Below are 1,153,433 nucleotides of genomic sequence, written 5' to 3' on the forward strand. Positions count from 1 at the left end.
TGCTGCTGCCGCGTCTGTAAAGCAGAGTGAGGGAATGGTCCTAGGCCATGATTTGATTTTGATGGTACCTCACTCTGTAGATATCCTATTGAACAAAACCCAAACGCAACACCTCACCTCTGCACGGTTAACAAGGTATGACTTAATTATGTTTGCCCCGCACATTCAAATTAGGAGGTGTTGTGTTCTTAATCCTGCTGAACTCTTACCTTTCCCGCAAAACACTGTTTGTGGTGACGAAGAATTACATGACTGTCTGTATACCACTGAACAAGAAACGAAGGGAAGGATAGATCTTATAGATACTCCTTTGGACAATGCAGACGGGGAGCTGTTTTGTGATGGCTCCTGCTTCAAACTTTCAGATGGTACATCTACAGCTGCTTACGCAGTTACTACATTGGGTAAAGTTGTTGAAATTAAGAGAATTTCGCATAACTCCGCGCAGGCCGCAGAGATTATAGCATTGACCCGAGCTTGTGAATTCTCGGAAGGGCGTATAGTAAAAATATATACTGATAGCCAGTATGCCTTTGGGGTGGCTCACAACTTTGGGAGGCTCTGGTCGGAAAGAGGGTTCCTGACCTCACATGGGACCAAGATTCAGCATGGCCCCTTGATAGTGCAATTGCTCTCGGCACTCTAGCTCCCTAGGCAGTTAGTGATCATGAAATGTGCAGCACATCGTAAGGTCATAGATGATGTGGGAAAAGGGAACGCCTTTGCGGACCTGATAGCCAGGCAAACGGCCACAGACCTTAGCACAGACATGTACGCGCTAAGAAAAACAAAAGATGCCTATGTAATGGATGAAGGTATTGGGTCTGTGCGGGATATTCAAACTGATGCTACAGTAGAAGAATCTAAAAGGTGGGCCGAAGGAATGGGGAAACTAGATGATGATGGGTGTTAGGTGGATACATCTGAAGGAAAATGGTTGCTCTCTGATTCATATGTACTGGCAATGGTTACGATGGCACACGGTCCTACACATGTGTGTGCTCAGCAGATCACGAAAATGTTAGAACAAGTTTGGGTGAATAACAAGATTCTGGAGACTGCAAAACGTCATGTTCGGAACTGCATGATCTGCTTACAGCACAATGTGGGTAAGGGGACAGTAACTCCAAGGGGAAGCTTTGGGCCCCCTTCTGTTCCCTTCGAGGTCATTCACTTTGATTTTATTGAGATGGAACGGTGTAACAATCTGAAATATGTTCTTGTAATTATTTGTGCCTTTAGTAAATGGGTCGAGGCTTTCCCCGTTAAAGATGCTACCGCCATGACCACTGCAAAGATTATGGTGAAAGAATTCTTTCCTCGATTTGGGCTCCCAAGGGTAATTTGGTCGGACAATGGTCCTCATTTTGTTGCAGCAGTAATTTTGCAGATATGCATAGCATTACATATTGAGAAACGATTTCACTCAGCTAGACATCCTCAAAGTGCTGGGTTGGTGGAAAGACATAATGGTATCTTAAAGCATAAGCTTGCAAAAACATGTGCCGATACCAAGCTGAAATGGCCAGATGCCTTACCTATTGTATTATTGGCTATGCGTACCACACCTCAAACTAAGACTGGGCTTTCTCCATTTGAGGTAGTGATGGGGAGACCTGCTAATATTTGGGGTCTCCCAAAACCTAAAGTCCTGAGAGAGGTGGAAAATGTATTGCTTGTAGACTACTGTAACCAGTTAACTAAAAACCTGTATTTCATTTATCACCAGGTCTATTCAGCTTTACCTGTACGGTTCACGGGCCCAGGACACGATATACAACCTGGAAGTTGGGTCCTAGTAAAGGCCTACGAAAGGGTTCCTGTCTCGCTCCTCGTTGGAAGGGACCCTACCAGGTGCTGTTGGTCACCCAGACAGCAGTGCGGGTGGCTGGGAAGAAACACTGGATCCACGCGACGCATGTCAAGAAACTTCCTCACCTGACGCCACACGTTACAGAAGAAGCAGATCCCCTCGCTGATGCTACAGTCCCTGATCTTGGAGTAGCAAACAGCGCTGTGAGTGCGTCGGAGAATTTCTCTGAGCCCATGGAGCTTGAGGAACAGTCCATTTCGTCTCCGCACTCTTTTGAAAAATCACTTCCGGAAAACACTGTTACAAGTTCTGCGACTTCCGTCGCCTCCGATACGTCGCTTCCCTCAGGAAGTGACGACACCTTATTTTCGGATCAAACAATCTTGGGTACCACCAGGTACAACCTTCGACGAAGAAAATAGAACTACGGCACGGTTTTTTCCGTGCATTTGGGAAAGAGAAGTGATTGAAAGTTTTCTTTTGTATAAGAAAGTTTCTGTTGAACAACAGGAAGAAAAAGGGATTCTGCTGGCTGGGGTTGGGAAGGACTAAGAAATCACGCGACCGTAGCGTCGCCAGCAACGAACATTGGGGTCGTCGATTGAGGAACTACAATGCCTGCCACCTCCACTGCTGCTCCCCGCACTGGACTTGTGAATAAGGGGGTGACCAACTTGGACAATGAACAATGTGCCTGGGCACCGAAAACGTATTACTGTGTTTTGATAATGATAATTGTTATTTTTGCAACTACTGCTGTAGGACTTTGGTACTTTGAAGAAATCTATCCTCTAAAACCTCTACTACCGACCGAGATTGTACCAACTGCTTTGACTCCCTCTGTACTCCTCCACACTCTGTCCCCTAGAGACTCCCAACATAGACAAAAGTATCATAATAACACTCTAATGATAGTAATGAATGCAACGCATGCCATTTTTAATAAGAGTAATTGTTGGATTTGCACTCATTTACAGCAACATGGGAACAAGGGACTAGGATGGTATATTCACCCTTTACCTTTAACGACTGCTTGCTATGCCTCTCTTAGAGCACTATTCTTTGGCCGTTGGAATGACAGCATCTCAGGGAACTTTGATGGAACTCATTTGAATGATTTCGAGAAACGTGAATTAACTCCCCTGGGATGCTCGCTTTTTGCAAACAGAAGTAAACCTAATGTTGCTTCTATTAGGCCGTCTGATAAACTCTCTCTTCCTTTAAAACTTGAATTTCCTTTAAAATGGCTCCGATAGGCAATAAGGATGCCGTGCCTCCTTCTTACTCTATAAATCATAGCCCTGATTCGGTCCCCTTTTGTGTACAAAGAAATGGCACTCGGCCAATGGGAGATTTTGAAGGTTGTATGAACACTGTAAATTTGACTAGAGAAAACAGGCCTCTGTATGTAGGGGGGCCTGTTTATTTTGTTTGTGGTAGTTTAGCATTTCCCTGGTTGCCCAAGGATTGGCAGGGAACCTGTTATTTAGGAATCCTGTTACCCGGGGTATTTGTAGCTAGTACATTGGAGGTTTCTAAGGCTCGCCCACGGCGGGACAAGAACGGAGATACCCCTGGGCAAGTATTGGGAGACATAGCAAAATCAGTTGTGTCCTTTTGGGGACAAATAAAAAACTCTGAGAACATTAGGGGATTAGCAAGGGTACTGGAGAGAACGATCAACCGGACCACGGACATACTCTACAATATGACACTAGAACAAAAAGCAATAAGATTGGTAGCACTCCAAAATCGGATGGCATTAGATGTCATTTTGGCAGAACGAGGTGGAGTATGCAAATTGGTGGGGTCCGCTTGCTGTGTTTTCGTACCAGATTCCTCGCCGACAATTTTTAAAGCAATACAGAACTTGCATATCCTTACTTCTGAAGTACATATCCCTGTAGGAGATTGGAATCTTAGCACCTGGTTCTGGGATTCTTTACGATCTTGGGGTTGGAAGGTGCTTTCTGTTATTCTGGTTATTTCGGGGATCCTGCTATTTCTTTGTTGCTGTTTTCAATGTCTTCCGAGTATATGTGGAATGCTAGGGGGATGTTGTGCCCAAGCAGTGAGCACAATAGGGCATAGAATGTATGCCCCAGATACAGCATCCAAAGAGTTTGTGTTACAAGAGGTTCTGATGAATGACCTAATGTCTATAGATATTACAGACAATGATTTGGGATGTACGGATGACAATACATGGAGTTATTTGCAAAAGTATTAGAAATGATATTAGCACTTGGCATAGGCCAAAAGGAGGGTTTGTTGGAATTGAAATAATATTATGCCTCCTATCGCAGTAATTGAATGTGTATTGGCCTACGCCAAGTTGTCTAAAATATCATGTGAATAGACTCCGCGGCAAGGTCTTGACCTTAACGAAAAGTAATGTAAGTCGCCATCTTGGATTTAGCCGCCATTTTAGGTTCTCTTGTAATGTGGAAGTCACCCTGAACATCAAAATGGAGGCTGAATGACATTCTGAGTGAGATTCTGGCCGTTGTGACCTCCGCACACACGAATAATTAATATGCCTACAGGCCACTTGTCGGGGTCGCGAACTGAGACCTTGTCCTATTACTGACCTATGTGTAAATGAACAACTGTATCAGTGGAACTGATCAAAATGCATACATTATAGGATTGACCTGGCAAGGAACCCTAGGCCTGATCCCAAGAATGGTTAACCCGCGAGGGGGTTGGCCAAGGGCTGGATAAAGGATATAAAAGCCCAAGTATTCCGAATGTACGGTCTCTCTACTAATGCATCGAACCTTCGTTGAAGTTCGTTACGTTACTGTGAGAGCCGAATAGCTATCCGTTTGTCAATTGACTTTGGTAACTGTTGTAGCTTTTTAATAAAGCACTTGTATGTCCTTTGTAACCTGTGTTGGTGTGTTTCTTTTGGGCTTCCCAGCCTCATATCAATTTTTATGTTTTCACATCTAGCCAAGGTTAAACAAAATTATTGGTGGCCAACCTGGCGTAAGGACATTGCTCGATTCGTTCTATCCTATGGGATATGTGCACAGAATAAATCACAAAAACAAAAACCAGCTGGCCTCCTACAACCACTGGATATTCCACCGGCTCCCTGGCATGCTCTTTCTTTTGATTTTATTACGGACTTACCTCCCTGTCAAGGTTTTAATACCATTCTGGTGGTTGTAGACCTGGTCTCTAAAATGGCACATTTCAGGACTTCCTAACGCTACAGGTCTGGCAAAAGCATTTCTTGAACAGATTATAAAACTGCATGGTTTCCCCTCAGTCCTAATCTCAGATCGTGGAAGCCAATTTGTATCCAACTTCTGGAGGAAATGTTGTACCATGGCACAAATCGATGTTCGATTATCCACTAGCCATCATCCCCAAACGGATGGACAAACAGAAATACCAAATCAGACATTAGAACAGTATCTACGTTGCATGCTGCATCAAGTGGAAGATAATTGGAAAGACTTGTTATGGATAGCGGAATATGCATACAATAACTCCATACACACGTGCACGGGACAAAGCCTGTTCTACACAATATACGGAAGACATCCACGTACCTCTGAACTAGATTCCCCCACAACCTTGGAAATGCCAGCAGTAAAGACTCTACACACAAGCATAACTCAAGCCTTCAAAAGGGCAAATGAACATTTACTGCAAGCCAAAGACAGACAAAAAGAATTCTGAGACCGGCATCGAAGGAATGCTCCCGATTACCAAGTTGGAGACGAAGTCTGGTTGGCATCAAAACATGCGCCCATAAAAGGTACCCGGACCTTTTGTCGAAGATATCTAGGACCCTATACCATCAAATCAGTGATAAATCCAGTGGCCATCAAGTTAGCCTTACCACCAAGCATGCAAATTCATCCGGTGATCCATGTGTCACTTGTAAAAACTGTACAACCAGGAACCCGAGTCTTAACACCACCAAAACCTGTGCTAGTTGATGGAGAGCCTGAATTTGAAGTTAAAAACATCCTGGATTCGAAACGTACCAGATCTAAGCTATACTATTTAGTGGACTGGAAAGGGTACGGGCCTCAAGACAGAACTTGGGAACCAAGTGAACATATTCACGCACCACGTCTGATTGAGGTTTCACCTGGATAACCCCACCAAACCCGGGCCGGACAGGAAGGATACCACGAGAGGGGACTTGTGGGGGAGTGCTGTCATGACCACTGTGAGGGGGCACAAGTTGTGCTACAAGAAGGCTCCCACCAGAACCCTGAGGGCCTTAAAACCACTGCAAAAGGGCTCCTGGAGCCAGTCCTGGCACCTTTGGCACCAGGCTCATATGTAGGAAGGAAGGGCTGTTCAAACTAGGTCCCATTTTGTTATGCTCAACTGGACCCCACAGGGGTTTCAATCGGACCCGGACAGCTGCGGTCTCCGTCAACGTGATGCGTAATGCAGAGATGACTGTCTGGACTGGCCCGCCTAGTCTTGTCTCTTGGACCCGAAGAAGTATTTTCCTGCAAGTGGAGACAGGGATTAGCCACCTGTGGGTTTTAGGGATGGCCTCCCAACTGTTCTCGCTCTCCCCCACTAATCACCTCTGATATCCCCTTAGTAACCTCACCTTATGTTTGTAAAAGATGAGCTCTCCATCCTGCGTGTCTTGCAGGGGCGCGTAGATACCAGTTACTTCACTGGTTTGAAGGCGTTGGGAGAGTTCCTGTAGGCATTGACTCTGAAGTCCCAGGCGGGATTAGTAAGTATCAAGTTCAAAGAGTTCAATGTGCCCGATGTTCACTCTTGTCCCCTTCCTTCCTGAAATTGCAACTGAGTTCGTGAGAAGAAGGTCTCGTAGCTGCTGCTGGCGTTCAGGTAAGAGTCTGTGTTACCAAACGCTGTCCGGTAACTATTGCATGCGTTAACATGTTGTTTTTCTCCCTCTTTACAGATGCGGCATATGAAGATATGGAGAATAATACTGCCAGTGGTAAATCAGGTAAGTCTATGGTGGTAAGAGGTATTTGTTGATTCCCTTGGCTCACCTTGTTATTCTTGTGCCCCTAGGTGCCGGAGTACGGCAAAGAAATGATGGAGACAGTGCCGGATCGAAAGATGCTGTGAGAACTGGTGAGTATGGCGCCGTGCTGGAGCTGGCGAAGCGACGCGTGCAGGACTGATGTACTTTCCAGGTCGGGAGATGAAATGGATCCGGAATCAGGTGAGGAATGTGAAATAAGTTTGTTTTCTAACCTTGTCCTTTTCTTCCTCTTTATTCTAGGAGCTCCGGATTCGAGGCGGGCGTGGCAGAAGACTGGATGCTGGCTGCAGGCACGCGGGCATGGCAGAAGACTGGATGCTGGCTGCAGGCACACGGGCGTGGCAGAAGACTGGATGCTGGCTGCAGGCACGGTGAGAGTCACGCTGCTGGATGCAGAATAACACGAAGCATGTGCTGCTGTTCGGGCGTGGTTTAAATAGCCTCCAAAGTAGTCCCAGGAAAGAAATTCCCCAGGACCACACCCGAGTAAAAAATAGTCCCTGTAGTAAAATAGTTGCATCCAGGCCTCACGTTGGCTTGGATTTATTTGCAGCATGGTCTGCATGAGGTAAGTAATGTCTGTGAGCCTGCTTGGTGCCTACGGCGCCAGGACTGAACCCAGACAGCCCCTAGCTGGGGCTGCTGGGGTTTTTGTAAATGTCTGGATGCCTGCTCTCGGGGCTGATGGGCTTGATCCGGATGCCTGGGGGTAGGCATCTTGACAGCACTCCCCCCCAAGGCCCCTCCTAAAGTTGTTCTTCCCCTTGGCCCTGGTTTGTCTGGGAAGTTCCGATGGAATCTCTTCACCAACCGAGGTGCATGAACATGGTCACTAGGCTCCCATGACCTTTCCTGTGGTCCGTAACCTTTCAAGTCGATTAAATAAAAAAAGTCTTGATTTAACCAACTTAGAGTCCAGGATATTCTTTACCTCAAATTCAGGTTCTCCATCTATTAGGATGCGGTCAGGTGGTTTGGCAAGTCTTGTCCCGGGTTGAACTGATTTCAGAAGTGAAACATGAAAGACAGGATGGATCCGCATATTAGATGGTAATTCCAACTTGACGGCCACCGGGTTGATAATGGCCTTAATAGTGTAAGGTCCCAAATACCTAGGATTAAAAGTCTGAGTTCCTTTTAGAGGTATGTGTTTTGTAGCCAGCCAAACTTGATCCCCAATCTGATATCATGGAGCATCGCTTCTATGTTGATCAGCTTTTTTCTTATATTTCTCTTTCGCTTGTTTCAAATGTTCTGTTGCCTCCTTAAAGGCTGTGTAATAGTAGAGTGTAAATGACTAACTGCAGGCATTTCTAAGTGCTGAGGCGAATCGAGTTCTGAGGTTCGAGGGTGATGTCCGTATATGGTATAGAAGGGGCTTTGTCCGGTTCCAGAATGTACTGAGTTATTGTATGCATATTCGGAAATCCATAAAATATCCTTCCAATTGCTTTCGGTCTGGTGCAGCATGCAACGTAGGTACTGTTCAAGGGTCTGGTTGGTCCTCTCGGTCTGACCATCGGTCTGGGGATGGTGACTGGTTGATAACCTCACGTCGATTTGCGCCAATTGACAACATTTCTTCCAAAATTGTGAAATGAATTGACTGCCTCGGTCAGAGACCAATACAGAAGGAAATCCGTGTATTCGAACAATGTTTTCGAGGAACTCCTTGGACAAAATTGAAGCGGAAGGTAATCCTTTCAAAGGAATAAAGTGGGCCATCTTGGAAAAAAGATCCACAATAACTAGGATGGTGTTAAATCCATTACATGGAGGTAGATCTGTAATAAAGTCTAAAGACAAGGTGTGCCATGGTGTAGGTGGAATATCCAAAGGTTGGAAAAGGCCAGCGGTTGTTTCTTCTGGCTTTTGTTTTGGGTTCAAATGCCACAAGACATCACAAATGACTTTACATCTTTTCGCCAAGTGGGCCACCAGAACTGTCTCTTAATTTTCGCTTCAGTTTTTGCGACACCTGGGTGCCCTTCCATCAGGGTGTCATGGTAATTGGAGATGACGAGTTCTTGTATTTCCTTGTGTGGTAGAAATAGTCGTCCTTGATAGTAAGGTAGGTCATTGACGATTGAGTAGTCTGGGCCTTTCTTTACCCAGTCCTGCAGGGTTGCTGGATCGAAGAGTTGTTGGATTTTTGAATGAATATCTTCTAGTGTCTGTTGAGTAGTTATGCCAAGAATTCTTTGCTCGGGAATTATTGGCACCGGTTCTGGGTTTGCATATGCTTCTCCCATCCCTATTCGGGATAAGGCATCTTCTTTACCATTTTTGCGGCCTGGTCGATAAGTGATCATAAAATCGAATTCGGCAAAGAACAATGCCCATCGAAGTTGTCATGATGATTGGGCTTTGGCTGTTTTTAAATACTGCAGGCTCCGGTGATTAGTGATTACGGTAATGGTATGCCTGGCACCAAGAAGGTAGTGCCGCCAAGCTTTAAAGGCGGATTTGATAGCTAATAGCTCTTTATCGGTAATCGCATAGTTTAACTCAGGTGCTGAGAACTTTCTGGACCAAAATGCTACTGGGTGAAGTTGACCAGTTTCAGGATCCTTCTGGGACAGGACAGCTCCCATGGCTAAACTGGATGCATCAGTTTCTACTATGTATGGAAGCTCAGGGCGTGGATGCTTTAAGACTGTTGCTGATGTGAATTTCGCTTTCAGCTCTTGGAAGGCCTTTTCAGCCTTTTCGGTCCACAAGAAGCGTTTGTTTTTTCGCAAAAGTGCTGTGATGGGGTGTACAACATGGGAGAAGTCTGGAAGGAATCTGGGTAGAAATTAGCAAATCCGAGCATGCTTTGTACCGCTTTGACTGAACTGGGTGATGGCCACTTGAGAATTGCATCCACCTTTCCAGAGTCCATTCGGACTCCCTTTGGAGTCAGGATAAATCCAAGAAATTCAACTTCTGTAACATGAAAAACACATTTTTCCAATTTTGCATATAACTTGTGCTGGCATAGTTTCTCAACGACTGCACGCACGTGCTTAACATGGTCTGATTCTGAGGAGGAGTACACTAGAATATCATCTATGTATACAGCGACACAGACGTCAATGAGTTCACGAAGGACATCGTTCATAATATACTGGAAGGCTGCTGGTGCATTGCACAACCCGAAGGGCATCACCTGATATCCGAATAATCCGTACTTGGTGCGAAAGGCAGTCTTCCATTCGTCACCTTTCTTGACACGTACCAGATGATATGCCCCTCGGAGATCTAACTTAGTGTAGATACAAGCATCCTTTACTTGGTCTAGTAATTTGGAGATCAGAGGCAATGGGTATTGGTGTTTTACCGTAATCTGATTTAATGCGCGGTAATCTATGCACGTTCTAAGGTCACCTTCCTTTTTTGGCACGAAGAATAAAGCTGAGGATGCAGGAGACTTGGCAGGACGAACAAAGCCATTAGCAAGGTATTGGTCCAAGTATTGCCGTAGGTGAAGATTTTCAGGTTCCGTGAGGGCATAGATTCTGCTGCATGGGGGTTGTGCACCGGGTAGGAGGTTGATTTGACAATCGTATGATCTGTGAGGAGGTAATGTATTGGCCTGTTCTTTTTGAAAAACATCCTGAAATTCTTGGTATTCCTGAGGTAACTGCACCATTGGGTTAACGACTGTAGCCAGGCCTTTGTTCAAAGTTTTCTCCGGGTAACATGTGTGTGCACAATCCGGGAAGGTTATTCTCTTGCCATTCTATACAAGGATTATGTGTTTCCAACCATTGCATCCCCAGTATTATCTGGAACTGTGGGGCTTTGATTAGATCAAACACAATAGTCTCTCGATGCCCATCTTGACTCAACAGTGTCATCTCTGTAGTGGAATGAGTTACAGGCCCCGAGGCAATCTCAGTTCCATCAACTGTGGTGATGACATCCGAAGTGGTCTTTTTGCAAAGAGGTAGATTCATCCTTGACACCAATTCGTGATCCATATAGTTTCCTACGGCCCCGCTATCTATGTATGCCCTTACTGCGTGCATAAGTGATGGCTGCCTGGGATCAAGTACGACCATTGGGATGATCAGATGCGAGGTCTGAGTGTCCTTCTTTAAGCTCGGCAAGCGGATCTCTACGCTTGTCGGGCGTGGTCGTTTCCCGAATCAGGCTCTATGTGGCTTTTATCAGCAACTCCTACCACCTTCTTGGGTGGTTTTGTAGGGCAATCCCGTAGAAAATGTCCAGAGGTTCCACAGTACAGACACAACTGCATCTGTCGTCTTCTTTCTCTTTCCTTTTGAGTTAAGGGTCCTTTAACCCCCCCGATCTGCATAGGTTCAGATGCATCTGTTCCTTTGGGGGCAACGTTGGGTTTAACCAATACCCGATTCTCGAACTTAGCTCGATCAGTCTTTCGGTTCTGAAGTCGGTGGTCTAGCTGGACCACTAAGTCTATAAATTCGGTGCAATCCTGAGGTGGGTTCACAACTTGAGCCAAGACGTCTTTGAGTTCTCCCCGAAGTCCACGATGAAACAATGTAATTCGTTTTTCCTGCGGCCACCCGGTTTCCACCACCAACCTATTGAAGGTTGCAATATAGGTTAGCAGATCCTGGTTACCCTGTCGTAAGGATAAAAGTTTGTTGTCCAGGGCTTGACCCTGTGAGTGTCTGGCGAATAGTTTTTCCATGCTCCTTTGAAAACCCTGAAAATCCTGGAGAAGAGGATCATCCTGGTTGACTAACAGAATGGACCAATCCGCTGCGCTGCCACTAAGATATGACAATATAAAGGCTACTTTGGCTTGGTCATTTGGAAAGGCTCCCGGTCTGCATAAAAATGCAAGCGGCATTGGTTCATAAACATGGTGAACCTTTTGGGGTCCCCAGCAAAGCGTTCGGGTGGAGCTAACGGAATATTTCCTGGTAAAACCACTTGCACAGGATTGCTTGATAAAACAGGGGTTGGTTTTCCTCCATATCCAGGTAGGGGCGTTTGTCCAGCTTGGTTTTTCAGTAGTTGCCTAGCCAGATCATCAGTGCGCTCCTTTGAGACAATCAGTTCTCTCTTGAGGGCATTAGTCTCTTGGTGAGCGGCATGTACTTCCGCCCTAAATTCCCCCAATAATTGGGCCAGTTGGCCAGTTTCCGAGGTTTCCATAACACCCGGGTGGGTATTTTTAGAAAGGCTTCGTGTTCTGTTACGCTCACCTGGACCCCACAGGGGTGTCGGTCTGGGCCCGGACAGCTGCGGTCTCCGTCAACGTGATGCGTAGTGCAGAGATGACTGTCTGGATTGGCCCGCCTAGTCTTGTCTCTTGGACCCGAAGAAGTATTTTCCTGCAAGTGGAGACAGGGATTAGCCACCTGTGGGTTTTAGGGATGGCCTCCCAACTGTTCTCGCTCTCCTCCACTAATCACCTCCGATATTCCCTTAGTAACCTCACCTTATGTTTGTAAAAGATGAGCTCTCCATCCTGCGTGTCTTGCAGGGACGCGTAGATACCAGTTACTTCACTGGTTTGAAGGCATTGGGAGAGTTCCGGTAAGCATTGACTCGGAAGTCCCAGGCGGGATTGGTAAGTGTCAAGTTCAAAGAGTTCAATGTGCCCGATGTTCACTCTTGTCCCCTTCCTTCCTTAAATTGCAACTGAGTTTGTGAGAAAAAGGTCTCGTAGCTGCTGCTGGCATTCAGGTAAGAGTCTGTGTTACCCAACGCTGTCCGGTAACTATTGCATGCGTTAACGTGTTGTTTTTCTCCCTCTTTACAGATGCGGCATATGAAGATATGGAGAATAATACCGCCGGTGGTAAATCAGGTAAGTCTATGGTGGTAAGAGGTATTTGTTGATTCCCTTAGCTCACCTTGTTATTCTTGTGCCCCTAGGTGCCGGAGTACGGCGAAGAAATGATGGAGACAGTGCCGGATCGAAAGATGCTGTGAGAACTGGTGAGTATGGCGCCGTGCTGGAGCTGGCGAAGCGACGCATGCAGGACTGATGTACTCTCCAGGTCGGGAGATGAAATGGATCCGTAATCAGGTGAGGAATTTGAAATAAGTTTGTTTTCTAACCTTGTCCTTTTCTTCCTTTTTATTCTAGGAGCTCCGGATTCGAGGAGGGCGTGGCAGAAGACTGGATGCTGGCTGCAGGCACGCGGCGTGGCAGAAGACTGGATGCTGGCTGCAGGCACGGTGAGAGTCACGCTGCTGGATGCAGAATAACACGAAGCATGTGCTGCTGTTCGGGCGTGGTTTAAATAGCCTCCAAAGTAGTCCCAGGAAAGAAGTTCCCCAGGACCACACCCGAGTAAAAAATAGTCCCTGTAGTAAAATAGTCCCATCCAGGCCTCATGTTGGCTTGGATTTATTTGCAGCATAGTCTGCATGAGGTAAGTAATGTCTATGAGCCTGGCGCCTATGGCGCCAGGACTGATTTTTATTATGAGCCTGGTGCCTACGGCATAGCTCTCAACCATTTGTGCTGCAAAGGCGGGTGAAATCACCCGATTTTGTTTTTGGCGGGTGAAACGCCCCTTGGAATGAATGGGCGTGCAGGACGCTTGGCGGGTGATACAGCCCTTTACAAGGCGGGTGACACCCGCCAAAAGCATGTGAGTTGAGAGCTATGCTACGGCGCCAGGACTGAACCCAGACAGCCCCTAGCTGGGGCTGCTGGGGTTTTTGTAAATGTCTGGATGCCTGCTCCCGGGGCTGATGGGCTTGATCCGTATGCCCGGGGGTAGGCATCATGGGCCTTTAAATCTAACATGGAAGCACCCACACAGTCTAGTTCTAAGAAACAAGCCATGCGGTCTAGTGTTTTGGGTGTGGCAGGCCTGGAACTACTTTCTCTGGTACTACTTTACCTGGGTTATATAAACCACACCCTGACTGCAGAACATGCTTTGTGTTATTCTGCAACCAGCAGCGTGATGCTCACCATGTCCAGCTACTGGTCTTCAGCATTTTCCTGTAATCCTGCAAGAACAAGAACAAGATTATTCTGTTTTACCTAAGAAAACATCATCCAGCACTCAGCATCTCAACTGGGCTGCAATCTGTGGAAACTAAGAGAAGAAGAAACATCACTCACCTGTGAGTACTAGCTTAAGGACTTCCGGCGAACTGCTACCACAGCTGCTGTTCGAACATTGCGACCTGCAATAATAGAGGAAAATCAATATTAGAATGCGCGCTTCCAAAACATCTAATTCCATCAGTCTTACCTGAATTCCATCGCGCGACACCACGCTTCCATCCGGAGCACCACAGCAACATATGCAAAGGAAAAGAGACATATTCAGGTTTGCTTTCAATATCAAACAACCGCACAGCACTGTACTTATCTTAACGGATTACGGGAGCCTGTTTTTCATCGTGCTCTCATCCACTCGCAGCACCACAGTGGCCTCTGAGAAGAACAGTCCCCTGTTGCCCCGCTTGATACATGCACCCCGGACACTTAATGGTGCTCCAATATTCAAAAGGCACTGCTTGACAAAATTGCCTTGCTCCAAGACAAGATTAACACTAAATAAAGCTACCTCGCTGACTCAACGGGTAACCCCCCACCATACAAAACCCTTTCTCCTAAACACTCCTTCAAACCTTTCAGCTTCTCACCCCTCACCATTAAGGAAGTCGAAAATATCATAACAAAGCTTAAGCCTTCCAATTGCCAAGGTGACGCCTGCCCTGCACCGGTCACCAAGGAAGCTGCACATGATCTTGCCCCTTTCATTACCTCTTTCATTAATGCCTCTTTCAAATCGGGCATTGTACCTGACAACCTTAAGGATGCTTGGGTCATCCCATTAATCAAAAAACCTAATCTTGATCCCAGTAATCCCTCTAACTACAGGGCCATCACCACAGTGCCTTACCTTCTCAAAATTCTGGACCGCGCAGCTGTAACGCTCACCTGATTCCCACGGAGGCGCTGATCTTGGCAGGAAGGTGTCTGTGACTCGAAAGGTGATGTGCAGAACCCGATGGGCTTCTGGGGTCGAACCTCTTCGCACTGTGTGTCGAACTCGTAGGGTGAGGTTTCTGCAGGTGAAAGAATATGGGGGTTAATGGTCTGGGTTGTTCAATGTCCCTCTTCCTCTCTCTCCCTCTCCGTAGAGCCCCCAGGTCAACGTGCTCACCTTAGATAGGTGAATGCCGGGCTCTCCATCTGCGTCTGGTGCAGGGCGCTGTTGCCAGTTCCTTCACTGGTGAAACATAGGCCTCTTGGACTCAGAAGACCGTTACCGTCGTTAACTGCACGAGCGGTGAGTTTCCAGACACCTTTTTAGTCTTTATAGTCTTTAGATGCAAGGCACGTTAACATTGAACAGGACTTCGTATAATGCTTTTCTCCCTTTTGTCTTGCAGGACTCTTGAGGAAGATGGAGTGAAGCGCCTGGAAATGCGTGAGTAAATGCAAGCGCTCTAACTGTCTTTTCCTTGCAGCGTAGTTCGTGCTGAAGAGCAGTCTATTGCGAAGAGCGCGATGGGCGTAAGTAAATACCTGTCTAATGTCTCTTCTTTTGTCTTTCAGAAGTTGGTTTGCAGCGCCGGAGTCCGCGGAATGTCCGTAAGTAGATACAATGCTTTTATCTCCGCAGGCCGCGATGCAGTGTGAAGAAATCCAGAATTCACGGAGTGCCGGTAAGTAGTGACAATGCCTTTGTCTTCGCAGGCGGAGGTGCAGCGTGCCGAAAATGACCGCAGCCGATGGATCAGGTGAGTAGCACTGAGAGATAAGGCTGCCTTGCTAACCTGCTGTTTCTTGTCTCTGCAGGTGCTGCTGTTGACTGGATGCAGGAATGGTGAGTATGCTTCTTGCAGATTCAGGATACAGGAATGGTGAGTATGAATCTTGCAGATTCGGGATCGTAAGAAGAAAGGCTGGAACAGACTCGGTGAGCGTTCTGCTGCAGATGCAGAATAACGCGAAGCACGTTTCGTCTATCGGGTGTGGTTTAAATAGCCTTGGAGTGATGAGGCATCTTCCTCCACGGCCCCGCCTAGGTAAGAAAAGAGTTCCAGTTCCAGAAGCTTTCCAGTGCTGAATCCAGGGAGTGGAGCTTGCCCCACCCAGGTAAGAAAGTAGTTCCTGTTCACAGAGGACTTCTAAGAGGCTGTTAATTAAGCAGCATGGTCTGCTGCAGGTAAGTCCACCCAAGCATCTGCACACATATTATGAGCCCGGCGCTTCCAGTGCCGGGACCGATGATTCTGATGAGCCTGGTGCCACTGGCACCAGGACATGGTCCAAATAGGTCCCCGTGGGGACCGGCTGGTGCCTAGGATTAGGGTTAGGGGCCTGCTTCCAAGGACGTTGGGCTGGTCCTGGCTCCTTGGAAGCAGTGATCATGACAGCAGCCTATCTCCAAATCCAGGACTATCTTGAAACCAACAATCTTCTAGGGCTTAGACAATCTGGCTTCCGTCCCAGACACGGTACTGAGACAGCCTTAATCGACTTGAAAACCCAAATTGAGGAGCTGAAAGACAAGGGCAAACTGGCACTCCTGCTCCTCCTTGATCTTTCAGCTGCCTTTGATTTGGTCGATCACCAAATCCTCTGCCACCACCCCAAAATTGTGGCCCACTTCTCCGACGCAGCCACATCTTGGATTAGCTCTTTTCTGGCAAACAGAACCATGAGGGTCTTCGCTCCCATAGCCGCAGCTGATCCAGCCCACGTCCCGTGCGGAGTTCCACAAGGATCTTGTGTATCTCCCACACTTTACAACGTGTTTACAAAACCGCTCTTTGATATACTTGACTATCTGGGTGTCTCCTACACTTATTATGCGGATGACACCCAGATACTCATCCCTATTACTGGCGATTATATGTAACAGATGCCAAAGCTCTCAATACAGTCTACTCTGTCATTCAAGCCTGGATGGCTCATCATGGGCTTGGCCTTAATGATGGAAAGACGGAATTAATAATTCTTGGATCTCAAACAAACTCACTAAACTTGACCCCAAGTTCAATTCCTTCATTATTGACGGGAACGAAATTAAAGTCTCCAACGTCACTAAAACACTTGGAATATATCTCGACTCGACTCTATCCCTCAATCGACAAACCAATGCAGTTGTCTCAGCATCATCCTATACTTGCAAATTGATTACAGCATGTTGCCCCTTCTTGACAAGGGAGAACTGTCTGATTCTCGCCAGAACCCTCATCATGTCCAAAATCGATTACTGCAATGCCCTCTACCTAGGGACTAGTCAAAGAAACATTGATAAACTCCAGGTCATGCAGAACAACGCCATAAGGGCAGCTCTCAACGTTCCTAGGCGTTCCCACATATCTAACATGAGACGCAACTTGCACTGGCTACCCATCACTCACCGCATATCCCTCAAAGCACTTGTTCTAACACACAAGGCCCAGAACAGCGCAGCCCCAGCTTACCTTTCCACGCGCTTCATACAACACACAGCAACTAGACCACTAAGATCTTCTCAGGCTCATACGCTGACTATTCCCAGTTTCAAGCTACAGACAACCAGAGGCTCGAGCTTCCCTGTCCTCGCGGCTAAGCTCTGGGACACTCTTCCCAATGCTCTCAGAAACGATCCCCACATCTATGCCTTCAAAGCTAAAACTAAACTGTGGTTACATGAACGGGATGCCGTAGCCTCCTCTTTATAAGCCTTACATCTGTCAATCTCATTACTGACTGCTCATTGTACATAGACTGTTTTATACTGTATTCTTAGGTTTGCTCCTCTCCTCTTTGTGATGCTCTGAACTCTATGTAAATATGTGTAAAAATGTATAGTGTATCTATTTGCTGTAAATTGTAATCGCCTCTTTAAACATGCGCCCAGATGCCCCGGGGCAAGGTGCGCACTATCAATAAACAAAATACAAATACAAATACAAGAAGAAGAAAATACAGGTTAGCTTTAAAAGACAATGAAGGCAATGCGCTTTGAGCTTTCTCTTACCTAGAAAGGTGCCTCTTCACCCGGCACGCCAGCATCAAGGCCTTCGTACCTGAAAAGAAGGAGATAAAGACATTAACGAATTCCCACCATAAACAGAACAAAGACTTACAATTAACAAACCTACCTGCCTACCAGCAGATTCGGGTCACAGCAGGCCTGGGCCCAAGGAAGGCGCACTGCACCAGTGAAGCAACTCGGGCAGCTCGCCAACAAATGTCAAGCGCCCCTGCAAAAGAAACGCAGGACGGATAGCTCACCCTACAAATAACTAAAATTCATTATTCATCACTGGGTAACTACGTACCCAGGGTTCCAGATCTCAGAGCCTTCCAGGCGCCCCCGGGGATATCAGGTGAGCGTAACAGCGGGTCCCGCTAAGGGCAGCTGGTCTTACCAGCTCTCCTTAGTGGGAGCCGCTAAAGGACCAGGGAGCTAATAACGGGGACCGTTATTAGCTCCCTCCCCATTCCCATTGAGCCCTATGGGGACTCGAATGCGAATGAGGATGGGTATTTTGAATGGGGACTTACCGGGTCCTCCAATGTTGGAATGATCCGGTAAGTCCCCATTCAAGGAACCTGGACCCGGACACGAGTTTGGAGGCAGCCATGGCGCTAATAGCACCATGGTTACCTCCAAACTTGTAATGACCCCCAAAGTCTTCTTCCACACGGAACACCAAGCAGCACCACATACTCCTTTTTCCACTGTGCTACACGAGAACAGAAGAACATAATTGCACAGACGGCATCAGTCACTGTATTTTATTTGTGAAAAAAAGTGCAGTGAATCCACCAACTGTGTTTACATTCTGTGGCACAATAAAGCACTTCCAACCACTCACTGTATCATTAGTAAAGTATGGAATGATCTGGAACCGTACACTCTGTCTGCGCAAGTCCGCTTTTTCTTTTGTTATGTTGTTCTTTTCCAGAGGTAGGTGCTCACATGACAGAGTGTGCTACGCTTGGCACGCACATAAAAAAATACCTGGAGTGAACGCCGTGAGGAACGACTGTCAACAAGTAAAGTCACTGACGCCAGAGACTGCTGCGATAGTGTATGCGGCACACAGACATAGCTAGCGGAAGCAATGCACACATTACAATTGCACACACTTCAAGCTCCACCATTATCCTTTCGCCATCTGAACAAGTACGCCAAACAAAGGTAACAGTCAGATGGCCTGCCATCCTGTATATAGCTCCACTTAACAGCGTTCATCATGTTGCAGCCTGCAAATGTATGTGTGTTCGAATTTACATTCTCCATAGTGTTCATATGTAATACTTATTAACTTGTCTCATGTTGCACTGCCTTCCTTCTCTCTCAATGTGGTAGGTATTACGAGAGGTGTACCATACTGTACATTAATTGTGGCATCTCGGTATGTGAATGGCAACAAGGCCAATAATGGTGACCATATTCACGTGCTGTCACTGCACACCACCTCTACTGGTATGGCACCTCCAAAATTTCCTCCACAACCATGCTGTGACAGTGAGCACCCACAGTGGACATACATATTTCCAGCCCTATACGCTGGACTTACATATCAGTGTAAGAACTCACCCAAAGAAGGGAACATTATTAAACCTACTACCGAACAATGTCCACATTGTTATGTCAAACGCCCGTAGCCATCCATGCACGGCAGTACGCGCTTACCACTCCCAACACAACATGGTTCACCGATTAGAACAATCCCTATACCATCTGCAATACACTCCCCAACCCCAATAGCCTCTCAAGATTGTCACCTGCGCACCTACCCCACAACTGTTTATGTGTTAGTATCTGCGTACATGCGCCATGTTGCAAACGTTACATACTAAAACAAGCCTTGCATTTCCCACTTTCTTACTGCACTCCCTGAACCGAACCTCTATTCACGTCCACACCCCTCCTAACACAAATGCTGTCTTATCTCGGCAATTCCCCTTTACGACATGCACCATGTCCTCCACATTAATTATGCAAAGGCGCGGATCTTACGGTACTTACATATTTACAAGTGTATTATATAGCACAAGGTAAGCTTATAATTTACTGCCTACAAGTGCGTATAGATACAACAACATACTCAAACAAGGCAACATTCTCACACCATGCACACAAGCCAGTATGGGTTGTACAGGCACAAGACAAATGGCACTCCGACTGCAGATATCCTCATATTGTCTCCAATGCACTCCGCATCCCCAATGGAGTCTGCCTGCACTCACCAAAAAATAATAGTCACATCCACAACTGCCCACCAATTAACTATATGTGAGTACCTCCATACAAATTCCTTTCATCTGCCAATGTCTACCTGCCCTCCCTAAAGCACGTCTGTGGCCAATCCCTAGGCCCTTGGGTACATAGGCGGAGGCCTTTGGCCTCCGCCCATGCACACAATTGCCTAGTCCTACTACACACCCACTAGAAACCAATAAAGTCATGCATGGTAACATTTTCCACAGTGCTTTACTGCCTACAACTACGTATAGATATAACAGATGCAAACAATGCAACATTCTCACACCTACTTCCAACCAGTGCCCACACTGTCAAGGCCAAGGGCCGTACCCATGCACATAAGCCAGTATGGGTGTTACAGGCACAAGACAACATGGCACTCTGACTGCAAACATCCTCATATTGTTTCCAATGAACTCCCCATCCCCCAATAGAGTCTGCCTGCACTCACCAATAAATGATAGTCGCCTCCACAACTGCCCACCAACTATGTGTGAGTACCTCTATACAAATTACTTCCATCTGCCAATGTCAACCTGCCCTCCCTGAAGCAAGGCTGTGGCCAAGCCCTAGGCTCTTAGGTACATAGGTGGAGGCCTATGGCCTCCGCCCATGCACACAATTGCCTAGTCCTACTACACACCCACCGGAAGGCAATACATAGCAACGCATGCTAACAATTCCAACGGTGCTTGCCTGCCTACACGTACGTATACCTACAGTCAAGGAGTGAACCAAAAAAGCATTTGCACACCTACTTCCAACCAGTGGCCACACTGTTAAGGCCAGAGTTGTTTGCCATGCACACAACGCAGTAGGGCCTTTGGAAGAACAACACAACATAGTAAACAGACTGCTAATATCCTCATACTATCTCCAAGACACTCATCATCCCCTTTACAGTCTGCCTACAGTGACCAGCATATCATACTTCCCTGTGCAACTACCCACCAATCCAGTGTATGTTAATAGCTGCGGGATTGGTGCATATCGTGACAGTGTGCTGCAAACAATCCTTCTTTTTGCTCCGTGTCATTATGCACTCCCTTGCAGCAACGGTGTAAGCAAACTCGCCCAACCTACCTGATCGCTAATTGCTCTCCATATATTCAGCCTTTACATTAGGGGGTTGTACCCAAACCGTACGCTCTTTCTACATGGCATGGCCATGCAGTGAAAAGCCTATGCCTTACCCAGACCCACAGCAAGCCAAGTAAAAGAAGCAGGTAAATATTTAGTCGCAAACCCACCGCAACAAAACAACTCAAGCGCACGACCTCAACATAAACACCGGCAGCCGTAGCCTACAGCACAAAACATTGGCAACATCTTCGCTTTCCCCTCTTTCACCCAGCCAATCCTGCAAAGCAATCTTTCCAAGGCCTTTCGGTGCACCACTTTCTGCCGGTACACCATGGCGGTGTCTCCCAAAATCTTTGACGCACAGCACGCTTCCCTCCTGGCAACCACCTGCCACGTCCACTGTTTGCCGACAGCACGGCGTACCGTGACCCAATCAGACATCAGTCCGTGGAGCAAACAGGGAAATGGGTCCGCTGAGCGGACCCAGATATCACAAAATTTTTGGGACATACATTTCATTTTTTTGCAAAAAATGTACCGGTCCGATTTCCACCAAACACACAAAAGCATGCTTTCTGGCCTAAGCCCCCGCTCCTGGCACAAATTTCGTGCGCAGTTTTTCCCCATTCAGTCTATGGGGAAAGAAATTGTTGGGACCCCGCTATATCTTTCCCCCCTCGCACAAAACCTCGCTCAACTTGGTGAAAAAATTCAGAGCCGGCCATATACTTTTTTTGCAAAGTTTGGTGAGGATTCGCCCAGGGGGAGCGAAGTTATGAGCCGCCGAAAAAGTGCTCTTCCTATGAGTTTAGCAACTTAGCCCTAACTACACGGCTGCTGCCGCGGGCCGTGTAATATATATATATAGGGTGTGGGCAGTGAGAACAAAGACCCTGCCATACCTACGGCATGATTTCATGATGAATTCTACCATTGACTTAGCCTGGAGGATGTAGACCTACTGGTTAGTGCTATGCTATTCTGTGGCAACTGCTTTTGCAGCCTGTGGATCTTTTAAGTCGCCTGTGGGATGAACGTCACAGTACTGTCATCTTTTGCTGTAACTATGTTAAGGTTGTTTTATATTTGTGAGTACACTTTTACTGCTGCACCAAAATAAAGTGATGATTGATTGATTGAATGTAACGTATTGCCTTGCAGGGGCTGCAGTAATATGCCAAGTGCAGCTTCAAATGGCCCAATAAAGCCATTTTATGTTTGGTCATCACCATTTGTAAGATAGAGCCCCACAAGTCCAATCTCCAATGACCCAACACCGCCAAGACCCAGAGCGGAAGCCCCATACCTGGCATCCTACAACCCACCACCCAGAGCAAAAGTCCCACACTTGGCATCCTGCCCTCCACCACCCAGAGTGCAAGCCCGATGCCTATCATCCTGCACCCCACCACTCAGAACACAAGTCAAATACCTGGCATCCTGCCCCAGCCACTAGGATTGCAAGTCCCATACCTGGCATACTTCCCCTCCACCACCCAGAGCACAAGCCACATTCCTGGCATTCGCCCTCCCACCCACTAGCCAGAGCACAAGCCCAATACCCAGCATCCTGCCTCCCTACCACCCAGAGCACAATTCCCATACCTGGCATCCTGGCCTCCCACGTCCCAGAGCACAAGTCCTATGAATGCTAACTCCACCACCCAGAGCACAAGCCCCAGACCTTGTATTCTGCCCTATCACCTCTCAGAGCACAAGCCGCACCCAGAACACAACCCCCATACCAGGCATTACAACCACACACCACCCACAGCACAAACCCCATACCAGGCATCCTGCCCCTCACTAACCTGGGCTTGAGCACCAAACCTGGAATTCTGCTCCCAAGCCTCCCAGAGCACTTGCCCGATACCCGATATCCTGCCTTCCTACCACCCTGAACACAAGTCACGTATCTGGAATTCTGCCCCCACCACTCAGAGAACAAGCCCCATGCCTGGCATTTTACCCACATCACAAGTCCCATGCCTGGTATCCTGCCCCCACCACCCAGTGTGCAAGTCCCATACCTGCATCCTGCCCTGGTTTTTCAACCAATACGTGCCAACCCTCGCCCACTGTATTGCCATTTCCTGCTCAAAATTCCAGTGCTATGCTGATGACACTCAACTCATCTTCAGGCTTTCCTCTGACATCTTCTCTCCTTCTCTCATCTCTGATTGCCTAACTGCCATTCAGGTTTGGTGTGCCGCCAACGTCCTCTGCCTGAATGCCAGCAAGACAGAGATTCTCCTCATTGGCACACCTTCACCGTCCTTTCCTCTCACTCTCTGGCCAGCCTCCCTTGGCCCTTCTCCTACCCTCACCTGCAAGGCTAGGAACCTCAGGGTCATCTTTGATTCCACGCTTTCCTTCTCTGTCCACATCTCTGATGTCTCTAAAAAGTCAAACTTCCTACTGCACCTCCTGAGAGGTACTCTGCCTTTCCTCTCCTTCCCCCAGAAGCTCACTGTCTCCCGAACCAAGGCTGGTTCTCTCTAGGTTGGACTATTGTAACATCCTCTTTCTAAGTCTACCTGCCTCTATTCTCCGCCTTTTACAACTCACCAAGAACAGGACTGCGAGACTTGTCCTTGGCCTCAAGCCCTGGGATCGTATCTCTCCAGCCCTGAAATCTCTCCATTGACTTCCAGTGGACGCAAGGATTACATTCAAACCCCTCTGCATTGTCCACAAGGCATACTGGGGCCTGGTTCCAAAATACTTTCAGCTATCCCTCTGTAAATACCTCCCCTCTGGAGCTCTTCGCTCCTCTACCTCTTACTCCCTCAGGGTAAGTTGTTTTTCAAAGAAACGAGCTGGGGGTAGATATCTGTCTTCGGCTGGGGTCTCCCCCTGGAACAGCCTTTCTGGCACTCTGAAACTTGAGTTGAACCATCACCGGTTGCGGAAGCACCTCAAGACCTTCCTCTTTGCTTCTGCCTTCGCCCCTCCTCTCCCCTGCTGATCTTTTCTCTCTCTGCACCGTGCACCTGGCCTACCTCTGTCGCCCGGGCCAAGGTACCTGCTCACCCTGCCAGCCACCCGCACTGCCTCCGGGCAAACCCCTGCACTCGGGTCTGTAACCATACATACCCCCTCTTTTTATTCCTGCACTTATCAGATATACCCTGTCTGCTGCCTCAATATCAGCACTTGCCACTTGCTGGCTGCACGACCACTGTTTTGTTGGCTTTATTATTTATTTATGTTACTATTTATATGTTTTCCTTTGCCCCGCACTTTCCACTTCTCCCCCCTTCCATGCACGTTTCCCCTTTCCTTCTCCCATGCACTTGCACAATCTCAATGTCAATGGGCCTAGTAAGATCATTGTTTTTTGTTCTCCCTTGTTCTCCTCCCTTGCCTTGTCGCGATCTGAAACACTTGTGTAAGAGCGCGATACAAATAAAATATCATATCATACCATCCTGTCCCCCACCGCCCAGAACACAATTCCCATACCTGTCATTCTACACCGCCCCCCCAGCACACAAAGCTCAAGCCTCATACTTGACATCCTGCCCTCTACTATCCAGAGCACAAGCCCCGTACCCTGCATCCAACCTCCCCACCACCCAGAGGACAAGTCTCATGCCTGGCATCCAGGCCCCCCACCACCAAGATTGAAAGCCCCATACCTGGCACCCTGCCCCTCCTCGACCCAGAGCACAAGCCCCATAACTGGCACCCTGCCCCTCCAACACCCACAACATAAGCCCTATACCTGGCATCCTGCCAACTACCACCAAGACTGCCAGAAAAGTAGAACCATACCGCAAGAGCATTCCTCTTCTATTATAGTTGGTTTTCTCTATACAGAGGTCTCAAGCATGGCTAGCCGAGTCCACACCTGCCTGCTGGGAACAATGGTACTATGGGGGCACACCATTTTGTAGGGGACGCAGGTGCCCCTCCTGGACCCACCCTAGAAACGCCACTGGGCTACAGCACTAGTGATTGAATATTTTGCATTGTCAGACTATTGCTCTCCACACTTTATTCGAGTCACCCACCAGGGAAGTTGACTGAAGTTCGAACTTTGTCCATGACCCCAGTGTATACATGTGTGATATTACATGGCATATACAATGGGGAGTTTGCAGAAATGTGGGCGGGGGGTGCATTTGAGGGTGAAAGTACGTGCCTGCAAGAGTGTGAGAGTGATTGTATACATATTTGTAAGAGTGCATTTTTGTATGTGTATTTCTGTATGGGTGAGCGAGTGTGTGCGTGTGAGTTGTGTGTGATAAGTGTGGATGTAGGTCAATACAGGGTGAGAATAAGTGGGCATATCACACCAATCTCAATATTTGAGTGAAGTACCTTGACATTTCATAGGACTACCTGTGAATATTATTATGTATTCATTTGAAAGCACGAATATGTAAATATGTTTGGAAAATGTAAAACTTAAGTTTAACTTCACAGGCAAACAGACACGAGAGAAGGTAAGGTCATGGCATGAGCCATGGACCAGAAACAATGTGGAAATCAGGCCTTCCTCCTCGTTTTAGGGCACATTTCACAGGCTTTATAACACTCATTAGTAGTTGAGTAGATGAATACTCTCAGGCAGAAACTTCATGTTCAAATATCGGGAATGTGGTGGCAGTACTTGGGCATATGATGTCAATACCTGGTCTGTGAGGAGAGTACTAGGCCATATGAGGGCACACAGGCATATAGTGGGAGTAGCTGGGCATAATTTGCCAATTCCTTGCATGTTTGCCATTTCTGACCACATGGTGTCTAATCCGGGCTTAGAGGGAATGTGGGCACATCAATGCAGTACTTGGCCTAAGGTGGAATATATGTGGGCATATGATAGCACTAGCTGATACATGGCGGAAGTGCCCAAGGTACTTTAAATTAGCATACAGCATGTGTAAGAAGCAGTGTGTGTACCTGTAAATATTTGGTAATATGACACCTGAGGGTGTACAAAAGTATATGATGGAAGTACCTGCATTTATGGTGCAAATACATGAGCGTGTGTTGGCAACACCTAACATATGTTGTAAAGTACCTGCCTATTTCATTTGATGTGAATGCCTCGGTATTTTATGACACTGCATGGCCATATTTGTGTTGCGGGAAGGAGAGACAGAGAGAGAGAGACAGAGGGAGAGAGTGTGTGCGGCGAGCATGTGCATTCCAGAATGCACGAGCATGTGCTTGCACGAGATGGTCTATGTATTTGTGAATATATGTCTGTGTATTTGTGTGTATTGGAACTACCTATGCACATCATGGGCATGACATGTGATTAGACTAGCTGGCATGTACAGAGACATCCTTGATAAATGGTGGCAATCCCTGGCATATGTAGTTATACCATGGAATATGATGGCCGTGACAGCAGCTGGCCTGTGTTTGTAGTACTTGACTATGTGCTGGAAATTAATACCCATGCTTTCATTACCTGGAGGATACGGGAATATTAAGCCAGCGTGTGCCATATTACTTAAGCCAACCTTTGACATGATACGGTTCCTACACTTTCCACACTTAAATACCAAGCTACATGCACGCAATGAACTCCAGCCGTATAGACATCCACTCCTATACTGAAAAACACAATCACCATTGCCAAAAACCATATCACAAACCACACATTCACCACTCGCCACCGACAAATGCGTCTAATATACCATGTGTAACCTGACAACAAAGACACATAAGAAAAACTAAATTCTCGGCTTTGCAAATGCCTGTTCAACTTGTGCTCTGAAACGCACACATACCGTGGGCAGTCAGAAGAACTAGGTTCCGAGATGGGTGAGATAACTGATAAACACAGCAGCATCTTTTGAAGGTCACTCCGACAACCACAGCATATCCCTGCCACACCCACAGAGAACACCACGAAAGACACACCCAGGGGATGAGGAAATCACAAAGGGACTCCATAAAAGGGCTCCGCTCTATACTCTAAGTCACAAGTGCTGCAGGCGTGCTGCACCGTGAGGCAGACCGAGCTGACCCATTTTCTTTCCATCGCTTTATCCGCAGCAATGGATTTCAGGACTGAAGCAATAGAAACAAGTAAGTGGGGTTCTCACTCTTTCCTTGCGATGCTGCCAGTGCCAGGGCAGAAAAATGCACGTGCTGTTTTGTATTTGATTTTGCACTCACGGGTTACAGCAACCGTGCGTGCACTGTCGTTAGTGGTTTTTTTTTTTTTTTTTTTAAAGAAAATCGATGTCTGTGTCGAACGATAAGGAAAGTTTGTTGCAGGTTATATTTCACTGGAGATGGGCTAGCGACCGCAGCAGACCGCCGTCTTTTGTGAGCGCGGCTTCATTCATAATACATCAACCTTCTGTTCAGGTGGTTTCCCCCGGGCCAGCACTGCGCAGTGACAGGCCGTGCGCCTTTGTTGCTGTGTTTGCTTGCAGAACAATCAGGTGTGCTGCCTGCTCGGGTTCCGGGTTGTAATGTGCTGGGCTCACATAAATACGCCTATTGTACCGTCAGCAGCAGAACGCGAAAGAGCAGGCAACAGCGTTGGCAAGGTACTGGACACCAAAGCCAGCCACACTACCACGTCACGGAAGCCGCGCTCGCGGAGATTCTGCGTGAAACTCTCACGTCACTGCAGCCACGCTCGCGAAGATTCTGCGTGAAACTCACACGTCACGGCAGCCGCGCTCGCGAAGATTCTGCGTGAAACTCTCACGTCACTGCAGCCACGCTCGCGAATTTACTGGTCGACATGAGGCGCGCGTGCAGCCCGCCAGAGAGGGAGCACGCGATGGCGCAGCAGCAAATCATGCCATTGCTCTATGGCATTACTGCATGTATTTTTAGACGAGCCGGATTAGAATTGCTGCCAGTTCGGGTTTATTCACATGTAATCCACTGGTGACTGTGATTTGCTTTTATTTCTCTAATGTGTTCTCCGGTTAGACAGATGGTTTTCTACTGGCTCCAGTTGCTGGTGTACTAGTTTTGATAATCTGCCGAATTGCCATTGAGATAATTCCAGTTGATTTAAATTGAGTAATGGAACTGTGGTTATCAGCCCATAATGTTAATGGGTCTTGTACTGTGTGCTCATGCTACTTGTGTGGTCTCTTGGTGCGCTGGTGGATCTGCAAGGGAATGAGGGTTGGGGGTATGTTTTTGGGATTGTGAAGGAAAAGAGCAAGAGAGCTATGATGTGCTGTTGGCAGCTTCAGTTCAGAGAAGCCGGTCACTGAGCATTCGGTTGTGTGTATTCGGTTGGTAGCTGTCACGTGGCGTTGAGGTATGTTGTGTATGGGTGTGGTCAAGGTGTAGTTGTGTTTAGTTCAGAGTTTGAGGGTATGCAGAATGGTGATATTTTAGTATGGTTAGTTAGGAGTAACACATTTCCCACCCCAACAATCCATCCAAGTGTGGTACATTTCTCACCCCCAAATTTCCATCCAAGTGCCATACATTTCCCACCCCAACAATCCATCTAAGTGTGATACATTTCCTACCCCTAACACTCCATCTAAGTGTTGTACATTTCCTACCCAAACAATCCATCTAAGTGTGTTACATTTCCTACCCAAACAATCCATCTAAGTGTGGTACATTTCTTACCCCCCACTGCATAGGGAGCAAAACCCTACACAGTACAGATGTTATAAAAAGTCCCTTCCAGGGGGCAGCAGGGAGCATATGGCTAATCTATACAATTGGCCAAATGCAAAATATGGCTAACCTGAACAAATCGGTTAAGTGCAAACAGAATGGCAATAACAGACACTTAATAACTGCAGTTGCACCAGTGCAGTTTTTAGAATTCCCCCTTAGTAGTCCAATGTCGCAAATGGATGTGTTCTATCTGCACCAAGTAGATTAAGCCACTTGTTAACTGACTTTGCCGCCAGGGCTTAAGGGGCAGACAGAGGTGAATAGAATACGATATTTTAAAGCAGAAGTTTCAGCATTCGCTTGAGCACATCTATACTCTTTAGTGGCAGAAGCAGTCCACGGAGCGTGTGTCCTTGCATGTTTTTCTCATCTTCCGAGGCCAATACATTGAGTACCATTCTAGTGAGGTTAATAATAACAAAGCATTTACCACACGTTCCAAGGGCTGGCACGGGTGGTAACAGCCTGCAAGTGGATGAATGGGACACCATGGAAAGAAAATACTTACATAAGATGGCTCCCACAGAGCTGGAAAGTGGGGCTCTCTATGGACCCCCTCTTCCATTTCCATGGAGGCTGTCAAAGGGAGACGGAACAAAGTTGCGGCGATGGGTAGTTGCTGCCGCCGCCAAATTAGGTAAGTGGGGCTGGGGACAGGTTTAAGTTAAAAAGTGAAGGGAAGGGAGGGTGGGGAGAAGATGGTGCTGCGGGGCGTGGGAACCAGCCAAAGGGGTTCCATGGCACGCAGGCTTAAATCAGTAGTTCAAGCCTGCTATCCAAGAAAGCTGCTTGGCTGCTCTAGCTGATAACACATATTAATACATTGCTTAGAAGCTGGATGAGATTCGGTTGAAGCACTAGATAATCCATATTAATATCTTCTGCGAATTGGAAAGGGTAGCTCCTTGTGATCTATGCCCTTTTCAAGAAAGCATTGTTCATGAATTTGAAATTTATTTTAAAGTCCCTCTTCCCCAATGTATTCATATGGTGCCCCTCCCATGCCCCTTTACTCCCACTTCCCAAACTTACAACCTACACTAACCTCAGTTCCCTTTCACTTTTGTTTGGGTGATTTGTTGTTTTTTGTTCGCAAATGGTGTTTCGTATTCCGGGAGATGTTGCTTCTTTTTACTGTGTAGGGCCCGATTTACAACACGATTTTCGATGAGAAAATCCCATTGAAAAGCGCTTTGTAAATGAGGCCCCTAAACTCAGCTCCCAGCACTGATAAATGCACGGCGATGCCCCTCCACGCAGGGTGTGAGCAAAGAGAGGCGTCAGCACCATTGCCTTTCCCGGAAATCACAAATATCGCTGGGGTGGTGTTCCCACGTACTTTGATCCCCGATGGCATCAACGGGCATGAGATTGCATAAACTTCGACCCCAACGGCGTCACACAAAATGACCTCAGAGACTGTGCTTACAATTAAATCACAAGAAGGGTACGCAATACTCTATAGTATGTGTAATGCAAATAAATAAGCAGGTAAAATACATGCATCTGAGTGATAAGGAAGAGCATAAGGATACTTGGCCACAAGTTGTCTGCCCGTTCGTGGGCAGCACAGACCATGCCCGTATCTGTACTTCTCCTCGTGCCCTGGTATCTTCGGACACAGGGAAGTGCATCTCAGTGGCCATGGATGAACACCTTCAAATGGCTCCACCAGTGATGGCATTGGGCGGGACTATCCCAGGTCATGTAACAATGTCTCCCTGGATCTTGCAAAACCATTTGCATTCTTCATTTTTTTTTGGTGCGTTCATCCTACTTCAAAAGATGCCGAAGTGCCTAAATCGGGAATTGAACTGTGTTCAGATAGGACAAGGTGGAGACACATAGACACAAGACCACTTGATGTCTGATGGGTATCCTTCTGATATCTGTTGTTGAGATTGTGCACTACAGGAAATATTGAGGTACGGCTTTTTAGATTTAAAAGTGTGCACCTTTTATGGTTTGCTTACAAGATTATAGGAAACGCCCCTCCCTTGGCTTATTTTCCATTTGTTTATAATTAATTTCCTGAGAGGCAAATGTTTCGGGGAGTGGGGGGGTCCAACCCCTCACCACCCTCCCCCAATCCCTTTCCCTTCCACACCCAACACCTGTGGGATCCTACAGTAAAAACAAACCAATTTCCAGCACTGGGTACCCCTGGGTTTAATAATGACAGTCTAGCAACCCCATTTGCACCTGGCACAACCCGAATAAGAAGTTCTTCAGAAAGTGAAAGATTATGCCTTGTATTTGGGCACATTTTATTTTAATTAGTTCCCTAAACTACATTTCTCCGATTTGTCGAGCCCACTGCTGCAGACAGCTGCACTAGCATTCATAGGTGCGATACAATCAGACCATGAACACATCCTTCAGCGTGGCCAAACTGCGTGAATGGGTCATGATCATTTGGGACACCTCACTCAGCTACACAACATAATCTAAGCATAAGCAACACACAGCCCAATCTTTTTTACCAGGCACATAATAAATCCATTATTCTTAATGCAAAATTGGAATCTACTCACACAGTGGCATCTGCTGTTATATGATTGAGTCTTCTTGATTGTGTAATGCAATGTCGACTTAGACGACCTCAGTTCTTCAAGGACCCACCAAAGGCAGTTAAGCACTTTATAAGGGCTACCCAATGTAACAGAGCATAACATCATAAAGTATCAGACTTTAGCATTTGATTAATAAACAGGCATAGTTTGTTATGAACTCTGCCCACCAACGGAGCCTGTACTCCCCGTTGTACAACCTGCTCCCACATCTGCGAAATCTGGCAGCTGAAGTAAATAATGCGAATGATGAAAACGTGATTTTCTCAGGATCACACAATTTGCTTAAGTGGCAAACTGGGATCAGCTCACATTCCACTTTGTTCTGTAGCCTATGCACGAACCTCGATTATGGATCATCCAGCGTACTGCTATTTTGCATTGACAACACACGTCACAAAATGTGTCACTTCCGAATGTGCTGCAGCATTTCTGAAAAGCTGCTAAATGGGAGGTGCTTTCAGTATTTGACCCGCCTGCCATACAATCAGAAGACACAATAGACCATCAACTTTATATCGATTCTGCACTTGCAGCAAAAAGGCTCAGCATGTGTCTTTTTTAATTATATTGCAACATTTTTGAAATGCTGCTAGAAGCTGCAAAATATAGTATTTTACCCACCTGACACTTACTATAATTAATCTGATTGACAAATTCATGCACATTTCTGATATTCAATGACCACAGCACCAGTGGCCCAAATTCTCACACATCACTTAAAAGAAGAAGCTTCCATTGTGAGAGACTGTTTTCAATTTGGAGGAACAGCATGGACATTAGATGTGCAATTCTGGAAGTTTAGAAGTTACCTATAACTATTGTAATGAAGTATAAATGCTACACAATTTACATATGCATGCCCTCGTATAGTCTTGTTGGAGGTCTAAATATGGACATCAGAGGTGGAATTCTGGATGTTTAGTATCAACCAATTAATGTTTTAATTATGCATACATGGTGCATATTTACAGATCTGTGTTGCAATATTTCCTTCGTTTTGCTGCACATTTTTAAGATGAATTTCACTGGACACTGGCCAAAACCACCACAATAGAATGAACCCCTTAAATGCTGATGGTTATCTCCCCAGTGCTGAGCATTTTCTTTGGACATTTCGGTATTTTGCATTCAATCCCTTGTAGCCTTTTTGTTACAAGTGATATCCCAGCTAAATTTGCACCCTTTTCCTCCCACATGTAGGCGGTCATAAGCCCATCAAGGATTAGTCGTTTGCTGTAGGGCAGTGTGAGAAAGTAACAACAAAGTTACCAGATTTTGTTTTGGTTCAGTAAATGCCTATAGCATCATGTACAAGAAAACAAACACAGAAGCTTGTAGTTTTTTTCTTGTGAGAGATATGAACAAATGATTTGCAGTTCTGAATTCGCCATTTTACAATCTTTCAAGAACATGTTGAGGGGAAACAAAAAAACATTTTTCATAAGGTTACCATCAGTTTTGTGAGAGGTAGGTGATTTTCCCCTTTTTTTTTCAATAAGACATGCTTGGACGGAATGGAAGAGGAGGGTATGAAAGTTCAATGGGGACACAGAAAGGCATACATTTCTGAAAAGTAGATCAATTCCAAGTTCAGGAAGGGGTCATTTGTGCAGGTCAGGCAATAACTATGTACCTAAAATGCCCATAGTTTGGGAAAAAAATGAAAAAGTGACAGACAAAATGTATGTGTTGGACATGTTTGCACTTGTAAGGTAATGGCTTCTGCGAAAAATGAGAAAAGCAATATAAGGGTACATTCCCATTGACTCGTCTATGTAGGAAATCACACATTTTTCATAATGTTTCACAAAACAAGCAATACCACAAGCCAAATGCTGAGCCATGGTACACAGGATTTGTATGCTAATGGCCAAAGCAGACCTACTTAGTGTTTGAAAATAAGGAAAACAAATGTGGCGAATAATGGCAGGCATACATTTTTTGAAAGAGCACAGGCAGAACTTTTGAAGCACAGGTGACTTGCACAGGTTACAAAAGCATACAGTGCCTAAAACAGCGACTAAATGTAGGTCACATTTCGTAAATGAAAGGGTTGTGTAAGAAAGCGCAGTAGGGAATGTATGAAAACATTATAAAAACCAAGAGAAAACAACAAATGTCCTACCTTCCCACTTTTCCACAGGTGTTCTGATAGAATTGGTACCTCACATGTGGGGGCGCAAAGGCATAAGGCTAAACCACTGGTACATCAAACGCCCTTGGGAAGACTGGATTTGGCTTTGTGGTGTGGGATGTTTTTACCCATGCATCCAAGCCCTACCATAAAACTGTGTATTACTGGCATTGAAAACATCATGATGGCCAGAACTCCCCAGAGAGTGCACAGGGAAAACATGAAGAATAGGCTGCCACACATTTTTGCCTATGTTGTGAGCACAGGAGGGCACTGCCTAAACCACCATTGGGCTACACACAGTAGCCTGAAACGATTGGGAATGGCAATGCTGATTACCAAAAGCAACCTAGAACTGTGGGGAATTCATTTTCTTATTGTCAAAAATGGATGCAGTACGGGTGCTCACCACTATCAGAAAGCCGGCGTTTTAAAACTACCAGACTTTTGTGTAAAACTGAACAAATGAACCCAAACCAGGCCAAGGAAAGACTTGCTAAGAGGTGGATACAATGTAAAACTATATTCTGAAATGACTTGAAGGAAGTACTTATTTAATGTATATATAAAAAAATAGCTGGGGTTGTCAGCATCTTAAGTGAATTTGGGTTTAAAGCCACTAAAATCGAAATGTTTAGAATAAATGAGTGACCTACTTGTGAGTGTCACATGGGTTGCAATTGTTTAAATGTCATAGTTTTGAACTTAGAATCAGTGTTCTAGCTGCATGTGTAAAAATTGTCAGTGTGATTTGAATGTAGAAAACTGGGAACCAAAGTGACATTTAGCTGAAGCCTGGCTGGAAGAGAGTGAATTCTGCTGGGCAACTACCCCCGACAGGAGTGAAACCTGCTCAGCCACTCTTCCCAGGCCTGGCTGCATCCTGCTGCCCCCACCAAAAGGAGGTGACACCTCTCTGATTGAATTAGGGGAGAGGTACCTGCAGACTGCAGGAAGTTGAATAAAGCCCTGTCCTGGGCTCAGGCAAATGATATATTAGGGGGGGGTCATAAAATGGCTTCCTCTTGGGAGAAACTGGGAGGGGCAGTGCCTGTGAGAGCCAGCTGAGCTTGGGGGAAGTGGATAAACCAGAAATTTCACCATGTGCTTTGGAAAACCACACCCCTTTGGGGCCAGAGTATGATTTTAAAAAGATGGATAATTCACAGTGCGGACTTGTCAAAATTATATAAATAACACCATAATTCGTGTGATTTTTCTGTGCACATTTTAAGAGGTGTTAGGACCCTGTGGTATGTTCTTGGGGATAGTAGCGGAAAAAAAGGTTGTTACTCCAAATGTATGCATGTTAAAAATCTGATACTTTATCATCTGTAACCCATATCCCTGGTGCACATTTGTGTAAAATCTGGAAAGGTTTAGAGGTTGTTATCTGGATGAAAAGGGGAGAATTCTGTCATCAGTGGACACGACATCGTACAAAGACAGGGATCGGATCTTTTGGTGCTACAGAAAATATGTTAACTGGACCTAGAATATGAGAAAAATGGTACATAGATAAATATGTATTTGGATCAGAAATAGATTTGTGTGCAATTTGACAAGGGGAGGTTCATCTGACCATAAAATCTACAGCCTCACTCTGACACGCCATTTCTTTCCCCCAATCAAGGGAGAGAGGAGGAACTGGCCAATGATAAGTGAGAGGGGCAGGCTTAGTTAGGCCCAGGCACACACCCATTTTCAAAACACATAAAAAGGAACATTGAAACCCAGGTAGAGACATTCACTTTCCACTTTCTTGCGGGACGCTTTGCCGGGAGACTTCAGACTTCACATCCAGAGACTCCAGACTTGAAATCCAGAACTTTACTTCAGGACTTGTAGCAGAGAGGCTAACCCACAAGCTGAGTTCTCTTCAGCAGGCCTCAAAAATAATTTGCAAACTATTCAACCGCCGGGCTGTGGGGTTTGCTGCTTGCTAAGAATCCACTTGATCCAGACCCGCAGAACCAGAGACCGCTGTATCCAGAACCGCTAGCAGAACCGATAACAGATCCAGAGACCCAAAGACCAGATCGCTGTGAAGAACCACTAGCAGAAGTCCAGCGAATCCTGACCCGATCGGTGACGAAGTCGCATTCCTGTCCAAAATCTAGTGTGAGTGCCCAGCTAGCACTGTGCCAAAACCAATCTCTTAGTTTAAAATAATCTAATCCAAACTATTTTAGTCTATTAGAACTGCCTCCTACAATCGTGTCATTCTGTCATTTTTAAAACTGAAAACTGTCATCTGTCATTCTGAGCGTTAAAATTTAAAATCCGAAAAACTACCTTTACTAAATCGGCCGTATCTCCGGAACCGTTTGGGCTATGAACGAGATTTAACTTTCATCTTAAAGCTATGATTCTAGGCTAGGGAATTAAAAGCATTTTTCGCATATTTTTCAGTTAATTGCAACCACATCAAAGTATATTGCCTGTGTTTTAAACTCCTACCTGTTTTCCTCTAAGCTTGCTAGGGGGGAACTGAATTATATTTGATTGCATTCCTGAGAACTGTGTGCTTTCCTCCCACCTCTTTGCCTTGCATAGAGGGGGGGGTGAATTGTCAAAGAAAAGTGATTACATTGGGGGTCATTACGACCCAGGCGCTAATTGCGCCAACTTTACCACCATTCCAAGTTGAGTGGGGCGGTAAATCCCCATTTCCCATTTTGCCTTCCCCATTCCCATTTTTGCCCTAGAGGGCATAATGGTAGTGGGGAAGGCGCTAATTACGCCACCGTAAATTACGGTGGCGTAATTAGCATCATGGCAGGTTAGCGCCATGGATTTTAACGGCTGCTAAGAGCAGCCGTTAAAATCAGAATAGGCGTTAAGGGTTAACGACGGCGTTAACCCTTAACGCCTGGGTCGTAATGAGGCCCATTGTCTTTTGTTGAAGTCATATCAAGTTTATTTTCTGTACTGCATTTTCATTCATCATTGCCTTGTCCTTGAGGCCATAAAAGCATTCTCAGCTACTGTGTCCTCTCTATATCACTTCTAAGCCATCAAAAAGAGTGTACCACTGTAACATTATCCATTGTTGATCACTATCATCTTCACAAGTGTGCTATCAAACATTAATTTATTATAAAAGTGTGATATATATATATATATGTATATATATATATATATACATACATATATATATATATATATATTGTTTAATTTTCAAATAAACCTTTTAATTTGCAAAACAAACCTACTTCTTTGCTCAGTGGGGTCAGGGGGATTCTAAGAGAGGGGTGTTATATAAGGGTTGTCATCCAGAGTAAACGAACTGGACATAAAAATACATCAATAAGGGCTTCCATCAGCATCCCAGACTAGGCATCGACTTAGCTGTAGTGTTGAATTGAATCCGCTTACAGTGGACAACCCATGCCTTTCTGAAAAGAAGACACCCGTGGGTATCCAAAGAGGTCTGACTTGCGTGAATCACGCTAGATTTTATTACCCACGAGGCCTGGCAAATTCCACAATGCAGGGATAAAAGCCATAGTTTGCAGGCATTTGCCACAAGGAAACCATAGAAACACGCCAGCAACACCACACGTCCTACATTCTCACGTTCCCACAGGTGTCCCAATGAAAACGGTATTTCATATGTGTGGGTAAACCTACCTGGGTGCAAAAGGGAAAAGGCTAAACCACTGGTAGATCAAGCGTCCCGGGGAAGACTGAATTTGGCTTTGTGAACAACCCACAGATTTGTGCCTGGTGTATCGCAGCCAGCATGGAAAATAGGGAACCCCATGTATTTCTGAAAAGAAGACACCTGTGGGAATCCAAAGAGGTCTGACTTGCGCCAATTGCCCTAGAATTTATTACACACAAGGCCAGAAAATTTCCAAAAATGTAGGGGAAAAACTCAATTTTGAGACATTTGCAACAAAGAAACCACCGAAACACACTGGCAAATCTCATGTTCTACCTTCCCAAATTCCCACATGTGTTTTGACGAAAATGGGACCTCACATGTGTGGTGCACCTGCTTGGACGCAAAGGGAAAAGGCCAAACCAATGGTATACCAAACGCCCTGGAAAACCACATTTTACTGGATTTGGTCTTGGGGACAACCCACAGATTTGGGACTGGGGTGTCACAGCCACCATGCAAAGCAGGGATCCTGATGCATTTCTGAAAAGAAGACCCCCTTGGGAATCCAAAGAGGTCTGACTTGCACTAATCGCCCTAGATTTTATTACCCACAAGGCCTGGCAAAATTCCAAAATGTAGGGAAAAAAACACAATGTTCAGACATTTGTCACCAGGAAAACACCGAAACATGCAGGCAACAGCACATATCCTTCCCATGTTCCCACTGCTGTCTTAATGAAAACGGTACCTCACATGGCTGGGGGCCCTTAACTGGGTGCACAGATAAAAGGCTGGATCAATGGTACATCAAACACCCTGGGAAGACAATATTGTTAATAGATTTGGTCTTATGGACAACCCACAGATTTGGGCCTGGGGTGTCGCAGCCAGCAAGGAAAACAGGGAACCCCATGTATTTCTGAAAAGAAGACAACCATGGGAATCCAAAGAGGTCTGACTTGTGTAAATCGCCATAGATTTTATTACCCAAAAGGCCAGGAAAAGTAAAACATTTAGGGAAAAAACCTCAATTTTCAGACATTTGCCACCAGGAAACCACCAAAACACACTGGCAAAAACACATGTCCTACCTTCCCATGTTCCCACAGGTGTTGCGATGAAAATGGTACCTCATATGTGTGGGGGCACTTACCTGGGTGCAAAGGGAAAAGGCTAAACCACTGGTATACCACCAGGAAACCACCGAAACATGCAGGCAACAACACATGTCCTACCTTCCCATGTTCCCACAGGTGTCCCGACAAAAACTATACCTCACGTGTGGGTGCACCTACCTGGGCGCAAAGGGAAAAGGCTAAACCACTGGTACATGAAATGCCCTGGGGAAGAATGAATTTGATTTTGTGGACAACCCACATATTTGAGCCTGGCGTATCGCAGCCACCAAGGAAAACAGGGAACCCCATGCATTTCTGAAAAGAAGACATCTGTGGGAATCCAAAGAGGTCTGACTTTCGTGAATAGCCCTAGATTTTATTACCCACAAGGCTTGGCAAATTCCAAAATGTAGAGAAAAAAAATAAATTTTCAGACATTTACCACCAGGAAACCACCCAAACACGCCAGCAACAACACATGTCCTACCTTCCCATGTTCCCACAGTTGTCCCGACAAAAACTGTACCTCACATGTGTGGGTGCACCTACCCGGGCGCAAAGGGAAAAGGCAAAACCACAGGTACATCAAACACCCTGGGGAAGAATGAATTCGGCTTTGTGAACAACCCACAGATTTGGGCATGGACAGTTTAGCGGTTAAACCATATAATAAGTATGTACAATACACCGTCAAATAACAAGACTCACCCAGACACCCCTCAACCCAACCCTAATAGCGTTGTGGACAAAGTATTTAACGGCAGACACGGCAGCAGCTACACAGCTTTTTTCACATATAAAAAGAGCTCTATGTCAACTTTTTCCCACTCCCCTACCCTTTTCAGGCCCTCCTTCGTCGACACCATAACCTCAAATATATTGTCCAGGCTTCTTTCCCTCACTGTGCTGTCCTCAGACAAAGGCCATGATCCGCCTATTCAATATGGTGATCATTTCTAAAATTATGATGCACCTCATGTTTTCAAACATCCAATCAGCATGCTCCTCTCTGCACACTTTGGTAACCATTCGTTAAACGACACAAAAGTTATAAGCTGCCAAAAAGGTATGCTTTCTATAAGTTGAGCAACTTAACCAAAGTTATTATTGCCATTCATTATATAAACATTTCTCATAAACAAATATCACAATTTTGTTGTTTTAATTTTCTTTTTAATGGCAAGCAGTAAAACACATTCACTGAAACAACAAGCAGACGTTAGAGAAGAAGCATCACAATTAAGCTAGATCTTTGCCGTTCTCGTGTTTCGTTAAGCTGACACCAATCGGGTCGTTACAGTAGCCACAGTTCTGAGTTCTTTGCCAGATGAGGTGCCTAGTTGGCTTATAACTAATTTGTCTCATTATCAGGTTTTCCTCGTCTCAAAGGTGCGTTAGTTAGGAAGCTGGCCGACGGATGTGCCTTGTAGCTCTCTCCCTACAGTGCTGACTAGTTCACCTCAATGTGTGGGGCTACCTCACCCTGCAGTTCTTGATTTTCTTCCTCTCCTTGGTTCAGCAGGTAGTGTACACATGGTTTGGTAGGCTGATAGGCCTCTATACCCAGATTCCATATTGTTGCATCTCACCACGTCTTTGTGCCAGACTCCTATTTTGGGATGTGCTGGTCCCTTTCAGTGTAAAGCCACTCTTCTTTTTCCTAACAGCAGGAGTAGCCCTGTGAGTAGTCTTCTGCCCTTGTGGAAGATTCCAGTATATCCCATGAGTGCCGTCACAGGGTTTAGCTCAATGTCTATCGCAATAATATATCCCACAACTTTACATACTGTTTCCCAGAAATGATATACTGTGGGATATCTCCATGCCATATGTATAAAGTCGCCCCTAGGTTCATTGCATCTAATGCACCCAGTGGGTGCCTGTGGGTAGCTGTGGATCTGTATGGGAGTGTAGTAAAATTGGTGTAGGTTTTCCCAATGGATTTGTTTATATCTAGCCTTTATTGCTACCTTCCTGGTTCCTTCACAACAATATATCCACTCCTCATTTGATATCACATGTCCCAGGGCTAGTTCCCATTTTTCCTTTGGGAATGAAAGCTGCGGCTTACAGCCTAGAGTTAAGGTATACATGACCAAAACTACCCTTCTGCATTGTCCTGCTGCAATTATTCTGTCAAGTATTGGAGCCACAGCTGGTTGTTCCGGGAAAGTCAAAAATTTAGTTTGGAGCTCTGTTTTCAGTCTGTAGTACAGAAACACCTCCAAGGGGTTAAGAATTTCCATGGTCTTTAGCATATCTAGTTTTATGAACCTCCCATCTGGGAACAGGTCGCAAAATCTCTTTATTTACAGTTTCCGCAGAAGATTAACAAATCTCCTCTCTGATGTGAGTGGTATACCCATGGTTAACTGTACAGGTAGTGCTGAGGAGTAGAGTACCTCCGACTTTGATCTCTGCTCTATGCGTGTCCATGCCGCGCACGTGAGCTCGACCATGCGCCTTACCATCATTCCTTTCAGGGGTGGTGAGAATACTGGATCGCAGTAAGAATGGGGCTGCCAGTGCCCTCTGTATCTCCACAGTCATCCTTTCCTTTTGGTCTCCAAACCATTAGAGCCCGAACCCAGCTTGCGCAACATTGTAGTATGTTTCAAGGTCCGGTACCGCCCACCCCTACTCTGTATTGGCGTTATTAACTTATCCCACGATACCCTTGGTTGCTTACCAGCCCAGATGAACTGAGTCATCACCGACTTCACCTCCCTAAAATAATCTGCGGGGACTGTTACAGGTACATTGAGGAAAACATAGAGGAATCGGGTAAGCAACACGCTTTTGAGCAGAGAAATCCTACCGTATAAGTTTAGTGGCAAGCATTTCCACCTAATGACCGCTTCGCTTGTCTGCTCCAGTACTTTGTGGTAGTTACTCTCAAATGTTATGTCTGCATCCCGGGCTATGGTTACCCCCAGATATCGTGTTTGTGCAGTGTGCCGTTGGAACCCCCATGTAGCAGCATATTGTGTTGCACTTTCTGTCAGCGGGAAGAGGACTGATTTTGTCACATTGATCATTAGACCCGCAAAGAGCCCAAACTCAACCACATCTTCCATTCTGGGATCAAGGTTCCTCTCTCGGGGTCTGTGACAAACAGCACCATGTCATCCAAATATAGTGAGATAACCACCTTAAAGGATAGTTCCGGGACTTTTTTTTTTATTGTCCCTACGGTTCGGCCATGTGTTTTTAAGCATAAATCGGTAGATCGTAGAAAACTTTCCTATGGACCTTACCCGACTTTTCGTCCATTAACGCACTCGAAATCAGCCGCCATTTTCTGATAATCCTATCATTTCCCCCCATCGCCCTGGCTTACCTGCTTTTGTGGCACTAAATCAAATCCCCCGCCCCTGAAACAGACTTTATCAAAACATTCATATTCCCCGCCTCTATCAGTGACATGACTGTGCTGCGTAGGCAAACGCGCCCAGGCGTCTTCTACGCGACTACACACAGAACCCGGAAACCAACACAGATCAGCTCACAACACAGCGCGCCACAATTGGGAATATGAAACTGTACTTTTAAATCAAACCGCAAGATTTTAAATTTGGTAAAGTACATTTATTTGACATCAAATGTTTAGAGAATATTCAGCGATTTGCATTTTTATTTGCTCACGTTCCAAAAAGTTCATTTTGAGGCACGCGATGTTCCTTTGCTGTACACAGGGTCTTAGATCATCTCACAATACAGCGCCACAATTCGGAATATGAAACTGTGGTTTAAAAGCAAACGGCAAGATTGTCCATTTGGCAAAGTACATTTATTGGACATCAAATGTTTAGAGAATATTCTGCGATTTGCATTTTTCTTTGCTCTCGATCCAAAATAGTTCGTCTTGAGGCAAGCGATGTTCGTGTGCAGTAAACAGGGTGTTGGTTTACGATAAAATAAGCTCTTCGGTCGCACTGATAATCGCATGGCTGTTCCAACAACGAGGCACTAGGCCACCACAACGGTCTGTATGTTGCATCTAGCCGTTAGTACCGCGTAAGGGCATACTTGTACTTGGCGATCGTCCCATAAAATGGTCAGGGTGCTAACGTTGTTCACGCGGAGAAGAAAATGGCGGTTAAAAAAGCCATCCGCCGGTGTCTGGTACTCGTGACACATACAATAATGAAGGATGTACCTGTTTTAAAAACATAAAAAATGAAATTAGTCTCACCATCAGATCTTTATTAAAATTATTCATTTTATATATTAGGTCGGGAAATTATTTCATAGCTAGGACAGTGCAACTGGGTATTATACGTCAAGGGGGGGCTGTAGGATACTGAGACAGTCCCCCAGTGCAGGGGTTGACAGGGAGGCAGTGCAGGTGGAGAGTGGAAGGGCCCTGGACCGAGGTCACAGACAGTGGACCAGTTGTAGCAGGGGAGAGGGAGAGAGAAAGCAGAAGCAAAGAGGAAGGTTTTGAGGTGCTTCCGTAAAAGGAGATGGTTCTCCTCAAGATAGTGCGCGGTACAAAACAATATGCCACATAGAACGAACAAGTACAACTTAACCCGTCTTTAAAGCTACTGTATAGTAATTAAATTGCGGTATAAACTCATCTAAAGAATTACTTACATTATATTTGCATTTTCCATTGTGTCTGTGCGTAGGGCAGCCCCGAAATACCACTCCTTCTATGCCGACGTTATTTCTTCTAATGAACGAACATTAAATGGCTTTCGTTTCTGAAATTATATTCATTATCGTTTACGTTATTGCACCACACCCCCAAAAAGAAGTCTTTCGGGATGGTCCCGGCCTGTCAAGGTCAAATAACAATAGAACCTTATACTGAGTCGTGGGCCATTCCGGCACCCGAGCAAAAAATCAAAGCAGCTGACCTTCACTTTGAACGAGCACACATTCCTAGTTAGCTACATTCAGTGTAAGGCCATCTCACAGGACTTGAAATTTACACTCCATCTTTGCATTTTGTGTGCGTGTATTTGCAGCCCCAGAGAACCATAAATACGGAGACATTCCATATATTTTGAAAAATGATTTATATTACTGTTTGGTTTAATTCAATGTGCAAATGAACAAGGTTGGAGAGACACATTGCATGTACACTGAGCAATCACTTTTATTTACACAATACATAGCTACACATATTCAATGGGCCTGCGACATGAGACTCGAGAGCAAAGTCACAGGTGACACCCGGGTGGTTCGCACTACTGCACGGTGAAGGGAGGGGCAACGGTGGAGAGACACATTGCATGTACACTGAGCAATCACTTTTATTTACACATTACATAGATACACATATTCAATGGGCCTGCAACATGAGGAGACTCGAGAGAACAGACAATCAAATTACAATCATTTAAACCGCGATGTGTATTTCTCAATGAGCTCTGCTTTAGGTGGACATGGAACAGAGGCAATGTTGGGTGGCAATGCAGTTGTCCCCTGCACAGGTTCGTTCACAACTCCATGTATGTGCCTATCTAGGACATCAACAATAAGTCTCTCAATAAAGTCATATTGCATATCCTCAAACACTGGTTTGATAACCCATTGTTTACTTCTTTTTGTGAAGGCCTTATTGTAGCGAAGCGTCCCTAAAGTTCCGGTCGTCCTACTTTGTTGACTGCCAACATTATGGTTATGTGCCAAGACCGCTAGAAGAGTCCGATTTATCATGCTCTCCATGCCAAAATGCAATCGTTTTGGCCTGTACTTTAGGCACATATTGTGGAACACCTCCAAATCTCCTGTGTGGCAGAATTCCGTGAGTCCCCTCAAATCTCTTGTTATAGTTTTATCAACTATAATCTTTTCAATGGCTTTGAGAGTGGGTGATGAAGGAATCAACCACTTCTTCTTCCGTGCCTCCTCTGGGGACAAATGGCCATGTTCACAATTGTGGAAATGTTGGTTTGTGGTCCAGCGGTGAACGTTGCTACAGTGTAACATTACTGACCGCCATTTTTCCAGTAGAATTTCCAACGACCCTCCACATGTTTTTGAGCTCCACCAAAGATGGTTGCTGATTGACTTGGACCACTGTGAAATACCTTGCATATCTTTCTTTTTACCTGCAGCCGACATTTTTTTATTGATTGTTTTTGCAAGATGCCAAACGTCAAATTGGTGATTTATATTTTTGTACTCTTCTCTCATTGTCTTGGCAATTGGAACGTGTCTGTCCGTGGCTTTCAGGTCGATCACCATTCCCCGCGATTGTAGTTCTTGCAATGATGCTACAAAGCCAACTTTCTCCATGGCCACTGATGATGTACTTTGTGACACCTGCACGACCACCGAACTCACAATTTTCTTACTTTCCATGTCCTGAAAGTGGTAGGTGCAGTACTTGGCTGAAAATCCTGGGCTGTCGCACTGTCCATCACCGGCTAGCCTGAACCGTTTGCCCGCGAATGTACTATCAATAGACATTTTTTCCATTCTCCAAGCTTCGCTAATGGCTGGAAATAGAAAATCGGTTTGGTATTTGTAGAACTCAGTTTTCGCAATGAAATGGATTCCCACAAACTGAAAGAAAGACTCTAACTTTTTAAAACTTGAACCACTAAAAAGTGCAGCCGCTGCACAAAGTAGATTGCCTGCTGGCAGTTGCCCCAGCATGGGTTGTGCAGACCATGAGAAAGGATGATATTTTGTACAGGTGGCATGTATTTTAAGGTTAGTGCCTCGAATTGCACGAGTCACATTAATCAATGGCCCCCCACATACTTCCCCACCAACCGAATGCCCACATTTCATCCGAATAATAATATCAATCAAACAACTATCGAATACAATGAATTTGGCCTCTTTCCTTATACTGTCACTCTGCATCCCAGCTGGTTCGGCCTGTAACATTGAGGACATGTCACTCACATGAAAGGTAGAATCTCTGATATCGTCTTCCGCTATGTTCAGTGATATTGATGGTGTTTCATTGTCGTCCACTTCATTCTCTTCCATTGCAACATCTGTTCCTTCTCCGGCGATGGGTGAATAAAACAATTTCTTCAACTTTCTCGCGGTCTTAGTTTTTGCGGGTGTGGATTCTGTGAATTGATCTCCGACTGCATCCGAACTACCAGGAGGACATTCACTATCAATGGCTGGATGTGGTATAGCTCCGTTGTCAATCACTTCATATTCTTCCCATTGGCACAATGCATCTCCAGTCTCAAGTCCCTGCCAAAAGGTTTGACAAGCAACATCTCTCGTTCGCTTCACTGTCTGTGTAGATCTAGTTCGTACACCCACTCGCAACTAGAGGACAGATTGGAAAAGGGATGTTCAGTTTAAACACAACTTACAGTATTGAACTATTAACAGTGAAAAACAACATAATATAGTGACCAGGACACTAACCTTCTTTTGCTTTCTTTTCTTTGAAACTTTCTTGCCTCGAACTTCAACATCGGGACGCTGTTGCTCCGACTCGTGTGTGCATGTCTCCACTTCCTCTTGCGCTGCAACGACTATATTTTCATGATAAGCACATCCATCACGCACTGACGCTCCATCGACTCCCTGAAACATAGAACTTTCATTAGTATGTATAATAATATTGAAAACACAAAATGTACTTGGGGACCAATACCCACGTACATCTCAATAGCAAAACACGAATGAACACTTTGTGTAGAACATTCAAACGACAATTATTCACGCATTGTTGATCTAGTTAGATGGAACTGTCAAGATCCATACCTCGGGCTCCTCATAGACTTCCATTGATGATATTATTGAAGATGATGCTTCAGTAACTCCCTGAAACACAGTAATTGCATTAGTATGGTTTTCTATTTTGTTAAAAAGAACATACACTTTGTGCAGGCGTCAACGGCTCATCTAAATAGACCTGCACAAATGATCAGTTGTCTAAAATAAATAATGGATATCTAAATATGATTCGATTTGCTCGATCGTTGGAAGTGTCACCACCCAGATATCTGCATCAACTACTAGGGGTGATGTTCTTGTAGAAGAAGCTCCGTCATCTCCCTGAAACATAGTACTTGCGTTAATAAAGAAGGAAGTATAGCGGATGTAATCACGTCATATGATTTCGCTTGATCGAACTGTCAGTATCCATACCTCGAAATGCATAAGAACATCAAGGGACGATGTAACTGCGGTGCACATTTCTGCAAGCTGTTGCGCCGACCCGTAACTGCATGCTCCCCCTTCTTCTTGGACTAATGCTCCATCGACTCCCTGAAACATAGGACTTTCATTAGTAATGAACACAATATTGAAAAAAGAAGACACATAGGAGGGCGACGACAGAAGGACATATCAATGGCTAAAAACGAAAGAAACATTGTGTGTAACAATCACGCTACAAGAATGCAAGATCTGATGATCTCCATCGATGGAACTGTCCGGAAACGTACCTCGAGCATCTGAGTGACATCAACGGTTGTCGTCAATACGTTGGACTCCTCAGCATCTCCCTGAAAGACAGTACTTGCATTATTTTGGATAACAATAATTATAACTGAAAACAAAGACTAGAGGACGAGTACAAGGGTGTACCATTAGGTAAAATAATCACACGATAAATTAAAACTATTGATTTACATGCCTAAAACAAGTCAGTGGCAGAATAGCTAAGTAAGATTACCCGATAGGCGCTTGGAGTGGCTGATGACTGCAATAACGACACGGATGGAGAATCTTCCGCCTTCATATTGAGTGGATACATAAATGGGGAAATTATTGTTAGCTAATGCTACACACTACCGCAAGGCCGAGAGATAAATACGTAAACTTGACTCACCAGTGGAGGGATGTGGACGAATAGAGTGGGAATAGCGGTTGAGAGCAATTTTCGCCTCGCTCGCAGTGTGTTCTTCTTTATTAGCAATGATGTGGAGTACATGTCTGAGCTAAAGTGCCTGCTGCAGATGCGGTATCGATCACCCCTCTTGTCCGCAAAGACTTCTAGGACTCTACTTTCAAGCTCAGACGGTGGATATCCGCAATATCGGACCCATTCTCTTATCTGATCTATTGTCTTAGGGAAAACATGCATTATAGTACCTTCAGATTTATTATGGGTCTTCGAAGGGCAACCACCAATGGAACAGGCAGGCATTGTGGAAAGTTCTGAAAAGTAAAGATCAACAATTCTCTATGAATACCAATGTGTTAAAAAATTAAATGACACATAAAAGGTTCAATGCAAGGTTCGTTTTGGTTCTTGGAACTATACACGTTATTCACATGCGGATAAGTATTTGAATAACTTTAAAAAAATAGAAAGATAATTTGACTAAGCTCAGAACATGTGACTAGTTCCTTGCATGTACTGTCTTGAACCAAAAGAAATTGGACGCAAAATGATTATGGTACATGGCCTTACCTTGACGGACAAACAGTTAGATGCAGGGATCAGAGTAGTTTCTTGTCGTAGAACAGGGAGCAGTTCACAGGTTGCAAACTGACGAGTTTCCTCGAAGTGGTCACGGAAGTTCACAGAGACGAAGAGCAGATAACCAGCACCTTCGCGGGTTGACTAGCAAAGCGCAAAGAAGTTCTCATTAGAATATGAAGTGGGTTATAAAGAATTCGAAACAGGGGTGTGTTTGTGAATGAATGACGTGTATATGTCGTGGCATTATGCGGTTTGCAGGGGGCCGTCCAGCGTGAGGGGGGATGCTTGGCAGGAGACACGGGGTCTGGAGGTAGACATGGGAACAACAACCCATGCTCTATAGACCACTTTGAAGTGTACATGGTCTTTGGCACCTCTTGGCCTTTATCGCTCCCTGACAGCTCCACTTGCCAGCACAAGTACCCCGGTGCGAACTGCCTTTGATAGGGCGGGGGGTGGGGGGGGTGGATTGGGGCGGTGGTCGTGCAGACAAGACACAGGAAGACTCGTGAATGGAGACACACTTATGTGGATTGCAGGGGGCCGTCCAGCGTGAGGGGGGATGCTTGGCAGGAGACACGGGGTCTGGATGTAGACATGGGAACAACAACCCATGCTCTATAGACCACTTTGAAGTGTACATGGTCTTTGGCACCTCTTGGCCTTTATCGCTCCCTGACAGCTCCACTTGCCAGCACAAGTACCCCGGTGCGAACTGCCTTTGATAGGGCGGGGGGTGGGGGGGGTGGATTGGGGCGGTGGTCGTGCAAACAAGACTCGTTTGCCGCAGGGCCTCACCAAGGAGAGGCCATCTAACTGCATGTAAGAGGCAGGCTGCAGTATCTAGTACATGGAAGGCAGGGGGGTGAGTTTATAAATACCTCACCCTCCCAGGAGAATATATGGGTGCAGTTCACCCTGGAGACCCTGGATGCCTAGGCAGTTAGTCAGCAGCAGGCTGGCCTGAGGGAGGATGCTGGCCGGAGACATGTGGTGTGACAAGACAAGGCACAGGAAGACTATTCAATGGAGACACTAGATTCATTTAAAAAATCAAAACAACCATTGTTAAAATATATGTTGGGTTTTATTTTAGATCTTAATTTCAATTGAACATAAATAATAAACATTACACATTGTAAAGTTCCGGTTGCAGCACATCCAGGGAAAATCCGCGGTATTGTCCACTGTCGCTGGGGAAATGTTGTCTAATGGCAAGTACCGCACAGGCAGGTATTACTCTCCGAACGCGGTGTCCGAGCCTCCCGTGAAGCCACCAAGTGAAGCAACGATAGGCCACCAGCCTGTACCACCTGTGAAAATGAAAGATGCAAACTGTATTAAAATGACAAAACTTTCTTATCACTGTCGATTCAGGTAAAAAATGTCATTCTGCTTTGAAAAAAATTCTATCTAGAAAATGCACAATATGGAACCAATTTACATGCATTCGAATGATATGTAGATGTAATTTTATATGTGGGAGACGACCATGAAATAGTAGTGGCATCACTGACATCACAACCAGAGTATACTTACTCGTTACTCGGATTACGCGGACGAACAGTGCCGCGAAGTTCGTGCATAAGCACCATCATCATCCTCAACACGGTCCGTATGAGGCAGGCTTCCCTGAACTCTGGCAGCTCGGTGATGCATTGCGGACTTGGCTCGCCTTCCGAAATGTAGGCCAAGCACCGGGAATTTTCACGGCAGCGGCAGTTCTCCTCCTCAGTTGGCATTAGCTCGCACCGATTGCACGTGCACCAGGTGGAGACGCCGTCCATGCGACATGGTCCAGGCTCTTCATCCGTTGACTGGTCCTCCCAACTGCCGTCCGAATCCCCATCGTTTTCGCGTGCTTGCCTTTCCAGTAGTTCTTCCTCGGTGTACTCGGGCTCGTACATATACGGCATTATTGTAGCCATTCTAGCCATAAAGAAAGTAAAATAATTTACAGAGATGGTACAGGTGTTCACAAGGCCTAGAAGCGGCGAAGGTAGCTGACCAGAGCACAGAAACGAGTCACAGAATACTCAAAGTAACACAGAGAGAGTAATGGAATCGAAAATCTGCTGCTGTGTGTTGTGAAACGGTGTGTTTATACTTATAGAGGAAAGAGGCGTCCTGCCATTTCCATGGCGACACTTCATTAGCTGAGGCGCAGCAATTGTTGACACGAAACGTACTTTGGCGTTGGGAAATGGGCGGTACGCGTCTGCTGATGTCAGGCTCAGGGGCGGGGGATTTGATTTAGTGCCGCAAAAGCAGGTGAGCCAGGGAGATGGGGGGAAATGATAGGATTATCAGAAAATGGCGGCTGATTTCGAGTGTGTTAATGGACGAAAAGTCGGGTAAGGTCCATAGGAAAGTTTTCTACGATCTACCGATTTATGCTTAAAAACACATGGCCGAACCGTAGGGACAATAAAAAAAAAAGTCCCGGAACTATCCTTTAAGTTTAAACAGCTGTATACCTCTTTGTATTTGGGTTTTCCTGACCCTCTCAGCCAGTGGCTCAATCGCCAGTGCAAATAGAAGCGAGGATACGGGACATCCCTGTCTCGTATACCTGGCTAGGTTTATCCCCGGAGTGATTTGGCCATTCACACATACTCTAGCTATGGGTGACTCATATAGTTGTTTCACCAGGCCAATGTATTGTTCTCCCAACCCCGTTTTGCATAAGACTGTAAATAAGTAGGGCCATTCCACTGAGTTGAACACCTTGGTGGCGTCCAACAATGCTGCAACTATATGGTCAGTCCGCTCTTCTGCAGAGATCAATCCGAACATTCTCCTTATACCAAAGGATGTGGAGCACCAAGGGATGAATCCCACTTGGTCAGCCCTTACCATCTTGTGCATCAGGGGCACCAGTCTGGAAGCTAGTATCTTTGCTAGTATCTTAGTATCCAAATTAATGAGGGAGATTGGTCTGTATGACACATAATAGTTTAGTGGTTTAACTGGTTTGGGCAGGACCGTGACCAGGGCCTCCCTCCGGGATTCTGGGAGTTTCCCCATCCGAGGCGCTCTGGTGGTGCATTTGCAAGAGGTAGGGGCCTATCTTGGGTGCATAATATTTGTAGAACTGTGCCCTGAACCCATCTGGGCGGGGGGCTTTCCCGGGGGGGCAATGATTTTATAGCTGCAAGTACCTCTTCCAAGGATATTTGGTGATTCAAACCTGCTCTGTCCTCACGAGTGCACCAATACAATGCCACCTTGTCTAAGTATTTCTCCAATCTGCCTGTGAGGCCTGGGTATGGGATGAGTACAGGTCTGTGTATAAACAACCAAACTCCTGTGGTTTCCCTCATCGTCAAACCTCTCCTCTCCTTGTTTTTCTATTATATATGTAGCTCTTCCTTTGCACATTTCAAGCTACGTGGCCTTCACCAGTTGTCTTCCTAGCATCTGCCCTTCTCCGAATTGCCTCACGGCTGCACTCCACCCCAGTATTTTTGCCTCTCTGTGTGCTAATTCTTTAAACTGCTCCATGATTTGTTTAGTTTCCGCCTGTTGTCTGTGGGTCCCTAGTCCTCCCGCCCCTTGTAGCTCGCTCAAACGCGACTCTACAACATACAGCTCCCACCTGGTCTGTTTCAGCATTCCCACCTCCTTGGCTATAGACTCCGATTCTTCTGAGCCCTCATTGGTCTTAAAGAACGTATCTATGGACTTTGATATGCCGTCGCGGACCAGGGTGTCCGCCAGAGACCCGCCTTTAAATTGCCATGGTCTCCTCTCCCTCGCCCTGCCGGATAGTTCCATGCTTAGCAGCACCCGTGCGTGGTCCGAAAGTGTACAGGCCAAGATGGTAACCTCCTTTATAACCACCATTAGTGCCTGAGAGATCAGGAAGAAGTCCAGACGTGAGGCTGTGCCGTGAGCTGAGGAATGTTGAGTGTACTGCCGCTCATCCCGATTCCGAAGTCTCCACACATCTTCTAGTTCCTACGTCTGAGAAATCCCCTTTAGTTCACTGTGCCCCTTAGACAGGGGTTTAGTTGGGCCTGTTACCTCATTAAAATTGCATGCCCAGATTATATTCACTGGTGGGTCCTCCCCTAATCGTCTATTACGTCATTCTAAGGTTGTGACCGAGTCCTGATTGAGCCCATAATAATTTATTATACTATACAGGCTGCCCGGCATTGTGACCACCACTATCAGCCCCCTTCCCTCAGTGTCCCTGATTGTGGTTATTAGGTTAAAACCCTCTGTACCCCAGATAAGAGTGCACACCCCCCTTGCATAGGATGAGTAAGAGGAGAAATATCAGTGGCATCCCCAGGTTTTACCAAAGTTCAATTCATCTTCTGGAGTAAGGCGTGTTTCCTGCAGAAACGCTACCCCAAACCGATGTCACTGTAAGTAGAGAAGAACCCTTCAGCATTTTGACGGGCAGTTTAGCCCCTTTATATTCCATGTGAGACATTTAATCAACCCCATCATTCTCAGGTTATCGCACTCCTGTTTCCAAGCCCATTTGCCAAATCTGTGCAAACCCTGGGGCGTGCTCCTAAATTCTTCCTTTCACAGAACCCATAATTACCAGTGCATTACAATGCTTCCTCTCTACCTGTGTTCCCCATGTCACCCTCCACCAGCCCCACCGATAACCCCAACCCGTCAGTAATGCGTATTCCCTCCCCCCCACCCTATGCCGGAATCCCAATCTGCCAGCTTATGGTACAGTTATCCTTGCTTTCGCTTAGGCAGCAGCCAGTGATCCGACCATGTCTCTACACTTGCTGCGATCAGGTCCGTTATTGGCCCCTTGGTATCTTCCTCTGCAGTCTGTCGGTTCCTGGCTCCTGAAATTCGAGTATCCAGTGCTGATTCAGTCATTATTTACCCTGGGTCTTGGAATCCGTGGTATGCGTTCAAGGAAATGGTTGGCCTCTGTCAGGATGGTGAAGGACAGCATGCACCCTTCATGCTCCTCACAGAGTTTGGCCGGGAACATCATGGCATACCTGATTCTTCTCTCCCACATCCACTTTTTAACATCTATATAGGTCCTGTGTGATGCCTGGACCTTACCAGAGAAATCCGGGAAGATATTTATTGTATCCCCTTTGTATGTGAGGGTTCCTTTCTCTCTTGCCTTCTGCAGTGCTGTGTCTCTGTCCCGATAATTTAGCATTCTAGTGATTATTGGTCACGGGGGAGCTCCAGGGATTGGTTTACTGCCACTGGGTATTCTATGAGCTCTTTCTACAATGAAGATGTTCGAAAAGCCGTCCGGGCCCAGTACTCCTCAGGATTTGTTCTACTAGGGGTTCCATGCTCTGTAGGTCTGCTGCTTCTGACACTCCAATTATGCACAGATTGTTTCTCCTTGACCTTGATTCTAGGTCATCTTGTTTTTCAGTGAGTTCTTTCAGTGTTCTTTTCATTTGTTGCAGGACCCTTGACGTTGATGCTGCCTCGTCCTCAACCGTCAATATCCTTCCTTCCGCTTCATCCAGTCTCTCTCCATGCTTCTCTATGCAGACTTGCATGTGCCTTGCATGTCAACGTGTCCATTTTCCCCCCTCGGATTGCTTAGGTTGTGAAACCACCTCGAATTGGAGTTTGGTTTGCTGCTTCCCGCTGTTATTGGCTTTAGCCCTCTTCCGAGCCGCTGCTGTCCACTGGGGTCACACCTCTCCATGGTCAGTTCTCAAGCGGGTTCTGCCTCCTTAACGGATGATTGTGGGTACAGTCTTCAGAGTATGGTGGTCCTAGGGTGTTAACTGCTCCAGGGCATTCTGCATTTATGGTGGCGCCTTCACCGCCCTCCTGCGCCTGTCCTGCTTCAATCCAAGTGTATTCTCCCGCCTCAATTTGTGGCCTCTCACTGTGGTACTGGAGGGTGGTGCAACAATGTGTCTCGTCCACCTGGTGGATGTGGGGTGATGTGGTCTCCACCCACCTCGGTTGCGGGTACCTAGATGAGGGTGGCGGTCTGCAGGACCAAGGGGTCTATTTGGCATCACCGAGAACTGTAATAGTGCCCCTTTTGTTATCACATGGGCTCTTCTCCCTGCCCAGTGTCCACGCTGAGTTAGATGGTTCCTGCCTCGTGGGGCCTTGACAATCCATGCCCTGAGCCTCCGGATTCAATCCTCGTGGTGAGTGTTCCCCGGAGCTTTGGTTGTTGCCCCTAACAGTCACGCAGTCAGAGCCCCGGGAGTGTGGCCCTCTCGGGGCAGCCTCCTGTTCTATTGTTCTTCCTCAGGTTGCGCAAGATGGGTGATCATTCTGCATTGTCTTGTCCCCCGCTTATAAATGGCACTTTGCTGATAAACTTGAAGTCTTCAGTGGTTTGGAATTAGGTAACTGGTCTTTTGGCCTGATAATGTCCTTAGTTCGAGGCCCCCCATTCAGCAAGGAAGGTGTTTGTTTGTCAGGCACGTCTCGCAATCTCGGCCTCCTGCCCTGTTCTGCAATCAGAGTCCGCATGAAACATTGGCAAAACTCTAGGGACACATTAGACGAGGACAGTTGTACATTCTGCACCACCTTGTAAGTGAAACTTTGAAACATCTTGTTTTACACTGTGTTTTCTTTGCCAATGATAGGCAAAAATACATGGGAATGTATATGAACCTTGCGATTGCCTATAACCTAGAAATACTATGGATACAATGTATGTAGGGAAATAGGCAATCTTTGCTAATTGCGCTGTATCACTTTTTGCCAATCATAGACAGCAATTTGGAAAAAATGAAGATATAGATTGTCTCGAATTGTGGAATAGAACTATATTGTTTAAGATTGTGACATGCTGGAAAATTGACTTGAATGTTAAGCTCTTAAATGGATTTGGATACGAACATATCAGCTGCATGGATTAGATGCTTGTCACTCAATGAGTCTCACGAAGGGGAGTCCAGAGACCTGACAATCAGAGCCCTGAGTAAGCCAGACTTTGCCAGGGAATGTGAAAGTAAACGGGGAACAGCATGCATCAAATAAGATATGGAGATGTAATTAAGTCCAAAAGTACACACAAATCGCAAAAGCACCAGTTACAGGGTGCTGGTTAAGTAGAGATCTGTTGTTTTTGTTTGGTGTTTTAAATGTCTGTATCGATTTTAATTTTGTACTCTCATTTTAAGGACTTGTAAATTTGTAAAGTAAGCCTTGTAAAGATGAATACATCAAAATCAACAATAAAAAATAAAAAAAATCATTGGAAGCAGTGCAAGGCGGGAAAGACAGATTCACTGCTAACCTGTGGTACCTCAGAAAACAAGAGCACACTGCCAAGCAATGCTGGCTCAGAAGACAGAAACACTACACATTCAGTGGAATCTATAGATGAAGAAAATACAAAACACTATAAGCTCAGAATTCATCCATAGCAGGAACAGAAAAGGTCAGTTATTAATTGGATGCAGTCATCAATGACCAACTCTGGAATTAATCAAAACACAGGCTTTCTAAACCCCACTAAACTTTATTCAGTTGCATGCCCTGGTTGTGATCGATTGTGATCATTCAAGACGCCCACATGCCTTTCACAGGTGAAATGGTTCTCTAACAAGCCCCTCCCCTACTCGAGCGAAGACAAAGCAGAGTGTATAGTATTCTGAAAAATGTATGTTTTAGAATAAAAAGGTGTGATGGGTGTCACATTTCCAAATGATCTAGATTATAAGTTGAATCTTAAATGCAATTTTGGGCTTTTACACAATTATATGCCAAAATGTACAAAGGCAAACCCCCTTAGTACCAAGTACGAGGATGTAGATATTGCACTGTGGATAAGTGTGCTTAGCAGACTTGCTTGAAAGATTGAGAGAAGGGTTGATGCCTTCCTTGTGTTTCCTATTCTTTTTTTGGGGGGGTGAGGAGGATTTGGGGGTGCTGGGAAGAACTCCCAGGTATGCCAGAGGGACATTGGAAGTCCTCGGACTTGGAGAGCCCAACTCCCTACTTCCCAAGGTACATGGAGGACCCAATCAACGGCACGTACAAACTGTGGTTTATTCCAGACAAAACCAATAGGGATCAGCACATGAACAAGGAAAATCCATGAACATCACACTCTTCCTCGACTCGCAGGCCAGTTTTACACTACAATTATGTCAGAGTGACATCACAACCTGGGTTCTTCTCCAGAAAACCTATCGGGCTCCACGGTTGGATGTAGAGTAGTTTACCACCTAGCGCGGACACTATACATGTTATTCTACTGGCCCTCGCATTTCAGGTGGCTAGCCTGATCCATCCCCAATTTACTATCAATAACAATGTTACAGTGATCGGGGATTTACCATTGGTTCTTGTCCGTTGCTCCCACCCCATGGGTACTACACTGTGATTGGATAGAGCTGACATCCCCAGGCCTGGGATCTGCAAGAGTTCTCAGCTGTTGTGTACCTTTTCAAGGTACTAAGTATGACTATGTGCCTGCATTGTAACTTGCTTTCACCACCTTAGTCTATAAGAGTACTGTCTGGCCCGTTACAACACTTGTCTCACATTGTGGCATGTTTGTTGCAGTCTTATGTCTGGTAGCCTGAGAACGGCTCTTTTCCCAGCGCTGGTCGCTGTGCATTCTCTGCTTCGACTGCATAACGTGTTCAGAGACAACGAATTTGAGCTGTGCAGCTCTGAATTTTGAGGAATTATTCACATTTACTGCAGCTGATGCTTTTGTCGTCTGTGGATTGAAATGTCATCTGTGTCTTGTGGCCTTGGCTGCGAGCCCTGTCTCACACTTCTTGCTCCTTGTCCAGGCTGAATAAGCTCAGCTCGTCTCTTGCCTGTGGACTGCTGTAATTTCCTTAAACAATTATAATGTGGTTTCTACAATGTCCATGCTATCCTACATTCTCCATAGGTTAGTCACACTTCTGTCAGGTCCCATAGGTGCTCCTGCAGTTCCATAAGGTTACGTGCATGTAAGCATCTGCAAGCTTTGCTCAGATCTCTTGCTTCTTGTGGTTTCTGCGGTACTGCGTTTGGCTAATGGAAAAATGATAAAAGCAATGACTGCATGTATATGTGTCCATCCTCTATTTATAGAACTGTATCCTCGTGTTCTTCATGTATTCAAGTGTGTGTTTGTGCCCCAGAGTGCGAATGGCATATGTGCTTCATGTTTAACGCTGCTATTTTGTGATGTCTCTAACAACGTCAGCAACATGGCTTCTTGGTGCTTAGTCCAGACTGTCAATGGAGGTGTCTTTGATCATGGCTTGTGACTCTTCATCCACACGTGGATAGATCTGTATGTCCCTCGATCGATATGGTTGGCTGAGGGGATACATTTCAACATATTTATCAATCATGGGTCCATTGGGAATTCGTACGAAATAGAATGGGTGATTGCAGTGTTTCCTGGGTTCTTCCTAGTCATGAATTTCATGGGAGGAGGTGGTAGACTTCCCCATCGCTCCACAGGGGCATAACAAGAAATAACAATAAATGTAAAATTAGCAAATGGTTCAATGTCCAAAGGTCGACATTAAAAGCTGGGACACAGTATAATAAAAATGCAAAAGTCCAGCTCTGAAGAGTCGATTTCTTATCTTTTGTATTGTTTGTGCCAAAGGTAAAATTTTCAAAAGTTGGCTGTCTGACTCTTTCAAAAGTTAGCTGTCTTTTGTGTTTTGTTTATGTATTGTTGCTTTTTAACTTAAATATACAGTTGTCACAGCAGAATGCCCTGGCTAATGGGTCCAAAAGACATGTATAGTAGCGACAGCCGAAGTACAAAAGACCCATATTGGTGTAACATGTACAGTGGACATGGCTAGTGGCCTGTAATAAAATTATGGTATAACAAATCCCTTAAAATGCGCAGATTTAATGCAACAAAACCATTGAAATTCAGCTGATGTGTGGTCATGACCAGCTTAACTTGCCTTGTTTCCGTTGCAAAGCCGATGAACACATACATACTATAAGAGAAGGGATTCACAATGACATACACAATGGCATTATGGGGGACATGGCATTATGGGGGACTTAACCGAGCACGCCGAGTTAAACTGGTCATGACTTCGAACATCCGCTGAATTTCAAGGTTTTTTTTGCTTTAAATCTGTGCAACTTAACTGCACCGTAACTAAGGTTTGTTCAGTGAATAAATATATATATGTGCACTGAATATTTTAAAACAGGCTACCAACCATAGATTTTGGCCTTTACCAGTGGATATAGCTTTCAACCATGTCCACTGCATATTATATACACTGATCAGGAATTAGCCATGGAGTTTAGCACAATACTGTCCAGTAGCCAGATTCTTTTGTTGTGCCCACTATATATTCCAACAAATAAATGTGCCACTAGCTATGGCCTTTGACATTGAGCAGTTTGTACATTTTCTGACCAGGTCCACTGTATATTTTAAAATAATAAAATGCAATAAGCAGGTTGGTTGCCGCCCTGTAGTTAAGGTAAGTCGGACTCCCATAGGAACCCCTCAAAATTCTATCGTTAATAACTTTTGATGCGAGTAACAGATGTGACCAACATTTCGAAAGTGATTAACGACTTTCGCCCCGTAGACTGCACATTCTCATAAAGATATGTTAAAAAGTAAAAAAGTTATTATGAAAATCCAAAAAATGTTTTTTCCAAAAGTGCGGCCTACATCCCATTCATTTTCCCATAGACAAACAAGATTTTTGACAAAGCGCACATTCCAAGACACTGGACGGATTTGGACCAGATCTGAAACAACTTGGGCACAAAGCGTTGACTCGCACTCCATGCATGTTTTGGGGTTATTCCATGGAGTCGTTTTTTAAATATTTGAATGAGAAGGGTGTGCCACTGCTCAAAAACAGATAGCTATATCTCAGGGATTTACACAAAACCGGATGTTTTTAGAAATTAAACAGCTGCCATCTTCTTTTTCTCTTGATGCGAGAGATAACCACAGCTATAACCGGGGATATGGAAAAATGAAACACAGGAAAAAAGCTATTTGCAGGTCAAAAACATGCAAATGCTATCAGGCTAGAGGTGGGGGGTGGCTAGATGGCATCAAGTGAAATTTGAGAGTTGCAACACAAAGCTTTTTTCAGCCTCAGCTAAAGCCTCGAATAGCCGACATCTCAAAGCAAACTGCGTCACAGAAACAGCGTGTGTTGTGGGGGTAAAGGGAGAGGGTATGGGAGGTGAGGAGGCCATCTGGAAGTGGAGGGAACTGACAAAGATGAGGGGGGGGCACTTGGTGAGGGCCTGAGGGCATGAAAGTACTTTTTTTGGCAGTTTTTCTGATATTCGCTGATATATTCAAGGCTGCAAAGGACTACCGATAGCCAAGGGTATGTGTAGTTCAGTACCCACGGTTACAGTTTTTGTTTTTTTAAAGATATTTTTACCGCTATAGTGATGTTGGGGTGAAAAATTGCTGGCCAAAGCCAGTGACAAGATTGCCATCCAGGTCTCCCAACCATTCAGGATCCATGACAGACTCTGCTTAGCTTCAAAGTGAGGAAGGAGCCAGCCCCCTCAGGCCATGTTTCCCGATAAATGGGCCAAAGTCCACTTAGATAAATGGGCCATCCCTTTCCTTGCTTTGAAGCTAAGAAGGGTCAGTCCCACTTTGTAGCTAAGCATCGTCCGTCCTGGTTAATGCATGGATGGGCAACCGAATGGGCATCCAAATTATTGTATTTTTTTAAACCATGCTACTGTCAGTCCTTGAAAGTTTTGCACTCAGAGACCATGTTTTGCCTTTTGTGGAATTGCATTCTGGTATTTATAGTCTCTCAGACTATAAATAAAATAGATATTTTTACAGCAACAGTTGGTTTCCCACCCTGGCAGTAAGTGGGATGAACCCTGCTTAGCTTCAAAGTGAGGAAGGGGTCAGCCTCGAAAGTGATGTTGCCTAATAAATGTGCCCACCTTACAAGACAATTTAGAGAAACATGGCCGAAGGGGGCTGGATCCTTCCTCGCTTTGAAACTAAGCTAAGCAGAGTTGGTCCCGGTTACTGCATGGTTCAGAAACAGTCCACTGTCCCAAATGCTGTGTGTTTTCTTTAGTTTTAAATATCTCATAACACATGGCATCCTCATTCTTTTTTTTTTAAACATGCTACTGTCAGTCCTTGAAAGTTTTGCACTTAGAGACCATTTTTTTGCCTTTTCCTGAATTGCATTCTGGTGTTTGTTGTCTCACAGTAAAGATGGGGGGAATAATGCCACAAGGATTTATGTATTTGAGTGACATTATGGTACGTGTACTTTTCAAGTTAGCTTTATATGAAACAGAGTATTGTTGAAAGCCAGACATGGGAGTGAGGAGGGGAAATGATGAAAGGGCAAGTAAGTCATGAGTATTTGCCCACAATGTGTCAGGAGAGTTTGCAATCCTGGACACTGGTGCAGTTAGTTTCCCCTAATTGTGGCTGTTTTTCAGGGTACAAGTAAAGGACACATTTCGGTGGACAGTGTAACTTTTCTTCAGAGTGCGGGCGCAACCACTTGGGTTTTTTTAAGTTGGCAAGCTTGGTCAAGTATTTGGCTACCAGGATTTTACTCAGGTTGTCTTGTTCCCAGTGTAGATGCTTACTCGCAAGACCACAAGCATTTGTTTCCTATTGGGATTTAGTTTTCCTGGGAATATTTCATGACAGATTGCTGGGTTTAAAAGGTGAACACCTTTTATACTTTGCCAGCATATTTATTGGAACATTTCATCTCTAATGTTATTCATTACTTTTTTAAAAACTCCAATGCTATTTTGTCTTGCGCACTTTCTTCTAACGGGAAGGTCAAATTAACTGCATTTGTATATTTCACTTTAAGATATATGTTCACTTCCTTTGCATACATTCATGGGTGCCAGCTTTTGATTTTCGCTATGGGTACAGAAAGTACTTGTGCATATGGTATTCTTGCAGCAAGTCATTTTACTCCTGTTTCCGTACTGTTTAAATGTGGTTAGTTGTTGTTGTGCAATGTATCACAACAGTCACCCAGAGACCAACCATAAACCAAGGGGCTTGGAGCATGCTTCTTAACGAAAGTGTGTGGTCCGTCGCAAATATTGTAATCTCACTGCACATTGTCTAAAAACATTGTGAGGTCTCAAAGCCTGCATTTTTTTATGCATAACAATACCGCTGTCAAAACAGGACAAAATCAGTTTGTGATTGATGAACGTCTTTGACCGATGGGCTACAAGTGTTTAAAAATATAGAGTGACCGTGCCCACTGACGATGGCCAAAGACCATGCTAGTCGTCTGGAAGCATTCTAAAAATCGATGGACTAACAAAACCCTTGAAATTCAAGGAAAAAACTTTAGTTGCAGGGACGTTAAGGTGAGAATTTAACACAACAAATCCCCTGGAATTCAGCTGAAGCCACCTTAACTTCACACCCCCTGTTGCGCAGTCGGTGACCACAGAGATGACATCACAGATCACATCACTGATGAGATCACTAATTACTTGTTGTATGAGAACACTGACGACATTATAAATCACATCACTGGTGACAACACTATTTACATTGTATATAACTGATTGCATCAATAATGGCATTAGGCATAACATAATGTATAAGCTAGCTCATGAAAACTTTGATTACCTTAACAATTTAGGCCGTGGACATGGCCATGACAAAGGCTGTGGTCACTGGCCAGCACCAAAGGCCATAGCTAGTGGTTGGTTAGTGTTAAGAAATAGCAAAATGCATGGTTAAAAGCCATGCCTCGTAGCCCATCACTGTTTTAAAATATACAGTAGGCAATGTTGAAAGCTGTAGTCCGTGGCCATTGCTAAAGCCCATAGCTAGTGCCCATTAATATGTTAGAATATACAGTCGGCACAGCCAAAGGCTGTGGCCACTTGCTAATATTGTGTTGAAGACCATTTCTAGTGGCTGGTTAGTGTATATAATATACATTGGGCATGGCCGAAGACCATCGCTTATTGCATTGCATTTTATTATTTTAAAACATACAGAGGACATGGCCATAAGATGTAAAAACTGCTCAGTGTCAAAGGCCATGGCTAGTGACCCATTTATTTGTTAGAATATATAGTGGGCACAACAAAAGATTGTGGCTACTGGACAGTATTGTGCTAACGTCCATGGCTAGTTCCTGGTTGAAAGCTGTATCCACTAGTAAAGGCCAAAATCTATGGTTGGTAGCCGTTAGTGTTTTAATATATTCAGTGCACATGGGTGAAGGTTGTGAACCCTTTCCATAACTAAAAGCCATGACTAGTACCCATTCATGTGTCAAAAAATATATTTGGCCATGCACACTGACCATGGCTGAAGGCCATGCTTAATGCCAGTTATTGTTGTAATGTAATGAGTGGTCCTCAGTGATGTGATCTGTGATGTCATCATTGTGGTCACAGGTTGCGCAACAGGGGGCACGGAGTTAAGTTCGCACCTTAATGTCCCTGCGACTAAAGTTGGTTCCTTGGATGAATATATAATATATATATTTATATATACAGCAAAAAAACTTCCATTAAGAGATCGTTAAGTTGATGAGATTTAATGCAACAAATCTTTGAAATTGGTAAGTGATGACCATCTTAACTTAGCGTCCCTCCTTTGCAAAACCCATGATATTGGAACCAAAGGGCGGCACAATGACATATAAAATCACATCATGGGGGATATTGACGGGGATGCAGAGTTACGATGGTCATCACTTCCCAATTTTAAGGGTTTGTTGCTATAAATCTGATCAACTCAACTCTCTCTTAACTAAAGTTTTTTCACTGAATTTCAAGGGTTTTGTTATACTACAGTTTCTTCATGGTTCACTAGCCATGGCCACTGTACATGTTTCACCAATAGGTTTCTTTGGGGACCACTAGCCATGGCCTTTGGCCGTGGTCACTGTACATGTTGCGCAAATAGGTTTCTTTGGGGCCCACTATCCATGGTTTTAGGCAATGGCCAGTAGCACAAAGGCCCATTGCACACTGTCTAGTAGATCACTGAAGGTGTAAAACTTAATTTTTGCACTCTCTACTCCAGCAATAATTTCCCCTGAAATGAATTCTGATTATGCAGATTCCCACAGTAATTTAACTGTCTTCCAATTCTGGCGAGATCCCCCTGGCATTCACCCAAAAACGCTAGAAAATTAAAACCTCTTCTCCGTGTCCCCCTCCTTGCCTTGGTCACCAACTGCCCTCAATTGCGTTTTCTCTCCCTGACCCCCTTCACTCTCTCTAGAGCACCTGGCAATGGCCGCACTATTTCTAGAAAGGGTTGGGTTGGATTTCTAAATGTGCTGTGCCAGCTGCCATTACCGAGAAACCTTAACTCTAGATAGTCATAAGTGCTCACTCGCTCAATCTGAGATCCGTTGATTAACACATTTACTCTTAGTTGCTTTTTTATACAGCGTTTGAATAACATAGATTTTGATTCGGAGTAGTTTATAGTAAAGCCATAGTTCTTACAAAAAGTATCAAGCTAGTTAAGTTGTTTGCTAAGGCTCGATGCAATCAATGATACTTATACAGCATCATCTGCAAACATTAGAAATGGTATCTTATCTGATCCTATTGTGGGTACATCTGTTGATACCGATTAATGGTTCCATATTTAAGAGGTCAGTGGGTAGTCTGTTAGGACTGGGTGGTCTATTGCTCTTTTGTGCCTGAAGTGCTTTGCATATTTCTCCCAATGTAAATGATAATGGCGCACCTGGGTCCACAGAATTGGGGCACTTACTTGCCCATTCATGATCTCCAAAGACCCTTACTACATTATATACATTTTCAAAATCTTCAACCCACATGTGCCCTGGGATGCTACAGTTTTGTAATTTAATTGGTTCACTATTGCTTGTTGCTTTGAGTTTCCAGAATTTAACAGAGTCCTTGCAATTAATTGCATTGGCCATGGCCACCAATTTATTGTTTAAGTATTTTCTTATCTTGGCGGTAATAATATCCCTATAATATCTCCAAGATGAACAAACTTTTTAATGTTAAGGATTTTTTTAAGAGACTTGAATAGCTTTTTGTTTGGCCAGCGTACATTCCTGATAATACCACACATTTCTTTTGGTGGATCTCCTAGCTACCCATGATCTTGGCTGCAGCTGCATCATCGAAGGTTGATAACGCATTGTCATCGGATGACTGATTATCCGATAGCGATACTTCCAATAATGACACGGTTTCATTGTATATGCAAGGTATGGTAACCCCTCTTTGGATCCCATTTAATTGAGACTTTAGAATGTATTTGTTATGATATGTGACACAAACATGCAACATAATGATATAAAATTACCTGCTGCTTGATCAGATGGAAACACATCCTGCTATTAAATACTTTCTTTTGATCATTTGAAACTGTCTGGTCACTCTGGACTGGAGGCTGCAACCTGGTACATGCCCTTTTTGTGGCTATGAGATCGATACATGACAGGCCAAGCATTTCGCTTAGAATTTATTTGGGGGTCTTTCTGTATCTTTTTTAGCATGTGGTTTACCGGCTGAATTATCTCAAATTCTGCACAATGAAACAGCTTATTTGATCTACTGCTTTCAGAACATAAGAATGCTCCCACCATTGCTGTGCCACTTGATTTGTGTTTACAGCCATCCTGCCCTGAAGAGGCGCCCTCCTATCTTGATCTTCTTCTGGGCAGAAAGTACAATCCCAAATGTGTGATGTCCACAGACATCACAACAGTGAGCGGTGCAAAACATGGTGTGATGCAGCCAATGGTAATTAGTAATAAAAACAATAGGTATGTTTGGTTTAAGCTACTTACTCCTACGTCCCGTCCCCTTTCCTCCATACTTATGGGGACATTCCTCCGTCCTGTGGGACGGGACCGGAGCACTTTGTAAAAAGCATCACATTATTTAAAAATGTGTCCTTCCTCTCTTTTATTATGCGGGGTACCGCACGCAGCCGTAACCCCGTCCTCATTAGCGCCACCCGGCGCATCACCCATCAGTCCTTTTCTCCGGTCATTCGGGACTGGATGCACTTGCATCTTCGGAAGATTTTTTCCTTCCAGTGTCCTCCTCTCCTGCTCCGGCTTAGCGGTCGGGAGTCCATCTATGCCGTTTCAGTTAGATTTTCCTACTTGTTCTTCTTGTCAGCGATGCTTCGCTAGGGCGGATCCCCATCCTCTTTGTTTGGAGTGCTTGGGTCCGGACCACTGGTGGGACGCGTGCTTTTACTGCGACTCCCTTTCAGTCCGAGCGCTTCAACGTCGTTTGCAGCGGTGGGAGGAGGTGTTCCAGCGCGCTCCCCCATTGCATTTTCTTACTTTCATCGAAGAAAAGAAGTAACGCCCGGTGAGTTGTTTACTTTTTAGAGCACCCCAGCCGGGGGACTCCTTCCCGGGGTCTTCCCGGTCAGGGAGGAGCATCAAAAGCTCTACTACCGGGGCTTGCCCTGAGGTGCCTTCTAGGCCTATAAAGTGTACCAGAGTTTTCTCTGAGTGCCTCCGTAAGGGGCCTATTGACACCGGATTACTATCTGAGGCCCCTCCTGTGGAGGCTATTTGTGAGCCCAGCTCTACTGTGGCGGTGGGTACCGGAGCTGGCTTCGAGGTCTCCTTGGCTGGAGCTTCCCTTAAAAACACTGGGGTACGCCCTGAAGCCTCAGTTGAGGCTGTTAGTACCAAACAAAAGTTTGAGGCCCGTGGTGAAGGGACTTTAGATACCGGGTTCAGGTCCGAGGCCCCTCGTTTGGTGGCTATGGTGACCAACAGTGAGGTGTGTTCCTCATCGCTCCCATTCAAGCGGTGACACCAGGCCTGTTGAGGGGGAACGGAGTGAGGTCTTGGACCGTAATTCCTCTGTTACCGGCGGTGCTGAGGTCCTTCCGTTGAAGGCTTCTCTGGCTAATAGCATGTCTCAAAAACATTCTAGGCCTCGCAGTACCGGCTCGGCCGAGGTTCCTTGTATCAAGGCTAAGATGAAGACCCCTGACCCACCTGTGGAGATCCCTGTCTCACTTCAACACGTGTTGCAGTTCTCCTCAGGTGCTGACAAAATGGTGGCCGCTCCCGCCAAGACTACGGTGGCCATTTTGACTACCTCTCTTACAACTATGCCATCGGCCCTAGGTGTGGGGAGTGGGTTTTCAGGTGAACATCGATTTCCTTGTGCACATCCTTTTTGTCCAGTTTATGACTGGAACACGCGGATGCCCCTACCGCACAATGTCTCGCTTCTTGCAGCATCGGCGCCCCTGATTTTTGTGGACTCCAGTGGAGAAGGGCCCTCTTGGCAACCCTCTCCCTTGCATCCCTGGAATTACTCCGCTCATGAGAGGCCTCCTCCAGTCGCGCCTAGATCATCGGTGGAGGACGTCTTTTTCGACAAGTTTCAAAGACTTATGCATTCCGACCCCATGAAGGAGTATTTTTGAGGCTTGTTTAGGGAGATAAGTCCGCCTGCGCCAACGGTCCTAGCTGCGGCACCTGTGGTTCCACCGGTGCCTCTGGTGTCCCCGGTGGACAAGTCTATAGTGGTGCCTGATGCAACTCAGCCTGAGCCGGATCTGTTGGACGACGCACAAGAGGATCAGGACAGCAATGACCAGCCCCGCTCTGTCAGAGTCTTTCACGACCGGGTGCTGGACATGATGTGCCTGTTGGATGTTCCAGTACCCGAGGCACCGGCTCCGCAGGAGGGCGTACTTTTGGGGGCGTTCACCTTGTCTCCTTCGGAGCGTACCGGCTTGTTTTTGCAGAAGGACGTTTTGGCCGAGGTCCGTAAAGTTTGGGAAAAACCACACTCTGGACTGTTTGTCAACAAGAAGATTGATGTGCGTTATAGGATCCATTCTTCGGAAGAGGTGGCTTTAGCATCGTGTCCGTCCCCCTCCTCCACGGTAGTGGCTGCTGCCACTTTACAATCCAGACCTGCTGCATCGTCTTCCGCAACGGCTACACAGGTTCTGGCTAAAGAGGACAAGCTTCTTGACTCTTTCGGAAGGAGGATTTTAGCTAATTCAGCTTTGCAGTTATGTCAAGCGAACGTAGAAATGGTGTTAGCGGGGGCGAATATGAAAATGTGTAAAGGTCTGTCGGAATTTGAGTAATTTATTCCCGCTGGAAAGCTAGAGGATTTCAGAGCGGGTTTGTCAGATGCTAAGGTCCTGGCGCAGGACATGCTGGAGGCCGCGACGCATCCTGTCGACACCTTGGCATGGACACCACTCATCAGGATTGGTTGCACGCCACCAAGTTCTCTAAGGAGGTGCAGGATAAGGTTTTGGACCTGCCCTTTGATGGCAAGGAGCTTTTTCATTCCACAACGGACATTGAACTGACCAAAACTAAGGATAGCACTTAGACCACCAAGTCTTTGTCGGTCCTGGTGAAACCGACTTTCAGAGCACAGAGAACGTCCTCGCTGCCTCTGCCTTTCTCTGTTTTCAGAGATTTTCCGGACCGAAAGTCCCGCAGGGTTGATACCCCATCAGGAAATTCCCACTGAAGGCCGCAACAGAGCTGGTTTTTCTCCCGTTCCTCAGCCTCCTCTTCAGGTGGCGCCGTCACCGAAAAACTAGTTAAATGAAGTTTCTCTGCACTCGCACGAGACCCCGGTGGGAGGACGCATTGCGTCTCATTGGGAGGGGTGGCAGACCATCACCGAGGACCAGTGGGTCTTGTCAGTCGCTTGGGTGGGCTTCCACTTGCCCCTTCCCCCTACCCCACCCACAATCCTCCCTTCCAGCAGTCGGGGTCGCCCTCCCTCAGAGCCGAGATTCAGAAGTTGCTGGATCTCAGGGCGGTGGAACCCGTTCCCCTAGGGGAGCGAGGGGAGGGCTTCTATTCCCAGCTGTTTATGGTGCCCAAACCCAACCAGGCAGGCCTGCACACCATTCTAGACATTTCCCAGTTCAATCTCTCTCTACCCTAAGAGAAATTAAAGATGATCACGCCCTGTCAAATAAAGCCCTCTTTGCAGAAGGGCGATTGGCTCAGCGTGGTGGACCTCCAAGATGCGTATATGCATATCCTGATCTGGAATCAACATCGGAGATACCTACAGTTTTCTGTGGGGGAGGAGCACTTCCAGTTCCGAGTGCTCCCTTTTGGCCTCAGCTCGGCACAGCGTGTCTTTACGAAGATGGTGTTGGTTATCACAGCTTATCTTCGGCTTCAGGGTATCCACGTGTATCCGTATTTTGACGATTGGCTGCTGCGCAGTCCTTGTCCTTTGAAAGCCTCTAGCAACCTTCAGTTTCTCCTCCAGCTCCTGTTCCACCATGGGCTGTCGGTGAACTGGCAAAATCCTCCATGACGGTCTCTCAGGACCTGAATTTCCTGGGTTTTCGTTGCAACATGTTCGACTGCAGAGTATACCTGACCGGGGACAGAATGGCGGATCTGGTGGCCACGTGTCAGGTCTTTGCGCAGTCGGGGAGCATGTTGGCCTGGTGGTTCCAGAGGCTTCTGGGCCTCATGGCCTCGTGTGTATTGGCTCTTCCTCTTGCTTGGCTCAAGATGAGGTGGACGCAGATGGCTTTTCAGAGTTCTTGGCGTCAAGCCGTGGATCCGGACTCCAAAATGATATTGATTCCAACTTTCATGAGAGCGGAACTTTTGTGGTGGTCGTCTCTCAGCAATCTATCGGTGGGTTTTCAGGACCCCGCTCAGCTGGTGACCATCACGACGGACTCTTCCCTTCTGGGGTGGGGTGCGACGTTGGACCTTCTTCAAGTTTCCGATCTCTGGTCGCCCCAAGACAAGCTCCTTCATATAAATCACCTGGAGCTTCTGGCGCACTTCCTGGTGCTCAAGGCGTTCAGGCCGGTCATTGTCAACCAAGTGGTCCGTGTCCGCACAGACAATGTGGTGTCCATGTTTTACAGCAACAAGCAAGGGAGTACCAAGTCCCCTCCTCTTGTGGATCTTGCCATTCAGATTTGGGAATGTGCGGTGCAGCATGGCATCTGGCTGGTGGCAGTACACATCCCGGGCCAGCTGAATGTTACTGCAGATGCCCTCAGCTGATGAACGATGGTCAGCTATGAGTGGGAGTTGAAAGTGGAGGTCCTCTTACAAATCTGCAAGTGTTGGGGCAGCTGTCATGATGCCCTTCAGAGCACCGGGACAGGCCCAGCACCCCCGGAAGCAGGCATCATGCCCTCAGGAAAAAAACCAGCGGCCCCTAATAGGGGCTCTTTGGACTTTGTCCTGGCGCCTTTGGCGCCAGGCTCATATTGGACATCAGTCCTGGCGCCAAAGGCGCCAGGCTCATAAAAGAAGGTGTTTGGTGCACTTACCTGACGCAGACCATGCTGCATAAAGTCTCAAGCCAAATAAGGCTTAGGAGGGACTACTTTATTAAAGGAACTATTTTACTTGGGTGGGGACCGTGGGAGAATACTTACCTGGGACTTCTTCCAAGGCTATTTAAACCACGCCCGGACTGCCACACGTGCTTCGCGTTGTTCTGCATCTAGCAGCTGGACGCTCACCGTGTCTGCTCCTGCATCCTGACTTCTGCCACGCCTGCCAGCATCCTGAATCACCTGCAAAGGAAGGGAACAAGAGAACAGAAGAAGGAAAAGGCCTTACCTGCTAAATCTGCATCCCAGAGACATTTCGCCGACGATCCTGAAAAGGAAGACATTTATTTTTAAAAGCACATTGCATCGATCGCTGCAGCGCCTCATTCTACTCACCTTACAGGGCGCTTCCATGTTCTGCAGCGACCATCCGGATCCGCAGTCGCGCCCCAGCGCCTAGGAGAAAAAGACAATAACGAAGGTGAGAGAAAGAAGGGAAAAGGGAAGCTAAATCTCCATGTTAAGACTTACCTGCTGGGTCATTCCCTTTTCATTTCGGGTCCGCGCCGCATCCAGGCATTTTCGGACCCCAGCCCCTAAGGGGAAAAAGACATCAGCGTTAATGAGCGAATGAAAAGACATTACCAAGACGCTCATTAAAGACTTACCTGATTTCCACAAGGATTTCATCTCTCATCTCGGGTCGGTGCCTGTTCCCCGGCATTCCGTACCCCGGCCCCTATGGGGAAAAAGACACTAGCATTAGACATTAATGCATGGACACAAGGGGAACCACTTATCAAAAACTTACCTGGAAGCCAAGCAAGTTTGGTTCTCACCAATCAGAAAATCCAGTGAAGTAACTGGATACCAACGCCCCCCGCATCAGAAACCACCAATCCGAAAATCCAGTGAAGTAACTGGATACCAACGCGCCCCTGCATCAGAAGCAGGATGGAGAGCTTGTCCTTCCAGACCCTAAGGTGAGACGCCACGGGGAAGCACAGAAGGGTTTTGAGGAGGGTGAGAGGGGTAAGTGGGAGGCCGACGCATTACCCCGCAGACAGCTAATCCCCTATTTCCACCTACAGAAGGATACTTCTGCGAGCCAGACAAGCAAGATTTGGGGGTCCGGTCCAGTCTGTCTTCCGAGTCCTGGGCATCACTTTAGAAGAGGTCACAGCAGCTCAAACCAGGCCGGCGCCTCCGTGGGAGTCAGGTGAGCGTTACAGAACGCAAAGCCTTCCTACAAATTCCCACCCAGGCGCTATGGAAACTTCTGAGACTGATCAGTTGGCCCAGTTACTGGGGGAATTACGGGCCGAAGTACATGCCGCTCGTCAAAAGACTAATGCCCTCAGGAGGGAATTAATTGTATCAAAGGAAAGAACTGATGACCTGGCCAGACAGCTTTTGCAAGGTCAAGCTGGACAAACTCCTCTACCCGGTTCCGGAGGGAACCCCACTCCTGTGGTTTCCAGTAACCCTGTGCAGATTAATCTACCTGGAAACATGCCGCTGGCCCCACCCGAACGCTTTGCTGGGGACCCCAAATGATTCGCCGTATTCATGAATCAGTGTCGTTTGCACTTCTTATGCAGACCTGGGGCCTTCCCTAATGATCAGGTAGCCTTTGTATTGTCATATCTCAGCAGCTGTGCTGCCGATTGGTCAGTTCCACTGGTTACTCAAGATGACCCAATTCTCTGTGATTTTCAAGGATTTCAAGCAAGCATGGAAAGGTTATTTGCTCGACACTCTCAGGGGCAGGCTCTGGATGACGAACTTCTATCCCTGCGACAGGGCGATCAGGACCTCCTATCCTACATTGCAACCTTTAATAGACTAATTGTGGAAACTGGGTGGCCAGAGGATAAAAGAATCACATTATTTTATCGAGGTCTACGCGTAGAACTTAAAGACGTCTTGGCCCAGTTTGTAAATCCGCCCCAAGAATGCACAGAATATATAGACTTAGTGGTCCAATTGGATCACACACTTCAAAACAGAAAAGCAGATCGGTCCAAGTTTGAGACCCGGGTGTTGGTCAAGACCCACGCTAACCCCAAGGGTGCTGATGTCTCTGAGCCTATGCAAATTGGAGGGGTTAAAGGACCTTTAACTCAAAAGGAACGTGAAAGGAGGCGGCAGTTAAAATTATGTCTTTACTGTGGGAACTCTGGACACTTTCTACGAGATTGCCCAGCAAAACCGCCCAAGAAGGTGGTAGGCGCCGCTGATAAAAACCATGAAGACTCTGTTTCGGGAAACGACTCTGCCCGACAAGTGTAGGGGTCTGCTTGCCGAGCTTGAAAACTAACTCTCAGACCTCGCATTTCATTGTGCCAATGGTTCTCGTAGATCCGGAACAGCCTAAGCGGTTGCATGCAATAAAGGCATACATCGATAGTGGGGCTATAGGAAACTATGTGGATCGTGAATTGGTCTCTAGGATTAACCTCCCTCTGCGTCCTAAAACCAGCAAAGATGTCATCACCACAGTCGATGGAACTGAAATTGCCTCTGGACCGGTAACACATTCCACTACTGAGGTGACTCTTATTGGTCCGGACGGCCATCGGGAGGCAGTTGTGTTTGATGTAATCAAGGCTCCACAATTTCAGGTTATTCTTGGAATTCCTTGGTTAGAGACACATAATCCTCGAATTGATTGGCGAGCTAAGAGAATAACCTTCCCGGATTGTGCACAAACCTGCTACCCAGAAAATCTGAAGATTAGTCTAGCATCTGTAACCTCTGCCTCCATGCAACTACCTCCGGAATACCAAGATTTTCAGGATGTCTTCCAAAAGGAACAGGCCAACACGTTACCTCCCCACAGATCGTACGATTGCCAAATCGATCTGGTGCCCGGTGCACAACCCCCTTGTAGCAGGATTTATGCCCTTACCGAACCTGAGAACCTGCATTTGAGACAATATTTGGATCAATACCTAGCCAATGGTTTTATTTTCCCGTCAAAGTCCCCGGCATCCTCTGCTTTGTTCTTCGTGCCTAAAAAAGAAGGCGACCTTAGAACTTGTATCGACTACCGCGCATTGAACCAGATAACGGTTAAAAACCGTTACCCTCTGCCTCTGATCCCTGAACTCCTTGACCAGGTGAAGGACGCTTGCGTATACACCAAGTTAGATCTCTGAGGGGCTTATCATCTGGTGTGAGTAAAGGAAGGCGACGAATGGAAAACCGCCTTCCGTACAAAATATGGATTATTCGAATACCAAGTGATGCCTTTCGGGTTGTGCAACGCGCCTGCTGCCTTCAAATTCTTCATGAACGATGTCCTTCGGGAACTCATCGATGTTTGTGTTGTCGTATATATCGATGACATTCTTGTGTACTCCTCTTCGGAATCTGATCACAGAAAGCATGTCCGGGCCGTCCTTGAGAAATTGCGTCAGCACAAACTGTTTGCTAAGCTGGAAAAGTGTGTTTTCCATACCACCGAGGTAGAGTTTCTCGGATTCATCCTGACACCTAATGGGGTCCGAATGGACTCACGGAAAGTGGAGGCCATCCTCAAATGGCCATCTCCTAGTTCGGTGAAAGGGGTCCAAAGCATGCTTGGTTTTGCCAATTTTTATCGCAGATTTATTCCGGAATTTTCACGTGTAGTACAACCCATCACTGCACTCTTGCGGAAAAATAAACGTTTCGAATGGACCAAGGAAGCTGAACAGGCCTTTCAGGAATTGAAAGCTAAATTCACGTCTGCACCTATTTTGAAGCACCCGCGTCCCGATCTCCCATACATAGTCGAAACTGACGCATCCAGTTTAGCCATGGGAGCTGTCCTATCTCAGAGAGACCCTGAAACCAACCAACTGCATCCTGTAGCATTCTGGTCCAAAAAGTTCTCACCGCCTGAGGTAAATTATGCAATAACCGATAAGGAATTATTAGCCATCAAGTCCGCCTTTAAGGCTTGGCGGCATTATCTTCTTGGCGCCAGGCACACCATTACCGTGATCACTGATCACCGAAACTTGCAATACTTAAAGACTGCCAAGGCTCAATCGTCACGTCAGCTCCGATGGGCTTTGTTCTTTCCTGAGTTCGATTTTGTAATCACTTACCGTCCCGGCTGTAAGAATGGCAAAGCAGATGCACTATCTCGAATAGGAATGGGAGAAATAGACACTAATTCAGAACCTGTGCCGATCATTCCCGAACAAAGAATTTTGGGATTAACCTCCTTACAAACCTGTAACGCTCACCTGATTCCCGCAGAGGCGCCGGTCTTGACTGGGTGAATGCCGTATCCTCAAAGGTGATGTGTAACACACGGTTGGCTCTTTGGGCTGGACCTCTGTGCACTGTATGTCTGACTCGAAGAGTAAGATGTCTGCAGATAGAAAATATGGGATTAATGAACTGGGTTTATTGGGTGCCTCTCTCCTCTTCCCTTTCTCTTCTCCTATAGAACCCCAAAGGTTAACGCCCTCACCTTAGGTAAGTGAACGCCGAGCTCTCCATCTGCCTCGGGGCAGGGTGCCGTAACCAGTTTCTTCACTGGATAACGATGCAGGCCTCTTGACCTCAGAGGACTGCTGTCCGTCGTTAACTGCACGAACGGTAAGTTCTGGGCACTTCAAATGTCTTAAAAGTCTTTTGTAATGATATCTCTTGTTTTGCAGGGTTCCGGCGATGGCGGATGGCGGGCTGATGAGAGTTGAGGATCGAACCCGCTTGAGGAATAGAAGCGCCTGGAAGCACGTAAGTAAGCGCTTGTAGCCTGCTTCACGATGCGCACTAACTGTCCCTTTTATCTTGCAGGTACAAGTTCGGAGCTTTAGAGAAGCTGAAGGGTGCTGGAATACCCACTGGATTCGGCGTGGGAAGGAGTAATGGCACGTGAGTAATAAAGTTGCCCAATGTCTTCAAACGCACCTTCTTTTGTCTTTCAGATGCGGGATGCAGCGCCGAAGGCCTACGGAGCGTGCGAAGAGCTGGTAAGCTTTTGTCTTTCAGATGCCGGAATGCAGTGCGAAGACCTCCAGAGCATGCAAAGAGTAGGTAAGCCTTTGTCTTTCAGATGCCGGAATGCAGCGCGAGGCGTTGGTGACAGCCGATGGACCAGGTAAGAGATGCGCTGCCACTGAAGACCGTAGTGCTAACCTGTTCTTTCTTTGTCTTTACAGGTGCTGCTGAAGACTGGATTCCAGGATGGTAAGCCTTTGTTCCCTTAGGCCCAGGATCAGAAGCAGAAGACACGATGAGCGTTCTGCTGCAGAGAATGCAGAATAACGCAAAGCAAGATTCATCCATCGGTTGTGGTTTAAATAGCCTCCTGTAGTGCTTAGGTGTCTCCTTCCACAGCCACGCCTAGGTAAGTAAAGAGTTCCTGCTTTCCAGAAGAGTTCCAGTGTTCTGAACCTAGGGAGTGGCTCCTGCCCCACCCAACAGGAAAAGTAGTCCCAAACAGAAGAGGATCAGGGGTTCAACTGGCAGGTAAGTAAGCAGCATGGTCTGCTGCAGGTAAGTCCACCCAAGCATTATGAGCCCGGCGCTTCCAGCACTGGGACTGGGCATCTTTATGAGCCTGGTGCCACTGGCGCCAGGACAGGGTCCAAAAGGTCCCAATTGGGACTGGCTGGCACTCGGAACCGGGGTTATGGGTCTGCTTCCAAGGGAGTCGGGCAAGTCCTGATCTTTTGGAAGCAGAGATCATGACAGCACCCCCCCCTCAAGTCCCCTCCCAAACCGGGCTTCTCCGGGGGTTTGGGCTTGTTAGGAAGTGTTCGATGAAATCTTTTGATTAGACGAGGCGCGTGGACATATTCTGCAGGTTCCCAGGATCTTTCTTGGGGACCGTAGCCTTTCCAGTCAATCAGGTAAAATAGTTTAGATTTGGAGATCTTGGAATCCAGGATGCTTTTGACTTCAAACTCGAGTTCTCCATCAACTAGAATAGGTTTTGGAGATGTAGTTAGTCGGGTTTGAGGTTGCACGGGTTTTAATAGAGAGACGTGGAAGACCGGATGTATCTTCATGTGAGGGGGCAAGTCCAACTTGACCGCTACTGGATTTACTATGGTAGTGATGGAATAGGGACCAAGGTATCTTGGGTTGAATGTGCGTGGTCCTTTTAGAGGTAGATATTTGGTGGATAACCAGACTTGATCTCCTACTTGATATTGGGGGGCTTCCTTCCGATGTTGGTCTGCTCCTTTCTTGTATTGTTCTTTAGCCCTTTGAAGGTGAGAAACGGCTTCCTTAAAGGCTTGGGTGATTGTAGAATGCAGGTGGTCTACTGCTGGTGTTCCAAGATCTTGGAGTGAATCCAACTCCGAGGTTCGAGGGTGACTACCGTATAAAAGAAAAAACGGGGTCTTCCCAGTTCCCGAGTGGACAGAGTTATTGTAGGCATATTCGGCTATCCAAAGGATATCTTTCCAAGTTTTTTCAGTTTGTTGTAGCATGCAGCGCAAATACTGTTCCAGAGTTTTATTGGTCCTCTCGGTTTGTCCGTCGGTTTGAGGGTGGTGGCTGGTCGAAAGTCTCACATCAATTTGAGCCGACCGACAGCAACTTCGCCAAAAATGAGAAATAAATTGACTACCTCGATCCGAAATTAGAACTGAAGGAAAACCGTGCAGTCGGACGATGTTTTCGAGAAATTCTCGGGCCAGAGTTGCTGCTGTTGGTAAGCCTTTGAGTGGAATGAAATGCGCCATCTTGGAGAATAGGTCCACGATTACTAGGATCGTATTGTATCCGGAGCATGGAGGTAGATCGGTGATGAAGTCCATAGAAAGCGTATGCCAAGGGCGAGGCGGGATGTCAATAGGGCGTAAGAGGCCGGCTGGTTTTTCCTTTTGACTCTTGTTTTGGGCGCATACTCCACAGGACATTATAAAGTCTCTGATATCTTTTTTCCAAGACGGCCACCAGAAGTAGCGCTTGATCTTTTCCGAGGTCTTGGTCATACCGGGATGTCCTTCCATTAAAGAATCGTGATAACAAGAGATTACCTTTTTCTGTAAATCTGTGCTGGGCAGGTATAACCGTTCTTGGAAATATAATAGGTTGTCCTTCACCGTAAAGTCCTTTCCCTGCAGATGCCAATTCTGTATGTCTGCTGGAGTTCCCAGTAGCCTGGCTTTATCATTAACTTCCTCTAAGGATTGTGTGGCGATTACACCTAGAATTCTTTGTTCTGGAATGATAGGTACAGGTTTAGGATTGATCAAATGTTCTTCCACTCCCATCCGAGAAAGGGCATCAGCTTTACCGTTTTTTGTACCAGGTCGATAGGTAATTATGAAGTCAAACTCGGCAAAGAATAGTGCCCAACGGAGTTGCCTAGAGGATTGAGCTTTTGCGGTTTTCAAATATTGCAGGTTTCGGTGATCTGTAATCACAGTAACGGTGTGTCGGGCCCCCAGAAGATAATGCCGCCAAGCCTTAAAGGCGGACTTGATAGCTAGAAGTTCCTTATCAGTAATAGTGTAATTGATTTCAGGAGGCGAGAATTTGCAGGACCAAAATGCCACGGGATGCAACTGATTGGTTACTGGGTCCTTTTGTGATAGAACTGCCCCCATGGCAAGGCTCGAAGCATCAGTTTCAACGATGTAGGGGAGTTCTGGGCGAGGATGTTTTAAGATCGGTGAAGAGATAAATCTAGTCTTCAAATTCTGGAAAGCTTGTTCCGCCTCGGTAGACCATTCAAAACGTTTGTTTTTCTTTAACAAGGCGGTGATGAGCTGGACTATTCGAGAGAATTCGGGGATAAACCTGCGGTAAAAGTTAGCGAAGCCTAACATGCTTTGAACACCTTTTACGGAGGATGGCGATGGCCATTTGAGAATTGCATCGACCTTCTTTGAATCCATACGCACTCCGCTAGGTGATAATATGAATCCCAAGAATTCAGCTTCAGTCACGTTGAAAACGCATTTTTCCAACTTAGCGAAAAGTTTGTGTTGATGCAATCTCTCGAGGACCATTTTCACGTGTTTCCGATGTTCAGTTTCCGATGAAGAATAAACGAGGATGTCGTCAATGCAAACAACAACACACACATCTATGAGCTCTCTGAGGACATCGTTCATAAAATATTGAAAGGCGGCCGGGGCATTGCAAAGTCCGAAGGGCATGACCTGATATTCAAATAGCCTATACTTGGTGCGGAAGGCCGTCTCCCATTCATCGCCCTCTTTTACTCGTACCAAGTGGTAGGCTGCTCTAAGATCCAGCTTTGTATATATGCATGCTTTTCTGACTTGGTCCAGGAGTTCAGGGATCAAAGGTAACGGATATCTATTCTTAACGGTGATCTGGTTCAGGGCGCGATAATCTATACAAGTTCTAAGGTCCCCTTCTTTTTTTGGAACGAAGAACAAAGCTGAGGAAGCAGGGGACTTGGAAGGACGAATAAACCCATTCGCTAGGTATTGATCCAGGTATTGTCGGAGGTGAAGATTCTCAGGCTCGGTGAGGGCATAAATTCTACTACAAGGAGGAGTAGATGCAGGTATCAGGTCTATCTGGCAGTCATAAGACCTATGAGGAGGTAGAGAGTTAGCCTGATCCTTCCGGAAAACATCTTGGAATTCTAGGTATTCAGGAGGTAACTGGGGAGCCTCCGAGGAAATTGCTGCCAGTGCAACACCAGGTCGAGGGTGACAAGTAGAGACACATTCTGGAAACTGAACCGTTCTTGCTCGCCAATCGATCTGAGGATTGTGCTTCTCTAACCAAGGAATTCCTAGAATAATCTGGAACTGAGGGGCCTTGATCACATCGAACACGATCTTCTCATGGTGTCCATCTTGACTTACTAGCGTCACTTCTTGGGTGGTATGCGTTACTGGTCCGGAGGCTATCTCCGTACCATCCACCGTAGTAATGACGTCCTTTACAGCCTTTGGACAAAGAGTCAGATTCATCCTCAAAACCATTTCATGATCCACATAATTGACGATGGCACCGCTGTCGACGTAAGCTTCAATCGCATGTAATCGATCCGGATGTTCAGGGCTAATGAAGGCCATAGGTATCACGAAATGCGAGGTCACGGAACTGGTTTTAACGCTCGGCAAGAGGACCTCTATTCTTGTCGGGCGAGGTCGTTTCCCTGCTCAGAGTTTGTGACCCTGGTAACTGCAGCTCCTACTGCCTTCTTGGCTGGTTTCACCGGACAGTCTCAACGAAAGTGCCCCGAGTTTCCGCAATAGAGGCATAATTGCAGCTGTTTTCTCCTTTCCCGCTCCTTTTGTGTTAGTGGTCCTTTCAGGCCCCCTATTTGCATGGGTTCCCCGGATTCTACTCCTTTGGTAGGAGTTGGTGGTTTGGAAAATACTCGAGCATCAAACTTGGAACGATCGGCCTTCCTGTTCTGCAGTCTGTGGTCAATTTGAACGACTAAGTCAATATAGTCCGAACAGTCTTGCGGGGGATTCACTACTTGGGCTAACACATCTTTGAGCTCTCCACGTAGACCTCTATAAAACAGCGTAATCCTTTTGTCGTCAGGCCATCGAGTTTCCACTATCAGTCTGTTGAAAGACGCAATATAAGCCAAAAGGTCTTGATTACCCTGTCGCAATGAAAGGAGCTCATTGTCCAAGGCCTGCCCCTGTGAATGTCTTGCAAACAGTTTTTCCATACTGAGCTGAAAAGCTTGAAAATCATGGAGAACCGGATCATCTTGATTAACTAGAGGGATCGACCAGTCTGCCGCATTGCCACTAAGGTACGAAAGCACGAAAGCTACCTTAGCTTGATCAGTTGGAAAGGCTGCTGGCCGGCATAAGAAGTGCAACTGGCATTGATTAATAAATACTGCAAACCTCTTTGGGTCGCCAGAAAATCGTTTGGGCGGAGCCAGAGGTACATTCCCAGGTAGGTTGATCTGCACTGGGTTCGTAGAGGATGTTGAAGGAAGATTTGCCCCTGATGCGGGTAACGGAGTTTGTCCGGCTTGTGACTGTAGCAATTGTCTAGCGAGATCGTCTGTTCGCTCCTTGGAAATAATCAGTTCCCTTCTTAGAGCATTCGTTTCCTGACGGGCTGCATGCACTTCTGCTCTTAGTTCCCCAAGTAACTGGGCTAGCTGGTCGGTATCCGAGGTTTCCATAGCGCCTGGGTGGGAGTTTTGCGGTAGGCTTTGCGTTCTGTAACGCTCACCTGATTCCCGCAGAGGCGCCGGTCTTGACTGGGTGAATGCCGTATCCTCAAAGGTGATGTGTAACACACGGTTGGCTCTTTGGGCTGGACCTCTGTGCACTGTATGTCTGACTCGAAGAGTAAGATGTCTGCAGATAGAAAATATGGGATTAATGAACTGGGGTTATTGGGTGCCTCTCTCCTCTTCCCTTTCTCTTCTCCTGTAGAACCCCAAAGGTTAACGCCCTCACCTTAGGTAAGTGAACGCCGAGCTCTCCATCTGCCTCGGGGCAGGGTGCCGTAACCAGTTTCTTCACTGGATAAGGGTGCAGGCCTCTTGACCTCAGAGAACTGCTGTCCGTCGTTAACTGCACGAACGGTAAGTTCTGGGCACTTCAAATGTCTTAAAAGTCTTTTGTAATGATATCTCTTGTTTTGCAGGGTTCCGGCGATGGCGGATGGCGGGCTGATGAGAGTTGAGGATCGAACCCGCGTGAGGAATAGAAGCGCCTGGAAGCACGTAAGTAAGCGCTTGTAGCCTGCTTCACGATGCGCACTAACTGTCCCTTTTATCTTGCAGGTACAAGTTCGGAGCTTTAGAGAAGCTGAAGGGTGCTGGAATACCCACTGGATTCGGCGTGGGAAGGAGTAATGGCACGTGAGTAATAAAGTTGCCCAATGTCTTTAAACGCACCTTCTTTTGTCTTTCAGATGAGGGATGCAGCGCCGAAGGCCTCCGGAGCGTGCGAAGAGCTGGTAAGCTTTTGTCTTTCAGATGCCGGAATGCAGTGCGAAGACCTCCGGAGCATGCGAAGAGTGGGTAAGCCTTTGTCTTTCAGATGCCGGAATGCAGCGCGAGGCGTTGGTGACAGCCGATGGACCAGGTAAGAGATGCGCTGCCACTGAAGACCGTAGTGCTAACCTGTTCTTTCTTTGTCTTTACAGGTGCTGCTGTAGACTGGATTCCAGGATGGTAAGCCTTTGTTCCCTTAGGCCCAGGATCAGAAGCAGAAGACACGATGAGCGTTCTGCTGCAGAGAGTGCAGAATAACGCAAAGCAAGATTCATCCATCGGGTGTGGTTTAAATAGCCTCCTGTAGTGCTTAGGTGTCTCCTTCCACAGCCATGCCTAGGTAAGAAAAGAGTTCCTGCTTTCCAGAAGAGTTCCAGTGTTCTGAACCTAGGGAGTGGCTCCTGCCCCACCCAACAGGAAAAGTAGTCCCAAACAGAAGAGGATCAGGGGTTCAACTGGCAGGTAAGTAAGCAGCATGGTCTGCTGCAGGTAAGTCCACCCAAGCATTATGAGCCCGGCGCTTCCAGCGCTGGGACTGGGCATCTTTATGAGCCTGGTGCCACTGGCGCCAGGACAGGGTCTAAAAGGTCCCAATTGGGACTGGCTGGCACTCTGAACCGGGGTTATGGGTCTGCTTCCAAGGGAGTCGGGCAAGTCCTGATCTTTTGGAAGCAGAGATCATGACAAAACCGTCGAAGACATTCAAGCACGAGTAAAACAACTCCTGGACTCTACCGCCTTGCTGGATTGGATCCAAAGAGGATCTTACTTTTCGGTCAACAATGGCCTACCTTACTTCCAAGGACGCTTATTTCTGCCAGAAAAGGAATTACAAGAACTGGTTATTTCCCGTCATCATGATGCCCTGATGGAAGGACATCCTGGCATTGCCAAAACTGAGGAAAAAATTAAACGACAATTCTGGTGGCCTTCCTGGCGAAATGATATTACATCTTTCGTGATGTCCTGTGGAGTTTGCGCCCAAAACAAAGGCCAAAAGACAAGACCCCCCGATCTTCTTCAGCCTTTAGACATTCCACCAGCGCCTTGGCACACCTTATCACTAGATTTTCTCACAGACCTGCCCCCTTGTAATGGATACAATACCATTCTGGTTGTGGTGGATTTATTTTCAAAATGGCTCATTTTATTCCGTTGAGAGGATTACCTTCAGCTTCTGTCCTTGCCAAGGAATTCCTCGAAAATATTATCCGTTTGCATGGATTCCCGTCCATATTAGTCTCCGACCGGGGAAGCCAGTTTATTTCACACTTTTGGAAAAAGTGTTGTCAACTGGCACAAATCGACGTAAGACTCTCAACCAGCCACCACCCACAGACCGATGGTCAGACGGAGAGAATGAACCAGACCCTTGAACAATACCTACGGTATATGTTGAACCAATCGGAGGGTAATTGGAAGGATTTGTGATGGGTGGCCGAATATGCATACAATAACTCGGTGCACTCTGGAACTGGACAAAGCCCCTTTTACACCCTATATGGACATCACCCTCGTACTTCAGACCTGGACTCTCCTCAGAGCCTCGAAATGCCCGCAGTGGACCATTTGCATTCCACTATAACTCAAGCCTTCAAGAATGCAACTGCCCATTTGCAACAAGCGAAAGAGAAATACAAGAAAAATGCAGATCAGCATCGGAGGGAGGCGCCTTCATACCAAGTAGGAGATCAAGTATGGTTGGCTACAAAACATTTATCGCTCAAGGGACCTCAAACTTTTAATCCAAGGTATTTAGGCCCTTTTTCGATCAAAGCTATCATTAATCCAGTGGCAGTCAAGCTCGAGCTGCCAACCAACATGCAGATTCATCCCGTTTTTCATGTGTCACTTTTGAAACCAGTGCAACCAGGAACCAGATTAATAAAGCCTCCAGAACCAATTCAGATAGATGGGGAACCTGAATTTGAGGTAAAAGACATTTTGGATTCTAAAATCTCAAAATCAAAACTTTTCTATCTAATTGATTGGAAAGGGTATGGGCCTCAGGAAAGGTCTTGGGAACCCAGCGACCATGTACATGCACCATCGGAATTTCCCAAACAAACCGAAACCTCCAGAAGGAACGACCTTGGGAGGGGCCTTGGGGGGGAGTGTTGTCATGATGCCTGCCCCCAGAGCACCGGGACAGGCCCAACACCCCCGGAAGCAGGCATCATGCCCTCGGGAAAAAACCCAGCTGCCCCTAATCGGGGCTCTTTGGACTTTGTCCTGGCGCCTTTGGCGCCAGGCTCATATTGGACATCAGTCCTGGAGCCAAAGGCGCCAGGCTCATAAAAGAAGGTGTTTGGTGCACTTACCTGACGCAGACCATGCTGCATAAAGCCTCAAGCCAAATAAGGCTTAGGAGGGACTACTTTATTAAAGGAACTATTTTACTTGGGTGGGGACCGTGGAAGAATACTTACCTGGGACTTCTTCCAAGGCTATTTAAACCACGCCCGGACTGCCAGACGTGCTTCGCGTTGTTCTGCATCTAGCAGCTGGACGCTCACCGTGTCTGCTCCTGCATCCTGACTTCTGCCACGCCTGCCAGCATCCTGAATCACCTGCAAAGGAAGGGAACAAGAGAACAGAAGAAGGAAAAGGCCTTACCTGCTAAATCTGCATCCCAGAGACATTTCGCCGACGATCCTGAAAAGGAAGACATTTATTTTTAAAAGCACATCGCATCGATCGCTGCAGCGCCTCATTCTACTCACCTTACAGGGCGCTTCCATGTACTGCAGCGACCATCCGGATCCGCAGTCGCGCCCCAGCGCCTAGGAGAAAAAGACAATAACGAAGGTGAGAGAAAGAAGGGAAAAGGGAAACTAAATCTCCATGTTAAGACTTACCTGCTGGGTCATTCCCTTTTCATTTCGGGTCCGCGCCGCATCCAGGCATTTTCGGACCCCGGCCCCTAAGGGGAAAAAGACATCAGCGTTAATGAGTGAATGAAAAGACATTACCAAGACGCTCATTAAAGACTTACCTGATTTCCACAAGGATTTCATCTCTTATCTCGGGTCGGTGCCTGTTCCCCAGCATTCCGTACCCGGCCCCTATGGGGAAAAAGACACTAGCATTAAAACATTAATGCATGGACACAAGGGGAACCACTTATCAAAAACTTACCTGGAAGCCAAGCAAGTTTGGTTCTCACCAATCCGAAAATCCAGTGAAGTAACTGGATACCAACGCGCCCCTGCATCAGAAACCACCAATCTGAAAATCCAGTGAAGTAACTGGATACCAACGCGCCCCTGCATCAGAAGCAGGATGGAGAGCTTGTCCTTCCAGACCCTAAGGTGAGACGCCACGGGGAAGCACAGAAGGGTTTTGAGGAGGGTGAGAGGGGTAAGTGGGAGGCCGACGCACTACCCCGCAGACAGCTAATCCCCTATTTCCACCTACAGAAGGATACTTCTGCGAGCCAGACAAGCAAGATTTGGGGGTCTGGTCCAGTCTGTCTTCCGAGTCCTGCGCATCACTTTAGAAGAGGTCACAGCAGCTCAAACCAGGCCGGCGCCTCCGTGGGAGTCAGGTGAGCGTTACAGCACTCCAGAAGTGGACCTCTTCGCAACGTCGGCCAACAGGAAACTTCCTCTCCAGAAACAAACTGGCAGCCTCCTCTCTGGGGGATGCTCTCGAGATTCACTGGCACAATATGAGGGCTTATGATTTTCTGCTTCTGCCTCTGATTCATCTGACAATTTGCAAACTGAGGAACATGGTGAACGGTTCTCTTCTGCTCATAGCTCCCTGGTGGCCGGCCAGGTTCTGGTTTTCAGAGCTTCAACATCTGTCGGTGTGTGCACCGATCAGGCTTCCGTTGGTTCCCCACCTGCTTCACCACAGAGATCGGCAGCTGTGGCACCCCTCCCCACAATCGTTCAGTTTGGCAGCATGGTGACTAAGTTCAGATCTTTAGAACATCTCAACATGTCTGCTGATAACATGTGCATTATTCAGGCAGCCAGGAATCCCTCGACGAGATCTCAATACAGGAGCAAATGGCTTCCGTTCTGCCACTCGTGCTTAGCCAAACAATTGGACCCCAGGGTGGCTATGATCGACACGGTGCTGTCCTTCATCTCTCACCTAGCAGAGTCGGGCGTTCTTGTCCTCTCATGCAGGACTTATCTTTCGGCTGTTGCCGCCTACTTATCCACGGACCAGTGCTCTTTTTCACTATCAAATCCAGTGGTTTAAAGGCACCTTGCGGGTTTAATGCATCTTTACCTTTCTGTTCGCAAACCGCATCCGATGTGGGATCTGAACATGGTCCTTACGGCATTGTGCCATAACCCCTTCGAACAAATGGCTATGGTAGATCTTAAGCACCTTTCATGGAAAGTGTCCTTCTTGGTCGCCTTGACTTTGGCAAGACGTGTGAGTGAGCTCCAGGCTTTGTCGGTGGAGCATCCCTTCTTGGTTTTCCACAAGGATAAGGTTGCCCTGAGGACGAATCCTTCTTTCCTGCCAAAAGTGGTCTCTGATTTTCATCTAAATCAGTCAATCTCCTTGCCCGTCTTCTTCAGAAACCCGGCTTCGGGAGCCGAAAGGGTGTTGCATTGCCTGGTTGTTAGAAGAGCTCCTAAGTTCTATCTGGACAGAACATCTGAATTTAGGAGTTCTTCCAAACTATTGGTGACCTTTGGTAATCCGCAGGGTGAACAGGCCTCGAAAGCGACTATCTACAGATGGGTTGGTGTCTGTATTATGGAGTCTTACACTGTTCAGGGCCTCCAACCTCCTAAAGGGATTCAGGCACACTTTGTACGGGGCAAGGCAGCTGCTGTTGCCTTTCAAAAGTATGTCCCCTGGGAGACCATCACGAAAGCGACTACATGGGCCTCTCCATCGGCTTTTTGTAAACACTACTGTTTGGACCTGAGCTACAGATCTGATGCTTAGTTTGGCTAAGCCGTGCTAAAAAACCTTTTTCAGTAGGGGGTTTTCCATCCACCCATAGTTCCTGTGAGGAGTGCTTGGGAATCTCCCATAAGTATGGAGGAAAGGGGACGGGACGTAGGAGTATAATAAGGTTACTCACCGTAGTGACCACCTTACTCTTAGTCCATAGTCCCCTTTCCTCCGCCCGCCCGCCGTCCCCTCTAATAAGGTTCCTCTATTATTTCTTAAAGGTCTCTGACCTGGCGATAGAAAAGGACTGATGGGCGATGCGCTGGGGAGAGCTAAGGAGGTCGGGTTTACGGCCGCGTGTGGTACCCCACGTAAAAAGAGAGGAAGGACACATTTTTGAAAAATGTGATGCTTTTAACAAAGTGCTGCGGTCCCGTCCCACAGGACGGAGGAATGTCCCCATGAGTATGGAGGATATGGGACTATGGACTAGGAGTAAGGTGGTCACTATGGTGAGTAACCTTATTATTCCTTGATAAAAGGAGGGATGACCATATCCACAGGAACAATCAAACTTACATGAACAGGATTAATGCACCAAACAAAAATGTTTTCATGTTGGGGAAAATACAGCACTTTACCAAAGGTAAGCAGTCTATGCAATATTTAATTGCTATTCCATTAAGCTATAAAGGCAAAGTACTTTGAGATGCAAAAAAAGGGTGCAGCTAGCAATTTTACTCTTTCTTGTCTTCCGAACAACTGCTGCATTCACTATTGGGCTTTCAAACGTTTCTATAAGAACTATGGGGGCGGGGCCTGATTCACAAAGCGTATTTCAATGGGAAGTCCATTAAGTTGCTACAAGTAAAAAAGGTTGAGCAGAGAATCCAAACACACTTTCGTTTTGTTCGAAATATATAAAAAGGCAAGTTGAGGCAATAATCTTTTGTAATAAACGTTGTAGTAACGACATCAGAAGTTTATTAAACAGCGTCAGTAATAGGGAACCACGTGTATTTAAAACGTTGTGTGATGCAGTATCTCACCTGTCGTCCTGATAGTGCATGCCTTGTAATGATATATAATCACCTGGAATTAGGAGTGTTTTGGCAAGGAGCACATGAGAAACCAGTGGGATTCGCCCAATGATACCCTGTTCATTTTTGAAGGTACACTCATTCTATACAATTAGTGTTCAATAATCGATTATTTCTTCACATATAAAGGTTTGTGTAGTTCATAATTATTTTATATTATTATATTCTGCAGCACAGACCCTCAGGAATCATGTGCAGTGAATTAATATATTACACTGTGGTGTGAAATATGTTTAGGCCCGATTGAGAATTACATATTTTAGGTCATAGATGGGCTTTGTTATATCATATACCTTATACAAGAAAATATTGAAAGTTTGTTTTTTGTTGTAACAAAGGTATATTGCACAATAACAAAAATACAATGTTGCCATATCATATGGAATCTGTGTGCATGACAATTACTCAATTAGAACTAATTGGTAGAGGATGTGTGTGTGAGGAACTACTGAAAAGAAACATGTTGCTTTTTCTATTAAGGGTTCGTTCGTTGCTTTTTGTATTAAGGGTTCGCTCTGTACAATAACATTCATTTCTAAGGGCACATTTGCATATCTAAGGGATACTTTACTTTGATTTCGCAAGTGCTTCCGAACAGATGTAATGCTCGTTATGTGTGCCAGTAGATACTGATGCAGAACAGTATACAAAATGTACTAAGCACAGAACAGCCAGGAGCACCTGTTATCAAATAAATATGATTATTAATTAGATAGAACACTTGTATGCTACATGGGGGCGTTTAGGCACTTAAAATAATTGAACAAAAATATTTAGTGATACCATGAGTTACTTAAAGGCAGGCAGAGAAAGCAATAAAACAGACATTCAGGGTGGGAAGATATTAAGATCTGACGTCACAGCCTGACGGGGCACAGAAGCACACGCGGGGAGTAACCATTGTTTATCTTGTGGCCTGTAGTGACAATGTCACAAAATACATGGGCTCCTTCAGAAGACAAGCCCGGATGGGCAAAGAGGATTAGTGAACAGAAGGGAAAGGAGTCCTTGGGGCAATCTTCCCATCAAGGGGTCCTTGAAGTTGGGCTGACTGGCTGGGTATGGGGTGCCCAGTCCTAGGCCGCGCGTATGCGACCACCAAGTGTCAGTTCCAATAATAAGTGACCAAGAATGGAGAACACAATGCCAACAATGAGGTGAAGCAAGAAGTTGGGGCAAGGTGCGATAAAGAAGAAAAGATAGAACATCTTAAGGGTATTGATAAATCACCAACACATTTATCTCATGCTCACCCTTTCCCACAGAACCAATAACAGCTACTGCAGTTGGGGGAATTGTGGAAATGTCATCAGAAGCCCTTGTTAGGGTCAGGCACAGTTTCACTGCCAATGGGCCTCCAACCTCCGATGGGGTCCTAGAAGTCTTATACTGCAGTGCTGCCTTGCCGCTCATTCACAGCACCTTCGCATCAGCTTTCCTGTGACTCTCGGGCAATGCCTCGCAATCACCAACGGCCACATTTTGCTGCTGCTGGCAACCAGACTGTGCTCAGATCTTACTTGCCACAGCATCTCAGAGACGGCCCCGTGCCGCATCAACCAGGATCTGCGTCCTTTGAAAACCTGTTAACAGCAAATCCTCTCTCTTATTTCGGCTTCTGTTTTCTCCGCGACATCCGAACCGTTCCACTTCTGCCACGTGCCCCCACACGGTAGAAGGGGAGAACGCCCACGTATGACACAAATGATATGAAATCGACCCATTGCATATATGTACATGTAAATGTGTATATGTGGAGTAGGGAAATAGGGCTGGAGCTGGGGGGCAATTAGGGAACCCCATTTAATAAAAACATCTGTTTGAATTCATTACAACCAAAAGTGCCTGAAATAAATGCAGACTTTTAAATAGCAGTCTATGAAAACACATAGAACCAAAACCAACTGCCTTCAAAAAGCCAGACAGAAGGTTTAGTGGGGAATGATGAGCTTTCGAACCACAATCGACTAAGACCATTGTGTGATTTCAGAAAACAGACATGAGGACAGGATTACAAAACTTTTTTGGCTGGTGCAAATTGTTTGATTGGCTGTAACTTGCATCATACAACTACATTTGGCTGTTCTTGTTTTTCCCAGGTGTTTTTTTCAGATTTGAAAATATACATGCAACAACCTAGCTGTGCAAAATACAAGGAGGCAAACACAACTCCACTTTTATGGCATTTTGTGAGAATGTGTTTGGCAAGCTCAGTGTAGGCCCTGTAAGACACCGAGGTTCACACCTGGTGATGTTTTGTAGAGCAGAGATCTGCTTCAGTGCCCTGGTAGTACTTAGGGTGTGCCACAATCTGCGGCAGGACGTTCTTTTGGCTGCTTTGGATCGACCCTTCTCTTCCTGGTGTGCGCATCTGAGTTCCAAGATGTGAAACCGGATGGTGTGGCCGATTGGTTACATGTTTTTTTTAAGTCAGTTGCCCAGTGCAAAAACACAACCAATCATTGAGGCTTTTTGTGAGTGGAGAGGGGAAAACATGAGGTCTGTCTTGTGTCTTCAGGGTCCACTATATTTAAGTCAGGAGCCAAATGTGAAATACATAGATGCTAGTTAGACCACATTTTTTTAATTTGCTATACATAATTCAAAGTGCATGGCCTGCCTCTTCAGGATTCTATTTGGATTTCAATGTCTTTCTAGGCTGCAATATGAATACAAAAAAGAGACCTATAAGGCAAGGAATTGAGCACAACCTAACTGAAAGGGGCCGCCTGTGTCTTTGCTGCTACCGCGCTGATCGCTGCCTAACTATCTTTACTGCAAGCACGGGACCCACGTCAACTCAAAAGCTTTCAAAAGCTGATCTTTAAGGTCAGGCTACACATATTTATGTATCTGTCATGGCCACGCAAAATGCACAATGCCGTGCCCAGAAAGGTCAGAAGTAACAGGTTGGGACAGCAAAATAGATTCCTTGTTTTTACCGATTTCACTGCTTTTTATCCTCAAACTGACCTCCGACCTTTGACCATCCCATGATTCACATCGAAATCAGATATGCAGAAGAATGTGCAACCTATGCTCTTTGACCCGGAGTGACCCGGAATTTTGGTATCAATGGGGCATGGACCCGCTGAATTCCAAGTGCTTGTGATGAAAGGGCCTTCTGGGTGTCAAATGTCTTCTTCAAAGGCAGAGGGTGCAATGAGCAAATGAAGTATCATGATTGACAGAATGCAAACAAGAAGCCCGCCAATGAGAAATTAGGAACATTATTACACTGACAGCCATTTGCGTTATGGATACGGCGATATAAGAACCAAAAGACACATCATTGACGTTTGCATTCGAATTTGTGGCAAGGGCACTAGCATCTGGTTACAGCAAGTAACCCGGAAATGAAGCAACTGCAAATTACACAGCATGGGGAGGCAAGCAGGGTGAAGCAAGGTTCGGCCTTGTTCAAAAACACAACTATTTACCCGTTCCCGTCACTAACCCTTTCCCCTTAACTCGCAATTGCTCAAAGAGCTTTACAGTTCAGTTAGTGGTTCCTTCATGGTCATATACAATGAGTGCAAAATATGTTTCTTCATTTTCATACTATTTAACTATAGACATTGAAAAAACACAGCACAACCATGACACACATTGTCTTTGTGTTTGTTTCTTCGCACAGCTTCCGACTGCATAGTGGCATTCAAGCATGTTAGTGTGTAATCCTGAGATACGTTGTGTTGTCACCAGAGGCAGTGTAAGAATGTTAGCCACCCTAGGCAAAAGGCCGCTTTGCCGTCCCCTCAATACAAACACCACAGGCCTTGACTATAGCATCCGATGCTCCTTAATGTGTCCTTCTTACCCCTTCACAAGCATGTCATGCCCACCACACCTTCACATGCTGCCATTTCACCATCATGTTTTAGACATTCTTTTCACAACAAGCTCAAATGTAATCACTTCCTCTGTGTAGGTATGTATTCATTGTAGCATCTTTATGCAAATCCCTATCAATCTTCCTCACGTGTCCTGTTTAGTCAATCGGTGTCTATGTTATGTCTAGTCTTGCTTAGATTTATTGATGCATAGTTAATATTATATTCATTGCATTCTGAATAGTGTTGATGATATTCTAATGGTTATGAGCTACTTTCAAGTAGTTTCTCTCTTCTTTTTTTCTTAATACACCGTTTTGTTCCTGTATGAATTTTAATGTTAATAATCATTGGGGCTATTATTATTCTATGCTAGTTCTTATGCACTGCAAGTAACTGATTTGGTTTTAATTACTGGTAGTATTTTAAACAATGTGCATAGTAACATTATTTAACATAAAAACCAATTGAAGCACTCCCTTAAATATTCAGTCTATGAAACACAGGCGGGAATAGAAACAACAGGCCCATATGGCAGCATTAGAAATAAAAACATCAATCACAATTGGGGAAAATCCATGATATGAGGAAGAATTAGTTATAATGAGCGTCAGGCATTTCCAGCCTATACTCTTCCCCACCCACACATCCCTGTGTGAGCCTCTTGTCTGGGTCAATGTGGACCACTTTAATTGCATACGCTGCATGTCTATATGCTTCCACCAACTCCTCTGGCTCTCTGCCAGCAACCCCTATATTTGGAGGTAGAGGTACCCGCTGACTTTGCTTGCAGTATCTCTCTCTCTACCATGCCCTCAACCGCATCCACCCCGCCTTCAATCATCTGAGCAGCAGCAACTGCTGCTCGAGTCAGTGAAATGGCAAATGGTGTTAGTGGCTGTTAGTAGCTTTCCACCGGTATCTCCATTTCAGGGGCATCAGAGATGGCAAATACATGTGACTTGGTTGTGTATTCATAGACGTGTGGAGGGAATTCCTTTGGCATCTCAGAGATCTGTCAGGAGAGGAGGCATGGGATTGCCTCCCCCAGCCTCTGCCCAAGCATAATCTGAAGGTGCAATCCGCCTACCTGCCAAAAGTTGTTCTGCCAAGGGGGTTACTGCCAATGCAACGCTGTTAGAGCCGGACTTGAAAATGGGCCAGGGGTGCCGCCAGGAGGCCTGGCCTCTACGAGGTGGAGGAGAGAGGTGCCAGAAGCTGTGTTGCGCCTGGTTTCCTGGAAAGAAATGTTACTGAGCCATTGCCCTTTAAAGTGTAAGGTTTCCCAAAAATTGTGCAAAAAAGCACCTCCCTGTTACTTCTAATTTTGTTGTATAACTTCATTAATTATGTTTCATAAATGTGGGCACTCCTCTTTCTTAAATCGCTAAGGAAGTAGAGCCCTTTCTGAAGCAGTGCAAATCTTATTAACACATATGAACCAGCACATGCAGCAGAAGTTCAACATTCCCTCACATACAGGAAAGTATCTACATGGGTAACATCAGAGAAAGTGACACCCACACAAAGAACAAGTGCAGAATGGTTTAGCATGAGCATGTGGAAGTTTCCTCACAATATAGTACAACCTGTGCCAGGTCAATGCAAGCAAGATGCACAGGTACAAAATCGACAAGGCTAATACATGTTTCCCTAATAAATGCATATGTGGACGGCAGCAGCAAGGGCCAAGTCAAATTTCCCTCACCTCAGAAAGGGGATAAGTGAACATGACCGGCAGGACCAGTCCGAGCTTCACTCAAGAACTGTGAGGAATTGCCAACTAGCATGGGTTTTGAAGACTTGGCTTTTTAAATTGTTCTTCTTTAATACATTGATGTCGGTAATTGCATCTCTGAAAGGGTAACCTGCTGATCAGATTCCCCTTTCATAAGCCCATGCCAAAAGCATAGTGTATACCCGTGCCCTGCTGCATCAGTATCTTGATCTGCAGCATCTGCTCTGCCTGCAATACAGAGTAGGTTCAGAAGTCACATGAGCCCATTTGACAGCCGCAGTGACAGCTAAGACTATGCAGCGCACAGGCTGCATTTAAGATATGCACCCCTGTTCTAAAACCCTATCATTATAATTGTACTGTCTGAGTGGCAGCTAGATCTTTAAATATAAGCAATAACTGAGTTATGGTATGGTGGATGGTATTTCACATAGATACAGCAATTTTATATCACACATGTCTCAGACCTGCGAGCCCAAATCAGCTGTGAAAGGTGTATGTTTATTCTCCACAGACAGGGCGGACCTTGCCACTCCTGGCAGGACTGCATCCTTGGGATTTACTTTCTTTGCTCCTTTGTGAGGACAGGTAACACCCTCCCCAGAGAGACATCCACTCTACTGGAAGCTGTCCTGGGAACAGGAATCAAAGAGAACACCCATTCACAATAGGAGTAGCCTCATAACAGCCTGTTGCATATCTAAAGGTCTTTGATGTTATTGATTAGGGAAGGGGGCAGGGTTAGTGTATACAGCGAAAGCTCTTTCCATTGTGTTTCTCTCTGCCTCTAGCTTTACTTCCTGTCCCCTCTACTTCCTGTAGCATAAAGCACTTTGGGTGTGATGTTAGAAGACAAAGTCCACGTTTTCCAATAACAGGGATTGGACCCCTAAAGAAGGCTAGCTTTGGTCAATCACCTGGCCCAATTTGGGACCTAGATAGTGGTTAGGTCGCATTAATTGCTTTTTGTAATTCAAGAACTTATTCATTGACCATTATGGTTTTTATTCTCCTTTTTCCCTGTGTCATTACCTAGATTGCTTCATCTTTTTATCTTGCATATTCTGTGTTCCTTCCACAGCAGTGGGGTTTTGCAGTGTTTTCTATTTAAATATTTCTGTACATGGTGTGTTTAATTATAGTATATATATTTTAATAGAACCTTGATTGGACGTTCCATTTTGGACTGTTAGACTTTGCTGTTTGGGTTGCTAGTGAGTCACATCCAAACCATTCTTGAGAGTATAGCCTTCCCTTGGCCCACGTTATCACAAAATCTCAAGGAGGTATACCTCTTAAATGTGCCTGTTTTACCTTTATGATTGTGTTGGCTCTTGGTTTGTAGAAGTGTGAGGGTGGTGTGGGCTCTTGAGTCTCTACTCATCATTATACGCCTACAGGGCAGCAGTCAATGTGTCACACAAACATATACAGAATGTGTAGCTTCACTGCAGTTTCTCACACAAACAGGAGGTACATTATGGGCAGGGCCAGTATAAGCTTCTTACAAACAGGTACTGGTACAGCATGCTGAGGCCATTGGAAGTGTCCTTACAAACATGAACGAGTCAGCACTGGCAGCGCAAAAGTCTGCAAGTGCCTGGGCACATGTCTCTCATAAATAAATACATGTATAACACAAACAGGCTCTGTGCAAGCTTCCCTTAAATTCGTATAGGCACAGTGCAGCACAGAAGAGTGATGGCCGAAGGGTGCTGAATTAATCAAAACCACTGTAAAAGCTCTTGGATTCCCCCCAGAACCTTGTTCAGCCTGCCATACAATTATAGATGTGGAAAACTCATATGCAAACTAGGCTTGTTCATCCCCCAATAGGGGCAGTCAAGTGCAAACTGCTAAGTCACACCCTTTCTGCACAAGACTGCAAGCAACCCCAGACATGTTTTCTTCATTAGGCGTCGTCAGTGAGGTGTAGCCTGGGTCTCTAGTCATAGCAAGCTTGGAACCCACGTCGGTACATACCAGTCCCACTTCGGTTCACTAAAGCAACACCGAAGAGTGATAGCTGGAGTGTTCTAAATTAATTTAAAAAACACTGTGAAAGCTGTGGGCAACCCTCCAGGCCATTGTTTTTCAGCCTGCTGTAGCATTACAAAAAGGGAAATGCCACACACAAATCAGGTTGGGTCCCAACGGAAAAAGGGCAATCCATCCCAAACTGATACCCCTGCTGCACGAGACCACAAGCAACTCAACACATGTTTTGGATTCATTGGGCTTCGTCAGTGAGTAGTAGTCTCAGTGTCTAGGCATAGCAAGCTTGGGACACACGTCTGTGCACCCCCTCGTTCTATACAAATAACAAATGCAATGCACTGCAATGATGGCAGTAGAGTTCTGCATGAATCGGAAACCACTGGCAAAGCTCTGGGCAACCCTTCAGACCATCTCCTTTAAGCCTGTCATGCCAATGCAGTAAGGGAAAAAACATATGCAAATCAGGCTTGGTCCCATCCCAAAAAGGGCAGTCCAGCCTGAATTAGTAGGTCATATCCCTACTTCACGAGACTACACGCAAACCCAGACATGTTTCGGACTGATCAATGAGGTGTAGCTTTAGTCTCCCTCCATGACAGTCTCATGGTCCACATCTGGGAATACCCTACCCACTCGGTGACAAATGTAGCACAGGAGAGTGATGACTGGAGGGTTTTGAATGAATACAAAAACACAAATAAAGGACTGGCCCCGCCTCCTGACCATTGTTTTTTAAGCCTGTCATGCTGTTACGGAAAGGGAAAGACCGTATGAAAAGGGTTATGAATTAATCAAAAAACACCAATAAATGTCTGAGCTACGATTCAGACCATTGTTTTTCATCCAGAAATGCCAATATAGAAGGAGAAAGACTATATGCAAATTAGGTTTGGTCCTCCCCAAAAGGGGCAGTCCAGCCCAAGCTACAAGGTTACATACCTTACGCACGAGTCAACATGCAACCCTAGACATGTTTTGGCCTCTTTGGGTCATGTCAGGGGGTGTAGTGTGGTTCTCTATGCATGACACGCTCAGGCCCCGCATCTGGGCATCCCTGTTGTTAAGACGGATTTCTGAACTCTGTCCTGGTGGCGCAGAAGTTCAGAAGGCCAACCTAATTACTTGGAACAGGGTAACCTCTGGACGAGCCAGACCAATCAAGGTAGCGATCGCGGCGGTCAAGACGAGTTCTCAAGAGGGGTGAGGGTGACTGAAAGCCCGCAATGAGCACACAAAGCAAGAGCGCTTACAAACTACTCCAAACAGTTGTTATATCAAAAATAGATACACATTTATTTTAAGGCCTTTAAAATAATGACCGTAGCGAGAAAATCACAATATCACAATATTAAACCAACACATACCATATCAACACAATATATATACAAATACGACAGTCGCAAGCGTTATAAGCACGAAATGTGTAATCCACCTGAAAGGGAAGGAAAACAGGCAGTGCGAAAATGCTTTAGACTCAGTTCGCCTTCAGAGGCACCTAACTAGATGGAAGTCTGAGCCCTGCGAAGAGTGGAGCCTTCTGCTCAAAGTACCTGCACACGCCGGTGCCAACGGGCAAAAGGAGAAGCTCTTCGCAGGAAGTCAGGCAGTTCAGTATAGTGCACAAAGAAGAAGAACAGGTTCCGCGACTCAAGCGCAGCCTCCACAGCGAGCAGAAGCAGAGCGCGAGTACGGACAAAAGGGTGCTGTTTTTACACAGCGGGGAAAAGCAATGGGCTACTGCAGGAGGGCGACCAGATCCTAGCTATACTACTCACCGGTCCCCGAAGCAAGCAGACCCAGGCTTCTCCACGTTAGTTTCAGCAGCTGGCAGGTTCAGAAGAGTCGGGAATGCCTTGTCGTCGTGTAGAGCAAAAAGACGTCCCAATCTAAGAAACCTGCACAGTTTGTTGCCGCAGCAGGACAACGGAGCGGCCGTGTGTATCTGAGCCAAATGTACACTCCTCCCTTCAGACCTGGGACCGCCAAGTGCACAAAGCGTGGGAGAGTGACAAGGACTCGAGATACAACACAACCTGGCGGCGGTTACAGAGCAGGACTCCCTTGTAAGCTGGTCAGTCAACTGGATGGCCCAGAGACGCTTCCGAAGGCTTACTTGGCAGGAGATGATGAAGTCGCCGGGAATAGCTGTTCCTGCTATTCCAAAGGTCGAAGCACCAGTACAGGCCTTCTGGTTCGATCAAAGGAGGAAAGGGTTTCACAGGACGACAGCAGTGCCAAGGAGGAGTCCTTCAGCGGGTCACCAGCGATTCCTCGGTCCAGCCTCGTAGTTGCAGGATACTTGGCTCCTGTATTCCTTCGTTCGTGAGAACTCAGGAGATCGACCTGGTAGTGGTGTTTCCAGCCCCCTCTTAACCACGGTTCCCTTCGCGCCAAAACGGAGGGGAGCCAATGGGAGATCCGCTCATCAACACACACACCATACGTGGACCAATCACGGACCACGGTGGTCCCAGGCATTCACACCACCCTAGACTCTCTGGCACCCAGGATGTGTATTGGGACCAGACATCCCAGCCCACACCCTGGAGGCACACAAACGACATGTAGAAGCCCGCGAAAGCAACCAGGTTTCGCGGAAAAGTACATGCCCAAATAAGGAAGGCCCCGGGTCGCCCGACCTGGGGAAGGTGAAGGGAGCAAGACGGTCAGTGGACAGGACAAAGGAGCCTCGTGGTCTGGCCATTTTGGGAGCCAGGCCACCATTTTGGGTTCAGTGCGAAAAACGTGCTCAGAACGCCAAAAGGAGCTTAAAATAAACAAAACGATCGCTGCCACCATTCCAGTCCCTGAATGACTTGCACCGATCAAATACCATCCTAAAAGAGTATCTAGGGCCTGTAGAAGGCTAGAGACCCAAAAGAGCTGTAACTTAGCTTACAGTGCCCTCTTGTGTCATGTTGCACGAAAAGCCGGAACATGATAAAGGAAACTACGGGAAACAGCGTTCCCCGGTACTGACTGTCTTAAGGGCATGTCAGTTTCCCCGTAAGAAAGGAGCGAAAGCCCAGAGGAGTGCGGCAGAAGGCTGCACTTCTCTGGCAAAGTCAAGAACAAGGTGAGAAACAACAGCAAAAAGTTTAGGGGTTGCCACATGGAAGGAAAATTACCTACAATTATGAAATCTTTCCTAACACTCGCCCCTCCCAGACTATGGACAGGGGGAACTAATCCACCCCTGGATGAGTCTCTTGTTCAGGTCGGTTAAACATTCTGGACAACCCATCAGCATTGCTATGTTGGACACCTGGCCTATGCTCAATAGTGAAGTCGAAGCCTTGTAGACTTATGGACCACCTAAGCAACTTTGGATTCCCCCCCTTCATGTTCATTAGCCACTTTAACGGCTTATGGTCAGTCTGCACAGTGAAGTGGGTCCCATAGAGGTAGGGCCTCAGCTTCCTTAGGGCCCACACAACAGAGAAACATTCTTTCTCTACCGTGGACCATCTGAGCTCTCTGTCCTTAAGCTGGCGACTAATAAAACCGATAGGGTGTTCCTTACCCTTCTCATCTACTTGTGATAGTACAGCTCCTATCCCAGTGTCAGAGGCATCCGTCTGCACGATAAAAGGTCTTTGATAATCAGGGGCCCTTAGGACAGGGGCCTGGCACAAGGAGTCTTTTAAGCCATTGAAGGCCTTCTCACACTCGTCGGTCCAAGTTACCTTCTTGGGTTTCTTCGGAGTTGTGAGGGCAGTCAGAGGAGCAGCTATGGTGCCATAGTCTGCCACAAAATTGCGGTAATACCCCGTGAGTCCTAAGAAGGCTCTCACTTGGGTTTGCGTAGTGGGGGTAGGCCAGTCTTGTACTGCTTGTACTTTACTGGGTAGAGGCTGTATCCTCCCTCCACCTACTTCATGTCCAAGGTAAACCACTGAGCCTTGTCCAATCTGGCATTTACTAGCCTTTATGGTCAAGTGGGCTTTCTGAAGAGCCTGGAGCACAATCCCGAGGTGTTTCACATGGTCTTCCCAGGTGGCACTGAAAACTGCTATATCGTCCAGATATGCAAGACAGAATTCGTCCAACCCATTCAACACATGATTCACAAGCCTTTGGAAAGTGGCAGGTGCATTCTTCAACCCGAACGGCATTACCCGGAATTGGTAAAGGCCGTCTGGCATAGAAAATGCTGTCTTCTCCCTGGCATGTTCTGCTAAAGCTATTTGCCAATAGCCAGCAGTGAGGTCAAACGTGCTGAGGTACTTGGAGGCACCCAAAGTATCCACCAGCTCATCTGTTCGAGGCAAGGGGTGTGCATCTGTCTTGGTGACAGCATTCAGAGCCCTGTAATCCACGCAGAACCTCAATTCAGAAGTGCCTGCTTTTGGAACCAACACCACTGGACTGGACCAAGGACTACTGGAGGGTTCATTCACCCCAAGGTCTAACATCTTGTTGACCTCGGTCTTAATATAAGACCGTACTTTATCTGACATCCTGTATTCCCTACTTTTGGTATGTAAACTGTCTCCTGTGTCAATGTTATGTTTGCACCAAGGTGTCAAACCAGGGGACTGTGAAAACAGGGGGGAAAACTGCCTAAGCAAACTTTTCACCTCAGCCTGCTGATCAGAAGTCAGGTGAGGGGCCACTCGGACACCCTCAATGGAGCTATCTGAAGGACCGCTTTGGAACAGGTCGGGGAGAGGTTCTGACTCCTCTTCCTCAACGTCTGACGCCAGTAGCAGTGCTGCGATTTCGACTCTTGGGACGAAAGCCTTCAGCCTATTCACGTGGAACACTTTTGGAGCCTGTCCAGGCCTTCCAAGGTCCACTAAATAGTTAACCTCACCCAGGGGCTCCACCACTGTGTAAGGGCCTGACCATTTGTCCTGTAAAGCTCGAGGCCTTATAGGATTCATGATCAGGACTTGCTGACCAGGTGTAAAGTTGATGAGGGAAGCTTTCTGGTCGTACCAATGTTTCACCAGCGCTTGCCCTGCCTTCAATTTATCACTAGCCAAGCCCATCAGAAGTACCATCCGTTTTCTGAGCCCTAGCACATAATCAACTGCATTGGTAGTAACAGGGGGAGTGGGCATCTCCCATCCCTCTTTGACGATGGCTAAGGGTCCCCGTACGGGATGACCGAACAGAAGTTCGAAGGGGCTGAAGCCAACACCCTCCTGTGGTACCTCTCGGTAGGCAAACAGTAAGCATGGTAAAAGAAGATCCCATTTTCTTCTCTGGGGCTCCTCCAGAGCCCCAATCATGCTCTTTAACGTTCTGTTGAAACGTTCCACCAGACCATTGGTCTGGGGGTGGTATGCAGAAGAGAACTTGTAGGTGACCCCACATTCTTTCCACATAGCCTGCATATACTTCGACATAAAGTTGCTGCCACGATCTGACACAACTTCTTTAGGGAAGCCAACCCTAGTAAATATGCCGAGTAAAGCTTTTGCAACTGACTTGGCAGTTACAGTTTTCAATGGGATGGCCTCAGGATACCTGGTTGCATGGTCGACCAGCACCAGGATAAACCTATTGCCCGAGGATGTTTGCGGGTCAAGGGGACCAACGATGTCGATCCCTACCCTTTCAAATGGTACCCCCACAACTGGGAGCGGTACCAACGGAGCTTGGATTGTCGCGCCAACCTTACCAGACAACTGGCAGGAGGCACAACTCCTGCAGTGACTTTCTACTTGCACCCCCATCTTGGGCCAGTAGAAGTGCATGGATAACCTTTGCTTGGTCCTATTCATACCAAGGTGACCAGCAAGGGGAACTTCATGCGCCAACTGCAGGAGGAAGGGCCTAACAGCAAGGGGAACCACCAACCTCCTATGGTCTCCTTCTGTAGACTCTGTGGGCTCACTATACAGGAGTCCACCTTCCCAATAAATCCTATGCTTCCCAGGAGGTTCACCCTCAAGCTGGGAGCAGGCCTGTCTCCTTAGGCCTTCCAGAGATGGGCACTCACGTTGGCCTTTACTGAATTCGTCCCTATCAGGACCTCCTTCAACTAACAAGTCTTTTAGTTCAGGATGATCGTTGGGGTCGAAAACTTCAGGCATCGCCACCTCCTCGTCAGGTCCGGGCGATCGACCAACTTCCTCCACCGCAGTGGTAGGCGAGCTCGGGGGAATATTCTCTTTCCCTCGTCTTGACTTGTCGACTCCTTTCGCCTTGGGTTTCCCCTTCGGCTGGGGCGGCGTATTGGACTTGGCCAATGCTGCCCGTGCTTGAGACCGTGTGTAGGGTCTTTCGGCAGTGTCTCCTACGAGCCCTAAAGCTCTGAGATCATTACCCAACAAGACCTTTCCCGAGACGTTTTTCTGAATGCTCACTGGAATCCTGACTGCTGTACCATTTAAAGTAAGATTTACAGGTATTACGGGAAACATACGGAGGGGGCCGTCAGCCAACTTAGTGGGCATCAGAGTAGCTCTGGCAACTTCCTCTGAGTCTACCAAGGTAGAATCCACTACAGTGCGACTGCACCCAGTATCCCTAAGAGCTGGAGTATCCACTCCATTGATCAGCAGACTGTCTTTAAAGTAGTGCTTGGTATTATCCGGAATCCTAGCATACGCCTCTGCGACTTTAGGCTCCCAGGAACCCAGGGACACTAAAACTACCTCAGCCTCTATTCCGCTGGGAAATGAGTCTGAGGAGAAGGATGCTCCTGTAATCTCTTCTTCCTCGTAGGAGGAGAAGGCCAGATTACCGGAGTGGACCCCCAAAGGTCTAACCTTACAACGGGGATCCCCCTTCACGTGGTCAGTTGCTCCACAAGCAAAACAAGCCCCAGTGGGTCTGTTTACATAGGGAGGCTTATTGTAACCCGAGTTCTGTTTCGGAGGCTGACCTCCACTACCCTGTGAGTTCTCTTGTGTCTTACCCTTGTTTTTCTTTTTGTGGCCCTTATGGGAAGAAGATTTAGCAGATTCCCCACCCTCCATATCTTTGGACTTTTTCCCTTCCTCCTGCTTACCAGGATGAGTTTTGTCCTTATGGGACACTCGATGTGACACCCATAAGTCTGCTGCAATGGCCAGCTTCTTAGGATCTATCTCCTTCGAATCGGCCAAATGCTGCTTAAGCTCCGGGGAAGAAGAAGCAAAAATGTGTTCCAGCATGACAAGATTTATCATGCCTTCGAAGGTAGAAACCTTATAACCTTCGACCCAGCCAGTTAAGTTTTTCAAGGATTCAGCGACATAAGATACCCAAGTACCACCTTCCTTTTCCTTATACTCTCGAAAACGCTTTAAATATTGGGCCGGAGTCTTCCCAAACTTTAAAATGAGAGTCTGCTTTAACATTGCGAAATCAGCTCGCTCGGCCTTCGACATTTCCATGATGGCACTACAGCCAGAATGGGGCAGTCTACTGAGCAACCACGCAATCTTATCAGCATTGTCAACTTGTTGAACCTCGCATGCATACTCAAACGCATTCAGCCAGTCCATAATGTCATTCCTGTCTTCATACACACTGAGCAGATCTTTCGGAAACCGTGGATGAGAGGAGGCCCCAGACCCATGTCCAGGACCCTTGGACCCATTTGCAACCTGAAGCTTGGCCAGTTCCAACTGGTGATCCCTGTCTTTTTGTTTTTCTGCCTGTTCGATTTTTAGTTTGGCTATGCTGAATTCAAGCTCCTGCTGCCTAAACCGCAGCTCTTGCTTCTTGAATTCAAGCATAGCCTCCCCATCAGCACTGGCAGAGGAAACATTAGACATCTCGTCCTCCCTGTCCTCGTGGTCGCGGTGGATCAGTGCGGCGGCAGAACCGTCGGTTCTACCAGTGAGAGCAGCCCCACCACCTTCCGCACTGTCCTCAGAAGTTATAGCGTCAAGCTGCGCTTCTTGCCACGCCACGATTCTTTGGATCATTTCCAATTTCGTGCCTTGAGAGGAAACACCTCTCTCCGCACACATCTTTTTTAGTGTTTCTGATTTAGAAGCATTTAAAGTTAACAATGTACTTGTTTCCATACTGTTTGATAGGACTATGGCCTTTTTAAAGTTATACTACAACAATTCACTACGTGTACTGGTTGGAATAACCTGAAATGCCTTAGTTCGAGCGCAACACTGGATACCTTCAGTCGTATCCCACCGCTGTACACCAATTTGTTAAGACGGATTTCTGAACTCTGTCCTGGTGGCGCAGAAGTTCAGAAGGCCAACCTAATTACTTGGAACAGGGTAACCTCTGGACGAGCCAGACCAATCAAGGTAGCGATCGCGGCGGTCAAGACTAGGTCTCAAGAGGGGTGAGGGTGACTGAAAGCCCGCAATGAGCACACAAAGCAAGAGCGCTTACAAACTACTCCAAACAGTTGTTATATCAAAAATAGATACACATTTATTTTAAGGCCTTTAAAATAATGACCGTAGCGAGAAAATCACAATATCACAATATTAAACCAACACATACCATATCAACACAATATATATACAAATACGACAGTCGCAAGCGTTATAAGCACGAAACGTGTAATCCACCTGAAAGGGAAGGAAAACAGGCAGTGCGAAAATGCTTTAGACTCAGTTCGCCTTCAGAGGCACCTAACTAGATGGAAGTCCGAGCCCTGCGAAGAGTGGAGCCTTGTGCTCAAAGTACCTACACACGCTGGTGCCAACGGGCAAAAGGAGGAGCTCTTCGGAGGAAGTCAGGCAGTTCAGTATAGTGCACAAAGAAGAAGAACAGGTTCCGCGACTCAAGCGCAGCCTCCACAGCGAGCAGAAGCAGAGCGCGAGTACGGACAAAAGGGTGCTGTTTTTACACAGCAGGGAAAAGCAATGGGCTACTGCAGGAGGGCGACCAGATCCTAGCTATACTACTCACCGGTCCCCGAAGCAAGCAGACCCAGGCTTCTCCACGTTAGTTTCAGCAGCTGGCAGGTTCAGAAGAGTCGGGAATGCCTCGTCGTCGTGTAGAGCAAAAAGACGTCCCAATCGAAGAAACCTGCACAGTTTGTTGCCGCAGCAGGACAACGGAGCGGCCGTGTGTATCTGAGCCAAATGTACACTCCTCCCTTCAGACCTGGGAACGCCAAGTGCACGAAGCGTGGGAGAGTGACAAGGACTCGAGATACAACACAACCTGGCGGCGGTTACAGAGCAGGACTCCCTTGTAAGCTGATCAGTCAACTGAATGGCCCAGAGACGCTTCCGAAGGCTTACTTGGCAGGAGATGATGAAGTCGCCGGGAATAGCTGTTCCTGCTATTCCAAAGGTCGAAGCACCAGTACAGGCCTTCTGGTTCGATCAAAGGAGGAAAGGGTTTCACAGGACGACAGCAGTGCCAAGGAGGAGTCCTTCAGCGGGTCACCAGCGATTCCTCGGTCCAGCCTTGTGGTTGCAGGATACTTGGCTCCTGTATTCCTTCGTTCGTGAGAACTCAGGAGATCGACCTGGTAGTGGTGTTTCCAGCCCCCTCTTATCCACGGTTCCCTTCGCGCCAAAAACGGAGGGGAGCCAATGGGAGATCCGCTCATCAACACACACACCATACGTGGACCAATCACGGACCACGGTGGTCCCAGGCATTCACACCACCCTAGACTCTCTGGCACCCAGAATGTGTATTGGGACCAGACATCCCAGCCCACACCCTGGAGGCACACAAACGACATGTAGAAGCCCGCGAAAGCAACCAGGTTTCGCGGGAAAGTACATGCCCAAATAAGGAAGGCCCCGGGTCGCCCGACCTGGGGAAGGTGAAGGGAGCAAGACGGTCAGTGGACAGGACAAAGGAGCCTCGTGGTCTGGCCATTTTGGGAGCCAGGCCACCATTTTGGGTTCAGTGCGAAAAACGTGCTCAGAACGCCAAAAGGAGCTTAAAATAAACAAAACGATTGCTGCCACCATTCCAGTCCCTGAATGACTTGCACCGATCAAATACCATCCTAAAAGAGTATCTAGGGCCTGTAGAAGGCTAGCGACCCAAGAGAGCTGTAACTTAGCTTACAGTGCCCTCTTGTGTCATGTTGCACGAAAAGCCGCAACATGATAAAGGAAACTACGGGAAACAGCGTTCCCCGGTACTGACTGTCTTAAGGGCATGTCAGTTTCCCCGTAAGAAAGGAGCGAAAGCCCAGAGGAGTGCGGCAGAAGGCTGCACTTCTCTGGCAAAGTCAAGAACAAGGTGAGAAACAACAGCAAAAAGTTTAGGGGTTGCCACATGGAAGGAAAATTACCTACAATTATGAAATCTTTCCTAACACCTGTTTCACTGGGGGTTGACAAATGCAACAGAGAGGAGTGATCCCTGGAGGGTTCTTAATAAATCAAAAACCACTGGAAAAGCTCTGGGAAACCCTTCAGACCATCATTATTCATCCTGGCATGACATTACGGGAAGGGAAAGACCAATGAAAACCCGGTTTGGCCCCATCCCAAAAAGGGCAGGTCTTGCCATTGCAAACAAGATCAACAAGTATTTACAAAGCATATCGTTTTGACTGCTTTATGGTAACAAGGTATTCTGAGTAAATGCACACAAACACACTTTGGCGGATGGGAGAATATGTCAAGGGAAAAGAAGATAGACTGGTGAGAGGATCCTAGGGAGGTGGATGAATTCATAACAATGCAAGTATTGATGAATGAAAGTGAAAGCCTTTCAGTCTTAGTCCTGTCATACTGTTGAGAATTGAAGTGTATGGTATTTTAAAAATTGTAATTGTGCTGCTATATTCGATACTTTGATTTTAGACATTTTAGCTTAGGTCATTTTCAGAAATACTTTGTGGATTCAGAGATAGACAATTTAAAGTTACCCCCTTTTAGAAGCCAGCCGCACATCAACGTGCTTTGAAGGACGTAGATTACTGTGAAGCTCCAACTATCTTGGAACTACATCTCCCGGCAGTATTGTAGTCCTTTAAACTACATATTTGCAAACTAGACGTGAGAGCGCCAGCGCGAGGGAGACGAGCCGGTCTTTGCCGGATTACAAATAGTAGCCTTCTCATCAGTATCACTTTCACTCTTACACCCTGATTCATGGAATTATTTGTGCGTAAAACGCACATTTGTGCGCCATTCGTCCCAAAAATCCCCATACCTCAAACAGGGATTTTCAGGCAGAAAGGTGTGCAAATGTGCGTTTTACGTGCAAATAATTCCATGAATCAGTGTGTTAGTCTTGTCATTCTGTTTGTGTGCGCGTGTGTGTATTGAAGTGTATAGTATTTTAAAAATGGTAATTGTGCTTCTATATTGGACACCAGATCGTTGGTTAAACACTCTGTAGAAATAGCAGAGTATATTCCGGATCGGGATATAGATATTTGTGCCTTGACGGAGACATGGCTCCATGAGGCGGCAGGCCCTTAATTGTTATTAGCTACTCCCAAAGACTACTGTATTTTATGTCAATAGGGAGAATCAAGGGGGTTGGGAGTGGCAATCATCTTAAAAATTAATTTGGATATATGGAAATCAGACATGCAAGGCCCTAGTGGCTGTGAAACACTTTGTTTTGAAGTCAGAACAGATGCTTCTATTACGCTGAACATGCTACTGGTTAATCATCCACCATCTATCATTCCACATTTTATCTCTTATTTGAATAGCCTGGTCCTGGCACAACTGAAGGGTGCGGCTAAATGGCTTATAATGGGCAACCTAAACCTCTGGAAGGATAATCTTAAGGACCCAGCAGCTCGGGAACTTGTTAGGTTGATGAATGCTTTAGGCTTTAATCGACATATTGTAAACCCATGCATAGCAAAGGTCATATGTTAGACTGGGTCTTTTCACACAACATGAATGTAAGTAAGCCGTATATCTCTGTATGCCCATGGTCCGATCACTCTTTCATTGAATTTACTATAAGCCTTGACTCTGCTAGTAAAAAGGGTTAAGTTAAACAACATTGGAACATGTCTAGACATTTGAAGAGGATTAATCCTCAGTCAATGAAGGAGTGGATCCTTCATTTGTCCCAGAAGGACCTCTCGACCCTTGCGAATGTCATAAGCCTGACTGACTCCCTCTGGATGTACTAGATAAAGCCATCAACACTTTAGAACCTTTAAAAAACAGGAAGGTGATCAGTCATCCCAAAAATGTTTGGTTTTCTGAAGATCTAAAAGTGGGTAAGAGAGAAGATTTTCACCATTGGAAAAAGTCTACAAAGGGGGATAAGTTATCTTGTCAGCAGTCTGGGAGGAAATTCAAATTGGCGGTTATCAAAGCCAAATAAAACACTTACAAAACATCTATAGAGAAGGCTAAAGACGACTCCAATGAGATTTTTACCATTTTCAAAGAATTAGAGAAACCTGACATTAAATTTCAGGAGGCTATTTTTAAAGACCAGGAGTGGTGTGTGCCCATTCAAAAGGCGATGGTGAACAAAACGGAAAAGATTAGAATTTATATCGAAGGAAAGGCGAAAACTTGTGAGCTTCTTACGCCTACCAACGGTATGTCAAACAATGACTCTCTGATATCCCGGAGTATACCTAAATTCAATTTAGGAGCATAACTGAAGATGAGCTTCGTATCATCTTGCTAAACTTAAGCCATCTTCATGCAAAGGGCATATATTCACAGCTTCAGGTATCAAGGCCTGCTCAGAGCATTTGATTAGCTCCATCACGAAAATAGTGAATACATACTTTAAAGAGGGACCAGTGCCAACAAGACTGAAGGGGCGCCTGGATCACCCCACTGTTAAAAAAAACAAGGGCAGGATCCTAAAGTCACCAATAATTACCAGCCAATATCTAACTCGCCATTTTCAATAAATCTATTGGATAGAGTGGCCTACGAATAACTACTGCGCCATATAAAAGACCACCCGATTTTGAACGGAGGTCAGTCGGCTTTAGAGCAGAGTTTAGCACAGAATCGTCTCTATTGGAACTGAACTGCAATATGATGTCTAATATCAACGAAGGTAAAACCATGTTTCTCGTGTCACTGGACCTATCATCTGCATTTGATTTAGTTGACCACCCTCTGCTCTTGACCAGATTACAGGAGGTTGCCAACTTTAGCGAGCAGGTGCAGGGGTGGATGCAGTCCTTTGTAAGTAAAAGAACCATGTTTGTATGCAGTAGGAAAGCGAAGGCTGATCCTGCCGCGATGTGCTATGGCGGCCCACAGGGGGCTTCTTTATCCCCTGTTTTGTGTAACATTTTCACTGCTCCACTTTTTCAGCTATTAGAGCAAAAAAGGATATGTTTCTCAAATTATGCTTTTGATTCTCAATCCCTCTGTCAGGCTATTATGAGAAATACTCCATAATGTGACAGAAACCTACGAACTGATGCAAGAGTGGATGGATATGTGTGGGTTGGCCTTGAACCACGAAAAAACTGAACTCATGATCATAGGTTCTTGGCCCAGATTACTTAAGCTTAATGCAGAATATGATACATTCTGCATTGCTAAGCATGATATCCACACTAAAGGAAAAAAAAATACACTGTGTTATATTTGATCAGAAACTAAGCATGACAGCACAGGTTAACAGCCTTGTTTCTGTGTCAGCATATCACATAAGACTACTTTCGCATATTCGAGCATTTCTTTCACAGAAGGGCTGCAAGACAGTTGCCCGGCCAATTATCTCATCTAAAATGGATTATTGAGTTCTCTACTAGTGGGTATCGGTAAAAGAGAACTGGCTAAACTTCAAATAGTGCAAAACAGCACTATTAGAGCGATTTTGGGGATGCGGAAGGGTGAGCATGTATCAGAGGTGCAGAGAAGTCTGCATTGGCTGCCCATTGTAGCTAGGATAGATTTCAGGTTACTGACGATTACCTATAAAGGGCCTGATCACGACCTCGGCGGTAACCCTTAAATCCGGTGGTAGCGCTATTACCGCCAGATTTAAGGGTCCGCCGAATCAGGGCTTCGGCGGATTTTGCCCCAGCTCTTGACTGGGGGGAAATCCGCCGAAAATTTGCGCTATTACCGCCGGCCGGAAATCCGCCGGCGGTAAGAGCGTGAATTTTCCCCATTGAGCCCAATGGGGAATGGGGCATTCCCGAATGGGCTCAATGGGGAATGGGGACTCCCAAGTCCGCCCAACTCGTGATCCTGCGCTATTAGCGCAGGGGGCTATGGCGGTCGCGCTAATAGCCCCCGCGCTAATAGCGTTAGCGTTACCGCCGAGGACGTGATCAGGCCCAATGTCTTGGCAGGGCTTTTTCACCCATACATAGCCTGAAGCCTTAAAAACAAACTAGAACCATGCATGCTTCACTCAAGCAGCCTGAAATTGTTGCAAATACTGAAAGCAACACTTGAATTAGTTTAAAAAAGGGGCTTCCTGGGTGGCTGCTCCCTTTAAGTGTAATGCCCTGCCTGTCAAATTAAGAAGCTGCTTGTCTCTGGAGTGTTTTAAGAAACAGCTCAAAATGCATCTGTTCAGTTCATTCCTGGCCTGGTGTTAGTCTGTGCCGATGTTTAGACAGAGTGCTAATTTCAGCTCGCTCAGCACCTATATGCCTCTGGGGCACTTTGGCAGTGCCTTACAAATAACTTAAAGTATAGTAAACTAAAGGTTTATGTGAATGAATCTGAGGATGGATGGAGAAGGACTGTAATAAAGAAGGACTATGATGAGGGCGAAGGAGTGTGGTGACAAATAAGAAGTACTGTGACAAAGGACTCTGATGAAGAATTGTGGCCAGGGACTGCGATGAAGAACTGTGATGAAGTAGAAGAACTGTGACAAAGTTAAATGACTGTGATGAAAGTGGGGGTTTGTGACAGAAGACTATGAAAGAGTGCAGACCCGTAGTTATTTTACTGGAAACAATGAGGAAATGCATGAGTTGCAAGAAAACACAGTTTTAATACAAGTTAAGGCAAAAGTAAAGACAGCTGGGAGGTCAGTCTCATAAAACAGGAAGACCGAAAGACTCTCAACACGCCCACATTAGATTACAGTATTTAAAGACAAAAACCACAAGCTTAGCATACAATGCAAAATATCAGATGTACTATCATTCTTTCATCAGCATTAGCTATCACCTATGGGAGTACCCACACACAACGTAGGTTCTGGAATTTCATTGTTTAGCACAATCCTAGTGGCATAGTGAGTTCCTCCCTCTGCAGAGGCCCTAATTGCATAATCATCAGAAACAGTGAAACTAACCCCCTGTAATAACAAACTTGAGACAGTGAGCTTCTCTCCCATGCGACCGGTCATCTTTGGCAGCCCCCTCATTCTCTGGCCTTGCAGTCTCTCACGTTGTAACCTGATTTTGCAGCTCTCTTAGTGTAACATGTTTCTGTCTCTGGCACACCGTCTTCTGGCCAAGGTCTCCTATCTCCTGGGAAGCAGGTGGCCTTGTGAGAAGTGTAGCTAAGGCAATGCTCTTGGGGAATACATTCTCACATTTGTGTGTGTTTATAGATCACCCTACCATGTGCCCAGCAGTCCTAGACTCGACAGTGGAACTACAGCCTTAATTAGTGTTCTACCATACTTTCTACAGGAGGTCTTCGCTCCTTCTGGACCGATGCCTTTCAGTAATTATTGTGTGTGTCTGCCTTGCACCAAGAATAGAAACAATTACTTTGTGGGAGACTCAATGTCCTAGGAACATTTTCATGAAAGAAACAGTCAGCGTCTGATTCTTGAAGAAATAGCTATTGCATGTCCTGCACCTCCACCATGGCTCTGGCATCATTGCTCTCTCTGAAAGGAAGCAGGGCTTCAGTTTGATTTTAGTAAATGCCAGGATTTTCAGAAATGGGCGTAGTGTGCTACGAATGCAAAACCTATAACGTTAATGTTAGTAACTACTTCTAAAACAGCAGACAACAGACCCTATTATGTTAGTGTTAAACGTTAGGCTTAATATAACAGAATGGTATTCTTTGTGGTGGTAAGAATGAAACGCCAGCAGGACCTGGTGCAATAAGATGGCCTACCCTTGGTCAAATGGCCAGAGCTCCTCACATTGGTCAAATTGTCGGAGCCTATACTTTCTGTTACATTTGGGGTGTTGGTAGTGCATCTCTATCTCTACAAGAGAAGGACTGTGACAAACATGTACTCTGATGAAGGAAAAATACTGTGACAATGTAGAAGGGCTGTAATGAAAGGGAAGGAATGTGGCAAAAAGTACTGATGAAGAAGGGCTGTGTGGAAGGAGAAGAACTTTGGTAGTAATGTGGCAAAGAATTGTGACGAAGGACAAGCAATATGACAAAGGACTGTGATGAAGGGGAAGGTCTGTAACAAAGCACTATCATGAAGGAAGAGTACTATAACGAAGTAGAAGAACTGTGACAAAGAAAGGAGTGTGTCGAAATAGAAGGAATGTGCCCAAAGAGAAAGACTATTCAGAAGGAGAAGGACTATAAGGAGGACTGTACTAAAACATAGTTGCTGTGATGACAAATGAGAAATACTATCATGAAAGAGGAGGACTGTGACAAAGCTCAAGGACTAGGTCCAAAGACTAGAAGACATAATGGCTGGTATATGTTATTCAAAGATAGGCTGGGAGGAAGAGGAGGGCACAGGGGGTTTGGAATGACAGGAGAAGTCACCTAATCGGGTTGTGGGTGACACTGTCTTCTAAGGGTCTGGCAAAAACCTGATGTAATGAATGCTCTACAGGAAGGAAGCAGCACGTCAAACTGGTTTTTGTTCTTGCATACATCCTAGAAGCCTACACATATAGTAATGCCTTGGAAAAATTGGCCAAAATTAAAAATGTGTGCATCCTCAGCATCGGCTGAGTCAGGGCAATTTCCCCTCACACACATAACAGGCACACCCTGGGCTGCACCAGTGGAAGCATCATTTGCAAAGAAAAGGTAAAGTATGGGAGCTATCTCCATGTAGCCTAATAGCACCCATGCATACACAGAGCTCTGCTTTCACCAGACCCTCTCCCCCAATCAGCAGCTCCTACCAATGTCTGTGTGCTGACTGTGAAGAGGGATGGATAAACAGAGTTCCCCCATAGTAATGTTTGCTTTCTGCACGATTTCCTAGCAAAATACTGGTTCTTCATGTGTGGCAGTGGAAGGCCAGGGAAAGATGATGGGGTGCTCCCCCCTCTGCCTCTTGACTGGCTGCCTGGTTCCTTCAGATTCACAGGGCACCATGCCCTCCATTACCAGACTATCCCTGAACTTTGTCTCCTCTGACCCCCCCACCACCCACCAACCTGCATATGCCCTTCTGGGCTCCCTCTCCCTGCACTAGCCTGGCTGGGCATGCACTACCTTAGCCCACCCAATACGGTTCTTCACACTTAGCATGTGGACCATCTGCCTGTGTACTCTCTTGTTCCTGGGCTCTGTCCACCTGGCCTCCCCGGGCACTCACTTAACCCACCGGCACACATTCCCTTTCCCCCGCAATCTCCTATACTTCCTCCTTCCCTCTTCCCCCGCACTTCTATTACTGCACTTGCACAATCCGAATGTCACAAAGCCTAGTAGGACTGCCCCCACCTCCTTGTCTTGTTGCACCTTGAAACACATTGTGTATAGGTGCATTATAAAAAAAAAACAATAAATAAATAAAACAAAATAAATTAAGTAATGCTGTTGGTCCACATATACACACACACACACACACACACAAACACACACATATGCCTACAAACATGCATGGTCTTGCTAACATGCGCCCTCAGTGAAAGGGTTTTGTGGCCATTCCAAAATACAGAAGGTCTCCACTCCCATGTCTGCCCAATATGCCCACTAGCCAATATCATGCTTTCATGCGAGGTGGTGGGACTGGGAGTCCTAAGACTAGAGGGCAGTGCCGCATAGCCAGGGCGTAGGTGGCCATTTGGAATGTAAGTGCACTGGAGCCAAATGTTATCAGCATCCCCCATATCCAATACCACCCCCTGTGGCCTATTAGTTGCTCCAGCCCTCCTTTTAAATGACCTTAATTTAATCATACACTATCCTTCAGTGGCTTTGAAAAATGTTTAATTCGTTTAATTCTTCGCACTGTAAATGTAATGTTGGACCATCATTTTAACAGCAGGGAACCCGCATACAATGTTGACAGGTTTATCTCAATGCATTTATCCTTTAAAAACATAAAAGTGATATCTAAATGTTCGTCACCGGAGAGGTTGATTGATTGATTTAAACCTGACACGAAGTATCTGGGACATATAATATACTAAAATAATAACTTAAGAGGATAAAGATTTAAGAATGTCAACACATTCCCAGCCAGCCTGTTTATCTTGGTGTTTTGACCTGCAGTGGATAAATATACACCGGCACACACGAGAAGACCCTAACTAGTGACCTTCCGTGTAGCTGGGAAAGATAACACTGAAGATGGGCAGCTTTTCTTTGTTCTTTAACTTTCCAGGAAATACTACATAATGCTGACAGCTATCATTTCACCCAGAAACCACAAAAGTATCATGAGAAGTAGCGTGTGCATTAAAAATAAAGTATATGTGTTCATGCAATGGTTTAAAAGTTGAATCAACAAATATAGTTCAGTTTAAGAGAAAACCCAGCAGTACATCTGTCATTGTGCGGTCAGTAATCAGTGGCAGCCCTTCCTGCATCTCTTAAAGTTAAATCTAAGAGAATCCTTACATTATTGAAAATGTTTAATAGAAAATGTGCTACAAGCACAATGGACATTGACCTATACTGAGGTGAGTTGAATAGACCATCAGCTCCGATTTGCTGAAATTACATGACACCCCTACACCCATCTCAACCCCCTCCTACTCCTTCCTACCAGTGAGGTGTCTGCTTCAGCCAGTCCACGCTGTGTCTACTAAAGTTCCACGAGGAATGTCCCATACTCTCAGCTGCTTGTAGCCTGACCCTCCTGACTGCAGGTGGGTGAACAGCCGAAATTGGCTCTGCGGAGAAAATAGTGAGTTTACTCTCTTCGCCAATTTCACCCATGAAGCATAATTAGCCATTTTGAATGCTTTCCGGCTGAAATTTCACTGTTTTTCAACATTTTCTTTCCGGAAATTTTGTTGGAAACAAATACACATTTCAGGCAAAACAAATAAAATGTGCCTAATAGTGCAAATCAAAAAAGAAACCTTTGTGTCGGCAACGCAAAATTCGAGGTGAATTTCGCCAATTTCGTTTTGCCAGCAGTAATTTCACCCACCCATACTCCTGAGCAGGTTATTTTATCTAGATTTCTTCTTGCTTGGTAATCTGTGTTTTTACATTTAAGCCAGATCATGTGGTGTGCAATCAATGGCCAATACCCTTGCCTCCAATGCCAAGTTAGTGACTGCTGGACATGTGAGCACTGTAGTTTACAGCAGGGCACCCCCCAATTTCAGAAGGGCATCATACCGCCACCTTAGCGCCCAGATTCAGCTGTGTTATGTGCGCTTTATAAATGGCAAAATAAATAAAACATAAACAAATTAACAGTTGGAATCAATTTTATGCCCCCTGCTTGCAGGGCCATGTAACTGTACATCGTCTGCATTCACTGGGATGATTGCTTTGTGATGATAGAAATATATGCCTTTGTCTCTTTGTGCATTCCGCAACCCGCTTGCAAGAGGCTCAATTGCTATTGCAAATAATATGGTAGATAATGGACACCCCCATGGGATAAAGCTATAGGAGAAGAAAGTTGATTATTTATATAAACTCTGGTACCTAAATTATTTAATATCAAGGAATCCATCTTACAAGGAACACATATCAGGAAGGAACATTTCAAAGAATCAAAGGCCTTCTCAGCAAGAAGAACTAATGCTGTCAGAAGGGCCTCTTTCTAAATGATGTCGACTGGTATATAACTTACTCAAGTTTTAAAGGTTGGAGCCAGCCTGCTCTTGGAACAACCCGCGAAAACATCAGGAGTCTGAGACCTTTTTGCCAGATGTTTGGTGAGAATTTTGTAATCAAGATTGAGAAAGCTGTGGGGCCTAAAAGAACAGCAGGAGGTTTTGTCCTTCCCAGACTTGGGACACCCTTCCACATTCACTTCCATATGAGTTTAGGTTATTTGTCTTTGGCCAATACCTTTTGATGAACTGATAACAACCTGGGTGCCACAATGCTGGCATCATGTTTCGGCCCTCAGGAAATCAGGCCCCAGTGGGCTATGGTGTCCTTGATTTCAGAGACTGCAAGAGATCTGCCAGCCATAACCTGTGTTCATCCTTTATCGAAGCCAAAGCAATATCATCTAGGTAATTTTGGAGGTATCCTTGGCCCACTGTTGTATGGAAAAATATAAATGTGTGTAAAATTAAAAAATGTGTGAATGTATTCCATTGTTGTTGGTGTGGACCCACCTTCATCGTCCTTGTATGGGAGTTTGATTTCATTCCTTCTTTCAAAGTAATGCATGGTATTTCGCTGGGCTTTCAGCTTCAACATAGCTCCTTGGCAGTACATTCCAGCTCATGTGTTTGATTTCCCTCTCCACTAAATGTTGGAATTCCTGGCGCTTGTTGCGTTTTGTGTCTAATAATATGTCATCAAGTGTTTGATCATATCTATTTCTATTCATGAAGTGTATCTTCAACAGAAGTCCATTCTTTCCTAATCATGTTATGTTATGTTAAGAAGTTGATTTATATCACACACCACTACCATTTGCATGGTCTCTAGGTCCTCTCAATAAAGCACATTATTTCAAAATACATACACATGTCAAGTACACTTTAAGTTCTCCAATATTACATTTGGGAATTCCACTCAGTTCTCATAAGTTAATCTAAGTTGATATATGATATCTAAATATAATAACGTCCATGGCCTCGGACGTGAACCATCAAAGGTGTCCTTGGGCTCCCGACTTGGACATTGACAATTGAAGGAACACAAGGGGATTATCAGATAAGGTACAAGGGCAAATATCGCAGGTCCCCAGGCGTTATGGCACAACGGGCATGGCCAGCCAATACCCTAAGCGTGTGAAACTATCATGAGGTGCTAAATAAAGAGTGTACTGTTTGATCTTATGTTGAAAATGCCATACATCCCATAAAGAGTCAAACTCCAAATATTTATGAATTGTTTTGGTAGATCTCCACCCGTGTCCTATAATTGCAGTATGACCTGTCCAATTTAATACCTAATGTCAAAGTAAAATTGTCTCTGCTTTGTCTGTGTGTACACATTCATAAACCACATTAAACATGTCAGTAAAGAAGTTAGGCGTGTTGTAGTTTGGAGCATACAGGTTGAGATGAGTAATAGGTTTCCCTGCCAGAATGCCATGCAGCAACATGTATTATCTGTTCTGGTCTGCCACCATTATACGCAGTTTGAAAGTTAACCATTTGGAGAACGAGGCAAACTAACGATGTTCACGCAATCCTTTCATATACCAATATGTTGTTGAGGCTGTAGGTGTGTTTCTTGCAGATACCCAGCTTCTTCACTTTGATATCTAAAAGATGCTACAACATTCCATTGTCTTTGTTCACTGGCTAAACCCTGTAACATTCCTGGTATCTCACCCAATGGAGTGATTTGGTCATTCAAATCAAATCTCTGCAGACTCCCAATATACATACAGTCATTCTACTACTAAAATTGTAAACCATCTTGTGTAAACAGCACTAGCCTGTGTACTTTGGGATGACAATTATACTGGATTTTAAGCTTCTCCATAAATACCTCAGCCACCCACTCAAACGATTCGATCTTGGTTGGGTAATAATTCCTAACTGCATGATCATCGACAAACTACCTGAGAAAAGTGTCTGTACCAGCACTCCAATACAACAACTACTAGAGCAAACAAAACAATAAAGGGACAGATTTACAAAAACACTTTTGAATGGGAAAACCTATTGAAAAAGGCTTTGCAATTCAAGCCCTGAGTGTTTTGTTTAGGGTGGTCAGGCAGTTTATTTTTTATTTATTTATTATTACACTTTCAGTCGAATGGCTTTGTATATACAACATAGGACAAGTTACAATTGAACAATTAAACATAAGTTACATACACAATGGTCACATTACCACAATTGTTCATCTAAAAAGTACAAAAAGTCTTAATTACACCACTGAAAATTTAAAACTGAGAATTAAAACTTTAAAAACATAAAAGTGATATCTAAATGTTCGCCATCGGAGCAGTTGATTGATTGATTTAAAATCTGACACGAAGTATCAGGGACTTATAATATACTAAAATAATAACTTTTCTCACCACCGCTAAGACCTTGATTTAGGTGATTGTAGTGGTACTGGAGAGTGAAGCCCTGGTGGCAGCAATTTGTTTGCTTTTTTTCCTAAACAGGCATTGAAAAGGACACCCAAGAGTCGTGGCCCCCACTATTTGCAGTGATGACTACCCTCACAAAACCTCTGCAGGTAAAATCTTTACCTACCTAGGTTTAAATCTCAACTTTAGAGCCAGAATAATAACAAGAGCAATAACAGCCGACATTATTCATCTTTGGTTTTATATCTGACAGGTCAAGAACATGTGCTATAGAAACTACGCATGAACTGTTATAAACACCTCATCAAATCACATTTCTCATCTACTGATGAATGTTCCACATTTATGTACCTGATGAACTGAAACATGTTGAGTCTATTATCTGTGACTGATGGCACAGTGTAAAAAGATCAAGAGGAGCATTAAGCTCACGTAAGACTTCCAGGTCGGATATATAGCTGTCAACCCTGAAGCTAAAAACCTGTCAAAGAATTGGGTTATCTTTATGTACATCATGCTGCTCAGGGCACATACGTGGAAATTGTAATGAGAGGTACCTTGTGTTTGTTTTGCTTTTCTAAATTGTGCATGCATTTTTGAATTGTTGATTAAAATTGTGTTTTTAAATAATAACCCACACTGAAAAATTATTAATTCAATTTTTTCAGTACCTTGACCTGACAGACCCGTCTCTATCTAATAAGTGCTAACCACTTAACATACCCGGAACCAGATAGAGACAGCACTCAGTCAATTGTTCCATGAGTGCATCCCAGGGTTCCTTCATTATCTTCCAATAAAAACTTTAAAAACATAAAAGTGATATCTAAATGTTCGTCATCGGAGAGGTTGTTTGATTGATTTAAACCTGACACGAAGTATCTGGGACATATAATATACTAAAATAATAACTTAAGAGGATAAAGATTTAAGAATGTCAACACATTTACAGTAAAATCTGACCATGTAATAAATCATGTTATGATCACAACCATCTAAAAATAATGACCATAGAGAAGAGAGATCAGCACAATTGAAGCCACTATTGTAGGATTAAAGATAGCTGATTCTTAGATGTTGGAAGCTCTCACAAAGCGTCAAATGATGCTCAACGGGTTCAATAGCTTGGGTGCCACATAAGCGGCAATATTGTAAATCTCGCTATAAGGCAAGGTGAGCCCCTTGGGAGATCAATGCTTCAATTAAGTTAAACTTTAATAGGTAATGTCTGGCTACGGAACTGTAAGGATAAACCACAATGTAAGAAGGTTTAATCAGGTGGTTGGAAATATGCACACAAAACAAAGCACTATTACATTTGGTATACAAGTTGGTTAAGTTTTGTTCTTTACTGAATGTAGACAGTCTAGTTTTCAGGCGACATTTAACCATATGTACTGCTCCTTCAGCAGACCAATTAATACACCCAGCATACGACTTTGTGTAAAGTGAAAGCAATGAGCCTCGCGTCCCCATTGTTTTACAGTTATCAATCTTAAGGAATGCACTTAAAAAACTCACCATCATTGTATAATTTTGCAACCTTAAGAGGTTGTCATAGAACATTATAGTTTTCACTATGAAGTCAGACATAATACCATTAAGTTCAAGTTCTAAAGACAGGTATTCAACGGACCTTAAAAAAGAATGGAGCTGACTTTTGTGGAGTATAGAAGAATAGTCTCTATAGAGAGACCCTTTGACTGCTGATGAACTGCCAGATAGCTCGGACAGTTGTGTTACATTCAATTTTAGATTCTGTACAATGTTTTTCGTTTTTCCCACTTTAAGGTATCTTGAACAGAAAAGCCTAGATATTTATAGGAGGAAACACACGCAAGACGAATGCCATTTAGTGTGAAAATTATGTTCTTTCGCTGGCGAGAAGTGGGGTAAAATGTCATTATCTTGCTTATCTCAATATTAACTGATAATCCATTACTGACTGCATACACTCTTAATGCTGTGATCAAACTTTGTAGCCCTTTGGAAGAATGGTCAATTAAGAGCAGATCATCAGCATATGTTAACCAACTAGTCAGGTGGCAGCCTATTTTCACAGGGCTGGTGTATATCTTATGAAATCCCACCGTGAGGTCAGCCATGTATAGGTTAAAAAGCGTGGCAATCACAATGCAGCCCTGCTTCACGGCACGATGTGTGTGCATGGAAGTAGACAATTTGCCCTCAGCATCTTATCTGATCTTTAGTGTGGTGTTTGTGTATAATAACATCGGCATCTTGAGCTGACCCGGTCGGATGTCCCATTGCGTCAGCTTCTGCCACAATTTATTTCTTATCACTAATTCAAAAGCTGCAGGGAAATCAATAAAGGTACAGTATACTGGGGTTTCTCTGTGCATCCAAGCGTATTCTACAGATGATACAAGAATCAGCAAATTATGTAAAGTACTGGCTTTCTTGATAAAGCCCATTTGGTTGGGAGGAAGTATGTTATTCATGGTGACCCAATGGTTTAACCCTACAAGAAGCACCTTCGCAAACAACTTAGCAGGGATGTCTAGCATTGCTAGCATCCTATAGTTGGTAGGCGCATTCCACAGCCCTTTGTTATGCACAGCAAGGATGTGGCTTTATTGCCTTGTTTCAGGAATACAACCAGAGGTGCCTATGTGAGTAAAGAGTAGGTTTAGGGCATGAACCCACGTAACCACAGATGATTTAACTAGGGCATTACAAATTCCATTGTTGCCTGCCGCTCAAGAAGAGTTTCATTGCTCAATTATGGTGGTTAAGTCTAGGGTGGTCACTTGGCAGGTCAGGGTGAGGTTGTGAGAGGGAATTGGGTGTTGTCAGACCCAGGGTAGTTGCACTATGAAGAACCCAATCTTTTACAGTGATGCCATTAATGGGTAGGGCATGCATGATTTAAATAGGGATTACAAATTCCATTGTTGCCTGCCGCTGGAAAAGAGTTTAATTGCTCAGTTATGGTGGTTAGGTCTAGGATGGTCGCTTGGCAGGTCCAGGGTGAGGTTGTGAGAGGGAGGAGGTCATCACTGCGTGTTGTCAGACCCAGGGTAGTTGCAATATGATGAACCCAGTCTGGTTCAGTGATGCCATCAATGGGTGGGCATGCTTGTAATTGCCCCTCAACAAACTCCATATTCTTGTGTTCTCTTTTTGAGTGGCAAGATGGGCAATTTCATTTCATTTATCCACATTACATTTTAATCAATGTTCTTTTAACCATTTCCGGTAATTTTGTTTAGCTTCTCTAATGTACCGGCTGGTCTCACAGGGGGTTAGAAGACATATAGTAGTATATAAAACTGAGGCGATATTATCTCGTAGTTGCCGTTTGGCTAGTGCGATCGAAGGGTCACCCATTTTGTGATGGACTTTTTAGTGCATTCATCAGCACTTTTATATTGCCTCTGCGAGGCGATGGATTCTTTAATATGGTTGACTAAGCAAGAGAATGCTGTCACAATCCCTGAATTAGGATCCCTAGTCAGGGCATCAAAATGTGATATGAAGGTTGATATTAAGCTTGCAGAGGTTATTGTTGCCTTTGTTAGTTTTGAATCATTCCATCGGACACGATTACCGTTAGGATTAACATATATATCCCCATTTGAGTCATAGGAGTTCTCTGTCCTAGGTCCATCTAAATGCATAAGCAGGAGGCACATTGCGAGGTGGTCTCTTTCTACTCTTGGAACTATGGCCATGTCTTTGACAATGGACATCCCTCTTGAGTTTACAAATATATAATCAAGAGTAGATGCAGATTTGCCACTTACGCGGGTAAATGCCATAGGTGCATCCCCAGGACAGAGACCATTGAGGCATATAAAGCCAAACTCTTCTAGGAGAGCCATCCAGGCTCTAGCCAGATGTCTAGACAAGATAGGTGATTGGGAGGGCATCGACTCCTGAGCATCAAAGTGTGCAATTCTATACATGAGTTAAAATCAGTGATGATCCAAATGAGGAAATTTCGATGGAAGTTGTACAAGATAGATTTGTCTGCAGCAACATTTTCAAGCCCTAACTGTTTTGTTTAGGGTGGTAAGGCAGTTTATATACAAACATTAACAGCAAACTTTCATCATCACATGCCCATATCTATCAAGATAAGGATACTTGTCTGAACATTCTATAAGAGTAATTTTTATTTTGAATTGCTTCTCTATACCTTAGTGGCTCTAGAAGTGGAGACCTCTCCAAATGTTATATCAGTAATTACAGAGGCCGATACATGAATAAGTGTGATTTATTATTGTTGAGGATGCAGAGTTTTTCTGGAAACAAAATCTGATATTCTATGTTACTGTCTGTAATGTCTTTTTACATTTATGAAGTCTTTTGCACAGCCAGTAAGTGGGAGTTAAAATCTAGAAACATCTGTAGTTTAGTGTTCTCGACTGCACAGCTCCGTTTTCTCTGGCCACTTTCAATAGCAAGTCTCAATCCCCATACTGAAATATGCACTATTACTGGGTGTGTGGGCTACCCGGGGCAGGGCCAGGACTGAGTGCGTAGTGTGCAGGTTTATCCATGAAGTGTAGAGAAAAGACTGGTTTCTCCAGGAAATTTGGCAGGGTTTTTTCCATGAACAGCTCCAGCAATCTTTAGCATTTCTAGTAGGCCTAAACTTCTAAAGTTATTCTTTCTTGATCTTAAGTCTAAATATTAATGGTTTGATTGTTTCTTTACTTGTGTCACGTCCAAGAAGGTAAATCTGAAAAGTTCATATATATATATATATATATATATATATATATATATATTACATGGACGCGATGTTTCCATAGGAAGAGCATTTTTTGGGTGGCTTATAACTTCGCTCCCTCTGGACGAATCCTCACCAAACTTTGCAAAGTGTATGGCCCACTCTGAATTTTTATTTTTTTGCAAAGTTTGGAGAGGTTTGGTCCAGGGGGGGCAAAGTTATAGGGGGGTCCCAAAACTTTTGTTTTTTCCCATAGATATAATGGGAAAAAAAATGAGCGCACGCCTACAGCCCAAACCGCTGGACGGATTTCCACCAAATTTGCGGCAGGAGCGGGGGCTTGCTCCCAAAAGCGTGCTTTTGCAAATTTGGTGTAAATCCGTCCAGTAGTTTTTTTAAAAATGACCAAAATGTAAGGCAAAAAAATTAGTGATATCTCCGTTCGCTTCGCGGACGGACTTCCCGGTTCGCTCCGCGGACAGTGCTCTGATTGGCCGGGCAGCTTGCGTGATTTCCGCGGACATGCGACGTGTTCGCTGATTGGACGGCGTGGGGCATGTCAGATTTTTTTGTGGCGCCCGCCATCTTGCATTCGCAGACGACCGCGGACAGCGCGGTGAAACTTGGATTAAAAATTGTATTTAGTGGAGTGTGTTGGTGTGTAAGAGTGTTTGGGGAGGGTGGGGGAGTATGAGATAGGTTCAATGTTCTGTTTTTTTATGTGCTAGACGCTTTTGTTGTGTTCGATTTTTCTGCGGACAACACGGCTGTTCTGAAATGTTCGTAAATAAACAGAATGGATTCGGTGTCAAGTTGAAAGTGTTCTAAGAAGACTCGTGGGGTCCTGGAATGTTCGCAGGGGGTGTCCTGAAGACGTTGTCTGTATTGTTCGTTGTCAAGCTGAAAGTGTTCTTAGAACACTCGCGGTGTCCTGAAATGTTCTTACATAAAGAAAATGGGGGTGTTCTGAGAACGTTGTCCGTATTGTTCGCTGGCAAGTTGAATGTGTTATAAGAACACTCGCGGTGTCCTGAAATGTTCGAAAATAAACAAAATGGGGGTGTTCTGAGGACGTTCTCCGTATTGTGTGCCTGCTTAGCTGTATCCAATGAGGGAATGGCACAGAGAGTGAAGTGGAAATGGTAGAAGGGCTGTCAGTATGCTCAATGCAGGCATGTTGCAAAGAATTTTGATGTTAACGTTTGTGAAGATATGGGCAGGATGAACAGTCCCCATGTGGTAGTTTTGCACTATGGTGCTTTCCATTTGGGCTATGTCAGTGCCCTTACTTTGTTGGCAGATTTGGAACACTTGGTTCAAGCAGTAATGAACATCCTTCCAAATGCCAAAGTATTTTTTTCTGGATTAGTACCTAGGGCAATATGGGACAATAGTTCAGTTTTTTATCCTCAGCAAAACAATGCTAGGTGTGTAATCCACATGATTAGAGCTGGTATGTTCTTCTGTAATAATGAGAATATTGATTCCAGTAATGCTGTTTATTTTAAAGAAGATGGCATTTCCTTATCTTTTATGGGAAATGCCATTCTGTTTTGGTATGTAAGGGTTGCTTTGGAGAAGGTTATGTGAAGATTTTAGGAGTAAAGTAAGAAAAAAAAATACAAAATAAGAGGTGTCTGTCAAGCATCTGCAAAAAAAAAAAAACGGCTCTTTTCAGAGCCAACCTCAAAGGGGAAATGGGGCACATTTTTTAAATTTACATTCACCACGCTCAGATTTTCGATATGTCCGCGGACATGGCGGTAGTCCGCAGACATCGAAATCACTAGCTAGGGGTTCAGTATGTTCTATGTTACATGTATATAAAGTCAGGGATATTATGGTTAAGTTGTGATACTAAAAACATGAAATTCAGTAAAAAAACTTTGTTAAAGGGACGTTATGGTTCAAAGTAAAACCGAAAAACCCCTGAAATTCGGCAGTTATGGCAAGATAAGCAACCATAACTCGCGCCACCGTGCACTGCTAACACTAACACCCAGGACATCAAAAATGACTTTACAAATGTCATTGATGACCTCACTGATGACATCACATGTGCATTTACTTTTCATGAAAACTCTGTAGGAGGGATTCTTATAATGTTAACCAAAAAGTGTCAAGGATCACTTGAATAAATATCATGAGCTAATTAGTGCATTAAGGAATGCATTGATAAATAGCATTCTATTATGAAGTTCTATCCAGTATACTAAGCAACTCATCCAGAAACCTAGGCAGTGTGTGCAGTATACATGATGAAGGTGCAATATTCATAATCTTGCCATGTAGAATAATGAAATAACTGCTTTCTTATTAGAGTTTTGCTTACTGTGAACATGGGCGTAGGACACAATTTTGAGTGGGGGGGATGCAATGTCATTTATCCCGCAGTCATGGGCGCTACTCCCGAGGGGCCAGGACTGGCCCAGCGCCCTCGGAAGCAGACCCGTCTTCCACTACTCCGGACCCAGCAGACCCCTACAGGGGCCCTTTGGACCGTGTCCTGGCGCCTTTGGTGCCAGGCTCATGAAGGGTTTCAGTCCCGGCGCCATAGGCGCCGGGCTCATATTGATAAACAGTGTAATAATGCTTGGGTGGACTTACCTGAGGCAGACCATGCTGCATATTTACCCAGAACAATCCAGTCTGGTTGAAGTCCCCAGCCATCAGGGCTGGGAGGAACTATTCCCTCCATTCAGGAACTCTTTTCTTACCTGGGTGGAACGGGTGGAAGAACACACACTGGAAGCACTTCTCTGCTATTTAAACCACGCCCGATGGAAAACACGTGCTTCGCGTTATTTTGCAGCAGCAGCAGGACGCTCACCGAGTCGGCTCCTGCATTCCAGGTCCAGAGTCATCTTCAGCTTCCGCGCAGCAACCTGTGGATGAAGAAAGACACAGAACAATACTTACCAGATCCCGGAATCCAGTCACCGGCAAAACCTGCAAAGAATAAACATAAGGTTAGAAAAGTGCAACTCGCTCGCAGCCACGCCCGCTTACCTGATCCATCCGTGATTGCAACGGAGCTAACCGCGGCCTTCTCTTCGGCAGCTTCTCTGCACCTGAAAGGCAAAGGACATAATTAAAAAGGGGTTCGGGTGAAGGCAGTCGCATTCATCTTAACTTACCAGTTTTTGCACACGCAGAAGCGGCCGCATCAACCGCAGCATCACGGCACCTGAAAACTAGAAAAAGGACATTATTAGAGGTGCCATTAAAAGCGGCCAACGATCATTATACTTACGTGCATCGGCACGTGCAGTGGCAACGGATATAAAGCCCGCAGCATCCCGGCACCTGAAAACTAGAAAAAGGACATTATTAGAGGTGCCATTAAAAGCGGCCAACGAACATTATACTTACATGCATCGGCACGTGCAGCGGCAACGGAAAACTACGCCCACAGCATCCCGAGGCCTGAAACAAAGGAAAAGGGACATTATTGAGGTGCCCATCTTTTAAAGCCTAAAGACTACAGTATACTTACAGGCATCCGCTCGTGCAGTAACAGCGGCATCGCTCTTCGGCATCCCAGCACCAGTGCCACAACTAAGGCCGCAAAAGACTTGAGCCTCAACACTGAACTCATCCAGTGACGTAACTGGAATCCACGCACCCCTGCACCAGACGCAGGATGGAGAGCTCAGCATTTATACGCCTAAGGTGAGAGCTCGCCGAGACAAGTAGAAAGCTAGGCTGTGGGCGAAACTGGCGATTGGTGGGAGAAGGAATCCCATCAAACGGTGATTAACCCTTTTTCTTCCACCTGCAGAAAACTTACCCTGCAAGTCAGACATTCGATAAGAGGAAGCCCAGTCCTGAGAGTCGTCCGAGCTCTACGCTTCTCAATTGAAGAAGTGATAGCAGCCCAGCCGGGATCAGCGCCTCCGTGGGAATCAGGTGAGCGTTACACCCCCCCAGAATATGTGTTTGGTGTGTCGTGCAGGGATATGTTTTTGAAGTGGGGGAGGGGCTGCTTACTATGTAAGCTGCCCTCTCCCCCCTGCCCCCCAAAGCATGGGGGCAATACACTGGGGGCAGATGGGTGATCATCTGCCCCCAGGGAATGGGGGCAAACAAAAAAAAGATTAAAAAAAATAATAATTCGTTTTGAGTGGGGTGGGTGCGGGTTGGACCACTAGCCACCAGGGATTTTTGCAAGGGGGGTGGCCCTCTCCCCCCACCCTAAGTGGATGGGGGGCACCTTATATAGCCCTCCCTGGGGGAAGATTTCTGCCCCTAGGAAGGGGTACATGAGATGCCTTCCATCCATTTGGGGTGGGGGGGAGAGGCCACTGCCAATACTGGCAGAGCCACCCCTCCCAAGCCTGGGGCAGTACGTTTTGACCCCCCCCAGCTGGGGGCAGATGGCCACACACATGTGCCCATCTGCCCCTAGGGAAGGGCAAAACAAAAATATATATTATAACTTGTTTTGGGTGGGGGGCCCACTAGACCACCAGGATTTTTTGTGTTTGAAAGGGGGTGGCCCTCTCCCCCCACCCTAAGTGGATGGGGGCACCTTATGTAGCCCTCCCTGGGGGCAGATTTCTGCCCCTAGGAAGGGGTACATGAGATGCCCCCATCCATTTGGGGTGGGGGGGCACTGCAAATATTGGCAGAGCCACCCCCCAAGCCCCTGGGCAGTACATTTTGCTCCCCCGGGGGCAGATGGCCCAACACATGTGCCCATCTGCCCCTAGGAAAGGGGCAAAACAAAAATAAAACAAATTATAACTTGTTTTGGGTGGGTGTGGGGGGCCATTGAACCACCATGGATGTTTTTAGTGGAAAGGGGGTGGCCCTCTCCCCCCACCCCAAATGGATGGGGGCATCTCATGTAGCCCTCCCTGGGGGCAGATTGCTAGCACAAGCTACCCCTAGGAAAGAGGCAAACAAAAATAAAAATTAAAAAATGTATAACATGTTTCGGGTGGGTGTGGGGGTCACTAAACCACAATGGATGCGTTTAGTGGAAAGGGGGGTGCCCACGGGTGTCTTCTTTTCAGAAATGCATGGGGTTCTCTGTTTTCCTTGGTGGCTTTGATACCCTAGGCCCAAATCTGTAGGTTGTCCACATGAGTAAAATCTGCTTTGGGAAATATCTCTGAAATTTGGTGGATATTTATTTTCAGACATTTCACTCTGGCCACCCACTGAAACACGCCGCCAACAACACATGTCCTACCATCCTGTGTTCCCACAGGTGTCCCGATGAAAACGGTACCTCATATGTGTGGGTGCACCTACCTGGGCGCAAAGGGAAAAGGCTAACCCACTGGTAACCTCAAGCCTTTTGGCAGAGGAGATTTTGCTCATGTGGACAACATACAGATTTGGGCGTAGGGTGTCGAAGCCACCAAGGAAAACAAGGAACCCCATGCGTTTCCGAAAAGAGGACACCCGTGGGAATCCACAGAGGTCTGACTTGCGCGAATCGCTTCAGAATGTATTACCCACAATCCCTGGCAAATTCAGAAATCTGGTGAAAAAACTACAATTTTCCTCTTGCCACCCACCGAAACACGCCGCCAACACCACATGTTCTACCTTCCCGCATTCCCACAGGTGTCCCAACGTAAACGGTACCTCACATGTGTGGCTGCACTTACCTGGGTGCAAAGGGAAAAGGCTAAACCACTGGTAAACCCCCAAAGGGTTTGGGGAGACAACCTACAGATTTGGGCCTAGGGTGTCAAAGCCACGAAGGAAAACAGGGTACCCCATGCATTTCCAAAAAGAAGACACCCGTGGGAATCCTTAGAGGTCTGACTTGCATGAATCGCCACTGAATTATTTACCCACAATCCCAGACAAAGTGAAAATTGTGTTTTTTCCACCAAATTTCAGACTTTGTCAGGGATTGTGGCTCATAAATTATGGGGCGATTTACGCAAGTCAGACCTCTGTGGATTCCCATGGGTGTCTTCATTTCGGAAATGCATGGGGTTGCCCGTTTTCCTTCGTGGCTTCGACACCCTAGGCCCAAATCTGTAGGTTGTCCACATGAGCAAAATTCCTGAAAATCTGGTGTGCGAAAAGACATGGGGTTACCAGTGTTTTAGGCTTTTCCCTTTGCACCCAGGTAGGTGCACCCACACATGTGAGATACCAATTTCGTCAGGAAACCTGTGGGAACACGGAAAGGTAGGCCATGTGTTGTTGGCTGGGTGTTTCGGTGGGTGAACAGAGTGAAATGTGCGGAAATTGTGGGGGGTTTTTCTGTCATTTTCCTGTTTTCCCCCCAAACTATGGAATCTTTCCCTACTTAGTTGTTGCCTGACCTGCGCAAATCACCCCTTCCTAAACCTGGAATATTGTCTACTTTTCAGAAATGTATGCCTTGCTGGCTTCCCATTCAGCTTTCCTACCCTTTTCTTCCATTCCGTCCACGCATGTCCTATTGGACAAAAAAAGCAAAAATCGCCTACCTCTCACAAAACGGCTGATTAGCATATCAAAATATGTTATTTTGGTTTCCACTCAATCTGTTCTTGAAAGCCTGGAAAATGGCGAATCCAGCACAGCAAACCTTTTGTTCTTAGCTCTTACAAGGGAAACACCACAGGCTTCTGTGTACAACATTTTATTGGCATTTTCTGAAAAAACCCCAAATGTTCTCCTTTTTGGTAATTTTCTCTCACCCCCCTACAGCAAACTAGGATTCCTGGGTGGTGTTACGACCGCCTACATGTGGGGAAAAAAAGGGCCGAGATATGTCATGTAACAAAGAATTTACAAGGGATTGAATGGCAACATACCGAATTCACCAAAAAAGGCCTTGGCACTGGGGGGAAATACCCATGGCAGGTAAGGGGTTAAGACGGTAAAGCCCCAGAGGAGATATCATTTGTAAGGTAGCTCAGTTAGTTAATGCTCCAAATGCAGATTGTGCACAGGAATATGTAACAACAGTGTTCAGCACCTGGCTTAATCTTCCGATGGGATAATAGGCAGAGTGAGTGCATTCAGCTTCCGATGCAACACAGCATTTTCCTGGTCAATTGGTTCATAGAAAGTGGTGGAAAACACTATTACTGTCGCTTTTTCTAATTGGCCAGGTTTTCGTGCATTTTCTGGGTGGAGTTCGGGAGCTGAGTGGACACACCAGGACCCCCTGTATTTCCCGCTCCACCAGACAAATGCGGCCTTACTGCCAGCATGGATTCTCATGCTGGAAATAAGGAAAGGGATTCCTCTGGGATCTGCTTGGAAATGAAACCTGGTAAAAGTGGGCGAGGAAGCCATTGGGGCTGACTGGCAAATGTTTTTCCCCTGCAGACAGAAAAGCGGAAATAAGAGGCCAATTCAATACACAGAACAAATAGAAGTTAAGACAGACTGCAGCTGCCATTGCTGTGTTAGGGAGAATATGTTGAGTGTTCAAGCAATGAGGTATGTATTAAGCAAGCAAGCAGTGAGACAAGGGAGAGGCAAAGAAAAGCCAGAGGGGCTCTTTGAATAATGTAACAGGGCAGAGGACCCATGCTCTGCCGCCCTAGTAACATATGAGAGAATAAAACAGATCAGGCTTTGCAGAAAATGTTAAACGAGAAAGGAACAGAGTCCAGCTCTACAATCAGAATACCAAAGGCAAAGAAAGGCTAGGCTCTGAAGCCAGCATGAGATGGAATAAGAGGGACCAGACTCATTGTGAGAGGCTGGCCCGGACCTCGCAGGGGCGCAACAGGGGCAGCCCACATAGCGGGCTGCTCCTCTGGCCACCCCCCTGGGTCCACATACACCCCACCTACTAGGCATCCCCCGGGTCCGACACATCCAGACGCGGACCTAGGAAGTGCTTATAAGGGGGTGGGCTTGCGATCGCTCATCCTCCTTGTTTGCTGTACCCCCTCCCCCCAGAGAACAGTCAAAGCAGCAACATCACACACCTGGTCCCTCTACTCCCATAACAGGGCTTACTCAAAGGTATAAACAAGATTTCCTCTTTCTTTGAAACCCCCTTCCTTCAATTCCAAGAGAAACGCACGTCTCCTTGCCCCACACAAAAAAGTAGCAACTTGCAGTTGGTAGAAAAGGTTGCAACTCCTTTCTTTGGCAGGAGTCCACTTACAGGTGATCTGCCTCTTAACGAGCTGGCGTCCTAGCTGTGGCCCACTGGAAGTAATTGTTATTTCCTCTCTCTTACCATGAGCTCATAGTCAGATGAAAAATCCAGAAATGCAACATACAAAGACATGTTCTTTGATGCTGCATCCTTTAATTTTCTTCTGTTTTCTTTTCTTCTTTTCTCTTGTTTTATGCAGCGATATTTGTAATTTAATACGTACTGCTATTTTAATTCTAATTTTGTGAAAAGTCGAGTTCTTTGACTAAAACATAATAAATAAATAAATAAATAAAACAAAGTCCCCGAGATGTCCCCTGTCTCCCACCCAGGTTTTATGTGTCTCTTACGCCCCTGACTGTGAAACATGTAATAAGTAGCTAATAAAACCCACTTAATACATAATTACATTATTACAGACAAAACACAAAGAGACAACAACACATACGAATATGAGTATATACAGGGACAGTGAAGTAAACAAAAAAGCAGAAGTAGTAGCAGAAAGAGTTCATAACCTAACTGTCTTTATGCAGAGAAACTATTGCTCTGTTTCAAAGCTGCTACTTACTGTATGTATGTGTATCAAATGATGTCAGTGAACCCTAAGGAAAGGAGTGTAAGTACAATGTATACAAATATGAGCATATACAGGGAAGGTAGAGTAATAAAAATAAAACTATGAGAAAGTGCTGATAACTCTAATGATTATCTTCATGCACGGAAAGGATTGCTCTCTTTCAAGCCTGTGTCTTCTGCTATATATATGTTTCATATGATATGACTTGACCCTAAGTCTACAAATATAGTACCTTTTCAATTTTTACTTCCTGACTGTTACTGAAGAAAACTATGTGGCTTAGATATGTCAGTAAAGGAAAAAAGGGAGAGCCAGCCATGTGATGTCATCAATGACATTTGTGATGTCATCTTTGATGTCCTGGGTGTTAGTGTTAGCAGTGCACGGTGGCGCGAGTTATGGTTGCTTATTTTACCATAACTGCCGAATTTCAGGGGTTTTTTCGGTTTTACTTTGAACCATAACGTCCCTTTAACAAAGTTTTTTTACTGAATTTGATAGGTTTTTAGTAGCGCAACTTAACCATAACGTCCCTTTTAACAAAGTTTTTCCATTGAATATATATATATATATATATATATATATATATATATATATATATATATATATATATATATGCCAGTTCTAACTTTGGCCCCACCCATTCGGGAGAAAAGTCGTTCTATCTTATGATGCAAGTCTTCTACCTTCCTTCCTAGTTCAACCATCTTTTGGTCCATCGTGCATGCTGATTCCTTCAACTCTCGTAACTAAACTTCCAGAGTGTAATCATGAGCTGGAACAACTGTATTTACTGACTGGATTGCTTTTGCTATCATGTTGGGCATCAATGTATTTGATTCATTTGCAAATGTATCAAGATTTTTTTGTGGATCTCCCTAGCATCTTATGGGGTTCAGACATAGAATACAATTTTATGAACATGGCTGATGGTCCTACCTTCCTGTACAGTTGGTGGTACATTGACCCAAAATGGTGCCCAGTTAACGAGTGGGACATAGTTCCTATAAAAAATTCCACTATAAGTCTGTGAGATTGTATAATCCACCACGACCCTTACAATAAAGTTAAAAGAAGCAATCACATGAAAAGCAGTACTTGCCTGCCCGGTGCCTCCCATATTACACTATGCCATGCGATCAGACAATCACAACACCTTCTCATTCAATACATTGCAATGCCACCCTTACTCTGAAATTGCCTACCAGTCACATGAGGGGGGACAGACAATACCGTCAGGTATAATGTGAGGGACCTTAGGTCTGTTTAATTGACATGCAGTTGTACCTCACACTCTGTGTTTCCTTTCAACACAGAGAGCTATACCCCATAATGGCTGTAGCACTAGTACTTTGCCTTCTCTCAGAGAAGGGGCCACGAGATAGTACCCTCCTCAGGGATGAAGCCTTGTGTTCGCTGATCCACTAATGTGGCGCCATCTGTATTCCGGGCCCCTGAATGGGTCAGCTCCTCCCCGTTCAAACAATGCAACAACCGGCAGCAAAATCACTTCCTTGTTTGCTTTCCAAAGAAGATGCTCACGAACAAGCTCTGTCAGGAACAGACAGATTCCAAGTCTATCCTAGTGGAAAACTCAGCCCCTTGCCACAAAGACTTCCAGTTCCAGATCAGAGGCAGCTGGTGCTCCCAGAAATGTTCCCAGATGTCTGTCTCCACCTACACAGTGCACATTGTTGGGTGTCCTGAGCTATCATGCTGCAACATTTGGTGCTGTGGGCTTAGAAAATCCAAGATGGCCAAAAAGCCCACATGTGCGCCAGAATCCAGGAGAACCACGCAGTTTGTGCGTACACCAAAATGGCTGCCTAACTTGCCACCCACCAGTGCGAGCATGATGGGCCAGGGTGCCCTGAGTCGAATGGGTGCCAAAGGTAAAACAGCAGCGCCTGTTAGCTCAAAAACGCTTTAATAATTACCTTTGGTTTCTCTGAATGCCAGCTCAAAATGCCTATTTTCAAACATTGCAACACATCCCAAAAATCTCACTGAACACCAGCGGACATCTGGCAGAATGAGGTATGTGTGCATACAAAATCTGGGAAGATGAAGAGCCCAAAACAATGTTCATAACACAACTGGCTGAGCTATGCATGTCAGCAGCCTAACTGAAACTGGATTAAAACCACCAAAATTGAAATGTTTAAATTAACTGAGTGACCTACTTTTGAGTGTCTCATAGTTTGTAACTGTTAAGATGTCATAGTTTTGAACTTAGAATCAGCATTCTAGCTGCATATGTAAAAATTGTATTGACTTAAACTGGGGAACAAAAAGTGACATTTTAGCTGAAACCTGGCTTAATGAAACTGAATTCTGCCTGACATCTACCCCCACAGGAGTTAAAACCTGCTCAGCCACTCTTCTCCTTGCCAAAAGGAGTTGTCACCTCTCTGATTAGATTAGGGCTGGAGCAGCTGGGGACTACAGGGAGGTGAACAAAGGCCTGTCCTGGACTCAGACAAATGTTATATTGGGGGTGTCGTAAAAGTGGCTTCCTCTTGGGAGAAGTGGGAGAGGGGAGAATTGGGCCAATGACAAGTAGAGAGGGGCAGGCTTAGCTAGGCCCAGGCACACACCCATTTTCAAAACACATAAAAAGAGACTGCTGGGACAGGTAGAGACATTCAAATCCAGTTGCTGCAGAGAGTTTTGCCGGACCACACAACATCCAGAAGATACCAGTTCCAGACTGACTCCAGCTACATACTCCAGAACCTAGAACTTCTACTTTAGAACCTAAATCAGAGGCCTAAAACCACAAGCTGAGTTCTCTGCAACAGGCCTCAAATCACTGCAAGCTACTCACAGCCGGGTGAGCTGCTTAAATCCCTTGCCAAGAACTTTTGCCAGGACCAGTGCAGAGATCCAGGAGCCGTGCAGAGACCGCTGTATACGGACAGACCAGACCAGTGCCAGAACAGACCGTGCAGAACCGCAGACCCAGAGACCAGATCGCTGTGAAGTGCCCCTAGCCTGATTGATCAGATCTGTGACGAGGTCCAGTCCTTCCAAAATATATTGTGAGTACTTAGGTCAGATTGTGACAGAAATAAGATCTTAGTTTAAAATAATCTAATCCAAACTATTTTAATCTAACCAAAACTGCCTCCTAGAAGTTGTCACTTGTCATTTTGTAAAGCTGCACCACTGTCACTTGTCAATTCTGCAGCTGCAAAGCTGTCACCTGTCATTTTGAGTTTACTTTAAATCCGAAAAACAACCTTTAAAATTTGTTCATATCTCTGGAACCGTTTGGGCTACGAACTTGGTTTAACTTTCCTCTGAAAGCATAGAATCTAGGCTTTCCAACAAGCCTAGAACCGACTTCCTAGTCCTTACACTTTTACTGCAATCACGATTCACGCACTCGCAAATTGTACCGCGATTTGCGATTTGGTTAAAAATCCAGCCATGTGTAACCATCAGCAGTCATTTCTTTCCTTGCTAAAAATTCGTTTGCCTCTTAATCACCATCTCTGAATCATTGCTAAAGTGAGCCTGAACTCATCCCAAGTATCTCTCACTCACCCTGAACCTCCTAAAGGGAATTAAAAGCATTTTCAGCATATTTCTCACTTCATTGCCACCACATTCAAAGCACTTGGGCCTGTGTTTTAAAACTCATACCGGTTTTCTCTAAGCTTGCTGGGGGGGAACTGAATTTCGTATTGTATTTGATTGCATTCCTGAGAACTGTGTGCTCCTCTTTCCATCTACTTCCATGTCTTACATTGCATAGGGAAAGGGGGTGAATTGCCAGAGAAAAAGTGATTATATTATCTTTTGCTAAAATCATCTCAAGTATTTCTGTACTGACTTTAATTCCTCATTGCTTTTCCCTTGAAATCATAAAAGTATTTTTGCTACTTGATCCATCCTATACTAACTCCTCATTGATTATAAAGAAGTGTGCTAGTGTCAGATTACCCATTGTTGATTAACATTATATTTATAAGAGCGATCTCGATTATTAATTTATTATAAAAGCGTGGTATCTATATTTTGTCTTATTTCTCAAATAAACCTTTTAAACTTGCAAAACAGAACTACTTCTTGGCTCAGTGGGGTTAGGGGGATTCTAAGAGAGTGGTGTTATATAGGGGTAGTCATCCAGAACTCATGAACTGGACATAAAGGTATATCAATAAGGGTTTCCATTCAGTATCCCAGACTTGGCATTGACTTAGCTGTAGTGTTGAATTGAATCTTCTTACACAGTGGGGGCTCGAGCCGGGATATTCTGGGTTAGATTTACCATTTGTGCAGATTAATACAGTGTGCCAGCTGACCAGATACACATATCCGGTCGGATCACCACGCTGTGTTACGCTGTAAAGCACTCCTCAAAGGAACGCTCTAGGGAAACGATCTGTTTTGCAAAAATAAAATACAAACTTCTGTAAGTCAGGAAGGAACTCAAATTCCAGAATGACGACACTGGTAGACATCAAAATAGCCAGAGAGCACTTCTTACATAAGCTATTTGTGAGAGGTGAGTGGACTCATCAGGACCAAACGGTCTGGTTGCAGGCAATCGCGCAACAGGTCACTGAAACAGGGTCAGATACATGGGGAGATCAGGGTCCCCTACATGTGGCCCTGAGTGAAATATATATGGCCCCGAAAGCCAAAGATGAACATAATAAGATTGCCAGGATAGCAGCATATTTGTATCTATATATGGGAGCCATGCAGGACAAATGTGCTGAAGGTCAGGATCTGGCAAATAGGCAACAGCTGGCGTTAGAAAAGGCCCAATCTGACCTGGTCTCTTCTGAGCAGAGGCTGCAGAGGAGCCAGGAGTCAGAAAATGATAGTAGGCAGTATATCATTAAAATAAAAGAGGACATGGATAGACTGCAACAGGAGAAGGCTGACCAGGATACCAGATTTATGGCCTTGCAGAAGGAGTACCAAGAAGGTTTGGACTCCCTTCTGCAGAGCCAGAAAAAGCTGGTCAGCAACTGGACTTCAACAGGGCATGCACAGAACAGGTAGCCACCCTGCAAATTCGATTAGACAGAGAGAAAGAGGAAAGCAATAAATTGATTCTGAAAGACCTGGATACCCAGGCAGAGTTTGATCAGGAGCACCAGAAAGCCGGTGCCTTCCAAAGGCAAAGGGACGACCTGGCGGCACAGATGCAGGCTCTTAGTCAGGAAAGGGACACCTTAGGCCAGGAAGTCTGCCACTTAAAAAGGAAAATGGAAGAAAATCACCTGGCCCTCCAGGGACTGGGTGACCTCCAAAAAGAACACCAGAACTTGTTAGAGCACACCAGGAGGGTGGAGGATGCTCTGGCAAGAAAGGAGCAGGCCAATAGGGACACAGCTCAGGAGGTAACCCTCCTCCAGCAGAGACTGGCCCAGTACTCCAGGACCAATCAGGAGGCACAGAGAGAAAATGAGGCTCTCTGTCAGCACAATGATAGGCTCCAGCAACAGATAGCGATGCAGGAGAGACTGATAGAGTCGAGTAAGGCCTTAACTGAGGAACAGAAAGTGCAGGCTCTTGCATTGCAACAGGAAGCAGGGGCAGATAGAGATGAGGTTCGCTGGGAAAGAGAAACTCCTGAGCATAACCTCAGGAGCCCTAGTACCAGAGGCCTTCATCTCTCCCAGTCCCTGGACTCTGCCACCCCCATATCCCCTCGCGCACATGAGCCCAGGGCCAAGGGGATGGCAGATTACTATCCAGCTAGAAGTATGGGGCTCATAGGCCAGTACCTCCCAGGAATGGATGGGCGGGCATCCGGGTATGGGCACCCAAGCACAGTGTAATTTAGTGGGGAACCCCAGGAGAGTAGGCCCATTAAGGGCATCCTGAAAACTTCTGCCCAGTTAGGTCAGTCGGCGGGGGTACCCATCAAATCCTGACAGCAAGGAGGAATCTGAATACTCCTCTGAACGGCGCAGGACACAGGAGACCAGGTCCCCACATTCTGCCAGCCATTCCCAGGCTCGCAGAATCCGGGAAAACCTGGAAGATCAGACAGGAACCTCTGGGAGCAGTGCCTCCGAGTCAGAGGATGAATGGACCAGGGTTACTCGAACCAAAAAGGCCAATAAGGCAAAAAGGGCCTTGCTTAAGGACCCATTGAAGCAAATATAGGCAATAAGGAGTGTCATCACGCCTTATCATAAGAACGCCAAGTATTCCGTTTGGGAACACTTGGAGCTCTATGAGCAAATGATGGAGACTTTCCATTTGAAGGACAGCAGTAGCTGCATCCAGTACGTCAAATGGACATTCTCCCCAGAATACTCCAGTTTTTTTGCGGGGCTGGAGGACCAAAATCATTTAAGATGGTTCACCTATAAGGCGGCCATCTTGAAACATTTTTCTGTTCACAGAAATCCTCAAGAGGCTCGCAAGGCAGCCTACAATTTGCAATGGGGGGAGGTCAGGCCCCACAAGAGTTTGTGCAAGAATTAAAACGTGCTTTTGCGCAGACCACCAGAAGGGTGCGCACAGATAGCGGAGAATTTATCAATACGTTTTTCCATTCCTTAACCAAATTCATAATGACCCAGCTCGTGAGAGATTTTCATGAGAAAAGATCTTTAGACTGGGTCATTGAACAGGCTACCCGGATCTATGAGGTGCAGAAGCCTATCGAAAATAAAAATAACGCGCCGAAAAACCCCAAAACCAACAGCACCCCGGCTGCTGCCAAGGTGGCAAAGGTAAAGGTTGCCCCCATTTTAGATTTGGAGATGGGGGGGCCTAAAAACCTGCCTGCACTAAATAATTCACAGCCCAGACGGCCCTCGGGCCAGTCACAGACAGGGAGTCGAGGAGGTAGTCCCACAAATGGGGTCCCCCGCTCCCCTGACTATGTAAGTCCCCGCTACAAGGGAAACCGACCAATCCTGGGTTATGTGTGGACTCCTCCAGCCCAAGGGGGGGATCCAGCCAAGCTTCTAACCCAGGGAACTTCCCTCCCAACTTCCCACAGGAGGGCAGAAATTCTCCAAATCCTGGGCAGAACTTTTTCCCCAGGTATCCACCCAATTTCCAGCCCCAAAATCATCCATCCTTCTTTCCCCAATTCCCTGAGCCCAGACAACCTAATCCGGGAGAGGGGAGGCCAAGGGTGGAGGGGTACCAAAATCTTCCCAACCAGGGGTACTACCAGAGAAGGGATAGCTACCCTTCCCGGGATCAGCCCAGGGGAGAAAATAGAGCCCCGTATCAGCCTGAGAGGGTTTCACAACTTGAGCGCCAGGTCCAAAATATGGCACGAGATCTGGGTCACATACTGAGGGCTCAACAGAACCCTCAGATGAGCATGCCACTGCAGAATGCCCCAAACTCTGGACCTGGTGCTCCAGAACAATGACGGGGGCAGCACCCCGATAACACACCGGTTCCCAGGGAGGAGGCACAAGGGGAATGGGGGTGTAAAGCCTTGGAGGAAGCTTCCTTCCCAACTTGTAAACAGCCCCTGGAAAACCAGGAACCGGAAACAAAATCTCCTACCCCTGAAAGCCTGCCTCCCAAGGAGCAGAGGCGGGGTAGGAGAAACAAAGGACCCAAACAGACCCACTTTGTGGAGGCGGTACAGGTCTTCCAATTTGAGGGAGAGGGATCCTCAGAGGATCCTGGGGAAAGGATCTTCTCCTTTAGAGATGGGGGAACTCCTCCCAAGGAAAAATGGGTCCCAAGGGATTCCAATCCAGACTGGGGAGATATGGAGACTGAGCTACCGCCGCCCATCATCTCATCCTAGAACCCACAATACCAAAATCCCCTGGTTCAAACCCATCCTGATGACTGCCTCCAAAAAGGGCGGGGCGGCCCAGAACCGGAACCAGGGGAACCCACAATGGCTCTGGTCTCCAGTTGCCAACTTTTTCTTTCAGATTCCCAAGACTCTCCACAGAATTCTGCCCAAATCTCTTCTCTCGCCATGTCCAAAACCAGAAAGTTAGCCCACCAGTTGTCCAAAAATGTGCATTATCTGTGCCCCCTTGAGGAGAAGGAGGGAAGATAATATGCCCCGGTACAAGTACAGGGGCAGGGTACAATTTTGGCACTGGTGGACACTGGATCCCAAGCTACCCTTCTGTCCAAAAGGGCCTTTGAGGAACTAAATGCAGGCAGGGGGAGAATTACCGTATTCCTCTCACCTCTCTTCCTGGACAACTGCAGAACTTTGACGGGAAGGAGATTCCCGTTGAGGGGACTGCCCGCTTGGACATTAAAATTGGGCGACACAAGGTGAAACACCCGGTCATAGTAGTGACTCCAGAGGGCACCCCTTGTTTACTAGGGAATGACCTCCTGAGAAGGTTGTCACCCCTAATAGATTGTGTAAACAAAGTCCTCTGGACCCAGACTAGCCGACCAATAAAATTAAAACAGAGTGTCAACCATGTTAGTTTAAACGGCACCTGCCACATGGTTGAACAAAAATCTGACCAAGTAGAATTTCACTTCCAGAACAACCAAACTCCAGACGTGACAGTAATAGCAGTAGGACAACAGACTGGTGATGGGGGGTCCTCTCTATTTATGAAAATCAACCTTCCTTCCAGTTTAAGGTGGTATTCCACACTGGAAGGAAACGCCCTGAATTCTTTACTAATCCACAATCAGAAACTCCCACTCCTCTAGTCCAGAAAGATGTGAAATCAGCTCAGAGCCTGGCTGATATTCAGCAAATTGGAGAGCAGTTGTTCATCCCTGTTCAGTTAAATGATGGGAAGGACTCTGTTCTCGCTCGAGTGTGCGTGAACAATGGTAAGAGCTTCATCAGCGAAGCCATGTTCCGCCAACTCCCAAAAGATCCAGCCATTCCCACATTCAAACTGAAAGACAAATGGGAAATGGACCTGGAAGCACCTAATTCCAAACAGCTCCTGCCAAGCAGGTGTATGCTCAAAATCTCCATTGGCAACAAGAGCATAGTCCATAATTGTTGGGTCGTGCGAGACGTCACTGCCGCCTTTTACTTAGGCAGTGACATTCTCAATCGCTTTGCCATTAGTTTGGACCTAATAAACTTCAAAGCTTGGTCCCAATTAGCGGATAATCCCATGGGCTTTGATGATCCAGAAAAAGCATTTAGGTCAGCTCAGTTGCTACCTTATGCAGTTGAAATTCAGATTAAAGAGGAAGTCACCATCCCAGAAAGGACCCGACAATTCTCCCTGGAAGTGAAAGTTAAAAGAGGACAACATTTGAAAAACCCTGATGCTTACATACATCTAAACGCTTCTCTCCAACAGCAAGGGTTGGGGGTAAACCCAACTCCATTAGTCAACATAGAACATGACACCATTCTAATAGAGGTGGATAACAGCGACTTAAAGAGTATTACTCTAGCCGCAGGCACCATTATTGGAATGGCGGTTGATGACCGACATTTTTCCATTGATTTAGGAAATGAACTGTTAGGACCAATCCCCAAGGACTGTTTTGACAGTGACAGTGATGACAATACAACACCAGACAGGATTTTTACCCGGCATGGGGGGAACTTCCTGGTGTACACTTCTGGCCCTTATGGTAAGGAAGATGTGACTTGTGACTTCAGGAGGGATGAGGTGATTTTCCAGGTCCAGGAGGGTTGCCTTTCCCACCTGAGGCCTCCAGTCCAAATCAGCACTCTGACCAGGGACTTCTCCACCCAGCTGGAGGAGGCCGCTGAAATAGCCAAACCAGAAGTCTTTCCAGGCTTCAGGCAGATGGTGGAAGAGAGAGTCAACCTAGCTGATGCCTGTGTGACTCTGGAACAGAAACAAAAGTTGAAACAAGTTTTCTTGGATTTCCAAGATCTCTTTGCGGTAGACTCATATGACTGTGGTCGCACCGACATCCACACAACAACAATCCCCACGGACCCTGGCATGACTCCAATGTTTGTGAAGCAATATCGCTTGCCTCTCGCATCAATGGAGTCCCTTACTGAAATAATTAAGAACCTGGAGTCCCGGGTAATAATCCGTCCAGTTCACAGCACCTTCAATAACCCGGTGGTGGGAATATTGAAGCCAAACGGCCAGTGGAGACTCTGCGCCGACCTCAGGGAGCTCAACAAACGGGTCCATACTTCCCGATGGCCTCTGCCCTACATTGACCAAGGGCTGGCCCAGATCCAGGGGTCACAGGTATTCACAGCAATAGACCTGACCAATGGATACTGGACTGTGCCTGTCAGTAGGGAGGACCAATACAAGCTGGCTTTTACCTTTGGGGGCCAGCAGTACACATGGACCCGGACTCCCTTCGGATACCTCAACTCCGGCAATGAATTCAACATTTTCCTACATAAGGCCATGCCCGACCTGGGTGCGAGGGGTAACCTGGCTTATGTAGATGATGTCCTCATCAAAAGTTCATCTGTGGAGGAACACATAGCGGAGATCCGTTATGTTCTGACACAGTTGAGGGCCGCCGGAGCAAAACTTTCCTTCCAGAAAGCACAGTGGTGTAGAACCCGTGTTAATTTCTTGGGGCATGAGATTACTCCTCAGGGTCTCTGTCCCCAAGAAAAGAAAGTGGAAGCACTCCAGAAACTGAAAGACCCCACAACTCTGCGGGAACTAAGGAGCCTCCTTGGACTGACTAATTACAGCAGAAAGTTCATTGAGGGCTACGCAGAGATCACTAGACCCCTGATTCATCTCCTGAAGGGGGGGGTCAAGCGGGAACGGGGTCCAGAACAATCCGAGGCAGTAAGACAACTCAAAAGAAGCCTCTCACAAGCGCCTTGCCTAGCTTACCCTGTCAGAAACAAGGAGTTCTTCCTGGAGACGTGCTTCTATAATACGTGCTTGACGGCAGTATTATACCAAAAGCATGACAAGGTCAATAAAGTAATCTCCAATGCGAGCAAAACTTTATCCTCTGTGGAGGAAAAATTCAACGATTGTGAGAAGGCACTCCTGGCAACGGTGTGGGCATTGAAGAATTACCGCCCGTTTATCCAGGGGGAACACATCATAGTGGAGACTCCACACCAGCCTCTGCAATATCTCCAAAGTGACAGAATCTGGGCCGGGAATGTGAGTAATTCCCGAATTACTTCCTGGATTCTGTCAATGCAAGGCTTTCCTGTGGAGGTCAGATATGGCCAAAACAAGAAGAGTCCCCTCGCACAAGGTCTGGCTGACTTGCATGATTGTGCCAGAGAAAACTGTCTCGAGGACGAAAGTCTAAAAATCAAGGACAACATGGAGGCATACCTTAATTCCCCACACAAAGTCTTTGAAGAAGACAAGTGTGAGGGAATGCCCACTGTCTATGTGGATGGATGTTGACAACGACAGGGAGAAAGAACTGGTGGCTGGCGTAGGGAATGCATGGGTGAAGGAGTTCCCAGAACCCTCTGCTGGATACAAAATTGGTCCCCGAAGTAGTCAGGTGGCAGAATTGATGGCTGTGCATCAGGCCATCCTCACTGCTGTCCAGCATCAACTCCACGAACTGGACATAATCACAGATTCGGATTATGTACGGAACGGGTTCGTGGAGCACCTGGTTAATTGGAAAACCAGAGGCATGTTATGTGCTAATAACAAACCCTTGAAACATGGGAAGTTAATACAAAACATTGATGATCTGGTCACATCGAATGGGATGACCATCTACTGGAAAAAGATCAAGGGTCATTCCAAAGTAGAGGGACCAGACAAAACTGGAAATGACTTAGCTGATCAGCTGGCCAAAACCGGGGCCATCCAAGGGGATCTAATTGAAATAGAGTCCCTGTTGGGGGAAATCCAGGTCACTGCTATCACTAGGTCCCAGACAAATGCTCACAATGGTCTTTCAACTGCCAAATGGAGCAAGGAGACCCCTGATGCTGATTTGATTACAGCTCAGAAGGGTGATCCAATTATTGGTAAGTTTTACCAACACCTTGAGGACCCTGAGAACTTTCCCCTGACGGATACCGATTACATTGGGAAAGAGGACCTAAGAGTATTGATGAAATGTCCAAAAATGTTCCGAATCCAAGACAGTTTGTTGGTAAGGAAATCCCAAGCTGGCCATGATCTGTGGGTGGTTCCTACCTCATTCCGAAGCCTGATGTTAAGTCACGCCCATGATGCGGCCACCGCCGGTCATAGGGGTTTCACACAACACTGGAAATCTTAAGAGAGGTTGCATACTGGCCACACATGGGGCAGGACCTCAACCAATACTTGAAGGGGTGTCTTGTGTGTGCACAATTTCAGACATCATCCCTCACACACCGTGCGCCTCTCCAAAAGAGGGGGATGACACTCCCATGGTCAGATTTGCAAATTGACTTTGTAGGCCCCGTGATTCGCTCTGCTAGGGGAAACAAGTACATGTTGACCGTTACATGCTTGTTTACCAAGTGGGTGGAATGTCTCCCAGCCCCAAACTGCAAGGCAGAAACAGCAGCTGCCCTGATGATTAACCACATCTTTTCCCGTTTTGGTCTACCTCAAAGGATTGAGTCAGACAGAGGTAGCCACTTCACCAGTGAAGTAATGGCAAAGATGTGGGAGATACTGGGGGTTAAAAGGAAGCTACACATTGCTTACAGGCCAGCTTCTTCTGGAGCAGTGGAGAGATACAACCAAACCATTGTGAGCATATTAAAGAAGTTTGTGGCAGATTCTGGGCCAAGTTGGGATATCCGATTACCCCTGGTCCTAATGGCCATCAGATCTACCCCTTCATCTGCAACCAAAATGTCACCATTTGAGTTGATGACTGGACGCAAGATGGTGCTTCCCCAGCATTTGCTCTACAGAACCCAAGAGCAGACACTGATAAATGCCTCCACAACTCAAGAGTATGTGGAGAATTTAAGGAAACACCTTCAACATGCTTTTGCCTATGCTCAGCGGAATCTAGAAAGATCAGCTGAGAGTATGAAGACCCACTATGACCTGGAAACTTCCAGGAAGGAATATCAGGTGGGGGACCGGGTCTATTTATACAACTTCCAAAGAAACCAGGCAAGACAGCGCATATTTTTGCCTACATGGAAGGGACCCTTTGAGATTAGACAAGATCCGCATCCCCAAAGGCGGTTTGGCAGAGGGGGAAGACAAGTGGGTCCACATAAACCAGTTGAAGTGTTGCCATCCCAGGCACACTTTGCAGCAACTGGAGGACTCCTCTGTAATCCCAGAGGGTACCGCTCCAGAGTAATTCAATTCCAACCCTAAAATATCCTACATATAGCCTATCAAATTCTGTGTTTCTCAAGTTTATGTGTTCCTGTCTCTTAATTTAAAAAGATGTGCATGTTCATATCTGTTGAGTTCTAAAATACATATGCCACCCCACTATATCAATGGTGGGGGAGAAATGTCCCTGAATAGGTATTGCTGCTTTTCCTTTGTTGTCCTAGGAGAAAGAAAACCTGGAGACTGGCCAAGGAGGACGATCCGGAGACCGGGAGCAGAGACCCAAGGGGCCCAGGGTACTGCCCAATCCTCCCATCAGGGCCAGCAAGGAGAACTGATTGATCGACTGGAGGGAGGAAAAGATGCTGAACTGTGCCATTTGCAGAATTGGAAGAAGATTATGCGGACAAACCAGTGCGTGGGTCAAAACCTTCTGTGCACTCGACTCCCCATCAACTCAAATTCAAAGTGCAGTCGCGTGGGGGGGCCTTGTTGGGTGTCCTGACCCACGTTTGAGCTATCATGCTGCAACATTTGGTGCTGTGGGCTTAGAAAATCCAAGATGGCCAAAAAGCCCACATGTGCGCCAGAATCCAGGAGAACCACACAGTTTGTGCGTACACCAAAATGGCTGCCTAACTTGCCACCCACCAGTGTGAGCATGATGGGCCAGGGTGCCCTGAGTGGAATGGGTGACAAAGGTAAAACAGCAGCGCCTGTTAGCTCATAAACGCTTTAAAAATTACCTTTGGTTTCTCTGAATGCCAGCTCAAAATGCCTATTTTCAAACATTGCAACACATCCCAAAAATCTCACTGAACACCAGCGGACATCTGGCAGAATGAAGTATGTGTGCATACAAAATCTGGGAAGATGAAGAGACCAAAACAATGTTCATAACAAAACTGGCTGAGCTATGCATGTCAGCAGCCTAACTGAAACTGGATTAAAACCACCAAAATCGAAATGTTTAAATTAACTGAGTGACCTACTTTTGAGTGTCATATAGTTTGTAACTGTTAAGATGTCATCGTTTTGAACTTAGAATCAGCATTCTAGCTGCATATGTAAAAATTGTATTGACTTAAACTGGGGAACAAAAAGTGACATTTTAGCTGAAACCTGGCTTAATGAAACTGAATTCTGCCTGACATCTACCCCCACAGGAGTTAAAACCTGCTCAGCCACTCTTCTCCTTGCCAAAAGGAGTTGTCACCTCTCTGATTAGATTAGGGGTGGAGCAGCTGGGGACTACAGGGAGGTGAACAAAGGCCTGTCCTGGACTCAGACAAATGTTATATTGGGGGCGTCGTAAAAGTGGCTTCCTCTTGAGAGAAGTGGGAGAGGGGAGAATTGGGCCAATGACAAGTAGAGAGGGGCAGGCTTAGCTAGGCCCAGGCACACACCCATTTTCAAAACACATAAAAAGAGACTGCTGGGACAGGTAGAGACATTCAAATCCAGTTGCTGCGGAGCATTTTGCCGGACCACACAACATCCAGAAGATACCAGTTCCAGACTGACTCCAGCTACATACTCCAGAACCTAGAACTTCTACTTTAGAACCTAAATCAGAGGCCTAAAACCACAAGCTGAGTTCTCTGCAGCAGGCCTCAAATCACTGCAAGCTACTCACAGCCGGGTGAGCTGCTTAAATCCCTTGCCAAGAACTTTTGCTAGGACCAGTGCAGAGATCCAGGAGCCGTGCAGAGACCGCTGTATCCAGGCAGACCAGTGCCAGACCAGACCGTGCAGAACCGCAGACCCAGAGACCAGATCGCTGTGAAGTGCCGCTAGCCTGATTGATCAGATCCGTGACGAGTTCCAGTCCTTCCAAAATATATTGTGAGTACTTAGGTCAGATTGTGACAGAAATAAGCTCTTAGTTTAAAATAATCTAATCCAAACTATTTTAATCTAACCAGAACTGCCTCCTAGAAGTTGTCACTTGTCATTTTGTAAAGCTGCACCACTGTCACTTGTCAATTCTGCAGCTGCAAAGCTGTCACCTGTCATTTTGAGTTTACTTTAATTCCGAAAAACGACCTTTACAAATTCGTTCATATCTCTGGAACCGTTTGGGCTACGAACTTGGTTTAACTTTCCTCTGAAAGCTTAGAATCTAAGAACCGACTTCCTACTCCTTATACTTTTTCTGCAATCACGATTCAGGCACTCGCGAATTTTACCGCGATTTGCGATTTGGTTAAAAATCCAGCCACGTGTAACCATCAGCAGTCATTTCTTTCCTTGCTAAAAATTTGTTTGCCTCTTAATCACCATCTCTGAATCATTGCTAAAGTGAGCCTGAACTCATCCCAAGTATCTCCCACTCACCCTGAACCTCCTAAAGGGAATTAAAAGCATTTTCAGCATATTTCTCACTTCATTGCCACCACATTCAAAGCACTTGGGCCTGTGTTTTAAAACTCATACCGGTTTTCTCTAAGCTTGCTGGAGGGGAACTGAATTTCGTATTGTATTTGATTGCATTCCTGAGAATTGTGTGCTCCTATTTCCATCTACTTCCATGTCTTACATTGCATAGGGGAGGGGAGGTGAATTGCCAGAGAAAAAGTGATTATATTATCTTTTCCTAAAATCATCTCAAGTATTTCTGTACTGACTTTTATTCCTCATTGCTTTTCCCTTGAAATCATAAAAGTATTGTTGCTACTTGATCCATCCTATACTAACTCCTCATTGATTATAAAGAAGTGTGCTAGTGTCAGATTACCCATTGTTGATTAACATTATATTTATAAGGGCGATCTCGATTATTAATTTATTATAAAAGCGTGGTATCTATATTTTGTCTTATTTCTCAAATAAACCTTTTAAACTTGCAAAACAGAACTACTTCTTGGCTCAGTGGGGTCAGGGGGATTCTAAGAGAGGGGTGTTATATAGGGGTAGTAATCCAGAACTCATGAACTGGACATAAAGGTATATCAATAAGGGTTTCCATTCAGTATCCCAGACTAGGCATTGACTTAGCTGTAGTGTTGAATTGAATCTTCTTACAACATGCGGTGTCCAAAATGAGACATGAAGGCTGCCTGATATCTCCTTTCACAGGCAAATATGAAAAGCCGCCAAACTCTCTCACTTCACAGGTTATCTAGATGCCTCCTATGTAAGATTTCTCCGTTTATGCAGGGAGCGAGGAGACATCTCCAGGATATTAAAAAAGAATATTGTGTGAAAAGGCCAAACCTGTGATCTAAAGTACGCATTTTCCTTTCTGCCAAAACCACGTCTCAATCGTTATGAAATGGGTGTGTGAGTCAGAGTAATTATATTAGTTTATGTGTGAAATTGTGTGTGTTGGAGTGGGAGTATGTGTTTATGTTTGTGGATTCTGAGTACTCTGCCATTTCTAAGTGGGCATTAGGCTATTTGATATCTCCTCACAGTGGCAACTGATAATGATGGCCTAAATCTGTTTGCTGGAGACCAGCAATGATCTGCTAATGTGAAATTAGGCAAACTGTCCAAATAGTGTGCTAACTGGAGCCAAATATAGATTCATGAAAACAGGCATTAGATGTACTCATTAAAATGTCTGTTGTCTTATAATGGCATTGCCACTTTTTTGTTTGGTCCCCATATTTTTCCAGGGATGGATTTTCTCCTGACACAGATGCACATCCCTTTAAAGGGCGCTTAAAGTGTCATGTTGACATAAGCCTTTTATTCCAATGTAAATCTCTAGACAGTGGAATACAAACGGCAAAGAAGGGGTTAAAAAACAACCAACAGAGATAGCACATGTAATGAACCATCAGGAGGCCGTACCACGTAAACAATTTTCAGTGGCCGTACTTTTTTTGACAGGCAGTAAACTGGAGGGTGTGCGCATACTTTGCGCGTTATTAGATAGCATTTAATTTGCACTGCTCTTATATTGCACCGATTTACTTTTACAGAGGTTATTTCACTTTAGATCCACTGAAGCCTCCAATCACTGCAACATCAGGGAGCACGTGGCCTAGGCGCCTCAGGGGTCTTTCCCCTTCTTTCCATTTTTTCCTCTGTCTCTCATTCAGTCTCAAAGAAAGAAAACATGGCAAAGCAGAGGGTTCCATGTGTTAAAATCTCGGAAAAATGGCTGTTTACACAAAAAGGATGTGGTTTTGCCGCTGCAATCCATGTAATGGATGCAGGGGACACCCCTGCAACCCCCAGACCATTATGCCATTTAAGGAGAGCGGTGGACACACCCACAACCCCCACTCCCCTTAAATGGTATAATGGGGTACACCTTTACCGGGTCAAACCACAGCATTTTGCCACAATTTTTTTTAAAGGTGACATTTTTGCTGCGATTTTATTACTGCATACCTAAGCAGAGAGGAAAAAGGTGAATGAAAGAAACAAAGGTGGGAAAAGAAGGGAGACGATGGTAAAAAGAAAGGGAGGAAACAATTAAGCAACATGACCCGAGCAGCGAGGGCATTACCGACTCAGGTAATGCCCCGGGGCCCATAGTTATAGTTAATGGAAGGACCCGGGTAATGCCCCCGCCGCGAGGGTCATATTGCTATTAGTACCCCGGCCCGCATTATGTGCGTAACCGGGGAACTAAAAGCATTTTTTTCTGTCCCGAAACGCTGCAGCGTTTTGGGACAGAAAAAAAAAACTACCAAGAAAGTGGCGGCCATCGGGAGCGAACGCGCTGGGGACACAAGTGTTCCCAGCGCATCCGCTCCTGAAAAAAAAAAGAAAAAAAAGAAGCAGAAGGTAAGTGGGGTTGGGAGGGTGGGAGGGGAAGAAAAAAAACATACCTGCGTCCCCGCTTGGGGACGATGGAAGCATCCAGCCGTGTGGAGGCGTGGAGCGGGGATGGCCCGCTCTGAGTCTCCACACTGCTGGAGCCTGCTATCGTTCCTCAGCAGGGACGCAGGAGCAAAAGGATAAGTGGGGTAGGGAGTAGGGAGTGAGGGGAAGGGAAAAAAAAAAGAAAAAGCTTACCCGAGTCCCCGGCGGGGGTGAAGGCAGCCTCTCAGCCGTGGGGAGGCTCGGAGCGGGGATGGCCCCGCTTCGAGCCTCCTCATTGGCTTAGGGGCTGCCACGCCCCCGCCCAGGACAAGGCGGCTGGATTCCCGGCCAAGAATCGAAGGATTCTCGGCCGGGTAAGGACCCGGCGAGAGCCAATCAGAATGCTTGTTGCATTCTGCTTGTCTCTCGCCGGGTACTAATAATGAAAATAAAACAAGCGAAACCAAGATGGAACGAAAGTAATTGCATCAGCTCTGGGCATTGGCACCTGGCACCGCATACACAATCAAAAAAACACTCTAGCTGCCTTAAACAAGCTGTGCTGTAAGCAACACAAAATGAAAATACTTGTAGTGCAAAATTGTCACTGCCTAAAAGTCTGGCACAATACCCCCAGAATGACTCTACAAATCGGATGCACTGCTCTGCCGTCCTATCCTGCCTCATCATCCCTGAGGAATGCTTTCCAGCTGAAACACCCGCTAGCTACTGAATGCCATTATTTGTATCATCAAATTTACTTTTTCTCAAGCTTTGTAGGGGGTGCACACTTGTTTCAAAAACAACATATATTGTTCGTTAGTGTTAATGGTTAATCGTTTGCCTTTTATTAATGAAAAACACATTTACGGCCTACCTAATTTCAACATTTTTAAGACATTTTTCCTGCTATGGTTATCCTCCATTTTGTGAGCGGAATGGGACTGCTAAGAAGGAGGATTACTTCCAGGACAAGGAAAGGAATAATGCCGAGATCAATGTCATCCAATGCACAGAAAAATAAAACGATGTGAACGAGACTGGGAATATTGACAAATATCAACAAAAATAAAGTGATATTATATTAAACATCTCTTACCTGCATGCCCTACCTAGTACACTGACCTTAAGAAAAACGTATTTGAGCCATCATCTACAGATTATATATGAGGAGGATAGATGGTGGGAGAGTTTGAAGAATGGAGACCATACGTTCTTGGTCATTGCAGTAGCCAAGATTCTACAGGTCCTGGGCCTGGAGCAGGAATCGAGCAATAAACTAAGCATGAGGCAAATCAAGAACAAAGTGGCCTTGGACGCTGGAATAATTTCAAATTAAACTCTATCTTGGTGTACTGTGCAGTAAAGTAAAGTGTAGTCTTAATTGAGTTGTAACAGAGATAGTAATTACTTTCCTAAAGGGATTAAAGGATCGAATGACCGTTTTCATTTTGTAAAAATTGTTCATAACAATTAAATGCAAATTAAAAAGTGGTACTATAAATTAAGCCTTTTTTTAACAAAAGAGGCAAACTAAATAAAAATGGAATGCAGGATAAAATACATTTCAGAAGTTCACTGTTTGATCACATAATTAGTTGCCAGGGACAAACGCCTTGGAGTAAGTAGAGCACAAACAGTGCTTTTATGGGCACTAGTGGATATTTCCGTAGTTGTATTCAGCTAAGATAGTACTCTGGGACATGCTGTCCAACTGTTAAAAGCAGTGAAGAGGAAGATTATTGGACCAGGAAGAGGGGAGTTTGTTTTTTCCTCACTGACTTGCATTAGGGGAAGTCCATTTTTAGCAAAGAAAGTCATACAAATATCCACGTTTTGGACTATAAAATTGGTTGACTCTTTCAAAAATGAGGGGAGTTGGTGCATGTACTCCGTAGTGTACTCTGTAGCCAAGCCGTAGAGGAACTTGTCAGCCGATCACTGCAATGGAGCCCTGTTTTCATTCCAGAATAATCTTCTAAATGTTAGGCAAACTAGGTCAGAGAGGTGGAACCTATCAATGAAGTCCCATTCCCGATGGACTGCCCCAGACTAGATGGGTAGTCCCCTAATGTGTGAAATCTAGTCCACTCAAGTCCAGAAGCCCTTTTGGCCAATGGGAAATGTTTAGCTTTCAGATCGTTTCAGGTTGAAGAAGCTTCTGGGTTGAATGTTCCATGGCTTCCGCTTGGAAATCTTCAGTCAGGGAAGGGAAGCTGTGGTGATCGATCCAGAGACTTCAGTTTCTGCATCACCTTTTCCCAAAGGACAAGGACTCACATCCTATGATGACATGAGACTTAAGAGCTTCATCGCTCGAGTAATTCGTAAAGCCGTAGTGTTGGATGTCATGCTTTGAGGCTTATGGCAACGCTGTACGTCGGTTTCCTGTTTTCGTGTACCATGAAATGGCGCGTGCAACGTCCATAATCACCCTTTTCTTCAACACGAAGCAATCTGTCAGACTGTTTTTCTGGGCATTGTAGATGTTTTTGCTATCTTTAGTCGTGTACAGTGTATCTGACAGCAGGACACACATAATGCTGAAACAATCCCTGCTTCCTTTATAACCCAGGCTTGGCTGTGATTAGAATTCTGAAATCTCTCGTCCAGAATAGGCTATAAGGCACGTGGTTGCTGGACTGGTGGACATAATAATGTCAAGCTGGGGCACACTTCAAGACTGTTTCCATTGTGATAGGAGGAGATAAAGAGTAGTAGAAAATCTCATCATTATCTGACAAGGTAAAAGAAAGCATTAACAGGCGGATTGCTCTTTACATCACGTGGAACTCATTGTGGCATATAGAAGCAAATTCCATGAGCTATTCGCAAGTGTGGCATGCATATTTTCTGAATCATTCTTACTTGTAATATAAAACACTTTGGTTATTGGAGGAGGTTTGCAGAGAGGTTAGCTAATGTGAACGGTTTGTGCACATGTTGCCCATATAGTCCTTTCTATTCATAAAGTTCCCATGTGTGTTTAGGGGAGCATGTCACGTCCGGTGACAAGCTGCAGTAAACATCAAGCCACGGATGCCTTCCTATTGGGCCGTATATAGTCTTTTGATCAAGTCCAGTGACATTGCCACTATCTCCCATATGCGTCTGATGGTGAACTATTTTGTCATGCATATCCAAAATGGCTGCTGCTCTTACTCATTCCCTCATGAGGTATTGATACTTAGAGTGAGTGAGTTGAGAGTGCTGTGGGAAATGGGTATCTTATCTCAGAGCCTCTGTAGATGATGATAGCCATAGTAGTGCTGTTGTGAAGTCGGTATGAGCTCCATTGCGTCTCAATGAATGCATGCTAGAGATGCGTTTCATAGTAAATACAGCCACATGATACTTGCTGTGTTTTGGAAATGGCTACCAACTTGAATCTTGAGGAATGGTGAAACATTGTATTTCAAGAATCCATCTAAATAAAGAGTATTCTGCAGTGGTCGAAGTGTACGAAAAAATGTAGTGGAACTATGTTCCCTGCTAGCCTGCACCTACTCCCCACAAACCCCATTGCCATGCCGCCTCCCACACACAATACACACCCCCAAACACATGCACTTGCTGTTTAAGGGAACGTTCAGTTTAGTGCACTGAAAGTAAAAGTATCAACTTCTTCCTACATTTTAAAGTAAAACCGTTCCGGAACAGTTTCTTTTTAAAAGAAAAGTATAGGAGCAGTAAAGCTTAATTTAAACAAGTAGAGGAGCACCACTCCCAATCGCTCCCACTCAATTCGACCCCTGGTATTCTGTAAGAGATAAGTTGCCAAGACGAGCCTCGTATGGAGCAAATTGAGGATATCCTGGCACTGGACCGGAAAACTTGGGGCAGGTGATGCTGGATGGGTATCTCCTAGGGGAGTTTCATCTATATACCAAATAAATGATAATTGCACAAGCATCCATGGAAAATAGGGGAGGAGAAGAGAGCTGCCTGACAACATTAGTCCACCCAGGACAAAGCAAAAATAGCAGGTTTCCAAATTGCCACCAGGAGCTCTAGACTCTCAATAATCAGACAGTGTCTAGGCAGATTCAATATATTCCAGTGCAAATGGCTCGGGACGCTATGTGTAAATACCAGCAGTGAGGTAACAAGGAAGGAGGCATGTTGAAGAACAATAAATAATTGCTTAAACCCACAAACCGTAAAAGGCCTTATTATTTCACTCTGTCCAGACTATACCAAACACTGTTGCAAATCCATCTAGATGTTAACCATAGTATGAAGGAATTAATACATTAATTAATTAATACGTCCTTTTATGATATGTTATGGGCATGCACAGAGTTAAAGATCTTTTAGGAGGGCATTGAAAATGATATGTTTAGAATATTGGGCTATCAAAGGGATTTCTCTGTGCTTGATATTACATTATTTATTAAGAATATGAGCGAACCAATCAGGGGAGAGAACTATTCATGTCTACCACAATTTTTGGAAGAATCCAGATTATGACGCTCTGGTTCAGCACATATGAACCGAGTAGAGATGAATGACGAGTCAAACTGAAGCAGAGTGTGACATGGGATAAAGAGGGAAGCAAATCGGAGGCAAGGACACACTGGAGATAAGATCATAAACATTTGACTCTTCCCTTTTTCAAAGATAGCTGAAAATAAGTTGGAGATGAATAAGGGAAGAGCTAAGACTATCAAAGTATACTTAAAACACAGACGTACAACGGCAAACCTTGAAGTGTTCACATTTACAGTAAAAGGCCAATTAGCGGACAGTTAAACAGGTAAAAACGAAAGCTGTAAGCCAAAGGAAAAAGCCTAAATAAAGCTAAATTAATAAGCAAATGGTGATCAAATGGCACCTGTTATGAGTATTGTTACATGTCATGTTATGTTATCTGCAATTTGTATAGCACCTACTGCCATCAAATCGCTGTGAGGATTAACACCCTTTGGAAGACCGTAGTGAGAAGATTGAGAAGTGGTGGAACGAGATAAAACCATAACGAAGGTGGTAGGTGGTGGCTATCCTCTCTTAATGGTTCACAATGGCAATCTTGTGGGATAAACAGGTTCACAATGGCAATCTTAGGGGATAAACCTATTTTGTCGCTGTCTGCAACCCAGCTAGCTATCTAAGAAACCCGAACGAACCAGTTTGCAAAACATTTCTCCCACCCGTCCTACCTCAGTTGCTCCCATGCATGTTGATAAGGAAATCTGTGGGGATATTATTCTGTATACAAAGGCTAAGGCTGGATGCTAAATGAAACACATCTTGAAATGCATTCTTACAATTACTCACTTTATGACCAAAGGGCAGAAACCGAGGCTGCATTTGGGCCGCTCAGGATCCTGGAGAAAATCAAATGGCAGTGACACTTTTTACATCAGCCCAGAGTGTTCCTGAAGGGCGCTACCTTAGTCCAAGTGAGACCAGTTCTCAACTGTCCTATCAATTCTTCATTGAGAAGCAATTTTAGTTTTCGTTGTGAATTCCAAAGTATACGCTTTTTACAACCCTGATATTGGTTGTTATTGATTGGATGGTGCACATGCAATAACTCCAATAACTAAGTTACAGGCACAAGCAAAGCAAGGTACATCGCACTGTTACCAGATGGTAAAAGCCTATATTCAGTGCGAAATAGGTATTAGCACATGTTGTCCGCTGTGACAGTACCATTTTCTGAAAGTTGGTCACGATGGCAGTTTCACAACAAAAAAAAAATACAAAAGAAGATGGCCACCAATTAAATGGAGAAGAACACAATTCCTAGTCCCTTCTCCATGTTTAGTTTCGGCGATTAGGTGTCGCTTGCGACACCTACAGCCCAAAACTATTCAATGAGAGCACAGAAAGACATGGCATATGAGGAGTTACACAAAGCCTGTTGCTGTTGTTTGGTTATGGGCCCACCCTTGGACAGGCATTGCTATTAGATGACCAGGTACTCGCACCATTTTGCACCTGCTACCATCAATGGCCAGTTAATACCACTACGGCTGCGCCTGGCAAGTGCCTTTGCTATGCCTTCACAAAAACCCAAACTGTTGGCATTGCCAATGCTTGTTCCATTTAGTGGTGCCATAAAGAGTGGCAAAGTGGGCTTTGGAGGTAGTGAAAGGTAACAGCACAGGACAGGACATCTGGGCATGGGGCCATGAGGAGATTAAAGTAGGTAAGTGATGGGGGGAAAGGGGACGTGTGGGGGGCCGGAGGTGGGGGGTGCTGTGGATTTGTGGGCTGTTTTGTAGCACGTTCCCAGGAGAGGATATGGTGGTGTCTGGCTCATCAGGGGGCTAGATTTGCTGGCCAGTACCAGGATATAAGCCCACGTCTGAACTTCCTGATTGGCTAGTACACCTGAGGATGTCAACACGTGGAAGCTAATTAATGTCTAATGGTGTGCTTCTTCCATCCCTGGTGTATTATAGTCTTGCTTGTGAGGACTGCCTGCGACTGTTATTACTGCTCTGACTTTGACAATGTGAAACGTGCTTCTGGCGACAGCCTTAGCACTTAGTGGCAGGAATGATTGCGATTGCCTGAGGACGTAGAGATTTTGCAGAAATCTGTCATTAGGTTAGCAAAAGTAGAGACGTCACCTGTGCTGTGGGTTAGAGTTGCGTCTCAGGAATTCTAATGTGGTTATTCTCTGCTGCAATCAGCTAGAATACAAGAGTTCACCAATATAAGCGTGTGTACCACAATGTGTAGGGATGGAAGGGCATGGAATTCCATGCATACCAACATAGTTTCTGGATGAGCTCCAGGAATCAGTACCCTTTCGTTAACTTCTTTGGGTGAATGCCGAATTATGGAACAACAGGAATATGTGTTTTGAATGCTTGGCATGTATGACATGCGTGTCTAAAATGTCTTCTCTTATTTTTCCCTTGCACCAAGGATTTAACCAGCATTGATGTGGTGCAGGAGAAATATTTCCAATTCTGGGTAGTAAAACTCGCAAACCTGATTATTTATAATGTTTGTGTGTATTTGGTGTTTTTAGGGTTCTCACACCCCAATCTGTAGAGCAGCTCTGAATGGGAGGTAAAATGAGGAACATTAGAGGGAGTTTGGTTTGACAAGATGCAGCGATTTAGCAGGACCCATAGAGAGGGAGACGGACACCCTCCATTCATTACAGTTTGCAATCAGAAGATGCTGAAACGGTGGGTGTTAAGTCCTTTTTGAAAGTTTCCTTAAATCGACTCATACAATGCTCTGAATTTTCCAAATTCGGGTGTGAGAAAGTGATCAAGTACTCTTTCTTTATTAATAATGTGGCACTTGTACTTCTGCCTTCATGCCTTTGGCATTTTACAATTTGGAATACAAATCCCAGAATTCCGAGAATTGAGCGGGACTGAATGGCTTTCTCACGACTGGAATGGGGAGACTTGAGAGCTCTGATGATACCCGATTAAGGAAGGACGAGATTACCAAGGGACAGTGGCTTGACCCGTGAAGCATTTACCACAGAACAGTTGTTTGCGAAATCAGAAAAGGGACGGTAGAAGGAAGTCAGAAAAACAAAGTTGTTTTACAAGCGATTCAATATTTGAATCACGACTAAAGTTAGATAGATCCTGTTCAATGAAGGGCTGTGTGAGTGGTGCATGGGGTTTTGACTATGACCCTGGATTCACCTGGTAGTCAACGTAGGTCCTCTAAGTCTGCTAGTAGATTGGTATGACCTTTTACGTTTTTGGGAATTGAATAAAAGGCCTCTATAGCCTACCATCAGAGAAGCTAAGCTGGTTCCACATAGAAAGATGTATACAAAATCCATCACTGCAGCAGTGTTTAAGAGTAATCTTGGTCAGTCAAACCGTTCCATATGAAAGTTTTACAGATATCTGTTATCCGTACACTAAATGAGATTGAAATATAAGAGGGTCTGCGCTAGCAGCCCTGTAGTTATGGTTAAGTTCGGCAGCTTATAAATTTGCCCTCCCCCCCGAAAATCCTCACCAAACCTTTCAAAAAAAGTATATGGCCGCCTTGGAGTGATTCTGCAAAGTTTGGTGTTGTTTTGTCCAGGGAGGCAAAGTTGTAGAGGGGGGGTCCTAAAATGTGTGGAAATTCTCAGACGCAATGGAAAAAAAATGTTACTTGTGCCTACAGCCCAAACCACTGGGCGGATTGTCACCAAATGGGTGCCAGGAGCGAGGACTTGGTCCCAAAAGCGTGATTTTGTAAATTTTGGTGTAAATCCATCCAGTAGTTTTACAAAACATAGCCAAAAAGTAGGTACAAATCATTAGTGACATCTGCGTCTGGACCGCCGACTCACTTTCGGATTTGGGGGCCACGGAGACGTCTCAACCAATCACGGGGCATTGCATCTGCCCACTGATTGGTCGGTTAAAAACGTGAGGTACGTAAAAACTTCTGAAATGGACGCCATGTTGGATTCGTGGACAGTGCCCGTTGTCCGTGGACATCGCTGTAAAAGCATATTAAAAAACACAACACTGCACCTGTCAAACAAATGAAACTATCTGTGTGGATGATGGTGAGGATGGGATGGAATAGGGCCATAAAAAGCCAAAAATCAGGTGTTCTTTCTTCTCTGATGTTCGCAGACATCATGCATATTTATGCATTACAGTGTCTGTGAAAAGCAGTTTTTGGACGGCTGATAACTTTGACGTCACTCAATGAAACTCCATGAGATTTTGCAATATCATTTTACATCCAACCCTGGCTGATTATGCAACGTTCAGTGCTGTTTCGCCAAGAGGGGGCAAAATGAGAGCAGGGGTCCCAAAATATTTGTAAGGCTTATAAATGTAGTGCTGTTTGACAGATCTGGACAAAAGGTTTGCAAAAATACTTTAGACCCGGATTTGAATGTCACTGTTAAGTTTGGTGGGATTTTGTCAAGAGGGGGCAAAAGTAGAGTGTGTCTCAACATTTTTAGATGCCTTATAACTTTGTTGCCATTTGACGAACCTGCACAAAAAGTTGCAGAAAGATTATAGACCCAACCTTGAATGTTTGTGCATACTCTGAATGTATTTTGTCAAGTGTGAGCTAAGTTATATGAGAATTGTTTGTACATACATTTTTCACTTAAAAAAAAAAAGAATTGGATGGATTTTCAGCAAACACATGCAAGGACTATTGACAAGGACCGGAAAATATTGTTTTGCGAATGTGTCTTTGTTTTATTTTTTGAAAAGTTTCATAATGAAGGTACAAAAAATAGTGATATATCTTTGGTGACTGAAGGATAGCCTCTGGCCATGGGCAGTGGCCAGATTGTCCGGGAAAATCTGGCTTGTGGCTATGACCATGAGGGACCGGCAATGGGATTAAAGTGGGCTGGCTGCCATGGACAGGCTATGTGGTAAAGTTTTTTAAAATCGAGAGGTTTGAAAGGAAAGAAAATGATGATCATGGCTACAGCCCGGAGTGCTGGACAGGATTGCAGCAAACATTCGCGAGCAGCATCAGCAAGCACCTGAAAGCATGCTTTTGCAACTCTGTCTTGTGTTTTATTTTTCCAAAGTGTCAAATAGTCAAAATAATAGTGATATAACGTTGGGGCATGGAGAGTGTACCTGGCACTTGGTAAGGACGAATGACTACTCTGATTTACATATTGGGCCATGCGGCATGGCTGAAGCCTTTGGTTTAAATGAGAAAAAAGATTCTGCTTGCCGCTTCAGCCCGAAGTGCTGGACAGGATTGCAGCAAACTTGCGCGAGGAGCATCAGCAAGGATGTGAAAGCATGCTTTGCAAATCTGTCCTGTGTTTTACTTTTTTGAAAGTGTCAAAAAGAAGTACAAAAAATAGTGATATAACTTTGCTACCTCAGCAGTGGGCGTGGCCCTCGCAAGGACAAATGTCTACTCTGATTTTCCTATTAGGGAATGCGGCATGGCCAAAGCCCCTGCCCCATGGATTGTGGAGACTGACCATGGCTGCAAGCCATGAGCACTTGTCATGGGTCACATTATGAGGGTATAGTGGACACTGAACTAGGATGCAGGGTAGGTGCAGTGGATAACAGGGGTGGTTTGGTGGGGCTGGGGTCATGGTCGAGGTTCATGACCTAGGCAATTCAACCATGACTTGTATCCCGAGCATGCGCTGCTGATAATCACACACATCAGTATGCATTGCAAAACATATGTTTGTTAAAGGAGGTTTACAGTTCTTACATATATGTTAAACGAGGAATTGTTAATAACTTATACATAGTGATGTAACATCATGAAACATTTTCATTCATAAAAACGTTTGAAATTAATAGAAAAAACATTGTTAAAAGGACGTTGTAGTTAAGTTGCTCTAATAAAAATCTATGAAATTCAGTGAAAAAACTTTGTTAAAGGGATGTTATGGTTAGAAGTAAAACCAAAACCCCCCAGGAATTCACCAGTTATGGTAAGCTAGCAACCATAAATCGCACCACCACTGTACACTGCTAAGACTAACATCCAAGAAATCAAAGATGACATCACAAATGTCATTGATGACATCATATATGAAATATATTTTGATGAAAAGTCTGTACAAGAGAGTGTTTTTATAAAGTTGGTAACGAGATGTCAGGGGTGTTCGGGAGATCTATCATGAACGACTTAATTCATTAAAGAATGTACTCATCTAAACAAAACATTACATTGGAATGTTGTTGTTAATACAGGAACCTAATCATACATACACATAGGCAATGGATGCAACATGCACTATAGAAGTACACTATTTTTAATCTGGTAATTTTAGATAGTAAAATAATGAATGCTACCTTATCAGAGTTTTGAGTAATGTTAAACATCGAATAAATAGCTAATAATTCAAGACTTACTACATACTTGTGTTAGTAGAAACAATAGATATGAAGACTCACAATGCAAACAAATTAGAAGCACATACAGGAAAACTAAAGTAAGGAACAAAGAAACACCATCACCCCCAGAAGAAATATATTCCTGGAGTACTGCCTCCCCCACCACCTTTTTGGAGTTTGTCGGACCTGCAGCTCCTGCACTGATAAACGCAAACCAGTCCCTGTCACAGAGCATTTTACGAACTTGAGCATGCGCAACTGACCAAAATACTAGAATAAAGGACCTAGTTATGTGAAAAACGTGGCGCCATTTTAATTTTTAAAAATGTCAGGTTGCCGTAGCAATGTGGTGACAATGAAACGGTGCCGGATAGCAAGTGATACTGACAACATTCAAAGCTTTCTGCACAAAGAATCGCAAGTGATACCTACAATGTTTAGAGCGGCCCGTACAAAGCACAGTCGCCGCAAGCACTCACATGAATAAGGAGAGGGCCTACGTGTGAAGAATAATGGGCACAATTATATGGCTGTAGCATAACACAAAAAGAGACAATCAATGGTGCTTACAACGATCTGATAAACTGAAGCTTATCAGCTTCTTTAGTGAACTGTAAAAAAAAAAGCAGTCAAGGAGTTTTAAAGGAACTCACGGTGGAGATGCAAAACGTGATAGCTCCCATTCCATTTTTGGCACAGCCAGGCAATCCAACATGTACAATGGCAAGACAGTTTTCAAGTTTATCTAAGGGCCGTTGGTGAGGAATGATGATTTAAAGGAAGCCACGTTGCTAAATTGTGTGGGTGCAGAAGCATTGCACATTTTCAGGACTTTGCCTGATACAGCAGATGGCGTGGAAGGTTCTAGTGACTCAGCTGCTGCAACGAGTGGGGGCAGAAATTATGAGTCTGCACTAATAAAATTAACAAGACATTTTGGCAACAAAACCAACATTGTCCTGGAACGGTACCGATTTTTCTCCAGATGACAAAATAAAGAAGAGAGTGTAGACACCTTCATGGCAGCATTAAGAGGTCTAATATGGACCTGCAGTTTCATCAGTGTAGCTAACGAGTACCTAAGAGATCAATTGGTTTTACAAGTTGCAGATCCCCGTATACAACAGCGACTGTGGCAGGCAGGCAAAGGATCCAACTTTAGAACAGGCTATGGAAATATCCAGATCAATAGAGTTAGGAGAAAAATGTATGAAAGAATTACAGAGTAGGACGGAGAATGCTGAAGGGAGATGCATTCAAAATGCGCAAGATGGAAACCATGACAAAGATGAAGAGACATTGATCACTTTGGTGAAAAGAATGACCAGGATGGATGTTAACACCAGTGCAAAGAGAGATAGGGAATACATGAACAGGTCACAAAACAGATGTCACAAATGCGGCAGATACAAGCACACAAATGTGGAAAGGGAATGTCCAGCATTTTCAGAAGAATGCTATAAATGGATATGGTGGTCATTTCGGCAAGGTGTGCAGGAGTACCAGAGGAAGAGGCAGTCTTATATCGCATTATATGCTTGGAGTGCAGAGAGAAGGAGGTCGTAATCCCAGAAATAATATGATGAGCATAAGAGCATTGGAAGAGATAAACAATCCGAGTGGCCTGTTGTTTGTCACGGATGGGCTTGATGAGGAAATACAAATTTTGGCTTTCACACTGTCTGAAAAATGTATGGGCTCCTGGGTACCTACGTCAATAAATGGAGTGTCCTTAAAAGGTATAGTAGAAACAGGTTCTCCATATACCATGGTTGACACAGATACATTTGTAAAGGATCTAGGAGGGAAAATTGAAGAGTTACAACCGACAAGAGTAAGGGCGACAGGGTATAGTAAGACGCCCATCAACGTAATTGGTTACACATGGGTACACTTGGTTTTTAGAGGAAGATAAACTTACTGCAAGTTATATGTAGCAGATAATTGGTTCTCCATCATTGGATGGTGGGAGCAGGCATCAATACAAATTAAGATACACCCAGGTGTAAGTATTCCCATATTGAGTATTACCAAAAATAGTTCCGAAATTTTGGCTTTCACACTGTCTGAAAAATGTATGGGCTCCTGGGTACCTACGTCAATAAATGGAGTGTCCTTAAAAGGTATAGTAGAAACAGGTTCTCCATATACCATGGTTGACACAGATACATTTGTAAAGGATCTAGGAGGGAAAATTGAAGAGTTACAACCGACAAGAGTAAGGGCGACAGGGTATGGTAAGACGCCCATCAACGTAATTGGTTACACATGGGTACACTTGGTTTTTAGAGGAAGATAAACTTACTGCAAGTTATATGTAGCAGATAATTGGTTCTCCATCATTGGATGGTGGGAGCAGGCATCAATACAAATCAAGATACACCCAGGTGTAAGTATTCCCATATTGAGTATTACCAAAAATAGTTCCGAAACAAGTGAGAATTTAGCGAAAAGCTTCCCAAGAGTTTTCAACGAAACCATAGGCACTCTGAAAGGTTTTAAACATCGGATTATATTGAAGCGAGGTGCTAAGCCGATAGTTCACCCAGTGAGGAATATTCCAATTGGCACAAAAGAAGCCTTGCATAAAGAACTGGTAAGGCTATGTGAACAAGATATTATCGAGCCAATAGAGAGTTCAGAATGGCTCTCTCCAATCGTTATTGTATGGAAACCTGATGGTTCAATCAGGATGTGCATAGACTTAAGAGATCTGAATGCAAATATTTGGGTAGATCACCATCCATTACCCAATATAAGTGAAATGCTCACCACAATGAAACCAGCGAAGTTCTTCACAACATTAGATCTATCCTCTGCCTATCATCAGGTTGTGTTGGATGAAGAATCGAGACACCTTACATCTTTCATCACTCCTTTGGGGGCATTTAGATATAAACGGATGCCTTTCGGCTTAGCGTCAGCGGCAGCTGTCTTCCAGAGGGTAATGCAACAATTGTTCAGTGGCATACAGGGCGTTTACTTTTTCCAAGATGATATACTTGTCTCTACAATGACGGCAGATGAACATAATGCAAAATTACTAGGGGTACTGCAAGTCATCCAGGAGAAAGGTCTCACGCTTAAAATTGACAAGTGCAAAATCAGAAGGAGTGAGGTAACATACCTAGGACACTGCATAAACGCTGAAGGAATTAAACCAAAGAGAACCTTGGTGGATACTATCTTACACATTCCAGAACCTGTGAATAAAGAACAACTCCAGAGTTTCCTAGGATTAGCAGAATATTATTCGAAATATATTGACCACTATGCGGACAGAACTAAGTACATGAGAGAAGTGATGGGCACAGGCGCAAAATGTATATGCCTTTGTTGATAAATCGTGAAGGGGTGATCCCTCAAAATGAAGGAGGCAATGTAAGACTCAATCGGACATCGCATCCAAATAACAATCCCTGCCGTAATGGCCGCGTAAGTATATGACTCGTGAATCGAGCTGACAATTAACAAGGAGATCCCCGATTGAGTCTTACATTGCCTCCTTCATTTTGAGGGATCACCCCTTCACGATTTATCAACAAAGTCATTCTGCGTACGCCTTGAGAACGACCAGCGTGTCGAAACACGTGTCGGCTGTTTCTGCTATTATTAAATATCAACTATATTATTTGTTGTGCCTTATTGTTGCAATATCTAGCGCATCTCCACCTCACCCTATCCTCTACCAATTTTTAGTTCCAGCCAGGGTGGTCTGGCTGTGTAGGTGGTAATGCTGCTGATATTTTATTAATTCTTTTGATAAAACTTTATTTCAATCAGTGATTACTAGCGCACACACCGTACTTGCGAACCCACAGCCTTTCTTCAAGCAAAATGTATATGGTCGGATAACTGCAAGGAAGAATTTAATAGAATAAAAGGACTAGTGAATAAGGCTCCAACCCTCAAAATGTTCGATTGTAAGTTTAAGACCATGATATCTGTTGATGCTAGCAACATTGGACTGGGTGGTGTTCTTGAACAACTACAGGAAGGAAAAGTGGTCCCTATTGCTTTTGCGTCCAGGGTCTTTAAGGGTGCAGAGAGAAATTACTCCACCTTTGAAAGACAAGCTTTGGGAGTTATGTGGATTCTTGAACATTTTAAAAGTCTTAATTGGGGCGTTCCAGTTGAATTGAAAACTGACCATAAATTTAGAATTCAACACATAAATTCATGTGTTGAATTCTAAAACTCGCATTTATCTTCACCGAGAATAAGAAGGTTTACCTTAGACATCATGCAATATAATATACAAGTCAAGCACATTCCTGGGAAATCCAATTCTATTGCAGACTGTTTTTCTATACTTCCTTGGGACGATGAGAGTGGTGATACCGGAGATGATGAAACAGCAAGAGAACAAGACTCTGAGTGCATAGTGGCCCAAATACATCCAAGTTTCTGGAAGGAAGAATGGGCCCGGGCGAACAAAGACAATGTCGAACAAGAATATCTAAGGATAGCTATCAGAAGTAACTGGAAAGAAGTTGATACAAGTATTAAGTCATGGGAAAAGGTAAAGGATGAGATCTCCAGAGACGATATGTGTGTTTATAGAGGTGACCGGATAATTCTGCACACGTCCTTGAGAGAAAGAATAATGCTTATTGCTCATGAAGGTCATGCGGGAAGAAGTTTGACTAAGAAAAGAGTAAGAGAATCGGATTGGTGGCTGAACATGTGGAATCAAATGGACATTTTTGTCAAGGATTGCACTGCTTGCGCAGTGAGTGATAAAGGGAAGACTACACAAACCACACCTCTTCAACCAGTGGAAATTCCTAAATCTGCGTGGACCAAATTGGCCATTGACATAACAGGACCGTTTGAGACATTGGGTCCTCAGAAGGTATATTTTATTGTGTTAGTAGATTACACTGCTAATTGGGTGGAATGCGGAGTAGCAGAGGGTACAGTCACTTCCAGGAAAGTGGTAAAGTTTCTGGAGGAAATATTCAACAGGGAAGGAAACCCTCGAGAAATGATCTCAGATAATGGTGCCCAATTCATGTCGGTAGAAGTTCAACATTTTCTTAAGGAAAGGGCTATCGAGCACAAGACTACTGCACTGTATCACCCAATTGCAAATGGATGAGTTGAGAGAATGAATGGTTTTGTCAAGGAAACTATTCAATTAGCGATGGCCAATAATTTACCTTGGAAGGAGACTTTGAAAGAAGCACTTAACACATATAGAGTTACTCCACATTCTGTCACTGCTGAAGAACCGTTTACCCTAATGAGAGGTCGGATGGCTACCAATAGACTGAGACCTGCTTGGCTTGCTCCTGGAAAGAACAAGGAAGTCAACAGGGATGAAATTGTCAGGAGTGTAAAAAAAAAGACAAGATGAGTACAAGAAACACTATGATAGTAGGAAGCATGTGACAGAAAGTGAAATTGTGAGAGGTGACTGGATTCGGGTAAAAGAATCAAGGAGAGTGTTAAAAGGTGAATCTAGATTTAGAGCTCCACAAAGAGTGATGGATTGTTCAAGGAAATGGGTGATTCTGGAGGATGGAAAGAAATGATCATGTGATGATGTTATTCTAGCAAAATGACGTGAATTATTGAAAGACAGTGTGGTACAAGAGGCTCCTACGAATGAGAGAGTACGGGAGTTGATTGATTGATATTTTATTTCTATCGCACTCGTACACAAGTGTTTCAGAGCGCAACAAGGCAAGGGAGGGGAACAGGGGAGAACAAAACAGCGATCTTACTAGTCCCAGTGACATTGAGAACGCGCAAGTGCATGGGAGAGGGGGGAGGGGAAAAGTGCATGGAAGGGGGAGAGGTGGAAAGTGCGAAGCAGAGGAGAAACAGATAAATAACAATAAATAATAAAGGCAACAAACAGTGGTAATGCAGCCAGCAATTTACAAGTGCTAGGTTTAAGGCAGCAGACAGGGTAGGTCTGATAAGTGCAGGAAGAAAAAGGGGGGGCTGTATGGGTACATATACAGACCCCAGTGCAAGGGGTTGCCCGGAGGCAGTGCGGGAGGGTGGCAGGATGAGCAGGTACCTGGGCCCAAAAGACAAAGGGTGTCCAGGTGCACGGTGCCAAGAGAGAACAGATTAGCAGGGGAGAGGAGGAGAGGGGGAGCGAAGGCAGAAGAAAAGAGGAAGGTCTTGAGATGCTTTTGGAACCGGAGATGGTTCCCCTCAAGTTTTAGAGTGGCAGGGAGGCTGTTCCAGAGGGAGACGCCAGCCAAAGACAGAGATCTACCCCAAGTTAGAGGAGTTCTCTAAGAACACTGTTGGTGATAATGTCATGTCATCCAGGAACAGGAAAATCATACAAAAATATCAAGAAGGACTATGTGTATTACTGAAACTGGTGGTGCAATTACAGCAGTGGTTGCATACGACAAGGAGTCTTTGGAGTGTACTACGATCCGGCCATATCCTTTTGTAATGTGTCACAAGAGTAGTTTAAATTCACCAGAAAGTTAGTTTATTCATGTAAATTGTACTGTGTCACTGCATCTTTCTGAATATGTTTTACGGAAGTTTTCATAGTACTTAATTTCTTTTCTATCAACCTGCTACCTTTGTTTCATTTTTTCTTTCATCTCTCTATTCTTAGGTTTCTGTAAAGAGGGTGGAGGGGGAGATGTTATAATGTGTTGATTTGCATTGAATTTTTGTGTTATCAGTGTGACGCGCTGTATGATTCTAGAACACAAGTGTTTCAGAATCATACAGAAGCGTCGTTGAGTTGTGGAGGATGCCCCCACACGGGGACCTCCTAATGTAAATAAATTACCAGAAAACACTAGTGCTATCTACGGGTGTTCATCATAAAAACAATATACAACACCGGCCTACATCCCAGGTTAGAGTCTTAACCATAGTCTTTAGCACACCATGCTTTCACAGAAGAGTAATTTCTACTACATATCAGTCTTTCTCCTGCCCAAGGGCAGTCCAGCACCAAAATGCCTGACAATTCTCTTCTGAAGAATAGTACCAACAGCAACCCCAGACACGTGTTTCTGCCTGGTTGGGCCTCATCAGTGAGGTGGAGCTGTGCCTCTCTAAAAACAGTGAGCAAGGATTGGATTACTCTCGTAACTTAGGGTGAAAACCCAAAGCTACTTAATAATGCAAAACCAAGAGTGTTCTGGGAGTTTCTCTACTACCGGCCTATATCCAGGGTTAGAGTCTCAACCAGAGTCTTTAGCTCACCATCCTTTCACAGAAGGGAAATTTCCACTGCATATAAGTCTTTGTCCTGCCCAAGGGCAGTCCAGCACCAAAATGCCTGGCAATTCTCTTCTGAACAAGAGTACCAACAGCAACCCCAGACACGTATTTGTGCTTGGTTGGGCCTCATCAGTGAGGTGGAGCTGTGCCTCCCTAAGAACAGTGAGCAAGGGTTCCACGTATGGATTACCCTTGTAATTTAGGGTGTAAAACCAAAGCTACTTAATATGCAAAAACAAGGGGCTTCTAGGAGTTTCTCTACTACCGCCCTGTATCTCGGGTTAGAGTCTCAACCAGTCTTTAGCTCACCATCCTTTCACAGAAGAGAAATTTCCAATACATATCAGTCTTATTCCTGTGCAAGGGCAGTCCAGCACCGAAATGCTTGGCAAATCTCTTCTGAACAAGAGTACGAACAGCAACCCCAGACACGTGTTTTGGACTGGTTGGGCTTTGTCAGTGAGGTGGAGCTGTGTCTCTCTAAGGACAGTGAGCAAGGGTTCCGCGTCTGGATTGCCCTCGTAACTTAGGGTGAAAACCAAAGTTACTTAATATGCAAAAACAAGGTGGTTCTGGGAGTTTCTCTAGTACCGGCCTATATCCCGGGTTAGAGTCTCAACCAGAGTCTTTAGCTCATGATGCTTTCACAGAAGATAAATTTCCACTACATATCAGTCTTCGTCCTGCCCAAGGGCAGTCCAGTGCCGAAATGCCTAACAATTCTCTTCTGAACAACAGCAACCCCACGTGTTTCAGCCTGGTTGGGCCTTGCCGCAGCAAGAAGATTCACCATTTTGAAAATACAAATAGTTGATAATCGATTCCTATGGAAGTCATGGAACATATAATGTTTGCAACTGAAATGGTTTGTAAAATAGAAATAAGTAGCTTAGCAAACTTAATCTATGTGGTGATTGATTCCATAGAACGCTGTTCGATATAATTATTTTATTTCCCTGGTTTCGTTCAAGTAAACGGGAACCATCTGTGTTTAGGCTATTCATGAGATGTCACAAATTCGTTTGCCATGGTTGTTGGTTGTTGCTAGGGCTACACCTGCACATAGTTAAAGATTTGGCTCCTGTGCGCTAGTCCTGTGCTCTACCCTCTATCCACAAGTGACGACGAGTGACCTCTTTGTGTGGCTTGCGACTTACATCTGAAATTTTGCAAACTCTAGACACTATTCAGAAGCGGGTCCAATGTGCTTCTGGCAGCTGCGACCCTCATTCTTTTAGGCAGGACAGTAACCATGACCATATATGGCACCAAGCGTATTGCCCTCCCTCTCTTGTAGAGAGAATGGGCCTCATTAGGAGTTGACCGGTGCAGTGTTAACGTGCCAGTAATTCCTTTTAACGGCATGTTACTGCAACAGCCAGCTCTGCACAATACCGGCAAATCCCCCATGGAGGCCTATGGTACCAAATGGAATGGGGATTTACCGCCCTTATCGGCACTTGTAATCTGGCAGTTATTCTGCCAGACCAAATGCTGGTAATGGTAATACTGTTTGGTGGTATCCCGACAGATTTACCGGCGGGATACCACCAAACATATACTGTTGGACTCTGTACCGGATTTACGGAGGGGTTCCCTGTAAGGACACACTCATGGAATAGCAACTCGTTCCCCTCTAGAAACAAACCAAGGCAGCCACCAACCAGGGAAGCCCACCCAGCCCGTTTCATGAGGTCACTCGCACAGAGAAACGGGGTGCCTTTGGGGCACACTGAACCTGCGGGACTCACAGTGAAGAAAAGGACTTGAGGGGAACAATTAGCATGTACTGGCAACAAGAAATGCGATAATGGCAATGGAATGCGATTTAGAGATAAATGAAGACATTGCAAGGATCCGAGCCGTGAAACAGCAATAAAAAAAAGATTGGAGCAGCCAACATGAGAAAGCATGTAATTACTTAACTAAGATCCAGATCAAGAATGGATTAAACAAAAGAATTGGACCACTATCTGCATGGACACTGCACAGCAACTTGCGAAAAATGTGGCAAGCTGTGTGTCACATGAATTTTGCAAGTGCGACCTGGTGTATTGAGCAATGCGTGGCATGTGCGCTCGTGTTACAGCCTCTGTTATCTCTGGCTTTAATTGTGCAGGTCAAGAAATGCCACATTCCTCCAGTCATGTCAGTTAAACAAGAAAAGCTGTAAATGTTCTAACCACAAGAGACAAGTGAATACACCGTCGCTGCGAAGTAAAACTGCATCAGTGTCAGGCGGGAGGGAGGCGGCTCTGGAGCCAGAAGGCTGACGCAGAGTAAACAGGGCTGTGGCGGGCAAGGAAGAAACCAGCCCGACGACAAAACACCCCCCCGGCCCCCAGAAAAGCGAACATAGTAAAGCTCCCAAGGTAAGAGAACCTCTGCACTCTATGCCTACCATCATATGCGAAGAACGTGCTATGTTTAAGTCACAGGAGTTTTCTAGAGAATTACACCTCAGTCCTTAGTCTCTATCACGGATATTTCTGCAAGATAGCTAACCGAGTTAAGCATCGCCCTTGACAAACGTCTTCAACCTGCAGGACGCACCTTCCACTCAGTCCTCCACCCAGCTCTGGGCAATGCGTTGAGTACCATTAACATGGGTCATCTCTGGCAGCTGGTATTACATCTCTCAGAAACGGGAGGAATGAATGAATACATTGTAAACATGAGGCTATTCTCATTGACTTACTCTACATAGGAAACACGTGCAAGCAACGTGTGAAACGCAATAGCAACGTTTTACGTGCTGTTCTAAATTGTTAACTGTATGTTCTCGTTAAAGTGTTCTTATGTGTTTTCCAAACGTTTGCTGACATCCGTGCCCCCCCCCCCACCCCCAAAGGATTTATAGTTTGGGCTATTAGGTGTTGCTTGCAACATCTATAAAACCCAAACTATTGCATTCAAATACTGATTTGTGTATACATATGGAGGAATAACATCTGAGTAGTGACACACAGTGGTGTTGTTTGGTTATGGGCCCTGCCTTTCCCTGCCCCTAGCTATGCTAATCCCTACGGCTAATCCCACCCATTTGTGCCTTTCCCCGCCCAAAAGTCCTCCGCATGTGAACTGAGCTTTGAGCGCTTCCATGGTGGCTGCCATGCTGTACGTCCAGCTTGATGACAACCAGAGTGCATGCTGGGTACGTGGCACTATTCAGCTGCATTGGCCTGTCCCTCAGCTGCCAATGGAAAGAGGGGATTTTCATATAGCCTCTCCACACGCTGTGTCATCACAGGGCAGGCTCCTCCCACTCTGATAGCTCTGAGCTGGTGGCTTCCTGCAGGTCGGAGGCTGGATCCTTGCACAGATCGGGGGCACCTTTGGTCCCACCACCGCAGGAGATGTCTAAGCAGCGTGACTGCTGTTTATGTGTGTCATATTTCTCCAGTCACACACGTGCACTGTGTTCAGTTAAGCTTGTAGTAACTCCTGTGGGCGTGTTAGGGTGTGTACACTTTGCACATACGATTGTGAATGCCAAAGAAATGATGCACAGAAGATCTAAAACTCATTTTTATATAGCGAGCTGCTTTTTTAACTGGGCTTTTAACTAGAGCACATCTGTTTGTGAGACTCAATTTATGTGCTTGAAGGTTGCAATTATCAGGGGACCTTAGGGGGGGCAACTAGTTGTGTGACTCCATGCGCGCGTGTGTGCGGGTGGGAGGCAATATGGAAGCTGAACGTTGAAATCATTTGTTAATTTGGACTGAACCAGTGGCACTGTGGTGGTGTAAGACTCAAACAGTGTGCATTGGGGCAATTGAGTCTGGCCAGTTGCTCAACCGGGTTAGTGGGACACACAATCACGTTTGTGAAGTGCTGGGGCACGCTTTTCCACTGTTGGAAATTGTACCTGTGCTGCTGTTTTCCCTGTTCATGATGTTGTTGACTGGGATGGGATGGTGTCTATCTCCAAAGACTTGCAGATTGACCAACCAAGCGGCATAAGAGGCGGGAGGGCGGTTATTCGAGCACGTTCACACGGCCCCTCTCAAATAGAGAAGAGAGGATTGGAGTTCAAATCCCCTGGTTTCACAATATTCAAACTGTCCTTACCTCTGATTTACAGTCACATCCCTCTGTCGGGGACGCTAGGGGAGTGTCTGGAGACGGGAGGGTCATCCGACAACACTGTGTCCCTAGCTGCTGGATCGGTGAACACCTACTTAACACTGCAGCAGGAAGTGGGTGCATGCCTGTCTTTTTTGCCACTTATGAGGATGCTCTTTCGTTCTGAGGGCCAGGAACTGACTGGGGTGTTTTCTGTACGCCATCTGGTAGGCGACCGAGGTGAGTCTGTTTTTGCAGATAGGGTTAATGGAGTGAAGCTCCTATGTCCGCGTGCTCCTGTGTTCGGCATTCAGCTCTGCTGTGCCGGTAGAGCGACCCTTCATTTTAAACTACCTTTCCCCTCTTAAAACACAGGAGTTGAGGCTGTGATGGTGACCTAAGCGGGAAGAGCAGGTAGCAGACACTGCTCGGTTTGAGGGCAGCAAATCGGCCCTGGATGGGATGTCCCAACAATAAGTCATCAACTTTACATCTGATTCTGTCAGCCTTTGCAACAATCTCTCAAAGATGCTCATCAATCAAAGATTGATTTTGTCCTGTTTTGACACCAGGTTTATGATATACAAATGATGGAAGGCTTTGAGAACTCCCAATTTTTGCAAATATGAAATGATCAGCCACTAGGTGTATTAGCAGTCTGCATGTCCTTCACTGAAGCCCTGTTATAAACCAACATTGACAAAGATGTGTGTTTTGTATAGGTATTGAGCATTTTGCCAGGCATTGCTATTAGATGCCCAGGTACTCCCTCAATTTTGCACCTACTACCATCCATGGTCAGTTAATACACCCACAGCTGTGCCTAGCAAGTGCCTTTCCCATGCCTACACAAAAGCCCAAACTGTTGGCATTGCCAATGCTTGTTCAGGATGCTGTGATTTCTAGTATTTCTGTTTTGTACGTGTCCATCTCTAATGACTTGGGCAAGTCGTGCGGCTAAAATGCAGTTTAGCTTTGTGAATCCCATTCATGTCCATGGGCAAATGATGGCGTGTAACCAATTGCAATGTTTCTGCATGGTCTGGGGCTTGTCCCGTGCACTTAACAATGCTACCAATAACCACTTGGCTGTTTGTGCCACACTGGCTGAGCTTTTTGTGCAGTCTCAAATACTACAAAGCTGGCTTGCGGTTAGTGCTCATTTAAGCGTCTTTTAAGTCTAGAAAAAGCCGCAAAACTTTAAAAAAAAAAAAAAGGGACAAGGTTCGCAGATGTGACTCGTGATTGTCTTAATTGGTGGGGTGTAAACATTTCCCATGAATGTGGGGGTGCAACAAATATCATAGTTCATGTGCCCAAACTAAGCAAGGGAAATTTGGGCGGCAGGAGGGGGTCGCACCCCGAGAATTGTTTTTTAAAATAATGCCCTAAAATGGTGCATTTTTCAGTGCTCTTTCTGTGAAAAATTGGGCAGAAAGCCACACAGTTTACAATCATTGCTGTAGGGTTCCAAGTGAAAAAATCCAATAGATGCCAATTCATCAACAGTGCAGAGGAGCAGTTTCCGGAACATTTTCATGATGCCTTTGCCCAGAATATTTGCCAGTATTCGCACATAAAAAGATTCTAATGTTTCCTTTGCCCGTAATGCCAGTTGCGAGACTATAAGCAAGCAGCACCCAAGCAGCGGATTGGTGTCGGTAGCATCGGACACCCAGCACCCAAGCAGGGGATTGGTGTAGGTAGCATCGGAACCCCAACACCCTAGCAGGGGATTGGTGTAGGTAGCATCGGACCCTCAGCACCCTAGCAGCGGATTGGTGTCGGTAGCATCGGATACCCAGCACCCTAGCAGGGGATTGGTGTAGGTAGCATCGGATACCCAGCACCCTAGCAGGGGATTGGTGTAGGTAGCATCGGACCACCAGCACCCTAGCAGCGGATTGGTGTCGGTAGCATCAGATACCTAGCACCCTAGCAGGGGATTGGTGTAGGTAGCATCAGATACCCAGCATCCTAGCAGGGGGTTGGTGTAGGTAGCATCAGATACCCAGCATCCTAGCAGGGGGTTGGTGTAGGTAGCATCGGACCCCAGCACCCTAGCAGGGGATTGGTGTAGGTAGCATCGGATACCCAGCACCCTAGCAGGGGATTGGTGTAGGTAGCATCGGACCACCAGCACCCTAGCAGCGGATTGGTGTCGGTAGCATCAGATACCCAGCACCCTAGCAGGGGATTGGTGTAGGTAGCATCAGATACCCAGCATCCTAGCAGGGGGTTGGTGTAGGTAGCATCAGATACCCAGCATCCTAGCAGGGGGTTGGTGTAGGTAGCATCGGACCCCAGCACCCTAGCAGGGGATTGGTGTCGGTAGCATCAGATACCCAGCACCCTAGCAGGGGATTGGTGTAGGTAGCATCAGATACCCAGCATCCTAGCAGGGGGTTGGTGTAGGTAGCATCAGATACCCAGCATCCTAGCAGGGGGTTGGTGTAGGTAGCATCGGACCCCAGCACCCTAGCAGGGGATTGGTGTCGGTAGCATCGGATACCCAGCACCCTAGCAGGGGATTGGTGTAGGTGGCATCGGATACCCAGCACCCTAGCAGGGGATTGGTGTAGGTAGCATCGGACCACCAGCACCCTAGCAGCGGATTGGTGTCGGTAGCATCAGATACCCAGCACCCTAGCAGGGGATTGGTGTAGGTAGCATCAGATACCCAGCACCCTAGCAGCGGATTGGTGTCGGTAGCATCAGATACCCAGCACCCTAGCAGGGGGTTGGTGTAGGTAGCATCGGACCCCAGCACCCTAGCAGGGGATTGGTGTCGGTGGCATCAGATACCCAGCACCCTAGCAGGGGATTGGTGTAGGTAGCATCAGATACCCAGCACCCTAGCAGGGGATTGGTGTAGGTAGCATCAGATACCCAGCATCCTAGCAGGGGGTTGGTGTAGGTAGCATCGGACCCTAGCACCCTACCAGGGGATTGGTGTTGGTAGCATTGGACACCCAGCACCCTAGCAGGGGATTTGTGTAAGTAGCATCGGACACCCAGCACCCTAGCAGGGGATTGCTGTCGGTAGCATCGGATGCCCAGCACCCTAGCAGGGGAATGGTGTCAGTAGCATCATACACGCAGTGCTCTAGTGGAGGATTGGTGTATTTTGAAGCTTTCTACTAGGAGCCAATCAAAAACGTCTCTTTAATTAATTGACGTCTCTCTTTTGTTGTTCATCCTAAGAGGCATGTGCCTGTCGGAAGTCATGTAAGGCTGAGAAAGTTCTGCAAAGAGTAAATCCAAAATGGCAGGATAGTTCTTTCTGTGCAACTTGTCTTAGCCACGCCGCCTCCTTTCACCTCTAGATACACGAGCATCCTCTGTAATTGTCTTCAGTTGTTCACCTCGGCTAAGAGCTTCCTATGAAGTGTGCACAGCCTCAGCCTTTCACTGAAATCTAGACCGCCTCAAAAGGGAGTGAGATGCCACAATCCTACTTGGACCTATAAGGAATTTCCTGGGTGTAGTTGTGGTATCTGCTTTCATATCTGAACAGGGTGGGCTGCATTCAGCAAATCTCGCTTCTATGTGATAAGCCAATAAGTGGTAAGCAATATAGTATGAAAATATTTAAATCCATTGACTTCAACTCTTTCCAGACAAAGCCACTTATCTTTGGAAGAATATTATTATATTATTGGATTAATCCAGCCTCATGGTTTAGGGGGCTAGTATCATGCCACCACTGATTACAGTCAATGACAACGTTATTGCACGTCAACATGGAAAACGACTTTAATTTGTGTTCAAATTTCAACAAAAGTAAATATGAAATTGGTCCTAACTTTGTTTCAGTGCATACTACAGATGCATATTTTGGAAGCATGCCTCTTCATACTGTCAGGTATGCACTCTCTACTTTCGAGGCTATTAGGATATGCCAGACAACAATGTCATGCTGATGGGAGTTGGCAAGTGATGTATTGATGCCTTCAGAGGAAAACTGAGCTCCAGAAAACGGTGACTTTATCAGATTACATGTATAGAGCAACAGGTGTCAATAGACATCCGTATGATGTGAAGCAGCTTCCCTAGTGCCGAATGAACTTTAAAGAGAAACCTAACATGAGAAGCTGCTACATATAAAGTGACATGATACCTGTGTATATCAAATGTGGGCAATTCACATTTCATCTGTGAATGTATCTGTGGACAGTGCTCAGCAGAATTATACAAGTATCCACAATATGAATGGCAGTGATTGTTACATGCTCATGAAACTTGAGACCAGCTCTGCTGGTGCTGACTTGACTTTTTTTGAAATAGAGCACCCACTGTTAGATGGGATTCTGGTAAGGGGAAGCTCGCTCCATTTAAGCAATGTTGTCACTTTAGAATACTCTCAGAAAAACACCTACATATTTTTACATTCACTCACACTTTCCTCCTACCATCCAATATACCGGTCATTCAACTCTACATTATTCAATGACTCAAAACCTTTGTTATAAAGTTGTACAATCTGAAAATGGAGCTGCCTGGTTTAGTTAAAAACATACACTTCAGCTTTCTGATCAAAGTGAGGCCTGCATGTGTAAATGGAGAATGTGTACTTGCCACAGCATGCAATCTAACACCCCGTGGGAAAGAAGGGCCAGAGGACAGCACATCATGAAGAAAAAGCCTCTTGCGTGATGCAGCACGTCTCATCAAAGGACTCTGGCATTTCGACCACAACACCCCAGTCCTTATTGACCTGCACTGGGTCCCACTGCAAGCCCGTATCATCTTCATACCCTGCTGCTGCATCATCTACAAGGCTGTCATCCTGAAGTCCCCAAGCTACCTACTGAGGAACGCAGCACCTCTGGGGGCCTGTGATGCACCAGAAGTACGGACATGTGCAGACTTCAACACCGCTGGCGCAGGAAGTAAATTACCAAAAGACAGGCCTTCTCTGTCTACACTCCAAGACTCTAGAAACTCCACCCCATCAACAGACTTGCCCCATCACTTCTACAGTCCAGGAAGGATCGCAAGACCTTCCCCTTGAAGGAATGGCTCCTCCCTCACACCTATATCCACACTCAACTCCCCACCCTACCTAAGCCTGGAGGATCGGCTCTCCACTGTTTCCTCCCCTAGGTGCTTGTAGATCCAATGCGACTAAATGACACACCCTCCCCTGTTTTTCAGGCCCTGCTCCCTTATTTATCTGCTCCCCTCAACATGCGCTGTCCCCTATGATTGTATAGCTCTCCATCGGATCCAGAAAATAAGTGCAAAATAAATACCCTAATAATTCCTGTACTCTATGGATCCTGTACACCACCTGGCCCGCTGCCTCCCACAGCAAGGATTAGAAACAGCTGGGCATGGGGAGTACAGTAATTGATGGAAGAGAGTGATTAGGGAATCTGTGCTCCTCTCCAACTGCTTTGTGTCTGTGGCCAGGTAAATTGGGCATCAGTGGATATAAATATGTGTCAATAGGATTTGGCAAATATATACCCTACAACTGACACAAGACACCCAACTGGAATAAGCACAACGGGAAGGAAATTGAAAACCTACTTCTTTATCCTTACACAAATGGACACACAATACCCCCAACATTATGTTGCATCCAAGGTGTTGCATGCCCCGCCTCTCTCGAATAAGAAAGCAAGTGTAGCATCACTTATTGGCACTGCCAAAGCCAGATATGTGGACTTTCTTCATGATGCCTTCATGGAGATGAAACATACCCTACCCATCCTATTGAATGCAGTCTGATGTCAGAATGATCCATACATCCTGAATTTAAATAGAAACTTAAACACAATCTTAATAAATCATATACACACAGAAATGACCCCATACATTGAGCAATGTTGCCCTGTGCTGTGGGTGTAGTGTGTCCTACATGTATAAATGCATCTCATCTTTTAATTAAAGGCAAAGAGGTATTTAAGCCCCGAAAATCGTGGTATAAACACTGATCTTAAGTGGCACTGGAAGGATGTAACCTATCGATCGCAATATTGCTCCAATTCAGGAGCGAGTAGACGACCAAGCCCCTTTTAGGTCTGCCGAGAAAGAGCATTCGCACCCTAGCACAGTTCTTGTTGGAGTATGTAAAGGGACCCTGGTCTCAATCTGCTGCTGTGCAATGCAGCTTTTTTGGCTTGCACTTTACGATCCTTCTCGTCCTGATAAAATAGAAATTCGAACAACACTGTGGGGTCTACAGAATTCATCTTGTAGTGGAAGACATTCCATTCACGAATCGTAAAACAAATTGTTAAATATAATAAAGCTGTGGCCTTTGAAGACACTCGTTTACTAGCAGGCGGTCATTTATTTTAATAACAGCTTGCAAACTTGCGTGAAATCTCAAACAAAGGCATTTGAACTCCTTCAACTGCTGTGCGTGTTCCCGTAAATGTTAATCTCCTTTATTTGGAGAGAACAGACTTGAGTCACGCCAAAGACCTGTCAGACTCACAGGAAGTACACACCTTCCAGAAATGGAAGCTAGCAATCGTGTGAATTGAACAGTTTCATCCTCGCCCGCCTGTGAATGGGCCTGCCATGCTAGAATGCGCACGTTCTTCCGTCAGTCGAGTGGGGTTCCACATGATACCAGGAAGTGTCCTTATGTTTGTACACAATCCAATAGAGGTTTTTTGAAGAAAAGTTAAGCACGTTACATTATATGATGAGGCATTTGTATAGCACCTGCTGCCATTAGTATGGCCTTGGAGTACTGTGGTAAGGAACACCCTTTGGAAGACTGAAGTCTGAGTTTGAGAAGTAGCGAGAGTAGTGGTAAAATGCATGAGTCCCTTTATAGCCTAATCAAAGGTAGGGAGGGAATTGCTAGGTCACTAACATCAGACAATATTAGGTGTCAGGACGGGTGCTGTGTCAAATTGTCAAAAGAGTGAAGCTATGTAAACAGATGGACCGATTTTTCCGTGGGACCCAGCTGTAGTCTATGGGTGGTAGCACACAGGCAGAGGGTAATGTATATTTAGGGCAGGGTATAGTCAAATAGTGTGCATGTCAAATGTGTGCGGCTATGTGAACAGCTGGACCGAACCACCCATGGGACTCAACTGCATTCTGTGGAATGCAGTGCACAAGAGTCAGGTGAAGGAGTGAAGCATATTAGTTTTAGTGATGCAGTGCATAGCATATAGGAGTGGGTAAGAGAGCTATGTCCACCGAATGGACTGCTCTTGTGCACCCGATATCCCTGCCAGGGTGGTGAGCGGCGATTAGCTCACGAGTTGGGCATGAGATCCAGACTAAGCGTGTGACCAAGCAAAGAGGAAGAGCCAGGTTCTGAGAGCCTTCCTGAATACGAGGTGCTCCTCTATGCATTGGATGGTTAAAGGGAGAGAGTTTCAGATGTTGGGTGCTTGGACTGGCAAGGAAAAGCCACCTATACAGGTTGATTTTGTCATTGGAATGATGAGAAGAAGTGCTGAGCCTGATCTGCGGTTTCTGTTAGGCCTCTAGTGTGTACGTTTATGCTGCAGGTATTCCGGTCCGGTATTGTAAAAGGCTCGCTTGGTGATGCACACTGCCTTGAAGGAGGATCATTGCCCAATCGGAAACCAATGAATGGCATGGAGGGTGGAGGAGAGATGTCTGGGGCATAAGTGTTTTGTACTCTGAGTTTTCTTAGCTGCGATGCTGGGGCCTGTAGGTATAGGGGCTTAGCATAGTCTAGATGTGAAAGGATGATAGAAATGATTGCAAAGACTCAGTACGAGAAGGTCAGGTAGGGAAAGAGGCAGCAGAGAATGCAAATGCGTAGGTAACAGCATTTTATCACAGAGTTGATGTGATATGATAGGGTTATGGTAGAATGTAATTGTCAGCCCATCCAGGCCTGGTGCTTTACCCAGTGCCATCACATGTATTGCTTTGTTTATTTCAGCTATTGCAATGGGTCTCCCCAACCACTCCCTATGTCCATCCTCAAGCCAAAGCATGGTCAGCTCCAGATAGGCCTGAATATTTCCGGATTCTGCCTGTCCCGGGGAGGCATATATTTCTGATTAGAATTATGTAAACCACTCATTAAATTTGCTCGGCTACTATCGAGAGAGGGCAGAGAGAGTTGGAGGATGAAGAAAGAAGAAGCAAGAGACAGCAGTAAGAAAAGGGAATGAGGTGAGAGAAAAAGAGAGCGAGAGAGATGAGAGCAAAAGAGAAAGAAAGAGAGAAGGGGGAGAGTGTGAGCGAAAAGAGGAGAAAGTTCAGTGGGTAGAAGGTGAAGGGACTGGCATCAGAGGTGAAACGACAGACCAACCAGGCTATCCTCTTAGGTCCTTAGGAAGTCCATGAGGAGAGAGTTAGAGTACATTCTGGTCTTTGGGCCTCCTAAGTTTGAGAAACAAGAGCATATAGTAAGGGCACCCTGGTGATAGCCAATCTTACAGTAACATTGAGGGCAGAACGGGAGCATGGGCTTGGGAGGGGGAACCATTACAAGTTTGAGGAAATGTGCACTGACCACCCCTTGATGGGGAACCCCAATTACCTCACAGAGATATGTTTCTAATACAAAGTTTAAACTAAATAACTGTTGTCAGTGGGTTATTGGCCACCTTGTCACAGCATGCTAAAACCTTGTGCATGTATAATGTTGTTTGCGTCAAACGTCAAGCATCACATCACAGCAGGGGTCTAGCACTGATGGTAGATTGCTGTTAGCTCTACCAGCGATGGGAAACACAAAATGAATGTGTGGTAGACTGCTGTCCATGAGATGGCGTAGGCCCTTGTATCACAACAAATGTGCTTTAAATCTTGGCTGATATTACACATTTCATGGGGAAGTACGGGTTAAAGGCAAACCTATTACTCCATCCGTTGTGGGATCTGAACCTGTTTCTCAACTTCCTGAATTGACTCAGAATCTGTTGGGTTGAGCATGCAAATTGACAAGTGCATTCCACGTGCTGTAGAAAGTTTCAGCAGGTGGATCCTCTTACATTGCAAAGTGCCTTCTCTGATCTAGACACTGTGTAAAAGCAGAATATAGTTTTCATTTATGTACCGGTCTCCCAATGTGGAAACTCATGTTACTGTCAGATTTCCGTTAATAATGCAGAGGTACCATATATTTAACATACAGGTTTATAAATCCAGCACGACAAATTGCGCATATTGAATGCTGATGATGCAGGGGTTTAAGGCAGGTTGGCCTTTTTTCATTTCTCACTTCTAAACGTCTGCCCAAAACATAACAAATTAGATTTGTGTGGGAAATGTTAATAAGAGTGACTAGCAGCCGAGCATATAACTCCCAGACATTGTTCAGCCCCATAGTCATCTTTGCATTCCAAGTAACTAGACCAATGTAATTTCTGATAGATTTGAGTGATTGCTTATAATATAAATTCTATATTATGAGATATTATATGATTATATATTTTTCTTATTCCTCTTTTATTGTCATATCACACATTTCATATATATATATATATTACATGGCCACGGGAAAAAAAGTATATAGCCCACTCTGAATTTTTTTGCAAAGTTTGGTGAGGATTCGTCCAGGGGGGGCAAAGTTATAAGGGGGGTCCCAAAACTTTTTTTTTCCCATAGACTGAATGGGGAAAAAGGTTTGCTTGCGCCTACAGCCCAAACCGCTGGACGGATTTTCACCAAATTTGGACCAGGAGTAGCGGCTTGGTCCCGAAACCGTGCTTTTGCAGATTTGGTGGAAATCCGTCCAGTAGTTTGTTTTAAAATGACCAAAAAGTAGGTACAAAAATCAGTGATATCTGTGTTCGGTCCGCGGACACACTTCCCTGTTCACTCCAGGGACAGTGTCCTGATTGGCCAATCGGCTTACGTCATGTCCCCGGACATGCGACATGTTCGCTGATTGGACGGCATAGAGCGTGAAGCGCGTCAGATTTTTGGCAGCGCCCGCCATCTTGGATTTGTGGACGTCCGCGGTGAAACTTGGTTGAAAAACTGTATTTAGTAGAGTGTGTTGGTGTGTAAGAGTGTTTGGGGAGGGTGGGAGAGTATGAGATGGGTTAAATGTTGTATTTTTTTATGTGGTAGACTCTCTTGTTGTGTTCGATTTGTCTGCGGACAACACGGCTGTTCTGAAATGTTCTAAATAAATTAAATGGGGGTGTTCTGAGGACGCAATATGTGTCCGTGTTGTTCGCAAGCAAGCTGAAACTGTTCTAAGAACACGCGGTGTCCTGAAATGTCCTTAAGTAAACAAGTTGGGGGTGTCCTGAGGGAGCTGTCCGTATTGTTCACTGGTAATTTGAAATTGTTCTTAGAACACTTGCGGTGCCCTGAAATGTTTGTAAATAAATAAAATGGGGGTGTCCTGAGAACGGTATGCCTGTCCGTTTTGTTCGTAGATAAGTTGATAGTGTTCTAATAATACTCGCGGTGTCCTGAAATGTTCGTAAAGAAACGAAATGGGGGTATCCTGAGGACGCTGTCCGTATTGTTCACTGGCAAGTTGAAAGTGTTCTAAGAACACTCGCGGTGTCCTGAAATGTTCGGAAATAAACAAAAGGGGGTGTCCTGAGGACGCTGCCCGTATTGTTCGCTGGCAAGTTGAAAGTGTTCTAAGAACACTCGCAGTGTCCTGAAATGCTCGTAAATAAACAAAATGGGGTGTCCTGAGGACGCTGTCCATATTGTTCGCTGGTAAGTTGAAATTGTTCTAAGAACACTTGCGGTGTCCTGAAATGTTTGTAAATAAATAAAATGGGGGTGTCCTGAGAACGGTATGCCTGTCCGTTTTGTTTGTAGATAAGTTGAAAGTGTTCTAAGAACACTCGCGGTGTCCTGATATGTTTGTAAATAAACAAAATGGGGGTGTCCTGAGGACGCTGTCCGTATTTTTTGCTGGCAAGTTGAAAGTGTTCTAAGAACACTCGCGGTGTCCTGAAATGTTCGGAAATAAACAAAAGGGGGTGTCCTGAGGACGCTGCCCGTATTGTTCGCTGGCAAGTTGAAAGTGTTCTAAGAACACTCGCAGTGTCCTGAAATGCTCGTAAATAAACAAAATGGGGTGTCCTGAGGACGCTGTCCATATTGTTCGCTGGTAAGTTGAAATTGTTCTAAGAACACTTGCGGTGTCCTGAAATGTTTGTAAATAAATAAAATGGGGGTGTCCTGAGAACGGTATGCCTGTCCGTTTTGTTTGTAGATAAGTTGAAAGTGTTCTAAGAACACTCGCGGTGTCCTGATATGTTCGTAAATAAACAAAATGGGGGTGTCCTGAGGACGCTGTCCGTATTTTTTGCTGGCAAGTTGAAAGTGTTCTAAGAACACTTGCGGTGTCCTAAAATGTTCGTAAATAAACAAAATGGGGCTGTCCTGAGGACGCTGTCCGTATTGTTCGCTGGCAAGTTGAAAGTGTTCTAAGAACATGTGTCCTGGGATGTTCGTAAATAAACAAAATGGGGGTGTCCTGAGGACGCTGTCCATATTGTTCGCTGGCAAGTTGAAAGTGTTCTAAGAACTCGCGCGGTGTCCTGGGATGTTCGTAAATAAACAAAATGGGGTTGTCCTGAGGACGCTGTCCGTATTGTTCACTGGCAAGTTGAAAGTGTTCTAAGAACTCTCGCGGTGTCCTGAAATGTTCGTAAATAAACAAAATGGGGGTGTCCTGAAGACGCTGTCCATATTGTTTGATGGCAAGTTGAAAGTGTTCTAAGAACACTCATTATGTCCGCGGCCATTAAAAGTTCCCATAAGGCATAGTTAAAATGTTTGACTCTATGGGTGTGATATGCTGCGGTGGTTGTGGCCAGGGTATAGAGTCTTGGGTTCATGGTCATATGGCCATGCAGCCAAGACTCTATGCCCTGGCCACAACCACCGCAGCATATCACACTCATAGTGGCTTATAACTTTGGGATCCAAAAAGAAATTTATAAGGAACATAGTTATAAGCAACTATGGGTGTGATATGCTGCGATGGTTGCACTTATTATAATATACTTACTGTTTGGTTAAGTAACTGGAGTACATGTATTTCTTGTTCATTTCTGTGATAAAAGAAAAGATCATGTTAGTATTGGTATTTTGTAATGACTTATAACATTGAATAATCAACATTTTTTTTTACCCTCATATTTAGTAGATTACAAACCAGTGTACTGTGCAATTTGCCCAGTTTCTGTGTTTGTTGCTAAAATCATTGGGTCTGCATATTCCCATGCATATTCTGCACAACTTAATGTAACAAACCAAGTGGGTGGGCCAAGGTTCCTGATCATACAACGTACATCTCCATGACGTCGAAACCAGTACTTTTTAGTACCACGCATATTTGCTTATAGATTTGTAATATTTGCTTGTAAAACCTCATCTTTTTGTTGCACTTTTTGTAATAATTGTGTAGCTGACATATTTTGAAAGTGAGATCCTGATTTTAATGTGTGTACAACTCCATAACATAAAGATGCTACTTCACTTTCAAAGAGTAGGTGGAATATGTATTCCACATTTTGTCTAAATCTGGGATCTTCAGAATACATCCGTAATGAGCGATATTCTGATGCTGATATTTGAATAGGTCTATCATCGTACCTTCCTCCTTTGAGAGTAGGATAGAGTAGAGGAAAAGCACGTGCTTCTATACTTTTTTCCCATATGCTGATTGGTGATCCTTTTGTTTGTCGCATTTGGTACGTTTCTAGTGCATCTTCTATGGTGTCATTAGAGTGCAATGGATGAATTGTATAATGGTCTAAAGTATTTGATATTGTAGCAGGATCTAGGAGCTCAAATTGACCGGCTTCGTGTGTCTCTTGAATTATTTCAGTTGTATCCTTCAAGTTTTCTTCAATATTAATTTCTTTGTAGTATTCATTATTCTCTTTAAGATATTGCAAGGCTTGTCTAACTTTATGTAAATCTACCAGCTGTTGCCATATTTTTTTGTCTTTTGTAGGTACTCCATTTACTAAGATAATTAAAGATTGCTGCATTGGACGTTGCACTCCTAGAGTGTGCACATTTTCTTTTAGATCTAATGGTAAATACACTACTTTTCCACGAATACCTTTCACTAATTCAGAGGGAGGTAATTTTGCTGTTTTTGGGTGAAGGCGTATTATTGCTTGAAATGGGTGCACTGTTTGAATTATGATGCTCTCATATAAATTAAGTTGTTGTAGGGGTTTTGGTAGTGGATATAATTACAAATTATTTGTGATAGCATGTGAAGGAGTTTGGTTGTTGTCAAGTTTTGTAGTGTAGTAACTGCAAAGTATTAAGGGGTCAGTTATTTCGTGTTTGTTTTCTAATATAAGGTAGAGAGCTAATTCAAACCATTTAGAATCTTCATTGTCTTCTATTTTGTATGATATCTTTATAGTCTTTGTGTTACTTTTATAAAAAGTTCTGCGGCAACATACACACACATGGTTTGGTACTTCAGCTTATGTACTTTTAAATTTTAGTATTTCTTTTTTGTATGTGTGTAGTAAAAGGTTGCCATGCGTAGAATTGTTGTTAATTTGGTTTAAAGCTATTTCATTCTGTAAGTGGCTTTCACTTCCAAAATATTTTTTCTGGATATAGTCGATTTCTTCAAGTAGGTCTTTTCCTGTACCATGTAGAAGAATGTTATTTAAATTGGCTAGTGCTAAAGCAGGACTTTTAGCATAGTACAGTTTATACACTAGATTTCTTATAGTTGAGTGATGTGTTGATATCCTTTTGATATGATGGAAGGTGGTTTTGCAAGTAGGTCCTGTAATGCAGGCCAATGAATGTCCTTGTAGTCCTGTGTACTTGCGCACTGGACAGGTATCCATATTTAGCAGTGGTTTAATTTTGATTATGTCTTTGCCTTTCACATATTGATTGAGGAATTGGCGTAAAGACTTTAAATTATTTTTGGGAATGTTACACATTGACGTGCATGGCCATTTGTACACTAGACGTTCTGATTCAGTTGAATGGAGAGGTATTTCTAAGTTTTCAGGGCATATTTCTGTAAGCAGTACTTCTTGTTCCATTATGGTATTATTAACTTTTTCATAACCTCGACCACTGCTATGTGTGGCAATTGTATTTGTTTGCTTTTGTTTGTATGCTTCTTCATTAAAGTATGGTTCTGTGCTCGTAGTGTGATTCCATACACCTCTGCAGATACTTAAGAAGTTCTTTCTGTTGACATTTCGTTTATTGAGAAGTCTTTTTTGTAATTTAGTCATTAGTTTTGTTAGTGGTTTCATTTTGTTTAACACTAAAATAAATAACTTTCTTTTGAGAAGAATTGCACTGTCTATCAACGCTTCTAAGATTAATTTCCTACGATAGGTTTTAAGGGTTGAACCTGGTTTCTCTCCTGTTTTTATAAGATTTTGAAGGACTCTGTGACGGAACATTTTGGCTAAAATACTTTTCTTGGTATGCTTACTTTGCACTATATCAAGATTTATAGAAGCAGCTTTATCTGTAGTGATAGCTGATTTTGGTAATTGTTTTCTGTTTTTTTTTTTTAAACAAATATTTTATTAGATTTTCAATTTATAACACATAGAGCAGTAATGATAAAACAGTTCGATAAATTTCCTCCTAAGTACATTCAAGAAGAATAAGCGCAACAGTAGGTCATCTCCTAAAGCCATTGAACAGTTATAAAACAATAATCGACCTTCCTCCCTGCTACGTTTAGCAACCTTATTACATAGTCCGATTCAGCTTGAGATCGAATATGCAACATATGGGGGTACATTCGGGAAGTATTTTGCCCGCAACAATGGATTCTAACTTAAGGTTCCCGTTGTGAAACTTTACAATACATTGCCTTCCCTGCTTCATCGCCCCGTCAATGTTTTACTGAAGCGTTAATAAACTCGGACTACCTCTGAAGGCATTGTAAATGGCAACTCTGTTCAACTCAATTAATTACCACCAGGTCTTAGTTCGGGATTGGCCACGCTTCACCCTCCATTACATGTTAAATAGCTTTTGTAAATGAGTAAATCCATCATTTGTCCTTAGGCCACGTTCTTTTGGTATTGTTTCGAAAAGAAATTGTGCTTTTAACCAGCTTTATATGTACTAAGTCAATTTCACTTATATACGTTATATAGGATTGAGTTGTGTCTTAGTGACAGTCCGTTCTAAGGCTGTTTTTCAGTCTGACATTACCATTCCGGTCTAGGTTCCATGTCTATTTTTGGTTCAAGGGCATATAAACTATTACAGCATAGCTTTTGAGCACATTGAACTCTTATGCTCTACATTTTACTCATGATCTTGTCTTACAGAACGATATAGTTCGCATTACCTCCTGAGATTCCCCAATTCTCTTCTTCCCGCCCTCATCCCTCCTCTCTTACCCCCCATTTCTTTTTATTAACCCCCCCAGCCCTATACAATCCTCTACCCGCCTACTATAAGTATTATTTTACATTTCAGATTCTAGGCTTTTACGGTTTTCTTCCCCGTCTTAACCACAGCGTCTCTTTATCCTTATTTTTGAGAGAGTTCAGGTTACATGTGTGTTTCGGAGCAGGCGGGGTTTGAAGAAATGGGCTTCTCTGTCCCGTACATGTTCATGAAATTGATTCCATATAGTTAGGAATCATAGGTACTTGCCGGTGCTGATGGCGCATATCTTCTCCATAGCCATCACCCCCCAGATCTTAACCCACCAGCATGCTGAGATTGGACCTTCTTCGTTTTTCCAATTTTGTGCAAGAGTCATTCTAGCTGCTGATAGTAGATGGGTGATGAGTTTAGCTGTCGCTCCTGACATCGCGTATTTCCCTTCTATAGGGACTCCTAAAAGGATTGTCTTCAGAGATCTCGGTAGATCCACCCCTGAGATGTCTTTTATGTAGCTTAGTATTTCCTTCCAGTAGGCAACTACTTTAGGGCACGTCCCCCACATGTGGAACAGGTCTCCCTTCTCACCGCAGTTTCGTCAACAGTTTGGTGAGTAAGACTTTGCAATTTGGTGGATGCGGTTTGGGGACATATACCATCTAAGGCACAGTTTGTACGCAGATTCCTTTATTGTGGTGCAACTGGAAGTGCTGTGTGCACGTGCCCATATTTGGTACCATTCCTCCTCCGTTAGTGACTCTTGCATATCTCTCTCGCAATTCATTTTGTATGCGAGATGGTCGGTTGGCGGGTCATTGGAGAGGAGTTTGTAGAGTCTAGAGACCCCCTTCGTTGTTTTGCCTTCTTGAAGCGACAGTTCTAGGCCTGATGGCGTCCTCGTGCCTGCCTTCTTCACCGTTGGATGGGTAATCCAGTGCCTGATTTGCGCATATCTATAGCGTTCGTTTTCCCCTATATTGAATTTTAACTGGCAATCTGTGACGAGCAATGGAGCGCTGTCTTTGTACATGTCTTTCAGGTGCATCGTTTCTGCCCCTGACCAGCCCACCCAGTATCCCCGCTGGAGACCCGGTGTGAAGTCTGGGTTGCCCATTAGTGGCGTATATGGACTCAGTCCACCAGGAATGCGTTTCTTTTTCCGGGCTTTGTCCCAGCTTAGTAGAGACCATTTTGTCATTTCTAGTAGAGCTTCTCTGTTGTTTCGGTTTTCTTTGCTCAGACTCAAGAGTGCTATTAGGGGGACGGATGAGATAGATTGTTCGATTCTGCACCATCCTTTATGATCCTCTGGTTTCGCCCATCGCAGCATTGGTGCTAGTTGTGCCGCCATAATGTATCTGTCCATTTCTGGAACTCCCAGACCGCCCAGATGAGGGGAGCGCATTAGGATTCGTTTCTGAATTCTAGGTTTCTTATTATGCCAAATGAATTTGAATATTGCATCTTGCAGTTCTCGGATCTTGGCTGGTGGTATTGGCACTGGCAATGAGCTTACTACATAGAGGAGGCGGGGGAGAATAGTCATTTTGACCGCTGTGATGCGGGCGAACCATGACAGCTCCTGGGAGTCCCATCTGCGCAAGTCTTCCTGTAGTTGTTTCCACAGCGGCATTATGTTTGTCTGATATAATTTGTGCGGATTGCTGGCAAGGTGAATTCCTAGATATTCCAGTTTTTTTTCAACCCAGCTCATCGGGAATGATCTCGCCAATGTCTCGATATCTTCTCTCTTTGCCGTTATGTTCATAGCTTTCGATTTGGAGAAAAGTATGGAGAACCCTGAGACTCGTCTGAATTCCTCCAACTGGGCCATAGCTCTGGGCATTGTATTTTTTGGGTCTCCCATGAAGAGCATGATGTCATCCGCGTATAGGGCTATTTTGTGGGTTTCCTGCCCTATGGTAACTCCCTTGATACTGACGTCCTGGCGGATCTGCATAGCACATGGTTCCATTGCCATTGCGAAAATTAGAGGGGAGAGAGGGCAGCCCTGTCGTGTGCCCCTTCCGATCTCCACGAATTCTGTGCCCTGACTATTGATCCTGAAGCTTGTCGATGGGTGCTGGTAGTTGGCGAGCACCATTTTCATAAATTCTGGACCGCAACCAAACTGCTCCAAAATCAAGCTCAGATAGCCCCATTCCATGCTATCGAAGGCTCGGGTGGCATCTAGGGCTGCTACAGCAAATGATTGTTGTGTACGTCGCCCAGCATCAATGACGTCTACTGCCCTTCTGACGTTGTCTTGTGTACGTCTGTCTGCGATGAACCCTGCTTGATCATCATGCATTATGTTTGGAAGGATTTCCATTAGACGAGTTGCTAAAATCTTCGTGTAGATTTTTACAGCCGTGTTCAGCAGTGCTATAGGCCGTTAGCTTGCACAATTTTTGGGATCTTTGCCTGGCTTTAGCGGTAGTATAGTTATGGACTTCCCCATATCTTGCGTGACCTTCCCCTCTTGTCTAATTGTGTTGAATAGTTTTGACAGCGGGCCTAGCAGTTGTGTACGGTATGTCTTGTAATAGCCATTGCCAAAGCCGTCCGGACCTGGCGTCTTATTTGCTGTTAGTGCTGTGATAGCGTCGCTGATTTCTTGGGCAGTAATCGGTTTCCCAAGATTGATTCTGTCTTTCTCTGTAATTTGGGGCAGCTGGAGAGAGTTGATATAGGCGAGTTGATGGTCTGGGTCTAGATTTTCCCCCTTTAATAGTTCCATGTGAAATTGTTTCATTATTTCCTTCTTGTCCAGCTCTGCTGTGTGGGATTTCCCATGAGAGTCATTTAGCTGCACTATGTAGTTCCGGGTTTTTTGTTTTCTCAGTTTTGCTGCCAGGAATCGATTAGCCTTGCCCCCATGTATGTAGTAGGATTGTTTTGTTTTTAGTAGCGACTGAGCCACCGGGTCCGCCGTGTGGTTCTCCAGTTGAGCTCTGATTTTCCATAGTGCTCTTAAGGATTTCCTAGAGCATCGAGTCTTATGTTGGGCTTCTGCAGCTTTCACCTCTTTTTCTAGTTGGTTTGTCACTAATGCTTTTTCGCAGTGGTATGCTGCGGCTTGCGACATGAATTCTCCCCTGATCACTGATTTTCCTGCGTCCCATATTACGATTCCCCATTGCCGTTTTCTTTAAAGTAATTGTTGATGGCGGTCTCCATATGGATTCTTAATGCAATGTCTTTTAGGAGGATTTAATTTAATCTCCAAGGTGGTCTAACACTGTTTCCTTCCACCCCCCAGTCCACACCCACCATCAATGGTGCATGGTCTGAGTGATATTCCACACCAATTTCTACTTCCGTTATTTGCAGAACTAATGTTGTAGATACTAGGATCATATCTATCCTTGAATAACCAAGGTGAACAGCTGAGTAGTAGGTGTATTCTCTCCGGTCTCCATTGAAAAATCGCCAGGTTTCAATCACTCCTAATTCTCTGTAGGACCGACCCAGAGCTTGTCTGTTATTCTGATCAGTGGTTGTTGGGGGAAGAGTCTTATCCAGCATTGGGTCCATAACACAGTTGAAGTCTCCACCCACTATCAGTTGGCCCTCGCACCAGCTGCCAAGACTGCCCAGCAGGTCCGTTAGGGACACATCTTGTCGACTATTTGGAGCATAAATTGCTATGATTGTGTACAATTTCCCTTTTATCAACCTTTTGAGCCCCAAGTATCTGCCCTCTTTGTCTTTGCGAGTTTGTAGTTTTTTAAAGTTGAGTGCTTTCCCAATTAGTATGGCTACTCCTCTTTTTTGCTCACCACTTGAAGCAAAGTATTGTTGTGGAAAACAACAAAAAAACACCTACTGGCCATGCGCTTTTCCTCTTTGGGGAGGAGATGTGTCTCCTGCAGGAGCCCAATCGCCGTCTGCATTGATTTCACCCTGTCTAGTATCGCCCGGCGTTTTATTGGTGAGGTTCAGGCCCCGTACATTCAGAGATATGACTCTTGACTCAGCCATTTTGGTATAGGAGGGATTGCGCTGGTATAGGCTTGGATTGGGCTACATCCGTGTTCTTGATTAGTTTTGCTCTTCTCGCCGCCTAACAGTTCTCCCTCTCAGCTCCCACCTTCTAGGTGTGCAGTTCCCTCTCCTTTGTGTAGATTTCCTATGTTTTGATGTGTTGTAGGCCTCCATCATTGTACAGCTGTTATTCGTTCCCCGTTTAGCCACCTCTGCGGGCTTCCTTCCACAACTTGTCATTCCTGTCTCAGTTGCTGGATTTTGGCCTTCTCTGTTTTTTTTAGATTTACGTTTTTTCTGAATTGACCATTCCCATGGTTTACTCACTGTGTCTTGGGAATTGGGACGTGTTCGGGCAATCGGTTGATCTTGGATATCTTCTAGTTACAGGATTGCAGCACCCCCCTCACAAGTAGTGATCTTCTGCTGTTTGCCCTCCCACGTAAATGCAAGGCCGAAAGGGTGAGTCCATCTGTATCGTATCTGTTTTGCTTGTAGTATTTTTGTAATTGGCTGCATCATTCTTCTTTTGCGAAGCGTGATAAGTGCCAGGTCTTGGTACAGTTGGATGTGGGAGCTATTGATTGTGAGGTCATTGTGGAATCTTGCTGCCCTCAGTATTTCTTCTTTCTGACAGTAAGACGTTACCGCTATTAGTACATCTCTGGGTCTTGCACCAGGTCATTCCGTTTTTGGCCTACCCGGTGGAATACGATCAAAGCCAATTTGGTCCGATTGAGTTTCCGGCAGAAGACTGCTGAAGCACAGTTGCATTGTATCTTTAAGGTCACTGTCTTGGATCATTTCGGGGAGGCCTTTGACCCTAATGTTGGACCTTCTTGAGCGGTTATCAAGGTCTTCTGCTTGTAGTTCTAAGTTGGATGTTGCGCTGGCCAGCTGTTCCAGGAGGACACTATTTTGGTTAGATTCTTCTGCCACGGCTGATAGGCTTTTCTGGTTTGTTTTACATTTTGATAGAGGAGGCAAAGTTTCTGTACTTGAAACTTCTTTTGTTTCACTAAATGACTGTATTAGCTGTTTTGTTTCAACTTTTTTTTACAAATTCTGCTAGAGATGGATGCTTATGTTGGACACTTTTATTTTCATTTGCTCTACTTCTGCGTTGCTTTCTACTGACTTGATTTTTGGTAGGCATTCTTTAGAGTCTGTTGAAAAAAATAAAGAAGGTATGGGTTGGGGTTTTCTGCAATGTATGTGTGCTGTGTGCATGAGTGTTTGAGTAAGATGATAAAGATGTATGTAATGGTGTGTGATTGTGCATTGGGCAACTACAACTAGTAGGGATGGGTATTCTTGAATTAATGTGCTACTAAACTGGGGTTCAGATGACAGAAAAAAGTAAGCTAGTGGTGTGGAGAAGTACAAATAGTAAATCTAATGCTATACAATTAAAACAGTCGGGGGGCGTGGCTTGGAAGCCATGTGAAAAGACGTGCCTGTACGGGGGCTCCCGCTGATCCGTACATTATCCGGCTGATACCGCGCAAGGACCGCTGCGATTTGGCGAAGATTGTGATGACTGCGTACATAAAGTTCGGCTGCTCGCGAGGATACATTTTTACACGGGTTCGCATTGCGTACGTGTACTTAGGAGCCGAGTAAAGCGCTGGTGGCGAGACCTCGGCGGACGACAAAATGGCTGCCGCCGCTTGACGAGGGGATAAAGGAGCGGTGGACCGGGGCCACAGCATACGGGCGCCCGCTCGGCGTTACGAAGGGGGCAGCGCGACCCGGCCCATCTGGGGGGAGCGCCGGACAACAGCGGTGCCTGAGATTGTTGGGCGAGCTGGGACTCTCAAACTGAGTTGTGGTGTATGGGCACAGTGCCTCCCAGCCTTGGACCTGAGCGTGGCCAGAAGGACGCTCCTGACTGGAGATATGTCGAACAAGCTTCTGAGAGCGAAGAATAAACAGCCCACGCTCGACGAATACGCCAAGACGCCGCCCGGCCCGGAAGGAGCCAGGAGCAAGGATAAGGCTCAGACCAAGGAGATGGCCGTCGGTGGTGCGAACCAGGAGGTCCTTGCTGCGATCGCGGACCTGAAGGCGACGTGGGAGACTAGCCTCCAACTTGCTGTGGCCGAATTGAAAACTGCGATGGAACTACAGGTTGGGGCGGTGCAGGAGGACGTGAACCTCCTGAGGCAGGATGTGCGAGCCCTGGCTGAGCGCACGGAAACTTTGGAGAAGGAGATGGGCCCTACTGTGGCGGACTGCACCGCACATAAGCATGATATCCATGCCCTGGTGCAGCGGGTGGGCAACTTGGAAAGTAGGGCTGAAGAGGCGGAAGGACGTGCCCGGAGAAACAACGTCCGCATCGTGGGCCTGCCAGAGGGGGCTGAAGGGCAGAATCCCACGGAGTTTATTGAGAACTTGCTGCTGCAGGAGATCACTGGGGGAGCCCTGTCGCAGGGGTTTGCGGTGGAGAGGGCGCACAGGGCCTTGATCAGGAGACCACCGCCGGGGAACCCGCCTAGGCCTGTGATCACCAAGATCCTCAATTATCGGGATCGGGAAAGGATCCTCGAACACTTTCGTAAGGGGGGCACCATACGGCGAGGAAAGGCGACCATTACTGCTTACCCCGATTACACCTTGCAAGTACAGCGCAGTCGCATGAACTTTGGGGCGGTTAAGAGGCGATTGCGGGCAGCTGGGTACAAGTATATGTTGCTCTACCCGGCCAGACTGAAGGTTTTCTTCAAGACTAAGATGCTGTTCTTTGACACTCCGGAGGAGGCCATGGAGTGGCTCGATGCACAAAACTGTCCTCAGGAGCCAGATGAGCGCACGGCGGATGGAACGGGAAGAGATAAGTGACGATGCGGGCCCGGCTGGGCTATGAACATTGGGACTGGAATATAGTCTTTGTGACTTTGTTATGGAAGTGTATGCGTTAGGAGTTTGGAACATGGCCCGTGTGTGCGGATACGGATGCGAGGGAGAGGAGCCTCCAGGGGCTGTTCTTTGTACCCCAGTTTGAGTTTAGGTTAGTCACAGTGTGTGGGGTGACACCCTGTCGGGTTCTCTACTTGGGTTCCAGAGAGAACCGAACGCGGGGATGCCTGAGATCCATGGATGGAGCTGGGCAGTTGGTTGGGGTAGGGAGGTGGGGTGTGTTAGTTTTCATATGAGCCTGGGAGAGAAACTGGAAATGGGGGTCCTTGAGGTGGGGGGGAGGCGAGCAGACCTGGGAGGGAGGAGGGAGCTACCGGGGAATCATGGGGGACCTTAGGATACTAACGTGGAACGTTAGAGGGCTTAACAGCTACCTTAAGCGTAACAAGGTCATGTTGTACCTAAAAAGGCAAAAGATAGATGTCGCCTTGTTACAGGAGACGCATCTGACACGGGATAAACTGGAACTGGTGGGGAGGAAGTGGAAAGGGACAGTAGTTGGATCTACATATTCTGCCTATGCTAGAGGTGTGCTGGTTTGGGTTGCACCACATGTCCCGTTTAAGCTACTTGGGGAGGTTGTGGAGTCTGATGGGAGGCTGGTCATGGTAAAGGGGCTTGTGGAAAATAAAGTAGTGTGTATTATAAATACTTATGCTCCCAACCGGGACACGGCGACATACTTTAGGACGCTGATCACTAGACTTGGTGAAGGGATGGGGGGTCCGGTGATTTGGGGTGGGGACTTTAATTGTGTACTAAACCCCAGGGAGGACAGGTCGGATGACAGGGTGGTCAGGCCCAGCCCGGCGGCTAGGGTGCTGCGGACGCTGCTGGCAGACCTTGGCCTGGCAGACGTGTGGAGGACGAGACACCCTGGCGTGAGGCAATATTCGCATTATTCGGCCCCGCACCAGCTACACACAAGGCTGGATTACTTTTTCGCCACTCCGGACGTTGTCGCGGAGTGTGACCAGATATACTATAGGGCGAGAGTCCTTTCGGACCACTCGCCCCTGGTCATGCGATGGCAGCTTTGTCCCCCACGTGCGCGAATTCCAACATGGCGCCTTAGGGCGGAAGCGCTCAAGGATCCAGTCTTCAGGGAGGACATGAGGGAGGAGATAGTTGCTTATTTTGAGGCGAATACAGGTAGTGTCAAGTCGGCCGGTACTTTGTGGGAGGCCTTTAAGGTTGTAATGAGGGGGTTGCCATTGCGAAGTCCAAGGGATTAATGGGTGGAGTCCTGGCTGATCTGCGTAAGGCCGAGATAGAGTTGGAGAAAGAGCTGGGGGAGGGTGGGATTGATACGGAGGCGGTCACTAATCTGCAGCAGAGGTGCGCAGAGCACTGGGACAGGCTCTGTAATCTGAATTACAGGAAGTACATTGAGAGGTTGCATGCGGGGGGGGACAAGACGGGCAGGCTTCTTGCTTGGCTGTATAAGAGCGAGACCCCGAGAACCCCGATCCGATCAGTTATCACTCAAAAGGGCGTGGAGGAGGACACCCAGGAAGGGGTGAATGGGGCATTCGCGGAATATTATCAAGCATTATATGAGGATCGAGAAGGGGGAAGCCGGGAGGAGATAGAGGTAGTACTTGAAGACATAGGCCTGCCCAGGATAAGTGACGAAGAGCGAGAGGAGATGGATGCTCCGATCACTCTGGAGGAGCTGCAGGAGATTGTGCGGCAGCTGCCCACTTGCAAGGCCCCAGGAGCGGATGGGTTCCCCAGTGAATTTTATAAAGCGTATGGAGAGGAGGTGCTCCCGCCCATGCTGGAGATGCTTAATGAAGCGTTCGAGGTGGGGTGGCTGCCGGAATCGCTCAGGGAGGCGATTATAGTACCGCTCCCCAAACCCAATAAACCGGGACATGATTGTGGCTCCTACCGGCCCCTGTCGATGCTGAAACAGGACAGCAAGATCCTAACAGCTGTCCTGGCAGCCAGATTGCGGAGGGTGATAGGCAAGCTGATCCATCCTGACCAGACGGGCTATGTCCCGAATCGGAATATTACTCAGAATCATAGACGCCTTCACAGAGCGGTTGAATGGGGGTGCAATGAGGACAGCGAAATGGCGATAGTGGCGTTGGACGCGGTTAAAGCGTTCGACTCTGTTCGATGGCCAGGGCTGCTGGCGGCTTTGGGGCGGTTTGGACTGGGACCAGGCTACATGAGGTGGGCCGAGCTATTATATAGTGCGCCTCTGGCTAGGGTCCGTACGGGCGCAGTGGTGTCAGATAGATGGCAGTTAGGCAGAGGCACCAGGCAGGGGTGTCCTTGGTCCCCAATGTTGTACATACTGGCCCTCGAACCCTTAGCGATTTACCTCCGGCAGCAGTATGATCCGGTGGGCATAGAGGTGGGAGGGGAGTGCCATCTTATATCCCTGTATGCAGATGATATGCTGTTATACCTGAAACACCCGGAAGAGAATTTGCAGTATATCTTGGAGGTATTGGAGAGGTACGCCTGGTTGTCCGGCATAGCGGTCAACCCTCAGAAATCCGCATTATTCCCGCTAGGCAGTTATGTGGGGATACCAGTGGAGAGGTTGCCAGTGCTGCGGATCCCGTGGGCAACGAGCTCCTTCCGGTACCTGGGCATTGACGTGTATCACACGACCGAGGAAGAACACAGGCATAATACCGAACTAGCTGTGGGAAAAATTGAGAAGTGCATGAGGTTCTGGGAAAGATTGCCTTTAGCGATGATGGGTCGGGGAGCTCTGCTTAAAATGGTGGTGCTGCCCAGGCTCCTGCATTACTTTAATAACATCCCGTATATGATACCGAGGAAGTTTTTTGCTAGGTTACATAGTGCATGTAGGAATTTCCTATGGCACGGCACGCGCAACAGGGTCGCATTGTGGAAATTGCAGAACTCTTATGAGAAAGGTGGCGTGAAGCTGCCAAACTTTGAGGCCTATTATATGGCGGCGCAACTGCAATATGTGGCTAGGTGGCTCTCGGATGAAGAGACCTCCGAACACAGGCTGCTCGGGAAAGACTGTTCCCCCTTCTATCTGCGGGAGGTGATCTGGGTGACCGGTTCATGGATGAGGGAGCGTCCTAAGATGCTAGCCCTTGGCAGGGACATATGGCGGCGTGCCTGTCGGATGATGGGTGACCCCTGGCCGTGTATGCCGCAGGTACCTCTGGTCGCCCTGGTGAAGGAAGACGGGCAGCTGAGAGCTATTCTCCGGACATACTGGGAGTCAGTGGGGTTGGTCACTATGGGTGACATCTGGCAGGATGGGACTCTGATGGAGTTTGATGAACTGGAGGCAGGGTCCGGGCTACACAGGGGTCAATTTGTGACATATCATAGGGTGGTCCGGGAGGTCCGGAGCACGTGGCCCGAAACTACTTTGGCCGACGAACCGGATGCCACGCTGGAAATAATGTATGACGCATCAGAGGGTGGGCACGAGGTCTCTAGGCTGTACGAGATGTTGATGACAAAGGTTGGGAAGGATTTGGGGCACCTGAGACTGGAATGGGAAGCGGAGATGGAGGCCCCGATGGCGGATGGGATGTGGGAGCGCGCCCTGGGGTACCACAAAAAGGTATCGAGGAACGCCAGGTTTAAGCAGATACAGCTCTATATTACGCACAGGGCATATATGACCCCCCTTAGAATTTCCAAATTTCTGGGTAATGGGCGCCAGGCGTGCCCCAAGTGTAACGAAGAGAATGCGGACATGATACACATGTTCTGGGCGTGCCCAGTGATTGCCACCTACTGGGGTGAAGTGGCGCGGAGGCTGGCAGGGAGGGGTATCACACTTAGGGTGGATTCGGCTTGGGCCTGTCTGCTGGGAGGGTATCCCAGGGCACGTAAGCTTCGACATGTTGAGAAACTTAAAGATCTGGCCTATGTGCTTGCCAAACGCAGGATAGCCATGGGGTGGAAGGAATGTCATAAGCCGCGAGTTGAGGTCTGGTGGCGAGATCTCCAAAAATGGGCTGATGCCGAAACGGCAGCGTGGCAGGATGGCAGTATGACAGGGGATGAGGAAGAAACAGGCTCTCTCACGGCATGGAAGTCATTGGTGGCTGAGCTGTTTGGTATGGGGTCGGGCTCGGCTGGACTTGAGAGCAATGAGGCCCCACCGCATGGAATGGTCACTGATGGCGGACACTCTGCAGGCTTATAGGGGGGAGGGATGGGGATTGCAGTGCCTTATTTTTTGTTTGTTTGGTTTTTGTTGTTTGAGGTGTTTATTTATGTTTCGTTGTAATGTTGTTTGGTTGAGATAAAATAAAAATAAAAATATATTTTAAAAAAAAAATACAATTAAAACAGTTATTTGTTCTATAACATCATAATTCTAGCGGCTGAGTTGGGTAATTTGTGGGCCATTCTGGCTGTAAATCGCTGTTTAAAAAATGGGGATTTTTGGACAGAATGGTGCACAATCTCTATTTTTAGGCACAGAAATAGCATGAATTAACCTTACAGTGTGTTTGAGTAATGATACAAATATTATGGTGGTATTCAACTTACTTTTTTTTTTCTAAAATGAGCAGGTTACTTCTTAGTTGTTCTTTGTACTTCAAATTCGGCTGCTTCTTTTCAGGAGAATGGTCTTCACTGCAATTGTAAAAGAAACAAATTAGTCATTTTGTTTGTATATAGCACTGTTTTTAATTTAGACATTGATTTCTTTTATTAACATCCTATGCGCCTTCCTCAAAATCATTAAAACTATCTTATTCACATAAGATACGTCGCACCAGTTGAACACATATCATATGTTCTTAATGACTAAACTGTATTGCAATGACTAACTGTAGCAACAAAAAAAATCTTTACTATGCCTTGTGAAATTCATAATGTACCACTGAATACCACTATTCCTGTAACTAAGCTCTTGCAAGCAATAGTGCCTCAATGTCATGGGCTGCTTGCGCTGTATAAATATAAGTAAGTAAATAAATAAATAAATAAATGTTTATGTTATTGAACAAGTATTGTAGTTTGAGATTTTAACATAGTGTGTGCATGCAATTTTGTTTGACTATATGCACTCTATATATTTTATGTAAAAAATGTTAGTTCAACATGATTTGAATATGCGTGTGTAAAAAGAAATTAAATAGTATAAAGGTTTGTAAGTGACAGTTGATTTTAGGAGATGGAAAAAAAAGACAGTAAATTCATTTTACAGATTATACAAGCTAAAAGTCAGTTAATCTGTTTATATGAAACTAGAATAATTGTACATGTACTTTACAGAAAATATGCATATCTGTAGTTTGTGTTCATGCATATGGATATGCATGGAGCTGAAAGTAGAAATCTTGGAGACTTGTATAGTATTTCTTGTAGAAGGTGCTTTCCAATGAAATGACACTTGTACTCAGAAAGATTAACAGTACATTTGCAGTGCTGATCTATGATGATGCAGTTAGATGTAGAGGTGTTCTATGTGATTGGTGGATGGTCATGTGACTTTTTAGCGACATCCAATGAGGGAATGGCACAGAGAGTGAAGTGGAAATGGTAGGAGGGCTGTCCATGTTACGATATGTCCGCGGACATGGCGGTTGTTCGCGGACATCGGGGATTTTTGGGTTGGGAAGCCATGCAAATGAGAATGAGCATACAAAGGGATTGGTCAGGAAAGTTTAGTGGGTGTGTTGTGCCAGGAGAGAGTTTCTCAGATACTCTTTTTGCTGAGAGAAGAACAGATAGCTATGGCTGTGTGTTTCAGAAAACAGATTGTTTGGATTTTGGAAGACTCGTGGATACATTGCGTGAAGGTGCATGCAGAAAGCCGTGGAGTAGCTCTAGATCTTAGATTCCACATGTGGAAGTACACTGGCATGGAGTATGTGGAATGAAGTGGTTGGACCTGCCACCTATTTGTGCTACTTTGGAGACAGAGCAACATCCAGATATAATTATAATTCATTGTGGAGGGAACAGTTTAGGACATGTGTCTGGAATTTCTTTGCAATTTGCAATGAAAGAAGGACTTGGGAAGGTCATGGACATGTTTCCAAATTCTCAAGTAATTTTTTCACGGATTGCGCAGAGACAGATGTGGCTTTGTTCTTCTGCATTTGGTCCACAAATGGAGAAAGCAAGGCGCAATGTCAATAAGGCTGTTTGTGCTTTTCTAAAAGATTTTGGCATGTCCTCTTTTCACAATGAAAATATTATGTTTCGTAGTACATACATTTTTCGCAGAGATGGAGTCCATCTTACTTATGCTGGCAATCAGATTTTTCTGAGAAATGTACAAAATGCATTGCGACCTTTTTTAGAATTACAGCATCCATTTTGTAGTAGGTGTTGATTATTTCTAATTTTTCAAACACAAACACCACCAAAAGGCTCTTTTCAGAGCCACCACTTCCTCCCAGATAAAATTGCAATGGTTGTGATAGGGCAGCTCTCCAAAATTTTAGATGTCCACAGACTTCTAAAAAATACACAGGGCCCTGCTTCATTTATTTTCACTTCGATTTTTTAACTGTGAAAGGCGGCTCTGAAAAGAGCCTTATTTATTATTTTTTTTTGTTGTTTTATATTTTTTTGTTTTTTTATACAAGACACACTAGGATAGGAGGGGAAAGGATGGTAAAGGGGGGGACCCCAACCACAGGGATAAGAAAGGGCGAGCTGAGAGAGGAAGATGTAGAGTGGGTTTTATTTGGGTAGTGAGCAGATCTTCTCGTGCTCTGAGACGATAGTCTCAAAAGCACTTCGAAGTCGCTCCCCCCTGCAGAGTACTGCGTCGCAGTACATACACACAACTGTGACCCTAGAAAGGTCAGGGTCATCAGCATTGTGTATGGGCTGTGAGGCAGCTTGAGGAACACGCTGTCCCACAGGAGTGTTCCTTGTGGTGACAGGATCAGAAACGGAGGATGAAGTAGAGGAAGTCAACCTGCTACGTTCCTCGCAAGGTACAACCTTGCGAACGGCCCCAGTGTGGAATGACTTCAGGTGTCGCTTCATGGTAGTGGTCCCGCGACTGAGTACCATTTTGCACTTGTTGCAGGTGACTTGGTTCGCACGAGCCTTAGGGCCATTCCCACGAATGGTGAATAACCGCCACACCCAAGACTCACGCCGAGTGCGGGTAGTAGGGAGTTCAACTACCTCATCCTCGTCATCCTCTTCTTCCTCCTCTGCATCCTCACTCCTGTTCCCCTCTTCAGGCCCTTGGGGAGGTGGTGATGGTGGAGGGGGTGGGGGTGGTGCTGAGGCAGATGCAGCACCAGCTGGCAGCAGTGCAGCCATGCATGCCATCAGGTTCAAGATGGAAATCTGCAGGTGGCAGTAAAATTTGCTGTGCTCTGTAGAATAGCCGGAAACACAATGAGAATAAGCTCTAGGGCGTGGTCTTTTATAGGGGTGCTTGTACGTGGTTCGCGGACATGCGCGCTGTCCGCGGACAGATCGAACACAAAAAAAAGGTTCAAAAAGTTTCAAAAATATGTAGAAACTCAGGATTAGTATGTGGGACTTGTGCTATGGTGAGTTTTTATTGAAAAATATTGTGGATTACTTGAAAATGTACTTTTAAATTGTTCGGGGACATGAACAGTGTCCGCATTCAGAACACGCGATTAGCGTGGGCACGGTCACATGATCGCTTCGCGATCAAGTCCGCGAAGGGAGCGGCTGTCCGCAGGACACCAAATGCACGGACAGTGTTTTGCGTATGCGCGTTGATGTTCTACGGACTCTGTCCGGGTCCTGAAGTAATTAAAAGTGCATCACACGTCAAACGAACAGTTACAGACAGGTGTTTGTTCTTAGAACAGTTTCAACTTGCTTGCGAACAATACGGACAGACATAGCGTTCTCAGGACACCTCCATTTTGTTTATTTACGCACATTTGAGGACACCACATGTGTTCTTAGAACAGTTTCAACTTGGTTGCGAACAATACGAACAGGCATAGCGTCCTCAGGACACCCATATTTTGTTTATTTACGAACATTTCAGGACACCGCGTGTGTTCTTAGAACAGTTTCAACTTGCATGCAAACATTATAGAGAGGTATAGTGTTCTAAGGACACCCCTATGTTGTTTATTTACGAACATTATAGGGCACATGATGTGTTCTTAGAACAGTTTCAACCTGCCTACGAACAAAATGGACAGCCATACCGTTCTCAGGACACCCCTATTTTGTTTATTTACGAACATTTCAGGACAACGCATGTGTTCTAAGAACAGTTTCAACTTGCTAGCGAACAGTACGGACAGGTCCAGTGTTCTTCAGGACACCTCCATTTTCGTTTCTTTACGGACATTCCGGACACCCGTGCTGTCCGCGGACACCTAAATTGCTTTTTTTTTTAAAAAAACATGAATTGAATTAGAACACAATATAAAAATGTAACTTTATTTAACATGTATGAATCATTTATGACAGAGAAGGTGAGGCAGAAACGGAAACAAAAACAGGAGAATTAGGGGTTTCAACAGGATTTGTATGAGGTGAAGAAGGGATGGAAGACTCATAAAAACGTTTTGGTTCATGGAGAGGGTTTGGGGATAATTGACTGGGATATGGTGAGGGGGGACAGGTACATGCGGGACAATGGTATGAGGTTTTTGTTTAAAATGATCTTCCAAAAAGTTTTTTAAATTATTAAAATTAGCCAACAGTACATCAATTTGTTCTTGTATGCTGTGAAGAGTCTTATCCATAACAGCTTTTTCTGAAGTACTTTCTATTTTGGTATGCTCTGTACAAAAAAAAATATATATGTTAAATGTATATAAAATAATAATAATTAAATGGCTTATATTGTAAAGTGTCTACCATTAGATTCACTATCTTCTGACATTTCCTCATGTGGGACATGCTCCTCTAAGCACTCCAGATTACTAGACATTTCTGTGAGAAAAAAAACATAATATCATTTTTTTTATCTAATACAGAAAGTTTATAAATATATGAGTAAAATGCAGTACACTTACTATTTCAGGTAAGGTATGTTCTGAGTAGTCTGTAGATCTGCTGTTGTTCTTGGTTGTGGAGTGTCTGTGAGGTAATTATGTTGGAAGCCTATCTATCTTCTTTTGGTATATTCCATTTTAGAACATATTGTATTTAAATGAATGGTTAATGTGTTATATATATATATATATATATATATATATATATATATATATATATATATATGGGTTACACTTCTTATGTATTACTACATGTAATGTGTATGTGTGCTGGTTTGTGAATTTGTTAAATGTTCATATGTTATGATATAACAATTAAACATACCCCCCCAGAGTTTTTAGGGAGTGATGCTATTGTCCGAACATGTCCGCGGACATTGAAAGAGTTCGCGGACATCAAACTCAGTAGAGGAGGTTCAGTATTTTCAATTTTACATGTACATAAAATCAGAGTTATTATTATTAAATTGTGCTACTAAAAACCTGTGAAATTCAGTGAAAAAACTATGTTAAAGGGACGTTATGGTTAAGTTGGACTAATAAAAACCTATGAAATTCAGTGAAAAAACTTTGTTAAAAGGACATTATGGTTACAAGTAAAATCGAAAAACCCCTGAAATTCGCCAGTTATGGTAAGCTAAGCAACCCTAACTCGCGCCAGCACCGTGCACTGCTCTTTTATACTTTGCCAGCATATTATTTGGAAGATTTCCGCTCTCAGGGTATTGTTCTGGTGTTCATTACTTTTTTTTAAAGGTCCACTGCTATTTTGTCTTGTGCACTTTCTTCTAAGTAGAGGGTAATTGAACTACATTTGTATATTACACTTTAAAATATATGGACACTTACTGTGCGTATATTCACGGGTGCCAGCTTTTGATTTTCGCAATGGGGCAAAAGTACCTGGGCATATGTTATTCAAGCAGCTGATCATTTTTTACCCTTTTCCGTGCTACTTAAATGGGGTTAGTTGGGGTCGTACAATGTATCACAACAGTCACGAAGAGACCAGCCATAAAACAAGGGGCTTGTAGCATGCTGCATAACCAAAATATTTTATCTTCGGCAAATCATGTAATCTCACTGTGCATTGACTAAAAACATTGTGCGTTCTCAAAGCCTGCAATTGTTCACACAGAATAAACAAAAATAGATATGTTTACAGCTAAAGGGCGTTTCCCATCCAGGTAGTTACTGGGACTGACCCTGCTTAGCTTCAAAGCGAGGAAGGGGCCAGTCCCCTAAGGCCATGTTGCCTAATAAATTAGCCTACCTTTCAAGACCAATTAGGGCAGCATGGCCTGAGGGGGCCAGATCCTTCCTCGCTTGGAAGCTAAGCACGGTCGTTCCTGGTTTCTGTATGGATGAGAGATAGTCCACAGTCCCGAATGCTGTGTTTTTCTAGTTTTAAATATCTCATAACACGCCGCATCCACATTATTTTTTAAATTGTGCTACTGTCACTCCTTGAAAGCTTTGCACTCAGAGTCCATTTTTTTGCCTTTTGCGGAATTGCATTCTGGTATTTGTGGTCTCCCAGTCAACAACGGGGGAATAATGCCACCATTGTACACTTTTTGCCTAATATAGTTCTATAAGGATTTATATATTTGAGTGACACTATGGAATGTGTAATTTTCAAGGTCTCTTTATAAAGCAGAGTATTGTTGAAAGACAGACATGGGGATGAGGAGGGGAAAGGATGAGAGGGCAAGTAAGTCATGAGTATTTGCTGCGATGTGGCAAGAGAGTTTGCAATCCTGGACACTGGTGCAGTTATTTTCCCCTAATTGTGGCTGCTTTTTTTCAGGGCACAAGTAAAGGACACATGTGGCTGTACTGCGTAACTTTTCTTCAGAGGGCGGACACAACCCCTTGTTTTTTTTTTGAGGTTGCCAAACTTGTATTTGGCTACCAGGATTTTACTTAGGTTATCATGTTCCCAGTCCAGGTGCTTACTCACAAGACCGCAAACCCTTGTTTCGTGTTGGAATCTATTTTTCCAGGGAATATTTCACGACAGATTGCTGGGTTTAAAAGGTGAGCACCTTTTATACTTTGCCAGCATATCTATTGGAACATTTCCTCTCTCGGGTTATTTTATGGTGTTCACTACTTTTTTTAAAAGACAGATGCTATTTTGTCTTGCACACTTTCTTCTAAGGGGAAGGACAAATTAACTACTTTTTTGTATATTTCACTTTAAGATATATGTTCACTTACTGTGCGTATATTCATGGGTGCCAGCTTTTGATTTTCGTTATGGGTGCAGAAAGTACCTGGGCATATGTTATTCAAGCAGCCGGTCATTTATTTCCAGTTTCTGTGCTGTTTAAATGTGGTTAGTTGGGGTTGTGCCATGTATCACAACAGTCACCAAGAGACCAGCCATAAAACAAGGGGCTTGGGTCACGCTGCTTAACCAAAGTGTGTGGTCCATGGCAAATAATTTAATGTCACTGCATATTGCCTAAAAACATTGTGAGTTCTCAAAGCCTACAATCTTTTATGCATAACAATACCACTGTCAAAACAGGACAAAATCAGTTTGTGATTGAACATCTTTGAGAGATGGGTTACAAGTATTTTAAAAAAATACAGTGGCCGTGCCCACCAGCCATGGCGAAAGGCCAAGGTTAGTGGTTTGGTAGTGTTCGTCCATGCCCAGCAGCCTTGGCCAAAGGCCAGGGCTAGTGGTCTGGAAGTGTTTTAAAATGGACAGTGGGCACGGCCAAAGGCTGTGCCCATTGTCCATGGCCAAAGACCATGCGAGTGGTCTGAAAGCATTCTAAAAATCTATGGAATAACTAAACCCTTGAAATACAAGGAAAAACTTTAATTTCAGGGATGTCATCAAAGCACAACAAAACGAAACAAAACACCTGGAATTCAGCTAAAGCCACCTTAACTTCGCGCCTCCTTTTGCGCAGCCTATGACCACAAAGATGACATCACAGATCACATCACTAATTACATGTTGTAAAAGAACACTGATGACATTACAAATCACATCGCGGATCCCATCACTGGTGACAACACTAATTACATTGTATATAACTGGGGTTCTATGTTCTTTCATTGTCATACATTACAACAAATGCCTTTTAGACGTGTACAAAATTACGAAAAAAGTTCATAAAATGTGTTTATTTTTTGGGGGAATAGTACCCCCAAATCCTCCTTCCCCCGCCTATTTGTACATATTCCCTACCCACCAAACCCTTATCTGCCCTTTCCCATGTTTAAAAGCCAGTCGTAAAAATGACTGGCGATGAAACGACGTTATACCATACCTGATTACATCAATAATGGAATTAAACATAACATAATTTATAAGTTATCTCATGAAACCCTTGATTACCTAAATAACAATTTAGACTGTGGACTTGGCCATGACAAAGGCTGGAGTCACTGACCAGCACCAAAGGCCATAGCTAGTGGTCAGTTAGTGCTCAAAAATGCCAATGTGCATGGTTAAAAGTCATGCCTAGTAGCCTATCACTGTTTTAAAATAATCTGCGGGCAACGTTGAAAGCTGTAGTCGGTGGCCATGGCTAAAGGCCATAAATAGTGCCCATTAATATATTAGAATATACAGTCGGCACAGACAAAGGCTGTGGCCACTGGCTTGTATTGTGTTAACGACCAGGGCTAGTGGCTGTTTAGTGTTTATAATATATAGTGGGCACGGCCGAAGGCCATAACTAGTGGCTGGTTAGTGAGTTATAATACACAGTGGGCACAGCCGAAGGCCATCGCTTGTTGCATTTTATTATTTTAAAATATACAGTGTACATGGACAAAAGTTGTACAAACTGCTCAAGGTCAAAGGCCATGGCTAGTGGCCCATTTATTTGTTAGAATATATAGTGGGCAGAGTCACAGATTGTGGCCACTTACCAGTATTGTGCCAAAGTCCATGGCTAGTGCCTGATCAGTGTATATAATATATAGTGGACCTGGTTGAAAGCTGTATCCACTGGTAAAAGCCAAAATCTGTGGTTGGTGGCCTGTTAGTGTTTTAAAAAGTTCAGTGCACATGTATGAAGGTTGTGAGCACTGTCCATAACTGAAGGGCATGTTTAGTACCCACTTGTGTGTTAAAATATATTTGGCCATGCACACTGACCATGGCTGAAGGCCATGCTTAATGCCAGTTACTGTTATAATGTAATTAGTGATGTCATCAGTGATGTGATCTGTGATGGCATCATTTACGTTATAGGCTGCGCAACAGGGGGCGCAAAGCTAAGGTGGCTTTATCTGAATTTCATGTTTTATTTTGCGTTAAGCTATCACCTTAACGGCCCTGCAACCAAAGCTTTTTCCTTGAATATATATGTATAGCTCTGTATGTTTTTATTATCAGCTCGTATTGAATTTTCTGCATGACAGCACTCTTTTCTTGTTTTTACCTATTCAATTGTTTAAACAATTTGTCCGCCAATATTTGTCATAATGTATAAGATTACAATGTCAGCATATAGCAATTACTGTGTTAAGGGTGTGTATGCAGTCTCTGTTTATTCTAATATTGGAATACGACCACAAAGCACAATCACATTCACAAGATAAGAGGTGAAAGGGTTTGTGGAATTCCTCTTAAACACAGATTGCAAACAAAGACGTAATCACCACCACATTCTAATATATTTAACCTTTGTTCCAGTTACCGTCGTTCTTTGAGTTTTCGAACCAGCATGGAGCTGCCAGAGCCTGGTCTCCGCGAGCCCTTCCCTGTGTGCTGGGAGGAATAGCATAGAAAGATCTTATCATTGGGGAAAGGCTGGGTGGGGAAACAGGCAAGTGGGCACTAGAAACAAAGGTCTTCACACTTGAGAATTTGTAAATACGGTGATCATAACACCAATTATTACAGTGCTTGGAAGAGGGACAAAGAGCTGTCCACAAATGGGGTATTGCAACTAAATTGATGCGATACAGAACAAGTAAGATATAGAGACTGGAATCTGCTCAGAAGAGGTCATTATAGGTCGTGGGTTCATCTTCTTACAGTAGAAGACAGCGGAATGGAGTGGGGATTGCTTATCATAAGGACTCATCAAGAAACACCTTCAAACACCAACCAACTTCCTCCTCGGCAAGGCTGTCCAAGGTCTTGCTCCTGTGGGCTGGGAAACCGGACAGCATGTAGTCTGAATTAGTCTGCTCGAACCCGACTGCGGGTGAGTTTTTCACCAGCTGGCCTTAGCTCTATGACCCATTTTCTGCCACACAGTATTGTTTTATCTCATGTCATTACTTTTTTGCAACACTGTATTCTTTTAATCTTTGCATATATGATATTTTATTATTATGCAGAAAAGAGGCACATTTCAACAGTCATAGGACCACTGGTTAGTGGCATCTATCCCTGTTATCAAGCACTCTGATTGATATGGTAATCTAACTATATCCTTTAGGAGAACACGTGTTGGCTGTTTGGTGAATTGCAGCCTTAAACATCCTTTTAATCCATGTGTGCTCGTTTTGCCTTCTGTGCAAGAGTTAGCAGATGTAAGACAGGTGCTACCATTTCAAAATGGCAGCCACTAATAATGCCGTGTTAAGAGGATATTTTTGAATGGAAGCCTTGCTATTTTACGGTTCAACCATATTATAATGCAGCAGAAAAGAAAGTGAAATGTTGTATCAAGAAATATTAAAAACAATTCTTATTTTCCCATCTAATCTATGCACATGGGTGGTTTTAGACCTTTATAATGAAAAGGTTCATTTTCAACTGCTTAGTTACTTCCTTCCCCCGTATTGAGTGCAGTAGAGATACACAGGGCCTCATTACGAGTTGGGCAGTGCAGGTTAAATGTGGCAGTACTACCATATACCACTGCATTACCGCACTGGCCAACTATGAGTTAGGGCGGGAAGTTGGAAGATTCACCTGCAGCTATGAGCTGGAGGAAAATCTGCCAACTTTCCACCCTTTTTTGGGGGAATTAACAACAGCAGAATTACTGCTGCAATAATTCCACCGAAATGCCCCATGGAGTCGTATGGACTCCAAATATATGGGCACTAACATTGCCACTGCCACTAGCAATCTAGTGGTAATACTGAGCACTGCTCCAGTTATTTTCTCCTGATTGTGGCTGCTTTTCAGGGCACCAGTAAAGGACACATGTGGGTGGACAGCTTAACTTTTTTTTGGAGGGTGGACGCAACAAATAAAAACTTTAGTTCAGGGATGTCAAGGTGAGTACTTAACGCAACAAAACACCTGAAATTCAGCTAAAGCCACCTTAACTTCGCGCCTCCTGTTGCGCAGTCTATGACCACAATGATGACATCACAGATCACATCACTAATTACATGTTGTAAGAGAACACTGATGACATTACAAATCACATCGCGGATCCCATCACTGTTGACAACACTAATTACATTGTATATAACTGGGGTTCTATGTTCTTTCATCGTCATACATTGCAACAAATGCCTTTTAGACGTGTACAAAATTATGAAAAAGGTCATACAATTTGTTTTCATTGGGGGGGATAGCACCCCCAAATCCTCCCTTCCCTGCCTATTTTTAGTTATTTCCTACCCACCAACCCCTTATCTGCCCTTTCCCATGTTTAAAAGCCAGTCGTAAAAATGACTGGCTATGAAACGATATTATAGCATAACTGATTACATCAATAATGGAATTAAACATAACATAATTTATAAGTTAACTCATGAAACCCTTCATTACCTAAATAACAATTTAGACTGTGGACTTGCCCATGACAAAGGTTGGAGTCACTGACCAGCACCACGGCCATAGCTAATGGTCAGTTAGTGCTAAAAAGTGCCTATGTGCATGGTTAAAAGTCATGCCTAGTAGCCTATCACTGTTTTAAAATAATCTGTGGCCAACGGTGAAAGCTGTAGTCGGTGGCCATGGCTAAAGGCCATAGCTAGTGCCCATTAATATATTAGAATATACAGTCGGCACAGACAAAGGCTGTGGCCACTGGCTTGTATTGTGTTGACGACCAGGGCTAGTGGCTGTTTAGTGTTTATAATATATAGTGGGCACGGCCGAAGGCCATAACTAGTGGCTGGTTAGTGAGTTATAATACACAGTGGGCACAGCCGAAGGCCATCGCTTTTTGCATTTTATTATTTTAAAATATACAGTGGACATGGCCAAACGATGTACAAACTGCTCAAGGTCAAAGGTCATGGCTAGTGGCCCATTTATTTGTTATACTGTATAGTGGGCACTGCCAAAGATTGTGACCACTGGCCAGTATTGTGCAAAGTCCATGGCTAGTGCCTGATCAGTGTATATAATATATAGTGGACATGGTTGAAAGCTGTGTCCACTGGTAAAAGCCAAAATCTATGGTTGGTGGCCTGTTAGTGTTTTAAAATATTCAGTGCACATGGGTGAAGGTTGCGACCACTGTCACTAACTGAAGGCCATGACTAATACCCATTATTGTGTTAAAATAAAGTGGGCCATGCACTATGACCATGGCTGAAGGCCATGCTTAATGCCAGTTACTGTTGTAATGTAATTAGCGATGTCATTAGTGATGTGATCTGTGATGGCACCATTTTGGTTTTAGGCTGCCCAACGGGGCGCGAAGTTAAGGTCGCTTTATCTGAATTTCAGGGATTTTGTTGCGTTAAGTTATCACCTTAACATCCCTGCAACTAAAGTTTTTTCCTTAAATATATTTATAGCTCTGTATGTTTTTATTATCAGCTCGTATTGTATTTTCTGCATGACAGCACTCTTTTCTTGTTTTTACCTATTCAATTGTTTAAACAATTTGTCCGCCAATATTTGTCATAACTTATAAGATCACAATGTCAGCACATAGCAATTACTGTGTTAAGGATGTGTATGCAGTGTCTGTTTATTCTAATATTGGAATAAGACCACAAAGCACAATCACATTCACAAGATAAGAGGTGAAAGGGTTTGTGGAATTCCTCTTAAACACAGTTTGCAAACAAAGATTTGTAATCAGATTCTAATATATTTAACCTTTGTTCCAGTTACCGTCGTTCTTTGAGTTTTCGTACCAGCATGGAACTGCCAGAGCCTGTTCTCCACGAGCCCTTGCCTGTGTGCTGGGAGGAATACTACAGAAAGACCTTATCATTGGGGAAAGGTGGGGTGGGGGAAAGGGGCAAGTGGGCACTAGAAACAAAGGTCTTCTCGCTTGAGAATTTGTAAATACGGTGATCATAACACCAATTATTACAGTGCTTGGAAGAGGGACAAAGACCTGTCCACAAATGGGGTATTGCAATTAAATGAATGGGATATAGAACACGTCTTGGCTGTTTGGTGAATTGCAGCCTTAAACATCCTTTTAAACCATGTGTGCTCGTTTTGCCTTCTGTGCAAGAGTTAGCAGATGTAAGGCAGGTGCAACCATTTCAAAATGGCAGCCACTAATAATGCTGTGTTAATTGGATATTTTGGAATGGAAGCCCAGCTATTTGAGTTGTGCAGTGTGGGTTCAATGTGGCAGTACTACCATATACCACTGCATTACTGCACTGCCCAACTATGAGTTGGAGCGGCAGGTTTCACCTGCAGCTATGAGCTGGAGGTAAATCTGCCAACTTTCCACCCGATCTCGGGGGAATTACCACCGGCAGAATTACTGCTGCAGTAATTCCACCAAAATGCCTGGAGTCATATGGACTCCAAATAAATGGGGACTAACACCGCCACCGCTGTAATCTAGTGGTAATGCCACTGGACCAAGTGGTAGTAGTGGTGATTCCGTTTGGTGATATCTCGATGGATTCACCGCCGAGATACCACCAAACTTATTTAAAGCCCTGTATAGTAATATAAATGTAGCTGTATTCTTTGTGGAGATATGTGTTGAATGTTTGCTGAGCCAGAATGCAGTGACAGAACTGTATGAGCAGCCCATCCCTGAAAGGACAGTTTAAGAGCTCATAGAGTAAATTTGTGATCACATTGTTGTTCTCTGACAGATTACACTTGCTGTATTGTTTAAATGTGAGCAAAAGAAAGCATTATTGTGTTAACCATCATCCCTTGAGGAGTAAAATAAGTCTGGTAATCTGAGACAATTTTAGCTCCAAGATGCCCCGTGAAGGTGAATGTTGCGCTTTACAAATCCTGTTACCATGCCAACCAAGTGCAAAGAAGTGAGTGTCAGAATGTGTGATCAGCACCCTATGCAAATGAATAGCTCACAAATTAACAATTGGTCTCTCACATGGGCAAGTCGGTACTTTTCGGGGCCGACATAGCACCTCATCCTTCCGAGGTTATGTTATGCTATTGTGATTTATATCACGCGCCCACTGCCATTTTCAAGGTCTCCAAGTGCTCTGGCGGAGCTGAAAGGGAAGGAGGGCTCAGGAGGGTTAGTTAGTGGGATGGAGAAGGCGCACACAAGAGAGCTTTGTTTGGTATGGGTTCAGTGGTGTTTTGGAGTCTGTAGGGGGTGGTTTGCTGCCTAAGGTTTGGTTTTCTGAAGTGCGGTGGGTTAAGTTTGGTGTTGCAGAGCGTGCACAGTTGTCGTGGTTTCAAGTTTCTGTTGCGGCAGAGGTATGTGTGTGTTTTGTTTGTTAGTTTGGGGTGGCTATGCAGGATACTGGAAAGGTGTGAGTAGGGTTAATGATGAGAATGGCCTGTGAGCTTCTCTGGCGGGTCATGCTGCCATTTTATGTTTGGTTGCCAGTACACAAAATGGGGATAATAACAACACTCACTAATACAGCACTTAGAAGTCTTAAGAATCTTGCATGAAGCACAAAGTAAAAATACAAATGATTGTTTCTGTTAGTAAGCCACATTTCATATCCATAATTGTCAAGTACCTTTGTGGAAAGTTTCCTATTTCAACATCTGTGTTTACAAAACCTGCCCCGCCCAACACCTCTGCTCATTTGTGCTCGCAAAACATTCTCTGTGGCAGGAAGTTGCCGTTTGACTGGAAGTGCCTCGGGCCTAGTCATTGGGCTAGTAGAAATGTGTTGCTAACACTATAAATGACTATAATTTCTTTAAACTATGCGTTTTCATGTCAGCTGTGCGTGTCGTAAAACTGGGTGCGTTTTGCAACATTCACAACTCCTTCCCCTCTATTGAAAAGGGATAGGTTATTTTGAAACCCTGCCTTTATGTCATGGGGAGAGGTTTCGGCCAATACCAATTACTTTCGCAACATTAATTTTTTAAGAAACGCCACAAGTACTCGGGTCATTTAACTTGTTCTTCTGGTGCATAAGTTTACTGTGTTTCCAGACATTACCTCATAGGTCACCGCTTTCCTCTGTGATTAGAGATTGGCACGTCTAGAACTTGGCACCTAAGACGTGTTTAATGTATTTGCGAAACTGTGTTTATCGAATGACAGAAAAACGCTACTGTATGTTGCAATATACCTGGGACCTCGGAGAATGGACGGACCGAACCGCCTCATCAGTGTCAAGCAAAAACCACGCATTGTTTATCTTATGCATTGTGACGCAGGGGTCAACAGAACACCCTTGAGTCGTCAGTATGGTGTGACATCTTTTGCTATAGACTACAGGAAGGTTTTGGGGATAACACCTACAGGGGTCAAGCAAAAATTAATCTGGGACCCTCATACCAAGAGGTGGCAGGATGCAATAACTCAAAAAGATTAACGTTTGAGGACTTTCCGAACTACTCTCTACAACACGGTTGTCCAACTGCAGGCCTTGAGGGCCGGGATCCTGATGGGTTATCAGGATATCCCTAATAAATATTCATGAGGAAAAATGTGCATACATTTAGAATACACGTATAGAAATGTATCTCATGAATATTAATGAGGGGTATCCTAAAAACCCGACATGGATCCCGACATGGATCCGGCCCTCAAGGCCTAGATTTGGACAACCCTGCTCTACAACCTTCCTTTTATATAGTGCTTGGTTGCAGAATTTTAGAGTCCAGCGCCTAGCAACCTTTGGCTGTACTGGCAGTCTCATGGTTTAATGCCCTGCATGCTTTGTAACTTCCCGGTCCGTGGAATCCAGTTTGATTGTATAGTATTGTGCTTGCTTCACCTACCAGCAAGTACTTCACCCCGTGACCTAGGGTGCACGTTACCTTCCTGGTCTACTGCTGCTGATGATGTTACACCTTTACACTCTACACTCTACTATCAGCACATATTCCTTGCTCTTTTATTGTCTTGATTATTATGTCCTTCTGTTAACCTGCCAATTGGAATCCTTGAACTCTGATTTGGTATGCCCCATTTCTCATTGGGCCTCCTCAGGTGGCTGTGATCTGATCATGATTCGAATTTCTTTCATTCTCTATTCCCTGTTTGGCAAATTGGGTAGTTGAACATTCCATGACTGTGAATGAAGTGCGACAGGAGTTACTTTGATCAGAAAGGAGACCCAGCCAGAATGTACCCTTCTAATTATTTGTATATCTAAATAAAAAGCACATGATGGAATCTGTATAATTGACTGAAAATAAAAATGAATAGAAAGTAACATACAGCCGAAACTTTCGAACACATCTACCACTCGGTACCATTGTAGCAAACAAGGGAAACTGGTGTGTCCCCCGCACACTTGTTCATTATAATGGCTTCAGGGGTTGAGGGGGTGACCCCGCTAAGTAAAAATAAAGTTTAAAACAAAAAAAAGGACCCTGCGGCACCGGTGCCCATGCACGTAAGTGAAGGGAACCAGTGTCACAACGGAAAGAGGAGTTGGCAGCACACAGCGAAGTGTGCCGCCAAAAAGTAAGTAAGTGGGTGAAGGGGGGTGCAGGTTACCAGAAATGTTCGAGGGAGTGAAAACCGAAACTAATTTTCATTCAAATGACTTTCATTTTTTTCTCCCACGAACATTTCTAATTCGGTTAAATCATGGACTTTCACACTGGATGGCAACTCAAAGGCTTTATACAGGTAACTTAGGGACATGGCACATACATTAATTATCAGGATTATTCTTCCCCCCCCCTAACAAAAATAAAAAAGGGTGCTTGTGTCCTGGTTTCCCTTTACCAGTTGCTAATCAAGTTTCTTGCAATGTCAGAATGTTCTAAATGGCCCAATAAGCTTGCAATAACTACCTGCATGATTTCTGGGTCTCTGTACTGAAAAGACTCTCTACCCCTGCCACCGGGAAAGAACAGTCTCTTGGGTGCTTTTCTTTGGTTAACTTCCCTAGGTAATTTTCATTGATTGGTTGCCTGGTTCTCTTGTTCCTGATGGACACCTGATACTCTCGTCTGTTAGTTCTGGTCATCCACAGTTGAGGTACAGTCTTCGGAGGTCAACAGAGGAGCGTGCCCCTGTCCTCCCTTTCTAACCCATTCCCTCACTTTGAGGTCTTAAGGATAGGCTTTACTTCATTATCTCTATACCTATTCTGTCCTCCCTCACCTTCGCTGTAGCTGCCCCATCTGCTACCTCTTTTGGTCCCATGCATCATCCTTCTCTGGTGTCTAAGTTCTCATTGGTGTGTCTTGGTATCACCCACTACATTCTTGGGAGTTCACCCAACTTGTCCACCTCTCTTGATATTCTCCTACCCTCATGTCTAAACTTTTTTCCTCTCCTGACATTCACTTTCCACTCTCCAGTCTCTATATGCCTCCTTCTCCCTCTGCTAAAGTTCTTCTGCCAGCCTTCAATTAATTCCTCTCCTGATGTTCATTTTTCAACATTCCAAAAAGGTAGACCTGTTCTTTCTCTTCTGATGTTCTCAATCTAATGTCAGATCTCTATGCACCCTCTCCTTCACCTCTTGATCATTAAACTCCAACCTCTGATCTCTATGTACCTCCTCCTCTTCTCGAAATAATCTCTTGCCAATTTCTAATCTCTCTATCACCTTCTCCCACTCGTCTCTCCACTCTCCTCCAGTCTCACCTTTCACTGTTCTCTCCTTTCTCCAACTGCTTCCACCCCCCCAATCTGCAGTTGCTTTCTGATGCCCCACATCACTGAACTGAGCTGACTGGATTCTATACTATGGTCCCTTCTCTCCCTATGTGGCACTCACCACCTGATTACCTTCACCATGGTAATAGACAAACAGACGCAAACAAACATGACTATAGCTCCTCCTCAATCTACCAGGAACAAAAAAGATATCGCAATGGACAGACTCTTACCACTTATCCTGCCTTCATTAAGCCGTCTATCTGCATCCACAGACCCTAAAATACTAGTTGACAATTACAATACAACTATGTCCACAGAATTGGACTCTATCACACTTCTTAAACTGTGTAAAAGCAAATCACAAGCACACCTAAATGCATGGTTCACCCCACACTTAAAAGAATTTAGGCAAAAAAAAAGAAAACTGGAAGCCCTATGGCGACACACACCATCAGCAGAAAATAAAACGAACCTGACTAAATTTGCCGACCATTACAAAAAAGAAATAATTAACACCAAGAAAGAACTTTACAACGACAGGAGTGCCAAAGCCAGTTCTAACACAAAAGAGCTCTTTAGCATACTACGAGAAATGGAGGCACCTATCCCTCCAGCTGACAATATAACTAAAGACAAAGCCTGGTGCACCAACATTCAGAATGCTTTAGCCAACAAAATTGCACTCCTTCAGGGAAAGATTGCGAACAAGAAATCCTCCCTCACCAAACATGATGCTCACCATCAAACTACCAACACACCTACCAATATACCAGGTCAATTGAAATTTTCCAAAGTTTACATCCTTGTCGTAGAGAAAATCATCTCCTCCCTAAAGCCAACTAGATGCAGGGGGACAACTGCCCAGCACAACTAATCAAAGATGCATCGAGAGACTTGTCACCATTTATCACCAAACTCATCAATGCATCCTTTTCAACTAATATCGTTACACGTAACTTGAAAGTATCCTGGGTCCTACCCCTGCTGAAAAAAACAACCCTACATCCAGCCATTCCAACTAACTACAGGCCCATCATTACGGTTCCCTTTCTTTTAAAGATACTTGACAGAGTAGCGTACATCCAGATACAACAATACCTGGAAACTAATCATCTCCTCGGCACCCGCCAATCAGGTTTCAGGCCGCAACATGGCACTGAAACTGCATTAATTGATTTAAAAACACAAATTGAGGCACTCGCAGACAAAGGGAAAACTGCCATGCTGCTCCTCCTTGACTTGTCAGCTGCTTTTGACTTGGTGGACCACGAAATCCTCTGCAAACAACTTGCCTCAGCGGCTCACTTTTCTAAGGAAGCAGTAGCAAAGGTTCAATCATTTCTCAACAATAGACCTATCCGCATATTCTCCCCGTAGACTCAGAAGATCCTAACTCAATAACTTGTGGTGTTCCACAAGGTTCATGCGTCTCGCCCACCATGTACAATATCCACCCACGAAGCCACTTTTTGACAAATTGGACAATCTGGGTGTCACCTACACCAACTATGCAGATGACACCCAGATCCTCATACCCCTTTCAGGCAATTACAACACTGACACGGCTCTTGTGAACAAAATCTACCTCCTCATTCAGGCATGGATGGCCACCCACAGCCTCTGCCTGAATGACGACAAGACTAAACTCCTAATACTAGGTAACCCGGCCAACCTTAAAAAACTCAATAATGAATATTCCTCCTTCAACATTGATGGCAACCCCATCAAGGTTGCAAAGGAAGTAAAAACACTTGGATTCTACCTTGACTCCACCCTAACCATGAGCAAACAAGTCAACTCCTTAGCGTCCACATCAGCATACACATGCAAACTAATCAGGGCCTGCAGACCTTACCTATCCCCAACTAGCTGCATCACCCTCGTAAATGCCCTTATACTCTCAAGATCGGACTATTGTAATGCCCTCTACATGGGGACTAACAAATACATCTTAAACAAAATCCAAACGCTACAAAACAAAGCACTGAGAACGGCACTAAATATCCCAAACAGAGATCACATATCTGCGATCAGAATACAAAACCATTGGCTGTCAATTAAAGAAAAAATTATGCTAAAAATGACTTCCCTGACCCATAAATGCCTCAACAATGCTGCACCATGGTACCTCTCCGACCGGATAGCCAAGAAAACTACTAATTGCCTGACTAGGTCCTCCAACTCTTGCTACCTTAATGTACCGCGTTTCAACCTAGCCAAATCTGGCGTCAGAAGCTTCCCAGTTATGGCAGCCCAAACATGGAACTCACTCCCCTATTCACTCCGGTCTGATCAAACCTACCCCAATTTCAGACGAAACATACAGAAATGGATTAGAACCAATGACGCTCACCAAACAGTGTCAAACAACAGACTAAGCTAGTATCTTCCACCATATAAGTTGGCAACTGAAACGTCACCTCATATTGCTTTTCGTAATTTAACTGTATATATTGTAATGTATTGTATAAACTGCTCACCGGTAATTCCTTGACTGTAATTCTATGTAATTCTATGACTGGAATTCTATGTATCATCAAGCCTAAAGTCTCCTTGTACTGGCTGCGCCCAGTTACACCGGGTTTGGTGCACCATATAAAAACAATAAACAAACAAACAAACAAACTCAGGTGAGGGTCTGCACCTCTGTATCCTGGTCGGATTGGTTAATGTATCCTGGTCATGTGACCTGGAAAAGCAATGGACAAAGTCTATCACTGACCCCTCCGCCATCTTGGTTCTCAGGTTGTCCCCCTAACTTCACTGAGCTGGAATCTCCTGTATCTCCAATGAATTAATTGTAAGCCAGAGGGAGCCTTGGCAAGCTGGATAAATTATTTGTTCTTTTGAAAGCTTTTTCTGTGCTGGAAAACTTAAATATTGTATCTCGAAGAGCAAAGCTTCAGAAACTTTGTTTCCCATGGCATTCTTTCTTCAATATGAGAACCGTAGATCAGAAACATTGCAAATCTGTAAGCTTGCCCCTATAGTGGATTCCTCGCTTTATCGCAGGCCTTGCAATTATTTCTTTTACAGGGAATATATACATTTTCCATGTTGGAAGTTTTAGGTCTGTCTAGGGCTGCTCTAGCTCACTTGCTGGATCTATAAACACCCTTTGTATATTGTCCTAAGTGCGGATGGAGCTGAAAATGTCTGCTTACATATGCAGGAACTCTGTGAGGGTGTCCCAGGGTTTTTCCCGCTCTTTACCACAGGCCCAGCCACACCCAGATGCATGTCTTTAATTCGTCGGCATGCACTTCACCTTGCATTCACTTCCCCATACCTTCACTCCTCCTGTCTTTCACTTCTCCTAGCATTCACCATGTGATTACAGGGGAAGAACCCTTGTACCCCTTTCCTTTTTACCCCACATTCTACCCCCTGCCACCACTTGACCGCAACCCTAGCCTTTAGCTACCCTTAACCACATGCAATACCACCTTCACAATGCAATGCTGCAGACAAAGTAAAGGCATGAAGTAGTAAATGTATCACAAAGTAAATGTCTAGTAAAGTGAAGGTAGACTCGGTAAGTGTTGGGGATGTTTTCTAGGCAAAGTAAAGGGGGGATAATAGGGACCACTATACGAGTCCCCAAAACAAATAGGTGTGTCAGATGGAAGAGATCCTTTAGGCTGGCATTTATGTGGAAAGTCCCAGCATCTTTTCCTAGTTCATGGGAAATATTCTCTGTTGGATGAGCAGATGCTGGATAGGTTTACCCCATTTGGAAATGAGATGGCCAGCTGTCTGGGTGTGCAGTCCATCATGTGGAGATAAAAGGTGCCACAGCAGCTGAGTGACAAGCCCGGTCTCCTTTGGCCTCAAGCGTGGGAAAGCTTCCTGATTAAAGGCTGTACATAGGTGTGATTGGGATTTATAAAGTGCAAACCTAGCTGGGAAGCAATGGAGCAGTGCACAAAGGGAACATGCCGAGAGGCTGCAGGAGAAGCAAGGCTAGCAGAGGAGCTGGGATGGGGACAGGGAGCAAGGGGGACTTCCTAGGGGAAGAAATAGGGATGAGTGGAGCAGTCAGCGCTTGGCAAGATGTTCTTTGAATAGCAGGTTCTTCTGGTCCTTCCTGAAGTGTAGCATGGAGGATGCCAGTCTTACCTCTATTGGTAACCTTTTCCTGAGGCAGGATTCACAGAAAGAAAAGGCCTGTCTCCTGTTCCCAGCAGAGGTCAATAGGTATGAACTGAGGACCATGGCCCTAAGAGACGTAAAAGTGCCTAGGGAAGACTCAGAATGCTGATTACATACTCTTTAGCTCCACTCTGTGGGCTCAGCCAAACATAATACCTTTGATTTGTGACAATAATAAAACTAAAAGTGAACATTTACTAGATCATGAGTCATCTGTTGACCCCTCATGCCGCAACTACCACCAAATTGAAAAAGTCAGAAAACCGTGCTTCTGTAAGTTAAGTAAACATGAGTAGACTTAAACATATTAACTCCCTCTGTTCAGGTCTCCCAGCATCGGTTGTCTGTTTATATCAGCAGGTAAAGGTACATGGACGGACTTGCTGTATTGTTGACCACACCTCCTTGCAACCTCTCCTCTTGACACACTTATTATAAGCCTCACTGTCAACTATGTCGTTCCTCCACTCTCAACTTCCAAAGTGTTTTAAAGCATATTCCGCTGCACACAGAGGTGTACAAAGCACTAGCATAAAAACAAATAAATACAATATTTAGTGTCTGCAGCTGTCCATTCGTTCTTTAGAATTTCCCAAATTGATCCTACTTCCCGAGCTCCAGCATCCCTCTCAAGCTTATATGGTTTAACACCAAATGATCTTTGATAGACAAATTAGAGCAGGCATTTTTGTTCAGACTGTGGAATCTGCGCCCAACCTTATTTTGTCCATCCTTAATTTTAAAAGTTCTGTGCATGGCAGAAGGCATTAAAGTGTCTGGTGCCCCAAAAGAGCAACATGCTTCCAAAACATACTCAGATCCCTTGTGCTTTAAAAATAGCCCTTAAAACCTTTCAGTTCTGGATCCAGGTTCTACCTCCAAAAGTTTGGGAAGATATGGGACACGTGGGAGGTTGATAGGTGAGTCTGTAGGAACCTCTGGGGCTGTTTGGTTTACTCTATGGACTCTTTTGGGGGTGATGTTTGTATATAATAAGACTGCCACTGATTGTCGATTGTTTAGTTTTGTTTTAAGCTTTGTACAAATTCTATAGAGTTTTGATCCTGATCATGCTTTGCAGACTTCCCCACCACAGGGAATGCCTTGAGCATCCTGGAATTATTCAGCAACTCTGCTATGAAACTGGTGGACCCTCACGTCCCCCTAAAATCCAGCCGGGCTAAGAACATTCCATCTGCCCCATGGTACACCGACGAGCTAGCCTCCAACAAATGCTCAATCAGAGCCATAGAGAAATGGTGGCGCACAAACCATAACTCAGGAGACCTCACCAACCTCAAATCTCTGTGCGCAAAATGTAGGATTCTGATTACCGAGGCCAAAGCTGCTTACTACTCCACCACCATTGGTTCAGCCTCTAACAGGAGAAAAGCCCTCTTTGAAGTAGTAAAGTATTGTACCAAACCCTCGCCCGAACCCCGAGATACCAGCAACTGTGGAAAAATGTGGCATAGACAAAATCAGAGAGACCATTGAATCAACCTCTGACAGCGTTTGCATCCGCTGCACCCGTCTCGACTGAATTCTCTCCTCTATTTCCCCTAAATATCTTTAAAATGATTGCCTCCCTCAAACATATGACTTGCTCTGACGATATGATTCCATCTCCATCATTAAACAATTGACAGGCACAGCTCTCAATGTGCTCCTCAGCATCATCAATTGCTCCCTCGCAGAAGGATCATTCATGGACACCCACAAGACTGCTCTCTGTGAAGGCATCATGAGTCAGACACAGACAACAGGTTCAGGTTTTCTTAACAAAACCTTTATTTAACTGAAAAGGCAGAGTGGATGAATGCCCAACTTGCCCTATGCTGAGGTGGGATTTCCCTACCTAAAGAAAACTAAGGATAGTCTACGTCAGCAAGTCCAAAGTAAAACATCTGTCTGTGTCCAAAACCCGTACTTGCCCTCACAACTAACTGCATACAATGTGTGGGGATACCAGCATCAAAAAGGAAGTGTTCAAAGCAAAGTTCAGAGCTTCATTTAGCTCTCTGGCTTGTACTCCGCTCCCCTTCCCCAAGTTCACGGTAGTTAATCAAATGCAAGGGTTTCCTTTCCCCAAGAGGTAAATTCTTCCAGCTTTCAAACAAAACGAGTTCAAATCTTCCAGCTTTCAAAACAGAAACAACAAAGGGACTTCTTTCCCCAAAGTTCAAATCTTCCAAAACAACACTTGACTTCAAAATTATAGCGAAGTCTTTGCATAACACAGGCTTCTTTGTAGGTGGCTTCAGAGGCTTTTCATTCATGGGGACCCGGTCTAGGTGCAGTTGTCAGACCACACAGTACACGGTACATGCATTACAGGTCACTCAACCGGTACCCTTTCTATGCCTGCTTGATACCTGTCCACTGCTTCTCCTCTACAGTGTGGTTTGTCTCTGTTACGTGTGTCACACTCTCCGGACACTGTATTGTGGCTTGGTTAACCACTTTGTACTTGTTAGACCTCTTGGTATTTCCCTGGTTCTTTGTATTCTCTTTGCTATAACCAGTGTTGATTTTGACATGCTCTGCATTCAACTCCTGGTGCTCTGTTGGCTTTGTTAGCACTTGTTCCAGTTCACTATAGTCACATGCTTAAAAACATTCCTTTCATTAAAGTTCACAATCCTATCTTTCACTCCTTTTAATGGCTCAAGTATTTCCATCTTGTTTCAATTCGTTCGTTATTCAAAATACACTATAACTTGCTTTCAATTCGTTGGGTATTCATATTGTACTTTAACTGGCTTTCAATTTGTTCGGTTTTCAAATTGCACTTTAACTTGCTTTCAATTTGTTCGATATTCAAAATACACTTTAATTTCATTCACTGTCACCGTCTGGAGCCCAGTGTTCCCTCTCTCTCTGGTTTCACTCACCAGTCGGTCTTACAGCTCCTCGTGATTCCTTCCACCACTTTAGGTTCTTGGTTCTCTGTGCGGTCGCTTGCGTCTTCTTCCGGCAGTCTCCTTGTGGCTCGCGCACACCCAGCAATTCTTCCATGGTGAAGTAGGATACGCAGGACCACTTATTTCGTTCCGGCTGGCATCCTTCTCATGGCTTGCCACCGGCCTCCAGCTACTTCTACTGCTGCTTCCTGTTGCATACACTCTGCACTGCTTCCCGGGCCTACTTGACTGCTCCTGCCATGCCGCCAAACTGAAGACGTCTCCCTGCACGAAGCTGCCCGTGCTTCCACATCTGACCGTGCTATACCCAACTACTCCACTACTGTTGGGCTTGCCAGTTTTAAAGCTCCTGCTTCCATTATTGTTACAGAGAAGACTAGATCTCTCACCAGCAAAGTGGCAGTCCTTTGTTGATCATGTTGTCCTTCTCCATGCCCCAGTACTTGGTTGGAGCTGATGTTTGTTCGTTTTCATGAAATGAGGATGTGTTGGTCAGGTTGTCCTCTTATTCATCCCAGTATCAAACTGATGCAATTTGGGGAATACTTTAGGGGATTCACAGTAAAAGGGCTGACAAAAGTCCATGAAGGCTTGTGGGATTGAGGGTTTATGGTGAAAGGAAAGTGAGGGATTCCATGTCTCACCTAAGAACATCCTCTCCCCACTCCCCAAGTCTCCTCCCCCAGGTCATTCTCCCTCGCATATTCACCCCCAGGGTCAGGATCCAAAAGCTATTGGCCTTTCTCTGGACACCACAGAAGAGGATACCGGAGGAAAAGAAGTAAGGACGCCCTCAGGTTCCTCACATCTCATACAACCTCATTTGAAAAAACCAACCCTACATCCAGACGCCCTGGCCAACTACTGGCCCATTATGAACGCCTGTTAATTGGCAAAAACGACTACTTGTTAAAATAGAACAACTCAACCTCCTAAATGACAACCAGTCAGGGTTCCACCCAAAGTGTAGCATCAAGACAGCCACCATCGATGTGCTGGATGTTGCTCTCCATATCATGAATTAGGACAACTCATTACTTCTCATCCTCCTTGACCTCTCTGCTGCATTCAACACTGTCGACCACTGCATCCTTCTCTCCCTCCTTGCTAACTGGATGGGATTCTCTGGCACCGTCCTGAATTGGTTTACCTCCTATCTCTCAGGAAGAGCCCAGGCTGCCCAGATGAACTTGTTGCATTGTAACTGACTCTCGGTCTCCTGTGTAGTCCCCCAAAGGCTCCATCCAAACACCAATCCTTTTTTACAAGGAGCCACTGGCACTCCCCTCAAAGATACCAGTATAACCATTCACCAATATGCAGACGATACTCAGTTGTACATGAGTGTAAATAGTGCACAGGACATCATTCATTGCCACAATTACCTTGTCATCATCCAGTCCTGGATGTCGACTGCCTACCTCAAACAAAACCCATCCAAGATGGAATTTGTCCTCATCGGTCCGCCGGCTAAAAAGCGATGTGTTCCACAATGGCTCAATGATATGCGCCTAGAAGAATCTAATTCACAAATCTCAGACTCAGCAAAATCCTCAGGCTTCACCATTTACAGCAATCTGTCCTTCCAGAAACACTCCAAGAATGCCCAAATAGCTTGGCTCAAATCTCTATCCTTCGAAAAATCAAACCCTTCATCATGCCGCAGGACTTCAGGACCATACTGCAGGCCCTTGTGGTTTCACACATAGATGGATGAAATGCTCTCCTGACAGGGCTCCTAGCTGCTCACTAGGCTGGCCTAAAAGCAGTCACCAAGGCTGCATCACATCTTATTATCGGAGCAGGGAAATTTGACCGAATTATCCATTAACTTCCACTCCAAGCCAGGATACTGTTCAAGACTGCATGTGTCCTCTACAAACACATAACGAGTAGCACACTTGCGTACCTGGTGGCTTAGCTCCACATATCTGGTGGCACACGCTCCTCGCACAGCAAATCAACCAACCGTCTTGAATCACAACTCGTCCGCAAAGTTCTCCCACTACTCACAAAGCAAACTCTGGACCCAGCCATACCCACAAATTACAGGCCCATTACCACAGTCCCCTTCCTTCTTACAATTTTAGACAAAGTAACGTACAACAATACCTAGAACAAAACCACCTCTTTGGAGTCCGCCAGTCTGGTTTCAGACCCCAACACAGGACTGAGACAGCGTTAATTGACCTTAAGGCACAAATTAACTCACTCAGAGACAATGGCAAAGCTGCACTACTACTACTACTCGACCTTTCAGCAGCGTTCGACCTAGTAGGCCATAAAATACTCTGCAACCACTTAGACTCGGCCGCTAACTTCTGACAAGAGGCAATAGGCTGGATACAATCTTTCCTAAACAACAGGAACATGCGTGTCTTCTCATTCGCAGTGTCCGCTAACCCCATACCCATCATCTGTGGTGTGCCCCAGGGATTATGCATCTCCCCCACCTTGTACAACATATTCACAAAGCCCCTTTTCGATGATCTCGATGATCTCGGTATCACCTACACCAACTATGCCGATGATACCCAGATCCTCTTACCATTGTCGGGAGATTACGACAATGATTTGGCCTTGGTGAACAGAGTGTACCTCATCATGCAGGCATGGATGGCCTCTCATGGTCTATGGCTGAACGATGACAAGACAGAACCTATGATTCTTGGCACCACCCCCACCATCAACAAACTCGACCCTAATTACTCCAACCTCACTATAGATGGCAACTCCATCAAAGTAGTCAAGGAAGTTAAAACCTTAGGCTTCTATCCAGACGCCACCCTCACACTCAACAAGCAGGTTAATTCCATGGCCTCCTCTACAGCCTACGCATGTAAATTAATCAGAGCAGCCAAACCTTTTCTCTCTCCTAACAGCTGCACCACCCTGGCCAGAGCTTTAATTTTGTCAAAACTGGATTATTGCAATGCCCTATATCTAGGGAGTAACAAATACATCACCAACAAAATCGAGATTTTACAAAATAATGCTCCCAGAGCAGCACAGAGTATCCCAAAAAAAGCTCATATCTCTGACCTAAAGAGAACCCACAACTGGCTCACCACAAAACACAAAATTTCACTGAAAGTAGCATCCCTCACTTATAAGTATCTCAACAACATCGCCCCACAATACCTCAGTGACAAATTCCAGAGACAGTCCTCCAACCGACCTACTAGAACCGCCAATTCCAACATCTTGGTAGTACCCAGATTCAAACTTGTCAAAACCGGAGGTGGCAGCTTCCCGGTAAAAGCTGCACAACATTGAAACTCCCTTCCCCCTCCCCTCAGTGTTGATCAGTCATACCCTCACCTTAGGTATACCCTCATCCATAGGCTCAAGGAAAACGATTGTTAATATGCTGACCACCCACCATACCCTCCTCGCCCACCCTTCTCTGCCCCTTTGCTTACACATAACATGTATATTTCTCTGTATATATTTGTATTTTATTTGCATGCACTTGTACTTGTATATGTCTGCACAGCAATGTAACCTAAGCTGAACATTTTCTTGCTGCCTTCTGCGTCCTGATGCACTAGGGTCTGGCGCGCATTATAAGTAACAAAATAAACAAACAAACAGAGGACGCCCAAATAATCCTTCTCCTGTCATGAACCCACCCTCTGGAACTCGACCCTGGTGTCGGCTCAGAATGCCCCCACAATTCTCCAATTTTGAAAGTCTCTCAAAACATGGCTCTTTCAACAACACCTGACCAAGGACTAATTCCAAAGGATGCACATAGCGATGCACATGCCTCACAGTACTGCACTACTGTTAAAAGATGCCCGCCCAAATGCTGGCTAGCCACACTCTGCACAGCGATAAAAAATTAAATACTTGCTGTACTCCTGATGTTTGTTTTTTCCTTCATGGTCAATTAGGCATCTTCTTTTGAAAAGCCAATAAAAAGATTTGTAAAAATAATTTCAGTTCAGTAGTTAATTTCAGGTTCCAGGAGTGTCTTTTAGACGGTACCCAGCCATCTCCTCATGGCTGTTCACAGGATTTGGTGAAGCGGCTGTATTGCTGCATTTTTTGCAGAATTGTTTAGGGGTTAAATAACATTATTTTTACGGGTGATGGGGATTTGGAGGAGTCGGTTGGGATATGTGATGAAGTTATGAGGGCCGTGCCCCTCATATAAAATGCAGCAGGAAATGTGGTAAAAAGACCCCTCGACGAGATGGCCAAATCCTTTCATGCTCCTTAATGATGACGGCAAAAAGGCTCTACTTTGTACTTAACAACTTACCCCACTCACTCTTGTGTGCGGTATTGAGAGGGTTTATGTCTGAGCAGTTCATGGATTTGTGAGTGGGCTGTTTCTTCACTGGTAGGATGTCAACAGATTTGAAGTGTCCCAGTCGGGTGTGTCTCCTCCATGAACGTGCTTCGTGATCTGTTTCTTTCCGATGCACATCTTTTCATTGCATCGCATTTTGGTGAAGCCAGGTCGCTGCCACAAAATGGAGGATGCCTGGTCTTACAGTGAGATCAAACATGATAACTGTGCAACATTCCTTGTAACATCATGGCAAGTGCTTCAGTAATCCATAGTATTTACTGAAAACCAGTTGCATCGGTTGGCTTTTTTGAGCATGCCCATGAAATATTCCACCACGCCATTATCCTCTGTTCAGAAATGCGTGGTCATGCAGTGGTGAAGGCCCAGGTGATCAGCCATCAATTGACTGACCCTACTGTGGAAAGGTGGCTATTATCAGGCTTTACTACTTGGTGGATGGTGTAGGCAGATAAGTGCCAGGATGAAGGAAAGTGTCAGCTGACCCAGACTGGTGAAAGAAGTGCTATGAATAACCTGTGCAACATAAGCATACAGTAATCAGGGCAACCCTGCAACGAGGAGCATTACACGGCCAACACGCATTTAGATGGGAACCCAACTATGGATGGGAGATAAAGTAATATATATACCAGGATTCAAAAATTAGGGCTCCTGGTTGGGAGCCTATTCTAACCAGGAGGGTTAGTAGGGAAGAATAATTACAATTGAATAGGTTCAAGAAAAATAGGTGCTGTCAGAATACTCCTGTTTTTTTGTCACCCTCTGCATAAAGAAAGAATAAATATTTTCAAACTCTATTGTAGAATCAATCTTATTCTTTATCTAAAGTTGTACAGTTCAATATAAAATGGACGCTCCAGAGTTAACATCAAAAAAAGGGAGAGGTCATTGACCTGAAGTACAGAAAATATTTACATCACACGGAGCCAAAAGTTTTTCGGTAAAACAACCATTTTGTGTGTGCAAGACAAAATCAAATTCAAATTTAATTTGTCATGAAGTTCACATGAAAATAGCAAACATATAGACAGTTGGACATTTACAACATCACTTAAACATTTTTGCGAGGATGAAAAGATGTTCCTGAACAAGACCAACCCACGCACACCGGCTTTTTATATTCTGACGAAGATGTATAAAAACTCAGAAAAACCACCGGAAAGACCGATAGTATCGGCGTGTGAATCCCTCCTGGAACCACTATCCCTGTACACTGATCATTTTAATTTTAAGCCCTTTGTAATTCAGATGCCCTCATACCTGAAGGACACCACCAGCACCATAAATCTACTTGATAACATCATTTTTTAACTGACGACAGCCTCCTTGCTACTATGGATGTAGAGGTGTTATATACATCAATACCACAACAAGAAGGGCTAGAGGCCATACGAGACATCCTGAACACCAGAGAAGATGTAAACTCCACTCCGACCGATTTCATCCTGGAATGTGCGAGATTGGCCATGTCTGAGAACTTTTTTCTGTTTCAGAACCAAATCTATAAGCAAACTAAGGGAGTGAGTATGGGGGCCACTTTTGCCCCTGATATTGCTAATTTGTATATGTCCAGTTACGAAAAAAGCAATGTATTCACAACAGAGAACCCTTTTTTGGGGAACATCTCCTTATGGAAACGATTCATTGATGACATCATCATCGTCTGGAAGGGCACATCCCACATACAAAGCTTCCACAACTGGATCAACGCAAGGAATCCACATATCAAATTTCACGATACATTGGGACCACCACCAAATAGATTTCTTGGACCTCCACATCTACAGAATTGGCGATCTGCTAAAAACTGAACTCTTTCAAAAACCCACTGACCGCAACAGTCTATTACATTTTCAAAGTTACCACCCGATGGGTTTAAAGTACAACTTACCATATGGACAATTTCTACGTATACGGAGAAACTGCACAGATCTAGACAAATTCCAACAACACGCAGATGGACTGACTGAACGACTTACAGAAAGAAAGAAAAGGGCCAGACATACGCCAAGAGAAATCTGTCTAGAAAACAAAACCAAAAAGGATCTGAGCAGGATAGTCTGTGTCACCACCTTTGGACCACTAGGCCAATTGATCCAGAGGACCATCAAAAAGAATTGGCACCTGGTCAAACATCCTGGCACACTAAACAATGTGCCTTGTTTTGCCTTCAAAAAGAACTGGAATCTCAAGGACACACTGGTGCACACTTTCATAGAAGCACCTAATACGCTCTGGGATCTACCCCCGTTAGTTGGACACCAAAACCGTGCGGCCTGCCCTCTGACCTTACAAAAAAGATTGTTCGAACATGACAAAGTGAAATGGAAAATGCAAGATTTCACTAACTGCAACACTAAGGGGGTCATATATATCATGCAATGCCCCTGCGGCCTCCTTTATGTAGGGAAAACAATACGCGCCATAAAAATGTGCATTTCTGAACATTGCTCCTGCATTAGAAATAAGGTAGCAGACAAGCCCTTAGTTGAACATTTCATTCAAAAGAACCATAAGGACACTGATTTGAGATGGTTCGTCCTTCAGAAGGTAAAACCAGCAAAACACGGTGGAGACCTGAACAAAACACTAACACAACTAGAACAACGCTGGGTTCACAAACTCAATACTGTACTGTACTGGCCGGGCTGAACATCTCAGTTGAGTGGAAATCTTTCCTATGAAATCCCATTCCTTGGTGATAGAACAGATCTGTGATTCTATATACATGAGCATAATTAATTCTGTCTGTTTCTTCTACAGAAATCAAAAAACCAAGATGAAAGAATGTATATTGTGGCAATTAGAAACAACAGTCACTTGATGTACCATTACTATCATCACAAAACAATGTGTTCTAAGGTCGTTTGATTATGCATCAGTACACAAAGTTATCAATGACAAGGCAAAATGTTTATTTGCACACATGTATAATTGTTGTATTAGAATCTATATGGGATCTTTTTGCACCATTTAATTTGGCTTACTGTGATTCTGCTTCAAGAACTTCACCTGTACTGGTCAAGAATACTCATACAGCATATCCAAGCCTAGGGATTAGGCCCCGCCCCCAGTGTCAAAAGGGAGGGTCAGAGTCATTCTCCTTCAACCTGACCCACTTTTTCTACCTCTTTGCCCGTTCTCCTATAGTTGGACACTCAGTGCCGGTTGCCATGACAACCCGTACGAACATAGGGTCTAAATTACCCATTGGGATCTCAATATACATGAGGACCTATATAAACACTTTCGGTGTATAATTCGAGCGATTGATACAACATTAACGCCTCTTTTTGCTCATTGTCGGTTGCCATAGCAACCTTTACTAACACAGTGGCTAAATCACACATTTGGATCCCAGAGACATGGAGACCTATGTAGGGGACCCATGTAAATTAATTATTTTTACAATTCGAGCAATTGATGGAAAGTTATCACTCGTTTTTACAATCAGTGGCAACCCAACCCCACCTAAGATGGCCGCCATATAAATGATCATGGAGTCCTAGCAACAGCGTTACTAACGCCTCAGCCAGGTCTCCGTGAATCATAGAATGACTCAGCGGTTTGCACGCTGTAGCGGCAGACTGCGAGCAGGTCCTGCACCCTGACAGGTAAGGCCATTTTGCCCGCACTCGGCAGACATTCAGAACCATTGAGGTGCCCTTAGTGCGATAAAATACTAATTGGATATTCTCGTTCCATTTAGGTTTTTGTCCGCGGGGCTACTTTAAAGAAAAGAGAAACTAGGCTCATTTAAAAGTGAAATTTCACTTCCAGCTGAGAGGTAAGAGTCTGTGTTATGAAAATAGTGCCCGCCATAACCGAGTTGTTTTCGATCCCTTCTAAGGTGATCTTCATACCAATAAGAAACCCCTTTCTTTCTGTTTTTTCACAATAGGATCAGACAGAGATCAGCCCTCGTGGCTTATACAACTTTCAAATAACAGAACCTTTGGAATTAATACACCCATAGGTAAGCTGTGTGTGTTTTCAATACTGCACAGCGCATGATTCATTCTTCTTTAAATAATCGGTGTATGAATACTCCCCTGACAACTATCTCCATTCCCCCTGCAGCGCAGACATCATACAGTACAGACCCCCGTCCTGATGAAGGCCGTATACCAGATGTGGCATATTAAGCCCACCTAGAAACGGCTGAAACACCGTGGTGTAGACGCACTATCCCCAACTGCAGTATATTCATGCTGCTTTACACAGAGAAAATTACTTGCTTTTGTTGAAATGTTTAAGTGATGTTGTAAATGTCCAACTGTCTATATGTTTGCTATTTTCATGTGAACTTCATGACAAATGAAATTTGAATTTGATTTTGTCTTGCACACACAAAATGGTTGTTTTACCGAAAAACTTTTTCTGTACTTCAGGTCAATGACCTCCCACTTTTTTTGATGTTAACTCTGGAGCGTCCATTTTATATTGAACTGTACAACTTTAGAGAAAGAATAAGATTGATTCTACAACAGAGTTTGAAAATATTTATTCTTTCTTTATGCAGAGGGTGACAAAAAAACAGGAGTATTCTGACTGCACCTATTTTTCTTGAACCTATTCAATTGTAATTATTGTTCCATACATATACCAGGGGCAGACCTGATATAAGACAAGGGGAAACAATACAGGGAAATGGTGATAGTGCAATTAATAGTAAGCAAAGGAGAGAGACATATTTAGAGGCAAGCAACCTATGTCTGTACTTGTGGGGGATTTTTCATTGAAACCAAAACCAATGGCAAGCTCTTCCCACACATTTTCTGGATGTGGATGACATGTGAATTTGTTTGACATCATTTGTCCTGCATGTCTTTTGGCAAGGTTGCCACGCTTCACTAGCCAGCTAGTCAAAGTACAGGAAGACCACAGTTTTTGTGTGATTATTATGTTTGTGTCAACTATGCCTTCGTGACTCTAATGTACGACATTGCCAAGGGATTGTCTCATAAAACCATGAATATATACAAACCACAAATGAAAAATTGTTCAAATGAGAAACTGAGAGATTGAGAACGAGAGAGAGTGTGTGTGTGACCTCACCAAGAAGTCTTCATCTCTGCAGGGTCTGGGTGGTGCTTATCTCTCTCTTGGGAATATCATTCTCCTAACGACATAATTCTCGTGGTGACACAAATGGGATTGCCTATATGTCCAGACAGCAGCCAGGCTATGTTTCTGTGCTCCAGAGTACCCCTTCCGCCTGGTAATGTTACAGGCTATACATTTTCACAGAGCCTTACTGCCCACAGAGTGCAGAGCAAACATGCTTTCTAGCATCAACCACTCACAGCGCGTTCACTCTGCAGAGACAGGTCACTTTGTAGAGTAAGATGCTGGGAAACTCTGCACATTCCACATGTGATTTAACTTTCAGACTTGCTGCAGATGTGTTGACCTTATCAACTGCACCATCTTCAATTGTGTCTGTGAGTCCCTCCAAATCTGACTTGGTTCTGTTTTCACTCTTACCACACTGTGGTCCCAGTGGGTTGCCGCCCCAATAGCCACCGTCTTGTTGTACATCACTCTGTTTATTCCTAGCTAAATTGGCACTATACCAAAGAAGACCAACACTAAGCCTGGATGAATTACGTCAGGTAAACTCAGATTCACCCAATTTATCACTGATTCCACCAAAAAGAATTTTCCCAAACTGACTTCCAGATTCGGGGGGCATAGTTTCCATTGAGTTTGGTCTTGGAGGTGCTATAATCCATGCCTGCTTGGAGTTTGTGGTCAGTCTTTTAAGCAGGGGCAGAGACAGGAGGTTGGCAGAGTAGTTGAGAGAGAGGTAGAACATGTATAAGGATAGGACATATTGTTTTGACTTAAAGGAAGGAGAGAATCCTGATGACTGCCTTCCATGACATACATACACACAATATCTCTTCTCAGTGACTGGGTGAAATAACCACCCTGAGTGCAAGCACGCATGGACGACCTAAATATACCTGGGTCAGGGGGAAGCACGCGGGTGCAATTATTTTTGACAGCTGCCAAAAATCCTGCTATGAGAACCCAGAAGGTGAGAATTGTTTGTGTTAGATTGAAGGCATGAATCTTGTGTTCATAAGCACCTTCTTTCACATGGTGTGCAAGATAAAGTAGTATGTGCTTAGAAAGTGTAGCTGAAGGTGGAGAATGACTCTAGGGTCATTGTCTCTGGGGCAGAAGGTGGAGATTTGCAGATAGGATTTAGAGTACAGATAAGCTGTACTCATCTGCACAGTGTATGGAAAAATGCTCTACGACTCTAAGAAGTGCCCAGTCTCCACCACCACCAACATCCAGCGAGGCCAGGAATACTGGTAAATGGGAAAATAAAGCTTCTAAAGTCCAGACTGTAATAAAGAATTCTGAAAACCACTGATATTAAGGAAGATAGGGAGGAGTAGAAGAGAAGGAGTGCACAATGTCACATTTACTGAGGTGGAATGGAACGACAACACTACCCCTCCAACGATATACCATGTCTTTCAAGCACAGCATGAAAGATCCAGTAGTGCAAAACATCATTGCGTGGCAACCCTACCACCAACACCATCAGCAATTTCGAGACCAGATCATCAGAATAGTAGACTTCATAGCCCACCACAACAATCCAAAGTGTTACATGTCTTTATATTAGAAAAAGAACAATACATTTTTACCACCTGCACTCTGTGCGAGATAACTGTGTGCCTAGGAAAGGTTGGGGCCAACCTGGGTACACTGTCTTTGTTCTCATATGATGTGTCACCATGCACAGGAGTGGGATGAACACACAATTCCTAAACTGCAGGGATCCCACCACCAGTCAATCACCAAACCAACCTAAACAATTGCTGCTTTGCCATTGTATGGGAAGCCGTGCACCAGCCATGCTTCCATCTCTGATCCGTGACACCATAAAAGTGGAATTTGGTGAATTTTAAAATTTTCATTAAAACACAACACAAGTAATATAACACAACATAATTTTACATAAAAAGTGCATGCATATTCTATAAAATGACATTTTAAAGGTCCAAAAGTAGCCCGTCACTATAACTGGAGTTTGCCTATGCGTAAGGACACTGTAAAAGTGAGATTCTGTGGAGTTCAACATTCTCATTAGAATCTGACTAACGTAACACAACATAAAATAAATGCTGCATACACATCTATAAATTGATATTTTAGAGATCCCAAAGTCACCTCTGAGTATCAGCCGAGTATACAGATGAGGAAGGAAACCGCAAAAGCAAGATTCAGTAGAGCTCATATTTTGCTTCAATGCAAAGTAATGTAACGCAGCATGACTTAAACATCACACAAACAAGGCTATAAGAATATATATCAGAGGTCTAAAAGTAGCACCTCACTATCCCGGAGTATACCAATGCGGAATGATATCTTAAATGTGTGGTTTGATGAAGTGAAAAATGTGCATAATTAATGGGGAGGTGGAATTATTTGAAAAAAATATCAACTTTCTCAGAATGGGTCAGAAAAACTATATCCACATAGGTGATTTGATGCTGAGTGCAAAAATGCAAACCACTTTCATGTCACGTGGGCTTGTAATTTACATGAATACATAAATTCACATATATTTAATTATCACTTACCAATTTCTGAAAATGCATGCTCTCATGCAAACATTTTGGATTTACCACTGCACAGTCTTATAGGTCCTATTTAGGGTTGGCTGAAATGACCACTGGGGAAATTAATTTGGCAAAATTCGCCTCCAATTCCGTTTCACTGAGGAGGTAGGTTTTTCCTGTTTCACCACTTTATTTGTCGAATTTCATTCTCCTATCATTATTTTCCTGAAATATCGGCTTTTTTTTGCTCCCAAAAACTGAAAGCTTGTGAAAATAACATACTTGAAAACATCAAAAATATAGTATTTTCTAAATAAATGTATTTGTTTTAGCCTGAAATGTTTTGCATTCCCATAAAAAATGAAATGTAGTGAAATATTTAAATTCAGGCGGGCAAAGGAATTTTGCTCCACGGGCAAAATTGTTGAAGTTGGTGAATTATGCCTAGAATTCACCATAGAGCAAAATGCTGTCACTGATTAGACAAGAATTTGATATTGAAAATAAAGAAGGAACAGGAGCAAGGGGTAGGGGAATTAGTCCTATAAGCGATAAAAAACAATGACAATACAACATTTTGGAAATTAACGTCCTTCTCCTACCAGGATGAAAGCAGGACAATCCAGGTTATGTACCTGAGAACAGCTGGATTTAAGGATTTATACACCGAAAGTAGAAATTATAATTATCCTGGTGATGCTATATCAAATGAGTAAGAAGAACCATTTGTTCTATTGATCTTTACATTGGATGTGCTAAACCTGGCCATTGCAGTGCAAAGTAGCAACAAAGCACCAGGCCAGATACAGCGCCAGTGGATATATACAAGTCAGAGACCAAGATATGGGCCCCATACTTCTTGTGACTATTCAATGTGATAGTTGCATCCAATACTTTGCCAGAAACGTGAGGTCCACCGACAGAGTACGACTATATAGGAAAGGGGGCTGTCACCCTCCTTATAATTATAGACCAATCTTCTTACTGGATTCCTCCGAAAAGATGTTTGTATGAGTGATCGTGGACCATCTAAAGTCATGGGTGGCAGATACGAATCCAACAAACCAGCTACAAGAGGGCTTCCAATCAGGTTTGGGTACCTACTGGGTTGGTGGGAAAATACTTGCCATTGAAAATTAATCTGTGTGTCACATACACCAACCTTAAGACAGCATTTGATTGCGTCTTGCGGTCAATTCTTTGGGAAAGATTATACAATCTAGAAAGGACACACTCACTGCTCACTGTACTGCGCTTGTTGTACCTAACTAGCAAGACTGTGGTAAGATGGAACCTGGGTGGAGACCAGGGGCGTTGCTAGGGGGGGCTAAGGGGGCTATAGCCCCTGATCTTTTGGTTGTAGCCCCGGATAGATTCTCAGGAGCTACAGCCAAAAGACTAGCTAGCCCCCAATCCCAACAGTACTGACATCAGTTTAGCCCCGGGTCTTTTCCAGACGTAGCAACTCCCCTGGTGGAGACACAACAGCAGCGTTTGAAGTGCAGAAAGGAGCAAGGCATGACTGTGTACTGGTGCTAACGTTGTTTTGCCTTTTTATCAATAAAGTGATTGACAAAATGTGTTCAACCCCTACGGGTGCTCCATCCCTCGGCTCAGTAAGTAACTTGTGGTAATGTTTGCTGACAATGCAAAACTCATATCCCTAACACGAGTTGGCTTGAAAAAGCAGATCTCCATATTTGGGCAATTCTGTAATAAAAAAATGTCTTTTAGCCGTAAATTATAGTAAAACTAAAAGCATGATCTTCACACAAAGAAGAACAAAGCAGCTTAATGATTTCTAGTGATGGAGGACAACTTTATTGAGCAGGTTAACAGGTCCGATTACTTGGGTTTCAGAATTGCAGATTCAGCCAAATGGGACCATCAGCTAGAAAAAGTTAACAAGGCATTGGTAAGGTAATGTGGGACGAAATTCTCAAAACAGTACAGGGATGGGGTGGTAATGCCAGCCATGTATGTATGTATGAATGTATGTATTTATATGTATAAAGCGCTGACTATCGCCTAAGCCCATCTAGGCGCTAACAGACACAACCTGGGAGACAATCACAAAAAAGCCATAAATAATAAAAAACAGATACGTTTTTAGAGCTTTTCGAATTCTAAAGTGATCGTTGATTTCACACAGCTGATAGGGCAGACAAATAGTTCCAAAGGGACGGGGCAAGAACGAAGAAGGAGCGACCTCCAGCTCGCTTATTGCGAAATCTTGGAATTTTCAAAAAGAATTGCGCGGATGAATGCAGAAGTCTCGATGGGGTATAGTGTAGAAATCTCGATGGGGTATAGCGAGTCAGTTTAGCTTGAAGATAGTCTGCGCCAGACTGATGCATGGCGCGATTTGTGATACACAGAATCTTAACATTAACGCGGTTATTCACCGGAAGCCAGTGAAGCCTGTAAGCCTCAAGCTTGACAAGAAGCGATTTATGCGGCAGAGCTCTGCGGCCACAAGGATTGCAGGAGGCTAGATGCTCCTGAAAATGGGTTCCTGGAAAGAGTGTCCGGATTACCGAAAAGTACACCAACCAGATCTCTGCACATGGAAGTAGACCTATGTACCTTTATCCAGGTGGCTGCACTCTAACCACTGCTATATAGGGTTAGGCTGTGGACATTGTGTACTGAGCAAACACAGGGAGGCCTTACTGGATCATATGAGTCAGGAGGGAGGAAACTCAACGCCCTGGTGCTCTTACCACAGGAACTTACTGAAAGGTATTTGGCAAGCTGAATTATGGAACAAGCCGCAAGATATAATTGCCTCATTTAAGTCTGATGCAACAAGTGCTTTCTAAGAAAACAGCAGGACAGCGCTGTTGGAAAAAAAAGCATATATCACCAATGCTCACGAAATAAAGGCAGAACAAGCTCCTAGATGTGCATGCTAGGAGGAATTTCTAGACTGCATGAAGCCAAAGTCCATATGCAAGATTCCGATTGGGAATACTGCCGCTTGTCCATCCTTTAAATAAGCGGGGCAATGAACCACCTGGCAAGTGCCAGCACTACAAACTGCATATTGAAAACGAGGGGCATTTGGTTCTGGCGTGCCCATGGTATATGCACCCAAGAAGGTGATACCTAAAACCAAGGTTCATACACCCCATGGTAGAGCCATCAAAGATCCAATGCTCCTGTGTAGGAGGTTAGATCATGATGCCACAGCGTATGCAGTGATAAAATATCTATCCATGGCCTGGCATAGGCGAGCAAAACTGATAAAAAGGGCTTTGTTAATTGTGAACTATAGAGATGGTTTTAGAGTCAAAAGGCATGCTGGGGCGAGTATGAATTATATTATTCCTAGCACTGTCACATTAAGATTCAATCACTTTTATATGTGTATTTATGATATATGTATTTATGATATATGCAGACCTTTTTGTGTTGTGTGATAGTGTGTGCCTAATGACTTGTTTGTTTGTTTGTTTGTTTTATTATTTATAATGCGCATCAGACCCGGGGGTATCAGGCAGCAGCAGTTACAAGAATATGCGAAGCTTAGTTACAGAGGATCGTGGTATAAGATACCTTACTCACAAAGCATTACTTACAGAAAAGGGTATATGCAGGTATATACAGATAATACAAGATAAGCCTCTGGAGCCCAGAACTCCCATAACAGTACTACCAGAATTCTTTGAGACTAATCAGTAACACCTGCTAATGAAACTCAGCCTTCCTGATGATTATTTGAGATAAGAAAGCACTTGGAGGAGTACAACTACAGACAACAGACTGCAGCTGAAGGGATCTAACTCTGGTAACACGGAGCAACTTGTTCATTTTGGGATTTAACCCAGAGATATATATTTTTTGCAACAGGTTTAATTGACCAGGACCTGGAGTGCGCGCCTCGCCTTCCTTCATTTTTTACCCAAGATGATGAGCTATGATTTATCATCATTCAGGCATAGACCATGCATGGCCATCCATGCCTGGATGATGATGTACACTCTGTTCACCAAGGCCAAATCCATGTCATAATCCCCTGAAAGTGGGAGGAGGATCTGAGTATCATCTGCATAGTTAGTGTAGGTGAATGGAATAAAGGCAACAATGATGATTATTGGAAAAGTCGCAGCCGAGCATTAGATCTGACTTTATTTATTTGAAGGCAGTGGCAGCTGCTGTCTGATCTGTACTGTGGCCTTTTGAGGGGGCCTCTCAGCTAGTTAGCCAGCACAGTGAATTGCTCAGTGAGATACTGCTTCTAGTGTACCTGCTACAACTGAACCTGTCAATCATGAAAAGGGCCCATGATTTGCCTGGAGAACTGGATGCAGCCCAGTCTCTGACGGATCTCCATTCCATCTTGCATGGGAATACACACATAGCTTTAGGAAAATATATAATTGAATATAATTTCTGAACCTGTGTTTTGAGATTAAGGGCCTCATTATAAGCATGGCGGTCCGGGAACTATGGCACCGGGAAGCATGCCGGTACCGTAGTTCCCGGACCACGATACTATGAGCTGTGCTCACGGGCGCCTGTCAGCCTGCCAGGTCTGGCCTGGCGGGCAGAGCGGCAACTGCGAGCGCAGCATGTCGGATGCACCGGCACCTTCATTGATGGTGCCGTGCATCCGACGTCCCCATTCCCATTGAGTCCTATGGAGCTCAAATGGGAATGGGGACTGACAGGTACCGGCACCCGGCAATGCAGAAATTAACGGGTCCTGCAAAGTCGGAATTACCTGGTAATTCCTCATTGACGGGTGCTGGAAAAAATGCAACTTCGGCGGCAGCCGTGCCTGTTTTACAGGCACGGCTACTGCCAGGGTTATAATAGGGCCCTAAATCTAAATCTGCTACATGTTGCAGATGAGAGCTCTAGGAGCTCAGCAGAATGAGGCATTGTTCAAAGGTGCAAAATGATGCACTGATGCTACAGTTGGGAAACAAATTGCATGAAGAATAGAGGCAGGATGAAAATGCCACAACACCTGTGCCCAACTCAGAACAAGTGATGTCAAGTACATTGGGTCTCATTACGAGTTCAATGGTGCAGGAAAATACTATACTGCATACTATAACATTGGTGGTAAAGTGGAGGATTTTCCTTGAACTTACCACCAAAATATTGCAAAATCGTCACAATTACCGCAAGCGGTAATTCTCATGGAATCCTGGACTCCAGAAAATGGGGACTTACACCACCTACCACCACTTGTAATCCTGCAGTAAATCTGCAGGGTCAAGTTGTGGTAATGGTAATTCCATTTGCCGGCATTTCTGTGGATTTATCACCGGAATACCACTAAAGTAGTAATGAGGCCCATTGTCTGCTTTATAAGGAGCACTCCCTAATGTTAATGGTCTCTTTCTCGTTCAAAAAAAGGCAGCATTAATGGTGAGTGGTGCTTGTGGTTTTGAAATGGATTGCTCTACTTTCTGTCTTCTGGTGACTATAATAATTTAAGATGTCTTAATCTTTTGTGCTGCTACTGTTTTATTCTTGAGTCCTGCTCCTATTATTTTAAAACTACATCAATGCACAGAGAGACAACTTCAAACAGGACATATAGCACAGAGAGTCACAAACATGAGAATGTTTTGTGTTCTCCCTGATTTACAATGACCTAAAACATAAAAGAATTTCAGGTTTTCCCTCCTGTATGAGAGCCGCACTTTGCTCTTGGTCTCCCTTCTATGCCATGCTCCAATCTAAAATTATTCTCTTAGCCTACTTGTATGTAAATGCTGAAGCTGAAAATATATATTAGGGTCTCTCTGATATAATATGATATGATATCTTATTTATATTGCGCCTACACACAAGTGTTTCAAGGCGCAACGAGGCAAGGGAGGGGAACAGGAGGGAACAAGTCAACGATCTTACTAGGCCCAGTGACATTGAGAACGCGCAAGTGCATGGGAGCGGGGAGGGGAGAAGTGCCAGGGGAAGGGGAGGGGAGCAAGTGCAACACACAGGATTAACATTGAAACAAGAAGAGCGGCCAGCAGGTGGCAGTGAAGGGTTAAGTGCAGAAAACAGGATAGATCAGTGCCAGTAGGGTGTGGGGGTTTTAGGGTTGGAGATAAAGTCCCAAATGCAGGGTTGCCAGGGGAGGGGGCAGTGGAGGTGAGCAACTGGGAAGGCCGGAACCTGGGCCGGGGTTCAGAGGGTAACCAGGTAACCAGTGCATTAACAGTCAGGAGATCAGCAAGGTAGCAGAAGAGAGAAGGCAGAAGCAAAGAGGAAAGTCGTGAGCTGCTTCCGGAACCGGAGATGGTTCTGCTCAAACTTTAAAGAGGCAGGGAGGCTGTTCCAGAGGGAGGCACCAGCCGAAGAGAGAGATCTGCCCCCACTTGTTGCTTGGAAAAGCGACTGACCCTCAGGGATTTGGAGGTGGAAGAGCAAAGAGCATGAGTAGGATGAAACTTCACGAGACAAAGCTGGAGATATTTTGGTCCCAGGCCCCAGAAGGCCTTGTGGACTATGCAAAGGGTCTTGAACTTTATTCTTGCAGCCACTGAGAACCAATGGAGAGATGTTCAATGCTGGAGAGATACGATGCCTGGGCTTGAGGCCAAGGACAAGTCTTGCAGTCCTGTTCTGGATGAGTTGCAGAGGACAGAGAGTAGAGGCAGGCAGATTTAAAAGGAGGCTATTACAGTAGTCAAGCCTAGAGAGAACCAGAGCTCTGGATACAGTGAGCTTCTGGGGGAAGGAGAGGAAAGGAAGAATGCCTCTGAGGAGGTACAGTTGGTAGTTTGACTTCGGAAGTATGAGGAGAGAAGGAGAGAGAGGAATCAATGATAACTCAGAGGTTCTTACCCTCAAAGGTGGGAGCAGGAGGAGGGCCAAGGGAGGCTGGCCAGAGAGTGGTGGCAAAGAGGGGTACGGGTATGCCGATGAGGAGGATCTCTGTCTTGCTTGCATTCAGGCAGAGATCATTGGCGATGCACCACTCCTGGATTGCAGTCAGACAATCTGGGATAAAAGAGAGAGCATGAAGGTGAGCTGGGTATCATCTGCATAGCACTGGAAATTGGAGCAGAGAGCGGCAATGCGGTGGACGAGAGGTACCATGTATTGTTTGAACAACCAGGGAGAAAGGTTAGACCCTGGGGAACACTGCAGGTGGAGAGGCAGATAGAAGAGAGGAAGTTCAAGTTGGACCTAGGAGGGTCTGTCAGAGAAGAAAGAAGTCAGCCAGACCAGAGCCTGATCAGTGATACCCTGGTTATCATGAAGCCGGTTGAGCAGGATGGAATGGTTGAGCGTATCGAAGGCAGAAGAGAGATCAAGTAGGATGAGGACAGAGGGGAGATTAGAATCAAGGTTAGACAGCAGGTCTTCACAGATGTTCATGAGAGCAGTTTCTGTGCTTCTGGCTGCTCTAAAGCAAGACTGATGGTCATGGAGACAAACAACAGTTTCAGTATGAAGATTAAGCTGGGAGATGGTCAGTTTTTCCAGGTGTTTTCACAAGAAAGGAGTGATAGAGGTCGGGCAAAAATTAGCCTGAAGGGAGGGGTCGACTGAGGGTTTCTCGAGGAGACGGTGCACAAGAGAGTGCTTCAGGGGGGAGGGGAAGGTCCAGAGGCGAGCGAGTGGTTGCAGAAATCAGACAGGGCAAGGGTGAGGGTGTCAATGTGGTCCTTGATGGTTTTGGAAGAACTGGGAAGAACCTATTTGAAGGAGGTTTTCATAGATCGGACTTGTCTAGAAACCTCATCAGGGGAGAAGAGAGGAAAGGCAGAGAAGGGAGGGGGTTTGGCTGCTGGGGGTCCGGAGGAAGAGCAGAGAGTGGAGGGAGAGGCCACAGATGCTGAGAGGGGGGACAGGATGTCCTGGGTTTTAGAGATGAAGTGAGAAGCCAGGGCCGTGCAGAGGGCCTGAGAAGGAAGGGACAGGAGAGGTAGAGACTGCGGAAGGACTGGCCAGCTCCTTGCAGTTTTTAAAGAGTTCAGCAGAGGTGTTAGATGCCGCAGAAATGCGGGCTTGGGTGTGAGCTTTCTTCTTAATGAGGACAGAGAGTCGATATTGCCTTTGGAGCAGGCAGCAGGTCAGTTTGTCAGAGGATGTACGAGATGCCAACCATTTCCTCTCAGCCAACCCACTCTTGCATTTAAGGGTCACGAGGTCTAAGTCGTACCAGGAGTTGCACTTGATTTTAGGCTTCATGTGGCTACTCATGGCAGGGGCAAGTGCATTGAGAGTATCAGAGATAGCAGAGTGTAGCATGGCAAGGGCTGTGTCAGGGTGTGAGTCAGACCGAGGTGGGAGAGAAAGGTGCAGCGAAAGCCTCAACTGAAACACACTTCATGGGTCGAATGACTGAGAAGGTGGGTGGCAGTGTGGGGGAAGACTTGGCCTGCTGAGGGGTAGAGAGAGAGAGATAAGAGGAAAGGAGGAAGTGGTCACTCCATGAGAGAGGAGTGGTGAGAGGGTTAGAGAGAGGGAGGACTGAGGAGATCATAACATCAAAAATGTGCCCTGCTGAGTGAGTCAGGCCAGAGGGAAGAATAGAGAGAGAGGGAGCAAAGCAATAGCTCAAATCCAGGTATTTCTCAAAGTCTCCCTGCACAACAGCCAGAGAAGACATAGGGCCTCATTACGAGGCTGGCTGCTGCCGGTAATGATTTTTTACTGGGCCCATGGAATGGGCAATTACTGGGTCATGCCGACCATGGCGGACTCGGTAATTGCCCATTCCATGGGCCCGGTAAAAATGAATCCCCATTCCCATTTGAGCCCCATAGGGCTCAATGGGAATGGGGAGGGAGCTAACAACAGGCTCATTAATAACAGGCCCGTTGTTAGCTCCCTGGTCCCCTCACTGGACCCGGAAGGGATGTCTAGTTTTCCGGGTCCCGCGAGGGAACCTCGTAATAAGGCGGAGTGGGTTTAACGGCACCGGCATAATTACCGGTGCTGCTAAACCCATTCCGCCCACCTCATAATGAGGCCTATAGTGTCGCTGGGTCCCGCTGCTATGCTACAGCTGTGACTGCATATGTTTCTCTTGTTCTCTCTGCTACGCAATAGCTTTAAACACAAATATTTATCAGCGTCTCCATGCTATGCAATAGCTTCAACTAAAAATATTTGTCATGGTCTCCCGGAATTACAATGTTTGCTTCCTGCCCATGTTCTCCTTAAGCCACCATCCATCTAAGTTAAGTGGAGGGCATTGAATTGAGAATTATGCAGCTGATCCTTCATAGCATCTTACACTGCATTATCCTCCAGCACCCTGAGATGCAGGCAACATGTGGATGTTTGCGAAAACCAGAATTCATATTGATTGCTGACATATGGCACCACAGCCAACCTTTCCACTGCAAGGATGCCCCAGAGCCACCACAGGCCTGTTACCAGCACAAATAGCTGTAGGCGGGCCTTTGTCTTATGCTGCTGTGCTCTACAAAGATGGGGAATTACCACTATCACCAGACATGCTGTCAGATGCTTTCTCCAGACAACTGGAGGAGGGTACAATGAAGGCAAGAGATGCCACATGGGTCTTAAAGTTCACTTCATGACACCACTGAATGTGGATACATATTCTGCCTGCATTCTCCTAATAGGCAAAGGGATGTACTTCCACACCCAGATAACACACATTTTATGGAGCAGTTTTCTGTTTTTTGCCCTGTCCATTGTTCCACTCTTCAGCTATCCTTCATTCTCCAAAGGATAGGAGCCACCAGTGTTAGTTCAGTCTTCCCCCTCCTTATCTTATTTCTTTAGCTGACACTACTCTTTCTCTTCCTTCTCTCCCTTACCAGCATCTGTATCTTCCATTCCAGCTCATGCATCTTTATGGTATTCAATCTCCTGCTGTCCCTACTCTATGCCAACTTCTTGTGTTTCACTACAGCTCCATCTCCTCCCCTGCATCCAGCTCATGTTCCACCACCCCTCATTTTCCGCTAGCTGCCCAACATCCACCTCCTCGTGTTCTACTTGCTCCTCAAGTTCCATCTGATGACTCACTTTCATCTCTTCCTGTTCCACGTCCTCCTCTCCCTTATCTGCCTCTTGATATTTGTCTTCCTGCTGCCCCATTTCTGCTTCCTCTTGCTTCATCTCCTGCCCCTTCATCACCTTCCTTGTTTATCCCATGAGCCTCTGTGCCTAATGTTCTTCCTTCTCATTCTGCTCTCCACTATTAGCTTCCTGCTGCAAAGGGACCTCAATTGTTTCCACTAACCCCTCTTGCCCCACAGCCATCACACCCTCCTGAAGACACACCACCTCCCACATCAGTGTAGGAAGCTCCCCCATAGACTATATGCTATTGTTGTATGCCTTTATCCTTTCCACCTCATCCTCACGCTGCTGCTCTACATTACTCAACTGCTCTCTACCTTAATCACTGGTCAAAGTTATGCCATCTATATCCTCAGAGGATGCATCAGTCTCAGTCATGATGGGCTGTGCAACTCTCCAAACCCATCAGTGTCCAATATATTCCACATCCTGATCATCTGGTCATCCAAGGATGAACTTCTCCCAAAGAGGTTCAATGGGATTTTTTTTTTTATCCTCGGTAACTTGTGTAAGTGAAGAAGACACCCAGAAAAGGGTGTCACAGAGGGGTTTATTTGTTGGAAGTAGGAAGTTTAAGGGGACAGGTTTAAAAACTTACAAAGGATGGCACATTGGCTTCCCATTATTATTAGTTTTGGCTATTAGGTGGCACTAAAAGCTCTACTTTTAAGCCAAAACTATTGTCATAAAAATAAGAGCTTTAACATAGAAACTTCAAATATGGGCTTTGAATGAGGAACGTAATGCTTTTCAATGGAGATGACATTTGAGGAGGGATAAACAGTGTATTTTGTGTTGTTTGGTTATGGATCCCCTCCCATTCACTGCCCCTAACCATGTTAATCCCTATGACTAATCCCACCCATTCCTGCCCATCTCAGAACTCTTTGAGCGCTGGGCTCTTCCATGGAGGCTCTAAGGAAGTTCTCTGGAAACAAGCCAAAACAAGCCAAAACCAACAGCCATCTTTGAATGGGAAAGGTAAAATGCATCTTCCAAATAAAATTATACATTTTCAATGTGATTATCGATTTTTTCCATTTATATTTTCCATTTTTTAAGATTTGTTTGCCTTACATTCTGTTACTTTGTTACTTCCATTAGGAATGGGGAAGAGACATTTACAATCGTTCTCTTTTTGCTCAACATATTTTTATAAGGAAATATTTCGCAGGTTGTTGTTATGTATGTTGACCAATAGAACTGAGAAGATATGTGGTTAGTCAAGGACCCACATTGCAGACTTTATTCAAATATCCGTTTCAGCCCTTCACTTAATGAAAATTGTGTGACCTTTGGCAAATAATTTTCTCTTTATTATTGTTCCAATATCGTCCCACATTTTGAGTCTGTAATAGTAATTCAGTTTGTACTGTACGATTTTTGAAAATGCCTAAATCATTTTAACTGACTAATTTGTTGTTCCATTTATAATAATAATGACCATTCATAAGTACATCTGAAGTTATTTCATCTCCTCCTGTTATATACTTGTACTCCACTCCCATGTATTTACTTGCAGGATGGTAGAATGGAATGAGTGCGCACTTAACCCCTTAATTATGTCACGTGCGCTACTGCTCCACATTTTACAATATTGAAAATTTCAATGACACGATCTTCGAGGGTGCGAGAATTGCATAGTTCAAGAAAATTCTGAAACGGTATGTCCCTCTTGGGATCTGCCAAGCTTGCGTGCGTTTTGATAATGTAAAACGTGCATAAGAAGCTGAATGACTGAATCTGACAGTACAACAAAGTAGACGATGACCGATATCGTTAGTTCATTGCTGGAGGTATTTTAGTCTGCCAATTCACTGCCTTTTCTTTCTACAGTGTACCACTGGTCCATGTTCATGTTTTGTCTCGTGCGTGCTGTCAGTACATAACACACAACAGGTATAAGGCCTGATGGGGAAGTAAATAGGGTCCCCAACTTTACAAAATAGTTTCACATGACATTTTACATACAGAAGCACAAAGGAAGCTTTTTGTGGTGACCATCGCTTCACATCAATCTTTCACTCTCTTTCACCCCCACATTCCCCAACATGTTTTTTTTGTTTACATTAGTGACAAAACTCAGTTTAACACAAATGCAGCACAAAAGAATTACGTACCTATGGGACGGTTTTATATTTAATCAACCTAGCATGTTAGGTTTTATGTAGCCCCTATAAACAAGCATTGGAAATGCCAATAGTTTGGGCTTTTGTGTAGGAATGGGAAAGACTTTAAAAGCTGCTCAGTCCCCAACAATCTTAAAGAGGCATGGGTCATGCCTCTCCTCAAGAAACCCAACCTAGACCCAAACACACTGACCAATTACAGACCCATAACAACTGTCCCATTCCTCCTAATGATACTAGATAGAGCATCCTGTCTTCAAATCTAAAAACATCTTGAGGACAACAACCTTCTCAGCCTGCGAAAGTACGGCTTCAGACTCAGGCACTGTACAGAAACAGCCCTCCTGGATTTAAAAATCCAAATGGGTGAAGTCAGAGTAAGGGTAATCTGCCCATCCTTCTACTGCTGGACCTTTCGGCAGCGTTTGATCTCGTCGACCATCAGATCTTGACCAAACATCTGTCCACTGCCGCAGCATTCTCGCCGGACTCCACTAGTTGGATTCAATCCTTCCTCACAAATATAACAACCAGGGTCTTCACACCCACAGCGTCTGTAGAACCAGTACCTATCCACTGTGGAGTCCCTCAGGGCTCCTGTGTTTCACCCACGCTTTATAATATCTTCACTAAGCTTTGACGTCTTGATAGCCTGGGTGTCACCTACACAAACAATGCAGATGACACTCAGGTCCTCATCACACTCAATGGTGGCTACGAAAAAGACTCCAAAAAAGCTAGATGAAATCTACCTTAAAAGTCAGGCCTGGATGGCTACCCACAGTCTCTGTCTAAATGATGATCGTAGGCTCCGAAGCTCGTTTGAACAAACTTGACCCTCGTTACAAAACCTTCAACATTGATGGAAACAACATCAAAGTCGCCAAAGAGGTGAAAACTCTGGGTGTTTACTTAGACTCCACCCTCTCCTTAAAAAAAAGTCAATTCCACCTCCTACACCACACCATACACCAACAAACTAATCAATGCCTGAAAACCCTTTCCGTCCACAAACAGCTGCATTACACTAGCCAGGGCCCTAATCTTATCCAAGCTGGACTATTGTAACACACTATTCCTAGGCTCCACTGATCACAATCTAAATAGACTACAATTCCCTTAGATCAGCCCTGAACATCCCACGCTCTAGTCATATCTCTGCCATTCGACGGGACACTCATTGGTTACCAGTACGTGACAGAACCTTGCTGCGCACACTTGTCGTCACACATAAATGCCTGTCAAAAACAGCCCCTAAATATCTGACTGACAAATTCTCGAGGAACCATTCAGACCCATTAGATCCACATACCTGCACTGCCTCAATATCCCCAAGTACAAACTGAAAACTGTAGGGGGGCTCCAAGTTCCCGGTGTTAGCGGCCAAGTGCTGGAACACCCTCCCCACGGCTATCAGAGCTGAACCATCCTTCTGGGCTTTCAGATCCAAAGTGAAAGAATGGCTCTTTTCCCAGCAACACTAACTTACTCCTCAGCCTCCACCAAACTGTATCAACACTTCCTGTGCCCGGCTGTTGATCCTAGTCCTATAATCTCTGACCAGTATCCCTGTCCCCTACATTAGTCAACTGTTGTACCACCACATCTGTGCCTATTACCGCTGTCCATCATCCCAGGGAGTATTGTTCCCCAGCTTACTGGATGTGTTGCCTTGTTGTTATCATGTTGATCAATCTGTAACCTGGTCCTCATGCTTTTGTCATTTCCTTACGATTGTACCTGTAACAATTCACCTATGCTCAAGCGCCCAGATACCTCAGGGCTAGGTGCGTTCTACAAATAATAAACTAAACTAAGCTAAGCTAAGGGCACTTGACAGGCACAGCCATAGTGGTATTAACTGGCCATTGATGGTAGAAGTTGCAAAATGATACGAGTATCCAGGCATCTAATAGCAGTGCCTGGCAAATGCCTAACACTTATACACAAACCAAAATTGTTGTCTTTGCCAATGCTTGTTTTTTGGATGTCGGAAGTAAAATTAAGAAAATGGGATATAAAATAAATATTAAAGGTGCCAAAAAGGGTTTCACAAATTATTTCTTGAGGGGGCATGAGAATTTATGGGAATTAAAAAAATAAGCACAAAAAAAAAAAAATTCACAAACAAGCAAACAAATGTCAAAAAGACACATAAAAGAATAATCTAAGAGTTACCAAACCATATGTTTCCATATGAAATTTTCTAGTATGGACCATCCCTGTTCCTCCCACTAACAACCAAGCACAACACACAAAGACCCAAAAAGTGAGCTGTGCGTTTTTTATGGAAACTGAAACTCCCTAGACATTCTAGGGCTCTGATTTGACCACCAAGTCTCTCCAGGAGTTTTCAGGGATTTAAATGGCAAAGAGAACTTGAGCTTGTCCACCGAGCTCGCATGTGAGCTGTAGCGTAATTTTGCTTTCTGCCAAATTGCATGAGGACTCACAAGTCCATTTAGTATGGTTTGGTTTGATTCTTGCTTTCAGGGAGGCGGAAGTTCACCCTGTGTTACTCAGTACATACATACGGGGCAAGGTCATCGGTTTATTGCCAAAGGGTGGAGACTGGGTAATTCTGTGGACCAGGTGGAGTCACCCACTACGGGATACAGTGGCGATACATTGTGAATCTCCAGAGTCACCCAACCGCAAAGGCGAAACTAAATATTACAAAAAACTGGACAACTTACTTGATGTCAAATAAGCAAACGTTGGTGAAAAGATGGCTGGAATGACAGTAACACATGATCCCTAGACAGCATACAGGCCTTGTATCAAGTCAGTCCACAGAACACGGGTACAGGTCCATACCCATCATTTAAAGAATTTGCACACCCGATCCCTGGGGCTCACAAAGCACAAACACATGGGGAGGAGGTAGAACCATTAGGCCATATCCAGTCACAGGAAACCAAGTCAATGAGGGAGCAGATCCACGAATAAGGTTGCTTATGGACATAATGACTTAATAAGCATCTCTACAAAAAGAGGTACATATTTCAGGCTAGGCAATGCTAGTTGTTCGACCATCAGGTCCAGGTGCCACCACCTCTCTGCATTGTAAGGCCAGAGATGGTAAATAGAGGATCCGCCATGCTCCCCACACCACCACCAGCCTAAAGGAGTATCACCCGACAGGGTTGAAAGGAATACCCAACATGCCAGTATGCAAAAAATACCCCAGTGACCCTATCCACATCAGTGTTACTCTTGAACTCTAAATTTGGTGCAGTTAAATATTTTTCCCTTTTATCACAGTACTCATCTTGACCCTTTTCTATGAGGTTCAACAAGTCTCCTTAATTCTGTCCTGTTATCCCACCCTCCAAAGCATCTATTCATGAGTCAGACCTGTGACCTCATCATCCATTAAAGCCACACATGTCACCAGACTTGGCTGGAAACATGACAGTCACTAGTGGAAGGTCTGCATTTACTCAAATGATCTGCCTTTATAATTTGATGCAAGTACCTTCCTTGTCAGACACATCTCAGCACCAGAAATGTATGGTCAGTGGTCGTTAGTTGCAGGACTAACCTAGGAGCATGAGAATACAGGGTCCTGCAGCCCAAGGAAACAGAAGATACAACAACGGTTGGATTCATGAAATGCTCAATGGGCGATTACCAGCTTCACTGTGAAGAAGAAGCTCTTCGGGGGTTATAGTAGAGTCTGTATAAGCAAAACCTCCAATGGGTGGAAGGTTTTAAATTGATTCTCTGGGCAACCTTCAACACTGCACTACCATGAATAGCAGCAGTCCAGACTAAACCTCTAGGCAATGTCCCCTGCGCATGGAAGTGCAAGCAACCCCAGAATTGTTTCAGCCTTCTTTGCCTCATCAGTTCCCTATAGTGCAGCGAGCAAGGGATCAGATCTTGATTTACCCTCTCTCATATAGGGGACAAACCACAAAAAAAGAATCTGAATAGTGGATAGTTTGAAATTAATCTTAATCACTACCAGTGTTCTAGGCAACCTCCCAGAAGACTGTTTATAAGTCTGTCTGTGCTGTTGGAGAGGGAGGCCTGCCATATGGAAAGCAGTCTGTTACTTCCACCAGTGGGAGCACTCTACCCCGATGCTTCAGGTCCTGTCCCCATGGCATGTAGTTGAGTGTGGTTCGGTGCTCTCTGGCCCTGTGGAGAGATCCAAATGTGTCTAAGAAAGGCGCAGCATTCAATGCAGAGTGTGTGTGTTTGCAGAAAGAAGGAAGTCGAAGTTTCGAGCAGTGAAGAGAGAAAAAGAGGAGATGAAAAGCAGAAGTAGGAGGAGGATCGAAATAGTGGGAAGGAGAAGGAGATTCAAAAGACTTGGGGTGAGATACGCAAAGAGGGGAGTAGTAATAAGAAATACAGGTGACATCCAGACTGGAAGAGGGAGGAAAAGGAAAGTCAGCTCCGGATGAGATTGAGAAGGGAGGAACAGTTGAAGAGGAGGAGGGTTAAAGAACAGTAATGAGGTGGGAGTGGGAGAGCAGGAAAATAGAGACCAAACGAGCAGACAAGGGTGAAAGACAGATAGCACAGAGCTAGGAGGAAGGTGAAAGAAAAGTATTGAGATAGAAAAAGGAGAGCGAGAGAATACAGAGTGATGGAGCGGAGGAAGTCGAAATGGGGGGATCATCTCAAGATAAGGATTTTAAAAGAAAATATTGGGGTGGAAGGAAAAAGGAGAAGAAAGTGTGGCAAATAGAAAGAGGTGAGGTTGAGAGGAGCAACCTCTGGATAAGAGGAGGTGAGAAGAAGGATTGGGGACACGGATGGAAGGAGGGTAGCACATAAGTATTGATTAAGAAAAAACTAGAGGAAGACAGATGAAAGAGAGAAAATAGTGGAGGTTGAAATAGAAGGATGGAAGCCAAGTGGGGAGGTGAGGATGGCCCATCATTGCGGGGTGTTCAAGAGGTAGCTAGGGGAAGGAGATAGTGGCAAGGATACCAGGAGACAGAGGGTGCTTCCAGCAATTGAGCCATAAGTCTTATAGACATATACAAATCCAGTGTTCACAGAGTCTGTGGTATAGTCTGCAAACAGTATTCTGTACCCGTGACTACAATATATAAGGCCCAGGGAAGGCTGATGCAACATTATTTAGGTTTGAAACCCTAAATTATGAGCCAATGGCCACACAAGACGTTAGATATGCACCTGCCCACCTGTGAGACAAATATCCTGACAAGGCATGATAGAACAATCACTCACCCAAGACAAGAAAGAAGTGCAGATAACAGTTGAAACCCAACATAAGGTGAATGACTTTTGTTGGACTAGCAGGTGGTGGCTTTGACAGAATTACAGACAACAATCTTCAAATGTTGATTTCTTTCATTATCCCCAATGTTTCTGTTCGGCCCCCCCCCCCCAAACCTTCCATATTTGCTGTTTTTCTGTTGATCCAACTGCAGTGGCAGTGTTAGGACAGGTTCCAGTGGGTAGAAAGAGAGAGAAGGAGTGTACCAGAGCATAACCTGTGTTGGCCAAGACAAGAAATCCACACAGTAGCAAGGTAGCAGCAGGAAGGTGACACGCAAGAGCAAAATCTGTGTTAACTAAGCCAAAAAGCCCAAACAGCAGCAAGGACAGAGAAGAGCGTAGCTCGGCCAGAGCTTGAGGGGTCAAACAAGGCTATGAGGTCAGATGGGAACCTAGGTCCTAGAGTGGCAAGATCAAACCTTTAGATAAGCCTGCTGACAGTTCTGAGGCACACATCCCAAATACCGATGTCTTGTACACGTTGGCAGATCCAGGTGACGGGGGCAAGGAAAACCTATCTGAATGTGCCCGGTATTGGGGAGAAAACCTACATGCTAGTAGGTATTTTCTCAGAAACTCAGCAGAAACCCTAGGGCATGAGAGGTCGTATCCACATATATTCTGGCAGCAGCGCAAGGTGTCGCCTCTTTCTACAGTCCAGGACAAAGATAACAACAAAGCCAAGACCAGTCCGTGGACAAGACATGGCCGACAACAAGTCAATGACCATGCTTGGAGAAAGTCTAAGAGCCACAATCAAGGCACAGACATTGTTAGAGAATGTGCTGGAACTCTTTACATCCCTGTGACTGTAAATTACTTACAGGACACTTTACTAAGTGAATGCAGAAGAGTTTTTGAAATTAGATTAGGGATGGATTCTCTACATTTTCTTTTTTTTGCTCAGCCCCTTGCACTGTACATACTTTATCTATCCTGTTTTGCTTTGACCTGTGCCTTTTTTAGTTGCATCTTATCCTAAAAGCCTTCCTCCAAGCCTGACCATGAAGCTAGAGAAGTTCCAACTCAAAAATACAAGTGCACACAGTCTCAATGGGCGCCTCTCCCTAAGAATTCAAGCTCATGTACTCAGGATTTCCAAAGTATTAGAAAATGTATTAGAAAAAAGAATTAATCCATTGACTTTCAAGACAATTCATCTGATATATACATGATATGTTAGTCAACTCTGCTTCAACAAAATAAATCCAAAGGTAAACCTAGTCTGTCTGATGTGACTGTGGTTCAACAATTATATCCAAAAAACACATGTAATCAGCCAACACATGTTTCGAGCTAAGCTCTTCCTCAGGGCGGTAAATACATATATACATTTACCATTCCAAAAATAAATCATAATACAAGTACATGACAAACAATTAGAGAAGAAATGCACAACAAAGAGAAAAAATAAAACAGAAATATACAGTTACAGATATGCATCTAATATCAATCATTACCTACCGTTTTAACTGAATGACATGTTCTAGTGTCTAATAAAGTGAAGCTATAGTTACTAACTCATTAGAAGTACATTGGGGGTCATTACAAGTATGGCGGTAGGGGGTTAACAGCACCAGTAAGGATGCCGGTGCCGTTAACCCCCGACCGCTGCATTCCGAGGTCCCTTAGCGGGTCCCACTAGGGCCGGCTGGTTTTACCAGCCGCCCTTAGCGGGACCCGTTAAGGGACCATGGAGCTAATAATGGGCCTGCTATTTGCGGGCCCATTATTAGCCCTTTCCCCATTCCCATTGAGCCCTATAGGGGCTCAATGGGAATGGGAAATGATTTTCGAAATGGGGATTTACCGGGTCCGCATAGGTCAGAATGTCCCGGTAAGTCCCCATTCCGACTACCCGGACCCGGACCCGAGTTTGGAGGCAGCCATGGTGCTAATAGCACCATGGCTGCCTCCAAACACGGAATGACCCCCATTGTGTTAGTAGTATCCACTGTCTTGGGACTTGTACAGTGCAGTTAGGAAGGTTCTGGTACAATTGTAAAAAAGAATCAAAATAAATGTCATGAAGTAACTTAGATGTGTGTTCATTTAAGTGTGAGCACCAAGTGTGGTGTGATCCACCATGTCCATGTAACTGAAATTAATGTTAAATATAAATATTGTTAAAATATGACTCCAAAAGAACCACATCATAACTGAAACTGCAATTCTTCTTTAAACCTGTGTACAGGAAATGTGTGCTGTGAGTAGGTTTTGCTGAAGTTAATACAGGTACATTTTCTTCCCGTCAGTACTGATTAAATCTTAAAATGTTATGTACTTACTTAATATTGTGTGTACAGCAAGGTAATCTGTGCCTCTGCTGAACTGCTGCCAGCACTTGTGCAATTCCCTTGAAATGGGAGATAATGGGCCTCATTCCGAGGTTGGTGGTAGTCATGGCGCTATTTCCGCCATGACTGCCACCAATAACGGGTCCGGCACTGGTCTAGTTCAATGGGGACTTACCGGTGCAGTCCGACCTTTGCGGGACCGGTAAGTCCCCATTGAAAATGCGAGTCCCCTTTCCCATTGAGCCCCCATGGGAATGGGGAGGGCGTAAATAACGGGCTGCCGTATGTCAAGCCCATTATTTGCGCCCTGGTCCCTTAACGGGTCCCGTCCACAACGCCAGGTCAGAACAGGCGTTAAAGGAGGAACCCCCTAAGGGACCTCGTAGGTCTCCTTACCGGTGCCCGGTATCCCTTACCGCCCAACTTGGAATGAGGCCCAATGTGTTGAAAGTATAACAGCTTGTTAACTGTGTTAAACCTTAAAGCAAAAACGGTGTTCATTTTATAACAGTGTGATGTAATTGATTGAATACAAACCTGCTGGAGCTCACTATGCAATGCACAGTCTGCATTACTCTCCTGCTAGCGCTCTCACTGAAGTATCTGATAAATACTGCAAAGTAAGAGCATTGTTTTGATTAGTGCACAGTGTGTGTGATCATCCGCTACAAGATACACTATTTCCAACCAAAAGGCAAATTCTGCTAAGCGATTCTAACTGGATCACTTAGCAGAATTATCGATTGCTAGGAAAACATTCTGTGGTTTGGAGAAACTTGCGAACCGCGGTATGATAGTAGCATAGGAAAGTGTTTGGTTGCCATGCAACATAAGATAGATCACAATGAAAACTGTAAAAGGGATATCATAAGTCCTGTTGAAATACTCTTGAACATTGGGCGCCTTGTTAGCCCATATCAATAATGCTGTTAAAGTAATACCCAGTGCGTATTATTTGCAGTCTGATCATATTAAATTATGTGAAACGGGCACATTGGAACCTATGCCTAGGTGTTCTCACAATTCTAGGTAAAATATGATATGCAATGTGGTAAGGAAACCGTGCAAGACGCCTACCCGATACTACTGGGTCTGTTCGCATGCATTGCTCTAATGGGGCACTATATCTGGGCACTGTTATTTCGATGGGCCGAGGATCTTCAAGAAGTATAACGCAGTATATAAGCCGTGATGGAGAATATTCCGCTCCACTGACGAAAATACACTATGGCTATGGACACTGTAGATGGACTAGCTTCACTCCTGAATAGTGTGTTGGAAACAGTGAACGCCATGTTGGACCTGAACATGAAAGGCCTAATATGTTGGCCAAGGACTCTGTTGAAATTAGTTGGCAGGGACACCAAACTTGTGCATGTGATTAGGCAATCTTATTGAATTGCTGTAATTATGTGTAATGATGTGGTTGCTTGACATGGCATGAAATATTTGCTGTGACTAAATGAAATGAACCTGTTATTGCCTTGCTGAAATGCACTGAGAGTTCCTATGGCTTACCTCTACATTGGCACATGTACAGAGAGCATCAACCAATATTACATCTCTTTACAATGTGCAAAGTGGTTCTGTAGGTCATTAGCTATTGTGATGAATCCCACATACACCTCACTAAATCCCTGCCTAAAGTTTCCTCCCTGGTGACCAGAGAAAGGCAGACGCTTCCTGATCCTGACTTTGGGGTTGGTGTTCTGAGGGAGGATCACCTGGGAGGAGAAAAGGCCCAGGGGACTGAGAGGATTATGTTGGATAAGACGCAGTATTTGTCTTCCTCTCGGGAGGATGGCCCCTCAATACTAGATTTTTGAAATAATCATCCTTTCGTTCCACAAGACATACATATAAATACGGGTCCAAACAATCACAAACGCCTATGCCTTGGCAGAAATAAAAAGCCGTCCAAAATCCTAGAGACTTGTTAAGCTAAATATCTTCCTAACACCGAAAGGCATAGTGAAAGGAAATCTGTAAATAATAATGGCCTAAAAGTACTGCCATCCCAATTTCGATCAGTCCTGGTGGCTAATCCTCATTATATTCCTTTTAAGAATATTGTAAAGAACAGACTTGGGCTTAAAAGTAAAAATAAAACTCGAAAAACTGAAGTTGTTAGGCACTTCAAGCCCCATAATTTCCCCAGTACTGGGATGAGGAAGAGGGCTAAAAAGGTATATTGCAGGAGTGGTCAGATCGCTTTTTCAAATGACGCACACCTGAGGGGGGCAGAGAGGTTTCAAAGGCTCCCTCAGGTGCAGGCCATATGATATTATATGATATGATATGGCATTTATAACGCGCCTATACACAAGTGTTTCAAGGCGCGACGAGGCAAGGGGGGATGAGACAAAGGGAGGACAGACAGCGATCCTACTAGGCCAGGTGTCATTCAGATCATCCAAGTGCATGGGAAGGGGGGGAAAGGAAAAGTGTGCAGGGGGAAGGGAGAGGGGAAAGAGCAGTACATGGGAAAGTGGAATAAATAAGATAAATAAGACAAATAAAACAGCCAGCTTGTGGCAAGTGCAAGGAAGTGCAGACATAAGTGCTGGTAGAAGAACTGAAGGGATACAGAATAAAACGGTCCCCAAGTGCAAGGGTTGCCAGGGAGGCAGTGCAGGTGGGCAATTGACAGGGCCGGGGCCATAGATCAGAAAGGGTGGCCAGGTAACCAGTGCAATTTCAGTCAGGAATTCAGCAAGGGAGGGAGGAGAGAAAGCAGAAGCAAAGAGGAAGGTTTTGAGGTGTTTCCGGAACCAGAGATGGTTCTCCTCGAGTTTCAGGGAGGCAGGAAGGCTGTTCCAGAGGGAGGCCCCTGCCAAAGAGAGTGATCTGCCACCAACTCGTTGCTTGGTGAAGCGACTGACCCTGAGGGAGTTGGACGCAGAGGAGCGAAGAGCTCGAGATGGAAGATATTTAGGAAGAGAGAGTTGTAGGTATTGCGGCCCCAGACCCCAGAAGGCCTTGTGTACAATGCAGAGGGTTTTGAACTTAATCCTCGCATCCACTGGGAGCCAGTGCAGAGATTTCAGTCTTGGAGAGATACGATCCCTGGGCTTGAGGCCAAGGACAAGTCTCGCAGTCCTGTTCTGGATAAGTTGCAGAGGGCGGAGAGTGGAGAGGACCAGGGCTCTGGAGACAGTGAGCTTCTGGGGGAAGGAGAGGAAAGGAAGAATACCTCTAAGGAGGTGCAGCTGGTAGTGTGACTTCTTAGAGACGTCAGAGATGTGAGGGGAGAAGGAGAGTCGAAGATGACCCTGAGGTTTTTAGCCTTACAGGTGGGAGTGGGAGGAGGGCCAAGAGAGGCCGGCCAGAGAGCTACAGGGAAGGATGGAGTGGGTGTGCCGATGAGTAGAATTTCAGTCTTACTGGCATTAAGGCAGAGGTCGTTGGTGGCACACAATTCCTGGATGGCAGACAGACAGTCGGAGATGAGGGAAGGAGAGGAGGAGGAGGCCCTGGGTAGCCTGAAAATGAGCTGGGTATCATCAGCATAGCACTGAAAGTTGGGACAGAGAGCGGCGATGCAGTGGGCAAGGAGTGCCAGGTATTGGTTGAATAGCCAGGGAGAGAGGTAAGATCCCTGGGGGCTACCACAGGTAGAGAAAAAGATGTAGGAGAGGAAGGACCCAAGTTAGAGAAGCAGAGTAGCAGATAAAGCAAGTAGCAGAAGCAGCATGGTTCATGCAGGCAGCCCAGACAGAAGCTGCAAGAGAGAGAAGACACCGGGACCACTATGCAGCAGAAAGCAGCTGCCGGTCCTTAGTGTCTCTTGAATCCTGAAGTGCAGAGGCTGTGCAGTGGGAAGGGAAGGCAAGGGAAGCTTTCATTCCCAGGAGGCCATCTCAGCTGGCTGGCATACACTTGAGGGCCTCAAGGCTGTCTCTGGTGGCTGGCGTGCACCAGAGGATCTTAGGTGCAAATGCAAGGCTGTCTTTGGTGGCTGGCGTGCACCAGAAGGCTTCAGGAGTGTCAGGGGCCAGAGACGTCTCTATGGGAGGGCAAACGGGGCACGTGCCCCAGGCCCCCCAGGCTTGAAGGGGCCCCCACGGATCCTGAAGGGGGGGCCGGGCCACATGTTAATTTGTTGGTTGGTTGGGCTGGGCATGATGTGCTGAAAGTGAGTGCGTGTGGACACAACACGTATTACACGTGCCTGCAGCGGGAGGACAAATGCAGCTGAGCTCAACACTCCTCTGCTCCGTTGACTTTAAAGTTTAAGGCTTAAAGGTTAAAGCAACGTGATTGAGCAAGTCGGAATCGATTCTACTGCGCTTGCTCTGCCAGTGTCTCCACCCTAACATTTCAATTACAGATGTGTACAGCGTGCCGCGGACCACGTGGTCACTCTAGTGCCAGTGTGTCTGGCTTCAACGGAACACATTTTTTTTGATGAAAGGAAAAAAACATTTGTGACTGATGGGGCTCCTGTTGTCCTCGGCCAGGACTACAGGTGCCCCATCAATCACAATTGTTTCTGCCTCTGCCCCACAACACATCAACCAATGAGGAATCAAAACCTTTGATTCCTCATTGGTTAAAGTATGTTGCCATGCGGTATTTGGTTGATGTGAATTTGTGGGTGTGTCTACTTCAAGGCTCTTTCCTTCGTGCGTGCACAGTCAAGCTCTGCACGAGCACGAGGCCCCATGTGCTGCTCTTCTGAGGCTTCGCCCTATCAAGTTATTTTCTACCCGGGCCGCTGGGCCCTCACCTAACCGGTCACGCCAATGGCCGACTCTGGACCACCCCCCGCGCAATGTTTGCCTTATTTATGCAGTGTTGTGTTGTGGTGTCCGGAGGCGAGCCCAGAATTACATCCCAAGGCTTTCCGCTAGGCTAGCTTGGCATACTCCTGTCCACTCAAGAGGCAGAGAGAGCTTTGTAATCAATAGTGGGGTCAGAGTATGGGAAGCCGCTGCTTGAGCAGCAGCTGCCTTCTTCCCCACAGCCTCTTTTCTTGCCTCTCACCACTCCACCAACAAAGCCTCCCTCAGGGCCTCAGGGTGTTAGAAGCCGCCATTTCCTGAAGCATTCCCTACAGTGCCTGATGCATTTTGACTGTCACCTGTCCCGCAAAGGTGCAGATAGCCGTTTCCTGAAGCACTTGCTCCTGCCTAACGTCTTTCGTTGTCACCCTGGCCTGGAAAGTGCTAGTTACATCATAATAAAATGAGCCTTTGAGGGATTTGTGGTGGAGCCATTTGTTGTTTTAAGCGGCAGGGCCAGGGCAGCAGAATCAACAAATGCACCTGGAATCTGGGTTCTGGAGGGTGGGATGCCTGCCCCTTTGGGATGGGAAGAGACAACTCTGGGGGTGGCAGTGCCACATGATCCATGCTGACGACACAGAGAAATATCCCCGGCCAATATCACTGGGAGGCCAATCTCGGTCCCTTTAAAAAAGATTAAGATCTAGAGGTAGGACTAGGGGACAAAGCCATACAATTCCATGCCTCAAAATGTGGAAGTCATTCATTTTTGTGGAGGTCAGAAAATACTGCCCTGCTTAATTTTTTGGGAGTACACAACTTACATGGCAAAAAACATAAGAGCCAATATTTGGGTCAAGGGAGTGTGTTAATTGCCTTGGCTTCTCTTTTTACAGTCTGAGGACACCATGTGAGACAAAGGAACCGTTAGATTTGAAAGGTCTCAATTTGACCACATGCATAGAGGGAGGGACCACGAGAGTCGTTCAAGGAAAATTTTAAAAAAATATCGTTTTGGCTTCCTGGCTTATGTTTAATTGTGCATTTTGGGCCTTTTATGTCTTACAAACCTCTGCAAAGGCTCAAACTGGTGAAGATGTTCATCACTAGTTGAAGGCAAAGTTGTTATTAGCAATTTGAAATTGACAGTGCGAGTCACCTTTGGTGCCTGGTGTACTGGAAGACAATGGACCTCAACTTTATTCTTTGGGGAGAAGAACCGCCACAAAGACAGAGTATGAATTCTAATGGTTGGGCATTAACAATAAGATTAATTGACACAAGCATTGTGGCCCTTCTCAGGCACATGAACTTACTCAATGCCCGCTTCCCCTTATGAAAACCCTACTCTGTTCACCTTCTGTGGAATCAGGCTTGCTCACCAGCTTTAAAAGGGGAGAAGACCTATAAACCATGTCATAGCAGGAACGTACAACACGCTCCATGTCACTCCCACGCTCGTGCCATCTAGTCACCATGTAAGCAAACTGAAGAGAGAAATGTAGCGCCAGGCCGGCATGCAGTACCTCTGGTACATATAGCCCATTATGGGCAGGGGAAAACAGATAGGGCACTAGAGGTGGTGATTTTGCAGGTGGGGGTGTAACAGGCAATTCTGCTGTCACGTGTGCTCAGCTCAGGCGGTAGTCAGTGCCACGGCTGATGTTTCAGGTGATGTTACACATGGTGATGTGGCAGGCCCTGCTGCTACGGCAGGTGGTGGTGCTGCAGTTGGTAGTATAGGCGCATTGTTCTGCTGCAAATGTTGCTGTTGGTGGGTTGTTACTGAGGTGCTTCGGCACTGGTGCTGCTGCTGCCAGTAGTGGTGCGACAGGTGCAGCACTCTGGTATAGTTGTCAGTGCTGCAGGTCGTATTTTACAAAGGCAGTGCTCTGCAGCAGTAGCACACGTGCAGTTCTCTGGTAGAGGTAGCAGTGCTGTAGGCATGTGCTATACTATAGTGCACTTGTTAGTGCTGCAGGTGGTGTTTTAGAGATGCACCAGACAGTGCTCTGACCGTAGTAGTGGCACGGGTGCAGACGGGCAGCGCTCTAGTGTAGGTGGAAGAAGTGAGGTGCTTTACTGAAGGTGTAAGGCTGTGGCAGATGCTGAGGTGTGACAATCACAGAGCAGCTGCAGAGACACAGATATGCCTGAGCCCCCTGTCTGCATGTTACGCAGGAATCAGTTATCTTTCGCAACCCCTCACCTTCCTTCTTACCTCGCGTGCATCACACAAACTTCCTGTCATTCTAACCTGGGAAACCTTGGGGTGGGGGCTGGTGGCACATCATAGGGGCTATATATAGCCCACCCCTGTGCTAACGTTGCCCCCCTAGGCCTACACCTCAGACCTTGCATGTAGCTCATGAATTTGAAAACACCCAGTCTGCGGTCTGCACCATAGAAATGCTATATAGTGCACCACTCAATATGAGAACACCCACTGTGCAGTCAGCATCCGAGATGCCATAGACAGTGTCCCACAGACAGTGAAAGCACTCTCTTCATGCGACCTGCACCCTAGACATAATATATGGTGCATCAGTGTGATAGCACCCTGTCCTGTAATAGCACTAGATTCATGCCATGGCATCTGCTCCTTTGGTGCTCTACACAGTGCCCCGATGTGATGATCTCACCCCATGTTGCCCACACTTAGATGCGAGATGCTAGTGATAGCCCTCTTCCATGCGGTCTGCACCCTAAACACTATACAGAGAGCACCACTGTGACATTCAGTCCTCATAAGGGCTGTACCTCACAGCAGCACTTTGATGGCAATCTGACCATGCTGTCTGCCTTACATGCTACCTTCTCCACCACTGTGTCCTCCTGTGATCTGCACCACTGTGATAGCACTTCCACCATGTGGTCTGCGCCCTGGCTGGATGCATGTAGTACGCCACTGCGATAATGCTTCCCCATGCAGTCTGCACCTCACATCAATGTGATCAGATAACACCCACCTTGCACTCAATGCTATAGATAGCAGTCTTTCTGAGCAACCTGTTACTGGGTCTGCCACTTAGATAGGGGCACTGTATACTGAAAGTACTGTGCTCTCTAGTGTAGTTGTTGGAGCGTCTGGTGTTGTTCTTCAAGGAAATAGTAGTGCTTCAATATATGCTGCAGCATGCAGTACTGTTGCAGGTAACGTCACAGTGCTCTGCTTCGGGGGTTGGTGGGCGACATGGGTTTGGAGGAGGTGGGAGTAGGGTTTCGGAGGGGGGCCCCAAGGCTGTCTGTTCCCCAGGCCCCCAAAACTGTTAAGATGGCCCTGTCAGGGGCTCCAGTTCCAGGTGGCATGGGAGAAGGTAGACTAAAAGAAGCAGTTTGAGGGGTCACGAGGAGACACAGAAAAAGTCCTGTGAGCAGCGAGAGGACAGGACGTGCACATCTTAGCAGGTGAATTAACATGCTGGTGGTGAACCTAGAGCGCTCCGTACCTGCTCGCTTGTTCAAGGCAGACGTTCAGCGAGAGGGCGGCACTCGTGTATGAGTGAAAGATACCATGAAATTAATTTTGAATACTGAACTATTGAAAAGCAGCGAACGTAGCACTTGCACGTGAGTGAAAGTCGTTCTCTAAGCAGCTTTGAATACCGAACCATTGAGCATTAGTGAAAGTCTTGTATAACACAGCCAAATCACTGTAACTTTAAATGTGTGAGTTCATGGAAAACCCAGCAACCTGATGGGGCAATATTTTTGAGAAGTAATACCCGCAAGTATTGCCCAAGCCAAAACCTACTAAAATCAAGCCAAATACAATATAACCGATATTGGCAAAAGCAGTAGGGGGCTAATGAAAGTTCCATAAGTGGTGAAACCTATTAAATATATTTTGTACAACATAGGGTACATTCATGTGTAAAATCACATTGCCAAGAGAGAGGCAGACTATGATCCTATTCTTGTCAGTATTTGGTTTCCTGTGCAGTTGGGAAACAAGAGCAACAAAAAGGCTGCCCGTCTGGGAAAAGATATTCAGAAGGAGAGGAGCATTGCCTACAGAAAAGTATTAAAGAGTTTCAAAGTGAATCCTGTTTCACCTAAAAAGTTGTTAAAGGTTTTGAAGCTGCATAATATTGAATACTATGAAGCTGTTGTGAACCTCTGGTCAGTTGATCTTAACCATAACAGCACTTGTTGTTGTGAAATGCTGTTTGGGCGGGGGAGTATACCCAGATGGCAAACCTTTGGAGGAGTAGGCCTGGCATGGGAGTAAACCAGATGTGAAATGAGGTAGTAGGCTTGGCATGGGATTAAACCAGGTGGAAATCGAAGAAGTACTACAAAGTTGTCTTGACAGAGGCAATTTATGGGCTTGTGCTACTGAAGAAATGAGCCGTGTAAAGCTGCCAATAAGTTGTATTTATTTTCAGTTTTGGCAAATCATCCTGACCAAGACAATTATTGTTGCTCTGATGAACTTCAAAGCTGTCCTTTATCTAAGGAGGATAAATTCTATAAGGAAGTGGAAGTGTCTTCCATTGTCTTTGTTAAAGCATCAGAGTATGGGAACTTTCTGTTGACCAATTGGACTTGCAAAGAACTGTATTGGAACAAGGATTTCATATTTTTCTTCTCTTGAACTGTGAAGCCGAATTCAGCCTAAAATCTGTGAAAGGGGAATTCACCCAGGTTCTAAGAAGAGACTGCTGTTGCAATACGAACTCAATTATTATTGTTTTGAACTGCCATGGATTTCCTTATTTATTTGTTGTATGTTTAAGTGTGAGGGCCAGATATCCTTTAGTAGAGTGTTCCTTTAGTTTATTTTCGGCAGCGAAATTCTTGTCATGGTAGGGGTAGTGAGGCGTTTATCCAACCTTCTACGTTAATAAAATGGTATTTGTTGGGGAAACCTTACAAAGTTTTCCACCACACATTTATGAGCCCTCACACTAAGTATTGCTTGTGTCATTACTTGAGATGCTGAATCTGAGATAACAGCAGCAAAGTCTACTCATGATATAGGTGCTTGCAGTGAGAAAACAAAGGAGGTCTGAAGGGGAGAGGGGAGAGAGCCAAATGGGGAGGGAACTTGTAATTATATATACAAATTCCAGTTAACAAAAAGAAAAAACAATTATCACCTGACATATTATGGGTTGATGAATACATGAATTTTGTGATCCGTGTTCAGGTCCTCTTTAGTGGCCTGCAACTCAAAGATCAATCTGGCTTCTTTCTGCCTCATGGCTAGAAGTCTGTTGTCGCATCTGATGTCGCATCTAAACTGTTGATGCCAAAAAATCTAATACTACTTGTGTCACAACCCCTGTGTTCCTGATTGCAATGATCAGCAAGAGGATTCAATGTATTGTTAATTCTGATATAACTGCTCACATATTCGAAACCCCAATTTCTGTTTGGTACTGCCAATATATAATCTCTGGCAGACACAAACAATGCAATATACTACATAATTGGATCTACAATTGATAAATCCCTGTATGCATATTATGCTGCCATTGTATGTGGTGGAACTGATAATTCCATTCAATGCACATATTCAAAAATTACAATTTCAACCTCTGTAAAAGCCCAGAACTGAGGGCAACCACTACTGACAGGTCTATCCTGATGCTTCTTTAGAAAACTAGGACTGATAAGATTGCCCACACTTTGGGCTCTCATGAGTATCATAATGGGTTTATTCGTAGCATAATTCTTGAGGTCTTCATCCAATCTCAGAACTTTCCAGTGTTTCAACTAAATATTATGAACATCTTTGTTCTGTGCCGAAAATCTTGTTACATGTAGTAACAGCCCTTATGAAGAGCTTATCTCGAAACACGTGTTGGCTTTTTGGAAGTGCTTTTTGGATATAATTGGTGAACCACAGTCACATCAGACTGAAAAGATGTACCTTTGGATTTATTTTGTTGAACCACAGTTTATATATTAGGCTGATTATATGTCCCCTTAGGATATAATTGTTGAACCACAGTCACATTAGACTGACTATATGTAGCTTTGCATTTATTTTGTTGAACTACAGTTGACTAACATATCATGGCTATATTAGGAGAAATATCAGATGAATTGTTTTGAAATTCAATGGATGAATTCTTTTTCTAAGAAATGTTCTAATACTTTGAAAATCCTGAGTACATGATCTTGAATTCTTACAGTGAGGCGCCCAGTGAGACCCTGTGCACTTGTATTTTTGTTTTCTACTAGAGGTGTGCCAGGGAAAAACACCAAACTGTCTCAAGTGCGACTCGCAATTACTTCATAAATACCAAGCAGCTGCGCAGCACACTGAGTAATTGCACTGCTTAAAGTTCCAACTCAAACATAGAAATCTTCTGGTCAGGAGGGGATCTCCATCAGCAATGGAACAATTCAAACCTTTCTTTGGCCAAATAAGTCATGGTAGATACTCTAGCAGGCGGCTAAAAGCCAACCTTTTCTTTCGTATGGATAATAAAATTCAGTTGGAAAGCCCTTGCCTGTATGTATTCTAGCAGACCATGCTGTCTAGGCCTATCCCGTTTTTAGTTAACACTCACCATTTCCCTTTCTTTTGGAATTTCCGAATACAACTCTTTTGATCAGTGCCTGGTTTTCATGATGCTCTGTTCTTGTTCCATGTGATTTCATCGCCTGCTGTTTCATCGCCAGGCTTTTAAACGTGCACATTCGATGGAATGTGCTCATCGTTTTCTTTTTTTTTTGGGGGGGGTCCCCCCAAACTCCCTACACACACTTATTTTTTACTATTGCCCACCCGCCCAAACCCTTATTTGCCCTTTCCCACCCCCGCTAAAAAATTTGATGAGCACATACGATGTAATGTGCACGTTTAAAAGCCTGGCGATGAAACAGCAGGCGATGAAACAACGTTATACCGGCAAAACATACCTCCATGCACGTGATATGATATGATAGGTTATTTATAACGTGTTTAATACCTAGAGGTTTCTAAGCGCGGACCCTGGGGATCAAACCTGTGTTGCTCTGTGTCGTGTTGCTTCCAAGGCCAGCACGTTCCCCCTGAGCTATTTGCTATTCGGTGCATTGATGGCTATGATGATGGCGGTGCCGGGCGTGATGACATTAGAAGTTCTGACTCTTCATATTAGTGGCTGGTGCATCCTCTGGTAGCTTGCAAGGGTGGCTTGTGCTTGGGGCTGGAGATGACCAGAGTGGTCTGGCACAGGCTTTCATTTCTATATGTATTATTTTCTGTATGCTATCATTCCAGATTATGGGCTATCTGCTGAATTCACAATACAGTGTAATAGTCTTATAATATTATCGGAGGAAGGGTCTCGAAAGCCTTGTGCTTGTATCTGGAGTATGGTTACATATCTTGCATTAGTTGAATAATAAGGTATGACAGATAGATAGTTCTACCCATACCGCTGATGAGGAGGAGCTGCTCCAGCAGGCTGATTCATTCCTTCCAAGATCACACATTGATCACCACAAGTGTGGGTGATAATTGTAAACCCTGAATATTACCAAGCGCTCTGAAACTGTTAACTCTAGTATGAACCAAATATTATTGTTGGCTCCAAAGATGCTATTTTTCTTTGAAAACCATGACAAGTGTTTCTGACATCATTCCTATTCTGTGGAATAAATGACGTTTTTTTGTGGTTCCGTAGATAATATGATCAAGTCCTGCCCAGACGAGGATCTCCACCAACAGACGAGACTTCAGAAGGACAATTGCATTTCCAGTCTTCAGGCTCAAGGAGAAGCCCAAGATAAGGACCTGGATATCAAACACAGTGTTTCGAATTTTTCCAATATTTACTCATCAGGTATGTGGAATAGAAATTACCATAATTCTAAAGGTGATATGATATGATAAGTCATTTATAACGCGCCTGTTTCTAGACCCGACAAGACAAGGAAGGGGAGGCAAAGGGAGGGCAAAACAAACAATCTTACTAGGCCTTGTGTCATTCAGATTGTGCAAGTGTGAGGGGGAAGGGAGAGGAGAAATGCCAGGAGGAGTGAGGGGAGGGGGGAAAGTGCAATAGGCAAAGCTCAAGTAAGTGCTGCCGGGGTGACCAGCCCAAGTAAGTGCAAAGGGTCAGGGGACTGTAGGGTTGCAGATAAGGTCTCTAAGTGCGCGTGGGCCCCGAGGGCATTGCAAGGGCTACTGGTCGTGAAGGAGCCTGGTGCCCGTTAAGGTTTAGAGGGTGGGCAGGTAACCAGTTAGGGCAGCAGACCTGTTCATCCGCAGGGGGGGGGGGGTGGAGAGAGAGAGTGGAAAGCAGAAGCAAGAATATACTTAAAAATAGCGTGATACTCATAAAATATTAAACGTATGCTACAGCACAGGTAACACAGCCGTTGATCCAAACACAAAATGTAGAACTGTCTGTCTTTTCATACTGGCAAATCCGAAAAAATATATAAATATTCACAGCTTTTCCAGGTTCTAGTTAAAATAGGGCTGCTAATAGTAATGTCCTGAATAGATCATTATGTTGTCATTTCTGTAATACAAACCACAAAGTAATTAGAGTGGGAGACACCATTACAGTTTTCCATTGTTAGCAATTATTTCTCAGACTGCACTCTCACATTGCAATCCTTCGGTTCACATAATATTTCCCGATGCTATAAAGCTTGTGAAGCATTTGTGTTTCCTGGGAAAATTCCCCTTTCAACCCCTTAATTGCCAAGGGTGTATGTTTTCGTCCTGAACTACATAGGAAATCATGGTAAATCCTGCCCACTCCTGCACTTAAAGACACTAAACTTCAAAGTGCCTGCTGCCAATACTCCTGCGAGTATGCCCATCACTATGACACCAGTGCATGATAAACCTGGAGGCCGTGGCCAGCTGCTTCATGTCCCTATACTAAATACATGAGCACGCTTTAGGGACAGGATGAGAAAAAGGAGAGGGCATGCCGCAGAACTGCAAAGAGGATTAGGCAGAGTGCCCCAAAAGCCAGGAGACACGCGGGCCTAGTCTGACGTTAAACTGTATGGTTCGGCAGTTTTTATTTTTAACCAAAAGTGAATCAGTAAAATGTTCCCCCAAATTCTCTTTTGTCCAAGTGTTATGAGGATCCACTGTGTCCACTTGGAGCCAATGAGTGCAGAGGCAGCTCGGCAGTGGTGTAGTGCCAGATTACTTAAGGTAATCACCATTGCTCCAGCCTTCCGGACTCGTCACAGTTCCTGCTATACAAAGGCTGAGTGCCTTCCCTGATGGAAGACCCCACATTTCAGAATGTTCACATTAGGGTATCTAAACCCCTCCCAGCCTTGACCACTGACTGTGTTTTTAGCCGCATACAGGCATGAACATTGCAGGGAGGGGCATGAGAACTGTGACGATACATAATACGGCATTATCTCCAGTCCTCCCTTCCTCATCACAGTCTTTACTATATGAAGATTTCACAAGCAGTAGCTGAGTCATGTCTCGCCAATAATACCAAGGACACTGCCTTATTTTGCCACAAAACATCTATTAAAGACAAGTCAGAGGTGGCTTGCAGGATCTCGCTCAAAGTCTGCAGAGAGTGTCCCCTGATCACTAACCTATAGTGCTGAACGAAGGTGTTGGAGGCAGACTAGGCTGCTGCATTTCAAATGTCATGAATGGCCACACCCTGTGCCTCTGCCCTAATGGCAGCAATTCCTTTGGTGATTCACCCTTGCAGAAGCTGTGGCAGTGGTCTTGCTGCTGACACTGATGGTACTTTGGATCCAATGGCTCAGGGTTGATGTGGGTGGCTTCTTTCCTTTGTCCCGGGCCACCGGATGTTACAAAGAGGGTATCTCTATTTGGAAAGGAGTATATCCTCTCCAGATATAGCTTGAGGGCCCTTGCAACATCTGTTGGGTGGGCCTCATCATTACCTGTAGGGGAGTCTGCTTCTTATCTACCCACCAGTTACACTAACTTCTGATTGAGATGCAACTGGGAGCAAAATGTAGGGATGTAAGCTGATCCTGTATAAAGAATCACCATCTCATGGCCATGTCCTTAAATGTTTCTATCCTTTGGAGGGAGTCCAGTCTCCTATTCATCTAAATTATGAGACTGATACCAGAAAGGTGTTTTCCAAGAAGTAAACTTAACAGCTACCACCTCCTTCAGTTTAAAAGGGGGAAACTGAAGCTGCCTCAGTATTAGGGGAAGATCCCACTCGAACAAAGCTGCCTTCCTAGGAGGCTTTGGTATGTCAAAACGTTAAAGACTGCAGACCAGAGGCACAATGTCCTCTAGGGCTATACTTGGATCTCTGAGAACATAGAGTTTCCACTGCTAGCCCCATTTTGTATTAATCTGTGTTGAAATCCAGTATTCTCAAAGCATCATTCCACAAAGGAACCAGCTTTACAGCTGCCCACCATTTCCCCTGAACGAGTTCTGGTGCTCTGTGTATGCCTCCAGTGTGGCAGGCTTGCAGGATTAAAAAAAAACCTCCACTGCTACTTCTCTTGTATGCCCATCACAAGTAGTTCCCTCAGTTCAGTCTCGAAACTGTCAACTGAAGTTGTCAAATTATTGAGACAGAGAGAAGAGGGGAGCTGATTGGAGATGGGTGTACTGGAAGAATCATGGGCTTCGTTGACTTCATGGATTGGAGAAGTGGAAACAAAGACATCCTCGTCCAATAAGGATCCACCAGGATCGCTTGTGCCATTTCACTGAATGTCTTCCTGGTTGCCCAGTGGAGGAGCAGGATCATCAGGAATGTGGACAAAAGTTCATTGGACAACAGTGGAAAAAGAGCTTCCGCCAAGGGATCCCTTAGCCTTGGATATATGACTCCACACCAGGGAAGCAGGGAATTGTCTTCAATGGTAAAGAGACCTGTTGTTGGACATCGGCATTGCTTCAAGATTGAATTGAAAACCACTGGACATAGACAGATTTCCACTGATGAGGGAAACACTCTGATTAGTTGGTCGGCTGTCTGGTTCATCTTGCCTGGGTGATACTCTGGTGGCAAATCCTTCAGATGCTGCTATGCCTGGGCAAACATCTGGTCCATGCTGTTGTTGTTGGGGGACATGTATCTTGACATGCATCTTGACCTGCTTTCTATTCCCCGTTATTGTGTGCCTTTGCCACCTGGTTTTCTGTTAAAACCAGAACTTGTTTCCCAATATTTGGAGATGGAAGTGTGTCAAGGGCCAGAACATAGCAGTGAGCTCCTTCCAATTTGCTAAAGCCTGAACCTTAGAGTGCTTTTGTGGTCTGATCCTCCATGGGTGCCCCTCCCCCCTTTGCTGGCCTCTGTCATCAGATGAAGGTATGGATCTTCCAAATCCAGAGAAGTGAACCAGATTTCTGGGAGCATGGCTAAAATGGCAATTTCCGAGGGGCCTCCAAGTGCTAGTATATGATGGCCTCGTTCAGCTTCTTTACATCTAGCACCGATCTGTATTCTCCTGATCATTTCCTGACTATAAGTGCCAGAAAGAGGAAACCTCTGACCTGCTACCATGGCTTTTTTCTGAATCAAAGGTTGGACTCCTACGAACAGACACACTTCTGAAATTATTTTGTTGAAACTGGGGGTAGCACCTTATTGACCTTGGGGAGAGATTGGCTGAACTCTGTTGCATACCCCCTTTGCACCACTTCCTATATGAAGGCATTTTGAATATCCATGCACTCTTCGACGAGCTGTAAAATCCACATCCCACAGTGGCATCTGTCCCCCAGAGAGGCATGACTTTGGAGGGATGAGACTGGGGCTTGGGGCCCCTGCAGAGCATCCTGCATCCTGTTTGTGGCAGAACCTCTCCCCTGGCCACAAAAGGAAGCCCGAGTGGACTGTTCTGGAGGTTGAGCTGATGAACTTCTTTCTAGGGGTTTATATGTAAAGGACCAATCTCAGCCTCTGTATGGAAAAGCATGCTTTTCATCATTTAACAGTTTTTTAAGGAAGGAATCCAGCTGAAGGCCCACAAAGAAGAAGAAAGCCAAAAAGGGTAATTTGGAAAGGGCAGCTTTATGTGAGGTTTCACTCCTCCATTTTCGCAACCACAGATTACTCCTTGCAGACCCTAAGGATCTTTCACCTGCCACAACACCTCTCATGATATCATAGTTCATGTCAGTGTACCACACCTGCCTTTCCATAACCTCCAAGAGTGGTGCTAGCCCAGCCCCATCCTCATAGGCAAAGTATAGTGTGTGAACATCTAGAAGGAGGGACTGTGCCTGTCTGCCCTGATAATAGGTTTAATGGCTGAATGTGTTGTTTTTTGAAGGCCCCACAGTTTCCTTATCCACTGAATCTGCTGTAGTGGCAACCTTGTTGGGTGTAAAGTGGTACTGGCCAAAGAGATCCCCGATGTATCGGATATTTTGACATTCTCTGGATAATTGGAATCAAATTCTGACATGCGATACAACTTAAAAAGTACCTAGGAAACAAAGGATGCTCCGTTTATTCTTTCTTCAGCACATTCTCCATGTCCTCATGAAAGTGAAAATCTGAAGGTGGGAGGTCTATAAATTACCAAAACAACTTCTTATTGAGTGGAGGAGGAGCAGCTGGAACTCTGGGTTCTGTCTTATATGTTCCAACACTATTTTGAGATCTTTCCTTTTGGTGTACCTGCCAGCAAATACTGCCTTCTCGTCCTATTCATCACCATCTAGTGAGAGGTTTTCTTCATATTTATTTGATGCAAACCCTACACCCTCTATTTCCCCTGTTGGGCCTCAGGAGACTAGGTAGTGGGGGTTGCAGCAGACCTGGTTATCTCCCTGCCATACTGGATTTGATGCCCTCTGCAACCAATGTTTGAGCCTGCTTGACAATATCATGCTCATTCATAATCTCTGGGGACTTGGAATGTGTTCTCTTGTTAGGATGATGGTGATGATGGATCACGATTGGTATTTTAAGGGATGAAGACTTGTACAATTCTACCATCGGGGAGACATGCTTTCTCTTCTCTGTTGCCTTCCTGTGCCCCATTGCTACCCACTGTGCTAACACACAGCCTTTTTTTCACATACTTGTACATATGTGTTTTGGAACTTCTCTTCACTGAACTCGGCTCTGGGTCCATGTAATCCATGTGCTATATGCCACCCTTCAATAAAAACGTGTTACTGGTCTTGGTGAGTGGAACGTGATGGTGGTTCTGCAATCTGAACGGGGTCCATCTTGATTTTGTGTACCCATCTACTTAAAAAATATATAGAGAAGTCTTGGGAAATTTTGAAACGTGCTTTGAAGCTGTGAGTGAATTATTTCCAGAATCAAAGAGGTGGATTACCCCCTTACATTTCACTAGAAAAGTGCTTTTGAACCCTCTGAAAACTGGTGGCTCGTCCATAGTGAGCGAGGGGGCCCCCAACCTGCCAGTAGCCTCGACTATTATGAAGGATCCGAGCCAGCCCAATGTAAACACTGAGCACTCCCAGGCACGTCATTTCACCAAAATGCCAGGGGTAGCGGTCGTGACATCACACGACCCTTGACACCCTGATGACATCACATCAAGTGATGTCATTTGACCCTGCCCCCAAGTGACATCACAGGAAGTGATGATACATAACCGTACACCCCTTGACAAAACAGCCAGTGGCATCATATAGCATTGTTCCCTGGTGCACCAAGAAAAATATGGTTACGATATCACTGTAATATGATATACATTTCATGCAAGAATTCATCACCATATGTCACGTTAAAGGGAATTCATACATGGTTCATCATCACACAGACCTAGAGGCTGACACCACAGCATTGTACTCATCTATATGCGGCTGAGTTTATATGTTAGTAACCATACATGTCTGAGCTATATGGTCAGTGGCATATATGGTTGAGTAGACCTGGCTAGGATTCAAACCTATGACGGGCAGAACACACATAGACCCCAGCAGTGAGCACCTAACCCACTGAGCTATCTTAACAGCTAATTATCCTTAAATGTGCATACCACAGCATTTGGTAATGTGTTGCCTATGGGGGTTACATTTCTTATTAACATAACACTTACTATTACAGTGTTTAGAAGCAGCAGGGATATGTCATGGCACACTAGTAAAACTGATAATTGTAGTGCTATACATTTTTTAAAAGGACTCGTGAGGTCGGTGGGTAGATATCTTCATAAATGTTTATTTTTAACATCACAATTGATTCCACAGCATAGTGTGTCACAATTGGATAGCTCAGAGAGTTTAAATCATGTGGCTTTTTTCTATTCCTGCTGCATAATGTGCTGTAAAATGTATTGTTTCCACCTGGGGTTGGGTACAGCTCCCTTGCGTCGCTGAGTGTGGGAATCACTGCCCCCTTAGCAAAAATCAAAATCTGCCACCCATTAATTTATGCACAGTAAGTGAACATATCTTAAAGTGAAACATACAAATTTAATTCAATTGACCTTTCCTTTAGAAGAAAGAGCACAAACAAATTCGTATTTGCCTTTAAAGTACTCAACACTGGAAAAATACCCTGAGAGAGAAGGATTTCCAGTAACTCTGCCGGCAAAGTATAAAAGGTGCCCACCTTTTAAACCCAATAATTTATAATGACATTTTCCAAGGAAACAGTATGGGTCACTGGGGCAGCTAAGCACCAATAGCTGATGAGCAGGATCATAGACAGCCAGGGAGGGGAACAAATCTACGCTGAAATGGAGCTCCCTGGCATTTCATTGCGCTGATTGTTCACACACACACGTTTCATAGGAGGCAGGAGGGCAGCCAACCCATAGCTGCCTACACTCTGGCGCTTACCTGGAGGCTCAAGAATTTTGTGATGGTGGCATAGAGTGCCCTGCCACCTCAAATACTATCTCTTTTCTGACAGAACATTTGAAAATAGAGTTTGATCTCTGTGAGGCACCAGGCTTGACATTAAGTCTTGCTGTCCAAATGTTAATAACAATATTTTTCTATGAAGCGGTCCTGCAATATACAGGAATAATAAAAAGGGGTGGTTTATGTGCCAGACCTAACATTTAAAGGCACCCACCACTGAAGGATGCATTGCACATAAAAAGGCATCTACCTACCTTGCTGTGATTAAACAATCTCCCCTGCACGTACCCGGGCTGGTGCTGCTGCTGTCTGCTCTCAGAGCTCTGCCCCTCAGCCCCGCCCGATCTCCGGGCGAGCTCACCTCGAGAAGGATACATGCACAATCACAGACAGACACTGTGACGCCATGCCCGTGGGCAATTTGCACCCATTCTACAGTTTGAGGGCGCGGTGACGACAAAGCCCAAAAAGTGCAACAAAAATACTGCTTTGTTGACAAGCAAGCACATTGGCAGGCACGGCAGGCCTGCGTTTACGATAATGGCGGCTGAAAGTGTTTGTAATGCAGCCTTGTGTTCTTAGACGCATGAAGTCATAAGATTCTGTGCGCCCGAAGTTTGGGCCTCAGGAGCGGCATGTCTCAGAGTGCAAGCAAAGCTATCAGATGGCTGACTAATTAAATGAGCCCATTGTATTGGTTTTCACGGTGTGATAGAATAACAGTTAATAAGTCTGTTAAACATTTTTTAGATTACACTGCATAAAAAATGCATGGTTCCTTACAGCACATTTGCTGCTTTGTTGCAGTAATGGAGGGAACATTTCGGAATACCCTGCTGCTTTGCTCTGCTTTCCTTGGTGCTAGGATTGGATGACGCACACACATTGTTAAAATATCACACGTTTAGGATTTTGAAAGTCAATCCCAGGGTGAATTTTTGCAGCTGATAAAATGTAACGAACCGCTGCCATATTGTCCAGTGGTTTGCGGGTAATAAATACCATTCCAAAAATAATTGTCTAAATGAAACCGAATGAACAATAATCCAGTGTCTTGTCTACAGCGATTTTCTATTAAGAAACTTGGTTTTGTATTTTTCTTACCTTGCCTTCGCTGGGGTACGGCTGTTGCATCTCGCAGAACTCTTCTAGCGCAATGTAATGATTGCTGTGAACAGGAGGATTTGTTCTGCCTTGTGGTGCTCTGCTGCATGAAATATTTTGCGGTATTAAAAATGCATGTTTTGAGAAACAAAACTGCATTTATAGCAGCATTTTTGCTGGGGCCTCTTAATCAGGCAAAAATGCAGCTTCTGCGGTGCAAAACATTTGTATTGAAGTACCGATCCATGCAGGGAAATATGAATCCACAGGACTGCTACAGCCTCTCAATTGGGAGAAGGTAGTAAGACCATTGGATTCCAATATTCTGGAGGGAGGGAGGGACTGTAATCGTAAACGTTGAGAGGCAGGGCCTGAGACAGGCAATTGTGCGCCTCGCAACAGACCACCAGCTCGATCAAAAGATACAACTACAAGATTTTTAAGCGCAGCAACTTTAACATATGCTTTTGGATCTGGAATGAACACAGCTGCTGGCACAAAACTTGCACTCAATGAACCCTCATTAAGGAGTTAAAGTGTATACATTCCAATTACAGGGCATCAAAAGGGTCCTGTATCATTACTTTCCCTCACTACCTCACTGAATCAGGAGTGGGTAATTTGCGCACCTGCTGACTTTCTTGGATGTGGTAGCCGTTTCTCAGGTCCCCTCTCTGGCACTGAATCCTGATTCCCCCTTACTCATGATCACCAGGGTAGGCATAGGAAGTACCATCGGAAGACAGAATGTATTATTGCCATCACAGGGACGTGCAATCTGGCCAAGTTTAGCTAGAGTCACCAAAACGGCCATGTAAGGCTAGATTGGTCTTGATCTGATAACTGCACGCATCCCAGGAGGTCAGCGATTGTCAGCATGTATTGACTGTAGATTTACCACAGTTATCCAAGTAACAGATGGAGCCATCAAAGGAGCCATCACTAATTCAATGAGACATTTGCAGTGACACTGTACCAGCCGTGTATACTTAAAATTGCATGGCTCAATGTGTGAGACAAGCATATGGCACCGGCAGGATCAACCCGGTAGCTCCACCTGCTGGAGGATGGTGATGGGGGGAGGCTTGCACCCACCTCCTGCAGGCCTTCACACCCACAGGATGTCTGCGGGGCCCAAGCATCAGAGCATGCCCCCCAACAACACTTGGGGGTGGACAGGTCAACCACATGGGCAAGGGCAGCCCAGCCTGATCCGGGGGTGAGAAGGGGATAGGCTGGACCCACTCACAACTTAAAGTGGGAGGGCTTCTCCACGGGTCACCACCTGTGTGGTGACATGGGGGGTGGGCACCCCATGGAACGGTTGTTCCTAACTGCTGTAGAAACGTTCTTGGCGGAGAAGGGCCCGCACTGGGGCTAACACCACCCAACGCCGTCCACTCTGATCTGACCACTAGTGAGCTACCAGGCTGCTCAGCTTTTGCGAGGCTTGGAGGTTGTAGCCATAAGGGGGCCCTCCCCAAGGGTCATATCATTGACACAGTGCCAAGGCAAGTGGAAGCCAATTGCTTAAAACAGAAGCAGAAGCCAGCCAAGCAGTCCTATCGTAGATGGACCAAGTGTGCCAAATCCATCCTGTGGAGTGCAGGGAGGAACATGGGCAGGCTGGGCTGCCGTCTGTGTGCAAGTCAGCTGAGGTTCTTCTTTCGGCCAGGCACCATGCTGGCCATAATATAAAGGTGGACTCTCAAAAATGCACCAGAGGCTTTTTTTCCCACCACCGTGGAACAGCAAGGTGCCCTCAGCATGCCAAGCTGTGCTGGGACATTGCATGGGGCATGGCCCTTGTCCAGCTTGGAGGGGTGCTGTGGTTTTGCCATGGGGCCTGAGTTGGCCAGCGAGAACCAATTGGAGCACAGACAGGACCCATACACACTGTCTACAATACTCTGGGGGAAGGTGACTAAGTTATCTTGTTGTCTGTGTACCCTAGGCGACAGAGGGACAGGTCTTGGCAAAAGTGTCCAGCCTCCTTATAGACCCAAATGGAGTACATTTTCTACTTGGTGCCCATCCGGATCGAGAGCAGGCCAGCCATCTGATCATCCATCCATCCACATAGCCCACTACCAGATGGCTGGGCAGGGAGAGCGGCCATCTGGTAGTGCAATGCATTCAATTGGGCCCAGGTGGGAAGGGCCCCTGTTGCCCAGGAAAAACTACCCTCGCTGCATGGCCTCGGGAGGCAATACTGAGGTGGTTAGGGTGGCTGCAGGGACCTTGGCAGGGGGGCAACTGCCTAACGCATTAGAGCTTTGCAGGGCCAGGAGCCAGAGGGCACTGCTGGGTAGACCACAGCTGTCAAGTTTTCAATTTCCATTCAGGACTCCTCGAGCTAGTCCATGTTTCATTCCACACTGCATGCCTATGCGAGCGGGTGAGGAGGTTCCTGATGTCTCCCTTTGCACCATTGCTGCTAGACCTGCTCACCTTCACATACCACAGCCATGTACACGCTCTTGAAATGGAGAAAATCAACAACTGCCCACCCACCCCCTCCACATGCATTTCTCTGATGACCTCAACATGTCCGCCATCCAATCATGAAGATGCTCTTCAGGAATACCAGAAAGCAAACTAGCCAACCACAGGATGCACACACATGATTGAAAGATAAGGTAACAAACCCCTATTCCTTAACATGCATTGACCAGTTTAATGGGAACACATCAACAACATGACACATGAGAAGGACACATTGGCATCCAACACCTGCACCTCACCAGCAATGCACCGCACACTACACACATCACCCACATGCATCCATGTCAACTGGATAATACACCTATCTAGAAAGAGACATGGGCAGGGGTGCACCAAGAACCAAAAGAGGGCAGGACCCCATATCACACTTCAACTAGAAGGCCAACCCAATTCCCATTAGAAAATGTGGAAACACCACACAAACGAGGCCCAGGGTGCAGAGGCCTACCTTGAGTCCACTAGAGTACTCAATAGGACAGTCCACCCCGGGTAGTGTCCATCAGGGAGTGGACAGGGACATGGCACATGGCAGGAGACAGCATGCACGGCTAACATGAGAGGAGTGTAAATGGAATGCCACATAGGATATTGAGCTACTGCATCAGCCCCCACTACAAGCATTTGTGCAGGAACATCCCAAGGAGACTGTCTCCAAGCAGCAAGTCGTGGATGTGCAACCAGAAACCCAAAGCACATGCATGGTTGATCAAGGAGACATGCACACAAACTCACATCTTCAGCGACAGTGACCATCAGCCAAACATCACCAAATTACATCATTCATGCCAACCCCATGTGTGCCACGGCATGCCATATTGGGGTGCATATGTCACAAGCCATGAATAAGATTGACAGTGCACAACCTTACCTGCTGGTGCAGCTGTAGTGCTGTGAATCTCGCTCCACCTCAACCTAAAACTGTGCCTAAGCATTGGTGCTAGGAGGGCCAGTGTCCAGCAGAGGGAATGGGGACTAGGGTGGAAATAGGCTGCTGAGTGGTTCTCTCAGGGATTGCGGGCACTGGATGCAGGTATCATGCCTCATCTGGTGCCCGCACTCCCTGAGCACATTGGTTTTGGATCAGCTAAAGGAATGAGTCATTCAGACTGCACATATTAGAATCAATGTAGAATGGAATGTGCACCTGTATGTGGGAGGATGGAGCGGTCCACAACACCACGTCAGTTTACTCCACTGCTCAAGGCTGCATGTCCAGTCCTCTGACTCGAAATACTCTCGAGAGGGCAATGGCCCTGACATGAGGGGGAACAAATAAGAAAAAAGAGTCCACCCTGGCCGAGGACGAGGACAAAAAATAAAAAGTGACCACCTTAGGCGGGGGTACACATCAGAGTCCACTCTGGATGAAGACAAAAAACAATAAAAAAATAACACAAATAGTCCACCCTGGAGGGGGGGGGGACAAATGTAAAAGAATACAACATTAAAATGCATACCCCCTCCATGAGCACATGGACACCAGGGCACATGAAGAAGATGTGGCGTGGATAGGATGTGTGTGGACATGGCCAAGAGACACACCTGCGTAGGTCAACTGGGACCACCATCCTTTAGTGGATCCTCGGATGATGCACTCTGACCACGCATGCTCACTCCACTGCATGTTGAGAAATTGTCTCGAGGAATCCATCTCTTGGTGGTGGAGGTCCCTTGCGACTACCTTGAGGTCTCTGTGTCTTGACGTAGGGATTTCCTCAAAGTCAACTCTCTGCCTGCAGACATGTACTCTGGGTTTCCATGTTTTGACATAGGGATTTCCCCCAGACAACATATCTGCCTGCAGGCATTTACTATGGGCTGCCGCATCTTGATGTTGGGATAACCTTGAGGCTGACATCTCCTCACGCAGTGTTTCCCTCAAGGTGTCCATCACCTGCCGCTGGTGGTCCCTAGAGACCAAAGACTCATCATGCAGGGATTGCTGGAGTGTCAAACCATCCTCGCTAATGGCCTGCCTCAGTTGTTACATGGCCTCTCTTCCCTCCTGTTGCGATAGGCGTTGTTTAGTAGTGTGTTCAGCAGTTGAGGAGATGACATCTTCAGGCAGCCGATAGATGTCCCTGGCAATTTCCTGCAGGACCTCACCCTGTTGGGTACTTGCAAGCAGCAACTCCTCCTCCCACTCACACTGTCCAGCAGGCACATATACACCACGTGTGTGGGGCCTACCAAGCTGGGAGGCCGAAAGCCTGAGCCCATTTCAATGAGTGCACTGTCATTGGCTGGCGGTCTGCAACACTCCATTCGACACCAGTCTCCGCTGCTGGGTATGTTATGGGGGAAGGCAATCTTGCTGGCACTGATTCCACTGTTGACACAGGGCTTCCTACTGCCGGGCCCAGGATCTCCTGGCTTGCCTCCTCAGACTCAGTGGCCTCAAGGAACTCAAGGATCTCCATGGCATCCGGACTACCTATTGGTGAACCCTCAACCATGTCCCTCAGTATGCCCTCCACATCAGTTTCGGCAGCACCATCTGAAGAGTCGTCAGGCCTGCTGATGATGCTCTGCAGCACATGGAGATTGTCACTGGGCACAGCATCCCGGGCTGCACTGGTGAATGGTTGTGCCTCTTCCTCCCCTCCTCATCTGCTGTGTCATCACCTGCACAAATACACAACAATATACAGAGACATGAGTACCTGGCAGAACATGCATTTGTGAATTACAATGCATACAGACACCACATGGCCAGTCACACATACATCTCACATTGGAACTGAGAATACTTTCACCTGTGAGGCACAGATGACATTCGATGACTGGTTCAATCACGTCAGTGCATATTGAGCCCTGCAACACTCCATTGTTTGGAGGATTAGGAGAACATACATACATACATACATACAAGTGGAAATCCCACCAGTAGAACGATGGCGGTCTGGGCATCATTACTGAACCCCTTCTCTTCCCCAACCTTGTCTACTTACAACATGTAGAAGTCTCACCTCTGCTTCTGCTGCTCAAACCTGCATGCAGGCGTATGTGTTGTCATAATCCCCCTAAACCCCATCGCCACCTTGCCCTCAGCCAGATACGTGGTTAACCACACTCACATGCATCTCAACCATGTGTGAGGAGAGTGCGACATGGACATGACCAGTGTGCCCTTGCATGGCCACTAGACCATGGACACTCCAAATGTGGAATGTACATCACTCAAACATCTATTGGCCAACCACTGCACCCCCTGTCCGGAACACAGCCTCTTGTATCTTTGCAATGAAATTGTCACTCATCCATGTTCCCTGGCGGCCAGGTCCAGTGAATGGATGACTCTGACATCATCCACACCTTTGTGCAATTCCGTGTGAGTCATGATTTGCCTTCATAATGCACTATCCACACGTATGACACTGTGAGCATGTCCAGTGGGATGTGTCTTGCATGCCATTGCCACACATAGCTGTGAATTCGGTCTTCGGATCTATGTAATCACTGCGCCGCCCATAACTGCGCTGATGAAAATGTCGACGGCAATAATGGCGCGGCGCAGTGATCATATAGATCACTATGCCTGCTTCCCCCGGCTTGCTTTTCCCTTCCCAACCCCTCCTCCCACTTACCTTTACTGTGCTTTTTTTTTCTTGTGCTTTTTTTTCTTGTCCAACATGGTAAGCGGGGGACACCCCTGCAGCCCCCGACTCCCATTACAGTGCCCAAGTAGAGCAGGGGACACCCCTGTGACCCCCGCTCTGCTTGGGCGCAGTAAATGTTGCCCTCATTTTGTGCACCCCCAAAGTCGCAGTGACTGCATGGGCGCACACTTGAGGACGACATTTTTCTACGATACCGTACACAGTGATTTGTACTGTGAGACCAATGGCAACCACACACAGATGCCATGCATCTCACTCCTGAAATGCAGGACATGTGATGGTAGTGGCCATGGTAGCATTACTACAGTACCCATGGATGGGTGAGAGGACCCCAGCCAACTGTACCACATTTGACAGCATATCATGCGTAGATGGAAGCACATATGACATGCACACAAGGCACTCACCTGATGTGGCTGCATAGGAGTCCATGCTTCCCACACCAACCACCTGCTCACTGTTTATGAGTCCACTGGTGAAACTCTTCAAATAAAGTTAACTTGTCCTCCTGTGGTGCTCCAAATCCACAGGCCTGGGCAGAGGCCACGTTACTGCTGAGCTTCTCCTTGATCCATTGCATGAGGTCCTCCATCCTCTTGTGGACCTCTGCCGCAGTGCGCCTCTCCATGCCACAGGCATTGATGTGATCTATGGCCTCCTGACACATCCTCCACCGCTGAGTCATAGGAAAGGTACTGCCAGCCCAAGGGTACAGGTCGACATAATCAGTGAAGACTGTTAGCTCCTCATCTCTAAAGCACTTCTTGCTTGGTGGTCCCTTCTCCTTGACCTGTGCCTCTTCGTGGGGTGCTTCCTCATCCTGTTCTGCAGGTGGTGCCCTCTTTCCCTAGTGGACCTTGGTGGTGCTGGGGCATCTGTAGGCTCACCACAATGTGTGGCAGGTGGACTCTTCTTCTGCCCTCTTCCCCATCCTCTCCCTCTCCGTGGAACCCTCCCACTCATGGTGCAGTTAGGACATGGTAGCCTTAAATCTGGCTGCAAAATCCACATAGCACCACTCAAAAAATACCCAGCTCTGTGAAATGCATGTTGCACGCCTAGCAATATCCGTCTCTGTGCATGACAGGAAATACAATATGCCTTCAATCCCCTAAATGTTTCTGTCTGCGAGCACAACAGGAAATGTGCGTTGCACCCCCTAAATGTCTCTGTGTCCGCATACGACAGGAAATGCATGTTGCACCCCCTAAATTTCTCTGTTTCCGTATATGACAGGAAATGCACATTGCACCCCATAAAGGTTTCTGGCACTGCACGTAGGCGCACTGTGTGTGGCGTGTAAATTATGTGCTTAGGCCCTTTCTTCACACTGCTGCCTCGTGAATCCATGAGAGACACCTGTTTCTCCTGCCTCGTGCTATTTCTTGCCTCCTCCTGCCCTAGATTACCACCAAACCTCACCGTCTTCTGCTGCCTAATAGTGTGTGAGTGCCTGCTGACCACCAGCACTGCCTTGGAGTGCCAGCTATTCCCCAATTGCCTGTTCTCCTGTGGCTCACCTGTCAGGCTCTGTGAGCACCTCATCTGCCATCTTGGGGCTCGGACCCCTGTGATCCACCACCACAGCTCCACAGCACGCCTTGTCAGGGCCCAGATGCACCTTACCAGCTTCATGTCTGCTACATCAACAAGCACCCCCAAGGCATGGCTGAGGGCTGTCAACTTCACTGCCACTGAAGTTGGCATCCTAGGTGAACAGGTCCTGGACCATTATAACCAGCAGAAGCAGCTTGGGACGTGTGGACATCAGAAGATCTGGGAGGACATCATGGCTGTCATCAACACAGAGGGGGTGTAGTCCGTACCACGGAACACACCAAGAAGCACTGGTACCACCTCAGGTTCCGGAGCCAGGTAAGGGTGAAGACGGGCCATGAGGCAGTTGCCACCATGGAGGTGCACCGTGGAGGCCTCCATCGGGTGTCACCCCTTCACCTTGGTTTCTGGAGAGGGTCAACCCAGCTGTCCGTGGCCATATCTTTGACCTGCAGGCATGTATCCAAGATGCTGGTGAGTACCCACAGGATATACTTCTCTTCAATTTTTGTGTGTTCTGCCTAGGTATGCATACTTTGAGGTAATCTCTACTCTACACAGCATGTGGGTTGCCCATATATTAACCGGCATCCAGCCTCATACCAATGTTGGGTATATGTGATGGCAGACAGGTATATCCACTGTCAGTTCTTGGTGAGAAACTATACTTGTGCACATGCAATGTGAGTTGCTGACAGCAAGTATTCAGACAGGAACAGTTGCCAGATTGAGATGTTGGGGGCATATGAGGGATATTCATGCATGACACCTCTGTGGGTTGCTCATTTGCAAATGATGATTGCATCATCCACACTCAGCGGCTGAGACTAACACATGTGTATTGATGTCTGGTAATGACAAGTTGGTGCATTGGGCTTTCAGATATGGCTGTGTGATCCATCAGCCAACTGCATGAGGGGCCAGACTGGATATTTCATCATGGCATTTGTTGGGGCTGGGAGCAACATCATTGCTGCTCGATCCTCAGCAATGGGTGCCTATATGTGTTGCATGCTTTCAGGTCAGACTGTCTGGGGTGCATGTTGCTAGATGTGATTGGATTGACAAATACCCAAGCAGGTCTCGTAAAACTTCTCTCCCTGCTTGCATGGCCATGCTGTGCAGAATCAAATAAGTACTGGCTTCAGGGGTCCTGCATGGAAAAGGGATGCTTGACAGCTATGGTCTACCCAGCAGAGCAATCTGCTTGCCCTGGGAGGTCCCCCAGAGCAGTTATAATCCCATGCATTTAAGCAGTTGCCTGCCCTACCAAGTGCCCTCCTGCATGTCCACCCCCTATGCCCGTGTATTACCTCCTGGGGCAGGGGCCTGGCTACGGAGTGGGGGGGGGGGGTCTTTTCCAGGAGACCAGGCGCACGGCCTTCCTGGGCTCATTATGATGATTTTAACTACCCGTTGTCCGCTCGCCCTGCCCATTCATCTGGGAGATGAACCATAGGAATTTATGGAGTGCCCAGATTGCTGGCCAGCTGTGGAAGTCTGGATAGGCTCCAATCTGAAATGTACTTCTGTTGGGTCTATGAGGTGGTAGGACACTTTTGGCCAGACCTCCTCCTCTGTCACCCACGGTACACAGATTTCAAGTAAGCATAATTGCCTTCCTCTGGCTTTCTCTAGATAATGTTTATGGGTGCTGTCTATGCTCCACTCGATTCTCGCTGCAACACACAGGCTATGCACATCCCCAAGACCGCCAAGGTCTGTGCCCCATACAATGTGCCAGCAGAGTTTTGCTTGCTGGGGAAGCTCTTCTGAGAGGTCAACTTGATTTCCGGGCCAGTAGTGTGCCTGGTTGGCAAGAGGACCTCGGATGACTTGCACGTCAATGGCAGGGCAGTTTGTCCGTCTGTCTCTCGGCAGTCCAATGGCTGGTTTGGCACACTTGGTCCATCGAGGGCTGCTTGGCCGGCCTCGGCCGTTGTTACAGGTAATTACCTTCCACTCACCTTGAGAAGGTGTTGACTCGAGAGCATGCTCCCTCAGGGAGTGCCCCCTTACATGGATGGCTCTCCCCTTCAAGCAGAGAAAAGGCAGAGCATCCGTATTTACCCCGTGGTCATGTTAGAGTAGAAGGGGGTAGGCTGGTCACAGGGCCTGGCTACAACGCAATGGGTGTAGGCCCACGTGAGCCATGCCCTTGCACTTTTCCACAAGCACTTTTTTCCACCGCAGTCCGGGATGACGGCCGTTCGACAGGGTGCTGCCCCAACCTTGCCCATGCAGGTGATGGAGACGTGTGCAGCAGCCACCCCCCTCTCACACAAATTGTGCCTGAGCCCAGCCTCTCCATCCTACCCCTCTAGCTGTACCATTGGTGTCCATGTGTCTGACATGGCCCCCCAACCTACAACATTGGGGCATGCTCTGATGCTCGGGTCCCACAGACAGCCTGAGGGTGTGAAGGTTGGCCCGAGGCCAGCCACCTAAGCTTCTGTTACCTGACTATGTACTCAGATCAGACTTGGCAAATTACTGGTTTGAAGCATATTAATGAGTGGATGGTAATCAAATAACCAGGATTCCCTAAGTAATGGCAAGTGAGGAGGGAAGTGCACAGTGCAACATTCCCATCTGCCAATGGGTGTGGGGAATGTGGCGGTCAGTGGCCAACACCCCAGCACCGCTTAGTGGGCACAAGTTTTTCTAATCCAGGCTCAACAGCGAACAGTATTATGCCAGTAGAGTTCTCCAGTGCAGTGTCAGGGGCTTAAGGCTAGAACCCTGGATGGTGACCTTCTGGCATGCACAACTTCATGACCGCACAGCCATCTGTTCCTCCGGCCAGGCCCTACTGGCCATCTGGCCGGGCCAGGCCCACCAGGTCTGAGGTGCAGGTGGCCCAGCTGTCTCCCACATTTGTCTGCAGCTGGGCTCCATGGGCCCCACTTTGTGCGGCCATAAAAGTCTGTGTTAAGTGTCTCCTTGTGGGACAGATGTGTGACATGGGAGCCAGAGGGGATCCTCAGTGCTTGAACCGATGCATCAGAGCAGGTGTTTAGCAACTGGCTTGGCTACAGTGGGAGAGGCTAAGCAAGCCCAGCAGTTGAAGGCCCAGGCTGGACATAGGCTCTGGTAGTAGTCCCAGGGAAGAGCTCCTGGGGCTTACGAAGGCAGTTGGGGTTCCCAAGCATCTTGGGAGGGCACTGCTCTACGGTGAGAAAAGCAGAACCCCGGGTGGCTTGGCATGCAACCACGCACCTGGGTGCCGCTGGCTAGACCATAGCTGTCAAGTTTCCCTGTTCCATGCGCGACTCCTCATGCCAGTCCTCTTTGTATTCTTTCCCACACTGCATGTCTATGCGATCGGATGAAGTGATAGTGAGAGCCATGCTTTGTGATACTGAAATATGTGTCCAGGTGCACTTCCCATGTCCCTGCCTGCAGTGTACATTTGGGTCACTGCAGTATTGGTATCGTGATGTGGAATGATTTGTTGTCATATGTATGTGGCCACAGGTCAATGTGCTGGGTTCACATGTGCATGTCTCGTCATTGTAACTCATCATTTTCCCTACACTTGTGTGACTGCATTCATTCTGATTGCAGGGCATGGGCATGTGTGTGTCAGTTGCTGGTTGACTCATGCTGACTTCATGCTACTGTTACTATTGTGTATACCACACATACATTGTCACTGTTGACTGATGTCTATGTGACAGTTGCTGTGGCAGGCGAAGATGGTGCAAGCAGTGCTGTGGAGCAGAAACCCAGGGAAAAAGGCCTCTAGACTGAGGCGCAGACCCCAGCCATGCCATGTTGTGTCCTCCTATTTAGAGGGCTATGTGTCTAGGACATCGTTGCATACAATGGGCAAGGCTGCTGAGTATGAGTCCCAGGATAAGACTGTTGTTGGGGAACCTCGGCCATGGTGGGACAGGGTGGTGGTGACGTAGCCACTCAAGGGCCCAAAAGCATGGAGGCCTCTCTGGAGACATAGGGGTTGATGGAAGTGGATCATAAAACCATTGCAGCCCAGCTCACAGGGTAAGGTGGGAGCACCAAGGGGGGTGTGCAGGCTGCACACCTGTCCCTGAGACAGGAGGATGTGCAGTCCACCCTGGAGGGGTCGGCACAACCTCCTGTCCCAAAGCCATCTGCTGCAGTGCTGACCACCTTCAACGATGCCTTCATGCAGACTGATGCCATGCTTCCAGATAATGTGGCCATCAGAGATGAGGTACTGACCCTGCTGATGGGTGCCTTGAGACAGCACGCTTTGATGTGTGATGCTGTGCAAGCATCTTGCAAGATGCTTGTACTGCATCACAAGCAGATGGGCCACCTCTTGACTGTCATGCATGCTGGACGCTACGTTCGTAGGACAGCTAGACCGTTCTACTCCAAATGGAGGCTATTCGATACGTTACCGGGAAAACGACGTTTACACTTTTCACGTCGCTAACTTCACGTGACTTTTGCTTCGTCACGTGAACTACGGTATCACGTATTTAAGCAGCGTAGAAACTTCACTCGCTGCTTCTGATCGTGTCTATTGGCGTTGTGTAGCTGAACCTCTGATCTCCATCCTGGTTTATTCCTACAGCTACTTTTGGGCCTTCAATAGCGTGTGTTCCGCCACACGCTGATTCCTGGAGCTATCCCTTCGCGTGTAAAATCCAAACGCGCTCTTCGTCTTCAAGTGCGGCTGGCCAAGGCTGCGCGAATCCTGCCCGCGTGAAAATCCACACGCGCTCTTTGTCTTCAAGTGCGGCTGACCAAGGCTGCGTGAATCCTGCCCGCGTGTAAATCCACACGCGCTCTTTGTCTGCACACGCGGCTGGCCAAGGCTGCGTGAATCCTGCTCGCGTGTAATATCCACACGCGCTCTTTGTCTTCAAGTGCGGCTGGCCAAGGCTGCGTGAATCCTGCCCGCGTGTAAATTCCACACGCGCTCTTCGTCTTCAAGTGCGGCTGGCCAAGGCTGCGCGAATCCTGCCCGCGTGTAAATCCACACGCGCTCTTTGTCTTCATACGCGGCTGGCCAAGGCTGCGTGAATCCTGCCCGCGTGTTAAATCCACACGCGCTCTTTGTCTTCACACGCGGCTGGCCAAGGCTGCGTGAATCCTGTTCGCGTGTAAAATCCACACGCGCTCTTTGTCTTCAAGTGCGGCTGGCCAAGGCTGCGTGAATCCTGCCCGCGTGTAAATTCCACACGCGCTCTTCGTCTTCAAGTGCGGCTGGCCAAGGCTGCGCGAATCCTGCCCGCGTGTAAACCCACACGCTCACGTTGTCTTCAAACGCTATTTTCTTCTAACTCCTGCATCTGTGGAATTAACAGAAGGATTGATCTCTAAAGTGGGAAGGAAGCCTTTCAAGGATTATTGGAAGTGACTTTGAACTGAACTTTGGACGCTATCCTGTGGTGAAGTCAACCCGTATCTAGCGTGAGCCTCGTTCCGTTCGGGATAAGTCTCCCTTACTAATTTTCCCTTCCCTGTCGTTTTGTTCTTCTTTTATAATCCATCAAGAGACTTCTGGATTGTTCTACCCAGAGATACAGGTCAGTGTGATCATTCCTGTCATTTTCTAATTCATCATACTCAGGTTGGAGCACTTATTCATGATACTCTAATTTGTCCTAGGCTGGATTACTATACCTTACCCACGCCCTTTCCAGTGATCCATCGCTCTGCCTGTTTTATCAGCCAGAGGGTTGTATCATTTGGAAGGTCTTTGTTGACTTCACGACTATCAAGTCGGGTGAACAGGGATCCGGAAGACCCTACTTCCTGTATCCTTTTGAATATTGTATCCTTTTCAGTTGATACTTTGGTGCATTCTGACATTGGCTCAATTTGCAGCAGCATTTCTTTCCGGTGGTCTCTCTGATCTGGCCACTGCAATGGCCCCCTCCTCCTCCTCCTCCTCCTCATCTGTGAACCAGTTGTCCTCCAATGAGTTACCCATGCCTTCTACCACCATGAAAACCTGTGCACCAGTACAGCCACTGCCCAGTATGGATGTGCCAGTGTCCCTGGTCGAAGTAGAAGTCCATACAATGTCAGAGGAGGTGGCTGCTGAGCCTGCCCAGGAGCCCACAGGTGAACAGGCAGTTGAGGTACAGCTGGCAATTCAGGGCAGTGCAGGTGTAGTACTCCCGGCAACCACAACTGTCATCCACGCCCTGCGCAGCACACGCAATGCCAGGCAGCAGTAGATGGTGACTAGAAGGAGGCAATCAGGCACTGACATGGCATAAGTGAGACAGGAGGCCCCTCAACGCTTGCACGGTCTGGTGTCAGCCCAGGTGGATTTTGGAAGGTAGTAGCAGGTGGAGAGGCAGCAGGCACGTGATGCAGCGATTGCGATTTCCAGAGCAGAGGTTGAGGAGAGGTTGGCAAGGTGGCTGGCTACCATCCTGGGGGAATCTTGCAGGGCAGCGGAGGAGATTGAGTCTCAGAGGAGGGAGGCACTGCAATAATGAAAGCACATCTGCAGGCGGCAGAGGTAGAGGGGGAATCAGCCCATGTCGAGGAATTGTCTGACATCACAATGGACTATCCCGTTGCCAATTATAAATAGGTATTTAGCTGTAGGTTTCATTCAATACTTATTTTTTTTACCATGAACTACTTTTCTCTTCCCCTTTTTTGTACGTAGTTTTTTTTAATACAGGGTTATATCATGATTCTACCACACTGCTTGCTGTCTCTTTGTCCATGTGCAGATTTTTTTTGCCATGTTATCCAAGTAAGTATGGCCTATGGCTGTCATGTGGGTTAGGGCCTCACTCTGTGTATCATGTTGTTACTGTGATGTTTGCTGGGGGACATGTTTGCATGTTCCTTGTGTGTGACGGATGTTGCATTCATGTTCACTGAACATGGATGGTCTATTGTAGATGTGCAGAGGTGACATGATTTGGTATTCACGTGTTTGACAGTTTTTCCATGCACATCTGTCGCTTGCCTATTTCTGTGCTTTGCAGTACAGGCATGTTGGTCACTTGTGTACATGGTGTGGATGGGTGTGTGAATCATGTATGCTGTGGTTCACTTTGTACTTCATTGGTCAATATGTTCATGGGTGTTTAGTGATGTTATGTGTTGTTAGTGCTTGACATGGTGGCAGTCTTCTCATCGACTTGGAAATGCGGACATGTGTTTCACATGTAGGGGAGGGACCATCAGACAGCAGGAGGTGGCAAGGGCTGGTTGTCTGATGCCATTACTTGTGCAGGGCACTGTTTGTTTGGTGTCAGTGTTTAAGTGTTGGTGGAGTGATATTTTTGGTGTGTTTGTAATGGTTTCAGTGCGGGGATGCTTTTGGTTATGGGTAGGAAGTTTCATGGTGGTGTTTAGGGTCTCTCATTGGAGATGGGTACTCACTTCTTCATCTGGCTTACCACATGTTCCACGTTGTTTGGATGTTTGTTGTATCTGGTGATAGCTCATTCACCTCTGCCCATTTGCTGCTGGAGGTTCAGTTCATAGTACGTTGAGTTCCTTTCTGGTCCACTGCTGTTTAGGTGTTCCATTGGCACTTGCATGTCAATGTGGATGTGCCCACACTCATTCACAGGTAGGGCTATTTTGCATTGTGGCTGTTGAGGAGGGATGTGGCCTCACGATGAATCAGTGGGCTACACTTATTACTAGTGCACTATGTCATATGTACATTAAGTGGCCAAAGTGTAGCTGGTGCAACATTATGGTGTACTGTTGTTGTGCAGCTGAGTGTGGTCCAACAGGGAGTCATGGAAGAGGCTACGGTCCTGGATTCAATGGCAGTGCTCCCAGGTGTTCATGTTGGAGGAGGATATATGGCAGGTGTGCTTCATGGTGGACCCAAGCCAGAGGAGCTAAGGTAGGTTGGTGCTCGACAATGGACTTTGATGAGAGCGGATTTAGGGGTGGTGCCTTAGGTGGGGGTTTGGGCCAGATGTCAGTGCTAGTACTGGGAGGGAGGCAGACTTGCAGCTGGTGCCTGGGGTTGGGTCAGAATTCAGTGGGGGTACTGGGAGGAGGGCAGACCTGTGGGTGGTGCCTTGGGTTGTGGGGTTGGGCCAGGGGTCAGTGGGGGTACTGGGAGTAGGCCAGACTTTCGGGTGGTGCCTTGGGTTTAGAGGTTGGGCCAGGCGTAGGTGGGGGTCCTGGGAGGAGGTTCGACATGCGGGTGGTGCCTGAGGTTAGGACAGAGGTCAGTGGGGGTATTGGAAGGAGGGTGGGCTTGCATGTGGTGCCTGGGGTTGGGGCAGAGGTCAGTGGGCATACTGGGGGTGCCTTGGGTTGTGGGGTAGGTGAATCAGTGTGGGTACTGGGAGTAGGGCAGATGTGCATGTGGTGCCTTGGGTTGTGGGGTTGGGCCAGGGGTAGGTGGGGTCCTGAGAGAAGGGTGGACTTGCAGGTGGTGCCTTTGGTTGGGGCTGGGGCAGGGGTCAGTGGGGGTACTGGGAGGAGGGGGGCAGACTTGTGGATGGTGCCTTGGATTGGGGGTTGGGGCAGAGGTCAGGGTGGGTAATTGGAGGAGGGTGAACTTGCGGTGGTGCCTGGGGTTGGGGCAGAGGTCAGTGTGGGTATTGGGAGGGTGGACTTGCGGGTGGTGATTGTGGTTGGGGCCGAGCTCAGTGTGGGTACTGGGCGGGAAGCCATACTTGTGGGTGGTTCCTTAGGTTGGGGGGTTAGTGCCTGGCTCAGTGGGGGTACTGAGAGGAAGGTGGACTTGTGGGTGCTGCCTGGGGTTGGGGCAGAGGTCAGTGGGGGTACTGGGAGGAGATCGGACTTGTGGGTGCTGCCTGGACTTGAGGCAGAGGTCAGTGGGGATACTGGGAGGAGGGCAGACTTGAAAATAAGGTAGGGTAATAGGTGCACACCATGTATGTAATAAACCTTTCAAGTTAATAGATAAGTCCAGGCCAGCTGGTTTCACATTTTAAAGGTGCAGGGGAGGAAAAAAAGGGCATTGGCACAAGGTCCGCTATACACAGGAAAGAAAGAAGAGGATCCAAAGTAGGAACTCTGCCGTCCCTTGCACACTGTCTATAATCCACAAAAAAGGCGGTAATTAGTCATAGATATGGATTACCAAAGGTATATGTCGGAATTCGCTAGGATCTGTTACAAGAGTAAACAATCAAAAAAGATATTCTAGAAACACAGACTGTATAAAAGTAACAAATATTTTTAATCACATATAAAGCAGTTGTGATAGAAAGCAAAAACACATTTCTCAGGTTCAATAAACAGTGGCCTTATGCGTTTCAAGGGAGAACCCTCATTATCAGAAGCCTATATTGAACTGTAGATGGTTGATGGTAGTTACCAAGGAAGAAGAGCTAGAGAACAAGAGATTTTAGGTTAGCAAGGGATGCCTACCGGTGTGGCTCATAAGCAGTTAATTACATGTTAATGTGTTCAATATGTAGGAGCAAACATCTGCATTATATTGAGAAAGGGTTTATAAATTGCAGCCAGCAGAGTTTCAATGATATGCATACGTGATGATTAAAAGATTCTACCCACTTGTAGGATTCATTTCAGAGTGTTCATCAAAGGCGAACAAATTGACAGACCCAAAATCATTACATCTGTTTTTAGAGTTATTTCAACAGGTCAACACCTCCATTGTTTACTTTGATTAGTGGGAAATAAAAACATAGTATCTGCTTTTCAAGTTGTTTCAACAAGTCAACGCCCCCATTTTTCACTTTGATTAGAAAATGAAACGCAATGGTGTAATTAAAAAGTACGCCAAATTGTATCCATTAGACTTGGGTAGCAGTATGGGGTCTCCAATTGGTATTATTGTGCAATGTGTACATAATCGAATGATTTAGGTGCTGCTTGTCTAATGGAGTCTAGTGATTCTGATAAACCAGGGCGTTTCACGTAGGAGCGGGGTCAAGGTACTCGAGGATAGCCCGTGGAGCAAGACAAGGTGAGGTTTAGTGCATATGACTGGTATCAAAGGTAACTCACCCATATATGCGATATACTCATATCATTGTAAAAGACGACCAAAGTCGGTACATAAGGTCTCACAGCATGTCGGAACAGGCAGCTAACTCAAGTGCGGATCCTTATCGGGAAAGAGGAAGGGGAAATGAAGAAAGCAGCGTGGCAAGTGCTGCCTGGGGTTGGAGCAGAGTTCGGTGGGGGTACTGGGAGGATGGTGGACTTGTGGGTGCTGCCTTGGTTTGTGGGGTTGGGCCAAGAGTTGGGGGGGGGGTCCTGGGAGGAGGGCAGACTTGCGGGTGATGATTGGGGTTGGGACAGAGGTCAGTGGGGGCAGCAGGGGTAGGGTGGATTTGCAGGTGGTGCCTTTGGTTGGGGGGTTGGGGCAGAGGCCAGTGTGGGCACTGTGATGAGGGTGGACTTGAGGTGGTACCTGGGGCTGGGACAGAGGTCAGTGTGGGTACTAGGAGTACGGTGGACTTGTGGGTGGTGATTGGAGTTGGGGCAGAGGTCAGTGGGGGTACTGGGATGGAGGGCAGACTTGCAGGTTCTGCCTGGACTTGGGGCAGAGGCCAGTGGGGGTACTGGGAGGATGGCAGACTTGTGGGTGCTGCCTGGGGTAGGGGGGTTGGTGCAGTGTTCATTGGGGGTACTGGGAGAGGGCAGACTTGTGGGTTCTGCCTGGGGTTGGGACAGAGCTCAGTAGGTGGTACTGGGAGGAGGGCAGACTTGCAAGGGCCTGCTGGGGTTGGGTCAAAGGTCAGTGGAGGTACTGGGAGGAGGGCAGACTTGCGGGTGGTGCCCTTCTGTTGGGGGGTTGGGGTAGGGGTCAGTGGGGCTACTGGGAGGATGGAGGACTTGCGGCTGCTGCCTGGGTTTGGGAGATTGCGGCAGAGGTCAGTGGGGGTACTGGGAGGAGGGCAGACTTGCAGGTGGTGCTTTGGGTTAGGGGGACAAGGTCCAGTTTTTCCAGGGTTCGCGGGTGGTACTTTGGTTTAGGTAGAAGAGGTGCAGTTTCACCGGGGTTCGCAGGTGGTGCTTGGGTTTATGGGGACAAGCCACAGTTTCTCCAGGGTATGCAGGGGCTCTGTTGATTTAGTGGGACAAGGCACAGTTTTGCCGGGGTACGTGGGTGCTGCTTTGAGTTAAGGGGGTGGGGTCCCAGTTTTGTAGGGGTGCTGGGACAAGGACTTGTGAGTTGCAGGAGAGGAGTGGATGTAATGCGGATTGCTTGTATGCAATCCATGATTAGGTTTTTACATTGGTCTTGCACAAAGGTTGCTTAACAGCTCAAAATGTTGTTTGTCATGGGGTTGTGTTGTGGGCGTTCCAGGCGCAACTCGTTATTCTTTGCGCAGCAGGATTCATTGCGCTTTTGATTCCATGAATCGGCTCCCCGTGCTATTCTTTTTGTCCGCACAATGTTCTTTCTCATGCAAAGTAGTTAGCGTGGACTTAGCGCTTTTTTATTAATTAGGCCCATTGTTTCTAAATTGTGCCTGCCTGCTCTGACGAGGAACAGCAAATAGATATGTTATTACTAGTGGCAGTGCGGGGGCAGAAAACCTGTCCCACTGATTTGCAGGTAGAGGGTCTGGCTGGGCAGTGCATTATCTATGGTTATTTAGGGAATGGCAACCTACCCTCTCCTGAGGGCCCTGTATGCGTAAGCGTGCCTATACCTATTTGGCTGAGTGGCAAAAACACTTACAAAATCGAGAAACTACAAACAACCCAAAAGTCCACTCGGATTCTTAGAGTGGACTCCTAACTTGTTCGAGTAGGACTAGCAGAATAAATTCATGGAGACTTCAGAGAAGAACACATCTCTTTCTAATTTTATCCACAAGTTTTACGTTTATGTTTATGTTTGAACTGAAATCAGAAAACTTCACATATTGGACACATTTGAAGGAATAGCCTGTTAATCAACTGGGCATGTTTTTAAATGAACCTGGTGTCGCACTGATTCAAACAAATGTGCCTCACAGTTCCTACATGCTTCTAGTAGCAACTTAAATATAGCCAAAAGCCAGTGTACCTCGTCAGCACACATGCCACCTCGCACCCATAGGCTATTAAAGTAGCGTGCAGCATGTTTTGAGAATAAATAGGGCTTCCACAGACACAAAACAAAATCATGCAACTGAAGAATGTGTTTGGACAAAGCCAAACCTTTGTGAAAAAAAAGATGCGGGTCATAGACAGAGGGAATCTCAAATTATGTGTCACTCAGATTCATCTTTTTCCTCTTAATTCGCATTCGCAAAATGGTGGTTTGGAAGGTGCCCATTCATTTGAGCACGCATCCAAAGCTCGCAAATGGAACGTGCACTCAAATGCAAGCAATTTACCATTCCTCATGCACCTGTTCAGAATAGGCACAGAGGAATGTGCAGTGCTGCGAAGAGGTGTATCCAGCCCTTCAGTGCATTGTGTGCAGCTTGGGACAGTATAGGTCTGTATTGCTACTCTCCCATGTATATTTCTACCCTTCAGTCAGGCCTTGAAATGTTTTCTTCTGTATTTTTTGAAAATTAGCCATTCTGAATTGTGCTTCCATAACCCCATGATGCTTGGAGATCTGAATGCATTGGAGCCATATAGGTGTGCCATACATCGCTGTATGTATGGCCACTGGGCTGTGCAGCCTTTGTGCTGTCACCCAGCACTCCCTAAATGTGCAGGCCAGGGTTGTGAATACGATGAACTGTGCATTTACAAGATTCAAGCATCTTAAAGAGGAGCTTAATAGCTTATTAGGGACTTCTATCAGAAACCCCATTCTTAGTGAATCTGGATCAATACGTCTTGCTCTATCTTAGAACACTGTGAAATATTGAACTGTTATGTCTAAAAATCAAGGGGACTTAGTGTCCTCTTTAAGAAGGGACTTATTTTTAAGATTGACAAAGTGATTATTGATGGGGAAGGTAGGATACTTTTAGTTGACATATTATATGGTGGAAAGGTTAATACAATTGGATGTGTATATGGTGTACATGTCCTCCAAATAAATTATTCTTTGAAACCATTACGCAATAACTACGTGATATGCAGGGTGACACGATTATAATTGGTGAAGACTTTAATTGTGTTCTTGATCATGCTGTTGATCGATCAGCAGTGTGCGGATTTACATATTATGGGATTAGTGAGGAGTTTGGTTTGTTACTTGAAAGATTTAATCTGGCTGATGCATGGACGATTACACATTCTTCTAGTAGAGAATACTCCTTTTATTCGCCAATGCATGATTCCTTTTCCCGGGTCGATTATATATTGATTCAGAGAGATTGGTTGATAAATTGCTGAGTGCAAACATTAGGGAACATTAAATCTCTCATCATGCTTTGGTGGATTTAAGGTAGACAATAGGTGGAGAAAAATCAAACTTCTTGAGATGGCGCATGAAAGCAGGTATTTTAAGAAATGTCAATGAAATAAATCACCTCAAAGCATATATTGAGATATTTTTCAAGCAAAACATAGGTTCTACGGATATTCAAATAGTATGGGATTGTTTTAAGGCTGCCCTAAGGGGAGAATTAATTAACAGGACTTCATACTCTAGGAAAATCGGGTTACAGGAAAAACGTAAATTAGAGGGGGAGTTAGCTGCTCTTCAAAGGAGATATGCCCGAACAAAAAATACAGAAGATTATCTAAAGATGTTTCGTACACAGGAAGAACTGAAACACAAAACAAATTTGATGGCTGAAAGTATTTTTTTTATGAGGCAGAAGTACTCGGGGAGAGGGTGGATAAGAGTGGTAGATTATTTGCTAATAGACTGAAAGGGATGATGGAATAATTATTTATACAAAGTTTTGAGAATGCGCAGGGTGAAATTGTTATTAAGAATGCAGACATTTGCCAATGTTTCCGTTCTTATTACAAGGATATTTATACGAAAGATTCATTTCCATTAGAGTCAGAACCAGAAACCTTTTTTAGTGAATTAGATCTTCCCAAATTAAAAACTGAAGATGCAGATGCATTGGATGCTAAATTTGAATTAGGAGAAATCTTTGAAGCCATCGAACAACTTAATGTCAGCAAATCGCCAGGATTAGATGGTTTGCCTTCAGAGTTTTATAGATCGTTTGGGGATATGTTAGCTCCCATCATGTGTGATCTATTTAATGATTTCATTTGCAAAGGGACCATCTGCCCATCAATGCGAGAAGCCCTTAAAACACTGATTCCGAAACCAGGAAAAGATCATAAGAAGTGTGGTAATTACAGACCTATCTCTTTACTTAATGTGGAAATAAAAATGTTCTCTAAAGTGTTAACTAATCAGCTGGATAAATATATTGGGGGACTGATACACAAATCGCAAGTTGAATTTATGAGGAATAGGTTCGGGTATGACAATATCAGGACCATTATTGATATATTGGGATTACCAAGGGATGCACTTCAGGAAACAATGCTTATATTTATTGACGCAGAGAAAGCTTTTGACAGGGTGAATTGGGCTTTTTGGCGTTCACGATGCAAAAGTTAGGATTTGGGTTACATTTTCTGCAGGCTATTAGATGTCTTCATGGTGATGCGACAGCTAGAATTTGGGTGAATAATGAGGCTTCCGCTTTATTTAAATTGGAGAAGTGCACAAGGCAGGGATGCCCGCTGTCACTGTTCCTGTTTAACTTAGCATTGAATCCTTTCTTGCATATGTACGTAGGGGCAATGATATCAAGATACTAACGTTTGGGGACACAGAAATCAAAGTATTCTCATATGCTGATGACATGGTATTTATATTTTCGAATTCAAGGGAGGGGAGCAGTGTGTTGTGATGTCTGTCTTGCTCGGGAGTGGAATTCTACCTCGTAGAATTCCACTCCTGCTCTGAGGTCATGTTTACATTTCTTGAGGGTTCTACATTCTGGGGAAAGCGGTTGAGAAGTGTTGAGGTGTTGTGTAGGCTGAGCACTGCTGGGCCCAGGATGGTTACCAATAAAGGACATTCACTTACCTGCCGTGCATGCGTCCTTACTACACTGGCGACGAGGGTAACCAGCCTTGACCCACGTTGCCTCCTCGACCGCCCAGCAGTTGCCTACATTCCTCTTCCTGCGGCCCGATCCTAAGCCAACGGCCGTTGCTTCTGTGTGCCAGTTCGTCGCATCGGGCAGGGTGCCTGCACTGTGGGCTCTCCATATACAATGATTTCCCCCGAGCTGTATGAGTCCAAGTTCAACAAGAGAGTGTCGGATTTGATTGCTTCTGATATGAACCCATGTGCCTATGGGCGAGTACCCATCAAGGTTTTACGGTTCGAGGGAGCCAATATAGAGTTTGAGGGTCGGGTGGCCAAGGGAAAGTTGTACGTGGCCCACAAGGGTGACCCTGTGCTTGGGTGGGACGAACAGGCTGCTCTAGAGCTGCAGATTAGACCAGGGAAGCCAGTCCCTGTCATGAGTATATGTGATGAGAACAAGGGTGCTGAATCGCCTATGGGAATCACGGCGGAAGTTCTAGAGAGTAAGTTCCCCTCGGTTTTCACTGCTAAGCTAGGCAAGTTGAAAGGCTTTGCGCACAAGATAGTTCTCAAGAAAGTTTCAGTGCCTGTTGTCCACAAAGTCAGAAGGGTCCCGGTTATGGCTCGTGATGCTTTAAAGGAGGAACTTGCCAAACTCAAGGAGTCTGGGGTCATAGAAGAGGTAGAAAGTTTGGAATGGTTGGCCCCGGTGGTTTTGGCATGTAAGAGTGATGGGGGCATGAGGATGTGCGTAGATCTCAGGGATATTAATTCTTGCATATGGGTTGACAGACATCCCCTGCCCAATATCAATGAAATGCTTTCTTTAGTGTGTGGTGCTTCCTGTTTTTCCACCTTTGACCTGTCGTCTGCCTATCATCAGATAGATCTACATGTCGAGTCTCACCCTCTTACATCTTTTGTTACTCCGTTTGGGGCATTCCGTTTTTGTAGGATGCCCTTCGGGTTGGCTTCCGCTGCGGCTGTTTTTCAGAGGATAATGCAGAAACTTTTTGCAGGTCTTTCTGGTGTGGAATGTTTCCAAGACGACATTCTTGTGTGGGGTACATCTCATGTTGAGCATGATGCCAGGGTTCTGGAAGTGATGGGCGTCCTGAAGGCCAGCAGACTTACTGTTAAACTCAGCAAATGTAAAGTAGGCGTTCCCAGTGTGACGTATTTGGGTCATTCCCTGGACATTAAGGGTATTCATCCTAAGAGCGAGTTGGTGAAGACATTGAGTGACGCACTGGCCCCAGCAAGCAAGGACCAGTTGAGATCCTTCATGGGTCTTGCTGAGTACTACAGCAGGTTTGTACCTTCGTATGCCGATAAGACGGTTGGCATGAGGTCCTTACTGAGGAAGGGTGCGCATTTTGCATGGTCCGACCAGTGCCAGGCAGAGTTTCTCAGGTTGAAGGAGGAGATTAGTCAAGCCCCATCCTTGAGTTGCTTTTCCCCGTCCAGGAAAACCTTTCTAACTGTGGACGCAAGTGAGTATGGCATAGGTGCGGTGCTGGAGCAAAGGGTCGATGGTGAGCTTCGTCCCATTGCCTTCACTTCCAGGGTCCTCAGGGAGGCTGAGGGTAGGTATGCTGTCATAGAGAGAGAAGCTCTTGCTGCTGTCTGGGCTTCTAAATATTTTAGGACCTTCTTGTGGGGTATTGAGTACACCCTGCGTACCGACCACAAGCCCTTGGTACATGTGATAACGATGAAAGGGTTGTCTCATGCATCTTCAAGAATCATGAGATGGATGGCAGACATGGCCGAGTATAATTTCAAAGTGGAGTATGTTCCTGGTGTGAGGAACGCGGTGGCGGATTGCCTCTCTCGGTTTCTGAGCCCAAGTGGTGTCGAGGAGGTCCAAGGAGAGGTGGGGGACAATTGCACCTTGGTTGCCAATCTGGTGCCTGCGGTGTCAGAATGTGAGTGGAGTACTGAGTGTGCGGCGGATCCCGAGTTGATTGAAGTAAGGGCGGCGCTCAGCAGTGGTATTCTTGATACAGCCGTGTCCAAGTCTTACGGTCATGTTTGGCAGGAGTTGTCTGTTGGTCCATGGGGTGTGGCGAGAGGTCTGAGGCTGTTTCCCCCTTGTTCTCTTAGGGGGAAGCTTGTTGGTTTAGCACACGAAGGGCATTTAGGCAGGTCCATGACCAAAAGGAGGCTGAGGGAAGATTATTGGTGGCCCGCATGGACGCCGATGTGGAGGCAGTAGTGAAGGATTGTGCGGCTTGTTCCACAAGCGATAAAAGTAAAACTCTTTCTCCGCAACCTATTTATCCGGTGGAGGTGCCCTGTGAAGTGTGCTCCAAGGTGGCGCTTGACATTATGGGGCCCATGGACTCATTGGGGGGAGATCTGAAGTTTGTGGTGGTTTTGGTGGACTATACGTCGAGGTGGGTCGAGGCCACTGTTTTGTCAACTGTCACAGCCGAGAAAATTGTAGACTTCCTCTCTGCGGTGTTTGACAAGGAAGGCGTGCCTGCTGGGCTAGTGACTGACAATGGGTCTCAGTTCGTGTCAGGACACATGCAGAAGTTCTTGGATGGGCTTGGTGTACGTCACCACAAGGCTGCATTGTACAATCCACAGGCCAACGGTCATGTCGAGCGCATGAACCGTTTTGTCAAGGGGGCTATTCAACTGGCTCTTGCCAATGGTCTTCCCTGGGTGAGGGTGCTGTTAGAGTCGCTCAAAGCTTACAGGCTAACCCCTTTGGTTTTCACTGGTCATTCTCCTTTCGAGTTGATGCGGGGAAGGAAACTCGGCTCAAAGTTGAGGGTTCCTGCGTTGGGTGGAGGTGTCCAATCGCAGGTGGATATGCGAGAAGGTTTGAATCGTGTGCGGGCTAGACAACAGCGTTTGCTGAGTGAGCAATTGGCCCGTAGGAAACCCTTGCCGGTTAAGGTTGGTGATTGGGTGCAGATCAAGAATCCCAGGTTTGTAGCAAAGGGATTCAGCAAGTTTATGCAACCCCGAGTGGTCATCAAATGTGGCCGTGGGTATGTTAAACTTGATGACGGGTCCAGATGGAGCCTCAGGCGGGTGGTGGTGGTTAATAAGAACAAGTTGGCACCTGCTGGTGGTGAGATGGGGGAGTCTGGTTGTGACATGAATGATGCCGTGGTCATGGATGCTCTGCGGGGCGAGGGGCCTTCCATGCTGGATTCCCCAAAAGACCTTGATGCCAACGACGGGGTGGGTGACTGTGGTGAAGCGGTTGCCGGTTCTGGGGGTGGTGAAGGGGTTGCCGCCTCTGGGGCGGCTGATTCTGTCCAAGGTTATGCCCTTCCTATCAGGGAGAGGAAGGTTCCCTCTAAGTACAAGGATTTTGTCCTAGGAGCCATAGTTCAGTAGCTCTTGTTTTTACCCCTTTCATTTTTAGGAAACATCCTCTTACCATTTGTTCCTTACCCCTCCCTTTTTCTCGTGTGGTGTGTGTGAGTTTGTGTGTGTGCATGTATGGGCGCCCGTGTTGTGATCTGTGTGGATGCATTTTGTTTCTATTATCTGTTGCTGGATAAAGGGGGGGAGAAGTGTTGTGATGTCTGTCTTGCTCGGGAGTGGAATTCTACCTCGTAGAATTCCACTCCTGCTTTGAGGTCATGTTTACATTTCTTGAGGGTTCTACATTCTGGGGAAAGCAGTTGAGAAGTGTTGAGGTGTTGTGTAGGCTGAGCACTGCTGGGCTCAGGCTGGTTACCAATAAAGGACATTCACTTACCTGCCGTGCATGCGTCCTTACTACATAGTGCCCTGAAGAAAGCTTTTGAAAGAGTGGCTAAACTTTCTGGTCACAAAGTAAATTGGTAAAAGTCTGAAGTTTTTCCACTTTCAGAGAGATGTCTGAGGGGTGACTTTGAGGATTTGAATTGTAAATGGTCTGATTTGAAAGTTAAGTATTTGGGGGTATATCTCACCAGGGACCTGAAAGGAATTGTTGGGCTGAATGTTCAGATTTTGGTTAGTGATTTAATTAAATATATCAGGAAATGGGAGATTTAGAATTTGGGAATTTGGGCTAAAGTTAATGTCATTAAAATGGCTTTGTTGCCAAAAGTGTTGTATTTAATACAATCACTTACCTGACCTTTTTCTAAGAAACTATTAAAAAGGATTGATAATACCTTTCAGAGATTTTTATGGGGTGAGATGGGGAAAGCGAAAATTCCTAAGTATATTATGTTGCGTAAAATACAGGAGGGTGGATTCAGTTACCCAGATCTTGCTAAGTACCATAGAGGCTTTATCTTAAAAAAGGCTGCTTATTATATGGTATCCACAGATAGTTACGAGTCAACTTGGTTTACAATTGAGAGGGAGTAGTTTGCCTATTGGAATTGGACAATGTTTACTCTATGGAAAGACTATCCTCCAAACGAGTTAGATTGCAAACTATTCAAAACTCTATACTGGAGTAGCTGGATTGTTAAAGGTATTTTAAGGATAGAGGACATTATATAGGATGGACAGATGGTTTCCTTTTTGGAGTTACAGGGGAAGTTTGGTTTGGAGAAGAGGGAGTTGGTTAAGTATAACGAGGTTAAGACACTTCTTTGTCAAAGGTACGGAATGTTGTCAGGTCCGCTGGGAACTGAACCGGTCTCATGTAAAGTGTTGAAATCGTTTCCAGGTTAATTATCTACTTATGTCAACCTAATGCCTCCAGAGTATACTAATGTTAAATCATGGGATAGACTGAAGGAAAAGTGGGAAAGTGAGTTGCAGTGCCCAATTTCGGATGATAAATGGGGGAAAATACTACAGATGGGTCATAGAAGTAAACTGAATTTGAATTTACGCCTAGTGCATCAGAAAATTGTGGGTGCTCTGTATTGGACGCCTCTGCGTCTGCATGGATTTGGTCTCCTAGATGATGAGATATGTTGGGGGTGTGGCAGAGAGAGAGGGACTATGGTTCACATGATGTTGAGTTGTAAGAGGTCAGTGAGTTTTTGGGGGGGATGTGTTAGATAGGTTGGATACAGTGTTGTCTATAAACTTTCCGAGAATACCCTTATCAATAATTCTTCTGTCAGACAGAGGAAGATGTGTAGCTTCTAGAAGGTATAGGTGTCGGATTAATAAAGCTTTAATAGTGGCAGTGAAACACATTTTACCATTGTGGAAAACTGCCATGGGTGGAAGATTGGGTTAATAATATGCAGTTATCAGATTTTGAAAAAAATATATGGATTGCTAGAGAAATCAGGAAGATGTTTAATTAGATATCTGGTCACTTTTAATGAGGTATTTTGTGCATAGAAGTGAGTTTGGTGAAAGTTGTCTGATATTTGCATGTTCATGCAGGTTATGATGAATATGAGGCATGCTGCGTGTGAGAGGTGTCTGTGTTTTATATGGAGTGTTTGTATTTAATTTTTTTTTTGTTCTCTCTTTCTGTTTATAATTTTTCTTTTTCTTTCTTCTTTTTATGTTTTCTCCCTCTTTTTCGTGCTTTTAGACCTTACACAAACTTGAAAGTTGTGTATAGAGAGTGGACAACAATAGGGTCTTGATATTTTTGTTAGTTTACTCATTGGATAATTATACTCTTTTAGGGATTACTCGTTTCTCTCATTGATGATTCTGTAAATTTTGTAAATACTGATGTTAGGACTTTTCAGAATTGTTACCTAATTTTGATCCTATTACTTGTTTTGTTGGAAAATATAAATAAAGTTTTCGAAGAACACTGCGTTCAGGGGTGGACTGGCCTACAGAGAACTCTGGAAATGTCCTACTGGGCCTCTGCACCAAAGGCCTCTTTTGAGTGGGTACCCTGGTTTTCTGCTCCTCTAACCCCCTCGCTGATGCACCTCCAACCCATTCCTTCAAACTCTCTTTACCCCCTACACCGATGTGAAGCAAAGTATAACCTTTACCAATGTTTCTTGTTCGAGAACACTCCCAAACCGCTACTTGCAGAAGTTGGGCATGCTCCCACAGAGGGAAATATGGGGCCACTTTGAAAAATATTTCCATGGGCACTTTTGGGTCCAAGTCCACGCCTGGCTGTGTTGGTATTCTTTGACAACTAAGGCAGTATGGTTACATTTTGTGCCTCTGCAATACATTAATGACAACAAGGACCTCTAAAGTCAACAATATCATTATCTGAAAGACCATTAATCTGAGAAACTTGAATACGTTTCAGATGGTACAAACCAGAACATCAGGCTGATATAGGGTCTGAATAAACATGCGCATGTTACCTCAGATAGACAGACACGTCATTGGCTTTCCAGTTTCTATTCTATGGAAAACCTGCATGGTAACTGAACCTCAATATTTGGCAGCAGAGTCTATGCTCTGTCGCCCTGCTAGAATGCTGAATTCACAATAAAATGTGCTGTGGGTCTCTGTGTTTTCAAGCAAAGGTTGTGCAACACATGTCTCTAAATGTAGATAGTGGGATGTGTGTGTCTACCACTATTTACCGTCCATTCAACAAGTGAAAACGTATTAAAGGGAGTATGGGTAATTATTCTGAAGGGTTTGGCCTTCCCGAGATATAACTGACTGAATCTGTTGTTTAGATAATTTTTCTAGAGATGGTTGGTTTCTTTGCTGCAAATCTATCTATCGCTGTACTGTTTTAGTAGGTATTGTTTTTAGTGCTGAAAATCTTAGGTATCTTGTTATTTGAGTTCTTTCTAAATTAATAAACAAAGCTAAACAAGAATGCACAGCGTTTGCGCTCAATAGGAGTCAAGAGTGATGTACTTCTCTTTGGTGAAGTTTCCCTGACTTATTTCATCTTTCCCCAGACTTGCTGCCTTCGAGGAATGGGGAGAAATGCACCGAGCAGTTCATGCTTGAAGTGGTGGACATCCTCTTAAGTTACATTAAAAAAACCTATGATGGTAAAACCAAAGTCTTGGACTTTCACCACCCACACCAGCTCCTCGAAGGTTTGGAAGGGTTCACTTTGGAGCTATCGGATCAACCGGAGCCTCTGGAGCAAATACTTGTTGACTGCAGGGACACCTTAAAATACGGCGTAAAAACAGGTAAAAACCAGCACGGAAAATCACACATGAAAGAAATGGGTAGATAATGGAGATGATTTTCAAAAGATTAAAACAAGTTCTTGATTAACAATGTGCTTTCTGGCAATTTGTTTAATATGTGTAAATGTGCAGTCTTTGTCAGGAGTCAACTAAATCATTATTCTTGAGGAAATCCCAATTAAGCACTTGCCAATCGGTCTCTAATGGAACCAGTCCCAGCATTTTTTTCTTGGACATTGTAGTAAATATGACAAGTAAATATGACAAGAATAAAGAAAGAGAAATTTGGATGGCTAAATTAAAATAGCAAGTGAGCACAATAATCACCATTAGAAATCGAGAAAACCAGAGAAAATAGAAACTGGTTTAAAGATAAAAACTTGATTAAAACCGGATTGACTTTGATATGAAACAAATATTAGAAGGGATATGCGGTAATCCCACTAGTTGTATGAACTATTGAGCCAAGTAAGGTGCAAATATGACCAAGTATTCCAAAGAACAGATCTTCCTTAAAAGTATGTCGTAACATTTCCAAATTAACTTTGAAAGTTTGTTTAACAAGGCAAGAAGCTGCCAGCACAACTGAGATATGATTTTCTTGAAGCTCCAGTATAGATTTTCACATTAATTTAATGATCTATTAACAGGGTCGAACTGGGACAAGAAATAGGCCTGACCACCTAAAAGAAAAGTGGCCACCCCTCACCTCAAACCATAATCCGTGAATCGATTCAATTCACAACTTTGCAGAAAATGCTACTTATGGAGGGTTAATGGTGTTTGTTGCATGTACTGTTTTGTGTAAATGCTTGAGAAACCAGTGATAACATTCCTTTTGTTCTTTTAAAAAACAACAACATCGCCATTATCACATAGCTAAATCCTATTCTTACCTTACAGAACCAGATTCAAGGCATGTCTACTAGTTGCCCCGAGTAATGAAAACAGATTTGCATTTAATAAGTAATAAGCCAAATGATGACACAGAAAGTACCTTGCCAATTTATTCATGTTCAAACATTACATTGCAACACAACTCATAAAATAAAATAACTTTTCATACTTACAATTCTGTTGAAAGTCATATAGAGGGACGCACAATCTGATGATACACAAAGATGTAAAGCTTAATGATTAATATATTGTCCCCAGTGATGAAAGTGCAGACATGTCAACACCATCTTGGTGAAGGGTGCAATCTTCTCAGAAACAAACTTTACAATTCTATGTTCTGTGTCACCCTTCCCACTTTCGTCTTTGACTGGAGACATCATGGTTTCAGAGTACATGTATTTAGAATTTCAACTGAATTACGTTTTTGAGGTCGTAGTGTTTGAAGTGATGATCGTCAAATGTGAATCTTGCATGTTCCATACAGTACGTTTTAAAGGTGTTAGTTGGTGACTTATCCAAACTCAAATTTACTGTTTTAATTTAAAAGACAAAATTAGGCTGTTTGCCTTCAAGAAATGTGATTTGGCCATACAATCTAAGAACATCATTGCATGCATAGACAAGCTGGCCCAAAACTCTTCCTGGAAACCGAGAAAATCACTCAATCAAGAGTTCCTTCAACAATGCACTTTTTTGTGGAAGCAGGTCAATTATATCTGCTTTTTGCAAATGGACTATCAGGGTTGTCTCGCTGTGCAGGCGTCCCCACAGGGGTATCAGTAATATCGTCCACCCCACTCGATTCCTGAGAGTCTTCGAGCTCCCCTTCCTCCTCACCTGATGATGATGAGAAATCTAACTTCCTTCCGCGGGATCGACGTGCAGGAGCTCCCTTTTTCTTGTGTAGATAGGGTCGGCCTCGGAAGGAAGCCACCATGACTCTGTGAAAGAATCAATGGTGACCTTCCCCCGCGACAGACAAGCAAGACCTGGGGAAAAGCCTTGCGGCACAAAAACCCCTTCAGAGTGCAGGAATCCGATGTGTTGGAAATGAAGCGGAGGGAATCCAAACCAAGTCGGCAGCTGACTGGCGAGGCTCGGGCAGGTAAGCAAACAGAGCCGAAAATGATGCAGGGAAAGTGGGAACCGGAGGGAGCAAGGAGGGAGAGAACCAGAGAGAGAATAATGGGAGAGATGGAACGAAGCACCCAGGAGAACCGGGTCAACGGAGAGGAGAAACAGGGAGAGAGCGAGGCAAAAAGGGAGGACAAGAGGACAGGGGCGGATCACCGCCAAGCGAGCTGACACGGGAGCGCAAGCAACAAAGGGGAAACCAAAAGTTGCAACGCGCCGAGCATAAGCTGGTAAATACACTCGGCGGCGGCCATGATGGAAATGACTAGACCGCTAGAGACGTTTGAGAGCACAACGTGGCGGCACAGTTTGACGGCCGCCATGTTTCCACCTTTTCCACAAACGCCAGGAGTCCGCAGTTGTGACAATATGCCTCCTTCCAAGGCGGTCTCCTCCCGGCTTGCTGGGATGTAATCTGTGAAACTGGCGCAACAAACGGGAAGCATGTACATGGATCCGGGGGTTCCCAAGTATCCTCCGATGAAGGATACCCCTTCCAATGTATTAGGTACTCAAGGCGACCTCTGTGGTACCGTGAATCCTGAATGTGGAAGACTTCATATTCCTCCGAGGTGGGAGCCGGCAATGTGTGTAATTTGGGGGTTATTTGCTTTCTCCCCCCAGGGTAGAAAGGACGCAATTGAGAGGAATGAAAGGTTTGATGAATACGACTAAGATTCTTTGGCAATCTGAGGCGATAAGCAACTGGATTGATCATGGACAGGACTTCGAAGGGACCAATGAATCGGGGAGATAACTTAAAGGGGCGTACCCAGCGGGGCAAAAACTTGGTAGACAGCATGACCTTGGAACCTCTGTCCCAAGCAGGTACAGGTCTTCGATGTTTATCGGCTTGTAGCTTATTCCGAATGTTGGCCCTTAGAAGACTTTGGTTGGCAATCTTATGGGCTTCCTTTAACTCCGCCAGGGAGGTTTCTATAGAAGGTATGGGAGTCTCAGTCCAGAAGATGGGTACTATGGATTGAGGATGGTAACCGTAAGTACAAAAGAAAGGGCTAATACCAAGTGCGCTGTGTACAGAATTGTTATAGGTGAACTCTGCCGTGGGTAGAAGGGAAACCCAGTTATCTTGAAGCTGATTAATGAAACACCGCAAATATTGCTCGAGGGTCCCATTTAACCGTTCTGTCTGTCCATTGGTTTGCGGGTGGAACCCGGAAGACAGGGCTCTCTCGACACCCAGTAGTTTGCATAAAGCAGCCCAGAATTTAGAGGTGTATTGGCTCCCCCGGTCCGACACAATCTTTTTGGGGAGACCATGCAACCTGAAAATATCTTTCATGAAGACTTCAGCCATGACAGAGGCCGAGGGTATCCTGGGTAGGGGGGAGAAATTAGCCAGTTTTGAGAAAGAATCCACCATCACCATGATACAGGTACAGCCCTGGGAAATCGGTAGGTCCACAATAAAGTCTGTGGAAATGTGTTTCCAAGGGCCTGGAGGGATTGGGTCTTGTTGAAGCAGGCCTAAGGGCCTTCGAGTAGAATGTTTATTTTGCATACAGGTAAGACAGGTCTGGATGTAAGCCTGAGTATCGGCTCTCAAGTTAGGTCAGTAAAAGGACCTCTGGAGCAGTTCTAAAGTCCCTCGTAAGCCTCGATGACCTGAAACCTTCGAGTCGTGACACCACCGGAGAGCCTGTAACCTGAGGGACACCTTAAAATACGGCATAAAAACAGGTAAAAACCAGCACGGAAAATCACACATGAAAGAAATGGGTAGATAATGGAGATGATTTTCAAAAGATTAAAACAAGTTCATGATTAACAATGTGCTTTCCGGCAATTTGTTTAATATGTGTAAATGGATAAGTCTCCCTTTAGTGAAGTACAGACCGTCTCTCTGATCCACCGGAAACCTCCCCAAACGTAAGGGAGACTCTTCTGGGGAGAAAGATTTTTGTCTCACCTCTTCCAAGAAAGATGATACCACAGATATGATCTGGGTATGGGGAAACATGAGCTCTTTCATACATCTCGGGGATGTTTCGTCCTTACGAGATAAAGCATCAGCCACCAGATTCTGGGTACCGGGTATGTATGTGATGAGAAAATGGAACTGGGCAAAGAAATGTGCCCATCGGGCTTGTCTGGTGTTATAGCATTCTTGTTGACGTAGAATCTGTAGGTTCTTGTGATCAGTACGTATCATGAACGGGTGTAAGCTTCCTTGGAGTAGATGTCTCCATTCCAGACAAGCCAGTTTCATTGCTAAGAGTTCTCTTTCTATGACGGAGTAGTTCTGCTGGCTCGGGCTAAGAGTCTTGGAGAAGTAGGCAATGGGATGTTCTCGGCCTTGGTTGGATTGCAGGAGAACGGCGCCTACCGCACCAGCGGAGGCGTCAGTCTCTAGAACAAAAGGTAACTGTTGGTCCGGCTGTCTGAGAATAGGGGCTGAACAGAACCTGTTTTTCAGACAGGTGAAGCTCTCCTCCGCTTCCTCGGACCAGCGAAAGGGTAAGGAGGTTTTCTTCAATAAGGAGGAGATAGGTAAAGTAAGTCTGGAAAATTCGGGTATAAACCTCCGGTAGAAGTTTGCCAGACCAAGGAACCTCTGAATCTCCTTGACAGACGAAGGGGAAGGCCAGGCTAGCATGGCTTCGACCTTTTTGGGGTCCATGGTGATTCCCTTGTTGGATAAGGTAAACCCCAGATAGGATACAGAGGGTTGGGCGAAAGCACACTTTTCTGGCTTGACTAACAGATGATGTTGCTGCAGCCTGTGTAGTACTTCTTCCACATGCAGAGTATGTTCTTTGGTCTGACGGGAGTAAACTAGAATATCGTCTAAGTAGACAACGGTGTTTAGGCCCAACAGATCTGAAAATAGGCGGTCCATGAATCTTTGAAAGATCGAGGGAGCATTCATCAGTCCGAACTGCATAACCTGATATTCGAATAACCCGTAGGGCATGCAGAAAGCCGTCTTCCATTCGTCGCCGGACCTGATTCGGAGTAAATGATAGGCATTGCGTAGGTCAAGTTTGGAAAAAATCACGGTGCCCTGAACAGCCTCCAGGATCTCAGAGATTAAAGGCATGGGATACCGGTCCTTGATGGTAAGTCGGTTAAGGCCTCTGTAATCGATACAGGGCCTTAATTCCTTGGAGTCCCTCTTTGGAATGAAGAATAGAGATGCTCCTTCTGGTGATCTGGATGGTCGGATCAATCCGTTGTCCAAGTTGTCGTCCAAGTAGCGTCTAAGAACCTCCTTTTCAGACAGGGAAAGAGGATACATCCTGCCAAACTGAACCAGTGCCTGAGGGACCAGGTCTATCCTACAGTCCTCCGGTCGATGAGGAGGGAGTTCCATGGGTTGTTGTTCTTGGAAAACCGTGGCGTATTCCTGAAGATAGCCTGGAATGCAATGGACCGTGCTCCTCTCAGGGGCACACGCCGTCTTGACACTTTCGAACATGGGTCTAGGAAGGCACTTCTCCTGGCAGTATGTAGAATGAACACTCAGAAGATTCATAGTCCAATCAATGGTTGGGTTGTGTCGTCGGAGCCAGCCAATACCCAAAATAACCAGAAAATGAGCTGCGCGGATGATGTCGAAGCTCAGTACTTCCGAATGTTGTTGAATGGAAACCCTTACCTCCTCTGTGGTATGGGTGATAAGACCGGAGCACAGAGGGGTACCGTCTACACCCTCTACCTTCTGATCTTCCTCCTTAGCAACCCTACGAAGGCCTACCTTGTCGGCCCATAAGGTGTTCAGGAAGTTCCCAGCGGCTCCGCAATCCAGCAGGGCTAGTGTTTCCATTTCCTTTCCTCTGAACAGAAGTTGGACGGATACCACCATCAATCGTTGATCTTCCGAGGGTTTGGCTGAGGTAACAGAAAGAGTAACGTAGGAACTGGGGAAAGCCCCTCGGTAGTCCGTCCTGCCAACTACCGAGGGCGTTCGTTTCCCGGACGTCTGGGGGGTACATCCGGACAGTCTCTCAATAGGTTTGTGGCGGCTCTGCAATATAGACAGAGGTTGCCCTCCCGTCTCCTCTTCTTTTCTTCGGCTGTTAAGGGGGCTCTGGTTGTTCCTATTTGCATGGGCTCTTCCCGAGTGGATGGACGAGAGGCAGGTGAGGAGGTCGAAGGATGAGGCTCTTGGGAAGAACCAGTACTACGGGTCTTTCGCCTTTCATTCTTCCGTTCGGTCAACTGGAAATCAATCCTTACAACCGCCTTTATGAGATCCGAGAAAGAGTCGGGCGAGGGATTCTGGCAAGCTCGTCCTTCAGTTCTTCACGCAAACCCCTCCTGAAGATGGTGTATTGGGCCTCCTCTTGCCAGCCGGCTTCTGTGGCCAATCTCTTGAAGGAGGATATGTAGGAGAGCAGGTCAGAACTACCCTGGCGTACATCCAAAAGGTCTTCACTAGCTAGATGAGCACTTTCAGTACGAAGGAATGTCTGCTTGAGTAAATCCTTAAATGCAACAAAGTTCTGTAGCACTGGGTCGGACTGCGACACCAAAGGAGTAGCCCACGCTAGAGCATTCCCGGTTATGTGTGTAATCATGAACCCCACTTTAGCGTGATCGGTGGAGAAGGCGTTCTGTCTGAAAGCGAATATTACAAGCTTCCAAGAATTCTTTAACTCTTTTCTCTGATCCGTCGAACTTGCCTGACACCAAAGGTAGAGGGGGTAGATCAGTGGCCTGCTGTTCTCTGGCGGTAACTCTCTGTTGGAGGGCGGTATTGGCAGTCTTAAGGGTTTGTACTTCCAGGTTTAAGTTTTGTACTGCCGCTACCAGTTCTTGAAGCTGCTGGGGAGTTGCCATGTCTGTATTCGGGCGTTGCAAGCTATCAGGGTTGTCTCGCTGTGCGGGTGTCCCCACAGGGGTATCAGTAATATCGTCCACCCCACTCGATTCCTGAGAGTCTTCGAGCTCCCCTTCCTCCTCACCTGATGATGATGAGAAATCCAACTTCCTTCCGCGGGATCGACGTGCAGGAGCTCCCTTTTTCTTGTGTAGATAGGGTCGGCCTCGGAAGGAAGCCACCGTGACTCTGTGAAAGAATCAACGGTGACCTTCCCCCGCGACAGACAAGTGAGACCAGGGGAAAAGCCTTGCGGCACAAAAACCCCTTCAGAGTGCAGGAATCCGATGTGTCGGAAATGAAGCGGAGGGAATCCAAACCAAGTCAGCAGATGACTGGCGAGGCTCGGGCAGGTAAGCAACCAGAGTCGAAAATGATGCAGGGAAAGCGGGAATCGGAGGGAGCAAGGAGGGAGAGAACCAGAGAGAGAATAATGGAAGCACAGGAGTGCTAGAGGAAAAAGGAGAGATGGAACGAAGCACCCAGGGGAACCGTGTCAACGGAGAGGAGAAACAGGGAGGGAGCGAGGCAAAAAGGGAGGACAAGAGGACAGGGGCGGATCATCGCCAAGCGAGCTGACACGGGAGCGCAAGCAACAAAGGGGAAACCAAAAGTTGCAACGCGCCGAGCCGCCGAGCGTAAGCTGGTAAATACACTCGGCGGCGGCTATGATGGAAATGACTAGACAGCTAGCGACGTTTGAGAGCACAACGTGGCGGCACAGTTTGACGGCCGCCATGTTTCCACCTTTTCCACAAACGCTAGGAGTCCGCGGTTGTGACATGGACAAGCACATTCCATACCACAGACATGAGCCTAAAGACTTTGAGGTTGTTCTGCCTGAGGTGGTTTCTTAGACGAGTTTTAATGTTCTTCAATTTTGAAAAACTTCTTTCACATGCTCCTTTTGTACAAGATAAGGTCAAGATGAATGTGTCTGCCAAATACAATTGCCGGTAAGCACTACTGAAAAGTCTATACTTTTTTAGGATTGAGTAGCAACATACTGCACAGTTACGCCATGTATGTAGCAAACCTGTACTAAATGTTTAGGTTAGTCTCCAAATTCTTTTTGTAGTGCTGTATCTTCACTACATAGGTCTTCAAATGAGTACTCTTCTGGTAGTGTCCTCCTCAGTTTAGACCACTTGGCTGCAAAGTCCAAGAGTTTTTCCCTTAATCCCTGTACCGTTATGTAGTCATCGAGTCTTACAAGCAAGGAGCAAATATTTCTAAGAGCATTGTCAGGTAGACTTTCATTGACATGTTTGGGATCCAGGCATGATATATCTGAGACACGAGATGAGTGGGTTTTAAAATTACTAGTTAGGCTTTGAATAATGTTGTCCATAATGACGTTATGAATACTAACTCTTAACCGGTCTTTAGCTAAAGGGAGCCCTTGTACTCATTCCAGGCATCCTCTTTTTGTGGGACACTCTCCCCTCGAGGTGCAGTTTCCACTCCTTCAAAACAGTCTCTTTCTTCCCAGCCCACATTGGCCCATTCTGCAAATTCTTCTGCTGCACAGTATACGGTATCAACATTTCTTGACTGCAACAAGTGCTTTTTTAGTGTCTGAGACCATTTGTTGTGCTTGGAGGATAGGATGTCCATTTCATTTGTCTGGAGATACTTAGATAATGGGGTTGTAGAATTAAATACTCAAAGATTTAACTGGGCTGCGAGCACAGTTTGGAATTTGCACAAAGCCTCAGCAAAGTTTAAAGCTTGGTAACAGATGTGTGAATTGAATTTATCTGTATTTCAACCAATATTATTGTGTGCAACAACCGCATCAATGAACATTGCTTTGTCTGGGTTATTAAAGGAGTCAAAAACTTTCCATAGTGCTGGATCCTTTGCCCACCACCTTGTTTCTCCTATTATTTGGACTATGCAGCCTTCCATAGATAGCTCATGCCACACATCCTTCCTTTTGTAGGACTGCACACAGTAGTTTAGCAGGCCAAAGACATGCTTGTGTCCCTTCTACAAGTAAAAGATGTAATACATGTGCATAGCATCAAACATTTATTTGACATGGGGATTACTTACTGAGCAAGGATGTGAGACAGTGTACTGGCCCTGCATACTGAACGCACAATTGGTTGAAATTCCAATGCATTTGCTTAGGTCAAGACCATTATCTTTAATAACACCCTGCACCAACTCAAACAGACCCTTTCCAGTAGACAAAGTGCAGTTGGTTACTGCTAGCAAGCGTTCATGTACAGTGTCTGTAACATATCTAAATATCATAGAGCTCTGATCAGTAACACTCACATCTTGGGTTGAGTCTATCTGAATTGAAAATAGTCCAGCTTCCAGTATTTCTTGACTGATTACCTTTTTTATCAGTTTGGAAATGGCTTCAATCACATACCCGACTGTGGTCTGTGACACGAAAGTCACAGGAACACCCCATCCTTGCCCAGTGTTGTTTTGGGATTGAAGGGCCTCAATATGGTCCCTTTAGAAGTCATTCATATTTACTTAGGAGCAGAAGGATTTCAAGGAAGTTGGCATGGTTCAGCTCTTCATTATCCAGCTCAAACATGGACTCTGATTTCCCACAAAAGCTGAGCCCCATGCTCCAATATGTCCCTCCTTTTTCTGATTTGCTCACTTCAAGCTAATATCTGTTGGTGGAAGAGCAGACTGCTTATGTCGACCCCTGAAGAGGTCATCATATAGGAATATGTGCACCTCTGATAACCTTGACTTGCATCATGTTCTATAATGCGCTGGTAAATAGGTCTCCAGTTTTTCATCCCACAGAAAAAAAGGACCACTCTCTCCACATTTAGTAAATGCCAAACAAACTGTGCAAAAAAGGGCCTTTTGTATTTCGGAGTAACTTAACCAATGCTGTTTACTCCCATCTTTCCTCCAAAATGATAACTCTGCCTTAATTTGTTTATGTTTGGAAGGTTGAATTGAATGCTTCTAAAAGAATTGGGAAAGTTGATCTGATGTTGGACGTTCAAACAAATGGTCTGCCACCTGTGGGTCTTCTTACCGTGGTCTGTGTTCCACACCCCAATTCAAGGAGTCTTCTGTATGTAGTAAAGCAGGTAAAGATTCTTCTGAATGACTAGTACCTGGCACTTCCTCTGGGGGGATGGTGTCTCCAATTCCATCAGGCAGAATTCTTTTTGCCACTTCCTCCTTGGGGACATCTTTAATTGTTTGTGGCAGACTGGCGGTGCCAATTCCTGGCAGTTCCTTTAGGGGGATGCCCTCTACTATTTCTGACAGATTGATTTCCTCTACTGCCTCCCTGGAGGCATCTTCAATTGGTTGTGACAGAATGGTACAACCACTGGCTGCCACTTCCTCTTTAGGGATGTTTTCTGCCTTTTCATCTGTGGAGTCATCTTCAATTTTTTGTGACAGACTTGGACCATAGGCTTCCACTTCCTCTGGGGGAATGTCCTTAATTATTTCGGACAGACCAGTTACTACCGCTGTCGGGGCATCAACAATTATTTTCGACTGACTGGTACCACTGGATCCCTCTTCTTCTTCTGGGGGGATGTCCTCCTTTCTTTCTGGCAGACTCATTTCTGCCACTTCCTCTGGGGTGGGGCATCATACAATATATCTGACAGACTCGTACTACTTCTTGCCACTTCCTCTGGTGGGATTTTCCCAGTTCTTTTGAACAGACTGGTTTATCTAACTGTCTCTATAGGGGGATTGTGTGGATCTTCAATTATTTCTGACAGTTTAGTTGCTGCTACAACTGCCACTGTGGGGATGTCCTCAATAATTCCAGAGACTCTGGCTTCACCCACTTTCTCTATTCCCACATCTTGAATCCTTGCTGATAATTCCAGTGAGGAACCAGGTTTAACACTTGTGTTTGAAGAAGATGCAAAGACACCTTCCACTGATGTCCCAGCGCTGCCACGTGGCTTTTTGATGGTCTGAATTGGAAATATATCTTCAGTTGTTTTGTTTTCTCTGACTTCTTCATCAGTCCACTTTTTCTAATTGTCTCGTAGCTTTTCAGCTCCTCCTTTGTTTTTCTTTTGTATATATTTCTGCCAAAAGATAACATTACCTTAATGGGACTCACTCTGGCCTATGTCACAGTCAGGCCAAACAACTTCATCATAGAGGAAACCTAGCCTGGTGGTCAGACAGTATATCCTAGAGATAGCACACACAAATATCCCACCTATCGCAACTAGTAATACCATAAGAAAAAACAAGTGTATTAAGGCATTTGACCAACCTCTACCGTAGGTCACAGTTTGTCAGTCTAGCTGACTTTTACTGTATGTCCCCAACAGTGCGTAAAAAGCAAATATGTTTCTCTGTGACTGTCTAACAGAGCTAGATCACTCAGCATAACGCACCAAATACATATAAAAAACTGTTGTCCCAGCAAAACAAAAAGAGGAAGGGGACTGGACACTAAGTTACCTCCCTCCTCCAAAAAGGGAACAATGTCTAGTTGGGTCTATAACATGCTGAGTGTTACAGTAACCAACTCAAGCACAATGGTGGCTCAAGAGAACTGGGTGCATTAATGCTATTTCTTCTGCTGATCTGTACATTGTATTATGGTCTGAAGTCTGTGGAAAAATGTTACCTAAGAAGGAAAGGCTCTATTATGTTGTGTACGCATAACATTTTCTCAAATTGATAAAATGCAAAGAATGCCATACACTATTGCATACATTATAGCAAGTGTAATCCTCTAGCAAGCACACAAAGGCGACATTTGTACAACCATTCTAATACCCATGCTTGTGTCCCCGCATTTGTGCCCTGCAATAGTAGTCCAGGTTTTTCTTATGTGTACGGCGCAGGGCAGGCACATATTATGGCTAGTTGGATTATACACCCCTCCCAAGAACACAACTTGACCAGACTGGAAAAGGTGGTCGATTGATTGCCCAACCCTAATCTAGGCCTGGAAAATCAGGATAGGAATTCTGCTGGTCACTGGTGCAAATACACACCTCTGAGGTGACAGCAGGTGGGCAGAGAGCCGCCAAAATGGCAGAAGTGTGCCAAACAGGACCACCTTACTGGACCAATGCCTTACAGGTACACAAACTAGCGGTTACTTAAGCACCTCAGTGCTGGGCTTCTCTGGCTGTTGGTGGCTGGAGTGGATACGTGAGGTTTTGTGTGGCTGAGAAAAACATAAAAAGAATAAAAATATAGAAACACTCACAGTATATATTGTATACATAGTGACGCTTTGAAACATTGGGGGTCATTACGACCCAGGTGTTAAGGGGTTAACGGCAGTGTAAAAGGTTGCGGCGCCGTTAACCCCTTAACGCCTTACTACGAGGTCCCTTTGCGGCTCCCGACCTTAACGGCTGGTCTGGACCAGCCGTTAAGGTAGGGACCCGCAAAGGGACCTTGAAGGTAATTACGGTACCGCAATTTGCGGTACCGTAATTACCGCCTTCCCCTTTCCCATTGAGCCCTATGGGGCAAAAATGGGAATGGGGAAGGGCCAATGGTAAATGGGGAATTACCGCCCCGCCAACCTTGGAATGGGGTGGTAATTCCCCATTTCACCATGGCGGAATCGGTAAGTTACCGGCGTTAACCATGGCGCTAATAGCGCCATTGGTTAATGCCGGGGTTTTAATAAGGGCCATTGTCTAGATGTGCAAGCGCCTTATAAATGCCCAATAAAAATAAAAATAAATACAAATAAAATACATACACCTCAGGCATGATTGTAACAAAGATATGAGTAGAAGGTAAAAGAAGGCCCTAGATATCAGGCATCATCCAAAAAACAGGTGTTATCCTTGCGGCTGCAGAGTGAAGAGCTAGCAGTGCACAACATATCATTCCAGAAATCAAACTAGTTTCACACGACATGTAAACTATAACTATTCCACAATTAATTGAGTCTTGATACAGCAGCATTCCTGCAGGGCACTGAGAAAACCCATTAATGTATTCATACAGCTTTGCTAGTGCCCTTACAGCTCTGTAAATGCCTAAACAGGACTGATGGTGCCAAACCGCATGGTTTTAAAAGTACTTAGTAAAGTTCCAAACAGCCCAAAAGGGCACACCCAGATTTACTAGTACCCACATAATTCTTTGCCAGCAGCTGCCCAGCTCTACTAACACACACCCAATTTTGATAGTACCCACACCCAACTCTGCTAGTGCCCACACCCAGCTTTTCTGTGCCCACAGTGATATGCTAGTGGCGTAATATCCTTGTTGGTGTGCACACAGATCTGTTATTTTCCCATGCTGCTGACCTAGTACCCGCACATCTTCACTGTTGCTGGCATCTCCACTTGTGTCTACATACCTTTGCCAGTACCCACATGCAGCTTTTCTAGTACCCACACTGCTGACATCTCCACTTGTGTCTACATACCTTTGCCAGTACCCACACACAGCTTTTCTAGTGCCCACACTGCTGGCATCTCCACTTGTGTCTACATACCTTTGCCAGTACCCACATGCAGCTTTTCTAGTGCCCACACTGCTGACATCTCCACTTGTGTCTACATACCTTTGCCAGTACCCACACGCAGCTTTTCTAGTGCCCACACTGCTGGCATCTCCACTTGTGTCTACATACCTTTGCCAGTACCCACACGCAGCTTTTCTAGTGCCCACACTTCTGACATCTCCACTTGTGTCCACAGCTTTTCTAGTGCCCACACTGCTGACATCTCCACTTGTGTCTACATACCTTTGCCAGTACCCACCAGCCTTTCTAGTGCCCACACTGCTGACATCTCCACTTGTGTCTACATACCTTTGCCAGTACCCACATGCAGCTTTTCTACTGCCACACCGCAATGCTTGTGGCACACACATGCTAGTCCCATACAGCTGTTATTTTCCAGATGCAGCTGTTCTAGTACCGCACATCGCCACCCGTGCCCACATAACTTTGCTGGTGCCCACACACAAGCACTCAACACTATTAAAGTCCCGTCCACATATCGCTGTTGCTGATATGGTCCACACAACCAGCTGTGTAGGTGTCCATACACTTTGGCTAGTGGCCATCCAACTCTTTTAGCATGGACCCAACTTTGCTAATGTCCACACGTACTTTGACTTATTCCCAGAAACAGCCCTGCCAGTGCCCACATAGCTCTGCTAGTGTTTTGAAAGCAGCGCCTCCTGTACTGGAGCATGCAATGTATTCCGAAAACGACTGTAATGAAATCATTTGGTGCATGTTATGTCTACAGTGCATTCTGGGTTTGGGCAACATCTAGTGCAGAGTAAGCCGATTAAAACAATTATGCAGCAAAATATAACATTTTTGCAAAAACCTGGGAATTCTGAAGCCATGAAATGCCCCTAGGGTATATAGACAAGCTGCATACGATTGAAGCATGCTGCACACATCGGGAAACAATGCATGTTAAAAAGCAATGCTTCTAGTAAGTGGCTCCTTCAAACAAGAATGCATGCAGCAGCCAGTGCATTTAGAGTGCATTCCACTTTCGGGAAGTGATGTCTGTTGTAACCATTGCGTTCGGAGACAGACTGCATGCTTTAATGAATACCTTCTTGCTAGTGTCTACAAACAGCTGTGTTATTGCCCGTGTAGTTCTGTTAGTGCCCACAAATCTCTGCTAGTGCCAACGCACAGCTGTGCTAAAGGGCATACAGCGTTTCTACTCTCACCCAGCACTGTTAGGGCCCAGCCTTTGCTCGTGCCACTGCCCTCACGGCTCCTAAAGAGCACAGTGTCTAGCAGGCATATCAGGTGCTGCTCTTACTTTACTGCAGGCCTCCACAACTGTATCCCCCAAACCCATGCCTGCGGAGAGAGGCTGTTTTGCATTCGACACTGGCAGCCCATGCAGCATTAAAACCTGCTTATTGGCAGCTCCTCCTCAGCAAACCCCAAGAGTCCTATTTCTCTGCTCATCATTTCTCAAGACACGGTATTAAGACACCATATTCCGCATTCAGACAGTGACTTGGTACCAATAGGGTCATGGTTCCACCAAATCAGGTGGCAAATGCAACCAGAGAACGCATTTGAACCAAAGAGCACACATGTTTTGGACCATGCGGGACCGGTTTAAGCAGGCAGGCGACAAAATCAATATGAAAACACTTTTAAAAAAGAATAGGAAACGCCTCGATGATAACGGAGGTATATCTATGGTAAATGGGCCACAGTGTTAAACCAGCTGTAGCCTGTGTGTGTGCTTAAACCAGAAAGGGCAAACATTTGTAGAAGACACGCCATGTTTTTTTTTAACCAGAAAGGGCACAGGTTTAAACCACACATGGACCTGTGGTCTAATAGGAGAGGGCACAGGTTTAAACCAGATAACGCTTTACTTTAAACTAGATAAGGGAGCCCATTTAGAGTGAACGTGTTTACACCAGTGAACAGAAGCATACACACTAGATATGCCATGAAAATAAACCAGGCAGGAAACGTGTTGACATCAAATACATGACACACAGACCTCAGTTGCACTCTCGCTACCTACTATTCTACTACTGGCAGGGCCCAACACACACATTGCTACTCCCCGCTTTCCCATTTAAAAACAAAAGTAATTCTAACCTTGTTTCGGAACTGTTATTTTAACCAGAACTAGAATGACTGAATGTAAGTTCTAAAGAATAGCCGTGGACACCCTCAACCTTTTTTAAAACATTTTTTTATCGTGGATGCTAATGGATTGCAAAGTAATGACCCATCCATATAGCCCAGCTTTCAGAAATCCAGTAAAAAAGCGATAAGGGGGAAAAACCATCACTGCCAGGGGCACAGGAAGGCCGCCACACATGAAACTTAAGAGCAAAGTGCTGCTGTATAGGAAGCCAGAGCGATGTCTGTAGCTCATTTAAGATGCAAATGATTGTAGTCTGGAATGTTCCTTTTCATGGCCTGTGTTTTATGGCTCATGTGAAACACATCTATTAATGTCGGATGGCGCCTTACACGCCCCAGTGCAATGGAGACATATAATGGTCATCTTTGTGATAGTGCTTTGCTGTCACTTAGCTCGCATCTCGGAGCTTCAAATCTCGTCAGATAATGATAAGTTATTTATATAGCGCCTTAATCTAAAGCGCTTTACAGAGCACATATTTACATATAATGTCACCCAACCGAAATTGTTACTCATTCATCGACCTCGGAAGGATGAAAGGCTGAGTTGGCCTTGCCAGGATTCAAACCTTCGACCTGCAGATCATGCTCAGATCGCAGCAGCAAGCGCTCAACCCGCTGAGCTATCTTACCTCTGCTAATAAGGGAACCAGCTCACAAGGGAGTCAATTGCTTTGCCTACCATCCCATGCTTGGTGGAGTGAGAAAGCCACATCTAGTTATCTGACCACACGTGTTACGTGATTTATACAGCGCTAAGATGTAGAACAGATCTATTGATATGAATGTAACATACATAACATTACCTACAAGCTTACGCCAAATGTACACCAGAATGAAGCATGACATTAATAGTGTTCTAAAATGAAGCAGATCTTATTCTATTAATGCACTTGGTATCCCGCTATTCCAGTGCACTGTCTGCTTGCATGGCCCCAGCTCTGCCGTGCATCTTGATTTCAGTTGATAGCACATCCCGACCCCTCCCCAAATCTCTGCCAGCTGCCTAAATTGTAGACCACAGTTCTCTCAGGAACGACTGGCAGACATCTCTGCCTCGTTCGGTACCCCCACAGTCCTCTCCCCACTAGCTGCGGGCGGCGGCGACCCCCGAGACAGTCCCCATTCAATGTTATGTTTCTATTTTACGTCCCAGCCATAGAGGTAGAAATGGGCCTATAGAAACCAGACCAAAGGGCGCAGGTAGGTGCGCAAGAGTGCATTTTCTGTGTATGTCTCATACCGTGTCCGTCATATTAGGGGGAGGGTAAAGAATAAGTAATACTGGAAGCCTTAATCGGCCCTAATAAGGTTCTCTGCATGGATGCTGTGTCTTCAAATTCACAATCATAAAAATGAAGAAGAAGCATTGCTCTGTAGAATATAAAGATGTGCTCGCCATCTGGGCAAGCAAGGACTGACGGCAGCACCAGACTGGGACAAAACAAAAATCCCAGGCAGAAAGCCTGTGGAGCATTTTGGGGGGGTAAGTGGTATCCTTTAAAGGACGTTGGAGCAGTAGCAATGGTAAAACGCCCGGCTGCACAATGCAGCTAGTCAATAAATGGGCCCACAAGTACTCTGTTGGGCTTGCCCATCAGCAGAGTTCTATTGGTCTATGTGCTACTGCAAGACTTTCTTTTGTTTATACCAAGGCCAATGTTATCATTATTATTATTATTATATTTATTGAGCATGGACTAGCTACGGGAAGCAATGTAGCACTTTACTAGTCATAGAGGGAAGCAGATGCAAGGGAATGGGGTGCACAGCGTGGGGGAGGGGTAAGACATTGGACAGCAAGGGATCTACAGCCAACCTGGGGCGGAAACAGGGGTGAGGGCCGGTCAATCATTTTAAGGGAGGTTCCGAGTGGACGGTGTGTGAACCTAGGTGTTAGGGAGGAGGTGGGTCTTTAACCCCTTCCAGTGTGGCCGTCTTTGCAGTGCTGGCCCTTATAATGGTCCAGAACCATTTATGGAATCAAAACCATGACCTAGAGGTTTTAGAATCCTGGTTAAAAAGGTTCCAGAGCAAAAGACCCCCTGGATAATTGCATCGTCCACCTTGTGGTGTGGCCCTCCTATGTGTATTGCCCTTTTAAGATGTGTCATGGCTGCATCATGACACGAGCTAATAAAAGGAGCTCCTGCATGCACGTGCCTCAGAACGGCAGCAGACTCCAAGAATGGGGCTCCTGTCTCCGTGTCTCATTTTGGTCTGCAGGCCCACACGTTGTGATCATGGTCCTGCGGCCCTGGCCTGCAGGCCCACACATTGTGATCACGGTTCTGCGGCCCTGGCCTGCAGGCCCACACATTGTGATCATGGTCCTGCGGCCCTGGCCTGCAGGCCCACCCTGTGTAATCATGGTACTGCAGATCCTGTTGACCTGGGACCCTCAGGTCTGCATGGTGCTCTGAGTCTGCCCAGGCCACTCTGCAACCAGGATGCTCCCGGCTTCACCGGTGCCCCTGCACCCCAGGCTGGTGTTTGGATTAGGAGGATAAGGGGTGTGTTAGAACACTTCTGCGGCTAACACTTAGCAGCTAGCAGATTTATTGAAAGGTGTACCCAGATATTGATCAGACGTTGGTCACAATACAGCAATCAGTGGTAACACTTCTGATGAGGCATGGACTCCTGTGAGAGTTGGGTCGGTTCATGTACACCAGCAGATTTGTTTTGCATCCCAGATCTGCCTGAGTCTCCTTTAAGGGCATATTTCTGCGGGTACGTGTGGGCAGCTTAGCGGAGGTTTGAGCTAGTTTGTTTTTCTTCTTGAGAATGCATAATTAAATAAATGACTTCAAATGCTGCAGGGAGGCAGAGAAGGGTGGAGAAAAAGAAGGGATAGTGTGGGAGTGGGTAGGTGGCCTAGCTAGAGGAATTAGAGTCCAGTGCATCTGTGATTGTAATCCAAATAAATGAAGCGATATCAATAGGTTAATGCGCTTGCCGCAGTTCACAGGTCTGAATCTGGGTAGGAATCACTGAGACTTGCGCCCTTTTGATGTTGATAAATTAAATATAGTTGGAGTGGTCAATCATGAGATGTCATGCTAGACACCCAGAATCCATCCGATCCCTTGATCATTAGAAAGCATGAGTACATTTGAGACTTATGCTATTGCTGTGTATGAGTTCATTGTAAACTACCCCAGAAAGGTCCATAGAGCAGGAAGTGAGTTAGTCACACTCTAAGCATGCATGATGTTGACACCTTCCTCCGGAACAGCCTCCCTGCCTCTCTGAAACTTGAGCAGAACTATATCTGGTTCTGGAAGCAGCTCAAGACTTTCCCCTTTGTTTCTGCCTTCTCTCTTCCACTCCCCTGCTGATCTCCTGTCTGACAATGCACTGGTTACCTGGCTACCCTCTGAACCACGGGCCCAGATCCCTGCCCTCCCAGTTGCACACCTGCACTGCCTCCTGGCAACCCTGCACTTCGGGCTGTATCTGCAACCCTACAACCCCCCCCCTACCTGCACTTATCTAACGCTTTTTTCTGCACTTAACCCTGCACTGCCACCTTCAGGCCGCACTTCTTGTTTTCAATGTTTGATCCCATGTCTTGCACTTGCTCCTCCTCCCCTTTCCCTGGGACTTCTCCCCTTCCCTCTCCCCTGCAGATGCGCGATCTCAATATCACTGGGCCTAGTTAGATCGTTCTTGTACCCCCTGTTCCCTTCCCCTGCCTCGTTGCGCCTTGAAACACTTGTTTACATGCACGCTATAAATAAAATATCATATCATGTCATGCAAGCTTCACTCGTCTGAGGTTGCTTTCACATGTATCTCCGAGGTGAGTAGTTACTGCAATGAGGGTAAATGGCTAACAGGTAACCACTGAAAGCAAACAGGGCTGATCCAGGCACTGTCACATGTAAAGCATGCATGACGCAGCCCACCGACATTGTTTATTAGACTGGTAGTACTTCCATGTTAGAATGTCAGCGCAGCCCTGTACCTGGGAAATAAATCACACATTCTTTGCTGTGAGTGCTTGCTTTTTAAGGGTCATGTTTTGTGATCGGAATTCAAATATTTCATTTTGCTTTCTCTTTCAAAAAAGCGGACGCCTTCAAGACCCTAGTCATGTAAACGGATGCCATTTTTCTTTTCGTTATTTGGTGACAGGAAAGGCTCCGACATTTTCAACTCACTGTTTAAGCAGAATTTCATTACCATAAAACTGACATTGGGCCTCATTCCGAGTACGGCGCTGACCAATGGCGCTATTAACGCCTTGGTTGACGCCGTACCCGGACCGGCAGCGCCTTGGTGGATGGCGTAATTACCGCCCCATTCCAAGGTTGGCGGGGCGGTAATTCCCCATTCACCAAGGCTCTTCCCCATTCCCAAATGAGCCCCCATAGGGCTCAATGGGAATGGGGAAGATGCAAATAACGGTGACCGTTCATTACGGTCACCGTTATTGGCTTGGAGGCCCCTTTGCGCCCTCGACTTTAACACCTTCTCAAAGCAGGCGTTAAGGGCGAGGGCGCAAAGGGAACTCGGAGTATGGCGGCAAGGGATTACCGCCACCGGTCTCGTTACCGGTGGCCGCTATCCCTTACCGCCATACTCGGAATGAGGCCCATTAACTTTAGATAACTCCAACGTACAAATGTTTTGAACGTTTGAATGAGAAAAAAGTTCGGACTGATCGATTCAACCAAGACCATTCCTAGCCCAGGTGGTCCCGTATTCCACTTTTAAGAGAATAGAAGCATGCTGTCCAAAAAGGCGCTTCTACCCAAATTCGAAATCTCTCGAAACTCACCTAATATTGTGCTCAACAATGGGCAAGTTCAGCTACGAAAAAGGCAGAATAGGGGTGAACACGTTCCTCGTTTCCACTGCAAAATGGGGACGGCTTTGATTTAAAGGTTGTGAAAAAATAAACGAGTGTAGCCCACCTGCAGATAATGGATTCTTCTTATCTTATAAGGTAACGTGAACCAATGGAACAGAAAGATCATACCATATAGGTGAGGTGTGGGGGCACAGGGTTGAAGATTTCAAACTCTTATTTTCAGTGAGTAATACCACAACTATTGCCATAGTTTATAAAACACCATCAATATTATGGTGGGTTTAAAAAGAGCAAGACAGAAACCCTTCTACTATATAATGTGAGGTTAGAACAGGCCATTTCAGTTAACAAACCACATGTGACACCGCACCGCCTAGTGGCCGCCCCTGGAAGTTCACTGAAAGATCAGAGCCACAGAACAAAGAACTATGGGTATGGAGCCATGAAGAGAAAAGCTTGCATGTTTGCTTCATATGACAATCATAACATTGGGCCTCATTACGAGGTTGGAGGCAGCCATGGCGCTATTAGCGCCATGGCTGCCTCCAAACTCGTTCCGACTCCGCCCTGGTGAAAGGAGCAATTACCGGTCCATTCCAAGGTTGGCGGGACCGGTAATTCCCCATTCACCAGGGTTATTCCCCATTCCCATTGAGCCCCTAAAGGGCTCAATGGGAATGGGGAAGGTGCTAATAACGGTACCGCAAATTATGGTACCGTTATTAGCTCCAGAGTCCCTTTGCGGGTCCCAGGCGTTAAGGGAGGACCCGCAAAGGGAACTCGTAGTAGGGCGGTAAGGGATTACCAGCACCGGTGCCCTTACCAGTGCCGGTAATCCCTTACCGCCCACCTCGTAATGAGGCCCATTGTCTTAAAGGGCAGTGGTATTTCATACAGAGCTTTATCAGCCCAACCCTGAAAGATGTCAAGGATGCAACAACCACATTCGCGTATCACCCTCATTGAGGATCAACAGTGTGGTGCAGTTGACATCCTTGTGATTTGCCAACATTTCCGAATCGCAACATATTGACGCAATGCTGTTAATACAATGGTGGGTTTCAAATTTTACCATAAAATGTGAGTGTAGAATAGAGCATTTCAGACAACAAGCCATGTGTCACAGGGCTATCTAATGAGCGATGGCTTAGTTTAATCAGTATTTGTGAGCAAATATGAGTGATCCTCTTTGTTTAGTCCGTGGACTACTTTCACAAAAAAAGTAAACAGTGTCAATTGTCAACATTGTCAGCTGTTCTTTATAGGCAACAGCCTTTGAAACCCAGTACGTCTGCACAAAATTTTACATTATTTTAAGATCAGCATTTTGGAAACTATAATGTATCTTCATGTGAAACTCCACATCAATTTCATAAATCGATTATGTTATCCTAATGAGTAACGTCATTTCTATATGTAAAATAATATTTTTGTACAACCTACCAAGTAGGATACAAAAGTACTCGACTTCCTGCTTGCAATAACTACTTAGTATCGCTTGGTGGGTTGCTTATTTACAGAACATTGGGCCTCATTACGGGTTTGGTGGTATCTGGGTGGTAAAGCCATCCAGATACCACCAAACTGTATTACAGTTACTGGCACTTGGTCCAGAGTTATTACCAGTGGATTACGAGTGCTAGCAACGTTTGTAAATCCCAATTCCAGGGAGTCCCATTGGACTCCATGGGGGGTGGGGGGGGTTTGCCTGTATTACCGGCACTGGTGATACAGGTGTCGGTAATGCCCGTGAATTTTGCCAGTTAGGTGCCTTACTTACCTCCAGCTGTTAGCTGTAGGTAACGAAGGTGTCCCAACTGCAAACGTGTAGTTGCCCGGTGCAGTAATGTGCTGGGAAACATTATTACCAGCCCGTTATTACCGCACAGGCCATCTTGTGCTGAATTAAGAATTTCAACTATTGTGATGACTAGATATGTTTTAACAGTGGCATGTCTTTGCTGTGTCGTCTTTGTGGCGCGGGTCCTTACCTCAATTACTTTGCATCGTCGCTGTTAACAGTGATCTAAAGGTGGTGAAGGTAGGTTGGTGCTAGGGAGGCGGGTGGGGAGTGAATGGGGAGCACATAGGGAGTCGACATGTAAGCGGTGGGGCAGAGTGTGCTGATGAAGAACAACCCAGAAGGGACAGGACACTGAGGAATCTGTGGGAACCTGAAGGTAAGCGAAGGTGGAGCATTGAAACAGGAGAGCGACTGAAGAGGGGATCATGGGAGCAAGAGGCAGGGAGTGGGGATGAAGGGGACCCCAATTCAAAACCGCGGGTTGGGTTGTGGCAAGGAGGCAGGCAGCAAAGAGAAAAGCTCAGAGGTGCTTGTTGCACAGAAAAGACCTGCGCACTGAATACCTATGGGTAGAGACATGGAAACATTTTAACATCTCTCTCTCTCTCTCTCTCTCTATCTCTCTCTCTCTCTCTCTCTCTCTCTCTCTCTCTATATATATATATATATATATATATATATATATTTATATATATGAAAGGAAATATATATATAAAATAGGGACATTTGTGGCTGTGTGTGTCCATTCGAAATGTACAGCATACTTCCCAACGTGGTGCAAACCCGAAATTTGGCATTTGGGTAGGTTCCATAGTATCGACAAGGTAATGAGTATAAAATATACCTTTTTCAGATTTTTCTTTTTTTTAAAGCGGTCTGCAATGCTTACCCCTGTCATATGGCTCTTCGCATCGTAGTTCTGCCGTAGTCCTACTTTCATTGCTCCTAAAGTTCAGCAGTTCATTGTTCCTAAACTTTCCACACTATCAGCATTCTTAGCAGCACTCACTTTTGAAGTCATGCAGGTGACACAAAATGGTGCTTTTGTTGTACAGAAATACTGATGATTTAATCTTTATTCGGCTCAAAGCCATAAACAAACACATGAATATAAAAGTCATAGATAAGTGCAGAATGTAAATAAAATAAGTTAAGAACAAGAAGATTTACAAAGATTTACAAACAGTTTTCATTAAAAAAAAGTAACCACGTGATAATAGTACAGGAGAGAATAACTTGCAGTCCTACATGACCATTACTCCAAAGCCCCTTCACTTAAAATGAATATATAGACCAAATGAAATACAATTACAAATGCAGTCCCCCCCAAGCACATAGTTCCCACTTGATCTTTAGTCTCACCAGCTATGCCCGGTAAATATATCTGGCAACACTACAACGACCAGGGGGATCTTCGTGAATTAGCCAAACAGGAAAATGCATCAGACACAGTCATTATCCCTGCCGCTCTCAGGATTGGCTTCATATACAAAGACTATAATGCCTTAGATTTATCACAAAAGATTAGAAAATGAAATACAGTCTCTATGGCAGAAGCACATAATGGACACATGCCTGTTCCGCCCCTCTTCCAAGATTTTGTGAAGGATGCCACTCCCAAAATCCCCAAGTGAAAATCAAGATACAGAGCACCTGCATATGGGGAAAAGTCCAGGTATGTTTCATAGCCAAAGTCATCTTTCCGACTTAGATAGATATGACCCAATTTCAACTACTTGCAGTTCGCTATCATAATACTTCTACTATGCACTGTCATTTCTTTCCTGACCCTGACAGACAACTATATTAATCAGTGTTGGGTTTAACTTAACTCTTTTTCATTTAGATCCAACAGAGAAATCCTCACATGTTTGGCCCACATTAGGCCCCTGCCCCCATTCAGATTTAACAAGTGAACAAGAGCAGCACGTTATTCAGACAGAGATGGCATGAACCATAATCTCAACCAGTTCACCACTGGTTTCATTTGGAGTTCAATGTTAATTGGGCACAGGTCAAACTACATATGCATGATGGCATTTGGAGACCCCTGATTGGAAATAGTAAGTTTTCTCAGAAACTTGTTTTAGCTTTGTCTAGTTCGGGAACCTTTCCATAACTCCATATTTCAGCACCATTGGTTGCTGACATAGCTGCCTGCTTCTTGTAAACATTTATAGCCGGTGCAATACCTCTTCTACCATGACTATTAAAGAATGTTCTGACTTCCCCCACTGTATTTTTCCAGGTTTGCACAAGCCTTTGTAACCTGTGAGGACCCAAACCCATTTCTGTTAAACCTGACCACCAGGTACTCATAGAAATTGACCTTCTCGAGGACATGACCACCTACTCTAGCCATTACTTTGCGAGGCTTTGCATATTTTGGCTAGAACACCATGGATTTGGTTTTTCCTATATTTATGGTAAGCAGAGGGTAGCCATATTTCCTCACAAATGACTCCAATGATGCCTGAATGCCCTCTAGTGATGTTGTGATGAGCGCAACATCGTCTGCGAAGTAGAGCGCTGCACATATTTCAGAGATTAATTTAAGTGTGTCACCACATTCCTTGCACAGGGTATTGTAAGGAAGCCATGGTATCAATAGTAGACACAAACACAATAGATGAAACCTTTATTGTTGTACTTTTGTTGGGTTGGTAGAATTCCTAACTGACCCCAACTCTAGAATGGGAGTAGTCTCGATCATTAAACAAATAACAAACAAGTCCAAGTCAGTCTAGTCGAAATATAAAGGCCTATACTAAAAAACAAACCTTGCCCTCCTTCTCAAAATGACAAATGTGTTAAGGGAATACAAAAGGAAAAATAGTGTCTCAAAATAAATTTCAGAATGGCTTAGGTAACAACTCCCTTCCCTATGTTCAGCAGCACAGGGTCTAGAGAGTTTCTTAAAAAGGGTAGGTGGATGGCACAGTTCTACCAGTCTTGCACACTTTAGCTTACTGGTACAAATCAATAGTTCAGGCTTGTTCTTCAAGCTTTTGGTAGTTCAATCACTTCCTTAGGCTTCATCCGCCTTGTCATAAATACACAGTTCTACTCTTAACCTTTATGTTGCTACACTTCAACACAGGCTTCCCTCTCCCGGGCTTTAGCCTGCCTCTCTTTTCACATTTATTTTTTCTCTTTATCACAGTACTGCACAGGCTTCCTTCTGTCGGGCTCGAGCCTGTCTATTCAGTTTGTGGGGGTTCCCTTCCCCACATTTTGTCCTTATATCTTTTCACTGTCGAAGACTTTAGAAACTGCAAGGATTTTACATAGTCCTCTGAATGACCACTTCAACCTCTCTTTAAACAATTAACAATCTTCCTAATCTTGCAACTGCAATGCCTCTGGTACTTGAAGTTTCTTATTCAACTTTCTTTCGGGATCGCAATGACTTTCTTGCTGTTGGTTCCCATTTTAATACACTTCAACGCTGAACATTTCTCAGAGACTTTCGAATGTGCGATTCTGCCTCACAGGACCACTCTGTTACTTTGTATACTTTCCTTACACATTTCAACAATTGTTCTTTCCATTATGTGTTTTATCAGTACACGCTCAGCCTTCAACTTGTGGGTTACATTAACTTTTGGTTTAACACAAACTGGGCTTTTGTTGCCTTCGATAACTTGCTGGTCATGTTAATTGATCATCTTTCATCAACGACTTTCGTACAGCAGTCAAGGCTGTTACCAATGCCTCCTCTGCAACTCCCCAATGTTGCTGTTCACCTTGGAGTGTAGCAGGCCGCTTTGAAGCACCTTGAAGGGTTCTCTCGTCCGCTCACTCGGTTTCAGTCTTGCAATGTTTACGGCTTCCCAAAAGTGTGGAATTCTCACCTGGCTCTCTCATTCTTCCCAGCTTCCGATCAGCCCCATAGCCTTCCAAATTCCATAGCCTGCTTCTCATCAGCCAAGAAAGAGCGGCTCATTCTCGTACCCAGCCTCGCTCAGCATGTGCCAGTGCGTGCCACCTTTTAGCCTGACAGGGAGTGTTAACAAGTGGCAAGTGTGTCTAGTTAGAATTACGTGCCTGACTCTGCCTGGTCTCATTAAAGGGACAAAGCCATTACAAGCCAGTAGAGGTAATATTTCGGGCCTCATTTTGCATGTTCCTCGGCTTGGTAGTGTTGTCAATGTGAAGTGGGGAGGAACTAATGGAGTTGTAGTTTCCCACAAAATAAACAGGGATAGAGTTTAGATGGGTTGAGGAAAAAGGGGGATAACATGTCTCACCATAAGGTGCTTTTCCTCCCATGCCTGAGGACCGCCTACCGAGGTGATCCTCCCTCGCTTGTTTACCCCCAGGGTCGGGATCCAAAAGTGATGGCCTTTCCCTGCCCCCCTGAGTATGGGATGCCCACGGACTAGATTATAAAACACCCTCTGTTTTTTTCAAATACCCCTATGACATGTGGACGAATCTGTTGCACAGGGGAACCGGGAAAGGAAATCATCGTTGCTCTGATCTTTACCTTTCTGATGTTCTACTGTGAAACAGTATGATTGTAAGTCCAGAAACCATTGCATAACATGTGGTTTGGATTCCTTTCACTGACTTATCCAGACAAGGGGAGAATGGTCAATAACAAGGATGAATTTTCTTCCCAAGAGTTACTATTTGAGATAAAGGATGGCTCATTTGATGGCTAATGCTTCTAAATCTAACACTGAATAGTTCTTCTCTCTTGGAAATAAATTGTGACTGGCAAATACTATAGGATGTTCTAAGCCATCATGTATTTAGGACAATACAGCTCCAGTCCAGTCAGAGAGATGTCAGTCTGAAGATTAAACTCTTTTGAGATGTCTGCCACTTTTAATATGGTATTCTGAAATACATTTTGTTTTAAACTCTTATAACAGACTTCATCCTCATCAGTCCAACAAATCTTTTGAGGTTCAGCGTTTATTAGCTTGTCAGTCAGTCTCAATGTTTTTTCTGAGAAATTAGTGAGAAAACTGTGGTAGTATTCAATCACACCCCAAAATGCTCTCAGGTCTCGTTTGGTCTTGGATGTTGGTGCATTTAGAACGCCTTTTATTTTCTCTTGCTGAGGCTGTATACTACCATTTCCTGCAAAAAAGCCTAGATATTTTACAGCCGATTGAGCTATCTTACATTTTCTAGCGTTAGGTGTCAGACAGGCTTTTTGTAGGGTTCTCATAATGGTGTAGACATGATAGAGATAGCCTTCCCATGTTTGGCTATTAATAATAATATCATCAATATACAGCCCGCAGAAATCAGAATAGGATTGTAAAATCCCATCCATTAGCCTTTGGAAAGTCGCTGGTGCACTGTGTAAACCAAAGGGTAGGACCGTGAATTGGAAATGTCCTATCAGTGTTGAAAAGGCTGTATTTTCTTTGTTTGGGTCATGTAAGGTAACCTGCCAGTACCCTTTAGTTAAATCCAATGTTGACAAGAAAACTGCATTGCCCAATTTGTCTATCAGGTCATCTATACGAGGCATGGGATATGCATCAAAGGCTGAGATGGTGTTAACTTGCCTAAAATCTACGCATAATCTCAAGGTTTGGTCTGGTTTGGTCACCAATTCAATGGAAGATGACCAAGGACTCGAAGAAGGCTCGATAACTTTAGCCCTGAGCATACTTTCAACTTCGTCAATAATTATCTTTTTCCTTGCTTCTCGGAGTCTATAGGATTTTAAGTGAACTACCCTCCCCAGTGGTGTTTGTATATAATGGTAAATTCCATATACCCTCCCTGTAGTCTCGCAAAATGCATCAGGAAATGCAGAAACAAGATTGTTCAAACTTTCTTTCTTATCATTGGGGAGTTCTTGGGCTATAACCTCTACATTATCAATTTTTTGTGTGCCAAACAAGAATAAATAGGAGTGTGGAGGATGCTGGATTTTCCTTCCACTTCTTTATATATGATATGATATAATATGATATGATATGATATGATATGATAGGGCATTTATAACGCACCTATACAAAGGTGTTTCTATGCGCAATGAGGTTGACGTGGTAGATATGAGTCTTTTGGCATATGTCTGATTTGGCTACTTTCTAATTGCATGTTCCCATCTGTTCCAATACCTCATAAGGCCTGTACCACTTCGAGATTAATTTATTCCCCAAAGTTGGCAAGAGAACCAGAACTTTTTGACCCACTGAAAACGTTCTTAATGAAAGAGTCTGTTGGTACTGAGCTTTCCCCATGTGGGTATGGACTAAAGATCTAACTAGGTTCATGTGTTTTTGTAACCGATTTGCGGTTTGAGACAGTGGTATTGGGGCCTCCTCTCTCTCTTCCCAGGTTTCACTGAGCATGTCCAAGACATCCTTTGACTGTCTGCCATACAGTAGCTCAAAGGGTGAAAATACAGTAGATGCTGGAGGGGTTTTGCTCACAGCAAATAAGGCCCATTGAATCACGCAATCCCAATCTTTCCCGCCTTCATCAACTAGTATTCTTGTAATGGTTTTCAGAGTCTTACAAAATCATTCTACCAATGCATCTGTTTGAGGGTGATAAACTGAGGTTCTTAACATAGTGATATGAAGTATTTATTTAACGTCTTCCATGAGTTTACTCATAAAATGTGTTTAATGATCTGTTAGAATTTCTTTTGGGAACCCGACCCGGTACAAAAATGGTAGCAGATGTTTTAATATTTGCTGGGTTGTACTATTTCTCAAGGGGAAGGTCTGAGGATACCTTGTAGTGTAGTAAACCATCGCTAAGACAAATGTATTGCCCAATGTAGATGTTTCAAGGGGTCCAATGATGTACATCCCGATTCAGGAGAATGTGACATCTATTATAGGTAGTGGATTCAAAGGAGCAGGTGAAGGAATATTTGTGCTGGTCTTTTGACATATCTCACATGTCTGCACAAAGTCTCAATATCAGTATATATTCCTGGACAATAAACCTTCCACTGGTATGTGCTTGGGTTTTAACTTATCCTAGATGTCCCCTGTTAAATGTGAGTGGGCCATTTCCAGAACTATTTTCCGATGGGTTTTGGGTATTTCCAACTGAGTTTTACATGGTCCTTCCCCAGAGGTTTCCCTTCGATATAACAGTCCCAGTTTTAAAAAGAAGAAGGGACCTCCTTTATCATTGCCTTCAGATTCTGAGATTACTTGTAAGAAAGCCTCTGCTAATAATTGATTGTTTCTCTGAGCAAAAGCCAAATTTGGAAGGACAGTTGGTTCGTCATCATGGCTAGTATTGATGTTAGGTCTTTCATCAGCCTGTACAAAACCTAGATCTCTTCTCTCCTTCACTTTCTGTTCGGTCTCTTCTTTTGACTGGGGAAGTACGGCCCTTTCAAGAATCCCTTGTGCTATTTTATCCCCATAATGAATGTCAAATGGTGTTTCCCCATGATTGTGTAAAGGCACTTTATAATCTGCCCTGAAATCTGGATTAATAACTCCTGCAAGTACATCCAGTCTGAATTTCCAAGCTAAACCAGATTTGGGGGCTAGTCTGATGTAGCATCCAGGGCGGTATCAGATCTAAGTCAGTGGGAATCATACTCCTTTTCCCTGGAGGAATGGATACTTCCCTAATACTGCAAATGTCCAATCCAATAGATCCTTTTGTAGCTACAGTGGGGTTTGAGGCTCAACCACTTAGTTGTTGAAATGTTCAGTTTCCCCAGTTCATTTCAATTGAGTTGCATCCCACACCTGACACCATATATAAGGAAAGCACGGTATCAATAGTAGATACAGACACAATAGATATAAGTTTTGAAAACCTTTATTTTGGTACTTTGGTTGGGTTCTTAGAATTCCTAACTGGCCCTAACTCTAGAATGGGAGTAGTCTTGACCATTAAACAAATAACAAACAAGTCCAAGTCAGTCTAGTCAAAATAAAAAGGCCTCTACTAAAAAAACTAACCTGTCTCAAAATAAATGTCAGAAGGGTTTGGGTAACAACTCCCTTCCCCACGTTCAGCAGCACAGGGTCTAAAGAGTAACTTAAAAAGGACAGGTGGATGGCACAGTTCGATCTGTATTGCATACTTTATCTTACTGGTACAATTAATCAGTTCAGGGTTGGGCTTCAAGCTTTTGGTAGTTTAATCACTTCTTTAGGCCTTGTCCGCCTTGTCATAAATATACAGTTCTACTCTTGACATTTACTTTGCCACAATTCAACATAGGTTTCCCCCGCCAGGGTTGAGCATGCCTCTCTTTTCACATTCACTTTTTCACTTTATCACAGTTCTGCACAAGCTTTCCTCGGCCAGGCTTGAGTCTGTTTATTCACTTTGTGGCGGTTCCCTTCCCCACATTGTGTCCTTATATCTTTTCACTGTCCAAGACTTTCCAAACTGCAAGGATTTTACATAGACCTCTGCATGACTACTTTGACCTCTCTTTAAACAATTCAGCAATTAACAATCCTCCTCATCTTGCAACACAAAGGCTTCTTGGTACTTGTCCCATAAGAAACTGCTAAAGGGGAAAAAAGATGACTTTCTAAATTCCCAGCGGAACAGTTTAGTTAATTCCCATGAGAATGGGATAGCAGAGAATTTTGGAAATTGGTCTCTGGGGCTGGACTTAATGAAGGATCGATGCTGCAAAACAGCATTACACCAGATGACTGGTGCAGGAACTTTTCATAACTTTATGGAGGGGATCAGGACCATGATGTAACGGTTAGACCAGCTACAGACTGGAACCAAAGAGGAAACAGGATGGAGGGCCCACTCACTATTGGTTGGAAGTTGTGATTGCAATAAACTCCCAAAGGCGTGAAAAGGCATATGGTCCGGATAGAGTGGGTGCAGATTTCTTTATTGATGAACCAGTTATTTGGGATCTTGTCCTTTGGAAAGGTTTCACTACATGCATACATATGAACACTGTCCCTCCCTCATGGAAGAATGCAGAAATCATCCCAGTATATAAAAAGAGTGGGAGAGAATCCCCGGCAAACTACAGGCCAATTTCTCTGCTCGACACTACTGGAAAAATCTCTACAAAGTTATCCTAAAACATATACAGAAGGAAGTAGGTCAATGAGGATAATGTCATCCATACTATACAGGCGGGGTTCCAGAAAGGCAGGGACATGGTGGATCAAAGCTTGTGTTTGTTTATGATCATGCAGAAATACGCTGTCCCGAGGAACATGAATTTATATGCTATCTTCATTGACCTCTGGACGGCTTTCGATGGGGTCTCGGGCAAGAGGTTATGGTAGGTTCTACAAAGTCAAGGGATGCCTTCTATTCTTTTATCTATAGTGCAAGCTCTGTACACTAAAAACAGAGCTAGAGTTTGCTAGAGGCTAGCAAGAGAGGTCACACAGCTGTTTGATGTAACCAAAGGGGTAAGCCAGGGCTGTGCCATAGCAACGCTCCTATTCTATATTTATATTGAAAAAATTATTACTACTGTGAAAAACCAGAGGGTGTTTCACAACCTAGTCCCTGTGGATCCTGTACTCAGGTGGCCAGGGAAAGTAACAGTAACCCACAATTTTAAGGTTGCGTGTGTGTCGATAAAATGCGTAATGGAAAGGACAATTGCTGAAATGTGAACGCATACAAAGTAAACAGAATGGTCCTGCGAGGCGGGATCGCACATTCGAAAATCTCTGTGAAATATTCTGAGATGAAGTGTATTAAAACGGGGACCAAAGGCAAGAAAATAACTGTGATCTGGAAAGAAAGTTGAATAAGTGAAAAGCAAAGTATGTGAACTCTGAAAGAGGTCAAGAGGGCAGAGTTAAACAGAATATGAACCTACAAGTAAACTATGATAGGTTATTTATTTATTTTTATTTTTTTTTGTACAGTTTCTTATGGGATCTAGTGGCACACGAGTTCACCCTATCACCAATAATGAAGTACTCACACAAATATGTAAATCCTTATACAAATATTTTAAGGAATAAGAGTACTATTGCAGCATTTTGTTTTTCACTAAATTAGTGTATGGAAAGAGAATGTTGTTGTTTTTTATTGTTTGATAAAGGAATGCTTCATATATGATGTGAGAAAAGTGTGACATTCCACATAACAATCTGAGTTTAATGTTTCAAAAAGGAACACATGAAACTGAAGGGGGTAGTTTAGAACTTCTTTTGTGCGACATATTTTGTGAAGATAGTTGGTTCCCAAAAGAAATATTTCTATATGCTACCCTAGCGACCACTATGTTAGAAGTAGGCACCATGTGGCTCTACAGATGTTCCGAACAACAACTCCCATGATCCCCTGCCACTGATGTGATGACTAAGGCCGATGGGTGTTGGAGTCCAACATATCTGGCCAGCCAAATGTTGACTGCAGCTGCACTAGATGGATGTGCACAAAACTTGCATTATTGATTAGATGCGACTCCAACTGGTAATCCACTTTTGGTCTGCAGAAATTCCATCCATAAGAACGTTTTGAGAACATTTTCAATTAAAAATTGAAAAAATTAATATATATTGACAGTGGGTCGCTGGACACTCCTGAAGCCAACATCAAAATGTGAACATTGCAATGTGAGGGAGGCCAGGCAGAAAGTTTAAATTTGGCATACATTGTGGACCTGCCACGAGGTTCACACATTTGGGGGTAAATATGGGGTGAGGTTTGGAGTGTATATTTCTTTCCCCTCTGCCATGAATGGGTGCCACAAAGTAGATGGGCATGCCCCAGAGACATATATGATTGCCCCCAAAATGAATAGTTGAAAAACCCAGCATCATTGCAAAGTCCACAAATGAAAGGGGGTGGACCTTTTGGCTTCCCCCATATTTGGAACATATCCTACTCCCACCCAAGTGTTGGCTCAAAAGCTAAACTTCATAAAGTTTCGCCATTAAAGGCTGCCAAAGTGACTATTGGTTAAAACTATGTAAATGTAAATTAAAAATATACTGCGTCCAGAACCCCCCTGCACTCAGCAAAATAAAATTGACCATTTGAATTGTGTACCCCTCGCCCAATTCCCTGCCCCTATTTGAACCGCTCTGTCTGTGCCCCAAGTGTTTTCTTTCTCCTGTTCTGTCCAACAGGCTTTTGGCCCTGCCTGGACCTACCCACGCCCTCCATAAGCACCCATGTCCTGAGCACATCTCTGCCCACTAAACATAGAGTGTCATGGGGTAAAATACGACCCCAGTTGCTGTTCTGTAGCGTGGCCTCGGTCGCGAGTTGCAAACTATTCATACTGTGGGTGGGTTATTTCTTATAGGACATAGCCGCAGGCCTTGTCCTGTGTGCTGCACCCATTGAGCCTATCCATTAGCGAAGCGCTATAGGTACTGACGCTAGGGGTGCTGCAAAGATGCCATTGGCAGACTCCAGGCTCTTTGTGCATTATCCCATGGAATTGCTATGAGTTGTATCCTTTGTGTACAGACATGAGGGTGTGGTATATATGGTACTGCCATTGTCCATGCCCGTGTGCAGCACCCAGGGGACAGGGCATACTGTTGGTAGAGGTAATACACTCAGGGCATGGCTCAAGGTCTTGCCTTTGGCACCATGCCCAGAGGGATCTACGTGATCTCTGTGCGCTCTTTTATTTTGAATACGAAAATGCCGAATCCTAAAACACAGTGATGGCATCGATCACACTGTACCGCATTCCCCTACCCGCAACCTGTCGCACCTTACTTACTTTTCCTTCCGCGTACCTATCTTCTTTCCTTGGCCTCGCCCCTCCCGCCTCCCTGCGACGTCAGTGTCATAAATTCCAAGGCAGGGTTCTTTTTTTCATACCTTTTATTTTTGCCGCCATCATTTCCAATGCAAGCGGGGGGCGCCCCAGCAGCCCCGAGCCGATTATTACAACTTGTAAAGACTCCCCCAATACCATCCCCCCCCCGCTCCCCTTATACGGTATAATGGCATTCAACATTTGTGTTATTGCCGAATGTTCAGTAAATATGCATTCAGCATTTTAAAATGAGCGACATCGCACATGGGGCAGGGTATCAGTTATGCCCTGTGTCTCCTGTGGGCAGTGATACTAGAGCCAATGCAGAATATGCCCTCTGTGTACCATCCATTTACCACTGCACATTTATTTCTTGGATTATCTAAATTGTGCTGTTATGTGGGAATGTAACGTGTGAGATCATGGAGCCCATTTATGGTGACATTGCTAACATAACACGTGAAATAGTGTTTTTATTACATTTTGCATTGTAAACATAATGCCCTTAGAAGTTTCACCTTAAGACTTCATACTAATGTAGATGTCTCCCACGTATACATGCAAGCAGTGGTAGATAACAGTGTGTACTTCTGGTACTTTTTATATACACCCCTCAACCCCACCTCCTGGTCTTTCACCTGCACAGAGTAGAGATTCCTATGATCCAGCTCAGCTGAAACAAATAAACTGCAGTTAAGGAAGTTGGGGGGGCTATTATTGCTAAACAGTGCACAGCACAGCGGAGTGACTGACTATGCAAGTATTTCCAACCACCAGCAAGCCGTTATATCTTTAAGGATGCACAGGATTGTCGACATATTCTATGCAATTGAGACCTTTGAAAACGGGCAGTTTTACAGCACCGATGAAAAACATGTGTTTATCTCTTTACTGCATTCAGGTCATCCACGATACTTTAATCAACTTTCCACTGGCCTGGATATCGTTGGTCTAGCAGGTGAATGGCTGACGGCGACTGCAAATACAAACATGTATGGGGTTTGTATTATATTCCATCCTGTTCTGAGATGATTGTAAATTCAATTTATTTCATTCTTGTCTTCAAAAACCTTTTGCAATCTGCCTTTGGTATCATATAATGAAAAATGTCCACAAGGTTTGTGGGGAGGTGAGGATTTCTTTGTCAACTAGATAGTTTTTAGATATTCGTTTCGTCATATGTTTGATAGGACGTGCCACCGTGTTGATGTAAACGTGAGCAGAGGTAAATATTAGATCGAGTAGGTGAGAAGGGGTTACCCATGACTGGATGGAATCTTCAGTTGCCCACAACGGGGACACACGCAGGGCGCATTGCATGCCTAAGGGTACTCTGCAATGCATTGAGGGGGTCGGGGAGGTGTAGTTCAATGTTGAGAGTCAGGTTCGGTGAGGGCTTTTCTGCGGAGCACTGTGTCCTGGTCAGACATGTTATTTGGATGATGCCTCCACAGGTAAAGCTTTTGTAGGGTTTTCTTGAGTGATGTTAGACTAGGTACAACCCTCACAGTAGGATATAGGACATTCCAGAGTTGACTGCTTTAGACTTCGATTGAATTCCTTCTGTGTTTGTTTCAGCTGAAGATGGTTAGGAGATTGGTCAGGCTGAAGGCAATCCAAGGAGCAATGACAATTGGCAGTAGGGAGCTAATCTCCAGTTTCTCCACTTAGTTATGTGGTATGCTTTATTAAGTTTTGGACACATTTTAAGGGCTTGGGGCTTTCTATACCTTTTTGGGGGGGCTCCCGCCTAGATGCTTTTACAAAAATCTAGGCAGGATATGATTAGAACTCATATTTTCCACATGGTGATTTGTATGGCAAAGCGAAAATACTTTCCTGACAATCATAAGATCATGGTTTGTATTCTTGAAGACAGCGTCAGTGTATGGAGTGAAGCAGCTGACAGTTTGATATGACCCCAACATGTTTTTCTTCCTTTGAAATTATTCGAGGTAGGTCCAGGGTTTTGTATCCATTGAATGATGTGAGCTTTGTGCACAATCAGTGGATTTTCCATGCTAGGTGCAGAACTGGATGCATTGCAGATATTCAGTGGTGCTTCTCAAGTTGTATTTTTTTACAGGTATAAGTGAAGCAGCACATTTTCTAAAAATTGGATTTTGAGCAGACGTGTCACTTCTGCCAAGGGTCATACATCCATGTTAAACAAAAGCAGGAATGAGATAGAATATTGGGGTTCTCCAAGTGTGGAGGAAGCTCTGCAGATCTTAATAGTGTATTACCAGTGGGTGATGAACGAGTGGATAAATTTGAATGCCAGATCTGATATCCTCATCCAGCCACTTACGAAGAATCTCATATTCTATTGTGTCAGAGGATGCTAAGAAATTCAACAAGATTGCAGCCACTGATATGTAAGTATGTCCGGATCTAGAGCATAGAGCAGTTCCCTGAATATGTCAATTACAGGTAATTTGTAACGCCTGAAGACTTGAAACGCGAGTCACTGTTAGTTAGACGATGGTTTGGATCTACACAGTATTGTAGTTGCTTTGTGGTCTCTCCTTCCATGATATAACTAGGATATGGGGAGTTAGATATGAATAGGTAATTCAAGCCTGTTGTTGGAATCTAGAGTGTGGTACCCACCTATTTGAATTTTTCCCAAACTATTCCTTTCTCCAGGAATTCATTTGTGCTCTCTGTGACATATGTGGCCAATGTACTGATGTGTTTTTTTTTAAAGAAATGAAACTGACCAGAGGTCTCTTGTGAGGTTTGAAGCTTTGATCATCTCTGCAAGAAAAACTATAGTGTAGCTGTGAGATTTGTTTATAATTATACACACTCAAAATGTGTTGTTTAGAATTCATCAAATATGCTTAGAACAGGGTCATCATTAAATTATTTAATTCTGCTCTTTATTTCTCAGTGCCATTATACTTTTATACAAGAATCAATTCATGTTTGGAAACAAATTCATTTATCTTTTTAGACAATACAACATTACATTTATACATATACATATACTGTGAGATTGGCAACATGGGAGGAAACACAGACAAAAGATTCAATGTATAACAAAAGGCTTTTATTAACAAAAATGTCAGGACGGAATGAGGCCTAACTTGCCCTATGCTAAGAAGGGATTTCTCTACCTAAAGAAACTAAGGAAAGTCTGTGTAATTATGTTCAACTGAAAATTCTATCTGAGTGCAAAACCTATCCTTGCCCTCACAACTAAGAAAAAACAATGTGTAGGGATGTCAACCATAAACTAAACCTCATTCCAAAAGTAAAGTTCTGAGCTATTTCCAGCTTGGGCATACCACTCAGCTTCTTTTCTCCAAATGTCAACAAGTTCATTACAATGTTCAATTTACCTTTTTTCGGACTCAACGCAATAAAGTTCCACACTTTTCTAAAGGTCAGGATACCCTTCCCCAAGTTTAATACAGTTCCAGTGCTGCACGTCTCTGGGTTTCCTTCCCCAAGTTCAATATCAAAAGATGATCCAAAAAGAAGTGTTTACAGAGAGTTTATGGGTATATGGACTATCCCCCTACGACACAGATCTCTCACTCTTGAAAAGGTATGCCTGTCGCACCTTTGGTGTACCATAAGGTATAGCTGCTTCTTCATCTTAAATGAATTCTGAATGTTGTACTCTTGTGTTGCGCCAGACACCCCAGAAAATACTCAACGCCTTATTGAAATCATTGGTCCTTTTTAATTTGGGTCTCATGGACCACATTTATTTGCATCCACATGCCCATCTATGTTGACACATGTTTTGGCCATGACGGCCTTTCTGAAAACCGGGATTTACGTTTCCAAACAAAAAATCCCTTACACATATATCACAACCCACTGTTTTTCATCAAACCTTGTATTCATTCATATTTGATGTTCCTCCAAGTCTTTTATCAGGGATGGTTCCCTTAGTCCTTCCTATTAGAGAAAGACTTGTAAAGCGTCCCATGTACAGAATTGGTCAATAAGGCTTTGAGTATTTTCTGGGGTGTCTGGCGCAACACAAGAGTACAAAATTGAGAATACAGAAAGAAGTATCTTGGAGCTTTGGTTTTGAATTTCAACAATTCTGTACAACTTGGGGTTCCTTTCCCCAAGTCTGGTACACACCAATGGTAGTTTTCCTTCTTCCATAACAGAAAACATCCTTGTTAGCATATATGGGTTCTCTGGTCTTGTTGCAGTTTTAGACCACACGGTCCACCCATCACAGGTCACACAACCAGGAATTTCCTGGTCTCCTTGAGTAGTTACATATTCAGCAAAACAAGTAGTTTCTCCAATGTAGCTCCACAACTTTAATATACAAGTGGTTTCTCAACCTTGACTCCAACTTTGCCCTCAGAGTCTTTCATTCAACTTAGTTTCCTAATTGCTTACAGTTAATTGTTCAATATTTAGCAGGTTTGTTCTTCCCTTTCATTCAGTATTCAATAGATGCAGGTTTTGCTTGTTTCATTCAGTTCAATATTGAATAAGTGTAGCTTGCATGTTTCATTCAATTCGGTATTCCAAAAATGCTGCTTTTCTTGGTTCATTCAATTCATTAATCAATAAATGCAACGTTGCTTCTTTCACACAATTCTGTATTCAATAAAGGCAACTTGGCATATTTCATTTGATTCGGTATTCAATAAAGGCAACTTTGCTTGTTTCATTCAGTTTGGTATTCAATAAAGGCAACTTTGCGTGTTTCATTCGATTCGGTATTCAATAAAGGCAACTTTGCCTGTTTGATTCAGTTCAGTATTCAATAAAGGCAACTTTACTTGTTCATTCTGTGTGGTATTCAATAAAGGCAACTTTAGTTGTTTCCGTGGGCCGCAACTACATTCACGATGTCTTATAGCGCTCAGGTGGTTCCAGTGTCCCCAACACTTACCCGTACCCGGCAGCTTCTCTCAACAATTTCTCCCCGAGGGGGAAAGCCTATTCACTGGGAGCTTCTCTTAGCACAATCTGGCTCTCGTACGCAGCTCTGTCTCCGCTTCTTGGCAGTGCCTGCTCCCCGCCTTCCCTTCTGTGGGATCTCTGTCCTGAAGAATCAAGCCAGCAGGACTCCCTGGGTTTTGTTTGGCTTCTCTCCCTTCTGCACGCTCCTTGTTATGTGCCTTCCTCTTTCTGTTCTTCTTTGTTTTTTTAATTTTTTTTTTGTTTTTTATTTTGGTCCAGATAAATTTGTTGAATTTATGTCCAGACTCCAATAGGTTTTTAATTTTGCAGGGCTATGTATTCCAATTCTTTAAGGTTGCAAGGAAAATAATCTACTGTTGTTGTGATTTGATTGATCTCATTAAGAACTGTCGTTTTGACGGTTGGGACAGCTTGGGGCATATCATCAGTGGGTATAAATGTAAATGTATTCTTTAACCCTGAGAACTTGACTACTTGTTCATATGTGCAGTTTTTAAAATGTTCTTGTGCTAAGTAACTGGCATCATTCAGTGTCACGTTTTAACCAATCTGTTGGTTGAATATGAATAAAGGAAAGGCCATCAATTAAAACGGTTAATTCTGGTGTTTTGAAATTTTTACCAGATAAATTACAAACTAGTGAGATTTCCAAGTTTTGGATTTCATTTCTTATCGCTGGTATCCCCTGAGTCTCATCCTGAAAATTCAAAGTATTCCCTGATTGAGGTAGCTGTTAAAGTCTGCATCCTGTGGTCTGCCCCTCAAGGGGATGCCTCCTCATAAACAGCCACGGGCCCCTATTCTGTCTTGGATATTCTGCTCGCTGCTTTGACTGCTCCTCAGTAGATGTGTCACTAAAACTCACCCAGTTTCTTTTTTTGATAGGTTCTTCCCCTATTCTGATTTCCCCCAATTTATTTCGTTGTAATCCCACGTTTATGTGGTAAGGTAGATGTCAGCAAAATCAGAAAACAGTTATTCACTTTTAAATTCTTTAATATCCTTGGCCACTTTATTAGATTGGGCAGTCCAGCAATTCCTTTAAGCAGCATTATAAATTACAGAAAGTGTGAGCACTAATGTTTAATGAAGTTTTAACCAGATAACTTTGAAGAGCAACTGTTTCCCTTCAAGCTAATCTCCACTCCATTGCATGAAGATCCTACCGTTGTTAGTGTGCAAGTGCTATTATAAAGAAACATCTTCCTAGAAATGTCTACTTGCCATTAAATTTGATTCCTGTCCATAAAGGACCAACAATCCCATTTGGGTTTGGGGCATAAATGCAGACAGAACCTCTCGCTAGTAAAAAAGTGATTAACTGATCAACAGCCATTCTATGAGTAGCATTGCATCTTTAATCCACCTGTATCACTGGCACAGTGAAGGGAATGGCATTCCTAAACTCCTTCCTATCCCCTCATCTTCTCAGGTATGTCACTGGTATTGTGTTGAGACAAGACAGCCCCCGCATCATTCTGAATGTGTTAGCAATGATTAACTAAGATCCATCATCATTCCCAACCACCTGCTGTGCTGGCACTGGGATCCAACTGCACTATACCTTTAGCCCCCCTGCCACACCGCAAACCTCTCAGTAGCATAACTGCAAGGATGAAAAGGTTTCTGGTATGTCAAAGTACTCTGCACATCAGCGTGTTTATTGTAAGCATGTCTATCGCTTTTCAGCTGACCATTTACTATGCTCATGAAGTTACGATCCATGTCAAAACACTCAAAGCCCAGACCAATGAGAAACAATGTGCCCAAGATGCTGATTCTAGTGTCAGGGTCCGAGAGAGTGTGAATGGTGTCAACACTGCCCACCAGTTAAGGACGCCCTACCTAATGTGCAGATAGGTGGGCAGCCACTTGAATGGCATTAGAAAATGCAGCTGTTCTCTTTGTTTTCACATTTGGCATAGCATATTAATTACCCTTAAGAGTATTTGGTAATTATATTTTGCAATGACTCCCACAACATACAGGTTTTTAGGTCAGGTTTGAGAGTGTATGGATGAAGCAAATCTGTTCTCCATGCTGGTTTTTATCTTTTGTGAGACAGGTATCTTTGGATCACCAGTGGCTGTCATCCTGACTCATCTGCTCTAGTTAGCCTTCCTTTGTCTGGGAAACTGGTCAACCCATGCATCGAAGATGTGGCGACTTTTAGGATGCTATTGCAGTGCATGTGCAAACAGTGCTGTACAACCATAGTCATATGTGATATTGTGCTCATTGTTTTGTTCAGAAACAGTAGTAACTGCAATAACAGTAGCGATTGAAGCCTATTCTGATTGCAGTCAAGCAGATAGGAGAGGGAGCTTGGGGTATTGATGGCCACACAGAGAAATTGGGCTGGCGAAATAGACTCATTGGGCTTCAAATTCTATGTGGGTTGCCATCCATTGTGAGATGACATATTGCCTTATATTCACATGTGTGCATACACCACCAATGCAGCTCCCTGTGTAGGGGTAGACCTTTAACCACCTTAAACCAAAACAGGCCCACCACTTAAGAAGTGAGTACACAGTTGTACATAAAGCAAGTTTATTGTACAGCTGTTTCCGGGAGCAGTTAGGTGGTGTTGCAGGACCAACAAATCCAAGTCTCAACAATTCAACATCAGTTGCCAGCTTATATACCTTTTGCAACATTTGTAAAACACTCCCCGGTACTTTATTACCATCCACCCCCCAAATTTGATTGGACAATCCTCTTCAAAGAAACCCCATCTTTCTCCAATTCTTCCATTTTCATTTGTCAGGCTCTTCATTATTATCTTCAGATCATATTCAAAACACGTCTTCTTGGGATTCATTGTAGTAGGTCCTGACGTCAGTACATGGTTAAACATTGGCATTGAAAACATAATTCATTGCTAGCAATAACTGGCTTAAGACTTTTAACTTTAAGAATGATTGCACTTGGCCCCGCTGACATATTTTAGGAAATGGAAGAAGATCTGCATAAACAGGATTTTCTTTGAAATACAGATTACGATCTCCATTCCCCAGACTCCTGGCACTTCTAAAAGACCTTCTAATTTGTACAGCTACATGCAGCCTCTGGTGACGTGGAAAAACACTTGATCGCCAAACCCTGGCCTCACGTCTCATGTTTATTAATACTGAAACAAATGACTACCCCCTCTAAAGATTCTAATACAAAGGGCGAGATAACATCTGTTTTCTGGCAGGGACTATAAACCTTGCCCTGTTCGTTACACTGCTTTACTTGGTGACTTATTCACTTTTGCATCAAGAATGTCCCTGCTACTTTATAATACATGTGGAACAGCTTAACCATGGAGCAAAGCACCTAATTGTGTGGATTACATCTGTGTTGCATTGCAGTTTTAATATTGTATCTTTCTATGTGCATGAAGATCTAATATATATAAACATTCTTAAATAATTGTAACACTAAAAGAAACATATCGCACCCATAATTGACTCCATTTGATACATATGTATTTGCAAAATTGCCCTAATTTGCTGCCATCCCCCTGTCTTTACTTTACTTTATTTAATTTTTATTGCTCACAATGTTACCCTGAGGTATGATGGTGCATACAGAAACAAACAGAACAAACAATAAGTAAAACATGAAACATAAAACAAAAAGATACAAAATATCAAAAAAACAGCACACACATTAGAGAGGCAGTGAGAGACTAGACTGCAAAAAATATAATGGTGACCTAGGGAGCTCAGATTACACATGGGGAAAAAGAGAAAATGGCAGTTGCTCCGGGGGACATCAAAGTATCAGTTTACAATTGGAGGATCCCATAGGAAGATATCTGCATGATCTAAGATAAGATGGTAATGTGCTGCGCCCGCAACCCACTAGGACACAATCCGTTGATTGTTGTGAACACCAGTCACCTAGGTCAATCCTACGATAACTTTTAAGGTCCGCCAATCTGACAACTCCAGGCCCAGTTCTTTGCCGTAGCCATGCTAACAACTTGTTTCATAATGCTTCCCTGGATTCTTTCCCCTCTGTCTTCTCAATATTGGTAATCACCAAGTTCCTTTGATCCATAACAAAGGATTGAATACACCGGTTAGTGATCTTGGCCATTTGTGACTTTCTCATATGCAGGCCCCGTTAGGTCGCAGGCTTCAAGTTGGAATTCGCCACTGTATTTTGTATAGCAGGAAGTTGATTGGATTTAGTATCAGACGGTTGGTAGGACTCTCGTGATTGCTCACCCGCCCGGCCAAAATCAAGCAAGGGCAAGGACAAACCTGCAGGAAAGACCTCTATAGGGGAGGTTTGGCAACACTGATGGACTCCATACTGGGAGAGGGAGGTTTGGGAAGATTTTTCAAGTCCTTTCTGCTCTGTTTGATTGGACTGCTGATTGGACTGCTGCGGGTAATACAGCATATTAGGGCTCACCGACTCCACCCATCTATAAAAGTCTACGAGGATTAAGCAGTCCACAAGATCCCACAGCGACTGTTCCTTCAAGAGTCTCCATGTTGCTGATGTCTTGGATTCTGCAAGCTCAATACCAGTTCTACCCACTGAGTTTACCCCGGTCTGTTCGTCTAATGGCAGAGCTTGAGTTAACCCGGTCTGAACACCCATTTGTTGAAGAACGACTTGTATATCGGTATCCTTTTTTATGGGGAAATACTCGTTTCTCCCTACCTGATCAGCATTGAGATTGCCTTCCTTTAAGTGTGAGTCCTTGAGCGTAGATGCCAGGGGACAAAGCACATTATCATCCTTCTTGAATTTGCTCCCTACATCTTTACTGATAGATAAGAGATTAGAGAATGTGAGTTGATCCTGCTTGAGCTTCATTCTCCTTTTGGTACTAAGAGCCAATACTCCGATATCCTGCTGCCATTGCTATGAGAGGCAGAGGCAGGTGACTGTAAGAGAAGTTCCTCCATGCACAATATAACAGAGTGGGGAATAGATGGACCCGGCCTCAAAATGGGAGAGAGTGCACTTGCTGCTTGCCTGGGCAGGACTATGTCCTTATTCTTGTCTGTTGAAATCTGCAGGCTCGTGACAAGCATAGTGCTCTGCGAGAGATTTGTCCAATACTAATAAGCAAATACAATCACAGAATGGAGTCAACCGGCGTTAAGCCTCTTACCCTCCTGTTGCACCCGTAACTAGGTGGGGCCCTACGCACTACACTGTCATCAATATGGTGTGTGCAACATGAATCCCTCGTAATCAAAGGGACCCTCTTTGATCACCCCTACACCTACCTTGTAGCTGTTGTACTCTCAGACACGTTGAACCGTGCACAATATGGTAGCCATTCCTACATGGTTTATGTCTTGCATTTCGACACCTGCCTGAGGTCCACAGAACCTGAAACAATTGTAGTTGATAAGAGGGAACCACCAGATGACACACTTCATTTCACCCAGGAGGGATGCTTGAGTGTTCACTGTTCATCCAACCTCCGCTCTGAAATCAACAGATTTTGCCAGAACCTTTCTTGTGCATGTTTACAAATAGTTAGTGTGTCTGCACGGGCTTCCACCTTGCCCCCCATCTTGAATGCAGCCACGGTCACCTGAAAGTGTGGTTGAAGGAAAGATGCCACAATGTATTCAGCTTTTCTTTAATGATTTCTATGTGGACCACCACAAATATGGATAGCAGTTGCCCCACTCACTGATAAGTTTCTTACTCCCTAAGGCTTTCATGTTCAGCATCCATTATAGACAGATTCATACCCAGCACCTATATAAATGGCAGGAATTCACTTGGAACTATATAGCTAAGACTGATATCATTGCTGCTCTCCACAAGTATCTAAAACAGAATTGATATTGTGCATGTTAAACCGCTGGGTTTGTCTAAAGCAGGCCCCATACATTAAAGGACCGTGACTGTATCTGTAGTCACATTTATCACTGCATTATTTGCAAAGGTGGTCAAGCTTTTTCAATGATCAATTCTTGTATGTTGGCACTGATATTCACTGAAGGTGGTATATCAGGGTGTGTGGTGTACTTGCAATATTTACATAACATTTTGAGAACATTTTCTAATTTGAGAGTAGCTATTGTGTGCCACAGAAAGCATGTCATGGGCAGATGGACAATCACAGTCAAAGTACATCACCTAGAGGTAAAGAAGATGTACAATGAGCGAGACATGGATTGTGTTCCCTGCAATAACATTGAAATTGTAGGCTGATGCCACAAATCCCAAGACTAGATTCTGAAGAGTTTGACTTTTTTGTAATTAGAAAGGATGCACATACTTTATATTTTTGTTGGTTGCTGGGGTCATGTCTGGATAAGTGAGGATCCACTTAAGTATAGGATTTATAAAGAATTACTGTTAATTTGCCCAATTCACCTTTTTACGTACAAGGTCTACAATTGACTTAGTTATCTTCATGTTGTATTGCATATTTGTAAGGTTATTTTAAAACACAAGATATCAATAATTAACTTTCTTCAAGCAGGAATTTTAATCTTTGCTATGACAACAGAGAGGTCATGATGGTCTGAGCTGTTGAACGGCAAAGGCACTGCAAACAAATGATAACATTAGCTGCATTTCGATCAACAATGATTATTTCAAACAAAATTATTTTGCATATATTCTTTCTCATACGTGAAAGAGGCATGACGAATCATATTAACCGTTCATTGTATGGTAAGCATTCATACGGTGTCGCAATTTTCCAGGACACAGTGCACCAGAATAGAAAATATGTGCAATTTTTACCCAGAAGCATGACCTAACCAAGTGGTCATTAGTGAATAGAAATAGAAAATATTTTTGGAAACACAAACAAAGTTATTGTTACATACCTTGTTACATAACCATGGTTACATTAAGTATCTTAAGTCCACATGTTCATTAAGCTCATCTGGATTTACACTGCCTGGTCTGTGTATCCACTTAATATTCTTTCAGATTATGAGTTGTACCACCACCAAGTTGGTCTTAAAAGATCTGTTCAATTACACAATATTCTAATTGTTGTTCAGAATTACTTCATATGTATGCTTATATTAATCTAATGTCAATGATTTGTTCATACAATGTGCAGGTAGTTTCCATGGCATTTACTAAGCCAAAGCTTCAGTTGATTGGATAGATCACATAATTCAGAACATGTTTATTCTATGTTCTTAATGGAACTTCTTGTTTTTTGTGTGGATGACCTATTGTCATGCTGTTGATTGCAGTATAACAATAGCTGCAGTTGAGGACCAGAAATCATCCCATTTTCTTCCGCGTTCTCTGCAATTTTTGGATAGTATGTGTACCAGCTCATAGCACGGGATCTCGTGTGCTTATTTTGCTCTAATAGACAATAATTTCTGGTTGGCAAAATAATTCAGGAATTTAGTAGTGCATCCACATTTCTTCACACACACCAGATCATTCGATGCTTTTGGCAGTTTTATTTTCCTTGAGAGATTTAGTGTGAGTAAAGCACACATTAGTACCAGCTGGTTTGAGTGATATTGTGAAATGGCATTTTGATTGGTGCTTTTTGCTACAAGGATTTAACAGGAAATGTCCTTCATTTTACTGTGCCAGTACCCAAGAAATGTATGCTGTTCTTACTGACTGTCACTTAAGCAATAAGACAGAGCCGGCTTTGGTCGGGCCTGTGACTTGCCCAGGGTCGTTACCAACCGATCCGGCCTGCCGGCAAGGGTCACTTCTCCCTCATCCTTCTGCGGATCTGTTTTCTCTCCTATCCTCTGGGGACCTGCAATTTTATTCTGCCAATGCCTTGATGCTTGCTGCCATTTATGGATCCAAGCAGACTCAACTTGGAGCTCGCTGCCTGCTGGAGATGCCTCTGTGCTAATTAGCACCGTGCGTACTGTGCAATGACTGACTGCATTTTCCACCCTGCACAGTGAGTGTGCGCCACGGCCATCACCTGTTGTTGTACTGCCTTACCACTGCTGCTGTGCAATTTGCACCTTCCAAGATGGCGGCCCGCAAAAATGCTCCTCTTTGTGTCCCACTGCTACAGCTGATGCTGTTGCGTGATTGGCCTCTGTTGTGCTGTTATTTGCCAATCCCTACACCGGCAGGTGGACGCCGTCCCCCCAACCCTCATGTCCCACCTTCTAAGGCCCCTGTTGGTTCCCTGTTCATTGCCTGAGCATGCAATGCCCCCTTCGAGCACTTCGAATATTCTCTCACCTGTGGCATGCCTCACCCATCAGCACTGAGCCCGCTGCTTCTACCTTACAAGACTGCCTAATTACAGATATTGATCTATTGAGGTAACACCAACGCCGAGAATGATAATGTTTTCATGGACATCTGTATTGAGGTGTGCTCTCCATCCGGCATCACCCTCCATCTGTATATATGCGCCTGGTCATTTGTTCTCACTTGCTCTACCTCTTCACATCATACTCTTCCTCTTTGCCCCCCCCCACCCTTTTCTATCTCTTCTTTCTCTTCCCCCCCACTGTTGGCCTGTTTTCTCGTCTGCTGACTCTTGCTCCCCTGCTTTATGGATGCATTGTCTGTCTATGTGTATCTTTCCTCTGTTCTCCCCTCCTCTCTCCCCCCCACTGTTGCTTCCTCCCCTTCCCCTTCCAGCACTATCTGAAATGTCGTCAGGCCTAGTACAAGTGCTGCTTGTTTTGTTCCTCTCCTCCTCCCCCCTCACCTTTTGTCTACTTTCTGATGTCGTCAGGCCTAGTACGGTAGCCACCTGTCTTTCATCATCTCCTTACCACCACCCCTCCCCTCCTTATCATTGTCAAAGCTCTTGCACTAGCTGAAATGTCACCAGGCCTAGTATGATAGTTATTTCACATTCTGATTGTATGATGGACTTGTAAGAATGCCACTGTATTTTCCCCTGTTCACTTCCTTACCTTGAAGCGCTTTGAAACACATTGTGTATAGGCACTATATAAATAAACTATCACATCATATCATATTAGCACCCTGGGTTTTCAATCCGGAAACCCAGGGTGCTGACATCAATGTAATTTTGTTTGAATGAATGGGAGGCGCTTGTGGCATCCCATTCAGTCAAACAAAACACTTACCTAAAATGGCCACCATGGAAATGGATGGTGAGGCTCTATGCAGAGCCACTCTTCCATTTCCATGGCGCCTGGCAGGGACACAGATGCAAAGGATGCAAAGAAATCAGGTAAGTGGGTTAGGGGGTTAGGGAGGGAATGGAACAGTGACTGGTGGGAAGAGGAGGGCAGGGGGGAGATGGAGGGGCAGCAGAGCAGCTTTTATAGTGTATAGTGGCTTGTATAGTGGGATCCAGCCAGCAATCCTAGCAACCTGATTGGCTGCCTCTGCCGAAAAGGCTGCTAATGTGAATTCCATGGCAAGATACTGTGAATTCAGTTCTTGCATGAAGGCCTTCAAACTCATTTTTGAACCATTCCAAAGGGTGATTATGTTACCATGGTAACTGTTCAATATAAAACAATAAAAAACTACTTTAAAACAATGCAGAAAAATTCAAAGAAATTTCAACGTGTTGGACTTTTTTAATTGGAAAACAATAGTCTATGGAAATCAGTGATCATGTATTATAAAGCTTTACTTTGTATTTGTGTTTGGACTTTATTTTATTTTTTTTAAACTTCTTTTTATTCATTTAACGTGGCAGCAAAAAACAGGCGAACATCGCCAGGCAGGTACAATACAAGTACAATAAATATGCAGTGCAGGCAAACAGGAGTTACATCGGAAATGAACACAGCCATCGGGCACTTTTATAACATAAACAAAAAAGTCAGGAAGCTATGATGGGGGCAAGAGCCCAGGTCGGTGGGGAGAGGTGGCTAGAGGAGACGTGGCCGGTGTCATATTCAGGGCTGACATATAAGATCGGAAACTGAGCCAGATATTCCTGGGCCTAGAGTGGGTAGGTTTGTAGGTGAGACCAGGCTTCCTCCGAGTTCGAGGCCCATGTGACCGCTCTTAGCCATTGGGCGTGCGTGGGAGGCAAGGGGTGAAGCCAACACAGTAGGATGGATCGGACGGCGAGAAGCATGCAGAGGCCAGCTTGTTTTTTGGAGTTCCGGGGGAGACCCAGGAGGTCATGAAAGAGGCATACCACCGGGGAGGGACTGATGGGTCGAGCATAGCCGACACCGTCGAGCAGACTGCCTCCCAAAACTGTGAAAGACGGGGACAGGACCAAATCATATGAATGTAATCGGCCGCATCCAGGCCGCACCTAGGGCAGCTAGAAGGGTGATCACTGGACATGCGGTGCAATCTGATCAGGGTGTAGTGGAACCTATGTAGGACTTTAAACTGTATCAGTTTGAAGCGGGAGTTGAAAGACACCCGGTGTATGCGATCACACAAGTGCGCCCAGCGCTCATCAGACATTTCGACACCAAGGTCCACCTCCCACGCCTGCCTCAGTTTAGTGAATTCTGGAATAGATCTGGATTGCAGCATAGTGTATAGTCTAGATATTTTACCTCTAGTGTGTGAGGGGGAGGTGAGTTCCTCGAGGATAGGGTCATCCGGTGGTAAAGCCGGGAACATCGGATAATTACGCTTAAGGGTCCTGCGAAGGGATAAATATTGGAGCCATACACTCCGGCCTCTCCTCAAGGGCAATGGGAGGTCGAGCCATTCGACAAATATTCCCTGATCGAACACATCCCGCAGCAACTCATATCCCGCCTCCGCCCAGCGTCGCACCATAGCCAATGGCACCCGTGGGACCCCCGGTAGGAAGTTCCAGAGAGGGAGGTTACCATGGAAGGTGTGAACAGTACCGGACCATTTCCATGTTTTTGCTAATGCCAGGGATGTGCAGGCGACCGGGCTCTGTGAGTCCAGCACCAGAGGGGTGGGTTGTATCACCAGGGAGCGAATGTCACGGTCACAGACCGCAAGTTTCTCGAGTCTGACATGTGGGGGGGGTCTGTTGCGTTAAACCAGTAGGATGTATATTGGATTTGGGATACCAGCCAGTATTTAAAGAAGTCAGGGGCACCAAAGCCCCCATAAGCCATAGGGGTAGATAAGGTATCCAGTTTAAGGCAGACCGCACCCGAATGCCAAAGGAAGGAATTGACCGTGCGAGTCAGTTCCCGGAAGAAACCACCCCCCGGCCACAGGGGGATATTGGCGAACTTGTAGAGTAACTGGGGCAACACCACCATTTTCAGCAGGCCTATCCTGCCTTCGAGGGATATTGGGAGTTTGTCCCAGGCTAGAACCTTAGATGACAAATGTGTGAGATACTTTTGATAGTTCTCGTTGAAAGTCAGCGCCTGATGGCGCATTATCTCGATCACCAGGTAGGTGAAAGTAGACTGGGCCCATGTAAACCCCTGGGTGTCAGGGAGGGGGAATGCATTCTGTAAGAGGGAAAAGCGTAGATTTCGAGCAATTCACCTTAAGGCCAGAGATTCGGCAAAATGTTTGACGTCTTCCAGTATTGGGGATAAGTTGACAGAGGGAGAGCGTATAAGTAACAAAGCGTCATCGGCATATAAAGACACTATGTCCACCTGGCCCGCCGTGCGGAGTCCTCTATGTGCGTGGAATTGACGGAGCATATCAGCGAAGGGCTCTATTGCTATGGCAAAGATCAAGGGAGGAAGGGGCATCCCTGTCTCGCCCCCCGGGCGATCCCAAAGAGGGGGGAGCAGCGGTCACCGGTACGGACCCTAGCCACGGGGTCAGAGTAGAGCAATCTGACCCAGGAGAGAAAAGAGGGACCAAACTTACAGCTCTCGAGGACCCGCCACAAATACCTCCATGAAACCGAGTCAAACGCCTTTTGCATGTCGAGCGTGGCCGCTACCGCATGTGTCTCGCGGTTTATTCTGTTAATTATATTAAAGAGACGCCTAAGGTTCAGGGAGGTAGAGCGACCGGGGATGAAGCCCCCCTGATCCGGGTGGATGACAGATGGCAAGAGGGGAGCCAACCGGAGTGCTAGTGCCTTAGCGAATATTTTGACATCGCAATTTATAAGTGAGAGCGTGCGGTATGAACCGCATTGTGAGGGGGATTTACCAGATTTAAGTAGTACCGTAATTGTGGCTTCACGGAGTGAGGGGGGAAATACCCCGGCTTCAACCGACTCCTCCCAGAGAGCCAACAGGTGAGGGAGCAATAGTTGTTTATAGCGCTTATAAAATTCAACTGGGATACCATCCGACCCAGGGGCCCTCCCCGAGGATAAGGAGTCCACCGTATCAGAGAGCTCCTCAAGCGTAAGTGGGGAATCAAGGGAACCCGTGGACTCCGGAGAGAGAGTCGTCAAAGGAAGGGTATCGAGGAAGGAGTCAATCTCTGCCGCTGGCACCTCATCAGAGTTGGAATATAGGGTTTCATAGAACGTGAAAAATTCAGTATTGATGTCCTGTGAGGTGACAGCCATAGAGCCGTCCGGTCTCTCAATCCCAAGTATATGCGGGGACCCCATCGCATGACGGATAAGTCTCGCCAGAAATCGGCCAGGGCGCTCACCCTCCCCGTATCTTCTCGCCATGCCAGGGTTATCCAAGAATTTTTGTTCACGCTCCGCCAGGGATCGGAACGTATCCAGCTCCACCCCGATATCAGCCAGGGTTCCCGGAGTGGAGTGAAGTGAACATTGAGCCTCAAGGGTCGATAATTTAGATTCGCTCTCTGCGAGGTTTCTACGGATCGATTTAAGAATACCGTTCTCCTTCGACAGCGCCATCCCTCTAATATAGACCTTGAAGGTCTCCCATAGAATGGCCTGCGATGTTACCGAGCCTGTGTTTGTCTCAAAGAACTCCTCGATGGATAGCTCGAGCTCAGAACAAAACTCTGGGTCTAGCAGGGAAAGAGGCTTCAGCCTCCAACGTCGGGTACAGCCCGGATCTGGCCCCCAATCCATGGTAATGGTCACAGGAGAGTGGTCAGACAGGGTCCTGGGGAGAATCTGTAGCTGTATGACATTCTTAACTAGAACATTGGAGATCACCCATCTGTCAATACGGGAATAAGAATCATGGACCGAAGAGTAGAAAGAATAAACGCGGGAATCCAGGTAAAAGAACCTCCATGCATCAACCATGACGAGACGGGGAAGGGACGATAGTGCAGCATAGGCTGCTCTAGAAAGTTGACGAGGTTTGGACCCAGACCTGTCGAGGGCTACATCGAAAATTGTGTTAAAATCCCCCCCCCCAGAGGATGGGGACAAGGGGGAAGCCATCGAGAAGGGACGAGACCTGTACATAGAAATCTGGATCATCTATATTGGGACATAAATGTTCAGCAGGACTATCTCCTTATTTTGAAGCGTAGCATGAAGCAGTACATATCTGCCCTGAGGGTCTATGTGTGAGGAGATGAGAGTGAACTTGTGACTCTTATGGATGAGGGTCATGACCCCTCAGCTTTGGGAAGAGAAATCGGTGGAGAATCTGTGGGGGCCCCATGATTTGGCAAATCTCATGCACTGTTCCGTGCGGGTATGTGTCTCCTGTAAGAAAAGAACCTTGGATCCATGCCGGTCAGCCAGTAGCTGTAGCTGCCTCATCTTTTTGTAGTTACCCAACCCCCGAACATTCCAGCTCATAAAAGTCAGGTCGCTCCCAGACATTGATGCGGGGACAAATATATCAGAGAAAATACCAATAGCCAATGGACCAGTTTAGCGACCCTGCAGTAACAGTCGTTGAGTACCACCTTGCGGTCCGTAATTGCTGCCAACGCCAAGCTTTTTGTAACATAACCCCCAACATGTTCCACCCCCCTCCACATCCCTCCCCCAAACAGAGGGATGGCAATCCCAAAACCCCTCAACAAAAACCAAACCAAAGGTATCAGCGCCTGGGGGGCCTGTAGGCCAGATTGGCCGTGTCTCTCCGGGCAACGGCAGGTCAAAGTGAAATGAAAGGTGCCACCAGTGAAAACTTATACGTAACTTGGGCGGAGATGTTGCACATGTTGACGCGGCACATATTCGTGACAGTGAACATTCTAAACAGGTTACAGAATAGAAAACCAGTGTGACTCCAGTATAGGAAGGTGGCTGGGTGTGGGCCCTCCTTGACCGGGCTAAAGGGTAGCAGTCGGACCCTGAACAGAGAGGGAGTATCAGCCTGGGAAATGTTCGTCCAGGAACTTAGAGGCCTCTTCTGGAAGAGTAAAGAAGAACACCCGGTTGGCGTGTTCTATACGGAGTTTGGCGGGGTAGAGCATGGCGTATTTAACTGAGAGATCACGCAGCCTGCGCTTTACCGCCAGGAAAGTATTGCGTTCACGTTGGACGGCCACCGAGAAGTCTGGGTAAAGGTGGATCCTCGCACCGCCCAGTAAGAGCTCACCCTTGAGCCTCGCGGCCCTGAGGAGGGCATCGCGGTCACGAAAATTCAGCACACGGGCTATGATGGGCCGAGGAGGAGCGCCAGGCCTGGGTTTGGCCGTTAGGGCTCGGTGCGCACGCTCTATGGAAAATTGCAGGGAAAGTCTGGGTGAATCGAGGAGTGTCAGCAATGTATGTTTGACAAAATCTTCCATTGATTCATGAACCTCATTCTCGGGAACGCCGATGATACAAAGGTTATTGCGCCTTGATCGGGATTCCAAGTCCTCGTTCTTCTTTTCCACATCAAGGACTCGATTGGAGAGGGCGATGACCTCAGAGCGCAGGGCACCCAATGCATCCTCAGCGTAGCCCACCCTTGTCTCGACCTCCGCCACCCGGCTATCCGTCCTCTCAAAATGGGCCTTGATAGAGGATATAGTGCCGTTCATGTCATCTAGTTTTGAGTGGAGGGCGGTGAAGCCCTCCCGAATAAAGTCCATCATGTTTTGAGACTCCGGAGCTATGGCGGATGATGACTCCGTGGGAGCCTGCTCAGTGGTTTCCTCTGGCGATCTCACCGGCGTCTTCGCGATCATATTGATGGAGCTCTGTTTCTTTGAGACCCCTTTAGTCATCCTGGCGAGGTTGGAGTTCCAATAGAGTAAGTGGGGGACCCCAGCAGCTCAAGAAAGGGAGGTATGGGAGCCTCGCAGGGCGTGATGTAGAGCAGGTGATTTTCCAGAGGGGAGGTCAGCAACTGTGGACCTGTTTATGTGGGGCCTGTGGTGGCCGGTGGAGCCTGTGGAGGTGCAACCTGCCCCCGCAGGTGCGGGAGGCGAAGTCCGGAGAGATCCGGTGTAGACGACACAGGGGCTAAGAGTGGTGGTGTGCAGTGGCCGCCGTGAGAGCCGTGGTCAAGGTATGGTAGTCCAAGCAAGTCTGTAGGAGGGGTAGGGAAGAGCACCAGCCGGCCTTGTGTCCCACCGATGAGATGGATAGGCTGAGGCTCCAGAACAGCAATGTGGGATGAACCAAACCCCGAGGATCCTCAGGTCCGGAGGCCCCCCAAAGTAGATGTAATGTGGGTGGCTGGCGTGGCCCAGAGCACCCCAAGTCAATTGCCGGATCACAAGCCAGTCTGCGGGGGAGATGGGCACCCGGGTGATGTAACTTCAGGGCGAAGCCGACTGTGCTGGGTGAGAGCGCCAGCGCCCAGCAAAGTGAGCCCCAAGCTACAGAGGCGGGCACCACCAGCACTCGGGCCACAGAGTGAGGCGGTACCCACCCCCCATGCACCACGTACCTTATTGGGCCCGGGGCCCTGCGGTGTGTGTCAGCAGGGGAGCGCGGCTCCAGGTGTCCAGGGGAGCGCCGCAGCTCGACCCCTTCACTGAAGTATCCTTGAGGGGGGGGGCCTCCAGCAGTCGGCTCCCCCGGCGAGCAGGATCATGGTCCGGGGAGGGCCGGGCCGCAGCGGCGCCAAGGACACCCCACGAGGCGGCGTTGGATTGTGCCACGGCCGCAGCCGTATGTGCCGCCCCTCCGCGAGGGGATGGAATGCAGGGTGCAGGCTCCGGGGGAGGCCCCACAATCAGCGAGCCCCGGCAGGAGTGGGTGGGGATCCTCGCTGGGACTAGTGGCGGCCCCAGCAATCGAAGAGGCCCGGCACGTCCCGAAGCCGGGGAAGGACGCCGGCGCAAAGCCGCCTCGCAGGTGGGGGAGGGGCGGGAAGATGTCCGGATCTCAGGGTCCCCGGCACCGTTTCGCGTCGGGGTTCGGTCCAAATGCAGCCCGGATCGTCCGCGATCGAGTCGTGCCCTCTGGAGTCGAGTACGAGTGCAGGAAGGTGCCGCAAAAAGGATCCTGTGACTGCCTGCCGCGGAGAGTCACGTTCAGGTGGCCATCAGCTCAACAGCGCCCCCTGTTTGGACTTTATTGAATTATAAAGCGCTTTCGCCAAAGCGCTGTGCATTTAAAATGGTGCCGTTCACAGAATTTGGCAATTAAATAATCCAGACATAGGGAAAGGGAAAGGCAGGAAGGCTTTGAGATTAGCATGAAAGAGAAAAAGAGTAGAGGAGAATCTAATGTCAAGAGGTAGGGAATTGCAGACTTTCGTGTGCCATATAGGGAAGGATCTGAAGTGAGATTGGGCACAGGGAGGTAGGAACAAGCAAAATTAACAGATTTTGGGAGCAGAGAGAGCGAGGAGGAACATGGAGAGTCAGTAAAGAAGACAGACAGGGGGCGGAAGCTTGTGCATGCATTTGAATGCAATAGAGAGAAAGTGAAAGAGTAATCAGGATTCAAAGGTCATCCAGAAGAGAGAAGGAGTAATAGAAATATGGCAAGAAAGACAGTAAAGAGTGCTGATAGAGGCATTAATGTAGAGGAGCAAGCTGATAGGAGGGGAGGACAAGAAGGAGTGTGAATCAATTGTCGAGACAAGATAGGACCACAGCAGAAAGGCGAGCTTATAAGCATAGAAAGAGAGGAAGGGCAAGCTTTTTCGAATATTGAATAACTGACAACGACATGAATGAGCGACATTAGTAATGTATGAGGAAAAAGACAAGGAGGAATCAAAGATTACTCTGATTTCGTACAGAGGAAGAGAGTGAAAGAGGAGGGGGAAGAAAATATACGGAAGGGGTAGAAAAGGTGGAGGAACAGATGGAAAAGACAATCTCACTTTTAGAAGTGTTAAGTTGAAGTTAGTGAGCATGCATCTAGGATTGTATAGCAGGAAGAGCAGAGGACATATTAGCATGAAGAGCATCAGAAAAAGAGAGCGAAGAAAGAAAGATCTGGGAGCCGTCAGCGTAGACATGAAAAGAAAGGCCAAATGAAGAAGCAATGGTAGAGAGAAGGGAAGCCCTGTAGCACACCATATTTTATTTCAAATAACTTTTATTTAACCTACTGTGGGGAATGACATATGCATGAATACAAAAATCACATTTCAAGAGGACAACAAGACAGGGGTTACAGAATACCATATGTTCTGTGCATCAGAAGGATTGCAGCACTTCCAAGGCCCACCTCACCTGAGAACTTTATAGTCTTTCAACCCAAACACCACCACGAACCAGCATTATTACAACAGTGAAATGTCTTGCATCAATGGCCGTCTACCGACTATCGCTGGGTGGTTTTCCACAAAGTCAATGAAGCGCTTCCAGACGGACACATGTTTGCTGCCCCACCAGCAGGATGTCCCATTGTTATTACCCACCACATCTGTTCCACCGGGCCCTCCACAGATTCCAATTGCGAGCGATAATTAGTTTAGCTCCCATTAGAAAGTGTCCAATCAAGGTGGCTATTTGACCCTACTGGGGGTATTGCCCATCACCTGTGTCACCTAGTAACACCAGCGGGGATCCACGGGAAGAGACATCCCTGTGACATCCTTCATTTTGGACAACATCTCCTTCCAGAAGAGACCCACCATCTCACACATCCATACCATGTGAAAGAGAGAACCCACTTCAGTGCAGTCGCGCCAGTAACTCCCATAATAATCAGCCAACATGCAGTGAAGTCTCTCAGGTGTGAGGTACCACCTGTGACAGAATTTGTAGGAACATTCCTTGTCTGTGACACATCTGGAGGATTTATGCTTTATCAGCCATATTCACAACCACGCTTCAGCCTCTATTGGCCCTCCCAAATCATCCTCTCACTTACTCATATATTGCAAGCGTATCAGTGGGTCACATGTGTCTAGCAGCTTATATAATTGTGAGACCCGGCCCTGAGAAACCCCCCTGTGAACAATCTGCTTATGAGCAGTCATTGGCCTAGTGGCCCCACGTTTCATGAGTAGATGGGAAGCTCTGTGTCTCAATTGTTCATAGTAAAATTGCTCAGTTTTGGGAAGGTCAAAGGTTTCCTTACATTCCTGAACAGTCAGTGGGTGCCCACCCACATACAATTGCTGCAGAGTCACCAAACCACTGGTTACCCATGCCTCAAATCTCCTACCACACCCTGGTTGAAAGGTCGGGTTAATCTAAATAGGTGTAAGTGGCCCCACCCCCAAAGCCGGGCCCCATCTACGGCGTGCTCTCCCCATATAATGCAGCGTGTCCTTAGTTGTGGTTAAGAGTTCGACATCAGGGATCTCTTCTCTACATACAGGAGATGGACCAACCTCAGAGCCGATTGGGCTGGCTCGATTACTTTCCATTTCGGTTGCAAAGCGGCGTCACCCCAGGTGACCACATGTGAAACTTGCACAGCTAAGTTGTACCGAAACACATCAGGAACTCCTAGACCACCTACCCCTATGCGTCTCAATAATACCTTCCGAGAGACTCTTGCCTGCTTTTTCCCCCATATGAATTTGAGAATCCTCCCCTGAATTGGTCAAAGCTCTGCATCAGGCATCCTAACAAACAATGCTAAACAGAGGTAAAGGAACTGAGGAATAAGATTCATTTTAACAGTGGTAATCCTGCCAAACCAGGATATTTCCTGCTGACTCCACCTATGTAAATCATCAGACATCTGCTGGAGCAGAAATTACAGTGACAAACCTCTGAAATGCTTCTGGGGATACGTACACCTAGGTAAGAGATAGAATCTCGGGACCACTGTATCGGGGGCCAGGGCTCCAATCAGGGAACTATCCCGGGGGCTCAAGGAAACATCCAACCCATGCAACTTGTCAAAGTTAATTTTAAAGCCGGATACTCGACCAGAATTTGAAACCCATGTGACCTGTTAGTGCTATGACCTGTAATGAACCCTGTCTGATCCCTATCTATAATCCTGGGGATAACCTTCATCATGCGATGGGCCAGAATCTTGGAGCTTCAAGTCTATATTAGTAAGGATGATAGGGCGATAGGAATCACACAGTGTCTGGGCCTTCCCCAGTTAGGGGGTCAGCACAGCCGTGGAGGCAACCATAAAGGGGGCCATCCTCTCAGACATCAAAAAAGAGTTGAAAAGATCCACCAGTGGGGAAAGCAGAAGGGGCAAAATATTTAGTAGAAGGAGCCATAAACTCATCCGGGTTAGGGGGTTTATTTTTCAATGTTTTAATAACCCATTCCACCTCCTCTAATGCAATTGGAAATTCCAAAGCCTTATACGCTTCAGCTGTTAGCTTTGGTAGGTTTCTGCCCGAACTGCAGCCTGACCACTATCCTCTCCTTAAAACACCTCCCCGAATTGAGCCTCAAATATCCTCAGCTTATCAGTGTCCCCTTGCTGCAGCATACTCTGTCCATCCGGTAGGGCCAGCACTGGTTCTGGAGTTTGTTTAATTTGATAGCAGCTACCAATTGGCCTGATTCCCATTTGCGTAATACAATTGTTTGATTTTTAACATTGCCTGGGACGTCCTATCAGCAAGATGCTTCTCAAGCTTTTTACTTGCTGCCCTCAGCGGGTGTATTGGGTGTATATCCCTCCATGATAATTTCCTCTTATTTTCCTGCTCAGCCTACTCGATCCCCCTCTCCAGGCCGAGCCAGATTATATGCTGTTCTCTAGTATACACTGCACATTTACTAATTAGTTCTCCCCAACCACTGCCTTCATGGCATCCCACACAATCCCCGGCCAAGGGCCTGAAATACTATTCTCCTGAAAATAATTAGTTATTACCTCACCCAACTTGTGGTACTCGACCGGGTCCCTCAGCGCCAGATCATACAGCCTCTATGGGGGCTGAAGTCTATCAGGCCGACCCACAGGGTACATGGGGGTACACTGTATCAGTATTTATAATTGGATTGTGAAACCTAGGCCTTTCTCCCTCTATCCAGGATTCTCAATCCTAGGTGTGCTTTTCTTCTCCTGTCTTAAATGTTCATTTTGAGAGCTCTTTAATCATGAGTGTCGCCGTCTTGTCCTATTGCCAAACCTGCTTGCCACTCGCTGTCTCGTCTGCCTGCACCCTGCCCTGTGTCCTACTCTATGGTGCTCTCTATCTCTCCTATCTTTTCTAACTGCTTCTCTATTGACTATCCTGCTCTCCTCACTATATCCGGTAGGAAGAAGTTTAAAAAGGACATCCTGGTCTCCAACCCAGGCCTCTCTATTGCTGACACCTACACCAGTGCCTCCTCCAAGGAAACTTTCACCAACATCCTCTTTGTCGTTCCTTTGCCAGACCTATGGACCCATCATATGGTCTCTGTGCTCTCTCCCTTCTCCTCTTCTCCCATTAATGGAGGCACCCGGTGGGACGTCCTCCTGGCCTCCTTCCATTCCTCTAAGGTCATCATTAATGTTTATGCAAATGGTCCAAGGCCCTCAGGCCAACCTCCACCTCTTTGATAGACGCTTCCCGCGCCTCATCAATTTCCTTTCTTCTCCTGCTGTCCCCTCTCCCCCTTCCGCAGCTACCTCGTCTCACCCTGCTGCCTCCTCCTCGGCTACCTTGCCTTCTCCTTCCCTCTCTGCCCCCTCTCGGGCTACTTCTACACCTCTGCAGTGCATACCTCTGATCTGTACCCCTCCCCAGAAGTCCTTCAAGGATGGCAACCTTCTCCATATTGCTACTCTAACTCTTGCTCTGCTGTCAAACACTCCGACATCTTCTGGAAGAACTTGACCTCGATGTCCTCGGTCTCACCGAGACATGGTTCATGGCCAGCTCTGTCACTAGCTTTGACACGCTCCTCCCTGACGGCTACAAGATCCTCTCCACGCCCAGGTCCAACCGCTCTGGAGGGAGTGTAGCCCTGATCTTCCCCGAGTGGATTCCTGCCTCTGTCACTCCTATGCAGACCTACTCCTCTTTTGAATGCCTCGTCTGCAGGCTCTCTCTCTCTCTCCTAGCCATTCCCTTACTGTGGCGACTATCTATCGGCCACCTGGTCAGATCTCCTCCTTCCTCTCTGAGTGGCCGGATCTCTCCTCCTCACTCCTGGCCTCAACCACTCAACTCCTCCTTCTCAGATACTTCAACATCCACCTGATCTCCTCAAACCTTCCCCTCTCTGGCCCTTTCTCCACTCCTCTCTCCTGGAGTGATCACTCTCCTCTCCTTCCATCTAACCCTCCCTACCCCTTAGGCCAAGCCACTTCCAACACTGCCACCCACCTTCTCGGTCATCCGACCCATGAAGAGCGTATCAGTTGAGGCTTTCGCTGCCACCTTATCACCCCCCCGTTGCCCTTTGGCTGACTCTCACCCTGACACAGCCCTCATGCTCCACTCTGCTATATCTGCTATATCTGATACTCTTAATATCCTTCCCCCTGTCACGAGAATCTGCTTGAAGCCCAAAGCCAAGTGTAACTCCTGGTACGAGTCAGACCTCGTCACCCTAAAATGCAAGTGCAGGGTGGCCGAGAGGAAATGGCGTGTTTCATGTACATCCTCTGACAAACTGCCCTGCTGCCTGCTCCAAAGGCAATACCGGCTCTCTGTCCTCACAAGAAGAGAGCTCATATCCAAGGCCGCGTCTCTGCGGCTTCTAGCAACTCGGCTGAATGCTTTAAAATCTGCAAGGAGCTGGCCAATCCTGCCGCAGTCTCTACCTCTCCTGTCCCTTCCCAGGCCCTCTGCCCGGCACTGGCTTCTGACTTCATCTCTAAATCTCAGGACTTCCTGTCCTCACTCTCCTCCTCTCCCCTCCCTCCCTCTTCTCCCTGCTCTTTCTCTGGCCCTTCTTCAGCCACCTCTCCTCCCTCCTTCTCTGTGTTTCCCCTGTTCTCCGCAGATGAGGTTTCTAGGAAAGTCTGATCTATGAAAGTCTCGTCAAAACAGGTTCCCCCCTGTTCCTCTAAAACCATCAAGGACCACATCGACTCCCTGGCTTCTGCCCTGGCTGATTTCTGCAATCACTCCTTCGCCACTGGAGTCTTCCCATCCCCCCTGAAGCACTCCCTTGTGCACCCTCTTCTTAAGAAACCCTATGCTGACCACTCCTGCCCTGCTAACTATCGCCCAATCTCCACCACGCCCTTCCTGGGCAAGCTCCTGGAGAAGCTGGCCATCTCCCAGCTTAATCTCCACACTAAATCTGTTGGTTGTCTTCATGACCATCAGTCTGGCTTCAGAGCTGCCAGAAGCACGGAAACTGCTCTCCTGAACATGCGTGAAGACCTGCTCTCCAACCTTGACTCTAACACCCCATGTGTCCTCATCCTGCTTGATTTCTCTTCTGCCTTTGACACTGTCAACCATGCCATCCTGCTCAACCTGGATGAGCAGGATGTCTATCATGTCTCCATGATAACCTGGGTATCACTGGTCTGGCGTGGCTGACCTCTTTCCTCTCTGACCGACCCTCCCAGGTCCAACTTGGGTCCTTCCTCTACGTTATCTTTTTCTCTACCTGTGGTGTCCCCCAGGGGTCTAACCTCTCTCCCTGACCCGTTCAACCAATACCTGGCACTTCTTGCCCACCGTATTGCGGCTCTCTGCCCCCAACTTTCAGTGCTATGCGGATGACACCCAGCTCATTTTCAGGCTACCTTCAGCCTCCTCTTCTCCTTCCCTCATCTCTGATTGTTTGTCTGCTATCCAGGAGTGGTGTGCCGCCAATGACCTCTGCCTGAATGCCAGTAAGACTGAGATTCTCCTCATTGGCACACCCGTGCCCTCCTTTCCTGTAGCTCTCTGGCCGGCCCCTCTTGGCCCTCTTCCTGCTCCCACCTGCAAGGCTAAAAACCTTGGGGTCATATTCGACTCCACACTCTCCTTCTCTCCTCACATCTCCGATGTCTCTAAGAAGTCACACTACCAGCTGCACCGCCTCAGAGGTATTCTTCCTTTCATCTCCTTCCCCCAGAAGCTCACTGTCTCCACAGCTCCGGTTCTCTCTAGGCTGGATTATTGAAACAGCTTCTTTCTAAATGTTCCTGCCTCTACTCTCTGCCCTTTGCAACTCATCCAGGACAGGACTGCGAGACTTGTCCTTGGCCTCAAGCCGAGGGATCGTATCTCCTCTGGACTGAAATCCCTGCACTGGCTCCCTGTGGCTGTGAGGATTAATTTCAAAACCCTGGGGCATGGGGCCACAATACCTTCAACTCTCTCTCCCTAAATATCTGCCTTCTTGAGATCTTTGCTCATCCGCCTCCAACTCCCTCAGGGTTAGTCCCTTCCCCAAGCAACCAGTTGGTGGTAGATATCCTTCTTCAGCCGGGGCCTCCCTCTTGAACAGCCTCCCTGTCTCACTTAAACTTGAGGAGAACCATCTCTGGTCCCGGAAGCACCTCAAAACCTTTCTCTTTGCTTCTGTTTTTTCTCCTCCTCTCCCCTGCTGACCTTCTGGCTGTAACCGGAACTGCACTGCTACCTGGACCCCCTCTGATCTCGGGCCCGGGTCCCTCACCCACCAGCGTCACACACCTGCACTGCTCACCTGGCAACCCCCGCACTTGGGGACTCGTTCTGCATGCCTACAGTCCCCCTACCAGCCCTTGTCACCTGATGTCTGCACTTACCCATGCACTTGCCACATTCTGGCCGTTACTTACTTATTGTTGTTATCTATTCCCATGTACTGCAATGTCCCTTCCCCCCTCCCATGCACTTGCACGATCTGAATGACACCTGGTCTAGTAGGATCGTTGTCTGTCCTCCCCTGTTCCTCCTCCCTTGCCTCGTCGCGCCTTGAAACACTTGTGTATAGGCGCGTTATAAATGCCATATGATGTCATATCATATCATGGTAATCAATACCAGGGCATGGTCTGATAGCATCCCAGGGCCAATGTCCATCACACAAACACATGGGTGCAATGCACTGGGAACCAACACAAGATTCAATCTGGAGAAACCCCCATAAACATGTGAGTGGAAAGAGTAATCGGCCACCCCAAATTCCCAGAGAAGAGAACCAAAGGCTAACTAACAAATGCTTGAAATCTAGTTTTGGATTTGTCCACCAAAGGATTGGGCACAATATTGAAATTACCCCCTATCAAAATCTTCCCCTCTGCAAAGGGAAGCAAATGAAGGAGGACATTTTCCAAGAACCCATCTTGCCCAGCATTAGGGGCATACAGGGAGGCCAAAATGAACAGGCATTCCCATAGCAGGCACCTCACACACACATATCTTCCCTGGGGATCCTGTAGTACTTTAATTTTGAATATCAGGACCTCTCGCCAATCAGTATCGCCACCCTGCACTTCCATCCCCCACAGCCCCTCCAGAAACAAAGAATTGTCTCGGGAACGCTCTAGGGCACATTCGCTTTTCATCATGCACGAGCAAATGCATCTCTTGTAAGAAAACCATTGAAAGGGACATATCCCCCAATTTACCTAGGATAGATTTTCTTTTCATCAGGGAGTTTCCATGTACCCATCACAATCAAGTCCTCCCCTGCCCGGAATACCTGTCACCTAATCCAGAACACCTCATATGATCAGGCCTCACCCATCCCCTCGTCACAACTTGGTACGCTTCTTCACAGGAAATGTAATCCAATACCAGTCCCACAATAAACACTGGTAACCCTATGCCCACCCACACCCACTCTTACCGCCATACCCAAATGCCCAGTGCTCAAACAGGAGCAAACATCAGACATCACTAACTCCATAGGGAATTCCGACTTGGAAGGCAAATAACACTCCAAAACTGTACACCACCTCCCTCTGTACCCCCACCCCACAGTACCCCGATTCTCATAGCACAACTTTAGGTTTGGGTCAAAATAACGTACCCACAGGTGAGAACCACAGCCCCAATGCAGACTCAATGCCCAGCACTCCAATAACACCAGTAGGATTGCTCAAGATTTCCTGACCGGACCCTTCATCTTCCTCCCCAGCCCACCTTCATCTATTTATGCGAGGTTTCCGGACCAGGACACAAATTCAACCCCTTCACCTCAGGTGCTCCACCCTGCTTCTCCCCAGCATTCATCAGGCCCTCAGCCTCCTTTAGTGTCCGAATAGCTCATTGCCGCCTCTGGTGAGCGAAATGGAGCGCAGTAGGAAAGCACCATCTGTAGGTCCACTCTATACTGTGCAGTCATTCAGTCAGTGGTCAGAGTGCCCTCCGCTTTGCCAGTCGTGGAGGCGAAATCTTGATACAAGGAAAGGGACATGTTATGGAAGGAAATGGTTGACAACGGTTGAACCGCAGTTATTATGCATTACTTCAGCTTGAAAAAGTGGACACGTCAGAGTACGTCCGGCTTCCTGTCTTTTGCTGAGAAGTCCTGGTCCTTGTGCGATGCGTCCTATCCAGTTCCATAGCTCAGACATCCAGTAGCTTCAAGATTAATCCAATTCTGCCACGAATTCAGGGAGTTCCTCATCTCTTACCCCTGTAGGGATGCTACAGATCCAAATATGTTTCCTGCGGGAGCGATTCTCCCCATCCTTCTGATTATCTTCCAGTGCATGGAAATACCAAAATAGGTGCACAACCAAATGTTTAAAGAGTCGTAAAGGAATACTGATATTCAAATTTTAAGGTGCGGGGGAGGAACTGAGATCCTGGCACAAGACCTCTACAAATAACAACAAAGAAGGAGAAGATTCAAGCTTTGAACCCTCCCGTCCCCTGCACACTATAAGGTGTGTTGGATCAACCAACTACTATATCCAAAAGAAAGTGATTACTGTAGGTAATTGAAAAACATTCAAACACAGATAGTTTTTTTGTACAAAAAAACTATGTGTTTGAATGTTTTTTGTACAAAAAAACTATCTGTGTTTGAATGTTTTTCAATTACCTACAGTAATCACTTTCTTTTGGATATTGTAGTTGGTTGATCCAACACACCTTATAGTGTGCAGGGGACGGGAGGGTTCAAAGCTTGAATCTTCTCCTTCTTTGTTATCTTCCAGTGCATCACAGCGTGCCTCCAAGGCTTCCAATCTATTACAGCACTCACCCACCTTGTGGGACTGTTCACATAATGTGTCCTCCACCTCAGAAACCCGTTGCTCAGCTTCCGAGACCCTCTTATCCAGTGCCATGATTTGTGGGAGCATTCCTCTGTGCTTTTGTGGATTTCCTTGTGAATTTCCACCAGTAATTCTTGCAAATCTGATTTGGTGGAGCATCGCTAGGAGCAGATCAGCCCCATAGGCCTGGGCTGTCGCCACCTCACTACGCCTGTTCTTGTCCGCTGGTTGCAGCATTGTTGAAATATCTCCTTGTTTACCTGGCTTGGGTGTTTTGGCCATCGTGGCTACAGAAGACAGGATGGATCCACCGAAGACTCCCTGTGGCAGGGTTCGCCCCCTATTATTAGCTCATGTCCTCACACCCCCCACACAGCTCCTAGAGGGCCACACACTGTGAAGCTATGGCTGCCAACAACATGCGGCACATAGGGGATGCTGGTGGAACTGCACTGTTTCCAGCTACCAGGTGATCACATGCCTTTACCACGAACCATAACATAACCACTAAAATCACTTCTGTGCTGTTGCAAATGAGGGAGGTGAAAGATATGAGGACTGGCGCTGTTGTCAGTTCACTTCAGGTAGTCATATTCATGAGATGCAGCTCATAACTGTTGCGTGGTACCACCTTGCTGTGCTGTAGTCACAAGCAACCACTGTGCTCATGTGAGGAGCAGGCTGGACTGCACACCTATCACCTCCAGGAAGCTATTAGTGATGCAGTTCACAGCTGCTCCATATAGAGCTTATCTCTCACATTGCCCCCACGAGCTTTAATGAAAAGGGGTTACTCCTGGTTCATAGGCCATCAGAGGTGAAGGCTATTGCTCCTGAAGGGTTCATATCTGGTGTGCACAAAGTAAGATGCTGACTGGAGACACCTCCACTGCAACAGGCAAAATGCCCGCTAAGGCACCAATGATTCTCCCTCCCATTCAGCGGATACATGGTGGCCCATGGGAGGCAGGATCCACAATGTCACATGCAGCACACAGCGTGCCGGGTATGTATTTATATAATGTGCATGCTATATCACTTTAGCAAAGGTCATGTACCTTGAAGGCTATGATCTCCTAATGCAAGAATGCTGGTAACATCCTAGGGGGCTGTGGAGCGCCGCTTCAGCGCCCCAAGGCCCACACAATGTTACTGCTGCACTGCGCGTCATGCACTGCAGCGCCTCTACCAGCAAGGCAATATCCTCCAAGAATCTTCAGCCACAGGGGGGAGCTCTGGGAGGCTCTTAACTTCAGGTGGCTAAAGAGGCTGCACACCCTCACACCTCAGCAACTGCTGCCATGGGTGCAGGTCTACTTCCCCGCCAGATGACACATACTGGGGGCATCAACTCACGGCTCATATCCAAGCAGCTCCGACCATAACCGCTGAACAAAGCCGCGCTAGGATCGCATCCCACACCTTCATGCCCCGCACCTTCATGCCAGGCCCACGAGGGTGTCTGCCATCTTGCTTAAAGAGCAGGCTCTCTGCCATCAAGTCTAATCTCCAGGCTGCCGGCAGCCTCAGGGATCAGAGAAACGTACTGCAGAAGCCGCAGCTTGCATGGAATTCATACTCCCATCAGTTTACAACATTGGGGAGTCAGGAGAGGGGCACAATGCACTGTTCACCCTCACATCATCGCAGGCTCTCAGGAAGCCATCTTGACGATGATGTGCCTAGCCACACGCCCCAACACACCATATTTTAAAGGGAAGAAGGAGAGAATACTTCCCAAGAAACAGAAAAGGAGCAATAAGAAATATAAGATTGAAGCATTGGAGAGAGAAACCAAATAAAGAAAAGTTAAGAGGAGAGTGGAATCATCAACAGTGTCAAGGGCAGTGGAAAGATCAAGATGGATAAGAATTGGAGAAAGTTTGGAGTGACGAGCAATTAGAAGTGAGTTTGATACACAAAGAAGATCAGTTTCGTTAGAATTGAGAGTGCGGAACCCTGATTGGTGCACAGTAGGGAGAGAGTGGAGAACAAGACAAGACAACACATGAGAGTAGACGACTCTTTCCAGTATTTCAGAGAGGAAAGGAATAAGTGAGATAGGATGGAAGGTAGCTGGAAGAATGGATCAAGAGAAGGCTTTCTTTTAGAATAGGAAGGATTAGAGCTTGCTTACAGTCAGAATAAAAAACAACACAACTAAGAGATGTATTAATAAGAGTGGTAAGAAAATGGAAAAAAGTGGATAGATTTTAATGCTAAGTGGTGAGGGTAAGGGGCCAGCAGAAGAATCCGTAGGGTGAGCATGAGGTAGGAAGCACTGTCAGATTCAGAGAGGGTATGAAGGAGGCCAGAGAGAAAGAGTGAGAAGGGGGATCCATAGTAGAAGAAACAGAGGAACGCAACGGAGTCATTTTGTTAGAAAATAAATTAGCAAAATCAGTAGGGGAGAGAGATGAAGTAAGAGAAGGATTTGGAGGGGAGGAGAAAGTATACGATTGAGTAATGGAAACAGACAACAGGGGTAAGAAAGGATAAGGTGAAAGAAATAGTGCTTTTATGCAGTCAGCAAGACAAACTCATAGAATCAGTGTAGAGAGGAGAGATCAGTGAGATCAAGCACAGAGCAAGAATGTTCCCAACAATACTTTGCACAGCATAGGGAAGAACGGAGAAAGATACAATCAGGAGTGATAAAAGACCTAGGAGGTTTATGAGAGGGTCCAAAAGGGTGAGAGGGATAGAGGGAGTCGAGAGTAGAAAAGAGACCAGTGTTCAAAAGTGAAAGTACAGAATCAGCAGCGATGGGGGAGAGTTCCAAGACAAAGGGGAGAGAAGGCATGAGGGAAGAAATATAGGAAGATGTGTCAGAAGGTCTTAGAATGCGTCAAAAAATATAGAGGGGGAGATATTAACAAAAGAGGGCCTGGTAATAGGGGAAAGAAAAGAGAGAAGCAAATGGTCTGAAGAGAGAAAGAGCGTACCCGATAAAAGGGCAGGAAGGAGGTAGTGAAGAGAACGTTAGATCCAAAGATGAGATCGGGGAAGGGGTATTGGAAGAGATGGTAAGAATCAAGAAGAGCAAGAAAAGGAGCTGATGCACAGGTAGTAGAAAGATGGAGATAAAAATCACCAAGAAGGAAAAAGGAGCAGGTTACAGGAAGAATTGAAGAGAGAAGGAAATCGAGATATTCGCAGAAAAAAGTGAAAAGACTCAGTGTTGGCAGACACATAGGAAATAGTAGTAATGGGGTTTGGAGAAAGAGATAAAGTGATATTCAAAAGAGGAGATGACAGGTAAGAGAATTAAATGAGGGGCGATAGTAGAAGATGAATCAGAAAGAACACCAGCTCTGCAACCTCTACCAGATTGCCGTGGGGAATGGTAAAAATTGAACAATCAGGTAGTAAAAGCAACAGGTGTGTAAAGACTGTCATGGACTTTCGCATTCGAATCCCGCAGGCCTCCAGTCTGTATTCGCTGCAAAGAGAGGCGGAGACGGGAGGAAGGTTCACACATCTTTATTCTTCAACTCCCGGCCTTCAACTGCCATCCCCTTCCTGCCTCCCGCCCCTACCCTTCCCGTGGCTCCCTCTCCCCGCCACATGATGTGGGTGTCCAAAGAACATGACGCCATCACACACACCCCGATACTAAATATGATGTCCACTCTAGTTCATTTTGTCAATTAGTCTCTGGGGCTTTTTTCGAGTTCTCTGAGGTCTCCGGGCCTGATGCTCTTCACTGACCTCTTGGTAAGATGGGGTCTCCTCGCTCAAATTTTCTCCATTTCCTTCCTAGGATGAATCCCACGCAGGTATTGTGATGTCTGAAGGATGATCATGGGACGGGATAATGCCTGGCATCCTCCTGCAGTATGATGAATTTCTTGTGACAGTTTTCCTGTCACCCTCTGCCGTAATGAGGGATCCTTTTACTTGAGTCACCGTTAGGGGTTCTTCTCAGAACGCAGCCATGCTCTTTCTGCTTTGTGTTTGTCATGCTATGACAACGTCTCTGGGTCCTATGTCATTATGTCTGGCTCTACGGTCTTCATCAGCCTGTTTTTTTCATGCTTTCTTTACTGCTGGAGTCTTGTTCTTGCATTTTGCGGTCTCCCCCGTATCTTTCTTCTGGGCTGTTTTACGTGGGGCAGTCTTTTTCTTATGTTTCTGCCGAACATGACGTCAGATGGTGTCTCCGCATAGTGCTGTGTGGGGTGTTTCGATAATCCCTTAATAGCTGGCATAGCATTTTCTCAACACGCTCCCCAGTTAGTTGGGCGATTTGCACATTTCTCTTTATGTTGATCATGAATCATTCTACTTTGCCATTCGCTTGCGGCCACATTAGCGTTATCCTTCAATGACTGAAGCCCATGTATTCAGAGAATGTTTTTAAATCTTGTCCCGTGAATGGGGGCCCATTGTCAGACTTCAAAATCCTTGGAATGCCATAAGCAGTGAACATTCTGTCAAGTGCGGGAATAGTATGGAATGCTGATATGGACAGCACTAGTTGCATGTCTGGGAATTGGGAGTATTTGTCTACTGCTACTAGTATGTAGTCACCCCCTTCCAGGGGAATGAAGAAGTCCACTGCAATCTCGTCATACAACAGTGTTTGAGGATATCTTCCACTTGCGCATCTAAATGAGGAAACCATAGTTTTCGTCTGAGCATTCCTTTCATAGATACTACGCCTCTGTGGCCCTCGTGAACTAGCTCCAACACCTTCCGCCGTAATGTTCTGGGAATCACCAGTTTGGTGCCCTTGGGTAGTAGTCCCTCCTCTGTTTTGGCTAATCCGTCTTTGACAGCTATTAGGCAGTTGACGTCTTGTTTTGTTTCCTCGCACATGTTATCACCCACTTGTCAGGCCTGTTTCCAGACATCTAAGGATGATTTGTAAACCTTGGTCGTTGGCCGGCTCTTGGCCTATTTGATGTGGGTCTAGACCTCTTGGGGTGCTTCCATGTATCACATAGTGAATGTACTAATCCGCGACGGAGTGGGCAGGCTGGTACTCCTTGCAGAGGTGATGCAAGAGGAAGTCTGCCGGGTTGTGGTCCTTGCCGGTTCTGTGGACTATGTTGAAGCAGTAGTTTTGCAGTGGTAAAGCCCACCTCGCGATTTTGGTGGCATCTTGGCCTGTGGATTCCCATAGATGAATAACAGCGCCTGGTGGTCTGTGACAGCTGTGAATGGTTTTCCATATCGGAAAAGGTGGAAGTGCTTGCATGCCCAGACCGCGGCCAAACCTTCCTTCTCTGTCTGTGAGTAGGCTTGTTCCATCTTTGATAGGCTCCTCCTGGCATAGGATACAATGTGTCTTGCTTGGTGGTCCTTATCATCAGTTTGCGTCAAGATGGCGCCTAGGCATATTGGGCTAGCATCTAGGATCAGCTCTGTATCTCATTTTTAGTTGAAATATGTCATGTTCTTGGCATCTTATATGCACTGCTTGATTGACTGGAAGGCCTGTCAACATTTCTCTGTCCATATAAAGTCTGTGTTCTGTTTTGTCAGAGTCCTGAGGGGCTCACTGATGGAGGCAAAATCTTGTATCTAGCAGGTACAGTAGCTGGCAAGCCCATGGAATAAGCGTAGCTCTGACGTAGTTTTGGGTGGTTCGGCATCTGTGAGTGCGATGACCTTTTCAGGATCTGAAGTCATCCCTTTGGACTAGAAAATGTGACCGAAAAACAGAGTGTCTGTTTTCTAAATTCACATTTGTCCTTGTTCAGTGTGAGCCTGGCCTCTTCGAGGGCCATGCATACCAGTGTGAGTGTGTTATCATGCTGTTCTTGGTCTTGTCCGAAAACTAGGTTTCCGTCACTATAGCTCAGACAGTTTGCTATATGTTTAATGACGTTATGGATTTGAGATTGAAAAATTTCCACCGCAGAAAAGACTCCAAAATTGAGGCGCTTATATCTGTATAACCCCAGATGGTTGGCAAATGTGGTGATGTATCGAGACGCTTTATTCAGTTCTAACTGATGATATCCCTTGTTGAGGTCTAACTTGGAGAATACTGTTGTGCCATTCAAGAGATGTACCATATCAGTTATTCGTGGGGCTTGATGGTGTTCCCGGAGTATAGATTCATTTGGCGGCCGCATGTCTACACATATGCAAATGTCTGGGGAGTCCTTCTTGGGTACAGGGACGATGAGGGACACCCACGGGGTGAGCACTTCGGCCGGTGCGATGATGTCTGCCTCAAGCAGTTTCAGGAGTTCTTCTTCAACCTGTTTTTGTATATTTATGGGGATTCCTCAGTAGTGTTGTGCTACAGCAGGCCCTATTGAATCAATGTGGAGTTCTTCAATTTCCCCAAACCTTTGAACAACGCTGGGAACAACTGTTCGATTTTTGCAGTGGGGTCCAGGTACTTGTGAAACATGCATCTGTATAGGATGTGGATGAGACCCATGTCAATGGCTGCCTTGTAGCTCAGGATGCACCCGCTTTCAGTGGCTGCCTTCAACGCGTGTTTGGGGATTTCCTTTGACTGTCCCTTGTAATCGCACAACGCCATGAAATACCCTTTGCATGGTAATTGTGTCTTTGACCCGGACGGGTAGCTCTGGGCTTTAGCAGGTTGTAGACATGAGGCGTGTGGTATACTATCGTATACTTCCTCACTTGTGATGTTCACGGTCGCCCGTGTGTCCACCAGGAATTCGGCAGCCGTCTTATTTACTTGGATGATCAGTGTTGGACTGTGTTCCTTGGCCGTTGGGTTTCCCAAAGCGTATAGGTATCCTTTTCTTATTGGTTCGTCTCGCTGTTTCTTGCTCCATCTAGTGTCTTCCTTGGATGATGCACTGGATCAACTATCAGACTGGGAGTGTTCGGGCAGAAAGCGTACATATCTCCTGGGCCATCTCCTTGATTTTAGGATAGTGGTTTGTTGTCTTGCCAGTCACCTGATCCATTAGGGTTGCTTTGAGGCTTGCGTATGTGTCGGTGGTACCTGTGGGGAGCTCATACATGATGTCTCTGACATTTGAGCCTATAGAGAGTGTGAGGAGGCTGTGTTTCTTTTCTTCATCTAAAGGACCTATTGCTTTTACACGCACCTCAAAGTCCCTTATCCATCTCTTCCAGCGAGGCCCTAGGGTGCTGGATTCAGTTAAATCGAAAAATTGTGGGCAGTTGGCTAATGAGGCTGTCCTGCATCCTGGCGGGCACTGCCTAAACTGGAATCAGCGGCACGGTTAAAGTGTCATCTCCTGACAGCTTGTGTGTGGCCCTTCCCCCAGTGGGTGCACACAGCTCAGTATGATGTATTGTTTGACTTAACCCATTGGGGTTTTTGACTGACCTTGGATTTGCTGTTGATCCAACAGAATGCGTGTGGAGGATTCACTTTGTCCCTCAAATGACAAAAATACGTTGTCTGTGGTGCTGTGAACCTTATCCTTTCCCGGTTCACTGTCAGGAGCAGACCACATACTTTCAGCGCGCTTTTGCACCACGTGCGTCGAGTGCTGCAGCCTCTTGTTGCCGGACCGGTCTGATCCTTCTATTCTGCAGGCCGCGTGTTTTGCGACCCTCTCTTTTGCTATGTGTGCCCACTGCTGCCGTTTGTTTCCGGACCGGGCTTTCCCAAACAGTTCACGTTTCCGCTTCACTAGCGGAGAGAGTTTCCTTATGTTCTGGCTCTTTTTTTTTCTTTCTTTTTTGTCAGCGCGCTCCCGTAGACTGAGTATTTTTTCTCCACTTGTGCGCCCGGGCGCTAGATGGGAGGTCGCACAGGGATTTTCAACTGCACTGCTTACTGTTGGCAGGCAGAGGCAGCCTTGTGCCTGCACTGTATGCCTGGAGTCCTCATACGCCATCAAGCGGGATGCGGCATTCGTGCTCCCTTCTCTAGTGGCGTTACGAATAAGCCCTGCCATGAGTGCGATGCACCCGGTGCTCGTGAGGTTCCTTCTGTGACCTTGTCGCCATTGTAAAGTCTGTCATGGACTTTCGCATTCGTTTCCCACACGGCCTTCAGTCTGCATTCACTGCAAAGAGAGGTGGAGACGGGAGGAAGGTTCAAACATCTTTATTCTTCTATGCCCTGGCTTCAACTGCCATCCCCTTCCCGCCTCCCGCCCCTCCCCTTCCTGTGGCTCCCTCTCCCCTTCCACATGATGTGGGTGTCCAAAGAACATGACATCACAAGGTGTGACCGTGGGGAGTATACCGGATTCTCGTAGGCAAAGAATGAGGTGGTATAAACAGAAGAAACTATCAAGAATGGAATGGAATTTATTACAGTCTGAGCAGGCATCAAGGAGACCAATAGAAATGGGGGGAAGAAAAGTGGGGGGAAATGAAAGTAATATTATAAGGGACATACGAGGGGGATGGTCTTTTTGCCTGGACAGTGATTTGTGGTAGATTGAGGTTAGACATGAAGAGAAACAAAATAATTATAATGGCAAGACACCGGAAATGAATTCATAAAGTAGGGTGCAAATAGATGGAAATACTGCACAAAGCCCAATGAACAGTAGGCAGGTGTTGACCGGAAATGGAGTGCAACTGTGAGTGACAGAGGAAATACAACATTTTGAAGAAGGACAACGAATAGTAAAGAAGGGTAAAGAGGCATTGCCATCGTTACCAGTCAAAAACAAGAGCAAAAAGGATAAGAATGGGGCCTTGTAATCTCTCTCCCTTTTAGCACTGATAGATTAAAAAAAACACATGACAGGGTGCAAGTGGAGACTAGTGGGAGGAGGAAGGGGGTCACGGTGGTGGGCACCAAACCTGCAGATGGTCCTGAGAAGGTTGCAGCTGGAGGAACTATGAGCAGTTGGGCCTCAGGCAGTCCTTGCCCGTGCAGGAGAGCACTTCTGTAGTGTGCCAATGGAACTGGTCAGGTGAGCGGACACATGATCGAGCTTAGGTGGAGGCAGGTGGCAGGGGCCAACACAGGACCCACGGCCAGATGATGGCAGCTGGGATGGGTGTTGCAGTGGCAGGCACACAACCTGCAGATGGTCCTGGGAAGGAGGCAGCTGGATGAGCCGTGGGCAGGTGGACCTAGGCTTTGGGCCCCGCTTCCAGCAGCTCCCTATTCTTCCACCATCTGTTCTACTTTCTCACATATTTCAGTTTCCCAGTGGCTCCTTTGATCAAAGTCCTGCATGCACAAGGGGCCTTGGAGGTGAGCAGGATGCACTTACGACATCATTTCCTGTTGCCGCCCAGTAGAGGTGAAGTTGACATGCGTCTCTGTAAGTGGTTTGCCCTTTTATCCACATTCCCTTGCTGAAGTAGATAGGTTAATGCGTGCTCCTCTGCAGCAACGATATTTAGAGGTGCTAGTAGTATTGCTAACTAGAGGTATATTTCCCTACTCTGTGACACTGAGATAATCGAACTGTGAGGCTGGCAGTGTATTTCTTTCTAATCGCGTGGATGTTGTTGATTCTTATGGGCAGGTTTAGAAGAGTTGCCCAGACTAGTCCCAGGTTTCCTAAGAAACACAGCCCCACAGACAGTGTAGGATGCAAAATACAGCTTTTATCCCTACACAGAAAAGTTCAGAATAGTAGATATGAGTTCTGCGGGCATGCCGTTGACTGCTGGGCAGATGGAGGGCGAACATGGCACTCAGCAAGGCTCATAGCTGCTGTAGGCATTGGTTGATGATTTGAGTGGTGCTGCCATGGGTTGAAAGTGTATTGTGCTTAAACTTTTTAAGGTGTTGTAAAGAAAGTGCATACATGCTGTGGAGGTCGTTTTCCTTCAACCTGACCAATTGGGTGGTGGGGGGGTCAGGGGTGGTAGGTGCTATTACAGAGAGTGATTTATTTGGATTGGGTTGGAAGCCTGTGACGGAAATGATCGAGGGAGAAAAGACCGAAAGTTATTTTTCTGAAAACTTTTGGTCGTTTCTCTTTTGAACATTGCAGCCACGGGCTTCCAACCCCACCCACACATTCACCCCCAAACCCCTACTTACCTTGCAGCGGCACATTTCGCTGTGTGCCGCCAACTCACTCTGTCCCTGCAACGCCTGTTCCCTTTCACTTCCGTGATTGGGAACCGGCACCGCAGGGTCCTTTCCTTTTTTTTTTTTACTGTGTACGGGTTCGGCTGCGGGGGAGACCCGAGCAACTCCCATTCACTCTATAGTGAACAAGGTTACGGGAGATACCCCCGCAGGCCCTACAACCAAATGGGGGATTTTGTCGAACTTTTTGGACGTTTCCATTTATTTATGCCCCATTGTCCCTGGTTTGTGTCTCCTCTGCTGCTGGCATTGGATTCTGTATCAATAGTAGTGTCCAAGACCTCTCCCACTGTTTGCTTACAATGATGGGTTAGACCATACCTAACCTCTTCACCGTTGTCATCATCAATATCCAACTCCACAATACTGCAATGGGTGTAAGATGCAATGAATGCGTACGGCAATGAGATTTGACAGTCCCCAACATGAGTTATTGATCCTGAGCCTTTTACTGAACTACCACTTCACCCTTAAGCTCATCCACTGTGGGCACAGATTCAGCGTAGTGATTGATCCTCCACTGTCACCTGACCAGCACCTTGAGAACTTGGATATGCATTCCGGTCTGCCACAACATGGAGGATGTGGTACATTTCTACTTATGTCACGCAATGATCTTAGGGTGGGTAGGCTTTGAACTCACTGCAATGAGGTGTCCGGAGCAATTGATTAGTAGTGGCATCCAATGCAGTAGCACAAGACACCACTACCAGTGTTGTTATGTTCAATGCGCTTGAAACCATGAGCAATGATGAACTCATGGGTGCTGGACAGCACTGCACTGTACCGCGTACCAATGCTATATTATCAGCATTTTTCTGCATTCAATTGTGCAATATTTATTTATTTATTCATTTATTTATTTATTTTAGCATTTGTAAAGCGCACTATAGCCCACAGGCAACGAGGCGCTATAAGGACATTTTAAGAAGGCTTGCTTGAGGGTTACAGTAAGCGGCCCCAAAGAGTAAATTGAACTACATTTGCATGGTTACAGAGGATACACATAGGACGTCACAGTTGGTTACTAATAATCTAGTCTAGGTAACAGGAGGCAACACAGAAATTCTCCTATACAGGGTGCAACAGTAGAAGTGCAAAACCTAGAATGACAGGGTCTTAAATGAAGAGGTTGGTTTTTAAATATGTGTGTGACTTCACCTCCCAAACTGATGGTTGGCTGTTAAGGTGTGTTGAGGTGTGTATTTTCGCCTCACACACTTCACTGACAGACCAGGTAGATCTAACTTTCCCATCGTTGTGCCCCATACTCTCAGGGAGATAGCTCAGGGGCAACATGCTCTCCTTGGAAGCAAGACAACACAGAGCAACACAGGTTCAATCCCCGGGTCCGCGCTTAGAAACCTCTGGGTATTAAGCGCGTTATAAATATCATATCATATCATACTCGTGCCCCCAGCTCAAAAGGCTGAAGTAGGCTTTGTTGTAATTCGGGTGTGTAATGAAGCACATGGTGCAAAACCCTGATGCAGGCTTTGATACGAACCATACCAGAAAAGCCTGACAGTGCCTACTACCACCACCGCACCAAGAATAGAATGCAGTGCAACAAGAGTAGCAACACAAGGATTGCCAAATCCTCCTTGCAGTGCTGTAGTGTACTCAATAAAGGTCATGGCAAAGCATTCTAAAGCAGGCAGTGCCACGTCACTCATACCAAAGTCTCCCTTTCCCACCACCACCCTCCCACAATGTAAACATGTGCACACATAATGGCAACATTGAGTGAGGACGAAGCCTAGAGTACTCTTTGTAATGTTGCTGCATATTCAAGAAGGTAGGGCCGTGCCAGCCCCCATCATATCCCGGCAAGGGCCTACAACGGCGTCTCTAAAAAATATAGCGCCTAACAAAGATTCTGCAAAATCGAATGCAGGCAAAATATATTGCCCAGGCGGGAATGCCTACATTTGCACTTGCATGCAAACAGGTCCCTGCTGGGCAGTTTTTTTATTATTTGCACTCCATGGTGGCAGTACACAATTAGTAATCGCTGGCTGCAGTGGCATAAGACAAAATGAGAGGGCACCACCGCGATGTGGCCCTTCCCAAGCTCCTCGAAGAATCACATTCTACGCCTTAGACTCTCGGGCCGGCCTGGGCCACCACTCATGCCTAGTGATTGTTATGATTATGCTGCTGCAGCGGCATAATGTGGACTGGACTAGGAGACAGGTGTAAGGTTTTGAATGCAATCTTACATTTTACACCTACCAGAAGAACAAGGGGGCTGCCGCCCGGTCCCTGACACCCAAATGTTCTTACAACCATTGTGTGCTGCCATTAACATTATTATGCACGTGGCAGAAGTGGGGGCAGCTTTTACTGCCAGGGGGGCGGATAGCCTCTGAGGGGACACTGGAATTGTAAATGCTTCAAGGTCAGTGGCGGCAGGTGAATATCTTTAGTGCAGGTGCATAACCATCTTCCATGAATTGGCACAGGTAAGCATAGAAAGTGAGCCCTATATAGTGTAGGGGAAATCAGGTTTCTCTTGAGACCATTTGTTATATCTGTTTAATGTGGTGCATTTGAAACACTATTTTGTTTAGAAAAATAGGTTAAAACAGTCATGCAATTTACAATTGGTTCTCTAGGGTAATGAATAAAATACGTGGCAGATGCCATGTAACCAGCAGCACACAGGAGCATTTGACAACATTTGCACGAATTAGCATAGTAAATCATGTGTATGCAGCTTTGTGTCCAATATATCCCAGCGTTGCTAGTTTAAATCATTTCGAGAAGTCTCTGTCTATGCCCCCATACTCTGGAGCCTCCTCCGCGTAAACAGCAAAAGTAACCCTTTGCTTTTACATTTCAGGATGGAGCTCAAGGCCCTCCTCTTTAAGGAATAGCTTCGCCCTCATGCCTAGGTAAACACACAGACCACTCACCACCAGGGGTGGCTTGTCCATAGTGGGCGAGGGGGCAAAGACCCACCAGTGCCCTCACCCATTATGGAGGAGCTGAGGCTTAAACTGTTGAAGGTTTTAGTTCTCCAAAGTGCAAGTCCAATGGGCCATGTAAGGCTGGGGGTGTTTTTGTTCGGCAACCTTTCACGGCGGCCCATTGAGGATGCTAACTGAGGAACAGCACCTCTGAATGTGTGAGGAGGTGCTGCTGCACCCCCAAGCACATTCAGACTGAGTGAGACGCTGACAATGTGGCACTCCAGGAAATGCTATGGGCTTTCTGGTTCCTATTCTAGTGCATGGGAGTCGGAGGGCCCTTGTCACAGGAGGCAGGGTCATAGTGGGAAGCAGCCTCCAGACAGGGACCAAAAGTAAGTTTTGACATTGAAATGGATTTTGTATGTGTAATTGTTATATAGTATGTTGTTATGTGTGTATGTGTGCGTGTTTGAATGTGCGAGTATACGATTTATGCGTGGCCGGGTGCACAGGTGCATGAGTGACTGTATGGTGAATGGGTGCACATTTGAATGAGCAAGTGAATGCTGTGTGAATGTATGCTTGAATGAGCAAACAAAAGTGCTTGTATTTGGTTTGTGCAAACCCGGGGTGCTGTTTTGTGTAGGGGAGAGCAGGGAGGAGGAAGGGACTGGAGGGATACCATTTTTTACTGGGAATCTATAATAAAAGGAGCATGATAAGTGTTATTACGTGGCTAGACTGGCATTTTGCAACTACTCTAACTATTTCTTACTGTGGCATGACATGTTTTACTTGGCATCTGTGATAAAGCAAGTATGATAATTGTTATTCCATGGTTAGACTGGCATTTTGGTGTATCCAGTCTAGCCATTTCATATTGTGGCAAGACATTTTTTACTGACCATCTATGAGAAGACAAGCATGATAAGTGTTATTATGTGGGTAGACCTTCTAGCCATGTAATGACACTTATCATGCTTGATTTATCATAGATAAACTGGCATTTTGGTGTAGCTAGTATAGCTATTTCTTACTGTGATTTGACATTGTATACCGTCATCTAGGATAAAGTAAGCATGATAAATGTTGTTGCGTAGCTAGCCTGACATTCTGGTGCAGCCAGTCTAGCCATTTCTTACTGTAGCATGACATTTCTGACTGGGAATCTATGATAGAGCAAGCATGATAAGTGTTATTATGTGGCTAGACTAGCACTCTGGTGCTGCCAGTTTAGCTGTAGTAGCTTATTCTGTGCTTGGCATTTTTTTTTTACTAGGAATCTATGATAAAGCGAACATGATAATTGTTATTACATCTGATGACTGTCTACATTGAAGCAGCTAGTTGGACATGTTTTCCTATTGTTGCATGGCATTTTTAATGGAAAAGTCAACAAGAGTATATTCTTACATGAGGGTTCTGGAATATATTGGCAGAGCCAGCTTGGACATGTTTTCTTATAATATCATTACTGTCATTATGTGCAAAACAAATATGCGTAAGCCGGAGCCTCCACAAGGCCCACACTCAAAGCCACTGTCTGGCCCTCCTTCTCTCACTGTGCATGCCTGGTGGCAGAGGCGGCACTGAAGCATGGAAGAACTTCGACACAACATTGCCTGGCATTATTAGACTCATATTTGATGCAGCCAAGTGCTTTGCATCAAGAAAGCCCAGTTTGGCTTATGTTTAATTTGTGGTACATTTTACAATCTGGAGATGGCCACTGCCGAGTAGGCAGAGGTCTACTTCCTTTGTGTGTCTTCTGGGCCCAACTTTGCATGCTTGGATTGGAGTATCTCATCATCTTAAGCCCTATCAGGGAAGCCGGCAGGCAAAGCCGGCCCCCTCCTCAAGGCCCACACTCAAAGCCCCTGTCTGACTTTCCTTCACTCGCCGTGCATGCCTGGTGGCAGAGGCTGCACTGAAGCATGGAAGAACTTTGATGCAACATTGCCTGGTCTTATTCGACCCATCTTTGATGCCACTGAGTACTTTGCATCAAGTAAACCCAGTTTGACTTATGTTTAATTGTGCTGCTTTTTACACTCTGAAGATGACCGCTGCCATTTAGGCAGAGGCCTGCCTCCCTTGTGTGTCCCCTCTGCCCCCCTTCCGATCCTTGGATTGGTGTATTTCATCATCTTAAGCCCTATCGTGGGAGCCGGCAAGCAAAGCCGGACCCCTCCGCAAGGCCCACACTCAAGGTAATTGTCTAGCCTGTCCAGCTGTGGAAGACTTGCCAGGAGTGCCTTTGCCTCCACCCACCTACCCGGATTCCAATCCGGCTACCTCCCAGCACTCGGCTCCAACTCTGGTCTAAGGTTTGTGCTTCGGCTTGGTGCCCTCATGCTTCTCCATGTCTGAAATGCCATCCCTATCCCCTTCACTGAGGTCATACTACCCTTGTCTGTACCATCCCCTGTGATCCTGGCACGTGGTTCATAGCACGGGCCCAGCCGTCCCCTTTTCTCCCCCCATGTGTCCACAAGGGAGCATTGTGCCTTGTCTCCGTATGCCTTCACAGTATCTTGTCTTGCCTTTTCTCCTCAGCACACTCCAAGTCCTGATCGCCCTCCTCACCATTACCTTATTACGCAAAGTCCTCCTTCGACCGCCTTCCACCACACCCCGAACCGCCTGACTTTTAAGACTTTTACATACTATCTTACCAGCATTGTGCTTTCTGTTGCATGCCACCATCAAATTGGCGTTAACCCAAAGCATCTTATTTCCATGCCGACTACTTGTTGTACTCTTTACATTTTCCCAAAACAATCTCTGTGCATTCTGAATCCTTCATTGTGTTCCCTACTGAAACCTTTTGTCATCTATATTTTGAAATTGAAATGTAAACATTTTGGATTTCTGTTTCTGCTTTTAATATCTAGGCCTTTTAAACCTGTAATGGAAAGTCAAATTTAGACATTTTGTATTCGTGTGTCGTCTTTTATATACCTAGCCCTTTTACACCTGTACTTGATAGTCAATTTTAGACATTTTTGATTCCTGTGACAGCTTTGAAGTACCTAGGCCTTTTTACACCTGTACTTGAAAGTCAATTTTAGACATTTTGGACGCCTGTGCCTGCTTTTAATACCCAGGCCTTTTAAACCTGTACCTGAGAGACATTTTTGATTCCTGTGTTTGTGTCCAATACTTAGGTACACATCTGTCACTTTTATTTAATGTTATTGCTTTTACTGCTTCCTGAAACATAGGCACTTGTTTCCCTCCTGGTTACTTGACTTACTGTTCATCTGTTTCTTTTTCCCTGTTCTGTCTGCTAGGCTGCTTGGTGATTTCCTCGTGCACAGTGCAGTCCCTCCTCCGTCGTCCCCCCAGGCTTTACGGTACTTTCTGTCTCCCCTATCTACTATGTTACTCGATCACACATTTAAGAAAGCACTCATGCACTCCAACCCAGGCCTGCACATTGCTGACACCTATGTCAAGCTTCCTCCAGGCAGACTATCACTTAAATCCTCTTTGTCACCCCTTCCCCGGACCTCTGCCTCCTTATATGCTATGTGTCCTGCCCTCTTTCTCTTCCTCTCCCATTAATGGTGGAACCAGCTGGGAGGTTCTCTTTGCACACTTCTCATCATCAAGGTGCATCATACATGTCTACCATAATGGTATTATCATGGCCTAGGGCTCTCAGTCCAACCTTCTCCTTCTTGACAGGCATCTCCCATCTCTCATTAACTTCCTCCCTTCTCCTGCAACTCCTCCTTCTGCTCCCCATGGCCTCTCTGCCCCCACCAATGGGTGTACCCCATCCCTGTACCCCTCCTCGGAAGACCTTTAAAGGTAGCAACCAGCTTCACTTAGCTACCCTCAACTCTTGATCCGCTGTTAAACACTCCTCTGACATCCGTCACCTCCTTGAAGACCTTGTCCTTGACATCCTCGCCCTCAGTGAGACATGGTTCAATTCCAGCTCTGTCACTGCTTTTGACACTCTCTTTCCTGAGGACTACAAGATCCTCTCCAAGCACAGGCCTAACCGGTCTGGAGGCAGAGTGGTCTTTGTCTTCCCTGAATGGATTACTGCTTCTGTCATACCCACTTAATCCTACTCGTCCTTTGAATGTCTTGTCTGCACGCTTGGCATTTCTCCAACCCTCTTGCTCACCCTTGCTACCGTCTATAGGCCCCCTTGGCCAATCCCCCTTTTCCTGTCTGAGTGGGCTGACCTTGCCTCTTCTCTTCTCACCTCCGCCTCTAAGCTCCTCCTTCTCAGAGATTTCAATATTCATTTTGACTCTCCTGAGGCAGCCACTTTACTCTTCCGCAACCTCTGGCACTCTCTCTCCCTCACCATTCTTCCCTCTGGATCAACTCACTCAGCCGGACCTACATTGGTTGCGCTTATCTCAGCTGATGTCTGCATCCCTAACCCTCTCACTACTCCTCTCTCTTGGTCTGACCATGCTCTCCTGTCCTCCCATCCTGAGCTCCTTGGCTCCCCTGTTAAGCCTCTGCCCGCTCTGCCAATCTCCTTCTCCATCATTAGACTGATGAAGCGAGTGTCAGCAGCTGCTTCTTCCGCCTCCTTCATTCCCCCCGACTACTGCTACTGACTCTCAAACTGACTCACTCCCTTGCTAGCCTTCTCCTGTTACTGGTTGCCTGTGTCCCTTATGAGTCTTACTGGGACCAGGCCTTCCTTCGATCAATCTTCCCCAGCGTAATTCTACCAGCACTTGCCCTCAGGCTCCCTTCCCTGACTAGCCCACTGAGCCTGGTCCATCTGTTTCTTTGCATAATCACCCCTATCCCTGTTCCCCTGTCTCTTTCCTTCTTAGGCTCCCCCTAACACTTGCCTAGCCCCGGGCCCGTCTTTCCTGCAGTTCTCCACCTTCCCTTCTACCTATCCCATCCCGCTCAGCCCTGACCACCCTCTCCCAAGGCACTTTTTGTCATTGCACTTGCAGGACCCGAATGTCATAAGGCCTAGTAGGATTGTTATTGGTGTTTTCTCCTCTGTCTCCCTCTTTTGTCTTGTGGCGCCTGCAAACACTTTTGCTGTATAGGCACCATACAAATGTTCATTAAATAAATAAAAAAATTAATACATTCTTATATGGAAATAAAGCCATTTTTAGGTGTAGCCAGCATGGAAATGTATGGGCACATGTTTTTCTACTGGCATATTTTGTGGGGGAAAGGCACTGTGAACATATGCTTTGACACGTTACTGTATACTGTTGGTGACTTGCATCTATAAGATTCTTTCGTTACTTACCCTAAAAAAAGATAGAAAACTGTCTGCCTTTTTACACAATTTTGTACGAAAGTGTGCTGAATAATGCAGACATTTTATCCTATTATTCAGATAACATTCTCAGGGCAGAACCCCCCATGCCCCGAGCACCGTCGTTAGCTTGTTCACTCACGCATATTTGTGGCAAATATGTATGCTCCTCCAGTTAAAAATGACACCAGCCGCCACTGCTCTCCACCAAACCCGAGACTGGCCAACCAAGTCACCTGATTTTCTCTCCTGGGCACCAAATTGCCCTCTCCTTTATTCTGTAAATAAATCTCCCATAGGGAAGGGTGTGGGATAAATGGTGGCCCAATAGTTCCTGACTGCTTTGCCTAAAATCAAAGAGCATTTTGAGAACTTAAATCTGGACATAGATTTGTATATTTAACACATAGGCCTGTGATAATGATGGAACCATGCAACTATTTTGAGCGTACAATGCGCAGCGCTAGGTTTACATGTGTCACAATACCCACCCTAACAATAAAATGTTTACAAAATATTGTTCTATATACCAATTTGGAAACGCCTTTTCTTTTGGTATGAGGCTTCTCCTATGAAGCCCCTACGCTTGTCCTGGCCAAACAATGGCTTCTTGTTTTGCTCTATTTGTTACCAATGGTAGGTTGAGAAAAGCTGTGGTCTCTTTTGCCCTCTCACACCCCTAACCTTGGGGGCCCCTGCACCACGGGGCCCCCCACTACACCAGCGGCCACCTACCGTTTATGCATGGCAGGCAACATTTGCAATGAAATCCGCCTGATTTTTGCTGTGTAAAAAGCAGGATGATTCCATGGGAATTCATTGGTTTTACACCAGCATGAAAATGTCATCCAGGTGCCATAAATGTCATAAAGGCGGAGGGGGAAAGGAGGGCGGAAACATCACTCCCCGTTCTGCCACCTTCAAAATCCACAAAAATGTCCCTGGGCAGTGTTAAGACACGTCTTTAGAACCTTTATTTACACTCTGGGGATTGACAATTGAGGTGCTTTCTCTGATGTTGTGTTATCAATAAAGTTCCTGGCCCTAAAATAATTCAATTTAGAAGTATTACAGTATGATATCACACCCCTGAACTACATATTAGTGCATACCACCACCAAACGCTAACGAATGTGACATTCATCAAAAGTATTGGTCAAAACAAGCGCAAGCCAAATGGCGCACTTTCTATAATGTTGCTTTATAAATAGCTATAAGCTAAATCCTGATTCAGGAAGCGTTATGCCAAAGGCCAAGCAGCCTGCATACCCTCAACGTCCAACCAGTGTGGTGGTCTGCAGGAGGAGAGGTGGAATGAAGTGTGAGCAAAATGCGCTGGTCACGGTCCTTTGCAATCAATGAAGCGTTGCCGCAAAATCTTTAAGCAAGCTGTTGCATGGCCACTTCCTGGCAGAGGCACTTGTGTTGAAAGACAAATCCCAAATGCCCCGCCTGCACTTTTGTGAAATCTAGGTTAAATATACCTTTCAAATTATGTGTTCTTCTCACTGTCTTTGTAAACATTGCATACAATAGGGGTTTTAAGCTCTCTTAAAAAGGCTTTTTAAAGAAAATATCCCAACCTTTCCTCCTCTGAATAAAAGATTCTGTTAAATAATTCCTCTGTCGTCGTGAAAATAAAAAGTAACATGATGCTATGCCTCAAGGGCTCATTTTAAAAAAGCACAGCCAGGAAGTCATATTACAAATATTGTCTTGACACAGTGCCGGATGGAAAAGGAGACAAAATGTACTGCTAGTCTCCACATCCTCAGGGCAGAAATTATTCAGCAAGCTGAGAGACGCAAATCACACGAAGGACAGCAGGAGTGACAGATACACAGGCCCAGCTACTGCCGGGACAGAGTCCTCACAGGCCAGAGGGACATGCAGTGCCGGATTAAACCCTGTGGAGGCCCCTACGCAGTCGGAGTGGTGCCCCCCAGAGGCGTTGCTAGGGAGAGTGTGAGGGGGGCTTTATCCCTGGGTCTTTTGGTTGTAGCCCCAGATAGAAGCTCAGGGGCAACAACCAAAAGGCTAGCTAGCCCCGAGTCCTGACAATAGCGTAGCCCTGGATCTTTTCCAGACCTAGCAACACCCCTGGTGCCCCCCCCTCGCAAAATATCTCCTAATACGTTTTTAATTTTCTGCACCGTTTTATTTTGATCCGTTGTTGCAGGGCCCCTAAAACGAATGGGGCCCATAGGCCTGTGCCTACTTGGCCTAATGGATACTCCGGCCCTGTCAGCACGGGCCTGTAGTCCAACTGGACGCAACACTATGGTCTGCACAGTTCTCTTCACCCATGGACGGTGGCCAAAAAGGATGAGGTCTCAGGATGCTCATTCTAACAGGGCCCCGCAGACTTATTTCACCCATATCTCCGTACCCCCACACTGTTAGCCAAAGGTAAGACGGTGTAAGGGAGAACACATGAATGTGAAAACATGTCTGCAGTCTGCTCTGCCTGGCTGAACTTCACCTTTCTTTATCACTGAAGTGCACAGCAGGCTGTGTGGACAAAAGGGTCTCATTGTTTTGCTAATTTAACAGCTCATTACTTCTGGTCAGACCTGGAAGTTCTTTTTGACCGGATTTGTTACCTTTTTAAGATAATTATTTGTGAGAAATCAGCAGAGGGAACCAATCTCAATTCAAACATTGTGTGCTCACTTACTTTTTTGTGATGTCATCTTTGATGTCCTGGGTGTTAGTCTTAGCAGTACACGGTGGTGGCGCGAGTTATGGTTGCCGAATTTCAGGGGGTTTTTGGTTTCACTTGTAACCATAACGGCCGTTTAACAAAGTTTATTCTTTGAATTTCATAGGTTTTATTAGTCCAACTTAACCATAACGTCCCTTTAACAAAGTTTTTTCAATGAATTTCATAGGTTTTTACCAGTGCATGCTATTTTCCTACAACTTACTAATATCATACTTACCCAATATAGCAATATTTGTGTCCAGTTTCCAAAGTTTCATCTGGAATAATTTTTGACACTTCTATACACTTCTTGCAACCATTTCAACTAGTTGTGCATCCGTAGACGTCTACGAACATCTGACTTCATAGCGGACCTTCCGGACAGTGCCACATGACCATACGCTGGCGCGCGCATGATGACGTGTCTGAGAACCCGTCCGCACTTCACGATATAATCTCTGCTTGGCGGACAGTTCGGAACTGCATTTTCTACTGATCTAGGAACTTCAAAATTTCCCTTGCACAGCTCCAACACCTATTCCTACTCATTATCCATTAACAATCTAGTACACAGTACATGCTTTTAGCAAAACTGCTATTTATCTTAAAATAGCATCAGCTAATGCCATTCCTCCTCCCCAAGAGCCACCACCACAGCTGTAATCAAGGAGCATGAGAAACAGTGCCCCCTAACTTAGAAATAACACACACGCAACATTTCCCCGTGTCCACCTACCCCTCCATATTAGTGTTTGGTTGCTCTTCCCTCATTTCCCTCCCCACCTTTCGTTCTCAGCTCTCCTGCCAAAAAAAATACATCCAAAAACAACAAACGACATATTCCTTTATGAACCACCTTTCACAGTTAAAAAATAGAACTAAAAAAAAATAAATGTATAGACTCCATATACTTTATATTTCTCAGTAAAGTACATAGACTAAATAAGATTTTCCAACATTTCCATTTGCATTTTGTGTTATGCTAATGGGAATATTGTGGCGTTCATCCTCTGTTCCAGGGACTGGAACGGTGGACACCGGCCCAGCAGCCCAAATTATCAGCCCAAGTGAAGCGAGGGTGGGTAACGAGTTCTCTGGACTATTATCCCTCCATTCCAGCCCCTGAAATGGGGGATGAAGGCCATTGGCACCCTAGGTTCCCAAAGCGGGAACACAGGGTGCTAAAAAATAGGATTTTTCTTCCAACACCGGGACGCCTGCGGCGTCCACGTGTAGGAAGGAAAATACTTTTCCAGGATGGCCCCCATGGAAAGGGAAGGTGAGGGTTCCATACAGGGCCCCTCTTCGCTTTCCATAGCAGTCTGCAGAAGGCAAAAAGAGAACCCTATGACCTTATAACCACAAGCACATTTTTCTTCCCTTTCAAATTTATCCTAATTTCGAATAACTTTACCACAAAGCCAGTCCCAGGTGGACATGGCCAATTTAATCCTATGTTTTGCCCCTTGTAGTCATGGCCAGTAGCCAGATTGTCTGGATCATGACCTTATTCCATGAACAGACAATCTGGCCACTGCCAATGGCCACAGGCTACACCTCAGTCACTAAAGGTACACCACTATTTTTTGTAGCTACATTATGACACTTGTCAAATAATAAAACACTGGCACATTTGCAAAACCATGCTTGTAGGTCCTTGCCAATGCTCCTTACGCAAGTTTGCTGGAAATCCACCCATGTTTTATTTTTTCAAAAGGGTCAAATGTATGCACATACAATCGTCATATAACCTAGCCCCCACTTGACAAAATCCATTCAGACTTTACGAAAACATCTAAATCTAGATTTATAATTTTTTTGCAAACCTTTGTGTATATTTGTCAAATGGCACCACATTTATAAGCCTTTACAATATTTTGGGACCCCCACTCTAATTTTGCTCCCTCTCGACAGAATCCCACCAAACTTCGCAAAAACATGTATATCTTGATCTATTATCAGTTTGCCAAATGAAGTGTAGATTCGTCAAATGGCACCTCATTTATAAGCCTTTACATTATTTTGGGACCCCCTCTAATTTTGCCCCCTCTTCCCAAAATCCTACCAAACTTCGGAAAAACATTCCTATCTAAATGTATTATCAGTTTCCCAAATTAAGTGAGGATTCGTCAAATGGCACCTCATTTATAAGCCTTTACATTATTTTGGGATCCACCCTCTAATTTTGCCCCCTCATGACAGAATCCCACCAAACTGTGCATACTCACTCAGAATCAGCCCAGGAATATACATGCAAAATGTCATGCAGTTCCATTAAGTGGCGCCAAATTTATAAGCCATCCAAGAACTGCATTTCACCAACCCTGTAATGCTGAGGTGTTTACGAACCTTTCAGGACTGTTCGTTTTATTTTGCTTCTTGCAGCCATATTCCATCCCATCCTCATCACCCTTCACCTCCCCAGAGATTATTTGATATGTTTGACAAGTGCAATGTTGTGTTATTTAATATGTTTTTACCGCAATGTCCGTGGACACCGGCTGATGTCCCAAGATGGCGGGCATTTCCAAAAATCTGACGCACCTCACGCTTCACGCCAACCAATCAGTGAACACATTGGGTGTCCGCGGACATGACACAAGTCAATTAGCCAATTGGTGTCCTGTCCGCGGAGCGAACAGGGAAGTGTGTCCGCGGAGCGGACATAGATATGACACATTTTTTGCTTTATGTTTTGGTTATTTAAAAAAAACTACTGGACGGATTTACACCAAATTAACAAAAGCACGCTTTCGGAACCAAGCCGCCGCTTCTGCCGCAAATTTGGTGAAAATCCGTCCAGCGGTTTGAGCTGTAGGCGTGAGCAAATTTTTTTCCCATTATGTCTATGGGAAAAAAAGAAATTTTGGGACCCACCTATAACTTTGCTCGCCCTGGACCAAACCTCACCATACTTTGCAGACAAATTCAGAGTGAGCCATATACTCTTTTTGCAAAGTTTGGTGAGGATTCGTCCAGGGGGAGCAAAGTTATAAGCTGCCCAAAAAGTGCTCTTCCTATGGAAACAGCAACTGAACCATAACTACACGGCCACTAATGTGGCCGTGTAATTACATGAACAGATGGAGAACACATTTGACATCCTACCCAGCGTATACTCAACCACTTTAGAAGCCTGTGTGGTTTGCCTTTGTTTACCTAAATTGTATACAATGGCTGTGATTGCACTCTGCCTTCTTTTACCCTGCTGTGCTGCCGGAAGCTCATAAAAAACCAACATCTTTGTACTTCAATAACCAGAGCCCTGCTATTGTAGAGGAAATGACATGGGCTTTGAAAACAAAGGGATTCGCCTTGCACGCTGGGTTGCAACCTCTCCACTGGTGCTCTACCTTGTTTATTACCATGCTTCCTGTTGTGATGTAAATTCGTTTCTGCAATGCATGCTGACAACCTGTCAAGTGGCTGACCATTGCTGAACATTCACAGCACCGATGTGTTGCTATGCAAAGCCCCAGACCTCCCCTTCCCCACACACACAGCTGCTGTGATTACTCCCTAGACCAGGGGTCTCCAACCTGTGGCTCTCCAGATGTTGTGAACTACGACCCCCATGACCCCTCACCATTGACTATGCTGGCCATGGTTGATGGGAGTTGTAGTACCAAAACTTCTGGAGAGCGAAAGGTTGCAGACCACTGCCCTAGACTGCCTCTTGCAGAATATATACATTTCGATCAAACCAAAAGGGACAATTGTGAACGATGATAGATAGCATTGCTCTAAGTCTGTAGGCTTTGAATACATGAATCAGTTACCTTTTGGACAGTTATTAAGAATGAATTAAAGGACTTCATAAAAAGAATGAGAAAATACATTGAGCACCCTGCATCCTGGCCTACTGTGATGTAATTAAACCTATACACACTTGTTTAAACTTAGTGTACAGATCATTGGTAGTATAGAGAACCGTGTGGCTGTGAAACTCGAATGCATTGAAGGTATGGATAGTGAGGGCTGAATGGTCATGAAGGAAATGCAAAGGTGATACTGAGTAAGGAGAAGGTTATCAACATTTTTGGTATGTGTGCCTATGGATTATTCTTGGGGATGTCTGTGATTTGTTCCAAAATATTTCACCTAGTGGAGAAGTGACCGCATTTATTTAACCTAAAAACGAAATTCACTTTGTACTTTTTCTACTTTTTTCTTTTATAATGCGGGGGAGACCACACGTTCTTTTCCTGAGACCTGATTGTGCATCGAGTAAACTCAGAAGGTCATATATATGGACGCGTATATCCTGGAGAGACAGCACAGGCTCTGTTGGTCCACGAGGGAAAAGAGATCATGGTTTTTAAGTGCTTGCATTACTTGTCAGCCACAGAGATCATCTCACATAGTCCTACAGAGATGGGGATTGCACATGTGGTGCCTCTGGTCAAAGAATCTGGGAAGCGGGAGAATAGGTTGCAGAGAATTCACTGACACAAAGGAGCTGTTGTAGTTACAATAAGAAGGAAGCAGTGCCTGCTATGAGGTAGAGTCATCTGTGAGTTGCCAAGTATTTGAGCTGGGAGATAGGCTACGACAGCATCATCCATTGGGTAGGTTGAGTAGTCAGATACTATGAAATGTCACATTTCACTAAAAAAGGCACAGCAGCGATCATGCATTTAATGTAATTTAAGACACTTGTCAGGATTAATTTGGTGGTTTAAGTGTCCCCCATACTGTACTCAAAGTTCTGTGGAGGTTCACCTCTTCTCGGTTTAGTCCACAGGTGATTCTTATGTCTTTTCCATGTTTTGGGTCAATCTCAGGGAGACACATCTAGCTTTCCTGTGGCCTAGATGAGTCCCCTTGTAACTCTTTGTGTTTCTCATATTACCTAAACAGTGTGTCCTTCCTTTCTTTCTATTCCCTCTCTTTCAGCATTTTCTATTTCTCCTTGATCCGGGCCTCCAACCTTTCTTGCTCTGCCCCCTCCTTTGTCACTGCCTGCACCCTTTTTTTGTGTCCTCTGCTTGGGTGTTTTCTCTTTCTCCTTGTTAGGGTGTCAGCCCTCTCATTCTCTACCCTTTATTTTTCTCCTGGGTCTGGGCCTTCTCACTTGCTTTCTCCTTTCTTCTCTTGATCATTGTCCCCTCTGTGTCTGGGTGAGAGTTTGAGCCTTGGGGCTTTGCCTGAGATGATGTCATATGCCCTTCTTCCCTCTGACGTTTCCTTGGGCAGTGATTCAACCACATTTCTCCTTACTCTCTCTTTGGCTACGACTTCTGTCTTTGCTCTCTTCTCTCCCCTTAACTAGAGCTGCTGTCTTTTCTTTCTCAACCACCTCGTTAGCAACACCCTTCACTTTTGCCTCTTTGATTGTTCCCTATGTGACTGACAGTCTCTTTTTGTAGGCCACTGTCTCAGGCTCTTCTTCTGAGTATAAAGTGCTCCACTCACCTTCTCCTGTCCTTAGTTTGAGCTTCCTTTCTCCCCTTTCTATTAGCAGTTCTCCTCTTTCCATATACTGTCTCCTCTGCATCAGCCTGTTTTATCATCTTCTCTTCTCCACTCTGCCTTTCCAACTCATCTCTCCTACCTTCATCCAAAATCTCCTCCTCGCCTGTCCTGTACTCCACCTGTAGAAGCTCTACCTTCTACCCCACATCTCTCCTCTGGTATCACCTGTCCTCTTTGCCTCTTCTCTCCTGTGGGGGTCCATGCCTTGCCTTTTCCTCCAGGTCTTACATCATACTTTCTCCTTTGCTCTCCATGTATTATAGTCTGCCTACTCATTTACTCTCTAGTTCATACAGACTGATTGCTCCAGGTTCTATGAGGTTTCCCTGCAGGCCAATTTGATCGAATCGCGGTTCACAGAATCCAATTTCGGCGCTGTGGGGAAACATAATTTCCCCTGCGTGCCCCCTCCCCAATATCCCCTTTTGTGGGAGGCACCGGCCGCAACTGCCGTAGTCTCCCTTGCCTTCCTCCCCCCATTCCTTAGCCTCTATTCTGCAGGGAACACCCCTGATCTGTTCTCCATCCCTTTTTGCCTCCTCCCCACCTTCCTTCCCCATCACGCTCACACATTCATACATACACACACACACATACACACATACAAACACACAACACCAACTAACCCCAGTCGCCCGCCCCACCTTCCACGTCCATCTTTCTCCGCTTCTGTATTGCCACGCCAATGTGAGATGTGAGTAAATCAAATGTATTGTATTTTGCAGTGAGTGATTTCCAGGGAGCTTTCCGCAGACAAATCGTCCGGAACGATTGCTGCTTACTCCATACTCCTGACCTTCTCCAAGAGGTCTCCACATCTAGGAGCTGGCTTTTATATAAGACAAGTATTTAATAGTTTCTCCCAAATTAACTGGAGAAGTCAAGAGGGCTGCCTGATATACTCATTGAATCTGATGCTGTGTGGTCCTGACTCTCTAAAGGAAGTATTTAAATAGGGAAGCCACCATCTTGGTTATCTTTTATGTGTTTTCCCTTGGGGATTGGCTGAAGATGCTGCTCCCTCTCCCTGCATGTTGCAGGAATGCTCCTCCCTTTGGGGTTCATTTTAGCCATGCTCTGAAGCCAGCAGGTCAGTGTGTGTCTAGTCCCTTTGAGGGCTTGGAGGAGGGTCTGAAACCTCGTTTCTCCTGTGTTGTATTTCAAATAGTTGTTTCTCTCATTGATTCTAGTGAGGTCATTGTTTGTTGAAGGCTTTCTTCCTCTCATTTATTTTGCAGTTGTGAGGGGATCAGCTTTTCTACCTTCAAGTCTGTCTTTGGGGTGGGGAGGAGGTGGAGTCCTTTCTGCCTGTTTGCTGTACTGAGAAGGGCTGTACTTTGCCCAACCCTCTAGGTGTTACATGGGGATTGATATAGGTCCATCGTAAAAGTCCTCCTCTGGGTTAGGAAAGTACTTCTGTGGGGTGTGTCCCCTATCTTTGTGCCCATGAATTGTTTGCAGTTTTTTTCTCAATCCATTACAGGATTTCCTTCTGCAGGGGAGAGGGATTATGGGAAATGCTGTTCTTTCCTGGTGCTTTTGTTTATAAGGTCCAGGTAAGTTGTGCTTGGGATATGTTGTACAACAGCAAGGAATGTCAGGTACCTTCTTGAGGTTTCCCCATAGTCTTCCTTCTTCCAAATGTGTGGTTGACTCTTCCAGATCCCTTCCAGGTTTCCCTCTTTTTGTTATTGTATATATTGTTAAAAGCATAGATTTAGCTTGAGAGCGGCGGAGCACTGAACAAGGTGTGGGTAGCAGGCATTAGGGCTGGTATCTTTTAACATTAACACAGTACTGTGAGTTACGGTCTGGGCGTCCATTGGGATTCGTCTGTCGTCAGGTGCTGTTGAAAATGCCACTTATTGAGAGGCTCGCTGAATGCCCTTCCAATCTAGAGGAGAATTCTGGGAGATATAGCTCCTCGCTGTTGAGTTTTTCAGATCGGGCTTGGTGACTTGACCTCATGACATACCTGTAACTACTGCAGCTCTCTTCTGGGAACTAGGGATGCCATTCGCAGGTGCATGTGATCATGACCACAGGGTCACCTCATCAAAGAGGTGAGACATCATACATTATTTTTTCAATGGGTGAACGTATCTATGAAGGTGTGACTGATTTGTTTGCATTCCTTTTAGGCTACATTGGGAGTCTGTAGCCTACACACCTCTGTCCCCAACTCACTGCATTTCTGTACATTGACAATCCCGTCTTCATTTGCACCTCACACCAGTACTGAGTATTAAAACTAGAAGTATTGTGCTGGTACCCCGTTCTCAGCCAGTAATACATTGTTTTGTTAAGTAAGATAAAAAGTGATCGCAAATGTTCATTGAGTTATGCTTGAAGATTTAATTTCCATGTGATCAGCCGACACGTGTTTCGACACTTGGGTCATTCTCAAGGCGAATGGTCTTATTTGCGGGACCCTTGAATTTGTATTGGTAATTCTTATGGGTCCAAGTAGCACTAAAGTTCTTCCTTTCTGCTCTTAGTCGAAAGGGTCATTCCTATTAGTATGATTCATGGATATATTATCCTTAACAGGCCGTGGCCAACCATTGGGTTAGTTCCCAGACTCCACGTTCTGAGTTTTAGGTTGTGTCTCGAAAGACACTGTATCATTTCTACATCAAGCATGATTTATTCAAAAGTGCATTACTAGGCTTGGTGCAAACCGCAGTCAACGGGCAAATGTCATGGTGCAGGAGCCCATGTGTTCTCCCTAAAGCTGCACTGTGAATTTCTGCAGTGTGTTCCTATGAGAAACCATGAACAGCCTTTGGGACCTGTATGTCACGAGGCCCCAACAACAGCACTTTCAGTCAAATCATTCAATTTGTCATTTTTCAGAAATAATCCTATACTTTCAACAAATGTCCTTAGTATTTTTTTATTTTGATTGATCCAAATGCTCACAGTTTACAAGTTCATTCAAACCTAATCATCATACGTGTATGTTTTTAGAGGGCCAAGACCTGTTTCACATAAACGGTGCTGTCTCCAGCCAAAATTATATTTCTACCATGTATATGATATGATAGGTTATTTATAACACACTTAATACCCAGAGGTTTCTAAGCGCGGACCCGGGGATCGATCCTTTGGTGCTCTATGTCATCTTGCTTACAAGGCAAGCATGTTGCCCCTGAGCTATCTTCCAGAGAGTAAGTTGAGGAACAGTATGAACAGTGCTGCTCTAGGCTCAAAATAATGGATTGTAGGAAGCACAAGTGAAGCCTTAGAGCTCTGATTGTGTAAACCCCAAAACCTTTTTTTCATTTTGGATTCTATGGGATGGCAGACCAGACTTAGCAGGTCCAGACAGAGGAACTTGTGTGGATTCTGTGGATACCTCATTATGCAGGAAATCTGGTAGGAGTTCTTCGAAACCCTGAAATGCATTCAGTGATAAGGCATGTCCCAATGCTAAAAGATGGCTTCCTTAGTGTGACAAGCAAGGATACACGATCTGTGTCAACAGTGCTGGCTGCGCCCTGAGTCGGGTCTGCACACCCGGATGGAGGACGAGAGAACGCTGCCAATAAGCAGGTGTCGTATGCCCTGATTCCTTTCTCAATTTCCCAGCAGAGCCTCTAAATATGCAACTGTAGCCCTTCTGAGGCAGAGTGTCAGGGGACACTGAAAGGGACTGCCCGGGGATGAGCATGACAAGAGAGCAGCACACTTTACTTCCTTTTCTACCGAGCGTCAAATGCCCGATCCAAGGTAACTCCCAGCTTCAGATTTCAATGAAGCAGTAGCGAAATACAGACCGTGATCTCAGATCAGTTCGAGCTGAGCTGCTTTCTTTTGTTTCTGGTTCCACCTTGTTGATTAAGATCAACCCTGATTGTCTGAGACTGGTACCTGCATGTCTTTCGGCACACAGATTTCAAATCACTTCTCTGGACTGGTGAATCACTTAGAGCTAATTTAGTGGCTACTGCTTTTTGTGGAATTTATCGGCACTAACAGCACACAGGATAACCAACATTTATGATTGAAGGCTTATTTCTCTTTAAAGATAATACCTCTAGCTTTATCCACTAAGAAACAAATCAACCTTGCAGTAACACAGGGGTATTCCCCTCGTTAAGTCTACACTGTCTGGGGTTGTACCACTGCATGGCTTCAAATGGATCTGAGCTATGACAGATGGTAACTTGGCTACTTTGGGTTGTAAAGTTCAGGGCCGTTTTAGAAAGAAGATACATTGAGAAACACCATTTGCAATGGCAGGCCCATGATGGAGCTTTCCTCAGTTTGCAGAGCCTGCTGCTCTAACAGATCTTGGTTCTTGGGAGAAATGTGTGGGTGCGGCACGTAGGGATCTTTATGAACAGGGCACACTATATGGGTTCAAGAAAGGCAGCCCCCTATGGATTGCCAAGAGATCGCAACGGCGTTGTCACCAGAGTTCCCATCAACCCCACCAGGGTCTCCTCGACCTGTGGAATCAGAAAAAATACAATATTACGGCTGTTACACCGAGCAAAGGAAAATACACCGACACAGGCTTATAAAGATTCCCAGAATCTTTATTACAAAACTGAACAGTATTCAACAAAGTACACAAATAGCTATTTGACCGTCAATACATCACAGAGACCACCAGCAGGGTTCAATGTGAGCAGTGAGCAGAATTTCCTAGCTGGACATTGACGCATTTATACAATTCATAAAATGATGTCCAGCCCTTTTTACAAGTTAATCATACACTGGGCTAGGGTCGCGCCAGGTTCACTTTCCTAATTTACAAATCTCGTGTATACGGTTTACTTTTTTAATACATTTACTAACACACTCCATTACTCTTTAATCTAACATTTACACTCTTTACATGCTGGTTTAATACAGACCAAACAAACGTTTCACTTATTATATTTGGAAATCATTACTGTCCTTATATACTTATAATTTAACTTTGCTAATTCAAGTAATCCCCTGCTCCCGAGGTCAACAAAGGACGAGGTCTACATGACCCTAACATATAGCCTGAGGGCAGGTTGGACATTAACTCCCCCACAGAGGTTGGAGAGGTTAAGGCAAGAACAAGGACACACGAGACGGCCATTTTAGATTACAGGGTGACCTTGTATAAAACCCCAAAATGGCGGTTTCTAACCTAAAATGGAGGCTTGATTCAAGATGGCGGCTTACATTAATTTCTAAAGTCAAGACCTTGCCGTAGAGAGTTATTCGCGTACAGTTTTAAGCAACTTGGCGTAGGCCAATATGCATACAAATCGTTTGTAATAAAAGGCATAATTTAATATCCCGTTTGACAGACCTACATTATTTTATTTATTCATTTAGTGAAATTGGTTGAAATTAGTGAACCGTACACAAAAAAAACATTAAAACACATACTTAAACACAATTAATACAATATCTAACATTTGATACAATGTAAAATCACAATTCCAATTTCATACAAATGCAAAATCATAGTTATGTGGCAATCCCTTTCATTTCACGATGCAGTCATGTATCATTGTTTTGCTTCCCTTAATGTCAACCTTCATTAATATATATGAGGGATGGGCATCCGCTTGCATACAATCCCAATCGTGTGCAAGGATTTTTGCTCAGACAAGTTGCAGCTGGGTAGGAGATGTTACCAGAGAATTCCCAGATACATAACGATCCGAAGCATGTCCCCATGTCAAGTGTGCTTCTCCAAATGCTCCCTTTCGACAGCTACTATGTAATTCTCCACACATAACATACATCACGCCTGTTACTAATGATCGCATGAATCAGACGCCACCCACAGACTGCCCCAAGCCCAAGAACGCTCCCGGGACGCGTTACCACTAGATATGGGATTGCCCAGGGATACCTTGCTGCTGGGTCCCTTAATAGCAGTAATGGAGGAAGAAGCAGGGAGCGGTTCGATGTCAAAACTCTGTTCCTGTGCTCACTGGGATTATTACATGTATTCAGTTCCATTCATTTGAGTCATAAATATGCACCTTTTGGATTTGTTATGGCCACGTGGTTAATTGTCATTGATTGGACGTCACCATCTTCTCTTCTGTGTACACAATGGATTTCAGGCGTGATCCATTGGCCCACATCAGAGCAGGAGGCCTCACCTGCAGGGGCAGTAGAGAAGATGTCGAAAATGTCAAGGCCTCAGAATGGAATCGACTGCTGCATAGGTTAATGTTTAACTCCCCATCATGTAACGTCTCATGCCCATACCACTTTCTTTACATTGTTTTATATGATGTGAATTCGGACCCTTGAATATGTGTTTAATGGTAGCTATATAGTTTACAATATAGCAAAGAAAATTATATGATGCTGTTCCGAAATATCATGCCAGAATGCTACCTAGGTTTTAAGTGATTGTTGTTCATGTGTTAAGTCACATTGGATACTATTGCTGTTTGGACAATCCCGGAAGTTAGTCTTTTCAGTGTTCAAATGTCTCTGCTATAATAAATCGCTACCAAATGCATGCTAAGGATATTCCTGTATTATTAGCATGTGCAAAGGTGTCTAATGTGGATGTATAGTTATTGTAGTTCACAGTGTATTGGTTGCCATGGTCTTTATCAAGTAATTATACATATTAATCATGTTGTGATCGAAATAACATGTTCCTCTTGTATATAAACACATAAATAAATTACATAAAATACATAAATAAATACATACATAAATTAACTGACCATATTTAAAAAATGACAATTTATGATGCAAATAACCATAAAATCACTCCAACCTGCTAATTCGAATACAAGGTTAATAAAACTATACGTGATTTAAGCACATTTCGCCTATGGCCCAAAACCTTCCATTACAAACCAGCTCACACAAATGTAGTAGTTTCACCTTCAGAACCTCTACAGTGATAATAAGCTGTTGCAGGAGTCCTAATGTCAAGATTAGGAAGGATTGGTAGTAGCCATTTTGATCTCAAGGATACATACATACAATGGACAGTAAAAATCGAAAACGAATCCGTGCTTCCACCTGTTGTAACTCACATGAACATAGTATGCCACTTCTGTGCCACTTCTGTCCATCCCTTTCTGTTCGCGACCAGTGGTAAAGTGGTCAACACATGTAATCAAGTTTATCATACAAAGTATACACACAATAAGGAAACATAAAATCCAAATACCGCTCAAGTCCAAAGTAAAATTTGACCGTAAAATAATCTATTGAGATTTATGACTTTAATAAGTCATCAATTAAAATACGACTATAGGAATAGCAATACGTTCTTTTTGCCAAAGGCGTGTTTTTACCTTGTATGTTTTCTGGATGGAACCACAGGTCTCACAGGCCACGGGCCGACAAAAGCAGTTTAAATTGTGACAGCCAGTGTATTCTCGCTTCTCCATCCTTTGCAATAACTTCATGAATCAATAGCCTCTATTTGTCATTCTAAGGTCTTGGCCATGTTCTAATGTATAGGGTAATCAGCACTTAAGCCAAGCGAGTTTCTATACTACGGGGCCCCAGCTCCATATGTAGCAGAACCGTTGGGGTGGAAAAGGGAAGCAAGGGGAATTGTTTGAGAACATTATTTTCAGCATTCGTCAAGGGTCGAAGGTTTCCCATACCCCCATATTACTCCTCCATAAATGGCCGACGGTGTATTTTTCGCTCACATAAGTCGGTAGAGCAGAGCGTATTGAATATTCTCCCAGCTGCTTATTAGCCCTTATAATTGATCTTCATACAGCGACCAATGGTTCCACTGCTCGCTTCACTTGTGGTACCCATGAACTCCTTGAGAAAAACCTTAGCCCCAGCTAGTCATACACAGTCATGCATACTGACCACCTTTGAGGGCTATACCCTATATCACCAATTTTGGCAATATAATATTTTCCCCAACCATGATTAAAACGTTTGTTTTATATGTGTTGACTGCTAGATCTAAGTCAACACAGAATTCGGTGAAAAGTCTTCTCAATTTAACCATACAATAAACGATTTTAGAAAAAAGAAATGTGTAGTCCTCATTTTGTTAAACATGGATTAACCGTCAGTTACCAGACAATGGGCCTCATCACGACTTGGGCGGTAACGCCGGCGGTATTAGCCCTACCGCCGAACTCCCAGGCGCTAATAGCGCCGGATCACGAGTTTGGCGGTAATGTTAATCCCCATTCCCCATTGAGCCCATTCGGGAATGGCCCATTCCCCATTGGGCTCAATGGGGAAATTTCGCGCTAATACCGGCGGCGGATTTCCCGCCGGCGGTATGAGCGCAAATTTTTTGGCAGATTTCCTGCCAGCTAAGAGCTGGGGCGAAATCCGCCAAAGTCCTGATTTGGCGGACCCTTAAATCTGGCGGTAATAGCGCTACTGCCGGATTTAAGGGTTACCGCCAAAGTCGTGATATCAGTTGTGTAATGTACATTTTCAATTAATTATTTTGGGGTCCCTGCGCACAAAGTTTGAATGCACGTGTTGGTGTAAACGTATCCACCATGTTCAAAAGTTTCCAGTGAATGGATTTAAGGCACTATGGTCAGTGACGATCAAATTGTCAATGTAGTCACTTAACTGGTTTCAGGTTCTTTAGCGGCTCATAATAATAACGACTGGATTTAATCAACAGTTTACTCGCCTATTCTATGTTTAGCCTATGTCACAGCATGTCTATAGCAAAGACTGTTATATCTCTCCATCCACCAGGCATGTTTGGAAATGGCAGAGACCAGTAAAGCAAAAGATGGAAACTGGAAAAAATACTAAAACAAGTCATTTGCTTAGTAATGTTCATATTGCTGCTGCAGTGGTTGCTATAATTATGGAAATGTCCCTGCTTCTATTGTGACATTACGTGCATGCAGACATAGAAAATGGACTTGCTCTCCTGTTAAGACTTCATGCAGTATTGCTGGAAAAGGGACAGATTGACTACCCCTCTCTCTTAGGTCTTTCGACAACACAGGTGTAGGTGCTAAAGTACTATCACTTCAATCTATAGTGAATACTTTTTGCAAAAGAACGTTTATGCAAGGAAAAAATGTTTCTTCCACAGACTGTTACTTTATAAAGATATAAATCATTTTAATAATTGGTTAAAAACCACATGTTGTTCTATATAAAAATTGTGTGGGCTTTTTCATACATCACTCATACCTTTCATGACTATTCATACATACTGTGACGTGAGGGTTTGACAATTTAAATTTTGTTTTGGCATATTAGTTGTTAATAATATACATGACATCAGAAAAAACATTTTGTTTTTCTATAAGTCGACATATGTTTCGGCCCTTTGTACTAGTACCGCCGTTGTCTACGGTAGTCTAAGAAATTGTTAATGGGCCATCTTCAGGACAATGATAATTTTTTTGAAGCTGCACATCTTCACCTCTTTTTCTTTTCCATATGAAAAGCCAAATCTGTGGTCGAAATATTTTATTCTGGACCACGGAGCTAAAGTTGTAGGGTATCTTCTATTTTAACCCTTGTCAGGAGCCAATAGACTTCTTGGTGTAGGTGAATCTTCAGTATTCTCTACTTCTGTGCCACTTGATGGATTGTAAACACACGGAGGCTGTTTACATGGGTGGCATCGAAAGTAGTGCCTCTAGCGTTTATTCGTGGCGAACGGTGTTTCAATTCCAATCACGTCCGTTCGTCTGTCGCTGAAAAGCTTAGACCCCCCGATAACAAAAAATTTGGGAGTACCCATTGGTATATCTTTGCTGGAAAAGGGCCAGTAAACTAGCCTCTTGATGATAATATTGGAAGTCCTTCACTACATGAATAGCTCTGGTTGATAAAGTTGTCGAATTTGATTGAGTTGGAGCCCTTGGATAGTTGAATGGTGGCACTGGATGCATCTTGTTACGAGGCTTATGATTACGTTTTCCCATAACCCATGGTGCCGCTGTTCATATTCTACAATGCAGGTTTGGTTTTCTGGCTGGCAAATATATGTTCGGCAATCTGACATTTATTTAATGGCGTACTTTGAAGTATGGTGTGGGCATAGTGTTTTGGTCACACCCAGCAGATAGAAAGGTCTCTTTGGTCCAGAGAATAATCACTCATGTATGCAAATTATTATTATTGTTATTATTATTATTATTATTATTATTCATTTTCAAAGAAGTAGGCATCATAATTGTGGCATTCAAGTTCGTGTAAGAGGTGCAGATGAGTTGGGTGGTCATATGTTTGCCGTGCATCGTTGTGTGTGTGCGAGGGGTTGGCAGAAGAGGGGTCCCATGAGGGGTGGATATCCCGTCTCTTGTCCCCACTGGGTCATGCCATATGTGGCATGGAAAGTCTTTTTGGTTACTCTCTGGTCATCACAAATGTAGGGCATGGAGTTGTGTACACATTGGTGGTTATTGCCAAGTTTCCTTGACCTCATAGATGATGGTGCAGCATTGGGGCCATAGCTAGATGCTAGTCTTTGAAGTTTAAGAATGTTTTTCAGGTGAGAGGCTATGGTCAAGTATGTTTTGTATAGGTGAACATTAGGGGGCATATACCTGTTCCCTGGCCATGGCACAGGTTTTCATTCTGGTTCTTTTTGTTCCTGGTTATATACCTTCTCAATGCCCACCATTAATGGATCATTACTACACATTACACTGGTCTATCATTTACAGGTATGTGCCTTCTGCGATTTCTTTCCGATAGAACAAACCCATTTGTGGTTTTGTTTCTCTTTTTATTGGCAGCATACAGTGGTTTGAAATTGATTGCTCAGGCCCTCACGATAGTCGACTGACAGTGGTACCAGGTTTTTGTTCACTTGTTTGTATTGTTTACACCTGTTAATGGCTCATATTATTTTGGGTAACCTTTACTGCTTGTGCCTGGTGGTACTTCCTATGCGCTTCAGTAATTGGGGCTGGAATTCATTGCAGTGGAGTTCGGTTCTCTGCTAGCTGGGTGCCATGTCATGCTGTTGACAGAAATGAGCCCACGTGATATCATTTGGAAGAGTAGCATGAAAAAGAGACAATTTATTGCATTGCAATGCCATAACAAAACCGGACGCCCCATTCTAAACTTCCAGCACCAACCTAAATCCTTCCACTAAGCACAATCTTTCACCAAACAATACTTGATGATGAAATGGAATCCTTATCTTAAAAGGATGCCTTCATGTTGCCTTAGACCAGTGCTATTCAACCTTTTGCATTCAGGGCGCCCATTGTGTAAAAATATTGTTGCCGGCCCCCTACCCCCAGATGCCATACCTGCTTGTATTTTTTACTAAAAGCAGTCACCATACTCCCTTTTGGAAGAGTTTTGCAACACCCCTCCCCCTGGACACCCTTCAGCCCCCCGTAGGGGGGCCAGCCCTAGAGTTGGAAGCCAACTGTCTTAGACGGTCTGTGGTCCTGGAGGTGCTTTCAGCAACTAATCCGGCTAAGTCCTTCTGGATCTGCAGTAATCCATCCTCATCATTTTGTGCACCTCCTCAGGTTACAAGAACCTCCTCGAAGTGTCCAGACTCAGCAGTAACATTGGGGCTTCTTGCCGTCCTCCACCCATCCTGGGCAACCAGTAGCTTTCCACTGTTCAATGTTAGTCATGCAATCTCCCGTTGTTCATGAGTCCAAGTCATGCGCTGCTTCCTAGTGCCAAGGCTCAGACGTTCATCAAAGCCCTTCCAGTGGGGCCCCATTACAGTCTGACGTCAGCCTTATGGGATGAGGCCGCGTGTGAACGTACCAGCAACTCTATTGGCAGTGATCTCATAGCAGACCTTGTTTGTTTTTATTCACACCCATGTTAACAGAATGTCCATGATAAACAACTAGAAAGATGAGGCATAAACCAGTAGAACACTTATGCCTAGGAAGAAAAGTCACATGAAACAATGGAAAGGAATTAGATTTTCACACCACCAGCAGTGGTGGTATTCCCACTGCTGGTGTAGGGGTTGTGGGCATGGACTTCTGTAGTACTCCCCCTGCGTGCTTTTTATTTCATATGTAATGGAAGGCGCATACCACTGGTGTTTTTTTCTGCTGCCAGTATTCACGTGCTCTCCTTTATATAATATGGCCCCAGAGCGTCCCTTTACAAGAATAGGGTCCTTATTCACAGAGCATTTTCCAATGGGGTTTTGCCATTATAAAATGCTTCTGTGAATTAGGCCCTAGGTCTTCAAAAAAGCAATGAATTTATACTCTAACAACCACTTGTGTTGACTTGAAACGTCAAGAGGTAATCGAATTTAATGGCTCTTCTATAAGTGAATCCAGACAGATTTCCACATGCTTTTCATTTTAAATCAAGAACAGAACATCATCCCAAATCAAATTATTGTACACATTGCACTAATTGATCAATGTTCACATTTATTATATAGTTACAGCCAAACCCTCTTGTAGATAAAGCAGTTTCTGTCAGACTGGTGATCCAGAAAATAGCTAGATCTTTCCAAATAGCATCTATCACTAAATTAAAATGTACAAAAGGGGATCTTAGTCTGACCCTGAAATGTAAAATAATTTCAAAGCACAGACGGATGTGGAGCATCTCAAATTAGTACGCAAAATCCAATATATGTTTTCTATTTGAGCAAAATCATGAATAAGTAGCTCAGATTCTTAATTCAGTGCAGACCAATTATGTACTCCACCGATTACAAAGCAGTGTTGCTGTCAAATAGTGACTTTTTCTGGAGTAAATTGAACAAATTAAATCTAGCCTAAAAAATGTAATTCTGTCTACAAGTAATTTATATCAGTGCTGCAAAACAATATCAGTTTAAACCCCATTTCTATGTTTGGCGGCAAAAGTCCTTTTTTTCCTGATCCCTTCTTTCCGACACCATCCTGACCAACTGTGTGTCTTCCTAACCCGACATTTTATTAATATTACTGTGACTTTGTCACGCCTCATGCCGGCATCTTTACTAATCAGTCTCTATTTCAATACATTCCGACAGTCCATAAGCCAAATTCATCACCCCCTTTCAGATTGCCCCTCCTCTGACTGTGCCCATCCTCCAACACATTCCCTTTCCTTTCCCCACTTTACTCGCTATACTTGTGTCCCACTTTCACGCCACATCAGTGCTTAATTTGTGGCGGTGTTTGCCAGGGCTCGGCCCTGGCACTTATTTCTGAGCCCCGGCACTTATTGTCTCAGTTACCGTTTGATTTTGATGTGATTTTTTGGCAACTTTATTATTTTAACTGCCAGTCACATAACAAACAGAAAATCAGACCAAAATATAAATGATGATTGTGTTTAAAGACACAATCAAACATGTGTCTCATGTCAAGACACGAGTATGTTATTTTATGCGCAAGTTGATTGGCATGTGTAAATCACACTTCTGCCGTAGTGAGTACATCCGCCAAACAAAATAAGCTGGTGGGAGTTGCAGCTTTAACCCCATATATGTTGAGAGCATGGGGATCAGCCGTGGGTGGTGGCAACAGTGGGCAGGGAGCTGCCCACCCTGACGTCATGGGTGCATTGGAAAATATTTCAGCCCTGGCACTTATTGTTTTACAAATTAAGCACTGCTACTGCCCCTCCCTTCTGTGGCATGATCCCTAGTTTTTTTGGGTTATCACATGGTTCCCCCTCGTCCCCCTTTCCACGACCACTCCTTTGCATTTTCCATTTGCGCTTACCACCTTGCCCAGTTTGGCACACTGCTTCTCTGCCTTTCATCAGCACCACACATGTGTCATGTCTTCAGTCTCCCTTCCGTGAAACTGAGGGTTTTCTGAAGGAAGCCTCTTTCACATTTGTCATAATGCAAATGTGTCCGTATTAAGTCAGTAAGGTGACAACATACGATCAATGGTGATCCTGCCTTTGCTGCCTTCAATCTTCCGCTGATTTCCTTAAAGCATGCTGCAGGACTGGTAAATCGACTAATGGCAGCTGCACCCAAGGATATTCCCCAACTCAGCATGGTCAGGGAATTATCGCCTTACTAACCGCTGGAGCTAGACCTTTGAACACTGTAGGGCCTTATTATGAGTTTGCCTGTAAATCAGTGGTAAATCTGCAGAATTACAGTGAGACTCGCTTAAGGTTACTGCCACTCGGCCCATTGGCTTTACCACAGGATTACGAGTGGTGGTGTGGCAGTGTACAACCCCATTTTTAAAGTCTGTAGGGCTTCACAGCGATTTTCAATGCATATAACACAAACGGTGATACAGTAGAGCAAATTCACTGGATTTGGAGCGTAAAGTGGATGATGTAAAATGTGCGATGCGGATCCTCCACTATACCTCCAAACATGTAATACGGCAGTGCGGTAATGCTGCAGCAAAGTGACCATAACAGAATTACAGCCACATTACCAATGTTTTTACACACCACCATGCTTGTCATGAGGCCCACAGAATCACAAGTTAATGTTTCTTGTAGGCTTAAACGAGCTTTGATTACCCTTCATCCTAAAACAAGAACTTTGGCTCCTTTAACTACAACACTGTATTGTGTCTTTTTCAAAAAACATTTTTAGTTTTGGCTTTTAGGTGTCTCCTTCGACACCTATAAGCTGAAACTATTGCATTAGAGTACAAGTAGAGAGAAATGGCATGTGAGGAGGGACGCAAAGCTTGTGGGTGTAGTTTGGTTATTTGCCCACCCATTGACTACCCATGGCTATGCTAATCCCTATGGGCACCTGTGTTGCTTCGTGTCATCTTGCTTCCAACGCACGCACATTGCCGCTGAGCTATCCTCCCGGAACAGGGTGTCTCTTTCTGTGCTCTTGTGGTCCTACCCCTACCCCCCCGCCGCACCCCCCTTCACTAATGGACCAAGCCTTTGTAAAGGATGACTATCATCATGATTATCAGAACTTTTTTATGCTGGGTCCCCCACCCCGTTGAGTAACAATATAGTTGTCGAGCCCCCCCGAATTAAATATAGTGTTGCCCGTCCCCCCAGATGCCACATCAGCTCATATTGCCAGCCCCACACTTTGAAGACCACTGCTCTATGCGCACAAGGAGTAGCAGATGATAGTTATATTATGTGTTTTTTATCCTGTCCCATTCACCACAGTAGTGGTGTCACAGGGCCAAGGCTTGTCCAGAGAGTGTCATATTGTACCCATGATAGGTTGTCTAGAATTAGGTCTGCGAGAAAACGGAAAAGAGCAAAATAGGGAAAAGGTTAAATGCTTGCGAAGGGTTTGTAGGGATAAAAAAGCTAGTGAGGGATATGTATGGCGTTTTTCCTAGGTTGCATGCCTGTAGTGTCAGTGCGGAATGATCGAAGCATAGTGCTCACCAGAAAATGGAAAATGTTGAATGCGCTTGCGGACACGCACATTATCACATGGGCAGTTTTGATTACTCAGAAAGGTGAGGGGGATTAGTCCGAGTAGGAGAAGACATTGAAAAGGGATATGTGATGCATGGAGAGCTACCCAGCATGGAGTTGGTGAGTGGAGGTAGGAGAGGAACTGGGGAGGGTTGTATACAGTACGAATAGCAGAAGAATTTAGATTGAAGGTGCAGAGAGAGAGACTAAAGAGGTTTTAGCAATAGTGGAGGTGCTGAGTATAATGATTGGGATAAGAGTTTCAGTAGAGTGGGTTAGAGTGGAAGGTTAGAAGATGGAAGAGTGTTCTGATGTTTAGGGAAATCATCCTAGCAGCCGTAGAGTGGAGGTTATGAATTGTAGTTTTTGACTGCTGGCAAAGAGTGCCCTGAGGTGGTGGAATATGAGGAATGGTGATGGGAAATCAGGGTGAATAGAAATGGAAGTGGGATGAGAGAGTGGAGCAAAGTAAGCAGGGCGGTAGCTTACTTTGGTCTTAGACGAGTTGAGCATAAGACACCAAAATGCCAACCAGCGCCGTATGAATGAGAGGGACATGGAAATGCAAGAGGAGAGGTTGGAGGTGAAAGTGGGAACGGAGAAGAAAATGTGGGTCGCATCAGTAGATAGCTGGTTTGAGAAAATGAAGGAGGCAATTAGTTTAGCAAGAGCAGAGGTATAGAGGGTGGAGAGACTTAGAAGACATGAGTTGCAGAAGAAACAGAACATGATGATCAACTGTGTCGAAGGCTTTCTACGGCTCATGAAAGATGTTGGTAGAGGAAGGTTTGGAGTGGTGATCTGTGTTTGAAAACCCATTTGTAGGTCCATGCGATTTTCATTGGGTGTCGCCAAAACAAGATGAATTGAAAGGGGTCACAGTGATTGTTGACCTCAAAGTAGTTGGTGATCTGCTTTAAGATTATGCTTTCACAATCATGGGAGTAAACCAGATGCACAAGAGTAGACCTTTAATTGACAATTCTTAAGATCAGTAGAATGATTTTTTATGATCAGTGAGGCAATGGCTATTTTGAAATAGGCTTCGACAATGCCTTATTCTAGAGAGTGGTTAAAGAGGGAGCAGCAGGATTAAGATGCAGGCATTTTCATTGTACAGGTAGCAAAGGGTCAACTGTGGAATAGGACTGGCTGGCATTCACAATAATGGGCACTAGTATGGTAGCTGAGGAGGAAAGGTGCCAGGGAAGCCAGGAATTGAGGCAGCCTGAGGGGCAACGAGAGAGGCAGGAAATAGGAGAGAGAGGAGGGCCATTATAGCGTCACGGATTTTAGAGAGCTTGGATTTGAAGTAAAGGGTGACATCATTAGCAAATAAAGAAGAATAGATAGAGCAAGGGCAGGGGTTCACTGTGTTCTGAGGTTTAATATAGATTTTGTGGGATTGGGAGCTCAGCACGGAGATGAGGTTGGTGAAATAGATGGACTCAGCTTTGTCCAGGGCAGTAGTCAGGACCGGAAGAGCCCACTTGTAAGAGGTCAAGAGAGAGGGGGAGTGTTCTTTGCATCAATGTCTGCCATTGATATTTCAAGGACGATGCAGGGCTGTGAGGCAAAGGAGAGCAGGAGTAAAAGTAACAGGTCGGTAGGGATGTTTGAAGGTAGAGCTGATGGCTGGGTTGAACTCAAGGAAGGCTAGCTCCAAGAAGGAGGCATGAGGTCGGCAGAGAGCAGGTAGAGGGCATATGACCTCAGCTATGTAGATACACGGCATCAGGTTTAAACTTGTTTTAGTTAATGGAGTTATTTGGGGAAAAGGATGGAGGCGAACCTCTGCATTGGAGAGAACAAAGGAAGGATCTGAATGATAATGGGGAGGGATCAATTGAGAGGATAGATGAGGTGGTGTAGGATGATAGAAAGGCCAGGTCAACAGTTTCCATTGGAATGTGTCGGTTGGAATTGGAAGACAGTCAAAGAAGAGGACATTGGACTTCAAGTTGGTGGGAGGAGATTTTTACTTCCTTGATGACTTCTTAATCTCTTTGGGAATGGAGTTCAGAAGCAAGTCAAAATCAGGGAGGAAGGAGTTGAGAGTGCCAGGAGACATATACACCAGTTGGCCAGTGAAGGGGTAAGAGGTAAGTGTGAATTCAAAGGCGCGGGCATGGAAGTAGGATGGCAGAAGGAGACAGTTGGGTTTGCCTTGCCAACCTATCCTCGATTACTCTCCATCCAGGCTAAGTGTGAAAAGGTATCCGTGACTATGTGAAGGGCAGTGAGTATGGCTGTATCACCAGGGGTGGTCCACGAACGGTGATAGCAATGAACGGAAAGTTGGGGTTGTGAGAGTCAAAGAGATCAGTGAGGAAGGAAGTCTTATTGCATAGAGCTTGGACATTCCAGAGCCCAAGAGGAAGAGTAGCCTTTTGGGAGGAGGATCAGGGAGGAAAGCGATTTGGTAACAGGCATGTGAGATGAGTAGATGAAGATAGAGCTAAATGAATAACCAGGATACATTTTTGTGGAAGGTGCAACACACAGGGATGGGATAGAAAGGAGAGGCAGCAAGGGGTTGGGAGATTCAGGTTGCAGGAGCATGAATCCCACATGAGAGAAATGTAATAATAATTAGGCATTTATATAGCGCTAAGAACCCTCAGGTATCTGAGCGCTGCTTATTATTACCCACGGTGTGTGGTGCTCATTTATCGACCTCGGAAGGATTAAAGGCTGAGTTTGGCCCTGCCGGGATTCGAACCTGCGTTAACAGGCTCTGCACGGATGTCAAAGCGAGTGCTCTACTCGCTGTGCCACTTGACCGGCTTAGTTAATGGTGGGATGGGGAAATGCCTAACATGGTGAAAGTGCCATGGATGCTGGGTGCCTGGCTGGGGCAAGGTGGGTAAGGGCCTGGCAGGCTTGGCATACACTGCATGTAAGCATGACCCCCTTCTGCACGCATGAGGCATACGGATTCCAATCCTGTGACATCATTCACTTGGACCCTTGTTATCATGCCCCCTTGTTCTCATGCCTGCCTGGGTTTAGGGTATTACCACTTCCTGTCCACTTCCTGTTCATTCCCTGTACCGTACACATGGCCATTGAGGGTGTATTCCTGAACAAGCTGTGCGCTCTAGTCATTGGGCGTGGCTGGCTTTATAAGCCACAGCGAAGACCATTCAGCGCTACGTGTTGTTTCTGTAAGCTCTACGAGCAACACGCTCACCGTGCTCCTGTTTCAGAAGAACTTCCAGTCCACATGTGCGTGCGGTCGCAGTCTCCAGCCATCGGATCATCACACGAATGCTCCAGCATATCAGCCCCTGTGAAGAGAAAAGGAAAGGTAGTGCTCTTGCTATTTCGGTAAAGACGTCTGTGTCAGTCCCACGCAGTGCATACTGACCGGAACTCATAGCAGCCAGAGCACGCACACTACTCCTTCTCTCACAAACATTTCTGCACCTGTGAAATACAAACAACAATCAGACGCGCGCCGCAGTGCCCTGCATTTCGTAATGCTGTGCAAAAACCTCAATGACACTTACCTGCATAGCTGCATCCGTCGCAATCTGAGCCAATCACGGCTGGAACTAAAGACACTTACATGCTTAATCAGTCGGCTCAGGAGTACCAGTGAAGTAACTGGACCTCCACACATCCCGCAGCATTCTGGGGTGTTTTCTCTGTGAACCAGGAACAGCAACCCAACGCAGAACGCAAGCAGATTCAAGAACTCACAAAAAACAGAAGGGAAAGGCTTCCAAGAGGGGCCCCGGGCTACCTGTCCCCGAATAATTGTGTCCCTGCAAACTGCAGGATGGAGAGCTCCCCGAACTAACCCTCAAGGTGAGCCAGGATAGGCAGCTTAATCGAACTTCCTCTACACTAGGGATAAGAGGGAGCCTCTACACTAGGGATAAGAGGGAGGGGGGGGCCCAGTGGTGAATTCTGTCCAGTATCTTAGCATATTTACCCTCTTCTTTGACAGGAAGACTTCCCCACAGCAGGTTGGGCAGTGAGAACACAGGAAAAGAGGTCAAGGCTCCATCGCTTCCACAGAGACACAGGTGAGTGTGACAGAACACGAAGCCATTCATACCACTCTGCCTGAGTGATGGAGACCTTAGAGATAGACCAGCTGCCACAATTACTAGGGGAATGGCAGCCCGCGGTGCATGTGGCCCGCTCGGAGACCAACACCTTAAGGCGAGCGCTGGTGGTAAATAGGGACAAGGCCGATGAGTTAGCTAGACAGCTACTGCAGACACAGGCTTGTTTAGCTCCTGTGCCAGGAGGGGCTGCTCAAGGACAGGCTTGCACATTGCCAACCGTGGCTCCGGTTCAGGTGCTCATCCCAGGCAATATTCCTTTGGCATCCCCTGAGAGGTTTCTGGGAGACCCCAAGAAGTTTGGGACATTCATGAATCAATGTCATCTGCACTTTATATGTAAACCCGAGTTATTCCCGACCGATCAGGCGAGGGTTGCTTTCGTCCTGTCATACCTTGGGGGGCATGCAGCACACTGGTCAGTTCCATTGGTGAATAGGGGCGACCCACTGCTTCAAAATTATACCGCTTCCAGTGCAAACTGGAAAAGTTGTTTGCTCATCGAACACAGGGCCAAGCCCTAGACGACAAGTTACTCTCTCTTCGACAGAGCAGTCAGGATCTCATCGCGTACATAGCCACATTCAATCATCTGGTTGTTGAATCAGGTTCGCCCAAAGAAAAACGCATCACACTGTTTTACCGAGGTTTGCGTGGAGAATTAAAAGACGTTCTGGCACAAGTAGTTAACCCCCCTAATGGCTGTGCCGAGTACATCGATCTAGCAATGCAATTAGACCATCGTCTACAGAACTGTAAGGCGATCCGGCTCGTTAAGAGAATAGGCCCATGTGCATCCGACCCTAGGAAAACCAAATCTGACAACCCACCAAGGCACATCCTGAGCACATGCAACTGGGCTTTCTTCGGGATCTGCTTACCAAGACAGAGCGTGAACGTAGGTGCCAAGAACAACTCTGCTTATATTGTGGCCAGTCCGGTCACTTCCTCCGGAACTGTTCACCCCCACGAAAGGCAGTGGGAGTTATGGAAAATATCAAAGAAGGCAAGGAAACGGAAAACTCCAACGACCGGCAGACTTAGAGGTCGGTTTGTCGAGCATAGACCAGATTCATCAGATCTCTCGCTTTACCATCCCTGTGGTCTTGGTTAATCCACTGCAACCCGCCGAGATGCACGCTCTCAAGGCATTCGTAGATAGGGGGGCGGTCGGAAATTATTTGGACATAGAAACTGTGAGGACGATGGGCTTATCGTTCTGCCCTAAAAACCTCCATCGAAAACGTAACATCTGTGGATGGAACGCAGCTCCTTTCATGCCCCGTAACACAATGTACCACAGTGACCACTTTACTCTGTCAAGACGGTTACAGGGAGAGCATCACATTTGACCTCATCGCCACGCCCCAATTTCAGGTGATTCTCAGCATCCCTTGGCTGGAACTGCATAACCCACGTATTGATTGGCAAACAAGGACTTTAACCTTTCCCATGGAATGCACTTCCTGTTATAGCAAGGAATGAATTTTGGAGAATCCACTGCCAGCCTCACAACTGACGATATCTGGAGTAGGTCTGATGGGAGTTCTACCTACGGAGTACCAAGAATTCTGGGATGTTTTTGCTAAAGAGCAGGCTAATACTCTACCGCCACATCGTGCTTATGACTGCTGGATTGAACTAATACCATGGAGCACAGGTACCCTGCAGCTGGATCTATGCCTTGACCGAAGAGGAAAATGCACATTTGAGGAGTTATCTGGATCAATACCTAGCCAACGGCTTCATCAGACCCTCAAAGTCACCCGCAGCCTCTTCACTCTTTTTTGTACACAAAAAGAAGGAGACTTAAGAACATGCATTGACTACCGGGCGCTGAACCAAGTTACGGTAAAGAACAAATACCCGTTGCCTTTGATTCCTGTTCTGCTTGACCAGGTGAGGCAGGCAAAAATCCTCACAAAATTAGACCTCTGAGGTGCCTACCATCTGGTGCGCATGAAAAAAGGCAACGAATGGAAGACCGCATTCCGTACACGGTACGGTCTGTACGAGTACCAGGTAATGCTGTTTGGGTTTTGCAATGCACCGGCGGCGTTCCAACACTTTATGAACGATGTGCTGCGAGAACTTCTAGACGTATGCGCAGTAGTCTACATCGATGACATCTTAATTTATTCAGCTACTCAGCAAGAACATGTGTCACATGTACGAGCAGTACTCCATAAATTACGCGAAAATCATTTAGAAACTAAACTCGAAAAATGCTCGTTCCATGTCACCAAAGTGAAGTTCCTAAGGTATGTACTTTCACCACAGGGCATCAAGATGGACAATAGAAAAGTGGAGGCAATCCTCACCTGGCCCTCACCCACATCCCTAAAAGGGGTACAGAGTTTCCTAGGTTTCGTGAATTTTTATCAGTGATTTATACCAGGATTCTCTCATCTGGTGCACCCCATTACAGCTCTACTGCGCAAACATCAAAAATTCGAGTGGACACCTGCAGCTGAAGAAGCGTTCCGAGCCTTGAAAGAAAAATGTACCTCGGCCCCAGTACTACAACATCCGCAGCCTGACCTGCCATGCATAGTTGAAATCGATGCTTCAAGCATCGCCATGGGCGCCATACTGTCACTACAAAATCCTGAAACAGGATGCCGCCACCTGGTAGCCTTCTGGTCAAAAAAATGTTCCCCATCAGAACTGAATTATGCGGTCACCAATAAGGAATTACTGGCGAGCAAGGATGCCCTCAGTGAATGGAGGCACTACTTGCTTGGGGCAAAACATACAATCACCATAATAACCGATCACCAGAACTTTTAATAACTACTTTCCGCCAAGGCTCAGTCGTCTAAACAACTTCGCTGGGCCTTGTTCTTGATGGAGTATGATTTTGTGGTAATATACCGCCCTGGAGTGAAAAACAGAAAGGCGGATGCCTTGTCCCGCATCAGTATGGGAGAAGGCGCCTACAGCACTTCCGACCCGTTCACAAGATCTTAGGCCTTTGTAAAGGTCCGTCCTCGCTGGACGCATTTCAGGAAGTGGTCAGAGAAAGCTTGTCCAGGGAGGAAAATCAAGCTTGGAACAAGAAGGGAAATCAGTTTACTGTTCATAACGGTCTACCATACCATCGGGATCACCTTTACGTTCCGAAACAGGCCCTCCCGAAATAAATAATGGCCAGTTACCATAGTTCACCCTTATAAGCACATCCCGGTGTAACAAAAACCCTTATGAAGATTGAGAAAGCATACTGGTTGCCTATCTGGCGTGAGGATGTTACCACATTCATCAATTCTTGTGAAGTATGTGCACAGTGTAAAATATCAAGACAGAAGCCAGTGGGTCTCCTACAGCCTATAGCCATCCCTCCTGCTCCCTGGCATACCATGTCAATGGACTTTGTCACCGATCTACCTCCTAGTTCTGGGTATAATATCATCCTTGTAGTTGTCGACCTCTTTTCTAAAATGGCCCACTTCATTGCATTGAAAGGAATTCCATCAGCTCAGAATTTAGCCCAAGTCTTCCTGGATCAGATTGTGAAAGTGCACGTATTTCTTTCCGTGATCATCTCTGACAGAGGCAGTCAGTTTGTGTCTCGCTTTTGGAGGAAATGTTGTGCCTTACCAGGAGTCAAAGTCCGTCTATCAACCAGTCACCATCCCCAAACAGATGGGCAGACAGAACGCACAAACCAAACCATGGAACAATATCTGCACTGCCTTTTATACCAAACAAATCAGGCTTGGACAGAGGTGTTCTGGATGGCGGAGTATGCCTACAACAACTCTATGCATACATCAACTCACGCAACCCAATTTTTCACCTTATATGGTCGTAATCCAAGGACGTCAGTGTATGACCCACACAAGTAAGTTGAGATGTCTGCGGTCAAGACCCTACATGAACGCATATCCCAAGCAGCAAAATACGCATATATGCATTTACAAGCAACCAAAGAAATGCAAAAGAAGCATGCTGATCGTCACAGGCATGAAGCCCCAAACTATCAAGTTGGGGATTCAGTATGGTTAGCGTCTAAACACATAGCATTGAAAGGTCCCACGAAATTTCAACCCAGCTACATCAGTCCATATACAATTGAGGCTGTGATTAACCCTTTGGCCATGAAATTGGCTTTACCACACCACATGCGAATACACCCTGTATTCCATGTCTCATTACTGCAACCGGTACATCCTGCAACAGGAATATCCACGCCTTCTGCACCAGTATGGGTTGACGAAGAAGAACCTGAATACGAGGTAAAACGCATCTTAGACCCTAAGTTTGTACGGAACACCTTATAATATCTGAAAGATTGGAAGGAGTATGGACCACAAGAGAGATCATGGGAGCTCCTCAATTGTTATGCAAGTTCCATCGGGACAATCGGGACAATCCCACCAAACCTGGGATAGTGAGCACACAGTTAGGAGGGGTCTTGAGGGGGAAGACTGTCATGAATGCTGGGTGCCTGGCTGGGGCAAGGTGGGTAAGGGCCTGGCAGGCTTGGCATACACTGCATGTAAGCATGACCCCCCGTCTACAAGCATGAGGCATACGGATTCCAATCCTGTGACATCATTCACTTGCACCCTTGTTATCATGCCCTCTTGTTCTCATGCATGCCTGGGTTTAGGGTATTACCACTTCCTGTACACTTCCTGTTCATTTCCTGTACCTTACACATGGCCAATGAGGGTGTATTCCTGAACCAGCTGTGCGCTCTAGTCATTGGGCATGGCTGGCTTTATAAGCCACGCCCGAAGACCATTCAGCGATTTGTGTTGTTTCTGTAAGCTCTACAAGCAACACGCTCACTGTGCTCCTGTTTTCAGAAGAAGTTCCAGTCCACGTGCGCGTTCGGTCTCAGTCTCCAGCCATCGGATCATCACACGAACGATCCAGCATCTCAGCCCCTGTGAATCTAAAAGGAGACAAGAAAGTCAGGTAGCGCTCTTGCTATTTCGGTAAAGACGACTGTGTCAGCCCAATACAGCGCATACTCACTGGAACTCATAGCAGCCAGAGCGCACCCGGTACTCCTTCTCTCACGAACGTTTCTGAACCTGTGAAATACAAACAACTAACAATCAGACAAGCGCCGCCGTGCCCTGCATTCCTTAATGCTGTGCAAAACCTGAATGACACTTACCTGCATAGCTGCATCCGTTGCAATCTGAGCCAATCAAGGCTGGAACTAAAGGCACTTACCTGCTTAATCAGTCGGCTCAGGAGTACCAGTGAAGTAACTGGACCTCCACACATCCCGCAGCATTACAGGGTGTTTTCGCTGTGAACCAGGAACAGCAACCCAATGCAGAACGCGAGCAGCTTCAAGAACACACAAAAAACAGAAGGGAAAGGCTTCCAAGAGGGGAACCCGGACCACCTGTTCCTGAAGAATTGCACCCCTGCAAACTGCAGGATGGAGAGCTCGCCCAACTAACCCTCAAGGTGAGCCAGGGTAGAAAGCTTAATGAACTTCCTCTACACTAGGGATAAGATGGAGGGGGCCCAGTGGTGAATTCTGTCCAGTATCTTAGCATATTTACCCTCTTCTTTGACAGGCAGATTTCCCCGCACCAGGTTGGGCAGTGAGAACACAGGGAAAGAGGTCAAGGCTCCATTGCTCCCGCAGAGACACAGGTGAGTGTGACAGGAAGTGCATGATGTTAGTGAGATTGGTGCAACGAATGTGCAGCCACACAGGGTAACTAGCATCCAAAATGAAGCTATGCAGGGTCAACGGGAGGTTTTGCATGGTTGCAATACAGTTACCAGGGTGCAAATACACTAAAGCTGGGTTAAAGTAAAGATAGGTTCCAAAGGGTGGATATGCTGGAGCACATGCATGATCAAATTGCAGTTATGATGGGTCAAAATGTAGTTATGTTGGGTCAAAAAGCAGTTTACAGAGGGTCAAAATGCAGTAACACAGGGTCAGTGTGCAGCTATAAAGGGCCAGGAGTGGATAGGAGTACGCCAAATACTCATAGGTTACCCTGACATGGAGCAGTGCAGTTCTTCGGAAATTGAGAGTGGTGATCATCTTGAGTGACAGGCGAGAAGAGAGAGGCGGGCAAACAGACTATCAGATGAGATGCTTTGCCAACAGACCCTCTTCTGGAGACTAGAGGCATATCTGATCCCCCTTCTCCTCGTCTTTGTGATATTATTATTGTAAGTCATAATTTTTCTTCTCTCAGTCTCATGTCACATTAAATCTCTCACTTTTCTTTTTCCTAAACTATAGAAAACATTTCCGCAATCTGCACTTCCAGACCCACTTGAACCTTCTTTTGCATCCGGCTTAAACCTATTATTTTATCTGTAGCTTTTCACAGAACATTGAACTCAATAAAATCGGTGTTTTATATGAAATTGTACTTAATGGGCCGGATAACAGAAGGTGTGCTCTGCTGCAAGCACAAGCTTCATAGCACCTACGTTTGTGCCAGGGAAGCCTCAAAGATCAGCATTTGCATGTGCAGTTGTCCTTGCTGCACAAAGCAGAGTGACTGGGAAAACATGTGCATTGCACATGCGCATTTCAGGTACTTGCCAAATGTGAATGTCTGACAATGCCCATCAGAGATCTCAATATGTTCTGCAGAAAAAGAATTCCAAAGTTGTATTAGATAATTTCCTCTCCCGGAGAGTTTCAAGGGTTTAAATATGTCTGCAACTGTTATTAGTTTTGCATATGGGCTTTCAGATTCGTGTAGTGTGTGTTTTTAAGTCCACCTGCCAAACTTACCACACACAAACTGAGGTTGACTGAGGCACCAATTACTCTTTCCCCTGGCTGTTTAGCATTCACCCAGTCAAATGCTAGCCTCATCCAGCAGACCTTGATTGGATGAATACTCCTATCACCCCATTCATAAGACTACCTCGAATCCCTCCTCCCCCTTTGAGCCCCATATCTGAAACAAGTGCACATTGTTATAATAATCTGGTGAGCGTTGTAAACATTGTTGGAGTAATTACCCACTCGGTTTGTTGACCTGAGGAGGATGTAGGGTTGAGTCCGCCCAGCTGGGGTATGAAACCCATGATGCATAGCATTCCCATGTTTCCAATGCGAGAATGCCCTGCTTGAGCTGTATGTCCAGCATGTACCGCAGTTCCTTTGTTCCCTCTCTTTTTCTGGATGTGGCGGCCAAATTTTCCAAACTGAAGAGAAGGGTGAACAAGGACCTGAGGCATGGTGCTTTGAGGGTTAAATAGAAGCTGCAGGAGAGTAGAGTGGGTGAAGCGCAAAATCCCCTTGCCTTTGAAACCTTTTTACATATAAGAGTTACGGTTCGGCTTAGTGGTCAGACTACCTGGAGAAGGGCTCATATCTCTTTCCCTATGGGGTGGGGTGGACGGCATTTGCACTTTTTACACTTGTCAAATCAACTGATTTGAATGGTACTCAATTCATTGGCCAGCTGAAGTATCAAAGGCAAGCATGTTGTGCTTCAGCTACCCCCCTGTTAAGTGTTCTCTCTCTCTCTCTCTCTCTCTCTCTCTCTCTCTCTCTCTCTCTCTCTCTCCAGAGCACCCAAAGTTCCCAGCTGAAGCACAGAGTGAACTAGGGTCTGAGGCATGTTGTGCCAAGGGAAATACTGCCGCTACATGGCACAGGAGCCGATGAAAAGCACAAACTTGCTTTTCAAGCCTTTCCCAGATCTCAACTATGGTTTGGCTTAGTGGACAAGGTCCCAGACTCCTGCGAAGCAGACCAGTGTTCCGTCATTTGAAAGGGAATCTTCGTTGTCCTATTGGAGCGGGGAAAGCACAAGCACTTGTCAGGCTTGTCACATTAACTGACCTAGGGCCCTGTCAGCAGCCACATTTCAGTGGTGTGACTGTGTGGTGGTTTAATGAGCACTATTACCTAGTATCCCCTTGTAAAGTGCTCTTTCCAGTAAACACTTTTAATCAGATCTAGACCTCTAAAGTGTAACATGAACAGAACATATGAACTTTAAAGCAGATGTGATCAGCACTGGACAATGGCATATATCACCTGGACACTCCAAAATTGTAAACGTTGATAAAGGCAGAGCAACAGAGTTCCAAGTGAATATCAGCTGCTCTCTAGAAAGAAATGAAAGGAGGCATTCTGAACTCGACTTACCCACCCTTATCCCGGGGGGATAGCCCAGCGGCAACGTGCTTGCCTTGGAAGCATCCAGCTCCCACTTCGCACATGGCGCGTGGAAGTGCCAAAAGCCATCTTTAATTTGTAACAGCAGAGTTCAAATGAAAATGGCAGCGAAGGATGCAGAGGAAGAGGGAATGTGCTTTCATGTGGGCAAAAAGTTCATCATTCAGGAAGACAATATTCTTCACTTACAAAAATAGCATCAGATCAGGATACCGTTGTTTTCTAAAAATAAACATTATTTCCCTCACTGCATGTTTGAATTTGAAATATGGAAATTATCAATTAAATCAATTCATTCCAACGATGAAACAATCCAAACAAACATGTATTTCAAGTATTTGCAATGAGGGGCTTCCAATCAGCATGTGAACAAGGACATACAGCCTTAACAGCCTCTCCACGCTCACCTCATTGCAACGGATTGAGCCGACTCCGAATCAACCTTGCCTTGGCATCCACAGAAATGAAAGACTCGCCTCTAGGTTCACCATTTCGACACCCCTAGTCAACATTTATCAGGAAAAACCACTTAACATCCTCTACAGCTCTACGCAGAGCCTTACCACCACTGGCGCCCCACCTAAAAAACTGAAACTAAAGTGAGACAAACAACCAACCTCTTTATCCCAACCTAAATTACCTCACCCACCAGCCCAGATAAAGCCTGTGCTCATCAAAGGTGCACTTATTAATACAAGATCTGTAGTTGCACACGCAACTGACATAGCTGACCTAATTAAAGACAACAACCTTGACTTCCTAGCAATATCAGAGACCTGGCTTCATGCTGCTGCAGGGCCATGTCTCATGTTAGCTATTCCAGACTCTTACACCATCACCTGAGCAGAGAAAACGCTAAGGGTGGAGGGGTTGCCTTCATAGCTCGTTCCAACTTGACACTCACACCTTCGACTACCTTCTCACCCAAATCATGTGAACTGCTCACAGTCAAAATAACAACCTCCTACTCTAGTACCCTTACTGTCCATCTCATATACCGGCCTCCCGGTCCCCTGGGAGATTTCGAGGAGGACATTATCACTCTGCTTTCCAATAACACTAAACACCTCGCCTCAGGCTGAGCATCTAGTGGCACAGCACGAGCAAGGCCCAGCCTCAGAGGAACCTTTTAAGGAAAGCAAAAAAGACAATCAACCTCTCCCCCGTGGGAAAGGTATGGGTACGCCTAGTAAAAGTAATAAAGGAAAGAATACCTTGAGGAACCCAAAAGGTTCTTTATCATCCAACTCTGATGTGTTTAAGGACACACACGACAAGATATCCACTAATGCCCAAACCCAGCTATCAGCTTTTTTTTAAGCCTATAGCAAATAAACTCATACAAGCAGGGAAGGTGGCAAGCCAAATCCCTTGCAACAATGATACTACGCAAAAGTCAAAACCACAGTTTCAGGACCAATCAAGATGCTGCTCTCAATCTAATCCTCCCAGGGAGTATTGTCTAGTCCCGATCAACTGGAATATGAAAGCCATCAAGAGGCCGAACAATTGGCTGCCTCGATGTAAGCGGAGGCCCTTCTCGAGCACTCTTCTGCTCTGAGACATAAAGGAGAAGGGGCTTCACCATCCTCTACTATATTGGGATGGGAGTCTGATCCAGAAATATATGGGAACTAACGATTGAATCGCTCTTCCTTATTGAAGGCGTTCAGGCAAATTCCGGCACTTCGAACTCTCAACTCAGACGACATAGAATGGATCACACTGCCCCATACTCAAAATTATAGGATGGTGTGTAAATTGCAATCCAATATTATAACTGACCTGGTATGGCAATACAGACGTGAACTCAAAATGATTGGGTTATCACCTGTCCCGTTTGACGTACTTGAGGATGCCATTGCCTTCAACGAAACCCCAGCAATCCAACCTGCTCATCCTATTCCACCGGTCGCCACCTCCACTGATCAAGGTGAGCTCAAACTGGAGGTAATAAATCAGTGGGTTTCCCTTTCCAACATCAGCAAGGACTGGTCATGTCTAACATCATTGGCCTCCACACTGAACCCTGCAATGGATAACGTGCCCACCTAACAATTTACAAAAACTGTTTTTTCTCTCCTGGAACTCATGCGGCTTTAAAAATGTGCATACATGGTTTCACAAAAAATGCGATGTTGCCAGATGTGACATACTTTTTTGTCAAGAAATCATGGTTCTGCATAAAATCACACTCCCTGGCTTCATAGTTCACCAAATTTTAGCGGAACGTGGCCTAAGAGGCCGCCCTTATGGCCGTTTAGCCATTTGCATAAACACAAAACTGAGCTTAATCACGCAAGAAGTCTACAAAACAACTCTGTTTTTAGCAGTTCTAATATCTTTTCAGACATGCTCCTTAGAGCACTACCTATGTGTATCCTTATATCACAACCCTGTCCGATTGAAAATTGCTTGTGCATTTGAAACACTCAACCTGCTCTTTGAGAAAGTTTTGACAAACTATCCAGCATGTCGAATAATCATGGGTGGCGATTTTAACGCTGAATGCCTGGAGCCCCTTGATAAGAACGTCGTTTGCGACATTGCATATTCACTTGTTGATAGAGGTAACTTGTGGAAAACACACCTAGCATATTGGGATGTAGCTTTTTTGCCATTCCAGAAGGACGGATTGGGTCACACATGGAAGAGGGTATTACTTACATCTTTCATTGACTACTTTGCTATCTCGCTAAACATACAAGACTGCTCCGAGGACATTGTAATTCTGGACCCTTCTCTGGGTGACCACATGTTAATTCAGCTCTCCATTTCCATTAACGCTGAAGTCCTTAACCATGACCCAAATCAAGTATTTTTGGAAAGTGACCGCCCAGGAATCTCCATTAGATGGAACAATCGACTATGTAATATGATCAATGCTCGCTTCGATGACTGGCTTGGTGGCTATCGGGACAGCTCAAAATTGGAATTACAACTAGACATAGAACCAACTAAATATCAGGAAGTTTTGACGGCTATAATGGGGACACTCAAAAATGAAAAAGAAACGCACATGCCTCCAATTCTCAGATAGGCTGTCCCGAACTGCTCCATGCCAAACGCCTCAAAAATGCAGAACTACGCAAGCTTAAAGCCAAACTCTGTTCTATAGACGAATATGCTAAGCAAAAAAGACAGATTTGTAATGCTTATTGTAACAAATGCAAAAACAAAACGTCACAAATTCAATCTCGACAACCAAAAGATCATAGTCTCACTTTATCGTAACAACCATTTTCAAAAAGGGTGATAGAGACAACCCTGCAAACTATAGGCCTATCGCCCTCATAGAAGCAAACAATTCTACTACTAAGGGAACTCCAGGCCTTTCTGAAAAATTTCAATGTTTTATCTCACTTTCAGATTGGCTTCCGGGCCCAGATGGGACGTCCCTCAATGCAACACTTATGGCACATTTACTTTCGAAATCTAAGACACCTGACTCAGGCCCACTATATATGGCCTCTGTGGACTGACAGCTGCCTTTGATTGTGTGGTGTGGGGAATCCTTTGGCAAAAATGCGGATCCTGTGTATTCCCTTGCACATTATATACTTAATATGTAAACTGCACACCAACACCGTTTACTATATTAGAATCAACCAATCTGGAGCAACCACAAGCCCAATTCCGATAGCAGCATTTGCGGCATCAATGACATCTGGCTGAAACAAATTAGCTACCCTGCCAGGCTGGGACACTTAAAAATCCAGTGGCTCGCGTTTGTGACGACATTGTAATATTTGACCGCACACCGTCAGGTTTGCAAACAAAACTTTCTATATTTGCCGACTATTGTTTTTCTCATAATCTTTCCTTTAACACAGCGAAATCTAGCATCTTAATATTCAAGAACTGCAAGAGATGCTCTTGCCCATGGAAGTGGACCATAGGCAGCACGCCCATTCCTAGGACATCCATGATTAGATATCTGGGGTATTTGATATCAGACTCGAACGCAATCACCATGTGGAAAAGCACTCTCAATCAAAAGGCTAAAATCCTTTCCACTCAAATGCGCATTGTTCTAACTAAATACTGCAAGTTCTCCCTTCTTCCCCTTTTTGAATTCTATACCCTCAAAGTGGAGGTGATCCTATTATATGCCCTCGATATGTGCCTGGCAAATATAGATCAATTCCTGGACCAACTTCAAGGGTGTATATGGAAGGGCGTACTGCGCTTGGCCAACTCGTTACCAAATGTGGTGCTAAGGCAGGAACTGGGATTGACATCTTTGTCTGCCCGCTATAATTGGCGCCAATTAACAAACTTTGGCAAAATGTTATTTGCCCCCAATAATTCTTTATATGAAGATTTGGGGTTGATGCTTAACGCCTCTAATCCCCCCTCATTTAAAATCTTCTATAATAAAATGGAAGCTATATTGGAAAATCTCTCACTCACTCCTGCTGACTTAGAATTTCACCAAGCGCATGTCAAACTGTGCCTATTTGGTGCAAAACAATAAATGCCATGGGAAAATTTAAAACCTATAAAGAAGCGACCAAATTTGCACCAGTTTGCTTACCACACAAACTTTATTTAATGCAACGGCCCTGTCCGAAAGCCAGAGATCTATACTTAAGGTTTAAACTAAATCAGTTTCCAACTTTAGAACATACACAAAATTGAAGGGATCTAAGGAGGTCCAAGTGGGAGACAAATCGCAGGTTCTGCAAGGTGCCTAACTTGCAGGAATCACTTAAACACCTGATTACGGACTGCACTTACTTCGAAGTCCAACGAAAAGTAATATTTGAGAGTGAAACAGTGAGTACTCGGGTTGCCGCAAGTGAGTGGCTATAGTTAGTATGCATGTGGGGCTCTTCCACCAAGGCCATTTTACAGTTTACGCATGTTTTATCTATATTGAATGTTGAATTGGAAAAACAAACTGACCACCACGTGAATGACCTTGAGCTAAACAGTGAATGAACCATTTGAGAACACAAATTATGCCTCAAATATTGATTGGTAATTGCTGAAATTATGACACAATTGTCTTGTGATGAACAAAATGTGATATCGCCAAAATGTAAAGAGGGATATGCATATATAAATAGGGATGTACTAGATTAACACTACTAAAAAGTAGTTACCAAAGAAAACAAGACGAACAATCATATAAGATCTTTTTCAGCTGTTTTAGATTGTAATTTTAGAGCTTTTATCCTTTTTGTATTTGAAATGTAAAAATTATGTAAGGAAGAAATGAAACTTGAAACTGTAATGAAAAAAGAAATGAAAGTTGTAAAGGTTTGTTAATCAAACTATAAACAACGGTTTAATAATAAAATTAAAAAAAACAACGTCACAAATTTTAATACTCTTTGACTTTAACTTAGGCCTATCCAACCCCGAACGACCAGGCTGCTAAATCCTTGGAAGAATCTCTAAATGAACTGAACTTCACACAGAGAATCAACCAACCCAGCCATATGAAAGGACGAACACTGGATTGGCTAGCAGACCACAACTGCCCCACTGTAATCACTGCCATCGAACCACAATCTTGGACTGACCACTCCTTCATTGCTTTCACTATTAATGATAACCGTCCAGCCCCAAAAACTAAGCCTATTGCACCTCCTCTACTTACCAGAATCAAGCGTAAAATTACAGCTGAAGAACTAGCCCCTCTAATGATCCCAATACTAAATGCCAACAACTCTGAAGATCCTGATGAACTAATCGATCTCTTCAATAACACTATGACAACGGCCCTTGACACTATCGCCCCTTTGGAACTACATAAGAGTAAACCTATAGACCACCTTAACACCTGGTATACACCACAACTGAAAGCCTTGAGGGCTGAAAAAAGAAAATGCGAGACCACATGGAAAAATTTATCTACCAAGGAGAACAAAAATATGGTCACAGAAATCTCTGCATGTTACAAAGCAGAGATCATCAAAACTAAACAGGAAAGATACAACTGCAGAATCCAAAATGCCAGCTCTAGCATTACGGAACTATTTGGAATCCTAAGGGAATTAGAATCACCTATAGTTCCTGATGACTCTCACCCGAAAGGCAAAGTTTGGTGCACTGGCATCCAAAATGCCTTGGCCAATAAAATTACTACTCTCCAAAAGAAAATCGCCTCTGAGAGACTTAATATCAATGGCATTGACACAGCTCAGAACTTAGACACCACCATCCTCACTAATACTTTACCAGCATTCAAATTTGCTCAAGTCACTACAACAAAGGTTGCAAAAATCATTAACTCTCTGAAACCTTCACAATGCCACGGTGACATTTGTCCTTCTCAAATTACAAAAGATTCAGTGAGAGAACTCACTCCCTTTATCACTAGGTTAATAAATGCCTCTTTTAAATCATGCCAGGTCCCCACTAACCTAAAAGACGCATGGGTACTACCCCTGCTCAAAAAAGCTTTGCTCGACCCCAGCATCCCAACTAATTACAGGCCAATAACCACAGTCCCCTTCCTTCTCAAAATTATTGATAAAGCAGCCTACCTCCAAATCCAGTCCTACATAGAGATCAACAACCTCTTAGGGCTTAGACAATCCAGATTTAGACCCCTTCATGGGAACGAAACAGCCTCTCTAGATTTGAAAACGCAAATAGACTTAATAAAAGACAACAGACAATGTGCACTACTTCTGTTACTAGACCTTTCCGCTGCCTTTGATTTGGTTGACCACAATATACTTTGTGAACATCTGTCATCGGCAGCAAACTTCTCCCCGGAGGCCACAAATCCTTCTTAAATAACAGAATGATGAGAGTATTCTCTCCCTCAGATGCATCTGACCCTATCCCTATCACTTGCGGTGTGCCACAAGGCTCCTGCGTCTCCCCTACACTGTATAATGTGTTTACCAAACCCTTATTCGACATCCTGGACCGTCTGGGTGTCATCTACACCAACTATGCAGATGACACCCAGATACTGATCCCTCTTTCTGGTAACTATGACTCTGACAACGACCGACTAAACAAAATTTACCTTGTCATTCAGGCATGGATGGCCACCCATAGCTTATGCCTGAATGACAAAAAGATGGAAATTCTTATACTAGGCGCCCCTATTTACCTTAAAAAACTGAACACTAAATACACCTCATTCAATATAGACAGTAACTTCATCACTACGGCTAAGGAAACTAAAACCCTAGGCTTCCACCTCGATTCGGCCCTGAACCTCAAGAAACAAGCTAACACCACTGCGACAGCTACCGCCTATACCTGCAAACGTATTCATGCATGTAAAAACTATCTTTCTTCGAACAGCTGTATGATCCTGGCACGAGAATTCATCCTGTCCAAACTCGATTACTGCAATGCTCTCTATGCAGGAGCTAACAAACAAGTACTAAACAAGCTCCAAACCCTGCAAAATAATGCACTAAGAAACGCCTTGAGCATCTCAAGAAAGGATCACATATCTGAAACAAGAAGAAGCCACAAATGGCTCTCTATCCAGGATAGAATCTTCTTTAAACTTGTCTCCATTGCCCACAAATGTCTTCAGAATGCTGCCCCTAAATATCTGATTGACAAAATTGTCCCCAAAAGCTCATCTAGACCTTCGAGATCAGCCAACTCCCACTGCATTATCTCACCTCGCTATAACCTAAAAAGAGCTGGAGGCACCAGCTTCCCGGTACAAGCAGCCTTGGCTTGGAATGCCCTCCAACTGAACCTACGCACTGACCAGAACCTCCATAGCTTCAGGACCAATACCAAAAAAATGGCTCCTCACCAAGGACACTGCACGCACTGCTTGACTCTATAATTTAGATTCCACTGGCCCTGTACCGACATTATTTCACTGGTAACTACCACCATTATGTATAGCCTATCTCACCGATAAAGGTATCTATGCACACTTAGTCGTGTTAACAACTGTTATTTTTTCTGATCTATTTACTCTTAACCCTTCCTACATTGTAATCTGTATCTATGCCTAGTCATATGTACGTATGTGTGTATACTAAGCTGTCTTGATAAGCGCCCAGATACCTCAGGGTGTGGCGTGCTATATAAATAATAAACAAACAAACAAACAAGGTAATCTCAGACTTTTAATTTGCTGTGCAGATCCCTCTCATGTGCACGTCTGCTACAAAACATGTGAAAAGGTGAAGTTTAATAAGCACTAAAATGTATAAGCTGCAGTAAAATGCTCTGACGTAAGGATAAATAAATAATTGAAAAGGTAACCAAAGCTTGCTATCACTAACATGGCCATGGTGTTCTCACAGCAGCAAAATCAAGGTAGTAGAGTTTCTGGGAAAATCTTTAAAATATACATAATTATTTTCCTTCAAAAATGCATGTTCTCACCACAAGGAGTGCCAGTCATTAGAGTTTCCCGGTGCATTTCATGATACCGCAGGTCACCTCTACTCCATTACCTCCACGTCCACTCTTCCTCATCCCAGTACTTACCTCATGAGGCCCCTGCCTCCGACATAGGACCTTCTTTTATTTTTACTATCCCCTATGACTCCTCCCCTCCAACCACGTCATCCAATAAAAATGTTCCTGCCTCTGACAGGTTGGATTTTTTTTCCCGGTGCAGGGCGCAGGGGAATTACGATTGCTGGCCCCCTGGTGGGGCTGTGTGGCGGGTTCTTCAGCTCCAGCAGGTGCCGCAGTACTCCCAGGCTCCCTGCAGGGCTCGGGGCTCGGGGGCCGGGGAAGGCGGATTGCCTTGTCTGGTTTTTTGCTGGCCTGTAGGCCGCCGCAGGGCATCACGGCCCGGGTTCAACAAGCCCGGGGTGAGGTAAGGTGCTTGGGACATGTGGGGACCACAATGCTCGACGGGGTGGAGCATGGGTCCACCAGGGACAGCATGTTTAAATGTATTTTCTGTTTTTCGGCCACTGAGGCCGTGCGTCCCTGGCAGCTTCCTAATCTTTGTAGTATTCACCCAACGTTGCACCAGAGGCAGGTGGGCTCTGCCTCCGGTGGTGAGGAGCGGGTTTCCTAGGAAACTGATTTTTTGGGGTTTCCGATTGGTTATGGCTTCTGGCCTCGTTTAAATGGCGGCTAGTGGTTTCTGTTTGTTGTCTATGTTCCCATAGTGCAGAGGGCTAAAGTGGTATAACAGGATTACTTTGGTCTCCGTTTGACAGAATTCTAGCAATGGGTAAACATTCTACAATACGCAGGCATCTTGTCCTGTCCCCTTCTTCGTCTTCCTCTTCATCTGAGTTGTACAGGAGTAGAAAGAAGAAGGCAAAACTTTTTCCCTGTCCAGAAAGGAGTTGAAAAAGCAGCTTAAACATCATGGAGGGGGTCACAGCCGTGCACATGGACACAAGGGCCGGCGTTTGTCTTCCTCTAAATCCTCTTCTTCTGGTGCTGAGTCCTCAGCCTCTTCCTGTTCCTCAACGGCTGATGCAGAGGGAAATCACTCGACTGGGAAGGTGTCGAGAAGGTGCTTGCTCAAGTTCTGGACTGCATGGGGTTTTCAGAGTCCCTGGTACCGGTGAAGAGGGCTGACCCTTCTATTCACCATTATAGGCATACCCCTAGGAGGGGGTTGCCATTGGTACCTGATATCCGGAATGCAATACTTCGGAATGGCGAGACCCTGAGAAGATTGCGATGCCCCGCTTTATGTCCAAACTTTACTCTTTGAAAGGGGTGAGACTTTACTGTCTGATCCAGTTGAGGTTGACGATATCCTTCCCAGCCTGGTGGGTCACTCATCTTTGTCAGCCGAGGAGGCGGATGTTCGGGACCCGGTGGACCACAGGGTTAATTCCGGCCTTAAGAACGTTCATGCAGGGGCTCATCTGATCTGGCCCTTAGGGCGAATAGCTACGGTTCCTACATGGCTGAAACTGTGCTCCATGGGTTCAGGAAATTGAAAAAGACTGTCAATGGGGATTCTGATTGTGCTCCGTTGCTTTCTGAAATGCAGAGATAGGTTGAACTGTTGTCTGACCTGGCTTTTGATGGAATGCGTGGCTCGGCCATGGCCATTGGGGCTGGTGTGTCTGCCCGGAGGCATGTGCATCTGCGGGATTGGAAGACAGAAGGTTTGCAGAATGCGGCTGCCCTGAAACTTCCTTTTGATGGGTCCAAACGTTTCGGAGATTCACTTGAGGATAAAGTGAATAATAAAGTGTTTAGGGCTGTCAAACATGCTGACAAATTGCGGCGCAAGTCTGTTCCGACGGCCAAGAAGTCCTCCTGTGGTGCTGGTGCTGTGCCTGGAAAGGTTTTCGCTGGTTCCTCATCTCGTTCTTTTCAGAGATCAAGGGGGGGGGGCGGGGCACTCCACGCTCCTGTCGTCCTGGTCCGATACAAAAGTCCTGACGGTTTGGAAATGCCGGTAGGTGGGCGGCTCCGGCAGTTTTTTCTGATATGGGACTGGTGGTGTTCCGATTGCTGGGTTCTGGACACAGTTCGGAGGGGTTATCAAGTGTTTTTCCCGTCACCTCCTGTCCAGGGGTGCATGGTTCGGACTATGGTTGCCAGGTCTCGGGCCAAGAGGTTGGCCATGTAAACCGCGCTCTCCGAATTTTTGTTGAAGGCAGCCATAATGCCCGTTCCTCTCCCTGTTCAGGGTCGGGGTTCTACTCACAGGTGTTCCTGGTTCCCAAACCTTCAAGGAAGTATCACCTAATACTGGACCTCAAGGCACTGAACTGTTTCTTCCAGAAGAAACACTTCAAAATGGAGACTTTGCAAAATATTCTCCCAATGTTGTTCAGGGGGGATTCAATGGCATCTCTGGATCTCCAGGATGCGTATTACCACGTGGTTCTCCGCCCTGGGCACATGAAGTTCTTCAGGTTTGCAGTTAAATCCCGGTATTTTCAATTCAGAGTGCTCCCGTTCGGGTTGCGATCGGCCCCCAGAGTGTTCACCAAGCTGGTGGCTCCCCTGGTGGCACAGTTGCATCTGAGGGGCATTCAGATTTTTCCCTACCTGGACGATTGGTTGATCAAGACGTCCTGCCGGCAGACTGTCCTGACTCATCTCCAATTGATCTGCCAGGCGTTACAGGACTGGGGATTTCTAGTGAACTGGCAGAAGTCTCAGCTGGAGTCTTCTCAGGATCTAGATTTCATCAGGGCACAGATTTGCACCAGGATGGGGAGGGTATTCTTGTCCCAGGAGAGGGTCCATCGCTTGCTGGCTGTTCTGGGCATGGTTCTCAGGAGGCAGTATGTCTCTGCTCGCCTATTGCTCAAGCTGCTGGGGCAAATGGTGTCTTGCGTGTTTCTGGTTCCTTGGGCCCGTCTTCATTTACATCCTCTGGTATCTTATTTTCTATCCATTGTCTCCCGACGTCTCAAGCTTACGAGGCTTTGATTCCAGTGTCCCCAGCGCTGTGGGACTCCCTGCTGTGGTGGTTGAGGGTTCTGAATCTCAGGGCCGGGGTGTCCCTGGTCCTTCCTCCTGTGACCACTCTTACTACCGATGCCAGCAGAAGGGGTTGGGGGGCAACATTGGGGGTCCTCTCAGCTCATGGGTTATGGGATCCGGAGGAGTGCCTTCAATCATCCAATTGGCGAGAGTCGTGTGCCATTCTCCGGGCTCTGGTGTACTTCAAGGTGTTTCTGGCAGGCCGGGCGGTTTTGGTCCGGACGGACAATACGAAAGCCTTGGCATATGTCAACCACAATCCGGGTTCTGGCTGCTCCTTGAATGCTCTGGTGGCTCAGATTGGTTCCTGGGGGGAATCGCATCTGGTCTCCCTGGTGGCCTCACATGTCAGGGGGGTGAACAATGTTCGAGCGGATCTTCTCAGCTGCCATTTTCTCTCCTCTGCGGGACTGGTTTTGTTGGACCGGGTCTTTATGGAGATCCGTGTCAGATTCGGGACCCCTGTTTTAGATCTGTTTGCGTCTCCAGCCTCAGCAAAGGTTCCCCTCTTCTGCTCTCGGGTTTCCTGCTAGAGGAGCTTGGGGGGTGGACACCCTCTCGGTGCAGTGGCCTTGGGGTCTCCTTTATGCTTTTCCTCCTCTTCCCTTTCTGCCTGGGTGGTTCAGTGCATCAGAGTGTCCAGGGTGTCTGCGTTGTTGGTAGCTCTGTTCTGGCCCCGCCGGAGTTGGTTTCCCGCTCTGTTAGAGCTTCAGTTCCGGGACCCTTGGCTGGTTCTGAAGTGGCCGTGTCCCCTTCAGGGGAATCTGAGGTTGGGAGTCCAACAGATTCAATGGGCAGTGTGGCTATTGCACGGGCTAGGTTGATGTCTCAGGGGTTTTCTGGTCCTGTGGTCGGGTCTATCATGAATGCTCTTTGACCCTCTACTCTGAAGATGTATGGCAGGCATTGGGGCCATTTCCAGGGCTGGTGTGGCCGGTCTCAGATCACTCCCCTGCATTCTGGCCTCCCCGCTATCCTTCAATTCCTCCAGCAGGGGTTTGACAAGGGCCTGGCAGTTTCCACGCTTCACTCTCAATGGGCCTCCAATAAATTCCTTTTGGGGGACTCTAATGGTCGCTTGGATGGGGAGGTGTTGGTGGGGAAGTTGCTCTGTGGTCTTTCTTCTTCCTGTCCTTGTACTTATAAAAGACTTCCTCCTTGGGATCTCCCTCTTGTCTTACGGTTCCTTCAAGGGCCTCCTTTTCAGCCCATTTCCGAGATTGATATCAAACATCTTACGCTGAAGACTGCCTTTCTTATCAACATCACTTCTGCCCATAGGTTTGGGGAGACTGGGGCTCTGTTGTGTCACCCCCTTTCCTGAGGGTGCTGCAGGACTCGGTGGTGTTGAGGTGTGATCGGATGGTTCTCCCTAAAGTTGTTTCTCAGTTTCACACCTCTCAGAATCTGGTTCTTCCAGCCTTTTTTCAGGATCCACAAAAGACAGAGGAGGTGGCTTGGCATAACATTGATGTGCGGTGGGCAGTGTTGGAGTATTTGGCTACGACTGCCCCTTTCCGCCAATCTGATAGTCTTCTGATTACCTTTGGCCCGGCTGGGCTTAAGGCCTCAGTGGTTTACATTAGCCGGTGGATCCGTCTTGTGGTCTCCATGGCCTATGTGGCTTCTGGCCTGCCTGTGCCGGAGCACGTTCAGGGGCGGTCCAACAGGGGTTTGGCGGTTTCCTGTGCAATGCAAGGGGGGTTTCTCTGCAGGACATTTGTAGGGCTGCCACCTGGACTGATAAAAGCACTTTCATCAACCATTATAGGTTGAATGCCTCCCACTCTGGGGTTGGTTCCTTCGGGGGTTGGAGTTTTGTCTGTGGGGATGCGAATTTGGAGTTATTAAAGGTGTGTGTTTTTCTGCACTGTTTTTGGCTCTGTGTCTCATTGGGACCTTTTCCCCGTTGCTGCTTTGGTATAACTCTTGAGGTAAGTACTGGCACGAGGAAGAGTGGACGTGGAGGTAATGCTCTGAATACTTACAGGTAATCTTCATTACTCCTAGTTCTACTCTTCCTCGTCACAGTACTGACCTGACAACCCCCCTCCTCCCTCCCTGTGGGGAAGGTCCCATGCTCTTGCTTGGTTATATACACTGGATGATGTGGTTGGAGGGGAGGAGTTATAGGGGATAGTAAAAATAAAAGAAGGTTGTGTGTCAGAGGCAGGGGCCTCATTAGGTAAGTACTGTGACGAGGAGGAGTGGAACTAGGAGTAATTAAGATTACCGGCAAGTAATCAGAGCATGAGGGAGCACTTAACTTGTCAGCATTGCTTCTGTGTTTCTTGGGTTCCTCATTTTAGCGACTATGTCGGTCTTCCGAATCCCCCTTGTCCTCTTCTGAGCCTTCATCATGGCAATTTTGTAATGGCCCTGTGTTACGAATAGGGCTGTTCAGGAATCTCATTTTGGCGCCCACACCTGGGCACCGGAATCAGCCAGATGGACCCATGATCTCCACGCATTGCCTCTGTTAGAAGCTGCTTCTGCCGTGCCCACAAGGCGCTCGGCCGATGGCAGTGGGCAGATTCTTTGTCACTGCAACCATCCATTGTTCCCTTGCCCCTGCTCAGGTATCTGAGGAGTCTGACCATGGATGTCTGCCAGCTGCATTTATTCTTCATTACTTTTGAAGGGGTGTTCATCTTCGGTGGTGAAGTGGAACATGTTGCTATGAAATTCATGGGAAAGTCATTTTGACAGCTGTAAAACACAGTGAAGAGCTTGGTTTTCCTAAATGTAAACTGGCTGGATCATGAGATGTTCCTGTGCAGTACCTGTCTTTAAAGATGGCTTCCTTATTCAAATAGGTGAAGTAAGCACATCCCTCTCAGTCTCCCTGCCCCGCCTACTCACCTGTGAAGTAATGAAAACAGGGAACTCCTCCACGTGACTAGCCAAGGGGAAGCTTTAGCTAAATCCTTAGTTTCCCTACGTCACCAACATGTGGTATGATTGGACTGTGGCGCTTCTCGCTGCACATGAGCAAAACCAGTTGGCAACCATGCCATATTTGCAGAATTGCTCTTATCCATCAAAGAAATGAACACAAAACAGGCATGCTCGTCAAGCAAAACGCGAAGAGCAGCAAAACACACACTATGCTGTCAGACCTCAGAGATCGGGCACCCTTTCATTTCAACTGACAGCATCAGCACACAATTCCAAATAAGGCACACACAGAATGCTCACCTTCAACAAATCACAATGCCAGACAGGTCCAAGAGGAGGAGGGCATGTTATTTATTTATTTATGTATTTGTTTATTTCATTTGTTATACGCGCCCAGGACCCGGGGGTATCATGGCGCAAAATTACAATGACATATTATTAAGGCTGATGTGCTTTCTTTCCCATTTGCATCATCCACTATCCATTACACTTCCCCACATCCTCACACTTTCATGTCCTTAGACTTTCTTTCAGCCATCTTCAAACTTTTTCATTAACCTTGTAAGCGATATTCAACCAACACCACAGCCAAGTCAATGCCTAGTCTGGGATGCTGAGGAAAACCCTTATTATTGTATTTTTATGTCTAGTTCAGTACTCTGGATGACCACCCTTGTATAACACCCCCCTCTTAGAATCCCCCTGGCCCCACTGAGCCAAGAAGTAGGTTTGTTTTGCAAATTAAAAGTTTTATTTGAGAATTTAAACAATATATATATATCACACTTTATAATAAATTAATATCTGATAGTACACTTAGACATAATACTTGATATGATTTTAGCAAAAGATAAGATAATCACTTTTTCTCTGGCAATTCACCCCCCTCCCCTATGCAATGTAAGAAATGGAAGGAGATGGAAAGAGGAGCACACAGTTCTTAGGAATGCAATCAAATACAATACAAAATTCAGTTCCCCCCAGCAAGCTTAGAGGAAACAGGTAGGAGTTTGAAACACAGGCCCAAAATGCTTTTTAAATGTGATGGCAATGGATGGGAAAATGTGCCAACTGATTTTAATTCCCTCTAGAGATTCAGGGTGAGTTGGAGATGCGTGTTGGTATTAGTTCAGGCTCACTTTAGCAATGCTCTATGAGTTATTACCAAGTTGCAACAGATTTTAACAAAAGAAAGAATGGAGCTGCTATTTTGACAAGTGGAGAAATTGAGCCAAAATCGCAAATCGCGGTAAGTTTCGCAAGTGCGTAAATCGTGATTGCGGAAAAAGTATACGTCGGTTCTAGGCTTGTCAGAAAGCTTAGGTTCTAAGCTTTCAGAGGAAAGTTAAATCTCGTTCCTAGCCCAAACGATTCCAGAGATACGGACGATTAAATAAAGGTAGATTTTCGGATTTAAAGTAAAACTCAAAATGACAGGTGACAGCTTGCAGCTTCAGAATTGACAGGTGACAGTTGTGCAGCTTTACAAATGACAGATGACACGATTTCTAGGAGGCTGTTCTACTTAGGTTAAAATAGTTTGGATTAGATTATTTTAACTAAGAGATTGGTTCTGCACAGTCCTGCTAGGTACTCACAATATAAATTTGAACCAGGCCTCGTCACGGATCTGGTCAACACGTCCGGCTGCGGTTCTGTCTGCTCGGTGGGTCAATCAGGCACCGGTTCTGCTCACAGCGATCTGGGTCAGCTCTGCTCTGCTGGTCTAGCCTCTCTGGATTCTGGATGTAACACTGCTTTCTGGGTACTGCTACAGGTTCTTGCAAAAATTCTCGGCAAAACTTCAAACAGCTCACCCGGCTGTTGAATAGTTTGGTTAGTTTTGAGGCCTGCTGAAGAGGATTCAGCTGGTGGATCAGGCCTCTCTGCTACAAATTCTGGAGTTAATTTCTGCTACAGGTTCTGGAGATTGATGGATTTGAAGTCTGGATCTCTGGATGTGAAGTCGTCGGTCAGCATGCTCCGCAACAAATGGAATTGAATCTCTCTACCTGTCCCAGCAGTCTCTTTTTATGTGTTTTGGAAAGTGGGTGTGTGCGTTGGTCATAACTAAACCTGCCCCTCTCACTTATCATTGGCCAATTCCTCCTCTCTCCCTTGATTGGGGGAAGGAAATGTGAGTCAGAGTGATGCTGTAGGTTTTATGGTCAGAGGAACCTCCCCTTGTCAGATTGCACACAAATCTATTTCTGACCCAAATACATATTTATCTATGTACCATTTTTCTAATATTATAGGTCCAGTTAACATATTTTCTGTAGCACCAAGCCATCCGATCCCTGTCTTTGTACGATGTTGTGTCCACTGATGACAGAATTCTCCCCTTTTCATCCAGATAGCGACCTCTAAACCTTTCCAGATTTTACACAAATGTGCACCAGGGATATGGGTTACAGATGATAAAGTGTCAGATTTTGAACATGCATACATTTGGAGTGACAACCTTTTTTCCGCTACTATCCCCAGCAACATACCCCAGGGTCCTAACACCTCTTAAAATGTGCACAGAAAAATCACAAGAATAATGGTATTATTTATATAATTTTGACCAGTCCGCACTATGAGTTATCTATCTTTTTAAAATTATGCCCTGGTCAAAAAGGGGTGTGGCTTCCCACATCACAGGGTGGAATAACTGGTTTATCCACTTCCCCCAAGCTCAGCTGGCTTGCAGAGGTACTGCCCCTCCCAGTTTGCCCGAAGAGGAAGCCACTTTACGGCCCCCCCAATATAACATTTGCCTGAGTCCAGGATAGGCCTTTGTTCAACTCCCTGTAGTCCCCAGTTGCCACTCCCCTTTCAATCAACAGGGCCATGTGACCTCAGGATGCAGCCAGGCCTGGCAGCCAGGCCTGGGAACACAGCTGTTGATCCAGTTTCAACTCCTGTCGGGGCTAGTTGTCAGGCAGAATTCAGTTTCATTAAGCCAGGTTTCAGCTAAATGTCACTTTTTGTTCCCAATTTTCTACATTCAAATCAAACTGACAATTTTTACATATACATTAAATAATTACTTCCTTCAAGTCATTTCAGAATATAGTTTTACATTGTATCCACCTCTTAGCAAGTCTTTCCTTGGCCTGGTTTTGTTTCATTTGTTCAGTTTTACACAAAAGTCTGGTGGTTTTAAAACGCCGGCTTTCTGATAGTGGTGAGTACTGGTAATGCAACCATTTTTGGGATTAAGAAAATGAATTCCCCACAGTTCTGAGTTGCTTTTTGGCAATCAGCATTGCCATTCCCAATGGTTTCAGGCTACTGTGTGTGTAGCCCAATGGTGGTTTTAGGCAGTGCCCTCCTGTGCTCACAACATAGGCAAAAATGGGTGGCAGCCTATTCTTCATGTTTTCCCTGTGCACTCTCTGGGGAGTTCTGGCCATCATGATGTTTTCCATGCCAGTACTGCACAGTTTTATGGTAGGGCTTGGATGCACCGGTAAAAACATCCCACAACCTCTCCAGTAGCAAGCATGCCCTTACTAATTCAACTAACTTCTTAATTTCTCAGTTGCGCACCCTCCTTCTGTCTCATTCATTCAAAAGTCCTCCCATTTATGCGTGTCTTGAGAGGATAGCTCAGGGGCAACGTGCTCGTCTTGGAAGCAAGACGAAACGGAGCAACACAGGTTCGATCCACGCTTTTAAGCGCGTTATAAATAACCTATCATAACATTCTTTCTGTTTTCCTCTGAACATATTTCACCATCTGCCTAAGTGATTCTGGGGGCGTGAACTCAGAAAATGTTTTCACCATACAGCAGCCAAAGCTATTGCCATTGTCAATGCTTGTCTTTTTATATCCCTAAACCAGCTGATCACATGGTGACACATATCTTCACAACTGAGACGTTTTTAAAATGTATATGTCATAATAACATCTCTCAGTTGCCCACAGGCTAATGACAATCTATTGAGGATTAAATATACAAAGGATAAATAAAAGTTGACTACATTGAAATTTAGACAATGTTGCGCCCCTTCGCACCGACGGATCGGCTACATTTTGACCACATAAAGAAATTTTTCACGCTACAATTAAACCCCAAGTAGTGATATTAGAATGATTAAGGCATATTTGGGGCATTATACATAAACCAAAGTCCTATTGTTAATAATAATAATAATAATAATAATAATAATAATAATATTATTATATCAGGTACCGGTTATATTGCCAAAATAGGACTTATAAAGTAAACCAATGACACCGTCACAGAAAAATGTGCATAAAGGTGATCATTTTACATATACGTCATCCAACCAACTTTTGGTAATCTTTTGGTAATGGCCTTCCCATGCCAAATGTGTGCGCTTGTGGATTAAAGCGCTCTATAAATTTAATAAAATTTTAAAAAAAAGATAATACCTAATGCTCGGTTCATAACTATACCTAATGATGTACGACGGGGCGGAGCTGCTGTAACTGGGAGGGCACCCGTGTGGCAATTTGTTCAGCAGAGTCGTTACCTACGCCTAACATATGATGTCAGCATAGGTGCATGTGATATTCTTCCAGGGACATGCGCTTTGCAATTTGTCTCCCACAAGTGCCTCCTAGCCATTCTTCTGAGCAAATCGGAATGAATCTGTCTTCATTGCCTGGTTTCAGCTTCAAGGTGTGGAAACCAAGAAAGTGGCCACTTGACTCAATTCTTTATTTTTTTATTTATTTTTTTAAAGGGGAGGCGGTAATCTGATGATTTGGCCAAAAGTTAAATCGATGAATTGCACCAAACTCTTCATCAACACAGGGGTAGTAACAGAATTAATTATACAGCATCTTACTGGTGTGTTTCTTCCATGCGCTACAAAGAACTCAAAGGTTCCATGAATCACTTGATGATGGAGCCAAGTTGGATGGTCAAAGTATCCAATTGTTATTGGTGATACCGAGCCCCCTAACCAGGACATTAACTTAACTGTGTGATCCTCTGAATGTGTAGGTGGGTTGGCATGGCCAAACCACATAGTAAACTTGTCAGGGTCAAGAAAACAATTACGACTGATGTCTATCGTCCATACCGCAAACAATATTGTGTCAGAAACGGGTAGTGTTCAGAGTGAAGACGCTGTATATAAGCATTAGGGGGAACATGTACTGTCTGACAGTCTTGATTGGTCATGGACTAAAGGGTTTGTTGGGGAACTAGCTCCATGTGTTGGGTCTCTTTCCCCCACGGGTGATGGTGATATGTTAGGAATTATTGCCATTCTAGAACCTCAAAAAGTCAGGTTGATCATGTTTACCAGTTGACAGCCAAGGGGAATCCTAACAACTACATCTGCTACCCATTTGCCTCTAGGTCTTCTCTCCAATAAAGTGGGGTTTACATCTTCAGTCGACCTAAGTTACAGTTTGAAGAACAGTTGTTTTGTTTTGGCGCATATGGTGGCGCTAGCACCACCTATGTGGCAAAGCATTGCTACATGAGAAAGAAGTATAGGCGTTCAGAAGCAGGATCTGGTTGACATAGTAACTGGAAATTCTAAGGCATGAAAATACTGAATCAGAAAATGTTATTGAGTGTCTTGGGCCATTTAAAGCAATGCATGGGTGTTTTACAATGTTGCTCCCAGTCATGATTCTGGTTTGAAATCACATGCTTTCATCCTGTACTGGCGCAGTCATCCTTCCTTTGTCTGCTTGCCCACTGGTGCATGCATGCCAATCTTCCCAATGTAGGCATCATACGATTTTTTAAACACAAATGTTGCTATTTTGTACTTTCTCGCTCCTAAAATGATTGTTATCCCAATGCAATCCAATGGGAAAATGTAAATCTCCCGCTTTTTTTTAAAAAAATCTCCCTCCCAGGTGCTGAAAGATGTTGGCATGTATGCTGGTGCAACAGGGGCCCCTGCTGACCGCATATTGAGAAGGAACCCCCAGGCCAATTGTGGTCCCCCTGATTCTGGCCAGTCACACAGCACGGACTGCAGGGGCCCCTGTTTTTGATAGCAGTCCACAATTTGCACATTCCGGGCATCAACATTGTTTTTGCACACATTCTTGGGCCTTTTTTCCAAAGGGAATTTTGGCTTGCTTCCATAAAAATGTACGTATGCCCGAATTCCCATAGAAAAAGTCCCAAAAACACACAAAAACCAATGATGACAGATCAGAGGGGGCGGTCTGGGCATGAACATTGTTTTAACAGTGTTGTGGGTGTCTTTCCTAAGGGAATTCGGTCTTGCTTCAATACAAATGTAAGTAAGCCCTAATTCCTTTAAAAAGAGGCCAAAAACACGTTCACACCCACAGCAAGGGCGAGGAGGGTATTAGTCAACACCAGGACTGAGAAGAGCCCGAAGCAACAGCACCTGAAGTTAAGTAAAATAAGGGTTTATGTGTAGGCATGTGCTCAGTAAAATAAAAACGCGGATGTGTATGCATGCATGTTAGAATGTATTTCAATGTGTGTTTGTAAGTGGGAACGAGTCTTTGTGTGTGAGATTGACTGGCGGTGTGTATTTGCATATGTGGGTGTGTACGTGTGAGGGAGCTTCTGTTTGTGGGACTGACTGGCTGTGTCCGCAGTATCAACACGTGAAGGTAAGTACAATAAAAGTGTATGTATGCATGTTGTCAGTAAAATAAAACAAGTGTTCGTGTGTTTTTGCATGCATGTTAGAATGTTTTTCAAGCCGTGTGTGCATTTGTGAGTGGGCCACTGTATGTGAGACTGACTGGCCATGTGACTATGTATATGTGTGTAGGTGTCAGTGAGTGTACGTGGTTGAGATGGACGTGTGTGTGCCTCTCTCTTTCCTTGCCGTTTCACACCCTCCTACACCCTCTCCTTGCACTTTCACACTCTCCCACACTATCTTCCTGTGCTGCCACACTCTCCTTTTGCTATCAAACTCTTCTTGCACTGTCATACTCTCCTTGCGCTGTCACACTCTCCTTCAACCTGCACTCACACACTCCCTGCACTGTCTCACTCTGTCATACTTTCTCCTAGCACTGTCACTCTCTTTCCCTCTCCTTGCACTGTCACACTCTCCTACTCTCTCTCCTTGCCCTAACACTCTCTGCCACTCTCCTTGCATCTTTTCTCTCTCTACTTGTATTGTTTCCCTCTATCTCCTTATACTGTCATTCCCTCTCTCTGCACTGTCACTCTCTCTCTTTGCACTGTCACTCTTTCTCACTCCTTGCATTCTTTCTCCTCTTTATTGCATTCACAATCTCTCACTTCGTACACTGTCTTAATCTCGCTATTTGCTTCCAATTTCTCTCTCTGTGCTTGCACTTTATATCTCCCTTCTTGCACAGTCTCTATGCCTCTCGCTCCTTGCACTGTCTCTCACTCATTGCACTGCCTCTGCCTCCTTACACTGTCTCTCTCTCCTTGCACTGTCTCTCTCTACTTGCACGGTCTCTCTTTTTCCTTGCACTGTCTCTCTCTCCTTGCACTGTCTCTCCCCCCTCTCTCTCTCTCTCTCTCTCTCTCTCTCCCTCTCTCTCTCTCTCTCTCCTTACACTATCACTCTCCTGCTAGCTCTCCTTTCACTGTAACACTCTACTACTCGCTATCAATTCACTGCGACCCACTACTACACTCTCTCCTTGCAATATCACATTCTCCCACACTATCACTTTGCCCTGTCACATTCTCCCATACTCTCTCCATGCACTGTCACTTTCTCCCACATTGTCACATTTTCTCACACCTTCTCCTTATGTTGTCATGTGCTCTCTCTGTGTGCTGCCACACTTTCACACACTCTCTTACACACTCTTCTGTGTGCTGTCACACGCTCTGTCCATGCACAGACACACTATGGCCCTCATTACGACCCTGGCGGAAAGTAACTGACCTGACCGCCATAGCGTAAATAGCGTTTCCGCCATTGCACGACGGAGTAAAGTGCGGCTAATTCTGACCCATCGGGCAATGGCGGAAGTGCAAAGTCCGCGATGGCGGAAATGTCCCCAAAACGCCCCTCACCGCCGTCGTACGTCGCCCTAGGTGCAATTCCGCCACCCATCATAGCGGTCACCGTAATGAGCGGTAATCGCAAAATACGGTGACCGTAAATATAGGGAAACGGAAGTAAAAACATGGGCCCGGAACGGGAAACAGCACGCCGTACACCTATAAAATCAGAATCCCAACACAACCATCAAAAATCCTACCCTGAGACACATCCCAACCCGTTAGCCACCCTAGTGAAAACAATAAAAATGGGAAAAGTTGCGAAAAAAGCGTGCGACCGCAAGCGGCAGGTCCACTTCTCCCATGAGGAACTCACCGTGCTCACAGAGACCCTCCAGGAGAATGCTGCCGTCGTCTTCTCAACGCAAATGACCAGGACGGCACTTGCGAACAAGAAGGCCATATGGGCCCTGGTGGCACAGCGGGTAAGTGCGGTGGGGACCGCACCCCGCAACCCACAGCAATGCAGAAAGCGATGGGACGACTTGCGGATACGCGTACGGAGCATACTATCAGCCAACCGTAACATTGCCACAGCTACCGGGGGAGGATCGGAATCACCCATCAAGTTGACCCCCTGGGAAGAAATCTGTGCCTCCACCATTGGAATGGAGAGTATAGAGGGAGTCGGAGGGATGGAGAAAGGAGTGCAGACATCCGAAGAATCAGGTAGGTGGGCCAAATAAAACAATGCTAAATCCACAATGTCCAATCATGTGAAGTACCATGTGTCCACATAGTGCAACAGAAACACATGTCCAGGAGAACGTCCACATACATTGGCCTGATAGCGCACTTTAAAAGTCACTTTAAATACATAAATAATTAAAAATCCTAAAAACACCCTCTACACATGCAGCATGCACACCCTAACTGCAGGCTGCAAAACAACTGCATCCTCAATCCACAAAAAAATGAAACCACCTCCAAGGCCCTGACCCAAATCACCCTCAGGTACCACCCCGATGCATGTGATACATTGCCATTCCAATTTCCACAGACCCATAAATAACGCTCGCCCTCCTTTACTCCAACACAGGGTCCGATTCAAACGACGATCTTCAGGACACCCCTACCAGCACACCTGCAAAGAGGGCCAAGACCAACGGCCAAAGACCCTCCACCTCAGCTGCACAGATCAAGACACGGCAGCAGCACAAATCAAGTGGCAGCACACAGGAGGGGACTTCTACAGGCACCCCAGCAGCCAGCATGCCCACAACAGCAGCACCACAGGTCCCCCCAATGGATGCCACAGAAGGCACTGCTTCTGGTGGCAGCAGCACCATAGGTGACACTGCATTAATGGCAGCATGCTCCGACACAGAAAACGGTGCTGTCGATGTAGGATCCATCCATGACCTGTCTCAATCCCCCTGTTTGTTTCATCCCGTACACCATGAGGATACCACGCAGGGGCACCCACAAGACGACGACTGGTCATCCCCCACAAGCCCTGTGGCAAGGCAACATGAGGTGATCAGCCCCTCTGTGACACCACCGCAAATGGGCATGGCCCAGCAGAGGCAACAGTCCCTCGACCAGGTGATCGTGCAACAGCAGCAACTGGCCACGCTCCTCAAGGAGCATGCTGATGAATGTGGGGGTACTAAGGCAGCCATAGAAACATCAACTGAGACACTCAGAAATGGAGAGAAGTACAGAGACACTAAGGGCACAAATGGAGAGAAGCACCGAGAGCCTGAGGGTACAAATGGAGAGAAGCACCGAGAGCCTGAGGGGGGAACTGCATGCGACGTCCAAAGACGTATGTGCTGAACTTGCCGCTGTGCGCCGTGTGCTAACTGAGCTCTCACAAACCCTTAGGGACATGCATGGACGTGAGCAGGCAGAGACATCATCCGTTGCAAGTTCCGTCCAGGGCAGCCCCCAACGTAGATCTGGGAGGAACCTGCGCTCCACAGGCAGGGGTGCCCCTGATACCCGGAGAGGGGGCTTGCAATAGCGTCTGCCCACTGACAATGAGCATCTTTGGACACTGGTGTTCGGGGGGGAGGTAGGAGGGTGGAGGGGGTGTGTTGGGCTTTCTTGGGTGGCGGGTCGATGGGGTGTGTAACATAATTTCACATATGCTATAAACATTTCACAATCATCCAATGAGATGTGTGGACATTGATCTTTGTGTACGAGGCCTTTATAGGCGTACAGTCCATATTGTTCATGTTCCAGACACACACAGTGCCACAAGTCCCGTGTCCATGTATCAGCCACCAGGCGTGAGTGCTAGAAGCATGAATCTATGATAATCTGACGAATTTCACAGCCCTCCTGTGCCTCGCGGACCCCTTGAGGTGCTGCCACATCCCCACCCTCATCATGACCATCTTCAGGTGCTTGCAGTTCTGCGTCAGGGGGCATGGGCACATTTCTACGTACGCACATGTTGTGTAGCATGACACATGCCATGACCATCTTTGCAACCTTCTCATGGCGGTACAGGAGTGCCCCGCCAGACCTGCTGAGGCAGCGGAAACGAGCCTTCAGTAGGCCGAATGCCTGTTCTATGACTACACGGGTACGTGAGTGGGCATGGTTGTAGTCCTCCTCATGCTGGTTCTGTGGGTTCCGGAGTGGTGTAAGGAGCCATCTCTTCAGTGGATACCCGGCATCACCTGTATGTGGACAATAAAGGATGTTTGTGGAATGACATTGCTACGTACGCATCCCCCCCCTTCCTGCCAGGTCATTGCCGCATCACATACCCCACATTATCATGCATGAAATGAGACTCACCGAGTAGCCAGGATCTGTTCCCTGCGTGTCGCTCCATGTAGCGTGGTATTGTAGAGTTCCTCAAGACCATAGAATCATGGGTTGATCCAGGAAATCGGGCACAACAATGTGTAATGATCCTGTTGGAGTCACACACCATTTGTACATTAAGAGAATGATATTGTTTTCGGTTGCGGTACTGGGTCTCCATGGCATGTGGGACAACCAATTCCACATGGGTGCAGTCGATGGCACCAATGCAACCCGGTATGCCGGCAAGTGCATGGAATCCCACTTTTGTGTTCGTAATTTCCTGCTCCGAGCGTGGTAGAGAGATGTAGTCGTCTGCGTGCTTCAGGAGGGCATCAAGCACTTGCAATAGTGTCCGTGACAACAGTGGCTGTGAAATGCCATGCAACTGTCCGACTGTGTGCTGGTAGGTGCCTGTGGCCAGGAAGTGTAGTACAGACACCACCTTCAGTAGGGGTGGGATGGCGGTTGGGCTATCTATCATGCTGACAAGGTCAGCGTGTGTCATGTCCACAATGGCGGTTATGGTGTCCCGGTCCAAACGGTAGAGGGTGTGGATCTGCTCATCAGTGAGGTTGAACGGATGAGCTCGGAGGCGTGGGATTGCGGGCTGCCTGCGTGGTGGTAGTGGCTGTGCTGGTGGGCCTTGCTGGCCCTGCCTTGCCCTCCTCCTCCTCCTGCGTCTCCTCTGTGCGGCCGGTTGTTGTAGTAGTTGGTGTTCGTCTTCTTCTTGAAGTTGGAGTACTTGCAGTGCTATCAGGTCCCCCAGGGCCAACATCGCTAGTCCTGCCGGTAGCATTTTGGAGTGGGTGTGGTTGTGGGAGGGGGTTGGGTGTGCAATTTATGTGTTTTCAGGCAGTATAGCCTCCACCTGTGGTGATTCATTCCACCTGTGCAAGCTGCAATCCCCTTTGGGCGAGCACGTCCCGCACACAACGCTGCAATTCGACGCATGGCATCTTGCTATTACAATCATTTATTTAATCCCGATGGCAGTGGAATATTGGTTCATATGTTCATTCTGCTATGGTCCCATTGTTTCACATACTATCTTTACAGTCGCGAACAAACTTGTGAAGGGTCAGTGGAATGTAGTACTCGATTAACGGTGGACCCTCATGCAGCACTGTACCGAGGTTCACCGACGGGCGGGGCGTCCCATTTGTGAGTGAAGGCAGTTGCCATTTGCACACACTGCCGCACTACATGGATGAATTTGTGATTTCAAGCGGTCACAGATGCCTTTTCGACGTGATGTTGCAAATGAGGAATTCGAAGGACAGCGCTTTCGGTTTTCAGCTAGCGGCGAGGAGACGCCCACAGGTCTGACTGCAGATATAAAGTTCTATTGTTTAATGTCCTTCGGACAGGGGCCATGGCGAGAATGCAATGATTGATATGAATAGTATGGGATGCGCAATAGCGTAGTGGACGATAAGGCAGGACGTTCCCAAATACATGTTACTTCACAACACTAGAATTCCGGGCTGGAGCACAGTGGATTTTGCAGACTGCATTACGCACAGACTCAATGGAAATTTCACATGTTATGTGAGTAAATAATCAGGCGTTTTCATACCGGGATGAGGGAATGATGTATGGATGCATGGACAGATGATTTAATTGAGAGTTTACCATGTACATGGCTTTTTGGAATCTATCCACTTCCCCTGCGCTATGTGATGCAGAGCTGCCATAGTGGGACCATCGTCTATCTGCCCTTGTTGAACCCTCCCTGTCTCGACGCGCCTTCAAACACTTGTGTCTATGCACGTTACTAATCCCATCTAATGGATTCTGTTTTAACAGACGCATGCACACAAAGACTCGTTTGTAATAGTGTTTTCACCTCGATTTATATAGTTATGATTCGCAAGTGATTTTTGGGTGGGAATAATCCTTTTGAGTGGGCTAACATGCATATGGCTGTAGATTTAGTGTGATCATTGAAGTGAGTAATTCAAATTAAGTTCTGATGCCCATACCATTCTTTTTCATTTCATTTGGGTGACAGGTATCTCCTCCCCTTTTGCCGCTGCCATCTGTATGCCACTCCTGCAGATGGCTTTTACTCCCGACACCTGCTGCTTCGTGTTAATCAGTGGAGCACCATTACGATCTTATGGGACGATCGCCAATGGGCCACATGCCCTTACGCAGTGCTAGTGGCTAGGAGCAACATATCGACCTTTCAGCTGGACTAGTGCCTACCTAATGGGACGGCGCTGCGGTTCTAGGCGCTTCCATGTTGCCTTTTTGAACGTGAATGTAGCCCCTGTGTACCATGAAGGAACAGGGCGTCACACAAGAAGAAGCTGGTCATTTATTGCGGATGCAGCCCACAATAATGAAATATATTTTGCAGTTCATGACCTAATAGCTGTATGGGCTTGGTGATTTTGTTGTGCATTAAATTTCTATTATGATATTAACCGTGTAGCGTTATTCTTTGCAAGTAATGTAGCATATTCCTATTTGTGGAGCGATGTATTGTGAGAAGATCTGCATTGGGTTCCGGGTTCTGAGTATAGTTGCGTGGTACTGTACTTGGCGCGTTTGCCTACGAAGCCCAGTGAGGTCAGGGATAGGGGCTGCCATTATGACTGTTTTAATGATGTCATGCTCAGGGGCGGGGGATTAGCTTTTGTGTAACAGATGCCGGTCAGCCAGGTGGATTGGTGGAATGATGTGATTATCAGAATATGGCTGGTCACAGGTGCCTGTGTTTGCGTGCGTTTCTTGGAGGGAGACTGAGGTCATGTCCATTGGAATAGCTTCTGTATTCGTGCCATCTGTGCCCTGCAGCTCCCATTGGCCCCTCTTGAGATGGGCCTGGCTGCTCAGTCACTCTGCCAACTTGTGTGGTACATGCTTATGCTGATGGTTGGTTTGTTTACTGGCAAGAGTACAGGGCTGGTGCAGTCTCCCTCAGGTTACTGCTTTGAATGTTGCCTTACACTGTTGTCAAGCGATGGGGGCCTGTTGTTGTTTTGTCTCATATTTCAGTTCATATTGCTGTACTTGAACCTTCACATGCCTGTGCTGCATCAGTACGGCAATGGTGACATGGCAAATATGGATGGCCACTCACAAGGCACTTGGAGCCCCTACATTCATTTGTTCGTTGGCATGCATGGGTGACTTGTACATTTCACTGGTTGCATTGTGTGACTTCATTGCACCTACGAGGAGTTGTGCAATGTGGCCAGGGAGTGGTGTACAGGCACTCAGTAGGGCCATTTACGGTTGGTTCGCGTTGCCGTACTTCTCACCATGGCGGAATGGTACTTTCCACCATGCTTGATGGCGTTAGGTAAATGTCCGCTAGGGTCAGAATTCGCGTACCGTTGCGCCATGGTGGTAATTACGGTTTCGCATGGCGCGCGTGCGCGTACTTGGTGCAGTTAGCATTGGCGTTCACTACGGTGTCGCTAATGGCATCGTATTTTACGGTGACGGGTCATAATCGCACTGAGCGCTCTTCGATGGCGGTATTGCATTTCCGCCATCGTTTTTCGATTTCCGCCAGGGTCGTAATGAGGGCCCATGTGCGCTTTGACATTCTCTGTATCTCCCTCTCTCTCTCTGTGCTTTCACACTCTCCCTGTGCACTTTCACACTCTCTGTGTGCTGCCACACTCTCTCTCACTGTGCCCTGCAACACTCTCTCTGCGCCTGCCACACACTTGCATTGTGTGCTGCCGCAATCTCCCTTTCCATGCGCTTCCACACTCTCTCCATGTGCTGTCACTCTCTCGCCGTGCGGTCACTCTCTCTCTGTCACCCTCTATTTCTCCTTGTACTTTCATTCTCTTTCTCCTTGTGCTTTCACTCTGTTTTCCTTGTGCTTTCACACTCTCTTTCTCCTTGCGCTCTTTGGCCTTGACACACTCTCTCTCCATGCCCCGTCTCTCCCACCTTTTTATTTCACTCTCCCTTTCTCTTTACACCCTTTCTCCTCACATCCTTAGTGTCAGTCTCACCCTGGCACCCCTGGAGGTGTTGCCATGTGCACCCTTACACAATCTTCTCCAATTCCCACCTGTGTTCGCAGCCCTTAATTTTTCTGTCATCCTTCCTCTGACATCCTCCCTTTTTTTTACCCTCCCACTCACCCTCTTTTGCTCACATCTCCTCTTGCTCACCATTGATGACAACCTCTTAATGGCTTCCTCACGTGTCCTTCTCATTCTCTTGCATACATGCATCCCTACTGGCATCCTCTCCTCCTTGCACTCTCCTCCTTGCACCCTGGTGCCTATAAATGCAAAACGCAAAGGACAGCAGTAAATGCCCGACCTATTGGCTTTGCAAATGACTGTTTAAATACTTGCCAACCCTACTGATTTAGGCAGTAGGCTATTGCTTTTTAAGCAGTCTTGCTGCCTACAGATTTGGGTGACAGATCCTACTGCTTTTTACAGTGGCAGGTAATTGATGTGACTCTAAGGCAATTAATCTGTCTGTGCGGTGGGTAAGTGATAAATGTGAGTGATGGGCTCAGAACAATCCACTGACCTGATAGCAACATGACTCTGCCCTGCAGTCTGGCCGGGACAGACCTTGGGTGAAGCACCAGTGAAGGCAAGTGGCAGAGCGCAACACCATCACCCAGCATCTGCCTATCAGGCTGCGGAGGTTATCAGTCTCCATGTTGTTCAGTGTTCAACCTGTACTGCAGGAATGGATGTGTACTGCCCGAGCTGCTGCTACAGAGCAGTGGCAAACGTTGCCTACCAGCTCTGTGTGATTATTTCTTAACTGTTAACTATTTCCGCGTTTTGACAGCTATACATATTCATTCGCAACACGGCTCCCCATGAGCTTGCTATCCACTATAGCTGCATATGGTGTCCGCTCTGTGCGTATTGCCCCTACAAGTCTTATCTTGCCTGTTGCGCCAGCCGGCATACTATCCATCCAGATGTCAGTAATGCCGCCTTTCCTATGCTAACACAATCGGAAACGCCATTTTCCTAGCTGCAGCAACGTGCTTCATGCACACCTTTGTACTAAGTTTGCGCATCTATCACTATCATCCTGATTTTAGTAACAACTGAGCCGACTGCATATTTGAGCCACTGGTCGCTACCACTCTACGGCTGCTTACCACAAAGTGATTATACCATTTCACTGCCCAAATTGCCTGCATTGCTTATGTTTGTTACACACTGCCACCCAGCCTGTGCACACCCACTGAATGACCACGTCACCGCCCTCATTTGTTGATCTGTTCGCCTGTGCTTGGCTTGAAACTGCTCTGCCGCCGGTCCTCTGCTCGCATGTGAAATGATTGAGCTCTCGCTTAGAACTGCAACATTGATCTACCTGTTAGCTCTACGATATATGCTACTCTGCCTCTGCCTGATATGTTCATTGTACATTTCCTAACTTGCTGCGCCACACCTTCTGATCTATGCCTGCATATGTTGCACTGCTCCGCATGAGACATGTCCACACACTGTAAAATAACTCTAGGGTACATGCCTTACTCTGCCTTGCCTTTTAATTTGACATCTACCCGATTTGCCAACACTTGCTGCTAACACTAGAGTGTCTTTTCTGCTAGAATTGTTGCACCTTTACTATTGACACACGCCTCATGCACTCTGCATTGCTCCCTGACTAATATGCTAATGTATGTGCAAGCCTTGGTATTTGCTCTGCATGTGTACTCTGATTTGATGCACCCTTATTGCCTAGACTCTGAATAAGTAGTCTAAACCTGACTGCCGTGCATTTTAACCTTTGAGCCTGCATTGCTCGCACAGAGCACGTACTGCCTAGCCAAACAGTGTCGGCAACTCTTACCTACAACTGTTCACAAACCCTGTGCCCCTTTCCTCTCTAACTTCAGTAACATGTTACCACGCTTGTCTTCTCTAAGGTCACTGCTCTTCTCACTACAAGCACCACTCTTAGTGTGGGCAATTACCTGGACGCTACACTTACCACCATCCAACTTAGTTGCACCTAGGTCCTTGTACACCACATCCATGGCCATCATCTACAGACCTGCTGATATCTACCCAAGCACTGCACCGCAAAACCACATCTATCTCAACAATCCGGCCTTATGGCTTGACCATTTTGCTAAAAAACCCACGCCTAACCAACCATGTTCTATCTCTCTTAGAAACTTAAGATTAGATCTAGACTTATGGGTAAGAAGGACAACCCCATGTATCTGAGCCCACATCTGAAAACACAGACGCTCAGCCCGCTTCCACAAACGCCCACCTCACCCATGCCCCATCACCCTCAGACCAACACAGCTTCAACAAGCAACACTGGCAACGCTGGTTTAATTAAAGCCGCCCTGATTAACGCAAGGTCCCTAGCCGCACACGCTCTGGACATCGCTGATCTCAGGAACTCGACTTCATTGCCATCTCTGAGACCTGGCTGCACGCGGCATCTGGCCCGGCACTCTCTCTGGCCATCCCCACCTATTACTCCATTATCAGATGTGATCGCACCTCGAGAGGTCGAGGAATTGCATTTATCTTTAGAAACTCATTAGGACTTAGAACCATCCCAAGCACTAAGTTGGAATCCGCAGAGTTACTCTCTGTCAAACTCGGACTCTCAGCCAACCAAACGGTCACCATCCACCTAATATACAGACCCCCTGGTCCACCCACTTCCTTTGTGGATGATATCTCTACCTTAGTACTCAACAATGCAAAATCTAACTCTGAAACCATCATTCTTGGTGACCTTAATCTAGGACACCAAGACCCTAATGACCCTGCGGCCCTCGACCTCGCTAATACCTTAACAGATTTAGGCTTCTCACACCACATACTGGAACCCACCCACATTAAAGGGCGGTCCTTTGACTGGCTCAGTGACACCAATTGCAATATTAGTGTACTATCCAACGCCCCTTGCATCTGGTCTGACCACCACGTCATCACTTTCAGTATCGGAGCAGCTTCACAACCCATGCCTCTGGTCGCCCCAGCCAACCTCACCAGAAATAAAAAGAACATTACGACTGAAAAACTACTCCCCCTCATCCTTCCCACATTAAATAATGCTCCTGACACTTGCTCAGACCCCACCACCCTAGCCGACATGTACAACCAGTCAGTGCTTGCAGCCATCAACTCCATTGCCCCGCTCAAACTGAGGAAACCCAAACAACGAGCACACCTTAACTCGTGGTTCACCCCCCAGCTTAGAGTGTTACGTAAAGAGAAACGTACTGCAGAGTCACACTGGAGAAGTCACCACTCTGACGCCCACAAGGACAGTCTTCTGATAGCCACCCTTAACTATAAAGAAGCTGTACTCCAGGCAAAAAAAGATTCTTACAATAACCGCATTATGTCAGCCCAGTCTAACACCAAGGAACTCTTTAATATTCTTAATGAACTTGAGACACCTGCAGCCCCCCCCCTGACTCTTGTACCAAAGACAGCACTTGGTGCTCCAACATTCAGTCAGCACTCTTGGGTAAAATTGCCACCCTCCAATCAAAAATCAGAGACAAACAGAAATCCCTACAGCTTGACCAACCACTGACCACACTCACACTCAATACACACCTAGCCAATCCTTCTCATAAACCTTTCTCCTTTTCCCCGCTCACTATTCTCGAAGTAGAAGGCATCATAAACAATTTAAAACCAACCAATTGCCAAGGCGACCCTTGCCCAGCACCTATTATCAAGGAAGCATCTCATGAGTTAGCCCCGTTCATCACAGCATTCATAAATGCTTCTTTCAAGATGGGTATTGTCCCTGAGAACCTAAAGGATGCATGGGTTATCCCACTCCTCAAAAAACCCTCCCTTGACCCTAATATCCCAACTAACTTCAGACCAATCACTACAGTCCCATTCCTGCTCAAGATCCTGGACCGTGCAGCCTACCTGCAGATTCAGGATTACCTTGAACTAAACAATCTTCTGGGCTTAATACAACCAGGGTTCCGCCCTAAACATGGCACGGAATCAGCTCTGATTGACCTGAAAACTCAGATGGAGTCACTAAAGAACAAGGGGAAGTTAGCTCTTCTCCTCCTCCATGACCTCTCCGCGGCTTTTGATTTGGTCAACCACCAAATACTCTGCCAGCATCTCAAATCTGCAGCCCACTTCTCTGACTCTGCCAATGCCTGGATCCATTCATTCCTGAGCAACAGATCTATGAGGGTCTTCTCACCCATGGCCTCAGCGGACCCCTCCGCCATTCATTGTGGCGTTCCTCAAGGCTCGTGTGTATCCCCTACGTTGTATAACGTATTCACCAAGCCCCTCTTCAATGTGCTTGACTATCTGCGTGTCTCCTACACCAACTACGCGGATGACACCCAGATACTCATCCCCATCACGGGAGACTACACAGCTGACACCAAAGTCCTTAACAATGTTTATTTGGTCATCCAGGCCTGGATGGCACATCACAAACTTTGCCTTAACGATGATACGACCGAGCTCCTACTTCTAGGATCAAATCATCGGCTCAACAAATTGGACCAAACTTACAAGTCCTTCATTATTGACGGCAACAATATTAAAGTCTCCAAAGACTCCAAAACTCTAGGCGTCTATCTGGACTCCACGCTCTCCCTGAACAGACAAACTAATGCAGTTAGGTCAGCTTCGGCTTATACTTGCAAACTCATCACCGCCTGCAGACCCTTCCTAAACTCTACCAACTGCATCACCCTCGCCAGAACACTTGTCATGGCCAAAATTGACTACTGCAGTGCTCTCTACCTTGGGACTAGTCAGTCTAACCTTAATAAATTGCAAACTGTACAAAACAATGCCTTAAGGGCAGCCTTAAACATCCCGAGACGTTCCCAAATCTCCTCCATCAGATCGGACTTAGGTTGGGTCCCGGTAAAACAAAGAATTGCCCTGAAAACCCTAGCCCTGACTCACAAATGCCTGAGCAACAACGCCCCACCTTACCTGTCCGCTCGCTTCACACTCCACACATCCACTCGACCCATTAGAGCAGCCCAAACTCACAGCCTCATCGTGCCGAGATGTAAACTCCAAAAAGCTGGTGGGATGAGTTTCCCTGTCCTAGCTTCCAAACTTTGGAACGCTCTGCCCACGCCTATTAGAACGGAACCTTCGTTCCACTCCTTCAAGAACAATGCTAAAACATGGCTGTTCTCCCAAGATCCATGATACCCTTACTCAGTCCAGTCTCCCTGTGTGGTACAGGACATTCATATACATCTCTGCTCTGTCTGCTCTGTACTTGTATAATATTCTGTTAATGGTACCCCTCCGTATATGTATATATGCTGTATATTTTGTAACTTACTGTGTAACTACTGTTTTATTGTAACATGTTTAAGAGTATGCGCCGGTTGCCCCTGGGCCTGGTTTTCTGCACTTTATAAATAAAATCAAATCAAATCAAATTATTTTCTGTGAAGTTAGGTCATTGAATTTGGTGTTAATTCACCATGCACAATTATACATTTTAAGCATTTGAACATCTTTCCATGTTGTTTTGTTTGATCACTTGTGCATTTCAGACTGCTCCAGTGGTGCCAAGAATGTATGTTTTGCAATTTCCTGTGATGTCATTGTTATGCTAAGTATTATTTTTGAAACTTGAAAAATCCTACATCTTTTTGGTCACAGAATGTTGGCAAGTATGGGTTGCTCTTTGTCACGTTTGTATTTGGATCTAACCAGTGGATCCTGGAGCAGTGAGAAAAGAGTTTGGTAGCACACCGATGTCACGCCTGACCGCGGGGCATGGCGCGCTTTGAAAAACCTATGAGATATCTGCCATATTTGTTGAAAAAGGCACAATTTGTGCCCCCTAATACTGAAAAGAAATCACACTTTCATAAAAAAGACCTCCGGTTCCGTGATTTCAATAATTGAGACTTTCGAAGTGATCGTTCCAAACATTGAAACCATAGTATTTTAAAATCCTCGATGGAAAAATAAATGACTCCTGCCTAACGTGCCTCTTTGTTGCGTTTCTTTTCAGTTTGACAGGATAGCCTCAGGTCAGCAGCAGGTGTGCATGTCAGACAAGCCTGTAACAAAGCGTATCATTAAATGACATGCAGTTGCAGGAAACATAAGAGCCCTGAAAGACATGAACATTGTACATATTTCTTTAAAAACATATGATTGAAAATATGCTAATTTGAAAAACCATGTAACCTAACTCTTCAAAAACAAGTCTTCAAATATTTGCTCACGGTAACTTCCAGAAGCTTTCTTGTTCGATGTTACTGACTTTTCTGTCAATGCGGATCGCCAACAAGTAGGCGCAGCGCTCGTTAAGTCCTTATTTAATCTGATCCCTCTCCTCCCCAAATCCCTCCTCCCACCTCCCCATCATTCCGCGCCATCTCTGGACACAGGTGAGCTGGTTTGCATCGTATCCGGAAAGGGAAAAAAACAAGTTCCTTAAAGGGCCAGTAACTTGCAATGCATGTTTCACGCCACTATTCCAGAGGCAGAAATGTAACTAATAAACATGGAACCCCCTTTCACCTAGCTTCTGACAGGGCAAGCTAGACGTGTGGGGGCAAACGTGTCCAACAGTCTGCACCCTCCACCCAAGTGTTGCCTTAAAGGGCCAGTCACGTGCAATGCTTGTTTTTATCACTATTCCAGAGTTGCAAATATAATTAATACAATGGAAAACCTTGCACCTACCTTCTGCCAGGGGGGAACACAAGTGTCCAACAGTACCCCACCCCTCTGTGCCTATCTAATTAGGGGGGGTGGAGTACTTCAGGCATCTAAAAAGACGTTTGCACCCTACACCCAAGTGAACTGAAAGCTGGGGGCATTGCCTTCAATCACCTGTCACTTGCAATGCCTGTTTTGAGTTTCCACCCTGACTTCTGCCTGGGAAAGCCCTGGGGAAAGGAGCAGAGGGAGTGTTCTGTTTATCACATCCGCTTGTGAGTAGGTGCACCTGTCACTACCACAATGCACCCCACACACCATGAATTGCCATTAGAGGCACAACTCTCCGAACAACTCCTTTTGTGCATTCCATTTTATATTTGTGAATATATCCCTGGGTATAGTGTGTGTTTTCCCCTCGTGCGTGCGCATCTGGCATGCTCACATGGCAATTTCCCTTTATGAGGGAGTGCATTCATATTCACCCCAGAGGGGTTTTCTTAGCTGTTTGTGGCTGCTCTCAGTTGTTGGGTTATTTCCAGGAAAAATGTTCTCCTAGTTGCTAACATGACCCATTACAATCATATGTGCTTATCCAGTCCGGTTTTTTCTTTGCAATTGGAACTTGTAGTTCTACTTTTCCCATTATAAAATGCAGACTACAAGTTCCAGAATGCAAAGAAAAAGCCAGGGCTGGAAAAGCAACTACAGATCAGAATGGGTCTGGGCCTGAAACTGTAGGGTTGGGCCTTTGACCACTGTAACCAAAAGCAGGCCCACCCTTAAAGTGTAAGTACACGCTTTGTCCATAAAGCAAGTTTATTGTACAAATGGCTGGCAGGGGTTAGGTAACATCAAAGAGTCAAACTAACTTGTCTCTCTGAACCACACAAAGAACACACATTTATACAATTTGCAGCAGTTAAAACACTCACAAAGGTTTTGTTACAGAGTCAATACCCCACAAATGATTGGTTAAACCTATAAATGTCACTATATTCCCTTTAGTTCCCACACTTCTTACTGGATACATTTATCTAAGCACCATCCTCTCTAACTTATAATTGCATGTTTCATATTTACACTACACCCCTCTCTGGGGCCTTTCCATATTTGGGCATAGTCCCATATCCTAGTTACACAGTTTACACAACTTACAAACAATTTTAATTATCGCAGGTCCCATCTGGTTGGAAACCTTTACCCCTACTTGTGACGCACACGGCTAGTCTATGGAAATTCAATTGATGTAAAAGAAGAGGAGAGCAAAAACATTTCCTTTTGATCTATTCTTGCTGGTTTTATCGCCCGAACATGTTGGGTTCCACATTTCATTCTAAACTATGTGACTTACCATTCCAGCCCACATGGTCCCAACCCACATCTTGACAACTCTATTGAAAATCCATGATCTATGGTGCTCCTTTCCCTGCAAGCAGCCCGCATCAGGTTTATTTGTCCGGCCTTAACAGGTGGCCGGAATATTGAATAACTGTCACGACCTTATACCCATAAAGGGCTCACTGGGCCCTAAGGACCTTATTCGGGTCCCCTCGGATGCCTTGTAGCCAGTCCTGGCGCTGTTGGCATAGGAGACGCTTGCTGGGACGGGGTTTCTATGGACAGAGGACAAGCATGGCCGCCCCCATGTGGAATACTGGAGAACTGCATTCTGCGATCTAGCCTTCAGTATGGGGCCCGTCCCAAAGACACCTGGGATACCGCCTTGCTATTTAAACCACGCCCGACTAAGAGCAAGGGCTTTGCGTTATTCTGCCTTGCAGCATGACGCTCATCAGATCCTGCCCTGCCATCCTTACCTGTTCTGCAGCATCCATCGGATTCAAACTCATCCGAGGCAAGAATCATCACCACCCTTACCTGCTCTGCAGCATCCATCGGCTTCGGACTCATCCAAGGCAAGAACCATCGCCATCCTTACCTGCTCAGCAGCATCCATCGGCTTCAAAGTCATCCAAGACAAGAATCATTGCCATCCTTTCTAGCTCCACTGGTCACCCGGAAGGCCAACGTCTTCAAAACATCTTTCATCCCATCGGATTCCCGGGGAACATTCTTCTCCTGGTTGTCGCCAGGGGTGTAATTATAGGGGGGAACAGAGGGTTGTGTCCCCCCCAAATTCTGTGGAATGCATTTGTGTCCCCCCCATCTTTTGGAGGGAGGGCAGGGGGGTCCTCACGTTGCTCTGTATCAACAGAGCATTAAAATGTGGGCCATAAGGCACTGATGGGTGGGAGGGGGGTACTTTTAGCAGGGACATTTGTCCATTTAGAAATATGAATGGGAGGGAGTGATCAGAAGTGAGAAGGGTGCATAATGTTGCATGCTTTGTGAAATAATGACTATGCCTTTAAAACCCAAGGGGGATTTATTAGGCTCACATTAATCTACATGATGCTATTGTGACTTTGCATGCAGAATGGGGAGAACAAAAGTCATGTTCCCATTGCTCAACATATTTCTATGACAATGAATATAGTGCATGTGAAAGGGGCCCCTAGGGGTCCCTTACGTCTATGGAAACAAGGCGAGTCACCACACACGATAGATACGCCAGACACGAGGTTGTATTCCCAAAGCTAGGGTTTATTGCAAAGCAAAAGTCTCAGTTGGCCAACTCAGTCTCACGCCCCGTGATGTGTATCTCTAGACCTCGAGGGACGCAAGAGCGTGAATTACGTACATCAGTTACATATATACAAAATGCATATCAAACAATCAGCTATGACATGTTTAACACCCCTTTTTATTGGGTTTCTTTGAACTTGGTGTGATGATGAACATTTTCGACAACTATGGCACCTTCAAACACCTATTCTAGTAACAATTTGCAGTTTGTTTGTGCGGAGGCATCTTTCAGTTGTTGAACAGAACACAGCGCTTCTGTTCTTGGAAGCGAGCTTCATACAGAGGGGAGAGTTGCATTCCAGACCTTGCTATCTATGAGGTGCTATTCGTGTCCTGGGAGCCGACACGCTCTAACGGGGCTCAGCGAAGGGGGGCCGTAAGAAGAGCATAATTCAAGCCTTTAGCTGCTTTATTCTAACATATTCTACCATATAACAAGACTGGCTGGCAGCTGCGAAATGATTAAATGCCCTGTAGCTCTGCTTCAAGGCTACATTCCGGAGGGAGCCGGGCATTCTTCCTGGCGCTGCCTACGTTGTGTTTCAACGAACTCTTGTTATCCTCGCGGCCTTACGGTCTTGTCCTTTTACGGGCAGACAACAATGTTTTTACAGTCGAGCAGTGTAAGCAGGAAAATGTACTGCGAAGCAATAAGAACAGAAAGCAATGAGCAATGGTTAGAAAACAAAATGGCGATTCTTGTTACATCAAAATGGCCGTTCATTGGCAAACTCAGAAACCTATATTTTGTCACATCGTGCATGAAACGGTTGGCCCACGGCCATCAAATACGTTTCCGGTCACATAGTAGAGATATCCATTTTTCTAGACTGACAAACCCTCCTTTGGCCGTATGCCAAACGTCTCATCTATTTATTGAAACCTCCTCTAATGATGATGAGTCTGAAGTACTTATGTCTGAATTTTTCATGCTATCGTAAACATCATCGTCTTCATCAATATCTATAGCCATCAACTCTTTTACTGTTTTCATCTCATTTGTGTCTTGGTCAGCTTGAGTTTGTTTTTTTCTTGTCACATGTGCATACATCCCTCCGTACATCCCTCAGTTATTTCAGCGCAAACTATTGGTAGGCAGTGTATGCAACAACAGCACGTTATGAATATTCCAAACACCACTACTAATATTGAAATCAACTTCCATCCCCAAGAACACAGTATTCCCCAAAACCAAGACCCTATTCCCCAGCTTCCTTCTTCAGTAGGGAGTTCGGAGCTTAGGACATGCATTTTCTTTATCGCTTCAAAGATCGTAGGGGAATAGTCATCTACATAAACGCAACACGCTGATCCCACTATTTTGCAAATTCCTCCACGATCAACCAGGATCACATCGAGAGCCATTCTATTTTGCAGCGTCATTAACCTGATTCCTCTTTCTTCCAACGTCATGTTAAATAGTATATCTGTCGTTGTGTTTATGGTATTTTTTAGTATTCTGGACAGCTGCCTTATATTATAGGAGTTCACTATCTGCCCTAAGAATGAAATTAATGATTTTGCTACGTCAGTCGCTATCAAAACACCCTCGCTAGTCCTTTTGACTCTCGCTCTGGATAGTATGGCCATGTCTGCTGTTTCTAAGAGGAATACTCCTGGGAACAGTAGACCTAGGTAACATATACCTCCCCAGTTTCTGGCCAACCAAGGATATGCTTTCTCTCCACATATAAAATAAACTGGATCTCCCACATATACTGGTTCTATTTCCCATTTTAATACCACTGTATTCATGCATCCAGTATATGTTCCGACTGAAAAAGAGCCTTTCTTTTTTAGACAAAAAGGGACAGTTCTTGGGCTATAATTCACAGTGTAAAATGGGGGGATTGCATCTTTGTCCCCATCTGTTCTTACACGAAACGTCATTACAGATGTTTTTTCTGGTGGGGACAATCTATCTCGTCTATTTTGTCGTGTTATCTTTCGTGTACTTTTCCTCGTGGGCTCTGGGGCTATTACTTGTGCTTTATGGAAAATGGAACAATCCACAGGCTTCATTATTATCTCCTCAAACTCATTCATGTTGGTTCTTTCTAATTGACCCGTATTAAACTCATTCCATTTCCCATAGAACATTGCACCTAAGGATGCACTACATGCAGAACTTAATGGTAGTGGCTGCACATACCACCCTATTCCTCTCCCAGCATGCTGTGGTAATTGGGCACATGCCCAGCAATTTGATTTCTTCAGAATTGCATGTGTCATGTTCATGATCAATAGCAAAGTATTATTTCCAAAACCTTCCCTATGTCTTTCTTCCATTGGGGGCAGGGTATAAGTGATCACCTGAACCAGGCTTTCAGTAGTGGATATATTAATTATTGGTAAAAACATTTCTAATGGGTGTATCGATTCCACATACCATAATATTAGGGCTGTCGTTATTGGTGCTACCACGCTCATAAAGCACATAATTATTGTCAGTGCCAGCATACAATTCTTTTTACCATGCGTTTTTCTTAAGCTTACAGTCTTTATAATTGACTCATTCTCAGCAGTGGTGCAGGAGGAGGCTGGAACCGGTCCCGACATGTTCCTCATCGTCCTTCTTCTTCCTTATTACAGTTCGTCTGTATATCTCTCTTCTTTGCGCTTGCTCTGATGTTAATAAGTTCAACGGAATTGTCACAGTTCAGTTCTGCCAGTCCTTTATAGCCTGGATTGCTTATTTATTTTTAGGCAAGATCACTTGTCCTTTCTCATACTGCTCAGAGGACTTTTGATCAGTTATCTTATTGCCTTAGTACCATGTGCGCCCAGCTTGTCCGCTCTGGTTCCAGACACATGTACTTTTTATGATCGCACCGAGGAGCCACGAGTCTTGAATTGTCCGACTCGCACAATTCTCACGCTTCTCTCCTCTACACCTCTAGTTCCTTCTCCGTCCATGAGCAAAACCATAGGTTGATATAAACACCAAAGAACTGTGGATCACTTTGTCTTTCGAGGCCGCAAATTGTATCGCCTCACTCCTGGTATCGTGTGATCCGTGAACAGTGCCGGTGCACTTCCAGATTCAGGCTCAAAGTCAGCCTGTGGCGCTACTGCAGGTGCTGGTGTGCGCGGCGCCAGTGATGCAGATTTGGTCTTTGGCGTGCTGGCAAGTGCTGGTGGGCGCCAAAGGGGTACACGTTTTGTTTCTGCTGGTATTTGCAAGGCAGATTTTGTGTCGGCCAGCAGTGATGATGATTCTGCTGGGCAACGTTGGGGCACTCTTTGCCCTTCCCCTTTTTTGGCAATCGTCTCAGGCTTTGTTTCGAGTTTCACTTCTCGTTTGGGCAGATTTGGTGGCTGCTTACTGGTAACAGTTTCTTCTGTTTCTGGGACCGCTGTCTCTTTCCGGTCATCTGGTTCAGGTAAGTCTTTCAATGACGTTGGAATCTTTTTGGCATGGGTGGCATGGATCCACAACTTCCGTCCATCCACCCGTATCGCCGTCTGCATTGCCAAAAGTACTTGATAGGGGCCGCGCCACCTGGGTGCTAACGATGACTTTCTTTCAAAAAATTTTAGCAGCACCCAGTCTCCTGGCTCCAGCGCGTGCCCAGGACCGGTGTATCTCACTGGTAATGCCTCCTGCACCTGCTGATGAATAAAACACAATTTCTGCATTAAAAGGCCACAATAAGTACTAAGCACAGGATGTTCTACCTCTCTAAGTCGTTTTGGCTGAGGTGCGCACCAAACATTTGCCGGCCTCCCCATTACGATCTCGTACGGGGAGAGCCCAGTTTTAGCCTGTACAGATGTACGCATGCATAATAGCGCTATTGGTAATGCATCCACCCAACTCAACTTGCTTCCCGCACATATTTTACTGATCTTTGATTTGAGAATCCCGTTGTGCCTCTCCACAAGACCGGCCGAACTCGGATGCCTTGAACTATGGACTCTCTTATCGATCTGAAGACCCGCACATATCTGTAACACCACTGCACCCAAAAAATGTGGGCCATTATCGGACCATAAGACACGGGGCAAGCCAAATCGGGAAAAATATTCCTTAAGCATTACTTTTGCCGTGCTCATTGCTGTGCAGTCCTTCAAGGGATATGCCTCCACCCACTTACTGAATGCACAGATCACCACTAAGACGTACTTTAAGTTTTGGCATCTCTCCATCTCTATGAAATCAAATTGGATCACCTCAAATGGCATAGAGGGCGGGCCAAAACTGCCTATTGGAGTCACTGTTCCCTTGCCTACATTGTGTTGTAAACACGTGATACAGTTCTGCACCAACCTCTCAGCATTCTTCTTTATGTTTACATTCTGCCATACTGTAAATAGGTGCTTTATTATCTTTTTCGCACAGATGTGGGTAGGGCTGTGGGCCACTGTGACCATTGCAGTCACATAGGAATTTGGCAAAATCCAGTTTCTAGTTCCCTTGTCCACCCAACAACCATCCAGATCTAACTCAGCAGAGCCCTCTGCCCACCCTTGTATTTCATTGGCCGTAGCTTCGGCCTGCATTTCTTTGACAGTGGCAACTCCATTTTCTATCATACAGGTTACTTCCTCAGTCTGAACCATCATCATTTTGGTATTTAAATCAGTGGCAGTTTGTTTCGCAATTCTGTCTGCAAACGCATTTCCCTCTCCTACTTTGCATGTTACCTTTTTGTGTGCCTCGCATTTCACTATTGCCAGGCGTTTTGGAAGCGTGAGTGCAGACAGCAATCGTACAATCAAAGGGCCATGTTGAATTCTGGCACCATGTGATGTCAAAAACCCTCTCTCAGCCCAGAGTCGACCAAAGTTATGAACCACCCCAAAAGCATACTGACTATCAGTATATATATTCACATTCAAATTTCAGAAATCTCGCAGGCTCTGGTTAATCCTATTATCTCTGCGGCTTGTGCCGAATTGTAGGGGATTCTTTTGCTCTCTACAACGCTCTCTAGGGTAGTGATAGCATATGCAGCAGTTGTCATGCCATCTGGTAATTTAAAACATGAGCCGTCACAAAATAACTCTCCGTCTGGCTCTTTCTGTGGGGTATCACTTAAATCAACTCTCCCCTTGGTTTCTTCCTCAGTGACCATTAAGCAATCGTGGGGGGGTGATTCATTCTCCCCAATTTCTTTTTTGGGTAGTGGCATTAATTCTGCAGGATTCAAAGCGCTACACCTCATAATTTGGATATGGTGCACCAACAAGATAATCTCATATCTTGTCAATCTAGCAGAGGTGAGGTGTTGCGTCTTTAATAGAACGTCTATGGCATGTGGCACCATCAGAATTAAAGTGCGCCCCAATACCATCCCTTCCGTTTGTTTCACTGACGCAGCAGCCGCTGCAACAGATCGCAAACATCCTGGTAGTGCGCGCTACAGGGTCCAGCGCAGAAGAAAAATAGCCGCATGGCCTATTTCTCCCACCTTGTTCCTGTGTCGAAACCGCCAATGCACATCCTTCACTTCCACACACAAACAGTTTAAAAACCTTCTCATAATTCGGCGTGCCCAAAACTGGAGCCAAGCATAATGCAGTTTTCAATTGATCAAATGCTTTCTGACATTCCTCATCCCACTGTAACGGCATAACCGCATCTTTCTTAGTCAAATTCACCATTGGTTTCACAATTAACGCAAAATTACCAATCCATTGTCGGCAATATGAAGCCATGCCTATTATGGCTCTGACTCCTTTTTGTGTCTTTGGAATAGGCATACAAGAAATACTTTCTATGCATTCTGGCGTTAGCCTTCTCCCTTTTTTCGAAAGTAGGTAGCCCAAATAGGCCACCTCCTTTCAATTATATTGACATTTCTTCAAACTAGCTTTATGGCCATGTGCCGCTAGGTGTGACAGTAGTAATACAGTGCTTTCTTTACAAATCTCCTCTGTGTCAGCAGCTAACAATAGATTATCTATGTATTGCAAGAGTACACAACCGCCTGGTAATTCTAGCATGTCTAGCTGCTCTTTTAATGCTCTACTGTAAATACTCGGACTTTCAGTGTAACCTTGCGGAATCCGCGTGAATGTAAATGATCGTCCCCTAATGTGAACGCGAACAAATATCTGCTGTCCTTGTCCACTGGAATGCTGAAGAACACGTTTTTCAGATCAACTACACTAAAATATTCTGCTGAAACAGGTATCATTGTCAATATTGTAGTGACATCTGGCACTAAAGGAAATTGTGGATCTACTACCTTGTTTAATGCGCGCAAATCAATTCATTGCCTCCTTTTTTATAAACTGGAAGAATCGGCTGTTGCATGTACTGCCTGTAATTTCTTCAATTAACCCTAATTTCATCAAATCTGTAACAATACTCTTCAATCCTTTCTCACCTTCAGCCGAAATTCTGTATTGGGGAATTTGCGGTAGGGTAACACCTTCTTTCAAAATGATCTTTACTGGCTCTGTCTTCAAGCATCCTACATCGTTGTCATGCATTGCCCATATACAGGTTGGCACTTTACTTAGTTCTCCTGGTAAAGTTTCAGACATGAATTCTGACACAGGGGCATTGTGTGGCCAAATCGTTAGGAACACCCTTTCTGCCGTGCAATGTATAACGGAACCTAATTTTTTAAACAAATTAAATCCCAACAGGTTCTCCCCACAATTTTCTGTTAAAAGGAAAAGACAGTGTTCAGTGAATGGTCCTATAGTGACTGGGACTGGTTGGGACACTGGGTTTATGACTGGTGTACCTGAGAACCCTACGGAAACATTCTTTTGCCCTGACAGTGGTATATCCGGAACCAAGTGGTGGTCTATTGAACACTTCTGCGCTCCTGTGTCTACAAGAAAGCGGTGCTCCTCATTCCCGACTCTCATTTCTACGTAGGGTCCTCTCTGATTCACGGGAATAGACACTGGTTCAGACCCCTGTCGTGGGCTGTCCTATTGGGCAAATAACACATCGTCCGATGTGTAATCATTGCTGTTACTGTAATCAGACCCTCCAGCTTATAGCGATTTTGCGATCCCGCAAAATGCCGCAAAAATGGCCGTTTTGTGCAAAAACAGCATCTTTAAAAAAAAAATGTTGTTACTTTTTAAAAATTTTTGTAAGTAATTTGCAGAAATTTCTGTTTTAAGAAAAATTATACTCAGGGTGCCAGGTTCTCGACTTTTTTTTTTCACACAAGAAATGCAATGCACTAACGCATCTCATCACTTGCGCCCCAAAAAAGTGCAGCCCAATCCACAAGGGACACATGAATGGGCACATTTTATATGCGCGCCCATTCAGATGGCCTTTTTCACCTCCTTGATCAAATAAAGTGGCGTTTCTGTCAATTTAAAAGCGCGTCCCTCATTTCCAAGCAAGATGCACTTTTAAATGTCTAGAAATTGTAGGCAACCCTACGCGCACGGGATGTGGGGCTGCCACTGAATGAAAGGGTCTTTCCTGACCCGCATTTCTGTTCCTCAAACAGGATAAAAATGATTTTTTTGGGTCGCATTTTACAGCGGCAGGCACCTGGATGGCCTGTCCCTGTGAAAGGCGATGGGAGCTTGCAGAACACTGTCGGGAGAGCGATTCTATTCAAAGTACTGCCCATTTTGATGACAAAAATCTATTGAATGTTCCAATTTGACCTATTTCGTCCAGTACTATTCGATCAATTTTTATAAATACTAAACATGTGTTGCGGGGGTGTCACCCGCTCCCCATGTTCAGTATTTTTGGTCTAGGGTGGTTGCAGAAGTGTTTTCCCCTTTTTCTTCAAAATTGGAGGCGGGACAGAAAAAAAGAAAATAACGAAAAAGGGACCCTCCGGAGTCGGATCTAACCCGCGTTAGAGGGACGGATCTGGCACCGCAGGGTTGCAGGGGAAGCGGCAGCGACCAAGCAGTTAAGTAGAGGAGGGCGTGGGGTGGTGGTGAAAGGTACATTTTGGCTTGTTTGGCAGAAGTGCAAAAAGATTTGCAGCGAAATTGACTATGGTCAATTCCGCCGCAAATAATTACACTTCGGTCAAACAACCCAGATCACCATTCAAGGCCGCTAGCCAGCGCACAATTTACGCTACAGCTCAAGCCTGTGGAAATGCGCCGGTCACCTTTGAGAATAAGACAGTGTTCAGTGAATGGTCCTATAGTGACTGGGACTGGTTGGGACACTGGGTTTATGACTGGTGTACCTGAGAACCCTACGGAAACATTCTTTTGCCCTGACAGTGGTATATCCGGAACCAAGTGGTGGTCTATTGAACACTTCTGCGCTCCTGTGTCTACAAGAAAGCGGTGCTCCTCATTCCCGACTCTCATTTCTACGTAGGGTCCTCTCTGATTCACGGGAATAGACACTGGTTCAGACCCCTGTCGTGGGCTGTCCTATTGGGCAAATAACACATCGTCCGATGTGTAATCATTGCTGTTACTGTAATCAGACCCTCCAGCTTATAGCGATTTTGCGATCCCGCAAAATGCCGCAAAAATGGCCGTTTTGTGCAAAAACAGCATCTTTAAAAAAAAAATGTTGTTACTTTTTAAAAATTTTTGTAAGTAATTTGCAGAAATTTCTGTTTTAAGAAAAATTATACTCAGGGTGCCAGGTTCTCGACTTTTTTTTTTCACACAAGAAATGCAATGCACTAACGCATCTCATCACTTGCGCCCCAAAAAAGTGCAGCCCAATCCACAAGGGACACATGAATGGGCACATTTTATATGCGCGCCCATTCAGATGGCCTTTTTCACCTCCTTGATCAAATAAAGTGGCGTTTCTGTCAATTTAAAAGCGCGTCCCTCATTTCCAAGCAAGATGCACTTTTAAATGTCTAGAAATTGTAGGCAACCCTACGCGCACGGGATGTGGGGCTGCCACTGAATGAAAGGGTCTTTCCTGACCCGCATTTCTGTTCCTCAAACAGGATAAAAATGATTTTTTTGGGTCGCATTTTACAGCGGCAGGCACCTGGATGGCCTGTCCCTGTGAAAGGCGATGGGAGCTTGCAGAACACTGTCGGGAGAGCGATTCTATTCAAAGTACTGCCCATTTTGATGACAAAAATCTATTGAATGTTCCAATTTGACCTATTTCGTCCAGTACTATTCGATCAATTTTTATAAATACTAAACATGTGTTGCGGGGGTGTCACCCGCTCCCCATGTTCAGTATTTTTGGTCTAGGGTGGTTGCAGAAGTGTTTTCCCCTTTTTCTTCAAAATTGGAGGCGGGACAGAAAAAAAGAAAATAACGAAAAAGGGACCCTCCGGAGTCGGATCTAACCCGCGTTAGAGGGACGGATCTGGCACCGCAGGGTTGCAGGGGAAGCGGCAGCGACCAAGCAGTTAAGTAGAGGAGGGCGTGGGGTGGTGGTGAAAGGTACATTTTGGCTTGTTTGGCAGAAGTGCAAAAAGATTTGCAGCGAAATTGACTATGGTCAATTCCGCCGCAAATAATTACACTTCGGTCAAACAACCCAGATCACCATTCAAGGCCGCTAGCCAGCGCACAATTTACGCTACAGCTCAAGCCTGTGGAAATGCGCCGGTCACCTTTGAGAATAAGGTGACCTTCTCATTTCCAAAAATGGGTTGTCTAAAAATTGCATATCCTCTGTTCTTTTTTTAAATGCCCCATTATTTGAAGAACTGGGTCAAAATGTACCATTCAAAAAAATAAAAAAAATGGTTACACTATGAGAGAGAGGGAGAGTGATGGGTGAGATGTGAAGTGATAGGCAAGAAAGCAGAGGGAGAGCAGTGGGTCAGAGGAGGAAGCGCTGCACAAGAGAGCAGAGGAAGCAGTGATGCGGTGGGCCAGAAATCTGAGAGCGAGCGGAGGTACAGAAAGTAGAGGGAGTGTGTGGTCGGTGAGCCAGAAAGCAGAGAGGAAGCAGTTGGCCAGAAAGAGGCAGTGAGCTGCAGATTGGGAAAAAGGATGAGGGAAGAGTGCGATAGAATGGGAGAAATGATGCAAGATACAGAAGCAGCACAAAAGAATGAAGGACTGTATATTGCGGGAGGAATTGTAGAGTGTAAGGTGTGAGTTGGGAGTATGATTTGGAGTGTGGCAGGGGCTGGGCAGTGTAAATTGTGACTTGACAGTGTGACATAGCGCGTGAGTATTTGTATGACAGAGTGAGAGGTTAAGGAATGCAAGTTGTGATGGAGAGTTGGTGAGATGTGTGTTGGTGAGAGAGGTGTGTGGGTGTTTGGGGGATTGGAGAACATAGAAGGGGCATATTTTCAGCATTACAATTGATAATGACCAATTTAGTTAATACTATTAAGTAGGTATGAACATTAAACCAGAAATGTAGCCAAATCAAACACTGTTCTGCCAAGCCAGAGACATCTGGGACTCTTCCTATTAAATTAATACAAAAGATACATAATAATGATACCCTGGCTCTCTTGTAGCCTTGCACTATGCCTATTTCCTGCAATGTGGCAATCTTACACCCTCCAGTTAATACAAAATGTCCCGCAAAAATGCTGCAATAAATAAAGGTTTGTGCCGCAAAATTTGCCATTTCATGCCGCAAAATTTGCCATTTCATGCCACAAAATCCTGGAAGGTCTGTGTAATAAGTGTTTGGCTGTGTATCGAAAACGTTCCCACTCTTTCCTCTATTTCCCCCACTCTGGTTTCCATACTGTTGGTTTTGCTGTCCCTGGCTCTGGTTAGGGGCATTTTGGTTTTGGGCTTGGTTTTGATTACCTCCATTATTGTGGTGCTGCTGCATACTATTCCTATTTGGTCCATTCGCTCCTTGGTGTCCTCTATGCTGTCTCCTCTGACCAGACCCATTTCTATTCTGCAGATGCGGATATTGCGCTCGCCAGTGTCCTTCCTCCTTACAATACGCACACTGATTTGGTCCCACTGTTCCCCCATGCATATTCGAATGACTCCTTCCTTGTGCATTCCCTCTCCCTCTATTGTGTCCTACTACTTGCTGTAGTAGTACCCGTGTTTTCAGAGTTACCCTATCCTTCTCTTTTTCTTTTTCCGCAATCACTCTGTGCTCATAATATTGGGCCATGTGTAATACTTCGCCCAACGTTTTTGCTTGCCATGCACTCTCTGATGTCATTATTAGATCCTGGATTGGAAGTTTTAACCCCCTCACATATTTTTCAACAAATAACCTCTTTCCCGCTTCCGAGCCCACATCCTGAAGTCTGTGAATACTTCTTCAAATCTGTTAAAATAATCTGTAGCTAACTCATCCTTGCCTGTACACATGCAGTCAATTTGTCCCATTGAATTCTTTTCTCTTGGACATTTTCTTTTAATTTCTGCACTATACGTGCTAGTAATGCCACCAGGTTCGGTCCCGGTGTTCCTCTGACCGCTTTATTCCTGTCTTCTATTATCAATTCCGCCCATGTGGCGCCAAAGGTCGTTGGGTCATCCACCTTTCTTATTTGTTTCCATATATCTGCTGGCAGGATCACTGGGAATATTAGGTCTATGTCACCCATGGTAAGCACGGATGATTGCAGGCAGGATTCTACTTCCTTGTAAAACCCTGCAGGATTCTTTCTTATATCAGGAATCGTCTGCTTTATGTTGTTCACCTCCTGTCTGGAAAAGGGGACATGCACATATTGGGCGGTATAATGGGCTGGTGTTACCTGCGCCGCTACATTGCCCGCTGCGGGAACCTCTACTTTGGGTACAAAGGTAGGTGGGACCTCTCTCATAGGAAATGCCCCACTTACTGTCCCTCCCCCTTCTCTCATGTGTAACAATATTCCCAGATCAAGCGATAGGGCTGTTTCTCCTGTCCCTCGCTCTAGTGCTCTTCTATATACTGCCATTATTTCGGGTGGGCTGGCCTTATCGTTTTTTATATCTTTGTCTAATAAATGTTCAGCCATCGACTGCAGTGCTTTTCTTTTCATGGGCATGGAATATTCATCAAATATCTCATGTATCTCCATTGTGGGGATACTGGGATCCGACATCCATCTAAACGCTTCTCATATACATACTTTTAACTTGTCGCCCCTCTGTACTGACGACATTGAATGTCGTCGTTGTATATACAGCTCTACAGTTTCCTTCCTATGTCTCCCAATATCCCTACTCCTGTACCCAGGTGTAGTAAACATTTCGGCATAATCATTATCTAATTCATCTTTAAGTTCAAAAAGTCCATATACATGTTCTCTCACTTCTTTATCCCTCTCCCTACAGTGTGCTAATGCATTCAAATCTAACAATCGCTGCGGTGGTAATTTCCCAATTAACTGTTTCCATTTTTCCACCAAATATTCACCCATGCATTCCAACACTACCTGTCTTTCGTTGCTTCTTCGGAAGTCATATATCAAAGCCAATGTTGTCGTCCCATCATTCCCGTCTATATACATCTCTGCCTGTTGCTGCAATTCCACCTTCCTTTCTTTGCTGATCGCGCTGCGAGTTACCCTCGTGCATCCCCGTTGTTCAGTCCCGCCTCTCGCCCCTGTGGTTTCAACTTCAACCCCGGGAGGAATGGACGGTACGGAGTCTGGGTCTGAGGCGGGAGGTGCGGATGGGACAATAGGAACAGGGAGTGTCTGTTGTGGGCCTGGTTGGCTAATAGGAAGTGTTACGTGCGTGGTCTGTGGTTGGCGGAGGGCTTGAGCTACCGGAGGGAGAGCTTGGGCTACGGGCGGGGTTTGGGCAATAGTTACTGACGTGTCTGGCCTTACTTCTGATCTTGGGCCTTGTTTTGTATGGGTCAATATGTTTTCTATCAATTCATCTGCTATGTGTAATTCTCGTTGTGGGTATATTTTTTCTATATTCAACTGGTCACGCCTAACTGCCCTTCTTAGACTCTCAGTCCACTCCTCCTCTTCTTTCTCTTCCGCTACTTCACCTTTCGATTTATGCCTGCGCGCATATTTTGCTCTACTTCTAAATCGGAGCATTGCTTCCCTTCTCCAGTCTTTAATAGTCGCAAATGCTGCAGGACGCGCTTTCTTTCTTATCAACACCCTTTACAAGTTATCTATTCTCGCTATCTCAAAACTACCATTAATCGGCCACTGATGGTCTTGTTGCTTTCTGGTTTGCCTATGCAAAGTCTCACAGAATATTATCGCACCCACTCCATACTTCACATACATCTCATACGCCGGCGTTCCCCCAGGTGGTACAATTTGGCCATCTTCCAAAGATTGTCTACCACAGCGGAAAAACCCCGCTAGGGTGGACAATACCCCAGGCATGTTTCAACCTTCCCCCTGGTTAATCAACCTTACCTAGGGCAATTGATTTTGCAAAGTCAACTCTCAACCAATATCAGGATTACTTTGAATCGGGGAATGACTCACCTGATAAATCAAGTCGTCTTTATACTGACGCACCAAATGACGTTGTGTCTGCGTTTCTTGGCTTCCGCCTCGTTTCGGGACCCTCGCCTCCTTGTTCTCTAGCCAGGCACGTCGATCAGGGATCAGATGTGTGCAGATCTGCAAAGGAGTCTCTCATCACTTCTACAGGGCGCCCAAACACCTCTTGATCCCGGCTCGATCGTCCCGTCCTCGCCGTTCTCCGCCTTACTCAATTATAATGTATACGATGGAACAAGTGGGAGAGGGTCCCTATTCGGGCACCATCTTGAAAGGGGCCCCTAGGGGTCCCTTACGTCTATGGAAACAAGGCGAGTCACCACACAAGATAGATACGCCACTGTCACACACCGCTGTCCCTGGCGATTGTGGAAACGCTGGCGATGGAGCGGCCATTAACCTTGCCGTTACGCATTACGTTCTTGTCCGCAGCGGTCTAGTCTTCAGACCGACGAGTTCCTTTTAGCCGGCTCCAACCCGGAAGCAGATGCGTTGCAACCTTCCGCGTCAGGCTTTCGGGTTGAGACGCTGTAGGTCTTTCCTCCGCGGCGCCCTGCCGCTCTTTTCTTTCTCCTTTCTACGAGATTGCACTCTCTTGGCGTACCTTGCTATCTATGGTAGCGCTTCCTGGTTTTCCCTTTACCTCGACTGTCTTTTCACACTCCTCCGAGCAGTCAGTCCTTTTCCGGTTATCCTGCTGGTCTGCATTTAGTTTCTTGTGTCAGCTAACCGGCTACCTGGTTCCGCTACGAGGGGTTTTTTATGCCCGCTGGCTTTTTCCCCTAAACCGGTCTGCCCCGGTACGGGGGCCCCCTTGGCCCCGAGTTAGAGGGGCAGGGTGGCTTCCTCTCGAGGCAGACCACATCGACTATCCAGGGAAGAAGCATTGAGAATCCGGAGATTCGGAGTTGCGTCAGACCAGGATACTACAGGTGAGGAGACGGGCACGAGGGGTACTCAGGAAGGCGGAGTGGAATTGACGGAAATCAAGAGTGAGCTTGACAGTTTGCAACGCCAGGATAAAAGGATGGCCACTTCAGAACAAATACAGGAATTAGTGGCTGCTGTCCAGGCCCTGAATGTGGAACTCCAGAATGTGAAAGCGGATAATGCCGTATTGAGACAGATGGTCTCTACTAGGGATACAAGGGATTCTGACTTACCTCCCATGGCTTTATCCACTGGCAAGTACGATGGTACTCCGAAACGACTAAAGGAATTTTTGGATGCTTGTACCATTTACTTCACCTTTAGACCTCTGTTGTTCCAGAATGATCATACCAAGGTGGGATTTATGGTATCCAACTTAACGGGGAATGCATTAGCCTGGGCTGCCCCGTTGGTGACTAACAATAACCCCGTCATAAGAGATTATGAGGGGTTTCTGTCCTTATTGCGCCAGGCTTTCGAGCAACCAGAGATTACCCATGTTGCTGCGGAAGAACTCCTGGATGTTAACCAGGGTTCTAGAGATATACAGACTTATATATCCACATTTAAACGTTTGGCTACAGAAGCTGGATGGCCAGAACGGGCTCAATACACCATATTTCGTCGAGGTTTGAAGGACGAATTAAAGGACGAACTGGCAAGGATAGCTCGCCCCACCACCCTGTCTGATTTGTTCTCCATTGTTACTCAAATTGACTATCGCCTTAGTGAACGCAAGGCGGAGAGAAAGAAGCAAAGAGCCCCGGCCTCGTTTCTACCGAGTACCCACTCATTGCCCTCCCTACCTGACTCCGAGAACAAGGAAGAACCAATGCAAGTGGGGTCTGCTAGATCTTCCTTGACTCCTGAAGAAAGAAGACGTCGGAGGAATGCTGGCCTTTGTATGTATTGTGCATCAGGCACTCATTTACTACGAAACTGTCCAGAAGTTCCACCTAAGCGGTCGGGAAACGATCAACCTCGGAACTAAAGGGGACGAGTATCCGAGGACAGAGTGCTAGTCCCTATGTCACTGTAACGGTAGCCTCACAAGCCGTCTCGATGGACTCTCGTCTCATGGCAGTTCCCATCCAGTTGGAGACTCCTACAGAGGTTCTTACAACCATGGCTCTGGTAGATTGTGGTGCCGCAGGCATATTCATGGATACCATGTGGGCTCACCAACAAGGCCTCCCTCTGTTACAACGAAAGGAATGTCAGAAAGTAGAGGGAGTTGACGGTTCACCACTCTCGTCAGGACCGATTACCCATTCCACGGAAACCATGAAGGTCCAGGTGTTCCAGCATTCGGAAGAATTACAATTTGATTTGATACGAGCTGCACATTTCCCTGTGATCCTGGGGATTCCTTGGTTGAGGAGGCATAACCCGCACATCGATTGGGCACAAAACACCTTGGCTTTTTCCTCCCCATACTGCAAACAGTATTGTTTATCCCCTGCTTCAGAGGAAATGGTGCAAGTCCTTACTCCACAAAAGGAAGGAGTACATGAGATCAGTAGGGTGCCTCCGGAATTGGCAGAATTCAAGGAAGTCTTCAAGGATGATCCAATCCTGGATCTACCTCCACATAGGCCGGAGGATTGCGCTATTGAGTTGGTGCCCGATGCCCTGGTGCCGTTCAGCCGCATGTTTTCTCTGTCTCTACTAGAAAAAAGGGCGCTTCGCAGATATTTGGACTCTCATTTGACCAATGGCCTCATTCGTCCTTCCAAATCACCGGCTGGAGCTTCGCTGTTCTTCATACCTAAGAGGGATTCTACTGAGTTAAGGCCCTGCATTGACTATAGAGGGCTAAATAAGGTTACAGTTCGGGACCGTTACCCCATGCCTCTTATAACAGATATAGTGGAAGCGGTCCAGGGTGCTACTATCTTCTCTAAGCTGGACCTCCGGAGTGCATATCACCTTCTACGTATAAAGGATGGAGACGAATGGAAGACCGCATTTCGTACTCCGTTTGGTCTCTTTGAGTACCGAGTGATGCCTTTTGGCTTGGTTAACGCTCCTGCCATATTCCAGCGCTTTATGGATCGTCTTTTCTCTGACCTGCTATACCTCAGTGTCATAGTATACTTGGATGACATTCTGGTTTTCTCAAAATCCCCATCTGAACATATGATACATCTCCAGACGGTTTTGCATCGCTTGCAATTACAACATCTATTAGTTAAACCAGAGAAGTGTGTCTTCAAGAAGTCATCCGTTCCGTATTTGGGATACATTCTTTCCCCTGATGGTATCATTATGGATCCAAGGAAGGTATCTGCCATCTTGGACTGGCCCATCCCCACCTCGGTGAAAGAGGTCCAACGGTTTCTGGGCCTGGCCAATTTCTACAGAAAATTCATCAGTCATTTTTCACAGATTGTGTTACCAATAACCTCATTACTTAAGAAGGACGCTAAACCGTTTTTCTGGTCAGAATCAGCAGATCAAGCTTTTGTTGACCTCAAGAAGAGATTCTGTTCTGCACCCATCCTGACTCAACCGGATCAAACCCAACCTTTTATGGTAGAGGCTGACGCCTCTGCAAGTGCTTTGGGTGCTGTACTACTCCAGCAGAAGGACGGGAAGGAACATCCTGTAGCATATCTTTCGAAGACTCTTTCCTCCAGCCAACTGAACTATTCAGTGATAGAAAAAGAACTTTTGGCTCTCAAGGTGGCCTGCGAGGAGTGGAGACACCTGTTGCAAGGCGGAAGGCATCCGTTTACGTTACGCACAGACCATAAGAACCTGAAGATTCTCCGTAACATGGAATGTGTCAATTCAAGGCAAGCCCGCTGGGCACATTTCTTTAGTCAGTATGACTTTATCATCACGTACATTCCTGGCACCCAAAACAGCTTGGCGGATGCTCTGTCTAGAAGCCGGTCTGCGGACAATCATTCCCCCTCAGTTAGCCAACCAATGTTTCCTCGAAACAAGATTGTGGGAATGGTTTCGGCATTTCTGCAGGAGATAAGATCGGTAACCAAACCCGATTTGGCAATCACGGTTCCCGGTGACTTGCAATCCAAGATCCATTGGTCTGAAGGACTTCTATTGGTAGGACAACGTTTGTACGTTCCCTCTAGGTCCTTACAATCTAAAGTCCTAGAATGGGGTCATAATCATGTTACTGCTGGACACAGGGGAGTTCGAGGCACCCTTGAGCTAATCTCTCGATCTTTCTTTTGGCCTCGACTCTCGCATGATGTTAAGCAACACTGTAAAACGTGTGTAGTCTGTGCCCAAAACAAGAACTCCACGCATAAGCCCTATGGGTTGCTTACGCAGCCAGACTTGCCAAACCAGCCATGGTCCCAGATTTCCACTGATTTCATTGTAGATTTGCCCAAATCTCAGGGGAAGACTTGCGTTATGGTAACCATTGATACATTCACCAAGTTAGCACATTTTTCCGCACTACAGGGTGTGCCGTCAGCCTCCGAGATGGCTGAGGTGTTTCTCAGGGATATTTTTAGGCTCCACGGCCTTCCCGATAAGATTATCTCAGACCGAGGAAGTCAATATACTTCAAGGTTCTGGAACGCCCTGTGTACACGGTTAGGAATCGAGAGGGCTTTATCATCAGGTTTTCACCCTCAGACCAACGGACAAACAGAGCGGCTTAATGCCACTCTGGAACAATACCTCAGGTGTTATGTAAACAAGAACCAGGACGATTGGGTTAACCTTCTGTCCACTGCTGAATTTGCATATAACAACACTGTACATTCGGCCACAGGACTGAGTCCTTTTTTTAGTTCCTATGGACATCACCCTCGCAGCATACTTCCTGTTTTTCCTTCTCATACTAACATACCCACCATCGAATCCACTCTTGATCAAATCACCAAAGCCCACGATACTGCATTACAGAGTTTAGCTTTGGCCAGGCGCAGATACAAAGACCATTCCGATCGGGCTCGATTGCCCTGTCCGGAATGGAAGGAGGGCGATTGGGTCTGGCTGTCAACTAGATACTTGCCTAGGTGGGTTCATCCGACCAAACTGACCCCCAGAAATATAGGTCCCTTCAAGATTATCCGGAAGATTAATCCAGTGGCATTTAGATTGCAACTACCTAAGTCCTTGGGCCGGGTACATCCGGTTTTTCACTCATCCCTTCTCAGCCCTGTTGATCCGAACACCCCGATGGGCAAGACTACTGGGCGTTTGAGCAATTTCGATTCAGGACCAGAAGAGTATGAGGTGTCTGCCATCCTTGATTCTAGATACCACAAGGGCAGGCTAGAATACCTGGTGTCATGGAAGAACTATCCTAGTACTGAGGACTCCTGGGAGCCCAGGTCGTACATACATGCATCTAGACTCATCGGGCGCTTTCACCGGACACATCCAGGGAAACCTGGAGGGTTCGGACTGGGAGGGGGATATACTGTCACACACCGCTGTCCCTGGCGATTGTGGAAACGCTGGCGATGGAGCGGCCATTAACCTTGCCGTTACGCATTACGTTCTTGTCCGCAGCGGTCTAGTCTTCAGACCGACGAGTTCCTTTTAGCCGGCTCCAACCCGGAAGCAGATGCGTTGCAACCTTCCGCGTCAGGCTTTCGGGTTGAGACGCTGTAGGTCTTTCCTCCGCGGCGCCCTGCCGCTCTTTTCTTTCTCCTTTCTACGAGATTGCACTCTCTTGGCGTACCTTGCTATCTATGGTAGCGCTTCCTGGTTTTCCCTTTACCTCGACTGTCTTTTCACACTCCTCCGAGCAGTCAGTCCTTTTCCGGTTATCCTGCTGGTCTGCATTTAGTTTCTTGTGTCAGCTAACCGGCTACCTGGTTCCGCTACGAGGGGTTTTTTATGCCCGCTGGCTTTTTCCCCTAAACCGGTCTGCCCCGGTACGGGGGCCCCCTTGGCCCCGAGTTAGAGGGGCAGGGTGGCTTCCTCTCGAGGCAGACCACATCGACTATCCAGGGAAGAAGCATTGAGAATCCGGAGATTCGGAGTTGCGTCAGACCAGGATACTACAGGTGAGGAGACGGGCACGAGGGGTACTCAGGAAGGCGGAGTGGAATTGACGGAAATCAAGAGTGAGCTTGACAGCCAGACACAAGGTTGTATTCCCAAAGCTAGGGTTTATTGCAAAGCAAAAGTCTCAGTTGGCCAACTCAGTCTCACGCCCGCGACGTGTATCTCTAGACCTCGAGGGACGCAAGAGCGTGAATTACATACATCAGTTACATATATACAAAATGCATATCAAACAATCAGCTATGACATGTTTAACACCCCCCTTTTATTGGGTTTCTTTGAACTTGGTGTGATGATGGACATTTTCGACAACTATGACACCTTCAAACATCTATTCTAGTAACAATTTGCAGTTTGTTTGTGCGGAGGCATCTTTCAGTTGTTGAACAGAACACAGCGCTTCTGTTCTTGGAAGCGAGCTTCATACAGGGGGAGAGTTGCATTCCAGACCTTGCTATCTATGAGGTGCTATTCGTGTCCTGGGAGCCGACACGCTCTAACGGGGCTCAGCAAAGGGGGGCTGTAAGAAGAGCATAATTCAAGCCTTTAGCTGCTTTATTCTAACATATTCTACCATATAACAAGACTGGCTGGCAGCTGCGAAATGATTAAATGCCCTGTAGCTCTGCTTCAAGGCTACATTCGGGAGGGAGCCGGGCATTCTTCCTGGTGCTGCCTACGTTGTGTTTCAACGAACTCTTGTTATCCTCGCGGCCCTGCGGCCTTGTCCTTTTACGTGCAGACAACAATGTTTTTACATTCGAGCAGTGTAAGCAGGAAAATGTACTGCGAAGTAATAAGAACAGAAAGCATTGAGCAATGGTTAGAAAACAAAATGGCGATTCTTGTTACATCAAAATGGCCGTTCATTGGCAAACTCAGAAACCTATATTTTGTCACATCGTGCATGAGACGGTTGGCCCACGGCCATCAAATATGTTTCCGGTCACATAGTAGAGTTATCCATTTTTCTAGACTGACACATGGTTAGTTTACTATGAAAGGCTAGTTTATTATGTAATGTGGTTTGCTTCCAAGACATTGCTATAAATAATTATTTAAACACATGAAATGTAAAGCAAAACCTTAATAAATATCTATATTAACTAAACCTGGAAAGATGTGCGTGGTTGCTTAAATTGTCCACATCCCAGTTTCACTATTTAACCAAATGTGTGATCCTGAGCAAATCATTTAATCACATTGTGCCTTTTCTGCAGCTCTGCAAGTGATTCTGATTCACTTCAAAACTTATATTAATGTATCATGGTATTTTAATGGAAAAGCCTAATGACTATAGAGTTGCTCCACATATAACTATAGTGCAATGTAGGTATTTTGCACCACAAAGTTATTTGTCACTTGGCTTATTTATGGCAACTTATTCTAAAGTCACTTCCATGGTGCCTCCAAGTATCAAAGACTGATGGTGCGCCTTTCGATGTCCTTTTCTGTGAAGTCATTTATGTTGGTGCAATCCATATAATAATTAGGATGTTTGCATGTATTTTGCCTCAGAGGGCTTGGACAGAGGAGCTCTAATAGATGAGTTTCGTGCATCTTGAATGATCCTGCAGTTTTATTTTTTTTGTTGTGTGTTAAAATGCCATCTTCCATTAATGTTACCAAAAAAGTAGATTGGGCCAGGGGTGGGCGGTTTGGGAGTGCCAATGAGACCATGTGGAATTCCACACACTGCATTTCGGTGCTCATCCCCCTCGCCCCCACACTCTTACAATGCTGGATACTCCCCTGCTTATTTTGGTAAGTGAAGCAGTTTTTGGTGGCATGTAACCTGAACCATGACACTCATTTACTCATTTGCACCAAACCGTCCTTAAAAAGTGTCTGCAAAACTCGAAATACTTTTTGCCAGTTTGGTGAAGATTATTTTTGGCGGCAGGGGCAGGGCTCTTAAACGTGTGCTTTTAACACAAAATCCCATACTGTTCCTTCTGCGCACCAAGAGCAAAAATTGCTTAACAAAAGTTCACCATGTTTGGAAGGCGTATAGCACTCAGCTTTATTTCACCGAATTTGCAGTGTACGACACAGTTTTGGGTCACAGGTTTTCTCAGTTTGACTCTTTCCACTCTACTTGGGGAGGGCGCACCTTTCGCCAACTTCATTTTGAAATTAGGATGATGGTGCTTTAGTAGCATCTGAAAAGGGGCAAGACTCATTTTAGAGGCATTGTAGAGCTGTGGCTTGCCACAGAGAATGCACCATTTGTTATTGTTTGTGTGTCTTCATACCTGGGGCCTTAATGTGTACTGTGAGCTCTGCTCACATTGTCCAAGCGTGACACGCACCCTCACTAGGGTCAGTGAGCAGCCCAGCCCCCCAACAAACATACACAAAGAACAATTAAAAATGATACAAAAACAAAAAAAAGTACCCCTGCTCTGCTTTCAAATGCCGCCCGGGCCATGTCTCATGTTACACTGACCTAACCTCGCACTCACACACCTCCATACGCAGGGCATCCCACTACCCTGAATGTGATGATTGTGGCCCCCCCTGCACCTCCAGACAGAAACCAGCCAGCTGAATGAGCTTCCTAGTTCCTGTCTGTGTGTCGCACAAACACAAAGCCAGAAAGCGATTCTCTGCGCTGCGGCCCCTGGAAGTGCTGCTGCTAATGTGGCAGCACAGGCGCTAGACCCTGCAACACCCAGATCAGCAACCAGGCCAGACAGGGTGAGGGACCTGACATACGTAGATGGTAGTTTTGGAGGTGATTCCTTACAGGACGCTTCAAGTATAAAATCTGGTAATGCATCTGTTAGAGAGAATTCTCTGTTTAGGCTGAATTTCCTAACCTAGTGAGTCCCCCAGCAGCTTTGCTGGATTTTTGGGGTTTATTTTTTTCTCCTGCCAAGAGTGAGACTCTTTTACCCTCACTCTTGGACATGATTTGAGTGTGTTTCTTTGTATCTAGATGTGTTTAATGGGCTATGGGGTCTTTTACTCCATAGGGCTTCATGTGTTTTTGTGATATGTGTTACACAGCACCCTCAGTGCAGTGACAGAGGGGTGTCATAGTGACCCCCCAGTATAGACTCCATACCCTGGGACTGATAACTGTCTCCCAGGGCATGTAAAGTCACCATTGACTTTACTAGTCTTAAATTCTGAACAGAACCAGTACAAACCATCATATTGTGGACATACTGGCTGGGGCAATTCGATTGCCCCAGGGTCTGTTAGTCGAGGGGGCATGTCTCTGTCCCCCCTGATTGAGTTTTGGCTGGTGGCAGTGGATACTACTTTTTATATTCAACCGCGAATATTTTCCTATGGGATTTCCCATTGTTTTAGGCTACTATCTTTATTTAATTATTTACGGTAGCCTCGAACATACCGCCGGTTTATTTAATTAATATTAATTCTCCGGTTGGTGTTTTTTGCCAAAACTTGATTCTAAAATGGCGTTTGTGTTCTCTTCTGTGACTCCAACCCAAGTCGAGCCCTTTGTTCCACTTTTTTGGCGGGCTTCTCCACAGAAGCCCTCCAAAGTGGTGCCACTCTGTCTGGGGTACTTAGGAGGGGTGGAGGGGAATTTAGGCACCCTGGACTGAGTTTCCTAGGCAACTCAAGTCGCACTCCATCCTGATTAGCCCAAGTGGTGAGCCAGCTGGCTCACCACTTAGCATGTTTGAGTGACAGCTAGGCTGAGTGAATTGGGGTTTGCTCCATAAAAGCAGGACTTTGGGGACTGGAACTTCAGAAGTCGCCACAGGACCTAAGAATCCGACGAGGGAGAAGCTGAGCCGACCTGCCACGACACCACTACCGGTGGAGCCCTGCTGGACTGCCTCACCACTTTTTCCCCAACGACAGAGGAGATCTCCCGCCGGAGAGTCTTCTTCCTTTGACTGGTGGGGATAACCAGTTTCACCGTCTTTTCACTTTCCCGACGTACCTCGTGGCCGCCTTGTCTGTGCCAAGCACGCCGGCAACCGGGATACCACGTTTACCACGACCGCGAAACAAAGGTACCACCTTTAACCGGAAAACTCCGCGGCTAGTTTCTGCCCTGGTAGTGCAACGACCTTCATCTTTCCTCCAAGTCGAGATCTTCTCTTCCCCTGGACGACGACGCAACTTGCACCCACTACCAGGAACAACTGCCACCGCTGGAGGATCCTTCCCACTTAAGGTACCGTGTCCCGCCTGGCTTCCCTTGCTACCGACTGTACGGGGTAGATTTAGCCCCCGGCTTTCGAACCTGGGTTAGCCTGGGACACCCTGGCTAAACTTTCATAAGCCTCCCTAAACTCTTTTTGAACCCTCTGCAAGACTTTCTACGCCTAGTGTAACTGTGTGATCTTGAGCGCATTTGTGCTCTGCTCTCTCTAAGAGTGGGCCCAGCCTTTGGACTTTGGCTCACCAGTGACTTTTGCTCTTCTGCCTTGCTATTAGTGTTCTAGAATCTTAGAGTGGTGTATCTTTCCATATTCTGTCTTTTTCCCTCCCTTTCTCACAAACTTATTGGAGTGCAATCTAGTTAAGCGCACACCTCTGTATGAAAATAAGTGGTGTTTTAATGTGACTTATCTGATAAGGAAAAAGGGGTGTATATATTACAATAGTAACTATGTTTAGAATATTTTACAATATGAGTGCTGGAGTGTTTCAAACTGTGTGTTTTTAAATAATTATATACTTTGATACCAAAGCTCTGGTCAGTGTTTGCTTGTATTGTTGTATCTGAGTGCCTATTGTGTATACTTTGCATACTGCCTAACTCTTCTTGAGGGAAGTCTGACTGCTCAGCCACAGCTACCAGGTACATCTGGGTGGTACAGACTGCTACCAAGTGGGTTTACTGCCAACATCTGTAGTCTTAAATCTTTTGCAGTGTTCCCTAAGGGAACTGCACAGGTTTCTGCCTAACAGCATCAAGAATTTAATAGCCTTGAAAAAGACATCATGTCGAAACACGTGTTGGCTGGTCTTTTGCACAAGAAAATAAACTGGACTTAACAAGCCCACTTAAGACTAAATGACTTTTAACTCAAGTATTACTGGTCTTTTGCACAAGAAAATAAACTGGATTTAACAAGCCCACTTAAGACTAAATGACTTTTAACTCAAGTATTACTAAAACCGAATAATCTTTTGTAAAACATGTTGTAGAGCTGCATTTACCAAGCGAGAAGTGTGAGGGGTTTTCTTCTTTCTATTGGAATTAAGTTTGTGAATGTTATGTTGTGTCACTGGGTGCATGGCAGGCCGGCTGAAGATGTGTGGGGGCCCAATTGAATTAAAAAATATGCCACCAGTCTTATGAAAGTTATAAAAGAGAGTCAGCAATGAACTCTTGTGTTGTAGTAATTTAGTGTTATCCCTCAAGGATTTAGGTTGTTTGACCGAAGTACAAAATCACAGCGGAATTCACCGTAGTCATTTTAGCTGAAAATACGTTTTACCTCAGTACAAAAAATCAAACCCATGTCCCCCAAACTGCCAGTACACCCATAACCCCCCCTACTTACCTTTTCTCCATCCGCCGCCTCTCCTGTACCCTGAAGCGTCAGATCCATCAATCTAACACGGGTTGGATCTGATGCTGCAAGGTCCCTTTTTCTTCTTTTTTTTGTTGGGTCCCCTGCCAACAATGCTGAGGAAGCGGGGGACACCCCTGCAACCGCCAAAGCCAAAAATACCGAACATGGAGAGCGGGGGACACACCCGCAACCCCAGCTCTTCATGTTCAGGATCTTCGGCTTCAAACTAATGGTGGTCACCGAATTCAGTCAAATCTACCATTCTACCAAATTCTTTCAAAAAATGTGGCCAAAACGATCCCTAAGAGCCACCATCCGCCCTCCCTCCACCCCACCCCTATACCCCCCAACATTTTCAGCAAAGTTATTCCACTGGTTGTCGCGACCTACAGAACAAAACAAAACCACAGGATAGCCTCTTGCAAGGACGCTCCCAGCACCGCTTGGCGTTCTTCTCACCTATTCGAACTGGGCTTCGGCTTCTACCGCAGCTCTCGCCACCTGCAACAAGAAGCGAGAAAGACATTATTGCAAATTCAACTAAAGACTTTGCTTGCATCTAAAAGACATTGCTTTCACCTGAAAGACTTACCTGAAAGAAGGAGTTGCAGCCGGCCTGAACTCCGGCCCTTGCCAGTGAAGAAACTCGGCGGAACGGTGCCACCTTTTGACGCGCCCCTGCCCAGCGCGGCAGGATGGAGAGCGCACCTTTATAGAAAATAAGGTGAGAGACATTATCTGGGGAACTTCAAGGGGAACTCGGGAGGTGGGTTGCAAGGAAAGAACCGAAGCTCATCTTCCCTTCCTATCTTCTAGAGCTGCCCCTCAGTTATCCAGATTCCAGGACAGGCAAAGGGTTCCCGAGAGCATCCCAGCTATTCGAGAGGCGCCCCCGTGGACCAACAAGGTGAGCGTTACAGAACGCAAAGCCCTAACTAAATCATCCACCTGGGCGTCTACTATGGAAACTTCGGAAACAGACCAGTTAGCCCAGTTGTTGGGGCAGTTGCGCATGGAGGTTCACTCTGCGCGGCAGGAAACCAACGCGTTACGAAGGGAGTTGATTGTTACCAAGGAGAGGACGGATGACCTCGGGAGGCAACTTCTTCAGTCACAAGCAGGACAAGCCCCGTTGCCTGGAGTTGGTCAATCCACCTCGGTTACCGCAAGCAATCCGGTTCAGATTAACCTCCCTGGGGCTGTGCCACTGGCTCCTCCGGAACGGATTGTGGGAGATCCCCGGCGATACGCCACCTTCATGAACCAATGTCGCCTCCAATTTCTGTGCAGGCCTGGGGCATTCCATACAGATCAGGCACGTGTGGCTTTTGTTTTATCCTACCTTAGCGGGAGTGCAGCTGACTGGTCAGTTCCATTTATTAGCCGAAATGACCCTCTGCTTCAAGAATTTGATGGATTTCAGCAGGAGCTGGAAAAACTTTTCGCTCGACGCCACCATGGACAGGCCCTAGATAACGAACTCTTGTCTCTTCGTCAAGGGAGCCAGGATCTGCTGACCTACATTGCGACGTTCAATCGACTGGTGGTTGAGGCAGATTGGTCTGAGGATAAACGGACTACGTTATTCCACCGGGGTCTTCGTGGGGAGTTAAAGGACGTCTTGGCCCAAGTGGTGAACCCAACCGGGATTGTGCCGAGTTCATTGGTTTAGTAGTCTAGTTAGATCGTCGACTACAAGATAGGAAGAGTGACCGAGAGAAATTGGATTTGCGCCCCTTCTTTGTACGTCCCAAGGATCATGCTCTGCGGGGCTCTCACGGAACCAGTGAACCCATGCAGATAGGAGGGAATAAGTTTGAGCATTGTATTTTCCAGGCAAGTGTTGCTGCAGGCTCAACTGTGTTGGACCTGCGCCTTTTCTTTTTGCTCACTCTCTGCACCTTCCCAGTTAAGACTGATCCCAGCTCTATCCCGACAACATCCTCTTTGCTTATCATTACTCAATTTTAAGCAACAATTATTTAAACACCAAAAGTAATCAATAGTTGAATGTATTGATTGATTATGATAAATGGTGATGTCAGTGTTATTAGCTAGTGTTAGGCTGGGCCGGAATAGCCCGGTAATTGCCCATTCATGGGTGCCGGGTGGGATGCGAATTTGGAGGTAGCCTTGCCGGTAAAACCAGCAAGGCTACCTCCAACCTCGTAATGACGCCCATTGTCTCTTGTGTGTGCATACAACCATTTCCTTTTTACCTCTGGCTTCATTTCCTCGAATGACATGAGTGGCATTGATTGTAACTGATTATTACATAAAGTTCGGCTAATGGCATCCCCATTCCAGATGTTTCTCGCCTTCATTCTGACACGTGTTTTTCTCCAGATATCCCAAGAAAGAGTCATTGGGCCTCATTTTAAGGTTGCCGGTCCGGAAACAACTGTACCGGTAAGATTGCCGGTACTGTTTCCAGACCGGCAAACTACGAGTTCTGCAAGAGGGTGCCTTTTCGCCTGCCAGGTCTGACCTGGCGGGCGGAACGGCAACCGCTCGCAGACCTTGACGGATGCACTATCACCATTCACATGAATGGTGCCGGTGCATCTGTCCTCCCCATTCCCGTTGAGTCCAATGGGACTCAAATGGGAATGGGGAGTAATATTGTCCGGCACCCGGCAATGAGGAATTACTGGTACCGCCGGGGCTGTAATGCCCCAGTAAGTCCCCATTGCCGGGTGCTGGAAAACATATGACTCCGGCGGCAGCCGTGCCGGTATTTACCGGCACGGCTACCACCGGACTCATAATGACCCCCAGTGTCTGTGGTTGTCCTTTAGATTTTTTTAAACTAGGTGTCCAGCTTTATGCTATCTAAATTGCCTCTGTAATCTATGCAAGGTTCATCCCTAGTTAGTTGGATGAGTGTCCCCACGAAAATCCCTAATGTTGACCTCCATATGGGAACCTCCAACTTTTCTAACCAAGTTAGAGCCTTTGTTGCCTGTACTTCCTTCCCATTCAGTAGCTGACTCCAGATGTTCTGTCTATATGCAGAACGCAAATGTATTAGGCTAACCCACAACTCCTATGATTATATCCTCTTAAAGTCACATGTCATGGTTCTTTTAAGGTTGCAAATAAAAATAGATCACTTTTTGGGGGGATTTAATTTCATTATGGATCCTGATTGTAACGTGGAAGTTATTTTGGTGGGCTTTTTCATTTTCCATTTGTTTTCGACGTTTTTATTAACTTTTTTATCTGGTTGAAACACGTCATTGTCAGTAAGTTTGCCCTAAAAGACATATTGAGCATATTGGAAAGGATTCCATTTGGGGAAGGACAGCAGTGTGGAGGAGGAAAGCAAGAGCCAATAGGGAGGGACCCTTGTTCCATAAAAGGCAGAAATAAAAGAAATGCCCTTGCAAAAGAAACAACGAAACAATTGGTAGGTTATTGCAAAGACGGTTATCAGGAAGACTTTTTCGCATACAGTCACTTTCAATTGATTGTTTATACTTTCATTGTTTTCTGCTTAAGACTTTTTTAACCCATTTCCGATTTAAAAAATCAATGGGACCAGGGACGTCATTTCACCAAAATGGCCGGGGTAGCGGAAGTGACATCACACGACCCTTGACCACCTGATGACATCACAGGAAGTGATGTCATTTGACCCCACCCCGAAGTGATGTCGCAGGAAGCGATGGAACACGATGTTTCACCCGTTGACAAAACAGAAGTGGCATCACATAGCATTGTACACTACGAAAAATATGGTTACGATATCACTATAATGTGATGTATATTTCATTCAAGAATGGATCGCCATATGTATAATTATCATCAGTGTGTATAGGCCCATATTACCAAATTACTGTGAATGCAAGGAGACGTCCATGACCACATGATAATGATGTGTCATTATATAGCACTTACGCTTAAGAGCTTTATATAGACAAAATATACACCCAATATCACCCAAACTGTGTTGGTACTCATTTATCGCCCTCAGAAGGATGAAAGGCTGAGTTGAGGCCTTTAAGAACAGACTTAATCAGCGACTCACCCCTGAAGTTGCCTGAAATAAACCTTTAATCAGTCTAGCAATTATTGTATAGAATTCCAGAAAGACATATTATTTGGTGTTCCTATTCTTTCTTATTTAGGGTCAGTGCTGAAAGTGTTAGACTTGTGGCACTCCTGTTCTTATTTTTCTTCTTTTTCTTCTTTTTTTTAAGAGGCCTGGACAAGAACGCCAGCCACTATCGAAGTAAAGTGCCACATGGTGCTGGCCACAGCCCAGGAACTTGCATTTCTAAAAAAAAAGAAAAAAAACTTTTTTTCCCCGTTTTTAAGGGGTCGCAAGGGAGACCTCAGAGGTCGCAGTTGCGACCTCTGGAGACCCCTAAATGACGTCCCTGAATGGGACCACATTACAGAAACATTTTACTAGTCCAGTTTTGCATGGCATTGCACTACAACACTAGGGCAAAAACCGCTATAGTACAAACAATGTATTCTTTGAATGCATGCTTGCAGCAGAGCAATGTTTTCGCTAGCCCAAATAGGACAAGGCATTAGCACTAGGGCAAACATTGCCCCTGTTCAACAATGCATTGAAAGATTACATATTTGCACTAGGGCAAATACCATAAAAAACTACACGCGTACTGGTGCCAAGCTTTTGAAACGAAGCCCATGCTATCAAGCCATAAAGTTATGTCAAACCATTGTAAGCCTAATTCCAATAATTCAATAGGCACTTGAAAAACAGAGAAGTTGAAATAGGGGCACCAAACAGAAATTCTTCACAAGAACCCATTCGAAAAGCCAGTCCCTTGGCCATTGCCTGCTTTTCGTACTTTTCTTACACTGTATTTTGTGGGAGACCTTATCAAAAATCGCCAACCTTCTTGAATCTCCCCAGTGAATCTCATGTGTGGAGATATTCAGGCGCACACGTTTGCCAGTCTGGAAATAAGGTGCTGGTAATAAGGTATACTGGTACCTTTCTGGACCAGCAAACTACAAGTCTGCCAGTAGTGGCTCGGATATACCGATAGGCCTGACCTGCCGGTATATTAGGCCCCTATCATAGGGGGCAATACCGGGGAACTCATAATGAGCCACTGGGCCTCATTATGAGTGTGGTGGTCCAGAAACAAGGGTGCCGGGAAGCTCACCGGCACCCTTGTTTCCGGTCTGTCACACTATGAGTTTGCCTGCTGGGGCCGATGCTCCCAGCAGGTCTGACCTGCCGGGCGGAGCGGCCCCGGTAGGCAGACTCATCACAGAAGCATCGGCACCATTAGTAATGGGGACTCCACGGGAATGGGGACTAACATTTACCGGCACCCAGCTTCCCGGACCTGGTGGTGCCGATAAAATGTTATGAGTCCGGCGGCAACTCATCGGAAGCACCGGCAGGGTTACCGCTGGACTCGTAATGATGCACACTGTGTCTGTTTTGCATGCTATCTTCTCTTCTTTGATCTAATGATGTGTTATCTATGTCGGGTTGTGCCTGCTGACTTCTACAGCCCTTTGCTTGTTTCAGGTTCACCTATGAGATTGCCCCCGTCTTCATTGTCATGGAGGAGCTCATCCTGAAGAAAATGCATGAAATAGTCGGCTGGGGCGAGAACGAAGCCGACGGAACATTTTCTCCTGGTAAGTGTGACCGTGCATGTCTCTATTTTTGTCAAAAGCTGGGCATTTGAGTGTGACATCGTTCTGAGCGCTCCTCATTCAAGCAAAGCAAAGAGGCTTAAGAAAACAGACCAAGGGACAGGCAATGGTGTTGGCAAGCTGATTACTATTGCTATGTAATTAGTAACCCTAATGTAAGGGAAGGTGCAGAGGTTCTGCAGGGAGGGTGTCATTTAGTGATGTATTTATGCCTGAAGCCATCCCTCTTTCTTCTAATAATGAGCATTGTTGATATACTGAGGTTCTGACTGATGACGGAAGCAAGTTGGCCTGCACATGGCTCATTCCTTACATTATATTTTGAAGACAGGGCGTGAACCAAGTTATCTTGCAATGCACCCGTCTGTCGATGAAGGCTAGGTAGCAAAGCATGGAGTTAGGTTGTGCAAGTTGGTTTCTCAGTAGGGCAGTGGATCCCGTTACTTTAGCTTGAGGTTCCACTCCAAGGACAAGATGGGTGGCATTGTATCTGCTGTGTGTGGGATCCCGAGCCATGTTGCACAGTGGCGGGAATCAGCACACAAATGCACTCAGTGATGAAAAGCCTTCTTAAACATACTGGTTGTCTGTTCTCTTATACAAGTCGGGAGGGCAGGCAGTGACCCGTACTGAATGCCCACTACATTCCAAAGTAGAGGCCACTCAACTCATAATAGTTTACCCCCAGGCTTTTTGGTTTTGGCCCATTTTGGTGGCGCAGCCACCAAAATATCGCCAACACCATTACTACAGAGAAGAGAGATGGAGTAAAAGTGGCATGACAACTGGAAATGCTGTGGCATACTCCGCCAACATACTAAATGTTATTTCTTGTTTGCAATGCAATCCAATAATAGCTGGTTTAACTTATTTTCTCCCAATCAGGAATAGCATGTCGTGTGTGTGTGTCAATTTGAAAGCCGGTGCCTTGTAGTAAGCTTTCCTTTCTGAGGAGCCAGAGAGAGTTGGGCTATATTTGGGCTACTTTCCTGGCCCCTTGGGCTACAGGTAGGTTTCCCTTTCTGGAAAGTGCTACATTACAAGCATTCTTTTTTAGAGAGGTGCAGTACCACTGACAACATACAGAGGTCCTCAAAGAAATCTGGCTGCTCAGATTTCTTTGAGGACCTCTGTATGTTGTCAGTGGTACTGCACATCTCAAAAAAACAATGCCATACTGTGGTTCTTGAAAGAAATCCGAGACTTCTTATGAGGACCTCTGTAGGTTGTCAGTGGTAATGCACCTCTCCAACAAATATGCTTGCAATGCAATGTAAGGCAAGTATACATTTTTGGAGAGGTGCAGTACTGGCAACATAACAAGGTCCTCATAAGAAGCCTGAGAGCATTTTGTCTATGGTACTGCACCTCTCCAAAAAATAAAGCCAAGGTTTCTTCCAAACACCTCTTTATGTTGTCAGTGGTACTGCATCTCTCCAAAAAAATGACTTGTAATGCAATGTAATGCTCAGATCCTAGGGTTTTCATATCTGCCTTAAGTTTTCGTTGTTGGAAAACATGTGGGCTCGGAGTGTGTCCTTCAAGCATTTCTGTCAATTCCCCTGCTGCTGATCATCGAAACATGATTCATGCGCATATCAATACACATCCCATTATTGAATTTGGGATGCACTTTAAAATGGTTATGTGTCAACTTCAAAGCTGGGTCCATGTATTCAGAGACGACATCGGGGCCCTTCAACCCTTTCATTTGAAATTAACCCCAATCCTCGGGAAGGGGTGGGGAGGAGGTCAGCTCCAGTGGCTGAGTTGTATTATAAACATACTTTTAACGCTGCACATAAAACAAGTTTTTCCAGTGAGCACGGTGCAGGCTACCTTTGCTGACACCAACATGAAATTCAGCCTCCCAGTACCCAGCAGCGCAGGATGCTACATTTAACACTCCATCGCCTTTCCATACCTCGCTGGATTTCCAATACATCAGCATTTCAATCCCGCTTCTCATCCAGGTCCTCCAGTCTTGAGGACCTCTTTGTCTTTCCACCTCGTTCCTCGTTAGCTCATTGTTGTATGCCCGCAGTGCCGGTCGTTAGCCCCCTCCTTCTTCACTAAAGTGGTGCCATCACGGTAGGGTGCAGACTAGGCCTGGTATACCAAAGAACTGGTTCCCCTTCCCCCTTGTGCTCTGTTCTCGGAGTGTCGAAAAGATCACCTGGACGTCAAGTGACCAGAGCTTTGCAGCTTGAATGTATCTTTTGCTCCAGCTACCAGTGTTAGACTGTGTTGGCTCCCACTGCCTCTGGCGGTGTTTGGGTGCCCCACTGTATATGCTGCTGTGCAATCCCATTTGTTCTTTCCTGGTGATGAGTGTTCCCCTCCTGCTTTAAGAACACCCACCACGATGCCCCACCACTTCCTTTCCCTGTTAACATTCCTTTTCATGACTTCATTTCTGCTTTATCCCCCTCTGTGATGTAGCCACTTTTTTCTCGGTGAATCCATGTTTAAGGAAGAAAAGAGATGAGGTAGCTCCCCAGGTTGAGAGAATGGAGCTGAAATCTGTGTTTAAACTACAAGCAATGCTCTGTTTTGATTCCTTATACAAGCAACTTTGCCACTTTATTTTTTCCAGAAGGGAGATCTATTTGTTTTTAAAAACCTGTTTCTATTTCTCTTGTTTAAATATTACATGGTCTATAGGATCCCAACTGTGGAAGTTAATGAAAATTAGGCCCAATGAGCGAAAGTGGATTTTCCACATGCCTTTTTCATAATGTTGGCCACCCTAGGAGGACCCCCAAGCAGACCTTTGAAATGGGCCTTTGCTCACCTCCTGCCCAAAGGGAACTTTCTCTTCTGGGGAGCCAGGGAGTGTTTAGCTGTATGTGGGCTACTTTCCTTACTGCACTGGCCTACCAGTATGTTCCCTTTCTGGATGCTGTTAGATGGACAAGTGCGGTACCACTGCCAACATACAGAGGTCCTCCTTTTAAATCTCAGAGGACCTCTGTATGTTGTCAGTACCGCTACTGCACCTCTCTAATGAATGAGTCTTATAATGCAATGTAATGCTCAGATCCCAGGGTTTTCATATCTGCCTTATGTTTTCCTTGTTGGACAAAACGTTTGGGTGCTAAGTGTGCTGTGGCCATTGTTCAGCATTTCTATCTCTGTTGGAGGGATAGAAATTGAAAATAGCAGCACAGAGTCATGAATGACCTGGATATGCATTGTGCATTCCCCTGCTCCCGGTCGAAACATGATTTATGCACATTTCAAAGCACATCCCGTTTCTGCATTTGGGATGCACTTTGAAAAGCCCTGTGTCCTACGCGTTTGTGCAGTTGTATAAAAATGTGGGGCAAATGTCAGATTTCTTTTGAGGACATCTGCACTGGGCTATAAATGAGCCCCATTCAGAGCAAAACTGCAATGTAGGGCAACTATGACCAGGCTTCAAACATACATACAACCAACAGATGTATTACCCACTTTTGCTTATGCTCCTTTTCCCCTTATACAGCCCTTAGCAATCCCCACAACCCAACCCTGGAGATAGATCTGAAACATTTTGAAGCCAAGCACAATCTGACCTGCTGACTCTGTACAGGAAGAAATACAACCTTCCTTTCTAAGGCTAAGCCTGACATGCCAATCCATTTCTTCAGTAGTCAGGAATAATACATGGCCCATGGTGTTGAATGCCACCAAAGAGGCCAGCATTAGGACTTGAGAATTGTCCAGCAAATGTACATGATACACTCTGCTTCCGACTAACGCTATTTCAGTCTGCTTAGTGGTTTTAGCCCATACCGATGATCAGGGAGAACATGGTTCGTTTCGAGATGCTGTGAAATGTTCTTGCTATGATTTTGTGCAGGAGGGGAAGGTTGGTTTTTGGGAGATAGTTGACTAAGACTTTGAGGTTGTCGGATGGGTTTTTCAGAAGTGGAGAATTGATGGCATACTTCATCTACTGGAGGACAGGGCCATGCATGATGGAAAGCTCCAGAATGTCCAGCATGTTCCAAGGTATCAATGCAATCTTTGGCTAGTGACAAGGGTTCACCTCCGTCAGAATGAGGTTCATGGTGCATGGGGATGAGAGAGAAGCCAGTAGCATGGGTGAAGAAAGGGCAACAATATGTCCATGATATCCTGTGAAGATGTGCAACCTTTTAAATTCTTGGATTCGATGGAAGTCCGAAGGCCTTTGCAGTGATGCAGCAAAACAAAAGGAGGCTTGTCTCTTCATTATGGTGCTTTTATCTCACAAAGCATCTTGAAAAGCGTATTGGTCTAGTTTGTTGTGCGAATAGCATAGTAGGCTTTTTGGCCTTTGTGTATGCCTTGTTAATAGGTTAGACATTGTTTACATGTACTCTAAACATCTTCTTGTTATTCCCACATTAAATAAAATTAGTACCCACCGGGGCATGGCCTTGGCCACCCAGCCAATGAGTAAAGCCTCCACTCTGAGGCTCCTCAGTGCTGGAGGCCACCATCTTCCCCGCCGGATAATGAAGTAAGTGGTCCCTTGCTTGCCCATGTCCCATTCTCCAACACTCCACCCCCTTTTCCAAACGTTTTGCCGCCACCCTAGCCCCACCTAACTGCTGCTGCCTTGTCCCTCGCCTCCGAATGGAACAGTAGTGTTCCCGGCGCATCCCGAAGTGCAATTAGCCGCATGGAAAGGGACAGGGACTACGTGTAGTTCCCTTCGCCACGAATCATGGCGGCCATCTTTGTTTGTACTTTTATCTCAAGTTGAGAAACGGTTAACTGGCTGTTTCTTTCTCAACTTGAGAAAACTATACTATTAGTACCCTGGTACAACCTGCCAGGGTACTAATAGCAATATTACCCTTGCAGGGGGGGGGGAATACCAGGTCGGGTAATGGCTCAGGGCTTACGTTAAAACCGGTGCTTTACTCTGGCTTATAACTGATGCCCTGGGGCCTTACCTGGTCCGGTAATGCCCACCTGCTTGGGTAATATGTCTTAAATGTATTTCTGTTTGACATATTCCTAGGTGTAAGTCATAGACTATGTAAAAATAGAATGTTGTTTCTTGTAAAGTTCAGAGTTGTATTGCGTTGCAACTGTTTTCTAGTAGTCCATAATATACTGCATATCAGAAACTAAGATTTCTCTTATCCAGGACGGTAGCTCATGTGTACTTGTGATAAAGGGACAATCCTGGAGTTCCCAAAGGTGAATCTTGTGGCAGGAGTGCCCTTCATTCCTCTTAGGTCTAAACATTGAATGCCATTTAATTTGGTCATAACACCTGCTAATACAATGTCTAGAAGCAGGGGGAATCTGACACAAAGCACTATATAGAACAAAAATTATTATAGCAATAGAGTATCCCATATCGAGGAGGAGGAGGAGGCTATTCGTTTACCATGAATATTATGAAAAACATTTGACTTACTCCTGATTTACCCAAAGGAAGAGAGGAGTCAGAGTTACTCACAGTAAACGTCTTTGCCAATGGATGAGCCTTCTCCAGGAGTGAGTCAAGGGAAGGGCAGAGTTACTCAGAGTAATATCTTTGTTAAACGGTATTGTAGTCTCTTTCATACTCACCAAATAACTACATCCAGCACCACACATTGTTAGTTCTCGATATGGCCATCCCAATAAAACTCTGCTCTAAACCAACCTGTACTCTCCTGAATCATACACTCATGCTTACCAATAATTCATCACATTTGAGAAACATGCATCCCTTATTCAACTACCATATACCCTCCCACGCATCCCAGTTGTTTTTCCTCTCTGATTTTGGGAATTCTATTGTTTCATTTCTCTTTCCTATCACCTCCTCCCAAAGCTCCCATTCCTTTCCACAGACTAAGGTCTGGCGACACTCTGGCAGGGTCCCAATATGCCACCAAGGTGTCATAAGACCACTACGGTGGTGATGGGCACACTATTAATATCGGTTAACATAATATAGCATATATGAAAAATGTTTACTCCTTTTTTGCCTGTTAAAAAATGTCATTATGTTATCTGCACAGCCTTCAACCCAGTGTTGATGAGCCATTGTGTAGTCTGTAACTTTGGCCACGTTTTAGGTTCTGTGTTGAAAGTTACATACACTTTATATTTAATAGGTGGGTCCATATCAAACCTGTACAGCATACTGCTGGCACGCTACAAGCGCTTTCCAGCAGTGAAGACCAAAGGCATGGCGGCTATTCCACACATTGCACTATTTGTTTCAGAGCATGTAAGTATGGGCACAAAAACATCTCTGTACCACACATGTATTTAATTAGCAGAATGTTCCAAAAACTGTGAAGTTTAGTAGTGATTATTAAACGTGACTCTCTGTGGGTTCATATTTAATCTTTTGGGGATTTTCAAAGTCCTACACAACACCATTCAGGCACCCTGGAATATCTGGGTAGGAGAACTGTCCAGAACTTCCGAGGAGGTTCCAACCTTCTCAAGCCAGTGGCTGGCAGTTGCATTCTGCCTCTAGGGGCTGTCCTCTAGGGCCCAGTGTGTGGGATTGATGGAGAAAAATGTGGAGTCTCAACACTTGCTATTAAATCCAAGTGGGCTTGTCTCGAATGTCTACCCGCAGGACTTTGTTTTTTTTGCATTTATTTCAGTGCACAAAGCCCTGATGCATCTAGGCGCTAGTTACAGAAAGTGCGTAGTACATGGTATAATTTACAAAGTGCAAGAATACATGAATAGGTTACAGTGTCCATATACGCATACTGGCGCTGCCTCGCCTCATGGTACAGGGTACTCTTTCACGCATGCAGATAGGCATGATAGTCATTACAGGTAGGCGTTACATACTGCCATTACATACTGGTGCAGCCTCACCGTCACCGTACACTAAAATCAGTGGCACCGGCATCAAAAATGCTGGTGGCACCATTACCGGCATGTCTCAAATGGAAACACTGGCAGCGGAAACACCAGGACCGGAAACAACATCATTGCAGGAACTGGAACCTCGACGGAGGCCATTTTGATAAACATAATCCACATAAAAGCATCTACTTCCTGTTGCCATCCGGACATTGTGTTAGGAACGATTTCTCTTTGCTGCATCTTTCCTTCCATCTTTATGGAACTCCCAAACCTTTTGCTTTTATTTTTGAATCTGACCTGTACTTTTCACGGTGCTGTGAAGTCTTCAGCTTCATTACACAGGCCTTTGCTCATATGTTATGGGGAAACTGATATGTCCTTCAGGCTGTCAGTACTGGGAAACCTTGTTTCCCTTAGTCGTGTTACTGTGTTACAACTTCTGGTTACTTTTGTATCACTTGTGGTAACTTTTTATCATTGTGCAATGCAGCTTACACTGCAGTACAAGGGGGTGCATATTTGTTTTGCCCTAGACTAACACTCAGAGGATTTTTGGTTACTCTAGCTGTGCTAAAAGGATAAGCTGGTGGCAGCAGTGACTTTTTCCCACTTTTTGGGGATTCTCGTTTTAGCCTTACTGCGTTTACCACGTTTAGCTACTTAGTGGCTACCGGTCAAACATGGCCGTACCACGAGATTTTTTGCTTGTCCTTTTGCCATCTGGTTCTTTAGCCTTATTCCTGGCCTGAGAGGCCAGGAAAATCCTTATAAGGACTTCCAATGTGCGGGAAAGCAGAAGCTTTTGGCAGGCTACTGTAGGGCTGTGTGTGTTTGCTGGCAGGATATGGGCTGGGTCTGTCTGACCCCAATCCACAAACTAGTTTCAGTGTGTCCAATTGGTGTGCATGAATGTTCCCACCAGTGGTCCTGATTGGACCACTGCTGGGGTGTGTGCGGGCTAGACCTGCTATTGGCTAGTGGGAGTTTCAGCTCTTACCTGGCTTTTAGGGTAAGAAGAGGACCTCTGCATGTATTCTTCAGAGATCCTGGAGAAATCTGAAGGAGCCAAGTATCATGTCCAGCTGTGAGACCCACAAAGAAACCTGAGACCTGACTGAAGGAGGCCAGGCAACCAACTTTTGCTGCTGTCCTGGAGGAGCCCTGTCTTGCTCATGATCTTTAGTAGTCCTGCAAAGGAGCTGTAACCCTTGGAGTGGGGGGACGATCCATTCCTGATGTCTGCTTGGTGCCCTGCCAAAGGAAACCTTTGGAAGTGGCCTGGAACCATCCTGTTGCTTACCAGCTTTGTTTTAGCCTACCTGCTGCTAGTGTCACTGTACCAAGTTTCGGCCTGAAACTTGGCAGATCCCCAGCTGGCCCTACAAGACTATCTCCTGTGGAATGTCAGCATCCTAGCATTGAGGGGACCTGAGATAGGAGGGAAAGTCTCACTGCTGTTGCTGGGTCCTTTTGCGTTGCTGTGCGCGATGACAACTGTCCGAAATTGCTTACCTGACCCGAGTCCTGTCCTGAGAGGAGTCCTGAATAGAGTTTTGCTGCATTCTTCAATCGAGAGTCCTTGCAACAGTGAAAGACACCAACCGCAGATCAGCTCAAACCTGCAATCCCTGGGAATCGAGGACTGTGACTTTCAGCGAGAAAAGCAACGTCGGACCATCTTCCTTTGTCCTGCCAAGTCTGGGGAAGAATCAAAGTAAGGAGTGTAAATTACAGAGCTTCTAACCTACCCCTATACTCCCATTATAAGTCAACAGGCTTACAATAAACCTTAATTATAACACTTTCAGCTTTGCCATTGCTTGCTTGGACAAGACATCTGCCGTTTGGGGCTACTTTTAGGCATTAGTGTAACTTGAACCCTATCCCTAAGAACCCTTCACTGGACCCCAGAGATCCTACCTGCATTTTTTCCTGCTTCCTAACTTCTGTGGAACTTTAACCTGAACTATTGGGCAAAAGGCCCCAGACAATTTAGGGCTGGATAGTTTTAGTTAGGGACCATCTCTGTGGACCGTAAGTGCATAATAATTGTCTAACCTTTCCTTTGCAGGAGTTTCTGATCTGTATTATGCACGATAACAAAGTGAATGGATATATGTATTTCATTTGATAGTGTTGTGTGATATGTCTACCTGCTAGTAGTGATTTTTCTATAGTGTGTTGCCAATCAATGACTAACTGTGTTTTTATACATCCTGTTTTAGTGTAATCTGTGACTCCCATTGTGTGACCTCATTGTATACCCCTTAAAAGTTCACCACCTCTGAGGAACTTAGCCTAGACTGTCTGTCACTGCTACCTAAACTTGTTTGGCTACAGCTTCCCAGAGTTGTTCCTGTCTCAATAAAGGTTGGCCTTTTATACATCTATCCACCAGGCCAGAGTATAGAATATCAGTCCTAACAAATTAGTTTACAGCGGTGGGATGACCCTTTCCGCATAACATCTGGGTGTTTTGTGAAAAGGATCTCCATTGGGTACCACCGTGTAGATCACTGGTGGTGTGTCCAGATAATACTTACACAGAACACTGTAACGTTTTGCCTTGTAGCTACAAGTCACCTACTGTACTAAGTATCACAGAAACAATCACTTTCACCACTTTAAGTGCCTCAAAAGTGGATCAGTTGAGAAAGGTGTGTGCTGAGAGGGGCTTGACACTCTCTGGCACTAAAGCAGAGGTGGTTGTACAAATGTTGGACTTTGAGAGAAATAAGATAGCGCTTAACTTAACAAATAGTCCTGATAGTGGAGCTGGGGCGGGACCAAGCAGCAGTAATGAAGTTGCTGCCACTGCAGTGGCCAATGTTGAGGATTAAGACAGTGCAGGAGCTTGGTAGGATTCATGCTTAACAAGGTTCTTCCAGAGGATCTGGAGATGGCTCTGGGTTCTCTTCACATCCTAGGTTTCCTAAAGATCTCTTAGGTATGTATGAAGAGAAGAATGACATAATTGACAGGCTTGTAATTTTTGAGTATGCATCTAAGGTACAAGGAGGGAGTGATGCTGACAGAATTTCATGGTTGATCAGCAGACTGCCCTATTCTGGCTGCAGTGCCATTATGGAAATGTCAAAGGCTGATAGATTAAACTTTGTAAAACTGAAGCAATCTCTTATCCTCGACTTTGGGAACCTGAGGTTGTTTAGAGAATACAAAAGAAAATAACGTATGACCTATGTAACTTTTGTTGCCGATTCTTTAAACAAAATGTGTGTGGCTGGATAGAAGGCTATCAGGTAACCACCTTTGAGGGTATGAACAATTCGGTCATGCTTGAACATATTTTTGCCGCTTGTTCCCCACAGCATAAGCAGCATTTAGCTGAATTAAAGGAGTTAAATCCAAAGAGGCTAACCATTGCTGCTGACTTATGGGTATCACATAGAGTGTGCCACAAGGAAAAGCCTGCTTCAGGTACGCAGGAGGAGGGGAAGAACCAGAAAGAGAAAGAGGGTTGGGGTACTGATAAAACTATGTCCAAGAAGGCCCACACACAGTTTAATAATGGGCATTCATCAGAATCATGTCAGGGTATTGGGACTAACCCTCCCAAGCATGTGAGTGGTTTCTCTAAGCCTCACTATGTGTCAAGTGCCAGTGGGACTTGTTACAATTGTGGAGCAAGTGACCACAGGAAGGAGGACCCCAAATGTAAGGGTAAGACCTTAGGGGTCCACTCTGCCAGTCTGGCCTTCTCTCAGTATGAGGAAGAGGAGATTGCAGGGGTGTCCTTCCCTTTAGACTGCATTCCCATAGAGGATGAGTCTGAAGTGAGTCTAGATTGCTTGGAAACTAGCAGTGCTGGAGCATTGGCTCCCATCCCAGTCATGTTGCATAGTAATAATTCTTATGAGGATAGTGCTCAGGTAGCAGGTGTAAATACCTCTACGGTTAGGAACACTGGGCCCAGTCCTGCTGATGTAGCTTCCTTCATGGTAAACCCACAGGTTCTTGCCAGAGTTCCCGTGGGGGATGCTCAGTTGGCTGGTAGGCCCTCTCTTAATGTTCTAGTAGAACCTGTCTTTCAAACTGTGAATAGAGAAATCGTCATTATATCTGTCAATTTAAGGTGAGTGGTTCCTAGAAGAGTGCTGGTTGAGTTAAGTCTTCAAGACTTATGTCCTGATAGGCCCTCACCAGACCCTTCAAGCACTAAGGGGGTCATTACGAGTTTGGAGGTAGCCATGGAGCTACTAGCGACATGGCTGCCTCCAAACCCGTGTCCAGGTCCGGGTTCTCTGAAAGGGGACTTACCGGGTCCTTCCAACCTTGGAGGACACAGTAAATCCCCATTTAGAAAACCATTCCACATTCCCATTCGAGACCCCATAGGGCTCATGGGAATGGGGAGGGAGCGAATAACGGGCCCGCAAATAGCGGGCCCATTATTAGCTCCCTGGTCCCTAAGCGGCTCCCGCTAAGGACGGCTGGTTTTACCAGCCGGCCTTAGTGGGACCCACTAAGGGACCTCGCAATGCGGCGTTAAGGGGTTAATGGCACCGGCATCCTTACCGGTGCTGTTAACCCCTTACTGCTGCACTCGTAATGAGGCCCAAAGTCTCAAAATAAGGCTGTCCTAGCCATGCCTAAGAAAAGGCCAATGCCTAAGGTGAAACCCATGGTCAGAGGAGTCGAAAATAGAGGCAGAGGGAAAGAGAATATTCCCCCTGCCATACCTACAACATCTGTTGAGGTAGTTGGAAGAGTCCCTATTCCAAGGTTGGAAGAGGGACCGCCAGAAACCCTTGAATCCAATGGGCCTCCTCAGTTGCCTAGTGTACAGTTAGAGGAGAGTCCCAGGAGAGCAAGAAGTATGGGCCAGCAGAAAAGAAAACCATCATGGTTAGGCCTATGGAGAAAGGCCTGCTTCCAATGGGAGCATTCTCCTCCAGTGAAGCAAAAAGTTCAATATGAAGGTGGGTTACTGCAGAGTAAGCCCACAGAGCCGACCAGAGGTTGGAGGTTACTCAGGTTGTGAGGTCCTTCCTTCTGCAGTTGATGTGTGAAATTCCCCTGGTGATGCATCCTAGTGTCAGGATATCATCACCTGTGTGGTCTAACACACATTCCTGCTGGCCCATGATGGGGGTCCCAGAGGAAACCCACTGTGGAAGTCTCACTTTCTATCACCAGGTTGACAGGGTGAGACAGGAATTAAGTTACTCCAGAGTTCACTTTTAGGAGTGAACTCATTGCTACCAGAGGCAAGGCCTAATTTGATTAGCCCTTTGACCCTGGAGATCTCAGGCAATAGGTTGCAAATGGTGATTGCTGATCACAATCCCATATGCCCTTGTGGCAACCCACAGGGAATAACTGCTAAGTCAGTTATTGACACCCTACTGCATGACAGATCCAGATGTAGCTCCACTGCTGTGCTCAGTAGTGGTCAGAACCAGTGGAGGGATAGTGAAGTGACTTGCTAAGTGTCACTGAGCTTTCATCCACAGGAGGGCCTGAGAGAGAGGTCAGTCAGTTCTTTCATGAGTTTGATTTAAACTCTCAGTGAGCCCGAGAGAAGGAGGTGGGACCTTCTCCTGTCAAACTTGTTCTATAAATCCTTGACCACCTGTCAGTGGTCTGGGCCTTGCCATGTTTCACAGCTTGGCAAGGTAAACTATTCAGAAGTCCTTGGTGGACCTGTCCAGGTTACCATAATGTTTCTTATGAATAGTATGAAGGATTCTGTCTTGAGAGATAGAATTGGAGTCTGGCCTATGACTACAGGAAGGGAGCCAGAGACCTCTGTCTCTCCCTACCCTGTGCTTCAGCGGTCCTGCTAATGGCTCCAGTGAGGATGGACTAGTGTCTCCACACCCCTCCCACATCAGCAAGCTGAGCTGGAGAGTTTGCTGAGGCAATCTCCCCCTTTATTGTTACTAACACTCTTTATAACAGGCCGGTGTAAACCAAACTGTATTCTGGGAGTAAGTGAACCCACCAGGTTTGGGTATTATGGTGGCTCAGAACCAAAAGAAAGTTCCGACAGTTGGAGTGAGATCCACCCTGTATTAGAACAAAGAGTGTATGAGCATTCCATTTGTCAAGAGTTCAATTCTGAGGAACTGGAAGGAAATACAGGTAAGGCCAGTTTTTGATTCTGTATGAACACTGAAGCTCAGTATTCTGCCCCCAAGACAGAGACACATTCTTCACTAACAGGTAACACCTTAGTGGATCAGCTCTGTAATGTGAAGTACAGCGGCTGTCATGATCTCTCTGCCGGGTATGGAAACATATCGCTTGCAGTCTATGCTGAGGAGGAGACCGCAGTTTCGGCCTTTTCAGAACCTTACTTCAGTGCATGGACTTCTGGATTGGTTGCTGCAACTGACACCTGTCAAATGAGCTTAGCCCCTGTTCCAAATGGGAACATGTATCTCAGCAATACATGTCTGGATGACATGGCAGATTCAACCCCCAGTTGGAAGGAACTGGGTCTGACTCAAGAGACTGGGTGTCAGCACCTTCATAAGGCCAACTTGTTCAGGAAGACAACCAAGCGACAAACTGAACAAGAGCCATTGGCCTTTCTCAAGCATGAAGTTGGTGTATGTGGGGACAAGATGCCACCTCTTGTCAGTGAAGTACTTCATGTACAGAACTGGGCAACCCCCACTACCCAAGACCAAGTGAGGACTTTCCTCTCTGGGAAATACAGGAGCAAAGTGGCAGCCTATAGCAATATAGCTGTCCCTCTGACTGTCCTCACTACTCATTTGGGACCTAAAGAGTTCTTGTGGAATCCTGAGTGTGAGATGGCCTTCATTGGTCTGAAATAATCCCATGGTCAGGCCCCTGGTTTAAGGGCACCTGATTGGAAGATACCTTTCTTAGTGCAGAAAAATGCCTATGACACTGTGATAGTTGGAAACTATAAGGGCACCTTATACTGGACATCTTGTTAATCCATGTGATCAATAAAATGGCGAATGAGTTAGATAGTTCCTGGCTCGTTCAGTGTAGTAATATTATTTTAAAAGTAATGCTTGAAATGGAGATTATGCACCAGGCTCGACTATGTTGATACCCGCACAGCTGCAATAATAGGGTGGGTGCTTGCTGTGTACCACAAATGTGGCCCTGTGAACACGAGCTGATTTCGAAGTTGTAGAATATATTAATCTGCTCTATAGTTCTGGTTAAATGGCACTAGGCATAAGAAAATGAATTTATAGGAAAGTTACAAAAAAAGTGTCCCCAGTAACTTTTGCTCTCGTCCATGAAAATTCAGCAAATCTGGCATTCAACCAATCTGGCCAAACGCAAACATTCATGATAAATTCAGCAACGTTTTATCAACGTTTTTATCCACAGAAACATTGCTGAATAAAACTTGTTTTTTTGCATTTTAATTTCCGTAGAAGCGGAAAAATCGTGCTTTCCACATCCATATCTCAACATTGTCCTCCTCCATTTTCAAAATGTTTAGCACCCGGATAGCCTTCAAACTGACTTTGTACATGTCAAAAATATTTCGAAAATCAGATCAGCCAAACTCGAAATATTCACTTTTCAAACAAAAACTGTTGATCAGTATATATCCGTACATTTGAAGTAGGTGAATAATATATCGCAAACTACACAAAAACGTCGGCATCCCGAAAGCACACACATACACTTCCTACTCAGTCATGTGTAGCGGGTCAGACGGACAGAACACAATGAAAAATGTGCAGCCAAATTAAAGAATATTACTAGACTATAAGTGTAGTCGAGGGGTGTGTGCTGCTGATCTCTGTAAAAGCGTTTCCTTAAACGCCAACGTTTTGCTGCCTAATATTGTGCTCAAGTAGCATTGCGAGCTCTCTGCTCTTGCTACACTGGTGCCTGCTTCCTGGAGGAGGCGGGGCGCTGCAGCCTCACGTGACGTATCACGTGACATCCACCGGGCCTCAAAACCAGCCCTAAACCAGCCGAGGGGTGTGTGCTGCTGATCTCTGTAAAAGCGTTTCCTTAAACGCCAACGTTTTGCTGCCTAATATTGTGCTCAAGTAGCATTGCGAGCTCTCTGCTCTTGCTACACTGGTGCCTGCTTCCTGGAGGAGGCGGGGCGCTGCAGCCTCACGTGACGTATCACGTGACATCCACCGGGCCTCAAAACCAGCCCTAAACCAGCCGAGGGGTGTGTGCTGCTGATCTCTGTAAAAGCGTTTCCTTAAACGCCAACGTTTTGCTGCCTAATATTGTGCTCAAGTAGCATTGCGAGCTCTCTGCTCTTGCTACACTGGTGCCTGCTTCCTGGAGGAGGCGGGGCGCTGCAGCCTCACGTGACGTATCACGTGACATCCACCGGGCCTCAAAACCAACTCTAAACCACCCTTGCGGCGTAAAGCCCTGTGGAGTTAAGCCCTCTGGCTGTTATACGGCTGTTGTGCCGATGCTGCCGAAGGAAGATTAATTTATAGGATCCTAAGTAAGCAAACCAGTTATTTCAGTGAAATATACATTGTTATCACCTGGCTGGGGGGGAGAGTCGGACTAAGGCCGCTCCTCAAGCTGTCGGGTGTTCCCATTCCGGGTGGTACTATCGGATTGACACTTAGATACTATATTTCTTGACATTTGAACTCTACTCTTCAATCATTCATTAACTTTATTATTATATGACTTGTGACGATAATTTTAACCAATCAAATTAATTATTTTCTTTATGAAATTGTATAACTTTGTTTTTTATTCGCTCCCATTCTAATTGATGGTATTGGCTGCTCATTTTATAGTTCTATTATTTGCTGATCCCTGATATTAGTTTAATTCATTTCTGGGGCTGCGAAGGCTTCTTCTCCCCTGTTAATTTTAAGAAAAGGAGTGTACTATAACTACTGAATTGATTAGGTCCTAGGTATATTTATTATAGACTCACTTGTGATAGGATTGATTTAAATTTTGGGTGATTCGCCTTCTTAGGAATTAATAGCTATTCCTTCTTATTTATATATATCCCCCCTAACACTCTACTAACATGGCCCAAAGTCCTTGCTCACATAATTTGAGATCTAAAAAGGGGAATAAAAGTGTACCCACATCTAATATTAAATTAGGAACCCAGAAGCCTGGTAAAGGGAAAAAACTAAAAAAGGGAAGTAAGAATGAGCCTATTTGTGACACTAAAGGCGTATTAGAACAACCTAAGATACTCAGCTTTCTTACTGTAAAAGAAAAGTAATGGCACCTGACAATGTACTCCCCCTCCCTTTCTTCTCTAATAGCTCGAGGATTGACAATGTATTACCTCCCCCTCTTCTCTCTAATAGCTCTATGATTGACAATAATTCGCTGTTGACATTAGTACATAAATTCAGGCGTCAATCTATGGGAACGGGAACAAATCTGGAAATTTCAGCAGTAGAAGATACCGACATGAATAATATTATCGGTACAAATCTGTCAGCTTCTCCAGATTTGGATAAATTTGCCCAGAGAGAAGTGGAATTTAATTGGAGCGATGAGTCTTATAATTCTATGGGTAACCTCTCTGAAATTTCTGTTAACAGTGATAGAAGTAGGGTAATTGAAAACTCACTTAAATCTGGTGAGAAATTGTATGCCCTAACTACCATGATGGATGTCCTCTTGACCATTTGCACTAAATTGCTTAAAGAACAGAGTGACACAAAATCATTGGTATTGCAGAATATTGATAATACCAGATCTCTTGGGATTATGATAGAGGAATACTGTGGAAATGATTTTAAAAAGGGGGAAAGGCATACTGTGGGGTCTAATGAGGTGTTAGGAGACTTGAGTGAGTTGGTTTTGGTGGTTGAAAAAGAAAATGAGAATACCACTGTACAGACTAATACTTCCCACTCGGAACAACTTAATTCAAGGGAAAACTTGGCTGATAAGACTAGTATTAGTGTGAGAGAGGTAGAAATAAGGGTAGCTCAAGGCTCTAGGAGGCGTACTAGGCGAAATAGAAAAAATAAAAAATCCACCCGTAAGAGGATGGTGATGGACAAGACTAAAACTACTAAGACTGCTAAAAGAAATTCCCTGGCTCTAGCAAATACCGCCCCTTTAGACTCTGAATGCGTAGAAGTGGGGAACCACTATGAAATTATCGAACATCAGCGGAAGTCGGACGAAGGGAAAAAAGTGGTAATTAAAAGTAAGGGACTAGAAAACTGGCTAAAGGGTAAGGATAATACAATAGAGGAAAGTGAATGTGAGGATATGGTATCTATAGAAAACAATTTTAAATATGTTGAAATTCCATATAATAACAATATTATGCCTCTCACAAAAAGGGAGAGGGAAATATATATCAAAGAGATGGAACGATTGGCCATGCATAGTAACCAAAAAATAAGTATGGCAAATTTTGTGGGAATAAATGAAGAACCCCAATTTATAGTGGGGAAAAGTATTAAAATCATAGAAAAATCCACTCTTGATGAAAGCCCATTTTTAAATCGGGCTTGGTTACTGAATAAACTGTCACATATTCCACAGTTACAAAATATTAATTCAGGGGATATTGAATCTATTATCCTGCCGGAATATGGAAGCTGGGAAACTGGGTCATTGTCCAATTTAGATCTGCAGTTTTTGTTGACCTCATAAGGGAATACTCTAATGGAGTATGGGGCAATAACTATGAAATTGTGATATGCCACTCCGCAATTCATAATGATCGGAATGATAAAAACATGGATTTGGTGGGAGCTTCACCTACTACTATGGAATTAAGAAATAAAAATGTAGAAGTAAATTCTTTGGAGAGAAATACTACTATCCAGAATTGAGATGAGGTATATATTAATGAATTCAATCTCCTCTCTTGGAATAGTAGAGGCTTTAATTCCCTATTACACAAGGATGGTATCCAATTGTTGTTGGAGAGTGATGTTTTTGCTTTACAAGAAACTTGGGTAACTGGGGAAATTCTACTTGATGGATATAATATCTGGAGTAAAGCTGCTTCCAAAGGTGAAAAGGGCCGGCCGTATGGAGGGCTATGTATTGGGGTAAAAAACCATCTTTCATTTAAACCTTATGAGAAGCACGGGAACCTACCTAATGTTATGTGTGCAATCATAGATAGGGGAAGGCTATCAGGTAACCTCCTTCTCATTAACATCTACTCTCAACCAGGGGGGGATAATGTTCATGAGATTGGGGAGTTTCTAAACCATACTATTGAAAGCTGGACCCTGGGTTCTCCTCAGTCCGAAATTTGTATAGTGGGCGATTTTAACGCCCACTGTGACTCTGCTGTAAGGGATATGAATAGGTGCAAAGAATTGTGGGACGAAACGGTCATTACCGCATCATTGGAAACACAGGAGGGCAACCTGGTTGATGGGCTTAATACCCAGTTTGTGCAGGGATGCCGGTGGATGAACCTTATGTCTAGTTGAGGGTTAGAATATTTGGAACCTAATATAGGGCCAGGTACTGGGGCAACCTGGACTAATGGGAAGGTAGGCTATAGGTTAGACTATATGTTTGTAAATAAAAAACTAAGCCAATCTACGAGCTATTTTGAACACATAGATACCATTTTGAGTGACCATACACCCATCAGGGGTACATTTTTTAATGGCCCGAAAAAGCAAAGTTGGGATGTGGGCAATGTGATGGATATTCAATTTTCTGCAGGTGGAAACAGGATCACTTGGTCGGATAAAAATGTAATTATCTTTAATGAGCTGTTTGATAGCCTGATCATTGATGGCCAGGATATTGTGCGTAACGGCCTCAATTTGATAACGAATTTGTTGGGAATAATACGGAGGACAAACAGCAACCTTATTGTGAAAAATAAAAAGGGAAAAAATCATTCCCACAAATTTGATCAAGTGATTTATGACAGGAAAAAAGGAATGATGGGTGAGATTCGTAAACTAAAGCAGACATGTGACTTAGATGACGAAGAGAGAAGTAAGAGAATCAGTAATATAAAGACACAATATAAAAACTGGCTAAAGGATTATAAGTATAGTACTAATAATGCTAATTGGAGGTGTTTATATAAGATATGTAAAACCCATGACTCAAAAAAATGTTGGTACTTATATCGACAATTCTTGATGGAGGAAGATTGTAGGGAAAATACTAATGTGAGCCAGGAGGCTTGGAAGCAGTATATTACTGATCTCTACTTCAAGATTAGTGATATGTCTGCTATCCCTACTGGTATAAATCCATACAGCTATAATACATTTCCCTTTGGTATTCTGGATATTATTAAAGTAATCTCTAAAATGAAAGCATCACGTGCCCCCGGCCCAGAAGGGTTAGCTAATGCTGTCATAAAACAAAATCCCATGAAATGGGCAGTGACTCTGCTCCAGCTATTTACTGGTATATGGGAGACAGGCTGCATACCGGATAGCTGGAGGAAAGCTATAGTAGTCCCTATTTTTAAAAAAGGGGACAGAAAATTGCCCGATAATTATAGACTGCTGGCCATGGCAGACAGTAGCTGTAAGATCTTCTGCTCACTGTTAGTTGACAGCTTAAATAACTGGATAGAGGAAAAGGGTCTTCTGTCTGCTCTCCAAACTGGCTTCCGCAAAGGATATAGCACCCTCGATAATATAATAATGTTGAAACACATTATAGCAGGGGCTAAGGATAAGGGGGAAAAACTATATGTGTGCTTCGTTGATTATTCGAAAGCCTTTGACAGTGTTAATAGGGGACTTTTGTGGAAGAAATTAAGAGAGAAAAAGATCTGCCCCAAAATTTTGCATTTTTTGGAAGAAATGTATAGGGAAACTACAGTCTCCATATGTCTGGGCAAAGGAGGGATGTTATCACCTGAGATCGCTACTAATACTGGACTGAAGCAGGGATGTGTTACATCGCCTATATTGTATAACTTGTATGTTTCAGATATGTGGGAAAGCTTTACCATCATAAATAACTTCCCACCAATAGTGGCGGGGAAACCCATATGTGGCCTTATGTATGCAGATGACACCGTCCTCTTGGATAAGACCCCGATAGGGCTGCAAAGAATGTTGAATGGCCTACTAGCTTACTCTGAAGCGAATAACCTTAGTATTAATATAAATAAGACTAAGGTAATGGTATTCGGAGCTACAAAGTTAGAAAAGAAAAAACTTTCCTCAAGATGGCAGATAAACTCTATTAAATTGGAGGTTGTTGAGGCCTATCCATATTTGGGGATGCCTATTCTGAGCAATCCCTGTATAAATTTTTTCCAGGAGGCGGTTAATCTAAAAGTACTAAAGAAATGGAAAGTCATAAGGAAATATATGACCAGTAAAGGCGGCCACTCAATCGAAGGTTTACTTGAGATATACAAAAGCTGCATTATACCTGGTATTCTGTATGCGCTGGAAACAGTAGAAAGTAAATATCTGAGTAAACTACACTTACTTGAAGGGAAGATCTGGAGACCAGCCCTAGGACTCCCCAATTCAGTACCAATACAGGCTATAAGGTGCGAACTGGGGCTCATATCCCTCTTGACTTTGTGGAAAATCGAATGTTGCAAACTCTATTTTAGAATAATCTCAGGGGACGGGGATGAAGGAAGTCTGCTTAACCTTATAAGACAAAATAAAAGTGAAGGCAGATTTAAGAATTCCTATATGCTAAATCTTCAAAAAATAGTATTATCTTTTCTAGAAGCCCTTGGCTATAATGAATTCATGGGAAAAGATAACAGAATGTGTATTAAGAAAAGTCTTAAAGATAAAGCTTTTATTTGGGATCTGTGTGAAAATCAATCTCATCTTTATAATAAGTCCAGATACTCTGTTTATGCTCTCCAAGGCCTCAAACCTGCCACCCCAAGACAATATCTGTTAAACACGGGAAGCAGAGCTTTGAGAAGATTTATCTTGCAACTACGTTTGAACATTCTCCCGTGTAATGATATTATCGGGGCAAGAACAAAAACTCCCCGTGCAGAAAGATTGTGTAGGCACTGTAATATAGAGGTGGAGACAGCAAGACATATTTTAACTTCATGCACCAAATTAAGGGAATGTTATTTTAAAGGGTATGCAAATTTTGTAGAGGATATGCGAAGGATTGAATCTGACCAATTTTGGTCAGTTATTTATGATGGAGAGATTAAGGTTTTTATTGGGGCAGCCTTTTATATTTGGAAGCGAGTAATGTGATGTATGCTTTTCTTATGTGTAATATGTAATTGTGTTTGGTTGATATAATATTTTTGTAGTGTATAAGGTTTTAATTAACCAAAAAACACTTTAATTAAATTAAAAAAAAAAGAATATTCTGCAAAACGTACACAATGACCTGCCACATCCAATGCACAGTAGGAACACCACTGATGCGCAGCACGATCAGAGGCACAACATGGTGGAAGTGGCGATAGATCTGTTCCTTGCCTAGCTGTAGCAGCAAGGAGCTCCAGGGTGTGTCACATTGGACTGCACATCTTCACCCACCAAACCATTCCTGAAATGAGCACAGAGATTGAAGACGTTTGAGGTCTATTTTGAGGGTAAACTTAAATACAGTTGCAAGCTGCATCTGACTTTTGTCAATGTAAAGCCTTGTGGACTAGACACCAGTCTTTTAAATAATCAGACTTGGGAGCATAAGGTGCTTCTTATCATTGATTGCATGTCAGTTTAGCTGCTGGAGGTGCCTCCTTGCTTTGCCTCTTCCTAACAAGACTGATGCAGGAATTGACACATACATGCGTTTTTTTATTATTGTATTTCGCTTTTCTCACAAACCTTTTTTACATGCTTCCATTTATATAAACCACAAAAACGTTTTTAATCAAAAGAAAAAAACGATATTTACATGCATATATCATAGTTCATAGTTAAACCCCGCATATCTCATCTCAAATCTAAATTCCTTACGACACATTTTAAAACTTGCCTAACCGCTTTATCAAACCGACCAAAGTCAGGTAAATTGATTTAGTGCTCATTTTATCTTACCCCACTCCTAGCTGAAAATGAACATATTTCTGCCTACGAGACCATAACAGCCTTTAATAAAGTATACTAGTGTAAGGATCATATTCACTTGGGACCCATTTTACAGTTGATACCACAAATCTTCTATGTTTAAGACTCTGAACTTGGACCCGAATTTCCTAAAACAGTGCTAACCCAGATCCTTCACTTTACCACATTCTAAAATTAAATGTTTCCAATTTTCCGAATTCCCCTTATCCTTACAGAGCCCACATATCCTCTTCTCCTTTTCTATACCCTCTCCTGGACCCCAAACAACCAGACTTGAATCTCCAGAGTGCACAATGGGTTCAACTTGAATCTCCAGAGTGCACAATGGGTTCAACTTGAATCTCATCAAAATAAAACAAAACTTAGGGTCCGGGAAGCATTCCACATACTTAGGTAAGTTGGTATAATGCCTTCTAGTCTTCATGTATTCTCTTAACAGCGAATAATTAGCGACTTTTTTAACTTGCATAACCTAATCATACTCTGGCTTTCTGTTTCATTTTTTGAGGGGTTTGCACCAATCCCTTCAGATGCCTTCTTATATCCCAAAGATAAACCATACTCTCCTTATGAAATTTGTTAAGAACTGTTGAAGAACCACCAACCAACACTCCTCTCAGTTTCACATAGAGCGTGTGGTTCGGGGTGACTTAGGGTTTTTGGTAGTATTGTTAGTTTCTTCCCCATGGACTGTAATGTGGCAATAAGACTCGAGGCGGTGGGCCAATACCACCCCAGGTAATGTCCCGGGCCGTAGTTACAGGCCCGAGCATAGCGAAGGCCTTAACGAAGCCGCCGGGAGTATTACAGTGAGTGGTATTGGCCCGCCGCCGGGGGCCTTATAGCCTTTAGTACCCTGGCCCGTTAGACCAGGGTACTAATGGCATTTCTTTTCTGTTTTGAAAAGCTGTCCCGTTTCGAAACAGAAAAAAAAAGGGGAAACAAAATGGCCACCAGGAAAGGGAAAACATAGTCTGTTTTCCCAATCCATGGCGGCCATCGGGAGCGGACGCGCTGGGAACAGAAGTGTTTCCAGCACGTTCGCTCCCAAGAAAAAAAGAAAAAAGAAGGTAAGTGGAGTTGGGAGGGTGGGGAGGGGATAGTTTGCGGGGCGGGGAAGGGGAGGACAAAGGCAGCCTCCAGCCATGGGGAGGCTCGGAGCGGGAATTGCCCCGTTTCGAGCCTCCTCATTGGCTAAGGGGCTGCCACGCCCCTCGCTTGAAACAGAGTACACGGCACACGCAGGACGCACTGGCGTACAAGGGAATACCGTGTGGTATGGCTCGCAAAAGAGCCAATCCACACGTTGTATTCCTGGTGCGTAGCACGTGCCGGGTACTAATATGAATTCTAGCCTTATTGCTACCATCGGTAAACTTTCAGGGAGATTTAAAGTTTTCTTCCAAAGGAAGCCTTCAGTCAGGGTTAAATCCTTTGCTACTGGTATTTCTAGGACGTAAGTTAAGGAACTGATGTCTTTCTGTACATAACACTTTTGAAGAGGCACCAAGTAAAATCTACAGTAATAATGAAGTATTTTATCTTTATAATTTTAATTTGGTCTAAGAGCAGAGTGAGTTTCAATCTAAGCCCCATCTTTACTTCTTGTGGACTTATTCCGCTAGTGATATTATAAACCCAAATAGCTCCTTTGACTGCAAATCTTCCGTTTTTCTTGCAGGACAAACCATAACCGCTTTTCCATTTTCTGTGATGATTTAAAGCACATGGTGGCTGTTTTCACTACATTGATACTAATATTATTATTGGCTAAATAATGTCTACACAGCCTAATAACCTTTGTGGGCCTATCTTAGTAGTGTCCATGAGTATTATATCATCAGCAAAGATCAAGGACTGGAAATGGTCATTAACTATCTTTGCTGGAAAAACATGTTCTTTCTTTAGTTCCTCTTCTAAATCACGCATGTATAGATTGAAAAGACAGGGCGCCAATATCAACCCTGTGGTTGATGATCTTCTCATGTTTAACCGAACTTGCGTTGTTGTGATGAATTATAAATGAATTAATATCGTTTGCACCCCGGGGGGAATACAATTTGTCCACAGTTTATTCCATAATTCGACACGTCCTATACAATCAAATGCTGCCTGTAGGTCCAGGAAAGCGGTATAGACCTGTGGATTTGATAACAAAACGGATTGCTCTTTTAGCATGTTCCATGTGATGCCATTCAAGTTACTGCCTACCCCTCTCCTAAATCCTGTTTGATACTCTAGCATATGGAAGCAAACAGTTTGCTAGTAAAATCTAGTAAAGCTATAGGTCTGTAAATCTTTGGTCTACCACCGTCACTCTTTTATATATGGGTACGATGTAGCCATGATACTGTAAATCTGGTTTCCTTTGCAGTTTATAGAATTAGAAGGTAAGTGACTTTCGTCCAAGCACTCGAGTCTCCGGTTAACATGTAGTTTGCTAACACATCTGGGCCCTTAGCCCTCGACTGTTCCAATTCTACAATTAACTTTCCGATGTCCTTTACTGAGAAAGCGCATCCCCACGCCGGCAGCTCTTCGGCATTCAATTCGAATGATGTTTCCAAATTATGACCAAACCTGAACTCTATGTAGGTCACCCACATTGCTTCTGTGATTGGGGTAGTTTGAAGAGCATTCTGGGAGACATCTATATCTTTAATGAGGCCCCAGAATCTCCTTGGATCATTTGCCATGAATATTCATAACATTTTTCAGCTGACTAGATGTATAAGGATTATTTTATACTGCTTTACCCAGTTTTTATATTTCTGTTTTAACTGTCTGAATTCTTCCAGTTTTACATGTACTCCCAAACAGGGATCTCTCGTTATTATTCTTATTTTCCTACTAAGATGCCTTTTCCTTAGGCACACATTTCAAATGAAGGACTGTTTGAAAAAATCTGGGAGGTTTTGCTTGGACACCTTCTTTTGAACAGTTTAGGAGGTTCATGATTACACTTGTATAATTATTATGGCAATAAGCCACGAGGTGGCGGGCCAATACCGCCCCAGGTAATGCCCCCAGGGCGAGTTATAGGCCCGAGCGAAGTGAGGGCCTTAACGGTGCCCTCGGGGCATTACCTCGGGCGGTATTGGCCCGCCACCGACTGGCTTATTGCCATTAGCACTCCGGCCCGTTAGACCGGTGTACTAATTGCTTCTTTTCTGTTCCGAAACACGTTTTTTATAACAGCGTTGTCAGCAACATAGTGGGGGAAACAAAACTACTCCACAAGATTCACTATGCGCAGTCTGCTCACCCCACTCACCTAACTGCACTTCTCCTGCACTTGACTCCACGCTCACGTTCTGCGCATTTTGGTAGGATAAAGCTAAAAGTCATGTCACCACAAACAGCATCCTCCAGAATACCAAACACTGCTGAAAAGTTCTGTGCACCAACTGCACTTCTTCTGCACTTGACTCTGCGCTCACTCTCCGTGCGTCTTGGCAGGATAAAGGTAAAAGTAGTATCATCACAGTGTCCTCCAGAACACCGAACAATGCTGAAAAGTTCTGTGCACCAACTGCACTTCTTCTGCACTTGACTCTGCGCTCACTCTCCGTGCGTCTTGGCAGGATAAAGGTAAAAGTCGTATCACCACAGTGTCCTCCAGAACACCGAACAATGCTGAACAGTTCTGTACACCAACTGCACTTCTTCTGCACTTGACTCTGCGCTCACTCTCCGTGCGTCTTGGCAGGATAAAGGTAAAAGTCGTATCACCACAGTGTCCTCCAGAACACCGAACAATGCTGAACAGTTCTGTGCACCAACTGCACTTCTCCCCATACATTATTTAAAACCAGCTTAAGACATCGGTGTAACTACCAGTCCTGACTGCCGCAAAATAACAAGCTTGAGCTTTGGCCCCGCCTCAAATATTCCACCTTTTCCCTCACTGCCATGGATGCATTAAGATGGGATACTTGCTGCGCAGACAGGACAGCAACTCAAAACAACAGTGGCCAAATGAGTATATATGTTTCATGATTTGTTACTGCACCAGAGCATTTGAAAACCTGATTGCAGGTTGAATGGCAGACAGCAGGGAAAATACATTTCCTTCATGTCATTCCTGCTCTGCCTGCAAAACCATCCATTTTACGTCTACATGAGATTTTCATGCAGGCATAACATTGATAGATTCATGCGCAATCTGCCTGCATTTAGCACAAGCTCAAAGCAGATTGATTACATTGGAATCCATTTTAAATGCTGTCTTTTCCTGGCAGCTTTTACATTTGTTTACAAAATTGAAAGTATTAAAGGTGGACAATTGTGTGCAGGGGACCTACTGGCAGATTAGTGCTAATGTTGGTGTTCCCCTGCATGCAATTAACAGTTTTGATCAAAGGAGTCTGTCTGATTAAATTATTTATATACTGAGTGAGAGAACATTTTCTTTAAAGTCAGTGGGCCTCCTTACGAACCTGCCGGTCCGGTCACAACGGTGCCAGTATGCTCAGCCGCACCGTTGTTAACGGACCGGCAGAGAACAGGTTTGCAAGCCAGATGCCCTCCCACCCACCAGGTCTGACATGGCTGGCAGAACGGCACCCGCTCGCACGCTTTGACAGAAGCGCCGGCACTGTTGCACACGGTGCCAGTGCTTCTGTCCTCCCCATTCCCATTGAGTCCTATTGGTCTCGAATGGGAATGGGGAGTTACATTTTCCGGCGCCTGGCTTCACGGATCGCTGGGGCTGTAATGCCCCAGTGATTCCCTAAAGCCAGGCGCTGGAAAAAAAAACACAACTCCGGCGGAAGCCTGCCATTTTTACCAGCACGGCTACAGCCAGAGTTGTAATGAGGGCCAGTGATTTATTTACAAACTGAGCTAGAAAGATGTATTTGCAATATGCAGACTGGATGCCAAAAAGACCACCAGAAATCATGCTGACCCGAAATACATATTTGAAGGATCTCATGATTTACTGTTTGGGGGGTGCACCTCTTCTCCCCTTAGCACCATCCATCGCTGATTCACCATTCCCCTTTGTAACAGCCCCCCCCTTCAATTTTGCATTTATTGGAATTTTTTCCTGTGTTACCCTAGAGAACCAATTGGAAATTGTATGGCCTGTTACACAATTCTTCTAAAAAAACAATACTGTAAAATGCACCCTTTGAACCTATTATTTTAAAAATGTTGCCAGGGATAAAGCCCAGCAGACGTCCCTAAATGACTTAAGGCTGTCTCACTAGTGACAGTCACACACTCTCATTTGTGGGAAAGGTTAATGGCCCATCAATAAAAGATATCCATGTCCCGCCAGTGACATGCTCAGGAAGAACAAGGCCAAATGACTTGCTTCGTGGGATAGTGTTCACTGGGTAGAATGACAAATTGGATTACAAGTCACACAGTATACAATGGGTTTTGTACGGTAGGACATGACAAATCCAATTGACCAACAGTCACTAACAGCCAAGAGGAGCATTATCCAAACTATGTTCATGATATGTTTCCCCTCAGTATTTGCCAGTATCATGCCAGTGTAAAGAAACATGAACATGTTCATGCTGGCTGTGTTCCCAAACATGTCCTTGCTGGCTGTACCAATTACCCTGTAAAGAAAATACTCATGTCTGTTTTGGCCAGAATACCTGTAATTATAGCATAAAAAACATGCCTCCATGCTGAGCCTGTGACTAAAATACTGTCAATGTCCCTGTGTAAGAGCATACTCCTGTTGGCGTTTGCCCCAATGCCATTAAACAATTCCATGCAACTGTAAGAAAACATGTCAAAACTGACTGTACCAATGTAGACGATATGTAAAAACACTCATCATGTTGGCTTTTCCCATAATGGCAGTAACAAATGCCATGAGGTGCCTGCAAACCATACACAAAATCAACTTGTTATGCCACCGTAATTGAGGGTGCCCTTTACAGGAGCAGAACCCTCTTCAACATTGTCAGACACTGCGCAAGGCCTACCTGGGCCCCAAAGTCCCGGTTCGCAGGAGAAATGCAATAGCATTAACCGCTTCTTCCTCAACAAAATTGGCAAAATCATGTTCTTTATTGACTCTGCAAAGGCCTCCGATGAGCCACCCTCCACCGTGCGCCAGGAACTCCCTGCTTGCGCAGACTTCATGTAAAGACTGGAAGAAGCTATCTGCTTCTACCCCCTATATGGTAGAGTAAATGCACAGAACACCCCAGCCACGGTTCTCGAAGTGGTAGCTAATGGACAATCAACCAAGGCTTAATCTCTCAGGAGGTGATGTAGGATTGTTCTTGTGTTTCCAGAAGCCCCCACAAAGGAATGTCCACACACTATGTTAGGTGATAACACAGCTTTGTTCTATAAAATAAGGTTCACATATGAATAATAACACTTTGTACTCAGGCATTTCTATTCAAATAATGTCAAATATAAGTACTGTCTATGTGGTACCACACTAGATCTACATTCATTAAAAGATGCAAAACTGCTTACAGTTTTAAAGAGGCATGTGATTTCTTAAATCAGATGTACTTGCATAGATCCAGGAGGAAAAGCAGGTTAGCTTCAGAACATAGGCAGTATACTTCAGTGATACTGCGTGAGGATCCCCCACCTGGGCAACCTGGGCAACGTGTAATGGAAAAGTTAGGGAGTAACTTATCTTGTCTTTTACTGCCCAGCCCAAACATTTTCAATAATGCTCTGCTTTCTTTTAAAAGGTTCTACCACCCCAAAGTACCTGAGATGCCACAGGAGAACATGATCTCAGATGACTCTGAGACCCCTGGATGACTCCTGAGGCTGCAAGGTGCTCTTCATCAGCACAGTCCTTTTGGTGCCTTGACAGGCTAAGTGGCAGAGTTTCATGGCTTTGCTCGACGGGACCCCTTGAGGATGGTCCCCCTCAACAGGAAGGAGTCATAGGGATATCGATTCCAGGAAGAAAAGAAGGATCCAAGTACCTCTGGAAAGGCAGCAGTTTCGGTCTGTGCACTGGTCTCCCTTGGACGGTTTCTACTCTGGCCGTGGAAGTCCTAGGGAGGTGAAAGTTGCTGTGTGCTTCTAAATGGCTTGGATGATGAAGACAAGATCCAGGGGAACCTTGGATGCCTTCTGGCGGCGACGGGTGCAGAGGTAACTTTTGGTGTCGGGTTTCAGGATTTTGCGGTTATCCAACTTTCAGTTCTTCAGTGCTGCAGCCACAGCACGGACCTCTGGATTGCTTCCGAAGCAGCACAGCAGCCTTTGGATCTTGATGAAGAGTAGCAGCTGCGATCTTCTTCCTCCAGCTGGGCTCCTTGAATCAGTTTCTTCTTGCTTAAGCTTTGACTTCAGCTTCTGAACATATTGGTGAGTTCAGAGACACTAGTTATACATATTATATTGGTACTGGTATTGTTTATTTATAAAGCGCCTTAACACAGGCAAGTGTTTCAAAGCGCTCAAGAAGGGTGGAAACATGGGGAAAAAAACAACAGTCGCTCAGAGCCCTTGATATTCTGGGAGGATAATAGTCTGCACAGGCAGAGTAAGTGCACATAATACATATAACAGTTGAGACACAGCAAATAGGCCTGACAGCGATTCTGCAGTTTTACCAGTGCAATTAGGGGTGAAGACAAGGGAGAAAAGACAGACGATCTTCAGGCATGGTGCATTCGGGTCGTGCAAGTGCACAGATGGTGACATGGGGGGAGGTCCAAGTGCACCTGGTCAGTGGAGACTGCTGTAAGTGCAGACAGAGCCACTCTCTTGGGTTATTCTCAAATGCAGTGAAGGTGGATGGGGTGTAGGGCTCTGAGGCAAGTGCGAGAGTGGACTTGCAGGGGTGCCTGGTACCTGTGAGACTCTGAGGTACACCAAGCGGCCAGTCAGCAAGCTGTTGGGAAGAGGAGGGGGAGAGGGAAAGAGCAGATAGCTAGGTTAGTAGGGCAGAGGGTGAGAGAAGGAAGATGAGAAGAGGAAGGTCTTGCAGAGTTTCCCGAACTTCAGTGGCAAGGGACAATGTCAGGGATTCCCAGGACTTTTGGAATACAAGATAGAAGGCAAAAGAAACCAAGAGGCGACAGTGACCAGATTGCTTTTGTCCAGGAATCCATTGATTCCTATGACAGGTCCTGGGTGTCCCAAAATGGATTACTCTGAGAGCCACTGCCAAGTGAGCTTGTAGCTGTCACCAGCCCATACCCTGCTCTGTGGGCAACACACATGTGCCCAGAAACACACACTAGGACTACAAGGTTGTACCCCCACCCATGGGTGCCATAAGGGTATCCCATGGGTGTAGCTCACCAAAACAAAAACTGAAAATCTGCACTGGCAAAGGTCCAGACTCAACCTCAGAGGCAGAGAACATACAGAAAACACACACAGAGAAGTGGTAGAACAAGGCCTTTTAGGCCCCGTCCCTCCGCAAGGCCTTTCCGGCATTACACTTCACCCGTCTCATCATTAAGGACCTCTCTGGCACCCTCACATCCCTCAGACCAACGCCTACTCGGACGATCTCCTCCCAGCCTCCATCATCAAAGTGATCGAAGGCTGTGCCCTCAACACACTCCTTGATATCGCCAATGCCTCTCTCGCTGAAGGCTCCTTCCCGGACTCTCTAAAAACAGGGTAGATTTGCCCCCTCTTAAAAAGCCCTCACTCGATCCTAAGGACCTAGCAAACTACAGACCCATCACAAGCCTCCCTTTTATAGGGAAACTCATCAAAAAGGCTGTAGCCAATCAATTGCTGGCCAAAATCAACCACTGGGCCTGCTCACTGACTACCAGTCAGGGTTCTGGCCCAAATGTAGCACGGAAACTGCCACAATTCAGGTGATAGATGACACACTTCATCTTATGGACAGCGGTGACTCCTGCCTCCTCATCCTCCTCGACCTTTCAGCAGCGTTTGACACAGTCGACCATCCCACACTCATCTTGATCTTCACCACTAGAATGGGCCTCTTAGGAAAAGTCCTTGACTGGTCCTCATACTGCGTCAACAGATTCCAAGTGCTCCAAATGGGGCAGTTCAGATCCAAACACCTAGCGGTATCTTGTGGCATACCCCGAGGCTCGATTCTCTCACCCATTATCTTCAACATTTATATGGAGCCCATGGGAAACCTCTTAAATGACCCTAGAAACTCCATCCACCAGTACGCTGATGGCACACAGCTGTACCTTAAGGTTACTGGCCCTAAAGACATCTCTCGTCTCCACTGCTGCTTGCATACCATCCAGACCTGGATGTCTTCCACCTACCTAAAACTCAACCCCACCAAAACTGAGTTTGTCCTTATCGGCCCCCCTCCAAACAACAGATCATCCAAAACTGGCTCGACAACATGAACTTAGACGGATTCCCCCCCAAGCTGATGACTCATCCAAATCCTAGGCTTCATTGCCGATAGCAGTCTCTCCCTCCAAAACGTGTGGTCAAGAAAGTCCAAACAGCTTGGCTCCAAATCTCCACATTTATGAAAATCAAACCCTTCATCCCACCGCTAACTTCCATACAGTAGTCCAGTCACTAGTCATCTCACACATTGACGGGGATAACGCCTTCCTCTCAAGGCTCTCAGTCATGTACCTGGCTGCCCACCTTGGTGCAGCCTGTCTTCGACCACATCACCCCCATCCTACATGAACTCCACTGGCTCCTTCAACCCGCAAGGATTCGCTTTAAGACCACGTCTATCACATAGAAAGTAATCTCCAATGGAACCCCATTTTACCTGGCAGACAAACTCCATATCTCAGGAGGTTCCCAAACCTACTGTAGCGTGGCCATCAAAAGGTTAGGGATCCACGCCTATCCATAAGGAAAGGACCAGAAAGTATTCCTTCTCTTGCTATGCCTTATCCCTGTGGAACTCACTACCCTGGAGGCTCGTACTTCCCCTTTATTTATTTATTTATTTATTTATTCGTATTTGTATAGCACACAGCAGCCCAGAGGCATCATGGCACTTGTTACAGAAACAAACTTAGTTGCATAGTTATGTGATATTTTTTACAGAGCGTGAGCATATTTGTATAACATATTTGTACAATTGTCATGTTAAATGTTTAGAAGTAGGAATATATGTACATAGGTTACATTGAGTTTATATTACATTTATATTACAATATGCATAAGGAGAAAAGTGGAAGTGCTTGCAGAGTTAGCTCAGGAAGGTGGTCTTGAGATTTTTACGAAAAGCATGGATGGATGGTTCAGCTCTAAGGAAAGCAGGTAGTGAGTTCCAAAGTTTGGGAGCAATGTATGAGAAGACTGGCCCTCTGGCTTTAACTCTACCTACGCGCGGATGTGCAACTGGTTGGTGTACTGAGTTGTTGTAGGGAGCATCGAGGCGGTTCTTGATATAGCTTCTGATAGGTATGTGGAAGCTATGCTATTGATACATCTATGCATAATAGTGAGGACTTTGAGTACAATGCAGTCTTTAACTTGGAGCCACTGTACTGCTTTTCTGGCTTCAGATATATGGTCTCTTCTGGGGATGCTCAGCGCAGCACGTAGAGCATTGTTTTGTGTACTTTGTAGTCTGTGTAGATTTTTGGAGGATATGCCAGCCAGAAGAGCATTGCAGTAATCGAGTTTGGCGCCTATGGTTGCTCTGGCTATTGCAAGGCAGTTAGGTGTGGATAGGTAGGGTTTAATGGCATTGATCAGTTTGGTGCTATGTGCTGATGCAGAAGCTATGGCGCTAACTTGTTTGTTCATAGAAAGGTTTGCATCGATGTGGACACCTGATGTCTTGACTGAGGAAGGAACTGTGATAGTGGAATTATCTATGTTAAAGTTGTCGTACTGGGGACTAAGCTTAGCTATTGTGGCTTTCTGCCCAAGGATAAGGATTTCAGTCTTATCTCCGTTAAGGCATAAACCATTGACAGCCATCCATGCTTGGATAGTGGCATAGATATCATGTAAGACAGTTGCGTCTTGGAGGTAGGAGCCAGATAGTGGTAGGAGTACTTGAGTGTCGTCAGCATAATTAGTATATGCTATACCCATAGAGTCAAGTAAGTCAAAAAGAGGTTTAGCGAAGAGGTTGTAGAGGGTGGGGGCTGTATATGAGCCTTGGGGTACTCCGCAGTCTATGGTTGTGGGGTCGGCATTAGCTATGTTGGAGAACAACCTCATGGCTCTGCCTTCCAGGAAGGAAGTGATCCAAGATGCTGCTTGTGTGGAGAAGTGGGCTGCCTGGGTGAGATGGGTAGTTAGGGTTTTATGATCAACCAAATCAAATACTGCAGAGAGATCGCGAAGGAAGAGCAGGGCAGGTTTGCTTTTGTTGACGATCTGGGAGATTTGATTTTTTAGGTCTAATAAGGCGGATCCTGTTCCATGCCCTACGCGGGAACCAGATTGTCTTTTACGCAATATAGAGTTGGATTCAATGTATAGTTGGATCTGGTTGTGCGCTGCCTTGTCCAAGATTTTCAGGAGGAACGGGACTGTCGTTATAGACCTATAGTTGTTGGGCTGCGCTGGGTCCAATGTAGTTTTTTTTAGAAGGGGCGTACCCATGCTTCTTTGAGACTATCAGGTACAGAGCCTGTTCTGAAGGAGGAATTAATGAATGCAGTAACGAGAGGGGCTAGGTCATTGGCACATTCCTTGATAATTTTAGGTAGGCATATGTCTCCTTTGCAGCGTGATGGTTTGAGGTGTTAGATGAGATCGAGGACCTCAGATTCGGTGGTGTCTCTAAAGACGAATTGATGGGGATTGCTCTGCTTAGCTTGTGTCATGCATCGCAGTCAGATCACATCTGGACCTTTTATGCAATCTTGGCTCAGACCTGGTTATGCCCATAGAACTGCAAAGCCTTTCTATTCGAGATGGAGACTATTTGATACCTTGCCTGGAAAACGACATTTGCATTATACACGTTGTTAATATCACGTGATTAGGAATTGTCACGTGTGTTCCACCTTAAGTTTATAAGCAGCGTTAGGGCGTGCCTCGCTGCTTCTGATTGAACAAATATGGGGCCTCATTACGAGGTTGCCGGTAAGCGAAAAACGATGCCGGTGATGGATTACCAGCATCGTTTACTGCTCCGGTGCATCACGACCCGTCAACCCGCTATTAGCGGCACCCTAAATAATGGTGCCACTAATAGCGGTATGTCCGTGTACACGCGCCCCTCCGGGGAGCAAATACCGGCATGCCGGTAATAGGAGGTAATCCCAACCCATGCCGACATGCAAATACAGGCATCAAAAAGCCGGTATCCACGGGCTGCGCGATGCCGCCCATACAGGTATCGCAGACCACCCGCAAACAGCAATCAGGATACAAGGCAACTGCCACAGGTGCACACAATCCCCACAGGTGGAGTCAATGGAGGCTGGGCCATATAAAATGAGCACACCCACACACCACACCCCTTCCAACACCAAAATGCTACCACTAGCTGTTGCAATCATGGTGCTGGAGGACATGCCCATACTGCTACAACTACAGCAACAACAGCAACAACAACAACTACAGCAGCAACAACAGGCAGCACAGAGGAGACACAGGAGGAGAAGGAGGGTGAGACAGGCCCAGCAATTACAACCAGCGCAGCCAGCAGTGCCTCGCAGGCAACCACCAGTCCCTCGCACCAGACCCAGCCCTTTTAACCTAACCCCTGAGCAGATCCAAACCCTGTACCGGTTGGACCGTGACAACATCACCACCATAGTGGACATGATACAGAACGACATTGCCAGCCTCATAGAAATACGCACTGCCATCCCCCCGCTACTAAAAGTGGTGTCTGTGCTCCACTTCCTGGCCACAGGCACCTACCAACACACAGTGGGCCAGCTGCATGGCATTTCACAGCCACTATTTTCACGCATGTTGAACCAAGTGCTGGATGCCCTCCTGAAGCATGCAAGCAGCCACATATCCCTACCACGGACTGCCCAGGAGATAGCCGACACCAAAGTAGGCTTCCATGCACTGGCAGGCATGCCCAATTGTGTTGGTGCCCTCGACGTCACCCATGTGGAATTGGTAGTCCCCCATGCCATAGAGGCGGTGTACCGCAATCGCAAGCAATACCACTCCATCAATGTGCAAATGGTATGTGACTCCAGCAAGATCATCACACATTGCCTCGCTCGATATCCCGGATCAACACATGGTCCCATGGTACTGCGCAACTCCACGCTACCCCGTCACATGGAGCGGCATGCTGGACCACGTGCCTGGCTGCTTGGTGAGTTGCGCAACTGTCCCATGGCAGTGCTTTGGGGTACTGATGTGTAGGGATGCATAAGGGGGGCATACTACACCTGGATGGGAAAGGTGGGGGGCCATACTCCACCTGGGTGGGAAAGGGGGGGCATACTCCACTTGGGTGGGAAACGGGGGTCATACTCTAACTGGGTGGGAAAGGGGGGCATACTCCACCTGGGTGGGAAAGGGGCGCCATACTCCACCAGGGTGGGAAAGGGGGGGGCATACTCCACCTGGGTGGCAATTGCCGGTGATTGGAGAATGCATGCAGAGCTAAACACTCCTAACCTGAACCGGCCAAACGGAACATGTCACATGACTGGGCCACATTGCACAAATTATGCATATCGATGACAACAAGTAAGAGGCACAACCAGGCCACCATGGTGATGGCAAGCAATGCATGAATGAACAGGATGGCAACTGAGGCAATGTGGTCAGTGTGACCATGCATAGTGAAGAATGAACAGCATGAATTGGAGGCTTAACATTGTTGCAATACCACAGCACATCTGCCTCAGCATGCATGATTACACCCTGCATCATCTATTGAACGCCATCCAGACTACCACACCTCATGACAGCATAGATTGCATCTGGGTGACATTTTTGCATGCGTACAGGGACATGTGTATGCCCACACCAAATAGCTGCCGCCATGACTGTGCTCCCTGAAGGTGGCAGTTCAGAGTGACACACAGCTATTTGTATCTGCTTGCAGGTGATGCAGGATATCCCTTGAGGCCGTGGCTACTTAACCCTGTGCGGAACCCGCAGAACAGCTATGAAGAGGAGTACAATCGTGTGCACACCCTTACCCGTGTTGTGATTGAGCAGACCTTTGGCCTGTTGAAGGTGCGGTTCCGCTGCCTCAGCAGGTCTGGTGGGGCACTCCTATATAGGCCTGAGAAGGTGGCAAAGATCTCCATGGCCTGTGTCATGCTGCACAACATGTGCGTCCGGAGAAATGTACCACTGCCACCTGACATTGACATGCATGGCCCGGGTGAGGATGATGAGGATGGAGACGGAGGTGAAGTAGCCCCCCTGCCAGTACGTGATGCACGGGATGGCCATGCTGTACGCCAAGCACTAATTCACGAATACTTCTGAAACACAGGGACTATGATAGACATGTGTCAGTGACACACTGGCTCCATGTGTACATGCACACTTGTATTGTTGGGAGTTGGCCACTGAACACCATCACACATTAAATGTACATGCACAAAATGAAGAATGTCCAGCCATTGAATTTTTGGCACACAACGGGTGTATTTTTCAAACAGGCAACAATGTGAACATTCCCCCCCAACCCCCAGTGAACTCCCTAACCCACCCTACAAACCCCAATAACCCCCCAGTGAACTCCCTAACCCACCCTACAAACCCCAATAACCCCCAGTGAACTCCCTAACCCACCCTACAAACCTCAAATGTCCCTAAATGTACTCTAATGATTGTTCCCTTCACCAACAACCATTTGTCCAACGGCCATTGTTTGGACAATCTACTTCTTGGCCTTTTTGGTATCCGGGGGGTGGCATCTCCGAGTGACGTGCACTCCTCCGGGTCATCCGCACAGGGCTTGGGTGGGCTGAGGTTGAAGGTGTTGTAGCAGAGGACATGTCAGAGGCAGGTTGTCGGTGGTAGCCAGAGTGCTGGTGGCCGGGATGGTGGTGGCCGGGGTGGTGGTGGCCGGGGTGGTGGTGGCTGGGGTGGTGGTAGCCAGGGTGGTGGTAGCCGGGGTGGTGGATGGCGCTTGCGTGGGGCCCACATCCGGGTGCTGTCCTCCTCGAAGAGGCACATGTCAGAATCTCTGAGGTCGGAGTCGTGGAGGCAGGGATTGTCACTTCTGTCGGCCTCCATATGGGGTGGGGAGGTGGTTAGGGGGCTTGGGGTGGGTGTAGTGGACACGACTGTGACACCCTCGGTGTCCACATTTGCATCTGCAACGTCCACGGTGGTTGGTGGTGCAGGAACGGGAACCCCTCCCACTGTTGTGGGTGGCTGCTGCTGGTCTTGATGTGTGTGGCCCACACTGGCAGCAGGTGTTTTTTGTTGGGTTTCAACCCGGTCTGGCCTGTTTCTCTGGCTCGGGGGTGGTGGTGGCGGTGGCCCTTGTCCCATGGCGTGATGTTGATGCCCTTGCACCCCTCTCCTGACTGGCATCTTCCTCATCGGTGCCTGGGGGTTAGAAGAGATACAGGTCATCAGTGACGGTGTCACATGCAAGCGACATACTATTGCACTGTGATATATTCATACATTCATACATCCATTTATTACAGGGGTGTGACAATTGGTGTTCTGATGGGGCATGTAGGCCATCAATGCATGGCAGGTGGCATACCATTGATATGGGGTCTGTGTGTTGAGTTACATGGGCACGGTCATGTTATGTTGCCCGTGTGTTGGGATTGGGATTGGCACTCAGCATGCATTTGTGTGTGGAAGGGTGTGGCACACATTATTGACTGGATATGTTGATGTGGGTCTGGGACATGCATTGGCTTGCCTAGTCTCACTTCCACGTCACTTGTGCTACGTCATGGATTCACCTACAGGGATGTGCAGGGTCACTCACCTCCTTCTGGGGATGATGCAGCGCCCATCTCCATCTCTCCGAATCCCTCTATTGATTCGGGATCAATGAATGAGCTGGCAGTCTCCTCCCAGGGCATCAGCTTTGTTGGTGAGTGTGGCCCCCACCTGTCACCATGGCACCCTCCTGTTGACTGCCAGGATGTTCCTCACCCTCAAGCGGAAGTTGTCCCACCTCTTACTGCGGTCATGCACAGTGCGTGGGGTGGTCCCCACGGCCGACACCCCCTGGGCAACCTCCTGCCAGATTTGCTTTTTCTTCACCTGGGCAGCATGCTTCATGTCATTTGACTTGATTATGTCTGCATGCTGGGCCAGAGTGTCCGCCAGCATGTTCAGCTGGGCGTCAGAGAAACGCGGTTTCTGCTTCCGGGGGCGTCATCTTCTGGGTAGCCTTGGACATCCTCAGGGTTTTCTGACGCAGCACGACACGAAAAGACTGGTGGTTGGGAAGAATGGCAATGGATTGTGCTTTTAAAGATGGCCACCGGTCCATTTCCAGTTCCTGCGCGATGACGTTATTTCCGGGTCCGGTTTTGCAGACTCGGTATTAGCATGGTGGTATTACCGTGCCAGTATTTAGGGGTTGCTCCGAGGCGGTGCCGGTATCGGTGGGTCACGCGATGCCACTATAGGGGGGTTGGAGGGCCTTTAGCGGCATGCTTTTATTGCCATTACCGGCATGGGGGTTCGTGCGTGCTCGCGCACTCGTAATCACCCGCTATTGGCGGGTTCATACAAGCACGGACCCGCTCTTACACATGGAGTCTTGTAGCTGAAACTTTGTTCTGCGTCCTCGCAACTCTTTAGCAACTTCTTCGGCTTTCCTTCCACGTGTTATTTCCACACGCAATCTCCTGTAGCCGCGTCCAAGAAGAATCGGGCGGCTTTCCTTGTCCGCGTGTTCTTTTTCCACATGCTACCTTTAGCGCGTCCAAGAAGAACAAGGTACGGCTTTTCCTGCAAACGAGATCTCTGGCAGTATCGGCTGCGTGTATTGCCGCGTGGAAATCCTCACGCTGTTTCTTGAACTCCTGCAGTCGCGTGGAAGAATACTAACGTACGGCTGTACTGGCTGCGTGTATTTTGTTCGAGTGTAAAACCACACACGGTTTCCTGAACCCTTAACGTGTGGCTTGCCGGGCTGTGTGTAAATTGTCCGCGTGTAAAAACCACACATGGTTTCCTGAACTCTTAACATGCGGCTTTCCTGGCTGCGTGTATTTTGCTCGCATGTAAAACCACAAACGGTTTCTTGAAATCTTTGCAAGTATAATTTCACACGCAAGTTTGTGCTACGCTTTGATTGAATCCTGTCGCCTGTGATGAAGCAACAGGTGGAATTCAACACACTCTCTTCTGTTCTACACGGGAAAGAAAGTACTGCCAACAATTGTTAATTTAGAAGGTGATTGTGCACGTTACATTGGATGCTATCCTGTGGTGCACCAACCCGGTATCTAGCGTGACCCTCGTGCCGTTCGGGATAAGTTTTCCCTTACTAACCTTGCCTTCTTTTAGTTGGTTCTTTATTGGATTACTTCAGATACTTGGTGGCGGAGCCTACAGTTATCAGCATCTACAGGCTGACTTCCAATCATATACAGGTTAGTGTTGTCCTAACTGATGAACTATTAGTGAGAATTTATGTTGGGATACTTCTTCATTACATCTTATTTTATCCTAGGCTGACTTCCAATTGTTTTCCCACACCCTTTCCAGTGATTCCTCCCTCTGCCTGCTATATTACTCAGAGAGTGGTATCATTTGGAAGGTTTATTTTTGACTTCACTACTTTCAAGCCGTCTGCCTCCTTAAGGATCCGGAAGAACCCTTCAATTGTATCCTTTATTGTTATACCTGTATCCTTTTACTAGGCAGTATAAAATACGTGGTTGGTTTGTAACAGCTTGTGTGAGAGGGTTGTTTTTTGGTTGGGGAGGGCTTTGCAGTGGTTTTGATTTTTTTTTTGAGGAGATCTATTTTGTTGAGCATTGCAGACTGGATGCTTGCACACCAGTCTTTGTCTTTGATAATCTCATCTGTGCTAGTCGGAGGTGTGACCATTTCGTTAAAGATTGTGAATATCTCTTTAACTTGCTAGTTGGCCTTGGAGATCCTGAAAAGTGTTAGCTTTTTGCTGTGATGATATCTTTTTTGTATTGGAGAGCTATCTGTTTGAAGAGATTCTTATTTAAGTCGTTAGGGTCCGCTTGCCAGTTTTTTTGTGCCTGACACTTTTGTGAGCGGAGGACTTGGAGTTCATCCGAGAACCATGATTTGTGGTGGAAGGATTTTTTTCTTTCTTGCTTTCTAGAGGGGCTATTAGGTTTATAGCATTGATAAGTGTGTCGTTAAAGATGTCTGAGAGAATGGGGGTGCTAGAAATGGGTTATTCAGGTGTGGCCAGGGGTTGTCTGCGTTGAGTTTTTTGAGCTTCTTGGTATGGCTGGTGGCGCGTGTGTGAGAACTTTGGAGCTTGGGGTCGTGGGGATGTCAAATTCAATGCAGGTGTGGTCTGTCCATGGTTAGGCGGTGTTTAAGGTAATGATGGATGCGCAGTTGTGATCCATGACCCAGTCAAGGGTACGGCCTTTGGAGTGGGTGGGAGAGTGTACTCCTTGGGAGATGCCTAGATCGGTTAATTCTTTCGCTAGGGCTGACGCAGAATCATCTTTAGGGTCATTGTAGCCTAAGTTTAGGTCTCTTAGTAATAGGATTTTCGAGGATTTTTTGATGTTCTTACTGAGTCGGTTTTGAGAGGTGGTCTTGGAAATCTGCGGGGGGGGCCCGGAGGCCTGTAAAGGGTGTGAATATTGATTGAATTGTTGGGTGAGAGCATTAATTTAACTGATAGGATATCAGTATTTCCACCCCATGTGCTAGTGTCTGATGGCCTAATGGAGAGTGAGTCTTTGTAGATAAGGGCAACTCCTTCTATCCGGTCTATCTTGTGGATGGCGTAGCCTGGGATAGGGCTAGTGAGATAGCTGGCTAAGAGGCGTCATTGAGCCAGGTTTCAGTGATGCTTAATAGGTCAAGATTATGGGTGGATAGTAGGTCATTTATCTCTAACGCATGTGCAGGGAGGGAGCGAACATTAAGTAATGCACATTTGAGAGGTGGATATTGTGTGATTTTATTTTTATTCAATTTAGGATGTGAGGTTGTAGGTTCGCTGTTATGTTAGGTCATTTGTGTCTAGGTGTGCCTTAGTGCTATAGAAGATTGGAGCGGCGAGGATAGAGTGTTATGGTTCTTGCTACAGTTAGTAAAAAGTGTAGGTAAAGTGCGGGAGCTTAATCTGAGATTTCCTAGGTGGAGAGGTGAAAGTGAGCATGTCAGGTGTGTAGGTAGTGTACGGTTTCTGAGTCTGTGGAGTCTGGGGGCTAGACTAGGGGTCTGTGACAGTGTAGTGTCATGGTCTAGTGGCTTGGAAGGCGGGTGCAGGGCTGTGCAGTAAGTGAAATGTAGGATGTGGGTATGGAAGTGAAGGTACCATGATGATGACTGCTATGGCAAAGGTTACAGAGATAGCTAGGCAGAGTGTAGTAGTGAGAGAGAGGGTCTGGGGACCTTTGTTATGCGCAGTATGAGATATATTAAGTAGCATGATGGGGAGAATAGATGGAGTCTGAGCTTGTACCTGGTGAGTGGCCGGAGTGGTGTTCGAGTGCTGGTGAGTAGTTTGAGTGAGGAGAGTCAAAGGTGGGTGCATTAAGCTGCAATCAGGGTATACAGAATTTAGGTTAATGCAGTGGGTTCAGTCACGATATGCACGAATGCTGCGCTGGCTAAATCAAGGTGGGCGCAGTAGGATACAATCAGAGTGTACAAATTAGGCTACCGCACACACCAGGCACAATAAACTACATTTGCTAAAATCACATTGGACACAGTATAATATGGATGAGGTGAGTACCTTAGACTTTTTGCAATGGGCTAGGAGCACGATAGGCATAGTATACTTATATGAGGGTATGCACATTGGGCTAGGTTTAAGATAAGCAGTTGAAAAGGCACAACAGTATTTCAGAGCACATAAAAAGAAGTGAGAGCACAACAATATTATACGGAATACGCAGGTCAGAGAGTGCCGTTGAACAGGTACGTGAGCACAATTGCAAGCGGGTTATGTGGGCGGCATAATTACAACATTGGAGCATACGGTTACGGGAAGCATACATAGTTGGGCCTGTGATTCACAGAAGTTCAGGAAGGTGCAGCAGCACGGTGGAGCCCGGTGGCGAATAGTGGATTGAACGGGTCACGTATGTATGGATGATGGTGCAAGTGGATGTTAGTGTTGGCTCGCGTTGAGGCAGAGAGGTAATGAGAAGGGGTGCTCAGGAGAATGGCGCTTACCGTGTGTAGGTAGTCCCATGGAGAAGATGAGGCAATGATACAATCCAGGGGGCAGCAGTGCAGTGTTATAGGCCATTGGCTCTGGTACGTCTGGTGAGGCTCACGACAGGTACCTTTGTTGGTGTACCTTTGTTGGGGAGTCGGCTACCGCCTGCCGGCATCTGGTTGGTGGAAAAATATGTGCTGCTAGCCAATCAGGCGACGGAGGCGGAATGCAGGCAGGCTTTGTTGCAATGGAGAAAATCAATGAATTACAGGGCGGCCATCTTCTCCTGTGGTGTTCCTTGTGGGGCACAATGGAGGAGAAATGCCCAAATGGACAGGATGCAGGGCAAACAGCCTGGATAGCGGCTGTATGGCGTACAGAAATTTCAGAGAAAATTGTAAGTGGTCTGCAACTTAAAAGCGGATTTCACTGTGTTCACTGAAGGAATCAGCTGTTTACTGCTGGCAATGCTCGCAGGGCCCACGGGTTTACCTGGGCATGCTTTGCTCATGGTATAGGAGCGTGCACTGCTCCTACAGTGTGAGGGGCGTCAGCCTCTCTCTAGCGGCTCTGGTACTTCTGGTGAGGCTCACGACATGTACCTTTGTTGGTGTACCTTCATTGGGGAGCCGGCTACCGCCTGCCGGCGTCTGGTTGGTGGAAAAATATGTACTGCTAGCCAATCAGGCATCAGAGGCGGGATGCAGGCAGGCTTCGTCACAATGGAGAATATCAACGAATTACAGGGTGGTCATCTTCTCCTGTGGTGTTCCTCGTGGGGCACAATGGAGGAGATTTGCCCAAATGGACAGGATGCAGGGCAAACAGCCTGGATAGCGGCTGTATGGCGTACAGAAAGTTCAGAGAAAATTGTAAGTGGTCTGAAACTTAAAAGGCATTTTACCGCGTTCGCTGAAGGAATCAGCTGTTTACTGCTGGCTATGCTCGCAGGGCCCACAGGCTTACCTGGGCATGCTTTGCTCATAGGATGGGAGCGCGCACTGCTGCTGCTGTGTGAGGGGTGCCAGCCTCTCTCTAGCGGCTCTGGTACTTCTGGTGAGGTTCACAACAGGTACCTTTGTTGGTGTACCTTTGTTGGGGAGCCGGCTACTGCCTGCCGGCATCTGGTTGGTGGAAAAATATGTGCTGCTAGCCAATCAGGCGTCAGAGGCGGGATGCAGGCAGGCTTCGTCGCAATGGAGAATATCAATGAATTACAGGGCAGCCATCTTCTCCTGTGGTGTTCCTCGTGGGGCACAATGGAGGAGATTTACCTAAATGGACAGGACGCAGGGCAAATAGCCTGGATAGTGGCTGTTCAGAGAAAATTGTAAGTGGTCTGAAACCTAAAAGCAGATTTCACCGCGTTCACTGAAGGAATCAGCTGTTTACTGCTAGCTATGCTCGCAAAGCCCACAGGCTTACCTGGGCATGCTTTGCTTAAGGGATGGGAGTGTGCACTGCTCCTGCAGTGTCAGAGGCTCCAGCCTCTCTCTAGCGGCTCTGGTACTTCTGGTGAGGCTCACGACAGGTACCTTTGTTGGTGTACCTTTGTTGGGAGCCGGCTAACGCCTTCCGGCGTCTGGTTGGTGGAAAAATATGTGCTGCTAGCCAGTCAGGCATCGGAGGTGGGATGCAGGCAGGCTTCCTCGCAATGGAGAATATCAACGAATTACAGGGCGGCCATCTTCTCCTGTGGTGTTACTCGTGGGGCACAAATGAGGAGATTTGCCCAAATGGACAGGATGCAGGGCAAACAGCCTGGGGAGCAGATGTATGGCGTACAGAAAGTTCAGAGAAAATTGTAAGTGGTCTGAAACTTAAAAGCGGATTTCAACGCGTTTGCTAAAGGAATCAGCTGTTTACTGCTGGCTATGCTCGCATGGCCCACAGGCTTACCTGGGCATGCTTTGCTCACGGAATGGGAGCGCGCACTGCTCCTCCTTTCATCAAGCAATTCTGCAAAATCATGAAGACATGGATCTTTCATCAATTCCTCCCCCAGGACTGAGACCCTGACTATCTACCACAGTAATGCGTTACTGGTAAAAACGCTAGCTCGAAGTTAGCCTCTGGCTTCTCCTGAACTCTGTAAGGCCAGTTTTGCACTATAAACAATAAAATAAGAACATAAATGCCACAGTAAGAAATTCAACCAGCAAGAGGTATACAACATACCTTTGTGGTTAGAAGTAAGTAAATCAGATATGTGTCACCTTATATTTATTTCACATGAATGGATTAGAAATATCAATTTTCAAAAGCAGGGTTCAAATACTGATCTCTTTTAAAGCACCTAGAAGTATTTAGAGTGAAGGTGCTTTGATGCTTTTACTGCAGACATGTTTAACTTCACTATAGCACTTAGAAGCAGATTGCGTATTGAATATATTAGAAAGAGACATGTATGTATTGGATTTATGATTTAGTCATTATCATTGTACATTGAAAACCCTATGGTCATATTATGTTGTATGTATATTTGAATTCAGGAAAGTCCCTTATAGAATGCATTCTTTGGCTTTCAGCACAAAAGCAATGAGACAGAAATAATAAACAATTTCAGCAAGTTGGACACAATAAAGATAAGTCAATTTAGATACAGGCATATTTTGCATTATGTAAAGCAAATTAGGATGAGTTAAACCAGGCCCCACAGAAAGGAACGGCCTGTACAATACACTAGAATAAATTGAAGCGTGATTTATTAATATTTTTAATAAACAATTGCAGCAAATTGTGCATTGATTTAGAATGTTTGTATTTTATTTGAATTTATATAGCGCTTTATGCCAAAGTGCTGAACAAAAGTATTTCCAGACATGGTACAAAACAAGTGAGAGTGAAATGATACCAAGAAAGAGAGATAAGGAGAAGAGGGGCAAGATTGAGAAGGGACTTGAAGATTAGACAAAGACAGTTGAACTTAAGATGGAAGTGAAAAAGGTAACCATCAAAGAGATGAGAAAAAAAATGAGATGGAGTCACAAGGATAAAGTAAAAACAGAGGGTGGATAGATGAATTATAAGTAGACTTTAGAGGACTTAGACATGAGACAGTGGGGGTCATTACAACCCTGGCGGTAGGGTGTTAACGGGGCCGGTAGACCTGCCGGCCCAGTTAACCCCCTACCACCTCATTACGAGGTCCGCTCGCAGGACCCGCTAAGGACGCCTGGTAAGTGGTTACATATTTACACATTACATATAAATCATTATTATTTATTAAATACATTACCTCATAAACAACAATCTTAATAGAGATGATCTATGTTAATGAAAAAGTAAAAAAGATCACAAATATATTTAATGATCACTAGGGGAGAGAAATCTCACAGTCCCTACAAAGTATACCTATTATTTAACAAATGTCCTAAGAAGAGTCATAATGACCATAAGCCATTTCTCCCATACACAACATTGTGTACAGTGCACATTCAGATAATATTTAAGCAGTATGCTCCCTAATGCAACAGAACTCCATCTAATTTGTCTGACATAGATTTCTTTCTTAGCAACTAGCTTCGATTGATTTTACAGTTAGGGATACAGCATCCCTGTTGCCAGTGTTCTTACAAAAGCTCATTGCATGTGTTGTCGTCTGACTTCCTACAGCGTGTAACATAAGAACAAGGTAGCTCTGTCTCAGAGGAATTAGTTAAGGACACAAAAACATAAAATGAGTCACTGTCTCTTTGGTTAAACCACACATGAGGCAGTTGATCATACCAATGTTACTGCATGAATTGGGAAATGCACCAACTTTGATGGTACCCATTCTGAAGGTCCAAAATAATGCATGTGAATACGGTGGAGTAAAAGTATCAAGAACATTCTCAAAAGTCAATTCTGGTTTGTACTGCAGATAGTAAACTCCCACTTTAAGGCTACTACAGTCTTCCACCATTTTTGCTCTTGTCATTTCGGCAAAGGTTCCATTGATCTTAATGATACTCAACCTAGTTACCTGAGTAGGATTCAGTGACAACGAGGATTCATTCAAAGTGTTCATGGTTGTTTTCACATGTTTGACCAAGGGGAGGCTCATGCCCCATCGAGGATCAACACATGAGCCAGTATTAACAGTATTTTTCCAAACCCTCCATGTGACAAAGTCTTAACCAGTATAAAAGTGGATTATATGCAACACCTTTGCCAATTGGATGGACATCAGTTTCCAGACAAACAATCGTATTAGGGAACATTGTGGTAACATCAACAGGTTGTTTACATATTTACTTTCTCTTCTAGTCAAATCTTTGGTGTTAACATAGCCCCAGATTTCTGCCCCAAAGAGGATGTAACGGCTTGTTTATTTTATAAATCTCAAGGGCAGGCAACATGGCTACTTTAGCAGGTCTTTTAAAGAAGCTCTTAACTGCTCTGCTATATTTCTCGAGGGTGGTTCCTGCTTTAGCCAACTGTGCAGACCAGAAACCATTCTCATGAAATCCTACCCTTTGATAATCCTAGAAGGCAACTTGTTCAAGTACGTGATTCACCGCTCCTATGTCTATCTTTGTTTGTTTTTCAGATATGGGCTTGAACACCACAGACTACATTTTATCTGTGTTCAAGACCAGTTTCAGGTCCCCACAAATCTTAGGAATGATGCCAAGGTGGTTTTCAGACCCTGCAGCGATGTGTCTTACAATACAACATTGTCCACAAAAAATAATGGCAAGTATTTCTGATGTACCATATTTGGTGGGTCCAGAGAACCATTAAATAATGCAAGAATAACTTTCTCCAGATTTATATAGACACAGCCTTGCCTACCCCTTTAGTTACAGAAAATGGTTCTGTGACATCCCCGGCTAGACCATAACGGACTACCGCCTTTTTCTCCATATACAGAGATTGCACTGCCATTAACAAATATCGGGGATATTCCCTTTCATTAAGGCTTCCCAGAGCAACTCACGGGGAACCCCAAAAAAGGCTGTTCTAAGATCCACAAAGACGGTGTAGAGTCTCACCCTAAACAAAACGGTATATTTTTAGATATGTAAGTGCAAAAGAAAACTTTGGTCTAATGTACTCTTAACCTGCTGCTGGAACACAGCGTGCAGGATGTAAATTATTTCACCCTTGTCAACCTAATGCTGCATATGTCTCAAGATTACCTTCACAAAGGTTTTCCCTAAACTATCCAGTATCGATATTGAGTGATAACTGGCCGGTGTGTCTCTCCCTCCTTTTTCTTCATCGGTACAATCTCTGCCGACTGCCATGCGGCTGGGACTGTGTTAATCCTGATGCATGCATTGAAACGTTTAAAAAGTACTGGGGCCCAAACCGTAGGTTCATCCTTAAAAATGTCAAAGGGAACCCTGGCCGGGCCAGGGGCTTTACCACCTTTCTGTGACAAAATGGCTTGATAGACATCTTTCACTTCTATCTGAAATGCGTGCTCCTTAGTGAACAATTCTGGGCTAGAACAAACAGCCAACCACCACGGAGGCTGGGGAAATGACAGTGCCAAACATCTGGGGTGATTCTACACTGGACCGCTACTTCTCCTTAAACCTCAACCCCACTACCCAATTTCCAAAATGCAGCGCTATCATTTATAATATTTTGGGACAATAAGAAGTTTGGCCAGTGACACACATTAAATAGTAATATATGATGCCTTTTACCCATATTTAATACAATATGGTGAGGATCCATGAGATCTGTTGGCTAAGGTACTATTTGCCAATTCATGGTGGGATCCACCAGGATGAGAAGACCTCCATATAGTCTACCCTGTGCCTTTCTGGGCTAAAATCTGATATGATTGAAAACCCTGGATATCTACTTTATCCATTGCCCATATCTCCTGCAGCAACACTACTTGGTAGCTTCTAGTTAGATCCAGCCAGCTGGGATCTTCCAGATGTTTCATAACACCCCCCCAAACTCCACATCCCCCCGATGAAGTATTTCAGAGTCAATTAGCCTCTTCCAGCCCATCAGCATTCCTGCGATTAAATCTACATGAATCTGAATCTCTGAGACACAATGACATTAGTAGAACATCCAAAAGGGGGTCTAGCCTTCCGCCCAGTCTAAGTGGCACTCTGGGTTGCAGTGACTTTAGAGGAATGCCTAGGACAGAAGCAAGCCTTACTCTCGAACTGTAGCACAGTTGAGGGAGAACAATGGGAGGGACTAGTCTCTCATCCTTGGAACCTCTGTTCATAACCAGAACTGGCGATGGGGCTTGCTGGTCAGTAGGCGGGAGTAAGCTTTTGTAGTTATTATAGAGCCTGGAGGTGTACACATCATATAGTCAATAGCCAATAACCCCTCAGATATTGCTGGGTTCTTAAAGAATATCTGTATACAATCTGTAAGGGAGTTAGAGACTTTCAAACGGTCACACCTGGCTGTGTCTTCTCTAATTACAGAGACACATCCCTTAACCAATCTAATCCAGTGGATGCATGTATTAGTTACGGATTCATGCGATTTCCCTACGCACCCACTGGCAATCGGGGGACATTGTACATTGTCACGAATGGCTCATCCCTAACTACTGTTCTTCCTATGCAATTTGTATACTCCGTGGCTCCCCCTTTCTTATATATATTGCCTAGTGGTAAAGGTATATTATTAGGGCCTGTTAAGGGGCTTGTAACCATGTATGTATTAGTGATGTTATCATTAGGCTTTAGCCAGGATGGGGGTCCTTCTCCTATATTAATCCCCCCAGCCCCATCATTGTAGTGGTAGGCCCTGAAGCACAAATATTAGTGGGTTCTGAACGACCACGCGCTGTTAGATCTCTCTCATTCACTTTTTCCTGTGATACACAATTTCTCTTTCGCAAAATTGCACTCTTTTTTGTTACTTGCAAAGGATTTGAACCATCATGTTTACCCCAGCTGTCCGTTATAACTAGAACAGTTTTAAGTAGGTCTTATAGTATACAAATTTCGCTTTTGAACTCAATAAATAATGTATTAAATGTTCTTAATTCTTCTGACACCTTTAATATCTCTTGTTGGGGAACCTCCCCTCCGAAATTGCTTGGTTGCATCTGTTGAGTCCTGTTGCATTGCACCCACAAGTGTACTATTTGCTGTTTTCAGCTCAGCCAATAGATTTTGATTTAGATACGTGTGCTGGTATTAGGCATCTCAGCCCCCCACCTTGCATTAAGAGGTGCTTATCCTTACTATGTCTCCTATGCTCAAACACCTCTTTCTTAGGTGTTTTTTTAGCCAGGTGGCACGTGCCCTTTGTATTACATCACCGCTTAGATTTAAAATTCTCAAGCGGTAAGAACCTATTGCTAATAGGCACTGCAATGAACACACAATCTTCTATGCCTTATATTTGTACAGCAGAATCCTCCCATTCCTTCGTTCTCCAGAGACCCTTTTGTCTACTGCGGTGTGACAGCACACAACAACCGTGTCTAAAATCCTATTCACAAGAGGGATTCTACCTTCCTCTGGTTGGGGATATAAGTATAACGCAATAATGGTCTTTGCTAGATGGGTTGATGGAATTAATGTTACCAGATAGTGCTGTGGGATTAACAAAATGCTGCCCCCCCTTCCTGCTCTGTCTTCTTCCCAACTTCATAGGTGGACAGGCAGGGGGTCCTTAGGCTGACTAGTTCCACAGGCACGGAGTGGGGGTGGAGGGGCGGAGAATTCAGAAGCATTGCAACAGTTTCTGTCAATCCCTAACAACATAGCATTAAACCTCGCACTTTATAATTTAGGTTTAATCTTACTTGATTCCAACCCCCGTCCTTCACTCTTCCCACCAGCCTGTAAATCATCAATGTCTTGTATAAGATCCTTAATTTCAGATATTAAGGTATTAACTTCTTTTACAGGGTCAGACATCTTAAAACGTTTCTTCTGTCTATCCTTAGGGTAGATAGAAGTAAGTGCTTTCCTTTTGGACATGTTTAAATACTAAAAACACTTACAAAATTACATAAAGAGGCACACCTAAACTATATAAAGAAATTAATATGCAATCATTCAAATTGTTAATTACACACATACATACAGTATAGCCCCATCCTACCAATAGGAACAAGGTACTCCCCACTGGCTCAAGGGGCTGCCCGAGTCCATCTCCCCCATTTGCTCCTGCTTAGCTTCTATATATATTCAAGGGCTTATTTCCTGTTACCTGGGGGACGGAGGGGGTGCGAATTGGACAGCTAAGCAGCTTGCATTTTACAGCTTACAGTGTTAGAAGAACACGCCTTTTGCGTTGGGTTTCAAATGATTAATTAATACGTTGATTACAGCAGTCAAAAGGGGAGCCGAAGTGCTCCTTCGTAAGACCCGATTCAGCCGATTAGTCATCTTAACCATGGTATACTTTTAGCAATGTTGCCTTTTCAGCTCTGCTTCTACTCCTCTCCCACTCCAGTCCTGCTCCCACGCCACACTACTCGCAAACACAACACAGAGCGAGTTGTGGATGGAAGGGGGCAGCGTGGTTTTAAAAGTTTACAAAGATGTCAAATATAAACACCTGAAGTATTCCGGTAGCTTACCTAAAAGAAGCCAGTGCCAGCCTATTTCCGAGGGGACGAATGCAAGGTAAAAAACAAAAATTACAGGATCCAAATCCAAACCAGGGTCCAAGTTTAAATCCGAAAAATCCCAGCCAGGGCTTACATATAGAATAACAATCAATTCTGTTCAAGCTGATTTCCAGCGTTCCAGAATCAGAAACCAGGAAAATAACAGAAATTCCGCTCCACCCTACTGCACCAAACAGCCCTGCTCCCAACGGCAGCCCTTTGCCTCTGATAGGCTTCGCCACATTGGGCTCCAAGAGTGGGTTTTGAAGGTAGAACAGTCAGCACAATCGGGACACCTGTACAGCAGCCCAGTATAGCCCTGTCCTAACAGCAGCCCTTTGCCTCTGCAAGTCAAGGTCGTGTGGATGCAGAAGGTGAGGACAGAAAAGCAAAGAAAAAGCTCAGTGCCATCGTTGGGGGACACGGTGATGAGGAGGGAGAATAGGAGAGGATTTGCCAGCCCAAGAAAAAGAATAGGACTGAAACCAGTTTAGGACAGCTTCAGGGAACCCGAAAGAAGAGAGAGAGGGACGAAAGAAGAGGGGAGCGGTCAACGGTGTCGAAGGTAGCTGACAAATCATTGAGGATCAGGAGGGAGCAGGGTTTTGCATAGTGTGCTGAAAGACGTGAGTTACAGACAGAACGTAAATTAGTCTCTGTGGACGGCTAGAATGGAAACAGGATCCAACGCGAGGAAGAATACAGCTATGGGTAATAAAAGGAGAGACTTTAGAATAGGCAAGGCACTCCAAGAGCTTAGAAAGATATGGGAGAAAAAATATAGGTCTGAAATTTTAAGGGAGAAAAGGGTCAAGTGTGGGATTTTTAATGATGGGGAGAATAGCGTGCTCAAACAAAGTCGGAAAGGATGAAGACAAGAGAGAGATATTGAAAAGAGAGTTGAAGTAAGACAGTAGAAAGGGATAGACTTTGGAAATAAAGGTGGGATGAGTATCCGAGGGAGCTGAAGTGGGATGGGCCCTGGACAGAAGAAGAGCAGTGTCCGATTTAAATAGGGGTGAAATGGGGACACACAATCAGAATGAGTAGGGGGAAAAGAGGCAAGAGTAGAAGAAGAATGAGTAATAGTGAACTGCAGGAGGGTAACCTTGGAGGAAAAGTATGGAACCAAGTCAGTACCTGACAGGGAAGGAGGAAGAGCTGAATCAGGAGGAGACAGAGAGAGGGTACAGGTCAAAGTTTGAAAGAGGTGATGGGGTGGGAGGAGTAGGAGCCAAAAAAATCAGGATAGTATGAATGCTTAACAGAGAGAAGAACAGTGCTGAATGAAGAGTGATGAGAGGACAGAATGGAGGAGTCATATTCAGAATGGGACTTTAGTCAACGATGCTCCGCCTGTTGAAGGGTGTGTCACAGAGAGTGGTGATGCGGCATGAGCCATGGTTGTGGAGGGGTGGGAGAAAAAGGAAAAGTAGGATAAAGTGAGTCGAGGGTGGATGATAAAGAGAGGGAAAGTGAGGAGGTAGCATCATCAGGAGAGAGAGAGACGTGAAGGCACAGTGAGACGGAATAATGACAGTACAGGAAGAAATGAAGGAGGAGCTATTAAAAGAGTGTTCATTATGATAATACATGTGAAGGGGAAAGAAAAGAATCAACAGGGGGAAGAAGAGGGAATAGTCAAAAGAAAGTGAAGATGATGGTCTGAGGAATACACGGGAAGAGCAGAGACAGAGGAGGTAGATAAAGGAGAGGAGAAGATAAGGGGCCTCATTATGAGTTGGAAGGAGTATTCCGGTGGTAAATCCACCAAAATACTGCCTAATGGAATTACTGTTACTGTGTTGGTCCAGCATATTTGCCGCCAGAGTACAAGTGGTGGGGCGGTGTACACACCCGATCATTTGGATTCATTATGACTCCACGGGGGATTTCGGCGGAATTACCATAGCTATAATGTGATTATTTGTGTGTGCAAGGTTGTATGCATTGGAAGCACCATAAGAGAGTTAAGAATTTGAATTCGAGAGCATCACAAAATGCTGGGAAATCAAGATATGAAATATCCTCTCACCTCGCACTGACAGATGAAACTCCAACTAGATGACAAGAGGAACATCAGATTCATGGGGCTGGAAGTGGTAACCTGTTGAATCAGAGGAGGTGCCAGAGAACAGAATCTCCTGCAACAGGAAGCCAGAATATATTTTCAAATTCAGAACTATGTCAGACAGGCTTAACTCTGATCATGAGTATGATGTGTTTCTGTGAGGTTTAGGCAACACTTGGGCCACGCAGTCTTGTATTAAGTTATCCTATGAGTCATTGGGAGATAGTATACCACTGTACAATATGTAACCACATTTATACATTCCACACATATCTCCCAAAAGCCAGCTCCTAAGCCTTCAATCGCCATCTGATCCAATCATCCAAAACACATACTCACCTAGCCAGTTTGCTTAGCAACTATGAATTTTGTGCACTGTGTGTGTCACACATACACATCATGTTCCCTGCAAATTCGAGATATACACAGCTCATTCTAAGATGGATTGGATCCCCTCCTCTGAATATGCTCTGAACTGTACAAATTGAGCACCTTGCGGGTCACATGCTGTCATGGCCACAGGCCCCAGAACACAGAAACCACACCATCTAGTGATGGGGGCAATGGGTCACTTGACTCACTTATGTCCCTTGGGACTCATAAACACAGGGGCCATGGATGGACTCAGTCTTGGAGCCTTTGGCGCCAGGCTCATATAGAGATGTGAGCAGGAACACTTTATTTCAGTGCAGGAGTGCTTTTATTTTACTTCAGTGCACACTTTATTTCAGTGCAGGAGTGCTTTTATTTTACAAGAACTTTCCAGGTGCTAAAAGCCTTTATTCCTACCTGTGCCTGGAGAAAGGCAAATGCTCCAGGCACAGGTAGGTCAGGTACCACAGCCAGGGTATGCCCCTCCTGCTGCGCCTCAACAGCCCACGCCAGTACAGGTGGTTCTTCCAGGGGTGGATCCCCTGACCCCGCCAGAGCGCTTCACAGGTGATCCGAATAAGTACGCTGTCTTTATGAATCAATGTCGCCTTATCTTATGCAAACCTGGGGCATTCCCCAATGATAAAGCGAGAGTGGCATTTGTACTCTCATATTTGGGAGGTAGTGCAGCGGACTGGTCAATACCCTTGGTAAACCAGGATGATCCTTTGCTTTGAGACTTCGGAGGTTTCCAGCGTGAAATGGAGAAACTATTTGCACGGCATACTCAAGGGCGACTCTGGACAATAAGCTGTTATCACTACGGCAGGGTAATCAAGACCTACTAACATATATCGCTTCCTTCAATCGTCTGATAGCACAAACTAACTGGCCAGAGGAGAAAAGAACTACACTCTTTTACCAAGGCTTGCGAGGAGAACTTAAGGACGTATTAGCCCAAGTAGTAAATCCCCCGGAAAGATGTGCGTAATACATCGACCTGACATTGCAGTTCGATCAGAGATTGCAGTATCGGAAGATGGATCGGGCCAAGGCCGAGGGACGGTCACTCTATGTGCAACCCCGTGAGAATCAAACCAAATTACATGAATAGTCTGAGCCAATGCAAATGGGAGGCTTGCGGAGCCCACTCACCAAGGCAGAAAGGGAGAAAAGGTGACAGCAGCAGCTTTGTTTGTACTCTGGTAAGGCAGGTCACTATCTCTGAGAATGCCCCGTGGGATCACCCAGGAAAGCAGTTGGAGCAACCGACAAAGGTGAAGAAGAAGAACAGGACTCGGGAAACTCCAACTCGAGCGGTAAAAAGGAACCTATGCAGACCTCACATCTAGTCATCCCTGTGCTCCTGGTAAACCACAAGCAACCGTCGAAAATACATGCCTTGGAGGCATACATTGACAGTGGGGCTGTGGGAAATTACCTGGACCAAGATCTGGCTACCCGGATAGGCTTTCCTCTCTGACAGAAGCAGGTTTCGGAAAACATCACAGCAGTTGATGGATCTCAGCTATCATCCTGCTCAGTGACACATTACACCCAGTAGGTCATGCTTCTGTGCAGGGCGGTCACCAAGAGGACATCACCTTCGATCTCATTGGTGCTCCTCAGTTCCAGGTGATACAGAGATGTGAGCAGGAATACTTTATTTCAGTGCAGGAGTGCTTTTATTTTACTTCAGTGCACACTTTATTTCAGTGCAGGAGTGCTTTTATTTTACAAGAACTTTCCAGGTGCTGAAAGCCTTTATTCCAGAGAACATACCCATGCGTTGACTCATCGGGTGTGGCTCCCTAGGCCTGGTCTTCAAGTGCTGACTCATCAGGTGTGGCAGGGTGTGGCAGGCAGGCTGAACCTGGCAGGCGTGGCTTCAGAAGCTCATCTATCTAAGTTGCTCCATCCTTAAGGCTGGTGCTTCGGGTTACTGTGCACTCGCCTGCAACGTGATGCTCACCGCCACTTGGACCAGTTTACTTACCTTTGAAACCAGGCATTCTCCTTCATACTCAAATCCCGGAAACTGGTGCTTCATCGCTTCATCTGCAGACTCATCTCCTGACATCCTGTGATCTTGATCCCGATGCCGCAGCACTGCGTTCCAAATCCACAAACTCTAACCCTGTGAAGAAGAAGAAAGACAAGAACTACCATCCTAGGGCCATGCTGCATTTGAACCCGTACACCACCTAGTTAACAATTTACCATCTACTGTACCGCTGCAGGTTCGTTCCTCGTTCCCTCCGGCTGCCGCCTCGAGCTCTGCAGCTTCTGCCGGGTCGGCAACATCACCTGCAGGGAAAGAAAGAAAAAGAGCAAACATCAAAAGTGGAACAGACAGCAATATAAGACAACAAACTTTACAATTCAACAAAAACAGACGAGGAAAGACAAAGGCAAACAGGAACACTTACCTGAAGTATATTGGCTTAGTCGCAGCTGGACTGGAATACCGCGTGCAAGGGACCAGTGAAGGAACTCGGTCCAGCTCATACAAGCGCCCCTGCCAGAAGCAGCAGGACGGAGTGCTCGCCAAAGCTAATCAACAGGTGAGCTTTCCAGGGACAGCACATCCCACGGATACCATGGTTTGGGAGAAGGGGTCTGGAAGGGGATGAGGCTCACAAGCTGGCATACTCACGCCCCCTATTCTCCACACAGAAGCAGTCCCGAGCAGCATCACCTATTACCACCAATCACCACATAAGTGCAGGAGGTGAAGTTGGACCCGAGCGACCTCACCCCCGGTAGGGCTGCAACCGTGCCCCAATGCCTCAGCAGAGACCAGTTGAGCGTAACACATACACATAACTATGTCTGCAATCTACAGATTCCTAGAATCCTCTTATTGGTGGAACAGAATATCTTCTTTGAACCCTCAGTCTTATGAATGACCTTATTTTATCCAAGAGGACCTCCTCCATACTGGATACGTTACTGTCTCTCTCCTATTCACCAAGTCACCAGCTCATTACAGGCAATAATGATTACACATATATACAGACATCAAATCATAACTTTTTAAAACCCCTACAGGGACCGCATCGGTACAGATATTTGTATTGTTTCATCCTCTCATGGTGACATCACACACTTAACGTAATATGTCATCCACGGAATACACCACAATACTGTAATATAAACATTACAGAAAACATGGAATCCGCAAATTCTCACGCGGAACAAGACATTGAGCCGAACAGGGCAGAATATACTTCCAAATCTACTTTGAACAGGTAGGGGTGTTAACATACAGGTCAAGTCTTTTGCAACCTTGACTGGGGATCCAGCCCACAATAGATCATATGCATCTCTTACAAATAATCTTTAACTAATTCAGAAATCGCACACACAGCATCTACCTTGATGTCTCGGATGAGGCACAAGAGTGTATCTTAAAGATATAAGGTTGGTAAGAGATTCTCAGTTTTCATTTCAATCAGTCATCATGGGATACAGAAGCCATACTTCTGACCAATGTATACTTTGTCCTTCTCAGGTCATATAGAATATTCAGAGCACAACAGCTCTCGAATTCTTGCGTGCACCTATTTTACGGTCCCTGCAGAACTGTAACAGCTAAAAGGTCAAAAAAAGGTACCTTAGCAAAATAACCCATATAAAGATGCGTCACACCAGTCTTGCATGTGTGTGATGACATTACTCCCCTAACAATAGGTTATCATGCATAATTTTGAAATGTCGTTCTTGTTTCTTACGTGATGTTTGATAATTGGGGTTTCCTCTATGTCATCACTTTTCCCTCTTTTCCTATGTTCTATAACCACGCACTTGTACCTAACATTTTTATATGGGTTTGTGGATGCTGTTTTTCAAAAGTCTGGGTGAATTTGGACAAATGTATGTAACCATTATTAGTGTTTTGGTTCATGAACCTGTTCAGCCTTGAAAAAGACCAGGATGGGTCGAAACACGTGTTGACTGGTACATTGTTTCAATTATTTTTAAAATAAAAACCTTAAAATCAATATAAAGGACATGGACAAGATAATATTAATTTTGAACAAAGCTATAAGTCAATAGAACCTTATAGACTGATTTAGCGTGACTGGGGTTTAGGAATCCCATGACAGACATGTTTCTGGTGACATAGTGGCATTGTCACCCCACACCTATACAAACGCTGCTTAGCCGGCATCTCATTATAATTTCAATACCAGTGCAGTTTGAGACATGTTTGTTGCCACCCCCCACAGACTCACACGTTGGTCAATGGAGTCTTTTGTTTCATCATGTTCACATTTTATTGTATTCATTGCTGCTGGTGCAGAATACAACACAAAACAATCTGCCGCTTGGTACACCCAGAGCTCCACAGTAAAAACATGCAATTAAGTCATTAGAGAAACACACACACACACACAAACCAGTCCAGCCCTGGGGTGTCTATCTGCAACTTAAAACCGTGCTGCTGTGTTTATTATTTAGTGTACACAAACATATGAAGTGCTGCGTGAATGTCTGTCCTTCAAAACTGTTATCTGTTAATGTTGTCTTAATTCTGCTGTACAGTGCTCTGCTGCTTCCTAGCTAGGTGTGCGCTACACAATAATAGTAATAATACAATAATGGCAAGATGTATTCTTCTGCCATATCTTTAAAACAATAATTGAAGGATGGTTGGATTTAAAATTCTCAATGCCTGAGATGTCACGTTTGGCACTTTGAAAGCAGAAACAATCAAATGATTCTACCATCAGGAGATCAGACGCAAAAGCGCTGGTCCAGTTCTCACACTCTGAAGATGCTAATCTAATATTATTTAAATGGTTTGCTGCTGTGGTTTGTACATTTGCATGTATGCATGTAATGATAAGCTTTAATACATTTGGCAATTGTTAATTGCAGGTCATGAATGTAACTGTACTTTCACGCTTCTTTGTAGCCATTGGGCCTCATTACAAGTCCGGCGGTAAACCGGCAGGCTGGCACGGGACTTGCAATATTTTCCGGTGCCTGGCTTGCTGGATTTACCAGGGCATTACAGCCCCGGCGGTCTGGGAAGTCAGGCGCCAGAAAAGGTAAATCCCCATTCCCATTGAGTCCTATAGGACTCAATGGGAATAGGGAGCATGGAAGCACCGGCACCGTGTGCAACAGTGCCGGTGCTTCCATGTACGTCTGCGAGCGGGTGCAGTCCCGCCCACCAGGTCAGGCCTAGCGGGCAGAACGACAGCTGCTTGCAGACTTGAAGTGTGCCGGTCCGGTATCAATGGTGCTGGTAGGCTTATCAGCACCATTGTTACCGAACCGGCACACTCGTAATGAGGCACAATCTTTTTTTGCACTATGCAAGCCTAGTTTTTCCAAATCATTAGAGAATTATCTAATTTCCAAAGTGTGCCCAATTGTACAATTATCTAGACCAAGCCCATTACAGGGAGAAGTGTGAGTATGTTACGTTATGTTATGTTATGTTATGTTATGTTATGTTATGTTGATTTATACCGCGCACAGCTTCCACCCATGGGTAGTCTCCAGACATTAAAATTATGGGCCATTAAAAATCTCTAACACCTTTTCCAGTGGATGTATTCCCATATATTATATGTAGGCATAAACATCTGTAGGTCTCGTGCCCTCATGGGCCTAATTACAAGTTTGGTGGCAGGGGCGTTACTGGGGGTGCTAAGGGGCTATAGCCCCTGATCTTTTGATAGTAGCCCCGGATAGAATCTCAGGAGCTACAGCCAAAAGACTAGCTAGCCCCCAGTCCCAACAGTTCCAACATCAGTGTAGCCCCGGGTCTTTTCCAGACCTAGCAACTCCCCTGTTTGGTGGTATTATTCAATCCACAAAAATATCACCAAACGGATTTACTGTTACCACCACTTGGTCTGTCAAAATTACTGCCGGATTACAAGTGTTGTTAGGCGGTGTTAGTCCCCATTTATTGGAGCCCATAAGACCCCCATGGGAGCGCTGATTTTGCCTTTTTCTCTGTAGTAAGGTGGAGGAATTACCTCCAGAATTCTGCTGAAGGTTTTTCCTGGCACTGTCCTTCACCCACACTATTCCTCACACTTTCTCCCTCGCTGACTGTGACCCTCTCTCCTTCACTGTCCCCCATTCACCCTCACTGTGCCCCTCTCGCCGTCAGTGTCCGTCACCCTCACTCTCTCTCACCTTCACTATTCCTCACCCTGTATCCCTCACTGGCTGTGGCCTTCTCACCCTCACTGCTGCGAGGCAACAGTGAGGGCGAGGGACAATGTGGGAGAGAGCGGTAATGCAGCAGTAATGCACTGGTAACACCGTTACCAGTGCATTACCACAGTTTCTGGCCACACTGCCAAACTCGTAATGAGGCTCAATAGGGACAGATTCTAAGCTGTGGCAAAGACTGGAGTAGAAAGTTGACATTCTCCTCTCCAGTTTCCAGCACCACCATTCTGAGGTGAGTGGAAGGATTAGAGGGGAACTGTCAGGCTTTCCAGCAGCATATGTGTGCACCAGTGTTACTCTGAGAATTTCTAAAGTTTGACAAAAAATGTTGTGCTTTCCAGATGTTAAAGCTGATACAGATCTGCCTTTGTGGGTAAGCATGTGTAAATTGCAACCATTTCTTTTTTATGTAAGTGTCCTTGAGCTTTCAGTAAATAAGAAAGGTGGTGCTGCAGACTGAGGCAGCCTTCATGATAAAAGGAAAATGTGTGCAGTAGATGTTAACGAGGCCCTTAAGAATATGGTGCTTTAGGGGGGCGCTGTTGCGCACATCAAAGATGGCCGCCTAGCGCAAGCGCTCCAGCTCGGACGAAATCCTTTTTCAAAATTATTCCTGTCAGGAACGTCCCAAGCTCGGAAAAAAAGCTACATTCTGGTAACAGAAGCTCTGGCATACGTACTGGTGAGAAATTGTGAGAAATCGGAGCTGAGGTGCAGAGATACCTGCTTCGCAGATTCGGCGGCTGGTGGAGGCCTGCAGAGCCGCCTGTGGGCTCCACGGACGCCCGACGGAAGACCGAGGTGGGGGAAGAGCGCCGCACGACCCACAACATCCTGCTTACGAAGGAGAGGGAGGCCGAGTGTCTGCCCGCCTGGAGACGACGGTGCCCTTGCCCGCGATCACTCTTCGGGACCCATTTGGGAGACGGGGCCCTGCGGGAGCAGAAGGAGGTGCTTGGGGGCGTTGGACTGTCTCGCGGCTGCGGAGACGCAGCGGCTGCTCGGCCCGGCTCCCGTCCTGCAGCCCACCGCGACACTATCTGCGGCTCTGTGTGGGCTGTAACCTGCTCCCTGCCGGGCGGACTGCGGCTTTGGCGTAGACTGGCCCTCGACCTGCAGCCCCTCGCAGTGGAGCTTGAGGTGGTCCACGGCCATCGCCAGCGAACGCGTGCTGGCCCCGGGGGCGAGTGGGGCCGGAGCCCGCCCCCCCATTTTTTACCAAGTAAGTGACTACGAGATACGGGAAGAGCCCCACACCTGGGAAGGCCCTGCATAGTGAACTGCAACCGCGACCTGGGCCCACTGCATTTTGCCCCCACTGTCACGGGGGCAACAATCCTACAGCACCCTAAGCTGCTTCAGATCGTCGCCCTACAGCACCCTGGGATATACCGGCACATCATAGAGGCCCATCAAAAAGCACCCGGGTGGAGAGACATATATCCTTAAGTGGGCAATAATCACCCGCGACCACAGGCCCTACACCGCGCGGGCGCGGCGGAGCTGCTGTGTAGCGCTTGAGCACAGCAAGACCCCCGGCGGGGCCCTTCAACATATGATCCGGAGTAGTGGTTGGGGGGGCTTCCACCGGCGCAGCATTGCGAAATTAATTCCTATACACTGGCAGTACACCAGACGATAAGGGCGGATATATAAAGGATTCCCCCTCTCCACACCTGTGCCACATAGCGGTGCACAGGGCAACAACACGTGGGGGAACACAGTCCATCCTTCCTTGGAGGCCGCACCACATTGGCCGCACCGAGAAGAGGGGGGCAGGTGGGAAGAAGATTGGCCCAATGGACACCTCCACCAGCTCACAACCGCAGGGGGCGGCTGGTGGGGAACCACAACTGCCTGATGGGCAGGAGACTGACCCGATGGAACACCTAGCAGCGCTGGTACAGAACGGATTCATGGCTGTGAACGTAAAACTAGATGATATAGTGGCGACGATCGGATCCTTGAAGGCACGTGTTGAAAAAGAAAGCGCGTGTGTTACGGAGGCGGAAAATAGGATAAGCGCAAACGAGGACACGATACTACAACACAGTCGAGATATAGCCCACCTCCAAACAGAATTACATAAAACCCAAAACAAGTGTGAGGACCTTGAATCTAGATCCTGGAGAAACAACATCCGGATTGTTGGGGTATCTCAAGAGTTTTGCAAGGGTCCCATGGAGAGACAAGTTGAGGCCTTGTTGAAAGACATCCTAGGTGCCGACTCTTTCTCGGATCACTTTCTGATTGAAAGAGCCCATCGCACCCTAGCACCGCACCCGAAACCAGGAGCTCCCCCTCGAACTATAATTGCACGTCTCCTTAATTACCGAGACAGAGACACTATACTCCGGCTGTCGAGAGAAAAAGGAACCTTACGGTACGAAGAGAACAAAATCCACATATACCCGGACTTCTCGACCAACGTGCAAATGCAAAGAAGATCATATGATGGGGTGAAAAGGCAGCTACGTATGCGAAATGTGCCCTATGCCCTCATCTTCCTTGCGAAAATGAGGATACAACATGGGGGACGGGCCCACTTCTTCGAGAACCCCACAGATGCCATGTCGTACGTAGAGTCTTCCATCCTATTATCCCCCGGAGACGGAATGGCAAACCAAAATGCGAGTCCATAACCGAGGGGTGAAAGACGAGACCCAACAGAGCGGAAAATGAGGTTAAGGCTCGACCGCCTGCCACCTGACAAAAGAAAAAAGAATAAAGAAATTGGAAGTTATGTAACGGTGACGAACTGAACAAAAACTGCTGTTTCTCCGGGCTGTGAGCCTCAGTCTAGAGTGCGCCAGATGGCTACAACTAGTGACCCTCAGGAAAGTTCCACATGTTAAAGGGACTGTTTATTGTGGGACAACATTGTCAAGTTGGGGTTGATGATGTGGGTGGGGTATTAAAATGTTGCGGGATTAAGCAAAGCGGGGAGGAGGGTGGGAAGTTCTGGAACCGGGACTCAGTTGGAGGAGTCCCTCAAGTTATAAAACGTGGTGACATTGCAACACATGGAACTCTCCTAAATAACAGCAAGGCAAGAAATGCAAACTGGGTATACAGACATGGCTAACCCTGTTAGAGCGGCCTGGGGGCTTAAATTGAAACTTCTTACTTGGAACGTCCGGGGGCTGAACAATCGAGTCAAATTGAACAAAGTGGGAGCTTATGTCACGCGTCATCAGCCTCAGATTGTCATGCTACAGGAAACTCATGCGCTCCAGAAGGTTAACACCGAGTTCTTGAAAGGGTGCGGTAAGCATAGATACTGTACGGAATACTCCTCGCAGGAAGAGGGGCACTGACCCTGATTCACCCATCAGTTGGGTTCCAATTTGAAAGGAGTAAAATAGACCCGTTGGGTCGCTACGTTATAGTTTGGGGAAACATCGCGGGGGAAGAACTGATTTTGATAAATACGTATGGTCCGAATATGGATCACCCTGATTTTTACACGAATGTATTGCAAGAGATTGGTGTGTGTGGGGGCGAGCAAACAATGTGGGGAGGAGACTTTAATACTATCTTAGACACAGAACTAGATCGCTCCACCTCCACACACTGGAATCACACGAGATCAGCTAACACTCTACAACAAATCATCTCACAACTGCAACTAGTAGATGCCTGGAGAACACTGCACCCCCAAAAGAGACAGTATTCCTTTTACTCCTCAGTGCATGACACCGAATCCCGCATCGATTACTGGTTGGTGTCTGCGTCTCTCATGCACCAAATTAACGAAAGTGAAATATTTCCTCGCACCCTATCAGATCACTCCCCTATTGTGTTAGACATGACACTAGGAAACCTTAGACCCCCGGTCAGAAGATGGAGGATGCCTTCCGACATCTTTAAGGACCCTGCAGTGGTAGAGGAATTACACACCGAGGTAGAATCTTTTTTCGAAACCAATAAGGATTCAGTAAATAGCCCTGCGACGCTATGGGAAAAGTTCAAGGCGTGGGTGAGGGGTATCCTGATTTCCAAATCCACTGGGCTATTGAAAGCGGTCAGGAAGGAACTGGCAGAGGTTGAGAAACGATTGGGGGAGCTAGAGCAACGATACACATCCCTGCATGAAGACAACACCCTTGCAGATATTAATAGCAACCTACAAGAATTCAACAAGCTAGCAAATAGGGAACTGCTGTATATGGCCACTCCGGCCAGAGCACGTCGGTATGGCGAAGGGAGCAAGGCGGGGGGGCACCCTAGCTAACCTGCTGAAAGCTGAAGGAGGCCGCACCTTGATCTACAGCATAATAGCGAGCGACGGCACAGTGACAACAAGCGAGGAAGGTATTAATAGTGAGTTTTCCCATTTTTATAAAGAACTCTACGCCAACCATGATCTAAAAACTCCCAATGATATCAGAGTATACTTATACAAAGTTGTTAGCTGAAAATAAATTACTGTTAGACCAGCCCCTTACGATTGAAGAAATTAAGGAAGCGATTAAATCATTAGCCAATGGAAAGGCTCCTGGCTCAGACGGTCTGGGAATTGAATTATACAAGGAGCTGAGTGAGGAAATTGCCCCGATATTACTGTCCATGTGGGAGGAGGCCACAGAAGTAGGGATACTGCCAACATCCATGAGAGAGGCCATAATCACTGTACTCCCTAAGCCCAGGCGTCCCCCCAATGAGATGTCCTCATACAGGCCCCTGTCCCTTATAAACTGTGACGCCAACATATTTGCAAAGATTCTGGCCAATAGACTCCTACCTCACATGCCAATATTAGTACACCCTGACCACTGCGGGTTCATCCCCACTAGATCTACAGCACTCAATTTACGTAGGCTATTTGGCGTCATGGCCCAGATCAAACCGGAGGCCCAGGTGGTAGCTGCGTCCCTAGATGCTGAAAAGGCGTTTGATTCTGTGTCATGGACGTATCTGTTCATGGTGTTGGAAAAATTTGGACTGGGCCCATGCTTTCTGAAATATGTTGAGGTGTTGTACACTAACCCAGGGGCCAGGGTGTTAACTAACCACACTATGTCAGATTGGTTTGAGTTGGGGAGGGGTACTAGACAGGGCTGCCCATTCTCCCCCATACTGTTTGCCCTGACCATGGAACCAGTTGCGGCAGCAATTAGAGAACATCAGAAACAGAGGGGTGTATGGATGGCGGGACTGACCCAATCAATATCCCTGTATGCAGATGACACCCTATTATACATCCGAGAACCTGACACACACTTGGGTCCAGTGATGGAAGCAGTGCACAAATTCGCAGAATACTCGGGATACAAAACTAATTGTTCTAAATCTGAAATCTTTCCCCTTACCCCTGCTACCAGATGCCCAAGCAACACGTACGGTCTACAGTGGTCCCCAGACAAGATAAGATACCTGGGGGTTATCGTGTCAGGAGACAGAACATCCCTATTTTTGAATAACCACGAATCCCTACTGACTACGATTTCCAGTAGGCTCCGCATATGGGCTAATCTTCCCATTTCACTTATCGGACGGGTAGCCATACTAAAAATGGTCATCCTTCCTAAGCTACTGTATATATTCACTAACATCCCGATTTGGCCCGGTAGGCGGTTTTTCGACACTCTTGGATCCATGGCGGTGGAATTTATCTGGTGCGGGGGGTGGCCAGGATGAAGTGGGAAAAAATGGTGGAACCATATAATAAAGGCGGCATAGCAGCCCCTGACTTCGAATTATATTATCTGGTTGCACAGGCCCAATTTGTTAAGCACTGGTATGACGAACACAATACCTCACCCCACATCTGTCTTGAAAAACACGCAGCATGTCCAACCGACATAAGGTCAGTCATCTTTAAAGATAAACACAGGGATGAATGCCCATTTGACCCAGTTAGTACAACAACACAGGCATGGTTCAAACTCTACCAAAAGCTGGGGGTGAAGACGCCTTACTACGCTGAGGCCCCGATTTGGAACTTCCCAGGTATAACACCCACATACGATCCAGGTATACAAAACAAATGGGACCCAGACGAGGAATTTAAAATCAAGGACATATTCCCTAATGATAGATTCATAACATTGGAGGAATTCAAAACAGGGATGGGAAGGGACCAATTGATGATATTGCAATATCATAGAATGAGATTGGCCTTCAAGGCCCGGTGGCCAATGTTCCCAGATGAACCCCCACCACACCCATGCCTGCTGACCCTGGCAACCCGAGCTGGAACCAGCATTTCGGGGCTATATGCGGCCGTGCAGGCTAATACTCCAACGGTAAATGTAATAAAGGCCTCCTGGGAAGCAGACCTGGGTGAAAATATAACTGACAGAACCTGGGAGAGATACTGTGAATTGACCAGGAGGGTATCCATGAACGCAGGCCTCCGGCTGATTCAGTTGAAGATGCTAAATAAGCTACACTACCCCCAAAAAGTGGCGAAGTTTACAAATAATAGTCCTGGTAAGTGTCCGAAATGTGGGGTGGATCGGGCTGACTCGATACACATGTACTGGAGCTGTCCTCATGTGCACGCGTTTTGGGGCGAGGTAGCAAATATCCTAGAGGAGGTGACTCAGATACTGGCAGACCTCACACCCCAAAAATATCTGTTTAGGAACATTGGTAAACAATCGGAGGTAACAAGAAGGCTCTTTAACATCACATGCGCAGTGGCAAAAAAGTGCATTCTGCAAAAATGAAAGAGTGCACAGGCACCAAGAGTGAGCCACTTCCTTAAGGAATTGATGTATGTCAATGAATGTGAAGAACACTATATAATGTCACTCCCGAACTCAAGTAAACCGAAGGACATCTAGGCCCCGTTTAGAATACATCCATGCGAAGCAGACTCGGCCAGTAACAGCCCGGTATACTGAACTGAACGTTGATGTTCCGAATATATGCGATATGTGTTGTTGTTGCAATGTCATGTACCACAAGCATTAAATAAAGTTAAAAAAAAAAAGAATATGGTGCTTTTATGAAATGTGTTGTTCCTGCTTGGGACAACCCAGTTCTTTTTTTATAAGGACCTCTGAATCAGGCCCTTTGATGCCTGGTCACCACAGTCTTCGTTTAACAGAATATGGTGCTTTTAAGAAAAGTGTTGCTACTCCATGGAACACTGCTACTCTATTTCGGCATGCACTACTCTTACAGGGAAAGCTGAAAAGTGTACAGACTCTACCAAATATGGAGTTATGTCTCTTAGGAAGGCAACTGAGGACTTGTATACAGCCTCTACGAGGACTCCAATGTTTTAGCATGATCTATTTGATCTTGTCTTAGTGAATCTCCCATACGAGCAAACTACCCTGAGTTCACTCTAAGGGGATTCACTTTTAACAAGACTGCTTCAGTGGGCACTAACATGGGCCGTTGGCATGGGTCTTTCAGGAGGAGCATCCGGTCTATTTAGTTTGTTGGCTGTTCTTGCAAACCGATAACCCACATGGGGGAAGAGAGCGATGAGTGCTAAGCAGGAAAGGGTTTGGTAAGATTGGGGGCAGATGTGTAAGGATTGTCAAGATCTTACTTTTCAGCAACCTAATCAAACACCTGGTGACACTTCTTTACACGACACGGGTTCTCATTACAGATACGCTGCCCCAGTGCGTGTGCAATTTAGCTTAGAACCAACACTAGGGCAAGCATTGCCCTGGTGCAAAAAATAGTCTTGCAACGGGCCTCATTACGAGTTTGGCGTCAGCCGTGCCTGTAACACAGGCACGCCTGACGCCAAACCTGTGATTTTACCGGCAACCGCAAATGGGCAATTACTGGGTCATGCCGAGTTTGGCGGACCCAGTAATTGCTCATTTGCGGGTGCCGGTAATAAGGGACTCCCCATCCCCATTCATCCCCACAGGGCTGAATGGGAATGGGGAGCTCGGATGAACCGGCACCATTCATGACGGTGCCGGTGCATCCACGAGTTGTGCTCGCGGGTGCCGCACTGCCCACCAGGTCTGACCTGGCGGACAGAGCGAGACCCACGAGCACAGCTCGTAGTATTGGCAGTAAAGTACCAACGGTGCCGGTAGCGCTACCGGCACCGTTGTTGCCTCACCGCCATACTTATAATGAGGCCCAATGTATTTTGCACCTGGGCAATGTTCACACTAGTGCTAATAAATCACGCTATTAACACCAGGACAGGCATCGCTCTGGTGCAAAAGGCTTTGAAAGCACTTAATTTTGCCTTAGGGCACTTTTCTGTCCTGGTGCTAACCGCGTGCAAAATTGCACTTGTGCCATAGCAACGTTTCTGGCAAAGAGGCCACTGATGGAGCTGATGTGTATGTTAAATCTGGATATACACTTCACAGCATTTTAAGTATCGACAAGTAGTGTAAACTGTAGGAAAGTGTAGTGTTTAAGGGCATTAATTGGGGCATTTGGTGACAGCCATCTTGCACTTCAAAGTTGGATTTTTACTTAGAATATGTTCACAAAAGACACAAATTTAGCAATTATTGGTTACACGTGCTGAATAGATGAGAACTAAGGTGTTGTGGAGACAGTAAACAGGCAGACATAGGGTGCACATCAATTAAACTAGTACCAGAAAGTGGCCTTGAATAATGTAAAACAATGTATTTACCAGAGTAGGCCACAGGCCTCATTCCAAGTGTGCCAGTCCGGAGAAAATGGCAGAAAAAAATCATTTTTCCGGACTGGCACAGTTCAAGATTGCAATGGGGGCCATGGATTTCCTAGTAGGCCTGACCCGCTGGTAGATCAGGACCCTACCGGCAAATAATTGCCAAATCACTGGCACCTGTACTACTAGTACTACCTGTGCCGGTAAGTCCGGCAATCCCATCTCACGGGAATAGGAATTTACCTGCACTCCACCGCCTGTAATATCCTGGTAATACCCGGATATTGGGCGGCAGAGACGGTAAGGCTGGTTTGCCGGTATCGGTGGGATACCGAAAAACCTATATTTAGGGCTATATCTCCTTTGACACATTCTAGCAAAATGGAAGAAAGCACATTTTTAAATTTAAATTAAGTGTTGTTTTCGGGAAAGGGGTGGTCTGTTCTCCAACAGTACTCTGACAAAGCACCATTTGAAGGATTACACAAGCGGCGGGGAAGCAAAACCAATGCAAGGGTTCATTGTTGGATTACTTTTAACGTTCTACGGTATGGATTTTATGTAACTGTTTTATATTTTATATTGATGCATTGTACTTTTATGCATATTTTTATCTGAATAAAGTTTATTGATTGATGGATTTCTTCCATTGCAAAAGGCATGTTGAATGCCCCTGCACAAATGCATCTAACGCAGTAAACATAATTACATGTGCTTGTGTGCGTTTCAGAGCCATTACTCCATTCAGAAGGCCGCGGCCGTGCTTGGCATTGGCACAGACTTTGTCATTGCAGTGAAGTGTGATGAGAGGTAAGCGCCTACGCGTGTACTGCTGCCGCAGTAAAGGCTAAAACATGGCTGCAATGCACATCTTTATTTGCAATGGTGTATGGCCATATTCCATGAAGCTTGTAAGCATTCTTCAGAATTCTGGGTGGCATTCTTGCACAATTTCAAAAGGTATTCATTTTCATTGCAGACCATTCAGTAGAGCAGGGGTCTGCAAACTGTTCGTTCTCCAGTTGTTTTGTACTACAATTCTCATGATCTCTCACCATTGACTATGCTGGCTAGGGCTGACTGGAGACCCTTGCAGTAGAGCAATGTTTTTTTTATTGTTGAATTTAATCAGTGTGTACACAAACGAATGTGGAGGAGGTAGTGTATAGCAGATCTTTAACATGAACAATATGTTTATGTATGTGTTGTTAACAATGATATGTTTGTTGTATTAAATGGTTACACTGCCATAAGAATTGTTAACACAGAAAAACACACGTGCAGATGTGATTAGTAGCATTGAGGGGGAATAGGCCTTTGATAAATGTGTTGATGCAATGAGTTAAATGAAGGTCTTGTGATTTGGAATGTTTTATCATTATACAAAATTCGGAAGAAAAAATGTAGCACAAAATAACAATGGACATAAACTTGTGTAACAACTAATGGGTTAGGACTTGTTAATTGTCTGTTTAAATACTACCTTAAGCAGATATGTTTGGGTATAGGAGTTGTGTCAATGCCCCAAGAGGTGCTATGCCCCTGCATTCTCGCTGGTTTATTTTCTGAATCTAATCACAGAACAATGGACATAAACTTGTGTAACAACTAATGGGTTAGGACTTGTTATTTGTCTGTTTAAATACTACCTTAAGCAGATATGTTTGGGTATAGGAGGTAGTCAATGCCCCAAGAGGTGCTATGCCCCTGCATTCTCGCTGGTTTATTTTCTGAATCTAATCACTGGCCAGAATTACTGTTGCCCAAGTTAAATTCTCTTTAAAGTTAATAGAAGTAACATCAAAGAATATTCAAGAAGCCATGAAGCTCAACCATTGCCAAAGAGCTGCAGCTTAAAGGCACTCCAACGTGCATACGTACTGCTATTGTGTGCAGAACTGCACACACATTACAATACATGCAAGTATATAGGTCTGTTACAGTACCAAATCGGGGCCCATAGCCGCTATGTTCAGGTGACATAGCAAAGTTCCGGCTCACAATAAAAATATGGTAAAGATGACATTTCCCGGCTATCACCAAGCGAAGTATTGGGACGTTATGGTTAAGTTGCACTAATAAAAACCTATGAAATTCAGTGAAAAAACTGCTAAAAGGATGTTATGGTTAAGTTGCACTAATAAAAACCTATAAAATTCAGTGAAAAATCTGTGTTAAACGGACGTTATGGTTACAAGTAAAACCAGAAAACCCCAGAAATTTGCCAGTTATGATAAGCTAAGCAACCATAACTCACGCCACCATCATGCACTGCTAAAATTAAAACCCCGGACATCACAGATGACATCAACTAAACTAAACTAAAACTAAACTAAATCACAAATGTCATTTATGAGATCACTGATGACATCACATATCTAGGCCACTTGTTTGTGTTCTCTGTTATATCTAGGCCAGGTGGTTTTGTTCACTGACAGAATATTTAAATTCAAAAGATGCTATATATCTAAACGTTAAACTTGTCGCATATTCTTAAAGTACTTCCCTTAGGGATTAGTATGACCTTATGGTGCACATACATGGGCCAATAAGCAGGCCTCAAACACACAATTCATTTGTATACATGAAGATGAACTTGAATGTTACTGATATTTGCGGGTGATATTGTTTCTTTCTTACTTTATTTTCCCTGTATATGTCTCTGATTTGTATACATTGGGGGTCTTCATGAGTGTGTAGTAAGTCTTGAATTGTTAGCTATGTATTCTTTTGTTTCTCCTTTATTGTGCATTTGTTTAAATAAATAAAATAAACCTTAAGCACATGAATGAGCAAGCACGATGTGAAACAAGAAGGGTATTTTAAAACACGTCATAAATATCAGACACGTTAAAAACATTTGCACATGTTTCTTTTTAGCATAACACCAAAACATTTCCAAGTATTTCCTTTTGGTAGAAAACAATTTCAGAGTTCTCGGCTAATAGAAAAAATTATAATAAAAATTACTGTAATAGCATATCAAGAAGTTCTGTTCAGTATCTCCCTCCAGATATAAAACGCAACTGCTGTGTACAAAATGGATGCCGCACTATATATGCAGCTCCAAAACTGGTCTGTATCAATGGATTCCAAACTGGAAATCGTAGTGGATTAACCCTTAGTATATAGAACCGACAGCATGGAACAGCAGGTGAGGAGGTGATGGATGGTTTCAACTTCACCAGCACAAAATCGACATATGTTGTCCTTGAAGGGAATCCCAGTCCTGCGTCCCAAAACCTCTCTGGTGGGGAGAATATTAAGATGCATATATGTAATAAATCTCCTAAATTGGTAAGACACGGCATAACTAAATATGTGTAGGGTATATTACGTTTAAACCCCTGTCTTGAGAATTCAGCGAGGCTAGTCTTAGTATGGAATGTGCATATATTGTAATTTGCAGCCCAAACCTCTGTGTGTCCCTTTAATTTTACCATCCCTGCTGAAGAGTCAATCAAATCTAAGATTTCCACATTTATTTAATTCAGGAAATACATAGTGGAGGTTCCCAGGTCTCGGAGGTATAAATTAACAGTATTTCCAGGATAGTGTCTCGCAATAAGGCCTTTCAGGGAGTTTGTGTTTAGATTAGCGGAAAGAAAATCAAAAATGTACATTGCAACTGATACTGATACTGCGCTCTTAACGAATCAAAACCTAGTTTAGCTGTTTATTCCACGTTTAACATTACTGAAAAAAGTTGCATTCATTATTTTACTATTGAAAATTACCAAATTAAAAATATTGTACTTCTATGGTGCATGCTGCAGCCATTGCCTATGCGTATGTATGATTATGTTCCTGTATTAACAACAACCCTTCAATATAATATTTTGTTTAGATAAGTACATTCTTTAATACATGAAGTACTTCATAAAAGGTGTCCTAATCACCTCTAACATGTTGCTACCAATATTGTGAACACAACCCCTTGTAGGAACTTTGATAATTAATTTAATATGTGATGTCATCAGTGATGTCATAAATGACATTTGTGATGTCATCTTTGATGTCATGGGTGTTAGTGTTAGCAGTACATGGTGGTGACGCAAGTTATGGTTGCTTAGCTTACCATAACTGGCGAATTTCTGGGGTTGTCAGTTTTACTTTTAACCATAATGTCCCGTTAACAACGTTTTTACACTGAATTTCATAGGTTTGTATTAGTGCAACTTAACAATAACGTCCCTTTAACAAAGTTTTTTCACATAATTTCATGGGTTTTTACGCATGCACCCTAATTTGATACAACTTCCTAATATAATACTTACCCCCAACGTAGCCGCACTTTCAACCGATGTACAAAGTTTTAAACATGTGTAACTCTTCTATACACTGCTTACAACATTTTCCACAGTTTTTGTGTTCGCCGATGTCCACGACCATCTGACGTCACCGTGGACTTTCCGGACAATGTCACATGACCTTGTGCACGCGCACAGCATGATGACGTGTTTGCGAATGTGTCCAAACTTCGCCAATGGGTCCCTGCTACGCGAACAAGTTTAAACTGCATTTCTGTCTGTTCTAGGAGGTTTTAAACTGAAAATGTACCCTTGCTACAACTATTTGTACTGATTACCCCTTTGCAATCTAGGACACAGCACATGCTTGGAAGAATATTAGCAAAACTGATATTTATCTTCTAAAATGGCATCAGCTATTGCCATCCCTCCTCCAGGATCCACCACTACCACCAGCTGGAGGGCCTAGACAACGGAAGAAGTTCAATAATTCAGAAAACTATCAAGAGGACCTGGAAGATGAAGTAGAGGAAATGCCTATCTCTAGCACCCAAAGAGAATCATGGGTGTATCAGTTCTTTATAACTGTTGGGGGTTGTACGAAGGTAAAATGCACTGTTGTACTCAGTCGCAGACAACCTGGGCAGTACACCTACGAAACCACCTCCATGCACCACACCAAATCTAACCACTGTGGCAATGCTCTGAGAAAGGCTGTTGCCTTCTTAGGAAGTAGTAGGCTGTCTTCCTGTACCTCATCTTCGTAAACCAGTATTGCCACCACACAGGAAACTCATATGGGGCACAATATCCCACCAGATACCTTGCAAGCTATAAAAGAGGCTGTTGATACATATCTTTCGAAGACAACTGTACTCTGTATATACTGCAACACACCACTCTGCAAGGGGGAGCAGTTTCAAAAGTGCTTTCGAGGCTGTAATCAAGGAGCATGAGAAACATTGTCCCCTACCTTAAATTTAATGCATGCCCAACATCTTCCCCTGTTCACCTGCCCCTCCATAGCTGTGTTTGCTGCCCCTTCCCCTACTTCCCTCCCCACCTTACCTCCTGGCCTCTAATGCAAAAAAAGGAAATAAAGAAAACACCAAAAAAGGTTCCTTTAGGTACCACCTTTCACAGTTAAAAAAATAGAAGTAAAAAATATAAGCTTATAGACTCGTCTACTTTACATTTTTCAGTAAAGTAGTTATACTCAATAGGATTCTCCATCCTTCCCATTAGCATCCTCTACTATGCTAATGCAAATAATGACCAATAGTATACTAGAGAAAAAGAACAAAACACAGAAAAATGTTCTGTCCCAAATACCTTTCTCTAGCATACAATAAGGACCATAATCCATGGCCCTTTATGACTATCTGTGGTCTCTGCAGTCCCCTCTCTAGACCATGCTTTATTAAAAACCCGGGATACACATGCACACCATTGCACAAGACAGCACTTCTACCCTTTTTACTGTTGTCTTTATTTCACTCCCTCTTTGCCTGCTTTAAAACAGTCACACATATATCCACCAATTAGTTCAGAAAAATGCTACAGATAACCCTATTAGCATATTAAATTTCCAGACACCAACTGCCACTTAAAAATGCTGTGCATATCTTTTCCATATGCATTTCCCTTGCTTATCCAAGAAAATTGTACACATTGCTGGTATAAATGCACATATGCATGTTTCATTCAAAGAAGTGCATGAATGGAAAGAGGAGTAGGGATTACCAAGTGCTCATAGAAGCCCAGCAGGAAAGTACCATGACATGCCAAAGTGGGAGGCCACTAACTACCTGCTGGGGAAATGGAGTCCGAAGGGTATGATACACAGCAGCCAGGTGGTACAGCCGCAAGGACAGTGCTAAAGGGTGCAGGGATGTACTGTTGTCAACTAGATAGAGGGCCTTGAACCTGTGAGGTGTATTAGGGACCGAGCCACCTGTGTTAGTGGTATAAGTTAGCAAGGAAGGGATTTAGTAAAACAGGAACACAAAAGCACAGTTTTGAGAAGTTTTTGGGCATTTAAGGTGGTCCAGCTCAAGTATAAAAGGAGCAAGAAGACTGTCCTAAAGAGAGGCACCAGCCGAAGACAGAGACATGCCTGCCACTCTCTGTTTCAAAAAGCATTTAACAAGCAGAGTATTGGAGTTACAGCAGCGGAGCGCTGTAGCAGTGCAGTATTTAAGGAAACAAAGTTGGACATATTAATGGCCTTGCAATTATCAGGACCCCATGTACACATTTTGGGCTGCAGCGATACGACCCCTGGGCTTCAGGCCAGGGATAAGTCTTGCAGCCCTTTTCTAGATTAGCCGTAGGGGGTATAGACAACAAATGGGGAGGTTGAGGAAGAGGCTGTTGCAGTAGTCCAGCCTACAGAGTACCAGGGCTCTACAGACGTTGAGCTTCTGGGGGAAGGTAAGGAATGGTACAATGCCTTTTAAACACAGCCCCAAGGTTTTTGGCCTCACAGAATTGTAAGAGTATACAGCCCAAAGACAGCAGTCACAGGGTAGGAGAAAAACAGGGTACAAATGTCATAATAAGAAAGAGCTCTGTCTTACTGGCATTGAGACAGATATTAGCTGCACACAATGCTTCAAGGGTGGCCAGACAATCGCGGATAGAAAACGAGACAAATAATTAGTTCAGGGAAGGTTAAGGAAAGCTGTGTGTCATTAACATAACACTGGAAATGAGAAAAGAAGAAAGACATCAGGTGAGCAAGAGGTAGGAAATAGATATGTAATTGCCACAATGATATAATAAAACCCCTGGGTACTCCGCAGGTACACAGTGAGGTGGTGGAGTACAAACAGCCCAATTGCACCTGGGAAGGGTGGTTAGTCAGGAAAACAGATGAGCCAGCCAAGTGCCTGGTCCATGATCCTAAAGGTATCATGTAACCATTTAATAAGGATACAATGGTTCACTGTGTGAAAAGTGGACGAGTCATCAAGGAGCAATGTCCTCAATTGTACTACAATCATAAATACCATAAACACTTTTGAGGCAGACAGTGTTAGCCGCACACAATGCCTCAATGGTGGTCAGACAATAAGGGATAAAAAACGAAGAGAACAAATTAGTTCAGGAAAGTTTAAGGAAGACTGTGTGTCATTAACATAACACTGGAAATGAGAAAAGAAGAAACACATCAGATGAACCAGAGGAGGAAATAAATGTGTAATTGCCACAATGATAGGATAAGACCCTGAGGTACTCTGCAATTACACAGTGGGGTGGTGGAGTACAAGCAGCCCAGTTTCAGCTGGGAAGGGCAGTTAGTGAGGAAAACAGATCAGCCAGTCCAATGCCCGATCCATGATGCTAAAGGTATCATGAAACGCTTTAATAGGGATACAATGGCTCACTGTATGAAAGGTGGACAAGACATCAAGGAGCACTATCCTCAATTGTGGTACAATCATAAATAATATAAAAACTTTAATTATATCATTCCACCATATTACAAATACTGTATACTCCCCATGTATTGCCTAGAATTACTATACACATATTACTATACTATGGCTTGCCAGTGGGATGATATATTTTTTGGGGGCATGGCCGTATGCCATGCCCCCAAGAATGTGGCCACTGGCCTCAACCACCACAGTAGATTTCAACCATATAAGTAAATACACCTCTAAATAAGAAAGCTCACCCAGAACCCCCCTGCCATCCATTTAATGTCTGCAGGCAGTAAGAAGTGACCGCAAACTCAACGGCACCTGCACACCCCTTTTTCACCTAGATAAACAGCTCAATATTATCTCCATTCCACTCCCCTACCCCTTGCACACCCTCATTCAGCCATCAAATAACATCAATGTGTTTTCCAAATTGTTCGCTCTCAGCACTGTGTGCGCACTATCGTGGTGTCCGTGGACTGGGCTGCACCCGCACCCACTGTTTTCACCTAGAAAAACAGTTCCATATTCTCTTTATTCCACTTATTCCACTCCCCCACTCCCTCAAGCCCTTTTTTTCCCCACCAAATAACCCCAACTGTGTTTTCCAGACTTTTTGCCCTCCGCGCTATCTGCGGACACCGGCGGATCCAACATGGCGACCGTTTCTAAAAATATGATGCACCTCACGCTTTTCACCATTTCAATCTGTAGGTGTGTCCGATGTCGGACATCACACCAGACACTGATTGGTGCAGGGGACTGTCCGTGGACCGAATAGGGAAGGGAGTCCACGGAATGGACCCAGATATCACTAATTATTTTTTACAAATTTTTTGGCCATTTTTTACAAAACTACTGGATGGATTTACACCACATTTAGAAAAGCATGCTTTCAAGACCAAAGCCACCACTCCTGGCACAAATTCGGTGAAAATCCACCCAGCGGTTTGGGCTGCAGGCGTGAGCAGAAATGTTTTTTCCATTACACCTCTGAGGATTTCCACACATTTTGGGACCACCCCTATAACCTTGCCCCCTTGACAAAACCATATATTTGTTTTGCAAAGTTTAGTGAGGATTCGTCCATGGGGGGCTAAGTTATTATCCACCCGAAAAGTGCTCTTCCTATTGGTTGAGCAACTTAACCATAACTACAGGGTCGCTTCCGCAGACCCTGTAATATATTATAGGGTGACGCTAGTCGCCCTATGGTTAAGGTGAAACCTATCATCCATAGGAAATGCTAAAATTCACATAACATTTGAGCCATAGGACCGATCAGCACAGAATTGTACAAACATGTTTTGGAGCCCAGGGCCACTAAAAATGGAATGTTTCATGTATAGCCGTGTTATGATTCAAAATATATAAAGGGTATGTTTTTCACTTTTCTATTTATTTTCCCATAGGGAAAGTTTACAATTTTTGCACAAACACACAGCCCAATCCGATGGACGGATTTGCGCCAAATAAGGAACAAGTAATAGATAAGAAACAAAGTGCTCGAAAGAAATCCTTGGTTGATTTGGCATAAATCCGACCAGTAGTTTTTTAATTTGGCATAGAGTGTGATGCCCCTGTATCCAAAAGGTTAGTTATATCTCCCATGGTGCATTGCTGCTATCAATGCTTTGCATTTCTGAAAATTCGCCATTACACAATTCGAGATTCAAGATCTCAGTTTGTTTTTTGGAAACTTCCCTAAAATGATTAAGGGGTGTAAGTTATATAGTTTTGAGGCTAAAGAGCTAGTGGGCAGTGTAAGAAAGGAGGATTTGTGAAAGTTTGGGGCTTGAGGATAGAGTCTTTTTTTGTTTTTCCTGAGATTTTTGCCGAGATCTTAATTCATCTTGAGTGGCAACAAAAAGAGTAAATACTTTATAAATTATAATATATTGAAATGTGACAATCACTGTGATTGCTAGTTAGTGGAAGAGAAGTATTTCAAGATAATTTAGGAATATATTTGTGTTTTTAATCTAAAACAAATTACAAAATTACAGGTATTGCATCCTTAATTAACTTAGAATGTGTGGGAGGTGGGTGTTAGGGGGCAATTAGAGATTGAAGGTGTTAAATTGGCTTAAAAAGCTTAACATTGTTTAATTACATGTAAAGAAAAGTGTGCAAAATAAGATAGAGGGAAGCCAATGCTTGTTCACTGTAACCTTTGTTTTGATTAGACAAGCTTTTCAAGTCATTTAATAGTGAAGATGATGATTTTCTCCTGAAGTCAGCAGGGAAGATCTCTGCATTTCACACATCCTCTTCGTCACAGTACCTAATTAGTAATCCTACCTGAAAGCACACATCCCTTTTCCTCCTCATTTTACCTAATTAGTAATCCTAGCTAAACTCCTACATCCCTATTACTCATCCCAATACTGAATCTTACCTATACCCCCACATCGCTCTTCCTCATCCCAATACTGAATAGTAATCTTACCCATAACCCCCACATCACTCTTCCTTTTCATGATACCTAATTAGTAATCATATCTGAACTCCTACGTCCCTCTTCCTCGTCCCAGTACTGAATGGTAATCTTACCTATACCCCCACTTCCCTCTTACTCATCACAGTACCTAATTAGTAATCCAAGATGAACTCTTAGAACCCTCTTCCTCATCCCAGCACTGATAAGTAATATCACCTATACCCCCACATCCCTCTTCCTTGTCCCAGTACTGAATAGTAATGTTACCTATACCTCACATCCCTCTTCCTTGTCATACTACCTAATTAGTAATCCTACCTAAACTCCTACATCCCTCTTCTTTGTCCCAGTACTGAATAGAAATGTTGCATATACCCGCACAGCCCTCTTCCTCATCCAAGTACCCATTAGTAAACATACCTTTACCACCACATCTCTCTTCCTTGTCACCCACTACCGCTACCTCACTCTTCCTTGTCACAATCCCGAACTACCCCACCCCACTCTTCCTCATTACAGTCCCCTACTAACCCCAACTCCCTCTACATCAACACAAACTCCTGCTACCCTCACATCGGATAACACAGCCTGGGAAACCCCAATATTATGCAGCTGATGGGGAGCCCGATACACCTAGACTCAATAATGTAAATAGTCAAAGTGAAAGGCAAAGCCCAGTTTATTAACACTTAAAATAAAGCAGGGACAGCATACAAACAAAAGGGTCACAGCTCTCAGAGTTCACATACAAAACAATACTTTTTATACCCAAAACAAGTCAGAATGACGACTCCATAATACAAAACCTAAGGGGTAAGGGGATTGGACAATGTTAGTAACTATATATGTACTCTATAGCATTTAATTGGGTAACTCTTAACTGATGGCACCTCCTGACCAAACCTCTAAATTGATAACATAATGGGAGGCTTGGCATCAGGATTTTTTATTGATTTGATTTGCACTAACCAACCTTAGGCAACTGACATGTCATCAAGACATGAGCTAAACGGGAGTAGGGGGAGAGAGGTCCATGGGCTGCTTTCCTTCAATTCAAGAAAATACAATACCTCCTCTCGTAGGCTATGAGCCAGGGTGCTCGCCTTTGTAGTCAACATTGTGCAGTGCCTTGTGTCTGCGAATATGTGTAAAGAGTTAAGGCAGGTGCCCTACCACTGTCTGTTGCTAATGAATAGACAGTGTTCTTGAATTATGGGTCATGTGTGAGAGGACTGTGTTTGAAATTATTTCATGCTGCATTTACGAGTGTTTTAGCTAATATTAATCCAAATATTATGTCTCCTCTACCACTAGGTACTCTCTTGAGCTTATTTTCATAGAGTTTTCTGACTTGTAATTACCCTGCACCTGGCTCACAATGGTTGGTTGTGCTTTTCCAGACTTAAATTAATAGTATACTTCTTGCATCCTGGGACTCCTTATCTCGTTCCTTCTCTGTAAAGTTCAGACCCTCCTTAAATTCTCGGTAACCTTGACTTTGGTTTCAAGCTACAGTCTGGGCTCTTCAATGATCTGTATTTTATTAATTCAGCATCCTGTGCTCTCTAAAAGTATTGAGACTCGTATGTATTAAAGAAGCTTGCTACAACTTCCATTTTGAACAAGATGGCTGCCCATTACTCTTGCATGTGCATCATTCATATTGCATTTAGCTTATATATTGCTTATGTTAATGTACCAGGGGTTCTCCGAAACTCATAATAAATAAGTATCACAAATAGTCCAAAAAAGGAGCGCACACAGAGCAAGAAGTAACACTGTGGGTTACAGCTGGGTGAGCACAAATCAAACAGAACAGTGAACCAGAACTGATTTACGAGAGGTGACAAACTGGCACACACCAAACATAATTTTTATACATGTAATACAATGTTTATAATGTTAGAAACTGGTGCACTTCAAGCTTTCTGTTTTTGAAGTTCCACGAACACTACTGTTAGGATACATCATTTCCTTATAGCTATACATACATCGCTCAAATATGATTGGAGCAAACAGATCTGCCCTCACCTACATAATTTCCTCCCCATGTGGTGTCATATTGCTTTACCACTCCTCACGAAAACAGTTTGCAATTAGTAAAAACATTTGTACGGACCTCTGGTTCTTTATTAGCCTGCCATTGGTCAGCACCACAGCGGATGAAACATGAGACACCCTTATCTAGAGGGAAAGGGGGCATTCACACGACACCTGCAAGAGAACGATCTTCATAAACATTGTAATGTGAGGGCTGGTTACTTCCCAGGGACGCCGGAACTTAACGTCTGATTTGTTCTTCAAGACATCTGGCTCCAGTCCAACTCCCCATTCTCATATACGCTAGCTAGCGGGCAATTAAGACAGCCGTGTATTGTGTGTATGAATCGGGCTATCTTTCCCAGCTCCCATTAGCAACCGTGAGACTGGTTTGTCGGACTTGGTCACGTCACCCAGTGCTGTCTCAGCGACTCTGGTCTGCTGTAGACGAGCAGCTTGGGTTCAGCTTCCCCCCTCCCTTGGATGAAGTGCACAGGACATGTGTATGATGCAGACCATCCGGACAAAGCCCAAACTGGAGTCCTCTGTAGTGTGTGTGTGCCTGTTGTTTGAGAGAGAGAGAGAGAGAGAGAGAGAGAGAGAGAGAGAGAGAACTACAGCTACCAGAGTTTCCTCGTTTTCACCCCTCTAGGAGGTGTCTCTGCGTCTCTGCCTGACCCATTTATTCCCTCAATTGGTAGGTGCACCCCCCTGTCTGGCACTGAATCAGCACCTTGATTACATTCCCCCCTTCAATCCATCTTTAAATCAATATCTCCTTTCCCATCATTTCCGAACATTGTTCCTTGGGCATCCATAACCTAGTTATCCTGCTAATGTCTCCACCTTCCTCTTCGTATCCTTTGAGTGTGTCTCCAATTATCATACAATCATGCCCGTCTGAGGAGCAGGCTACCCAAAAAGCATTGTAATCTTCTACATTTGGTGAGGGTGCTATAAAAACCACATGTACTCCGTCCTCCCCTCACTCATCCTGGGATGCTGTTCTTTTAGCTTTTACTTTCCTCGTCAAATTTTATTAGCTGACATTATATACTGTGCTTTTCTTTTGTGACACTGGCACTGGCCGATGATCCACTGGCCAACGCCGATCACAACAAGCATGCTGACGAGCACTGAGTGAGTTATTTTGAACTCGGCAGTCAGCCATCCCGGGAACCCAGGCAAATAGTGAATTGCGCCAAATATTCCGTGTGGTGTCATGTGTTTATTTAACAATTTTTTCATGCAGGGTGCGTATCTCCTCGAATGCTTCTGTGTGTGTTCCTTTGATGACATTGTTAACAGGAATTTTGGTACAGCAGATACTTCTTATCTTGTGGCAAACGCCACCTTCCATTGCAGTCATCAGGTCTAAAATAAATTAATTTTGAAGGGTCATCAGCCCCAGTGCGCAGAGCTCATCTCGCACCACGTTACATACTTTTTCAGTTTCTTTAGCCAACTGGTGCACCTCATACCACGTGATCTGAATCCATTTAGCATTGGCATCAGTTTAAACCCGAGGAAGCAAAAGGAATGTGAAGAATACAGGTGCTTTACGTAAGAGTCATAAATGCTGTGGGATTGCATTCAAGTTTTGTGTGGATTCATCTGAAATGTAATTGCTTTCTCTTGTTCTCATTATTTGCTTAGGCTGGTCTTTTTCCTCCATCTCCTTCCTTCACTCAGTCTTCTCTCTCAGTGTCGAAAGGTTGTTGAAAGGCAGCAAGTCAGCCCATGGCACGACCAAGGCAGAGCTATGGATGGTCACAATTGCGCAAATACCTTCCCAGTCTGGTGGCAATTGGGCATATGCTCGGGACCCACAGGCCCACAATCGATTACCGCCGCTGACGCTTTGTGTGAAACTGAGTTGCTCATCGTTGTCTCGCAGCCAGTGTTCACCCCCAGCACAATCTTCCCTGTTGCTCTGAAACACAAAGGATGCTATATGAGCGGTTTTATACATAGTGGGCAGTGTTTTTCATCTCTCCATGTCAACACATGAACATTACCATGCCATATCCCTTTGCATTCACTATTTTTTTCCTTACCACCTCTTATTAATATCCCACTAACCCTCTGCTCGGCACTGCATCACCCCCGTTTCCCATTTCCTGTTGTGATACACCAAACTCCCTATTCACATCAGGGGTCTGGTGTGGCACCACGGGATATTGTGCCCCGTTGAATTTTTGCACTGTATTCTCTTGTGGGGAATGGCCAACAGTTTTCCCCTCTGAGCCCCCTTGGCATGATATTTCAGTATTATATGCTTAGTAACTTCTCCCCCAATCATGCTTTCAAGCTGAATGTAGTTATCTGTATAAACTTCTTCCCCCTCATATATCCATTGCACTTCCACTGTGTACCCCTGAAACAGCCCCTAGTTTTGCTCAGAGATAAGTGCATCAGGCATCCCCCATCCTCTGCTGTTACTTCCTGGGACATTAATTCTTTCGGCATCCCGCGAGGTGTAGGATTATGGAGTGCACATAGCAACTGCCATTGGTGCTCCCTCGCCCCGCACTCTGCATCTCGCTATACCAAATATTTTCAGATGCTGTGTCCGCCACCTACCCAATGGGCTCATACGACATTTCAAATGTAGGTATGCTTCTCTTGGTGCGAGTTTCCCCGCTACCATCAGCTAAAGTATCATTATTTTCTTTATATCGCAAAATCCAAAGAAAAGAGAAAAGACAGAAAACAAAGACACACATCAATCCTACCCCTATTATTTTTATATTCAGCTTATTTTTCTTCCCATTCCCCCCACTGTTCCCTTGCCCACTACCTTCTTCACATGCGGGCCTTTGATACATTTGTATAGCTGAAAAGAATGTCAGTGACAGTTGTAATATACTTCACATCAAGTCGTGTTTCTCCCTTCTTCTGTTGTGCTGTACTGTTGTTGACGTTGCAAACGTCTGTGCTGTGAGTCCATGCCGGCTTTCCAATTTCACACACCTTTACAGATCTGTACCATGTGCCAGGCTAAAGAAGCTGTGCTTGTGGAAATTCCTCTTCCATGTTAGCATGTGTCTGTCCCTCAACGTTGGTTGGCCCACATGTTGATTGTTGGACCTTGCAGGAAATGTATTTGATCACAGTGGTCATTTTAGTTAGGTAATCTTTCATTTCCCCTCATGAAATCTCTGCTGTATGGTTAGCATCTGAAATTGAACATGCAGGGGGGATAGGTGCATGCATCCTGCTACCAGTTACAATTTCGTGCAGAGTCAAGTGATGATCCACACCAGGTGAGTTACGGAGAGCAAAAACCACCAATGGGACGCATTAAAGCCAATTTTAGCACAATGACGATGTTAGTTTTGCTAAGCATGCTTTAAGCAAGCCATTTAGTTTCTCGGCAATGCCATTTGCTTGCATTCGGTACACTGTGCAAAGTTTATGTTTTATCCCAAGCGGTCTATCACTTTTGCAAATAGGTCACTGGCAAAGTGTTGGCTATTGTCCGACCTTATTTCATCACAAGCACCCCATCTTTGGAAACACCTCCCTCACCAAGAACTTGGCAATCGACTTCACACCGTTATTTGCACAGGGCCCTGCAACAAGCCAATGTGAAAAAATGGACAGACAACCATAAGCATGTATCTGTAAGAGGCACACCTGTCTTGCTTATCAACATAGTCGATATATGCTAGAGCCGGAAGGGCCGTTCCGGTAGCGCTATCATTCCCTTGATAGTTTTTAGAGTATAACCAGACAGAAACTGTTGACAGTCCACAAATCCCCATGAATTCTGCCCCCTCTCATGCAGATTTGGCACATAAAGTCCTTCACCTATTTCAGCCACTGTACTTTCTTTAGACAGATAGACTGGGAAGTGCAACTGTTCTAGTGCTACATTTGACATTTATTTGGGCATTAAAGGCTTTCCTGCACTATTCTGTCTCCAGATCAGGTCAAATGGTGAAAGGGGGCACCCACGCTGTACCGACAAGTCTTTCTCTTCATTTGGGGACTCTTCTTGCAGCTCCATTATTTGGATGATTGGTATTGTGTTAAAACCCTCCCTTCTCTCTTCTTCTTGACCCATCCTTCTTTCTGCTACCATAACTTGAGCTCTTTCCTTTACCCCTGGGTACCACCTTTTGCTTCCTTTTGGTAAATAGGCTACTTCTTTTGCTGCTGCTTCAGCCATTTTGTTTCCCATTGATATTTTGTCTTGTTTTCCTTTGTGGGTGGCACATTTTACTATGGCCAACTCCACTGGCACTTTCAGTGCCTCAATCAATTGCCCAAGCAGCTCCTCATTTTGCACTGGGGACCAGTCACTTCTCCTAAACCCCCTTCTTTGCCACTGTGCCAATCCCGAATGTATTGTTGATGTTAGATAGGCCAAATCAGAAAATATGTTATCTGCATGTCCTTCCATCATATTTATCACACTAATCATAGCTATCCTAATCCTGCTGTCTGTGCCGAGTAATGTGATGGTAATCACTATTGAAATGCTATTACATACTCCCCATTCCTGTAACATACTACCGCTGCTCCAGTGGGTCTCCTTCCAGTATCAGGGTCTATGCTTGAGGACCCATCAATATAAACCATCTCTGCCCCTTATTTTTCTTCTTCTTTTACCTCTATGTTCCTTTCCATTCTATCCATGTATGCTGCACAATTGTGTATTTAATCTCCTTTGTCTGCAGGTTCTGCTATATAGGTAGCTGGTTTCAATACACAGCACCTCACCACCTCAAAGGCTGGGTTTGTCAATATGACCTCATAGCCTTATGGCCTTTGTGTTTTTAGTGTGCTTTTTGATTTTTACAGAATGTAAAAATAGTAAGGTTTCTAAGTACAGTGCTATGGGACACCCCATGTTGATAGTCGCTGCCTTTTCTTTTGGAAATGCTGCAGACGGGAGTGCTTGTTCGCAGGGGAAGTGTCCGTGCATCACTTGTTCTAGAATACCACTGTAATATGCCAATGGCTTATGTCCCCATGGCTTCTTTTGTGTGAGGATTGCTGTCATCTCTGAGCCATCTGAGGGTGAGAACAGGTAGAATTTCTCTCTGTAGTTAGGGGTGCTCAGACCCGGCACATGGGCCAGGGCTTCTTTCAGCTCCGTGAAACTCTCATTAATTTCAGATGTCCATTTTAGTCCCCCCTTCTCCTTTTGTGCTTCCTTAAGGGCCTGCCATAAGGGTTTCGTGAATGTAGAGTAATTGAACACCTATGCCCTGCAGTATTTGCATAGCCGCATGAACTCCTGCATTTCCTTCACTGTGCGTTTGCGTGCTGTGGAGTGCACTGCCTGTACCCTCTCTGGTGTTCTCCTTCGGCCCTTCAATGGATATTATCTGTCCCAGGTATACAACCTCTTCCTGGCAATATTGCAATTTTGCTTTGTCCGCCTTGTACCCCTTGTCTGCCAGCAGGGTTAGAAGATGCACTGAATCTGCCCTACACTCTTCCTCCATCTCATTGCATATCAGCAAATCGTCAACATACTGGATCACTGTGCTGGGCATTTGTGAATTGCTCAGGTCCATTTGGATCACTCTGTTGTAGATGCTAGGTGACTCACAGTACCCCTGGGGCAACCTAGTGTGCTCGAATATGGTTCCGTCATACGTAAACACTGTCAGGTATCTTGAATCTGGGTGCAATGGAATAGAAAAGAAGGCATCCTTTAAGTCAATGACTGTGAAGAACTTCACCTTTGTTGGGATGTTGCACAATATTGTAGCAGGTATTGGTACCAAAGGAAATTCTGCCTCAACCATATTGTTTAGAGGGCGTAAATCCTGTATGAATCTCCATAACCCACGCTTTCATTTTTTTATTGCGTATATTGCTGTGTTGCCTGGTGATGAGTATATCTGTATGCTGCCCTGCTGCCATAATGCATGCATATTCGAGTATAACCCCTCATCTGCTTCTCTGGAAAAAGGGTATTGTTTCGCATGGTGCAATAGTACCTCTTCCATTAGTTTTATCTTCACCGCCCCCTCTCCTTTTAGTACCCCTACATCATGGGGCACCTTGGTCCATAATTTCTCTGACATTTTTTTGAGATCTTCCTCTGTGTGTTTGTTCCCTTTTCTCACTAACTGTGTTAGCATTGGTACCAGAATTTCCATTATTTGAACTGGACAGGGTTTCTGTAGCTGAAATACAATCTCTCCCTCCTCCTCCTCACTGAAGAACAACTGTTCATCTGATACTCCTGTTATTGTTAGTTTGGTCGATGCATAGCACTGTGTGCCATTCCATGCTGTCTTCATCTGTCCCACATAGAATCACCATGTCTTTGCGTACCACCACCTCCTCTAGTTGTAGCAGAAGTCTAGTTCCCCTCATATCATCCTTCTAGCACTGTGGTCTGACCCGAAATTCTAATGCCAGTCGGAACACCTTCCCTTGTATTCCTGGGACCCACCCCAGTAGGAACTCGACCCCATGTAGGAACATGCTCGGGTACAGGGGCTGGGCTCACAGGGTGCTCTGAGCATGTACCGCCAAAAGGACTGCAGCCACTTATGTGTAGTACATGCATGGCGTTGTGCAGACCATACCTTTCTCTGTGAATGAGATTGTTGCGTTTAGCTTGTTGAGCAAATCTCTCCCTAATATTTTGATAGGAGTGTCTTTGGAATGCAGTAGTGGTGATATAATGTGTTGCATCCCTATAGTTAGTGGTGAATCTTTTGTTACTGGAACCGTGACCACGGGCCCAGAGAAGCATGCATATCCATCACCTTGTTTGATAACTGAGCCCCTCCTCCCTAATGCAGAATGTGGTTGCTCCTGTGTCTATAGGAAAGGAGAATTCTCTTGGTCCTATTTTTATTGCTACCTCGGGTTCCTCTTCGGGCCATCAGTTACTGCTAGGATGGACATACTTAGGCTTTCTGTGGACCCCCCTATTGTTGCGCATTACCCTGTGGGAAAGGGAAAGGATTTCCTCCAACAACGGTGACCCCGGTGTAACGGAGTACCACGTTCTGTCCTAACACCACTGCACTTCCTGCCGCTACTGCTGGAGGTTGTGTCATAGTTGGAGCTGCTATCCCACCATCTGTTGTCCCCCTTTGTGTCTTTGTTCCTTCTTGGTGTGCATACATCTTTCCTTGCTGTAGCTGGGCTGGGAGGACATGCAGCTGCTGCCACTGTGGCTGTACTGTGCCGAACCCCTGGTGTGTGCCACTTGTATCGCTTGTGCCTTCTCTTGCTGCACGAAAGGACAGGTGTGCACAAAGTATCCCATATTCTGGCATGCATAACATGGTCTGAAGGCCCTGTAACCTGACCCTCTATATCCTCCTCTTCCTTATTGCAGGTACCGTCTCCCCAGGGAAAAAATCCCCCATGCATATAATTCCCCTGTTGTGGGATTTCCCATTGTGGCGCATATTGCGGCTATGAACTCCCTTGCTGTGGTATGTTCCCACAGGAATCCCTCCCTTTTGGGAGGGCGCCAATGCTGCAGCATCAGGCATGAGCATTGCCTCTTCCATTGTGTACTTTGCCAGTTTCTTTTGTACCAGTTTGCTTTCAGCTTTCGCAGCATTTTCTGCCGCCTGTCTCTCGCTTTCCTGTTTCCATTTGCAGTAATGTACTATGGTTGCCTGTATTTCCAGCCATCCCTTTGCTTCTATTCCCACAATCTTATCCAGTGATGCCTGAACCTCCACTGGCAGCCCCTTGACCAATATGTGGTAAAATAGAGGTATGCACTTGTCCTAGGACCTTCATGTCACCTGTGTACAGAGGTCCTGCACCTGTTTTATGTAGTTTGCAGGGTCATTGTCAGGCTTCATTATATGTGTCATCTCTATCCCTAGATCACAGCTATCGGGATTCATGCACCTCAGCACTTCCCACACGTGTGCTCGGCAGTTGTTAAATGGAGCCCCATCATGGGTATTTGTGCTTAATTTTAACCCCTTTTACTCTGCCTGCTCCCATAGTTTGTCTCCTTGCTTCCCATTGATGGTCGCAAATAAGCTCTTCGTGTCCCCTATTGCCAGTGTCACCCCGGCTGTCTTTTTCTCAAGTGCCTGTATCCATTTGCTGGCCCCTGCCACAAGGGAGGGCAGGCTACATATTAGATTGTCTCAGTCCATAGTCTGCCATGGTATGTAATGTGCATGCCTTTTCCCTTTTGTAACAGTGGCATTTGTCTCGTTCTTGTCCCTGTTCCCCCTGCTCCTTTGGTGGCCTGGACCATACCTACTTTTATCTTTTCTTCTCTACTGCAGAGTTAAGTTGACCAATTCCTTCCACACTCCACACTATCCAGCCATCATCTTTGCTTTCATCCCCTTCATCTGTATTTGTCTGGTGTGCATTCATTGCCATCTGGGTCGATCCATTCTCCCTTGACTCCCCCCTCATCTGAGGTCGCACTATCTTTGGTGCCCTCTTCTATTTCCTCCTCCTTCTCTTCTTCCTCCTTGTCATCTAATTTGAATTTGATTTACCCTGACACCCATTCCCCGTTGTCCCCTTTTGCTTTTTTCCTCACCTCCTCCTCTATTACCCTCTCCTTTTTGTTAAATAGGGCATCCACCTTTAGTCGTGTGTTCTTTTCAATGTCTGCTTAGTACTTTTTCTCCCCCTTCTTGTGTACTTCCCCCCTTCGTTCATCCCTGTCCCTATTTTTCTCTGTTGTTTCTTTATCTTCTTCTGTGTTCTTCTGCTGTGGGTTAGTATATCCCGCCGCGGGTCGTAATGTTGGATAGACACCATTGGGCGGGGCAGAGAACTGAGTTATTATTCTTCCTTTGTTCCTTACCCCTCTTTTTTCAGTTGTTGCCCTTTTGTTTCTTCGTATAATTTCCAGAGCCCCAATATGTTCTGTCTGCTTTTTAGCTTGGAGCCCTTGTATTTTGTTAACAAGTTTAAGAACATGTTTTCTATTGTTTTACTGTCGAACCTTCCCTCCCCGGGCCACTCATGAAAGCACTGACCCACAGTCTCCTGGACCCACTGAAAATTATATTTTATTATTTAATTATGATACTGGTGATATTTTCCACACATGTGATCAAGGGGACTGTTTAAATAGGCAATTATCCCCTGTCCGCCAACTCTCTTTCCCCTATGTCTCAATTACCCTAGCCCCTCTTCCCCTTTTCTCTTTACTCACCTTTTTCCACAATATTCACACTCGCTCCCTGTACCTCTTTTCCCCTTTCACTCTGGCCTTCTCCTCAGGCCCATCCACTCACACTCACTCTGCACACTGGCCTTCTCCCAAGGCCTCTACACTCACTCCGAGTTAGTCTCCATGAGCTCACCTTTCCTGATGTTAGTGAACAAACAGAAACATGACTGACAAATTCACTACTGTACAAGAGGTACCCCTAAATGTTGATCCTTCACCATGAATCAACACCACATGAACGAAACTAGCAAACACACGCGCATCCCACTCTATAACTCCAAGACAACAACATAAAAGAAAACAATGCTTCTCTTCCCCCAATGACGCAACTATACAGTCACTGGAGCTACATCCAACTACGGTCTAACGGAGCCTGCCACTTACTACGCATCTCTCATGTTCAAATACAGGTGTGCCCACTGCCATGTACACTCCCTGCAGGGTGGTATGTGCTAAAACTACTACTACTTAGGCCGATCATCCTCCCACCTTGAGGATGCGTCCTAAACACCATGAAATTGTATCCCTCCCCCGCTGCGGGCATGCAACCATGATACAGTGCTTTCTTGCACAGTTACACTCACGTCCTTAAGATCCTTGAATCCCCTTGGCACCAAGCCTCACGTGTTTGCTTGCTCTCCCCTGAGCACGAGCAGCATGAACTCAGCGTCTGTAGGATCTCCTCAGTGATGCACGGGAATCAAGTCTGTGGTCACCGGACAAGTGCCCCCTAGGGAGGACAGCTGAGATACCCTCACTGAACCGAGAGAACTGAGGATGCCACTGGGGGCTCCAAAATGTGTATCAGGGGTCCTCTGAAAGTCATAATAAATAATTACCACAAGTAGTCCAAAAAGGAGTGCACACGGGACAAGATGTAACGCTGTTTATTACAGCAGGGCAAGTACAAATCAAACAGAACAGTGGACCGGAACTGATTGATGAGAGCTGACAAACTGGCACACAGTGAATATCATTTTTATACACGTAATACAATGTTTATAATGTTAGTGGCGGTTACACTTCTAGCTTTGTGTTTTTGCAGTACTCACGAACACTACTGGTTAAGAGACATTATTCCCTTATAGCTAAATATATGTTGGTCAGATATGATTGGAGCAAACAGATCTGCCCTCATGTAGTTCATTTCCTGCCCATGTGGCGCCACATTGCTTTCCCACTCCTCCCGCAATTAGTAAATACATTTGTGCTGACCTCTGATTCTTTATTTGCCTACCATTGGTCAGTGCCACAGCAGACGGAACATGAGACACCCTGAACTAGTGGGAAGGGAGACATTCACACGGCACCTGCAAGATAGAGACCTTCATAAACATTGTAATGTACTCTGTGAGGGCTTTTTACTTCCCAGGGAAGTCGGAACTTGCCGTCTGATTGGTTCTTCGAGACACGCGGCTCCAGTCCACCTCCCCGTTCCCATGCCCGCTAGCTAAAGGGCAATTAAGAAAGTTGTGGTGTTGTGTGTATGAATTGGCCCAACTTCCCCAGCCCAGATCCTGTTATTTTATTTATTTATGTATTCATTAATCGCTTGTTAGGTGCTTATACAGCAAGTAAATTCTGTTTCAAAGTGGCCACAGGGCAGCAGGAAGGGGACATGGGAATGTGACACGTTATATTACATAGAAATATTAAGTACAGTAGAGGGGAATAAAAGGATGAACCTACTATGCTTTGTGAATATTCAGAATGTGCAAGTGCAGAAGGGAGGGGGAAGTCAGGGTAGGTGCCGGTGTGCCCGTTCTCGTGGATGAGCAACAGATGAAGGGTAAGATATGGTATGGTATGGTAAGTGCGAGACTCCAGGACGGAGGGTGCGCCGAGGCAAGTGATGAGACACATAAGAAGTTGCTTCAGTTACAGCAATAACATTCTGCACCTCAGGGAAACTTTGTAGTTTTTTCGGGAAACTTCTACTTGTTGCACTAGAAGAGGTGTGTTAAACACTTGAAAAAGCTGGACTAACGTTAAACGTTAACAAATGTCAATTTAACAAAAGTGATTTGAAATTCTTCATAAATATCTTCTCAAACAAAGAATGCAACCTGACCCTAAGAGTACAGGCCTTTGAAGAAACCCTGGCACCTACTGATCTTTCCTAGGTCTGGCCAGTTGCAGCAGCCTCTTTATACGAAATTTTGCTTTTACAAATACCTCACTTAAGGAGTCGACAATACAATGGGGGTCATTACGAGGTTGGGGGTAAGTAACTGTCCTTACCGGCATGGAGCAAATAACGTGTCCATGTAGCAAAGAGTCCGCTATTAGAGGGCTATTATGAGTTTGCGGGCACGAGCTTTGCGCCATGCCGGTAACGGCTTTACGGCCATGCCGCTAAAGACCCAAAAAATCGCCCTTAGCGGCATCGAGGGATGCGCAGATAGCACCACCGCCATCCATGGTTCCGGCATTAGCGGCGACCGCTATCAGCGGTGGCCGCTAATAGCGGTCCCCACTAGTAGTGGTGACCGTAAATAGGCGGAACCGGAGGTAGCGTCTCGCACAGGAACGGGAAAGAGCACGGCGCCCATCTTTAAAAACACAATCCATTGCGATCCTCAGCACCCAGGATCCACATCACCACCACACCTGCCCCAAAATCAACCAACAGCATATTAGAATGCCCAAGGGACTGAAAAAAGGAGCTGCGCACCTGCGCAAGGAGCGCTTCTCTGAAGAAGAGCTCAACATGCTCGCAGACACGTTGGCCGAAAATGGGGAGGTTGTTTTTGCAAATGATATGCATCGACCTGCACTGTTGCACAAGAAAGAGATCTGGGCGGAGGTGGCGCGTAAAGTGAGTGCGGTTGGCACCACCCCACGTACGGTAAAAGATGTCCGGAAGCGCTGGGATGACCTGCGCCTATGCGTCCGAAACATCATCGCAGCAAACCGTAGCCAGGGAATGGCAACAGGTGGCGGAGGTGCCTCACCCATTAAGATGACTCGCTGGGAGGAGACATGTGCGAGAACCATTGGAATGGAGGCAATCGAGGGAGTGGGGGATATGGAGCGTGGAGCCCCGTCATCGGCTGATGCAGGTAAGTGTTCCAAATAAACCACTGTAATGCAAACCATGCAGATGTCCCCCAAACTGACAGTGAAATTATACAATGCAGGGGCCACCAGACACATGTACGCAACCCTGCCTACAGGCAGTGCACAGCACCATCTTGTCCACATGCATGATGCACCTCATACATGTGTCAGCCCAGATGCATCCCTGCATGACCCACCCATAAGGCAAGCAACCCGTATGTCACTACTCCAACGGCAAATACCTGCCATTGCATAAAACTGCAGCTACCCCAATGCATGCCTGATACACGTAGACCCATCACTGATGCTGCCCCTCTCTTGGTCCCCCAGAGGCACACAATCTGACAGTGATGATCAGGACCCCACGGAGCAGCCCGCGACACCAGTGAAGAAATCCAGGGGCAAGGAGGGAGCAAACAGGCCCTCAACATCAAGGGGAAGAGTGAAACCAGAACTACCTTACAAGCCCAACACAACCCACGAAGCTACAGCACCAATGTGCAAAAGGGCCACCACCACAGCACCCACATCAGCCACCACCACACAGGAGGCAGTGGCTGAAGGCTCTGTTTCCACTGCCAGCAATACTATCGGAGAGGCAGCTGCCACGGCACCCGTGTCAGATGATGATGCACATAGTCAACACCCGGAACACCTACCGCAACAGGCCCCCTGCAGTCACCCCACCTCTCCCCACCAAGCATACACAATACCAGGAGCTCTGAGCTGTCTGCTGTGGAGTCATGGCCAGGGAGCTCCAGCCCCACGGGGTGCATGCATGATGCAGCAACCATGTCGCATGCAGCTTCGACATCCACCGGTGTCCGGGACAGGCAAGAGGGAATCCCGGTCATCCAACAGCGCCAGGAGGAGCTGACAGCGCTGGTGACCCAGCACATCATTGAAAGTGGCCAGGCAAGGGAGGAATTCAGGGAATGTGCAGTGTCCCTTAAAGCTGCCATTGAGTCAACTTCCACAAACATATGCAACGAATTGGCGGCTATGAGGCAGGTCCTCACCCGCATGGTGGAAGCCTTGGAGGCCCTGTGTCCCGCACAGGTGATCGAACAACCAGACACCCCCTCGAACGCCAGCTCCACACAGACCAGCCCCCTGCGTAGGTCTGTGCGGAACTTGTGCAGGTCGGACAGGGGTCCACCCGATCCTGGCAGTGGACAAGGGGTGTAGGTGCAGCCTGCCATTCCAAACTATTGCAGACTAATGGTGCATGCAAGTGCACACCATGTGTGGGGAAGTTGAGGGGGGAGGGGTGAGAGCGTGTGCGGAGAAGTTGAGGGGGGAGGGGGAGAGGGTGTGTGGGGAAGTTGAGGGGGAGGGGGAGAGGGTGTGTGGGGAAGTTGAGGGGGAGGGGGGAGAGGGTGTGTAGGGTGGAGGGCTTGTGCACATTCATTGTTCTTTATGTTCAATACACCTGTTGTGATATGAGAATTCACATGACCGGACATTGCTTATTGGTTACGTGTGCTTTATTGGTGAACAGTGTACAGTGTCCATGTCCCCGACAAAACCAGTGTCCTGAGTCCCACCTCCATGGCACACTCCGCATCCATGTGTGTTAGAAACATTGGTTAATCAAAGTCTGGCGCACGGCACGTCCCTCCTGTGCATCGCTAGCTCCCTGATGTGCAGCCCCATCTCCTCCCTCCTCATCCCCCTTGTCAGGTTGTTGCAGTTCAATGTCAGGGGACAGAGGCACATTCCGTCTGATGCACATATTGTGTAGCATGACACATGCCATGATGATCTTGCCCACCTTCTCATGCCCGTACAGGAGTGCCCCACCAGACCTGCTGTGGCAGCGAAACCGTGCCTTCAAAATCCCAAATGTCTGCTCGATCACCACACGGGTACGTGTATGTGCACGATTGTAGTCCTCTTCATGCCTGTTCTGCGGGTTCCGGACAGGGGTAAGGAGCCACCCCTTCAAGGGATAGCCAGCATCACCTGCATGTGTGCAGCAATGGTTATGTGTAAGTGATTACATTAAATGGGACCTGTATCAATTACACAATAGCATGCATTTATTTCCTGTTTGCATCCACATATCCATGCATGAATAGAGCTACTCAAAGTAACTGCAATGTGTGAATTCATATGATCGACAGGTGTGCGTGGCATTGTCTAGTGGGCGCAGGGGTGTCCTATTCCTTATGAGTGCTCATGCACTGTGGTTGCCCACGCCGGTTGTTCCCATGATCTAGGTGATGTGTAGTTAATTGTATGCTTTTATCCTTTCACCGTTGAAGCCAGACTCTTGATGATCTGACTTTCCATGCCTGATGTATCCATGCTGGTATGCTGGACCTCTGTGGTGGTGTAGGAGTGAGAATCTGTATTTTGGCCTCATGTGACTCCTTTGTACGCACTAATGGACACATGTCCATTGTGATGATGTTATTCGGTCATATGCATTGGCCATACTAACTGTATGTCGCTGCATTGTGCTGGAGGGGCTACGGTCTGATTATGTGCAGTGTACATGTTGATGGCTATGGAATGGTTGCAGCACTGCCTTATTTTCTTAGTAGTGCAGCTTACGTCTTGCGTTTAGGTGTCAGGTCCATTCTGGCCTGCTTTGGGGTATGAGCATGGTCCATCCTCTCAGCTAATCTCAGCCAGGTGAAGTATGCATCTCTCCCCCCCATCTCAGCCAGGTGAAGTATGCATCTCCCCCCCCATCTCAGCCAGGTGAAGTATGCATCTCCCCCCCATCTCAGCCAGGTGAAGTATACATCTCTCCCCCTATCTCATCCAGGTGAAGTACGCATCTGCCCCCCATCTCAACCAGCTGAAGTATGCATCTCTTCCCCCCATCTCAGCTAGGTGAAGTATGCATCCCCCCATCTCAGCCAGGTGAAGTATGCATCTCTCTCCCAAATCATCTCCCCACATCACACTGCCATGAGCTTCACATGCAACTCACCGAGTAGCCAGGATCGTTGCCCTGCGTGTCGCTCCATGTAGCGTGGTATCTTGGAGTTCCACATGACCATTGGATCATGGGTTGATCCAGGAAATCGGGCACAACAATGTGTGATAATCTTGTTTGAGTCACATACCATTTGCACGTTGATGGAGTGGTATAACTTACGGTTGCGGTACACTACCTCCATGGCATGTGGGACCACCAATTCAACATGGGTGCAGTCGATGGCACCGATGCAACCTGGGAAGCCTGCCAGTGAATGAAAGCCAACTTTGGTGTTGGAGATCTCCTGGGCAGTCCGTGGTAGGAATATGTGGTCGCCTGTGTGCTTCAGGAGGGCATCAAGCACTTGGTTCAGCGTCCTTGAGAATAATGGTTGTGATATGCCATGCATTTGCCCTACTGTGTGCTGGTAGGTGCCTGTGGCTATGAAGTGGAGCACAGACACCACCTTCAGTAGAGGGGGGGTGGCGGTACGGATGTCTATGAGGCTGGCAATGTCGTTATGTATCATGTCCACAATGGTGGTGATGGTGTCCCGAACCAGACGGTACAGGGTGTGGATCTGCTCAAGGGTTAGGCTGAATGGACTGGCTCTGATTCGAGGGATTGGGGTCTGCCTGTGAGGTACAACTGCCTGCACGGGTGGCGCATGCTGTGCCTGCCTGACCCTCCTTCTCCTCCTGCGTCTCCTCTGTGCTGCCTGTTGTTGCTGTTGTTGCTGGAGTTCCACTGAAATCATGTCCTCCAGCCCCAGTATTGCTACTATTATTGGAATCATTTTGGTGTGTGACTGGGTGTGGGTAGGGGTATGCTCCTTTTGTGCTGGCCCCGTCTACATTGGCTCCACCTGTGATGATTGTGTGAACCTGTGGCAGTTGGGAACACTGCACATGGCCGTTTACGGGTGGTTGGCGGTGCCGGTATTTACTCCATGCCGGTAAGGTACTTTTCGGGCTTCAGTAGGCCGTTATTTGCATGTCCGCCTGACTTGTGTTCAGCTCCTGTTTACGCCATGCCGCTATTGCCGGCATGCAGGGTCGCGTGCCCGCACAAATGCCGCTATTAGAGGCACCGTTGTTTACGGTGCCGCTAATAGCTGGTCGTAATGGACCGAAGCGGTAAGCGATGCCGGTAATCCTTTACCGGCATCATTTTTCCCTTGCCTCCAAGCTCGTAATGGCCCCCAATTCATACCGTTCAATTGCTCAGAAAAATTCAAAGCTACAAAGTCATATAAACATTATATGTCGGGAGTGCAAAGCAGAGCAAGCGATAAGCCACTGGAAACAGCGATCTACAGGATCATTGATTTGAAAAAATGAATGAGAGTGCTATCATGTCTGTCTACATAACATGTGCAGAGTATAGGTACTTTTTGCTAGTACTACTCTAAAAAACGAATCTACTTACTGAAAGGGGATTCCATGAGAAGTTGTGATTAGGTCAATTATTGTTGCCAAAACATACTTTTGAGAGTAGGAACAAGTAGGAACAGACCAAAATTGGAATATTGGGTGAAGAGCCTGTTGTACTCCCATGAAAGGTTAATGTTCAGAATTAGGGGAGAACAACCTTAAACTCGACAAACTGTTAACCGAGCGTACTGGAGGGGGACAGAGAGAGAAAAATAAACAGAAAAAGAGAGCGAGAGAGAGAGAGAGCGAGAGAGAGAGAGAAAGAGAGAGAGAGAGAGCGAGAGAGAGCGAGAGAGAGAGAGAAGAAAAGTTGTAACAGCTTGGGTGACAACTTTCTACTTGGAAAATATAGAAGACTCTACTTGGAATATATGTAGACAGACATGATAACACTCTCATACATTTTTGAAAATCAATGATCCTGTAGGTCACTGTTCCGAGCCACTTATCGCTTGATGTGCTTTGCACTCTGAAGCAAACTGCACTGAGAAGGGGCGTGTGTGACTGGCTTACATACCCCGACCAGACGTGGAGGAGAGAGGAGAGTTGGCATGCTGCAGCATACTGTGACTTACTCTGTGCTTTCCCCACCTATCGCTGGGCACTCTGCACACCTGTCACCTAACCTTGGAACGGTGCTGTGTGCTGCAGTGCGTTGCTGTGCAAATAGCTCAAAAATGGTGCACCTAGGGCCTTAAAATGTGGTTTTCGAGTTTTGTTTTTCGTGTCGAGACGCTTCCCTACCTAGCGCAGTGGTCTTTTTTTGCGGTGGATTGCAGTGCAAATATCTCAGAAAACAGTGTATCCTACGGTCTTGAAATGTGGTTTTTAAGGGCTTTCAGTTTTGTTTCTACCGTTAAGATGCTTAAAATTAGCTTTGTCTGTTTTTTTCTACGACCACATTGATGTTTCACTGATTGTAGGCAACCATGTCATGTGTTGAGGTGATACAATCCAGGGAAAGGGGTGGGCAAATGTCATGTGGCCAGTAGACAGACATGATAACACTGTCATTAATTGTTGAAAATCAATGATTCTGTAGGTCCTTGGTCCGAGACACTTATCATTTGATTTGCTTTGCACTCTGAAGTAAACTTCATTGAGAATGGGTGCATGTGGCTGGCATACATATCCTGGAGCAGACGTGGCAGGGAGGAGAGAGTTGTCATGCTGCAGCATACTTGGACCTTCTGTGCGCTCTCCCCACCTGTTGCCTCACCCTGGCGCGGTTCAATGGGTTGTGATGCAAATGCCTCGGAAACTGTGCATCCTAGGGCCTTGAAATGTGGTTTTCAAGGTCCCAACAGGATCTTGAGTTTTGTCCCCTGCATCGCGACACTTAAAATTACACCCAACTTGATGTTTTGCTGTTTCCAGGCAACCGCCGCCTGTGTGCAGGGGCTGAAATCTGGGGAACGGTGTGGGGTGCCTACATGTAGTGCAGACAGTGACGTCCAGAGGGTCCTCAAAGGTAACTTTGCAAAATTTGGTGCAGATTGGTGGGACGGTGTGGAATTGTATAAGGAACAAACAAACTGATTTTCCGTTTTAGATGGATAGATAGCTAGATAGATAGATAGAAAGATAGATAGATAGATAGATAGATAGATAGATAGATAGATAGATAGATAGATAGATAGATAGATAGATAGATAGATAGATAGATATTATTAGCCCCACACAAAATGGTGATAGAAATTCCTTTAGTAGCTTATAAGAACTTGACACAATTTGGATTTCGGGAACAAAGACCTTTACAATAACTTATATGGCACCCAAATACCTATTGCCTTCCTATACATTCTTATAAGTTTTACCTAGGTTTTTTGGGACAATTTATACAATTCTGATAAGATTTTGATTTTCATTGGGATGGACTGTAAACTGCACGTCACCCCTCCTTCCTCTTGTTTACCCCACTGCCATTAGTTTACCCCCATAAGCAGAATGGAACAAAGAATCGTATGCCTGAGCTGCCCTTTTCTGCAATTTTTGCGCATTAGTTAAAGCAATAGTGCTTTTTTAAAGTAATTGCAGTTCTGATGCTCTATGAATCCACACTGTGCAAGGAAAGCCCAGCTAGGTGATGGCGTTTCACTAAAGTGCTGCTGGTAGCTGCTGACATTTGGTGAGAGCTCTTCTCTGTGAAGTTCTCAGAAATGTGCATATTGCATTACTGCATCGGTTTGTCTCTTAAATTTTGACCACAAGTCTATTAGCGAGCCAGACAAGTATTTCAAATTTCTTTTTAAGTTCCCACTGGGGGATCTCTATAATTGGCTTGAAAATATTTCCAAATGTATGTTGTGTGAATGGCCTGTCTGTATCCACCCTAGAAATATGCCTGCCATAATGAGCTGTCCTCTTTCTATTCGCGCAATTTCCCGCTTGTGACGCAAGAGCCTTAGAACTAAGCGCACTTCATTAAATACCCTTCTGAAACGCTTTCTATAATCCGATTTGCAGGAGGAAATTATAATAGAGGGATTCAGTGAGCAAAAGAATGACCTTTTTCTGCTTAATCCTGTCAGGGGGAAGATGGTTCCATCGGAATTGGAGGCGAAAATTCAAGCGACAAAGAAAGAGGTGTGTTTTTTTTCTCTTTGCATTGCATCTACCCTGAATGGCAAACTCAATGGGGTCAGGGGTTTCAAATGTTTAAATAAAGAGTAGGGGTGTCAGAATGAAAGAGGTTAAAATTGAAGAGGATTCATGGGGTCACGGCAGGATGCCAAGGATCTCATGAGAACAGCGCGCTCAATGGGGGAAGTACTAACTCAAACATGGAGGTCTTGTATGTGGACATTTTGATGGGTTACTAGTCATCTAATTTGAGCAGTGTGTTCCCATTGTTCCTTGACAAATTCTCCCAAATCGCCCTCCTCCCTTGGATGCTCCTTTCCTCAACCCTACTTGTTGTTGTTCTTTATTTATTTTTGTAATTGTTTTTTTTTAATGTTTTGTGTCATGCTATGCATTTGTAATTTTATAATGCGCTTAATACCCAGAGATTTCTTAGCGGACAGGGGAATCAAACCTGTGTTGCTCCACGTCGTCTTGCTTCCAAGGCGAGCGCATTTCCCCTGAGCTATCCTCCCGAGACTTCTCGAGTAGCCCTTTAGAATGGAGGGGGGGTGTGGTTCTTCGGGGTGGGTGTGGGGGAGGGCTGGGAATCAGAGGAAGAAAGGGAAGCCCGTTTTTTGTTCAGAATGAAACACATTTTGCATTTGACTTGTGAATACCTAGAGTAAAGGGCGAGTCAAGAAATGTGTGCAACAGAGCGGCGGTAGTATCTGGAGAGATAGCACTGGCAAAGTTACCGTCCAGGGTAACCACCTACATGTTGCATTATAAGAGAATGATGTGGCAATGGCACAAAGATCGTATGAGGGTTGCTGGTAGCCAAAATTCCAGACAGCCCTCTTGGTGAGAGAAGCATGTTAGTGTTTGGACATATATGGCGATATAGCACCACACAGGGAATGGTATAGATACAATGGTTATGAGACTTGGCAAACAATGGACATTATTGAAGAGCATTTCCAGTGCCTGATGCGTGGATGTGCAAAACGATATAATGAGCATCTGAGCCCAGTGACTTAAATGAAACAGAAACCAGTGTCATGCTTAGCATCCATATGATTCACACCCGAGCGTGGGGGCAGGGCATCTTGTATTAGTGAGTGGTGCCATTAGATGTCACTCATTCATGAGTGCATGAATGTGTACTTTTGAGGGCTGTGATGGGAGCAAATAGCACACAATGCTCTGTAACTGACAGCCTTGCAACATTTCAGATTCAATGTAGTCTTGTGTTACCTGGGGAGCGTGAGTGTTGGCTATCAGTACCCTCATCATTGGCTCAAATCGTAGCTCTTCAACTTGACTGCAAAAGTCGGTCTCTTTGGAGTTGGTAGCAATGCTCTGGCCTGCTCGAGCCAGTCTGCAAAGGGCTGGAGGCTGCAGGATCTCGGCTTGTGTCAGGGTCCCGGTGTCAATTTCAGGACTGTGGTGTAGGTGATCAGCAGTTAGGTTGTCTTCTGCTTCACTCGGGAGTTTGTGAGCATTCTGCCGGGACCATCGTGGGGTCTAAGCCCCTGGTGGGTCGCTTAGTCACTTGAAGGTGTGTAAATTCCTAGTAACCAATTTGTGGCCATTCTCAGCCGTAACTAGTGTCCCATGACGGTGCTTGACAGTGAGTGGAGTTGTTTCAAATGGCATGTCATACTTCCCTTTGGGATGGTGATTCTGCAAAAAGACTGTGTTCCAGATTTCGGTGTCCTGTTCACAGGCATGCTAAGTATGTTCACCCGTCCGTTTGCCCATTGTCGCCGGGGTTGAATTCCTACCAGATCTAATTGCACGGGAGCCCATTAGGATGTGAGGATTGTCAGTAGTTGAACAGGGCAGCTGGACTGGACCCTGTGGATACATCTAGAAAAGTGCTATAGATGCATAAAAACGTGTACACCCCATTCACTATGTCCTCCGTGCTTTTGGTTGCGATATGGGCAACCTTGTTCAAGGTGCAATTCTAGCACTCTGTGTCTCTATTTGCTTGTGGCCAACAAGAAGAGGTTCCTCCAATGATTGGCTCCTTAACATTCAATGTATTCTCTCAACTTGTTACATTGGAAGGGTGGTCCATTGTTTTCGACTGATCTGGGATTCCTAGCACTGCTAGGATCTTCTCTAGATTTGGGATCACTGCGCTTGCAGCCATTACGTTTTCTACTTCGATCTCGTGGTAGCGTGAGTGATCATTAATGAGGGCAAATAGGTACCTGCTGTAAGAGAGATCACAGAAGTCAGCACTCTCTTAGCTCAAGGGTTTGGCCCCCTGCTGCTGTGTTCCTATTGGTGGGGGAAGATTCCATGTTCAAGAGTCTTGGCCCATGATGCAAGTCGATATTAAGGTTTCGACTCCCTTGTCAATCTGGGGAAACTACACTCATTTTCTCAGACGGGCCTGGATTTTGACAATTCCTTTGTGACCTTTATGGGCTAACCTTATGACCCAGACCTTGAGGATATGGAGCACAGTTATTCTTTTGCCTTTTGGTAACTAAGAACATTTTCATCTTATTCTCATGATAGTGGCCAGGCACGTCTGGAATGTGAGTGCCCTATGGGCGTGATCTTGGAGAAGGTTTATTCAATTCCCTGGTTCAGTGGCTTGGATTGTAGCCTGGCGGTATTCTTCTTTCAGTGTCCCTGCCACTAACTCGTCGAGTCTTACTGCCTTAATGTCTGCCGCTTCAGTGGCCATGCTCACATGTTCTATGTGCTCAGATTCTCTTGCCTCAGGTGTGCTTGCTTCTCCCAGGTGATGGGATAGAAAGTCAGCCAGCTTGCCTCATGCCTGGCCTGAACTTGAGGGTGAAATCATACATCTGTAGCACCAGCAATCACTTCTCTATTGATGGACCCATCAAGGATGGGCAGAAGTGGCTTGTTGTCTGTGACCACTTTGAAAGGGTGCCTGTACGTGTAGAGGTGAAAGTGGCGGATACCCCTAGAGGATGGTGATGGCCTCCCTCTCGATCTGGGAATACAATTCATCCATCAGTGGGAGGGTGCGGCTGGCATAGGTTTTTGTCATAAGGTTGACTGAACAATCCAACTGAGTAAAATCAGGTATGGTCCACTAAAAGTTAATTTGTCCTCTTGGCATCGCAGTATGCCATGTTGGTCTCATGTAATAGGGCACCTTTGGTACTTTGAAAAGCCGACTACATGAGGGTAGCTAGCTGTAGGATGAATTGCCCTCAGTGGTCTTTGAGTACTATGTCTTTGACCACCAAGGCATGCAACCTGATCTCCAGAAAGTTATCGATATAACGACAGCTCTGTGTCCAGTCAGTCTTAGAGCTGTGAAGCGCCCTTGGTATGGCAAACTATTGCAATTATAATAAACACAGTATTTTACTGTCACCAAGGTATATTCTTCCCGATTTTGATATAATGCCCTGTTCTACCATTCACATTATTTCCAAAATGTATTGATGCGGTAAGCGTGGCACTACTGGCCATCCAAAGGGTCTATGGTCAATCCTTTCCACAAGCTAGAAGTTTGCTCTAGTTGGCTGCAGAATAGGGTGACTCCTTTGCCCTCAGGAATGCATTCCCTTCATTTGTAAATGTCTACTAGGATGTTTGTACAATCAAGGTCGACACATTGGGCCTCATTAGGAGTTTGGCGGTAGCCTTGCCGGTAAAACAGGCAGGCTGCCGCCAAACTTCTGAAAATATCTGGCACCCACGAATGGGCAATTACCGGGTCTGGCGGGGCCGGAATACCCCGGTAATTGCCCATTCACGGGTGCCGGAACTGGGAGATACCCATTCCCATTGAGACCTCTAGGGCTCAATGGGAATGGGGATGCCTGTAGCACCAGCACGGTTAATTACTGTGCCGGTGCTATAGGCTTGCTGTGCTCACGGGTGCCTTTCATTCCGCCAGGTCAGACCTGGCGGAATGAAAGGTACCCGTGAGCACAACTCAGAGTTTGTCAGTCCGGATACAACCGTATCGGCAAGCTTACCGGTACCGTTATATCCGGACCAGCAAACTCGTAATGAGGCCTATTGTGTTTTGGCCTGTTTCGTCCGATTCGCCCATACCACTGAATTCTTTTTAGGATTATGTGTGGGCCTTCATCAGGACATAGAAACTCTTCTTATGCATGATGGAACCAATCGAAAAGTTCCCCCGTAAAGTGTTCAATCCAACCAAAAACAAAGAAGAGAAACAGATAGTTCTGTCAGTTACATCTCAAAAAAGACAGATTGTTTATCGATTGTCCAGTCGTAGACTACCAGTGACCGTAATCTTAGTGTCATAGCATTTGGGGCTTATTTCATCAACCTCTTAGTATTTTTCGCTCATGGTCAGACAGATCTCCTGGACCGTATCTATAGGAAAAGCCCAAAATCAATTATAAATGCTGCTTCCTATTTATTTTAGGGTGATGCTCGTGTGAAAAACATCATGTTCCTTTGTTCCTCTGAACATTTTGTAATCTTAATTGGTCAACTACTAACCTTCAATATGTTAGCCGAGAGACTGGATGTAAAACACATTTTTATATTATTTTATTTCTGCTTAGATTTCATCTTGTAGAACATTCTGCCAAAAAAACAAAAAAAAAAAAATGGGTAATAAAAACATATCACCACTACCTGGCTGTTAAACAGCAAATCCCTGTAATGGGTAACGTGTGTATCTCACTCTACGTAGTAGCACTGACTAAGTACAAGCAGCATATTAGGTGATGGCGGAAATTTATTTTCCGTTATTTTAAAAACAGATTTACTAAGAAGACGCAGACTGTGACACTACTTAATCTCATATCGTAGGGAAGCTATCTCATTGGTTGTTCGCAATACTAAAGCCGCCACCATTCATGCAGAAAATAATTCATTCAATCACAATATCACAAGCTGGCATCGATGCATCGACAATGTGCCGATGACCTGGAAGGGAACTGAACAACAACTTGAAGAGTTCCTGGCTTGGGTCAATGTATGTGGCACGCACATAAAGTTTACTTTGGCTTATGACTTGTGTTCAATAGCTTTTCCAGATCTGACAGTATTGATTCATTTTTTATTTTCAATCATATGTGTCATGGATGTAAACAGTGTATGGGTATGATGCATACCTATTTCATAGGTGTAATATTATTGGGTTTGTAGTTTGATGGACCTTGCAGTAAAGATGCAGGTCCTTACACCAAGGAGGTATTTCTTGACACATTAGACCCCTTATTGTGGGTTATACCTCTTTATAAATGTAAATTATTGACGTCTTAGTTAGTAGGAGAAGACCCTTTTGCACCTCTTTGATGCTGGGTCTACCGTGTATGTACATTAACTGCATGTAAAAGAGCCATACATAAAACCCCCAGGACATCCCCGTGCTAACCCCCAGAGCTCTGTTGAAAAATGAGTGTTGCAAAAACATATAGGAATGGGTACAATCTACAAGCGACACTACAGGTCCCTGAGGATCTAGTGTCTGGAGCAGGTGGCCACTGTGCCAAGAAAACTCACTATTTCCAGTGAGAGAGTTGAGGGCATTTCTTTGGCATATAGAGAAACTATTAGTAGCATTAGTGAAATCCTAAGTGTATGCTTTTCTTCTCTGCTGAGGCAACAATAACGACCTGTGCTGTTAGATGCCCTGTACTCCCACCATTTTCCATCTTCTACCATCAATGGCCAGTTAATACCAACACGCTGTGCCAAGCAAATGCCTTTCCCATTCCCACACAAAAGCCCAAACTGTTGCCATTGCCAATGCTTGTTAAATTATATGCTTGCAATCTGGATTGAAAAAAAAAAAAGAAACTTGGCACACCAATGTGGTATTTGTACGCACTCTTGTGTTCTGCTGTCTTTGCACATTTATACATAACCCTGCGTACACTGCCAATAGTATATTCATGTACTACTAGCGGAAGCAGCTTCAAACAAATGAAGATACAAGAGTCTGAGGCCCTGATTCACATTGTGTTTTCCTATGGGACTGCACCAGTATAAACTGCTCCTGAGAATCAGGCACTGAGTCTTACCTGTGCTATGGGCACACATCTGTGTTGTTATCTCTTGAAGATGGCAAGAGTGGCCGTGGCAGACATGTCTGCTTGTCTCCTCATAGAAGACTATTGTGCCCATTCAAAGGCGTGAAGTCATAGAATCTTCCATGTGTTGCATTAGAGTCAATGTGCTGAAAACCTATATATGGTGTTGATAAAAGGATGGCCTAACACAGGGTTGGAATTACAAGGGGATTGGAGTGTGAATTCAGTTTCCTAACACCCAGAGACATCTAAAACATGAATTCTAACACGCAGTGCATTTACTGACCCTCGGTGAGGCCATTATTGCGACACAAGTACAACTGACATCACTTGCACCCAAAAAGCACCTATTCTTTTTTTTATTTTTTTTTAATTAAAATGTTATAGTTTATATATAAACTTTTCATTTAAATTGCATAAGACATTTTACATTATTTACAAATTAGAACAATATGCTGCATCCTTAAGAAAAGAAACGAGGACCAAGAGACACAAAGAGTTACTTTAGGCAACTTGTGTAAACTCCAAGATATTGTCAAGGAATTGTACAACTGTGTATATCAGCTTATTATTTTTGCCTTGAAGGAGTTTTAGCCATCTTGAATCGCCTTGTTCTTGTTGGTCTGAGATCTTAAATAGGTCTCTGCTTATTATTTTTGCCTTGAAGGAGTTTTAGCCATCTTGAATCGCCTTGTTCTTGTTGGTCTGAGATCTTAAATAGGTCTCCGCTTATTATTTTTGCATTGAAGGAGTTTTAGCCATCTTGAATCGCCTTGTTCTTGTTGGTCTGAGATCTTAAATAGGTCTCCGCTTATTATTTTTGCCTTGAAGGAGTTTTAGCCATCTTGAATCGCCTTGTTCTTGTTGGTCTGAGATCTTAAATAGGTCTCCAAAAGAGGATTCTCTTGTCCGCGAGTGCAGGGCATATCATGATTAGATGCATGAGAGACTCTGTTTTTTCTTTATTGTTGCAAAAGCACCTATTCCAAAACGGTCACACTATGACGTTGCAGCGCACTCAGATGGCACGTGATGCCAAAAATGTTGCCAACGTAGATGGAATGCGCCCTGGAAGCACAAAGAACTCCTGTGTGTTCAGGGGCTGGAGCCTGTACTGTATGACCACTTGCGGCAAATTAACCACGCTGATGGGTATTTGCTAGAAAAGTGGAAAGAAACATCACTTTATGACTACAGTCAACCACACTTAACAGAAACGATCTGAATCTTACAAAGCAATCCCCCGTTCCTGAGTCTAGCCACTGACAGCTAAAGGCAACAGACTCCTAGGCTTGCGAAAACAGGATCTGCTATCGTCTGCATCGGTGTCGTTTTTAAATCCCTTTTCTATTGCACAGTAAAACTCAACTTGGGGTAACATCATTATGGGGTATATGCTCTCCACGTGCATTGCTTGGCAGCAATGTCTATAGACAGTTGAAGTGGTTAAGAGTATCAGAAGGTATATGTATAGAAATACATTAACATAAGTCACATGTCCTGGGAGGATAGCTCAGCCAAGCGGCAACGTGTTCGCCTTGGAAGCAAGACGACGTGAAGCAACACAGGTTCGATCCCCGGTCCGCGCTCAGAAACCTCCGGGTATTTAAGCACATTATAAATACGCAACTAAGACAAAAACAATTATGCAACTAAAAAAAAAACATTTCTGTGACAGCCCCTCCATGCTGCAAAATAAATAAATAGATAGTAATAGACGGACAGAAACATCAGTGGAGGATTATCCCACGTTATTGCCTGAGAGAAAGCCCAGAGCTATACATTGGGGAAGGGGCATTATCAAAGCAATAATGACCCCTCCTGAGGTCTATACAGTTATTAGCACATGGTAGTGTGTAACTAAAAAGTAGGTGTTTTTTGGGGACAAAAGAAAGTAACAGAAGCAAATGCGACTGTTCATTCAATTAACACGGAACTAATGACAATACACTTTACACATTGTGTAATTCATTGCTGAGTGTTATTGTGGGGAAATGAACTGCCAACACATCTTCCTCTCTCCTTTTCCACAACTAAAGGTAATGGTTTATGTGCAGCTTATCAGGCTGTTGCCCAGGTAGAATGTTTGGAAAGAGGCCGAAACTAGAGATTATAGACTGTATTCCCAGCATTTTGATTGGATGAGATGCGGTCCATAATGTAATCCATCTGCTAGTATAGCTCTATAGACCTGCAGCGAGGTCTGTAACGGGCGTTATGTGTCTGAAAAAAGGAGTATGTTTGGGGGGCCATAATGCCAGATATGGCCCTCACACGGTCCATAAAGCTATTAGAATATTCCACCACCTAATGAGGGTCGAATGATCTGTTTAGAACCAGGAAAGGCAAAGGAGAAACATTGGCATGTTGGGGCAAAAGACTTATTCCAATGATTATTGTCCTCTGCTGCTCCATCGCGTGTTATAGAAAGGCCAACATTTCAATGACGAAGCCTGACAGATGAAGGGGTTAAATATCGCTAAATAATGCCGTGCCTGACGTTATTGCCCGAGGTGGGCAATGAGTTGAGGAAGAGCGTTATCCCAGTCTTCCCGCGCCCTCCGCAGGCCCCTGAGGCTATTAGCGGATTCTGTTAAGTTAAATGGCGTATGCAGCGCGAGCTGTTCAGCTGCCTGTGAAGTCAGGTTTTTAAGCGTTACAGGAGGATTCCAAACACGAAACGACTCAATTCAATTCTCTCTGTTATGCAGAGTTATTCGGCGAGTGATGTTTATTGATTCAAGTCATTTGCAGTGCAACGAGGGCCCCCCTTTCTGATCTGAGACCTGGCCTGTTCCTTACACGATGAAAGGGAGAGCAGCATGAATTGGAATCAAGAGCTCACGCTTGCTTAGCGTTCAGAAAGAGATGCTCTCACGCGCCGGGCCAGAGCTGTGCACTGCAAGCAATGCCTTTTGTTCACGTAGACAACGATTGGCGTAACACATGACAGCGCCTTGCAGGTGTGGGTGTGCCCAAACATATCAGGCGATTGTTGATGCCCCACTGCCCCCCGAGGCCTGCTGATGGTGCAGTGTACTGAAAGGTTTCTCAGCAGTGGTGTAGGCCACACACTGAAGTGTAGTCCTCATTCTTTGACTCCCACAGGATTCACTGATCATTTTTATATCAATACAAGCAATTACATCAGCTGCTCGCTTATCTGGTGCACCCAAGCACCCTTCAACACCCTACTCTTTCAACTGACTTGGACTACGGTCCCCGAGGGCGTTCAACCTACCAGCGCTTTGAGGTCATACCAGTGATATATGGAGCGCTATATAAATGCCAAGTAACATAACAATGTTAATCTAGAAAGGGACTCTATTCGGCTGAGAAAAAACAGTTCTTGGGCTATTGAAAACCATTGACATTGCATGAGCTTTTATCAAGGAGGCCTGACGAGTGTTTCACACCCAGGAAGGAAACATGAGTCATTTAATCATCAAGACAGCTGCGGCCATACTATGGTAATGTGAAATTATAATGTGTCGTCCACCCACAGACTCCTAATCCGCTGATCTCACTCATCACTTGTCGTGTAATGGGTATGGGCACTGTCATGTGCGGAGGAGGCTACGATTACACATTGGCAAGAAATGGCAGGCTGCTAATGTACTATATCACACTGAATAGTGGATAGGTTTAGATTGACACTTACAGATATATAAAAAGGAGTTTTGCATAGGGAGCGATATAAAGCCCAGCTGAATTAGGGACAGAGATGCCAGGGGACCACTCCGGTGGTGATAGTGCGCGGTACAAATGTCCTTTAACATTAACATTTGCACCTTTAAACTTTTGGGGACTGATTCTCAAATACTGCCGTGGAGCAAATCAGAAGGTGCTTGGATCAGCTGAGATTTGACCCAGCCACCTGATGCCGCGTGTGCAAAAGTCAAGAATTAGAGCAAACGTGGATACGCCGCTCAAGCAACATTTAAGATGCACGTAAGCCAGTCCTAGTGAATTTACACTGCACAGGAGCGTCTAAGTGGCGCCCGAGGAGCCGGTGATACCCCGGGCATCTCCAGATTTGCCCCACTGCAAAGCTTTGAAAGGAGGCTGCTGTGCATCAGTTACTGTGTTGGGGAATCCTGATCCAAAGAGGCAAAAACAGACAAAGACACATCCTCCCACCCCACGAAATGGTTCTACCACAAATTGAGCCTCCAGCAATGTCATTCCACTGGCTAGTGCGTCTAGCCAAACTGTGAAACATTTTGGCTGCAAGGTTCCCATTTCTTGGGAGTTATGTAGAATAGAAACACTTGCACACCATGGATGTCTGGTGTTGCAGGTTGTACCTAATCCTTTATCCTGGTCAGGAATGGGCTAATAGTGTGATATTTCAGCAATGATAACTTGCTCTCCGATGAGATATCTCTCACATATTGATGTTTTGTTACCACCTGTAGTTTTACATGACTCTTCTCTTTCAATAAATACTCTGTCTGTTCCCCCAAAATATACAGTTATATCAACAAATGGGGCAGCCATAATATTATTCCAGCCATGTTTTCCATCCCTCCCGAATCCCCCTCAGGTGGCTACAAAAAGTGTCCAAAATATGATGGTGGATAAAACATCAGTACATTTTGATGCGTTTCCATGAACATATTTTTATACTTAAAGCACCTAGTCTGAAAAAGTCAGCATTCACATAAGGTAACCGATTTGTTATGCTATCTCAGCCCTTAAGTGCCAGGCTATTATCCATGTCTGTGCAAAAAGGACGAGCACACTCGTCCTTGGCACTTAAGGGGGTGGCCTTTCAGGGGTGCATTCATTGAAAAACACGCGGTGTACCCAGTTTATGCACTATTCATTAAAGGACACTTGAAAGCTGAGATGTTTATGTACAGTTCCTTCAAACCTATCAATGGGCAAGTAATTTAAGCCAGGTACTTTTTTAAGTGTTTGCCAATTGACTGAGGTCTGCACTTCTTTTAAGCGGAAGATCGTGGTTTCTGATGATGGCAACTCCTGGTAGCTGGATATTTGGTCAGGCACTCTGCGGTTGCACACAAGTCCATCGGTGTTTGGTGTATCTCTGGGCTTTGCTAGGTAGAGGGTGCTAACATGAGCAAACCCTTTAGCTTCAGTGATCGAGGATCCGATCATTTTCAGGCAATTGTCTGATGAGACAATTTAAAGTTGTTTGAGGTTATTATTTGAAGATGAAGTTTGTAAGCCCCCCCATTGTTTTAAATAACAATAATAATTTATTTAACCAATAATTCTTTATATTTTGCCTGTATCAATATTATACGAGATTATTCTTTAGCTTTTTTCATTTCTTTAGGAAGCGCTTGCTTTGCTTCCCTACACTGCTTATCGGACCATTTGGGGCTATTGTGTATTTTCTTAGTTGCTCGAGTGGAGGACTGGAAGGCAAATGCCTTGGTAATTGATACCAGATTATTACGGGAAGCCAAGGGAATAATAATGGTTTCTATATCCACAAATTCAATTGGAGAGACACAAGCTCAAAATAGAGGCTTGGTAAAACCAGGTCCCTATCTAATAAAGCCCACATTCCGGATCAAGTTCGATTAATTAGATTTTGGTGTCTGGGCGGACCGGGCCGGTCTGAGAGGAAATGGGTAGAGCAAGGATTAGTGTTAGAGGATCATGGTCACTCTCGGGTCTCTCGCTAACTATGAAGGTACCAATTAAACGTCGCGTTTCCAGACGTACAAGAATATAATCAAGATGGCTCTGCATCAAAGTTAGTTTTATATGTTGGTCCTGGCGGACAATGCTCGTTTACTCGGCCGTTACAAGCTCTCAGGCCGTGTCTAGTGAATATGTCCGCTAAATGGTGTGCAATAGTGTAGCAGCTTATAGACATTTTGGAGTACAGTGTGAGAATTCCCCAGACGTCATCGTCAATAGCCAAATCAGATGAACAGGATGTCTGGGGTTCAAACTGGGATTTTAAATTACCAACAACAACCATATGGCCAGGATCAGTCCCATCCCTTTTTTTCGAATAGGCTATCAGTAGAAAGATCAAGTAGCTGAACAGTCTCTAAGGTTGGCCCTAGATACACATTCAATAGGTGTAAAGTGTGACCTCCCTTTAAGTTAAATGATAGCCCCCAACAGGTCAACAGAAGACATTTCTAGTGCTTTATATTTAGCATCCAGGTTTGAGTGTATCCCCATTGAGGGTCTCCCCTTTGGTTGACCGTATGGTCCTTTTATAGGTAGACAGAACAGAGTACTTACTAGAGCCTATTTTATGAACTTGCTCTAGTTTCCAGGTCTCTTACAGGCATATAATATGGCAATCCGGGTCCTCCACCTTATTCAGCTGTATATGATTTCACTGAAGGTAAAATCGGAGTGGTACATTTCACTGAAGTCAAAATAACGAGAGAGAAAACAAATTGTTTTTTTTGTTTTTTATTTGTTTTTTATTTGGGCCCCCCAATCACCCTGTTGTTCTATCCTTTAAACCCCAGCCAACCCCACGTATTTTACCCCTTTACCTCACTACCATATATATATATTTAATTACATGTTCGGTATTTTGGGTTTCGGTAAAACCTACCACTTTGATTTTTTTTTCTGGTAAAATGACTGGGTACCCCGAATTCCCTGGTCACCGGATAGTGGCACGAAAAGATATTGATACTCTTAATCACCTTTGTAGAGTTCTTATTCTCTAATATTATTTGGGGGTTAGCAGCAAAGGGGGATTTCCCATCATTTCAAAATAAACAAAAGTTGCTGTAGTTTGTGGGAATTCCATGTTGCAAGTCCTGCTCCAGGGAGTGGCAACCCAGAAGAAATGCTCACATTGCAGGGGCTGAGCCTGCCAGCTGCAGGGAAACGTGGCCACTCTCTAATGTGTATGTTAGAACCCTTGGTCAGTGGTGTTATGTACCCTATAGCCAGGCTATTGTGTAGATGGACCTTGGTCTCACCCAATCTCAATGAGGCATAGTCCACTTGAAGATTGTCTCCACAAAATCCCGATTATAGACTGAGGGAATAAGACAGTTGCCAAGAATTACCACTATTTGCTGAGTTGCTCACACTATATGGAGTATACAGAGACTCGCTCAGAATCATTGTGTGGGCCGGAAACTGATGGTAGTATGTAGCCCTAACATAGCAACAGTTGGTGATGTGTACCTGGACATAGGATGGCAGAACCGAGAAAAGGTCTTGCCAATGCCTATACAATAGCCACAACTAGTTGCGTTCCTAATGTTATTTTAATAATCTTAAAGAGGTTCTCTTTGCTTAGTACTTTACATGATGCAGCTTGTATGCATGCACATCTCCAATGGGTCATGCACAACTTATTCTCAGTGTATGAAGCGCATCGAGGCTGTGCGTGGCATAGGTGTTGGTTACATACTCAATATTTGATATGCTGGCTCTCTTACAAAAACTCAACCGTCATCTGTGATACTGGGGTGACATGGATTTGGCATTTAGAGAGTGGGGGACTCATCATGGTTCATTTCCATTAAAAGCTCAGTCTTGCTTGAGTTTCCCCCCAAAACTAAATATATTTAAAACTGGTGTTCTAGAAAGGAAGGTTGTGTCAGGTGCACCTCTACTGAGCCTGCCTAGGATGGTCTGGCTTCTTTCTTCTTCTTTCTGACAGATTGTATCCTTCAGCAGTGATCATTGGATACTGAGGCTTGAGCCTCAATGCTCCATCTTCTCGGGTTGAGTGTGTAGTCGTGCGTTGGATTTCGTCATGGTCTGTGTGGGCTTGCCACAGTGAGGCTGGTTTCACAGGGTCTTGGCCGTCATGCGACCTATGGCGGTGCCCGTCTTCCTGAATTTTATCATCATTCCTGATTCATTCATTGTTTTTTGAAGTTTTTTGTTTGTTTTTGAGAGAGTAGATATGCTGCTTGTGCGGCTCCATATTATGTTGCGCATTAATGCATCCGTTCTACAGCAACCGAGTACCGCAGATCAAATATTTTCACTGTCACATACGAGAGAGCCAACATGGGCACTAGTGCAGAAGACCTTGCGACCCTCCCCCGATGTGTCTTTCTCCCCAAAAAGTGGAACGATTTCTAATGGCCTCTGGCGGAACCTTTTAATACAGTTGTCTTCAAACTGGGGGCATGGGCCCCCTCGTGGGGTCCTGGGTGGGCCCCAGACACTTCAAAAATGAATTTAGATGATTCTTTTTAACTTGCTTTTAATAGAAAACATAAGCAGTAGATTGTCTGCTTATATTTTAAAGAGCCTGTGCCCCCTCCCCTGGACATCTTTTGGGCCTCTTTAGGGGGCCATCCCCCAGGTGGGAGGAGGGTAGAAACAATATTTTTACTCAAGGTGGCCTCGGTATGAAAAAGTTTGAATATCACTGCTTTATTAACACTATGCACTTGCGTTGCGTATCCCCGTGTCTCCTCCAGCCCAGCAGGCCTTCCCTAGGCTACTCTAGAGTTCATGAAATGGCTGCATTTCCTGCACAAATAAAGATACATTCAAACACTAGTTTGAATCAAGAAAATATTTACTGAAGGACAATGGTGATTGCAGTAGAATCAATACTAGTCCTGCAAAGATACAAGGACTTTCACCTGTGAGGCAATGCAGTCATGGGGCCCTTGGGGTCATGGAGGGTTGGGGGGATACAGGTTTCAGGCAAAGCGAAAGCTGGTGGCTCAGTATGGAAGACCCATTCGCTTGGGTTTCGTTATTCTCACGCAAGGTGTGCTGGGAATCCAAGCTATGTCTGGGGTCCTGATGATTCCGATGAAGGTCTTGCACTCCTAGGCAAGCCTACAATGCAGCAAGAATCGCTTCCTTACGCCGCAGGCAACCCTGTATTCAGCCCACACTCTCTGTAGAGCTAGCTGAAAGGGCAGCAGCACATGTGCTATATTAGTAGTAACCCCTTGGCATTGAATGGATGGGTGGTCTCAGCCAGACCTAGGGATGAAGGTCATGTAATGTTCAATGACCTTTCCCCCAGGTTGCAAAGGGCCCTCTGAGCTAGCAAAAGTGAAGAAACATTACAAGGACATTGAAAGGAAACTTAACTTTCTAATACTGAAGGGAATCTCGAAAGGGAACTTGCAGAGACTTGAGTTGTCCTCTGTTCGAAAGGTAACCTGGGTAATAACCTCAACTTGGTTTCAACAGTGGCCACAATGGTGACCTATTGAGGCTGCAAAAGAGACAGCAGACAAGTAGAAGAGAAGCTGTCCTTGAAAAAACACTATGTCAGCTCTGTCTTGCAGAAGGTCTGCAGTGCTAGTCTTCACAGCACTGCTGTTAGGCTAGAAGTAAGACTAGTATGCAGACTAGTATCAGTGCCATTGCAATAGAAATGAAAAACAGACTCATTGTAGAGATATTAATTGCCAAGCGCGGGCTGCGTTCCAAGAATGCTGGATATGCAGGCACAGGTTTCAAAAGGATGGAAACATGGGATAGCAAATGCCCAGAGAAACAGATGCACAACAATAATGAAACAAACATACATAGTCTCGCCAAACACCACATGGTGGCTACCAACTGATAAACACACCTACGCTCAGTGAAGAGTGTCACCCAACCTGAAGCTGCCAACAGCACATCATAGCTCTCTTGTGCTTTTTTCCCGCTCAGTCGTACCAGCTTACTCACCTCCCTCCTGGCTTTAAAGATCCACCACAGTGCCAAGAGACTGTGCAGGTGTCAACAGTGCGCATTGTAAAAACCTTTCACATAACATAACACTTTCCACAACTCGGCTTCTCTTGTGCAAGCACATGTTATACCTTCAAGCTTCACAATGCAAAGGCCAACAAATACACTAGCAGCCAAGTCCCTTCATACTGCTTCAGTTAGTAAGATAGCTCAGTGAGTTGAGCACTCACTTCTGTGTTCTGTGTGGGACTTGCCATTGCAGGCGTGTATACTGGCAGGGCTGGCCTAGCCCTTCATCCTCCTGAGCCTGAATTGAGCACAATTACATTGGGCAATAACACCTGTTACCACCGCGCTTAGAAACAGAGATATCCGTCACAGAGCACTACATAATTTTAAAAAAAATGTGTCACTCTGCAAATTAGACGGAGACAATGCTGTCTTAAAAAGGAAAGAGGAGATCCTAGTAAAAGGAAAATCATACGTTCCCGTTGTAAGTCTGACTTACTCTTTACTTATTGCTGGAGAGAGACTATTCGATTCACAAGAAATTACCAGGTGGGGCTCTCGATTGCTCTTTACCTACTCCTGGAAAGAGAAGTGTAAGTGAGGAGTAAATCCAAGTCCCTACTTCCGTGTGCCTCGAATAGCCTCTCGCAAGGAGTAGCACGGGCATGCTCCTGGTCCCTTCTTTGCGAATGAGCCCCTGAGTGCAGAGGAATTGGGGGTCAGCCTCACTGCTATCTGTGTTCTCCCTGTGCCTTTCCTAATGTGTGAATGTTTTTTCCCCCAGGGCTGCCACCCACTGTATGTCAGCGCCACAGCCGGGACAACAGTGTTTGGAGCGTTTGATCCTCTTGCCGACATCGCAGAAATTTGCGAAAAACATGGCCTCTGGATGCACGTGGACGTAAGATGCTTACAATCATTTCCCTTTCATTCAGGCCTGTGCGCAAAGTCTTTTTTACCGTGATATATTAATCCGCCAAAATATGCTTCATGATGATAAATCATTCCGAGGCTTTACATAGTCCCAGTTGTCTTTGCAATTTGATGGATCAAGGTATTCTTTGCTGCTGCGGGTTTCTATAATCTCTGCATTGACATCACACATGCTGCAACTTTGCTTTACGGTATGTGACAACCCATGACCGAACGCAGCACTGAAGATTTCAAGTAGGATTGCTGCATGGTTACTGCATTTAGGGCCTGATTCGTGGAACTTTTAGCACCCTGCAAAGTGTATTTTTGCTGTGCAAAGTCTGTGCAAATTGCATTTTTGCAGTGCACTTTGCACTGTAAAAATACACTTTGCACAGCTCTGTGAATCAGGGTGTTTGTTGGAAGCAGTGCAAAGTCCCTTGGCACTGTGCTAAAAGTTCCGAGAATCAGGCCCTTAATGTTTCTGATTTCTTTACGTTGGTTGCACGCACCACCACACATTGAATCATATGTAGGCATCACAGGCCATCCCCACCCCTCGTCCCCTGTGATGTTCCCTTGTGCCCCCCACCCTTCTCACACACAGGTGTTGCCTGTTTTGCATGAGTCTTCCCCCTCTAGCCTACTTCTGCAGGAGTCTGTCCTGATACATTCTGGTTTCACCATCACCGTCTTGTGGACAATGCTGGATTGGACTTTTATGGACTTCACCCTTTCTCAACTCTCATGCTGACTTCCTTTGCATCTTGTACTCATGGTGGCCCTGAATCATGCTGTTCCCATCTTCCTCTTGTATCCTGGCTTGCAACATTATGTGTTACTACTGACTTCTGCAATTGTATTTGCTCTCCCCTCTTGCTTCTCCACTCTTTTTGACTGCTTACTCTCTGTTCTCTACTCCTCTCCCTTTCTCCCGTTTCCTATCTCCTCCCCTACCCCCCTTACTTTCTTCTATGCACTTACTCTATCAGAATTGTCCCTGGACGTAGTATGATAGCAACCTCATCTGTCTCCTCCCAAATCCCCTTACTTGTTACTTATCATATCATGAGCAAAGGAGACACAGCGCAGGTGGGAATGAGCAGGTTAACTGTGTGATAAAGATTATATTTTAAAAAAATGGTTGCTAGCAAAAGAGGGGCGTTTTACAGCCTTATTCAAGTCTGAATATTCAGCAAACTAGGAATGTCCCTGGGAAGAGCATTCCACAATCAAGGACGGTGAACCCCAAATCTTCTTTGACTTTGGAAGGAGGAACAGTCAGGAGGTGCTAAATAGAGGAGCCCAATCTCCTCCCATAAGGCGGAATAGATCCCAGAAAATAGGATAGCGCCACTCGATGGAGTCGTTCTACACTATACCAGGACATAGCTCTCAACTCACCCGCTTTTGGTGGGTGTCATCCGCCTTGCAAAGGGCTGACTCACCCGCCAAGTCTCCTGCACGCCCATTCATTCCAATGGGCGTCTCACACGCCAAAAGCAAAATCGGGTGATTTCACCCGCCTTTGCGAGACAAATGGTTGAGAGCTATGCCAGGAATCTTAAGTCATCCACCATCTAGCTCTGTTGGTCGGCAAACAGAAGAGTGACACTGAGTTAGTGCGCTGAATGATGCTACCGCAGGCTCGTTCTCTGCCTTGCAAGCTTTTCTTGCACTACTTCCGGGGTGTACCCATGCACCACGCAGCCCTGTTTCCGCTCCATGCCTACCAGCACTCCCACCCTGCTCCCACGCTCTCCACACCTACATGCTCCCAGCTTTCTATCTACCACAATGCCTGCCGCCGCAGAGGAGTGCGACATGTTGTTGTGCGTCAGCCTCTGCACAATGATCTTTTTTGCACCGTGCTTCTCTGCAGGCCACAATCAAATTGAGGTGGAATCGTATTTCCGCTTAACAAAAATTAGTCAGACTGCGGCATTCTGAGTGCTTTGGTGAAGATCCAAGAAGTAGGTCGGAAATACAGTGGACGGAGCATTGGCATAGTCCGAGTGAAATTTTTAAAAAACATGGCAATATGATACGAGTGAGAGGGAACTTAAATATATTATACGTTCCAACTGCAAGATTTTAAATAAAGCTCCTTAGGTTATATTTGTATTGTAATGGGATATTTATAAGACTCTTAATACCCAGAGGTTTCTGAGTGATGACCCGGGGATCGAACCTGTGTTGCTCGGCTGCTCGGCTTCGTCTTGCTTCTAAGGCGAGCGGGTTGCCCCTGTCATTGGCTCCCCAGAAGAGTTCAGAGTCCCACAGAACACCGAAGTGTGTTAGACAAGATGAGAAGATCATGACAAACTCTAACAATTGGAGGGGTGTTGGGACATTCGCTGTGTTGTTCAGCAGGTGACAACAGGGCAAGTAGACGTACATCATGTATAGAGGCACTTAACTTCAATCCACTAACACCCAGCCAGTGGCTAAAATTGGACGGCCCTTCAGATATTGCAGAGAAGCTTTCTTGTAGACCGCCAACACATACAATTAACAGAGTTTTATATGGAGTGTTTAAATCACTGAAATGTCCCACATTTTTGTACACACTGTACACTTGCCATACAAAGTCAGCCGTTGTTGTGCATAACAGTGAGATTTTGGTTCAGTGCCAGAAAGGAAATGTTATCTTGCCTGGTAGGCCTCAGCCTCTGATGCTGCCATCTTCCCACTGGTGAGGAACTGTTCCTCTTGCCAATCTGGTGGTATTTTCCTTGAATCTTCCCACGAACTCCCTCAGCAAAGGGTGTCATATGTTGCAAACGGGAAAGAAGTCACAATACAGCCATTGCACTGTGGTGGGGTTATCTTCCCAGCTTTTTCCCTTGTTTTTGCATATTAAGTAGCTTTGGGTTTTCACCCTAAGTTACTAGGGGAATCCAGACATGGAACCCTTGCTCACTGTTCTTAGAGAGGCGAAACTCCACCTCCCTAACGAGGCCCAACCAGGCCGAAACACTTGTCTGGGGTTGCTATTGGTACTCTTGTTTAGAGGGGAATTGCCAGGCATTTCAGTGCTGGAGTGCCCGTGGGCAGGACAAAGACTGATATGTAGTGGAAATGTCTCTTCTGTGAAAGGATGGTGAACTAAGGACTCTGTTTGAGACTCTAACCCTAGGCTGGTATTAGAGAAACTCCCAGAACCCCCCTTGTTTTTTTACTATTACTAAATTATCCAATAGACAACCATTGGAATATAATCTGATCTTCGACCAGCAGTGTCTATAAAGTTGAACTAAAACGAATAATAATCTATGAGGAATACCCCAGTTTGAGGGCTTTTCCCAAATAGTATGTCTACTTTGATAAGAGCATTGAGATCCATTCTTCATCTGGCTCTCTTTGTGAAAGTAGTTAAAACCCTCTTCTTTAATAGAGGAGTAGATTAGGTCTTCTTTTTATCCAGCTGCAGGCCCTTCTCCATCTCTGTTATTTGTAATGCGCTGACACACCCTCAGGCCTCAAGGCACAATTAAGAAAACAAGACAGGCAGATAACAAAGTAAAGTAGAGTAATGGTGGAATGGTACTCTATGTGAATTCCGTGGTGGACAAAAGATTGATCAATGGTCTGTTTGAGCCTCTCAGTTTGGCCGTCGATTGTGTTTGGTGGCTGCATGATGGCCTGACATGAACTTGGAGCAATGTGATAAAGCATCACCAGTACAAAGATGTAAATTGGGATCCTCGGTCTGAGATCAAAATGGATGCGAGACCATGCAAGCAGAACGCATTTTATGTAGTAGTAGCATCAACAGGCCTGGGGCTCCGAAGCATCTGATTCAACAAATACCAGTCCTACAAGATCGGTACATAGAAGAGCAAATGCTTAAATGATGGTGGATTTTAGTCTGTCAAAAGCTGACTCAGCTTCCAACATCCACTGATAGAAAACAGATGGTATTGGTGTGGCAGGTCGGTGGTTTGCAGTGGCCGGTAAGTTACAGATAAACCAGTTATAGAGCTTTGAAGTTGGGACAGCGATCGCAAACAAGCAAAGGCTGTGATAGTCTCCAGCATCTGAGGATGAAGTAAATAGAGGGACAACAAAAAATAAAACTATTACAGCAGCCATGTGTTTAATTTCAAAATTTCTGTTTTATGTTTTGTAAAAGAAGAATTCCAAATATTTTCAGACTTAACCCTGAGAACATCAATTCACATTAGTGTAAACATATTACAGGACCGTTAGATCATACACAATTTATAACACAATTATTATAATACATGTTGCTTCAAGTGTTCACATTTATTGTGACATTGTGCACATAGAAATGGTTGAACAATTTACTATTGGAAATTATAAAATAGTGACACTTCCACTGAGTTTATAATTTGAATACAATCATGGGAAAATATTATGTATGACTTTTCTAAATGCATTGAGTGTTCTCTTTTTTTTACTTTGAGTGTTGGTTCTGATACTGTTGCACTTGACGTCTGCCTACATATGTTCAATTTGGACTCCTTGGTTTTATGGTGTATTTTGAATTTTGATTTAATCTGCTCCCAATGCATTCTTTAAATAAGTATGGGAACTAATGAATGGCAAAGTGACTTATGTGTTCCAGTTTCATCCACTGCGATTTCTTCCTGCTAGGCTGCCTGGGGTGGTGGACTCCTGTTGTCCAAGAAGCACGCCTACAAACTGAGTGGCATTGAAAGGTTGGTCAATGGTTCTCTATTTGACTCCTTGCCAAGCGTATTACCTTTCACATGTGTGTAATTTGTTGCATGGTTTGACCACATAGGGCTAACTCGGTCACGTGGAATCCACACAAGATGATGGGTGTTCCGCTGCAGTGCTCGGCCATCCTTGTGCGTGAAAAGGTAAATGGTTCCTGTTCCTTGTTGTCTGGATGAATTGTCATTGTCTACCTTACTTGTACGATTAAGGCCCCTTTGGCGTAACCTTTACATTCTGCTGGCGGTAATAACACATCATTGTCATTACCATTTGCAATTTTTTGTGCCAGGTGAGCTGGTTAAGGGTAGAGAGGAAGTAAGCTACCAGTCAAGTGATACCATCTCAGTGAAAATGTGGCAATATACTTCTGGGCCTACATCTGTTGTATCACCCACCGCCTTGACCAGGCCCGTTCCAGATAAAGCCATGTCCCCTAGGCACAACGCTTCCGGACAAAGGCCCAGCCCCCCTGGACTGGTGCCCACCAGCACGCCCAGATCCACTTACACATTTGGGGATCTAAAGCGCTCCCCAATGCTGCCATTACGGTGGTAATAAAATCCCTCCACAACTACATCAAGTTGAGTACACAGTCCTCTAGTTAAGAGTATTTGACACCACAGACAATCTCCTATGGGCCTCGGTGGATGACTGTTAATTGGGTGCTGGTCTCCTCCGCACAGTCGATGGTTTCTGCCCAGTTCCTGGAGGCTTTTTCTGTGGATGGGGATCAACCAAAATGTGCCCGGAATGCAACACCTTTTCAAGAGACTGACTGCCCATGAACATTTAAAAAGGGGATCCCACGGTCGCCTTAAATCTTCCCAGTAGGTGAAGGTGTGATACTTAGCACACGATTTGTCCAGTGGATACTCACTCTCAGCTGAAATGTGATAGTAGTAAGGTCTTGTTAAATGGCACAAAGTTCACTTGTGTTATGTTGATGATGTCATGTTATATTAATAACAATTTATCACGCAGAGCTTAGGCCCAAAAGGGCACTACAGCGCAGAAAAATACATTTGAGTCAATAAATGACAAATGTAGGTTACTCTTTGGGAAAAAGAGCTGTTGTAACAGTCTCTGGTATTTCCAGAGATCTTGCTCAGCCCGGATTGAGGGATAAAGTGAGTTCGAAAACAGCAGCTTGAACAGAATGTGTTTTTTACAGAATAGTAAATTTACTGCATTTTATTTATTTTTTCCACTTTCTTTACCACAGAAAGTAGGGGCAATCCCCCCGCAACAAGCCCTTCTACCCTCCACCCTTCCTATAAACTTTACCCATACTCACTATCTGTGGTAAAAAAAGAAGTGGTAAAATATTTGGCAAAAATGACGAATACCGTTAGAGCTTCTGTAAAGTTCACACTAAACGAAGATGATTTGCTGTCCAGATGTAAAGGTGTGTGAATTTCGTCAGCGTAGGAATGATAGACCATACCATAGCTACAGAAAATTAATTTGGTGAGCGGTAGTAAATTTAAGTTAAATATCAGGAGAAGTTGTTGCCCCCTTTGGAACACCACATGGCAACAAGCAAGAAGAGGATTCAAAACTATAAAGAGCAACAGTTTGGGATTGATCAGATCTGAAATCTCCTATCCTAGTCAACACAGAGCCTGTCAAACTAAAATGACGAAAATGTCCCAGGAGAGTGCTATGATCAACAGCGTCAACAGAGCCTGAAAGATCTAAAATGGCCACCAACCCGACACTGACCCTATCCGCCTATGTACTGATGTCAACAACCATGGGTGCGGCAACTGGCTCACTGCTGAAACCTGCACGAATGCCAGTCTGATTGTCATTGTCAGTATGTGTCGTGCGTTAGCAGGTGGCTATTGTTTCAATACGTTTACACCAAAAAGGGTGGGGGAGGTCTTGAGAGTGGACAGAAATTTAGCGGACGTGATGGATCAAAGCTCTTCTTTTTCAAGAGTGGAAGAACAGAGTGCTTTACAGGTGAGTGAAAGTTATTTCAAGAAAGAAGACATTACAAGAGCAGTAGGCTTCAGGGGCCTGCCAGACATAAATTCTGAGGAGAACCAGGGGGCTTTATGTTGGACAATTTCATGATCAATCACCATCTTAAATGAAGGATATTGACAGAGATATTTATTCTGTTCCCATCAGGGTGCTGTACATCATGGTCTGGAGTAATAAATCAATAAATGTCAGTGTATATATGGCTTTTTTTTGCGAAAGAAGTATAGAATACTTTCACATAAATCTGCTGAAGTTTATCCAAGTTCATCTAGGAATATAAACAGCTCTTTAACGGCAATGTTCTCCATAATATTCCTGTTTGTAAAAAAAGGCTTTCTTGTACTGAAGACTATTATGTTTGAAGTTTTTTAAATCTTTGTTTTTATATGAGAAAATCATGTTTATGTTTTGTTCTAAGCCCTCATTGATTTGCTCGGCAAAGACGAAGCTTGTCATATTGCAGGTCATCAGGTTAGATGTATACTCTGACTTTATTTTTTTTAAAAACTTTTTGCGGAAGGTTCAACTCGGACAGTACCGTGTAATGCCATAGACATAGAGGAGTCAAAGGGGTGAATCATCTGCTTAGCGTTAAGATGCTTCTAATCATGCTTGGAAAAGGCAGGACAGTGAGGGCTCATTGCATTTGTACTAATGGTGGACTATTTCCTAATAAAGGATTTACTTGTGGTCCCATTACTAACATTGGGACTAGAAAATGCATACAATGGAAAGGAATACCACAATGATTCCTCCATGTGCAAAGAGGAGGTTGAGTCAATGAAAAAAGTTCAGAGTTTGAAAAACAAATTGTGGGTCATGTCTCTCAAATGTCTCTCAAGGAGGAGCAGTTCAGCCTGTCGACCTTTATTTAGTCATGTACCTTGTTATCCATTTTCATTCCACTAGAAAATGCGACATTGGTCCATGAATGCTATTTACTGTGCCTCTTCCTGGCCCTGAATGTACTTCATCGTCAGCTGTGACAATTTGAGGTGTAATCAAGAGCTAATGAAATGCCGCCCGTACCTGCTAAGGCGTGACCTGTTCACACAGAGCAGAATTTATGAGGATGGAGCAAACATGGCCACCTCCAATGTGGTTGCTGCATGATGTTCCTGTCGTCAGCGGCCATTTTCAAAATGCCCTTTCTTGTGCTTTTCCATCATTTTCTATGTATTACAATGTAACCAAAGGTCACTTGGGTTCAATCTAGAGCCTGTAGAAGACCTATGGCGTCGTTTATTCAGTTGGATTTCTGATCATGCACATCCAGTCTTGTGCGTTCATGCATATTTGCCATTTATTCCCCATCGGTTGCAGATCCACGCCCTGCTTTTTCTGCAGTGGACCAGCTACCACTCTTGTGTTTCTCTGCAGTTATCATATGGGAAGGCAATGGGCCTCATTAGGAGTTTGGCCGTAGCCATGCCTGTATGGCAGGCACGGCTACTGCCAAACTCGCTACCGGCACCGCCACATGCGAATGGGCAATTACGGGCCCATTACGAGTTGAATGGGCTGGTAATTGCCCATTCGCGGGTGTTGGCATTACTGGGCTCCCCAACCCCATTCTGCCCGATAGGTCAGAATGGGGGTGGGGAGCATGGAGGTGCCGCCACCGTTGATAACGGTGCCGGTGCAATTACGAGTTATGCTCGCGGGTGCCGCTTTGCACACCCTGCACGCCAGGTCAGACCTGGCGGGCTGTCACGCAGCCGCGAGCAAAACACGTAATTAGGCAGAACGGTGTGAACGGTGCCGGTGCCTTACCGTTCACACCATACCACCAGGGTCGTAATGTGTTGGTTGGTATGTCCTGTGTGTGGTACAAAGTGAGACTCAGTCTACCTTTTTCCATTCTACCTATGGTGGGAATATGTACAGTGAAAATATGCTTCTCAGCTGGTCTATAATGAGTGTGACGCATTGCTGTAAAAGCTCTACCTTGCCTTCCTTCTTTACTGTTCAACTATTTCCCACGGGAGATTTATGATAGGCAAGCTGGCTCCTGTGCAGGCACAGGGAGCTGTGCTTCGTATTTATACTGTTGGCCCCATAGGGCTATGCACTGCTCTTTTTCCTGTGACAAAGCATACGTTCTGCCTTGCTAAATATCACTTAATTGTTATAAGAAAAACAAGGTTGTGTAATTAGTGTGCAATACTGTATGGGTTCTTTAGTTAACCTTGACTGGCAGTAGTCCAACAGATAAGCACCCTACTAGGGACGTGTGTTCATTAGAAACAGGCAAATCTGCCCAACATAAAAAGGGAGTACAATTACTCCCAACAAAAAAAAGTAGCACGCCCCACTTCCCTACTTCTACTTATAGAGCTCAACAGATATAGTGCCGGCAGAGCACTGCCACAAGAAGCTCTACTTTTATTAATGTCTGATCGGAAGAGGAATTTTAAGGTAAAAATGCATCTTTTAATGTTCTGCATTAAGAGCAAAAAAGTAGGTTAGAATACAAAAAAGTGTTTATTTTAGAGCTTTTACTCACCTAAAAGGAATACACGTTGTGAATGGGAATTGCTTTTTTACTATCAAAAAAATAATTTTACTTGAACCCCAAATCGCAAGGGCATTGCTGGCGAGAGTATAGAGGGAAAGGGACCTTTCTACACAAATGACTATACCAGTTCTTTCATATATCTCGAAAGTGCTAGGCTGCAAGTTCGCATATGGCCCTGGACTGGTGATGTTGGTATCAACGCAAATGAGATAAGAGACTCCATGATCTGGTAGAGAACAGACCATGCAAGAACCTTTATTCTAAAAAAGAGTTTGCAAACTGAATAGACAGCACCCAATTCGCCTACCACCCAATGTAACCAAACCTGCCTTCAAGTCGCCTTTTCCTTATATCTCCTCGTGATCTGGCCCCATCCATTTCACATCATATCTGTTTGACGTTCCCCAACCCTCATGACATCGCAATGCTCACGATTGTTCGTGATAATAGTCCGTCCTCAGTTTCCATTGGATCCTCTTCCCCACATGATTGTTCCCTTCTGGGTCCGTCACTCTGGTCTGACGTCATATCAGGTGTCCACCTCCTCAGACGATGGGTATTGGGCCACCGCCTCTGATGTATTTCCGGCCATGAATAAGGTCGCATTGTGCCTCATTATGAGTCCAGCGGTAGCCGTGCCGGCAAAAACGGCACGGCTGCGGCCGCAGTCCTTTTTTTTCTGGCGCCCGCAATGGGGACTTACCGGGGCATTACAGCCCCGGCAGTCCCGGTAATTGCCCATTGCCAGGCGCCAGAAAATAACCCTCCCCATTCCCATTCGAGTCCCATTGGACTCAATGGGAATTAGGAGGACGGATGCACCGGTTCCATTCATGAAATGGAAAGGTCCATTCATGAAAGGTCTGCGAGTGGGTGCAGGCAGAAAGGCACCCGGTCGCAGAACTCGTATTTTGCCAGTCTGAAAACAACAGTACCGTCAAGCTAACCGGCACCGTTGGTTCCAGACCGGCAACCTTGTAATGAGGCCCATTGTCCTGTCCTGTCCAAACTAGCTGGATCTAAGATGGAGGCGTTGATGGCCTTCACCCAGTAACCCCGAGAGCTCCTGAAGCGCTGCCTCAGCAATCCTACAGGGCATGCTCGGTCTCTGGAGCTACCGAGGCTGGGACAAGGGTTACCAAAGCCAATTAGTGGGTTCTCCCTAACCAATGTCTACTAGAATTAAAAGAAACATTATAAACAATCAGGCTTATCCAAAACAAATGGCGCTTTGAGTATGCAAATATTTACCAGACTTCTCCCACATCCTCATTCACCTTCTTTTCAATCCTCACCATTATGAACCATTAAGACAAATAATGGCACACAGATCATATCCCCAAATGCTGCGGGGGCCCTCAGCTGTTCACAGAACCCCCTTTTGCTCTTACTATGCAACTATTCTAACTACAATTATTCCCAAGTCTGTTCCCCAATCCACCTGTTTTCTCCTTGCACAGGGAATTCTGTTTATTTCTATCCTATGGTCCAATCCTGCTTTTTATTTGCGCAGGCAAACCATCTACCACTACCAATATCTATTGAAATAAGTGCAACCCTCACAAGGATTTTTCGAAAAATTGCCCCTGTTCTTTCTGTAACATCACAGTTTCCAGCTACTTTTCCAGGAGGGTGAATGAGGGCTTAGTTCTGGGGCCAACCAAAGACGAGGTGAGCTGGAGCGTCTGTTATTTAACACCATGGCTTCAAGGCGGCTGCAACAGTTCATGAAACACCACGCCACCCCTGCCAATAGGAGGGAAAATACTATTAGACATACCATGGTAGTAATATAAGGTTGCTCAGTCACTTCCTGATTTACTCCACTTAAAACATCTCCTGCACTGCATATCTTAAGTGCTCGGTGTGGTTCCTCAAATGCCTGCTTCTCCTGATTATCAACAGTTTCTAAAATCTGCAAACACTTAGTCACATTAGTTACTTGTCTTACACTTTTTTTCACATTCTCTAAGTCGTCAAATGTATGGGGTACCAATGTAGGCCTTCACTTCAAGAATTCAACATATATCTTCACCATCCTTTCCTCAATTATTGCTGACCAGAAAAAGGTAAGCTGCTTAGTACTTGTGTGAATAGTAAAATGCACATGTGACAGTGGTGATGCAATCAATTCTACACAACAATCATTACCTTGGAATAGCCTCCTTCCTGCCAAACTATATCCAACCCCTTCACCTTCCCAGCACAGTCTGTTTCCAACTAATATAATCTGCCCATCTCCTAGATTACTCAGACTCCGCAACCGAGGGGGCTGTAAAGGCCATTGTCCCCAATTGGACCCAAGACTAAACCATTGGTCTGGAGTCATCTCTGCAGCAGAGATAAAGTACCTAGAGGTACTGTTGGGAAACTTAATTTCCCATACTTCATGATGGGTTTTCCATTCCCAGTTCCCAGTTACACCCTGGCCATGGTCCATGCAGTAATCTGCTGGCCGGGGCCCATTGTCCTGTGATGGGCCCATATGCAGTAAATATTCTTTGTTTTCTTCTTAGTGCCAGCCACTATACTTCCAGAAATGTCTCCATTGCCACAGTCCGTCTGTTTTTCAGAGTCATTCTTCAAAGGTCTGGGCCAACTATTATGCCACACATCACCTCGAATCGACATCATCTGGGCATTCAGATAATCCTGTACCTCCTCACTCGCCATATCCCATTCCAAATCTCTTCCAGCTTCCATCACACTTTCTGTCAGTTTTTGTAGGGCACCTTTGGTAATCTGACTGAGAGTGCAATTGTGTGTAACTCCCCAATTCACGTCTCCATTCCCGTCAACTCTGCCCTGATATGAGCCCATTTGCCTTTTTATAATCGGCCAACATGACCTTCTAAATTCATACCTTTATAAATCCCCCCTGTGGTAAGTGCCGTATTAGCACCACTCCACACCTTATCTAACATTTCCCTTTCCTGACGTCCTTCCAGTACTTCTTCCTACTGCTCTGCCAACCAGATTCCTGCCCCCCTGGTGCAATCGCAATACTAAGTAGTGACCTGATATGCAGACAGAGGAAGAGTAAACAACAGAGTGATGACGTTGTATTCAATACCACATACCTAAAACTAGCTCTTTCTTGAGTTGACAATGATTTATACCATAACCGTTGGTTATACTCATGAGTATCAGTAAGAAACTCTTCTAACTCCATCTCTGGGGATAGTAAATGCACATTCTGTGTTATTCAAAGTATCTGAAGAATGACATTGTGCATCCATAGAGGTTGTGCATGCCTTTACTATTCTAGTGTCATTCTGTCCATCTACCACAGTTAGCAAATAGTACTCTAACGACACTGGACAATCCGTTCCTTTACCTGCCTCCATGCTAAGATCCTCCATTTCACATAACCCTGGCACCACTACTCTGTGCTTTGCTTTGCCATAAGCAAATTTACCAAGTCTGGGTTTGCTCCTACATTACCACCAAACTCTCTTTGTGTGTCATAACTGTGGTCCCAGTCCACTGCTTATACCAGTAAATCAATTTAGAGAAGATTCTATTCCTCCTCCAGGTGAAAAGAACAGATTGGCAGAAATAGATTAGATCAGAGACATGTGAGGGCTCCAGATATAACACAGTTGGTTTAGTGGTTACAGTTGTAGGAATGTTAGTGGTTACACTCATTTCTCTATATCTAAGGTTAGGTTGGGGTCTCACTGTGGGCTCTTCCAATTCTCAGTTCGATATCTTCAGATAATCTTCAGCACTCATCCAATTGGGTAGAGCCTCACAGGGAGATGGCACTACCCCCACTGGGCATTCATCTGGCCATTGTATAAATCCCAACTAGAGATCCACCCTCACTCCCAGGCTCCATTTAAATCACAGTTTTTCCCTTGTCAATGTACGATCCATCATTTCACATACCGCGGCCAGGCCCTAACATTACTGGTAGTTACTATGTTAGTCAAGTTCTTCATAACTAATATGGTATGCACAATATAATCATATTCAGCTTTAACTCTACTAGCCAAAGTGAACACAAATAAGCAAATCAGCAGAGCAATAGGACCTACACTGCAGGGTTTACTGACCTTTGCAGTGACTAACATGAACCCGTGTTGGGGGCACATGAACCTTAGATGAATAATTTGAGACGAGAGACACAATGAAGGGCCCTTTCCATTGTGGAGCCAGTGTTGTCTCTCTCTGGTCGACCTTTATCAGTACTATGTCACCGGGCTGTAGGGAATGACCTGGAGAGTCCGGTTCCTGTGGCAGAGCATCTTGGACCTGATTGTAAATGAGACTAACAGAAGACATAGTCCAACAATCGATCATCGATCATCTGACAATTGCAAATCATTGGGCACAGCTTTCAACGGTGGGTCAACAGGCAACAGACAACCTCATAGGTCTTCCATAAAGAATTTCATATAGACTCAAACCAGTTTTGCTAACAGGAGTACTTCTCATGCTAAAAAGGACCAGTGAAAGGGCTTCTGACCACTTCATCCCAGTTTCTTGACACAGTTTATCCAACTTATTCTTCAAAACCCCATTCCGACTCTACACTGCCCCTGATGACTGGGGATGGTGGGGACAGTGCAAATGATGTTGAATTTTCAACACGGATAACAAAGTTGTAATCATGTTATTTACAAAGTGTGTTCCCTGATCACTGTTAATGCACACTGGAATTCCAAATCGAGATGTACATTCTCAAATCAGCATCTTTGCAACTGTCACTGCATCCACTTTTCTACAGGGGTGGGCTTTCACCCACACAGAAAACACATCTACTATTACTAGCAGATTCTGGCAATGGTTGCACTTAGGCAACTGTAGAAAATCAATCTGCAAACCCAAAAATGGACCATAAGGGGGAAGATATGCCCCTCGCCTGACTGGCACCCTTTTCCCCACATTGTTCTGTAAACAAATTACACAGCACTGACAATGCTCTTGGGCCATTGTACTGAATTCTGGTGTATACCAGGCCACTAACATGGTCATTCCGTCCCTACCTATGTGCGTCAACCCATATATCCTGACCAAATGGGATACTAAGAATTTTGTAGCCACAACCGACCCTGTTCATCTCTTCATGCAGCCGGCAACCCTTACTAATCCAATTGGCCCAATCACTAGCTCTGGAAATACGTACTCCTCACTGTCGTCTAATGAAGCTGCCAATTTGGCAGTCCTATAAGCAAAATCGTTCCCCATAGTGACTGTGTCATCCAATGCCTGGTGAGCAGTGCATTTTATGATGGCAATCTGCTCTGGTAACGGTTCTATATGATTTTATCGCAAACAATTACAGAGAGGGATTTTTCAACTAACCCGAAACAACATAAAAACACATTTTTTTCTATTTGGGGGCCCCCTCCAAGCCCCTGTTTTCCTATGAGTTTAAGCCGACACCAAACCACTCTCCAACTGTTTTATCCCCTTGCTCCACCTCCTATACATACTTTAAAATAATTCAGTGTTTTGTTTCACTGTTTTGGGTTCATTAAAAAATCCTTCTCTGTTTATTTCCGTTATAATCACTGGATAACTTTGGTAACATTATGGCAGCTAGAAGGGCTAACACATACTGTTATTAATAGGTGTGTCGGTTGATGTCATGAAACCCCTCTGTTTCCAGAAATGACCAAAGTTTTGGGCTACACAAATGCGTATCTCAAATCTGTGTAAATGTTAACTGATTGTTGAGACGCCAGCCAGCAGGCTCGTGTAGGGTCCACTAACTCCGCCACCTGGGCTGACATAACTTGGGGTAATTTACCACTTTCCACCACACCCTCGAGGGTACATACAGCATACCCTGAAACCACCTGCCCCGCCTGATTTCTGAAACTCGATCCATCCATGAAGTATTCTAGGTCCAGATCTGTCAACGGTACATGAGAAAGATCTATACAGGGCATCACCAGACAATCAGTCACTTTCACACAGTCGTGTGGTGTAACATCATGGGGCTCTCCCTCCAGGCCAGTGGGTAACAAGGATGCCGGATTCAGAAATGAACATCACAAAAGTACACAAAAGTACTGTTGGCTGTTGCAGGTGACTCGGAAATGACCTCCCTGGATTCGCCTATCTTTGGAATCGTGAACTTTCATCTTGCTGCCCGGCGAGTCTGCATGAAAGCGGACGTCTTTGCCGTGCACACGGAGACTACCTGACCTTCAATTTGGAACTTGCCTCCCTATTGGGTCAGCACTCCTCAGCCCGCACCCGTTCCCGCCCCCTTTTCACTTTCAAATACAACGTGCGCAGCGCACCCGCGCGCGCACACGGAAGTACACAAAAGTACTGTTGGCTGTTGCAGGCGACTCGGAAAGGACCTCCCTGGATTCGCCTATCTTTGGAATCGTGAACTTTCATTTTGCTGCCCAGCGAGTCTGCATGAAAGCGGACGTCTTTGCCGTGCACACGGAGACTTCCTGACCTTCAATTTGGAAGTAAATATTGAACACTGGGAACATTGTTAAGGAGCAATTACGTTTAGCGCTGTATTAGAGGGATTATGTTTAGCGCTATTTTGTGTAACTACGCTTAGCGTCACACACTAACATCCTTCCCTCTCACTTGCTTTCAGCTTGCCTCCCGATTGGGTCAGCACTCCTCAGCCCGCCCCCTTTTCACTTTCAAATACAACGTGCGCAGCGCACCCGTGCGCGCACACGGAAGTACACAAAAGTACTGTTGGCTGTTCACTGCTTCGAGGATTTGGGATGTTGTGATTGAGTCCTATAACACTCTGATATTGATCTAAGATCTGACTCCCACCTGTGCCCGGGTAAGATTAATTTCAATAAGCTCTCACATAGTAATAGCAAACTCTATGGTGTGGTGCCCTTGGCTCTATTTTGCATCAGGGCCCCTCAAACTCTTGCCTTACTGGCGTACTTGTATACTCTAAGTGTGTCCCTTTTATTTTAGGATTGCTAGCCTAAATTAGCCAGATTGTTAGCCATTTACCCTTACCAATCAACTCAACCCGTGCTACCATTTTCTGGAACTCTTACGACATCTATTTATTCCAGTCATGGCGGCAGGTTTACGGAGTAAATGCAATGACTTAGGTATTATGACTCTTGCATCCTCTAGCATTGACTCACTTGTTTGTCATGGCCGCACATCATACATTGAACATGTTGCTTTAGAAGCACCGACTTCAGGTACTATTGGGGAGGCCAATGTTCGCCCAAACTTGGCCCCATATGTGGTCACGATACATGCTAACGAAATGAGTTCATCATCCACTCCTTGTCCTGTAGGTTCCCATGACGATAGAAACATGAATAATTCTCCAGAGATGCCCTCAGATGAACTACATGGAAGTTGTTCCGAGGTGCCTCCATCTAATTTATTCACCAGTGACCACTATGATGTTACTATAAAAAACATGGATGCCCTCGATGATCAAGTGTCTCGGGCCATAGGCACATTAACGCCACTTCTCTATGGCCCAATCAAAAAGTCCCAAAGAGCTCCTATACAACCATTTGGCGATCAAGATTTTTTAAATGAGCCGGATAGAGGGAGCTCTCAAAATATAAACTTTGAACTACCACCATCTCGCATGTCATATTCTTCCGATATTGCAGATGTCTCTATTAGCCCTTTCAAATTGACCCTTCAGATGGCCCAATTGACTTTGGTGAGAAAGCCACGCGATCTCCACATACCTTTCCTGTAATCATTAAAATACTCGATCTACTAGACAAGAGACATGACCTGACCCACCTGGAATTGAAAGAGATAAAAGCCACCCTTCATCATCTATGCTCCAGAATGGACAAGATAGAAGGCTTTATAATTGCTGCTGACACCCTACAAGCCATAAACAGCAATCCTACTCAGGCTCCCCAGGTTCATTCTGAAAAAGCTCAACATGGTGATGAGCTTAACACTGATTCTCCAAAACCGCCAAGCACTTCCCTTCCCTCCCTGCCATGTAATTTGACGTCCGAAGTAAAAGAACTTAAAGCTCAAATTGAAGTAATGAACTCTACTATCTCTTCTCAATTGATTAAGCTGATTCCCCTTGCTGACGGTCCAGATAGCCCTTCAACATTGGTGAAGGTACTTGACGAACAACAGCTGGAGGAACGTGAATCCTCCAACTCTGAAAAGAATTTCCTGTTCATGTCTCGTCGTGCAAAAAGATTGCACCTCAGGGCAATGAAAAGGAATGCTAAGAGGAGAAAGGAATCTATAGTTAAAAAGTCTGATAAGGATGTAACTAATATCAGTATAGCACCGAGACTCGAACCTTCCCAGATTAACGAACAAGAAATGGTCATAGTAATTTCCGATGAAGATAGCATTGACCTTCAGCAACTAACAAAGGAAAGTCAGGAAGCATTAATATCGACTCCAACCACTAAGCTTAAATTACAATCCAAAAACAGAAGGATCGAAGCTATTCCGAAAAAAATAAAGGCTCTTGCGAAAATGACAATAACCAAACCTCTTCTTGCTGATGTTTCTACCAAATGCCCACAAGCTAATTCAGTATCAATTATAACTGGATCAGAGGCCAAAGTGACCAATGAGACATCTCTCCCACACTTGAAATCAAACTTGAACAGCTATTTCCCGATTTTAGGAAGAAGCTGTACAACAAGAAAAGACGTCACAATTGAACATTCTATTTCCAACAATGATTCAGAAATTAACACCTTTCCACAATTGGTACTGAGAAAATCTTACAGTGCGGTATGCACTGAGCCCCCATGCTGCTCAGGGATTCCTGTAGGGAAAAATACGACTTGTAACAACAAGTTCTCAAATATGATCAATGGTAAAGGAAAAGTCTCAGTATTGGATATAGAATCTGACCAACTCCAGGCAAAATCTGCAGGAGCCACTTCCACTGAGGATGAGTTGCTCCTGCTAGACAACGAGTTGGAAATTGTACACTCTAGATCACTGAAAAGGAACAGTGCCACTGACAAAGAGGAAGCAAAAACAATCTTTGCCCCTACTCGCATTTCCATACATGGCCCAGCTTTGAGGAGAGCCGTTCCCGAGTCCAACTCTAACGACTTTGTGAACCCTCATCAAGAATCTCTTGAAACCCTGAAAAAGCCTTGGAGGAGGGCACATTGGGTATTGAAACACTCACCAAGATGCTTCCTGTTCTGTCATCAATGATGACTAGGGAGGAATCATTGCCACCTCCTTGTACTGAAAAAACAAGCCCTGTGAAACCTCATCATGAAATATTAGAAATCCTGAGAACGCCCTATACATCAACGACTTGAATGCTGAAACCCAAAGTAAGGTGATATCAACACTTGTATCGCAGATGGTGAAAGGGGACGTCTCTCATCCCCTTCGAAGCGAGGTGAAAAACCCTGAGAACCCACCCGAGGTTGTCAACAAATACCATCTTGTTGGCCTTGAAGGTAATAGGGACTCAACTGCAGGGAAGCGCATTAATCGATCTTTTATCCTGTCGCTCTTCTCTCGCATCCCACAACTCAGAATGGTGAAATCCAAAGACATCCTCAGAGTGTCCATCGCTCAGACTGACAACTGTAGAGCAGTATGCTATCTGAGCTCTGAAACGATATTGAAGTTCCTTTGGTTCAATCGTGATGAGCTCAAAAACCAAGGTCTAAAACTATTCACCTTTGAATTGGAAGCAAAAGCCAATGATTTTCTTGCCTAAATTGACCCTGCCATTGCTGCGAAATCAGCAAGTAGTACTGATGTTCAACAAACTACCGGTAGCGTTGATGGAGACTTGCACGCATTCTTAGCGCACGTAGCGATAACAAAAGGTATTCCATGGCTCGAACTAATGGTCACTGCTATCTTAGGATCTAAAATGTCATCTATTTCCTCATAGCCTGCTGAACACAGCTTGCTTAAGGTTCTTTCATGGAATACCTGTGGCTACGCTAACTTCACGAGATGGCATGCATCACTACTGACCAAGAACCAACCAATGATTCTTTTACTACAGGAGACAATGTAATTGCCCACATTTATCATACCAGGGTTTTCCACCTATTGCAAGCTTTCAAAAAGGCCTTCCCTAGGTCGGCCCAGTGGTGGCCTTGCAATTGCTATCAACAACTCGGCCAAACTCCAGTCAAAGTGGGTATGGGAATCTGCAAACATTTTGGGTGTACTCGTACAGAATAAATCATCAAAAAGAATCCCTTCAATTTTAATTATTTCTTTATACTGGAATCCCGCTGCATCATCGATTGTAGCAATGCTTGATGAACTGGATGAATGTTTAGAGAATATGTCCAGTAAATACCAACCCCTAGAAATCATCATTGGTGGTGACTTCAACTGTGACTGTAGGGAATTGAGTGAATGTGGTCCAATCAAGCCCGCATATCTCTCACGGGGAAGGGGTGCGCAATTCAGAGAGTTACTAGGAAATTGGGATATGGATACAGTTGCAAGTAATGAGGTGAAGTCTCAGATCACATGGTCGCGTGGATCTAAATCATCAACAATCGACTTCATCTTTGTTACTCGAACTCTGTCCACTCTTATCTCACCTTTGCAATGCAGTCATATTCTAATCAGTGACCATGCACGTATAGATTGTAATCTGAAATGGGAATGTTGACCATTGGCTATGGTACCAGGCCTGGCACTAGTTGAGATCAACTGACCTCAAATCTCCATTAGATGGAGTCAAGGATTGTGCCGGTATCACAACAAATACAATCACCCCGACCTCTCAACAATGAATATGAAACTTTGGGGATGAATTGTTATTCTGATGTGGTAAACAATGCTCTCTCCTTTTTCAGCAAAAAGTATATTCAGAGTGATCACCCCCATCCGTTTGATTCCACCTCTAAGACCCTAAAACGAGAGAAAAACAAGGCTCTCAGACAACTTAAAACATCAGGTCTGGGAGTAGAACTCTACCGTTTTAGCTGGGCTCAAATTCTGAAAGAATATAAGAGGAACTTGAAACATGCTCGTATACTGAAATATAATAGAGAGAACTGTGACCTTATAAGAGCTATAACCACGCACGATACAAGAACAATATGGCGCACGATTAAAAAGGATGATAAAGGAATTTCACTAACCACATCCTTTTGCATATCTGAACGAGTATGGCGTGATTACATAACAACGAAATACCATATTCCATTGAGATTTGAATCTGTTCCTGACGTTCAATTGTGTTATAGCAGGATCGCCCGCTTGAAATGGACACAGGAAGATCTTAAATGGGCAATATCAAAAATATCTTATTCGAAATCAGCAGGCCCTGATGGCCTTCCTCCTTGCCTTTACAAAGCTGACCCTGAGTTTTGGATGGATATTCTGAAAACCAAATTTGACTCAATTATTAATACTGGTCATATTCCCCCCTCATGGACTACAGCGAATATTGTTCCTATATTCAAAAAGGGCGATCCTTCTCTTCCACAGAACTACAGACCTATCTCTCTGATTGATACAGATGCGAAATTGTTTGCCATTCTTCTTTTACACGACCTCGAAAAATTCATTGAAGAAAACGGACTTTACTCGAAATACCAAACAGGTTTCAGAAAAGGTATGAGTACCTCGTTGAACTCTGCTGTCATGTCTCATCTGATCGCGGGTACAAAGGGAAAGAATTCTCAATCCGTATATATGGCCATGATAGACATGTCATCAGCTTTTGATAATGTAGTACGAAACCTCCTGTGGAACAAACTGAGATCTATGGGAATTCCTACAGTATTACTTTATTGGTTCATCAAACTCCACACCAACACTTCGTATAAAATAAAAATCTCTGCGGATGGTAGAACAACTGATCCCATCAGTACGTCCATTGGTCTCAAGCAAGGCTGCAACCTAGCGGCAACCTTCTTTAACCTTTATCTTTCTGACCTTCATAAGGAATGGGACCACAGCAATCTGTTTTCTGTCAAAATCGGATCTCTACGACTGAAATGGATTGCATTTGCAGACGACATCATAGTTTTCAACTCCACGCCTGCCGGGCTGCAAACTAAGCTATTGCTTTTTCAGGACTTTGCAGTTGCCCACAATCTTACTCCAAACCCCACAAAAACAGCTATTTTAAAGTTTGGCACCAAGCAAAACAGTAAGGGATATCAATGGGAGATCACGAATACCCAAATTCCATGTACTTCTAGTGCGATATATCTGGGCTACAATTTGACTGATCAAAATTCAATTAAAGCATGGACAGATATGATCAAAAACAAGTCGCGCCCTCTATTATCCCAATTAAAAATGATTTATTCAAAATACTGCAAATTTTCATTAACACCTATGATAGACTTCTTGACACTAAAAATTGAATCCGTTATTTTGTATTCCATTGATATGTGTCTAAGAGACGTCACTGCAAGTTTGAACTCTACGCAGGGATCACTGATAAAGTCTGCCATGCACCTTCCTATGTGTATACCAAATGCATTGATACGCCACAAGCTTGGGTTGGTTGCATTATCTACATGTTGGAAATGGCGTCAACTATCAGGTTATGTAAAGATTCACTTTGCACCCAAAAACTCTTTGTACATTGATTTGAATAGTATGTTGAATTCTTCCACTTCTGCCTCCTTTAATGAATATCATATTAGTATGCAGCACATTTTGAACTCCTTAGGAATTACTATAGAAGATGTACAACATTGTCCCGCTTTTGCAAAAAATAAGCTTTTTGAACAGGATTGGAGGAGCACAATAGAAAGTATATCAACATACCACATGTACAAAGAGAATGGTGCTTTTCTTAAACAACGCATTCCCCGATTTGACCATGTGGTTTTATTTCCATGCAACCATACCCGACAATCTTACATTAGGTATAGATTGAATTTATACCATACTAGAGAAAGAACTGCAAACTGGACCAAAAATGGTGAACCCAAGGTAACAAAATGCTGCTTCCCTTCTTGTAAAGAGCCGATTGAGTCCATGAAACATCTCATTCTCGAATGCCCATATTTCAAAACAATAAGGACCAATCAGCTCTCAAAATTTGTGAACATTGATTTTGAAGATTGCATGCAAATTCTCTGGGTACACATGATGCAAGGTACACACAAACCTTTGATATTTGAATTGGTCAATCTGTGTAAGCATATTGAAAAAGAGTTGCTGAAATTTTAAGAATTAGAGGGTATAAAGTGTTTGACACGATATCCTCTATTTTGAACCTGTCTATAGGATGATGTAAAGTGATATGTTGTAAATGTAAATATTTTAATGTTTTCTTTTTGTATTCTGTTTTGTAAAGGTTCTACAATTTCTTTTTTTGTAATTGAACCAAATACAAATAAAAAAATAATAAAAAAATTAAAAAATGAACATCTTGTCAAGCTGATATTGGACAAATTCAGTAAGAGCATTTCATATTTATTTGCTCTCGATACAGACATGTGCTGAGTATTTGTCTTCAGCAACAACGACACCACAGCATGTGGCACTACCACCTCTAAAGGTGATCCCAGGACTATGTTTTCACTTTGCTTCACTGCCAGGACGGCAGCAGCCACTGATCACAAACAGGGCGGTATCCCTACTGCAACTGGGTCTAATTCCTTACTATAATATGCTATGGATCTATGATGGATTCCATGCTTCTGGGTAGGAACTGCTTGAGCAAGTCCATTTCTCTAATGACAGTACAAAGTAAATCCCCTTTTATAATCCGGCAGGCCCAATGTGGGAGCTTTAGCCAGTAGTCGTTTCATCTTAACAAAAGCCTCTTCTGCTCCTGGTGTCCATTGCAAAGGCTCAACCGTGTGTATTCGGGTATAGTTCTGGAGTGGTTTCATTATTTCTGCAAATCCCGGCATCCACTCACTGCCAGCCATAGCCTTCAGCAGCGATAAACACTTGCATTTCAGTTATTGTCTGTGGCTGTGGTATATTATACACACCCTCCTTTCGAGAACTGGATATCAGCCGACATCCTTTCATGATATCGTGTCCCAATTAGTGTACCCTAGGGGAACACAACTGTAGCTTCTTTTTTGAAGCTTTATGCCCTTTCTCCGCCTGAGAGCTAAGTAGAACTTTAGTATCTTCCTCACAAGCCTCATATGAAGAAGAGGCTATCTAAGAATCCTCAGTATATTGTACCAATACTGATTTTCCTTGCAATTTTCTATTGTCCAAATCTTTCTTTAATTGTTGTGAAAAGAGGGTGAGGGACTCTGTATACCCCTGGGGCAAACGTGTCTGGACACCCTATGCAAAAATGCAAACAGATACTGACAGTCCTTACGTATATGGACAGAGAAGAATCCTGAACATAAATCAACCACTGTAAAATAAGAAGTCTTGGGTGGTATACAGGACAATATGGTAGCTGGGTTTGGCACCACAGGGAAAGCTGGTATCACCACAGCATTGAGAGCTCTAGGGTCCTGTACATATTGGTAAACTTCCTTCCCAGGCACAGGAAAGATCACAGCATTACACACACTACTAGTCGGTACAATAGTTTCCTGACGGAGCATAAATACAATGACTGGGGTGATACCTGCTTCTGCTACTGGTTTTAGAGGGGACTGAGGTATATTGGGTAATCTCTTAAACTGATCTACTTTTATTTTCACTTGCTCAGCTTTATGGATATAACCTACCTCATTATCATGGGTGGTCAATAGACACTTTGGTATAGAATCAATTAGTTGCCGCAAGTCCTCTGACCACTGTTCATCTTTCTCCACTACACTCTCCCCAGCCCCTTCCATAAATGAGGCCATCACTGTTACCGCATTATCTGAGGGCAGACTCAGAAACACCCCATCGGCAAGCAATAAATAGTGCACCTCATTTTACACAACAAATCTCCCCCTAAACGATGTACAGGCAATGTAGGACTCAAAAGGAATGCATGTTACTCTGTGATGGGTGCCAGATTAACAATCAAGGGATCCGTTACAGGATGTACAACAGTGGTATTCGAGATACCCACTGCCCTCCCTGTTTCTCCAGATATTGGGACATGGAAAAGTGTATTTATTCGTAAGGCAGATCTATTTGCCCCTGAATCCACCAGACATGGTATTGGTATCCTTTGCACACTGCAGTGAACATAGGGTCCATCCTGATCAATGGGAATCATTAATGCTGAAGAGGGAACATTTGAATTTCCCTTCCCTCCTGATGGGGCCCCCCAACCGGAAGACGCACCCCCGGCAGAAGAACCACCGACCGAATGAGTTTGCACCGATCCCCACCGCCCCTACCATAGGTACGCACCACAAATGGTATCCTGCCACCCGACCATATCACCCTGCGGTAGGGTGTGCCTACTCAAAGTAAGCGAAGATAACCAAGACCAGGATGGAGACGATTATACAGACCAAATCGACTGACATCCCAACAAGCCATGCTGCAAGTCGTTACAGACGCCATGACGACATAGCTGCGTTAGACAGGAAGCACATGTGCAATCCGCACATTTAGGACACTCACACACCAAACTACATGAAGAACACGAGAATACAGTTCTATGAGCTAGAGGACGGTGACATATACATACTGTCTGCATGTTTATTATTTTGCTGCTTAGGCTTGATGTCACACCACAGAAACGCAAAATGCCAGAAGAGCTTGTGTATATGCTTGCAGATGCTACGCGCTATTAACCCTATGGAACAACAGGAGCACTCGCGAGACCTGACCAACCATGCCACACACTATCCTACAGTCAGAGCAAAGTAGGCCAGCAAGCCAGAATCGTCTCATCCCAAGCCACAAGATGCTGTGCAAGCAGAACAGCCCTGGCAGGAGCTACTACAGCCGAGGCCATGATGTTGCAAGCGACATTCCCCGCTCGCTGAGCCAAGGTGACCCCGGATACAGCAGAGAATATTCCAAGCAAAATATAAATCAAATCGAAGTAATTCGGCCTCACCGACGGTCTTCTCACATGTGACATGGCCGAACTGACATGATGCCAAGGCCTAGTGGCTGGGAAGGTGCAACCGTCTCACGTCTGGGACCACACTCGCAACAAATTGCAACAATCCAAATACAGTCTGCGCTGGCAATGGAACTCTCTCTTGGCATTAGCAGAAACACCCCATTGTTACATACTGTCACATAGTTACACCTTATCGATACACTACGTACGTGAGCAGGTGTCTTGCGGGCTGGGAACAATGGTAATCTGAGGCTTGGGGGCCCGAAGCCTGGCCAATCCCAACACTGGGGGATAGGGGTGGACCGCTGGACTCCCCAACCAATCACCGGGCTCTCTAATGTAACACTTTTCATGTAACAAGTTTTAGGGTTGTTCCAAGTACACCACCTCACACAGAGATCACCACTAATATTACACGCTATATGTTCCTATACTGGACCTACCAGGGAGCCAACCCAGAGTGGCGATAGGTTCGGGGAAGGGACTCGCCGAGTGACGCAGATTGTGACATCACAAGTGTACAAAAGTGGCCTGCGAGCCCAAATTCAATGAGATGTGCCTAGACTGGATTGCTTCATGTGTGTTATCCCTGCTTGTTTGCTATAATAAACAGCAGTAACGTTTTCTCCTTGTGTGGACCTCGACTTCTTTGGGACACTGGAAGGAGTTAGAGCCTTCCGAGAGCTGGAGGTCCGCGGAGCCTAGGTACGGCTCTGCCGACCCCAGAATTTACCCTAACAATGCTTCTAGAGTATCCTCCCCTTCAGATTGTCAGAATCCGGATTTGGAAACTGAGGCATTGGTCAAGCTGCCCTGATTGCCTTTGAGCCCTGTTGTGGCATGGACATGTTATTTGTGATATTAGTGACTTGCGGTGGTAACCTTTGCAGCCTAATTGGGCACTCAGTCTTCCAATGACCTTCCTGTTTACAGAAATTGCAAACGGTATTAGCACACTTGATTGAAAATTATTTGACCTTTTCAATTTGACAGAATACATATTTTTTATCGTTTTTTAGGGGGAATTTGGTCAAATTAAATTAAAAATATATATGGGGTGGGGTAAGGGAATAGGTAAAAGTGGGGGAAGTGGGGTGGGTGCGGGGGTCTCCCCCCCCCGCATTTTAGAATAAAAAAATGATCAAAATAATTTTGGTCAAAAAGGAAAAGGTCAAATATTTTCGATCAACTGGACCTAAGCTGTTACACACTAAAGAGTTTGATCCCTTGGCTCCATGGGCCTGTTGGTTACTTTAACCTCCCTGTTGCCCCTGTGCTCTCCATGCCTGGTGCTGCCCCCCTGACCCTACTGTCTTTGCTGTTGTGGGTGTCCCACATATTCCCCCTGTTGAGTGTGATAACCTGGCAGGCCTCCCTGGCCCTCATTGTCTCCCCCCCATTTGGGCCTGATTTCCCTGCTGTTGTGCTACCCCCTGTAGCTGTCCCTGCATTTGTCCTTGCAAACTCTGCATTCGTAATGACATAAGTTTGTTCTGAAATGTCTCCTTCTTTTGCTCTTGTCAAGCGACGCAATGATTTGCCACCGCCACAAGCTTCGCTAACGGCTTGGTTTGCCAACCTATGCACACATTCTTAAGCTGTGCTTGTACCTTTGGGAGTACACCTGTCACAAACGAATTCGCTGTAGCCTTTTCAGCTATTTCCTGACTGAGTAATACCAGAATGCTGCATGAATACCACCTTCAGTCGGTCTAAATAATCAGCGGGAGATTTGCCCTTATTCTATTTACAATTTGATATTTTTGCCCAATCAGTCTTTCTAGGGCACACCTCTATAATCGCAGTGATTATTCTTTCCCTTGCTTGCACCAGGACTTCCCTTGTGCCTATATCAGCGGCTGGCTAGGGCATCCTCTCCGCTAATCGTTGTCTCACCTCTAGTGGCACCAAGAATCTCATTAACTGATTCATATCCACCCAGGAGGAATTATAACACTGTATTACTGTCTGCAGCTCCTCCACAAACTGTTGAGGTTCCTCCATTAAATTGGGAACCTCCTTCGCCAATGTCTGGAGGCCCCCTCGTGTCCATGGTACATGGACCATGACCAGAGCCTGTTGTTGTTCCCCCTTCCCCTGACCAGACGGTACCTGTCTGAGGGGATCCTGAAAGGAATATGAATCCCTTCCATATATCGTACCTCCCCTCGTCATCGAGGGATCATAAAAAAGCAATGCCCCCCTGGGCTCTTGTGCCCCTGCGGACCCCAACCTGCTTGGCCCTTGCGCCTCCAAAGCTATTGGCCCCAAAGGGGGTAGCTCTCCCATGAGCACCACTTCCTGAGCCTCCACCAATCCTGGCCCAATAAATGGTCTCATACTGGTGAATAAGTCAAGTATATCCTCTGGTGTCTCACAGTCATGTTCCTCTTTGGACCCTCTATTCCGTTTGGTTCAGTCGGTCCTTCCTCCTCAACTATCTGGGGGCACAAACGAGCCCCACCTGTTCCTCTCCTACCCCTCAAGAATTTGATTTGTCCCCTCAATCGGTCATTAATTTCCCTTAGTCCTCTGACCCTGCTGTCGCATTTCCTAACCGTAGCCTCTTCCAGCTATGTAGCAAATACTCCCCACTGTGCTGGTGTTTTTTTAGTCCCCTCAGATTCTAGAGCCCTTCTCAGAGCACCCAACTTGTCCAAATTAAAAATCCCTTGAATTAGAACTGAGCCTGTCCTTTACGTCGAGTCAAATAATGCCACAAGTTGAAATAGTCACAAGACGAGCTACTAAACTGCCTAAACATTTAATGTGCGGGCGACCCCTTTGGAGGTTCCTCCGCCTTTTTCAATTGTCATTTGCCCATTTTGCTTTCCCTAGTTAAATTCACATTTACCTATCATTTGCCCCATTACCACAGTGACTCTATTCGTTTCTCACGTTGTCTCCACTCTTTTGCGGTCCTGAGTGGGATAAGGGTTTATATTAAATTAATTAACCAGAGGCACCGCAGAGTGGTCTTGACAGGGATAAGGACTCTCACCCTTTCCTCCTTCAACTGTCCCTATTTAATAGTGGACTTCGCTCTTCTCCCAAGCTAATTGGCCCAAATATAGTTTCCCAAACCATACACCAAAATCAGTCCCGGTCCTCCCTATTTGTCCCTTCCCGCATTGTCCATTTCCCGGTCTCAATTGGGACCCTCGGTCCGCCGTGAGGTCCTTCTTACACTCTCACAGGCCCCAATATCCTCCTCCCCCTTAGGTATTTGAAAGTAGGTTTCCTACCTTATTGTGTTCAGCGTTTGTGGGGGTGACCGGACGGAGGTCCTCTGGAGCTGGAGGTCTGCAGCTTTGAACAACGAGAATCGTGTCGTGATCACCATCTATCAATGCAAATCAAATGATAGAATCAATAGTCTAGTAGAGAATGGACAATGCAAGAACCTTTATTCTAAAGAAAAGTTTGCAAACTGAATACACAGATAGTACCCAATTAGCCTGCCACCCAATCTAATCCAACCTGCCTCCAACTTGCCTTGCCCTAATATCCCCTCATGGTCTGGCCCCATCCACTTGACATCATATCCGTTTGACCTTTCCCACCTCCCATGACATCGCAATACTCCCAATTGTTCCTGATAACAGCCTGCCCTCAGTTTCCATCTGGATCCTCCTCCCCAGTTGAGCGTTCCCTTCCGAGTTCATCGCTCTGGTCTGACAATAGCAGGTGTCCACCTCCCCAGATGATGGGTGTTGGGCCACTGCCCCTGACGTATTTCCAGCCATGAATAGGTCCCCAATGTCCTGTCCAGTCCAAACTAGCTGGATCCAAGAAGGAGGCTGGGGTGGCCTTCACCCAGTAACCCAGAGAGCCCCTGAAGCGCTGCCTCATCTGGCCTACAGGGCATGCTCAGACTCTGGAGCTCCCGAGGCTGGGACAAGTATCACCAAAGCCAATGAGCAAGTTCACCCTAACCAATGTCCACTAGAATTAAAAGAAAAATAATAACGCTCAGGCTTATCCAAGAACAAATGGAGCTTTGCGGATTTTAATATTTCCTAGACTTCGCCCATATCCTCATTCACCTTCTTTACAATCCTCGCCATTATGAACCATCAAGACAAATAATGCCACACGAATCATATCCCCACACCCTCCGGGGGTCCTTAATTGTTCACACTGGGTAAACCTACAGAAGGAACATGCCCTCTGTTAGCCGAGGAAAACAGGGTTATAACTTGGCTTCTTTTAGTGGTAAAGATGATTGTAGCGACAAAATGGAGAGATAGCGAGACTCTGCATATTAATTTATGGTGGGCCAAGATATGGTTGGTGTTGGCACTCGAAAACATTTCTGCTGACCTAGAGAATATGAGAGAGAGCTTCTCCTGCAAATGGAGGCTAATATTACAGTTCCTCTCCTTTAATTTCATGTATACCACTTGCCTGCATAGTCTCAGAGTGATGAATCTGTTTGATGTTTCTTAATGTTGGAAAAGATTGACCTTGGGGAAAAGATGTGAATTATGTTATCGAACGTATTTTGTCACTGGAGGTCATTACGACCCAGGCGGTAAGTACACCAACTTTACCACCATGGTGTAAACTACGTTTACACCATGGTGGATGGCGGATTTACTGCCCCATTCCAAGGTGAGTGGGGCGGTAAATCCCCATTTCCCATTTACCCTTCCCCATTCCCATTTTTGCCCCATTGGGCATAATGGGAGTGGGGAAGGCGCTAATTACGGCACCGTAAATTACGGTGCCGTAATTAGCACCAAGGCGGTTTAGCGCAATGGATTTTAACAGCTGCTAAAAGCAGCCGTTAAAATTGGAATCAGGCGTTAAGGGTTAACGACGGCGTTAACCCTTAACGCCTGAGTTGTAATGAGGCCCACTGTATCTGACAGCTGTGCTAGATCGGGGTTTAGGAAGGAGGGAGGAGGAGTAAAGAGGGAGTTTTCATTTCTTTTGTTTGTCATGCTCCTTGTTAAGCTAGAGACAGCACCATGGAAAGTAAAAAATGGGTTGACGGAAGTGTCTTACTGCTACTACCGTTATAATGTGAAATCAATAAAGTGTTTTTGGAGAATTTGTTTTTTAACTCCCAACTTCAAGTTATGAGTAAATACTCCTACTTCAAAATCTTATCTCGAGCCCCAACTGGCAGCATAAAGAAGATATAACATATTTATCTCATAAACATCAAAAAATATGGGTCAAGATAAATGTCTCTTTCTACCGGATATAAACATCACAAAACACAAAGCACCTATAAGAGACACCAGTTTCTAAATGTTTTGCCCTTTGTTCCACTGTCATCCTTCATGATATGATATGATAGAAGTCATATATAATGCGCCTGTACACAAGTGTTTCTAGGCTCGACAAGACAAGGGGAGGACACAACAATTATCTTACTAGGCATGTGTCATTCAGTTCGCGCAAATGCGGGAGGAGGGTGTGAGGAAAAATGCCAGGGGGGGAGGAGGGGAAGTGCAGGTAACTCATAAGTGCTGCCGGAAGGTGGCTCATAAGTGCAGAGAGACAGGGGACTGTAGGGATACAGATACAGACCCTTAAGTGCTAGGGGGACCCGAAGGCAGTGCAGGGGCAACTGGACATGCAGGAGCTAGGACCTGGGTTTCAGTGGGTGGCCAGATGGCCAGTGTGTAGAGCAGTCAGGGAAATCAGCAAGGGAGAGGGAGAGAGAAAGCGGAAGCGAAGAGCAAGGTCTTGAGTTGCTTCCAGAACCAGAGGTGGTTCTGCTCAAATTTGAGAGAGGCGGGGAGGCTGTTCCAGAGAGAGGCCCCACCCAAGGAAAGAGATCTACCCCCACTCTCTGTGTGGAGAAGCGTCTGACCCTCAGAGAGTTGGAGGTGGATGAGCGGAGGGCTTGAGAAGGAAGGTGTTTAGGAAGAGAAAGTTAGAGGTAGTTTGGTCCCAGGCCCCAGAAAGAATTGTGGACGATGCAAAGGGTCTTGAACTTGATCCTTGCAGCCACAGTGAGCCAGTGGAGAGATTTCAGAGCTGGAGAGATACAATCCCTGGGCTTGAGGACAAGGACAAGTCGTGCAGTCCTGTTCTGGAAAAGTTGTAATAGTTGAAGAGTAGAGGCAGGCAGATTTAGAAAGAGGCTGTTGGAGTTGTCCAGCCTAGAGAGGACCAGAGCTCTGGAGACAATGAGCTTCTGGGGGAAAGTGAGAAAAGGCAGAATACCTCTGAGCGGGTGCAGCTGATAGTGTGACTTCCTAGAGACGCGAGAGATGTGAGGAGAGAAGGAGAGGGTGGAGTCGAAGATGACACCAAGGTTCTTAGCCTCACAGGAAGGAGCAGGAAGAGGGCCCAGTGTGGGCAGCCAGAGTGAGAGAGGAAAGGAGGGAGCAGGTGTCCCGGTGAGGAGGATCTCAGTCTTACTGGCATTAAGGCAGAAATCATTGGTGGTACACCATTCCTGAATTGTGGCCAGACAGTTTGGTATGAGAGAAGGAGCACAGGTGGCTGAGGGGAGCCTGAAGGTGAGCTGGGTGTCATCCGCATAACACTGAAAGTTAGAGCAGAAGGTGGCAATGTGGTGGGCAAGAGGTGCCAGGTAGTGGTTGAAAAGCCAGGGAGAGAAAACACCACAAGTAGAAAGAGAGATAGAAGAGAGGAAAGACCCAAGTTGGACATGGGAGGGTCGGTCAGTGATAAAGGAGGTCAACCAGGCCAGAGCCTGACCAGAGATACCCAGGTTGTCACAGAGGCGATTCAGCAGGATGGCGTTGTTGACTGTGTCGAAAGCAGAGAATAGATCGAGGAGAATGAGGATAGAAGGAAGGCTAGAGTCAAGATTAGAGAGCAAGTTTTCACGGGTGTTCAGGATAGCAGTGTCCATGCTTCTGGCAGCTCTGAAGCCAGACTGGTGGTCGTGGAGACAACCAACAGATTCAGAATGCAGATTAAGCAGAGAGATGGCCTGCTTTTCCATGAGTTTGCCCAGGAAAGGAGTGATGGAAATCAGGCGATAGTTTGCAAGAGAGGAAGGATCGACAAGGGGCTTCTTAAGAAGGAGGTACACAAGGGAGTACTTAAGGGGGAGAGATAAGGTTCCAGTGGCAAAAGTGTGATTGCAGAAATCGGCCAAGGCTGGAACAAAGGTGTTGATATGGTCCTTGATGGTTCTGGATGAGCAGGGGAGAACCTGCTTTGACGAGACTTTCATAGATCGGACTTGTCTAGAAACATTGTCGGGGTGAATAGTGGAAAGGAGGAGAAAGGAGGAGGAGAAACAGCCGAACAGGGGCCAGCAGTGGTAGAGGAGGAGGAAGAGGAGGTAGAGGAAGAGAGAGTGGACAGAATGTCCTGAGTTTTAGTGGTGAAATGAGAGGCCAGAGCTGTGCAGATGACCTGGGAGGGAACAGGCGAGGTAGAGACTGCAACTGGATTGGCCAGCTGTTTGCAGATTTTGAAAAGTTTGGCCGAGTTGTTAGAGACCGCAGAGATGTGCGCTTGGATGTAGGCTCTCTTCTTCGAGAGGACAGAGAGTCTGTAATGCCTTTGGAGCAGGCGGCAGGCCAGTTTGACAAACATGCTCATACCTCACATACCATATATTCTTTTTAGAGCCGTCTGAGCCTGTTACATCAAAAAATAAATGTTATTCCACCAGTGCTTTGTGTCAAAAAGTGAAAAAATGTGCAAAAAAATTGAAAAAATAAATCTGTGGAATAATGGCACACTTTACTAACCCCACCACTGATTGTTGATGTAATTTCTGAAATGTATTGTATGAGGTGCTTACACACCTGATTTTTAATATAAAATTAGTTTTATGATAGATAGATGTATATGTGTACAGGTTTGATACATGAATAACATTTATTTTTGATATGACAGACTGAGTCCGCTTGCAAAGAATATATGGTATGTCAAGTATGAGAATGTTTGTCAAAGGATGACAGTGAAACAAAGGGCAAAACATTGAGAAACTGGTGTCTCTTATATGTGCTTTGTTTTTTGTTATATTGATCTCATGTCCATGGGCAACCATGGGAGTTCCATCAATAGTTCAGAAGTGATGACAGAGTGCTTAGATGCCTCCTGAAATTCTGAGATGTTATAGGCAGTGTACAAAACAGACAGAAATATTCCTACAAATCCGTGGTATGAACACTTGATCTACTAGTTTCTATTCATTCTCACTTGGTAAATGGTTGACAAGCATGTGTGCTGACCCAGAAACTGGCATTGGAGAAGAGTGTACAGTTTTTGCACAATATAACACTATTCTCTCCACACCTAGGGTCTTTTGGAGTCCTGCAACCAGCTGTGTGCTGCGTACCTGTTCCAGCCCGATAAACAGTACAATGTGGATTTTGACACTGGCGATAAGACAATACAGTGCGGCCGACATGTTGACATCTTCAAACTCTGGCTAATGTGGAAAGCAAAGGTGAGGATCATTCACATGCACAAGTGAGATGACCAAAACAGCTCAATGAGTTCATGGGAGCAGCACTTTCAGAGCCACTGGTATTTGCCATGGTTTTTGTTGTTGGGTTGATGTTATGTTATTCTGTCTTATATTGCTCACCCTCTGATATCTTCATGCCCTCTTACCACTTAGGGTCCTGTAAGAAAGCTGGGTTGGAGATTAAGATTGCGTTTGTTGAGTGATGCTACAAGGCAGGTCTTAGAAACAGTGTAGAGTATATATGTGATGTGACAGATGTGGTGATGTGTATGTTGCGACATGATAGTCTCACTGTCAGTTTGCTTAGTGCCAGAAGGCACCCCAGCGATCATCCCGGCCTGAATGTACATGTTTTTTTAATTGATGTTTTTGAATGTATTAATGCCAGCAAAAATATGTTGGTCTCCAAATAAGCCGTGTACAGACACTGGCCTGACAGCTCGCTGTGTGCCAAACACTCACGCAACATGGCAGAAGCAAGTTGAGAGGAGCCTTAAGAAACTTCCTGTTGTATTATTGCATCACATAGGTGTCAGTGAGTGTCAGGAATCTTGCCGGAGTGCACAGGGCAATGGCTATGCCTCAGAGTATGCACTGTAGATAAGGGGAGATGCACAATGTAATACTAGCATATATCATAAATAGGGTGCATACCAAGCTGATCTGAGTTGAGACAAGTATTCACAGGAACTGCAGTAGAAGGAGCTGTTTATAAGAAAAGAGACAGACAGATGGGAAGCAAAGGCAAGCAAATATACTGAGCAGCAGGGATTGATCGGAATGAAGGGTGTACGGGAATATGATAAGTGGTCTCCAGGGATTAGGGAAAGCCCTTTGGATCGGTACCAGCAGATTACTCTTAACAACTGTCATATAGCAGCATTATGAGTGGAGCATGCTGAAGAGACTGTTGTACTCAGTCTAAAGGTACAACTGGAGACCACATACTGAGGCAGATAAGACTCCAGCGGACTAGACGAAGGCAACAGAAGTATTTCCCTTATCTTAACTTAACGGAGACCAACTCAGGGGTCTCAAGGTAAATGGCTACAGAGCAGAGGCACAACAGTGGACCACGATGTAATGCAGGCAGAGAGCAGCGTTGAAAGAAATAACCAGGTACAGGACAGGAATAGAAACAAAGTACGAAGCAGAGACTGGAATATCAGAGCACAAAAAACAAATGGCCGAAGTAAGGCAGATCTCTGCCAACACAGCAAATATGAGGGTTCAGGAAACTCACTTAAGAACAGGCACTAGAACTATGGGCTGAACTCTAGTAAGTACGCAAGCAAAAAACAAACAGGAAAACTTCATAGTGGAGATAGCTACTAACTCAGCAAATCTGTGGCATAGAATAACAGAAACGAATGACAGGAAAGCAAAAGACTGGGATTGCAGAGAGAAAGAGAGAAAATAGCTGAGGCAGAAACAGGACAAGTCTGTGAAGCAGAAATGCTTACAGAAAACAGGGTGTTTGCAGAAAGTCAGAAAGGCAGAAGAGATACTGTTATATAACTGGATGTCCTTAAAACCAAAACAGGACAGGGGTTGAAACACAGACGAAGGCAGGCATGGTTCAGAAGTCAAAAGCAGGATTTCAAGGAAAGGTTCAATACCAAGCAGGCTACAACAGCAGACTGGAAAAGGTGCTGCAAGGCAGCAACAACAGGCAGGATTCACAAGCCAAAAGTTTCACAAACTGGTCACAGCAGCACACACTCCCAGTGGAAGCAGCTGAATGAACAACTGCTTCTGTGCAAAGTGAGCTTATAAATGCCCACCAAGCCCACAGCCCAACAGGGTGGAGCTGATTGCGTCTCAGGCAGCCGTTTTCAATCAAGCCAAGTACCAGCTAACCTGCAGCAGTTGATTGTAATTAAGGTCTTTTTTGCTCTCGGCAGCATCGCCTGCAGTAGCTTGGAACCGGTGAATGAAACCAGAGCCTCTCCAGCTCATAGTAGGTGGCTGACTTTGCGTGCCTCCTCCAGCCCTCTGCCTCTTGGACAGCATACATACACCAGAATGCATCTACTGGTTTAAGCCAAATCCCAAAATCAGACATGAAATTAGATTGGTCCAAACCTGCAGCCATAAAACAAGTAAATGAATACAGGGGCTGTTTGTAGGTTTTAACTTCACAAGTATACCATAAATGTGTGCATGTGGCGATGCTGGGTGGCATGTGGGTAGGATCGTGTCTGTGAGTGATTGTAATATGGGCACGTTCAGTGGGGACAAAGAGGGGAAGGAAGGAAGGTGTTGGCCAATAGGCAATTAACCGAGGGTTGGGAGTGTGTCTCCCCAAACGGCTAGAAAAGAGGACAAAAGTTGTCTTCTGCCACCATTCAAACCGATGTGGCTGCATTCCTACAGGCATGACAGCTTAAAAGGAAGTCAGCATTTGGATACCAGCAAAATCACAGATATCCATATTTGAAATGCATGCTAATATTTTTTTAATGCCTCGGGAGAGTCGCAAAGGTGATTGCCTTTACTCTTCACATGACTGTTGTACCGAATAGCAGTTCCCCTTACCCCATGCAGATGGATTGCACAGTATAACACATACGTTTGATATCCCTTCTTATCCTTAAGAGCAATGCATGAAGGATCTAAACACCCCAAAACTTCATCACAGCTTAAACATTTCAAAATTGTTATGAGAGTGTTACGGTAGATAGAGTTTTCGTGGATCTTTCATTTGTAAGGGTGCATCCTAACCTAACTTCTGGATATCAGTTGAGAAATGATAAATTTCTTGGAGAGATACTCTCAAACTCTGATGTTGTTTTGTGCATTTCCATGGAAAATTAAGCTTAGCTTCCATTCATACTTAGATTGACCCCCCTTGCGGCTCCAAATGTGGTTGCCTTCTTGTTGCCATGCAAGCACACTTTCTACTATCGCTCTGCCGGGGATGCGCAGTGCAATTTTGGGAATGCACCTATTTGGTTTTTATTAAGAAAAGATTCTGCCCAATAGCTTTCACTCTACTGCTGATGCAAAATGCCCCTTATTTTAATTTTCTAAACTTCTGACAAAGTTAATTTTTTGAGTGATTTTTTTAAGCCTCAAGCAGACAGTTACCAGCTGACGATAGGTCACTGTTGACCGCCTATTCTAGTCCTGAGATTTGCATTTACTTTAGTTTTGATTTAGGCCAAGACCGCAACCACCAAAAAACAATTGACAGAAATGTGAAAGTCCAGTGTGGGGGCATGATGTCCCGGGTGACCAGCATCATCTGGTAACTTTGCTTAAGTGAAACAGTTCATGAGGTTAATCTTCAGCATTGGAAATACCTCTTAACAAATTTCAAATGATTGCTCCTGGATCCACTCCACTTTTGGGATTTCAGATATTTGGCTACACCCATATTCCTTTATTATTTACAGGTCAATCCAGACTTCTTTAGAGGGGCCACATATTTACTGGGCGGAACGCCTGTACCCACAACAGAGATAACCCATTACACACAAGACTTTATCTCATTTCTTCAGAATCATGTCACCTGATGTCTCTAGACACGGATCCTATATGCCATCCAGAGAATATGCGAGAGATATGAGCAATGTTTCTCAAGGAAGCGTGTGAGTCTACACCTATAGCTTTCTGGAATATCCCTCATGAAAACTTGGTATGATACTACAGCTGGTTAATACGCTTGCTACAGAAATCTTTCCAGGACCATGCTATTTCTTGTTACTGCATTGTTCCGATCAAGCAGAACAAAGTGGGGATTATAGCACTACTTCTAAAAAACGGTTTAATTAATGGGACTATGTTTATTCTCACTGCACTGTGCATCAACTCTCCTTCCGCCACTTAACCCTTAGTCAGCTATTCTGTGTGAAAACATGACCTGATTTGCAGGAAGGAAGCAGCTGTAATAATTCAGATAGCAGCGCTTAATGGGTAAGCAAATGAACATGGCTGATTTCTGGTTCACACATGATATGTACTGGTCAGGGAAGTTAAAACACAAATAAGGTTCTGCCAAAGAAATTGAATGGAGGGATTTTGATCTCATATGATTTTTTAAGAGAGCCGCTGCTTCTCAGGGCATGTGATCTACAGAAGAGCCCTGTTTCGTTGAGCTCAGACTTCCCTCCTAGATACTGATAATAATTTACATTCTTGATCTTATTCGTATTGATAAACCAAGATTTATAGAAATGTCCAGTATTATTGGTGATGGGGGGCACTTTTCTATGGGAGATGTTTATCTTTAAGCAGATCACTGGTCAATGATTTAAAAATGCATCCAGTGAATTTTGAAGGCCGATCCGTGTGTGATCGAGAACAATTATATCATTGTAGAGTGCATCCAATACTTGTACTAGGATATTGGACAGTTTTGGTGAAAATGATTTGGCAGATTTCAAGGCATGTGGAATATCCAATATGTAAAGGAAAAATAGCAATTGTCCCAGGATGCATCGTTGCTCCAAGCCATTTTCAGTACTGATTTTCTGCGTTTGGTCCTGATGCACCTTGGGTAACCACTGATCTTGTTTTATACCTCTGCATCAGTCACTTATTCAACCCGCCATCAATGGTCTTTGATGTGTCTAGTGTCTCACCGTTTGGTGAGGCTCCCAGGCTAGAGTAAACACTTCACCCGCTGAAGTGCACAGAGGATTCACTCCCTTCATTACATCTTCTAGCATAAACATGGACTTCTGTCACCCATTCAGGGCTCAGAGGTCCACTCCTGTCGCTTTTCCATACAAACACGTTTTTTTTTAATTCTCAAATTGTAGGGCAAAAATATTAGTGATATCTCTGTCCGATCTGCGGAATCTCTTCCTGATTTGGTACCTGCAGACGTTTTTGGACCAATCAGAGAGCCACATAATGTTCTTGGACATGGTACGTGATCGATGATTAGTCAATTGAACAATGTGAAGAGCGTCAAAAGATTTGAAATGGTAGTCATGTTTTTTCCAATTTATATGCAAGCGTGGGATCGCAAAGGAATGCTATTGGGAACAGAATACATTACAAATTAAAAATAATTCAATGTAAATACACCAATATGATAAACAGATTAAACGTTTCTGAAAAAGCAAAGAAAAACAAGAATTATGAAAAAATATGTCTGGAAAAAATGATAAAGTAAAAAATGGTAATCTTGCCAAGAAGGAAAACCAAATTGAGTTGGTGATCAGTGGCATGCACAGGGTGGCCGAGGCTGTGCACAGCATGGCCAAGCGTGGTGTACAAATCATGGTTCAGAGTCTGCAGAGCTTGCAGGGGTTGAGTCAAAAGATCTGACATCATCTGAACGTGTATGATGTCAATGTAGGTTCCAAGAAATACATGGGCCCAGGAGCCTTGGTATATATCAGTAAATGCAGCTTAATTTCCAGCACAATATACAGGGCTTTAAGTGGGCTGGGGCTGGCTCAGAAATCTCGTTGTGAGGCGGGGCCCTGCTGGGGCTCACAAATTCCCTGGCAGCCCTGGCCGTTACAGAACAAGGCTTTTTTTTCTAAGCTCTCGTTCATGTGCAAGAGCCTCAGGCTTCAGATAAAAATGCCTTTCATCCATAATGGTGGCACTAACCCTGCAAGGCATCCCTTCAAGCAAGAGATGCCTGTGGGCCAGTGCCACCATTATGGATGGAAAGGTGGGGCCGCTGGAAGCAGGGGCCTTTCTTTTCAAAATCCTGAAGCTCCCACGAATGAGCCGGGAGCTTCAGAATTTTGAAAAAAATAGGCCTCTACTTCCAGCGGCCGAACCTTTTAAGCCTCAATGGTGACGCTGCCCCTTCCCAGCTGGCGAGGTGCAGAACCACCATTAAGGCTGAAAAGGCGAGGCACTGTCCCCTTCCAGGGAAGCCTTTACAAATAAATGCAGGGATCAGAACCCTCTCCCCAATGGGGAGAGGGTGGTGATCTCTACAAAAGGCTGTCTGGCAGGGGGGCCTGTAGCCTATTGAGCCAGGGCTCGTCAAGGGGACATGGCCTAAAGGGCCAGCAGCGACCCCCCAGCAGTAGAGCACGCCCCCTTGTTGAGCCCCAGGCTACTTTTTCAGTGCCACTTAAGGCACTGACTATATACATGTATTGTTAAGGTTACAGAGATAGTTTCAAGGCAATAAGACTTTCTCTCACAATAAACACATCAAATACTCGCAAATTAGGATCATTTCTTCCTAATACACATGAGAAATGCAGATAATTAACAGCCTTTTCCAATCATTATTTTACAAAAGAATGCTAAGAACTGACCAGATATATGCACTTTACAAGCGAGTCTGAACATCTGTTACTTAGACCAGTGTTTCCCCCGCCCACCTTTCACCTTTTTACCACAGGGTGTGTGCTGGTTTAGGGCCTGCTGGGGTCAACAGGAAGGTGACTGTCTGTCCAAGAGTACTGTCATGAGGGCCCTGAAGGGGGCGCCAGTGTCTGCATGGGGATTCAGTCGTCGTCCTAGAATCATCTAGAGCCGCCTCACACTTACACTGTGTGACGCACACTGCACACATAGAGCATTAGGAAGCACCATTCCATCCCACTGAGAGCGCCCAAGGCCATCTAAACCAGTCAGTGGGACCTGCCACCTGGGTGATGGCGCAGAGGCAAACCGGTTTGGCTAACAACGTGTGGGCAAGGAGACAACATCTGGTTGCTGCACAGATTCTATCTGCTCTGCTCTGCCCCCCATCTCCTCAGGCCTGTGAGGGGGTCCAAGTTGCTTCAATGTGTCCTGACAGATGTTTGTGGGGCCCAGGCACAGGCCAGGTTTAACTGGAATTATTGAGATGTTGTGTCTCTTACCAGTAGGTCCGGGCAAATAAATGTGTTCAAAGCCTAAATGCACCAATTTTCTGATTATTCTGAATTTGGCAAGCGCAACAACCTTTGAAAAGTTTGAGCATTAGGTTCATGTGATGCCATGTTTCTGTAAACATGACATCACATTATGTGCCCAGATGCCTCAGGGCTTTGGCGTGCTATATAAATAAAATACAACACAATACAAGTGAGCTGAGAAAAGCAGAGCCTTCTCTGTCAGTAGTGCTCGTTTTCAGGTCTAATGGCCTGCAGGTGGCAGCTTGTTTTCCATAGGCAACAGCATTGAGGCTTTGCTTTGGGAAGACAAAGAATCCTCAGAATTCAACCGTGTACTCAAAGATGTGCTGTATATACCAGATACAGAGCAGCCCATCTAATAAGCAAAGACAAAGGGATGCATGACTGCGTGCATGCATGTGTGTATGTAGGGGATTCATATAGTGTGAACCTAGCTAAGGCAGTAGAACACAGAAGTGCAGCATGCATACTGACTCTTTCTCAGCCCTACTGGCCTTTCTGACATTATTCCAGATCATCCATAAACTACATTTCTAACCTTGGTATAGGCAGCCTCAGAAGAACAAAACTCTGAATCCGTGCCAACCTAATGTGTGACAGAGTTGGTCCTAGATCTATTGGTATGCGGAGCGCTCAAGGCGGAGGGAAGCAGACAGAAGGAGGCCGGAGCCCACAGCAGGTCACTGGTGGAGGGGAGAGAGTGAGAGGACGGAGGTGGAGGGTACCGTGCTGCGGTTGGGGATGTGGGGTGGGGACCCCCTGACAGGGATCAGGAGAGGGCCGTGCACAAAATCGTGGGTGCGGCCCATAGACATCGAACCAATCTATTGGCCTTTCAAAGGTGGAGATCTGCCATGAACTCCCTGTATTGTAATAATATAAATCCCAGTGGTACACATTTTATCAATGTCCCAAGGATGAAAGTCAGACCTAGGCATGCCTAGCAAGTGATTGATTCGGCATGTTTCCTACAGAAATCTCACAGTCCCCTACTTAAACTATACTCGTTGTATAAACTTTACAAGTATGAAAGACTGAGGCCCTTATTTTGCCATTATAAAATGCTTCCGTGAATTAGGCCCTGAGTTGGTCCTACCAAGACTGAAAACTTGCGACCATCGCATAAGATGCATTATACTATTCAGATCTGTTACGGCTGGCTTATCTGGTAATATATTCACTGCCCCGCCGGACTCAATATCCTTCTGCTTGCACCCTGTCCAGAAACACTGATGTCTTCCTTTCTCCCACCCTTCTGTCCCTTCCTGCAGCCTTCAAAGTTATTTGCTTCAAAAAGTTTTTCCTAAGAATCGTCCAGAAGCAGATTGAAGCTTCCCCAGAACTTCCTTGGAAACGTTTGGCTCTTAGCTGCTATGTGGCAAGATTCAGGCTCTCGGCTTCATTTAGAGATGTCCAAGAGCCCATGCGACACTCACTTGGAGAGCCTGCACAGCCCCTATTAAAAGGAAAGGGTAGGCTTATTGGACATCCTAATTGGGCTCAAAGCTCAATTTAGGACCGTGACTAGTTCAAAGTATATCATTGGAAAAAGTTATACTCGGTACGTTGTGGCTCATTGCGAGATGGGTGGTATTCCGGAGGTAAATCTGTCGGAATACCGCCCAACGGAATTACCGTTACCGCCACTTGGTCTGGCAGAATTACTGGAGGAGATTACAAGTAGCGGTGGCGGAGTTAATCCCCATTTTTTGAGAGTCAATTGGACTCGATGGGGCATTTTGGGTGAAATTGCTGCTGGCGGAATGAATGCTGCGGTAATTCCACAAATTGTGCAGATTTCCATCAGAAAGTGGGAGTATTTACCTCCAGCATGGTGCTGATGGTAAATCACCCACTCCAGGACCATACTCATAGTATGGCGGAGTGGGAAACGTGGCAGTAATTCCGTTACCACCAATTTTTTCCTTCACCAACCATACTTGTAATGAGTCCCTTTGTCTGTTAACAACAATCAACATTTCTCAAACAAAAGTCATCAGTGCTGTAATATGTATTCTGTTAATCTGAGCACTGCCATGATTATTTTGATTTAGTTTATGTGGTTTTGAATACACGTTTCTATTTGAAAGTAGCCCTATTCATCAATACAACGGGTATCATTCTATTTTTAAGAGAATTCACTTTTTAAGCATGATTTCATTAAGAGGCACTACTCATTTATTTGTCACAATAACCATGGACCATCCTCAGGTGTATCGCTGGATGGCACTGTGCACGCAGAAATTGTTGTGCACATGTGTACACATGCATATGATAGATAACAATATACAAAAAACTGATTCGTGACAGATGCACATAAGGACAGGCATTTAATAAAGTAGATGAAAATGAGAAAGCATTTGCATAATACGTGTCAGCCTGCAATATCCATATATAAGCCTGAAAATAATATTCTTATTACTTTTCATGTTACAGGCTAGTGGTCACATCACAACTGACCTGTAATAAGAAAATGACATTGGAGCTGCTCTATAATCAGTTATTACACTTCTTCATTTGTGACGTCATAATGCCTGCAGCCTGAGCCAACACAGAGCAGAAATCCAGCTGAACTGCTAAGCCTAAAGTTTTTCAAATTCCATGCTTGTTAAATCGTTTTCCGCGACGCTTTGCAGACAATCATTGACAAGGAACTCTATGGTAGATTGTTTAATTTGTGTACTTCTGGAGTTTAACACATGTGAGCAGGAATCAGCGTGTTTTTACTTATTTTGAAGCACACAATCAAAACGTTTTTTTGATTAATTTTATTAAACTGCTCAAACTATTTTTCTGCAACACAGGCACTCTAGGTTTTATTTATATCCGCCCCCCTCCCCCAAATTGTTTTACCTTAATTATATAGAAGAGCAAGAAACCAGGAAGTTAAGGATATTAAAATGTGTGACCATGTATTATAATCAATAAAATACCCGCTACTGAACGTAGAAAGGATATTTGCAATTCACTTCCGAGTTCCATGACCTTATAAAAGAACTCAGCCTCTGGCCTCGTTCCACTCCTCGGTGGCTTGCAATATCTTTATATGTACAGTAGGGGGCGCGTTATCCCAGCTATTCCTTCGAATCTCAAAGATGTTCACTGTTTCTTTTTTTATTCTTTTAAAGGGAGCAGTGTACAGGAAAGAGTGCTCCTAATCTAGCTGTGAGTGGAAGTGTGTCCAAAACTATTAGTTGGCATTGCCAGGGTTTTTGAAAGCAGCTACCTCATAGCGATCAACAGAAGGTTAACCGTTTTCTAGTTATTAGAGCATAAACGAACCCCATATCCAAGCGTTGTATCACCGAAGAAATTGTGACATTATGGTATAATTTGTGATGTGAGATACCACGAGTTAGGCTTCATAAAATACAAACTGAAATGTCAGCCTCGAATAACCGAACTAATTGCTTGATTATTCTCCTTATTTACTTAAAACTCCTGCTTCCCGTTTTCAAGGGCATTTAGCACCACCTGTTGAGGGTGACTGGCGCCCCCCGCGCGCGTCGCCGTAAGCCCCGGCCCCAAGAACGCAGACCAACACGTCCGTCTTGGTTCGGGCTTCCCGGTCGCTCTAACGCGGCCGGGAAACGCCCCGTTTATTTATACTGCACGCAACGGCGTGCAACGTCACGCCGCCGCGTGCGCGCCCGTCATCGGGCAGCGCCACACTCCTCCTTTTTCGGGGAGAACCAACAACTATCATTGAACTCTTCACTGCAAACGATACAACACTGCAATTAAAACAAGTCATGAGAACAATGGGACAACGAAAACAAATCACACAACCCCTGTCCCATGAGCACCCCTTTATTGGCATCCACCCGGGTCCCCTTAGCTAGACTTTCTCACCCTCTGGATCTTCAGCCAATTGTCCCAGCACGTAATCGGTGAGGCGAGCTGGTTTCCCTCGCCCAGTCCTCTGGGGGTACCTCCTGCTCGCCTCCGGCACGGGTGATCTGTCCGACGACAGACCCCGAACTGGGGACTCCGGCATGCAGGGTGGGTCTCCCTCGTTCTCCAGGACTCCTCCCAGGTCCGGGTCAGGAGGTGGGTCAGTTCTAGGGTCTCTGATCTTTTTGAAGAAGCTCACGTTGCGCGTCACTTCCGACCGTCTATCCGACGCTGTCACCATGGAGCCCCGGACGGCCACGACATCCAGTGGCTCAGGCTCGTACGGCAAAGAGAGTTTTCCATGCGGGTGTCGATTGTGAATGAGAACCTCATCGCCCGGCTCCAGCTGTTGTGGGCGAAGCCCCCTCCGCACGTTTTCTTGCTCAGTCCTTGCTTGCCGGTCCATCTCGACCCGTTGGTCGTCAATCACCGCAGGTTCCCGCTCTCCGACCTCCGGCAATAGCCCTCGCGGACACCTTCTGAACATTGCCTCTGCCGGGGCCACCCCCGTGGACGCATGTGGCGTGGTGCGGTATACTCTCCAGAATTGGTACAGGGCTCTCTGTAGGGACTGCCCCTGTCCTTGGGCAATTCTAAATGTCTTATTGAGGGTCCTCATCAGGCGTTCTGCCTCCCCATTCGCTCGAGGCCACAGGGGCATGATCTTCCGGTGCACCACCCCGCAGCTCACCATCAGTTCAGCAAATCGTTCACCCTGAAAGGGCGCACCATTGTCCGAACAAAGCGTGTGAGGGAATCCGTGAGCCGCGAACAGCTTCTCCACCGCCACCACCACGTGTTCAAATGCCACGGACTCCACGAACTCCACCTCGGGTTGCGGGAGTACTCGTCCACCAGGACCAGGAAGTGGGTGCCCATGGTGGTGGACCCAAAATCGGCATGAAACACCTCCCACGGAAGGGTCCCCCTCGGCATCGCCTCGATGACCGGCTCCCGCTGTAAGGGCGAGGCTGCCTGACACCAGACACAAGCCGCCACAAACTCGTCCACCTTGCGTTCCAGCTCGGGGAACCACACCTTCATCCGGAGGCGGGCCTTGGTCTTGGCGGCCCCTTGGAGGCCCCGGTGTGCCAGCGCGATCACCTCACCCACCTTTGACTGGGGAACCACAATCCGATCACCCCGAAGTAGCAGGCCCGACGCCGAGAAGGACAGTTCCTCACAAACCTTCCATAGTTGTTCTAGACCAGTCCGGGCCTCCTGAGTGCGTCCCACCAGGGCCTCAAGCGCTGACTTCCAGGAGCCTTGCTGCATGGACTGCCTCAATACTTTGAAGCACTCATCCTGTGCCGCCGCAGCCTCCAGCTCCTGGAGAGGCATGGCATTCGGCGTGGCAGCCTCTACCACTACTTGGACATGCTCCTCAGCTTCTTGCTCACAGATGTCACGATCTCCTTCTTCAGGCGCCCCGGGGTGTCTGGATAGGTAGTTAGCTGCGTTGTTTACCCCTGGCCGGTAAACCAGGGTCACCCCATACTCCAGGAGAGCCAGCATCCACCTCTCAATGCGTGCCGGCGGTTTAGATGACGACCCCGCTAGGATTGGCAGCAGAGGTTTATGGTCAGTAACCACCGTCACCGGGCGTCCGAGTACATAAAGCCGGAAATGGCGACATCCCCACAGCACCGCCAGAGCCTCGCGCTCAATCTGCGAGTAGCGTTGTTCGGAGTCTGACAGCGCCTTACTGGCATATGCGACTGGCCGGACGCCGCCATCACGGTCAATCTGTGTCAACACCGCACCCAGGCCGAATGGGCTAGCATCCACGATGACCTCTGATGGTAGGGCGGGATCAAAGAATGACATTGTGTCCTCGGCCGTGAGGGCGCCCCTAATGTCATCAAAAGCCGCCTGTTCCAGCGGACCCCAATTCCAGACAGTGTCCTTTCTTGTCAGGGCCCAGAGGGGCTCAGACCTGGAGGCTAGGTTCTTGATGAACCGGCCACAGTACGTGACCATGCCCAAAAAGCTTCGCACCTCCGACACAGATTCCGGTGGTTGGGCCTTCTGTATGTCCAGTACCTTTTTTGGGTCAGGAGACACCCCCCCTTCCCTGAACACAAACCCGAAGAACTCCAGGGAGGGGCGCAGAAATTCGCACTTGTCCTTATGTAGTGTGAGTCCCAGCGACTGCAGCCTCTCGAATGTTTTCGCCAGACTCCTCAGGTGGTCCACCTCGGTCCTTGCGAAGACCAGAATGTCGTCGCTTATGTTTAGGACGCCCTCGAGGTCGGCTAGGGCACCCCGAATGATGTTCTGGAATACTTCCGCGGCCGAGGACACCCCAAAACTCAACCTCTTGTAGCGATATAGTCCCCGGTGCGTGGTGAAGGTGGTAATGTACCCTGAGTCGGGGTGGAGGACGACCTGATGATATCCGGCCCTGAGGTCGAGCTTCGAGAAGAACCGAGCACCCTGCACCTCTGCGATGATGTCATCCAGCGTCGGTGTGAGGTGCCTCTCTCTCTTGATGGCCTTGTTGGGGATTCTCATGTCTACGCAGATCCTGACTGCGCCCGGTTGTTTGAGTTTCCTTGCCACCACTATGGGAGACACCCAGGGAGTCGGTCTCTCCACCTTCTCGATAATGTCTAGATCAACGAGGCTGTCCAGTTCTTTGTCTACCTGCTCACCGAGGTGGAAAGGTACCCTCCGATGTTTGAGGGCCACCGGCTGTACCGACTCATCAATGTGCAGCCGCACCGGCTCGCCGACCATCTGCCCAATCCCCTTGAATAGGGCATGATGCTTCTCCAGCAAGTCATTAATGTCCTCCAGGTAGACGGAGTACGCGAAGCTTACTATGCCGAGAGCCTCCGCCGCTGCACAACTCAACAAAGTGTTCTTACTCACTGGTGTCACGTAGAAGCGGGCAGTGATGTGGGAGCCATCGTGTTCCACTTTTGCCACAAAGGCCCCGTCCAGAGGGATGGGCTCCACACCACCGAACGCAAAGATGCGGGCCTTTGGCGTGAACAGCCTGGGCGGCCGATCCATGGCGTTGTAATGTTCTCGGGCCATGACGTTCACCGATGCCCCTGTGTCCACGAGTACAGGGATCGGAGACTGGTTCACTTCGACCACGCACCTTGGTTGACGTCGATTCCTGCCTCTTAGGAGCTCCACACTTGAGACAAAGAATATGTTCTCTTCATCTTCTTCCTCTGCTTCTTCTGCCTGAGCCTCCTCCTCGCCCTGGTCCACCTGGGCGACATTGGACGGCCGACCTTGGCGAATGGCGACCGCTCGGCCCTGGCCCCTTGGCACCAGTACGGGCAAGGCCGCTCTACACACCCTTGAGAAGTGGTCTGGCAACCCGCACCGTCCACATGTCTTTCCAGCTGCAGGGCACTCCGCTGGGTGAGGCAGGTCGTATCCGCATTTTTGGCAAATCTCTCCTGCCCTCCCAGCTCTGTCCCGTGTGCCGCAGCCATACCTCCTAGCACCTCTTCCCCCTCGCCACATCGCGCAGATCTCTTCAGTCTTAATGGGGCGCGACCCGGCCTCCATTCTTGCCGCTCTCGCCTCTGACACCTCGTGGCTCCTTCCTAGCTCAAGGATGCGCTGGAGCGTTATCTCCGGCTCCCTCAGCACTTGGCGCCTGAGCTTGCCTGATGAGCACGCCTGGATAAGCATGGTCCTGATCATGTCCTCTGCATCGCCCCAGGCGCAGGCGAGCGACAGACGCCTTAGGCGCCCATAGAACGTGTCCAAGGTCTCGTCATCTTTTTGTTTGGCAGAGAGCATCACGAATCGTTCATAGTCCGCGTTGGCTAAGGGCAGGAAGTATGCCTGGAGGGCGGCCTTTGCATGATCGTAGGTTCCATTCCCTTGTGGCAAAGATTCAAAAATCTCCTGGACAGAGGGCCCTGCCGAGTACAACATTGTGGCCAGCCTGGTGTCATCATCAACCACTTGCGCAGCCCTGAAATACATGTCCAGGCAGTCCACCCACCGTCTCCATCGGGGCCCCAGGCTGGATGGCGGGCCCGACACATCGAATTCGGGGATGGGCTGCAGGGCAGCATGCGCACGTACCTGCGCCATGGCAGGCGCTGCCTGCTGAACACCAGGAGCAGCAGCAGGTTGAACTGGGGGTTGAAGGGCGGGAACCGCTGCCTGACCATCTACTGGAGCTGCTGGTTGCTGCATTGGAGGTAGAAGACCCTGCGGGGCCACTGGTGCACGAGGATGAATCTGCGCCACCACACCGTGTGCTCCGTCCTGGTCCTCGTGTCACTCATGAGTTTGAGCACACAGGCACCCCCATAATGCTGATTGGGGCCGCAACTCAAACATTCAGCCCACAGTGACTCTCAGCCTGGACCACCCCTGGATGCAGTGACTCCTGCCACCTCTGTGATGATGAAGAGGATGAAGATAGATGGAGTCACCAGGATGATGATGAAGGGGATGAAAAAGCAGAATGCCTTTGAGTGTTCCAAAAATTGGTAGCCAAAATAGTAACAGGATTCAGCAGGCCCAGTCAAGATAGGCCTTCTCCTAGCTTCCACTCAACGTAGGAAACCCAAAATTGAGTCGATGCACTAAATATGCATACCTCCGTGTAGATGTAGCTGTCAGCTACTGAAGTGTCCAGAAATTAGGCCTGGGGTCGTTTCAGGGCCCAAACCGGAGCTCCTTGAAATCCCACAGCCGTTGCACAAAATGGCCGCCAGCCGCGTGGGCAACGCACTACCCGCGGCATGAAACGAAGTCTGTCCTTCGACCTCGTTCCGGTGAAAAATTGTTCCGATGATCACCGCCGGGCCCGGGCATCGTTTCCCCCACTCGTCGCCACTGTTGAGGGTGACTGGCGCCCCCCGCGCGCGTCGCCGTAAGCCCCGGCCCCAAGAACGCAGACCAACACGTCCGTCTTGGTTCGGGCTTCCCGGTCGCTCTAACGCGACCTTTGCTGCTGAAATTTTCCCAGAAAGCATACACCGAGTGATATGACATGTTCAACATTGTTCCAATTATAGTGACGACATACTGGTGTTTGGAGCCACAATTGAACAGAGTGATGGAGCACTAGTGCAGGTGTGTACAGCGCTGCATGAGGCAGGACTGACTCTCAAGCTGGAGAAATTTCACAATTTGCATCCGAAATTCTTCCGGCACATTTTCTATGAAAGAGGAATGAGTCCTAAACCAGAGAAAGTGAAAGCCATCTCAGAAATCTCACCTCCTGAAGATGCCAGTGATGTTTGTTCATTCCTGGGGATAGCTAGCTATTGCAGCAGATTCATAAGAAATGTTGTCACCACAGGTGCACCACTGAAAGATCGCGCGAAACAAGGTGTCCCGTTTCTATAGTCACAAGCATGTGAAGTGGTGTTCCATCCAATCAAATGTGAAATCATGTTGGCGGTTCTCATTGTGTACTTTGATCCATCACTTGACAAGGAGCAGATTCCTTTTTGGGTGTTTGGGTGGGGGCCATACTTGCCAACAAGAACCAGGTAGAGACTCCCCAAGAGCTGTGATTGCATAAACCAGCAGGCGTTTTTCAGACACAGATGGACAGTATTCGCAGCTCAAAAAGGATGGACTGTCAATAGTATGGGCTTGAGGGCACTTTCACATGAATTGTCTCGGCAAACCCTTCACGATTGTGACCGATCACCAGGCGCTGATCACTATATATGGCAATCCCAGGTGCAAAATGCTTCCGACAAAAGAAAGAAGACAAAGGCCCCATCTTTCTATTGTATTACAAGGGTATGATTTCAAAATAATTCATAAAACTGGGAAGGAATACAATCAAGACGATTTCATGTCTCGTCACCTGCTCCCCGATTCGATGAAACACATGTCCGTAGCAGAGAAATGCATCAACTTCATCAATCAGATGCTCCCATCGGGCCCGGTAGTGCGAATCTCAGCAGTGAACATACACTACGTGTTGACACGCTGCAGTAAATATGAGACCTGATTGAGTCCAGGAGATGGATCCATATTTCCTGAGTGCAAGTGAAGTAAGAGTTTCAATGGCAGATCTTTGTGCATTCAAGCAGGTGAAAGATGAACTCTCTGCGTCGGGGGAAGGCCTCATCATGATTGGTACCCTAGTAGTCATTCACTCTCAGCTCTGACAACAAATCGTAATGCTAGCTTACGCAGGACATCGAAGTGTGGTTGACACCAAACGTCAGAAAAGAGACACCATGTGATTTCTTTGGATTGATACAATGGTGGAACGCACCATCAAAGCATGGCACGTATGTCAAAGCACAGCACGTCTGGAGAGACCCAAACCCTTATGAATGTCTGATCTGCCGAAGACTTTGTGGAGTCATTTGGCCATCGACTTCTTTGGCCCATTCACAGGAGGCAAATACTGGCTCGTGATCAGTCAGTCAAACCTTTATTCAGCTTTGCGCCTTCAAGGTAAACATAATACATTAGAAAAAAGAGAGACTAGTACCCAATTGATACAAATATATAGGAACAGTTCAAAAATGGTACACAGTTGATACGGAGAATATATACAAATCATAGATGTATTGAAACCGAAAGAAAATATAGACAATTCAAAGTTAACTGAGAACAATGAGGAGAGCCCTGCTTACAGCCGCATTACGCAATTTATCAATTTATATACAATCATTATATAATTAGTTTCTTAAGATATAATTGATAATGCAATTGAAAACCCTACTTGCTACCATATAGGCACTTGACGGTCAAGATACTCAATTGATCCTTGATGCTCGTGATGATGGATGAATAGTCGCGATTCCCCATGGCACAGATGGTATCTTCTACTGCTTCCAGCACAGCTAGACAATATATTTTCATCATGGGGCATCCCAGACGTGCACACATCCGACAATGGACCCCCATTCAGCAGCATGGAGTTTTCTCAATTTATGCAACACATTGGAATTCAACACAGAAAGATAACTCGTCTGTGGCCCAGGCCAATGGCATGATCAAAAGGTTCATGGGCAGTCTCAAAAAGGTACTACAGCAGAACGAGTCAAGCAACATGTCAGTCAATCCGGCGCTATGCAACATGGTACCAGACTACCAGAACTCCCTGCATTGGTACCACAGGCAGATGTCCTGCTGACCTGATATTTGGAAGGAAAGTGATAACCCAATTTCCACATCTGCCTAGCAAGGATAGTGAACCTGATTGAGAACTGGTTCTAGGGGATCAGAGCTGGAAACAGACCATGAAGGTCTGTGCTGACCAGGATAGACACGCTATGGAATTGTCAATTCACACTGGAGATCGGGTGCTGGTGTGCCGGCAACACGAGAGAAAAGCAGAATGCAGATTTGACCCAACACCGATGACAGTCACTCATGTGAAGGGATCCATGGTGACTGGGAGGTCTCCAGATTGTGTGATCATTCATAATGTGTCTCATTTCAAGTGGTATCATGGGACAGCAATTGAAGAAAGTAAGGACAATTCAAATGATGGACTGTCAACGGATGAACAGGAACCAAGAGAAGAAAGAGAACGGGTGATCATGTCTCCTGGACCTATCAGATGCATCAGAAGGCCAGTCATTGTAGAGATATAGAACCGGTGACTCTCTGCAGGCATATTTGCTCTATCTGTTTTTTTGTTTGCCTGCAGAAGATTTCATGTCCTGGCACACAGACAGTTAATCAGACTTGGAAGCTGGTGTTGATGCAGGCGCGTTAGGAAAGGGAAGTGAGGATAGTTCAGTTAGCGCAGCTCCTGTGAATTCTCATCTCTGTGTGTGATAATCCGGGGCAGGACATTGGTTGGACTGCCTCAGAATTACAACGAAACAGTGTGAGCAATGAAGTGAATGGGGAGGGGCACATGGGCTCTCTGCATGTCACCGACACAGCCATATGGGGACATTCTGCAATACTAGAAAAGTCAATTTTGTTGTATTATATTTGACTTAAAACTGAAGTTTGGAAAGTGTTATGATCAGATTGTAAATGTTTACTTGAAAGCTGCTTAAAGAAACTTTAACAATTTTGCTTTTGTAGATTACTGGCTTATGTCACATATGTGACCTTGGGGAAACCAAGTGGAGGTGGCATTTTATGTGTAAAGAGTAGGCAGACCTAATCTCTATTCCACAAGGATTTGGTTATCGGAAATCATGGGCGAAATTAGGGTTCAGGGCACCCTTTATAGAGTAAGTAATGGTCATGTTCCGCTCAGTCTTGTGCAAAGATATACATATAACACACTCAGGACGGTGTCCCTCCTGGATATGCTTCCACACTACTGACTCCCTAACTATGGGCCAGGCAGGCAGGGACACCCAGCCTATGGGTTTCCTATTACGATGAGGCAAACATCAATCCGATATCTTCCCCACTTGCGAGATTAGAGCAACCCATTTACAGGTGGAACAAATAACTGAAGTGTTTGCTTTCATACTGATCACATCCTACTGTTTACTTTGGCTCCCAACATCATTGTCCTCCAACCCATCCTTTAGTGGTGTGGGGGGCATTGTGTTGAAATGGTGATCTCCATCTGGGCAAATGCTCTATCCCAACATTGAACTACACAATGTCATGACAATGACATTTTACAAAATTCCAGTGATTTTCCTTTCAAATGTTTCCTTCCACCATCAATAGGGCTAAGGGCAGCCTTTCTTTATGGCAATGTGGGGGCATTATCCACCCTCTTACACCCTAAGATGGTTAACAATCAATGGAATGGAACGCTGCCCAAAGCAATTGAGACTGGTTATGATTAATTCACATATTTCCAATAATAATCCTTTTTAGTGGTGTAAAATTACTCTAATTAGTACACCTCTGCCTAGGCATGGGCCCGAGTTCTCTTTTCTCAGGTTCCCAACCTACACCTCACTGATGATGCCCCATAAGGTCAAAACATATCTGGGGCAACTTGAGGTCCCTTGCAGAAGGGATTTGACCTAGCAGTTTCGGATGGGCAGCCCAGTTTGGGATGTTACCAATACTGATTTACCTATGTTTCCCCTTTCAATAATGCCAGAGTGGTCTAAATAACATGGGAATACAAAGGTGCCCAGAATAATTGGCAGCGGTTATGATTAATACAAAGCTTTTCGATCCATCACTGTTTTACTGCTGCAGTAATCAAGTGTTGAGTCACTACATGGGTTTTCTACAACCATCATCTAATCACACAGTAAAGTGATGCAAGGCCCCCCTGCCATTCAGAAATATCTTATGTGGTAGGATATAATATGATATGATATGATATGTCATTTATAACGCACCTGTATATAAGTGTTTCTAGGTGTGACAAGACAAGTGGGGAAGACAGAGAGAGGACAACACATACGATCTTACTAGGCCTTTTGTCATTCAGATCGTGCAAGTGCGAGAATGAGAAGTGCCAATGTAAAAGAAGGGGTGGGGTGCAAGGGAGAGCGGAGGGGAAAACAGAGCAGCAATGCTCTGAGTAAGTGCAGGCAAGGCAGCGCGGCTCTGGGTAGTGCAAGGAGAACAAGGGACTGTACGGTTACAGTTACAACCCCTAAGTGCATGGTAGGCCTGGAGGCAGTGCAAGGGTGACTGGTCAAGAAAGAGCCTGGTACCTGAACCTGATGGCAGCCAAGCAACCAATCGGTACAGCAGACAGGTTGGTCAGCAGGGGAGGGAGAGAGAGATAGCAGAGGAGAAGATGAAAGTTTTGAGCTGCTTGAGGAACTTCAGGTGGTCCAGCTCAGGTTTGAGGGGGACAGGGAGGCCATTGCAGAGGGGGGTACCTGCAGAGTAGAGATATCTACCTCCACTCTCTGCCTAGAGAAGCATCTAACTGTTTGAGGTAGCTGAGTGAAGGGCTCGAGAAGGAAGGTATTTTGGAAGAGAGCATTGGATGTAGTGCGGGCCCGACCCCCAGCAGCCACGGAGAGCCAGTGTAGAGATATCAGGGCTGGAGAGATACGGTCCCTGGGCTTGGCGCAAAGGATAAGTCTTGCAGTCCTGTTCTGGATTATTTGCAGAGGGTGGAGAGTAGAGGAAGGCAGATTGAGAAAGAGGCTGTTGCATTAGTCCAGCCTATAAAGTGCAAGGGCTCTGGAGACAGTGAGCTTCGGGGGGGAAAGTGAGAAAGGGAAGAGTCCATTTGAGGAGGTGCAGCTGGTGGTGGGACTTCTTGGCAACCTCTGAAATGTGAGGAGAGAGAAAGTGGAGTCGAAGATGACACCAATGTTCTTTGCCTTGCAGGAAGGCAAAGGAAGCGGGCCCAAGATGGGCAGACAGAGTGATAGAGGGAAAGCAGGGGCAGAGGTCCCAATGAGAAGGATCTCCATTTTACTGGCATTAAGGCAGAGATCATAGGAGGCGCTCCAATCCTGAATCGCGGATAGACAGTCAGGAATGAGCCAGAGAGGAGAGGAGCCTGAGGGGAGCCTGAAGGAAAGCTGAGTGTCATCTGCACTAACACTGAAAGTTAGAGGAGAAGGTAGAGATCAGGTGGGCCAAATGGGCCAAGTAGAGGTTGAAAAACCAGGGTGAGATGATAGAGCTCTGTGGAAAGCCACAGGTAGAGAGAGAGGTGGCAGAGAGAAAGGGATCAAGTTGGACCTGGGAGGGGCTGTCCAGGAGGAAGGAGGTCAGCCACTCCTGTGTCGAAAGCAGAGGAAAGATCAAGAAGGATGAGCAGTGCTCAAGATGAGGTGGGAGTATTTTACGCATGATTTTTCAAATTAGAGAGTAAATGCAATTTCAAGAGAGTAAAAATGAATTTTCTCCTCTGCAAGAGAGTAAAACTTATCCAACACATACACCCAATGCATACGTAAAATCAGACTAGTACACCAAAAGTGTTGTAGATCAAAGTTGTCTGGCTTGTGCAGAGCCCTTCACTCCACATGCAAACGGCACATCTCGTCTGAGCACATAGTAACAGCACATTACTCCACTTGATAATGGCATATATCCTCACTGAACATGCTAGCTACGCAGCGCCTCTTGACACATACTAACGAGTGTGAAACATGTCGTACTCTGTGCAAATGGTAAAGGCACATCTCCTTTCAACATTTTCAGAGATGTGCTGTGTCATGATGCCTACCCCCGGGCATCCAGACCAAGTCCATCAACCCCGGAAGCAGGCATCATGTTACCTGGAGCAAACCCAGCATCCCCTGTTAGGGGCTATCTGGGTACAGTCCTGGCGCCATAGGCGCCAGGCTCATATGTTAAAACTTACCTGAAGCAGACCATGCTGCAAGGGATCCAAGCATCCAAGCCCATGTGAGGCTTGAAGGGACTATTTTATCTTAGGGACTATTTTGTTTCTCGGGTGTGGCTGTGGAGGAATACTTACCTGGGACTACTTTGAAGGCTATTTAAACCACACCCGAAGAGCAGCACATGCTTCGCGTTATTCTGCATCCAGCAGCGTAACGCTCACCGTGTCTGCAGTCAGCATCCAGCATCCTGCCACGCCCGCCTCGAGTCCAGAGCGCCTAGAAAGAAGGGAAAGAAGAAGAAAGGTTAGAACAATAACTTTACTGGATTTCTTACCTGATTTCGGATTCAGCGCATCTTCGAACCAGAAACAGACTTCATTTTAAACGCGGCGCATTGCCAGCAGCAGCGCCGTGCCATACTCACCGTTCCTCGCAGCATCTCTACGATCCGGTGCTGTATCCATCACCTGGTTGCCGCATTCCAGCGCCTAAGGGGGACAAGAAAACAACAAGGTGAGCCAAGGGAACAAACAAGGACAATCTCTTGCCACCATATGCTTACCTGATTTTACCGCAGGAGGTATTATCCACCAGCACGCCAAATCTTCCTACAGTGCACCTGCAAGAAAAGAGAAAGCAGCGAGTTAAACCTTGGCATCATTTACCGAGCAGTGTTACAAAACACAGACTCTTACCTGAATGCTTTCAGCAGCCACAAGACGATCATCTTTTGGGTCTAAGCTGCAAAAGAAACAAGGAATTGAACAAGAGTGATTAATCGGACATTTAGAACTCATTAGAACTATATACTTACTGCCTTTCGCCCGGAGGTTTGGAGCCAAGATTTGTCCAGAACTCTTCCAATATCCTCAAGCCAGTGAAGTAACTGGCCATCAATGCGCCCCTGCATTCTTCGCAGGATGGAGAGCTCATCATACAAAACTATAAGGTGAGCTTTGTGAAAGGGAATGTCAGAAGTGATAAGTGGGGACGCAGTGAGGTGTTAATACTCAAATCCACAGGTGGCTAATTCCCTTTCCCCCGTCTTTAGGAGACTACTTTTACGGGTCAAGCAGACGAAGCTAGGTGGGCCAGTCCAGTCAGTCATCTCTGCACTACGCATCACGTTGGTGGAGACCGTGGCTGTCCAGTTCCGCTCGACACCCCTGTGGGAGCCAGGTGAGCGTAACAGAACGCGAAGCCTTCCTACAAATTCTCACCCGTGTGTCATGGAGACCTCAAAAACTGACCAACGCGTCCAATTATTAGGGGAACTTAGGGCTGAAGTACATGCCGCTCGCCAAGAAACTAATACACTCAGGAGAGAGTTGATTGTTTCGAAGGAACGCACTGATGATCTTGCTAGACAATTTCTGCAAAACCAAGCCGGGCAATCACCCCTACCGGGACTCGGGGGGATTCCAAACCCTGTTTCACCAAGCAACCCTGTGCAAGTGATTTTACCAGGCAATATCCCTTTAGCCCGCCAGAACGCTTTGCGGGGGACCCGAAAAGATTTGCTGTGTTCATGAACCAATGCCGTTTACACTTTTTATGCAGACCTGGAGCCTTTCCAAACGATCAAGCCAAAGTAGCCTTCGTAATATCATATCTCAGCGGCAGTGCAGCGGGTTGATCAATCCCACTAGTCAATCAGGATGACCCTATTCTTCTGGATTTTCAGGGTTTTCAAATGAGCATGGAAAGACTATTTGCCCGGCACTCTCAAGGACAGTCCCTGGATAATGAACTTTTGTCCCTACGACAGGATAACCAAGACCTTCTAACCTACATAGCAACCTTTAATAGGTTGGTGGTGGAAACTGGATGGCCCGAGGAAAAACGGATTACGTTGTTTCATCTGGGACTTTGAGGAGAACTCAAAGATGTTTTGGCTCAAGTTGTGAACCCACCTCAAGACTGTGCTGAATATATAGACTTAGTGGTCCAGTTAGATCACAGACTTCAGAATCGAAAGGCTGATCGAGCCAAGCTTGAGAACCGGGTGTTGGTTAAACCCAACGCTACCCCCAAAGGAACAGATGCCTGAGGACTCATGCAAATCGGAGGAGTTAAAGGACCCTTGACGCAGAAGGAAAGAGAAAAAAGGTGGCAAATGCAATTATGTCTATACTGTGGAACTTCGGGACATTTTCTACAGGATTGCCCTGTAAAACCACCCAAGAAGGTGGTAGGAGCTGCTGATAAAAGCCATATGGAGCCTGACTCGGGAAACGACCACGCCCGACAAGCGTAGAGGTCTGCTTGCCGAGCTTGAAGAAGGATACTCAGACCTCGCATTTCATCATACCAATGGTCCTTATAGATCAAAGGCAGCCATCACGTTTGCACGCAGTTAGGGCATACATTGATAGCGGGGCCATAGGAAACTATGTGGACCACGAATTGGCTTCTAGGATGAATCTACCTCTCTGCAGAAAGACCACTTCGGATGTCATCACCACAGTCGATGGAACTGAAATTGCCTCTGGGCCTGTAACTCATTCCACCGCAGAGATGACATTATTGGGTCAGGATGGGCATCGAGAGACTATTGTGTTTGATTTAATCAAAGCCCCGCAGTTCCAAATAATACTGGGGATACCTTGGTTGGAAACACATAATCCTTGTATTGATTGGCGAGAGAAGAGAATAACCTTCCCGGATTGTGCACATACTTGTTACCCAATAAAAACCTTGAACAAGGACCTGGCCACAGTCGCTACTCCAGTGTTGCAATTACTGCACGAATATCAAGAATTCCAGGATGTTTTCCAAAAAGAACAGGCAAACACCTTACCACCTCACAGATCATACGATTGTCAAATTGATCTCATACCTGGTGCACAACCTCCATGTAGTAGGATCTACGCACTTACGGAACCCGAGAGCCTTCACCTACGACAATACTTGGACCAATACCATGCCAATGGCTTCATTCGTCCATCCAAGTCCCCTGCATCTTTAGCTTTGTTCTTCGTGCCAAAAAAGGAAGGTGACCTCAGAATGTGCATAGACTACCGCGCCATAAATCAGATCACGGTTAAGAACCAATACCCATTGCCTCTGATCCCAGAATTACTAGACCAAGTAAAGGACGCTTGCATCTACACTAAATTAGATCTCCGAGGGGCATACCATCTGGTACGTGTAAAGAAAGGCAACGAATGGAAGACTGCTTTTCGCACTAAGTACGGGTTATTCGAATACCAGGTGATGCCCTTCGGGTTGTGCAATGCACCAGCAGCCTTCCAGTATTTTATGAACGATGTCCTGCGTGAACTCATTGACGTCTGTGTTGTTGTATACATAGACGATATTCTAGTGTACTCCTCTTCAGAATCTGACTATGTGAAGCATGTTCATGCAGTCCTTGAGAAACTACGCCAGCACAAGTTATATGCAAAATTGGAAAAATGTGTTTTCCATACTACAGAAGTTGAATTTCTTGGATTTATCCTGACTCCAAAAGGAGTTCGAATTGACTCTCGAAAGGTGGACGCAATTCTCAAATGGCCATCACCCAGTTCAGTTAAAGGAGTACAAAGCATGCTCGGATTTGCTAATTTCTATCGCAGATTCATTCCGGATTTCTCGCACGTTGTACACCCTATCACAGCGCTCTTGCAAAAAAACAAATGCTTTCTGTGGACTGAAGAAGTTGAGAATGCCTTCCAAGAACTAAAAGTGAAATTCACGTCTGCACCTGTATTAAAGCATCCTCGTCCTGAACTCCCATACATAGTTGTTTAGCCATGGGAGCTGTCCTGTCCCAGAAGGATCCTGAAACCGGTCAACTTCACCCAGTAGCATTTTAGTCCAGAAAGTTCTTGGCACCCGAGTTAAACTATGCGGTTACCGATAAGGAGCTATTAGCTATCAAATCCGCCTTCAAGGCTTGGCGGCATTATCCTCTCGGTGCCAGGCATACCATTACTGTAATCACTGATCACTGGAACTTGCAGTATTTAAAGACAGCCAAAGCCCAATCATCACGCCAACTTCGATGGGCCTTGTTCTTTTCCGAGTTCGATTTCGTGATCACTTATCGATCAGGCTGTAAAAATGGCAAGGCAGATGCATTATCCCGAATAGGAATGGAAGAAGCATATGCGAACCCGGAGCCGGTGCCTATAATTTCAGAACAAAGAATTCTTGGCATAACTACTTTACAAACCCTAGAAGATATTCAGGTAAAGATCCAACAACTCTTCGATCCAACAGCCCTGCAGGACTTGGTAAAGAAAGGCTCAGACTACTCTGTCATCAATGACCTACCTTATTATCAAGGGCGTCTATTTCTACCACATAAGGAACTACAAGAACTAGTCATCTCCAATTATCATGACACCCTGATGGAAGGGCACCCAGGTATCGCAAAAACTGAAGCTAAAATTAAGAGACAATTCTGGTGGCCCACCTGGCGAAAAGACGTAAAGTCATTTGTAATGTCCTGTCGCATTTGCGCCCAAAACAAAAGTCAGAAGAAAAAACCGGCTGGCGTTTTACAACCCTTGGATATTCCACCTACACCATGGCACACCTCATCGTTAGACTTTATTACAGACCTACCTCCATGTAATGGATTTAACACCATTCTCGTTATTGTGGATCTTTTTTCCAAAATGGCCCACTTTATTCCTTTAAAGGGATTATCTTCTGCTTCAATTCTGGCCAAGGAGTTTCTCGAAAACATTGTTCGAATACACAGATTTCCCTCCGTATTGGTCTCTGACCGAGGTAGTCAATTCATTTCACATTTTTGGAAGAAATGTTGTCAATTGGTGCAAATCGACATGAGGTTATCGACCAGTCACCATCCCCAGACCGATGGTCAAATGGAGAGGACCAACCAGACTCTTGAACAGTACCTGCTTTGTATGTTACACCAGACTGAAAGTAATTGGAAGGACATTCTATGGATCTCCGAATATGCATACAATAACTCTGTACATTCTGGAACTGGACAAAGCCCCTTTTATACCATATACGGGCACCACCCTCGAACCTCAGAACTTGACTCGCCTCAACACTTAGAAATGCCCGCAGTGAACCATCTGCACGCTACTATTACACAAGCCTTTAAGGAAGCAACTGAACATTTGAAACATGCGAAAGAAAAGTACAAGAAAAACGCTGATCAGCATCGAAGTGATGCTCCACAATACCAAATTGGGGATCAAGTTTGGTTGGCCACAAAACACATACCTCTAAAAGGAAAGCGGACCTTTAACCCTAGATATTTGGGACCTTACCTTATTAATGCCATTATCAACCCGGCGGCCGTCAAATTGGAATTACCTGCTAGTATGCAAATTCACCCCGTCTTCCATGTGTCACTTCTGAAGCCAGTACAACCTGGGACAAGACTAACCAAGCCACCTGACCCCGTCCTTATAGACGGGGAACCCGAATTTGAAGTGAAAAGTATCCCGGAAACCAAAATGGTTAAGTCAAGACTTTTTTATTTAATCGACTGGAAAGGTTACGGACCACAAGAACGGTCATGGGAACCTAGTGACCACGTTCATGCACCTAGGTTGGTGAGAAGATTCCATTGGAATTTCCCAGACAAACCAAGGCCAAGGGGAGGAACGACTTTAGGAGGGGCCTTGGGGGGGAGTGCTGTCATGATGCCTACCCCCGGGCATCCAGACCAAGTCCATCAACCCCGGAAGCAGGCATCATGATACCTGGAGCAAACCCAGCATCCCCTGTTAGGGGCTATCTGGGTACAGTCCTGGCGCCTATGGCGCCAGGCTCATATGGGACATCAGTCCTGGCGCCATAGGCGCCAGGCTCATATGTTAAAATTTACCTGATGCAGACCATGCTGCAAGGGATCCAAGCATCCAAGCCCATGTGAGGCTTGAAGGGACTATTTTATCTTAGGGACTATTTTGTTACTCGGGTGTGGCTGTGGAGGAATACTTACCTGGGACTACTTTGAAGGCTATTTAAACCACGCCCGAAGAGCAGCACATGCTTCGCGTTATTCTGCATCCAGCAGCGTAACGCTCACCGTGTCTGCAGTCAGCATCCAGCATCCTGCCACGCCCGCCTCGAGTCCAGAGCGCCTAGAAAGAAGGGAAAGAAGAAGAACGGTTAGAACAAGAACTTTACTGGATTTCTTACCTGATTTCGGATTCAGCGCATCTTCGAACCAGAAACAGACTTCATTTTAAACGCGTCGCATTGCCAGCAGCAGCGCCGCGCCATACTCACCGTTCCTCGCAGCATCTCTACGATCCGGTGCTGTCTCCATCACCTGGTTGCCGCATTCCAGCGCCTAAGGGGGACAAGAAAACAACAAGGTTAGCCAAGGGAACAAACAAGGACAATCTCTTGCCACCATATGCTTACCTGATTTTACCGCAGGAGGTATTATCCACCAGCACGGGTCTAAGCTGCAAAAGAAACAAGGAATTGGACAAGAGTAATTAATCGGACATTTAGAACTCATTAGAACTATATACTTACTGCCTTTCGCCCGGAGGTTTGGAGCCAAGATTTGTCCAGAACTCTTCCAATATCCTCAAGCCAGTGAAGTAACTGGCCATCAACGCGCCCCTGCATTCTTCACAGGATGGAGAGCTCATCATACAAAACTATAAGGTGAGCTTTGTGAAAGGGAATGTCAGAAGTGATAAGTGGGGACGCAGTGAGGTGTTAATACTCAAATCCACGGGTGGCTAATTCCCTTTCCCCGTACTTCTACGGGCGAAGCAGACGAAGCTAGGTGGGCCAGTCCAGTCAGTCATCTCTGCACTACGCATCACGTTGGTGGAGACCGTGGCTGTCCAGTTCCGCTCGACACCCCTGCGGGAGCCAGGTGAGCGTAACATGCAGTTAGCATTTGAGGAGCACATTTGTGTCATTTGCATCATTACACCGTGCGCATGCTAACAGCACATCTCTATGCATATGCTAATGGCAGCCATTGTTTTCACGTATTGATAGAACACGCTCTGTTTAGCAAGCCTGATATTTGCACACGTTGACAGGACATATCTCTACCCATAGTGACCTAAAATCTCTTCTCGCATGCTATTGGCACATCTCTTCTCGTCTGCTAATGGTGCATCTTCTCTGTGCACATACTAGTGGGACAGCTCTCTGTACATGCGTGCTAACTGCACGCATGTGCACAGAGGAGATGTGCATGCTAACGACACGCGTTCTCTACACACATGCTAATGGGACATACCCTCTCTGCACATGCTAACTGCACATCCCATCCCTGCACGTACTAACTGCACATCCTGTGCAGCGATGTGATGTGCAGTTAGCATGTACAAACTCCACATCCTGTCTCTGCACATGCTAACGGAACATCTCGGCTCTGAATGCTAATTGCACTTCTGTTCCATGGCACTTGCCAATGGCACATCTTTACTAAGTACGTACTATGTGGACATTTCTTCTCTGCGAGTGCTAACGTAGCATCTCCTTTGCCCATGCTATATCGGCACATCTCTTCTCTGCCAGTCTTAATGGCAGGGCACCCTTCTGCAGAGGCTAATGTTGGCAAAGCACATGCTAACGTTGCATCCAAAGAAAGGATGGAAAGCTACTGGTCAGGAGGGCGGCCTGCACTTACCAAGTTCCAATTACGTGACGCAGCCTTGATGGGTGTGGTGCAGAGGGAAGACCGCAGAGGAGTCGCTTCTTGCTTACAAGAAATGCAATATTGAAGAAGGACCATTCACACAAGTTACTATCAGTGCTGGAAATGGCCAAAATGTACTGCGGCCAAATGTACCCGATTTTCCCCCTCCCCTTTCCTTAGTCAGCTTGACTCGAACATGTCCTCGCCAGCCCCCACCAAAATGTCCAACAGTGCTCCCCTGGCATTCTGCTCCATTTTGCTGTAATAAATCAAGTACCATTCGAAATGGGATAATAACTGTTACCACAGTGCTTAAAAACTGAAGGAATTTGGGTAAAAGCGCTATGTAAGAACACATACTCCCTTTCCACATGTTATTGGTATAGCCTCTGTACAATTGCAGCAGCACATCTCCTCTCTGCACATGCTAACTGAGCATCTCTGTTCTGCATGTGCCAGTGGTGCATGGCCTCTCTGCATGTGGTATTGGCAGATATATTCAGTTCAGGCTAATGGAACCGTTCATCCCTGCATGGGGTAATGGCCCATCCCTCGTGGTATAATCAACCTGTCTGACCTCCCTCCCATGCAGGGGTGCAACAAAACCTACATTTCAGGTGGTGAGAGGGGGAGGGAATTAAATTGTGATGGGAGGGGCCACTTCAGAAAATAGGCAGGGCAAACTTGGAGGCTCTGCCCCCACTGTTCTATCCACCTCCCCACATGGTCTGGTGTGGGGACCAACTATCGAATAGTATATTTTAAAGTGCAATATGTAGAGAGGTGATGGAAGACTTTCTTGAAAGTAACAGCTTTAAAGTTTTACTGCGTTTGTTCAAGTACATTCTTCTGAACAAACACAGTAAATGAACACCGCCAGTTTCGGGGAAAGGCTTCCCTCACCTCTCTGCCTATCAAAATGCAAGTGCGCACATCCAGGGGTGCACCTAGGCTAAAATTTAGGCAGGGGCTATCTTTTCAAATGTTGGGAGAGGCACTAACTTCAGAGACTGTGGAGGAATGGCAAACTTACTTGTGTAGGGGCATCTAACTTCATTACTCATTGTAATAAGACTATTCTAGTGCAGCTTCAATGTTACAATCAGTTAACTGCTCTCTCCTTTGAGTCTGAAACACCCACTTCTGGCAGAACCTGAAGGTCCTAGAAAGTGTGAAAATGGCAGATGGTGTGCAATGAAAGACTCAATATCATAGCATAACAGGACATTGCAGCATGTGGGGCAGTACTCTGGACGGCCCAAGCACCTTCAGTGGCTGGGAGCAACAGGGGAGAAAATGTAATGTCGGTTCTACCACAGTACGCTATACTAGAATCTCTGGTGCACTGACTGGCTGGTGAGACTATGGGGGTTGTTACGACCCTGGCAGTAGGGTGTTAACGGGGCCAGTAGAGCTGCCGGCCCCGTTAACCCCTTACCGCCTCATTACGAGGTCTCCTCACGGGACCCGCTAAGGACGCCTGGTTTGACCAGGCGTCCTTAGCGGGTCCTGTGAGCAGACCAGCATGCTAACAACAGACCCGTCATTAACGGCCCGTTGTTAGCATGCTCCCCATTCCCATTGAGCCCTATGGGGGCTCAATGGGAATGGGGATGGGTAAATGGAATGGGGAAATACCGGGCCCTCCAAGGTCGGAATGGCCCAGTATTTCCCCATTCCAGGAACCCGGACCCGGTACCCGGAATGGGGGTAGCCATGCCGCAAATAGCGGCATGGCTACCTCCAGGGTCGTAATGACCCCCTATGTCTGCCTGTCAAATCCAGTGTTACAATCATGGGGGAGGCCCAGTGCAGCAATAATGCAATTCTATGCAGCAGTATTGGTGCCACCAGCAGAGGAGCACCAGGATACACCAATGTGTCACTACACTTATTAAAACTGTCCTTTTATAAGGGTGTAAACTTAATCATTTAGAAGCACTCCAATTTTTGCAATCGAAGTCAGGGTGAGATTACATTATTTTCCCAGCATCACGCACTTATGCTAAACAGCGAAGCTAGGATTTTAGCCCGCTCTTTCAATTGGGGCACGGCCACCTTCTTCCGCGTTTTACTTGGAACAAAAATGTAAGTTTTGGGTGTAAAGACCTACAATAATACTGTCCTATAGAGTTTACTTCCAAAATAAACAAATTGCATTGTAAAGAATCATGACAACCTGTAAATCCTTATAGCAGTGTTTTGCGCCAAAATAATATCACTGTACTTTTATTTTCCACATCATGAATGGAAAACTATAAGATGCTAAAGGCAAAACATCCTGATTTACCCACTTTATTTTCAGCGCTTTAAAAAATAACACAGAAAAAATTGGTTGTGCCATAAACTCACTTACGTTTGGAGATTCGTCACAAACCTCCAGCATGTTGTTATGTAGGGTTAAAGAACATTCAACTAAGGACATCAAAGCAAACTTTACTTTTTAGCATATCAAGCTGTTAGATGTTATGGGTATGAACACATTTTAAAAGGGTGCATACTTTATTGTGTTGCTCGCTTGCTATGCTGCTGATGACAAAAGAAACAATACAGTGTCATCTGGTGGTGGAAAGTATTTTTTTTTAATGAATAAATAAAGCGTACACGGTACACAGTAGAAAATGAAGTCATCCATATTGGCCATAATTACATGCGTAAAAAGGCACAATACGCACCTTATCTGGAGGGCTGAGGATGAGGACAGAAGGAATTTTGGAATCAAGGTTAGAGAGCAGATCTTCACGGGTGTTCAGGAGAGCAGTTTCTGTGCCTCTGGCAGCTCTGAAGCCAGACTGATGGTCATGGAGACAATCAACAGATTCAGTGTGGAGATTAAGCTGGGAGATGACCAGCTTTTCCAAGAGTTTGCCCAGGAAAGTGGTAATGTACATTTGGGGATAGTTTTCCAGGCAGTTAGGATCAGCAGATGGCTTCTTGAAGAGAGGGTGCACATGAGAGTGCTTAAGGGGAGAGGGGAAAGTTCCAGTGGCGAAAGAGTGACTACAGAAATCGGCCAAGGCTGAAGCAAGGGTGTCAATATGGTCCTTGATTGTTCTGGGGGAGTAGGAGAGCACCTTTTTTGGACAACTTTCATAGATCGGACTTGCCTAGAAACTTTGTCAGGTGTTGTCAGAGAGAAAAAGGAGAAAGGAGGAGGAGAGGGAGTGATGGCAAAAGGGGTGCCGAGAGAGGAAGAGGGAGATTAAGAGGAGATGGAGCACAGGATATCCTGAGTTTTACCTGAGAAGTGAGAGGACAGAGATATACAGAGGACCTGGGAGTGAACAGGAGAGGTAGAGACTGCAAAAGGATTGGCCAGTTCCTTGCAGATTTTAAAGAGTTTGGCAGTGTTGTTAGAGGCTGCAGAGACACAGGCTTGAATGGCTTCTCTCTTCTTGGACATGACTGAGAGTTTGTATCTGTCAAATTCACCATAGGGGAGGAAAGTATCGACACTCTCCCCCGAACCTCAGAAGCCAAATGAAGTCGACCCTCCACCCGTGGTTGGCACAGATACCTCATATTCAAAACACAGGATACCACATGGCAGCCAATGGGGGGAAGAGGGTTAGGGAGAGGTTGTGGACGGGGATGGGGAGATTAAGGAAAACCGGATAGAGGGTTAGGAAAAAAACCTACAGTGGATAGGATGGGGGAAGTAACAGGGAAAAAACCCTACCCTGTCTAATATGATATACCATGAAACATAACACACACATAGATCACCAATATGCCCCCTTAATACAGGCTGAATAAGGACCTTAGATGGTGTAATTGTTTTTCTATAATTGCCTCTTGATACAGGCACATGCAGTTATTCCTAAGACATGGAATAGATATAAGGAAGCATGAATGAAACAAACTCCAACACATATAATGAGGTAGCAGGCCCCTAATGATAAACTGTATGTTGTACAGCGGGACCGCTGATTGCTTCCTTAGTGTCAAACATTCAGTAATTCCCAGACCTGGTCTAATCAAGAGTTCGACCCATATGATATGCTCAATGAAGTCCTGCAAACATTGCCCTATGTTAATTCACGAAAAGCAACAAAAGCATTGAGCACTTATCTGTGCGTCTGGGAGACTCGCAAGCCGCCCCAGACGAGAAACGATGACGCCTTGATGGAAATGAGAGCGACCCTGCTCGCAATGTCCGCGCCGGGAGAAGAGCAAAGTTTTTAATAAAGTAGCGCAAGTCTTCTTGCTTCATGTGCTTAGGACCGCGTAGTTCTCCAAGTGCTGCCAAGTTTCCTGAATCCTGCTGTAAGCGTGCTCTGGACCGCACGAACCTCCGGCATGGCTTCGCCTCGTGGAAACAATAAGCCACACCTGCTGTGCGCCGTTGGCCCTTGATAAGCTGTTGTTAATTACAGACAGCTGGTCAGAGCACACGGCAAGGACTACGATATGACAAAGGACTGCTGGGAAATGTAGTTTTTCCAGTCCAGGTACCAATACTAAGCTCTTTTCAGCTTTAAACACCTCTTTCGCCTCCACCATCCCATATTCCTGACATTACCTCCTCACTCAGGGCCCTTCCAAGGGCTCGGTCTATCAGGATGTTGCCGATGAAATTGTCTGACCACTTTTGGAGCATGTACCTCAGCTGCGGGTTCCCAAGAACAATCTTCTGGTCCATACCCTTTCCACTGAATGAGGTACCAAAATTGTTGTTTCTTTTTTTTTACATCCAGAATCCTCTGCACTTTGCATTCTTCTTGACCATCTTTCATGATTGCTGAAGGTCGTTTCGTAGTCATGCCTGGAGCTGCAGGTTTAAGTAAAGAGACATGAAACACTGGGTGGATATGTAAAGATGCAGGCAAACTCAATTTCATGGCAGTTGCAAATATACATTTGCAAATCTCATACAGCCCAATGAATCAAGGCAGAAATTTTCGTGACCCAATTAAAGACAAGTTGCGAGTAGATAACGAAACTCTGTCTCCCACTTTATATTGAGGACCTTCCTGTCGATGCTTATCAGCCTGTCTTTTGTATTGTTTCTTGGCTCTCTCCAGATTTTCTCGTGCCTTCTGTCTGGCCTCAAGAATCAACTGTTTGCGCTCCTGTAATACTGGCATATTTCCTATTTCCGGCAATTCTTCTGGTATCATATTTTGTTCATGACCATATAGACATTCGTTAGGTGGCATGCCCAAGGAAGTATGATCACTCAAATAGCCCCGTAAATATTGTTCAAGTGTTTGGTTCACTCTCTCTGTTTGCCCATCAGTCTGTGGATGATAACTGGTGGAAAGAGCACAGTTGATTCCCAAGATTCGACAAAAAACCCGCCAAAATCTGGAGGTGAATTGCGAACCTCTATCGGAGACAATATTTTTTGGCAATCCATGCAGCCGTACCACATGTTGTAGAAATAAATCAGCCAATTTGCCTACCCCAGGTATTCCTTCACAAGGAATGAAGTGAGCTTGTTTTGACAGAAAATCTACCACTACCCATATGGTGTCATATTGCTTATCCAGTGGCAGATCAGTAATAAAATCCATAAAAATGTGTGTCCATGGTTGCTCAGGTGTAGGTAAAGGCTGTAGCAACCCTTTCTTTTTAACATGCTCTGCTTTATTCCTTGCACAATTCTCACATATTCCACATATTTCTCCATATCTTGTTTCAGAGAAGGCCACCAAAAATATTTTTCCAACATGGTCTGCATCTTTCTCAACCCTGCGTGTCCTGCTAAAGGAGACTGATGACACCAGAATAGTGCCTTGTCTTGTAACTCTTTTGTTGGTAAATACAATCTCTTCTGATGATACGGCAACCCCTCTCGTATAATGCGTGCCGGATGACTGTTCCGCCACTGTACCATCTGTCTTGATGTTAACGCTTTCTTGACTAAGTCTGTGACTTGTGTAGTAATGGCCCCAACAATTTTATCTGGTGATATAACAGTTTTGACTTCCCCTACTGGATGTTCCAAATTTTGTTGTCCAGAAAGTGCACCTGCCTTCCCATTTTTGTTACCTGGTCTAAAAGTAACCACAAAATCAAATTCATTAAAGAATTGAGACCATCACAATTGTCTTGGACTAAGTGTGTGTGCTGTCTTGAAATATTGCAAATTTTTGTGGTCGGTTACCACCACCACCTGATGTCTAGCACCCAACAAGTAGTGTCGCCACTCAAGGAATGCTGCTCGAATCGCCAACAACTCCTTATCAGTTATAGAATAATTTTGTTCACACCTTGACAGCTTTCTGGAATAAAATGCAACCGGGTGCCAAGTTTCTTTTTCTTCTTTCTGTGACAAAATAGCTCCTATTGCCACATTGCTAGCATCTGTCTCAACTTGAAATACTCTCTCCGTGTTCAGATGTTGTAACACAGGAGCAGTAGTGAAGGCTACTTTCAACTTCTGAAAGGCGTTTCTGCTTCCTCACTCCAAGTAAATTTCACTGCCTTGTCTAACAATTGCGTGATTGGAGTGACTATGTTAGAGAAATTGCTGATAAATCGCCTATAAAAGTTGGCAAAGCCTAGAAAGGATTGGATATCTTTGATGCATTGTGGCGAAGGCCAGTCTCTCACTGCCTGCACTTTCTTAGGGTCCATCACAATACCTGTATTTGTCAAAATAAATCCTAAAAATTCAACTTGTGTTACATTAAAGGCACATTTCTTCACTTTGACACATAATTGACAATCCTGTAAACGTTGCAATACTGTTTGTACATGTCGCACATGCTCCTCTGGGGATTCAGAATAAATCAAGATATCGTCTATATAAACAATAACAAAAACACCAATAAATTCCTGTAAAACTTCTTGCATAAAGAACTGAAAGGCAGCAGGGACATTACATAAACCAAACGGCATTACAAGGTATTCAAACAAACCAAACTTAGTTCTAAAAGCCGTCTCCCACTCATCCCCCTCCTTAACCCGTATCAAATGATAAGCTCCTCTCAAATCCAACTTAGTGTAAATCTTAGCGGACCTTACTTGTTCCAACAAACTGAAATCAATGGCAAAGGAAATCTATTCTTGATAGTTACCTTGTTTAAAGCTCGGTAGTCAATACAAGTACGTAAAGTTCCTTCTTTTTTGGGAACAAAAAATAAAGGTGAGGAGACCGGAGAGGCGGAATGCCTAATGAATCCCTTGGACAACATTTCATCTAAATATTCTCTCAAATACTGATTTTCCTTTTCTGTAAGGGCATAAATACTGCTGCAAGGTAATTTCGCTCCTTCCTCCAACTCTATTACACAATCATACGGTCTATGCGGAGGTAATTGCTCAGCCAGTCTCTTGTCAAACACCTCACTAAACTCTCTGTATGGTGCAGGAATTTCCTCCGACACTGCTCCCACAATTTGATCTTCGGATCTCTTTTCAACTAACCATGTCACTGGTTCGGTGTCCGAAAAGATATGCTCTTGACATTGCTCCTCCTCAAACCTCACTGTCCGTCTTACCCAATCTATTCTGGGGTTATGAAGCACCAACCAGGGTATTCCCAAAATTAATCCAAATTGAGGGGCTGCTATCAAATCAAACGAAATTTCCGCCCTATGCCCCTGTCCACAAATCATTTCCAATGTTGCTGTCTGCTTCCTTATAAGGCCTGATACCAAAGGAGACACATCCACTGACTGTACTCCTTCCGCCTTGCTTTTGTCACACAGAGGCAATCCTAACTGTTCCGCCAAAGTAATATCCACGAAATTACCAGTAGCCCCTGAATCCACCATAGCCAGAACCTCCTGTTTTGTCAGAGCGAAACATAATGTCACCAATATATATAAGTGGGAAGTCTTACCCCCCACTGTGTTTGCAACCCATCTGGGGAACTTGATCTCCATGGGGCCTGTCATCTGTGTTCCCCTTAAGGCGGCCTGTAGGATATTTTGTGGAGATTTGGGGCCTGACGGTATTTTATTACCGCCGAAAATAACTTAGCAATAATCACTCTTTGTATTCAGATTTGGCCATGTGCAACAATAATACAATGGACATGCATTATTTCAGCACCCAGACCTGCATATTTGGTATACGTGGTTGGTGGTATTTTGGTGAGCATAATTCCCTTGTTTTATTTGTGGCCCCAATGTCCAGAATCCCTTATCTTTGCTTAGATTTTTCGTGTGATCACTAGAGAGACCTCAGACCTGCATTCTAGGAATACCACATTTTCCAGTGATAGTGTTGGTGTGCCACCATGGGCGAACTCACTGACTTATTTACGACAGAGAGCTATATGTGGTAGTCTTGTGGTAATTTCCACTACCTTATATACGGTAGGGAGCTATGTTCAGAGAGTCTCTCTTCCCGTTGGCTCATGTACCTCCAACAAGCTATGCTACAGTCACTCACAATTATTCATACTGATTCTGACATGCACACATCTGTCTTAAAATGACCATTGCACTGTTTAAAAATCTCCCCACATCATCGGCATTGTAATGGTAAATAGAAAATAAACCACCCGTCTGTTTTCAAATATTTTTCTGTATTATAAAAGTTGCATTTAAACACGATCTCATTCTTTACAGAAATAAATAAAATGGTACAGTAAAAGCATTGTCTATGACACACTGCAAAGAGCGTGGCGGAGAACAGAACTCAAATTGCAACATTGGTATTTGATTAAGACACGCACAGGAATCCTACACTGACTGCATATTTTCGTGCACACACACGGCTCCCACGCTTATGTAATTACCTTATCTGAGTTTTCTTCAGCTGTTCTCTTTCTGAATGTAGCTCCCTTGAAGATTAACCCCAGTAAAAGGATCGCCTTTCCTTCTCAAACCGGGGTCATTGCCTGGAATTCTCAGCTTTTTCAGATAGGAACGCCTCAGCCAGTGGAAAGGTTTTTCTTTCAGCTCTCCCCAATCTCGACTGCAGCAGGACACAGGAATCTGCATTCAGTCAGGAGCCCCACAGCCAGGTCTTCTCCCCAGTAGTACAGAAAAATGTCTGCCTGGAATTTTCCCCGTTACTGCCCACTAAAACTTTCCTCTCAGCCCTCTGTATGACGTGTCCCAATGAAATCCATCATCTCTCATCCTCCTACTCTTCAACAATAGCTTCGCTTATACATTTGCAATTGTTGCAAATCTGACTTCCTTCTTCCTGCAGTTACTGTGCACAAAAACACGGAGAATCAGGCAGAGAAGAGAAGAAAAAAAAATCTGCACACACATTTAAATGGTTTTCAGAGTATGCCTAATTCTGCAGTGGAGAACACATTTTATTAGTGGGTTATGTTAAATAAGGTTTTATTAGTCAGGTTAATGGTTAATAGGTTAGCTGTTAATTTTCAAATGTGTCTCTCGCACCATAGGCATTTCAGGTGAAAAATAGTGTGCATTTTTAAATGAGCACGTGTGCTTTTAACTGTAAAAATAGATTTGCATCTTATATGTTAAAATCGTTTTTGACTGAATAGCCTGTCTTTCCTTGTTAATCTGGTAACCCATATAGCAATGTACCGCACCCTTGTGGTGGTAATGCAAAAAAAAAAAAATGTGCTACTTGTGCAGTAGTGCTGTACTCTGTGCTGTTTGCTACCTGTGTAGTAGTGCTGTACTCTGTGCTGTTTGCTACCTGTGCAGTAGTGCTGTACTCTGTGCTGTTTGCTACCTGTGTAGTAGTGCTGTACTCTGTGCTGTTTGCTACCTGTGCAGTAGTGCTGTACTCTGTACTGTAACACACCAAATATCCTTACATATACCCTCCTATAGTGGTGATCATAGCTGCCTTCCAAGCAGTTGACCCGGGTTCGATTCCCGGCCAACGCACCATAAATATGTAGGATATTTTGTGGAGATTTGGGGCCTGACGGTATTTTATTACCGCCGAAAATAACTTAGCAATAATCACTCTTTGTATTCAGATTTGGCCATGTGCAACAATAATACAATGGACATGCATTATTTCAGCACCCAGACCTGCATATTTGGTATACGTGGTTGGTGGTATTTTGGTGAGCATAATTCACTTGTTTTATTTGTGGCCCCAATGTCCATAATCCCTTATCTTTGCTTAGATTTTTCGTGTGATCACTAGAGAGACCTCAGACCTGCATTCTAGGAATACCACATTTTCCAGTGATAGTGTTGGTGTGCCACCATGGGCGAACTCACTGACTTATTTACGACAGAGAGCTATATGTGGTAGTCTTGTGGTAATTTCCACTACCTTATATACGGTAGGGAGCTATGTTCAGAGAGTCTCTCTTCCCGTTGGCTCATGTACCTCCAACAAGCTATGCTACAGTCACTCACAATTATTCATACTGATTCTGACATGCACACATCTGTCTTAAAATGACCATTGCACTGTTTAAAAATCTCCCCACATCATCGGCATTGTAATGGTAAATAGAAAATAAACCACCCGTCTGTTTTCAAATATTTTTCTGTATTATAAAAGTTGCATTTAAACACGATCTCATTCTTTACAGAAATAAATAAAATGGTACAGTAAAAGCATTGTCTATGACACACTGCAAAGAGCGTGGCGGAGAACAGAACTCAAATTGCAACATTGGTATTTGATTAAGACACGCACAGGAATCCTACACTGACTGCATATTTTCGTGCACACACACGGCTCCCACGCTTATGTAATTACCTTATCTGAGTTTTCTTCAGCTGTTCTCTTTCTGAATGTAGCTCCCTTGAAGATTAACCCCAGTAAAAGGATCGCCTTTCCTTCTCAAACCGGGGTCATTGCCTGGAATTCTCAGCTTTTTCAGATAGGAACGCCTCAGCCAGTGGAAAGGTTTTTCTTTCAGCTCTCCCCAATCTCGACTGCAGCAGGATACAGGAATCTGCATTCAGTCAGGAGCCCCACAGCCAGGTCTTCTCCCCAGTAGTACAGAAAAATGTCTGCCTGGAATTTTCCCCGTTACTGCCCACTAAAACTTTCCTCTCAGCCCTCTGTATGACGTGTCCCAATGAAATCCATCATCTCTCATCCTCCTACTCTTCAACAATAGCTTCGCTTATACATTTGCAATTGTTGCAAATCTGACTTCCTTCTTCCTGCAGTTACTGTGCACAAAAACACGGAGAATCAGGCAGAGAAGAGAAGAAAAAAAAATCTGCACACACATTTAAATGGTTTTCAGAGTATGCCTAATTCTGCAGTGGAGAACACATTTTATTAGTGGGTTATGTTAAATAAGGTTTTATTAGTCAGGTTAATGGTTAATAGGTTAGCTGTTAATTTTCAAATGTGTCTCTCGCACCATAGGCATTTCAGGTGAAAAATAGTGTGCATTTTTAAATGAGCACGTGTGCTTTTAACTGTAAAAATAGATTTGCATCTTATATGTTAAAATCGTTTTTGACTGAATAGCCTGTCTTTCCTTGTTAATCTGGTAACCCATATATCAATGTACCGCACCCTTGTGGTGGTAATGCAAAAAGAAAATGTGCTACTTGTGCAGTAGTGCTGTACTCTGTGCTGTTTGCTACCTGTGTAGTAGTGCTGTACTCTGTGCTGTTTGCTACCTGTGCAGTAGTGCTGTACTCTGTGCTGTTTGCTACCTGTGTAGTAGTGCTGTACTCTGTGCTGTTTGCTACCTGTGCAGTAGTGCTGTACTCTGTACTGTAACACGCCAAATATCCTTACAGGCCCATCTCTTTTCCCGCTTCCTTGATAATTTTCACACTGTTCGCACTTTTCTGTGGAGCATTGCGACATGTACGTATGAAATGTCCTGCTTGCCCACAATAAAGACACAGTTTATTCACCTTTCATTGTTCTTTCTCTGCTGCTGACAAGGGTCCTCTTACACTACCAATCTGCATTGGTTCCACTTCACTTGTCCTTCCTCCTCTACTTCTGTCTAATCGCGCAAAAGGGCCCATTTCTGGTTTCTTTTTATCACCTTTTCTTTCATTCATTCGATGATCCAATCTAAGAGCTAAATCAATCATAGCCGTGCAAGTGGTGGGTTGTGGTTCCACTTGAGCAATGGCCTCCTTCAGTTCCTCACGTAATCCCTGATAGAATAACACCATCTGTTTGGCCACCGGCCACTCGGTCTCAATGACCAACCTGTTAAACTGGGTAACATATGTGACTAAATCCCGACCTCCCTATCTTAATCCCAACAGTTCCTTGTCTTGAGATAATGACACCTCTCTGCAATCAAATAGCCTGCCAAATTCTCCTAGAAAACCATCCCAATTATATAATAAGGGATCATCCTTCTGTACCAACGGCATTGCCCATGCAGCCGCATCTCCTGTTAGATATGAAATTACAACTGCCGTCCTAGCCTGAATAGATACGAACGCAGTAGTTTTACACAAAAAATGAAGACAGCATTGGGTCAGGAATGTCATATACTTTCTAGGATCACCAGCAAAACGTTCTGGTGCTGCTAACGGGACACTGCTGGAGGGTTGGACAATAACTGTGGGATGCTGACTCTGGGACCCCCTAGCCACATTGGCTCCTTACAACGGTGTCCGGTGAGCTACCAGACCCTGTACCTGGGCCCTTAACGTATCCGAATCCTATTTTCTTTGTACTAACTCAATAATATCCTGAAGTGCCTTGAGCACATCTGCCAAGGCTGGAGCGGTCGCCTCCATTTGGCTCAGGAGGTTTTAAGTATCCCAATTTGGGGGTGGCTTATTTTGTCAAATTCACCATAGGGGAGGAAAGTATCGACACTCTCCCCCGAACCCCAGAAGCCAAATGAAGTCGACCCTCCACCCGTGGTTGGCACAGATACCTGATATTCAAAACACAGGATACCACATGGCAGCCAATGGGGGGAAGAGGGTGAGGGAGAGGTTGTGGACGGGGATGGGGAGATTAAGGAAAACCAGATAGAGGGTTAGGAAAAACCCTACAGTGGATAGGATGGGGGAAGTAACAGGGAAAAAACCCTACCCTGTCTAATATGATAAACCATGAAACATAACACACACATAGATCACCAATATGCCCCCTTAATACAGGCTGAATAAGGACCTTAGATGGTGTAATTGTTTTTCTCTAATAGCCTCTTGATACAGGCACATGTAGTTATTCCTAAAACATGGAATACATATAAGCAAGCATGAATGAAACAAACTCCAACACATATATATATATATATATATGTACATATATATATATATATATATATATGTACATATATATATATATATATATATATATATATATATATATATATATATATATATATATATATATATATATATATATATATATATAATGAGGTAGCAGGCCCCTAATGATAAACTGTATGTTGTACAGCGGGACCGCTGATTGCCTCCTTAGTGTCAAACATTCAGTAATTCCCAGACCTGGTCTAATCTAGAGTTCGACCCATATGATATGCTCAACGAAGTCCTGCAAACATTGCCCTACGTTAATTCACGAGAAGCAACAAAAGCCTTGAGAACTTATCTGTGTGTCTGGGAGACTCGCAAGCCGTCCCAGACGAGAAACAATGACGCCTTGATGGAAATGAGAGCGACCCTGCTCGCAATGTCCGCGCCGGGAGAAGAGCAGAGTTTTTAATGAAGTAGCGCGAGTCTTCTTGCTTCATGTGCTTAGGACCGCGTAGTTCTCCAAGTGCTGCCAAGATTCCTGAATCCTGCTGTAAGCGTGCGCTGGACCGCACGATTCTCCGGCATGGCTTCGCCTCGTGGAAACAATAAGCCACACCTGCCGTGCGCCGTTGGCCCTTGATAAACTGTTGTTAATTACAGACAGCTGGTCAACGCACACGGCAAGGACTACGATATGACAAAGGACTGCTGGGAAATGTAGTTTTTCCAGTCCAGGTACCAATACTAAGCTCTTTTCAGCTTTAAACACCTCTTTCGCCTCCACCATCCCATATTCCTGACAGTATCACCTTTGGAGCAGGCAGCAAGCCAATTTGTCAGAGGATGCGTCTGATGCCCTCCACTTCCTCTCAGCCACCCTGCCCTTGCATTTCAGGACGGTGAGGTCGGAATCATACCAAGAGTTGCACTTGGAGGTAGGCTTCAGCCTTATTCTCAAGGCCAGGGGCAAGGATGTCCAGGGTGTCGGAAATAGAAAGATTCAGATTAGAAAGGGCTGTGTCAGAGTGTGAGTCTGCCGCAGGAGTGGGTGGAGCAGAGAAAGTAGAGGCAAAGGCATTACTGACACACGCTTAATGGGCTGAATGACTGAGAATGTAGGTGGCAGTGCTGGGGGGGATTTGCCTGAGGGATAGAGAGTTTCAGATGAGAGGATAGTAGAAAGTGGTCAGTCCAAGAGAGAGGAATGGTGAGAGGGTTAGAGAGGGGGATGTCTCAGGTGATGTGAATGTCAGGCCAGGGAGCAGAATGGAAAGAGAAAGAGTGCTGCAGAGGTTGTTGGAAAGCCCAGAGGAGGGATTAGAAGCATCCAGGTTGATGTTGAGATCTCCTAGGAGAAGAAGTTGAGAAGTTGGGGCAAGGAGAGAAGAGAAGAGGTTGGCCAATTCAGAGAGGAAGGGGGCAGCATGCCAGGTGGCCTGTAGATGGTGGCCACAGTTAGAGAGAGGCCAGGAGAGATAGAGAGTCTGCAGACCAGACATTCAAAGGAGGAGTAGGCCTGCATAGGGATGACAGAGGCCGGGACCCACTCTGGAAAAATCAGGGCTACTCCACCTCCAGGATGGTTGGTTCTGGGTTCAGAGAGGATCTTGTAGCCCACAGGGAGGAGAGTGTCAAAACGAGTGACAGAACTGGCCATAAACCATGTCTCAGTGAGAGCAAGGACATCTAGGTCAAGGTCTTCGAGGAGGTGATAGATGTCAGAGGAGTGTTTGACAGCAGAGCGAGAGTTGAGAGTAGCAACATGGTGCAGGTTGCCACATTTGAAGGACGTCTGTGGAGAGGGACAGGCTAAAGGTACACCCTGCGGAGGTAATAGAGGTGCCCAAGTGTGGGCGGAGGAGAAAGATGAGGGTGCCAGAGAAGTGGCAGAAGGAATAGCAGGAGAAGAGAGAAAGTTGATAAGACGGGGGAAACACCTATCAAAAGGGCCCTGAACCAAGATGTTGCCATTCAGATAGACATTAATGATGGTCTTGGAGGAGTGGAAGGGGGCCAGGAGGACCTCCCACCTAATGCCACTGTTAATGATGGAGAAAGTAGAGAGAGCAGAGACCATATAAAGTCCATTGGTCTGGAGAGGGAATGACAAAGAGGATGTCAGTGAGTATGTCTGGAGGAAGCACTGGTGCAGGTATCAACGATAGGGAGGCCTGGGTTGGAGACCAGGCTGTCCCTCCTGAACGTCCTCCTTCCAGACTTAATCAGAGAGATATGGTTAGAGATAGAGTAGCAGGTAGAGAATATGGGATAGACCGTTAGCACCATAGGGGTGCGAAGGAGGTAGGTGGAAGAGAATGGCGTGAGAGAAGAGAAAGACATGCACAACCCTGTAGCACACAACTCAGAATGCGCAAGGAGAGGAGGAGGAGAAGGGCTGGGGTCACGACAAAGGAAGACACAGGAGGGGAACAAGTAACTCACTACAATGAACAATGCTTACAGAGTACACTAGGTGTCAAAGTCTCAGCCCTTCTCTTTTAAGAGATAGCCTACTTCCAAGATGGGGAACAAGTTGGAGACACTACTTTAGCCATGCCCACAATTCATGGTCATACCCAATTCATGCTCACTTGGGTCATGTGACAAAATCTCACAGTTGGGGCAGACTGAGGTGGTTCATGGTCATCGAGGCTGAGTACCACCACCTTCGCCATGTTGTCAGACACTGAACAAGAACACTGAGGATCAACCTGACGTCCTAGACCATCAGTCGCCCAAAGTTAGTGCAAATCCACCACCAAGCCCATAGAGGTGACAGAAGCAACTTGACTGCCCTTCCCAATGGGAGGTTCAGGAAACAGTAAATGTCAAGCTAGATGTCTTCAGTGACCAGGCCAATAGTCTTAAACTCCAAACATTCCTGGCTTATGCCTACACCCCTAGGTTTGAGGACCCCACTATTGCAGAGCAATTTATGAGTCCTTGAGGACTGAGAATGAGGGTGGAGGAAGTATTAGCCTGAGGGGTCATGGGCAGAATGCTCATCTTGACAGTGAGTTCCCACGCATACATGGACATCATAAAGAGGAGAGGTACCTGGCAGAATCAGCAAATGCTGAATACAAAGGTTTACCAAAAGCAGCAGCTTGGGTCTACTACTGGCATGCTTTGCGGACTGCTTACTGGGACATGTGACATCTTTGGGTCAAACAACCTGCCCACCTAGAAGTCTGTGGAAACAACGACCGGGAGAGCCGCAGACTCAGTAAGCGAGGTCTGCTCCCAGCTATGCAGGACATGGAAAATTGCTTCCGGTTCTGTTGGGGAAAAGAACAGCCTACAATGAACATAAGATGGTGGTTCACCAAGTCAGGTGCAGGCTACAGAGGATGGAAAACGAATCCTGCTTCATGCAACTCAAGTGCTTGAACTGTAGTTTCACAAGGGGACACTGAATCCTCATCCATTGAGTAGGAACAAGCACTGCTGCTGGTAAAGAAGAGACCATGGACAGAAGGCTGGGGGGGAACTAAAAGTGACAGAGAGTTGGGGCAAGATAGTGTGTAACACTGGGGCGATGAAGCGAGAGACAGAAGATGGCTGGAGAAGGAGACCAGAGGAGTAAAAAGAAGACATGGGGGGGAGATGAATAAGGGTGAGAGAGAGGGGGGAAGGGATGGAGAGAGAAAGGGAGACATAGCCAAAGAGAAGAGAGTTGTGAGAGGACAAAAACAGAAAATGGAGGATTAGAGAGCAGAAGTGGAGGATAAAAACGGAAGCACATCAAAAGCAAGGAGGACAAAGACAGGAAGTAAGGGAAAAGTAAACATGTGAGAAGACCAGGAGAGGTGGTCTAAGAAGGGACAAGATGAAACCCTTAGAGGGAAAGGGGAGTGGGGAGGAGAACGGCTTGATAGAGACGACCAGAAAATTGTCTAAGAAGAGAGGATTAGAAAGGCTCAAGCTTAAAGTAAAAGATGTACACCTTTCAGAGAGTGGGCCCTAGAAAGACCAAATAGAGGTCCTAATTCTGTAGGTGTGGCTGACACACAAAGATGGGTAGCACACCCACAGCAACAAGCGAAGGAAAGTGGGATAAATAAAGGCGAGGCACATCTGAGTAATACAAGAAACGTGGGACCAGTGGACGGTGCTGTGAGTACTTATCCCATGTGTGAAACTACTGATGAAGCGGAGGAGGGAATTGAGAGAAAAGTGTGGTGGGCAAAGGAATGAAAATAAGAGCTGTACCCTAGTCTGTGACTGGTCATCGAGGAGGTAAGAGCCTCTACATACCCAGAGGTGAACACCTCAGGGAAGGGAAAACTCTGGGCCCCAAGGACAGCGGGCAGAATTGGGCATTCACCCAAGGCAACAGCTGGAGTCCAACGCACACTGTCTCCACACCCCTTCAAAATGGTACAAGAGGGATATGGACCCAGGGTAAGGAATTACAGACAAGAATGGGATACAAAGGATATCACCCTTCATCCTGGAGAACGTGCAGAGTGCAGAGAATGCTGGCAACGTGTGCCTTTTCCCACAGCCGCCAAAGAGGTGGACACTGGAATGGTGAGGGGGGTTCTGAAGGACTACGATTCAATCAAGACAGATTGATTTTGTTGTTTTATTTCCTGCTGGTGAGGCAGCCTCCCATAGGGGAGGACGTACAGGCTCCGTCCAACAACTCATATTGTTACTTCTGTTCTGTCATTTTCAAGAATGATTTCAGCAGAACCTCCCAGGGTTAAAAAAATCCTTAAAAACCTGGTTATTCAACCTATGCTAGCATCCATGTATCTGCCACCATAGGTCCCTCTAGTTGATCCAGGGCCACTAAACAACACTCCTACGGGTAGCATGAGCCCATCACTGTAGATAAGTCGTATCTTTGTATTGTATGCACTGTTTCATGATATCTTGCTCTGCCCTATCCCATGTATATATATGCCTTAATATTTTATTCTGTAACTGCGCCCAACTGCTAATTTGTAAAGTGAATGTCTAGGCTTAATACCAAAGATGTCTGTAACTACGCCGTGATACCTGAGGACCAGGGCGTGTAACAAATGTGATAAATAAAATAAATAAATAAATAAGTAGTCTTGGCCCAGTTTGATTTATGTACAAATAAAACTACACATTCTGCTCTTGAATCTCAATCGCCCCATCGGCTTGTGGCAGTGTACCCAGGGTCACCTTTGTGTTGGGATGTGCTAATGTTTGGGGATGTAGAACATGCTTCTCTCTGTGAGATGCTTTCTAGGTCTGTTGCAGCAAGTGATTTATACCTTTAATTTGGATTGTCTTATAGAATGCACCCAGAGACTCCAGGAAGGTGGCACAACTGTAAAGAGGCAAAGCCTCCAGGGAAGCACAGTTCTGTAAAAGAAAGAAGTGGTTTAACTCGTATGAAGTGTGTCTTTTAACTGATTCTATGCAATCCACAGGGTACTCGTGGATTTGAGCTTCAGATCAACAAATGTCTGGAACTAGCGGAGTATTTGTACAACAAACTGAAAAGTCGAGACAACTTTGAACTTGTCTTAGATACTGAGGTAAGCAGGTTACGTTTAATTTTGAATTCTTTAAAATCTGTTTGATACCTTTTTAATGAAATGTGACGCATCTCTAGTGAAGTCAGCTGATATTCCAAGAGGGTCTTGTACACTTTCCATTATCCTCCAACATACCTGTTCAGAGGAGCATCACCCTCGCTATTGACGGATGCTTATACTCAGGATGAAGAAGTTACTGTCAGTGGGCCTATGGGAGCAGATGTCATTTCACTCATCACCGCCAGGGAATTGCAGCATGGTAATGTCACATGCATGCATTAGTCCTAGGTAGTATGGACAGAAACATGGGCATAGGATCATGGCATACTTTGTGGTTTGAAAGTCGCATGATAAAAGGAACCCTTAAGTCAGGCACAAAAAAGAACATTATGACACATTCCAGGCTCCCAACATCCAGTTACAGGAGATCAGGCAGCTATTTTTTTTTTTTTTTAAGTGGCAAAATCACAAATAGACATTTTACCACTGATGATTAGCCCACAGCCATTCAATGATCCAATCTCACAATGCCTCCCTTCATTTTGGAAGAGCAGCCCCCCCACACACACCCTATTGGTCTAAACATATGTGCTGTTAAGCATTCAGCAGGAATACGACAAAACACAGTTTCACATACCTGAAGCATGCGTCCATGGAAAAGATCAACTTTTGACATCTGACAAAAGAGTGTTTGACTATTTAACTGTGTCAGGAGCCATTCTGTAGTCTTATTTTGCCTTCTGGACCCCCTTGTCCCGGGGCTTGATGTTCCTGCCCCTTTGTCTTCTGCATGGCTGTCTCACCCTGCAGTCACAGTCAGATTCTGTGACCGGGGACACGTTGCTTGTGCCCGATTCAACTATCTGTGTCCACTGTACGCCATCTACCTTCACAGGGTTCACTGTCATGCCACCTCCAGTCAGTGGCCCCATCTTAAGGGCCTTGGTTTTCACTGATCTTACTGGGGGCCCCCGACACCGGTTCCTCTGATTGGGGGTCTTGTCATATGCTTGCTGTTGCTACTGTTCCCCACCCAGCGTGGTTCCCATTATGTTTCTGTTTTTCCTTTGGCTCATTTCTGCACCTAACCTTGCTTCTTGTTCTACTCTCATACATCGTAGCGCTTCTATCCCTGTCCGTTCTTCATCTGTCCTCCCATCCCTTTTTGGCTTACTGCACAAAAACCCAGACTCATTTAAAAGTGGAAAAGGTTGCTTTAATGTGACAGGCCAAAGCTTACAATTAAACACTTACCTGGGTCCATGGCCTTACAGACTAAAGAACTATTTTAAACACCCAATTAAATAATTAAACATTTTCATTTTCCCCAACAATTAAATAATTAAATAAAACCACTTCCTCCCTAACTATCCCTTGGACCCTACCGTCTCCTTACCCCTTCTCCAGGTGTCCCGCTTTCTTCCCGGGGCCATGCCCCTCCAGGCTCAATACCTGTTCGCCCGGGGTGGCCCGCTTGTGCAAACAGCACCACCCCATCCTTTCCTGCGCCATTCCCCCATTGTGCTTCCCTCCCCCTACATCTAAAGGGGCCATGCTCCTGGCACCAGAAAAACCCTCCACCGAGGTGTTCTTTCTGCCCCACCCCCCCACCAGTTCTCCTTACCTCCAACTCCTTAACCAATCTCCCAGCCAAGAGCTCAAGTCCGCCAGATAATGATTATTCCCAAATACCGACAAGTGTACACCATCCTCTCTAAATCTCATGAATCCTTCCTAAACTATCTCCTTATGGTCCAAAACCTGTACCGCACCGATGCACAAAATTCTACCATCTCTCTGTTTATCCCCTTCCTTGCCCGCTCTATCGCTCCCACATTCCTCGCTCCCCACCAAACTCTCTGTGGCAACCACTTAGTCCCCACTACAGATTGTTGAGGTCACACTTCTCGGACCCCTAACACAATCCCTTTTTATTTTCCTAAGAAGAGCCACACCCGTATCCCTTACCAGATCATTTTCCCCACCATGAATAATCACCCCATCTGGAGGCCCCTAGCTTTCCCTCAACCCAGCCAACATAGGAAGCAACTGATCCCAGCGCAGCCCCCCAAACCCAGACCATCTTACCACAACATCTTTATAGCTGCAACCCAGTTGCCTGCTAACAACCCTTTTCTCAGCTTCCTTCCCCACCCACTTAACCATAGCATGTCCCACAAACCAGATTTGTGACATCTGGCCCGCCCTCCTAGCAGCATCTGAAAAATAAATTACAAAATCACTTACAAATCAACAACATCCTAATAAATGCAACACTCCTGCTACCTACTGAAAAATTCTTTAAAGACATACCGTTTGCCCCGGTCCCCGACATACCCTTTGTATCTCCCTTATTTACAGCGTCCCAAACCTTTCACCTACTCCTCTGAATAGCCCATGCTGCTACCTTCAGATGCTGCATCCCTCCTAAATGAATGAGTTCCAACCTCCTAACCTTTCCCACACCACTAGTAACACCTTCCTCAGTAACCTATCCTTCCTGGCCATCTCCTTATCCCTCTCAGGAAACACCCCCGGTCCTCTCCTACCTGTCCCCCTATATTTCGCACCTTTCGCCTAACCTTTAAACAATACAGCTAATCCCACTTAGACGCCCTTTCTCCTTTAACCTATTACCCGCCTGCTCACCCTTGCCCCCACCTTCCCTCACCTTACTAGTATGGCCCTGCATTGCCCACCCTGCACTGGGGGCCCACGTGCACCCGTCGATGCAGGCCCTTTTCTTCATTACTCCTCTTCGCCACTGCACCAGGGGCCAAACCTGCACCCCCGTCCATGCAGTCCATTCCATATAACTAATCTTCAAGCTCCTTGCGTCCATTATCACCTGTTTCCCCACCTGCACCAGGGGCCCTAGTGCACCCCCGTCCATGCAGGCCCCTTTTCTGCCTTACTGCTCTCCACCGCTGCACCAGGGGCCAAACCTGCGCCCCCGTCCATGCAGTCCATTCCATATAAATTCCTCTTGCAGCACCTTGCTTCGTTGCTCCATTTTTCCCCCCAGCTGCACCAGGGGCCCTAGTGCACCCTCGTCCATGCAGACCCATCTCATCACTTCCCCCTGCTGCACCAGAGGCGCTCCCACACCTCCGTCCATGCAGCCTAAAGCTTACTCACCTTGTCGTGTGGCAAGCGTGAGGGCTTCGCCACCGTTGTCCATGCCCTCCAAACGCAGGCCACCACCCCTTAACAATTTCCACAGTTACATTCCCCCTGCTGCCCTCCCCTGCCCTACCTCAGCGTCTTTCTCCTCACCCCTCTCCTACCCCCTTTGAGTTGCCCCAAAACCTCTCATCAAACCTTGTGCCCCCCTCCTTTTCCGATAAACTGAGCCCGACCTACCAGAACACCCCAATTTACCTGGCATGTGGTCCTTCCCCCCCACCTCCTTGCCCCGCTCCTCGCCCTGACCCACTTTTCCCTGCCTGAAAACAATCTGTAACCGGATGCCGACCCGCACACCTGCTGCACTCGTGTTTAAATTTGCACATCCCCCTCGTGCAGCCTTCTTTATTGAACGCCCAACATGCTGCTGAGGGCTGTCCTCTGCCTCCTCCTCCTACCCCCTCATGGGCAGGGCGACCAAGAAAGGGCCGGTAAGGCACAGGCAGACCACTTGCTGTGTGCAATGTCGGGGCAGGCCTCGTTGGAGCAATCCATTGCAGCCAAAGATCCATGTCTATTTCCCCCCACACAGCCTGACTGTCCTCCGCCATTTTTGCTCTGAATTCCTCATCATAGCGTACTCAGGCAAAATCCCCAAAACTCGTGAAATCCTTCCTAATTACATCCATATATTTGAGCAGAGCTACGCATCGCTCCCGGAATTTCTCACAATATACGCTGGCATAAATGATAAATGCCGTCGTCCAATTCTCAATATCACTGTGACCCTTGGGCGCGACACCAGTTCCCTCTCTTCTTCCTTAGACCCCTCCTTTGCTCTCACTTCCCTATGGAGCAGCTTAAAAACATCTACAAATTCCCCTGCCTCAATCTTCTCCCTGGTCGCTGCCATCAAGTGCGCCCCCAAAGGTTTTGTGATACCCATGTATGGCAGTTCTTTCTCCTTGCCTTTCACTTAAACCTCCTTTTCTTTTGCAACTTGTACCTCGAGCCCCAATGGCTCCACCACCTTGTCCGTTTGAACCTCCACTGAGCAAATGCCCTTCTCATCTCCCAAGGCTCCAATGGCCTGTACACCAACTTCTTTCCTTACCCCTTGCAGGCCAGACCCTTCATTACCCGTCCGCATTCTCATGTCCCCTCTCTGCCATGCAGATGACCATTCCCTTTCCCGCTCACCTCTTTCCATACAGCCCGTCTGTGGTCTGGCATCCACACCGATGCTCCTCATCTCTTTTCTTCGAGGGATCCTACTGCAGGGACAAAACATGTCAGCAGATTCACTCAGCCAATTGTTCCCCCGACCTCTTGCCATCTGACCGCCCTGCACTTGTCTTTCCCACTCCCCCCTCAGACTTCTTCTCTCCTCCCCCCTTTCCCTTACAGCCCTATAACCTTCTTCCTCCCACTGCCCCACATAATCCTCCAAACCAACTTCATCACCCCTTAAATACCATTGTGGATGCAAGCTCATGCCCAAGTTGAGTCAATCTTCTTCCTGCGAGCCCGGGGCGTCCGCCCCGCCACTCCTTTGACGTCTTCTCGGCGGGGCCACAGAAACCCCTGCCTGGTCCTCTTCTCTCGGGTGAGGCGTGCAGTCCTCCACCCTGTAATTCTCCTCGCTAGGGGCTGTGCTGCACCATCTAGGCTCTCCTTGCGCTGACCGGGGAGGGGCCGTTCTTAAACCCTCTCCCTCCACCTGAACAGCAGGGGCTGCACAGTGCCCTCTGCCCACACTCCTCCTAACCGGGGGGGCTGTTCCGCGCCCCTCCCTAACCTCATCAATTGATGGGGACCTCTCTCTCCTTCTCCCACCTGCACTCTTCCGCAGGTATATACCCCCTTTTCCCCTCTGCCCTGTTGCCCCCTTCTGCGCTCCATCACACCCCCCTCCGTGGCGCCCTTGACCCCCCCCCCTTTTTGAACACTCCTCACATCCCCTAATTCCCCCTGGTCATTATTAACTCCATCCCTATCTGGCTCCCCACCCGAAATCATTTCTCCCCTGGACGCTCTCCTGTCAATCTCCCTCCTCATCTTCCTGCCCCTGGATTCCCAAACCTCCCCTCTCCCCACCGCGGGGGTGCAAGCCACAACTGCCGCAAGAGCCCCATCTGCTGCAGCTCTACGCTGCGGCCTACCACCACCTAACTCCCCCTCACCCGTGACCTCTTCCACCACCCCTTCCAATTGGGCCTTAGATGCCCTGCTGATAATTTCCAGGCCCTCCCTCAGAGCCCTAGCGTCCACCATACTCTTCTTGCTGGCTCTCTGGCCCACCATAGTGCACCAATAATCTGTTTTGCACCAAAATAAGCCCCTCCAATCTAAACTAGCTAACTAAGCCCCCGAGCCAGCACCTACCCGTGGACCAAAACCCCTAAACTAGGAAACTCAGAAAAGAAAATGGGGCTATAAAACTTAATCTCGCTGTAAAGTGTTAATCAAACTCTATAATTCCCAAACAGAGAATATAGAACCACTTATTAGCCTAGGAAAAAATATATCTATATTTTTTATTTATTTATTTTTAATACACCCGCCCACCTAAATAACACCCCTGCTCTAAAAAGCCCCCTCCCCTAGGTCCTCATCTGCCCCAAGACCCAGAACATACAAAACTAGCAACCCACGATCAATTTGTGGCCGAAAAAAAAAAATGTGCGTATAACACTGCCACCTGGCGGTTCATAGGCCGCACCGCACCAGCACAGTTTCCTCTCTGAGAACAGAAAAAACAAAGCGGTCCCTATAAGGGAGCCGCCCTGGCCCCTGCGCCCTGCTGCTGCTACCGCGCACCTAATGCACAGTCGGAAGCAGGAGAAACCCCACGGCAACTAAGCAGCACACAGAGAGGGATCCCCAATGGCAGCTGATCCAGCAAAATCACCCACAGCAACCCCCAGCGACCCAAACAAACTCTGCGCCTCCCCCCGTGATCGGCAGGAAAACCGCTCTGCCCCCGAAAAAGAAACCGCAGAAGCCGGCACACGCAAAGCCCCCGGGCCACACAGAAACCCCAGAAAGCGGAGCGCCAACGGCCCCGGACCAAGATAAATTGGAGGTACCTTATTTACGATACCTCCGCTAATTTATACAAACTTATTAAAATTATTATTATTTTATTTATTTATTTATTAAATATACTAAAACTGCCTACCCAAAATAACTACTGCTACTCTACCCAGCTACTCACCTCCCCTCACAAAAAAAACCCTCACAGGCCCAAATCATGTTCCCTTTTTTTTTTTTTTTTTTTAAACAGCCAAATGTAAGAAACGCTTTTAAAAGGAAGGAGCCCCAACAATATAACTGGGCCAAAAATGAGTAATCCCAATGCTTCTCTAATTAAACCATAAATGTGCTGTAAAGCACACACTGCCCCCTGTCAGAGTGCCACGTCACCACACGTACCTAATAAACAAAGCACACAAAACGTGCTGGTCCCTTTAAATATTACACTGCCACCTGTGTCCACAGCTTGACACTGCAGTTCTAATCTGAAGCTGAACACCGGGATAGAGCACTAAATCAAGTATGCTCGTAAAACACAGAGAATGCCGCCCAGCCTACACGCTCCCACCCCGGAACGCAAAGGAAAGGCTTTCACAGAGAAAACAGCCCCTCCGGAGCAGGAGGCCCGTAGAGAAAGATGTTCCCCACCCCCGGACACCAGACAGGGCACACCAGAGCAGAAAACAATACTCTTTGTAATGAAGGAGGTGCCTTATGTACGGCACCTCCGCTATTTATTATTCACTTTTTTTTTTATGCTAGCTAAACCTAAACGCCCACCAGATAAACTCATACACTAACTACCTCACCTCCTATGGAAAATCTCTAACCCAGGTCAGGGAAGGCTCGGGAGCAGGCGACCAGGACTGCACAATCTCAAAGTCCAACCGTCGCCTGATCTCAAAGTCCAACCGTCGCCTGTCTCACGAACCTTCCCTGGCAGTTTAAATATCCCCTGGAGGCGCTCTACCCCCCACGGCCACTCGCTGCAGCGCCAAAATACACCCCGGGGGGAAACGCTTCGCGTTCCCCCCGGGGCCCCCCTTCCTTCTTCCTCTCGTGTATGCTTCTATTACCTCTTCTCTTTCTCCCTCTGTCGCAATTGCTCATTGAAACCTACGTTGTCTAGAACGCCATCTACTCGCAAACTCTTCCTTCATCTTAATTTACAATTTCTCTGTCTCACCAAGCCCTGGATCAGCTGTTTCAATAATTCTGCCTATGCGAACACGCCCCCCTTCAATACCCTTCTTTCAGATGTCACTTGATTTCCTTTCTAAACCTCTCTGACATGTCCTTCTTAACGTCTATCACTCTTCTGTTCTCCACCTGCCTTTCTCTGATGTAGCATCCACACTGATCTGCTCGTACTTCTCTTACCTTATTGTTGCACTAAGTAAATCTGCTACAAATCTCCGAGTACTTCTCTTTCACCACATTCTCACGGTCTACTCCCCCTTCTGAACCTCTTGGCTCCCGGTGCCCCTGACTCACTCCCCTTTCTGCTTCTGACTATGCCCTTTTCTTTACCTCTACAATGTATAATCTTCAGTCCTCTTCCTCACCTGTCTCCACTCATTATCTTGATACTCTCTCAACTTTTTGCAGCTTCCCTCCTCTTTCCGAAGATACTCCCAGCCTGGTGCTTCAGCATGCTAACCCTTTAACTCCCCTGTTGGATTCACTTCCTCCAGCTTTTATTCCTCAATTATACATTCCTTTTTTTTTCCTTATCCAACTCTCATTTAAATTCTTTGTTGTCTACTGGTATATTTCCTACTATTCTTTCACTCCTCAGGAAACCCTTGCTTGATCTTTTACTTCTCATTACCATCCCATTTTATCTCTCTTCTTCCTTTTCTTTCTATGCTCCTTGAGCCTGCTGCTCATTCACAGCTATCTCTCTACCTTGATTCTAATTCTCTGCGGCCACCACTACAATCAGGTTTCTGTCCACCCGTGCTTTTCCTGCAGTCTTCCATCTTTTTTCACTCAAATGCCTCAGTAGCCCTCCCTTGGAATCCTGTAAAACTGCATCCCCCACTTCACCTGGGCCTATAACCTTGGTTGGTGGGCCATTACCAGCCAGCACAGCCTCCCTGGGCCGCCATTAACGCTTAGGTCGACCCTGTCAATGCCGGCCTCTTTAAATGCCCCTTTGCTGTCCTATTTTTCGAAGTTTTCCCAAGCATTTTGCAAGCACATTAAAGCTATCTAACATGGAATGTCATTGCCATGCAACTACATATGTCATGCAGATAGACCAAAAGGCATAAGAGCCAAGTTCACAAAATTATGGGTGGGGCACAGAACAAATGGATATTTTTAGGCAGGGGTGTTGCTAGGTCTGGAAAAGATCTGGGGCTACGCTAATATGAGGACCGTCGGGACTCAGGCCTAGTTAGCCTTTTGGTTTTAGCCCCTGAGCTTCTATCCAGGGTCACAACCAAAAGAGCCTGGGCTATATCCCCTCTGCCCCCCACCCCTGCCACGCCTCTGTGTTTAGGTCCAGCTTTAGAAAGCGTTTGCTCTCTGACAGGGCTTTTGGAGATACACAGCATGGTGGCCCTGGTTTCAGTCTGTTGCTACATGATGCAGAACGGGTGCATACTGGGAAAGGCTCTGTCTTAGTGCCATCCATTTGGTAGAAGTGCGTGAAACAGTTTAAATTGTTGAGAGAGTTAATACATTTTGTGTTTATGAGCATGTCTTGTTTTATTGCTGCTTAGTACATTGTTATTGTTTTACTTTCCTGTTACATTAAATTGTATTTATTATTTTTACTCTGATAATTAATATTTCAAATGTCTATGGCAGCCACAGTTTGTGTGGCTAAACAATGTGGCCATGATTGAATGGGAGCCACGTATATAAACCTTTAAGAAGTTTTCAATGTATCACAACCAACATTATAAAAATCAAGAAAAGATTGATTGCCTTGCTGATTTTTCTGGACACTAGTCAAGGCCAGGGCACTGTTGACGTGACAAGGGGTCTACTGCTCTACAGGAGTATGTGCATGTGTAGTGGGTTCTAAACTCCCTCTCAGCCCCACACTACTACTAACCCAGTAGTGATCCCATTCATAAAGGTGAAACAGCCATAACCCGACAGGTATACCTCCTTTGCCTCTTGTGGTAACGTGGGCCGAAGCCAGACTATACTCTGCAAGAGGGGATGTGAGTTAGCAAGCAGCATCCAAACTGTGATACCAAAAATAAAGGAAATGTCCAATCAAGGTTCTTTAAAAAAGGGACTTCAATCACACAAAAAATACAAACATTAAATTAATAAAAACACGATTAACCCGCCTCTTTAAAGGAAGACATGGAATATGCAGGCTTTAGAATTAAAAGGCCACCCTGTATCTGGAAATAGTGGTAGACAGGCAATAGTCTTAGCAGCGATTTTCAGTTTTAAAGGATAGGCCTTTGAAAAGGCAAAGTGCTGGGTCTCAAATGTCTCTAGGGCCCTTAAAAGCAAGCAAAGGGAACATAACCACTATTAGTACATGTGTCCTCTTCTTGGGTGGGTCTAAAGCATCATAGCAGGATTCTAGGTGCTTTCAAATGGGTTGATTCTGTATCAAAATGGTCGGGTAGTGTGCTCCTAATCGTTCAATTCAGTGTCAATATGATGAAGTCGGTTTAATGTGGTCCATCGATGCAGTATGGTCCTGTAGCAGTAATCAGCTTGAATCACCCAAAGAACAAATGGGCAACGGAAACAGCGGCTTGAAGCAGTCAAGTCATTTTGATGGTGTCCATGGAATGCAATACAACAGCCAGGTGATGACCGAGTCAGTGGCTCGACGACTCAAAATGGTTTGAAAAAGTGGTGAATGTCAAAGGTGGCCAAGGGATCCTGCAGCGGCACATAAACTAATCATACACAAAGTTGTTTCAAAATGTTTTCAGGTGGAAAACTGGTTCCAGCGCTGTTCATTGGCTTCTTTGTTGTTTGCGGAACCCATCCAGGATCTCCAGGAATAGGTCCTTCTTCTGCCCTGCCTATAGCCAGTAAGATTACCAGAGAGAACTTGCCGGGGCTGCCACCTCCAATGAGCAGGATCCTGGTGACCAGTGTTCTGGCAGCAGGCAGGTCTTGTCCAAACAGCAGTTCACCCCCAAATGGTCCACTGGTATGGATGAGGGGAGGGTTTTGCTCCCTCCATGGAATTTTTATCTTCACTGAAATGGACCAATCAACCTTGACAAATTGACTGCATAAGGGGTGAATCCCCCCCCCCCCATAGTTGAAACCTCTTCTGACATCATAATAAGATGTTTTCACCTCAAACTTTATTGGGGTACATTCTGCCCGAAGTCCTCCATAGAGTGCCTTGAATCGTCCGAGCGCGGCTAAGCAGAAGACTCAGTGAAATCCTTTGAAGAATTGTGGTGGGCCCTGGGGTCGTTAGGTTTAATCCCCGCGCAGATTGAGAGAGACTTTCTTGGGTATAATTACCCAACCAGACTAGGAGTCTCCCTAGTGGCCTGGCACTAGAAGAGCCCCCTTTTGTCTTTTTTTCTTCAACGGATTGCCTTCCCTTCTGGTATACTGACTACCCTCTGTGACCAATACCTCATCCTCTGTCCCTCTCTTATTCCTGCTTGACTTTCTGCAGCGCAAGTCCGGTCTTTTCCTCCATCCCCACTCACTTACTCTTTCCCACCTCCTCATATTTCAGTTCCATTCCTCCTCCTCCTCCTCACTTAACAGGTAGTTATTCCCCCTCCCTCAAATTGTAACTCCTTCTTTCTGTTGCCTCCTTTCCTCCTCTTGGTGCAAACGGATCCACCCATCCTCCTTTATCACATCTTTTCCTCCTCCCTTTCTTGACGATCTCCTCCTCCCCTCCAATCAGCCCCTTTGTCTCCTGAGTCATCTTCTTCTCCTTCCTGTCGCTTTTCCTCACAGCGCCACCAAACACAGCCCAACTCTTGACTTCCACACTCCTTTGTTCTCTCCACCCTGTTTCATACACTCACATAGAAGGGCACAGCCTCCTTAAGTGATTAATGATCAACAACTGACTGGGTCCTGCACGTCTCCGTTGTGGCTCCTGCTCACTTTAGTTAATTATATTGTCCCTACCAGTTTTTGACATGTAATCAGGCCCTGCACAAGTTCACTCACCAGAGCTTTATTTATCCTTGATTCCACCTTGGATACAGATAGCTTAGGAATGTGTTTAGCGTTGTCCCGTATGGCGTGAAATGGTCTCTGGTTTCTAGTGGCTAGGTAAAGGCTGTTCCAAGTCGTGCGGGACTCGAAGACGCTTATGCAAGTGGGCTCACGAGCAAGACCACACGTTCTGTCAATAACATTTCAGTGCCTGCAATTACTACAGTCTACTAATTTAAAGGAAGTCTTGGACCCTCCATTCAGAGAAGGTCATACCTGTTGACACTCACCACCTTCTGAACCAAGCCCAGTAACTCAACTTGCCCCACGTGATCGTCTGACCAGGACAGTCTTGGATTATGACACTTAAAGAGCCTCTCTGTGTGAGTATCCTTCCTTTCTTAGATACCCATGGCCAAGTAATTTGCAGTTTAGTATAAGATTTAAGGCTGATGAGTGACTGGGGCACCTGGGGGAACCCTCAGTACCTCATTCGGGCCTTACAAACCAGAGCAGGTGGTGTCATCTGGCCCCGCAAAGTCACTACAGTCCCTCCACCAAGCCTAACACATGGACGTCTTCACACAGGACAGTGGTGGTATATGTAGACAAGTGAGAGGATCTGAGGTAAGCGTTCTGTACACATGCATTGGGACACTGAGAATGCAATGAAAGGATCAAGGTGACCATTCATACATGGAGCATAAAATAGGCTTGATAACAAGCCACAGATCGGGAAGGGATGAAAAGGATTCATGACCTTTAGGTCAGATAAGTCAGGGTGGCAGAGTCTCCTACGAAATGAAGGAGCGGCTGTGGGACCAATGTAGGATGTTTCCTTGCGGCTCTCTAAAGACAATGCAGTGACTACCTGTTACCGCTAGGGAATCAGCTTGCTCGGCTCATAGGTTTAATCCCACGATCCAATCCCATGTAAAAGCAAGCTGGAAGCTGCGAGTGCCTGCTCCTTCATCTTCCCCCAACCTCTCTTCCATCCAGTCCCCGCTCCTTCCTTCCTCCCAATCCACCCCACTTACCTGATTCCTCTGGCGGCGGTGTCATCGCATCTCTAGCCACCTGTTGTATAATATCCTTGACAAATGACAGGAAGCGTGTTGACTCCTTGATGTCTCTTTATTCAACAGCAGACATCTTCAGGGTATGTAACTGCACACATAAAGAATAATGGGTGGACAACAGGCCCTTTAACATGTGGCTGGCTGTGCCGCAAGTTCTGTCCTTGATTAGGCTCTGGGGCCTAATAATCTGTGAGGAGCGCTCAGGATGCATCTCCTCACGTCCCCTCCTCGCTCCGTATATCGCGCCGGGGGCGGGGCTTCCGCCCACGGACGAGATCTCGCGAGAGCTCGCGGCTCTCGCGATATCTCTACACCACCGTGGAACTTGAAGAGAGGCTCGGCAAGGAGCCCCAGCGTCATTTCCATGGCAGCGAAATTAGGGGAGCATTTATTTGAATGAACAAGACACTGTGAGTGCCTAACCCGTTCATTCAAACAAATAGTCTAGAATCAGCCCCCTCGTTATAAACCTGGGGTGCTAATAGCAATAATGCCTTTGCCGGCCGGCTGAATCGGGTGGTAACGGAACCACGGGCGTTACGTTAATAACTTGAGCAACGGGCTGATATGGTCCAATACAGCCCATTGCCTCGGGTATTACTGCTATAATAATGCTGCAAGCAGGTAGTTTGGCAGGTTGGTAGACATTATGAAGTGGAAGCGTTGGGTCTTAAGTGCAATGGCAAAAGTACAATAGCAAGCCGGGGCAAGTCTAATAGTTCATCCTTTACAAGTATAGAGGATAAGCATATGTGAGGTCTTTACAAAAAACAGTACCGTCTACCGATTCCTGCTGGCTTTCGGCGCGATATAAATGAATAAATAAATAAAAAGAACAGTTACACAGTCAGACTTAATGGCGTTTTTTTTTGCTTATCTCTTTTTATCGTCAACATGCATTATATGTGTCAGTCTAGACGCCTCTTCAGAAGAAGGCATAGGAACAGACAGACACGTGTGACAATCTGTTCACCACCCGGCTGTCGAAACACATGTAGACTAGGTATATACCGATCTACTGGCTCATTGGATATGTAAAGTCTATTGTATGAACTGTTTCTGAGAATCGTAATCGTACATCTGCTCTGGACATTGTACAGTTTCTGAAGGATATCACACGAATATCACTTTACAAGAGGACTGTACACTATAGTCTGATCTTGTGACGTATTTATCAAAACATGTATTTTGGGTCACATGCAGATATTGCAAGGACACTCTTTCCAATTATGGCCCATGGTGAAATGTATTTAATTATCTGGTGGATTATATGTATTATTTTATAGTAATCTAGAAAACCTATACATTTTTTTTAATGGCACTTTTCTATTTGTAACTTTTATATGTATGTGTAATGAATTCTGGCAAGATGTATTGCCTCACTGGCTGCCATAGCTCTCAACTCACCCGCTTTTGGCGGGTGTCACCCGCCTTGTAAACAGGTGAGTCACCCGCCAAACCTTGTGCACGCCCATTCATTTCAATGGGCCTCTCACCCGCCAAACACAAAATCGGGTGATTTCACCCGCCTTTGCATCGAAAAAGGTTGAGAGCTATGCTGGCTGCTAAGTTGCTCCAGGTTTAGATCAACTTAAAAGCCAGCAAGTCGCAAAAACGGATAGGTATCGCGAGATTCGGGACCTCTCCGCTCGCCATCATGCTTACAAATAATAGCGATACAGCTGACGTCAGTAAAACTGGCCAAACCATGTGACACCAAATAGAAGAGGGATAAAATCAGGGGCGAAATATGTCGGAAAGGATGCAACACAAATTCCCAAACTGTTGAAGCTGGGCAGGCGTGTTTCATTGTTGCCATCTAGTGGTTACATAAAATACTGAAGCACAGCAGATTTTTTATTTCGAGTCTTCCAAGTGTGGCTTTTTTCAGGAAAATGTGCTCTATTTTATGAAAGAGAGAGTATTAGCATCAGTAGCGTCACCAGGAATCAAATTTAGGAGAGGCACAGAGGGGGCCACAGACAAAAGTAAGGGGACCAAAGACAAAGTAGGGGGGCTGCCTATAAAAGGGCAATGTGTGACGTTGGAAGCACTCTTGCAGATAATCTTTTGTGTATACCAACTACCACACCCCACTGCACGCAGGGCCGGTCTTTGCATCAGTCAGTCAGTCAGCCTCTAGGGGGCGCTGCACCAGCAGTCCGCAGTGCTAGAATACATATGTAACACGTTAGTTTCCTAACATTATAAAAATGAATGTGCCTGTTCATTTTTATAATGTTAGGAAACTAACGTGTTACACGTGTATTCTACCACTGGCACAGCTGCAGGCTGTGGCCTCGGCCAGGGCAGTTTCTAGTCCATGTAGTGCCCAGGGCGAAACTCTAGGAATGCGCCACCCCCCGTACGCCATCCCATGCGCCACTCCCACTGCACCCCACGCTCCACTCCTGCCGCACCCCGCGCACCACTATCACTGCACCCTGTGTGCCATTCCCAAACGACACTGTTAAGAAACTCCTACCCAAAGTCAAACAGTCTGTCACACAAGGAATTAATTGCCATTTGCAACGGTGGGCCACTTTTTTACTGGTGCGCAAGATAATTTTATGCCCCAGTCCCACTTAGGCTGCAGATAATGAGGACTGGACACACCAACGAAGAGACCATGAATATGGCACAGGATGCAGTATATACAACCAACAAAGAACACAAGATGCTGAAGGGGGTTTGGAGGCAACGTAAGCCAAAAGGGCAATGACAAGGAGACACCTGAACCCAATAAACAATCACTTTAACATTCTTTGAATGGGAATCAAGTGTATGCTTTGATACAGTAAAGTCTGTCTGTTGACTTGTTATAAGGATACATGGACCCGGATTATTTATTTATTCATGCAAAGTTTGTCAGGTACCTGCATATTTATTTATTTATTTATGCAATTTGTGTCGCATACAGGTATCCGACAAACATTGCATAAATAAATAAATTATCCGTCTCCATGTACCCGGCAAACATTGCATAAATAAATAAATACACTTTTTCCGTAGCTTAAAGAATATTTACTCAGCAACACTGGTCAAAACTAGTATCCGCATAGTGAAGTAACTCATCACCAGTGCCATGGAAGTGGTTTAAAGTGTATTTGATATATAGTTTGGAAAAGAAGCGGCATGAACGAAATAGCGCTGCTTTAAACTATTATTTTGGCCATTTTCTGGGCTTGCAGGGACGCACCATGGGCTCAAACGGGTCTCCGTTTGTATGTGTCGGGGCCCATGGTGCGTCCCTGCAAGGCACGCCCACTCCCCACAGCCCACAGCACCTCCCCTCCCATCTCAATGCCAGCACGAAACCATTTAGTGACTAATGGGCCACCATTAGCAGTTTCCTGCCGGCATTGTGATGGAAGGGGCTGGTCTTAGCTTCAGGGGGACCTAAAGTGTTTTTATTGGTGTGCTTATGCCCCCCACCACAAGTGGCACAAAGTGGTCAGAGGGAGCCTCTGACTTCTGTAATGTCACGTAGTACTTTTGTACTACGCGACATTACAGTCGGAAGGGGCAGCGCAAGCACCTGACCTACGGAACTTTCCCCACGTCAATGCGCCGCCCCACAAACTGGGGAATTCCATCCCCTCCAGAGGCTGCAGGGACAGGGGCAACTGCGTCCCCCGGGGCTATTGCGCCACGGGCAGTTGCCCGCATCCCAGGGACGTCATTTCCCCAAAATTCCAGTGGTAGCGCAAGTGACATAACATGACCTTTGACCTCTGATGACATCACGGGAAGTGATGTCATTTGACAACCCCCCAGCCCGCACCTTGAAGTCACATCATGAGATGCAATGGAACACAACCTTTCACCCCTTGACAAAACAGAAAGGACATCACATATTGTTCCAAAGTACACTACGAGAAATATGGTTGCGATATCACTCTAATGTTATATACATTACATAAATGTTATATACATTACATAGAAGAATGGATCACCATATGTATCGTTAATATCAGTGTGTAAAGGACTATATTACCAAATTACTGTGAATGCAAGCAGACGTTCAAGGCCAAATGAGAATGATATTTTATTATATAGCACTTACGCTTAAGCGATTAAACATACAATATCACCCAACCTGTGTTGGTTCTCATTTATCGACCTCCGAAGGGTGAAAGGCTGAGTTGAGGTGTTTAAGAACAGGCTAAATCAGTGACTGACCACCGAAAGTGTGCCTGGAAATAAACCTTTATGAGTCTGGCAATTATTGGATAGAATTCCAGAAAGCCAAATTATGCGTTATTCCTATTCTTTCTTATTTAGCATCACTGCTCAAAGTGTTACACTTGTGGAACCCCGTTTTTTTTTTTATAGGCCTGAACAAGAAAGTCAGCCACTCCAAAAATAAAGAACCACATGACACTTGCCAAAGCCCAGAAGCTTCCATTAAAAAAAAAAAGTTAAACAAAAAAACGTTTTTAAAACAAATTTGTTTTCCCCCAGGGGTAGCAAGGGAGACCACAGGGGTAGCAAGGGAGACCCTCAAATGACATCCCTTTCGCCTCCTCCGGGCCAAGAAACGGGCTTGGCCTTGGCCCACAGGCAGGGCAGGGCAATTGGCAAATAAATTAGCAACATTTGTTGCTTTATTACCTTCCCCCAGCCCCGGGTGGCGCCGGCGCTGCTGGAGGCAGCCAGGCCCATGGGCGCACATGCGGTGTGCCCTCCTCCAGACTATGGGCGCGCACTGACACTGAAGTGTGGATCGATTGGGGCTGGCTGGTGTTGTCGGCCCCGGCCAGTACAGAAAAGAAGAGCGAGTGGGTCACTAAATCCTGAAGTTGTTCCCATCACAAGCACACACTGCCAAGCAGCAGCAGAATCAGCAAATACAAACAGTTGCTGCATCCTGCCCTCGCTGATTGGCCTTGTTTCAGGAAACCCGGCAGTAACTCCATCCTGCCGAGGCAAGCACACTTCTTTCCTCCTGCTCCCGTCCTCGCAGGTAAGGCCTATTGCTGCATAGGCGTTTTATTTATTTTAAAATGGTATTGCAGAGATGACTGGGCCATCCAAGAACAGCCTCTGGAGGCCACAAAGCTAGACACTTTTGTCAAGGTTCAAGTAGTGATGAAAAAGGAAGCGAGCACTGGTGGTGGACTCTCCTCAGGAGATCAAAAGGCGGTTCTCGGAAGACCTTGGCAGAGTGTCACCGTCAGCAGATCTTAGACAGTTGCACGTTCCAGCGGGGTTGGATTGGTCAGTCCATTGGCTGGGCCGAAACAACTTCGAGGGCGAGGACATGGGGGCCGGTACCATGCTTAGTTCCCGCTCCTAAGCATATTGTTCATCATTCCCTCTTTCCTGGGCATGCACTGCTGACTTTATTTTAGTGCAAGAGTTTCATACATTTTACTGTTCGCTCAGACTTGTCTTATACTCTTCTTTGTCGTTGTGCTTCATTTGTTTGGAATAGCAATCACGCTAGTCTAATGAGATAAACAAACACCTACACGAACGAGCCTTGTGAATGATGGTGTGAAGGATGGATGCAGGCGCTGGACCAAAAGCTGAGCAAAGTCTGCACAGCAGCTGGCTTGGGAAAGCGACTCAGCAACTACAGTAGAAACCGTCTCCATGGACGGATGGCCCGTCTTCCGTATAATGCAAATACCCAGACTTGCAGGATGCATGCTTCACTTTCTTTGTTCCATTGGGGGCGACATGCTGTAGCATCAATTCATGGCCTTTAAAATACCCTGCACGGTACAGCTTCTGATCTCCTTTAACACAAACGCTGGGAAATGGTCATGACTAGCTAACGGCACATTAATCAAAGCCAGGTCTCTAAGTGTTGGGGAATCACCTGCTCACACTTTTTGTCGTGTGACCAACCAGTGCACAAAAGATGCCACCCATTTCTGCATTTGATACACCAGCAGCTAAACTCACCCTGGGGAGGCAGCTCCTTCTGCATAGTCCATTTCTCTCCCAAGCTCGGGACAATGTTCTTTACGATAATGGAGAATGTGAAAAAGCGCAGGGCTGCAAGGCTGGGGGTTGGGGGTGGAGGGAAAAGCGCACTACGCTTGGGGTACACTGGAGATGCTTCCCCTGATACCCACAGTACTCCAAGTCCCTTGAAATGAAATTCTTCTATACACTGCACAATGTGCAAGGGCCGCTGTTATTCAAGCAGCACGAGACTAGTAATTTGCAAAAAGTAAACTTAACGAGTCCCAAGAAAAGGTTGCCTTGCACCCTATAAGAATTTGATTGTTTTTGTTTTTATGTTGGGATGGTAGACATCATTTTTCATTGTGATCTTACAGTTTCATGGTGCTGTCGGGAGCTAAAATGAGTGATCACGAAGGAAACATTTAAGAATTTGGAGAGTTCACGAGCATGAGCGAAACAAACCCCAATACTCTTAAATGCCATTTCTCTGCCGCGGTAATGCACTGCAGTGTGTTTCACTGTAAAGTCCACATTGTAATGTCATAATTTTAGAATGCCACCTCTCCAACATTAACATTGGGAGCTATGTTGAATTGTACATGCATGTTAACTCTCTTCATATGTTTAAAGTAGACTTTACCACTCACATGGAGTAGTGATATTGTTTACGTGTGTCTCTCCTAAATATATTTAACTTCCCGTGAAATATTTGATGCAATACATATTGCATAAATGCATGTATTTTAAGGCTGAGATAGACGGGCTTGTACAGCTATCGGTGGGTATGTTGCTGGTGCTTGTTCTTGGAGGTTTGAGTAACACTGTTCAAGACCAGTTCATCAACTCTTAAGAGTGGCTAAATGTTTGAGGTCATACGAATGACATTAGTGTAGATCTGAAATTGTCGATTCTCTGACTTGAGTCACATCAGCAAACTGGTCATTGTTACTAAAAATGAAGAGCAAAAGCAGACTAACATAACCAGGCCTGTTCGGGTTTGACCCTCTTATTGCTATTTTCTGAGGTTCATGAAATTCAGCAGATGCCAGCATTGACAATTTTGTTTACTCATAGTCCCCACTCCCGCTGCTCAGCTCATGACACATGCATGAGATCACAGGTCGGGGGACGATGGGCGCCAATGATGCTTCCCGCCTGGGGTGCAATCTGTTGTAAGACCGGCCCTGACTGCACCTCCCCTACCATCAGATTGTAGGCCCGAAACCATTAAGTCACTAATGACCCATCATAAGCGGCTTTGTGCGCTACATTCTGATTGGAGGGGCTTGTTAAGAAGTGACTCTCATACCTTCTTGAATGTACTTGTAAGGTTTATTCCAACTTCTTGTAACACCTTGACAAGCAGTTACAATAGTTCATAGTAAGTTACATAAAGGACATTAACACTGGCAGCCCATTACCCAGGCAGGGGGTTCACCAACTGACCAGGGCTGGAACCTTCACTCACACATTCCAACACTCAGACATCAACACTCCACATGACATCACAACATTCCTGCTCACCCAGGCAAGACATATAGAACACATCTCCCCCCTTTACATTATCACACTACACACACTAAGCACTACACACAACACATCTCCCCTCCTTGCACTTATCCACAACATGCAAAACACCACGGGACACACCTCCACTCATACCAACACACCCCATCCACACAGACTCGTATGACCAGGGCAGGCACACCGCATGCGCTCAAACACTCTGACTCTCACCTTATCCCAGTGCACTGGCCAGGCACAACGAGACCAACGACTAAATACAAGCACACTCTGGACCCCGAAAGATGGAGCGAGTCTTCAATAGGCACGCAGTGCCACCAGGAACAACCGCCTGCGCGCAATAAAAGAAAAACATTAGTGGTACACGACCACAAGATAGAGGAGCATGTGTGACCTTTCATGCCCATCACCAACATACATGCTCCTGCAAACACCGGGGGCACTACCACCCGCACACATACCTCTTTACCCATGTGTGACTGCAATCACAGTCGCACCCCAACTAACTGGGGGCGCTACCGCCCAGCACAATAGCTATAACTCATGCAGGACTGTACTCACAGTCGCACCTTGTCTGGATGGAGTTACTACCACTCAGAATTAGCTATTACCCTGCATGACTATAAACACAGTCACGCCCTCACTGTAATGGTGGCGCTACCACCATGCACAAATATACGTGGCCTCACCATGCATCTCAATTATTGCAGACACTTCCACACAGAAGTGGTGGCGCTACCACCACAATCCAACGTATACCGCTAACCCATGTACGCCCCTACCACAGACGCACCCATACCATACTTAAAATAATGCTGAGATCATAACCCATCTCAGCATATGGTAGGTCAAACATGTCGGCTAGGCACATTCACCCTCAGCCAAAGCATACTCCTATCATGTCAGCCAGGCACACTCACCATCAACCAACAATGCTCCTAACATGTATATAAGCACCATCCACAACCAGGATTGAAGGCACTCATAACCACTCCCACCCATACCAAACCCAACCGTACATCACATAACACAATTGTGTGTCAATTTAACCATGACAAATGACGAGCGCATACCCAATCCAACCCAATCTTAAAAGACCATGTCACGGATATGTGACTTAACCACTGAAATTCCTCAAACTGGTAATTCTAGGCCCAGCATCCATATGTTATGAGACCCATTCCAAAACCATATTGCAATTGTCAAGCATAAATGACTGCAAAAACCTAAGAGTCCATGTTGCACGGAGCAACCCAAAAACCTGAAAATTCTCAATTATGTTAGTGCTGGAATTGTTGGAATACAATAGCTTCTTTAATCACCACGCACCTTTAGCAATATCACCCAACTAAAAGTCCATGGGTGGAATCCACACCCCTAAGAATTTGCAAATCCTCAAAATCATTGTTGATAAGCTAATGTACATTTAACATCATCACCCGACTACATACACCGTTATGCACAAGAGTGACAGTGAACACAACCAACAAGTTACCATGCCCGCTCTGAGTTATCCCAAACTGCATTATACTAATCCTTGCTTTTCAATTACAAATTGAAGATATTATCTGTATCTCCAACACAGCACAAACAAAAATGTGTCTCTGCTACAGATAACTGGATACTTGCGATTAAGTCAATCCACTGCAGACTGTAGAATAAAAACACCATGCGATCCGCATTCCACTTGCCACACCATTCCAGGATTGATCCGCTTTGATACCTATTGTGCACGGCCTCACTACGGACAAAGCCGCTTTCCCAGGTCACCGTACCAAACCAGGTTCCAATCACCTTACTCGACTTCCATTGTCCACTGGATTTTCGTTGCATATGTGCTGTGCCACACGTTTTACTTTCCCCAAGGCTCCTCCAGACATAACACGTACAGCACTCTGATTCCCTTCGCCAGACATTAAGAAAACTTGGTTTCTTCCATCACACCGATAAGCCGACAAGGGAAGCTTCGTTGCATCGGCTCCTTCCTACTGTTCTCTCTGAACTTTCTGAGCACGTATAAAACACGCTTTTGGGTCCTTTGCTCTAAAGTTCCTGTAGTGCGAGACGGGTTGATTACGTCCCTTCCCAAGAAGTATTCAGAAACAATGTTGTGGCCGAAACGGCCTCTCACGCTAGCACTTCCTCCGGCGTTCCATCCATCGCCATCACCAGCTCCATTGTCCATGACGTCACCAGTAGCATCTCGGCATAGGAGCGCAGCACATCTCCTACCTCCAACGGTCGCACAGCTGCCTAGCCACACGCCACCATTCCTGAGCTAGTACCAGTCCCCACTTCAAACCTGCACAATTGCACAACGCTTTGAGCACAATCCTGATTAACGCTGCGCTATCATGTGATGATCATGTTGCAGCTTCTCCCATCCGCAGCTTATAATGCTCCATCAACATTACACCGTAGCCCTGTCCCTTTCATCACCCTATGGGACAGCGCATATTGCCTTTCACCTTATGGGCGTAGCTTCACTCCTGTGCTCAGCATATTGCCCTTCACCTTATGGGCACAGCTTCACTCCTGTGCTCAGATTCTCCCATATTGCCCTTCATCTTATGGGCGCAGCTTCACTCCTGTGCTCAGCTTCTCCAGCCCCAGGATGTAGCACTCTAAGGCCCTAAAGTGCAGCCAGTCACTCTTTCTAGGCTTGCTTTCCTCGCCTTAGGGCCCTGAGGGTAGTCCATACGCAGGGGGCTGTGACTTTCTGCTACCCCCTTCCCGCCCTGGGTGATGGGCCTTACTTGGTGTGGGGGCAGTGTTGTCCTTCTCCGTTTTCCTGCACCCCCCGCAGAAGGTTCACCAGCTTTCCTCGCGCAGATTCTTTGGAAGACTGCCTCGTCGCCATTGTTAAAAAGTGACTCTCATACCTTCTTGAATGTACTGGTAAGGTTTATTCCAGCTTCTTATGACATCTTAACAAGCAGTTACAATAGTTCAAAGTAAGTTACATGAAGGACATTAAGAGTGGCAGCCCATCACCCAGGCAGGAGGTTCACCAATTGACCAGGGCTGGAACCTTCACTCACACATTCCAACACTCAGACATCAACACTCCACATGACATCACAACATTCCTGCTCACCCAGGCAAGACATATACAACACATCTCCCCCCCTTTACATTAACACACTACACACACTAAGCACTACACACAACAGGGCTGCTCTTGGCTGCTGGGGGAACTTAACAGCTCTTCATTGCTAGGGGCAGCATTGATTGCGGCCCTGTGTGTGTGCTGTGCGGGCAGATACAGCACTGCAGACAGTGCAGAGAAAGTAGCCAAGCTGAAGTAGCGGGGGGCACAAAGGGTGGGCCAGCATTTCAGAAGAGAGATCAAGCCCCGCCCCCGAACTCCCGTAGTGACGCCAGTGATTAGCATCCAGTTTTCTTAGCATAATATAAAACCTCTTTTTACCCGCTTGTATTGCTTTTGTAGTGGTGAGAGAAACCAACGGTACTTTTTGTCAAAAACTGGAATGTCTCGGATACCGCTGACTACCGGTGTGAAGTCAGCAGGCAGCGCTTCTGCAACCAGCAGTTCACCCCCATGTTGTCTGCGGAATCCGGCAATTAAACACTGTCTAAAATGTGTATTTGTTAATTGGTTACTGTAAATCAATGCAGGTATTCACTCATCCACGTAATAAAAAAGAAAAGGTGCCAATGGCATTCTGGTATATTTACTCTGCCTCCTCGACTACCCGTGTGGTTCCTCGCCCTCCCTGTGCTTCCGCTCTTTCTCTCTTCTTGCTGCACTTGCATGGAATTCTCTTCCCCCGGACATCCGAGTAACAGTCCATATGGATTTGTTCAAAACCAAACTAAAACCCTAGATCCTTGCCACTGAGTTACCCTCTGAACCTACCCCTTCTGTCTTCTAGCTAACCTAACATTTTTCCCTCGCCTCTAACCTGCCTCTGTCCCTCGCTTCCTGTGCCTCCACACTATCACTTCACCCAACAAATTTACATCCTGAGTATTGCTGGCCGTACCTGCACTTACAAATGTGCAATGTTAGTTGTTAATCTCTGTATGTCCACTTATGTATTGTCCCCGGTGACTGTTCCATTTACTCCCCTCCACAACCAGAATGTCACTCAAACTCAGCCAATTGGAAGAAGCTCACTGCTTCCCATCAAATCTGATTTCTTATCTATTGTACATTCTTTTGTGATCAAAAGATGACTGTTCCTCCTTTATATAGATAAATAAAATAAATGTAGAATGTCAGCAGAAAACAGAATGCAATCGATAAAACAATTATTTGAACGCACCTGAGTGAATGAGATCCTTTATAAGCACACACCTTGAATCCAGTTGCCTTTTTGATGGAAAAAATAATCCTGACATTTTATATAAAAAATATGAAATACACCTTCATTTTTGCGAAAAGAAAGTATACAAAGTAATTACAAAGCAGCACAAACCCGGTCAGGTGCTCCCTATTTTCGTAACTCAATGGGCATTTGCCATTTTCTTGGTTCTGTTTGTATTTATATTATTTCTATGTTAAAAGAAAATGAGGGCTGCTCTGATGCATAGGTGGGCTAGTATGCACACCTGTGTATTATGTTTTCAAACTCTTTTGATACAATGGCATGGACATTTCTGGTTGAAAGTCCATATTTGCCTGAATAAAAAGAGTAGCTTTTTCCAGCGTATATTGCATTCTCAAGATGTCGAAACGATTTATGCCATCTACTTATTGTCTAATTGTGTATCTAGTTTTTGCCAGGGCTGTGCTATCTTGGCACCACCATACTTTTCTAGGCACATCCTCTTATCGTTGTCCTTCTACAGAAGTTTGGAAACCATTGGAGGCAGGTGATTTTTTTAATTGGTGCGGCGTAAATATTTGCCACAAATTTGCAAGACTGTAGCGAGGAAGCCTGAACCAATCAAGCGGGCCCCGGGGGTTCTCCCACCAAGAATTCATTTTTAATAATAGGTTAAAATGGTGCATTGTACAGCACAGTTTGTGTGAAAAATGTGGTAAAAAGCCAGACAGTTCGCAGTTGATTTTGTAGGGTAATTCATGAAAAAATCCAATAGATGCAAGCCACCAAGATATATAATATATGTCAGTATAAGATATATAATATATGCCAATATAAAAGAAAATGTGCAGACTGGCTATGCCCATATATTTCCATACTGGCTGCACCTAAATATGCCAGTATTCCCACATAAGAAAAACTCATATTTGCTCACATTTGCTCATAATGCCAGTAATGATGCCATAAGAAAAGAAGTTGAATCTAAGCCAGTACCCATACATAAGAACATACTCCTGTTGGCTTTGCCATACAAAATGACATGCCACAATAAATACACATGGTCAAATTGGCTACTACAATTCAGACCAGTCCAGAAACATAATAACACTTCTCATGTTGCCTTCATCATAGAAGCTCAGTAAAAAAAATGCTGTGCCTCAGTAAGATATTATTGCTAGACTGCACACAATGCCAGTCTAGCCATAATGCTTATCATCCTTGCAATCATAGATGCACAGCAAAAAAGTCATGCCACAATAAGAAATGTTTGGACTGATTGCATCAAAATGCCAGTCCAGCCACTTCATAACACTCATCATGCTTGCTTTATCATGCTTATAAAGCAAGCACGATAAGGATTATTTTGTGGCTATACTGGAATTTTGATGTAGTAAATCTAGCCATTTCTTACTGTGGAATGACTTTTTTTCCTGGGCATCTAGGATACTGTATGCTAGTTGGCAAATAAAAAATGTCATGCCATAGTAAGAAATGGCTAGACCTATTGCATCAAAATTCCAGTGAAACCACGTAATAACACTAACTATACTTGCTCTATCATGCTTTAAAAGCAAGCATGATAAGTGTTAGGATGTGCCTAGACTGGGATTTTGGTTTAGTAAGTATAGACATGCCTTACTGTGGCATGACATTATTTACTGGGCATCTATGATAAATGTCATTCCACAGTAAGAAATGGCCAGACTGATTCCATCACAATGCCAGTTTAGTCAGTTTAACAATTATCATGCTTGCTTTATCATGCTTTTAAAGCAAGCTTGTTAAATCTTAACACATGTCTAATTTCACTATATGGACAGTGGGTTTTAATGTGTTTCAATGTACAATGACTCACTAGAATTTAATTTCCTCAACTCAGAACACTGAAACCCCTAGGAGCCACAAAGTCACTTTGACCCCCTTCTCTGACCTTTTGCTGTCCTAGGTGTGCTTGCATTTCAATTCAAACAGAATATTTATGTTAAAAATCATTCTTCCTGCCACCTGTTGTTCTCCTATACTTAACACTGAATTGTTTTACATACTTTCTGGCACCCGGAAAAATTTAAGGTTTCCTCCAACTCTGACCTTATACTGCCCGGGAGGGGCACCTGGCATGTGTAGATGTTTACATTAATTCACTTTATTTTATCATAAAAACATTGTGTAACTGGGCTACCAATTTTCAGATTCATATAATTTTAATTCCAGTTTCACTGTGTTTGCCCCAGCTTTCTAGTCATATACATTGGGGGTCATTCCGAGTTTGGAGGCAGCCATGGTGCTATTAGCACCATGGCTGCCTCCAAAATCGGTCCGGGTTCCTTGAATGGGGACTTACTGATTCATTCCAACCTAGGAGGACCCAGTAAGTCCCCATTCAAAAAACCAATCCCCATTCCTATTTGAGCCCACATAGGGCTCAATGGGAATGGGGAGGGAGCAAATAACTGGCCCATTATTTGCTCCCTGGTCCCTTTGCGGCTCCCGCTTAGGGCGGCTGGTAAAACCGCTAGGGACCTCATAATAGGGCGGCAGGGGGTTAATGGCACCGGCATCCTTACCGGTGCCGCTAACCCCCTACCACCAGGGTCAGAATGACCCCCATTGTGTCAAAAATGTTCAGTTATTGCACCCTCGCACTGGTTTGGGACTTGGTGCACACTTCTTTAAATCCCTTTAAACCAACTATTAGTATATTCCAAAACCCTTTTGAAGCTGAGCCAAGCACTGGTTTGCGACACCTATTGTGCCCCTTCCATAAGAACCTGTTGCTGTGTCGTCCAGTGCTTTGCAGAGGCTCTCTCAAAGAGCCAGTTCCTGCATCCAGCCGTGCTTTGAACTTGGCCTCTTACTTGCTGTTTTTGCCATGAGTCCTGATCTATTCTGTAACCAGACTTGACTGCTGTTGTGGGGACTCCTCTCGGTGACCGCTGCTGAGCCACAGCCCACCTCGGACTGTGAGAGAGCTGCTTCAGCTCCAAAGCCAGAGAACCAGACAAGAGTGAATGAGAAAATACTTGGCACTTCTGCAACAGCTGCCCTTCACCACACCTTGAAACTCTTGTGTATAGGCGTGTTATAAATACCATATCATATCATACCTTGCCTGCTGCAGTGGCCTACGACTGAAGGAGAAATAAAGGGTCTCAAACAATGCCACATGGTTGAACAACGATCTGACCAAATTGAGTTCCATTTTCAAAACAATCAAATACCTGACATTACTGTAATTGCTGTAGGAGAACAAACTTGTGATGGGAACTCCTCTCACTTACTGAAAATCAACATTCCTTCCAGTTTCAAGTGGCATTCCACACTGGGAGGAAATACCTTGACATTTTATACTGATCCACAATTTGAAAATCCAAGTCCTGTAGTAGAAAGTGATGAAAAACCAGCTCAAAGCTTGGCTGATATTCAGAAAATGGATGAACACCTGTTCCTCCCTATTCAGTTAAATGAGGTGAGGGAGCCTGTTCCCGCTCGCTCGTCAGAGTGTGTCTGAATAATGGAAAAAGCTTAATCAGTGAACCGTTGTTCAGGAAACACCCAAAAGATCGGACCATTTCCACATTTAAATTGGTTGATATGTGGGAAATGGGCCTGGAAACTCTGAATTCCAAACATCTCCTGCCTAGCAGGTGTATGCTAAAAATAGGTGATAAAAGCATAGAGCATAATTGTTGGGTTGTGCGAGATGTCCCCTCCGCATTCTACTTATGTAGTGACATTCTGAATCGGTTTGCAATTAATTTGGACCTCATCAATTACAAAGCCTGATCCCAACAAGGGGGCAACCCTATGGGCTTTGATGATTCTGAAAAGGCATTCCGGTCAGCTCAATTGCTACAGTATGCAGTTGAAATTGAAATTAGAGAGGAGGTCACCATCCCAGGACGGACCTGACAATTCCCACTTTACCTAAAAATTAAGAGAGGACACAAACTCCAAAACCCGGACGCTTATGTACACCTCAATTCCCATCTGCAACAGCAAGAGTTGGGGTTGAACTGACACCATTAGTTGACTTAGAACACAACACCATTCCAATATTGGTTGATAACAGCGACCCTAGGAGTATCACTCTGGGCGCAGACACCTTTATTGGAATGGCGGTTGATGAACAGCATTTTTCCATGGATTTAGGAAATGAAATCGTAGGACCAATCCCCAATGACGGCTATGACTGTGACAATGACATACCGCCAGAAAGGATCTTCACCCTGCAAGGGGGGAATTTCCTGGTGTAGAGTAGACCGCTGAGATCGCAAAACAAGAGGTCTTCCCAGTCTTCAGACAGATGGTTGAAGAGTGGGTCAACCTCGCTGATGCCTGTGAGACCAAGGAACAAAAGCAAAAGTTGATACAGGTGTTTTTAGATTTTCAAGATATCTTTGCTGTGGACTCGTATGACTGCGGTCACACCGAGATACATTCTATGTCAATTCCCACGGACCCTGGAATGACTCCTGTATTTCTGAGGCAATATCGCTTGCCGCTCGCGTCTATGCAGTTCCTTACAGAAATCATAAAAAACCCAGAGTCTCGTGGGATAATTTGTCCAGTCCACAGTACCTTTAATAATCCAGTACTGGGAATTTTAAAACCAAATGGCCAATGGAGACTTTGCGCAGACCTTAGGAAGCTGAACTAACAGGTCCATATGTCCCGATGGCCCTACGTTAACCAGGGACTGGCCCAGATCCAGGGGTCAAAGGTGTACACCGCCATTGACCTGACCAATGAATGCTGGACAGTACCCGTCATTAGGGAGAACCAGTACAAGCTGGCCTTTACCTTCGGGGTGCAGCAATACACATGGACCCAAACTCCCTTCGGATACATAAAGTCCGACAATGAATTCACCATCTTTCTACATAAGGCCATGCTCGACTTCGGCAAAAGGGGTAACATAGCCTATGTGGATGATTTCCTGATTAAAAGCTCAACTGTGGAGGAACACATAGCGGAAATCCACTATGCTCTTACCCAGTTGAAAGTTGCTGAAGCAAAACTGTCCTTCTAGAAGACACTGTGGTGTAGGACCCGTGTAAACATCTTGGGACATGAAATCACCCCTGAGGGAAGGAGCCTTCTTGGACTGACTAATTACAATAGGAAGTACATTGACGATAATGCAGCAGTCACAAAACCCCTGGTCCATTTGTTAAAGGGGGGGTCAAGTGGGAGTGGGGTCCAGAACAAGCCGAGGCAGTGAAGAAGCCTCTCACAAGTGTCTTGTCTAGCTTACCCCATCAAAAACAAGGAGTTCTTTTTGGAGACGAGGTTCTCAAATACATGCTTAACAGTAGTATTATAACAAAAGCATGACAAGGTCAATAAAGTCATCTCCTATGCAAGCAAGACTGGATTCTGTCCATGCAAGGCTTTCCTGTGGCAGTCAGATATGGCCAAAACAAGAAGAATCTCCTTGCGCATGATTTGGCTGACTTGCATGATTGTGCCCAAGCAAACTGTCTCGAGGACGAAAGTCTCAAAATCCAATACGACATGGAGGTGTACCTGAATTCCCAACACAAGGTCTATGAGGAAGACGCATGCAAGGGGATGCCCACAGTTCATGCGGATGGGCGCTCCTACCATGTTAACAACAACGGGGAAAAGGAACTGGTGGCGGCGTTGGGAATGCCTGGGTGGATGATGCCCCGGAACCCACCGCTGGGAACAAGATTGGTCCCCACAGTAGTCATATGGCGCAGTTGATGGCAGTTCACCAGGCCATCCTCACTGCAGTGCAACACCGACTCCACGAACTGCTCATAATCACTGATTCAGATTATGTCCGGAATGGGTTTGTGGAACACCTGATCAATTGGAAAACCAGAGGCATGCTGTGTGCAAACAATAAACCACTCAAGCATGGCAAGCTCATACAAAATATTGATGACCATCTATTGGAAAAAGATTAAGGGTCATTCCAGAATAGAGGGACCAGACAAAACTGGGATTGACCTGGCTGATCAATTTGCCAAAACCGGAGCCATCAAGGGGGATCTCCTTGAAATCGAGTCTCTGTTGGGGGAAATCCAGGTCACTGCTGTCACCAGGTCCCAGACACTTGCTAACAATGAACTCTCAACTGCCCAGTGGAGTAAGGAGACCCCAAATGCTGATTTAATCACGGCACAAAAAGGGGATGCGATTATTGGGAAATTTTACCAACACATTGAGGACCCTGTGAACTTTCCTCTGACGGGAACCGATTACATTGGGAAAGAGGATCTCCGGGTGTTGATGAAGTTTCCAAAAATGTTCGGAATCCAAAGTGGTTTGTTGGTAAGGAGATCCATCTCTGGATGTGACCAGTGGGTGGTCCCTACCTCATTGCGAAGCCTGATGCTAAGTCACGCCCATGACACGGCCACAGCTGGTCATCAGGGGTTTCACACTACTTTAGAAATCTTGTGGGAGGCAGCATACTGGCCACACATGGGGCAGGGCCTCGACCAATATTTGAAGGGGTGTCATGTGTGTGCCCAATTTCAGCCAAGTTCACTCACACACCGAGCTCCCCTCAGAAGAGGGGGATGACACTGCCTTGGTCAGATTTACAAATAGATTTCATCAGGCCCGTGATCCGCTTCTCTAGGGGGAACAAGTACATGTTAACAGTAACATGCTTGTTTACCAAATGGGTGGGATGTCTCCCAGCCCCAAATTGCAAGGCAGAAACAGCAGCTGCCCTGAGATGATCAACAACATCTTCTCATGTTTTGGCCTTCCCCAAAGGATTGAGTCAGACCGAGGAAGTCACTTCACCAGCGAAGATGTGGGAGTTACTTGAGGTAAAAAGGAAACTTCATTTTGCATACCACCTATACTCTAGTGGGGGAGTTGAGAGGTACAATAAAACTATTGTGAGCATTCTTATGAAGTTTGTGGCAGACTTTGGGCCTAGTTGGGACATCCGATTACCACTTGTCCTGATGGATATCAGATCTACACTATCTTCTGCGACAAAAATGTCTCCATTTGGGCTAATGACTGGACAAAGAATGGTGCTACCCCAGCATCTGCTCTATAGAACACAAGAGCAGACACCGATTAACACCTCCACAACACAGGAATATGTTCAGAATCTAAGAAAACACCTTCAGCATACTTTTGCATACACTCAGCGGAATCTGGGGAAATCAGCAGAGTGGATGAAAACCCATTACGACTTAAAAACAACTAAAAAAGAATACCAAGTAGAAGACAGGGTCTACATGTACAATTTTCAGAGGAACCAGACTAAAGAGCGTAAATTCCTCCCCTCCTTGCGCGGTCTCTTTGAAATTGTAGACAAAATTTCACTTGTCACCTGCAAGATCCATTTCCCCAAAGAAGAGCTGTCAGAAGAGAAATGGGTCCATATCAATCAGTTAAAAAGTTGTCACGCCAGACACACTTTGCAGCTGATTGATGAGCCAAAGGAAAATCAAACAGAGGAACCATCAGAAGAATGAGAAGAAAGGAAAAGAAAAAGCAGAGGGAAGTATTTAGGTGCATAGGTATACATCTATATAACAGGGAGTATTCAAAATGAAAAAAGATGTTTTGAAAGTCAAATGGTTTCCTTGCCTGTTGAATAATTTGTTTGATGTTATTACCACAATTTGAGGAAGAGATAAGAAAAATTATACCTGTAATCATTGTTCCGCTGTTGTAAATCTTCCGGGCATACTGTCATTTAAAAATCCTAAAACCTGTTTTTTATCTATCTTCTATTAGGTGATTAACTCCATTACTTCCTAGCCTAGAGTGGACCTCCCCGGGGACCTGGAAAGGAAAGGGGGAAAGAGGGTGCCGCTCCATACACCCTAACTCAAAGATGTGAGGGAATCCTGGAGTGTCGCGTACTGAAGACAGAGAATTCTGTCGAATGAACCCCACTCTGCCCTACTCTCCCTCAACAAAAAAGTCATGGGAGAGCATAGGGGGGATTCTGTGGGTTACATTTAAGGCCCTTGCAGAAATCCCCTTCAAACAAAAACAGCATGGAAATAATGCGGGAAAAACAGCTGCGCTTTTCTTTCCATGGCGCATATGTGTTGCGAGCACTAAACACAAGAATGCCACCAAAAGAAGTGCTCTGCAGTGCTTTACCTCCATTAAATCATCTAAAAATGACCTACATGCAGAACAGCACCACATTTGCTGTTCTGTTTTCTGAATACTAAAGCTGCACACATGACATCCAAGATAGCTTTGAAATTTGCTCTTGATTTCATTTTAAAACATCGCAAAGTGTGCCCTTCATGGAAACCCATCTAGGCATTCTTTACTTCTGATGAGTACCAAGAAGTGAGGCAATACATTTACAGAACAGCTGATGTACTGGGAAATCACTTGTAAAGCAAAGAATTTGGTTTTGCATTTAAACACGGCTTGTGTTTTCTTTTTCTATAAAACAATCGCACACAAACTGCAGTAAATGAAAGAAATAAGACAGTGTTTAATGTTCTCATGTCATTCAAAGAAAATGCTTCACAGTATATCTCTCTGTGTCCAGAAACTGACCTTATCTGTAAAAAACACTCCAGAAGCTTAATTAACAATAAACTGTGTGCTGCAGAAACCGCATTGGTAAACTCAAAATGAACTGAATTAAATACATGTGTGAATTTGCTCTTCTGAAAATCAGAAAAATGCTGTTTAAAAATGAAATGACAAAGTGACAGTGTTGCTCACATATAAACAGTATTGTGTATGTGTGGGTTCACACTGACATGGCTACCTAAAATGTACATTATATTTATTCCCAAAAAGACTTGGTTTCTGTTGAAAAAAAGAAAAAAAGACTTTGAAACCAGCATAACAGGTTTGGCCCAGGCACTTACTTCAAAGGTCCCCTGCCTTCCATGGGAAAAGAATTACCTCCACAAGTGAACCAGCCAATGTAAAGATGCACAGTGAAGGCAAATTAGGAAACACAACTGGCTTTATTGTAGTTTCCATGTACCATAGCAAAGACCCCCAACCTTCATATCCATTCTCCTAAGCCAACTGCCTCCCCTCAAACACAAACATTCTTTATTGGAATAAATGACATCACAGACCCCTTCACATTCTAATTAAATAGGGGATGGGGTGAATATGCACTTTACACCATTACAATAAGGCACAACTGTAATATTTGTATGCTTTCATTAGATCACGAACAGCCGACACGTGTTTCGACACACAGGTCGTCTTCAAGGCGTGCACCACTAATATTGAAGCAATCGTGAAACCTCCTAATGGAGGATCGAATGATTACAGAGCTCAATGAGTCACAAAGAAGCTTGATCAGCTGGTCAAGGTCTGGTCACTGTGAACAGCGGGATGGGTCAGCTGACTTTCCACTTTTCTCCCTGGATTATTGGGTATGGCTGGATCTGGAGGGGTGGTTCTGCCTAGATCTGGATGGTCCTGCCTGGAGGGGATCAGCTGGACAAGGTCTGGTCACTGTGGACAGCGGGATGGGTCAGCTGACTTTCCACTTTTCTTCCTGGATTATTGGGTATGGCTGGATCTGGAGGGGTGGTTCTGCCTGGATCTGGATGGTCCTGCCTGGATGGAATCAGCTGCCTCTGGATCTAGTTTTTTCTGTTTTTGAATCTTTTAATAGTGGGATATATCTCTGCTTTCTGGGATTTTGGGTTCTGGTTTTCAGTTGCTTGTCTTTAGTGTTTCCCTGTCTCCCCCTTATATAGGCAGAGTGACATCATAGAATTTTACAAGCTGGGCGGAAGTACTCTGGACTTACCCCTCTACTGGGATAGGCCAGGTTACTGGTGTTCCCTCCTACCTCCAGGCTGATTGGTTCAGGGGAAATTAAATCATTTTATGTGTGCATTTATGACTTCCTTCGTCTCACCACTGTTACTTTTTACCAAAATAAGTTATGCAGCAAAACTTCCAATCTATACTAGTCACCATCATAAAAGGTAGATATGCAGATTCCATATTTCACAGGGAATCAGACAGTCCGATCGCCAACTCTGTGTGAGGTAGCATCGCTTTTTGGCACAGTTGTTGCCATTTTTAGGAAACACATACATTTTAAAATTCTGCAAATGGCTACACATATGCCCACTGCTATTTCACACTGCTATTTCACATATTTTCACCATGTTTCACCAGTCTGACATTCCAGTTCCCCAGGTGCTAGGAAAATATGCTTAGATTCTTTGGATTTTTCCATAACTCACATAAAATGCTGGCATAATATAACATTACAGCTTATTCAGAGCATTGGGAGAAATGTCTTAATATGAAAAGTTCTTTAGACTGGATTACTCACAGGTGTGGGTGGTCTTTCCAACCCCCACAGCCAAATTGTCTTCCCCTGGGTCAATTTGAACAAAGGGTTTCCATGACACCCTTTGAAGCCAGGCAGTTGGGCTGGGGAGGGGTGTTAAAGGAAATCCCACCTCTTGTTGAAAATGCTAGTTCCCCTTGGGTCCTTTGTTCCTTTCTGTAGAAATGCCTGACAGTCTGACGAGGCCATGAACTCCCACACTTTGTCCCTTTCATATGCCTAAGGATAAAAGTGTGAAAAGTAATGAGTATGGGAATGAGAGAGGTTGTACTAAGGTGATGCAATGAGAAGTTTTGGTTAACGCGCCAAAGAGGGAGGACAGGTTATGTTTCCGATGTGGTCCTAGGCATTTGTCAACATCTCCAATATGTCCAGGGAGAAAAACAATATCCCGGGAGGATAGCTCAGCGGCAGAGTGTGCGTCTTGGAAGCAAGACGACACGAAGCAACACAGGTTCGATCCCCGGGTCCGTGCTTAGAAACCTCTGGGTGTTTAAGCGCGTTATAAATAAGTAACTAAGACAACAAAAAAAAACACAATTACGCAACTAAGAAAAACAAACAGCGCCTCGATGCCTGCGGGCTGTGTGAGCTCTTTATAAATGTAAATAAATAAAAATAAATAAAAATGTGGAAAATGTAAAAAGTGGGGACATTTTGAAAATTGCTGTAAAAATTACGCTATAGGCGAGGGCAGGAAAGTAATGTATGTTGAAGAAAGAAGCAGAGATTCTTCTGATGATGGTGAGGATGGAGAAACAGAGGTGGTCACGGTCCACAATGTGAAATATAGGGAGGAGGATGATTGTGAACATCCTGTGTTGTGGATTTATGTGAATGGGCGATCAGTAATAATGATGGCTGACTCCTGTTCTAAAATAACATTGATGTTATTGATGTCTCAAGCTGTATATGAGAATGTTATGGGTGGCAGAGTTGAAGATCTGTTGCCATCCGATAAAAACCCTGGGGGGTACAATGGTAGCAAGATAGAGGTGATCAATGCTGTGTGGCCTATTTCAAGTTCAAAGGTAGAGAGACTCAAGGAAAAATATATGTTACGAGGAAAGGGGAAACGCTGCTGGGATGGAGGGAGCAAAGAGGTTTAGGCATAAGGTTGTATCCCAATTTAAAGGAATTTCCCGAAGTATTTACCAGCAAAGTGGGTTGCCTAAAGGGGATGGCGCATATGATTGTACTGAAAGACAACAGTGTGCCTGTGTGTGCCAAGCTAAGATCAGTTCCCATGTCTATGCAGAATACTGTCCATGAGTAACTCAAAAAATTGGAGAATGCTGGAATCATTAAACCTGCAAAAGCTGTGGAATGGGTTTTGCCTTTGGTGGTGGTAAAAAAGCCCACTGGTGAGTTGAGGGTTTGTGTAGACTTGAGGGAACTAAACAAGTGTGTGATCGCTGATCGCCATCCATTACCCAATATGGGGGAATTGTTAAGTAGAATTGGAAATGCCAAGTTTTTTACCAAATTGGATATGGCAAGTGCATACCATCAGGTTGATTTGGATCAGGAATCGAGAAGATTAACTGCTTTTATAATGTATGATGGTATATTTCAGTTTCGGCGCATGCCTTTTGGTTTAATATCAGCCTCATCGGTATTCCAGAAGGTAATGGATAAGATACTAAAAGGAATGGATAAAGTTTGGTGTTTTCAAGATGTTTTGATATGTGGTGAAAGTGAGAATGAACTTGAAAGTAATGTGGAGAAGGTGCTGCATGTGTTTAAGGAACGTGGAATAACACTGCTTGGAGAGAAATGTGTGTTTGCCACCAAGGTGGTAGACTATTTAGGCCACGGAATCTCTGAAGAAGGGCTAAAACCTAAAAGAGAGTTGGTGAAAGGTATCAAAAGCATACGGTTTCCGAGAGACAAAGCTGAATTGAGATCGTTTCTGGGAACAATAGAGTTCTACCATAGGTTTGTGGAGAACTATGTTGATGGAGTAATGAAACTAAGATGTTTATAAAAGAAAGATATAGATTTTGAATGGGATGATGAGAAAGAGTTTTGTGACATAAAGAAGAAAATTGATATGTCAAAGGCATTAGCCATGTTTGATACTAGAAAGGAAAATATTCTGGCTGTGGATGCCAGTGAATCAGTTATAGGGGTTGTTCTGTCGCAGGTGGATGTTGATGGAAATGAAGTTGTTTTGACACATGCCTCTAGGATGTTGAGGGGTGTGGAACAAAATTACTCTGTTCTTGAAAAAGATGCTCTAGCCTGCCATTGGGGCATTGAGAAGTTGAGAAATTTCTTGTGGGGGAAGGAGTTCATACTAAGGATGGATCACAAACCACTTAAGGCAATCTTTGAGAGTAAGGGTTTAGACAAGGTATCGAGGAGGGTTGCTTGCTGGGTGACTAGAATACAGTGCCACAAGTTCAAAATTGAACTGATACCTGGTAGAGAGAATTTTCAGGCGGATCATGTATCAAGAGGAAAGGAGAGGACAAAGCCAAAGATATGTATAGGAGTGATACCATGGATATGGTGTTTGTGACCAGTGAAGGAATCATATCCAAGGAGAAATGGATAAGAGTACTAGAGAGTGATGAGATGTGGAGACAGATTACTGGATTTGTGAGGGATGGATGGCCAGAAAAAAGATTGTTAAGTGTTGAAGAATGGGCGTTGTGGGAAGTGAAGCTGGAATTGAGTTTGAAGGAAGGATTGGTGTATCGTTGGGATCGACTGGCGGTGCCCAATGGATTGAGAAGTAGATTGATTGAGTTAGGGCATCAAGGTCTTATTGGTATTTTTAAGACCAATTAAATAATAAAGGTGGACTATTGGTGGCCAGGTTTCGATAGGGATGTGGAAAGAGTTGTTGGAAGGTGTGAGGAGTGTAATAGGTCGGGGAAAAATATTCATGCTAGAATGCAGCCAATGAATAAAGTGGAGATTCCAGGCGGAATATGGCAAGATTTGGCCATGGATATACTTGGACCAGTGGATTTGGGTCATGGACGTGGGCGATTTGTGGTTGTATTGATGGATACTTTTTCACGATGGAGGGAGCATAAGATTGTAATAGATGTGACCAGTCAGAGTATGGCAGAATTTCTTCGGACCATATTTGAAAGAGAGGGTTTGCCAAGAACAATGCTTACTGATAATGGTCCACAGTTTATTGAAGGCATGTTCAAGGAATACATCGAGAAGTGTGGTGACAGGCATAAATTAACTGTGTTGTATCAGCCTCAGAGTAATGGTATGGTCAAGAGACTTAATCGCAGCATTATGATGCTATAAGGTTGGCTGGAGCATGTGGCAGTGACAGAAAGGTGGCTATAAAGGAACTCTTATATGCCCTGCGGATGGCGCCGCATGTTGAAACTGAATCAGTCCTTTTGATCTCATGAGAAGAAGGAAGCCTAATACCATGTTATCTCTGGCGTGGTTGGGTAGGGCAAGAGAAACCAATAATGTTGTGGAAGAGATAAGGAAAAGGATGGTTGAACGGAAGGAAATGTGGGTAAGAAAAACCAATGAAAAATACCCAAGGAGAGTGAATGTTTTAAAGGCTGGAGATGTGGTGCGGGTGAGGAAGGGTGTGGTATCAAGGAAAGGAGAACTGCTATATTCTGATCCTGTGCGGGTGGCGCAAGTGCTCAAAGGAGCTGTCAGGTTGGAGAGTGGTCAGGTGTGGAATATGTCGAGGATAGCTAAAGTGGGTAAATGTGGCTAAATTTGTTTATGCAGGGATTAAAATATGTTAGGTTACTGAAACTCTGACATATGATATAGGTACATATCCCACTCTTTTAATTTTGCATCCTACAGAAAATCCCATTGAAAGTCCCATATTGCATACCCCTCTCTTTTGAATCCTGCATCTCCCTTTCAAATCCTATTGAAATCCCAGTCAAATCCCAGATTGCTAGTATCATCTGTTCACCTTTTCCTTAAAAGAATCTGTGTTAGTCTATGTCTGCTAGCGTATTCCTTATGATAATTCTTCCAGTTATCTGTGTAAGTCCCTAGTATTATATGAAATAACTCAATTAATTTCCCCATTGGAAATTCACATGTATTATTGTTGCCTTTCGAAAATAACTATTTTGTCTGGTGTATAGCCATTAAAATATAGTCTAGTATAACAAAAACCGAATTTGCATGTGTATTTTGCTTTTCTCTAAATTCCGATTTGCACTTTTCCCATTAAAAATCCAAACATAATCCCATTAAGAATATTCCCTTTCCCTCATAATTCTATCTGTTATGTGCCTTTGTTTCTCATCCTAAAACCGATTTCCGATCTTAACAGCGAAGCCCCTTTTCTTAGCTGCTTATCATTTTAAAGCTTGTGTGAAATAAGAGTTGTAATTCTGCCATGTGTGTTTTTTTATTCTGCATTATTTTCCACCACAAAATCGATTTTCTTCCCTCTGACATGTTGCCCTGGTGCCCTGCTCATCAATCTGTAAGCTTCCTTGTCTCTTATATACAGCCACACACATTTCTGTCATAGCTATCATACCAAAATTGTAAACTGAGATACAAGTAACAAGTAAAATCTGGGTATGCCATTTTGCTCCTTGTGAAGGTTTTCAATTCGTTTCTGGACTCCCATCCTGGAGTGGTGGGTTGATTTTAAAAATCGATTTTTCCCTTTTCATGCTGACTCCTTACCACTACTTTCCATCCACAAAGATAGGTTTTTGGGGGAAGTGTTGCAGCAGCGGAGTGCATAACATGTGTGCCATCTGTCATTTTGAAGAGTGATTTTGCTTCTGCTTTCTATTAAAGGTTTATGTAGATGATGTTAGGAATTTGAATTAATTTTGTTGTAGTATTTTGGCATTGTCTAGCCACAGTAGTGGTGGCTGCTGCCCTTATTTTGATATGCTTGATTTTCTTTGAATTCTATTTCATTGTTTCACACCGGCCTGGTTCATAGTCCATTGCGATACGGGGTATTTGTTAAGGTGGGTGTGAGACGGGTTGGGTGACTTCTCAAGAAAGAACCCAGGATTCAAATTAAAATAAAAAGGCGTTTTTATTGTGCGCCACATTCCTGGTCAGAGGAAGAAGTCCCTGGCTGGAGTGTGCCGTGTTCTAAAACCGTTACACACCAATCTTTCTTCCTTCTCTTGTGAACATTACAGGGGCACCTGGAGACAGAAATGATGTACTACTTGCCCTTGAGTTATATGAATTGTAATGCTCTGTTAGTATAGTCTTACAAAATGGGCTTTCTTGTACATAGATATTAGAAAACCTTTCTTGAGAGTAAAGAGTAGCAGAAGCAATGTATTCATCTTTCTAAAAGAACATATTTCGCAATGTTGAAATTCAAGGGCATACCTGCAGTGCAATGTGTTGCTCGCTCCTTTTCAGCTGCGAGCGATAGTCAGATCAGATGAGAGCAGTGGAACTCTTAACGGAGATGCAGTGTGCCTGCTTGCACAAAAATGCATTTGCTATGAAACACATTATTTTCTTTGTAGGATTATGGAAAAGTAGGATAAAGTGTGCATAAAATATAGAGGTTGAAAGTAGTGCATTTTTATCTCAAAACACCTCATCTTGGATGCAAAAGAGCAACAGGGTTCAAATAGAGTCTGTGACCTAGGAATATGGTCACAGAGAATGGAGGTTTCAAATCGGGTAAAATATGAATAGTAAAAAATCTTTAAAAAGCTATTGAAAGAAATTGAACAAAAAGTTTTTTTTTTTCTAAATGCGTTATTGGACCCTATAGCACTACCCCAGACCGCAGGTGACTTTCTCCCGGGCTTTACACGCATTCCATCTTCCTTGTCCTGTTTCTGTCACATCACAACTATCCCTGTCATCTTTCTTTCTTTACATTGTCTACCTTGACTGCTCTTTGACCCTTTGCTTATCTCTTCTCACTCACTGACTGTTCTCTCTTTCTTTTTGTCTATGCCACATTGTATTTCATCTCTCTCTCTCTCTTTCTCATCTTTCTCCTCTTTTACTCTCACTCTCTCCTCTCTCTGTCTCTACCTCCTCTCTCCTTCTCACGCATCTGGACGTTCTCCTAATCCAGGACCGTAGAGTCTGGCAGATTAATAATTTGCAGTTGCTTAACTGCTCATGGACTTCTGCTTAGTTCTGAAAAACTCCACCCCACCCTGAGTCAGGATTTGCCATTAACTGATCCTTGATCCACACAGCTATTCTCTTGAAACAGGTCAGGAGCAGATGTATAATTCTATAGATCTCCCCCATCTGTTGCCAGGAGACAGCGGCAGGCCGTACATGGTTGAGGTTGCAGGGGTTGATTGAGGCCAGCCTTTGATGTCCTTCTCTTTCATACTCTCCAGACTACCCCCACCACCTTTCCACTGCATGCCCTACTTTAAGACACATTGCACAACACCTCTGCCATTAGAATGCAGATATCCCGATGATAAAATTTGGTCTAGCTGCACAAATAATGTCTTCTCTCATTCTCTCCAGACTACCTCTCTGCACCCATCCACATGCCAGCTCGATGTGAGTGACTAGCAGGAACTTGGCCACCCCTACCTACCATTGTATTGGCTAAAATGCACACATGCATTTTATAACTCTCTGAAAAATTTCCCACTCATGGACTTCGGTCCCCCAAGGGCATTCAACCTACAACGCATTGAAACCATACCAATGGTGAAAGGTGCTATACAAATGACAGTTAACATTACATTACATTACACTCTTTAGCTCGCTAATCTCTCTACTTCTGCTTCTCTCTAGTCCTCTTTCTTTCACTAGCCACAGTGGCGTATTTCAGTGCCTTTCTCTGCGCATCTCACATTGCTCCTTTCACTGCTCTTACAAATCTTTTAATTGTTTCTTCTACCTCAACTCCCCATGATTGATGATGGCAGTTGGAAGCATACGGAAGTGTCCAAATGCAGGACAAGGCAATCTGCAGTGAAACACTGCCAGGCTGGTCTACCACTAGAAGTATGCGATGCATGGTCCGCCTGCAGGGCTTTTTTGGGTGGTGGCAAGGGTGGACCCGGGAAACTATGTAGTTGAATCATCCTTATCCTTGAACATGCTCATGGTTACAAACAGTGCAATTTAAGATTGATTCATATAGAAGAACTTTGATTGCATAATGTTTAATGTCAAAATATCTTTATTTCAAGCCTGAACACACCAATGTCTGCTTCTGGTATATTCCACCAAGCCTCAGAAAAATTCAGCTTGTTCCGGAACGAAACTTAAAACTGCATAAGGTGAGTGACAAACGTTTCCGTTTTTATATGTGTATTAATATATATTTAAGAGATAAAACAGAACATATAAGAAATTTATAATAAAGAATAATTATCTGTAGGTGAGTCTTCAGATGACATCGGAAAATCAGGACCAAAGAACAGATCATACTGTTTTGCTTTATTCTTTATTTGGCAGTAATTAACTGATGCACATTACAATACAGTTATAGCAACAACATATACAAATTAGCAGAATATTGGATATAATAACTGCCACATTCTACCAGTTATGAATAATAATACAATTAATTTTGGTAACCAAATTGGTTATGAACACTTGTTAACAAATATTCTGAAGATCAGAGGTTAAAACAATGAACCTAACATCTAGAACTTGCAATGTGACGAATCCTGTATATGATTTTCATTGTAAACAATTGTACACAATGTATTGCTAAATGAAGAGCCTTGTGGGAGCGTGACCCTTAATCGGCTTAACCCAAGCGGGCACACCACCTTAGGTGCACATTTATACATAAAGCAAGTATATTGTACAGTCATCCGGGGAGGCGGTAGATGACTCTATTGAGCCAAACAAACCCAATCTCACTGAACCACATTCATTACAAGTAACAACTGGCCTGAGCCCTTCAACCTTAAACCTAATTGCACATGGTTCGCATAGATACTTCAGGTCAAATGAAGAAGGCTGAGTAAACAGGTTCTCTTTAAACTAGTGATGGCTATCTCATCTGCCCCAGCTTCACTGGCTCCATTGAAACATTCTAATTTATACAACTTCCACTTCACACGCATGGCCTCTAGTTCCACCCTGAGAAAACAATTGAGTATTGGACACCATGGCCCGGGCCCCACTTCATCCCATATTTATTGCAGGCCAAAGCAAATGGCTGGGTCCCTCTGCAAGACTTCAATGCACTTAGAGAGATTACATCTGTTCCCTGCGGAATTACTAAGCCATAAACCTGTGTTCTGTTCGACGGCTGACATTCTGCTGGATTACTCATTATTTCTTCATCAACCCCCAAGCCTGCAAAACCAGAATACCCCAGTCACTTCAAATTCCTTGTGCAAACTGCTAGCTGCAAAATCTGAATGAATTGATAAAAAGCCCACTATATAAAGATTTATATAAACTCCCTTTGTATGTTCCTCAGTGGGCATGTCTAATAAACATTATTACTCATTTACTGTGGGATTTCAGGACAGGCCCTTCTTCGGTTTGTGTAAACTAAAAACCTTTCCCATCTCTTATTTTCTATGTACTTCGTTGCACTCCCATGTGTGAATCACATTCATATTTAATTTGTCAGTTTCAGCCTTTCATCTTTCTGAGTGCGTGCAAATCTAATATGTATCAACTTGTAACAAAAAGTAACAATGAAGTAACACATCCCATCCATAATTAACTACACTGGATACATATGAAATTGCTACATCACACTCAGTTCACCGGACCCCCAGTTACAAATATGGCGTGTGCAACATAAACCCCTCTTGATCGTGGGGACCTTTTCTGACCCCCCCGCAACAGACTGCTTCATATTATTTTCAATGGCAATTGAGGAATATGAAATAACTTAAATCTAACTTGTGGATTGTTTGAACTAATACCATGTTTGTAAAATGAATAACTATCTAAGTAGGGAGTACTAGAAGGGACTTAAAATGAAGATAATTAGAATGTATAAAATAAATAGTGACAAAACCAGAATGTTTACTCATTATAATACGCTTTACTATAATCGGTCTGAGTAAATTGGTTATATACGCAAAATCCTACGAAACTGATGACTAGGCAAATACTTTCATTATTAACAGCTTGAATTTAAAGATTCTAAGAACAATATTTCATTAAAATCATCTCTTATTTATTTAATGTGAGTATGGTTGCTTGTGTTTTGCAATAAGAGCTAAGTCTGTTATTCAGGTGATGAATGTGGATCGAGGAGGTTTTCTCTACCTACAGAAGATGTTTTGTCATAATTGGTGCAGCAATTATCCAACTGCGAATATTTTTATAGAATTTGACACCTCTCTAAAAAAGCTAATATTGCTACATAAATGTTTTTGGAAACTGTCATTCATGTTCAATCATGATTGCAATTTTGGAGGCTTGTATTTAGGAGTTTATGGTGAAAATACGTAGACATGTTTGCAGTTGCCTATATAAACAAGATTCAGAATTCATTGCAGAATATTGTATTTATTTATGAATCACAGGGAAAGCAATACATTTTTGGCACAAAATTTGCTTACAGCGATTTAACATTTGATAACGGCATGGAGGGCATGGAAGGCATTGATCCTTTACAATGGCGGGAGAGAATATGACTGGAAGACCAGATGTTGGAGGGGAAGGTGGAGGCATAGGCTGCCCTAGTGCTAATAAGTGTTCCTAAAATGTATCTTTGCACCAAGGCAATGTTTTCCCTAGTGTTAATCTGGTGGCCTATTGGCGCTAGGGCAGACATTGCCCACATGTACAAATTCCCACGTGAAAGAATGTGTATGCACTAGGGCAATTGTTGCGCTAATACTAATACCGTGGAAAATTGCACCGTTATTAAGTTCTTGTAAGGAGTCTCCACTGTATAAGGCTCAGTGTGAAGCCTATTACCTACTTTAATCCAACAGTAAATAATATTACCTTCTAGTGTAGGGTGTGAAAGCTTCCAGGTAGGGTCATTGTAGACCAATTAGGGGGCCTGATAACATACCTCACACATGTTGCTCAATTGGAGTCCAAGTTGGCAGGTGGCCTATTTGAAAACCAACAATCGAAGCCTAGACCACGAACTCGCAATGTAGCAGACCTCCAGATCTGGAAGGCCGAAACCTCCAGAAGATACATGTGCGGTATTTCTTCTAAATCTGGCTCTATTTTTACTTGAAATTAAGGTGGAAACCGTATTTCTCACTATATTCAAAAATGTCTCCTCTGGTACATCTGACAGCATACTGAATCAATAAGTGTTTATGGGCAAGGACCACCTTAATACATTACGTGGTTCCCCAAAGTGATAGCTTTCATTTTTTCCATTTTATAATACCTAGGTCTGTTTGTCTCCATAAAGTCTTTACAGTAGCTTTCATCATGCCAACAAATCCTGTATATAGTCTTAATACCTACATATTTAGGTTAGAAACACCCAATAAGAAATCGAAGCTTTCGGTATTTAATTCAGATGGCCATGACGTAATAGCCAGCAGTTTACAATTGCCAAAATGTATTGGGTGAACTCAGAACTATGGAATTTATGAATTAACTCGATAGTATGTTTAATTGAGCCCTCGTGTTCCGATATCATCAGCATGATAATTACATATAACATACCCTGTATTTTCTCCCACCTTGGAATGAATCTCCTTTCCTGCTTACATCCCATTTAATTGGAATGTGTAAGGGCTATAGCATGCACCAAAGGGAACTTAAGGAGGGCAAAGGACAACCTTGTCTAGTGTCTCTGCCGATTTGAAAACAATCTGAGTAACAGCTGCACGCTGAATAAAACATTGCCTCTACACAAGAAGCACAGCACACAAATTGAGGGGATGAGTGGGTATGTAGAGCCGAGGTTAGGGAGTCTGTACTAATACACACAGAGGCCTTGGTGGAGAGTGGCCAATGGGACTCACTAGCACTAAAGACAAATTGGCACTCATTCTGAATTTAGCGGTAGTTTGGCAAAATTAACAGCAAACTACTCCCAAATGGAATGACTGTTACCGCAACTTGGTCCTGTGGGTTTACCACAGGATTACAAGTGGTGGTAGGCGGTGTAAATCCCCATTTGTATGAGTCCGTAGGACTTTATGGGGATTTTTGCAGAATTACCACTGGTAATTTTGCCAATTTATCGGCGGTAAAGTGGAAGATTTATCTTCACATCAAGGCAAAAACTCAGAATTTGGTGGAGCAGTAAAAGTGGTGGTAATTCTATGATCACCGCTTTTCTTACCGCTCCATCAAACTCGAAATGATCCCCAAAGTGTCAAGCGGAACTTTATGAGATAACCTTCAAAAGAGAATGGCAAAATGCATTGAGAAATATCAGGGAGTATTTGTGTAGTCCAAGAGTGAGGCTAATGAAACAAGCAGCACTGTTAAGAGTTTACTGGACACCTGAAAACATGTCAACGGGTGAATTAAAAGAAAGGACAACTCCTGGCAATGAGCGGCTCCACATGTCAATCAGTGTCTGCTTCTGCAAGGAGACTTCCCGAAGGCTTGGGCTTGTTGGTGGTGAAACCTTTAACTTCAATCCCCTGATGGCCATCCTTTATTTAACACTTCTGTTCAATACATTGCAAGGGGAAAAATAAAAGGTCTCCGTAGTGCTGTGACCTTGGATTATAAGCGTGATAACGAGAGTTTGGAAGACAAGGGGGAGAGCTTGGCTCAAGGCTTGGCTTGCATTGTAAAGTCTATCTTCGATAATGGAGGATGTGATTAAGAGAGAGACATTTTAGAATTGTATGGCAGCAAAAATGAGGGACAGACTCTGACATGCCCTTAATTATGACACTGGAGATCACTCTGTGTCTACTTTAGTGTGTTTGCTTCTCGTACCTCCCCATATTTTCTTTGTTTTTGTCTTGTCCTTGCCCCAGACAACAATATTCTGCAACTGCCACATGAGGCAATAGATAGACAAACTAAAGGTAAGATATACCAAGATTCGATATCAATGATTGTTGCTTGTTAGTCCATGGGGGTTTTTGTGGGGTGCAAAGGTACACCCAAAGGCATTACTGGGTGATTATAGGCCTCGGCAGGTAATGGTTCACTTGTAGGATTCATAGAGTTTGGTAACTTGCTGCTAGGTTAAGTTCTGAGATGTAAATACCTGAGGTTTCCCCTAAAGGTCAGGAGAAACCCTTTCCAATCTTAGTGCTAATCCAAGACTGTTCAGAATTTAGGAGCAATCACTGAGAAAGATCTTCAGCTTTCTTGAAGGCGTGAACAGTGAAAAGGCATGCTGACTAGGACTTTAGCTGCGTGGTGGGTAGAAAGTGCTGCATTCTCGGGATAAAACAGAGAGGTATGTCCCTTAAAAGATGTGTGTGCTAGGTGCATACATTGAAAAATAGGCATTGGCAATGCCAACAGTTTGGGCTTTTGGATAGGCATGGGAAAGGCACACGCCAGGCACACCCGTAGTGGTATTGAGTGGCTATTGATGGTTGCAGGGGCAAAATGATGCGAGTACCTGGGCATCTAATAGCAGTGCCTGGCAAATACCTAATCGTATACACAAGCCAAAACTGTTGGCTTTGCTAATACTGTTTTTAACAGGACTTCAGTGAAGGACACGCATAGTGCTTATAAATCAGGTGGATGAAGGCAGACCTGGTTAAGACCTTTTTATTAGACACGTAGTGTTTGCAGATCCAAATAAGTCATTAACTTTGAAAAAAATAATGGCAGGCACAGTGAGTGCAAGGTTTGATGGTGAGGCTTAACTAAAGCGAGCTCAAAGAGTTCCCATGAGGCAGTGTGTTGGGTGGGGAGGGGCAGGAACCGGGTGGGAATGGCCATAGGGATTAGCATAGTCATGGGCAGTCAACAGGGACGTGATGGGGGGGGCAAAAGAAAACAACACCTACAAGCTTTGTGCCCCTCCTCATATGCCAGTTCTCCCAAACTGTACTCGAATGAAATAATTTCAGGTGACATTCCTAAAAAAAATGACTCTTTTTCCGACCCGGTGACAAGGCAGCCTTGCAAGGCTTGGTGAGATGTGCTTACATATCCTCATTGCAAGACGGCACTAATCAGCTGCATTCTGCACTCTCGACAGCTTCATTATTTAGTTGGACAAGAGACCCAAGTAATGGTCCAAAGTTCTCAGGCCAGAACATAGAGTTCCATAGGTTCGGAATAAGGTGTACTGGAAGAACTTCATTCTTATAAGAACTTATTTTGGAAGAGTTTTTGTCCATGATTTTTAGTTTTGCCTAAAAAGGTGGCGCTAAAAGCACTGCCTGTAAGCCGAAAATATTGTCATGGGAAGGGAAATGTTGCTAGAGATGAGATATGGGGAAGCAAAGACAGCCTCAGGGTGTTCTTTGGTTATTTACCTACCAATTGACAACACCTGGCCATGCTGGTTGTTATGGCCGTTCCGACCCACTACTTGCACCTCCTTGCCCAAAACACACACCCCTGGGGTCTCAAGCAGTATCATCAAATAGTGCTCTGTGAAGGGCATGCCAGTTTTATTTCAAAGCAATCTTCTGAGAGTTCATGGCTTAATTGCAGCTGTAAATGCACTACATGTGTAACACATATGTCTTAACCAAGGGTGTATTGAGCCACTTCAAATATGAGCTGTCTGTGTGTCTTTGTATCTGAAGTCCTATTAAAACAAGTGTTGGCAAATCTAAGAGTTGTGGCTTGTGTACAGGCATTTGCTATCAGATGCCCAGCTACTCACACCATTTTCCAGCTGTTACCATTTTATGGCCAAGTAGTGCCATTATGGCAGTGCCTGGCAGATGCTTATCCCCTTCCCACATATAAAGCTAAAACTGTTGGATTACCAGTGCTTATTTTAATGGAGATTAGACAAACTTTCAAAGTGCTGGCTGTGAGATTCCTGTTACTTGCCAGTTGTATCAGAATCTGAGTATTGTCACCGTCATGAAAAAAAACGGACTGACTGATGAATGAGGTCTGTAAGAGGACTGGTTTAAAGTTTAACACGCTTTGGAGAAACCAATAGTTCGTCTGTTGCAGTTGTACATTTCATTTTATATTAATAGGTATGCATTTGTATTGGCCCCATAAAGAATGAGTCCAGCTCATAAAATATGCAGAAGTGCCGGTCAACACATTATTGTTATGTGAGTTGTTAGCCTCTGTTGGTTGCTTTAATACTTCTAACATTTTAAATCATTGGCAGCTGGGGCACAAAGCCAGCAGCTTACAAAGCATGCTATGAAGGCCCACAAAATGCTTTGATCTCTGTACCATTAAACATGGCATCAACAATGATGTTGCCTCATTACGGCCCTGGCGCTAAACCATGGTGCTATTAGCACCATGGTCCATGCCGGGTCCGCCATGGTGAATGGCGGAAATACCGCCCCATTCCAAGGTTGGCGGGGCGCTAATTCCCCATTCACCATGGGCCCTTCCCCATTCCCATTGTTGCCCCATAGGGCTCAATGGGAATGGGGAAGGCGCTAAGTACGGTGCTGCAAATTGCGGCACCGTACTTAGCACCAAGGTCCCTTTGCGGCACCCTACTTTAACGGCTGGTAAAACCAGCCGTTATGGTTGGGTCCCGCAAAGAGACCTCGTAATGAGGCGCTAATAGGTTAACGGCGCTGCAGCCTTTTACGGCGCCGTTAACCCATTAGCGCCTGGGTCGTAATGAGGCCCATGTTCAAGCCCCAATTATCCAGATCCATAAAAAATGTCCAGGGGAATAGTGTAACCTCTAACAATATATTGCTGCTTCAGCAAAACAGAGCACATTTCTCATACACTACATCACATCTTATGCTTTCAGCATCCTGCCCTTCACACTCTCTCCATGCAGACCTTCATTCTTTCTTATCCTTTGCAGAATATTCGCCTCAACGGGCACCACCCACCGCTCTCAGAGGGAGAGAACGATATAGCAAGCAAGCGAGAAAGTAAGATATATATGTATATATAACATATATGTAGATAGCAGTAGAGAGCGATAGAAATATGGAGGGAAAGAAGGAAAACAATAAATGTAGAAATGCAGAGGGAGCTTGTGGATATAGGTGAAGGGCCATGAGAGAAGAAGAGGGTTCTTGGAAAAAGTACAAAGACTGACAAAATAGAAGGACTGTGGCAAAGGAGAAGGATTGTGATGAAGGACTATGATGAAAGAGGACTGTATTGACAAAAGACTGTTATAGACGAATGTGATGAATGACAGTGAAGAAGACTGACTGTGACAAAGGAGAATGACTATGACAAAGCACAAGGACTGATGAAGAAAGACTTTGACAAAATCGAAGGGCTATGACTAAGGACTATGATGAAGGATGAGGCATGTGATGAAGAACTATGTCGAAGAAGGATTGCGATAAAGAAGAGCTGAGATGAAGAAATACTATGATGAAGTGGGTCAGTGATGAACGACTGATGAAGGAGGACTCTGATGAAGGAGTAGGACTCTGATGAAAAAGGATACTGGCAAAGAAGGACTGGGACACAGAAGGACTATGATGAAGGAGAAGGGATGTGGCAAAGAACTGTGATGAAGGACTCTGATGAAGGTGAAAGACTGTGATGCAGGAATACTATGATGAAGTGGAAGCACTCTGATGAAGAAAGACTGGGCTGAAGAACTGTGACAAAGAACGACTATGACAAATGACCGCTGTGGAAAAGGACTACGATGAAGAAGGACTATGGTGATGAAGGATTGTGACAAAGGAGAAGGGCTGTGATGAAGGAGATATATGATGAAGAAGGACTGTGAGGAAGGGGGCCAATAATTAAGTACTATGGAGAAGGCAAAGGACTGTGTAGGAGAAGAAGGCCTAAGACAAAGGAGATGGACTATGATAAAGGATAAAGCCCAAGGGACATGACTAAAGAAAATGACTATGACAAAGGAGCAGGGCCATAATGAATGACTAAGCAGAAAGAGGAGATCTATCGCAAAAGAGAAAGGCTATGGCAAAGGACTAAGTGGAGGACTTCGAAGCAGAAGGACTAAGAGCAAGGATTAGAAGACAGAATGGTGAACGGAAATACACAAACATTAGCAATATATCATGCTGCCAATGCATGCCAAGAGGATTGCTAGTCGGCACACAAACCAAATATTCTGCTTCTCAGCACCCTTTCTCTTTCCCCTAATCTGCAGCACCCCTGTATGTGCCAAAACCAAAAACGACCAAATCGGATACATACACCACGCTTGGATGTATGCACAAGGAAGAATAAAGAGAGTTGAATTACAATGTAACCTTACACCAGCTTGAAAGCAGCTTCACACAGGAATACTTTGGCAAAGTTTACTTTGGCAACTTTGAGACAAACCTAAAAAGTAAGGGCAACAGTGCAGAGCCCTGAAGGACTCCAGAAATCAGAGATATGGGATTAGATGTAAAGATGCCAGTTTTGAACACTTGCATGCAACCTCGCAAAGAAGACTTGGCTCTGCATCATCGCCTGCAATTCTATATGATTCCATGTGGGCCAGAAGGCAATGGTGATCACTGGCGCCAAATGCTGCAGACAAGTCCAAAAGGATGAATATACCTCTTAGCATGCCCATTTGTCTACAAGATATGCACCACATACATTTGCACGGATAAAAGTACAGTGTGTAGTTAATCCCAGAAATATTAGTGCTTCATTCTATTATCATGGATACAGTACCATAATACAAAGTGAAAAATAGAACTAATGACTTCTTGGATTCAACAAATGCTGCAAAGCCCTGGAGAGAGTCTTCGGGTCCAAAGTGGCTAACTGCAAAAATAAAAACCTAGCTGTCGTGTTCAGCTTTTAAGTTTAACATGATCAAGAACCTTATTAAGTCAACATGTTCCCATATGTTCCCATAACATGTATTCCTTCAGCTACCCACGTTGTGAAAAGTCTGTTAATTGGACAATTCTTATGCAAAGCTCTCTTTTTAACAGCATCAAATGCTGAGTTGCCCATCCCATGAAATCTACAGTGTAAAATAAGCTCCTAGTGAGACCTCTCCTATGGCTCCCTATCCTAATTCCAACTAAGTGTGTCTTTTAATGCCAAACAGGAAGTGTACCTTCCAAGAGTCGAGAGTTGTGGGCCACAAGAATTTACAAAATGTGAGAAGGGCAACAATCACAGGTACATACCACGACGACGCAAAGGCACTCCACTCCATCTACGCCATCATCCAGGCCTGGATGGCAGTAAATGGCCTCTGCCTAAATGGAGACAAGACGGAAATCATGATATTAGGTCAACAGAGAACCCTAGACAAACTGGACATACTGTACGCTGACTTCTCCATTGACAACTCCATCATCCCCGTCTCCACAGTGGTAAAGACACTGGGAGTGTACATAGACTCCTCTCTATCTATGAATAGACAAGTCAGCGCAATCACCTCCTCATCGGCGCATACCACTAAACTCATAAACGCCCTCAAGCCCTACCTCTCTAGCGGGCACATCAGCAAAAAACCTAAACAAACTCCAAGTCACACAGAACAATGCTCTCTGGGCCACTCTCAGCATCCCAAGAAGAGAGCATATCTCCCTTGCCAGACATGCAGCCCAATGGCTCCCGGTTAAAGAACGGATCACACTGAAAATCCTCACCCTCACCCACAGATGCCTCTCTCTCTCCGCCCCGTCCTATCTATCAGAGACCATCTCCAAACCCTCCTCCGCCCGTCCCACCAGGATGCAATACACCAACCTGCTCTGCATCCCACGCATCAAAAAAGTCAAAGCCGGTGGCCTAAGCTTCCCCTACATTGCCGCCAAGACCTGGAACGCTCTTCCTGCAGACATTAGAGCGGAAAACTCGCTCCCGATTTTTCGTAGGAAACTGAAGACCTCTTTCCTTGCACAATAATCTGACCCCTGCGAATCCATGTAAATATACTGCATTGCTTCTTGTACTAATACCACATTTTCCACTGTAAATAATGTATTCTTTGTTAATATTGTATTATTTGTATTGTATTATGTGTAACCAAGATATGACTGTAACAAGCGCCACGATGCCCCCGGGCTGACGTGTGCTCTACAAATCTGAATAAATAATAATAATCATGGGGCTGGGGCGACAATGGACAAGGACCATTCTACTGAGTATAGCCCCCTGTCCTCTGGGACAGCTTCATTGCCATACAAAATATAGTGTAGGAGCTACATCCATCAGAGTGTACGACCCAGCAGCTGAATCACCTGGTGACAGTGGACGACAACCCATTTTGGACCAGCATCCCAGGGTAAACAGTTTATCTTCTACAATTTCCATCAATTTAAAAAGACCAATGTCAGGCACATGGCATGAGTGGATACGCCCCATAATGCACAGAAAAACAGCAGAGCCAAGAACGTGTAATCCAAGGAGGGATGAGGCAAAGCAATCGCTACCATGGGGACAATGAGGTTCCTGCTATGGAACCTCAATGGAGAAGGATGGTATATTTGCATATATTTGCATATTCTATTTTTAATCCTTTCGACTGTTGTGTTTTTATTTCTTTGTATTGATTTATGTGTTAAAAGTCATAAGTGTGTATTATACTTTTTTTTTTAAATATGGCTATGACACAATAAATAGAAAATAAATAAATAATAATAAAAAATAATAATAGAAGGATGTGAAGAGCAACCACTGAGAGGATTCTAGTTCGTCTACCATCTTGCTACCAGTCCTGTTAACTTCTGAACCTCCCGCCCCAAATATTAAAGGTATGGAAAGAATCAGGAACAGGCCGCTTGTATACACATCGCTCTAGCAGTGGCAGTGTTTCCCGAAGTCCTGGCAAGGGGATGTCTGCAGCTCATTCCAGCACTACATAGACCATACTGTGAACCTCAAAAAAGTCTCAGTTTCAAGTGATGAGATCGTATTACAGTTTGTCTTGCAAAACAAATGGACGGAATCCTCGCATTAACCCATTGCCAACCCATCAACCTGCTCCACCCTCCAGATGCCTTCCTTAAGAGCGTTTAGTCACTTAACCCCATGACGTCGAAAAGCACTTGCCAGGCCTTCTGGTGCACTATTCCCGCCTTATCTAAAACGATAGATTACTTTATCTCCAGAGATTGGTTCTTTGTTTATGTCCATGTCCTTAGGGAAAAATCTGACTAACCAGTTCCAGGTGAAATATGGCGGTTCTGGCATCTTTCCAGTTACATCCGGCCTCAGGTGAGGGGCATAGATTCCCTCTGCAGATGAGTGACTCATTGTAATGACTAGTTCCATACAATCAAATCCATTAGCATTGAGCTGATGGTCTTGACCCAGCAACCTGAGGCTGGCCAAATGTCCAAAGTCAGCACTTTGAGTGGATCTGCACAGTCCAACATGGCAGCAACCGCATTGCCTATTGCCAATATGGACAAGACCCCCTTAACCAAAGTCTAAGATTTAAAGAAAAATAGTAAAAACTATGGGCTTGAATGTGATGCAATGGCAAAGAGGTAAAGTAAAAAAAGTCCCTCATCCTTGTTTTCTTTTATCATAGTTGTCCTCTCTGGACCAGTTCCCCCATCCCCCTCCCCAAATCATGTTGCCTTTCGCCCCCATTTTTCAGAGTATCATTATATTTGTTATACATGTTTTAGTGAGTCAGGGGGTCAGCACACGTTCACAATACTAGGCAGGGATGTGGCAAATTGGCATGGCCAACCAACTGACACACTGGTGGTGTGTCTCGCAGTATCCATCAATGATGTGACTCGAGTTTGCAAGGATTGTTTATGTAAGCAGTTCACCAAAGCTGTTGCCATTCAAGAACAAATGTGGCTTAGGTAGGATGGGAGGTGGTGATCAGTTGATGTGAAGGAGGATAGCCTCGCACCAGAGCAGGCTTGAAGGGAGGGAACCGAGCAAGGTGCTGACCCAAGTGGGGTTATCAACCCAGATTCTGACCCAGCCCTACCCCAACCACCCTCTCCCCCTATTTTAATCATTTGCAATTAAGCCATGCTCGAGCTAGGGACTTGGCGGAGACACCAGGATGTTGAGGGTTCAGCTGTACCCACAATGGCACCCATGGAGGGGTGTAAGGTTGTACTTTCATTGACATGAAAAGGCGAGGGGAGCTAATCATTTAGGCCAAGTTGTTAACAAACCACACAACTTTGTTCTATTTAATGTCCCCCCCACTCAGTCCTGCTTTCAGAGAGTCCATGGAAGAATGCATCAACAAGATATTATTTTGGTGGATGGAAATAGGGTGGTAGAGGCATGCCTGTTGTCTATTCACTCCACAGGCTCAAAGAACAAGAATCCTCCCCGCTCCCTGATAAGTCTCTTCACCCCGAATTTAAGAATCTCGCCATCCTTGACCCGGGAGAGGGGTTTTCTGTAGTCTGTTGTCCTAGATCCATTATTCTGTCCTGCTGGTTTGTTTTAGTTGTCTGCTCACGCTGTGTCTCCATGTATCCCGCTGCACTTATTGCACACCTCCCACTGCACTCTGTCATACCTGTTTGTAACATGCACTTCGCGTCACCTACCCTTGTACTTAACTCATCTGGAACACTGAAAGGTTTTGTATGGTCAGATACCCCCTTTGTTTGCCCCTCTTTCCTCTTGGTGCACTGCAAAGAGATCCTTTTTGCAGCTGGAGCTTTACTAATCACCACTAAATAAAGAAGGCAGTGCAAATTGCTGTGAATAGCTGGAAGAGGCACCTAAGAGTCTATCTGGGAATTGTGTGGTAGTCACCGTTCGCGGTGCTGAGGAAGTTGGTATGATTTGGAACTTCGATTGGTTGACGGCCCAAGGTTCACAGGATGAAGGCAGTACATCCCTTTTTCATAATGAATTGGGTGCAGGGTTGGGGCTGGATGCCCTAACCTTTGATTCAAGCGGAGAGGGAGGTCACCAATTTGCATGTCGCACCATCCGCGGTTTCCTTATGTCACTGATGGACTGATCCTCGCAGGGACCCTGGTTCTTGGAAGAGTTTTAAAAAGGCTTCTCCTTGTGTCTTGTTTGTATTATCCTCAAACTCCATACAGGAACAATGATATTGGCGTAACCATTTGCAAGATAGATGTTTAATTACATTGCTTAGCTCTCAGAGCAATAACGGCCTGCTGTATGGGGCATGTAGAAGGGAGCAGCTGTCCTCTATGTAGGGCAGCCAGTGAGGATCTTGTGCACTTTATATTTTTTTGCCCACCTACGCAGATATCAGATGCAACATTTTGAACGAGACTGGTGTTCGACAGTGCCGTCCAGCACTTTTTTAAATTAAAGGCTGCTTCATAGGGTGGGCCTACTGAGTTATCTGAGACTTGGCTTTACAAATTAGGTAAAATCATGTACAACCACAATCAACCCTTGTGTCATCTTTGCAATCTTCTCCTTGTGTTGTAATTCTGTTGTCGCATGCGTATATGTGCGCCCTGATGCCTCTAGGTTTTGGCACGTTATAAATAAATAAATCAAAGTAAACAAAACTATGAGGGCCAATCTGCACTTTAAATAACAGCATTAATAGTTTGCAAATTCGTTTCCTGTCATATTCCCTGGATGAAGCATGTGTGGGTTAGGATATGTCATTATATATGGAATGTGTTTTCATGTGTTTTAAATCATGGTACTGTTTGTATTAATTTGTGTATGCTTAGCTTTATAATTGTATATTTACAGTCGAAACAAACATACTTAGTGAAAAAACGTTAGTTAAGAGACAGTTGAAACAGTTCAATACTACAAAACCCAGTGAAAAAACGTTAAGGTGATGGGAAAAGCAATGCAAATAGTGAAAACACCCTTTTCTTTCAATGCACTATATTTTTTTTCAACACTTACACATATTTGCACCATGGTGGACATCTGAAGGAGACTGCAACAAAATGCAAAGGTCTTTGTGTTATGGTTGCCCCGTGATTGACCCAGTGCTGTCTATGGCTTGTGCTTCAAGGGTAATTGCCAGATGTATCCAAACCCCTAACTGGTAACCACGATAATTCCACAGTATAGTGCCAGTACCTGAATGTTTGTGCAGGACTTAGAAGTGGTTGACAAATGCCAATCCCCTCCCTACCTTTCCAGCTTCGCTCTAGTTAAGCATACCAACAAAGGGCCTCCCTGACTTGCATCAAGATATTAGCCTGGAATGCGGCAGGGTGGCAGGGTTACAAAGCACATTTCCTACCCTGAATGGCACAAATGTATTGACTCTAAAATATCAACCTTTACACAAGTCAGGATTCAGTAGTTGTATAATCCCGGTAAGAAAAGGTGAGAGAGGGCATCCTAGCAGGGGTCTTCCGTTTTGGATCTCCATCTCAATAAATAGGACAGTTTATCCTATTCTTATTGATAGCCTGGATAGTCTGGCACTTAAAGTAGTGATGTCAGGAAGCAGTTTTATATTGATATGCAATGTATATTTGTGGCCATTTACCCCTGAGGTTACTCTCCAAGTGGGGAATTGCGCGGGCAAATCCGATGGGATTTGGAGGGGGAAAAAAGGAGCCTGCAACAAGTGACTATCAAGGGACATCCAGGCAAAAGCTACATTTAGAACAGGTACCAAAACAAGCCTTTTAGAATATATTCTGATAGATTTAGTGAACTGGGCCAAAGCAAGGAAATATTTGCCCCATACTAGAATCATGGGCTGGCACTTCGGGCATTGCCCTATTGTCCTAAAGGCTAATCCAAGCCTGAGTGTAGAGCTAATTGGAAAGTATGACGAAGCTGCTGTGAACCCAGAAGCAACATTATACTCCATCTCCATGATGGAACTCTTATGCTGGCAAGAGAGATCAAGAACCCACATGTCTTCTACAGGTAGCCACTGAATTAAGGAATCTCACCCACCCACATGCAAGGTGTTGATGAGCAACAGAAAAACACACAATACGTGTAGCGAGAGGCACAGCATGCTTCATGGAACGAATCACTAAGCAAAATACACGGGAGAGACAGGAATCAAGCCCTTGCACTTGCTGCATGCCCGTGATCCACAGCTTCCATTTCATTGTGAACGAAGAAGCTAGAGGTGAGCAAGTTCCACTTGTCAGGTGGAGGGTCAGCTCTGCAGAGCCGGTTTCTCATCAACATGGTTGGCAGAGAACTGGCTCTGGACTGATCCGGATATGGTGGGCCTGGCAGGGCAAAAACTAAACCATTGCAAGGGGAGGGAAAGGGTAGGCACATCCGGCTGGGGCCAGTCTGGGCCAGGTGAAGGCAGGAAAGAATGAGCCATCCAATCAGAGCACTTACTGCCCAACTCACCTCATTAATACACTAAAAAAAAGGGGACAGAACTCCACTAGCTTGTTGGAAGAGGAGGTGGCGTTCCTTATAGTTGGTGTTATCGAGGAAGAAGAAGTGGAGGGAGACTGTAGTAGGGGGATGCAAGAGCAAGGAGGAGAGAGAGGGAGAGGTTGGATGAGGAGAAGGGAGGGCAAGAGGAGGAGGCAGAGGAGCAGGAAGAGAAGCAGGAGTAGGCACAGGAAGAGGACATCCAAAGATGGAGTGTGAAGACCAGGCAGGTGAGCTGGGGGCAAGTAAGGTCAGTTTCACATGTCTACAGTGATCTAGTGTCCAGGAGGAGAATCCATGCTAAGGCAGGAGGCCTGTTGTGAACATGGGTACAGAAGCTAACAGGGACCAAAGCAAGCAGGGTTCCATACCCCCTGTACCATCAGTACCAGAAAACAGAATGTGGTTCAGACACAGGTTCTGGTGAGCATGGCATCAGCACTACCTTAAGACCTTAGAGCCAGTAGCCAGACATGAGAACATTCTACCCAGACCAACCCTCGAAAGTTGGGGGGATTGTCTACTCGAGTTTTCCCAGAAGGGATAGCCAAGCCTAGGAGACCACCAGGAGAGGACTGGGAACTGTTGTGCACCCAGCCATTGCAGACCCCTTGAGGCACGAGGCCACACTGTCCCAATTGAAGACACAGCCAAGGCACAGATGATGAGCAATGGCCAGAGGCTCAGAGGACCTGACTCCGCCACTACACAAGAAGTGCACATGGATATTTCAACTTCCTGAGACTTTGAGTGACGTTGGGATACACTGTCCTGAGGGGACTCGGAAACCTTGCTTTTTTGGAAAAATGTCTGCACTTTTGGAGTCAGCACCGTTGGTCTGCCTAGAGCAGGGTATACAGCGCATGTTTTGACCCGTGCTAAAACTTTGCTTCGATTATAGATAAGGTCCCTTCTTTTCTGTGTGAGGAAAACCCAAGGCCTGGTGATTCTTACTGTCTGCGTTTCTGGGCTTGCTTGGCAGGGGGAGCGAGGGATGGTGGGGACATATTATTTTACAGATTGCACCCCAGACGCGCAGAGGGATTTCTATTTTTGAAATTCCCCTGGATTTGAAATATCCTTCTGTCTTTAAGAAAGAAATGCGTCAGAGCTCCAAATTAAGGCCAACCGGTGTTCGGTTCATCCCTCTTTGTGACAAAAGGCAAAGCTTGAAGAGCGGAAAGAAGCAGGAGCAAGCAACTGTGTAGTTAGGCAACTCGAATCCGAAACCTCCATTCTAGATATTCTGTCTGATGCAACACTTCTGTATTCCTCCAGTGTTAAGGATCAACATCAAGAAAAGAAGCATCCATTAAAAGAGACCTGAGCATGCTGCATAAAAGGTATGGGTCAAATATACATTTATCAATTGGCGCTTGGTGGTGTGGTAAACAGTAACAATAAATCTGTTACTGCAACATTTTTGTGCTAACAGATTTACTGCTGCTTTTACCGCACAGCCAAATGTTTGGTGGTGAAGTGGGAGAGATACCTCGAGCATGTTGATGGCGGTATCTACTCCGTTTTACCTGCAAAAATAGAGGATTTACCCAAGGCAGAATTAACACCCATGGTAAATCCTTCAAAATCACAATGGAATATAGTAGACTTCAAGAATAGGGAGTAATTTTGATGTACTGTCGACAGAGAGTTGGGCCTCATTATGAGTTTGGAGGTGTGTGCCAAAAATGGTGGTAAAGCAGTGGTAACTTACTGACCACTGCATTACCACTGCATTGCTGCACCGCTGAACTATTTGTTTGGAGGTAAGGTGGAGGAATAACCTGCATTGGAATGCTGGAGGTAATTCCTCCACCTTACTGCCAAGAAACGGCCAAATCGACAGAATTAACGCAGGTAGTAATTCCGCCGAAATCCCCATGAAGTCCTCTAACCCCCAATAAATGGGGACTAACACCGCCTACCACCACCTGTAATCTGACCAAGTGGTGGTAACGGTAAATCCGTTTGGTGGTATTTTGGAAGATTTATCACCGAACTACCACCAAACTTGCAATGAGGCCCATCTGGCAGATTTCGCCACATTGTGATTGGCGGTAATGGTAACCCGACTGCTAAACTATTGGGCCAAATGACGTAATATTGGAGCAGGAGAATTAAGCAATGTATGAGCAACACTAACGAGGTTATGTTTAAGTACATGTGACTAGGGAAAGCGTCTCTTTCAGTATTGCAGTAGAACTATACTCACGCCTTTCGGAGGAAGACTAGTGGCACTCACTTTTGTACTTATTATTCGGTTGCCCAAAGTAATGGAGTTGATTTTTTTTTTTGTTCTACAGGTGGCTCCAAAAATCAAAGCAATGATGATGGAAGAAGGAACTACAATGGTCAGTTACCAGCCACACGGGGATAAAGTGAACTTCTTTCGCATGGTCTTCTCCAACCCGGCCACTAGGAAATCCGACGTCGACTTCCTCGTGGACGAAATAGAGCGGCTCGGGAAGGACTTATGACAACTGACGTGACTGAGCAATTATTTAGCAACAGCATTGAAATGTTACGATAGCATATGGAGTAGTGTTTAGAACTGTAGGAGGCTTCCAAAGAAATGTATGAAATATTTTTACAAAAGGACAGAATATTTTTTTAAATGTTTGTATGCATGTGTATTAAAGCATATTACGTTACACGACTATTTATCATTTGACCATTGCCGTTTAAGACACTGGGCCTCATTACACGGTAGGCGGTAAACCATGGTGCTACTAGCACCATGGTTGCCGCCCATACCATACCGGTACCACCATGGAGGAAAAGGGAATTACCACCCCATTCCAAGGTTGGCGGGGCAGTAATTCCCCCTTTCTCCATGGCCATTCCCCATTCCCATTTTTGCCCCATAGGGCATAACGGGAATGGGGAAGGAGCTAATTACGGTACCGCAAATTGCGGTACCGTAATTAGCACCAAGGTCCCTTTGCGGGTCCCAACTTTAACGGCTGGTGTACAGCCGTTAAGGTTGGGTCCCGCAAAGGGACCTCGTAGTAAGGCGGTAAGGGTTAACGGTTACCGGTACTCTTACCGGTGACCGTTAACCCTTGCCGCCTTCTGTGTAATGAGGCCCACTGTATTTGGGGAGTGTTTCTGCATATGTGAAAACGTAACAGTCAATAAATGTTTGAGAAAAATCTAGGGCTAAGAAACTGTAACAGGAAGCAAGAGCCATCAGACTGGAAAGCACCACAAATGACATGAGAGCCATAAATTGAGCCTTCCTACTCTGGGGATTTGGTAGTTGTGCATCTCTGGTCAGGACAATGATTCACAAAGCTATTTTCAGGAAAAGTGTAACTTACTCCTGGGAAAAGGACTGAGAAATTATTATTCACATACATTTATACTTGTCATTCACAAAAACGAATGTCTGTGAACTGGGTGCACATTTGGCATACAGTTACACAGATGATAATGGTAATGGCAATGTTTACTTGTAAAGCGCCTATACACAAGGCAAGTGGCTCAAAGCACTCAAGGAGGGTGGGAACATGGGGAAAAAACAACAGTCGTTCAGGGCCCTTGAAGTTCTGAACGATAACGGTTTTCAGCCGACGCGAGGGACTTTAGCTGCAGGAGATTTGGACTTGGGGATTTAACCCTTATATTACTTACCTGACATCCGTCACACGGATTTTTTGCATAAAGTATTTCGGCAACACCCCTGATTTGATAAAGGCTCAGCCGAGCCGAAACACGTGTAATCATGGAGAGGGCATCTTATTTTATTTTGAATGACCATTAAACGAAGTATATACATACTGAATGGCGCAGAGTCCAGGAGTGTTTCCTTCAATGTTCTGAACGATAATAGTCTGCACAGGCAGAGTAAGTGCAAATAGTACAATTAACAGTTGAGACAACAGCAAATAGGTCTGATGACGATTCTTTAGTTTTTACAAGTGCAAATAGGAGTGAAGACAGGGGGCAACAGACAGACGATCTTCAGGTAAAGTGCATTCGGACTGCGCAAGTGCACTGACGGTTAAAGCGGAGAGGGGGAGGGGGACAAGTACTGGGGAAGCGGAGGGGGTCCAAGTGCACTCAGTAGGTGGAGACTGGGGTAAGTACAAAGAGAGCCACTCTCTTGGGTCATTGATCAAGTGCAGTGATGATGAGGCGAGTGCAGGGCCCGGAGGCTAGTGCGAGAGGACTGGTGGGGGTGCCAGAGTCCTGTGAGACTCTGCGGTACACCAGGCGACAAGTCAGCAAGCTGTAAGGAAAAAGGAGGGAGAGAGGGAAAGGACAGAGAAGGATGAGGAGAAGAGGAAGATCTTAAGGAGGTTCCAGAACTTAAGGAGATCAGGCTCAAAATGGAGAGCGGCAAGGAGGCTATTCCAGAGGGAGGTCCCTGCTGAGGATAAAGATCTCCCTCCAAATTTCTGCTTGGAGAACTGGCTCACTTGCAGAAGGTTGGAGGTAGATGAGCGGAGGGCTCGGGAGGGACACTATTTAGGTAGGCATTGTTGCAGATAGGTAGGTCACAGGGCCCAGAAAGCATTGTGGACAATGCAGAGCGACTTGATCCTTGCAGCCACGGGGAGCCTGTGTAGAGATTTCAGCACCTGAGAGATGCGGTCCCTGGCTTTGAGGCCAAGGATAAGTCTTGCGGTTTTGTTCTGGATGAGTTGCAGAGGGCGCAGAGCAGAGGCAGGGAGGTTGAGGAAGAGGCTGTTGCAGTAGTCCAGCCTATATACAACGAGGGATCTGGAGACAGTGAGCCGCTGGGGGAAAGTGAGAAAAGCTACAGTACCTCTAAGCAGGTGTAGCTGATAGTTAGACTTTTTAGAGATGTCCGAAACGTGGGAGGAGAAGGAGAGAGTGGAGTCGAAGATGACCCCAAGGTTTTTAGCCTCAAAGGTGGGTGCGGGCGCAGGGCCAAGGGAGGCTGGCCAGAGTGAAAGTGGGAAAGCGGGAGCAGGGGTCCCAATGCGTATGATCTCAATCTTACTGGTGTTGAGACACAGGTCGTTTGCAGCACACCATGACTGAATAGCAGACAGAAAGTCAGATAGGAGCGAGGAGGAGGGGGAGGCTGAGGGTAGCCTAAAGGATAGTTGTGTGTCATCCGCATAACACTGGAAGTTAGAGGTGAAAGTGGCAATCAAACGTGCCAATACAGCCATACAGTAGTTGAAAAACCAGGGAGATAGGTTAGATCCTTGGGGAACACCACAGGTTGAAAGTGTGATAGTCGAGAGAAAGGCTCCAAGTTCCACCTGGGATGGGCGGTCGGAGAGAAAGGAAGTTAACCACGCTAGAGCCTGACCTGTGATTCCCAGGGTGTCACAGAGACGTACGATCAGGATGTTGTGGTTAACCATGCTAAATGGATTGGAGAGGTCAAGGAGAACGAGGACAGAGGGAGTGTTAGTGTCAAGGTTTGAGAGCAGGTCTTCACAGGTGTTCAGAAGAGCAGTTTCCATGCCTCTGGATGCTCTAAAGCCATACTGATGGTCGTGAAAGCAACCAATAGATTCAGTGTGGAGGGTCAGCTGAGAGATAGCCAACTTCTCCAGGAGTTTGCCAAGGAAAGGAGTGATAGAGATAGGCTGGTAGTTTGCTGGAATGGGGGAGGTCGGCAAAGGGTTTCTTTAGAAGAGGGTGTACAAGGGAGTGCTTGAGAGCAGTTGGGAAAATTCCAGTGGAAAAGGAGAGATTGCAGAGATCAGCCAAGGCTGGTGCGAGGGAGTCAATGTTGTCCTTAATGGTTTTGGAGGGACAGGGGCCCACCTGTTTGGATGAAGCCTTCATAGACTGGACTTGGCTGGTGACCTCAGTGTCAGTGGGCCCAACTACATTAGCTTCAGGCCCCATTTGCTAGACAATCCTGGCTACACCTCTGTTGGGGAAACCATTTGGGAGCGGAACATCTCTCCCGTTCGGCACCCCCATTGACAATGCTCTCTTCCCGGATCATTTAAAACTGCTTTGTGGGATATATTTAATTATCTGCATTATTTTCACATGTTTGTGTTTAACACACCAAAAAGCGGCTATTATAGGTTGAATGTAACATTCTTCTCACATTTTGAAGCATGATTTTGTCAAACATTGAAATATAAACAGGTAACCTTTTCACAGATTACCTTTTATTACAAGTCTTTTAAGCATTGAAAGTACATTTTCAAAATCCACAGGGCATTTTTTGCCTTCTACTGAATTGCATTCTGGTGTTTGTAGTCTTCCATTCAAGGTCAGGAGAAGAATGCCATAGTTGTACACTTTTTAACTAGCATATTTCTATAAGGAGTTAAGTATGTTTCTATAGTTTGTGTACTTTATAAGTCATCTTTATAAAACAGAGTATGGTTGAAAGCCAAACATGGGGGTGAGGAGTGGAAATGATGAGTGGACAAGTGAGTCACGAATAGGGTTTGGCAAGAGAGGCTGCAGTCCTAAAGACTGGAGCGGTTAATGTCAGTGGTTCTGGTCCTGTACTGATTTTGGGGCACAAATCAAGGATACATGTGGGTGGACAGTGTCTGCTCACTTTTCTTAGAGGGCAGACGTAACCTCATTGGGAGTTTTTGAGGCCAACATTAAAAAATGTTTTGCTTGTTCATGTGTTCGGCTACTATCATGTTTACAGTTCAGACGCTTACCCACAAGACCACATACAAGTGTCATTAAAGGGCACTTCTCCTATTTGGATTTTGTTTTCCATGCAATATATCATCACACATTTTTGAATTTAAAAGGTGAGCACCTTTTATACTTTTCCAGCATAATTATTGGAAATTCTCCTCTCTCTGATTATTTTTCCGGGATTAATCATTTTTTTAAAGGCAAATGCTCCTTCGTCTTGTTCACTTTCTTCTATCTCAGTGATATTCAAACGTTTTCATACCAACCCCCCTGGATTAAAAATGTTGTTTCTGCCCACCCCCACCTAGGGATTGGCCTTCTTAAGGAGCCCGAAGGATGTCTGGAGGGGCCATGGAGCAGGTTTAAGGTGACTGATTTTATTAGCAAACGTAAGTAGTACAAACTCTGTGTATATTTTATATCAAGAACAGTCATCGTAGTCCTTTTTAAAGAGTCTGGGGGCCCCTCTGGACTTTTGAAGACCACTGTTCTAAGGGGAAAGGTCAATTGAACTAAATGTGTATATTTCACTGTACGATAATGTTCACTTACTCTGATGGGTGGCAGTTTTTTATTTTTACTGCAGGGGCAGCGATTCCCACACTGAGTGATGCAAGGGACCTGTTCCCAACTCCAGTTCGAACCAACGCATTTTACAACACATTTTGCAGCAGGAATAGAAAAAAAAACATATGATTTACAGGAATATCTAAGAATATAACATCGCAGCTACAATCATCTAACCTGATGAGTTGTCTTTGCAGCATTCTGCTGTAGGATCCCCTGATTCCCCATACTTTTGCATGCCCACTGCCTCAAATCAAGGGTCTGGTGGTCCATTATTGAGTCTCCCTTCCCATTTTGAAGTGAGCAGTACTTACAAATGTTGCAAGATGCATGCTAACACATCACCAAGCTTGAACCCAGCAGGAGAGGAGACAGAAACACTTCCACAACCAGTGATCTAGATGCCCAGAAAAGAACATCATGCCATGGTAAGAAAGGGCTACACTGGCTGCCCCATATGCCTCTCTAGTCAAGTAATAAAACATATGATAAGTAAGTATGCTATGCGTTATTACTTGGCTAGACTGGCATTTTGGGGCAGCCAGTTAAGCCTTTCGTACTGTGGCATGACTTTTCTTCTGGGCACCCTGTCCGGGACAGAAGTGTTGCTGTGTGCTCCTGCTCAGCCTGACTGCCAGTAGAACAGCAATCTGGAGCAGGACAAAGACAGCAATGTGGCTGTATGCTCCTGCTCTGCACCCTCCATGCACAATAGGGGGCATAGCAGGAGAACGCTCTGTATCCCACTCCAGGCCGTTGACTGCACTGCAGGCCCAATCAGGGGCAGAGCCAGATGCAGAGAACACAGCTCCATGCCCCACTCTTGTCTGAATGTGCCGGGAGAGGGTACAGAGTCAAGTCATCATATGGGGCTGAAACAATTTTGTAGTACCCAACTACCGGTGTGGTGCCCTGAGGTGGAGGCCATGAGGCTAGGCTGCTCGCTCTACATGCAAGGCTAAAGAAGTGGTGTAATATCTCTGGGACCAGCATTGGGTATGAGGCAGTGGTCTATATCCTCCCAAGTCTGCCGGGACCCATCATCCAGCCTCTTTTCAGTAATTCAGTAGCACGTCACAACATACCATTTTGGGAATAGGCAGCTGTTTTGGGGAACCATTTGTAACACATTTATTTCTGGCAGTAATGTCACACCTAGTTTCTTCGTGAATAATGTTAGATGTAGGAAGTTCTGACAAATCATTAGGTTGTGTTAGAGCAGCTGTAACATTGACAGAAATTGTTTTTTTTAACTTACCTTTAGCGGGCAGGTACAAAAATAATTTTTGAAAAGTAAGTGTGGCTTACTCCTGGGAACATTCATCACTTACGCATTAGTAAATTACATATTATTTACAAAGCCATTTATGCTCAATTCACAAAATAAGTTATGTCTTGTGAGGAGCCAAGAATGAGACACGGACACAGAGGAGACATGTTTGTGGCTACAAACATTTATTGAAATAAATGGGGTTTGGAAAATGCCTCACTATACCTAATCTAGGAGTATTTTCCCTTCCTCAACTCAAAACTACTGGCTTAGTCAGTGTCAAGATATCCAAGTAAAGAGTCAGTACTGTGTCCGTAATCCTGCTCTGGCCCTCACACTTTAAAGTAACTTCAATGTGAAAAGGCTACACTCCCTTGTTTTCTTAAAGTGTTCAAATAACCAAAGTTCAACACAAAAGTTCAGATCCAATCAAAGTTTTCTCATAGACAAAATATTCACTTCCTTCGGGGGTAATCGCTCCCTACCTGAAGCATTCCCTTCACTTCCAACTTTTTGCTTGCCTCTAGCGGGCAAATACAAAAATAATTTTCCAGAAGTAAGTGTGACTTACTCCTGGGAAAATTCATCACTTACACATGTGTGAGTTACATGCTATTTACAAAGCCATCTGTTTTTAAGGAGAAGCATCTTTGCACATACCGAATGTTTGGGAGACTGCTGAGTGAACCACAGCACTGCGAGTCAACAAGGACTCTTGCTGTTTGATCTTCGTTCCCTGGAGGGGGCGGAGCCTGCTGGTGGTCAGGTGAATCATCACGTGACTAGAATCCACTTTAAAACGCACCCGCATTCACCCTTGCAGCGTTAAGCCCGACAGGGGTAAAGGGCGCCGGCTGTTGTGCGGCTGTTTGGCGCTGTGGCGTATCATTACTCGATATAGGGTGCCTTGTTGCCTGCCATACCAATCAACTGGTTGTGTCAATCGTCTAGGTGATTATTGCTCTTACCTGTCTAGCGATTTTGTTGTACAGTGACGAACGACACGGAAATCACTGTTGGTTGTACTCTAGTGGGCTGGGGGTAGGTGGGTTTCTCTTTTTCGAATATTATTATTTTGTATTAGTCAAGTCATATAAAAATGGCAAATGGCCTGCGAAGTGGCCGATGTGCTGAGGTAACAATGAAAGCTCTTACAGCACACAATATTGACTCTCTTGTGTGTAAAGGCAGTACTACATACAATGATTTGCCAATGTTGGATACCCTAGACTCAGGGACTAAAACGGAACTTGTCAGTGGTACAAATAATACTACTCAATCCACTCACCTAGCTCAGGTTCATGCTTCTCCTGCTGTTTCGCAGGTGTACTTAACAGAGGAGAAAAGGGAGTGCTTCACGGAGAACCCGAGTGAATGCATGACTCTATCTGTTCCATGTAACTCCAAAGAGGAGCCTTTCGTTACTACCATGAGGAAAATGGCTGCACTTGATGCGCAAGTTAATCGGTCTATCACTATGATGACTCCTCTTGTGCTTCGATCATCTAAGAGTGTAAATTTGAATGGAGCAACAGGTAACGGAACACTAGAAGCAACTCTGCAATCCTTAGTGTTCTCTCCCGAACAAGTTGATCCCATTTTAGGTTGTCACAAGATTATCATGGTGGGGGCACAATTGATGCATGTGAAACAGAACATCAATCTACTAGTCCCCTTCCTGTAATTACAAAAATACTTGACCTTCTTGATAAGGGCCATGAACTCACACATTTGGAATTAAAAGAAACTAAGGCAATCTTGTATCACTTATGTTCAAAAATGGATAAAATTGAGGGATTTATAACCGCTGTTGACACATTGAGGTCAATGCAGTGTGAAAAAAATGATAAACGAAACATTAGCGGTCCCTCCGGTGAAACATGATCAAAGCAATGCATGCAATTTGGTTGCCATGAAGGGGACAAAGTTATACAATCAATTAAAGTGCCATCTGATATTGTGACATGTAAATGTGAAAATGACTTGAAACAGATTAAAGCTTCAGTTGAGGCATTGAATATCACAATCACTACACATCTCTTGCAAATGGTGCCATCCATACCTACGCCTGACAGTCCATCTGTATTGGTGGAAGAAATTGAACACCAACAAAATGTGGAAAATTTGAATTCTTCTATGGAGGAAAATTCAATATTTATGTCTCGACGTGCTAAAAGGATGCATTTGCGTGCTGTAAAAAGACATGCTAATAGAAAGAAGGCAGCTTTGGAACACAAAAAAACAATGACTAAAGATCTTAAATCAACTTCTATTATAGAAATCACAGACAATGAGCATATAGACGTGGAACAACTAACTAAAGAAAGTCAAGATGCACTTACATCTAAAATTAATTTATCGGAGGAAACCAGAGATAAGGGATCCCCTATCCCCCCGACAGTGAAGGAAGTTATGCATAGTAGGTCTTTAGCTCCAGATGTCTGTATTATACATTCGGCGGAGCCAGTCTCTGAGAAAGCAACAAATTGTAAGATTGCAATTAAATCAAATGTAGGTATGGTACCTTTAAAGGCTCATGATATCTGTGCTAAAAAAAGTGCAATGCTTGCAAGTGATTCTGATACTAAAGATGCTGTGAAAACCACTTTAAATAGTTACTTCTCAATAGTAGGGAGAAGTTGTACAATGAAAGGAGAAATCAAACAGTCGGATTCTACCGATAGAGTCGCTCTTAAAATACCCTTAAGGAAATCCTATAGTGAAGTGTGTATGCACCCTGCGAGTTTAGGGGAAACCGTTATTATTGATCGAATGTTGAGTACAAATGAGCTATTTGTTGTGGGACATGGTACGAATGAAGAAACTAATAGAATGAAGGATGTAAGCATAGAAACAACTGTAAATAGTGAGTATGTTCTAAATAAAAATATGTCCTCAGTTGTGGTAAATGGTAGGGGCAAAAAAACTGAAGTGTTTGTGGTACCTTTCACAGTCCCATCTGAGGACCCTAAAATGAGTAAACTTAACAAAGTTGAATCTCTATATTCCCCTAATCGTATATTAATTCATGGCCCTGCGCTAACTAGATCATTATCTGAAATTAAGAACGAGAAGGTCCCATTACACAGAAATTACGAATTATTTGAAAACATGAGTAAAACTAAACATCTGGAAAATCTAAATGAAAATTCAACTCAATTTTCCCATTCTCTTATTAGTGATCCTTTGAAAGATATATCTTCTAAAACTCCAGCAAATAATATTAATCAAACTGAGCCCCTGCAAGTTGACAATGAAAGACAGCATATTATCGGATTCAAGGGTGATTGCTCTAATTTGGCTGATAGACGAATTAATCGTTCATTTATATTTTCCTTGTTCTCTAAAATACCACAATTGAGAATGGTAAAATCTGATGATATCAAAAGGGTCTCTCTGGCTATAGTAAATAATTTTATGGCTGTTTGTTATCTCACCTCCGAGGCCGTAATGAAATTCATCTGGTTTAGTCGTGAGGAAATAAAATATGAGGGATTGAAACTTTTTTTCTTTTTCATCTGAGAATGATGCAATAGAATTTTTGAAACCCTTAAATGAGGGCGATGGAAAGTCTCTCAAATCCGGTATATCTGCCATGAGTCCTGTGACGGGTTCAGAGGGTGAAATATTGGAGCTATTGAAGATGGTAGCCAATGCAAAAGGTTTGCCTTGGTTGGAACCAATGCTTGCGGCTATAATGTGTCCTAAAACATCTCTATCTGATACATAGCTATCTAAGAACATAGAATTTAAAATCATTTCATGGAATTCTTGTGGATCTGTGAACTTAATGAAATGGCATTCTGCATTATCACTCAACGATCAACCTATGATAATTATGGTGCAGGAATCCATGAATACTGAACCTCTTTTGCTGGCTGGTTATTCAACCTTTTATTTACCTGCACAGAAACACTCTCAAGGGCGTCCCTTTGGGGGTTTAACTGTAGCAGTAAATACATCTCTCAAACCTCACTCAAAATTGGTATGGGAATCTGCAAGTTTATTGGGGATCCATCTTAATATGCCATCAAGTGAATTTCCTTCACTGATGATTATTTCTTTATATTGGAATCCTGCAAACATAACAATTGATCAAATGTTGGATGAACTGGAAATGTGTTTAGAATTCATATCTGGTAATTACCGGGCATGTGAATTTATCGTAGGTGGGGATTTTAATTGTGATTGTAGAAATATGCCTGAGAGTGATATTCCAAACCTATCGACTTTGTCTCGCATTAGCAGTTCTAAATTTAGGGAAATTCTAACCGACTGGGACATGGATTTATTGGTATCCAATGATATGAAATTTAAAATAACATGGGAACGAGGTAAGAAGAACTCAATGATAGATTTTATATATGTATCTCATAATTTACTAAGGTATATGACTCCTTTAGATATAGGACAGGTAGCGAATGGAGATCATTCACAAATTTCAACAATTTTAAAATTAAAATATCAAACGCTAAAACCCAATATAGCATTAGAAGTGCTGGAAATTAATCGCCCTTTACACTCCATCAGGTGGAATCAAGGGATGTGTAATCAGGTGGTAAAACACGTATCCATAGAGATGGAGAGGATCCGCCAAGAAGGAGGAAACTTAGGATCTATATCTGGAACTCAGTATTCTGAAATAGTTAATGCAGCTCTTATGAGGTTTCGTAAAAAACAAAGCAATGTAATACATAATCATGTATACAATTCTACATGTAAACTTCTAAAAAGGGATAAAAATAGGGCACTGAGACATCAGAAGAGAAGCTACTTAGGTAGTGAAGATAGTAAGGTAAGGCGGAAGGTCTGCCTACAAACAAGATTTGAGATTCGCCCGTATTTCAAGACACAATGAGGAAAATTGTGCATTTATCCGCGCAATTACGGCACATGACACACGTGTAATTTGGCGCACTATAAATTCTGATAATAAATGTGTTGTACTATCCATGCCTAATTGTATTCCCGATCAGACATGGCAAACATATATCACGGCTAAATATCAGATTCCATATGAGTTCCGACACGTTCCAAGTGTTTATTTGGCGTATACCACCATCCCACGGTTGAATTGGAATCTCTGCGACATCATATGGGCAATTACTCGGTTGTCTTATTCTAAAGCTGCAGGGCCAGATGGGCTTCCCCCGTGTCTTTATAAGGCGGACCCGGAGTCCGGAGTTATGGGCTGTCATTATAAAATCTAAATTTGAAACCATTATTAACACGGGGGATATTCCATTATCATGGCTATCAGCAAACATAATCCCTATATACAAAAAAGGTGTCCCAGCTTCACCGGAGAATTATAGACCAATTTCACTAATCGATACTGAGGCTAAAATCTTTGCTATTCTTCTATTACATGACCTTGATAAATGTATTGAAGCAAATGGTCTATATTCAAAATATCAAACTGGTTTTAGGAGGAATATGAGTACTGCATTAAATGCAGCTATTATGGCACATGTCATTGCAGGAGCAAAGGAAAAGAACTCTAATCCAGTTTATATTGCAATGATTGACATGAGCTCAGCCTTTGACAATGTCGTACGTAATTTGTTGTGAATGAAAATGGCGAAACTTGGAATTCCTACAGTCTTGTTGTATTGGATTATTAAATTGCATTCAAATACATTGTATAAAATTAGAATAACATCAGATGGTGGTACCACTACTCCAATTGGGACAGCGATAGGTTTAAAACAGGGTTGCAAATTTGCGGCTACCCTTTTTAACCTATATATGTCTGACTTAGGAGCGAACTGGGAAAATAGGAACCTGTTTTCTGTAAAAGTGGGGAGCATTCATTTAAAATGGATTGCCTTCGCAGACGATATTATTTTGTTTGACCACACCCCTGGAGGGCTTCAAATCAAACTTTTGCTCTTTGAAGAATTTGCAAAAGTTCATAATTTGACTCCAAATCCAATAAAAAAAGCTATTATGAAATTTGGAGTCAAATCTAAAAAAGACTTTGACAGAATGTATATGTATATGTCCTCTACAGAACTGTGCAAGCATGTTCTTCATGTGTGCACATGTGTGTCCATGTAACATCTTGCTTGGGTGTGAGTGTGCTTCATGGCTAATGTTACTATGTTGTGGTGTCTCTAATGACATCAGCACCGTAGGATATTTGTCATCAGTTGATCATGCCCATTGAGGCGTCTGGATCCATAATTCGTTCCCTGGAGGGGGCTGAGCCTGCCGGTGGTCACGTGAATCATCACGTGACTAGAATCCACTTTAAAACGCACCCGCATTCAGTCGAGCGGCCCGTTCTGTTTTTAAGGAGAAGCATCTTTGCACATACCGAACGTTTGGGAGACTGCTGAGTGAACCACAGCACTGCGAGTCAACAAGGACTCTTGCTGTTTGAGCTTCGTTCCCTGGAGGGGCGGAGCCTGCTGGTGGTCACGTGAATCATCACGTGACTAGAATCCACTTTAAAACGCACCCGCATTCCGTCGAGCGGCCCGTTCTGTTTTTAAGGAGAAGCATCTTTGCACATACCGAACGTTTGGGAGACTGCTGAGTGAACCACAGCACTGCGAGTCAACAAGGACTCTTGCTGTTTGAGCTTCGTTCCCTGGAGGGGGCGGAGCCTGCTGGTGGTCACGTGAATCATCACGTGACTAGAATCCACTTTAAAACGCACCCGCATTCAGTCGAGTGGCGCGTTCTGTTTTTAAGGAGAAGCATCTTTGCACATACCGAACGTTTGGGAGACTGCTGAGTGAACCACAGCACTGCGAGTCAACAAGGTCTCTTGCTGTTTGATCTTCGTTCCCTGGAGGGGGCGGAGCCTGCTGGTGGTCACGTGAATCATCACGTGACTAGAATCCACTTTAAAACGCACCCGCATTCAGTCGAGCGGCGCGTTCTGTTTTTAAGGAGCAGCATCTTTGCACATACCGAACGTTTGGGAGACTGCTGAGTGAACCACAGCACTGCGAGTCAACAAGGACTCTTGCTGTTTGATCTTCGTTCCCTGGAGGGGGCGGAGCCTGCTGGTGGTCACGTGAATCATCACGTGACTAGAATCCACTTTAAAACGCACCAGCATTCACCCTTGCAGCGTTAAGCCCAAGAGGGGTAAAGGGCACCGGCTGTTGTGGGGCTGTTTGGCGCTGTGGCGTATCATTACTCGATATAGGGTGCCTTGTTGCCTGCCATACCAATCAACTGGTTGTGTCAATCGTCTAGGTGATTATTGCTCTTACCTGTCTAGCGATTTTGTTGTACAGTGACGAACGACACGAAAATCACTGTTGGTTGTACTCTAGTGGGCTGGGGGTAGGTGGGTTTCTCTTTTTCAAATATTATTATTTTGTATTAGTCAAGTCATATAAAAATGGCAAATGGCCTGCGAAGTGGCGATGTGCTGAGGTAACAATGAAAGCTCTTACAGCACACAATATTGACTCTCTTGTGTGTAAAGGCAGTACTACATACAATGATTTGCCAATGTTGGATACCCTAGACTCAGGGACTAAAACGGAACTTGTCAGTGGTACAGATAATACTACTCAATCCACTCACTTAGCTCAGGTTCATGCTTCTCCTGCTGTTTCGCACGCGTACTTAACAGAGGAGAAAAGGGAGTGCTTCACGGAGAACCCGAGTGAATACATGACTCTATCTGTTCCATGTAACTCCAAAGAGGAGCCTTTCGTTACTACCATGAGGAAAATGGCTGCACTGGATGCGCAAGTTAATCGCTCTATCACTATGATGACTCCTCTTGTGCTTTGATCATCTAAGAGTGTAAATTTGAATGGAGCAACAGGTAACGGAACACTGGAAGCAACTCCGCAATCCTTAGTGTTCTCTCCCGAACAAGTTGAAGCCCATTTTAGGTTGTCACAGGATTATCATGGTGGGGGCACAATTGATGCATGTGAAACAGAACATCAATCTACTAGTCCCCTTCCTGTAATTACAAAAATACTTGACCTTCTTGATAAGGGCCATGAACTCACACATTTGGAATTAAAAGAAACTAAGGCAATCTTGTATCACTTATGTTCAAAAATGGATAAAATTGAGGGATTTATAACCGCTGTTGACATTTTGAGGTCTATGCAGTGTGAAAAAAATGATAAACTAAACATTGCGGTCCCTCCGGTGAAACATGATCAAAGCACGCAATGCATGCAAATTGGTTGCCATGAAGGGGACAAAGTTATACAATCAATTAAAGTGCCATCTGATATTGTGACATGTAAATGTGAAAATGACTTGAAACAGATTATAGCTTCAGTTGAGGCATTGAATATCACAATCACTACACATCTCTTGCAAATGGTGTCATCCATACCTACGCCTGACAGTCCATCTGTATTGGTGGAAGAAATTGAACACCAACAAAATGTGGAAAATTTGAATTCTTCTATCAAGGAAAATTCAATATTTATATCTCGACGTGCTAAAAGGATGCATTTGCGTGCTGTAAAAAGACGTGCTAATAGAAAGAAGGCAGCTTTGGAACACAAAAAAACAATGACTAAAGATCTTAAATCAACTTCTATTCTAGAAATCACAGACGATGAGCATATAGACGTGGAACAACTAACTAAAGAAAGTCAAGATGCACTTACATCTAAAATTAATTTATCGGAGGAAACCAGAGATAAGGGATCCCTATCCCCCCGACAGTGAAGGAAGTTATGCATAGTAGGTCTTTATCTTCAGATGTCTGTATTATACATTCGGCAGAGCCAGTCTCTGAGAAAGCAACAAATTGTAAGATTGCAATTAAATCAAATGTTGGTTTGGTACCTTTAAAGGCTCATGATATCTGTGCTAAAAAAAAGTGCAATGCTTGCAAGTGATTCTGATACTAAAGATGCTGTGAAAACCACTTTAAATAGTTACTTCTCAATAGTAGGGAGAAGTTGTGCAATGAAAGAAGAAATCAAACAGTCGGATCCTACCGATAGAGTCGCTCCTAAAATACCCTTAAGGAAATCCTATAGTGAAGTGTGTATGCACCCTGCGAGTTTAGGGGAAACCGTTATTATTGATCGAATGTTGAGTTCAAATGAGCTATTTGTTGTGGGACATGGTACGAATAAAGAAACAGATAGAATGAAGGATGTAAGCCTAGGAACAACTGTAAATAGTGAGTATGTTCTAAATAAAAATATGTCCTCACTTGTGGTAAATGGTAGGGGCAAAAAAACTGAAGTGGTTGTGGTACCTTTCACAGTCCCGTCTGAGGACCCTAAAATGGGTAAACTTAACAAAGTTGAATTTCTATATTCCCCTAATCGTATATTAATTCATGGCCCTGCGCTAAGTAGATCATTATCTGAAATTAAGAACGAGAAGGTCCCATTACACAGAAATTACGAATTATTTGAAAACACAAATAAAACTAAACATCTGGAAAATCTAAATGAAAATTCAACTCAATTTTCCCATGCTCTTATTAGTGATCCTTTGAAAGATATATCTTCTAAAACTCCAGCAAATAATATTAATCAAACTGAGCCCCTGCAAGTTGACACTGAAAGACAGCATATTATCGGATTCAAGGGTGATTCCTCTAATTTGGCGGATAGACAAATTAATCGTTCATTTATATTTTCCTTGTTCTCTACAATACCACAATTGAGAATGGTAAAATCTGATGATATCGAAAGGGTCTCTCTGGCTATAGTAAATAATTTTAGGGCTGTTTGTTATCTCACCTCTGAGGCCGTAATGAAATTCATCTGGTTTAGTCGTGAGGAAATAAAATATGAGGGATTGAAACTTTTTACTTTTTCATCTGAGAATGATGCAATAGAATTTTTGAAACCCTTAAACGAGGGCGATGGAAAGTCTCTCAAATCTGGTATATCTGCCATGAGTCCTGTGACGGGTTCAGAGGGTGAAATATTGGAGCTATTGAAGACGGTAGCCAATGCAAAAGGTTTGCCTTGGTTGGAACCAATGCTTGTGGCTATAATGTGTCCTAAAACATCTCTATCCGATACATAGCTATCTAAGAACATAGAATTTAAAATTATTTCATGGAATTCTTGTGGATCTGTGAACTTAATGAAATGGCATTCTGCATTATCACTCAACGATCAACCTATGATAATTATGGTGCAGGAATCCATGAATACTGAACCTCTTTTGCTGGCTGGTTATTCAACCTTTTATTTACCTGCACAGAAACACTCTCAAAGGCGTCCCTCTGGTGCTTTAGCGGTAGCAGTAAATACATCTCTCAAAGCTCACTCAAAATTGGTATGGGAATCTGCAAGTTTATTGGGGATCCATCTTAATATGCCATCAAGTGAATTTCCTTCACTGATGATTATTTCTTTATATTGGAATCCTGCGAACATAACAATTGATCAAATGTTGAATGAACTGGAAATGTGTTTAGAATTCATATCTGGTAATTACCGGGCATGTGAATTTATCGTAGATGGGGATTTTAATTGTGATTGTAGAAATATGACTGAGAGTGATATTCCAAACCTATCGACTTTGTCTCGCATTAGAGGTTCTACATTTAGGGAAATTCTAACCGACTGGGACATGGATTTATTGGTATCCAATGACATGAAATTTAAAATTACATGGGAACGAGGTAAGAAGAACTCAATGATAGATTTTTTATATGTATCTTAAAATTTACTGAGGTATATGACTCCTTTAGAAATAGGACAGATAGCGATTGGAGATCATGCACACATTTCAACAATTTTAAAATTAAAATATCAAACGCTAAAACCCAATATAGCATTAGAAGTGCTAGAAATTAATCGCCCTTTACACTCCATCAGGTGGAATCAAGGGATGTGTAATCAGGTGGTAAAACACGTATCCATAGAGATGGAGAGGATCCGCCAAGAAGGAGGAAACTTAGGATCTATATCTGGAACTCAGTATTCTGAAATAGTTAATGCAGCTCTTATGAGGTTTCGTAAAAAACAAAGCAATGTAATACATAATCATGCATACAATTCTACATGTAAACTTCTAAAAAAGGATAAAAATAGGGCACTGAGATATCAGAAGAGAAGCTACTTAGGTAGAGAAGATAGTAAGGTAAGGCAGAACTTAATTCTGTCTGCCTACAAACAAGATTTGAGATTCGCCCGTATTTCAAGACACATTGAGGAAAATTGTGCACTTATCCACGCAATTACGGCACATGACACACATGTAATTTGGCGCACTATAAATTCTGATAATAAATGTGTTGTACTATCCATGCCTAATTGTATTCCCGATCAGACATGGCAAACATATATCACGGCTAAATATCAGATTCCATATGAGTTCCGACATGTTCCAAGTGTTTATTTGGCGTATACCACCATCCCACGGTTGAATTGGAATCTCTGCGACATCATATGGGCAATTACTCGGTTGTCTTATTCTAAAGCTGCATGGCCAGATGGGCTTCTCCCGTGTCTTTATAAGACAGACCCGGAGTTATGGGCTGTCATTATAAAATCTAAATTTGAAACCATTATTAACACGGGGGATATTCCATTATCATGGCTATCAGCAAACATAATCCCTACATACAAAAAAGGTGACCCAGCTTCACTGGAGAATTATAGACCAATTTCACTAATCGATACTGAGGCTAAAATCTTTGCTATTCTTCTATTACATGACCTTGAGAAATGTATTGAAGCAAATGGTCTATATTCAAAATATCAAACTGGTTTTAGGAGGAATATGAGTACTGCATTAAATGCAGCTATTATGGCACATGTCATCGCAGGAGCAAAGGAAAAGAACTCTAATCCAGTTTATATTGCAATGATTGACATGAGCTCAGCCTTTGACAATGTTGTGCATAATTTGTTGTGGATGAAAATGGCGAAACTTGGAATTCCTACAGTCTTGTTGTATTGGATTATTAAATTGCATTTGAATACATCGTATAAAATTAGAATAACATCAGATGGTGGTACCACTACTCCAATTGGGACAGCGATAGGTTTAAAACAGGGTTGCAATCTTGCGGCTACCCTTTTTAACCTATATATGTCTGACTTAGGAGCGAACTGGGAAAATAGGAACCTGTTTTCTGTAAAAGTGGGGAGCATTCATTTAAAATGGATTGCCTTCGCAGACGATATTATTTTGTTTGACCCCACCCCTGGAGGGCTTCAAATCAAACTTTTGCTCTTTGAAGAATTTGCAAAAGTTCATAATTTGACTCCAAATCCAATAAAAACAGCTATTATGAAATTTGGAGTCAAATCTAAAAAAGATAACTTCCGATGGCAAATTATGGGTAAACAAATATCTTGTACCAATTATGCAATTTACTTAGGGTATCATTTATCAGCCCAAAATTCAATTGGTTCGTGGTCCGAAATTATTAAATGCAAGACTATACCCCTTTTGGCCCTATTGAAAAAGATATACACTCATTACTGCAAGTTTTCACTAACTCCTTTAATAGAATTTATGACACTAAAAATTGAGACCGTAATTCTTTATGCACTTGATGGTTGTTTATGTGATATGGATTCTACGCTTGACATTTTACAGGGCATATATTTGAAATCTGCAATGATCTTACCTATGACTGTTCCAATTGCTATCATCCGACACAAATTGGGGTTGCTGTCTCTTTCTACTCGATGGAAATGGAGGCAGCTATCTAACTATGTAAAGATACACTATCCCCCTACCAATTCGTTGTATGTGGACATGAGCTCTATGTTAAGTAACCACACACCTAATTCGCTTCATAATTACCATCTGAAAATGCAACAAGTATTGTCTGAAGTGAACATCACTGTGGAGGATATACATAAACGTCCCTGCTATGCTAAAAAAAAGCTTTTTGAAACAGATTGGTGTTCTACGATAGACAAGATTATGTCTTCTAAGCTATTTAAAGGGTATGGGTTACACGTTAAGCAGCGCATCCCACGTTATTAGCATATTACGATGTTCCCTTGTGAACATACTAGAAAGATATACATTCGATTTAGATGTAATCTTTTCTATACAAGGGAAAGAACGAAGAACTGGAAGATGTCTGACACCAAAGATTGCGTTAGATGTCGCTTCGATGAATGTAGTGAACCTTTTGAAACATTGAAGCATCTTATCCTTTACTGTCCTCATTTTAAGAAAATAAGAACTGATAGACTAATGAAGTTTGTCAATATTGAATATGATGATTGTCTGGAAACTTTATGGTTTAGAACGATACAGGGAACCTACAAACAATCTATGAATTGGTAAGCTATTGTAAGCATATTGAAAAGGAATGGGAATGAATCAATAATTGAGCTCAATAACACTCCATAGAGGAAAATTCATTGAGGGTCTTTTATGTACTATAAACTGAGCACAAATAAGTTTGTTGAAAGTTTTGTAAATGGTGGTTTTGATACAAAATATTAAGATTTTATATTTTCTAATTTTGTATTTCCTAATTTTGGAAAGGTTTTATTGTATGGTGTTTTTATATGTTTTATCTTGTAAAGGTTCTACATGAAATTGTTTTATGTACTTGAACCAAATGCAAATAAAAGAAAAGAAAAGCCATTTAAACACAATTCACAAAATAAGTTATGCCTGTTTAACATATTTACAATTATGAATAGGCTACACAAACATGTGATGTTATGGTATTAGGTTTTATCCGGCGCACCGTTGCCCTTTGCATAGTCTCCAGATGCATGGCCAGTAAGAGGGGAGGGGTGTATTAGGTTAGTGCAGTGGGAGGGAATATGCAGGATAGCTTTGCTGTTGTTTTGATGCATGCAAAGCAGATGCACCCTGAGCTCCATATGCATGTCTGTTTCAAGGTGTCCTCTGTTGACAGCACAGAGTCATTTATGTACAGAGGGGAGTCTTGCATGCCTGTCGTGTTAAGAAGCATTGGCAAGAGTGAGCATATCAAGAAGTGTGTCAGGTAGCAATAACGAAAGTTAATGCATTCATTAATGAATGCCTGCCAAGGTTACTGCTGGCCAATTGTCATTTTCAAAACAGAGAACTCGAAGTACAAAACGATTATTTTCTTTATCAGTACAGGTTACTGTAAGAATTCAGTGAATTTTCTTTAAGCTGATAATTCATTTAAACACCCACCAGTCAACCTAAGGCAGCCTCAGCCGAGGCCCAACTGACAAATACAGAACACTAATTTAAACCAAGCACCTAACGTTTTCTTTTGCAGGACTTCGGCAAGACAAGACACAACACCTCTCCCTTCCTTTCATGCCTAACACTTTCACAACACACACACTCTTGTATAGGTAAGCCAGAGAGGACCAGGGTTCACACCACGCAATCACAGTTCAGAGCACCCAGGGCCAAATGAACCCTCCCCCGGAATACAAATGGGGGACTCAGCCATGGGCGAGTTAGAACTGTCCTTTGTTTTCCATAACAGACAGGGATCATACAGGAAAGACGTTTCCAGAAATCATAGCTCCTGAGCCTGTGTCAGGGGTTTTTGTGCCATTCTGACATCCAAAATCAGGGCTCTTCCCCAAAAACCTAAGAGCCCACCTGATTGGGTGATTGGAGTGGTATCACCTATGGCTAGCACCTATAGAAGTTATTCTACTGGCCCTCGCAAGTCAGGTGGCTTGCCTGACCCTTCCCCAAAACAATCTATTACATTGTTGCAGGGTCGCAGGATTACCATTGGCCCTTGCCCTCTGCCATCCACCCCTGGAATTATGTTTCCTGATTGGCTGGAGCTGATCTCCCCAGGCCTGGGACCCAGCTCCGTTATCAGCACTCAATGCACCTTTCAAGGTGATGGGAAAGACTATTTATTCCCATTGTAACCGTCAGCATTACCACTTTGCCTTTGAGAGTGCCTGTAGAGTTGCAACATTGTAAAATCATATTTATATCATTTTGTGTCTGTGTCGCTGGGAACTGCTCCTGGGTGAATGACCATTGTTCGGTTCAGCCGTACCACATGGGTGAAGACCACAAAATTGAGCTTTCTGCTCTGCAATTGGTGAGGATTCATTCGGTTTTCGCAGGAGGCTCCTGGACTCTAAGGCTTATGAATGTTCTGCTCATCTCTGAACTTGGCTCTGTGCCTTGGCCTGGTGCTTCGTGCAGCCTAATTCTGCTTTGCTTCATCTCTCGTTCTGCGGCTTGTGGCTTCATGTAATAATATTATAGTTGTGCTACACTTTCTATATGTCTATATTGTATTATTCTCCTTAGATTTTACTAGTATTTTGGTTCTTCCAGGTTCCTTATACGATCCTGTAGTTTCATACGGTTAGTTGCAATAAGCTGTTGCACACTTGCTCTTCATCTCTTCTTTGCCTTGCATTCTGTGTTTCTGCATTTGGCTAATGAGAAAAATAATAAAAGACTTTGACAGAATGTATATGTATATGTCCTCTACAGAACTGTGCAAGCATGTTCTTCATGTGTGCACATGTGTGTCCATGTAACATCTTGCTTGGGTGTGAGTGTGCTTCATGGCTAATGTTACTATGTTGTGGTGTCTCTAATGACGTCAGCACCGTAGGATATTTGTCATCAGTTGATCATGCCCATTGAGGCGTCTGGATCCATAATCAGTATTGGGGAACCTGTATCCATGATGGCATTAGCAGGATAAGGTTTGAATGTCTATCTGAGAGAATATGTGTTCACATGTGTATTTGTTACTGGCCCTCCTACGGGCTGTCTGAACAGCGACTGGCATCTTGCATATCTGACTCTTCGAGCTGTCATGATTATGGGGGTCAAGAGGGGCATTCCAGGGACCCTCTCTGGGTTTCACCATGTTGGCATCCATGACCATATATATACGACAGCCAGCTCTGGTCTTTTCCTGCTCCTTTTGCTTCTTCCTCAATCTCGGCGTGCATTGTCGACCATCTTGTCACTGCTTCTGTCAGTGTGCCATTTGCTTCATCATTTGTGGGCACTAACATGCAACAGGAAATTCCGATCTTGGTGCAAACTCCTCCTTCCATTGCTGTGAGAAGGTCTACAACAGATCTGTTCTGGAGTACCATCAACCTTACTGCTCGGAGCTCTTCTTTGATTGCGTTGAAGCTATTTACAGTCTGGTTTATTGTCTGCATCAGCTCCCACCTTGTAATCCAGAGCCATTTTGCATTTGTGTATGTCTGTGCAGCTGGTACTACTGATGCAAAGAACATCTCTGTCCTACTGAACAGTCTCCCTTCAGGTGGTACGTTGTCCACTGTTGCTTCTGATGCTGATCAGAAGTAGTTCTCTCTTTTCACTCTATTCACTACTTCTGACCTATTCTTTCTCTTTGTGTTGTCCTTCTTAGGGAAGTCTTCTGTCTTGATGTCTTTCTGCGGTACTACTTATGCTGGTGTATTGATGTGTACCAATAAACATATTCCTCCCCAGTTGGGTGGTAGCTTCTCATATGCCTTAGATCCGCACGCCCAATAGTGATCCATTAATACTGCTATCCCAACCTTGATTGATGGATGCTTCTCTGTGTACTTGCACTCCTGGTTTTCTCCAACCTTTACTGCACCAAAGTTCTGAAAACATAACGCTGGTTTCTTCAGTGGTACTATGGGCATAGGTCCAGCTTTATTGCCCACCCAGGTCAGTAACTTCGTACTTGCATCCCATTCTTTCAGGAACTTGTCATTTTCTCCCTGTACTGTGTTCACTGGAGCCTGTCGGACTGTATGTGCTTTGCTACCTACTACTCCCTCCTTCCATCCTTCAGCTGTGTACACGTGGCCATAAACAAGCATATGTGGTTGTTCCCAACATCCTGGTCCTCCTCCTATTTCGTTGGGTCCCTTCTTCGGGCATAGTAATACTTTCAGTGTTATTGTTTTTGTCTCTCCTTTCTGTGGCCGTCAGTTATGTATTGTATAGCCTCGTCTAGTTGCCAGTAATTGTTCATCATGTCAAGTGTCTTTATATAACTATCTTCATAGGGAAATGTTGCCTTGGACGTCCATCTCAATGTTGCTGTTCTCCCTTGGAATCTTCCTCGGGTTGTAACCATGAACAGGTACATAAGGCATTGTGCTCTTGCTGCTGGTATTTCGGTTGCTACAAACGTTTTAGAAGCACTCGTGGCATAGGGGATTAGTGAGCAGACATAGCAGCTCTCCCAAGTGGTTTGTTTACCTACTTTAGTCATGTGCTTGTACCACATGTTATTAGATACTCAAGCAGTATCAGTGAGAAAGAGTTCCACCCCCCCATGTCTGCATCGGCACTGCTTCTACCTCTCGTTAGTGTACTTACAGTGCTTACCTGTCCACCTGACATGGTCGTTCTACCTGCTAGAGTTGGGGTTGTGTTAGTAGAGGATACAGCAGTAATGCTAGAAACAAATGATACTCGGCAAAAGATGAGGGCAAACAATACTACATGAGAATAAGACACACAACACAATAAACAGTCTTTTAATAATTATGCCATCACTTACACATCTTGGATCCTAGTGTAGTTTGAAGATATCAGTTGCCCGCCTGAAATGCACAAAAACCAAGCGTTATTTTGTTAGTATTTTATTAGTTTGTGCTCCACAAACAAAATAATCTGCCTTAGCAAGAAGGAATAGCTTTTTCCACATAGCATGTTTTCTAGGATCTCGTAGTACTGCAAGTACGGATGGATTTCCCCTTTCCAGGTGTGGGTATACTTGGGACAAATAAGCTATGAAGACGCATAAGTACATGTTAGGGTGGCGTCTTCTTGTGCTATTGTACCTCCTGACAAATTGGACAAATTGACCTTGGAAGGTTTCGGAATGGGGATTACAGGGAATCATGAAACAATGCAATACTCAGTCAGTCAATGAGTTTATTTGGATACATGATCCATTAAACACAAAAAACATTAACACAATTCAATACAATCATTAAGAACCCATCAATACAAACATTCTTCATGGTTCATTTCAGTTAATTTCATTTGCCACAGATTTTGCAAAACATATACAATACAAAAATACCTTTTACCAATATAATACCATAAAGTGACTAAATCCTGGGGACAAAAATCCCATTCCATGACAAGATAAAGGAGCAGTAATATGAGCCAAATAGAGCTTATTCACTTAAAATAGCTGTCTTTAAAAACAAAAGCAGTGCCCATGCAGTTAAAACTGAATCCGCACTAAGAAGAAACAAAATGGCAGATCTGTAGAGGCGAATGTTAGTCTCCCTTAGGATTAGCTGCAAAGTAACTCGACGTATCCCCCTATAACCTGGGCAAAACAATAACAGGTGGTCCAAATCTTCCTTAATGTAGCCACACACTGGGCAAGCCGCCAAATCCATATAACCATTACAGATAACTGTATTGCTCCTCAGGAGGAGGCAGTCAAACATTGCGTGGGTAATTTGCCAGCGATCCTTCCATGTTGTGCCCCACAATAAGTAGGGTTATATTTCATTAACCCGGCTAATTACCACGTGCTCTCTGTCAGCAGTTAACACATGTTCCTGAAGGGATCTCTTTGCATAAAATGCTTCCCCCCATACAGATGTATAGTTTCTGAGCTGACTTGGTCAACAGAGCATCTGGGGAGGAAATAGATCTTATATTCCCCTCCACCAGAGTCTTATCTATATACTGGAGCCACAGAATGTTTTACCATCCGACCCTGGCCATAACGGGCCTAATTGTAAAGTGACAAAGTGTGGCTCGTTCATTCACCCAAATCCTAACCCAGAAAATAATAGGGGCTATGGCCCACTGGTCCTCCCAGAACTCCATGTACAGCTCTATATGGATAGAGATACAGACAGAGGAGTTTGGGAGCCGCAGTAATCCCCTAAAAAACAAGTTCTCCTTTACTTGGATGTTTTGTGTCTTTTGGAAGTCCCATAACGGGGCACCATACAGGGCGACAACCTTCGATTGGGACAGATAGATTTTCAACATGGCATCCAATTGCTTGCCCTCACAACGCGAGAGAAAGCGTGGGATCACCCCTATTTGTTGGGTATATTTAACTCATTGTTTTTGTACGTGTGCCTTCCCAGTTAAAAATTCAGATAACCTAATCCCAGGGTAATGAAAAACCTTCACCATTGGGATAATTTCTCCATTACATAGCATGGGCCTCATTTTTGCAGATCTCTTACTGCCTACACAGGCCATTACAGCCGACTTCTTGGTGTTAATCTTCAGCCCCAAGTTGCCCATAAAAGGTTCATACGCAGATATAAGAATTTGCAGGGCTCTTGGGGTTCTTGCTAGCAACACAGTGTCATCTGCGTAAGCCAGCACGGGGAAGGCGCGACCCCCCAAAACCAAGAAGTCCGCCATAGACTCCATCAGATCCTTACAAAGCTCATTGACATATAAACAGAAACAAATGGGTGCAAGCACACACCCTTGCCAAACGCTACAACCCACATTAAAACAGGCTTTGCAATGACCCCAACGACCACTGCAAACACAGGCCTCATTGTCTCTATGGATATCTACCAAGACCTTCAAAATGTCCCCCGGGAAACCCAAAGACCGAGCACGGCCCAAAGTTTAGATCTATCTACCTTATCAAAGGCAGTGCTCAGGTCCATAAACGTGAGGTAAACCCCCTCACCTTTGCAAAAAACGGAGTTAGTCACTAACGGGTAAAGATTGAGACTCTGTTCCAACGTACCATCCCGGGACGAAAGCCTAGCTGTACATTGGACAAAACTGCCTCCTCTGTGAGCCAAGATTCAATTGACACCAATAAAATTCTCCCAAAAATGTTGAAGGACATGTCCAAGAGGGAAATTGGTCTATATGCGGTTGGACAAGCTACATCCCCCTTCTAATAGATGGGATAAATAATGGGTTTTTTTCAGGACAGAGGGTAACTACCCGGCACCATACAGGCATTAAACACTAAAGTAAGGAGTGGAGCCCATAGATCAGCATGATCATGGGCTTGTTGACTAATTGCACTGGTCACATCTTCCAGCCTAAACTTCATAGGAGATTGACACGCAACTGATCTCACCCTTTCATTACCACCCTTAAACAAGTTCCCAAAGTGCTTTAGCCACACTTCCTCTGCCACATGGATACCACTGGACCTTTCCCTTAGGGACCCCGAGTTGCCCCCTTCACAAATTCCCAAAACGCCTTCTGATCATTACATTTGGATGCATCCAAGAAGCCCTCCCAGGCATTGCTTTTAGCCTCCCTTTTTCTTCACTTCAATTCCCCCGATATTTGGCTCTAGCAAGAGCAATCTCACTTCTGGAGCACACTGGTGCCTTAAGAACCTTCAACAGATCACTCTTGGTGATTTTCCAGGCCTTGTCAAACCACCCGCTGCATGGCACCGTCCCATTCCTTTTACAGGGAACCGTGAAGAACTTGGAAAAGATCCCCATAAGTGTCACAAATCACTCCACAATCTCCCCCGAAGCACAGACTCATCCAGGATACTGGAAAATAAGGCAGCGTTCTCTGCTATCGTCGAATGATGCAAGTTGGCCTCCTTGATCTTTGCGCACTTAATTCTTCTTGTGCCAGGGGCCAAGACCTTAACCGGGCAAACTATAGTGTCCCGACCGCGTCCTTCCCCCCAGTCCCCCTTCAATATGAGATAGATGGGATGATGATCACTGTTCTGATCAGATAATACTTCAAAACTCGCAACCCTGTCTCAGAGATCCAGGGAGATTCAAAAGTAGTCTATGGTTGATGAGCCAAGATGGTTGTTGAAGGTCAGATGATCAGGAATATCTGGTGCTAAGTGCCCCTTGACCGAGCGAAGCCCCCATTCTGTAAGCCACAGGGACAGCTGAAAGCCCTTGGCACAACCCCTAGCATCCCTCATCTGTGGCTGTAGGATACTCCACACCTGATCCTCAACTGGGTCTAATAGTTCTTTGGGCAAACCCAAACCTATTTTCACATTAAAATCCCCTCCCCAGAGGTAATGCTCATACCTATTCTTTCTATTGGCTATAAGGTCATCCATAAACATCTTTACTCTCGACAACCTATCAGCCTCAGCTTTATGTGGACTATTATATAGATTAAGAATACAGAGTGAATCACCCTTTACGGGAAAAATGTGAATCATCTGAAAAAGTCCATATTGGTATCCAACACCCTAACCCTAAATTCTAGGGAAATCCTGACCAATATAGACACCCCCTTCCCTCCCGCACCCCCATAACATCTACCTTTCGGGTTGTTCTTGGCAGGGATTCCAAAGGATAGATAACCATCCAGCAATGGGCACTCCAATGCCCAAGTTTCCTGCAGGAGGATCACTTCATGTTTTTTCAGGAGCTCCGCGATGTCAACTCTATTTATTTTTCCCTTCGACCCCGCTATGTTCCAAGAAAGCAGGTGGAGCTCTGAAGGGACTGCATTAGGGATCCTGCCACCCAAGTGACTCAAATCCCCCACCTCTACCCTGACTACCTCTGGGGCCACCTGCACAGCCCGCCGGGCTGCATTTCCCGGCTGTCAGTCCAGATATTTGCAAAAGGTTAAAACCTCGTACCACGTACTGACGCCAAACCGTTCAGAAGGTCCATTTCCCTCCTGCGCTTTGGTCGACCTTGATATGGAATGGTCCTCCATCCACTGGCATTGCTACGGTCAAAAAGTGGGTACCAGGGACCCTACCCTCTCCCATCTTTCCCTCCATCCTGAGCAGCCTTATCCTCTGGGCTTGCATAAAAATAATCCAAGGAGAGTAGACTACTAGAACGTCTACTCCCATTTGGTGTGAGCCCTCTAGAGAGGTTAGAACTAAGCAGGTAGCTAACCACTGTTGGGTCTGAGAAGGACACTACGCAGGTCCCTTCCAAATGTTTCACCTTTGTGCCAACTCACCCCACCCTTCTTGCCATAAGGATGATACCTGAGGCAACTTTTGGGCCCATCAAATTGGTATTAATCCAGAGTCTGGCTTTATTTATCAGGGAGGCCGTTGACTCAATGCCTCCCTTTGGGAGCCCCGGTAGACCTGTGATTACCCCTAAAAAAGGGACAACAGCCGGGGGCAGATTGAGAGTGCTTTGGTCCAGCACCCCAGATTAAAAATTGGTTTCTGCCCCTCCCCCAACCTCTTGTGCCTGACTCAATCCCCCTTCCCCTTCCCTCCGGGGGATCGGATTAATTGGTACCTCAGTGGGGGCCCGGCATAACTCTAATAGCAAACAATGACACCAACTCTTGTTGAGTGTCTTTTCTATTTTTGCAATGCTTTCCTTGAGCAAGTCATTGAGGCACTCACACACCCCGTTTGCTTGTGGGTAATTAGCACAGGAAAACTTGTGTTGTATTCACAGCAAGGTTGTGATGTGCTGAAACCTCTCATTGGTGATGTGAGGGCCATTGTCAGACCACAGGACCTCACACACGCCCCATCATGGAACCATTTCTCTAACTAGGAATGATGCCGCTCTAAGGGTGTCAGGATGGGAACAAGGACCGACTTTGATCCAATGGGAAAATGGGCATACAACCCCTATCATGTAGCGGTAACCTTGGCATACTGTAATCATTTCGGCAAAATCAACATGCAGGTGTTGGAATGGACCCACTGGGCGAGGTATGTCTCCTCTCACTACCCTCAATGTGTGACATGCTTCAAATTGTTTACACACTAGACGATTAGTCATTAATTCAGCAATGTGTTCCGCCAAGTTAGGACAGAATTCATGTTTCTCCAATATGAGGAGGAAGCACCTCCTTCCCTATATGGATCGGATGGCGTAATTGTGTCAGTGCAGCGTGCAATAATGCAAATGGCATTACCACTTTTCTGGTGTTATTTTGCCGCCATAAGGCGTCTGTCAGAGACACTGTGCATACCCTCTTAACCCATAGCTCCTTTTCCTCCCTGGGTGTAGCTTCCTGCAACTCCGTTATCTGTGTCACTGGTAATATATTATATGCTTCCTGTAGTTTCATTGTTCGCGAATAATTGCATGCTGGGGATGAAGCATCCATTTATAAAATGACCCTGAAATAAGCAGCACGTTTTGCTTCCACTTCTGCTGCCTTGTTGCCCCTAGAGACAGGATCCTCGTGTGTACCTGGCCCTTTGACACTGCCATGCACAGTTTGAAGTCTATTGCCTCTATCAGTCTGCCCAATAGGAGTGCGTGCTGCACCAGTGACCCATCAGCATGTCTGAAGTCCTTCCTCAGCCAACGTGACAGCCCAGAATGCACTGTGGATGTCAAGTAGGCTGAATCCGAATACACTGTCACGTCTTTTCCTCTGCTGTGCTCCAGTGCCAATATTAAAGCTACTAATTCTGCTGCTTGTGCTGAAAAATGTGACGGTTGACGTGCGCTTGTCACCACCTCGCTCGTCCCGCCCTCCCCTAATCTCACTACTGAGGTCCCAGTATGTCTTTCCCAATCGTTTGGTCAATCGTTGACGACCTGTCAATATAAATCACCTCTCCCCCTCAAGTGCATTCTCCTGTACTTTTCTAGTGTCACTGAATTCTTATATGTTTGCTTTGCAGTTGTGCGCATGGTCACCCACCATAAAGTGGTCGGTGATGAAAATCGCTGGGTTGACAAGTCTGCATCTCACTATATTAAGAGCTGGGTTTCACAGTAACACCTCGTACCCTGAAGCTCTCTGTGTTGTCATTGTACTTTTTGGTCTTTCCAGTATTACAAACAGAGAATGCTCCACATAAAGAGTGGTGCTGCATGCCATGGTAATACTCGCTAATTTCACTACTGCGAATGCGGTGGCAGCCAATGCCGGTTTGCACGCATTGGCCCTCATTACGATACTGGCGCTAAACCATGGCGCTATTAGCACCATGGTTGATGCCGGTATCGTAACAAGTCCGCCAATGTTCAATGGGGAATTACCACCCCATTCCAAGGTTGGTGGGGCGGTAATTCCCCATCGAACATTGGCCCTTCCCCATTCCCATTTTTGCCCCATAGGGCCCAATGGGACTGGGGAAGGCGCTAAGTACGGTACCGCAAATTGTGGTACCGTACTTAGCACCAAGGTCCCTTTGCGGGTCCCTACTTTAACGGCTGGTCTAGACCAGCCGTTCAGGTCGGGTCCCGCAAAGGGACCTTATAGTAAGGCGCTAATGGGTTAACGGCACCCCAGCCTTTTACGGCGCCGTTAACCCATTAGCGCCCGGGTCGTAATGAGGCCCATAGTGTCCTCTCCTTACTGGGTGTAATTTTCCACTGTAATATGCTAAAGGTTTGTGTCAGGACTGCAGTCATAACCACTCCATCTGAGTGCAAGAATAAGATCAATTCACTTTGATAGTCTGGGATCCCTAACACTGCAGCTGTGCATCTTGCTTTTTTCACCTCCTCCAATGCCTCAGTCATTTGTGTTGTCCATTGTAATGTACCCTGTCCTCTGTGTGTTTCCTTCAGTGCACTCAATAGGGGCCTAGTGTAAGTGCTGTAGTTGAAGACCCATGCCCTGCAGTAGTTGCATAGTCCTAGAAACTGCTGCATTTGTATTATTTTTGTGGGTTTTGCTGTCTTGCGTATTGCCTCTGCTCTTCTAGTGTCACCGTTTGACCATCTTGTGATATCAGCTGTCCAATATACAACACCTTTTTCTGGAAATATTGTAGTTTTGCTTTGTCTACCGTGTACCCTTTTTCTGCTAGTACTGGCAACATATGTACTGAGTCGTTTCTACACTGTTTCTCTGTCTTGCTGCAAATCAATATGTCATTTACGTACTGTATTACCGTGCTCTCCATCTGTATGTTACCTAAGTCCATCTGGAGTACTCTGTTAAAAATGGAAGGTTATTTACAGTACCCTTGAGGAAGTCTTGTGTTTTCCACTTCTTATATCTCTGTAGAAATGAAGTTAAGTCTTGTGAGTCTGGGTGTAATGGTATAGATAAGAACACATTCTTCAAATCTATGACCGTGAAGTAGTTAGCTTTCCTGGGAATGCTACACAAAATTGTTGCTGGATTCGGAACTAAAGGAAACTCTGCTTCTATAATATGGTTCAGAGGGCGCATGTCCTGTATAAAATGCCACAACCCAAACTGTCGCCTTTTTTGACAGGGTACACCACAGTGTTGCACGGTGATTCTGATGGTACTAGGGTGCCCTGATTCACTAGTGCTGCAATTGTCTCATAGATGCCCTCGTCTGCCTCCCTCAACAGTGGATATTGGCTAGCTCATGGTAAAATGGCTCCCGGCTTCAATTTGATCTTCACTGCCCCTATCCCTTTCAGAAGCCCCACATCATAGGGACATGTGGTCCTTAGGGGGCCTTGGCCAAGTCTTCCTCAAAAAATATCGCCTGTGCTTTTAGCATCATCGCCATTCTCTGTGGGACATCTCTGTAATGTATTATCACCCAATATGTGATGCTCATTTAGAACACCATCTTGTGGTCTGATCTATTGTCTTTGAATATTTTTTCGTCTGTAACCGTAGTCAACCTGTATACTTCTGCCACGGCAATCACTGCTCGCCATGGTCGCCCAGTGCCATCTGTCCCTTGTACTTCTATCCAGTCATCCCACACTATTACTGTCTCTAATTCTAGTGGCATTATCATCCCTTCCTTCTCGTCTAATGGTAATTCTGGCCTGAACAGGTACTCATTTGGAAGGCACCACATTTTTCCCTGAATCCCTGGGAGCCATGCTATTATTATTTCAGTCCCATATTGAAACAGCTCCTCATCTACTGGCGCCCCCTCTGTACTGTGTGTCCACAATAAGCTTGAATAATCTCCCTCACGTTTAGAAGGTGTATCCCTGGTGTGGAACACACTATCCCCTTGTCAGTGAATGAAATGGTCATGTTAAGTTTGCTCATGATTTCCCTCCCCAGTATCTTTACTGGTGTCTGTCGAGAATACAGTAGGGGTAAAGCTAAGTTATGTTCCCCTATGGAAAGTGCAATATCATTTGTAAAAGTAACCAATTCCGTCACCCCAGAGAACCATGGACCATTCATGGCATCGCCTGACATACTATTCTTCCCCTCCTGGATGCAAGATCTAGTCGGCCCTGTGTCTACAAGAAAGGAAAATGTTTTGTCACCTATTGTCACCCCTATGCATATTTCCTCCGCCGGGTTGGGTGTAATCGACAGGATGGAAGACATCAAATCTGTCTGTGGACTGCCCTATTGAGGGCATAATGACATTCTATTTTCTACAAATGGTTTGCCCCCCACCACTGTGTTATTCTGCATCTGCTGTATCTGTGGTGTCTATGAATACTGTTGCACTGGCGCCTGCATCTGTGGTTTCTGTGTCATGGGCTGTTGTGTCTGTCGGTAGGTGTTTGTTATCTGTCCTTGCTGTTGTGTCTGCTCTGGGAAATAGAACTCATTTTGCTCCCCTGAGCATGCTGGCTGTAATTGCATCCCCCAATTCTAAGGCCTTCCCCCTCTGCTTCTACATACCCTAGAGATATGTCCCATCTGTCCACACACCCAGCACTGGGGCGGTTCTCTTATTTGCCTCTGATACCCTCCAAAGAACCGTTCTGGACACTGATGAATTTGTTGCCCATATGCCCAATACCCTTGCAGAATAATCATTGGCTTTGTTGCATTTGATGCCCATACCCACGTCCCCTTGGTGGCCCCCTCTTCCTCAAAACCCATGCTGCTCATTCCCCGCACCATGAACCATCCTCCTACGGGAGTCGGTACGTACTGTGTCTGTGGTTCCCCTTGTCCTCCCGTGCATGTTAATACTGCCCCTTCCATGGTGTACTTAGACAGTTTCTTCTGCACTAACCTCACCGCCTCCTGTTTTCTTCCTCACGCTTTTTTCTCGCATTCTCTTGAATTGGCCTGCAATAATGTACTATTGTAAGTTGTATTTCTGAATGGCTTTACTTCCATCCCCATCAAATTCTTTAGTTGCCTTTGCACCTGTTCTGGTAACACTTGGCATAGTATATGATAAAATAATCCCACGGTTCTCATGTTTAAAGGCACCATAATTCTTGAATAGCCTGAATATATTGTATGGGGTCTTCATCTTCCCCCATTTTGCGTGCAATGATTGCACTGATATCCGACGCATCTGGGTATTGCGTCCGTAGAGCTTGCCATACGGCCACTCTGCAGTTAGCAAATGGCGAACCATCGCACACAGTGTTCTGTGTTGTTACTCCTGGGTACCCCGCCCTTTTCCACATGTCATTGGCACATGTCATTGGCAGCCTCACTGACGACCGCCGCTTTTACATCCCCTACTGCTAATTCTTCTCCTGCTGTCATCCTTTCCATTTTGTATATCCATTTCCCCACGCCCGCAGTTGACTTGGGCAAACTGCACCTCAAATTCTCCTGGTTGATATGTTTCCATGGTATGTACTGAGGTCGACCCCCTCCATTTTCCAGTAAGGGGAATTGTGATAGTACTGCCCCCCGGCCCAATCTCCCGGTGTCTTTGGTGGATGTGAATTCCCTTGCCACTTCTCCCCTCCTTCGTGCTGGAAGGTCTCTAAGTATTTCCACATTAAAGGTTATGTCATCCATGCTGTGCAATGTAGCCCTGGGCTGTTGTAGTCTCTCGTCCTTATCTCCCTCTGTATCTTTGTCTGTTCCCCACGTGGAGCACCGATCAGTGCTTTTCCCTGCCAATCGACGCTCTAGTTGCCATATTCCCTCGTTCTCACTTCCTACCAAGTCATCATCTGAATCAGTGTCTCCCAAGTCGCTGGCGAAATCATCATGGAAGCTCAGTCTCCTCAGTACCTTTACTCCATTTGGTCCCCCTTCTACATCAATCAAGTTCCCTCAGTCCTTTTGTCTGGCAGTGTAGCTGCCCTGTCACATTTCTTGCTGTGCTCTTGCTCTGCTTGCCTATCCCTTCCTTCGTTGTCATCAAAAGTAATCGATCCCAACCTTAATCTTATGTCTCTCACTACGCGCTCCTCCTCCTCATTGCGTTTGCGCTCTCTTGCTAGCCGCTCTATTTGCCACTTCGTTCATTCCCTCTTTATTAAAACTTGCCTCCCCTTCTCGTCTTCCTCCCTTCTCTCTAGGTCTTCGATCTCTCTCTCCTCCTCCGCATCTATCGCTCCTCCCACTCCTTCTCTTCTGCCTTTAGCTTCTCCTTTCGTACTTTATCACATTCTTCTTGTTCCTCTTTTTCTTTTCTCCCCACCTCTTCCATTATCTCTGCCGATTCTCGTGCTTCTCTGCACTCTTTACAACCTGCTACTTCCTTACTTGTCCCCCCTGTTTCTCCTGCTGTCTTCCCATCTAATTTCAGGAGTATTTGTCCTCCTACCCACTCGTTTGATGCTATATTCTCTAGCTCTTCCCATGTGCTTGTCTGTGTCTCCCTGTGCACCCCTTTTGCACCTCCTGCTTGTCCGGCCCCTCTCTGCCCCTCCTCCTTGGTATATGGTGGAGGTTCAAATATTGTATTTGAGTACCCCTCTGCTGCTTTTAACTCCTGTATAGGGTACAACCCCTGTGTACCTGCTGCAGTCCCTTCGCTCTCATGGTCAGAAGCAGGTGGGGGTGTGGTGGCCGAGAGCGTCTCGCCCGGGGTTTCCTGTTGGCTCAGCATCCATTGATGCCTCACCACATCCCCTCCATTGTCCTGAAACATTTTCCAGAGCTAGAATATTGCCATACGATTACCCAATTATTTTCCCTTATAAACCTCTTGCAAATGTGTGTGTAATGGTTGCTGCACATATTTGGAGAAGCTCCCGCCCTTTGAGCATGGCTTAGTTAATTTACCTTCCGTGCTTTTCGTCCATTCCACGCTATATTTATAAATCTTGTCCTCATATCACAGAAGGGCCTTACATAAGTGCTGTAGGGGCGTGTCCCCCGGACCTTTACCACAATACATTGCTTTTAATACTTACTTGATCTCGAGGCGAGGTTTTCGACAACTCCACAGTTATTTTACAAAATATGCCTTGTCATGCACAATGTCAAATTTTGAAATAAAAATTGTTTTTCTGCTGTGATGAGCCTCTATGGCTCCCAACCAACTACTCAGGCATGCTCCGTGCACCGTCCCTCTGCAACTCGCTGCCTCCTCTGGCACACCCACCAATCTCTTGCATGCTCCTTCTGTGCACCACCAAAGAAACAGCTCCCTCTGTCAAATGTTTTGATGACCTAAACCGAATTCTGCACTTCCTTGTGCTCTCCTAGTCCTATACACAGACCTCCCTGGTGAGGTCACCTTTGTACCAAATAAGGGAATGGTAGAAATCACTAACAGATGTCACAACAATACTTTCTCAATACACAGATATTTTCAAAACCCTGACATATACTCACGGCTATCATTCTGACTCCGATCAGGGAATACCAATATTTCACATGCTCAATCTGTACCTACAATGTCGCCGTGTAAATAAAACGCCTCCACAAGACTTAACCAGAAGAACACCTTCCGCAATTTGAGCTAGCTCCATTTGCTAATCCCTATATACCGGGATACCAACATCCATGTCCAAAGTTAAAATGCCCAATCCATAGGGAATCCACTATTTACATAAATTCTGTCATCCGTACCCGTAAGTCAATAGTCTAGGCTATTTGCCCGAACCTTTTACCTCAAGGCCAAATGTTCCCTAACCACAAAAATGACATCTACCTCCGCCCCTTTCTCTACTATACTGCATGACACTTGACAATACTTCATGCTACTCAACAATACTACACCGATACTCAACAATACTCTGCACCGATACTCAACAATAGTCCTCACCACCCCACATCCAACATTTCTTTACTCTTTACCACTCCCCTCAATTGCTGTGTGGCTCAGTCAATACTTACACTCCATGATCCACTGACGCTGCTCAGCTGCCGGCTCCCCCAAAGCTAAAACACCACTCTTCTGATCTGCTGGGCTCATCACGGACCGCGGCAGGATATTTCCAAGATGGCTCCTGATGGCCACTGCACAGGGTGCACTTCCCGTGTGCACTCGCGCTCCGCGAGGCGCCGCACAGTCCTCCAGGAAGTGTTTCTCTGCCGAACGGGTGTAGTGAACCATCCTCTGCTACCGCTTTGTATAGGCATGCCGGAGAGGACCCGGGTTTCACACCATGCAATCACTGTTCACAGTACCCAGGGCCCAACAAACCCTGGCCAAACAAACCCTGCCCCAGCATACAAACGGAGGACTCAGCCAAGGGCAAGTTAAAATCGTCCTTTATTTTCCATAACCGACAGGGATCATACATGAAAGATGTTGACAGCAATCACAGCTCCTGAGCCTGTTTCATGAGTTTTTGTGCCATTCTGATATCACAAATCAGGGCTCTTTTCCAAAAACCAAAGAGCCAGCCCAATCGGGTGATTGGGGTGATATCACCTATGGCTGGCACCTCTAGAAGTTATTCTACTGGCCCTTGCATGTCAGGTGGCTTGCCTGACCAGTCCCCAAAAATGATCTATTACATTGTTGCAGGGTAGGAGGATTACCATTGGCTCTTGCCCTCTGCCATCCACCCGTGAAATTTATGTTCCATGATTGTCTGGAGTTGATCTCCTCAGGCCTGAGACCCAGCTCTGTTCTCAGTGCTCAGTGCACCTTCTCAAGGTGATGAGAAAGACTATGGGCCTCATTACACGGTATGCGGTAAGGGTTTACCGGTACCAGTAAGGGCACCGGTACCGGTAAACCCTTACCGCCTTACTACGAGGTCCCTTTGCCGAACCCGACCTCAACGGCTGGTTTTACCAGCCGTTAAGGAACGGGCCCGCAAAGTGACCTTGGTGCTAATTACAGTACCGCAATTTGCGGTACCGTAATTACCTCCTTCCACATTCCCATTGAGCCCTATGGGGGCAAAAATGGGAATGGGGAAGTGCCTTGGTGAATGGGGAATTACCGGCCCCATTCACCTTGGAGTAGGCCGGTAATTCCGCCATCCACCAAGGCGGACACAGTAAAATACCGGCAGCAACCATGGCGCTAGTAGCGTCATGGTTACCGCATACCGTGTAATGAGGCCCTATGTGTTCCCATTGTAACCGCCAGCATTACGACTTTGCCTTTGAGTGTGCCTGTAGAGTTGCAACATTGTAAAACAATATTTATATCTTATCTTTTTTTATATCATTTTGTGTCTGCGTCGCTGAGAACTTCTCCTCTTCCCACATTGGGCGAATGACCATTGTTTGGCTCGGCCGTAACACGTGAGTAAAGACCACAAAATTGAACTTTCTGCTAAGCAATTAGTGAGTATTTATTCAGATTTTTGCAGGTGGCTACTTGTCTCTAAGGCTTAGGAATGTTCTGCTCGTCTTTGACCTTGGCTGTGTGCTCTGGCCTGGTGTTTCGTGCAGCCTAATTCAACTTTGCTTTGTCTCTCGTTCTGTGGCCTGCGGCTACATGTAATTCTATTATAGTTGCGCTACACTTTCTATATGTCTATATTGTATTATTCTCCTTAGAGGTTAGTAGTATTTTGGTTCTTCCAGCTTCCTTATTCAATCTTGTTGTTCCATACGGTTAGTTCCAATAAGCTGCTGCAAGCTTGCGCTACATCTCTTATTTGCCTTAACTTCTGCGCTTCTGCATTTGGCTAATGAGAAAAATAATAAAGACTTTAGACAGCATGTATATGTATCTGCCCTCTATCTACAGAACTGTGTATGCATGTTCTTAGTGTGTGCATGTGTGTGTGCTTGGATGCGAGTGTGCTTCAAGGCTAATATTACTATGTCATGGTGTCTCTAATGGCGTCAGCACCGTAGGATATTTGTCATCAGTCGATCATGCCCATTGAATCGACAGGATCCATAATCAGTGTTGGGGCACCTGTATCCATTAGTACATTATCAGGATAAGGTTTGAATGACTGTCTGAGAGAATATCTGTTGGCATATGCATTTGTCACTGGGGGCTGTCGGAACAGCGACTGGCATCTTGCATCTCTGACTCTTCGGGCTGTCATGCCTATGGGGGTCAAGAGGGGCATTTCAGGGACCCTCTCTTCACTCTCAGTTGTCAACATAACACACTTAGTTCCCTTTGGATGACTACAATTTGCTCAGACACCACAAAAGACAGAGACAACACACACTTCCCTTCATTCTGCAAGAAGTAGCCTTAGGAAACACACCACACACTGCAACAAATTCACACCCCACACACAGGGCAAAAAACAGGATATATTACTCTGAGCAAGGCATCTAGGTTTCAAGAAAAGGTTTCCCTAGTGCACACCACTCTGGGAAGCTGGGCATGAGGTCCACCTATACTAGGGATAACCAACCTTTGGCTCACCAGATGTTTTGTACTACAAGAACCATCTGCCCTAATAAGCATTTTCAGTGGCGAGGAATCATGGGAGTCATACTCCAAAACATCTAGAGAGCCGCTGGTTGCAGACCCCTGACCTATCATCTCCTCTTGAACCTTACACAGCCAGCAAACACCTCAACTAGAAATATGAACTACACAATGCAGAGGCCTAACCTCCAAACTCCAAACATAAACAACACACGCACAGGAAACATAAGGAATGCAAGCACATTCCCAAGTCAAGTCTATGGCGGATTAACCTCTGACCAAAATGGTGCTCTGCATCCAGTTTGTGCATCCTCACACACAAGAGAGAATAAGTTGCCATGAAGACAGTCATGCTCACAAAGTCTCAACAACCAGGCCGCAAGAAGCCGGCCACAATAGCAGGCGGAAGGAAGCTGCCCATTACATTGGGCCTCATTACAATTTTGGTGGTATCCCGCCAGTAAATCCAGCGGGATAACACCAAAATGGTAATACCGTTACCGGCACTTGGAATGCTGGAATGACCAGCTTATTCCAAGTGCTGGTAAGTGTATGTAATTCCCCATTCCATAGAGTACGTAGGGGGGAATTGCTGGTATTACCGGCACCAGTAATACCGGAGCTGGTAATACAAGCTTTTTTGGTGGTGGGGTGCCAGAATACCGGCAGCTGGGAGCTGCGGCTAAATCTGGCCATCCTACTACCAAACGTACAGTTTGGTCGGTGCAGGAAAAGTGGTGGTAACGGAATTACCGCCCTTTTATTCCCACACGGCCAAACTTGTACTGAGGTCCATTATCTTTATGAAGCCATCCACAATGCTAGGCTGCACAAAGCCGCTGAACACCAGATTGCACAAAGCCATGCACAACATTAGTCTGTAGGAAGCAGCATACTACAGCCAGCTTCACACAGCTGCCCACTACACCACACACCAAGGTGCACTCCACACACAGCTTATTCAGCTTATTCATTCTGAGTTGGGCAGGGACGCAAAGTACCCTGTAAAAAGCAGGGCAAATGCAAATAGAAAATCATATCTTCTTGGCAAACAACTTTTAAATTAACACCATTGTTAACCCTTGGACACTACATAGCATTGAAAGAAACAGATGTGCACAATCACCAATATGTACAAGGATTGTGCTAAGTCTAATCACTACATAGACCTATTGGGCCACAACATGAATGCACCGGCAATGACAGAACAGCTGCCCACATTGACTATAATATTATTATTAGGGTATTTATTGAGGACGGACTTTGCTTCGGGAAGCAACAGAGCGCTTTACAAGTCATAGGGGGAAGGACACGAGGAGGCAAGTAGATATACAAGGGAGCAGGGAATAGACAATGGGGGAAGGGCAGGGTAAGAAAGTATGCAGCAAGGGATCTAAAAGCAACCACGGGAGGAAACAGGGGAAAGAAGATCACCCAGTCTCAGGTTAGGAAGGGAGTGGTGGTGTATGGGCCTAGGTACAAGGGAGGAAGCATTACTTGAAGAGCAGGGTCTTCAGCTCCTTCTTGAAATGAAGAAGCAACAGTGCAAGGCTAGTGGTGACAAGGAGTAGGTTCCAGAGTCTGGGGCATAGAAAGAGAAGGCCTGTCTTCTGGTTCTTTCCACCCTGCACTGGTGGAGTTCATGTCTGCACGTGTCCTTACTTCTGGTGTATCGTAGCCCTCTGGAGATGTTGAGTTTCCCAGTGAGGTAGCTTGGGAACTTCAGGGTCACTGCCTTGTAGTTGATGCAGTAGGATTTGAAGATGATACCGACTTGCAGCAATAGCCAGTGCAATTCAATGAGGATTGGGGTGATGTAGTCAAATTTGCAGTCCTTTGATGAGTTATGCTGCAGCATGTAAGACACATCAGAGGGGTGCCAGGGTAGTCACTGCAAGGCCTTCCTGAAGGGCATTGCCACCATCCAGATGGGGAAGACCAAGGCTTGGACAGCAAATATGAATGGCCCTCATTACGACCCTGGCGGAAAGGGGTTTACGCCGGCGTAAACCATGGCGCCCCTTTCCGCCTGACTACGAGTTCCCGTAGCGCCATGGTGATTTTTACGCCTGCTTTTTGCAGGCGGAAAAATCCATGGCGCTACGGGACTTGTTGTTAATTACGCCACCGTAATTTACGGTGGCGTAATTAACGCCTTCCCCACTCCCATTATACCCTATGGGGCAAAAATGGGAATGGGGAAGGGTAAATGGGGATTGGGGACTTACCGCCCCGCCAAGGTCGGAATGGGGCGGTAAGTCCGCCAACCACCATGGCGGAGTTGGCAGCTTTGCGCCATGGGCCATGGTGCAAATTGCACCATGGTTCTCCGCCAGGGTCGTAATGAGGCCCAATGTGTTTAATGGGATGAAGGGCTTTATTTTCATCAGGGGAAAAAGTTGATGCCAAGCTGTTTGTGTCTTCTTTTCTATGTGCTGTTTGAAGGAGAGGTGTCTGTTGATGTTGAGCCCAAGGGATTTGCACATGTGGTTAGCTGGAGTGTGATGCCCTTGAGGTCCATAGTGGAGAGCCAGGTCTAGCTGTCAGGTTCTTTTGTGTTGTTGGTCAACAATAGGAATTAGGTTTTGAAGAGCCTGAGCTTTGGGTAAGCACTGGATCAATGAGAGGCACCCCTTGAGCCTATGGATTTCTTCAGTGGAGGATATCTTGAGGTAGAGCTGCGGGTCATCTGAGTGTTGGTGGATGGGAATGTTGTGTGGAGCCAGGGGGGTTCAGAAGTGTTCCATGTAAAGGTTATAGAACACAGGGGAGAGGATGAATCATTGCAAGACTCCACAGGTAATGGCTAGTGTTAGTTATGTAGAGGAATCAATTTGGACGAATTGGTGGTGGTAGCCAGACAGGACATGAACCAGCTGAGGACAATCTTGCTGATCCCCATGCAGCAATGTACAATGTTGCTGAGTACCTGGTGGTCTACTGTGTCAAATGCTGCTTAGAGTTTGAGGAGAACCAGAAAGCAAGGATAGCCATCATCAAGAATGTTAAGGACATCGTCAATCACTTTGATGGTAGCCATTTCAGTGCTGTGACTGTGTCCGAAGCAGATTGGTAGAATTGAAGGAGGCTGTTGGCTTTGATGTATTGGAGAAGAATATGTCCTTTATTGAGGGTTGAGAGGAAAGTTCAGAGAGTGAGGGAGTGGTTGATGATTGTCAAATAAGGAAGGGTGCTTCAGTCTGAAGGTTCGAGGGGAAGGTGTCTTGAGTTAGGGAGCTGTTGATGATTGTCAGGTACGGAAGGAGTGCTTAAGCATATGAAGGGAGGATATTGTCAGCTGGTTGTGGTGGTTCTGTGAGACGGAATGCATAGTGTGCTGTCTGTCATTGGTGTCTATGTGCTGGCAGATCATGCTGATCTTATTGATGAAGAAAGAGTCGAAGGAAGAGAATGTTTCTATTGAGGTGCAGAACGGGTGGGCCGGGCGGATGTTTGATGTAATGCTTGATGGCCTTTTAGAGGGCTCTGCTGTCATTGTTGGCCTTGGCTGTCGTATTTTGGTAGTAGTTTATCTTGGCAAGGGTGATCATTCATCTGAGTGTAGCACTGAGTTCATTGAACAGGTTGAGGTGAATGCAGTGCAGGATTTTTGCCAAGTCTTTTCTTGTTTTCTAATGGTTCTTTTATTCAAGTTGAGTTCTTGAGTGCACCAGGGTGTGGAAAGTTTAGGGTTGAGAGTGTGTTGCTTCACTGCGGCATGGTGGTTGATGTTTGTTGTGAGCGAGGTGTTGAGTTCTTCGAGAAGTGAGTCATAGTCCTGGCTCGTCTGAGGTAGATCGATCAATGTGAGGTGGAAGTTGGCAAGGACCTCCATGGGAACCTCAGCTGAGAAGTTTTTGAATGATCTGAAGACTTGTTTGCTGGATTTTCAATGGGTGTGCTTGTCTAGGGTGGTGTGGCTAAGGTCAAAGGGAATTGCTGGATGGTCTGAATAGTTGAGCCGTATTGGAGAGCAGTGATGGAGTGTGGGCAACGCAGTGATGATGTGGTCGAGGGTATTATCTTTCCTGTGAGTTGATTCTTTTGTGTGCTCAGTGTGTAGAAGGCAGTGGAGATCTTCCTTCATTGACTTGTTTGCTGGTTGCTATGGGTGTTGAAGTTGCTGTGGAAACTGTTGTTGGCATGGGTGAGAGACATGGTGATGATTTAAGTCTGTGAAGTCTCTGATGACGGATGTGTTAGGCTTAGGTTGTCTATAGATGAGGTGGGATGTGATTCTGTCCAGTGGGGAGAGAGGAAAGTGGTTTAAAAGGTTTTCCAAGGTGCCGATGGTGGAGACATCGAGTTGGGTGCATGGACATGATATCTTGTGAAGGATGACAGGGCCTCTGCCTATCTTGTTTGAATGGCCTCATTTTAGAATTCTGTACCCATTGGGGAGGAGAATGTGTTGGATGTGGGTGGAGGTGGATGTCATCCAGGTCTTGGCAATGAGGATGGCATCCAAGTCATGCCTGGTGATGAATCCAGCGATGTATGCTGCATAGTTGATTGCTGAGCAGACATTGGCGAGCATTCATTTTTGTGTAGTGGTGGATGATGTAGTGCTGATCGGGACAATGGTTTTCTGGGTGAGGCTGCTGAGATGCAGTATCCATGATGTTGCTGGTGAGTAGCATGGTTGTTGATGAGTTGCAAAGGTGGGGATGGGCCAGTGGGAGAGGGGGTTGAACACAGATATTCGAGGGAGCTTACCTGATATAAGGGGAGCAGATGTTTTGATCCTGGGACCTCCCGGTCCAAACTGGCCCAAAAAGGAATGGCCCTTTTCTCCATCTGCCCTTTGCCACGGATGCCTGGCCGAGGAACACCCTTTGATCTAACAGTTAAGAAAGGAAAAGAAGGGGGAGGGCTAAGCATGTGGGTGGTGATTAGGTTACATGACCGAAATCCACTTGTGCCAGCTCACCAACTGCAAAAGAAAAGAGGCTGAAGAGCTGCTTAAGTAGGGGAAAAAGAGCAGCAAAACAAGATATTAGCTTGTTTATTTCTCTGGGAACATTGAAATTGATCATATGTGCAATATAATTCTATGAAATTAAATTTTTTGATGCTATTGTGCTGTCATTTTGACCCTCCTTTTCTTTGGATTTGCATTGCAAAGTATATAGCAATGGTGTTCCCTCCACAGGTTCCACTATGTAAGTGTTTCAACATTTCTGAATGAGAAATGTATTTAGAAAAAGTCTCGACAGACTTGGGCAAAGGGAGTTCTCCTTTATGGTCTGGGTATTTGAAGTCTTATGTCCTTGGAAGAAGAAAGTTAAAGTTCTAAATGAATAGTCCAATGTCAATAGTTTCCTATCAACTGTCTGCGCCAGAAAAGGAATGTATGCAGTATTGGATTTTCTAATGTTCCCCAAAATGTAAATCATGGCTATTTTCTCGAATGTTCTCTCTTTCTCGCTCTGGTGCGTCTGAGTCTTTCCTTTGGGGATTGGCGTCATCTGCGCCATGCTGCAAGAATTGTATATTATGCTGCAAGACAGGAATAGAAAGACTGATTTAGTACAGGACATGGATATTGATTCCCAACACTACATTTTTCGTATTTATTTTTAACAAGCACATTTTAATAATAACATCCCAGCATTCATCCTCTCACCTAAACTTGCTACTTACCCTTGCAGACTCTGATTTATTCTTCCTCCATCATTATGAGTATGGAGGTAGCCATGGTGCTATTAGCGCCATGGCTACCCCCATACCGCATACCGGGTCCGGGTTCCCTGAATGGGGAAATACCGGGCCATTCCAACCTTGGAGGACCCGGTATTTCCCCATTCAGGGAACCCATCCCCATTCCCATTTGAGCCCCCATAGGGCTCAATGGGAATGGGGAGGTAGCTAACAACGGGCCCGTTAATAACAGGCCCGTTGTTAGCTCCCTGGTCCTTTAGCGGCTCCCACTAAGGGCACCTGGTAAAACCAGCCGCCATTAGCGGGACCCGCTAAAGGACCTCGTAATGCGGCGGTAAGGGGTTAACGGCACCGGCATACTTACCGGCGCCGTTAACCCCTTACCGCCAATCTCGGAATGAGGCCCAAAGTCTTACTCAGAGTCCACCTCAACTACAAGTCAGGTGATTCCTCAGTCTGTCTAAGAGTCAATCGGGGATGACAACTGTTAAGCTAGTTAATATGTACCCTGCCTCAGGGCCATCACGAGGGGAAGGGGGGGTAGGAGGAGCAAAGTGTCCCGGGCCTCGCACTTGGGGAGGCCTCGCGCAGCCCACCCCCTGAATAGAACACAGGGGACTGTGCTGTCTGCTTTCTGACCCTGCAATGATTTTGCTGTTTGTTGCAGAGCCGTTTGGCTCTACAACAAACAGCAAAATAATGGGAGACAGCCAGTGGCGGACTGGGCTGCGGGGGCAAAGGTGTTTTTGCCCCCCAGGCCGGCAGGGCTGTTGCTCCTTAGGCTGGCACGGCTGGTTTATGTAGAACAGCAAAAAAATACAATCTTCTCTCAGAACGACGGTGCAACTGAAAGGACTGAAAAGCAGGGCCTATTTCCAGGCTTGTCGGGCTTCTGTGAAGCACATCACTACAATGTTTCCACTTTACCAGGGCAGCGCTGCGCACGTGGCCCTCCACACTAGAGTGAAGAACAGCCCAGGCGACAGGGCGGCTCCCTTCCAGCCAGCGCCCTTCATCTTCACAATAAAGGCAGTCCAATTCTTCTCAGTAGGTTTGAGATGACTCACGGAGGCCCTCCACCTCGCATGATTAAACCCCAGACCAACATGGTTGCATTTCCATTTAGCTACTAACAGGTCAGGTGCCCATTTTTATTTCAGTAAAATTAAATACTTGCACTAGAGTTTGCATGTAATGGCCAAGCTGCACTTATGTATATTTTTCACTCCGTAATAATTCCCTTCTAAAACAAAATTGTGTACGTCACATGAAGTTATGGAAGCGCGCACTCAGAATTTCGCAAATTGGATATTCTGTAACAAAAGTAACATTTGCACATTTCCTTTTAGATAATTTACCTTGCAAAATAGGTTGCATTGGAATACGCTGCTTGCGGTAACTGAAAAATCGTTTTCTCTACAAAGTGGGAAAGCAGCAATTTAGCACAATTCTTTGGGCCCATTGAAATTGTGCGCACCAATAGAAGCCAGCTTAGTAAACTGTGAACTTGTGGGCCTGATTTACAAAGTGTTTTTCAATGGGACTTTCCCATTCAAAAACGCTTTTGTAAATCAGGCCCCATACGAACTGATGCTGTTTGCTTTCTTCAGTGAGTGACGGGTGGAGTGGGGCCTGGGAGGAGTCTCCTAGTAATTATTGTTGCTGTTATTTACTATTATAATTTTCATTGTTGTTACTTTCCAAATGGAACATTCATGCCCATACAGAAGTCAAAGGGTTGCTCCTATTAAAGGAGACGTTTGATGAAATGGGACAAACAATGTAATTGAGCATTTGTAAATCAGTCCCTAAATCTCCATCCAAAGATTAACAAATTCATTTCAGAAATATGTTCGTGTATTCATTACAGTTCAAAGTGCATGGTTAAAGCAAGATGTGCAGGTCCACGAAGATCCTTTCATAAGCAGCTGATGCCTCTCCTATCAGCTGCCAGACAAACAACAGAACACATAGCTTTTTGTCTGTGCTCAGCATACAGTAGCCTGGATTGGCGTTGGCAGAGTGTTTTGGTCCACCATCTCATGATTACTTTCTTTTCATCAAAAGTGCATGGTTCCTCTGTATTCTACTAAAGTATACGGCCCCATACCCTTTCCTCTATGTGCTTCCTGGGAGTTAGCTTTGTCTATGCAGAGCATCTGACTGACTTCTGCAATGTTCAGAACGGGGGTCAAACTGCACATAAATAAAAGAGCATTCACTGTTAAATCTGAGCTGTGGCACACACACACACACACCATGGAAAAGAAACGTTTTTGAACGACGCACTGGAACAGCAGTCAAAGAGACAAAAAAGATTCAGTATAGTGCACATAGATTTCCCAGGTTTGTGGAGCCTGATCTGAGATCCAAAGAAACATTTTTTGCCAGATCATGGATCTGGGAAGATCCGTCCCAATGACATCACTGAGTACAGATAGGGAGAAATGGCATGTACGGAGGGACACAAAGCTTGTAAGTATTGTTTGGTTATTTGCCCATCCATTGACTGCCCACGGCTATGCTACTCCATATGGCAATTCCCACCTAGTTCCTGCCCTCCCACCCAAAACACCTCCTTATTTGAACTGTTTGAGCTAGCTTTACTCATAGCTTTACTCTTCTGAGAGTTAATGACTTAATGGAAGTTGTAAACACGCCACTGGTGTAATAAAAATGTCTTGTCCAGGTCATCCTTCAGCCACTCGATTTAAAAGCACCATGCATGTCTTGCGCTGAAGTCATGTTAAAAACAAGCATTGGCGAATCCAACAGATTTGACTTGTGCATAAGTATTAGGCATTTGCAAGTCACTGCTATTAGATGCTCAAGTACTCGAACTATTTTTCACCTGCTACCATCAACGGCCAGTTAATATCAATACAGCATACAGCAGTGCCTTTCCCATGCCTACACGAAAGCCCAAACTGTTAGCGTAGCCAATGCTTGTTGTGCTTTACCCATGATGCACAGGAGCATGCATCAAGGGTAAAGCAAACATAAGTGTTACTATGTGGCTAAATTGGACCACACTGAAGGTATGACAGTCTAGCAAATAATAACACTTATAGTGCACAGCCTGCCTGGACATACTTTCTGTGGCATGGCATTTCTATGGGCTGGGAATCCTTATATGGTAATACTGGCTTATATTGGTGCAGACTGGATGGACAACCATAGGAACAACCAGCATGAATATATTTTTATACTGGCATATTTTGTGGGCAAAGGCGGCATGAAATGTATTGGAAAATGTTTCTGTGCATGGTTGGTGACTTGCAACTATTGAGTTTTTCCATTTACCATATAAAGCCAATTGCAAACTATATGGTTTTTTACCCAATTTTGCAAAGAAAGTGCTGTAAAATGCATCATTATAACACAATGCTTCAAATATTTTCTTGGGGGTAAGAAAACCCCTCAAGCAGCCCTTATTTGGTTTGTGCTCCCACACTGCGCTCTGTCGATCTTGCTTAATTGGTGCAAACATTTAAGCCTTTTCAGTTCAAGAATTCACCAGTCTCCCCTGCACATAATTTCTGTCACTGTGTATGTGTGTATTAATGCGCACACAGGGGCAGGGCGCTCCTTAATGCTGGTGTCACGTACCATACACCGTCATGCCATCCTATATATATTTAGGTATATGATACAAAGGTTAGTCGGGCATAAACCGTTCTTCATCAGAGAGATCTAACTTTGTTGTAGTTGATTTGCAGTTGTAGAAACCATATTCAGGTTCCTCCACACAAACAAACTCAAGGGTAGATTTCTCTCGTATCCTGTTTGTGGCGGTGCCGCTGCTGGCCCAGCGCAATACATTGTAAGGGGGCGTCACCAAATCTATTGCCCTGGGCCTCACAACACTTTGTGACAGCCCGGCCCTGCCTATTCCCTTTTAGGTATTAGTAGAATTTTCGCAACCAGAGATATCTTCTCTATCTTTTCAATGGCTCCTTTCCAAGAGGGCAACAACTACCTGTCTTTAGATTGATTAGTTTGAAAGTTATAGAGGTAGACTCTGTTACCTACTTCATACTCCCCTTTGGAGGTCATGAGGTTGTATTATATTGTCATGGGAGCTGGTCACTTCCACAGGTTTCATGGGGTGTAGGTGAATGCATGTTGCAAATGTTCTTGAAGATTTCAAATGTACTTATGAGCAGTAGAGGCATTAATCCACATCTGCTCCTGTATTCAGTACAGAAGATGCTGAGGTAATACAACCTTTAGACCAGTCATTCGGATGGCTGAAGTAGAGGCAACTATGAGAGCCATTAGAACCAGAGGTAATTGTACATCCCAACTGGGGCTAGAATCTACTAAAACCCTGCTTCTTAAGAATTCCTATACTTGTCTTATTGTATGGTTGTACCCTCAGCTAGATGCCAGGTGGTAGGCAATACCTTGAATCCTTAAATTTCGCACATCCTAGAAGTCACTTCACTACTTAAGTGACTAACCCAGTAGGACTCAATCTTTTGGGAAAGACCAAAACAAGAAAGGATGTTGATCACAAAGGGGCAACAATCACAACCTCACAATTCAGGACTGGGAGATATTTAAATCTCTTTGAAACGGTTACCATATATTTATTTCCTGTTGCAGAACAGTTCACGTGTTTGATGAAGCAATGTGTACATCGTAAAGGTCATGAAGGTAATGGCATTTCTCTTTTCTATAGGGCACACATAGAGCAGCCCTTTAAATATATATTTAGTTCTTTAAATGTATGTCCAGTAAGCAACCTCACGTAGGATCTCCATTGTCTTTTGAAATAACCTATGACTGGGATTAGCAGCATCATGGGCATGGCTTCACATGATACTTCTAAATGAAGTAGGCACCACCGACTGGTCCATCTAGATGGAGTTTCGTAGGCAACAATCCATCTTTAATTTGAAACATCTTTAGAAATGTTATACATTCTTTAAAATCTGTCATTCCTGGAAATCTTTTTCAGACAGGGCAAAGTTTATTGGGTCTTACAGATATTGATACAATTACCAAAAATTGCCTCTTCGTTCTGTGCAATGATCAAATCGATATATGGAGCATCTCTATCCCAATGGACCTTAGAACGTTCACTTTCAGAATGAGTCAGTGATTGCGACACTGCCACTTGGATTTCTCCCAGGAGTTGTGCCATATCAATGGATTGCACCTGTGGAGCTCCAGTTTTGGTTAATTGGTCTACAAGACCATTACCATTTTTATTTTGTCAAGACCATCTATCTTAGAGTGACCCTTAATATTTTACCAACATATTTTCATGTTGTTTCGCATCACCAAGTCATCTATGGCTTGAATCAGTTTGCTATGTTTTAAGGGTCTCCCTTTGACCTCACGAAGTAAATTACTTTGTGGTAATTAATTTGTGGAAATTACTTTAAATTACTTCAAATTTATATATATGTACTTGTGTGTTAAGAAATAAAAGGAGGTGAGGAGGGGTTTGAGGAGGGGTGGTAGTGAAGGGTGAATGAGGGTTTGGCAGAGGACCTCCCCACTAAAAAAAATATAAATTAAAATTTTGAAGTGATTTCCACTAAGTAAATTTCCACAAAGTAATTTATTTAGTTGAAATCAAATGGAACAATTGTAAGGGTTTGTTGTTAGCACAAAGCATGCCCCTGGCTTTCCAGTTGATCAGATGTTCCCCAAATCCATTTTAGACATAACCTGAATCATTTACTATGATAACCTGTTCCTGGAGTTGATGATTTATGGAAGTGAGAAGAGCTTGATAGATGGTTTTCAGTTCTGTCACCTGACTGCTCAGGGGATCCATTTTATAACTAGCTGAGGTTTCAGCGGTATCATTCACCCACCCATTTCTGACACCATCTACCATTTCATTCTCTTCACATTCAGGGATATAGTGAGAACATCCATCCACATAAACCGTGGTCATCCCCTGGCTGGTGTATTCTTCATATATCTTGAGAGGAGAAGATACATATGGCTCTGTATTATCTGTTGTTTTTAAATCATCTTCATCCTCCAGAGTGTGATCTTTGACCCAGTCATGCAGGTCTGCCAATCCTTGAGCCTATTTATTTTGGCCATAACTGATCTGCACATGGTAGCTTTGCATTCAAAGAATCCTGGAAGTAATTCTAGCATTGAAGATATTCCTAGTACATATCCGGTCACTCTTAAATATTGTAGAGGCTGGTGGGAGGACTAAACTATAATATATTCCCAAAGCATGAATGGAACGTCATTTTTCATAGCCCACACAATTGCTAGGTGTGCTTTTTCACATTCATTGAATTTAAATTCCACAGGTGACAATGTTTTACTCGCATATGAATGTACCTTATTAAACTGGTCATGCTTCTGATACAAGACCCCAGTCAGACAGGTGCAATAAAATCACCTCTTCAGCATGAACTTATAATGGGATAAACAAAGCATGAATTGTTCAAAATTGTCTCACAGCCTCTGTTTGTGAGCCGCTCTGCTCCCACCTCACCCCTACCTTCAGTAGATGGACCCTTGGCTGAGTGAGCACTACATAATTTTCTATGAACTTGTGGCTGTAGTTGGTCAATGCTAAAAATCTTGATAATTCAAGTAGATTTGTTCAACTTCAGCTAATCTTCAACATTCTTTTTCTCAGGGGTAAGGCGCTTGTCTGTGATTTTATGATCCAGAAGGTTTACTTTGGTTTTGCACCTTTGTGCTTTCTGGATTGATAATTAAAGACATGCATTTAGCACGTGGAGTTTCTCAGCCAAGTGTTCTTTCACAATTTACATATTTTTATCAGTAGCTCACCCTTTTTACTCCAAGATCAAGGGTCAAGCATGGCCTTATTTATGAATAGGTTGAAATAATTCCTGCTGTTACTGTACCCAAATGTTGTACAAGCCCATGCTTACTGCTTCCCGCAAAGGTAAAGGCTGGATTATATTGGCGTTCACAGAGTACAATATTCAATTTGTCAAATTGAAAGCATAGTATACTTTAGAATCTTGGAATTGGCCAATTCCCTGATCAATGTAACAGACTGTAATGTACTCTCTAGTTCAATTCTTTAGGTCTACACGCAGTCTCCATTTTCCATTGGCTTTTTGTATTCCTAGTACTGGATTATAAAAAGTATAATAGACTAGCAAAAAGTATCCGTACTCTGCACAAGTTCTGTAGACAGACCTGATCACACTCTCATCAATTGTTGAACATCAATGATCCTGCAGGTCGCTGTTCCGAGTCGCTTATCGATTGATATGCTTTGTAATCTGAAGTAAACAGCAGTGAGAAGGCGTGCATTTGGCTGGCTGACATAGCCTGGAGCAGACATGGAGGGGAGAGAAGAGTTGGCGTGCTGAAGCATACTGGGACATTCTGTGCACTCTCCCCACCTATCGCCCCCCCCCCCCCCAGTGCATTGTGGAGCGGAGCTGTTAGCCTGGGGTGTGAGCCAGTCTACTGCAGCTATCCACATCGTTGTGCTAAACCAGCAGGAAGTGCCTATTTCTGCTGAGATACACCGCGAAGCGGTGAGCGGAGCTGTGAGCCTGAGGTGTGAGCCAGTCTACTGCAGCTATCGACATCGTTGTGCTAAACCAGCAGGAAGTGCCTATTTCTGCTGAGATACACCGCAGAGCGGTGAGCGGAGCTGTGAGCCTGAGGTGTGAGCCAGTCTAATGCAGCTATCCACATCGTTGTGCTAAACCAGCAGGAAGTGCCTATTTCTGCTGAGATACACCGCGGAGCGGTGAGCGGAGCTGTAAGCCTGAGGTGTGAGCCAGTCTACTGCAGCTATCCACATCGTTGTGCTAAACCAGCAGGAAGTGCCTATTTCTGCTGAGATACACCGCGGAGCAGTGAGCGGAGCTATGAGCCTGAGGTGTGAGCCAGTCTACTGCAGTCCGCTGCGGACGCGAAGCCAAAGCCAAATGGAGCCAGAGGTACGTCCAGAAGCATGTCCTTTGAAAACCTCTAAAGTATTCAAAAGCCCAAAAACACTCCTGAAAGAGTCGCACCCGAAAAAATCGGCATACCCGGAGGGGAAATCCAACCCCGATATGAGGTGGAGGAGGAGCAAGTCCGATTTGACTCCTGGGCTGGGGGCCACCCAATCGGTGCCTCTATCGATCCTAGAATTGTTACACACGAAGCAGCAAAACTCGAAGCCTGCCCTATGCAAGGCACTGAGGAATACTCAAGACGCAGCCATGGTATCCGAGATGCCAGAGAATACCAAAGCAGGAATGACGACCATACCTGACCCACGAGGACAAGTGGGGGAGCTTGTCGGGGTGGCGGTTCCCCTGCTGGTGCCGCTGCCGTTGCCGCCGCCGACGACGAGAACAGAAAATCAGCTCTCGAGTATCCGGGCGTCGCGGTCGGCGGCCGTCCTCAGCTCATGGGACGTTGACCTGAGTCTAAGGTGTGGGCTCGGAGAGGAGCCCGGTGCGGCGGAAGAGACAGACCAGCAGGATCCATACAGCCAGTTGAGTCACGGTGGAGGGAAAGACCTGAAAGACGCGCAATCTGATGAAAAAAGTGAGTGCCCTGCAACACCTCCCCCCTCCAGTCCAGTCTCATCTAAAGAGGTGAGATGGACTGAAGTGAGAAACGCTACTATTGCCAATGGTGACTCAGAAGGGTCAAGGGGGATAGCGCTCCAAGAAAAAATATCGGACAAACCAGAAAAAAGAGAAACAGCAAGTCACAGCAAACCCAGTGAGGTGGGGGAAATAAGTCTTGCAGTGGAAGGAATAAGGGCGACTAAACTACCCTTAGTTTCACCAAAGGAAAACTCCATGCCTAATGGGATAGCCATTCGAGCCCAGCTCCACGCATTGGAGCTGGACACCGAAAAAACGGTGCAAGGCCTGGGGGAAAACCAGGCTAAGATTGCAAAGCTTTCAAGGGAATCCAGTGACTGTGTGAGAACTCCTGATCATGATAAAGACACGGATTCGGATAATGAAGACTCTGAGAGTGAAAACTCTTTTGAGGGCGAGCAGGATGACTCCTATAAAGAAACAGATGGGGAACAGCTAAAAATCAGCTCTTGCCCTAAAAGAAAAAAACGAGGCAAAGCAAACACCATAGTAAAATCTGGGCCTCAAGGAGCAAAAAAAACAGCGAAAATACGAACGCAAAAAAATACCACTCTGGGGGAGCAAAAAGCGAGAAAATTAAACAAAAAAGGGTTGCCAAATCCGTTACTTTCACACCCGCTAAAAGCCTTTTTCACACTACAACAGAAAAGAAAACAGAGCGCCGATACCGAAGTATCGGACGCCGAGATGTTGGAAATAGCAAACCTAACCCAGCCGGTACAAAAACAGAGAAAAACGGAGCCGCTTATAGCGGCAACAGATAAACAAGTCCGGCCAAATGGAGGTGTGCAGGATAAAATCATGGCTATCTCAAATCTAAATAGTGGTATCAAAAAAGTTAAAGAACCAGAAACCACTGAAATTAGCCAAGTGGGCGAAAAGGACCCCCCAAGAGGTAGGATCGAGATGCCTCAGACTATACCCACGCTTAAAGGGGTCCATCAATTTATAGAGGAGATCTTAGTGTCCGATAATGATCAGGAAGAAGAGGCCTCTGAGGGAGCGTGTCTCGACTGGGAAGCCAACCGATCGAATCAGATACAGCAAGATAAAGAAGAGCGTTTGGCTTGGAAAAAACCCCATCTTTCCAGGAGGGCTGACGCTGCGTCTCCGCCTTTATTGACGAATTCCGGATTTCAAAGAAACCCCTCTAACAACGACAGAAATGTAAGATCAAGAGGGGAACGCCCGGATCTTAACTCTTCATCACCTTCAAGAAGATTTGACAAAAGTCAACAGTCACCAAAAAAGAGACGTCTCAGCAAAATCGCTGTGGCTCTACAAAACGAATCACCAAATAAAAAACCAGAAATGATTGCCATCATGTCGGCTATGACAATCGTACTGGCCCCTTTCTGCAAGCTGTACGAAACAATTAAAGAAAACGTACAAGACAATTCAGTAATCCTTTCCAACCTAATGGCTAAATTAGCCAAGATGGAGTCCAATTTACCAGGAAATGCAGACCTCATGCTCAATCAGAAACTTTCGTATGAAAGGAAACTTGAAGCATTGGAAAAAAAGATCGAGAACTTGAAAAATGCGATGGGGACCCAGGGTGAGAGAGCGATAGACAGAGCGCAAATGTGGCCAAATCAGAAAACAACGTGGGGAACCAACATTGAAGCATTGGAAAAAAAGATCGAAAGGTTGGAAACCTTGAATAAAGGTTTCTCAACCATCCCTACGATCTCCGACGAAGGAGCAGACGAGTCACTGACCCACGCGAATGGAAAAAAGAAAACTGTGCTGATTCTGGCTCATGACAAACCAGATGGTAGGCTGTAGGCTAAAACACAAAAGACGCATCTCGTAAAAACAGATCTGAGTAAGAAACTAATAAATGAACAAAAGGAAGCCATATCAGCGGATAAAGAAGTCAGCATGGGGCAGAGGCCTAGCAAACCTCTGGCGAGCAAAAAACGACAAGAGTCAAGCACTAAATCAGAGGCGAGTGGCCTGACGCGATCACCACGATCAACAGAGGATTTCCTACAATGCACTGACTTAATGAATATCTCTACTCATTCAGATAATGGGTCAGTTAAACTAAAGGATGACAACAAAGAAGTAGGGGCGAAAAAGTACAGAGATCTTGCAGAAACACACACAGCAAAGTCTAAAAAGGACAGCGAGAGACCTAGCCAGATGGAAAAGACTGCACCAAGTCTGTCTGGTGGACAGGGAGCTGTTTTTCAACCAATGCCGGAAAGTGAAAAAATTCAAACGGAGGGGGAGAAATTTAGAAAAAGCCCTCATAAACAGCGACCAAGGTATGAAGGTGAAGACTGTCAAAAAAGTCCACGTAAGCATCGAATGGAAAGAAGAGATGTGGGTAACAGAAAGGTACCCAAAGAAGCGATATGAATTTTCAAGCTGGAGCAAAGGGAACTGGAGAGAAACGTCCATATTTTGAACAGACCAACAATACTCCAGATAACAAAAAAAATGAAAACCCTAAAAAAACTTAGGATAGAGGATCTGGTGCTTGTCGAACCCTATCATAGGGAAAAGAAGGCGAAAGCATTTATACACCTGAAATCAGCTGCCATCGAACATATCGACGAGGCAGTCTATGAGGAATTCCAGCAACTAGGCCTGTCCTTGATGGAACATAAGAGAATTACGGAGTACCAAGAACCCGAAGAGGAAAGGACAGAGCAATATAAACGACAAATTCACTACAGATCGAAAACGGAGGATCTATACCAGCAAACCCGAGGGTATAACACTCGAGAAAGTAGGGAGTTGCACAGACGACCATTCTACCAAGGCCGGGGTACAAGACGGCCCTCAGATAGGAGGGGGAGAGAATATATAAACCAAAGTCACGGCCAATACACCAAAATACACTCTGACTGGATAGAAAACACTGCAAAAAGCAACAAAAATGATCAGAGATCGATTAAACACGCCTCCAGATCGGACTGTCTATCGCCCGAAGTGTTCACAAATAGTTCTGACAAGCATCGGAAAAATATGGAAGATCAAAGAAAACCAAAAGGCCCATGGAAGTGGCTTATGTCAAATTGGTCGAAAAAGAATGGCAAATAGCGACGACCTGGGTTAGCTTGTCGCAGTGACTTTAACAAAACCTGCAACGATAAATGCAACGAGCAACCCGAAATGGCAGCCTTAAATTTGGGCTCATGGAACACGAGAGGCCACATGCACCTCACGTCACCGGGAGATGTCGATCTGGGTGCCTATGATATTCTCTGCCTCCAAGAAACCTGGCTCGTCCACCAACCGTTCCTGGACGGGTTCTCTGTGAGGATCTCTCCTGCAGTTAAAGGCCTCTTAGGTAGACCGTCATCGGGTTTACTTACAGCTATAAAAACAGGGACAGGACTGAGTGAACCTAAAAACTGGAAACAGTCCTACGAAATGCTTGTCATCCTGACATCCATATCCCAGGGAAAGATCAAAAGGAAAAATGGCCACCAAAAGACGATAGCTATTATAAACTGCTATTGGAACCCCCAGCGAATGTCTACCAAAATATTCTGCAACAACATCGCCGAAACAATTGACCAGCTATATGCAGAATTTGATAAAATCGAGCTCATCATATGCGGCGACATGAACGCCAAATGTACTGAGGTCTTGGAGTCCATTCCAAGGATCTATGGGGAGACATGGATTCTGCTACCGAAAGAGGCAAAGCCTTGAACGAAGTTATGAGTAAAAGAAATGTCCAAAATGTGGCGAGGTTATTCCCCTATCAAATTAACTGTCCAACATGGGAACGTAATGAATCCAAAGCAACTTTGGACTACATCTTTATCTCCAATGGCTTCATCCAGGAGCTGTCAGGTTTCGAGGTCAAAAAAACCATCCATAGTGATCACAACCTTCTGTGCTGTTCATGGAGAATCACTACCAGGATATCCAAAACCTACAATTGGACGACAGAGGTAAACCAGCAACAGACTCGCTTGCGGTTAACCGAACGAGACATTGTGAAAATTAGTAACACCTGGGAGATGAGAGTAAAAGATCAGGCGTGGACCGACAAGAGAGAAAGACCAAACTACCTACCGTTATTGCTAGCTTTCCAGGTCAAAGGAGCAGGGAAAGCGAAGAATATGCCCCAGAACAATCACACGTATGATAAGACGGTGGTAGAAAAAAGAAAAATTGTCCGTCGTTTGCGAAGAAAAGCTAAGAATTCCAACGATGAGCTTGATTGGGAAAATTGGTGCAAGGAAAATATAAGCTACAAAAATTGGCATAAACATCACAAAGCCACTCTGTACCAAAACGATGCCGAGGCGATGATGCAAAAACTTCATACAAAAAAATCTAGTGACTTTTGGGGTTTAATAAAAGAGATGAACAGGCCCCTGTCCGCCGCAATGGGAAATGCTGTAGCGGAAGAAAACTGGAGCCAATATTTTACTGCCGAATTCGACGGCCCCACCAGTGATAGCCAAGGGGCAAAGCAAAACCAAGTGACAATGTGGGTCGATCTGTCTAATACTATGGATATCGAAACAGCCATACGGAACCTGAAAACATCTAGAGCGCCGAGCCCTGATGGACTCTCCAACATGGACCTGAAAATGTTCCCAAAAAAATGGGCTGGAATGATCAGTGGTATCTATTCGGAATGTGGTAGAACCAACATGGTGCCGGAATCATGGCAGAAAGCAGTAATTGTCCCGATGTATAAAAAGGGACCGAGACAAGAACCCGCGAGTTATAGACCTATCGCCCTTTTGGACATTCTGGGGAAAATCTATGCGACCCTGCTACTCGTCCATTTTCGAGCTTGGGAAAAAGTCAGCCAGGCCAAAGATCAGCTTCAAACTGGCTTCCAGAAAAAAGCGTGTACATCAATCAACCTTCTCATACTTAACATCATGAAAGCCAAAGTCAAAGAGGGGGCGCCTAAGGTATATTTGGCATTCGTGGACCTCTCAAAGGCCTTTTATAAGATCGACAGAAAAAGCCTGTGGACGAAGCTTCAAGATTGGAACTCCCCGGCAAAAATATTGGAGCCTATAAAAGCGCTCCACTCGAACACCAAAATAAGAGTTAAACTCAACAATCAGGGCATGCTCTCAGAGGAGATAAATGTTAAACGAGGAGTAAAGCAGGGATGTCCTTTGGCACCGGTACTGTTCACAGCTTTCTTGGGCGACTATCAACTCTCCGAAGAAGAAATTTGATCTTTTCCCCCCCAAAATCGGGAAAACTGAGATCCCACGGTTACTCTATGCAGATGACATCATTGTGATCGACCAGACGAAGGTGGGCCTGCAAAGAAAACTCCGTAATTTGGAGGCCTGCATCCTAGAAAATAAGCTGGAACTCAACAAATCGAAGACAAAGGTCATGGTGCTCGAGAAAGTCCCCTGCAAAAAGACGAAAAATCTAAAGATCTTTCTGGACGAGTCAAAAATCGAAATCGTAACCAACTTTAAATATCTGGGGATTCAATTAGACAGTTCAGGTGTGGAAAAGAGCCTTGTTGACCAACTCTGGGAAAAAGTGAAAAGACTGACTACTCAAACCAGAGTAGTAGACCGCAAATATGGCAAATTCTCCCTGATCCCGGCTATAACTTTCTATAAAACTAAGGTTGTTCTGGCCCTGACTTATGGTACGGAGTGTGTGCTATATCTCCAGCGCAACATCTGGAGCAAAATCTAAGGCGACCTCTGGAAAACGGTCTTAGGCCTACCCAAATCTACCGCCATGCCAGCCATAAGGAGAGAGTTGGGGCTCATATCATTAGCATCGACAGTGGATCAAAGCGCCCTGCGCCTCTACAGACGAATCATCATGTCTGACACCCTACCCATTTATAATACCATACGGGAAGAAATTGATTTAGGCAAATGTACGGCTTTGAATAAATGGGTGGAAGCGAGAAAGAATGATCTGAGAAAAGTTGAATGCACTGAGAAAGAGCTAATAGAAAACCCAGAAAGAATTTAAAAAAAGACGGAAAACATGGACTGGATTGTGACAACAGAAAAGGCGGTGGAAAACAAACTCCTGAAACATCTCCCACTCACTTTCAACAAGGGGAAAAAAACGCTCCAGTACTGTGTAAAGTTTCCAAATAAGATGCTGAGAATTTCTGTCATGAGAGCCAGACTCAACCTCCTCCCTACGAGAGAGATCATAACTTTAAGAAGAAATGGAACCGAAAGCCGCTGCCGTTTATGTAAAAACGAGTCCGCTATTGAGACTTTAAAACACCTTGTGGTCGAGTGTCCCAACACAATGGAAAACAGAAGGCTATACCTCCCCTGCCTGGCCGAAAATATGTGGATTTTCCAAGTAGATGAACTATGGAATAGACTGATATCGGGCGAGAAGACAAGATGGACCCTGGCCAAACTCATCGACTTAGTATTCGAACAAATTAACAGCCTTCGGACTGAAAGTACTTCGGTGACGGTCTCTGACCTTGTTGAATGAGGCTTTTTTGCTTCCCGGACAGGGTTTAGGACTTGGTCTGTGGCCCGGTCTGCCAGCCCCCTGGGGAGGTTTTTTGTGATGAGCTACCCTTCGTGGGTTCGCCTTCTTTTATGATATGCAAGATAGAGAAGGTTTTTGACAAAACTCAGTCTTTACTGAGTAAAGTTCAAATAAATTTAAAAAAAAAAAAAATTGTGGTGCATTGCGGTGCAAAGGACTCAGAAATGGTGTGCCGTAGGGCCTTGAAGCGTGGTTTTCAAAGTCCCATAGGGAGCCTTGAGTTTTGTTCCTCACATCGAGATGCTTAAAATGAGCTTTGTCTGGTCTTCCTCAACCACATTGATGTTTCGCCAATTTCAGACAAACTTCTCATGTGTGAAGGGGCTGAAATCTGTGGAAAAGGGTGAGGCGTCCAAATATCTTGTGGCCAGTAATGTCCGGAGGGTCCTACCAGGTAACTATGCAAAATGTGGTGCAAATTGGTGGAATAGTGTGGAATTATGTAAGGAACAAAAGATTTTCTGCTTTATATTATAAAAAGTATAATAGATTGGACGAATGTTACGACAAGATTCCACAATTTTCTATGATATCTGTGAATATTTCCATGAACATGAGAAGCAACCTGTAATGTAACCTGTAATGTCGCACAAATACTAATGCCATATCAGTGTATGTAAATATAGACATATAATGTAGAGCGATGTGTTTACAGTTGAATGACTCAACAGAGAAACGGCTTTGGAAATCCAAAAACACTTGCCTCAATTGTTGTTTTTGTTTATCAGTCTCACAGGCATAGGTCAGACCAATCTGTACTTTGACCCTATGTAGGAAGACTAACAGGACTTTTGGAGCTACAATTTCAAGTATCTATGAGCTCGGTGGAGAAATCTCTATGTATGGTCTCTACCTAGACAGATGATTCCTTAGTATAGAAATAGCTACTGGTAACCTGGAGCAATATTTAATTTTCCAGAGAGGCACAGGTACTGTCCTCCACCCCAGAATGGCACAGGGAGTAGTCCTGATGCCACCAGAATTGTTACAACAGTTTTCAGGTATCTTACCAATGATTTGATTTGTTAGCTCCATTGAAAAAGGTTTGCAATCAACAAAATTTCCAATAAAATTGTCTTGGGATAAAATGTCACCTAGTATGTTATTAACGATATAAAAATCAGAACAACTTCTCACACGTTCCACACATTCTGATCTAACATTTGGTTCCAATTGTGATCTTCAACATACCACTGCTAGTAATTAGATGTTTAGAATCCATACCAAGGCCAGATACCCATTTAGTTAACAGATTAAAAGTTTGGCATTTTTGTTCTTATCGTAATTGCCTAAGCAATTTTTCACTGATAGAACTACTTTCTTGGGTTAAACAGATTTTTGAAAATCTAATCCATATTTTCATGAATTCCCTTTGATAACAGCTACAATGTTTATCCTATTTCCTGAATTATCCTTTGTTAGATCAAGAACCCCTCTGGAGGTCTCCTGTGAATAAAACATCAATGTATTTTCACACAAAATGGAAAACCAAATTCTTTCAACAGGCTCTTCTGGTTATCTCGTATTTCTGTTTTGTTACAAACAAACCTTGAGAAAAACAGAAGAAATAAATTCTCTTGAACATCATTATAATTTTATGCAGTAATAAATTCATTATACACAAATGTAAAACTTTTCAATCAAATCCTATATATTCAATTCTAAAAATAAGTTAGTTTATTGTTGTAGGCTGTACTAATCCTTTGACCAATCCTGTACATACAATTCTAAAAATAAGTTAGTTTATTGTTGTAAACTGTGGTACTCCTGTAGTCAACATGTGTTTTGCAACATTGTATTGAAAAATCTGCATACAATGTGCAAGCTTCTACGGGCCTAAAATTGCATCCATACATAATTGTACAGACAAAAATGAGAAACAAATAGAGAAAAGAATGTCATTATTAATAACATGCTTGTATGCTATGTCATATATGTGTCTAAATGAATTTAATGATTAACAAAGCCCCTTTTTGATGATCTAGATGGTCTAGGTATCACCTACACTAACTATGCAGATGATACACAGATACTCATCCCGTTGACGGGAGATTATGACAAGGATTTGGCCTTTGTGAATAGAATCTACCTCATCATCCAGGCATGGATGGCCTCTCACGGTGTATGCCTGAATGATGACAAAACGGAACTCCTCATCCTAGGCACCCCCTCCAACATAAAAAAACTAGGCCCCAACTATGACTCCTTCATAATTGACAACAACATTACTATGGTGGCCAAAGTAGTCAAAACCCTCGGCTTCTATGTAGACTCCACGCTTACCTTTGGTAAACAAGTGAGTGCCATGGCCTCAGCCACCTCCTACACTTGCAAGTTAATTAGAGCAGCCAAGCCCTTCCTCTCTCCTAATAACTGTGTCACACTAGCAAGAGCACTAATCCTGTCGAAACTTGATTACTGCAACGCCCTCTACGTAGGAAGCCAAAATACAGACACTTATAACGTCCTGAGAGCCACCCTAAACTTCCCAAAAAACGCCCACATCTCAGACCTCAGGAGATCTACTAACTGGCTCTCCACAAAAGACAAAATCCTCCTTAAAACAGCTTCCCTTACACACAAATGCCTTAACCAAGCAGCCCCGCAATACCTCATAGATAGATTCACCAGACAAGCTGCCTCTCGCCCCTTAAGAAAAGCCAACCCCAACCTTTTACTAGTACCCAGATTCAAACTTACTAAATCTGGTGGGAGTAGCTTTGCTGTCAAAGCAGCACAATATTGGCACTCCCTTCCCCCTACCCTAAGGGAAGATCTCCCCTACCGACAATTCAGATCTAATCTGATCCAACGACTAAAAGAACATGATGCCTAACCTCACCCTACTGACATCTAGGATCTCATGTATATTCTGTATTTCCATTCTGCTTTATTTATGTTACTCCTGTCTTACTGTAAATGTATTGTATATACTCTGTTATTCCTTGATATTACATGCCTACAGCATTGTAACCGTAGCTGTACCTCTATGTTAAATCTGTAACCTGTAAGTTGAACAATCCTCTTGTTGCCTTTGCGCCCGAATACCCCTGGGTCTGATGCGCTATATAAATAATAAAGCAAACAAACAAACAAACCTTCAGCAATTTTTTGGAGTAATCCAACAATATGTATTTGACCAATTGTTTGTAGGCATGCTGTTATTTGCTTCTGCAGTGTTAAGGTGGGCATCACGTGAACGTTGTGTACCTGTATTTCCAGGAGATGGTCGAACTGGAGAAGCCAGGTTGTTTGTTCAGGAAGTCAAATGAAGAGAAAGTGACGCAAGGAAGCAATCTCCACCCAGTCCTGATAAGAACAGGTATGGATGGGGACCAATTCCTGACGCCACGGAAACACTTCCCTGCGGATTAACGTGACGTCAAGACAGTGCAAGCACTGACAGGGAAGGCAGATAGTTCCAAAATGTCCAAGGCAGCTGACTGAAGAAATTGACGACTCCTTGTACACCCTCGGAAGGCAGTGGAAGAACTTGCAAGTAGAAAACACAGTTCAAGTAAAGTTGCAGTGAAGATCCCCTTAGTGAAATCCACTTGGCACTGAAGGAAGCTGAAGCAGCAGACCAGGACCTGGTACCCCGGCTCGATAGGCCAGGAAGAGGAGGCACAGGCCAGTCAGGGATCAAGGGACCTCAGGAGGTGAGAGGGCCCACGGAGAAACAGGTACCCTAAGAGCAGTGGAACCTAGGAAAGGAATGGCAACCCAAGGAGAAACAGGGATCCAAGAGGGTAACAGGTGCCCAAGGGAGAACTGGAGCCCAAGGGAGAACTGGAGCCCAAGGGAGAAGCAGAGTACCAAGAAAGAGGCTGGACCCCAGGAAGGGACTGGAACCCAGCAGGAGGGCAAGGCAACACAGGAATTCAGGCAGGACACAAGGCAACAGGGAACCCAGACCCACTAGGGAGAAAAGGGAAACTGGAGCTGGAGCAAATCCAAAAAGGGGGAGCGCAGCGGCGAGTCAGGAACAAACCGCGTTAAGACACAATTTGTTCCTGTACTCGAGCGCTATAAGAAGCACTCGGCATGAAACCGTGGCGTGAAGCTCAGGCCAACCCACGCATGCGCCGTAGCCGCATTGCCGCGGAACGAGGCTTGACACGCAAGCCTGCGCCGCCGATGGCAGCTCTCCGTGGCGTGCGCTTATGTCTCTCAGTAACGAGCATGAACGCTCGTCGAGGAGTAATCCTCCTAACCAGCCGGAACCTAGAATACAACTGCCAGGGTCGGGAACGTCCGCCAGCAGACCTCCACGTAGGTACCCTAACATGCAGTTGTTTACTTACTTGCAGTTTGTGATACTGAAAAAATAATAGTTTGCATGTATTGCAATAGAAAAGGAGGGTTGCATGGTTGCATTGCAATATTAATTATTATGATTTAGCATCTTCATTGTGCACTTACTTGAATCTTGTAGTATTTGTGTATATATGTGTGTATATTCCAATAGTTTTTCTGTTTTGCTGGTTCAGATACCTTTTTTCCTTAGGTTGTAATATTGTAGGAAGAGAAAACCAATTTAAATATTAATTATATCCTAAATACGGCGTGATACATAAATTAAAAGCAATTATTCAAAAAAGTGTCAAACATATTTTATAACTAACTATCACAGGAGAGCAAGGTTGCATGGTTTAAAAATAAGTTCTCACCTTGCTTGAAATTAAAAGTCTCTTTGTCAGCGTGTAGGATTTGCGACGTAGTATAGGAGCCGGGTATAGATGGTGTTCTGTAGAGAACGTGGCACATTCTCATTTTGCTTTCGTATGATACGCAGGTCTCAATAGTTTGTAAACATAGAAAGAAGACTGAGTATTCAATCTTTCTCATAATGTATAAGCAGGTCAAGATCCTTGCATGAACTCAATTAATTGAATACCAAGTTTTCTTTTCATTTTATAGTGATCTTAAACCTTTGATGGTTACTCAAATAATCTTCTTTGTTATTACATTCCATATTAATATTAATTTATTCTGTACATTTTTCAGATTATTTTCATAGTTGTGTTAGGTATTAACTCAATATATTATTACGCTAATATCTAGTCATATTTATATGGCATACATTAATTCAGGTGGGCCATAATCTTTTTGATAAGTATTTTTGTAAAAGTAACTTGTTTAATATACACAGTTGATGCATACATTTTTTTTATAGATGATAATATTATATAAAATACACATTTTCATATTCACACTAACAATTTGCCATACACGTCATTAATTGTACATTCTTTGAATAAGCTTTACAATGTTTGAGTGCTTTCAATTTCATAAAAACAAGAAATACATATTCTATACTGTTGATGTAAAATTCCACATCAATTTAATTAATTTATAATTTTTTGATCTTGTTCACATTGCTCACATGCTAAAAGTAATACTTGTGCCTAAGATTTACATAATTATCAAAAAAAGGTAAATCATTTATTATCTTCGTTCAAACACAAGTCATAAAATTCACAAGTTTATAATTTACAATATTGTCCTTCATTCTTCAAATACCAAAAGTTATACTTGTACCTGATGTTTACACAATTATCACAGAATGTTATGTAATTAATGATCCTTGTTCAGTCCATTCACCATCAAATTAAAATAAAAAATATTTCTTGCTTTCTTTTGTTTTCGTAATTGTTCAATGTCACCTTTCCTTTCTCTCATTATAACTGTCTTTAGGCCCTTAAAAGGAATGTCTTGAATATTAAGACCGGCAGGGTTACGGCCGGACCATTCATGAGGCCCTATGTGTGGTTTGTTTTGTTGTTGCAGTGTAGTGAAGTGGGTGTGGATTGTGGTGCAAGGATGTGTATGTGTTTGTTTAGCAATTGAGCGGTGTATGCAGAGAGGAGATTTAGCAGTTGAGTTGGTGGGGCTTTTCTTACCTTGTTGCTTTCTGCATTTGACACTCATCGAGTCTCTCTCCGCTTTCTGCGCCAGTGGTCTCGTCTCGTTGAAACTGTTTGGTGGTCTGAGGGAAGGAAAGAGATGAAAAAGCCCTCACCCACCTCATTGAGTCGAGAAGTGTATGGTATTAAGATCGTTTGTAGGTCACCAGGCGGTTACCTGCCGTCACCTCCCTGGGCTCCTAGGGTTGGCTCCCTCCCTCTGATTTGTCGGTGCTTCCCGTCTCACTGGGTCCGTTTATTGGTTAGTGCTCGCTCGTCTGCAGTTTAGGTGCCTTTCTTTGGGCAAAGTCTAGGGTTGGATGGTGGTTTGGGAGTGGGTATGTCATGGGATTATCTTCCTCCACGGCTTCTGCCTTCCACGCACGTTCATTGAGGCATGTTTTATTTTCAGTGGTGTCTTAGTGTTTCTACTTATTCCTGTCCGATTGTGAGACGAAGAGCCAGGTTTTAAGTAATCGTCTGAATCTTAAGTGATCCTTTTGTATTATGTATTTCTTTCAGGAGGGTGTTGCATGTTTTGGCTGCCAGGTGGGAGAATGATGATCCTCCATGTTTTTTTTGTGTATGGTCTTGGTTCCAGGCGAATGTCATTGCTTGATCTTAGAGTTCTTGCCGGTAGGTAGATGGTTATTTTCTTTTGTAGGAATTCTGCCCCTTCGTCATGAATTGCTCTGTGCGTAATGCTCATCATTTTGAATGTAATTCACTGCTTGATTGGCAGCCAGTGTGGCATTTTTAGCGCTAGGGTGATATGGAGAAGTCTAGCTGCTGCGTTTTGGATACGTTGCAGTTTCTTCGGCAGATTTTCTGGCATTCCGAGGTAAATGCTGTTGGCATAGTTTATTCTGGACATGATGAGAGTGATGATGGTCAGTGTTTTATGAGTGAAGGAGAGGAAAGATATGGGTGGTAGGATTCGTTTTATCGTGTGTAGGAGGAAAAAGCATTTCTTGACAATTGCGTTTACTTGCGGTTCTAGTGTGAGCGCGTTGTTCATTAGCACTCCACGGTTCTCTGGGCCATAGGATATATTGCATATTTTCCTGGTTTGTGGAGATAATCATAATTTCTGTCTGCCTGGGTTGAGTTTGAGGCTGTTGGTGTTCATCCATTCGTACAGTTCTTTTAAGCAATCTTCCAGCATTGTGTTTTCTTTTTGTGGGTCTTTGATTTTATAGATGATTTGTGTATCATCTGCCTAGTTGTAGCAGGTAAGGCTGTGCCTTTTGATGAGCTTGATTAATGGAGTCAGATAGATATTGAAGAGCAGTGGGGATAGGGATGATCCTGGTGGTACTCCACAGTCAGTGGCTCGTGGAGTGGCTTTGAAGTGTTTCATCCAGACTGATTCCATTCTATCATTTAGGAATGAATTAATCCAGAGCAGGGCTAGATCGGTTATTCCTATTTCTTCTAGTCTTTTGATTAGGATGTTATGACTAACTGTGTCAAATGCTGTAGAGAGGTTGAGTAGTATCAGGGCAGAGTTTGCGTGCATGTTCCTGTGCTAGTTTGTAGACGTAGGTTTCTAACAGTTTTGCTGGGTAGGGAGATTGTTTGACATAGGTCTGTAGTTAAAGAGGTCTTCCACGTCGCCACATCGCCTGCCGCGTCCTTGAGGAGAGGTTTGATGTATGCAGATTTGAAGGATCGTGATACTTCTCCTGTTGCGAGTTAAAGAGGTTTCTGAAGTGTTCCAACGGTGTACCCTGCGTGAGGATTGATTTGTAAATGTCTAGATTTATTTAACCTACTGGGATCTCTTTTCCACCAAAATTGTGGAGTTCTCCAAGCAGAGGTTTGAGGGTAATACAATGATTCTTGTTGTCTGCTCAGGATTCTTTTCTTTGTTTTTAGAAGAAATGTGATTCTGTACCTCACAGATTCTTGTAACCTGAGTGATAATCCACTTTAATTATTATTTTTTGTGAAAGAAAACATGTTTAAAGTCATTTCTGGTCATTATCAATCTGTAGAGAAATCTCAGCAAATGTACACTTTAGTTCTGGAGAAATCTTCTTAGGAGATTGATCCTCAGCACACATTAGATGATATGCCGCCTTGGATGTTGACATGTATTGAAAAATAATGTCAAGCAGCTGCTTTATAAGAGAACAAATAATGGTGGTTTTGGTCATTCATCCAGCCCAGTAAATAAACTAGAAAAGTTGTGGGAAAAGTTCCATTTTATATTCTTGGTATCATTTTGGTCGTTTTTCAATCCAAATGATGCCATCATCTAATGGTACAATGTAAATGATCGCAAACAGAATATTTTGTATTTTTGTGATCTAGGCGGTCATTATGAGTTTGGAGTTAAGGGGTTAACGGTGCCGGTAAAGGTGCCGGTGCCGTTAACCCCTTACCGCCGTATTATAAGGTCCTTTAGCAGGTCCTGCTAAGGGCGGCTGGTTTTACCAGGCGCCCTTAGTGGGAGCCGCTAAAGGACCAGCATGCTAACAACGGGCCCGTTATTAACAGGCCCGTTGTTAGCATGGTCCCTATTCCCATTGAGCCCTATGGGGGCTCGAATGGGAATGGGGATGGGTTCCCTGAATGGGGAAATAGCAGGTCCTCCAAGGTTGGAATGGCCCGGTAATTCCCCTCTCAGGGAACCCAGACCCGGTATGCGGTAAAGGTGTAGCCATGGCGCTAACAGCGCCATGGCTACCTCCAACCTCGTAATGACCTCCCTAGTGTCATTTTATGGCTTTAATCAACTTGATCAGAACATTCACAAAGTGTGATTATGGTTTCTTTGCTATATGCCTTCAGGTAAGCATATCGGTAATCATTGATGACACTTATGCCATCACTTATTGACAATCTGGGATATTTATAAATGGCACACAGTGCCCTACAATTCAGTTTCTCTGGCTATATGTTGGGTGCAGCATTGCATGTCCTGTATGGCTTCCTGGAATTGATATGTGTGAGTAGCAAACGTAGTAGAGACAAATCATGGTTCTTTGCATGGCTATGTATCATTCGCTCAGATGCCTGGGCCCTATCCCTTTAGCAGGAAGGTCTCTGGGGGCACTGGGATCACACAGTTATTAATACCAGCTATAATTAAAGAGCTAGAGAAAGAAATTCAGAACCGTTTCAGGAGATCCTTAGCATGGAATATTGACCAAGTAGCAAAAGATAAAATGTGAAAGAAAGAGTTTATAGAAATATTCTCTTTATTACAGGCTGCGCAAAAAGGCTATGATGTATTCAGGGACCCCAAGAAGGTAGAAGAGAAGGTCATAGCGAGAAAATCGCAAGTAGAGCAACATTATGACAACTGGTCAAAGCATTTAATATTATGGCAACAGTAGTTTTGGAAACATTCCCAAATGAAGACAGGGCGCGGTTCGCATACCAGGATAATATTAGGCAAGTAAGGGAAACCTTTGGAGGAGAGGCCTGGCTCACTTATGATGATCAGTTCAGGAAGGCCAAGGCAACACGCCCAGAAATAGAGTGGGATGAGGTGCAGGCAAGCCTCTACATTCACGAAGTATTAAAGACTAAAACATCATGCTGCGCAGAGAAAAGCACGGCGCATGCAAAAAGACCACAGATTGGCAGTGGGAAATGTACAGAAGCAGAACACAAAAACAAGAGCGAGCAGTTCTTTCGTAAAAAGCAGCCATGGGTGGCTAGGTCAAATACCAACAGCACAAACACAAACAAGCCACATAATCCCGGTAAAAGCAATATTACATGTTGGAAGTTTGAAAAAGGGTACTGATCATGGGGGGAAGAGTGCAGATACAAGCATGCATACACCAAATGCGGGGGCGAACATAGCAGCAATGGATGTACCAGACTGCCCAATAAAATCCCCAAAAGAGAAGACCCATCAGAACGGCCTGATAACAGGGAGAGCAAGCGTTAAAGAACTGCATTATCAACGTGAAAGGGGCAAGCATAGTCAAAATGAAAAAATGTTACTGCCCGGTAAGTGACCCATTAAAATAAAGAATTTAATGCGCGTATTAGAAGCATACCCGGACAAAGAAATAAGCCAGTCATTAAAGAACGTTCATGGAAGGCTTTAGCATCCGTTTTACAGGCCAAGGGTCGAGAGCAATAGTTTTAAATTTGAAATTGGCAAGAGAAAACCCTACACTAGTAAAAAAGAAACTGCAAAAGGAATTAGAGCTAGGGAGAATTGGGGGGCTATGGGACACTATACCGTTGCATGAATACATATGCTCATCACTGGGCTTGGGACCTAAAAAGGAGGCAGGGCAACATAGATTAATACACCACCTGTCATACTCATGGGGCAAATCAGTAAATGAGGGGATACCGAACACAGAAACAGCGGTGTCATACACACACTTCCAGAAGGCACTCAGGCTAGTTAGGAATTGCGGTAAAAATGCATTACTAGCGAAACTAGTTATAGAATCTGCATTTAGACTACTACCAGTCCATCCCAGGTCACAGCCCTGGTTGGGTTTTACATTTGAGAATACCTTCTACACAGATAAGTGCCTACTAATGGGGTGTGCAATATCATGCGCGGTTTACAGTGATAATTTCGACAACAAAAATGTCGAAAGTCAAAATATCGAAAAAAAAATGTCGAAAAAAAAAATGTCGACTTTTTTTTTAATGCATTTTTTTTTTTAAATGGGGGGTTCCCCCCCAACCCTCCTTTTTTATTTTTTTTTTTAATTTTTCCCTTTTTTTAACTCCCGAACCCCTAAAATAAATATATAATTAAAAAAAACGAAAGTCGACATTTTTTTTTTCGACATTTTTTTTTCGAAATTATGACCACCCACCATCATGCGCGCTATTTGAACAATTCAGTTCTTTCTTTCAATGGGATTTCCTGAAAGAAAGACCATGTGACAGTTGGCACATTACCTGGACAATTTCCTGTTGATAGGACATCCAGGAACTAACGAATGCTGGCAGTCACTAGAACAAATGATAGAAATACCAGAGTATTGGGGAATCCCTGTAGCAAAAGAAGAAACCTCCAACCCTGACGCAAACATAATTTTTCTGGTTATTGAAATAGATACAGCAGCAGGGGAATGCCGGATTCCAGCAGGGAAAAGGGATGAATTGCTCCAAAACATCATATCAACTAAGGGTAAAAACAAAGCGACAGTTAGAGGAATACAACCCTAAACAGGAAGTCTCAATTTTGCTGCCACAGTAATCCCACAAGGGAAGGTCTTTTCAAGGAGTTTGGAAATGAAGACTAGAGGGTGCACAAAACCCCACTTACACATACAGCTAGGGGAGTAAGCAAAGAAGGACTTATGAATGTAGGAAAACTTCCTGACAAAATTCTACGGAAATATAATATGGCGCACGCCAATGAACATCAGCAGGAAAAGGGTACTTTTTTCGGATGCGGCACGAAGCAAAGAGTTTGGAGCAATCCTAGAGAATTCATGGTGTGCAGGACCATGGCCAGAAACAGGGCACACACAAGGACTGACAAAGAACATAACATTACTAGAAATCATACCAATCTGGCTGGCATTACATGTATGGGGCGACCGGCTGGCAAACACAGAGCTAATGGCATGGTCAGATAATATGGCCATAGTAGGGATCATGAATAGGAGATCAACTACATGTCCCTGGTTCCTCAGAATACTTAGGGTTATGACCACTATAGCTCTGAAGAGAAATATTGAATTAAGCAACGATAAACATTGCAGATGCATTATCTAGCTTTCAGTGGGATACATGTTGCCAAATGAGGCCAGTGGCGGACAGCAGGAGGACAGAAATACCCAAAGAATGTTGGGAGTTACAAACAGAGAGATGAAGAAATCACCCACGTCAACGCCGGAAATCGCGACAAAGGTGAGATAACAGCAGAAACAAGCACCTCTGGAACGGGTGCTAAAAGGAGCAAGCCTCCTCACAGTTGCACAAACCCCGCAACAGGGTTGTTGTTGGCACTCGCCAAAAAAGCTTTGGCATCAAACACAGCAAAACAATATAGAAAGTGTCTGGAAATGGTACTAACATTTTCAAAAAGGCAACATATAGAGCTATTAACAACAAAAGAAATCAATATTTTTCTAGAATGGGCATACAATCAGAAAAATAAATAAGAATGGGCAAAGAGGCACCTATCAGCGGTAGCATATTTCATAAAAATACAAGGGGGATCAGACCCAACGTGCAGCGCATTGATAACTTACACATTGAAAGGATGGGAAAGTTAGAGGGCCCACACAAAGACAAGAGGCGTCCTTTAAACTTTGAGAAACTCACAATAGTATTAAAATGGCTTGAAACAGTGTGCTCACACAAGTACGAGAAACAACAGTTTAAAGCAGCATTTGCCATTGCGTATTTTGGGGCATTTAGGGCAAGTGAACTCGTCGCATAATACGCAATGGCAAATGCTGCTTTAAACTGTTGTTTCTCGTACTTGTGAGTTTCTCAAAGTTTAAAGGACGCCTCTTGTCTTTGTGTGGGCTAGTACTAAGGCAAGCAATGGGCTAGGCATGTTGGAGGACCAAGTAAAAGGGGAGTATATTGAAATAGATGTAAAAACGTCCATGACAAGGAACAGAAGGGCAGAGGTCGAAGTGGGCGGGAGCGGTCGGGAGCGGTGCTCCTATACTTTTTATTTTTCAGTTTCACTGTTCCTATACTTTTATTTTAAAAAGAAACAGTTCCGGAACGGTTTAGTTTTAAAATAAAAGTGTAGAAAGAGGTTGAAGCTTGCACTTCAGTGCACTGCACTGAACATTTCCTTAAATAATAGGTGTTTGTTTGGGGGTTTGGGCTGTGTGTGGGAGGGGTGCAGAAATGGGGTTTGTGGAGAGTGGGGCAGACCGGCAGGGAACATAGTTCCACTACTTCTTTTCATACACTTCAACCACTGCAGAAGGGCAATCACGATTTACTGCATCGAAGACAAAGCAAACTGCCCTTTAAGTGTCACGAACCAGTACCTTAGGTGCCAGTTTAGGTGCCACCCATGCATGGGGGGGGCGGTTTCTGATTCACAAAGACGGCAGGGCACTCGGTCCGTTTCAATTCCAGGCAGTCCTCAAAACCACCATTGAAAAAGCATGCTGGAACAGCAAAGAATATGGGACCCACTTTTTTAGAATAGGCGCAGCAACATCAGCATGGCAAGGGGGTCTTTGAGCTTAAAAAGTGAAACAAATCGGGGGCTGGAGGTCAAATTGTTATAAAAGATATGTAAGACCAGAATTAATGTAACTATGATTTTCCTCCACAGAGCAAGTCTCCCCGCTCAAATCGGCTTGGATCGTAGGTCATGCATTCATTTTCAGGACAGGGAGATGGTCAGAAGAAACAAAAGACAAGCCAGCGTTTAGAAATACCATTACATCATGGTTGGGGTACAGAGGCATGAAATGGGCCAAGATGCATGACAGACTGGCAGACCTGATAGCTTTCAGAGACCCACCGGAATTCTTAATTATACCTGTGGGAGACAACGACTTGGTAGAGCAGGGCAGAAAACAGTTGCTGGCAGACATATGCACATCCCTGGCAGGAATAGCACATAACTGGAAGGAGACTGACATTTTCTATTCAGCCATGTTGCCAAGAAAAACATGGCATGGGGCCAATTCTTACAGGGTGATAGACATAGCCAGGAAAAAACTTAAATGGGGGAGGAATTCATTTCATCCAGCACGCTGCGATTTCGTTAGCAGACCCAGGGCTGTTTCACAAGGACGGGGTCCACCTGTCGGTCAATGGAATGGAAGAATTCCATGCCAAGATTATTAATAATTTAGCCACAAGAGGGTACAGATAGTACCGTAATTGTTGGGGGAACCTGGATGGCCGAGAACCCATCCAGGTGTGGTGGCACAGGCCAGGTAGGCGCACCTTGTTCCCGGTGCCCAAAAGATGACAGTGTTTATCATTGTGTGTTTTTGGATAAATACATTTACCAAAATATGTGTTATGATTATACTTTGTGCCATAAAAACCACTGCCTTTTATTGACAACCACAAGACAATGCCTCAAGTCATAATTATACAATTCTAACCAGGGGAAAAGGTCAGCCGGCTCTGGGCTCCACAGATCATGGGCTGCACAACACAGGCCAGCCAATCTCGGTTAGGGGAGGCGGGTGAGGGTGGAAGCACATGGCGCAGCCCCAAAGGGGCTAATGGTGCCAAGCCATAAATAGGCAGAGGGGGAGCACCCCCACCATGCCTGCTGCCTCAAGAATGAGGCGCAGGTAGGAAGTAGGAAATGGGGCCACGAACATGGTCCCTATATCTAGTACCCACGCAGGGGGAGCAGTCGATTTGCACACTTGCTCCCCCTGCAGCAGGTCATGGTTAAACATAAAGGTGCTGCCAATCGTCTGGGATTGTAATAATGTAGTGAAGATGTTATTGTTTGGTTTGTAGTGACATCATGAAATGTGTCATAATAAAACTGCAGCGTTTTTATGCCACTAATGTGAAAAGTTGGTCTGGCCTCAGTTATTGAGACAAAGTACGCTACAGCGGGATGTATGTAGCTTACCGAAAGGGACGGGGTGAGCAGTACCCTACTGCCCATTTTATAAGCACAGGGCAGCGTCTGGGAAGGAAAACACAGTGGGAGCAGGTCACGGGAAGCGGAGAATGAGAAAGCAGCAAAAAGGCAGAAAACAAAGAGAGAGGAGACAACCACAAGAAAATGGCGGGGGCAATGAGGGAAGCATTCACCTGAAACTGGTCCAGGAATGATGGTAGCAGGACCTGCTTGCACGGGCCTGCTGCAGGTTAAAAGACCAACCTGGAGCCTGCAAACAGGGAAGTTGGCTGTGCATCACATACCAGCCAATCACAGGCTCGTAAGGAAAACACTGCAGGAGCAAGTGACGGGAAGCGGAGAAGTAGAAAGCAGGCAAAAAGGTGGAAAACAAAGAGAGAGGAGAAAACCACAAGAAAATGGAGGGGGCAAGGAGGAGTGTACTCGCCTGAAGCTGGGCCAGGAACGGTGACAGCAGGACTCGCCTCAATGGGCCCACTGCAGGTTAAAAGACCGTCCTGGACCCTGCAAACAGAGAAGTTGGCTGCACAACATGGGCCAGCCAATCACGAGCAGCAGAGGCATGCGAGGAGGGGGGCGGTTTGGGCGAGCACAGGGGAGGGTCTATGAAGTAAAACACACAGCTGGAGTGGGTCGGGGGAAGCAGAGAAGGAGAAAGCAGGTGAAAAGGCAGAAAACAAAGGGAGAGTAGAAAATCACAAGAAAATGGCAGAGGCAAGGAGGGGAGCACTCACCTCAAGCTGGGCCAGGAACAGTGGAAGGTGGATCTGCTGCAGGTCAAAAGACCATCCTTGACCCGGCAAACAGGGAAGTTGGCTGCACAACACAGACCAGCCAATCACGGGCATGTGAGGCGGGAGGAGGTTGGGGTGAGCCCAGTGAGGGTCTGGGAAGGAAAGCTCACAACAGGAGTGGGTTGGGAGAAGCAAAGAAGGAGAAAGTAGGGGAAAAGGTGGAAAACAAAGAGAGAAGAGAAAACTACAAGAAAATGGCACGGGTAATGGAGCACTCACCTGAAGCTGGGCCAGGAACGGTTATCAGAGTATGGCTCCAGGTGGGGAGACCTGCTTGTCATTTTGCCCTATTGTGTCTTCCAACTTTTCTTACAGCACACAGCCAACTCTTGGCTGAGACACCGCTGTCAGCAGACCCAGTAGCACCAGGTCTAGCATGGACTCCCATAAGGGACATGATATTATTATCTTAGAGAAGCCTGCATAACATCCAGGAACTATTGAGCACATCTCAAGGGCATCATACATCCATAACCTTACTTATAATTAAACCTACAATACATTGGACTCTTTACTGACATGATAATGGATTTCAACGACCTTTTAGGTCTAAACTCATAGTACGGTACATGCATTCCAGCTAACACTACCACTGATTTCTCAAGTAATCCTCCCTTCCTCTTGCCAACTTTGTCTTCTGGTCTATCTCCAACTTCACCCCACTGTTCCCAGTTCCCACTTACCTCTATCCTCATTTCCTTTTTCGCCACACAGACCACGGTCTGCTTTGTACATGGGGTCATGGTTCACACACATGCACAAGGTGTCAGCACTCTAAGACCACTACGGTGGTGAGGTGCACAGTATAAAAGCTAATTAACATAACATAACCATTACTAGTATTGAGAATACAGGTTTGATTGACTTTCACAGTTGGCACTGCGACTCAGACCTGTCGCCAAATCGGCATGGCCTGACTTGTGGATGACCTTCTCTCCAAGACCACACGTGCATGATCAGTGATGGTAAGGAGTCCTAATTTAAATACAAGGAGTTTATTGTGTGGAGGATCTGTTTGTCTTGCAAAGCAAACTAATACATCTCATTGCTTAACCAGTACTACAATTGAGAAGACGAGTCTGATTAACTTTGACAGTACCAAACGTAATATTACCCCTATGGAAGTAAAGTAAATGAGAGAACTAAGTAGCTTGAAAAGGTATGGACAAGTCAGATCCCATTTAATAGACACTATGCCCAACCACCCAAGCCATCCTAAACCGGTCTCCAGCTCACTTGCCCTCATATCATCCCCATGGTCCGACCACATACTTATTGCGACACAAACTTTCCCACCCCCTTTGAAACAATGGGCACATTTATACTCGATTTGTGACAGTTTTCTATTTCTAGTCTATTATAAGTGAGCACTCATTATTCCCCTTCCGGATCAGCTGACTTTGCCTTGTGACTTCCGGCCTCTGCCTTCACATGCGAGGGGCGCAGGTCCACCACCCTCTGACAAGCTTCGGCTAGGAAAGCAGGTCCAACTGTGCCAACTCGTATAGACCAGCTGAATCTAAAGATGGCAGCTGGGTTGCCTTTACCCAGTGCACCCAAGAGTCTCTCAAACCAATATCTCAGCAATGCATGCTACTCATGTCCCACCTAAGGATTGTTGAGTGCAAGCATTGCCTACAGTCAACAGATGGGTAACACCCTGACAAATGTCTTCTGTGATTTAAAAAGAAAAATAACAAATCCTCAGGCTTATATGGTGCTGAGTACAATATATGCATCCAATACCTGGGAGATTAACCATAATAGATATCATTTCTTATCCCATCATCTTCATTTACCAACACTCCCAAGAAACTTAGATCACATGACGTTATCTATTGTTCAGCATGTCATTGCTTTCCCCTTCCCTGGTGCTGTTACTGCCAACAGAACCCCCCTTGTGTGCTTACTGTGCAGCTAAACTAGCCTTCGTCCTTTACTAACCCTTTACACTCATGCCCAATTCAACTGTTTTTCCTTTGCACAGGGAATTCTACCCACAATGCTTCATCTTTGGTTTTGAAAGATTTTCTTTGCACTTGTTAACCAACTACCACTACATTAGCTAAAACGTTTTAGTATATTATTTGTCACAATATGAACAAACTTCTATGGCACCTTTATCGCCCTTGAAATGTTGTCCTAATTCCTGTAGCAGCATTTATGCTTCCTGCTGCATATCTAACAGAGCAATTGAAGCATATGTGAGGAGCCAGCAATGAGACAGAGACACAGTGACCTCATCATTTTGGCTATAAACCTTTCTTCAAAATGAAAGGATGTTGGAAAAGGCATCACTATCGTACTCTAGAAGGTATGTCCATACATTAACCAAAACGAAAGGTCTGTCCATTGTCAAAGTGTCCAAAACAAAATCTCATGTGCCCAAAATGCTATCCCTGCCTTCACATTATATAAAACAACTATAATATGTAAAGGGTAATTTCTTTGGCTTAGTAAGTGCCCAAACGTTCAAGTTCAAATGCAATGTAGAACTCCAACTCAAAAGTTCCCAATGGATAAAGATCTCAGTTCCAGGGGACAACTCCCTTCCCCAGGTTTCTCTTAAGGATAAGGTTCACAGTACCTACCAGGGGACAATTCCTTTCCCCAGGTTACTCTTCAAGACACTTCAAATCCCAAGGGCATGAGTCTTCCTTAGGGCTCTTTGTTCACCAAATATTTGTATACAAAAATAAAACTTGGATGTAGATCTCAACTTCGTAAGATACCTGGTGTACTTCCCTACGAAATTTCCAGGTCCAATTGGCCCCTTATGTTCAGCTTTTACGCAATTCCTTGGCGAGCCAGTGGTTGATATTTTTAATATTGTTTTCTAAGTTTGCTGGGCAGCACTTGTTGGTTTTAAGCTTGAAGCTGATCAAGCTATAAATTCAATATAGTAATGTTGTCTTTAAATAAAAAAAGACAGAAACCAAATAGCTTGCGCCCTCAGCTCAGTTTATTTTTCACTTAAAGTTCCAATTTTTGTGCCCTCTACACGTGTTTCACTGTCTTAGGTTTCAGACAGATCTTCAGGAGGGAATAACTAAGAAATTAATTCCATATTTGTTCGTTAAACAATTGTTTCTCAAAATTGGATCTAAAAAATAAAGAAAAAAACATATTTTCAGCATAATGTCCTTTTGTATGAGTTGCAGACACTAATATAAAGCTTATATACTCACTCACAATTTTCTCTCAATCTTGTTCATTTGATTTGAACATCTTAATTTCTATGCAGTAGTTCCAATTTGAAAATTGCACACACTGGGCTAGGAAAAGATGGACACTCAATTAGCTAATGTTGTTCGGCTTGCCCCTAATCAATCAATGCCTAATATCTAATCAGATCCTGAGCTTACCTTAATTTTTGGTAGATATTTTCAAATTCTGCTCTTCAGCGTTCTTCTTATGGCCTGATAACCTGATGTATCTGTTGGTTTTCCTGCCGTTCTTATATATGGTCGGTGTAGCGGTCATGTGATAGCTTCAATCACCTGACCGCTCCTCCTTTTTTGAGAATGAGATTAATTCATGCAGCACTTTCTAATTTTGTTTCGTTTTCACTCACGCTAGCAAACGCGTGACCATAATGGATCCTATAGCTAATTTCAATTCACGTGATATGCTGCGTTGCGTGATCACGTTTGGGCGCCATTTTGGTTTGGGAAAGGTGCTCTATTTTACTAGCTATTTTCGTTCCTAGCCATTGATCAGGCAATGTCATTGGGGCTTCCATATATGATGATGCAGGGGACGCAAGGGGCACAGGGGATAAAGGGGGCACAGATGTGACTTTGGGCATCGGGTGAGCAAGGATTAAATGTTCCTCAGGAATAACAAGGACAGGCACATGTATCGTGGTGAAACTGCACACATCGCACCAGGCTGGAGGCAATTGTCTATAAGCGTACTATCCACAAGTCCCAAAAATAGAGGAGTGCAGCTGTACCTCCAGCCAGATCAACGATGCAAAGCGTGCAGCTGCAGTTCCCATTTGTGCCAACAGGCACTGTGCCAAGTTCTGTTTTATAGTCCTCTAATTTAGTGTTAATTTCTGCCAAAATTGTATCATATTCTTCTCTTCCCAATGTCTCTACCAATTCTTTTTCTATTTCAGTGATCTCGGTATTAAGGGTTGTTAGTTTTTTAGACAATTCTTGAATAGTTAAGAGAATCAAATCCAAGGAACATTTGTTAAGAATTGCTTCCCATTTACAGACAAACTCTTTGCTTTCTTTGCATAAAGTTGAATGTAGTTGTATGCGAAGTCCTCTCAGGATACGTTGATTTTTAAAGTACCGGCCCAATGTTATTGCGTGGAGTTTTCAGTTGATCTCTTTACTTATGAGATATTCTAATTGTTTCACTCGTTTCGCTGGATCTTTAGCAGTGGTAGTGTGATTCCTACAACAACTGTTCCAGGAACTTCCGGTTTTTGCTTTTCAAAGAAGTCGAGACAAATTGGTAAGAACAAGACCTCCATTCAAAGAACCATTAACACATTGTACAGGAACATTTCCTTGCTTACATTGTATTAATTGCAACTATGTACTGAAAGGTAACATCATTCACCACCCACGGACGGGGAAGAAAATCATGCTTAATGTGACAGCATAAATACCATCTATGGAATCAAATGTCCATGCGGGCAATACTATGTTGGACAATCAACACAACCAACCAAGACACAGTGGAATGAACACCGTTCATGTATTAGGAATGGTAATCTAAACTCGGCAGTAGCACGCCATTGGATAAGTAAGGGACACAACCTGGCACAAATCAGGTTCCAGATTTTGGAAGTTGTTTCAAAAACAATCCATATGAAGATATTAGTCTACGACTAAACAGAAGAGAAACATTTTGGATAGACAAATTGGGGTCTTTGACCCCGAATGGATTGAACAAAGAGATTAATTTTCATTGCTTCATTTAAATTGTTGGTTAGGATAAACTTTGGGATTTATGAACAATGTGTATAAATGTGAATGTATCAACACAATTGTACAGTTAGAGTATGTGTATACAGGTCCTAACGCACATGTATTTTATTATGTTTGTTGATTTTCTTATTTTGATTTATTATTTGTTATTTCTTATTTTTTACTATCAATACTCATGTTATTGTTGTGATTGAGATTTACATGCAAACTCTATTTATTAGGATTGAGGATGTTACAGTGTGTGTAACAAACCAGGAGGCCCGTCCCGAACGCCCACAGCGTTTGGGGCGCAAGGTGCCGTGATTACAACACCTTTGTCATTCCTGGTGAAAATCGTAGCTATTTTATACAGTACACATCAATCTGGTTCACATGGAGGCCCATCTCGGGGCAGCACTCTCTCCTTTCCAAGCTGCAACCCGGTTATTGTGGTCTCCATGACAACCACTAACTTCAGAAGCATGGCGAGTAAATTGACTCGTAACTACCTAGTATGGTTTTAGATTAGTCACAGTGTATATTCACACACAATTAACTTGCAGAATTTGCTCATAACATTACCTAGTTCGTTTAAGCGTCACACGTCTGAATACCATTGAACTAACACATAAAAGAGTTCCGTTACCAAGGCAACGTAACTAAACAGGAACTCTGAGCGTGCACAAAGCACAAGGCACGCTGAGAGGGGAGACGCCAGCAGGTAAGCAAGGCAGGAAAAGCAAGCGCTTAGGTAGATTGTAACACACAGCGACCAGATTAATTTTCCATATGTGTTTACAACAGTTACTGTGATCCTCACGGCGTTACCCGCCTTGATATTGATTGCTAAGAGGCAAAGGCGACATTTGGCAGCTTTAAGCATACGACAGAGCAGCATCCATGTTTGAAAGATTTTTTTCAACAAAATCTGATGGATAGGTAACGGAACTTTACAGATTTTGAGTACACACATCTTAGTAAGAACAACAGTGTGGATTACATAACTTACTCGCTTTTTCTCATTCTTTTTGATTACATGTGCTGACCACATTATGAAACACGATATATATGGTACATGTTTTGTTATTCTATTTCTATGATGTAATTATTTTGTGTTGTGATTTATATTATGAATGAAACTATGGACGTTAAGGTTCGCCCTGAGGAAGGAGACATACTCCGAAATGCATTGGCAAATGAACCTATAATTGTGGATATGCTGATTTTTGCCTCACTAAGAAGTGATTAGTGAACTTAATTTAAATACAAATCACATTGAAGAATGATGACTCTAATTTATTCTGTGATTACTTATAAGGAACTGTGAGAAACATAGAAACACTTTCGATTTCAAGCAACAGAATTTACGAAACCCGGTCAGGGTACATACAGAGAGCGACTGATTAGCTTGGTATGGTTACCCAGCTTCTTGCTCCAGAGTGGAGAGCTACGCCAAGATGCTGACCCGGTGTGTTAGTGGGGGTGCAGTTAGGTGAGGGAGCTGTGTCTCCATGGAGCCAGGCTGAGGCATGCTGCTAGCTTCTAGCTGTATTCGGGCCAGTGCTCATCCCCCTCGGACGTGTGCCGGTCCCAGGGGTGTCTGTGGGGCAGGTGGTAAGACCCTGACCTCAACCTTAAGATCCCAAGGACCTGCTCGCCAGCGCTGCGTTACCGGGTGAGTTTCACAGAGAAAAAGAGAGAGAAACTCAGTAGTGTGCGGGTGGCTATAGCGGGAGCAAAAGGGATGAAAGATGCAAGCACTGCATTAATCGGAAAGCAGAAAGAAAGTGAGGAAAACCAGAGAAACAGTGCTCTGGAAGTGCGAAGAAAGAGAGAGACAGAAAGAGTGAATTTAAAGGAAGTGGAAAGCAAAGAGAGGGGGTGAGTAACCCGAAAGCAGGAAAGCGGGTGCGAGCGACCCAAAAAACAAGTGGAAAGCAAAGAGAGGGTGCAAGTGACCCAAACGCAGGAAAGAGGATGCGAGCGACCCAAAAACAGGAAAGAGGGTACGAGCGAACTGAAAGTAGAAAAAAGAAGGTGTAAGGGTGCACAGTCAAGTGAGAAGAGCCTACCAGGGCCACAGCAAAGCAAGAGGAGTGTGCAAGAGGCACAATAAAGGGAAAAGGAGGTATATATGGGTATTCAAAAGGCTGCGGAAATCCAAGTAAAATAGAATACATTTTTTAGACAATTGTTGGGGCTTCCGAACTCAGCAGCCTGTATATCAATACACAGAGAACTAGGAATGGAGTTCTGGGAGGACCAGTGGGCGTTGGCCCCGATTTTATTCTGGATCCGGTTGTGGGCTAACGAATTTGCATTGTTGTGCCATTTTATTATCTGGTCTGTGTTGGGCAGAGAGGGGTGGCAAAAAATCCCATGGCTTGCTTATATCTTTAAAGCCCTTGGGGAGATTAATCTTAGTGCTCTATTTCCACCAGCCCTGCTTATTACGAAGATTGAGGGGTCCAGCCACAAAATAGGGGCAAGTGAGGTGATAGTGAGGAAAAGATTACTCCTGGAATATGGCAACAAGTGTGATGAATTCCACTCTATGATCAGTAGGCCCTCTGGGATCCAACCTTATCTAACCTGGAGCCCTTACAAAAAAGACAGGTGGCTAATTACAAGGGCATGGTTTGATTCTCTCCTTTTACAAGCTAACACAGTAAAGTGGAAAGGTTTTCCAGATCCGGCTGGTTGTCCAGTATGCTGCCACCATTTGGAAGATTTAGCTCATTTATTGTTTTTTGTCCAGGTTATGTAGGTATTCGCAGAGCAACGCTGTTACCAGCCTTAAAGAAGTCTAAGATACGCCACTATAAAGCTGCACTCGCTTTTCTTCTGAGTGCAGATACTGTTTTCACGGCATGGGCTCTGCTTACATTTTTAAAAAGAGCAATGTATTTTAGGAAACGTTTGTTGATGCTCCAGGGAGGTGGAAGCAAAATATGAAAAGTATAACATTTATTACTATATTACTTATAACTATTTGGTATAAAGATTTATTGTGTTTATGTAAAAACAGGACTCCATGGATTAGTGACTATGGGCCTCATTACGAGTCAGGCGTTAAGGGGTTAACAGCGTCGTAAACGGCGCCGACCCTTAACGCCTGATTACAAGGTCCCTTAGCGCCATGGTGATTTTAACGCCTGCTTTTTGCAGGCGTTAAAATCCATGGCGCTAAGGGACCATGGTGCTAATTACGCCACCGTAATTTACGGTGGCATAATTAGCGCCTTCCCCACTCCCATTATGCCCTATGGGGCAAGAATGGGGAAGGGTAAAATGGGAAATGGGGATTTACCGCCCCACTCACCTTGGAATGGGGCGGTAAATCCGCCATCCACCATGGTGTAAATGTAGTTTACACCATGGTGGTAAGGGTACGACCCAGGCGGTAACTTACCGCCTGGGTCGTAATGAGGCCCGAATTAACCATTGTTTGTTATTGTGCCCCGTTCTTAGTATGTTTCTTTCAATTGTTGTTGTATAAGATTTTAGAATATTTATGAAATGTGTAACTCTTAGTCTATTTGTACATATTTTTTATGTGGTTGGATGGATTTTTTTAAATCTGAATAAACTTGTTTGACTGACTGTCTGAAAAGGAGGTGCAAGTGTGCACATCAAAGTGGAAAGAAAGGTGAAAGAGAAACAACAGTAGAGTGGAAAAATGTGGCAGAAGAAAGATACCAAGTGTAAAGAGAGGGGTCAGATGTCAGAGTGGTCACGCAGGGACGGAGCAACAGCCTGCCATTTTCAAAAGTCTCTGACACTGCCACATTAAAGGCCTATGTGTTGAATGGTACATCCTGACAAGGTGAATTTTTGTTGGAAACCAGAGGGGCCTCAGCTTTGGGAAGAGAACCCTGAGAGGCCCACAGAGACATTTTGAACTTTTCAAGAGAGGCCTAGACTTGGGGAAAGGAACCCTGAGAGGTCTAAACAGAAACTGTGTCTTTTTTTATGTTTGGAACTGGAAGGATCGTAGCTTGAGGAAGGGAACCGCAAGAGACCCAGAGACATTGGGAACTTTATTGTCTTGCTTCAAGAGCCCTACGTGGAAGGTTACATGGGCAACCTTTTTGAGTTTAACTATTTTTGAAACTGGCAGAAGTACTCCTGATGGTAAGGCTACCTGAACCCAGTCTTGGTTTGCATATCTTTTTTTTTTGAGCCACCATTTTTTCTTTAAGACTATCCCAGAACACATTTTGTCTAAGAGTGAGGGCAAGCATAGGTTGTAATACAGATGGATTTTAGTTTTGGACTTACGGATATTGGCAGCCCTTAGAAACATCAGTTGAGGCAACAACCCCCTTAGAGTTAGGGCCAGTTAGGTATTACATCAACCCACCAAAGTTTTTCAATAAAGGTTTTCAAATGGTTGCTTTGGAGTCTCTGTCTCCATGCCTGTCTCACAACTGTTGGTGAGACAACCTGTGAAGATATCATTCTGACACTTTAGTTTAAGGCCCATAAGGTACATCTGATGCTGTGCGTGCAGGTGAGGGCAGTGTGTTTTACCTACGTCCCATCACAATTTCATGAGGAATAAGGTGGTGCTCTTTCCCTGGCTGATTCCTCAAATAAAACAAAACCAATAGCAGACAGTACATACAGTTTTTACATAAATCACTACACATTTGGGACTCCATTTAACCGTGCCACAATCCCGTTGGCCTGTGGGTGGTACGCTGAACACAACCTGTGCCTGATCCTCAAGAGGGATTTGATTTCTGAGGCATTAAAAAGTGGGTTCAATTTTCGGACTTCAGGACCTCACAAATTCCCTACTGTGGAAATACCTTCCTTACCAAAACTTTTGCTGCAGACTTAGCATCAGGGTGTATGTAGGGACCAACCTCAAGCCATCGGGAAAATGGGCAAACAACAAAAATAAGGTAATGATAGTTACTACATTTCACAATCATATGAATAAAATCAATATGGAGTTCCCGAAATGGCCCAGAGGGCCTCAGCAAAACTCCTCTTACTGACCTCATGGTGTTTTCAGGATTGAATTCCCTACAAACTATACAGTTCCCTAGAAATCTACTTACCTGTACCTTGTGGTTTGCTATGAACAATTCCTCCTGGAGTCCTGATGCGATTTTTCACCTAGAAGTGTGCGACGGGTAATGTAGTTGCTCTAGTGCCACAAGAAGCAGTCCTACAGACATTACTACCTTCCCATTCAGATCCTGGCCGTGGCATCATTTCCGAGTGCTATTGAGTTAGTACGATTAATATGCGCAGAGTACTTGACGAGCCCTACCTCTGTAGACAGTGTTAGCCCTTAAATTAATCTGGACAACCGTGCAGCATGCTGGACAGGGGCCCTGTCAGATCTCCTAAACCCTCTTCTCTGACATCTTGACAAGTCTGAATGCACAGTAGAGGTGACATACACAGAGTCAAAATACATAGTGACTGCCTTCCCCTTACTAATTTCTAGCGCCTCTATAAGTGCCACTAGTTCCGCCACTTGCATGGAGTAGTGCAAAGACAACCGTTTCTTTGGTCTGACATGGTATTCCCCATCCACAAGGCCCACAATGGCTGCACCCATATGCTTCTCGACATACGGGATGTACGGATGCGTTCGATAGAATATCCTCATACCACAAGACTCTTTGGGTAGTCAAAGTCGGCTTGGATTTTTGCAAGATCGTAAAGATGGCATGCTCCACGTACAATGTCAGCAGGCAACCCATAGTAATGGTGGAAGACTTTTGAATTGCAAAAGCTACAACTGCTAAAGCTTGCTCACAAGGAAACCGTGCCTGCATCACACTGTCTAAGAGTCCACAATAGTATACTAAAGGCTTATAGCCTAGCAATGTTTGCTTGGCCTGGACCGCTATAATCACCTGCTCATTTGAGTGAGAAACCAGATCAAATGTTTTCTTGTAATTCAGGTTTGCCAAGACTGGAGCATTGCTGATCGCAGCCTTGAGTTCCCGAAAGCAAGTCACCATCTCTTGAGACCATTCTATCAGACCCTTCACATTCTGTTTCCCAAAGTCCCTGCAGTAAGGGCCTCACATAACTGGAGTAGTCAAAGATTCAAGATCTACAAAAGTTACAGAGTTCCAAAAACTGCTGCATTTGCCTGACCGTAACTGGTTTGAGGCGTATTTTGAACTGCAGGAACTCTCTCTTGCATTACCTTCCTTCCTGCGGGCGATATCACCTGCCCCAAATATACTACCTCTGTCTGTCAGTACTACAATTATTCTTTATCCACTTTGTATCCCTTGTTGGCAAGCAGGCTAAGGAGCGTTATTGAATCTCCTCTACACTGCTCTTCCGAAGTGCTACAGACTAGAAAATGGTCAGCACACTGGATTACTGTACTGGAAACATGTAAATTCCCCAAATCCATTTCAACCACCCTGTGGAAAGCACTCAGAGATTCAACCTTGAGTGCTCGAATCTCTGACCCTGATACATAAATGATGTGAGGTACTTAGAATTGGGGTGTAAGGGAACTGAGAAAAATACATTCTTTAAATCAATCAAGTGGGTCGACCTAGTAGGGATATTCCAGAAAATGGTAGCAGGATTCAGTACCACTGGGAACTCCACCTCAACAATATTATTGAAGTGGAGGACGCAAATCCTGGACCATCTTTCAACTGGAACACTTTGCTTCCTTCACAGGGTAGATGGCTGTGTGGGGACATGGAAGGTTGTATTATGCCTTGCTTCAACAATGCCATGATGGTCTCATAAATCCCTTTGTCTGCCTCCCTAGACATGGGGTAATGCTCAACCAATGGTATTATCGCACCAGGTTTCAAGTTTATCCGCACTGCTCCAATACCCTTTAACAGCCCCACATCATGAGGATTGCCGGTCCATAAATGGGCCAGCACTTTTTCCAAATCCTCCTTGCAGTGTGGCAATGTGTTTCTAATGATGAGCATGGTCTGTGGTACTTCCCTTTGCTCTGTCTCTAACTGGCAAGGCACCCCAGTCTCAAAAAACATCTCTCCTGTATCTTCAGTGTCTTCAAACAATTGCTCATCAGACACATCCCTTGGCGATAAGGTTGGATGGATGCACTGAGAGAACCACCCTGTTTTTCCTGATGACTACTGCTTGTAGGGGAATCGTAACAATGGTGCCTGGTGTCACCTCCTGAGGCACAGCAGGCCGAAACAAAAACTCAATCAGTATCCGCCATGTCTGATCTCTGATTCCCGGCACCCAACTCAACAAAACTGTTACTCCATAAAGAAACAAAGTTGAATGTACAGGTCACCCCCTTATCACACTGTTACTCCAATATGCATGAAAACGTGCCACTTCTTTGACTGGATACAAACCTGGAGTCAAGCATACTATATCTTCCTTCATGAAAGCAATAGACATGTGGAGTCAACTGAATAGATCTCATCCCAAGTGATTTGCCGGGGTACCTATGCAATACAACAAAGGAGCAGATACATGTTGTGTGCCTACCTTAATACGTAGATCTTCAGTTTAAGGAACTGACAGAATAGCCCCAGTGAATCCCTGTGTGTCCATAGTTTTGCCTGACAAGGCATGCTCACCTTCCTTGATGCAAGATTTCATAACCCCTATATCGACCATGAATGAAAACATTCGCTAAGCTATCTGCACACCTATCTGGGGTTCCCCTTCCAGATCATGGTAATGGACAGGACTGGATACATCAGAGATCCCTGTAAGCTGTCCTAATCGTGGTACATATTAACACTGGGAAGCAGAAAAGGATACCCTCCAAAAACACTTGCTCCAGTGTAACGAGTGACCATTCCATGGGGTAAAGGATTTTTCTCCCATGTCTCTACCGATGCCTGTGCTGGCATAGTTGGTTGAATCACATAGGTCTCTGCAGCCCCAGTTGCTGGGTTCTTTTCAGCCCATGCCTGCTGTGATTGCACAGAACCTGGGGCATATGGCATGGTCAGGGGGTGTATTTGCTGAACTCCTACATTAAAAACTGTGGCCTGTTTCGACAAGCTGTTGCCACATGTCCCATCCTTGCGCACAACTATCACTGAACCCCATACAACCCTCCATAGTTATTTCCCATTGGCCCATTAAACTGTAGCCCTAGTCCTACGAACCTGCCACCTCCCCGTGAAAATCCTCATCTACCACTAGGAAACTATCTCATTTGCCTTAGACGGGGATCATACCCGTCCATCCAACTTTGGGCCATACCCGATTCACTATATCCCTGTGGTCCCAATTGTCCCTGCTGTCCCTCCTTCGAGATGGTAATCACAGCTCCTTCCAAACAGATTTTCGCTATCTTTTTCTGAACAAGCTTGTACCTGTTCTATACTCTCCTTTTCCTTCTCTTGCCTCCTTTTCCAAAAATGCACATTATGTGCTTGTATTTCCTGCCAACTCTTGGCCTCCATCCCTACTACTTTGTCTAAATTGATCTGGACTTCCTTAGAAAGTCCTTTTTTTAGGATGTGGTAAAAAATAGCCACATGCCTATCCAATGCTTCTCACGTCTCTCCCCTACACATCTTATGAATTAACTGGATGTGTGCAGCAGGACCATCGTCTAACTTCTTTGTTTTGTCCGGAAAATAATTTATATTGGGCGTATCGGGGTAGATAGCCCTCAGGGCCCCCATACCCGTGCCCTTTAATTAATAAATGGTGCTCCATCATGGGTATTCGTATCTAACTGAACCCCTGGATACCCCACTCACCTCCAAAGCTTGTCTGACCTTTCCCCCATTAGAGCTGTGAATAAGCTTTCCAAATACTCTATGGTCAACAGACACTGGCAGTGTGGTTCTGTAACACATACACCCACTTCCCTGCCCCTGCAGTGAGGGAAGGGAGTGTCTTCATCAAATTATTCTGGCCCCTGTGTGACCACAGAACATGATGTGCCCTTCCCAGACCCTTCTGGAGCAACAGAAATTGAGTTATAACCATTTTACTGTAAGTGATTCAATCCGGCACTTCACCTAAGTCAATGCCTAGCGTGGGATGCACAACTGAAACCCTTAATTATTTATTTGTGTCTATAAGTTCTTTTATTCTGAACAATGTACCACTTACATCGCGCCCCTCTCTTTTAATCCCCCCATCCCCCGGTCACACTGAACTAGGAATCAGGCTGGTTTGCAAAGTTAAAATATTTATTTATGGATTTCACAATATATATATATCACACTATTTTTAATGGTTATACAATGATCACCAATGGGGTGATATCACACTAACAATCTCTTTAATCACAACGATTAACTATGGGAAAAATAATGCAGCACAGAAATAATACTTTTTTGTGTGTTCAATCAAATGGCAATGTAATTACTATTTCCCCATGCACACTCCTCAATCCCCACAAAATGCAATATAAAGAGATGGAAGGAGAGAGAACAGGTTTCAGGAATGCAGAATTCAACAAAATATATCAATCCCAATTTCCGCCCCAGCAGACACCAGAGAAAAACAGAATTGACTGGCAAATTGTCAAAAATGGTTTTAAAGTTGGCTTTGAATGAATGGGTGAAACAATGAAAATAGTTTTAATTCACTGACATTTTTTTAATTCTAATGGGAGCCGCTTTATATGGTTTCAGACACTAGCAATGATTTGAGAGTACTAAGTAATGAGAAAACTTAATTTTGTGGTCGGTGCAATGAAAAGCTATTTTACACGTTATAAATCTCAGCCAAACGAAAAATTTGCAGCAAACATTTCCGCGCATGGTAAGTGCGATTGCAGAATAACTATAAGGAGATGGGATGTGGTTTCAGGTTCTTAAGAAAGCTTAGGATGGTAGGTTCAAGTAGACACTTACATTTCGTTTCTAGCATAAAATAGAAAGAAGTTATGGACGTTTTTGTGGAGGTCGTTTTTTTCAGCTAGAGGCAAAATGTAAAACAAGATGCGCTTTTAAAAGTACAAACAAGGTTTCTTCACACTAGGGATGGACTATGAAGAAACAAACTACACGACAGCACAACCACCAGAACAGGACGTCATCGATCAGGTTTTTGCCCGCCGAGACGCTTGCCTTCTTCAGATGAATATATCAGCGCAAAAATGATTTTAACAATATTATTACAGAAGGACTATAGGATAAGAGAGAGAGTTCAGGCAGGACAAAAAGATTTCTAACAATACAGTTCTGGATATAAGATTTAATTTGGATAGGGATGACTCTGGACAGTACATAGGCTGGTGACAATCCTATGCTATGGATACTCACTACCAAGGTTTTGAATGGAACCATCAAGGATTATGGTCAGGGATACTTTCTGGGACAGACTGCTGGGCACACCGGACTGGTCTGGTTCAGTGATCAGCAAGGCGCTCTGGACACCGCACGGCAGGACTGGACAGCAAGGCGCTCTGGTCTACACTGCACAGCATGACTGTACTGGATGTGCAATGGCTCTCTGGTCTGCACAGCACAGCACGGCACCAAACGGGGTTTAATCTGCCCTTCTGGTTATGAAGATGATTCTTTGGCAGGCAAGCAGTTACAGCACAGCCTTGCTGCTCTTTGGTTTCCCCTTTAATCCAAGGGATGGGTTCTGGAAGTTAGGCCCAGCTGAAAGTAGTTCAGCTATGCTCTGAGCCGTTCTGCTTGCAAAGTTTCAGGAGTCTGGAACAAGGAGTATGGATGGATCTCCTTCAAAGTGCTTTGCCAAATTTGGGATAGTGGGTGGATCAGTGTGTTTCTTTAGGTCCTCAGCTGTCTCTATTTATGTGTTTGATAAAAAGGTGGGTAAGCTGAATTATCCTAAGCGCACCCCCCTAGGTAGTCTATTGGATAAAGTCTGCTCTCTCCCTTGATTGGAGGAGAAAACAGTGTGTCACCATGATGATGTAGTTTATGAGGCAAAGCATCCTCCCCTTTGCCTTTTGCACATACAATCTATTTTTGATATAATACATCTTTACATGTGTACAATCTTTATACCAATAGCATACATAGATCACATATTTTGTTGAGCAAACCTTCTTCCAAGACTCGTTGCTGTGAGATCTTGGGTCTGGATTTGACACATTTTCGCACTTTTTATCTGGGACACAACATCTGATTTGTCCACAATTTTGTACATATGTGCGCATGATATCTGGGCATAATCGTATGAGGTTTCATGCTTCTGACATAAATACAATCACTACAAAACCAGAATTTTCACTGCGCCTTCTCAGAACATCGCATTCTGGCTCCTCTTAAAATGTGTACAAAAGAATCAAATTAACAATGCTATTAATTTTATAATTTTTACAAATTTGCACAGTCCTTTATCAGTCTTTTTCAAAAATATGCTTTCTGTGCTTTGTGAATCCACAAATGGTCGCCTGTCTCCGCCTCCTTGGCTCTCTGGCAGGTCTGAAGCAATCCTCCCCTTCCTTCTGGGAGAGGCCACTTTGACACCTTACAATCTACATATCCTTTCAGCCAAGGAAGGTTCATTGTCTCTCCCAGGAGCAGCCCCAGTGCCCCTCCCCTCTTAATCAACACCTGAATGTGAGTTCCTGGCTCAAGGAGCGGAAGGGAGGTGCCTTGCCCAGTGGGGGAGTTGCTTTGTAGTTTTGGCTTGCATCAGGCTTACTTTAAAAGTCACTTTGTTAAATTTTTCTTTGTTGAAAATAAACTTGCAATTTTAAAACAGGCAACTAGAACTCGAATTCCAGTCTCTTAACCATGGAGATTAAATAGTTGCAACCTATATTACTTTTGATAACAGGTCACTTAATTTATAGACATTTGATTTCAATTGCACAAGTTTAAGCTTCTGATGCAACTAATGACAGCTGTCATGCAGGCGGCCGCTGGTACTGCGCCCATATTTTGCCAGATTTTTACAGGCAAGCATATTTTTTTTACTGTGGATATTTTGATGATAGATCCTGCTTTTCCTGACATTATGTGTTCATAATGATTCCTTAAATGAAGTGGCGGGTAACACCCAGCAAAGATATTGGATATTTTGTGGTGTTTTGGTCCGGTATTTTGTATTTTCAGCAACCAAGAAAAAAGGATTTAAGAGCAATTTCTGGGTTTCTTGCAATAAAACACTGCCTTTCCTGCAGTGTTATTTTTTACTTGGTGGGCAGCCCAGTAACATGTTTCAGCAGTGTGGTCTCCTTTCCACTACTGACAACAGGCAAAGTAGATTTGGCAGCCATCTTTCCGTGTTTAAAAGAGCAATTTTCATAGGTTTGGAGCGTATAGGGCTTTTGCGGCCATTTTTGATGATTCTTTCACCATCAGCACACAGAGATGTTGCAGGGCAGAGCCTAGTGGGTTAAAACATCCCTCAAAGCCCCCCCTCATGATTTGACTCTTGACCGCCCGTCAAGGGGAAGTCGCGAGATTGGGATGTTCAGTTTTTTCTTTCTGGTCCAAATGGCAACATTCGTCTGCTTCTCCCATCAGTGGTGGATCGACAGGTTCTCCTCGCCGGGTCTGAATGAGAGTATGGAGCGATACCCCGGGCCCCTTGGGTTTTTCCTTCTGGCCCCTAAGTGGTCCTCCTCGGTGCTTAGGATCCATGATTCAAATTCTAGGATGACAAAACAGAGCATATTTGTAGACATTTTCCCACCACTATTCATGTAGTGGGGTAGACGCTTATATTTTACATATAATGTCAATCTTTTCTGTTTGAAATTATTACTAACTATAACAGATTATAGTTGCAATTCTAGGGGTCTGGAAGATCCCCTCTGGGTTTCCAGATGAATCCTCTAGTTGCTGCAGAGTGTGCCTTGGATGGCAACACTTCAGTTGGTTGATATGGACCCACTTATCTTCCCCCTTGCCAAACTGCCTTTGGGGATACGGATTTTGTAGGTGACTGGTGAGATTTTGTCTACAATTTCAAAAGGTCACCGCCAGCTAGGAAGAAATTTGCGCTGTTTGGCCTGGTTCCTTTGGAAATTGTATAAGTAGACCTGGTCTCCTACTTGGTATTCTTTTCTAGTAGTCTTAAGGTCATAGTGGGTCTTCATATTGTCTGCAGATCTTTCTAGATTTCGCTGAGCATAGGCAAAGCATGTTGAAGGTGTTTTCTCAGATTCTCAACATACTCATGAGTTGTGTAGGCATTGATCAAAGTCTGCTCTTGGGTTCTGTAGCACAGATGCTGGGGAAGCACCTTCCTTCGTCCAGTCATCAGCTCAAACGGTGACATTTTAGTTGCAGATGAAGGGGTAGATCTGATGGCCATCAGGACAATAGGTAGTCGAATATCCCAACTTGGCCCAGAATCTCCCACAAACTTTTTTAATATGCTCACAATTGTCTTGTTGTATCTCTCAACTCCACCACTAGAGGCTAGTCGGTAGGCAATGTGCAGTTTCCTTTTTACCCCAAGTATCTCCCACATCTTTGTCATTACTTCGCTAGTGAAGTGGCTACCTCTGTCTGACTCGATTTGGGGTAGTCCAAAATGCGAGAAGATGTGGTTGATCATCAGGGCAGCTGCTGTTTCTGCCTTGCAATTTGAGGCCGGGAGACATTCCACCCATTTACGTGTCGGTCAACATGTTCTTGTTCCCCCTAGAGGAGCGAATCACGGGCCCGATAAAATCAACTTGTAAATCTGACCAAAGCAGTGTCATCCCCCTCTTTTGGAGAGGCGCACAGTGTGTGAGGGATGTTGGCTGAAATTGTGCACACACAAGACACCCCTTCAAGTATTGGTCGAGGTCCTGCCCCATGTGTGGCCAGTATGCAACCTCTCTTAAGATTTCAAGTGTTGTATGAAACCCCCTATGACCGGCTGTGGCTGCATCATGGGCGTGACTTAGCATCAGGCTTCGGAATGAGGTAGGGACCACCTACTGATCATGGCCAGCTAGGGATCCAGTGTCCAACAGTGCCAAAATTGAACACTGCCCCTGTATTTGGACCGGGGCATAGAATCTTCCCTCCTTTTCCTCAAGGGGGCAAAGATAATGTACATTTTTGGACAACTGGTGGGTTAGTTTCTTGGTTTTGGACACTGACAGGAAGGTGATTTGGGCAGGATTCTGTTTGGAGTCTTGGGAATGTGAAAGAAAAAGCTGAAAGAGAAAGGTGACAGCTAGATATGGGGGAAGTTTTGGGTTCACCTGGTTCTGTTTCTGGGCTGCCCCCCCCTTTTTGGAGGCAGTCACCAGGATGGGTTTGAACCCAGGGATTTTCGTGCTGGTGATTCTGAGGTTGGATGATGGGTGGTGCTAACTCAGTCCCCACATCTAACCAGTCTGGATTTGAATCCTTTGGGACCCATTTTTCTTTGGGAGGAGTTCCCCCATCTCTGAAGGAGAAGATCCTTTCCCCAGGATCCTCTGAGGATCCCTCTCCTTCAAACTGGAAGATTTGTACCTCCTCCTCAAAATGGGTCTTTTTGGGCTCTTTATTTCTCCTACCCCCTCTCTGCTCCTTGGGTTGCAGGCTTTCAGGGGCAGGAGATTTTGGCTCCGGTTCCTGGGTTTCCAGGGGCTTTTGACAAGTGGGGAAGGAAGCTTCCTCCACGGCTTTACACCCCCCTTGCCCTTGTGCCTCCTCCCTGGGAACCGGTGGGTTGTCGGGGTTCTTCCCCCGTCATTGCTCTGGAGCACCAGGTCCTGGATTTGAGGCCTTCTGTGCCGCCATGCTCATTTGAGGGTTCTGTTGAGCCCTCACAATGCGCCGCAGATCCTGTGCCATGTTCTGGACCTGGCGCTCTAGTTGGGACACCCGCTCTGGCTGGTACGGGGTCCTCATGTCTCCCCTGAGCTGATCACGGGAAGGCTAGCTATCCCTTCTCCCAAAATACCCCGGGTTAGGAAAGTTTGGGTACCCCTCCACCCTTGGCCTCCCCTCTCCTGGATTGGGTTGTCTGGGCTCAGGAAAGTGGGGAAAGAAGGATGGATTGTTTTGGGGGTTGAAGTTTTGCGGGTACATTGGGGAGAAATTCTGTCCAGTATTTGGGAGATTACTGCCCTCCTGGGAGAAGTGAGGAGGGAAGTTCCCCGGGTTACCTGCTGTCTGGTTGGACCCCCCCCCTTGGGCTGGAGGAGTCCACACATAACTCAGGATGGGTCTATTGCCCTTGTAGCGTGGGTTTATGTAGTCGGGAGAGTTAGGGGTACCATTTGCGGGATTACCTCCCTGGCTCCCTGTTTGTGATTGGCCCGAGGGCCTTCTGGGTTTGGGTTTGTTTTGATTCTGTGTGGGCAGGTTTTTAGGCCCCCCATCTCGAAATCTAAAATGGGGGCAACCTTCACCTCCACCACCTTAGCAGCAGCAGGGGTGTTGGTTGTTTTGGGGCTTTTAGGATTATTTTTATTTTCCACTGGCTTTTGCACCTTATAAATGCGTGTGGCTCGTTCAATGACTCTGTCTAGTGATCTTTTCTCGTGAAAGTACCTCACTAGCTGGGTCATGATGTACTTAGGGAGAACACGGAAGAAAGTATTTACAAACTCTTTGCTATCAGTGCGCACCCTTCTAGTGGTCTGCGCAAAGGCATGCTTTAATTCTTGAACAAATTCTTGTGGGGCCTGATCTTCCCCACATTGCAAGTTGTAGGCTGCCCTGTGAGCCTCCTGAGGATTTCTGTGCACAGAAAAGTGTTTCAAGAGGGCCGCCCTATAGGTGGACCATCTGGAATGATTCTGATCCTCCAGCCCCGCAAAGAAGCTGGAGTACTCGGGAAAGAAGGTCCACTTTACATGTTGAATACAGCTTTGGCTATCCTTCAAATGGAAAGTCTCCATCATTTGTTCAAAGAGCTCAAGGTGCTCCCAAACCGAATATTTCGCCTTCTTATGATAGGGCGTGATGATGCTCTTAATGGCCTTTATTTGTTTTAGGGGATCCTTGAGCAAGGCCCACTTGACCTTGTTGGCTTTTTTGGTTCGAGTGACCCTGGTCCACTCATCCTCTGACTCAGAGGCACTGCTACCAGAGGTGCCTGTCTGGTCTTCTAGGCTTTCCTGGATTCTGCGAACTTGGGAATGGCCGGCAGAATGAGGGGGCCTAGTTTTTTTAGTCCTGGGGAGCTTAGAGGAGTCTTCTGATTCCTCCTTGCGCCCAGTATTTGCTGAGTACCCCTCCACCCACTGTCCTAGCTGGGCAGAGGTTTTTCAGGATGCACTTAGTGGGCCTACTCTCATGGAGTTCCCCACTAAATGTTACCATCTGGTCTCTGGGTAAATGGTATTTTTGAGGATCCATTTCTCTGACCCTCCCCTCATTGGAGTCTCCCTGATCAGAGAATATGGCCCTAGCACTTCGGAACCCATACCCAGATGGCCGCCCATCCATTCCTGGGAGGTGCTGATCTATGAGCCCCATATTCCTTACTGGATTGAAGTCTGCCATCCCTGTGGCCCTTGGCTCATGTGCACCAATGGACATGGGGGTGGCAGAGTCCATGGGGTTGAAGAGATCAAAGCCTCTGGTACTAGGGTTCCTTAGGTTATGCTCAGGTGTTTCCCTTTCCCAGCGGACATCATCTCTCTCAGCCCCTGCTCCCTGTTGCCATGCAAGAACCTGACCTTTCTGTTCCTCTATCAAGGCCTTGCTAGTCTCGATCAGTTGTTCCTGCATAGCTACCTGTCTGTGGAGCCTGTCATTTTTCTCACAGAGAGCCTCATTGTCTCTCTGTGCTTCCTGTGTAACTTTTGAATATTGGGCCAATTTTTGATTCAGGAGAGTTACCTCCTGAGTCCTGTCCTTACTGGCCTGGTCACTTTTTGCCAGAGCATCTTCCATCCTCCTGGAGTGCTCTAACAGTTTTGTGTAATCTTTTTGGAGCTCACCCAGTCCCTGGAGGGCCAGGTGATTTTCTTCCATCTTATCTTTTAAACTGACCTCCTGGCCTAAGGTGTCCCTTTCCTGAATAAGAGTAACCCTCTGTGCAGCCAGGTTGTCCCTTTGTTTTTGGAGTGCACCAGCTTTCTGGCGCTCTTCATCGAATTCTGTCTGGGTGTCAAGGTCTTTGAGAATGAATGTATTGTTTTCTTCTTTTTCTTGGTCTAGGCGGTTTTGCAGGGTGACTACCTGCTCTGCGCATGCTCTATTAAAATGTATTTGCTGGTCCAGCTTTTTCTGGCTCTGTAGTAGAGAGTCCAAACTTTCTTGGCACTCTTTCTGCAGCACCAGTACTTTCGTATCCTGCTCTACCTTCTCCTGCTGCAGGAAATCCATATCTTCTTTTATTTTTATCAGGTACTGCCTGGTTTCATTTTCTGACTCATGGCACTTTTGTAGCCTTTGCTCTGCAGAGTCCAGATCAGTTTGGGCTTTTTCTAATGATTGTAGTTGCTTGTTTGCCAGATCTAGATTTTCGGCATATTTGTCCTGTATTGCTCCAATGTGGAGGTACAGATATGCCGCTATTTTGGCAATCTTACTTTGCTCTTCTTTTACCTTAGGGGCCATATACAGTTCACTCAGTGCCATATGTAATGGACCCTGATCTTGCCATCTATTTAATCCTGTTGCAGTGGCCTGTTCTTTAATTTCCTCCAACCACACATTCTGATCCTGCTCTGTCCATTCACCCCAGACAAATAATTTGTGCAGTAGGTGTTCTTTTACCATATTGATTTCTACAAAGGTCGCCATTCCGGAAATATTAATTTCCTTTCTGATTTACAGTAATTATTTTATTTTTTGCAAAACAAACTAAGTTCCTTAGAGCGTTCCTATTGAGGGGTGCTTTTCATAGTGTAACACAGAGTGGTAGCCCAACAGGGTTTATGTACACCATCAGTTAGCATGCTGTGTTAGACTGTCACAAGTGGTATACCTAATTTGGAAATCTCGTGACGAGCCCCCAATCTTGTAAGTGATTTCAATCCGGCACTTCACCTAAGTCAATGCCTAGCGTGGGATGCACAACTGAAACCCTTAATTATTTATTTATGTCTATAAGTTCTTTTATTCTGAACGATGTACCACGCCCCTCTCTTTTAACCCCCCTCGTCACACTGAACCAGGAATCAGGCTGGTTTGCAAAGTTAAAATATTTATTTATGGATTTCACTGTATATATATATATATATATATATATATATATATATATATATATATATATATATATATATATATATATTATATCACACTATTTTTAATGGTTATACAATGATCACCAATGAGGTGATGTCACACTAACAATCTCTTTAATCACAAGGAGCAATGATGGAAAAAATAATGCAGCACAGAAATAATACTTTTGTGTGTGTTCAATCAAATGGCAATGTAATTACTTTTTCCCCCTGCACACTCCTCAATCCCCCCAAAATGCAATATAAAGAGATGGAAGGGGAGAGAACAGGTTTCAGGAATGCAGAATTCAACAAAATATTTCAATCCCAATTTCCCCCCCAGAAAACACCAGAGAACAACAGAGTTGATAGGCAAATTGTCAAAAATTGTTTTAAAGTTGGCTTTGAATGAATGGGTAAAACACTGAAAATAGCTTTAATTCACTGAAATTGTTTAAATTCTAATGGGAGCCGCTTTATATGGTTATATGGTTTTAGACAAACACTACCAATGATTTCAGAGTACTAAGCAATGAGAAAACTTAATTTTGAGGTCGGGTGCAATGAAAAGCTATTTTACACGTAATAGATCTTAGCCAAATGAAAAATTTGCAGCAAACTTTTCCGCGCACGGTAAGCGCGATTGCGGACAAACTATAGAGAGTTGGGTTAAGAAAGCTTAGGATGTTAGCTTCAAATAGACACTTAAATTTCGTTTCTAGCATGAAGTATGAAGAAGTTATGGACGTTTTTGTGCCGGTCGGTTTTTTTTTAGATAGAGGCAAAATGTAAAACAAGATGCGCTTTTAAAATTCAAACAAGGTTTCTTTACACTAGGGATGGACTATGAAGAAACGAACTACACAACAGCACAACCACCAGACCAGGACGTCACCGATCAGGTTTTTGCCCGCCGAGATGCTTGCCTTCTTCAGATGAATATATCAACGCAAAAATGATTTTAACAATATTATTACAGAAGGACTATAGGATAAGAGAGAGAGTTCAGGCAGGACAAAAAGATTTCTAACAATACAGTTCTGGATATAAGATTTGATGTGGATAGGGATGACTATGGACAGTACATAGGCTGGTGACAATCCTATGCTATGGATACTCACTACCAAGGTTTTGAATGGAACCATCAAGGATTATGGTCAGGGATACTTTCTGGGACAGACTGCTGGGCACACCGGACTGGTCTGGTTCAGCGATCAGCAAGGCGCTCTGGACACCGCACGGCAGGACTGGACAGCAAGGCGCTCTGGTCTACACTGCACAGCACGACTGGACTGGATCGGCAATGGCTCGCTGGTCTGCACAGCACAGCACGGAACCAGACGGGGTTTAATCTGCCCTTCTGGTTATGAAGATGATTCTTTGGCAGGCAAGCAGTTACAGTACAGCCCGGCTGCTCTTTGGTTTCCCCTTTAAGTTGAGGGATGGGTTCTGGAAGTTAAGCCCAGCAGAAAGTGGTTCAGCTATGCTCTGGGCCTTTCTGCTTGCAAGGTTTCAAGAGTCTGGAACAAAGAGCATGGATGGATCGCCTTCAAAGTGCTTCGCCAAATTCGGGATGGTGGGTGGATCAGTGTGTTTCTTTAGGTCCTCAGCTATCTCTATTTATGTGTTTGATAAAGGGGTAGGTAAGCTGAATTATCCTAAGCGCACCCCCTAGGTAGTCTATTGGCTAAAGTCTGCTCTCTCCCTTGATTGGAGGAGAAAACAGTGTGTCACCATGATGATGTAGTTTATAAGGCAAAACATCCTCCCCTTTGCCTTTTGCACATAAAATCTATTTTTGATATAATACATCTTTACATGTGTGCAATCTTTATACCAATAACATACATAGATCACATATTTTGGGGAGCACACCTTCTTCCAAGACTCGTTGCTGTGAGATCTTGGGTCTGGATTTGACACATTTTCGCACTTTTTATCCAGGACACAACATCTGATTTGTCCACAATTTTGTGCATATGTGCGCATGATATCTGGGCATAATCGTATGAAGTTTCATGCATCTGACATAAAAACAATCGCTACAAAACCAGCATTTTCACTGCGCTTTCTTAGAACATCACACAGAGTTCTGGCTCCTCTTAAAATGTGCACAAAAGAATCACATTGACAATGCTATTAATGTTATAATTTATACACATTCGCACAGTCCTTTATCAGTCTTTTTCAAAAATATGCTTTCTGTGCTTTGTGAATCCACAAATGGTTGTCTGTCTCTGCCTTCTTGGCTCTCTGCCAGGTCTGAAGCAATCCACCCCCTTCCTTCTGGGAGAAGCCACTTTGACACCTTACAATCTGCATATCCTTTCAGCCAAGGAAGGTTCATTGTCTCTCCCAGGAGCAGCCCCAGTGCCCCTCCCCTCTTAATCAACACCTGAATGTGAGTTCATGGCCCAGAGAGCAGAAGGGAGGTGCCTTGCCCAGTGGGGGAGTTGCTTTGTAGTTTTGGCTTGCATCAGGCTTACTTTAAAAGTCACTTTGTTAAATTTTTCTTTGTTGAAATTAAACTTGCAATTTTAAAACAGGCAACTAGAACTCGAATTCCAGTCTCTAACCCATTGAGATTAAATAGTTGCAACCTATATTACTTTTGATAACAGGTCACTTAATTTAGACATTTGATTTCAATTTCACAAGTTTAAGCTTCTGATGCAACTAATGACAGCTGTCATACAGGCGGCCGCTGGTACTGCGCCCATATTTTGACAGATTTTCACAGGCAAGCACATGTTTTACTGTGGCTATTTTGATGATAGATCCTGCTTTTCCTGACATTATGTGTTCATAATGATTCCTTAAATGAAGTGGCGGGTAACACCCAGCAAAGATATTGGATATTTTGTGGTGTTTTGGTCCGGTATTTTGTATGTTCAGCAACCAAGAAAAAAGGATTTAAGAGCAATTCCTGGGTTTCTTGCAATAAAGCGCTGTCTTTTCTGCAGTGTTCATTTTTACTTGGTGGGCAGCCCAGTAACATGTTTCAGAAGTGAGGTCTCCTTTCCACCAATGACAACAGGCAAACTAGATTTGGCAGCCATCTTTCCATGTTTCAAAGCGCAATTTTCATAGGTTTGGCGCGCATAGGTCTTTTGCAGCCATTTTTGATGATTCTTTCACCATCAGCACACAGGGATGTCGCAGGGCAGAGCCTAGTGGGTTAAAACATCCCACATTACTGATGCTTCCACCATCTTTCTCCTACTACTTACTAGAGCCATGTGAATACCACAGCGTGTCCTAATACCCAATTGGGTACTCTCTGTCACTGCTACTGGAGTGGGAGGTGGGGCTGCTACTCCCTGCTCTCCCTGCTCAACATCCCACTCCCATTCACTATCATCTCCTACTCCTGTTGTCACCTCCCCTGATACTTCTATAGGCACAGAAGCATACTCAGCACTATTGTAGTATGCCGGTTACCATTCTCCCTGCTCGAATCCTGTACCCATAGCAATACTTCTGTCCTCCAGGTCCACATTGGCCTCTTTGATAACTGATTTATCCAACCTGACAAGAACTTGTCCATGCCTCCACCATCCTTCCTCTATGTCTTCTGCCTGTCTATTCACTTCTTCACGCTTTTCACTTCCCTGCTTCCATTTGCCTGAGCACTTCTTCCAATTCTTTCCATTCTTGTTTCTCTACTGCCATTCGCAACCTATCCCCTATCCTAGCGGTAAAAGGCATAGTCTACGCTTTTGCACACACTCTCAACCCTTCATCTACTCTTCTGACTGTCAGCCTTTCTCTCATTCCTCCACCACATCTTTCAGTTAACCTAGCTGACGAGGGAGTTATTCCCTTATCACTCTCCATCCTCAACCTTTCTACAGCCCTAACCATTGAAGGAGTTACCCTTCCACTTTCCTCAATATCCCATTTCCTAGGGATCGTAGCTGATGGAGGTGTTACCTGTGTCCATCTCACAGCCACTGGGGTGGCCACTGAAGAAAATGGAGTTTCGAACTCAGGGTCTGTATACCATTCTGCAGGCGATAAAAGATAGCACCCATATGGGGTTCTGCGGAAGGACTTCCCGTGCATTTTACTCTTAGTTTCCTGCAGCCATTCCCAATGGTACTTTAAAAGTTCACCTTATAGCTAGGAAGTACCTGACACAAATGATGCAATGGAGTCTCCATACTACAAATCTAGTTCAACCTTTAATAATATCACTTTAGAAGGTTTATAGCGAGTATTTCGAATGACTTATTTTCAAATGGCATTATGTCGAATGAATTTTGCCAATTTTTTTTTTCGAATTTATTATTTTTTTTATTTTATGTTTAAAATGGGGGGGTTTAACCCTTTTTTTTTACTTACGAAATAAAAAAAACATAAAATAAAAAATAATAAATTCAGAGAAAAAAAATTCTGCAAAATGTTTTCGAGATAATGGTCTTTCGAAAATAAGTTTTTCGAAAATATGACCAGATACCACTTTAGAATGTAACGACAGAAGCCGAAACCGCGACAAACATTTCAACCCAAAGAACCCCTTTTTTCCCCTCGCTGGTTTCTTAGTCTTCCCACACAATCACTCACCTTGCTTCCTTTCACTGCAATCACCTCGCTTAACTATTCACTTTAGTTACACTTCTCACTCTTACACAAAAGACAGCATTTTTATCCGAAAGACACAAGCGGGCCCATATCTCTGAGATAGCTCCTTCACTCGAGCACAGAAGGAGCGCAATGTTTTTGACTAAAACACCGCTGCTCTCGCTCTCTTCATCAGTAGTAAAGTATTTTCTACAAAAATACTGTCTTTCCTCACTATAGGCAGATACCCTTCACTACTTCGACTAACCAAGAAAAGCGAGGCAAGGGCTCCGTCCATGCACATACATTACAAAATGTAGGGTGCCAAGGGTATACTTCAGTAAGGTATTTATGGGTGGACTCTATAGGTGGTTTTACCATAAGATGCCACTTAACCCCTAGGTGAGGGCTTCAGCTAACCAGGCAAGCAAAACAAAAGGTTATCAGGACAAACCTCACAATGAACATGCTGGTGGGAATACCACCTCACACCTCTAAAATAACAAACCAGGTAAAAATATAAACAAAGAACTTGCGACATAAAACAGTTCTCTCATTCCTTTAAAGTATTCACCCTTTCGATCCTGTAACCTCATCTAACTCTCCACATGCACTCTGATTCTACCTTTGCCAAACCCCTTAAATCAAAGAAACAACTCTCTTTGGGCCTGATTATGAGTTGGGCAGAAACCCTTAAATCCGGCGGTAACGCTATTATCGCTGCATTTAAGGGTCCGCCGGATCACGTGTACGAATACCGCCGGCGCTATGACAGCCAGTGCAAGTACAGCCGGCTGTAATAGTGCCGGCAGTAAAAGCGCTGGCACCCAATCGCGCAATTACAGAGCCATCACGAGTCCGGCGTAGGCGCTACTAGCGCCAGAAAACCGGCGAAAAATCAGCCGAAAATACCCCTAGCCAAATGCTGGAAGTAAAAGACCACAGGAGACAGCAAAAAGTGCCCAGGTGAAACCAAACCAAACAATGGCCTACAAAGGACCCACGACACACACTTCCAAACACCATGCTGCCATTTGGAGCCGGGAGCCTTGACGTGGGCATCTACCTGCTGCGCTTGGAGCTACAGAGGCCAGCCAACCAGGCCAGGACCCTGGGAGCACAGGGGGTGATGGGGATGAGGAGAAGGAGGAGGAGAGTATCACCAGCAAGGCGGACAGCCATCCCCAGGGTCAGGCCAACACCCTGGGCCCTGACTGATGGGCAGTTGGTGACCGAGTATAGGCTGGACATGGCAACCATCACACAGTTGCTGGACACAATCCAGGCAGACATAGACTGCAGTTCCCCCGCTCGTGTAGCTTGTGTACGTGCCACCATACCGTGGGACTGGCAGCTACCAACACACCGTTGCCATGATGCATGCCATGGCCCAGTCCACCCTCAGTGCCATGCTGGGACAGGTGCTGGATGCACTGCTGCTCCATGTCAATGAGCATATTGCATTGGCAGCCACACATGCACAGGTGAACCAGCTGAAGGGCCAGTGCCATGCCATTGGACAAGACATGAACGTCATAACAGCCGTGGACTGCACACATGTACCACTAGTAGCACCCAGGTCACATGATGCGGTGTAAAGAAAATGTAGGAATTATCATTCCATGAATGTGCAGATGACATGTAGACCTGACCTAACCCTCAGCCACTGCTGTGTCCACTATCCAGGATACACCCACGACTCCATGAACCAATGCAATAGTACCCTGCCACCGTACATGAAAAGGCACTGAGCCCTCAACACATGGATGCTGGGTGAGTGCAAATGAAGTCTGAAATGCATGTCAAATGACATCTGATGGGGGGGAGGGGTGGAGACACACAGTGAAATCCATGCATGCCAGCAGAAGACATAGGCAGCACTGGCACAGCAACTTTCACATGTATGTCCCTTGCACGAGTACCCTTGGACACGTGGAACAAATCAGAACAAAGCCAGTCTGTATGGCAAAAACACATGGGAGCACAGTCAGATATGGAAGGCCAACTACCACAATGCATTCTGTGTATGTCGCACTGTGTCGCTCCCCACCCTGACACACCATCGACATCCCACCTGGGCCACCCGACAGTCATGGCATTGGTGCCCGAAAGTAGGCACATGCACAACAACACAACACACAAGTTGCTTGATCCACGACAATGTACATCCCTGAAACAATGAGTCCTGATTGGTCAATCACATGCCAGGATAAGTGAACATAATAGTGTAAATCGGCAAACGCAACACCACCCAAAGGGAATGCCAATGACACATGGCCAAACAACATGTCGCATGCACATGCAGATGCAAGGGTCCCCTCATCCAGCGACAAGGGACAGACCTGATACATCTAGACATGGGTGTGGTGCTAACAGTAAGTAGTCCGTTGATCCAATGCTCCCCCTTGCACACCACGCACCACAATGAAAGTGCCCATATGACAAGTAGTGCACAATTACCAGATGAGTGTGATACACATGAAGACTCACACATACTTCGAAACACAGCTGCATGTCGACCTCAGACCATGCATGTCCTGCAAGACGCAGTGCGCATGGCAACATAGCAATGAGATAGCAGGACCTCTTCAACACAAACTTGATTCTGCTGCCAATGTCACTGATTACTGAGCCTTGTGCACCCACTTAACCAACCTTGTCCTCATACCTGCATTCCCTCCCCTGCAGGTGATTCATGATGTCCCCAGTACACATGGCTCATGACCCCTGTGCAACAGCCACAGACTCAAGCTGAGCGGCCATACAACATTGCGCATCTACGTACACATATATGCTTTGAGAGTCCATTTGGACTGCTGAAGGCATGCTATTGGTGCATATAGCGTACGAGAGGGGCATTGACATATGCACCTTGAAATATCTGCAAACTCGTCCTAACATGTGCCATACTGCACAACATTTGCTGTTGCAGGAATGTGCCACTGCCCCCCGATGCCGATGTGCAGCCACCTGAGGATGGAAGTCAAGATGATGATGTGCCTGGAGCTGGTGCACGTGTACACAGGGCTGGGGTATGGGAAGGGAAGTTGGCCAGACAGGGCTTGATTGAGAATTGACTCAGATACGGTTGATGGGTACATGTACCAAATATCACTTGTACATTAAAGAGCACCTGATCACAATCATGAATGTCCATGCTTTGTATGATTTTGGAACGTGATTTATTACATTTTTGACAATCCCCCCAGTGAACTCCCCAGCACACAATCCCCCCTCCCCAGTGAACTCCCCAGCACACAATCCCCCCTCCCCCTCAGTGAACTCCCCAGCACACAATCCCCCCTACTCCCCAGTGAACTCCCCAGCACACAATCCCCTCTCCACCCCAGTGAACTCCCCAGCACACAATCCCCCCTGCCCCCCAGTGAACTCCCCAGCACACAATCCCCCCTCCCCCCAGTGAACACCCCAGCACACAATCCCCCCTACCCCCTAGTGAACTCCCCAGCACACAATCCCCCCTCCTCCCACTGAACTCCCCAGCACACAAACCCCCACCCCCTATTGAACACCCCAGCACACAATCCCCTCTCCCCCAAGTGAACTCCCCAGCACACAATCCCACCTCCCCCCAGTGAACTCCCCAGCACACAATCCCCCCTCCCCCCAGTGAACTCCCCAAAACAGTGCAGGTAGGTGCATGTTCTCAGGGCCCACAAAATCTGTGCCATGTCCATCTATGATGGTCGCGGGCGCTTTCCAAGTCCGGGACCCTCTGGTGAGCGGACTCTCAGGTGGCGCATTGACCGGCACCTAGGTGAAGGCTCCAGGGAACCCCCCGTGGGCGTAGTAGAGGTCGATGGGATGGCTCTGGTGACCTACAGCTGCTGGCGGAGAAGGTTGTTGGATTCCCTTGGCTGCTCTGCATGTGCAGACAGTCCCTCGCACAACTCCCGTACCCTTTTCCCAAAACCTGTCAGGGCCGCGGTGCATCCCTCCACCACTTTCCGGGTTTGAGCGTTGTCTCAGGCCATGTACTTAGTGGCATCCCATATGGCTCCGCTGATGGCCTTGATGTGGCAGCTGTGCACTTTGGCCATGGACTCTATTTTCACCTGTTTGGCCTCAATTACGTCCAGTCGTGCCACCACGGCAGCTCCCGTGATCATAGGTACCTTGGGTGTGACAGGGTCCGGGCTGACAGCTGCGCGCTGCCTGGAAGGGGGGCTGTATGGGGACATGTTGGCAGCTTGGATCGGGCTGCTGCGGTCCGAGTGCCTATCCTCTGGGGTACCATATGATGGAGTATCTACATCAGGCTCTGGTGTGCGGATACGACGCACACGCACACATGGGTTGTGTACTTCCTGTGCTACTGGCTCTGGGCTCCCCTGAGGTGTGGCCATTCCTTCTGTGTCACTGGGTCTGGGTGAGCTCAACAGTTCTGGCTGAGGTGCAGCTGTAGCTGTCTGTCCCTCATCGGGCTCTGACCCACTGGTGGCTCCCTCTACATTCAGTGTCTGCATGATGGGTTGGGGTGAAAGAGGCGCTGACCCCCTCCGGTCATGTGGGTGCTGCAGCCGTCTGGTTGGGCTGCGGTGTAGTGATGTGGGATGGGTCCGGCATCGGGTTGCTTCCGGGCGGGCCCTTTGCTGGGTGGTGGTGCTGGTCGAAGAGCGCTGCCTTGGGTGCCGTGATGTAGTGGCCTCCTCACCATCATCGTCGCCCTGTGGTGATCGCTGTGTGCCTGTGGAGTACCCTATGTACTCCACAGGCACACAGCGATCACCACAGGGCGTTCAGTTCAGGGCAGCCTAGATAAGTATCATGCATATCATGCCTTCAAGTGGGATTGTAGACAGTAGCAATCATGCATTGCACTTGCATTATGTTCACTCCCCATGTTGTGATTGGTGGAATGTGTCACTGTGGAGGGACACTGCACGGACATGTTTGTATGTCATCATCACATGCGTGCTGGGGATGCACGGTGCCCATGTTGCTGGGTTTTTTTTCATGCATACTCACACATCACGTAGCTGTGCCATGGACATGGATGTCTGTCCCCTGGCCCTTGTATTGATGCAGTGCACGTACAGGGGAGTCTAGGGGGCACTACGGTACGGTGGTACAGGGGGTCAGTTATGGGTGTCTACAGGGCCTCACGCGCATTGCATGCACATTCATTCACTCAGGATCTGCATGTGCGGCCCTTACAGGTTCATGCATTTTGGGGGGGGGGGCCTCGCCTGCAGCCTGCTGGATACCGGTGCCAGCCTCCGCTCCTCCGACTGCCTCTATGGTGCCCATGTCGATGAGCGTTGTCATCTTCTCCTCCCAGGGTGTGAGCTTGAGTGGTGGTGGTGGTGGCCTTCCTCCAGTACCCATGCTTGCACTCCTGTGCTGGGATAGTATGCCATGTACTCTGACACGCAAGTCATTTAGGCACTTGCGAAAGTCCTTCCCATCCTAGGGCACACGCCCCACTGCAGACACCCTCTGGCTGATTTCCCGCCAGATCTGGGCCTGGCGCTGCCTGCTTGTCTGTGCACCATGTAGTTCTTCATGGTGGGTCACTGCCTCCTCCACAAATACGACCAGCTCCTGGCCGCTAAATTTGGGTTTCCTGACCCTGTCCAGGGCTGACTTGCCCCTAGTGCACTCCTCTGACATGTTTCACTCTTCACAGGGGTGGATGGCTTGCAGGGGCTGTGATATTCGATGGATTGTGATTTCCAAAATGGCTGCCACTTTATTTCCCGCCCCGGCAGTGACGCATTTCCTGCGCACTATTAGCACGCGCTAATAGCGCTGTGGCTCGGCAGTAGCGCACAGTGAGCTGGATTTATGGGTTTCTGGCCAATTTCTATGCCAAGAGCTAGTTGCGTAAACGCCATGTCCCTGTGCGTGTGCACGCGTACTTGTGATCTGGCGGGCTTTCCGCTGGGGGACTTGGCGTTAGCACAAATAGCGCTCAACAGCAAATCTGCCAGATTACCGCCAACTTGTGATGAGGCCCTTTGTCCTCTATTTCCTCCTTGTTTTACCCCCAAAAGTGCACTCACGTAAACCTGAAGCACTCTGGAGTGGTGCTCCTTTCCTTCAATTCGCCCTGCACAGCGCTACCACGGTACCACACCTCCGGGGAACAGACAGGCCCCTTAATCAATATGGCACCTGTGGACCTCTCCTTTTGTTGTGCACAAAAGACTGGTCCCCGCAGAGAAGCACTGCAGACAAGTTGTGCAGACCGGAGATCCCCAACATCACAGAAAGTGTGGGGCCCAACCAGGGATGCCAAATGTGCAGATGGGTCTCCAATCACCTTAACACAGAGTAGGCCCACCACTTAAGAAGCGAGTGCACGTTTCTATGTAAAGCAAGTTTATTGTACAATCGGCCTAGAGGAGCTAGACGACGCTGTAGAGTCAAATTAACCTGGGTCTCCCTGACCCACACAAGTTGACACATTATATATATTTTTGCAACAGTTAAAACACTCCCATATATTTTTATTACAAACCGAAATCCAATCTTCTCCAATTCCCCTGTTCTCATTTGTCACAATTATCTTCTTAACTACCATCTTCAGCTCATGTGTAGAGCATACCGCCTTTTAGGATTTGTCCATGGTAGGTCGTTACATTATCTTAATTTTACATATTTAAACACAAGCATAATTAACTACAAGTTTCGGCATTCCAGGGACCTTCTAATCTCAAATGTAATTGCACACGGTTTGCACTAGCACTTTAAAAAGAATAGGGGGTGCTGCAAAGAGTAAATAAGTTCCCACTATATCACCCACCACCCCAATTTACAGGCATCCTTGGAACACTCTTATCTAAACGACTACCAATTCAATACGCATGGCTTCCGGACATTCTCTGAGAAAATAATTGAAGCCTCTAAAGTATTGTTCAACACTGGCCTCGGGCGTTCCTTTACTCCAGGTTTATTACTCAGCCATGAAAAGATGGCCGGCCTTATCTTGAACAATGAATAACAGGCTCTCATTTAGGCTCTCATGTACTTCAAAGATTGCAACTTCTTTCCGCGATACTGCCAAGCCATAAAAAACCCTGGCCCTGCGTGTGTGTGACTATTTAATTATTGTTGCAGCTGCCCTTGATGGTCCTTCAATCCTTGTCAAACCAGTTCAGTCATTCAGAATTCCCCTTGCAATTCCCCATGTATGTATGTCAGTACATGCATGCTTAAAAGTACTGTGTTCTCTTTACAGCGGTTTCTTTATGACAAATCTATTTTCTCACATGCGCATTTAAGAAGCTCAGCGTTTCCCAGCTTCTAGGCGCTTTGTGGCATACCATGCACAGATTGTTTTTATACTTCATTAGTGATTTTGACATTTTTCTTGCTGCGCGCGTGCAAATTTTAAATGTACCAACTTAAACACTAAGTAACACTTAAAGTAACAAATATCCCATTCTCATTAACTATTATTTTATTTATTTTGTATTTATTTATTTATAATGCGCCCAACAGCCCACAGGCATCGGGCCCCAACATTAACACAGCGGACAACATAAGCATGGGACATTGGACGACATATATGCACCCTAGATATTTAGAGGCAAACGGAAAGAAGATCAAGAACCCCGGGAAATTACCCGAAAAGATAAAATAAAAGGGGGTTGGAAAAGGCCTGTGCAACTGCGCATATTTAGGTGAGCCTTAAGCTACTCCATTTCGTCTCGCAAACGTACCCATTTTGTCAAATCTATGCATGTAACTGTACTCTGATCCTGGTGTACATGCGAAGGATAGTCAAACATGCAATAACAGGAAAAGTTTATCTTAAACAAACTATAACTCCAGCTGCAGAGTAACCTTTGGTCGCACAAACAAAGTAAGGATGAGTGGGAACATCTCCTCATCTGGAAATCACCTGTTATCTTGCAAGGTCAGGGTGTTCAAACAAAGAACTGCTGGCAAATGTATGTTTCTCAGAATCTCTGTACTTAGCAGGAAACCATAAAATGTCTGGGCCACTGACAGCTTCAGTGAGCCGATATGTGTAAAGGAGGCGATGGCTCTTCTGTAAATTGCTCCCTTCACTACTCTCCCTGAGATAGTGGTCGAACCTGAGCCCACTCGAGGGAAAATAAAGCTTTGTATTTGCTTTACTCCGTGTCTGATGATCTCATTTCCTTTACAGATGTAAATTTGGTATTTCAAAATGATGCCTGAACAGGGACCCTTTCGAGGATGATCCATCAGATTTCGAGGATAGAGTGACCGAGCTTTGGTTCCACTGAGTATTGGGGATCCCTGCCAAAAAGAGGCAAAGTTTCTTGCAGCTGCTACTCGCGATCCTCGTCGGCCTCCTTGCCCAGTGATCATCCCAACGAAGGCCCTGAACAGTTGTATCCACAACTTTGTTTCGCTCCTTTGGAGACCAACAGCCACAGACTTCATTTTTCATTTGATGGGGGATATTTGACTTGGTTAGAATCAAGTGAGCTTGTTTCGAGTTGGTTCTAAAAATATTTGCAAATATTTTGCCAGGTAAGATTGTAGCGAGTGCAGCGAGAGTGTGTTCTCGTGCAAGGATTAAGGCTCTAAAGAACAACCCTAGATTATACTCTGTCAACATCCTCCACGAAGAGAACAATTACAAAGGGGGTGAGGAACAAACGATCCTTGAGTGACAGTATTATGTGTGAAGGAAGGTGGTTGGATCAACCTCACGCAGGACCTGAATCAGGGGAGGCAGACTTATTGGAGGGGTCGCATAGATCTCTTAGCGAGGGTGATGTCATAACCATTTCAGAAACTCAGGGTCTCTTACCTGCGGGACCGAAAGGGGCATGGCAACTGACAGGAAATCGGTCTAGTGTTTCAACTGCTACACCGTCAAACAATGTAGTACCTGATTCAACATTGTGTGCGCTGAGCTTTGTCTTAAATTTGCTGGTCACTGTGTTTGAACTGTTAAGGACAGAAGTACAGACACATTCAGGGATTTTAATTGAATTAACAAAGGAGGTCGATGTTTGGGAGTCATCAATGATAGATCTCAATTGTTTGATTAATTCAGCCATAGTAAAGGATCTCGAACTACTTAAGGAAGAAAGTAGACTCCAAATAACAACAGGGTTGGAAACCAAATTGTGTTTGGTCACCATGGAGCAGGAAGTACAATCGATGAAGGCGGAAAAAAAAGAAGTAAGGAAAGATTTAAAATCTGTATTGGTAGGAAAAGATGATATGATATGATATGATATGGCATTTATAACGCGCGTATACACAAGTGTTTCAAGGCGCGATGAGGCAAGGGGGGGAACAAAGGGAGGACAGACAGCGATCCTACTAGGCCAGATGACATTCAGATCATGCAAGTGCATGGGAAGGGGGGAAAGGAAAAGTGCGCAGGGGGAAGGGAGAGGAGAAAGTGCAGTACATGGGAAAGTGGAATAAATAAGATAAATAAGACAAATAAAACAGCCAGCTAGTGGCAAGTGCAAGGAAGTGCAGACATTAGTGCTAGTAGGGGGACTGAAGGGATACAGGAAAAACGGTCCCCAAGTGCAGGGGTTGCCAGGGAGGCAGTGCAGGTGGGCAATTGACGGGGCCTAGGCCAGAGATCAGAAAGGGTGGCCGGGTAACCAGTGCAAATTCAGTCAGGAATTCAGCAAGGGAGGGGAGGGGAGAAAGCAGAAGCAAAGTGGAAGGTTTTGAGGTGTTTCCGGAACCGGAGATGGTTCTCCTCGGGTTTCAGGGAGGCAGGAAGGCTGAGAGAGGCCCCTGCCAAAGAGAGTGATCTGCCACCAACTCGTTGCTTGGAGAAGCGACTGACCCTGAGGGAGTGGGAGGCAGATGAGCGAAGAGCTCGAGAAGGTAGATATTTGGGAAGAGAGAGTTGAAGGTATTGTGGCCTCAGACCCCAGAAGGCCTTGTGTACAATGCAGAGGGTTTTGAACTTAATCCTCGCAGCCACTGGGAGCCAGTGCAGAGATGTCAGTCCTGGAGAGATACGATCCCTGGGCTTGAGGCCAAGGACAAGTCTCGCAGTCCTGTTATGGATACATTGCAGATCTGGAACCAGCACCTCTAGATGATACTCCTCTTTCTCAATCCACCATGAAGGAATTCATTAGGTTGGCATAGTTGGGGGAGGCGACATTGACAGATACATTACATAAATCATCAAAAGAATTAGACCCCAGCCCCATGCCGACACAAACGGAGGATGCACTATTTTTAAGTGAAGTTCCACTAACTACTACCAACGAGGAGGCATCCACTTCTAAGGGTAATCCACAGAACATTCCCACAGCAAAGGAGGTGCATGGAAATATTGGGGGACAAAAGAGACAAAGAAAGGAAGAGGGGAAATCAAAGGGGACAGAGAGAAAGAAAATCTCGACTGAAGGAACTGTGAAGCCTCAACCTCAGAAGTCAAAGAACAAAAAGCGGGTAAACACAAAACTTCAGGGAAAAGAAAGTTCTTTAAGACCTTGAACAATATTGTGGAGAAGGATAGCTCTGAGCCACAACCTCCACAAAACAATCAAAAAGGGCCCATAACTGTCAAAATGAATGTGGGCTCGCAAACGGAAGAGCAGAAAGTGGAGGAAAAGTGTACACTACGCTTGGTGCCAATATTTTTGAAACAGTCGGCTAGGACGAGCCAGGCACTAAACGGAGTGAAGGAGAACGTAAGTGATCCTATAGCCAGTAACATTGCCCATGGTATGCCTCTGAAAGATCTGACTGAAGAGGTTCTTTTAAATACGACAGAAGGAGAACAAAAATCTGTGGAGTTAGCTTTGGGCCATGTGATGGAAGGAAAATTGATTGATATAAAGCAAAGCAATGGGAAGAAAGACTCTAGTCTGTTTGCCATACCCAGAATCTGGATAAAAAGATCAAATCCTAAAAAAGGTCAAGTATGTCTAAATAGTGGAACTATTCTGGCTCTCACGAAACAAATACCAGACCTTTATTTGCTATCCCCCTGGACATCGACCGAATTAGCTTCCCATTTGACCAAGTCACACATATAGTAGAGATAGGGATGAAAACTCAAATGGGAAAGAAAGCGATGTTGAATGCATCAGCTGGGCTAATAAACTTAGGTATAGAAGTATCTGTTGAATTACTGCTGATGGATCATAGCCAATTTTTGGTACCTTCACAAACAGATCATAGATCTGGTAGCATTCTCCTAGGTAATGAAAGGCAAAGGGGGGAGGCACGAAGCCCTGGGCTTATGGAAAAAAGGGACATGGAATGGACAACAAAAGCAAAATATGGGCACTCCTGCCAGGAATTATTACGGAGGTGTTTCAGAAACTGTTGTGTACTGAGGAATTACTTTAGTAGTTGATGGTCTTAAAATAATTAGTTGGAACACGCATGGCTCCAGTTCTTTCAAGGAGGAAAGGATGAAGAATTACATCTTTAAAGACCATGATGTAATTCTTCTACAAGAAACATGGCTCAAAGACTCTATACAATTGGATGGTTTTACGTCATTCAACCAATTGGCTACAAAATCGGCCATATGAAGACCAGTGAGGGGTTTAGTGTTAATGATTCGTAACTCTATTATAATAACATGTGAAAAACTGCCGACAAAAAGACTGGGGATTCTAGCAGTTCGAGCAAGTCTGGTAGCGCATTCAGTTTGTGAACATCTTGTATTAATAAAGCTCACTTGATTCCAACCAATATATTGGAGCCCTGCGCATTCTAACCTGACAATTTTCTTAGAGGATTTGTCGGATCAGATGTTGAATGTTAGAATAAACCATCCGGAAGATGATATACTATTGGTGGGGGACTTCAATGCAGATTGCTTGAGGACAGGAACTAGAGAAATCTAGGGGGGCATTTAGGGGAGGAATGGTCTCTTGTGGTCGAACCTTTTTGAGGAATGAAACCTTCTCATTGCTAATGGCTCACTGGAGGGGGACATCCCAGCAGCAAAAATGTGGAGAAGTGGTTCTAAGTCCTCAACTAGTGATTATGTAATAATGTCAGAATATTTGTTCACAATGTGCAAAGAATTTAAAGTGGTTGACATGAGGACAAGCAATCATATACCCTTGATAAAATTCCTTGATCCTAGAAAAGCAAGAACAGAAAATTGTGTTTACCGTACGCCTCTGTTAGTAAACCAAAGTAGAAACTGCTTAGTCAGGTTCAAGAGAGGAGGGGCGAATTTAAATTCAAAACTGGGAGTGCTGACACAAAGAAAACACGATCCATCCCAAGACCCATTGTCAAAACCAGGATCTTTTGTCCAGTTTCTCTGGGAAACTGATACTCCACTCAACAAAAAGGGGCTCATTAGTTCCAAACACCGTCATCAATACGATGCAGAAATGGGTGACCAGAAAAATGTTTTAAATATGTAGTCTGAAAAGAGAGGCCTTGTCTGGTGATGTTTTGCGCAAAGAGGTCAAATCCTTGCGGAATAGACATAGGAGTTGGTCACAGTCACATTGGTTTCAGAGAAGGAATGCAGATGGTCTTCACATGCTAAAAGAGGTCATTCACTCAAATTCCCATTCAAGAGCTTAATAAATGCCCTAACAAATGCAAAGTCAGCTCTGCAATCAAACTGCATTAGTGGATCCATTTGGAAAGAGTACTTTTCAGGTATTTTTGAGGAAAAGAATCCATGTAGCTTTGTAATTGACCCAATAACAAGATGGGTACTGGAGGTAGATAGAGAAACAATTGAAGACTTAATTCACAGCTTCTCTACTTTGAAAGCAGCAGGGCCAAATGGTCTTACTAATGAGACTTTGCGTAGTTCTATGACCATGTGGACGTCTATTCTTCTGAGTTTATTTAACAACATCATAAAAATTCAGAAAATCTCCCCTCCCTGTAGTACGGCTGTAGTTATTCCAATTTACAAAAAAGGAGATTGATCGAATCCTGCTAATTATCGCCCCATAGCACTCATGGATGTGGAATGTAAAATCTGTCGACATCCTTAAATGGGATGGTACTAAATTTGCTCAATTCTAAATAGAAAAATCAGAATGGTTATCACGAGTCTGGATAGATTTATCGCGAGCATTCAACACGATTAACAGGGGAAGATTACGGTGCAAATTGAGAGACTAGGGGATACCACATGGACTATTGGAAATCCTCATCCATCTGCATGAATCTACATCTATACAAGACCACCTGGACTTGTAAGGTAATTTAACATCAAAATTCAGGACATCCAAGGGGTTAAGACAGGGATGTATAGTTGCACAATTTCTCTTTATTTTTCTGGTATAAGCTGAATGCTCAGCCATTCGTCTCCCCGTTAATTGGTAAGGAAACATTTTAGGTCTCACTTATGCGGACGATGTAGTCCTGATAGACCGAACCCTGATAGGTCTGCAACGACTGATCATAGCCTTTTCAAACTATGCGAAGGAGAATGATCTTGTGATTAACCCTGACAAAACAGCTGTCATGGCATTTAACCTGATACCGAAGGGAGGTTGTAGAAAATATAAGTAGATGTTAGAAGAGTGCAAACTCACGGTTGTAAGAGAAATAAAAAATCTGGGGTCCATGATCCAGTCAAACGCATCCTTGCAAGCGTTAGAGTTGTATATAAGTGGGAAAGCAACCCAAACTTACAAGTCAAATTAAACAAATTTTACAAAAATATTGTAAATTTAGCCTTTTTCCTCTAATAAAATTTTATAGAGGGAAAGTGGTGATACTTATTCTAATGTATGGTATTGAAATTGAAAATATGGCTTTGAAGATCAAATGGACACATATTGAGGGAGGTATATGGAAAAAAGTTCTAAGCCTACCCCCCTCTCTACCAATGTCCAGGTTGAGATATGAACGGGGTCTCCAGGCGTTGCACTCTCACGCTGCATGGAAAAGGATTGCTCTGGTTAGATCGATTGTGGTACCACTTTTTTGCATCTAGCACTTATTTTCTTTATTTCATTGTTAACAATTTGGCATTTAGCACTTGGTTGCATTTAGCACTTTATCCAATTGTTAACTATTCGCTCTCTCCACAGCATTTCCACTATTTGAATGAAATTCAAAATGAGATAGTGATGCTTTACCTTGAGTAATACGAGGTTACGAATTGTGGCAATTAAACTGCTATTGAATGGTTTGAGGCATTAGATTTGACAAGTATTTTATATTAAAATTAATTCATCTATTTTATTGTTGATTTGATGTTTTTATATATTATGCAATTTTATAATGGTGATAAATTAAAAATTAAAATGTGAATATTTATGACTGGGCTCCCCTTTTCTTCCTCGCCTCTATCTCCATAATTGAGTACTTAAATTATTACAGTACTCTTCCATGTGAACCCCCTTTTTCCCTTTGGGATCTTTTTGTGTTACTTTGTTGTTCCCCAGTTCCATGGTATAGGGGTTACCCATCCGGTGTGATGTTTTGAAGATCAAATGGACACATATTGAGGGAGGTATATGGAAAAAAGTTCTAAGCCTACCCCCCTCTCTACCAATGTCCAGGTTGAGATATGAACGGGGTCTCCAGGCGTTGCACTCTCACGCTGCATGGAAAAGGATTGCTCTGGTTAGATCGATTGTGGTACCACGTAAAAATTCCCTTTATGTGGATATAAAAAACTTAATGGAAAACAATACCAACATATTTTTGAATGATTGAGGCATGATGTACAGGATCAGCTATTGAATAGCTGTATGTCGGAGAAGGATCTGATTGAAAATCCAGTGAAGATAAAGAAAAAGGTAGCTGAGAACGACTGGATTTCGACAAAAGCTTTGTTTATTAATATGACAAGCTTCCAGATTCTGAAGCCATTTCACAAATCCCTAGGTTATGTGCCTTATTATCTCAGAAGGTTTCCCCAATCAATTTTGGCATTTAAACTTTCTGAGATTTTGTATGAATCTAGTAGAGCCCAGAGAGCTCCTGAGAGTACAAAATAATGGGCCAAAAATGCAAGGGGTTTTCAACTTGCATGATCTTCATGGGAAACAAAATGTGAAGCACTTGTTAATGGTTTTCCCGGGCACAAGTAAATAAAAGATGGATCGCTTGTCACGCTTTGTGCATAACATAGACTGGTTATCAACCGAAGAATTTTGGGATCGTCTCTGGGAGGGGAACAAGACTTTTCAGACACTGGAGGTCCTGATATTGCTAAAAGATATTAAACCTCTTATCTCACTGTAGTTGGATAGGGATCTCACTAGGGTTAATGACTTTGTTTGTTATCAATCTGAGTGAGATTTCTATTATGTAACGATTTGAAGTCGGGTTGGATGATGTAATTAATGATTGAGGGACTTTTTTCCTTTCCCTCTTCTTATTACTTTTGTGGAAACGTGTTTTTGTTTTAAGAGATTGAGTATGCTATGCTATGTTGAACTGTTTTGTTTGAATAAGTGTGTTTTTTTTATTTGTTGTTATTAAGATTGTATGAACTTGTTATTTTGTTGGTTGTGAAAAGTCAAATATTGACTGTTGTGTGAAACGACCCAGTGGGTTACAATATGGTCAGCCTTCTCCACATAATGGTTCCCTCGCTTATGAAATGTATATAAAATACGGGTATGGGTCAATTGTTTTTAACAGTCTTTGGCACCGCCAGACCGGACATGTACCTGATTTACAGTGGCCCGCGAATGGTTCCTTCGAATTAGCAAAAATCCAACACTTGGAGTCAGTATTATTACAGATAAAGCCTAGACCTGCCGCTTTTGATGTGGTTTAGGATTGGCGTAAGGAAGTCACCCAATGCATCAAAAATTGAGAAAAGCAGGCTCGCAGACATATGACAGGCAGAGAAGGCTTTCATACATGACCAAAAGGCACGGGTAGAGGGAATTAGGGAAATATACAGAAGATTTCAGTTGGACATATGCAAAATATATCCATCCAAAGAATTACATGCGCACAATGAATCAATGGACAAACTGTTAAGTGAGAGACAACCACCCCATCCTTTTGTCCCACCACTGCCACCACCACCACAACCCCAACCACAGTCATTGGCCCCTGACACTGACCTTTGCCCTGCCCCACTTTCCACACCATTTTCACCTAGACTGTCACTGCCCACATCACTACTTATGTCCTCTGTTATGCCTGGCACTCCTGTAGAAAATTATATGAATTCACACCTTAGTGATCAGAGGCCAGTGCCTCGTAGTGCACTGACAAAGAGAGAGAGAGAGCAATATTGGAATCAACAGTGGAAGACTATATACTGCAAGGCACCAAATTGGCTGTCTCCTATTCTATGAATGACTACACTGCTCCGGAATGGAAATATTTGTTAGATCACATCGGAAAAACCCTTTGCCGAGTATGGAGTGAACTCACTGGTGCCGCAGTACCCGACACTTACAGCAATTAACCATTCAGCATGCGCCCTCAATACACTAGGGGCGGTACAACAGCACCTATTAGGCCTGTTCTCTCAAAAGAAGGAAATGGATGAGTTGCATATAACAGTGTAAATTCAAAAGAGTACCTTCCCCAAACACTGTACTGAAGAGAGGGTGTTGAATTACTCCCCTCGCCCTCACAGAAACCCCAAAAGGAAGAAGAACCAGAGACAATATGGCTGCCGATCGCATGAGCTCACACCAACCCCACTGCACCCACACTGGACAAGAATCATGAGACGTACCCCTTCAGCCATACTTACAACCCCGGAGCAACATGAACATTACCCAGAGTGGATGAAAAGTCATGAGATGAAATTGGAGACTGCTACATGGACAGAGTCAACTAAGGTGCTGAGAAGCCATGCCTCAAGTTGTTAGAGACCACACGACTTAGCAGGGTCAGATATGAAGCACACGTGCCATCCGCACATTCGGGACACACACTCACACTCAAATACATGAAGAACACATGCGTATAGTTCAATGAGGTAGAAGACGGTGATATTTACATACAATCCGCACGTTTATTATTTTTCCACTAGCTTCTCGCAGCAACGGAGAAACGCCAGAAGCAAGAAGACCATGTTACAGGCTTGCAGATGCTTACATGCAACTAACCCCATGGAATGGCAGGAGCGCCCATTGGAACTGACAGAACCATGATGCACTAAGCTATGGATGCTATATGGAAGACACACACAGGGAAAACCAGGCGTGGTTTAGGAAATCACAGTAGGCCATACTCGTCTCAGAAAACCTAAAGCCTGCTGAATGCTGTGCAAGCAGAAGTACCGCGGTGGAGAACAAGGCCACTGTCAAGGTTGCACTGTTGCAACGTGTCATTCTTCATCCTGAACTGAAGCAACACTGGCAGTGGACTAGCATAATTCTCCATAAATTCAGAATAAATTCAAAGACGCACAAGCACGGTCTCTGGACACGTGACCTAGCCGAACTGAGAGCGAGCCAAGAATTGGCAGCTGAGAAGCACAGCCGTCTCACGGACCAGATGACAATCACAACAAAATTGTTACATGCAAGCTACAGTTGTGCGATGGGAAAGGAGCACTCGTACGGCGACAATAGTATATACACAGGTACATCGCAGACACATAGTTACACATAACACCATGAACAGGTACAGTCCAAGCTGGGAATTGATTCTGTCCCTGGCCTGGGGACTCTCGGCTCAGCCAATCACAGTTTATGGCCCTAGAAGTGGGTAGCTGGGGGCCACCGACCAATCAGTGGGTCCACTTACTGTAGCATTTTAGTAAGTAACAGTTTTCGGGGAAGGTCCAGGCCAGACACCTGACATGGTTCTAGCCAATCTATTAACCTCTATAGGGTCTGTTATAAGGGGACTACCACTCAGTAGCCTATCCGGAATGGAGATAGGTTTTTGGAGAAGGGCCCGGGGAATGATACTTTTGTGACGTCACTTGCTATGAAAATCGGCCTGCGAGCCAGAGTTTGTTGAGCTGTGCCTGGAATCGCCTATGCGCACTTGATTCCTGTGGTTTCTTGGTTGTAATAAACCTCAGTTGAACTTGCTACTTGTCTGGACTTGCGTTCCTTTTGGGATTGCGAAGGAGTTAGGCCTTCAATGAGTTTGATGTCCATGAACTCCTAGCAACCCGCCCTGCTTGCCTGGGAGTTATCCCTAACAAGTTGGTAGCAGAGGAAGGTTGTGGCGTGAGCCCGGCCAGAAGCGGCCTCCTTTGCCACCAGACCTGAAAAGTCTGTGGGACCTTCACAGGAATTGCGAGTAAACTGGAATAGTGCTAACTGGAGATAGGTCGTCGGGAGCCGCTTTTGGAAAACTATCCTGCCCGCGATCAGTGAAGAGTCCAAGGCAGACAAGGAGGGCGAGGTGAGCGGGTCACGGGGAGCCAGTGGTCGAGCTGCGTCCGCAAACATGGAACGTAAGTATTTGTCCAGACAATCAGCAACTAAAGGTGTGAGGGTGGGTATTATATGTGCGGGAGGCAGGAGGTATTGTTGTACTGTTTGAGTAATGTGTAGTACCCAAAGTGTATCAGTAGCAGGTGCATGTCGAATGAATAGGGAACGTGAAGCGGAGGTAGAAGTCCCTTTTCTATGTCAAGGGTGCGTTTGGTCTTCGAGGTAAAAGGTTCTGGTGATGAACCGAGACTATATACTTGATAGGCTTAGACTTTAGAAGTATGTAAATAAGGTATCCTTCCGAATTAGGCGTTTTAGCTTGAAACATAGATGACAGTATTCCCGTAGGGGTTAGCTGGATCTACCCTAGTGTACGGAAGGTGTACTATCTAGTTAAGTCTCCTGAAGAGAGGCGTTTCACACATTAGGCGACGCAACGGGTGCAGTTAGTCACAAGAAATAAAAGTACATTCTGCCCTGGAGAGGCGGGAAGACAGCTGTTGGGGTCATTTCTTTGATGTGTGGGATTCTGTGGGGTTTTGTGGAATAGAGACAGCAGGTCATTGTCTGTGTGCGCGATTTGTCTACCTACCTGTCGAACTTTAGCTTGGTGACGCCACCCATAGGTTGGCACAGGGCGGAGTGTTGTGGCAGTAAGGAGCTAGCGTTGTGAGCTCGGGGTGGCAGAGAGGTGAACGTGTGGCGGTGCATGCGCAGAATTGTGGCGGTGTGCCGGAAGAGCGGCAAGGCTGGGCAAGGAGGGGTTGTACGTGGAGTACGCCATGTCAAGTGCAGAGCCGCAGGGGCTCATAGCAATTGAATGTGATAACAACTGTATTCTAACCTTTTCCATCTGACAGCGGACTATTGAAACCCTTGATTAGAGATCAGGTAAACATTAATGATGTATCCCATGTACCAAGGGATGGTGTTGGGAGAAACGCCAATACAACATATGTGTAAGACTCTGCCCCTGTATGAAAAAAAAAATTGTGAAGTATAGTATACAGTGGTCAAAGGACACTGAGGGGAAAAGCTTGAATCCGTGGCCACCTAACAGTAGTTTCTCCAAGGACATGCTGCAATCGCTACTGACCCACTTACAGAGCACATACGAGGGGAAGAAGTTAGCAAACTGCATGGCCATATTCAGTTGTGGTGCATGTTTCAAGAGGGCCTGGGAGAAAAGGTATGAATGATGAACCAGCAGGAGGTGATTGAGGAGGGCTCTGACCCTTGTGCACCTCCACCAGCCTCACCTAGTATAATATCTGATGATACAGATGATGAACAGAGAATATACCCTGTGAGGGAGCTGAGAGCAGGAGAGGGATATTCAAATGCAACATATAAACTGTGTTAGGGAGAATTCTCCAGAATGGCTAATTTCCCTTAACCGTTGAGTCCCTCAGCGCTTTGCTGGATTTCTAGGATTTATTTTTTCACCTGGTAAGAGTGTGAGCCTTTTTTTCCCACTCTAACATGTGTTTTTGCTGTGTGGTGTACATTTTTTGTTCATGGACTATGGAGCCTCACCTACTCCATAGGCATCATCTTTTTACTGTGTGTCACACAGCACCTATAGTGCAGTGACACAGGGTTGTCTTTTTAGACTTCCCCCTTTAAATTCCATTTTCTGGACTGACTACTGTCTCCTAGCACATGTGAAGTTGCCATTGACTTTACTAGTCCTTTTAAAGTTACAGACCCAGTACAACCTACCTTCTAATAGAGTACTCGAAGGTTTAATAGTTATCCCTTTTTGTCTGATTCTCATGGAACATTATTTCGTTCCCCTTTCTCTAAGATTTGGCTGGTGGCAGTGGTATCTACCATTTTTATTCTACAGCGAGCTATGGAAATAGCCTCAGTAACGTTAGAGGCTATGGTGGTAGCCTCAAATTCTAACCACCTGGACCCCATTTATTTTCATTTGATTCCAGTCAGGTTTATTCACCATTTCTTTTTGTAAAGGTCTTTCTCGTGTTTTACTCCGCGCGCCAAACCAGGTTTGGTTCCTTTGTTCGCCGTCCTTTGGCGGGCTTCTGCACAGAAGCCCTCCTTAGGCGCCTGAGTGTCTGGGTGGACACGATGTGAGGGAGGGGTTTGAGGCCCCTTGCAAAGGGTCGCCTTGGAGACCCAAGTCGCACTCTAGTTTGATTGGTTAGGTGGCTGTCCTGGCAGGACAGCCAGGCTGTGTGAATGGGGGAAAACTGCTTTAAAGCAGGTCTCTGGGACTTGGAAGAGAGAGTCGCCACTGGAACAAGAGAACAAGAGAACCAATGAGGAGCTGCTGCAACTACTGGACATCCTGGTGAAGCCCTGCTGCAGGTCCGAATCGCCCGAAACTCTGACGACAGAGAAGATCTGCAAGGAATCTTCATCCCTTGAGCTTAGTGGGACCAACCAGCTCGCCAAACACCAAACGCCGGCCTTCCTCTCTTGGTCGAATTTGCTGTGCATCGCTGTAGTGAATCGGATAGCCAGGAGGAACTGAACCTGTTTGGGTTTTAAGGAGCGCACCTTTTATTCAACGCTTTGCTCTGCAGCTGGCTTCTTCCCTGGGCAGTGCAGGACCCTCCAGCCTTCCTACTTCTTGTCACCTCCACAGTCGCTTCAGGAACCGTGAGCCAGCAGGAACCGCCAGGAACAACCGCCTCAGCTACAACATTCTTCTTCATTTAAGGTACCGTGCAAATCCGGTCGTTCGTTCCGTCCGACCGCGGTGAAAGTGTTTGAAATCTTTCGCCTCTTCGAAGGCTTCTCCTTCTCTTCACCTTCGAATAACTTTTCCTCCGACCAACATACTCTTGGCAAAGACTTAACCGCAAACTACTCTGAACTGTGTGATCCTCTGCAAAGACTCTGAACCATTAACATTGGCTCAGGCCTGTTGACTTGCATCCTGGTTGTAGTAAGCCTTTTCTTGATTGCCCTGCCCATTGCTTATTGGTGTTGTTGATTTTGGATAACCTTGTCTTTTCCTCCCTTTTAAATAACTGGAGTGTCATTTTGCTCACACTTCATTTTGAGCCTAACTTGTCCAGAATTGATTGGGGGTCATTGTAGCGTGTTAAGATTGTGATTTTCTGCTGCTTTATATTAGTGAACTGTTTTATAAATGATGGTGTAAATAAATGTATATTCTTTTACTCAGAAAACTTGAATCAGTGTTTATTTGAACCATAGTAATTGTTGTCATTTGTGTAACTTCTGACACTGCTCACTTTACTCTTGAGATAAGTCTGGCTGCTCAGCCATCGCTACTACTTTGCTGTGTAGTACAGGCTTGTACAAAAGGTGAATTTGTACTTACACTTGTAGTCTTAATTGTGTGTGGTGTTCCCAAAGGGTACTGCACATGATTCTGCCTAACACTGGTGTACAGTGGTGAGGATAAAGTATAGTGATTACACTTAAAGTGTTGCTATTACCTTGGCTCAACTAACCACAAGGCTAAACACCACTACAAGCAATTGTAATCATGTCTGATATGGAAAGCTAAAGTCAGGAGACCCTCCTCAGTTACACTGTTGATCATTTAAAAAATCTGTGTAGAGAAAGGAATCACTCTGTTAAAGACAAAAAGTCAGAATTAATTGAAAGATTATTGGAGAAACAAAGTCTGGAGAGTGGGTCTGAAATACCTGCTCTTCCAGCAAATGTGGGAAAGGATGAGGATGATAATGTGTCCAATATGGATGAGTTAGATGAGGCAGATGTGCCTCACAATGTAGGCCCGATTGTTCCTTTGCTTGCTCAGCTTCCTCAACCTTTGTCCACTGGGACCCCTACATGTCCTACACTCAGTCCTGAATTCATTGCTCTAGAAAAGATGAGGCTTGAATTGGAATTCAAATGTATTCATGCTGAAACTGAACAAAAGCATCAAGAACTTAAGCTCAGAGAAATGGAGTTGAACCATGCACTAGAAATGAAAAAGTTGTCTATTGAGAATGCTTCTCTCCCAGAGTCTTCTAGGTCTCCCAGTCCTAAGAGACCATGTATGCCTAAAGAAAGTGTGGGTATGTACGAGGTTAAGCTTGATATTTTGGATTGGTTGGCAATGTTTGATTATAACCATAGGATTCAAGACATTACAGGGAATCAGTTGCTTCCTTGGTTCTTCTCTAGGCTACCCACTGTTGCATCTGATGTTGTGATGGAGTTGGGGGAGGTGCATAGCATGGATTATGAGTGTGTGAAGCTAGCTTTAATTGCTAGATTTGGGAAGACCCCTTCCCAGTACCTTAAGAGGTTTAGGACCCTCAAAAAGCATGATGGTACCCCTTGGGCTACCTGGGTATGTGAATGTTTGAAAGACTTAGATGGTTGGGTTAAGGGTTACAGAGTTAACACTTATGAAGGTATGAGAAACCTTGTTATGTTGGAGTCAATATATGATGCCTGCTCTCCTGAGTTCAGACAGCACTTGGCTGATTCTAAGGTGATAGATCCAAAGAGGTTAGCTAAGGATGCTGACTTGTGGGTTGCCAAAGGGCTACTGACAAGGATTCTGGGGCAACTGAGAAGAAGGATGAGGGGAAGCAGCCAAATAAAGATAACAAGGAGAATTCTAATACCTCGAATCCAAAAGAGGGCCCCAAACAGAATAAGGGTAAGCCACAAGGGAAAATGAATCAGGATGGTGTACCTTCTGGACCCAAACCAGAGGGAGGTCAGAACAAACCCCCATTCATCAAAACATTTGGAGAATGTTATGTTTGTGGGTCAACTGACCATGTGAAAGGGGATCCCAGACGCAAGGGTAAACCTTCAGGGGTCCACACTGTCCCCTTAGCCTTCTCCCCAGAGGAAGAAGTACCTATGGCAAGAGGAAACTTTCACATACTGGCTGATGAACCCATGAGAGTCTCAGCTAGTGTTTGTTTAGTGTCCCTGGGTTTGTGGGAACAACAGAATTTAGATGCCTATTAGTCCATCCTAGATAATACTAAAGAGTATTATAAAGATAGTGTTCTTGTGAATGGCCAGGAGACTCCTGCCATCAGAGACAATGGAGCCAGCATAACTGTGGTTGCTAAATCATTTTTCAAGATAAATGATGTTGCTAAGGCACCCGAACACCTGACCAAGTTAGGTGGAGGCCCTGTGCAAATGCTTCCCCAGTTACCAGCTCTCATCCAGTGCAATGACATGACTGTCAAGATACCTGTTAGTGTGCAGAATGAAGTGCATGGGAGAGTCCTGTTGGGTAATGACTTCAAAACTCTTGGAGTTGTGTCTAGTACCCTCAGGTCTCCCAGTACAAGGAGACAGGCACTCACTAGGCCTGAAAGGGAGAGGACCTTGAGAGGCTCTCCCGGGGAATTGATAGAGGAAACTATCACCCCCAGTCCACAGGACTTACTAACTGCTATTTCCAAGAAGAAAGAGGCAAGGGGGAAACCTAAGACCTCCAAGAAGAAAGCAGATAGCACCACTGTGCTACCAACAAGGACATCCCCAAGATTTTCCAAAGTCACACCTGTGATTCCTCCACCAGCTGAGGCTGAGTGTGAGGTATAACAATGTGTGGTTGATCCAGCTTCTGAAGAGTCAGATCTGGAAGAGGACCTTACTCTAGTTGGAGATCTGGATCCTGTTGACCATCCTGAGCTGCAGTCTTTACTGGCAGAAGGTGGATCCAACAGGGCAGACTTCAGCAGAGGACAAAGAGAGTGTCCTACTCTTGAAGGTCTTTGACAACAGGCAGCTTCACCGCTTGATGGGCAAGAGACTGGGAAGCATAGGTTGCGCTGGGAAGATGGCCTCTTCTACAGTGAACCGACTGAGTATATCCCTGGGGACTGCAAAATACTTGTAGTGCCCCTAGAAAACAGACTCCAGTTCCTACAGTTGGCCCATGAGATACCTTTGGCTGGTCATTTGAGCTTCAAAAAGACCAAGGAAGGGCTCTCTTTATATTTCTAATGGCCTATGCAGAAATTGACAAATTCTGTAGGAGCTGTCACACTTGCCAAACCTCTGGCAAGAGTGGAGCCAAGAATGTGGCACCATTGGTGCCTCTCCCAGTGGTGGGGGTTCCTTTTGAGATGGTGGGCATCGACATTGTTGGTCTCCTTGACCCTCCCACATCTTCAGGAAACAGGTTTATCCTGGTTGTAGTGGACCATGATACTAGATATCCTGAGGCGATACCTATGAGAACTGTTACGGCTCAGGCGGTGGCTAAGGCTCTACTTGGAACTTTTACCAAAGCAAGGTTTCCTAAGGGAGTGATATCCGACAGGGGATCCAATTTTAAGTCCCACTACATGCAAGCCATGTGGAAAAACTGTGGTGTCAATTACAGGTTCTCTACAGCCTACCATCCACAAACCAATGGACTGGTGGAGAGGTTTAATCATACTATGAAGAGCATGAAAGGTGCTTTAGAAGAACCCCTTAAAAGAAAGTGGGACCTTCTACTGCCATGCCTTCTCTTTGCTCATAGAGAAGTCCTGCAGGAGGGAGTTGGATACAGTCCCTTTGAACATCTTTATGGTCATCCAGTCAGAGGTCCTTTGGCCCTGATTAAGGAGGGGTTGGAGAGTGCTCCTTCCCCCAAGCCAGTCAGAGTGACTGACTGTGTGATAGGTCTCTGGAGGAGAATGTCACACATGATGGCAGAAGCTAGTGATACCTTGCAAGCAGGCCAGTTTGATGAATGTGTCATTAGCTCCTCCGATGCAGGGTATATCCACCTTCAAGATGGAGTTGCATGATACTTTTAGTGCCGGTCTAGCTGACCTCGAAATGGATCGGTCCCAGGAGGCCACGCCCTCTTCCAGTGCAGCATATCCGGAAGGAAGAGCAACAGCTCCTCACGTCGCTACTCTCATAGGAGTGCTGCCATGCTCTGTAACTTCGTTTAGAGTAGATCTCTTTCTATATTCTGAAACATGAGGAAATCGCATAACTTTAATCTTAACCTCCTTGTTCCACATTCTTTCCCCTCTTACCTAGTGTCTAGAAACGCCGGCTCCGTGAACATCGATCCGGCCCGCTTTTATCTCAGAATGCTGTCCTCACTTTCCTTTTTCACGGCGAGTGGTTTGCGTCCACTGCGTAAAAATCCTGATGCAGTATCTTCACGCTCCGCTTTCATGGTGAACTGTTTACATCCGCCGCAGTGTGTATGCATTACATAGCTCCTCCTCCTTATTTCGCCCACGGAGTATTCCTTCCCGCTGGCCCATAGAGACGTATTAACATTTCATTGTCTCCCATCCACGCTCATTAGGAACGACCCCGACACCTTCTGCCGTCCTACAGATCCCTGTGATCTGCCTCTTGTATGCAGGAAGGAGGCAGTCTTGTGGAAAAGAATATTCGAGGGAACATAGGTGCCCAGACCCTTATTCCTCATTCTATTCTGTTTGCTCCTCCAGCTGTGCAGGCTTCACTCTCTCTCCTGCTAAAACCTAAAATCCTTTACCTTACGACTACAACGATTCAGGGGTAAGCGAGATCACTGGGGAGTGGGAAGAGAGCCTGGGGTAATTATATAAACAATATCCTCCATTGCTTTCTATGTAGTGCCATAACAGAAGACTCCAGAACCCGTTAAATCTTCGAAGACTCATTTCCTGAGATTAGAATCACGGGCCCTCTCCAACTGAAGACTGCACTAGGAGACCACGTACCCCAGCCGCTCCTCACAGGGTTTTTTCACTTCGGGGTTTCCCTGGGGTTCTCTCTGTGCCCAAGCCTTGTGTTGGGGCTCAGAGGGGATTACAGGTAGATTCCTTTACTCAATGAGCCGTTCCACCTACAAAGATCGAGCTACACTCAGGTGGGTGGTCATCCATTTTTCTACATTTTCGCTCTGGTTGTGATCCAAGCATAACAGCCAGGCTCTGGTCAAACATTGGCATGACCAGAAGGCCAACATGGTTGAGTTCACTCAAGACCAACTTGTGCTAGTTATGGTGCCAAAAAGGCAGAGGGCCTTGCAGGACAAATGGGTAGGACCCTTCAAGGTTGTGGGAAAACCTGTAGAGGTGAACTATCTGGTGGACTTAGGCAGACCCAAGACTGCTCCCAGAGTCTTTCACACCAACCATTTGAAGGCATATGTCTCAAGACCAGAAGTGGGAGCTTTGCTTCTAGCTTCAGCTCAAGAGGAGGAGGAGAGTGAACCTCTACCTGACCTACTCAGAGGCCGGCCTTTAGATGAGAAAATAGAAGGAGCTAATCTCTCTTCTAATCTGACATCTGACCAACAGGAGAAGTGCAAGTTTCTGTTAAATCAGTTTGCCTCCCTGTTTTCACTTTCACCAGGCTTGACCCCTTGGGGCCAGCATCAGATTCTCACTGGTGACTGTTTACCTGTGAAAAGCAGAGGTTACAGAATGTCAGACCATGTAAGAACCCACATAAAGGAGGAGGTCAACAAGATGCTTGATCTTGGGGTTATAGAGCCATCTACAAATCCATAGTTTAGTCCAGTTGTTCTAGTACCAAAGGCAGTATCCAAGGAGTTGAGATTCTGTGTGGACTATAGAGCTCTAAATGCAGTCACAAAGACTGATGTCCATTCTTTACCCAGCTCAGATGAGCTGGTGGACAAACCTGGTGCAGCCAAGTTCCTCAGTACATTTGACCTTATGTCAGGCTATTGGCAAATAGCCCTGACAGACCATGCCAAGGAGAAAACTGCATTTTCGACCCCAGCAGGCCTCTACCAGTTTAAGGTAATCCCTTTTGGATTAAAGAATGCACCTGCTACATTCCAAAGGATGGACAATCAAGTTCTGAATGGGATGGAGGACTTCTGCATGGCATACTTGGGTGACATTGCAGTGTTCAGCCCTACTTGGAAAGAACATGTTCACCACTTAGGATATGTATTGCAGGCTCTTGAGCAGGCCGATCTGACGATAAAGGCAAGTAAATGTCAAATTGGTCAGAGCAAAGTGGTCTACCTTGGTCATGAAAGGAGGTGAAATAAGGCCATTGCATAGCAAAGTACAAGCTGTACAAAACTGGGCCACCCCTACTACTCAAACCCAGGCAGGAGCCTTCCTAGGTCTCACTGGGTACTACAGGAATTTCATAGAGAACTATGGGACCATAACTTCCCCCTTGAATGTAGTCTCCTCTCCAAAATTCCCTAAAAAGGTTAGATGGAATGATGAGTGCACTCAAGCCTTCGAAAACCTGAAGAAAGCACTTTGTCAAGCTCCAGTCCTAAGAGTTCCTGATCATCACCAACCATTCAGTGTGCAAACAGATGCCTCCAATACAGGTATAAGTGCAGTCCTTAGTCAACTGGATGAGAAAGGTAGGAAGCTGAAGGAACCAGAAAGGTGGGCAACCATTGAGCGTGAATGCTTTGCTAGTGTGTGGTCTCTGAAGAAGTTCAGACCATACTTGTATGGATCTACTTTTGTGATTCAGACAAACCACCAACCCTTGAGATGCTTAATGCAAATGGCGGAGTTTCGCGCAGAGTTTCAGTCTGCTGCAGTGCTTGAAGAGAGAGGAGCTGCTGCTACTCACGGAATTGCCTGTTTTGGCCTGATCCCTGTGGAACTTGAACTGTGGGCCTCATTACAATGGATTCCGCCATGGTGGATGGCGGATTTACCACCCCATTCCAAGGTTGGCGGGGCGGTAAATCCCCATTCACCATGGCCCCTTCCCCATTCCCATTTTTGGCCCATAGGGCTCAATGGGAATGGGGAAGGCGCTAATTACGGCACCGTAAATTACGGTGCCGTAATTAGCACCAAGGTCCCTTAGCGGGTTGGACTTTAACGCCTGCAAAAGCAGGCGTTAAAGTTGAATCGGGCGTTAAGGGTTTAACGGCGCCACAGCCTTTTACGGCGCCGTTAACCCCTTAACGCCAGGGTTGTAATGAGGCCCTGTGTCTTTAAGGAAAGTAAGCCCAACCTTCCTTTAAAAACTAAGTGCGAGCGCGGAGTGCGCGCTGAGTTTCGCGCAGAGTTTCAGTCTGCTGCAGTCCGCGGCAGGACGTCAGGAGGAAGGTAAGACTCCATAAACTTATGGATACGGGTACTCAAACCCGTCTAAAAGCAAAACATGCGCTAACCGTGTGTGGTACTAGTGCTATAATGAAGAATCAGAAAGTTACTGGAACGCGTGAAAGTTCTTTATGTGATGTTTCATCGGCAGTAAACAAAACATGCAAGCGAGAGGTGGGGAGGGGGAGTGAGAGATCACACGGTGAGTCTGTGGTTCCCCCAGTCCACGTCACTCGGGCGCTTGAACTTGATCAGTCCCTTCCACCTCCCCTACCCTTCACATGCCTCTCCAACCACACACGTCCCTTGAAAGTATCAACGGTCCCGCAGCGCTCGCTCATCTGGCTGCCCGTTGTCTCCCTGTCCTCTTAACTACCACCGTGCCCAAAGTAGGCATCAGCACAGAGTCATTAGTAACATCAAACCAGACGCTGCATGATGTGAAAAATAAAGAAAATAAGCTCAGTAAACACGAAGGAAACGAGTATATAAAGAACGTCAGTGAAACGAGTTGCTCACAGGCGCATGGTTCGTTGGTTCTGGCAAGAAAGACGGACTGCTCTGGCAAAACGGACTCAAAATCGTTGTTTGCGCCCCACATGAACAATGCTGAGAAAAACGAACTTGGAGAATGTGCAACAGTTAGCAACACAAAAATACCAGCAGCTCAACCATTACAAGTAGAAGATGGAAGAAATGAAGCAGGCGAAGACCTGTTCTATTCCCCATTTGACGTGACGGATGCAGAACTGCTATGTATGGGAACATCACAAACTTTACAAAATCCCAAAATATTTAATTTCCATACTCACCAACACGAACCAACTTGTAGTAATCGCGAAGATATCGCATGTTTAACTAGCTTAACACAGGCGCTGCGACTCACGCTGCCTATCGAACACAGCTGCCATTTAAATAAGGTACTGAATCAGCAGGTGAGCCTGAAAGAAAAAATATTGGAAACTGAGAGAAAAGCTGTATCACAACTAAGTGCAATGGAGAGTCTGAACTACAGTGGCATTGACTTTGCAGGTCGGGAGGCAAGACTTACTCGGAGATTACAAGCTGACTTCAAAAATATCAAAGCAAAGCTTTCAGACAGCTATTCGAGTAAAAAGAAAGATGATAAAATTTGTTAACGAAACCCGGTACCTATAGAGTCAGTAACCAACAAAGACTCAGGTTTTGTAAACTTCCAATGTAAAGTGCACTGTCAGTCGAGCAAAGAAAGCACAGTGGAAACCCGGTTGAGTGGCGAGAGGCCGGTGCATGGTCACCTGCGGACATTTGAATTTGGTGACAAACCTGCGAGCTCCCCTAGTAAATCACTTGGCCTTGGGAAAAAAATGCAGAACAAAATGGATAGCAGGGTACCAAACTTCTCTACTCCAACTAACCAAATTGTAAATGCAACTGTGGAGCTTTCGCAAAAGCTTCAACAGACACATCTTGTTTGCGACTGCATGGATTCAAAAATTCCAGACAGGGAAAAATCATCAAGCACATCAGATAAAGAAAATGAAACAAAATCAAATTTATCTGTTGCAGCGGCGATTCAGATTCACAACAATGTACTAGCCGCAACCTCCCTGGCACTAATTCCTTTCATAAAACTGTACGATAACTTAAATGAAGCCACACAAAACAATGTAGTTGGTTTGGGTAATCTGGTGGAAAAAGTTTCAAAAATGGAAACTTTAGTTCAAATACAACAACAACAAAAACATAACCAACACATTGAGATAGATGACGGCTTCAGGAAGATATACGAGTTAATCGAAAAACAGACAAATGAAGGAAGAAAACAAATGGACGACCTTTTAGAATTTATGAAAAGGTCCTTATCGTATCTAAGCATGGCAAACTCAAACTCGGCCAACACAGACAATGGACTCAATGTTATCGCCACTTCTACTGGCTCTGAGCCAAAAGGAGAGGATATCTTGACACGAAAAGTTTTAACAACCCCAATCCCTCAACCGGCAGACTCAAATGTAAGTATTCAAACCGCATCTAGCTGCCGGGAGGCAAGTGCTCCATCTTCCTCTACAATGGCAGTGGAAAAGCGCACCAACAATGCACAAGAGAAAAGTAAAGGGACTTTGAAGATGCAAGTTTCGGAGCATCCGCCGGCTGTTCCGAGCTGTTCAACCGCCAAGGCTTCATTTAGGATCTTCCATGGACTGGCAAAAAACATCCAATCAGGAAAAACCCCTGAATCAAAGCAGCCTATAGGACATGGCGCCCCTGCACCAGTCATTCCCAAAAAAAGAAAAGAAAAGAAAAAAAATTTGACAGTCAACAACCAAACATCAAACTCAAGGAAATTTATCAGAAACCTAACAACTCCCCTGAAACCAAAGCTATTTGTCCGAGATAATATGGTGGGGAAAATGATCAACAAACCGTTGACTCTAAGGGGCTCTGAAGCAGTAAATGTGGACATATTGGAAAAGGCAAAGAAAAATGACATTGAAATATGTCCTAAAGCTCACTCTGTCCGAAAGTTACGAAAAATTGGCAAAATAAACCCAAATAAACGGATAAGAATCGACTCAGACACAAGTAGTGCTTCACTCTCTGATGGCATTGAGGAATTGTGCAACCTTTCCACATATTCCAATGATACTGGAGAGGACGAAACTCAAGATGAAACTTACTTTTCTTCATCCGAGAGATCGAGCATTTTGGAAGCTCCCCCCCAGGAGCATCAGGCCAGGCAGAAAGGCAGCATTAAGTACTCGAGTGCTTTCACAAAACAAATGGGAGACAAGAAAGTCTTATTGCCACAGGCAGCAGCTATAAAAATAATTATTAAATATAATGACTGCAAACCGTTTCACAAAAGAGAAACTGGAAACAGCACTGAATCCAAAACACACGTCAGCACAATTTCCAACAAGAAAAGAAACGTCAAAATCCCTGCAAGGACAGCGTACACGTGACTCAAGAAAAAGAAAAATAATCAATGTGCTTGACGACGACTCAGAGGTAAACTTGAACCGAGGCAATGTAATGCGATTATTTCACTCAGTGCCGACACTAAGGACACTCAAGTCTGATGATATACGAATTGTCAAATACATGTCTGAAGAACGAGTTGATTGTGTTCCTTTACACATCCTTTCTCAAGCGGTCAGAAAGACAATATTGACTGCGAAAGAGGAATTGTTATGTCTTGGATTCGAGATTTCTGAACAAATGGAGACGTCCATACCATCGGCTGAAGCTCGCGAGGAAAGAAATGAGTCAAAAAAAACTTTGACTCAACGGCGAGCACAAATATCATTGCGACAAACGAAAGGCATCAAATGCAAGCTAAAAGAAGACATAAACTAGCCATACCCGGACAGGATGACGACGCCACCCTTATTTCCTGGAACACACGGGGATTCGGTCATTTATACAACGACTTCCCAGTGGACCTATCAAACAACTTTGCAATCTGCTTGCAGGAAACTTGGATGCGGCAACCACCAGGAAAGGAAGGTTATCATATATTGATTAACCCTGCTGACAAAAACATAACAGGACGTCCTTTCTCTGGTCTTTTAACATTGATAAAAATAGGAACAAACTGGGAAGTGACTGAAACAATCAATCCAAATCGGTACGTACAAGCGACACTACTTGAAAGAAACCGCGGAGAAAAAGACAAAGTCCAAAAGTTATTGCTGCTGAATGTCTATTGGAATCCAAGAAAGATCTCTGGCAGCAAATTCATTACCTCCATAACAACGTTAATAGACAAGAATCAGTCGTTCCATCAGAATCTGTGGATCTTTGTGTGTGGAGATTTAAATGTAACATGGTTCAATGGGGAAAAACAACTAATTGAAGTATCCCGACTAGAAGAACATAAGGCCGGCTCCAGACGAACAAGATGGAACGATGCAATGGAGGCACGAGATTGCACAATGGTTAACGGAAATGTGAAGGGAGACATACCGCCACACGTCACCTGGCGAAACATGGGGTATGAAAAAACTTTAGACTACATCTAGACGTCTAACAATGTGACGAAGCTAATTTACAACCTGGCGATAACTCCGTCAAACAACAGTGATCACTCTCTTTTGATCATGTCTTGGCAACCACGATGCAAGACAGCGGCAGGCTCGGCATGTACACAGCTGGAAGTGAATTCTGGGCGTAAGAGACTCAGGATAAAAGTAAATCAGATCCTTAAACTCACGTCTGATTTTCAATCAAAAATCAACGATAGCCTGGATCCATCAAATTACACCGCATTACTGCCGTATACAAACCTGCCAAATTAAATGCAATACTATCAAGAACATGATCATTTGCACATATGGAGTAACACCTTGAGAAACGAAAAACTGAAATTAAGAAAAGACCTACGAGAGTTGAGATCTGGAAGTAACATAAATGCAGTCATCATGATAAAACATCGCAAACAAGCCTATCGTAACTGGTTAAAGGCGTTCAACTATCAGCGTGATCAAGAACACGGTGAGGCAATGCTAGCTTTAATCAAAACAAATAATACCAGAGACATCTGGAACATTTTGAACCAAGGCAATATAAAGCATGCAAGCACAATGGCAAACGGTGTATCTGAAGCCAATTGGGTGAGGCATTTTGAACAATTATTCACGGCACAAACAAGCAAGTTGGAAGTAGCAAAAGAGCCATCTTTAATTGCCTGGGACATAACTGAGTCTGAAGAGGACATAGCAAGTGCAATTTCAAAGCTAAAAAATTTGAGAGCAGCCGGTCCTGATGGCATCACAAATGGGATGTTAAAACAACACAAACAAGAATGGTCAGTTTTCATTACGGAGCTGTTTAGGAAGATTGCAAAAACCAGGAAAATTCCATCATCCTGGTCCGAAGCAATTATTGTCCCAATACATAAGAAGGGCGACAGAGAAGATCCTGTAAACTATCGCCCAATTGCTTTACTGGACATTATTGGGAAGGTATTTGCAATGTTCTTACAACAAAAAATAATAGCATGGGCTCGGAGGTCTGAAATCGACGACGAAAGACAAACCGTCTTCACGAAAGGAGTGGGCACGGAAAACAACCTCGCCATAGTAAACGTTTTGAAACTTGAAGCCATTCGGAAGAGGGAAAAATTGTACCTCGCCTTTATTGATATGCAACAAGCGTTCGACACCATAAATCGAGAGAAGCTCTGGGAAAAATTAAAGAAATGGAAATGCCCTCTCGCTCTGCTAGATCCAATACAAGCCTTACATGAATCCACCACAATAAGAATAAGGCTAAATGAGAATAGGGAGCTTTCAGAATCGATCGCAACAAATAAAGGAGTGAAGCAAGGCTGCCCCTTGGCTGCGGTCCTATTTAAACTGTACATTGCTGATGAAAGCCTTAATCAGTACACATTCATTTGCCCCAAAAGTAAATGGGCACCATATACGTTGCTTGATTTATGCCGACGACCTGGTGCTGGCCGATAGAACACCAATCGGCCTACAGCGACTCCTAAGCGCCCTGGAAAGCTACATGGAAGCCAATGACCTTAAGATCAATGTAAAAAAGACGAAAATTATGAAGTTTGGTCTCACAGAGGGAGCAATTAAAAAGAACTTTAAGTGGTACATCAATAAGGTTCCAATCGACGAAGTTAATGCAATCCGTTATTTAGGAATCTCATTAAATACTTCAATTAGAGAACAGAGCTGGGTGAGGGAGCTTGACAAGCGAACACGAACCCTTGCACTACAAGGAGCAAGAATCCAGACGTTATATGGGAAATTTACGCTTGTCCCAGTCCGTTCATTCTACCTTCAAAAAGTTATCCCAGCAATTACATTCGGGGCAGAGGCAGGCTGGGATATTGATCTAAAAATCTGGACAAAACGTGAAGGAATTTTTTGGCGACGTGTACTACAACTACCAAAATACCTATCAATGACTATAATTCGTCATGAACTAGCAGTGGAGCCTCTGTACGGCATAGTAATTTGGAAATCCATGGCTTTGCTAAGAAAGATGGAACTCAATAATGTGGAACCTGCATATAAAATCTTGGCTCCTCATGGAGAAACAAATCAGGACAACATCTTGAAAGAATGGTCTCAAAGAATAAAAGTCTACATGCGGTCTGCAAATATCACAATGGAGATGTTATTGAAATGGCCCCAAATTGCTAGGAAAAAACTGAGGCAGTGGCTATGGACAGAAACCCTAGACAAATATTACGAGCTGGTAACTGCAATGGATTTGGGGCCGACAATGAACAAATTGGACAATCTACCTAAATATCTCAGTCAATTTCCATCTCGACTCCATAGAGATCGTTTTTTCCGCCTACGAACTAACATCTATAAGTCGCGGAACATGTTGTTTGTGAGACACATGGAAAACACAACAGATGATTCCTGTAGGCGTTGTGGGCTTGCTCGGAAACAGTAAAGCACTTATTAACGGAATGCCAACCACTTAAGGACTCTAGATCCTTATTTATGGGCCAGTTTGCACCAATAACTGGAAATCCAGATGACATATGGGTGTGAATCCTAAGTGGGAACTCAGTACATCTAACTTGTGCTGCTATAAACTTGCTGGACAGTGTTCTATCTACATCGGAGAATATGATTAGTGAATAGAGCGGAGGCTGCTCTGGTTTGCTTTGCCTGCTTTTTCATGTTAGTCTTGGTGCTGTTGGAATATTGTTGAAGAAGATGATCTAAACAAGGATAAGTGATTTTTTTTAGGAAATTGTAATAAAAGTTTGTAAGAAACTACACATTACAAATTAAAATTAAAAAAATGCAAATTAAATGGGAGAACCCAAAACTACTAAAATGGTCAATCTGCATGCAAGGGCTTGATTTCACCACTGAGCACAGATTAGGATGTCACCACCAAAATGCTGACGGTTTCTCTAGGATGTTTGTAACCGACTAGAGTGAAGAGATTCATCCAGGCGTGGATTAAATCCTTCCGCCCCTTAGTCTGGGGGGGGGGGAGTGTTAGGGAGAATTCTCCAGAATGCTAATTTCCCTTACCTGTTGAGTCCCTCAGCAGTTTTGCTGGATTTCTAGGATTTATTTTTTCACCTGGTAAGAATGTGAGCCTTTTTTTCTCCCACTCTTACATGTGTTGTGTTTTTGCTGTGCGTTGTACATTTTTTGCTCATGCACTATGGAGCCTCACCTACTCCATAGGCATCATCTTCTTACTGTGTGTCACACAGCACCTTAAGTGCAGTGACACAGGGTTATCTTTTTAGACTTTCCCCTTTAAACTCCATTTTCTGGGACTGACTACTGTCTCCCAGCACATGTGAAGTTGCCATTGACTTTACTAGTCCTTTTAAATTTACAGACCCAGTACAACCTATCTTCCAATAGAGTACTGGAAGGGTTAATAGTTATCCCTTTTTGTCTGATTCTCATGGAACATTATTTTGTTCCCCTTTCTCTAAGATTTGGCTGTTGGCAGTGGTATCTACCATTTTTATTCTACCGCGATCTATGAAAATCGCCTCATTAACGTTAGAGGCTATGGTGGTAGCCTCAAACTCTAACCCGCTGGACCCCATTTATTTTTATTTGGTTCCGGTCGGGTTTATTCGCCATTTCTTTTTGTAAAGGTCTTTCTCGTGTTTTACTCTGCGCGCCAAATCAGGTTTGGTTCCTTTGGTCGCCGTCCTTTGGCGGGCTTCTGCACAGAAGCCCTCCTTAGGCGCGTGAGTGTCTGGGTGGACAGGATGTGAGGGAGGAGTTTGAGGGCCCCTGCAAAAGATCTCCTTGGAGACCCAAGTCGCACTCTAGTTTGATTGGCTAGGTGGCTATCCTGCCAGGACAGCCATCCTGCTTTGTGATTGACAGCCAGGCTGGGGGAAAACTGCTTAAAAGCAGGTCTCTGGGATTTGGAAGAGAAAGTCACCACTGGAACGAGAGAACCAACGAGGAGCTGAAGGAAGATGACTGCTGCAACTACTGGACATCCCGGTGGAGCCCTGCTGCAGGGCCGAATCACCCGAAACTCTGACGACAGAGAAGATCTGCAAGGAATCTTCTTCCCTTGAGATTGGTGGGACCACCAGCTCGCCAAACACCAAACACCGGCCTTCCTCTCCTGGTCGAATTTGCTGTGCATCGCTGCAGTGAAACGGATAGCCAGGAGGAACGGAACCTGTTTGGGTTTTAAGGAGTGCACCTTTTATTCGACGCTTTGCTCTGCTGCTGGCTTCTTCCCTGGGCAGTGGAGGACCCTCCAGTCTTCCTCCTTCTTGTCACCTCAACAGTCGCTTCAGGAACCGTGAGCCTGCAGGAACTGGCAGGAACAACCGGCTCAGCTACAGCATTCTTCTTCATTTAAGGTACTATGCAAATCCGGTTGTTCGTTCCCTCCGACCGCAGTGAAAGTGTTTGAAATCTTTCGCCTCTTCGAAGGCTTGTCCTTCTCTTCTCCTTCGATTAACTTTTCCTCTGACCAACTTCGTTTTGAACTCTTGGCAAAGACTTAACCGCAAACTACTCTGAACTGTGTGATCATCTGCAAAGATTCTGAACCATTAACATTTGCCCAGGCCTGTTGACTTGCATCCTAGTTGTAGTAAGCCTTTTCTAGATTGCCCTGCCTATTACTTGTTGGTGTTGTTGAATTTGGATAACCTTGTCTTTTCCTCCTTTTTAAATTACTAGAGTGCCATTTTGCTCACACTTCATTTTGAGCCTAACTTGTCCAGAATTGATTGGGGGGGTCATTGTAGTGTATTAAGATTGTGATTTTCTGCTGCTTTATATTAGTAAACTGTTTTATAACTGATGGTGTAAATAAATGTATATTCTTTTACTCAGAAACCTTGAATCAGTGTTTGTTTGAACCATAGTAATTGTTGTCATTTGTGTAACTTCTGATACTGCTCACTTTACTCTTGAGATAAGTCTGGCTGCTCAGCCATCGCTACCACTTTACTGTGTAGTACAGGCTTGTACCAAAGGTGAATTTGTACTTACACTTGTAGTCTTAATTGTGTGTGGTGTTCCCAAACTGTACTGCATATGATTCTGCCTAACACACTGCCACCATATACTAAAGTCAAACAGCACCGAGGCCTAGGGAATGCCACTGCTAGCACTGACCCAACGAGGAAGGGCTGCAGTACACGAAGGCAGAATTTGAGAGAATAGGGCCAGAGGAATGGATGCAGCACAGATACTCCTAAAATTAAAAGGGAAGACAACAGGGCAGCGGAAGGGGCAACCAAAGCAATAGAGAATATGGAATCGGAACAGGGGAGGTGTGCTTAAGCAGAGCAGGTGTAGGAGGAGCAGCAACAGAGCAATAAGGAAGAACGGTTAGCATGTGAAAAGGAGGAATGGAGAAGGTAGAAAGAGGCGGAGATAATAGAACGGGAAAGGAAGGAGGAGACAGAGAGGAAAGAGCGGGAAAGGAAGGAGAGGAAGGAGAAGGAAGCGGAGATGGCAGAATGGAGGAGAAATTTATTAATGCAGGAGATACGTAAGTAAGTGGAGAGATGGTTGTGGAAGTCACAGCTAGAGAGATTGATACCGAAACGAGAGCAGGAAGATGCGGATGCGCGAGCGGTGAAAGATCAGATTGCACTAGAATTAGAGAGGAAAAACGGGATGAGGAGAGGGAAAGAGAAAGGAATGACACAGATACCCGTAAGGGAGTTTCGGTAGATAGGGGCACCACACGCTCGGGGACATGGGAGGAGGAGAACACATGCAAATTTGCAAATATCGATCTCAATGTAGAGCACAATTCAACCCCTACCACACAAAAGCTGACTTTTTCAGAAGGGTTCTGTAGCGACATGGACGAAGGGTCTGACGAGGACATTAAGCACTGTGATGGTGAGAGAGGGGGCCACAGCAAACTCTATCTCACTAGGACGGGAGACGGAGCATCATGGGAGAGTAGGTCCAAGGGCCAGAGGCAAGGAGGGGCAAAACACTGAGAACACACGCACCAGACAATCGATGAGTGCACTGCACAGACCCCATACATCAATAGATTAAGAGAGGGCTCCCAGGGCGCAGACAGGATGAGGCGGCACTGGCCCACTCTAGGGGGCGACTATCTAGAGCACATGACAGAGCCGAACACATACCCAGGCTAGAACCCACAGACATAGGCGCCGATATGGAGCATGAACGGGGACCCATCCAGATTATACACTACAGAAGAACGCCAGAAGAAAGGGAAGCATACGCTCAGATGCCCTTATTGGAGAGAGGGGGGACACAACCTCAATACGGACCATGGAAACACACAGACAAGGAAAACGTTAAATACAGATTACCCTTGTTAAGTGCGTGAGCGGAGAAATGAATATATGAGGTGGAGAAGTTGACAACAAGACACAGGTTGGCAGTAGGGGACGTCAAGGGCCTACAGGTGTCCATACTGGGTGACGCAGCTGATGACATTTGGAAGAGGGCACAGTGCCCAGGGGTGACTTTCCATAACACAGCCCAGGACAGAGCACCATTTGCGAATTGCAGAACAGCCGTATGGCAGGCACTGCAAGCACAATACCCAGACACATCAGACACAGGGGGGCCATTACATCACTCAAGATGCGTGGCGACGAAGATCCTGTTAACTAAATTCAAGAGATTCAATAGCTTTGGCACCTTGAAACCCGAGAGCCGTGGGACAAAACGATAGCAATCTTTTATCACATCTTGGTTTAAGAGTTACCAGAACCTGTGCAGAAATGTTTGAAGAAACTGGTGGGGATGGAAGCAAAAGGTTGGCCAGAGATACAGCTCACCATTGTGCATCATTGGAGATTGTGGCAACAGAAGGTTAAACAGAAGGCCGAAGCTAGGAAGACAGATGAGGCGAAGTTAGTAGAAAATAAATTGGCAAAATATGCGATGGAAGGGGCGATAATAACGGCACCCACATAACAGATGCAAGCGCCACAGCCACAACACCAACCACAGCTGCCGTACCACATCATACAACAATATGCTCCACCCATGGGAGGATGGTACCTAGGTAGGGGTAGATACCAACAGGGATGCCGCGGGAGGGGAGGATTCCAACAAGGGCATGGCTTCAGGCCTCAGTCCCATCAAACGACAGGAGGTTGTCGGAGTTACAACCAGCAGATGTCGCAGATGCCAGGAGACTTCACAGGCGGGTTCCCAGGGCAGGGAGGGACCCGGGCCCACCCCAGTGCTGGACCTGCAGGCAGATAGGACATATCTCGCGAGCATGCAGAAATAGGGGAATGCAACATGGGTGGGGAGATCAGGTAAAGCAGAGCTACCAAGGAGGACAAGATGATTATTATGCCTTAGATGCACTGCAACAAGGACAGGTGTCCAATACCCAACAACAGGTACCACATCCAACATAGATCCAACCTCAGGCTGCACAACCGACAACACCCCAGACAACAACACCCCAAATGACAGCACCACTACCCCAATACTTGCAAGCAACACAACAGTTAGCACAGGCACAGGAACGCCACTCCCCAGAACCCATGGACACAGTGCCAACGGTACCAGTGAAAAGATTAGGAGGGGTCACCATGGTTGGGAACAACCCCTACACTGGGAATGGACTATCCATGTACCCGCAATAGGACAGCCCACAGATTAACTTTTTGTGCCCCATCCTGTCAGTCAAACCTAATCCTACGGAGGAACCTCGCATAAGGGTGGCAATAGGTGACAAAAGGTTTTCCTTTCTTGTTGACACTGGGCCGACTAGGTCATGCATCCGGGAAGGGACATTTGTGTTGTCAGGCAATGCTATGAACACTCAAGGATTCTCTGGGGCTCGTGAAGTGGTTCCATTCACTGATAACATCTCCTTATCTATTGGGGATCAGGACTTATCTTTACCTTTGCTCTATTCTCGACAAGCACCTGTAAGCATACTGGGACGGGACATAATGAGCAGACTGAACATGACCATTTCATTCACAGACAAGGACATAATATGTTCTACACCAGGAATACACATGCTTACTGCAAGACAGATTGTTCAAGCAAATTGTGGAAATAAAGGAGGGTGCCAGTAGACCCAGAAATATTCCTGTATGGGACAGATGTGGCACTTGCTTGGATACCAGGAATAGCAGGGAAGGTATGGAGGATGCCATTTGAGTACCTGTTTAGACCAGAGACATCACTAGATGAGATAGAAGGAACAATCGTGCCTATAGACATCGAGGCAGTTGTGGCAAGGGTGGATTGGATTGCAGTACATGCATGGAAGGCAATAATTGCAGTGGAGGAGGGATGTAGACTCACTACAGTAACAGATGAGGAGCTGTTCTCAGACGAGAAAGTGGAGAAAGAGATGGTGATGGAAATGAGTGTGAAGTTCTGGCTACAGATTAAATACATAGAGGTTGCACAGAAAATGGCAATGGTGCTAGAAGCACCATCACGATTCTGGAGGAGGATTTGGCAAAGGTACCCGACAGCTTATGGACCACGAGTCCCTATGATGTGGGGAGGAGTGAAGATAAAGCTAAAACCTTGAGTTATCTTACCACAAGCCAAGCAATACCCCGTAACCAAGGAGTCAGATTAGGGCATCTATGAAACGATCAATAGCCTCATTGAGAGAGGCATCTTGGCACCTTCAGAATCTCCATGCAACACTGCAGTGTACCACGTACTCAAGGCGAACGGGGGATTCAGGCATTTTATACAAGAAGTACGCCCTCTTAGCGATATTATAGAAGAAGAATATCCAGTGACAGCGATCCCAAGAACGCTTCTGTGTGGCATCCCAGCTGAAGCTACCTGTTTCACTGTGATCGATTTAAAGAACGCCTTATTTTCAGTACCCTTGCACCCAGACTCACAAAACTTAACCAGCTTTATGTATCGCAACCGGAAGTGGACACACATTCGAATGTCACAAGGGTACTGCGAGTCACCATCTATCTTCAACATAGTGATCCAAATGGAACTAAGCAACATCGAAACAGAAAGCACAGTGATGACATTTTGATCTGTAGCGAGACAGAAGACCAGTGCAGAACATATTCTGTACACATGCTTACAGTATTAGCAGACAAGGAGTACAACGTATACAAGGCCAAAGTCCAGTACTGCCAAAAGGAGGTGCTGTACATTGAACAGCTGATATCTAAAGATGGAAGGCACATTGCCCCCAAGAGGGAATAAACCATACAGAACACACCACAGCCCAAGACAGTGAGGGAAATGCAACAGTTCCTCGGATTGTGCAACTACTGCAGAGCCTGGGTCTTTTATTACAGCACTTACACCAGGCCACTAGTAACTACATTAAAAGAGGTTCAAAGAGGAGCAAGACCACTGGCCTGGACGCAGAAAATGGCAGAAGCATTCAATGAGCTGAAGAAGGCAATATGCACAGCCCTAGTGTTATGGACCCCAGATTACAAAAGAGAATTCTTCCTGTTTTCACACACCAACGGTGTGGTCATGAAAGCAGTACTGACACAGAAAACGAGCATGGGCCATAAGCCAGTTGCTTACTACAGTGGACAGCTTGATCCAGTAATGAGAGGACATTATCAGTGCGAACCATCATTGACTGCTGCAGCTTTCACGGTAGAGTGAGAATCAACCATAACAATGGGGTGTTCCACCACCCTTTACGTGGAGCATGCACTGTTTGCAATACTACACAAACCAAAGAGCACATTGACAACTCAAAGAGAATCTGGTTACGAGAGCATACTGTCAAAACCAGAGTTGAATATAGTGAGATGTAAAACTGTAAGCCAAGCATTATTCATGGCAATCTGCCAACCAGGAGATTGGGCACATGATTGCACCAAAAATATAGAACTGTTCAGCGACACACGTAAGGTGGAGGAAGCTGCACTTGAGGGGGAGATGTCCTTTATATTGATGGTTCATCAACAATCTATCAAAGTGATGGGATCAGGAGGACAGGGGCTGCAGTGATAAAACTAAGAAAAGATGGGACAAGTGAGGCAGTGATAAGCGCCAGACTACCACCCCATTACTCTGCCCAAGCATTGGAACTAGTGGCTCTCATACTGGCCATGCAAAACAGTGTAAATAAAAGAGTAACAATATATTCGGACAGTGCGAACGTCACGTCCACAGTCCATTCGGGTTTGGCACAGTGGCTCAGGAGAGGGTACAGGAGGGCAGATGGAACCCCAGTACAACATGCACTACTGTTGGGAGAGCTGATTGAAGTGATTGCATTCCTACAGGAGCTAGCCTTGGTGAAGTGTCAGGCACACACCAAAGGGGAAGATGCAATATCCAGAGGAAACAAGGCAGCAAACTAGGAGGCAAAATGTGCATCTTATTTTGGAGAATTGTGGGAGTTGAAGGAGAAGGTGCGGGGCTCAGGAGCAGTAAGGCAAATGGTATTGAAGGAAGGGTACAATCACTTACCAGAGTCACAAATCATGGAGTTGCAAGGATCTGCACCCAGGGAGAAAATTGGTTCTGTCCTAATTTGAGTGAACATGTGGCAAACTTTATCAGTAATTGTTTGAAGTGTCAGCAATTCACGGCTGGACACACCCTGAGAGTTGTAAGAGGAGCCATACCTAATCCCAAAGGCCCATTCCTATACCTTCATGTGGACTACGTGTACATGATCCAAGTATGCCAAGGGTACTGATACATGATTGTAGTTGTCTGTCCATTTTCAAGATGGATAGAAGCTGGACCCTGTTCCCATGCTGATGCTCTCCGAGCTGCTAAATTTCTGGTCTGGGAAGTATTCCCAAGATGGGGTGCTTGTGAGGTCCTGAGGTCTGCCAATGGCCCTCACTTCACCAATGAGATGTTCCAACATATCACGTCCTTAATGGGAATAAAACACAAGTTTGCCTGTGCGTACCACCCACAAGCAAATGAGATGTGTGAACGCCTCAATGGCCTTCTGAAAGAGCGTATTGCCAAAACCCAGCAAAGTACCAAGAAAAACTGGTTACATTGTTTGCCTCTGGCACTATTTGAATTGTGCAACAAGCCAGGGTCCGACCACCATTCAACGCCCCACGATGTGGTGACGGGACGGTGCATGCATCTCCCATTGGCTCCTTACACTAGGGCTCTGAAGGATTGTGAGAACGCAGCTGAAGTTTTGGGTCAGGAGATGTATGAGTATGTAACTTCACTGGTCTCTAGTGCTTCTTTTATCTCTCACCAGATACAATGGACCCAGGGCAGGCCAGAAGACAACGTACAGGAGAGCATTGACAACTCAGAGAAACAAACTCTTACAAGCCCCTTGGTGCAAGTCGGCGACCACATCCTCCTGCGCAATTTTTCTGGCGTTGGAATGCGCTGCGGTTCACCAGTCTTCACATTGTCAAGACAGTTACTGACAAGGCCATATGACTAGAGGGGAAAACAACTTGGCACCACCAAAGCGACATCAAGCCCTACAAAGCATCCACCTTGCCCGAGGGCACCACTGCAGATTTCAACAGGGCCAACACTACAGCTACCAGCGACCCACACGAAAGCTCAAATGCCCAAATTACCCCTGAACTAGAGACTACTGGCCATCCTATGGCCAGGCGTTCCCCAAACTGACGAAATACACACAGCAATATTGGTGGAACTTGACCCCTAATAAACATTGCCCACTTCCTATCCCAATTTATGCCCAACGTCAATGCTAGAACCTGACTACGATTGCACATTCAACAGCAGTAACACAATTTACTTTTCTCTTTTTCGCACACGTAGTTTATGCACATTTGACAGCTGTAACACGATTGAACCATTTTGTTTTTCTTCGCACATGCAGGGTGCTGCGACTGTTGATATAATTGTAAGAGAAGCAGCTTGATGTTGCCTCCCATTGATCATCCCGAAGTATTTGCCAATCAATTCATCCATGCTATAAGAAGACCTAGACATTTAGAGCCCGATCCCCTGAGATGTACTATCTGCCATAAGTATTTGGCCCAAGCATACCCTGAACTTGAGCGTAGAGCATATCCCGTCCTGCCCAAGTTACGTCACTTATCGATACAGAAAACTTGGGAGGAAGTCTTCATATGGGCACTTAACGATTATTTAGTTTGTGGAGCTTGACTAGTACAAGTAATAACAAAATAACGCTTTGTATTGCAAATTTCAGGTGGGCAACTTTATCATCTCTTCAGCTGCCCCAAAGCAGCGTAAGTGGTGAAAATGAATGAAATAAAGATTGCAACAATTGTTGTGGGATTCCTAATAACAATTGGACTGTTGTGTACTGTTTTTTTACAGCACTATTCTGCTATGCATGCAACCGCTGTTTACCTTTCGAACATTTCACTAACCCAAGCAGCAAGGACAACCATGTCAGGTGGACAAGAAGACACGGCTGATAAGGTAAGGAGAGGTAAGCGCAGTGTTGCCGCAGACATAAAGGGAGTTAACACGTATCTCACAGACACAGCACACATAACGAATAACATGTGGTACAAGCACATGTTCAAAATTGGTAAGGATGCAACCTCGGAAAGCTGCTATGTTTGCTCTTTAATTCCCTACGCCATGAGTGCTTCCCGAATTTTGTAGCAATAGAAATGCCTGTAGCAAGAGCACAATGCTTGGTGTATCTAGCAACATTCTAGACGCGAGGAAGGTTTCAAGGGAAAAGCTCCACATTGCGGTGGATGTCCAAGGGGACTTTTCCATATCAAGATAACTTCATGAAAACGTTACCCATGATGAACAATTACTGGCAGATCAGAAAGGGGTTGCAATACATAACCGAAGGACCAGAGAAAGGGGAGACAAAGACTATCACACTGGAATACTTGCTTTGCCCAAGGTCAAGAATAAAGGAGGTGGGAGGAAAACCTGGTTGCAGGGAAAGACCGCAGATACTGATCTATGGAAGAGTATACACGAATGACGGATAGGAAGACGGGGTAGTAGGAAGCAAGGCGCTGACCCTGATGAAGGCTGCGTAAATAAGGTGCAAGAGGAGGGCGACAAATGTCTCAAGGAGTTGGATACCGAGACGGGCGCTTTCTCCTTCTAAAGGGCCTTTTCGAAGAACTGCCGTTCACCATCGTATCGATCTATGGCCCCAACACGTCTCAAGCTAATTTCATAGCTGATCTAACGCCAACTATCACAGCCTTCCGTGAAGGCCATCTTATCATGGGCGGGGACTTCAATTGCGTGCCCAACCCACATATGGATAAGACTTTACCCCCAACAAACGTGGACTTTATGCATGCTCTACCCATTGCCAAACTGCTCAGAGAAACTGAAACCGTCGACGCCTGGATGCTGTTCAACGACACCGCAAAAGACTATACCCACTATTCCTGCGTCCACAAGGGATTCTCAAGAATTGACCTCATACTGATCTCTGGAGTCCTTTTCCCCTGCCTTAACAATGCAGAAATCCACACCGGCATGATATCGGATCATTCCCCAGTTTCAGCTACTCTAGCCATCTCAGGCCAAAAACACCCTGCTTAAAGACACTGGAAGCTTAATGACTCACTGTTATTAGACATATGTATCAGGTCAGAAACCGAAGAAACTATTTCCAACTACTTCAAGGAAAACACGACGGAGCAATCTCCCATCAACATTATCTGGGATGCTATGAAAGCAGTCGTCAGAGGCATGCTAATCAGCGCCGGAGCAGAACAGAGAAGAGTCTCAAACATCATGTCGGCAAAGCTGGAGGAAAAAGTGAAACAACTAGGGAACTAACTGAAATTACATGGCTCTAGAAAGATAGAGAGAGCCCTGAGGAAAGCACAAACCGCGCTTGAAATGCACTGTGCCGATCGCACGGCCAAATCCCTGGCATTTACAAGGCAATTTTATTTACAGTAAGGGTAATAAGGCAAACAAAGTGCTAGCGCAAAAACTGAAAAAGATGCGTACCCGGAATAACATTCTCAAATTGAAAGGGGAAGATGGGATTCTGCATTACACCGAGTCAGAGAAAATCGAAGAACTATTGAAACACCATAAATCGATAATGTCAGGGAAACCCACCACTCTAAACAATCGGACTGATTACCTGCGTGCCACTCCCTCTATCGACCCATCCCAATTGGAAGACCTAGAATCCCCCATCACCAGTGAAGAAATCCTTGAGGCCATAAAAACTCTTAAAACTGCCGCCCCTGGCCCGGACTGCCTGTCCGCAAACTTCTAAAAAAAATTAGCTAGAATCCTAGCCCCCCAATTGGCAGTCTTATTCAACTCCTTCCTATCCTCTAAGTCAGTTACTGAATCAATGGCAGAATCACTCACAGTTCTGCTGCACAAACCCGGTAAAGACCCAGAGCTAGTAACCTCTTACCGTCCAATCTCACTCCTTAACAAAGACGGCAAAATCTTCGCCAAAGTTCTGGCCAGTAGGCTAGGCCCGATTCTACCAGCCCTGATTGACCGGGATCAAACAGGGTTCATCCCAGGGAGAGCGACCCATGACAACATCAGGAGAACGATAGATATCATCGAAAGCACCCATAGATTAAAGGTGGGAATGGCGGTTATCTCTTTGGACGCACACAAGGCCTTTGACCTGGTTGACTGGGGGTACATCAGGGCAGTCCTCGAACACTTCGGCTTCGACCCAAACTTTGTCACATGGGTAATGGCTAGCTACCAATCTCCTACCACGCAGCTGCGAGTCAATGGCACTAGGTCAGAATCAATCCACATATCCAGGGGAACCAGACAGGGTTGCACTCTCTCGCCGTTAATCTTTGCCCTATCCATGGAACCCTTTGCAGCAAAAATTTTACAAAACCCTAGAATTAGGGGTATACCTGTGGGAAGCCAAGAATAGAAAATAGCGCTATACGCGGATGACGTATTAATAACGGCATCAAGCCTGGCGATGTCCTTGGGCGCCCTACGGGAGGAGATTACAGACTTCGGGACCCTGTCTGGATTCAAGGTGAACCTCAATAAATCCGCCGCGCTTGCAGCCAATCTATCTACACAAGAAAAACCGTCCCTCAGCACCCTAATGCCAATCCTATGGTCATCGGGCCCAATCGCCTACCTCGACAGCAATTTCCCGCATCAAATTAAAGAGCTCCAAGAGGACCTCAAACGATGGAAACCCCAGGAAATCTCCTGGTTTGGGCGGATTACCGCTATTAAAATGAACCTTCTCCCTAGGTGGCTATACCACTGTACAGCCCTATCCATCCAGATCCCAGGCCCAGCTTTGGTAGCCCTCCAGAGGAAGATCCAATAATTTTTATGTGGGGGGGAAACCTTGCATCGGCAAACGAATAATGATGAGGGGGATAATGCAGGGCGGGATGGGAGTCCCAGATATGGGTAGATACACCCTAGTGGCGCAATTGTCCCACGCATTCTCATGGGTCCAAGAATCAGACAAACCAAAATGGACACATCTCGAAGAAGCTTGGTGTCCGGTCCCTCCCTCCGCACTCCCACACCTCCCCAACACACAATCCCAAGTAAACACCGGCCCCCTACTGACAACTAGAACAACAGTCCGATGCTAGCAGGCCGCAGTACGGAGATGGGGCATTCGTGGCTCCCTAGGTCCCTATTTGGAACAACCCCGATTTCTCCGCAGGCATGTCTCCACAGTGTTTCCAACCATGGATAGAGGGGGGTTTGTAAACAACCAGTGATTTTCTAGATGCAGGAGCCCCCATTTCATTCGAGAGGTGCAAAGCAAAATACGGGGTGAATGAACGAGAAGGATTCCGTTACGCCCAAATCCAACACTGGCTTTCCCACAGAGCGACGAGAGAGAAATGCTCAAGCGAACTAACAGCAATGGAATTATCCCTCATGTCCCCTACCAGCAAAGGCAGAACTTCAACCCTCTACCGACTCCTAGACAGGTCAGACCCATATAAAAAAGAAAGATATATGCTTGAATGGGAAAAGGACCTGGGCAGGGAAATCGACGTGGAGAATTGGGGGAAAATCTGGACTAGGCTGCACAAAAGCTCGCAATGTATCATGAATAGGGAAGGGGGCTACAAACTCTGTTACAGGTACTATATAACCCCCGTACAGATCAATAGGTCCAACCCAAATATCTCCGGATCATGTTGGCGCGGGTGGTCGGCACCAGGCTCACTATTCCACATGATATGGACGTGCCAGAAGGGTGAACTATACTGGAGAGAGGTAGTTAAACATATTAAGGACATCTCGGGCCTCTCCATTCCCTGGGACCCTGGAATCATTCTACTGGGCGACACAGGTGAGGGCGCTTTCCCACTCTCAGGCCAAATCCCCTGGCTATGTACGCACTTACTTCTAGCAGCAAAAACGCACTGGCCCGGGTGTGGAAAGACAAGGAAGGTCCCTCAGTGGCACTTTGGTGGGCCAAATGGTGGGACATAGCGGTCTCCGAAAAAACACAGCAATTCGATCTGGCTCGCTGGACAGAACACTAAACATCTGGGATCCATTCATGGACTATGCTGCCAAATTCCCGGCTCTCACCAGAAGCCCTCCATTAACTAGGTGGCTCCAAATCACTGCACTCCACTGATCCTCAGCCTCAAAGCCATAATAACCCAATGCGTCATTTGCCCCCTAGCCTCCAAGAACAGAGCGGGCCATTGACAGGACCATTCAACCCATCGAGAAGGCCCCCCTCCTCCCTCCCTCACTATTTTCGCTAAGAGACATTGGGCCTCATTACACGGTAGGCGGTGGACCAAGGTGCTGTTAGCACCTTGGTCCATGCCGGTAAAATACCGGCACTGCCTTGGTGGAAAGGGGAATTACCGCCCTATTCCAAGGTTGGCGGGGCGGTAATTCCCCCTTCCACCATTGCCCTTCCCCATTCCCATTTTTGCCCCATAGGGCATAATGGGAATGGGGAAGGTGCTAATTACGGTACCGCAAATTTGCGGTGCCGTAATTAGCACCAAGGTCCCTTAGCGGGTTGGTTTTTAACGCCTGCTAAATGCAGGCGTTAAAGTACCAACCCGCTAAGGGACCTCGTAGTAAGGCGGTAAGGGTTAACGGTCACCGGTACCATTACTGGTGACCTTTAACCCTTACCGCCTACCGTGTAATGAGGCCCATTATCACCCTATCATATGTTGTGATCGCTAAGCTGCTGTTTTTGTGCTCACTGTAATGCTTATTTGCAAAACCCAATAAAATGTTGTTATGAAAAAAGAAGTGCAAACCTAGTCACACGGGTAGACAGCGAAGCTGGCCCATTGTCTATAGTTCCCCCGAAAACACCAGCTCTCTGCTATCGACACAACTGAGAAGAAGGAGTGGCGGAAAACGTAGGTTGCCAGAAGGTAGAGCAAGTACCAGAAATAGGCACCGGAACAGCAGTATGGATGGACCACTACTGGACATGCATATACAAAGCTTACGACAAACTGCCACCGAACTGTGGAGGAGGGTGCTCCCTAGCACACGTCAATATGCCCTCTTCAGCGGTGCCAAGGAAGAATATTAAGCTCAATGAGTTCCCAAAAATGGAAAACAACAGGAGAAAGAAAAGAGCACTGCAAGATGTGTCATCAGTCCAAACAACCAATGCCCACCAGCATGAAACACTCAGAAGGGTGAGGAGAGAGGGGAGTTACTTATGGGGAAGGTCAGAAGCAGCACTGGATGAAGTACCCGCATCCCACAGACTGTTCAGCAGAACACAAACGTTCTTTGCATCACTAATACCGGGAGTACAATCGTATGCAAATGGCAAATAGTTGCAGATCACCCCCTGGGAGTTGATGGTAACCATAAACTCGACAGTGAATGTGTTCAACGCAATCAAGGAAGACCTCAGAACAATAAGGTTGGGGGCGCTCCAGAATAGATATATTCTGGATCTCCTCACAGCTATGGAAGGAGGAGTTTGCGCAAAAATAGGAAGTTCTGTTGCACATTAATACCTGCCAACGACGAAGATAACGGAAAACTCTCTGACACAGTTACCCATTTAGCCCAGATGCATGTGAGGATGGAAGAAGAGGCAAAACCAACAGGGAAGGACAAAAGCTGGTTCGCATACCTCTGTTCATGTATGCCGTCCTGGCTGGTGGATGGGCTGAAGGTGATTGCAAGAGCAGTAGTACTGGGGACAGCATCTCTGTGTGGAATAAAGATATGTATTGGCAGGTGCAAGAAGACAGCAGAAGAAGCGATAGGGATGCAAGTCCTAATGGAAATGGAGACAGGAGAAGCAATGGACAATATCATAAAAGAAAGAGAATGACTGAGGCAGAAAATAGCATGGAGTAAAGGTAGACAACCCAAGCAAACCCCAAAAAGTATGTAGGGAAATGAGTGTGGTGCAAGCCCGAAAGTGGATGTGTTTACATGTACTGGTCCTTTGAAGATCATGTCAACTACTATGGACATCTCGCAGGAATAACGAAGGTGTGGCAGTTGATGGATGATAGAGGAGATAATGGTGGTGTGGTCGACAAGTCGACCAGCGGGGGGACTGAAATGAGCAGGTCGAATTACCCCACCCTAACAGACACCCCAACCGGAAGAAGACCCAGAGACAATATGGCTGCCAATCGCATGAGCTCGCACCAACCCCCACTGCACCCACACTGGTCAAGTATCACGATAAGTACCCCCTCAGCCATCCTTACAACCTCAGAGCAACACGCATTTTACCCACAGAGTGGATGAAGCGTCACGAGACGCAATCGGAGACAGCTACACGGACAGAGTCGACTAAGGTGCTGAGAAGCCATGACTCAAGTCGTCAGGGACCACCTGACTTAACAGCATCAGACATGAAGCACAAGTGCCATCCGCACATTCGGGACACACACTCACACTCAAATAAACGAAGAACACATGCATACAGTTCTATGAGGTAGAGGACAGTGACATTTACATTCAATCTGCAAGTTTATTATTTTGCCACTAGCTTATCGCAGCAACATAGAAACACCAGAAGCAAGAAGACCACGTTACAGGCTTGCAGATGCTTACATGCAACTAACCCCATGGAATGGCAGGAGCACCCATGGGACCTGACAGAGCCATGGGGCAGATGGGGAGCAGGTGCAAGTGGATCTAGGTCACTGGCCTAAGCCCCACCCACCTGGTGCCTTCCAGGTTGCTGCACTTTTCCCCAATTAGCAAGCCCCGCCCACCTGGTGCCTTCCTGGTTGCCGCTCTTTTCCCTACTTAAGGAGCCCTCCAGCTTCTTTTCCTTTGCAGATGGGGAGCAGGTGCAAGTTGATCTAGATCACCTGGCCTATGCCCCGCCCACCAGGTGCCTTCCAGGTTGCCGCTCTTTTCCCCACTTAGCAAGCCCCACCCACCTGGTGCCTTCCTGGTTGCTTGCTCTTTTCCCTACTTAAGGAGCCCTCCAGCCTCTTTTCCTTTGCAGATGGGGAGCAGGTGCAAGTGGATCTAGGTCACCTGGCCTAAGTACAAACCCATTTTATTAGCCCTGCCTCTTCCTTCCTGCTCTTAACTCTTAGATCAAGAGCGTCTCTCGCCCGGGTGTCCGAAGCGAAGGTCAGACAAAGAAAAGGGCAATTCCTGTTTGAACCTGTTCGGACCAGGAGGACCCAGGGCCCGATCCAATGCTCAAACAGCAGGTAAGCATGCACCAAGATGTGTTACTCCCTCTGTCCCCACAGGCCAGCCCCACCCCTCTTGTCCCCCGTGATGTTCCCTTGTACCCACCACCCTTCTCGCACACAGGTGTTGCCTGTTTTGCTTGATTCTTCTACCCTGTTCCCCCTCCCCTCCAGCCTACTTCTGCAGGAGTCTGTCCTGATACATTCTGGTTTCACCATCACCATCTTGTGGCCAATGCTGGATTTGACTTTTATAGACTTCATTGATTCACGGTGCGTCACCCTTTCTCAACTCTCATGCTGTACTTCCTTTGCATCTTGTACTCATAGTGGCGCTGATCATGCTGTTCCCATCTTCATTTTGTATCCTGGCTGCAACATTATGGGCTTCATTACGACCCAGGCGGTAACCATGGCGCTATTAGCGTCATGGTTGCCGCCGGAACCTTACCGATTCCGCCATGGTGAATGGAGCAATTACCGCCCCATTCCAAGGTTGGCACAGGCGCTAATTCCGCATTCACCATGGCCCTTCCCCATTCCCATTTTTGCCCCCATAGGGCTCAATGGGAATGGGGAAGGCGGTAATAACGGTACCGCAAATTGCAGTACCGTTATTACCTCCAAAGTCCCTTTGCGGGTCCTGTCCTTAACGCCTGGTAAAACCAGGCGTTAAGGGAGTACCCGCAAAGGGACCTCGGAATAGGGCCGTAAGGGATTACCGGCACCAGTGCCCTCACCGGTACCGGTAATCCCTTACCGCCCGGGTCGTAATGAGGCCCTATGTGTTCCTACTGACTTGTGCAATTGCATTCGCTCTCCCCTCTTGCTTCTCCACACTTTTAGACTGCTTACTCTCTGTTCTCTCTTCCTCTCCTTTTTCTAATTCCTCCCCTCCTCCCCTTACTTTCTTCTATGCACTTACAATATCAGAATTGTCCCTCGACCTAGTATGATAGCAGCCTCGTCTGTCTCCTCTCCCCTCCCCTTACTTGTTTTTTTATCCTCCGCCACAAGCACTATCTGAAATGTTGTCAGGCCTTGTATGATAGTCGCTTGTTTTGTTCCTCCACTCCTTTTTACACCAGCCCCCTCCCTCACCTTTTGTTTTTCTCTGGCTCTACCAGAAATGTTGTCAGGTGTAGTATGGTAGTCGCCTGTCTTTTTCCATTGACTTTCCACTCTCCCTCTCCCGTTCTTATCTATGTTTTAGCTCTTGTACTATCTGAAATGTCCTCGGGCCAAATACGATAGTTAATTTCACATCCTTACTGTTCATGGCCTGTAAGAATGTCTTTGTATTTTACCTCGTTCCCTCCCTTGCCTTGAAGCGCTTTGAAACACATTGGCCCTCATTATGAATTTGGAGGTAAAAATATGTCATTACCGGCATGCCGGTATGAAAGTGTCAGAGTAGCCTTGATGCTGCAAACAGCGGCTGATTATGAGTCCACGTGCACGCGCGTACGGGCATGCCAGTAACGGATGGACCGCCATGCCAGTAATGACCCACAAACCCCCTGATAGCGGTATGAGGAGATGCGCTGATACCTCCTCCTCCATCAGCATCCTCTAAATAACAGTACCGCAGGTCCGTAACTACTGGAACTGGAAGTAAAGTCATCACGCAGGAACGGCAAAGGCTCCGGCAGCCATCTTCAAAAACACAATCCATTGCAGTCCTCTGCAGATAGGACCTGTACAGACAAAATCACAAACAATCCTGGAAGAGGATGTCCAAAGCAATCAAGAAAGCCGCAGTTTGCCTGTGTAACCTGAGATTTTGCGATATATATGTTAGTCGACACGCTAGTGGAGCAGGCCGATGTTGTATTTTGTGCTGACCTGAGGCATCCTGCATCCTGCACAGCTAAGGAAAAAACAGATATGGGAGCATGTAGCGAGAAAGGTCAGTGCGGTTGGCACCACTGCACGCACGGTTAAGGACTGCAAAAAGCAGTGGGACGACCTGCGCCTGTGAGTACGCAACATTCTGTCAGCCAATTGCAGCCAGGGGCTGGCAAAAGGTGGCAGTGCACACTCCCCCATAAAGTTAACAAGGTGGGAAGAGAAGTTCAGCTCCACAATCGATATGGAGGGCATCGAAGGAGTAGGTGGAGCGGAGTATGGAGTCCCATCATCGGCTGATGAAGGTGAGGGACCCTTTGCCCACAAAACAAGTCCCCACAAACACCTGACATCCAAAGAACAATGTTGTACAACACATGTGAATCTGATGAGAGCCACTACATGGCCCATCATACACACAATTCACACATCCCTGTCTAGATGCTAGCACCACCACTGTCACATCAAATGCCGCACCTATACCTAATACACACCCGATACACAGAACAACAGCACATGTCACACAGCACGCAAGACACTACACACCTGTAGGCCACACAGCAGACACCATGCTAAACATGTCAACACCGAGGGATGCCAATACTACCCCCCTTGCACACACTGTGTCCGCCACAACAACAAGCATGCAATGATCCACATGGCACAAACTGCACAAACACCAATGCATGCATGATGCAAGTGCTCCCACCACTGATGCCCTGCCTCTCTCTGTCCCCCACAGGCACGGATGCAGACAGCGACGGGCATAATGCTAGCGCACAGCCCAGGACACCAGCCAAAACTTCCAGTGGTCGGGACGATGGCACCAGGCCATCCACATCCAGGGGCTCAAGGTTGGTCCAAGTGCCACACAAGGCACGCACCAGTGTCCAACCAGCTGCACAGCCCCCAACACATGACCACCAAACACCTGCCCCTGCACCCCTAGAGACACACGTCTCACAGGACGAGGCCACATCTGTGGAGGCCGAGCATGAGGACTCACAGTCGGCAGCCAATAGTTTTGTTGGGGAGGCAACTGCATGCGCCCCACAAAGTGCCGATGAGGAAGAAGGCAATGAAGACTACACCCATGAGGGAAGCAACTTGTTGGGGGATGCTGTACGAACGCCCAGCCCACAGGACACCCCACAAGGCAACCTTCAGCACGAGCCTGAAGGCGAGAGCAGACATGAAGAGTGCCCTACATCAGAGAACAGCCCCGTATTGCCCACATCAACACCAGCCAATGAACCATCCACCTCCACCACAATACAGGACCTCGAAGGACGTCTGTCAAGGATGGAGGGCCAGCAACAGGAAAGCAATATGTTGCCGATGGTGAGGCAACACGCTGTGCAATGAGGGACAACACTGTGGCCATCATCAAGGCCGTTAACAGGAATTCCAGGCGGGTCCATGAGGGCTTTGCCACTGTGGCCCAGATCCTTTCAAGAATGGCCAACACCAAGGAGCTGCAGCGTCCAGTGGCATCCGAGACACAGCCATCAACTTCATTGTCTGCCACACCGGCCAGCTCCACGCAGACCAGCCCTGTGCGCAGGTCCCTGCGCAGCATGCGACGCACTGATATGCAACCCACTCCTAGTAAGGGGTGTGTGGGGGAATTGGGGGGGAGGAGGGAGGGTGTAGGCGGTGTGTGGGAGGTGTTGGGGGGAGGCAGAAGGGGGGTGGTTGGTTCATTCGTGTTGTAAATACCATCTGCCCAATACATCTGTTGTATTAAAAAAAAATCACATGACTGGACATTGCTTCTTCAGCGTGTGTCACTTCAGTGAATGACAGTGTACAGTGCAAATTCATCCCCACACCCAGTGCCAATATTCCTCCTGTCACAGTGCCCAGGGTCCCACATCCATGACACCCTCTGCATACCAGTGCTTTAGAAACTATGGTTCGTCAATGATTGGCGCACAGCACGTCCCTCATGTGCATCACGGCCTGGCCGATGTGCAACATCTTCTTCTTCCTCATGTTCATCTTCACCTTCTGGTGGCTGCTCCATGTCAGGTGGCAGAGGTACGTTCCGCCAAATGCACATGTTGTGCAGCATGGCACATGCCATGATGATCTTGCCCACCTTCTCAGGTCCGTAAATGAGTGCGCCACCTGACCTGCTGAGGCAGCGAAACCGTGCCTTCAGCAGGCCAAAGGTCTGCTCTAACACCACACAAGTACATGTATGGGCACAATTGTAGTCCTCTTTGTGCCTGTTCTGCGGATTCCTGACAAAGGTGAGGAGCCACGGCTTCAGGGGATAGCCAGCATCACCTGCATGGGAGCACAACAAGGTGTGTCTAAGTGTATTTCTTCTGTTCCATTTGTGCTCAGCCTGTACATGGTTCATGCGCATATGACATATATCGTGAATGGCAGCTATCACTTCACATCTGCCCAACTATCTGCCCTGTACACAACTTGGCACTCCATGGTGCTGGTCTTGGATGACGTGCACGACTTAGGGGCCTTGGCATTGGATTCACCAACCACCCAGATGGAGTGACAAGGTCCATGTTGTAGTCACATGTGAGGGTTGTGTGGCAGGGGATGAGACCAAATGCATGTTGGCCAATGTTTGATGCATTAGGCAAATGCCCAACGTGATACTGCTTGTTTAGTCTATCATACTTATGGATAATTGTTGATGCCATGTACATGTCCCTCGACATCTTCACACCAGTCACATGGGCACAATATGATTGTTGGCAGGGTCCCCCAGTGTATGGATGTGTTCCTTGGATGTTGCAGGGTATCGACTTGCATGCTGGTACTCATGTACTGTGGTTGATTCCCCAACCATTCTCACCCATGTAGGTGTTGTTCAATACTTAATGACTCCAATTTGAGGCATCCTTGTCACATGTGTTTTCCCATTTGTATTCATCTGCACATGTTGCCATGGTGTTAGGCAGTGTTATTGTCGGGGAGGGGTAGTAACAGGGGATTTCCCTGAGGGGGAATCCATACTGTGCACTCATGGAGGCATGACCTGCAAGGTGCTTCGATGCAGTCATGTGTATTCAGCTTTGTGACTGAATGATGGTGCATTGTGGTGCTATGGGTACGGGCAGGTGATGTCCAGTGGACAGATACAGGGGTGTGCGCTGATTGTGAGTCTGTCATTTCCACATTGGTGTGCGGACCAAATATGTCGGCCTCCATTTTCTTTGTCATGCATCTTATTTGTATGAATATGGGCACGTTGTTTGGCAGCATGGACAGTGTCCAGACACCCCATTGAGGTCACTCCCATGGCCCAGAGGGCAGACAGGTTGCATATGCATGCCCCCCACCCCACGATACACTCCCATGGCCCAGGGGGCAGACAGGTTGCATATACATGTCCCCCCCACGATACACTCCCATGGCCCACAGGGCAGACAGGTTGCATATGCATGTTCCCCACCCCCCACAATACACTCCCATGGCCCAGAGGGCAGACAGGTTGCATATGCATGTCCCCCCCCACAATACACTCCCATGGCCCAGAGGGCAGACTCACCCAGCAGCCAGGCACGTCGTGCAGCATCTCGTTCCATATAGTGGGATAGCGAGAAGTTCCGCAGCACCATTGCATCATGCGTGGATCCTGGGAATCTGGCACAGCAATGTGTTATGATCTTGCTGGCATCACACACCATCTGCGCATTGATGGAGTGGTATAGCTTCTGATTGCGATACACCACCTCCGCGGCATGCGGGGCCACCAACTCCACGTGGGTGCAGTTGAGGGCACCAATGACATTGGACATGCCTGCCAGTGCATGAAATGCTATGTTGGCGTCATTCACCTCCTGTTCTGACCGTGGTAGGGATATGTGGGCCCTTGCGTGCTTTAGGAGTGCATCCAGCACTTGGTTTAGCACACCAGAGAAACATGGTTGCGAGATGCCATGCAGCTGCCTCACTGTGTGCTGGTAGGTGCCTGTGGCCAGGAAGTGGAGCACAGACACCACCTTCAGCAGAGGGAGGATGGCGGTGCGGATGTTGATAAGGCTGACCAAGTCTTCATGTATTAGATCCACTATGGTGGTGATGGTGTCCCTGTCCAGGCGGTACAGGGTGTGGATTTGTGCTGGGGTTAAGTTGAATGAACTGGCCCTTATGCAAGGGATTGGTGGCTGCCTGTGGGGAACCACTGCATGCACTGGTGGGATTTTCTGGGGTGATCTCACCCTCCTTCTCCTCCTGCGTCTCCTCTGTAATCCCCACTGTACTGCCTGCTCAAGGGGTAGCAGTGCAGGAATGTCCTCCAGCTCCAGTATTGCTATTGCAAGTGGAATAGGTTTGGTCTTGCAAGGGGTGTGGTGTGTGGGTGTGCTCGTTTTGTGCAGGGCCAGGTTCCATTGCCTCCACCTGTGTTGATTGTGTGCACCTGTGGCAGTTGGAAACACAGCAGTTTGCTATTTACGGGTCATCCACGATGCCGGTATTGCTGGCATCATGGTGGCCCTTCTTTCCGGCATCTGGATACCGCTATGTGCATGTCCGTGCATGTCCGTGTGACTCGTAATGTCCTCTTCCTTGCGGCAATCCGGTATTACTAGCACGGCGCCCGCGCACTCGCGCGCGCATCAATATGTTGGTGCACGGCCACAGCGGGTCCCTGTCGATGCCGGTAGTACCGGCATCTAGGGTCGTGATACAACAGTCTGGTAATGGATGCTGGTATTGAATCCAATTTAACAACTCGGTTTGCGAATACCATTGGGTGAAAGAATTGTAAAACAAAATGCAGATGCTTGCCTTGCAAGGAGCAAAAATCAATAGAAGATATGGAAAGTTTTCATTGGAACCCGTCCTCAAATTTTACCTACAAAAAGTTATGCCAATCATAAGCTTTGGTGCTGAGGGGGGCGTGGCTATCGGGCCATGGAATAGGACGTGCTGCGTGAGGAGCTCCTGATGATCCGACTTTAATTTTGCCAAAGTTACCCGTTGAAACTGCAACGAGCGCCTAGAACTTTGAGGATCAGGCGTCGGAAGCCGCACGCCAAGTGAAGTTCGTTGGAGAAGTCCATAGTCCTGGGGAATCGCGAGATATACATGTTTTTGTTGGTATGGCTGTGTGGCCGCTTCGGCACCAAGATGGCGGCTAACAAAGGAGAGGCCTCCGAGGAGAAACAAAACTGAGTCCCCGGAACTGCGGGACATGGCTGTGAAAGTTGCCTGGAGGAATAGTACAATATGGAAATATGGCAGAGTGTTCGAACTAGCACCATGAGAGCGCCCGGCCTGGCAAACGCTAATGGAACCTCGGCGATCTGACTGCAGGAGGAGGTAACATTGGATGCTTGGGCGACAAGGCCTACGGAATTTGAACGAGGAGTGTGAGGCCATAGCCCACCCGTAAGACAATTCGAAGTGCCATCTCGAATGTAAGTCAGGAGACCTGGGAACCAGACAATTATCGGGCCAAGGACAGTGCAACAGCTGCACTAAGGTGGAGTCGTACAGGAGTGGAGGGCAGCGCCATGTCGGCGAAAGGGTTGAGAGTCAAGACTAAGCAACCCACGATGGAGGCTTTCACGAAAACGCAGCGGGTCCCCTCAACATCGGTGCAGAGCATGGTCGTGATCCCTGCGGAAGACGCCCCCGAAGGGGACAAGCACCAGATCCTGGAGGCTATAACGGGACTGAGTGCTAAATTGGACTTGGCAATGGCGGACCTACGCACAGCTCTAGAGAATAAGATTGATGCTGTGGGTACGGAACTCACCCTGCTACGTCAAGATGTCAGGGCGCTTGCAGAAAGGACCAGTGGTCTGGAAAGTGGGGTGAAGATAAACACCGATGTTAGCACGAGCAATGCGAAAGAGATTCATGTCTTAAAACAACAGGTCGCCAACCTGGAAAATCGTGTGGAAGAGGCGGAAGGAAGGGCGAGGAGGAACAACATTCGCGTGGTTGGCCTTCCGGAGGGGGAAGAAGGCCAAGACCCCACAAACTATGTGGAAAACATGATCTTGCAAGGGATCGGAGCAGGGAATCTTTCACAGGGATTTACGGTGGAGAGGGCTCACCGCGCCCTAATGAGGAAAGCCCGGCCAGGGGCCCAGCCAAGACCGATCATCGCGAGGATCCTGAATTACAGGGACAGAGACAAGATCCTCGAATATTTTCGTAAGGGCGGCACGATAGAGAGAGCATCCACCAACATCACAGCATACCCGGACTATACGATACTGGTGCAAAGGCAGAGATATAGTTACGTCGCCGTCAAAAGAAGGCTGAGGGCGGCGGGAGTCAAATATATGCTGCTGTATCCGGCACGATTGGAGGTGCTACACAAGAACAAAGTGCTATTTTTTGATACCCCGGAGGATGTTGTCACATGGCTGGACCTGCAGGGCTGCCCGGAACAAGAAGCGGATCGTGATCGGCAGGATCATACCGAATGAAGATTTTGTAATATGGACATTGTGAGGGTGAGCGGGAGGAGGACCTTGATTGTACAGAGAAACTGTAACTGGCTGAACTTTGAACATATTCTGAGCCTGGTGCTCGACTTGGACTGGAATATAGTGAGTGTAACTGTAATTGGTGACTGTTTGGCATCTGTATGCGTAATGTTTTTTGAAAGGAGCAACAAAACGTGGACGACCTACCCCAATAGATTATTAGTTTCAGCAGCCATTAGGGCAGCTTTACCCTACTGATCCCTGAGTAGAAGCTTGTGCTAGGCAGGGCTAGATGTGGGGGTGCCTGAGATCCAGGAATGGAGCTGGGCAAGGGTTCGGGAGGGTATTGTTGAGGGAGGGGTGGGTGGGAAGAAGGTGGGGGGACGGGAAGTTGAGTGTGTGTGTGGTTTTGGGGAGTTTGAGTTTTGTTTCGAGCCTATTTGAAAGAATCAGCATGTTGTACTTGTGGTGCATGAAGGGGCGGAATTAGCGGAGGATCGGGAGGGTGCTTACTAACAACCTATGGGGGACCTCAGGATAATAACTTGGAACGTCAGGGGCCTTAACAGTTATCTGAAAAGAAACAAAATCATGATGTATCTGAAAAGGCAGAAAATAGATATCGCACTACTACAGGAAACGTACTTGACGCGAGAGAAGTTGGACCTGGTTAAGAGAAAGTGGAGAGGGACTGTAGTGGGCTCGCCGTACTCTGCATACGCCCGGGGTGTGTTAATCTGGGTGGCACCGCATGTCCTGTTCAAATCGACACAAGAGGTAGTTGAAACTGATGGAAGGATGGCTATATTGCGAGGGCTGGTGGAGAGCAGGGAGGTATGCATAGTAAATACGTATGCCCCCAACCAAAACACAGCAGCATACTTTAGAGCCCTGTGTACCAATCTTAGTACGTGTATAGGGAGCGCGGTGATCTGGGGTGGGGACTTTAATTGTGTGTTGGATCCTGTGGTGGACAGATCTGATGGCGGGGTGGGTAAGCCTAGCCCAGCGGCGAGAGCGTTGCAAACACTGCTAACTGATTTTGGCTTTACTGATGCGTGGAGGATGAAACATCCCATTGAGAGGCGATATTAGAACTATTCAGCCCCGCATCAACTGCACACTAGGCTCGATTACGTCTTTGCTACAGCAGATGTGATGTCTGAGATTACCCAAATCGAATATAAGGCTAGGGTCCTCTCGGATCACTCGCCACTGATCCTCGGATGGCAATATTGCCCCCCGAGGGCGAAGATCCCTACATGGCGCCTCCGAGCGGAGGCGCTTAAAGATCCGGTCTTTAGAGAAGATATAAGGGAAGAGATTACTCATTTCTTTGAGGAGAATACTGGGAGTGTTGATTCCGCGGGCACGTTATGGGAAGCTTTTAAAGTGGTGATGCGGGGGGCGGCCATTGCTAAGTCAAGAGGGTTACAGGGTGGGGTCTTGGCTGACCTGCAGAGGACGGAAACTGAGTTAGAAACAATATTGAAGAGCGGTGACGTGGACATGGAGCTGGTACTCCAATTACAGCAACAATGTGCAGGGCATTGGGAAAGACTCTGCAATCTCAATTATAGGAAATATGTTGAGAGGCAGCACGCGGGGGGAGATAAGACAGGCCGCCTTTTGGCCTGGCTATACAAAAGCGAGACCCCTAGGCCTCCGATTAGGACCATCATTAGGGAGGACGGGGATGAGGTGGCCACGCAAGAGGGGGTTAACAAAGAATTTGTGGAATATTACAGAGTGCTGTACGGAGATGATGAGATGGGTGACCAACGCAAGATAATTGAAACGTTAGAAGACATAGGGCTGCCCAAGATAAGTGAAGAAGAGAGGGAGGAGTTAGATGAGCCAATAACGTTGGAGGAGTTAGAGGAGGTTGTGAAGCAGTTGCCTACCTGTAAGACCCCGAGAGCAGATGGGTTCCCCAGCGAATTCTATAAAGTATACAGAGAGGAAATCCTTCCCCCAATACTAGACATGCTTAATGAAGCGTTTGAGAAAGGACGGTTGCCTGAGTCACTCACAGAGGCGATCATAATACCGCTGCCCAAGCCCAATAAGCCGGAGCATAGATGTGGTTCCTACAGGCCTTTGTCGATGCTAAATCAGGACAGCAAGATTCTCACGGCTGTCCTAGCAAATCGATTGCAGAAAGTGATTGGTAGACTCATACATCCTGATCAAACGGTTTATGTCCCGAACAGGAACATAACACACAACCATAGGCGACTTCACCGGATGGTCGAATGGGGTAGTAAGAACGAGGGTGAGATGGCGATAGTGTCTCTAGATGCAGTTAAAGCTTTTGATTCGGTCAAGTGGTCATGGCTATTGGCTGCTTTGGAAGGGTATGGAATGGGGCTGGGCTATATCAGATGGGCTAGGATGTTATATAGTGAGCCACTTGCCAGGGTCCGAACTGGAACGGTGATATCCGAGAGATGGCAACTTGGTAGAGGCACCAGACAAGGGTGCCCCTGGTCCCCGATGCTTTACATTTTAGCCCTGGACCCTATGGCAATATGCCTTAGGGCACAGTATGATGCGATAGGCATTGAGGTAGGAGGGGAACGACACTTGATATCCTTGTACGCAGATGATTTGTTACTGTACTTGCATTACCCAGAAGAAAATCTCTTATACATACTTGAAGTGATGGAAAGGTATGCAGAGTTGTCGGGCATATCGGTGAACCCCCAAAAGTCTGTCATATTCCCGCTAGGTAGCCATAAGGGGACCCCTGTAGATAGACTACCGGTGCTACAGTTACCATGGGCAACTAGCTCTTTTCGTTACTTGGGCGTAGAGGTATATCACACGGTGGAAGAAGAACACAGACATAACACGGAAGTAGCTGTCGAGAAAATTAGGAACAGCATGCAGTTCTGGGCAAGATTGCCCTTGGCAATGATGGGGCGGGGGGCTATGCTTAAGATGGTAGTTCTGCCCAGGCTCCTGCACTACTTTAGTAATATCCCATACATAATACCTAGGAAGTTTTTCAGTAAATTGAACAGCATGTGTACGGATTTCCTGTGGCATGGTACCGAAATAGAGTGGCGTTTTGGAAACTGCAGAACTTTTATGAAAAAGGAGGTATTAGACTGCCTCATTTTGAGGTTTATTATTTAGCGGGACAGTTACAATATGTGGCTAAGTGGCTTTCTGATGAAGTGACCCCTGAGCACAGGGTGCTTGGACAGGACTGCGCCCCGTTTTATTTGAAAGAGATGATTTGGCTGTCTGAAACCGAAATGAGGGGGCATCCTGCGATGTTGAGGTTTGGATGGAAAATTTGGCGTAGGGCTTGTCGTTTGATGGAAGTCCCATGCCCGTGCCTCCCGCAGATACCGCTGGTTGCTTTGACAAGAGGGGATAATCAACTGAGGGTGATTGTTAGAACCTACTGGGAATCGGTGGGGCTGGCAACGCTAGGCGATGTTTGGCAAGAGGGATCCATTAAGGAGTTTATAGAACTCAACGAAGAGGCGGGGCTACACACGGGCTAATATGTCACGTACATTAGGTTGGTGCGGATGATTAAGAACACCTGGCCAGAGACAGTTTTGATAGAAGAACCAGATGCAGTTTTGGGAGCAATATACGATATATCCGAAGGAGGTCATGAGATCTCGAGACTGTATGAGATGGTGATGGCTAAGGCGGGGAAAGATTTGACACATTTGAGACTGGACTGGGAGGCGGAAGTGGGGGCCCCGATAGAGGATGGGGTGTGGGAGCGTGCCCTGGGCTACCACAAAAAAGTGTCTAGAAATGCCAGATTAAAACAAATACAGCTGGGGAGAAGTGGCGCAGAAACTGGCTGATAAAGGGGTTACTCTTGTCACAGATACAGCCTGGGCCTGCTTACTGGGCGGGTTTCCTAGGCCACGGAAACTTAAGCATATTGAGAAACTGAGAAATCTGGCGTATGTGCTTGCGAGACGTAGGATCGCCATGGGGTGGAAGAAATGCCACAAACCCATGGTGGATGTATGGTGGAAGGACTTGCAGAAATGGGCGGAGGCTGAAACGGTGGCATGGCAAGAAGCGAGTAGCCGGGCTGATGAGGGGGAGGCGGGCACCCTGTTGGCTTGGAAAACGCTAATATCAGAATTGTTTGGAGTAATATCAGATCCAACTGACTCCGAAGAGAATGAAACCCAGCATCATGTGCCAAACATTGAATGAGATTGACAAATAGGCTCACAGGGGGAGGGAGGGGTAGTGGAAGCAGTGATTAGGATAATTTGATGTGTAATGGAACTATTATGATTATGCTGCTTGTTTGGTTTTTGTTGTTTTGTTTGCATAAAATTAATAAAAGAAATTAAAAAAAAAAGCTTTGGTGCTGAGGCGGGGTGGAATGTCAATGAGCAAATCTGGCATTCGTTGGAAGGGCGATTCTGGCGATATGTGTTGCGACTGCCACAATTGACATTTATGACGGTACTGAGACATGAACTGTCAATAAACTCGCTACATACAAGAGTAATATGGAACTCTATTGTGACAATGCGAAAGATGTCTCTAGAGTTTCCGTCGCCAGCATATCAAATATTTGGAAACGAGCACGATCCAAACAGCAAAAACCTACTCAGTCTTTGGTTCCACCGATTAAGGTCATTCTTGAAGGCAGCTGATATTAATAATCAAGAGCTACTAAATGCCAAGAAGAGATTTGAAAATTGGGCATGGATCATAAATCAAGAATCTCGAAACAAGATGGACTCAATTAAATTCTTGGGATATGACTACAAAAAACGAAATATATACCCACGATATTTGATCCAATGTCCTTCTCGTCACCATCGAGATCAATTTCTGAGGCTCAGGGCAAACAACTTGAAAACAAAGGAAATGCTCTGGAAAAGAAAGGACAAGTCAATAAAAGATAATCTCTGTCGGTTTTGTGGAATGGCTATTGAAACTTCAAAACACTTGCTAATCGAGTGTGAACAGACAGTAATCCAACGATCACTACATCTTGGAAAGTTTGCTCCATTAGATAACGATATGAATGGGTGGTGGGCCAGATGCATCTCAGGGAAAAATATAAAACTTGTATATGCAACTGTAAACTATATGGACATGATCTTAAAAGTAGATGTCTAATCAAATTGTAATTTGTGCTCGATTGAAAGATTGCGACAGGTTAGAATAGAGTGGGATGTGTAACATTATGTTGGGATACTTGAAAGCAAATGCTGAGAACCTTGCTTTCTCTTTTTTTTCTTTCTCCTTGTCTCTTTTCTGTATTGTCCTTGCACTTGTCTCCTGTATATTTTGGATGTTATCATTATTATTAGAGGATGTAAGGATTTTTTTCTTTCTGTCTTTCTTTTTGAAACAAAGGTTTTTGCCTTGTATCTAAACTGTAGTTTCTTTCAAATAAAAAAATAAAAATAATAATAATAATAATGGATGCCGGTATTGCTTTACTGGTACCATTATTACCGAAGCGCCAACCTTGTAATGAGGCTCATTGTGTATAGGCGCTATATAAATAAACTATCATATCGGGGGCGTGGCTTGAGCAGCCATGGAGTAGGACGTGCTTCCCGTGGAGCTCCGGAGGATCCTACAGATGATCTGTACAAACTACCTTTAAAAGTGCGCCACTGGTTCCAGAATCGAACACACACGCATGGGAATGGATGCTTCGCTCATTGTATAAAGATCAAGAAAAATCGTAAGCGGGAGTCTGGAGGAATTGCTCGACGAACGACGGCGGCGGCTCGTCCATTGTCACACAAGATGGCCGACAACAAAAGAAACGAAACCAGGGTACCCGAAGAGGACGAATAGAGGCGGCGGCCACGGGGAAAGAACGACAATGGCGAGGTGAAGGCGGAATACAAAAACCCCCGGGGGCCGTGGGTCTTGAGTCGTGAAAGCTTGGGCGCTGGCCGGGACGGCAGGGGCCCGAGGGCAACAGAGGTGTGAAAATGCAGGCCGGCCGCACCACGACCAGCACGAGAAGCGCTCGTTCGGCATTGAACTAGCAGCAGTGAGAGGAGGTGGAGGTTGCGACTGCCTGGAGACCTCCGCGACAGTCGGTAAAGAGCGGAAATTGCGGCTGGGGGGACACTCGGTCGCTGTATTTCCGGAAAGGCGGTACAATCGAGAGGGCCTCGAGCACTATCACGGCATACCCGGATTACACTATGCTCGTCCAGAGGCAGCGGTACAGCTATGTAACCATCAAAAGGAGGCAGCTGGGATAAAATATATGCTGCTGTACCCTGCGAAATTGAAGGTCGTGTATAAGGGCAAAATGCACTTTTTTGACACTCCGGAAGAAGCGACAACGTGGTTGGATCTGCAGGGCTGCCCGGATCAAGACACGGAGGAGACACAAAATGGACGTGGAAAGTGACTCAGACACGGTATGATTTTTGCTATGGCGGCGAGCAAACATCCTAGGCGAAGGCTGAGAACGATGGGCCTGGCTGTAGGAGGCTGATATTCAATAACATATTGCGGATTGTGAGAGACTTGATGGACTTGAATATAGTGGCGGTTACATATGTTTAAACTGCATAGCAATGTGTAGTTCTTTGATGTGCTATTGGAGCGGCAGGGCGATAGCACCCTACCCCCCGAATTGTAGTTGTAGTTATAGTAGGTTGGCTACTAGGGCAGCCTCACCCTGCGGAGCTTCGAGTACAGGCGAAAGCCGGAAAGAGCTAGATGCGGGGGAGCCTGAGATCCAGGGATGGAGCTGGGCAACAGTTGGGGGGGAGAGTGTTGGGGAAGGGTTAGGAGGCGGGGGGGAGAGGGAGTGGGAAGTTTGGTGTGTTTTTGGTTAATGGGGTTTAGAAGGGGATGCGAGCCTATATAGATTGGAATGGAACTCAAGGTTACACTGCACCTGGGGGGGGGGGGAATGGGATCATACCAGGCCATGGGGGACCTTAAAATACTCACATGGAATGTGCGGGGGCTTAATAGCTATTTAAAAAGGAACAAGGTTATGCTGTATCTGCGCAGGCAGAAAATAGATATTGCATTGCTACAGGAAACCCACCTTACACGTGAGAGGATGGACACGATTGCGGGAAAGTGGAAGGGGGTGTTGGTGGGCTCTTCGTTCTCGGCCTACGCAAGAGGAGTACTTATATGGGTGGCGCCACATGTCCGTTTCAGCGGTTGCAAGTGGTGGCTGAAACAGACGGGAGGATGGTTATGCTGAGGGGATTGGTAGAGAATAGGGAGATAAGTATTGTTAACACGTACGCCCCGAACCAGAACACGGCGGCCTACATTAGGACACTTAGTGCGAACGTGAGCGTGTGTGTGGGAAGCGCGGTGATCTGGGGAGGGGACTTCAACTGTGTATTGAACCCGAGGGTGGATAGATCGGACGGGAAATTGGATAGACCGGCCCCTGCAGCCAGGGCGCTACAGACGCTGCTTGATGACTTTGGGTTGGAAGATGCATGGAGAGTGTGGCACCCTGGGGATAGGCAATATTCGCATTATTCTGCCCCACAGCAGTTATCAACAAGGCTGGACTATGTCTTTGCATCACCAGAAATGATAGTGGCGATTGCGCACATAGAGTACAGGGCCAGGGTCCTCTCGGACCACTCGCCCCTGATTCTTGCGTGGCAATATTGCCCCCCGAGGGTGAGGATCCCGACATGGCGCCTACGAGCGGAGGCGTTGAGAGACCCCTTCTTTAGAGAAAATTTACAGGAGGAGATAGTAACTATTTTGAAACCAATACTGGGAGTGTGTACTCGGCGGGGACGCTATGGGAGGCTTTTAAAGTTGTTATGAGGGGGGCGGCCATGGCGAAATCCAAGGACCTACAGGGTGGGGTTTCAACAGAACTGAGGGAGATGGAAGCAAAATTGGAAGAGGCCTTAAAAGCCGGCGACGATACAGCGGAGAAACTAGATTTGATACTTAAGCTGCAGCAAAAATGTGCGGATTGTTGGGAGAGGTTGTGCAACCTTAACTATAAAAGGTACATAGAGAGACAGCATGCGGGAGGTGACAAACCGGGGAGACTTTTGGCGTGGTTATATAAGAGCGAGACCCCCAGAACCACAATCAGAACTATAGAGAGGGAAGATGGTAGCGTAGAGGACACCCAGGAGGGGGTTAATCAAGCGTTTGTGGATTATAATAAAGTGCTATACGGGGAAGACGGGGAAAGTAGCCGGGCAATGATAGAAGAAACATGTGAGGATATGGGGTTGCCCAAGATAAGTGAGGAGGAAAGAGAGGAATTGGACTCCCCCATTACCCTGGAAGAACTGGGGAAGGTGGTGAGGCAGTTGCCTACTAGTAAGACCCCGGGGACAGACGGGCTCCCAAGTGAATTTTACAAGGTATATATAGAAGAGGTCCTCCCCCCGCTGCTAGAGATGATAAATGAGGCGTTCGAGACGGGCCGCCAGCCGGAGTCACTGAGAGAGGCTGTTATAGTATCTCTCCCTAAACCAAATAAACCAAGGCGCAGCTGTGGTTCCTTCAGACCTGTGTCAATGTTGAACCAAGACGGCAAGATATTAACTGCGGTCTTGGCGAATAGACTGAAAAAGGTCATTGGTAAGTTAATACATCGGATCAAACGGGCTATGTCCCCCATAGAAACATCACCAACAATCATAGGCGACTTCAGAGGATCATTGAGTTTGGCAGCGGAAGTGAGGAGGAAATGGCAATTGTGTCCCTGGATGCAATCAAGGCCTTCGACTCTGTCAAGTGGCTGTGGCTGCTGGCGGCCCTGAAACACAATGTGTTAGGGCCTGGCTATGTAAGGTGGGTGGAGATTTTGTATAGTGAAACGCTGGCCAAAGTAAAGACGGGATCTGTGATATCAGAGAGGTGGCAGCTTAGTAGGGGTACTAGACAAGGATGCCCGTGGTCCCCTATGCTCTACATTTTGGCCCTGGAGCCTCTCGCGATCTATTTGAGGCAGCAATATGACACCATAGGCATCAAGGTGAACGGGGAGCGGCATTTGGTCTCCCTATATGCAGACGACATGTTGCTGTATGTGCGGTACCCGGAGGAGAACCTCCAGCACATTTTGGAAGTGCTTGGGAGATACGCTGTGCTATCAGGCATAGCGGTGAACCCCCAGAAGTCTAGTCTGTTCCCGTTGGGGAGTATACAGGGGTTCCAGCGGAGAGGCTACCGGTCTTACAGGTACCGTGGGCGGTTAGTACTTTTCGGTACCTGGGGATAGATATATATCACACCGTGGGGGAGGAGCATAGGTGTAATACAGAGGTGGCAATCCAAAAAATTTAGAAATGCATGCGGTTTTGGGCAAAGCTACCTTTGGCGATGATGGGGCGGGGGGCGATGCTAAAGATGGTGGTCCTGCCAAGGCCCCTACATTACTTCGGAAATATTCCGTATCTGATTCCTAAAGGGTTTTTTGCCAAACTGAATAGCATGTGTAGGGACTTTCTGGGGCATGGCACGCGAAACAGAGTGGCGTTATGGAAGCTCCAGAACTTCCATAACAAAGGGGGTATAAAGCTGCCCAATTACGAGGCATACTACGTGGCGAGCCAGTTGCAATATGTTGCCAAATGGCTATCTGATGAAGAGACCTCTGAATTTAGGCTGTTTGGGTGGGATTGTGCACCCTTTTATTTGAAAGAAGTTATGTGGGCACCCAGGGCGGAGATGGTGGGGCGCCCTAAAATGATGTTGCTGGGGTGGAAGGTGTGGTGCAGGGCATGCCAATTGATGGGGAACCCGTCCCCATGCTCGCCGCAGATGCCATTGGTGGTATTGACAGGGGCAGACGGTCAGCTGCGACTGATACTCCGGACCCACTGGGAACCGGCTGGGGTGGCAACAATGGGGGATATTTGGAAGGGGGGCTCTTGCGTTACCTTTGAGGGGCTGCGGGAGGAGGCTGGGTTGCACGAAGGCCAGTATATCACGTACCACAGAATGGTACAGAGGATTAAGAGAATGTGGCCCGAAACTGTGTTGGAGGAAGAACTGGACGCCACCATCGACATTATATATGATATAGCTGAGGGGGGCCATGAGGTCTCCAGACTGTACGAGTTGTTGATGTCTAAACTGGGGAAGGAGGTCACGCAGCTGAGATTGGACTGGGAAACGGAGGTTGGGGCCCAAATGGGAGATAGGATGTGGGAACGGGTGCAAAGGTATCATAAGAAGGTGTCTAGAAACGCGAGACTGAAACAGATACAGCTTTACATAACACACAGGGCTTATATGACGCCTTGGAGGATATCGAGGTTCGAGAATACAGGTTGGCAAGCATGCCCCAAGTGCGACGAAGAGAACGCAGGCATGGTGCATATGTTTTGGTCTTGCCCGATCATAGAGAGGTTCTGGAGGGGTGTAAAAGAGAAACTAGAAGAAAGAGGGGTCAAGATAGTAGTGGACACGGTATGGGCCTGCCTGCAGGGGGGGGGTTCCTCAGACCACGGAAACTCAGGCATGTAAGCAAACTAAGGGACCTGGTGTATGTGCTTGCAAAGAGAAGGAGTGCCATGGGATGGAAGTCATGTGCCGAGGATAGAGGTGTGGTGGAAAGACTTGCAAAAATGGGCAGAAGCCGAAACCATAGCATGGCAAGAGGCATGCAGCAATGGGGGGGAGGAGGAAAATGAGTCCCTGATGGCCTGGAAATCACTGATAGCCGGATTGTTTGGGTCGTTGGAGGACCCGACTGAACCGGTTGAGGAGGAGACCGAACCAACCACAGGGTGTGGAATCTGATGACTCAAGGCGATAGACTCGCAAGGGGGGTGGGGTAGTGGGAGTAGCGGTTAGGGAATTTAAAAAGTGTAATGAAACTGTTGAACATGCACTGTTTGTTTGGTTTTATTGTTTGTCTGTTCAAAAATGTAATAAAAACTTTATTTAAAAAAAAAACAAACATATATCATGATGCACTAACCTATGGTTGCTATATGGAAGACACACACAGGGAAAACCAGGCTGTGGTTTAGGAAATCATTGTAGGCCATACTCGTCTCAGAAAACCTAAAGTCTGCTGAACGTTGTGCAAGCAGAAGTACCGTGGTGTGGAATGAGGCCACCGCCAAGGTTGGACTGTTGCAACGTGACATTCTTTATCCTGAACTGAAGTAACATCGGCAGTGGACAAGCATAATTCTCCTTAAATTCAGAAATAATTCCGAGCTCAAAGACCTACCAGCATGGTCTCTGGACAAGTGTCCTATCCGAACTGAGAGCGAGCCAAGAATTGGCGGCTGAGAAGCACAGCCGTCTCACGGACCAGACAGTGATTGCAACTAAATTGCGACATGCAAGCTACAATGGTCTATACACGGGTACATTGCAGACACATTGTTGCACATAGCAGAACCAGAGTTTGTTGAGCTGTGCGTGGAATCGCCTCTGCGCACTTGATCCCTGTGGTTTATTGGTTGTAATAAACCTCAGTTGAACTTGCTACTTGTCTGGACTTGCATTCCTTTTGAGATTGGGAAGGAGTTAGACCTTCCATGAGTTCGATGTCCATGAACTCCTAGCAACCCAACCTGCTTGCCTGGGAGTTATTCCTAACAGTGTGAACACTGAAGAAATGTTCATTATCACTAGGGACGCTCTTAGACAGATCTCTGACATCTCCCTCTCCCCTATAGAGGTCCATGACACTATTGCACAATACTCCCTAACAAGTCAGAAAAGGGTATTACAAATAATGGCTGAATGCTTCCAAGATGAATGTCTTAAAAGGAAATTGAGTTGCTCGGGAGACGTTATGAAAATATATAAACAAACCTTTTCAGATGACATTCTGCCGACTTCGCTATCCCTCGACTTAGCCTTACTGTTAAACAACAGATTTGATAACCGTAGCTCACAATTGCCTATACACAAAGTACCACAGACTCTGCTCCCTATGAAAACCGAACCCCACCACTGCAGTGCACTACGTCAAACAATTTGTCCAAGTCCCCTTTTCCAGACAAGAGGTAAACACTCTTAGACAATACATACCAGACATTAGGAAGAACCCTACTGGACTCTAAAAGGAGGTAAATTTGATCCTCACCTCCTCCGTATTGAACCTTAGAGATATAGAATTATTATTCCCCGTCATCTTGCCTTCTGACCTGTTGAAACAGATCAGGGATCGAGATGACCAGCAAGCATTTGGAGATACGTGAAGAGAGCTTGTCGCGCTGGACGCAAAATAAGCCGGCTAGTAAGAAACCGCCAAAAATAATACAAAACCTGCCGAGTACTATTGCTCCCTGAGAAAAAGATTAACTGGGACAAACTAGCTGCCTGTATGCCAGGGAAAACTGAGGGAGTGATGAAATAATTTACGAGATTTGAGCAGATATTTTCCGATTACAGCAGACAGGATTTGAGTACTGAAGCAGGAAAAAGGTTGTTTGTTGATACATTTGTACGTGCCCTTTTGCCTGACATTCAGTCTCAAAATACGGCTTTGGAAAGTGCCTGGCAAACCAAGACTCCATCTGAAATCTTACATATGGCTCAGTATTGTGACAATAGAGTTAACAATGAGAAGGAAAACATGGAAAAGAAAAAGGTGGATTTAAAGACTAGGGTGCTGTTACAGCAGGTCGCTAGGGGACAAAGAGGAGGATATCCGCAAAACAGGGGACAGGTTGCACAACCCACTGGGACGCTGAAGGAAAACTGGTGCACCTACTGTAAACAGGAAGGCCATTGGAGGGGGCAGTGTCCACTACTCCAGCGATAATGATGTAGGAATGCTCGATGTTGAACCAATATGCACTCAGTTAAAGACAAATGTAACATTGCCTCGTATATCCCAATACAAGGTTTCAGTATATGGAGAAGCCGCACTGAAAATAGTCATATCAGATCTCGTACATCTAGGTGTCATAGGACAGATTTAGGGTAGCCCTTGTAACAGTTCCATTCTCCCTGTATACAAAAAAAGGTGACAATGCCTTGCCTTACCGTTTTGTGATTGACATACAGGCCATTGATAAAATAGTTTCTCCCCAATTTCCCATTGTTCTTGACATCACCACCATTTTAACCATGATCCCTGCCCAAGCCGCTCATTTTTCAGTTGTTGATTTGAAGAACGCATTCTTTAGCATACCTATACACCCTGATAGCAGGTACTTCTTGGCCTTTACTCTTAGAGGATTGTCCTACCTTTATCAGTGAGGCTTCTTGATGGACACTGGGAGACAATACCCCTTTTTTGACTACACAGGCATGAGGGTAAACTTAAATGCTCAGATCCAAACGCCTGTGGTCAACTCTAGAAAAATATGTAATAATTGGTCTTGTTGCACGTATCATGATAATATTGATGACTGTTTTGTGGGTCCTCGAGAGCTCACACCCACTCAGACTACTGTTGCCCACATCTAGCTTACCTATCATGTCTCCTTTCCAGGTACAGACACACATCCTTCACCCCTTGATCTTGAGCACTGAGAGGGGTATCTTAATAGCACATTTCTAAGGATATTGAACAACACTCATGCAGTTCTCAATAAAATCAATTGTTGGGTGTGTTCCCATCTCCCACAACATGGAGAGAAGGGGCTAGGATGGTATATGCATCCCCTCCCTTTGTCCACGGCTTGCTACGCATCCTTAAGGGCCATGTTCTTTGGCAAAAGGAACTTCGATGGGACAAATATTAATGATTTTGAAGTATTGTCGCCCTTGGGGTGCATGGTGATAGCTAATAAAACTGTAAAGAACACTGCCTCTACCAAACATACGAAAAGGGATTCCAGGCCACACCAATCACTGAAATCTTTCCGAAATGGCCCCAGTGGGGACAAAAGAAGAAATTCCACCAGCATATACTATTGATAATAATCCTACTGCAGCGCCTTTGTGTTTAAGTAAGAAAGGATCAAAATACATGGGTACATATGATGCATGCATAAATACCACTGTCTTAGTAAACCAAACAGGGCCATTTTATATCGGGGATCCATTTATTTTGTTTGTGGAAGGAAAGCATAACCATGGTAACCTTAAGATTGGAAATGAACATGCTATATAGGAATACTTCTACCCAGAGTTTATTTAACAACTTCCTCTGACCTTTTTAAACACCACCCCAGACGTGATTTAGAGGATGATAATACTATTAGACAGGTATTGGGGGATGTGACAAAGGCGATAGTGCCCTCTTGGGACCCCCACTATAAATTCCCGAGACATTAGGAGATTAGCAAGAGTGTTAGAAAGAACTATTAATGAGACAACTGACACACTGTCTAATATAACTTTGGAACCAAGAGCAATTAGGTTAGTAGCACTACAGAATAGGATGGTACAAGACACAATGCAGGTTGAACAGGAGGAATTTGCAAAATGGTGGGGTCCTCATGTTGCCTATACATAGCTGACCCCTGCCCCAAAGTGTTTTAGGCCATCCAAAAATTGCACACTTTGGGGGCTGCAATTCATACAGATGAAGGCAGTTGGGTCATTGGGACCTGAGCTTGGTATTTGCTTACAGCTTGGGGTTGGAAAATGTTTGACATTCTTGCAATGTTTGCAAGAGTTATTCTATGCTTCTGCTTCTGTACACAGTGCCTACCTGCTTTAGGGTCGGTGCTATACCATTGTTGTTCCAGGGCTCTAGAACACCTACAACCCAAACGCTTGTCCCTGAAAAATGTAACTAATGTCCTCAATATGCAGGCTATGGAGATACAAAGGTTCATGGCAAGTGACATACAGGAATAAGATGACGAATACAAAACAAAAACATATTAGCTTAGGCTAAAAGGAGGGTTTGTGAAACTGCACATATTTAGGTTAGCCTTAAGCTACTCCATTTTGTCTCTCCAAAGAACCCATTTTGTCGAATATTTGCATGCAATTTAACTCTGATCATGGTGTGCATGCAAAGGATAGTCAAACATGCAATAACAGGAAAGGCTTATCTTAAACAAACTATAGCTTCAGCTGCAGAGTAACCTTTGGTTGCACAAACAAAGATAGGATGAGTGGGAACGTCTCCTCGTCTGGAAATCGCCTGTTATCCTGTAAGGCCAAGGTGTTCAAGCAAAGAACTACTGACAAATGTATGTTTCTCAGAATCTCTGTACATAGCAGGAAATCATTACATGTCTGGGCCACTAACAGCTTCAGTGAGCCGATAAGTATAAAAGAGAAGATTTCTCTTCTGTAAATTGCTCACTTCACTACTCTCCCTCAGGTATGGGTCGTGGTTGAACCTGAACCCAGTCGAGTGAAAATACAACTTTGTATTTGCTTTACTCCATGTCTGGTGGGCTTGTTTGCTTTACATATGTACATTTGGGCTTTAAGGCCTCACTATCCCTACTCTACAAGTTATTTCCCTACCTCAACCAAAACTAAAGATCTGTCCAGTGTCAAAGCATCCAAAACAAAATGTCCTGCGTATGAAATCCTATCTTTGCCATCACATTCTATAAAACAACTCCAACATGTGAAGGGTAAAGTCTTTGGCTTGGTAAGTGCCCAAACGTTCAAGTTCAAATGAAATGTATAAATCAGACTAAAAAAGGTCCCCAATCGATAAATGTCACAGTTCCAGGGGACCACTCCCTTCCTTAGGGCTATTTGTTCAACAAAAAACTTGTACACAAAATAAAAACTTGGATGTATGTCTCAGCTTTGTAGGATACCTTGTGTACTCCCATGTCAGGTTCTTTTCCACTTTGTTTAACTTGGCTTCCAGTCTTGAGTTTGCCTGGTGTATTCTCCTGCTGGGACTTCTTTATGTAATTTGTTTTGCACACTTGCAAACTTGACTTTGGCCTGGTGTACTTTCCTGCCAGGGAATTTCATATGTTTTACTTGATATAATCCCAAACTTGCCTTTGCCTGGTTCACTCTCCTGCCAGGGCTTTTCATCTGTTTTGCTTCATACAACTGCAACTTGCTTTTGGATGGATTACTCTCCCGCAGGGCTTTTCATCTGATTTACTTAATACAATTAAAGACTTGCTTTCACCTTGCTCACTCGGCTGCCAGGGCTTTTCATCAGATTTGCTTCGTACTATTGAAGACTTGCTGTTTCTGTCGTATTCATGTGATTTATATTATACAATTGCAAACTTTCTTTTCTCTCACATTTATTCAAGAATCTCTTTATAGATAATATTTGGTTTCAAATTCCTTCTCATTCACTTCATACATGTTTGTCTTTCTCTGGAAATGTTGCGGAAGCACCCCGGTGTCCCATTCTCTCTCCCTTGGACTCACCAGTGTCTTGTGGCATCTTTCGGTTCCTTAATGGTAGACAAGAGACAGCATTCTGGTGTCCCGCCTCCACCTCACTCGCTTCATGGCTTCAGCGGACAGCGCCCACATCCTTCGCAGCTCCCATTTCTTCGGAGCTCTTGCACCGTTTTCGAGTGGTGGTGTAGCTGTGTCCTGGTTTCTGTGGCCGCTAGCAAGTTTCTTTTTCCTTCCCTCTCGCATTTGGCGCACAGCAAACCAGTCTCTGCATTTGTTTGTCTATTGCCTTCAACCAAGCCTGCCAGCTCCACTACCGTCTTGACGCCCTCACAGTCCCTTGGTCAACACTGACAGGGCTCGACTTCCCCAGGCAGCGTTCTCTATCTCCCCATGCTGGGTAAAGCTTTTAAATGTCCCGGCACCTATAACATACTCACAAACTCTAGAGCAGCTCTGGTGCTTCTCATTCCTGGTGATCTGCATTACTCCATTCAGCCTCCTCGTACTAGTATTTTAGATGTATGGGAGTCGTAGGCAGTTCTTGGTGTCTTGTGTATATAATATTGAAATCTGTTACCAATAGGTCTTATGAATGGGTGATGGGAATCAGCACAATATGGCATCAAGGCATGGGAAAGGGAAGGGGTATCCCTGGAAGGGAAAGGGGCATACCTTGCCTCATCCGATGATGTATCACCCCTCTGAGGGTCACCTCTCCCCATGTGATACTCCCTCATATAGCCGCAGGGTCAGGACCAGGTAGCGGCTGCCATCCCCTTGCTACATGGGGAGAGGTTTCCTCAGGAGGAGGGGTGATGACATCATCAGATTAATCACATACCCTTTCCCAAATGCTCTGGCTTTCCGCCCAAGGGCTTTTCTCCTTGCTTTGATTTGCGTTTTCCCCCCGGGAAAGGGGTCTTGTCTTCAAGCTTAGTTATCCACATCCAAATAGGGCTTACAAGTAAAAACCCTTTTTCTTCCCAGGAATCAAAAGGGGAATATGGAGGGAGGAGTTATTAGCTTTTTTTTCAGAGGGTCTCAAACCTTGGAAAGTCGGTACCAATTATAGTCTATTCCGGGAGTCCGGGAATTACAGCAGCATTTATCTGAGTTGTTTTCCTATGAACTCAGATGGTGACTGGGGTTTTATGATATATCTTTCATCTCCTTGAACACAGGTGATTTTTACAGCATATCTCCTCCCCTGTGCTCTGGTTGAAATCAAGTCAGCTCTCACTGCCATCGCTTACTAGCAGAATCGATTAAGGCATTGACTGGAACCTCATTTACTGTTGCAGAGTCGTTGGTTTTAAGTAGAATAAACCCACAGAAGTAATTACTTGTGGTTTCTATAAACTCTTATTCATGGAAATTTAATTCCTCCCACTCTCTTGCAGTCATATACCCAATTTCCACTGGCTCGTCCTTTTTATTTAACGGGCACTGCCTATCCAAATGTCCAGATGGTCTACAGGGAAAGCACAAAATTGAAGCTGCCCTAAAGACTTGCCCTTCATCAATTTCATTTTCACCCTTTCTTTGCCAATTACAATTGTTGTATCTCCCCTCCCAGGGTCTTTTAACCCTGGTTTAGAGAAGCTATCTTGACATCTGTCTCTTGTGGGTTTTCTGTCTCCTGAGAGATATGGGGGATGGAAGAAAACTTTTGGAACTTTTTTTACTTCCTCACCTCAGTGGATCGATTTTAACTGCATATTGGCTTATGCATAGTTTTGGCCAGTTTATATGGCCATGGCTAGGCTAGGTCTATTTAACTGAAGGACGGCCTTCTGCAAGTAAGGTGGTAAAGAATTAACATACTGTTCTAAGGTCAAGGTCTCTATTACTTCTGGTAGAGTTTTCTTCCCAAGCCATAAAGAAATGGTGTTTTGCACTCAGGCCCCAATTCTTTACGTGTTTCTCAGGGGTGCAATTTGATTTCCCTTAATTTCTGCTTGTAGAAGTTGTCTGTTTGGCACACCCTTTGTAATAACCCTTGGTTGATTTCATTAAATTTTGCTGTTCTCAGAGGATTTAAAAGTCTTGCAACTGCAGGGGCTGCAAAGGCCATAATTCCCACTTTGGGCCAATGCTAATCCACACACTTGCGGTATTTTCTGGGGCAGAGCCAAGATATCGGGAAGGACTGTTGGACGGCTTTACCTCCCAGACTTCATGATGGGTCACCCATTCCCAGCAGCATCCTGCCCATGGATCAGACAGTGTTCGGCTTGCAAGCCCCCACAATCTTTTAATGGGATCTTGAGCGATAAACGAGCACTCTTTGGATTCACAATCAAAGCCAATGTATTGCCAGAAGCCAATGTACTTCCAGATGTTTCCCCAAGGCCGTAAGTGTTCTGGTATTCTCAAGTCATTGTTCAGCAATCTTAGCCAGATGTCGTGTAAGATGTCTTCCCTGATGGAGAGTAGTTGGGCGTTTAGGTAATTCTGCACCTCTTTGCATGCCATGTCTCATTCAAGGTTGTTTCCTGCTTCAAGCACACCGCCTATTAGTCATCGAAGGGCCTCCCTGGCCATTTGGCTGAGGGTGTTGTGAAGATTTTGTCTACTCTCATCACTTTTCCCCTCGGGGGCGCCCCTTTACATGAGGCTAGGGTGGCGAGGTTGCTGAACGATAGTCCCCCTAGAAGTCGGCACATATGGCAAGACCTCATTGGAAGGAAATCCCCTCTTAGGGACAGGGCTGTATGTCAAGGGTGAACTGTCTTATACCCACAACCTCAGAGGAGGAGAAATATATCAAATCCCTATTTGGATAAAAACTCCTATCCAAAGGAGAAACCTCACTATTCCACCCTTGAAAAGCCTAAACCGATTAGCTCTGAAATTGCCAAAACATACTCTTGTGATATCCTCACCTCTAAGTATGTTATTCATAGTGCTGTTAAGAAGTCTGAACTTAACCGACTAGCTAACTCTAGTTCCCTGACACTACTGGGATGAGGAAAAGCAACAAGAGTTGGAACCATACAAGTACTGAGACGAGGAGGACATGCGGAACAATGAATAGTATGAAGGCAAGTTAAAAACAGACAAAGGACTCACCAAAGAGTCAGACCCTCCTAGGAAGATCTGCAATCCTGGAGGATGTCCAGCGTGGAGCTAGGAAGAAGCCGCTGACGGGGATGCAAGAAAAGGAGAAGAGGCGTCCCTACCCAGTCTCCAGTACCCTGGCTGACCAGAGAGCTGGAAGAGCAGACATCTGACCGAGCGCTGCCATTGGACCACACAGTCTTGGAGAGACTCGCCACCTGCCCAAATCCAAAAGCGGTGGAGTCGCTGCAGAAGTTGCAAAAGCAGAGAGAGCACAAGAAGCCGAGTGGTGCAACAGAAGTGCTCACAACTGGCGAACAAGGCCTGACAGAGACTCAAAAGGTACAAGGGCTGTTGGGGGAATACAGTAGGGCAAGAGAAGCCTGGATACCAGGGTCGTAGACCCATACATAACTTTAGAGACTGCCTTAAGTAATGTGAGACACGATAGTACCTGGCAGGGTAGTGAACCAGGTATATCATCACCAAGATATAAAGAGGAGAAAAGGGTCTGGGACCCACAGCATAAGAAAGAGGTAATCACAACCACTCTTCCTCATTGCAGTACCTGGCAAGGAAGTAAACCAGATCTGCCAACAGGGGTCTGGGACCCGCAGCCACATAGGCAGTGGATCACAATCACTCTTCCTCTTCGCAGTACCTGGCATGGAAATGAACCAGGTCTGTCAACACGAGTCTGGGACCTGCACCCAAAACAAGAAGCCTGGGAAGGGCCTGTAGAAGGGAGTCATTCTCCCAGTCTTCGCAAACTGTGGCAAATAGCCTGGGAAGGGAGTCATTCCCCCAGCCTTCGTGAACTGTGGTAAAGAGACTGAGAAGGGTCCGGGGAAGGAAGCAATTCCCCCCACTCCAGTGTAACTGCACGCCCAGAGACTCTAAAGCCATACCCCATGGTATTGTGTACCATGAAGCCAAGAGAGATCAGGGGAAGGAAGTCACACCCCCTGGTGCTGTGTACCATGAAGCCAAACAGAAGGTGGCCCAGGTAAGGGAGTCATTCCCCTGGCATTGTGAAAGTATTGCGAACAAGATACCTGGAGAAGGGAGACATTCTGTCATGATCTGTCGATCACGCCCTTTCTGGTCTTCCTGGTCCCTGGCACATCGGGGGTTACTCGCTGTAGTACACCCAACATGGCCGTATACACGGAACGCGGTCTATCGACCTTTACGTCCTATGCAGCACGTTCTATAAATTAGCCACTCCCCTGGGGTTTCCGCGCATCTCAACGCTACCAATAGCTGTGGCCTGACGTGCTCCGTAGTTCGTTCTCCTGAACTGTGTTGCTTCCTGGTTCCCGGACCTTCCTCCTTCTCCTTTCCTTCTACCTTCCTTGATCCTGTTTCTTCTGCGTTCTGCGCAGACCGCCTCCGTGTGCTGCCTCCATTCCAAGCTTCCTGGAGTTTCCATAGATCCCGGACGAAGAAGCTGAACGAATCCTGGAATCCGAAGACGGCTGAGCGGGCTTGTACAAGACACGAACTGCTCGGAAGAAAACCCCGACAAAGGACTCCGCAAAACAGAGAAAACAGATGAGAAAAGGGGAAACCTGTGACACATTCTCTAGGAACCCAATAGTGAAGAAAGCTATGAGCAATAAGGAATGATGTCTGAGTTATAACTTTACTTTTTGAGTTCGAACTGAGAACTTTACAGCATTACAAGTTAGAACTTTGTTTTGTATCTTGGAAAGGAACTGAGCCATGGCGAAGGCAGTCATTCTCTCAGGTAAGGTTCCCACCTGCAATTGGAACTGTAGTCCATTGTCCAAAAGTAGGGAGTGTTAGGGGAGTTTTCCTAAAGTCTAACAACAGGCAAGACTCTATAAAACTATCCCTTGGCATACAGGCCCCAGCTCTTAGTATAGGTCTGTACTACCCAAAGGTTTGGTAGAATGGCAGAGCAGCCAGGCTTATTCTATGGGGAGGATGTGAGCTGTAGGGTAGTACAATGAACTCAGTCAATACATAGGCCCAAAGAAACTCTCACACCATTGTACTTATAGCAAACTAGACATTTATTTTACATACACAGGGCAAAGTTATATGCAGGTTTGTAAGTACTATTTAAATAATCAACACAATAGAAAACATCAGCAACACTTTTTCAGGTGAGTAAACCAATAGTAGTGGAAGGTACCATTCATGAACACAGTTCAATGATAAATCAATGCACATATTAAAGTCACTCAGTTAATGTTCTGTTGTAAGAAAAAAAGGTTATTAAGCACCAGTAATACCAATCTACTACTTTGTAAAACTTTTCAATGATTCCAATACTTTAGAAGTCCATCCCTAATAAGTTAAGGGTTCTTCAGAGTCCATTGAGGAGGAGTACAAAGTGATGTGTAGCAGCAGAAAAGGTAAGGTTCCACAGGATACTTTAATAACTTTCAAGTAGGATGCTTTGGTAGAATGAAAACATTATCAGGGGCCTTGGAAAGGACACCCTATAGTTACACAAACCTTAGGCCTTGGAAGGTGATATGGGCGAGCACCCAAACACCGGATACAGCACTCTAGTAACACAGGAGTGACAATATGACAATATGGCTTGAGGTAAGTACTACACTGAGCCCCACAGTACCTAAGTAGTGTTGTAGAAGAGGTAGTTGGATACTTTCCTATGCAGCAGCAGTGGACCCGGCCTCCTGTTCCTTGGTCGTGATGACGAAAGGAGGGATTCTGGAAGGTATGTCGCAGTAGCAGTAAATGGAAAGGACCTGAATTCTTCATACTCCCACATCGGTCTGGGGTTTTGGTGCCTTTTTACAAGCTCCAACATTGAACCATTACCACCCGGTCAATGGGCCTCATTACGACCCTGGCGCTAAGGGATTACCGGTACTAGTAAGGGTACCCGTACCGGTAATCCCTTAGCGCCTGATTACGAGGACCCTTTGCGGGTTCCCACCTTAACGGCTGGTTTTACCAGCCGTTAAGGAATTGACCCGCAAAGGGACCTTGGTGCTAATTATGGTACTGCAATTTGCGGTACCGTAATTACTGCCTTCCCCATACCCATTATGCCCTATGGGGCAAAAAAGGGAATGGGGAAGGGCCATGGAGGAAGGGGGAATTACCGCCCCGCCAACCTTGTAATGGGGTGGTAATTCCCCCTTTCTCCATGGCGGAGTCGGTAAGTTACTGGCATGGACCATGCTGCTAGTAGCACCATGGTCCTCCGCCTGGGTCGTAATGAGGCTCAATGACTTGTTCTTCAAATCGTCTTATGGCTAGGTGTTCCCACCAGCCAAAGGGAAGGAGTTGTCTTCTCCGGAGCTCCTCTGTCAATTTGAAAATGGGGTCAGGACAGCAGTAGTCTCTTCAGGGTTATTGGAAGGGTCTGCTGGCGTCTCTGGTCATCTTCTGCTTCGGATCTTCTGTTCCAGTGGTCGACTTGCTTTCTGCCTCAGGAACCTCACCTTTTATCAGGATTTCCCATTCATCCTCTGCAGACTCTCCCTGCAGTTTACAGAAAGGGACGTATGGCTGTCCAATCAGGACAGACAGCCCCCCAGCGGGAACTGATTCCTTTCAGGCACATCCGCATACGAAGGTTAGCAGAGTTTCGGGCTCCTCCCATGCTTCCTGTCCTCGCAGACACACTGGAGCCTCAGCGGGCTACACAAAGGGTTCCCGCCGAAGACAAAACATGCATCAAACCTCCCCCTCCCAGGATGGCAGAAAAGGGCCAAGAAAGAACAACCACACAAGAAATGGCAAAAAAAGAAATGAGCCACCATGTTGGAATATAGGTGGCCCTCCTGTGCATAGCTGCAGTTGTCAATACAGCCTGCCATGGAAAATTGCACAAAGGTCAGTATAACACGTCCACTGCCACCAGCCATAACTATAGGGTTGTTACTGTAACTAAAATGTTACAGGAGCAGAGAGATGGGGGATACTAGGTATCCCCTCAGCACTCCGCATAAGGTGGTGTGTGCTGATGTCTCAAAAGGAAAAGCTAGGAAGGATAATAAAGTATCTCTCTATCCTTAAGATCAGTAGTTCGTAATGAAAATAAAAGAATATAAAAAGGAGAGCCCAAAAGGTTTCCAGCAACACTGCACGTAGGGTGTTGTGTGCTGCAAACGTGAAACACAGATGCCTTTAAAAGGTATGGAGGAAAGCAGGACTCCATAAAATAAAATAAAACATACAGAACAGGGTTCCCATGTTTAGAGCAGAAAAAGAATGAATGAGAAGGGAAAAAGGCTCCCCTCATTCAGGAGAACAAGAAAAAGGTCCAGAAGTCCAGAAAAAGTGCTGGGAGTCTCACTAAGAGAGGGGATTAAGAAATAAACGGATACATCTCCCTAACAGGGAGCCATTCTTCTGGACCAAGAAGACCCACTACCTCTTTAGTATTAGTTACAAGTGTGAGGGACAGAAGCAGGCATTTTAATACACAACGGTATACCAAATCTTTAGTCGTTGAGGCAGAGAAACCCCTCTTACAGTTAGGGAGAGATAGGTTTCCACTGTATTTTGATTAAATAAACGTTTATGCCATCAATCATGCCACCTGTGTGTCAGTCCCCTCCTCCTGCACCATAACGTGCAACTTCCTGACATGTGCCTTACTGCTAGAAAGCTCTGCCCCAGATATGAGCCCAACGGTCTTTTCTAGCCGATCTATTCGGCCATCTAAACGTGGGCCTTTGAAAATGCTCCATGTTGGAAGAGCAGTGTTAGCCCCATTCCAACTTTATGAACTACTTCACTTTTCTGTCCTCCTCCAAATAGCTCTTCTCTCTGCTGATCCAACCATGTTCTAGCCCCCCTTGTACAGTTAGGGTAATGAGTAGTTATCTGAAAAGTAGACACCAGGGGACGCTGTTGAGCAGTTGAGCAGCCAACAAATATGGCCGATTAGCTTTGAGCTCTGCGATACAGTGGAACACTCGGGTTGAAGCGACACCTGATCCAGCTCGCAGGGTGAGAACACTGCACCCTCCACAAGAAGTTACCAGTGCCTGCCGCTTTAATACACTGGCAAGGCAGCGGTACAATCATCTGACTTAGCCCGCTCCATCGCCTCATCCCCCTGCGAGCCCCCTCCATGCTGTACACACCTGCTGCGCAGTGGCTGAGTGCAGGAGGGACTCATATCATCCTGCAGGGCTCCATCAGCGGCTTGAGTCTCTGCCGCCCATCGAGAGTGCCCCTCTCCTCTCATACTCGCAACACTAGACTGCTGGTGATGCCACCAGATTCTCCCTCCGGCCCCGGGCTCCCCTGTCCAGCGACCTGCACTCCATACCCCTGGTGCCTGCCTGGGAGAGAGAGGACTGAAGCTCTACAAGTCATGCCTTTCCGAGCCCATGCATGACACGGGGACGAAGAGCCAGCACCCCCATTAGGTTGCGGCTCTGCCACCAAGCCCTAATTAGAGCACTGGGTTCTGCGCGGCCTCAGTAGGGGCGGATAATCATCTGCACACTGCCACCACCCCGGAGCAGCCTGACATGATGCCTGCTGCCCGCTGCTGAGCAGCCACATAAGGTGAGGCCCGCCCCACTCAGCAAATATAACATTCTACTCCTCTGGTCCCCCCACGAGTTGACCCGATACCCCTCGTGCCATAAGACCTTGCACTTTGCACACCTCCCAGTTGGGGCGCTGTGACCAACCTGCCCCCTGTCCATACTAACGTCTCTGTGCTACAATGGAACCGGAATACCAGCCCACAACCCAACCCATGGGCACGCATCTAGAGCACAGGTCTTACCCTCAACTCTGACTCACACAATTCCTCTTCATGCTACCAAGCCTACTCCGCACAAAGCCCACACAGGCAAGAGGCTTCTGCATCTCTGTTGCCCTGCCTATCGGAGGGGACCTTCCCAGACCGGTCTCACCCGCCATACAGAAACCTGCAGTACTAACTCCTGGGCTAAGCCAACTCTCAACTAAGGGGAGCTGCTCTCCCTGATGCAACTCCTCGTCAGGCTCCCAAACTGGGACATTCATAACAACAGGCTGGGTAGGATAACACATAAACCTACAACCTGGTCCCCCTGTGGTCCTTCCTCATACGAAGGAGACAACGGAGCAAACCCACAGCTCTATCCAAGGACGAGCTCCGCTCCTGGAGGCCCCTCTGCACTGTTTCATACTGCCACGTCACGGGCCCTGCCCTGGACCGCCACAAGAGAATAATGCACAGCTCAATCTCGGAAGACCCGCAGAGAGACGCAAGACTACCACCGCCTTCAGGAGAGGCACCAAACTGATACCAACTAAAGCCAACAACCCTCTTAACCTGGAAAGTACTGCAGTTCATCCACAAACTTGCACAAGACCGACCCCATACCAAATAACACCCCGCTCCCATCTCTCTACAGCCGATATGACCAAGGGAGCCAGCGCAGGAAAAAAGGCAACACAATGGACACATTTGCGAACGCGACCCCCCGGGATGACCCGCCACACCAACTACAGCCCGCAGCAGAATCATCACCCGCACCAGCTAACCCCTTACAAGCGCCAGATCTCTCGGCATGATGGAGGCAATGGCTAAGGGATTTGCAGCAGTACACAAAAAACTAGATGATATTACAGCCAGTGTAGCCTCTATACATTCTCAACTGGCCCATGAGGCTGCCCGGATAACCGATCGGAAGGAAGAATTGGAACTAACAAGGACAATATCCGCACTCTACAGGATACAGTAGACAGTCTATCCAAAGACATGACATCAGGTAAAAGCAAATTTGACGACCTCGAATTACGCTCCCAAAGGATTAACATCCGGATAGTGGGAGTCCCGGAGGACTCCCTAACCGGTAACATGGAGAGGGCTGTTGAAAATCTACTGAAGGAACTGCTGGATCAACCATCCCTCTCCCCATTCTTCACTGTAGAACAAGCACACCAAGCCCTCTCTCCTAGGCCGAAGCCAGGAGACTTCCCCAGGCCAATAATAGCAAAGATTCCAAGCTACCGAGACAGAGACGCACTCCTCTGCCTGGCCCGTGACAAGAAGGAACTAAGGCTAGATCCCAAATCATCAGGATATTCCCAGACTACTCCATCCCTGTACAGCTGGAACATCGCCAAATTATCAGAGTTAAAAAGATGCTTTGTCGAAGGAATATACAGTATGCTATGCTATTCCCGGTTCGGCTGAAGATACAATTTCTAAGCAAATTATATTTATTCATGGTCCCCAGCGAAGCTATCAAATTTATTGAGGCACACATCCCAATACTGAACCCTGATGAGGGCCCAGCTGAGTGAGCTAAACTACCCTATCTATATTCTGTACTTGAGCATTTCTCCAAGGTCCTTCACTGTGACATGAGCAGATAGCACCTACTGTAAGTTAAGCCACCTTGACACTTGCTATATCTGGATGAAACATCCCCTTCGGATATACACTGTGCAGCAACAACACTCCCATTTGCAGTTGCTTGTGTGTAACATGTTGTGGTTTGCTTTTAAGCCTGGTTGTCTTAAAGGGATGGTTTTTGGGGTGAGAGGGTGGGATGCATAGACTGCAAGTTTGAGGGTGGCAGTGAGGGTGGGGGTGGGAAAAGAGGCACTAGCTCCCAGTCAGGCCCAAGACACTACCATATCGCCGGTCGCGCTTGTTTAATGGCAAACAGGTGGTCATTTATGAAAACCTGGCAACTGGGTTCAGAGGTACACGAGAAACAGACTACGAAGGCAGTGACATTGAATTTACACACAGGAACAACCACGATACATTAACAAGGGAATGGCACAGCGGGTGAAGATTTTAAGTTGGAATGTCCGGGGACTGGGGAACTTCACTAAGTCACGTAAAATAATATCATATTCTCTTAGGCAAAAGGCCAATATACTATTCCTCCAAGAAACTCATGCTAAAGAAAATACTTTCTGCAAAATAGCCCTCTCATGAGGGGTGGAATAGGTACTTTACCTCTTTCTCCACTCAATCCAGGGATGTCATGATGATTGTTCATAAATCCCTGAAATTTGTTGCCAAACGTGCGCATGTAGACCCAGAGGGTAGATTTCTAGTAGTGCACAGAGTCTTGGAAGGCCTAGAACTCATACTCGTGAATACCTACTGCCCCAATAACGACTCACCGGAATTCTTCGAACAGTTAAATGAGACCTTGGCTGGGTACTACAGCCTACCTCTAATATGGGGGGACATGAACCTAATCCTTGATCGTACTCTAGACAGGTCCAACAAAGCCCCCTGCTCCCAAACCCGCGCAGCTCGCCAGCTACTATCCATCATGCAAGCACTTGAACTCAAAGACGCATAGCGTACTACACACCCGATATAAAGGGAATGCACTTTCTACTCTTCGGCACAGGACATAGTGAAGACGATGTCCCAGACATGGCCTGCACCCCTACCCCTCATTTTGAGGTACCAGGAGAGTACTCACCAAGGTATGTGATGGATGATGAACAAATGAACCAACAAAGAGCTCAGTGTACATCAGAAGATCCATTCCAAGCACCCATAACTAGACAACCCTGGGCAGCATGGTACCCTATCAGACAGCCGTACCAGCCGCTGATATGAAACGAAGAGTACCTACAGACGCTCCATGAAGAGACCCAAAGAGCCGTAATGGAAGGCCAGTGGAAATGACACAAGGGCCTGAACAGACTTGTGAATGAACAAAAGCGGCTATCGAAGACAAGCACACCAGTGCGAGTAGCTACAAAAATAAATGTAATGGACACAGAGAAGAGACAATGTTAAAATGTAAGGAAACGTTGCTACGAGACAAGATGGAAGCAATCGACCAGTTAAACATGTGTAAATACGCTTGGAACGCAAGAGGCTAAAGAAAAACAATACTGCTTGCAATGCTTAGTAGAAGATTAGAGCGGCAAGCGCCAACCACATAACTACCTCCATAAGACACATTATACAAGTGCAACTCCATTTTGTAAAAGCAGAAATGTACACAGGCTGCCAGAGGCCTGACAGGCCAAGTTTCGTAACCCAGCCAGAGACAAGAGAAGGAGCGGAATCGAAACTCAACAAAGAGCGGCTCATGTCTAGGAAATCGAGGTCATCCAGAGAAAGGGAGGAGAGCGTCAGCTAACAAGACTCAAACTTCAGAGCGTACCAGCCTGCCCAATGAAGGTCAAGATAAGGGGGGCCCATGCAGGTGGCGAGGCCGAAACAGAATTAAATACACCAAAAGCTGGAAACTGAAGCAGATTCATGGTGAACTAGCATGTCATCAGCCAGGCGCGAAGAGGTAGCACCGCCTGATGTCACCCAGAATCCGAGGATGCCATAACTTTTCCTGATAAGAGGCTACAGTTTCGAGGCCATACCCAGCCAACTAATTGACACATAGCCCAAGATACTGATTGATGGAAGGGAGACAGGGTGAAACTTGGGACACCAGACACCTGGGTGTCCATTCTGCATGCTGCTAATTAAAAGCTGAAATTTATGTCTAGGGGTGTAACCTGCCCAATCACAATGGACCAAGTTATCTGGGGTCCTATATATCGTAGACGCAGTGACGTCTATCATGTGTGATGTAGAGGGAGGGGTGTAGACGCCCACCTGATAAGAGTTATCTAATCCGCATGTTCCATTATCATATACAGATAAAGCACCAATACTTAAGTTACCTTTCCTAACCAATTATATTGCATGACGAGTTTTGTAGAATTAGACGTCCATGATGACGAATATTGCCTATAAGAATTGCTGTTCAACTGAAGTTCGAGGAAGTCAGAGCGAGACAGGTGGTCACAACAATGCTGATTCCCAACTGCTTCCCTGTTTGATGTACTTGTCATTAAACGGACTTCCCTTTGCCAAACTATTGAGTCCTCATTATTGAGTCGTGTTGGAGTAAGTGAATCCTGCACCCTCAGCCCTCACATGGTGCAGCTATCTTGTCTTACAAGTACTAGAGGGTGAGCACTGACCTATCGGCCCGTTGGTGGCTATCTCACTCTCCTGTACACTTGGTAGCAGAGGATGGTTACGGCCATTGATTATCGATTATGGATTATTGATTAATATAGTTATAAGACACCTATAGACAGACGGCAAAGTAACTCTAGGCCTTCGGCAATATCACGAGTCCTTTTGCCATTCCGGCAGAGTAGGATGAGAAGCTTCCCGTGGACAATGATAGTGTATGTCCATAAAAAATCTGCAATGGGTCTGAAGGAACCCGCCTTTCCAAGCATAACCCTTCTCATTCCCACGGGCAGCCAATCGGATGAAAAAAAGGTAAGAGGCTGAATAGGAAGGGGCGGTGATCCCAAAGCTCCAGAGAGGAAAAAAGATGCGATCGGTGAGTGAAACAATGAACTTGTTACTTTGGCAAATGTCTTGTAGGCATTAGAATAAGTAAGGGAAAGATAACGGAGGGTGGCGGAGAAAAAAATTAAAATAGTCAGAAGTAAAGAAGACTGTATACATATAGGGGGCAATGACTTGAGCATAAGAGATAAAGGGCCTCATTACGACCCCCGCGCTAAACCACGCTAAACCATGGTGCTATTAGCACCATGGTCCATGCCGGGGTCCGCCATGGTGAATGGTGGAATTACCGCCCCATTCAAAGGTTGGCGGGGCGGTAATTCCCCATTCACCATGGGCCCTTCCCCATTCCCATTTTTGCCCCATAGGGCTCAATGGGAATGGGGAAGGTGCTAAGTACGGTGCCGCAAATTGCGGCACCGTACTTAGCACCAAGGTCCCTTTGCGGCACCCTACTTTAACGGCTGGTAAAACCAGCCGTTAAGGTCGGGTCCCGCAAAGGAACCTTGTAATTAGGCGCTAATAGGTTAACGGCGCTGCAGCCTTTTACGGCGCCGTTAACCCATTAGTACCTGGGTCGTAATGAGGCACAAAGAGTGGATACCAGGGGGACACCTGAGAGAAAAACAAGGGATACCAGGGGGACACCTGAGATAAAAAACAAAGGATTACCAGGGGGGCACCTGAGATAAAAATGTAAGGATTCGCCTTGTTCCTGCGCTTTAATACAGCGGTCAGAAGTAACATGAACTCATAGCCCATATAATAAGGGACAATTAGACTACAGTGACGTTTAAAGATGCATCAAAGGAGTTTGTTTAAACTCCATGACAGGGTATTGATTAGAAGGCAGGTATATGTATGACCAGCTGGTGTCTGTCTAGTCTGTCAATTGTCTGTCATATGTGTTCTATTGTACGTCAAATGTAATAGAACTGTATCGTTGATTGTCCGAAATGAAATTTGGTTTTACGCGATTCTGTAACTGAGAGGGAATCGCCAATGAATTGATGGTTTTGAGTTCATTGATAGTATAAAACATTTTGGCGGGAAAAGATTGGATTGGAGCTTGGGTATCTGGTGCTCGCTCATACTAGTAGAAGGATAACAAACTGTTTAAATATTGTTGTTAACGGAATTGAAAATGGAGGAGGTCACCCCACTTGCGCATCTGTGCATGCAACTACCTAAGCATGCTCCTAAACTAAAAAAGTATAGCACAGAGTGGGTTAAGGGTACTGCCCACAAGATGTTTATGCCATGGCCACAGAATGGGTCCTTATCTAAAGCCTTCTTGCAACATATGACGGCTTTTCTACATGCCACACATACAGGCAAGAAACTAGAGAAACGTCTTGCTGTTCTAGAATTGTGGAAGATGTTTGAAGAGACGAAGGTGAAAGAACCACCCACAGACTGGATACTAAATGTATGTACGGAGGGGGGTGAGATGCCTACCGCGCCACCATCCCCGCCTGAGCCAGTCATTGAAGGGAGTAAGACAGAGGGGCTTTTCCCGCTAAGAGAACTTAAGGCAGCCACGGGGTATAGCAACCCCGCATATGAGTCACCTACATACAGTAGTGACAACAATAAGGGAAAGGAACAGGAAAACAATATTGCCTCTGCGGTCCTGAGGGGCAAGGAGAGACGCGAAGATGAAGGAAACGATCGGGCACAGACTTGTGCACCTCCTGATAAGGAGAGAGAGGGAAAGAAATGAAAGGGAAATTAAGGTAGAGTTGATGAGATAGCAGTCGCGAAAGACAAATGGATGGGAGGTCAGATATTGCTGAAGTTGGATGGAAAAGGAAGTGATGATATAAGGCCTAGAGAGGTCCGATGAGACGCAAAGGAGAGAGAGAGAGAAAAAGAGATGGAAGTAAGGGACGAAAGGACAAGAAGGAAGGATAGGCTAGAGCGAGAACAACTATATCACGAAGAGCAAGAGAAACAGCTCGATCACAACCAGAAGGCAGCCTACGACCAGGACAAACATAATAAGCAAATGTTGGAAGAAGAGCAAAGTGCACGAGAGAAGAAAATGAAGAGAAGAGAAGATGAGGAAATTAGAAGGGCAAAGGAACATAGAAATGAAAGGATGAGGGAAGTAGACAAGGCTAGAGAAGAAGCGAAGAAGCGCAAGGGAATAGATGAGGAAGCAGAATGTAAGCCAGACAGAGGGCACGAGATATAGAATACTTGGAGCAGGGAGTTAAAAAACCCAATCCTGTTGTAGAAGGGGAAGACATAGAAGAATTCTTTCCTGCACACGACTCAGTGCAAAGAATAAGTGGGACAAATATCGAAGATGACTTCGACACCTCAAGTATCGGGGAAACGATCGATAAAATATATGATGAGATGGGGCTGGAGCAAATATCCCAAGGGGGAAGGGAAGATGAGCGCCTGGAGAGCACTCAGGTATATGACACTGAGGATGTCATCCGAAGTAGTGGGAGCAGGGGACTGTCCCTGGACAGGCTGGGGATTGGGCAAAATGAAGAAGATGCAAGGAGTTGTGTAAACTGGGAGTATTCAGAATCTGACTCTGGTGAGGAAACGGAGGATGAGGCCCACGAGGAAGGGAGATGGTGCGAAAAACAGCTCCCAAGGGACCAAGGGGTACGATGGTCAGATGCTAGCGAGTCCACAAGTAGGACACAGAAGTCTGCCGCGCAGTCCGGCCGTCATGAAGGAACACCCCATGATAAGAGGGGGGTGTCAGCACCTGTTTATGCAGATTGATTAAGGGCATTGCCAGGGAGACGGCAAGGCGGAAATGCCACCCCAGCGATAGATAAGAGAGCTATGGGGAAAGAAAAGGAAGACTGCGCATTCCAATTCCCGCTGCTAGGAAAGGGGGGAGCAAGACCACAATATATTCCATGGCCACACATGGACCGAGAGAACCTTAAAAATAAGCTTCCAATGTTGACATCGGGAGCCGGAAAGTGGATACATGAGTTAGAGAAAATGACAGGGGTGTAACCTTAGCTATGGGGGACATTAAGATGCTGTCATGATCTCTGCTTCCAAAGGGTCAGGGTTTTCCCAACTCCCTTGGAAGCAGATCCATAACCCAGGTTCCGAGTGCCAACCAGTCCCAATTGGGACCTTTTGGACCCAGTCCTGGCGCCAGTGGCACCAGGCTCATAAATATGCCCAGTCCCAGCGCTGGAAGCGCCGGGCTCATAATGCTTGGGTGGACTTACCTTCAGCAGACCATGCTGCTTAATTGCCTGCCAGTTGAGCCTCTGATCCTCTTCTGTTTGGAACTACTTTTCCTGTTGGGTGGGGCTGGAGCCACTCCCTAGATTCAGAACACTGGAACTCTTCTGGAAGGCAGGAACTCTTTTCTTACCAGGAACTCTTTTCTTACTTAGGCGTGGCTGTGGAAGGAGACACCTAAGCACTACAGGAGGCTATTTAAACCACACCCGGTGGATGAATCTTGCTTTGCGTTATTCTGCAACCTCTGCAGCAGAACGCTCATCGTGTCTTCTGCATCCGGTCCTGGGCCTAAGGAAAAAGGCTTACCATCCTGAATCCAGTCTTCAGCAACACCTATAAAGACAAGAAAGAACAGGTTAGCATTCCGGCATCTGAAAGGCAAAGGCTTACCATCCTGAATCCAGTCTTCAGCAACACCTATAAAGACAAGAAAGAACAGGTTAGCATTCCGGCATCTGAAAGGCAAAGGCTTACCTACTCTTCGTGCGCTCCGGAGGTCTTCACACTGCATTCCGGCATCTGAAAGACAAAAGTTTACCAACTCTTCGCACGCTCCGGAGGCCTTCGGCGCTGCATCCCGCATCTGAAAGACAAAACAAGGTGCGTTTAAAGACATTGGGGAACTTTAATACTCACGTGCCATTACTCCTTTCCACATCTAATCCAGTGGGTATTCCGGCACCCTGCAGCCGCTCCGAACTCGTACCTGCAAAATAAAAAGACAGTTAGAGCGCATAGCGAAGCAGGCAACAAGCGCTTACTTACGTGCTTCCAGGCGCTTCTATTCATCACACGGGCTCCATCTTCAACTCACTTCAGCCCGTCATCCGCCATCGCCGGAACCCTGCAAAACAAGAGACATCATTACTAAAGACTTTAAAGACATTTGAATGACTCAAAACTTACCGTTCGTGCAGTAAACGACGGACAGCAGTCCTCTGAAGTCAAGAGGCCTGCGCTACCTATCCAGTGAAGAAACTGGTTACAGCACACTGCCCCGAGGCAGATGGAGAGCTCGGCATTCACTTACCTAAGGTGAGAGCGTTAACCTTTGGGGGTCTACAGGAGAGGAGAAGAGGAAAGAGATAGGGACACCCCAATAACCCCAGTTCATTAACCCCATATTTTCTATCTGCAGACATCTTACTCTACACGTCAGGCATACAGTGCACAGAGGTCCAGCCCAAAGAGCCAACCGGGTGCTACACATCACCTTTGAAGATACGGTAGTCGCCCAGTCAAGACCGGCGCCTCTGCGAGAATCAGGTGAGCGTTACAGAACGCAAAGCCTACCGCAAAACTCTCGCCCAGGCGCTATGGAAACCTCAGATACTGACCCCCTAGCCCGGTTACTTGGGGAACTAAGGGCAGAAGTGCATGCAGCTCGTCAGGAAACGAATGCTCTAAGAAGGGAACTAATTATTTCCAAGGAGAGAACAGACAATCTTGCTAGACAAGTGCTACAGTCACAAGCCGGACAGACCCCGTTACCCGCATCAGGGGCAAATCTTCCTTCAACATCCTCTATGAATCCAGTGCAGATCAACCTACCTGGGAATGTACCTCTGGCTCCGCCCGAACGATTTTCTGGTGACCCAAAGAGGTTTGCAGTATTTATCAATCAGTGCCGGTTGCACTTCTTATGCCGGCCAGCAGCCTTTCCAACTGATCAAGCAAAAGTAGCTTTTGTACTTTCGTACCTTAGTGGCAATGCGGCAGACTGGTCGATCCCTCTAGTTAATCAAGATGATCCGGTTCTCCATGATTTTCAAGCCTTTCAGCTTAGTATGGAAAAACTGTTCGCAAGACATTCACAGGGGCAGGCCTTGGACAATAAGCTTCTTTCGTTGCGACAGGGTAATCAAGACCTTTTGGCTTATATTGCATCTTTCAATAGACTAATAGTGGAAACTCAATGGCCTGAGGACAAAAGGATTCCGCTGTTTTATAGAGGTCTACGTGGAGAGCTCAAAGACGTTTTAGCCCAAGTAGTGAATCCCCCACAAGACTGTTCGGATTATATAGACTTGGTCGTTCAAATAGATCACAGGCTGCAGAACAGGAAGGCCGATCGTTCCAAGTTTGATGCTCGAGTATTTTCCAAACCGCCAACTCCTTCCAAAGGAGTAGACTCCGGGGAACCCATGCAAATAGGGGGTCTGAAAGGTCCTCTAACACAAAGGGAGCGGGAAAGGAGGAAACAGTTGCAATTATGCCTATATTGCGGAAACTCAGGGCACTTTCTTCGAGACTGTCAGGTGAAACCTGCCAAGAAGGCAGTAGGAGCTGCAGTTACCAAAGTTACAAACTCTGAGCAGGGAAACGACCTCGCCCGACAAGAATAGAGGTCCTCTTGCCGAGCGTGAAAACCAGTTCCGTGACCTCGCATTTCGTGATACCTATGGTCCTCATTAGCCCTGATAATCCGGATCGATTACATGCAATTGAAGCTTACGTCGATAGCGGTGCCATCGGCAATTATGTGGATCATGAAATGGTTTTGAGGATGAATCTAACTCTTTGTCCCAAGGCTGTAAAGGACGTCATTACTACGGTGGATGGTACGGAGATAGCCTCCGGGCCAGTAACGCATACCACTCAAGAGGTGACGCTAGTAAGTCAAGATGGACACCATGAGAAGATCGTGTTCGATGTGATCAAGGCCCCTCAGTTTCAGATTATTATAGGAATACCTTGGTTAGAGAAACACAATCCTCTGATCGATTGGCGAGCAAGAACGGTCCAGTTTCCAGAATGTGTCTCTACTTGTCACCCTCCACCTGGTGTTGCACTGGCCGCAAATTCTTCAGAGACTCCCCAGTTACCTCCCGAATACCTAGAATACCAAGATGTTTTCCGGAAGGATCAGGCTAACTCTCTACCTCCTCATAGGTCTTATGACTGCCAGATAGACCTGATACCTGGATCTACTCCTCCTTGTAGTAGAATTTATGCCCTCACCGAGCCTGAGAACCTTCACCTTCGACAATACCTGGATCAATACCTGGCAAATGGGTTTATTCGTCCTTCCAAGTCCCCTGCTTCTTCAGCTTTGTTCTTCGTTCCAAAAAAGGAAGGAGACCTTAGAACTTGTATCAATTATCGCTCCCTGAACCAGATCACCGTTAAGAATAGATATCCGTTACCTTTGATCCCTGAACTCCTGGACCAAGTCAGAAAAGCATGCATATATACAAAGCTGGATCTTAGAGGAGCTTACCACTTGGTACGAGTAAAAGAGGGCGATGAATGGAAGACGGCCTTCCGCACCAAGTATGGGCTATTTGAATATCAGGTCATGCCCTTCGGACTTTGCAATGCCCCGGCCGCCTTTCAATATTTTATGAACGATGTCCTCAGAGAGCTCATAGATGTATGTGTTGTTGTTTACATTGACGACATCCTCGTTTATTCTTCATCGGAATCTGAACATCGGAAACACGTGAAAATGGTCCTCGAAAGATTGCGTCAACACAAACTTTTCGCTAAGTTGGAAAAATGTGTTTTCAACGTGACTGAAGTTGAATTCTTGGGATTCATATTATCACCTGGCGGAGTGCGTATGGATTCAAAGAAGGTCGATGCAGTTCTCAAATGGCCATCACCATCCTCCGTAAAAGGTGTGCAAAGCATGTTAGGCTTCGCTAACTTTTACCGCAGGTTTATCCCCGAATTCTCTCGAATAGTCCAGCCCATCACTGCCTTGTTAAAGAAAAATAAACGTTTTGAATGGTCTGCCGAGGCGGAACAAGCTTTCCAGGATTTGAAGACTAAATTTATCTCTGCACCAATCTTAAAACACCCTCGCCCCGAACTCCCCTACATCGTGGAAACTGATGCTTCAAGCCTTGCCATGGGGGCAGTTCTATCACAAAAGGACCCGGTAACCAATCAGTTGCATCCCGTGGCATTTTGGTCCCGCAAATTCTCGCCTCCTGAAATCAATTACACGATTACTGACAAGGAACTTCTGGCTATCAAGTCTGCCTTTAAGGCTTGGCGGCATTATCTGCTGGGGGCCCGACACACCGTTACTGTGATTACGGATCACCGAAACCTGCAATATTTGAAGACCGCAAAAGCCCAATCCTCTAGACAACTCCGTTGGGCATTATTCTTTGCCGAGTTTGACTTCATAATTACCTATCGACCTGGTACAAAGAACGGTAAAGCCGATGCCCTTTCTCGGATGGGAGTGGAAGAACACTTGGTCAACCCTAAACCTGTACCAATCATTCCCGAACAAAGAATTCTGGGTGTAATCGCCACAGAATCCATAGAGGAAGTTAAGGATAAAGCCAGGCAACTTGTAACTCCAGCAGACATACAGAATTGGCATCTGCAGGGAAAGGACTTTGCAGTAAAGGACAACTTATTGTATTTCCAAGAACGATTATACCTACCCAGCACAGATTTACAGAAAAAAGTAATCTCTTGTTATCACGACTCTTTAATGGAAGGTCATCCCGGTATAGCCAAGACCTCAGAAAAGATCAAGCGCTACTTCTGGTGGCCGTCTTGGAAAAAAGATATCAGAGACTTTATAATGTCCTGTGGAGTATGCGCCCAAAACAAGAGTCAAAAGGAAAGACCAGCAGGCCTCTTACGCCCTATTGACATCCCACCTCGCCCTTGGCATACGCTTTCTATGGACTTCATCACCGATCTACCTCCATGCTCCGGATACAATACGATTATAGTAATCGTGGACTTATTCTCCAAGATGGCGCATTTCATTCCGCTCAAAGGCTTGCCAACAGCAGCAACTCTGGCCCGAGAATTTCTCGAAAACATCGTCCGACTGCACGGTTTTCCTTCGGTTCTAATTTCGGATCGAGGTAGTCAATTTATTTCTCATTTTTGGCGAAGTTGCTGTCGGTCGGCTCAAATTGATGTGAGACTATCGACCAGTCACCACCCTCAGACCGACGGACAAACCGAGAGGACCAATCAAACTCTGGAACAGTATTTACGCTGCATGCTGCAACAAACTGAAAAAACTTGGAAAGATATCCTTTGGATAGCCGAGTATGCCTACAATAACTCTGTCCATTCGGGAACTGGGAAAACCCCGTTTTTTCTTTTGTACGGCAGTCACCCTCGAACCTCGGAGTTGGATCCCCTCCAAGATCTTGAAACACCAGCAGTAGACTACCTGCATTCTACAATCACCCAAGCCTTTAAGGAAGCTGTTTCTCACCTTCAAAGGGCTAAAGAACAATACAAGAAAGGAGCAGATCAACATCGGAAGGAAGCCCCTCACTATCAAGTAGGGGATCAAGTCTGGTTATCCACCAAATATCTATCTCTAAAAGGGCCACGCACATTCAACCCAAGATACCTTGGTCCCTATTCCATCAATCCCATAGTAAACCCAGTAGCGGTCAAGTTGGACTTGCCCCCGCACATGAAGATACATCCGGTCTTCCACGTCTCTCTATTAAAACCCGTGCAACCTCAAACCCGACTAACCAAATCTCCAAAACCTCCAAAACCTATCCTAGTGGATGGAGAACTCGAGTTTGAAGTCAAAAGCATTCTGGACTCCAAGATCTCCAAATCTAAACTATTCTACCTAATTGACTGGAAAGGCTACGGCCCCCAGGAGAGATCCTGGGAACCTGCTGAATATGTCCACGCTCCTCGCCTAATCAAAAGATTTCACCGAACATTTCCTGACAAGCCAAACCCCCCGGAGAAGCCCGGTTTGGGAGGGGCCTTGAGGGGGGGTACTGTCATGATCTCTGCTTCCAAAGGGTCAGGGTTTTCCCAACTCCCTTGGAAGCAGATCCATAACCCAGGTTCCGAGTGCCAATTGGGACCTTTTGGACCCAGTCCTAGCGCCAGTGGCACCAGGCTCATAAATATGCCCAGTCCCAGCGCTGGAAGCGCCGGGCTCATAATGCTTGGGTGGACTTACCTTCAGCAGACCATGCTGCTTACTTGCCTGCCAGTTGAGCCTCTGATCCTCTTCTGTTTGGAACTACTTTTCCTGTTGGGTGGGGCTGGAGCCACTCCCTAGATTCAGAACACTGGAACTCTTCTGGAAGGCAGGAACTCTTTTCTTACCAGGAACTCTTTTCTTACTTAGGCGTGGCTGTGGAAGGAGACACCTAAGCACTACAGGAGGCTATTTAAACCACACCCGGTGGATGAATCTTGCTTTGCGTTATTCTGCAACCTCTGCAGCAGAACGCTCATCGTGTCTTCTGCATCCGGTCCTGGGCCTAAGGAAAAAGGCTTACCATCCTGAATCCAGTCTTCAGCAACACCTATAAAGACAAGAAAGAACAGGTTAGCATTCTGGCATCTGAAAGGCAAAGGCTTACCATCCTGAATCCAGTCTTCAGCAACACCTATAAAGACAAGAAAGAACAGGTTAGCATTCCGGCATCTGAAAGGCAAAGGCTTACCTACTCTTCGTGCGCTCCGGAGGTCTTCACACTGCATTCCGGCATCTGAAAGACAAAAGTTTACCAACTCTTCGCAAGCTCCGGAGGCCTTCGGCGCTGCATCCCGCATCTGAAAGACAAAACAAGGTGCGTTTAAAGACATTGGGGAACTTTAATACTCACGTGCCATTACTCCTTTCCACATCTAATCCAGTGGGTATTCCGGCACCCTGCAGCCGCTCCGAACTCGTACCTGCAAAACAAAAAGACAGTTAGAGCGCATAGCGAAGCAGGCAACAAGCGCTTACTTACGTGCTTCCAGGCGCTTCTATTCATCACACGGGCTCCATCTTCAACTCACTTCAGCCCGTCATCCGCCATCGCCGGAACCCTGCAAAACAAGAGACATCATTACTAAAGACTTTAAAGACATTTGAATGACTCGAAACTTACCGTTCGTGCAGTAAACGACGGACAGCAGTCCTCTGAAGTCAAGAGGCCTGCGCTACCTATCCAGTGAAGAAACTGGTTACAGCACCCTGCCCCGAGGCAGATGGAGAGCTCGGCATTCACTTACCTAAGGTGAGAGCGTTAACCTTTGGGGGTCTACAGGAGAGGAGAAGAGGAAAGAGATAGGGACACCCCAATAACCCCAGTTCATTAACCCCATATTTTCTATCTGCAGACATCTTACTCTACACGTCAGGCATACAGTGCACAGAGGTCCAGCCCAAAGAGCCAACCGGGTGCTACACATCACCTTTGAAGATACGGTAGTCGCCCAGTCAAGACCGGCGCCTCTGCGAGAATCAGGTGAGCGTTACAGATGCCTCCTAATCGCCATACTTCGTGAAAGAGCAGACAAAGGCCCTCATTCTGACTCAGGCGTTAAGGGGTTTACGGCGCCGTAAACGGCGCCGACCCTTAACGCCTGATTACAAGGTTCCCTTTGCGGGATGGCTTTTAACGGCTGCTTTTTTGCAGCTGTTAAAATCCATGCCGCAAAGGGACCTTGGCGATAATTACGGCACCGTAATTTACGGTGCCATAATTATCGCCTTTCCCCATTCCCATTATGCCCTATGGGGCGAAAATGGGAATGGGGAAGGGTAAAATGGGAAATGGGGATTTACTGCCCCACTCACCTTGGAATGGGGCGGTAAATCCGCCAACCACCATGGCGTAAACGTAGTTTACGCCATGGTGGTAAGGGTACGACCCAGGCTGTAACTTACCGCCTGGGTCGTAATGAGGGCCAATGTATGGAAACGAGCAGGCTACCCTAGGGTAACCATAATCAACACCTCCCATGACGGAGCACCATTTAATAATTGTAGAGCAGCAGTGTGGAAAGCGCTGCGAACGCTATATCCAGACACTTCAGATATGGGAGCTATAATGACTCGGAAAATGAAAGAGTCAGAGGATCCGTTGGTTTATATCCAGAATTTTCAAGATGCGTGGGTGCTCGAAACGCATGAGTCTTGGACGAAATCTATCCCTGTATTCTACCACATATTATGCCAGGAGTTGCCTGAACCGGTGCAGAAGCAGCTCAAAAAATTGGTAGGAGTAGAATCAAAACCATGGGCCGAAATACAGTTGACAATTGCACACTACTGCAGATTGTTGCAAGAAAAGAACCGGAAGAAGGAGGCAACTCGTAAGGGTGAGGAAGCAAAGCTGGTGCAAAAGAAACTCTCAAACTATGCTCTCGAGGGAGCCATGCTGGCAAGCCCAGCTGAACCAAGAGTGCAATCAGTAGATAACCCATCCCAGAATAACCAAGGTAGCGCAGGATTTTACCCGAGGGGAAGGGGTTTTGGAGGAAGAGAATGGCAGAGTAATCAGGGTGGGTCTCGAGGTAACCAAGGGGGCTTTCAGAATAATCAAAGTGGCTTTCAGAACGCGCAGATGGGCAGTCCAGCTATGTCAGATGGATAGATGGCCCGCCCACCGCCAGTGTGTTGGCTGTGTGGAATGACAGGACATGTGGCGCGCGTGTGCAGAAGCCAAGGCATGTGGCAAAATAGCCAAGGGATGGGGGCAGGCATGGTGAATCAGCCAGCCGTCCCGCAACAGGGCGGTGCACAAAATCACACAGTGCAGCAGCAGGCACCAGGCTTGCAGCAGGGTGCACAGCAAGCGGTTCCACCCCCGCACATGGGGAAGGTACCGCAGGGACAATCCCAGAAGGCACCACTGCAAATGTCACAGGGCACTAGCTCCGGAGGGGGAGTCAACCCTAGGAATGGGGGAAATCAGCAAGTATACAGCGGGCCGAATTTATATATGAAATAGGACAGCTCACGGGGGACTCTTATGTGTCCTATGTTATCAGTGACACCAGACCCTAACAGGGAACCTGGGGTGAATGTCGTCATAGGGGGTAAAGAATATTCGTTCTTAGTTGAGACGGGTGCGACACGCTCGTGCATACGAGAAGGCAAGTTTTCCTTGTCCGGCGAAGCCATAGATACTCAGAGTTTCACGGGAGCTCACAGTAGAGTTCCCTTTGCAGACGTGCTCCCAGTCTGCGTGGGAGAGCGCAAAATGAATGTACCCTTATTATATTCACGTCAGACCCCAGTAAACATCCTGGGTCGGGACTTAATGACTAAATTGAATATGACAATCTCATTTACCGGGAATGGTATAGTATGCCCCACTCCAGGAATGCATTATTCAAACTTGTGCGAAATGATCAGGGCATACTCCGGACGTATAGCCATGAGAGCTATACCATTGGAGCCAGAAGTCTTCGCATATGGCGTGCGGGTGCTCATGGCGGGATTGCCAGGCCTCGCAGATAGATCTATGAGGACACCTGATGAGTTTCTATTCAGACCCAGAATACCTATGCACGAAGAGGAGGGACAAGTATTTCCCTTAATGATACAATCTGCCACAGTACGAGGGAAAGTAGTATTGGTCGAAGGATATGACGATGAAGGCAGACAATGGTGTGCGATTATCGCCATCTAAGAAGGGTATCGAGTGACTGACGTCACCGATGATGATCTGTTCGAAGAACACCCTGACCTAGAAGAGACAAGGGTAGAAGTGAGTCTCATATTTTGGGTCAAAATGATCAAATGGGAGGTGCCACAGAGAATGATGTTGGCGCTAATACGTCCAGAATACTTTGATGACGACATGGCCCAAGTGCCTGTCTCGGTATGGACTACAGGGCCCTATGATGTAGGCCTCCTGAAGGGGGCAGGTGAAGTGAAAATTAAACTGAAACCAGGAGCAATTTTACCAAGAGCACGACAATATCCTATGTCCAGAGAGGCAGATGAAGGGATCGCGAAGACAATTTCCGCCATGATGGAGCAGGGCATCCTAGTGATGTCAGTATCACCTTGCAACACAGTGATTTACCCTGTCAAGAAATCAAAGGGAGGGTCTTGGTGTTTAATCCAAGATTTAAGAGCATTAAACGATATAGTTGAAGCCGCCGAGCTCCCTTTAGTCCCTAATCCATCCACAATTCTATGCAACATACATACTGAGGCAAAATATTTCACGGTGATTCACTTGAAAAATGCATTTTTCTCAATCCCGTTGCACCGTGACTCACAAGACCTGACGTCATTCACTTTCAGGCAAATGTGCCTGAAAAGCACGAGGCTGAAACAGGGTTACTGTGAGTCTCCATCCATTTTCAACAGAGTCCTGCAGATGGACCTTAGCAATATTGCAGTAACCAGGGTTGTTTTGCAGTATGTGGATGACATTCTAATCTGCAGCGTCACTGAGGAACAATGCAGGCGCGACTCTGTCCAGCTATTGACTATCTTGGCTGAGAAAGGGTATAAAGTTGATAAGGAAAAGTTACAATAGTGTCAAAGAGAAGTGCCGTACATAGGCCAGTGTTACGCTCACCTGGCTCCCACAGAGGCGTCGATCGGAACTGGACAGCTGCGGTCTCCACCAATGTGACGCGTAGGACCGAGATGACGGACTGGACTGGCCCACCTAGCTTTGTTTGCTTGGCCCGTAGGAATATTCTTCTGCAAATGGAGAAAGGGAATTAACCACCCGTGGAGTTGAGCGTAAATTCCCCCACTCCCGCTGTTCTCCCCACAGATCGCCTTTGATGTCCCCTCTTATAGTCTCACCTGATGGTTTGAAAAGATGAGCTCTCCATCCTGCATTGAGCGCAAGGGCGCGTTGATAATCAGTTGCTTCACTGGCTCGAAGGAATTGGTGAGTTCCAGAACAATATTGACTCCGAGATTCCCGGCAAGACGCCGTAAGTATAAGGTTCGTAAGAGTTCAAATGCTTGACTTTCACTCTTGTCCGATTCCTTGCAGGTTGCAGCTTGACCCTAATGAAGAGTTCCTCGTGGCAGCCGGTAGTATTCTGGTAACGATTTGTATTTTCCAACACAGTTCGACAAAATAAAGTCAATATGTAACCTGTGGCTTTCTCCCTTGTTCAGGCGCTGAGAGAAAGTATGAAGTCCTGCGGAATAATACCTCCGGCGGTAAAATCAGGTAAGTCTATTGTGGTGAGGAGGGTTCCCCTTGTTAGTCCCTTTGTTTCACCTTGCTGTCCTTTTGTTTCCCCTTAGGGGCAGGGGTTCAGCGAAGATGCAGTGGAAGCTGCGCCGACCCGTGAAGAGAACTAGTACCCCTGGTGGTAAAATCAGGTAAGTTTATGGGGGGAGTTGTCAGTCTAGAAAAATGGATACCTCTACTTTGTGACCGCAAACGTATTTTGGTGGCCGTGTGCCAACCGTCTCATGCACGATACGACAGAATACAGGTTTTCGAGTTTGCCAATGAACGGCCATTTTGATGTAACAAGAATCGCCATTTTGTTTTCTAACCATTGCTCATTGCTTTCTGTTCCTATTGCTTTGCAGTATATTTTCCGCTTACACTGCTCGACTGTAAAACATTGTTGTCTGTATGTGAAAAGGACAAGGCCGCAGGGCCGAGAAGATAACAAGAGTTTGTTGAAACACAAACGTAGGCAGCGCCAGGAAGAATGCCCGGCTCCCTCCCGAATGTAGCCTTGAAGCAGAGCTGCAGGGCATTTAATCATTTCGCAGCTGTCAGCCAGTCTCGTTATATGGTAGAATATGTTAGAATAATACCGCTAAAGGCTTGAATTATGCTTTTCTTACGGCCCCCCTTTGCTGACCCCACTAGAACGTGTCGGCTCCCAGGACACGAATAGCACCTAATAGATAGCAAGGTCCGGAATGCAACTCTTCCCCCCCATATGTAGCTCACTGCCAAGAACAGAAGCGCTGTGTCCTATTCAACAACTGAAAGATGCCTTCGCACTCAAAAATTGCAAATTGTTACTAGAATAGATGTTTGAAGGCGTCATAGTAGTCGGAGATGTCCATCATCACACCAAGTTCAAAGAAACCCAATAAAGGGGGGTGTTAAACATGTCATAGCTGATTGTTTGATATGCATTTTGTATATATGTAACATGTATTTAATTCACTCTCTTGCGTCCCTCGAGGTCTAGAGATACATGTCGCGGGGCGTGAGACCGAGTTGGCCAACTGAGACTTTTTGCTTTGCAATAAACCCTAGCTTTGGGAATACAACTTTGTGTCTGGTGTATCTATCGTGTGCGATGACTCGCCTTGTTTCCATAGAAGTCAGGGTCCCCTAGGGGCCCCTTTCAAGATGGCGCCCGAATAGGGACCCTCCCCCACTTGTTCCATCGCATAACGTTGTAATTGAGTAAGGCGGAGAACGGCGAGGACGGGACGATCGAGCCGGGATCAAGAGGTATTCGGGGCGCCCTGTAAAAGTGATGAGAGACTCCTTTGCAGATCTGCACACATCTGATCCCTGATCGACATGCCTGGCTAGAGAACAAGGAGGCGAGGGTCCCGAAACGAGGCGGAAGCCAAGAAACGCAGACACGATGTCCTTTGGTGCGTCAGTATACAGACGACTTGATTTATCAGGTCAGTCATTCCCTGATTCAAAGTAATCCTGATATTGGTTGAGAGTTGACTTTGCAAAATCAAACGCCCTAGGTAAGGCTGATTAACCAGGGTGAAGGTTGAAACATGCCTGGGGTATTGTCCACCTTAGCGGGGTTTTTCCGCAGTGGTAGACAATCTTTGGAAAATCGCCAAATTGTACCACCTGGGGGAACGCCGGCGTATGAGATGTACGTGAAGTATGAAGTGGGTGCGATAATATTCTGTGAGACTTGGCATAGGCAAACCAGAAAGCAACAAGACCATCAGTGGCCGATTAATGGTAGTTTTGAGATAGCGAGGATAGACAACCTGGAAAGGGTTTTGATAAGAAAGAAAGCGCGTCCTGCAGTATTTGAGACTATTAAAGACTGGAGAAAGGAAGCAATGCTCCAATTTAAAAGCAGAGCGAAGCATGCGCGCAGGCATAAATCAAAAGGTGAAGTAGCGGACGAGAAAGAAGAGGAGGAGTGGACTGAGGGTCTAAGAAGGGCAGGTAGGCGAGACCAGTTGAATATAGAAAAGATATATCCGCAATGGGAATTACATATAGCGGATGAATTAATAGAAAATATATTAACCCATACAAAACAAGGCCCAAAATCAGAAGTGAGGCCAGACACGTCAGTAGCTATCGCCCAAACCCCGCCCGTAGCTCAAGCTCCCCCTCCGGTAGCTCAAGCCCTCCCACAGCCACAGACCGCACGCGTAACACTTCCTATTAGCCAACCAGGCACACAACAGACACTCCCTGTTCCCATTGTCCCATCCGCGCCTCCCGCCTCAGACACAGACTCGGTACCGTCCGTCCCTCCCGGGGTTGAAGTTGAAACCAAGGGGGCAAGAGACGGGACTTACCAACGGGGATGCACAAGGGTAACTCGCAGCGCAATCAGCAAAGAAAGGAAGGTGGAATTGCAGCAACAGGCAGAGATGTATATAGACGGGAATGATGGGACGACAACATTGGCTTCGATATATGACTTTCGTAGAAGCAACGAACGACAGGTAGTGTTGGAATGCATGGGTGAATATTTGGTGGAGAAGTGGAAACAGTTAATTGGGAAATTACCACTGCAGCGATTGTTAGATTTTAATGCATTAGCACGCTGTAGGAGAGGGATGAAGAAGTGAGAGAACATGTATATAGACTTTTTGAGCTTAGAGATGAATTAGATAATGATTATGTCGAAATGTTTACTACACCTATCAAAATGTTTTCTACACCTGCGTACAGGAGTAGGGATATCGGGAGACCTGGGAAGGGGGAAAAGGGGTCGCATAATAAACGGCAGCAGTTACCATCGCCTGGGCAGAAGGAGATGTTGAACGAATTATCGTTGCTAAAACAGGTGGGGGCAGACTTGAAAGAATGTCTAATAAGAACACAGGTATTAATGCAGCAAGTAGTAGGACATAATAGAGGGCGAGGGAATGCACAAGGAAGGAGTAATTCGAATATGCATGGGGGAACAGTGGGACCGAATCAGTGTGCGTATTGTAAGGAGGAAGGACATTGGCGAGCGCAATGTCCGCATCTACAGAATAGAAATGGGTCTGGACAGAGGAGACAGCATAGAGGACACCCAGGAGGGAATGGACCAAATATGAATAGTATGCAGCAGCATCACAATAACGGAGGTAATCAAAACCAAGGCCAAAACCAAAATGCCCCAAACCAGAATCAGTGACCGCAAAATCAACAATGTGGAAACCAGAGTGGGGGAAACAGAGGAAAGAGTGGGAACGTTTTTGATACACAGCCAAACACGTATTACAATAATAGTAATGATTACACATCGGACGATGTGTTATTTCCCCAATAGGACAGCCCAAGACAGGGGTCGGAACTGGTGTCTATTCCCGTGAATCAGAGAGGACCCTATGTAGAAATGAGAGTCGGGAATGAGGAGCACCGCTTTCTTGTAGATACAGGAGCACAGAAGTGTTCAATAGACCATCACTTGGTTCCGGATATACCACTGTCAGGGCAAAAGAATATTTCCGTAGGGTTCGCAGGTACACTAGTCATAAACCCAGTGTCCAAACGAGTCCCAGTTACCATAGGACCATTTACCGAACATTGTCCTTTCCTTTTAACAGAAAATTTTGGGGAGAACTTGTTGGGATTAAACTTGTTGAAAAAACTAGGTTCCGTTATACATTGCACGGCAGAGTGTTCCTAACGATTTGGCCACACAATGCCCGTGTCAGAATTCATGTCTGAAGCGTTACCAGGGGAACTAAGTAAAGTACCAACCAGTATATGGGCAATGCATGACAATGATGTAGGATGTTTAAAGATAGAGCCAGTAAAGATCATTTTGAAAGAAGGTGTTACCCTACCGCGAATACCCCAATACAAATTTCGGCTGAAGGTGAGAAAGGATTGAAAAGTATTGTTACAGATTTGGTGAAATTAGGGGTAATCGAGGAAATTACAGGCAGTACATGCAACAGCCCGATCCTTACGGTTTATAAAAAAGGGAGCAATGAGGTACCATACCGTTTCATAATTGATTTGCGCGCATTGAATAAGGTAGTAGATCCACAATTTCCTCTAGTGCCAGACGTCACTACAATATTGACAATGATACCTGTTTCAGCAGAATATTTTAGTGTAGTAGATTTGAAAAACGCGTTCTTCAGTATTCCAGTGGACAAGGACAGCAGATATTTGTTCGCGTTCACATTAGGAGGACGATCATTTACATTCACACGGATTCCGCAAGGTTACACGGAAAGTCCAAGTATTTACAGTACAGCATTAAAGGAGCAGCTAGACATGCTGGAATTACCTGTGGGTTGTGTACTCTTGCAATACATAGACTAGCTATTGCTAGCTGCAGACACAGAGGAGATTTGTAAAGAAAGCACTGTATTACTACTGTCACACCTAGCGGCACATGGCCATAAAGCTAGTTTGAAGAAATTTCAATATAATCGAAAGGAGGTGGCCTATTTGGGCTACTTACTTTCGAAAGCAGGAAGAAGATTAACGCCAGAACGCATAGAAAGTATTTCTTGTATGCCTATTCCAAAGACACAAAAAAGGAGTCAGAGCCATAATAGGCATGGCTACATATTGCCGACAATGGATTGGTAATTTTGCGTTAATTGTGAAGCCGCTGGTGAATGTAACTAGAAAGGATGCGGTTATGCCTTTGCAGTGGGATGAGGAATGTCAGAAAGCATTTGATGGATTGAAAACTGCATTATGATCGGCTCCAGTTTTGGGTATGCCGAATTATGAGAAAATGTTTAGACTATTTGTGTGTGAAAGTGAAGGATGTGCATTGGCGGTTTTGACACAGGAACAAGGTGGAAGAAATAGGCCGTGCAGCTATTTTTCTTCTGCGCTGGACCCTGTAGCGCGCGCACTACCACGATCTTTGCGATCTGTCGCGGCGGCTGCTGCGTCAGTGAAACAAACGGAAGGGATGGTATTGGTGTACACTTTAATTTTGATTGTGCCACATGCCATAGACGTTCTATTAAATAGGACACAGACGCAACACCTCACCTCTGCTAGATTGACAAGATATGAGATTATCTTGTTCGCGCCCCATATCCAAATTATGAGGTGTAGCGCTTTGAATCCTGCAGAATTAATGCCACCAATCATAAAAGAAATTGGGAAGGATTAATCACCCCCCCACGATTGTTTAATGGTCACTGAGGAAGAAACCAAGGGGAGAGTTGATTTAAGTGATATCCCACAGAAAGAGCCAGATGGAGAGTTATTTTGTGACGGCCCATGTTTTAAATTACCAGATGGCACGACAACTGCCGCATATGCTTTCACTACCCTAGAGAGCGTTGTAGAAAGCAAAAGAATTCCCTATAATTCAGCACAAGCCGCAGAAATAATAGCATTAACCAGAGCCTGCGAGATTTCTGAAAATTTGAATGTGAATATATATACTGATAGTCAGTATGCTTTTGGAGTGGTTCATAACTTTGGTCGACTCTGGGCTGAGAGAGGGTTTTTGACATCACATGGCGCCAGAATTCAACATGGCCCTTTGATTGTACGATTGCTGTCTGCACTCACGTTTCCAAAGCGCCTAGCAATAGTGAAATGCGAGGCACATAAAAAAGTAACATGCAAAGTAGGAGAGGGAAACGCGTTTGCAGACAGAATTGCGAAACAAACTGCCACTGATTTGAATACCAAAATGATGATGGTTCAGACGGAGGAAGTACCCTGTATGACAGTAAATGGAGTTGCCACTGTTAAAGAAATGCAGGCCGAAGCTACGGCCGATGAAATACAGGGGTGGGCAGAGGGATCTGCTGAGTTGGATCTGGAGGGTTGTTGGGTGGACAAGGGAACTAGAAACTGGATGTTGCCAAATTCGTACGTGACTGCAATGGTCACAATGGCCCACAGCCCTACGCACATCTGTGCGAAGAAAATAATACAGCACCTTTCTACAGTTTGGCAGAATGTAAACATAAAAAAGAATGCAGAGAGGTTGGTGCAGAACTGTATCACGTGTTTGCAACACAATGTAGGGAAGGGAACAGTGACTCCAACAGGCAGTTTTGGCCCGCCATCCATGCCATTTGAGGTGATTTATTTTAATTTCATAGAGATGGAGAGGTGCCAAAACTTACAATACGTCTTGGTGGTGATCTGTGCATTCAGTAAGTGGGTGCAGGCATATCCCTTGAAGGACTGCACAGCAATGAGCACGGCAAAAGTAATGTTAAAGGAGTACTTTTCCAGATTTGGCTTGCCCTGTGTCCTATGGTCTGATAATGGACCACATTTTGTGGGCGCAGTGGTATTACAGATATGTACTGGTTTTCAGATTGATAAGAGATTCCATAGTTCAAGGCATCCGAGTTCTGCCGGTCTTGTGGAGAGGCACAACGGGATTCTTAAATCAAAGATTAGCAAGATTTGTGCGGGAAGCAAGTTGAGTTGGGTGGATGCATTACCAATAGCACTATTATGTATGCAAACGTCTGTACAGGCTAAAACTGGGCTCTCCCCGTACGAGATTGTGATGGGGAGGCCGGCAAATGTATGGTGCGCACCACAGCCAAAACGACTTAGCGAGATAGAACATCCTGTGCTTAGTACTTATTGTGGCCTTTTAATGCATAAATTGCGTTTGATTCATCAGCAGGTGCAGGAGGCATTACCAGTGAGATACACCGGTCTGGGGCACGCGCTGGAGCCAGGAGACTGGGTGCTGCTAAAGAATTTTGAAAGAAAGTCATCATTAGCACCCAGGTGGCGCGGGCCCTATCAAGTACTCTTGGCGACGCAGACGGCAATAGGGGTGGATGGAAGGAAGTCGTGGATCCATGCCACCCATGCCAAGAAGATTCCAACTGCACTGAAAGACTTGCCTGACACTGATGACCAGAAAGAGACAGCGGTCCCAGAAACGAAAGAAACTGTTGCCAGTAAGCAGCCACCTAATCTGCCAAAACGAGAAGTGAAGCTCGAAACAAAGCCTGAGACGATTGCCAAAGAGGGGAAGGGCAAAGAGTGCCCCAACGTTGCCCAGCAGAATCGACATCACTGCTGGCCGACACGAAATCTGCCTTGCAAATACCAGAAGAAACAAATCGTGTACCCCTTTGGCGCCCGCCAGCACTTACCAGCACGCCAAAGAAGGGATCTGCATCATTGGCACGGCGTACACCAGCACCTGCAGTAGCGCCACAGGCTGACTTTGAGCCTGAATCTGGAAGTGCACCGGCACTGTTCACGGATCATACGATACTAGGAGCAAGGCGATACAACTTGCGGCCTCGGAAGACAAAGTGATCCCCAGTTCTTTTTAGCGTTTATGTCAACCTCTGGTTCAGCTCATGGACGGAGAAGGAACCAGAGGTGTAGAGGAGAGAAGCGTGAGACTTGTGCAAGTCGGACAATTCAAGACTCGCGGATCCTTGGTGCGATCATAAAAGTACATGTGTCCTGAACCAGAACGGACAAGCTGGGCGCACATGGTACTATGGCAAGTGAGATAACTGATTAAAAGTACATGTGTCCTGAACCAGAGCGGACAAGCTGGGCGCACATGATACTAAGGCGATAGGATAACTGATCAAAGGTCCTCTGAGTACTATAAGGAAGGACAAGTGATCTTGCCTAAAAACGAATAATCAAATCCAGGCAGAAAAAGGACAGGCAGAACTGAACTGTGATAATTCCATTGAACTTATTAACATCAGAGCAAGCGCGACGAAGAGAGATATCCACAACGAACTGTGATAAGAAAGAAGAAGGACGACGAGAAACAATGCCGGGACCGGTTCCAGCCTCCTCCTGCACCACCACCGCTGAGAATGAGTCAATTATAAAGACTGTAAGCTTAAGAAAAACGCATGGTAAAACAAATTGTATGCTGGTTCTGACAATAATAATGTGCTTTATGAGCGTGGTAGCACCAATATCGACAGCCCTAATATTATGGTGGATGGAAACCATACACCCATTAGAAATGTTTTTACCAATAATTAATATATCCACTACTGAAAGCCCGGTTCATGTGATCACTTATGCCCTGCCCCCAATGGAAGAAAGACATAGGGAAGGTTTTGGAAATAATACTTTGCTATTGATCATGAACATGTCACTTGCAATTCTGAAGAAAACAAATTGCTGGGTATGTGCCCATTTACCACAGCATGCTGGGAGAGGAATAGGGTGGTATGTGCAGCCACTACCATTAAGTTCTGCATGTAGTGCATCCTTAGGTGCAATGTTCTATGGGAAATGGAATGAGAGTAATACGGGTCAATTAGATAGAAACAACATGAATGAGTTTAAGGAGATAATAATGAAGCCTGTGGGTTGTTCCATTTTCCATAAAGCACAAGTAATAGCCCCAGAGCCCACGAGGAAAATTACACGAAAGATAACACGACAAAATAGACGAGATAGATTGTCCCCTCCAGAAAAAACATCTGTAATGACGTTTCGTGTAAGAACAGAGGGGGACAAAGATGCAATTCCCCCATTTTACACGGTGAATTTTAGCCCAAGAACTGTCCCTTTTTGTCTAAAAAAGAAAGGCTCTTTTTCAGTCGGAACATATACTGGTTGCATGAATACGGTGGTATTAAAATGGGAAATAGAACCAGTATATGTAGGTGATCCAGTTTATTTTATATGTGGAGACAAAGCATATCCTTGGTTGCCCAGAAACTGGGGAGGTACATGTTACCTAGGGCTACTGTTCCCAGGAGTATTCCTCTTAGAAACAGCAGCAATGGCCAGATTATCCAGAACTAGAGTCAAAAGGACTAGCGAGGGTGTTTTAATAGCAACTGATGTAGCAAATCATTCATTCCATTCTTAGGGCAGATAGTGAACTCCTATAATATAAGGCAACTGTCCAGAATCCTAAAAAAAACAATAAACACAACAACAGATATATTATTTAACATGACGTTGGAAGAAAGAGGAATCAGGTTAATGACGCTGCAAAATAGAATGGCTCTCGATGTGATCCTGGTTGATCGTGGGGGAATTTGCAAAATAGTGGGATCAGCGTGTTGCGTTTATGTCGATGACTATTCCCCCACGATCTTTGAAGCAATAAAAAAAATGCACGTCCTAAGCTCTGAACTCCCTACTGGAGAAGGGAGCTGGGGAATAGGATCTTGGTTTTGGGGAATACTACGTTCTTGGGGATGGAAGTTGATCTCAATATTACTAGTGGTGTTTGGAATATTCCTAACGTGCTGTTGTTGTATACATTGTTTACCCATAGTTTGCGCTGAGGTAACTGAGGGATGTATGCAAGGATGTATGTATATGATGACAAAGAAAAAACAACCTCATGATCGAACTGACCCAGACCCAAATGAGATGAGAGCAGTAAAAGAGTTGATGGCAATAGATATTGATGAAGACGATGATGTCTACGATAGCATGCAAAATTCAGACATAAGTACTTCAGATTCATCATCACTAGAGGAGGTTTCAATAAATAGATGAGACGTTTGGCATACAGCCAAAGGAGGGTTTGTCAGTCTAGAAAAATGGATACCTCTACTTTGTGACCGCAAATGTATTTTGGTGGCCGTGGGCCAACCGTCTCATTCCCGATACGACAGAATACAGGTTTTCGAGTTTGCCAATGAACGGCCATTTTGATGTAACAAGAATCGCCATTTTGTTTTCTAACCATTGCTCATTGCTTTCTGTTCCTATTGCTTTGCAGTATATTTTCCGATTACACTGCTCGACTGTTAAACATTGTTGTCTGTATTTGAAAAGGACAAGGCCGCAGGGCCGAGAGGATTACAAGAGTTTGTTGAAACACAAACGTAGGCAGCGCCAGGAAGAATGCCCGGCTCCCTCCCGAATGTAGCCTTGAAGCAGAGCTGCAGGGCATTTAATCATTTCGCAGCTGCCAGCCAGTCTCGTTATATGGTAGAATATGTTAGAATAATACTGCTAAATGCTTGAATTATGCTTTTCTTATGGCCCCCCTTTGCTGAGCCCGCTAGAGCGTGTCGGCTCCCGGATCACGAATAGCACCTAATAGATAGCAAGGTCTGAAACTCTTCCCCCCCATATGTAGCTCGCTTCCAAGAACAGAAGCGCTTTGTTCTATTCAACAACTGAAAGATGCCTTCGCACTCACAAATTGCAAATTGTTACTAGAATAGATGTTTAAAGGTGTCATAGTAGTCGGAGATGTCCATCATCACACAAAGTTCAAAGAAACCCAATAAAGGGGGGTGTTAAACATGTCATAGCTGATTGTTTGATATGCATTTTGTATATATGTAACTGATGTACGTAATTCACTCTCTTGCGTCCCTCGAGGTCTAGAGATACACGTCGCGGGGCGTGAAACCGAGTTGGCCAACTGAGACTTTTTGCTTTGCAATAAACCCTAGCTTTGGGAATACAACCTCGTGTCTGGCGTATCTATCGTGTGTGGTGACTCGCCTTATTTCCATAGACGTCAGGGTCCCCTAGGGGCCCCTTTCAGAGTAACTAATATTCCTCTGTGTATTCCCTTAGCTCACCTTGCTGTTCTTGTCTTCTCCTTAGGTGCCGGAGTGCGATGGGAACATGCAGGAGGATGCGGTGAAATGTGAAGATGCTGCGAAGGCCTGTGAGTTCAGCGTGGCGCTGCAGCAGGCGAGGCGACGCGCATAAAATAACTTTTCTCTTCCACCTCAAAGGCGCGATGGATCGGGAATTCAGGTAAGGATTAAAGGTTCTGCTCTTGTTCTAACCTTATCTCCTTCTTTCTCCCTTTTTCTAGGAGCTCCAAACTCGAGGTGGGCGTGGCAGAAGGCTGGATGCAGACTTGCAGGCACAGTGAGCGTTATGCTGCTGGATGCAGAATAATGCGAAGCGTGTGCTGCTTTTCGGCCGTGGTTTAAATAGCCACCAAAGTAGTCCCAGGTAAGTATTCCTCCCCAGCCCCGCCCGAGTAAAAAATAGTCCCTAAGTAAAGTAGTCCCTTCCAAGCCTCTTTTGGCTTGGAGCTATTGCAGCATGGTCTGCATCAGGTAAGTTTGCAGCATGGTCTGCATCAGGTAAGTTTTAATCTATGAGCCTGGACTGACTCTCCATATGAGCCTGGCACCATAGGCACCAGGACTGGACCCAAATAGCCCCTAGCAGGGGTTGTTGGGCTTGCTTACGATAACTTGATGCCTGCTTCCGAGGTTGCTGGACGTGGTCTGAGTCCCCAGGGGTAGGCATCATGACAGCACTCCCCCCGAAAGAACCTCCTAAAGTCGTTCTTCCCTGTGGTTTCGGTTTGTCAGGGAAATTTTGGTGGCATTTTTTCACCAATCGGGGTGCATGAACATGGTCACTAGGTTCCCATGACCTTTCCTGTGGTCCGTAACCTTTCCAGTCGATTAAATAAAAGAGTTTGACTTTATCAGCTTGGAGTCCAAGATGTTCTTAACTTCAAATTCGGGTTCGCCGTCTACAAGGATAGGGTCTGGTGGCTTGGTTAGTCTTGTCCCTGGTTGCACTGGCTTCAAAAGTGACACATGAAAGACGGGGTGAATTCGCATATTAGCAGGTAAGTCCAACTTGACAGCCACCGGGTTGATAATGGCCTTAATAGAGTAAGGTCCCAAATATCTGGGGTTAAAGGTCCATGTTCCATTTAGAGGTATATGTTTTGTGGCTAACCATACTTGGTCCCCTATCTGGTATTGTGGAGTATCACTTCTATGCCGATCAGCATCTTTCTTGTATTTTTATTTCGCCTGTTTTAAATGTGTAGTTGCTTCCTTAAAGGCTTGTGTAATCGTAGCGTGCAGATGGTCCACTGCGGGCATTTCTATGTGTTGGGGTGAGTCAAGGTCTGAGGTTCGAGGATGGTGCCCATATAAGGTATAAAAGGGGCTTTGTCCAGTTTTAGAGTGTACTGAATTATTGTATGCATATTCGCCGATACAAAGAATGTCTTTCCAATTACTCTCAGTCTGATGTAACATACAACGCAGGTATTGTTCGAGAGTCTGGTTGGTCCTCTCCGTTTGACCATTGGTCTGGGGGTGGTGACTGGTCGATAACCTCACATCGATTTGCGCCAATTGACAGCATTTTTTCCAAAAATGTGAAATGAATTGACTGCCCCGGTCAGAGACCAATATGGATGGAAATCCGTGTATGCAAACAATGTTTTCGAGGAACTCCTTGGCCAGGATTGAAGCTGAAGGTAATCCCTTTAAAGGTATAAAGTGGGCCATCTTGGAAAAAAGATCCACAATAACTAGAATGGTGTTAAATCCATTGCATGGGGGTAGATCAGTAATAAAGTCTAACGATAAGGTGTGCCAAGGTGTAGGCGGAATGTCTAAAGGTTGTAAGAGTCCAGCTGGTTTTTTCTTTTGACTTTTGTTTTGGGCGCAAATGCCACAAGACATCACAAATGATTTAATATCCTTTCGCCAGGTGGGCCACCAGAATTGTCTTTTAATTTTAGCTTCAGTTTTTGCAATCTGGGTGCCCCTCCATTAGATCACGATAACAGGAAATGACTAGCTCTTGTAGTTCCTTGTGTGGCAGAAATAGCCGCCCTTGGTAATAAGGCAGATCATTGGTGACAGAGTAGTCCGGGCCTTTTTTTACCCAGTCCTGCAGTGCTGTAGGATCAAAGAGTTGCTGGATCTTTACCTGAATGTGCTCTAGTGTCTGTAGAGTAGTCATGCCAAGAATTCTTTGTTAGGAAATTATAGGTACTGGTTCTGGGTTCACTTCTGCCTCTCCCATCCCTATTTGGGATAAGGTGTCTCTTTACCATTCTTACAACCTGGTCGATAGGTTATTACAAAATCAAACTCGGCAAAGAACAATGCCCATCGGAGTTGACGTGACAATTGGGCCTTGGCTGTCTTTAAATACTGTAAGTTCCGTTGATCGATGATCACAGTAATGGTATGCCTAGCACCGAGAAGATAGTGCCGCCAAGCCTTGAAGGTGGATTTAATGGCTAATAACTCCTTGTCGGTAACCGCATAGTTTAACTCGGGTGCCGAGAACTTTCTGGACCAAAATGCTACTGGATGAAGCTGGCCAGTTTCAGGGTCCTTTTGAGACAGGACAGCTCCCATGGCTAGACTGGATGCATCGGTTTCCACTATGTATGGAAGTTCAGGACACGGGTGCTTTAATACAGGTGCAGACGTGAATTTCGCTTTCAGCTCTTGGAGGGCATTTTCAGCTTCTTCAGTCCACATAAAGCGTTTATTTTTTCACAAGAGTGCTGTGATGGGATGTACAACATGTGAAAAATCCGGGATGAATCTGTGGTAGAAATTGGCAAAGCCGAGCTTGCTTTGTACTCCTTTAACTGAACTTGGTGATGGCCACTTAAGGATTGCGTCCACGTTTCGTGAGTCCATTCGGACTCCCTTTGGGATCAGGATAAACCCAAGGAATTCAACTTCTGTGGCATGAAAAACGCATTTTTCCAGTTTTGCATATAGTTTGTGCTGGCGCAATTTCTCAAGGACTGCTCGGACGTGCTTCACATGGTCAGATTCTGAAGAGGAGTATACTAGAATATCATCGATATATACGACAACACAAACGTCAATGAGTTCACGAAGGACATCGTTCGTGAATTATTGGAAGGCTGCTGGTGCATTGCACAACCCGAAAGGCATCACCTGGTATTCGAATAACCCATACTTAGTGCAGAAAGCAGTCTCCCATCCGTCGCCTTCTTTTACACGTACCAGATGGTATGCCCCCCGGAGATCTAATTTAGTGTATATACAAGCGTCCTTCACTTGGTCTAGTAGTTCAGGGATCAGAGGTAATGGGTATCGGTTCTTAACAGTTATCTGGTTCAATGCGCGGTAGTCTATGCACGTTCTGAGGTCACCTTACTTTTTGGGCACAAAGAACAAAGCTGAAGATGCAGGGGACTTGGATGGGCAAATAAAGCCATTGGCAAGGTAGTGGTCTAAGTATTGTCGTAGGTGAAGGTTCTCAGGTTCCATAAGGGCATGGATCCTGCTACAAGGGGGTTGTGCACCGGGTATGAGATCGATTTGACAATCGTACGATCTGTGAGGAGGTGATGTGTTTGCCTGTTCTTTTTGGAAGACATCCTGGAATTCTTGGTATTCTGGAGGTAGTTGCATGACTGCTGTGGTTACTGTGGCCAGGCCTGAGTTCTGACTTTTCTTTGGGTAACAGGTTTGTGCACAATCCGGGAAGGTTATTCTCTTCTCTCGCCAATCAATACAAGGATTATGTGTTTCCAACCAAGGAATCCCCAGTATTATTTGGAACTGTGGGGCTTTGATTAGATCAAACAAAATAGTCTCTCGATGCCCATCCTGACCCAATAGTGTCATCTCTGCGGTGGAACGAGTTACAGGCCCAGAGGCAATTTCAGTTCCATCAACTGTGGTGATAGCATCTGAGGTGGTTTTTCGGCAGAGAGGTAGATTCATCCTGGAAGCCAATTCATAGTCCACATAGTTTCCTATGGCCCCGCTATCAATGTATGCCCTTACTGCGTGCATACGCGATGGCTGCCCTGCATCTACGAGAACCATTGGTATGATGAAATGCAAGGTCTGAGTATCCTTCTTCAAGCTCGGCAAGCAGACCTCTATGCTTGTCGGGCGTGGTCGTTTCCCGAGTCTGACTCCATATGGCTTTTATCAGCAGCTCCTACCACCTTCTTGGGTGGTTTTACAGGGCAATCCCGTAGAAAATGCCCAGAAGTTCAACAATATAGACACAATTGCATTTGCCGTCTCCTTTCTCTTTCCTTCTGGGTTAATGATCCTTTAACCCCTCCGATTTGCATGGGTTCTGAAGCATCTGCTCCTTTGGGGTTAGCGTGGGTTTTGACCAACACCTGATTCTCAAACTTGGCTCAATCAGCCTTTCTGTTCTGTAGTCTGTGATCTAACTGGACCACTAAGTCTATATATTCAGCGCAATCTTGAGGTGGGTTCAACACTTGAGCCAAGTCATCCTTGAGGTCTCCTCGAAGCCCTCAATGAAATAACGTGATTCGCTTTACCTCAGGCCATCCAGTTTCCACTATCAACCTATTAAAGGTTGCGATGTAGGATAGAAGGTCCTGGTTACCCTGTCGTAGGGACAAAAGTTTGTTATCCAGGGCCTGTCCTTGGGAGTGCCGGGCAAATAGTCTTTCCATGCTCGTTTGAAGCCCTGAAAATCCCGAAGAATTGGGTCATCCTGAGTAACTAGTGGAATTGACCAATCAGCTGCACTGCCGCTGAGATATGACAATACAAAGGCTACCTTGGCTTGATCATTTGGGAAGGCTCCAGGTCTGCAAAAAAAGTGCAAGCGGCATTGGTTCATAAACACGGCGAACCTTTTGGGATCTCCGTCAAAGCGTTCGGGTTGAGCTAATGGAATACTTCCTGGTAGGTTTATTTGCATAGGGTTACTCGATAACACAGGAGCTTGATTTCCCCCGGAACCAGGTAGGGGTGCTTGTCCAGCCTGGCTTTGCAATAGTTGCCTAGCAAGGTCATCAGTTCGCTCCTTTGACAAAACCAGTTCTCTCCTAAGAGCATTGGTTTCTTGACGGGCGGAATGCACTTCAGCCCTCAGTTCCCTAGTAATTGGGCCAATTGGTCAGTCTCTGAGGTATCCATAACGCCCGGGTGGGAATTTGTGGGTAGGCTAAGCGTTCTATTACGCTCACCTGGCTCCCACAGAAGGCATCGATCGGAACTGGACAGCTGCGGTCTCCACCAATGTGACGCGTAGGGCCGAGATGACGGACTGGACTGGCCCATCTAGCTTCGTTTGCTTGGCCCATAGGAATATTCTTCTGCAAATGGAGAAAGGGAATTAACCACCCGTGGAGTTGAGCGTAAATTCCCCCACTCCCCCTGTTCTCCCCACAGATCGCCTTTGATGTCCCCTCTTATAGTCTCACCTGATGGTTTGAAAAGATGAGCTCTCCATCCTGCATTGAGCGCAGGGGCGCGTTGATAACCAGTTGTTTCACTGGCTCGAAGGAATTGGTGAGTTCCAGAACAATATTGACTCAGAGATTCTCGGCAAGACGCCGTAAGTATAAAGTTCGTAAGAGTTCAAATGCCTGACTTTCACTCTTGTCCGATGCCTTGCAGGTTGCAGCTTGACCCTAATGAAGAGTTCCTCGTGGCAACCGGTAGTATTCTGGTAAGGATTTGTATTTTCGAACACAGTTCGACAAAATAAAGTCAATATGTAACCTGTTGCTTTCTCCCTTATTCAGGCGCTGAGAGAAAGTATGAAGTCCTGGGGAATAATAGCTCCGGCGGTAAAATCAGGTAAGTCTATTGTGGTGAGGAGGGTTCGCCTTGGTAGTCCATTTGTTTCACCTTGCTGTCCTTTTGTTTCCCCTTAGGGGCCGGGGTTCGGCGAAGATGCAGTGGAAGCTGCGCCGACCCGTGAAGAGGAATAGTACCCCCGGTGGTAAAATCAGGTATGTCTATGGGGGGGTAACTAATATTCCTCTGTGTATTCCCTTAGCTCACCTTGCTGTTCTTGTCTTCTCCGTAGGTGCCGGAGTGCGTTGGGAACATGCAGGAGGATGCGGTGAAATGTGAAGATGCTGCGAAGGCCGGTGAGTTCAGCGCGGCGCTGCAGCAGGCGAGGCGACGTGCATACAATAACTTCTCTCTTCCAGCTCGAAGGCGCGATGGATCGGGAATTCAGGTAAGGATTAAAGGTTCTGCTCATGTTCTAACCTTTTCTCCTTCTTTCTCCCTTTTTCTAGGAGCTCCAAACTCGAGGCGGGCGTGGCAGAAGGCTGGATGCAGACTTGCAGGCACAGGGAGCGTTACGCTGCTGGATGCAGAATAACGCGAAGCGTGTGCTGCTCTTCGGGTGTGATTTAAATAGCCTCCAAAGTAGTCTCAGGTAAGTATTCCTCCCCAGCCCCGCCCGAGTAAAAAACAGTCCCTAAGTAAAGTAGTCCCTTCCAAGCCTCTTTTGGCTTGGAGCTCTTGCAGCATGGTCTGCATCAGGTAAGTTTGCAGAATGGTCTGCATCAGGTAAGTTTTAATCTATGAGCCTGGCGCCTATGGTGCCAGGACTGTCTCTCCATATGAGCCTGGCACCATAGGCGCCAGGACTGGACCCAAATAGCCCCTAGCAGGGGTTGTTGGGCTTGCTTAGGAAAACTTGATGCCTGCTTCCGAGGTTGCTGGACGTAGTCTGGGTCCCCGGGGGTAGGCATCGTGACAGCAAGCTAATCTCACACGATGGGAAAAAGGTAACCCCAGAAAGGGCTGAAGCTATCATGAACATGGCTAAGCCACTTACGATAAAACAAATGCAAAGCTTCTTAGGCTTGTGCAATTATGTCAGAGCATGGGTCTTCGATTACAGCTCGTATACCAAGCCCTTGCTTCAGGCTTTGAAGAAAGCCCATGCAACAAAGGGAGAAATTGAATGGACAGAGGCAATGGAGAAGGGGTTTGCAGAACTTAAGGGGGCAATTTGTAAGGCCCCGGTTCTAGGGATCCCAAATTATGCAGAGGAATTCTACCTGTTTTCACATACCAATGGCATCTTTATGACGGCAGTGCTCACTCAGCAAACCTCCCTGGGGTACAAACCCCTAGCATATTACAGCGGGAGTTTGGACCCGGTTATGAGGGGCCACTTCCCATGCAAACAAAACCTAGCCACTGCCGCATTTGCCATTGAAAAGGAATCATCCATTGTGATGGGGTGCTCCATGACATTGTACGTTGAGCACTCGCTATTCGCCATACTAGAGAAGCCAAAGGGCACACTGACATTTCAGAGAGCATCTGCATATGAGGTAATTATCTCCAACCAATCAATCAAAATAGTTTGATGTAAAACAGTGAATCCAGCTACGTTCATAGCAGAGCCAGTTACAGAGGGAGAACCCATACACAATTGTGCAAATTATGAGGAATTCTATGATGAAATCCCCAGGGTAAAAGAAAATGCCCTGGCAAGTGGTGAAATTGTGTTCATTGACGGTTCCTCAAGACTCAATCAAGAAGACGGGCAAAGATATACAGGCGTGGCTGTGGTAAAACACCTAGCGAATGGAGAGTTTCAAGTACTCGTTAGTGCACGAATACCATCTCATTATTCGGCACAGGGTGCAGAACTATTGGCGCTGATACTCGCCATTGAGAAACATGCAGACCAGGAAGTACCAGTGTACAGTGACTCCGCCTATGTGACGTCCACAGTGCATGCAGGTCTAGCTTGCTGGAAAAGGAGGGGCTACCTCCAAGCAGACGGCACGCCAGTGCAACATGCAGCCTTATTGGACAGGTTGATAAAAGCACTATAGCTCCCAGTGGGCATAGCGGTCGTGAAATGCGCCGCTCACACCAAGGGGACAGATTTCGTGTCATGTGGAAATCATGAAGTGGACACGGAAGGCAAGCGTATGGCATCCAAAAACGAAACAATCATGGACGTGGAGGTGGCACGTACCCATGAGCGTAGTATGATGGTAGCATGAGCCACACCGAAGCCTATAGCAACATGGGGCAGACTCGGCTAATGGAGCTACAAGGGGAGGCACCTCAGGAGGAGAACCCCCCTGACGGGTTGTGGAGGCAAGACAGCACTGGTAAACCAGTAATGCCTGTCGCCCTACTGAAGGTAGCATTGGAGCAGTTACACTACCCTATACATATGACAAAAGAAAATCTCGCTGTAACGCTCGCAGAAGACTGGTTTACACCGAATTTAGCAGAGCATGTTGCATTTTTCATGGTGAACTGCATTATCTGCCAACAGTTAACCGCTGGGCACACATTAAAAGTAGTGAGAGGAGTTATCCCCCAGCCAAATGGGCCATTCCAGCACTTGCATATCGACTACGTCGACATGATTCAAGTGTGCAACAGGTACAGGTATTTAATTGTGGTGGTGTGTCCATTCTCTAGATGGATAGAAGCAGGTCCCTGTGCACACCCAGACTCTACCTGTGCTGCCAAATTTCTAGTGAGGGAAGTGTTCCCAAGATGGGGGGTGTGCGAGGTAATGAGGTCAGACAACGGGGCTCACTTTGTTAATGCAGTTTTTGAGCAAATCAGCTTGATGCTTGGTATAAAGCACAAGTTGTCATCGGCGTATCATCCAGAGGGGAATGGCATATGTGAGCGGCTCAATGGCCTGTTAAAAGAGAGGATAGCCAAGCTGAAGCTCACATTGAAAAAGGGATGGTTGCACTGTCTACCACTGGCAATGTATGCACTTCGGAACCAACCAGGTTCCGACCATCATCTTACGCTGCATGAGCTAGTCACTGGCAGAAGGATGAGGACCCCTCTTACCCCCGAGATAGAGCTAGATGTGATGCCCAGCCTACAACAGAGGTCTTGGGAACAGAGATGCAGGAGTACCTGAACTGTATGACATCCAGGATCTCTGTCATTTCAGGCCAGCTGCAGTGATGAAGAAGAGGGTGCACCGCAGCACAAAATACAACAGGAAGTTCTGAAACAGACTCCACGCAAATTCTATGTGCGCCACCCGTCTTCCCAGGTGATACCGTTCTTATAAGCATCTTTACAAGGAAGAAGTGGGATGAGCCACGATTCAATGGCCCTTTCATCGTAGAGGACTGCACTCCTTCAGCCATCAAGGTCCAGGGCAGAAGGGCATGGCTCTTCCTGAATGTTAAACCTTATATAGGAGAGAGCCCTCCAGCTGCATCCAATCACGAAGAAACCACAGACAACGGGGAAGAACCTCAGCATGTGCAGACGAGATCCATGGTGAGGAAGAAGGACTCATGAGCAGCAAAATGAAGGCAAAAAGAACTCTGGTTTAAAGTGTGGCTTTTAAACAAGACATTTTCTCAAACCAGTGAAAGATGATAAAAGACATAAAACGAACACTCTGTGCATCCTAGTTGCAGGGTAAAGAGAAGCACATCCAAAGCCACAACATTGATAAAACGAACTGGCACGTCATGTCCAAGTAGTACAAAGAATCAAGACTCTGATAGACTGCAAATAAAATATTTTCTGAGAGCATAACACAGTATCCTGAAGCAGCCACTATCAAGACTTTGTTCACAGAACTTATAGTATCTCCTAGCAGAAGCCTCAAGTGGGATGTCCTTACGTACTTTCAATTGGTGGTGCTATCATATCCGTCACTCATAGGGAGAGAGACCAGTGTCACAGACTTTATTCAAGACCCTGCGAACAAGAAAATAATCTGGCAACTACTGATTGTCATCTCGGAAGCCTTCGCCAAGCTACCCGAGCACAGCGAAGAGGACACAAATGCGTCCACCGCCAGTAGACATTGATGAACTCACATTTACTTTGTTCTTTCAAATAATCGAGAAATACCCAGGGCTCATCGGGAGAACAACTGACACACGTACTTTCATCAGAGACCCAAGAAACCTAGCTCAGTTGAACCAACTGTGAACTAAGCTAAATCCCCTTGTGGTAGTCCACGCAACAGGAAGGTGCAGAGACTGTGCAAATCAAAAGAAAAGCTCATGACCAGGACCCGGCCAAACAGAACAAATGTCCCTATCACCCGAAGACACCCGGCTGGCGCACAACATCCTGCTTAGACTAGTCACACGCAACAGGAAGATGCAGAGACTGTGCAAATCAAAAGAAAAGCTCATGACCAGGACCCGGCCAAACAGGACAAATGTCCCTATTACCCAAAGACACCCAGCTGGCGCACAACGTCCTGCTTAGACTAGTCACAGACTATCCGGAAATGTTGGGAAGGCCTGCAGATGTGATGTCATCACCTTCCGTAGAGATCCGGCCAATGCCCCACAGATGGGTACACTCCTCCACGGCATAATGCTCCAGGTGGAGCTATCTAACTTCCAACGAGAATACCTTAAGAGGTTCCAGTGAGACTTTCTGCCGTGGGACAGATTGTGGAGACAGAGAGACAGTGCTTTATCTTTTGCCGTGGAACAAACCGAGGACAGAGACACAGTTCTTCAATTTTCCGCCACAGGACAGATCGAGGAGAGCAGAGACAAGAACTACACCATCCTATTTTTTCTTTTTACTTTTTCCTCTATTTTTCCTTATTTTTTATTTTTATTTTTATTTTTCATGTTCACTTTCATTTTTATTTTTATTTTTACAACATTTTATTTTTGTGTGATTTTTAGCAGTTCCATCTTTTCATTCGTACACATTGAACAGGTTCCAGCATGTCCTCAGGACCAAGGCAAAGTCGAGGAATGCACTGGGTTTTTACCTACTGTAAATATGCATTATGAATGTGATATACCAAAGTTGCTAGCCTAACCCTTTTTCCATAGTCTAGCACAGGAACTGTACTGCAAACCCAGAAATTACCGACAGCACCCGCAAGAGTGGGGACATATGAAAAAGCACTCGTCACTTTAGTAGTAATGAACTCTTGAACTACGAGATCAGAGCAAGAAGAGGAATAAATAACTGACTATGGACTTGTTTGAAATGGGGGCACAGAACAGTAACTTGGTTTTACCACCAGCACAGGGGCGCCCCCGCTTCCCTGGAAGGAAATGCTGCCAGATGTCCTGCAAGTCTATTATGTGTATATGCGTAGTAATTATCATTGTCTTTCTATCGGTGACTATCAGAACTACTTTCTTTATTGGTGCACGAAGTGTCCCAATCTCAGTTCATCCACCAGATAATGAACGTATGGGGCCTATGAAAGCACCCAGAACCTATATAGTCATCCCAGTCCCAAGAAAACCTGATAGTAAAGTTAATGAACTAAAATTAAATATAATTAGTGGTCGTTCAGACACACTTGAGGTAACGAATGACGAGAAAAGCTGGAGACAGGGTCAGCACGGAATAAATGAAAACATGACACTGACCACTGCACGCACCCACACACAGGATGCACACAAACAAGGGAAAGTGTCAATGGTTACAGGGCCTCCAACGAAGGCAGCAGAGAAGGGGAGACTGCATGCCGAACAATCAGTTCCAGAAAATAGTGAAAGTAACCAAGGAGAACCAAGTAAGAAACCAATGAAAGAGGGCATAGCAAAATCCCTCAAAAGAACAGAAGTAGCCACAACACAAAGGAACTCACAGAGAAAACACAAATACTGATAAATTATTTGTTCCCATTTATAGTCAGAGCAAAGAAACTGCACGAGGAGTTGAAAAATAGAACTACAGAGACTATAACGGCAAGCACGTCAGCTTGAACACTGCTAACAAGCACCAGACCTACGACACAGCCACACGTTGGGGAGTTGGTGAGCCAACGGCGGTTAGAGAACCTCTATGGAAGATTACTAGAGGAAAGGAAAAGAAACGAAAAACCTTCTCCTACCACTGAGATACAGCCAGGGCAGCCCGCCCTACCAAGACACACAGAGTGGAAACGCATTGCAGATGCTTTTAAAGACATGGTAATAGCAAACTACAGAAGAACGCTGAGAATCAAGAGAAGCCTGCATGAAGTTAACAATGAGCTGAACGATTACCTGGACAGCACAGCCCACCTCGGAAACAACATATAGTACCAGCACATGAAGGAAGTAGGATGAAGACAGTCAGAAGGAGAAAGCTTCGTCTGTGCACTCCTACCATATAGTATGGGAAAATCCAAGATCTTCGTGGCTGTAGAAATTGATGTACCCACAGCACACTGCATATCACATGTAGCAATGTGCAACACCAGAGGACAATTTATGGGAAGAGACGCCTCGTTGATATGGGCCAATGAAAAGGATTACCCGGATGAAGATGGCTACGCCCAGGACATTAAAACAAGAAACAGGGTGCACACAAGGAATCACGTGACCAGATACGAGAATCCTGGTGTCAAAGGATCAGGAACATGTTGAGTAATAAATCCAAGATTGAACGTTCAAGGAAAAACTGCAGAAGAGGCTCAGACTTGGAATAACAGAGGCCAAATACAGATTTGGGGAACAGTGGTTTCCCCAGATGGATGGGAAGAAGGAGTAGTAATCTGCCGAGCTTGGATGTCTTTGGAGCCTGCCGAGAAGCAATAGAGAATTCGCAGAAATTATGCAAACCTCTATGGCCAAAACTGGTAAAGCTGCTAACATGGGTCGAAGACAGAGGAGGACCCCTGCAGATAGTACCACTGGAAAGCCCAAAACTATGCTTCAGAAGTAATGGCACGAGGAAGATGGGAGAGAATGTAAACTGCGGACAAATCTTTGAAGCCCCAGGAATGACACAAAGAACCGCAGTTATTATGGACCATTACTGTGCGTGTGGATCCAAGGCATACATAAGACTACCGAAAAACTGGGGAGGCATTTACACACTGGTGAACGTCCACGTTCCAGCGCTAGTGATCCCTAAGAATGACCTGAAGTTGGACAGTTTCCCGAAAGCAGATGCTCATCTAAGGAGAAGGAGATCTGTGGAATTGGCATCCAGGATGAAGATAGAAAATTACTTTTCTACCAAATCAGAAGAGGAATTCCATGCAATCCCATATGAATACAGGCTGTTCAGCCTTACCTCAAAGTGTTCACCATGATTCTCTTCCCACACATCCAAATTGGAGTGAATGCTAAATGGTTGCAGATAAGCAGATGGGAGTTATTGCAGACCATCAATACCACTATAAAAGGATTTAACGCGATCAAAGAAGAGCTGAGAGCAATCATACTGATGACCCTCCAGAACAGATATGTGCTTGACATGATCACAGCAATGGATGGAGGTGTATGTGCAAAAATCGGAGAATCATGTTGCACATTTGCACCATCGCACAATGAAGAAAACGGAACCTTAACAGAAGCCATAAGTATGTTGACAAACTTGAAAAACCAGATGATCGATGAAAGTGATGAAGTGGACGATTGACAGCTGGTTTGGAGACCTATTTTCGTGGGTCCCACAATGGATGGCAGATATATTCAAGTTTCTGGTAGCACTATTAGCAATGGTACTACTAGGATTCTGTGTTATCAAGATAATCATTGCACAGTGCCAGAAAACTGCGAAGAAAGTCATAGGGATGAAATTAATGGCTGATGTCGAACAAGGGTGGAAGCCCAGAGACCTGACTGATAAAGAAATAAGAGACTTTGTGGAGGCCAGCAAATTTGCGCCAGAAGGAACAAAGTTCACATATCCTAAGAAACGAAGAAGGTATGAAGGAAAATGGATCTACTGCAGCCCAAATGGACAATGTCAGCTAATGACCTGGAACAAAGATGAGCATGTGAAAACAGCAGGGAGTTTGAAAGGGGTGATAAAAATATGGACCCCAAAGACTCACATTCACACCATCATGTACAAACCCTGAAGACGATGAGCATGACACCAAAGAATCAAAGGAAATAAATGCAAAGCAGATCACAGAAGTGGTCGATGAACCGACCAGAGGGGGGAGTGTAGAAGAGGTCCCAGACATTGCATGCACCCCTAGCCGCTTATATGAAACAAAGAGTACCTACAGACGGTCCATGAAGAGACCCAAAGAGCCCTAATGGAAGGCCAGTGGAAATGACACAAGGGCCTAAACAGACTTGTGAATGAACAAAAGCGGCTATCGAAGACAAGCACGCCAGTGCAAGTAGCTACGAAAATAAATGTAATGGACACAGAGAAGAGACAATGTTAAAATGTAAGGAAATGTTGCTACGAGACAAGATGGAAGCAACCGACCAGTTAAACGTGTGTAAATAGGCTTGGAACGCAAGAGGCTAAAGAAAACGATACTGCTTGCAATGCTTAGTAGAAGATTAGAGCGGCAAGCACCAACCACATATCTACCCCAATAAGACACATTATACAAGTGCGACTCCATTTTGTAAAAGCAGAAATGTACCCAGGCTGCCAGAGGCCTGACAGGCCAAGTTTCGTAACCCAGCCAGAGGCAAGAGAAGGAGCGGAATCGAAACTCAACAAAGAGAGACTCATGCCTAGGAAATCAAGGTCATCCAGAGAAAGGGAGCAGAGCGTCAGCTAACAAGACTCAAACTTCAGAGCACTACCAGCCAGCCCCATGAAGGTCAAGATAAGGGGGGCCCATGCAGGTGGTGAGGCCGAAACAGAATTAAATACACTAAAAGCTGGAAACTGAAGCAGATTCATGGTGAACTAGCACGTGATCAGCCAGGCGCTTAGAGGTACCACCGCCTGATGTCAACCAGAACCCGAGGATGCTATAACTTTTCCTGATAAGAGGCTACAGTTTCAAGGCCATACCCAGCCAACTAATTGACACATAGCCCAAGATACTGATTGATGGAAGGGAGGCAGGGTGAAACTTGGGACACCAGGCACCTGGGTGTCCTTTCTGCATGCTGCTAATTAAAAGTGGAAATTTATGTCTAGGGGTGTAACCTGCCCAATCACAATGGACCAAGTTAGCTGGGGTCCTATATATCGTAGAACCAATGAGACGTCGTACTTGCAGTGACGTCTATCACATGTGATGTAGAGGGAGGGGTGTAGACGGCCACCCGATACGAGTTATCCAATCTGCATGTTCCATTATCATATACAGATATAGCACCTATACTTAAGTTACCTTTCCTAACCAATTATATTGCATGACAAGTTTTGTAGAATTAGACGTCAATGATGACGAATATTGCCTATAAGAATTGCTGTTCAACTGAAGTTCGAGGAGGTCGGAGCGAGATAGGTGGTCGCAACAATGCTGATTCCCAACTGCTTCCCTGTTTGATGCACTTGTCATTAAACGGACTTCTCTTTGCCAAACTACTGAGTCCTCATTATTGAGTCGTGTTGGAGTAAGTGAATCCTGCACCCCCATCCCTCACATGGTGCAGCTATCTTGTCTTACAAGTACTAGAAGGTGAGCACTGACCTATGGGCCCGTTGGTGGATATCTCGCTCTCCTGTACAATGTCATCTCGGATAGACCTCTTCCTTATCTCAGCCTCACTAATGGGGATAGTGCTGGAAGTCGAAATCAGATCATGCACCCTATCCGACCACTCCCTGGTTTCACTAACCCTGAAACCAAAGGCGGGTCCGTCCAATTGCTCCTGAAGGTTTAAATCCACGGCACTCCAAGATGTGGTGTTGAAATCAGACATCAAATCCGACATTGAAACCTTCTTCACCACCAATACGCCGGATGGCACCTCCCCAGCCACTAGATGGCAAGCTTTCAAAGTATACATCAGGGGCATGGCAATGTCGAGAGAGTCTGGAGTGCTTAAATGCATTAGAAGGGACCTCAAGGTCTCCGAAAGGACACTCAAGAATCTTGAACAAGAATATCCGACCCAAATCCACTCAGAACTGGAGCGGTTTGAAGCCCACGCCCTGAGAGAAACCCGATACTACTCCTGCCCTGTTGCCGCCAAGAAGTACAGCAAAGGCGATAGACTGGGGAGGACCCTGGCGAGGCTGGTCCACGCTGAGTGTGGTAGAGATCAGTTGGACTGTATCCTACATATCGATGGCAATATTAAGGGGTCCGATGTGGATGTAGTTGCAGTATTCCGCAGCTTTTACCATGAGTCACTGAGGGAGCCACTAATCACTGAAATGCTAAAGCCGGATAACCTAGCAACGAATGTGGCTCATACAGACCCCTGTCCATTATTAACTGTGATACCAAAATCTACGTGAATATTTTGGCTAACCATCTTCTCCCACAAATGCCTCACCTAGCAAACCCCGGTCGGGCTGGGGAGGTCCACTAATCTCAACATTAGACGACTGTTTGACATAATGGCTTGAATAGACCCCGGGGCACAAGCAGTGAAGGTAACTATAGATGCCCGAAAGGCGTTCGATATGGTAGCCTGGGAATACCTTTTTGCAAATACTGGAAAAGATGGGGTTTGGCTCTAATATGCTGAGTTATATTAAACTTTTGTACACACAACTGCTAGCCAAGGTCCTTGTTAATGCATGCACATCCACAACATTTCAGCTCGCGAGGGGCACCCGACAAGTTTGTCCATTCTCCTCCATCCTCTTTGCCCTGGCCATCAAGCCTATGGTGGAATACATCAGGGAACACATCATAGGCATCAGGGAATTCGCCTGGCCAGTCCTCCTGAGATCTTATCCCTATACACTGATGATGTAGAATTATACGTTAGGGACCCCTCGAACAACTTGATACCGATACTTGAAGCCATCACCCGTATAGGTGAACTATCTTCACGATTAACTTCACAAAATCTGAGATATTCACCCTCACAGAGGCCACCTTGAACTGCCGTGGAACTACCTCTCTACGGTGGCCCCCAGATCAGCATTAAATACCTTGGGGTATGGTTGTCGGGCTCTCACCCCGTACTCTTACAAGACAACTATACCTCAATTAGAGCATATACAGAGACCAAACTGAATAAATGGAAAACCCTCTCACTCTCCCCTGCCGCCAAACTATCTCTAATCAAGATGATAATACTCCCCAAGATGCTATATACATTCTCTAATGTCCCAACGTGGCCTGGAAAACCATACTTTGCCAAAATGCATGGCCTACTCGTGCAGTTCCTATGGCATTCCGGAGCAGTCCGTAAGAAATGGATCGAGATGGCTTACCCTTATGACAAGGGGGGATTCACCGTCCTGAAACTAGAACTACACTGGACAGCTGCCCAAGCGCAGTTCGCCACAATCTGGTACCCCATGACTTCACCCCCCCACATGTAAAACTGGAGACACTGGCTGCAGCGGATTCCGATTTAAAAACACTAATACTAGACCAACGTTACAAAGACGACTGCTCGTTCGACCTGGTCATCCTCACACTGCGTACGTAGAGTGCATTTTATGCCTATACAGGAATGGTTAAGCCCTACTATCGGTGGCTTGCCCTATGGAAATTCCCTGACCTACTTCCCACATGGGACAAGGCAATACAGACGAAGAGGGAGCGTCTGGGATACAGGGCTCTTGCGGATCTCTTTCCTGAGGGGGAATTCATCACACCCTCCACTTGGAAACCTCGTCATGGAAATACTGGGGTGGAACACCTTCAATACTACAGCCATATCGGCCAAATGGGCCTCATACCCATCTGAAATCCCTGAAGCCGCATGCCTGGCATACATTGCAAACTCTGGAGACTGTAGACACACTCTCTCTACACTATATAAGATATTGCTGGACACCACCTCACCCCCCACTTCACGTGCACATGAGGGATGGTCCCGCAAACTGGGCTCCAAACTCACGGATGACCAATGGGCCTGCATGTGTAGGCACACCAACAAGGTTTCACTAAACTTTCGATTCAAATTTATACAATTCCAACTCCTGAATAGGCTCTATTACTGTCATGATGCCTACCCCCGGAGCACCAGGCCAGGCCCAGCACCCCCAGGAGCAGGCATCATGCCCCCGGGTAAAAGCCCAGCGGTCCCTTATAGGGGCTCTTTGGACTCTGTCCTGGCGCTGTTGGCGCCAGGCTCATGTTGGACATCAGTCCTGGCGCCATAGGCGCCAGGCTCATAAAGGAAGTTGTTTTGTGCACTTACCTGATGCAGACCATGCTGCAAGATTCAGGCCTCCCTGAGACCTGAAAGGGACAATTTTTCTATTGGGACTATTTTGCCACTCGGGCGTGGCCAGGGAAGGATACTTACCTGGAACTACTTTGGGGGCTATTTAAGCCACGCCCAGACAGTAGCTCACGCTTCGCGTTGTTCTGCATCCAAGCAGCTGAACGCTCACTGTGTCAGCTCCTGCATCTGGTCTCCAGCCACGCCCGACTCGATCCTGGAACACCTGTAAGGAAAGAAGAGAAGAGAAAGGTGAAAACCAAGAATTTTATCAAACTTCTTACCTGCATCCGGAACCTTCACGCCAGTGTTCCTGAGAAAAGACTTTCATTTAAAAGCACCGCGTTGCTCGCTGCAGCGCCGCGCTTCACTCACCTGTCCTCGGGAGTTCTTCTGGCTCCACCGCGATTGTCTGCACCGGTCGCCACATCTCTGCGCCTAGGGGAGAGAAGAAGAGACAAAAGGTGAGCAGAAGGAACATATGAGGAAAGCCTAATTTTCCGCCATAACACTTACCGGTCTTCTGTTGGTGGACCATTCCTCATTTCGGGTCGGCGCCGCTTCGTTGGCAGGTACCGCACCCCGGCCCCTATGGGGAAAGGACAAAAGACATTACTGGAGGAATATAAAGACATTAAGAGGGATCGCCCCCATCGCTAACTCACCTGAGTTTACCATCGGCAATTCAATCCCTCAACGCATCGCCTTCATTCTGCACCTGAAATAAAGGACAGATCACAGGTTAGGAAGGCAACAGAAAAGGAGGCTCAACACTTGAACTTTTGTAATCTTCATACTTACGGCGTTCCGCTCGGAAAAGTCAAGTGGATTTTGCCAGCGCCATTCTGAAAACCAGTGAAGTAACTGGACAAACACGCGCCTCTGCACCAGAAGCAGGATGGAGAGTTCATCCTTTCAAACCATAAGAAGGATATTCCTACGGGCCAGAGAAGGAAGAATTGAGGGTCCTGTTTAGTCGGTGTTCCGAGTTCTGCGCATCACGCTCGAAGAGGCCACAGCAACCCAGACTACACCAGCGCCTCCGTGGGAGTCATGTGAGCGTTACAGAACGCGAAGCCTTCCTACAAATTCCCACCCATGCGCTATGGAAACTTCTGAGACTGATCAGTTGGCCCAACTACTGGGGGAATTACGGGCCGAAGTACACGCCGCTCGTCAAGAGACTAATGCTCTCAGGAGGGAAGTGATTGCATCAAAGGAAAGAACTGATGACCTGGCTAGACAGTTTTTGCAAGGTCAAGCTGGACACACTCCTCTACCCGGTTCCGGGGGGAACCCCGCTCCTGTGGTTCCCAGTAACCCTGTGCAGATTAATCTACCTGGAAACATGCCGCTGGCCCCACACGAACGCTTTGCTGGGGACCCCAAACGATTCGCCGTATTCATGAATCAGTGTCATTTGCACTTCCTATGCAGACCTGGGGCCTTCCCTAATGATCAGACCAAGGTAGCCTTTGTATTGTCATATCTCAGCGGCTGTGCTGCCGATTGGTCAGTTCCACTGGTTACTCAAGATGACCCGATTCGCCGTGATTTTCAAGGATTTCAAGCAAGCATGGAAAGGTTATTTGCTCGACACTCTCAGGGGCAGGCTCTGGATGATGAACTCCTATCCCTGCGACAGGGCAATCAGGACCTCCTATCCTACATTGCAACCTTTAATAGACTAATTGTGGAAACTGGGTGGCCAGAGGATAAAAGAATCATGTTGTTTTATCGAGGTCTACGCAGAGAACTTAAAGATGTCTTGGCCCAAGTTGTAAATCCGCCCTAAGAATGCACAGAATATATAGACTTAGTGGTCCGATTGGATCACAGACTTCAAAACAGAAAAGCAGATCGGTCCAAGTTTGAGACCCGGGTGTTGGTCAAGACCCACGCTAACCCCAAAGGTGCTGATGTCTCTGAGCCTATGCAAATCGGAGGGGTTAAAGGACCTTTAACTCAAAAAGAACGTGAAAGAAGACGGCAGATGCAATTATGTCTTTATTGTGGGGCCTCTGGACACTTTCTACAAGATTGCCCGGCAAAACCGCCCAAGAAGGTGGTAGGAGCCGCTGATAAAAACCATGAAGACTCTGTTTCGGGAAACGACCACGCCCGACAAGTGTAGGGGTCCGCTTGCCGAGCTTGAAAACTAACTCTCAGACCTCGCATTTCATTGTGCCAATGGTCCTTGTAGATCCGGAACAGCCTAAGCGGTTGCATGCAATAAAGGCATACATCGATATTGGTGTTATAGGAAATTATGTGGATCGTGAATTGGTCTCTAGGATTAACCTCCCTCTGCGTCCTAAAACCAGCAAAGATGTCATCACCACAGTCGATGGAACCGAAATTGCCTCTGGACCGGTAACACATTCCACTGCTGAGGTGACACTTATAGGTCCGGACGGCCATCGGGAGGCAGTTGTGTTTGATGTAATCAAGGCTCCACAGTTTCAGGTTATTCTCGGAATCCCTTGGTTAGAGACACATAATCCTCTAATTGATTGGCGAGCGAAGAGAATAACCTTCCCGGATTGTGCACAAACCTGCTACCCAGAAAATCTGAAGATTAGTCTAGCGTCTGTAACCTCTGTCTCCATGCAACTACCTCCGGAATACCAAGACTTTCAGGACGTTTTCCAAAAGGAACAGGCCAACACGTTACCTCCCCACAGATCGTACGATTGCCAAATCGATCTGGTGCCCGGTGCACAACCCCCTTGTAGCAAGATTTATGCCCTTACTGAACCTGAGAATCTGCATTTGAGACAATATTTAGATCAATACCTAGCCAATGGTTTCATTCGCCCGTCAAAGTCTCCGGCATCCTCGGCTTTGTTCTTCGTGCCCAAAAAAGAAGGCGACCTTAGAACTTGTATCGACTACCGCGCATTGAACCAGATAACTGTTAAAAACCGTTACCCTCTGCCTCTGATCCCTGAACTCCTTGACCAGGTGAAGGACGCTTGCGTATACACCAAGTTAGATCTCCGGGGGGCTTATCATCTGGTGCGAGTAAAAGAAGGCGACGAATGGAAAACGGCCTTCCGTACAAAATATGGATTATTCGAATACCAGGTGATGCCTTTCGGGTTGTGCAACGCGCCTGCTGCCTTCCAATTCTTCATGAACGATGTCCTTCGGGAACTCATCGATGTTTGTGTTGTCGTATATATCGATGACATTCTTGTGTACTCCTCTTCGGAATCTGATCACAGAAAGTATGTCTGGGCCGTCATTGAAAAATTGCGCCAGCACAAACTGTTTGCAAAGCTGGAAAAGTGCGTTTTCCATACCACCGAGGTTGAGTTTCTTGGATTCATCCTGACACCTAAAGGGGTCCGAATGGACTCACGAAAAGTGGATGCCATCCTCAAATGGCATCACCTAGTTCGGTGAAAGGTGTCCAAAGCATGCTTGGTTTTGCTAATTTTTATCGCAGATTTATCCCGAAATTTTCACGTGTGGTACAACCCATCACTGCACTCTTGCGAAAAAATAAATGCTTCGAATGGACCGAGGAAGCCGAACAGGCCTTTCAGGAATTGAAAGCTAAATTCACGTCTGCACCTATTTTGAAGCACCCGCGTCCCGATCTCCCTTATATAGTCGAAACCGACGCGTCCAGCTTAGCCATGGGAGCTGTCCTGTCTCAGAGAGACCCTGAAACCAACCAACTGCACCCCGTAGCATTTTGGTCCAGAAAGTTCTCGCCGCCTGAGGTAAATTATGCAATCACCGACAAGGAGTTATTAGCCATTAAGTCTGCCTTTAAGGCTTGGCGGCATTATCTTCTTGGCACCAGGCATACCATCACTGTGATCACTGATCACCGAAACTTACAATATTTAAAAACTGCCAAGGCTCAATCGTCACGTCAGCTCCGATGGGCTTTGTTCTTTGCTGAGTTCGATTTTGTAATCACTTACCGCCCCGGCTGTAAGAATGGCAAAGCGGACGCGCTATCTCGAATAGGAATGGGAGAAATAGACACAAACTCAGAACCTGTGCCGATAATTTCCGAACAAAGAATTTTGGGGATAACCTCTTTACAAACCCTTGAAGGCATTCAAGCACGGGTAAAACAACTCCTGGACTCTACAGCCTTGCAGGATTGGATCCAAAGGGGGTCTTACTTTTCGGTCAACGATGGCCTACCTTACTTCCAAGGACGCTTATTTCTGCCAGAAAAGGAATTGCAAGAACTGGTTATTTCCCGTCATCATGATACCCTGATGGAAGGACATCCTGGCATTGCCAAAACTGAGGAAAAAATTAAACGACAATTCTGGTGGCCTTCCTGGCGAAAGGATATTAAATCTTTCGTGATGTCCTGTGGAGTTTGCACCCAAAACAAAGGCCAAAAGACAAAACCCGCCGGTCTTCTTCAGCCTTTAGACATTCCACCAGCACCTTGGCACACCTTGTCACTAGATTTTATCACGGACCTGCCCCCTTGTAATGGATACAATACTATTCTGGTTGTGGTGGATTTATTTTCCAAGATGGCCCATTTTATTCCGTTGAAAGGATTACCTTCAGCTTCTGTCGTAGCCAAGAAATTCCTCGAAAATATCATCCGTTTGCATGGATTCCCGTCCATACTAGTCTCCGACCGGGGAAGCCAGTTTATTTCTCATTTTTGGAGAAAGTGTTGTCAACTGGCACAAATCGACGTAAGACTCTCAACCAGCCACCACCCACAAACCGATGGTCAGACGGAGAGAACGAACCAGACCCTTGAACCATACCTACGTTGTATGTTGCACCAATCGGAGGGTAATTGGAAGGATATTTTATGGGTGGCCAAATATGCAGACAATAACTCGGTACACTCTGGAACTGGACAAGGCCCCTTTTATACCCTATATGGACATCACCCTCGTACTTCAGACCTGGACTCACCTCTGAGCCTTGAAATGCCCGCAGTGGACCATTTGCATTCCACGATAACTCAAGCCTTCAAGGATGCTACTGCACATTTGCAACAAGCGAAAGGGAAATACAAAAAGAATGCGGATCTGCATCGGAGTGAGGCGCCTCCATACCAAATAGGGGATCAAGTATGGTTGGCTACCAAACACTTATTGCTCAAGGGACCTCGAACTTTTAATCCAAGGTATTTGGGCCATTACTCGATCAAAGCTATAATTAACCCAGTGGCAGTCAAGCTCGATCTACCAGCTAACATGCGGATTCACCCCGTTTTTCATGTGTCACTTTTGAAACCAGTGCAACCAGGAACCAGACTAATAAAGCCACCAGAACCAATCCAGATAGATGGGGAGCCTGAATTCGAGGTGAAGAACATTTTGGATTCTAAGATCTCAAAATCAAAACTTTTCTATCTAATTGATTGGAAAGGGTACGGGCCTCAGGAAAGGTCTTGGGAACCCAGCGACCACATACATGCACCTCGGATGGTAAAAAGGTTCCATCAGAATTTCCCAAACAAACCGAAACCTCCAGAGGGAATGACCTTGGGATGGGCCTTGGGGGGGAGTGCTGTCATGATGCCTAACCCCGGAGCACCAGGCCAGGCCCAGCACCCCCGGGAGCAGGCATCATGCCCCCGGGTAAAAGCCCAGCGGCCCCTTATAGGGGCTCTTTGGACTCTGTCCTGGCGCCGTTGGCGCCAGGCTCATGTTGGACATCAGTCCTGGCGCCATAGGCGCCAGGCTCATAAAGGAAGGTGTTTTGTGCACTTACCTGATGCAGACCATGCTGCAAGATTCAGGCCTCCCTGAGACCTGAAAGGGACTATTTTTTCATTGGGACTATTTTGCCACTCGGGCGTGGCCAGGGAAGGATACTTACCTTAAACTACTTTGGGGGCTATTTAAGCCACGCCCAGACAGTAGCTCACGCTTCGCGTTGTTCTGCATCCAAGCAGCTGAACGCTCACCGTGTCTGCTCCTGCATCTGGTCTCCAGCCACGCCCGCCTCGATCCTGGAACACCTGTAAGGAAAGAAGAGAAGAGAAAGGTGAAAACCAAGAATTTTATCAAACTTCTTACCTGCCTCCGGAACCTTCACGCCAGCGTTCCTGAGAAAAGACTTTAATTTAAAAGCACTGCGTTGCTCGCTGCAGCGCTGCGCTTCACTCACCTGTCCTCGGGAGTTCTTCTGGCTCCACCGCGATTGTCTGCACCAGTCGCCACATCTCTGCGCCTAGGGGGGAGAAGAAGAGACAAAAGGTGAGCAGAAGGAACATATGAGGAAAGCCTAATTTTCCACCATAAAACTTACAGGTCTTCTGTTGGTGGACCATTCCTCATTTCGGGTCGGCGCCGCTTCGTTGGCAGGTACCGCACCCCGGCCCCTATGGGGAAAGGACAAAAGACATTACTGGAGGAATATAAAGACGTTAAGAGGGATCGCCCCCATCGCTAACTCACCTGAGTTTACCATTGGCAATTCAATCCCTCAACGCATCGCCTTCATTCTGCACCTGAAATAAAGGACAGATCACAGCTTAGGAAGGCAACAGAAAAGGAGGCTCAACACTTGAACTTTTGTAATCTTCATACTTACGGCGTTCCGCTCGGAAAAGTCAAGTGGATTTTGCCAGCGCCATTCTGAAAACCAGTGAAGTAACTGGACAAACACGCGCCCCTGCACCAGAAGCAGGATGGGGAGTTCATCCTTTCAAACCATAAGAAGGATATTCCTACGGGCCAGACAAGCAAGATTTGAGGGTCCTGTTTAGTCGGTGTTCCGAGTTCTGCGCATCACGCTCGAAGAGGCCACAGCAACCCAGACTAGACCAGCGCCTCCGTGGGAGTCAGGTGAGCGTTAAAATTACACACCAGCCAGGCTGTCTAAAATTTCTCACACACATCCTCAGTGCTGCCCTAGATGCCACCGCTGTCCTGCTGACCCGCTACACATGTTCTTGGCATGCTCTCAGCTGAGAGATTACTGGAACCAAATCATGGACACGCTATCCGAAGTGTTGACCATCCCACTGGAGCAGAGCCCCCTAGGAGTGCTCTTTGGCATCTGGCCAACTATTCATAGCAAAACGCACCACGCATTTGTGTACATAGCATGCATGATCGCCAAGAGAGATATCCTATTCAAGTGGAAAGATTTTTTTTTAAAACACCGTCAAAGAATGGCTGTTCACCCTGACATGGGCCCAGGAATGTGAAGACGTATATATCTACACCCTCCTTCCCCCAGTCTCTTATCTTTGTGAACTGGGGGATCCGGGCGGATCTGAAATGTGCCATCCCCATCTAATATGTCATTTAAATTCTATGTGTGGTTTGTACAATGTGTCAACTCATGTCGATGGAAATATGTAAACTGAAATGTAAACTGCTGTTCGATATTATTGTTACCCAGTACCTGTTTTTCCAGCAATGAATAAAGGTTTACAAAAAAATATGAAAAGTAGACAGAGAAAGAATAAATAATACTGAAGCTACTGTTCGACTCCACATACCTATATCCAGTTTTATCCAATGTCCACACTGTATTATACTACAGTTTCTGGTTATCTACCTGCGTGTATTTCATAAACTCCTGTATATCCATCTCTGGAGATTACAAATGCTAAATCATAGTACATGTTCTGTTATCTAGGTCCCTGGAGAACAGACACTGTGCATCTGTCGAATTAGAACATACTTTTACCATTGGGGTACCTTTCCTAGAGTCTAGGATAGACAGTAAATAGCATTCTAAATGCATTGGTCGTTCTCCACCTTTCCCTAAAATGACACTAAGATCCTCTAAATCACAATACCCAGGCACCACCACCTAGTGCATAGCTAAGTGTAGGTTGACTGTGTCTGATACCAAGCTGACATTTCCACCAAGTTCTCACCGGGCTGTTACCCCCGTGAAATCGGGCCATTCTTTATACCAGTAAATGAGCTTGGAAATCATCTTGTGCCTCCTTGTGGTAAAAAGGACAGAATAGAAATAATATATCAAATGTGAGATGTGTGGAGGCTCAGGGTATTTAACATCTGCTTTATCAGTAGTAGTGAATATGTTAATGGTAGGCAAAACTATATCTCTAAAATGGAGTTGTGGAGTTACAGTGGGGTTTTCCAGCTTAGCATTCAAAGCTTTGAGGTAATCCTCATTGCTCATCCAATTTGGAAGCACCTCACATAAGTAAAGAGCAACCCCAACCAGGCATTTGGCTGGCTGTGGTATAAACCAAACCACAGGCCCACCCACACTCCTAGGCACCATTCAAATCACAGGTCCAACCATGCCAGTGTACTGTATAACATGTCTAATGCCATGGCCATGCCCTCACATCAGAAGATGTGACTATGTTAGTCACATGTTTGCATAGCCAATATAGTTTGCACTTTGGTATCAGCTTCTCCTACAGCTCCATTAGTACATATCAGTGCGAACAGACAGACCACTACAATAACAGAAACTACATTGCAGTGTCTACCACTCTTTTGCAATGGCTGACATGCACCCATGTCGGGTGACCCTGAGCCTTTACAGCAGAGTTGGAGGTAAGCGGAAGCAGATATTTACCTTTTAACCTAGGGGCTAGAGATGTTTTTCTTGGAAAAACCTTTAGGAGGACGCTGTTACCTAACCGTAACTAATGACCTTGCGTGGCTGGTTCTTGTGGTAGAGCTGCATGGACCTGATTATGAATGAGTCTGACAGAAGATATTAAGGTCTTCACATACTTAAGTAAACAATTACCTGACAGCTGTAAATTAGGCAATAGCATGGGTCGCCAATAAAGAATTTCATATGGACTGAGCACACTTTTCTTGTTTGGGGTGCTTTTCATACTCAATAAAAACTAACAATAGGGCCTCTAGCCATTTTAACCCTGTTTCCTTTGCTTTGCTAGCTTGTTCTTCAAGACCCTGGTTCGTCTCTCTACTGCCCCTGCTGACTGATGGTGGTGGAGATAGTGCAGGTGGTGCTGAATCTCTAATGTGGACAAAAATGTCTTGATGATAATATTTGCAAAATGAGTGCACTAGTCTTTATTAATACACACAGGTATACCAAATCTATGTACAAATGTATGTATCAAGATATTTGCTACTGTTACCGCATCCACTGTCCTGCAAGCGTAGTCCTCTACCCAACAAGAAAACACATCCATGATCAAGTACTGCCATTGGTTGTACCGCAGGAACCGTAGAAAATTATTCTGTTGTCCTACAAATGGCCCATATGGGGGAGGATGTGCCTCTGGTCTTATCGGCACATATTTCCCTAGATTATTCTGTAAACAAATAACACATCTCTGGCAATATGCCTGAGCCATAGTCGTGAAATCAGATACAAACCAGGAATTATTCATCAGCATAATCATCCCATCTCTTCTCGCGTGTGCCGGGCCATGATACACTTTAACAAGGTGGGACACTAATATTTTTGGAGCCACTAACTGACCTTGCTCATCCCTCCACAGAGAGTCCTCATGTAACCGGCAGCCCTTTTTAGTTAAATTATCCTTTTCGCTGGATGGGGAAGTCGTCTGCATATAATCCAGGTCCTTCATCCTTTTATACAGGGTTTCCTCTGGTACAGATTTCACAGGCAGTATATATGAATCTACATGTTCCGAAGTGGCTGCCAATTCGTCAATCTATCAGCAATGTCATTACCACAAATAATGGGATTGTCCAAAGACTGATGTACTGTACATTTAACAATCTCAATCCACTCAGGCAGCTTTATAGCATCTAACACAGCGACTACATATTGACTATTCTTTATGGGCATTCTAGTAGAGGTCATGAAGCCTCTCTGCTTCCAGAGCTGACCAAAGTGGTGGGTTACACTGAAAGCGTAATGAGAATCGGTGTAAATGTTAACTGCTTGTTGAGCAGCCAGGTGACAGGTCCTAATAAGGACCACAATTTGAGCTACCTGTGCAGACTTCACTTGGTGTAATTTTCCACTCTTTACTACCTCCTATGGGGCATAAACTGTGTACCCCACAACCACCTTGCAGCTTTTGTCCCTAAAACAAGAACTGTCATGAAATACTCTAATTCTGGGTCTGGTAATGGTACATCGGAAAGATCTGTTCTAGACATCACCAGGCAATCTGTGACTGACAAACAATCATGAGGGATAGAGTCATGTAGCCCTCCGACTTGTGGTGTAGGCAAAAGAGAGGATAGATTCAAGACAGAGCATCACAGTAAAGTAATGATTCATGAAGTTAGTCAAAGAAACTCGTATTTACTCACTCTAGAAACAGACTTATGCTTATGTTTTCGCTCTATTCTGCAGCTAATGCAGCGGTCAGCCACCAACGTTAAGCAGGACAGCATCCCAGCTGGGACCACATCTTACTTCTTACTATAATAAGCAATCGGCCTATGATGAATCCCATGCTGTTGTGTAAGGACGGTCAGTGCAATACCTTTCCTGTCAAGGCACTACAAAGTGAATCCCTTTTTGTAGTCAGGCAAGCCCACTGCTGGCGCGGCAGCCAGTTGTGACTTGATTTTAGTAAAAGCTTCTCTGGTATCTACAGCAAGGGCCCTACTGTTACGCTCACCTGGCTCCCACAGAGGCGTCGGTCTGAACTGGACAGCTGCGGTCTCCACCAATGTGACGCGTAGGGCTGAGAAGACGGACTGGACAGGCCCACCAAGATTTGTTTGCTTGGCCCGTAGGAATATTCTTCTGATGGTTTGAAAAGATGAGCTCTCCATCCTGCATTGATCGCAGGGGCGCGTTGATGACCAGTTGCTTCACTGGTTCGAAGGAATTGGTGAGTTCCAGAACAAAATTCACTCCGAAAAGTATGTAGTTCGTAAGAGTTCACAAGTCTGACTTTCACTCTTGTCCGATTCCTTGCAGTTTGCAGCTTGACCCCAGCGAAGAGTTCCTCGTGGTAGCTGACGAGGTTCAGGTAAGGATTTGGCTTATCCTACACAGTTCAATAAAATAAGGCCAGAATGTAACCTGTGGCTTGCTCCTTTATTCAGGTGTGGAGAGAAAATATGAAGTTCGGGGAATAATGCCTCCGGCGGTAAAATTAGGTAAGTCTATTGTGGTGAGAAGAGTTCCCTTGTTTGTCCCTTCGTCTCACCTTGTTGTCCTTTTGTTCCCCTTAAGGGCCGGGGTACGGCGAGGATGCAAAAGAGACTGCACCGACCCGTGAAGAGGAATAGTACCCCCGGCGGTAATCAGGTAAGTCTATGGGGGTAGTTACTATTGCCTCTGTTTATTCCCTTGGCTCACCTTTGCTCTTCTTGTGTTCCCCTTAGGTGCCAGAGTGCGGCGGGAACGTGCAGAAGGATGCGGTGGATTGTGAGGATGCTGCGAAGGCCGGTGAGTTCAGTGCGGCGCTGCAGCAGGCGAGGCGGCGCGCGTAAAATGCTTCTTTCTTCCAGCTCAAAGGCGCGGTGGATCCGGAATTCAGGTAAGGATCAAAGGTTTTCTTCTTATTCTAACCTCTTCTCCTTCTGTTCCTCCCTTTTCCTAGGAGCTGCAGACTCGAGGCGGGTGTGGCAGAAGACTGGATGCAGGCTTGCAGACACGGTGAGTGTTACGCTGCTGGATGCAGACTAACGCGAAGCGTGTGCTGCTCTTCGGGCGTGGTTTAAATAGCCTCCAAAGTAGTCCCAGGTAAGCATTCCTCCCCAGCCCCACCCGAGTAAAAAATAGTCCCTAGGTAAAATAGTCCCTTCCAAGCCTCATTTGCTTGGAACTCTGCAGCATGGTCTGCATCAGGTAAGCTTGCAGCATGGTCTGCATCAGGTAAGTTCTACTCTATGAGCCTGGCGCCTATGGCGCCAGGACTGACTCTCCATATGAGCCTGGCGCCATAGGCGCCAGGACCGCACCCAAACAGCCCCTAGCAGGGGTTTTTGGGCTTGCTCAAAATAACTTGATACCTGCTTCCAGGGTTGCTGGACCTGGTCTGGTTCCCCGGGGATAGGCATCATGACAGCACTCCCCCCCCCAAGGCCCCTCCTAAAGTCGTTCTTCCCCGTGGTTTTGGTTTGTCTGGGAAATTTTGGTGGAATCTTTTCACCAATCGAGGTGCATGCACGTGGTCACTAGGTTCCCAAGATCTTTCCTGTGGCCCATAACCCTTCCAGTCGATTAAATAAAAAAGTTTTGAATTTACCATATTGGAGTCCAGGATGTTCTTAACTTCAAATTCGGGTTCCCCGTCTATAAGGATGGGGTCTGGTGGCTTGGTTAGTCTTTTCCCTGGTTGCACTGGCTTCAAAAGTGACACATGAAAGACGGGGTGAATTTGCATATTAGCAGGTAAGTCCAACTTGATGGCCACCAGGTTGATAATGGCCTTAATAGAGTAAGGTCCCAAATATCTAGGGCTAAAGGTCCGTGTTCCCTTGAGAGGTATGTGTTTTGTAGCCAACCATACTTGGTCCCCTATCTGGTACTGTGGAGTATCACTTCTTTGCCGATCAGCATCTTTCTTATATTTCTCCTTCGCCTGTTTTAAATGTGCAGTTGCCTCCTTAAATGCTTGTGTAATCGTAGCGTGTAGATGGTTCACTGCGGGCATTTCTAAGTGTTGGGGTGAGTCAAGGTCTGAGGTTCAAGGGTGGTGCCCATATAGGGTATAAAAGGGGCTTTGTCCAGTTCCAAAATGTACTGAATTATTGTATGCATATTCGGCGATCCAAAGAATGTCCTTCCAATTACTCTCAGTCTGATGTAACATACAACGCAGGTATTGTTCAAGAGTCTGGTTGGTCCTCTCCATTTGACCATCGGTCTGGGAGTGGTGAGTGGTCGATAATCTCACGTCGATTTGCGCCAATTGACAACATTTCTTCCAGAAATGTGAAATGAATTGACTGCCCCGGTCAGAGACCAACACGGATGGAAATCCATGTATGCGAACAATGTTTTCGAGGAATTCTTTGGCCAGGATTGAGGCTGAAGGTAGTCCTTTTAAAGGAATAAAGTGGGCCATCTTGGAAAAAAGATCAACAATAACTAGAATGGTGTTAAACCCATTACAAGGAGGGAGATCGGTAATAAAGTCTAACGATAAGGTGTGCCATGGTGTAGGCGGAATGTCTAAAGGTTGGAAGAGTCCAGCTGGTTTTTTCTTTTGACTTTTGTTTTGGGCGCAAATGCCACAAGACATCACAAATGATTTAATATCCTTTCGCCAGGTGGGCCACCAGAATTGTCTTTTAATTTTAGCTTCAGTTTTTGCAATACCTGGGTGCCCCTCCATTAGGGTATCATGATAACGGGAAATGACTAGCTCTTGTAGTTCCTTGTGTGGCAGAAATAGCCGCCCTTGGTAATAAGGCAGATCATTGGTGACAGAGTAGTCCGGGCCTTTCTTTACCCAGTCCTGCAGGGCTGTAGGATCAAAGAGTTGCTGGATCTTTACCTGAATGTCTTCTAGTGTCTGTAGAGTAGTCATGCCAAGAATCCTTTGTTCGGAAATTATAGGTACTGGTTCTGGGTTCACTTCTGTCTCTCCCATCCCTATTCACGATAAGGCGTCTGCTTTACCATTCTTACAACCTGGTCGATAGGTTATCAAGAAATCGAACTCGGCAAAGAACAATGCCCATCGGAGTTGACGTGACGATTGGGCCTTGGCTGTTTTTAAATACTGTAAGTTCCGGTGATCGGTGATCACAGTAATGGTATGCCTGGCATCGAGAAGATAGTGCCGCCAAGCCTTGAAGGCGGATTTAATGGCTAATAACTCCATGTCGGTAACCGCATAGTTTAACTCGGGTGCCGAGAACTTTCTGGACCAAAATGCTACTTGGTGAAGCTGGCCCGTTTCAGGGTCCTTTTGAGACAGGACAGCTCCCATGGCTAGACTGGATGCATCAGTTTCCACTATGTATGGAAGTTCGGGGCGCGGGTGCTTTAACACAGGTGTAGACGTGAATTTCGCTTTCAGCTCTTGGAAGGTATTTTCAGCTTCTTCAGTCCACATAAAGCGTTTATTTTTTCGCAAGAGTGCTGTGATAGGATGTACGACATGTGAAAAATCTGGGATGAATCTGCGGTAGAAATTGGCAAAGCCGAGCATGCTTTGTACTCCTTTAACTGAACTTGGTGATGGCCACTTAAGGATTGCGTCCACCTTTCGTGAGTCCATTCGGACTCCCTTTGGGGTCATGATAAACCCAAGGAATTCAACTTCTGTGGCATGAAAAACGCATTTATCTAGTTTTGCATATAGTTTGTGCTGGCGCAATTTCTCAAGGACTGCTCGGACGTGCTTCACATGGTCAGATTCTGAAGAGGAGTATACTAGAATATCATCGATATACACGACAACACAAACGTCAATGAGTTCACGAAGGACATCGTTCATGAAGTATTGGAAGGCTGCTGGTGCATTGCACAACCCGAAAGGCATCACCTGGTATTTGAATAACCCATACTTAGTGCGGAAAGCAGTCTTCCATTCGTCGCCCTCTTTTACACGTACCAGATGGTATGCCCCCTGGAGATCTAATTTAGTGTATATACAAGCGTCCTTCACTTGGTCTAGTAGTTCAGGGATCAGAGGCAATGGGTATCGGTTCTTAACAGTTATCTGGTTCAATGCGCGGTAGTCTATGCACGTTCTGAGGTCACCTTCCTTTTTGGGTACGAAGAACAAAGCTGAAGATGCAGGGGACTTGGATGGGCGAATAAAGCCATTGGCAAGGTACTGGTCTAAGTATTGTCATAGGTGAAGGTTCTCAGGTTCCGTAAGGGCATAGATCCTGCTACAAGGGGGTTGTGCACCGGATATGAGATCAATTTGACAATTGTACGATCTGTGAGGAGGTAAGGTGTTTGCCTGTTCCTTTTGGAAGACATCCTGGAATTCTTGGTATTCTGGAGGTAGTTGCATGACTGCTGTGGTTACTGTGGCCAGGCCTGCATTCTGATTTTTCTTTGGGTAACAGGTTTGTGCACAATCCGGGAAGGTTATTCTCTTCTCTCGCCAATCAATACAAGGATTATGTGTTTCCAACCAAGGTATCCCCAGTATTATTTGGAACTGTGGGGCTTTGATTAGATCAAACACAATAGTCTCTCGATGCCCATCCTGACCCAATAGTGTCATCTCTGCGGTGGAATGAGTTGCAGGCCCAGAGGCAATTTAAGTTCCATCGACTGGGGTGATGACATCTGAGGTGGTTTTTCGGCAGAGAGGTAGATTCATCCTGGAAGCCAATTCATAGTCCACATAGTTTCCTATGGCCCCGCTATCAATGTATGCCCTTACTGCGTGCATACGCGATGGCTGCCCTGCATCTACGAGAACCATTGGTATGATGAAATGCAAGGTCTGAGTATCCTTCTTCAAGCTCGGCAAGCAGACCTCTATGCTTGTCGGGCGTGGTTGTTTCCTGAGTCTGACTCCATATGTCTTTTATCAGCAGCTCCTACCACCTTCTTGGGTGGTTTTACAGGGCAATCCCGTAGAAAATGTCCAGAGGTTCCACAATATAGACACAATTGCATTTGCCGTCTCCTTTCTCTTTCCTTCTGGGTTAAGGGTCCTTTAACCCCTCCAATTTGCATGGGTTCTGAAGCATCTGCTCCCTTGGGGTTAGCGTGGGTTTTGACCAACACCCAATTCTCAAACTTGGCTCAATCAGCCTTTCTGTTCTGAAGTCTGTGATCTAACTGGACCACTAAGTCTATATATTCAGCGCAGTCTTGAGGTGGGTTCACAACTTGAGCCAAGGCATCCTTGAGTTCTCCTCGAAGCCCTCGATGAAATAACGTGATTCGTTTTACCTCAGGCCATCCAGTTTCCACTATTAACCTATTAAAGGTCGCGATGTAGGATAGAAGGTCCTGGTTACCCTGTCGTAGGGACAAAAGTTCATTATCCAGGGCCTGTCCTTGGGAGTGCCGGGCAAGTAGTCTTTCCATGCTAGTTTGAAAGCCCTGAAAATCCTGAAGAATTGGGTCATCCTGAGTAACTAGTGGAATTGACCAAACAGCTGCACTGCCGCTGAGATATGACAATACATAGGCTACCTTGGCTTGATCGTTTGGGAAGGCTCCAGGTCTGCATAAAAAGTGCAAGCGGCATTGGTTCATAAACACGGTGAACCTTTTGGGATCTCCGGCAAAGCGTTTGGGTGGGGCTAATGGAATATTTCCTGGTAGGTTTATTTGCACAGGGTTACTCGATAACACAGGAGCTGGATTTCCCCCGGAACCAGGTAGGGGTGCTTGTCCAGCCTGGCTTTGCAATAGTTGCCTAGCAAGGTCATCAGTTCGCTCCTTTGACAAAATCAGTGCTCTCCTAAGAGCATTGGTTTCTTGACGGGCGGAATCCACTTCAGCCCTCAGTTCCCCTAGTAATTGGGCCAATTGGTCAGTCTCTGAGGTATCCATAACGCCCAGGTGGGAATTTGTGGGTAGGCTTTGCGTTCTGTTACGCTCACCTGGCTCCCACAGAGGCGTCGGTCTGAAATGGACAGCTGCGGTCTCCACCAATGTGACGCGTAGGGCCGAGATGACGGACTGGACTGGCCCACCTAGCTTCGTTTGCTTGGCCCGTAGGAATATTCTTCTGATGGTTTGAAAAGATGAGCTCTCCATCTTGCATTGACCGCAGGGGCGCGTTGATAACCAGTTGCTTCATTGGCTCGAAGGAATTGGTGAGTTCCAGAACAATATTGACTCCGAAAAGTATGTAGTCCGTAAGAGTTCACAAGTCTGACTTTCACTCTTGTCCGATTCCTTGCAGTTTGCAGCTTGACCCCAGCGAAGAGTTCCTCGTGGTAGCTGACGAAGTTCAGGTAAGGATTTGGCTTATCCTACACAGTTCAATAAAATAAGGCCAGAATGTAACCTGTGGCTTGCTCCTTTATTCAGGTGTGGAGAGAAAATATGAAGTTCGGGGAATAATGCCTCCGGCGGTAAAATTAGGTAAGTCTATTGTGGTGAGAAGAGTTCCCCTTGTTTGTCCCTTCGTCTCACCTTGTTGTCCTTTTGATCCCCTTAGGGGCCGGGGTACGGCGAGGATGCAATGGAGACTGCGCCAACCCGTGAAGAGGAATAGTACCCCCGGCGGTAATCAGGGAAGTCTATGGGGGTAGTTACTATTGCCTCTGTTTATTCCCTTGGCTCACCTTTCCTGTTCTTGTGTTCCCCTTAGGTGCCAGAGTGTGGCGGGAACGTGCAGAAGGATGCGGTGGATCGTGAGGATGCTGTGAAGGCCGGTGAGTTCAGCGCGGCGCTGCAGCAGGCGAGGCGGCACGCGTAAAATGTTTATTTCTTCCAGCTCGAAGGCGCGGTGGATCTGGAATTCAGGTAAGGATCGAAGGTTTTGTTCTTATTCTAACCTCTTCTCCTTCTGTTCCTCCCTTTTTCTAGGAGCTGCAGACTCGAGGCGGGCGTGGCAGAAGACTGGATGCAGGCTTGCAGACACGGTGAGCGTTACGCTGCTGGGTGCAGACTAACGCGAAGCGTGTGCTGCTCTTCGGGCGTGGTTTAAATAGCCTCCAAAATAGTCCCAGGTAAGTATTCCTCCCCAGCCCCACCCAAGTAAAAAATAGTCCCTAGGCAAAATAGTCCCTTCCAAGCCTCATTTGGCTTGGAACTCTGCAGCATGGTCTGCATCAGGTAAGCTTGCAGCATGGTCTGCATCAGGTAAATTCTACTCTATGAGCCTGGTGCCTATGACGCCAGGACTGACTCTCCATATGAGCCTGGCGCCATAGGCGCCAGGACCGCACCCAAACAGCCCCTAGTAGGGGTTTTTGGGCTTGCTCAAAATAACTTGATGCCTGCTTCCGGGGTTGCTGGACCTGGTCTGGTTCCCCGGGGGTAGGCATCATGACACCTACGGTGTTGAGGCAGGTATATGCTTGAAGTGGTTGATCAGCTCTGCATATCACAAAATTCACCTCCAGCAGTAACTGTTAGGAAAGATTTCCATTTCATGTGTAATTTTCCCTCCAGGTGTGAACCCTCCAACTTGTTGCTGATGTCTAAACACCATAGTCTGACTTTACCAGAGGAGCACAGCCTTCTGCTACACTCCCCTGGTCTTTTCGCTCACCTTTTCATGGGGAAACTGACATGCCCTTAAAGACAGTCAGTACTGGTATACTTTGTTTCCCTTAGTCCTTGTCCATGTTGCAACTTTTCTGCAGCATGTAACAAGTGTACAATGTACCTTACAATACAGTGCACTTAGGTCTAGTCATTTCCAAAGGCCCTAGATACTCTCGAAGGATTTTTTAGGAGAAGTGCAGATGTACCTTGGACAGGGCTGGTGTCAGTTTATAATTTCGTATATATTTTTAAACCTTTCTTGCCAGGTAAACCGTGATTACTGCGTTTGGCACAGTTAGGTGGCCTGGCTCCAAAATGGCCATGCCACAAGGTTCTTTGTCCTGGCCTTTGGCCATCTTGCCCCTTCACCTTCTGCGGGTTGAGCCAATGCGGGTCAGTCCTCATTTGGGCATGCATTTTCCCACAAAGCGCCAAGCTTTCACAGGCTTCTGCATGCTTTGTGTGCGCGCCCCCAGTATTTATGCTGGAACATCTGGTTCCAATCCACATCCTGGGTGCCAGAGAGTATGGAGTGCTGTGAATGCCTAGGACCACCGTGATCCATGATTGGTCCACGTATGGTATGCCTGTATGTGAGCAGATCTCCTATTGAGTCCTCTTTGTTTTGGCGCGAAGGATATTCTGGATAAGAGAAGGCCCCAAACACTGATACCATGTCGATCTCTGGAGTTCTCACTGAATGAAGGATAGGATCCAAATATCCTGAAACTACGAAGCCAAGTCGAGGAACCACTGGTGACCCACTAGAAGGTTTGGCACCCTGAGCCTGCTGTCGTCCGGCTGGACCCCTCTGCATCTGGTCGTCTTAGAAGGTCTGCGAAGACGCTTCAACCCATTAGAATAGTGGGACCAACTATTCTCGGCACCTTCATTTTAACCTGTAAGTTAGCCTTTTTGGAAGTGTCCCAGGGCCATCCAGTGGACTGACCAGCTTGCACAGACGTTTTGCCCTGATACCGCTGCTGTTTCAAGGCGGCCCTTGAAACTTGGCATATCCTAAGCTCTGTGTTCACGGCACTCTCACACCGAATTTCATATACTTGGCTTTCACAGGTCTGGAGTAAAGTGAGTGAGCCCGAACCAGAGTTTACACGGTTGCTGTGTCGCCCAGCCGTGGTGACAAACTTTACAAGTTAATTGCAGCTGTGGTCCTCTGTGCCCTGAAGCCTGCTACAGCGGAACTGGCCTGATCAATCCACCTGGAGCGGAGAAATTGCCACTGTCCAGTAGGGGAATCAACAATGTATCTTCGTCGCTGAAAGCCGCAGAGCCGCGAGATTGCCGCATTTGAACCTGCAACCAAAGTGGACTCGACTGTAGAAGTTTGGTCCGGAGTGCGCCGGGGGTTGGTGAGAAATTGCAACCTTACCGGTGGCCCCTAGCGCATCCATCCATTTTTATGCATGAGTGGCCCCTGAGGGCCCCTCTCCTTTCCACTGCTAGTGCGAACTAGCAAGCTATTCCCAACTCTTGGAATTGACTCTGCCCTCAAGTGGAGGCCCTCCTTGAATAGTGAGAACCTATTCTGCATCACCTCACCTACCTTCCTGAGCTGCTACAGCCCCTACAAAAGACCCTGTTTTGCCCATTTGAACTACTGCGTGCGCCAGCTTGGCAAGTACTTTGGAGCATTATGCTCCACTCATTTTAGGGATTGGACTGCCTTTCAATTAGGACTGTGTCCGATACAGAAGGGCCTAAAGACTATTTGCATTGCCTACTTCCTCCCCTGTTTAGGTTGTGGACCCATTTGGTGCACTCATCCTTTAGACCCCATTAGTTCTTGTATATATGTGTAAAGATAGGACTGTGTTGGTTTAATAGTATTGCTGTAATTTTCATACTCTGTGTTGAATTGCAAAGGCCTTGGAATAAATGTATTTGTATTGTTGATATATATACACCTGACTGAGAGTGATTTGTAAGTGTCCTTATTCTGTGTTCTCATTGAGGTCTTTCAGTCACCCTCACCCCTTCTGAGACCTAGTCTTGACCGCTCCCATATCTACCTTGATTGGTCTGGCTTGTCCAGAAGGTTACTCTGTTCCAAGAAACTAGGCTGGCCTTCTGATCCTCTGCCCACCAGGTCAGAGTTCAGAAATCCATCTCAACAGTAACCAACTATCCCCCAAAACACTCTCATTTGTGTAACTGTCTGAGACTTAGAGATTTTGCAAACAGACACATTTTGGGTGGACAATATCAGCCAATATCCCTTCATAATATCATGACCTAAGTAATGGACTGTATGGGCGTTATGTTATGTTAGTAAAGTGCAAACCGTGCAAGTTCACCTAAGGGCCTCTTGGTGCTAGGACACACACAGCAGACTAAGGCAAACTACAGCCTAAAATAGAAAGGTTTTTAGGGAGCGTTGGAATTGAAGATGGTTCTCAATGCATCTGAGGGTGATGGATAAATCGTTCCACAATTTACCTGCAGAGATTGAAAACGGAAGGCCTCCTACCCTTGATCGATGAAATTTAGGGATGGCAACTAGACAAGCATGACAGGAAATGGAGAGTCCACCCAGGAATATGTGTCTTGGAGATAGTCAGCCCCCTGGCGATAGTCGCCAGGTGAACGAAAAATAAGGATTTTAATGTCATCGTTTTGGCCACCAGGAGCCAGTGGAGAGAACGGAGCACAGGGCTAATGTGAGAGCCGTATAAGGTGGAAGTGGCCACCCGAGTTGCAAGATTTTGTAAGAGATGCAACCAGTGTATGAGGCCAATAGTTTGAGCCAGAAACAGGGCATTGCAATAATCAATATGACTAGTAACGAGCAAGGCAACTACCAGAGGCCGCAGATGAGTAGGTAGGAATGTTAGCACCTTACGGAGTTCTTTGAGAAGAAAGTGACCCATTTTACAAACTGCGTTCACCTGGGGGTCCAACGAAGTTTAAGCAGAAAGATGGACTCCCAAGTTCTCAACTGCCGTCACTGGAATGGGTAACTGACCGAAAGCGGAAGGCCAGAAACAAGAGGTCCAGAGAGTAGGATCAGGGGGAGAACCCACCACCAGAACCTCTGTTTTATCCCTGTTAAGCTTAAGCCAGTTGTTAATCATGAAGCGCCTCATGGCCACCAAGCACTCCCACAAGTGCAACAACATTTCAGCTTGGTCGAGGACTAATCGGACCAAGAGCTGGGTGTCATCGGCATAAGAATGGCACCAATGAGTCCACAACTGAAGCTTTTTCTCTGAAGCTTTGTGCCTTTTCTCTGCCATTGCTGTTAATAGCACGTTTGTGTCTTCCTTGCCAGCCTTGTGTGTTGGTGAGATGATCAGTATGTCATCAACATATTGCAGCAACACCGATTTCTCGGGCAACCTAACATTGTTGTGATCTTTCTTTGTTGCGAAAAGAGGGTGGGAGACTCTGTATACCCCTATGGCAAAAGGGTCCAGGTGTACTGGATTCCTCTATGGTAAAATGCAAAAAGGTATTGACTGTCCTTGTATATGGACACTGATAAAAAAGCTGAACAGATGTCAACTATCGTGAAGTATGTTGCCTCCGGCGGAATACAGGAGAGTATGGTGACCAGATTTGGCAACACCAGTAAAGGTATTATCACAGCATTAATGGCTCTCAAGTCCTGAAAATGACAACAGTGCTGCATGGACTGTTAGTAGGTATTATGATGTCCTAGTTTAGGTGCGATTCAATGACTGGTGTGATACCTGCATCAGCATCAGGTTTCATGGGGTGTTGGGGAGTGCGGGAAAACATCTTAAAAGGATCTCCCTTTATTCGTTCTGGCTCAGCTGCATGTATATATCCTACTTTATTGTCATGGGTGGCCCACAAGAAGTCAGGTACTGAAACAATCGATGCCTGTATGTTATTAGACCGCTGCCTATCCTCTTCCCCTGGTTTTTCCTCATGTTCTTCTCGTAGAGTTGCCATGACCACTTCAGTGTTGTCTAATGGCACACTCATTAACTCTTCATCGGGGTGCAGTATATACGTGCATCTGATCTTTGTGATGAATTGCCATCTGAAAAGGGTGTGAGTGCCCTGGCTTTTTCCATTTTTATTAAACAATAAATTGATGCAGCTAATCCCATCTCTGAAAGGCAAATCTGGTAATCAGATTCCCCTGTCATAAACTCCATGCCAAAAGCAAAGTGTGTACTTGTGCCCTGCTATACCAGTGTCCTGCTTCACAACACCTTCTTTACCAGTGGCACAGAGCAGGTTCAGAGGTCACGGGTGCCCTCTTGACAGCTACAGTAACATCCAAGTTGCTGAAGCAAAGGAGCTGCATTTAAAATATGCACCTCTGTTCCAAAAACTCTATAATTATGGGTTTAACTGCTGGTGACAGAATAATCTTTAAACATAAGTCATACCTGAGTTAGGGTATGGAGAATGGTAGTCTCATAATTATTACACCACACCAATTTGATGTCACACATGTGTCAGCCCTGTAGGCCCAGTTCAGCTGTGGAAGGATTATGTGTATTCCTCCCAGACAAGGGCCATCTCTGTCCACTGACAGGACTGCAGCCTTGGGGAATTGCTTCTCTTTGTTCCTTTGTAAGTGAAGGTAGCAACCTTTCCCCAGGACAACCACTATACAGGACACTGGCATAAGAACAGAAACCAAGTGGCACACTCATTCACAGAGAGCCAGGCCTCATACCAGGGGGCTGCATCTCAAAAGGCTTTTGATGCTATTGCGAATGAAAGGGTGCAGACTTAGTATAGCAAGAGAGGTATTGTTCAGTTTTGGTAGTGTTCTGCCATCCTGATTCTCTCTACCTCTCTTTCTCTTTTCTGTCCCCTCCACTTCCTCTGGAGCAAAGCACGTTGGGTGTGGCATCATAAGGGCAAGGTCCACACATTTCAAGATCAGGGATTGGACCCCCAAAAGCAGGCTAGCTTTAGTCCAATCACCTGGGGACTTTTGCCCATAAAGGAAGGGATCTCCCATCACAGGAGAAGATTGTGTTGGACCCTGCTGAAAGAGCAGTCCTTAGGTCCTCCAGCTGTGCAGGTGTTAAAGCAGGTGTTCCAAAGTACAAAGGCACACACTGTCCCCAGCAACCATTGGGGGTGATCTGTTGCTGCAACATGACCTGACCCCCTGCCAGCCATAGCAGTACCCATGTTCTGACCGTTTTGGAGGACCCCTGCATTTGTTTGCCAGCCTCCCAGTAACCTGGGTGCCAAGACAGCCGGGATCCTAGTGTTTTCTGCTGTTGAACTGCTAGGAGCAGGTTTCAAGAACTGTTCAACACAATTAAACCAGCAGAACCCTACGTTCCTGCCTGTTGCTCTCTCCTGATCTTCACACGGCGCCAAGAAGTCTGGTTCAGTGCTGCTGAACCGTCAATAACTGCAAACAAGGTACTATTGACTGCAGTCTGCAAAAGCACATGGAGCATTACAAGTGCCAAATGGGATTGCCACAATAAATGGCTCTGGCCCAAATAAATGCACAGACTCAAAGAATATGGCAAAATACTACTTTATTATCAATTCAATAAAGTAGGGGAACCTGTTGAACAAACATATTCTAGCTCACACACTCTCAATGCATTTCAGTTACACAAAAGGTTCTATAGCTCATCATATGTCAGCTATGACGTCATCCTATGTGGCTAACAGTACACACCTACTGGGTGGAGGGATTGGTTAAGGGAAACATATACATAATATGTTTGTATCATCATTGGATGACCTTTATCCGGTAGGCACGCCTTGAACAGGCTCTAACTATGTAAAATACAGATATTAGCATAATAACAGCAGCAGATAGGCCTGTGCAACAATATATAATCCACCATTACATAGACCCTCATGATTGGTTGGCCAACTTTTAACAACCTTGAAAATTCGGCTCTTTAGCAGCATGTAAGCAACAAAACCCAGGTGCAAGGGAACAACGTCAGACAACTGGCTTTCTTAGCTAATTAGCCTACCATCTCTCATCAGTTTGGCCCTAAGCCAAGGCTTCTTCTTTGTAGTTGACCTTGCTGACTGTTCTCTTCCTCTGAACTTTAAAGGGAATGAAAGTACATTGCTATATTCATCTCGAGCTTTATGAATAGGCTTTGTTTTCCAGTCCTGAATCACGCGTGAGGAGACCATGCATTTGTCCATTTTGTCTTTCTATTTAACGTTATTTGATTCAATTATATTGGGTGCTATTACTCTTCTTGGCCTCTGGAGACTTTATTGCTCCATTCTGCATGTGCTTTTTGTATCTTTAATTGAACAATACTTGGCAATCGCAATTGTTGACTCCTTCATCTAATCTAAGAGAACTATGTCCTGCGTAAAGAGCATATCCTCTTTGCTCCTTTTGAACCATGTAGTTGCTCATACTGCAGCATCCTTGCTTTTGAACCAAGCAAATACCCTTTGTCCTTGCACAAATGTGTATTCCAGTGCTTGTCAACAATACAGCCTTGGTCTCCCTTCTCGAGGCTTCTTGCTTACTATTATACAATGCCGACTTCCATTTTCTTAGCATGACTGCTTTACTCTCGTTCTATTTCCTACTTTAGCAAGCTTCTATATGTCTCATCTATGTTGCATTTCTGCATATATGCATCTATTACATCTCTTATCACTTATCTTCTTAGTGTATGTTTTTTCTTCATATTCGCATATGTTTGTTTCATCACTTTAGTCACATCTTCGTTCTTTAGATATCCATACATCGAGTTCAGTGCATCCACGTATCTTCTCTCTTTAGTGGTGTCACTTTATATCTGCCAGACTTTATTTCTATTTCTTCTATGTCCAGTGGTGACTGCAGGCTCATGTCTACCGCATCAGTTCGAGGGTACATTCAATACGGTTGTTTGAGCGCATAATGTCTGTCATACCTCCGATGTGGTATTAGGATGATACCAGGTGTCAAGCACAGTGCTTTTTAGTTACTCTTCCAGTATGACAGAGGTGAGGGTGTGGGCTCTATAAATGACGTGTACATCTGCCTCTCTACATCTAACTGCCCCCTTGGTCCGTTTATGGGCCCTAGAGACTGGTTAGATCCCTTTGAACCCGTTTTGCTCACTAATGATTGTTATTTTTCAGGAATGTTGTTGCTTCATTACCCAGATTGCTGCATCTACTAACTTTGATTATTCTGCTTTCTTTCCTCGAGCTGGGCATTTGTAGTGCATTTCTCATTAGTTATTATTGTACATGGTGTATCTGATTAAAATATATAATTTTTTGGACCCTTGATTGGACATTCCTTTATCTTGGATTGTAAAAGTAGTGCCTTCCCTCGGCCCACGTTACCATAAAAGGGGTAGGAAGTATTCCTCTTGACTGGGCCTGTTTTACCTTTATGATTCTGTTGGCTCTTGGTTTGTAGAAGTGTGAGGGTTAAGTGGGCGTTTTAGATGCTACTCATCATTGTACTACTGCAGGGCAGAAGTCAATTCGCCACAATCTTACATAACAAGTTTTTCCCCAATAAGTTTACAGGTGACATGGTGCTTAAGAGGAATGCATGTTGGTCAATAATGGGCCCTATGGTAACAGTAAGGGGGGCAGTAACAAGGTGGACAATCGTGGTGTGTGAGATTCCCACCGCCCTGTCTCCTTGGATTAGGAAATATAAGGATAAGGGAAAGCATTCATTTGCAATGCAGATCTACTCACTCCTGTATCCACTAAACAATCTTGTAAGAAACCTGAAGGTGTCTCACCCACAAGTTCCCAGGGATCTGTCATCCAGGTGGACAGGACACGGCTATTACTTTTGGATCCAGCTCCTGGTGGTAGACCAGTGCGGGAGGATCACCTGGATGAGGGGTCTTCGTGGGAATGGCAGTGGGACACCAGATGTTGAGATGCGGTATCCCCTTCCCTGAAACACGTTTACCCCATCCTACCTGGTAGGATATTTAGGAACAAAACTCCGTACTGTTTTACAACACAAACACTTTCTCACTGAAACCCCGCTATGAGCGAAAACGAACTAACACTCGAGCAGTATACCTGATGTGTCCCAATACAATGATCAGAAAAGGTCAGGCAATTACTGACCATCACACACACCTAACTTCCATTACACCTCCCCACACAGATAAAAGGCGGAGCACAAGAGCACACTCTGAGCGAGGCAAAGCACATGAGAAAACAGCAGTTCCAAGATGGCAGTTTAACGAGAGAAGAAAGACGGCAAGATAGAAGGGGGTCGTACCGAGGGAAGCTCCCTTGACTGTTTTGACAAGAAACCCTTACTTTCATGAAACCTTGAGAATAGAAAGCGTAAGGCCAGGAAACGTGGCTGTAGAATCCTGCATTGTGTGTCTGAGGTACCCGGGGCTCTCCCGCGTTGATAATCAAGGCAGGGAGAATGAGCAGCTGCTGTGGTACTGTCCTTGGCTCTAAGAACAAAGCAATGCCACAGCAAAATCAACACAGCTGGTGAATTGGGGAGACCGATATAAGACCGGTCAGTGTTGAAGCCAAGGTTGCAAGCGGCAACATTGAATGGCGAGCGCTGGAACGAACATTGTTTGGAATGCGTGTGATAACCAACATGAGTAAAGTTGAACTGCAGATGAGTGATTGAACTTTGAAACCAAGATACTTTACCTTTGACAGAGTGGTCCGGCATCACATGCGTGCTCAATCGAAGGTCTCTGTAAGGTATCCAGCTGAGAGTTGACAAAAGTGAAAAAGTTGCAAAGGATTGTGAATCGTAGTGGTCCTGCAACGGAACAAGCTAAATCTTGCTCACAATCGAAAGTCTTCGAAGTTGATACAGTAAAGAAAGTTTATGGCAAAGTAGATAAAGTTGGTCAGAACTTGGCAGGGGAGATCAATTGAAAGCTTTGGGTTAAAGCAAGTTTGTCAAAAGTACATAAATTGGTCTGAGCCCGGCGGAGGAAGACTGATTGAAGATTTTGTGTTAAAGTGGATCTGGGCCCGGTGGAGGGGGATCCAAGGTGAATAGTAAATCACCTAAGAAAATTGTGTACATGTGAAATACAAAAGGAAAGGAACTTTATTGTTTGTTTGTTGCAACAGGCCCTCTGAAAGAAGAGACTTTGAATGGCAAAGAGACTTTGGCACAGAAGGCCATGATGTTGAAGTTTTGAACTGCACCCTCATGCTAGAGAAACCAGAGACTGTGCTAAGCTTGGTTATGTCGCATTGTCCCTTGCTGAAAACGTGGATAAGGGAAGCCTATGGCTTGAATATCCTGACATATGATTTCTTGAACATTATTCTTTTGCATAACATTGTTTCCCACACGATTTGTATTTAGAGGTAAGGATTGGCAATAGGTTCTTAGAATAGGCCCTTTTATTTTGACAGGACACCACTAGGACTGTGTTATTATTATTTGATGGTCGTAGCTTGCTCCCAGCTTTAGATTTAGGATTAGATAAGCATATTTAAAACCCAATTGAAATTCAATAAATACCCTTGACCTGTGGTCACATGTGTATGTCTTACTGTTGATATCATGCCTTCCTTACACATCGGACATACAGACCTTCCTGGTCCACTGGAATCATGGAGCTTCCAGAGTCCCTTCCCCCTCTGGTTGTCAGAAACAATTCTGGTCCATCCATGGCCCATTATGATCTCCAGCAACAAAAGTATTAGCAGGCCTTTGGGCCAGTTGGTACTGTCCCTGTTGATCCTTTCCTCCCCATGCCTGCTGTTGATCAAACTGTCCACAGGATCGCTGCTGCTGTTACTGTCCCATGTATCCCCATTCCTGGTTCCATTGTATCTGTTGCCCTATCTGCCCCCTCTCCAGCCCATGTTCCTCGGTCTGCCCCACCTTGTAAATTGTTCAAGGTATTTTGCACTAATCCCTGCAGCTGTCCCTGTACCAGTCCCTGTAAACTATGCATTTGCAGTGTCATACATTTATTTTCTAAGGTCGATTTCTTCGGCTCCTGGCACATGACACATGACACAATGGTTTGCAACCGCCACCAGCCCTGCCAGTTTTCAAAAAACTATGTGACTGCATAAGACATGTACTCAATTCATGACCATGTTACTTACTGGCAATCTTCATTACTCGTAGTCCTACTCTTCTTCGTCATAGTACTTACTTATAAGGTCCCAACCTCCATCTCAGGAATCCATTCCATCTTTTTTTCCATACAATATATGCTCCACCTCTCCCCTGTCAGTATAACATACCCAGTCCCCCACAATGTGCCAATTAAATACCCCCTAACACATCATGGCAGTTTCTCACACCATACCAGGGCGGGTGAGGGGTAAGGGGGCGAGGGGGAGCAAGTACTGTGATGAGTAAGAGAAGGACTAGGAGTAATGAAGATTAACTATAAGTAACTGGGCCATTACCTCCATGTCCCTCTTCCTCGTACCAGCACTTACTTATGAGGCATACCAAACACAGTGGTGAAAAACAAGATCCATGAATAAAAACACAGACCAATCAGAGTGCAGTTCCAACACTCTATCAAATATCCCTTGAACATCTATGCCAGCATTCAACAACATCTCCCCAAAGGAGGAAGAATCCTTCTTATGCAAGTTGAGGCAACAGTGTCTGGTAAAAGTATTCGGATTGGCCCAAGTCACCGCCCTGAAAATGTCCTGAAACTCCCTGCACCGCGGTCCTGGCAGTCGCCATGCCTCTTGTCGAGCTACCATGAATAGAGGCCGGCAAGGAACCTGCACCACTGAATAGGCCAGCGTAATCACCTGCTGAATCCACCAGCTAACCGTAGGGACACACGCCTTTACGTCTGCTTTTGGACCCCCAAACATAACAAACTGTCTGACTGATGTTATGGCCACCAGGAACACATCTTTGCAAGTAAGAAACATAATGTCTACTTACTCCACTGGTTCGAAATGAAAGTCTTGCAACGCCCACAAAACCAGGGGAAGGTCCCCTGGAGGCACCCCTGCACACACTCTGGGTCTGGTAAACTTAAAACTCTTCAAAAGCTGAGTGGCTCACATCCCATACTTAGAACCCAAGGATCCCTAAAAGCTTGGATAGCCACCCACTGAGCCCTAAGAGAGGACACAGTCTGGCCCATATCTCAGCCTTCTTGCAGGAACTGCAAAATCATCAGCACAGAGCAGTCCACTGCCAGCACAGACTTCCTGGAACCCTACTGTGCGAAGTTCCTCCAATGTGAATCATGGTCCTTAAGAGTCGATGGCCTACTGGACTTTTGAACCACCATAGCTAGCTGCAGAATCAAGCCCTGTCAGCACAACTCCTGCATCTCAACTTCCAAACCCTGCAACTCAGGATTTGGGAGGCAGAAGTTCCTAGAGCCTTCCTGCAAGGTCACAGAGAAAAGGGCAGTAACCACCCCGTAGCCACCGCCAGATTGAGTAGAAGAGAATACCAGGAAAATCTCAGCCATGCGGTGCCACCAGAATCACCTCTGACCCAAAGTCCCAAACCATGAGCAGCACCCTGGGAAGCAGAGGAAAGGCACAGAGAAGCCCCTCTGGGCCGTACATCATTATGACATCCACTGCCCAAGGCCCTGGAGACCGCAACCGGGAGAAAAACTGGGGCATTTGGGCATCCAATAGGAAGGGCAAATATATCCAGTGATGGCCCCCTGAATCTCCGGCATAGCAGGCGAAAGACCAAACTATTCAAGATCGAACCAGAAGAAGGGAACACCCTGCTTAGGCTGTCGGACTAGACAATGTCCACCCCCTGACATGAATCACCCATAAAGACAGATGGTTGTGCTCCGCCTAGTAACCTAACTTAAATGACAGAGACTCCAACTGATGGGACCTTGTACCTCCATGGTGGTTTACATATGACATTGCTATCATGTTGTCCATCCATAACAGAACATCTGATCCCTGGGTGCAGCTGGAAAATGTTTGAAGAGCTAGGAAAATCGCCACTGGCTCCCGCCAATTGGAAGAAAGGTGTACACACAGCCCCTCACTCCAAATGTCCAAAGCCTCTGAGCAATCAGGATTCCCAAAACTGCACCCCACCGAGGCCACTGGCATCGGTAGTAATTCTGTTTGGTAAGGGGTGGATGAATGGAAATCTTCACAGGAGATTGTCCAGGTCCATCCACCACCATAGCTGACCCCTCAGCACCAGGGAAATGGCAATTCAATAAGCATTCGGATTGCCACTCATAATTTTTTGGAAGCTATTATGTTAAAACTTAAGCGTGTGTCGCCCATGATATTGAGCTACAAATATGAGGACTATTAAATCCTGCAGCTGTCTGTAAGCATTGGAAAAAAAGTTAACTTGTGATGGGCCTACCTACAATTTATGAAAGATTGTCATGTCAAACAATGATGAGACTTATTTTATGCATTAATGTCAAAATGGCATTGTGAGGCTGAATTATATTATGTTTTCAGTTCTGTACCTGATATTTTAGAACCTGCCTTTAGTTAAGTCTCTCATAAGTTAGGCCCTTCCAAATTATTCCTAACTGATTTAGATATTTTATGGTTTTATTTTACTTATTTGGATTAATTGTTAATCTTATCATACTTTTAACAAAATGTACTTTAACCTTGTTTGATTTTTTGTTTATACATAATTTATAATTGAATTTGTTTGAATATTGAAAAAGTTGTTTATTCAACTACATTCAATAAAGAATAAAAAAAAAAAAAAAAATGGCAATTCGTGCTTCATAACCTTGAAAATTCATCCTCCAGGAGCGGTACAGGTGCAACACTAGTGGACGTATGTGAAGCCTCGCCCGTGGAACCACAAATACACATGCCGCAATGTACCTATATGCACATGGAGAACCTGCCTAGCCTTAACACAGTCTCTGGTTATGGTGTGGCCAATTTAAGGAGCATGTGACAGAGTGACGCAACTACGTCGCATGAAGGACGCCAGTGCATGAGCAGAGCCCATAAGCAACAGTGTCTCATGTGTCCTCTGTAGGGTAACGGGCTACCACTATACCAGGCCTGCCGGGTCTGATAACAATTGCAATGAGAAGGTCACCGTGACGAACCTCAACGTCTGGCTAGGCATCAGTGATTCCGGATGAGCTCGCAGGGGGCAGAGCAACATTGTGGGACACTCGCTAGCCACAGAGCCGATGCAAGCACAACGGTAATACTTACTCGGGTCTGCCTGAGATACAGAGGTTGCGGCTCCTCTAAGGAGTGCGCGTGCGCTTCCTATCTCAAAACGTTTGGAGCATCCACGGATGTGATCATTTTAACAACAAAAAAAAACACAAACGGGGAGGAAGGAGAATTTTTTTTTCTTTCCCTCTTCTCATGTGGGTCTGTCCCATCGAAAATCATTTGTTTGGACTTGTTGCCCAGTTGTAGTGGACCCAGCATGCAATGGTGATTTTGGACATTTTCTTTTTATATTTTTGTGGACTCATTGGTGGCAACCAGCAGGAGGTGGTTCGCATTTTGGTGGAATATCTGCCCTCCTGTGCCGAGAGCATGTGGTACTGAATTGCGGCCCTCTGGGTGAGGGGTGCCTGTGCGCTCAGTGAAGATCCTCTGCCATCTGAGTCGGCATCATGGGTGGGGTCAAGCAAATGCTGCTGCGGCTGCCCCAGTGGGTGCACAAAGGCCCGTCAACATGGGTCCCTTGCCCCGATGCCTGAGTTTGATGACCCTGGTGCACCATCCAGCTTTGGCCCGAGATGGAACCTGTGGATAGAACGCCTGGAGTTGTAATTTGAGGCCACAGCAGAGGTGAATGATGAGGCTAAAGTGTCAACCCTCATGTATGCAGTGGAACCAGCTTTCTATGAAATTATTTAAGTCTTTACAACTGGTTGATGACTCTTACATGGTGGCGAAGAATGTTCTGAGGGAGCACTTAGTGCTGCTCGCCAATCCGGACTATGAGCGATTTGTTATGTGCAACATCAAACAAAAGGATGATTTATTTATTTATTTTGCATTTTTACAGCGCTCACACTTGGGCATCGAGGCGCTGTTACAGGAATAGTTCGTTTTTTTTGTTTTTGTGCGTAATTGGTTTTTTTTTTGTCTTAGTTGCTTATTTATAACGCGCTTAAACACCCAGAGGTTTCTAAGCGCGGACCCGGGGATCAAACCTGTGTTGCTTCGTGGTGTCTTGCTTCCAAGGCGCGCACGTTGCCGCTAAACTATCCTCCCGGGACGAAGGATGAAACGTTAGACACTTTTCACAGCAGCTTGAGACCGCTGGCATCCACATGTTCATGGGATAATGAAGAAGGCATGATACGTCACCAACTCATTCAAGGTTGTGTCTCTGTGAAAATGTAACACCAGGTATACAGAGATCCTGGACTGACCGTGGCATGCATTCTTGAGATGGGTCAATCACACAAGTTGGCGGATAAACGTGCAACCAAAATGGATGTGGCAATAGGAACATTGAAAATTGACTAAGTATGTGCCGTGTGGTGCTCAGAAGGTGCAAGGGAGGGTGTGAAGGAACATGGCACCACCGAAAGAAAGAAGCCCGGAAACGCTGACACCCGTGCCATGCACGCAGTGTGGGTATGACCTCCGACATGCAGCTGAGTGTCCTGCCAAGGGCCGGTCGTGTGGAAGGTGTGGAAACCCCAACCACTTTGCACGCATGTGCCAGACACCCGTCCCAGTGTTGGTATAGAGAGTACCAGTCAGTGTGGGGCTATTTGGCCAGAGGTGTCCTCAAAATGTGGCCCTGATGAACCAAGAGGAAGATCAGAATGGACAAGAGGTGGAAGAGGAAGATTAAGAGAATTTAAAAAAAAATTCCAACGTGTGTAAACTAAAGGCGAGAGTGAGGCAGCAGCAGTGATGTGTGGTCAGAGTCAATGGATCTGAGGTACCGGCGCTGGTTGACACAGGAGCATCTGTCAACGTTATGACACTGAAGCACTATGAAGCGCTGCCAAATACCCCTGTGTTGGGTCTGCACAAGGCACGTATATTTACGTTTGGTGGGGACAGGCTGATTCCACTGATGGGGGCATTCATCTCTCAAGTCGGACATGGGAATAGCTTGATAAAGGCTAGATTCCTTGTCACAGACATTAGTGAGAATACCCTACTGAGCTCTGCAGTGGCAGAATCATTCAAGATCCTGAGGTTTTCCTATGGTGTCTAAGTGGAAGATGCTCAGCCGATATTGGATAGGTTTGCCAATGTATTTGTCTGCATTGGAAAACTCCATATAGACAACTCGATTCGCCCAGTGGCCATTTGAGGGAACAGGTGGACAAGGAGCTGGACCAACTGTTTCAGTTGGACATTATCGAGAAGGTGGAAAGCCCGACACCATGGGTGTCTCCAATTGTGGTGGCGGGAAAACCCAAACAGCCGCACTCAGTCCGGATTTGCATAGACATGGGGTTGCCAAACAAAGCAATTAAGAGTGAATGACACCTGACGCCCACCATTGACAACATTGTGGCAGAGCTTCAGGGAGCTAAATTCTTCTCAAATCTTGACTTAAGAGCCGGTTATCATCAGGTCGTACTCCATCCTGAGTCATGATGCATCACTGCCTTCACCACGCACAGGGGACTATATTGCTACAAGCGTCTCGGTTTCAGGGTGTCATCTCCGGCGGAGGTGTTTCAGAACATCATCAGATGCGCTGTGGCAGATTTGTAAGATGTTTTGAACATAAGCGACAACATCCTTGTTTTTGCAAGCTGGTCAAGACCCAGGAAAGGACCAAGTCATTAGGTCTCACTCTTCATAAAGAAAAGGGTGAATTCCTCAAAACTAGCATTGATTTTGTTTTGGTTTCCTGTTCCATGAAGAGGTTTTATCACCGGACCCAGGGAAAGTGAAAAACATTAAAGATGCCAAACGCCCAGAGATGGTGTCAGAAGTACGCAGCTTCATGGGCGTGCTGACGTACTGTGGGCGTTTTATCAGAAACCTGGCCACCCTGTCGGAGCCGCTAAGACATCTGACAGAGAAAGACATTGCATGTAATTAGGGCCCACTGGAACAAACAGCATTTGACAAGGTTAAGGAGGCCCTCGCGGCCAATGACACCATGGCATTTTTCGATCCATCTTTTGGCATCAGAGATCATAGTGGATGCAAGTCCTTTTGGTCTGGGGCCGTTCTAAAGCAGCTTGATGCAAGTGGGAATGTGAGACCTGTGGCGTGCGTCAGCCGAGCCCAGTCAGAGACGGAGCAGCGTTACTCCCAAAGTGAGCGGGAGGCTCTGGCTGTCCTCTGGGGGTGCCGGCACTTCCAGTTATACATCTTGGGAAGACCTGTGACTGTTGTTCCAATTATGGATGGCTCGTCTTTTAAACCACCTGTCAGAATTGAGAGTTGGATGCTGGCCCTACTGGAGTATGGGGTGTGCCTGGTCTGCAGACCGGGGGCCAATAATGCAGCAGATTATCTCTTTAGGCACCCGCTGGGGGGTCACGCTGGCCATGGGACTAGTGTGGAAGCGGCTGAGAAGTACGTTTGCGGTGTAATTGAGTGAGCTACACCTAACTCAATGCCCATACAGGAGCTGACCACTGCGTCGGATGAGGATGAATGTTTTTGCCTTCTTTTAGGAGTACTACAAAAAGGGGAGTGGAGAGGAATCCTGGAAAGTTTGAGCAAAAAGACTGAAGATGCCCGCACCACGCTCAAGCAGCTCTGGAAAATCAGAGAGGAACTGGCTTTCACTGACCTGGGTTTGCTACTTAGGGGGCAGAAGATGGTGATTTCGGTGTGCAAAATCCAACAGGTCATTGCATTGGCACCCCAGGGGCAGCAGTGTGCGGCCAAAACGAAGGCACGCCTGATACTGAAGGTGTAGTCCCCGAAATTGGAAAGGCGTGTGGATGACATTGTGGCCGGATGTGTGTGGTGTCAGGTGGCTGCCCCAGTGCAATGTGAACCATGGATTGAATCCATGCCGAGGAGTTCCCAGCCATGGGAGACTGTGCACGCGGATTTTGGATCGATCAGAAGGGACACCCACTTCATGGTGTTTATTGACCAGTGGACAAGGTATCCAGAAGTTGAGTTTGTGGAGACTCCAGCGTTTGACCACATCGTGCTAGTGCTAGAAAAAGTATTTGTCAGGCATGACGGTCAGCGGGAAGTGTCATGATTGGCTGGCTGGCAGCGGTTGACTGCTACATAGTATCGACAGCCAGCCCACAGGCCCCCTGGCCTCTCGAGGAGTCAGGTAGAGGGCCTGTGGGCTGGCTGTCGATACTATGTAGCAGTCAACCGCTGCCAGCCAGCCAATCATGACACTTCCTGCTGACCGTCATGCCTGTCAAGCGCATTGGGTGTGCTGTACTAGCCTGGGTGTGGCCACCACACCCCAGCACCTGCTGGGAGATAGTGGACGCCAGAGATTTGGAAGCAACGCCAGAGGAAGTGTTGACGAGCCTGGGAGGGACCAGAGCAGCACCGTGAGCAGCAGGCCTACTAAGGCACGCTGCAAGGAGGTGACGATGGAGGATACAAGGACTATTTAGGCTGCTGCTTGGGCTGACCCAGCTGAGGCGAGGAGACTGACTGTGGGCTTTGGAGACACTACTAGAATTTGTGCATGTGGGCTGGCGTGTAGTAAAGTCAAAAAATAAAAACATGTGTTTTGTTTGTATGCATAAGTAGCATAATACATGATTCACATTCTGTGTGTACACGTATGCTAATGCTGGGAGGTCGGGTCGGCCATGGAGTGTGGAGCAGTGAAAGGACTGTACCCTGGCCGTGTTGTGTGTCCTTGACCCCCCCCACCCAGTGCTGCCACGACTTGAGAGAGGGGAGCCAGGCAGGCCCAGTGCAGGCAGCAGGGGGATGAGAATGATGGGATGTCCATAGAGCTGTGTGGATGAAAGCAGGGGAAGAAGGATTTTTAACGGGGAATATTTGTACTCCCGATTTGTGTCATTTCGTCCTCCTTTATTCTCAAGATGGTTTGCCTGCTTTTATGGTTTGAAAGTGGTTTCTATGGCGCTTATCTCTAGGGCTTCAACTACTAGATGAATTACCAGCGTGGAGCAGTTGACTGTGCAGTACGCCATTTTGCATTCACACCATTGAGAGAAGTAATATAAACGCTTTAGGCTGGATTCTGAGTTGTGCAGCCTGATTTCATAGCCTTTCTTTTTTGATCTTCGGCAAGTGTATTCAAACCCCATTGGCCTATTTAGCGATCCACCATACATTAATCCTGGGTATTTATAGTCCCGCCTAAATCATGGGTATTTATAGTAACGCACACAATGGATAACAATCCATGAGATTATTTCTAAAGTCACCACCTTTTTTAGCTTAAACAGCTTTATGAATGGGCAATATTAGATTGGCAAACAAGCCTCCTCGTGGATCTTGCAGTGCAAATTTGTTTTTAAGATTAGTTGGATACAATGTAGGGCATTTATCTTCTCCCCACTCTCCTGTTTGCCATTGTCAAGGTTGGATAAATGGTCTGTAATATGAAGGAGTCATAGCTCACCAGCCTGTACTGATTTATTTTAATCCACTATGAGACATCAGTCTGATCCGACTACATTAAAGTTGATGGGGCATTGAGTGAGACTCCATTCAAATCTACACAGACATGAGACTTGACGGGAGAGTAATATGCGCTCTGAGGTGCGTGTTGTGCATGCTAAAATTGCGCTTGCCAAGGCACAAGTGGGATGTGGGGCACAACAGGCCAGCAGAAAATTCAAAACCGCTACTGTGAAGACCGGTCTTGGGAGGTCTGTGTGTTTATGTCTGGGCGGTGCAGAAGGACACGGGGTGGTAGTTTTTCACCTCTCTCGGCAGTACTTACTTTTCACTTTTCATATGTGCTGCCGTGTGGCCATGAGATCTTCATTGTACTGTAGGTTATGTGTTGTAAATATCTCATCTATCAAGCCTCCCAATTGCTGAATTATCGAGGTGGTTTGGGTGCTGGCATTATAGTCAGAGCAATGTGTCTATAATGTCCGGATCAGGGGGGCAAAGACAATCAGGGCATGGGCGTAATTTTAGCGGGGGCAGGGGTGTTTGTCCCCCCCAACTTTCATGGCACACCATTTTGTCCCCATTCATTTGGCTGGGTCACCTTTTCTTCAGATGTCATGCCCCCCCCCAACATTTTCAGCAAAGTTACTCCACTGAATTAGGGAGACTAGGCAGCGAGTATTTTCAGCTGTCTGCATTACACACAGAGTTGAGTTTGGCATGTCTTTCATAATCCAGTGCATGACTGAAGACTGATGACTGAGAGGTCAGTAAATCAAAAAGACTGTCAAAGCTCTGGCCAACTCTCCAGACCATCCTTTTTTTATTTTTTATTTTTTGTGTTTATCAAAAACTATTTTATTTTATCAAAACGTAGATAACTTTTCTCTTTATCAAGAAACAAGACATAGACAATTTCTTTGCCCTCAATCAGTTGTCGGTTGCTTTATCATTGTCCTTTTTTCTCAATCAACATAAAGGCGTGTTGCAAGATTTTTACCGGGGCAATTGACCAGGCAGTTTTTTCTCTGCTTATTAATCGAGACCACCAAGTCTCATCCTCGCGCTATATCGAAGGTTCCGGAATAGTTGCCAGATAAGATTGTCTTATGCCTTGTAATGCTAGACATGAAGTAAGTAGGTGTTGAACTGATTCCACAGCCCCTTTGCCTTTGCACAGCCTGCAAATGTTTGTTGAGCTTATACCTCTAATATGTAGAATTTCATTCGTCAGCAGTAGATTTAACCTTGCTTTTATGAAAAGTTGTCTCAACGGTTTACTTGGGAATTGTTTGTAAATTGCCCCTGGATCATTGTATTTCTTTTGTTAAGAATGGTAAATGGGACAGAAGTTTGTTCTTTGCTGCTTGATCTTGTGTGGTAATCCAATCTAGTTTCTTTAGTTTCCTCTTTACTTTGAGTGGATTCGACAGCAGATCTTCGTGAGAACAGGCAATAGATTTTAATTGCTCCTTTTTTCCTGTTGCCCATAATGTTAGCATTTTAGAGCTGCCTGATTTAATTTCGTTGGCCATCAGATTGCACAGAATTGATGACTCTGGAAGTAGGATTTTTCTATACAGGGACATGCTGTTGTTGTCCACCGCAGTTTTTGGGGAGATCAGTCCCAGTTCTTTCCCAGTTGCTGCTAGAGAGGTTAATTTAGGGACCGATAGCAGTGATCTCCAGAGGAAACCTTCAATCCTTGTCCAGATTTTATCTGGCAGCGTGGGCATAGCTTCAGCGCCGTATGTCAAACATGGAATGACTTTTGTTTTGTAAAATTTTAGTGCTGGGAGTAGCGAGAAACGTCTGTATTTGTTGTCTAACATTCGAGCTTGCGTGGTCATAGTGCGTGCTTTTGACCAGATAAAGCTTTGCATAATGGTTTCTTGCCTGGTGTTATCACGCATGACCCCCCAAATACTTAAACTCTTGGACTGATTCAATCGGTGTGTTTTCCAATGCCATGTCTTTCTCGGTATCGATTTGTTTTTTTTGCCCAAGATCATTATCTTCGTTTTTCCTATGTTGATCTGGAGCTGGTTGTTGTTGATGTACTCCGCTAAGTTGGTTAGTTGGCGTTTGAGGCCAATCGGGGTCTGGTCCATCACAGTGATATCATCAGCATAAAGGATTCTTGGCACTTGAGTTCCACCACCTTCGGTGGGAATGCCTTCACAGCTTCCGTTGATTTCTTGTAATCACCAATAAAGGCAATGAATAGGGCCGGGGCCAGAGGGAATCCCTGCTTTAACCCCTGTCTTTACCCCCCTCTTTATTGGGATGCTTTCTGATAAGGTACCATCTCCGTTGAGCTTTAACCGCATAGATGTTTTGGAGTATAAAGCTTTTATGGGTCCCATGATGTTCTTTGGGCAATTTGCCTCTCAGAGCTTGTCACAAAGTAGTTGTCTTTCGAACTTATCGAAAGCCTGGGTGAGGTCTATGAAGGCTAAATAGATGTTAAAGGTCCCTTCAAGTGACTTAATCTTCAGGAGGCTGAGGATCAGGATGTTGATTGAGGTCCCAGAATTTTTCTGAAAACCAACTTGAAAAGGATATGTAGTGATGCTGATTTTGCCCATTATTGGAATTCATAAAGCAGTGGCATGCCATAAACTTTCCCTATACAGTCTAAGAGCACGATCGGCCTATAGTTGGATGGGTCCGCTCTGTCGCCCTTTTTAAAGATAGGCACCACCACGGATGTTGTCCAAAAACTCCGTACTGCTTTTGTATTGGTGCAGTTTACGAAGACATTGCTGATAAATGGTGCCCATTCGTTCGGAAATGTTTTAAGATCCACATTTGTCACTCCATCCTGTCCAGGCGCACGTGAGGGCTTTAATTTCCCTATAATTGATTTTATATCCTCTTCATTTGCAAGATTGCACCATGGAGTGTTATAATCTTGGCTTATTGCTTGTGTTTGTTCCTCTGGGCCCTGAAAGAGTTCTGAGAAGTGCGCTTTCCAAACTTCTTCGTGTACGCAGTTTGCTTGTGACAGCATCGGATGCGCCCCTGAGGTTTTAATCAAAGACCAGAATTCTCCTGTGTTTTTACTCCCCATCTTGCGTAACATATCTTCCGATTCTTTTTGATATATGGACAACCGATGATTCCTCAGCCATGCTTTATAAGATTTTGCTTCCGTGATTGCTTCATTTAAAGCCGTTGGGGTGTTCGTTTGTTTTGCTATTCTTTTTAAATGTCTCACCAAGGCTCTTTTTACAACTACTGTCATATTGATGGATATTGGACTCCACTCATGTAAATTTCTTCCTGGTCTTGGCTCTGTACGGGCTCAGCAAAGGCTGGTAATCCGGCATTGGAGCCTTATTTAAACCATTTCTTTCCGTTTTTTTTTGGTAATTGACATTTAGGGTTTTTATTCTTTCTGCTGATTTGAGATTCACAGTGGAGGTATGGACGATGTTGGGTTGCCCATGTGGCTTTCAGCAGGTTATGGTCGCTGGCTTCTGTCTTAACGATTTTGAAAGATGTTGCCAGTTTTAATAGGTGTTCTGATACGAAGATATAGTCAATAGTGGCTCTGCAAATGTCTCTTTCCCAAGTTGGTAATCGGTGAGGCCATTAACTCTGACCATCTCTCCCCTCTTTTTTCCGCAGGGGTCTTGGGTTGATGTTTTGTGTCCCCGGTGGAAGAACATCTGGCGTTTAAGTCACCACATATTATCAGGTGATCCACTTTTAGATCGGTGAGAATGTGATCCAATACTTTTTTCAATAGTCTTCACAAAATCGTTGTCTTGAATATTTTGGGGATTCCAGTACACAGAGATTATTGCCACTGGTAACTCTTTTATAGTTTTGATGTTTTGATCAAACGTAGTCCAGTTAGTCAGTACTGCCAGATGGTTTAAAGATGCCAAGACCATTTTCTGAATACAAACCCCGCTCCCCGACCGAACCGCCAGCAGCATCCCAGCCAATGGGCGACCCAAAGCCCCCTTTATAGCAGGGGAGAATTCAATGGAGAATCCATCAAGATGCGGTTTTTCCATTAACCATGTTTCCTGCAGTGTCAAAATGTCAAAGTTGCCCAGGTTTACATCGCCCTTTTTCAGCAGATGTTGGTAGCCACGCGTGTTCCATTAACCCATCAGCAGGGAGGTGAGGGGCTGCGTGTGTTCGTTCAGTCTCCCCTTTGCTTGAGCCTTCTTGCCATGGGTTACAGGTTGCTATTTCTTAGTATATGGCGATAGTGTTTTGGGTAACCATGCCCATAACTGTTTCTTTGGAGAAAGGGCTATTTCTGTTTTGGCCGGCTGCTGAGAGTTTATAACTGATACCGGTAAACTTGCTTGTGGATTAGAAGATCTTGACACAGATGTCCCCCTTTTCTCCCTGTTTTTCGGGCTCTTCTCCATAGTCTTCAAGGTAGTTGTAGGTCCCTTTAATCGATCGTTTCTATCTCTCATCTCTTTATTCCTTTGTACCCCCGGATCTGCTGGAGTGCTTGTTTCTTTAGTTCCTTTTTCAGAGGGCTTTGTCGTATGACGGGGTAGTCTTTCAGAGCTGTATACCTCTTCAGTTTTAGACGTGAAATGCGTTGATTTGCTACAGGGAGTCTTCTCTGATCCCTCCTTTCTTTTATCTTGTTTGGAATTGGTGTCAGGTGCGACTGATAGGTGAAAACCTCATTGTAGGAGCTCTTCTAGTGGCTTGTTGATTGAATAGGGCATGGCCCCCACCTTTATCTGAATGTAATTGCCACTGATCCTCTATGATACGGTGCCACCCTAGTGTAGTCTTCTGCTCTCAAGCGTTTCAGTGTAGTAATGGTACTGAAAATATTTCTTACAGTCCACCTGTTGAGCACCATCTTCTCACGGCTTTTGTCTGACTGTTCTAGTTTCAGGGTTAGGATTTCCTGAACCAGCCCTTTTTTGCCCGATTTATATATACATTCTTGGTGAAGATCTTTCCTTTCTACGTTCTTTCTCCATCCAATCAGTCTCCCTTTGCTGTTTCCTTCGTGCGTGTTCGTAGTAGACAGGTGAACCTGGTATTTTGTCTTTTCTCTTACCAAGCTCTTTGTTTTGTTCTTTTGAGATCTTCATCTCTCTATTCTTTGGGGTTATCAGTGGATTTACCTGATTTGGGTGCTTTCTACTTGCTGGCTGACCACTCTGGTGATCACACAGCTTTCTGTATTTTTTCTTTCCTTTTCCCAATGGATATCTTGGGATTCTTCTTCCGACTCGCTATGCGAGAGCTGTCCGGTTTTGTGGTTTAAAAGCTTTCTGCCTTTTGTTACCTTTTCCCTTAGAAAATCTTCATATTCTCCTTCCGACTCGCTATGCAAATACTGGGAATAGTTCATAGCGGATTGGTCCGCTAAGAAGTCGCTGACTGTTCTTGGAGAATTTGTCACAAGTTTACGCTGCTCTTTCTCCTCACTAGTTTCCTCAATGTCCTTTCTGGTTTTGGACAACTCTTTGTTTTTTTCTTTTCCTTTTTCTTTTTCCCTTAATAGGTTTGTGTTGCTTTCTAGTGTTGGGTGCAAGGGCTTTTCCAGCTTCTTGGACAGTTTCAGTAGGACTTCCTTGTTTGTCATGTTTGATTTGCCTGTTTCTTCATTGCTCTTTTCTGAGGACCTTTCGAAATTTTCTTTTGTGGAGTTCTTTCGAGAACTAGTTCCTTCTCTCAGGCTCTTTTTCTGTGTGGTGGATTTCTTCGGAGAACTTGCCTTGAAGAAAAAGACCTCAGGTAAGTTGAGCTTGACACCTTCATTGTTTTGGGGGTGATTGAATATGCTATAATTGCTTCCATTCAGGTCTTTCTGAAGAGCTGATTTGTTTTGAGGTTGCTCCGTTTGCGTAGATTGTGAGCTCTGCACCACCTTTCTTGGTGACTCATTGTTTACATTCTGTTCAACTGTTCTGGTTGGAGTCGCACATTCGCGTCTCGTAATTTGTGCCGGATTTTTCTCTACGCTTTCGCCAGCTTTTATTCTTTGATCAACAGCTGTTATATACCCTTCTATGTATATAAGCTTAGTGTGCATCATAGCTATCATTGTCACCTGATCCTTCAAACTTTCGTTGATGTTCTCGTAGAGTTTTCAGAAAGGGTTCAATGCAATGATAATTGCAGACATTACTGTAGACATCTCAGGTTTCTTTGACAGAGTTTCCTTAGTCATTTGTTGCCATTGTTCTCCATAGCTTTGACGCCTTGGAATGGAATTGTCGAGGAGTCATGGGGATTTGCCCGTGTTTGCGAATAATTCTTTGAGTGATTTGTCCCACTCTTTTGTAGTCGCTCTCCAATATCATCTAAGGTTTTTCCCTCCTTTCTCTCTGTGGAGTTGCAAGTTCACTTTGCTTATGTGATTTTTCCACAGGTGGTGAATGTTCATTTCTGCTTGGAGCTACTGCTGTCGCAGCGGTCTTAGACTCCAAGTCTTCATTAGTGCTGCTTGTAGCCAATTGGACATCGCCAAGTGGTTGTTCCTTAGGAGTTATTGGATGCGTTTGCCCGCTGTCAGAGCCTGTCTCTTTTTGTAGAGGATCTTTGGTGTTCGTGCTTTCCCTGTTTGGTATATCATCTGAGATCGCGTCTGATGGATTTGTAGTGCCCACATCTTGGGAACTCGTCTTTTTACTGTTTGGCATCTCTTCTGGCGGCGATTTTGCTGAATATGTGTCTTTTGGCAAAAGATAAGTAGCCGCTGCAGGCAATAGGATGGGCCTGCTCTGCTTTGCTGCAGTGTGTTTAGGGACTAAAGGGGTACATGTTTTCCGCATTTTTGGAACCGGGGAGGGTTCCTTTATTGCCTCAAGAATCTCGGCGTCAGAGAGCTCATAGAGATGTTCATGATTCCTTTTGCCCTGATTTTTGGGGGCGGAATTTGCCAAAGTGCGCTGCGATGCCTTTTGAAAACATTTTCTGATTGAGGGCACTTGAAGTTTTTTATGTTTTGACAGTCGCCTGTGACCTGAATTTATTCTCCCCGGCGCCCTGGCACTTAAGGTCATTTTATCTGTCAATGGACTGTCTTTGTTATTATTTTTCAACTGATCCTTATTACCAGTTGCTGAGTTCAGTTTCTTTTGTAGATGTTTTGAGCAAGCCACCTGTGACTTCTGGGCTTGGATTTTTTTTTACTCCTCTATCTTCGTCGCCTCCCTCTGCCTCACCCTCCTGTAAAATCACTGTGTCTGGAGCGGCAACACAACCGTTTCCCCACGCAGTCGGGGCTACCCCGGAGCCGCTCGCCCCTCCCTGCAGGCCAGAGCCCCGCCCATCAGGCATGCTCGCGGCTTGAGAAGCAGCCACGGGGGGCTGCAAGACCGGGGTCTGTTGTTCAGTAACCTGGGGGGACCCGCTGGTAAGTGAAGCAACTGCTGCCTTTGTGGTGTCAAAAAGTCTTTCTTGCTGTTTGTCCCCGTTCACAGGCGTTCGTGATTGCTTTGCTGGAACTTCCGAGAGCGGTTCCAGTGCAGGAGGCCCCACGCTAGGCACCGGAGTACCGGGAGTCCTAAGCGGGTCGAGCGAGGGATTACTCCCCGGCATCAGCCCTCCGACTGCTGACGGAGAGGACATGCCCCAAGCCAGACTCCACTCACCCTCCCGCGATGCCCAAGGTGGGTTCACTTCATCCTCCTCCTCTGCGGCGTGCATCGACCTCGGCTGGGTCTCACTGGGGTCGTTCGTGGCGCCATTTATCTGAGCCGCAACTTGTAACTTAGTATGCGGCTTGGTTAACAGCGCAAAATCTCCAATCTGTATCTGCCGGTTTGGGCATAGCTTTGGAGGTGCCGACTGGAGCCTGTTTCTCACCATTTGCTGATCCGCTGCCACTTCTTTCATGGCCAGTTGTAGCTTTGAGCTACATAAACATCTTTTGTCACCCTCTTCAGTATGTTGGTTTGCTGAGGTATTTGAAGTGTTTGAGGTCATGTTTATAGTCGTTTGTCGCTGTAGTTATAGCTATGGGCACGGTTAAAGACAGCCAAAGACTGTCGAGATTAAGCTCTTGACGCTTCTGCAGCTGAGGCATACTAGAGGCAGACTGGACCCTGCACCGGACTCCGCGCCGCGCTCTGCGCACCAGAGGGGTTTATGAAGCACCAGTTAGTAAAGGTGAAAATAGGACTGAAAGCATGTCGTGCAGCTCCTCTCACACCGAAAAAAAGCAGAGACTGAAGGCAGACTGGACTCTGTACCGGACCCCGCACCGCGCTCCGCGACAGAGGGGTTTATGAAGCACCAGTTAGTAAAGGTGAAAATAGGACTGAAAGCACTTCGTGCAGCTCCTCTCACACTGAAAAAAAGCAGAGACCGGACGCAGACTGGACTCTGCACCGACTCCGCGCCGTGCTCCGTGCGCCAGAGGGGTTTATGAAGCACCAGTTAGTAAAGGTGAAAATAGGACTGAAAGCACGTCGTGCAGCTCCTCTCCACCGAAAAAAAGCAGAGACTGGAGGCAGACTGGACTCTGCACCGGACTCTGGGCCTTTTTAGCTTTGACTATTAGGAGGCGCAAAGGCACGATCTATACACCAACACTATTGCAATCGAGTACAGGTAGGGAGAAATGGCATGTGAGGAGGAACACAAACCTTGTAGGTGTTGTTTGGGTATTTTACCCACCCAGACTTCCCATGACCATGCTAATCCTTACAACCAATCCCACCCACTTCCTGACCCTCCCCGCCAAAAACACATCTTCCTGGGATCTCATTGAGCTAGCTTTTTCGAGCCATACCATCAAAGTGTATGCTCAAAGGGCCTGCCAGGTTTTTCGAAGCAGTATTCCGAGAGTTAATGACTTCATTGGTGTTGTAAACGCGCTACTGGTGTCATAAGTGCTGTATTTTGTGATCTGCTCCTGGTCTGTAAAACCTGTGGTGTTTTGACGGATATGTTCTGAGCTCTAACGCGCACTGTTTGTCTGTAATCTTAAACCAGTTCTTGGGGGATGGAGTGCAACGCCCAGGGGTGTCCGACTCGCCCTACTGGCTTGTACACTGAATGATTCGCTCAATTTTCACAACTTAGGAGGAGTGCCATGTGCTGATGATGGGCGGTTCCATTTGGTCCCTATTATTTTTAGACATTATTCTGGCCCTGGCCACACTGAGTGTAGGACGCTCTGATGCCACTATGGTAGCATGAAGCATAATAACGGTGAACAAGGGAGATATTCTACTGCACAGGTCGTTCTCACTCTCCGTTCGGGACGCTGGAGGGGTAGGGGTGGAGGGGGGGCAGTGAGTAGACACCTCCCTGGACTCATGAACCTCTCTATGTGCGCACCTTGGAGGGGGGATGGGAGGGGTGCGGAGGCAGGGCTGGGCTGCTGGGGAGGATGATATGATGTTTGAGTATTTCGTTTTGCGCTCTACTGTCTGCCCAGTGCTCAGAGCATCCATTGTACCACAGAGGCTCTGCCCCTTGGTGGACACAACCCAGGAGGGCCCTTGTGTTCCCCGCATCCACATCCTCTCAAGCAGCACTGGAGAAGCATGGTTCGACACACGGTGCTCCTTGTCCTCACCTTGGTGGGGTGTCTGTGCCCCGCACTGTTAACAGGTAATCGCAAGGCCATATTATAGGTACTAATATGGAAACTAAGCTACTTGTAAGCGCTTTAACAGCTTGTGATGCGTTACACCATTTCTGGGGTATGCCTTTTGGTGGACCCTGGGGATTTCTGAGGTGTGAGTATGTAATTGCAATGTTATCACCGCCAGGACTCGCACTAGTGACCTGCAATTTGCACAGATCTCTCTACATGTGATGAACCTGTTATCTTCCCAATAGTTCAGCCTGTGGCATGCATTTTGATCTCGATGGCAGGCTCTTTACACCCACCCACTCTGACTGCCTCCCCTCCCCTTCGCTGTCTTCTAGAACCGATGATGGTTTGGGGGCCACTTTTTTTGAGGCGAGGAGTGGGCCACTTTTTTTTAGGTGCCCGGGCCTATTTCGTGTCCCAGTCCAACCCTGTCAACAACGTGTTTTGCATCGTTCATGGACAGAGCCAGTGTCTGAGAAGGGCCCTGTACCAGTTCCTAAGAGAATACCGGGCAACTCCCCACTGCTCAACAGGCATGGCACCCACGGAAGCACTGTTCAGGAGATGTCCCTGTTTTTTTTGCCCAATCTGGATGTAAGTGCACCAGGCAAAATCGGCAAAGGTGGCTGAGGAAAGAAGGGCAGTGAAAATGTTTGCAAAACTCTAGAGCCACACCATTTGGCACCAGGTGATCAAGTACTAGTGAGGAATAGACATCCACAAGGAAAACTATCGCTGACATATGAGCCTCGCCCATTGACGTGTTGAAAGTGAAGGGGTCCAGGGTGACTGTCTCCGATGGGAAGGCCACTGTGACAAGGAATTCCAGCTTTTTCAAGAAAGATGGTGAGGGTAGTCAGGTGGGGGCCAAGCCATGGAATGCCAGTGGTGAAGAACGGGATGAAGGAGAAGATACCAGCATTCACCAAGAACCAGCGGACCAAGGAGGGACAGGTGATGGAAGGACAAGTTGGGGAGGGGGTAGGCGATACCCTAATGCACTACACGAAGTAAGCCTTCCGGTCTAAATGACTATGTGCTGGACACTGATGCTGTTTTAGGTTTGCTAGTTGTGTTGAACAAATGGACGGGGGAGTGTGGGAGGTTGCTGAAAAGAATGTTAATGTGTGTTCCACAATATTTGTTGTTATGAAAAAGGAGGAGTGTGGTGTGGCCGCTTGAATAAATGGGGCGTTCCCACTATGGCACGGCAGTGCACGAGCAGAGCCAGGCTGAGCAACAGCGTCTCATGTCTCCTCTGTAGGGTACCGGGGCTACCGCTATACAAGGCCTGCTGGGATTGATAACACTAGCCAGCATACGCCCCCCAAGAGACGCTGCAGGCAGACTGACCGATTCAGTGGCAGCAACACACGCCCCTGCACCATCCAAAAGTGGGCTCCAATGTACTGTAGATCCTGTGACGGCTCCAGGTTGAGCAGGAACCCCAGAGTACTCAACACCCTGCAGGTGAAGATCACACACCTGCATCTCTCTGAACAAAGCCTTCAGAATCCAGTCATCCATATAAGGAAACACCTGTATCCCACTGGCGTGAAGGACCACCACCACGGGACCCAACACCTTTGTAAAGACTCTGGGAGCAGTCTTGATGCAGACCGGAAGAGCTTTGAATTAGAAATCCCTGGTTGGACCCTTTGTATGCCTGCTTGAGAGCAGAATCAGCCTTCTTGTCCACCTGATCACACACTGCTGCGTCCACAGCCACCACAGAAGAGCGACCCACCAGCAGTGGTCGAAGTGAGCAGGAGCAGTTGGGAGCGGTGTTCCTCTACTTATTTTTAATTAAGTTTTACAGCTCCTATACTTTTATTTTAAAAAGAAACCGTTCCGGAAGGCTTTAGTTTTAAAATAACAGTGTAGGAAGAAGTTGAAACGTGCACTTTCAGTGCACTGCACTGAGCATTCCCTTAAACAGCAGGCAAATGTGTTTGGCGGTTTGTATTGTGTGTGGGAGGGAGCAGGGCAATGGGGTTTGTGAGGAGCTGGGCAGGCTAGCTGGGAACATATTTCCACTACTTCTTTTCTTACACTTCGACCACTGCCCACCAGACTTGATATGATATGGCATTTATAACGCGCCTATTACACAAGTGTTTGACAGGATAGTATCTACCTGGAGAGCCTTTGTAATCGCCATCTCTTCCGACTGCAAGGGATAGAGCTTCGACATGAAATGAGGAACCGTAACCTTTTCTGGCTCCCACCAGTCTTTCATCACCTCCCCCTTGATTTCCAAAAGCAAAGGCAGCCCATCCTTTCTCATAGGCTTGAACTGCTGAGGAAGAGGCCGGGACTCAGACGTCACAGCAGCAACTGGTGAAGCCTGTCAAAACTCCAAACGTTTGCTACCTGCACAAGAACCGCAGCCAGAGCTTCCTAGTTCATATACTTCCCCCTTGTCTCCTCTGGATCACCAGTTACTGCCTCCGAAGAAGAGGACAACTCCACCTCTAATGAGGATGAAGAGGACTGCACCAGCTCCCTAGACCACCTGGATATCTTCAGCTCACCAGCCTCTTGCCTGAAGGCCTTCTTGCAAATGCGGACCAACCTTCTATTAGACACAGTAGGAATCTTGCTTCGCTTGCAAGAGGTCCGCTGGACGGCATCAGGAGAAGAAGATAGAGAACTTGTGCCATCCTCTGAGGAGATATGCTTCTGCTTACACAGCCTCTTGAGCCATGGGCGACCTAGCAGAGCCGCAGTAATTAATGTACAGCAAAAGACCACTGCAGCCCAGGAAACAGCAAAAAGACAGCAAGACAGCAGCAGGACCCTAGCCAGACAGCAGCAGGACAGCACCACAGCAGGGCAGCATGGGAAGAACAAAGGGCAAGCGCCCACAGCACCAAAGCAGTGGAAGAAAAATGACTGCAGACCCGGCGCCCAATTCTATGTCAAGAAAGGAGGCTTAATATTATGCATTACAATCTTTACTTGCTGACACCACAGCAGCAAAGAAAACACTTTTACACACACAAGTTTCTTTAACTTAAAACTGAAAACAGTATTTCAATGCTACTGAAGGGAAGAATTCCAAACCAAGATGAAGATGAAGGGCAGGTCATGCCCTGCTAACAACCAATAGGCAGAGACCCTCCCCCATGTAAGTCCTTTTCTCTAACACCATATCCTTTCAGTCATGTACTTGTTACTAATTGGTCTCTACAAATGTATGAGAGCTAGCGTTCTTTGTATTTTAGTACAATGTAGCATTTGTTTGCTAGTCTCCCTTGGTTACTCTCTGGGAGAAAGCGTGTGTTAATAGACGGCCAAAGCGGCGTCTTTATCCCTCCTTTCCCTCGGGTTACTATTTTTGTTTCTAGTGTGTAGGCAACCTCTGCGTTCATTTATCCACCCCTGCAGCGGTCACGTGAGCCAGCTCAGCAGCGTGTGTGGAGTTGCAGCTCCACCCTCCCTCTTGGGAAATAGCCCAAGTCAGACGTGCTTAGTCTGAGGAGTGCGGCCTGCTCGGCTTCCAGGCTGCACCTGGCAATACAAATAAAACAAAGTGCTTCCCTCATTCCTCAGCACTCATTAGCCCACCCACCTCAGCAGTGCTTGCTCAGCGTTCTTCTTTTTTGCTATGTTGCACCCGCTTTGCAGTGACTCAGTGTGTCACGGCCGTTACTCTGTGATTTAGGGCCAAGTACATTTATAACATTTTGGCTTTCCCTCGTTTTTTCTGTTTTTCCTGTTGTCACATTTGCTATATGTTTAATAATGGTTGCAGCCAAGGGGGTGGAGGGCCCTTCCTCAGCTGATGCCAGTACCCAGGTTAGGCCTTCAAAGAAAAGTGAAAGATCTGGGGAAGAAACTACTTTTAAAGGGTCTGGGGAAGTGTCCCTGTCTTCCCTTCCTTCAGTTACTAGGGCAATTCACGACTCTATGGACTCAGCCCTTCACAAACTTAACTCTACCCTGGCCTCAGCTTTTGATAAATTAATCAATAAAATTTCCGATTTTCACCCTCATTCTGACACAGGCCCTTCCCTTGCGGCACATGTCCCTCGAAAGTGTTCTACCAAGTCCAAACATTTGGAAGGACAACTCAGTCCTGCGTCCAGTTCCCCAAGTCAAGGTCATTCCCCTAAGACGGCTTTAAAGCATAAGTTGGTGCATGGTGTAACGCCTCAGTCTGGACTGCCTGTCAACGCCCCTTCTATTCCCATATCTTCACAGGATAGTTCTGAAGATTCTGATTCCCCGCCCAAGAGGTGTAAAAAGAAGGGGACCCCTGTGGATTTATCCCAGGGAGCTACTAGCACTTTCTTAGATGACAGCGGGGTGCCGTCCTTTGATCCCTCCCTCATCCAACACCCAAGGTCCGCGGAGTGGCACCCATCTAATTCTGTCTCTACCTTGTTACATCATTGGATTAGGAGCCCCTTACCCAAGGAAGATGGGAACAAACTCTGTTCTGAATGTCCTAGACCAGTTATCCCTGACTAGGTGGCACTAACCCCTGATATTGACCAACGTATGGGGTCTTTCTTGTCCCAAAAAGGGAAGGACCCGCAAGAAGGGTGTTGACAAAGCATTACGAAGTTGCCAAGATAAGCTATTGGATATGTTCGGTCCCTTAACACAGATTTTTGAATTAACAGAAGAAGCTGCGCTGTCTAATTCCCCTGTCGATGTTCAAGCTCTTCGGGGCTGGGTGCAGAGGGTGGTCTGCCTGCTCGGCAATACCAATTCTGCCATTTCCAAAGAAAGGCACCAGCCTCTTCTTATGTGCATTGATTCAAAATCAGCAGGTATGGCAGAAGGGGAGGCAGGCCCAAAAGCCCAGGGCAACCTGTTTGGTGAAAGGTTTATGAAAGACCTGTCTGCTTATGTGCATACTTTCACAGCACTGGATAAGGCTCAGGCTAACATTAGGAAATGTTTCGCCCCTAAGATTTTTGATAAGGCTGGACTTGGTAGAGCCCGCTCTTCTGGCTGCTTCCCCGGGGCTCTACCCATCCCAACCAATATGCATCCAGGGGTGCACACCATTCGTTCTCTGCTTGAGGAGCCCAAGCCGCATTGAGAGGATGTGCCGGCAGGGGTGCTGGTAGAGCAAGGGCCGCCCCAGGTATTGCCACATATTTTAAGTGTTTGGGGGGCAGGTTGGCAAGGTTCTTTCCTCAGTGGGAGAAGTTAACTCCAGATCCTTGGGTATTGCACACATTGCAAGGATTTCAAATAGAATTGTATTCCCCTACATGTCAACTCACGACTCCTCTTCCCTTCTCGTTCGACAAAGCCAAGCAAAGGTTAGTGGATGCAGAGGTCCAGGATCTCATTTTCAAGAGTGCGGTGGTCCCCAGCCACCTTCAGGGCCTCCCAATTCCTAAGCACAGTTTTTCTAGTCCCAAAACCCGAGGAGGGGTTTTGTCCAGTCATAAATCTACAAGCCCTCCACTCAATTGTAGTTTATCAACATTTCAATATGGAAGGCATTCACCTCCGCAGGGACACCCTTCTCCCTGCGGATTGGATGGTCAAAATAGACCTCAAGGATGCGTACTTGGTAGTCCCAGTCTGCCCCCTTCACGAAGAGTGTCTCCAGTTCCAATGGGGGAGTCACATTTGGCTGTTTGCCTCTCTCCCTTTTGGCCCTCGTCAGCCCCGTGGTGCTTCATCAAGCTAATGAGGCCGGTGATGGCTCACCTCAGGTTAAAGGCTATCCGGTAATATTATCCCCATATATATGGTCACCATGCATAATGTCGCTGGGAAAAGGTTGTGGCGACATTATATATCATGACCATATATATGGGGTCAATGTCACGACCCACACTCTGAAGACCCCCTGGCCAACCTATGGGCCAGGGAGAGTCTTGATTCCAGTCACCACTAAACCCAAGAAATTGCAGCCTAGGCCTTCATGTTTGAATATGGACTTGTGCTTGGGAACTACTTTTCATTCATGCCAGTCATGTGGAGGCACCTCATAACCTGGCTCATTGAAACCAGGCTTGCAGTGTAGTGTTTTTGGGTGTGGTACCATGGGGACTATTTTACCTGGACTTCTTTCTTGAAGCTATTTAAACCACACCCGAATAGACTGGCACGCTTCGCGTTAGTTTGCATTTCTGCAACGTAACGCTCACTGTGTTCAGCTTCAGCCATGAACCTCAGAAGAACAGCACCTGCAAAGGAAAGGAGAAGACATCGTGAGAAAAGGCAGCAGCTTACCTGAACTTCATCGCCTGTGGTCCCCAGCTCTCCCGACCATCATCCTGGAACCAGCGCTCCTTCGGATCGACAGACCTGTAAAAGAGAAGAAACAAGGCATTAGACATTGTACAATTAACGAACTGTGCCGAAAGGCTTACCTCGCCAGCCGCTCCTCAATCAGCATCACTACGGAAATTCCATACTCCGGCCGAGTACCGCGACCTGTGGAGAGGAACAGATAACAGGTTAGCAAAGGCAAGGCATCTTAAGCGCAGCGCATAGCACCTACTCACAGCATCAAGGCGCTCCAAAAACGCCCATACTTACAGGCGAAACACAGATTCCGCCTTGCCACATATTGGACTTCCACGTACCTAGGAAGAAAAAGACATTGTTTAAAAGGCATGCAAGAACAGCAATATTCACAGCAATAAGACCTACCTGAAAGACTCAAGACGGGCCGGCATCAGTGAAGCAAATCGATCGCCATTGCCCACCAAGCACAACGCGCCCCTGCCAAGATAGCAGGACGGAGAACCCGCCAACATCTAAAACAAGGTGAGGAGAAGTCCAGAAGGGTCGCAGACCTACAGGGAGGTGGGAGGCTGTTTACCCCGGTAGCCCAGTCCTGAACATAGTTTACTTGAATTCCAGGCAGAACTCTTCCGCTGGTTACATCTGGGCATCGCAAGGAGGGACATCTGAACCCCAACTGCTGGGTGGTGCCCCCGTGGAACCAGGTGAGCGTAACAGAACGCGAAGCCTCCAAAACTAAATCCACCTGTGCGCCATGGAAACCTCAGAATTAGACCAATTGTCCCAACTAATAGGAGAACTGCACGCCGAGGTTCATTCTGCCCGTCAGGAGACTGATGCTCTCCAAAGAGATTTAATAGTGACTAAGGAGCGCACTGAAGTCATTAGCAGACAATACTTGCAATCACAAGCGGGCCAGACCCCCCTACCGGGAAGCAACCCAACGATGCAGAATCCTACCCTGCTATCCACTTCTTCTACCCCGGTGCAAGACATGCTACCAGGAACAGTTCCTTTGGCCCCACCGGAGCAATTTACAGGTGATCCACGGAAATACGCCACATTCATGAATCAATGCCGCCTTCCCTTTCTTTGCAGGCCTGGAGCATTTCCAAACGACCAGGCTCGGGTGGCCTTTTTCTTGTCATACCTGAGCGGTAGAGTAGCAGACTGGTCCGTTCCATTGGTGACACATGATGATCCTTTGTTACATGACTTTGGGGGATATCAGAGGGAAATGGAGAAACTTTTTGCTCGTCATACCCGAGAACAAGCAGTGGACAATGAACTCCTTTCCCTCCGACAGGGAAATCAGGACCTGTTAACGTACATTGCTACTTTCAACAGATTGGTCGCTGAAGCTAGGTGGCCTAAAAATAAAAGAACCACGTTGTTTCAACGGGGTTTATGAGGCGAATTAAAAGATGTTCTAACTCAAGTAGTGGACCCTCCTCGAGACTGTTTGGAGTTCATAAATTTGGTTGTACAATTAGACCACCGGCTGCAAGACCAAAAAGCAGATCGCTCCAACATGGATCCACGGGCGGTGTATGTTCGGTCTAGAGACAATGTAACTCATGCACAAGAAAACCCTGCTGAGCCCATGCAACTTGGAGAAGTGCGACCCCCATTAACAAAACAAGAGCGAGATAAAAGAAGGCAACAACAACTGTGTCTGTATTGTGGAAAATCTGGGCACTTCCTAAAGGACTGCCCGGTGAAACCCCCTAGGAAGGTCGTTGGGGCCACGGTAAAAGACAAAAAGAAAGAATATCAATCGGAAAACTACCCAGCTCGGCAAACGTAGAGGTCAGTTTGTCGAGTGAGGGAAAGGAGCCACCGACCTCACAATTTGCAATACCAGTGATCTTGATCAATAACCAACGGTCGTCCAGAATGCTTGCCATAGAAGCTTACATCGACAGTGGGGCAGTCAGGAATTATATTGATCAAGATCTGGCTGCAGAGATGGGACTTCCCTTATGTTCCAAGCCGATTACAGATAAGGTGACTACAGTGGATGGGACTGAAATCGCTTTCGGACCCGTAACCCAATGCACAGCTGAGATAACAATGCTGTGCCAGGACGGGCATAGGGAACTCATTTCGTTCGACCTCATCAAGGCACCTCAATTTCGGCTTACACTAGGGATGCCATGGTTAGTCGCTCATAATCCTTCGATTAACTGGCGAGCCAGGAAATTAACCTTCCCCAGTGACTACTCTCCAGCCTGTTACTATCAAGAACAGAAGACTGCTTTCAGTAATTCTACGACTCCCGGAACCGCGACATCTATCTTAGGTGTAACCAGTACTTTACCTGAGGAATACTGCGATTTCCAGGATGTATTCCAGAAGGACCAAGCCAATACCCTGCCGCCCAACAGGCCCTACGACTGTCAAATCGACCTTGTTCCTGGTGCCCAAGTCCCCTGTGGGAGAATCTATGCTCTGACTGAACCTGAAAATCTTCATCTGAAGTCCTATCTAGACCAGTACCTCGCAAACAGATTCATCCGTCCATCGCAGTCCCCGGCAGCCAGTCCTTTGTTCTTCGTGCCGAAAAAAGAAGGGGACTTAAGGACCTTTATTGATTACCGCGCATTAAACCAGATCACGGTGAAGAACCGTTACCCTTTGCCACTTATTCCGGAAATGCTGGACAAGGTCAAGGACGCTCAAATTTACATCAAATTGGATCTTCGGGGCGCGTATCACCTGGTTCGGGTCAGAAGCGGCGACGAATGAAAAACCGCTTTCCGTACTAAATATGGGTTATTTGAATATCAAGTCATGACCTTTGGGTTATGCAACGCACCGGCAGCATTCCAATACTTCATGAATGATGTCCTGAGAGAGTTAATTGATGTATGCGCCCTAGTGTACATAGATGATATCCTGGTGTACTCAACTTCTAAACAAGACCATATCAAGCACATCCGTTCAGTCCTCGCCAAGCTCCGTGAACATCGTTTATTTGCCAAGCTGGAAAAGTGCTTTTTTCATGTAACCGAAGTGGAGTTCCTAGGCTTCATCCTTACTCCCGGAGGCATCAGGATGGACTTGCACAAGGACGACGCCGTTCTGAAATGGCCATCACCAACGTCAATAAAGGGAGTACAAAGTATGTTAGGCTTTACGAACTTTTATCGTCGGTTCATACCAGACTTCTCCCAAATCGTACACCCAATCACTGTGTTGTTATGAAAAAATAACAAGAAATTCACCTGGACCGAAGACGCAGAAAAAGCCTTTCAGGAACTAAAGAAAAGATTCACCTCAGCACTGATCTTACGACATCCACGTCCAGACCTCCCATATATCGTAGAAACTGATGCTTCCAGTATAGCAATGGGAGCTGTCCTCTCACAAAGAGATCCCGAAACTGGCCAGCTACATTCAGTAGCCTTCTGGTCAAAGAGGTTTTCACCTCCAGAAATTAACTACGCCATCACCGACAAAGAACTCTTGGCAATCAAATCCGCCTTAAAAGCCTGGCGACACTACCTTCTGGGAGCCAGACACACCATTACAGTTATTACTGACCACCGAAACCTGCAGTATCTTAAAACAGCAAAGGCCCAATCTTCACGCCAGCTGCGATGGGCTCTCTTCTTCGCTGAATACGATTTTGTCATAACTTTTCGACCAGGCGTCAAGAATGGAAAGGCTGAGGCACTTTCTCGTACTGGAACAGATGACTTGGTTTTTACAGCCCCAGATCCAGTCCCCATCATACCTGAAGACAAACTCTTAGGCCTGACTACAGCCTTAACACACATGGAAATGAAAAAGGAAATTCAACAAATCATTAATCCGGATACCCTCCTTGCATGGCAAGCGCAGGGAGAACAATATTCCATCCAAGACCGCTTACCCCTTTTTAAGGGCCGCCTATACATACCCACCAAGAACCTACAACAGCAAGTCATTTCAGGTTACCACGATTCCCTAATCGAAGGGCACCCTGGAATCACCAAGACCTTAGCCAAAGTTAAACAGAACTTTTGGTGGCCTACCTGGCGGAGAGATATAATCCAATACATTCAATCTTGTGGAGTCTGCGCACAAAACAAATCGCAAAAACACAAACCATCTGGTCTTTTGAGACCTTTGGACATTCCTCCAGCGCCATGGCACACCCTTTCCTACCAGTCAAGGGATTAACACCATTCTTGTAGTCGTATACCTATTCTCGAAGATGGCCCACTTTATTCCACTCAAAGGCCTTCCAGATGCATCCACTCTAGCCAAGGTATTTCTGAACAATATTGTTAACTTACATGGGTTCCCATTAGTCCTGATCTCTGATCGAGGTAGTCAGTTCATTTCCAACTTTTGGAGAAAGTGTTGTGCAATGGCGCAAATTGACGTCTGGTTATCCACTAGCCATCACCCCCAAACGGACAGTCAGACCGAAAGGACCAACCAAACCCTTGAGCAATACCTACGGTGTATGTTGCATCACAAGCTGAGAGACTGGAAGGACTTACTATGGATAGCTGAGTACGCATATAACAACTCCTTACATTCCAGTACTGGGCAAACACCTTTTTATACCTTATATGGTAGACACCCGCGTACCTCAGAATTGGATCTCGCAACCAATTTAGAAATGCCTGCGGTTAAAACCCTTCACACCAGCATCACTCAGGCTTTCAAAAAGGCCACAGAACATCTGATTCACGCCAAAGCCAAGCAAAAACAATTTGCCGACCAACACAGGACAAAGGCCCCCGAATATAAAGTAGGAGACAAGGTTTGGCTAGCTACCAAGTTTATACCCGTCAAAGGAACCCGGACCTTTCAACCCAGGTATTTGGGACCCTACACCATCAAGGCAATTATCAGTCCATCGGCCGTCAAGTTAGATTTACCATCCAATCTACGCATCCATCCGGTATTTCATGTGTCCCTTTTAAAATCAATGCAACCTGGTACACGGATTGAAGCAGCTCCGAAACCCATTCTTGTCGACAGAGAACTTGAATTCAAAGTTAAAGGCATACTGGATTCTAAGTACTCAAGGGGGAGACTATACTATCTAATAGATTGGAAAGGTTTTGGACCCCAAGACAGATCCTGGGAATCCTGTGAAAATGTTCACGCACCGCGTCTGATCAAAAGCTACCATCGAAACTTCCCAACTAAGCCTGGGCCGGACAGAAGGAACACCTTGAGAGGGGCTTTGCGGGGGAGTGCTGTCACGACCCACACTCTGAAGACCCCCTGGCCAACCTATGGCCCGGGAGAGTCTTGATTCCAGTCCCCACTAAACCCAAGAAATTGCAGCCTAAGCCTTCTTGGGCCAGGCTCATGTTTGAATATGGACTTGTGCTTGGGAACTACTTTTCATTAATGCCAGTCATGTGGAGGCATCCTCATAACCTGGCTCCTTGAAACCAGGCTTGCAGTGTAGTGTTTTGGGTGCAGTACCATGGGGACTATTTTACCTGGACTTCTTTCTTGAAGCTATTTAAACCACACCCAAATAGACTGACACGCTTTGCGTTAGTTTGCATTTCTGCAACGTAACGCTCACCGTGTTCAGCTTCAGCCACGAACCTCGGAAGAACAGCACCTGCAAAGGAAAGGAGAAGACATCGTGAGAAAAGGCAGCAGTTTACCTGAACTTCATCGCCAGCGGTCCGCAGCTCTCCCGACCATCATCCTGGAACCAGCGCTCCTTAGGATCGACGGACCTGTAAAAGAGAAGAAACAAGGCATTAGACATTGTACAATTAACGAACTGTGCCGAAAGGCTTACCTCGCCAGCCGCTCCTCAATCAGCATCACTACGGAAATTCCATACTCCGGCCGAGTACCGTGACCTGTGGGGAGGAAAAGATAACAGGTTAGCAAAGGCAAGGCATCTTAAGCGCAGCGCATTGCGCCTACTCACTGCATCAAGGCGCTCTAAAAACGCCCATACTTACCGGCGAAACACAGATTCCGCCTTGCCACATATTGGACTTTCGCATAACTAGGAAGAAAAAGACAAAGGCATGCAAGAACAGCAATATTCACAGCAATAAAACCTACCTGAAAGAATCAAGACGGGCCGGCATCAGTGAAGCAACTCGATCGCCATTGCCCACCAAGCACAACGCGCCCCTGCCAAGACAGCAGGACGGAGAACCCGCCAACATCTAAAACAAGGTGAGGAGAAGTCCAGAAGGGTCGCAAACCTACAGGGAGGTGGGAGGCTGTTTACCCCGGTACCCAGTCCTGAACATAGCTTACCTGTATTCCAGGCAGAACTCTTCCGCTGGTCGCATCTGACCATCGCAAGGAGGGACATCTGAACCCCAACTGCTGGGTGCCGCCCCCGTGGAACCAGGTGATCGTAACAGTCAAGGGGAGCAGGGTTAAGGGGGTGTCCCCCACTCCCCTTGAAAAAGGATAGGGCAGGTTTTCACTGGAGGGAAGTGGTCAGTTCAAGAAAAATCTCTGCATATAAATGTCTGGGACTAATACTGGGCTTTTTTGTAGTGAAGAGCCTCCTCAAGGATCAGGCGAATTGCTGTGTCCTTCTTCGGATGGACAATGTATCTGCATAAACCATCTGGGGGGAACCCACTCCAAAGTCCTAGCGGATCTAGTGAGGGAGTTTGGGCATTTTTGCCTAGACAGGGACATCGTCTTGAAGACAGAATAACTTTCGGGGGCCAACAATACAGTGGCAGACTGGATTTCCTGACATCTTCAGGACATGAGCGACTGGATTTTGGACAAGGCTTTATTTTCCAGGATCCTGTTTCTCTGGGGTCTGATTCAGAAGACCTCTTTGCCCTTGAGACTCAACTGTCAGGTGCAACGCTTTTACAATTGGAGGTCCGACCCCATGGCATTGGCAACCAATGCTTTTCTACAGGATTGGTTGTGTCCCCTGTCCTATGCCTTTCCCCCGTTCACCATGATTGGCAGAGTACTGGTATAAGTGCGCAGGCAAGCTGCAACACTGGTAATAATCACTCCCTTTTGGACCTCTCAGGTGTGGTTTCCAGCACTCTTAGAGCTAGCAGTGGATATTCCTTGTCTTCTCCCTCTATACCCTCGGCTCCTGATGGACACGACGTGTCTCTCTCACAAGCTGGTCCTTCGGGGGCATCTCTCCCTTATGGCTTGGAAGATTTCAGCTCTTCCTGGTGCTACCAGGGACTTTTGCAGGACTCTATCTGTATCATCAAAGATTTGTGGGCAGCTTCCACCAAATCAGGCTACTCCTGAGCATGGAGCCGCTGGGTGGGCTGGTGTGTGGCTCAGCATCACAATCCCGTTTCTGCCCCTCCATTAGAGGTGGTTAATTTTGTTGTTGAATTGTTCAAAGAGGGTAAGGCCTACAGAACCATCAACGGGTTTGGGTTAGCCATTTCGGCTGGGCATGTGTTAGTGAAAGGGGAACCAGTGGGTAGTCACTTCCTGGTGCGCAAGGCTCTTATATCTATTCGCATTAAGGTCCCGCCTAAAGCTAGGTAATCTGTCTTATGGGATGTCAATATGGTCTTGGATTTGTTTCACTCTTGGCTCCATAATGATGAGTTATCTTTGCAGCAATTCTTCTCCAAGCTAACCATCTTATTGTGTCTCATTTCCATCAAAAGGTTTTCAGATATCAGGGCATTGGATGTTTATAATAAAGGGTTTTCCCTACAAGGAGTGACCTTCTTTGTCTCTAGGAGAACTGAGTGCATGATTTCTTCCATTACATATACAGCTTTTCCAGAAGATCACAAACTGTGTGTGGTGCAATGTTTAAACAGTTTTGAATTAAAGACAGAGGGACTGAGGACACCAGGTACTTCTCAGCTGCTTATTTCTTACAGGAAACCCCATACACCTGTGTCCCCAGCCACTTTAGCCAGGTGGGTTAGGTGAGTCATTAAGGGAGCAGGTATTGACATTCCTTCTTTCGGATCACATTCAGTAAGGGGTGCTATGGCTTCTAAGGCCACTTTCCTGGGGGGAAGGCTGGAACAAATTTTAAAGGCAGCTGATTGGTCCAGAGAGTCTGCATTCAAGATATTTCATCATAAGCGTATTGATCATGTGGCATTTAATGTGATGCAAGGGCTTTAAACTTGCATAATATGAAGCCTCCTGTCTTGACATAGAATGGTTAATCCCCCTCACTAATGTAAGAGGGGGTTTAGATTCTATTTAAGACAAGGAGGCAAGTATTATCCCACCCTTTTTTTTTTTTGCATACAGCACCAATTATTTATTGCGCAAATGTTTAAATTATTGAAATAATATACATTTATAAGCAGCGCGAGCGTGGGGAATCACAGTGCGAGCGGAGTGTTAGCCCTGTATTCTGGCGGAGCATATCGGCAGCATAGGATAAATCAATAAACATTGCCTGTATAAATCTCTGTGATAGGAGTCTGGTCTGGGATTAGGGGGCAGAGTAGACATAGCGCCGGAGAGGAAGTGAAATTGACAGGCACAGACTCAAGTAAAATCTGTAAAGCAGAAAAGCCTTGAAGTGAGACCACTGCTCACACTGTAAGTGTGGTTTTGAGAGTAATATAGGCCAAAAGTTCCTGGGAGTAGATATATTGAAATATATATATATTGTACCTTTGACAAATACTATATTCACTTACAATGTCCAGGTGCAGTGAAGAAAGTAGGGCGCAAGGAAGCCAAAAAAGAAACTATGCAGATATGGGACAGGTTATACAGAAAGCTCTGAGAGCCAGTATGGGGGACCCGCACCAGATGACCATTATGGAGGATTAGATACAATTCTGACAAGGCATGCAAGCGCTCAGGGGAGAAAAGGGACATGAGACAGAAAACGGGGGGAAGAAAGAGAACCTGGAAGGTTAAGCATACCAAGAACCCCCCACCCCACATCACAGAGGAAAACAAAACAAGCAGTGAAGTCTAAGAGGAGAGTGCATAAATGACATGACACATCCTCAGAGAGCTCAGAAGAGCATGATGATTGGCAAGAACAATCCTCAGAGGGAATGGAAGTAATATCTACATCTGGGGAAGAGGGAACGTCTAAGAAAAGGAAAACGACCAAAATAAAAAATGAGGCCGGGGATGCCTTTGACCCAAATACACTGATACACCTGCACTCAGCAGAGTGGGAACCACCGGCAAAGATAGCTGCATATCTGAAGAACAGACAGAGGACGCCTTTGTCGAAAGAGGCTAGAAATAAATTTAGGGCAGAATGCCCAATACCACACCTGTCAGAGGGTATTGCTGAAACACCTGAAATAGATGAAAATAATTGGGACCTTTATGAGCAAATATGCTAATGACATAAAAAAAAGGGTCTATATAGGTCCTGGTGCTCATGCTAAAACAAGATGTTAGACCTGGTAAGACCCCTCACCAAGATACTGCAGATGGCAGCAGAGGCCAAAGAGAAAAAGGAACCCATAGACCCTGCGATTCTGTCAGGATGGTCAGAGAGAGCAGCATGTCTTTTAGAGAATGCAAACAGTGCACTCCTAACAGAGAGACGAAAGTCAGTTCTGGTAAAAATGGACCCCAAGCTGAGTAAACTAGCAACTTCAGAAGCAGCGTCAGCAGCGAATGGGAAGCTCTTTGGTGACTCCTTCATAAAGGTGCTTACAAAATTCGCGAACTCCTACGCGGCTATCGACAAGGCACAAGCATCCCTAAAAAGGGTGTTTGGGAGGCACATTTTTGCAAGGACTGGCAGAGGAAGGGGCCGCTCATCCAGTGCGTACATTCAACACAGGTCCTTCAACGACAGGAGTCACTCGAGGCAAGATGACCAAAGACCCAACCTATTCTTCCCATCCAGGGGAAGAGGGAGGGGTAGAGGCTGGAGGCAACCGGAACGCCAGCAACAGCAGAACACAGGTGAGACCAATGATACAGAAAACATGTACAATAGAGAGAGTACCCACGGTACCCGGGGGACTGGCGCAATGCGTAGAACACTGGCACGCTTTATCTTCAGACAACTGGATCACAAATACATTTCAAGGGTTTCAAATAGATTTCCATTCCAACCCATTTCAGACAAGATAGACAAACGTGTTAGTATAGAGCGCAGCGGACAAAGAACTACTAGATACAGAAATAAAGGCCTTAATAAAGAAGGAAGACATAAGACAAGTTTTAGAGCAGCCCAACAGCTTCATAAGGAATATGTTTTTGGTCAAGGGAAAACACAAGCTGAGACCAGTTATAAATCTAAAAGAACTGAACAGCTTCATATTGTACAGATCACTTCAAGATGGAGGGTATTCGCCTCCTGAGGGACTTATTACAACAGGCCAATGTGTTGATAATAATAGATCTCAGGGATGCTCAACTGACAATTCCAATAGCTACAGATCAAAGGAAATATCTAAGATACAGATGAAAGGGACACATGTGAGGATTCACATCTACCATTCGGACTAGCATCAGCCCCATGTTATTTCACAAAGTTAATGAAACCTGTAGTGACGTATCTAAGAGAACAAGGGATATGTATGATTGTGTATTTAGACAACATTTGCATAATGTGTCAAGACAGAGAGACGATCAAGGAACAGGTGAACATCACCTGGATCTGCTAGAACATCTAGGTTTTCTGGTCAATTGGGAGAAGTCAGTTTAGACTCCAGATCAGTCCATGGAGTTTTTGAGATTCTTGATAAACACCCGTGGGGTACCCTGAGCCTACCGGTTCACACGTTGAACGACATAAAGAAAGTGATCAAGGACGTCCTAACAATGGAAAGGTTATCGATTCCGGAAATAACCAGACTAGTGGGATGATTAGCTTCATCAATACAAGCAATCTTCTTAGGCCCACTCCATTACAGAACCCTCTAGAGATTGAAGATACAACATCTGAAGAGGGGGGACTCTTATGAACAGAGAGTGCCTCTATCCCAAGAGGTCAGGAGAAAATGCAGTGGTGGCTACAATATATGGAGGCATGGAACAGGAGAGCAATATTTGGCTCATGCCCGGACCTAATAATAGAGTCAGATGACAGCAGATGGGGCTGGGGAGCCCGGTGCGAAAAAATGACAACTGGAGGGAGATGGTCTAGGAAAGTACTGGGTATGCATATGAACTGCTTGGAGCTTCTAGCAGGCTTGTTTGCAGTAGCATGCTGGACACAGGAGAAGGCACTGGATTGCATTCTCCTCAAGATGGACGATGTGTCCGCTGTGAGATATATGAACAGGTTAGGAGGAACGAGATCCAAGATGCTAACAGATCTAGCGAAGGAGTTCTGGCACTTATGCCTACAGAGGAGGATTTCAGTGATGGCAGAATACTTGCCAGGCAGTCTGAACGAAGTAGCAGATTGGAACCCCAGGTTAATAAGGGATGCCAGCTACTGGGAGCTGGACGAGACAGTATTCCAAACCCTGTGGGCAAGATGGAGACCATTTCAGGGGGACCTATTTACATAGAGACTGAACAGACAGATTCCTCGATTTTTCAGCTGGAGACCAGACCCCGAAGCAGAGGCAACATATGCTTTCTTGCAAGTATGGGGCCCAGAAATAGAATTTGCATTCCTGCCATTCTCAATGATGGCGAGAACTCTGGCACAGGTGAGGAGACAAAGAGTATCGCTAATATTAGTGACTCCAGCATGGAGTCGATCACGGATCGATCATTCGGCACCCGGCAGCGAACAACCATCCTCTAGTGGAGTCAGTGTAAAGGAACTCATGGTGGCAAGAGTAAAGACAGACACAAGTGATCACAGTTCAAGGGTGTTCATTAAACTGTATAGGTAGGGTGGAAAAACACCTAATCTAAACCTAAATCTAAGATGAGAGCAAGCTACGACCATCAAATAATAATAAGGCAGTCCTAGTGACGTCTTGTCAAATAAAAGGGCCTATACAAAAAAAAACGATTGACAATCCTTACAACTAAATACAAAAAGAGTGTGGGATAGGGTTAACAAGAAAGAAAGAAGTGTTTGCAAATGATAAGTCAGGATGTGGTAGACAGGGGTCTCCCTTCCCCACGTTTTGAGCACAGGATAAGGCGGAACTCCTGAGCATATCACACTCTGGAGCTTTCCCAGCACGAGATGACATTTCCGTTCTCAGCTATTAGGGCCTTCAGTGATTAAGTCTCTTTTCTGCAAAAAGTCTCTTGCCTCCAAGGACCTGATGCGTTCAAAATAACAAACAAAAAGTTCCTTTCCAAATGTACGTTGGGTGATGACTTTTCACCCCTGGCTCCTCCTCTTCCAGGTTCAGATCCACAGAAGTTCCTAGCGATGTCAGGACCTTCGGTGGTTGAGTTTTTTTGCTTCTGAGGGCCTGATGGGTTCAAAATATATACAAAGGTTCCTTTCTGATTGCACTTGAATGATGATTCTTCACCATTGGGTCCCCCTCTTACGGGCACAGACCCCTCTCGAATAGCAGCCTCCCCCCGTCTGGTTTACTCTGGCTTATATTCAAAAAGGTTTTCACTGTTGCATTCACGTGTCGGTGGGCGATGGCTTTTCACCCCTGGATCCCCCTCTTCCTGGGTAAGACCCTTCTCGAATGTTTGCCTCACTCTGTCGGGTTCACTCTAGCATTCATGTGTTGTTGGGTGATGGCTGTTCACCACTGGATCCCCCAATTTCAACTGTTGCATTCACAAGTTTTAATGTCTTTTTAAAAAAAAATGTATTTTCTTTATTCAAGTGATGCCAGCAGAGCAATACAAAGTTTTATTCAAATGAGTTGTACTTTCAAATCAAAGCCCTTTACACATAGACCACGGACTAGCCCTAAAGGACATTGATTTTGCCTTCACAAAAGCATCAGCCTCATTCTGGTCACATTTGGAACTTACTAAAGAATTTCTGGAATTCTCACTGACCAATACTATCTTCCTATTTGACCAACCATACTACAGGCAAACAAAAGGCATAGCCATGGGTGTGACATATGCACCCACAATGGCCAACCTATTTATGCACCATTATGAACAAGTACATGCCTTCACCAACCACGACTTCAACAAACTGATCCACACTTGGATGCGATACATTGATGACATCCTGATGATCTGGTGTGGTACAGATGAAGAACTTGAGTCATTCAAACGCTATTTGAATTAGAACAATTTTGGGATTGAACTAACGGGGACCTCAAGTAAGGGGAGCATTGACTTCCTGGATATCACTATCACGCCAGCTGGCACAGAACTAATGACCTCAACATATAGGAAACCGACAGAAGTCAACTCAGTCTTGCATGCATCCAGCTGCCACAAAAGATCTGTAATCAATAATATCCCCAAAGGTGAATTCCTCCGAGCCACAAGGAACTGCAGCACCCGGCCATCATATGGAAACAAATGTGCAACACTTAGCAGACGTGTTATGCACGATAGGTCAGTCACACACCCACACAACACCCTGCATGACACTCCGATACAAAATACTGTCAGGCTCCCCGGTTCACCGCCCAACCCTCCTCACGTCCCATCACCTAGGGTGCAGGGGAGTCGCCATCACCGATGGTTGCGGATCACACGAAGAGGACGGTGTGGTCTGTTTCCTCGTCTCCAATGGCAACTGCCATGGAGATTGCGATCGGGCTGGAACAGCCGATCGCGATCGCTTCCTGGTTGCACATCAACTTCCCTATCACGTGCACGGAGCCCCACTCACGTGATCGGGAGGCGGCTCGCATAAAAGCCGGGAGCTTTGAAACACTCGCCGCTTCACAGCTGTTCTCTAACACTGTTCGGCGTTCTTGACTCTCGTTTTTTGACCTCATCGGATTTCGACCTCAGGCTTACTCTCACGGATTTGATTAACTCTTGCTCCTTGGATACGGTTGCCGATACTCTGCACGGATACTGGTACTTTGGACCCTTTTTGCGCTTAACGGACTGCTTTGGATTTTCCCTATCTGTTCACTTGCTACAACCTGGATTTCGACCCTTGGAAGGTTTAAGACCTTCCTTCTGTTCAGTCTTGGAAATCATTACGGGTTACTGGTGGTCAGCTCGTACCCACCTCCAGGTACTTGCCAGTTTGAATCATCGGCGCTCCCTTGCACCAATTCCTCAAGCTCCCTTCCATTGAACATAGGTAAGAAAGTATCCTTTCTTCACTCTTAACTAAAGCACTGTCTTTGCCTGTATTAACCCCGACTTCCTTCCAACAGCCTCTGGAGTCCTCGGTGCCACCTGATTCTACAACCAACAAACCACCTGTGGCCTCAAAGCTCGCACAGGGAGTGTTTATCTTTCTCTCCCTGTGGGTGATTTGTGGACAGAGGCTCAATACTCTTCACTACGTGGCAAGTCTCGACAGACTGTGAAGCTTTGCGTTGTGTTGAGTATGGAACCTGTAGCCGAGGACCCCGTGGCTGCATTGATACAGGCACTCACAGTTTTGAGGGCAGACATGACAGCCGCCAACGCGGCTATACATCAGAGGTTAGATTTAATCCAAAGTGTACAACACCCATTACCCGCTGATGTAGAGTTTGGGGAAGCCGCTGCCCAACCCCCAGTTGTCCAACCTATTACTCCCCCTGTAGCGCCACAAATTCCTGTACTCATGCCTACGCCTTTTCCCTTGGCCGCTCCAGAAAGATTCCCAGAAAGTACCGCACTTTTGTGAATCAATGCAAGCTACATTTTCTTTGTAGACCTCAGGCCTTTCCCGACTCCACCACAAAGGCAGCTTTCACCTTGTCCCATCTGGCCGGCACTGCGGCAGCATGGGCCAATCCCCTACTGGAAAACAATAGCCCTGTCCTATATGATTTCGAGTTATTGGTCACAGAAATGTCTCATGTATTCGACACACGTCACAAAGCCCAATCCCGGGATCTTGAATTGTTGGATCTAACTCAAGGAAAGGGGTCACTCATAGAGTACATTGCCCGATTTAACCAACTGGCTGCTGAAACATCTTGGCCTGAACCCAAAAGGGCAGTTGTGTTTTACCGGGGGCTTAATAGTACCATGAAGGATGCTATGTCCGTCGTTCCTTCTTTGCCCACATCTCATACTGACTTAGTGGATCTCGCCCTACAGATCGATGCAAGGCGTTCCGAACGCAGGTTCGAAACAGGGTTCCCTACTCCTAGTTTATCCTCCCCCTCCTCTGATACCGGTGGTGAACCTATGCAAATAGGCGGTATTCGTAGCCCGATCACACAACTAGAAAGGGACCGCAGAAGAACCGACCATGCCTGCTTCTACTGTGGCCTGAGTGGGCATTTTATAAAGTCCTGTCCCAGACGCCCCAAGTTAAAAAATCCGGTTTTTCGGAATGCTCGACCCTAGATCCGGGGGCCGGATCGAGCAATCCTTCAACTCCCTCGGACAGGTTCCCCACATTTGGCAGGATCAGGCCGGTGATGGTAAAGGCTACGTTAAAACCCACACCCGACATCGTTCATGTTGTTTCGATCTATATCGATTCTGGTGCCACTGGCAATTATGTCGATATAAACCTGGCCGGGTCATTCAATCTGCCCCTGATTACCAAACAACGTCCGGAACCAGTACAGGCGGTGGATGGCACAGCACTGATTTCTGGCCCAATTCGACAACAAACTGCCCCGATCTCCCTAACTATACAGAAAATACATCAGGAAGTCATATCCTTTGATTTGATTACGATGTCCCAATTCGGGATTATACTAGGGCTCCCATGGTTACATCAACACAACCCTTTAATCGACTGGAAGTCTGGGCAGGTTCACTTTGAATCGGAAATCTGCCAGAATTTTTGCCCCACCGCACCTGACGACACCGAATCTCCTTCACGTGCCTTGGGGGCCATCGCACAACTTACCCTACACGAGGAAGCGTCCACGTCCTTGGAGACTCACATAGTGGGGGTGGTGGCGACAAATATCCCTATGGAATATAAGGACTTTCATGAGGTCTTTGACAAGGGTTCTTCGGAGGTACTACCACCACACCGTTCTTACGATTGCCCTATTGATTTCATCCCTGATTCCAGCATTCCCTTAGGACGTATTTACTCCCTGTCCCCCTCAGAGGAACAGGCATTGAAAGAATACATTCAAGTGGCTCTAAAGGTTGGCCATATACGTCCTTCCACCTCTCCGGCAGCTAGCCCTATTTTTTTTGTCCCCAAAAAGGAGGGCGACTTACGTCCTTGTGTGGACTACCGACGCTTGAATGCTATCACCATAAAGAACCGGTATCCTATTCCCCTGATTACACCATTGTTGGACAGATTGAGTCACGCCAACATCTTCACGAAACTCGATCTCCGCGGAGCCTATAATTTAAACAGAATTCGCCCCGGAGACGAGTGGAAAACGGCTTTTTGCACTCGTTACGGACTGTTTGAGTACGTAGTCATGCCCTTCGGGCTTTGTAACGCCCCTGCTACGTTTCAGCGTTTCATGAATGAGATTTTTCATGATTTGTTAGACATCTGTGTAGCGGTATATCTCGATGACATCCTAATATTTTCACAGGACCTGAAAGAACATGTACTACATGTCCGCGAGGTATTATCTTGGCTTCGCTGTTTTTCACTCTATGCAAAACCAGAAAAATGTCAGTTCCATACTGGAAGTGTGGAATTCTTGGGATTCCACATTACCCCTGGGGGTTTAGCAATGAATCAATCCAAGGTTCGTGCAGTTTTGGACTGGCCAAAACCCTGTAACGTTAAGGCATTACAATCATTCCTTGGGTTTTCGAATTTTTACAGGCGCTTTATCCAGGATTTCTCGTCTCTTGTATCACCTCTTACTGCCTTGACCAGCCCCAAGTTGCCTTTTATCTGGTTGGAACAACACCAAAAGGCTTTTGATGCGCTAAAAGCTGCATTTACTACCGCTCCTGTACTGAAGCATCCCGACCCGGAACTCCCCTTCATTGTAGAGGCGGATGCATCCTCCTTTGCTCTTGGAGCGGTATTATCCCAACATTGTCCTTGTTCCGGTCGGCTACACCCGGTGGCGTTTCATTCTCGAAAGTTTACCCCTACAGAAACGCACTATACGGTCACGGAGAAGGAATTGTTGGCCATCAAGGATGCCTTTCAGGTCTGGCGGCATCACCTGTTGGGAACAAGACATGCAGTCACGGTGTACACAGACCATCGTAACATTCAAGATTTAGCCTCACTCAAGTGTGTCAATAGTCGGCAGGTGCGGTGGCATTTATTCTTTGCAGCCTTTGACTTCCAGATAAAACACCGGTCGGGTCTGTCCCACGGGAAGGCGGACGCTTTATCACGTTCTCCTGGTGGGGTATCCTTGCCTGTTTTCCCTGAAAAACTATTAGATCAGCATGTCATTTGCCTCTGTACTCCTCCTTTACCGCTTCTAGAGTCCATTTGCGCATGGGTTTCGTTACATCCCGAACAGACCTCTGAGTGGGATCCGGTGTTACATGATGGGCTGCCGTTCATACAAAACAAATTATGGTTACCGACATCCGACACTCGTAATCTTGCACTAGAATGGTCCCACGACAGTGCCATTAATGGTCATCCTGGACAGAAGCGCACGCTGGACCTCCTCAGGCGATGGTGTTGGTGGCCCTCCATGAAGAGCGATGTTGAAGGGTATGTCAACACGTGCGCCGTGTGTGCCCCATGTAAACATCGCCGGGGACGTCCGGTGGGGCTCTTACTTCCCTTGCCTATACCTCCTAGGCCCTGGCACACAGTGTCGATGGATTTTGTGACAGACCTACCTCGAACCAAGGGCTTCGACACCATTTGGGTAGTGGTCGATTCTTTCTCTAAAATGGCCCGTTTTGTTCCCTGTTCTGGCATCCCATCAGCACCGGCTCTGGCCGACCTTTTCTTTAGATCAATCTTCTGTCTTTTCGGGTTACCCACTATCATAATCTCAGACAGGGGACCCCAGTTCACTTCTCGGTTCTGGCGGGCGCTCACAGGCCTCTTGGGCATTGATTCCCGTTTTTCCTCCGCATATCACCCGGAGACAGACGGCCAGACGGAGAGGGTGAACCAGGCCATGGAGCAATATTTACGTTGCCTCATTCTACAGCACCAACAGTCCTGGCTGAGTGTACTACATCTCGCTGAATTCTTGTATAATAATGCTCTGCATTCTTCTACTGGCTTTTCTCCCTTTTTTGTCTTATATGGCCAACACCCCCGCACCTTACCTGTTCCAGACCTTACACATTCCATTAACCCTGCTGCTGTTTCCTGTGCATGTGACCTATCGGCCGTTCATGCCCGGACTCTCGCTCACCTTCGTGAGTCCCAAGTCTCTGCTAAATCTGCGGCTGACCGGCGGAGGGCCGTTGCACCTTCCTATGTTGTGGGGGACAGGGTGTGGCTTTCCTCTCGTCACCTCCGGCTGCCCGGTTGTCGCAAATTGCTACCCCGTTTTGTGGGTCCGTACAGGATATCTGCTGTGATCAACCCTGTGGCTTATCGCCTTTCAGTTCCCGCCTCCTGGCGCCTTCACCCTGTATTCCATACATCTCTGCTAAAGCCTTGTCCTGCTCCTACTCGCCTTAGGTCTACGCCTAGCCCTGTGTCTGTGGGTGACTCTGTGGAATATGAGGTATCGGGTATACTGGGTTCTCGTATGGTTCGTGGTTGTCTCCAGTATCTGGTGGACTGGGCGGGTTATGGTCCGGAGGAGCGGTGTTGGGTCCCCGCGAGTGACGTCCATGCTCCGAGGCTTGTCTCCCGTTTTCATTTGGACCATCCCACCTGCCCATGCGGTCGTGGGCCATTGAGGGGAGGCTCTGTTATGCACGATAGGACAGTCACACACCCACACAACACCCTGCATGACACTCCGATACAAAATACTGTCAGGCTCCCCGGTTCACCGCCCAACCCTCCTCACGTCCCATCACCTAGGGTGCAGGGGAGTCGCCATCACCGATGGTTGTGGATCACACGAAGAGGACGGTGTGGTCTGTTTCCTCGTCTCCAATGGCAACTGCCATGGAGATTGCGATCGGGCTGGAACAGCCGATCGCGATCGCTTCCTGGTTTCACATCAACTTCCCGATCACGTGCACGGAGCCCCACTCACGTGATCGGGAGGCGGCTCGCATAAAAGCCGGGAGCTTTGAAACACTCGCCGCTTCACAGCTGTTCTCTAACACTGTTCGGCGTTCTTGACTCTCGTTTTTTGACCTCATCGGATTTCGACCTCAGGCTTACTCTCACGGATTTGATTAACTCTTGCTCCTTGGATACGGTTGCCGATACTCTGCACGGATACTGGTACTTTGGACCCTTTTTGCGCTTAACGGACTGCTTTGGATTTTCCCTATCTGTTCACTTGCTACAACCTGGATTTCGACCCTTGGAAGGTTTAAGACCTTCCTTCTGTTCAGTCTTGGAAATCATTACGGGTTACTGGTGGTCAGCTCGTACCCACCTCCAGGTACTTGCCAGTTTGAATCATCGGCGCTCCCTTGCACCAATTCCTCAGGCTCCCTTCCATTGAACATAGGTAAGAAAGTATCCTTTCTTCACTCTTAACTAAAGCACTGTCTTTGCCTCTATTAACCCCGACTTCCTTCCAACAGCCTCTGGAGTCCTCGGCGCCACCTGATTCTACAACCAACAAACCACCTGTGGCCTCAAAGCTCGCACAGGGAGTGTTTATCTTTCTCTCCCTGTGGTTGATTTGTGGACAGAGGCTCAATACTCTTCACTACGCGGCAAGTCTCGACAAGACGCTTTCATGAGAGAGGATACCCGGATCAATCAATACAAGCAGCCATAGCTATGGCTAACAGTAGAGAACGCAGCTCACTTTTGACTCCCAAGGTACCCACCAGTAAACAGGTAACAAATAACAGCCCAATAAGATACATTACCCAGTTCTGCAGTGATAGCCATCAAGTACAGAAGATTCTGAAGAGACATTGGCATATCTTATCAATAGATGAAGATATCAAGGCATGGATCCCAGACAAGCCAATCTTAACCTATACCAAGGCCAGAACACTGGAAAACATCCTTAGCCCATCATTCATGGAGCCTTATCCAAAAACTGGCTCACCAGCAACAAACCAGTGGGCTTCTACAAGTGTGGAAACTGCTCCATGTGCAAATTCGCTACAACGACCAAGACTTTGACTTTTAGTACCAGTGACAGACATACAATCAGAGAATACATCAACTGTAGATCCAAATTTGTGATTTATGCTATTAACTGTGTATGTAATCGCAAATATGTTGGGAGTACTAAAGGAGAACTCAGAGCAAGGATCAGGGAACATTTCAATTCCTTAAATTCCCAGGACACCAGATATCCACTGGCATTACACTGGCAGGAAGAACACCAGTGGGACAACAAGGAAGACATTGGGACTGGAGAAAATATCAACCGACATAATGGGCGGAGATAGAGAACTACAACTACGCCAGAAAGAAGCAAAGCTGATATGCAAATATTGCGCCGTTACTGTTGGATTAAATAGTGACCATGATTTCCATGTTTTCCTGTAATCAGTCGTACATAAACCTGTGAGAGTTTCTGCCTACACATGCATTATGGACGCAATTGTTGTAACTTCCTTCCATGTACCAATCCTGATGAGGCTTGTTCTGGGCAATTCCCCTATATTCTAATTTCACCCCTGTGACGTAAACCATGACAGGTTCCCAACCCGCGGGATGGCCTTTTTAGACCAATCACACCGCTCGATGAACCAACCAATCCGCGCCATGCTCTTATAAATTCCCGAAAGTAGGGCTGATCCACAGCACACGGATTTCCGAGAACGCTCGCACGCAACAAACTCGCCGGACCCCGCCAACGGTAAGCCTCCCATCAGACACCCCCTCATAGACGTCCCTCCCCGGCCTCCTGCCTTATTGCTACAACCTAGCACCCTTACCTCTCCTGCTTGATATCTATCTAATATCGGCCACTCGTCCATGGGTCCCATCCCTGCTGAGAACCCTATCTATCTACTTTCAGATCGGCTATCCAGCCCCCCTGACGCCCTTATCTGGGAGGACCAGCTTACAGCATTTTGAAGTCCACCCCTTAACTCAATTGGGTAAGACTCCGCTTCTTCTACAGTTCCTCAACTAGGCTGTCATACCAAATTCTTTTGGCCCTTGACTCAACTAATTGACTCTCCTTTTCCTTTGTCTCCCTTGGTACATTGTCTCTTACTCTGTCTCAATTTTACTTTAACTGTAACTATACATCTCGTCATGCCTAAATGTAACTATCAACTGTTATATGTTCTGCCCTGTTATTCACCCCGTCACCACCACTCACGATCACGGGTTTTGCTAATTACCAATCTGTTGCCACAATGTGCTTCCATTCCTCATTACTGAAACTATTTATTAAATACATGCATATTGAATAGCAATATATATGTTATAAATAACAATGGGTATCACTATGTCACTTCACGGTGCACATCACAACATCACCAAATCACATCCTTTTAAAAGACTTAGGTTGAAACGCGCGTCGGCTGTGTAGCGAGTTACCATGTCAAAAACTTGTCATTCATTTCTACAATGATGTTTTCTTTGGTGCTAACTAACCAAAAATAAACAAATTAATGACTATGACCTGACTGGACCATATAATTGATCAAATCGCTCAACAGCGACCATTGGACCACCACACCCTACCAGCGCCCAACTGATCCAGAGTTTGTCATCCCCACAGTACTTTCAAATCAAATTCAAGTCCTTCATTGACATTTGTTCAGCAACAGACAAGTGAACAACCATCTTTTCCAAAATCCCCTAGCTCTTAAGTGGCCACCATAGTTTTCAGTTTTTTGCAAAAATACCTACCCCCCACTATCCCTCCACCCAGTCTCCAACAAACAACTAACTAGGCTTGACTCGCCTTCTAGTGTCGGTTAACTACTTGAACTCTATTAGTCCATAGGTTCTTTCTTTCTTCAATGGTCACATTATAGAGAAACTTTTAAGCTCCCCTAGTCTAAAGAATTGGTGTTCCCTTTCTTCAACATGATCGAAAAAAAGGGGGCCCATAAGTTGCGATATTTCTGATAAGTACCCCATGCCAGCGCGCATATCTTTTCCATGGCCAACAACCCCCAGATCTTGACCCACCACTGAGCTACTACCAGACCTTCTTTTGTTCTCCAGCTCTGTGCTAATGTCATTCTGGCTGCTGTCAGCAGATGTGTAATCAGGGTTGCCCTGTTTCCGCTTGCCGGATAGATGTCTTCCACTGCAACACCCAACAGTATCACCTTAGGTTCTTCCGGAAGTTGAACCTCCACCATGTTCTTTATATGTCCCAAGATCTCCTTCCAAAAAACTGTGCCTTTGGGCAGGGCCACCACATGTGCCCCAAGCTTCCTCCCTCCCCACATTGCCACTAGCACAAGGGTGAGAATTGAACATTCATTTTATGTATTTGATGTTTGGTCAAATACCACCTATAACAGATCTTTTATGTGGACTCTTTGATTGCCGTACACCTAGACGCTTTGTGCGCCCGTTCCCATATTTGGCTCCAGTCCTCCTTTGCGATTAATGTTCCCAAGTCCCCTTCCCATTTACCAATATATGGAAGCTCGTCATCTAAAATATATGAACAAGAAGCAGACATTTTAACCACAAAACTGAGAAAAAGAGGATATCCGAATAAAATGGTGAAAAAAGCAGCAAAATAAGCATATAACAGCAACAGGGACGCGCTCCTAGAAAAGAAAAAGGATACACCAAAAGAAGAAAGAATGGTCTGCGTCAACACTTTCACTAATCAGAGTCTGAAAATCAGAAACATCATACAAAAACATTGGAAAGTCTTCAAGAGCTCAAAGAGTCAATTCCAAACCCTGATTTTTTGCCTATAAAAAAGCACCTCAATGGGCAACTGGGTAAGTAGCAGTAAACTGAAAACCAAACCCACTGCCACCCCTAGTATTACTACACAATGGGGAATGACCCCAACCACGGGACATCACCCATGCGGTAGATGCAGGGTATGCAAGCTTACTATCAAAAGGAAAGAGATAGATATAGGCACAAACAACAAATGGCAGCAAATTAATTTTTATAACTGTAATACATACCACGTGATATACCTCATCAAATGCCCTGGCGGCTTACCATATGTGGGAAAAACAAAGAGAAGAATATAAACGCGCATCATTGAACACCGCAGCTGCCTCAAAAACAAAATACACCAAGCCCCAATGGTGAAACATTTCATAAAGAAAAAACATGGACATGAGGAATTCACCTGAACAATATTACAAGTCATAAAAGGAAATAACCAACTACACATAGAAGAATAACTCAAGAAAGAGCAAAAAATGATTTACAAAATGAAAAGTGATTATAAGGGTCTCAATGAAGCTATCGAATAGCATAAAAGAAACGATTAACAGCCTGCATCTCCACACCACTACCGGAGGATCCATCTACCCCACCATGCGTTATGTGGTCTGTGACACAGAGCAGTATAATGAACAACTGGTTACATTTTCAGTAATTATACATGGGAATTGATTGCTAATCCTTGCAGGCTAACACAGACAGCCAACATGCCAATAGAATTTGGAGTAACAAGATTGCTTTGTCCTTTTCCCCGGATGGTTCCACAATTGGATCTAAGAAGATACCATGCCTTTTATAATTCGTGAGCATCCACACTAAGAGAATACACAAATGATCTACTCATCCCCAGCCATATACACCAACCCAAGTGTTTGCCGCACCGTAATAACCTGAATAGAGATACCATGACAAGATGGCAGTATGAGTGAAATGAACAGATAAACAACAACAACGGACTCAGACCTCCGCATTACCATGAGAAGCTACACAATGGCAACCACATGTATCCTCACTGTAGAACATGAAGGACGAGCAGATTGGAAGCTGCGCAAGGTTCATCTCCAAAAAACAAACAGCAGCAACAGCATGGTGCCCGTAAAACAAGATCGCTTGACGCACAGAGACACCGGACAAGGACAGCGACCTGCAGCTCCTGATACACGGAGATAAGGTAAAGCTTGCATGGAAAAGCTTAGGTAGCGAGTACTAGCGAACACTGCACAAGCGCACTAATACTGACAGAGCCAAATCGATATTCTCTGTCACCCGATAGTGTCCACATTGAAGACCCTGAGCCACGCCAAGAGACAAACACTACAGCATCTGATATGAGATGATACTCTTCACAAGACGCCCTTAAGCCACCAAGGGAAAACGCAAGGTTGGTATTACCAACCTGTTAAACAATACCATGAGTAAGAACAAGTCACAGTGACATTATAATGCGGCTACATACCAAGTACTCCGCATTCTATTTCAGAACCACGATTAAGAATCCACCAAACGCAAGCGTGAACGTTGGATCAAAGGGACCAAATAAGACCACGCCAACAGATGGGCCACACGTACCATACCCTTCTAAAAATAATCACTCCAATAATGAGTAGGTCCATAGCCGAGTAACGTAGATAGTAGCACTAAGGTTGAAATGGTAACTATAAAAGCATGAAAATTATGCTTTTTTGCAGATTGGCTGAAGCAAGACTACTAACAAGTCTTCCAAATGATAACAGCCAGTATTGTTTGCCCCCACCACCCGGTTCAGGTAATTACCTGTAATTAGGTTCTAGGTTCAATGTATGAACTGTAATAGGTTATTAGCATTTATAGCTTACACAATTTTTGTTTGTTTTTATCCTGACAGACCAAGAGTTAATTAAACACCTACCAAAGCCTGGTGACATTCTAATTACTACTACATAAGTGACTATATGGTGAAAGCTCTTGATGAAGGTTAGCTGAACAATGAACAGAAACATGTTGAGACCATAACCTTTTGTATTATCACATGAAAAAACACGAACTAGAGGATAAAACACCACCCAAAAGCTGTGTTCCTAGTAATGTGAACCGACTACCACTGTATGTTTCAAAGAATTGACAACCTCTAGCCTCTTTGTACCAATTATTTTCGCCTCTATTCACTGATGAATATAATCACTAATGTTATATATGTATGTTTTAGAATAATTTTGTATAAGAATAAACAGATTTTATAAAAGCTTTTAGATCAATGAAGTCTCACAAGCTCTGGTTGTCTCTAGGTTGCACTATTGTAACAGCTTCTTTCTAAATCTACCTGCCTCTACTCTCCGCCCTCTGCAGCTAATCCAGAACAGGACTGCAAGACTTGTCCTTGGCCTCAAGCCCTGGGATCGTATCTCTCCAGCTCTGAAATCTCTCCATTGGCTCCCAGTGGATGCAAGGATTAAATTCAAAATCCTCGGCATTGGCCACAATGCTTTCTGGGGCCTGGGTCCAAAATACCTTCAGCTATCCCTCCGCAAATACCTCCCTTCTCGAGCTCTTCGCTCTTCTACCTCGAACTCCCTCCGGGTCAATCGCTTTTCAAAGAAACGAGCTAGGGGTAGATCTCTATCTTCGGCTGGGCCCTCCCTCTGGAACAGCCTCCCTGCCACTCTAAACCTTGAGGAGAACCATCTTGGGTTCCAGAAGCACCTCAAGACCTTCCTCTTTGCTTCTGCCTCCGCTCCCCTTGTCCCCTGCTGATCTGCTCTCTCTTGGCACTGTGCACCTGGCCACCCTCTGTCCCCTGGGCCGAGGTACCTGCTCACCCTGCCACCTTCCGGCACTGCCTCCTGGCCACCCCTTGCACTGGGGACTGTATCTTCTTTTTCTGCACTTATCAGAGTTACCCAGTCTGCTGCCTTAAACACAGCACTTGCCACTTGCTGGATGCACTACCACTGTTTATTGCCTCCTTATTCTAGTTATTTTTATTTATTATTATTTATCTGCGCTCCTCTGCTCCGCACTTTCTACTCTCCCCCTTCCATGAACTTTTTCCCTTTTCCCTTTCCCATGTACTTGCGCGTTATCAATGTCACTGGGCCTGGTAAGATCGTTGTTGTGTTGTGTTCTCCCCTGTTCCCCCCCCTTGCCTAGTCGCGCTCTGAAACACTTGTGTACAAGCGCGATACAAATAAAATATCATATCATATCATTTGAAGACCTTCCTCTTTGCTTCTGCCTTCGCTCCCCCTCTCCCCTGCTGATCTGCTCTCTCTTGGCACCGTGCACTTGGGCACCCTCTGTTCCCTGGGCCCAGGTACCTGATCACCCTGCCATCCTCCTGCACTGCCTCCTGGCCACCCCTTGCACTGGGGACTGTATCTGTATCCATATAGTCCCCCATGCCACCCATTTTCTTCTTTTTCTGCACTTATCAGACTTACCCCATCTGCTGCAGTAAACACAGCACTTGCCACTTGCTGGCTGCACTACTAATGTTTATTGCCTCCATCATCTATTTTTAGTTATTATTATTTATTTGTTCTCCTCCGCTCTGCACTTTCCACTCCCCCCCTGCCATGCACTTTTCCCCTTTCCCTTTCCTATGCACTTGCGCGTTATCAATGTCACTGGGCCTGGTAAGATCGTTGTTGTGTTTTCCCCTGTTCCCCTCCCTTGTCTTGTTGCGCTCTGAAACACTTGTGTACGAGCACGATACAAATAAAATATCATATCATATCATATCTTTGCGCCTATTCATCTGTCAGGCAACCATCTCTATATCAACACTAGATACTGTCTGGCTCATCATCTACTGCAGCCTTATCCAACACCCAATATAGCCTTGAGATTCCCCTTTCCCCAGACCCCTATCGGATTGTCAATTCTAAGTCTGATGGTGCCTGAGCGCCCGCTACCCTTACCTCCCTCTGTGAGATCCAGTGCCTTATCTGTATATAGTGAAACCGTTGATTCTCCCCAATGTTACATTTCCCCTTTCAGTCCTCAAATCTCAGAGGTTCCCCGTTCTGGAAAAAGTCTTGTAGAGAGAGTGCCCTGCGTCCCCCCAATGTTCCCAAAAGGTGTTACTCCATCCCGGGGAGAGGTTTTTATTGTAACCCATTGGACTGAAGGGTACGAGCCCCACAGGTATCTTTTTCCATTTCTGCGCTTGGTCCCAGTAACCCACGGTGGCCTTGTTAGCCTCCAGCAGTGAGCCTCCCACCTCTTGAGCCGCACCCTTCAAGAATTGTAACCTCCCCAGTGGAATATTTGTGACTTGCACCACCCTTTCCCCAGCTCCGTTCCAGGCCAATGAAGCATCAGAGCCATCTGAGACGCCAATATAAATAGCGTAATTTCAGAAACTCGCAACCGTCCTAATCTTGGTGATCGGAACATACCCGATCTTGGCACCCTTGGGCGTTTTTTATGTCAGATAAAGGATAGGATTTCTGACTGTTAATTCTTGGACATATGGGCTGGAATTCTAACTGGGAGCGAGCTTGTAACATATAGGTGGTGGGGTAGTAGTGTCATTTTAATTGCAGTTATCCGAGTAAGCCACAAGAGTTCTTGTGAGTCCCAGCGCATTAGATCTTCCCATAGTCTTTTCCACAATGGTGGGACATTTGCCCCATGCAGGGTTTTGTATTCCCATGCCATGATTATCTAGGTATTCCAGCTCCCTCTCCTCCCAGGCCAGTGGGAATTCCCCTTGTAGAATTTCAATATCTCCGGGCTCTTCTGTGAGGTTTAAGGCTTTAGATTTACAGTAATTAATAGCAGTGTTGTCCATGTGTCCCATATGAATACGAGTACGTCATCCGCACACAACGCAATTTTTTGGGTGCCTATCCTGCTGTCTACCCCCTGTATCCCCGGATCTTGTTTAAGGATTGCTGCCAAAGGTTCCATTGCCATGTTGAAAATCAGGAGAGACAAGGAACGGCCCTGACGATTGCCGCGCCTGAGAAGCGTTGCCCGGATTTAGTCCCGAGCTCTATCACATCTATCACCCACCTTATATTATCCTGTGTGTCTTCCAAGGATAAACCCAGCCTGGTCCATTTGGATTCATTTGCATATATTTTTGTATCCCCATTCATGAGAGATATGGGGCGGTAACTTCTGTTGCGTCTTTTCCGGGTTTGAGAAGCAGTGTTGTTGTGGATATACCCATATCTTCCGTCACTATCCCACAGTACCTGATCTCGTTGAAAAGTCTGGTGAAGGGTTTTATCAACCATTCCCTAAATGTTCTATAATACCCGTTCCCAAACCCATCCGGACCGGGTGTTTAATTGGTTGGCAGGGAGCTAATGGCTTCTGCCACTTCCTCTGAGGTTATAGGTCCTTCCAGATATGTCCTGTCTTCGTCTGACAATTGTGCGAGCTGAAGCCTACTCAAAAATCGAGCCTTTTGGCTCAGGCTTTTACTCTCCCTGGACAAAAGTTCTACATGGAACTGTTCCACGATCTTCAATTTGTCCTCCTCTTTATTTTTCAGCGCACCGGTCCAAACCCTCAATTGTGTTATGTCATTCTGCATTCTCTGTTTCCTGAGCTTTACCGCCAGGAAACGATTGGCCGTCCCCCCATGAATTTAATAACTCTGTTTTGTGTTAAGCCAGAGCTATGCAGAGCGGTCTGTCATATGGGCTTCCAATTGTGCTTTGACTTTCGGCAAAGCCCGTAATGATTTCGCTGTCTGCCGGGTTTTGTGGATCGTCTCAGCGTCCTTCACCTCCTGTTCTAAAGCTGTCCGCTGTAACTCTCTATTTCTCAGGAAAGCCAATATTTGAGCTATAAATTCCCCCCTGATTACTGCTTTGCCTGCATACCATACCACTCACCAATTGACCTCCCCTGTGTCATTTTCGCTAAAGTAATTTGCAATTGCCCCTTCCATATGCGCCCTGATTGCTGTGTCTCTAAGAGTGAGTTCATTCAACCTCTGTATTTTCTTCCTACTCGCCTGCAGAATGGGTACTTCCATCTGCATGATCACAGGGGCATGATCTGTGAGATAGCGGATCCCGATGTCACTTGTGAGCACTTGTGGTATTAGAGTTGCGGACACCACAATCATATCTATTCTCGAGAAGCCTTTGTGCGCCGCTGAGTAAAAGGTATAGTCCCTGTCTGTCTGGTGAAAGAACCTCCATGTTTCTATGAGTCCCAGATCCCTGAAGAACTTCCCCAGGATGTGTTGAAATCTCTGAAATCTCAAATCATTGCCTGTGGGTGCCAATGTTTTGCCTAGTGCAGGGTCCATTACGCATTTAAATTCACCTCCCACCACTACCTGACCCTTCCACCAACTTCCAACCCGCTCAAGTACCAGGACCAAAAAGCAATCCTGTCCCTCATTGGGAGCGTATACTGAAATAAATGTAAATTTCTGTTTACCCACCATGCCCTCAAGTACTAGAAACCGACCGTCAGGGTCCCATATATAAGTTGTTTCTTAAATCCCAATGTGGCATCTATCAATATTCCCACTCCTCTCTTCTTAGTTCCACTTGATGCGAAAAATCTCTGGGGAAACCCCTCATCCTGTGGAAACAGATGTGTTTCCTGTATGAATGCCACCGCTGCCCCATGTCCCACCAGGCGACGTAGTATAGAACGTCGCTTCATTGGGGAGTTCAAACCCGGAACATTCAGGGTGACCATTTGTATCTCAGCCATCCTCAAATTAGTGCAGTTCCCAGAGTCGCCCTCCCATCGTGCCAGCACTCCTTTTGCCTCCTGGGTACCGAGCCAAGCCAACTAGCCTAACAATAACAACCCCTCCCCTCTACCCTCCTTGTAACAACCCCAAACACCTTTCTTTTCCATGACAAATAATGCCACTATCGTAACCAGGGCTGAAAAACATGTTCCTGGAAACATTGGGCAGAATCCTGAGTGCCCCCACCCAATGCCCCCAATCTGACCACCCCCAACCCGAGTCATATGAAGATTCTTTCCAACCCCCTTCCCCCGAATCCCTTCGTGCCCCAATTTATGACCAATCCAGATCACCCCACCAGCTCCCTTCCATCATATGTACAACATTAGCAGGTTTGTACAGAAAGAGAGGCTTACCCTCCACCCCCCAAGCCTTGGTTCTATTCCTTCTCAGGTGTCATGCATCTTTCATGGTCCATGACCACCCCTTTTCGTGGAAGGAAGCCCGGGTCGCCATCCTTCCAATCTGGCAGTGTGAGGTGGTGAGTCTCAGGTTCCTCCAGTGTTGTAGCACTCGCTTCCCCGGAGGCATCATCCCTCCTCTTTAGGTCTTCCATTTCTTCCTCTCTATGTATATGAAATGTTTTGCCTTGGTACTCAAATCTAAGTCCACATGTGACAGTCCATTTGTATCAGACATCTCTGTCCTTAAGCCAACTTGTGACCAGCCGCAACCGTTTCCTTTTGATCAGTGTTGTCTGAGCCATATCTTGGTACACTGTGAGAGTGGAGTTACGAAACTAAATTGGTTCTTGTCTACACGCTGCCTGCATGATCCTTCCCGGGGTCTGAAAAAGATGCATTCTCGTTAGCACGTCAGGAAGTAGATTTGTTTTGTTGTTGGTAGGTAGTGTATACCCTGTGTGTGCGGTCCAACATGATGTTGTCGTCTGCCTTGTCTCCCAAGATTTGCCTGAATAGGGACACTACATTTCTTCAATTTCATGTCTGGGATGGACAAGGATATCCTCCGGAGCCTGATGATTGATTTTGTAAAGTTGACAACAGTCTTTAATTTCTTTCTTGATTTTGGCCAGCATGTCTTGTAAGTCCGACCTCCTTGTGGGTGGGTCGTTAACCTCGGCCTGTGCATTCTGCGACAGTGATATGTGGACCTGTGCCACCATCTGTTGTGCTTTCTTTGCGGTTTCTTGCGCCTGCAACATGGTTTTAATGTAACTTGAGAGTGCAGCCTTTTGTTTGCCTGATTTCTTTGACATATTCGCTGTTTAATTCTGTTTTCCCCCTCCTCACAGGCTATTAATGCATCTCTGTACCCCCTTGTATCTGCTGTACCAGCCAACTCCAACCATAGTGTGGTATGGGGGAGGGGTGTCCATCACCTACCTACGTGAGGTTTCACTGGAGAGCATGAGGAGTATGGGTTGGATTATGATACTTTCCCTGTGTCCTGCCACAGGGATCTTTAGATGTGAAAGTAAAGCATGCTGCTTCTTCGCGTTGCGGGTCTCCTACTAATCCTTCAGCTAAAACCTATTCTTTCCGGGCCCTGCGAGGTTGCCCTCATGTGCCAGTAGGGCTTCTTGTCCCTGCTCCCCAGCCCAAGGTCTGCGGGACTCCTTATCGCACTTTCAATTGTTGCGATTCTGGTGGGGGGGAACAGGGTAGTCCCCTCCTTCGATCGTGGTGCCTCACTGGTATTTTCCGGGGGCTGCAGGTTATCTCGCAGTCCGACAAAGTCATTTTGGGTTGTTGATATTATGCCGAAGTTGTACCCCCCATCTTGGGAGAGAGTCGGCTTGATCTTGCCGTGCCTCGATCTCCGGTGCTCTGACCGCAATCTTCTCCGGACTTGCTTTGCTTGATAAGAGGGGGTTCCGACACCTGCCTGCTGGATCGATGCTCAGGCCGCTTCCATTTGGGGGTTTGGGGGCCTGCGGTGTGGGCTCAGGCCTGAGAGCTCAATGAAGAAACATCTATTGCAGCCGTCGGCTAGCCACATCCCCTTCATTTTAATGGCTTTTTATAAAATGCACTGTGGACCTCCCTCTGTGGGGTTCACTCGTATCAACACAATGTTACTTTTGTTTTTTCACTTTTTCGGGATTCATCTCCCTTAGCTTTCCAATGGTTTGTCGGTCAAATATTTTCCACTGTACAGAGGATTTTGCTAGACCCCTGTATGTCCCCTTTGACCAATTCCTTCTGTCTCTCCTAAGGCTTTCTGGTATCGATAGTTTCAACAAACGTGGGATCAACCAGAGTCTCTCGGGTGAGCACCCACGTTGTGCCGGACCCCTCTACAGTGGGTTTTCCCTTAATGTTAACAGTTTTTTTAACTTCCCTTATTTTTCCACTTTACAATTTTTGGTCAGCACAGTTCGGATTCTTATCGGCTCTCCACCCAACTCACCGGCTGTGATGAACCGCTTGGCTGTTCTAGTTTCTGGAGTCAATGATGGTACCACGGTTGCAGGCGTCTCTCTCTGTCCTGCTTATCAGGGTAGGCATGCTCTTCCATGTACCGTTGAAATCTGCTGCAACACACGTTGGCTATTGTTTGCGGTCTTACGATTCCTTCTACAGAGGCTTTGCGGGTCTGGATCGGAAAGGGCAAGGTCGCTTCTCTCCTTGTCACCTTCTCGATTCTCGCTGCCTTTCTACTCCTCTTAAACTGCCGTGTTTGGGTAGCTGTCTCGTTGTGCGGTCTGCCTTGCTCGTCGGGTGCCCTCGTGCTCCACCTTTTATCCCTGTGAGGAAAGGAAAGGGCAGTCAGGTGTGTGTGGTTCTGGTCAATTGCCTGTATGTGCCTGACCCTTGCATTGGGACATGTCAGGTAAACAGTTTTGGTGTTATTCCATTGTCTTTCGTGTTGTGCGAAAGTATTTGTGTCAGAAAAGGCTGGGGGCAGAGTTGCTGAGTATCCTGCGGGGTAGGATGGGGAAAAGGTGTTATATGGAAGAATAATCCTCGCACTAGGAGTTTTGGTAAACTCAGAAGGATGAGATTGGTAGGGTTTGTGAAACAAACAGGAATGACTGGTATTATTATTGTGAAATTAACAGGGGGGATTGTGGGAACGGTAGTGTTTTGTCAAGGTAGACTGGATGTTCTGGAAAGAATAATCAGAGGGACATGGAGAAGAATGATTGAGAGTATTCGGGTAGGAAACAGGAAAACAGGGATTCTGGGAGTTGTGGTTTTTGCGTGCAGAAGGGTTTGGGCTCCCAGGGTATTTACCATTTATGGAAGGGTCGTTGGCTTTGGATAAGGGGGTTTCTTTAGATGGAAGGGTGGTAGATGTGGAGCAACCTACTAAAGCCTTGGGAACGTCGTCTTCCTCACCTTCGTGCCTGGTATAGTACCGCGTATCCACAAGGTATTCCCCTGAGCATAACCCGGGGTTCCTCTACCCAAGTGATCCTCTCTCGCTCGTCTACCCCTAGAGTTGGGATCTGAGAGGGCCAGTTCTTCCCTGGCAACCCGAATAAGTGATTCCTGGGATCTACTTGAGAGAATACCCTCAGGTTTCTCGCATCAGGCAGCCTCAACCTCATGGCGTGGGTGAGATCAGGGGAACCTGGGCTGGGCCAGGACTATCGAACGAGGCTGAGCACATCATTGAGGAATCCTGGGCACTAGGGACCAGAAAGGCATACAGCTCTGCATCGTCAAAGTGGCATAGCTGGTGTATGGAGAGGAGTGTTAATTCAGCTAGAACAGATGTAGTATATGTAGCAAATTTGTTAGCACAAATAGCAGCGCAAGGCAAAGCATACAGGACTATCAACACTGCTAGATCTGCGATATCAGCAGAACACATGCATTTAAAAGGACAAACAGTAGGGCAACACCCCTTGATATGCAGATTACAGAAAGGTATCAGACTGATGAGACCCCAAAGGTAAAATACGACCAATTATGGGATGTAGACAGAGTATTAAAGTTGTTCACAAGATGGCCAGATCATGATGAACTATCCAGGAAAGAATTATCAGCTAAGGTGACAATGCTATTATGCTTATTGTCATGCAAAAGGGTATCTGATGTTAGAGCGTTAGAGGTTGATAGAAAAACATTTACACCCTCAGGAGTGAAATTCTATATATCTAGATGAACTAAAACGAACCTGAGCACTATAGATTATGCATCATTCACTGGACAACCAAAATGATGTCCAGTACGGTGTATGCAGACATATATAAAGAGGTATATAAATAAAACAAAGGAGATACGTCCTGCAGGGGTATCCCAGTTGCTCATTGCACTGAGGAGACCATTTGGGGCAGTAGCGACAGCCACTTTAGCAAGATGAATGAGATGGGTGATGAGCCGAGAGGGCATTGACATGTCATACTATGGCGCACACTCAGCGAGAGGAGCTATGGCATCCAAAGCATTTAGTGTAGGGGCACGACTGGAGGCTATATTGAAGGCAGCAGATTGGTCGAATGAGTCCACATTCAAAGCTTTCTATTTTAAACCAGTCGAAAAGGTATCATCGTTGCTGGTAAGAAAGCTTCAAACAAGCATAATCCAAGCCTTCGGGTCTTGACAGATTTTCAACACATTTGTTTAAGAAAGTCATAATTCTATTAAAGGCACTGAGGCAAAGGATTAGCTCACCCATTCTAATCAGGAAAATGTATAATGTACAGGGTAATTCATAGAATTTCGCACAAAAGTGGCGCACGCGGCTGGCGCACAGTGTGCACGTGCGAATGTCTGCGCCAGCCGCGTGCGCTAAAATCGATTTCCGCGCACAGCGTATTCATGGATTTTAGCCTCCAAAACCAGCCGTGGCGCAGAGTGGCGCAGCGACCCCGCAGCAGCGCCAGTTACGCCCCCAAGAACGCCCTCGCGCAAGGAAAAGCCATCAAAATTCCCAATTCAGCGCAAAGGGCTCCGCTAACCCTGGACCAGTTTACAGGGCTGCCAAACAGCAAACGCCAAGCGGGGAATGTGTATTACTGGGGTGCGCGTGAAGTTTCACACGCGAAAGGGCCTGTGCGAGTGGGGTACGTGTATTACTGTGGTTCGCGGGAAGTTTCAGACGCGATTTCAGCATGGTACGTGTATTACGGGGTTCACAGGAACTTTCACACGCGAAAGGGCCTGTGCGAATGGGGTACGTGTATTACGGGGGTGCGCGGGAAGTTTCACACGCGATTGGCCTGGGTTCGTGTATTCCAGGAGTGCGCGGGAAGTTTCACACGCGATTGGCCTGTGTACGTGTATTTCAGGGGTGCGCGAGAAGTTTCACACGCGATTGGCCTGGGTACGTGTATTTCAGGGGTGCGCGGGAAGTTTCACACGCGATTGGGCTGGGTACGTGTATTTCACGGGTGCGCGGGAAGTTTCACATGCGATTGGGCTGGGTACTTGTATTTCAGGGGTGCGCTGGAAGTTTCACACGCGATTGGCCTGGGTATGTGTATTACTGGGGTTCACGGGAAGTTTCACACGCGATTTCAGCAGGGTACGTGTATTACGGGGTTCGTGGGAACTTTCACAAGCAAAAGGGCCTGTGCGAGTGGGGTACGTGTATTACGGGGGTGCGCGGGAAGTTTCACACGCGATTGGCCTGGGTACGTGTATTTCAGGGGTTTGCGGGAAGTTTCACACGCGATTGGCCTGGGTACGTGTATTTCAGGGGTGCGCGGGAAGTTTCACACGCGATTGGCCTGGGTACGTGTATTTCAGGGGTGCACGGGAAGTTTCACACGCGATTGGGCTGGGTACGTGTATTTCAGGGGTGCGTGGGAAGTTTCACACGTGATTGGCCTGGGTACGTGTATTTCAGGGGTGCGTGGGAAGTTTCACACACGATTGGGCTGGGTACGTGTATTTCAGGGGTGCGCAGGAAGTTTCACATGCGATTGGCCTGGGTCAGTGTATTTCGGGGGTGTGCAGGGAGTCCTACACGTGAATTGGAAGTGTGGGTCCTCCCAGGTGTCCCCTCTACCCTCTCCACGGCCCCTGCAGGCAGCCCACACCACAGGGGACTACCCTGCACCGCTGGTCATGTCCCGCAGGCAGCCCCTCCACCATGGGCATGCCCCCCAGCCAAGCCACATGTCACGTTGCAATATGATCACCAACTCATGTCTCCTAGCACCCCCACCCCCCAGCAGTCAGGGGCACCTGCCAGCAGGCCCCCACACATGTCCCACACATGTCCCCCTGCACCACCACCGCCACAGCAGTCAGGGGCACCTGCCAGCAGGCCCCCACACATGTCCCACACATGTCCCCCTGCACCCCCACCCCCCAGCAGTCAGGGGCACATGCCAGCAGGCCCCCACTCATGTCCCCCTGCACCCCCACCCCCACACCCCCAAGCAGTGCAGGGCACCTGCCAGAAGGCCCCCACACATGTCCCCCAGCACCCCCACCCCCCAGCAGTCATGGGCACCTGCCAGCAGGCCCCCACTCATGTCCCCCTGCACCCCCACCCCCCAGCAGTCAGGGGCACCTGCCAGCAGGCCCCCACACATGTCCCACACATGTCCCCCTGCACCCCCACCCCCCATCATTGACAGGCACCTGCCAGCAGGCCTTGACACATGTCCCCCAGCCAACACGTCATCACAATCCAGATCCCTGGCTCTTATGTCCACACAAATCCCACCCCACAGCACCCCAGTCCAAACACCCAACCAAACTTTACATCCACTCCAAATTGAAATCCCAATTACATGAGAGATCACAAATAAGCAGTATGCACATGAGTACAAGTCTGTCGGACCCACACAATGGCAACACATGACTGAGAAAACCCACATTGTGACATGCATGAAACCAATGAGAGAAGACCACACATTGAAGTAAGAAACAAAAATGTAATCAAGTCAAAATGAAGGGAATGAAATAAAAACACACAATAATGCCAATAATAATGAAAATACAGCATGTCCCAAAAAATGATAAATAAAAAAATGAGAATCCAAATTAATCCAAATGAAAATGTGTCCAAAGTCACCGTCCAACAAAGCAAATGCAAAGGGAAAGAAAAGCCTAATATCCATTGCTCCATGGTGAAGAAAAATAAAGATGAAGGAGAAAAATCCACTGTAAAACTATGTACAAATAGCAAATCCAGGGTCCATGAGCCCAATGACATAAATGAAACCTACAATGAAACCTACCTAATTACTAACTATATACAAAAATGTGGGGCATAGTCCATGCGCCCCAAATGAAAGAAAAAAGAAATGAAACAACACTAATGAACTATATACAATGGCGGCGGGCAAGTCCAACGGCTCACTTGTTGATGTCATGGGCCAGGGCATCATCAAACTCCTGTTCAATGTCTTGGAGGCGGGCCTGTTCTCTGGCCCCGAGGTCTCGCAGAGATAACTCCATGTCCACCTCCAACTCCCTGCAAATTCCCCCGAGGCACTCAGCCCGCCTCAGCGTCCTGCGCATGGAGTTCTCCGCCCTGACCATCGTGAGCCGTGCCTCCTCTGCCCGCCGCCGCTCCGCACCTATCTGCTGGCCCAAATGCTGCCACACGGAAGACACTCCCATTCCAGGGTCCTCCTGCCCTCCAGCCGATGCCTGCCCCTCTGATGTAGATTGCCCCGAGCCATGATGCCTCCCACCTTGAGCCTGCCGCTGCCTCTGACGCAACTGCCTCTGCCAGCACGATGGCATCCAGGCTGATGAAATCCACCGACGCCGTCGTGCACGTGCCCTGCTCGATGATGCCGGCACATCCTCCATCTGCTGGGGTCCAGTTGCTGTGGTGTCCACCCCTGCTGGACCTCCGACTCCCGACTGTGGCAGTGATGGGATCCCCACCGAGCTGGCTGCGTTGGTCAAGGCAGGTCCACAGGGGGCCCTGGTGGCATCTGGGCCGGAAGGCGGCATGGAGAACAACTGGCGCATAGTCTCCACAGAGGAGGAGAGGGCCGCCAGAGTGGCCAACACATGTACAAAACCCCCGACCATGGACACTCCCAACTGGGCCACGTTGGCACGCTGGTCTTCGTGATGACGTGCGTGCTCCCCCCAGGAAGCACGCACGTCATCACGAATGTCAAGCGTGGGCAACGTGACACCAATCAGGACCTTCTCCATACGGCCAGGGGTCCCCTCGTCCGCAGGTAGAGGAGTGTCAGATGACATGGACATCCCCCCTACCTGCTGGTGCATGGTGGTGCAGTCACAGGGTCAGGGACAGCGACATGCACAGGCCCCTCTGCGGTGACCTGTGCTGCCTCCTGCCCCTGGCCCTGGACTGCGCCACTTGCACCAGTGGTACCACCCCCACCAGGCCCCATGTGCGGCTCAGTAGCGGCCTCCTCCTCCTCTGTGGAAACCACCAACCGGGATGGCTCCACACCATCTTCCGCGTTGCAAGCCCCTGTGGGGGCTCACCCACCCCTTCCGCTGCAGCCGTAGTGGCAGACGCAGCACCAGTCCCCTCACTCCCAGATGATGGTAAATTCTGGGAGGGTGACTGGGTCTTGCGTCGCCGGCCGGTGGGGGCATCCCTGCCGCTTTGCTCCGCCCTCTTCATCACTTGCCGCTGTGTAGAGGGAGACATAGAACACAAGCATCAGGGTACTGTACAATGGTCCCCTAGACAGGAAGCAATAGCAGATGAGTGGCACTGTCAACCATCACTTCCATCATGTCCCTCCACAACACATGGGTCAGTGCAGGCAAAACACATGCAGTAACAGGCATGGTGCATGCTATGAACATTAGCATACATGTCCAAGGGACTCTTGAAACATACAATGCTGGTTTTAAACTCACATGCATCATGGGTCATGCCTATCACATGCACATACTTCACCCTAGTTTCATCCATCTGGCCTCGTACACCCCAGACACAGTGGATACAAGGATGAGTAGGCTGCATCAGTGAATCTGAACATTGGCACAGACATGTGTCATGCATCCATGGCCTTTCCAAGTCACATACACGCAGGTCAGACACACAGACATGGACACCATACATGTCCATGACAGCAGCACCCATCTCTCTCACCCCATCCATGTCCAATAACAGAGACAGGCATGCATTAATGTGTGCATTCCCCATGCTGCTCCGCATGTTGCATTGTAACACATGCACCAACCATGTGGTTCACACATTACTGGTCTCACATGCATGACCATGATGTCCCTGCACACACACATACGTACATGGCCTATGTCACATATACAGGCAAGTATCAGACAACCAGCACCCTGCAACATGCCCTGTCTCACACAGCAATGCTTGGCCACTTACCGCTCAACTCCAGACGGGTCTGCCTCCGAAGGATCTGGGCGTGGAGCGCTGGGCCTACACATTACAGGACCCTCATCTGGATGGTACTCATGCTGCCCCGACCCCCCTCCACGAGGCGCCAGGCCTTGTTGAGGGTCCTGGACCTCAAGTCCTCCCAGCGCTTCTTGACATGTTGGAATCTTCGGACTGCCACCCCCTCCGCGTTGATGGCAGTCACGATGTCCATCCAGATCCTGGTCCGTCCTTCCTTGTCGGCGCGCAAACTTCCGAAGAGGGCATCATACTGCCCCAGGACACCAACTTCGGTGGCTGTGAAGCTGGTGGCCCTCTGCCCCTCTGGCTGGGGGTTGCCAGTGGTCTCAGATGGTGGTGTGCCTGACATGGCAACCCCAGAGGCAGGCATGGGTGGGCATCTGGGTCCTGGGCTGGGCTGTGGAGCGATGGTATCCCAGTCGGGAGTCTTCTGTTCCAGCAGGGGTGGTCACAGCAACTGCACCCCTGGAGATGGCTGATGTGCAGGCACCAAATAGCAGGGCACGTGGGCAGCAGGCAGGCAGGCAGCAGCAGATGGCAGGTGGGAGTGTGCTCGGGGATCTTGGGGGCATGAAAATGGCCTTCAGGGCAGGAGCGTGGTCTTCCGTGTGTTTTCGTGTGGCCAGCTTGATACGGAGTGATTTGGCACGTGAAAGAATTGCACGTCAGCGTGTAATTCGAGGAAAGGGCCTTAGTGCGTAAGTGCGTCAGCACTCACACGCGATTCCATTGGACCACTGAGACCCCTGGCAACCCCCAGCCAGAGAGGCAGAGGGCCACCAGCTTCACTGCCACCGAAGTTGGTGTCCTGGTGGAGCAAGTCCTGGAGCAGTATGGTGCCCTCTTCGGAAGTTTGCGCGCCGACAAGGAAGGACGTACTAGGATCTGGACGGACATCGTGACTGCCATCAACGCGGAGGAGGTGGCAGTCCAAAGATTCCAACATGTCCAGAAGCGCTGGGGGGACTTCAGGTCCAGGACCCTCAACAAGGCCCGGCGCCTCTTGAAGGCATCGGATGCTAAGGGGTGCTGGGGCCACCTGTCGGAACATCAAATGAGGGTCCTGGAACGCATATCCCCAGCGCTCCACGTCCAGGTCCTTGAGAGGCAGACCCGTCTGGAGTAGAGCGGTAAGTGTACATGCATACTGATTGTAAGCTGTGCGTGTGGTGGTGTGCCAGTAGTGTGCAGGTTGCACATGTGGTTTTGTAGGGCCATGTATGGATGTGTATGTACAGGGCCGTGAGGCTAACACATGCAAGTCCTCTCATGTGTGAGACACATGGATGGTGCATGTGTGTGTAAGCTTGCATGCCAAATGCAGATGTGTGAGCACACATGCTTGAATGACTGTGTATGTAAGTTGGCATGGTTGTAGTGTCACACATGGATGTCGGTTCCAGCTGCATGTATCTGCACCGTGTACATGTGCATGTGTGTGTATTTCACAAGGGTGCAACAGTGATGCAACATGGATGCTTGGGACACTGATATGTAGAAGACTGATTGCCAGATGTGACATGGATGCTGATCTCATCACTGCAACATTTGGTGGAGGTGTACACATTCATGTAAGTGTGGTGGTGTGTGGACATGTCTAGTGCACTCCGTGTATTTCATGTGATGTCTGGCTCACCTTTGGCTGCTCATGCTGTTGTATGTGTATGGATGGTGCTGGCTGTTGCCATATGGCTGTGGAATTGCTCAGGTGTGTAAGTTGGCATGCCATGTGTGTTGGGGATTGTGATGCCATGTCTGAAGTTTGACACTGCCACTCATGTGCAACTGGCATGTGTGTGTCAGTCCATTGTACAGTGTCCTGATGCCTGTCTCCTATCTCTCCCTGTCTGCAACGTCAACTGATGAAGAGGGCGGAGAGGGTGCTGTGGAGCACAGCAGCGGGGATCACACCACCAGCCGGAGACGCAAGGCCCAGCTCCCCTCCCAGGTTGTGATCTCGTCAGGGAGTGAGGAGTCTTGTGCCGCGTCCCAGGCCGCAACTGCCGAGGGTAGGTCCAAGAGGCGGAGGTCGGAGTTGGACTCCTCGGCAGCAGAAGGGGAAGCTGAGACCCCACAGGGTCCGACGAAGGAAGATGGCACGGAGTCATCCAGGTTGGTGGGGGGTTTGGTGGAGGAGGAGGCCGCAGAAGGGACAGAGACGGGGTCTGGAGGTGGGGATTCCACTGGTGCCAGTGGTGCAGTGCAGGGGCAGGGACAGGAGGCAGCACAGGCCGCCGCGGAGGTGCCTGTGTGTAATCCTGTCCCCGATCCTGTGACTGCATCCTCCCGCACCAGCAGAGATGCCTACGTCCAGACCCGTTTTCAGGGAGGGGATCCGCTTACAACAACTGGCCTTCCTCTCCCTTTGGACGCGGCTATCGGGGACCGGGTTGAGCCTGTCCTGGGTGGGGTGGTGTTGTGTCAACGGGACATGCGAGGTGACCTGCAGTCTTTTCATGGGGAGACTGCACGTCATCTCGAATGGCTCGTTAACCATGTCAGCCTACTGGGCCAGGTCACCCAGGCCGGATTCCTCCGTTTGCTGAACCTTGCTTCGACCCCCTCCTCACCTGAACCCCCTATGCGCCAGTCATCCTCCGTGCCATCTTCCCACCCATGTATCACCTGGGTACCCTGTGGAACTGCCTCTGACCGTGCGGCCAGGCTGGTGGAGGACACATCCCTGCCACAGTCGGGAGTCGGACGTCCAGCAGGGGTGGCCACCTCAACAACTGCACCCCAGCCGGAGGAGGATGTGCAGGCAGCAGGAGCCAGGGCACGGGCACAGGCGCAGCAGCAACAAGGTGGGAGCCATGATGGCTCGGGGGCCTTCGACATCAGAGGGGCAGGCATTGGCCGGAGGGCAGGAGGACCCAGGACGGGAAGTGTCTTCCGTGTGGCAGCGGTTAGGCCATGCTATAGATGCGGAGCGGCAGCAGGCGGAAGAGGCACGGCTCATGATGGTCAGGACGGAGAACTCCATGCAAAGGGCTCTGAGGCGGGCCGAGTGCCTCGGGGCAATTCGCAGGGACCTGGAGGTCCGGATGTCATCGTCCCTGCGAACCCTCGGGGCCTTAGAAGAGGACCGCCTCCGGGACATCGAGCAGGAGTTCGATGATGCCCTGGCGCGGGAAATCAGGAAGTGAGCCGTCGCACTAGCCCGCTGCCATTGTATATAGTTAATTAGTGTTAGGCTTCCTTTTGGTTTTCATTTCATTTGGGGGGCTTGGACAATGCCCCACCTTTTTGTATATAGTTGTTCATTAGGTAGGGTTTTTGTAGGTTTCCTTTCAATGGTTGGGCTCATGGACTCTGGATTTGTACTTTGTATATAGTTCTATACTGGATTTCACTTCATTTAAGTTTCTTTTTTACCATGGATCAATGGATGTGTCTTATTTTTACACTTTGGATTTGGTTGGACGGACAGACTCTTTGGACCCATTTGCTTTTGGATTGATTTGGATTCTGGTTTCACACATTATTTTTGAATATTTTGGACATGCAGCTTTTTCTTCATTTTTTCCATTATTGTGTGATTTTTTTTATTCATTTGGTTAATTATTGAATACACATTTATTATATACTTTACTGATGTGGTCTTATCTCATTTGTTTTGTGCATGTCACAATGTTGATCTTTTCACAGTCATGTGTCACCATTGCGTGGGTCTGAGGGACATTGATTCACGGCCATGCTGGTTATGTATTTTCTATCATGACTTTGGGAATTCAATGTGGGGTGTTTGGACTGGGGTGGGATTTGGGTGGCCATGAGGGGCATGGGTCTGGAGTGTGATGACCTGTCGGGGGGGGTGACATGTGTGGGGCCTGCTGGCAGGTGCCCCTGACTGCTGGGGGGTGGGGGTGCAGGGGGACATGTGTGGGGGGCCTGCTGGCAGGTGCACCTGACTGCTGGCAGGTGCCCTGCACTGCTGGGGGGTGGGGGTGCAGGGGGACATGTGTGGGACATGTGTGGGGGCCTGCTGGCAGGTGCCCCTGACTGCTGGGGGGTGGAGGTGCTGGGGGACATGTATAGGGGCCTGCTGGCAGGTGGCCTGCACTGCTGGGGGGTGGGGGTGCAGGGGGACATGTGTGGGGGCCTGCTGGCAGGTGCCCCTGACTACTGGGGGGTGGGGGTGCTGGGGGACATGAGTGGGACATGTGTGGGGGCCTGCTGGCAGGTGCCCCTGACTGCTGGGGGGTGGGGGTGCAGGGGGACATGAGTGGGACATGAGTGGGGGCCTGTTGGCAGGTGCCCCTGACTGCTGGGGGGTGGGGGTGCTGGGGGACATGTGTGAGGGCCTGCTGGCAGGTGCCCTGCACTGCTGGGGGGTGGGGGTGCAGGAGGTCATGCTTGGTGATCAGTGGTGCAAGGTGACATGTGGCTTGGCTGGGGGGCATGCCCATGGTGGATGGGCTGCCTGCGGGACATGACCAGGGGTGCAGGATAGTCCCCTGTGGTGTGGGCTGCCTGCAGGGGCCGTGGAGGGTGTAGAGGGAACACCTGGGAGGACCCACACTGGCAATTCACGTGTAGGACTCCCGGCACCCCCGAAATACACGTACCCTGCTGAAATCACGTGTGAGACTTCCCCGAACCCCAGGAATACACGTACCCCACTCGCACAGGGCCTATCGCGTGTGTAACTCCACGCGTACCCCAGAAATACATGTACCCCACTCGCACAGGTCCTTTCGCATGTGAAACTTCCCGCGCACCCCACAAATACATGTACCCCACTCGCACAGGCCCTTTCGCGTGTGAAACTTCCCGCGTACCCCAGTCATACACGTACCCGGATCCAATCGCGTATGAAACTCCACGCAAACCCCAGTTATACACGTACCCCACTCACCCAAGGCCTATCGCGTGTGAAACTTCACGCGCACCCCCGAAATACACGCACACGCTATTTTTCACACAGCGGGTGTCCGTGTTTGTCGCGTACCCCTTTGCACGTCATTTGTCCTAGAGGGACACAGTATGGGACATTCATCATAGCTGTATGTATGTGATTTTTGTTAGCGCACATTTTTTTCATGCGCAGGGACGCTACCACCTGCCTTTGTGTGGCGGACGTGTTTAGGCCTGTGCGCGTCTTTTCCCATGCGCTGGTTTGCCCTATTCGATTCCATGAATACGTGTTGTAGGCGAGCGTGTGGGCGTTCCGCGCACTTGCCTCCTGTACTTCCCCCGTGACGCCCACATTTTCACGAGTTGTTCCCATTCCGCGTGTCACGCCCCCTGTTCCTCCTACTTTTGTTGTGTGCGCCGCGCTATGTGCGATTTTGCTGTGCGCTTAGCGCATGCTGTTTGGAGTCCTGTGTGCCAGCGCACGCCACGCAGAATTTTGGCGCACATCCTGGAATTTCCTCGCGCACGGACTTGCATGAATCGCTGTGCGCGGGTTTCGCTGCGATTTTCACACTGCGATTTGCATGCTTTCGCGCGCTTGCGCTGAAAATTTCAGCACACATTAATTCCATGAATCGGCTCCCTAATGTCATGATTATGATGCAATTATGAGGTGTACTTTGTCATGCAACACTATTACCCAGCCCAGGTGAACAGGAACCTAAAATGTTCTTTAATTGCAGGTTGCATGGGACACAACAAGCAGACAGGAACATGAGAATCAGGACGAGATTAGATGAAGTTCAGTGTTTACCGAATGGGACGTAAAATTTGAGGATCAGCGAAAGAAAGAGGAGGATATTAAGATGGTGGACAGATTTATGGAGGTGTTTAGAGACTATTGGACAAAAAAGACTGCATTTTTATTTCAATGACCAATAACAAGAGAACTAATAAAGACTGTTTTTACATGGAACATGTAGCTTTTCACTTTATTGTTCTTCTAAGGTTGTTATTGTAATGCTGCTTGAGTTTAGTAATGATAAGAGAAGCATAATCCTTTGCCGCTGTGTCTTTAATAGAATTATGACTATCATAAACGAATGTGTTGAAAATCTGAATTATTGTAGTCTCAATCTATTTCTTGTTCATTTTTTCCTATCATTAGCAGTCAATTGGACTGTATTATTTTTCAACAATTTACATTTTCTTGAATAATGTTTTAAGCATTTCTTTATAATATGCTTTCATTTTAGCCATTTGTCTAATGATGATATGTTATTTATATAGCGCTTTCCAGAGAACATAATTACACACAATATCACCCAACCGAAGTTGCAGATCACACACAGATAGCAGCAGCGCTCAACCCACTAAGCTATTTTATCGGCTAATAATTCAGGCCTCATTACGAGTCCGCCGGCCCGGAATCCGGTGATTCGTGACGACGGTGACACCGTTTCCGCAACAACAAGGTTGCGGAATGAACAGCAGATTACGGCATGTGGGTCGCGTGCAACACACCGAGGCGGAAACGGTGTTACCGCCGTGATGTAAACACGCACGCACACGGACATAATGGCAAAAAAAACAGTGCAAAACCCGTGTCCGCTCCTGCCATCACGGACACAGAATCACCGGAAGCGGAAATACCATGACCGCAAAAAAAAAACGGAAACAGAGAGGCGGCCGTTATATAAAGCACAATCCACTGCCATCCTCAGACACCACGGGTCAGAACACCTCCCTGAGACTGAGAACACATCCAACACCATCATGGCATCCAGGCTCCCAGCACGCAGACAGCGAAAGCAGCACTTCAGTGAGGCTGAGCTCACAGTACTGGTGGAACACATTGTCAAGCATGCAGAAATGCTCTTTAGCGCAGACCAGCGGCGCGCTACCCAGCAACGCCGCAAGGAGGTGTGGGCGGAGGCAGCACACAAGTGCACAGCGGTCGGCATGACCACACACACTATGAAGGACTGCCATAAGAGGTGGGATGACCTCAGGCTCCGGGTGTGCAACCTCATCGCTGCACACCGCCAGCACAGCACTGGCACCGGTGGAGGCCCTGCATCCCCTCTCAAGTTGCAATCGTGGAAGGAGCGCTGCAGCAGCGTCCTGCACCTCGAGGGCATCCACGGCGTCGGAGACGCAGAGGCAGGAATGAGCCCACCTGCAGATGCCGGTAAGTGCACAAAGTACAAAGCCATAAGTGTGAATACACCCCAGGAGTGACCCAATGGACCCACTGACACCCCCCCAGCCACGGCAGGAGTGACCCAATGGACCCACTGACACCCTCCCCCCAGCCAGGGCCCAGGGCATGTGTGGCCCAATGGAACCACTGACACCCACCGACCCCAGCCAGGGCAGGAGTGACCCAATGGACCCACTGACTACCTAGATGACAAGTAACACATCCCCAATGCATGTCCCCTGGAAATGCACACAGCGAGTGCCTGAGTGGAAGCAGAGACACACACACCTGAGTGCATCAATAGTCACAAGTGTGTACATGCAAGTGGTCATGGATCGTTCAGTTTGATGCATGTGATGGACACATCAAGTAACATCACACAACTAACAGCATACCCTCTGTATCCCCACAGCCGTGTCAAGTGACAGCGACAACGGCCAAGAGGCGACGCAGCGGCCACCTGCACGCGCCCAATGCAGCACTCCTGCCCAGGAGGACGATGCTAGCTGCTCTGGCACACAAGCACCAGCTGCATCGGGCACACCAGCACCAGGTGCATCAGGCACACCAGCACCAGCTGCATTGGGCACACCAGCGGACGCCACCATCCCCATGCAGGGACCCAGCATGGCCCCGGATGCCATCTTGCAGCCCATCTGCACTGCTGAGGAGGCTGCATCGAGTGATGACAGTACCCCGGCCATGCAGGCCGAAGTTGTACAACAGGGTGAGGGGGACAACACGGATGAGCTGTCATCCATCCATGGCCTACAGTTCAACCCCCAAGCACTGCACAGCCCCATGCGCTCCCCCACGCCCTCCACGGCTGAGCTCAGTACTCGCTTGCAGCGCATTTAGGAACAACAGGCCATCCTGACGCAGCTGGTGGAAAGACAGCTGGGGAGGCCAGGCTGTAGCGTGAGAGCAATGCAACGTCGGTGCGTCGGCTTTCCAGGGCCATTGGACGATTTGCGACCACCATCGTCACCCTGGCATGCCATGTCAGGGAAGGAAACAATGTGCAATCCAGCATAGCGGAGTCAATGTTGGTTGCCCAGCAGGTGATTCAAGGACGTGTGCCCATAGCCACACCAGCAGTCATCTCAGCCAGCACCACCCCATCCAGCTCTGCCACTGGCAACCCACGGAGGCGTGCTAGTTGGCTGACTGGACCCGCCAGCAAGGACACTCCTGCGCATAAGCGCCCCCGCAAATAGTGCCATGTGGGGATGGCAATAGACATGACATTTGGGGACACGATGGGTGTAGGGGGGTGGGTATGTTTGGGTGGTGGGGGAGGGTCGATTAGGGGGTTAGTTGTTTGAGGCCTGGTTGAAGGTGGGTACGTTTGGGTGGTGGGGGAGATCCATTAGGGGGTTACTTGTTTGGGGCCTTGTTGGGGGTGGGTACGTTTGGGTGGTGGGTGGGCACGGGTGTACAGCTTCCCTACCCAATACCCTTTCCTGTTTTGTTTATAATACAACACCTTTGAAAAAATCCATAATGAGTGGACATCGTCATTTCATTTGCAGACAATCCATTCATTCACCAGCATCGTCATATCCATGCAATGCTGTCAATGTGCAGTCTCTCAAAAGTAAATGCGAATGAGTGTATCCCGTGCTCGTTGGCCATCTTGTGCACCCCCGGGAGGGTGTGGAGCCACCCCATCCCCATCCCCATCTTCAACTCCATCATCATCCTCTGTGTCTGGGGGCAGAGGAATGTTCCTACGCATGCACAGATTGTGCAGCATGGCACACACAAGCACAATTGTACCCGTCTTCACTGGGTTGTAGAGCAGTGATCCTCCAGCTCCGCTCAAGCAGCGGAACCTGGCCTTCAGTGGGCCAAATGTCCTCTCAATCATGCTACGTGTGCGGACGTGTGCCCTGTTGTACGCCTCCTCATGCCTGTTCCTTGGCCTCCGTACAGGCCTCATTAGCCATGGTGTGAGTGCATATCCAGCATCACCTACATGGGATGGAAATGTGTGGGACATGTCAGTGTTTGCGGTATCATCTCTTGATCAGATGCAGTGCAATCTTGTGTCACCATTCATTCATCCATATGGGCCAAGCAGTGGTCGGACGGGTGGGTGATTACCATTCATGGGTAATTGTTGTCGATGTTGGCATTTAGACATTGCCCAATGACTTGCTGTGCATATGTAGTTGCCCTTGCGGACAATAGTGGTTGGTAAGTATGGCATTGTGCAATGATGTACACACATGGAGGAGTCAATCAATAGACTGTGATGATGTGGTTGTTGCAGGATGTCTCATGTGCAGTCATGATGTGCATTGGGGGGCAGTGGTGCATAGTGTGGGTGGCTGTATTGAGTGGCTCAAGTTGTATGGCCTTGTGGTAGTATTGGTTGTGTGTATCATTTGGCAGGGTGTGAACGGGCACACTGTGGCAACCTGCCATGTGTAGCTTTGTGATGTCTGGGTTATGCTGACACGCCAGGGGGTGATGCATGTGCAGTTGTAGCAGCCCACTCACACAGGTCATTGCCCTAGACACACACCCCACTTCCACAGGGCCTGTGCATATGCAGTTGTACTCACCCAATAGCCATGTGCTTTGTCCAGCGTAGCGTTCCATGTAGCGTGGCAATGCCGAATTCCGCAGGACCATTGAGTCATGTGTTGACCCCGGGAAACGTGCGCAGCAATGTGTAATCACTTGTCCGGCGTCACATACCATCTGTAAATTCAGTGAGTGGTACAGTTTCCGATTGCAGTACACCATCTCCATTGCACGCGGTACTGTCAGCTCTATGTGGGTACAGTCCACTGCACCTATGCAATTTGGCATGGCTGCAATGGCATGGAAGGCTAACTTGTTGGCAATGACCTGTGCAAGGGTACGGGGTAGGGCGATGTGTTCCGACACATGACGCAGCAGGGCATCCAGTACCTGTCCCAATATTTTAGAGAAACAGGGTTGTGAGAGCCCGTGCAGCTCACCAACTGTGTGCTGATAAGTTCCGGTGCCTAGAAAATGCAGTACCGACACCACCTTCAGGAGGGGGGATTGCGGTCGAAATGCCAATGTGGCTGCTGATGTCGTCCTCAATCATGGTGGTGATGAACATGATTGTTGGACGGTCCAGCCGGTATAATGTGTGGATCTGTCCTGGGGTCAGGTTCCAGGGTAAGGCCCTGATGCGGGGTATTGCAGGCTGCCTGCGGGGTCGTGCCAGCTGCACAATTGGGTTTGGCATGGGTGCAGGGTTTGCTAACTGCCGCCTGCGCCTCCTCCAACTCTGCCTCATCCTCCTCTGCACCATTACTGCCACCATGTGCAGTGCTGCCTGTAGGTTCAATAGCCCCAGTCCCAATGCTGCTACAGCTGCTGCCTGTATAGTTGTGTTTGGAGTTGGCCTGGGTGTGGGTGTGGCCCTTTTGTAGGCTCCCAGTGGCCTGCTTGGTCCAGCTGGGCTCATTTGCTGCACCTATGGCCTGATTCAGCTCACCAGGCACTGTTTAACGTCATGTTCGCAGTGGCGCCGATATACGTGGCCACGGTTTTTCCGCAATTTTCATGGCGGTGTTTCCATGTCCGTGGTACTCGTAATGCCCGTGGTGTTAGGTGTTGCCGGTAACTGGGGGGTTTCCCCGGCAACGCATTTTACGGGTCCCTTAACTCCGTGGCAGCGGTTTGTGGTGGTGGTATTTCCGGGATCGTGGGTCGTGATTTGATGGTCATGAAAACAGTGCCGGTATGGTTGTACTGGTGGCGTTAAGTCCAGGCCGGCGGACTCGTAATGAGGCCCATTCTTTCCAGTAAGTCATAATTCTATTCAAGAAACAGTGGCGATGGATTATGCTTCTCTTTCACTTTACTACTCGAGCAGCCATGAATAGACCAATAATATGATAGTAACAAAGATCAATCTATAAACTCCCAGTTAAGATAGAGTCTTTGGTGGTCTTAATATTATTGGTCTCTGAACTGACCACTTAACCACCATAACCAATAATTACAGTCCATGTGCATAAATGCACTGAACATCCTCCATCACTTCCTCTTTCTTTGCTTGATCAATATTGCATCCACCGGTAACCACAATCCTGTGCATGATCAGTCCCATTCCTCAACTCCCAGACGGCTTGGAATCCACCACCATACCTAGTATGACAAAATATATTTGGTGAATGTAAGTCAAAAAAGGGTGGGACCAGGGACGTCATTTCACCAAAATGCCAGGGGTGGCGGAAGTGACGTCACAGTGCCACGCCCCCAAGAGTGACATCACAGGAAGTGATGTCATTTGACCACACCCCCACAGGAAGTGATGTCATTAGACCACACCCCACCAGAAGTGATTTCATGTGACCACGCCCCCACATGACATCACACATGACATCACAGGAAGTGTTTCATACAAGAATGGATCATCATATGTAGCAGTGTCAAGGTCCATGTTGCCACGTGAAGTGTATGAACCCCAATCCCCTCTTTATATGGATCTGCCCTGTTATTTCAACCCGACTACATTCTGGGGGGACAGGGACGGATAGGCGGGCATGGGTATAGGGGAAAGCCATGATAAAAGGGGAGAGGGAGAATATTTCACCAGAAAACATGTATGGCATCCTTCAGATTTTAATGATTCTTCTTCTTGTGTTATTTTGGCTGCCAAAAGATTAGTTCAAAATGTGTTCAAGGCATACAGTGCATTACTGAGTGATACGAACTTCAGTACCAAAAGCCTCATCAGTCCTGTCCCCATATTTTATGGGGGAAAAAATCCTGGCTGCATTTTGCATTACTCCCACACTCACCAACACTCTTTATATGCCTAGGTTTCTGTTCCTACATGTTCATTGTCCTCCACACCCCGCACCTCTCCATAATGGTACAGATTCCAACAATTAGTACTATTGTATAGATTTTGGGATAGTGCCCAACAGTTGCTCTTCCTTCACTCTGATCATAAGACTTCAAATGTAGTTTCTTACCAGATTGAGCAGAACAGTGGCTTGACAGACATGCCGGTGCTGCTGTTTCAATGGCATGAAAGGTGAAGATTCTGACTCGAAGGCAGGTTGTAGCTTATGTGACTGGAAACCAGAGGAGAGGTCTGTGAGTGTTCAATGGCAAGAGATCAAGAAGACACAGAACTCTGGTAGTGGAGCTGCAGGTGTTTGGCAGAGAAGAGGCTGCAAGTATGGCAGGTGCTGTTTTGAGGTCACAAAACTCTGGTAGTGGAGCTGCAGATGTTTGGCAGAGAAGAGGCTGCAAGTATGGCAGGTGCTGTTTTGAGGTCACAGAACTCTGGTAGTGGAGCTGCAGGTGTTTGGCAGAGAAGAGGCTGCAAGTATGGCAGGTGCTGTTTTGAGGTCACAGAACTCTGGTGGTGGAGCTGCAGGTGTTTGGCAGAGAAGAGGTTGCACGTATGGCAGGTGCTGTTTTGAGGTCACAGAATACTGGCTGTGATGCCGATGGTGCCGGGCTGGTTTTCACAGAGGACACTGACTGGGTGTGTCTCATCATTGCTTGTGTGAGTACAAATCAAGGATACGGTGCTGGCATTGTGAAGACAGAACTGTAGCTGTGGGGCAGCTGGTGACTGGCTTAAAGGAAGTTGCTGCTTAGATGGCTCATCATTGCTTCACATGATCTATCAAAGACAAAATGTAATAAAATAGTTGATTATAAAACACTCCCTCGTCCCACAAAGCCTGAGTTCATATTTTCTCTATCCTGACAACACACACAGGTCCAGTCCCAGATTTGTCTCGTGGAGCGGGGACAAACGGATGCTGTAATGGTGCAGTGTGGCGACTCCACAGAGACAGTAGAGGGGGAAAGCGCAAATATCGGGACGTGTATTATTTGGTGACAATCACTGTATTATTCGCTGCCCTGCAGTAAAGACCAGTGGGTAGTTTCCCACCTGAACACAAGCTAACCCCCTCGGCCACGCAATAAAGGGGACACACACACAGAAATCATCTGCTACTTGTTGGGGCAGTCTGGAGGGGCTCCTGCTGGTGGTGTTTTAAACTGTTGCTTGGTCTTTCATTGTTATCCAGCCGGGCCTGCCCCACATAAAATCAAAAGTCTATTGCAAGCAGTGAAAGACAGGGGAACTTAAATGAAACAAACCACACAAGTGGAAGCTGAGCCAGCTATGAGTCAAACAGGGGTGATAACTTGTGTCTGAGAGAGCTCATTCTAAAGGGGTAACAACCCCCTGTATGTGGGATAAGGCTCAATTTGGCCCATGGCCCCTCACAGCTGAATGAGTGAGCAGGTTTTAAGACTTTGCTGATTCTGCTATCCTAAAGGCTCGAGCCTTCTATCCCTTTCCCCATCATGGCTTCCAACATCCTGAGTGGCAGCTTATGGACAGCAGGCAGCTCGGGACATGCATGTTGCCAATTGAATGGGAGAGTGTCATGAACCCACATTGGTGGTGAAGACGCACCCAACATACAGAACACAATGGTATAGTGTTGCAGTCCTGCTGAGAAATAACAATTTGGTCTTTATAAATGTAAACCAGAATGGCTGAGATGTACACGCACTGTGCTGTTAAAAATAAAGCAGCTGTGGTGGGTGGAAGTGCTGCTTCGGTGGCATCAAGAGTATACAATTCCCTGCTGGGTATTGTTGGTAATTTCCTATTGAAGTATAGCAGCCCTACTGAGAAGTGCCATTAAAAGTGAAGCTGTCCAGTAGGCTGGATCAGTGCTGCCCCATAAAAGGTGTAGCAGCCTCTGTGAGAAGTGGCAGTACTGTCCCAATGGTGAGAAATGTAGTATTTTCACATTAACTATGCTTAAGCACTTTGGGTTATTGAATAGTGCTGCCACATTCTGAGTAATTCCATCCCTTTAAATATATTAGCTTTTGTATAACGACAAGTGTTGAGTTATTCTGATGATGATGTTAGACTTGCTCAATAGTTCTGGTTCTGTATCATTAAATGTACTTCAGATCTTCAGAGTCTCGAGAGGATAGCTCAGGGGCAACGTGCTCGCCTTGGAAGCAAGATGACATGGAGCAACACAGGTTCGATCCCTCGGTCCGCGCAACAAAGGTTCGATCCCTCGGTCCGCGCTTAGAAACCTCTGGGTATTAAGCTTGTTATAAATAACCTATCATATCAAACAGTCTCATTTGCCCCCTCCCTGCACCTCATTTCGCAGATGTAATGCAAGAAGTGTGCCAAAAAGATTTTTAGAAATTGAGGGACAGACTTGCTTTGCATCTGTGCCTCCATTTCTAAAAATCATTAGATCCCAACCATCGGCAGTACCCGTCTCACCTGTTCCCGACCCTCACCCGCACCCCTCTCACCTCACCTGACCCACATCCTCGCTAGCCCCCCGCTCACCTGATCCCCACCATTGCAGAAACCCCTCATCTGCCCTGATCCACATCCTCGCACGGAACCCCTCTCACCTGATCCCCACCTCAGTGCCTATACATTGCGAGTATACCACATGGCCCCTCCTGCCATCCACGCTAGCTACGTTAACCCGTGCGCTCCCAAGCATTTAATTTGTTTCTCGATCTGGGAGTGCAGTTCAGAAAGCGATAGCGAATCTGCCCCAACGATGCTTACCGGAAACAGCTACAGCAGAGGTGCCTGGGCCTAATTCACAGGGGTGTTTTATAATGGCGCAGTACCATTGGAAAACCCTTGGTGAATCAGGCCCTTACAGAGCAGCAGCTTTCCCCCGGTTCTGTGTGATTACTGCTAGATAAAGTGGCAGCTCATTATTGATGACTGGAGTCATGCAGCAGGGACAGGGGCACCAGAGGTCGCGAGGGCACATGGCCACCTGGACGGCAGAGACTCTGCCATGCCGGGGGCCGTGTGCCCTCGCCTGTAGCGTCGCCGCCGGGTCCTGGGGCTGCGCCCCGCAGTAAGCAGGCTATAAATAAAAACGAAAACGAAAGAAATCCACCCAGCACTGCAGCAGTGCGCACCGAGTGCCGACGGTGGCAGTGCTGCAACGGCGGCCCGCCCGCCACCCACACACACACACACACGATGACACCCGCCTTGACCCACCAGTACTCACCAAGTCGCTGCAGTTGGCCTAGCCTGGCCTTCTTCAGTGGAGTGAGTAGGGCACGGGTCACTGGATGGACTGGAGCAGCAGGAGCTGATCAGGGAGCAAGCACACGTGTTTACACATGCGCAACTAAATCAAAATGGAGGACCACAAGCGTCGCAGCATGCTGTGGCCACGCCCCCTCCTCCTCTGATTGGTCGATGGCCAGAGGTCGCAAGAGATTGACAGAGGTCGCTGGCCAATCGGCAGCGGTCGCTCTTGCGACCTCTGGCGACCCCCAAATGACGTCCCTGGGTGGGACAATTGTAAAACACCAACAATTCAAAATGATACGTTCATATCAGATAAATAACATGTTCAACATTTCATCATTGATCATACGATAGTAAGGGTGGGATAATCCTTTGCCTCTGTGTCTTTAATGGAATTATGACTTTCTGGAACAAATGTGTTGAAAATCTGAATTCTATGTCAAGACCAGAGGCTCAGATTATGCTTGTTCAAAGCTTACTCACCACTAACAATGCCATACTCTTCATTGGTTTAAAATAGAAAGTCTTAAAAGTCAATTAATTCGACCAATCTACCGATCCCATAATTTCTTCTACTCTGATTCCTATGTCAAAGGCCTCGGTGGCCATTGCGCCCCTCGCTGAATGAGCAATGTACCTTACTATGTCAATGCCTGCCTGATCCATCACCCATCTCAGCCATCTGGCTAGTGTAGCCGGTTTTATGCCCTTGTATGGTTTGCATAGTGCTATTAATAATTGGGATAGCCCTGGTGGTCTCACTTCTCTTGTAATAGCTTTGTATGCTGTCAAATATCTAATCAGGCATAATTTAGGTTGCCCTGGAAACGAGTCGTATGTTATAGATTTCAATCCTGTCTTGGTCCTTCTCGTTATGAGAATGGTCACCCTATTCTGTGATATACTTTCCTTGTTGATCTCTAATGCTCTAATGTCCGAATATCACTTACAGGACAGTAGGCATAGAAGCATGGATAGCTTGGCTGAAATTGCCTTTCTGGATAATTCCTGGTTGTCTGGCCATGATGGAAAAAGTTTCAATACTGTGTCAATATCCCCTAGTTGAGTGTATTTCTCTCTAGGGGACCTAGACATGTTCACTCCTCTTAAAAGTCTGCAAATCAGGGGGTGTTCACCTACAGCGACACCTTCAATCCTGGGGTGTCCTGCTGATATCGTGGACCTGGCCCTATTGACGGTCCTGTATGCTTTCCCTTGAGCTGCCATCTGAGCTAGGAAATTGGCAACGTGGGCCACATTTGTTCCATCGGGATGTATGTCCCTCTCCATACACCAGCTATTCCAGTAAGCCCATGCAGATTTGTAAGCCCTCTGCGTTCCTGGCACCCAGGATTCATTAATGATGAGCTCAGCCTCATTCGATAATCCTGGCCTAACCCAAGTTCCCCTGAAATCGCCCATGCGATAAGATTGAGTTTGCCTGTTGTCACTAGTGGATGGCTGAGGCCTCTAGGGTCCCCTACAATGAGCTTGTTCCTCGGTAGAACTGCCGGGTTGTGATAAGATAATTCCAGTACTCTGGGGAACCACACCTGTCCACACCAGTCTGGAGTAATCGAACTAGGGATGCGTTCTGCCTCCTCACCTGGGATAGTGTCCTTGCAATCATGGAAAAGGAGGGAACTGCATAATTTGTTTGTTGACCCCATGCTTGGAGAAAAGCATCTGTTGCTTCTGCCCTGGATCGGGCATCCAGCTGAAAAAACAAGGTTGTTGGGTGTTCAATCTCGATGCACAAAGATCTACCTGGCATGGTCCCCAACGGATCATCAGTTCTCGGAATATCTATTCGTCCAGCTTCCAGTCGCTGGCGTCACTGAGATATCTGGAGTTCCAGTCAGCCACTTCGTTCTGATGGCCTGCAAGGTACTCAGCTGTCCCTTAGACTTGTATCTGAAGGCAAAGTTCCCAGAATTCCTTAACCATTTCTGCCAATAGTCTGGACCTCATATCTCCCAGTCGGTTTATATATCTGACTGCTGAGACGTTGTCCATCTTGAGTAGAACACAGTATTTTGCTGAAGAGGGATGGGCAAAATCATCCTCTCCTCCCCACCAATGAAGTATATGATGCGTAAGAGGAACCGAAGGTATTGTGACCGTCCATACTATTTCGGACCAATTCCCAGTGCCCCAGTCATTGACAAGTACACCGAAAGGTACCCACTGCGCCAACCTTACCGACCAGGTGCGGAACAGCCCCCACCCAGAGTGGATGAAGACCCTTAGGCGTCAACTAAGGAGACTTCAATTGACAGCATTGATTAAAGAGCCAAGAAGCCAAAGCTAATGACATTGTTCGAGACACCACGCCTCAGCAGCGTTAAACAAGAAGCACACGTGCCATCCGCACAATGAAACACACACATACTCACTCGAGTACACAAAGAACACGGATGCGAAGTTCTATAGTTAGAGGACAGACACATGTACATACTGTCATTGCTTTATTATTTTGTCACTAGCTTAAACGAAGCAACGCAGAAACCGGAAGAAGCAAGAGATCCCAAATGAATGTTTGCAGATGCTTACTTGCAAATAACTTTTGGAACTACAGGAGCACCTATGGGACCTGGCGGTTCAGTATGACTAACATATGGAGAATATAGGCTAGCACAACATACAGAAGTCATGACGTGTCTTAGGAAAACACAGCAGGCCACAGACTCTTGGCGAAGAGCTGAACCAAGCTGAATTCAGGCTGCACAGAGAAGCAAATGTGTGAGCAAGCCGGCTGCCAAGGCCAGAGACACGACTGACATTCCATTCCCAAAATGACAGTAACACCATCAGCATATAATTCTCTAATATTCAGAGTAAATCCGAGCCCAGAAGGAGCTCATACACGGCCTCTAGACACGTGACTCACCAAGCCTCGATGATGAATCGAAACTGGCGCTAGATAGAGACACGGTCTCACACCGTCAGACATAAGCTTGCAACAAAGTTGTTACACGAGAAGACAAGAGTTGCATGATATGAACGGGAACTCTCATAGACCATGGTGGTGCACACATGTTACAATGCAGACACATAGTTGCTCTTGTTACCTTGAGAAGGTACACCTCGAGCTGAGAACCATTTCAAATCCCAGGCCTGGGGATGTCAGCTCTAGCCAACCACAGTTCAGTAACCTAGGGGTGGGTAGTAATGGCCAAGAACCAATGGTAAGACCCGCACACTACAACATTGTGTAGAATTAGATAATCAGGGATGGGCCAGGCCAGCCACCTGACATGCGAGAGCCAGTTAATTAACATATATAGGCCCTCATTACAACTCAGGCGTTAAGGGTTAACGCCACCGTTAACCCTTAACGCCTGATTCCCACCTTAACGCCTGCTTTTTGCAGGCGTTAAGTTCCATGGTGCTAAGGCACCTTGGTGCTAATTACGGCACTGTAATTTACGGTGCCGTAATTAGCGCCTTCCCCACTCCCATTATGCCCTATGGGGCAAAAATGGGAATGGGGAAGGGAAAATGGGAAATGGGGATTTACCGCCCCACTCACCTTGTAATGGGGCGGTAAATCCGCCATTCACCATGGTGTAAACGTAGTTTACACCATGGTGGTAAAGTTGGTGCACTTAGCACCTCAGTTGTTATGAGGGCCATAGTGTCCATTATAGGTGCACTATCACTCAATGCCCAATCCAGTCACACAATAGGTTTGCTGGAGTAGGACCCAAGTTAGGACGACACTATGACGTGATTTTAGAGCAAAACTGGCCTGCGAGCCAGGGTACAGCTAGAGGTCCACAGATTGCCCCTGTTGGTTTTGGGTGTAATAAACCGCAGTTAAACTTGCTGTCTGTCTGGGCCTGCGTTCCTTTGGGGGAAAGTGTTGGGCCTTCCATGAGTTCGGAGTCTGTGAACTTCTAGTGGCCCTCGAACTTACCTGGGAGTTTGTCCCAATAGAGTCCAGCATTTCACTGCGAAGGACCCTGCTAGTAATTCTAGACAGTTGATGTGCAGAGCTGTCTCCTGTTCTGACCACCTGCCTCCTGTTGACAGGTTCCCGCAAAGGGCTCCCCAGCCCCATCTGCTGGCATCGGATTTGATTATCAGTCCGGGGACGTGCCAAATATGGCTCTCCCAGTCAGTGCATCCATGTGATGTAGCCACCATTCTAATTCCTCCTTTACTTCTTGGGAGATTCTAAAGTTCGATACGTAAGATGCGCCCCTCCTGAGGTGTCTGATCTTTAATCTCGGTAGGGCTCTATAATGTAGAGGCCCCAGAAATATAGCCTGGATCGATGACGCTAATCGTTCCACTAACGTTGCAATGTCTCTCAGAGATATCTCTTTCCTTGATAAGGTATGCCTTATCTGTTTCTTGATGTTGTTCACTTTGGCAAGCGGTAAGCTGAGAGATCAATGCATTGAGTCTACTATGAACCCTAAAAATTCCATTGCCTGTTCTGGTTGTACTTTGGATTTCTCCCAATTTATTAGGAAACCCAAATTCTGCAGTAGCTCCACTGTCGTCTGCACCTGTATTCTGAGTGTCTCCCTGTCTTGGCATATTATGCATTTATATCGTCCAGGTATATTTTGAGTCTTATCCTTTAACCCCTCAGGTGGGTGACCACTGGTTTCATTACTTTGGTGAAGCACCATGGAACGGTTGCCAGTCCGAAGTGTAGGAACCAAAACTCCCATGTTGCCTCTCCCCAGATAAATCTTAGGAATTTGCGGTGTTCCGTCGCTATGTGTACTGTCAGATATGTGTCTTTTAGGTCTATTCTGCAAGCTAGTCACTCTGAATTAGAGTGTCCCTTAGACAGTGTATCCCTTCCATTTCAAAGTGTCTGTATACTACAAGTTTGTTCAAACCCCTCCAGTTTATGATTGGTCTCACCTTGTGTTCCCCCCTCACTAGGAACATGTTGCTTATGAAACCTACTAAGGAGTCTGTCACCTGACTTATAGCGTTTTTTCTTTCCAGCCCTCTCAGTTCTTCCTCTAATAACTGTATGTCTTCTTTGTTTAGACGTACATTTCTTGGGGGATTCCTCTGGTGTGGCGTCATGTGAAAATCTATTTGAAAACCCTGCACCGTCTCTAGTACCCAGGTATCTCTGGACATAACGTGCCCATTTTTTATATGCTCTGCTAGTTTCCCTCCCTAGTGCTGGGGTAACTAAGCATAGGTTGTTTGCTCTCACTGGTGGGATTCTGTTGACGTTCTCTATGTTGCCAGCCTCTGCCCCTTCCTCTGCCCGTGGAGGGGAAGAAAGTTGTCTGTCTCTGATCTTCTTGATTTTTCCATTGTGACCTATTGTTGTAGGGTCTGTTAAATGAGAAACGGCCGGCAGAGCGACCCCTTCCTCTGCTGGCCCTGCTGAAAATGTCTCTTCTGAACACTCTCTTGAGAGACGCTTGAGCCTTATCCAGCGCTGCGTAAGAATTTGCAAATTTAGTTAGTTCTTTGCTGAACGAATCCCCAAAGCGTTTCCTCTTCGCTGCAGTCGCTGTTTCTGAGAAGGCTAACTCGCTCAGTTTTGGGTCTATTTTCACCAGTAGAGATCTCTCTGTGGTAATAGCATAGTTTCCATTACCCAGCATTACCCATGGCTCTCTAGGCCCACCCGATTAGAATCATCTAGTCCACTGGTTCGCTCTTCTCTCTGGCCTCCTCTCCCATTTGTAATATTTTAGTGAGTGTCCCACCATGTCTAACATATTGTCCTGGCTTGAGCGCCAGGACCTATCTAGACCTTTCCTCACATCTTTTATGTATTTACTTAGAAATGTGACAATTTTCTCATCTATCTCGGGTGTCTTTGCGGCCCCTTCAGGGAGATGTGGTCTTGGACATTCTGCCCTAATTTTGCTTCTAGCTTCTTTCGCCAGCGGTGCCCTCAGGCCTTTCAGATAGGCTGCTATCTTTTTCGGCGGTTCCCATTTGAAGATCAGGGATGTATCAATGCCTCTGGGTCGTAGTCATTGTCTGCCCCGTCCTCCTCCGTATCTACTTTTTTTTTCTTTTGCGCTTTACAGCCTTCTTCATCCAAGGATGATATTGAGTAAACTTCCTCTTCCAAGTAGTCATCCTCTCAACCGTCATCCTCCTCTTTTGCGGTATCGGATGATCTATCTTGTCACCCATTAGGCGCTGCTTTGGCTCTTAGTTTCCTTCTTTTACCACCCTTCTTTTTGGGTGGTGTGCCCGGGGGGGGGTATGGGCCTCATCTGCCCTGTGGGCTGTTTTTGTGGCCCCTTTCACTCTCCCCTGTTCTTTCATCCCTTTGATTTCCTCTAGCCCATGTGAGAACTTGAGCCAATCCTCCAGGTCCCTGCTCCAACGAAGCTCCCGTGGCTGTATGTAGAGCCTGGGTGATTTCCGTGTCGCTCCTCTTTTGGCTAATACTAGCCTTACCCTCATCACTGGAGGAGCTCATGTTAGCACAGACACTGGGGATTGTATTATAGTTTCATAGTTTTTATTAGTATACTTACAGCGAATTAGCTTTGTATACAGACAAACAACACATATTACATACTCCATATTGGACAGCAACTTCATTAAAATCAATAAAATCACAGTTAAAATCATGTCTTATGCCATTACATAACATCTTGCCCTACGAGGCCTAATAAAATGTCTACAATCTTCAAATTAAATGACACAATAAAATAAATAAGATTGATGTCATTGCCCAACATGAATTTACACCATACATTCTCAATATCATGAAAATCAAACATATTATTATAAGATTTAAAAAACTGGTACCTTCTTTCTAAACTTTCAAAAGCAATGATTAAATGTTCTAATGACTCAATTACGTTACTACCACATAGACGGCAGTAACGCCTTTCTCTGCACACACGAAGCCTAGCACCCATTGTTTATAATGCCACAGATACATTGAATTTCATCAATAGGTAGGTTCGAAAAGATCTTCACGCTAGGATAAGCTGTAATATACTTAGGTAAATTGGTGCGAGTGGCTCGTAACCTGACAATAATGACCACTATGAGCTTTGGATGCAAGTTCGATCATATTTAGTTAATAGCAAAATTCACGCAATCTCTTTTTTAACCATGTGCTAAGTGTCGCACTTACAGATATTAGAGAGTATCCAACAGTCCACTTTGCGTAGAGGTTACCTAATTTACCAATTGACAGAAAGCCTTCTAGACACATGTATGCCTGCATATAAGAAACAATGATCGTATCATTCTGTAATTTACAGGTTCTTTCATAAAACATAACACATTGACTATTGAAGACTGACATGATATTTTTCAAATTGAATTTCAAATATAAGTATTCAACTGATACATTCTGAGGTAATCTCATACGTTTCTGCAATAGCATTGCTTCTACGACCACAAGTTGTTTCCTATATTTGTGGCCCCATATTTCGACTGCATACGAAGCAATCGTTCTAATTTTTGCAGTGTATATGGTCAGAATGGCAGAGGTAGAATGCCCCACATTTCTACCTATGAAAACACTGAGCACATTGGTTGCTATTAGGCAACTGAATTTGACAGATTTCCAGTGGGAATTCCACCTTAATTCATCATCAATCAGTACTCCCAAATACTTATATGTGTGTACTATTTCAAGACTTAATATTCACCTTCCACAAATATTTTTAGGGCTTTTGTTTTTAGCTGCGAATAACATCACTTTGCTCTTGTCAATGTTAATGGTTAAACCATTAAGAGTGGAATAATTTACAAGTGCATCTAACATCTTCTGAAGGCCAGTATGTGTGTAGTCTAGTAATAACAGATTGTCTGAATATGCCAACCATCCTATCACAACTGATCCAACTTTCACTGGATTGGCTCCAATATTTACAAATACATCTTGTATGTCAGCCAAGTACAAGTTAAAAAGCGAGGCCGCCACCATACAGCCCTGCTTGACTCCACTACAAGTCGATATCATTGCAGACAAGCGCCCAGATGCATTCAACCGCAACCTAACATATGTTTCTTAATAAAGCAACATTAACATTCTCAATAGAGCCTGAGGAATATTCCAGCTGTTTAATTTATGCCACAGGCGGTTGCGCATAACCGCATCGAAGGCGGCAGAAAAGTCTACGAAAGCGCAGTAGACATTTAGTTCTCTGCGCTTCCAAGCATGCTCTATCGCTGATTACAGTATTAGAAGGTTATGTGCTGTACTCGCCTTCGCTCTAAAACCTATTTGGTTCTGTGGAAATATGTTGTTTGTAGCAATCCAGGTTTTCAACTCAGTAAGGAGCACGCAAGAAAATATTTTAGAAGAAACATCTAGTATTGCTAGCATGCGAAAATTTGCAGGATTGTCCCATGCTCTTTTTTTGTGTACTGTCAGGATATGGCTGATGTGCCATGACTTAGGAATTCGGCCTAATAGACCTATTTGTGTAAACAGCATATGGAGAGTAGTCGCCCATAGTGCTGGCTCCATTTTGAACAGCTTGTTGCATACCCCGTATGGGTCTGCCACCCTCGAATTTTTAAGCTGTGCAATGATCTATATAAGGTTTGCAACAGACGCAGCACATGTCCAGCTCTCAGAGTGGGTGCGAAAGATGATATCACCTCCTTCTGCCCGCCCAAGTGTCGCTTGAACATGTGCGCACCATTTTTCTTCTGGTATGCAATTTATGGTTAGATCACGCTTATTGCCATTCCTTAAAATCTGCCATATCCCAGTAGTATTGTTATCAAGTGCAAGATTTGCTATGTTTTTCGAACGCTCAATCTAACACTGAGTTTTATGTTGCTTAAGCCATTGTCCGTAGCCTTTTTTTCTCAGTACGTATCCTTAGAGCAGAGGTCTTCAAACTGTGGGGCGCGTCCCCCCAGGGGGGGTGCGGCCGCACCAGAGCCCAGCATGAAATGTACAAAAAAAAGTTTAAAAATAAGCATTTTTTTTTTTTTAAGATTGGAGGAAATGGGAAGGGGCAGCTCACATGGTCATACTGGACCATAAAACGGTCTTAGGCACCAATGAAAAAAATGTCCAGCAGTTGCAAATGGATATTCAGTCCTTTAGTCACACACTGTTTGAATAGTACCCAAGGGGTTGTTTTTTGTTCAAATGTAAACAAATTGTGATATTTAAAGAATATTTATTCAGCAACAATGGTCTGTAGGGTATTTTGTGGAGATTTGGGGCCTGACGGTATTTTCTTACCGCCGAAAAATAACTTAGCAACAATCACTCCTTGTATTCAGATTGGGCCATGTACAACAATAATACAGTGGACATGCATTATTTCAGCACCCAGACATGCGTATTTGGTATGCTGGTTGGTATGCGTGGTTGGTGGTATTCTGGTGAGCATAATTCCCTTGTTTTATTTGTGGCCCCAATATCCAGAATCCCTTATTTTTGCTTAGATTTTTCGTGTAATCACTAGAGAGACCTCAGGCTTGCATTTCTGGAACACCACATTTTCATTTTTAGTGTGCCACCATGGGCAATTTCTCTCTGTCTTATCTACGGCAGCGAGCTATCATGTGGTATTTTCACTATCTTATATACGGTAGTGAACTATGTCCCGGGCCTCCCTTTTTGTCGACTCATAGACCTCCGACAAACTACAACACACACAGTTAGTTATAACTGCTCATACTAAATTACATTGTGCACACGGCTGCAACCAAATTTGATGTTTAGCTACCTTGAAAATGACAATTGCACTGTCTAAACATCTCCCCACATCATCAGCACTGTTTTGGTAAATATAAAACACACCACCCGTCTGCTTTCAAATATTTTTGTGTATTATAAAAGTTGCATTTAAACACGATCTCACTCTTTACAGAAATAAATAAAATAGCACAGTAACAGCATTGTCTGTGATACACTGAAAAGAGAGTGGCGGAGACGAGAACTCAATTTGCAACATTAACATGTGATTAAAGCACAGGAATCTCCTTTCCTACACTGACTGAATATTCTCGTACACACTCAGCCCCCACACTTCTGTAATTACCTTATCTGTTCAGCCTGAGTTTTCTTCAGCTGTTCTCTTTCTGAATGTGGCTCCTTGAAGATTAACCCCGGTGAAAACAAGCGTCTTTCGTTCTCAAACCGGGGTCATTGCCTGGAACTCTCAGCTTTTTCAGCAGAAATGCTCCAACCAGGAAAACAGGTCCTTCTCCCAGCTCTCCAAATCTCGACTGTCTTCCCCCTCTCTTCAAACTCCCCCCAGCAAAAACTCTCATCACTGCCTCTAGCATGATACTTGCTATGACGCTGCTCCAATCAGAAATTAATCATGCCACATCCTCCCTCTCTACACAATGGCTCCTTTTTACAGTAACCATTTGTAACCAACTGATTTCCTGTACCTTCGAGCTCTTGGCTTCCTGAGTTATGTGGACAGAGCAGCAGAGAAAAAGAAAAAAAAATGAATGTGCGTTTAAAAGTTCACTTTCAGAGTAGGCCTATTTCTGCAGTGGAGACACATTTTTATTAGTGGGTTATGTTAAATGCAGTTTTATTAGTCAGGTTAGTTATTAATAATGTTAGTTATTAATTTTCAAATGTGTCTCTTGCACCATAGGCATTTCAGGTGAAAAATAGTGTGCATTTTTGAATGTGCACGTGTGCTTTTAACTGTAAAATAGATTTGCATCTTATATGTTAAAATCGTTTTTGACTGAATAGCCTGGCTTTACTTATATGTCATGTTAATCTGGTAACACATATAGCAATGCACCGCACCCATGTGGTGGTCCTGCATAAAAAAATTGCTACCTGTGCAGTAGTGCTGTACTCTGTGCTGTAACACGCCAAATATCCTTACATACCCTCCTTTTGTTTTTAGAATTTGGTTACAATCCAAGCCAATTCCTAAAAACAACTTGTTCTTTTTTTTCTTTTTTTTTAAAATGCATGTGTATTGGGATATCTTTCTCTTCCTGACGTATCTAGTAAAATCAGTAACATTTTCATTTTTACTGATAGCACAATCAACCATCCACCCATGATTAACACCAGGACAGCCAAACCCACTATTGAGCGTTCCCCCCCAGGTTCCCCAATTAAATCTTTCCACTTCTATTATCCCCAGATTACTAATTGTAATATTGTTTTTTCTCAAATTCATTTTTATAACATGTCTTTCTTTGTGATTCAATAAATATTCCACATCCGGATCTATTGGAAAAGTATCCCTTTGAAAAAAATCGATATTTTCCACTTGGCTTTCCCAAACATCATTTGTTACATGAAACAATGTTAACCCCCCAATTGACACAATTGTATCCTTTGGAACCTGTAAATAAAAAACATTATATTTCACCTGTTTAACCACGTATGTTCCATGGTTTAAATGTACTACGGTCATGTTCTTTAAACAGGTGCTGATCAACCATTTATCTCTGACCATCTTAGCCTGTGCTATTTCTTCACTCCCCATATTGCTAATAATCACTTCACATCCCTCTGATATACTTGGGTCAGATTTCAAACCACAAATAGCATCTGTGGCATCAGGAACAAACGGTTTACCTGGACACATATCATTTTGTTCTTTAAATTTTATACATGTTTCCAGGCTTGGTATTAAATAAACTTCAGGTTCCCATGACTGAAATGCCACCACTTCTGGAGTCTTAATCTTAATAAATTTGTCCTCTTGCCAAAATCCCACGTTGTGTACCCACTTCGTTTGATAAATAAGTTCAGGGGCTACATATGGGATGCATAGCAAAAATCCGATCTCTAGTCTTTCCAAGTCCACATATAACGGCATTGCATTACCCATTTCGAATGCAATTTTTACCTGTATTATATCAATTTCCCTCCTGGTCAATCTTTCTATCATTTGACGAATAATATCCTGCGAAACAAAATACAAGGGGATATGTCCTTGAATCAATTGTGAAACTGCAGTTTGAACTTCTCTCATATAATTCGTTAATAGTCTATCAACAGGACTCATTATGTTCAATATTTCATTTAAAGTTCTGTCATGCTTAAGTATTATTTTAGTCGCCCGTTGCATTACAACCGCTTGTTCATTTAGAATGATTGCAGTTTCATTTATGAATCTTACTTGTTCATCCAGTCCCCCTCTAATTCCATCTAATGTTTTTTGTATTATTTCTAGGTCAATACTCAGTTGTTGCGCTTTAGTACTCAGTGTTCCTACCGAAATAGAATTGGCTGTTGATATTGTGGTACCTATTATGGCTCCAACTATAGACATTACCAATGATATCGCGAGCATCACCGCACCTCTCTTTCCTCTCTTCTTCTTAATGTCTGCTGAATTCACGAATGTTTTTTCCAATTGCATTAATATATCTCTTATTGACTGCTTAGTGTCCTCTTTTCTTATTTCCAGCCACTCTTTAGTCTGTTCAATCTTAATTCCGGTATTGTTCAAGTGTTTTTCAATCAAAATCTCAGGATTCAATGGTATGCATATATTTTGGAAAATCATCCTTCTATCACTCATGATGAATCCTGGTGCCTCTTCCACCGCGATACCAGATGCTGTTCCAGGTTCAATGACAACCTGTGCTTCTGAATTCTTGAAGATCCCTCCAAATATCATCATCATTAACCATATCATCGGTATCATCTTCAATGCTGATCGCTTTGCAGCCTTGGTCTTCACCCCTCTTTGGAGCTTTCCCGGAATCCGTCCACGTGGGCTCCAGGACTCCATCGTCTCCCGTGGGCTCTGATCCCGGAACCTCCGACCAAATAATGTTAATTTTCTAAATCAAATAGAAAATAAACAAATTAAGTACATAGCACAATACTAACTTCACCCTTTTGGCAAAAATAAAACATGCTTGGTAAAAATATTTCGTTTTTTTTTTTTTTTTTTTCTGAAATTAAACACAAGTTAAAAGAAAACAAGCACATATAAAACAGCATTCAATATTTAATACATTTTCTCTCTGCACACCAACCATGAGCTTCCATTATATTTATTTATTTATTTATTTATTTTATATTATATATTTTTACATATATTACAGTGTTTATGTAGCATTATAACAATCAACTTTTTAACTTCTTTGTCACTGCCTCCTGATTGTACCTATTTATTTTCTCTTTTTGTGTTCAAGGGACTTTATCTGTTTCTACATGCTCAAGCTGCCTGATCTCATGTCTGGGATGGCATGGTTTGATTTGATTTACATGGACAAACTGCTCTATTGCCTTTTCACCTTCATTTTTCAAAATTTTATAAACTACAGGAGAGACCTTATCTATAATTCGAAATGGCCCCTGCCAGGCTGCTAGAAATTTAGAATTTTTCTGTTTACTTTTTCCAAAATGAAACTTGTACACCTGATCCCCTACACTGTATTCCTTTACTGATGTCTTTTTGTCATAATAAGACTTTGCACTGTCAGCAGCTCTTTCCAGATTTCTCTGCACAAAAGCAAATGCATGTTGCAAATGCCTCCTCAGTTCATCAATATATTCATGAACTGTGGATGCACTCACAAGTGTCTGCTCATGTGTTCTGTATAGTAGGTGTTGTGGTAACACCATTTTCCTACCTGTCAAGACCTCATGGGGGCTAACACCTGTTGCCTTGGCAGGAGTTGATCTGATTGCCATCAAAACCAACGGTAAACGTAAATCCCAGCTGGAACCTGCTTCTGCCACAAATTTCTTTAAAATATCCACAACAGACCTATTGCTTCTTTCAACTGTACCTGAAGACGCCGCCCGATATGCGATATGTAGTTTCCTTTTCACACCTAGTATTTGCCATACCTTACTCATTAGAGTACTTGTGAAATGACTTCCTCTGTCTGACTCAATTCTTTGTGGCAACCCAAACCTTGAGAACACATGGTTCACCAGCAATGTGGCTGCTGTTTGCGCACTACAATCTGGTGCAGGAATGCATTCAATCCACTTCGACATCAAACATACCACACTCAAAATATAACGGTGTCCCCTGCTCGACCTTTTTAAAGCACCTACATAGTCTATTTGCAAATCTGACCATGGGAGAGTTAGGCCTCTTTTCATCAATGGTGCTCTATGCATTGGTGAAGCAGGTTTAAATTGGGCGCATACTAGACATCCTCTAGTATATAATTCCACATCTTGGGACATATGTGGCCAGTAAGCATGATCTTTTAGTATTTCTAATGTTTTTTGTGAACCTCTATGGCCTGCAGTTATGGCATCATGTGCATGGTGTAGCATTAGTCCTCTGAATGAACGGGGTACTACCCACTGTATTTGTCCTGTTATGGACTCTCTAATCATGAGTCCATCCTGTAATCTAATTCGTGTTTTGTTCTTTAATAACACCCTCAACTCTTCTTTTCCCATACAATCATTTTCTGTCAAAGAATTTTGTTCGGGATCTATCAAATGATTATAATAGATTCCCAAAATTTGATCATTCTTTTGTGCCTCAATCAAATCTTGGTCTGGCGTGTCATGACTCCACTGCACCACCGGTTGATCTACCTCCTTTGGTGCTTTAGAACGTGTGACTGCATCAATTTGTATTTCACCCATTAAATAATCAATAGGTAGCAATTCTCCCATCACAGCCCCAATCTTAGCCAGGTGGTCTGCCTTATCATTTCCCTCCTTATCCTCTCCTGGTGTTTTTAAATGCCCACAAATTTTTCTCCAGTATATTGTTAACTTATTCTCTGACACCAATTTGTCTATGGCTTGTATCATTTTTCCATGCTTAAGTGGCTTTTTGTTGTATGTAACCATGCCTCTTGCTTTCCAACCAGGCAAATACTCCACAAAGCTATTCCGTGCATAGTCAGAATCAGTCACCAGGACAATTTCACTGAACTTTTTATCAACTGCAGTAGCAATTGCTTTATAAATGGCTGCCAATTCTGCCACCTGACTGCTCCTATCTCCAATCCTCATCCCTATACTGGGGACACCTTCACATTTCAACCAGACATTTCCTATTCCTGCCACTAACTGTTTATTACTGTCATTTTCAATGTGAAAAGCACAACCATCCACATATACAGTTGGCAAATCCTTGCATGTTTTTTCATCAAAAGCTTTGTGTGGTGATTGTTCAAATTCCTGCAAACTAGTTTCTACTTCCATTTCATTTGGTATTTGTTCAGCTTCACAGTCATGTAAGTCAGCTAACCCTTGAGCAATTGGGTTCTTTTTATTTTGTCCATATCTCACTTCTACGGGAAAACCTTGTAATGCCAGCGTCCATGAAGTGATTCTGGATTGCGCTAGATTACCTGATCTAATTCTTTTACTCTCTAAAAATTGCAAAGGTTGGTGATTTGTTTCAATAATCACCCTTTCTCCCTGAACAATGGGGCGGAAATGTTGTAGCGCCCACACAGTGGTTAATAGGGCCTATTCACATTCATTAAATTTCATTTCAACTTGGGAAAATGCCTTACTTGCATATGCAATGGTTTTGTGATTCAAATCGTGTTTTTGTGATAACACTGCTGACATACAATGTTCAGAAAAACCTATTTCTATAAAGAAATCCCTGTCCTTTATGGGGTATGCTAAAGATGGTGCCTTTACAAGACATTCCTTTAATTTAGCCACTGCATCAGAATGCTCTTTTTTCCATTTCCATGGAGTATTCAGTTTAAGCAGTTTAGTCAATGGTTGAGTGATTTCTGCATAATTTTCAATGAACTTTCTGTTATAGCCTGTCATCCCTAACAAACTTTTTACTCCTTTCACATTTTTAGGATCTTTTAATCTTTGTATGGCCTCTATTTTCTTCTTTTGTGGATTTAGCCCATGTTCAGTCACTTCATGCCCTAGAAAGTTCACTTTTTTCTAGCACCATTGTGCTTTTTGCTAAGATACTTTGGCGCCTGCTTTCTGCAATTGGCCAAGTACATGTCTTATTTCATCAAAATGGCTTTTCAGGCTTTTATTTTTTATCAGGACATCGTCCACATAAACTATTGTTCCTCTTTCTGCTGCATCCGGCATGGCCTTTCTCAAACATATGCCAAATTCACTCCCACTATTGATGTACCCGAACGGAGCTCTAAGCAAGGCATATTGAGTCCTGTCAAAAGTAAAGGAAAATAAATGTTGTATCTCCTCTGCCAATGGCACGCACCAATATCCAGAGGTGAGATCTAATGTGGTAAATACATTTGAACCATGTATCTGAGCTAGGCCCTGATCAATGAATGGCAGTGGCCATCTAGATACTGGTACTCTTTTATTTAACTCTCTCAAGTCTGCACACAGCCGCCATTGACCATTTGGCTTTAACACACCTAAAATAGGTATATTGGATGTGCTATGAATGGGCCTGATGATTCCCCGCGATTCCAAATTTTTCATAATCTCTGCCAATGATTCTAAACATGCCAGCGGTAGTCTATACTGGCGTACAAACACTGGATTTCTGCTACACCCTTCTGGTAGTGTGGCCACATGTAAATCAGTTAAACCACAATCATAAGCATCTTTTGCAAATACATCCTTAAACTCCATAAATATCTCCCTCAGATTGTCCCTCTCTTCATTGCTTTCACACGCATTCGCTAAGGAGATCTGTTCTTCTACCATTTTGGAAAATTCTGGAAAATCTTCTGGTAAGGGAATCTCGGCGCTTTCCTCTAACTGTGTGGCTGTGTCTTTTTGTAAAGCTGCCACTTTTAAATATTTTGGCATATCAGCTTCCACTTCAATGGGCTGATTTTCTGTTTCATTTTCATTTAAATTAAATATTATGCAATCCTCTTGATGGCAGCACACTGTCTCATTTGAATCATAAGGATACACAGAATGAATTTTAAATATTCCTTTGGGCTGAGAGTCCAGGTGTTCTGGCAACTCACCCTTGGCATCTACATACTTTTCAGGAATATTTCCAATCACCATGTTATTTAAATCTGCCGTATAATGTGATTTTTGTATGGCCATTCCTAATGGGGAGTTTTCCTCTAAATGAATATCCTGACAACCTTTATTATTGTAGTGATAAGCTGCTAGGCGCTTGCAGTAACCTGCATTTGCACTAACCCACTGAGCTATCTTGTGTGTATTAGAGCCTATTCGAAGCGTTGAGGAAAATGCTGACATCAACCAGGACTCTCAAACTGGATGAGCCTGCATGCTTGCAAGGGGTTAATTGCAAAGGCCTTTCTTTTGAAGACATAAAACATCGTGCTTTAGCAAGAGGCTCCATGCAGTTCGTGGGAGCCAGGCATAGTTTTGCCCGTCTTCACTCTGCGAGTCAGGTGCACTGATAAGACAAGAATGCAAAAAAAACACAGTGCCCGAAGCCTGGGAGCCAAGACTGGCTGTTTCCAGTCTTGTAACTTTCCAAGCAAAAAACATGTTTACTGCCAGGAGGGAAGAGCCTAGAAGCTTCTCGAAGAGCTGACACGTCATGATGATTGACGTGCAGCTCCTAATAAGAGAACTATACTTGGACCAGGGAGGGGGGACTCATCCTGGACTGTTGGAAAGACGCGCGTATCAAGGACAGTGCCTGGACGACCAGCTGTGCGCTATCAGGGCCGAGGCTCCTAACATCACATCCCCGCTCTGGTGTAGGACTGTGGGGGCTTGGCCAGTCCTCCCCTCCTCTGCTGAGGAGTGCCGGGCACCTGTAGCGGCGAGGGTCCTGGGTGTGATCAGATCGTACCTTCATCTACATTTCATTAGGAGCGTAAGACCAAATAATTGCATATTCATCTGTGATTGATAATTGGCATTATATAGCTTGCACTCTCTATTTCCACATTATTATAAATTGCTGCTTAGTTTTCATTAGTCATTGTAGATAATAAATGCAAGCATCATATTCTGTGTGATTGGCTTTTTTCCAGACTGAGTTCATCGTGCTTCTTAAACCTTATTTGTGTGGGAAGGTAATTAGGAGTGATTTACTTTGCACAAAGGGCTGGATCCCAGGGAGGTGCGGGTACTGTTTATCACTACATTTGGCGCTGTGAGCAGGGTTTACGAGCACGATGCCCTTCTGGAAAAAACATGCAAAAGATGAATGCAATGGGGAAGATAGTGCACTCTGTCACATTCCAGGATGGCCGGCATCAAATGCTTGGTCGGGTGTGGCTGATATTTTGCATCGGTACTCGGCACCGAGGGCATGGGACATGCTTGAAAATGATGTTTCCCCGGCGGTAATTAGTAAGTGCTTGGAGAGTTTACCGCTTGAGAAATGCAGAAAGGAGCTAAAGGCAGCAGGAAACATAGGCTGGTTATTCCTGCAGGCGCTCAGAAAGGTGCATGAGAATGAATTGCTTAAAGATGCTAAAATTAGTAAATTAACAGACGAGATATCCCTGCTCCAAGAGCAACAAATTATTATGAGAGAGACCCTTGAATCGTCCGTTAAACGGGCTGATCAGATGGAGGACAGGTGTGCCTCTTTAGCTGTGCGTGTAGCCACCTTTACATATTAATTGTAAAGGTTCGCTCACTGTTCATAATCTGAAAATAATCCTTATTTGGATCTGGTGTAGCCACGCACAAGCGCAGACAGCGGCGGGGCAATCCGTCAAAGATAAGGATTCGCACGCTAATTAGGAAAGATAACTGGGACCCAAATTTATGGTCGGGTGAAGTCAGTGATAGTGAAACTGAGCAAGCACATGACTGGAATGAGTCTGTTGAAATTAGACTTGCTGAATTAAATTGGTCTGATGAAGAGGATCTGGAATGTGCTCCAAAGAAATGTGTTTATCCAGCACGGCCGTTAATCACTAACAAATCAAAAGGCCAAGCTGGCGGTGCAAATATTCAAAATACAAGGATAGTCCGTGATTATACACAGACAGAGCTTTTAGAGATTGCTAAGTTATTTAGACAGAAGCTAGGTGAAGCACTTTTGACTTGGTTCCTTCGCATCTGGGACACGGGTGCCGATAGTATCTTCTTAACCCCAGAGGAACTGTTAAAGATGGGTTCACTCACTACTAATGTGATGTTGGGACAGATAGTGCGCGGTGCGCTCGGACAGCAAGGTTCTCATTCCTTGTTTAATTGGCTTCAGACTGCTCTAATGAATCTGTATGGGAGTCCAATGGATATGGAAGAGAGTTGGGGCTGTTGGCAGTCACTAACTGAAGCAACAAACCAGCTTAGAAAGATGGGTTTGCAGTGTGCACTGTACAGTGCAAATTTTGCAGGGCCTGACATGGAGTTGTTTACAGCTGGCATGCGCGCACGTTTGTTAAGAAATGCACCGAGTCACATGAAGGGCGCATTGCTTTCGTTGCTGGGTCCAGCGCAGGGCAAAGCCATTGGTGAAGTGGCACTTCTGTTAGGGCAACTAGAAGGGCTGGATGTACGCAAAGCAGCGCGTTTAGTGGCTGCAAACAATGATTCAGAAAAAAAGCGTGGTCAAAATGTAAAGTCTAAAGAGAAAGCTGATACTGTTGAGATCACACGCAAACAAATGTGGGTGGACCTGCTAAAAGCAGGAATTCCAAGGGAAGAGATAGATGGTAAACCCACATCTGAGCTGCTTGAGAAATGGAAGAAAATAAAAAGACAGGGACGGGAAAAAACTAAGCCCTCTGCCCCCTCTGAAGAGGAGGTGTTAAAGCCCAAAGTGCGAGCAAAAGGTTACCCTGATTTGGCAAAGAACAAGTGGGAGGTCCCAGACCCCATTTTTGATTGAAGGGCTGGCTCTGTCTTTGAGGTACGGTTAATAAAGAGAACTAGTCCCAGAGACAGACGCCCTTTTGTGCCACTTACCTTGTACTTGGATGAGAAAGTAAAACATGTTTTGGCTCTATTAGACACAGGAGCTGAGGTAACCATTCTGAATGGCAATCCCAGTAAATTGTCTGGTCCCAGAGTTTTGGTCAATGGTTATGGGGGAGCAGAAACTGTTGCAAAAGCCTTTAATGTAAAAATGTCAATTGGCGCGGGATTGCCTTTCACAGCAAATGTATTGATTGCAGATATACCGGAGTACATCCTTGGCATGGATGTGTTGTTGGGCAAAAGTGTGACTACAGATTTAGGCGAATTTGTTTTTGGCAATCGAAAAATCCATGTGAGAGTTATTAACCCCGTTGTGGTTGGGCATGCCAAATGGTCCCCCTTGCATTTACCTCCTCCTGCTGACCCAGTGTGTGTGAAACAGTACCGGTTGCCAGGAGGACATAAAGAGATTGGTGAAACTATTGAGTCATTGGTGAAAGCTGGCATAATGAGGCCGGCAGTCAGTCCATTCAACTCGCCGATCTGGCCTGTCTGCCGCCCGGATGGGGCATGGCGTCTGACAATTGATTACCGCATTTTGAACAAGAAGGTGCCGCCCTTAGCTGCGGCGGTGCCAGACATCATCACCCTGACTGAAAACCTTACGAGAGAAGTGGGTGAATGGCATGTGGTCCTTGACCTGGCCAATGCATTTTTCTCCATTGATATTGACACTGAATCACAAGACCAATTTGCTATCACTTGGGGAGACAGACAATTTACCTTTACTAAATTGCCCCAGGGGCATGTGCATAGTCCCACTCTGTGTCATGGATTGATTGCCAGAGACTTAAAAATGGTGCAATTGGATAATGTATTTATTGCTCATTACATTGATGACATCATGCTGACCAGTGTTGAGAAAGAACATGTAGAAAACGCTGCTGAAAAGTTGATCACACACATGCAAAATCGGGGGTGGGCCATAAATCCCAAAAAGGTACAGGGGCCTGCTCAAGAGGTGAAATTTCTAGGTGCAATCTGGTCTGGGTCAGTTAAGAAAATTCCCGACCCGGTAATTGATATGGTTCAGCAGATCGCTCCACCAGCAGATAAAAGAGAGGCACAAAGATTCATTGGATTAATGGGGTTTTGGAGAAATCACATACCTCATTTAAGCCTGATACTGAAACCCATTTACAAAGTCACCAGAAAGAAACATGACTTTACATGGGGCCTAGAGCAACAGACTTCCTTCCAACAGGCTAAAGACGCATTGCAAAATTACATCACGCTGGGGCCCCTGACAAAAACTGATCCTTTTGAATTGGAAATTCTTGTCTACAATGACGTGGCTGTGTGGAGCTTGTGGCAAAAGCAAGGACATAAAAGAGTGCCACAGGGGTTCTGGTCAAGGAAACTCACAGATCCTATGACAAGATACACTCCGTTTGAGAAACAAGTTGCTGCAGTGTACTGGGCTCTAGTTGAAACTGAAAGAATCACAGGCGAGCAACCAGTGACAATTTGCACAGAAATTCCAATCATGGGCTGGGTGCGTGACACTGCTGCAAATGGGAAAAGTGGCAGAGCACAAGATGCCACTCATGTCAAATGGAAATGGTATTTACAGCAACGTGCGAAAGCTGGCCGCACAGGGGTTTCCAGACTGCAAGAACAAATGCTGGAGGCGGTAGATCTGGAAGCGATGCCTGAACCAAACACCCCTGTGGCGTTGCCAGAATCTCCCTTCAAAGTCGCACCCGCCTATGATACATTGACAGAAGAAGAACAAAAGTCTGCATGGTTCACGGACGGCACGGCAAAGTATGATAAAGGGCAAAGACACTGGCAAGCTGTCGCATTCCAGCCCCATCGAGAAACACTGCTAATGAGAGAAGGTGTGGGAGGATCAAGTCAGTATGCTGAACTGCAAGCAGTGGCCTCCGTGATTGAACAAGTGAAGGAAACAGAGACTGCATACATATACACAGACAGTTGGGCCACATATCAAGGCCTGACACATTGGGCACCGGCATGGAGAAGAGATGGTTGGCAGATCAAGAACACGCCGATCTGGGGAGGGCCAGACATCTGGGAAGAGATGTGGTGCAAAGGTGAGAGGTGCAAAATCTGCATTGGGCATGTCGATGCACACATGCCCCCTGACACCTCACTGGCTGCCCTGTTCAACAATGAAGTGGACCAAATGGCAAAGATTCGCCCAGTGACAACACCGCAAGAAGCTGAGGTGCTGCAAGGGATGGCGGATTGGGCACACCAAACCTCAGGGCATCTAGGGCAAACAGGAACTTACCAATGGGCAAAAAAGAGACAATTGCCCATTACCATGGATCAAGCCAGACAAGCTGCCTCCCAATGTTCCGTGTGCAGTGAAGTGAAGCACTACCCTCTGGAGAGGAAGCCTCAAGGCCCTTTGAGAAGAGGTGAAAGAGCTGCTAGCGTATGGCAAGTTGACTACATTGGCCCTTTACCGCCCGAGAATGGAAAGCATTATGTGTTGACCATGGTAGACACATATTCTGGACTGTTATTAGCTTATCCAGCTGCCCATGCAGATCAACGGGCTACCTTGCAAGGCATGGAATACCTCATCAGACACTATGGCATCCCGGATGAAATCCAATCAGACCAAGGCAGCCATTTTGCTGGACACAATGTGCAAGACTGGGCACTAGAGCAAGGCATAAAGTGGACACTGCACATCAGCCGATACCCAGAATCCTCTGCTTTGGTGGAACGTAGCAATGTGCTGCTCAAGCAACAAATAAAGAAGCTGACTAAGACTCACACTCTCAAGGGGTGGTCCAAACATCTGGCACATGCACTGTTTGAACTGAATAATCGTCCACTGGGAAATCGCCAAACACCCTTTGTGAGACTGACAAGTGAGAAAGTGGAATCTACAAAGACTCTTGTTGTGTGGAAAACCGACAAAGAAGCTAAGCTGCCTGTGCAAGCCACTGCAGGCAGCATTGGACTTGATCTATCTACCTGTGAAGATGATGTTATACCGGCGGGGCAAACCAAATCCATCTCGCTGGGTATTGGCATCAAATTGCCGGCTGGCACTTATGGACGCATTGCTGCACGATCCAGCCTGGCAAAACAAGGCATTGACATATTAGGAGGTGTGATTGATCCTGATTATAGAGGGACTGTTTCGGTACTTTTACATAATGCTGGTGCATCTGCAGTACCATTAACCAAATATGACCGAATTGCACAATTGATTTGTGAACAAGCAGTTGTCCCCCTAGTAGTAGAAAGCAAGCAATCTCCAGACACTACATTGAGGGGGAAAGGAGGCTTCGGTAGCACAGGAAAAAAGGTGTGGGTGCACCATCCTAACAAAAAGCCTGAGGCTGGGGAAGTGTTAAGTCAAGGTGTTGGAAGTACTTATGTTGTACTTTTGCATAATTCTGATGTGCCTGTTTATATTCCCGCTACTAGGCTCACACCACGAACGTAGAGCAGTATGAAGGGGATGGGACTTGCCTTGCTGTGGGTGCTCCTGGCCTGCCAAACCAACGCTTTCTCTGTAAAGAGTGGGTTATTGCAAGACACTACATGGACTCTGAGAATCGCATGCACTACACCTGATGCTCCAGTCCTGCGTGATAACTACAACCGCACCGTAACCTGTGAGAAAAGCGTTACAAATGAGTATCCACATGGAACTGCAAGAGTTCTAGATTGGCACATTGTTGGACACCTTTTATCACTAACTCATATGACTGGCGCCTACGAGATTTTAGGTCCAAAAGTTTCAGTGAATGGATCAAATAATTTGTTTGATGTTTCATGTTTCTTTTGTCCCAAGAACTGCAACGAGTGTACTCGCCAAGATTTTCTGGACTATAACTTAGCCACATGTTCTTCATATAATTGTACGTTGAAACAGCCTGTACCAGATGGTAGTATGGTGTTTGTATCAAAAACCAATATTGTACATGGTAGGCATCCCACTTGGAGGATGGTGTTTTTCAAATCTCACAAAGTGGAGTCGGTGAACTTGCTAGATTTTCCAATAGTAAGACAACATTTAAATTGCAGACATGTGATGCACGCTTCCATTATTTCAGAGGTACACTTAGACATAGACTTGTCACGGGGCAATGTCTCCTTAGTACTACCAAGCTGCTATAAATGGAGTCAATTTCTATGGCCCATCACCAAATTGCGCGTAGCTAGGGGTTTAGATTCATTGATTGCGGGTGCAGCGGGAGTGGGAACGGGGGCTTTAAATGCTTTTGACATAGAAACTGTGCGCAACAAGTTAGCCACTATGGGTTCTGATGCCAGCGGCGCTATAAAACTTCTGGCTCAGTGGGGCCCATTGATAAGTCCCACCCTGCGCAACACTGCTACAAGTATTGGCAACCATTGGAAGTGGCAGAATTTCAGCTATGAAGACATTTTCTCTGCCATAGGACAGGTCAACAAAACTGCTAAAGACACACGATGTATTTTATGGCAAACTTTGCTAAATCAGCAGGTGTTGGCTTTCCGCTCCGAATGGGGGCGACTATCTTCAACCCACTGGCACACAGAGCTACAGTTACCAGCAGACATATGGATTAAGCCACTTGCTTTTGATTGCATGAATAACACCTGCCATGCGTTAATGCAAGTGAGTAGGACCGCTTATGCTCTAGAAATATGGTGCCCTTTTATAGTACTGCCTATGAAAATCAATGGTTCCTGGTGGGTTCCGCAAATACGAGGGGAATGGTTAGACAGCCAAAACTACACCATCCACAGTCACACCTGCATGCCCTGGGATCAGGGGTGGGTGTGTCCCCTAACTGGGAGGGTTCCGGACCCATGTATACATCCCGTAGCAGGGGAGTGCACCTGGATGCAATACCACATAAATGGGACTGATATCTTTCAGATAGATCAGCATACAGCTTGCGTAGTTACTAATCATTCCTTGCTTATTAACAATTATAGGTTATTAGGGAATCCTCAAGTATTTTGTGTAGATCAAGTTGTGACTATCCTAGACATTGTTACTCATACCCTATATTCTTTAACCCAGTGGTCTCACACTACTCTGCATGCTGAGCTCACGCATTTGCTTAACTGGACTCTATCCTATGGAGTGATTACTGCCCGGCTTCAAGCTATTAGACAATTTGCTCAAACTGCTTGGAAAGATTTCCAGACGCTAGCTACCTCAGTTATTTCTGCAGAGTACAAGCTAATAATAGACAGAAATCAATTAATCAAAACTGCTGACCATCTGCAATCCGTTACTACTCACCACTGGTGGGATATTTTCACTGGATGGTCTCCTTCCTCCACTAAGCTGCTTAATATAATACTGCACCCATTGCTGTGGTTGCTGATTTCCCTAATATTCATACTTATCGTCTTCATTGGGCTCTTGCGCAGAATGTCTTTCCTTTATACTAGAATGACTGCGCTAGAGAAACGCTTAATTGGCCTACAGCACACTGTGCATGCTTCCAGATCATGGAACTGAGTCAGCATTTTCAGGCCTCACTTCGAAAGGGGTGGAATGTAGTGATAAGCTGCTAGGCGCTTGCAGTAACCTGCATTTGCACTAACCCACTGAGCTATCTTGTGTGTATTAGAGCCTATTCGAAGCGTGGAGGAAAATGCTGACATCAACCAGGACTCTCAAACTGGATGAGCCTGCATGCTTGCAAGGGGTTAATTGCAAAGGCCTTTCTTTTGAAGACATAAAACATCGTGCTTTAGCAAGAGGCTCCATGCAGTTCGTGGGAGCCAGGCATAGTTTTGCCCGTCTTCGCTCTGCGAGTCAGGTGCACTGATAAGACAAGAATGCAAAAAAAACACAGTGCCCGAAGCCTGGGAGCCAAGACTGGCTGTTTCCAGTCTTGTAACTTTCCAAGCAAAAAACATGTTTACTGCCAGGAGGGAAGAGCCTAGAAGCTTCTCGAAGAGCTGACACGTCATGATGATTGACGTGCAGCTCCTAATAAGAGAACTATACTTGGACCAGGGAGGGGGGACTCATCCTGGACTGTTGGAAAGACGCGCGTATCAAGGACAGTGCCTGGACGACCAGCTGTGCGCTATCAGGGCCGAGGCTCCTAACATCACATCCCCGCTCTGGTGTAGGACGGTGGGGGCTTGGCCAGTCCTCCCCTCCTCTGCTGAGGAGTGCCGGGCACCTGTAGCGGCGAGGGTCCTGGGTGTGATCAGATCGTACCTTCATCTACATTTCATTAGGAGCGTAAGACCAAATAATTGCATATTCATCTGTGATTGATAATTGGCATTATATAGCTTGCACTCTCTATTTCCACATTATTATAAATTGCTGCTTAGTTTTCATTAGTCATTGTAGATAATAAATGCAAGCATCATATTCTGTGTGATTGGCTTCTTTCCAGACTGAGTTCATCGTGCTTCTTAAACCTTATTTGTGTGGGAAGGTAATTAGGAGTGATTTACTTTGCACAAAGGGCTGGAAACCAGGGAGGTGCGGGTACTGTTTATCACTACAATTATTTACCATAATTTTTACAGATCCTTCACCAATATCTACCAATGGAATGTATTCATAATCCAGGCCTTGCTGTTTTATGGATTCATTCAGGCATACAAATGCATCAGAGCCTTTCATCTGCTGTCCATTTTTGCATTTCAGTGTTATTGCAAACTGTTTTGTAAATGCAGGAATAATAGTATCTTTCCTCATTTGTAATTCGATTGCATAAGGAACCAGTTGTGCACAATGATAAGCCCTTCTTTTGTCTTCAAATTCAGGTGCCGGACCACCTAGGCGTGACCATATTTTTTGATTAAGGAAATCTAACACCATACACATTCTGTGCATGATGTCATTGCCCATGTAAAATTCATTTTGTGCTCCACTCACTATCCATACATTATGGTAAATTGTTTTCTGCCCAATGCTAATTTTAAGCATGCATCTGCCTGCAATTCGGTTTTCAAATTCTGGACTGTCCAACCCAGAAACATATTGGTTTTTAATCCTAAATCTCGGGATTTCTTCCCTCTCCATTATTTTTTGCAATAATTTCTCATTAATGAAACTCCTTTCATGTTCAAGCGCTAAAGTGGCTTTTATTGTTTTAAATTAGTCATTTATACCAGCATGAACCCATGGTTGCTCATCTTCCATGTGTATTTCTGCCAGAGTGGTAATGTGTTTTTCTGAATCTGTTTTAGGAGCAATATTCTGTTTGCATGTTTTCTCTTTTAAATAAAAACGTAATGTGTGCTCATCTATGGCAGTCTGCCAATTTTTCCTTGGGTCCAAGTATATTTGTACAGGTAGTTTTTCATTGTCGCTCTGCATTTTGTCTTGACACATTAATATAACAGTGACACTAGGTATGCAGCTATTCTGGAGATATACCTCCACAGCATCATTTGTTTTGGCAACGGTGTGACATTCATTTATATTGCTGTTTTGTGATTTTAGTTTCATAGGCCTCAATGGTTTTTTGGTTAAGGACCACAGCACTCCATTCACCCCATCTATTAGAGGAGACAATCTTTTCAGACAATCTGTCCCCATCAGAAATGGAATTTCACAAATAGATGTGATCAATACCTCTTGTTTCATTCTGTGCTTTCCTATTTTTATGTCAACCTCAGTTATACCTATGATGGGCACCTCCTCCCCATTAAAGTTATGCACTGGGCCTTGATTTTCCTTCACTGTGATCTGACTCCGTGGGGGTCTCCCTTCATTGATACTCTTTACCAGCTCCTTGGACATAATTGTGGCCTGTGCGCCAGTGTCAATCATAGCAAAGGTGTGGCATTTTTCTTCTACAGTGATGGGTGCATAATATCTGTCCTCAACTTCCTCTAATACACATAAGAAATGTGAATTCTTACTGATTTCAGGGCTCACCTTTCTCAGGTCTTTTTCACTTTTGGCTAAACACATTGGTAAATGGAAAGACATTTTTCCCTCCTTTTTATCCATTTCTGCGCGAGAGACTTTATTCATTTCTCCATGATCAGAGGTTTTTTGGAGTGTGGCCACTGTTCGCCCATCCATCTGGGTAACATCAGAGACCACATTACAACCTTCCAACTGAACATGTGTAACAACATCATTCATCAATTTGTCATTTTTTAATTCTGTGCATTTGTGATCATTTAGTGTGATACCAGCCCTTTCAGCCTCTTCAAAAATATGTGGCTCAAAGAATTCTTCAGGTGATTGACTTGTACCCTCCTTGTGAGTATTTCCTTTTTCTGTCTGTGTTTGGTCATTGTTTTGCTTGCCCAGGGAAGGAGCTATAGCATCCCCACTTACTCCCTGTCCACTGGTATTCCCCATGCATGAGTCATTTTTCTTAAGTCTGTCCCTTTTTTCTTTTGGAATTCCTAATGTTTCTTTTTCATTTGTACAAATCTTTACTGTTTTATTTAGCTCTAGGTTAAACCGTACCCCTTTTTTAGAATTATTTGCACTTTCTGTCACAAGTTCATTTACTGGCACTTTCACATTTAATCCATTAGGCATCTCAGAGTCGTTATGCAAAATTATATCAGAGCAATCTGTCATTTTGGCACTGCAGTTATCATGAGTAGTTAGTCACTTTTCGGAAGCCCCCCGGTCATTGCTATGGCCATCAGCCCCCTCTTTGGAAGGTTGTTTTTGCGCTGTACAGAGCTTTCCTATTTGCTCAGCTAACATTTTCACTTGGGCCTCAAGGCACTGGAACCTTTCCATCTCTCTAGGATCCTCTTTCTGTGGTCTAGGTCGATATTGGTTGTTTTCCCCCTGATTGGATCTATTCTGATACCTCTCAGGTGAATGATGTCGGTTGGGATGGTTTCTGAACTCTTGATTCATTTGTGGAGGGGAGCGGGTTGCACCCATCCTTTGATTATAGTCCCCTGGTGGGGAATCATTGTACTGGCGTGGATTGTAGTTCACGTTTTGCCTCATGTCCTGTCTCTCAGATTGTGGGTACTGGCCCCTAGGTTGATTTCCATTATCAGTAAATCGATCCACATATCGGGGCCTATCCTGATTACCATATATCATGGTGTTGGGATCAAATCTGCTCTGTGTCCCCAATGACTGGTAGGGACCATAATTTCTTTGATCTTGATTTTGTCTCTGGTTATTGTTCATACCTGCCATATCAGGCCTATATCCTACCCGGGGTCTGTCCCCTAAATACCTAGGGCTGATGTGGCTCTCTCTATTACTAGGATCATGTGATTGGAACATTGGTACAGGAAATGGAGATCTTTGTTGATTACCCCTTTGTTCAGGTGTCACATTATTTTTACCTTGGCTTTGAGCAGACTCAAGGGACATTTTGGCTGACCTGATTTCCATTACTGTGGCTGAGGGTTCTTTAGATTTAGGTCTAGTATCTTTCATTTTATCACTTTCTCTGCCCTGAGAATAGAGTACCTCATATAGTTTTGTGCTTTGATGTACAATCCATTCAAGGGACTTGTCACGGTCAAATTCACGGACCAATTGGGATATGATGTCTTTCTGTAGCCCATAGAAGTATGCAGTTTTAAACTCATTGGAATTTGAGTCAAAAGATACATCAAAGCGAGTAAATGCTCTTTTTAAGTCTTGTAAAAATTGGCGAGGGGATGTATTAGGTCCAGCAGTAATTGTGTAAGCGACTTTCTTTGCCTCCTGCAATGACTGAAAAGGAGAAAAATGACGCCTAATTTCTTTTTCAAACTCCAACCAGGTCATATTCTGCTGTTCATTTAATCCTCTTATGATGCTGGCCGTCGGGGAATCTAAAGTTAAATGAAAATATTGTCTGTACTGTTCCTTAGGTATCTGGAGTGCTTTAAAAATGTCCTGCACCGCTTCTAAATGATCCTCAATGCAGCATTCACCTCCCTTTTTAAATGGTTTGATCAGGGCTTTAATGGATTTCATTATTTTTATGGGGCTATTTGTTGCAATGCATGGAATTGCACTATTTTGTGATTCAATCCTGTTTTCAGGTGTATGATATTGGTGGCTGCCCCCAATGGGAGTATCAAATCCCCCAAGGGCGCTGCAACCAAGTTCAGTCACCGGCCCAGTCACTGGAGCACTAGCTCTTTGGGCAGAGCTAGAATTCACCTCCACTCCATTGAATGTGGTACCCTGCCGCCTCTCCTGGGACCTGGGAATGCACATTTGCTGTTCTAAGTCCTTACACTTTTTAAGGAGTCTGTTGGCTTCATCTTGCAAATAGTTGTTTTCATCACTCATCTTATTAATCACCTCCTGCATGTCGCACATTTGCATTTGGCATTCATTGAACTCTTTATTTCTCTTGTCTCTTTCTTGAATCATTTTAATCATTTCTTGTTCTGCGCTCTGGAGATCACATTCTTTTTCACAATGTTCTTTTTGTAAAATCTGCATTTCTGAAACAACCTCATCTTTATCCTGTCTAATGTGGTCCACTAAGGCTTTTAAGTGTACCAATTCTTGCTCACTATCCTCAAATTGTTTCTTGCTTTTGGATAACTGAGTATCAAAGTCTCTGCATTTTAATTGCATGTCTTTTTGGCATACATCCAATTCTGCTCTCAACATTTCCTGATTTTTACTTGCCCCATCTAATTCAGTCTTTAACCTGTTAATTAGCTGAGTGTCATTCTCTTGCATTCGCAGGGACTTGTTTAAAATAAACCATATTTTGCCGCATAGCCGTATTAAACAGTCTTTCTCTGCACTTTTATCGGCTGCATTCAATAATCTTGTAAGGCAGACCTGAATTATGCTGCCTTCTGCAAAAATATTGTCTAGTTTTTCTTTCTGCACCTCACCCTGAATGCGTTCACGCCATTCTAACGTGCTATTCGACGACCAATTTCCATGTGCAAACAACTTTGCCTCTAAATATTGCACTAGATCTGAGAATGTGGTTTCCCTTTGTGACATTCTGAAATTTGTTTTTAGTGGCACACTGCTATTATAAAATGGGTTCCCTTTAATGTGCAAATGGCAGTGTGAGACACGCTTGCCACGCCCAGTAGGTACTCTATGATCACTTTCCCGGCCTGCAACGCACCATAAATATGTAGGGTATTTTGTGGAGATTTGGGGCCTGACGGTATTTTCTTACCGCCGAAAAATAACTTAGCAACAATCACTCCTTGTATTCAGATTGGGCCATGCACAACAATAATACAGTGGACATGCATTATTTCAGCACCCACACATGCGTATTTGGTATGCGTGGTTGGTATGCGTGGTTGGTGGTATTTTGGTGAGCATAATTCCCTTGTTTTATTTGTGGCCCCAATATCCAGAATCCCTTATTTTTGCTTAGATTTTTCGTGTAATCACTAGAGAGACCTCAGGCTTGCATTTCTGGAACACCACATTTTAATTTTTAGTGTGCCACCATGGGCAATTTCTCTCTGTCTTATCTACGGCAGCGAGCTATCATGTGGTATTTTCACTATCTTATATACGGTAGTGAACTATGTCCCGGGCCTCCCTTTTTGTCGACTCATAGACCTCCGACAAACTACAACACACACAGTTAGTTATAACTGCTCATACTAAATTACATTGTGCACACGGCTGCAACCAAATTTGATGTTTAGCTACCTTAAAAATGACAATTGCACTGTCTAAACATCTCCCCACATCATCAGCACTGTTTTGGTAAATATAAAACACACCACCCGTCTGCTTTCAAATATTTTTGTGTATTATAAAAGTTGCATTTAAACACAATCTCACTCTTTACAGAAATAAATAAAATAGCACAGTAACAGCATTGTCTGTGATACACTGAAAAGAGAGTGGCGGAGACGAGAACTCAATTTGCAACATTAACATGTGATTAAAGCACAGGAATCTCCTTTCCTACACTGACTGAATATTCTCGTACACACTCAGCCCCCACACTTCTGTAATTACCTTATCTGTTCAGCCTGAGTTTTCTTCAGCTGTTCTCTTTCTGAATGTGGCTCCCTTGAAGATTAACCCCGGTGAAAACAAGCGTCTTTCGTTCTCAAACCGGGGTCATTGCCTGGAACTCTCAGCTTTTTCAGCAGAAATGCTCCAACCAGGAAAACAGGTCCTTCTCCCAGCTCTCCAAATCCCGACTGTCTTCCCCCTCTCTTCAAACTCCCCCCAGCAAAAACTCTCATCACTGCCTCTAGCATGATACTTGCTATGACGCTGCTCCAATCAGAAATTAATCATGCCACATCCTCCCTCTCTACACAATGGCTCCTTTTTACAGTAACCATTTGTAACCAACTGATTTCCTGTACCTTCGAGCCCTTGGCTTCGAGTTATGTGGACAGAGCAGCAGAGAAAAAGAAAAAAAAATGAATGTGCGTTTAAAAGTTCACTTTCAGAGTAGGCCTATTTCTGCAGTGGAGACACATTTTTATTAGTGGGTTATGTTAAATGCAGTTTTATTAGTCAGGTTAGTTATTAATAATGTTAGTTATTAATTTTCAAATGTGTCTCTTGCACCATAGGCATTTCAGGTGAAAAATAGTGTGCATTTTTGAATGTGCACGTGTGCTTTTAACTGTAAAATAGATTTGCATCTTATATGTTAAAATCGTTTTTGACTGAATAGCCTGGCTTTACTTATATGTCATGTTAATCTGGTAACACATATAGCAATGCACCGCACCCATGTGGTGGTGCTGCATAAAAAAATTGCTACCTGTGCAGTAGTGCTGTACTCTGTGCTGTAACACGCCAAATATCCTTAATAGTACCCAAGGGGTTGTTTTTTGTTCAAATGTAAACAAATTGTGATATTTAAAGAATATTTATTCAGCAACAATGGTCAAAACTACTAGCTGCATTGTTAAGTAATTCCTCAAACTGGCCCACATTGGCCAAAAAAGTGGCCCATTTTTACTGGCCTACACTAGCATTTTGCATTTTTGGTACGTTCATCACCCTATTGCCCTATCGGCCAGTCCAAGCCTGCCGGCTCATCCATAATGGGTGAGGGGGCGTCCACCCACTGGCCACCTCCCCCATTATGGAGGAGCCGAGGAGCCAGCCCAGTGAAACTCTGAGCACTCCCTCAGCTGCTTTTTCCAGCTGAGGGAGTGCTCCTGGGCTGGCTGAACTGTCAAAGGGAAACACTGTTTGCCTTTGACAGTTCATTTCTCCAGCCGCACATGATCACTGAGCCATGCAACGCTGGGGGTGTTTTGCTTCGCCAAGCCTTGCATAGCTCATTGGAAATGCTGGCTGGGGCACTGCATGTATGTATGTGCGAGGGGGTGCTCCTGCGCCTCCTCGCACATACGGGCAGAGCAACCTGGAGCGGGGCATTTTAGCAACCATGTGCAGGCCCCTGCAGAAGGTACGTTTATGGTGATTTATTTTTTATTTAAATGTGTATGGATGTTTGTATGCTTGTGTTATGGGACTGTGTTGGGAGCAGGATGGGTGGCAGCACTGGAATAGTGGTGGGAGTAGAGTGGGGAGTGCCCAGGGTCTGTACTAGGAGTAGGGTGCGTTGACGGCACGCAAAAGTTCATAGCGATTTCTACATACTGTCCATCTGGCACTTTTGGGGGGGGGCTGGCCTGCCCAAACTTTGCTCAGGGGGGGCCCAGGCCAAAAAAGTTTGAAGGCCACTGCCTTAGAGGGAGCGAATTCACTGAGCCTAAATGAGTTGCTTCAATGATCATTTTTTGCTATATTCTGACGCATTCCTTTTTTTGCTTGACTTACCAATTTATCATTTCCCTTCCTCACTATTATTTACTTATTTGATCTTTTTGCACCTGATTTATTACTTCTTTTCATTTCCACCTTATTACATATCTTTACCATCATATCAGAAAAGTTGGTTAAGATCTTATCATCCGTGTTGGGGCTATTAGTGCATTCTAAGACGAATTGCGGAAGAGCTTCTTTAACCTGGAGGAGCTCATGTTAGCACAGACACTGGGGATTGTATTATCGGCAGGAAGTATAATGGGTTAATCTCCTTGAGATTTTATGTATATATATATATATATATATATATATATATATATATATATATATATATATATATATATATATATGATGTGTTTCAAGTCAACCTGACTTGTTTACAATGTTTATAATAAATATCGGGTTTTACCTGGGACTTTGCTCGTCAAGAAATGAGAGCTTCGATGGGTCTCTGTGAGTTGCAGGGGCGCTGTTTTTCAGTGATTGCGGGTCGCGCTCGTGTTTTTCCGATATGAGCATGATCCTTATACAGTAAGCATTCCTTCGCTCTCAGAGTATGTAATCACAGCAGGAGAGATGGTTCCTACCAACTTCTTTCTGTCTTCACTACGGTCGCCGAAATAAGGGAAGTGCTGGAACTATGCAGCCCCATCGCGCTCCTTCTTCTGTGACTGTGCTGCCCTCTGTGGGGCTCACAGTATTGTTGCCATCGCCAGAGCACTAGCCCCGTTGCGGCCGCAGCGTCTCCTGCCCCACTAATGCGGATATGCTCTGCTAAACCCTGACGCTGCGCGCGCACTAAAACTCTATAAACAAACTACCATTCAAATCATTAGCATATAAGAATTAATGAAAGTGTACTTAACTCGCTGCCGAGCGGCAAAGAAAGAGGAATGGAGGCTGTTCAGTGTGGTCATGGCTATGGACTGGACTGATTGCTTATCTAGTTCACGTGGTCAGTTAAGACACCAACAATATTGGGACTACCAAAAACTATCTCCAATGGAAATTGCAGTTTTTGATCTTTGTTGCCATGTTATATTATTTATTGGCTAGTGCTTGAGTAGTAAATATGAAAGAGTGGCATAATCCGAGCCTCAAGTCAACAAAGAATTATGTTCCACATTTACACAGTTGGTTAAATGCTGTAAAATCAATAAATTGGTTTGAACAATAAAATGACACAGGTGGAACGAACTGAGCACATTACAAGGGCAAGCTTTGACGCGTGTACAAAATATTTGCTATAGGTGTCCTTTTTTTATGTCTTACTAAATAAACTCTGATCTGTCTTCTCTTTCAGTAGCTGTCACCGAGAAAAGCACATTTGCAAATCCGCCCAGCCACCTTACAAAAACATTCTTAAATGATCAAGTCACAGCAGCCACGTCCGCCTCATATCGCTCTGAAGGCGGGGCTATAACTGACTCACAGAGATCCAAAAAAATATTAGAACAACAAACATAGCTCTCAACCATTTGTGTTGCAAGGGCGGGTGAAATCACCCGATTTTGTTTTTGGCGGGTGAGACGCCCATTGGGATGAATGGGCGTGCAGGAGGCTTGGCGGGTGAGTCAGCCCTTTAAAAGGCGGGTGACACCCGCCAAAAGCGTGTGAGTTGAGAGCTATGAACAAATATTGGAACTTTGGGAACTGATCCAACTATCCATTTATAATCGGGGGCGGGATCTTGGAACAATTTGTTCCAATCCCTGGCCGCGCTGGCTTACTTCCGGGATGGGTGACTTCCGGGATAGGTGACAGCTGAACGTGACGCAACCAAGTCTATAAGAGAGCCCTGTAGGGCGCCGCCTCAGAGATCTGTTTCCGACACGGAAGCATGAGGCAGGATAGAGGCGTACGCTGGAGTTGAGGATCTGGGCCTCTCTTGCGCGAGCCTTTGGAGTAGGCGCCTGGGGGAGGAGGAGGGAAGGCTGTGCGCGAGCAAGTCTTTGCTGGCAGCTCTCGGAGCAGCCAGGGAAACATGACACAGTAGTGCTGGGCGGTGGGTGCCGAGTGCCGCTTGAGGTATCGGCAAACTACACCTCGTACTGCTCCGCCTGCGAGCAGCCGAGGCTGCGGCAGGGCTGTACAGGCGGCAGCGCTCCGACTGACAACTGCGGGTTTCAGGTCGTTTATGAGTAGGTAGTAACGCGCTCAGGAAATAGATAAACAAAAGATGGCGGCCGCCCCTCCACCCGCCGCCATCTTAGAGGCGTCCCGGAGAGGCCCGTCACTATTTCACAACCGCATAAACATGCTTGGGCTGAACGAACAGGACCGGGGAAGGAAAGCGCGGGGGGATTAGTACTAAGATAACTAACTTGAATCTTGTCGCAAGAGATTGAGTGCGGTCGGGCGTGGGCTCCACATGAATCCCCGTCAGGGGTCATAAGATGGCGACATCCTCTCCGTCCTAGCTAGCAATGCTGGTGCACCCGCAGCCATGAGCGCGGCCTTTAGAGGCCTATCAAGGCACCCCACTGGGGGACTCCCCACGATGACTCCCCGCTACTTGAGGGAGCGCCCGAGACTTAGCGGGAGACACAGGCATGGGCAGATGTTGGCGGGCTGCTGATTTTGGACTCGGGCGTTAATCGCCGGTGTTTTCCTTCCCTAACCCTGAGCGCAGTAGCATCTGCTGACACCCAGTTTCTGCGCTGTCAGTTCCGGCCGTTGTCCCATACTATAGTCACCAATGACCCTGGCGCTGACTACTGAAAGTCGCCAAAAATACAAAATAGTCATGCTTCTGACTGGGTGACCACAACCTGTATTTTTCTTTAAGTTGACACTTTATTTTCATTTTGTACGAGAGGTGGGTAAACATGATGGTGAGGGACTGCGCCGATACCAGCTGCGTTTCATGGGGCTCATACATTGCGACCTGTTTCAGGGATTGAACACCGTTTTCCTCCCCCCCTCTGCGGTCAAATAGTTGGCCTAAATGCAGTCACTTCCAGATGAGATTTTTTTCCTGGTAACAAAACTCGCAGTCCACCATGGCCGGACACCTGCTTCTTAACCCCGTAGTAAAAATGACCGATCGGCGTGCGTGTTAAGTTTAATGGTAGCCTTGAAGAACATCCAGCCAACCCATCAGGGGTGATCATGACACCTTTCTGGTGACCTTGGGGCCTAGAGGGGGTAGTGCCCCTAGTTGCTTGACAGCACCTCCCGCATTGCAAACATGGGGGATCCAAACTCCCGAAAGAAGCAAGCGCTCAACAGGCTTCGTGCTCAGCTCAGGAAGAAAAAAGAATCTCTGGCTGACCAGTTTGACTTCAAAATGTTTGTTGCGGTTGTATTCAAAGACAAGGTAAGGTGTAATAGTTTCGTTTTAAATCTACAGAACTTTCGAGGTTGACCGTAAAGGTTTCAGTTTGAGGCACCCATAGAAAAATTGATTACTTCCTTTAGAGCGTGGTGCTTTTTTGATGACATGTATTCCGGGCATACCTGTTCCACGGTTACGTCTTTTCCTGGCAGCTGTCCAGCAGTTTGTTACAAGCAACTCCCATTCATAACTAGCAATATAAATAGTAATTTGCATACTACCTACAGATTTGACACCAACACTGCAGAGTCCTTAGCATACACCAAATAGGGGGTTGTCCGGACCTCCATGGTCTTTATTGGTCTTCTGGAGAAGTCATTTGCCCATCGGCACTCATCCCAGCCTTCTAACATTATCCATTAACACGTATAAGTGGGTCAAAGGTGCTTCGATTGTGAAATGGAGTGATGCTAGGCAAAGGCCTAGTCAACCTCCACAAAAAGGTCCGGGAGCCCCTCTACCGAGAACAAACACTGCCAAATAACATGTACACCATTTTAAAATTGAGAACTATATGCATAGTGAGCCCATATATACCCTCTTGATAAAGAACCAGAGATGTACGGATAATTAATGGAAACGTTTTGCCTTGTGATGGTATGGCTAGGCATTTGCTTGACGCCACCATAACGGTAGCACTTGGAACTGAAATTGCAACAGCTGGAAAATACCGACTACATGGGTATACTGTATCAGGCCCAGGCACACTTCTACTACCTATAATCTTGGCAAATGCTTATTTTGCACAGAACTAAGGTGCAAGTAACATGCTAGTGGCCGAAGGCACGTTTTTAGACCATTTTAATCCCAGCGGACTAGTTCACAATGTTGGCAAAACGAGCTGTCCGATGTGCCTCGCATTTACACATAATAGGACTGGAATACGGCCTTGCCCTCAATATATACCGTTCATAAGCGAACGTGCATTATATGTAATTATAAACTTGGTAAATGGGGACGCTTGGCTCTTAACTACTTTAGCAAACTAATGAAAAGCTGTAATGTTGAGCACTGCACCTCACACCTTCATATCCCGAATGGTCTGGAACGACCAACGTTGACAAGGAATAGCAATATGGATATGCACTGAAGTGAAGTTTAATGCTGCAACAAGTGAACGATTTGAATGTTTTTCACTGCTAGTCTGCGACACGAGAAAGGTGAAATCTGGTGGAAAATTGAAAACATGCATATAGTTGACTCGATCCTGGGACCTCTGAAGTCCACGTAACTTGTAAACGGCTCTCCCTTAAACTGCTGATTAGCCTCCCAGGCAGTTCATGGGACTACCAACCAGTCTGATGTGTTGAATTTGTCTTGTTCTCTTGGTCGAAGGGTCAGGTCTGCTTACCAACTTCTCCCGGTCTGCTTTTGTCTCAAGACTTGAGCTTATTTTTCAAAGTGTCAGTACTGTCCAGAGGAATGACCTGAGATTGTCCTTTGGTTATGTTTTAGCTCTCCAATATGTACCATCAGATTGTCAAACGGTGGTCGACCCTTTCGTTGACAGTTCCAAGGATAGAGTAACTTCGCCCATGTGCAGAGTTGTCTGGTCCATGTCTTAGAGCAAGTGTATTTTGTCTCCACTCCAACTCTGGAGTCCTGTGTGTTTAGGTCTCTTTGCTTGTGACTTTTCCTTCTTTCTAGTGGTTCGAACTTAATCTCCTCAGCCATTTGTTGCCGCTTTGACTGTCTCTGTAAACATTACTAGAAAATGCAGATGTCATCTGCTATTCACAATTCGCATGAATGTGTTGCCATTTGATCAACTTTGAATTGATGCGCTTCTAAAGCAGATTTGACGGTCTGCACCTACCACACACACGCCATAATCTCAATGGCCATTTCCACCTAACACCCCCTCCTGACAAAACACATCCCTCCTTGGATCTTGGAGAGAGTTTACCCATGCAGTAACGTCATAATGTGTGCTTTTGTCATCTCCAAGAACCCATTTGTAAGGTGGTACTTTAATCTGCCTTAAATTTGCAATCTCTACTAGTTGGCTAATGATGATGATAAAGGTATTTGTACTGCGCACTGTCGGAATTGTTCCCCAGGCACTCAGGCATTTCTGCAAAAAAGAGTGGGGGCGCGTATTGGCCGGGTGGAGAGGGAGTAGGAAATTAGGGTGGAGTTCTGTTGGCAGCTTCAGTTTGGTTTTCAGTGCGCAGAGCTTGGGTGCGACTATCAGGTCGATGTGAGACCTCATGTGCTGTTGGTGTGGGTTATGTGTTTGTTGCGATGTGGTGTTTGCTCTGCGATTGGGTGGTTGTGTGGATTTTTGGGTGAGGTAAGTATGCAAAAGTTGAGCTTTAGGTTGGCGGGTTATTTACAAACCCTGTTTCCCTTCCTATCTAATCCTTGTTGATGATCCATTACTACCTGTTTACTTTGCATCCTTCCCCTTCCATCCTGATCTCTCCCTGCTCGTTCTGAGGTATGATTCTAGATTTCGATCTTCCAGTTGCCTGTGTTTATTTTGTAGGCTAAGATATTGTTTTTTGGGTGAGAAGTACACGTGTGAGCTATTGGGTTAGTGGGTTTAGTCTTGGTTCCCTTCCTGTCTATTCCTTGTCTGGGATCCATTGCTGCCTTTTTACATTGCAGGCCATAATATTATTAAAATATCCTTTTCCTTCCATCCTGATCTCATTGCTCGTTCTTTTGGATGATTCTAGCTTTCAATTGCCTGTTTACTTTCTAAGCAAGATATTTTGACATTAGAGCGCCTGGGGACCAACTCCATTGGTGACGGTGTGCGGTACAAATACCTTTAATATATCCTTGCCCTTCCATCCTGATCTGTCCTTTGACATTATTCTGCTTTCTATCTTTCAATTGCTAGGATATGCCGTACATTGGTCTTCCCTTGAGTAGATGGGCAGTGACTTAAGGAGACGGTGTGGTGGTGGGGGGTCAGTGTCCCCTCTTAGATTTGTTTAGATGTGCAAGTGCCCCCCAGGCATTCTTCTAGTTACTGAGTAAAGAGCCAATATTTGATGAGTTTACTGAATATGGTGTGATCTCGTGTTATGTTCTTTGGTAGATCGTTCCAGGTTTTTGGGGCGAGGTGGGAAAAGGAGGATCCTCTGTTTCTTTTGTTCGGTTTTGGTTCCAAACAGATGTCGCTGCTGGATCGAAGTGGCCTTGTTGGGCGGCGTATGTCTAATTTTTCTCTTAGGAACTTAGGGTCGTGGATCACTCTGTGCGTTATGCACATTGATTTGAACTTGATTTGCTGTTTTATTGGTCGCCAGTGTAGTGTTTTCAGTGCTGGTGTGTTCTCTTAGAGGTAGTTTGAGAGTTCTGGCATGCCCTGATAGGCTATTGGTGTAGTCTACTCTGGACATGATGAGAACGATGAGTGAGTCATTTGTTAGCTAATGACATAGTGGACTTGTCGAGAATGAAGTGCGTTTATGAAGACCTTAAGGGGCGTGTGACTGTCTAGTGTACACTGACTTTTACCCCTGCTTTAATTGGTTAATAATGGACTTAGTGAAGTCTTACGTGTGCCGTCAACCACTTGAATTTTAAGCATTTGGTTTCTTGCATTAAATTGCTGTTAAAAATTAGCACCAGCAGTTTGGACTTACAAATAGTCTCCGTTTGCCAGGGACTGACTGCATGATGTGGCCCAGGTACTTGCACCATTTGCTAGATGTTGCCATCTTGCATCAGTCGTTCAATTTTGGCAGTGGCTGGCAATGACTCCCTCAGGCATACACAGAAGCCAAAACTGATCTGCTTTGCCAAAGTTTAAGTTTCATTCTCCCTATAACACCCCACACCCCCAACCACAGCTCTTCAACATCCACGCAGGTGCCCCTGCTGTCCTTTTTTGACCTGTGCAGATTTGTGTAATTAACCTGAATTTGATAAACTTGCACGTTTGCTGCTGCTCCTGCCTTTGAATACCGGAGTGTTTCAGAACTTAAAACCACGCGTTACTTTCTAGCAACCGCGTGTCTATTTTACATTTTTCCCCCCTCCAGCGTGGTGCAATAGGCAGTCCCGTATTCTTGGTCCAGCAAGTTGGTTACAGGTGAAACCTGTAAAATCAGCTGTCGAGCATGTTGTGGATGAGGATTTATGTTGCTATTAGCAGCAACAAATTAAATCCTGGCATCACTTGCAGGCCATACAGAATTTTATTGGCCCGCTATTGAACCTGCCTAGTGTCACCAGTACTTTTCTCCTTGCTTTTTGAAAGGGGTATTCCTTAGTACTTCTGGTTTAAAATAGTCTTGAAACTGAATTGACAGCTCCTACCTATCCTATTCCAGGCATCAATATATGGTGGAAGAGGATACATGCAAGAAAAATACCCCTTTACAGTGAGTAGAACAAGCAATTGGTTAAACCACACAACAGCGCCCTGGTCATAGTAGCCCATCCCTGGAGGTGTACCTTAAGTCTTGAGAGACTGAGCAACCCCCTTTTGGTGTGATTAGAATGCGCCTGTTCCCAAGTGTTTCTAGGCGTGAGGAGACAACGGGAGGTTAAAACAAACTCCTGTCATTCAAGTGTGATAACGCAACGTGTGGGGGGGTGGGGTGGAGAAGGGGGAAGTGCAATCATGGCAGCATTGCTCCGAGTACATGCAGCCAGGGCAACGCCCCTCTGGGTAAGTGCAAGGAGGCTGGGGACTGCATGCTTAGTTACAGCCCCTAACGGGCGAAAAGGAAGGTGTTGAGCTGCTTCTGGAACTTAAGGTGGCCCAGCTCAGTTTGAAAATCTTGCATTTTTGCTCCATTTAATATTTATTTATAATTCAGTGCTATTGTATATAGCTGTAACATCCCAAGAGCGACAGCTCTCAAGTATGCAATGTACCACAAATGCACTTCACCCCTCATTGGGAGTAGTCGTTATGTAGTTCCAATCCTTAAATTCTAGAAAATAAAAAATACTAAAGTAAAATAAAGCTGCAAGTTATATAAAGCCGTTCATCTCTTCAAATTTCCACTTGCACCCAGCCTTTATTTCTTACTTGACAAGTCAATTCACTCCATTGTCTAGTAGGAGTGCAGCTTCAGAGCCTGCCTTTTACTGTGTAAAATGTCACTTCATTTTACAAGCCACAAAGGTGACAGTAGCAATTGGAAGAAAATGGCTAATCATTTGACGCTAAAAAAAATACGTGTTTCATTAATGGCTGCACACCTATAGTGCGTCGCTCTCCCAACTTCAAATGAACTTCAGAGCTGGTTAATAAAGTGTGGTTTGACTGGAATGGTCCTATTCCAGTTCACAGCTAAAATTAAGGTTTTTACTACTTGGTACCAGTGCTTTGTTATAATGCAGTCATTTGTTTAACTTACCCATTCCTTTATGTCCACATGCCAAATATATCTTGGTCTTAATTGTTACAAATTAAATTTAAAGCATTTCTATCTGAGCCTGAAGACTAACATTCTTACATCTCTTGCAGAAGAAAAGGTCTGCACTTTTTGAAGTGTCTGAAGTGATACCAGTTATGACCAATAATTATGAAGAAAATATTCTGAAAGGTGTACGGGATTCCAGCTATTCCTTGGAAACTTCCTTGGAGCTTCTACAGAAGGATGTAGTACAACTTCACGCACCGCGCTACCAGTCCATGCGCAGGGTAAACCTATTATACTGTAACGTGCTACCCAATTTAGCATGTGTATATATTACATGGAATGTATTGTGTAAATAGGTTTATCTGGATGCCGACTTCCTCATTTTAAGTCGAGAGGGGTATTTTATTTTGCACTCATGAAAACAGAATGGATATGGTAAACTAATGTGTTAGAGTAAACATTTTTATTGACCTGTAAAATATCAATATTGGAAATGAGAATTCATGTTTTACACCCTAAACGTTAGTCGCAACTTCAAAAAATAGCGAGTAAAATGATCCCACATCATTCCAGTAGCCCTTTTGATGCCTCCAATGGGACTGTAGAACGATCCAAACAGCATAGTACTTGCACCTACGACAGTGCACACTGGTAATTGGTCTTTCGGAACACTGCCCCTTCTGATACGCTCGTGCGCGTAGCACTGCAGCTAGAATGATTAGCCTTTCAAGTAGCAGTAAAGGTTTGCCTTGTAAATGAGGATATTTCCAGAAAAATTGCATTTCTAGTGGGAATTCAATATCGGCCACAAAAGGGCATTTGATTACACTTCCCCCATGCATACGTGTAAGTCTCGCGTAGTACGTCTGAGACAGTGACTTTCACTGTCCCATGGTTAATGAAGTTTAAGTAGTAGAGAAGAAGCCAACATTTTCCAAGCCCTCATTTAAACCACGTACCAATGCGCACTGAGCATTGAATCCAACCAAGTGCGTGTTAGCTAAGAATGAGTGCAGTCCAACTAGTGTGGGACTGCCTAAGACTTCTCTTGGTAATAGGTAAGCCAAATTTTAATATAGACCTGTAATACATAAATTGGTAGTGTGACTCAACAGCCACGCTTATTTTAAGAGGGGTAATGTGAGCTGTAGATCTGTACAATGAAACTAGTAAATAATATCCAATTGAACACTTAAATGTTTAACGCATTCTTTAAAAAGCAGTCATTGGCTGTAACATTAATCCCAAGGTAGGATTCAATTCAAACAGTGAACAATAAAGCAGGCAAGTAAGTAATTCATGTGTTAAACATGTTCCAGCACCCAGAGGTGACGACATTTGAAGTCAGTATAACATTTATATAATACCTTTGCAATATTGAGTTTTCAAGGAAGGAAATGTTAGTTAGATCAGACAGGAAGCTTAAAACGGTTAGATTCTCCCAAAGGGATGCAGGCAGTCAACTATCCAAGCATTAAAGTGTCAACATTTAAAACCTGTAAGGGAACAATCACTACCAAAACCAAAAGGACGCCTTTAGGGAGCTAGCACAGCCAAATGGACAACGCCCATGTTCTGATGCTCTTCTCAGAAAAATATTCTTAAATAGTGTTCAAAGTGGAAATCACAGCAACTCGAGGAGTCACCTTTGGAAAGCACAAGCTGTAAGGCCAATGCAGGTAAATTGAGGTCAGCTTAGAGTAGGGTTAAATCGCATTCCCAAAGATGGGAAGCACTCCAAATGGCAAAAGGATAAAATACCCCAAGCCCCACAGTACCATGGAAATGAGTGTTCCATCTGGCTGCCTTCACAATGCAATGCAGTAGAGCCATGTTCCTGGTCCTTGGTTGTGGCGAAAGGGAGGACGTCTGGCCGGCTCCTGCGGCAGCACTCGAGAGAGGCCCGTTCGCAATGGATTTCCGTGGTTTTGGTATCTTTCGCAGCGTCAATGAACAAAAAGCTTGATCCCTCAGCCCTGGACTCTAGGCGCAGATTTCTTGCTTCTGTAGGATCCTCTGAATGCTTATGAAGATCTGGCCAGATTTGGATGGCAATGCATTAACAAGTTGTAAAGGTACCCCAGGTATTGGGCTTCTGCAGCCTTGGAATGTCCCCGCAAGCAAGTCGGGTGTTGCGTCAAAATAGTTTCTCCTCCCTTAGTTGGTTCGCCCAGCCTACAGGAGGGAGGAAATGGTCCTTTATGGGTCTTCCTGTTGATTCAAAAACGCAGTGAGCACAGCTGCAGGGCTTCACCTGGCACTTAGTGGTCCAGGAGGGTGCTGCTTGCGTCTTCTGCGAATGTCCTTCAGTGGTAGACTCTGCTTAGTCCCGAACACCTTTTTTTATGCAAGTCCCCATTCATTCACAGCCCTAGGCTGTTGGTCACACATCAGGGTGGCTGTCAGGACAGCCAAACAATAGGAACTGGTTTCACTCAGGCACAACTAGAGACCAAGGACAGGGAAGTTTCGGGACCCTTCCTGCCTTTCCGGACACACTGGAGCCTGGGCGGGCTTCAGTGCTGAAGCGCGCCAATGGCAAACTACACAACAGACTCAAACCTGATGTAAAAAGAGTAAAAGTATAAAAACAATCTAACAAGAAATGGCAAAAAAAGGAAGACGGGTGGGGGGTCGGACCATTTTGCCACAATTGTCACCTTTATGTGCAGCATTGCTGCTGAGGCATCAGCCTGCAGATACAGGTCACTAGGTAATACAAAATAAACCACTGCCATCAAGCCATTAAGGTGAGTTAAGTGTAAGAAAAATATTCATGAGGAATTAAGGGTTAATTTAAGGGAATTAATTTAAGGGTTAAAGAAATTACTATGTAGCCCCCAGCACTCCACATAGGGTGGTGTGTGCTGGACCCATAAAGTAAAGGAAAGTAAGACGGGTCATACTATTCTTGGTAACAGTAGGTTGTTTGCTTGTTAGGCCCTTATACAATAAGAATAAACTGTTTCAAAGCTCCCCAAGAAAATAAACATTAGAAGTCCAAGGGACTTCTCAAGGGCACTGCACAAAAGGTGCTGCCTCACAATGCAAAAGATGCCTATGAAATTTACCAGACTCCATAAAAAAAGTAAGGACCGTAGAAATTCAGTGGGGAAAAAAGGGACCACTCGGGTGTAAAAAAAAAAAAATAAAAGCCCCGAGTCCAGCAAAAAAGCTGGGTCTCTAAGGTTAAAGGGAATTGGCACAGAAATAAATTCTCCCTTACACTTTCCATGGTGGTCACTTGTCTTTCAGGCCTTTTGAACTGTTCAAAATTCTGTTGATCGGCGTGAGATCAGGAGCAGCATCACATTTATTTTGAGGATACAGAACTGCCTGCTCCCCAAGAACATATAAAGAAATACCCCTTGCCCCAGCATCCAGTGTGGGCCCCTTATGTGGCAAAAGGTGCAGACAGAGTACTTTGCGTACAGCCTGGCAACTCTGCAATCAGATTTTCTTTTAGCTCCACTGTCACCAGCTGTTAGTTTTGCGCACATCTGCAATGTTTTTTGTCCCTGTATATTTCGATATTTGTGCACAGGCACCCACAAGCCATTGGAAAGATTTGGTATCCAATGTTATGTGGTTATCAAAATAACTTTTTTATTTTTTTTACTTTTCATTTATATTTGTGCTTTGTATTAGTGTACACTTATTGGACCCACATGGTGGAAATCAGCTAGATCTAAAAGCCTACTGCCATAAATGTTTAAAGCCTGCATGTATCTACAATCCACTTTTGCGCCTTATTTTGTGCCATGGAAAGTAATAAGCTCACAACTATTCTTTTTCCATTATAGGATGTTATTGGGTGTACTGAAGAGATGGACTTCATGCTTTGGCCTCGAAATGATATTGAGAAGATTGTCTGCCTCCTTTTTTCTCGATGGAAGGGGTCTGATGATGAGCCCTTTAGGCCTGTACAGGTATTGAGTTATGCTTTTGACACGTTACATGAAATTATCATTTGTCAGTGCCTTCCCACATTTCTAATATTTGCTGCTTTGCTAAAGCATACATTCTGTTAGATGTATCGTCCAGAACTCTGGGTAAATACAATTCCCAATTTAAATTACGTTGCACTTGGTCAGAGTGCTAGTTACCACAATTTCTCATCTTCACTAAAATTGATCGGCTAATGTGCTAGTTACCACAATTTCTCATCTTCACTAAAATGATCGGCTAATGTGCTAGTTACCACAATTTCTCATCTTCACTAAAATGATCGGCTTTCAGTTTGATCCACCTTATAGCATTAGACACGTATGTACCCCTACATACAACCGCCTTCCATTTCCCTTAACCCATTGTATATTCCCAATTGCGTCCTTTCCCATTTCCTCTTCTTCCTACACCTCACACTTGCCAGTTTTTCTTTCTTCTCAAGAGATTTTAGTCTGCTTTCCAAGGCGTTTGCACAATGATCCAATTTCTCTGACAAGATACCAGTAGTGGTGATTGGCGAAGCTTTGAACTAACCTAGCAGCATAAAGGAAATTGTGCAAGTACCCTCACCATTTGAACCAATCCGTGGCCATGGATTGAGGAAAACATGGTGATGTGATGCCCTGTTGACCATAGTGGAGATTGATACTAATACTGGTTATGATGGGCAGTACCTGATAACATCATGCCAACAGTTGGCAAAATTCTTACACATCCCATATTACTAATTTTATATTTGTGGAGCGAAGTTTCTGCTGAAATGCCTTTTGTTCTTTACTGAACCACATTTGTCTTGATAATTTTAAACCTTAAGTATGTTTGTCACTTTCTCTGCAGGCCAAGTTTGAATTTCATCATGGTGATTATGAAAAACAGTTTCTGCACATACTGAGCCGGAAGGATAAGACTGGAATTGTTATCAGCAATCCTAACCAGTCGGTGTTTCTCTTCATCGACCGACAGCACTTGCAGGTAAGTCGAATATTTTGGTACTTTGTTCTTCCTGTACTCCATTTTTCTCCTTCACCAATATGCTTCCAATATGTTATAACTTAACAGCAGCATTATTTGTTTGCAGCGCTGCTTGGGCTTCCAATTTACCATTTTATTTGGCAGTTGACACCTTTTGAGTCTGCTTTAACCTAATTGTTAGTCCTTATTAAGTGAAAAGCTGTGCTGAAAATTGGCGAACCGCTCAGCTGCTGCATAACCCTAGTTTACCCTCTTCAAGGTAACTCACTGTATTAATCTTTGAGGCATTCTAGATAACCCTCTTAAAGCACAACATGCCAAGATTGTAGAAATGGGCAAGAGTTGATGTCCACATTACTCTTATTGCTTAATCGCGTGAATTAACTCACGAAAAAGTACACTAATAGTTTTCCTATTTAAATTTAACACATTTGAAAAAGAAAGATACATTAAAGATGGTTTATGCACTTATGAACGAAAAGCAACATAGTGAATCTTTAATACATGTTAGTGCAGTCTTGTGAATCCTTTTTGAATGTAGCACCAAAGCATTAACTTTGTCACCGAATGGCCCGGCAATCCAAATTCTACAATCCCCAACGAAAGTATCACATTAGAGCGATATTGTGACCTTTGACACAATAGCATCACATGCAGAATGTGCCATCAGTCCCAAAGATAGCCTTTGGTCTCAGGGGAAGGGGTTACTTAAGAGGGTCCCTCCATCATAAATTATCAAGGGCTAGTGGCTTCTCCTGATCAGTGTAGGTATTAATATTCTCCTGAAATAGTGGGAGGAACAAAGATTTGATAAACTGTGAAAGTCAGCTACTTGTAGTCATTGTTTCACACAGACTTGGAGCTGGTTATTGTAAACGGCGGTAACAGGCTTAAACCCTAGGTGAGCTCCATCTTTCAGCCAGCACCAGTGGGAGCAGCTGGTAGCATGCACATGTCCTGAATAATGGGATATTGAGGACTAAGCCCTTTTGTCTAGGCAAGCTGCCCCCCTTGTCCATTATCATTGTGACCTCCCACCGCCTCAATCACAAACTGGATAGCCTCTGGAGAAACTCTGGCCACTGCTTATAGCGTGGGTAGAACAGCAAGACATTTTCCTGACCGTTTCTTATGCAGTGAAGGTAAATGCCCCCGTACCAAACTGGTTTCACTTTTCCATTACGTGAGAAACGTAGCTTATGTTACAGTAATGCGAAAATTAAGAGATACCTCAGCGTATTTGTTTACATACTTATGGTCAGTATTTGTGCGGCAAGCAATGTAGTTTAATCCCCTATAGGAACGTGACATATTTTGTGCAGTGCACATTAACAACCCCCTATAAGTGATCCCAATTGTGGAAGCCATTTCACCCACTTAATTTGTGATTGGCCCAGGATTGCATTGATTGGTCAAACGTGGGAGCTAGGTTTTCTGCCTTTTAGCAGATTTAGGTTTCACCAAAACGCAATTCTTTGTAGGCTAGGGATAAAAGTACTCTGTGGCAGTAGATTATTGCATGCAGTTTTATTACTGAGTAGGACTTTTTTTGTGAATATAAAGGGTGAGCTGAGCCAGCAAACACTTGGGTCTGACCAAGCTCGAGCCTGCCCTGGCTCCCCACCTCTAATTTCGTTACTTATTTTTAGGATGTATTAAAGGTTGGCTTTAGTGTAAAGTAAAATATATAGCAAACTATTCCTATGTATTTATATCTCGTCACTTAGCAGAGTGATTTAAGGTTCTAACATTTTGTTTTATCTATTAAACATTGACATTCCTGACGTTTATAGACTCCAACGTTTTGTAGGTTGTAACTATTTCCTCTTTATTTTTGCGCTTATATACAACTTTATTGGGTGTTGTCAAAATAACTGCATTGTAAAGTGAGTGCCTTTGTAAATATGCAATGTAAATAGCATTCCAGGGCTGTTCGCCATTTTTGGTTGCCTTGCTGCCCATGTAAAGCTAAGGTAAGAACCACAAAATATTCTTTTCTGTTCGAGTTTTATTAAAATGCAGCACTTTGTCCATGAAGTGAAAGGACCCTTTCTTGCTGCTTCCAGGCCTTCTCAGAGACTATTTATTTTGCATTTTTAAAGTGCTCACAGCCTGCGGGCATCGAGGTGCTTTTACAGAGATTGTTTTTTGTCTTACGTATTTATAACGCGCTTAAATACCCAGAGGTTTTAAGTGTGGACCCGGAGATAGAACCTGTTGCTTCCAAGGTGAGCATGTTGCTGCTGAGCTATCCTCCCGGGTCAATACTGTAGCAGGTCTTAGACCGCACACAGGTGGTTCTAATTTTGGATGTTGCGTTGGCACTTGTCTCCACTGTTTTGTTAGTTGTGTTTCAGGAAACGTTAAAACTCGTTTTGAGGGATGAAATGTCGATCTTTCTAGCACTTGGTTTTCCTCTACGTTTTGTAGGGCAGTCCTTCTGCGATGTGCTTGGTTACTTGATTGCTAGTTGTGCTGGGCTTTTTCCTCAATCGACAACTGCTTAAAATACATTATAATGTACGGTGTGGTTTCTTATCTGTACTCTAGAAAGTGGTCTTCAGTACATGGTTGTGTTGTATGTAGGCAGGCTTAATGTTGAAGTTAACTGCGAATTATGGAGTTAGGCCTGTGGTGGGAGTGTTGGGATATTAACTTTTTTGTGGTTTATGTATCGTCTGCCTTCAGTAGCCTGAAGGAGTAGGAAATGTATAGGTAGAAGAGTTGTTACGCATGTTTTTGGGACAGTTCCAAATGGCACTTCCAGACTTGCCACTGGGTGGCTGCAAGGATACTCTTTTGTAGGATCTTTCAATTGAGTTATGTAATGTGGGTGATTTGTGTGTGATACGCTGTTCATTAAAACGTCGATTTTTGGTAGTTTGGCATGGGACTATTGGATTCAAGTAGTTATTTGGTTTTTGCGCTGTTTGGGTTGCTTGTTTTGCAATGTTGCTACATATTTTTCTGTGCAGTGTAAAGTGCTGGGGCTAGCTGAGGATTCAGGTTGATTCGACCAGTGTTGAAGTGTGCACATTTATATGCGCTCTACAACCGACATGATTTTCAAACTGAAGTTGCGAATCCCATTGCATCTTGTGTTGAAGGACAATAAGAGAAATGAGTATGAGTGATTCAGTGTTAACTATGCTGTGCCAACTTCCCTTTCTTGAAGGTTCACAATGTCCTATTGTGCAAGTCCTTTTTCGTTAGTTTGTGGGGTGCTGGGAGATATGAGGATTTGCCGTAATTGGATCGTGTTTTCCAATGTAGTTGGGGGCTGGGCTTTGGTCAGTGCAAAGCATGTGTTGCTGAGAATTCGTGACATTCGATACAGTATTTGAATGTTTCGGTATGTGTTGCAATATGAAAGTGACTTCCGATGGTTAAAACTGTATAGTTGAAAATCGAATTGGTCAGTGTGAGCAGCTGACCAAGCAGTCTTATATTGTTTCGGTCTTTATTTAAAATATAGGTGGGGGACGACTTTGGCTGCAGTCCTCTTATTGGGCGTGGTTCCAAGGATTCCTGTCATTCTATGTACTGTCAGTATGCTTTGACTGGCAGCTGCTTGTTTCTCAGTGGTCTCAATTGTGTAATTGAATGCAACATGGCCACTTGTAGGTGGTCTTGTAGGTCTGAACAAGCTCGTGAATTCTACTGTTGCAGATTCATTGTCAGATATAACCAACTTATCTTAACCCTGCAGATCAGTTAAAATCTGGAATGAGTGGCTTGGGTGTGTCAATCACCTTGTATCACAAGCTTTGTCGCACAGCTGTTCAAGTGGGTTGCTTATGTGATGGTGGGTTTACAGCATAGGGACTTATGATTGGTCATCTGCACCTGGGGAAGGGCCATTGAGGTGTCAAACAGTGGGCGAGATTATACGTTCCCTTCCCGCTAACACTCGGGTGCAACATTTTTTGATAGAGGCAACGGGGATCTTAGTACCTTTTTCCTATGGTGGTGGCCATCTTTTTTCTCCTCGCTGGGGGGGAGTTGCAGTAATGCAGAGTACCGCCAAACCTGGAATTGAAACCCTTTGTCCCATTGTAGGTGCGGTGGATGAATTTGTGCTGCACAGGTTAGCATTGAATTACAAAAGCACGGCCCACCTCACTGTGCGTTACATGTGGCCTTTGCTGGCGGGGTATGTGTACACTTGGCAGTATAAATATCCTTTCCTTTGTACTTTGCTGTGGATTTTTAGCAAGCTACACTTTTGGGCCCTTTAAAAGTGTGTGGACAATATTCTAATTGTGGGCTGACAAATGCATTTATAAGCCTCTCTGGGAAGTCTGTTTTTTTAAGCAAACTTTTCTGCATGAAAACATTGACAAAACCTAACCAGATTTGTCATGTGAACAGATTTGACCAGATGGGGAGCAGGGGTTGTGGGGGAGCATTTTTCAAAGTTATGTAAAAGGTCGGCGTTATCTTTGGCTAACTGGCATTCCCTTTCCATTGGAAAGGAACATACTGCCTTAATACTAATCAGCGTGCCAATATTCTCATTTACTATTCTAGTTTATCTGCTGTTTGTATTGAGCGCATTTTTATCCAATTACTTTTCTCTTCTGTCGACATTTTAAATGCTGCAGCAAAGCCATCATAGCACCAGTATCAGTTTGCATTTTTTTTTCTAGTTAGACAGACTGCTTTTTCCTTTCCTGAGTTTTCTTTTTACCCCTCCAATTGTCCATTTTAGTACCCCGTCGTCTGCTTGCTTCTGTTGGCATTTGGTCTAGTTTCATTTTGTGCATTGTCATTTACGTTTCCTATTGCAGATCTGTTCAGTAATTCGTAGTTTCCTTTCTGTTCAGTTTTTTTTTAATTCCCCATCCAAGCCTCAAATTGCCTATTCAAGCAGTCTCGTGACTTTCCCATTGTTATGGTATTTTTAGCTGAAAACGCAGTGCTGCCCAAAACAGTTCCCATTGTCAGTCACTCAGTGTTATCCTAAGTGGCACATGTGTGGGTTCCAGGTTTGCTCTGCCCACACTTGACACCCAGTTAAGCTGTAACATGTCTGCAGTGACCTAGCAGTTTGGGTTAACTACCCTTGTTTGGGCGTGTGAAAATGTTTCTACGCCTCTAATGGCAGAGTAGTTGGGAGACAGCAATTGACAATCGTTGATTCAAGACAATCACTGTTTTGCTAAGCAGAAGTGTTTAATGTTGTATCGTAATCGAGACCCATGCGATTTGTCTTTTATTTTTCAGACTCCTAAAAACAAAGCTACAATTTTCAAGCTATGCAGCATCTGCCTATATCTGCCCCAGGAGCAGCTCACCCACTGGGCAGTTGGCACCATTGAGGATCATCTCCACCCTTACATGCCAGAGTAGGGTTACAGCCAGCCAAATGGAGAAGATCACAGAGTGCAACAGCAGCGAAATCTCATTTTCTTGCCATTAATTCTCAGAAGATTAGAAGAAAATGGACTCATGCTTAAGAACACTTGTACGTTGTGAAACTTGCTCATCCTGGATTTTTTTTAATCATTTGTCAGAACTTTTTTTCTTTTTCTGCATGGACCTTTTGAAAGAGGGTGCATTGCCAATTGCTGCAGTGTTTCCTACTAAAATGTGAATTGAAAGGGGACTGTTGTACACTGAGGTGCACTGGTCTTCCCATTTGTGCTAGTCTTGCTCCCTAACATCTTACAGTATGTTATTTCTGGCAGTATTTAATGGGTGAAGTGAATGTAACGGATGTAGAAGCCTTATTGCTTTAATGTGACCGTTCTAGAATGAAACGTGCACTATTTTTCATATTAATGAACATAGGCGATAAACATGGAAAGTTTAATGGAAATGCATTTCCTGCATTATAGGCCACTTTGTACAAGGCCATGTTTGTTTACAGGCACTTTAATTTTTGAATTTTTCCCAAGTTGCTGCAGAACTGCATGAAAGTATTACTTTCAGTGGGTTAGTTTATACAGAGGCAGGTATAGTCTAAAGCTGCTAAAATTAAAACTTAGTTGCTGCAGAAACCAGGTGTGGCTGATGGAGTTAAATGCATTTTTAGAGTAGAGGCACTTGTATGGATGAGGGTGAATTGAGTAAAATACTGGTTTCTAAAGTAGCAATTTTATGGAAGACTAACATTCAAGATTATCAAGTGTTTTGGGTCGTCAAAGTTGGTTCTGCTGGGATACTTTTTTACTTTGTTTTTAAGACTGTGCAATGAACATGACTACTATATAGTTTCGATAAGGAAGGCTTTGGAGTGTAAGAAGTAAATCTGTACAAGCCTGCTCCCTTTGGGTAAAACTAGTGCTTTCCTGTTAAAAATTTGTATTCAGCTTTTGTTTGAAATTGAAAAACATTGGGATCGAAATAAAGGAGGTGAAATCTGATTGCTCTGCATGCATGTTAACGTCTTTTTAAGAATGCGTTCCTTTAATTTCTCTACAGAGTGCAGAGCTCTTGTCAGTTGGCCTAGCGATCTCAACAAAATAGTCGCTTTTGTGTTGACACTTGCTGGAAGCACGTGCTTAAAAAATCAGTGAAAGGTTCGGCATGACTTGAGCAATATGTATTCATGCGAGGAGACTTGGCATTTCTGAAGGGTGGGGATCTGAAGTATGTGTTGCGTTGAAACCAAGGCAGTATTGGTGTGAGAAGGGAGCACATGTTGGTTTGTTGATTGGCTGTTTTGGAAATTCGATCAAGTATGTCATTTGACACGAGAGTTTCGCTTGGGATCACTGGTGCTTTTGGTGTAGTTAACCTTCAGTAAAGCCCTCTAAAATGTTCCTAATTAAATTGTACGTGGCTTTGTTCTGAAGAAAGCTTGTTTACCCATAGTTGACAGCAAAGGGGGAACTCTGGACACCCAGTATGCCACAGCACCCAAAATGAAGGAAATCAATTTACAAAAAATGCTTGTGCATGCACGGGACTGCCAACTTGGGCAGGTTGGTGCGGTTTGGTCCCTGGCATTAAGTTCAATTTCTGCAAAAGGTGGAAACCGTTGAAGTTGCCTTTAATTAGTCCGTTTTGTAAATGCCTACGAATATTGCAGGCGGCATTTAATCCGGCTTCAAGCAAGTGCTAAATACAGGTGAGCTTCATATGAAACTTGTATGCCTGCATGAAAATCTCGACAGGGGTTGTTTACAACGGGGTTTTGCAGAGCCGGAATGACTAGGAGGAAACAGATACTAGGTCAGTTTTCCCACTATGCACACATTTTGCAAAACTAACTAGGGCTTTAACCAAACCAAGGGATTAACTGATTATGCCTTGTTTTTTTACACCTTCGGTTTACCATTGAGACATAAGCCCACACAGCTAAATTAGCCCATGTTTTAGATAGGACATATATGTATGGGGACATGTATGGGAACAGAACCAACCGGGGCAAAAGCCCTGAAACCGTAAGCGCTTGTCGAGGTAATGGGCAATTAATAATTATCGGGTCCGGACTAGTTGATAACCCAATGCGTGAAGAAGGAACCTTTGCTCAGGAAAGATAATGAAGTACAAGAAGTGACGCAACCAAACTGCGCAATTACATATTTCAATTCACGATCAGTTTGATATGTTGAATAAGTAATTCTAACATATCAAACTGATCATAAATTGTAATTCGGCAGTGTAGTTGTCACTTTTTATATGTACTTGTGTATTAGGTTTATTTTACAATCTTGACAGAAGCACTTGCACATTTCCTATGCCTTAGCTCATGTGCTTTTTCAATTGAGTTTGTTTGGAGCGGTTTCTCACCAGCTTTTTTTAATACACAATCTCTGCCGGGGAGATAATAAAACATAGTATTAAAAAAAAGAATCAAAGTGAAGCACAGGTGATTGTGCAATTTTTGTGGGGGTTTCAAAAATGTGATCGCAAAGTAACCACCAAAAAATCTGAGGAAAATATACTCCCTTTTTAATGTTGGTCTACGGGTATATTAATGTTTCGGTTGTGAAGTCTTTATCGGACTTAAAAGTTTCTTAATTTTTGCAAATGCAAAGAAACTGGTTTTCTGAACAAGTTCAGTGCTTTCTCCTGTAACTGTGATCATGCCTAGTTTAATAGTTAAGAATCGTTGGTAAAAGGGAGAGGTAAAAGGTGCTTCTGCTCTTTCCTGAAGCTAATATTGTGAATTGCCAAGTCGGTCTACACCATGGAGGGCACTGCATGCTGGGCTTGCTTGAATTCCTTATGACCTGAAAGTCTTTGCCCAGCCATCAAAAGGGCATGCGCTGTGAAGCTCCATCCTCTGGCCTCAGTTTGCTATGCATATTAAAAGAAATATGCAGTTGGTGGAGGCAATACGTTAATGCCGGGAGGATAGCCCAGGGGCAACATGTTTGCCTACGTGGAGCAACACAGGTTTGATTCCCTGGGTCCATGCTTAGAAACGTCTGGGTATTAAGCACGTTATAAATAACAAACTACAATTTACTGAAAGGGGATTTGGGGGGGGGGGGTCAGTAGTGAAAAGTTTGAATACCACTGCTTTAAGCAACGTCAGCCAGGACTTTATACTTTATGTCAAGGTACTGGACATCTTTGAGGTTAGGATGTTCTGGTTACTTTACTCCCATGGTTTAGGTCTGTCACTACCATCCCACCCAACTAGGGTTGGGTCTCCTGCCCACATCCCATGTTAATGGCATTGGTTAGTCAGTGCAGAGGTAAAATGCAAGCATGTTTTGCTACTGTTGATGCATACAGTTTGGAAATATAGGCCGAACACTTATGTCCCCCAAGGGAGCTCTTTGCTTGTGATACAATGGTGTGTTGGTTGGAGATTTGTTGCTTGCTTGTTGGGGGGCATGAGGGGTTGAATTGCCATGTGACTTAGTTGGTTTGCTTGAGTGGGAATTTTAGTGCTGGCTGAAGTTACTGTGGCATCATCCAATTTGGCTCTCCCACTGCCCTGGTAGTAGTGTACCTCAGCTTAATTGAGAATGCATGACCGGATTCATTTGCCACCTCACCTGCCTCTGCTTGGAAAAGGCAGAAGATGTGCTTTGGCTGCAAACATTTTAGTCGATGGTTGCAGAGGCATTCTTCATACCAGGTTCCCAATGACTTTGATTTGAGGTGTGCTGGTTGCTGGCGACATGAATTCAGCATTTAAGTATTTCTTTGAGCTTACTGTCGGGATACATCTACAGGATCTTTACAAAAAGGCGTGTGCCCACAAACACTTTTGAATTTGACTACTTATCTAACCATATACTTGTGTTCTTGCTGCCCTATCCTTTCATTTTCTGGATGTAAAAAGGACTTCTTCTAGACGGTACAACAGTTAGGCGATGTAGTTTCTTTCTCTTACACATTCTTAATAGTGACATCCCATACTGTCTCACTGTACTCGCACTGACCATCGCCACCTCAACTGCAGTGTATTTCTTTTGGGTGCAGCAAAACAAATGCAGCAGCTGCTTCATTGGCTGGAATTAATGTGTTCTATAAATTACATTCCAGCATCTAGGCCCAGTAATCCAGGGTGGCATTCTACCTGTAGTACCCAAGTAGGAAGGATCCCTATTCCTTACAGGGGCACTGATGAGTCTAACTTCTCATTGGATGTATACGTTCTTGTGCTGAGCAGTTAGGTTTACAGCTCCCCTCATGCCAAACACCCATGGAGAATGTTTCTAGCCCATTGCCCAATGCACGCCTTGCTCAGGGCCTGGAGAGGACTGACCATTTATGCTGTACTAAGCTTGACTCTTGGAATGTTGAGGCCTGGACAGCAGTTGTCCTTCGGATACTGTACAAAAAGAGGGATTGTACCCTCCCTATGCCCACCATTGGTCATAAAAAAGGAAAATAACCAAGACAATGTTAAACGAGATTACCCTTCTGTGACCCAGCAGTCACTGGTGTTACTGATTCACATCGGGAATGCCAAATCATTACCCCGATTTGAGGCTGGTGGGCTAGCTAATCAGCAATGCTAGGAACATGGCATGTACTCTGGTACAAGCCTCTGTTCTGAGCAGGCTGGGAAGCCGGTGCCCCTCTACCTTTTCATTTTAGCACCTGTGTAATTTTCTACACATGTTCTAATGGTATTTTTTTAATAAATAAAAAAACTTGGCTGTGCAGCCTGGTGCTGTGCCACTTTCCCTGAAGTCATTATACATGTTGATGAAGTCAGTCATCAACAGTGAAAATGGATTTACGCGACACCAGCACTGTGTGGCTCTGAGCTCTTGGCCGTCCCAAGATGTATGGAAAAAACTAAAGGCCCGATGCTGTATTAAAAGTAGAAATTATTTATCTGGTGCATCAAAACATTAATCCCATTTGATTATGCACCTACACACATACAATCTGTTATTTTTCTTTCTAGGCTTGGGGCTAGTTTCAAACTCATTAAAAGTTCACGTAGCAGCACTAATGGTTTATGCTGCATCTCAGTGGAGCGTCCCAGTGGTTAAAGCCTTCATGGACGGGATCAAAAGAAATAACCATGGGTTGCACACTGATGTGTACTATGCCCATGCCTGCTGGATATCTAAGGTATTTGAATGTGCAATGTTATAAAGTGCAGTTGAATGTCAATGTAGGAGTGCACATTGTAAGATGGCCGTCACTGTGTAATGTGACAGGGTTGTCTGTCAGCGTTTTGTTAATGGGTGGTTCTTCTGCATGCAAGCTTGCATCGCTGACCAGTAGGCGTTTGTTTGCAAGGGGTTGTGATATGTTCATTACTGCTTTGTACTGATAGAAAGTTGACAACTATTACGGTAAGCTTTAATGAAGCATCTGTGCATGGATGAGGATTCATACAGCTGCATCACAAGTTAGCTTATACCCATGGTTTTTCATGACGGGTCATGCATGAGGAAAAGGATGCCAAACGATTTTTTTTGCATGCTTGCGTCTGTTATGGTGAGAAGAGACTTTTTGGACGGAAGTGACACAAAGTGTGATTTTTAAATTGTGACCGTGTAAGAATAGGTTTTGGGGTCTAAGGTAACACATTGTTTGTCTTCAGTATGGAACCCCCTGAAGACTTGGAACACAGCCATTTACAATGTCATTGAAATTAGTTCTAGATGTGGCTAAAGGAGGACCGGGCCTAAGCAGATGGAACAAATGGTGTCATTGTGTCTGTCCTGGAATACCGAAGAGACCACGTTCAGAAATGGGTTTAACATGATTTGTGGATGACTATTGATGCTTGTATAGAATTGAATGATACAGCTGTGATGGCTAATGTTACGGATTCAGGTGCAGAGATATGCCTTGTGAGGAGTGAATTGATGAATGTATTGGTTTGAAGTGGTATATGCATAGTATGTGTTTTACTTTGAATAGCGTGCATGTGTGTTGGTTTTAAGACAGTGTTCATCTAATACACTTGGTGTTTCAGCAGACCTTAACCATATGAAGAATTCATCCCACTTGACACATTTCTTCTATTTAGTTTCATAGTTCTGCCAGGCACAGCTGGCTGTTCCCTCGAGAGGAAACCTCAAGAGACTGCACTGAGCAAAAAGGAGCCTCCCAACCCTGTAGAGCTTTTCATAAAGGTTTTGCGAATAACACATTTCTCCTTGGAAAAAAAAATCAAAGGTGATGTTGGCATTACAGGGTGAACAAAAACTATAAAATAAGAGTGCTTAACTCACTTGGCTATCTGATGGGATTGTGCTCAAACCTGAGTGTAATCCGACATTGCTGCAACCTGGAGGTCTGAAGTCTGCTGTGGTGGGGGGGCTGGGCCCATAATGCTCTACCTGAAGGAAGCCAATCAGGATGTGCACTGCGGGGGCTAGTGCTGCTGAGGTATGGGAGGCAGAGTGGACCACGGCAGGCAGCTGCAATAAGTTTTTCAGCACCGGGCCTCTTAGTGGCTTGCTAGCGCCCACCCCACAGGACTGTGCCGGGGGTTGGGGGAACGCTGCCTGCTGCCACATGTCCTATCTGTGGTCTCAACTTCAGATGCGGCTAAGCTGGCTCTTCAATGCAGGGCTGCATTTGATAACCCTTACTAGAGGTGCTTGTACCTGCGGGGTGAGGGCCAGATGTTCGAGATTGGAGTTAAACTTGACTGCTGGAGAGGGTAATTAGGCAAAGTACCTGAGCCACACTCATCCGATCCACCACCTAGTCACCACACAGATTTTCATGGAGACTACAGCACACAACTACTCCAGCTCTAACTTTTTGGGAGGGCCTTTAACCGAGAGATGGAGTAGATCCCTCTTCCCCCTCCCCGGAGAGGAACCGCGGACCTGCCTCCCTCCAGCAGAGCTGCCCTGGGTTTGGCCTACTCGGATCAAAGGGCACCCTTTTGGATCCCGAGATGTCATTTGGAACTGCTTCTACTTCTGCACTGGCTGCATTACTGTGGCTCTGTGCCCTGCTTTACAGGGTCCTCACTGTGAGTCGAATTGTGCACCTGCTGTCTGAAACCCTGTATGCGCAGTGGGTCTGCTGCTTGAAAGGTTGGTGTGGTGGAGTGGGAAGTGCCTTGGCTGTCTTGCTTCAGTTAATTGAATTGAATTTTGAGAACCAGCTTCAATGCAGGGTCCTGGTATCTCATCCTGCCTCTAGGGGATCTGACGGCCCTCCTTGACCCCTTCCTCTGCTTTTGTTGGAGCTGTGCAATACCCTGCTCTGTGACTTGGGAGATGTTGGGCACCTGATTCATGTGTGCCTGCCTTGCTGCATGGTGAGTTAATCGTGCTAGTGCAGTCTCCTCCCCTCAAACCTCTGCCCCATTCCAATCTCCCTGCCCTCTCGCCTGTTTAGAGCGGAAACACGTGTGTATAGGGGCGTTATAAATGCCATACACTGTTTCTCTTTCGTTTAAAAGAACCCTGTGAATAAATGGCAACCCATTGTTATCTAGAGTAGCCCAAAGTAAGGACTGCTTGTAAGTATCTAAGGATTGCTCAGGAAGTGGTTCTGTTAAGAGGTCTTGATTGTTGAAACATTACAAGTAAATGCCTAACATGCTGTTTCAAAGTAACCCTCCAAGAAAAGGTCACCAGAAGCTAGGAATGTAAAGAAAAGGAAAAAGGGGGTAAGCGGACCGTGCCTGCTTTAAAACTAGGCGGACGAGTACAATTGCTGAACTGCCAGTAGAATGTATACTGCTGATCCTGGGGGTATAGAAAATAAGGGCGAATTGTGGCAAATATGCAGCGTATGATGGAGTCATGCATGCAAGACATGTGTGATGTCATGCTGTGTGTGTGATGTCACTATGTAAAAGGTGCCCATTTTGACAATCTCTTGCTCGGAATTTGGGAAAGGGCAAGAAATAACTAATTGATATAAAGAATAAACGCGAGAGGCAAGCTTGTGGGTGTTTAAAGAGAATTTAGCAGGAAAGCTGAAGGGCTTGTTAAAAGTAATTATATAAGCCAGGGGATGAATTGCAGTACAAATTAATGACTTATTCAATTATGAATGGAAATAATTGAGCCAGTGAACTAGAAATGGAGGCAATAAGGAGTGATTAACCTGGTAAAGAAATGTAGACGGTTGGAACCGAGCAGTAAAATTGAAAGAGAAAGAATAAGTGGAGATTTTAAATCCAAGGATCTATGGAATGAAAAGAATGTCCTCGTGCTTGGCTCTCGAGCTTTTACTGTTTTTGCTTTTTGGGCGAGTTTTACTGTAATTTTTCAGTCAATCGAGCACCTGTGCTCCATCAATCTACCTTCCGATTAGATTCTTCAGCCCCCCTCAAGTGCGAATTTAGTTGCGTTATCTTCGTGGAGGCTTCCAGAACATTCTTAAAGGCCTACACCGCGCGGATCATGGCGGACAAGAAGGATTCCCCCTCTTCAAGCTTTATACCGACTGCTGTCTGCGGAATGTTTATATGGATGATCAACATTCCCAGTGTCTTTACTGCTTTGCTTGTACCTGATGCACAAGGAGGAAGAGTGCATTTTACCTCGCGCTCTCGACTCGCACAATGAAGGATCGGTGTAGACGGCTGAAGGAGTGGCTACAGGCGAAGGCCTCTGCACTGGGTGGGTCCCAGGAGCATGTCTCTCCGGGAATGCTGAGCAGGCTTCTAAGTCCTTTTGCGGGCGCCCCTCCCATGGGGTTCCAACAAAAGGCTAAGCACTGTGTCCACTGCCACCAGGAGCGCCGTTGCAGCAGGCTCCTTAGCGGCCAGGGCGCGTCTGATGTCTCCAGCGACTTCAATCACCAGTCAACGCGCAGGATTTTCATCCAAGAGGAAGTCGGAACATCCGGGCAAACTCAAGGTGGCCCCGGAGACTGCCAAGTAGAAGTCCATAGCTGGCCTGCCGTTGCCAGAGAAGGCCAAGGGGAACCGAGCCTCTGACCCTCCCCCTAAGGAGAAGGCCAAGCAGGACAAGGCATCCGGGAAGGCCAAGCAGGACAAGAGGCTGGTCCTGATCGTGAAGGCCCAGTTACACCCAATGAAGGCTCTGCCTTCCATCGAGGTGGTGGTGGTGGTGGTGGTGGTGGTGGTGGCGGCATCCCTTTTGAAGGCCCCGAAGGCAGACCTGCAGGACGCACGTCCGAAAGGCAAGAGTGCCCCTCCCTCCCAGGAGGGAGTCTTAATTCCAGCCCATTGAGAAGACCCCGGAGAAGATGATGCCGGTCATCTCCCCAAGACCATCATCCCCTCTGGATGCGAAGGAAGGGGGTCCGGGAGGAGGCGCAGAGGTCCTCCAGGGCACAGATATCTGCTCAGAGGAGGAGCTTGTCTACCTTTAGACCATCCAGGAGGGCGAAGGCGACGAAAGCGTCAGGGTCACGCCCTACGACAGGGGCAGTGACGAAGATACCGTTGAAGGTGACGGAGAGCCTCAGGACGACGAGGGCTTTGGCTTTCTTCCTGCGCCCCAGCTTCCTTGCCCTCCGCCTCTGCTGCCCCTTGGGGACCTCTGTGGACATTCTCTCTACTCTGCATACACTGGTATCCGAGATGCCAAAGAGGATGCCGGTTGCGCAGACGGCCGGCCCTCTGGCAACGAGGGAAGAGGCAACCACTACCTCCTTGCCACCCTTCGCCTCAGAGGGATGAGACGGATCCTGACAACGATGGGCACGGACGACTGTGGGATCTCCCGTCGCCGCAGCACAGATCATCCCCGCCGGACCAGATCGGGTTGTTTCATGCAATGATCTCCAGGGCGTCGGCGCTTTTCTGGCTTGCACCAGAGGAGAAGAACAAGTTACTTGCCAACTGTAACGTTCTTTCGACTGGATGTTCCTCCCACGTATTCCTCATCTTGTGATAATTCGTTATCTCCAGCTCCGCTGCTTCGGGAAAAAAAAATTCTTGAAGGCGCTGTGCCCAAGGTCGTGGCGTAGATTGTCCCTCGACATACTCTGTACTGTCGACGTCACCAATGGTATAAATAGCTCAAGCCGCGCCAGTTGCTTCAGTTCTGTTTTTTCGATTAAATATATAGGAGGAACACCCAGGCGTGTCCCATGACCGATGTATTCTTCATGAGAGGAAAGTGTAAGAAACATAAACTGTACTCTGGGGTAGGATGGGAGGGTCGATGAGGAATGCGTGGGAGGAACATCCTGTCGAAAGAACGTTACAGTTGGTAAGTAACTTGTTCTTCGAATGGATTGTGTCCTCCCACGTATTCCTCATCTTGTGATAGGCTCCCATAGCAGTATCAATTTTTTGGAGGAGTACTAATTTCAGTTTTCGTGGACAGAATGCAGAACTGCCTTGGCAAATAAACCCTTGTTAGAGGAGGCAGTATCCAAACAATGTTTAACAAAAGTATGCATTGTTTTCCAGGTTGCAGCTGCACAAATATCTGCTGCTGGGACTCCCCTCTTTAGAGCCGCAGAAGTAGCCATTCCCCTTGTAGAATGGGCGTGAAGCCCATCTGGTGGTTCTTTTCCCGCTAATCTGTAGCATTCAACTATGGCTAATATGATCCAGCGGGAAATGGTCTGTTTTGTTACAGATAAGCCTAATTTATGACCAGTATAATCCACAAATAGTTGGCCGTCTTGTCTCAATTTAGCCATCCTTGAGATGTAAAAACTAAGAGCCCTCTTGGGATCTAATCTGTGTAATCTCTCCTCTTTGCCCAGATGAGGAGGATAAAAGGTTGGTAGTACTATTTTTTTTGTGACAAATGGAAGTCCGAGACTACTTTTGGCAAGAACGAAGGTTTAACTTATCCTTATAAAAAATAGTATATGGTGGTTTGCATGAGAGAGCCTGAAGTTCGCTAACCCTGCGGGCTGATGATAGGGCCACAAGGACGACAGTTTGAGTCAAAAGCCTCAATGGACATGAGTGCAGAGGCTCAAAAGGTATGCAAGTCAAGAATTTTAATACTAAATTTAAGTCCCAAGTTGGTACATGAAAAGGTACTGGAGGGTATACATTAGTAAGCCCCTTTAAGAATTGAATTATTAACGGTATTTTGATATATGAAACCTGAGGAGCGCTTGAAAATGGACAGCGCAGCAAGGTATCCTTCGATTGTTCCTATTGGGATCCCCAGATTAGCTAGATGTAGTAGAAAAGAGAGCACCGTTGGGGTACCACACTGGAAAGGGTCCACATCCTTGTCTTTGCACCAGTTACTAAACCTGTTCCAGCGACATCGGTACAAAGATTTTGTTGCTGGTCTTCTGGCCGAAAGCAAGAATTCCATTAAGTCATCCGGAAGATCCCAATCCTTGTATCTCAACTTCTCAAACCATGCGTGAAGGTTGAGTGTCTTGACCTCTGGATCGAGAACCCGACCTTCCTCTTGCGAGAGAAGATCCTCTTTGCGGAAGACGTATTGGAGGGCAGGTGGACATGTCTAGAAGGTCCAGGTACCTCGTCCTCCTGGCCCAATCCGGGGCAATTAGGATCATGGTTTTCTTGAACTTTCTCAACCTCCTGATTACTTGAGGAATCATGGGGACTGTGGGAAACGCGTACAGCAGTGGAAACTTCCACTCCACTACGAATGTGTCTCCCAGAGCTCCTCTTTGAGGAAATTCCCTTGAGCAGTACTGATCGCACTTCCGGTTGATCGCGGTGGCGAAGAGATCCACTTGAGGGGTTCCCCAAAGGGCGAAGATCTGCAGAAGGACTTCCTGAGCCAGCTCCGACTCGTGAGAGATCATGCTCTGCCTGCACAGAGCATCTGCCGCCGTGTTCTTGTCTTCGGCTAGGTGAATTGCCGATAGAGATTCCTTCTCTTATTGCCCAGAACCAGAGCTGCATTGCTTTTCTGCACAGTGGCAGTGACCCTACTCCTCTTTTGTTGAGGTAGACGATGGCCACCGTGTTGTCCGTCATTATCAGGACATTCTTTCCCTGTACAGAGGGCAGAAAGGCCTTCAGAGCTAGTCTGATTGCCCCCAGCTCCAACAGGTTGATGTGTAGTTTGGACTCCGATGGAGACCAACGACCGCTGATTGTCAGATCGTTTGTGTGTGCTCCCCACCCCGTGAGTGAGGTGTCCGTCACTACCGTTATCTCCGGCCATGGTTGCCAAAAAGACGCTCCCTTGAGAATGTTGTTGTTGCAAGCCCACCATAGTAGATCCTGAGCAACTGCGCTCGGGACTTGTAGAAGATCCAACATATTCCCTGAGAACTGGGACCACTGAGTTCTGAGTGCCCATTGAAGGGATCTCATTCTCAACCTGGCCTCTGGTACTAGGAAAATGCAGGGTGCCATGAGGCCGAGCAACCTGAGAAAATCGAAGGCCGGTAGACGTTGGGCATTCTGAAACTTCGTTACCATCTGCTGGTTGTGGAGAGCTCTCAGTTCGGGAGGCGAGGCTTTTCCCAATGAAGTGTCCAAGACTGCTCCGATAAACTGGAGTTTCTGGTATGGTATCATGTGGGACTTCTTGAAATTGAGGAAGAAGCCCAATTTGTGGAGGAAGTGGCAGGTGATCGTAAGATGTTCCTGAGCTTGTTCTGGAGAACTTGCCCTGATCAACCAGTCGTCCAGGTAGGGATATATGTGAATACCTCCTCTCCTGAGACTTGCTGCCACAACCGCCAACAGTTTGGTGAAAACCCTAGGGGCAGAGGTCAACCCAAATGGCAGAACTCGAAACTGATGATGAGAATTGCCAATCGCGAACCTCAGGTACTTTCTGTGCTTTGGATGGATTGGCACATGAAAGTAAGCATCCTGAAAGTCCAATGATACCAACCAATCTTGGAGTTGGAGAGCCTGAAGGATCTGAGAAAGAGTCACCATCTTGAACTTGTCCTTCCTGAGGAACTTGTTCAAGTTTCTCAAGTCCAAGATGGGTCTCAGTCCTCCGTCCTTTTTTGGGATGAGAAAATATGGGGAGTACCAACCCCTATTGCTCTCTGCTACAAGTACCGGTTCTATGGCACCTTTCTCTAGCAGGGTTAAAATTTCCTGCAACAGGAGCGGATCTGGCTCCCGGTGGATGATTCTGAGGCCTTTTTAGAAAGGGGAGACAGTAACCTTGGGCTACTGTTTCCAGTGCCCAAGCATCTGAGGTAATGCCCCGCCATTCCTTCAGATGTTGAGAGATCCTGCCTCCCACTGGTGTTTCAGAGGGATTTGGAGGCGGCTGCAGGAGTGGCTGAGGGTACAGATGCCGCTTCTGAGGCTGATTTTGCACCTCTTCCTCGTGTTCCACGAGGGAAGTTTCTTTTGCCCCTTTGAGAAGCCTGTCCTCTTCCTCTACCAAAAGAGGAGTAGTATCGAAAAGAACGACCCCTCCCGGAATAGGGTTTTGGAGGCTGACGCAAAGAGGCGCTAAGTGATTTAGCTGCCGCTTTCGAGGTCTGAAGTTTTTCTAGGCTTTCATCAGCCTTTCTGCCAAAGAGCCTCGAGCCATCAAAGGGCATGTTGAGAAGTCTGGCTTGCACGTCCGGTGCAAACCCGACTTCCTCAACCACGCAAATCTGCGTAGCACAACGCTTGCAGCCATGGATCTGCTGATACTATCAGCAGTATCCAGTCCGGAGACATCCCCCATTGCCTCCTTCCCGTCTTTGACTATATTCCGGAAGCCTTCCCTTTCCTCGCCTTCTGGAATATGATCCGCCGCCAAAATACAGTCCTACAGGGTATGGGTAAATCTGGCTAGGGTACAGGTGACATTTGCCGATTTAGTGCCATACTGCCTGACGTGAAAACTTTACGTGCCCACGCATCCATTTTTTTATCCTCTCTATCTGGAGGGATAGTTGGATAAGCAGTTTGTTTTGAAGTAGATGCTGCCTGAATGACTAAACTCTCTCGAGTCGGATGTTTATTCAAATATTCAGCATCCGTTCCAGCCGGTCTATATTTTCTTGGAAAAGTGATATCTGCAGCAGCAATTGTTTCTGGCTTCTCCCAGTTTTTCTCCACAGTCCTTTTGGAGGGCTCTGCGGAAAGGGAGAACAGGATCGTTCTGAGGTCCCTTGACGATTATATCTGTCATGTCATCTTGTTAAAAAATGGGTGAAGTATTACCCCCAACCCATATATTCAACTACCCTGGTCATAAGACCCCTGTACCCAGCATCTGCATGCTCTGCAGGATCAGGTTTGGCGAACTCTAATTCTGTGGATGTGTCAACTCCACTGGCAGAATGTAGAATATCACTCAGGTCTCTCATTCTAGATTCCTGGTCAATAAGTTCCTCAGGAACTTGTCTTGTACCATAAGTAACTCCCAAAGGCGTAACCTCGTCTTCCGAAGCAGACTCTTCATAGATTGAAAAAGTCTGACCTGGGCAAAGGAGTGAATCTCCTTTCTTCCTCTTCCATCTGCTTTGAAGGAATTGGCAAATCCCTCGAAGTTGTTGAAGGAGTCTTCGAAGATGACTTCGATAATGGCGTCAAGGACGTTTTTGGCTTTGGAGTCAAAATTATCGACGACTTGTGTTTCTTGTATGGCACTGGAGAAGTGTTTGACTCTAAAACAGTCTTTGACGGTTTTACATCGACTCGAGGTTTTTTGGATTCCTCGACGCTACCGGGCTTTGCCATGGTAGCCTTGGACTTCCCTTTGTCGTCCAATGGAGTGACTTTAGGGGTATGGCTTTTTCGAGGGTCTTTTGAGGGGGTCGGGGCCACATTCTCAAACCATCTTTTTGCAGAATTATTCCCACTTACTGGGAGAATCCGATTTAGTCGGACAACTTTCTTCGGTCGACTCTGAAGATGATGATGAGGGGGATCTATGTCTCCTCTTCATTTTTTTCGATGATGACGAAGAGTGTCTCGATCTACTCCTAGATCGAGATCTCTTTGAGTGCCTATGGCGATCTGATTCCTTAGAATCATCGCTTGTGTCTTTTTGACTAAACCTTTTTTGAGGCATCCCTCCCCACCGACAGTTTACCTCTCCTCTCACGAAGAGCTTTTTTGGTCATAGATTGGCAGGACCCGCAGTCGTCGGTTCGGTGACTGGAACCGAGACACCAGAGACATCCGGTGGGGATCGGTGATCGACATCTTAGATCCACAATCTGCACACTTCTTGAACCCAGTCCTGGGTGTCGAAGGTGTCGACATTTTCTTCCAGAAAATAGAAGCGCGCCGTTATAGATAGCAAAGCGATCGGAAAAACGGAACTGAAGCAATGGGCGCGGCTCGAGCGATTTATACCATCGGTGATGTCGACAGAGTACGGAGTACGTCGAGGGACAATCGACGCCACGACCTCTAGCACAGCGCCCTCTGCCGAGAATTTTTTTTTTTC

At 45.6% G+C, this 1,153,433-nt stretch overlaps 3 protein-coding genes across 5 annotated transcripts; all 3 read left to right on the forward strand.

Moving 5' to 3' along the window:
- The first annotated feature begins 27,014 nt into the window (after positions 1-27,014).
- LOC138481461 (glutamate decarboxylase 1-like) lies at positions 27,015-746,254 on the forward strand. 3 transcript variants are annotated; one of them, XM_069613613.1, is made up of 15 exons: positions 27,015-27,121; positions 263,740-263,898; positions 301,319-301,561; positions 336,245-336,335; positions 488,728-488,840; positions 494,948-495,063; positions 557,281-557,360; positions 587,816-587,870; positions 604,287-604,403; positions 609,035-609,099; positions 609,186-609,264; positions 637,754-637,903; positions 685,889-685,996; positions 727,539-727,628; positions 745,905-746,254. In XM_069613613.1, exons 1-15 carry the CDS (start codon positions 27,091-27,093, stop codon positions 746,076-746,078), a joined length of 1,671 nt encoding a protein of 556 aa, XP_069469714.1. In that variant the 5' UTR covers positions 27,015-27,090; the 3' UTR covers positions 746,079-746,254. The 3 variants fall into 3 exon arrangements, with proteins under 3 accessions (XP_069469714.1, XP_069469715.1, XP_069469716.1); XM_069613614.1 differs by lacking the exon at positions 27,015-27,121 and adding an exon at positions 166,806-166,950; XM_069613615.1 differs by lacking the exon at positions 27,015-27,121 and adding an exon at positions 168,743-168,886.
- Positions 746,255-1,077,353: 331,099 nt separating this feature from the next.
- On the forward strand, positions 1,077,354-1,078,638 carry LOC138480633 (myb-related transcription factor, partner of profilin-like). Its single transcript, XM_069612320.1, has 2 exons — positions 1,077,354-1,077,768; positions 1,078,193-1,078,638. The coding sequence occupies exons 1-2, from the start codon at positions 1,077,354-1,077,356 to the stop codon at positions 1,078,636-1,078,638; spliced, it is 861 nt and encodes a 286-aa protein (XP_069468421.1).
- A 42,330-nt stretch (positions 1,078,639-1,120,968) lies between these two features.
- Positions 1,120,969-1,139,159, forward strand: C5PH6orf62 (chromosome 5p C6orf62 homolog). Its single transcript, XM_069613616.1, has 5 exons — positions 1,120,969-1,122,520; positions 1,127,976-1,128,152; positions 1,131,675-1,131,800; positions 1,132,657-1,132,791; positions 1,138,018-1,139,159. Exons 1-5 carry the CDS (start codon positions 1,122,392-1,122,394, stop codon positions 1,138,141-1,138,143), a joined length of 693 nt encoding a protein of 230 aa, XP_069469717.1. The 5' UTR covers positions 1,120,969-1,122,391; the 3' UTR covers positions 1,138,144-1,139,159.
- The last annotated feature ends 14,274 nt before the right edge of the window (positions 1,139,160-1,153,433 follow it).

Source organism: Ambystoma mexicanum, chromosome 5p (genome assembly GCF_040938575.1).
Source record: "Ambystoma mexicanum isolate Mex_15411 chromosome 5p, UKY_AmexF1_1, whole genome shotgun sequence".
Lineage (NCBI taxonomy): Eukaryota > Metazoa > Chordata > Amphibia > Caudata > Ambystomatidae > Ambystoma > Ambystoma mexicanum.

What these genes read in the sequence shown, in the direction of transcription:
- LOC138481461 (XM_069613615.1), top strand. Translation starts at nt 168,811, where the DNA reads ATGAGGATGCTCTTTCGTTCTGAGGGCCAGGAACTGACTGGGGTGTTT. An exon ending in TTCAAGCGACAAAGAAAGAG is followed by an intron (nt 587,871 to 604,286) that starts GTGTGTTTTTTT and finishes TTTTTCCCCCAG; the next exon opens with GGCTGCCACCCACTGTATGT. An exon ending in GAAACTTAAAACTGCATAAG is followed by an intron (nt 727,629 to 745,904) that starts GTGAGTGACAAA and finishes TTTGTTCTACAG; the next exon opens with GTGGCTCCAAAAATCAAAGC.
- C5PH6orf62 (XM_069613616.1), top strand. Translation starts at nt 1,122,392, where the DNA reads ATGGGGGATCCAAACTCCCGAAAGAAGCAAGCGCTCAACAGGCTTCGT. An exon ending in GCTACCAGTCCATGCGCAGG is followed by an intron (nt 1,128,153 to 1,131,674) that starts GTAAACCTATTA and finishes TTTCCATTATAG; the next exon opens with GATGTTATTGGGTGTACTGA. An exon ending in TCGACCGACAGCACTTGCAG is followed by an intron (nt 1,132,792 to 1,138,017) that starts GTAAGTCGAATA and finishes TTTATTTTTCAG; the next exon opens with ACTCCTAAAAACAAAGCTAC.
- LOC138480633 (XM_069612320.1), top strand. Translation starts at nt 1,077,354, where the DNA reads ATGGCATCCAGGCTCCCAGCACGCAGACAGCGAAAGCAGCACTTCAGT. An exon ending in GAGCCCACCTGCAGATGCCG is followed by an intron (nt 1,077,769 to 1,078,192) that starts GTAAGTGCACAA and finishes GTATCCCCACAG; the next exon opens with CCGTGTCAAGTGACAGCGAC.